Source organism: Rhipicephalus microplus, chromosome 3, assembly GCF_043290135.1.
Source record: "Rhipicephalus microplus isolate Deutch F79 chromosome 3, USDA_Rmic, whole genome shotgun sequence".
Classification (NCBI taxonomy): Eukaryota; Metazoa; Arthropoda; class Arachnida; order Ixodida; family Ixodidae; genus Rhipicephalus; species Rhipicephalus microplus.
In genome coordinates, this window is record NC_134702.1 from 279,521,672 (window position 1) to 280,504,507 (window position 982,836).

Below are 982,836 nucleotides of genomic sequence, written 5' to 3' on the forward strand. Positions count from 1 at the left end.
TTGCGATCATTGAACCGGCTGAACCTATTTTTTTCCGCACTTGCTTGCTGTTTCTTCTCCGTCATTATGGCTGCCGGTGCCCTACTGTTCTCTCCATCGGCCACTCCTTTGTTCACCTTCGCTAGTGCCTCCTCGGTGGACCTTAGCCTTTCTCCCATAGCCTTAGTTTTTTCTCGCTCTGTCACCAACGCAGTCTCCTCTCGGTGATTGTCGTCAGCAGGTCACTCTGGGCAATCATAATTTTCTCCATTTTTTTCTCGACCTCACATTGCCTACACTTGGCGTCAGCTTCCTCTCTGTTCGCGTCTGAACTTGCGTCCTTTTTCAAACCCACCGCGCATCTTGAACACTTTACAGTTTCTTTAATCATGTCTTTTTGACACCGATTGTCTTTATAAATTGTCCCACTTGATAATTACAAAACACGGCATACGACAAATTCTGCCCTACGAAAAAAAGAAAGTCTAAGCTATACTACAAACATTTGCGCGTTCGGTGAACGTGCACCTCCGCCATGGGGTGGCAAAAAAAACACAAACATACACACACAAACAAGTATATACCTGATAACTGACCCCTGAAAGAACCGTACCGTGTAATAAGTGCTACAAATGTTTAAACTGCTGCCCTATTAATTATAAATGCCAGCTCGAAGCATGCAAGGCCACTTATCAGTGCAGTTGATCGGGAGCGCTAAAAACGCGCTTATCCACCCTAGCAGTCCGTTCTCTGAAGCGCATTTATTTGGCCTAGCGCATTTATTTGCAGTGCCACCGCACGGGATTCAACAAAAACTTAAAAGCATGGCTTCCAAGATTTCAACGAATAAGAAAGATGGTGTGCTTTCACTCACCTGTGGTGGCCGCGCGCTCGTTCACTTAAAAGAAAAAAAAAACTGAAAGTAAGTAATCTTCGGTCGGTGGAAAATCACAAAGGTTTGAATACTATTAAAGCGTTGATGTTCTGTGCGAGATTTCAGTGTTCCTCCTGACACCAAAGACGAAAGCGATTGGTGTTTAGCATTATTCAAGCGATCGCCAGGTCTGCGGAAACAGACAGGTGAACGTATTGATATTTTGGATACATATGTAGTATAAGATATATTGCGAACATGTATATCTTATATTCATGGCGGACCCAAGCGAAAATAAATGACGCAAACCAATGCTTGTGTTTTACAATGCATCTATAAGTGATCGGCGCGCTTTTTGTTGTGTTTAGCTTCTGCGTCATTGGCGCCTACATTGTCTACAACTCTCTCAACGGCCGCTAAACAGCAAAACTAGAGGGCACCGGTTGCCTGGTGCTTTTGATGAAGTTGCATTGGGATACACCTGTACTTTTCTTGTACGACTGATTTTTGTGAACGTATACGCTTTGTCTTTTGAAAGCATATTTAGTGGTGCACGCGTTGTGCATACGACCGATGGCCTCTAGCGTTCATTGTAGGGATTGGGTGGCACGGAACAGTGCTTAAGACGCGACGCAAAGTAAGAATGACAAATACGTCATGACCGTTCCATTAGTGTACCAACCAGGCTTGCCCGTTACAGTTGTGGACGTTGTCTACCAGAGTTGTTTTTGCTGTCAACGGCACAGTGGTGATTGCTGTGTGTGCGGCTCCCGACCCGCAGACCAAGGTCGCATTTGGATGGCATGGAGGCCCGCGTTCTTCGTTTTAGGTGCTAAGAACCACAGGTGGTCGTTATTTGCGGACTGCTACACTGAGTAGGGCAAGCCTCACGCGGTATATAGTTTCACCATGCAAAGCCCTTGTTGTTGTTATTGTTGTTGTTGTTGTTGTTGTTTTGTTTTGTTGTTAAAAGTGCGTTGGTTTTTTTCAGCCACGCGGCCAAAAATGGAGACATGAAATGATCCGTAATTGCATGGGAGCTACGGCAGTTTTCCTCGTCAGGCGTAAATGTGAAATCTCGTAATTCTAAGTAGCATTCTATGCCAATGGCAAGGAAGTGGTTGTGGTTTGTTTTGCCTTCTTAGCGACGTATGTAAAAAAACACGTAGCAAGGACATAGTACAGATTCATTCGTTGAATGCTTACCGCATAAGTTGTGCTCAACTGGTGAAGAGGTCGAAGGTATACAGCAAACAATGAATGAAAAATCTCTGTCAAAGGGTATATGTACAGCCATGCGCCCCGTATATATGCCATGCTTGAGGGCCCGAAGCTCCATCAGATCACTTTTTCTGTTTTGTTTACTATCAGCGGTTCATTGTCATATACCTATTACAAGAAAATGAGTCGATATAAGCCACGTCACCAACCACCTATCACGTTTTGTTGTCTGACAAGTACTTCAGTGCTTTATAAACATTTACACTGTTCAAACATGAAGCAGTTTTTATGTATGAATAATAACTGTGATAAAAAGGATGGTGATGCGTGGTGACTATAATGTTATTGTAAACCAAACTATGAAGGTTGAGTGTCACCCAATGTTACTTCAAGAGGCAGTAGTATGTCAATAAAACATATATTTGATGTGTTTTCAGATACAGCAATGTTTGCATATGGCGCGCTTCACCTACTTAGCAAGAAGTAGCAATAATTGATGACGTGGATGCCATATCTGTGTACACAGCAGGCTATTGAAATGTCAAACTGCCCTTCGCAGTTTCTTTAGACATCTTGTTAAGATGTTATGATGAAGAATGTCAAAAGCATTCGAGTTTTAAGGAGCTATATAGCACAAACATCAAACACGCTCGCCGCATGTGGCCAGCGGCTCACACAAGACTGTCTCGTCTCATAATTGTTTCTTGTTTTCTCATTAAGTATGCATGAGCCCACGTGGACAATACTGCTCGCGAGCATGTTTTTCATGAGACATCACATGGTGTCACCGTGTGCTGAAGCATAACCGAGCAACAAAAACTCTATTATCGCAGAATCGGCGCACTGATTTTGCTCATTTCGAAGATCAATATCGCTATTTGTTTTTCCGAATCCAGACAATAAGTGTCAATAAGTGACAATAAGTCCTCCAAAGTTGTCGCAGGGGAACGGAATAGAAGATAATCTCGTATTGTTCACTGGTCAGAGGAGGGCAAGAGCAAACATAGCGTATTTAGGGATGGTATCTTTTATCGCAGGAGAAAAGAAGCCCTCCGCAGTAGTCGCAGCGAGACTTAATAGCAGAAAGCAGCACACAATCTCGTATTGTTCACTCGTCAGAGGAGGACACAAGCAAACATAGTGTAATTGGGGATGGTATCTTTCATTGCAGGAGAGAAGTACTCTAACGTTGTCGTAGTGAAACGGAATAGAGGATAGCGGCACACCATCTCGTATCGTTCACTGGTCAGAGGAGCGCAAGAGCAAACAAAGTGTATTTGGGGATGGTATCTTTCATCGCAGGAGACAGGAAGTCCTCCAACGTTGCCACAGTGAGACCGAATAGCAGATAGGGACACACCATCTCGCAGTGTTCACTGGTCAGGAGAGAGCAAGAGGAAATATAGTGTATCTAGGGATGGTATCTTTTGTCGCAGGAGAGATTTCCTCTGGATTTGTCGCAGTACTACTAATATGAAGCTAGCGGCGCACCATCTTGCATTACTTACTGGTAAGAGGAGGGCAAGAACAAACATAGTGAATTTAGGGATATTAGTGGTACCGTTCATCGCAGGAGAGAGGAAGTCCTGCGCAGTAGTCGCGGTGAGACTGAATAGCACATAGCAGCACACGATCTCGTATTGTTCACTGGTCAGAGGAGGGCAAGAGCAAACATAGTGTATTTGACATGGTATCTTTCATCGCAAGAGAGAAGAAGTCCTCAGCAGTAGTCGTAGTGAGACTGAATAACAGATAGCAGCACACCATCTCGTATTGTTCACTGGTCAGAGGAGAAGAAAGAAAACAGTGTATTTAGGGATGGTATCTTTCATCGCAAGAGAGAAGAAGTCCTCAGCAGTAGTCGTAGTGAGACTGAATAGCAGATAGCAGCACACAATCTCGTATTGTTCACTGGTCAGAGGAGGGCAAGAGCAAACATAGTGTATTTGACATGGTATCTTTCATCGCAGGAGAGAGGAAGTCCTGCGCAGTAGTCGCGGTGAGACTGACTAGCACATAGCAGCACACCATCTCGTATTGTTCACTGGTCAGAGGAGAAGAAAGAAAACAGTGTATTTAGGGATGGTATCTTTCATCGCAAGAGAGAAGAAGTCCTCAGCAGTAGTCGTAGTGAGACTGAATAGCAGATAGCAGCACACAATCTCGTATTGTTCACTGGTCAGAGGAGGGCAAGAGCAAACATAGTGTATTTGACATGGTATCTTTCATCGCAGGAGAGAGGAAGTCCTGCGCAGTAGTCGCGGTGAGACTGACTAGCACATAGCAGCACACCATCTCGTATTGTTCACAGGTCAGAGGAGGGGAAGAGAAAACAGTGTATTTAGGGATGGTATCTTTCATCGCAAGAGAGAAGAAGTCCTCAGCAGTAGTCGTAGTGAGACTGAATAGCAGATAGCAGCACACCATCTCGTATTGTTCACTGGTCAGAGGAGGGCAAGAGCAAACATAGCGTATTTGACATGGTATCTTTCATCGCAGGAGAGAGGAAGTCCTGCGCAGTAGTCGCGGTGAGACTGAATAGCACATAGCAGCACACCATCTCGTATTGTTCACTGGTCAGAGGAGAACAAGAGCAAACATAGTGTATTTGATATGGTATCTTTCATCGCAAGAGAGAGGAAGTCCTTCGCAGTAGTCGCGACGAGACTGAATAGCAGATAGCAGCACACCATCTCGTTTTGTTCACTGGTCTGAGGAGGGCAAGAGCAAACATACTGTATTTGACATGGTATCTTTCATCGCAGGAGAGAGGAAGTCCTGCGCAGTAGTCGCAGTGAGACTTAATAGCAGAAAGCAGCAAACAATCTCGTATTGTTCACTCGTCAGAGGAGGACACAAGCAAACATAGTGTAATTTGGGATGGTATCTTTCATTTCAGGAGAGAAGTACTCAAACGTTGTCGTAGTAATACGGAATAGAGGATAGCGGCACACCATCTCGTATTGTTCACTGGTCAGAGGAGCGCAAGAGCAAACAAAGTGTATTTGGGGATGGTATCTTTCATCGCAGGACCCAGGAAGTCCTCCAACGTTGCCACAGTGAGACCAAATAGCAGATAGGGACACACCATCTCGCAGTGTTCACTGGTCAGGAGAGAGCAAGAGGAAATATAGTGTATCTAAGGATGGTATCTTTTGTCGCACGAGAGATTTCCTCTGGATTTGTCGCAGTACTACTAATATGAAGGTAGCGGCGCACCATCTTGCATTACTCACTGGTAAGAGGAGGGCACGAACAAACATAGTGTATTTAGGGATATTAGTGGTACCTTTCATCGCAGGAGAGAGGACGTCCTCCCCAGTAGTCGCAGTCAGACTGAATAGCAGATAGCAGCACACCATCTCGTATTGTTCACAGGTCAGAAAAGGGCAAGAGCAAACATAGTGTAATTGGTGATGGTATCTTTCATCGCAGGAGAAAAGAAGGCCTCCAAAGTTGTCGCATTGATGCGGAATAGGAGATAGTGGCACACCATATCGTATCGTTCACTGGTCAGAGGAAGGGAAGAGCAAATTTAGTGTATTTAGGAATGGTATCTTTCATCACAGGAGAGAGGAAGTCCTCCGCTGTAGTCGCAGTGAGACTGAAAAGCCGATAGCAGCACACCGTCTCGTATTGTTCACTGGTCAGAGCAGGGCAAGAGCAAACATAGTGTATTCAGGGATGGTATCTTCCACCGCAGGAGAGACGAAGTCCTGCGCAGTAGTCGCAGTGAGACTGAATAACAGATAAGAGTACACCATCTCGTATCGTTCACTGGTCAGAGTAGGGCAAGAAGAAACATAGTGTAGTTAAGGATGGTATTTTTTATCGCAGGAGAGGAAGTGCTCCAGCTTGTTCGCAGTGAGACTGAATAGCAGATAGGAACACACCATCTCGTATTGTTTACTGGTCAGAGAAGGGCAAGAGCAAACATTGTGTATTTAAGAATGGTACCTTTCATCGCAGGAGAGAGGAAGTCCTCTGCAGTAGTCGCTGTGTGACCTAATAGCACATAGCAGCACACCATCTCGTATTGTTCACTGGTCAGTGGAGGGCAAGAGCAAACGTAGTTTATTTAGAGGTGATATCTTTCATCGCAGAAGAGAAGCCCTGTGCAGTAGTCGCAGTGAGAATGAATAGCAGTCAGCAGCACACCATTTCGTATTGTTCACTGGTCAGAGGAGGGGAAGAGAAAACAGTGTATTTAGGGATGGTATCTTTCATCGCAAGAGAGAAGAAGTCCTCAGCAGTAGTCGTAGTGAGACTGAATAGCAGATAGCAGCACACCATCTCGTATTGTTCACTGGTCAGATGAGGGCAAGAGCAAACATAGTGTATTTGACATGGTATCTTTCATCGCAGGAGAGAGGAAGTCCTGCGCAGTAGTCGCGGTGAGACTGAATAGCACATAGCAGCACACCATCTCGTATTGTTCACTGGTCATAGGAGGGCAAGAGCAAACATAGTGTATTTGACATGGTATCTTTCTTCGCAAGAGAGAAGTCCTCAGCAGTAGTCGTAGTGAGACTGAATAGCAAATAGCACCACTCCATCTCGTATTGTTCACTGGTCTAAGGCTATCAAAGATTCTCGAGCACATTAATAACACACACCTGATTGATGTCCCATCTTGATACGCACAATCTAATATTTTCGAAGCAGCATGGCTTCCGCCGAGGCTTATCTACAACTACACAGTTAATCGAATTTGTTCATGATCTTTCAAAAACAATCAATTTGCGTGGTCAAACTGATGTGGTATATTTGGATTTCGCAAAGGCATTTGATAAAGTGTCGCACTCAAAGCTCCTGTTTAAAATTGACAAAACGTTTCAAAATATTCACCTGACAAAATGGTTTTCATCCTATCTCAGCTGCCGTCAGCAGTTTGTTCAAATAAACAATAAACAGTCTAGAGCAGTTGCAGTTAATTCCGGAGTTCCCCAGGGGAGCGTGCTGGGTCCCCTTTTATTTTTGTTATATATAAATGACCTACCAAACCGGGTTACGGTCCCGATAAGGTTGTTTGCCGACGACTGTGTTGTTTATAGCAGAATCGAGACTTAACATGACCAAGTTAATCTAAACAACAATCTTCAAAGTATAAAGGATTGGTGCGAAGAATGGCAAATGAGTTTGAACACAGAAAAAACAGTCTTTATGACTATAACTAGAAAGAAAGCACCTCTAGATTACAACTACCAGATTGGCAATGCTTTCCTTAAGCGTGTACAAAACTATAAATATCTTGGGTTATGGTTCACGCCCGACCTCCGGTGGAACACTCATATTGATAATGTATGCTCCAGGGCTACCAAGGCACTGTATAGCCTTAGACGTAACCTTTATACCGCCCCATCTGATATAAAGTGACTTGCTTACAAAACCCTTGTCAGACCTATTATCGAATATTCTAAAATTGTCTGGGACCCTTACACAAAGACAAACTGCAATAAAATAGCAAAAGTTCAGCGACTTGGTGCGAGATTTATTTTTAATAAATATCGCCGACATCATTCTCCTACTGAACTTTGTAAAAAAGCTGAACTGGATAGTCCTGAACTTAGGACGAGGATTGAGCGCCTGAAATTCCTCTTCCAGGTAATTCATAATCATTTTAAACTAAACTACTCAGATTTCTTCCAGGTCAACACACAAGAACACTCCAGACATCGCCATAATATGTACATACCACCCCTAGTCCCACGTAACGATTGCTTTAAGTTCAGTTACTTTCCACGTGCTATTGAAGATTGGAATATGCTGCCAGAGTCTATAATTGGTTGTTCCTCGCTTACATCATTTCAACAGAATCTAAAACGTTTATTTCCTGAATAACAGTGACGTGCGTGTGTACTTTTTGTTGGTTGCAAGAGACTGCAGTAGTTGTCTTTCAAATCTTCAGCGCGGTGCAAAAGTGCCGCCTCAAATGCGTTATGTGCTGTTCTGCGCGTATGTATTGCATCGCATGTGTGTTCCATTTCTTGTTATGTATAACTTCGAGTTGCTGCTCACAATAATACCGAGAAATTATCTCGAGACCTGTACGGTACTTCTTTTTCGCAAATAATTGTTTGTGCTTCCACCCTGTAACGGCCCACTTCTGGGCTAACAGTATAAACAAATGAATGAATGAAATGAATGGTCAGAGGAGGGGAAGAGAAATTAGTGTATTTAGGGATGGTATCTTTCATCGCAAGAGAGAGGAAGTCCGCAGCAGTAGTCGTAGTGAGACTGAATAGCAGATAGCAGCACACCATCTCGTATTGTTCACTGGTCTGAGGAGGGCAACAGCAAACATAGTGTATTTGACATGGTATCTTTCATCGCAGGAGAGAGGAAGTCCTGCGCAGTAGTAGCGGTGAGACTGAATAGCACATAGCAGCACACCATCTCGTATTGTTCACTGGTCAGAGGAGGGCAAGAGCAAATATAGTGTATTTGACATGGTATCTTTCATCGCAAGAGAGAAGAAGTCCTCATCAGTAGTCGTAGTGAGACTGAATAGCAGATAGCAGCACACCATCTCGTATTGTACACTGGTCAGAGGAGGGCAAGAGCAAACATAGCGTATTTGACATGGTATCTTTCATCGCAGGAGAGAGGAAGTCCTGCGCAGTAGTCGCGGTGAGACTGAATAGCACATAGCAGCACACCATCTCGTATTGTTCACTGGTCAGAGAAGGGCAAGAGCAAACATAGTGTACTTGACATGGTATCTTTCATCGCAGGAGAGAGGAAGTCCTGCGCAATAGTCGCGGTGAGACTGAATAGCACATAGCAGCACACCATCTCGTATTGTTCACTGGTCAGTGGAGGGCAAGAGCAAACATAGTGTATTTGACATGGTATCTTTCATTGCAAGAGAGAAGAAGTCCTCAGCAGTAGTCGTAGTGAGACTGAATAGCAGATAGCAGCACACCATCTCGTATTGTTCACTGGTCAGAGGAGGGGAAGAGAAAACAGTGTATTTAGGGATGGTATCCTTCATCGCAAGAGAGAAGTCCTCAGCAGTAGTCGTAGTGAGACTGAATAGCAGGTAGCAGCACACCATCTCGTATTGTTCACTGGTCAGAGGAGGGCAAGAGCAAACATACCGTATTTGACATGGTACCTTTCATCGCAGGAGAGAAGAAGTCCTCAGCATTGCTACACTCGAATCACTTCAAAATCGTGCTACTAGATTCATTCATTCCTCATATGCCTATTACATTAGCGTGTCATCTTTAAAAGAAGAAATTGGCCTGTCTCCTCTATCTTCCCGCCAACGCAGTGCCACCCTTTGCTTGTTTCATAAACTTTTTCACAGTCCACTTGCAATCGAACCTTACATCCCCCCCCCCCATTCGCAGGTCATATCGCATTGGCCATGTCTTTCAAGTTGCCCGTCAACGTTCCCGCACCGTTACTTTTGCTGCCTCATTTTTTCTTCGTGCAGCAAAAGACTGGAATGACCTCCCCCACCATATTGCAGCAATCACCTGTCCATCAACATTTATGCATAGCGTCACAAGCAATTTTTCAAGCTAATTCATGGCTTTTTTGTACGTTTTTTGTAACCCCACCCCTTATGTAATGTCCCCCCCTGGAGACATTTAAGGTAATAAAATGAAATGAAATGAAATGAAGCAGTAGTCGTAGTGAGACTGAATAGCAGATAGCAGCACACCATCTCGTATTGTTCACTGGTCAGAGGAGGGGAAGAGAAAACAGTGTATTTAGGGATGGTATCTTTCATCGTAAGAGAGAAGAAGTCCTCAGCAGTAGTCGTAGTGAGACTGAATAGCAGATAGCAGCACACCATCTCGTATTGTTCACTGGTCAGAGGAGGGCAAGAGCAAACATAGCGTATTTGACATGGTACCTTTCATCGCAGGAGAGAGGAAGTCCTGCGCAGTAGTCGCGGTGAGACTGAATAGCACATAGCAGCACACCATCTCGTATTGTTCACTGGTCAGAGGAGGGCAAGAGCAAACATAGTGTATTTGATATGGTATCTTTCATCGCAAGAGAGAAGACGTCCTCAGCAGTAGTCGTAGTGAGTCTGAATAGCAGATAGCAGCACACCATCTCGTATTGTTCACTGGTCAGAGGAGGGGAAGAGAAAACAGTGTATTTAGGGATGGTATCTTTCATCGCAAGAGAGAAAAAGTCCTCAGCAGTAGTCGTAGTGAGACTGAATAGAAGATAGCAGCACACCATCTCGTATTGTTCACCGGTCAGAGGAGGGCGAGAGCAAACATAGTGTATTTAGGGATGGTATCTTTCATCGCAGGAAAAAGGAAATCCTCCAACGTTGTCGCAGTGATACGGAAAAGCAGATAGCGGCACACCATCTGGTATTGTTCACTGGTCAGAGAAGGGCAAAAGCAAATATAGTGTATTTAGGAATGGCATCTTGCCCGCAGGTGCGCCTGCGCAAGTAGGCGTTTGGTGTGTAGCGACACCATGGACCCGAGCTAACGGGGGAGTTTCTACTCCCTCCCACGCCTAGCCGTGCGTGGCTTTGCCGTGTCCGGGGAAAAGGGGATCCTGGGTGTGGAGCCGACGCCGGTTGATTGGACCTTTAAGGCGCCCCGGCAGAGGCAACACACCCCTTTGGCCCCGGCTTCACATAGACGGCACCCCTGGGCTGACCCACCCAAAAAAAAATCGGCAGTCGTCTTTTCCTATCTCTCTCTCCCTACATCTTCGTCTTTGTCTCTCACTTTTTATCTGTCCTGTCATATTCTCTTTTCAGTTTACTTCCGAATTTCCTGGCGGCGAGGGTTAACCCTGTGTAGTTACCCAACCTTGGGTAGTTATATTTGGTTATAGTGGCGATGCATGGCTGGCGTGTCCAAGTGTTCACTAGTCAACCTTGTAGCGTCCCCTTGTTGGGCTCGGTGGTGGGTGGCCACGATCACCGCCGAACTTTTAGTATTTTTATGGCAAAAGCTTCCCCCCCTCCTGATCGCTCCCTAAAAAGGTGGCGCACCGAAGATACTTTCCTACCTAACACACCAAAGCCGACATTCCCAAAGTACCATGTAATCCACAGTCAAAACGAAAAGAAGACAGTCCGAGCCATTTCACCTTTCCTCGTTTCTAAAACTCTCACAGAAGCAATGGGCCCAGGTTATAAAGTGACACAGATCGAAAGTGGCGATCTTCTTCTGGACGTTCGTGACAAAGCTCAGCATAAAAATCTGTCTAAGCTTGTAGCCTTTGGGGAAACCCATGTTTCGGTGGGCCCACACAGGTCCGTAAACACTGTCTGTGGTGTAATTTCTGATGATGATCTTACTGAGCTTTCTGAAAGTAAGCTGCTCGAAGGTTGGCAGGACCAGAACGTGGTGAAAGTCCAACGAATAACAATAAGGCGCAACAACAAACTAACCCTACAAAACACGTAATAAATACCTTCGGAACATGTGACGTACCAGAATCGATCGAAACCGGCTATTGTAAGCTTCGTGTAAGACCATACATTCCCAACCCTCGTCGATGTTTCAAGTGCCAACGTTTCGGTCATGGATCGCAGAGTTGCAGAGGGCGTGCCACTTGCGCGAAGTGCGCATCCATTCAACACATATCGGACAACTGCACCTCAGAAACAACTCATTGTTCGAACTGTGAAGATCATGCTGCCTACTCACGATCATGCCCCGCATGGAAAAAAGAGAAACAAATAGTAAAACCTAAGGTAAAATTCAATCTCTCATTTAAAGAAGCACGCCAACATTTCGCAATACACAACCCATCTTATCCCTCCTGTGCAGATGTGACGCGCCGGGGCGCCGCGCCACATGTCTTGGCACCCGCGAATATCACACACTGTGTGGCCGCGGTCGTGCCGCCAGCGCCCCCGGCTGGAGCAGCCTGTACTGCTCCGCCACCTGACAAACAGGGCCGGCAAACCCCAGTGTCTGCTGAACCTCGAACCACTGCATCCGCAGTTAGGTCCGAAAGTTCAGTGAATGTGCCTGCCCAGCAGGCACCATCCACCACCTCACAAGAGGCGATAGATACAAGTCTCACTCCTCCGGCGCCTCAGACGCGGAAAGCTAGGCGCAACTCCTTGGAGCGCGCCAAAAAAGAAAAACCTCGAATCACAGGGCCCCCAAAAGGCCCTGTAAACTAACGCAACACCTCTGTACACACAGCACCGCACTACGTTAAAATGACACAGATACTACAGTGGAATGTCAGAGGACTGTTGAGAAACCTCGACGATATCCAGGAACTTTTACACAAACATACACCTAAGGTGCTGTGCCTACAAGAGACACACCTGAAACCTAAACATACCAACTTTTTACGTCACTACGTTATCTTTCGGAAAAACCGGAATGATGCCATTGTGCCATCCGGTGGTGTTGCCATTATAGTCAATCAAGGGATTGCATGCACACACCTACCACTACAAACATCCCTTGAGGCGGTGGCTGTTCGAGCAGTTCTTTTGAAAAAGCTCGTCACCATCTGCTCTCTCTACATACCTCCACAACACCGTCTTGAAAAGCATGAATTCGAGTCCCTCATAGAGGAACTTCCAGAATCTTATATTCTCATTGGAGATTTCAATGCATATAGCAATCTATGGGGTGACTTTCGCTGCGATGCTCGAGGTCACCTCATTGAACAGCTCCTTTTTTCTTCCGGTGCGTGCCTGCTGAATCGGAACGATAATGATATGATGATATATGGGGTTTAACGTCCCAAAACCACTATATGAATCGGAACGAGCCAACATATTACAACATCGCTAACAATACGTACTCAGCAATAGACCTCAGCATAATATCCCCATCACTTCTGCCTCTACTTAAATGGGAAGTCATTAATGATCCATATGGTAGTGAGCATTTTCTTATCGTTATCAGCACATCAGTAACAAATACATGTCCTGCGCAAGTTCCCAAATGGCTCACCGACAAAGCCAATTGGGAAAAGTTTCGAAAAATGACTGTATTATCTTGGACTGACATGGCGGCGTTGAGCATAGAGGATGTTGTATTCTACTTTACAGCTTTCTTGGTTGATGCAGCAACAAAATGTATTCTCCAAACTTGTGGACCGTCAAGCAAACGACGAGTCCCATGGTGGAATAATGAGTGCCATGATGCTCGAAAAAAACAAAATAAGGCATGAAAGTTGCATAGATACTCGCCCACAGCCCAGAATCTTGCAAACTTTAAGAACGTCAAGTCGCAAGCAAGGAGGACGCGCCGACAAGCGAGAAGGGAAAGTTGGCACAAATTTTTATCAGGCATTAACTCATACACAGATGAGTAGAGAGTCTGGAGCATAGTTGGTAAGGTGGCAGGACGAAAAGCACATTCACTTCCTCTAGTGAACACACAAGGAAGACCAGGCAAACACTCTCGGAGAGCACTTTGAACAGGTCTCCAGCTCAACACACTATAGTGAAGCGTTCCGACGATACAAAACTGCAATAGGAAAACAGAGATTAAAGCGCAAGCCCACAACACGAGGCATACAACGAACCTTTCTGTCTTGCTGAACTACAAGCCTCACTTGCCTGCTGCAATAAATCTACCCCAGGCCCGGACCGTGCGGTATATGAAATGTTAAAACGCCTGCCCACTGAAACCCAGAAAGCTCTCCTCTCTCTATTCAATGCGATATGGTCTTCTGGCGAGCTACCCTCAGCCTGGAAGGAAGCTATCATTATCCCAATTCTAAAACAAGGCAAGGGCCCGGCCTCAGTTTCTTGCTACAGGCCAATAGCATTAACCAGCTTTATTTGCAAGGTCTTTGAAAAAATGATTAACAGGCGCCTGATGCACTTCCTTGAAATTAGTGGCCTACTTGACCCATACCAGTGTGGGTTTCGAGAGGCTCGGTCCACCACTGACCACCTTGTCCGTATCGAGGCAAAAATTCGCGACGCTTTTGTTCATAAGCCAATTTTTTCTTTCTGTGTTCCTCGATATAGAAAAGGCATATGACACTACATGGCGCTTCGGCATATTGCGAGACCTGTCACATTTAGATGTGTGGGGTAGAATGCTGACAGTTATCGAAAGCTACTTGTCCAACCGTACATTCCACGTCCGAGTTGGCACTGTCTTATCTCGAGTATTTGTCCAAGAAACAGGAGTGCCACAAGGAGGTGTATTGAGCTGTACACTTTTCATAGTTAAAATGAATTCCTTGCACCTGTCTCTCCCACGAAATATTTTTTACTGCATATATGTCGATGATGTACAGATCGGTTACAAATCGTGCAACATCTCAATGTGCCAACGTCAAGTTCAACTAGGATTGAACAAGGTATCTCAATGGGCAAACGAGAATGGTTTTTAACTCAATGCGCAAAAGAGCACTTGTGTCTTGTTCAGCCGAAAGAGGAGCCTCCATCCTGACCCCAACATTGACCTGCATGGTCAACCTCTGTCAGTGAAGACCGAGCACAAGTTTCTTTCTTGGTCTCATATTAGACACTAAACTAACCTTTTTTTTAGATTTTTTATTGGTACGAATACAAGAATGTGACATGTGTTTAGTATACAAAAGGAAGTCCCAAAGTCAAAGACTGTATCGGGGCCTCCTGTTAAGGGTAAATTGAGCTAAAACACTGTTAGAGGCAACATAAGCAATAATCAAAATTATAAACTAAGCATATTTGCAACAGAACATTGATATATAATATATATATATATATATATATATATATATATATATATATATATATATATATATATATATATATATATATATATATATATATATTATGATACAAAACAGCCGCTAAACACGGCTGCATGAAAGAGGAGGACTAAGTGGGTTTTTCCGTTGGATGCTGGTCTGGCGCCATCTTACTCGTCGAGTTCTGTGCGCTGTAAATAGATTATTAAACAAGTTACTTGTAACATTATTAGTGGAGGTGGACGACCCCTGTACCTCGACGGAGACGCGCAGCGGTCGCACCATCGGCGAGCTTTCGACTGCTTCGACTGCTGGTACTTCCTCTACGCCGCCCTCGTCAGTCCAAGCCACCACCTACGTCACACTCCCGCACCTCCGGGATCCCGGCACTTTCTCCGGTGATGGTACGATCGACCTCGACACTTGGCTGAAGCGGTACGAGCGCGTCAGTGCAACTCACCGCTGGGATCCCACGCTCATGCTCGCCAACGTGCTTTTCTACCTGGACGGCACTCCCCGAACATGGTTTGAAAGCCACGAAGCCGACATAACGAGCTGGGATCTTTTCAAAGAAAAGATACGTGACCTGTTTGGCGATTCATCTGGTCGTCAGCTCGCTGCGAAGAAGACTCTTGCCACACGGGCCCAGTCTTCTACCGAATCGTACGTCTCCTACATTCTTGACGTTTTGACCCTTTGTTCCAAGGCCGACCAGTCCATGTCCGAAGACGAAAAGGTTAACCACGTCTTGAAAGGCATTGCCGACGATGCTTTCAACCTGCTGGTTTTTAACAACATCTCGAGCATCGACAACATCCTTAAAGAATGCTGACGTCTCGAACAAGCTAAAGCCCGCCGTGTAGCCCAAAACATCGTGCGCCTTCCGAACACAGCGGCCACCTCTTCGTATGACGACGTCTTCCACCTGGCCCCTCCAAGTGACAACCTCACACGAATCATTCGTCGAGAGGTCGAGGCAGCACAACCGGTAGCCACGCCACTACCGACGCCTACGCCTTCCCCGACCACGATTTCTTTGATACAAGCCGTCGTTCGTCAAGAGCTATCGAATGTCGGCCTACATCCTGTACCTGCCATATACTCTGCTGCACCTTCTTTTCGTCCCCCTTCTGCTCCTCGCATACAACGCAATCCGTCCGAATGGCGTACCCTTGATGACAGGCCCATATGTTTCAACTGTCGACGCGTTGGTCATATCGCACGTCACTGCCGCAGCCGCTGGGCTCCACCGTCCAATTATGCACCTCAGTATCACACCACTTCTGTTCGCCAATCGTCCCCATCACTTTCTTCATCAACGGCGACCACATTTTCCGCTCCTACAGCACCTCTCAGCAGACCTCGCTACGACCGGTCACTGTCCCCTGCTCATCGTCAGTCCCGGTCGCCCCCACAACGCCGTGCTGCCTTCCCGACCTATTCGCAGCATCTCCGACCGAAAAACTAGGCCGTGCAGCTTCTGGAGGTGGAGCTGCGTTGACGACCTTCGTAAGAAATCCTCAATTAACGTTAACAACGAACCGGAACCTTTTGGACGTTACTGTCGACAATGTTCGTGTCAGTGCGTTGATAGATACTGGCGCGCATGTGTCCATTATGAGTGCTAACCTTCGCCGCCGACTTAGAAAAGTTGTCACGCCCGCCCTCAACCGAGCTGTACGAGTCGCCGATGGAGAAACTGCCGCAATTCTTGGTATGTGCTCTGCGCGAGTGTCTATTGGGGAGAGAAGCACTGTCGTTCTTTTCGTCGTTATCGAACATTGCCCTCATGAACTCATTCTCGGTATGGATTTTCTAGCCACGCACTCTGCCCTCATAGACTGTTCAGCTGGCTCTCTCCATCTCGATTTACCCCTCTTTTCCGACCCGCCTAGCCCACCGCAAACCAGCCTCCGCTGCATTGATTTCACGCGTCTCCCTCCTAACTCCGTCACACATGTCGACTTATCCTCCACGCCGCCAGTACCTGATGGTGATTACATGGTGGCCCCGATTCCTGCAGTGATGCTTACGCATGGGGTTGCTGTGCCGCATATGATTCTGACGTTTAAGAGAAACCGCACATTCCTTCCACTGGTCAACTTTTCACTCACCACCCAAGTTCTGCCACAGGATATCTCCCTGGCCAAAATTACTGCTCTCCAAGATGACCATGTCGAGCCCTTCAGAGTTGACGATTGCTGCAGCTCAGTCAGTGGTTCCACTCCATCACGTTCTTGGGGTGCCGACATTGAGCGAAAGGTGTCATCGGACCTCACATCTGAGCAAGCTTCAGCGCTTTGTCACGTTCTTGATGGCTATCGTAGCATTTTCGACTTTGCCAGCAACTCTTTAGGCCAAACGACCATTGTCACCCATCGCATAAATACTGGCCATGCAACCCCCATTCACCGACGCCCCTACCGTGTGTCGGCGTCGGAGCGTGCAATATTACAACATGAAGTCGGCAAAATGCTTGCGAAAAACATTATCGAGCTTTCATGCAGCCCCTGGGGTTCTCCAGTCGTCCTTGTTAAAAAGAAAGATGGAACATGGCGCTTTTGTGTCGATTACCGTCACCTTAACAAAATTACCAAAAAAGACGTTTATCCTTTACCTCGCATCGACGACGCCCTCGACTGCCTGTACGGTGCCACCTATTTTTCAACTATTGACCTTCGGTCAGTGTACTGGCAGATAGCCGTCGACAATATGGACCGCGAGAAGACCGCATTCATCACTCCTGATGGTCTTTATCAGTTTAAGGTGATGCCCTTTGGACTCTGCAATGCACCAGCCACATTTGAAAGAATGATGGACTCATTGCTTCAAGGGTTGAAATGGTCCACCTGCGTGTGTTACCCTGACGATGTTATTGTCTTTTCGCCCACATTCGACTCGCATCTTGATCGTTTGTCAGCTATTTTGGACGTTTTTCGTCGAGCCGGACTCCAGCTTAACGCCTCCAAGTGCCACTTCGCTCGTCGCCAAATTTCCGTGCTTGGTCACGTTGTCGATGCCCAAGGCGTGCGTCCAGACCCAGAGAAAATTCGTGCAGTCACGAACTTTCCCGTTCCGAGGACCACAAAGGATGTCCGCGGTTTTGTGGGGTTGTGCTCGTATTTCAGACGCTTTGTGAAGAACTTTGCGACCATTGCACGCCCACTCACAGACCTCTTGAAGAAAGATGCCTCGTTTACCTGGGGCCATGATCAAGCGTCATCGTTTTCGCAACTTACGACACTGCTTACAACGCCACCAATCTTGGCTCACTTTGATCCATTAGCCCCAACCGAGGTTCACACGGACGCCAGTGGACACGGCATAGGAGCTGTGCTATTGCAGCAACAACGCGGAGACGACCGTGTTATAGCCTACGCAAGTCGACTACTATCTCCAGCCGAGCGCAACTATTCCATCACGGAGCGCGAGTGCCTCGCCCTTGTATGGGCAGTCGCCAAGTTTCGTCCATACCTGTACGGGTGCTCATTCCGTGTTTTCACGGATCATCACGCACTCTGCTGGCTAGCCTCCCTGAAGGACCCCACGGGACGTCTCGCTCGTTGGGCTCTACGCCTTCAAGAGTACACGTTGTCTGTAATGTACAAAACAGGGCGATTACATCAGGATGCGGATTGTTTATCCCGCTACCTTGTTGACGAAGCAACCGATACCGACGCTATCACGGACGTTTTTTCCGTGTCGCAGCTGTTAAACATTGGCGAAGAGCAACTTCGGGATGCTTCTTTACGAGCCATCATTGACAAACTGGAGTCAACGCCACGCGACCCGTCCCTACGAATGTTTTTGGTGAAAGACGGGATCCTATATCGCCGAAACCTTGATTCCTTTGGATCAGACTTACTTCCTGTCATCCCAGCGCACCTGCGATCCTCTGTCCTGCATCAACTCCATGACGCTCCCATAACGGGCCATTTGGGCGTTTCTCGCACGTACGATCGAGTACGACGTCGGTTTTTTTGGCCTGGACTTGCCCGCTCTGTTCGACGCTATGTCACCGCTTGTGAGCCTTGTCAGCGTCGCAAAACGCCGTCTGCCCTCCCAGCCGGCTACCTTCAGCCGATCGACGTTCCCAACGAGCCTTTCTTCCGAGTTGGTCTCGACCTGTTGGGCCCTTTTCCACTCTCCACAGCCGGAAATAAATGGATTGCTGTTGCCACGGACTACGCTACCCGGTACGCAATCACACGAGCACTCCCGACCAGCTGCGCTACCGACGTTGCGGACTTTCTGCTGTACGACATAATATTAGTGCACGGTGCTCCCCGTCAACTTCTCACCGACCGTGGTCGCACGTTCTTATCAGCTGTCGTTCATGAAATCCTGAGGTCTTTTCATACCAAGCACAAATTTACTACGGCGTACCATCCCCAGTCAAATGGCCTCACGGAGTGCCTTCACAGGACCCTAACCGATATGCTCACCAAATACGTTGCGCCAGACCACCACAATTGGGACATTCATTTGCCGTATGTGACGTTCGCCTACAACTCATCTCGTCACAACACTGCCGGATATTCGCCCTTCTATCTACTATATGGCCGGGACCCAACTCTACCTTTAGACACGTTACTACCTGCGGCCACTCAATATGCCGGGGAAGCCATTGCCCACGCCGACCACGCGCGCCAAGTCGCCCGTAACCGTCTACAGGCTTCACAGGCGCGCCAACAACAGCTCTACAATTCTCACCATAGGGACGTGCACTTTTCTCCGGGTTCTCTCGTGCTCCTCTGGTCACCTACTCGGCGTGTGGGACTGTCGGAAAAACTGTTGTCGCCCAACACTGGACCATTCCGTATTGTTCGCCAAGTGACAGACGTCACGTACGAGATCGTTCCAACTGATCCCACAAAGTCATCGTCAGCTCCGAGCGACATTGTTCACGTGGCTCGGCTAAAGCCCTATTACCCCCTTCGACATCATCTGCGTAAATTTAGCACCGGGACGGTGCTTCTACCGCCGGGGGTTATGAAACAAAACAGCCGCTAAACACGGCTGCATGAAAGAGGAGGACGAAGTGGGTTTTTCCGTTGGATGCTGGTCTGGCGCCATCTTACTCGTCGAGTTTTGTGCGCTGTAAATAGATCATTAAACAAGTTACTCGTCCCAATATATATATATATATATATATATATATATATATATATATATATATATATATATATATATATATATATATATATATATATATATATATATATATATATATATATGTGTGTGTGTGTGTGTGTGTGTGTGTGTGTGTGTGTGTGTGACGCTATGATGAATTGGTGACGTGGCGTGGCTCATACTCCATGTTTATTTTCAAAAGCACTTCTTCCTTCTCTTATCTTTTGCCAAGTCTCGTCGTTGTCGAATATGTGGGTGAGGTAAAACTTAAATGCCTCACCGGTGACATAGTCGCTGAAGTTCGTAACCATCTCCCGTTCCGACCAAGATGCAGCGGTAGCGCCGAGCTCGTACAGGTAGAACCAGTCCTGCACGGGTCCATCGTCCGCTGCTCCGGTGTACTTGGGAATGGGAAGGTAATCCCAGCACCTCCACCAGTAATGTCACGAACAAAACAAGACCCGCAGCCAGGAGTTCACTTGAACCAGAGCAACGAAGATGTTCTCCTCTTCTTCGCGCCCAAAAACGCGTATGAGCCACCGTGGCTCGTTTATCAATGGTGGCATTACCCCCTCTCCCAAGAAGCATCGTCTCGATGCTGTACATGAAGGCAAAAAAAAAGAAAAGAAAATTAAGTGAAAATTAGCATGCGAGCAAAATGAATGGCGTAAGGCGGAATAACGTAGTTGGTTGTGGGGACAAAAGTTAGAGAAATAAGAAAAATAGGAAAAATGTAAGGAAAGGACGAAACAAAAAGAAAGACGCGAAGTTACTAATAAAGTCAGTCACTCTCTGGCGATTCACAGCGCGAAAAGTATGGTTTGAGACGTGAAACGTGAATGACTTCAGTTTGCGGGGTGAAACGGGAACGTCTCGAATTGCCTTGTGGGAGAACCTCGTAAGTGACGTCACTGAGACGTCGCACAACCTTGTAAGGGCCGAAGTAGCGGCGAAGAAGCTTTTGGGAACGTCCCTGCTGTCGGATAGGGGTCCACACCCAGACTTCATCACCTGGCTTAAAAATAACTTCACGGTGGCGAAGATTGTAGCGGCGCGCGTCTGCGGTTTGGTGACGTTGAATGCGGTGACGAGCAAGTTGACGGGCCTCTTCTGCGCACTGCGCGAATTTGGCGGCATCCGCGTGGTATATTCCTAAGTTGTCGGGCAGGAGCATGGCGTCGAGCATCGTCGTGACGTCACGACCGTGGACTAAGCGAAAAGGCGTGAAACCGGTACTTTCTTGAACAGCAGTGTTATACGCAAAAGTTACGTAGGGAAGTATGGTGTCCCAGTTCTTGTGATCGATGTCCACATACATTGACAGCATGTCTGCAATTGTCTTATTGAGTCGTTCAGTCAGCCCATTTGTTTGCGGGTGGTAAGCCGTTGCTTTACGATGTTCCGTGCCACTTAATCGCAAGACTTCCTGCAGCATCTCTGCGGTGAAAGCTGTCCCACGATCAGTTATGACGACAGCTGGAGCACCGTGACGTAAGACGATGCTGTTAACAAAACATTGGGCGACATCTGCTGCGGTGGCTTTTGGAAGTGCCTTGGTTTCACAGTAGCGTGTTAAGTAGTCTGTAGCGACAACAATCCACCGGTTTCCAGACGAAGACGTGGGGAATGACCCCAGTAAGTCCATGCCAATCTGATGAAAGGGCGCCTTTGGTGGGCCAATTGGGTGCAGTAGTCCCGCTGGTCGTAAAGGTGGAATCTTACGTCGCTGACAGTCGCGACATGTGCGAACGTAGTGCTTCACAGTCTTCGCGAGACGTGGCCAGTAGTAGGAGCGTTGAATCCGTTGCAGCGTGCGCGTATAGCTGAGGTGTTCGGATGATGGCTCATCGTGACACGCACGTAAAATGTCACCACGAAGCGTAGTTGGCACAACAAGCAGATACATAGCTTGTGTAGGATGAAAGTTCTTTTTATAAAGCACTCTATCACGGAAACAAAAGGAAGATAGTGAGCGCGCAAAGCTTCGGGGAAGGTGGGAATTGCGTCCTTCCAGGTAGTCAATGAACGAAGATGTTCTCCTCTTCTTCGCGCCCAAAAACGCGTATGAGCCACCGTGGCTCGTTTATCAATGCGTCACATATATATACATATTGTAGTGAAGAGGAATGCCCACTACTGCAGCGACATCGACACGTGGGCGCGAGGCACGAGCTAGGACTGCCTGATTACTGCTGCGACGCTGCCCGTATACTCGGCCTGCTCTTGCTGCTTTGGTACCGACGCCGCTACCGCTGTTTACCTTGCATTTACATTATATTTTGGTGGAGAGTGCTGCGGTCTTCCCCAGTCCTGGAACTGCGTAGCCGAAAGCTGCCGTCCGTCATGCCTGACGACGCTGTCTTCACACCCCCACCGGCTTCGCCACGCAGGAGCTGTCCCGGTGCACAGCTCTTGCGAGAACCCGACATCTTCAGCGGCACCGACGAGAAAGACGTTGAGGATTGGCTGGAATCGTATGAACGAGCCAGCGCTACTGACAAATGGGACGATCCCACAAAGCTTCGCACCATGATGTTTTATTTAACGGATGTTGCTAAGCTGTGGTACAGAAACCATGAGGTGGATATCCCCACCTGGACTGCCTTCAAAACCTGCATCGCAGATGTTTTTGGACGCCCTGGTGTGCGCAAACTTCGCGCAGAACAACGCCTACGAGGCCGGTCCCAACAAACTGGTGAGACATTCACCAGCTACATAGAGGACATCCTTGACCTCTGCCGGCGTGTCGACCGGTCGATGGCCGAAACTGACAAGGTGCGACATATCATGAAAGGCATTTCCGACGACGCCTTTCAAATGCTGCTCTCCAAGAACCCTGTCACTGTCTCTGAGGTCATTGAGTTGTGTCAGAGTTTCGACGAGCTGCGACGACAGCGTCTTCTCACTCGACGCCCTGACGTCCCGGATGACACCCTCTCCAGCCTGACCACCACATCTGACCTTCAGTCGCTGCTATCGCAAATTAAGGAGTTTGTTCGTGCTGAGCTCGCTCGTCAGCTATCGCTGCTATCAACAGCCGGCCAACCAGCGTCACCTCTGCCAGCAAACATTCGCCAGGTCATCCAGGAGCAAGTTTGCGCGGCTCTGCCATCTGCCCGTGACACTTCACCCTTGCCGAGCCCTGTTGCCTGTGCCGAGGTAAATGCACCTCTAAGCTATGCTGAAGTAGCGGCTCGACCACCTCTTCAGACTTTTACGTCGCTTCTCTCAGCTGTGCCACTCCGACCCACTCCTCGGTTCGCTCAGTCAAGGTCCGTCCAGAGTAGTGGACAATGGCGTACACTCGACAATCGCCCAATGTGCTTTGCCTGTGGGCTACCTGGCCACATAGCGCGATACTGCCGTCGGCGCGTTCCTGTCTACCGACAGAGCTACGACCAGACCTTCGAACCTGCCCTTTATGTGCCACCGCGCCGTTCGTTCACAGGCTCTCAGCCACCCGACCAGATGTCATCGTACGCCGATCACCGCCCTCCTGTTAACCGCCGCTCGCCATCACCTCGACGCCGCTCGCCATCGCCGATGCGTCGTCGTCCTTCATCGCCGGAGCGGGAAAACTAATTGCCGCAGTTCCAGAGGCAGGAACTGCGTCGCCAGCGAAAAGACCAAGGCCTCTCACTTCACCAACGAATGTTCTGGACGTACATGTGGACGGAGTCGCTGCACTCGCTCTTGTCGACACTGGTGCCGCAGTTTCAGTGATAAGTGCTAGACTCTGCCGCTTGCTGAAAAAAGTTATGACGCCACTAGCTAGTATATCACTTCGTACAGCCAGTGCAGATCACGTCACACCGGCCGCTGCTTGTACTGCTCGCATCGCGATTGATGGCCTCATTTATGTCGTTGAATTGCTAGTGTTGGATTCCTGCTCCCATGACCTCATTTTGGGCTGGGATTTTCTCTCCGCTAATAAGGCCGTCATCGATTGCTCGCGCGCTGAGGTGGCATTTGAAGTGTTTGACGACGCTCCATTATATGATGCTCATGAAACCGGGGACAAACTATTTGTTGCTGAAGACGTCATCATACCGCCGCACTCTTTTGCCCTTACCATGGTGTCTTGCAACTCTCTCGCCGAGTCTAGTGCCCTTCTCACGCCATCTGCTCTTTTCGTTCGTCGCAAGTGTTCGCCGCTATCTTATGCCCTTCTAGAATTTCATGACGGCGTCAGCAGACTACTCATCTCGAACCTGTTGTCATTCCTGTAACACTACTCCGGGGTGAGTGCGTCGGGCGTGTTTACAGTCTCGACCCTTTTGCAATTATCGACATGCCGGCTGGTCCTTCCGCCGAACACGAAGTCGCCGGAGTGACCTGTGCCTCTTCGCCGCAGACTACTAGGCCGGACGTACTGAGCAGCTCCATCGCCGACACGTTAACCGTTTCGCAACGTGCTCAGCTTCTACGACTACTGAACAAGTTCCGTTATTCCTTCGACTGCCAGCATACTCCCCTCGGCCGCACGTCAGCCGTCTGTCACCGCATCAACACGGGTACCAATGCGCCATTGCGTCAAAGACCCTATCGCGTGTCCGCAGCCGAGCGCCAGGTTATCGATGACCAAGTAGCTGACATGCTCAAGCGTGGCGTCATTCAGCCTTCGAACAGCCCCTGGGCATCTCCAGTTGTTCTCGTTAAGAAGAAGGACGGGTCAATTCGCTTCTGTGTTGACTACCGTCGTCTTAACAAAATAACTCAAAAGGACGTTTACCCGTTACCGAGAATCGACGATGCCCTTGACTGCCTCCAAGGTGCGGAGTTCTTCTCTTCTATTGACTTACGGAGTGGCTACTGGCAAGTCCCTCTGGCACCTGAAGATCAGCCTAAGACGGCCTTTGTCACACCTGATGGCCTTTACGAATTCTGTGTCATGCCTTTTGGTCTTTGCAACGCACCCGCAACATTCGAGCGGATGAAGGACAATCTTTTGCGTGGCCTGAAGTGGAAAACATGCCTGTGCTACTTAGATGACGTGATTATATTTTCCCCGGATTTTCCAACGCATCTCCGCAGGCTAGATGAAGTGCTGCAGTGCCTAACTGACGCTGGCCTTCAGCTCAACCTTAAGAAATGCCGCTTTGGCGCAAGTCAGCTCACCATCCTCGGTCATGTTGTATCTAAAGAGGGTATTCTTCCTGACAGAGCCAAGCTTCGGGCAGTTGCAGAGTTCCCTAAACCTGCGTCTCTGAAGGATCTGCGCAGCTTTCTTGGCCTCTGCTCCTATTTCCGCCGCTTTATTCGGAATTTTGCTATGATCACCGCCCCCTTGACTGAACTTCTACGCAGTGATTCGAAAAGTTACGCTTGGTCACCCGCCTGTGAGGATGCTTTCGAAAAGTTGCGCTGTCTGTTAACCTTGCCACCAATCTTGCGTCATTTCGACCCGACTGCTCCGACGGAGGTACACACCGATGCCAGCGGTGTTGGACTCGGCGCCGTGCTCGCGCAGCGTAAATCGGGATTCCAGGAGTACGTAGTCGCATACGCAAGCCGTACCCTCACGAAAGCGGAGAAGAACTATTCTGTGACAGAGAAGGAGTGTCTGGTAATTATATGGGCTCTAGGTAAATTTAGACCGTACCTATATGGTCGCCCTTTCGACGTAGTCACCGATCACCATGCGCTTTGTTGGTTATGAAGGACCCCTCCGGCCGTTTAGCTCGCTGGGCTTTGCGGTTGCAAGAGTTCGACATGCGTGTTGTCTACAGGTCTGGCCGACGTCACACTGATGCCGACGCTTTATCACGCTCGCCTATGTCCGCTGAAAGCTCTGCATGTTTATCTGCCGTGGACGAAATGGTTGCGCTCCCAGATAACTGTGACACGGCGTCTGAGCAACGCAAGGATGACTGGATCAGCTCTGTTCTGCGATTCCTTTCAGATCCGTCGACTTCTCCATCTTCTCGAACGTTGCGCCGTCAAGCGGCTCACTTTGAGGACCGCGATGGTCTCCTTTATCGCAGGAATTACAAGTCTGAGGGCTGAAAGTGGCTACTTGTCATACCTCGCCATCTTCGTGCTGCAATATGTTCAGCTTTCCACGCTGACCCTCAGTGCGCACATTCGGGCATCTTCAAAACATACGCTCGGATTTCCTCCCGGTTTTATTGGCGAGGCATGTACACCTTTTTGCGCAAGTACATTCAGTCATGCCCGCAGTGCCAGCGACGGAAAGTTCTGCCTCATCACACCTCTAGTCCAATCCAGCCAATTCCTTGCCCAGCCAGGCCTTTTGACCGCATTGGGATCGATCTGTACGGGCCTCTTCCATTCACGGCTTCCGGAAACCGTTGGATTGTTGTCGCTGTCGACTATCTGACGCGATACGCAGAAACAGCCGCTTTGCCTGCTGCCACAGCACGCGACGTATCTTCTTTTCTCTTGCGGCACTTCATTCTCCGTCACGGCGCACCGCGCGAACTTCTCAGCGACAGAGGACGTGGGTTCTTCTCTGAAGTCGTCAACGCACTCCTTGCCGAATGCCGTATTATTCACCGGACTACCACCACCTACCATCCGCAGACGAATGGATTGACGGAAAGATTCAACCGTACCCTAGGCGATATGATATCAAAGTATGTTGCCTCAGACCACTCCGACTGGGACCTCATTCTGCCTTTTGTGACATACGCCTACAATACTGCTCCACAGGCGACTACGGGCTTTTCACCATTTTTCCTGTTATATGGCCGAGACCCTTCCACCACACTAGATACCATTCTGCCCTACCACCCCGATTCCTCCGAGTCTACGCCCATCTCTGAAGCTGCCCGCCGCGCCGAGGAATGCCGTAAGCTCGCCCAGTCGTTCACAACCATCGACCAATGGAGACAAAAATCTCGGCGTGACGATAACCACCCGTACCCCAACTTTCTTCCGGACACTCTGTGTGGCTTTGGGTTCCCGCTGTGCCTACAGGGCTTTCCTCGAAGTTTTTTTTCAAAATACCAGGGACCCTACCGCATTGTCTCGCAGACTTCACCAGTTAACTACATCGTCGAACCCGTTACGCCATCCACAGACCAGCGCTTTCGGGGACGTGAAATTGTTCACGTACAGCGGCTGAAACCTTATTACGACCCGCTCGTACTCTGTTCACCGTGAGTCGCCAGGATGGCTCCTTTTCCGACGGGGGACGAAGTGTAGTGAAGAGGAATGCCCACTACTGCAGCGACATCGACACGTGGGCGCGAGGCACGAGCTAGGACTGCCTGATTACTGCTGCGACGCTGCCCGTATACTCGGCCTGCTCTTGCTGCTTCGGTACCGACGCCGCTACCGCTGTTTACCTTGCATTTACATTATAATATTTATATATATATATATACAATATATACATACCAAAGGCAAGCAAACATAAAAAAACCAAATGAATCAATGAATAATGTGAAGAGTATAACTGAAAAAGAATACAAAAAGTTCCAATACAGAACATGTGGACATTCAAACCAGGTACATCATCATAATTTTATTATCATGACGTTTTGCCGTCCGCTATCACTACACATATGTCACTCCACTGTCATGATTTTATTACTTTCATGTTTTAACCCGCATTAGAGCGAGGAATTTTAATGCCCCTTTACAGCAACGCATCATATCATTGTTCATATCTGTAGTCAATTGAAATGGCGCTCTTTGGCCATCAATTGGCCCTTGCGCCATTAAAAACTACTCATTATCATCATAGTAATGGTATCTTCATCGCAGGAAAAAGGAAGTCCTCCGCAGTAGTCGCAGTGAGACCGAATAGCAGATAGCAGAACACCATCTCGGATCGTTCATTGGTCAGATGAGGGCAACAGCAAACATAGTGTATTTAGGGATGGTATCTTTCATCGCAGGAGAAAGTCCTGCGCAGTAGTCACAGTGAGACTGAATAGCACATAGCAGCACACCATCTCGTATTGTTCACTGGTCAGAGGAAATAAGAGCAAACATAGTGTATTAAGGGATCCCCGCAGGGGCGCCTGCGCAAGTAGGCGTTTGGTGTGTAGCGACACCACGGACCCGATCTAACGGGGGAGTTTTGATCTAACGGGGGACCCGAGCTAACGGGGGAGTTAGCACGCCTAGCTATGCGTGGCTTTGCCGTGTCCGGGGAAAATGGAATCTTGGGGGTTGAGCTGACGCTGGGTGATTGGACCTTTAAGGCCCCCCGGCAGAGGCAACACACCCCTTTGGCCCCGGCTTCACGTAGACGACACCTCTGGGCTGACCCACCCAGGGTAAATCGGCAGTCGCCCCTTCCTGACTCTTCTCTCTCCATCTTCGTCTTTTCTACTAATTTTGATCTTTCCTGTCCTCTCCTTACTTCTTTTTACTTCCACAATTCTCGGCGACAAGGGTTAACCTGGTGTAGATATTTAACCTTGGGTAGATATATTAGGTTAGAGCGGCCATGTAAGGCTGGCGCCTGCGTCTCCTTCGCGTCTCGCAGCGTCCCCTTGTTGGGCTCGGCGGTGGGTGGCTGGCATGGCCGCCGAATAAGCTACCAAATAAATTGGAACTCCTAGCCCTCTCACAACCAATCGCCCCTCCAAGAGGTGGCGCGTCGATGCAATTTTCGAATTTCTTCCAAACAAGAAAGATAACTTCCCGAAATACCACGTCATCCCCTGTGAAAGTACAGAGAAGACAGCTAGAAGCATTTCACCTTTCCTTGTGTCCAGATGCTTTATAGAAACGCTAGGCGCAGGCTACAAAGCCACAAAGACCGCTACTGGTGGCCTGTTACTCGAAATAAAAGACCACGCACAGTACCAGAGACTGCATAAACTTAGATCATTTGGGGATCAGCCTATCACAATCACACCGCATCAAACCATGAACACCGTGAAGGGTGTTGTATCAGATGGAGACATGATGGACCTCTCTTATGATGAACTTCTAACAGGCTGGAAAGAAGAAAATGTCATTCAGGTGTGTAACCGAGTTGGCATGGCCGCGATAGCGAGCGCAAGCTGTCGCTCCTACGTAAGCGTGACGTCACCCGCCTGGCCTACTTAAACTCGTCACTATAGGCAATAAAGCGCTGTTCGACCCATGATATCGTCTCGTACACATGGTGGCAGCGGAAAACAGCCAGCATGACGACACCGCCTACGTTGCCGACACCGCCTGCATTGCCGACAACGCTCCTGCCGCCTCCGAAGTCCCTCGACACATCGCGAGACGCTTGGCTTGGGTGTAAGACCTGGAAAAGTGAGTTTGAACTATTTTTCACGGCAACTCAGCTGAACAATCAACCAAAAGAAGTGCAGGCGGCGACGCTTTTAGCGACCATTGGGGAAGAAGCTAGAAAAGTGTTCGCTTCGTTCAAGTTTGAGTCAGGAGAGGACACAACCGATGTAACCCTTATAATTAAAAAATTTGAAGACTTCTACCAGCCCGCGAAGAACCTCACTTACCACGAGCTTTGCTTCGGCTCCCGAGACCAAAAAGAGGACGAAAGTTTCAATGACTGGCTTGTCGAATTGCGAACGCTAGCCCAACACTGCGATTTTGGAGACTTAGAAGAGCGCATGCTTCGTAGCCGCATCATACTCGGTACCCGGGACAAGGGACTGCAAAAGAAGTTAATTTCTGAAAACCCCTCTTACCAAAGAGTAGTCGAAATCTGTCACATCCAAGAGCAAGGCGAGGAGCAGTTTCGACAGATACGTGGCACCACTGAAGGCGCTGAAACTGCAGCCATAAATGCGTTGGCCAGAGTAACAAAGCCATGTAACAAATGTGGCTACAAAGTTCACCGCGGCAGCCGCTGCCCAGCAACAGGAAAAGCGTGCAAGAAATGCGGAGGATTGAATCATTTCGCCCAAGCATGCTCGCAGTCATCCTTCTTGCACAGCGAAGATGCAAAGCGCAGGGAAATACGAGAGCTACATGTTGACGAAAGGTCAGATTTTTTTCTGGAAGCTTTAACCGTGAACGCGCTCACTATCGCGGCCGTGCCAACTCGGTTACAAGGTGCAGCGTATCAAAATAAGAAGAGAAAATAAAGAAATCCTAATGAAACACATAATACTCACATTCGCATCTAGCACTCTCCCCACTGAAATAGCAACAGGATATCTTAAACTGCCAGTCAGACCATACATACCCAACCCGCGGCGCTGCTTTAAGTGTTAGAGGTTCGGGCACGGCTCCTAGAGCTGCCGAGGACAGCTTACCTGCGTGAAATGCGGCACCAAAGGTCATACCACTGACGATGACTGTCAGCTACAAGTCCACTGCGCAAACTATGATGGTGGCCATCCTGCATATTCCAGGTCATGCGTGGCCTGGAAAAGGGAAAAACAAATTATAACTACAAAGTTTAAATTGAACATAAGCTTCCGTGAAGTGCGGCAGCGCGTTTCTCCGCATTTTGCTGAGAACACATTGTATGCCGAAGTGGTGCGAGGGGGGTCAGCACCACTTCGGTTTTCGGTAATTTCTTGGACCACGCCCAGCGTGCCGTGACAAACACCACAAGCCCCCATGGAGGGAGCAGCCTCGGCTTCCCCACCCTCCTTGAATACAGCCCCATCGAAGGGCCCTGTGAACCCTGGCAGCAGCCAGGGCACCACCCAAACTAAAGAGGTCCCGTCGACCTCGAGCCCGGTGGGGTCGAAGGCTCCGTCTGTCATGACGAAGCCTACAACGAAAACAACATTGTTTGTCGTCTCTCCTCAGGCGATGGACACATCAACTGCACCGGTGCAGACTGCACCAAAGGAGCGGCGGGGTTCCCTCGACCACTCTAAAAAAGACAAAACGGTAATTACAGGGCCTTCTACAGGCTCTGTATGATAAGTCACTTCTCTCTTTAGACACCAGCCACACTCATTTCGTACACACAGCACTTCTTTACTACCATAATGGAGACACAAATTATACAATGGAACGTCAGAGGACTACTTCGAAACCTCGATGATGTCCAAGAACTTCACAAACATTCTCCAAAAGTGCTGTGTGTGCATGAAACACACTTAAAATTCAAGAATACAAATTTTTTGCATCAATATGTTGTCTTCCGAAAGGACAGAGACGATGCTGTGGCGTCATCTGGTGGTGTAGCCATTATTGTTAATCTAGGAGTAGCATGTAGTCATCTACCACTACTAAGATCCCTAGAGGTATTGGCTGTTCGAGCAGTTCTATTGAATAAGCTCGTCACCATCTGCTCTCTATACATACCGCCGCAACACCGCCTGGAAAAACATGTTTTCCAGTCTTTATTAGATGAGTAACCAGAACCTTATCTGGTTCTAGGGGACCTGAATGCCCACAGCGGTTTATGGGGGGACTGTCGATGTGATGCACGAGGTCGTCTCATCGAACAGTTCCTCTTTTCATCAGGTGCTTACCTGTTGAATAAGAAAGAGGCAACATAACATAACCTTGCAAACAATACTTACTCCTTCACAGACCTCAGTATTGCATCTCCTTCACTTCTACCCCTATTGCAATAGAAAACTATAAATAATCTCTACGGAAGTGACCATTTTCCTGTCATTCTGAGTACACCAACATCATACCAATGTCATTCACAAGTTCCCAAATGGCTGACATACAAAGCCGACTGGGAACAGTTTTATAACACTACTCTTTTAGGTTGGACAGACATATGTGGATTAAGCATAGATGAAGCTGTGGAGTACTTCACAGCTTTCCTTATTGACGCAGCAGCGTAGTGCATCCCGCAAACATCTGGACTGCCTGGCAAGCGACGCATCCCATGGTGGAACACCGAGTGTCGTAATGCGCGGAAGGAGCAGAACAAGGCATGGAGGTTGTTTAGGAATTCACCGACAGGCGAAAATCTTGCCAGCTTTAAGAAAATAAAATCTCAAGGCAGGAGAACGCGCAGGCAGGCCAGAAGAGAAAGCTGGCCCAAGTTCTTATCCGGGATAAATTCATATACACAAGAGGCTAAAGTCTGGAACATGGTTCGTAGGGTAGCAGGAAGACAAGTACATACACTCCCACTCGTTAACACACAGGTTGACAGCCTGGAAGATCAGGAACTTCCTCGGTGCCCACTACGAGCAGGTGTCTAGCTTATCACACTATACTCAAGCTTTTCAAAGATATAAAGCAAGGATAGAAAAGCAGAAACTAGAACACAAGTGTACAGACTACGAGACATACAACCAGCCTTTCAACTTAGCTGAGCTACAAACGTCACTAAACTCCTGCAGTAATTCTGCCCCAGGCCACGATCGTGTCGTGTATGAATTGTTGAAAAACCTGCCGGCCGAAACGCGAAAAGCATTACTCTCCCTATACAATGTTATCTGGTTTTCTGGAGTCATCCCCGCTTCCTAGAAAGTGGCTATAATTATTCCCATTTTAAAAGAGGGCAAGGACCTTTTCTCAGTTTCAAGTTATAGGCTCATCGTTCTTACAAGCTGCCTTTGTAAACTTTTTGGAAAGATCATAAACCACCGACTTTTACATATCCTTGAAACACACAGTCTGCTCGACCGATTCCTGTGTGGATTTCGAGAGGGTAGATCCACCACCGACCATCTGGTGCGTATCGAGACACAGATCCGAGACGCTTTCGCCCACAAACAATACTTTCTCTCTGTGTTCCTCTATATCGAGAAGGCTTACGACACAAAATGGCGTTTTGGCATATTAAGAGACTTGTCTCACCTGGGTGGGCGCGGTAGAATGTTTTCCATAATCCCGAGTTACTTGTCCAATCGAACATTCCGTGTCCGTGTAGGCATTTTTCTCTCCCAAACATTTGTCCAGGAGACGTGAGTACCGCAAGGTGGTGTACTTAGTTGTACACTTTTTATTATCAAAATGAATTCCTTGCATCTGTCCATCCCCCGCAATATGTTCTATTGTATACACATGTCGACGACGTTCAGCTTGGCTTCAAGTCACGCAACTTGGCAATATGTGAGCGGCAGGTTCAGCTGGGTTTAAACAAGGTCTCCAAACGGGCAGATGAAAACGGATTTTGACTTGACCCACAAAAAAGCACGTGTGTCTTGTTCTCTCGAAAGAGAGGCATGCACTCGGAACCTGACATTCGACAGAACGGGCAACGTCTGTCTAACAAAGCCGAGCATAAATTCTTAGGCCTAATCTTGGACAACAAGTTGCTCTTGGTATCACACATTAAGTATTTAAAAACAAAATGTTTAAAAGCCATGAATGTCATAAAAGTGTTGTCACGTACTACGTGGGGTAGTGATAGGCAATGTCTCATGAACATGTATAGAAGCCTCATTCGCACCTGTTTAGATTATGGGGCCATTGTTTATCAGTCTGCGACTCAAAGTGCTTTGAAGATGCTGGATCCCGTGCACTATTTGGGCATCCGCCTTTCTACGGGTGCTTTTCGCACCAGCCCTGTAGAAAGCCTTTTCGTTAAGTCGAATGAATGGTCACTTCATCTACAAAGAACTTACACGTCCTTTGTATGTTTTCTTAAGGTGAAAGTAGACAAGAATCACCCCTCATACTCTACTAATAATGATTTGTCGAGTTCCATTCTGTTTCAAAACAGGCCTTCGATGAGTCAGCCCTTCTCTGTACGCCTGAAGGGTCTAGCTGAAGAAACTGGAGTGTCACTTGAACACAGTTTAATGGCTCCAGTAGCATACCCGCCACCGTGGTAGTGGCAGACTATAGACTGCGATGTGTCTTTCCTAGAAGTTACAAAACATGCGCCTATTGCCCATATCCGAACATACTTCCTGGAACTTCAACACAAATACACACGTCCTGAGCTCTTTACAGATGCTTCTAAGTATAACTCGTCTGTGTCCTACGCTGCTGTCGGCCCATCCTTTTCGGATGCTGGCCCTCTACATTCAGGCACAAGTATCTTCACAGCGGAAGCTTATGCGATACTTGTGGCGGCTAAACACATCAAGCAATTACAAATACAAAAAGCAGTAAGTTATACGGACTCCCTCAGTGTGGTAACGACTCTGCACACTCCTAAAAAACAAAAATACCCAGTCCTTGTATCACTTACTCCATTTTGTGCACACTCTGCACGCTCAAACAACAAGTTGTAGTGTGCTGGGGGCCAGGGCACCGTGAGATCTAAGGCAACGTTAGCGCGGATCAGCTCGCTGCATCTGTCCACAAAAGCGCTGCCCCTACACCCATATCAATCCCGGCCCTTGATCTTAAGCCCTCTCTCAAACGAAACCTCAGGAACTACTGGCAGAGCAAGTGGGATAGACACACAAAAAACAAACTACACATGATTAAGCCACACCTTGGTCATTGGCCGCCAGTATCAGAATCACGTCATACAGAGGTAATACTAACGAGGCTCAGGATAGGACACAGATATCTTTTGTCCGGTGGCGATCCACCATTGTGTGACAGATGTGGTGAAGCATTAACACTCCTTCACTTGTTGATCCAGTGCAAACACTTAGAAACTCTAAGAAAATAGCATTTTCCATTACCCTACCGACAACATATACCTTTACACCCTGCAATATTCGTCGGTAGGGAACCGCTTTTTAGTCATAAATTATTGTTAGCGTTTTTAAAAGAAATTCATAGTTTTAATATTGTCACGTAAGAGTGAGGGTAGCCCGAAGACAAGAGACCGGGAGGTTAGTATAAATGGAAGGAGATCCGTTTATTTCGCGGACTAGCGCCCACCAAAGGAACAACAGACACACCGGCTTAGCGGGAGGCGAACAGCACGCTCGACTGCCGTCGGGTAACAGAAAATGCCCCACTGGAACGCAAGGCTCGTTCGACGGCCGTCGGGTAACAGAAATGTCCCACTGGAACGCAAGGCGCGTTCGACGGCCGTCGGGTAACAGAAAATGTCCCACTGGAACGCAAGGCGCGTTCACCGTCCGAGATACAGTTTCTGTAGCGTCTGGCGCTATCTCGTTATCAACGAATGATGAGTCGCGGTATCGGCATGCGCAACACTATCCGCAATACACCTCGCGGCATTGCTCCCCTCCTCAACGTAAGCATCGACCCGATGCTTTGTTTAAAATAAAACCAAAACAAAAGGACAGCCTGTGCGAAAGTAAATCGCAAATAAGCACGAATCACGCACACATAAACAAAACAAGAGATGCAAACAGGGAGCCTCCTTTAGCGCGCATGATAGGGCTTCAAACGGGCGACGTGTACCACTTCTTGTCGTGCGCGGCGTCGTTGGGATGAGCTAGCCTCATCAGGGACCACTTCATAGTCCACTTCACCCACTTGACGGATGACTTTGTATGGGCCGAAATAACGGCGCATGAGTTTTTCGCGCAGTCTTTTTCGCGCGTTGGTCTTTTATGCGCAGACGAGCAAGCTGCCGGGCTTCTTCTGCGTGCTGAAGGTAGGCGGCCACGTCTAGGTTGTTTTCATCGGTGACATTAGGCAGCATGGCGTCCAGGGTAGTAACGGCATCCCTCCCATGGACGAGATTAAATGGTGTCATTTTAGTGGTCTCCTGCACCGCGGTGTTGTAGGCGAAGACCACGTAAGGCAGAATTAGGTCCCAGGTCTTCTGTTCTGTGTCCACGTACATAGCGAGCATATCGGCACTGGTCTTGTTCAAGCGTTCCGTGAGACCATTTGTCTGCGGATGGTATGCAGTTGTTCTTCGGTGATCTGTATGACTGTAATGTAAGATTGCCTGAGTAAGATCAGCCGTAAACGCTGTTCCCCTGTCTGTTATTAGTACCTCAGGTGCGCCATGATGGAGGAGAATTGATTCGACAAAAAATTTGGCAACTTCTACGGCTGTGCCGTTCGGGAGGGCCTTAGCTTCAGCGTATGGGGTAAGGTAATCAGTGGCCACTATGATCCACTTGTTACCGGATGTTGATGTGGGGAAAGGTCCAAGCAGGTCCATACCAATCTGTTGGAATGGTCTCGACGGGGGTTCAATTGGTTTGAGAAATCCAGCTGGTTTTGTTGGAGGTCTCTTCCGGCGCTGACATTCGCGGCAACTCTTGACGTACCGCGCAACATCTGAGGAGAGGCGGGGCCAGTGGTATCGTTCTTGAATTCTGTGGAGTGTGCGTGTAAAACCGAGGTGGCCTGCAGTGGGTTCGTCATGTAACGCTTGTAAAATTTCTTCTCTGAGGCTGCTTGGGACGACAAGAAGGTAAGCTGCCTTATTCGGTGCGAAGTTCTTTTTAACTACCACCCCGTTTTGCACACAGAAGGAGGATATCCCACGCTTGAACAGTGCAGGCGGTATGGAGGCCTTTCCTTCGATGTAGTTGATCAACTGTTGTAGGATCGGGTCTGAGCGCTGCTGTAATGCAAAGGTGCTGCTGCTGATAGGCCCAAGAAAGGCATCGTCGTCTTCATGGCTTGGTGGTGCGCCGACAGGGGCTCTTGAGAGGCAGTCTGCGTCGGAGTGCTTACGACCAGATGTGTAGACTACCTTCACGTCAAACTCCTTAAGCCGAAGGCTCCACCGAGCGAGGCGGCCAGAAGAGTCTTTCAAACTGGCCAACCAGCACAACGCATGATGGTCCGTTACGACCTTGAAGGGTCTGCCATATAAGTATGGGCGGAATTTCGAGGTGGCCCATACTATCGCAAGACACTCCTTCTCAGACGTGGAATAGTTCACTTCCGCTTTCGACAGTGAGCGGCTTGCGTACGCGATGACGCGCTCGCAGCCCTTGTGCTTCTGAACGAGAACGGCACCTAAGCCGATGCTGCTGGCGTCTGTATGTATCTCAGTTTCGGCATTTTCATCAAAGTGACCCAGCACAGGCGGTGACTGTAAACGTTGTTGAAGTTCTTTGAATGCCTCACGTTGCTCAGCTTTCCATTCGAAAGGGGCGTCCTACTTGGTGAGCTGCGTCAAAGGGGCAGCAATGTGTGAGAAGTTCTTGACGAAGCGTCGGTAATAGGCGCACAGTCCTAAGAATCGGCGCACTGCTCTCTTATCTTGCGGTTGAGGAAACTGTGCGATAGCCGCTGTCTTCTCGGGATCTGGTCTTACGCCATCTTTGCTTATAACATGACCAAGGAACTGTAGTTCTTCATAGGCAAAATGGCATTTTTCTTGCTTCAGTGTCAGTCCTGATGACTTAATTGCGTCCAGTACCGTCCGGAGCCTTTTCAGGTGGTCGCTGAAGTTGGAGGCGAAGACGACCACATCGTCCAGGTATACGAGACATATTTGCCACTTGAGACCTGCCAGTACTGTGTCCATTAGACGCTGGAAGGTTGCTGGAGCGAAACAAAGTCCAAATGGCATCACTTTGAACTCATACAATCCATCCGGCGTGATGAAGGCGGTCTTTTCTCGGTCTCTTTCATCAACCTGAATTTGCCAATACCCTGTCTTCAGATCAATGGACGAGAAGTACCTTGCATCACTAAGACGATCTAGGGTATCGTCGATCCTTGGTAAAGGATACACGTCCATCTTGGTTGCACTATTCAACCGTCGGTAATCGACGCAAAACAGAAGACTTCCGTCTTTTTTTTTTTTTGACAAGGACGACTGGTGCCGCCCATGGGCTTTTCGATGGCTGAATTACATCGTCGTGTAACATTTCCTCAACTTGCTCTCGGATGGCCTGACGTTCACGTGCCGACACACGATAAGGGCTTTGATGGAGAGGGCGGATGTCTTCTTGTGTTATGATTCGATGCTTTGCCAGAGAAGTGTGTCGGACCTGTGAAGAAGTGGCGAAACAGTCGCCATAACGTCGAAGGAGGTTCTGGAGCAGTTGCTGCTTGCATTGAGGCAAAGAAGGGTTAATGTCGAATGACAGCTGCGAGTTGTGGGTCTGTGGGGTGATGGTCGCTGGATTCGAGAGGGCGAGGGTGTCACTGACTTCCGCGATTTCATCGAGAAAGGCAAGGATCGTGCCTTTGGCCAGGTAACGGTGTTCTTGGCTGAAATTTGTTAGCAGCACTAGGCCCTGTCCATTCCGGAAGTCCGCAATGTTTCTTGCGATTGCGATATCACGGCCAAGCAAAAGCTGTATGTTACCTTCGACGACGCCATGAGCATTTTCGGCAGTACCAGTGGTTACGGATATTAGGGTCGTTGATCGGGGTGGGACGCTCACGTCATTCTCGAGCACACGGAGGGCTGCGCGATTATGTGGTGCCGAGTATGAATTTATGGCTTCATCCGAGGAAACTTTGATGGATCTGGACGCCAGGTCAATAACCGCGTGATGTTGAGTCAAGAAGTCCATGCCGAGAATGACGTCACGGGAGCACTGTGGGAGCACCAAGAAAGTGTCAAGGTATGTGTGACCATCGAATGTCACGCTTGCAGTACATCGCCCCGATGGGGTGAGGAGGTGGCCTCCCGCTTTTCGGATCTGCGGGCCGTCCCAAGCCGTCTTAACTTTCTTCAGTTGTGCTGTCAATGGCCCGCTGATGACCGAGTTGTCAGCTCCTGTGTCAATCAAGGCAGTTACCGGGGTGGCCGTCGATAGATACTTCAAAATCGGTGGCACGTGGGCTGGAGTTGCGCGTTGGTTTTGGGTTCGGGTCACGGCTTCGTCTTGTTGCTTCGTTTTGCTTCGTCTCGCGGCTTGGGTTGTTGTGCGTTCTCGTCGTCGTAGATGATGTGCTGTCGTCATATATGGTCGTCGGTGGAGGGTCTTCAGCTTTTCCTCTTGAAGCAACCTCACCTCCAAAGGTTGCTGGTTTTAGTTTCCCCTACGGGGGGGGGGGGGGGGCTTGGGGACATTCTTCGTTCGTTGTTGCTGCGGTTCGGTGACGTGAAGCGTGGGGATGGCGGTGATGGAGAACGGCTGGACAAGTACTCTGTATGGCGCAAGTAGTCTTCGATTGCCGGAGGTCGTTGTCCAGGGCGTGGCCGTGGTGCCTGAGATGAGAAGCCATGCAGTCCCATCCGCCGGTAGGGGCAGTGTCGAAGAATGTGGCCGGCCTCACCGCAGTGAAAGCATAGGGGACGGTCGTAGGGAGTTCTCCAGGTGTCGCATTTTCTTTGGCTCGGGCGTCTCTCGTATGCAGGGTGGGCGGGTAAAGGCGGACGGCTACTTGGGGCTGCAGCGTACCGTCGAGGACTGGGCTCGTTTCGTCGGGGTAGCCTATTGTTCACTGCAGCGGCGTAAGTCATTGCTTCGGCCTCTGTTCGAGTCGTCGCTGATGAAGAGCCAAGCGCCTGCTGGACTTCATCACGCACTATGTCCAAGAGAGATGCTCCTTGGGGGGGCTGGGGGGTAGGAGGTAGCAATCGGCGTAGTTCTTCCTTAACCACTTCTCGAATAGCTTCCCGCAGATCGTTGGTAGTTAGCCCACCTCGAATCGGTTCCGAGTAGAGCGAGCTGAACTGAAACGGGCGGTTGTATTGCCGAGTCCGGGCGTCCAGGGTCCTTTCTATGGTGTGCGCTTCTTCAGTAAATTCGGCGACTGTTTTAGGAGGGTTCCTTATGAGACCGGCGAAAAGCGACTCCTTCACCCCTCGCATTAGGTATCAGACCTTTTTGTCTTCGGTCATGTCTTGGTCCGCTCGCCTAAAAAGACGTTTCATTTCTTCGACGTACACGTTTAGGGTCTCATTGGGCTGTTGGGTCCTCGATTCTAGTAGCAGCTGGGCCCTTTCTTTTCGCATGATGCTGGTGAAGGTCCTGAGCAACTCATTCTTCAGAAATTCCCAAGTGGTCAGTGTGGTCTCATGGTTTTCATACCACGTTTTGGCGGGGCCGTCCAGGGAAAAGTAAACGTATCGCAGCTTCATTTCTTCATCCCACCTGTTTAAGGTAGCCACGCGCTCGAATTGGTCGAGCCATTCTTCTGGGTCTTCAGCGGCATAACCATGGAAAGTTGGGGGCACCCACGGCTGCTGCAGCATGACAGGGGTAGGTGATTGCGGGGTGCTCATGGTGGCTGTGGAAGCGTCCTTTCGTGGTCGCGTGGGGTCCGGTAGCGGTCCCAGCTCAGGTGGCAGGTTTCGGGGGCGGCGACTGCTTCGAGTATTTGTGTCTTCAGCGTCCTCGTTCTCGGCAGTGGCTGTTTTAAGGTCGTTTTTGTGCATACCCCGCACCTCCACCAAATGTCACGTAAGAGTGAGGATAGCCCGAAGACAAGAGACCGGGAGGTTAGTAGAAATGGAAGGAGATCCGTTTATTTGGCGGACTAGCGCCCACCAAAGGAACAACAGACACACCGGCTTAGCGGGAGGCGAACAGCGCGCTCGACTGCCGTCGAGTAACAGAAAATGTCCCACTGGAACGCAATGCGCGTTAGACCGCTGTCGGGTAACAGAAATGTCCCACTGGAACGCAAGGCGCGTTCGACGGCCGTCGGGTAACAGAAATGTCCCACTGGAACGCAAGGCGCGTTCACCATCCGAGATACAGTCGCCGTAGCGTCTGGCGCTATCTCGTTATCAACGAATGGTCGACGTGCGGGCCATGATGTTCGCAGATGAGTCGCGGTATCGGCATGCGCAACACTATCCGCAATACACCTCGCGGCAATATCATATACCCTGGCACTCCGTAGCACGACCTCTCCAGAGAGGTTTTTGCTGCGGTGGCTACACAAGAAAGCACTTGCCTCACGGCCCTTAGACGCAAGGGTATGAACGAGTGAGGCACTTGTGCTAATGCCATACATGTCCACCATCGCTTTTTTATTATCACCAACTTTTGTCACCTACTCACACCACACAAACCTTTCACGGCATGGTCATGATTTTATTACTTGTATGTTTTTACCCGCCTTACCGCGAGGAATTTTATGGCCCTTGTACAGCCGCTTATCACAATCATTGTCCATAACCTTAGTAAGATGAACTGGCGCTCTTTGGCCGTGAAATGGCCCTTGCGCCACAAAATATCAAACATAATCAGTGTATTTAGGGATGGTATCTTTCATCGCAGGAGAGAGGAATTCCTCCGCAGTAGTCGGAGTGAGACTGAATAGCAGACAACAGCATACCATCTCGTATTGTTGAGTAGTCCGAGGACGGCATGAGCAAACATAGTGTATTTAGGTATGGTATCTTTCATCGGAGAGAGGGAGTTCTCCATAGTAGTCTTAGTGCGACTGAATAGCAGATAACAGCATACCATCTCGTATTGTTGAGTGGTCAGAGGAGGGCATGAGCAAACATAGTGTATTTAGGGATGGTATCTTTTATCGCAGGAGAGAGGAAGTCCTGTGCAGTAGTCGCAGTGAGACTGAACAGCAGATAGAAGCATACAATCTCATATTGTTCACTGGTCTAAGGAGGGCAAGAGAAAAACTTAGTGTATTTAGGGATGGTATGTTTCATTGCAGGAGAAAGGAAGTCCTCCAACGTTGTCGCAGTCATACGGAATAGAAGATAGCGGCACACCATCTCGTATTGTTCACTGGTCAGAGGAGGGCAAGAGCAAACATAGTGTATTTAGGAATGGCATCTTTCATCGCAAGAGAGAGGAAGTCCTCACCAGTAATCACAGTGAGACTTAATAGCAAGTAAAAGCACAGCATCTCGTATTGTTCACTAGTCAGAGGAGGACATGAGCAAACATAGCGTATATAGGGATGGTATCTTTCATCGCAGGAGAGAGGAAGTCCACCAACGTTGTCGCAGTGAGACCGAATATCAGATAGGAACACACCATCTCGTAGTGTTCACTAGTCAGGAGAGAGCAAGAGGAAATATAGTGTATTTAGGGATGGTATATTTTGTCGCGGGAGAGATTTCCTCTGCATTTGTCGCAGTAAAAACAATATTGAGATAGCGGCATCACCATCTCGTATTGTTCACTGGTCACAGGAGGGCAAGAATAAATATAGTGTACTTAGGGATGGTAATGGTACCTTTCATCTCAGGAGAGATGAAGTCCTCCCCGGTAGTCGCAGTGAGACTGAATAGCTGATAGCAGCACACCATCTCGTATTGTTCACTGGTCAGAGAAGGGTAAGAGCAAACATAGTGTAATTGGAGATGGTATCTTTCATCGCAAAAGACAGGAAGTCCTCCAACGTTGTCGCAGTGATACGGAATAGGAGATAGTGGCACACCATCTCGTATTGTTCACTGGTCAGAGGAATAGAAGAGTAAATTTAGTGTATTTAGGAATGGTATCTTTCATCACAGGAGAGAGGAAGTCATCCGCAGTAGTCGCAGTGAGACTAAATAGCAGAGAGAAGCACACCATCAAGTAATGTTCACTGGTCAGAGGAGGGTAAGAGCAAATACAATGTATTTAAAAATTGTATTTTTCATCGCAGGAGAGGAAGTCCTCCGAAGCAGTCGCAGTGAGACTGAATAGCAGAAAGCAGCACACCATTTCTTATTGTTCACTGGTCAAAGGAGGGCTAGAGCAAACATAGTGTATTTAGGGATGGTATCTTTCATCGCAGGAGAGAGGAAGTCTTCAGACGTGATAGCAGTGATACCGAATAGAAAATAGTGGCACGCCATCTCGCATTGTTCACTCGTCAGAGGAAGGCAAGAGCAGACATAGTGTAATTGGGGATGGTATCTTTCATAGCAGAAGAGAGGAAGTCCTCCAATGTTGTCGCAGTGATACGGAATAGGAGATAGCAGCAACGCATCTCGTATTGTTCATTGGTCAGAGGAGGGCAAGAGCAAACATAGTGTGTTTAGGGATGGTGGCTTTCATCGCAGGAGAGAGGAAGTCCTGCGAAGTAGTCGCAGTGAGACTGAATAGCACGTAGGAACACACCATCTCGTAGTGTTCAGTGGTCAGGAGAGAGCAAGAGGAAATGTAGTGTATTTAGGGATGTTATCTTTCGTCGCAGGAGACACGAAGTCCTCCGTTGTCTCAGTGAAACGGAATAGAAGATAGCGGCACACCATCTCGTATTGTTCACTGGTCAGAGGAGGCCAAGAGCAAACATAGTGTATATAGGGATGGTATCTTTCATCGCAGGAGAGAGGAAGTCCTGCGCAGTAGTCGCAGTGAGACTGAATGTCAGATAGCAGCACAACATCTCATATTGTTCACTGGTCAGAGGAGGGCAAGACCAAACATAGCGTATTTAGCGATTGTATCTTTTTAGCTATTTAGAGATGGTACAGATATTTAGCGATGGTATATTTAGGGATGGCGTTTAGGGTATTTAGGGTATTGGTATAGCAATTTAGGGGTGGCTATTTAGGGATGGTATATTTAGGAGCTGGTGGTATATGGGGTTGTGGAGACACATCTTCGGGACCCGGGGCAACCACCCTGCATTCCGGACTAGGTATGGGAATATTGCAATAGAACAGAAGGCAGCAAAAAGGGGGGTGGAATTGGTGCATTTATACATAAGAGCATGGGTTGGCAAAGAGTCAAGCAAGGATGCAAGGAACATATATGGCTGAAAGAAAAGTGGCAGGGCAAATGACACTCCTTGGTTTCGTGTACATGTGGACGGGAGCGGAGGCCAGAGAGGACAACCAGGCAATTGTACAGTGTATATCAAATGACATTCAGGAGTTAGGAGGAGAGTGCGAGATGATTTTACTAGGAGATATGAATGCGCACATAGAAGATATAGATGGGTATACTGACTCAACAGGCAAAATGATCATGAATATGTCTGAAAGGCATAATTTGATCATTTGCAACAGTACCGAGAAGTGTGAAGGGCAAATAACATGGGAGGCTGCAGTCGACGATAGATTATGCACTGATGTCACATAGGATGTATGATAAGCTCAAGGGAATGCACATAGAGAAAGGTGGCTCCAGAAGTCTGGATAGTGATCACAAACGTATCAAGCTAAGTTTTGGAAGAGCAGCGAACACGGGAAGGAGACAAGATGAGCAACTACAGGAAAATTTTCATTCAGAAAGGCAAATAGAAATTGCTAAGAACAAATTGAGAAAGTAATCACTCAGGGCAATAAAACTGTGTGGACATACACAAATCTAATTAAACTGTTTGGGCTAGAGCTTGCTAAGGCACGTGACAAGTCACCCCGGAAAAGACGACACAAGAGTTGGTGGGATGAGGAAGTTAAGAGAGCCATAGCAAAACGTCAGGAAGCCTCTAGAGAACACAGACATGCTAAGCAACGGGGTGAACCGACAGATGATGTTGAAAGAAAATGGGAAATCTTTCTAAGCTCTAGAAGGGAAGCATCCCTCCTGATCAATGAAAAGATTAGAAAAAAAGGTGCTCAAGGCTAGCAGAAGTACATAAAAAGGACAGAAAGGCCGCTGCAAAATTTTGAACCATCTAAACTCCCTAAGAAATGAAACAAACCTAGATCAGAGGTTTATAACTACAGCTCAAGGTGCTAGGCTAGAAGGGGACGAAGCTCTTGAATATAAAAGAACAAGGGTGACAGAAAAATTTCAACAAAGAAGTGCCTTATGCACCACAATAGAAAAGGATGGATCAAGTGGCACAATGGCTCCATTTTCACAACGAGAGTGGGAAAGGGCTGAGGGGAGGGTTCCAAGTAGTACATCAACAGGCCCAGATGGCATTCCAATTACGCTGATAAAGACATTGGGTCCGAAGTCTAAACAGACTTTGATAAAGGCAGTGAGCTGAACAATAATCGATGGTGAAGTCCCTGATGGATAGAAACTTAGCAGGATGAGCATGATCTATAAAAAAAGGGAACAAAGATGACATAAACTACCGTCTTTTAACAGTGACATCAGTGGTCTACAGGCTGGCGATGCAGATTATAAAGCAAAGACTGCAGGCATGAGTAGAGGATGAGGGGGTGCTGCGGGAACTGCAGAATGGGTTTCGGAAACACAGGAGGTAAGAAGACAATCTGTTCTCACTGTCGCAATGCATCGAAATAGCAGAAAAGGAACTCAGGCCCCTGTGGCTAGCATTCTTGGATATCAAGGAAGCGCACGGTAGCGTGGTTCAAGAGGACTTGTGGGGAATACTAGACACACTGGGTGTGGATGACGGAGTCACTAATCTTTTAAAGAAAATCTTTAAAAGAAACAAGGTAGTTATAAAGTGGGAAAAACAGGTATCCAAGCCCGCAGAGGTGAAACGGGGACTTAGACAGGGGTGTCCACTGTCACCCTTGTTATTCATGATGTACCTACAAGAATTAGAGGCGAAATTAGAGGGAAGTGGACTCGGCTTCAACCTCTCTTTAGTCAAACAAAGAAAACTCATTGATCAGGTACTATCAGCATTAATGTACGCAAATTCTATAGTGCTAATGGCCGGCAACAAGAAAGATTTGCAGAGATTGACGGCCATCTGTGGTAATGAGGGAGATAGGTTAGATTTTAGATTCAGTAATGAAAAATCAGCAGTCATGATTTTTAATGATAACGAAGGTAATGAGCTTAGAATACAGGAGGTCACGCTAAAGATAACACATAAATACAAATATCTGGGCGTATGGATAAGCAATGGGACCGAGTACCTAAGGGAACACGGAATATACGTGACGACTAAAGGTAACAGGAATGCAACAGTGATGAAAAATAGGGCACTGTGTAATTACAATAGGTATGATGTTGTGAGAGGAATATGGAAAGGGATCATGGTTCCTGGGCTGACGTTCGGCAATGCGATCTTGTTCATGAGAACAGAAGTTCAAGCAAGATTAGAAATTAAGCAACGTGGAATAGGTAGGCTTGCTTTAGGAGCTCACGGGAATACACCAAATTAGGGAGTACAAGGTGATGTGGGATGAACATCATTTGAAGGCAAGGAAGCTAGGAGAAAGATAAAATTTGAGAAGTGATTGAGAGAAATGGGGGAGGAGCATTAGGCTAGGAAGGTTTTGAGCTACTTGTACATGAAGAATGTCGATACAAAATGAAGGAAGCGAACCAGGAAATTCACTGGTAAGTACTTAGAAAAGTGCAGGTGGCCAAACCAAAGAGAACTATCGGTTAAGAAGCAAGTGAAGGAAACGGAGACTGACATGTGGAGAAATGGCATGATTAAGAAGTCCGCACTAGAGATCTATCGAATTTTTAAGCAGGAAATCGCCAAGGAAAGGATCTATGATAATACTCTGGGTAGTTCTCTACTGTTTGAGGCCAGGATGGGAGTATTGCGAACCAAGACATATCGGGCCAAATACGAAGGGGTAGACACAGTATGCAGTGCGTGTGGAGAGAAAGAAGAAACTGCCGAACACTTGATAATCTTCTGTAAAGGGCTTTACCATATAGTTCAGGATGATGGCGCAGAGTTTTTCAAAGCACGGCGGTTTAGGGACAGGGAGGGCAAAATAGACTTGAAGCGGGTAGACTTAACTAGAAGGAGTTTATCTGATTGGTTACTAAAGTCAAGGCACGAGTGAAAATTAAGCCCTTCACTGCAAAGTACGAATCCTCAACCTCACAATTGAAAGGAAAAAATAAAAGATAAATCTAATGGTTAGTTCACTTAGTATTACGGCTAGATGGCGTTAACCGCCGCCCGATCTAAAGGGTACAGCCACATCCATCCATCCATTCATCCATCCAGGGCAGAAACTAAGGACGGACAGCAGAGAGAGAAAACAGTGAAGCATAGAGTTTCTCAATATACACTAGAGGGAACTCTGGCGCTAGTGTCTATGGGAGCTGCCACGGAGGTAGGAAAGGTAGGAGAGGCACTGACGTCACTCGTTGTGAAGCAGCGATGTAGCCGGAAGTCGGCCATATTGACTGGGCAAATTCTCCTCTCTTGTTTACATATGAATGTGAAGCAGAAGGCGTGACTCCCTCTGTGTCTCAAAAAGCACGTGGCCTGCGTGCCGCGTGATCCAGTGCTATCCGAAACCAACGGAATGGATTTCAACACGCTGTCCTGCTACGATACGGTTGACGAAATCTCTGCGTTTGGGTGTTGTACTATTGCACTGCCGGCGTTTACGATAAACATGGCAAGTTGCGGTTGAAGCTTTTTTTTTTATTTGATGTGTTCTTTGTGAAGATAAAGATATTACGAATATTGCCGTGCGACGAACCAGGGCACCGATATTGGTACAGCTTCTTTCAGATCACTTTTTCCCCCTTTTGCGCTTCTTTTTAGGCTTTATGAAATTTTCGGTCAGGCTGTGGGCTAGACACAGTTTTGACGGACGCTGCAAATTTGGAGTACGTATACGCGCGCTCGTTCCGTGGTTTCTAGTTCAGACACCTGGTTACAACCACGACAGGAGGAAAATTGCGTAGCTAACAATGCGGCACAAAGAATGGATGCTGTCGAACACCTGCAGTACGCCAAGGTTAGGTGTGAGGCCCATGAAAACGTGCACACCGCTGGACTGCCTGAATGGTGCCGCACCGTATTACATCAACAATAACAAAACGACGCCATTGTGCCCAGTAAATATGGCCGCTGTGACAAAATTTTCGCCACGTTTTTTACGCCCTGCGCCGGCTGGGCATGCCCTCTCCTACCTTTCCTTCCTCCGTGGGAGCTGCAACACACGGCGCTTCAGCGAGCATAGGAATGATGGGTAGTACACACATTTGTCTAATTTTCGTACTTCTGGCCTACTTCTGGCTCCGTGTGTGTCTGTGTGGCTTGAAGCTGTTTTTTCATGAAAACATAAATTAGCAAATGTTCACCGTTTGCGCTTCACAACCTTATTCATGTAGGCTTATCATTTCGAATCAAGTCACTAAGTTGAAAAGGGTTTGTTTTTTCTTTCAAAAAAAAACTGAAACACGGCAATAAACGAAGCCGCAAGTACGATTCGCCACCCGCAAGTACAAAGACTGGGAAAATGTGTGTACTACCCATCATTCCCATGGTCCTGAACGATCGCAGCGCCAGAGTGCCCTCTAGTTAATTTTGAGAAACTCTATGCAGTGAAGCAAACAGGGTCACCATCACAAACAGGAAGCCAGCGATTGGAGCGTAGAAGGGTCCTGGTGGGGGGGGGGGGAGGACTCTAACGTGGCCAGGGTTAGGGATGGCGTCTTCAAGACAGTGAAGAAAGATGGGTGAGTCAGGGTGGAGGCCCAGTCAGGGAAGAGCATGGTGAATGCACTGGCCAAAGCTCAGAAGGTTGTAGAGAACAGCATGGAGGGCGAACACCTCGTCATTATTTATGCTGGGCTCAACGATGTGTTGAAAGGCAAAGGTGAGAACCTTCAGAGACAGTTAGAGGATGGGATGCGTAAACTCCGAAAAGCCTCTGGGAGTGTGCATGTGACCATATGCACAGTCCCAGAGGTCTGGGGGCAGTCTCGTGGAAAAAAGAGGAAAAACCAAGAAGAAAAACATGCTTCGGCATGTCAGGGACGTCCATAAAGTAGCCCCAAAATCCTATAAGCGCGTGAAATGCGACGTTTGTGGCGTTAGCCTCTCTTTACTCGAAGAGTATGTGAGGCACCACATCGCAACGCACGAATTCGTCGCCGAGTACGTGCAGCGCGCGTTCCTCAACGATAAAGGTGAGTGACGCATGCTTTTGCCGGTTGATAGTTGTTAGGAAAAGCAATTCTAGTACATTATTATCATCTTTTGTGGTGCGGCTGTACAGCACATGATCGCTTGCACGTGTATTAACTGAGCCAGCTAGGTAATTTTCGTGTGCTTGTCGCGTAGAAAATAAAAGAATGCGCAGAAGGGCTACTTGCCGCTCGTGATCACCCTGGAAGTACTGCGGCTTGCGTCACTTATTGTTTTTCTCTCTAAGCTCACATGCCTTTCTGGTGTTGGAAAGGACGCACGTGCTCTTGTGAGTGATATTGTCGATTTGATGGCGTAATTTTCGCAAATGTTTGAAAGCACTGATTAAGACTTGATTGAGCTCTTGTGGTGCGCGATACTTCACCGGTGATTTTGCGTCAAGGCAACGAGGAAATAACGTTTTTATGAAGTATTCGTGCGGGGAACAATAGACCGGCTTAAGCAGCCAAGCTAAGAAAAAATGCGCTTGTCTCTTTAATGCAATGTAATATTAATCAGTCATTTGAGTCAAATACTTATTAAGCTCGAGCGCAGTTCGAATTATAGTATGGTGTACTTAATATTTTTTAACCAACTTGTGGGTTCAGCTGTACTTTGTACATGTTAGCTGGAGATATATAAGCATTATATTTAAAGAAGTAAAACATTATCCGAAGAATTTATCATATACCTGCCTCCACTACTTAAAGAAAATGCAGAGCAAATATGTCCGATGGACTCATGATGCATTGAAACAGGTCAGCACAACAGATCGGGACAGTGAAAACGAAACACAGAGGGCTGCTTCCAACTAGCAATTCTTGTGACTAAAACCCACCATATATGTAGTTCCTTCATTCATCACGTGGTAAAATCGAGTGCTTCAGAACATGAGCTTGAAAGAAACTTTTCTTTTGTTCCTCAAGCCTTTTTTTTACTTTCCAAAGAATACAGGATTTAACATGCGTATGGAAACAGAAAAACAAAGAGAGAAAAATGCTTATAAGGGCCCTACGACACTTTGGCAACTGCCTTTTTTAAGACTGGAATGCGTATATTAATGTAAGCCGAGATGAACTCAAAAAGAATGATGCAGATTGTTGCACTAAAAGCAAAGTTAGTCCTCAAAATTCGAGCATACGACGACAAGGTACATTCCATCTCGCATTTGACTCTCCCGCTGACGTTAGTGTCAGTTTCCAATCACTGCGTGCCTCTTACAGAGGCAAACCAGAAGACTCGCCTCACATTGGCTGTTGTGCAGCACTCGTAGCATCATTTTTTTTAATTCTTTTCCAGTTAATATTCAAAAGAACAATTCTTTTTGTATTCAATGAAGTATAAGGAATGCTTTTTAATTTTTCATGCACAATTGTGTCGCATATGTAGAACCTTATGAATATTACATGAGACTTGTTACGTTGAACCAATCAAAATGCACAAACAGTGTCGTCACTTCTGATCATGAATATAGCCACTGAGTGTGTCACTGTATTTCAAGAACAATATGGTTTCTCCATTGAAATAAAACTATAATTGCTTTGTTTTTCACGTTGTCACTCGCGCAACGATATCTGTGCAATCCACAGTTCAACAGGAAGTGGTGAAAACTGCCCCCTTAATTTGTGTCACAGGTACCCTTCAATACCGTACTAGAGAAGTTGCTGACCGAACTCATGGATGGGCTATTAACAGAATAATTCCGGCAGACCCCATGCGCTGTAAGAATTGATGTAATGCAAAGCAGCCAGCAAAGGAATGTATACATCGCCTTGTATGTCTTTGGGCAAATGAAGTCATTCATGTCATGGCATCTAGTTCCTTTGTCATGCACGCATCAGTGTACAATCTTTTAATACCATTCTAGCCAAACGTATACTCTAGTGCGTACAATGCATGACCTGTCATTATGTTCATCACGCACTTATGTCATGAGATCCATATTTTCATGTTAACACCTGTAGTTTATGTTCGTCATACAATTGCGTCCTCCAATACTAATTTTGGTGTGTCAAACTAGCGAGCTGGCCGCGAGGAAATCCATGCAGATTTCTCAGAAAGGAAGCCTCTTATTTGCCGAAAAATTTGTCTTTGTCCAAGTTGGAGCTGGGGACCAATGCCTTTTCGGGGCAGTCACTCTATTATGTGTGCTAACTAGGAAGCTAGCAAATGGCCGCGTGAAAATCAATTTATTGACAACTCGATGCTCAGGGACACAAAGTGAAGTGGGGACAAGGATCAATTTTTCTTGCATCTAAGAGGCTTTTTTCCGAAAAATCCACGTAGATTTCCTTGTGGCTTTGTACTAAAAATGGGTGGTTTTCTGTTTTCCTTTTCTTGAACCCCCCTCCCGTCACATTGCAGGATTCCGCAAAACTCATTTCCACTACTTTTATTTAATTTTTTTTCTGTAATACTGTGTTTTATTTTCATTACAAAATTCAGTGAATGGAAAACTCAGGAAGAGGCGAACGAGAGCTGTTGGTTTGAATGTCGCACGGCTCCCAAAAAGCTAGCCAGTGGGCAAACAGGGACCCACTACTACTGTAATAGATCAGGAGTGGCTAGACCAAAAGAAGGTCATGGTAAACGTCGAGAGAAAAGTCAGGATACCTGCAAGTCCGGTAAGATATGTCTTTCATTTCTCACTGTGACGAAGCAGGAGAACACTCAGAGTCCAGCAGCTGAAGGTATCTGCATAAATGTTAGGTACCAAAAGAAGCACTACGACCATCAAGCAGAAGTTCAGCACTTGAGGATGACTGACGAAGAAAAGGCCAACATAGCGGAGCACCTGGAGCGCGATGTGCCCATGAAAACTGTATTGAACTCTGCATAACATCAAGCGGCAGTTTCACATTGATGCTCCTGAAAAGTGTCGCCCTAATGATGTTGTTAGCGTAGATATGTGGGTGCAAGCAATTTGAGACAATGATGAAACGCTTGTCTGCCTGTATAAGGCACAGGGTGCAATGGACCCAAATGGTACTTTTGGTGCGACTGATTTTGCCCTTGCTCTGATGACAGAGCCACAAAAAGAGACATTAAACTTCTGTGGTGCCAGTGCCCAGCACATCAGCCATGCACTCTGAGCAGACGTCAAAGTGAGGAACTTTGGAGGATTATGGTCAGTCGCCACTGTGGCATGTTTGCACCAAAACGCCACGTCTCAAGACACTGTAATGCCCATATGACAGCATAAGCTTCTCTCTCTGTCATGGCCCAGTGGGTTTCAGCTGGTGTTAGCTTCTTGCTGAGAAAATCCACCGGCAATTGCCTGCCATTTTCATCAGTTTGCGCAGTACATCCTCCTAAAGCTACGTTGCATGCATCTGTTGCCAGTATGCAACCCTTGCTTATGCTGACAGCATGAAGTGTCGACACCCTTAATAAGTGTTTCTTAATGGCTTCGAGCGTTTTTTGCGCGGCATTGCTCCACGGTACTGGCGGTGGGATCCGGCGCCCTGTCAAATTGTTTAGCCGTAGCACTAACGTAGAGTAAATAGGCACGTAGTCACGGTAATAATTACATAGCCCGAGAAAGCTCCGTACACGTTTCTTCTTCGGCCGAGCATAGTAGCATCATGTTACCAAATTTCTCCCTTATATTGACTAACAGCACAAAAAGGACGAGAAGGAAATACAGACAAGCACTGTGCTAGTCCTTTCTTGCACTGTTAGGCAATATAATGGACCACCAACTTGCCAAAGTTTTGTATTCTCTCTTATCTTTGAAACTACGCTGTGGCCCCATGTTCACTACCTTTTTGTGTGTGTGTGTCTGTGTGCACATCAACTTAAGTTGACCTATGATTTCTTTTTTGCCTTACTGCATCACATTTTCCCTAATCACAGTAATTTTTCGCTCCCACAGCATCGCTTTCTCAACTATTCAAAATAGCCACAACGTGCGTACTTCGCATTTGACGGCTACGATGTAGACAGAGCCCGGAGCATCAATCAGCTCGTCAAAATTATCGTGGCTTCTCTTGTTCGAGACTTTGGACTCAGAATCCAGTCGCACGGGCGCAGCGAGCCAGGTGCCCGCTACAGGGTACTGAAGTACAGCCACTGCAACACTAAAGGCCACAAATCCTGGGAATGTTCCGAATTCCTTCGCCTGCCCTCTCGCCATGGACCAAGAGAGCTTTAGACTATCTTAAATTGTGAAGCAGTGCACACAAACCAGACATGTAAGGGAGATTCGAGAGGCCAACCCACTGTACTTGCAACTAGGTTACATTGAAGGGGAAAAGGGAAGTGGTAATACTCACATACGCAAGCGCACCACATGCAACAAATTTATGCATTGTTATGAGCAAGGCTCTTTGTTGCAAGTGGTGTACTTGTGCTTATGTGTATTACCTGCTCCTTTTTTTCCTTCAAAATAAGCTGGATGCAAGTGCAGTGGTTGGCCTGTCAAATCATATTCTTCCTTACATGCCTGGTTTCGGTTTCTGTGCGCTGCTTCACACGTTAAATGTTCTGTCACCAATTTGACCAGCCCAACTTTCAACCTCATGGAACTCTGATCAAATGGCCCTTTTTAGGGCCACCAATGTGTGTTGTCCGGCGGGTCCGAATGTTTCCAACCGTTACCCTTTCTAGATATTTCCTAGTCGGCTTGCCTGGCCAGGGATAGTTTTCTGTCAAGGTAAGGATGTATATTGTGTATAGTGTAAGCATTTCACATTCTCCCTCCATCCCTAGTTTCCTTGCAATAGCCTTGCTATAAGCCTCTTCATTTCCAGAAATTTCAGTAAGCGTATCAATATCAGCAGCTACTGCAGCTACAACAGGATGCAGGAAAGTTCATATAGGCATACACGGCAGTGGCTGCATAGATCAAAAACGCCATTTTGAAAAATGCATTCCTAGGGATATCTAATTTGTTTTGGTACAATCATTGCACTAGCCAAAGCTTTTATTACGTTTCAACAAAAGTATCTCGTTGGGTAGAGACGGTGCATTAGGGCCCCATGTGTGTATGTGCTGCTTTGAAGGCGTCTCAGTATTACGCTTTCCTCTTTTGTCAGTTTTGGGTGTTGTGGAGGGTATACTCGTCGCTCCAGCCTGTAATGCTGGAGTAACGACGAGGTGTTTTGAACAAATTCCGTCTCTTCAACGACGGGTCGAATGTCCTGTGGGCAGGGGACAGCCCGGCTGACGTGCTCGCAGGCAGCGGCGTGGGCCGCTTCATTTCCCTGCAGACCCTCCTGTCCTGGCACCCATAATACACAAGTGTATGGGAGTGGAGTGCTTCGCCGTTTCAAAGTATTGATGGCATTGGCTGAGATACGGCCCTTAGCGAAATTCCTGCAGGCGGCTCGTGAGTCGGTGAAAATCACCGCGGCGTCTGTACATGATGTGGTTGCTAGAGCAATTGCCGATTCTTCTGCGGCGTCTGAATTGATTGCTTTGACCGCGGCCGACGCTAATTCTCGGCCTTGAGAATCGACGACGCTGACAGCATACGCGTTTCTATGCGGATACTTGGCCGCGTCAGTGTAGCGGGCGTCCGGGTCTTGCTTGAACTTTCGTCGAATAGCGTTAGCTCTAGCCTTGCGTCTACTTTTGTGGAAAGTGGGATGTATGTTGCGTGGAATAGGTGCGATGGACAGCAACTCTCTAATGTACAGCGGGATGCGCTTTTTCCGGTCTGCATCGGCGATGAACGTGTCGCTGTAGTTGAGGTACCGGAGCACCGAACTCCCCGTGGGCGTCAGCTTGAGCCTTTCCAGCTGACAGTTCCTATGCGCTTCGATGAGCTCTTGCCACGTGTTGTGGACGCCCATCTTTAGGAGACGTGTGCTGGGGGCCATTGGCGGAAGTCCCAGGGCTACTTTAGTGGCCTTTCTTATCATGATATTAAGTTTTTCAATTTCAGCGGTTTTCAAATTCAGGTACAGCGTGCCGTACGTAATGCGGCTGGTGCACAGAGCTTGCATTATACGTAGCGTGTCGTGCTCTTTGAGTCCGTTTCGTGGATTCGCGATCCTCTTGACGAGGTGCGTGAGTTGTGAAAGTGTCCGTTGGAGTCTCGGTATGGTGGCATGTGACTGACATGAAAAAAAAAAAAAAAGCTGACTACATAACCAGACAAAAGCCACGAGATGGCGCCACATAGTTGTAATTTATTTTCAAGCCCGAAAAACACTGCCACAAAAAAGGATGCCAGACATTGTAATTAGGTTTTGCGCGTCTAAAATATATTGTGAACGTACAATAACTAGCAACTAACCGACAACTCGTATGCCATGCTATATATATCAAGCATTGTTTATTGTGGACAGTTCAGAAAACCAAAATTATACAGTATTTGCCTTAAACCGCTTAATATTACGCAGTATTAAGTATCTGCGGCAGCACAACAAATCTCGATAATATACTGTTGGCAAAGCTCTTGCAGAACAGCCGCCACGGCGTCTTGCCACGACGACTACGCGTTTTCGTCTGCTAGCGGAAGCTTGTTGCGCCGCCAGCGCCACCAAACCGGAAGCTGTCCCGGCGCCGCGTGACGAGTAGTCTGACGCGGGGAGTTTTGCAACTTACCTAGCCTAGAAACGTTGCCTCAAGGTCCGCCAGCGACCAGGCTGTCATGCAAAATAAAAGACGGCACGTCCGAATGAACGCCTTTTCTTTAATGGATTATCGAATGAATGAGAACAGATCACTTCATGCCCTCGAGCGATCGGAGCTTGAGAAGCGCGATGATGATGACAGATGTCTGCTAGACTAATAAAGAAGTTCAAAGGTCACCGTGTTGGTAAAATCTGTGTCCGGCGTGCAGCCTAAACTGCAGCAATAATTGCCTGAGCTCTGGACGACCAGTCATCGTTTACGTGAGCACGTGTCATTGACAGCCATTTCTCGTATCTACGAGTTTGAGTTTGCTCGTGATGTCAGACTTGTTTCGATACATCACTGTGAAGCCACCCTCAATACATAAAAAGCACTATGACACTCTTTTTAGGGTTCTCAACACTTACTTTTATTTAAAGCAAGGGTCAGTGATCTGCGGCCCGCGAGGCAGTATTATGCGGCTTCAGACACATCAGCATCAGAACCCCCCCCCCCTCCACACACACACTCACACACACCTATAATTAGGCTATGCACCTCCCAAGTAACCAATGAGCAACTATACAACTTTATGCATCTGTTTGGTGAGCACCTTTGGCTTATATAGTTTCGAATTAATTTCCAATCCGGTTTTGTAGATCATTATTGTTAATCCGCCTATTTCCTATTTGACTGCAAATTCAACTCCCCTCCAGTTTGCTATGCAGCCCCCACAGTATCTACTTCGTGCGACTTGGCCCTCCACTTCAAAAGGCTGCTGAACCCTGATCTAGAGCAACAACCCGAAGATATTCGAAATTGGCGTCATTACTTTTTAAAGGAAAACTGACTTTGTACCAAATGTCATTTGGGACTATGGCTCAACCCCACAAGAGCGATTTTCTTGTGAACAAAGTCTAGCTGAGCTAACTAAAACACAAGAAGGCATTCTGGATCTGCTCCTTAATATAGATGAGAAAAAAGGTCCAGGACCTGATCAAATTACCAACGCCATCCTGGGGCAATATGCCGAGTGGTGTTCATTTTTCTTTTGGACATATTTACAAAGTCACTTCACTCCGGTGAGGTTCCGACAAATCGGAGGTGTGCCAAGGTCATACGAATTCACAAACAACGTTCGGAAAATAACGTTGCAAACTGCCAAATACTTGTAAAACTCTGGAGCACACTTTGACTACTCACCTCATGAAGTTCCTTATGTTGCTAGAAATTTTTCTCATTTTTCGTATTTCATGCGACTGTGGTTACGCGCGGCGGCAGCGGCAAAAACCCCACTGCGACTGCCGTTGTGATCTGTTAACAGCTTTTGCTGAAAAAAAAAAAGTGCCCTTCGTGAGCCCGCCGTGAGGTAGTACTAGCACTGCCGTTCGAGTATGTTGCACCACTTGTGTCCGACGCACCATCGGAGCCGCCACTCTCAGTGTCCCACAGGAAATTATCCTTGGTCACATCTTAGACAACTTAATGGCAATGTCAACCTTAATTCGCTTCCACGTGTCTGAAATACATGTGGCAATGTTCCGATCACTGTCGCAACCACTGCACGGGTAACCTCCATTCTTCTCGTGATCTCCATAGCTTTTGTCTGGATGGCTTTGGCAAGCACAGTGAAGTCTCTGTTTTGTTCGCCGCAAACAAACTCACAGACTTCCTGTTCAAGATCGAGGTGCCGACCCTTGCGTGCAGGAGCGTAGCCAGAAATTTTTTTCGAGAGGGATTTCACCATACTTTTTGCATGTTTGTGCATCCATTTGTATGTGTGGGCGTATATACACATGCAAAACTAAAAAAAAATTTGGGGAAGTGGAGGGAGGGGTTTGGACCCCCCCCCCCTTTGGCTGCGCCCCTACTTGCGTAGACCCGTGAAGTTCTTGCAGGGGTGCAGCCGGGTTGGGGGAGGGGGGACATGGGTGGTTCAAACACCCCTCGAATTTTTTTAGTTTTGCATGTGTATACACACGCACACATACAAAGGCACACACGAACATGCAAAAAGTATGGTTAACCCCCCTCCCCCCCCCCCCGAAAATATTCCTGGCTACGCTACTGACTTCTTGCATGTTGCAGCGCCCTTTGAAATCTGCTACCTCTGCTTCCTCCACTTCATGATGCAGGCTCAGGCCATGCCGAACTCTGCTACAGCACTATGGTTGAGTGCTTAGATTCGCAAGCAAACGTTTTTTCTAATTTTGATTAGCAGAAACAGTAGGCGTACTTAAAATAACGAAACTACGGTATTACTTTTCTATAATTAACATTGTGCCCCAGGGCCTTTCAGTCGAAACGAATATGTGTAGCATGACTTTGCATTAATTTTCTTTCATTGATGCTAATCACTACTAAAATAAATCGCGAACTTTTCAGTATTGCAGTGAATAAATGTAGAAATCACATATATCACCACACCTTTAATGCACAAATAATTGCATTTACTATAGATTCATCCAGCTAGTGACTGTCTATGCAGGACACTATCTCTGCATGCTCAGGTGTGTATGTGCAGGCCTTGTAGTTATGGCCTCGCTATCTCCGCAAGCGCTCTGTTTCATTGCTATTTGTGAATTTCCCAAGCAGGTAGCTCAGAACATATTTTAAAGCGCAGTGTGGGCTAGTTGGCACTGCTTCATTATGTTACACCGTGAGGAAAGAAGCCAAAGTATGCCGTGCTGTGTCCCATTGTTTTATTCTCTTAGCTTTTCCCTCATTCTTGGAGCTCTGTAACAATGAACATTTGAGGGCATTCACTTAGAGCTCCTGTTACCACATTTGGCAGCATGCTCCAAGCCTAGCTCATCTGGACATGATGAACCCCTCAAGCACTTATGACGACCTGTGCTCGTCGTGGCTCTTCAACAATGTTTCAAGGAGTTCACTGAAATGATGTTTTCTTGTATAAAACACAGGCGGCAGCACAGGTTTCATGACTCCCGCTTTTATTGAGTCTGCCCACTAAAAGGGCGTTGCGTGCCTTGGTTATAAACGAACATGGACTTATCTGTGAGGCGATCTCACATGGAATAACTTTCTCCTTTAGATGATGAAAGGGTGAGTGATTCGAATGTTGGTGATGGATTATTTTAGTCATGTTTGAATTTTATTTGAGATTACACTTCAAGTGCCTCAGGAATGAGGTATTGCATGACTGTGCAAAAAATGATGAATAATGCATTACCTGATGCAGAGAGTTGTTGCAAGTATTTTTCTGTTTTGAACACATCACCGAAGCATTTCACGTCGTACAAAAATCTTCATTCTTTAAAGGTATAACTGCACTAAGCAGACAAGGACATAGAAAAGCACAGTTATACCTTTGAAGAATGAATATCAGCCATTTAGCCCAATTTGGTGCTGTCTTGCTATATTAAAAAATGGCAAACTTCGAACAATTTTTCGTGATTTATTTGGCACATAAGGGGCAAAGACATCACAGTTCGGCCCGCATACATTGTCTGCGTAGAGAACAAATTATTTTGAATCGAAAATTAGCCATTTACCTGTTTTAGCACAAAGCTTCCACGAAGAAAAATATACTGTACGCGAAATTCGTGAAAACAAGACACCATAACGATCTTTCGGAATTCAAGCGGTTTAGAAATTTTGTAACGAAGCAACTGAGAAAAACTATGGATGTGTACTATGAAGCTCTCTTCAAGAGGGTTAGCACTCGTGGCGACGTGCTTTGGCGCGAAATAAACAAGCTTCTAAATAGAAGTTGTTCTCGAGACAACGCACTTGAGTTAAACATAGATAACAAGATAGTAAAAGGTCAAGAACTTGCTAATAAATTTAACGTGTACTTCACAACGCTGGTGTCCTCTGATTTGTCGAACCCTTCTCGTGCCTGTAATAGTGATTACAGGGACTTTCTAGGTGTGCAGAACATGAGCACTGCATATTTTTTAAACACAACTCCTGAAGAAGTATTGTCTATATTTATGTCACTAAAGAACACTACTGCTCGGGACATAGACGACCTACAAATTAGACCTATCAAAGCAGCACTTGATCTTTTGTTACCTGTTCTTACCCATCTGTTTAATATCTGCTTATCCACGGGAGTTTTCGCAGAAAAAATGAAGCATGCGAGAGTTAGTGCCTTATACAAATCTGGTGACCGAAATATCTTTTCTAATTATCGTCCGATCTCGATACTTCCTGTTATATCTAAAGGGCTAGGGAAAATTATATATCAACGTGTCATGTCTTTTTGTGAAAAGTACTCTATATTATCACCGCATCAATTTGGCTTCCGACGGGGCATGTCCACGGAACTGGCTCTCCTCACACAAAAAGAACTCATACTTAACTCATTTGAAAAGAAACTGTTAACACTCGGTGTTTTTATTGACTATTCCAAAGCGTTCGATAGAATCAACCACGAAGTACTCTATGCAAAATTGCGTCATTATGGTTTTCGGGGAACCCCACTTGACTTTCTGATATCTTATTTATCACAAAGAAAGCAATCTGTAGTTATAAATGACAGCCAATCCTCCCTACTAACCATAACGTCAGGTGTACCTCAGGGCAGCATATTAGGGCCCCTACTGTTTAATATTTATATAAACGGCATAACAAGTGTCAGCAAATATGTGGACTTTATAATTTATGCAGATGACACTAGTATATTTTTTCATGGTAATGATTTAGGTAAGCTTGCAGACTCAGCCAACAACATTCTTAACGACATCTTCATTTGGAGTACTGCGCATTATTTAATGATCAACACAAAAAAATCCAAAGCTGTGGTATTCGCACCGGTTCAGAAGGCTGTCTGTCGTGGTTTGGATATATATCTCAGGCCCGAAAAAATTGAGGTTGTCAAAGAAGTTTCATCATTAGGAGTAATTTTTAATGAAAATCTAAATTGGGACGAACACGTTAATAAAGTAACTAGAAATATAGCTAGGACGTGTGGTGCTCTCTCTAAACTTCGACAGATACTTCCAGCAAACATTAAACTTTTACTCTATAATACGTTGTTTTCATCCCACATAAACTATTTTAGTCTAGTGTGGGCAGATACATCTAAAGCAAATCGGAACAAAATATTTTTACTGCAGAAAAAGCGATTCGTCATATTGCAAACGTACCATACGACGCACATACAAGTCATTTATTCAGAGAATATAAGATTTTACCGATTGATCACATACACAGTTTCAACCTTATTATGAAATACAAACAAAGCTTGCTATCAAACAACACTTGTTTTCTTAAACTGTGTAACCTCAGAAAAAATACACAATCCTATTATGACATTCGGAAAAGGCCTTCCTGGTTCGTTCCTTATTCGCGAACTAATCACGGTTTGAGAAGACTTGAACACTGTATTCCAGCTTGTTTTAACATGTTTGAAAATAAAAACATCGACATCTTTAATGTACATAAAAAGCAACTTAAGAACCTTCTCATCCAAAATGGCGGCGTGTAGTTTAGCTTCTTCTAGTTGTCCGGCTACAGTACTATATGTAAAAGAAACACCCTATAATAGTGCTCATGTGTAACATGGCATGCTATGATGTTTGCTTTCTTTGACATTTTTTTTCGTTGCTTTTTTTTACGAGTAAAACATGCAACATTTCACTCGTCAGTGTTTCCCTTGTGCATTAAAACTTGTGCTTTTCGCATACCCAGTGTTGTAAACGTTGTATAATCATTTTGTAATACTTTGGTAGCCGTTTAGGAACGTGTGCATTGTTTCATGATTGACCGCACGCTGTTTTCTTTTGTTTTTTGTTGTTTTTCTCTCTTTGGGGTTTGCTTATTTTATGTAAACCTGAAACTGATGTAATTTTGATGCATTTTCTTTTTATTTCCTAATTTGTTGAAGTTTTGAAAATCGACGTCAAATTGTTTTTTCATGTTTTGTGCTCTGCGGATTTTTGTAATGCCAAGTGAAAAGGGGTAGGAGCCTCGTCAAGCTGCTAACATAGCAGCTTTTTGCTCTTATCCTTGCGTTTTCTTTTTCGCAACTCTGTGAAGAAAATGCTCAATAAAACTGAAACTGAAACTGAAACTGAAATACATACCGATTTCTCGGAACGAAAGACCAAACGTTGTGCTCCTAGGCTCAAGCCTGCAATCAGCACATTTCGGGAGTTGTTACTCTACAGATATAACTAGGAGGCTAGCAATGTCTTGTGCAAGGGCCAATAAGCCAAAAAGTCTGAGCACGTACACTGAATATGGCAAGAGACCTGCGGAAACATGCTGTAGCTTTTAGCACGTGATTCTTCTTTACCATGTATTTATGAAAATTGAATTTCAAAAGATTACTTGCAGCTGGTTATCAGTGTCTATGCACTTCGAGTTGAATTCACCCTCGCACGGTGATTGCTGGCAGCATATCGGTTAGCTTAAATGGTACAGAGATAATCCCGAAAACAGGCCGGTCATGGTTTCAAACTGCACACCGTATCAAAATTTTTTACTAACTAAAATGCTGTTCTTCATGACAAATCCATATGGACTTGATTGCAGCTTTATGCAACAAACATTAGTGGATGGCCATTTTCACATATATTACTCTTCCTCTGTTCTGCAAAAGTGAGCAGTTATAAACGAGCTATTCTCTTGCAGCTGACGGCACATCACAGCGTTTGTAAAACTGGACAATTTCCCAGCGAACCCTACTGAGAACTGCGTAGTTGCATTGTGGGGCTAAAGCATATGGGCAGTTTGTGCCATCGAGCAAGCTTTTGTTATTGTTATGAGGCCCAGCAGCACATAGTGCTGGGATTGTTGATTTAGTTCCTTAGAAGGCAGTGTGCGTTAACATAGGCACTGCTGAAGTTGAGGCATCTCCGTTATGGTGCAGACGAAAAATGGCTGCAGACATTTCATGCTACTGAGAAAAAGCAATGGAAGGCATAGCATCAAGAGACCATACCATTTACAAGTTTGCAAGGCATACAATCTTGGCAGGTCAACTGCACCAAGGCGGATGAACTGTAAACAAGAGAGCCACAAGGTTCTTCTAAGTGTCAGGCTGTACGTCAAGAAAATTGAGCTCTAGAAAGTGAGCGCGTAGTGTGGACTGTAGTGACTGCATCTGTTTGTATATCACAGCAAGGTCGACAGCTGGGCTAGTTGGTAGAGTTTCATTTTAGTTATAGCAATGCAAACAACAGGACGAAGTAGACACACATCACAAATAAGCTGATTGTACAAGTTGAGCGCGGAGGGTTCAGCAAGAGTTTCATGCCACGCCTTGAGTATCGGCTGCCACCAAAAAATGTATTTTGCCTTTCGTATCTAGTTACACCTGTATATCCACAGGCTGACCTCCCAGACAAATAGGTATCCTATGGGTGTCATATTGTCAATTTTGATCACGAAGGAGTCTGACCAGATAGAATTTCTCTGCCGTGATTACTGCAAGCCCTTTGCAGAAAGGAGTCAGCCATTAGTAAGAAATTTGATCCTGATTGGGGTTAACTGCAATCAACAGTGCATTATGCACTACCAGTATCATTTGAGTGGGCTCTGGACAGCCATTGACGCCCATCAGCAAAGCAATATTTATTCACGCCAATACTTTATACACTTGAATGCTGTGCGGAGCTTATATAAAGTGCGATGTCCACGCGTGCATGTACGTTGACGATCGTGTCCCAATCATCGGAAATGAATTTTCAGAGTTCGACACATCTAGCGCAAGTGATCGATCAAAAAGCTCGTACCTATCGAAAGTAGAGCGCGTGACAATTGTACACAGCACTAGCATCGATTGAAAGATTGATTGGATAGCGCGTACCTTACTCACCTGTCGTAGTGGTCGAGTACAAATATTCCATGGGGAAGAAGTATCACACCTTCACATGTGACGAAACATACCCTAAACTTCATAACAAATGCAAAAATTAACGATTAGAACTCAAGAAAGTCGCGAAAGAATAATTTGTATCACGCGAACTTTGCACACGTTTGCAAGTAAACAATCCACCATTGCAGACGAAGTCGATCGAGCTCTTTGTAAATTTGATACAAAACGCAAAGCGCCGTAAAAAAAGTACAAATACCGCACAAATAATAATAATAATATTAATAATGATCTAAGCAATCTAAAACTATTTTTTTAAACTGATTTAGATCCTCCGTAAACTTCAATTGACACGCCATGCACTTAATCCACGCGGCTGGAAATGTAACTGCATTGCATCACCGTTATGAAAGTAGTGCAGGCCATAGAGTTTCACACAATACTTACTAGAGGGAACTCTGGCGCTAGTGTCTGTGGGAGCTGCAACGCACGGCGCTTCAGCGAGCATGGGAATGATGGGTAGTACACATATTTATCTAATATTAGTACTTCTGGCCTGCTTTTGGCTCCGTGTGTGTTCGTCTGGCTTGGAGCTGTTTTCTTACGAAACAAGTATTAGCAAATGTTCAGCGGTTGTGCTTTACCATTTTATTATTTTAGACTTACTTTCCAAATTGGCTCACGAAGTTCAAAAGGGTTCAATCTTTCTTTCAAAACAAAACCGAAACACAGACACAAACGGAGCCGCAAGTACGATTCGCCGCCTCCAAGTACGAAGACTAGGCAAATGTGTGCACTACCCATCATTCCCATGGTCGCTGAACGATCGAAGCGCCAGAGTGCCCTCTAGTTAATTTTGAGAAACTGTATGGTGCAGACACCGCGTTCATGCATTATCTACACTGGAAGACAACCAGCTCACGTTTTCACAATAAGCTTTTGTTATAATGCTGTTGGTTGTAAGTGCTAGGCCTTCACTCCGAAAGAACATAAAACTTTGGCCAGGCTTTTAATATCTTGGTTTTTCCAGAGCTTTGGAAAATCTACAAAATCTGAAATGATAAATAGTCGGTGAGAAATTGCAGGTCAGGAAATTCACTAACTAAACACTACGCAATACGTTAAATCATTAAGCAGCTGTATCAGATAGAGCAGATGAGAGACTAAAATTTTATTATTAGTGGAAGCCTCAGTCCAGTGCCAATGTCAACACTATGTACTTGTCATTAGTGTACCTGTTCAGGGAGTGGTCATCATCGGCAATCGTAATTTTTGTGGTTTTACGTGCCCAAACAATGACATGATAAGGCACGCCGTAGTGGAAGGCTCCGTAAATTTTGACCATCTGTTGTTGTTTAACGTGCACTGACATTGCACGTACTACAGTTTTTACCATTTCACTGTCACAGAACGAGCGCTAAAAATGGGCGCGCCGCCAAACTGTCGCGACGAAACGCCGGAGTGGCGCCGCGAGGTAAAAAGAAAAAGAAAACAAACATCTAAAGGCTCCCCGGGGCGCGCGCTCTCCCCTCGGAAGCGTGGCTTCGCCGACGAACCTCCTCACCCCACATCGGCGGCCGAGATAGCCCACGAAAGTTCCAGAACGAAAGCGGCGTGGTCAGACCGAGTTGAGTCATCGGCCGCGGAGGGCATTCCAACTGTCTCGCCCTCTTCCCAGCCTTCGCTGCGTATCCCGCCGACGAAATGACGAGAACCGTCTGGAATGTCGCGCGCAAGGTATTTAACCGAGCAGCCGAGATGAGAGATCAGGAGACGGATATTAACGCCAGAGCGCGTAGGGATTCCGCCGTGTAGTCGGCGAAGGTTTTGTCCGTAGAGGCAAAGCAGGAGATGAAGAGGATTTCCACCTGAGGGGTGATGACTCGAGCTACAGGCAAGAGTGAGTGTTTACCGCTATCGAGCGAAGACGCGTGGCAACAGCTGCGTGTGTGAAGCCGACGTGTCCGGCGAAGAAGTTTGAAGCTTGGAGAGTGGCCTATTGAAGACGGGAGGTTTCCTGGAAGAGAAACTTCGGCGAGGTTTCCTGGAAGAGAAACTTCGAGGGCTGCGGAACAACAACAACGCTGGACTTTGAGTGAGTGATTCTCGGAAGAGTATCATCCAGACTTTTGTTCCAAGAACTTTGGACTGAATAGGTTTTCTATCTCTTTAGTCTTTAAGTGTCTTGGGTGTTCAATGCCTGCGACTGCATTGTAGTGCGTATTGTTGTCTGTGTCCGTTGTTTCAAGTGTGGCTGATTGTACTGTGTAGTACGTTGTTTGTCTGGTGACATATTGTACTCAACTATTGTGGAGTGTGCATACGTGTGTATTGTTTTGGATCTGCAATTATTGAGAATATAATTTTGTGTTGTTTATCAACTCTCGGCTCTGACTTGTTCTTTGGGCCACAGCCGGCGTCTGCTGGCGTGCCAATAGGGACCACTTCTAAATTGTCCACGCTTTCGTGGTGCGGTTCGGGGGGCCGATACTTTGGCCCTTGGAATTAGCCCGGCGATCGCCTCCCTAATTAACGGGACCGGTGTGACAATTAATCTGGCGTCCGCGACAGGGGACCTTTTGGTGCACAGTGTGTCCAAAGTAGTGAGAAAGAGCCACGAGTTGTTGATACTGCTATCGGAACGATTTTGCGTGTTGTGCAGTGTTCTCGTTAACGAGTGCAGTGGAGTGTTCCGATAGACTGATTTAGGCAGATACTTTTTGCACACGGCAAGGTTTTATTTGCGAGTTGCGAGACACTATGGATCTCGAAAAATTAGTCGCTCTTGGTGAGAAGATGGGTCTTTCTGGCGCCGAACTACGGAAGTGGGTAAGCCAGAAGGAGAAAGAGGCGGTGGAGAGAGAGAGGTTGGCAGCTGAGAGGGCCAAGGAAGAAAAAGCAGCTGAGTTGGAGAGAGAAAAGTTGGCAGCCGAAATGGCGAGAGAAGAAAGAGAGCTGCAATTGAAGTTGGAGCTGGAGAAAGAAAGACTGGCAGCTGAGAGAGCGAAAGAAGAAAGAGAGGAAAGGGAACGGCAGAGACTGCACGAGATGGAACTCGAGCGGCTCCGTTTGCAACAGCGAAGTGAAACTCCCGTCCAAGCTAGAGTTGAAAGCAGCGAACGGGAGGATCATGGCTTCCGCTTGAACCCAAGCAAGTTGCTCGTAGCGTTTGATGAAAGGAAGGACGACCTTGACGCGTACCTTCACCGATTTGAGACGATTGCGAACAGCCAGAATTGGCCGGAACATCAATGGGCAACTGCTTTGAGTACTTGCTTGAGTGGTGAAGCGCTCAGTGTGTACGGTAGGCTGACGCCGACCGATGCAGCCAACTATGCAAAGGTGAAAGCTGCTTTGCTGAAGCGATTTAGATTTACTGTAGAAGGATTCCGGGACAGATTTCGGACAGGAAAGCCAGCTGATGGTGAGACGGCTACACAGTACGCCTCCCGACTTAGCCATTATTTCGAAAGATGGATTGAACTTTCAGGGACAGCGCAGGAGTACGATGAGCTTAGAGAGCTCCTAATTAGAGAACAATTTCTTACTAGTTGCCACCCAAGCCTGTCGCTGTACTTGAAAGAGAGGAAGGCTGAGTCACTTGAAGGAATGCTTGAATTGGCTGATCAATTCTTGGAAGCGCAAGGTGGCACTAATTTGGCCAAGGTCAAGAAGGATTGTCCCGATGATTCGAAGAAATTGGCTCCCGAAGAAAAGAAGCGTGCACCAGAGAGCATTCCGCGATGTTTTCTGTGCAACCGAGTGGGTCATCGCGCGAAAAACTGTCGAACGATCTTTACGAGCCCTGCGGCAGTAAAATGTTTCAAGTGTGGTCAGACTGGGCACAAAGCAGATGCTTGTCGGAACGGAGTGAGTCAATCTCACCAGATATCTTGTGTGCAAGCGGCACCGAAATCTGATAATAATGTCGTCACCGATGGATTCGTAGAGTTGAAGAATGGGGAGAAAATTCCTATTGTGGGTGCTGTAATGGCAAAACAGCCAACCGGTGTTACAAAGGAAATGCCAACGCTGCCTGGAAAAGTTGCGGGCAAGACGATTACGGTGTTAAGAGACACCGGTAGCTCCACTGTTATCGTGCGGAGAAACTTCGTACGGGAAAGTGAGTTAACCGGCAAAACGAAACCGGTTTGCTTAATTGACCGTACAGTTCGGATGCTTCCCGAAGTAGAGATTGAGGTTGAAACCCCGTACTTCAGCGGGAACGTTACGGCTCTATGTATGACGACCCCCCTTTACGACCTTGTCATCGGAAACATCGACGGGGCGCGAGGACCGAATGATCCGGAATGTTTGGGAGAAGACCTTAAGATAGAGCCTTCGCCAACCCAACGACCGCGAGATACAGTGGAGGAGCAACCCGTGACGGATCCCACTCGAGCCCAAGGTGAAGCCGCGGTGCAAGGGACTATGAATGATAAGATGATCGTGTTGAACGAGTTCACGGGCCGGGCAACTGGACTTACGTCGGCACGACCTCAACCGACCGACAGTACAAAGGAGACGGAGTTGGCCAGCCAGGCCAAATGTCGGGACGTGAACAAGCGGGTGACAGGATCGGTTGAGTGTTATCACCCGTTAACAGTGTCAGGAGTGACAACGATGGCTGAGACGCTGCCTCAGATACCGTCGTTGGAAAAGGCTCGCCGAAAAAGAACAAGGAAAAACAAGAAGAGATCGAGCGAGCACCACAAGAAACGACGCAAGCGCAGCTCGAAATACACAGGATAGGTGCTGAGGTCGAATCAGAATGTGTTTGGCAGTGCTGAGTGCCATATGTTGTGTTAATGTTGTGTTATCCTGTGTCACAAGTGTCGAAGTGTCTGTGCTGTGATGTGATGTATACTGTTGTATAATTGTTGTAAAACAGAACCTTGTACGTTAGTATTGTTTGGAATGTGTGATGAAGCGTTGTACTCATGTACCTGCGGTTATATTTCATGTGTGTGAGATTTATTGTAACGTCCAATTGTATTGAGTGAACTATTGCGAATGTGACGTGTCATGAGCGACGGACTATGTTACAGTCTTTGAGTGTGTGGGGACTGTTCGCGCTCGTTTGTGTGGTTCTGAATATTATGAGATAATATTCTTAAAGTGGGGGGCAGTGTCACAGAACGAGCGCTAAAAATGGGCGCGCCGCCAAATTGTCGCGACGAAACGCCGGAGTGGCACCGCGAGGTAAAAAGAAAAGAAAACAAACATCTAAAGGCTCCCCGGAGGCGCGCGCTCTCCCCTCGGAAGCGTGGCTTCGCCGACGAACCTCCTCGCCCCACATCGGCGGCCGAGATAGCCCGCGAAAGTTCCAGAATGAAAGGGGCGTGGTCATACCGAGTTGAGTCATCGGCCGCGGAGGGCATTCCAACCGTCTCGCCCTCTTCCCAGCCTTCGCTGCGTATCCCACCGGCGAAATGACGAGAACCGTCTGGAATGTCGCGCGCAAGGTATTTAACCGAGCAGCCGAGATGAGAGATCAGGAGACGGATATTAATGCCAGAGCGCGTAGGGATTCCGCCGTGTAGTCGGCGAAGGTTTTGTCCGTAGAGGCAAAGCAGGAGATGAAGAGGATTTCCACCTGAGGGGTGATGACTCGAGCTACAGGCAAGAGTGAGTGTTTACCGCTATCGAGCGAAGACGCGTGGCAACAGCTGCGTGTGTGAAGCCGACGTGTCCGGCGAAGAAGTTTGAAGCTTGGAGAGTGGCCTATTGAAGACGGGAGGTTTCCTGGAAGAGAAACTTCGGCGAGGTTTCCTGGAAGAGAAACTTCGAGGGCTGCGGAACAACAACAACGCTGGACTTTGAGTGAGTGATTCTCGGAAGAGTATCATCCAGACTTTTGTTCCAAGAACTTTGGACTGAATAGGTTTTCTATCTCTTTAGTCTTTAAGTGTCTTGGGTGTTCAATGCCTGCGACTGCATTGTAGTGCGTATTGTTGTCTGTGTCCGTTGTTTCAAGTGTGGCTGATTGTACTGTGTAGTACGTTGTTTGTCTGGTGACATATTGTACTCAACTATTGTGGAGTGTGCATACGTGTGTATTGTTTTGGATCTGCAATTATTGAGAATATAATTTTGTGTTGTTTATCAACTCTCGGCTCTGACTTGTTCTTTGGGCCACAGCCGGCGTCTGCTGGCGTGCCAATAGGGACCACTTCTAAATTGTCCACGCTTTCGTGGTGCGGTTCGGGGGGCCGATACTTCGGCCCTTGGAATTAGCCCGGCGATCGCCTCCCTAATTAACGGGACCAGTGTGACATTCACCTCTATCGAAATGTGACCGCCGCGGATGGTATAGACCTTTGGTTTTTGTGTTGTTAGCAGCCAAACACCCTAAGCACTGTATCTCCGAGGCGGACTCGTTTTAAGCAAGAATTTGTAAATTTGGTGAGCCAAATATGCAAATGCGTTAACAGAGTGCCCACGACCACAGCACTGCATACATCACCACAGCAGGTACCACCACGTTTTGGAATCTGAAAAATATTTTATTTCAAGAGGAAGTAAAAATATAAATTGATAAACACACATTTACACCCTAAATTGAAGCTATTATTTTGAACCTGCCTTCTGTTCACTGCAGATTGATGGCTCCTCCAGTGATCTCCAACCCTCCTTGTCTTGCGTGAGCAGATTTCATTTTAATCCTCTTTTTCTGAATTGCCTTTTGCAGTTTTCTGCTGTTCTGCTGCCGTTCCTGTCTCTTGGTATACATTTTTTGGCTCCAATCAACAGTCTTTCTTCATGTCGTGAACTGCCCAGGTCCGCTTTGTACTCTTTTAAGATGTACTAGGATACTGGTTGCTCCTGGGTGTTCCCAGATACATTTTGCTGTTGTCCCATCTTTTAGAATTACGCTTACAATTTTTCATTTCGTTGCACACTCTACAGTCTTTAGCTCCTTCCAGAGTTTCTGCCTCGTATGTTAGAACTGTTAGAAATTCCTATACACAAGCAGTTGTGCATTTGTGCCCCATCAAAATACACTTGTTTAGCCCGGAATCTAACCACAAGCTTAAGCTAACCACAAGCTTAAGCAACCACACCACAGCCACTGTGGTGTGGTTGCACAGTGACTGTGCAACCACAGGGACTTGCTCACGTTTATAAGCAACAAAACACCTTAGAAGATATATCATATAACTAGATACACCATCAAATGCACTTACACTGTTTACAAGAATACTTACCAGCAGCTCGTATAACGAGCTTGGAGGCACCTCTCATGCTCTAACACACGTACCATCCAGCTGTTTTGTACGGCTGCAAACCACCACAAAGGAGGGAAACCACTGGTTATAAGAAAATGGCTGTCGTGATAAGAGTGCTAGTGGACAACTTGCTTCATTATTCATAAGTCCTAGCAGAGTCCTTCAATGCTTTTCTGGTCACGAAACTCCGGCCGAAGTTTCATTCAGGTACAAAAACTACCGCTAGGATTGCCGCTGTCAACGTGAAGGCTTCGCCTGCGGTCGCGATGCTTGCTGCTGGTCGGCTGTTTCTCCGTCGGCAACGCGCCTGCTTTCATTTCCACCTGTAAAAACGCGAGCGAAGTGTGCATGTTTTTGAGTATTGAAGTATTGAAGGACTCTGGTCCTAGTAACCCAATATTGGTTGAGCACTTCACCATTTTGACAGCTCCTTTTGCTACGTGTAGTCATGCCCTGCTGATTTGATCATATGAGCCGACGCCACATTTCCGTCCTTAAGCTGCAGTTTCAGAACTTCCTTTTGAGCTTCGGTAGGCTTTGAAAGACTTGATGAAAGTTGGGATGATCTAGGCTTCTTTGTAGAATAGAATCTGACTTGACGTTCGACTTTCTTGTTCGCTGGTTCATTAGATTGGTCTGGCAATTTTCTTTTCATGTTGCCTTCAACAGGCTGCAAGACTGGCTCAAACAACTTACTCCCCTTCTCAACCACTTCCTCCGACACTTCGCTATCCACTATTGCTTGTTTGACAGACTCCATCTTCGCTTCGAATAATGCTGCACTTGACACTTTTGTGGCTGCGTCCAGCTTCGTAATGCTTTCCATTATGTGCAATGCCTGGCTCATTTCACTTGCTGTTTCAGGTGGGCTCTCATAGTCATTATTGTCACTGCTTGATGGTATATTAGCAGTGACGGTACAGTGAATGTGCTTGCACACTGTGAAATGTATCAGGTGCGCATAGCAAGCGCACCTGTAAGTATGCACACACTCTCCACATTTCTTGCATCTCAAGGGACAGCAAGCGTCATCCATAACTTTCGTCATGGTATAAGAGTGCCCTTTAGTATACTGAGAAGGCACAGTTCACGTGCCATGTTCGTTTAATTTTGCACAGCCTACCATTTCAGTGCCAGACCTGTAGTACCTTTTGATTGCACTCAACTTCTTGCCCTTTGCTCCTTTGATCATATGGATTGCCCTCTTTATCAAAAAATGATATGTCAAATTCATTAGGGCAGAAATTAGTTTATGAACACGCTTATTCTTCCTTCCCTCCAACATGCTGTGCTTCAACGTCCTGTGCATACTCTCAAGGTGCATATTGGTGCTGATACCTACCCTAATCCTAAACCAGTAGGCCCACTCTTGAGGTTTTACAGCATTGTTATTCTTGAAGTACTTCAGAAAATCCCTGTCTTGCTTCTTGAATGTCAAGAAATGGCTGAGAATACTCTTCAAATTCTTGCTGGTCAAGGAACTTTAAAAGGAGTTTCACGCTGTGGTAGACGTCTGGCTTCAGCTGCTTTTCAACGCACTCACGTATATTCTTCTGCCAATTCTTATCCACATGCCACGCGCAAAATGTTTCTGTTGATGAGCACCATAACTGATGACCATGCCTTATAAAAGTGTGAGGCGTCATCAGGCAAAAATGTTTTAGCCTCCACTTTTTTGCTGTTGGGGAACTGAAGGGCCCTCAAAAAAGCTGCCAAGTATTCCTCATTCATCTTATTGCAGATGAAATAGGCTCTAGGTATACCTGATCCCACTTCATCTAGCACAAGAAGAGTGGTCAGCTCAAACTGGTACCCTGTAGTTCCATGTGTTGAGTCGAGACACACAGTCCCTGTGCCCGATTCTTCCAACAACTCTTTTTGTGGCTCTGTCATCAGAGCAAGGGCAAAATCAGTCGCACCAAGAGTACCATTCGGGTCCACTGCACTCTGCGCCCTATACAGGCGGACAAGGTGTCACTTTTGTCTCGCATTGCTTGCACCCACATATCTACGCTAACAGCATCATTAGGGCGACACTATACAGGAGCAGCAATGTGAAACTGCCGCTTGATGTTATGCAGAGTTACGCGCTCTGCCAAATGTGCTGGCCTTCGCTTGCTAGTAATAGATGTTCTTATATTTTTCAATACAGTTTTCATGGGCACATCGCGCTCCAGGTGCTCCGCTATGTTGGCCTTTTCTTCGTCAGTCATCCTCAAGTGCTGAACTTCTGCTTGATGGTCGTAGTGCTTCTTTTGGTACCTAACATTTATGCAGATACCTTCAGCTGCTGGACTCTGAGTGTTCTCCTGCTTCGTCGCAGTGAGAAATGAAAGACATATCTTACCGGAGTTGCAGGTACCCTGACTTTTCTCTCGACGTTCACCATGACCTTCTTTTGGTCTAGCCACTCCTGATCTATTACAGTAGTAGTGGGTCCCTGTTTGCCCACTGGCTAGCTTTTTGGGAGCCGTGCGACATTCAAACCAACAGCTCTCGTTCGCCTCTTCCTGAGTTTTCCATTCACTGAATTTTGTAATGAAAATAAAACACAGTATTACAGAAAAAAAATTAAATAAAAGTAGTGGAAATGAGTTTTGCGGAATCCTGCAATGTGACGGGAGGGGGGTTCAAGAAAAGGAAATCAGAAAACCACCCACTTTTAGTACAAAGCCACAAGGAAATCTACGTGGATTTTTCGGAAAGAAAGCCTCTTAGATGCAAAAAAATTGATCCTTGTCCCCACTTCACTTTGTGTCCATGAGCATCGAGTTGTCAATAAATTGATTTTCACGCGGCCATTTGCTAGCTTCCTTGTTAGCACACATAATAGAGTGACTGCCCCGAAAAGGCATTGGTCCCCAGCTCCAACTTGGACAAAGACAAATTTTTCGGCAAATAAGAGGCTTCCTTTCTGAGAAATCTGCATGGATTTCCTCGCGGCCATCTCGCTAGTTTGACACACCAAAATTAGTATTGGAGGACGCAATTGTATGACGAACATAAACTACAGGTGTTAACATGAAAATATGGATCTCATTACATAAGTGTGTGATGAACATGACAGGTCATGCATTGTACGTACTAGAGTATACGTTTGGCCAGAATGGTATTAAAATATTGTACACTGATGCGTGCATGACAAGGAAACTAAATGCCATGACATGGATGTCTTCATTTGCCCAAAGACATACAAGGCAATGTATACATCCCTTTGCTGGCTGCTTCACATTACATCAATTCTTACAGCGCATGGGGTCTGCCGGAATTATTTTGTTAATAGCCCATCCATGAGCTCGGTCAGCAACTTCTCTAGTACGGTATTGAAGGGTACCTGTGACACAAATTAAGGGGGCAGTTTTCACCACTTCCTGTTGAACTGTGGATTGCACAGATATCGTTGCGCGAGTGACAACGTGAAAAACAAAGCAATTATAGTTTTATTTCAATGGAGAAACCATATTGTTCTTGAAATACAGTGACACACTCAGTGGCTATATTCATGATCAGAAGTGACGACACTGTTTGTGCATTTTGATTGGTTCAACGTAACAAGTCTCATGTAATATTCATAAGGTTCTACATATGCGACACAATTGTGCTTGAAAAATTAAAAACCATTCCTTATATTTCATTGAATACAAAAAGAATTGTTCTTTTGAATATTAACTGGAAAAGAATTTAAAAAAATGATGCTACGAGTGCTGCACAACAGCCACTGCGAGGCGAGTCTTCTGGTTTGCCTCTGTAAGGGGCACGCAGTGATTAGAATCTGACACTAACGTCAGCAGGAGAGTCAAATGCGAGATGGAACTACCTTGTCGTCGTATGCTCGAGTTTTGAGGACTAACTTCGCTTTTAGTGCAACAATCCGCATCATTCTTTTTGAGTTCACCTCGGCTTACATTACTACACACATTCCAGTTTTAAAAAAGGCAGTTGCTAAAGTGTCGCAGGGCCCTTTTAAGCATTTTTTTATGTTTGTTTCCCTGTTTCCATAAGCATGTTAACTCCTGTAATCTTCGGCGAGTAAAAAAAAGCTTGAGGAACAAAAGCAAAGTTTCTTTCATGCTCATGTTCTGAAGCACTCGATGTTACCACGTGATGAGTGAAGGAACTACACATATGATGTGTTTCAGTTGCAATTATAGTTAGTTGGAAGCAGCCCTCTGTGTGTCGTTTTCACTGTCCCGGTCTGGTGTGCTGACCTGTTTTAATACATCATAAGTCCATCGGACATATTTGCACTGCATTTTTTAAGTAGTGGAGGTAGGTATATGATGAATCCTTCGCGGAATGTTTTACTTCTTTAAATATAATGCTTATATATCTCCAGTTAACATGTAGAAAGTACAGCTGAACCCACAAGTTGGTTAAAAAAATATTAAGTGCACCATACAATAATTCGAACTGCACTCGAGCTTATTAAATATTTGATTCAAATGACCGATTAATATTACATTGCGTTAAAAAGACAAGCGCATTTTTCCTTAGCTTGGTTGCTTAAGCCTGTGTATTGTTCCCCGCACGAATACTACATAAAAGCGTTATTTCCTCGTTGCCTTGGCGCAAAATCACTGGTGAAGTATGGCGCACCACAAGAGCTCAATCAAGCCTTAATCAGTGCTAAAACGGTACCAAAGTGCAGTAATATCATGGCCTTGGAAACTGTCAAGACATATTTCAAGATAATCTAAAACACTTCATCATTAGCTCTAGAATAATCTTTAATAGTGTTTTTGTTATTTTTAATGACGTCACACGGTTTTAATAGGCACGTGAAATACACGAGTTTATGGTCCGAAATGCCAGTTTCAACAGAGACAGAAAATTTTTCAATTGATCGACTTACAAAAATGAGATCGAGAATCGTTGCATATGTATCGTGAATACGTGCCGGTTGTTTGACAACTTGCTGCAAGTTATGATAAAGCATGATGTTGTGTAGGTAGTTCACGTGTAAGTTGGATTTCACAAAGAAGGACGAGTTCTCCCAATCAATGCCAGGGAGATTAAAATCACCTATAAGCATCACATTGGTACTTTTAAAGGATGCAATATGTTCGCAATGGTCAGAAAGAAATTGGGCAGGTGAGTTAGGGACTCAGTACACCGCAAACAACAAAAATGATTTACCCCAGCAAGTAAGTTTTAATGATACAGTTTCTAAGTTATTCGCTTGACGTAAGCGAACAGCAGATATGTTTTCTTTAACCAAAACTGCAACTCTGCCCCCCCTCGAAGACCTATCGCGACGAAAGGTCTGATAAAATGGAGGGAAAACAACTGTGTCATCAATATCGTCATGCAGCCACGTTTCAGTTAAAACAACTACGTGAGGACTGTAACTCAAGATAAGTGATTCAAGATTCTCAGACTTGTTAACAATGCTTCGAGGATTAATGCTTAGGACACGCATTTCTTTAGGTGCTAAGGGTGCGCGTCAGTCATTCCTCGAAGTGCCCTGGTCAACTTGAATTTGGATTCTCGAGTTTTTCTGTTCATCCCAGAAGAAAAGCTTATTGCTTACCCGAAGTTTGTCATTAATTCAGGTAACTTTTTTCCCTGCTCTTTTTCAGCCCTTGCGCTGTTCCATAGGTGTCTTCTTTTTATCAGTGTATTTCGGGAATAGTCATTCTGGATCGATATACTGGAGTCTTTCAATTTATAAGCATTCTTCAGTACAAGCCGCTTTTCGTTATAGTCCTGAAAATATATTATGACTGGTCTTTGTTTGCCCGGCCTCCCAAGTCGATGTATTCTACCGATGGATTTACAATGAATGACAATCTTTGCAGCGAAGGTTTCATCGAGAACTTTACTTTTAAGGACTGATTCCGTTTCATTCGGGTCTTCAGAGATACCGAATACCACCATATTTGATCACCTGCTCCTATCCTTGATGTCAGTCAGTTTTGCTTCCAGAAGAGCAGAAACCTGGAGACTTACAAAGAGGCTTCAGCTTAAATTGAGGACGACGCAGCGAGCAATGGAAAGAAAAATGGTAGGTGTAACCTTAAGAGACAAGAAGAGAGCAGAGTGGATTGGGGAACAAACGGGGGTTAAGGATATCATAGCTAAAATAAAGAAGAAGAAATGGACATGGGCCGGGCATGTATCGCGTAGACAGGATAACTGCTGGTCGTTAAGGGTAACTAACTGGATTCCCAGAGAAGGAAAGCGGGTTAGGGGGAGACAGAAGGTTAGATGGGCAGATGAGAATAAGAAGTTTGCGGGTATAAATTGGCAGCATCAAGCACAAGACCGGGTTAACTGGCGGAACATGGGAGAGGCCTTTGTCCTGCAGTGGACGTAGTCAGGCTGATGATGATGATGAACAGTGACATCAGTAGTTAACAGGTTGGTGATGCAGATAGTAAATGAAAGACTATAGATATGGGTGGAGAATGACGGGGTGCTGGGAGTACTACAAAATGGGTTGCATAAACGAAGGAGGTTGGAGGACAATCTGCTTTCATTGATGCAGTGTATATGTTATATATGCTGTATCTACAGGAACTAGAAGCCAACTTAGAGGGGAGTCGACTCGGCTTCAGCCCCACATTTGCCAAGCAAGGAAAACATGTTGAACAGCCATTACCAGCCGAGACAACAGTTGACATCTTATGCTCGTCCTCAAAAGGTATCAACATCCTCATCCGCTTAGCAGCGTTCTGAAAATGTTGCCAGTACATTGTTTTCGGGATAATTATTAAAATGTTCCTATGCGAACGTGTTTAGGACAGCAACCCGCTTGGCTGTTTGTGAATGGAAATTACAGGATTTGTGCAATGAACACCACTTGACTGCAGATTTATTACAAAATAATACATCTAGCGATATCGCAAAAGCATGATTGCCAATGCACACTTTTTGCCTTATTTCGAATGAATACATATAAAATTGGTAACGCAATGCTTAGTTATTTCAATTGTTTAAGACGCACTAGTTAGGAGGACAATAACCCTCACAAAGTTGAAATTCGTAATCTTGGATTTCTGACCACTGGAAGCATTGTGAATTCGGGATCAGACCAAAAAAAAGTAGACATCTAAAGGCTGTAGCAGTCTCAACACGTGTCTCCCGCTTCCTTTCTGCTTCTGAACTTCGATGGCGGCATGCGGAGAGGCTGCACGTGGGAAGACGCGCCCAGGCATAGACATTTGTGAGTTCCATCCAGTTTCTTTAGATCGTTGCACTTGTTTTGTGTATTCGTGATGGTAGAAAGCAATGAATGGCTATTTCGCTGCGTGGATGCCTGTGTTCAGCTGTGAGCGTAAACAATGACCTCGCAGAGCCGGCATGTAGTGCTCAAAGTCCGACCGAGTGTACTACAAACATGTAATGTTCTCTGCTCGACACAATATCTACTGGTTGCACCCTGCTTCAAGGTTAAGCGACTCAGCACAATGAACAGATGGCGCATAGTCCCGAGTTTAGTGGCGATTCGGCCGGTCTTGTTACCGTATTTACTCGCATAATCCTCGCACTCGCATAATTCTCGCACCCCCCACATCGCCCAAGAAAAATACGAAAAAAATTTTTCCTCGAGTAAATATGATTGGCCGCTAGGGGGCCACGGTGTGCGGACGCGCGTCGCATCGGCTCCGCAGATTTTCTATGGTTTTCGGCGATTTCTTTCCAGCCATTCAGTTCAGAGTATTCCCAAGTGACTGCGAAAGTCCTGCGGTCTCTCCCGATACCATTTGAGCAGGTGAGCCCGTGTTTCGGTCACTTTTCGAAGATTGCCCGTACCGCCACGCTGGCACGACAGTCAAGCCAGTAGACAAGGCACGGCAGGCCTGACAAGTCGTCGGAGCAAGCGGGTGCCCCATCCACTGCACCGGCGCCCGAAATGGAATTCGTGCAAGTCGAAGGGGAGGAGATATCGCCGACAGAGTTCGGAAAAGAGCAGGGATGGTGCGAGATCAAACGAAACACCAAGGAGGCGAGTGGAGACGCCGACGCAGCGAAGAACCAGCAAGCAACGCCAGCGTCTACCGAGAAGGCGGCGTTTATTCAGAAAGCGACGCAGTACGTGCGGAAGATCACCATGACGAGCCGAATGCCCAACCTGCCAACGGATGACTACAAGATCATCGTGCGACCCCGGGATGGCTTCAACGTATCCCACTACCAGAAGGACCGCGTCCACTGCTGCATACGCAACGCTGCAGGGGTGGGGCGTGAGGTAGCCGAGGAGGACAGCGTCTGTCTCAATGAGCGACCAAACGTTATTGTGGTAAGCACGCCGTCAGAATATCGCGCTAGACAATATGGAGGCATTTGCAAGCTGCGAATTGGCGACCGTGAGTTCGAAGCGAGTGCCTACAGAGCGGCTCCGGAGAACACGTCCAAAGGCCTCATCAGGGGCATATCGCTAGACGAAAAGCCGGCGGACGTCGTGAGAAGTCTGGTTAACCACCGCAACCCGAACGTCCTGCATGCCAAGCGCATGGGAAACACGACCAACGTGATAATCCTTTTCGACGGCTACTACGTGCCTCGTTACGTGAACTACGGCGGGATGGTGATAAGGTGCACTCTTTACAAGAAACATATCGATATGTGCTACGAGTGTGGTCGTCTGGGACACAGGGCCGACGTGTGCCCCAACCCGAACGACAAGAAGTGCCGTGGGTGCGGATGCGGTAACCCGCCCGACGATCATCGGTGCGAGCCGGTGTGCCAACTGTGCGGAAAGGGTCACCTCACCGGAGACCGCAAGTGCAAAGCTAAGTACAAGACGCCCTACCTAGTCAAGCGCCGACAGTGGGAACGCAGAATGCGCGAGGAGGCTGAGGCCGCTTACAGCAGGAGCAGCACCGTCAACGACGGGGAGGAGGGCTACGGACGACGCCACGCACCGAGACGACGTCGCGGCAACAGTCGATCGGCCTCGACGGAGACCCGCGCGCGGAGCCGCACTCGCTCCCGTACTCGTTCTCGAGCCCGCTATCGCAGCGTCTCCCGACCTCGTTCAGCGAAGCCTCGCAGCACGTTGACGGCCCGAGCCAACCACACAGCGGCAGCCAAAGGCGGAGGAGAGGCTGACCCCCATAAATTGAGGTGGGTGGACGTCGCCTCCGGACGCGCGCCCAGCGCACTGCTAACGCGAACCGAGACTGCCATTGATAGAAACCCAGATGTAGACAGACGCGGCAGCTCTGCTTACAAACGCAACAGCGACCCAGAAAGTCTAGTGCAGAAACGATTGGATCAATTCGAATCAATAATCCAAGAAATAAAGCAGGAAAATGCAAGGTTAAGAAACGAAATTGCCACGTTGAAGGGGGAGGCCCCGACAGTTCCCTTTCCTCCTACTCCTCCAATTAAACCCGTCGCAGCCGACGCGGCTGCTAGTACAGTCGAGAGAGTGGAGGAAGTCATGGAGGCTCAAGACGCGCACCCCGCACCCACCAAACTTAAGGCACTTGACCCGGAACAATTCGACGTCAAATCGCAGAAACGCGAGGAGAAACTCCGCGAACAAGTCGATAGACTCGACGACAAGGTAGACGCGATGATGACCCAACACGCGCAGCAAACCGCGCAACTTAACAACGCAATCGCTCAGCAAACCGCACAAACCGAACAGTTGAGCATTGCAATATCTCAGCTCACAAAAATGATCGCGACGCTGCAAACGCGCATAGACAATATCGAAATGCGACTTCCGGCCGCAGTGGGTCGCCCAGCACGAACGACATTGTACATGAAGAATGTCGATACAAAATGGAGGAAGCGAACCAGGAAGTTGACTGGTAAATACTTAGAAAACAGCAGGTGGCCAAACCAAAAAGAACTATCGGTTAAGAAGAAAGTGAAGGAAACGGAGACTGACATGTGGAAAATGGGCATGATTAAGAAGTCCGCACTGGAGATCTATCGAACTTTTAAGCAGGAAATTGCCAAGGAAAGGATCTATGATAATACTCGGGTAGTTCTCTACTGTTTGAGGCAAGGACGGGAGTACTGCGAACCAAGACATATCGGGCCAAATACGAAGGGGTAGACACAATATGCAGTGCGTGTGGGGAGGAAGAAGAAACTGCCGAACACTTGATAATGTTCTGTAAAGGGCTTTACCCTATAGTTCAGGATGATGGCGCAGAGTTTTTCAAAGCACTGGGGTTTAGGGACCGGGAGGGCAAAATAGACTTCAAGCAAGTAGACTTAACTATAAGGAGGTTATCTGATTGGTGGCTGAAGTCAAAGCACGAGTGAAAATTAAACTCTTCACTGCAAAGTACGAATCCTCAAACTCACTTTTTAAGGAAGAAAAAATAAATATAGTTTTGGGTTCATTAAGTATTACGGCTTGGTGGCGCTAGCCACCACCCGATCTAAAGGGTACAGCCATATCCATCCATCCATCCATGGGAAACCGTACTTTAGGCCGTTACCCGACGAAGAGGCGCAGGATCAGCCGGACGGCAAACCATAACACGTACAGTCACCATGGCTCTACACGAAACCACACAAACACAACGCCCACAACAGCATAACACACGAAACACGTTCCCTATCTGGCAGTGGAACTGCGGGGGGTACAGGAGGAAACGGGCGCTTCTCCAACAATTCTTACGCAGCCGGCAACGACCGGACGTAATACTATTGCAGGAAACCAATGACCCGGTCAAGCTGGCGGGGTACAAATCTATAGACGAAGCTGTGACCGCGGGAGCCCCACCGGCCGCTGCAACGCTAGTGCGACGCAACCTCACCGTGGCGCAACGCGAACTTATGAACGTTAGCATACCGCATGTATTCGTAGAGCTCATTCCGACGAAAGGGCGCGGCCCCAGCCTGTTTGTGCTGAACGCGTATAGCAGACCCAAAGCCAGACACCGCTTTAGCACGTTACTGCGAGAGGCGCGCGAGGCAGCTGCCGACGGGCCCTTGCTCATCGCGGGCGACTTCAACGCGCCCCACGCGGCGTGGGGGTACGGCTACGAAACGCCAAAAGGTAAGCGCCTTTGGGACGATGCGCAGAATGAGGGCCTCGAGCTCATCACAGACCCTTCCGCGCCTACGCGCAGGGGTAACAGCGTATGTGCAGACACCTCACCCGACCTCACATTTACCAAAAACGTTGCTAGCGCGCGATGGCACAATACACAGGAGGACCTGGGTAGCGATCACTCAGTGATCGAGATCCAGGTCGACGCTGAACCTCACCACCACGTTCATCGGGAAGGTACCAAGGGCAAGAACCACCGGCTGGTAGATTGGGACGCGTTTCGCAAAGTCCGGAAAGAGCAGAATCGTGGCAATGCGGCTATTGAGGATATAGATAGCTGGACTGCGACGCTCAAGGGGGATTAAGAAACGGCGACGCGGCAGGTTCCGCCAGAAGCCCAGCTCGAAGTGGTAGACAGCAAACTCCTACACATGTAGGAAGCCAAGCGCAGCCTGCAAGACAGGTGGAAGCGTCAACGCCACAATCGAACGCTGCGCAGACGCATAGCATGGCTAAGCAGGGACATGGAAGAGCACGCGTTACAGGTATGCGAAACTCAATGGGAAGAGATCTGCAAAGGGATGGAGAACCAGCTGGGACGGGCCAAGACGTGGCATCTCCTCCGGCACCTCTTGGATCCAGAGGAGACGAAAACATCGCACGCACATAAGCTTAACAAGTTGCTGCACGACTACAAAGGCACCCACGCGGACTTTCTAGATGACGTGCGAAGCCGTTACTTTCAGTCACGTAGCCCCCTCGCGCACTTGGCATACGCCTGGGAGAATGAGGGTAACGCGGAGCTAGACGAGGACTTCAGCGTTGCAGAGGTGAGGGCGGTGCTGCACAGGCTCAACACAAAGTCGGCGCCAGGCCCGGACGGGATAACCAACAAAGCGCTACGTAACTTGGACGATGAGTCGATAGAACAACTGACGGCTTACATGAACGAGTGCTGGAATGCGGGCGCTATACCGAACTCGTGGAAAACGGCGCGCATAATTATGATCCCCAAACCGGGCAAACGAGTACAGATTGACAACCTTCGACCGATATCCCTGACGTCCTGCGTTGGTAAGGTCATGGAACATGTGGTTCTCGCTCGCCTTACCAACTACCTCGAGGACCGAAACATGCTCCCACACACGATGCTGGGGTTCCGTCGTAACCTTTCCACGCAGGACGTTATGCTTCAACTCAAGCACGATATCGTAGACAATCCCACACGATCCACCAAAGCGATACTCGGGCTCGACCTCAAAAAGGCGTTCGACAACGTTAGCCATGCTGCGATACTTGAAAGTATACGAGCGTTGGGACTGGGCGAGAGAATGTACCACTACGTACGGGATTTTCTTACGGGCCGCCGGGCCCGATTAGCGATCGGCGAACTAGAATCGCAGGACATATACATGGGTTGTACGGGCACGCCGCAGGGCTCCGTAATCTCGCCCATGCTCTTTAACCTCGTGCTTGTCGGATTACCACGAAAACTCGCTGAGATAGAAGGCCTCCACCATAGCTTGTACGCCGATGATATCACCCTCTGGGTTGCCGAGGGAAATGACGGCCATGTAGAGCAAATGCTGCAGGAAGCCGTCGACGTGGTGCAGGACTACCTTCGTGACACTGGCCTCAAATGTTTCGCCGCTAAATCGGAGCTCCTGCTGTATAGACCCTCGCGCAGGGGCCGTAAACCCAAGAATGCCGATTCCGCATTCGAGTGTGCATATAGAGAAATTAATGTACGCACATCAGACGGCGCTGTCATCCCACAAGTTAACACCATTAGGGTACTGGGCTTGCGCCTGTCCGCCAACGGCCACAACGGCGAAACCGTTCGCAGACTAGAGGGCGCGGTCAATGAAACAATCCGGTTGCTGAAACGAATAACAAATCGGCATAGCGGAATGAAGGAAAGCAATACCATTCGCCTGGTACATGCTTTCGCTATGAACCATATAACGTACGTCGTCTCCTACCTCAAGTGGCAGGCGACTGAACGCACCAAACTAGATTGTCTCATCCGCAAGGCATACAAACGCGCAATCGGATTACCGGCCAATACCAGCACGGAAAAATTTCTCGAGCTGGGGTTGCACAATACTCTAGATGAGATAATCGAAGCACACAACATCGCCCAGTACGAACGTCTGGCGAAGACCAGAACTGGTCGACACATCCTCGAGACACTGGGTATCAACTACCATACGCAGCGCGGCGAAAAGGTCGGGATACCCAGACGTATTCGCGAGCGCATCGTCGTTATGCCGTTGCCTAAGAACATGCACCCGACACATCACATCGGTCGGCGCAACAGGCGCGCCGAAGACCTTGAAAAGAAATTCGGCAATAGCAAAGACACAGTTTACGTGGACGCGGCCCGTTACGACTGCCACCGCGGCTTCGCGGTCGCGATCACGGATCATGTAGGAACTTGCGTCACGAGTGCGACGATAGGCACGGAAGACACGGAGGCGGCCGAAGAAGCTGCCATAGCCCTCGCGATAGCCACCACGGACGCCGAGGTGATAATAGGCGACTCGCAGGCGGCAATACGCAACTACGCCAGCGGCCGGATCTCCCGCGAAGCGGCCCGCATTCTCCAAATTCACGAACGCAACATCTGCCGCAAAAACGACAGTTTCCTCGTATGGACCCCCGCCCACACGGACCCTCCGCCTGCGGGCAACGCGACTGCCCACGCCGCGGCTCGAGGACTTACACGCCGAGCTTCGACGCCTGCCGACAGTCCCGATGTCTCGCACACTTCGACAGCGATGCGGGAATGGACGTGGGGGGAACGCATGACCACTTTCAGAGACATCACGCAACACCACAGACTGAACAGATGCAAATATCCACCACCCCACGCCAAACTAAACAAGAAACAGCAGGTTGCCTGGAGACAACTACAGACACACACGTACCCGAATCCGGTGATCCTTCGCCTCTGCTACCCAGGCATTTATACGTCCGACGCGTGTAAGGCGTGCGGAGCCAGAGCGACGCTGCAGCACATGCTGTGGAAGTGTACCGGTAACGCGCAGCAGTCCCCTACGAACCCGGTAGACATGGCAGTCTCGAACAGCGAGGCGCGATGGGAGGCGGCTCTGCTCAGCCACGACCTTGCTGATCAACTGTGGGCCGTCCGGCAAGCCCAGGATGCCGCCCGGGTCCAAGGATTCGAGGCCGTCACCTAGGCCGGGGTGTTTGTAGCCCCACCCCGCTCAATGACGCCGGACATGTTCAATAAAGTTTTTACTCACTCACTCGAGTAATTATCGCACCCCCGAAAACTGCCGCAATAATGTCGTCTGCTCGTTTCAGCCACTGATGATGATAGCGCGCGCCATTTGACGCCATCTCTTAAGCATCAAGCGTGCTATTGCACAGAGATTCAATTCAATCCAAGCCAAGCCGAAGTGGCCAGTGCGCGTTGCGGCGTGTTGTGTATGTTGTGTCGGTTATCTTGGCACGTTATGGGGCGATACTGAAGCCACACGGCTGCTTCAAGTTGCAAGTGATAGATCATACGCTAAACAACGGCAACAGGGACGCCGGTAGGCCCTTCGGAGCCTACGAGTTGTGTTCGCTACTGGTGACGGCAGCTGAAAGCCACCAAGACGCGTTGGGCCTGCCGTGTGCCTAAAACTGGGATTGATGGTAAACTTTATTTCTTCAGAAGGAAACTGCGGACGATTATGTTAAATAACAATCAGCCCAATACTGACGTCCTACGCTTACCTTTTGAGGGCTCCTGTTGAGCGCCGACCGCTACCGCTACGCCCGCAACGCCCACTAGCTTCGCGTATGGTATTCTAATTCTCGACTATTTGCTTCCAATTTTTATGTCGCAAATAAATCTTGCCTTGTGTTGAACCTCTGCTTTTATTGTTGAGGTAAGTTCTAATTAGTACTTTGTAAAGCTTGCTGTAAGTTTCTGGTGCGAGAATCCCAATTTGCGGCCACTTCGTTTTTCTTAAGTGTGAATACACTTTATAAGCGACCCCAAACCATCCACCGCCGTAGGCGGCGTCCGCAGTCTTCTCTCTTATCTTTAAAAGAAAGGACTTGGCGGGCCGCAGCGCGACGCTCTACCGAATAAGCCACGGCACGGAGGAAGGAAAAAGGTAAGGAGAGGCCCTGACGTCACTCGTTGTGAAGCCGCGATGAAGCCGGAAGTCAGCCATATTGAGTAGGCAAATTCTCCTCTCTTGTTTACACACGAATGCGAAGCAGAAGGCGCGACTCCCCCTCTGTCTCAAAAAGCACGTGGCCTGCGCGCCGCGTGCGCCGGTGCTATCCGAAACCAACGGAACGGACTTCAACACGCTGTCTTGCCGCGATACGTTCAACAAAATCTCTGCGTATGGCTGTTGTACTCTTGCACTGCCGGCTTTTACGATAAACACGGCAAGTTGCACGTTAAGCTTTTTTTTTATTTGATGTGTTCTTTGTGAAAATAAAGATGATATTTCGGGCATTGCCGCGCGACGAACCAGGCACCGAAATTTGTACAGCTTCTTTCAGATCACTTTCCAGTGTGATTCACACGCACTAGTAGCTACGGAGAACGGAAACCAGGATCGCGTTAGGGCGAAAGGTGGGAAGTTAGCCTAAGGAATGCGTGAGAAAAGGTCTGCGGGAAGCTGCAGGCGTCGACACAGCCGTCAAGGACGGCAGGGAAAGCCAGCCAAATGCGAGGGAAGATAACTCCGGGATAAGTGGCTAGTCATTAGAGGAAAATAAAGAGAAGGCGCTCGTTTCTGTCTTCCTTATCTGGAACACAGCTCAGCGCCAACCGCCAAGGATGGCGGGTACGGCCATCCGGCGGAAGGCGATGGAAAAGGAGTTCGGGATAATCGGTTGTATGAAAGAGAGGCGTTTGTTTCTGTTTCCCTTATCGGGGAGGCGGCTAAGCGCCTTGCGGGGTGTGTAAGGGGTGATTCACGCGCAAACAGACCCTTCAAGGATGCCCGCCCGGTCCCAAAAGCACCCGTAAAGAAACACAGCATTCCTCCTTTCTCAACGAAAGCAAGATATGATTGCGTATACCACACTGGAGGATTTCGAGTAGTATTAGCGGCACGTCTTGCTGCGTTCGCACTATCCCTCAAAGCTCCACTGCAAGCACTTCGCTGTGTGCGCGGTCACAGCCACAATGCCCAGCTGTTGTGTGCCAGAATGCAAGTCACGCGGGTCGCAAGGAGTACCAGCCACCTCTTACCACTTGTAAGTAAATTTACTTATTCGGTGCATGCGGTAGAGTAGACGCCAAAGTTGAATGTATATGATGCGCATAGTGGCAATTCTTCTGTACATTTATAAATTAACATGTTAGTTACGCTGCGTGTATACTGTGCAACACATATGCAATCATTCATCATCAGGTTTCCTAAAGACGCCGTTCGTCGGACAAAGTGGATAGAAGCAATTTGGCCACCGCATATTCGCCGTGAACCTGCAAGGAAGGCTCATGTTTGTTCGAAGCATTTCTTAGAGGAGCATTTTGATCGCACGTCCGCGTTCAAAGTCCGCCTACGAGAGCATGCAGTTCCTACTCTTTTGGTGAGAACGAATGAACTTTGGAACCAATTTCCCTTATCTTCGAGCAAATTTTTGATTTATGCTCTTCTCTTTCTGGTATACGCTTTTGATACATGTATGTCGCTAGCGTTATAGTGGCAAATAATTTTAAAAAGAATGGACGTACAATAAATGTTATACTGCAAAATAAATAAATAACCAAATAAATAAATAATCAAATTGTCATGCACCAGTTGTATTCATCCATGCTTCCTTTTTTTCACATCACCAAAAATTTTATTCTCATGTTAAAAATTAACAGCACCAATTCATACCTGTTAGTAGTTTGTGCACGAATTGGTGCAATGCAAAAACACTTAAGGTAGCCCATAACTTGCATCTGAAAATTTAGATATAAATGTGGTAATTAATAGCAAAAGTTTTGTAAGTGCCTCTTGTATCATGTATAATGCTTAATTTATGTTGGTATGAAGTGACGCAACACCTGTGCCATTGTTATTTCGTTTATTGTTCTACTTTTTTCATCCAATTTGCAATAGTAATATTGAAAGTCTTCAATCCCCCAGCTACCACATCCAGTACAACAAGGTGATAGAGTACCTGATTCAGCAAGCACCGAATCATCCTTTGATTCCCCTCAGCTCATGCAAGGTGGTGCTGAAGGCTTGCTGCTGCTTGCACAGGTAAACATTTTACCTGATCATCATATTATGCTTACAGGTCGAGTTGTGCTTGAAAAATGCACTTGACAATAAAATAATCTGGTCACACTTGGCATATTAGAATTTAATGTGTATTTGTACAATGCAACGCAAGTAAAGCAATATGCAGAAACTGAGGGAATGAATACAGTTATATTGACTCAACCCTTCAGTTTCAATGCCTCGTTTTATCTGTATTGTTTTGAACAGTTTTTCACGAAGGCATTTTTAACTAGCAGTCATATATTACTATCAGATTGCTTCAACTTCTCATGAAGGCCTCCAAGCTAGTCTCTCCACACCTGAATCGCCTGACTTAGCTGCAGGCCTCCACGAGCAGTCCACACTCCAAGAGGTGCACATCTCTTTTCCCCTGTCATTTTTATCCACCTCATTAGCTTACTGCTTTGAATACGTAGCTGAAGAGCAAATCACTGAATAGCATAGGTATTCTTGCTTTCAGGAAGCCATGGATATAGAGCCTGAAAGTGCAGATCCAATCAGTTTACCCGACCCAGCTCCCTCCGACCTAAGTGCCAGTCATTTCAATGTGTCAGCATTTGTACAGGTGAAAATTAACCTCTCTTCTACTCATTAAGCATGCTTGTCCTCTGTTATAGGTAAACTACTGTTGCAGTTGGTGTAAAAGTAAGAATTCCTAACGCGTGCTCTCTTTAAAAGCCTCTCATGGATATCGGTGAGAAGAGTGAAGCACAGGCCAGCATCGCGACACCAGGTTCATCCGGCCACGCTGCTGGTATTCAATGGGAGCCGGTCCATGAGCAGGTAAACCACTTCCATGCGACATAAGTGTTGAACATTGTACCAAGTTATATCTTCTCTAGTTGAGCCTGTACTAACATAATATGCACTTTCTCTTTATTTTTGTTGTAATGTCCTGATGGGAAGCAATGCATGTACTAGCCCACCTTAATTTTTCGAAAAACAGTTTAGTTAAAATAATTGTTGTTTTACATTGCGACTTTGGCTTGGTTGTAATCACAAAGTAAATGAAGGCAGCACAAATGTGTAACAAACACATCTTACTTAAATTTAAATAAAGCAAATACTTATTGGAATAAAAATAATTGATCCTATTTCTGAGAAACTCAGTAAATAAAGCATTTTTAAGTGGGTGAATTTGAGGCTGCTGCAATAGCATACCAACGAGCTTACAGAGGTATCTTAAATCTCTAATTGCTTTCTGCCTCTGTTTTACTGCTACTGCCTAATTTAGAAAGACTATATACACGAAATGCAGTGTTCATTTTAAATCCATCATGTCTTTCAGGGTTAACAGAGTTTGAAACCTAATATTGTAATTTAATGTTTACAAAATACTTATCTGCACACTTAATTTGGGGGTACTAACCTGAGGGATGCATGTGTGTGGTTTGGTTTATGACTAGAGCTGTGCATTTATTGGGCAAATGGGAATAATGCTGATATTTACAATGTGATTTATTAGCTTTGAGCATTTTTTAAAATGTACCAGCATGTATAATTGGAATATGTACACACATCTGCCTTGTTCAGTCCCAGACACTTGTGAGTTAGTCAAAATGCTGTTAAGTGTGCAGCAGTTCCTCTTAAGACTGCTGACTAGGTGAGCCCATGCGAATTTCAGCATTGTGAAAATTACAAATAACTGTTTTTTTATTATGATACTATGATCTACTTCCACAGGAATTACAAAGGCCACAAGACATGCTGGCAACATTTGAAACACCAAGAAGAAGAAAGCAGGCAAAGGTAAAAAAGATCAACAAATGCAAGCTATCAGATGAAAGCAATGCACCTGTATACACCAAGGGTAACACAATCAGTCCTAATATTTATTTCAGTAAATAATAAAACAAGACAAGAAAGGGTGTTGAAGTCAAAGTGCAATCAAAGCAATCCACGTAAATCATACATGCTGTGTTTATCAGCATGATATACAAATCAATTAATAACTGCAATGTTAAATGAAATTTGAGCTGTGCTCCAAGTTACAGGAAATGGTTGGCTAGTATCAATGGGGTCTTCATAGAGCTGACCAAAATATACTAGTACGAGGTTGTCCTAAATATGAAACTTGAATACCATAAGTGGCAGTGTCAACAGAAGAAGCAGGAATAAGGAAAAATTATGTATAAATGTCCTAGTTACTTGGCTTAGTCACATTGTTATTAGAAGTGGTTCAGCCTTTTACAAGTGACACACCTTACCACCTGACAAATGAGAGTGTTTTGTTCTATGTGGTTTTGCTTTGTAGGTCGACACCCCAGAGAAGGCTTTTCTGCGAGCTCGCACAGCAAGACTTGCCTCGGAGCAGCAGCGATCAAGGAAAGCAATAAAAAAACTTCAGCAGTTTAAGAGGCGCCTTAAAAAACAAAATGCTGAATTGAAATCAGTTTTGAAAACACTAACCAAGGAAAACATTTTGCTCAGAGAGCAAGTTTCAGTGCTTGACACCCTGGGTGCAGCAAATCAGCATCTTTTAAAACGACAGATAGCAAAACAGACAGGACAACACCTGAAAAAGTATTCACCTGAGCTAAGGACTTTTGCTCTTACCTTGAACTTTTACTCTCCTCGAGCATATCAATATGTAAGGCAAGTCTTTGACACATGTCTGCCACATCCTCGAACATTAAAAAAATGGTACGAGAGTGTTGATGGAAAAGCTGGGTTTTCCAAAGAGGCTGTGACTGCATTAAAGTTGAAGTGCTTAGACACGTGCAATCGAGGACATCAAGCTGTGTGCAGCCTCATAATTGATGAGATGTCAATTAGACAGCAGGTACAGTGGCAAAGTGGTCACTTTGAAGGCTATGTAGACATGGGCACAGGAACCGAAGGTGACTGCTTGCCACAGGCAAAAGCCGCCTTCGTGATAATGGTTGTAGCCATTAATGGCCATTGGAAAGTTCCTCTTGGCTACTGTCTGGTTGACGGGATAGTAGGTGAGCAGCGAGTGAACTTAGTTAGGCAGAGCTTGCTGACAGCTCATGAGGCAGGGGCCATGATTGTTTCAGTTACATGCGATGGTGCGCCTGCTAACATTGCAATGTTTCACGAATTAGGTTGCAATTTCACAAATATTGAGAACCTTCAAACAACCTTCAAGCACCCAGCAACTAACGAACCGATAGCCGCATTTATTGATCCCTGCCACATGCTGAAGCTGGTGAGAAATGCCTTTGCACACCACAAATATTTTATCAATCAGGAGGGAAAAGTTGTATCATGGGCACACATCGAAGCACTTCATGACTTGCAAGATAAAGAGGGATTACATTTGGCAAATAAGTTGCGAAGGACTCACATTTAGTGGCAAAAACAACCAATGAAGGTTCGCCTGGCAGCGCAGGTGATGAGCCTGTCTGTGGCAAGAGCTATCGCTGAATGTAGGGTGATGTGCTTAAGAGGATTTATAAATTCTGAGCCAACTGAGGAATTTTTAATAATTATTAATAACCTCTTCGACATACTCAATTCCCGTAGCATGCATCAGGGAGGGTGGAAGAAACCAGTCAATGAACAGAATGTAAATGATATCAAAACATTGTTTGACAGCACAATTCGATATCTTTCCCTCCTGAAAGAGCCTGCAAGTATGAGAAACTTGATAGGAACAGCTCGGAAAACTGGCTTTTTGGGCTTCATAATATGCATGAAAAGTCTGTTAGCCATGTACGATTTTCTCATTTGTAAAAAGAAGATACTAAAATATATTCCTGGGTATAAAATTAGCCAGGATCATTTGGAATCATTTTTTTGGCTTAATTAGAGCACATGGAGGGCACAATGACAACCCGACAGCCCAACAATTTCAAGCAGCATTTAAAGAAGTGATAGTCCAAAATGAACTGTCTGATGCTGTTTCTGGAAATTGTCAAGTGCTGGACCACATTACTATACTGTCATGTAGTTCAACCAGGAGGCATTCAGCAACAGAAGTGCTGAATGCCACTGTTCAGAGAAGGCAGCTCTTGTCTGAAGAGTGTATTGAGCAGAGCCATGTAGTCAGCGAACATGATTACTGTGCATCACTCGAACACATCAGTGATTTCGGTAGTCGTGCTGTTACTTACATTGCTGGCTATGTGGCTCACAAGCTGGGCTCAAAGCTGATGTGTGCCCATTGTACTGGAGCATTGTTTGGCACATCCAGAGCAGCAGACACTGCATTCATTCAAAGGAAAAGCAAGGGGGGGCTTCACTACCCATCTAAAAGTGTCCTCGAAATTTGCAAGAAATCAGAATCTCTTCTTCGATGGGCTGTGCACATGAATAAATTGGCATCAAAATCACTATTGCAGGATCTTGTGCTACAAGTCCTTGAATCACTGCAGCATAAAGAACTGTTTGCAGAACTGCACTCACACATGTTTGATAATTCTCCACTGGAGAATCACTATGTCCATCTTTTAAGAAGTGTCGCAGAGTATTACCTTAATGTGCGCCTATATCATGTTGGTAAGCAGACAACACAAAGTTTCCATAGCAGTCAGGTGCACCAAATGTTCACGAAATTGACCCAGTTTAAAGGGCAATAGCACTCCATATGAACATTTACTTTGCATGGTAACAATCTTCACAATGTCTTTGCTATATGCTCTTGTAGTCTAGATCAATGTTCCTTATGTGTGACGTTGCAAGTTTTCGCCCTAATGCGTAAATGCTGCTGAGTATACTCCGATGTTCTGTGTTTGACTCTTATATATCTGCTGCTTCGATGACATTGTCCACAACGTGCCGGTTGAAATGTCTTACGCATCTATGTGATTTTTACAAGCAAATTTGCACACACCCACTTTGTTCTGCTGCATTCTAGGTTTGCCTCTCATTTGAGTGCTCAGTAAATCAATGAATAAGTTTATAACTGGATAAAATGACTACTATCCCATACCTAAATGGGTGAAATGAACGAAAACTGTGTTTTTGGTACCCTTTATGTTCATTACACTGAGATGATTATGTGCCCTTCAATGCTTCTCTCAGAATTAAGCATACACATAAGTCTAACACTTGCGTGTACTCGCAATTGTACTGGTAATTATATTGCACACCCCTTTCTTGAACTCATTCAACTTACTACCATAGGTGGTCTGAGTAAGTCGTCTATGGTCTGAGTAAGTCGGTGGGAGTAATATAAAAAATTTTTCGAGTGTGAGTCTGAGTGAGGTAGGTTCAGAAAAAATAGTCTGAGTCTGATTGAGTACAATAAGTGCAAGATACATTTTTAAGTGAGTTCTACTGTTTTTACCAAGCTATCAACTAATCTTCAGCATTACTATCAGCATCACCTGAATTCGCGTTTAAACTCGTGTATTCTCAAAGGTATTCCAAAGCAGTGTCGTTCATACCCCGTTGCACTGTTTATTAAACGTATTCCAAAGCAGCGGCGTTCATGCCCCATTGCACTGTTTATTGATCGGAGGCGCGAATTACAGATGGACATGCCTTTACCTAACCACCTCTCCAATTCTTCTAGGGAAGTTCTTGATAAACATATCTTATGTTGCCATGCTTTCAAGAAAAATTACCGTACTAGTTTGCGAGCACTCACAACTCATATTCGAAGGTACTATATCAATAGGTGCCAAGAAGATAACCAATTATGTGAGATATTGATGTTAAAGAGCAGCGACAGCATGGTTGAAAAAGCTCATTCTAGGCTAACGAACTCACGAAACAACTCACTCTAAATCAGATGAGGCTGTTAAGGTGAATTCGAGTGGGTTCAAAAAAAGTTTCGCGAGTGTGATTCCGAGTGAGCCCTAAGCGCAAAATATATTTAATAAGTCAGTTTGAGTGGGCTGCACAAGTTTTGCTGACCTATGTTTCTTACATCTGTATTGTTTAGTATCTGATTTGCATTTGAATGGTACACCTAGACTCTCCCCAAAGAAGACTTGAAATACATGCTGGTAATGCTCATAGACAAAAGTTTTTCTGTCTTACTTTTTAGACAAACAACGCGACAGATTTTTTTTGTTGCTGTAGCCACAAATATTTGCGGTGAAATATTTCTGTTTATATAAAATATTTCGTCATTGAATTGTTCATATACTGCTCCTTGTGTACTTCACAATTTTACCCCATACTTGCTATTGTCGTAAGTGTCATTAAAATGTGTTTTACTCGTTATATTTGAGTTCTCAAATCACTTGGTCAACATCGTCCGAACGGCTTTGTCAGCTTCTGAATGCACAAGCACGCGCATCTAGTGAGGTGCACCTGTTTACCTTGTGCAGGTGAGTGTAGACATTTTAACGAGTTTTGCTATAACACAGACAATATTGTGGAGAGCGAGACAATATTGCGAAGAGGGAGCATCTCAAGCGAAGCAGAACAGGAACTTTATTGCGCAGAAGCATGTGGTAACTGTACAGGAACATGAAAAGCAAGATTAGATTACAGTCTAAATAAGGGCCTGTGGACCGCAAATGCATCGTTTGTTGTCATAAGAAGCAACACCGCATAACTGTCACTAACCTGCAAGGCATTCATTGAACGAATTCTTCAGCAAAGTCGTTATCTTCTATGATGGCTTTTCAGCATAATTTTCACGGACGCTGCAAACTCGGAGTACGTATACGCGTGCTCGTTCCGTGGTTTCTAGTTCAGACACCTGGTTACAACCACCACCGGGGGAAAATCGCGTAGCTAGCAATGCGGCACAAGGAATGGATGCTGTCGAACACCTGCAGTACGCCACGGTTAGGTGCGAGGCCCATGAAAACGCGCACACCGCCACTGGACCGCCTGACCCAGCCTGAACGGTGCCGCACCACACTACATCAATAATAACAAAACGCCGCCATTGTGCCTACTGAATATGGCCGCGCGTGACGTAATATCCGCCACATTTTTTACGCCCTGCGCCGAGTGGGCATGCCCTCTCCTTACCTTTTTCCTTCCTCCGTGAAGCCACGGGCTGTTCGGGCTGTCACGGTGGATGGACGTGTTTTTCGAGCGCTCCGGATCGACTGCGCAGATAAGCGTTTTTGCATGTTTTGAGCTTGTCTTTATAATTATAAGGCAGCGGTTGAAATCTTCGAAGCACTAATTTTATGGTACGGCTTTTTCGGGGGCCAGTCACCAGGTATTTATTAGTTAGTGCGGGTGTGTGTGTTTGAAATTTTGTTTTTGTTTTTTTTTTTTGCCACCCCGTGGGAGAGGTGCGCGTACATTGAACACTCAAATTTTTGTAGTAGAGCTTAGACTTTCTGTTTTTTTCGTAGTGCACGGCTCGAGTTTACTAATTATCGAGTATAGGGACAATTGGTGTCAGAAAGACATGGTTAAAAAGACTGTAAAGTGTTCAGGATGTGGAGTGGGTTTAAAAGTGGATGGAGAAGAGGCTGACGCGAAGTGTAGGTAATGTGAGGTCGAGAAAAAAATGGAGAAAATGATGGTTGCCCAAAGTGAACTGCTGGTGAGAATCGATGAGCTCGAGACTGCGTTGGTGACAGAGCAAGAGAAAACGAGGGCAATGGGAAAAAGACTGAAGTCCACCGAGGAAGCACTAGCGAAGCTGAACAAAAAAGCGGCCTACGGAGAGAACAGTAGAGAACCGGCAACCAGAACGGTGGAGAAGGAGGAATAAGCAAGTTTGGAAAAAACAGGTTTAGCCGGTTACACTGTCCCAAGGCCCAGCTTCAGCGAGGTAGTGGTGAGGCTGGGAGGGGACAAAGCAGCCGGCGTCACAGGTGCAAGTAAGCCCCAGGTGCAGGACGCTCCAGCTGAAAAGTCACAGCATGTGATAATCGCCGGGGACTCGAATTTAAATCGATGCACAGAAGCCATCCAAGAGAGGGTAAGAGTTGACAAGAGGGTTGCAGTAGGGGCGTTCCCAGGACGCAAGCTTGAAGCAGTCATGAGGCAAGCGAGCGCAAAACTCAAAACTACAGCTGATAGACGAAACCTCGTGATAATTTCAGGCGGTTTAAACGATGTCTTAAATGAAGATACTGCAGGACTAGCAGCCACACTGGCGAAAGGCGTCGATGACATGCGCGCCACTTCTCCTAAGGTACAGGTAGTGATATGCCCGATACCGGAGGTACCTGTGCGTGATAGCAACCTGCAAAGAACGGTTGTCAACGCAAACCAAGAGATATGGCGGATGAGTCGAGAGAAAGGCTTTGAGGTGGTGGAAATAAACAGAGAGGTGCATAGGTGGGGTGGTTTTCAACGAGACAGAATTCACTTCGATGGACGACTAGGTCATGAGGTGGGTTGGCGACTTGCAGGACGCGCAGTAGCTTTTTTGGGGGGCAAGCGAGCCCTTCAGGGTGCAGGATAGCTAGTAACGAGGAAAACAACCAGGGAGACTCTTCGACAGGTGTTATGGACAGATACGATTCCAAAGTAGCACCAATGTCTAAAATAGGTAGAGTCCGGGGCATAAGTAGATGTAGCCACGAGTGCCGAGCCCATTCAGACATAGGCTATATTAACATGCAGGGTGGTAGGAACAGGCTCAAGTGGGAAGAGATAGAAGAACAGCTAAGGGAAGAGAGGCTGATGGTATACGGTTTTGTACAAACACATCTCAGGGACATGGAACAACCTCCGAACAATCCGGACTACGCGTGGGAATATTGTAATAGAACAGAAGGCAGCAGAAAGGGGGGTGGTATTGGGGCATTCATTCATAAAAGTACAGACTGGCAAAGGGTCAAGCAGGAGTGCAAGGAACATTTATGGCTAAAAGGGAAAGTGGCAGGTCAAATGACACTCCTTGGTTTCGTGTACTTGTGGACGGGAGCAAAGGCCAGAGAGGAAAACCAGGCAATGGTAGAGTGTATATCAAAGGACATTCAGGAGTTAGCAAGAGAGTGCAAGATAATTTTAATAGGAGACATGAATGCGCACATAGAAGATATAGATGGGTATACCGACCCGACAGGCAAAATGATCATGGATATATGTGAAAGGCTTGATTTCATCATTTGCAACAGTACCGAGAAGTGTGAAGGGTGAATAACATGGGAGGTAGGAAGGCTGCAGTCGACGATAGATTATGAACTGATGTCACATAGGAAGTATGATGAGCTCAGGGGAATGCACATAGATGAAGGTGGCTCCAGAAGTCTGAGTAGTGATCACAAACGTATCAAGCTAAGCTTTGGAAGAGCAGTGAAAGTGGGAAGGAGACAAGATGAGCAACTACAGGAAAATATTTATTCAGAAAGGCAAATTGAAATAGCCGCCAAACAAATTGAGAAAGTAATCACGGAGGATGAAAAAACAGTGTGACACGAATCTGATTAGACTCTTTGAGCTAGAGCTTGCTAAAACGCGTAACAAGTCACCCCGGAAAAGAAGACACAAACCCAAAAGTTGGTGGGATGAGGAAGTTAAGAGAGCCATAGCAAAACATTAGGAAGCCTCTAGGGAACACAGACATGCTAAGCAGTGGGGTGAACCGACAGATGATGTTGAAAGAAAATGGGAAGCCTTCCTAAGATGTAGAAGGGCTGCATCCCTTCTGATCAATGAAAAGATTAGAAGAAAGGGAGCTCAGTGGCTGGCAGAAGTACATAAAAAAGATAGAAAGGCAGCTGCGAAATTTTGGAATCATCTAAACTCCCTAAGTAATGAGACGGGCCTAGAACAGAGGTTTATAACTACAGCTCAAGGTTCTCGGCTAGAAGGGGACGAAGCTATTGAATATATAAGAGCAAGGGTGACAGAAAAATTTCAACAAAGAAGTACTTTATGCACCACAATAGACAAGGACGAATCAAGTGGTGCAATGGCTCCATTTTCACAACGAGAGTGGGAAAGGGCTGAGAAAAGGGTTCCTAGTAGTACATCGACAGGCCCAGATGGCATTCCAATTAGGCTGATAAAGACATTAGGTCCGAAGTCTAAGCAGGCTTTGAGAGAGGCAGTGAGCAAAATGATAATCGATGGTGAAGTTCCCGATGGATGGAAACTTAGCAGGATGAGCGTGATCTATAAAGGAAAGGGGGACAAAGCTGACATAAACAACTACCGTCCTATAACAGTGACATCAGTGGTCTACAGGCTGGCGATGCAGATTATAAAGGAAAGACTGCAGGCATGGATAGAAGATGAGGGGGTGCTGGGGGAACTGCAGAATGGGTTTCGGAAACACAAGAGGTTGGAAGACAACCTGTTCTCCCTGACGCAGTGCATTGAAATAGAAGAAAAGGAACACAGGCCCCTGTGGCTAGCATTCTTGGATATCAAGGGAGCGTACGATAGCGTGGTTCAAGAGGAATGGTGAGGAATACTGGACACACTAGGCGTGGAACATGTAGTCACTAATCTTTTAAAGGGTATCTATAAAGTTAACAAGGTAGTTATAAAGTGGGAAAAACAGGTATCCAAGCCTGCAGAGGTAAAACGGGGGCTTATGCAGGGGTGCCCTCTGTCACCCTTATTATTGATGATGTACCTACAAGGATTAGAGGCAAAATTAGAGGGAAGTGGGCTGGGCTTCAACCTCTCTTTAGTCAAACAAGGAAAACTTATTGATCAGGCACTACCAGCATTAATGTATGCAGATGATATAGTGCTAATGGCCAACAACAAGGGAGATTTGCAGAGATTGATGGACATCTGCGGTAATGAGGGAGATAGGTTAGATTTTAGATTCAGTAAGGAAAAATATGCAGTCATGATTTTCAATGACAACAAAGGTAGTGAGCTTAGGATACAGGACATCACGTTAGAGATAACAGATAAATACAAATATCTGGGCGTATGGATAAGCAATGGGACCGAGTACCTGAGGGAACACGAAATATACGTGACGACTAAAGGTAACAGGAATGCAGCAGTGATGAAAAATAGGGCACTGTGGAATTACAATAGGTATGATGTGAGAGGAATATGGAAAGGGGTCATAATTCCTGGGCTGACGTTCGGCAATGCAGTCTTGTGCATGAGATCAGAAGTTCAAGCAATATTAGAAATTAAGCAACGTGTAATAGGTAGGCTTGCTTTAGGAGCTCACGAGAATACACCAAATCAAAGAGTACAAGGTGATATGGGACGGACATCATTTGAGGGCAGGGATGCTAGCAGCAAGATAAAATTTGAGAAGCGATTAAGAGAAATGAAGGAGGAGCGTTGGGCTAGGAAGGTTTTCAGCTACTTGTATATGAAGAATGTCGATACAAAATGGAGGAAGCGAACCAGGAAGTTGACTGGTAAATACTTAGAAAACAGCAGGTGGCCAAACCAAAAAGAACTATCAGTTAAGAAGAAAGTGAAGGAAACGGAGACTGACATGTGGAAAATGGGCATGAATAAGAAGTCCGCACTAGAGATCTATCGAACTTTTAAGCAGGAAATTGCCAAGGAAAAGATCTAGGATAATACTCGGGGTAGTTCTCTACTGTTTGAGGCAAGGACGGGAGTACTGCGAACCAAGACATATCGGGCCGAATACGAAGGGGTAGACACAGTATGCAGTGCGTGTGGAGAGGAAGAAGAAACTGCCGAGCACTTGATAATGTTCTGTAAAGGGCTTCACCCTATAGTTCAGGATGATGGCGCAGAGTTTTTCAAAGCACTGGTGTTTAGGGACCGGGAGGGCAAAATAGACTTTAAGCAAGTAGACTTAACTAGAAGGAGGTTATCTGATTGGTGGCTAAAGTTAAGGCACGAGTGAAAATTAAACTCTTCACTGCAAAGTACGAATCCTCAAACTCACTTTTTAAGGTAAAAATAAATAAATATAGTTTTGAGTTCATTAAGTATTACGGCCTGGTGGCGCTAGCCACCGCCCGATCTAAAGGGTACAGCCATATCCATCCATCCATCCATCCATCCATCCACGGACGCGACGCTGATATCGGTGTCAGTAACGCGCCTTATACCCCCTCTTCCTTCGCTCGCTGCAGCTGCGCGCGCACCCCTCTCTCTCGCGCGCCCTCCTTCTCTCTCAGTCGCCCGTTGAGAGCGGGTCGTGAGGATGAGTAAAGTTAAAATCCGTTGGCATTCGCCAGTGAGTTAACGTAACTCCCCCGTGTGATCAAATTGCGATTCCCAGGAACCATTACACCATAAAGGCACCATAGTGTGATTAATAAATATAATAGTGCGAATTAATAAATACCCCTCATAGCATCACCCCGTGTATTCGCACTTAACCATGTTCACCCTCGGGGAAATGCTTGGGAGTTTTTTTTTTTTTCCCGCTCTCTGCGTTTTCGTGGAAAGTTTTCCCCGCGTAAGTCTCGCACCCCCTAACTTTGCATCACGTTTCCGGCAAAAAAAGTGCGAGGATTATGCGAGTAAATACGGTATGAATGCACATGTGTTGCAGATCTAGCAAGTGGTTCGATCAGCGGTGGCTCGCGCGGCGGCGACGTGAACTTGGCACCACCAGCCTTTTCGTTGCAGCATGATCGGCGCCGACTCAGCAGTGATGTGCAGATTATGACCGTCTAAGTTGAGGCATCATGTCTCCCGATGACGAAACAGTGTGCCTAATTTCTGGCAAATATTACAAACGTGAGTGGTAGAATCGTGCTCGCACGCCGCAGTCATGACACTGCTGTCAGTTTTACGGAGCCACTCTTGTTTCCTGTCGCTACCATCATCTGCTAGGATACTCTTGCAAACTCCAGGTAGGGCCCTTAAGGTCAGAGAGCTGGCAGGAGGAAAGTTTCGCCGTTTTGGGACTACGGCAAACTGCTGGAATGTGCACGTTTGCCTAACAAGCTCAGCCAATGTTTGAATATTGACGGATTGCCACTAGCCAAGAGTCCGGAGGCATCCAGAATTAGAACAACCGAGAACCTTTTGTTCCGAGTTTTTTTTAGCGAAATTGAACTACAAAATGCATATTTTCATAGCACTTTTTGAATAATTAAGTGACTGCTTGATGGTGTGTCAATTACTGTGAAGCTACACAGCATGGTCTAAGATGCATTTGCCAAAACCTTTGTCCTATATATCAAAAGTCACATGGGTGATTTCATCTTCTCAAATTTCGCCGTGCAAGGCACATATACTACAGAAAGAGTTATTTCCTGACTTTCTAAAACACCATCCACACTGATCATAAGAGTGGCTTCATGCTGTGCTTTAGAAATATGTACAATATCTCTAACTACTGTCCTCAGAAAAGCTTATTTTTTTAGGATCACTATACGTACACTCTGATTATTCTGACGAATCAAGACTACTGAGTGGCTCATTCCCCTCATCATTTGAATGGTTTTATTATTGGCTTTTCTCGCCGGGGCCCCAGAATAAAGTATTTCAAAAACTCAGCGTTTTTGTGCTTGCTTCAGCGGGTGGCGCAGCCACGTACCCTGCATGGGTATCGTCTGCATCGCCACTGCTGGGTTTCTATACTATCAGTACACAATCGTGCTCTAATGTTATCTTCACATAAAACTAAAACGTAAAATACAGCAATTCAGCATACAACCTATTTTGGTGGGTAGCGTGGTCAGTGCGCAAAATGTCCCAAAAATTTCCTCTTGAGTAACCCACTCAGTACGCAAACTATCGCAGAAATGTCCTAATGGGTAGCACAGTTCGTACGCAAAATCTCCTGGAAGACCAATTTGAGGATGTTTCAGTCCCCTATAAATTCTAAAATAGTGCCAGAAATGCTCTGGTGAACCATTTGTAGATCTTCAGAAAACGTGCTGAGGCCAGACAATAAGATCTTTCTTGGACTCAATGCAGACTAGTTGAGCATGCGAGACGTACAAATGCCCTCACGAAAACATTTTAAAAACGCACTGAAGATGTGTTTCTATTGTACGGGAGCATAGATGTATGCAGATGATTTAGTATTAATCGTCGACAAGAAAGATTTGCAGGGATTAATAGACATCTGAGGTAATGAGGGAGATAAGTTAAATTTGAAGTTCTGTAGGGAAAAATCAGCAAACATGATTCTTAATGATAATGAAGGAAGTGAGCATAATATACAGGAAGTCACGCTAAGATTAGTGCATAAATACAAATATTTGGGTGTATGGATAAACAACGGAGCTGACTACTTAAGGGAGCACAAAAAATACATAATGACTAAGGGTAACAAGAATGCAGCTGTGATGAAAAAAAGGGCACTTTTGAACTACAGTAGGTATAACGTGAGAGAAATTTGGAAATGTGTTATGGTCCCGGGTTTGACGTTCGGTAATACGCTCTTGTCTTTGAGATCAGAGGTACAAGCAAGATTGGAAATTAAACAAGGTGGCATATGTAGACTTGCCTTGGGAGCACACGGGAACACCACAAATCAGGGGGTACAGGGTGACATAGGATGAACATTGTTCGAGGGCAGGGAAGCTAGCAGCAGGATAAAATTTGAGGAACAAGTGAGAAAAATGGGAGAGGAGAGGTGGGCCAGGAATGTTTTCAGCTACTTGTACATGAAGACTCTTGATAGTACTAAACGGAGGAAGCGAACTCGAATATTGTCAAGCAAGTATTCAGACAACAGCACAATACCAAGCTAAAAGGAAATATCGGTCAAGAAAAAGGTGAAGGAAACAAAGAGGGACATGTGGAAGATTGGAATGCTTACAAATTCATCACTGAAGACCTACCAAACTTTCAAGCAGAAAATTGCAAAAAAAAAGATCTATGATGATTCTCGGGGTAGTTTTCTGCTGTTCGAGGCCAGAACAGGAGTATTGCAGACCAAGATGTACCGAACCAAATACGAAGGCACACACACCTTATGTAGTGTGTGTGGAGAGGAGAAGAAAACGAGTGAAAATTTGATAATGTTCTGTAAAGGACGCCACCCTATAGTCGAAGATAATGGCACCAATTTTTTCAAAGCATTGGTGTTTAAGACAAAATCCGTAGGCGGACCCGGCAAGAATCAATAGATTATGCGAAAAGTAAGTTTTTGTGGGAGCAATCATCTTAATAATTGGTTTATTTTTACTTATTAAGCACTTAACAATAAATTGATAAAATAAATATAGTGGATCTTTTTTCACAATTGCCAGAGCATCTGGCGGCAAGAGCCATTATCGGCTGATGCGATGTGCGTGTTTCTTCCGTGGTTAGGGTGGCTTCTTCTCTACCCCTAGTTACGGTGGTTCCTTTCTGTTTTTTTTTTTTGCACCTCTGGCCTCCTAAAATGTACGCCGGTAGGTTTCAGAGGCTATCCGAAATAGAAAATGTTTCAGGTGCTCACCGCTTGTGCCGCAGTCAAAGTACTTTCGGTGCATGCAGCCACAAATCTGTAGGCAAAGAGCACGGTGGCGAAATGTTCGCCTCTGAGATTTGCTAATGCACATTCCAGTGGTCATTTGCGAGCACTCCTTGGTGAATTATACAGCTTGAGAGCTCTGCAATGAGAACAAGCAGATATGCACGTCATGTCGCTTCTTCTTTATTGTGTCATGATCTGATTATTTTAGTATTAATGCTCAGTTGCTGTATTACAAAATTTTTTTGCAGAGCTTTGAAAGAGCTCATCAACGACCCTGCGAATGTACCATAAAGCTCCTTATCTTGGAGGGTGGAAAGCCTGAGACGCACTTCATATTACCTTAGAAGGATTGGGCTAGTTGGTACTCCATGATATAATATGGTATAGCGCACTACAAGACCGCAATAAACACACGAGTTTCTTGTGGTTTTGTAGTGCGCTCTTATATGTCGTGTTGCCACTGAGATTGATTGATATGTGGGGTTTAACGTCCCAAAACCACTATATGATTATGAGAGACGCCGTAGTGGAGGGCTCCGGAAATTTAGACCACCTGGGGTTCTTTAACGTGCACCCAAATCTGAGCACACGGGCCTACAACATTTCCGCCTCCATGTGTTGCCACTGAGAGGTGGAGAGGTAAGCAGGAGCTAGAGCAGAGTTTAGCATACGCCTGGCTCTGTTCTTGCAGGCGTCGTTAGGGCCTATCCACACACTGTCCGCACAGCCGCACCACACACCTGCCATACGCAAGTGGAGGGCACCTCTTTCGGTCTCCATTTGCGTGCAGCAGGTGTCATGCCGTGCGGTGCTAATAGCCTATGCACTCGCTGTCAGACGAACTTCATCGGGTAGTGAGAGTTGTCAACGGGGCGTAAGTTGTGGTTTTCTGGAAGAGAGAAACTTTCCCGGAGACGATGCCTGAAAAGCACCAAATAGACATTTGTTCTCTCCTTTTTGGCTTGCTAAGCATCTAAGTAACCATGTCCCCTGATAGTTCAGGAACGTACGGTGAAAACTCTTCATTGTCTAACCAGACACCGCTGTGGTAAGTGTGGTTGCCATCCGTAGATGGCTAGTTGAAGTGCAGGCTGTGTGAACTATTGCTTGACCGCGTGTAGAAAGACACGGTGACATTTTTTTTTTCAAGTCAAGTCAAATTTATTTCCAACAACATCAAGTCGGAGGTCCTTAGGCGAAAAGATGTCGGAGACATCTTGAGAGAGCCCAAGAACCCTTCAAGAGCAGCAGGCATTATACAAAAATATCGCGTAATTCTTTGTACATGCATAGGCAAAATAAAAGCTTAGTTCTTATTCCTTTTAGTGAACAAAATAAACACACAATTTCACATGGGTCACAAATCTTATACGCACATGCGCAAAAACAACAATTTTTATACGAAAGAAGAACACGTGAAAAAACATAACATAAGATAGCTAGTGCTATTTGAGCAGTTTCTATATCTGTAGCAACATACTTCGGACATGTTTCTTGAATTTACGTTCAGGCAGTTCGAAGTCAATACCAGTTAAAAATTTGTTCAATACTGTTGGTATCTGGTGGTATAGGAGGCATTCTTCGTAACGTGTGCGAGAAAAGGGAACTGGTCTTAGTTGATTTTGGAGAGTGTATCGGCATGAGCTGTCAACTGAATGTCGATGAAGTTTGTTTTACTGAGTATAAAGTATTAGTTTATATGCGTAAAGGTCACATGCTCTAATAAGATCATGATTTATAAAGAGTTGATGAGTACGTAGTTCGCTAGGAAGCCCATAAAAATTTTCGAATATTCTAAGAACTTTTTTTATGTAACATCTCTAGTTTGTTGAGGTTCTGAGCAGACGTTTTTGCCCACACTAGGGCGCAGTAAGATAACCGAGAATAGAAATGGGCGTAGTATATAGCCTTTTTAAGCCATAATGGTACAAGCTCTGATAGCTTATACATGCAACCTACAGTTTTGCCTAATTCAGAAACCAGTTTTGACACATGCGTATTCCACGACATGTTTTCCTCAAACCATACTCCTAGAAATTTCTGCGTTTTAACACATTCCAGCGTGGTGCCCTGAAAGGAGAACTTCAGATTAATTCATGGCTTATTAGGAGGCCTAAATATAACATATTTTGTTTTACTTGCGTTTAAGTCAAGCTTGTTTTCATGGAGCCACAGTTCCAGGTGTCTTAAATAATTAGACGCAGTAAACTTGGAATATTGGCCATTGTATCAGCACTGAAAAAGGCATTCGTGTCATCTGCGTACATGACTAGTTTTTCTGTGTAAGGAATATTACATATGTCATCTATATAAAGTATAAATAACAAGGGTCCTAAGATAGAACCTTGTGGAACGCCTTGCTTAAGTTCTGTTGCTTCTGACGCTAAGCTACCGAGTTTAACATATTGTTTTCTATCAGATAAGTAATTCATAATTAGTTTAAGAGCAGCGACACGCAATCCGTAGTCAAATAATTTTCCTTCTAGAATGTAGTGTTTTATGCTATCGAAAGCCTTCTTCAGGTCAAGGAACAGTCCAACTGTATATAGTCTTTTTTCAAAATTGTTTAGTATCACCTCTTTTACGTTTAATAGGGCTAATTCTGTGGACTTTCCTTTCTGGAAACCATACGGAGCAGTGTTTATTATTTGATACTTTGAAAAAAAGTTCCTCAGTCTACAATTTATGGCACTCTCAAATACCTTCGATAGCACTGGTAAAACAGAAATTGACCTATAATTAGAAATGTCATTCAAAGCACTGTCTTTGTGCACAGGACATACGTGCGCAAGCTTGAGTTCAGAGGGGAAAATACCAGAAACTAACATGCAATTAATAATATGAGCCAAGGGCTCCGATATAAGGTTCGCAACGTGCTTCAAGGGCGCTGCGCTTAATTCATCAGCGCCTGTTGCTACATTGTTTCGTAGTCTAATTATCGAGCTGTGAACCTCAGAAGGTGTTACTGGACTTAGACTGATTGTGTTAGGCTCTCTCATTCTACGGGTAATCCTTTATTGCGTACAATGTCCTGAAGGAGGCACATAATCACCAGAATGGGCAAAATATTCATTCATAGCCGTAATAGCTGCATCGTCGCTCATATCTTGAGAGAAGGCTTTTACATTATTATGCATTTTACTTTCGGTAAATTGGCCCAGATTATTCACTTCGTTCCACAGTTTACGAGGATCATTATAAATCTTCGCAAAAAGGCATTCATAATAAATCTTCTTAGCTTTGCGAATGTCGGCATGTAGCTTATTGCGATACGTTTTGAATTTTTTCAGCAACTCTAGGTCACGTGTTTGAACAAACTTATGATACATTTTGTTTTTCGTTTTGATTCTTTTGTGAAGATTAGTGTTGATCCATGGTTTACGAATTTTCTTTTTCTTTACTGTGTGCGTCACCATGGGAAAACTGTTATCATAACATGCTTTAAGATAGCGCGAGAAAGCGCAATATGCGCGATCTGAATCTTGCTCTGCGTTCACAAAAGACCAGTTCGTAAGGGCTATTTCTGAGTAAAAGTTTTCTAGGGTGAGCTGGTTTATGACGCGGTACGTTGTTGTTTTTTTTTTTTCATTGTACCTAGGCTTATTCGTTGCAGTGGAACAAAGAGCAAAAACGGGTAAGTGGTCACTAAGGTCAAGTGAAAGTAAGCCTGTAAAAGTCTTATTCGTCGGCACGTTTGTGATACAGATGTCCAGAAGAGTGGCGCTATGGTCCGTGATTCGGCTTGGTAGACCGATAGTGTTCACACAATAGGTGGACAGAATAGTTTCAAATTGCATAGTGGCAACGTCATCGCTTAGCATGTTGATATTTACGTCACCCATCAGAAAAAATGGCACGCGGAACAAGTGAAGCTTAGTTATAATGGTTTCAAAAGTAGCGAGAAAATCAGACTTGCTGCTTGCGGGTGGCCGATACACTACAGTAACTAGAACATTTGGTAACCGGATTGTAATACATTCAATGGTAGTGGTCACAAAGGTTAGCTCATCAATAATATCATGAGCAATACAGTCCTTCACGTACAAAGCAACACCTCTGCCACGACTATTAGTCCTGGTTACACCATTGTATTTGTAAGACTGTAGTTGTGGAGGACTGTCATTAGGAGCGAGCCATGTTTCGGAAAGCAAAAGTACATCGAATTTTATAGCTAAGGAATCAAGGAACATGCTGAGATCAGAAACCTTATTTTGAATACTGCGCACATTCAAATGTAAAGCACTGAAGTGTCTTCCAATATGCATGACCTTTCTGTTAAAACTGTTTGCATCATGGTGGTGACAACTGTCAAATAACGCCATTTCGCAGCAGACTGTACCAATTCAGAGTGCCAATTCGATACCTAGCGGCACATCTTGTCCGAATCATCGCGTTCAGCAATTCTCAGCACCTCTGATGATTCCGTTTTCCTGGCAAAAATTTTTCCATTGCGCGTCCACACGTATTTCCATCCAGCGTCACGCTTCTTAGCTATGGTTGCACCTAGGAGTTGTTTCCCAGACTGGGTTAGGTTTTCATTGACAAAAATAGGATCGGTTGACTGGAAACCAATTTTGTTAGCAGAAATTCGTGCCCTCTTGGCCTTAGCCAAGACGGCATTTCGTTTCTCCCGGCGAACAAATCATACAATGGTATTCTTTACATTGGGATCTTTTGTTCCCATTCTGTGACAAACATCAATATCTGTGGAAGTGATGGGTTCCCCGACTGCTGAGCAAATATTCTGGACTACTTCGGAAGGCTCACGTTCATTGGGCACGCCCTTGATTTCAAGGTTGTTTGCCTTGGTATATGCCTCCAAGTCCTCAACCTTCATGCGTAATTTTTTCGTTTCCATCACGAGAAAATCGCTTGCCTTTCGCGCATCTGCGAGTTCTTTTCGCAACGATCTTATCTCTTCGGATAGTGGCTTAATGTCATCACAGACTGCACTACAATAACCCACATTTTTTTTTAAATCGCGAAGTTCCTTCCGTATCTCTCGCTGAAATACGTCTAGTTCCTTATTCATCGTTCAACAAGACAACAACAGCAGACACAACGTACACAATGATGCTTGGCAGCAGTGCTAGCAATTACAGAATTTAGGTGCACTAGTAAAATTCTTACCTGTGTACAGAGAATACTTGTTAGCGACGTGAAGCCTGCGAGCACTGCTGCCAAACTGCCGTCAGAGCAGAAGTTTCCTGGCTTATAAAGTGCACGTGTTCTGGGGACTCGGCATCCGCGTAGATGCAATTCGTTCCGCATCCACTTCTTGCTGATGGCGTAGAACTGCACTGTATGTCGTCACAAGGTGCGCCGATTAGGCTGTCCGAACCAGTGCTCTCGTCGACGGTACTGTTTGCAATGTGCGGCGATAAGGATCCCAGAATTGTGATCAGCTGTGTACAGAGAATACTTGTTAGCGACGTGAAACCTGCGAGCACTGCTGCCAAACTCAGTCCATGCCCATCAGTCCATGTCCCTTCCAATTCTTCACGTTCTCCCTTGGCACGCAGCTGGCGAACAGAAAGAAAAGCCGGCATGCAGAGCCCAAAAGAATGCGACGGGTGAACAACTCTTGCATTGATACTCTCAAATGCACTAAAAGGTTTTGTTTGACATTGGTCAGTGACCTGTTTTATTCAACTAAAAGGTAGTGGTGGCCGACATCTTCAGGTGCCCAGCACAGAAAACAATGTCACGTGCAAATTATGCAATGTCACATGCAAGTTATGCATACAATTATTCAATCCCTGTAGCCATGTGAGCTTCTTGACGGTCTTTCAGCACCTGTTAACACTAGAGACCGCCATGCCACAGGAGCAGCTGGTTGCACTTAAGACTCGCAGACACACTGTGATTTTGGTGGAACATGGGGGGGACGCGTCACTAATGGGTGTAGAGGGGTTGAAGCTCAAAGAGATGAAAAGACGGTGTTTCGGCAGCCCTCGTTGGGGACACATGCGAGTGGGTGCATTCGCATCTTGTGAGGTCAATTGTATGGCTAATGAACATTTTTTTAGGTAATGAAGAACATTTCAGCAAAGGAATCGGTAGAGGATGCAGACGTCGCTACTGAAAGAAATAACCTAACTTCGTAGAATTTCTGTAAAATTGCCGTAAAAATCCATATAACTTTCTTTTTATTCGGGAATCTGCAGATTAGCGAGAAAATTGGTAGATCTACGAACAAATCTGTAAGTCTGGCATCACTGCGTCCCACAGTTCTTTGGCGAGTTGGCTCGGAGTACCCCCACTAAACAACCCACCGTGCGCAGGCCATAAGGGAAGCGAGCGTGCGCCTCCAGACCGGTCGTACTTACATACATACCAATGGGGTGCAGTGACGGGCAGACCAGCGCTGAATAGGTGGCGCGCTGAAAAAAAAAAACCAACTGGCCGAGATTTGCAACCTAACTCAGCCGCTCGCGCCTAGATGACTGGCGGCAGTGTTATTTTGGAACAAACAGTCCGAAAAGCCATTGCGCCAGTAATACTGTGCTGTGGTTTAGAAAAATAACTTAGTCCGAAGGCTCCTCTCACCTAAAAAGCACGAAAAACCTACGCAACACCGAGAGAAGCCCTGCGATGCAGACTGCATCTATTCATATGGCATCGAAGGGACAGTGTTGTGCCGTAATGACAACTCTCTTGTCCTAATTTTCTGGTTGCGTGCTGGGTTTTGTGTTAACGCTAGTGCAGGCTGACATGTCCCCATTGATAAGTCCGTGCTGCAGCGATATCACGCTGCCTACAACTGTAGTAAAACGAAACAAACAAAAACAGAGTGAGTGTAGCTGCATAATTTTTTTTTTCTCTGGCATCATGAGGGGGCCACGGTGTGCGGACGCGCGTCGCATCGGCTCCGCAGATTTTCTATGGTTTTCGGCGATTTCTTTCCAGCCATTCAGTTCAGAGTATTCCCAAGTGACTGCGAAAGTCCTGCGGTCTCTCCCGATACCATTTGTGCAGGTGAGCCCGTGTTTCGGTCACTTTTCGAAGATTTCCCGTACCGCCACGCTGGCACGACAGTCAAGCCAGTAGACAAGGCACGGTAGGCCTGACAAGTCGTCGGAGCAAGCGGGTGCCCCATCCGCTGCACCGGCGCCCGAAATGGAATTCGTGCAAGTGGAAGGGGAGGAGATATCGCCGACAGAGTTTGGAAAAGAGCAGGGATGGTGCGAGATCAAACGAAACACCAAGAAGGCGGGTGGAGACGCCGACCCGGCGAAGAACCAGCAATCAACGCCAGCGTCTACCGAGAAGGCGGCGTTTATACAGAAAGCGACGCAGTACGTGCGAAAGATCGCCATGACGAGCCGAATGCCCAACCTGCCAACGGATGACTACAAGATCATCGTGCGACCCCGGGATGGCTTCAACGTATCCCACTACCAGAAGGACCGCGTCCACTGCTGCATACGAAACGCTGCAGGGGTGGGGCGCGAGGTAGCCGAGGAGGACAGCGTCTGTCTCAATGAGCGACAAAACGTTATTGTGGTAAGCACGCCGTCAGAAGATCGCGCTAGACGATATGGAGGCATTTGCAAGCTGCGAATTGGCGACCGTGAGTTCGAAGCGAGTGCCTACAGAGCGGCTCCGGAGAACACGTCCAAAGGCCTCATCAGGGGCATATCGCTAGACGAAAAGCCGACGGACGTCGTGAGAAGTCTGGTTAACCACCGCAACCCGAACGTCCTGCATGCCAAGCGCATGGGAAACACGACCAACGTGATAATCCTTTTAGACGGCTACTACGTGCCTCGTTACGTGAACTACGGCGGGATGGTGATAAGGTGCACTCTTTACAAGAAACATATCGATATGTGCTACGAGTGTGGTCGTCTGGGACACAGGGCCGACGTGTGCCCCAACACGAACGACAAGAAGTGCCGTGGGTGCGGATGCGGTAACCCGCCCGACGATCATCGGTGCGAGCCGGTGTGCCAACTTTGCGGAAAGGGTCACCTCACCGGAGACCGCAAGTGCAAACCTAAGTACAAGACGCCCTACCTAGTCAAGCACCGACAGTGGGAACGCAGAATGCGCGAGGAGGCTGAGGCCGCTTGCAGCAGGAGCAGCACCGTCAACGACGGGGAGGAGGGCTACGGACGACGCCACGCACCGAGACGACGTCGCGGCAACAGTCGATCGGCCTAGAGGGAGACCCGCGCGCGGAGCCGCACTCGCTCCCGTACTCGTTCTCGAGCCCGCTCTCGCAGCGTCTCCCGACCCCGTTCAGCGAAGCCTCGCAGCACGTCGACGGCCCGAGCCAACCACACAGCGGCAGCCAAAGGCGGAGGAGAGGTTGACCCCCATAAATCGAGGTGGGTGGACGTCGCCTCCGGACGCGCGCCCAGCGCACCGCTAACGCGAACTGAGACTGCCATTGATAGAAACCCAGATGTAGACAGACGCGGCAGCTCTGCTTACAAACGCAACAGCGACCCAGAAAGTCTAGTGCAGAAACGATTGGATCAATTCGAATCATTAATCCAAGAAATAAAGCAGGAAAATGCAAGGTTAAGAAACGAAATTGCCACGTTGAAGGGGGAGGCCCCGACAGTTCCCTTTCCTCCTCCTCCTCCAATTAAACCCGTCGCAGCCGACGCGGCTGCTAGTACAGTCGAGAGAGTGGAGGAAGTCATGGAGGCTCAAGACGCGCACCCCGCACCCACCAAACGTAAGGCACTTGACCCGGAACAATTCGACGTCAAATCGCAGAAACGCGAGGAGAAACTCCGCGAACGAGTCGATAGACTCGACGACAAGGTAGACGCGATGATGACCCAACACGCGCAGCAAACCGCGCAACTTAACAACGCAATCGCTCAGCAAACCGCACAAACCGAACAGTTGAGCATTGCAATATCTCAGCTCACAAAAATTCGCGCCTACGCGCAGGGGCAACAGCGTATGTGCAGACACCTCACCCGACCTCACATTCACCAAGAACGTTGCTAGCGCGCGATGGCACAATACACAGGAGGACCTGGGTAGCGATAACTCAGTGATCGAGATCCAGGTCGACGCTGAACCTCACCACCGCGTTCATCGGGAAGGTACCAAGGGCAAGAACCACCGGCTGGTGGATTGGGACGCGTTTCGCAAAGTCCGGAAAGAGCAGAATCGTGGCAGTGCGACTATTGAGGATATAGATAGCTGGACTGCGACGCTCAAGGCGGATTTAGAAACGGCGACGCATGAGGTTCTGCCAGAAGCACAGCTCGAAGTGGTAGACAGCAAACTCCTACACATGTGGGAAGCCAAGCGCAGCCTGCAATACAGGTGGAAGCGTCAACGCCACAATCGAACGCTGCGCAGACGCATAGCACGGCTAAGCAGGGACATGGAAGAGCACGCGTTACAGGTATGCAAAACGCAATGGGAAGAGATCTGCAATGCGATGGAAAACCAGCTGGGACGGGCCAAGACGTGGCATCTCCTCCGGCACCTCTTGGATCCAGAGGAGACAAAAACATCGCACGCACATAAGCTTAACAAGTTGCTGCACGACTACAAAGGCACCCACGCGGACTTTCTAGATGACGTGCGAAGCCGTTACTTTCAGTCACGTAGCCCCCTCGCGCACTCGGCATACGCCTGGGAGGGGGAGGGTAACGCGGAGCTAGACGAGGACTTCAGCGTTGCAGAGGTGAGGGCGGTGCTGCACAGGCTCAACACAAAGTCGGCGCCAGGCCCGGACGGGATAACCAACAAAGCGCTACGTAACTTGGACGACGAGTCGATAGAACAACTGACGGCTTACATGAACGAGTGCTGGAATGCGGGCGCTATACCGAACTTGTGGAAAACGGCGCGCATAATTATGATTCCCAAACCGGGCCAACGAGTACAGATTGACAACCTTCGACCGATATCCCTGACGTCCTGCGTTGGTAAGGTCATGGAACATGTGGTTCTCGCTCGCCTTACCAACTACCTCGAGGACCGAAACATGCTCCCACACACGATGCTGGGGTTCCGTCGTAACCTTTCCACGCAGGACGTTATGCTTCAACTCAAGCACGATATCGTAGACAATCCCACACGATCCACCAAAGCGATACTCGGGCTCGACCTCAAAAAGGCGTTCGACAACGTTAGCCATGCTGCGATACTTGAAAGTATACGAGCGTTGGGACTGGGCGAGAGAACGTACCACTACGTACGGGATTTTCTTACGGGGCGCCGGGCCCGATTAGCGATCGGCGGACTAGAATCGCAGGACATATACATGGGTTGTACGGGCACGCCGCAGGGCTCCGTAATCTCGCTCATGCTCTTTAACCTCGTGCTTGTCGGATTACCACGAAAACTCGCTGAGATAGAAGGCCTCCACCATAGCTTGTACGCCGATGATATCACCCTCTGGGTTGCCGAGGGAAATGACGGCCATGTAGAGCAAATGCTGCAGGAAGCCGTCGACGTGGTGCAGGACTACCTTCGTGACACTGGCCTCAAATGTTCCGCCGCTAAATCGGAGCTCCTGCTGTATAGACCCTCGCGCAGGGGCCGTAAACCCAAGAATGCCGATTCCGCATTCGAGTGCGCATATAGAGAAATTAATGTACGCACATCAGACGGCGCTGTCATCCCACAAGTTAACACCATTAGGGTACTGGGCTTGCGCCTGTCCGCCAACGGCCACAACGGCGAAACCGTTCGCAGACTAGAGGGCGCGGTCAATGAAACAATCCGGTTGCTGAAACGAATAACAAATCGGCATAGCGGAATGAAGGAAAGCAATACCATTCGCCTGGTACATGCTTTCGCTATGAACCATATAACGTACGTCGTCTCCTACCTCAAGTGGCAGGCGACTGAACGCACCAAACTAGATTGTCTCATCCGCAAGGCATACAAACGCGCAATCGGATTACCGGCCAATACCGTCACCCCCGCCAATACCAGCACGGAAAAATTTCTCGAGCTGGGGTTGCACAATACTCTAGATGAGATAATCGAAGCACACAACATCGCCCAGTACGAACGTCTGGCGAAGACCAGAACTGGTCGACACATCCTCGAGACACTGGGTATCAACTACCATACGCAGCGCGGCGAAAAGGTCAGGATACCCAGACGTATTCGCGAGCGCATCGTCGTTATGCCGTTGCCTAAGAACATGCACCCGACACATCACATCGGTCGGCGCAACAGGCGCGCCCAAGACCTTGAAAAGAAATTCGGCAATAGCAAAGACACAGTTTACGTGGACGCGGCCCGTTACGACTGCCACCGCGGCTTCGCGGTCGCGATCACGGATCATGTAGGAACTTGCGTCACGAGTGCGACGATAGGCACGGAAGAGACGGAGGCGGCCGAAGAAGCGGCCATAGCCCTCGCGATAGCCACCACGGACGCCGAGGTGATAATAGGCGACTCGCAGGCGGCGATACGCAACTACGCCAGCGGCCGGATCTCCCGCGAAGCGGCCCGCATTCTCCAAATTCACGAACGCAACATATGCCGCAAAAACGACAGTTTCCTCGTATGGACCCCCGCCCACACGGACCCTCCGCTTGCGGGCAACGCGACTGCCCACGCCGCGGCTCGAGGACTTACACGCTGAGCTGCGACGCCTGCCGACAGTCCCGATGTCTCACCCACTTCGACAGCGATGCGGGAATGGACGTGGGGGGATCGCATGACCACTTTCAGAGACATCACGCAACACTACAGACTGAACAGATGCAAATATCCACCCCCCCACGCCAAACTAAACAAGAAACAGCAGGTTGCCTGGAGACAACTACAGACACACACGTACCCGAATCCGGTGATCCTTCGCCTCTGCTACCCAGGCATTTATACGTCCGACGCGTGTAAGGCGTGCGGAGCCAGAGCGACGCTGCAGCACATGCTGTGGAAGTGTACCGGTAACGCGCAGCAGTCCCCTAGGATCCCGGTAGACATGGCAGTCTCGAACCGCGAGGCGCGATGGGAGGCGGCTCTGCTCAGCCACGACCTTGCAGATCAACTGTGGGCCGTCCGGCAAGCCCAGGATGCCGCCCGGGTCCAAGGACTCGAGGCCGTCACCTAGGCCGGGGTGCTTGTAGCCCCACCCCGCTCAATGACGCCGGACATGTTCAATAAAGTTTTTACTCACTCACTCACTCTGGCATCATACGTACGCCCTGTTGGTGGTAATTATGCACAGGGACTCGATGCACAGACCTCTAACTATCACAGACCTCTAACTATCAAGCGAACCACCCTGGATGTGCAGCATGTGTGGTGTCGCGCTGCTTTTCTTGAAGGCGCAGGATAGATTCCTGACCACAGCGGCCTCACCTTGATTGGGGTGAAATATAAAGAACGCTCATGAACCATATATGTGCGCATTGGAGAACACCAAATGCTCACAATGAACTCTTTCGTTACCAGCCAAATTGGTTGTTTTTCGTATGTCTCAGAAGGATCATTTTTACCACTTTGAAAAGTGCTCCAGCATGCATTGCAGCATACCAAACTTTGCACAATGAAATGCTCTTTGCAAAAAATATATGTTGTAGAGCAACAAAAATATTTTGAAATGAAGAAAAATGTGAAATGTGTGGAATTTTCAGTCACTGGCTGGTAGACAGTGGAATAAAATACACTATATATACACAAAAATATTCAAAGCAAAAAAAATTCAGAATATAGACTTTGTGGATAAATGACCCAGGAACAATATAGAAATAATGAATGTTGTACAAGATATGTTCCTTCACATAGACAAACAAAATCAGAACTGTGGTGCTGCTTCATTGCTCGTACCATGGGCCGAAGCATTGCATGATTTTTCCTGAGACGCAAGTGTTCTTGTACACTTTTCTTAGTTAATTTTTGTTGCCTTGCAATAAGTCTCCAGGTGTGACAATATAGATGGATACCTGTGATGTGAATAATTGCTCTATAAATGACATGTTCAATTACCTTCACTATTTCATCTAGCGTCACCTCTTTTCATGAGGCACCTCTTTCTGCATAGGCTGGGGTTCCCGTATAGGCATCCAAGCATATTCCTTTGCATCTTTGCGCATATCGTAATAAAAAAAGGACAATATTGTTACGGTGCATCATCGACAGGAGCAAGCGTGGCACTTAGCGAAGATGAAGAAGACGCCTGTGCGTTAGGCGCTTGCACGAGAGGCAACTCAGACATCTTGTTCGGCTGCCGACTCTCGGTGGACGCTGTCCTGTAAGCCAAGACCTCGCTCCGTCACATTTGGTGGAAGTGCTGGGCAACCGCCTCGCAACGGAACTTCGCAGCGGCCGACGTTTGAAGGGTCATTCCACAACGATGACGGAGAGTACGGCATCTACATCTGCTCCTGGTGTTCCTGCGGCCGGAGATGATGCGGTAACTACATCTCCTTCTGCGACCACAACCTTTGTGCTCGAACCCCCGCGGGATCCTGGCACGTTCAGCGGTTCCGGCGATCCAGATGAAGTTGACGTTGAAGATTGGCTGGCAGAGTACGAACGTGTGAGTACTCGATACCGATGGGGCCCGACTCTTATGCTGGCAAACCTGTTATTCTATCTTAGGAGAACCGCCAAATCGTGGTATGAGAACCATGAAACAGAACTTATGAGTTGGGCAGTGTGCAGGGAGAAAATGCTAGACCTGTTCGGAAAGCCGATTGGAAGAAAAATGGCCGCGAACAAAATGCTCGCGTCTCGGGCGCAGACCTCGACCGAGTCTTACGTCTCCTATATAGAAGATGTGTTGTCGTTGTGTCGCAAAGCCAATGCCGATATGCCGGAGGCTGACAAGGTCGGGCATATTCTTAAGGGGATTGCGGATGACGCATTCAACCTGCTCATCTGCAAAAATTTTTCTACAGTGGACGCCATTATAAAAGAATGTCGGCGCTTTGAGCAAGCGAAGAGCCGGCGGATTAACAGCGTGTTCACCCGCCTTCCGAATACGGCTGCAACATCATCTTGCGAAGACCGTGCAAGAACACAGCCACCACCTCTAGATTCATCGGATCAGGTGACCCGAATTGTACGGCGCGAACTTGAAGCCATTGCCTCTGCTCCGGCTCACACCGCTGCAAGTGACACCACCCCACTCACTGCTAACGTGGTTCAAGCCATCGTCCGCCAAGAACTCGCCAGCATAGGTATTCCCTCGGTGTGCGCTTTGCCCAGCCCGCAGCGAGCTTCATGGCGTCCACCCTCGTCCTATCGCGAGCAGCAGTTCACGGCCCGATCTCGCGACCCTGCGGCGTGGAGAACCGTCGACAATCGACCAATTTGTTTCCATTGCCACCGTATCGGTCATGTCGTCCGTTACTGCAATTACCGCTGGTCCTCGCCACCTCGGACTTCATCTCAACCTCACTACCGACAGGACAGCACCCGCTTCGCGTCTGCCGTGCAGCCTTCTCCGCAAAACAACTACAGAAGGTTCAACAGCCGATCTCCGTCACCGCATGGTCATCAGTCGCGTTCGCCTCCAGGACGTCGCCAGTCGTCTCGCTCACCGCAGACTCGCAGGCCGTCATCTCCATTCAACCCCGCTCCTGCCTACCCGGAAAACTAAACGGTGCAGCGCCCGGAGGTGACGCTGCATCTTCGACTCCGTCCACAAATCCTCTCTTGACGCTTCCGACGAGACAAAATTTGTTAGACGTTGCCGTTGACGGTGTGCCTATTTCTGCCCTTATAGATACTGGAGCGCACATTTCTGTGATGAGTGCGAACCTTCGCCGACGCCTACATAAAGTGCTCACGCCTGCCGCTTCCCACAAACTTCGTGTCGCTGATGGGAGGACCCCTGATGTTCAAGGGATGTGCACGGCCCGTGTGTCCACTGCTGGTCATCCTACATTAGTTCAGTTTGCCGTCATTGAAATGTGTCCTCATGACCTAATACTTGGTTTGGACTTCCTGTCACGTCATTCTGCGCTCATTGATTGTGCCACTGGTGCTCTTCAGCTTGAACTGCCGCAGTTTGCCGATTTGCCAGCAGACTATTCTCCCCGTTTACGCTCTCGTCACCACGTTCGCTTGCCTCCGCAAGCTGCTACATATGTCACTTTGTCGTGCTCACGTCATGTGCCCGACGGTGACTACCTCGTCACTCCTATAGTCGACGTACTGATGGCCCGAGACGTCGCCCTTGCTCACACTGTTGTCGCCGTCGCTAATAATACAGTGGTTATACCACTACTCAACGTGAGTCTCTTGACTCAAGTTATTCCGCAAGACATGTCTTTGGCCACCCTATCTCCACTTGACAGCTGCAACGTTACTGGTTTGGACACCGATACTACATCCCCCTGTCTTGGCCGCAATTACACTCTGCCTGCAGATGACATTAACAAGATGATTGCTCCCGACCTCACTGCAGTGCAAGCTGCCAGCCTCCGTAGTCTGCTAACATCATATAGAGACGTTTTCGACTTTGACCACCGCCCTCTCAGCCAAACAACTGCAGTGACTCACCGGATCAACACTGGTAATGCCAGTCCTATACGGCGGCGTCCATATCGCGTATCTCACAAGGAACGCCAAGTAATCCAAAATGAAGTGGATAAAATGATTACTAAAGACGTAATAGAACCCTCATCCAGCCCCTGGGCCTCCCCAGTCGTGCTCGTTCAGAAGAAAGATGGCAGCTGGCGCTTTTGCGTGGACTATCGCCATTTAAACAAAGTGACCCACAAAGATGTCTACCCTTTGCCTCGGATTGATGACGCCCTCGATTGCCTCCATGGTGCCCAATACTTTTCATCTATCGACCTTCGATCCGGCTATTGGCAAATTTCCGTCGACCCCATGGATCGTGAAAAAACCGCTTTCGTTACGCCCGACGGCCTCTACCAGTTCAAAGTCATGCCGTTTGGACTGTGTAATGCGCCGGCAACTTTCGAGCGCATGATGGACTCCCTTCTCCGAGGATATAAGTGGTCCATCTGCTTATGTTATTTAGACGATGTCATCGTCTTTTCACCCACCTTTGACAGCCATATAACACGTCTGTCAGCTGTTCTGGATGTTTTTCGAAGAGCTGCTCTCCAGCTCAATTCTGCGAAATGCCATTTCGGACGTCGCCAAATCACCATACTCGGCCACCTTGTCAGTGCCGATGGTGTTCAACCAGATCCCGAAAAGGTGCGAGCAGTACAACAATTTACTGAACCACGCTCAACCAAGGACGTCCGAAGTTTTGTAGGGCTATGTTCCTATTTTCGTCGATTTGTCCGCAACTTCACCGACATTGCTCGACCGCTTACTGAACTCTTAAAGAAGGACGTTCCCTTCGCATGGGGTATAGAGCAAGCGGACGCCTTTTCGGCTCTTATCCATCTGCTGACTACGCCACCAGTACTGGCCCATTTCGACCCAGCATCACCTACAGAGCTTCGGACCGATGCCAGTGGCCATGGAATTGGAGCGGTCCTTGGCCAACGACAGCACGGGAAGGACCGCGTGATTGCTTACGCCAGTCGTCTTCTTTCACCTGCCGAACGGAAGTTCTCCATCACTGAGCGTGAATGCCTAGCTTTAGTGTGGGCCGTGGCGAAATTCAGGCCTTACCTGTATGGCCGAACTTTTTCCGTTGTTACGGACCATCACGCTCTTTGCTGGCTGTCATCGCTAAAGGACCCATCTGGACGTCTTGGTCGCTGGGCGCTCCGTCTGCAAGAATACTCATTCGTGGTCCACTACAAGTCGGGACGCCTCCACACAGACGCAGACTGTTTGTCACGTTATCCGGTTGAAACGCCCGACTTGACAGACCTTGATTCAGACCCCTGCGTTCTCTCCATCCACGCTTTGGGTGATATCTCCACCGAACAACGACGTGACCCGTCGTTACTCTCCATTATCGAGCGTCTGACCTCTGCTCCGACAGACCCTTCCGTTCGCCTGTTCGAACTGCACGACAACATTCTGTACCGTCGCAGCTTCAACGCTGATGGCCCGGAATTACTACTCGTGCTTCCCCATCACCTGCGTACCAGCGTTCTCGAACAACTACATGACGTACCTACAGCCGGTCACCTAGGCGTCTCTCGTACCTACGATCGTGTGCGACGTCGCTTTTTCTGGCCCGGACTGTATCGTTCTGTGGTTCGCTACGTCACTGCTTGCGACCGCTGCCAACGCCGCAAGCGCCCCTCTGTGCTACCGTCTGGCCTCCTACAGCCCACTGACATACCAACGGAACCATTCTTCCGCGTTGGCCTTGACCTGTTGGGCCCGTTTCCTACGTCCACCTCCGGAAATAAATGGGTTGCAGTCGCCACAGACTACGCCACACGCTTTGCCATCACTAAAGCACTGCCGACAAGCTGTTCCACTGACATCGCTGACTTTCTCTTGTATGAAGTCATTCTTCATCACGGCGCTCCGCGGCAGCTGCTTACTGATCGAGGAAGGTACTTTCTTTCACGTGTTGTGGATGATATTCTCCGCGCCTGCTCCACTGAGCACAAGCTTACCACCGCTTATCATCCACAGACAAATGGATTGACCGAGCGTCTGAACCGAACGCTGACGCAGATGCTGTCAATGTACGTTTCGCCAGATCACCGTGACTGGGACAAAGCACTCCCCTTTGTCACGTTCGCGTACAATTCTTCACGGCACGACCCAACTAGTTATTCGCCGTTTTATTTGCTATTTGGCCGACATCCAGCATTACCATTTGACACGCTCCTTCCTTCGGCTGCCCCCTTGTCTACTGAGTACGCCAGCGATGTCGTTTCTCGAGCCCATGCAGCCCGTCAGCTTGCCCGTGATCGGCTGCACTTGTCGCAAGCGCAGCAAAAAGACCGCTATGACAGTCGCCACCAAAGCGTGCACTTCTCGCCGGGGTCTCTGGTACTTCTCTGGACACCAAACCGCCAAGTCGGCTTATCAGAGAAGCTACTATCACACTACCATGGCCCCTACAAAGTGTTACGACAACTTAGTGACGTGAGCTACGAGATCGCACCCCTAAACAATGCCTTTTCGACCACCTCACTCCAGACAGACGTTGTACACGTTTCCAGACTAAGACCGTATCACCCTCCTCGTTCGTCGCCGCCGTACTAAGCGCCGTGACGGCGCTTCCACCGCAGGGGAGTGATGTTACGGTGCATCATCGACAGGAGCAAGCGTGGCACTTAGCGAAGATGAAGAAGACGCCTGTGCGTTAGGCGCTTGCACGAGAGGCAACTCAGACATCTTGTTCGGCTGCCGACTCTCGGTGGACGCTGTCCTGTAAGCCAAGACCTCGCTCCGTCACAATATCATGTGCAGCTCTAAAATGTTTTGCGCTGCTTCGTAGTCAGGGCCAAGATGTGCTCCAAGAGCCTTCTTGTCGTTAGGAGAAGCTCTGCAGCCAGCGCCAGCACATCACGCCCCAACAAAGTGTGGACCACGCACTTCGATACAATTTCTGCAGATCTGCAGTTCTTCGATACAATTTCGTTAACTGGGCTCTCTATGCTCCCGCTAATGAATCATTTCAAAAACACACCGGCAACAACCTAAGCCGACGAGCGTGTACACATGCAGTCTATCATCATGCATTTTAGACCCAAAGTCCTCATATCTAACTATGATAGTCACCCACAATCTCATCATGTTTCCTCATTTGTCATAAACAATCAACGTACAGTACCGAGTCTCTGTGCAGCATTGGGCAAGCTTTTTCGAGACGGTGACTGAGCTGTTAATCGAGCCTTTCTTTTCATGAAACTGTGTGCCGTTCTCGCATAATGCGCTCTGCTGACAGTGCTCGATGCTTAACTTCGAGCATGCATACTCATAAGCTGACGAAAAATGGAAGTGCAGCATTATTGCAAACGCCCTAAGCTCATATGGATACGTGCCTATCTGGCGTTTTGTGCCCCATGAAAGAGTTGCTTTATGTATGAGAGAAGGTTGCAGTGAACACCCCCTCCCCCTCTCTGACACACTCGTTTGATTTTTTTATCTCCTTTATTATAGCCTGAGGAAAAATACCTGCTCTTTTAAGGCAGCAGCGTTAAAGAGCTCATTTCGCGAAAATTTCGGCACTGGCGGCATCGGTGTTGTTGGTTGTGAGCAAAAAATTATCGTCGTATGCATGACCGAAAAATGGTGAACAGTGCATATAAAATAAATAAATGATAAACAATCCTTGAGCAGAGTGCGGACCGAACCAGGGTTGTTTGGGTCCAAGTGAGGATCAAACCAGTGAGGATAATTCACGTCGATAAATTTGTGCATGTTTGTCTTGACCATGATTTGGCTCGGCTTGAAGGCCTTCTGGTTCGGCTAGGACTGTCTTAGTAGAGGTTTTCTGGGCTATGTCATGCCTTTCATTATTATCAATATTATTATTCTTACTATCATCATTATTATTGGCGACACAACAGCAGACGTCCGCTACACACTTGTAGCTGGTAGCTCGCATTTCAAGGGTAGAGTTTGGTAACTTCATCTAAATTTCTCATTTCAATTTCTTGAGATGGTGTTAAGAAATTTGTGATTACTTGTTAGCCTTGTATCTGTAGAAGAGTACACAAACGAAGGTAACCCACCTGCCAGCATCTGTGATAAAATTAAAAAAATCGAGGGAGCTGTCGCACCCCGACAGAATCCTTCTTGCCAGCGTATGTTCAAACGTCATTGCTTTAAACACTACCCTTAGTTTTCATTGCCGGCATCGGAGGACCTTGTCGAAGCATTAGACCCCAGAGAAAGTAAACATCAACATGCATGTGCTCGTCGTGGGAAAGAAAAGAATGATTGAAAGAAAATTATCCAGTAAGACTCTATTCTTGTGATTTTGTAAGTCATTGTTCAATCTAGTGTGCAAAGAATATGCGAGTAGTAGTGTTATATTTTTTTCTGAGAGGTATACACTGGAGGTGTGCAATTTAGGTGTGGATGCAAATCAAGAGTAAACACAGCAATCCATGTGGCATCAGATCCAATCCACATCCGGAATAGTTAAGTCAGTAAATACAGGTCAGTGTAATCCAATCCACATCCTAAGCGGCCTGGGCTCTATCCGTTATAGTGAACTACAATATATTCCAGTCACGGAACTGGTTGGGCTCCGGCGTTCTCCTTTTACACAGATGTCTCGAGATGGTGCCACTTTTATGCTTTCTAGCAGCGTTGGCTGCATTGTGGGACTGTCGTGGGCTCCTTTAAGCATTTAGCTGCAGTTAAATGTAACCTGTGTGTCTGCTTTCTCGTGCATCCAAACATTAAACAGTCAACTTGCTGACTCTCTCACTGGGAGGCTTTGGCCAGATGTACATATTTTTTTAATATTTACCGCACATGTTGAACATTCGTGGTACATTTATTTACTTATTCTATTGGAGCGCCTGAGTTTTTCAGGGTGCATTTCTAGTGCACAAAGTTTTCCAATAAGACATAAGGGTCATGGAATTAGCTTCAAATCATCATCATGGAAAACCTGGAAAAGTCGAGGAATTTCGAAAAAGCAAATCGGCAGGCACCCTGTTGATTCAGTAGCAACAACATTCTAAAAACAGCGTTTTAAAATTTGTAATTTTGTGCTCATAAATGTGATGCAATTTCCATTTCTGCAATATCTTTCTGGAGTCCACTGAGATCAATGAGAGTAATTTTAGCCAATATTAAGCGCTTATTTTTTCTATAGAATTTTACCAACACTATCTTTTTTTGAGTCTAAAACAATGAAATAATTATTAAACAATTTTAGAACACAAACACGGTCATTCATTACGTGAAAGTCTATACGTGTTATAAATATACTACTAAGACTATACTACTAAGATTATACTAAGACATTTATGGAAGCAGGCTGAGGCATTCATTGAACAAGGTGAGGCGTGCATAGGGCTTTCAATGATCATCGAGCACACGAATCTCCAGATGTAATCTCACCATCATTTATTCCTGATGGCTACCTTTCTATGTGTGGCTTCAATAGCATAATACCTGCAATCGTTGATTGACTGAATGTTGCACTTCTTGAAAATATGAAAGCTAAAGGCAAACTCATCACAGCTACAAATTGAAAAAAAAAAAAGCCCCCCCCCCCCCTCTCCCGCCTTCTCTGCTCGGGGGTTTCAGGAATTTTTTTTGTTGCCAGGTTGGCATGTGTGACTAGGACCGATGTTTTAAGGTTTTTAATGAGTTGGGGTCGGGGCTGAAGTTTACCTATGAGGTTCTCAACAAGGGTTCTATACAGTTCTTAGATTCGAGCATATCTTTTGATGGGAGCCACGTATGTTCGATGTAGGCCCTCATTCGATGTAGACCTATCATTCACTTCCGTTCGGGTATTCCTAAAATAGTAAAGAACGGTGTTGTGATGCCCTGTCCGGAAGAGTCACTCAAGAAGTCGTGCCCACACCGCATGGAAGAGAGTTTTGCATGGCAGATTGAGAGGCTTCGGCAGTCTAGGTTCCCAGAACGCCAATTAGTGGTCCTAAGCAAGGGAATCTTGCAAAGGTTGAAGTTGAATACGCGGGGTATTAGCAGAGTAAGACAAAAGGAAAGGGCTCCTTTTGTAAGCATTCCATACGTTCACGTTTCCCATCAGCTGAAGAAAGTTGGGCACAGGTTCGGATGTAGCGTGGTTTTTTCTGCTGCAGACAAGCTTGGCCCGATTTGTGCATCTGTGGATATGAAGTTATCTAGACAGAGCGAGCGGGTTTATGGGTGCGACATCAAGCACAGTGTTAAATTGATTGAGTGTGCCGAAAATGTAGTTTTTGATACACCACTCTTGTGGAAAATGCTATGTCGAGCGAAGGGATCGTGTGTAAACAATAGATTGTTGAAAATAAGGCGTTTTTGAGAGGGACACCTAGTTCAAATCTTTAGTTACACTGCAGGGAGTGCAACTGCACACCTTTGCTGAGACTAGCGTGCTCGCAAGAATGAAAGGATTGATTGCACGAGAAATAGAGGAGGCATACTTTATTAATAGACTAGGTGACACATGCATGGCGAAGCTTTCAATCACGTTACATGTCACCAAGACGGATTACCTGCGTGCATGCCACTAACAAGGGTTTTTTTCTGCTAATATGACTCGTGACTTTGTGCACCTGTGTGTGTGTGTGTGTGCTTTTTCGAAAAAAATTTAGTTGATAGTTTGCGCTTGTCCTTCTCTGGTGTTTTTTTCACGCTATTAGCTACGTAAAGAATGAACCAACTCGCCCAACGAGTCACTCTGCTGATTAGGAAACTTGCATGCACAGCAGAACTTCATTCTAAGGCGCATTAGCTTTACCTGACATCAAATTTTAAATACTTGTCTTGGAGGTCGAGACGAAGTACATTGATTGCATTTGTGTCCTGGTATCGTCATAAAAGTTGCTGATAGATAACCTAGCAAGTTACAGCCAAAAGACGTTGACTCACTGACGATGCATATTGTCAGATTTATGTAAGTGAATGTCTCGAGAAAGATTTATTGGAAGGTTTTTGTTACGTGCATATGTATGAAAATGCATATATGTTGAAAAAGCACAGAGTAGCCGTTGATGCTTTTATAAGACAGATGAATTTTTGTCTTGAAAGCAGCTATGTCATATTATTTTGTCCGTATTCGAAATTGCAATCCTTCCTTCAGATCTACAAAGGGACGGTCCTGAGGTACCTTGCTTACTGAAGTCAGGCAGCAAAAGTGGGTAAGTGTTATATTTCACCATCATGCATTTGTGTTCATTTTCAGTTGTAAAATTGTCCTATTTTCATAACGTGAGTGAAACGAACTTCCTTTGCTTGGAAATGCAGTGAGAGTAGCTTTCATACTTCACAAAAACATGCGTCCTGTACATAAGCTTCACAGTGCAACATGAAATATTGCAGTAATAAGGCCTGGTACAAGGGCCCATTGTCAACGGGCGTCAGAATGTGTGATTATCATAATGGCTCCATGATTGAAAGCCAGTACTCCACTACAAAACACATACCGTAATTACTCGAATCTAACGCGCACCTTTTTTCCGGTTAAGCGAGTTCATAAATCGCATGCGCGTTAGAATCGAGTACGAACAAAAAAATTACGGTCAATCTATTGCCATCGCAAATCCAAAATGGCCGCCCCCTACGTGCGTTGGCATGGTGCGTCGGCTATTTCTGCCTATGTGTTTACCATGTGCGGCACTTCGTACGTGTGCTGAGAAGTTCGTCATCTAGTAGTGCATTAGCATCGACGACTTGGAAGGGCCGACTCCAAAAACTCGAGTGCACCACGATGCCGCTTTTAAAAGAAAAGTCATCGCGTGTGCAGAAACGGACGGAAATCGGGCCGCATCGTGGTCCTTCTCGAAACGTGCGTGCGGGACCGGCGGAAACAAAAGCAGAAGATTGTCGACAGCAAAGCTTCACGCAAAGGCTTCAGTGAACCACAGCAGGGTCGGTTTACGCAAATTGAAGAGCTGCTCCGCGAGTATGTGCTTGAGGAGCGAGTGGCACAGCGGCCCATGACGACAGAACTGCTCCAAGTGCGGGCTATGCAATTAGTCTTAGAAAAAAGTCTAATGCGGAGCCTGTTTAAAGCGAGCAGGTGCTGGCTAATTAACTATATGAAGAGGAAAGGCTCTTCCCTCCGAAGGGGAACATGCATATGCGAAAACTTTTGCGGAGAAGTACGATGAAAAGCTTTACAGTTTTCAGAGGTTCGTCCTAAACTTGCGGCGCAACAACGGCTACCTGCTTGGGCAAATCTGGAATGCCGATCAGACGCCTCTTTACTTCGACATGCCTGGCACCACAACTGTCGAGAAGAAGGGGGCGAAGCAAGTTCGCGTGCTGACATCGGTCCACGGTAAAACTACAGTGACTGCAATGCTCTGTTACACGTCAGATGGGCACAAGCTTCGCCCGTACCTCATATTTAAATGGAAGACAATCCCGAAAGGAATCGTTTTTTCGAGTGGTGTGATCGTGCGGGCCAGCAAAAAAAATGGGTGCGCGTTGCAATCGATGTCTTACGTTTTTTTTTTTTTTTTCGCGGTGGAAATCGGGTGCGCGTTACAATCGAGGGCGCGGTAGAATTGAGTAAATACGGTACATGCTAATGTGTCTGTTAGTTTGAGGCCACGTTGTGGGTGCATAGCAAATTCGAAAAGATTTCGTGCACTAAGTGTTTGAAGTATTCACTAGAAACAGGATGTTGCTACACAATGCATTCAACTCATAAAGCGAAGCTTTAGGGTCCCCTAATTCTTTTGGTTCACTCTACAATTTCTCTGCGGTAGAATTATATATTGGAGCTTTTTTATATCCCGTTAGAAAACATGAAGATTATTTTTTTTTTTTTGTAATAGCTGCCAAGTAGATGATGCAACTGCAGTGTCACTTCTTCAACAACTTCTTCAAGTTGAACACATATAAAGGCAAGAGTACCCTGGCCTTGTTCATTGGCGCTTTCTTTGCAGCTGGAACGAGTACTGCACAGTTCAGACATACTGGTTTTACTCGCTGCACTACAAGAACAAAATAAAAGGCACAAACACAAGAAAAGACAAGTCTCTGAGTATTGACCAAATGATGTTAGCAGCTCTCGTAATAGCAAGCTATCCTTTTAATCAGCACCACAAAGAACCGATAACAAAATATCGGGAGTCGATTGCCTATTTAATTTCAACGAATAGTCAACAGTGAGTTCTTTTCCTATACGCGCACCGCTCCAGTGGTATCGACAAGCACAAGAATGTGTACCACTGGACTTTGCAGGCATTCTAGAAAAGTGACAAGTCCAGTCGGATAACTTGCGGGTCGCAGCCCAGTCCAGTTGTAACAATATGCCCAAATGCGCTTAGAACATTTGGGTCTTTAAGAAACCTGTTGAAAAAAAAATTACCGTGAGATACCGTATTTACTCGCATATTGAACCCACTCACATAATGAACCCCCTCCCCACGTTGGTCCTTGAAAAAAAAAACTTTGTTTAATCTGTTCATCTCATTTCGGCATAACAGCCAGTGCCATTGATGATTGAAACAGTGTTAAATCAAGCCATTATATCACCACATAACAATGCAATAAAACTCAAAACATAGTTTAGCAACCATGCTAAACAGTTCCGAGCAGCGCGAGCACAAACGACGTCAATCAAAATTTGAAAATAGTGCCTTTTGCGGCAAAGCGCCATCCGTCGAATGCAGGAGAAACCTCCTTGCTGATAGTGCCACGCAAGCACATTGGCACAAAAACAAACCAAAAACTAAGCGCGTGGCTTTCGAAAAGGCAGATGCACAGCATAGAAACACGTCGTGCGCCCGCCATCTTGGAGGCCATGCAAGCGCAACCGCACACATCACGCCGACGGGGCGTCATACACCCGCAACATCTACCGCAACGTATGCCGCCATCCAATGCTGCATTTTTGTTCTCGGGTTTGTCGTTGTGAACTTCTTTGGGAGACCTGCTGCGCAGGGCCATTCGGCCGGTACGCTGGCTACATGGCGGGTTACAAACAGCATGTGCTGTAGCATGTGAACCAAGCAGCTGGACGACACTTCAGGGCCGATCCCTGCGCTTTCGTTACGGGAAGAAACAAAAAGGGCTTCAGGCTACGAAAAAGATTTGTCGTGCATTTCTCAGGCCAAAACAAGCAAAGCCGAAATACAAAATTTTCGCTGTTATAAACCCTGTGGTATTTTTTTCTTCTGAGTAATGAACCCTCCCTGCTAATTGACATCAAAGTTTCCAAAAAAAAAAAAAGATGGGTTCATTACGCGATTAAATTCGGTATGTGAAGACAGGGATAGAGCTGTCAACAAGTCCGACACACGGAGAAGTTTTCATGAAGCTCTAAATATGCTGCTCACAACTGAAACATTATCCCAGAGCACCCTCTCGCTTGATTTACGTAGCCTTATGAAAGGCACAATGTATTCATTACAACATCCGAATCACTATAACACAGGAAAGCATCTGGAACATCTGTGCAGCCACAGTAGCTAGAGTTGAGGAAGGCGCGCTTTCTGCCTATGGCAAAATGGCGGCGTGCGGCTTCACCTGAGCGGCGCCTCCTCCTTTCCAGCAAATATTACTTTAACTTCCTTGGGTGTGCCAATTTCATGTTTGAGCATGTTCAGTGCAAAGCAACTTTCCAGCATGACCACTTTGCTGGAGCGAGCAGTGGCAGTCTTTGTGTGAAAGTTTTGGATACTCAGCATGAGCATACGGTCACGGGCCATATTTTGTAAACTAAAAGCTCGTTCACAATGAAATTTTTAGTGTGATTTATGCAGACACAGATACAATTAAAAATCGCATCTGTTTTCGAGATACTCATAAAAAAAGAAACTGGGGCCTAATAGGTCGATACTCTGCACACTTAGAGAAAAAAAGCTAGATCTATCTTGTGCTTAGATCATGTTACTATTTCTTTAAAACTAAGCCTGCGTGTCTTGATCAGTACAAATTTAAAGAACATGCCAGTTTGAATCCAAATATTTTGCATGATGTACATGGTCTTCATAGATAAAAACTAAGCATCATCGATTGCTTATGATCCCATGGTTGTTCAAGGTAGAAATAAATGTATTACAAATTAGTGCAATGGTATATATGTTGTTATTTGAAATGCCTTACCACATTACTCAGGTTATTGTTAAAAATTTTATTTTGCTTTTTCTTCACTGCTGTTTTTAAGCATAGCACGTGGATTCTACAACAGTGCTATGTTCTGTAGTAGCCCGAATCCTGGAGCACATTCATGAAGAAACTGCATTTTTGGGGCAACAGGCGTAGTCCTTGCTTTCCCTCTTTAGATTGCATTTTGTGTATTAATAATAAAACCTTTTTGCAATCAATAAAGTAATTACTACTTTTGAGCATGTTTGCTGTTCATTTACATGAAAGTGAATTCTGAAGTGTGTCAATTCAGTGCCTATCAGATTTATTATCGAGTCAGTAGAAGCTTGCATGTAAATCTTGAGAGTAGGATAGATGGACAAATATATTGCCGAATTTCTTCATCACCAGCTTGACGGCTAACACAGAAAGGAAGTAAAATTACAGTAAAACGTTTCCTGTTTCTTAGTTTTTCTACTTTCTGTGGTAGTCGTCAGGTTGCTAACCAATGATCTAAAACATCTAAATTTGGTCTTGCAGGACTTTCTTTAGATGAGAACTAGCGGTAAACAATAAAACGAAAATATCTAAACTTGGTCTTGCAAGACTTATTTTAGATGACAACTAGTGGGACATTAGCATAGCTATCCAACGGTCAGATAGCCGTCTAAGGCTATGAAATGTCTTGACCAAGACATCTATTAGCCCTTTCGATTAGCTGTTCAAGACGTTCATTAGACGTTAAGTAGCTTCTTTTGTGTTTCATGGGTTGTAATTCATCCAAAAGTGGAGGAGGAGCTGGACTGCCTCATTCAGTAGGGAGTACAGGAGCCTGCTACACAGCCAACGTGAGAGACGACCATAGTGACTGTACTCAAGAGTAACGGTGATGTTAGAAATATGCGAGGACTACAAATCCACAATTACCACTCTGAAGCAGCACTCATATTCAATTCCTGTTGCGGGTCAGTTGCTGTCATTTTTATACCGGGGGAAGTGCTCCGCGTAATTAGACCTTGCATAAGCGTATCAACAGCTGTCCGTAGATAAAGTATTAGCGGATGTTCAGACCCTCGCCAAGCATCGAGGGCCATATAGAGTAAGGAGGCTGCAGTACGGGATAAGCAATGTTTCTGGAATCTTCTAAATACTAATGGATGGATGGATGGGCTCCTCAAGAATATTCTTGGAGTAGTTCTGTACTTTGACAACATACTTATTGCTACTGTGACTGAACAGGAACTTGCATCATGTCTTCATAAGGTGCTTCAGTGATTTAAGGATGCCGGCCTGCGGGTCCAGAAAAAAAAATGCATATTTATAGTGCCAGAAGTCAAATTTATGGGTTTTTGTTTAAGTTTTGCTGATATTATTCCCACGGATAAGGAAATTTCTGCTATCCACGAAGCACCACCTCTCAAGAATAAGCAAGAGCTACAAGCATTTCTTGGCCTGTTCAATTTCTATCACAGTTTTTTGAAGGGTAAAGTATAGTTTCTGAGCCCCTTCACCATCTTCTGTGTGCAAAGGCAGTCTGAGGCTGGGGAGCGAGGCACCAAAACTCATTTGATGCACTCAAGGACCTCTTCTCCTGAGACACAGTCCTGACACACTATGACCCAAATAAGTCTGTGGTTTTAACATGCACTTCAAGCACTGTGGGCATTGGAGCAGCTCTTAGCCACAAATTAGAAGACTCCAGGAAGGTGCCCATTGCATTTTACTCGCGCACATTATCAGAGCCAGAGCGCAACTATCCACAGACTGATCTCGAAGCACTGGTCATAGTTTCGAGCATAAAGATATTTTATGACTATATCTATGGCCGCGAGTTTGAGATCATAACAGACCACAAGCCCCTCCTGGGAAATTTAGCACCGGACAAGGTAACACCGCCTATCCTGTCACCTCAAATGCTCCGGTGGTCCATCCTTTTGAATGTGTACAGCTACCCGCTGGTCCATCGTCCAGGAAAGAAAGCTGCCAATGCTGATGCACTAAACAGACTGTCTTCGCCTATGACTGTACGTGCACCACCACCATTACTCAAGGTCTTCATGCTAGAGTTGACCACAAAACCTCTTCTGCAGACCAAAGACTTTGCTGTGTTGACGCAGTGGGACCTTGTGCTCTGTCGTGTTCTCAGCTGGGCTCATGGCGATTGGCTTGCAGAGTGTCTGGGTGGTGAGTTTCAGGCCTATGAGCAGAGGCAGCATCAGTGTACAAGGGGTGCATCCTATGGGGAAACAGTACCCAAGCTCAAGCACCTAGCTGTGGGTGCTCAGGTACTGAAGGCATTGCATAGTGCATATCTAGGGATTCGATGCTCTAACCACTGAGCTACCACAGCGGCCTATAGGGATTGTCACTATGAAGGCCCTCAGTCGCAGCTATGTGTGGTGGCCGAAAACAGATGCCGACATTGAGCACAAGGTGAACGTTTGCAGCACATGCCAGGCATCAAGGCCAGATCACCCTCAGGCCCCTGTGCACAACTGGGAAAGAACAAAGACACCGTGATCACGCCGCCACTTAGATTTCGCTGGACCATTTCAAGGGCAAGTTTTCTTCATATTTGTAGACTCTTTCTCTAAGTGGCTAGAGGTGATTCCAGTGTCACCCATTACCATTTCTACTGTCATAAGGTGTTTGTGTCCCCCCTTCGTGACTCACGGACTACCGGACGTTATTGTGTCGGAAAATGCATCACAGTTCGTGTCTGACGAGTTTCGGAAGTTCTTAGCGGGCGGCCTGATTCACCACGTTACATCTGCCCTTTTTCATCCAGCAACCAATGGGCAGGCAGAATGCATAGTCAGAACGAAGAACTCTTTGAAACGGATTATCTACGGCGACTGAGACCCACGGCTCACGAGTGTCCTGCTCCAGGAGCATGTCCCTCTATGCACTTATATAGGAAGGAGCCCTGCAGAGCTCCTTTTTAATCGCCGTCCTAACACACTTCTAGACAAAATGAGAGACCACCAAGGTCAGACCGTCTACACTGAGGGAAAGCAGTGACCAGCGCGCAGTTTTGCATTCGGGGATGCAGTGTATGTGCGAAACTACGCTCCTGGACCACGCAGGGTTCCTGCAAGTGTTGCTGAGGTAGTGGGACCACTGTCATACCGGGTTCACACACCTGACGGCCGGGAACTGAGGTGACATGTGGACCAGATGCGGTGCCGCCATGTGGACTCGAGCCTGCTGAGCAGCCACAAGCGAGCTACTACACCAGGTCAAACGACTCTTGCATTGACACAGATAAAATGGGCTCTCGCAGTTACTCTCGCCAAGTCAGGTAACTGGCTTCCTCTAAAGTACAAAGTAGGGGGAAGGGACTGTGTGTACCACCATATGGTGTCGCTGTAAGGACCATCAGCCCTGGAGAGGAGCAGCCATATTGAATGCAGCAGACAGTGCTGGCTGCTGCCTTTTGTGTGGCTGTTTTAATAAACCAGTTTAATGAGCCTTCTAGCTGTCCGAGTTGATCTCGTGTTCCATCTAGCTATCTGTGCGTGCAGTACACAGCAAGCGCCATCTAAGAAACTACAGAAGAAATGATGATGACACAGAATGCGTACAGGGCCATCTAGTATATTGTCACCCAACTGTAGTTTGTATGCATCTCTATGAAACAGCGTCGTCTGTTGTATGATAAGGGATACACTACTGGGTACGCCAGAGGGACAAGGGATAGCCCTAGACCATAAGGAGCTTCGCCCTCTAAAAAAAAGAGATGATGACAACTCAGGCACTTTCACTGTGAAAGACGTGGGGAGTAAATGTAAGTCGGCTAATCGAAGCCTTCTACAATATTCCGGGAAAATTACTTTATCACCTTACTTCAGTCACATGACCAAGGCACTCAGATATCTACAGCATAACTGTGCTTCGACTATCACTTCATTAATATTTGTGCACGATAAAATAGTAATAGTACCAAAAAAAGATATAGTACCGGAAAGCTACAAAATAATTAGACGAGATAGACCGAATCGCGGTGGTGGTGTCGCTGTTGTCTTGAATACTCGCACAACTGCTATTCTTTTGGATCAAATAGAATATCATGAAAGCTTATGCCTATAGTTGAACGTCTTTGGAAATACAATCATCTTAATTGCCCTTTACCGTCCCCGTCTTCAGAAGTAGAATTTTTAACCAAGCTTATGATTGATTGATTGATTGATTTGTGGGGTTTAACGTCCCAAAACCACCATTTGATTATGAGAGACGCCGTAGTGGAGGGCTCCAGAAATTTAGACCACCTGGGGTTCTTTAACGTGCACCCAAATAAGCTTATGATTATTCACTCAAACATTCCAAAAACCACTTGGTGATTGCCGGTGATTTTAATCTCCCAAACATCAACTGGGCTAAGTTACGCTCTCCATGTTTTAGCGATCAAGTTGTTTTTGATATTATGTTGGCGTGCGATCTTGATCAAGCACTAAGAACTCCAACACGCGTTCTCGAAAATGCGGCATCCATTCTTGACCTCGTTTTTCATAGTAAAGGTTTCTCCAATGTATATCTGCAGAAGACGATCTGTCCGACCATAAGCTTGTCCTTTTGTCATGTTCTGCAGTAGATCTATTTGACCAGGTGCCCTTACAGCGAAAAATGTTTAAAGACTTTAGTAGGGCTAATGATGAATCTATTCTCGAATATCTTGATTTGTCTTTCGACGATTTTTCAGGCAATGATGCTAACTTTCTGTGGAAAAAGTTCCAATCGTTGTGTGAGTTTTGCCTCGAAAACTTCATTCCAAACAAAGCTAAAAAGTCAAAGCACAGGAACTCTTGGATAACCAGAGAAATTATTCATTTAACACGCAAGGTTAAAAAAACGAAAAGGCAGCAGCCAAAAGGCCCGCTACTTCAAAAGTTGAAAGATACACTTGCTAATAATATACGCGCAGCTAAACTCCATTACTTCTCGTTGACCCTGTCACAGTTCCTAAAATGTGATCCGGCAAAATTCTGGCGCAAACTTCAGCCTAACAAACAAAAATCAGTCGAATGTGTTAAGCTCAAAGATGAGGTTATCCGAGATTCTAAGCAAACCGCGATTGAATTTACCCGCTATTTCCACTCAGTGTTTTCTGACTCGTCCATGTGTGCCAATTCAAATGATAACTGTATTAATATTCTGTAATATTCTGTCATCATTTCAGCATGTGTTTCGTAAGGGCCTTTCTACCACTATTCAGCTTATTACTTCTATTCATTCCTTCTCTGCTGTAATTAACAAATCAGGTCAAACTGACGTAGTTTTCATAGACTTTAGCAAAGCCTTCGACAGAATTTTCTATTCAATTCATATTCAGATTTCATAACATTTGAAGGCGTACATTCCATGCTTCTTAATATCAAATATAAATCGTCATGTGGCCCAGACAACATTCCTAATGTATTTCTTCGTCGCTATGCCGAGTTACTCGCACGTTTCCTGGTTGAAATTTCTCGCTCGTTTGTCGCAAGGCATTGTCCCGAAAGATTGGCTCATCCCCCGAGTGGTTCCAGTGTTTAAAAAAGGAGATAGTGCCATCGTAACAAACTATAGGCCCATATCACTAACTGTGTCGTGTTGTAAACTCATGGAGCACTATATTTCGAACTACATTTTGAACTTTTTAGATGAGCGTAATATTCTGTCACCATTTCAGCATGTGTTTCGTAAGGCCCTTCCTATCACTATTCAACTTATTACTTCTATTCATTCCTTCTCTGCTGTAATTAACAAATCAGGTTAAACCGACGTAGTTTTCATAGACTTCAGCAAAGCCTTCGACAGAACCTCCTATTCAAAGTTAATTTTCAAGCTTAATTTACTGAGTCTTCAATCTACAATCGTAAACTGGATAAAATTTTACCTGCATTCCCACGTTCAATATGTAGATATAAATGGTTCTCATTCAGACTTCCTGTTAATTCAGGCGTCCCCCAGGGAAGTGTTCTAGGACCGTTACTTTTTCCAATTTATATTAACGATGTAGTATCATGTGTTAAAAAAGGCGTTGAAATACGATTATGTGCAGATGATTGTTTCTTATCCAGCAGATTTAATTCTTCTAATGATCAGCAAATTCTAAACGATAGCCTTGATGCAATAAATAATTGGTGCGACCTTGGGGACATGAAACTAAATACTGAGAAAACCGTATTTATGTGTATTACTAACAAAGAGCAACCGTATGAACATCAGTACACGATCAATGGTCTTCCTATCTTGCGAACTGATAGCTTTAAATATCTTGGTGCTACAATTACTAGTAATCTAACATGGTGCTCCTACATTCTTAGAGTATGCACCTCAGCACGACAAAAACTAGGCCTACTAAGACATAGGCTGAAAAATTCGCCTGCGAACATAAAGCTTCTTGCGTAAAACTCAATAGTACGGCCATGCCTTGAATACGCATGCATAATCTGGGATCCACATACTAAAAAAAACATTGTCAATCTCGAAAAAATTCAAAGATTAGCCATACGCTTCATTTACAACCGATACCGCCGTCACTACTCCACGACAGAACTAATGAAAATGAATAAAATCCCTACTTTGGAATCTCAATGCAAAATGAATAGGCTAAAATTTCTTTTCAAATTATCCCACGAGAATATCAGACTCGAAACATCGGCTTTTCTGACTCCGTTATCATTGCGTCTCACCAGGAATTACCATTCTGCAAAGTTCACGCCTACAGTGAAACCTTCTCAAACCGTACCGGCGTAAACAGTAGTTTCGTTTTAAAAGTAATGAAGTCCAATCCCCGACTCGGCGGCCATTGAACATAATGCATCTTTTACCCGCATAAGACATACCAGCTTATCGCGTATGTATCAGTTAATAAGTAATTTTTCCAATTTTCGTTGCGCACTCGCCACGACATGTCACCCCCCACTGGGCGTCCCGACAGAACAACAAGCCCCAGAGATCGAAACACGCCTCGCTTGTTAGTGTTGATGATGATGGCAGCTGTGTTGGTGAGCCCCATTTCTTGAATTTTTCTGCAACAAGAAGCACTTGGCCGGCTAGGCTTCTGATGTTGTCCACGTGATGGCGCTTTGCAAAAACATGCTAACACGGTGTGCGCTTGCTTTGCTTTCTTTGTTCCTTTGGCGCCGTGCATAGGTGTTCTCTGGTTGATCGTGCCGTACAGCTCTCGCGTTGTTTTTCACGTGTTGTGTATGTGTGTTTGTGCTGCTTTGTACTTGCGTCATGCCGAAGCTGGGACAAAAGCATCGAGTGCTGAAAATAGAGGAGAAATCGGACATAATTCGTGCTATTGAAAGTGGCACGAAAAAATCGGCGCTGGCACGCAAAAAGGACCTGCCGTTAACCACGGTGTGTGAAATTTGGAATTCCAGAGAGAAGTTGCTCGGCAGTGCTGCTGCAACTGCGAAAAGGTGCTGGCTATGGGGTTCGGCATTTTCAGATGAAGAGGAGGCGCTGATGAAGTGGCTAAAAGCTGCACGGTCAAAAAATCTGCTTATCAGCGGACCCCTGCTCGTGGAGAAGGCCCTGGTTTTTGCCTCGCAGCTCAACCATGACAACTTCGTGTGCAGCAATAGCTGGCTGGTCAGATTTAGGGCGAGACACGGCATTTACACGAGGACTGTTTCGGGAGAAGGTGCGGGAGAAGGTGCTGAAAAACATCTTGGAAGACTACGCTCCTGATGACACCTTTGATATGGATGAATCGGCGCTATTCTTTAAGCTGCTACCAAACAAAACACTCGCGTTCAAAGGCGAGACGTGCACCGGCGGCAAGCGTGCAAAAGACAGATAATCAATGGCGTTGTGCATAAACATGACTGGAACCGACAAAACTCCGCTCCTCGTGATTGGAAAGTCGGGAAAGCCTAGATGTTTCAAAGGCGCCCGGTTGCCATCAGGGATCATCTATCACAGCAAAAGCAAAGCATGGATGACGGCAAAACTTTTTTAGGAGTACGTGCACCTCATCGATCGTCGTTTTGTGGCTAAGAACAGAAGAGTTGTTATTATTTTAGACACTGCTTCGGGGCACGTCGCCCTGGACAACCTGACGGCTGTGAAGTTGGCGTTTCTGCCACCAAACACAACAGCGATTGCCCAGCCCTTGAACCGAAACATCATTCGAGCTGTAAACAGCTCTACAAGAAGAATCTGCTGCGCAGATTTCTTATCGCCATTGAATGTGGCAAATTATTCTCCATCGACCTGATTGGCACGATTCACCTGCTCGAATACTCGTGCCGGCAGGTTGAAGCAACGACAGTTCAAAATTGCTTCAAGCGTGCTGGCTTCAGTGTGTGTGCAGGCGACGCAGATGACGTCAGTGACACCATCGATCAGACTTCGGACATCGTAGACGAAGCTTGCAAAACTCTGCTAGCTGAAGTGCTGGAGCGGCAGGGCGTTATGGAAGGCACTTCCTTCCCCGACTTCAGAGACACAGACAGCGATGTGCAGACATTTTCGGACATGTCTGACGAAGCCATTGTTGCCTCAGTTGTCAAAGTGTCGCCAAATGATAGTGATGAGGACGACATGGAAAGTGATAACCCGGGTGATCCAGGACTGACAGAGGCCGAAGCTGCGCATTGTATCAGCGTCATGCGGGTATTTGCCAAAAAGAGGTGGCTGGCGGAAAAGCTGGCTCACAGCATAAGTGAGTTTGAGGCCGCTGTCGTTGCTGCTAGGCCGCCGCGTCGTCAAATGAGGATTACAGACTTTGTCACACGAAGTTAATAAATTACTGCACGTTATTTGTTCTTTCATCTCACTCCCTGTGAGCGACCTGACGCTATTTCGGTTAAGCAGTACTACCGTTTAGTACGTACTTTTTCCGAGCTCCGGCCAACTACGGTTTAACGAGGTTTCACTGTATCACAGCGTGCACTAAGAATTTTATGTATTCCTTTTTTCCTCGCACTATAACCGACTGGAATAACCTTCCGCACGAAATTCTTTCATTCGGTAATGTGCTGAAATCTATTGATCAAATGTTTGACTTGTAAATTTTGTATTATTATTTCACAGTGTTTTTCAAAAAATTTGTATTGTCCTGTTTATTGTTTTACCTCGCTAAAGCTTGTATAATTGATCTAACGGTTCTGTAACACCCCCACTCCTGCTTGGGCCCAATTGTGGCCTGCAGTATTAATAAATAAATAAAATGACATGTGACAATAAAAGGGCAATATGATTCAACAACGTTAATTAGCCCAGCTTTCACCCATATAAAGGGGGAATGTAGAATGCCTTTATATTTCGAGGTAGTAAGCACTGAAACAAAACGAAACATAAGGGAAAAAAAGTAATACTACCGTAGACTTATTATTATTAACAATCTATATAAGAAAATTCAGAAGTTGCCATGCTCTTCTTTATAAATTTGACTAAAGTAAATTCAGCAACAGAAAAAAATGCATTGCCTTCAGTGCAGCCAGAAAATTCTGGCGACGATTTTTGCTCGAATGCAGAAAAAAAAAATCATCCGCATGCTGGGAACCCGAGTGCCCTGCTTTCGGTCACGGTCTCCACTGTCGCCAGAACCCGTGAATGCGCCCTCTCCCGGCAGCCGGGCGCGAGAGGCGATGCACATGGTGTTGCTGGGGAGCACGGCGATTGAGATGACCGGAGTTAAATACGCCGTGCGCTCCATCTCGACGACCAAGAATCGGTGAGCCCAGTGGACTGAGTGAGAATGGTATTGACTCAGAAACAGGCTCATGTGCCATAGGAAGCAACCACAAGTGTGTGCTTTAGAACATATCTTTAGCTCGCTCTCACTTCGTTGGACATGTATTTTAGCTATCGCTGACTTCTTCAACTGTTGTATAGTTGAGCTGTCCTATGTTAGCTCAACATTCTATCCTGTGCTAGTATAAACCTTTTCTATCTGTTGTAATCTAGTGTTTCCCTGCCCTGTTCAACTGTATGCATTGTGCAATAGAAGGTTAAACACAAGACACTAGGATTCGTGGGCACAGCCATTCCTTTATTAGAATCACATTTGGTGCAAGACCATAATGAACACTCAAGAACAAGCTTGGGCGACTTTAGCTTAGAGATATTTTTTTCTTACAAAGGTCAACAATATGCAGTCGAGATTTCCACAGCACAAGACATCACAACCAGGGAGAAAAAAGAGATTCCTTTATGTACAAGAGCTAATCGCTAAAGTAAGATCATCTCTTGAGCAAAATGGTGGCAACACAAGCACCTGTCATGGGTTAAAGCTAGCCTTTTGCATCGTGCTAGAGGCTTAAAGTTGTTACCTAAAGAGCCATTTACACAGAAAAAAAAAAAGAAATGTGCTAGCTTCTAGGTCTGGTATTTGCAACCTAAAAGACTTAGACTGAGAAGGTACAAACACACAGGACGAGTGCTGTTTGCTTGTACTTTCCTAATTTACACCTTTCAGCGGTGTTAAGGATTCATTTGTATCAGCTAGCCCAACTTTCTATCTTGTTGCCTAGTATTTGCAATAAAAGCAGCTAGATATCAACCAAACACCAGTCAGTGCCACCATGTTGCCACTGTTTTCACTGACTAAAAAAAAACCATGAATAAGAACATTCTACAACTTTTAAGGTATTATCAATCTTTCATAGTTGCTTGTAGGTGTTGCATGTAAAGCGCTGTGAAGCAGTGCTGCTAACGCCACTAATAGCCACCGTATCAGACACTACATTGGCTTGCTGGCAACTGATGCAAATGTTGCGTCCTCTCTATGCAATTGGCTCCCGCTAGATTTTCAGGCTGACAGCCCAGGCATGCAGTTAATGTCATATAGAAAGCTACTACAAGATCGGGGCTCCGCATGTTTAAGAAAGAAAACACGATTGTGCATAATAAAGTACAGGCACAGCAACAAGCATAGAAAAACTGTGTCATGTGCAAGAGCAGTTCATCTGCACAACTATAACCAGCAGTCACTTATCATAAATGCTACCCATGTCGTCTAAAAAAAATTATCCACACACCTCTTTGTTTTAAAAAGAGATATTTAAGATGACAAAAGCTGCAAATATTTCTGCCTTATCTTTTTGGACCACATGCGAAGAACCTTTTCCCAGTTTTCTATGTTCCAACATTGAAACGTTACCACAAAAGAGAAGCACAGGTGTATGAGTTACAAAAAATGTTGGTGGCAGATTGAGTCATGAACAGAGCACCCCTCGCCAGACGGATCATTGCATAGCTACGACTTCTTCAGAAGCCGGAAAATATACCAACATCTTCATGTGACTATAAATCAGCACGTGCAATTAGCCAGGATGTCCAACCCTGGGAACAGTCTTATCATTTAAATCACCGGTGCAGCTGTGTGTAGCACACATGGTTTGTAAGCTGCATTCACCTTTTATATCACAATTAAGAACTGCAGATTACGTCCAACAACCCTAATGGCATGCCATGTGTCAATGTACATTCACCTGTGCAGCTACCACTGCACACTACAGTGCTGGTGGCATGACTTGCGCCCCACATATCCGATCCTCGAGCACACTGTGTCACGTTGATTGTCGTCACACCAGAGCAAAGAACCTTTGATGGACGATGCAGCCAGGTCAGACGGGCTTGTAGCGACCTTGAGGTGTGTACCAAATCTGTCCCAAGAGCAGCCGTCGTGTGATCTCGTGCCTTAGGAGACCCAGCTCTTTGGAGAGCTTTTGCAGCAGGCTGTTGTTCTCAATGGCACGCCGTGACAGGTATGGCATGACCTCATCAATGGGGCCATATGGGACATACTTGTACACCGAGTAACCAGCCTGGCCTGCAAATGGAAGCGTCACAAATGCACCCCTGCAGTTTCACACGCTTTACTGGGCTGCACTTAGGCAGAGCGATGAAAACTACCAGCGCTGACATTCTTGGAACAAGGAGTTACGGGCTGAAGTCGACAAGCTCACTATTCAAGGCTGCAACCTTTTCCTCCAGAATAGGCTTGTTGTGCAAATGCTAAATATTAGGTTCGAAGCGAATAGTGATTTCGTTAGAATTCAAAATTGAATTTGAATAGTATACATCACATATTTAAAAGGAAAACATGCATATTTGTCATGACCCAACTAACCTGCACGAAATATTTTTAAAATTGAAGCAAGGCTCGTGAAAATGTAATTTTTTTCCTTGAAAATGCAACTCTGAATAACAGCAGGACTTGAATTTTGGCATAACACAAGTGGAAACCTGTGAGATATGTTACGTTTTAAAATTTGCTAAACTTGAAGCGTAAATAAAGTGTAACAAGCTTTAAACCTTAGAAAAGAAAGAATCAATGTGAGGTTAATATGTACATTTAACTATCAAGTGAGGTATCGTGGCAGTGCCAATTTTCTTTGGAAAAGTGTATTCACGGCATAGCACCTCTCCACTGCAGAAACCCCCTTTCAAGGCAGATTACATGTAGACTAATAAACAACTATTCGTTCATTTTGAATACTGCTAAATCCCCACAATTTAAAGTTGAATCAAACATTTTAATCAGTTAATATTCATTCAAATATTTGGGGTGCTGGATAACTCGCACAAGCCTCCTCCAGATCAAACAAAAAAGGAGGAAAAGGCAAAAAAAACTGGAATTTTGCTTGCGGTCAAAAGCGAGTAGGAGCTGATATTCACACTAGAATGAAAAGTGCTTAGTTCTAGCTGTTTTTTTTTTTTGTGTGGACACACTGTATTGGTTGGATTTAGGAGCCCTAAAAGCCATAGTGCATCGAAACCAGGACAAGGCAAAACACACACATGGCCCTATGGTATGCATGTTTCGCCTAGTCCCATCTGAGATGTGCAACCCCTTTGAGGGCTATGATTCACCAAACAACTCTGTCATGTCAAAGAGTTCCTATGAAACATTTATACCCATCGGCTTGAGCGTATTAAACATGTAGACAAGGTATGACTATATTTTCAGAAACTGTAAGCTTGACTAAAGTATTAGGGTCATTAAAAAAGGATGTGGCAATTGGAATGATAAAATTGGCTAAAAATTAAAAATGGGCACATTGCATATTTAAAGTTTATTGAAATGTTTTTGCAAACTTATGCCGCACACTTTCCGCAGAGATCTTTTAAATCATCAAACAGAATAGAAAGCATTGGGTCACCCCAGCTCACAAGAAAGCTATTATTAAAAAGAAACAAATTATTTCACACCTTTTTCTTAATAAGAACGTCTTCAGACCTTATAAATTTTAAAGCTTTCAGATATAAGTTTAACACCGAGCTTAAATTGGCAAAGATAACATATTGTCAACGAATACTTTTTGATATCAACGAGAAACAACCTGAAGTCGTGTGGAAAATGTTAAACAATGTTCTGGGTCGTTCATAGTTATAAATCGGAAACACCCCTGACGCTAAGGCTTGATAACCGTGAAATTGTTGGACAAATGCTTGCGAATCATTTCAACCAGGTTCTTTTAGAGCATGTTTAGCTAGATAGTAAGGCAGAAGCTATCCGGCCAACAATCAATATCACGTCTGATAGCAAGGCTTTAAAATAATATAAATATGTTCCAGACTAAGCCTATTAAATATGTTACAGAACATCTCGCACCTGTCCTCGTTTACCTACGTAATCTTGCCACTCAGTTAGGTGAATTTTCTGATGCAATGAAAAAAAATTGAAGGTTCACAAAAGTGGCAATAAGAATGACACCAAGAATTAAAATTGCTATCTGTGTTTCCAATTTTTTTACAGGGCTTGAAAAAAAAAACTTTTCTCAGCTGAATGGCTTATTCGACAAAGTAAATTTAATTTCTGATGAGCAGTTTGGTTTTAGGGAAAGGCATTCTACCAAAACAGCTTTATTAAGTCTTAAGGAGTGTGTGCTACCGAACATTGAAAATAAACATATAACTCTCGGTTTCTTCATTCATTATAGCAATGGTTTTGATTCACTGAATCATAAAATTCTTTTACTAAAGCTATCAGATAGCTGGGTTCGTAATAAGCATTTCGAATTATTCCATTCATATCTCACCAAAAGGAGTCAATGTGTGTGCATTGGCAACTATCGTTTATCTCCCCTTTTTATAAAATGTGGTGTACACGAAGGCAGTATTTTGGGTACATTAACAATATTGTAAGCACTGATGCAAGCCAAAAATTTATTTATTATCTATGCAGATGACAGCACTATCCTACTTGACCAGCCTTGGTGAAAAAGCTCTAGCATTAAAATGTAATCATGTCCTTGAAAAACTAGTACAGTGGAACTTTGATTATACGTCCTCCAGTTTCGCAGTTACCCACATGTTACGACAAATCGGTTTGGGCCCGGCGAAATCCCCATAGAAATACAGTTGGCTCTCGTCAATTCAAACTCGAAGGGATCCCTGAATTTGGTTTGAATTATCAAGAAATTTGAATAATCAGAAGTTCTCAGATAGATGGCACTGGGTGATGTGACATCACACATTATGATTAGGCATTGATTTTATCACATTTAAAAAGTTTTCAAGTGTTTTTAAGCCCTAACTGCAAGCAATGAACAAATAGAAGAGTTGTAAAGTCCACAAGTTTATTGGCCATTCACTGCTGATCAAACATTTTAAAAAAATCTTGAATTGCCAACTGCTTCTTTGCTATAGCTATGTGCCTTCAGCACAAAGCTATCTCTATACTAGTTGAGAAGCATCACGGTTTACCATGCGTGTGTTTTGTTTCAAACATTTGTTTACTAGCAAAGCCTTTTTTACTTGAAGGCCTGAGGTGCTTATTTTTCATTTTTAGACTGTTAGGATTATATAAGCACACAAAGTTTTGAATAGTAGTGGGAAAGCAGCAGATATTTTCTGGTATGCACCTGCAAAAAGCGTGAAGTATCCGAATGATGAAGTTTGAATTAGGAGCCTTCTAAACACATTGAAAGAACAGAGGGGAAACCAAAAAATTGAATTTTGTTTGAGTTACCCAAAAGTATGAACCATCAAAGTTTGAATTATTACGAGTGTACTGTAATGTAGTAATGCACCTTGCTTGTATGACGCAGTTTTACGCTGACCCCACATCTTATGACGACATTCAGATTTTGCCAGACAAAAAAAAAAAAACGCCTTTACTTGAATGAAACGTCAACCATATATTTACGAGTGCAAAATATGAACTTGGGTCCCCCTAGGTTGATGATTAGAAAGTAGAAAGTCTTCTTGGAATGGAAAGTTTATTCTACTGTAAGTTCATGTGCTTCTACATACGCCTCGATCGCATGTGTCCGTATCTGGGGTCGTTACCTGGTCAAGCTCGGTCCACACAGAGTAGCTTCAGTTGGCTAAAATCTGATATTGCCACTTTGACACATGGTGTAGTAGCGCAACTTCGATGGGGACACAGAAGAAAAGAAAACACGACACTCATTACACTTGCAACTGATTTTATTTCAGAAGCAGCACTTCATATATAACTCAAATCCCTAGCGACACAGAAAAGAACTACAAACATAGAATCATTGCAAAAAAGAATTTTTAATGTGATAGTATCCATGGCACATAACCTTACACACATCTATATGATATAACAAAGACTGCGTTGGGTATCATTAAGAACATTAGCGTGAATTTACAGATGCCTAAAACAGAATTTTAAACAAAAAAAATGAAAGACGAACCATGTACACACGAACATGAAGCGATAGCATACGTCAGTTATGCTTGGACACTTTTGGATGAAACAAGAAATAACAGCACTGGGTATTATCAGAAAAAAAAATGACGGGAATTTACAGGATCCTGAATCAAAATTTGAAACACCATGAAACACAATATGATACTAGTAAACACTATCATCAATTAAAGTCCTTCGAGGAAGCTGGCTTCTCGGTAACTTAACAACACTGATGACTGACTAATGCAGCCATCTTTTCTTTTATTAATGTGGAAGGCTTCAACAATTTCTCTAGTTAGTTGGTTTCCATGACGGAAGATGGCTGCATTAGTCAGTCATCAGTGTCGTTAAGTTACCGAGAAGCCAGCTTCCTCGAAGGACTTTAATTGATGATAGTGTTTACTAGTATCATATTGTGTTTCATGGTGTTTCAAATTTTGATTCAGGATCCTGTAAATTCCCGTCATTTTTTTTCTGATAATACCCAGTGCTGTTATTTCTTGTTTCATCCAAAAGTGTCCAAGCATAACTGACGTATGCTATTGCTTCATGTTCGTGTGTACATGGTTCGTCTTTCATTTTTTTTGTTTAAAATTCTGTTTTAGGCAGCTGTAAATTCACACCAATGTTCTTAATGATACCCAACGCAGTCTTTGTTATGGTATCGTATAGATGTGTCTAAGCTTATCTGTCATGTATACTATCACTTTAAAAAGGTTTTTTTTAGCAATAATTCTATGTTCGTAGTTCTTTTCTGTGTCGCTAGGGGTTTGGGCTTTATATGAAGTGCTGCTTCTGAAATAAAATTATTTATGAGTGTTGTGTTTTCTTATCATCTGTGTCCCCGTCGAAGTTGTGATACTACACCATATGTTAAAATGATATCTCACCAACTAGCCCAGCTCTCAACCCTACTGATATTGTCGCATTTTCAGTCCATGAAAACTTTTCCTGGTCGACATACAGCTGATCTCCTTCCTTTGTCGCATTCGTGGTCACAGGCTTTCACAGCTGTTTTCACCGTGCAGAATTATTTACACTTGACGTCAATGTTCATAATAACAGCGCAACACCACTAGTACAATTCACAAGGCAACAAATTACAACATGCAACGCTCAGTTGTGCGCGAAGGCATTTTACGCAAACTTGTGGTCCATCCCCATCACAGTGGTCGCCATTATGTGATATTGCGTCCGAATCATCTGATGGGAGGCTATCGGCATTATCGTTTCGGTTTGGTTCTCACGTGCAGGCAATTGAGGTTCCACTGTATCCTGGTCACATTCAAACTGCCTAAAAATTAATCCAACTAAAACTAAAGTAATGTTTTCTCGTGCCCAAAATAAATCGATTGATTTGTAGAAAGTTATGTATTGCGGCAAACACAGGAATTAAATTGTTAATGAACGTAAAATTTTTTGTGTTACACATAGCTCCAATCTTTTGAGGGACACACACATCTCCAATTTGTGGCAAAAGGTTTCAATGAGCACAGGTGCTATGACGCGTTGCCGCACTATTCGTCCATTGCAAGTCCAATCACAAATTTATTATGCACTCTTTGCATCACATATTAATTATTGTAGTTTGGTATCTGTAATCGCTACACAAGGAAACATAACGACAATTTACTTATTGCAAAAGAAAGCCATTCGAAACATTGACATTATCGATTGCTTCACGAATCCACAGCATATTATTTTGAGTCATACAACATTATGAGGACATGTCACCTGTATGCATTTTGTGTTATGCGTTCATTTTACGTGCGTTTGCCCACTATCAAGCATTTCATGACCTCCACTGCATTGCTTCAGCAGCACAGCATGTTTGCATCCCACTTTCTTGCAAAGGCATAGTGGCTAAGTTTACGTGAGACGACCAGTGATTGGCAGTTCTGGCTCCTTTTGATAAACTAGTGCTGTGCATAAGCACTGTTAACTTATCCACTTACTACTAGAAGACTGACAATATGAACGGTGCTCACTGTAGCTTTCCCTTTAACAGTGGACGGTATTGTACATGTAAGTCGGGTGCCTTGAAATCAAGTCCTGCCTTGTGTTTTTGATTTCTGGACCTCTGTCAAGCCGCAGACCACAGCGTTTAGCCTCAAAATCCATTCCAAACATAATTGAAGAAATGAAGCATTTAAATTTGAAAACATTTAATTTCTCTTTTTTTTTTTTTCACAATCTTCAGACTGTCTTTTGTGTTATAGTGTAATTGTAGAACCACAGAGTTTCTCACAAGTAAATACCTAGGCTACACCGTCTATACCTAGGCGCCATCGTCTTGTGCCATGTGGTGAAGCACTGCATGGTTTTTCGTGAGATGCAAGTGTACTTGTACACTTTTTCTCAGCAAATTTTTGTTGTGTTGCGACAAGAGTCTCCTGGAGTTCCATTGGAGGTATATAGATACCCGTGATATGAATAATCTCTCTATAAATGAGATGTCTAATGAACTTCGCTATTTCATCTAGCATCACCTCTTTTCATACCTTACAACGCATAGATTGGCGTTCCAATATATGCACCCAAGCATATTTCTTCGTATTTTTGCAAATATCGTATTAAAAAATGAACAATATTGCATGCAGTTCTAAAACGTTTCGCACTGCTCTGTAGACAGGGCCAAGATGTGCTCCGGGGGCCTTCTTGTTGTTAGGAGAAGCTCTGCGGCCAGCACTAGCACACTGCGCCCCAGCGAAGTGTGGACCGGGCACGTAACCAGAGTAGCTATAAAATTATGTGCAAAGGTCAGAAGCTATACAAACTTGCGGCCGAGGAAACAACTTGAGGATGTAAACAAAACAAACCCTTGAACGTCTGTGGATGCATTAGGCTGACTCAAAACATTGTCACCATAAAACTTGAAGCTGTGGTGCTGTCATCCTCGAATGCTAAGCTGGTCATCACTCAATTCAGATGGGGTCGCAAGACAGTTTGGAGCAGCGCATGTGTTTTTCAGCTCTGATGCACACCCATGCGCGCGTGATGACAACATCATAGGAGCGACTAGTGACACTAGATGCGACCCTGTGTCTGATATAACGATGAAAGCACAACCAAAGCTGCTGGAAACTGTCGTAGAAGGCCACCTCGACACTTTGAACACACGGCGGACCTTCACAAATATTTTTTGTAGAACGAACCTTTCCATACTCCTAAGAAGAGCTTTCTATTGAATATATGGCATAAATTTCTGGATATCATTACTGCTCAACACAGTAAAATTGCAAAGCTGACACTTTAATTCGATATTTGGCTTGCAAAAGTTCTTTTCATTACAGAACTTCGATGTTACTGTATCATAATCACGAGCGGCATGCACTTCTGTCAAGTTTGCCAGCCTAGTGCACTTTTTTCAACAATCATGCACACTGGTTCGCACAAAAGTCTGTCAAAAATCACTACGTTGTCCAAACAGGTAAATTCAAACTTATTCTGAAAATTGAGTGGCTGCACTAACTACTAGAAAGTGCTGGGTGCATGAGAAACAAGTTTAACATGCCGAAATCCATGATCCAAAAGCGTCAATTACCGGTGATCGATATGAATAGAGGTGGTAACGAAAGAGTTAATCCCAATACCCACACTAGATTGTGCCTCAAAATGATATCTTGTTTGGCATGAAAGCCTAGCAATTATCCATGTTGAACAGACACGTTTACTTTAAACCGACACAGGCAGCAAAAAAACTTAAAGTATGCATTAGACAAACTAAGTGACGAGTAAGAATCGAAGACATTTGATAATTCTATAGCAAGGCATAAATTTCGATGTTAGCAACGGCAGCCACTGAAAAAGAAGCTTGCTGCTTTGGCTGACTTCAGAAAGCTAAGCTTCGAGTAGTCCGCTGCTTTTCAAGTAGCCGGCAAGCCCAGACATGCTACACCGGCACACACTACGGAGGCACACGTCACCGCGATCCGCCAATCATCAGCCGCCGGTGACACCCCTCTCTCTCCCTTGGGCTTGCTACTGCGCAGTGCTGGCACGCTGGGTGGGCTTCGAGGATTTTTGCAGGCCTGAAACGAAGGAAGTCATGCTCTGCCTTTGTGGCCGACTTCTCGTTCTTGCGCTTCAGTGGTACCCCATTTTGCGGCAGCCATTACGCTGCAGGATAGCGTACTCGAGCGGTCTTGTGGAGTTTCCCTGGCAGCCTGCAAGTCCGCGATTGTTACACTGTGCTGTATTTTGGGTAAATGAACCCGTGTGTGTTGACGACCTGCCTTGAATGCCATCTATGTGCCATGTCGGAAAGTCGACAAACCCGGCCATTGCATCTTTGTGCGTGACAGCAGTGCAGAGCATCGCATCCCTTCCCGGTTGCTTCGTATGGTAAGCCTACTTCATTTAAAATATCACGCAGATGACTGACCGCTACCACACAAAAGATGAAAGCTGAGAGAACATAGCTAGAAGTTGCAAAAGAGAGACGAGCCTGGTCTCAAATCTTCATTGGAGAAATTCGGCCCGGTGGCCACTTCAAAGTGGCCCTGCAATGCTTTTTTAAGTAGCCGTAAAATGAATTCAGTAATGGAGCAATAGTATTCTTTAGCAATTCACTAAAGAATACAATAGCAGTGTGCGACAAATGTTTGTAACTCCGCTCGTACTGGATGGATTCTGAAAATTTTTGGTGGCTGTGAATTCGTGAAGTTTTTGCCCCACGAATTCACTGCCGTAAAAGTTTTTATAATCGGTCGAGTACAAGTGAAGTTACAAAAATTCGTCGCACACTGCTATTGTATTCTTTCTTCTCTAGTCTCAACGAATGTGCTGGAAGTTAGGCAGGGAGGGATGGCAATGGAAAAGAAAATATGTCATGAGTGCCTTGTATCCTTGAGCATATATTTTTTGTTTTTTTTTCTTTAAATACATGGCTTTTCAGTGCAATTTCACTCACTTGCATGGACAAGACTCAGCCTCCCGCAGCAAACCGGCACTGACTGAGTCCGGCACTCTCAAATTAGCCAATGGCCGATACGATGACTATGACATGTGATTTTTGAGGTTGTAGCATCATTTGCTGAGAAAAGAGAAAGAAATTTTTAGCTGAGTATGAGAATTTATAGTGAATTCAAGGCCGCACGCTGTATTATAACAATTGGCTTGCATGTCCCTGGGAGCCTCAACTGCTGATTGGCAGCGTTTTCTGACCATGCTCTAGAAGTGTTGCAGGGCTCCTTTAAAATCTTTAAAATGATGGCAGCACTGTGCCAAGGAAAAGCTGTGAGATTTGCACCTTGCAAAGCCCAATCGTCTCATTGGTTTTGACAACAGTAAAGTGCTTTTATTCCTCAACTTCTACGGCACATTTCATTCTAATATGTCACTACAACATGAATGATGGTCTGAGCATTGCAAGCAACAGAACATCTTGGCTTACTTTTACTACTGTTATTGCCTCCTTAATATCACACGGAGCATTTTCTTTCCCAATATCCTTGAGAGCGGGGCAAGCTTGTGAGATAACTCCTACCCACTCAGTGATTTTCTTAAGCCGGTTGATGTATGTGCTACTACTTGGTGCACATGATTGAAAAGATGGCATTGCAGAACTGAAGGGCAGCAGTGGTAAGTGTTTGTATGTCACACGTACATGGTCAGTGGAAGGAGAGAGGCCTAGAACAAACAGTACAAATTCTCTTTCAGCATTTATGCATTCCAACCAGAGGTGGAATTGAACCCACACTGCTATACAATTGTCCTTGAAAGCCGCCGTGTATGACATCTGGCCTCACGTTAAGACAACTCAAGACAGACACGAACACAGCTTCCAGCTGATCTGAATCAGTTGGAAGTGCCGCCCATGTTCATGCCCTTAAAATGTCATAACAAGGCCAAGAAGAAGGTCTCCTGTTAGCCTATTTCCTTTTTGCTGGAAACGGGCTGTTAAAAAAAAAAAGGTACACTGTGATATATTTCACATTAATGTGACGAAAACTACACAGGGCCAGAGAAGTCCTTCGCCCCATGCCAGGTCTATTTTAAAGATTCCACTCGCTTGCTCTTTTGCTGATGCCCTCTAACATAGCACTGTTACATTCTTTTGCAGTCATGATGCACTGTTTCGCACTGCATCAGGCAGCTTTGCGTTCATTTCTTATACCAACGGGTGCTCCTGTGCTTCACTGGATAGCGGTATGGCAAAATTTTTAGCTAAAATGCTGTTTTGGAGCAAAATGATGGCAACCGTAGTTTGCTACAAAACTGATCATGCAAGCATGTAAAGAGACGCAGACAGTAGGTGTGACAAAGGCAAAAGAATGACGCGCACTCACCCAATGGGAAGCTGACCTGGTCACACATTCCCAACAGCTGGCCAAAGCAGACAACTCTATCGTCAGGCCGGATTCCTAGCTCTTGCATCCTGCAAAGCAACCTCCTGAGCTCACTAACAAGTAATCATACATAACAAAGTACGTTCTAACTATTTATTGCCATATTTCTTTATTCAATACTGCAAATCTGCGTCTCCCATAATCATATGGTGGTTTTCGGATGTTAAACCTCAACAAGTGTTATTATCAATACTGCAAACATTATCAAATATTGAGAAGGGTGAATTTTGTAATACGCTTTTATACCTTATATGAAAATATGCTGTCAATAATGGTGTCCCTGGCGGTTGGTCATATACAGGGTGCCCCAGCCATGAACAGTTAAGTTTAAAGATATGCTGACGCACTCCATGGCAACATGAACAAGTTTATGCTGCTTACTATTACACCAGTTTCGCCAAGCTGCGTAATTACACACATTTACTCAAACAAATTTCAAAGCAACAAAGCTGGGCACAAGAATATATGGAGAAAGTTTTCCGAATGAACAGTTCCTTTCCATATGAACCACGGCTGTATTCAACCAGCTACTTTCTTGAGACGTCATGCAGACCTGACTGTATACTGAATGAATTTTCACGACCCTTTTTGGTGATGGCTATTGTATTCAATTTTTAAAGGTGACAATAGAACAATGTCTCTCATGTGTTGTAAAATATTTGAGCACATATTGTAAAAAAAAATTGTGGTAACTTAGTGTAAACTTGAGCTTGTTGGCATGGCTTCATCACACGAAACAGAACAATACAAATACAGGACTTGGGTAACAACATGAGCTTTTTTTTTTTCGCAGGGACAGAAACATACATTTCTTTGGAAAGGGAAGTAACAAAAACAAAAAGGGGGAAAAGGAAAACCCTACACATGAGCCTCAACTAATTCATGAAAAAATCCGTCTCTTTGCAAGGATCAACGTGCAATGCAGCCTGTGTTTTCAAAGACCGAAGTTATAAGACCTGCGGTAAAATGCACAAAGAAGCAAGATGACGGATGAAAAAAGACACTGCACACACAGCACCTTTATTTTACCACTTACAACACAGTTAATTTGAAGGGACACTAAAGAGGAACATTGACTTCTTATAGATTCATCGACGGTTCTCTGAGAATGCCAGTGCCATATGTTTCACTATTGTAACTTCATTACATACGGAGAAAATCAAGGTTGAAGGCTCATTTTTAAATTTTGCGCCAATATTTCCGCGTGTGTCGTAACAAATTGCAAAATGTGTTTTCAATATCTTCGTGCCATTGGATTGATGAAATTTTCTGAAACTTTGTATGCTAAGTCTATGGCACTCACAGAATGCGATCATTTTTATCGATTATAGCTACGTAGCTATTTATGTAGACTTCTTTTTTTATCCACTATCTTCTTTGCACCTTTTACTTCAGATCAGGCAATACCAACGAGCCCTATCCTAACAAATCATCTATGAGATAGCAATGTCTTGTGGTGGCCGCTACATTGGGTAGGTGGTTAGGGTGCGAGAGCACAAGAACCTCCTCAACAACAAAACTGGAAGTAACATGGAAACCGATTGAGGCTGGCGCTTTTATGCTGAAGAGATGTGAATCTAGTGCAGATATCGTGATTGTCACATAGGATAAATCTACAAAGCGTTCTATTCCATTGGGTGTGTAGGTGCACCCTTCCATCCAGCAATCAACAAGAAGGTTAATAGCCTCCTTAATTTATTTATTTATTTATTTATTAGAATACCCTCAGGGCCCGTAGGGCATTACAGAGGGGGTGGGTACAACATTTGTCACACACAAGAGAAAAAAAGACAAAATAAAGAAACAAGTGACAGATGCGCAAATCAGGAAGGCAACATAAGTCAACTAAAAATGTATAAGAATTCAAGCACATACAAGACCAAGATAGATAATGGAAACTGCGTATAGTTACAAGCATTGCTGAGAAATTGCAGTCTTGAATAACAAAGGAATTGAACATGTACCGGTCGAGGGACATGCACAGTGCTTCTTTTCCCCTCCTTTTGTTATTTCCTTTTCCAAAGAGGCACATATATTCGTGCCCACAGAATCAATGCTCATGTTGGTGACCAGCTTGAGGTCCTGTCTGCCTTACTTGTCCCATTTGCCTGCGCTTTTTGCTCTAATGAGGCAGTTAGATTAAACTATGTACCATCGAGGTGCTGACACAAGCCAAATTAGAAAACATGCTTACTGTGAAATAGTAAAGTGCAGCAGTGGGGACAACTGGCAAAAGAGATGTGCAAAGCAACTCGAGGATGCCCTACTAGGATTGCTCTTCACCGAATAAAATTGTAGCGCCAGATAACTTTATTCTTTTATTTCTAACCTTCATGAGGAATCACTTTAGAAGCTCTGTTACATAGCTGGTCAGTAGCAGCAAAGACTTTGAGACTGAACTTGGAAAAAGCACAATCAAAAAACCATCATTAAAAAAAGAAGACACACACTGCATGTGAATTTTTTCGCATGTGCTTTCGTCAAGTTGCTGACAGTGCATGAAGTCATCAAGTCATAGCCGCATAGCGGCTTTACTCGCAGAATGAACATGACTTCACCGAAATTTTTGCAATCTCAAATTTTTTTTCGCTTGTTGCTACTCTGAGTCAACAAGGTATAACTGTAGTAATTTTAAGAGGATGAAAATGCTATGCTTTGTCATTGCAGTTGAAACCTGCAATAACGACATCAACATGAAAAGCAAAATATTTAGCTCTTGCTAGAATTTCATTGGCGGGAGAATACTGCAAAAAGGACAAGGAATTGACTGAAACACATTTTATTGCCAGAAGTCAGTAAGCTTAATTTGCCGAGCCTTTCCTTGCAGCTATTTGGTAGCTCTTGACTCGTATGGTAAAAAGTGGTCCATTTCCATGTTACCGCTCTACTTGCCGAGAAACTAGCGAATTGTGTCTAGGGCATTGAAACACATCCTGCGGGGTCACTTCATCATCATCATCACCATCATCATCAACATCAGCCTGACTACATCTGCTGCAGAACAAAGGCCTCTCCCATGTTCCGCCAGTCAACTCGGTCCTGTGCTTGCTGCTGCCAATTTATACTTGCAAACTTCTTAATCTCATCTGCTCACCTAACCTTCTGTCTCCCCCTAAATCGCTAGCCTTCTCTGGGAATCCAGTTAGTTACCCTTAATGACCAGCGGTTATCCAGTCTATGCGCTACATGCCCGGCCCATGTCCATTTCCTCTTCTTGATTTCAACTATGATATCCTTAACCCCCGTTTGTTCCCTAATCCACTCTGCTATCTTCTTGTCTCTTAAGGTTACACCTACCATTTTTCTTTCTATTGCTCACTGCGTCATCCTCAACTTAAGCTCAACCTTCTTTGTAAGTCTCCAGGTTTCTGCTCCATAGCTAAGTATCGGCAAGATGCAGCTGTTATATACCTTCCTCTTGAGGAATAGTGGAATTTACCTGTCATGATTTGAGAGTGCTTTTCAAATGTGCTCCACCCCATTCTTATTCTTCTAGTTTCTTCAATCTCGTGGTACGGCTCCACGGTTATTACCTGCCCTTAGTAGACATAGTCTTGTACAACTTGAAGTGCACTATTATCTATCTCAAAGCGCTGCTCTTTTCTAAGGTTGCTGGACATTACTTTCGTTTTCTGCAGAATAATTTTAAGACCCACCTTTCTGTTCCCCTTGTCGAACTCCATAATCATGAGTTGCAATTCGTCCCCCGAGTTACGCAGCAATGCAATGTCATCGGCGAAGCACAGGTTACTAAAGTACTCTTCATTAACTCTTATCCCCAACTGTTCCCATTCTACGCCTCTGAAAACCTTTGTAAGCATGCGGTGAATAGCATTTGGGAAATTGTATCCCCCTGCCTTACACTCTTCTTGATTGGTATTCTGTTGCTTTCTTCATGAAGCAATATGGTAGCAGTTGATCCCCTGTAGATTTCTTCCAGAATGTTTATATATACTTCATCGACGCCCTGATTCCGCAATGTCTGCATGACTGCTGATATTTCTACTGAATCAAACGCCTTTTCGTAATATATGAAGGCTATATAGAGTGGTTGGCTATATTCAGAGCATTCCTTTATTATCTGATTGATAGTATGAATGTGGTCAATTGTTCAGTAGCCTCTTCGAAATCGTGCTTGTTCCTTTGGTTGATGGAATTCTAATGTTTTCTTAACTCTGCTAGCAATTACCTTTGTAAATAGCTTGTATACTACAGAGAGCAAGCTGATAGGTCTGTAATTCTTCAAGTCCTTGTCATCTCCTTTTTTATGTATTAAGATGATGTTAGCATTCTTCCAAGACTCTGGTACTCTTCCCGTCAGGAGGCACCTCGTAAACAGGGTGGCTAGTTTTTCTAACACAATCTGTCCTTCATCTTTCAGCAGATTTGATGTTACCTGGTCCTCACCAGCAGCTTTATCTCTTTGCATGCTGTCCAAGGCTTTTATGACTTCTTCTATCATTACTGGTTGGGTGTCATCTGGGTTACTGCTAGTTCTTATAGTATTAAGGTCGCGGTTGTCCCGGCTACTGTACAGGCCTCTGTAAAACTCTTCTGCTATTTTAACTATCCTATTCATATTCGTAGTTATTTTGCCTTCTTTATCCCTTAGTGCATACATCCGATTTCTGCCTATCCCAAGTTCCCTGTTCACTGCTTTGATGCTTCCTCCCTTTTTCAGAGTGTATTCAATTTTCTCCATGTTATACCTTCTTACATCGGATACCTTACGCTTGTTAATCAACTTCGAAAGCTCTGCACTCTAATTTTGTCTGTTATACTAGAGACTTTCATGCTTTGACGCTTTTTAATGAGGTTCTTGGTTTCTTGGGGAAGCTTGCCAGTGTCTAAGTACCGTAACTTCAACTGCACACTACCTAATGATAATGGTCAGATTATCATTCGTTGCATCAATGCTAAGGCTGGTTTGCTCGATAAGAGCGGAGTACCTGTTCTGAAGTGACACTCTGAATTCCTCTACTTTCCCTCTCAGTGCTAGCTAATTGAATGGCTTCTTGCGTATCAGTTTCTGTTGTTCCTTCTTCAAGTCTAGGCGAATTTGAGACCGTACCATTCTATGGTCACTGCATCGTACCTTTCCAAGCACTTCCACATCCTGCACGATGCCTGGGTGTGCACTCATTATAAAGTCTATTTCGTTCTTATTTTTGCCATTAGGGCTTCTCCATGTCCACTTACGGTTTCCTCGTTTTCGGCAGAAGGTGTTCAAAATACGTAAATTATTGCGTCCTGTGAATTCTACTAGTAGCTCTCCTCTGGCATTTCTAGTACTGATGCCATAATCTCCCACTGCCTGGTCTCCAGCCTGCTTCTTCCCTACTTTTGCATTAAAGTCTTCCATCGATATAGTACACTGTGTTTTTACCTTACTCATTACCGATTCTACGTTTTCATAGAAGCTTTCACTGACGCGTCATCATGGCTGGATGTAGGCACGTATGTCTGTAGCATATTCATCTTGTACCTCTTATTTAGTTTAATTACGATACCTACCACCCTTTCATTAATGCTATAGTATTCCTCTATGTTGCCAGCTATGTTTCTGTGAATAAGGAACCCCGCTCCCAGTTCTCTTCTGTCAGCCAAGCCCCGATAGCAAAAGACGTGACCATTCTGTAGCACGGTATAGGCCTCATCTGTCCTCCTAACCTCACTGAGCCCTATTATATCCCATTTAACACGTTCTAGCTCCTCGAATAGTACATCTAGGCTTTCCTCACTAGATAAGGTTCTAGCGTTAAACGTTGCCAAGTTCAGGTTCACTTGAAGGCAGACAAATCAGACTGTACAGTCCACTTTGAAATACTACTATTTCAAACCATCACGAATCACCAACTCGCCCCATTTCGACACCGCTACACACAGTTCATGTCGTACCAATAACACACATCGACTGCTACTGCTGAACGACCATGTGGCGACACTAATGGGTACACAAAGCCAACAAACGTAACTCACGAGCTGGTGTTTATGCATCAGCCTTTTAAAACGTTGACATGAGCCCACTGTAAGGTCACCTCACATTCTCCTGGCTTGTTTTTAAAAATGTAGTTGGTAGTGCAAAATAAATGAATATTTAGTTGGTATATTGTGCAGTCACCCGTACAGATGAGCAAACCATCATCATCATCATCATCATAATCATTGTCGCCAGCTTTACTTTTATTCTAAACAATGATGGCAGCGGTTGCTCAAACGGACTGCGGCAATAGTTCTGCACAATTTAAGTCTGCCACAAATGCATTTCAGTAGCTTCTGAATGTACTTAATGTTACGAGAGTAGATTATTTACAAACTCTCGTTTCAAAAATTTTCGTCATGAGAAACTGCAGAAAAAATATGTTTTGTAGTTCGGCAGTGTTCCAAAAATATTTCGTTGCATTTGTTCTCTAAGAATGGTGTGATCACAGATTTGGACTGTATTTACTAAATGTTTACTTGCAGAATACTTGCACTTTTCTTGGTGAAAAACTAATGCAAATTTGGGGAGTGTGAGAATTACACGAGAAATTTTTCCGCGAAAACGCTCAAAGTGAAAAGAAAATGAAGTGGCCGCAAATCGGGATTCTCACGCTAGCAAACTAGCACGCTTTGAGACGTACTAATTAAGACTTACCTCAACAATAAAACCACACGTCCAACAGAAGGCAAAATTTATTTGAGACACAAAAAACGCAAGCAAATAGTCGAAAAATAGAATACCATATGGAAAGCTTATGAGCATTGCGGGCATAGCATTAGCATTCGTCACTTAACGAGAGCCCTAAAAGGTTAGCGTACGACGTCAGCTTTAGGCTGATGACCATTTAACGCAGAATTGTTCGCAATTGCTTTCTGATGAAATAAAGTGTGTCATCCATCTAGCAGCTGTCGTCACCAGTAACTAACACAAAACTTATCGACTCCGACAGCGGCCCTGTTGCCGTTGTTTAGTGCATGATCAATCACTTTCAACTTAAAAGCAGCCGTGTAGCTTCCCTATCGCACATAGAGTAACAACATTACGAACATAGCCAAACAAAACCTTGCTCAAAACACGCCGCAACGCACACTTGCCCTTTGGCTAGGCTTGGACTGGATTGAGGCTCCGTGCAATAATAGTACTATAGTGGTGGTGGTAGTGGTTAGAAGAGGAGAAAGGCACCTAATTTCTGCAGCCCGGTCGGGAGCACGTTGCAGTGCCTAAAACAGGCACTGCGCCGTGATAGGGCCTAGAACATACTGTCTAGTGTGCCGTTCGCCAGCTCTTTTCAATGGAGGAGGGTGGCACAAATTCAGATGAATGCCCGCGGTGGCTGCGAGGGGCGCTGCCAAATGGGTGGGTGCTGACCGTGTGTCGTCGGCTTCGCACAGCCGATTTGCCAAGGTCGCGTGGATTTCTATGTTCATGTTTTCAGTTCATGCTCAATTTTATGTTTATGTTTTCATTTATTACCAGGCTGTGTGTTAGTTGTTCGTGTCGTCAGAGGGTGAGTGAGCGATTATCGTGTCTCCCTGCCTGTCACAACGGGAACTATGAAGTGAATGATAGAATGTTGAAGTCAAATGATTGAAGAAAAGCACTTGCTTCGTACCGTTCTGCACAACTTGTCAGCGTTAGAACAAACAGCAATTATCATTATTCACAGCCCCAGCAGGTGAAGCACGTCTTGCGTAATGGAACAGAAAGATAATGAGGGCAGACAAGAGACTGACACCAACTGCTGTGATTTGTGAGAAACACTTTGATAGAGTTTTATTGAGCGCTTGTTCACCGTAAGCGTGAACGGCGTTGTCAACAAGATTCCCCGCGACAAACCGTGCCTCAAAATTGATGCGGTGCCCACCATATTCTCCAAATATCCCCAGCACCTTGTTCGAAATTGCCGACAAAACGAAAAAAAAAAAAAGAACTTTTTGGCTTCAGTACGTAGACATTCTAGCAAAACGTCACCACAGTGCCAAATTGATTGCCTTGGAGGTGATCTCTGCCATTAAAGAGTCTTGTGCTGAGGTAGACATTCTAGCAAAAGGTCGCCGCAGCACCAAGTTAATTGCCTTGGAAGGGATCTCTGCCATTAAACAATCTTGTGCTGAGGATAATTCTACTGTGCCTGAAGAGTGCGCTACACCCCATGGATCAGAAAAAGAAAGCGTGCAAAACACTGAAGCTCGATCAGCACCCACAATGAACCAATCGACACCCATTCTGAGACCTCAGTATTTCTATCACTTGGCTGAAAGTGTCGTCTCTGCAAGCAGGAAAAGTAGCGTATCCGTACTGTGAAAGTGAAGCGAACAATTTTTCTACCCTGTTCATAGAGAAAACAATATACTTCGAAAAGCTTTTGCCTGAACAGCAATCAGTAGTCGCAGCGGTATATCTCAAAGGACGAGAGAAATCAAAACAAATCCTCAAACGTAGTGATGAGGCTGAAGCCCTCATCAAAGAAGTTTCAGTGACAGCTCTTTGTGGTGGTTGTGGCTTGAAGCGAGTTTCATCGAAACACAACTCATTCAGAGGCGTTTTTTTTTCTGAAAAATGTTTGTTGACAGTGCAGTCAGATGGAAAGCCTTGTGATTTTTAGAAAGTACCAGAGGGTTCTGGTTCCAAACCAGACCTTCAAGAGAAAGAAAGAGGCAAAGAAAAGTGCAAGAGATGATGTCGAAAAGAAGCACTGCAAGAACATTTTTCACAATTTGTTGAGAATCAAGAAGATACTCGCGAACGTAAAAGAGCATGTGTCTTGTATGAAAGTGCGAATTGAGACAGCTAGCGAAAAGGCATTCGAAAGTAATATTAGATATCTTCCCCTAAAACAATAACTTGCTGCGAAGAGCTGCTTCGTTGCCGCATGATAGAAGTCACATAAAGGCATGCAGTACAACGATGAGTGGATTGTGGAATGCATCACGATGAAGATGCGAAGCCTGAAGTTGTATGAACACTCCACAAAGAAGCCGTCATGGCACTGCCTGGGAGAACTTGTCTGCATACCTGCAGCATGTCGAGGGTAGCTTTGGCCTCAATGCCAATATTTTTATGCTTTTACTGAGCTTTATGTGCTGACATAAGCTGAAGAGAAACTAGTGCAAGAGCGAAAACTCTTTGATGCAGAGCATGCTAGCACCCAAGGCACGCCGCGGCCATACACCGCGAGTAGGCGACATTAAAAGCTTTCGCTTTATAAATTCTGCCGACGTCATGTATAGTGGTACTATTGTGTTTCATTAAAATACGTCAGCATATGATCGCTTTACCGAGGAAAACATATTCCGCTTCTAGCATCAAAACAGGCAGCAGCTTTCTTGCCAATGCTGTGAAAACACAGCGGGCTATGAGAAGTGGGCGGCGCCAAGGCACCCTCCCGCCCTGCAGTGCTCCAAGCAGCAGCCTCCGCCATTCATACAATTTGGTGCCACCCAGAAGGCCGCGAATGGCACACTAGCCAGTATATTCTAGGCACTATAATAGTACGCTGATGCTTAAGAGATAGCACCAGATGGCGTGCGCTGTCATCATCAGTGGCTGAAACGAGCAGACAGCGTTACTAGAAAATTTTTGGGGGTGCGATAATTACTCGCGGAAAAAAAAGAAATTGTATTTTCATTGGGTGATGTGGGGGGTGTGAGACTTATGCAAGTGCGAAGATTACGTGAGTAAATGAGGTATTGGGCAGCTTTGCATGCGCATCTACCACCCCCTCGTCATGATCGTAAAGGCCAACTGCAACGAAATTTCACTTGGACAGAGTTTGCTTGGATTGGGTAAGTAATGATAATCACAGTGAAAAAACTTGCAGTCGTGCATTTCATTTAAATCGTTGCTCCAATTGTCAGCTAGCAAAGTGGAGCCCTAGTGGTCAGGCCAGGCAAATTGTGCACAAACCAAAATCCCTCCTTTTTTGTGGACACCACTCTATGCACAGCTCATTCACAAGAGTTAACTCTTTTGTAGGATGAAATATGGGGCCCTAAGCTGCTGGAACATGAATGTTACGGACAGGACCAGCTTTCATGATTTTCCGAAAACCCTAAAGCTCCTATAGCTGCAGGTTATGACAGTGAGGCTAAAGAAATGGGAGCTATATATATTGAAGGGGGTGGTACTTTACACGGCGCATTTCAATGATGATGACTTGATCTGCTACCGGTGTCTGCACAAATACTGTTGATACTAAGAAGAATGTTAAATCTTGACGCAATGCCTTCAATATTCAACCACTGTGACCCCAACGATGGGAAGCCCTGACCAATGTTTAGGGAAGCAACGGTGTCAAGATGTATTCATATTGGACAGCTTTAGTATAGTAGCGTAAAAGGCCCACTTGAGTGTGTTTCGCTCACTGAGTTATAGCGTAACGATATTAGAAAAACACTTGTAGTAACGTAAAGCTGATAAAATGACGCCTTGTGAAGCGCTAGACTAGCTGTGCCATTTACACACGAGTAATCAAAGCTCCAAAAGCTGATCGGCTTGCTTCTTGCGAGTAGTCAAAGCAGCCAAGTTCAACAGAATAGTAGACGTACTCAGTTCAAAAGAATTCAAGTGCATGAACATATTTTAAGGAAACAAATTGTGCTAGATCAGGTTCAATGTAAAAGTTTTAGGCACAGCCAGAGGAGTGTTCACAGAAATGCAGAGACGCTTTCGGTAGATATGAAAGTGTGCCAAACTGAGCATCAGTATTGATAACAATACTGTCTTACCATTCATATATTGTCCATCAACAAAGAGAGAATACATAATGTGAAAACCAGCTGCACCATTTATTGTGAACCAGCAAGTTGTTAAGATGGCAGGACAAAACAACAAGTGTGAAGCCGGCAGCAGTTGCTTAGAGCAACGCTTCATGGGCATGCATTTGTGTTTCCTTCACAATGTGGAAGTTTACATAGTTTGCTTCTTCTTTGTTACCAAGGAACTCTGAGGTGCAACCACGAAGGGAATACTTCGAAGTTCAGAGTGGATTTGCATTGGTCAGGCCGCAGTCTACGTCACTTCCAGCCAGCTGTAATGGCGGTTTTTCCAGTTTCGGCATCGAAAATTGCGTTGTTGGCACGTTTTTTTTTTCTTACGTAACCACTTTAGTTTCGAAGGTAAAATTTGGGAGGGTGCATTATCTTCAGCTAGAGGTGTGGGAAATTTCATTGCAGTTGGCTTTTAGATCATGTTTTCTTTCCTCTGCTAAACATTACCTGCACTGGCGTTCACAATTAGGCTGTTGTTCAGCACCAGCAAGCAAGCCCACCTTGAATGCAGCGGTTCACCAGCAATCTTTGAAAACATGGCTTTCAATGAGAATCGACACTGCAGACTCCTAGCGCTCAAATCCCCAAAGGGCAGAAGCAGAATCCCAGAATTTCATGTCGAATATCATGCTGACAAAGGAGCACCTGCCAATTAGTCGTGGCATCTCTTCAACGTACATGACATCTGACATTTTGAGCTGCTCATGCTAATGAAATCCACATACCAAAGATTAAAAGTCACCATGGAATGAAGATAAGGTGAGTGACACCATGCTTACTCATCCCATTCCACCAATTTTCATGTCGCTTCTCTGAATTAAAGGTGGAATTGCAACTTCTTTGCGTATCACCACTTTTGTGCATTGCGTGTACAGCTGTTGCACTGTATCTTGATGTGCACTCTTTGGCATGCATGCAATGCTGGCGCTTACTGTAAAACAAGCACTGACTTCAAACATTGCTTACACCAGTACCTCCACACCTCCACTAGTGCTGTTGAAACAAAAGGCATTTTGACTACTGCCCTTTAAATATTGTAACAACCCACAGCATGGTATATTTGTAAATACTTCCTAGTGATAACTACATTCCATAATAAAGAAATGCTATGCCAAGACATTGACACTTAATTTAAAGTCAGTGCAGCCAAATTTTCTTAATTAGCAGAGCGATAAATCCTGTAGACAGTTTAATCATGCCAAAGTGTTTCTGAAAATTTAAGAAAAGTGGTGCAGGGGCTCCCACCAATATGATAGTATTGCAGCTTTTGCAAGCAGCCATCAAACCAAGGACAAACAAAGTGGACGAGAAAATTCCTCAAACTTCCATGTGGTACAAAATGATGCAAAATGAAAAGGTGCATGGTGTTGCTTTATGCTGCGTTTCTCGAACAGCCCTCTTTCAAGGGCATTGTGGCTCACTTGTTCACAGCGAAGCGGATGGTGTCTTCATTGTGGGAGGCCACCATGATGGCGATGGAGCGCCGCTCCTTGCCCTCCACCACCTGTCGCAGGCACTCGGTGAGAGTGCGGTAGTACATGGTGTTGGTGTCCTCGTATGTGGCATTCACAGGGTCCTCGTAGCCAAGAGTGCGTGCCCTCAGTCGCTCCTGCTCTAGGTAGGCTCCGCGCACCAGCTTGGCACCGAAAAAGAAGCCCTGCCGACGCGCCAGCTCTAAATCACGCACCACGTGGTCGTACGTGGCGCGGAGATAGCACTGGTATGTGTTGAACACGATGGCCTTCTCCTTGTTGTACTTGCGCATTAGCTCCATGGTGATGCGGCTGATGGCTGGCTGGAAATAACTCTGCTCTGCATCGATCATCACACGTACATCACGTGCACGGGCCGCCTGCACCAGCATAACATAAACAATAACTGAGCATAAACCCTGAGACACGTTTTTCCAGCAACTCCGAAATAATTCACTGATTGGGGTACAAACTGTGCAGGAATCATAAAAAACAATGAATGATCAAAAAAGTGCACACAGCATACACCGTCTCTCATATTTTTATTCACAACCACATAAAAAAAACTGAGTTAGGAAAGTCGCGTGTTGCACACACTTCACCCATTCATCATTGTTTTTTTCTGAGTGCTGCACAGAGTATAAATCCATAGCAACTCTGTTTTTGGTTTCAGGAAACGAATAGCGTGAACAAGCATTATAATTAGGAGCTGCTACTCAACCAAGCAGGCACATTTCACACCTCAGAACAATTTATCTATCAGTTTATGGCCTAAGAAGTCTTTGATGAAAGTCCAGCATTTTCTTAATGGCTCTCGTGAAACTACAACATTTTAGAACACTTTTATGGCTTTGTAGCAGTCCTAATGACAAAATTCATTTAATGTGCTCAGCACAGCGACAGTTCACAATACATCAAGAAGGAACATTACAGGAACAACAAAGTTTTAATGATACCATGCGTCCGCAAAACTCTTTTCTGGGACTGGTCGATTTATTCAAAAATATATTTGTGAGAAAAGTATAAGTGGAACTTTGATGCACAGAGAACTAAAACATCTATACATACTAAGAAAAATATTTTTTTGCAAAGTATAGTATACAAGGTGCGTCAAAAAATTAATGAAAATGAGTCTATTTGAAAAGATATATAGATAATATAAATACAACCCATTAAGAGGTTTTCTCCTACAGCGATACATGGCTTCCAGTGAGATTACTAGGCCAGGAAGACATCATGGTGGGCCTCCTCTGGAATGTTATTTAGAGCCTTGATGCAAGCTGTGCCAAAGTGATCTTCTTTCATGAGAGCTTTTTAAGCAGCAAAATAATGAAAAGACCTGGGGGAGCCAGGTCTTGACTGTAAGGCGGCTGGGGAATGGTTGGCACCTTTGAATCGACCAGTGTGGGCTGATGCATTGTTATGGTAAAGGAAAGAGAAAACTCCAACAAAAAATATATTGGGAAAACCTGACGCTTCGATCATGCAACTGCGGGAAAAGCGTCATGTACTAGATCCCGTGCGCCAACTGCCCCACGGCGAAAGAAAAAACCTTCACAAAAGAATGCTACAGCACAGGAACAACATCTGTCAATTGAATAGCCAACGAAGCACAGTAACAGGGCGCACGACGTGGTGATTCTAAAAAAAAGAAAAGAACACTTGCTGGCAACTCCTCCATGAGAACATTGGCATCGTTCTACTGCCAGGGCTTTCACCCTCATTGTGACCCTCACTTAGTGCCTACGGCAAGCAGCGGTATATAGCCCTGCACACCTCAGGCCTTCCTACCTCTGAGGAAGAAGCCAGAATGGCTTCGAAATGTCAGGTTTTTCTAATACATTTTTGGTTGGAATTTTCTCATTTCTTAAGTTTCTACCCAACCAGGCAGACTCCTGCCAAATGTTGACCTTAGGTTGTCATGATGATCCTAAGCTCCCACAATGTCATTCCTGGGGTGAATGACGGTGCCTTCGTTTAGTGTTTCTTGAACAGGTACTCCCACTTGGCATTAGATGCTGATGGTAGTGCTGTGTGGTAGAAACTCATGGTGAACAAGCTCTCTGGTGTCAAACAGTACAATGAGCATGATGTGGACCTTGACTAGCTCATTCTGGCCTTCTTGAAGGGGCCCTCTAACACTATTGAAGCACCTGTTTTTTTATTTGTGGTTTACATAGACCGATAGCTGGAGGTAATTTTAGCATTAGTCTAAGCACGGATATGATATGATTTAGTATTTTAATCACACAATAAAGTCTCTACATCGCTGCAGACCGCAATACCACGTAGTGGCACTTGTCAGAACTTTGCGGGCAGAGATGAAGCCAAAAGGTTGCCGCCATATGATTGGATAAATGTAACATTAGAAGCGATTGTGGTGTAGGATGAAAACTGAGGTTATTAATCTGTTTCAATTTTCGTCTCTGGGCTTTTTTATCGAACCCTGAACAGACTCGGCCCCAACAAAAAAACATCACTGCGAATACAAAGAACGACAGAGACGGTGGCTGACATTTTGATTTTTAGCTTGCCCGGATGGGATACGATAGACGTCTCTCTTTCTTCCCTCTTCTTGCTTTTGGGAGTTTGCGAGCTGTCTCTTTTTGCATGTGCGCTGTTGAAGGGGTGCAGTGCATCGTTATTGTTCGTCTGGTGGCTCACCGAACAATGCGCGAAGGGTCAAGAGTACTACTTTGCTGTCCTGGTCGTTTTACAAGTTCCTTTCTCAGAATAAAAAGAGGGAGTGACTCGAAATGTTGAAAAAGAAAACAGTAGAAAATACCTCGCTTCAACACAGTAGCTTCCGCTCACGTTCTGACAAGCCAGGCGTCAGGCACAAGATCAACAATCCTTTGAAAAAAGAAAAAACAAGCAACAGGGGGGTGCGAGCGTTTCCCCTACGTAGGCGCTTCCAGCTTATTTCATTGGGGCAGCCTTCCAACGTCATGGGTGAGTGAAATGTGGTCAACTGACCCCGAGAAAATCGACTTGAGGTGTCGGCACTTTTTTTCTTGTATTTTGAATTTTCTGAGTCGAATAACTTCAGACTGCGTGCCATTATCACTGCAGTTTTTGCTGCATTAGTCTATCTATACTTCACTCTGCATAACCCATGGATAAAACATGGGGAGTTGAATAGTGTTGGAGGGCCACTTTAAAGGAGAACTGCAACACTTTTTGAGCATGGTCAGAAAACGCTGCAAATCAATAGTAGAGGCTCCAGAGAACATGCGAGCCAAATAATATAGCACAGCACGCGGTCTGGAATTTACAATAAATTATCGAAGTCAGTTAAAATTGCTTTCTCTTCTTTCGGCAAATGACGGAATATGCTCAAAAATCACCTGTAGAAAGCCATCTATCGTCCAATGGCTGATTTGAACATGGCATGCTTTGTTATTACAGAGATCTCTGCGGGAGGCCGCGACTTGACCACGCGGGCCAGCGCTATCACACTGACAAAGTTGCATATTCCAAGAAAAAGAAAACGTGCTTAAGGTCACAAGGTGCGCGTGATGAATTTTCTTTGCCCCTGCTGTCTCTCCCTACTTAGCTTGCAGCACTTTCATTGGATTAGAACGAGAGAAGAGAGAATACAATTGCAGCATGTGACAAATCTTTGTAACTTGACTCGCACTGAACGAATTCTTGAAATTTTTGTGGCATTGAATTAGTGTGGCAATAAGCTCTTCCAGTGAATTCATTTCATGGTTACTTGAAAAAGTGTTTTAGGATCCCCTTAAAGTGAGCAGACTCTGTGGTGTGCCACTCAGCATTTTGCCCTTTTGTTTCAATGTCGCACTGACACCCACGACTTGTCACCAGATACGTCTAAGAAGGAGGTGAAGCTTTAATAATATTGCTACGCTAACATGACAGGGAGGATGAATAAAAGAGCAGGACAAAAACCACTTGTCTCGCGAGTGGATCGATGCCTTGATGGTGCTGACATGAGACGGCGCTGAGGACAAAATCGGGTGACATGGCCGCCTATGCCACATTGGAAGCAGATGGGGTGCTCACGAGACATGCTGCAATTGCCAGCGGGAGAATATATGGTGCGGCTGTCCCACATTTGAAAGACTGCATATGGACCGTATATGAAGCCGTTGTGGACCTTGCAACCTAGATGGGCGTTCGTTACAGGGCTTGGGCGAGCTGCGAAGTTGTATGCATCAACGTAAGCAGTGTTGGTCAACGACACACCCGGATCGCACGAAGGAAGAGGCTCCCGAACCCGAGGAGACGGAACAGACGCCGCTTCACGTTGGTCGAGCTCTTCCTACACCACTTGGCGGATAATTGACGCAAGGCCAAACAGGGCTGGAGCGACGTCAACGCTGGCGACAGTCGTTATGTTGGTCAAGCAGACAAACTTCGGAGTGATGTGCCGAGCTCTTAAGGCTTCAAATGTGCGGCAGTGCAGGATAACGTCACTCACAGACTCCAGACTGTCCTTTGCGATGAGGCGCTAGTAGACGTCTTCAGCAATTCCTTTCAGAAGGTGACGCACTTTGTCCTCTTCGGTCATACGAGGGTCCAGGACCTTGCACAACTTGAGCACTTCTCCAATGTACGTTGTGCAGGTTTCTACAGGAAGCTGAGTGCACTGCATCAGCATTTGCTTGGTACGCTTCTTCTTGGCCGCTGGGTCTTCGAAGCACTTCCTAATCTCATCGACGAACTTCTGCCACAAGGAAAAGGCCGACATTAGTGAGTTGACCGGTGGCATTCCAACCATTAAACTGACTTGCTCATTGGTAGAAGCTCAGCCATGCATCCACATCCTCAACAGCTTTTCCTGCGAAGGTTTGTGGCTCGATGTAGGGTTGCCACGGGAGACTGGAGGCAGCCGCTGTCGGGAGACCGGAAGCAGGTGCCAGATGTTCGTCGTTCGTGTCAGAATCCATCTCTGGCGGCAGACCAGCAATTCGTCTACTTCAGTGAATCACCACGTATTGCGTCTCTGCAGTCAGTGTGTCATCATTCGTAGGGAGCACCATTGTCGCACCCAGCCGTTCGGTGAGCAAGGCCAAACCAAATTAAACCATAACGGAGCAAGAGTGTCTCGCTGTAGTTCCTGCTGTACAGAAGTTTCGCCCGTATCGTATCTCTACGGCCATCACTTCACACTTGTTACCGACCATCATTCTCGTCGTCATTCGTAGGGAGCGCCCTTGTGGTACCCAGCCGTTCGTTGAGCAAGGCCAAACCGAATTACACTGTAATGGAGCAAGAGTGTCTCGCTGTAGTTTCTGCTGTACAGAAGTTCCCACCCGTATCGTATCTCTACGGCCATCACTTCACGCTTGTTACTGACCATCATTCACTATGTTGGTTAGTTGGTCTCCGTGACCCATCTGGTAGCCTTGCTTAGTGAGCACTACGCTTGCAGGAGTTTGACTTTGCGGTCTGTTACAAGAGTGGCCGCCAGCACGTCGCTGCCCACTGTCTTTCGCAGCTCCCGCTACCCATCACCTCTGCTACCCAGCACCTCCACCACTTGCACAGCGGGCTCAGTCTGCGGATTTTTATCTTCGTGCTATGCCTCTCCAAACACTCAGGGACATGAATCCCGGTCGATTGCACCGATGCGCAATAGGTCGCCGAGTCCACGCCCATCATCTACTGTCCCGAGGCATCGTTCACCAATCCCGCGACGGGAAAACTAGAACCAGCGACCTGTGGAGGCAGGGCCACTAATTTTAGGAAAACTGAAAACCCTCCATCGTTAACTGGATCAGACGACGACACTGACACAATAACGGATAAGACGGACAAGTGCAGTAATGGCGACGTGACATCCGAGCTACAAATCAAAATCAACGACGTCAAGAACATAACGTTAATCGACGCTGGTGCAGACTACTCCGTAATAAGTAGCATGCTCGCAAAGAAGCTGAAGAAAGTGCTCACTAATTGGACCGGACTGCAGATACACACCGTCGGAGGGCACTTAGTCAGCCCCAAAGGATTGTGCACAGTGAGAGTGGGAATAACAGGCCATGTGTACGTCAGCAGTATTATTGTTCTCCCTGAATATTCCCGTGAGGCAATTCTGGGCATGGACTTTCTGCAAGCAAACAGTTCCATCATCGACTTGCAGAAATCCCAAGTTTATTTCTCTACAGAGAACGCTGTTGCCACGTGTCATGCGGACCAACCAATCGTTTCGTCTCTTCGTATTGTGGATGAAGGTGTGACAGTGCCGCCACGTAGCAGCGTGACAGTTGCCGTGAAAAGCGACATTTTTCGTGAGTATGCCGGACTAGCTGATGGAAATATCGAACTGCTACTCACAAAGGGGATAGGCGTGGCGAGAGGTCTAGTGAACCTGCGGAATGGATATACTGATGTGCTATTGACCAACTTTACCAACGAGGTACAACATGTAGCGAAGGGAGAAGCCATAGCATCACTTCATGACTACGTAGAAGTCTCAGATGTTTGCACCATAGGAAAAGAACCAACAACTTCTTCAACAGTGGACATTGTCCTCCAGAAAATAGATATTGACCGGGAGCTTTCATCTGTGCAGAAAGACCAGATTGTGGAGTTGATAAAAGAATTCGCAGAGTGCTTTTCCTCTTCATCGAAAGTCCAACGTACTCCCGTAGCAAAACACCGCATTGTAAACGAAGGACATGTTACACCAATATGTCAGCATCCATACCGAGTAGCTCCGAAAGAAAGGGAGGCGATAAAGAAGCAAGTACAGGAGATGCTCGACGATGATGTCATACAGCCCTCCAAAAGCCTATGGGCATCGCTGGTAGTACTTGTGAAGAAAAAGGACAACACCATGCGGTTCTGTGTTGGCTCCAGAAAATTCAATCTCGTCACAAAGCGGGACGTGTACCCACTCCCACGAGTTGACGATACGTTAGATAAACTGCACAAGGCTCACTTTTTTTCATCATTGGACCTAAAGAGCGGGTAAGACGACGTTTGTGACACCCGACCGACTCTACGAGTTCAAAGTACTCTCATTTGGTTTGTGTTTGGCTCCCGCTACCTTCCAGAGGATGATGGACACTGTGCTCTCCGGCCTAAAATGGCAGTCATGCCTTGTCTATCTTGATGACGTAGTAATTTTTTCCACTATGATCGAGCAGCACGTACAGAGATTGAGAATGATACTGGACGCTATTCGCACGGCTGCACTTACAATTAAACCCGAAAAGTGCCACTTTAGATTCCGTGAGCTTCGGTTCCTCGGGCACATTGTCAGTTCTCACGGTGTCCGCCCACACCCGGATAAGATCACTGTGGTCGAAAATTTCCCAAGGCCAAGAGACAAAAAGGCTATGCGAGGTTTCCTGGGGCTTTGTGCTTTGTTGAAAACTTCTCCGGCGCTTTGCTGGCGCTTCGTTGGCACTTCGTCATAGGCGCTTCGTTGAAAACTTCTCCAAGATTGCGGAAACACTGACACGGCTTACAAAGGAAGGTGCACCATCCATCTCGCAGCAAGAGCAAGAAGACGCCCTGCTTCTGATACCATCGTCACTGCAAGCTAAAATTTTAAAAGCGCGCCATGATGACCCATCAGCAGGTCACTTGGGCATTATTAGGACTTTGGCAAGAATCTGCCAGAGATATTACTGGCCAAAATTGATGGATTCAGTACAGCACTATGCTACAGCACTATGTATGATCGTGTTGAGAATGCCAAAGACGCAAAGTGCCACCCCTAAAGCCAGCAGGTCTTTTGAAACCGATAGAGCCGCCGAAAGTCCAATTTGAGCAGGTTGGAATCGAGGAATCGATTTGCAAGGACCATTTCCTATGTCATCGTTCGGGAAGCGCTGGATAGTTGTAGCGACCAACTACATGACCCGGTATGCCGAGAAGTCATCTATCACAAAAAAGGAATCGCAAATGAAGTGGCTCAGTTTTTTGTGACCCAGATAGTGCAGGGACATGGTGCACCTAAAGTCCTTATAACTGACAAAGGAACTGCGTTCACTGCCAGGCTGGTACGGTCTGTCATGAAACTAACGCACTCCGATCATAGAAAAACTACAGCGTACCATCCGCAAACTAACGGTTTAACTGAAAGGCTGAACAGGGCGCTTGCTGACATGATCGCGATATATGTGGACATTGAGCATCAGACTTGGCACACCATATTACCGTATGCCACATTTGCATACAATACCGCAGTACAAGAGACAACCCACTTCACGGCATTTCAACTTGTTTATGGTCGGAAAGTAATAACGACATTAGACGCAATGCTGCCTGTCAACAGCACGAATGAAGAGGACCCTGACATCAGCGAATATGTAGAAAGGGCAGAAGAGGCGCGACAACTAGCACGAAACAGCATCATTCAACAGCAGGACATTGACGCACACCGTTAAAATCTAAAACGAAGGGACATTCAGTACTCCCCTGGAGACCAAGTGCGGGTCTGGACGCCTGTACATGCACGTGGCTTGTCAGAAAAACTTATGTGGCGTTATTTTGGGCCTTACAGGGTTCTTCGTCAGCTAGGCCCATTAAACTACGAAGTGATCCCTGAAGGTCAAGTATGCACAACACGACGCAAGAATGTCCCGGAAGTTGTACATGTAGTACAGATAAAACCATACTACGACAGGAACTGAACAAGCGAACTGGCTCGCATCGTCTAACACAAGGACAAGTCCTATTTATTCATTTTATTTATACATATACCTACAGCGCCCTCTGGGGGCATTGTTGTAGGGGTGTTTACAAATTCAAAGTACATTTAAATCAGTGGGGACAAGTTGAATTGCAAGGCACTCAAAAAAAATAAAAACGAATCAAAAACAACTAAATCACAGCATACAATATCGTTATGTGACTACATACTCCTTTGAAAGGGAAGGAAACGCTGTGGAAGGGGCGGTCACAATGTTTTTTGGAAGATCGTTCCATTCGTGAATAGTTTTAGGAAAAAAAGTATTTGCATACGTTAATGTTCGGCACATATATTCACACACTTTCAAAGGATGGTCCCGTCGTGATGAGATGTATGTTGGTGGTCTGATTTATTTGCCTTTATCGATCCCAGTTTTGTCATTTATTAGGTTGTAGAAAAGACACAGCCTGATATATTTATGCCTAGAGGAGAGTAACGGCCAACCAAGTGAACTAACAATTTCGCTAGACCTTCTGGTGAAGTCGTAATCACCCGTCACAAACCGGGCGGCCTGTTTCTGAATGTGCTCCAATGCACCAATATTTAACTTTGCGGTAGGGTCCCAGGCAGTGCAAGCATATTCTAAAATCGGGCGTGCATTTGACACGTAAAGAACTTGTTTAAGAACAGAGGGGGCGGTTCTGAAATTGCGGCGTAGGAAGTTCAGCACGCGACTGGCTTCAACGGATACCATGCGAACATGATCATTCCACGATAGTGTGCTGTTGATGACAACGCCAAGATACTTGTATTCATTTACCATGGATAATGGTATCCTTTCCATGAAGTAATTTGTGATAGAAGGCTGCTTTTTCTTGGTAAACCTAATGACACAGCACTTTGACACGTTAAGCTGCATTTTCCACGTACTGCGCCATGCTATTACTGAGTCAAAGTTTTTCTGCAATTGTTCGAAATCTTGAGTGCACTTAATTTCACGATATATGCAGCAGCCATCTGCGTACAACCTCACTTGACTGTCCACACATTGTCATTTATTAGGTTGTAGAAAAGACACAGCCTGATATATTTATGCCTAGAGGAGAGTAACGGCCAACCAAGTGAACTAACAATTTCGCTAGACCTTCTGGTGAAGTCGTAATCACCCGTCACAAACCGGGCGGCCTGTTTCTGAATGTGCTCCAATGCACCAATATTTAACTTTGCGGTAGGGTCCCAGGCAGTGCAAGCATATTCTAAAATCGGGCGTGCATTTGACACGTAAAGAACTTGTTTAAGAACAGAGGGGGCGGTTCTGAAATTGCGGCGTAGGAAGTTCAGCACGCGACTGGCTTCAACGGATACCATGCGAACATGATCATTCCACGATAGTGTGCTGTTGATGACAACGCCAAGATAGTTGTATTCATTTACCATGGATAATGGTATCCTTTCCATGAAGTAATTTGTGATAGAAGGCTGCTTTTTCTTGGTAAACCTAATGACACAGCACTTTGACACGTTAAGCTGCATTTTCCACGTACTGCGCCATGCTATTACTGAGTCAAAGTCTTTCTGCAATTGTTCGAAATCTTGAGTGCACTTAATTTCACGATATATGCAGCAGCCATCTGCGTACAACCTCACTTGACTGTCCACACATTCAGCAAGATCATTGATATAAATCAAAAAGAGAAGCGGCCCCAGGACGGAGCCTTGTGGCACTCCTGAAATGACGTCTACATGTGACGACGACACGCTATCGATGATGGTGCATTGTTTTCTGCATGACAGATAAGCTTGTAGCCATGCCATTGTGTTAGCAGATATATTGAGACACGATAATTTCAGTAAAATGAGCGAGTGTGTAACAGTGTCAAAAGCCTTGCTAAAGTCTAAAAAAAATGCAATCAATTTGGCTACCGGAATTTAACGTTGCGGCGATGTCATGTGTAAATTTTACGAGTTGCGTATCGCAGGAAAACCCTTTCCGGAAACCGTGCTGTGTTGGACAGAAAAAATTGTTAGTCTGAGGATGATTTGCCAAGTTCGAGTATATAATATGCTCAAGTGTCTTACAGGACACACACATTTAACGAAATGGGCCGATAGTTGCAAGTACTTGACTTGTCACCACTCTTGAAAATAGGAAATACATTTGCTCGTTTCCAGTCATCAGGTAATGCACCCTGCGATAAAGAATTTCTGAACACAGCTGTAAAAAATGGGCTTACTGAAAGGGCACAGTTCTTTAAAATGAAGTTTGAGATTTGATCTGGCCCTGATGCCGAGTTTGCACTAAGGTTTTTTAAAAGAGATGCAACACCTTGCTGTGAAACTACAATTAAACTGTTTACAAACTGTCAGCCAGCTGTACGCATCGGGGCGATGCGTGCTAGAAGGGGAACTAATGCCACAGTTCGACATTCGCAGAAGGCGCGTGCAACGATTTGCGTTCTAAAAGCCGCCACACAAGTAGCAAGAAAGCTGCACCATGGAACACCATCCTGCACGCACCACGATGCTACGCCACAAGACCGGCATGAGACTCGGAGTGAAGAGGAAGAGACCGACGAAGTTGAAGACAGCGAACAAGGGGCCTTTTGGCTGACCATTTAGTTTTGAGTTACGGGCACAGATTCGCCCTAAATAAATAGGTTGTATAGTACCAGGTGCTATATTTATTGGTAACAATATTCACAGGTGTCTACATGTGGACGAAAACGATGATGGGGGATTTAGTGGACATGAGTAGTGGGCCTATAGCTTCATCCAAGACTGAAGAAGACGATCTTGTGACCCAGCTGTTGAGAACACGCTGCTTTCAATGCCTCAAGGTGTACCTGTGTTTTATTCGCATTGTACCGCAACACTGATGGAGGTGCTGGGCCGCAACCCTGTCTGATGCTCCACATGCCCGTTGGGAGCCGTTCATAGAGTCCAGAATCATTGTCACCGGTAGCAACTCCGGTGCATCGCTCCAGACGACGGTCGCGAGGCCTCGCGCCAGAGCTCACTCACTCGCCGGAACCTCCTAGGCACCGTACACCTCAACCAATGGCCAACACAAGCCCGCAACAGGTGCCCCAAGGCAGCTTTCCGACACCCCCATCTCAGGTGACCATATTTCAACCCCTCGTTCCCGATCGCTTTAGTGGCGGTGCCCATGAAGACGTTCACGACAGGCTTGACAACTACGAGCGTGTTGCCAAGGTCAATCAGTGGTCCGAACAGTAAAAGCTTTCTCGCGTCTATTTCTACCTAGACGACGATGCTCATACTTGGTATGAGAATAGAGAAGGCAATTCGTCAGCTTGGCCCGACTTTCGCCAGAAGTTCATGGATACCTTCGCCAATGTCGATATAAGGGACCGTGCGCAGCAGTTATTGTAAATATGAGTTCGGAAACCCAACGAAACCGTTGCAATGTTTGCCGAGGACATGACTCGTCTCTTTCATCGAGCTAACCCGCACATAACGGAAGATAAAAAGTTGAGTTACCTCATGTGCGGTGTCAAAGAACAGCTTTTCGCCGGGCTACTACGCAACCCTCCAAGTACCGTGGTTGACTTCATTAAGGAAGCTACGGTTATCGAGCGGGCTTTTCATCAACGCTGCAGGCAATATGACCGCATGTCCGGCAATGTTCCAATCAACGCTAACGCCATGATGTCTGAGAATCAGACCTCCTTACGAGAGTTGATTAGGGAGATAGTTCGCGAAGAAGTGCAGAGGTTACGGACTCCGGTTGCTGAAAATCCCATTGCATCGATCGCTGAAGTCGTACGCGACGAAATTCACCAAACGTTGTCTACGACTGGTCCTGATACTCAGCAGCGTCCTATGAGCTACGCTGCCGCTCTCCGACTTCCACCACCCTCTAGGCTGACGCTGTACTACCAGGTGCACATGGTCCCTTGGTCTCTGCCGCAAGAGCAGACACTGCATCAACCACCCACGCTACGGCCATACTACCACAGCCACCCCATGGGCAGCGACGCCAGGGGAGATGCTCAGACGTCCACCGACCCGGAAAACCGATGCATGGCGCACAGTGGACAGACATCCACTATGCTTTCACTGCAGAGGTGCAGGCCATATTGCCCGTCATTGCTGGCATCGAGGTGATTCATTCCGTCCTCATCGACCCTGGTTTGATTGTCGACGTGCCAACGACGAACACACCACGCCGTGACGACACCCCTTTCTATGGAGCTCGTTCTCACTTTGAGAATGACTGTACCACTGCAGAGGAGGCAATGCCTACTGACCCTCCTAGTCTGAGACGTCGATAGCACTCTCCGTCCCCGGCGCGTTCGCCTTTGTCCACGGTGTAAGAGGTTTATTAGGTGAGAGAGCGCCGCCGCCCAGCGCGTCGACGTAAAGTTCTCCTTCGGGGGCCAGCCGATAGATGGCAAAAGTGATTGCGGCCTGCTCAACCGGCTACGCTGCGCGTGCACGCTGGTGCGAACGCAGTCGCGGCGCGACGAATGAAAAATATATCGTTCGAGTGAGCGACCATTGGGAGTTCATCTATGAATCAAGCGAATGTTTGCTTGCACTCCTTAATATCTGCTGCACCTACCCGTACAGCTATGACGAACTGCGATTGAGTAGACGTCACATTGGCCCCAGCGTGCGGCGTGGTTGCGCAAGTTTCATCGTATTCTATAGACAACTGCTGCTACTTGTTTTTTATTTTGTTTAGAGAAATTGCAACGACATTGAATGGACAGCACGGCACGAACAAGACATTAGATAATAATAGATTTTTTGAAGTTCGATCCCCGATCTTTTAGCAGTCATAAAGTTGTCAAACATGACACTCCTGTCGGCTTTTACGGTAAACCCTACCTGAAACCACAATCAAAAAACAACACCAACATTTTTCTATCCTCTAAACGAGCCATTATACAATGATTCAACACATGTTTGCTTGTTTCTTCACCATTTATTTAAATAATAGCAGCGTTCTCAAAACAATAACAGCGAAACATACAAACTGAGTACACCTAAAATTATACGCGAATGAAGGTTATAAAAGCGATACTGCACTCGTCCCGACATTGGGTGTCAAACATGCTTTGACATTTTTCGCAAATCATGGCTGTTTGTTTCGTTCTTCTTTTTCAATTGCCTGCAGTACTGCCGCATGCGCAGGCACACGTAATAATGGAACAGCTTTGCCAACATTTCTTCTTTGTGAGCACTGCATGGAAAGATAATGTTGTGATTCTCCAGCACAGCATCAATGGTTTTGTCGTATACATCTCGGTCACTAGCATGTTTTGCAAAATGCTCTTCAGTGCATTTGAAAAGATCGAAGAGATGCATGTTTGGGTGTGTCAGCCAGCCCTTTGTCTTGTAGTTCACTAGGTCGGCTTCAGGGACATTTACAGTGCCTTTTTTTCACGCAAGAGCCTCTTTGCAACTGGTGCAGCATGTGCAGCTGCCAACCTTCCGGGATATGAATCCTGTGACGTAGTAGACGACGCAGTCAACTACTGTTGCGTCTGAGTCGTCGAAGTCGAAGAGGTCGTCGCACTCCCAGCTTCCTTCTTCAATCAGGCCGTCACGTTTTTTTTTTTTTCAGTTGATCTAATTTGGCAGGGTGTTGCGAGGATGAATCACTGTAAATATTTCTTAAATCCGCCAAGGTGACAACAGAAGCTTGCTTGTTTCCAGTAGTTGTGCAGTTGCCGAACTGCGGTGGCTTTAGCAAGGAATACAGGCTCAGCATGCGGTATAGCTGAAGGAACGTGGGAAATGTAGGGTGTTCGTTCTGCCCTCCAGCTTGCCAGACAATACCAAAAAAACATTCCAACGGGTCTTGATTCATTTTTGCTGTTAAAACATACTTGAAACTGCACTCTTTCAGTAGGTAAACTGAAAGCTCCCGCACCGACTTAATTGTTACACGTAAGCCTTCAGCGGTTGACTGCGTCAAAAAAATGTCTTTGGAAATCTCTCCTTTCACGACCTCGGTCTCCCAGGAGTCTAGCCACACAGATACAGCTTCTAGGACAGAAAATTCTTTACATCCCAGTTTTAGGCCTTCTGCAGGGAAACGCCGGTTCAGTGCATCAAAGAGGTCATTTAAAAAAAGGGTAAACTGGACTGTCGGCTCGGCATTAGTTAGACGTGGTGTGCCTTTCTGTGCGTAGAACATTATTCTTTTAGCCACGGAGTTACTAAAAATCTGTGTTGCAAGCTTAACTCTCATTTTCAGCATCTTAGATGGGTTGACGTGATTATACGTTATTTTTGGGCACACTCGAAGTTCACCACAGTGCTTGCTGTCTGCAACGAACAGGGCATCATAGCATGACCATCTAATGAGCTTGCCATCTTTCATCAATACCTTCTTGTCGTATAGTCGATTCCTAATGCACTTGAAAAGGTGAGGGGTGTCAGATAGGACATACACCTTCCTTGAAGAGTCCAGTGGGTGCTCGAATGCATTCACCACACTGCCCAGTGCGCCGCTGATCCCAAGCTGCTTTCACATGAAGCGGTTGGTGGATGCTCCATCGCACACAACGCCGTCAACGAACACTCCGGCCTGCTCAACTTCCACGATGCACTGAATCAAGAGCTGCGCCAAAAGAGTCCCCTTAGTCGGTCCTTTGGACACAAACACTGCTACGAACTGTAAATAGTTCTCGCCGAATGGGGCAACAGCGAAAACCAGGCCGTGATCTGCGAGCTCACTACTCTGATCGTTTGTTTCTCCATGATCAACGAGGCCAGTGTATGTCATCGTTTTTGAATTGACGGATATTTCTTTCCTTACTTGAATTTCGTCAAATATCAGCATCCCTCTGCGCTGAAACTGTGGCTTAGAGGAAATTTTCATCTTGAAAGCTTTAAGTTTTCATCGAAGCCACACTTGAGGCCAACCATGCTTATGTACTTTCTTATCGTAGTGATGCATGGCAACGGCAGCACGTCATTAGTGCGCAGAAAAGCGTATGTAGCTGGGCTGCGGATGTTCAGAAGAAGACACAACAGGAGCCAGTCATCCGTATACCTCCTGTTTGTTTTTGAGGTGCACTTTGAGGCCGATATGCACTCTTCTAACAGAAGAAGCTGCGCTGGTGGCAAGTTGAGGTTCTTCAATTTTTCAGTGACGTCTTCTTCCTGCAGCTGTGTAAGTTCCTTCCTAGAAGCTTGCAACTGCTCTAACAGGAGCTTGTTCCTTCTTGCGAGTCGTGCTCGTGATCTTTGGAGTGCATAGTTTGCTCGTCTCAAAGCGTGGAGCTTCTGTTTTTGAGCAGGGGCTACTTCTAACCTGATGTGCTTTAATGGTCGATCCTGTTTGGCTCTTGTAGCTCGACGACCGGCATGTATTCGCAATGTATCAGCAAGGCCGCTGCAGAACTGACAGATGGTTCCACTGGGTGGAACTAAAAAGCACCTGTTGTGTCTCTAGTTCCCCTGGCAGTACACAAAAGCACACTCAGGGGCGACACCAGGGAAATCCTTTAAATTCGGCCCTCCGCAACACACGCTAGTGCTGTTCATGATGCTGAGCTTAGTATCCAGTTCCGATAAAGTTGAGACTGACGGATTTAAGCCCAAAGCAGCAGTACCTACTTGCTTGCCGAAGACGTAGGCCTGCACAGTCATGTCACTCTTCACATGCAATGCCTTCCGATTGAACACCAGCGAAGAGCCGTCGCTTGTCCTGTGCGTCACCACAGCGTCTATAAAGACTATGTCCCTCACGCCTTCCGCGTCAGTGCGATGCACAGCCCACGAAGATTGTGGTAGGCTAATGCCAGGCGTCGAGTTAAAAAGCTCTCCAAAAGATAAGTCACGCGAGGCATTTGCGTAGGGCTCGCGTGCTGCTGTCACAGGGCATTTCAGCGCTTACTCCTGAAGCGCTAGAGATCTCACCAGGCGACGTCGGCATGGGCTCAGTGCTGCTTCCACTGTGAGAAGTGCTTGTTGAAGGGGCTACACGATGGGCTTGTCACTTCACTTGCTTGCGAGGGCTTTTGATCTTCTTGGAGAGGTATCTAGGTGCCCCTTCGAAAATCGACGGTACAGCATCTTTCGCTAGGCCGGCTCTTCTTTTTTTAGACATCAGCACATGGCCGTCTATTTCCGCGGACCAAGTCTTCATGATGAAATGCGGGGCGAAATGCTTCTCGCAGACTCTGTCCGTCCTTTGAAGCACGCGGTCCTTTCGAGGTATTGCATGTCTCCATGCTTCGAGCCTCGATGGTTGGTTCGGCGGCGTGAAAAGCGAATACTTTCCCTTGCACGACTTATACCGCGTTTTGCAAAACGGAACAAAGCACTTTCCCATCGTGCATGCTCTTGAATGAGTTCTTAGTTCTTGAGCACAGTTCAGTTCTTGAGCACAGCATGTCAAACCGGCACAAAAACGTCGCAGAAACAGTACAAATGCCGCGCACACAGGCACGGAGAGCACTGACAAAACGAGATGAGCCGGACGCGGGCGGGCGCGAGTTGCTAGCACCCTCTCTTGAAGCGCCGTGGAAGGAGAACGCCTCCCCTTGCCCGCGAGCTGCTAGCCCGCGCCGTTCGCCCACCTAAATATACCTCTTACACCGTGCCTTTGTCGCACCACCGCACCTACACAGACCGTAATACAAGAAGGTCACCTAGCCTGCGACGGGGAAACTGAGGGCGGCGACCTCCGGGGTCAAGGTTGCAGGCCATAAAAATGACAACAAGAAGCCCCCCACAGCATGACGTCATACAGCCGATAAGCCGTGAAAACGATGAAATCGTGACTGCCGACCTTAGTGTTCTTCTTGATGGCCAGAAAGTGACATCTTTAGTCGACACTGGTGCCGACTTCTCTATTATCAGTCCGGACCTCGCCGACAGCCTCAGAAAAGTGAAGACGCCGTGGATGGGCCCTCACATAAGAACGGCAGGGGGCCAGTTACTGATGCCCTCTGGAAGATGTACTGCAAGAATTGACATCAGAGGTTCTCCTTTCACTACGTCGTTCGTCGTTATCGCCGCATGCTGCAGAGATGTAATTCTTGGCATGGATTTTTTACGGGAATATGGCGCCGTCATCAACTTACCAGAGAGCTTGATTACGTTTTGCAACAGTTCGGGCTTACCCAATTCTCCAGAGGCGCGACCAAACCAACTGCGTATTACTGATGACGACGTGCTTCACCCACCTAGGTCATGCACGCTTGTTTCGGTGGCCGCCGCTGCTCAGTTTAATGCCGAAGGAGTTGCAGACCAGATAAGCTTGCTGCTCTTCACCCACGGTATTTCCGTCGCACGAGGTATCGTCAGAGTTGCTGCTGGACGCACAGACTTGCTGCGGACCAATTTCAGTGCTGAGCGTCGGCACCTTCCTAAAGGCACGGCGGTCGCTTACTTCGACGATGTCGTAGATGCCAAAGGCTGCTTGGCGGTAGTCGATGAGTTGCTAAATCTTGATTCAGCGCCTGTTCTGGACGTTAGCACTACTTTGCAGAAACACAACCGACGCAGACTCCTTGAGCTACTGGCCAAATTTCAAGACTGCTTTTCGACAACATCAAAAGTTGGCCGAACGCCTCTGACTAGGCATAGAATAATTACCAACGAAACGGCGAGACCTATTCACCAGAACCCTTATCGCATGGCTCCAAAAGAACGTGAAGTGATACAACAGCAAGTAGACAGAATGCTTGAAGATGACGTCATTCAGCATTCACAGAGCCCCTGGGCGTCACCTGTAGTCCTTGTTAAGAAAAAGGACGGCAGCCTGCGCTTCTGTGTGGATTACCGGAAGCTAAATAAGATGACCAAGAAAGACGTATATCCACTACCGCGTATAAACTCTCTGGACAGACTTCAACACGCTCCATACTTCCCTTCAATGGATTTGCAGAGTGGATATTGGCAAGTCGAGGTGGACCCAAGAGACCGCGACAAGACCACTTTTGTAACACCAGATAGGTTATATGAATTTAAGGTCTTGCCATTAGGTTTGTGCTCAGCGCCTGCTACCTTTCAAAGACTCATGGATACCATGCTTTCTGGGTTGAAGTGGAAAACATGCTTAGTATATCTGGACGACGTCATAGTGTTCTCCGCAATGTTTGACGAGCACCTTGAGAGACTTGAGGTGGTATTCCGAGCCATACAGTCCGCGGGCCTGACGTTGAAGCTTGAGAAGTGCCACTTCTGCTACGAAGAGCTGCGATTTCTTGGTCATGTCATTAGTTATGCAGGTTTTCATCCCGATCCTGAAAAAATCGCAGCCGTAGAACAGTTCCCTATGCCGACCGATAAAAAGGCTGTCAGACGCTTTCTCGGCCTCTGTGCATATTATCGACGATTTATTGCAGACTTCGCACGCATGGCATCACCGTTAACTCGCCTCATGAGAGAAGACGTCACCTTTGAGTGTAATAACAAAGAGGAAGCTGCTTTTAACTATCTTCGCCAGCGACTACAAACACCTCCAGTCCTTGCCCACTTTGACGAGAGAGCCCCTATGATGCTTCACACCGATGCTAGTAATGTTGGTCTGGGAGCTGAGCTTGTGCAGCAGCAAGAAGGCACAGAAAGAGTAATCGCTTACGCAAGAAGAACGTTAACACGCGCTGAGGCTAATTACTCCACGAATGAGAAGGAATGTCTCGCTGTGGTATGGGCGGTTACAAAATTTCGTCCATATTTATATGGCCACCCCTTCAAAGTAATTAGTGACCACCACTCACTGTGTTGGTTAACAAATCTTAAAGACCCTGCCGGCCATTTAGCGCGTAGGAGTCTCAGGCTGCAGGAATTCGATATGGCAGTCATACATAAGTCAGGAAAGCGACATATGGACGCCGACTGTTTGTCCCGTTCACCCATTGAGTCGGCAACTCTACCCGAGGAGGAGGAAACATCATTTCTCGGTGTCCTCGACACGACCACCATTGCGCAGCAGCAACGTGACGACGCTGAGTTGCTTGGCTTAATTACCTACTTGGATGGCAGATCTCTGAAGGCATCAAGAGTTCTCGCAAGAGTGTTGTCATCGTTTTGTTTACGGGGCGGAGTACTCTACAAAAGAAATTTTTCGTCGACGGGATCTGCCTATCTCGTCATCCCAGCAGCCCTGCGCACCGAAGTACTGAAAGCATGCCACAACGAGGTTACCTCTGGCCACTTGGGTTACACAAGAACGTTGGCCAGGGTACAGAAAAGGTATTACTGGCCAAGATTAACCACAGCCGTGAAAAACCACGTTCGTACCTGTCTCGACTGCCAGCGACGCAAGTCACCACCAACTAAACTAGCTGGCCTCCTGCAACCCGTACAGGTCCCAATGACTCCATTCCACCAGATTGGCATGGACATTTTGAGCCCACTCCCTACTTCTACTGCAGGCAACCAATGGGTTATCGTTGCGACAGATTATCTGACCCGTTATGCCGAGACAAAGGCTATCTAGAGAGGTACAGCAGCGGAGGTGGCAAGATTTTTCATAGAGAATATTGTACTGAGGCATGGTGCACCAACCGTCGTAATCACAGACAGAGGAATCGCATTTACGGCAGCTCTTTTGGATCATGTCTTGATGCTGAGTGGAACAAAGCATCGTAAGACCACCGCCTACCACCCGCAAACGAACGGGCTGACAGAGTGTCTAAACAAAACCATTGAAGACATGCTTTTGATGTACGTAGACGTTGAACACGAAAATTGTGATCCATATATAACATTTGCATACAACACGGCCAAGCAAAAAATGACCCGCATGACACCGTTCCGCCTCGTTCATGGACGAGAAGTACGAACCATGTTAGATGCAATGTTGCCACACGAAGGCGACGACATCGTCCCGGATGCCGACACGTTTACCGAACACGCGAAAGAAGCTAGGCAAATTGCACGTTTATGGATCAGCCAGCAGCAAGAGTACAATGCAGGCTGCTACAATGCTCACCACAGAACAGTCGTCTACCAAACTGGCGACAAAGTATGGGGTTGGATGCCGGTACGGAAACGAGGACTTTCCGAAAAGCTCTTAGGAAGACACTTTGGACCGTACCTAGTGCTGCGAAGACTGAGTGATGTCACTTACGAAGTTGTTCCCAACAGTTCGTATAGTACAAGGCGTCGCCAGCGCCATCCTGAACTCGTTCACGTAGTCCGCATGAAGCCTTACGTCAGCGAGTGATTGTGTGAGACTTTTCTTGAGAAAAAAAAACACTTCATTACAACTTCGCATCGGGGCGATGCTCTTTGAGAGGGAGGCAAATGACAGGTGTCTACATATGGACAAAAACGAAGATGGGGGATGTAGTGGACATGAGTAGTGGACCTATAGCTTCACTCGAGACAGAAGAAGATGATCTTCTGGCTCAGTTGTTGAGAACACGCTGCTTTCGTTGTCTCAAGGTGTACCTGTGTTTTATTCGCGTTGTACCGCGACAATATTAAATTATTAAATTAAATATTGATATTAATTAATATTAAAGATTATCATTAAAACACCCTAACTTGCACCCTGACATCCTAAATTAGATAAAGGAATTTCTCAGTAGCCGATCACAATCTGTCATTATCAACAATACTGCTTCTGAATTTCTACCAGTCGCGTCAGGCGTCCTGCATAGTTTCGTTTTAGGTCCCCTCTTATTCATAATACAGTCGAACCCACATATAACGGCCCCACTTAAAACGAACTTTCACCTAAAATGAACAATATCCACGTGACCAATAAAATATACATTGTTTCAATGACACAAAATCGCACTTACAACGAAAGTCTCCGAGCGCCGCCGATCGGTTACAGCGAATGGAGCCAACACTCTGCCAACTTCCTGGGAAACCACTTTCAACAAGGTGCCCATAGATTCTTATTGTTAAACGCCGACCCAGCCTTCACGCGCCTCTTGTTGCCACTCTCCCAGACTGCTCTTTCTTACACACCCTTCCGTCCTTTGTCCACCCGCTAGTCTGAGCACGCGCATCGCCAGACGCGGCTCGTGTTTTCACACTGCCATCCATCTTTCGAAGACCGGTCGGCTATCTTCCCTGTTTTTGATCGCTGGTACTGTCGTTGTCGTCGCCGGCCTGAAGTTAGCCGACCATTTGCCAACATTGTCTGTATGCGATCGCCTGCGTCTTGGCTTATCGTGTAGTTCTAGTGCACGCGTGTATGGTACCCAACCTACTCTGATAATTCGTGATTCTCTTTTTGTTTGAGACCTGTCCTCGCTCACTTCGCACTCGACTCAACATACCCTCCACACACGTACGTAAGCGTAAAAACGGCTGTTAATTTGAACAAAACGAATCATGAAATATCTAAGTCGATGAGGCCACGCAAACCCGCCGGCGCAACAAAACGATTCTTAGACCATGACCGCCGATTCTTTGAACACAGCCGCGCGCGCTGATCCAGGCGGCCATGCTTAGACCTCTGCGCGTTTCGCGGACCTTTCAAGCGAGCTGCCCAACCTGCCTCCTTCCCGCGTGTTTTAGTTTTCAAGCTCGCCTTCCCACAGTATCCTCACCCCCTCTTCACCCTACCGCAACTCCTTGCCCTTCTGTCCTAAATTGGCTCTCCTCTTTTGACACAACTCGTTTGCCCGTCTCCACCGAACCACGACACCAGCCACGCTGACTCGAATTCAGAAGTTTAGTTTTCCGAGAGGCCCAGAGCTGTACCACGCGTTCTGGCATGTGTGTTGTGTGTGCGTGTCTTGCTTGTTCGCGGTGTGCGTGTGTGGTCAGGATGGCGGTTGGGAGACCTTGCAAGCTTTTTCCTGCCGCTCAACAAAACGTCGAAAGTGTGACCGCTTGGCTTGGGTGTAATCCGCGCGTTGGGTGCCGCGTTGCGAAGCGCTTGCCCATAGCTGTTGACCACGTGGCAACCAACATGCCGCTTCGGGCGTCCCGGTATTCAGATGTCGAGATGGTGAATATTTTGTGGGCGGCGGTGACGACTACATGCATGCGAAACTGTTTTCGCGAGGCCGACTTCTTCGACGTCGGGCCCGATGCCGAGCCTGAAGCTTCCGAAAAGGACCACTCCAGCGGCGATTTGTGGCAATGCGTCATCGACTCCGATCTGGCAGAGGGAGTGGGACATCTCTTGTGATGGTTTAATTACGGCCAATGATGATGCCGACACCACGGAACCGTGCACAGATTAAGGCATTGTGAATTACGTATGCGGCAAGAGTGATTTGGAGGAATCGAACTGCGAGAACGACAAAACTTCGGAGCAAGTGCCTCATACTGCTTATGTCACAGGCCTCGGCGAAGAGTACGCTGCCGTTTGAAATAAACTCGAGACCGCCCTTATCGCTACTGCTCTTTGAAACACGTGCATCACGGACTATTTTGGGCAATAAAGTTTGTGTTTTAACTCGCAACTTTTTTGAAAGCTTTGTTTCACTTACTACAAACCTCGGGATACAGCAAACGGATGCCACGTCAAGCTCGAGATTCTTTATAAGCGGGCTCGACTGTATACAGAAACGATATACCTTCCCATGTATCATCTAACATTCCATTGTTTGAAGACGATTTCGTCCTTTATCGATCTATCATTAACAACAATGACCACATCTGATTGCAGAAAGACATAAATAACATTGAAAACTGCTGTGATCAGTGAATGATGGTCTTGAATACAAATAAATGTAAATCCATGTCGATTTCTCACAGACATAATCATAATCACATTATTTTCACAATTGACAACACCCCCATCGACCATGTCAACTCATACAAGTACGTAGGCATTACAATTACGCATGATCTCCACTGGTGCTCCCATGTGAACATCACTTCATCTGCAAACAAAACTTTAGGATTTTTCAAACGAAACCTCCGCAGTGCTCTTCAACCCTTAAAGCTGCTTGCATATAAAACATTGGTCAGGCCTAAGCTTGAATATCCTTCGCCCATATGAAACCCTTATCAGAACTACCTCAACGACGCCATAGAGTCCGTGCAGAGTCGCGCAGTAAGGTATATTCATTTATTATTCCCATACAACATCAGTGTTTCATCTTTGAAAATAGATTCTGGGTTGGAATCGATGGCTCATCGTTGTCGTATCGTGAGCTTATCATTATATCACAAGTTTTACAACAGTTCACTTCGTCACGCACCGTACATTTCTCCTCCTTCACGCATTTCACAGAGCACAGACCATTCATACAATGTTGCTCACGCAAGTGCGCGCACTGTTGCTTGCTCGTCATCATTTTTTCATCGCACAGCCAAAGACTACAATGACCTTCCTCACCACATCACTTCCATCACCACCCCAACTGCTTTCACTGATGCATTAACAAGATTTTTTTTGTGAACAGTCCCTGTAATTTTTTTTCCTGTTTATGATGTATACCCCACCCCTTATGTAACACCCCTGCAGGGTCTTTAAGGTAAAATAAATGAAATCAAATGGGCTTTCTGGACAATGCCTTTGATGTGAGACAACAACATGTCGTCGAAAGTTGTGTTCAATCCTTCTGTTACAGCACTGTTTTGTGGATGATACCAGCATGTGAAACGATTTGGCATTCAGGTAGGATTGACAAAAACATGTGGGGGTGCTGACACCCCCTGTAAAGTTGTTTGCGCCGCGTGGCGCACATGTCTCGCACAAAAGCCGTAGCTCGGGGGCGACAACCGCCGGACGATAGATGGCGTGTTCGCGTTGAGTACCACTGTTGGTAGAGTGGTAGCGCCGACGATGACGATGAGAGTGGTAGCGCCGACGATGAGGCAGGATTCGGTGGCAGGCGAGAGTTGAGTGAGTCTCTTCTGCGCGTAACGGCTGCCGCGAACGGTTGTCTCTAGCGTGGGTCCTCGGCGCGTGGCACCTTGGGCCTGCGCGCCGGGGGGCCCACGTGGTAAGTCAAGCATTGGTGACGCTGCCTTGGATATGTGATTGTGTGTTTGGTGTGTTACTGTGTTATGTTGTTTGTATGGTAGCATGTTAATTACAATTGATGTATCATTCGGTGGACGATATCGTCGTTGTAAATTAGTTAAATAAATGTATGCATGTTGTGTTTGTTTGCCCCGACCGCTTCTACTGTGTCCGTTCATTCCAAGAGCGTGGCGTGTCGCATGCTCGCTGATTCGTTGAGCCCCCACAAACACCACCAAGAGCAATACGTATGTGGCTGCTCAGCAGTTCACAAGATGTGCCATGGTGGAGAACAAAGTTGTGCAGAATGAATGAGGCAACTTCTTTCGCTAATGCATTGAAAATACGGTGGTTTTAGCGTATCAGTCAAATTATCTACAAGGACAACACTCTATCAATTTCCAGTTCCAGTAAGGTGGACAGCTTGTAGTGACCATCAGTTGCCAGTGCCACAGTGATTACAGTTTCTAGTGTTTGATTGCCAAGTGACACACTCCAGTAACAATTGAAGTTGGTTTATTCTGGTGACAAACATAGCATAAGCAGGTAAAGTGCTGCCAGAGATTGAACTGTGCATGAGGCGCATGCTGGCCATGGGGCTTTCCAGCTTCTTTCTCCCTTTGGCCAGCATCTCCACCAGTGGTTCCAGACAAAGCCTGGTCAGATACACAGCCTTCACATAACAGTCACCACAATTTGTTCATGCGACCAGTGTAAGTAGTTAAGGAACCAGATGGTGTTTAAAAAATGCTACAAGGTTGAGGAACCAAATGTGATGAAATCCTGACTGCCTTTGGATTGTTGTGTCCAAACAGTCTGTATGGTCACTGGTGCCGAGAGCACAATGCAACCACGCATAGCAATGTTTCTTAAAGGGGCAACACCATCAAGTCTCGAGGTGGTAACAAGCTTCTTGTGGGTTTCCTCTGTGTGCAAGAACACTGCAAACTATTGATCGAACACGGAAAATGTTTAGAACACTATAACATTTTATTTTACTTCCAAAGTGTACCTAAATGCTCATTCCCCTTATCTAAGCACATTGCTAGCATGTCCGACACTGACGTACCTCTGTAGGAAAGGAAACGAAAGTTATAGCGATGTCACACCAGATCCGTAATAATGTGAGGGAGCTCTGGACAGGTATGTACAGGCAAAGCATTGCGACTGTTGCAGCTAGAAGCACATTTGTATTGCAGGTGCTTGTGTGGGACATCTCTGCAAGAGCAGACAATACTCAACATGATGCACGTCAAAGCTTTGTGTGGTCATGCGACTAAGCCACCTTCATGGCTATGTCACTGCCATACACGGTGCCCAGAAACCGAAAATTGCCCAGATAAACAAGACAATGAATCTTGGTGCATTCATCATGCTTCTTGGAGCTGTAAGAAACGCCTGCAGCAAAGAATGCACAAACTCAAATATGGTAGCACCATTCTTTTAAGACAAAAGAATATACTCTAGAAAATAGAGACGCTCTTTTTTTTTTTTGAATGACTGTGAACACACTGTGCCATCATTGTGCGCTTGACGTGAAATTAGATTTGTTTTCTGAAAGTAACTAGTATGCCACGATTGTTTATGTTACTTCAATACTTTGGATCCCACGTGATTTGCATGATCTGACGAATGCTCTGTTGACTTTCAGCTGTGATGTCCAGCCTAGCTCTTTTTTGTTTCATTCAAAAGAGATACACGCCACATTGCAAAAAGGAATAGCATTATGCTATAATTTTGTAAGTGAAACATGCAATACTAAAGCTGTCTAATATGATTCCAAGTCGTTTCCAGCGCTTCTCCAAACTCTCGTTGGGGTTCTCCGCTGTTGTGTTTGCAGTGTCAGAATATTGAAGGCACTGCGTCAGGATTTAACATTGCATTCAGATTCAACAGTGTTCCAGCAAGAGGCACCGGTGGTGTTTATATTCGCCATCTTTGAAGTGCACCTCATAAAGCCCCATGCTCTTCGACACCTCCCATTCCTTTCATCTCAATCCAATAGCTTGCAACTTTTGGAACTTGACATTTCTTCGGAAAAACATGAAAGCTAGTTCCAGCTGTAACAAATGTTCTACCAGCCTACCGCACCGGATTTCGTACTACAAAAAAATAAACTGATCTCAACGATCATCTCATAAAGGCACACCGCTAGGGTTCCATGTCGTCAATTAGAGTACTGATTATAAATCAAATATGCAATTGCAAGCTTTTTCACTCACATATCGTTGTTTAACCAAAGTACACTACGCACTCTGAGTCAATTCTACCCAAGTAAAATTTTGTTGCAGTTGCACAGAAAGGAGCAGCACTGACCTTGGCAATGGTATGCACACGGCGCATCATGTTGCGGAACATCTCCTCTTCTTCCTCGGTCAGGGCTGAAATGATTGGCTCCATGCGCCCTGTCTGCAGAGAAGGGAGGCAGAACAAGGACATACATCTGCTGTACCTTGTGCTAGACAGACCAGTTGGTTAAAAGTGATGCATCACACATGAGCTGTTTCGGGCAATTACTAGTAATGCATTACTGATAAACTAGTTACTTTTTTCAGTAACTTGAAACTGTAACTAGTTACTTTAGAGGACCCCTGACAGCTAATGTTTTGTCTGCGACTTTTTACAGTAATTTGTAGCTCTTTGGCTGGTAATGTTCAAATTGAATTGTAAATGCTCTAACGCATTGTATGATTAATGCTAATGCTTTTATTTCAGAACTATTTGGTGTCACATCGAAACGCCTGCCTAAATACCATAAGAAACTACTGCTCCACAGTGGGGCAGCGTGTGAGCCTACATGCATTTAAGCTTTGGTGACACTGAATACGCTGTAGGGGGATCCATGGGCTGTGAAGAATAAAACAATGTGGATGCTTTGAGCATGTCCCTTGAAAAAGAAAAGCATTCCTGGTGTGAGCAGCCAAAACCACTTTGAGAGCAGCTACCAAGGAAGCGAGAGGGGTGACAAACAAAAGTCTTCGCTGGGTACTAGTCAGGGTATTCTGCGCGCCCCGCAAATGTTCAATGATATTAAAAATACTTGCTCGACCTCTGAAACATCACGAGAGGCCTCTGCATACATCAAACCACAGAAAACATCTATCAGACCTGAATACTTAGATAAGCCCATGCCGTTACTTCAAAACCAAATTAGAATATTGTATAGGCAATACTTGTCACTAATAGGAGGTCAGAAGTGGCCTAGCATTCAGGAATTTCAAACAACACAAGCATCTTGAGCAGGGGTAGATTATCCAGGGTTCATTAGTTCAAATGAACCGGCCCCTCTAGTTTGAGAAGGCGCCCCCCAAAGGTCAGAAAAAATGGCCGACTTCGTTGTTTTGTTCAAAAAATTTTGACTCTACTGCTGGATTCCCCTTAAAGAAACAGATTATTTATTTCAATAATCAATATACATGCTTCTAAAAAGCTGTTCCCTGCACAATGTGCCTAATTTTGATCCGCTCACAATTCTGAAGCCTGTGGTAAAAACCTTTTACTCGCCCAAGACCATGCATTGTGTAGAGAAGGAGCTTATCTAGTGGATTGTCACATAGAGCAGCCTGACGAAGATTTTAGCAGCTACGGTCCCACACTTAAATGAAGGCGCATAAAGAGTGATTTCTGTTTAAAATATAATTTAACACACAAAATGAAAATAACCAGTACGAAGCTGTCGCATAGGTATGCCATAGTATGTTTTCAATATAGTGTTAACAATGCACCATGAAATATTTGTATGCTCTGGAACTTGATTCATATGTGGGGTTTAACGTCCCAAAACCACCATATGATCATGAAAGATGCATGCTCTGGAACTTCCTGATTATGCAAGGACTCCGATAGAGTAATCCCAGACAACACAAAATGTCTGGCACGTGGATGTCCCGAAAACAGTGATCCCACTGGGGGCTGCCGATTTGGAGCAACTTTTGGAGCAGTGAAATTTCAGTTTTGGAGCAGTGAAACTTTAGTTTGGGATTATTTCAAAGCAGGTAATCTTGCAATTAGGGGCACTTTGGAGTAGTAAAAGTTTAGTTTTGGATCATTTTGGAATAGGTAATCTTGCTATTAGAAGCAATTTAAAGCAGTAAAATTTTAGTTTTGGAGCAGGTAATATTACTAATAGGAGCACTTGGGCATAGCTATATATTCATAATAGAGCACTTTGGAGAAAAAGTGCCTCAAAAACTTTGATATTAAATGGACACTGACCTACAACAAAGGATCGTTTTAGATTGAAAAAGGCTTCGAGAACATTCATGTCGATCTTTTCACCATCTCAGGTTTATTAATTGGGGAGAAAATATTGGTACTAATACATTTATAAATTATTTCTGAATTTCGTGCTGAAATTTCCGCATGTGATACTGTCACAGAACGAGCGCTAAAAAAGGGCGCGACGCCAAATTCTTGCGATAACGCGCGAAAGAGACGCCGCGAGGTCAAAAGAAAAAAAAAAGAAAACAAACATCCAAGGTCCCCAGGCGCGCGCTCTCCCCGCGGAAGCGTGGCGTCGCAGACGAACCTCCTCACCCCGCATCGGCGGCCCAGCAAGCCCGCGATTTTTCTAGAACGAACGGGGCGTGGTCAAACCGAGTTGAATCATCCTCCGGGGAGGGCAGTCGAACCGTCTCACACCTCTCCCCAGCCTTCGTTGCGTATCGCGCCGACGAAATGACGAGAAATTTCTGGAAGGTGGCGCGGAAGGTAGTTAATCGAGCGGCCGAGATGAGAAATCAGGAGGAGACGGAAGTTAACGCCAGAGCGCGTAGGGATTCCGCCGTGTAGTCGGCGAAGTTTTGGTCCGAAGGGACGAGGCCGGAGGTGAAGAGGATTTCCACCTGAGGGGTGACGACTCGAGCTACCGGCAAGAGTGTGTGTTTACCGCTATCGAGCGAAGACGCGGGGCAACAACTGCGTGTGTGAAGCCGACGTGTTCCGGCGAAGAAGTTGAAGTTTAAAGAGTGGCCAATTGAAGACGGGAGGTTTCCTGGAAGAGAAACTTCGAGGGCTGCGGAACGACAACAACGCTGGACTTTGAGTGAGTGATTCTCGGAAGAGTATCATCTCGACTTTGGTTCCAAGAACTTTGGACTGAATAGGTTTTCTGTCTCTTTAGTCTTTAAGTGTCTTGGTTGTTCAATGCATGCGACTGCATTGTAGTGCGTATTGTTGTCCGTGTCCGTTGTTTCAAGTGTGGCTGATTGTATTGTGTAGTACGTTGATTGATTGGTTTGATTGGTGACATATTGTATGTAACTATTGAGGAGTGTGCATTTTTGTGTATTGCTTTCGATCTGCCATTATTGAGAATATAATTTGTTTATCAACTCTCGGCTCCGACTTGTTCTTTGGGCCACAGCCGGCGTCCGCTGGCGCGCCAAAAAGGACCACTTCTAAATTGTCCACGCTTTCGTGGTGCGGTTCGGGGGGCCGATACTTCGGCCCTTGGAATTAGCCCGGCGATCGCCTCCCTAATTAACGGGACCGGTGTGACAGATACCAAGAATTTTAATGTGTATATTTTTGTTTACTTTAGTGACATTCGCTCTAAGTGATTTCCTGAGACTTAGGTACGTTAAGTTTAGAGTCATGTCAGAAGCCAGTTTACTTTGTTTTTAGTATTAAAGGGCTATGTAGAAACTAGTAAAGAAAACGTCAAAATTTATGAAGTCACGGCAATTGATGCATTAATGCAACTATGTGAAACCATCCAAAATTTCTTTTTGAGTATTTTCTTGCTTACCGAGAGAGTTCTTGTGGCAATCATGGTGATTTTAGAATTATGAAAGCATAATTTACTAATGTTGAATTTCATTTTTTCGAACACACTTATTTCTAACTTCCAGTTAATTAGAACCGACTCTGTGGTCCTATCAAAGCTATGTGCATTCCAATGGGCAAAAACGCACTGTAATTCAAACGCGAAAGCACTTAATTCGGACATACCACACTCCGAAAATGCTCTAAGCACCACGCCCAATCCCACGGCGGCACCTCCAACACATCAAGGCTGTGCGCGAAGAAGGAAAAGAAGAAAAAGAAAGGCTGGGGCGGAATGTTTGCTCTCTCTCAAGTGCATACCTGTCAACCTGGCAACAGAGAAATTCGTCAAACCCCCGAGCAGATGAGAAGGATTACCAACTTTTTTTTTAATTTGTAGCTGTGCTGTGCCTTTAGCGAGAAGCATATTCACCTTTTGCCGTCACTATTTAGTTATTATTACTGTTAATTATTTTCCCTCATTCATGGCACCAAAAAAATATCGTGAAAAACAATGGGGGGGGGGGGGTCCAAACACAAGCGCTAACATCGACGCTGCGGTCTTATGTTGGCTTGGAGTGTCCGAACACGCAAAGGTAAGGTTTTCCATTAAGGTGAGAGTCTGAAAGGGGAAGCACAAATGCTCCCGGCCGAAATTTCAATATAATTACGTCAGAACAACTCGCGCATGTCTTCCTAGGACACACGTCAATGGACGGGACCGCGCAGCTGGCTGCGGCAAAAGCCCCGGTCAAACCTTTGGCTTCGCTCGCTACTAGATTCTTTGGACAGGAATGGCAAAACGGTTCTAGCCTTCTTACGTTTTTACTGCCTTTCATCCTACCGCTGCGTCAGCCACGAGCCTTCAGAGCTCATAAATCGCCATCGTATTGTCAGGTTCCATTCCTCAAGTTTTGTTATCGCCCCAATACGCTACACAATTCTCACCACAGATGTCACGGGCTCGTGATGTGGCCGAAGACAGAAGACTTTATGTTGGGATTCAACTGTTTATTTGGGTGAACCTGTGCCTGGTAAACAGAAAGTGTGATAACAGTAGCAGTCTTGCACAGATAGCAGCGAACGCAGCGTCAGCCATCGATCAACTACTGACAAGCGGCGAAGTGCCTCGGCATTTATACTCTTGCCATAGCATGTTCTAGCCTTATCGCTGGCGGTGACGTAGGTTCCAGAATAATCTGTACCAAGCCCCACCATAGGTTTCGACATCATTGATTGATTTGTGGGCTTTAACATCCCAAAACCACCATTTGATTATGAGAGACGCAGTAGTGGAGGGCTCCGGAAATTTTGACCACCTGGGGTTTTTCAACGTGCACCCAAATCTGAGTACACGGGCCTACAACATTTCCGCCTCCATCGGAAATGCAGCCACCGCAGCCGAGAAACGAACCCGAGACCTGCGGGTCAGCAGCCGAGTACTTCAGCCACTAGACCACCGCGGCGGGGCGGGGTTTCGGCGTCAATCCCAGACTTCCGAACCATAAGCAAGAACAGCCCAAGGCCCTGCTCCTGCAATACCTAGATTGCTTTTCGTCGTCATCGAAAATTCGGCAGACCCCAATCACGAAACATCGCATCTTAACCGAAGAAAATGCCAGACCACTCGGTCAGAGTCCGTACAGGGTTTCGACGAGAGAGCGCAAGGCCATTAAGAGACAAGTTAATGAAATGCTGCGGGATGACATCATCCAGCTGTCAAAGAGTCCATGGGCGTCCCCCGTGGTGTTAGTGAAGAAAAAGGATGGGACCCTACGTTTCTGCGTTGATTATCGCCACCTGAACAAAATCACAAGAAAGGACGTGTATCCTCTCCCACGAATAGACGACACACTTGATCGGCTCCATAACGCCAAGTATTTTTCGTCAATGGACCTCAAGACTGGCTATTGGCAAATCGAAGTCAACGAAAGAGACCGAGAGAAGAGGGCGTTTGTAATACAGGACGACCTCTTTGAGTTTAAGGTGATGCCCTTCAGTCTTTGCTTAGTGCCTGCAACTTTTCAACGCGTTATGGATACAGTACTGGCAAGATTTAAGTGGCAGACTTGCCTTGTATACTTGGACGTCGTCGTCATATTTTCCTCGAGTTTCGACAAGCATCTTTGGCGCCTTGAAGCTGTACTTCAAGCCATCAAGACGTTCGGACTCACACTGAAGCCAAAAACGTGCAGATTTGCGTACGAGGAGCTTTTGTTCCTGAAGCACTTGATTAGCAAGTCTGGAGTTTGTCCCGATCCACGGAAAACAGCCGCCATTTTGCCAACTTTCCGCCGCCCACAGACAAGAAGGCGGTGCGCCGATTTCTGGGCCTGTGCACCTATTATAGGCGGTTCGTGAAAAACTTCGCCCGCATCGCTGATCCACTCACTAACCTTACCAAGACCGACATGGAGTTCAAGTAAGAAACGCTGCAGGAACACGCTTTCCAGGAGCTTAAAAATCGCCTCCAGACACCTCCGTTACTTGCCCATTTCGACGAATTCGCCGAGACAGAAATACACACTGACGCAAGCAGCATAAGTCTTGGCACCATTCTTATGCTGAGGGCTGACAGGCTTGAAAGGATTATTAGTTACGCTAGCCAATCGCTATCCAAAGCAGAAACCAATTATTCCACAACAGAAAAGGAGTGCCTCGCCATCATCTGGGCTACGTTGAAATTTTGCCCATACCTTTACGGGAGGCCCTTCAAAGTTGTGAGTGACCACCACGCCTTGTGTTGGCTAGCTACCTTGAAGCTACCCTTCAGGTCGCCTCGCACGATGGAGCCTGAGACTTCAAGAATATGATATTACCGTTGTTTACAAGTCCGGCAAGAAACACTCCGATGCCGACTGTCCCTCTCGTGCGCCTGTCGACCAACCACCGCCTGACGACCTGGATGACGACTACTTCTTGGGAACGACAACTGCCGACGACTTCGCTGAACGACAGTGGGCTGACCCGGAACTTAAGGACCTAATAAAATACCTTGAAGGCTGGACCGCCGAAGTCCAAAAGGTATTCAAGCACATGCGTCGTTCTTCCTGCAAAACGGTCTTCTCCAAAGAAAAAACTTTTCACCACTCCGAGTCAAGTACCTCCTTGTGGTGCCTTCAGCTCTGCAGCCAGAACTGCTTCAGGCCCTGCACGACGATGCGACGGCAGGGCACCTCGGTGTTTCCCGCACGCTCGCAAGAATACAAGAATGGTACTACTGGCCACGTCTTACCACTGACGTCACTCGTTATGTGAGGACATGCCGGGATTATCAGCGACGCAAGACACCGCCGACAAGGCCAGCGGGACTTCTGCAGCCAATTGAACCGCCTCGCCGACCATTCCAGCAGATTGGTATGGACCTACTGGGGCCGTTACCGACGTCGGCTTTCGGAAACAAATGGATCGTGGTAGCTACCGACTACCTCACCCGCTACGCTGAGACAAAAGCTATGCCCAAATTCAGTGCATCCGAGGTAGCAAAGTTCTTCGTCGAAAATATCGTCCTACGTCACGGCGCACCGGAGGTGCTCATCACCGACAAAGGAACAGCATTTACTGCTGAGCTAACTCAAGCGATGTTGGCATACAGCCAGACAAACCACCGCCGAACGACAGCATACCACCCACAGACACAGCCTCACCGAGCGGCTAAACAAGATGATCGCCGACATGCTGGCAATATACGTCGATGTCGAACACAAGATGTGGGACGCCATTCTTTTGTACGTGACCTTCGCATACAACACGGCAGTGCAGGAGACGACGCAGATATCTCCATACAAATTGGTCTACGGAAGGAGCCCGGCAACGACGCTCGATGCCATGTTACCCAACGTCACCGACGAAGAAAACCTCGATGTGAGCGAGTACCTTCAACGCGCCGAAGAAGCCCGACAACTTGCGCGTCTCCGTATCAAGAATCAACAGATGACCGACAGCCACCGTTACAACCTTCGACGACGCTTCGTGGAATACCAGCCCGGTGAACGTGTTTGGGTGTGGACGCCGAGACGCCGACGTGGACTAAGTGAAAAGCTTCTGCGACGGTACTTCGGACCGTACAGGGTGGTTCGACGTCTCGGCCCACTTGATTACAAGGTTGTCCCCGACGGCATCACGAACTCTCAACGACGCCGATCGCGACCTGAAGTCGTCCATGTTGTGCGCCTCAAGCCGTTTCATACGCGTTAACAAACTGAAACAGTGTTTTTTTTTGTATTATTGTTGTATCGTAATTTATTCATTGTACTTTCTTGCATTATTATTGTACCTTCATCTTTAGTTAAAGCATCAGGACGATGCCTTTTTTCAGAGGGGAGCAATGCCACGTTCCATTTCTTAAGTTTTTGTTATCGTCCCAAAACACCACACAATTCGCAGCACAAACCGCACCTGTAGTTTTCCAGAAGGTTCCGGACTGTAGTAGATCATTTCGATAAGATCACGCCCACTGTGCGAACGGTACAGATTGTTCTGGAACCTACGCCACCGCTAGCGATAGCGCTAAAACATTCGATGGCAAGAGTATAAATGCCGACGCGCTTTGCCGCTTGTCAGTTGTTGATCGAAGGCCGACGCTCCGTTCGCCGCTATCAGTACGAGACTGCTATCTGCGCGAGACTGCTGCTGTAATTGGACTTTCCTTTTACCGGGCACAGGTTCGCCCAAATAAACAGTTAAATCCCAACACGAAGTCTCCTGTCTTCGGCCACGTCACGACCCCGTGACAATATATGTGCAATGAATTAGTGCATCTGATTATATTTGGGCAAGCAAATGCTGCAACTCAGGATCCACGTGGTCAGTTTGTGATAAGACAGTCATATCCTTATAAATAAATAGGTTGCACCTTTCTTTATTCATGCTCTCACAGGTTGTGCTGGTGTGCAGTTCATTTGAATTAAAAATACACGTCAGTGTTGTGTACATTTAAGATGAAACGATGACCAGTGCATGAAGAGGTGGTGCAATGGCACAGCTAATTACCATGATGCCTCCTGCTTCATAAATGTGACGTGTAACTTTCTGTCTAAGCTTGTATATTTAAATATACCATCTTAGCTCATGCTGTGCAACTGTTTTGTATATTTTCAAAGTAATGGTCATTTTGCCAAACTCGTCACAACTTTGCATCTATAACATAAAGAGCATCCTTGCGGATGCTAGTGCATGGTGTCTATATAGAGCTTTGCAACAATGCCTACTTGGATTTCGAGGCCATTGTTTTGCTTAGTGCACATGGTCAAAGCAATAAGCTATAGGAGGCAAAAGTATATGTAATCAGCATCAACATGGTTGCACCGGATAAACGTAGGAAATGCTTTTTTCCTGCAGTGGGTATAGTGAGACTGAAAATAATTGATTAAGCCTGGAATAGCTTAGTTACCTGGCAGCATTGTGTTTATGCTTTCCAGGTGCACCGCTTACTGGGAGTGACCAGAGTTCTCAAGACTTGTGATCATCAAGCACCAGTGATGTCAGCACCAAATTTCTCTATATTGTTTGTTTGCCACTCTTTTTTTAACAGCCTTTAAAACCAACATTTGCTCATCTATCTAGAAATGTTAACACTGCAAAGAACGTTTAGGAAGGAATGAGACAACAGAGGCTAAAAGTGCCGACTTACAACTTTTATTTTGATTAAAGGTTCATATATACAAGGCAAGGGAGAGGGTGCAAGACAAGAAAAGACGAGAAAGAATGGACACGTTCCCATTTGCCATGTCATCTGAAATACTTCAAGTATGCCATTACGTATGCCCTAAAACCCAGCCAAGTAATCAAAATCTTGATTTGAAAGAACAATAGAGGGTGTGCTAACACACATGTCACCCAGCTTATGTATCAAATCAGCTTTGATAACTTGGCAAATAGCTGAACCTTATGTCTCGCCATAACTTCGCTCTGATTGAAACAGGGTGTACACCCACAGTCATGGCAAGGAATGCCGATATGACCCTGCACCGTGTTGAAGACGTTATTGTGGTGTTCGCGTAATCGGTCATTCAGGCATCTACCCGTTTGACCAATATTTATTTTCCCACACATTAGTGGGATTGAATAAGCAACCTCCACTGTGCAGAAGATGAAGCATGTTCTGCGTGTTCTGTGAACAATAGGACATGCTTCGTCTTCTGCGAAGTGGAAGCACTTTCCATTGTTAACAAATGCTCTTTGTGCGATTAACATTTCTAAATAAATCCAGACCAACTTGCCCAAGTTTCAACCCTTTCAAGCTGAATATTTAGTTATTGTAAGTTCACACAAGCTGTGATTTGGCACCAAAAGTGATCTGCCTTTGTGCCACTGATTTATGTGTATCTTTCTATTTATGTAGTCAGCAAATCACAAGAACTGGATGTCATATTTTATTCGTACCTGAAAAGTGTGTATTCAATAAAATATTTTCAGCATTTTACTATATGTGTGGTGTACTGCACATTTTCTTCATATGCAGGATACATGCTTGAGATAACGCGAACTTTTTCTGAAGTGACTGGCAAGCCTTAGATTTTAATTTCAAGACATAACTTTGCCTTGGGTAAAATAGGCCATCCTGTGGTTTATGCATTTTTGATTGAATTCCATGCTGTAATGGCAAGGTGAAAAAACACCCATTTTTTGAAATATCGGCATACACCAAAATGAAAAAAAAAAAAGAAAGACAAGAAACCTTATATTAGTCATATGGATGCATTAACTCGATTTAAAATGCCATGTATGTATGAGCCAAGCGAATTGCTTCGAGCACATCCAGACAAGATCATAAAATGGTCCTACTTCTACATACCTGCCACGTTTTCAGGATCTGCTTTGGGTGATCAAATGGACCTGATCAGGAACCTTTCAGGATCCTTGCAGGATCTTTTTGGGATTTTCGGATGTCCCAAACCTGACATCCCATGAATTAACGGTGGATGCTTTTGTGTTGTCTGGGATAGTTTGATCCTTCATTTCTGGCATTATTGTTCTGTCTTAATTACTGCTTGTGGTTATATGGGGAAATTTATGAGACTATCACTTGATAAAGGTTGTGCACAGGAAATATCTACAACATATATCCACTACCTGGCTGCCAGTAGACCCTCACCGCAATCCGTTTTTTCCACAATGCCTTGGCGCATGCGCCGTTCACTCGCGAAAAAGTCGTGAAACGACTCCTGATCTCAAAGGCCTTTGTTCTAACAATACCGATTCTCCCTGCCCCTACCAACCCCAACGAAAAGCTCAGAGGACAGCACAGGAAAATGGAAAAGGCGGATTGCTTAAGATTTGTTGTGGGAGTCTTTAACCGACCCCCACGAAACCCCTTTTACGCAACGCCCTGCATAGCACACGCAATCATGGATGTCTCGGGTAGAGCACTGCACCAATCGATTTTTCCGGACCAGGCCCGGCCCGGCCTGAAAAATCTATGCGCCGGCCCGCCCGATCCCAACCTGGGGTTTTCGAATACGGCCCTACCCGGCCCGGGCCCGAAAGGTTTGGGCACGACCCAGCCCAGCCCGGCCCGTTTCAGCCAAATATGCCTTCAGCATAAACGAAGCACTGCCCACTCTTCGGCTATTGTGTTAAACCTCACATATCAATCAATCGCTTATTGTGTAGATACTTGTAGTTTAAAAGATAATTTCTAAAGAGTGTTTTGAGAATTTCTTTTTGGGCCACAACTTTAACTGTTTATAATTATATTCCCAGTTAATTACACCTGTAACACTTTCGGGCAATAATTTTAGAGCAATGTCAAATAAAATAGGAGTAATAGCTGGCTCTCTCATCTACGCAGTGCTGACCACGCTATTTTATTTTTGCATTTCAAAGACTGCAAAGTATAGTATCCTCATAAAGAGGAAAAAATGCCAGACATTTATACTCTGGCTCTACTTATTTAAAGTGTATATGAGCTGTGGCTATTGAGTTAATGTAGCAAGTATCCTTCGAATTTCATTTATTGCACAATGGAATGAAACGAAATTGCATTGTGGGGCGGATATCACATGGATATTGCATAATTGGGTATGATTTGGGAATGCTTAATTGTTTATCATCACCATTATCATCAGCCTGACTACTCCCCCTACTGGGCAAAGGCCTCTCCCATGATCTTCCAATCAACCCGGTCTTGTGCTTTCTGCTGCCACGTTATACCTGCGAACTTTTTACTAACTTTCTGTCTCCCCTTCGTGCATTTGCCTTCTCTGGGATTCTAGTCAGTTACCCTTTCAGAACAGCGGTTATCTAGCCTACGTGCTACGTGCCTGTCCCATGTTTATTTATTATTCTTATTTCGTCTTCAATACTAGATGAATGAAGAAGAAGCGTAGCCTTCAACGTCAAGCGAAAGCCAAGTAAAGACACCCTTGACTGAATGCCGAACGTGCAGTCCAGAGTGCGAGCAGTCATTTTTTAACTAGCAGACGCTGCCTGCGTCGGCCTTGCCAGGCGAGCAGTGGGAGGGGAGCGACTGTTTTAAGGGGTCTTCCTGGACCGGCACAAGACGCAAGCCACCGCAGACAGGCGCTGCGCCGTGCTCCCCACTGGGCAGCAGAAATCAGGCACCTTCTTCCTCTTCCAACCGCTACCACCACCACCAACACCGACGCTGAAGCGCAACATGGTGCGCCTCAGAAGTGTTCCACATTTAAAACACGCTTTAGCTACTTCTGGTAGGAAAACACCAGGCTAGGTAGTGTTCTGTAAAGCTGTTGTGTCGACTCCTCGGTAAGACTCCCCAACCTACACTATGTTTTCACTCTCAAAACAAGAATGTTTTTTACCCTACCCTTCTCCCTCAAATCACTGCCACTACCTTGCCATAGATGTGTGAAGGCAAGCCACCGTACTCGATGTTCCCTAACGATGCTTATCTCGTCTTCGTGTGACCACCTTTGACCTTTAAAAGTGTTATGTCTCCAAAGCAAGATCAGATTAACAACTTTCCATATAGCTGCCTGTGAGGGCGCCGAAGTTAACCAACCTGCGGTATCTTTGGCGCTCCCCTCCCCACAGTACGCAGTGTGTCGAGTGTTCCGAGTGCGATCCCCCACGGGACCGGAAGCTGGAGAGTGGGTGACCGGTGACCGAAGGCCTCAGTACGATCAGGGTAGTGAAGTTTGGCTGTCTGTGGCCCACAGTAGTGGTTGCAGACTTGCAGCTCGTAGGGAGCGACTATAGAGGGGAATGAGATGCGTGACAAAAAAGAAAAGTGGGGAATATAGTGGGGAATAAAAAATAAAAGAAAGAAAAAAAATCGGCAGATCCCACATACATAAGAATTGATATTATGCGAATCATGCAAAGGGAAGGTGACTGTGTAGTAATTTTTTTAGTAAGAGTTACGAAATAATGTTAAAGTTGTGTTCAAAAGTTGTGCACACAGATTTATGTTGAACAGTGGCATATAGCTTATATAAACAATTGTTTACAGCTGTGTAAGGATACCAACAGCAACATGATTACTGGCAACACTAGAAGTAATAAGCTTATATGCCACGTTTGCACTCGTGAGGATGGTATCCCCGAACACTGCTGCGTAAATTAACTTCAGTGGACGGCACCCAAGTATAATTAACATTAACATTAACCCTATCATAGGATAATTTTAACCTATGGTGCAGTAGGGCAACTTCGACGGGGACACAGAGGATAAGAAAACACGACACTCACAACTAATTTTATTTAAGAAGCAGCACTCCATATATAACCTGAATTTCTAGCAACACGAAAAAGAACTATGAACATAGAATCATTGCAAAAAAAACCTTCTCATGTGATAGTATACACGGCAGATAAGCTTAGACACGTTTATATGATATAATAAAGACGGTGCTGGGTATTATGACGAACATTGGCGTGGACTTAAACGTGCCTGAAACAGAATTTTAAACAAAAAGAAAAGAAAGACGACCGATGTGCACATGAACATGAAGGGATAGGACACATCAATTATGCTTAAACAGATTTGGATGAAACTTTTTCAAAGGATCCGATACCTTTAATACACTGAAAACAGGTAGACAAGCATAGCTGCCACGAGTTCCTTTTGGTTACTATGGCTCGAAATGTAACACCAATTTTATGAGTCTTTGCTGCAAAAAATAACTCAAGATGCAAGCTACCTGCACGTTTTACTGCTGATGCCAGCCGTTCAAAAGTATCGGATCCTTTCAGTCTGCCGAATTCTGATGCGCTAGTTTCATACTTAAGCACGCATAACCCAGGAAGATGGGATTTCTTCACCATAGACATACAAAATATGTATTACAACGTTCCGCATCGTCCAATATTGTAAAGTTGAAGTTGAAGTTGAAGTTTATATTATTTCTTTATGATACAGAAAGAGGAGTAAGAGCTAAAGGCCGTATTGCCTGACAGAGGCTCCTACTCCCATGCGCATTCTACATGCGTGTACATGTTTGCATGCGATGCAAGTATACAAACAATAGAGCAACCAGAAAAATCAAAACATGCATGTACATAATTGTCACTGCAAATAAAGCATTACAGGTAGACATCATACATGAAAACTCTTCATGAAAACAAACATATCATACAGACACTCCAAGATTATATACCTATACGCATTAAATTGTGAACTTTCAAATTGTAGCTAAACTGTATATGCGGTGCACGTAGAAAATTAGACAGATATATTTTATTGATAAGTTATCGTGGAATGTAACAGAAAGTTCTTTATAAATTTTTTAAAGCGGGGTGCATGAAAATCTCTATGATGTTCAACAATGTTCAATAGCCGGGGTACTTGATACTCAAGGTCCTGGCGCCCGTAGTTAGCATAAGTGGTGGCATTCTCGTTTGGTGGCGTAATTCATATCGAGGGGGAGAAACGGGCAGGCTACTAACATGGAGCCTGCGCTTTTTTATGTGAAAAAGTAATCTATAATAGTCGATTTGATTTGCTCTGATTAACGAGTGTTTCTCAAAAAGATTGTGTGTGGGTAAATCTCGCGGTCTACCGTGATAGTTTTCGAAAATTTGCATTGCCCTTTTTTGCAGTTTTATTAATTGTTGTAATTTTTTGCAGTTGTTGTTGCCTATATTAATGCCTGAAGTGTTAGTGGTATAAGACTACTAATTTTATACATAGAGCCTACTACTTTACTGAGGTCGCTGCTGAGTTTATTGATATGATTGTCCCAAGAGAGGTTTTCTTGAAACCATAACCCCATAAACTTTTGCGTTGTTACCTGTTCTATCTGCTCTCCTTTAAATAAAACAGAAATTTTGACAGAAATTGGCTTATTTATCGGTTTAAATATTATATACTTAGTTTTGCTGACATTTAGTTGAGGTTTGTTTAACTTCAGCCAGTCCGATAATAAATCTGAATAATCATTAATTTCTTTTTCAATCTGTTTTAGGGATGAATTTGAAAAGAAAAGATTTGTGTCATTCGCATACATGACTATGTTTGGTGTAGGTGAAATGCTTGGGAGGTCATTGATGTATATGTTAAATAATACTGGGCCAAGTATGGATCCCTGTGGTACGCCAGTCTGTACACTAAGATATGGAGAGATCACCTGATTAAGTGAAACATACTGAAAACGATCTGTTAAGTAGCTTCGCATGAGATCTAATGCTGTACCGCGTATCCTATAGCTATGAAGTTTAGATAACAGTATTTCATGATTCACACTGTCGAATGCTTTACGGACGTCAAGGAATAAACCGACCGTGTATAAATGATTTTAAATGTTTTGTAGTATTGATGTTTTATTTTGAGGAGTGCATCCTCACATGATTTATTTTTCCGAAATCCATACTGAGATGTACTAATTATAGCATACTTATTTAAAAAACCTTTCTGTCGTGAATTATTAACAGTCTCAAAATGTTTTGAGAAGAGTGGTAGTATTGAAATAGGTCGGAAATTGTTTACAGAATTGTCTGCACCCCCTATGTGAATTGGAGAGACACGGGCTATTTTAAGTTTGCTTGGAAAAATTCCGCATTCGAACATTCTATTCATAATATGGGCTAGGACTGTAGATATGATATCTGATACATATTTTATAAGAGATGCCAGTATACCGTCAAATCCTGTAGCTATATTGCATTTAAAACTACTGATTACCTTTTCAACTTCACCTGCAGTCGTAGGAAATAATATAAAAGAATTTGGCACAGATTGTTTCGTTACAGCGAGTCTTACAAACTCGGGATTTTCAAAGGAATTGCTGTTACAGCATTCAACAAAGTATTTAGGGCACTGGCAGCTTCACTGTCTGTAAGAGCACCATTTACCGAAGATATTCGTACGTTTTCACAAGTAGCATTCGCTCCAGGCAACTTCTTAATTTCTTGCCAAATTTTTCTAGGATTCGTATATATACGCGAAAAAACCCTTTCGTAATATTTTTCCTTCGCTTTTCTTAGCTCTGAATTTACTTGATTACAATAAGTCTTAATTCAGCTAATTGATTATTATTACGTGTTTAAATGAATGTGTGGTACATTTGATTTTTTTCTTTTAATTTTTGTGAGAAGCGCAGCATTAACCCATGGTTTCCTAATTTTTTTAGGTCGTTTTGTAACACTATGTTGCAGAAAGGCTTTTTCGTAACCAGCAATCATTTTATCAAAAAATGAATTTTATGCCTTATTTGGGTCACTTTCAAGCAGTTCAGATTCCTAGCTTATTTCGCTAATAAGTGAGCGAAATAGGGCTATCGTGGTTTCATCAATGAGACGATAGAAAAAGGTGCTACGCTTGAGTCATAAAGCAGTGTACTATAGAAAAAAACAATGTGCTAGAGTTTGTGAATAAGTGTGGCGTTTCGGTTGATGCTTCTCTGGAGTTGTTATCTTTTTACCTTACGTCGACATTTGTCAAGTGGAACAAGGCTATCTATCGACAGAAATCCGGTATCACAATAGGCTTGAAAGTAGCCCCGGTTTCAAGCACAATTTATTTGACAAAAATGGACAAGGCAACTAATTTATACCTTAATGGACTTGCACTAAAAGTGTTTCGGTTTGTAGATGACTTTCTGGTTTTGATTAATTCACATGGTCGAAAGAACACAGACACAGAAGTTTTGAAAGTCATGATTGGGCTTGAATTTACTTTTGAATTAGCCGACAATGACAAACTCCAGTTTTTTGATTTGGAGTTAGAGGCCGCAGCGGAACATGTATGCTGGTCATACAATCCGTGAACTAAAAAAACCCTTCTGAGCTACCGTTTGGCACACCTCAGAACCGTAAAGAGTGCCATAGCATTTTCATATTTGAGAGCAACCCTAACAAAGTCATGTCCAGAAAAAATTAGCAAAAGCTTCTACCAACAAATCATCAGGCCAAAAAATGCTAGGTATGAAAAAAACATGTTGTGTAGATCATCCGACAAATTGATTGGTCATGTTGAGACGTATTGCTCGGCAGAGCTGCGCAAGTGAACAACTCGCGTCCGAAACAACAACTGACTTTTATTATCACCCTTCCTCTCGAAGATAACTTTCTCGTGCGGGCGCATGCACTCTCTGCACCGCACACAGAAGCACCGCTTTGCGTCGCCACAGTACTCCCCCCTAGTGAGTGCACGCACAACGGCCGCACTCGGACGACCCACTGCGGTTCATAAGTTCATGCGCACCGGGGGTCTCTTACACCGTCCACTCCGTGTAAACCGTTTGAGGACTTGTTGGGGCTGCGCTACGTGGTCTGCCGGGGGTGCCTGCGAAGATGGAGCTCGAGGTGGTGCAGGTGCTTCGCTATCAGAGTCCACGTGTGCTGATTTTACGCGGTCTAGAGAAACCACGTCGTGACGACCACCTCTGTCGATTGTAATGTGCTTGTCTGCCCGTCGCAGCACCTTGAAAGGCCCGTCGTACGGGGGCCGGAGTGGAGGCTGTACGGCGTCGTGCCTCACAAACACGTGAGAGCAGGAGGAGAGTTCCCGGTCCACGTAGACTGGCCGGGCTGCGGGCGGACGCGGAGGAACAGCGCGTAGCTTGCTCATGATGTCTCGCAGTCGCACGACATAGTCCGCATTCGCGTAAAGGTTTTCGTCCTTGCTGGTAGTGAAAAACTCCCCTGGGAGGCGAAGCGTTGTTCCGTACACCAGTTCAGCGAAGCAGCATCCAATATCTGCTTTCAGAGCCGACGCCCAACAGAACAAACGGCAGTGCCTCTACCCAACTGTGACTCGCAGTAGCCGTCAGGCTCGTCTTCAGATGGCGATGGAACCTTTCCACTATACCGTTGCTAATCGGATGGTAGGCAGTTGTTCTGATGCGGTGAGTACCCGAGAGCCGGGTGACGCTTGTGAACAGGGCGGACTCAAACTGTGTTCCGCGATCCGTAGTCACGGTTGCCGGCACTTCGAAGCGGGCCACCCAGTGGAAGATAAATGCGTGGGCGACGGTATCAGCAGTCATGTCTGGAATGGGCACGGCCTCCGGCCATCCCGTGAAGCGATCGATGCAGGTTAGCAAGTAGCTTTGCCCCTGGCACAACGGCAGTGGTCCTACAATGTAAACATGCACATGGGCAAATCGACAGTCCGGCAGAGGGAAGGATCCCAAGGGGGTCACAGTATGTCGCTGAACTTTGGAGCGCTGGCATGCGATGCACTTTCGTGTCCAGTATCGGACGTCCCGGTTTATTCCTGGCCACACGAACCTCGCTGTGCATAGCCGTTGCGTGGCTCGAATCCCGGGATGCGCCAACCTGCGCAGCAAGTCAAAAATGCTGCGACGGAGATTCAAGGGGACGAACGGTCGGGCCTTGCCTGTAGACATGTCACAGCATACGGATCCTGTGGGTTCTGCCAACCATTGCAGCTTCAAGGCGCTGGTTGAAGACGTCAGTATACGCTTCAATTCTCCATCACTGCGTTGAGCCGTCGTAAGTGTGGTGAAGTCTACGCAGCTCGGCAGGCTGATGGCATTCACTGAACAGCGCGAATGAGCGTCGGCAGCAGCATTATACGTGCCACTAACATGGCGTATATCTGTCGTGAATTCTGCGATGTACGACATTTGGCGGAGCTCCCATGCCACGTGAGCACCAGAATCGGAGTTCGCGCGCAATGCGTAGGTGAGTGGCTTGTGATCCGTGAGCACAAAAAATTCTTGTCCTTCCACATAATGTCGGAAATGCCGGATAGCCACGTATATGGCCAGGAGTTCCCTACCGAAGGTGCTGTACCTTCGTTCGGACGGGCTCAGTTTCCTGGAGAAGAAGGAAATTGGTCGCCACACTCCGCTCACCCTCTGCTGCAACACGGCTCCAATCGCTGCATCGGAGGCGTCCACCATGACGCACTGAGGAACACCCAGCTGCGAGTACGTGAGCATGGTGGCATTTGCGAGGGCTTCCTTTATCATCCGGAATGCTTGTGTGGATTGGTCGTTCCACTGAATGGCAGTTGCCTTAGATCCAGATGCCGCAAGTAGGCTGTGGAGAGGGTGAAGGATGTTGGCGCATTTCGGGATAAACCTACGGTAGAAATTCACGAGTCCCAGGAACTCTCGAAGCTGGCGGAGGTTTTTCGGCTGTGGAAACTGCCGTACTGCTTCCATCTTGTCCTTCTGGGGCTGTACTCCGGCACTTGAAATGCTGTGGCCCAAAAATGATAGTGTCGGTACCCCAAACACGCACTTTGCCGTATTGATAACGATGCCGTTCTCTGTCAGTCGCTGAAGTACGTAGCGCAGATGCCGCTCGTGCTCTTCAGGAGTGCTGCTAGCAATCAGAAGATCATCGAGGTATACCTTGCAAAAGTCGAGGCCACGGACAACGCTATCCATAAACCGTTGAAAAGTTTGGCCGGCGTTGCGTAAGCCGAAAGGCATGCGTAAGAACTCGAACATTCCGAACGGCGTTGTTATTGTGGTCTTGGGGATATCCTCTGGTGCTACGGATATCTGATGATATGCTCGCACTAAATCTATTTTAGAGAAAATGGTAGCACCATGCAGGAAGGAGGTCATGTCATGAATGTGCGGGACTGGGTAACGGTCTGGCACGGTTACCCGATTCAGCGCTCGATAGTCCCCGCAAGGGCGCCAATCACCGTCTGTTGATTTTGGGACCATGTGAAGAGGTGACGCATATGGGCTGGATGAAGGACGTACTATCCTGAGTTCCATCATGTGGGCAAACGCCTGTCGAGCCAACCGCAGCTTCTCGGGTGACAGGCGCCGTGGTCGCGCATAGACCGGTGGGCCTGTGGTTTCGATGTGATGCAGGACACCGTGCTTTACTTCTGGAAATGCCTGTGGCTGTCGTGTCAGCTCTGGGAACTCTTGTAGTATTGCGGTGAAGTACGCTTCTCCAGCCGGACTAAGCAAGGCCGGGCTGATAGGGGGGTGCCAACACGGCGTGACTTGTACCGCTCCCTGAGAAACGGGATCTTGAAGCCGTTTGTTGCGGACGTCGACCAACAGACCGAAGAACTGGAGAAAGTCTGCGCCTAGTATGGCGAATTTGACATCAGCAGCTATGAACACCCAGCTAAACGTTCTGCCGAAACCGAAGTTCAGCGACAGTGAACGATGGCCATATGGTGTTATCACCGTGTTATTGACAGCTTGCAAGGGCGATGTACTAGGTTTCTTTCTTTCAGCTTGTGACGCCGGTATAACGCTCACCTCGGCGCCTGTGTCCACTAAGAAACGTACTCCGTTGTTGTAGTCGGTAATAAAAAATACTGAGGGACGACTTGGAGGCAACGTAGTAGCACTGGTCGCCCTCAGTGCCTGCCGCGGCTGTTTCCCGAGTGCGCGCAGGGTGGGACACATTTACGAGCACTACTTCCGAACCTCCGATGATACCAGCAGATATGCTCGTGCTGCTCTTGCGATAGCGGCGTGTTAGGCTCGGTTATCGTTTGCGCCCTCCTGCTAGCGTGCAAAGCTGATACTGTTTCGGCAAGTCGAGCAATCTCCTCCTGCATCTCTTGAAGTTCGTTTAGAGGCTGTTGCGCTTGCACGGCAGCCATGGGTGTGGGCGGTGTCATTGCTACCAGTTTGTCAGCAAGTTCGGCGGCTGCGGTTAAATCCTTGTGCTCTGAGGCCGCGATGACCATGCGGACGCCTGCAGGCAACTTTTGTAAAAAAGTTCTCGGAGCAATACTCCATCTATCGTGTTTGATGTTCCGCCAAGCAACTGTTGCATGTGCCGCAAAAGCTGACTAGGAGTACGGTCGCCGAGTTCCGTGCCGCGAAGCAATTGCTGTCGTCGTTGTGGTTCGGAGGGCGTAACTCGGCGAATAAGGGTTTCTTTTAGCATTGCATATACGTTTTCGACAGGTGGTGCGAGCAACAGATCCCTGATTTCACTGGCTATGACGGGCGGCAGACTGCTGACTACGTAGTGGTATTTCGTAAGGTCTGCGGTAATTCGTCTGGCTGCGAACTGAGATTCCACTTGTATGAACAAAAGTGCGGGGTCCGCAATCCAAAAAGGGGGCAGCTTACCGTCGACTGAGGAGACTGTCGGAGGGGCGTCGGTCGTGGACGTTGAATCCATATTGCGGCTGGTTCGACACTCCGGTCGCTGTGTCTGTATTCCGAGTCCGGGTCACCAATGTTGAGACGCGTCGCTCGGCAGAGCTGCGCAAGTGAACAACTCGCATCCCAAACAACAACTGACTTTTATTATCACCCTTCCTCTCGAAGATAACTTTCTCGTGCGGGCGCATGCGCTTTCTGCACCGCACACAGAAGCACCGCTTTGCGTCGCCACAGTCACGTACGCGACAATTTCCAGAAAACAATAACAAATAATGAAAACAGAAAGAAGGTAGTGTCAATTACTCATGCGCATAGGATTGCCCATAATATGAAAAATGTAGGTAATCAGTATGGCCTAGAAGTTCCTTTATCGGCATCAAACAAGCTTAATAAAATATGTTCCAAACTAGACCCGAAAATAAGGGTTGCAGCGCGAGCACGAATGTGCTAGAAGAAACAGACGAAAATCGAGGTACGGAAGGCAAAGAGGACAACACGAGCGCTGACTACCAACTGAATTTTATTATTCGCAGCACACATGATAATATATACAACAGGCAACCTTTGAACAGCACACGTGAGCAACGTGACATATTCTGGGGAATGTTCTGATAAAAAAAAGGTACAAAAATGGCTAACCCTTATCTAAAAGCGCAAACTCTTTGTCATGCAAGGCCACCGAAGGTTGGCTCACGCATCCGTCACCATTTTTTCTAATAAAATACGCTTCAGCTATTTCCTGAGTTAACTTGTCCATGTGACGTGCCAGCACACTCACGCCCGGAAATCGAGGCTGGCACCCGCAGCTTTTGCAATGCAAAACAAGGTTTGAACTGATTCCTTTGCATATATCATTCATATGTTCTCCTAACCTTTTATTAATGCACCGCCCAGTTTGGCCTATATAACAACGGCCGCACGTTAAAGGAATCACGTAAACAACACCAACGGCACAATCTACAAATTTTTTTATGTGTTTTACGGCGCATGTCCAACTTTTTTTGGTGGTATTTGCAGAATGACAAATGAGCGACTTAGTGGAATCACCAAAAAAACCGACCGACCGACCGACCGACCGACCGACCGACCGACCGACCGACCGACCGACCGACCGACCGACCGACCGACCGACCGACCGACCGACCGACCGACCGACCGACCGACCGACCGACCGACCGACCGACCGACCGACCGACCGACCGACCGACCGACCGACCGACCGACCGACCGACCGACCGACCGACCGACCGACCGACCGACCGACCGACCGACCGACCGACCGACCGACCGACCGACCGACCGACCGACCGACCGACCGACCGACCGACCGACCGACCGACCGACCGACCGACCGACCGACCGACCGACCGACCGACCGACCGACCGACCGACCGACCGACCGACCGACCGACCGACCGACCGACCGACCGACCGACCGACCGACCGACCGACCGACCGACCGACCGACCGACCGACCGACCGACCGACCGACCGACCGACCGACCGACCGACCGACCGACCGACCGACCGACCGACCGACCGACCGACCGACCGACCGACCGACCGACCGACCGACCGACCGACCGACCGACCGACCGACCGACCGACCGACCGACCGACCGACCGACCGACCGACCGACCGACCGACCGACCGACCGACCGACCGACCGACCGACCGACCGACCGACCGACCGACCGACCGACCGACCGACCGACCGACCGACCGACCGACCGACCGACCGACCGACCGACCGACCGACCGACCGACCGACCGACCGACCGACCGACCGACCGACCGACCGACCGACCGACCGACCGACCGACCGACCGACCGACCGACCGACCGACCGACCGACCGACCGACCGACCGACCGACCGACCGACCGACCGACCGACCGACCGACCGACCGACCGACCGACCGACCGACCGACCGACCGACCGACCGACCGACCGACCGACCGACCGACCGACCGACCGACCGACCGACCGACCGACCGACCGACCGACCGACCGACCGACCGACCGACCGACCGACCGACCGACCGACCGACCGACCGACCGACCGACCGACCGACCGACCGACCGACCGACCGACCGACCGACCGACCGACCGACCGACCGACCGACCGACCGACCGACCGACCGACCGACCGACCGACCGACCGACCGACCGACCGACCGACCGACCGACCGACCGACCGACCGACCGACCGACCGACCGACCGACCGACCGACCGACCGACCGACCGACCGACCGACCGACCGACCGACCGACCGACCGACCGACCGACCGACCGACCGACCGACCGACCGACCGACCGACCGACCGACCGACCGACCGACCGACCGACCGACCGACCGACCGACCGACCGACCGACCGACCGACCGACCGACCGACCGACCGACCGACCGACCGACCGACCGACCGACCGACCGACCGACCGACCGACCGACCGACCGACCGACCGACCGACCGACCGACCGACCGACCGACCGACCGACCGACCGACCGACCGACCGACCGACCGACCGACCGACCGACCGACCGACCGACCGACCGACCGACCGACCGACCGACCGACCGACCGACCGACCGACCGACCGACCGACCGACCGACCGACCGACCGACCGACCGACCGACCGACCGACCGACCGACCGACCGACCGACCGACCGACCGACCGACCGACCGACCGACCGACCGACCGACCGACCGACCGACCGACCGACCGACCGACCGACCGACCGACCGACCGACCGACCGACCGACCGACCGACCGACCGACCGACCGACCGACCGACCGACCGACCGACCGACCGACCGACCGACCGACCGACCGACCGACCGACCGACCGACCGACCGACCGAGATAGGCTAACGGTGCCTGCAGCCCATAAAAAAATGATTCAAAATTTAAAGCCACATGTCCGCCAGGCACACTTCGACGAGCCAAGCGGCAGGCATTCTTAGAATTTTTAACGACACACGGTATACAGTGGACGCGGCTTCTTCAGGCCCCGATAATGCAGCAACTATGCAGCGCTTGCAAAACTATGCAAGGCAACCAACTTGGAACTTTGCAGCATTTTGGACCTCTGCAGCGTCTACCAAGCAGACATTAGCTAAGCAAGTACAAGCTACGTTGAAATTTCACAACAGATGGAGATCATGTCGCCGCTTTTGATGGGTTTTACTTTTTCGTTGATATCTAAAAATGGCAGAAGGTAAGTGAAGAAGTTTCGAAGAATATAAAAAATCCTCAACCTGAGGTGTCACTGGAGCCTTTAGAAATTTATGCAACAAAATGTTTCGATACAGCCATGATATTACACCTCCTTGTTACAAAGGCTACAGCAGCAAATCATCATCAACTTCTTTATAGTTTTTACTCACAATCGCAGTGTGAAAGTTTTTACATTGTTTAGAGCATTGCACTTGCACTTCAACAAATTAGTACACTTATGAATAACTGACAAAATATGGCAAAGACCAATGAGGCCATAAAAATGACCCAAAAATATGCTCTATACGAAGGAAATTCTAGTTAGGTATTATTTGCTAATTGCCAGATACTACATATATGAAACTGTTTCACTAGCACAACAAATCGGCAACATTGGCATCAGTAGGTGTGTCTGGGATAAGAGTCACCCCGCGTCATGCACCTCAAATGCACGAAAAATAGCTGCTGGTATATTAATGACTCTCTAGAGCATCTACCAGTTCACAGAGTCACGCACCTGGACAAAAGAGTGAAATGTTTCCCGAGATAAGCGTACATATTATATACACTACTCTAGGCAATGTATCGTTGCTCTTGCTGCAAACCACCTGGTAAATATTTCCTTACACGGTACTCGAAAGCCTCTTTCACTCTATGATGTAAAGTCAAATTAAGAGTATATTACGATTACGTGTAGTATGCCGACGGAGCAAAACCCTAGACGTATTGTACTGCGCAATTACCATGCAGGCTAATGGACTTAAAGTGTTCTAAATTACCCAAAGCTGTCATCTACAACGTTTCAAATAGTATGTGTAGCATGGCTATGTTAAACCTCACAAAACAAAGTAAAGCAGCACACGCACGTCATTATACCGATACGTATGAGACCCGGGCTTAATCCGGGCCTGATGCAGACCCGGGCCCGACCTGGGCCCCAAGCTCCCAGGCCCAAGCCCGGTCCAACAACCCCTTACCCTGCCTGACCCGGCCTGCGGGCCCGTGCTTTTGGAGCAGCCCGGGCCCGTGCAGTGCTATAGTCTCAGGTGAACATGATACTTATCCACACCAACCGGATGCGTGCAGCTTGTTTGAGATCACATAACACCGCTGGCGTGCTAAACGATTAACGAGGCAGCACGGCTCTTATGATGCATTCTTCTGTTACAGAAATTTTATGGAGCACACTATTGTGCTTCAGTTCAGTATTGCCCTGTACGGATGCCGAAGGGGGGGGGGGGGGGGGGCACACTGCTCTGGCATTCTTGTCCTACCCAAGCGACGTGTAAATAAAACAATGTGTGAAGAGTAGTCAAAATGGTCACAAACTGAAGGATCACTCAGCAAAGTGAAATTGATCAAAAACAGCTTCAATCAACAATGACCAGCAGCCGCCTCAGTGATTTGACACTGCAGAGTGTAGGAGGGTAAATGTTGAAGAGCTCATCAACAAACTGTCTCAGCAAGAGGCACGAAAACGCTTATACAAACGTACATACCTCCGTTTTCTACTAGAATAATGAAAACAGAGAATATATTAATAAGTATACATGCCCCATTTCAAGGCTGCATTTCTGCGAAACAGTACACCAATTTTCTACACTATGTTTAAAAAAAATTTTGCAAAAGTTTCAAGATATTCTGCAGTTCAGCTGCAGAATAGATATGTGCAATGAATATGTTTTCTTCTCCTATACACCCTATGAAAGTGAATATTGCATGCAAAAATGTAACCTTATTACATGCCTAAAGGCGAATGATTCGTGCATAAATAAAAATATATGCAGGGGTGCAACAGCCAAAATACTATTTGGAGCAGTTTTTGGAGCAGCAAACCCTTACTTTTGGAGCACTAAATTCCAAGTTTGGAGTAGGTTATGGGGGGAAAAAACATACATTTTTAATCATGAAATACCAAATTTGGAGCAGTATAAAAAAGCAGGCTTAAATTTAGAAAAAAAATATGTATAAATTATTCAACATCACCCAAATAGTACGGTGTGAACATCAGCACTGCCATTTCAATGAAAGTAGTATTTTGAACTACAGCGCTGAGCAAACAATGATGAAGTCCATATTAGCATTTGCTGCCCCTGTGAAATCATTTGACAGACTGCGTATTTAAATATGGATGTGCCAAGCTCGCAACCTTGAAATTTGGGAGATAAGTAAAACCGAGAAGTAGGGGTGGCGAAAAAAAAACTCGAGCACAATTTAGTTAGCTTTTTTTAAGGAAGCAGAAATGTCATACACTGCTTCAAATGATTGCCAGTAGCTTATTTAGACATCAGTAATTCTACTAGTATTCGGAATCGTGCAGCATACGAACGCACGAGTAGCTGAGCAAAATGTGCAGTGTCCCACTAACGCTAAAAGCCCCTTCAAAATCTCAATACGCTTTTCTGCAGGGCACTTGTGTACTGCGGCGAAGGTGGCTCAAGTAGCATTGAAACCAACGCTAAGAAATTTTCTAACTGCTACACCACTATCCCACTTCCCACCTCTTTTTTTTTTTCACCTCTGTTGGAACATAACCTCTGTTGCTGAATATGGGTTTAAGTGCCTCAATGTAAATCACAGAAGTAACGGTGGTGTTGAAGAACACAAAAATATTGGTGTTCGAAAAAGAAAAACCTTGTGGTTATGCCGTATGTACATGGCATTTCACACAGATTGAAGAAGGTTGCGGCCAGAATTGATGTCAAACAGGTCTGTTCTGCACCAAGCAAACTCGTGGGTAGTGCAGCTCGGCACGATAAGCAGAATATGTGACATAAAACATGTCAAGAAATACTGCATGTGTAACACATGTGTGGTGTATAGCATCCCTTTGAAGTTGTGACAGGTTTTACGTTGTACAATCTGGTCGATGTGTGAATGTTTGGCTGAGAGAACATGAAAATCTTCTACCCTCAGGCACTGGTTGCAACTCGCCGTTGCATTGCAAGCTGTGTGGTTGTATGCCCCTCTTTGATGAGGTGACAATCTTAGGTAAGGCTAAGACGCAGCGTGAATAGGAGATTATTGAGGCACTGCATATCTAGAAACTGGGTCCAGACAAATGTGTTAGTGCGACTTCAGTTTATCTCACAAAAAAAGAATGCTTGTTTCAAGCACAGAGGTGATTTGCTTAGATTAGCCAGCTTGGTTTTTGGTATCTGTGCATGCGTCGTATGAACTTGGGAAAAAAGTTTTTTACGAAATGAACGTCAGTTATTAGTGCCACGTCTCTGCTGCTCTGTTTTTTTTCAGATTTTGAGGTTCTGTGGCTTTTTTTGTAATTAACTTGGTATCCCAGCAGAGACAAAGATAATGAGCAGCTCGGTAAGATATGCCAAGTGTGTGTTCAAGCTGCACCGATGCCTGCAGGATCGTCACCAGTTCTGTAGCTGAAAACCAGGCTATCATGGTCTTGTCTGGAAGTGGATTTCGCATTTCCTGTGGATGGATATATGTAGTTTATTGTGGTCTATTGCCACAGTAAACAGATGAAAGCTGTGCCCTGAAAACGTCCATGGCTGGGACGGTCGTAGATGCCCTGCATATCCTCTTTAGCACTTTTAAGTTGATTGATATGTGGGGTTTAACGTCCCAAAACCACCATATGATTATGAGAGACGCCGTAGTGGAAGGCTCCGGAAATTTCGACCATCTGGGGTTCTTTAACATGCACCCAAATCTGAGCACACGGGCCTACAACATTTCCGCCTCATTTGAAAATGCAGCCGCCGCAGCCGGGATTCGGTCCTGCGACCTGCGGGTCAGCAGCCGAGTACCTTAGCCATTAGACCACCGAGACGGGGCAGCACTTCTGGGTTGCCACGCGCAATCGTAACAGATAACGGGTCGCAGTTTTCAAGCTTTCAAGTTTTCAAGAATTTCGCTAAACTGAATGGAATAAAGCACATGCGCACTGCACCATATCACCCGCAATCGAAGGGGTTAGCGGAGCGAGTGGTGCGTACCATCAAGCGAAGCCTGAAAAAAAAAGCAAGGCTCAATGCCAACGCGGCTGGCCAGGATCCTGCACACTACCACCTAACACTCCTATCGGATGGCAAAACACTAGCTATGCTGCTGAAGTAGAACTAGGCATCTAAATATATGTGCATACTCACATTTGTTATTCATCACATAATGTACTAAAATTTAATAAAGAACATAAAATAAGATTTCTGGAACCCTGAAGATTCCAAAAATAAATTTAATTTTCTATACGATAAGTTACCACTAGCAAAATGAAGTACACTGCAATATTGCATGGCCCAATGAAATCAAACCCATTATTTTAACACAATACATGACAGTAAAAGCTTGCTAATTTGACCCTTTTAACTCCGAAAATATAATAATTCGAACGTGTAATCCAGTCCTGGTCAGAACGTACACTGTTATAAAACAAAACTCCCATTATTTGGTAATAACTGCCTTCAGCCCAGTTAATTTGGACAAGTGCCACAAATGTGTGGCACAAAAGAGCGAAAACTATGTTTACAGAGAACTGACACAACTGTTCGCACCGCCATGGTCATCATTGTGAATCGTACGGTAGCGGCTGGAAAGCCAGAACACTTCATGCCTATCTGCACTTATCACTGTGAGCGACACCTCATTGGGCATGGGTATTCGAAAAGGCATGGTCGCCACCCATAATTTGTTATTGGCAACCAAGGCTTCAGCGGCTACAACGAAATTATTTCACTCATCATCATCTAAAGAGTGAATGATGAGTGGGGCGAATCTTCGGAGGGTTTTATCGGTAAACCGTGAATCGTCTGTCTGTCTGTTCATCCGTCTGTCCATCTAGTGCTGTCCATCCAAGTACTGCCATCTCGCATTTTTTTATCATATACAAGTATCGCCATCTAATGAACACTCCAAATACCTACAACTACAAATGTTGAGGATGTACACACGAACGTCTTAAGGAGTTTCGCCATAAAAAAGTACCAACCCATGTACATGGCGGTGGTGGTGGTGGCTGTAATTAGAGAGTGGTGCAAAGCTTGTTTCATACTAATTAATACATGGGGATCTCGAGCTGTAGTCAAATTGTAAAAGAAGTTTCAGGATGAAAAAAATTGCAGCTCGTATGCTGCTCTTATTCAAATTACTGAGCACAAAACTTACGTATTGACCAAGCAAATTAAAGTGCATTGATGTGAAAGACATTGGTTGTTTTCTTGATAAATTCAGAATTCGGTCAATTTTAGTAATTTCCCTGGTACTTTGAAATCTGAATTTGAGCAGTCACTTTAGCTCAAATTGTTCACACTGGTGATATTTTGCCATGCACATGCTTATAACTGATTTTGATATACTATACACTAGTGTTATCCAGAACAAGCAAAGGGCGTCAAAACAAATTTTGCTGCTACAAAAGAATGGCCCCATTTTAAATTGTGATTGCAAAATAAGGCACGCTGATTGAAGACCAGCTAACGCATTAATGGTTTCCAGTTAATCCCTACAAGTGCGATGGGGACTATACTATGCCGGCTAGTGCAAACTTACATGCAGCTGAAGCTCACCTTGAGATTGGGCACTTTGAACAAGTCTGAAATGAAGTAGTTGGTGTCGACTAGGCCACTCCACGAGAAGATGTTCATCAACCTAGAGGAGTGAAACGATTGAACAAGTTGCAGATAGCCTTCAAAATTAATTGATGTCAGTACTGCAGTGTCTTGCCTTTAACATAATTTTAAATGCTGGTTCAAATCAGTTGGTGATAGTTGAGAGTGCAGGTCTCATCATCAATCTTTTTTTGGCAAGGATTCCAATGACACAAATCAGTAAGAGAATGTCTCGTCCTGACTTTGAAGGCCCAAACAGAAGTGCAAAAACAAAGAGTCATAATGAAATGGCCCTAAGATTCAGAATATGGCCATCCTGAGAAAAATGTTGCCACATGCACTAGGAAAGAAAAAAATATATATGCAACTCCACCAACATTTTCCAATCTATGTGAAGCACCTAATTAGGTGGTATGTATTTATCTTCCAAAACATTGATAATGTGCACGTGTGTCCCACAGTTCAGCAAAAAACACAAATACACGAGATATTATAGCAAGAATCATCCACTTTCATCTGAGTTGACGTGGACAAACCAAGCTAAGTGGCAGACTTTGTGAAAGCTTAACTTTAGTAAAAGAATTATTCGCTTGAAGGCATACTGTGACCCCACCTCATACATTAATCACTTTATTCGAAACATCACTGTATTTGAAATTTCTGCTGCAAAATTCGATCGTCCCCCGTGTGTACTCAAAGTGCACACAGCTTGACTCTCTAAGAAAGAACCAAGCGGTAGTGACTTTTTTGCGCATGCAGTGTCAAATTAATGCCGCCAATAAAGTACTACTCTGATGCAGGCTCAGAAAAGGCCACAAAAGTACCATACCCATCATCGATCGATGAATCCCGAATTGATGCTGTGGCTGACATGAAAATACTAAGTGTAATCTTTGGTGAGCACTTATTGTGGGATGAACACATAGGACGTGTTGCAACACGTATGGTGAAAGCATATGGGGCACTGTGTAGGCTTCAGGATGTTCAGCCATAAAAAATTTGGCTATTGTTGTATTATACAATATTTGTTTCTCATGCTAATTATTATAGTTTAGTATGGGGAAAACATATAAAATGTTGTTTATGCTACAAAAGAAAGCATTGCAGCATGTTGCGAGTGTTCCTTATGACAGCCATACAAGTCCATTATTTGCTCAGTTTAACGTCCTGCCATTTAGTTACAATTATGAGTTTAACCTTGCGATGGAAGTATAAAGAAAGCGTAAAGTGAGGTCACACTGCATTTGTTCGTCTTTGCAACTTAAGCAAACCACACCCCCTAAATTATGACATTTGAGAGTGAGAAACTTGGGTTGCCCTTTTTTTGCGAATAAATCATAGAAAAGACCGGCTACCGTACAATCTTGAGAGAAAAACATTAATCTAAATATTGCTTTACATTGTATGCTAAAACAGTATTTTCTTAGCCGTGCAGTTATATGAGAGTAATTCTATGCCATATATGTGTTTGCTTTTCTTGCTTAGGTATAGTACGTCTTTTATTATGATTGTGTGTAAAAGTCATCTTACATGCTCTTAATTACCTGAAAATCTATATGATTTCACCATGATACATATGTTTACGATTGTGTTCAAAGAAGTTGTGTACTGTTAGCAAAAAAAGCATGTTTTCTATGTAAAAAATAAAAAATATTTTGTTATGCTGTATATTTGCAAAACACATGTCAGCGTTGTTTTTTTTTGCAATATATAATCTACATACTGATGCATTTCAATTTTTTTGTATGCGTGTGTTGTCTGCTGCCCGATTCTGTAAAAGCAGGGGACTTTGTCAAGCCACTATAATAGAGGCTTTTTTGCTCCTGTCCTAGCATAGAATATGTTTGAAATGAATGCTGAAATAAAGAATATGAATTTAAATGATTGTTTAGTAAAGGGTACCAGGCAAGTGCCACGTACTCTCAGCCGTTTACTGCAGAGCAAACAGGAGCGGTCCATTTCCATGGTGCAGCACACCCATACCGTTGATCTTGGTTGTAACCGCATCCCTTTCATTTCACGTGAGAGAACATACACGAAAGTACAGCTTTGCAGACGCACTACTGGGCCAGAAAACCACAATATCTTGGATGCTAAAAAATGCCCAAGATACCGAGGGCTGACTTGTGCCTCAGCATTGAAAGGTGCACTCTAAAGAAAAATTTTAGCACTCTGAAGAGTACTTCTCACACTGAAACATGCCATCTGATATCAGACTATCGGTCAAACTATGTGCTACGGACACAAATTTTGTTCCTAGACATGTGTTGATAGCATGGATGCAACAGTGCACAAACACAAACACTCAAAGAGAAGAATTAGCAGTTTGTCAACAAACAAGCGCCAAACGACACCTATTCTGCAAATCTGACAGCTGCATGCCTTGGGAGAAAGCCGCCTAGTGATCGTGCAAAGCCCCTACTACAAAAGTGGTTTGTCTTCACTATTTTCTTGTGTACCCAGAATGAGCAGGTGATCGTTTCTTGGGCACAACAAACTCGAACTCGAGCCATGGCATTTGCAGCACGAAACTCTCTTAGCGCTTCGTAGTGTCATACTTCACCCTGTAAAAGCGGCCACTGCCTCCCCTTTTTCCTTCCCTCTACAGTCTGCGAGCAGCCATACAAATGCCAGTCACTGCTCTCACTCGCCTTCATCTGAACTCCTGGCTCCCAATTTCAACATCCTCCAATATTGCAACACGTCATGCCCGCCATTAAAACCATCGCCACTGCTGGCATGCATGAGGAGAGCGAGATGATTTGTGCTTTGACAATATTTTCGAAGCTTCTGCATAGCTTGTCACGCTAGCTCACTGTGGCATTTCATTGAACACACATGCCTTTAAATCCATGCTGCAGGTCATGTTCTTGTGTCATTATGAACGCTCCTTTAGGCATGCCTAACAAAGGCTTTTGTGGTCTACGAATGAAGGGAACAAAAGCTCATTTTTGTTGTTACATACACATGGCTGATTCCTAAGTAATGTCAAGCAAAATCCTAAATAAAAAAAAGATTTTTTATAAATAAAGATTACGTTTTGTATTAAACATGGCTCAAAGGCATACATAGTTAAGCATGCCAGACTACTTTTTCTTTAAAAAAGTGTCTTTTGCCCAAACACTATAACTGGAGAATACTAGTCACCTTTGATGCGTTTCGCCTCACCTTGACACACACACATTCGAGATGTCACTCCTTCATCATTATCCAGATCTGAACTTGTAAACGATACTCATCTGACAAACTGACACCCAATGCATCAGATTCTGATTCGGCACTTGGAAAACTTGCCACTCAACTCATCAGTAGCAGAGCAACTGGCATGCGTCTATAGCATGTAAATGGGAATATGGAAAGAAAACTTTCTAGCTTCATGTCCATCTATAAAGCAGAACATGTGAAAAAGCTGTATTAATCTTTCACATACGTCGTGATGTCATCAAGCAGATGGAGTTCATTTTCATGTCTTTAAAACTGGAAATGCAACCATAGCGGAATTGTTTATATAATTTAACACCTCGCAGAAACAGATGTAACTGCACCTGTGGAGCAATAAACAAGAAAGCAACAAGTGGTCAACCAAACAGCCATCAGATTTTTAAGAGCAAAAAGTGATTCAAAGGACGAAACTAAAACCAGCCGCACCATGCAAGCACTTAGATGAGCAAGCGAAAGCTGGTGGGCCTCAATGGAGGAAATTAAAAAATAGAATGGAAAGATAACGGCGCATAGAAAAAATTCCACATATTCTCGAAGTTTGGAGACACACACCAAGCAAGAAATGATTGAAAAAAGTGGGCGTTACAAACCAGCAGCACCCGCACGCTTGCGCACTCGGACGAGCAAGTGAAAGCCAGAGCGCTGCTTTGCGAAGAAAAAAAGAACTATTGCACTTTTTCCTGTACCCTCGCTTGTAAGCTTGTCGTTGCTTTTTGCGCAATCTTTTAAATTTCAAACAACAACAGAGAGACAATGGCCGATGAAAAAATGTCCACATATTCCAGAAGCCTGGAAGCACATTGAGAAATAATCGAAAAAGGTGAGCGTTTGAAATATGCAGGCAACGCTGTACATGTACAGAGTATAAACTATTGGTGCGGGGTTAAGTGATGCTGTACATGTACTATGTACACCCTTAGTAGGTTAGCTGTACTCTTTCTACTGTTAAAGGGGTCCATCCTATGCTCGGCTGGTGCAGAAGCCTAGCTAACGTTACAGCCCCACACAGTCGTACCATGCACGATTAATGCCCTCTTCCCGTAGCTCGAGTCATCACGGCTACACGGGTTCGGGCAAATAAAGCCACAGGCTAGGTAAAAAAAGCAACATTATTGCTACATTAGCAACAATGTGTAAATGTCGCGTAGACGGACTATCCGCTCGAGGAAGATAACAAAGAGTAGACGCTTTTGCCTTTCTTCGTCGATGTCCTTGCATCACAGAGAAATCCGGGGGTTGTCCTCCGAGTGGTGCCCGGTAAAAAAGAGAGCGTTTCCCCATCGGCATGATCCTTTTGACCAACCTCCCAGTTTCCCTATTCCCAACGAGGGTTGATTCCTTCGCAGAGGGAGGGTAACCCATTTCGCAAGCCGTGAAAGGGGGAATAGCGTGCACCGGCCGCGGTGTGAACGCCCCCCCCTGAATGAGGCGTTATTGTCTCTTCCTCGAAGGAATTGACGTGTCCCTTCGAGGCTGCCGCAAAAGGGAAAGGAAGCATGGGCACATGTGCTTTCCCACAGTGTATTGCAGTAATTCAGATATAAATTTTAAGAAAGTAAAGTGGACAAAAAGACACACTCTTCTGGTAACGTGCCTGATGGCTTATTTAAAGAGCTATGGCGGTATTCATTTTCTCGTTCACATTATCACGCATTCATATGCGTGCAAACCTGGGAGTGGGTGAGTGTTAGCGCCGCTCATAGTCATGGCGATGAGCGTGCAACTCTCTCTCTCTCTTTTTTTTTTGTTTTGCCAACGAGCACTAAAATTGGCAATACAATAATAAATGGCTCCTCCAGGCTCAGGGCAAAAGTGTTTGACTTTGGAGCAGCAAGTCCTGCTGATGAAAGAAGTGGGAAAATGCTGGCAGTAAATTGGTATCACGAAAAAATTCACCATACACAGTATTCAGCATACCACATGGGAAAAGGTGGAAGCTTCCCTGGATGGCTTTGAAAAGAGCTGCTCACTGAAGAGAAAGAGCAATCACAATTGAAAATTTCCTGAAGTGAAAGGGGCACTTCTACAGTGACTGAAGAGCACCAGGAGTGCAAATCTCTCTGTGCTAAGACCTGCACTTGGTGCAGAAGCTGAGAATCTCGCCCAAATGGACTTCCAAAAGACCAAAATTTCAAGTGCTGCAATGGCTGGCTTGAGTGGTTCAAGAAACTGACATGACATGACCTCGAAAAAATGACATGACCTCGAAGTCTATCACTGATCAAAATCCAGCTGTGGACTGCGGAACTGTAGACGTATGTCGACAACATTGGCTCCAATTGAAGTATGACAACATTGGTTCCAAAAGTGTGAAGACACCTACAACCTACATGTGTGCATTTTTCTACGAGATGCTACCGAATCCCATGTGTATCTTGGTCTGGGGAAAAAAAGAGCACGGAGCATGTCGTGGCGCTGTTTGGTGCCAATGCATAAGGCCCGCATTATGTTCCTTTTTTTTTTATACTAAGCAATGCAGATAAGCAGCAGCACTTTCGAAACACTATTCCTAAGCAATGCTTACACGGAAGTGACAAGCGAGCATGCATGACTGCTACTTTTCTTAAAGGGAGATGCAATTCGAAAATTTTTTTTTTGAAGTATTCACTTCAGAGCAATAAAACTTGAGCTGTTTATGAATTTTTTTATGCTAATTACAAATATATAATCATCTTTTTTTCAAGTTGCATAGTTTTCGTTCTGCAACATGACAAAATGAAAACGTTAAGCCTTTTGCCGCCCTCTTTTTATCACTGTACTTCCATAATTTTTAACCATTAATAATTGTTAATGTTTCAAATAAAGTTTAGAATGTGAAAAGCTAATTAGGAAGTGCATACAAAATATTTAGTAAACGTGATAAAGTAACTGACGTGAAATATTCCATATTTTTCCTACCCTATTAAAAGTTATATACAGTTATACCTCGCTATAACGAGACGGGCTATAACGAAATAATGGATATAACGAGCAAATCCTAATTCCCCTTGAAAGTCCCCATACAAACCAATGTATTCAAAACCTCGTTTTAATGAGGCAAAATTTGCCTGTTATGGGATATAACGAACAAATTTTGTTAGGAAGCAAAATCTTGAGCCGATGTCACGACAGTGCACAACGCGAATTTGAGACGGCGCGCAACGCGAGAACTGTATTTAGCAGCTCAAAACTACCACCACGCGCCCTCCAGCAATGCGCGCAAAGCAGACGGCACGCGCTGTTTTTGGAGGAGAGGTCGCTGCACATGCGCCGCTTGGCTACCACCGACAGCAGAGCGCTCCGCAGCTTCGCGAACGTCTCGCCCTTTTCTTTTCTTTTGTGTCTTCTTTATATTCTCCCTGTCCCCTTTCTCATGGCGCTGAGGCGCGTTTCCTAATCTTACATACCCCCTTCCCCTTGAGTAACTGGTTTCTAGAGGGCAGCGCAAAAGAGCGCCCCTTCTGCCCCTTCCTCTTCACAGTCACTTTCTCTACAAGTGTTGTCGCTCGCCGACGTGAGCCGCGTTGCTTTTGAATGCGTGTTTCTTCTCTTTTTCAAGCGCTTCCGCCTTATCTTTTATCGTGCTGCGCTCGTGATTCCAGCAATATGAATGCGCCAAGCGGGAAGCGAAAGCGCATAACGCTAGATCAGAAGGCGGCTATGATAAGAGCCGTCGAATCGGGGACCAAGAAAGGCAACGTGGCAAGAGACTTTGGCGTATCGACGAGCACACTGTCAACCATCTTGAGCAAGCAGGAGTCCATCATCGACGCTGTTGCACGTGGCTTGAAAGGAAGCGCTAAGAGGATGAGGGCACCTGCCTTTGAAGTGGTCGAAAGGGCCGTTTTTAAATAGTTCTTGGACAAGCGGACCGTGAATCTGCCACTGAGCTGCCCCTTGCTGCAAAAAAAAGCGAGAGACTTTGCCTGCATCATGTGCCATGACAACTTCGTAGCAAGTTCGGGTTGGCTCCAACGCTTCAAGGAGCGCCACGACATTGTCGGGAGAGCGGTCTGCGGCGAATCGCAATCTGTCGACGAAGCAGAGGCTACCAAGTGGGCGAAAGAAAACATCGTGCGGCAGCTAGAAAAATACAGCGCGGAGGATATTTTTAACGCGGATGAAACCGCTCTCTTTTTAAAGATGTTGCCGCACAAGACGTTAGCCCTCAAAGGCGAGCCGTGCCATGGCGGCAAACAAAGTAAGCTGCGGATCACTGCGCTACTTTGTGCAAACATGACCGGCTCTGAGAAGCTGCCAATTTTCGTAATTGGCAAAAGTGCATCCCCTCGCTACTTTAAGGGGAAGAGGCAGCTCCCAGTCAAGTACGTAGCCAATCGCAAAGCCTGGATGACCAGGAAGATTTTTTTCAAAATGGCTTTGCGAATGGGACGAGAAGCTGGCAAAGGCGAACCGCAAGGTGTGCCTTGTTTTAAATAACTGCACCGCCCACCATACCGCTGCCGTGCTTCAAAACATCGAGCTGCTGTTCCTTCCTGCCAACTGCACAGCAAAAATACAGCCGCTTGACCAAGGTGTGATTATGTCGCTGAGGGCAGGTTACCGCAAGCGTGTGATAGACAAGCTCCTGCTCAACATGAGGATGAAGCGAGACACCGATGTTGACTTGTACGCTGCGCTCGAAATGCTTCAGGCGGCGTGGGTGAGTGTGACGGCGACCACGATCGCAAGCTGCTTTCGACACGCCTCATTTGCCGCCGCACCAGACGCCAGCGATGAGCCATCAGATGAGCCCACTGTGCCGGACGGTTTTGCCACATCAGACGAAGTCGCTGCATCATGGACGGCAGTTCGTGACGCCGGTGTCGTGCCTGACAGCGAGTCGTTTTGCGACTATGTGAGTGCGGACTCGGAAGTGGTGGCAACGGAGCAGCTCCTGGATGATGATATTGTGCGCGCTGTCAGTGATCGTAACGAAACCAGTGACGATGACTCTGTCGACGAACAGGAGACAAACGTGCCGACGGCGTCGGAGGCATTAGACGCGGTGGACGTACTGCGCCGCTACTTCGGCGCTCACGAGGGCAGCGAAGATGGCTTGAACATTGCGGCCGCAGCTGAGCGAGCCATCGTTCGCATCAGGAAGATGCATCAACGTCCAATTACGGACTTCTTTGCAGCTAAGTCTGCCTGAAATGCAAGCTGTGTATTTTGAAGTGCATTAAAACAGGTGCATGACTTTTTTCCTTTTTATTTGGGAATGCGGTTATTTTGCTGCATATTACCGTGCGGCGGGATGCTATTTCACCCGCTATATTTTGGAGGTAAGTACAGTGCATAATATTTGCGGTAAATGCCCGCTACGGCTATAACAAAATATTGGTTATAACGAGCAAATAGCGGCGGCCCTCCAATTTCGTTATAACGAGGTTTCACTGTAATCAAAATATTAAAATGTAAACAAGATAATAGCATTTCTCATACTTGGAAAAAAAAGTTCGGCAAAATTAAATGCAGATCCGAGCACCACATGTACCAGAAAAAGGAGAGGCACATTGGAAGAAAGTTGAAATCTGTGTCTTGCGAAAAACTCATTTTAAAATTAAAATTGAATGTTCACTTATGAAAGACATCATTAACTACAATATAAATTTGTGCACAAAAAAGAACGATGCTTCTTGTAGTGACCACTGCCACTAAAATGTGCCAGCACCATACGTTTGTCCCTCACGGCTCTTTCGAGCCGACTATTCAATGACATTTCGCTCCCAGACAGAGCCATGAAATCTGGCAGAGCCTAGTCCCGACTGCAAGCTAGAAAGAATTTCCACAGCATTTGATAATCTAGACAAAGTCCAGTGTCGAGGGACGCAACAGTGCTGATGCTACTCGCAATGTTCATAAACTGTCGCGGCACCTAGCGGATTTCAGGAGCATCCTCTTGAGGATAATCAGTAGGCAGACGCTCCCTTGTTCGGTTGTGTTAGCCTCAGTGTTAATGCAAAAGCAAAAACAAACGCAAACCACTTTGTATGTTTCGTGCATAAGTGAATATATCGAACCATCAGTGTCACGATAAATCTGATTCGTTCTTGCAAGACGCAAAGGTTTCATGAAAATACGTGGCAACTCCCGCGTTCGATTATAGCCTGGAGAGTACATATATAAGCTTCACAAGATTTTCCGCAGCCACGTTCGATAGCTAAATGTTATCTTTTGACCTTTGCAGTTGAAACTCACCTTGTTTTACATGCGTATAGTATTCGTCCGTGCTTTTGTAGTGCGTAAATCCTATTACATTCATTGTTTGTGGAAAATAGCACAGGATCGCAATTTTCTTCTCTTCAAAACCATGGCCAATGCTGCGCCGCTTGATTTTTACGTTCGTTGATAGATGTCAGCACACTGCGAGTGATTCGCTTCTTGCTGGGTGTCAGCACGAATTGTTCTCCAAGCCCAGATAAACGTGGTGAGTGACACCCTGTTGGTGTTGTGCATGGTGATTGGCGCGTTGTTGGTGTTATCGAAGTCATTTGGTGCAGAGAATTCTTCAAATTACGTTCAGCAGTAGTGTTCAGAAAAACTGTTTCGATGTCGAAGATTTTCCACTGGACATAGATGTAACCCACCTATAGTGACAGCGACGATGAATGATCAGCTGCTAGCTCTTGAGCAGTGAGTTGCACTTCCTTGTGCATTAATGTTTTGTCACGCTCGTAAGTTACATCGATTGTATTAATTGTATTATATTCTTCAGCGAGCTCAAAATAAAAGCATACTATTTTTTTTGTGCATTGCACGTAGCCCAATTACGGTGGAGGTTGCGAAGCGCCACGTGCCGCCAACACGCTCAAGCTTGACGAGCAAAGTGAAATGGTTAGACCAATGAAACGTGCAATTATGACTACAGTCCACCAATCCTCAAACTTCTCCTGCTCTTCTCCAATACTGTCCGAACGACGTGTGTTATTTGACGAATTTTCACAATTTTGATGTTTTGAAAACCGTACGGGTGCATTAGTTTTGATATCTTTGTTGTGATCGAGCTGATGAAACCTGCAACATCCAAGTGCAATGAATTGCTAACTGTAAGAATCTGTGACACAAGCGCTGCTTAATGAGAATTTACATGCTTGTGGTCCGTTGAAGAAGCAACTCCATGGTGCTTACGGCGCAAGTAATGACGATGGCATAATATGTTTGAAACACGTATAGAATATGTTTCATGGATATGCCGTTTTTCAACGGTCGTCACTCAGTGCCATAGTTCGGCGAAAATCGGGGAGCCCACTCAGACTCGCCCACGAAATATATTCTACCCTTAGGACTAGCTTGGATGCACGCTCACGAAAATTGTTTTCAACTGGACTCATTCAAGATACAACTCACCAAAATATTACTCACCCGGACTCACTCAGACTCACAGCATTTAACCATATGGTGTAGTAGCGCAATTTTAACGGGGACGAAGAGGACAAGAACACCTGACACTCGTTCTTGTCCTCTTCGTCCCCGTTAAAATTGCGCTACTACACCATATGGTTAAATGATGTCTCACCAACTAGCCCAGCTCTCAACCCTACTGTACTCAGACTCACAGCTTCATCCAAGTCTGAGAAAGTCCTTGTGAGTTGACTCATGAGTACGCTAGTTTAGAATTAGCCTTTTTGATCATGGCATCAATGCTTTTTCGCACCGATATCTTGAATAATTGGTGCTCTTCATGGTGCTTTTTGACATAGTACCGTTAAATGCAAGTTTTTTTTAATATTTATTCAATACTGCCAGCAATTCTTTGGTCGCCAAGGCAGGAGTGGTTACAATGCAGTGAACATTTAGATCAGTTACAAAATAATATGTTACAAGTATGAAATAATAAGGAAATACATAAACATCAACAAGATACAGTCGAATCTCATCAATTCGAACATGCTTAATTCTAATTTCTGGTTAATTTGAATTCGCGGTGTGGTCCCGTCAAAGCTATATGTATTCCAATGGGTGAAAACGACCTGTCATTCAAACACGCAAGAACTTGTGAAGGTTCATTGGAACATACCGCGCTCTAAAAATGCTCTCAGCACCACGCCCAATCCTGCGGGGGCACCTTCGACACCTCAATGCTGTGCACGAAAGAGGAAAAGAAGAAAAGGAAAAAAAAGACTGCGGCAGAATGTTAGCTCTCTCTCAAATGCCAATCTGCGACACGCCTGTGCCACGCTTCTCCCTTTTCCGTCCCGGCCACGTAGAGACCCTTCTCTTTTCAATGACCCATGCGAAGAGAGAGAGAAAAAAAGCTATCGCAGAGTGTTGGCTCTCTCTCTAATGCCTATCTGCGATGGGCCGATGTCACGGTTCTTTTTTTTTTCTGTCTTGGCCATGTAGAGACCCTTCTCCTTTCCACGACGTGCACGAGGAGAGAGAGGAAAAAAAAAGAGAGAGCTGTCGCAGAGTGTTGGCTTTTTCTCTAATGCCGATCTGCGATGCGCCCATGCCACGCTTCCCCTTTCCCGTCCCTGCCACGTAGAGACCCTTGTCCCTTTAACGCCGTGCACAAAGAGAGCAAAAAAAAAAGGAGAAGCTGCCGCACAGTGTTGGTTCTCTCTCAAATGCCGATCTGCTGCTCTCCGCGTAGAGACACTCCTCTTTTCTCGTCATGTGCTGGCCCTCTGCGGTCTGGTCTGGCTGCGGCGCAGAGGGTAGCAGCAAAGATGCAGTGGTTGCCGTCGTCTTTAGAGAGTGGTGGCGCTAGACATTGTTGCGCACAACTTCTCTTGCCCTGAAGGATGCTGAAGCCGAAATAGAAATGCGTTGCAAACTGCGTGCGAAATCGGTTGACTCGCTGTAAGGCAAAAGTGTGCAGATGCACATTAGCAATTACTTCAATAATGACGAATGTCTTGTGATTTGAGAATAAATGTAGGTCTTCTGAAACTTCCCTCTCGTGTGTTAGCTCAATGCATATGCGCCACTGCATGGTGAGCCCTCCGCTCATTTAGCTTTCATTTATTTTTTTTAATTCGAACAAATTTTTGGGCCCCTTCAAGTTTGAATTATCGAGAATCTAACTTATTGATTGCGAATAACAAAGCACAGAGTCTCTAAAAGAAACAATACAATGAACATTCAACAATAAATGAATCATTATCCACAAAAAAAGCACACCCAGTGATCACAAGTAGGGGACAATGGCTGGCATAAAATAATCAGACGTTGGCATGTTTACCACCTCTTGTGATAGCCCATTCCACTCAGCTATCATCCTAGGAAAAAAAGAACCCTTGTACGCATTTGTTTTGCATTGAGGTACCAAAATAGTCTTGCTGTGTTTTGTCTGTGTAGGTCGCGACCTGTAAAATTGCACGTTTGTCTGGAAGTCTGGTTTGTTGTTGTTGTTAATGATGTTGAACATCATCTTGAGACGGTGTACTTTCCACCATTATTCGAGAGTGTGAAGACCATATTTCATGTAAAGACCTGTTTCTACTATATTTATTGTAAACAAGACGAAGCACTTTTATCTTAATGTGCTCTATACGACTGACATCCGTTTTGGTGTATGGATCCCAGACCACATCTGCGTACTCAAGTAATGGACGGTTGAGAGACATGTATGCAACTAATTTTGTGTTACTGTTACAGTGTTTCAATCGATGTCTGAGCAACGAGAGCTGTTTTGAAGCTTTAGAGACAATATTTTTAATGTGCATATTCCAATGTCACGTAGAATCGATAGTTAAGCCTAATTTATGAGTGATTGCAAACAACAAGGACATTTTTCTTGAAAGAGATGACAACATACAATATATTTTTAAAGAACTTCCCTGAAGAGTTTGTGAGAGGTGGGGGGGGTGCCTCCTCTTACGTAATTCACGCCTCTGATCAATAAATACTGTAAAAGCCCGCGTATAGCTCGGGTTTTTTTTTTTTTTCTCTACATTTTAGGGTACCAAATTTCGGCCCCGTATTATATGCAAGTGAGTGAGTAAAAGCATTATTGACACAGTCTGGTGGTATTTAGTGGGGTGGGGCTACAAGCAGCCAGCCTAGGTGACGGCCTAGAGTCCTTGGACACGGGCGGCTTCCTGGATGTGCTGGACTGCCCACAGTTGATTGACGACGTCGCAGCTGAGCAGAGCCACCTCCCATCGTGCCTCGCGGTTCGAGACTGCCATGTCTACCCAGTTCATAGGGGACTGCTGCACGCTACCGGGGCACTTCCACAGCATTTGCTGCAGCGTCGCTCTTGCCCCACATGCTTTACAGTCGTCGGATGTATAAATGTCTGAGTAACAGAGGCATAGGATCACTGGGTTCAGGTACGTGTGAGTCTGTAATTGTCTCCAGGCTACCTGCTGTTTTTTGCTTAGTTTTTCGAGTGATGGTGGATATTTGCATCTGTTCAGCCAGTAGTGTTGGGTGATGTCTCTGAAAGTTGTCATGCAATTCCCCCACGTCCACTCCCCCACTGTTCTCAGCCTTGATGTCTGCGAGACACGGGCTGCCGGCAGGCGCCACAGCTCGGCATGCAAGGCCTAAAGCCGTCGCGTGGGCAGTCGCGTTGCCTGTGAGCCGAGGATCTGTGTGGGCGGGGGTCCATACGAGGAAACTGTCACTTTTGAGGCAAATATTGCCTTCGCAAATTCGGAGAATGTGTGCTGCTTCACTGGAGATCCGGCCGCTGGCGCAGGTGCGTAGGGCCGCCTGAGAGTCGCCTATTATGACTTCGGCGTTCCTGGTAACTATCGCGAGGGCTATCGTCGCTTCTTCAGCCACCTCTGTTTTTTCTGTGCGTATTGTAGCGCTCGTGGTGCAAGTTCCTGCATTATTCGTGATCGCTATGGTGAAGCTGCATTGCCTCTCATAACGGGCCGCATCTACGTGAACGGTGTCTATACTGTTGCTGAATTTCTTTTCCAGATTTTGTGCACATCTGTTGCATCGACCGATGTGATAAGTGGGATGCACATTCCTGGCCAACGACAGAACGACGATGCACTTGCGAATATGTCTGGGTATTTTTACCTTTTCGCCACGCTGCATGTGGTAGTTTATGCCCAGTCTCTCAAGGATGTGTTGATCAGTTCTGGTTCTCGCCAAACGTTCGTACTGGGTGATGTTGAGTGCTCTGATAAGTTCATTTGGGGTATTGTGCGACCCCAGCTCGTGAAATTTTTTCGAGCCAGTATTTATTGATAAGCCTATTGCATGTTTGTACGCCTTGCGGATGGGCCGGTCTAGCTTGGTTCGTTCAGTCGCCTTCCACTTAAAGTAGGAGGCGACGTACGTTATGTGGCTTATTACGAAAGCATGAACCAGACGAACGGTGTTGCTTTCTTTCATTCCACTATGGCGATTTGTTATTTGTTGCAGTAGCTGGAGCGTTCTATTGACAGCCCCATCTACTCTGCATATGGTTTCACCGTTGCGGCCATTGGCTGACAGGTGCAAGCCCAGTACTCTAATGTTGTTAACTTGTGGAATGATGGCGTTGTCCAATGTTACTACTTTAATATCGCCGTCTGCATGCTCACTGGAAGAATCGAGTGCTTGGGTTTACGGCTCCTGCATATGGGTCTGTAGAAAAGGAGCTTCGATTTAGCTGTGGAACACTCTTGGCCTATGTCGCGAAGGTAGTCCTGTACCATGTCGACCACCTCCTGCAACGTTTGCTCGATCTGTCCATCATTCCCCTCGGCAACACAGAGGGTGATATCATCAGCGTATAAGCTATGATGGAGGCCTTCTATCTCAGCTAATTTTTGTGGTAACTCAACAAGGACAAGGTTAAAAGCATGGGCAAAATTATGGAGCTCTGCGGCGTGCCCGTGCAACCTATGTCTATACTTTACAATTCTAGTTCGCCGATCGCTAAGTGGGCCTGGCGGCCTGTAAGGAAATCCCGTACGTAGTGATACACTCTTTCGCCCAATTCCAACGCTCGTATGAGTTCAAGTATTGCAGCGTGTTTAAAGTTGTAGAATGCTTTCTAGAGGTCGAGTTCGAGTATCGCTTTTGTTGATCGCATGGTATTGTCTACGATATCATGTTTGAGTTGATGCATAACTTCTGCATGGAAAGGTTACGACAGAACCCCAGCATCGTGTGCGGGAGCATGTCTAGGTCCTCGAGGTAGTTGGTAAGACGAGCAAGAACCCCATGTTCCATGACCTTACCAACGCAGGAAGTCAGAAATGTCGGTCGAACATTGTCAATCTCTACCCATTTGCCTGGTTTGGTGATCATAATTATGCACGCACGTTTTTGCCAACTTGGTATAGTGCCCCCACTCCAGCACTCGTACATGTAAGCTGTAAACTCTTCTATTGAGTCATCGTCCAAGCTACGCAGTGCTTTGTTTGTTATCCCATTTGAACCTGGTGCTGATCTCGTGTTGAGTTTGTGCAGTACCACTTTCACCTCTGCCACACTGAAGTCTTTGTCTAGCTCCGCGTTACTTTCACAATCGGGTCCGCATGCCGGGTGTGCGATGAGGCTTGAGGACGTGAAGTAACGACTGCGCACATCATCCAAAAAATCCGCGGACGTGCCTTCGTACTCGTGCAGTAACTTGTTTAGCTTATGTGCGTGTGCTGTTTTGGCCTCCTCCGGATTCAAGAGATGCAGGAGAAGATGCCAAGTCTTGGCCAAGCCTAGCTGGTTCTCCATCTCGTTACACATCTCCTTCCATTGCACTCCGCATACTTGTAAGGCATGCTCTTCTATATCTTTGCCTAGCCATGCAATGCGTCTGCGTAGCATTCTATTGTGGCCTTGACACTTCCACCTGTCTTGCAGGCTGCGTTTTGTTTCCCAAATGTGTAGGAGTTTGCTATCTATTACATTTAGCTCTGCTTCCGGCGGCACCTCCCGTGTTGCCAACTTTATATCTTCCCTAAGCGTCACGGTCCAGCTCTCAATATCCTCGATAGCTGTGCTGCCACGTTTCTGCGCTTTCTCGGCTTTGCAAAACGCAGCCCAATCCACTAGCCGATGATGCTTGCCCTTGGCAGCGTACCGATGAAGGTGGTGGTAAGGTCTAACGTCGACCTGAATTTCGATTGCTGAGTGATCACTACCCAGGTCCTCCTGCGTATTTTGCCATTGCGTGCTAGCAACGTTCTTAATTAACGTAAGATCGGGTGAAGTATCCGCACATATGCTGTTGCTCCTGCGCGTAGGAGCAGAAGGATCTGTTATAAGCTCGAGCACCTCATTCTGCTGATTGTCCCAAAGGTGCTTACCCTTGGGCGTTTCGTATCCATACCCCCCATCCACAAAGGGCGCCTTAAAGTCACTCGCGATCAGCAAGAGCTCACCGGCAGCTGCTTCGCACGCCTTTCGCAGTAATGTGCTAAAACGGTGTTTGGCTTTGGGTCTGCTATATAAGTTCAGTATAAACAAGCCAGGGCCACGCCTTTTCAGTGGAATGAGCTCTATAAGTATTTGCAGTATGCTGACGTTTATAAGCTCGCCTTGCGCCACGGTGAGGTTGCGTCGCACTAGCGTTGCAGCGACCGGCGGTGCTCCCGTGTTTACAGCCTCATCTGTAGCTTTGTACCCCGCCAGCTTGACCGGGTCATTTGTCCCCGGATTCGTAGGAATTGTTGGAGATATGCTTGTTTCCTCCTGAACCCCCTGCAGTTCCACTGACAGATCTTGAGCGTGTTCCGTGTGTTATGCTGTCGTGAGCGTTGTCTTTGTGTGGTTTCGTGTGGATCCATGGTGACTGTACGTGTTACTATTTGCTGTCCAATTGATCCTGTGCCTCGTCATCAGGTAACGGCCTAAAGTAACGTTTCCCGGTATTCTGCACGGAGCGACCCACTCCCCCTGGAAGACGCAGTTCGTCCATCCACGCTTGCAACGCCTCGACCATTTGTGTGAGCTGAGATATCGCAAGCTCGACAGTTCAGTTTGCGCGGTTTGTTGAGCTATTGCGCAGTTTCCTGCACTTGTTGGGCCATTATTGCGTCTACCTTGTCGTCGAGTCTGTCGAGCCACTCACGGAGTTTCTTCTCATGTTTCTGTGATTTGACGAGCTCAGCCTGCTTCGGGTCTAGTGCTTTACGTTTAAAGAGTGTGGAGCGCATCTTGCGTGTCCATAGCTTCGTGCGCACGCTGAACAATACCGGTATTAGCAGCCACCTTGGCAGCGATGGGTGTAGGAAGAGGAGAGGGTAGAGAAACAGTAGGGGCCTCCCCCTTTCACGTCGCGATTTCGTTTCTTAACTCATCAATTTCCTGGTGTAGTTCTTGGTTAAGGATTCGAATTTATCTAGTAGTTTCTGTATTGAGCTTTCTGATTCACTGTTGGTACTATTACCAGAAAAACTTTTGGGTCAGTTTACACCGGGGTTTCTAATCATGGCAGCCTCGATTCGTGTTTGCGGTGCGCGATTGGAGGCGACGTCCACCCACCTGACATTATGAGGGTCGATTGCTGTTCCCCTTTTGACTACAGCGGCATAGGTGGCTTGGGTCATTAACATGCTGCCTGTCCTCACTGAATGGGGTCAGCAGACACTGTTGGAGTGTGCTCGAGAACGAGTACCGGAGCGAGTGCGGCTCCGAGTGTGGCTCTCTCTTGAGGACGATCGCCTGTTGCTGCTGCGTCATCTTAATGTGTGGCATCAGCGGGAGCCTTCCGCTCCGTCGTTGACGGTGCTGCTGCTGCTATAGGTGGCCTTAGCCTCCTCGCGCATTCAGCGTTCCCACTGTCGTTGCTTCACAAGGTAGGGTGTTTTGTACTTTTCTTTGCACTTGCGGCCTTTGGTGAGGTGATCCTTTCCGCACAGCAGGCACACGGGCTCACACTGATGATCGTTGGGCGGATTGCTGCATCTGCACACACGGCACTTCTTGTCGTTCGGGTTGGGGTGCACATCGGCCCTATGTCTTAGATGTCCACAATGGTAGCACTTGTAGACATTTTTTTTTGTAGAGAGTGCACTTTAGCACAATTCCTTTGTAGTTAATGTAACAGGGCATGTAGTATCCGTTGAACAAGATGATCACGCTGGTCGTGTTTTCCATGCGCTTGGCATGCAGGACGTTCGGGTTACGGTGGTTCACGAAACTTCTCACTACGTCCGCTGGCTTTTCGTCTAGTGATATACCCTTGATGAGGCCTTTGGATGTGTTCTCCGGCGCCGCTCTGTAGGCATTCGCTTCAAACTTGTGGTCACCGATGTGCAGCTTGCAAATGCCACCATACCGCCTTGCACGATCTTCTGATGGCGTGCTTACCACAATCAATTTCTGTCGGTCATTCAGGCAAACACTATCCTCTTCGGCTGCTTCGCGTCCCACTCCTGCTGCATTGCGTATGCAGCAGTGAATTCGGTCCTTCTGGTAGTGCAATACATTGAAGCCATTTCAGGGTTGCACGATGATCTTATCATCTGTTGGTAGATAGCCGAATGCTCACCAAGGCGGGCATTCGGCTCGCCTTCGTGAGCTTCCGTACATGCTGCGTCGCTTTCTGTATGAACGTCGCCTTCTTGGAGCACGCTGGCGTTGCTTGTTGGATCGTCGCTGGGTCCACGTCTCCAGCCACTTTCTTGGTGTTACGCTTGATCTCGCACCATCCTTGCTCTTTCCCGAACTTCTTCGGTGATAGCTCCTCTCCATCGAATTGCACGACGTCCATTTTAGACGCCATCACGGCAGATGGTTAGCATCGGCTTGCGATGCTGACACGTCAGGCCTATCGTGTCAGTCTATTGGCTTGTTGAGCCAACGTGGTGGTAGGAAAAACCTTGTCGGAGTAGCCGAATTACGGGCTCACTTGCCTGAATCTGGTATCCGGAGAGTCCGCGAAACTTTCTCAGTCACTTGGGAATATTTCAACAAAACAGCAGGAAGCAAATGCCAAAAACTGTAGAAAATCCGCAGAGCCGATGCGATGCGCGTCCGCACTCAGTGGCCTCCTAGCGACCATGCTTTCAGCTATATGCAAGTCCTAAAAATTTTCGGCTTAAATTGAGTTTTGGCTTTGGCATAGCACATCATAAGGTGTTTGTGTGCTTCTGCGCTAGTGTTAGCAGCAGTAGCAGGCGTTAGTCTGACTGTTCCACACGTGCAACAGTGGTCAGTGGCCTTTGCTTCAACTTGGCGCCCATAACGATAGTCACGCTTTTGCTCCTGTCATTTCAGGCCATATCAGCACTGCACAGGCAGTACTCGGCTGCATTTAAAAGGAAAGTTATCGCTGCTGCCAAAACCATCGGCAACTGTGCCAAGGAGCAGCAGTTCGGAGTCAACAAGCAGAGTGTTCGCGGTTCGCGGAAGCAGAATGACGTCATCTTTGCTTGCAGCGGCCAGTGAAAAAGTTTCAGTGCACCAAAAAATGGAGCACTTCCTGACTTTGAACGAAATTCCAGACTTTGTGTGGAGGCAGCGAGCTGCACATCTCGCTGTGAACATCGAGTTGCTACAAGCAAAGGCAAGGGAGATCGCCCGAGATAAAGGCATTCATTCAGCTGGAGGATTTCAAAGCGAGCAAGCTTTGGATGACTATCTTCATGCACCGCGTTGGGTTGTCCATACGTCGGCGTACGTCGATCGCGCAGGAGCTATCAAAGAGCTATGAAGAGGACCTTGTGAAGTTTCGAAGGTATGTAAATGTATTTCGAAAGGTTGTCCCCTTTCAGCTGGGCAAGATAGGCCATGGGCATCAAACGCTGGCCTACCTGGATATGCCCTCGGTAGTGAGGGTGCATCAAAAGACCCCAGGCAAGTTATCATGCGATCGACTGGGAACGAAAAAACGCGGGTGAATGTAATGTTGTCCTACACTGCAGATGGCCACAAGCAACCACCCTATGTGGTGTTCAAACGAAAGACGTTGTGGAAGTGGGAGAAGTTCCCAAAAGTAGTCGCCGTCCGCTGCCAGGACAAGGGGTGAATGGATGAATCGCTAGTGCTTGACTGTATAAAGTCCGTGTGGTGTCGCCAGCCCAGAGCACTGCTGGGGCTCCTTTCGATGCCTGTGCTCGAGGGGTTTTGCGTGACTTTACCGACTACGTAAAGCAACTGCTGCAGGGCTCCGAGCTCGTCGTCATCCCGAGAGGAATGACATCACAGCTGCAGCCGCTTGATCTGCACCTTAATGTTCATTAACTATGTAGTTCTTGTGTCAGAAAGGAGCCGATCCTATTAGCGGCGTAGCAGTTGCTTGATCTATTTAAGGACCAGGCCAAGCACCTGTACACGGAATGAATGAGGTCTGGAGAACCAGAAGTGACCCCTGCCGGACGGCTGAAATGGGCCTCGCCAGCGATGCTGTGCTTGTGGACAGTCAAGGTTTGGGCTTGCATTTCTGAGGCGCTCGTTTACTGCACATACAGAAAGTGCTCCATCTCGAACGCGCTTAAAGTCACTGTGGATGATGTGCTGTGGGAGAGCATTTCCGACAAAGAAGCTTCGAAAGAGAGTGCATCCGATGATTACAATGAATGGTGTGTCAATTGTGAGTGCCCGCTCCAGACACAGTGATTTTGAGAAGAAGTCCAAGCAACCCTGTGTGTCACCACAGAGTTTCGGTTGAAGAGCAAAGAGCAATGGAATGTGCTGCTAGTCTTTCTAGTGATTAAAAGTTTTTCCTTCTTTTTTTCACATATGACGCAGTCGCCATCCAAAACCTCCAACAGCAACTTTGTCGCCAAGTAAGTTGCCGTGCTTTCGTCCAAACGCTGTTTAATGCCGAACGTGTCCTAAGCCTAACCACCCCGGCGTGTGCACGATAATGTTCATTCACTGGCATCTTGCCAACGCTGAAGACCTTGCCGTCATGAGTGTACAGTTTATTAGAGCTGAACTGCAACCTCGCAGCCTCTCCACCACCGGCAACAAGGAGGAATTACTCGACCGAATATTAGTTGATATTGCTACATGCATGTTGACATTTTGTGGGACGATGCACGTGTGTGCCTTACGAAGAAGACGAACGGTGGTCTCCGCTCGCTCGCTGGTGAACCGGTCACACCATTACTGCTGGTTTTATGTACATCTCATCCCCAGCTTCGTCGATACGGCGTCGAGTCTTATCCGTAACATATTTGGTGGAGGTGGAACGTTCCCCGTCTTCACCACGAAGCTTCGCAGTGGCCGCACCATTCAGTCTCCGGCCATGGCTACCAATGACAACCCGTCAGCATCTTCATCTGTAGCTCCAGCCACAACATACCTGACGATGCCCTACCCGCGTGATCCCTGGGCTTGCACAACCTGGGCTTGACGTTGACTACTGGCTCCGTATGTACGAGCGTGTTAGCCAGACACACCGATGGGTCCGAACCATTATGCTCGCCAATGTAATCTTTTACTTGGACAGCACCCCACGTGTTTGGTTCGACGTCTATGAGGCCGAGATAACCAGCTGGGATATCTTCAAGAAGCGACTACGCGACATCTTTGGGGACCCGTCCGGTCGCCAAATGGAAGCGCAAAAAGAACTCGCCCCTCGTGTGCGGTCCTCAACTGAGTCGTACGTCTCGTACATGCAGGACGTGCTCGCGCTGTGTTGGAAAGTGGATGAGCAAATGACAGAGAGTGACAAGGTGGGTCACATACTTCAGGGCATCGCGGACGATGCCTTCAACTTGCTCGTATACACTAATGTCACGACCGTCAATGTGATTATTAAAGAGTGCCGTCGCTTCGAAAGGGCCAAAAGCCCCTGTGTCCTGCCTCCATTTACGCGGCTACCAAACACGGCTGTGACATCTGCCTGCACCGATCTCAATGCCGCACTACCCATGCAGAAGAACGTGACACGTATAGTTCAACGGGAGCTTCACGTGTTCAGTCCGGCGCCATTTTCTTCACTTCCACTCGACCATGGCGCCGCACAAACCCCTCCGGCTGTCTCTGTTATTCAAGCCGTCGTGAGGCAAGAAATTGCAATGCTCGGTTTTCTTGTGGCCTGCTCTGTCTCCCGACCCGCCTCCAGACCGATGACAATAAATTCACCGTGCCATGACTCATATTTTCTTCCGCGATTCCGCAATCCGAAGAAACGGAGAACAGCAGACGACAAGCCAATCTGTTTCCGCTGTCACCGAGTTGGCCATGTCTCCCGCTACTGTCGCAGCCCTTGGACCGTTGGAGCCAATTTTTTTCTTCTCCTAGGCCATACCCGAACCTCTGTCGGTATTCGCCCAGCCGTGAGTATCCTGCTTCCGACGCACCTAACAGCCACTCTACTGCTCGTTCACCGTCACTGCTCGTTCACCATCACCCCAACCTCGCCGCTGCCCATCGCCGACTAACTATGGATCTTCCCGGACGGAAAACTAGATTATGCAGCTCCTGGAGGCAGTGCTGCATCAAGTGCGAGTGACCCCTATCCTCCGTTGATGCTCCCTACTAATAAGAACTTGCTGGAAGTGCATGTGGACGGTCTTTCTTTGACGGCTTTAGTTGACACTGGAACTCAGGTGTCTATAATGAGTGCTCGTCTCTGTCGCCGCCTCAAAAAAGTACTCACGCCTGCCGCAACACAAGCCATCCGTGTCGCTGATGGTGGAACTGTCGCCGTCATTGGAATGTGTACCGCACGTATTCACCTTGCTGGCCGCCATGTTCCCGTTTCATTTACCGTGCTCGACAATTGCCCTCATGACCTCATCTTCGAGATGGACTTTTTATCAACTCATTCTGCCCTGATCGACTGTTCCGCCGGCACTCTCTGTTTGGAACTTCCTCTTCTTCCAGATTCTCGCCCCGAACTGCCAAAAAGCCTCTGTACCACAGACTTCAGTCGGATACCGCCAAAAGCCCTCAAATTCATTGAATTGGCAACAAGTTCACCCGTTGTTGACGGTGATTCTGTCGTCACGCCTATTCCTGATGTTCTCCTGGCATGCGACATCACTGTGCCACACTCCGTCATAACTATGGCCTCTAACCGAATTTGTCTGCCAATTGTAAATTTTGGTTTCACACAGGAAGCACTACCACACAAAATTTCAGTCACCAAGGTTCGACCTTTAACCCATATATGCCTGAAATTAAGAAAACTAATTTATTTAGCCGAAATTATTCCTTCTACGACCTCAGAAAATAGAATAAGGCTTTTATTCATAAAAAAACTTTTTCAAACAACGGTTTTGGCGCCGCCCTACATGTAGGACATAGGCAGATGCGCTGCTTAATTGAATGGTACATTTTCACAGCATCTCACATGCACTCCGACGGCACATTTTTCACAACGTGTGGTGGTTTTCTCATGGCAATGAGTGCACCTTGTCTGCTTCTCTTGAGGGATCACTGTGTGGTCAGTGCAGTCAAATCGGCTTTGCGCTTCCAGCGGAGATTGGCAGCTTCTTCCACGCAATGGCTTGAAGTCATAGCTCTTCATATATGGCATTGCTACTGCCCTTCGAAACGTGAGAAGCTCCACTTTCTCTGTTCCCCTTCTGTATAACTGGAATGCGTTGTTGACACATGCATCAAGAAAATACGACAAGAGTTATGAGTACCACTTCTTTCTTTTAATGGTAGTGCGATACTTCGCAATATTTTGATCCAGTCGGTCAACCCCTCCCATGTTGGCATTGTATCTGGAGATTAAAAAAAAGCTGCTTCACCGTGACCTTGGATCTGTTTTCTTTTGAGTACCTTTTCACCATTTGTTTTGGTTGAAGCCCATAAGCATTCGAGACAACTGCAACCGTGCTATTGTCCTTCCGACGGCATACCAAAATTTCTGATTTGGCATCAACTACCGTATCACTCGATTCTACCGCGCCCTCAAAAAAAAACTAAGACATCGATTGCGATGCGCACCCATTTTTTCTCGTTGGCCCGCACGATCACACCACCCGGGAAAACGACTCCTTTCGAGAGCGTCTTCCGTTTAAATATGAGGTACAGGGGAAGCTTGTGCCTATCTGACGTGCAATGGAGCATTGCTGTCACTCTAGTTTTACCGTGGCCCGATGTCAGCACACTAACTTTCTTCGCCCCCTTCTCCTCTACGGTTGTGGTGCCAGGCACGTTGAATTAAAGAGGCGTCTGATCGGCATTCCCGATTTGCCCAAGCAGGTAGCCGTTGTTGTGCCGCAAGTTTAGGACGAACCTCTGAAGACTGTGAAGCTTTTCTTCGTACTCCTCCGGCAACTTCGGGCATATGCCCGTTCGCCTTCGGAGGGAAAAGCCTTTTCTCTTCATAAAGTTAGTTAGCCAGCACCTGCTCGCTTTAAACTGGCTCCGAATTAGCCCTTTTTCTAAGGCTAACTGCGTAGCCTGCACTTGGAGCAGTTCTGTCGTCACGGGCCGCTGTGCCGCTCACTGCTTAATCACATACTCGCCGAGCAGCTCTTCAATTTGTGGAAACCGACCCTGCTGTGGTCCACTGAAACCTTTGCGTGAATCTTTCCTGGCGACAATATTCTGCTTTTGTTTCCGCCAGCCCCGCACGCACGTTTCGGGAACTCCGAACGACCGCGATGCGGCCCGATTTCAGTCCATTTCGGCACACGCTACGACTTTTCTTTTAAAAGCGGCATTGTGGTGCACTCGTCGAGTTTTTAGAGTCGGCCCTACCATGCCGTCGATGCTAATGCACTACAAGATGACGAACTCCTCAGCACACATACCCACGTACAAGTGCCGCACATGGGAAACACATAGGCAGAAATGGCCAATGCGCCATGCCGACGCACGTAGAGACGGCCATTTTGGAAGTGCCGATGGCAATAGAATGACCGTATTCATTTTTTTTTCGTACTCGATTCTAACGCGCGCGCAATTTATGAACGCGCTTAACCGGAAAAAAGGTGCGCGTTAGATTCGAGTAATTACGGTATGTAGTCGTAGAATCCCCGAGCCTTGTTCTACATTTGTTTCTGCGTGAGGATGGGGCAGTTTTCGATACGGTCATCTCACACGGTGCCTTTGCACTTGACACCTATTGTCGAAAGCATTCCAACGAGCTTTAGACTTGAAAAGAAGTTGTAAAAAAATACATGGAAACAGTTATGAAACTTTGCTTTCATTCTGGAGACCATTTCTGTGACAACAGATCCTCCTGGGCCGAGCTTGTTTTTATCGTCAATGTTGACACTGTACTTCCCTTGGTAGGGCTCAACGGATAGTAAGTAGCCCTGGGGGGTGCAAACGCACCACAGTTTATAGCCAAAACAGATAGGCTTCCCTTTAAGAAACTGCTTGCATCCATGCTTTCCGAAATACTCGCACATGCTTTCATCAATGCTGAAGCAGTCAAGTAATGGAGCATACAACAGAAACCGCTCATTCAACAGCTTGAACACTGGTCGCAGTTTTGTGAATTTATCTTCTAGCCCTAAGCTGTTGTTGTCAGCCACATGTACGTTTGTAAAGATGGCTTCAAATTGGTCACGCCTCATGGAGTTGACGATGAGTTCATTGTGAGAATCACGTGAGTTTTCCCACAACATTTGACGCCTTGGAACAGGTACATAGCCACTGAGAAGCAAAATGCCGAGAAAAGATTTCATCTCACCAGCATGTACGTTCAACAACTGATTCTTCTGTTGTGCATAGATGTTGGCGTTTTCAACTAGCAGGTTGATTACCTCATCATCGAAAAATTTTTCAAATGGATCTACTGGAGTTAGTGGTGTTTCTTTGGTGGAATCCGGCTCCCACGAATCGCCAACTGGCAAGCTCGAGTTCAAGTCACATTTATCCCACTTGACATGACGTTTCTGTAGTTTAGCTGGTGGCTCCTCCTCGTCCTGGTTGTCACTTGGCTCTGAACACGAGTCCACGACTTCGGCCCAAAGAGTGCTTCCCGGTAGATGGTCCATGCTGGTGCCTTCTTCATCGCCGCTTTCTTCATCTGTCACTGCCACAGCGTAATTGTCGGGCGGAAGAATGACCACAACCGAAGGCACATCTTCGCCAGCGTCCACACTATTCAAAATGTCGTTTAGAGTTTGCGGCTCTTTTCTTGAGAAAAATGAACTGCAGGGAATCTCCCGATTGCAAATAAAATAAAGAGATGAAAGTACTACAGCTTCGTGTTCATGCCATTACGTTTTTACAAGCCTCACGGGCAGGACGCAGCGCGCGTTCCAGATTGACACGATGACAACACGTGATCTGCCTAGCATCCTATATGTAGGACAGCAATGTTGGACAGACCACAAACAAAAGACTTTTGCGCGTATCACAGTCATACGAAATTTACTGCACGCCCAATAACTGACCAACACTCAACAACAATATAGGCAGAATCGAGAACAATTTGAACCTATATTACTTACATTTTCTTTCGCGGCATGGCGCTCGGCTTCACTCACGCAGAACAACAATTTCGCGACTACGAGCACGTGGCGATTTGTGGCCTGGCAACCACCTAGACTTGCACGTGAGAAGGGCAGAGCATCATAAACGTCATCTAGGAAAAAAGAACTCGACTTTGCAGGTTTCAACTTGGTTTTAGATACTGCACTGCTACAGCCAGTAGCCTCGTTTAAGTACTTAGGGGTCATGTTTGACTCGAACATGAACTGGAAATCGCATTTAGAAAAGACATGCTCCAAGCTAGCATATGGGTGTCACACGCTACTAAAAGCCCGTGAATGTTTTGGCGCATCGATTTTACGCATCCTATATTTTGCATTCGTGCACAGTCACTTGAGCTACTGTATAGCATCGTGAGGCAGTACACATAAAACTCATTAGAAATGTATTAGCCGCCTGCAAAAGAGGGCAGTTCGGATTATCACATACTCAAACAGGACGGATACTACAAAACAACTGTTTCAAATGATGCGTGTACTTCCACTGGACTCTGTTCATGTGTCCAGTGTTGCTGATATAGTGCATGGAATGATAAAACATGATGACCCGTTCCCATTAGGCATCTTTATGTTACCCGTGCGCTGTACAAGAGCTGCAGCGAATCACTGTTTTAATTTACCGGTAGCCAGAAATGCCTACAGTCGAAGGCTCATAGAATTTCACGGCGCTCTCATATGGAATGCGATACCGACTGATGTGAAAGAGGCCAGAAATTTTTCATTGGCCATGAAGCATGCACTTCATGCAAACTTTCTAAGTAATACGACTGTATAGTCATTTAGTGTTATTAATATTATTATGATTATTATTATTCTAGTGCTATTATTATTCTGTGCTATAAGTAGCTATGTTCTGTGCTATGTTACTTTGTATAATTCAATCATGTGTTTTTTTCTTTCTATTTTTTGACATTGTATCCTGTTTGATGTCCTTTGTCGCTGTGTAACCGCTTGCGCAAATATGTAGGTATGTCACTCAATTGGTCCCTCTACTAGCCAGTTAGGCTATGGGACCAAACAAGTGTTTGCGAAGTTTTTTGTTACATGGATGTGAAAGTTACAATTTAAAAAAAACGCACGTCAGGTGGCGCTAGGCTTTCTACAGAAAAAACGTTCAAGTTACAATGAAAAGTTTCAGCGTCCTACATATGCCTATATGGGTTAATAGACGCTCATGTCACCGCTTTTGTGGCAGACGCATTCTCCGATCTTCCATGTCGCCCGCAGGATGCCACATCCCTCAATGCGACCTTGCGCCCCATGATCGACCCGAAACGCAAACCTGAGCAGTCCGACGCCCTATTCTGCCTTCTGGCTTCCTACCGCGACATATTTGACATCGACAGCAGTCCACTCGGTCAGACTTCCCTCGTAAAGCACCGCATTATTACAGCTGATTCTCCTCCCATTCATCGCCGACCATACGGGGTGTCTGCCACGGACAGTAAGGTAATTCAAGAAGAAGTCAACAAGATGCTAGCCAAAGGAATTATTGAACCCTCCTCGAGCCCTTCGCCATCTCCTGTTGTGCTCGTTAAAAAGAAAGATAACACGTGGCACTTCTGCGTTGATTACCGCCATCTTAATCGAATCACGAAAAACGACGTTTATCCTTTGCCCTGAATCAATGACTTCCTCGATTGTCTTCACGGCACGTGATACTTTTCTTCAATTGACCTACGTTCTGGTTATTGGCAGATTGCGGAGGACGAGAAAGACCAAGAAAAGACTGCGTTTGTAACTCCCGACGGCCTATACCAATTTAAGGTGATGCCGTTTGGGCGATGCAACGCCCCAGTCACGTTTGAGCGTATGATGGACTAGCTATTGCAACGGTTCAAGTGGTCAACATGCCTGTGCTACCTGAATGATGTCCTTGTATATTCGCCTACATTTCAAACACACCTCCAGCATTTGTCAGCGGTTCTCGACATCTTTCGCACTGCTGGCCTTCAACTAAACTCGTCGAAATGTCACTTCGGCCGCCAGCAGATTACGGTGTTGGGCCACCATGTCGACGCATCAGGTGTGCAGCCTGACCCAGAGAAAATTCATACCGTCATGAGCTTTCCTCTACCCCAAACTGTGAAGGACGTCCGGAGCTTTGCAGGACTTCGTTCCTATTTTAGAAGGTTCGTGAAATATTTTGAAACGATCGCTCGATCACTCACCGGCTTTCTGAAGAAAAACGCAACTTTTACGTGGGGTTCCGCTCAAGCTGCCGCTTTTCTTCAACTCATCACCCTCCTCACAACTCCACCTATATTGGCCCACTTTGACCTGTCGGCTCCGACAGAAGTCAGAACCGATGCAAGTGGTCATGGGATTGGAGCCGTCCTAGCCTAACGCCAGCGGGGACACGACCGAGTCATCGCCTACGCTAGCCGCCTTCTCACAACTGCCGAGCGCAACTATTCAATAACAGAGCGTGAATGTCTTGCTCTTGTTTGGGCAGTCATGGATTTCCGCCCATATTTATATGGCACGAGTTTTTCTGTAATAACGGACCACCATGAGCTATGTTGGCTTTCGTCACTGAATGATCCTGCTGGCCGGCTCGGGCGCTGGGCTCTGCGACTGCAAGAGCATACCTACACGGTGACGTACAAGTCCGGACGCCTACATCAAGGCGCAGACTGCCTGCCCCGCTACCCGGTTGCTGAGTCGAGCTCTTTGCCTGACACTGACACTGAGCGTTGCATCTTTTCCCTTTCACAAATGACATGCATTGGTGACGATCAGCGCCATGATGCCTCCTTGCGTGCTATAATTGAGCGCCTCGAATCACCATCTTCCAATCAGTCCCATCGCTCGTTCGTGCTCCACGATGATGTATTATACCACCAAAATTTTGAGCCGGATGAACTGGCTTTTCCGAAACACCTTCGCTCGGAAGTTCTACCTGAACTTCATGACCTTCCGACTGCTGGTCACCTTGGTGTGTCACGCACTTATGACCGAATACGCCGACGCTTCTTTTGGTCAGGGCTTGCAAGCTCAGTCAGAAGATACGTTGTGGCTTGTAAGAAATGCAAGTGCCGCAAAACACCATCGACACTTCCCACCGGATGCCTTCAACTACTTGACATTCCGTCAGAACCGTTCTTCCGCGTTGGCTATGACCTACTTGGCCCTTTCCCCTTGTCTTCCTCGGGTAACAAGAGGGTAGCCGTGGCCACCCACTACGCCACGCGTTATGCCATCACACGAGCTCTTCCAACAAGCTGCGCCACAGATATCGCCGACTTCCTCCTCAAGGATGTGATTTTGCAACACGGAGCCCCACGGCAGCTGCTTACAGACCGTGGCCGCACCTTTTTGTCGGAGGTCATAGCCGAGATCTTGCAGTCCTGTCAAATGAGACAAAAGCTGACTACGTCATACCACCCGCAAACCAATGGACTCACGGAGCGTCTAAATCGAACTCTTAAAGACATGCTCGTTAAGTATGTCTCTACTAACCATACCGACTGTGATCTCCCGTTGCCGTACGTCACATTTGCCTACAATTCTTCTCGTCATGACACTGCCGCTTACTCCCCATTTTCGCTGTTGTTCGGCCAGAAACCTACATTACCCCTAGATACAGTCATTCCGTCTACTGCGACACCGACCAGCGGATATGCCAAAAATATGTCAAAGTTTGTGAAAGAATCGCCACAGCGATTTTGGCATCACCTTGCTTCATCTCAGGAGAATGTGACCTACATTACAAATAATGGATATATAATTACTGACCCCACTCAAATTGCTTATAAATACAATGAATTTTTCAACTCTGTTTTCAACCCTTCCACACCTTTGCCTACAGAGATAAGACCTAAAATGGATAAAGCACATTCAGACATGCTAGACGCTATGTTGATAAGAGCTAAAATGGATAAAGCACATTCAGACATGCTAGACGCTATGTTATCTGAAGAAGGCATACTTTCTCTCTTGTTAAACCTTGATACCAAAAAGTCACCTGGCCCGGATGGCATTCGTAATGAATTCCTGAAAAGATATTCTGAATGGATTGCTAAATATTTACTGATAATTTTTAATGCGTCTCTTGAGCAGCATAAATTACCACATGACTGGCTAATAGCACGAGTCGTACCAGTACACAAAACAGGTGATAAACATAAAGTACAAAACTACAGACCAATATCCGTTACATGCCCATGCTGTAAAATATTCAAGCATATATTATCAAAAAGCTTGTTTAGTTTTCTCGAAAGCACAAACAGGTTAAATCCTAACCAGCATGGATTTAGGAGACGCTTATTCCCAATCACCCAACTTGCTGAAACAGGGATTGACTTCGCTGAAATAATTCATGAAACAGGTCAAATAGACGCAATTTGCTTAGACTTATCGAAAGCCTTTGATCGTGTTTCCCACTCCTATTTAATTGGTAAATTACTTGATCTCGAAGTAAACTGAAATATAATTAGGGGGGATTGCATCATTTCTAGCTGATAGGACACAATACGTGGAGGTGAAAGGAAAGAAATCAAGAATGTTAAATGTAACGTCTGGTGTCCCCCAGGGATCAGTATTTGGACCTGTTTTATTCCTCTGTTATATAAATGATATTACAAGTGGCCTTAGCAGCAAAATTACTGTTTGTCTGTTTGCAGACGATTGCCTAATATATTCTAAAATATAATCTCATGAAGGTCACCTAGACTTAGCCTCAGCACTGCAATCCATTGCTGATTGGTGCACACGATGGAAAATGAAAATAAACCAAGAGAAAAGGGTATACCACCTGGGTATACGCACGTATAACTAGGAAAAAAAAATGTGTCCGTTTTAGACGGAAATACAGTCGAAACCCGCAATAACAAAATTGCCGGGGAAACCAAAAAATTTCGTTTTCGCGAGAATTTCGTTGCCGCGAGTATGAGACATAAAAACAGTGATACGGCCATCAGAACGAATATTTATTGCCAGAAGTCGGTCAACTTACTTTGCCGACCCTTGCCATGCAACAACTTGAAAGCTCTCTCTTCGCACTGGAAAAAGTGGTCCATTGCTACGTCGTCGTCATGTGCGCCGAAGAAGGAACGAAGGATGTCCAGCGCATTGTTCTTGCCCGCAGTCTCGCTGTCAGCGGAGTTAGGGCTAAAGCCAACTACGATGACGCGCCGCACTCGTAGACCGTGCATTCGCTCGTACTAGTAATCTTATCGTCCATCCGCTGCGGCCGCTCGTAGTAATCTGATCGTGCCCCCGCTTACAGCTTCGTTGCTTGCGACGAAGCACGTCGCCACGAGCGCGCTAGCGCGTCGTTCCTGCCCGCAGTCTCGCTGTCGGCGGAGTGAGGGCTGAAGACGACTCCGATGACGCACCGCGCTCGTAGTAACCTGATCGCGCATCCGCCTACTGCTCCTAACTAAAGCGTAATTATATCTTAAGTGATCATCGAGCCGTGAACACGTCACGAAGTAGCAATTTTCGAGAGCCATGTCCTCGCGACGCACAAGCAGCAGACGACGATCTCCCGGAGCGAGCATCGGGCCAATGGCGAGGCGAGCTGAGGCAACATGGGGGCCACAGCCAATCAAAGGCCTCGAAACGACCTTCAGACATTTGCTTTTTGTGCACTTGTTTTTAAAGGGAGGAGCCAGCTGAGGCGAAAAGTTGAACACGGAGAAATGCTCTTACCGATAAGCCCAAGAAGCTGGCTCCCAGCCCCGCTATCGCGAAGCCATAATTTTTTGAAAATCGCTCTTTTCTCGCAATTTCCAGAAAAAGTTTCGCTACCTAGGTGGGTGAAATGAATTTTCCGAAGCACTTCTGCGCGGTATTCAGTGTAGATATTTTAGAATCAGATAGAAAAAGGGTTCCAGAAAGTGAAAAACTTCATCTTCAAAAAATCGATTTTTTTGCCATTTTTCGCGATCTCAAAGCCGCGTCCCCCCTTAAGTAAACAAAAATGGTGGTACCCACGCTAGCCTGGCAAAAGCAGACGTTTATAAATTTTGAGTGCGCATAACACGCATACGAGCATATTTTCGACAGCTAACCTTTGGCGGGAGGGTAAAATAAGGCCTGCACCGTGGCAGAAAATTTGTTAATACGGGATCGCTGTCCAAAAACACTTCGTTGCCGCGAGATACGTAATACATGGGCTTTTATAAACGTTCGCCGGGGATTTGGAAATATTTCGTTGCAGCGGGGATTTCGTACTTGTGGGGTTTCGTTATTGCGGGTTTCGACTGTATTACATATTAGATTGGACATAATACATATTAGACGAAAAGCCGTTGACACAAGTTACACAGTTTAAGTATTTAGACATTACGAGTCAGATGACTTATCTTGGAAAAAGCATATTACTAACCTATGTAATGCCACTGAGGTTAAACTCTGGTCACTTAGACGTAAGTTGCGCCCCACCACGGTGGTCTAGTGGCTAAGGTACTCGGCTGCTGACCTGCAGGTCACGGGATGAAATCTCGGCTGTGGCGGCTACATTTCCGATGGAGGCGGAAACGTTGTAGGCCCGTGTACTCAGATTTGGGTGCACTTAAAGAACCCCAGGTGGTCGAAATTTCCGGAGCCCTCCACTACGGCGTCTCTCATATTCATATGGTAGTTTTGGGACGCTAAACCCCACAAATCAATCAAATCAATTAGACGTAAGTTGAAATTTGCTACCCGAGATGTTAAACTAACAGCATACCTGACTTTGATACGTCCCGCACTAGAATACGTAGGCATAATATGGGATGCACATACAAAAAACGAAGTAAAGAAAATTTTAAAAATTCAGAGGCGTGCAGCAAGGTTTATTATAACAAAATATAGGTACGCAGACTCAGCGACCGAAATGCTGACTCAACTAAAATTGTCTGAGCTTTCATTGCGACGAAAAGTGGCTAGATTAAAATTCATATACTTAATGAAACACAACTGCTTCAACTTCAACCCCTACAGATTAACAGAAAACAGAACGTCACGTATTTCACGAGTTATTAGATCAAGCCACGAGGACCAGTTTGTGCCTATGCCTACAAAGGGTGACACCTTTAAATATTCTCTGTTCCCGAAAACAATTGAAGAATGGAACGCACTACACGATAGCATAACTCAAATTAATTCTACAGAGGAATTTGAGAAGACGGCAATGGCATATTACTCCTCTAGGTAACCATATCTAGGCGCTGTTACCTCATCTCTTCTACCCAGAGATGTTCTCTTTTTTTGTATATTTTTCTATAACTGTACGTGACATTGGTAGGAAAAGTTCCTACGACGCTGAAGTTTGTGATGTATATGGTATAGACTTCGTCAACTGCATTGTACGAAGTTATGCTACCATGCCAATCATTGGTCACTAATGTGTAAACCTCAATTAACTTACCTGTTGGATTGGTTCTCTGTTAGCACTGCCCGTTGTGTTGCCTTTCTTGATTTCATTTTGTAGTGCTTGTGTCAACAAGTGAAGTGTATTTCTTTACCCCACCCTGTAATGACCTTTGGCTAACAGTATCAATAAATAAATAAAAATAGAAAATAAATATACCTTTGACGCTATCACTCGGGCTGCCCACGCACACGAAATCGCCCGCACTCGCTTTCTGGCCTCTCAAGAAAACCAGCGGCGTTTGTACGATCAATGGCACCGCGACGTGCACTTCTTACCCGGATCATTGGTGCTGCTGTGGTCCCTGATCCTTCAAGTCGGCTTGTCGGAAAAGCTTCTTTCCCGCTACACAGGTCTATATAGAGTCCTTAGTGAAATGACTCCTGTGACATATGAAATCGCCCCTGCTGCCCCATCGTCTTCAACTGCCTCACAGACCACCGATATCGTACATGTGGCACGCTTGAAGCCTTACCACTCTCCCGCTGATGTTGACATCTAGATGTGCCAAGACGGCGCTTCTGCCGCTGGGGATTATGCTACATGCATGTTGATATTTTGTGGAACGATGCATGTGTGTGCCTGACGAAGAAGACAAAAGGTGGTCTCCGCCCGCTCACTGGTGAACCGTTCATGCCATTACTGCTGGTTTTAAGTACACCTCATGCACAGCCTCGTCGATACTGCGTCGCGTCTTATTCGTAACAATATCGAGAAAAATCCACCGCCAGCTCCCAAACGCTTGCCAGGCGCGTCCGACATTTCAATGCACCAAATGTCCATGCCAGCGCCTACGATGTCATTTCCAGCCATGCCCACCTTCACATAAAACCCAGCAGAGAACATGCAAAGTATGGCAGCCTTTGTTTACCAGAATACGGCCGTGATGATGACAATGATGGCAAGTCACACGAACCAAGTGTATGTGACAACGCTACCAGATCTCTCAGCTTCGCTGCCTACCTTCAACAGAAGTGGCACCCCAACTTTGAAGTACTGGATAGAAGAGCTCGAGCGCATTCAACGGCTTGCACAGTGGGACAACACGACTCTGCTCGCTATTGCGCAAGGGAAGCTTCGTGGAGTTGCAGCAGACTGTTCATGCCTCAATAAGGCGTCAGCTTACCACCTGGATTATCTGGAAAGCCAGGCTCCAAGAACAATTCAGCGAGCAACTTTCGATGAGACAGTGGCAACAGAAGGTAACAGCCCTTGCACAAAAATGTAAAGAGAGCTTGCAAGAGCACGCTTTAGCAAAACTCAAGGTCATGGCTCGCTGTCCAGTACCCATTACTTATTTCAAAGCATTCACGGCGACCAGGTAGCCACATCCATCGCTGTTCAACGTACCCGTACAGTGGATAATTTTTTCAACATTGCGATAAAAGTAGATAAAACACTCGAGCATACGTGCCTAATCAGATTTCCGCATTCGACAAAGCAATTCGCAGGGCCGTCCAGACGGCCCCAGTTTCAGAGTGCTACTACAGTTGAGCCCACAATAACGGCCCCACTTAAGACAAACTTTCGCTTAAAAAAAACAATATCCGCGTGACTGTGAAAATATTGCCACCATTGATAAACGAGCCACGGTGGCTCATACGCGTTTTTGGGCGCGAAGAAGAAGAGAACATCTTCGTTGCTCTGGTTCAAGTGAACTCCTGGCTGCGGGTCTTGTTTTGTTCGTGACATTACTGGTGGAGGTGCTGGGTACGTGTACTTCGGCTGTGTCGGCCATCGTGGAGACAGCTACATCTCCCAGAGCAAGAATCAGCCGCCGCCTGCGTGGGTTACTCCCTGAATTTGGTCCCTTGGCATCGACACCCAGAAAGATGGCAAGTGCGATGACAAGCCAGGCGGTCCAAACCAGCGATGGCCATGATTCGCTTCTCGCCCATGTTCTCCACGTGCCACAGATACCAAAGCCGTTCCATGGAGACATCTTCGAGGATGTTGATGACTGGCTAGACCACTTTGAACGGGTTGCCAATATCAACGAATGGGACGATGTTCGCAAGCTGCGCCGAGTTTATTTCTACTTGGAGGATTCTGCGAAGACGTGGTACGAGAACCACGAGGGCTCCTTTGCAACATGGCAAGAGTTCAGCCGACAGCTTCGTGACGCCTATCGCAACACCGAAAGGAAGGAGAGGGCCGAACAAGCAGCAGAAACCAACGGCCGAACGAACGTGTATCCATGTTTGTCGAGGACATGCTTCGACTCTTCAAGCGCGCGGACCCTGCCATGCCTGAGGAAAAGAAGGTGCGCCATTTAATGCGCGGAGTAAAAGAACAGCTTTTCGCTGGGCTCGTGCGCAATCCACCGACGACAGTCGCCCAGTTCATCAGTGAGGCGGCTACGATGGAACGTACGCTGCAGCAGCGGTCGTCACAATACGAACGCCAGATCCCGGCCACCACATGCTCTATCGGCTCTGACAGCGAGAGACAGACCCTCGCAGACTTCATTCGAAGTATCGTTCGGGACGAATTGCGACAGCTGCAGGCAGTGGGATCCCATCCACCCGTGTCAGCCCTCGCGGATGTAATCCGACAAGAAGTCCGACAGGCCGTCACACCCCTAGCCCCAATCGCACCGCCAATTCCCGAGGCCCCAGTCCTGACATACGCAGCGGCATTGCGATCCCCTGCGCCACCGGCTACAGATACTGCTATGCGGCCAAGGTACCAGGCTAGGCAGCCATTTCACGACACTGCTTCAAGCCCACCTCTCGGCTCAAGGTTTTCGAACCCACCCACCTATCCGCCGTCCATCTCAAGACAAAGTGGTAGCAAGGCAAGCACGTGGCGCACCTCGGATAACCGTCCGCTCTGCTATCACTGTGGCGAAGCGGGTCACGTATACCGGAACTGTCAATACCGGCAACTAGGTCTCCGCGGCTTCCACCCTGATGCTCGATGCCCGCGCTACGGTGAGCGCCCCCGCGAAATTGAAGCCTATCTCACGGGCCAACGTACTCCTTCGACTATTCGGCACCACCAATCGAGATCACCATCGCCTCGCCGGTCTACGTCACCCAGTTTGCCCTCATCGTCTTCCGCTCCTTTCAGGAGCCGGTCACCAAGTCCCCGCAGGGGAAACTAGGAACGGCGACTTCTGGGGGTGAAGTCGCGGCCCGGCGAACTGTAAAAGACCCTCCTTCGACGCAACGACCAGACGAGGGTGATTCCGGTTTTGCAGTGTTCTCCGACAGCAAAAAGATTGTTTCTGCCGAAATTGCCGTCTTCGTCGACAATCATGCTGTTAACGCCCTCGTCGATACCGGTGCCGACTATTCCGTAATGAGCGCAACACTGGCATCTGAACTGAGGAAGGTTGTGACGCCTTGGCAAGGACCTCAGTTGCGCACGGCAGGTGGCCATCTGGTGACGCCTACTGGTATGTGCACGGCACGCATTCGAATACGTACGTCAACATTTGCGGGCTCTTTCCTCGTATTGCGCGTGTGCTCTCGGCCAGTCATTCTAGGAATGGACTTCCTTCGTGAATACGGCGCCGTCATCGACCTCCGTGAATTACTTGTGTCGTTCGAGGATCCTTTTTGCGCTGCAACTGACAGTACGCAATTCCGGAAAAGAGCGCTCCGTGTTACCGACGATTCTCTGACTCTCCCACCTCGAAGCAGCCTCTTTGTCAAAGTAGAATTGGGACAGGACTTGTCTGACGCGGTAATTGCAGAGGCCAATTTGTCTCTCCTTATTTCACAACAAATCTGTGTTGCCCGAGGAATCATTCAGCCTTGCAATAGGCATGCTCACCTGCTGGTCACGAACTTCAGCGACGAATATCGCCACCTAACGAGACACACTGCCATTGCATATTGTGAAGAACTTGCCGATGCCGATGGTCCATCTACGTTAGCTTCATTTTCATCGAATGGCCACCCTGAGGAGGCCTTCGTGAGCACTCTCGACGTAAACGAGAGACTACCTTCGGCTCAACGAGAAAGCCTTTTGCGTATACTCGGCTCATTTCAAGACTGCTTTGCCACTACGTCAAGGGTTAAACAGACACCACTTGCTCAACACCGTATCATCACGGAACCTACTGAGAGACCCATCCGACAACATGCCTATAGGGTGTCGCAAAAAGAGCAAGATGCTATACGTGACCAAGTCCAGCAGATGCTTCAGGACGACGTCATTCAGCCATCGACCAGTCCCTGGGCTTCGCCAGTTGTGCTAGTAAAGAAGAAGGATGGTACGTTGCGTTTTTGCGTTGATTACCGTAAACTGAACAAGGTCACCAAAAAGGACGTTTATCCTCTACCCCGAATAGATGACTCGTTGGACCGTATACGCAACGCTAAATATTTTTCCTCCATGGATTTGCGTAGCGGCTACTGGCAAATCGCAGTGGACGAGCGCGACCGCGAAAAGACGGCGTTTATTACTCCCGACGGTCTGTACGAGTTTAAAGTGTTGCCTTTCGGTCTATGCTCAGCGCCAGCTACTTTTCAAAGAATGATGGATACGGTTCTCACGGGGCTCAAATGGCAATCATGCCTTGTTTACCTTGATGACGTCGTGGTCTTTGCAGACACGTTTGAACAACACGTCCAACGCCTTTATGCAGTTTTTCAGGCAATTAGAACAGCGGGGTTGTCTCTCAAACCCGACAAATGTCATTTTGGATATGAAGAACTGAAGTTCCTTGGTCACGTTGTGAGCCATGCTGGCATCCGCCCAGATCCCGAGAAAACCCGCGCCGTTGCCACCTTTCCCGTGCCCACAAATAAGCGCGACCTACGCCGATTTCTGGGGCTCTGTGCGTATTACAGGCGCTTTGTCAAAAACTTCTCGAAGATTGCTGAACCCCTCAACAAGCTTACAAAAGATGGTGTCTCGTTTGTTTGGGGTCCCGATCAGTGCCATGCGTTCGACACCCTCCGAAACCTCCTCCAGGCTCCGCCTGTACTAGGTCATTTTGACGAAAGCGCTGACACGGAATTACACACTGACGCCAGCAACGTTGGACTAGGAGCGGTATTAGTTCAGTGGCAAAATGGCATAGAGCGCGTGATCGCTTATGCGAGCAGAACGTTATCCCCAGCGGAGAAAAACTATTCTGCAACCGAAAAGGAATGCCTCGCTGTTGTCTGGGCCATAACAAAGTTCCGCCCATACTTGTATGGCCGCCCATTCAGGGTAGTTAGCGACCACCATTCCCTTTGTTGGCTCGCGAATCTCAAAGATCCCTCAGGTCATCTAGCACGATGGAGCCTTCGGCTACAAGATTTCGATGTCACCATCGTCCACAAATCTGGGCGGAAACACACCGACGCCGACTGTCTCTCACGTGCACCGGTCGAAAATGCCAACACTGACCTTGAAGACGACGACACTTTTCTTTCTGCCGTATCAGCGACCAGCTTAGCGGAGCAACAGCGTCATGACTCAGAGCTCATCCCGCTCATTGACTACCTGGAAGGACGCAATTCCCACCTTCCCCGAAGCTTTGCGCGCTCACTATCTTCCTTTTGTTTCCGTGATAGAGTGCTTTATACAAAGAACTTTCATCCTACACAAGCTATGTATCTGCTTGTTGTGCCAACTACGCTTCGTGGTGACATTTTACGTGCGTGTCACGATGAGCCATCATCCGGACACCTCGGCTATACGCGCACGCTGCAACGGATTCAACGCTCCTACTACTGGCCACGTCTCGCGAAGACTGTGAAGCACTACGTTCGCACATGTCGCGACTGTCAGCGACGTAAGATTCCACCTTTACGACCAGCGGGACTACTGCACCCAATTGGCCCACCAAAGGCGCCCTTTCATCAGATTGGCATGGACTTGCTGGGGTCATTCCCCACGTCTTCGTCTGGAAACCGGTGGATTGTTGTCGCTACAGACTACTTAACACGCTACTGTGAAACCAAGGCACTTCCAAAAGCCACCGCAGCAGATGTCGCCCAATTTTTTGTTAACAGCATCGTCTTACGTCACGGTGCTCCAGCTGTCGTCATAACTGATCGTGGGACAGCTTTCACCGCAGAGATGCTGCAGGAAGTCTTGCGATTAAGTGGCACGGAACATCGTAAAACAACGGCTTACCACCCGCAAACAAATGGGCTGACTGAACGACTCAATAAGACAATTGCAGACATGCTGTCAATGTATGTGGACATCGATCACAAGAACTGGGACACCATACTTCCCTACGTAACTTTTGCGTATAACACTGCTGTTCAAAAAAGTACCGGTTTCACGCCTTTTCGCTTAGTCCACGGTCGTGACGTCACGACGATGCTCGACGCCATGCTCCTGCCCGACAACTTAGGAATATACCACACGGATGCCGCCAAATTCGCGCAGTGCGCAGAAGAGGCCCGTCAACTTGCTCGTCACCGCATTCAACGTCACCAAACCGCAGACGCGCGCCGCTACAATCTTCGCCACCGTGAAGTTATTTTTAAGCCAGGTGATGAAGTCTGGGTGTGGACCCCTATCCGACAGCGTGGACGTTCCGAAAAGCTTCTTCGCCGCTACTTCGGCCCTTACAAGGTTGTGCGACGTCTCAGTGACGTCACTTACGAGGTTCTCCCACAAGGCAATTCGAGACGTTCCCGTTTCACCCCGCAAACTGAAGTCATTCACGTTTCACGTCTCAAACCATACTTTTCGCGCTGTGAATCGCCAGAGAGTGACTGACTTTATTAGTAACTTCGCGTCTTTCTTTTTGTTTCGTCCTTTCCTTACATTTTTCCTATTTTTCTTATTTCTCTAACTTTTGTCCCCACAACCAACTACGTTATTCCGCCTTACGCCATTCATTTTGCTCGCATGCTAATTTTCACTTAATTTTCTTTTCTTTTTTTTGCCTTCATGTACAGCATCGAGACGATGCTTCTTGGGAGAGGGGGTAATGCCACCATTGATAAACGAGCCACGGTGGCTCATACGCGTTTTTGGGCGCGAAGAAGAAGAGAACATCTTCGTTGCTCTGGTTCAAGTGAACTCTTGGCTGCGGGTCTTGTTTTGTTCGTGACAATATACATTGTTTCAATGACACAAAATCGCACTTACAACGAACATCTCCGAGCGCCGCCCATTTGTTACAGCAAACGAAGTCAACGCTATGCCGACTTCCTGAGAAACCACTTTCGACTACCAATCAAGGCATCAGCGAAGTGCCCATACATTCTTATTGTTATATGCCGACCCTGCCTCCACGCCCCTCTAGTTGCGGCTCTCCAACTGCTTCTTGTTACGCACCTTTCCGTCCTTTGTCTCCCCCGCTACCTTGAGCACCCCTCATCGCCCGACGCCGCCCATGTTTTCACACTGCCATCGATCCTTCAAAGACCGATCAGCCATCTCACCTGTTTTTAATCGCTGATACTGTCATTGTCATTGCCCACCTGGAGTGACCTGACCATTTGCCAACATCGTCTGTATCTGATCGTCTGTGTTCTATTGCACAGGCGTACGCTACCCCAATCACTCTGACAATTCTCAATTCACTTTGTGTTTAGGACCTGTCCTCGCACACTTTGCACATGGCTCCACATGCCCTCCGCACGCGCGCGTAAGTGTAAAAACGGCTGTTAATTTGCGTGGTACGAATCATGAAATTTCAAAGTCGGTGAGGCCACGCAAACTCACCGGTGCAACAAAACGATTCTTTGACGACGACCCCTGATTCTTTGAACACAGCTGTGCATGCCGATCCAGGCAGGTCGTGCTTAAGCCTCTGTGCGCGCAGGCCCTCTTTCAAGTTTTTCTACGCGCGAGTTGCGCGTTTCATTTCGCGGACCTTTCAAGCAAGCTACCCGACCTGCCTTCTTCCCGCGTGTTTTAGTTTTCAAGGTCGCTTCCCCGCCGTATCCCCCCTTCTCTTCACTCTATCGCAACTCCTTGACTTTCTGTTGCAAATCTGCTCTCCTCTTTTGATCACAACTCCTTCGCTCGTCTCCACAGCTCCGCGACACCCGCCCCACTGGCTCGAAATAGGAAATTTTGTTTTCTGACTAGAAACAGGCCCAGAGCTGTACCACACATTCTGGCATGTGTGTGACATGTGCGCGTCTTGCTCGCTCTCAGTGAGCGTGTGTGGTCAGGATGGCAGACGGAAGGCCTTGCAGGCTTTTTCCTGTTACTCAACAAAACTTCGAAAGTGTGACTGCTTGGCTTGGGCCTAATTCGCGTGCTAGGTGCCGCATCGCGGAGCGCTAGCTCATAGCTGTTGACCACGTCCCGGTATTAAGCTGTGGAGATGATGAATATTTCGTGGGCAGCAGTGACGGTTGCATGCGTGCAAAACCGTTTTCGCGAGGCCGACTTCGTCAACATCAAACCCAATGCCGAGTATAAAGCTACCGAACAGGACCACTGCGGCGGCGATTTGTGGCAGCGCGTGGTCGACTCCGACATGGGAGAGCGGGTGGGACATCTGTTGCGATGGTTTCATTAAGGCCGATGATGATGCCGACACCGCAGAACTGTGCACAGATTAGGGCATTGTAAATGAAGTACGCGGCAAGAGCATTTTTGGAGGAATCGTATTGCGAGAACGACAAAACTTTGGAGCAAGCGTCTCATGCTGCTTTTGTCAAAGGCATCGGCAAAGAGTACACTGCCGTTTGAAATAAACTAAAGACAGCCCTTATTGCTACTGTTCTTCGAAACACATGCATCATGGACTATTTAGGGCAAAAAAATTTGTGTTTTCCCCCAAATTTTTTGAAAGCTGAATTTGATTTAGTACGAACTTCGGGATACAGAACGGATGCCGCGTCAGGCTAAGGCTCGTTATAAGCGTGCTCGACTGTACTAGAACTGATAAGAACGCCCCACAGTGCCCTCCACCATCTACATTCGAGTACACCATGCATATGATGCAGCCACCTCGTATAGACAGTCTACCATTTGATGACCTAGAGTCAAAGTATGAAGCAGCTTTAGCCAAGTGTGGTGCTCCAGCAAACAGGAAAGGACAAGACTTTAGAGACGCTATTTGTTATATTTGCCAACAAAAGGGTCACCTTGCTAATATATTTACTGCACCAAAGCACCCTTCTAATGACAAGCAGACAGTCCCAAAGAACCAACAGCGTGTGTTGGCCGTGTCGACAACAAGCTGCATGGATCGAAATTCCAATGCGCCATGATTACTGCTCAAGTCTGCGGAGTGGAAGAAATCAGTGAGATTCCGGACACTGACTCAAACGTCACCATTCTTGCAGAAAGCCTAGCATCAAACTTTAAAATTGAGCCATGGTACAAGCCACCTTTGCTCGTCATCGGGGGAAACTCCGTTGTTGATTGATTGATTGATATGTGGAGTTTAACGTCCCAAAACCACCATATGATTATGAGAGATGCCGTAGTGGAGGGCTCAGGAAATTTCGACCACCTGGGGTTCTTTAACGTGCACCCAAATCTGAGCACATGGGCCTACAACATTTACGCCTCCATTGGAAACGCAGCCGCCACAGCCGTGATTTGATCCTGCGACCTACGGGTCAGCAGCCAAGTACCTTAGCCACTAGACCACGGCGGCAGGCCAAAACACCGCTGTGCCTGAAGGATATGCCTTTTTAAATATTATCATTGGACCACTATCTGCAATTTTTAAAGCAGCAATCTTTGAATGAAACACCCTTCTCCTTATTCTAGGTGAAGATTGGTTTTACACAGCTCAAGTTGAACTCAACTTCAAACCTCCAAAGCTGCCTGTGATCTGCCTGTGATCTGCCTGTGATCTGCCAGCCATCTGCCAACGTTGTTGTGCAGTGCAAAGAAGAACCATTCCCACGGAAGTCAAATGCAGTGATTCTGACGTGAGCGTTGTCACGTTTTGACCCCTCGCGGTTAACAACAGAGTCTCTCCAAGTCGAGTATGAGCCTGATGAGAACCAACGTTTGTGGAGCCAGCTCCACAAAGCTGCCCTAATTCATCTCCAAACACCATGTCCCACAAGCCCAGTCTAGACAAGCTCTTCCAGCCCATTGCCTTAAGAAGTGCTAAGGTCATCACTGTTCCAGAACGCTCCTGTTCCGGAAATGCTACGCCTTCACAAAACTTTGTGCACAAGCCAGCCCTCACAGCACAGCAACAGAAATCTGCTTAGACTGTATCCCAGCGAAGCCTATGGCACAGATTTCACTACTGACTATTTACCACCTAAGAATGATGAAAAAACGGACACTAGCTGCTCACCCCTCTAAGTGCGACATAAATAGTGCACAAGAAAACAAAGCATTTGCACAGGCAGTGTCATCCGCTGATCTTCCCCCAGTGCTCCAGACTGCAAAGGTGACCTGCCACATCTCCGTCACCATCCCTAAGACATTGCAGCCCATAAAGGTCTGTGAAGAGCAACTCAACGACATCACTGTTGTAGAGCCAGCAAAGATGCTGCAGTGCAGTGAAACTGTTGCTCATTACCAACAGTGCCACAGCCAATGCCTGCTTCTGAGCTGAGCACCAGTCAGTTGCAGTCTCCATCACAGCAGTGTCCTCCGTGGAACTATTGCCTGCATACGTGCCACATCAAGTTCCTCTCTCAACTTGTTCCTTTGCATTTTGCCCACAAATTTCGAAGCCGACCCTTTCCAACGTACCTTCCAAGGTACATAAAGACTAACAGATGAAAACATGGTCAACACTGTACCCAATGCGTTGAATTTCACTTCCAAGTCTCACTTTTCACACGATGGAGAGACTCCCTCAAAGTCTGAGAAGAGTGGCACAACGTTGGGTATTTCCAACCGCAAGAAACGGCACAAGAAGCAGAAACACAAAAAGATGGGCAGATGCACAGTCCCAAGTATAGCTCCAAGAAAGCAAGCACACACACCAAACCTCTCGACAAGAAATCGACGATTTCGAGCAGTATGACAGTTAGGTCATCTGAACAGAGCAACAAGGAAGACCAGCTCCCACACGAGGTGAAACTTCCACCCTGTCCTGTCATGATTCCTACTCCAAACTCGGATGAGTCCCCTTCAGAAGACCGTGTCCCAACTCAAGACTCTATTGCCTGACCTTCTAGATGCACACACCTTAGCTACGTGTGCAGATAAAGCCTTAGCCCAACCTCCACGTCGACGACTCCAGCGTGACCGTACACAACCTCGACATTTACAGGACTATGACCTATCGACACAAGATTAGTGTGTTTTTTTTTTGCAAGTGGACTTGGACTTCTAAAGAAAGGCAGGATGCGAAATTAGCTTTTTCTTTTTCGAAGTCGACTTAAACTTCTAGGTGCGGTGGGATGTGCACGCCAACTGCAGACACAGCGGTTTTGAGACGGTCAAGCAACCCTGTATGTCGCCGCGGAGTTCCTGGTGAGCAATGGAATACGATGCTTGTATCCAGCCTATATGCAGGTCTGAGCTAGAGCACTGCACTGGCCAACTTTTTCCGCCCGAGCCCGGCCTGGCCCGAAAACATCTGGCTCCAGCTAGCCCAAGCCCAGCCCGGTGTTTTTAATTACGGCCCGTACCCGTCCCGGGCCCGTAGGGCTTGACCCGGCCCGACCCGGCCCGGCCTGTTTCAGCCAGTTAAGCGTTGAACATAAACGTGTCACTGTCTACTCTTCAGTTATTGTAGAAATACGTTTCTCACTGAAAATATATTATAGTGTGTGTTTTGAAACTTCTTTCAGGGTCACAACATTTCACTGGCATAGTATGTTCAGTTATTTACACCCGTAACACTTTTGAGAAATGTTTTCAGGGTAATAAAAAACATAATTGTAGTCATAGCTGGCTGTCTCATGTACGCAGTGCTAACCACAAAATGTTGTTTTTGCATTTCAAAAAACGATCACAAAGTATATCGCCCCCTTGAAGTGAAAAAAATATCAGGCATTTACATAGTGAGTCTACATAAATTGCATGCGAGCCACGAAAGTAACAAATCTCCGGCAAACTTCATTGAGTATGCCACACAATAAAAAACAGGCTCTAGCTATTTCTGGGAGGTATACACTAGGCTGGACAGTGTTACATAAATTAAAGCTATCGTGTTGGCGTCTCTGCTGTCTTCAACATACACTGCCTTTTCGAGCACCTTTCTTGCCCGAGTCGCCGTCACCACAGTTCCATAATCTGTCAAAGCGACCCACACCCTTTTAGTAACCGAGCCACAGTCCTCGTTGTTCCTTCAAGATTCCCATTTCGTCCTCTTCTCGTGACGGCCTTCGATCTTTGAAATTGTTATGTCCTGGTGAGAAAATCTTTGTGGAGCTTTGTTGGCGCTCAGCGCAGTGCCGTCCACAATATGGCGTGCATTCGAACACTCCAAAAACAAACAAGCCTCTGCCCCACTACCCTTATTCGTCTCTTTCGTCCGTGTCGTGCGCAAGTTTCTACATACTCCCGCCACGACAATGTCACAAATCTTTTTTAAATATTCTCGGCAGGCAGCCTTTTACAGTCCGTGTAATTTGTCCACAAATCCTCCCCACAACAAATGACACTACAATATTCACCTTACTTGCACGAGTTTAATCGAAGTGCTATAAAAATGTGTTTCAAAAGCCTCAACTTTAGTTCATGACTATCTCTCTTGAGCGATACTTCCTTATCAGAATATGAAACTCCCCACGATAAAAGGACAGAAAGCCTTCAGAGATGCGTTAGCCTCAATGACACCTCAAATGTGTGCACTACTCTAACTGGCACACGTTTAACGACTTTCACGGTGGCCTCCTCTCGCAGCCACAGGGAAAATGTCGACACTGCTGACTTGAAGCAGCTTCGATTGGAACACACTGTATTTTGGAAAGGTGTTGTAGTTGTTGATGAACCATTAAGGTTAAAACGCGTGCATGCATCAAAATTACAGCACACTTGTTTAACACGTGTGTGTCATCTTAGTGACCACAACAGTTCACATAGCCCAGCCAAAGTGCCATAAAGGCCACCGTGACGACGGCGCCGATGCATGTAACTCGCATTGAGGTGTGCGTAATGCTGATATTGCAGCAGCCATTTAGGCCAGTTGCTGTCTTCTAGAGTTGTCGCGTTGCCGGAGAGCTGAGGCCAGGAGTACCTGTCTTCAAATGCCTCTTCAAGTTGGACATAGAAAGGTACTTTTTTGCTCCGTTCTAAGAGGCGTCATACACCGCTGGGGTTCTTATCATACCTGTTTCGCCAATTACTTCTGACAGTTTATCAGCTGCAATTTTTTCCACATGTTCGTTTTTCTTGTCTGACTTCATACTTTTTTTACACAAGGTTGAACTGGTTCTTTCTCCAAAGAAATGGCAACACTGTCATAATTCTTCGCTGATGTCCTTGTTAGCGCAAATTCATCGCGACCATTTCGGAAATCGATGGGTTCATTCAACCCTCTTATGTCGATGTCTTGTTTCGGGAATGTCTTTCTAGCAATACTACTGGTATCGAGCTCCAAGACCAGTTGTGAGGAGTTAGTGAAGTTCTTCTCCTGATAGACCTCTGTTCGCAGGACGCAGATACGACTGCTCAAATACTGCCTACTTTGCTCCTCGACGGATATATGGTCCTTGGACAGTCCACTCAATTTTCGTGTTAATAGGGATTAACGCTCTGTTATTCGACACCCAACGGACTTCGCTGTCAGTTGGCATTACTTTCCGCACTCAGTCCGACCCAATCAAAAGACTTAGTGCAAAATAACAAAAAACGCCGACCAAGGTGAAATACACAAAACTTGAAAAGACGTTTCGGCTCCCCACACGAGAGCCTTGTTCACAGTGACCGCAAATGGCGTAGTGCGCTCTTCTTATGCATGTTAAACATGCATAAGAAGAGCGCACTACGTGAACAAGGCTCCCAACAAGGCTCCCGTGCGGGGAGCCTTGTTGTTATTTTGCACTATGTTTGTCCCCGACCAGACGGGATTCCGTCGGACTCTTGACTATACAATCAGAAGACTTATTGCGGGTTCGCAGGTGACGCTTGGGAAAACAACTGTATCCACCAATGGTTCAACTTCTGCAATAATGACTTCATGAAGTCAATTTGTCTTTGAAGATTTACTGAAGTCGTCGCAGATGAAAAGAATGATGGCCACTTCTATCTGTACCAATTACAGCAGTAATTACAGAAATATAAAGCAACTGACTTTTAACCAGTGTAAATCGTTGGTCGAGTCAAATAGTCGAATGAAACTTCTTCCTATGAATAGTCTATAGCCACTTTGAATTTTTTGAAAGGCGGCCCGGGGTAATCAGGGCGGAGCGATGAAATCTGGCCAATTTTGCTCACGAAACCGAAACCGGCGCACAAAACAGCGCATATACCATTCACTTTGAAAACCCGCTAATTGACAATGTAATTATTTTGAATTGTGCAAAATTTTTGTTGTTTTAATTTCTTTATTTACTGCTGTATTTAATGTTTGTACGCATCTGAAGATGCAATCCATCAAAGTAGGGGCAACGTTGCATGTAGCATGCAGATGGCTCATTTTGTAATTTGAAATAATATTGGACACATTTCTTGAAACACCCTGTATATATAACCCGGGCCTAATACGGGCCTGACTCAGGCCGGGGCCCGACCCAAAACCGAAGCTCATGAGCCCGAGCCCGGCCCGGGCCCGACCCAACAATGCCTTGCCTGGCCTGAGCCGGCCCGCGGGCTGGGCCGGGCCCGGGCTTACGGGCAGGCCCAGGCCCGTGCAGTGCTCTAGTCTCAGTTATATGTGGGCTTTTAGGGTATTAAATTGTGTATGCACGATATTGCTTTGGAAAACTTTGTGGTAGATGTAAGCATGAACATAAATACAGGTAAGGCTCATAGCAATGCTGAGGAGATAGGACCATAGGTCGGCAAAAAAAATGGAACTCACTCAGACTCACTCAAGTATATATACAGCGCTTTGGAATCACTCGGACTCACACTAACTAAAATTTTCTTCAATCGAACTCACTCAGGCTCAAACTCAGCAAAATATTGCTACCTCAGACTCTTTGGCTCGATCTGAGTACGAGTGAGTTCAAGCGAGTCAACTCACAAGTGAGTTCGCCGACTTATGCTCAGCGCGCTGCGATACTACTACTACTACAATGAACAACGAAGAAGACAAGGCGGCAGAGTGGAGGGGCTCAAAAATCAGTTGCAGCACAGGCTCCCCTTCAAGACCTGGAGATGAGAGCTTGCAAAGCCGAAAAAAGACGCCGGCAGCAAGCATAAGCAAAGGATCCAGAGGCGTCAAGGCTCGCGCAGCGGCACGGGCTCAACCACTAGCGGACTCGTAGCTGAGGGCCCACAGAGCCAAAGAGAAATGGTGACTAAGAGAAGCGGACTCTGAGCTAAGAGCCGGAAGTGGATCCTGAGGCAAGGCAGCCGTGGAAAGCTAAAAGCAAGCGCCTAAAGCGGTCGATTCCTGAGGTTGCTGCCGCCAATGTGTGGTTTAAGCACCATTTCCTGGGCTGAAGTTTTGGCCACAGCTGCAAGGTATGCTTGTGGTTGGATAAGAACTTGACCACAATCTCCACCACCAGAAACGAGCAATCCCCAACAATGCTACAGTGGGAGTGCTACAGCGGGAGCTTGAAACCACCACTTCTCGTGAAGTAGATCGGAGTGAGCACAGGGTGTGCTCTGCTTGCAAAGACTCTTTGGAGGCAGGAAAAGTCTCCGCAATGAGCGTAGATGTTTCTGTGAACATACCATTTCTATGATCGGGTGGGCAAAATGTACAGAGGTTTCCAGGTTAACCAGATTTACCTCCTGAGCTTCGCCCACTCATCATCATTCACTCAGTGATTATGGCAAAATTTTTTTCTTTCTGATGATGCTTCTAGCATCTCTCGCTCAATCACCTTTTACCTAGATTGGTGATATTGGTGAATCTTGCCTAGCATCCACACGCGCAGCAGTGCGTAGGCAAATATGCCAAGTTGTGATCCGAAGTATGATGTGTTATTGCACAAGTGTGCCATGGTGTATACTATATTGCGATGGTTTTGCAAGAATAAAGTTAGTTGCAAATGATGCTTTCTTTATTTCACCAATTCTTTTCGGTGGATCACGTGGTCTACGTTTTATGTACCATGTACCAACTAGCCTTACGAAATTTACTGAAGTACCCTCAAAGCCATAATAATATTTGGTATTCATAGAAAGAAATTCGCAGGCTACTTTAGCAACAGAATTATGTGCCGATGCCCCTTTCATTTCTGACACCAGCAACTTTGTACTGAAGGGGTTCTTAGTTCCTCTTACTACACCAAGAATAAGCTGCGTCACATAATATCAACACATATCTAGATCGTAATGAATGCCAGCAACGCACCCTCTGCAGGCTATTTTAGCAACAGAATTATGTGGCAGTGCCCCTTTCATTTCTGACACCAGCAACTTTGTACCGATGGGGTTCTTAGTCCCTCTTACTCCACCAAGAATAAGCTACATCACATAATATCGAAAGATATCTAGGTCGTAATGAATGCCAGCAACGCACCCTTTGCGGTCATAGTCCATGCGCTCGAGCCATCGTTTGAAGGTCTCCTGGTCGGCAGGTGACACATTCAACTTTTGGCCAATGGTGGACGGAGTGATACAGGACAGAGCCATGGCCTTGTCCGCTCCTGTCACTTGCTGGAAGAACTGCCGCGTGTGCACCACCACCTCACTCAGCTGCATCTGCGAATTGAGACAGCAAGTGTGGCAGATGATGAAGCCCCCAGAATGACCAAACAAGGGTCAAAAAGACATGCATTTACAAAAAAAAAGGCCACGACAGCATTGTTATCAAGATTTTACTGCAGCACACTTGAAAACCTGTTTCCACAACGTGTCACTGCAAATGGCGTTATAATAAATTTTTGCCCAATGGTGCCATATATTAGTGTGACATTATAAGTCGACGTAAAAAGTAATCTCAAGATAAAGCACAACAAATGTTTATTTGATTAACAACAGCAGCGGGAGAGCATGTCGAAGTTATGCTTGTCTGGGTAGCGAAGCAATGAGCTCTACCAAGCTTGGCAGCTCGGTTTCCTGCCTACTGCCAGTAACGCATTTCTTCGGTGATGGTGGTGCTGTTGCTTATCGGAGGCGTAATGTAGCACCAGGCCAGATGATGACGAGCTGGAGGCTGAATTGATTGATATGCAAGGCGAGTCCCCACACTAACGAAACATGTTGTGGAGGCGGCTGGTAATACATTCTTACTTAAGATATTGTAGCACCACATCAGACGAGGGCAAGACACAGAAGTACCTGACAGGATGCAGTGCCCGTTCTGTCATGTATTTTTCTAATGTAGTGCTACAATATTTTAAAATAAGAATGATGCCATAGGTACTGGCATAAAAAACTGACATGGATACCATTTATGTTAATATTCTGTTCAATGAAACATGCCTTGCAAAACCTGTTGAGACCTCCTAGCAGCTGGTGATCAGTACTCACCAACAGCTGTGGCCTGCCCAGGGCTGTCAACTTAATGGCTGCCAAGCCTGTACCTTCAGTGGCACCTAAAATGAGAAAGAGGCTGTACATTGCAATGTAGTCAAACACAAGTTATTAAACCAATAAAAAAATAAGTCAAGAAAAGCACAGGAGACATTATTATCAGGTTCTTATAACTAAAGTAGAATGATTATAACCTAAATTGAAAGAGATGAAAGTACTAATGCAAGATTGTCCTTTGGTTGTTGGTGTCTGAACCCACTGCCTTTGACTAAAGAAATAATGTCCTTGATGTTTTCCTTGGCTTCACTGTCTCTCGGTGTCATTAGTTGCGTCTAACACAAAAATGAGCACCTTGAACTCCCTTTATGATGCAGTAAAATGCAGTCACGTTATTCTGTATACAAAAAGCACAGCAGCGAGCCTAAGTTGATTAGCCAGGAGGAAGCCATACCTGCCAATTGGCATAAAATGTAGTTGCCAAAGGAGAACATATGTGTTTACTCAATCACACATTGAGCTTTCATGTGTGACAAGTAGTGGCACTGAAAGTGGTTGAAGGATATAACCATAGAGTTACAGTAAACAGTGACATGCAACGAATACAAAGCATACATGCCCACAATGGTGGAAAAAATACCTATAAAACTTCTTAAAATTTTATACCTGGGCCAAATACGCCCTTCTGAGGAATCGACCAACAAATCGCCACGTGGTAGCAACACTGACAATGGAAGCAGTCTGCATGTCCAATTTGAAACTCTTTACTTGGGCGTAAACACTGACATGCAACATGTCCAGAAACAGCAATACACACTGTACACTAGTAATGGTCCATAAACTGCCAAGCGGCAAAGCACATTGGCTTTTATACTTGTGCTAACAAAGATACCGCCATTGAAACGACCTCGCTCAAACACTCAACTTGGCGCTCATAGCAGAGAATAACATGAACACATTCTCTTGTCTCCCACTTGGCCAAAACAAAGATAAAGCAGCAATTACATTAATACACTTTCATGCAATGGCTACCAAGGATACCTAGCTTGGAAAACGTAATAGTCTCAAAGACAGTAAAGATGACATTCAGTTTTTTTTACAACCTGACTGCTCCAATGAGAAAATTGCTGTGGCTCGCCAAAGAATTTGCAAAGGACGCGAACTATCATTTTGTGTGGTCTTTCGAGGACAGCATCTTTGCAAGAAAGGAACCAAATGTATTACCGAAAGCGTCGCACTGGTATGAGGGCTTTCTAGGATCTTTCTTCCTCTTTCTTTTAGAGCATTCAGATGAGCAAGATGTTAATAAATAGTTCAGTCGCGCAACAGAAGTGTGTAGTAGGCGGTGCACAAACAAAATGAAGACAGAAAAAGTGTGACTTAGTGCGAAAGCGCGCAGACAGTCACCCAGGGTGAGCATCCCTTTTATAGCAAGAGGGCGTTTCACTCGATAGTATAGCAACGTTGCATGTGCTTCGTGCGTCAATTTGACAGAGGAAAGCATAAATATTAGCAGTAAGCTGCAGTCAACACATTTTATTTGCAGACAGTCAGCTCAGACCACACGCAGCCGAGCGTCGATGCATGTATTTGTATATGCGCTGCCGACCGCCCATCCACTTCTCCGCGATGATAGTGCTGCCACCTATAGCCCGATCTCGACGGGAATACCATTTGACGGCTGCTGGTGTTAGTGTGTTGGTGCAACTGTAAGGTTCGTTCACAAAAGTTCTCGTGGCCATTGTTCCAGCATGCTTTTCAACGCAGCGTCGCTATGCATGTGTGAGAATCATGTCATGGCACTGGTGAAAAAAAGGAAGCAGCCAGCTCTTTTTGAATTTTCAGAATAAAAGTTTCTTTGGTTTGCTAGGTCAGATCACCTATATTTTTTTTTAGATTTTACTACAACACAGTTTTCTCTTGAATTAAATTTTTTTCACCACTTTTTCAGTTTCATTGTAACGGTGTTCGAATGCATTTCTCATTTATCCGTTCTCATCTAACATACTGTCATCTAGCCTGGGGTACAAGACTGATGCCTAACGTGTTTCCTCTCTACAAAAAAGAAGATTGAAAATGATTTCCTCCCATCCAATCTCATCAGCTGATTCCCTGTATGAAACTTCAAACATAATACTGTTCTCCCGGTTCTATAAATTTTGCTTAGCAACAATGATTTTCCACCGAAATTTAGCACGATTATACTGCCTTTTCAAACAATTACTTCAACAGAAAAGTGACATATGACCTACACACTACGTCAATGAAGGGATCAAGACTAAGGACTACCTTGGATATCAAAACTATAATTAGCAAAAAATTTTGTTGTGTAATGCATACCCCCTTAATCAAGCTGGCCCATGCAAACTCATGTATGACTCGCTTGCTGGATTCCGGGCCGACCGGTAGTGCGCTCGCGCGCTCCGCGCGCTTGCGATCTCCGGCGTCAGCGTGGCTCTGGCCGACTGGGCTCGCCCTACGTCACCTTCTGCCACCGACGACCTTCGACGACAGTTTAGCTCTGACCAACTGGACTTGCTCTACGCTATCTACCGACGCCTAAAGGAGCTCTTACAGGAGTGCCCCGTCCTCGGACTCCAGTGACCGTACTCCCATCTTTCCTATCTCTTCTATCCCCTCAGTTTGTCGTCGCTCGCTCTGGCTTACCACCTCACGTCTCTTCCTCTCTTCTCCTTCTTCCGCTTTCCTACATCTTTACTCCTGCCCTTTTTATCCCTCCCATCCCTCGTGAGCTACTGTGGCGGTGTCACTCACTGAAGCAGACAATAACGGGGCTCACTTTTCTCTTCCTTTCTCTTTTGAGAATCACTTCTCAAACTCATGTATTTCTCATTTAAAAAAACATTTCAAATTACTTCTGGTGTCTCCTTCAAACCTAAAAATTTTCAGCGATGCATTATAAATAGAGGCCGGATTTATGAGCATTAAAAAAATGGGTTTTAGGTGCTAGAAATAGGGGGTGAAACCCGGTCTTAGGCCCCCAAAACCGTAAACAAACTTTCAGAAAATTTAAATTTTCAAAGAATTACGAGTGGGATTTGTGTCTACGAAGGGAAAGAAAATAGAAATGTTGTAGTTAATGGTGGCACCAAGGCGCTAATGGTTTAGCACAGCCATGCAATTTTTTCTCCCGCCGGTTTGCTGAACATGAGGTTTCTCCTTTTGTAGTCCAGCATAGTGACTTAAAGGCCAACTCTGGCGATTTTACGAGGTCAGTGGATCTCAATGAAATTCACTGGGTACATTCATTTGCATGTTTGCACCATTCATGCCAAATCGCAAGTTTGAGAGTTTCGCTGATTTTTTTCAAGTGAATTTCGTAGCTTGCCTCGAAACGCTCATTTTGCTTGCCAGGATTAATGGCAACATTGTGTGTGTGATGTTGAGTTTTGACTGGTGGAAGTGACGAACTGGTGTGCCATTGCAGGATCTGCTTGTCTGTAATGGATCGTGTGGGTTTGGCCGACGCTTACTTGGTTGAGCATGCAATTTCATTTTCCGTGTTGGTGGGCGTGCGATAGGTGCCAAGTGGTGTTGCGTTGTGAGTCACACACGATTCACCATATATTCACCATAACAACGTAAGCATTTCAGCCGATCACTGCAAATAGATGGATAAACGGATTGATATGGCTGTACCTTTTAGATCGGGCAGTGGCTAACGCCACCAAGCCGTAGTACTTAGTGAATCAAAAACTAGATTTATTTTTGTTTTCCTTTGAATAGTGAGGTTGAGGACTCGTACTTTGCAGTGAAGCGTTTAATTTTCACTCGTGCCTTGACTTAGCCACCAATCAGATAAACTCCTTCTAGTTGATTCTACCCGCTTAAAGCCTATTTTGCCCTCCCTGTCCCTAAACCCCAGTGCTTTGAAAAACTCTGCGCCATCATCCTGAACTATAGGGTGAAGCCCTTTACAGAACATTATCAAGTGTTCGGAAGTTTCCTCTTCCTCTCTACACGCACTGCATACCGTTTCTACCCCTTCGTATTTGGCCCCATATGTCTTGGTTCGCAATACTCCCGTCCTGACCTCAAACAGTAGAGAACTACCCCGAGTATTATTATAGAACCTTTCCTTGGCAACTTCCTGCTTAAAAGTTCAATAGATCTCTAGTGCGGACTTCCTAATCATGCCAATTCTCCACATATTCGTCTCAGTTTCCTTCCCCTTCTTCTTAACCGATAATTCTTTTTGGTTTGGCTCCCTCCTGTTTTCGAAGTATTTACAAGTCAATTTTTTGGTTTGCTTCCTCCATTTCGTATCGACATTCTTCATGTGCAAGTAGCTGAATACCTTCCTAGCCCAACGCTCCTCCCCCCTTTCTCTGCCCCTCCGTGGTGGTCTAGTGGCTAAGGTACTCGGCTGCTGACCCGCAGGTCGCGGGTTCAAATCCCGGCTGCGGCGGCTGCATTTCCGATGGAGGCGGAAATGTTGTAGGCCCGTGGGCTCAGATTTGGGTGCACGTTAAAGAACGCCAGGTGGTCAAAATTTCCGGAGTCCTCCACTACGGCGTCTCTCATAATCATATGGTGGTTTTGGGACGTTAAACCCCACATATCAATCAATCCCCCCCTTTCTCTCAATCGCTTCTCAAATTTTATTTTGCTGCTAGCTTCCCTGCTCTCAAATGATGTCCATCCCATATCACCTTGAACTCCCTGATTTGGTGTATTCCCGTGAGCTCCTAAGGCAAGCCTACCTATTCCACGTTGCTTAATTTCTAATCTTGCTTGAACTTGTGATCTCATGCACAAGACCGCATTGCGGAACGTCATACCAGGAACCATGACCCCATTCCATATTCCTCTCACAACCTCATACCTATTGTAATTCCAAAGTGCCCTGTTTTTCATCACCGCTGCATTCCTGTTACCTTTAGCCGTCACGTATATTTCGTGTTCCCTTTGGTACTCGGCCCCATTGCTTATCCATACGCCCAGATATTTGTATTTATCTCTTATCTGTAGCGTCACCTCCTGTATTCTAAGCTCACTACCTTCATTATCATTAAAAATCATGACTGCTGATTTTTCCTTACTGAATCTGAAATCTAACCTATTTCCCTCATTACCGCAGATGTCCATCAACCTCTGCAAATCTTCCTTGTTGTCGGCCATTAGCACTATATCATCTGCATACATCAATGCTGGTAGTGCCTGTTCATTAAGTTGATTGATATGTGGGGTTTAACGTCCCAAAAGTGCCATATGATTATGTGAGACGCCGTAGTGGAGGGCTCCGGAAATTTCGACCACTTGGGGTTCTTTAACGTGCACCCAAATTTGAGCACACGGGCCTACAACATTTCCGCCTCCATCGGAAACACAGCCGCCACAGCCGGGATTTGATCCTGCGACCTGCGGGTCAGCAGCCGAGTACCTTAGCCACTAGACCACCACGGCGGGGCTGTTCATTAAGTTTTTCTTCTTTGACGAAAGAGAGGTTGAAGCCCAGTCCACTTCCCTTTAATTTGGTTTCGAATCCTTGTAGGTACATCATGAATAACAAGGGTGACACAGGACACCCCTGCCTACGCCCCCGTTTTACCTCTGCATGCTTAGATACCTGTTTTTCCCACTTTATAACTGCCTTGTTACCTTTATAGATATCCTTTAAAAGATTAATGACTCCATCTTCTACACCTAGTGTGTGCAGTATTTCCCACAAGTCCTCTTGAACCACGCTATCGTATGCTCCCTTTATATCCAAAAATGCTAGCCAAAGGGGCCTGTGTTTCTTTTCTGCTATTTCAATGCACTGCGTCAGAAAGAACAGATTGTCTTCCACCCTCCTGTGTTTCCGAAACCCATTCTGCAGTTCCCCCAGCACCCCCTCATCCTCTATACATGCCTGCAGTCTTTCCCTTATAATCTGCATCGCCAGCCTGTAGGCCACTGATATCACTGTTATAGGACGGTAGTTGTTTATGTCAGCTTTGACCCCTTTCTTTTATAGATCATGCTCATTCTGCTAAGTTTCTATCTATCGGGGACTTCACCATCGATTATTATCTTGCTCAGTGCCTCTCTCAAAGCCTGCTTAGACTTCGGACCGGATGACTTTATCAGCCTATTTGGAATGCCATGTGGGCCTGTTGATGTACTACTAGGAACCCTCTTCTCAGCCCTTTCCCACTCTCGATGTGAAAATGGAGCCGTTGCGCCACTTGATTCATCTTTGTCTATTGTGGTGCATAAAGCACTTCTTTGTTGAAATTTTCCTGTCACCCTTGTTCTTATATATTCAATAGCTTCGTCCCCTTCTAGCCTAGCACCTTGAGTTGTAGTCATAAACCTCTGCTCTAGGCTTGTCTCATTTCTTAGGGAGTTGAGATGGTTCTGAAATTTCGCAGCTTCCTTTTTTTCTTTTTTATGTACTTCTGCCAGCCACTGAGCACCTTTTCTTCTAATCTTTTCATTGATCAGGAGGGATGCTTCTCTTTTATCACTTAGAAAGATGTCCCATTTTCTTTCAACATCATCTGTTGTTGTCCCATTTTCTTTCAACATCATCACCCTGCTGCTTAGCATGCCTGTGTTCCCTAGAGGCTTTCTGACATTTTGCTATGGCTCTCTTAACTTCCTCATTCCACCAACTCTTGGGTTTGTGTCTTCGTTTCCGGGGTGACTTGTCACATGCCTTAGCAAGCTCTAGCTCAAACAGCCTAATTAGATTCGTGTATGTCCACACTGTTTTATTATCCTCATTGATTACTTTATCCTCAGTGATTACTTTCTCAATTTGTTTAGTAGCTATTTCTATTTGTTTTTCTGAATAAAACTTTTCCTGTAGTTGCTCATCTTGTCTCCTTCCCACGTTCACTGCTCTTCCAAAATTAGCTTTATACGTTTGTGATCACTACCCAGACTTCTGGAGCCACCTTCATCTATGTGCATTCCCCTGAGCTTACCATACATCCTATGTGACATCAGTGCGTAATCTATCGTCGACTGCAGCCTTCCTACCTCCCATGTTATTTGCCCTTCAAGCTTCTCGGTACTGTTGCAAATAATCAAATCATGTTTTTCACACATATCCATAATCATTTTGCCTCTTGGGTCAGTATACCCATCTATATTTTCTATGTACACATTCATATCTCCTAGTATAGTTACCTCGCGCTCTCCTCCTAACTCCTCAATGTCCTTTGATATACACTCTACCACTGCCTGGTTTTCCTCTCTGGCCTTTGCTCCCATCCACAAGTACACAAAACCAAGGAGTGTCATTTGCCCTGCGTCTTTCCCTTTTAGCCATAAATGTTCCTTGCACTCCTGCTTGACCCTTTGCTAGTATGTACTTTTTATGAATGAATGCCCCAATACCACAACCCCTTTCTGCTGCCTTCTGTTCTATTACAATATTCCCACGAGTAGTCTGGATTGTTAAGAGGTTGTTCCATATCCCTAAGATGTGTTTTTACAAAACCGTATTCCATCGGCCTTTCCACTCTTAGCTGTTCTTCTATCTCTTCCCACTTCCGCTTGTTCCCGCCACCCTGCATGTTAATATACCCTATGTCTGAATTAGCTCGGCGCTCATGGCTACGTCTATTTCTGCCCCGGACTCTACCTATCTTAGATACTGGTGCCACTTTGGAATCTTATCTGTCCATACTACCTGTCAAAGAGTCTCCCTGGTTGTTTTCCTCGTTACTAGCTATCCTGCACCCCTCCAAAAAAGCTACTGCGTGTCCTTGAAGTCGCCAACCCACCTCATGACCCAGCCGCCCATCGTAGTGAATTCCGTCTCGTTGAAAACCACCCCACCTATGCACCTCTCTGTTTATTTTCACCACCTCAAAGCCTTTCTCTTGACTCATCCGCCATACCTCTTGGTTTGCGTTGACAACTGCTGTTCGCAGGTTGCCGTCACGCACCGGTACCTCCGGTATCGTGCATATCACTACCTGTACTTGAGAAGAAGTGGCACGCATGCCATCGACACCTTTCGCCAGTGTGGTCGCTAGCCCAGCTATATTCATTGAGACATCATTTAAACTGCCTGAAATTATCATGAGGTTTCGTCTAACAGCTGTAGTTTTGAGTTTTATGCTCGCTTGCCTCATGACTGCTTCCATCTTTCGTCCTGAGAACGTCCCTACTGCAACCCTCTCTTTGATTGCTTCTGCGCATCGATTTAAATTCGAGTCCCCAGCGATTATCACATGCTGTGACTTTTTAGCTGAAGCGTCCTGCACCGAGGGTTATACTTGCAACTGTAAAGCCGGCTGCCTTGTCCCCTCCCCCGCCCCACCACTACTTCGCTAAGCTGGGCCTTGCGACCATTGAGCCGGCTGAACCTGTTTTTTCCAAACTTGCTAGCTCTTTCCCATCCGCCGTTCTGGTTGCCGGTGCCCTACTGTTCTCTCCATTGGCCGCTCCTTCGTTTACCTTGGCTAGTGCTTTCTCAACGGACTTCAGCCTTTCTCCCATTGCCCTAGTTTTTTCTTGCACTGTGTCAACGCAGTCTTCAGCTCGTTGATTCTCAACAGCAGTTCCCTCTAGGCAACCATCGTTTTCTACATTTTTTTTCTCGACCTCACACTGCCTACAGTTCGCGTCAGCCTCCTCTCCATTTGTTTATTTGCTTCTGCACTTGGGCCCATTTTCAAACTCACTCCGCATCCTGAACACTTTACAGCCTTTTTAACCGTGTCTTTATGGCACCCATTGTCTTTATGACTTGTCTCACTCAATAATTACAAAACACGATCTCTGCCCTACGAAAAAGAGAAAGTGTAAGCTCTACTACAAAAATTTGCGTGTACTATGTACGTGCACCTCCCCCACGGGGTGGCTAAAGAAAAACACAAAGAAACAAACACACACGCACAACCTAGTAAATACCTGGTGACTGACCCCTTGAAAAGCCGTATAATGTAATAAGTGCTATAAAGATTTTAACTGCTGCCTTATAACCATAAAGGCAAGCTCAAGACATGCAAAACCACTTATCTGCGCAGTCGACCGGGAGCTCTCAAAAAACACGTCCATCCACCGTGCCAGTCTGAACTGAACTGAAATGGCGTCGACAAGTAGTGCCATTTGGCGGGCATTATGTGCAATCAGGCAGGTTCCGGCAGCGTCAGGCAAATCTTTACGTCACGCGTAGAAGCATATCTGTTGGGTTTCTGTTTCGCTATTGCAGTTTTTCAGTAATAAAAAAACATTTTCAAAATTTTTGAGCATTTCAGTTATCGGGCACGTGAGAAGAGTGTCTAAGGAACATGAAAGCACCATCATCCTGACATGATCGAAAAATCGCCGGAGTTGGCCTTTAAGTGTCCAGTGTCGAACAAACACGCTCCTGGGTCTCTTTCTTTTTGTTTTGGTATGGCTGAGAAGGGTAACCCAGAAGGAAATACCCAGAGCACTAATAGGCCTAATGATCGTTTCCTTTACCTCGTATTAACTTGGTCTATCCGCACAGGGTCAACTTCTCTCTTCTGTCTTTTCAATACCCTCAAGGGCCCTTTACTAGATTTGAAAATTTAGAGCAGGCAAGAGGAACTGTGCGCTCGCAATCTCATCTGCTAAGATTTGCAATGTTACGCACCCCAAAAGGGGGTGAAATGTCTAACTGAATGCCACTTCATCTCATGGGCACATGCCTCAACATGGTGAAGGTGAGGTATACAAAAAGGAATGGTCCTGCAAGCGTCAAGTAGTACCTGACACTGTGAGCATTATTCGAGACGACGTGTGTAATTTGTGCTATCAGTTGCCTGAATAGAACTATGAAGGTTAATAGAAACATTAAAACGTACAAACAGAATTTATGCGCATTATTTTTTTTTAACTTTGCATCGAACGAGATGCAAGACTAAGCTGCCTCTGTTTCATTTGTGTTGGTGTCCTCACCCTTCTCGGATCGTGCCAGTGACAGCATTCACAACTCTTGGTGTGTTTTTGGTGCATTATTCCTCAGAGCAGTTCCAGCGGTGCGACGCTGTGTATCGTGGTAGGGTACACGATTCACGCCAGCCTATCCAAATTGCGAATATAGAGAGATTTATTCCACAGAAATATGAAGTACAATACAGGGAACGTCGAAACGACACCACATCGCCTGCATGCACAACGTGGCAAGGACATGTCGTGGAAATACCCTTGCGTGCATACATGTTAATGCGATGTGTGATCTTCCGGCGCAGAGTTGCTCCAATACCAAAGAGGGCAAGGAAGGAACTAGGCTCGCAAAATCTACACCGGGCGAGTGGAAAACGTTTCAAGCTCACCTCTTTGCATCATGCTTTTGTAGCTTGTAATGAACCAATTGAAAAACTCTAGTGAAAAAAGCTTTTCATTGCGTACGCAACAACTTCCAGTGAGCAAAATTTATTACGTGATCTAGTGAAGCGCCGTTCAAGAAAGATGACAAAAAAAACAAAAACCATGTGGCAATGGTCGTTTTATCTACATGCTAATTTCTCTTGCTAACACTCCACAATTTGGCATTCGTTCTTCTTCGTCCTATGGCTGCATAGAAGCAGCTCCTATTCCCTAGGCATGCGAGCAGACACCAGGGAGATGCTGAGCAGACGATGCGACGCGAATTAATGAAGGCTAGTCAGCCTTCTCATTGGATAAGAGGCTTTGTAGTGCAAGAAGCTCATGAGATCGAGTATAGGTTGCATCCCATGAATTTCCGAGGGCTCAACTTTGCCCGGTAACACGAATACCAGTCTCCGATTGTACTCGAAAGCAAAATTTGAGGTTAAACAGCATTCATACTGGCACCAATTTTGCAATTAGGTGTTTATAAGCTCCTATAGGAATTTAGGCACAAGCATCAAAATAGGCATTTATAGGCACTATAAGAACACTTTTAAAGCTTTTCTTAACTACTACTTCATACTTATATATCAAAGTGGCATATAGGAATGCAATAAACAAAATAGGCATTTGCCTATAATCCGGTCTCTAATGATAAACATAAAACAATAAACAATTCAATAAACAATAAACAATTCAATTAGCAATTGTATCGGGCCATAAAATGCTGATGGTCACCTTGTGCTTTATATTGTATGTACTTTATATGCAAAGACTGTTACTTCCACTATTGTAGTTTGTACAAACTTTTCCCTTAATAATCATGTGGAAGTTTTTCTCTTCATTTTTATTTTCATGTTTGAATACTGTGTAATGAGCAGTATAAATATTTTTTTATTCACACGGTTTCACTTATTTTGCTCCTGCTGTCAGACATGCAAATCCAGGGTAAAGGTCAAAGAATATGGGTCTTCTTTTGTCTTACCTCGTGAACATATTTCACATTGTGAATTGTGTATATATTTGTGATGTAAACACAGTAAAAATTATCACTGGTGATGGCATAAGTTCTCTAATAAACTAGAGTGTTTGCATCATGTACACAATCTTAACGAAATGATCCTAAACAATGGAGAAGGTTTGGAAACATAGGGGCATTGCCTGCACCTAGTACTGCAAACAGTCTTGGTGGGTGCAATCCAAATACAATAGAAACTCGTCGATACGCTTGTGCTCAATAGACTTTCCCAGCTCCTGTGCTCGAAATCACGAAAACTAAATATAACTCAATAAAGCTGCGTGTACTAGTTAATACATTCCAGGAATATACACATATTCAGCCAATTGTGGCTACCAGTGGGACAATTGTGGCTACCAGTGGGTTTTCAAAGCCTGCCGAGACAAACTTTTTCGGGAGATATCTGAAAGGCTACCACACGTTGAAAACAGAGGATTCGCAGTTGTCAGCATCTTTATGAGGACCCGAAGGATTGCAATGTGGGTGCTTGAAGACTTCAACCTTTGGTTGACATTACACCTGCCATAATCTTTTGAGGCCTCCTCTGTCGTGCATGAGGGTGTGACTGAGTGGTGACAAACGTGCTGCCGCATGTCTCAAGAGAGAACGCAAACTGCTCAGTGCACATGAGCAACATAGCATGTGAGAGCTGTGAGCAGCTGTCTTTTTTGGAGACACTTACTATTTTTGCAAGATTTCGCACACTGCGATTGTTACACGTACTGCATAGAGTTGAGCTTAATAGGCCGTTTGCAGGTCAACAGTCTTCTTCACAGGGCAACCTGTATAACAACTAACAAATTGTATCCTTAATACATATGATAGAGAATATCACTTACACTCTTCCATAAGCCTAGCCCCATATTTCCAAGTGGAGAAAGAGCTGATACACACATGGCACAAAGTGTCATTGACAGCCACGACGATAGTGTTTCTTTACATTTACGCTGATTGTCCCAGCATTCGATATAACAATACTTGGGTTGTCTTGGAATTTCAACACACATGACCACAATATTGTGTCCTGTCATGACAGCATCTACTTGGCTGACCTCTGGCTGCAAGCGAGATGCCAAAGGTTCAAAAGTCAAATGCCCTTCTATACTCTTTTTTGAGAAATATATATCTTTTGCCCTTGAACCACAATATGGGCTTTACAACTTCTATTTTTGCTGGATTCGCGCCACACGTTTTTCAAATCGTACATTTATTTTTCACATTTTCTTTCTAAACATAGCAACAAGGTTCTGCTATCTATTAAAAAAAAAGCATGGCAATGTCCCCCTCTGAAAAAACATAGCTATACAGAATTGAAAACATGCATGCAATAAAAAAGAACAATAATAAGCCAAGTAATACTACAGTCCACAGTTTTCTTACGCAGATAGAACAGCACTGCATCGCTGAGAGTTCGCAATGCCATCCAGAATAACCTCATAGCCGAAACCGTAGATAAGCCAAAGCATCTTGTAGAGCCTGAAGTACATATCGCCAAAGAAGTTTTTCACTTAGTCCATGTCTGCGTATTGGCTTCCAGATCCAACAAAAACACTGTGTTGAAAATTTCTGTCGCATCGTCGAAGGTTATAGTGATGGCTATTTGTCTGCTGCTGGCACACAAACGAAAACAAACACATGTAACACGTGTTTTTTTTTTTTTTTTTGGTATATCACGTTGATGATGACAGGAGGGAGGGGGGGTTCTCGGGTTTGAAATGATGTGCATGCGTGTTATGCATATATTAGTGTTCGCTTCAAAATGAAATTTTCAGTTGTTAGTAAGCGCTCGTCTGCGTCCTCTCTGAGTGTGTGTATTTTTTAGCGATTGTTTCATCGCAAGGTTATTAGTCTGTGGGTAGTACATTGCTCCACAGCGGTGGCTTGTTTGGCAGCAATTCAAAACCACCTGAGTAAGGTCAGCAGTCAGTGACGAGGACCTCTTGAGCACCATGACTCAGGATGCTGTTCCCAATGAGGAACTTTGCTACCTCGACGGCAGTACCAAGGCAGGGCCCATTTCGGCGTAAAGAGTGAAGTAATAAGTAGCTATGACGATCCACTTGTTTTTTGACAGTCGGCATTGTGAACAGCCGTAGGAAGTCCATGGTGACTTGCTGATTCGCGGTGTCTTGCATTGCGAACATCTCGGCATGTCACAATGGCAACACTGCATAGACAGTAGTGCTTTTCTTGTATTGTAGGGAGCGTATAGGAAAAACTGTGGTGGCCGGCCAACAGGTTGTCATGAAGGGCCTACAAAACCTCTGGTCATAGTGGCAAAGATACAATGATAACGTAGTTAGTCCAGGCCAGAGAGAACTTCTTTATTACAAGAAAGTCACTTTGCTAATGATGCTAATGATGCTAATGAAAAATGATGCTAATCTTTACCTGAATGCTTTCGGTACAACGGCGATCTCATCTTGCCTTCCAAGTACTTTGTCAGGCTTTTCAGTTCTGGGTCGCTTTGCTGTTTCGCCTAAATCGTCCTGCGATGGCATATCAACTGGTGCACAGGACAAGCAGTCAGCATCATGCTGTTTCGTCTGGACTTGTAAATGACAGCATAATCAAATTTTTCAAGTTTCTGGCTTCACCATGCAAGGCACCCTGAAGGGTCCTTCAAGCTTGCTAGCGAACACAAGGCACAGTGGCCCCTGACTACCTGGTATGGTATGTACATAAAGTATTAGTTCAATTCTTGAGTATTTTAATACAAGTTTTGTGTATTTGCTTCATTCGTACTTTATATAAACTGTGTTTGTTCTGCCACGCCCGTCTCCTATTTCTCTCAATCCAGTCTCTTGCAAGCACTCTTGAGGCAAATAGTGCCAGTAATTGGAGAGCCTGTGCCAGGATTTTCCCCCTGTGCGGCCTAGTCACACTGTCGTTGGGTGTTTCACGATGGATTACGAGAAGTTGACGGCCATGCGCAAAGACGTAGGGATGACCAAGGAGAAGACCCTTCAGTTCTCCGAGAACATTCAGAAAGAACAATAATGGAAAAAGAGCGTGAGAAAGTGGGGGAGCACGAAAAGCATGAGCGCGAGTAAGAGAGAGAGCGTGAACAACACGAACGCTAGAAGAAAATTCTTGACCTCAAACTGACGTTAGGAGAGATAAATGCTCGTTCACGCAATGACGCCAGTGCTGCGAGTACCCTTACATCGGCTTCTGCCGGCTCGCCTACTCCCAGACCTAGACATATTTGCCCATGCAATCTGATGGCACTCTTTGATAGGCGAAGGGACAACCTCGATGATGACCTGCATCGTTTTGAGCTCATCTAGACCTGTGCTCGAGTACCGAAATTGCCGGCTACGGCACGGCGGTGTTTTCACCTTCAATGGCGCGGGGTCTATCGTATCAACGGTGGCATCCTTAACTCGACATACTTGCGATTTTCGTAATGATTAGTGGTAATAATGTGGTGTGCGGCATGCAAAACTACTTTCATTAACCAGAAATAATTCTGACAATACATGGTCTGATGATATTTTTCCCCACCAGAGATTTAAACATGGTTATCAGCAACATTATTCGAAGATTTAGGACTTAATTACCTATACATTTTGGAGAAATGACAAGGTTGCTAAAATATAAAAAAAAAGGACTCACAACGTCCCTATGCGTTCGCCTAACACGACTCGCTGGCGAAGGCCCCGTTTTTCTGTTTTCCTTGACCCTCCCCCTCTCGAAAGCTTTCTGCACATGATGTGATATCGCATCGCCGTCATGATCAAAAACATTGAAAGGTTTTTGCATGTCACCTGGTTTTACATGGCATCTGTGATCGAGACACGGAGGCAACACAATATAAATTGACCATTTCAGGTGATGACGTCATCATAAGACACGCTGAATGACGACTTGATACCATCGCGTGATCTTTTTTTTTGCATCACTCGTATTGATGATGCGAGACGCTGGTAGTTGATTCCCATGTTTGATGAGGCAGTAAGGCTTTCACCTTGAGAAAAAACAGGACAAACCAAAGTAAATAATAAATAACAGCTTACTAGCAAGTGTGCCTCCATTCATGTTATGAGCGATCACCCGGAAACAAACGTGATAATCAGCTATATGCCCGTGGTACAAAAATGGCTAGAGTTACCTATCACGCCATCTTTTTATATTTATTAAAGAGATGACAGACACACTGCATCAGTTAATAGGAAAATTTTGAGCGGTGTCACAGTACCGTGAAGTTTAAGCAAGCAAAGAAAAAAAAAAGATCTGCGTATGTTCTATATTGAGCTCATGAGGAAAGTGCAGTAAATGTAAGCCTGGTGCCTTGTTCAAACGCACTCCATTGCTGCGGGAACAATCGCATTTCATGTAATTACTCGCACGCATATTTTTTTGTAGAAGCTCTAAGCAGTGCCAATGCTAAGCACTAAGAACCCTCAAAATATTTGAAGGTAAGAATGAGTTATTTGAAACTGTTATCACTGCTTATGGTGAAGGCTTGAAGCTATACACGCATTCACAGAAATGTTTGATACTGACGTTTAGCGATCCCTGTAGATAAAAACAAACCCGAGCATGAGTGACCACAGCTGGCTCCCGAACAACTTCCCTCGATCTCTCTCTTTAGTGTGTGTGTGTGTGTGTGTGTGTGTGTGTGTGTGTGTGTGTGTGTGTGTGTGTGTGTGCGTGTGTGCGTGCGTGTGTGTGTGTGGTTTATTGTTTTTAAGTTTACTTTCATAATTGAGCCATTTTCTAAACTGGCTCTAATATTACTTTCACATTTGTAGGCTTGCCAAATTTTTGTCCAGACAGCTGGTGAAAATCAGGCAACTTGTACAGCAAGAATAGAGGTATATATGACTATCATCGTATCTGGATAGTGATAGAGTATTTTCTATAATACCTCTTCTTATTTTTGCACACTTGTGGAATGAAGTAACTTTATGTGGTATTCCTTTTCTTTCAAATGTCGAAATTTAAATCAAGCTTTGCACTCAGTGAGCCTTGTACACTACCTCAGAAGCAAAAATAAGCCAATAGTATTGCGGTAATACAACCGTTCCTAGCTTCCTTTTGCTTCCCTTACAACTTCCTGATGAGTCCTGTTCATAATAAAGCGCTAGTCAAGGCTGACAAATTATTGAGTAAAGCAGCATACATATGGCTAAAAAACCACTGGTAACCATGAGATGCTTGTATATAGTCTTGAGCGAAGCGGTCAGTGGGCAAAAGTATTTCAGCTGACTGCACGTGTAGTTTACTTTATTTGTTATTTTGTATTCTTACATGCACAATGTCATTGCATGATTAACAAGATTCTTTTCGTTTTTCCCTTATGCCTGTTCATTTTGTGTGTTTTTCCCATGCACCAACGTTCTCAAGCTATATAACTACCGTTGCAAATATGGGCTTTTTGGTTATTCAAAGTACCTGAACTATAGCGCATCCAGGACGGGACAAAGAAGAAGAAGACACATCACACATACACAGCGCTAACTTTCAACAATGCAGTTTATTCCGAGAATCAACAATACATATATTCCAACACAGCACGTAACAAAACACATCCACGAACCAGATATTGTGTGTCTAAGGCAAATCGTGCAACACTCAAATATTACATTTCTTTCAATAATAATGATACAGATGCCTTGCTAATACCTGTGTCACCAAACTTGGGCATGAATCGCACTTCTATCATGAGCCTTGTTATTTTGTTAGTGTTCCTTCCAATTGTGCTAGTGTGTTTATGAGGGGTTGGCAACTGCACTCCTTGCAGTGAATTCCAAAGAAATGCTAAGGCTGCGCCTTGGCAACTTCATTCTTGTGTTCGATGAGCCTATCATTGATGCATCTACTGGTTTGGCCTATATAGCATGCGTCAGACGTTAATGGGATCTGGTAGATAACTCCGGTGATGCACACTACGCTACAAATCTGTAGCGTGCATCACAGAAGTCATCTTCTTCTCTGTCCCGTTCTGGATGCGCTATATCTCCGATACTATGGATAAACAACAAGCCTGCTGTGCAACCTTAGTCAACTACATGTCTAGTTCAACGGGCTCTTTTCTACATGTCTCCAATAATCCATGCAATACAGTTGCCCTCATCACCACAACCCTTTGTAAAGCCCGATCCCTTGGCTTTCGCATCCTCAACCGTGTGCTTTCAAAGGTCATCACAGCTCTCTTTGGCGGCGTCAAGCTTTCCATAGGACACGGGATACGTTTCATGGAGATCCTCACAGCTGAGTCACTGAAGCATGCTCAGATCTTGCGTTGCCATATTGTCGTCTAGTTGCACAACAGCTTCGAGTTTCACACGGCAAATAAAACTCCCAAGCATTTCCCCAAGGGTGAACATGGTTAAGTGCGAATGCACGGGGTGATGCTATGAGGGGAATTTATTAATTCGCACTATTATATTTATTATTCACACTATGGTGCCTTTATGATGTAATGGTTCCTGGGAATCGCAATTTGATCACACGGGGAAGTTTACCTTGACTCACTGGCGAATGCCAACGGATTTTAACTTTACTCCCCCTCATAGCATCACCCCGTGCATTCGCACTTAACCATGTTCACCCTCGGAGAAATGCTTGGGAGTTTTATTACTGATGATGATGATTAAAGTGTAATTAATGAATTTAGGTGTTGTTTGTCATGAAACATTTGTACACAGATACATTATATACGAAGTATTATTTATTTACACTTCACGACGCATCCGGACGAGCAAAGTCCAGGGCTCGCACCCTCTCCCGCGTGGCACGTTCACTGGCTCGAATGACTTCGGAAACGTCCACTCGCCGTTGACGATTGCGAGCGGCGTCTTGACGCCGGCCTTCATCGCCCTTTTCCGCCTGACGCTTGCGTTGTCGTTCCGCTTCTTGGGCCGCGTTCGCGGCTCGATGCTGACGCCTCATCTCGGCCTCGCGAACGCGCAGTTCACCATCCACTGCACGCTTTGCCCGTTTGTCCTCGGCCTCGCGAGCGCGAAGTTCGGCATCCTCTGCACGCTTCGCCCGCTTGTCCTCGGCCTCGCGAGCGCGCAGTTCGGCATCCGCTGCACGCTTCACCCGCTTGCACTCGGCCTCGCGAGCACGCAGTTCGACATCCGCTGCACGCTTCACCCGCTTACGTTCGGTCTCACGAGCCCTTCGCAGCGCCGCCTTGTCTTCCAACGCCGGCGAAACCACCGCGGTACTGTCACCTCCAACGACGGGTGCAGTGCTGGCATTCGGTTGTACTGCATTCGTTGTTGATGGTAGCGTTGCCTCCGGGACATCCATCGCACGACCCGCTCTCGACGGGAGACTGAGAGAGAAGGCGGGCGCGCGAGAGAGAGGGGTGCGCGTGCAGCTGCAGCGAGCGAGGAGAGCAAAGGAGCGAGCGAAGGGGGAGGGGGTATAAGGCGCGTTACTGACACCGATATCAGCGTCGCGTCCGTGGCTTATTCGGTAGAGCGTCGCGCTGCGGCCCGCCAAGTCCTCTTTCTTTTAAAGATAGAGAGAAGACTGCGGACGCCGCCGACGGCGGTGGATGGTTTGGGGTCGCTTATAAAGTGTATTCACACTTAAAACACAGTTCTGAGAACACATGCAAATCGCGGACCAGTTCACCGAGTTCCTATGGCAGCCTCAGCTCCGGCTTCTTCAGCAACACGTTGCAAACATGTATCAGATGACTTCTACTATACTCCACAATCCTGACGAAGTTTACCAACCGATGACGTGCAGCATCTCCTTGGATTAGGACCAAAGTTCGCCGTGGAGGCCAGGAATAACAAGTGTTAGCTTTTATCTATTGTACATCAGGTTTCTCCACGAACGCTTGAGGACGAAGCAGCTAGAATGAATTCCGCAGGCGTTGATGTGTTAATGCAGTGTAAACCTTGTGGTTCTGAAATTCCTGCAAAAGGCACTATCAGTTTTTTATGTGAGAATTTGTTATGTTTTGTTTCTCCGAACAAGAAAGGTGGTTTTACTCTCCATTTGCACAAACCATTTGACAAAAGGCCGGTGTGAACACTGAATCTTGAACACTGAGTCTTGAGCAACATTGGTGGGCGCAGCGGATGGGGTCGTCTGTTTGGGATATCTGCTGGCGCCGATTAAAGTGCCCGATACCATTAAGGATGGACAAACAGACAAATGGACAGACAGACAGACAGACACGGACAGACAGACAGACAGACAGACAGACAGACAGACAGACAGACAGACAGACAGACAGACAGACCAAAATTTTTCCGTCGAATGTCTCAAAGAAAGGCTATCGTCTTTAAAAGCAATTATGACATATATCTGAGACACCATAACAACACGTATATATTCTGTATGTGCGTCTTTTACTAGAAAAGGCCTACATAAGTTATTCTAAGGAGCGTAGCACTTATCACGTGGTGCTGACCATGCAACGCTTGCACGAAAAGAGAAGTGTATCCAACGCTTTGCTGAGATGACACGGTGGTGGCACCTACCCGTCGCCTTGCGTTCTACACCTTATCACCTCTGAGATGCACGCCCGTTTCAGGGCCACGCGCTTTTTTTCCAAAAAAAAAATGCCAAAAGCACTCCAACGCAGCGCCTCCAGAATACCATTCACCGATTTTCTTGTGCAGAACATCAAATAAGCGTTTTGTTCAATCTCTCCAGATGCAAGACTATCGTCTTTCGACGACATTTGCAGATTAACATGCAGATACAGGGCCAATTTTTTAAACAGATTATCGCCAGGTATGAACTGCACTACCCTTTTTATACTACATGACCTATCTGGTTCCCGTAACAAACATGTGAAATAATATTTAATAAAAAAAGGTTTTGTGGAAAACTAGCTTCCCTGGAAACATTTAAAAAGAAAAACACATCCCACTCAAAAATAAACTCGAAAATTGTGATTGCACAAGAATCTTAGTTACATAACAGTGGTCCTTCGCTTAAAGAAAAGCTTGACATGATAGCGTCAAGAGCTTTTAAGCGACAACAAAAGCGCGCTTCACTGTCGTTCGCGACCACCTCGTGCTGGACCACCTTCAAGATTGCAGCGTGGAAGCCAAGAAACCTTGCCGCATCGACTATCTCATAAAGCGTGTGCGTATGGCACTAAGTGATAAGCGAGTGATACTGATGACACCTCTCATAGCGAGCAACGACGCGTCATTAGCAAAGAACATGTTGACCAGTTCTATTTATTTTTTTTCATTATAGGTCATCAATGTCAATGTAGAACTCCCAATAATATATCGTCTTGTGATTGCCGCTCCGCGACTCGTGTAAGGCACTCGTGCAGTGCAGATAAGAAATTCTAATAGACGCAAACGAACCGCCAAACGTACAGACGTCGGTTTTATTGCATAAGAAGAAAAGAAAGAAAAATAAAGTCACACTGCCCCCAACCGAAACACCAATCGAGTTGAGCCTAAAGGCATGGCCCAAAGCCAGCACGCATGAAGCGATGCCTCTTAAGGCGCACTTTGAGAGTTTAGATTACAAAACGGAGCAGTGGAAAATCATGAAAACTGTGCCTTGTGATCAGTGATGCATCATGAGTAGAGACCGGATTATAGGCAAATGCCTATTTTGTTCCTTGCTCTCCCATGGCACCATTTTGATATATGAGCATGAATTAGAGGCTAAAAAGTACATTTAAAACATTTTTATTGTGTCTAAAAATGCCTATTTTGGGCGTTCGTGCCTATGCGCCCATATGTGCCTATAAATGCTTTCTTTATATTTGATGCCTGTACAGTTAAACCTCGTTATAACGAGAAGGGATATAACGAAATAATGGATATAACGAGCAAATCTTAATTCCCCTTGAAAGTCCTCATACAAACCAATGTATTCAAAACCTCATTTTAACGAGGCAAAATTTGCCTGTTATGGGATATAACGAACAAATTTTGTTAGGAAGTAAAATTTTGAGCCGATGTCACGACAGTGCACAACGCGAATTTGAGACGGAGCGCAACGCGAGAAGTGTATTTAGCAGTTCAAAACTCCCGTCACGCGCCCTAAAGCAACGCGCGCAAAGCAGACGGCACGCGCTGTTTCCGGAGAAGAGGTCGCTGCACGTGCACCGCTTGGCTACCACCGCAGCTCCGCGAACGTCTCGCCCTTTTCTTTTCTTTTGTGTCTTCTTTATATTCTCCCTCTCCTCTTTCTCATGGCGCTGAGGCGCGCTTCCTAATCTTACATACCCCCTTCCCCTTGAGTAACCGGTTCCTAGAGGGCAGCGCAAAAGAGCGCCCCTTCTGCCCCTTCCTCTTCTCTACAAGTGTTGTCGCTCACCGGCGTGAGCTGCGTTGCTTTTGCGTGCGTGTTTCTTCTCTTTTTCGACCGCTTCTGCCTTATCTTTTATCGTGCTGCACTCGTGATTCCAGCAACATGAATGTGCCAGGCGGGAAGCGAAAGCGCATAACGCTAGATCAGAAGGCGGCTATGATAAGAGCCATCGAATCGGGGACCAAGAAAGGCATCGTGGCACTTTTAGAGACTGTGGCGTATTGACGAGCACACTGTCAACTATCTTGAGCAAGCAGGAGTCCATCATCGACGCTGTTGCACGTGGCGTGAAAGGAAGCGCTAAGAGGATGAGGGCACCTGCCTTTGAAGCGGTCGAAAGGGCCGTTTTTAAATGGTTCTTGGACACGCGGGCCGTGAATCTGCCGGTGAGCGGCGCCTTGCTGCAAAGAAAAGCGAGAGACTTTGCCTGCATCATGTGCTATGACAACTTCGTAGCAAGCTCGGGTTGGCTCCAACGCTTCAAGGAGCGCCACGACATTGTCGAGAGAGCGGTCTGCGGCGAATCGCAATCTGTCGACAAAGCAGAGGCTACCAAGTGGGCGAAAGAAAACATCGTGCGGCAGCTAGAAAAATACAGCGCGGAGGATATTTTTAGCGCGGACGAAACCGCTCTCTTTTTTTCAAGATGTTGCCGCACAAGACGTTAGCCCTCAAAGGCGAGCCACGCCATGGCGGCAAACAAAGTAAGCTGCGGATCACTGCGCTACTTTGTGCAAACATGACTGGCTCTGAGAAGCTGCCAATTTTCGTAATTGGCAAAAGTGCATCCCCTCGCTGCTTTAAGGGGAAGAGGCAGCTCCCAGTCAAGTACGTAGCCAATCGCAAAGCCTGGATGCCAGCGATGAGCCATCAGACGAGCCCACTGTGCTGGGCGGTTTTGCCACATCAGACGAAGTCGCTGCATCATGGACGGCAGTCCGTGACGCCGGTGTCGTGCCTGACAGCGAGTCGTTTTGCGACTATGTGAGTGGAGACTTGGAAGTGGTGGCAACGGAGCAGCTCCTGGATGACGATATTGTGCGCGCTGTCAGTGATCGTAACGAAACCAGTGACGATGACTCTGTCGACGAACAGGAGACAAACGTGCCGACGGCGTCGGAAGCATTAGACGCGGTGGACGTACTGAGCCGCTACTTCGGCGCTCACGAGGGCAGCGAAGATGGCTTGAATATTGCGGCCGCAGCTGAGCAAGCCATCGTTCGCATCAGGAAGATGCATCAACGTCCAATTACGGACTTCTTTGCAGCTAAGTCTGCCTGAAATGCAAGCTGTGTATTTTGAAGTGCATTAAAACAGGTGCATGACTTTTTTTCTTTTTATTTGGGAATGCGGTTATTTTGTTGCATGCCACCGTGCGGCGGGATGCTATTTCGCCCGCTATTTTTTAGGGGTAAGTACAGTGCATAATATTTGCAGTAAATGTCCGCTACGGCTATAACGAAATATTGGTTATAACGAGCAAATAGCGGCGGCCCTCCAATTTGGTTATAACGAGGTTTAACTGTATTAACATTATTTAGCCTTAAGTTTTGCTGCCGCGTGTAGTTTGAGACCATCATTTATGTTACCGGGTCACTTTGTTCAGTACTCTATGGGGTTAGCTTGGCCCTTTAGCTTTACCCATAGCGGTATATCCCCCTTTTCCGGCTCAACCAACTACCAAAAATCAAGCACTAGCAGCAGTGAGATGAGTTGCATCGGCCACCATGTGCACCTTTGCATTGGCATGACACAGAGGCATCTTGGCATGTTGGCTACACGACAGGAGTACTTGGGCAGAATCGCTGCTTTGGTTAGATCCGCACACTTCACGCAGCGGCCAACCAGCAGCCATCCAGCGGCCACTTTTTGTGCTTAGGTTGTACAGGCACGGGAGTTGTGCAATCTGTTACCAATAGATAGAGTAAAATTTAAAAGCTGCCTCCAAGGATTTCATAAATATGGAGAATGTTGGTATTGGGCCAGAATGAGCTAATACAGTGCATTCTTCGCGACCTGGTTTCGAGCCATTACAGCCACTACTTAACAAAAGTGACTGAGCTGTTCACAAGAAGTGTTTCTTCTAAGTAGATGTCACTTTTGTTCACTGCTTAGCGAGAGAACTTAGAAAGGTGATGGGAGAAAATATTGCCGCGATATATTGGCCGCATCCAAATTGAGCACCCCTCACCATGCCGCACAGAGACCCTGGTAGGACGAGCACATGGCCAGACCAAGCCCGCATGTGTCACGCGCTCGGGCTTCTAGTGAAGAAAAGGAAGAAGTGCTCTGGGATTTCTTTGTGGTTCAATGGACTCGCAGTTTTTCTCACAGTTACCTTAACTTGTGGGCACAAGTTTGCCCTAAGTTTGTTTTAGAAGCCTGTGTGCTTCAGTATCGCGACAATATTAATACAAGTTGCTAGGTGTGAATACATTGCCCCGATCAAATTTAGGATTAGTAACTACTCGCCTAGGTAGCCGTAAGTATGCCACCTCAGCTGAGCTCTCTACAGTGAGACTTTAAATGCTTCCTTAGCCACCTTACTGCCGAAGAAATATTCCTTAGTTATGCTTCATGGCATTCACTCTACGCTATGCAAAAACTCGTCGGATTAATGGGTCTTTTATTTCTTGCATTCTGGCACACATCAACAGGCAACAGTTCAGTGACAAAACACCACAAGCAACACAACAAGGACCTTGACAATTTTATGATAAGACGTTTATGAAAAAAGGGTGTGTAAGAGACACGCGAAATATATTTGATTAACACAGACAACCCCTTGCGAAGTGATTTTCTGTGCCTCCCCAGACGGAGAGGCATTCGTAAAGCCCATAAATTGAGAGTATTAAAGCTTTCAGTAGCAGTTGCGCTTTACAAGAATACCGCCAGCAACTATCCCCGAGGCGTGTGATCTGTAGTACTTCTTGTGCCCTTGTTTTCGCACTTGCCCTTCCAATGTGCATAACCAATTCCAACTTGCCAGAATGTCAATTCCTCCAAAGATCATGCTTTCTGCTTCAACAATGACAGCCCCTTCACAACCCCATCACCCGGCGTTTATGGTCTTTCGGCAAAGCAAAAATGGGCGGCACCTTTCTTTTCTGGTTGAAAATCAATCTGCTCACAGTTCTCGCAAGCGGGATGATGCTATCATATACGCCCTTTGTGCTATAGAAACCGCCGGCTCGTTTCATCTCTGCTTCCACCGTGGTCGTCGCCCAGCCCCCACTCGCAAAGGTAGAGCATCCTATCCATTTATACTTTACACTTAACTTGACACTGCATGTGGCGAAAACATGTTGAGAGGGTCCATATAATTGCTATCGCAACAAAATGTGATGTGCGTGCAGCTTTTGTTTTGTTGTTGATTTACTGCTTTAGGTGTTCACTGCGATGGTAAACATTGGCTCTACGCGATTCGACCACGTCAGTAGAAGGCATTTCACTTTGAGCGGTGTGGACATCTGCGACAGTTTTGCGCTTCTCAGCCATGCCAAAAAGGAAGACACCAAGGAGCGTGTTAATCCGACAGTGGACGCATAACTCGCCATGGTACAAGATAAATGGAGAAACCATCTTTTGCGAACCATGCGGAAAAAAGGTGAGCCGACGTGCTTTTACGTAGCATGAGTCCTTCATTTGTTATCCGAAACTACGAAGTCATCCATTGCGTCGCGTTCGTTGGCATCTAGCTGTCGTGATTAGAATTTGCTATCGTTGATTTTCGCCTGTGTTGCTCCTAGTGCTAACAAAAGAAAGTCCTTTGTATTATTTTGAAATGTGCAAACGGCACTTTTTGGGAGCCTGCTTTTGTTCAAATATTGCTTATTTTGCGTGATCTCTTTGTTGGTGAAGTTCTAAATTTTTAATACGATTGAGATTAATGACCCGAAATGTCTCATAAACGTTCTTGTAGTGAGTTACAAGAGTATGTCCATACATGTGTGCTGCATAAGGGGAACATTTAGATATTTGTAGATTGAACGACCAATTAATCAGTTGATACTGAAAGATGACGTTTCATAAAAATAGTTCTGATGCATGGGTCATGTTTTTTGCTGTGCACCAACTATTCGTTAACACGAGGTCCACCAGGTTGCTGCCCGGCTAAATACATGAGGATGTTAGCCAAGATTTCTGATGTACCCTGCTCCAAATCAGTACCTAATTGAATTACGGTGCCTTATCCTTAGCCGAGGTGTTTTTATACTTGCCACCCAATTATAGGCACTTTTTTTCGTGTTTACGTATGCCTGTCTATGTTTTTATCTTTTTTCTTGTTTACTTTCCGCTCCATTCATCTTTCTCTCAACTTATCTTTCTTTGCTCTGTCTCATCCCTCTACCCCAAAGAGTAAGCCAGCGTTGTGCTCTTCTAACTGGTAGTTACCAGCTTGCTGTCTGCTTATTTTGCTTTGGTTCTTTGTGTATCTGTGCATGCAAATTAAATTATTAAATAAAGAAGTTTAGCAAATTGACATCACAAACTGTGCATGTGCTGAGTGAAATAATTACTACGTCCATGCAAGGGGAGCTTCTTCCACTTTAAGCACATTGTGATAGTATGATGCGCGTGGCAGTTATTTGTTCAAGTTCAGTTCTACAAACAAATGGGATGCGGTAGAGATTTAGGCACTTCACTATATAAGTTGAAAATTTTAATGATGCTTATAGCAGTGATTCATCTTGTGCTAGCATGTCAGGATGCCTATAGTATATAGCATTTTAATAGATGGAATATACGTTTTGTATTTAAGAAATCTAATGCTTTTGCGCAGATTGCTTGCGAGAAAGAGTACCATCTGGCACAGCAGGAGAAGACAGAAATTCACCTGACAAATGTTAAGCACAACCAGCCCTCGACAACGAAACAGTCCTTTTTAACAACATCCTTCAAAGATGACAGCCCGAATGCATTCAACGCCGACTTGTGTGAGGCTCTAGTGGCTGCAAACATTCCTTAGACCAAAATTGAAAATTCTGTGCTGAAAAAAATTCTTGTAAAAAATATTGCAAGCAAAACGTCACATCGGAGTCGACGCTGCGTAAAAACCACCTCCGGCCTTTGTATGAAGAAACAATGAAGAGAATCAGAGAGGAGATCTGCGAATACTGCATTCTGATTTCCGTAGACGAAACAACAGCCATGAAGGGGTGCTTTGTCGCTCACTTTCTAGCTGGGAAGCTGGCAGCTCATGAGAAGACAAAGGCCTTCCTTGTGTGTTCGAAGCTTTTGGAGAGAACAAACGGGGAGTCAATAGCCTACCTTGTAAATGAATCCCTGAAGGTTCTGTACCTTGCAGGGGTCGACGACAACAAGGTTTTGCTGCTCTATACATATGCCGCAGCCTACATGCATAAAACAGCTCATCTGCTGAGGGCCTTCTACCCCCAGGTGATGCATGTCACATGCTTAGCGCATGCACTCCACCGTGTTTGTAAAGAACTAAGGAAGCACTTCATTGAGGTCAAGGAGCTTATTGCTTCAATCAAGGCCGTGTTTTTGAAGGCACCCCCTCGCGTTCGGTCATTCAAGGAAAAGTTGCCGGATGTTCCCCTTCCACCAGAGCCCATCATGACACGTTGGGGAAAACATGGCTTGAAGCTGTGGAGTACTATAGCTCCCATTTTGTGGACATTAAGGTTGTGATTGACAGCTTCTCAGGGGATAGGAGTGCAGCTGTAAAGAAGGCTCAAGCTGTCCTCTCGGTAGATAGCTTGCAAGGAGATCTCGCGTACTTGTGCACCAACTTCACATTTCTCGCCAACACAATCTAGAAACTTGAAAGTTCAGGAGAGCGTCTAATTACGAGCATTAGGCTCATTCTCGATGTGCAGTGAAAAATCGCCGCCGTTCCTGGAGGCCCGGTTGCCGAAATATTGCGTGCAAAGTTGAAGTTGGTCTTAGACAAGAACGAAGGATTTTCTGTTTTTAAAGAAGTTTCAGGAGTCCTTGCTGATGAGCACTCAACAATCCCAGTGTCGGTGAAGCCATCGAATGCTCCCAAGTACAAATACGCTCTAACAACATCTGTGGACGTCAAACGTTCATTCTGAGCATACAAACAGATTCTAAGTGACAAGAGGCACAATTTTGAATCAAAGAATCTTAAGATGGTGGTTGTTTGCTACTGTTACTACAATTTATACAATGATTCTTAGACATTCTACGTGATCTCCGACCAAGTTTTTTAGAACTTGCACTCTTCAAATGAGCAATAGTGTACTGGGTAGTGTTGGAACAGCCTGCCTTTATAATTATATTAATTTCATTGTATAGGAAAAAAACAGCAGCACTGTGCTTCACAGTCCTCATGTAAAAAAATGTAACTTTGTGAAATAAATTATCATCTCTCTTGAATTTATAATTTGCACGTTTTGAGGTGTCTTATTCAAACTTCGGCCAGCAGACTAAGTAGCCCACTATTAAATCATTATTTCTGCTACTAAGTATTGTTGTTCGTGTCCATTTAAATATATGTGACGTGTGTGTAAGCTACAGTGACTATAGAACATCCTCATGAGCAGCGGGCTTGTTAATAACAGCAATACTCATAGATTGCCAGTAGACTTATGGGACCATTGCACGGCCATGTTCAAATGTTGGCACCTGTGTGCCGGCATAGCGAAAATTATTTTCTTGTTCTTCGGTCATTCTTAGAGGTCGTGCACATCTTCGCTTAAAATCATTTGCATTCGGGTAAAATTTTATTGTGCCTATATTTTTCATTGTGAGCGCCTAATGTTCAAGTACTGTCACCAACTAGTCCAGCTTTAAATCCAACACACTTTTTACACTGCATCTCAAAATGTTGGAGTTCTGACCAAAAGTATAAGCCATAGAAATGTATGACACAAAGTTGTCGGCAGTTTTATGAGCAGTGCATACTCCAGTAGTGAACTTTTGAGAACTATGACTTTATTATCGAACATGTAGTCATGTGTCTTGTTATGACAGTCATCATTGTTGAAGTTTTTTGGCTTTTGTGAACTGGACGAAAATATTTCGACGCATTCCAAGCAAAGATGTGCCGTCAAACGGGCCGATTTCTTCTCAGCAAAATGTGAACAAGTGGTAAAAGAACAGTTCACGCAAAGAAAACGCACAAGCCAAGAAAGGTCATTGTGAACTCGACTCTATGCAAGGCTTTCGAGGCAAACAAAGCAGCTGGGCCATTTTTAAGGTCACCGTGGATCTGGAGAGACCGGAACCAGCGTTGTATTTTCAGTTTGGACTGAAAGCTAAAACCCATGCCGGTTGAAGCTGCCCCTTGCGAGGAGAAGCAAAGTCCCAAGATTCGCAGTTAAGCCACACCTTCAAGCAAACAACGAGGGATTGAATGTGCGGTTAAAGGAAAGGAAAAAAGTACTATCTTCTGCAGCTCTTGCGGGAGCACGCCTCAGCACCTTGACGACGACGGATTAGTCGACCACTCCTCTTTTCCCCTCTCTCCGTAGGATCGGCTGAATGGAGTGGCATGTTTTGACGAGAAACTGTCAGGCCACTACATTGGCCTACCCGAACGCAGTCAGGCAGGTTCGGCACGTGTACCGGGAGCCGGTTTTTTCGAACCTCGCCCAACTGCCAGAAGAGTTCTTGGAAACCAAGGTCATCTAAGATCATCAGACGTGCGCAAAATCTTGGTGACGTGTGCAAAACGCTGGTGCAGTGCATTTGTGACCATATTTGGGGATAGTGTAGACTGTGCCCTTTCCACGTGCATTGTGTGGTGTGTTTCCCTGCCTTCGATAGTGGAGCACCTAGATCATAGAGCGCCGTATTGGCTGAAGCTGCAGACAATGCACCCAAGGTTAGCAATGCGGCGCTATAAAAGGGAAGATTTTTGTATATTCTCAGTACAAGAGTTCTCCTGTTCAGTTCTTAACTTCTAGTTCATACTTGATAACTTGATCATTTCCTTTCGTATTCTCAGTTACTAACCAAGTAAATAAATTGTCGTTCTAACGAGCGCCTCATCTACCTTGTTCGACGATGAGTCCTAGGACGGGGGCCCGCTACCAGAATGAAACCCGCGAAACTTGGAGTCCGCAACAGCATAGGCAAACATGAATGAAATTCACACCATCTTCTGAAAGGGAACCCTGACGAGATGTGAAGCAGCAGCGTTGCGCACGGGTGGCATCACGGGTTGAACGGTGCTAACGCGGGGCGGGTACTGCGGTGTTGCAGACGCGACGTCGCCATTCGCAAATGTGATCGGCTTCGCTAACTCCCGCAATGCTGGCGAGAGCCGGGTTATGCCTAATCACTTCGGCGGATTTTTCGGCGGGCGAAGGAGCATTGTCTGCCAGCATCCTTTCCATTGCAGATAAACAAGCCGAATGAGTGTTACCACTCGATGTGCGCTTGAGCATTGCGAGCGGTAGAGAGGGTGAAACAAGACAGAGGTTACATGTACAGACACGTTTCAATAGATACATTAGGTGCGAATCAGATTTATTGCTCGCGAACCGAAGAGTCGCAGCGGTGTACCGAGCAAACGGACGAGGTGGCAGCTGCGGGCGCTGCGTCGAGCGCACGGCAGGCGAGAGAGAGAGTGGCGTCAGCGCGACTGTGAGATAAGTGTGACCTACTTCGCACCGCTCCAACACCTGCAGCGAAAGAAGCACGTCGCAGCCCGTTCATACGGATGCATGCAGAGACAGCATTATACAGGCTAGCCCCCCCAGGAGGAGGGGCTAGGGGAAGGACTTTGGCTGGTTCTCCTAGGGGAGGGCTAGTCAAAGAGCTGCTTTACACTTAATAATATTCAATGACTCTAAATATGTTCTAACAAAGCTGGTATGATTATGCACAGATCTTACCAAAATGAGATCATTCGACCTCCTACACTAGGCACGAAACGACCAGCCCACTTGGCTCACTCAGCCTGAGCTTCGTGAAAGACTTAGCTTTCGTGGAGAAATGCGGATATCTCAACACTTCTTAATGCCAATCTTTATTTTGGCCTTCTCCTGAAATCAGATGCCTCAGAGTGACTGATCTGAAGCTCCAAGCACCTGGATTTGTACAAGCACGGCACGAAATGACGAGGGTCGCACTCACCTGCTACAGCATCAATGCACTCAAGAAAGGTGTCCATGTTCTTCTCGCATTGTGCTTCGTTCAAGTAGAAGTATGTGCGTGCCATCACGTGAGGGTGTCGCCGGTCAGCAAACTGCTCACTGGGCTGGAACTGACGAAGGTGGCCACCTGCACATCCATTACACTGTGGGTGGGTGAGGGAAACTGGGTTTCAAGTTTACCCCCACAGATGTATATGTGACAGCAGCAGCTCTTTCATCGAAGGCTCTGGGACAAGCCATTACCAAACACCTTTATGGGTCGTAAATTATTGCATTTTGAGTACCAGAAACTTGATATGATGACAAAGATAGGCCTAGCCATTATTTTCTTCAAGCAGTAAAGACCAAGTATAATCATCTTTTAATCATGTCATAGTAATGACAATCTTATGATAACAGTACACTTCTGTCAAGCGTCTGATCAGACCAATGCTCAGACAAGTGAACAAATAATTTTAGTTAAGAAACAAAGTTTGAAAATTAAACCTAAATCCAACTGAGCAGTAGTCTTCCACGTGATGTATTTAAAAATACAAGCTTGCAAGGCTCACAAAACATGCTGTTATCAGACACATAGCCATAATATTTTTTTTAGGGGGGGGGGGGGGGGGCAACATTTAGATTTTGAGGAGGGCACCCTATTTAAATGGTCATTTTTCACTTTCAATGGCGTGGCAAAAAACATTTTAGGGAGGGGGGCACAGGTTCGGTGTGCTACCCCCTGGCTACGCTTCTGGCTGGTATACATAGGCATGCACAGGGTTGCCCTTTGGGGGGGAGGCTAAGGTTTACCACAATGCCCTCCCCTTGCCCCTATTAGGTCAACGTATAGGGGCAGCTTTTGTGCCCCTCCCTCTAAGGCAACCAAGGAGGGGAAGGGGGGTTCTACCTCTGCCCCTATCTTTTTTCATGCACATGGCTGCATGGCATTGTGAAATGAAAAACAGCTGAGGCAAGCCGCTAGCAGATTGGGGCAATCTGTGACCTCTTAGTTATGAGTGACTTTGAAGCTGTAAAACAACGAGATCTGTAAATGACAAGATCTGCAGTGTCGAGAAAATAAACAAATTGTGATAGATTACTGAAGTCAGTAGAAGACTATGCATACCTAGGGCTAACATTAACAAGTGAGTCTACTTGCGCAAAGCAAATCCACCAAAAAGTAAGGATGGCTTAGTGCACATACAATAGTCATTCTCAGCTCATGAACTATGACCATAGGTGAGCAAACTCAGGATAGTATGGGACCCTCAGGCGAAAACGCATCGATAGTATGGGATTCTCACACAAAAAGAACATGGTCCACTTGGAAAGTGTTAAAAAAAAAACAGTACATTTTATTTTTATTATGTACAGCTGGCGCACATCGGTAAGTAGGCTAGTGGAAAAGGCTGAACTGAAACCTCCAGAATAGCGGCATCATGCTGCAATCCCCATAATAAAATAGGAATAGGAAAAAAGGTTAATTTCATTCAGCCTGTAAATAAGCGAATCACATGCTCTCATCACTAAAAAAATACTACAAGACTATGACTGCCAAACAGATGTATTTCACAATACATTTTTTTTAGTGAGTCTGAGTGAATCCCACTTTTTTTTTTTTTTTTGATCTACAGTCCTATTTACTCATTTCATCTTTAGCATTACTACGTATCAGCCTTACCTGGACTCACATTTATACTCATGTCCTCCACACACACATTCCAAAACAGTACCATTCATACACCATTTCAACATTTATTGATCAGAAGTGCAAATTACGTTGGAGAAGGGGTGCTATGACTTTCCCTGGCTACTCTTTCAGAAAAATTTTGATAAATATATCTAGGTTGTCAATTCTTTCAATAAAAATGTCCTAATTGGTTTACAACCACTCAACTCATATTCAACTGTACTATATTAAAAGGCGCCATGAAGAGGACCGATCACCTTAGATATCAGTGTTAAGGAACATTGACACTATGGTCAAAAAAGCGAATCCTAGGATGAGTTTAATATAAGAGTTTCCATGAGTCGACTCACTCGGTCTCATTCAAACTTATATCTTGCCATGAGTCTGAGTGAGTCCAGATGAGTAATATTTGAGTGAGTGTGAGTTCAAATGAGTCCGGTCGAAGAAAACTTTCATGAGTGTGAGTTCGCGCGAGTCCAGCTTCAGGAAACTGGCGAGTCTCGGTCCAAGTGTGTTCAAAGCGCAAAATGTATTCAACAAGTGAGTTTAAGAGAGCTCCACAGGTTTTGCCGACTTGTGGGAGCAGGCATAATTAGAACATAATGAAGCACAGATGAGACAAGTGAGAGAACAGATCATCTGTTGTGTGTTGAGATGAAAGCACTTGTCATAGTGCACTTTAAAAAGCACAGGTGGCTCACCTGATGCCTGTTTGTCCTCTTTGACTTGTGCTTGTGAACTGCAAGACCTGTACACACAATCACTAAGGAGTTACTCAATATATTTCTCAGTAGTAAGATTCAAACACAAGTGTGCATGATCACAGTGTTGTTGAATGCACTGCAAACACAAGCTCCAACAAAATATTTTAGCTGTGTATAATATCTACTTTTCCTAGTGCACACAGATACTCATAACTAAAGGCCGGATTTAGAGGCACTAAAAAACCCTGTTTTAGGCACCAAAAATGGGCGAGCAGAACACTGTTTGAGGCCCCCAGAATAGTAAATATAAACACAAAAAACTTCAACAAAATTCTAGTTTTCAAAGAGGTACATGTGGAATCTGTGTCTACTTCAGGAAAGCAAACAGAAACGTTTTAGTTTAAATTATACAAAGACGCCAATGATTTAACATAGCGATGCATTGTTTTTTCCTGTTGTGTATGCAGAATACGGTGTCTCTTTCTCTAGCCCAGCAAGGTGAGCTAAGTTTCCAACATATATTGAATAAACAGGATTTTGGGTCTATTTTTTTTTTTTGGCATAGCTGAGAAATGCAACACAGCATCAAATAACCAGAGCGCTAATAGGCCGCACAGGGTAAATTTAACAGGGTTATTTAATTTAACCTCACAGGGTAAATTTCTCTTCTGCACGTGAACACCTTAAAGTGCCTTTCACCAGGTTTCATCATTTCGAGCAGGCAAAAGGGATGCAGGCACTGAGCGCTCACGATGCCATCTGCCAAAATTTGCAATGCTACGCACCCCGAAAAGAGGTGAAATGAGACTGAACTCCGCTTAACATTTATCTCATGGTTACACGCCCCAAAAAGGTGGAGGTGAGGTATACAACAATGAATGATCCTGCGTACGTCAAAGTAGTACATGACATTGCGAGATTTATTTAAGGGGACATGTGTAATTTGTGCAATTTGTTGCCAGAATAGAAGTGATGGTGGCCAGAAGTATCAAAACATACAAATTGAATCTATGCATGTTTTTTTAACTTCATATTGAGCGAGATGCGAGACTGAGCTGCCTCCATTTCGTCTATATTGGTGTTCTCGTTAATCTCACATGGTGTTGGTGCTAGCATTCACAACACTTAGCGTGTTTTTGGTGCATCGTCCCTTAGAGCAATTCCATTGGGGCGACACTGTCTATCGTGGTAAGGACACATGATCCGTACCAGCCTGTCCAAACGTGCGCGCATAGAGACATCCATCCCACAGAAACAGGCAGTACAATACAGAGAACATCGAAACGACGCCACACCGTTTGCGTGCACGACCTGGCATGGGCATGTCATGCAAATGTAACCTTGTGTGCGCATGACCTGTCGATGCGCTGGTGTCCTGTGGTCTTCTGGCTCCAAGTTGCTTTGATACCGAGGAGGGCAGGAAAGGAATTTGACTTGTGAAGTCTACATCGGGCGAGTGACAAAGGGTTGAAGCTCACCTTCTCGCATAATGTTTTCGCGGCTCGTAATGAACCAGTGAAAACATTCTAGTGGTACGAAGCTTTTCATTGGGAATGCGACAACTTCCAGTATATTAAGCGAAATTTCTCATGTGACCTACTGAAGTGTCGTTTAAGAAGTAAATAACAAACAAAACAGAAACCATGTGTACATCTTTTTTTTTTTTTCTTTTGTCTACACTCTACTATCACCGGGTGACACTCCTCGATTTTATTCTTCATCGTCCTGCGGCTGCACGGAAGCACCTCCTGTTCTCTACGCATGCGAGCAGGTGCCGGGGAGATGCCAAGCAGACGACCCGATGCGGGTGAATACATGTGCAGAGGCTAATTGGCCTTCTTATTGGCTAAGAGGCCTTGTAGCTTTGACAGTGCTGAAAGGAACTTATGATATGAAGTATAGGTGGCACCCTATAAATAAAGGACTTTCCATTCATCCATCTGCCTGCTGTAGCTATGCGCACCTTGTTGCTTATGCACAAGTTGCACATTGTGCATAAGCGACACTGAAGTTTTGCTCTGAAGAATAATGAAATATTGATGTACTTTTTATAACACACTGGGCCTTTGTAGGTGCGTTTTGTTGGCTCAGATATTTAACCGGGTATTTTGTTCAGAAGAATGCCATTATGATAGTTGCCTGATACTGCAACAGATATCAGTGTATGGCAGCCCATTTGTGTTGTCATTAGCACTCCTGACCCCAACACACATATTGATGAGGAGGAGAGGGACAACGACAGTGTATACGAATGGATGCCTTCGGCCAGTGATAAACGAGACCGATCAAAAAACTGGCAGAATGCTGCTTCTGTTTAGATCACAAAAATTTGGATCGTTTAGTAAAGGGCAAAGATAAAATAGCTATCATTTGCTATCAGCGTATCGGAATGAAACAAAAACCAAAAATGAAAAAGAAAACATTTTTCACTGTAACAAAAATTATCTGTAATATCATTCCAGAGAGAAACCGATCTTTTAAAGACGATATTCTTTTTTGGGAATCACCAACAAAAAAATTTTGATCTGTCTGTCCATTTGTCTGTTTGTCCACCCTTAACAATACCCTAAAGTCACAACGGCACCTAACGATAACCCCAACCATCAACCCCATCAGCAGCGTAAACTAATATTGTTCAAGATTCAGCGTTCATACTTGTGCACTTGTCAATTAGAAGCAATTATTGCACATATCTGAGGCACTATAACAACACGTGAATAGCTTGTATGTGTGCCTTTTTACTAGAAAAGGCATACATAAGTACTTCTATGGACCGTAGCGCTTATCACCCTGCCTTGACGATGCAACGCTTGCACGAAAAGGCGAGTGTTTCCAACGCTTTGCTAAAAATGCAAGGTGGTGGCACCTACCCATCGCCTTGCATTCTGCACCTTATCACCTCCAAGACAGGCGCACAGGCCGCGCGTGCTTCGTTTTCCAAGATAACTGCCAGATAACGCATGCCTCACTTGTGAAGTGACTTGATGTGCTCGTTCGCCTCCGCTGCTCGCTCGAGGCACTCTGACGCAGCGCCTCCAGAATACCATTCACCGATTTTCTTGCGCATAACATCAAATAAATGTTTTGTTCACTCTCTCCAGATGCAAGACTATCGTCTTTCGACAACATTTGAAGTATAACATGCAGATATGGGGCCAATTTTTTCTTTGTAGTTTTTCAGTACAAGTGGCAATGGCAATCCAAAACAATCATGTAACATCAGCAATAACCCACATGTCAGCGTACCATACTAGTGCGCATCACAAGCAAGAATTCTTAATTAAAGATGTGTTGAAATTGTGCGAAAAATGAAAACCAGAGATCTTTGTATCAACTCAAGTGGAGTTTTGTGACACATGCCAGCACAGGAAAGGCACCTTTGGCATGGAAGCTTGTTTTATATACTAAACAAAGGTTTCCCATAAAAAAGATATACGCTCTGAGATGGGCTGCTTTGAAGATCATGCTCACTCCTTGGACTCAATACATTGATCCTGCTAGAAAAGATTTCATCATTTTTAGAAAGTTTCCTGTAACCAAGAAGGGCACTGGTTTGCGCTGATTTATAAGAACTGACGGTGTGGTAAACGTGTTCTCCCCGTGTCTCCCTTTTTTAAAGGAACGTGAGTAACTGTACGACAAATCCAATATTTTTATCATTACTCTAACTTGAAATTTTCACATAAAAAGCCACTATGCAGAGAGAAAAGATAATGATCTGCTAAAAAACAAACATGGTGCAAGCACCAAACCTCATCTGCAGCTATGGCAACGGCATAAGGGGGATTCCTCTGCACAATCAAAAAGCATACAACTACAAAATTTTCATCCATCGAAAAAAATAGTGAAGGCCCCTAATTCAGAGATGATCAACTCTATACTCTGTTCCAGAAGTTCCGTGCAGCAAAGCCAAGGCTACACGACCCTCGAACGCAGGTTGTTGCGAAGTGAGATGTAGTGCCCCTTATACGTAGCCCATTGTTTGTACTCGAGCCTTTTGCGAACGGTCTCATCAAAGAATTTTTACTTGCGGGCTTCTCTGTGTGTTGTAGCTGTGATTTGCATGACGATTTTGTTGCATTTTTCATATAAAACAATTTTGTGGCTCCATGATACTGAAAAAAACGTTCATGCTTTTACGTGTTATAACATGAAAATGACGAAAGAAATAACGCTGTTGTGGCTCGTATGTGTTATGCTTTTACTTATAAAGTACGAAGGAATGATACGACATTGTCTAAACATTTATGAGTAGTCCGCACAGCCCGAGCGTACACAGCACCGTGGAGGACCTAGTCTTGGGTTGTGATTAGTCCGCGGTGGCAGATTTAGTCACTCCTGTCAAAATGGCGGCGCCTGGTTCACCTGTGTGATATTGTTCCCGGATCAGCTTTTACGGCAAGGGAGCGAAGCGGTTGGCTCTAAATGTGTTCGGGACAATGCATAAGAAGGGCGACAGGAATGCAAGCATGAGCTCTTTCATTAAGAGAACGGCTGCGTACACCAACGTCAGCGAGCGTGGGCTGCACAAGTAGGTAGCGCAAGCACGATAAGCATGGTGAGGTACTTTCACCCAAGACGCTGTCTCGCGGTGGCAGGGGACACGATCAAGAGCAGCTGCTGGACGTTTTCGACCTTGGCGTGATGCACACTCATGCACGATTTCTGTAAACTGTTAGAAATTCCGCCGGTGCGCAATCTCGCCGCGTAGTTCAAAGAAGATGACACGCTGCTGTCCGCGTCCGCAACAACTATTCACAGGATGCTGCTCAAAGTAGGCTTCCACTTTAAAAAATGTTACTGAAATTCGCTCCTGATCGAGGCCACTTACACGATCCAGTGGTGACGCAAGTACTTGCACCAAATGAGGAAGTTTGACGCCAGAGACGACCCATCTTCTACACTGATGAAACCTGGGTGAACGCAGGGCACACATTTTGAGCTGTGGGTGGGTCAACGAGACCATCAAGTCCACTGAGCACACCAAGTAAGCCAACTTGATGACAGGCCTGCCAAAACCCAGTGGTAAGGGAGGTGGCCTCATTATTACTCGCTGTGGCAATGAGGACAGCTTTATCACAGCTACCGGTGAAGTATTTCGAGCCGTAAAGAGAACAGGTGACTATCATGATGAAATAGATGGCGCTTACTATGAAAAGTGATGTAAAGAAAAGCTACTGCCGAATTTGCCGCCACAAAGTGCCATTAAGCTTGATAATGCACCTTATCATTCTGTGAAGCTTGACAAGGTACCACGTATGAGTACCTTGAAAAAAGACATCCTGGTCTGGCTTTCTCTGAAGGTTGTGACCCAGAGCAGTGACATGGCGAAGGCACAACTGATAAAGCTTGTTCAAACTGTAACTACAGAGGGTAATAGGTATCGCATTGACTGCAATGCTGCTGATGCTCGTCACACTGTCATACACTTGCCGCAATACCACTGTGAGCTCAACCCGATCGAGCTCCTATGGAGTGATGTTAAAGGTTATGTTGCAAAAGCCAATACACACTTCAAGATGGAAGGCCTCGATGCTCTTGTATGGAAAGACATAGAGCAAGTCACTGCTCAAAAATGAAAAAATTATGTGAACCACGTAATAAAAGTGCAGGATGACTTATTGAAGATTGAACAGATCATTGATGATGTCATTGATGACTACCAACGCTACACAGCACCAGAGATGACGGACGACATGCCGATTGGCGAGGGCTACGAGGCACAGTCAATCGAGACGACTCACAGCCCCAAGAGTTCGCAGGCGACGAGCCGATATCGACGCAAAACTGTTCAGCTTGAGTTCCTCGGAGCGAATCCTGCACGCCTAGCGAAAAATCCGCAGCGTATTAGGACGCGGTGTGTGCAAAAGTATGGATTGCATACTGTTACTCCGCACAGAGAGAGACAAGTAAAGCACCGGGAATAGAGCCATCATTTCCTACTGAATGCGAGCGGCACCTTGCATGCCCATAGGCATGCGTATACGAAATCTGATGAAGCGTGGTGCTTTCATATTCAATTTGGCAAGTGCGGCGTTTTCCATCGAAATATGAGCCACTGAACCCTATCCCTCAGATGTCTACATGCAAGTACCTCGAATACGCACTCTTTTAGGGTGCCAAGGAGAATATTTAACCGCTTTCACATTTACAGCTCATCTCACTGCGCAGTTGCACAGAGTCCCGAAACGCTCTTGCTGCTTTTGCTGCAGCATGCGCCGCTAGCAGACGACAGGGTGCGGAAGGATACACTTAGATGTGCTCGTCCTCCTGATTGATTGAGAAGGCCTATAGCTTCCACAGTGCTGCACGGAGCTTCTGGAACAGAGTATACACATAGAGGATCTGCTAACCAACGAGAGGTTAACAGACTCACTATGAGCTGATTGCTGCCACTCACTTGCATAATAGCAAGGTATTACTTGTACCTGAAAGAAGTGGTCACTAGCATCCATTCTGTCAGCTATTAACCTCTATTCATACAAAGAAGATTGAAAGATGTTCGAGGTGTACTATCCCTCATAAAAAAAAAAGAAATAGTGCTGCGAAAAGTCTGGCGTTATGCTTTACAGGAAGCCTTTGGCAAGTATTATATGCCAAATGAACTTTGGTATTAGTTTTGCAAGGGTGTAGCGACCTTGCAATTTTTTGTACCGAGCTAGCTTGCCCACAGCTAAGGCAAGAGCTGTGCGTAATTTCTAAAGTACAGTATTATGGCTTCTGAGAAATAACTGTTACTCTATAAAAATTTGCAGCTCCTGTTGTCTACTGTAGTTTGATAAATATGTGAACTTTGATGGGTTAATCAAAATCAGAATTTGTTACTATGATTTAGCATAAGAATTATACTATGTGAAAACACCCAGCCGGACTCGACACAAACCTCGTACCAGTGATGAACAGTAAAAAGATGTCGCTTGGCACTGCATATTTGGTTGATGCATTTGCCTATGAGCTACTTGTAGGATAGTAGCCCCATTAATATGCCAGAGTCAAACAACGTACGCCATCTCTGCCTCTTTGGCTTCCTGTTCGGAGAGGTCCTCCTCGGCACTGTAATCGAGTATTGCTTTGACACCGAACGATCGCAGGCGCTGCAGCAGGGGCTGGATGGCCGACGCCGACTGGCCGCCCACAAAATGGCCATAGAAGGTGTTGCGCATCAATGCACGGAACAACCGGCGACCTAGCACCCGCTGGCCCAGCCGGAGAAGCTGCAAACACAAGAAACAGCAAGGCCTCAATATACTGTATTGCTTTAAGTTGCTCACATTGTGTGCGACACATTTAGTGGACAGCAAACACATAAAGCGTCATGAAGTCGCAGGGCATAGCAGCAAGAACTAAGGCATGATGCGGCATGTCTGCTTATCTTTGCTAAGATAAAGTATTTCAACCATGGACTTATAATGGTCATTTTTCACTTACTGAAGAAGTAAACATTCCTTTAAAAATTAACAACAGAGCTGTTTAAGCTCAGGAAATCTCTGGTGTGCCTTCTTTGTGTCCTCATGTTCAGTGTGCTTTTATCGTTCTAAAACAAGGAATACCAACGTGCCCAGCTGTCTACCTTGGTGAACTCGAAACTTCCTTGCAAAAACACCTTACACGAACAATATGTCAGGAAGGAACCATGTTAACATGTGCAATTCAGTGTGGTAGAACGGCAAAATAATCTGGCATCCACAATGCGAATTCTGTAACAAGGAATCACACAGCAGGAATTGTAAAATTAGTGGGTCATTAATTGCATCCCTCTTATTACTAAGGGCTAAGCTATATTTCTTTATTGCCGTCAGCCACCAAACCAATTTATGGCCTAGTGGGTACCTTGCAAACATACTTGTAATACAGTTGCCCAGGTAGAGCCTTAGAAGGGCTCTAGGAATGCCACTCTGCCACCTTCCACAGGGTTCGTACAGCTTTTCAAAGTAAAAATTTAAGGATATTCAAGGACTTTCCAGGACCTGCCACAGGTTTTTCAAGGACTCGAAGCAGCATGTAAAGTTGGAATTATATCACTTTAAAATTACCGAAAAAGACTAGTTTTATTGCACTCAAAGAAATAAATACCACAATTAAAAGAAAAAAGTCTCGATAACTTCTCAAGATCATAACACACAATGAACAATTAGAAAAGCAGCTGAAATTTCTCTAGTATAAGCTTGGTGAAGTTCACCAAGCATATTCTAAACATTGAGCATCATGTTACTTCACTTTGTTTATAAAAATAACTAAATGCAGAAGAGATATGCACTTGAGATCATTCGTGAAGAGCGCTAGCAGTACGGTAATGGTATTGCCACCTTGCCGATTAAGGCTGAGTGTATACTCCCTGTATCACAATTATATGACTTCACAAGTTTACAAAAGTACACCGTAGCCACGTCTTTGTAGAGCGCGTTAGAAGCTGGTTTTCACTCTGCGGGGCGAAACCTCAAGGCAGTTTCGGGCTCTGAAGTGCTATATCAGAAGCATGTGCGGCCTAAATGTCAGACTGACCACATCAGAGCCCGAAACTGCCTCGAGGTTTCAGTCCGCAGAGCAAGAACCGGCTTCTCGCGTGCTCGAAAGAGACATGGCCGTGGCTGTACACAGAAAAGTTAACACACAACGTACACTCCTATTGGCTGCTACGGCTCATACTGTGTAATCTTGGTAGATTCATCAAACGTCTCCAAGACATTCAGCACACTCTTGCTACACTGCCATTAAATGATTGTATATAGCAAATGTAAAACATATCTAATCTTGATTGCTTCTCAAGCTTGATATATTAAAATACATCACAAAATGAACACAAATACCAGCTGCTCAGACATCTCAAGATGATTCAACATAGTATTAGTCCACTCACAGCATACTATCACGAATAAATTTGTGCTACAATCAGAGTATATTTTTTTTCAAATGTCCAGTGTTCATCGCCTCTGAAGTTCATAACGCTGAAAAGTTCACAACACCCAAGAAGTTTAGAAGAGCTGACGACAGTTATGGTATTACCTGGGTAATATTCCTTGAGCATTTCCTAAATACTCTGCATTGTTTGATTGCACTTCCCAAGTCCGTATTAACGAGAAAGAAAAGTTCACTACAAATGTTCACAACTTCTGTTAGGACTCAGCTCAATACTGCATTTTCAAATATCTTACAAATCTTCAGTTCTGAACACTTTCATACTCCTAACAAAATACAAATGTTCACAACAAATAACAATCAGCAAATAAGCAACAAACAAACAGCAAGTTCACAACAGCTGCTGGGACCTCTCTTGTATTAGCTGTGTGATGTTTACCAGCTCTTCCGCTTCAGTTTTTTAACGTCCTCCGCAAGCTGTTGGACTTCACTATAAACGTGACGTCATTTGATTTTTCAGCTTTTTCTGAATAGTGAACCACAGAAACAGTTAAATCAGCAATGACAGATTCCAGTTCTTGTTTTTCTTTTCTTCATGTCCTCGATTTATACATTGATCAGACGCTTTTTTAGATGTGTACTGTCACGAAGTTTCTCTTGCTTTTGAGCCTCTATGAGTGCATTGTAGTGATTACTTGCTGCTGACACTGATATTCGTAGTTTCTTTGTGATGAGAGCATTCAGGATACCATCAGCTTTCTCTACAGCATCACGTATGATGGGTTGTGACACATAGGACAAGTCAGCGAGGTTCTCTATTGCAACCTGACAGTTTACACTAAACCCATGCACGACTGTTGCTTGTCCATGGCTGAGAATTAGCAGTTTGACAACATTCCAAAGCTCACCATATGAACAATTTAGGCCAATAAACTCATTAAAGAACTCATCCAGCCGATTTGAACCTTTTTTGGAGAGTCCAAGCATATTTTTTTTCCTGTTGCAACAACTCCGTGTATTCAGCCAAAACAGAGTCTCGTTGCTTTTTGTCAAATCTTCAAGCTGCGGCGAGAGCACTAAGCACTTTCCTTAAGCCCGAGAGACATTCATCTGGCTTGCTGCACATAAGCCGTGGGTCTAAGCATGTCAGGCCTCTGACTAGTATTGACTTCAAAGGGCTCTTGTAGGGAATTTTTTTTGCAACAGCTATCAAAACCTTCTTACATTCCATTTTGCACTGCAATACATTTTTAGCACTAGCTTTGCAGTTTTCGATGATCTGCTCGCATGTGTAGCCTATGTCCACTTTTTCCAGTGAAACATGCTTGCTCACATCTTCAATATCAAGTCTCATAAGGCAACTGATTCCTGCTGCTGACAGAATTCCACATTTTATAAACTTCATGAGCAGCTTTCTTACAACCGTCTCCAGGTCCTTCACCAAAAAAGAAAACCATAGGCCTGTCAACTTGATATTCAACCAAGAAGGATCTGACAGCCATGGCAACAATTAGGGCAAAGTTCAGCTTTGCTAGAACAAAAGGGTCGTGGAAGAATTGACACAAGTTCTCAAAGGATGCGCACCTCAGTAGGGTGATTTCCTTGTTCTTAGCTGCTTCTATGTATTTTCTCATATTGCTCCAAAGAAAAAGAGCCCTTTCAATCAATTTGACATTTTCCACATAGCGATGCATTAGAAACTTCAGCGGAAATGTGCTCTGCCTAGTTGTGGCTGTAAAATCTTCTCTTCGTGCTGAGGAGTTTTCAAAGAGCGTGCTCAGACTAGATAGTAGGCCATCAAGTCTCCATGTACTGGCCACGATACCCACCCTATAGGTATTGTGGACTGTGTGCAGGCCACATGTGTCAATATCAACACACTGCACTTGGTAGTTCTCATGCAAGTCTGCTTGCAGGAACCTAAATAACTTCAAGTTTGCATTAGGTCCATCCACCGAATTTTGAACCACCTTTTTAAGTGGTAAAGGTTCAAGAACCTTTCACAACTTTTCCTGAATATTGTCACCTGTCACATGTCCCGTGAAGACTGATGCGAGATATTTTGTTTCGATCGTACGTGAGGAATGCCAGCATCTCACATAAACATCAATTTGTTTCTGCTGAAAAAACTCGGCAGAATCATCAAGAAGCACGCATAGCAATCAGAGTTTTCAACCTCACGCTGCATGGCTGATTAAAAAAAAGGTCCACGCCCGTGGCACGCAATGTAGGAGCATTACTTCTCTTCGCAGGAAAAAGCTTTCATGATCTGACAGGAATTGTGCGCCTGAAAAGGTATGCTGCTTGTGCTGAAGACCAGTATGAATAGTGGCTAGTGACCACTTTCAGAGTCCACAAGATTTCAGCATCTGTGACCATGTCATAGGAATTACACGCGGCATCAAAATCCATCGCTTGTGATGAAACCGCGCAGGTGGGTGCTTGGCTTGCACTAACGTACCATTGTTTCGTCGCCGGGGCAAGGTAGTTAAGCACAGTGCTACCTGATGCAGCCTTCATTGGGTTACTGCGCTTAGGACTCTGCATGTGGCTTTTAAGTGCCGACTCGCCCATTGCCGCGATGTTAAACGACTACCCGCAAGGCTTACATGAGGCTCGGTGAGGATCGATGGTGCACGGCGCAATCTACTTGTTGTGGCTGTCATTGCTAAGCTACGCAGCTTGAAATGTACACTTCCCCAGCATTATGCCAGTGTTCTTGAATTTATTCCACTGACATGAAAAGACGGAAGTTAACATTAAGACACCCGTTGAACACAGGCACCCATTACAACAAACGCACGTGCACAACAATTGCAGTGTAAGGCCAGGCACCAAATAAAAGAAGCTATGCCTTAATACAGCGTAGTGTAGCCCATAGAGGTTCTCACAAATACCTAGAGAAAAGCGTGGCGCTATCGCTATGCGTATTTTTTAAGGGGCAATGTTGGAGCGCTGGGAATGACGGTATATGTGTCTGCGAGGCTTGTGTTGGCAGGTGTTATGCGAGGCTTCGGCTCAAAAGCGAATACAACTGCGTAAATAAAGCTTCTCTAAAACAAAACGTTTATAAGCGGATCTCATTCACGTGTATTATATTCTAAAATAAAAGTCCACTCACCTTGACGGCACAACCAAATGCCGAAAGAAAGAAACAGACGACATAAACATGGCAGAAAGAACGCTCGCTTTGTCATCTGCCTGCCAAGTTAAGCGGCCGTTGTTTACTTTTACCGCTTCGTAAAATTGTGCATCAGCGTAGAAGGTTCTTGTATTAAATACAACATGTTTCTGTGCAGTGATAAAAATAAATAGCTTATTACGTGCTTTTTTAGTAAGAAATCATTCATTTTAACGTGAAGCCACACGCATCTTCGAGGTATACAAATCCGAGTCAAGTTTGAAGGTGATATATCCCGTCAATCCCTTGCATCGATCAGCTCACTAGCGCCAAATTTCTCTCCAAGTATGATTGAGAGAAACTCGATGGTGTAGCTTCAACAGAACACAAAGTGGAATTGTGTCAATGTTGCCAAAAGCTAAATGAGAACATGCTATATATGAGTTGTTAATGCTTGCGCAAAAAAATATATATATATACCTCAGAAGCCAACTATTAAGCGTTAAATGGCATCTTAAAGATACCGTAGTATTTTTCTGCCTGGCAGTAAAAGTTAGCATTTGTTTTTTTCTTCCACAACGGCAGAGCACCGACAGCAAATATGCATTTAACTGCTGGCTACATCGATAATGGTCCTAACCATGAATAGTAAAGTTGCTCCATTTTACCCTAATTTAGCTGCACCATTTGCACACTTACACAAGACAGACAGATAGCAAGAGGTGAAAACATTGGTGAGAAGAAAGAGCAAGGAAAGCAGCATGAACACTAGCATGGAGCTAGCACCGAAGATTGCGTCTCTCACTTCGTTTGCTCTTTGATGCGGTAAATTTGTTTTCACTCAGTAGTTCTGGAAATCGGGACCAAGAGTGCTCACGCCGAATGGCTGTGTCTGAAATAGAGAGCTTCTCATGTTGATGCCGATCTACCACGTTCATGAGGTCGCGAGGTCGATATGAGAGTACTTTGCCCAAGAAATTCAAGTGCCTCGAAAACGCATTTTCCAAATTCAAGGGTTTTCAAGGATTTCAAAGACCTGTACGCACCCTGCTTCCACTGTGACTGTGGGGTGCTTTCCACGCAGGCCTGGCATGTTTTCCTTCGAATCAGGCTCAGGATTACCTGCGCTTGATGAGTTTTGCTCCTTGCCATGCTAGGCTTACTGGTTGGCGTACTATCTGTCTCTATTTGGTTCTTCTCCATTCTAAACTTGTGCCACGTCTTGCTTGATTGATTGATTTGTGAGGATTAACGTCCCAAAACCATCATATGATTATGAGAGACGCCGTAGTGGAGGGCTCCAGAAATTTTGACCACCTGGGGTTCTTTAACGTGCACCCAAATCTGAGCACACGGGCCTACGACATTTCCACCTCCATGGGAAATGCAGCTGCCGCAGCCGGGACTTGAACCCGCGACCGGCGGGTCAGCAGCCGAGTACCTTAGCCACTAAACCACCGCGGCGCAGGGCTGCCACGTCTTGCAAGCAGCATTTTTTTTTTGTTGCTGACAGCTGGCAACGAAACACTCACACACCAATTACTCCCTCTTCTTATACAAAAAGCCTTGAAAATTTTGCTTTCACACTGCCCTCACAACGCCTCAGCACAAGGGTGCAGTCAAACTGCGCTGTGCACATGCACTTTTGGCAGTGGTATAAGCGCGCTTCACATAACTAAATATACGAACAGCACAACTTAAAAGTAGTTACAGTGTAACTACGGAAGCAAAAATAAAAGAATAGAAAAAAGCGCTAACTTTCAACAATGATTTAATAACGGAGTGGTGTACATATATAGGCGAAATAAGAAGAAAATGGACATGCTCAGAAGGGTGCAGTATACAACCACTGTGAAACAATATCAGCAGAACTCTTGTCTCTTGTTGATTGAACAAATGCATACCTTAAAAATTATTGAGATACGCAATCTCTTTCTGCAATAGCGCAACTGATGTGGAACTTACACATGCACCGTCAAACTTGCTCATGTGATAGGCTTCGATTCTCTCACGCGTGGCCTTTGAGTGGTGCTTGCCTATTACCTCCCAACGCTCAAAGAGAGGCACGCAGCTGCAGTCTTGGCAGTAGATTCTGAAGTGTCCTTGAATCGCATTGTACACATTATTATTATGCTCTCTTAAACGGTCATTCAAGCACGTTCCGGTTTGCCCAATGTATATCATACCGCAGGATAGCGAAATAAGATATACAACACTAATCACACAAGGCACGAAGCGCAATCTGTATTTCACAGAGCATTTTACTCTATTTGCAGCTGGTTGATTCACTAACCTACAACGCCTTGATAGCTTTTCCGGGGCGGAAAATAAAACAGTAATACCAGCTCGTTTCCCGATTTTCTTCAGCCTATGCGAAACGTGGTGCAGATAAAGGACTGCAAGACAGTTCTTAAGAACCGACGCATTTTGAGGCTGAGATCACCCTCCTTAATTTTTTTATTTGCTTTAAAAGCTTTTCCGCAACAGCAGAAATCAGGGCGTTCAAATAAACAGCGCTCAAGAGGCCGTCGACCAGTGCGTTGAAACTGTGTTGCATAGAGTGTGGGCATGACCTCTTAAGAGAGGTGAGAAGACAAACATTGATAATACCCCTTTTCACCAGTTTCGAATGAGCTGAGTGGAAAGGTAAGAGGAGCTTACTGAGAACAGTAAACACAAATGATTGCTTCAGAAACAGAGTGTTAGGTCCAACAACCTAATCGAATTACCAGACGGTAGCTCATGAGTGAGTTCCAGAGGGTTTCTAAACAACCCTAGAAGACCAGGGACAACAACTTCAGAAACACCATCCAAACAATCACCAATTACAGTGAAATCATCGACAAACCTTAAGACTTCCACAACAAGAGGCAAGTTGAGATCGTTTTCAATGAGGGGATCCTTGTGTGCGAGAAAGATGTCGCTCAAGACTGGTGCCAAGCAAGAACCTATACAAGTGCCACTTTTTTTTATTGAAACGTTGCTCATTCCAGGACGCAACCATTGATTTTAAATAAAAAGAAAGCAATTCCAGAAAACCATGGATCGACATGCCTGACGCATTCTGGAAGTCTATCACCCAAAGGAATCAATGCGTTAATCTAGGCAGTGGAGCAGTGCGTTATGTGGAGAGCACAATAATAATGCGCACAATGCGGTCCAAGGACACCTCGGAATCCACTGCCGAGACTGCGGCTGCGTGCCTCTCTTTGAGCGTTGCGAGGTAATAGGCCGGCCTCGGAATCCACTGCCGAGACTGCGGCTGCGTGCCTCTCTTTGAGCGTTGCGAGGTAATAGGCAAGCACCGCTCACAGGCCACGCGTGAAATAATCGAAGCCTATCACATAAGCAAGTTTGACGGTGCATGTGTAAGTTCGCCATCAGTTGTGCTATTGCAGAAAGAGATTGCATATCTTGATCATTTTTAAGCTATGTATTTGTTCAATCAACAAAAGACAAGAGTTCAGCTGATATTGTTTCGCAGTGGTTGTATACTGCACCCTTTTGAGCATGCCCATTTTCTTCTTATTTCGCCTATATATGTACACCACTCTGCTATTAAATCATTGTTGAAAGTCGGCGCTCTTTTCTATTCCTGTATCTTCGCTTCCGTAGTTACACTGTAACTACTTTTAAGTTGCGCTGTTCGTATATTCAGTTATGTCCTACCAACTTGCCCAAGTTTCCATGCTTCAGCACTTCACATTTTTGGAGCAGCTTAGGGGGCATAATATTCATGTTTCAGAGCAGCTTTGGAGTGGTGGTAAAAGACGTGTTTTAGGGCAGCACAAGTTAGTTTTGAAGCAAATAGCAGGTCAAACATCATTGTTAATTGGACATTTTTTTAGGGGGGCGGGGGGGGGGGGGGGGTGAGACACTAAAAATTACAGTGACTGATGAACCGGTCATACGTACCACAAATTATAATGTGTGTTTGAGTACTTGCATGCATTTGTATGTGTTCTGTTAGGCAATTACAACCACTACGAACTAGTGCCACCTATTGTGATGTTGGCAAATTATAACGGTTTATGACAGCGGCCGCAAGAAGGCGACAGGTGACGTCAGGCATTCAAGGCAGAAAGCCGTGCTCATAAATGAGTCATGTAATCCTTTTGAATCCTTATTAAACCTGTTGCTTTTCAATCATCAGTCGTGTCATCATGCGCACCAACTCCTGACATAGCGACGAGTACTCAACAATGAACATACGTCGGACGTAAAACTCAAGACGGAGTGAGAACGTAGAGTTGTCTAGACCGAGGCTTAACAGCAGCAAGTGCTGCCAGTGACACGACCGGCATGGTGACCATGGTGTAAGAATAATTTAGGAGTGGACCCTCTCTACCCATCGTGACACAGAACGCGTCCAGATAATGTTCGGCTTTAATACATGTGCCGGCTGCAGTTTCGTGGGGGGCAGTGCAACATGGGGGCTCAAATTTATCGCGATGAGGCACACGCGTGTATTTATTTATCTTTTTTTCATTTCTTTTTTCTTTAACCGTGCACGCAAGCAACTTGATGTAGAATCCCATATCACGTTTCTTGCGACCGAAAAATATCTCGTGCGACGAACGCCACTATGTGCAAAAAAAAAAAACATTATACTTCTAATATTAAGTCGGACGTGTGCGATCCCGTTACGGGCGCAGCTCAATTTCGCAACTCCAGAAAACACTCCGTGGGCTGGCAAAACTGGTCCGGAAAAAAATGGCAGCATATCCCCGGAGTGAATGATAGACAGTGGGGCGAAGCATCCGTTCGTCCATTCGTTCTTGCTTCCGTTCGTTCATGTGTGTATCTGTGTGGCCGCCCGACCGTGCATGCGTCTGTTCGTGCATCCGCACGTCTATTTGTGCGTCCGTCTCTGTGTTCGTCCATGCATCCGCTCCTGCGTACGTCCATGCATCCATCCGTCCGTGCAGCCATCCGTGCGTCCGTCCATGCATCTGTCTGTGTGTCCGTTCGTCCACCTATTCAACACTCCAAGTACCACCATCTCGCATATTTTCATCATATATTCCTCATATAGAAGCACCGCCATCCAGCGCACAGTCCAAAGACTGAACGAGAGGAGGCACGCGCACACTTTTTTATGGCTTGCGCTTCGAGTCAACTTCCCACCTTTAACCAGCTCGAGTTCATGGTATATACTAGTTCACTGTAATCATGGCACTGCGGCCCAACGTCCGCTAAACCTTTCTAAAACCAAGGAGGTTACGCCCAGCGAGTATAACGTAGCAACCCTTTCTTGTCAGATAGTGCTCAATGTACGTGCCAATGACTGCTAAGGGGGAATGAGAGACGGGAGAATTCGGCTTTTAGTTAACGCGCATGCTGCGAATTTTTTATTGTTCAACAGCACACAGAATAAATCTCCCACCGGCACCAGCTTCAGTTCGGGTCAAAGCTCAAGACTGGTTACGCACTACTACTACGACTACGAGAGACGAACGGGTGTCACTATAAGGAGCTTCGCCCCTAAAACAATGACGGCTGCGCTGAACAGGGTCAACGCAGCACTTTTACTTGGCGCTATGCTGAAGTTTCTTGATTGTGGCATCAAATTACATTGTTTCATCGAAGGGGAAAGGGTGCTGGCGTGGACTGCTTCGTTCTGATCGTGGCAAAAAGGATTTCACTGGCAAAATAGCTGAAATAGTTGCGCTGTGTGCGTAAACTTCGAGCCACTTCAGCGAACCGCATCAGATTTACTTCAAGTTGAAGAAAATGTCTAGCGAACCCGAGGTTGAAGAAGTCAACTTCTTATGTGTAGCGGCCCTCTCCAAAAGGTGCTAGCACTTTTGTGCTGCGTTGCTACACTGTTACAGGCAAGGCCTTACCAGTTTTCGAGGTAGCTACACTGCCGCTCGTGCTACCGATTGCGTATATGCCACTGAGTTCCGTTGTGCCATCATAAGCTGCATACGCATGCCACTCACTTAATTACAGGACGGAGCTATGCCTTGGCCAGTATATTTTGAAATAAGAAAAATTGTAGTTTCAATTGTAATAGGAGTGCTCCTTCCTTTACGTTCACTAATTCATGTTATTAAGTTGCTAATGAATAAGATTGTGTGCTTCTGAACACTCGCCCGTTCGTGTTGGCAGTAGTTGATATTCAAAGCAGATGATGCACGCACACTACACATGCTATGAATTCACGGACATGACCTATATATGCAAGCTTTACGCACCAACGTTACTAGAACCAGGTCAGTTTTGCAGCTTCCCATAGGGGCACGCTCTCTGAAGTGGCCGCGGTGGCCAACGCGAGAACTAGTGGCGCTGCTGTGCCAGTTTGCTTCAAGCTGCGCGTTGTCTGCTACAGCGGGAATGATCTGTGTTGTCACAGCTCTAGCCAGTCATGAGAGCCAAGATTCACCATTGACATTTGCACAGTATATTACACTGCTTCAAGAAGCAAAGATTGTAAAACATTTGCTCCATAATCACCACTAAACTTCAGGAACCTTTCTTAAAGGGCCAGTAAACAGCCCTGAGGTCCAAAAAGTTTTAAAAAGAGATATATGTGCAGTTTTTTTTTTTTGCGAACATGCTGCCACAAGAATTTTGCGAATACGTGCTATATTAAGGAAGTTACAGGGCTTATAACATCGGTTTAAGATGGTTTCAAATTTTCGCACGGCCTCGCCCCCCTTCTAGAACCCTTCCATGAAGGGGAAGACGTAGCTTATCGTCGTGACTCCATGCTGATGCTTCTCACCTGCCCAGTCGCTCCATTTGCAGCTGACGACGATGTACTTCGCTGGATGGCCGATTCGCTTCAGCCATGCAGCGCGCAGGGCCCCATCATGAGGCACCCGGCACCGATGCTTCTCCGCTGCCCAGTCGCTCGATTTGCAGCTGACGACAGAGCAACACTTTTTACCCGGGTTGCTTATGTCAAGGGCGAAGTACGTTCGTAAGTGCGCACAGGCGCTGTAGTTGAGCGAGGAGTGTAGACGTGCTTGCGACAACTGCCAGGCTTGTTCTTTCACCCAATGCCAAAAAATAAGGGGCAGTTTCGTAGTTGTTGGGTGGGAACAGGAACTGACGTTGACCTCACTGCTGTTTTTTCACACCTGATTTAGACCAATCGACGAGCTGCATGCGATGTCAAGTCGCCGACCGCCGAGTTAACGTCACTGCGCATGCAAGAGGGTTGGTCAGACATAGAAAAGATGCGCGGGAATCGTTTTTCGAAATAGAGGCTCTGCACGATGCAGTGCTGTGATATTCAAAAAACGTGATCGCTGCAGTCTAATCCACGAGTTGCCGAGCTTGTATGGGGGTGTAAAAAAAAGTCAAAGCCTGTTTACTGACCCTTTAATCAAGTAACTTACTTTTATTTATTTTTTACTTATTTATTTTTCGACAGTCCCCAGAGGGCTGTTTTCGGCTGGAATCGGCTGGGCCCGAGAAGCTTGTGTTGGGCGCTAGTTAGTAAGACATGATTATAAAAATAAACTGCGCTAAAGACAAGACACAAGAATAGAAGCACACAGCACGAGTTGTTAGTCCTCGGTCGTCTTTCTATTCTGGTGACTCCTCTGAGCGCAGTTTATTTTTCCAATCAGCTGGGCATCTTTCATGTTTTTTTCGTTGTTCATCGACCTGTAAAATTTCCTAACTAAATGGCTGCTGTGCTATGATGAAAACACTTTATAAATCCATTCTGCTTTTAGTTGCATTTTTTTAGGAACGCATAGATATATTTGTTGGAAGAGAATTTCCTCATGAGAGTAATTAGAGAGAGCAGTTATCTGCCATCTCTCGTGAGAGAGAGGGCTGAAATATTAACCATCCCCCTTGCATGCTCTCGCTTATTTATTACCCAGCACTCGTTACTTTAGCGATGTCATAAATGACAGCCTTAGCAAAGAAGGAAGCTCAGCCAGGGCACCTTCAATTCCCTCATTCGGAACTGTGAAAAGCTGTCGCTTAAGAGCCAAGATCTCATTTTGTTCTTTTTTTGCACCAGCCACATGGGGAAACCTATTTAAGAGGTTGCGAACCTTTTGTATTCTGTGAGGTGAGGTAATGAGTGTGTGTGCATGGTTGCTACGGTTATATATGCCGCTGATGTTCTGAGAATGGAGTTAGTTATGAGTTACGCCATCGCTGTCCTTTCCTTATTTGTTTTCCATTGATGGTACGCATCTTTTTTTATTTGCATTTCAGTAAGCAAGCATCAACTAGCCAAACAAAAAGTTTTATTAAGCCAAGAGTAACGTGGAAATCTTTCGCAGCTTCCCTATAAGCAACCAGTACGATATCGGCATTTCAAATTTTCACATAACATGTTTGTATGAGATGCAATATAGATTGCATGCACGTGACGTCATGATCATAGCTTCCTCACATACTCGTTCACCAACAAGGCACCTCTGACGTAAACGCAGCATAATCACAGCACGTTCAACCTGCGTCAATATGATGACGGTGCGGCGAGAATTTAGTTGGCCTCTGTCTGTCAATAACAAGATAATTTCGACAGCACTGAAATAAACGTGAATGCATGAAAAAAGAGCCAACATAGGCAAGCGCTGTCCTTCGTGTTTACTCTCGCTCTGTCGAAATTTTGTTGATGACGAAATGCCAGCTCACCCAAACACTCCCTTTAATCAGTTACGTCACTAAGAGAAATTTAGAAACATAATGATAGCATTAACATGTGACGTCAAAAACATTGTGTGCGTCATGTGGTGCCTAACATTGCAGTTTCAGTGACGTACATCTATGCAAGGAATCGCTCATCTTTTCTATGACATATGTAGTTATGCATTTTTGTCTTTTTTGAGTGCTTAAACCACATGCAAATAGAACATGGCAGTTGGAAAAAAGGTACAAAGCGTATAAACATTGTACAAAGCCAACGGAACCTTTATTCTAGCAAAATACTTTTATGTTCAACTATAGCTAGGTTATAGAAGCATTTTGTCGTTTTCGCAATTCAATGTTTCGCCATTTTGCTCTTTTGGCATTTCGAATTTCAGTTTTTCCTCAATTCAACTTTTTATATTTTCTGTGTTGTAAGTTTTAGCATTCCAATAATTCGTCATTTTCAATTTCACTTTTCTGAATGCCTATAAAATAAATGCCTATAAAAAGCCGAAACTTGAAAGGCTGAATTATGGAAAGGCCAATTGTGGGAACACCCTAAATTACAATGCCTAAAACCTGAATGCTGAAAAATAGAAATGCCAAAAGGACATAACGCTGGAGACCACGTGAAATTTCTTTCATTGACTCATACTTTTATTTATTCGGAGGAAAATGGATGAAGACGAGGTGTGGTGTGCTACTAGAAAAAAAAGCTAAATCTTTGAGGATGCCAATTGAGCCCCGTTTCCGAGGGTAGAAGGTGGTAGCGTAATCATGCTCTATGCACATCGCCTTCTCAACTGCTAGGTGCATGTCTCAACTATGCTGTGAGAAAACGAACGACTTGGCTTGTAACACTGGCGCTTCAAATTTTCCCAGAATGTCCGCTGCAAGTATAGTTAAGTGCAGGCCATAGTTCTTTATTTGGCGAAATAGTGAAGGGGTCACTACACGTCTGAAAGGCAACACACGAACCTACGCAGATGATGCATTAGCATCATCTTTGTTCATACATTAGCAGCTGATGATAATTAAACAGGTCTAAGAACTTTACAATGCACGGCCCTATAAAGCACCCACTCGTTGGACAAATTAGTTTTGACACATGCTGCGAGTCTATGCTCCTGCCGGGCGATATTGCAGGGGCTAAGGAGGCTCCCTCTACTCCATCTGGAAACAGGCACAAATGTCGGTGCTGTGAGACCACAAACTATATATTCCGTTGGAAGCAATTTATACAGGCGGGACTTTTTTGCTTGCTTGACCCTTTACATTTTGCTCATACTCACAAGATGGATAAGCCATTAATCCGGTGGTTGATATAAAGAGGAAAAATTAACAAGAACTGGCGCAACTATCTTGTGCTTGGTGCGTCATTGTATTCTCCTGGTCGAATTCTTGTAAAGGATGAGGTTGAGGTTGAAGATGTTGCAGGTAGCTGGCGGATCTAGCCTTGCATAATTTGCAGGCAATTGCCCCGCCCAGTTTTCTTTTTGTAGTTCTAGCTAATGTCCTTTGTTTTTTAACTAAGCATGAGCAGGCTTTTGAAAAAAAATCGTGCATAGCACAACGTAATCCTGCATAAGACGGCGGCCTTTGTACCATTCCACTTGCAGTATTGTTCCGGTACTCTATCTCGCTGCACTATACCCCAAACATAATTATCACTTATCACCAATCACATGCGAGGTCTGTAGAAATCAAATATTTTAAGACAAGTCGTGACACCTGTTTCCTGAAGATTGAGGAACCACGCGGAAACACAATATCAGTCACGCTGTCACATGGCGAGCCTAACTGTTGCAGTTCTTCAAATAAACCTTGCCGTTCCTTCTTAAGCTCACAACATTTAATCAAGTAGTGTTCTATATCACCGTTTTCCTTGCACTTTGAGCACCAGGGCATCGTAAAGAGTCTGATCTTGTGGAGCCATGCTGGTGTACGCGCTGATCCCGTTCTGATGCGATGAAGCAAGCTCTTCCCTTGATAGCCCTTGTGTCACACATAGCTGGTGAGGCGTCAGCCATAACGAGTGAAAATGCTTATCGACAGCCTCTCGTAAGATACGCTGATTGTCTTTGGGAGCCTTCTTTGTTGGCGTAAGCTCCAGAGCACTCCGGGCAAGTCTGTCTGCCGCCTCATTACCCGCTATAACCACATGTGATGGAATCCATTGAAACTTAATGCTTATACCAATGTAATGCAGGTCTTTAAGGATTCACAGTGATCTTTGAGTGCATCGATCCAAAAGCAATCCATGTTTTAGCCGCTGCAAAGCTGACTTACTGTCTGAAAACAGCACGACTTGTTGCTGCCTACGAAGCTTCAGTTTCGTCAGGGCTGCCTGAATTGCCATGCTTTCACATGCTGTCGATGAAACAACGCACTCGAGTCGCGCTGCCCAGGACGCCTTTAGAGACGGGATCACAAACACTGCAGCGCTTGCTCCGCGCACTATGTTGACTGATCCATCGGTGAAAACTTTCAAATGATCGGCATACTTTTCTTCACTACATTCAAGTACCAAAGAACGTACTTCTGCTGTGGGTGTGGAATGCTTGCTGTGCATACATAAAATCGCCATCTTACAGTCGACATCCTCATGTGACCAAGGTGGGTCTTGTCGAAGTTGTCTTTGTTTGGCAAAATCGATAAGATGGCGAAAGGTGTTGAGGGCCATGAAAGCTCGCGATTCCGTGCGTCGCCGAAGGCGACTGAGTAGCGCTCGTCCTGGGCTCGATTCGCCAAGTCGGCAAAGCTGTGTCAGCAGTCATTGAGAAGCGAGAAGACGTAACGGTGGAAAACGAGCTTCATGAAGCACCTTTATGCTCGCTGCAAACTTTGGCACTCCCAAAGCAACTCTGAGGCCCTTACGATGAAGTTTTTCCAGCCGTTTGTACTGTGACTCACTCGGAGAGATCAGATGCAATTGGAAAAGCAGACGATTGACAATTAATGCCTCGTGTAACTTTAACATTGATGTTGGATGGCTCCCCCAGCTTGTTCCTGCCATCCTTCGGAGAATGTTTACATGAGGTGACAGCGCTAACATTGCCTTGTCTACTGCCCGTCGCCAATTCATCCTGGTGTCTAGTGTGACTCCAAGGAATCTCATGTATTTAACTTGTTTAATTGATGCATCAGGAAGTAATATTTTCACGCTTGTTTCTCGTCTTCGCATACCTGGGAATAGCATGAATTAAGACTTTTCAGCTGATATTATTAGTCCAATAGATTCAAGATAGGTTTGTGCGGAGAGTAGAACTCTTTGGCCAATCATTTACAATCGCTTATGCTGATATCCAGACAGCCAGATGCATATGTCCTCGGCATAAATTGATATTTGTACTACCTTGCTCACAGTCTTGAGAGCATTAGGTAAACCAGTGATGGCCACAATGAACAACATTGGAGACAGGACACTGCCCTGTGGCACTCCTCTGGCGATTTTCCTTGAGCTACTGAGCACTGTCCCTAACTTCACCTGCATCGAGCGATCACTAAGAAATGCCTGAACAAAGCTTAAAAGGTGCCCCGTTATTTCCATAGATGAAAAACCACTAATTATTGCACCTTTGAACACGTAGTCGTATGCTTTTGAAATGTCCAGGAATATTTCCAGAGTTGAAAAGCCGTATGCTCGTCGGTGTTCTATGTGACTCGCCAAGTCCAAGATGTCCTGTGTACTCAAGTGTTGCCAAAACCCAGTCATACATGCTGGAAGGGCCTCGTGATTTTCCATCCACCATGTCAGCCGAACATAGGCCAGCTACTCCATCAGCTTCGCTACACAAGAAGTTAGTGATACTGGTCTGTATGATGCCAGTTCTGTTCCGTTTTTACCTGGCTTCAGCACTGGCATGACCCAGGCCATTTTGCAGGCTTGAGGAATTTTTTCCAACTCCCAAACATAGTTGAAATTAATCAGAAGCCTCCTCTTCATTTCTGCAGGCAGACTTGAGATCATTTGGTTTGTAATTCCGTCAGGTCCAAGAGCACAGCGTCGACGGAGACAACTTATGGCTGACGTAAGTTCCCGCAGCGTGAAAGGTGCGTCAATGGCAGATGTAGAATGAGGCAAAAGTTGGTAAGGTGGTTCACTATCTCTTCCAATTACATACACGTAAGCAAACTCTTTGGCTAGAGACGGCATTGATGCATCTTTGAATAACGCAAGGGCAATAAACGACCTCAAAGGCTCGGGCGTGATTTCGACCCTATTTACTACTCGCCAAATCCTTGACAGTGGAGTGAATACACTTAAACTCTCACAAAACGATGCCCATTGTTTCTTCCGAAGTTTGTTGCTGTATCGCCGTATTGCTGCATTAAGTCTGTTGAACAGAGTTTTGCTAGCAGGTTCACCACCTCTTCGCATAAGCCTTTTCTCTGCCCTTCTTCTGGCCGCACACAAATTACGGAGCTTTAAGTCTGGGGCTGGAAAATGTGCAGGTAGCTTAAGCATAGTGGTTGCAGCCGCTTTGCTCGCCAGCATATCCTGAAACATATCCCCCGATCGGTGATCTAGATGCTCTCGGTAGCGATCCCAATCAGTCACTTTGCAGGATTTAGTTACATGGTTTGACAGCAACATTGATCAGTATAGGAAAATGATCACTGCCTATTCTGTTCGGAGCTGTGCAACACATGAGTTGAACGTCACTTGAATGCAACGTCAAGTCAATAATACTTGTACAAGCTGGGGGCCTAAAGAAAATTACATTGCCATCATTCGCAATGCATAAGTCTAGCTTATCAATAGCCTTTTCCAGACAACGTTCACGTGCATTTGAACTCATGTCCCCCCATGAGGTGTGATGCTCATTGAAATCACCACAAATGATGCGCGGAGCTGGGCAGCGATGACACAGGTCTTCCAAAAACTTTTCGATCGAAATTTTCTTGCAAAGAGACGCATACACCGATGCAATGTTGACTTTGCGGTTTCCTATCTGGGCCCTGATCGCACAAACTTCTATAAAATCTGTGCACAAGTCCGCCACATTGAGTGCTACGTGTGGTATCTCGCTTCGTATATACACAGCAGCGCTTTCATTTGGGAAAGTCTTTATGATGGGGTTCTTCTGAGTGACGTATCCAGTGATTGATCTTTGTTTCGGTAATCCGGCCTCCGACAGAGTCCAGGTCGAAATTTGATATTCTCTAGAAAACAGGTGTAGTTCATTCATGCGAGAAACAATACCGGCACAATTCCACTGCATTATGTAAGGCACTTTTCGGCGATTTAACGTGCACTGAGACTTGGCCTGTGGCATCCTACTGCTGGTTGTGCCCGAAACAACCAAGCAGCACTGATTCTGGAGCCAGCACGGCCTGCAGCATGGTCTTCGCAGTACCTGGTGGCATTGTCGCTAGGTGTGAACCTAAAGCGGCAAACAGAAATCGCAATGAAAGCAGCGCTTCCATTTGGGAAAGTCGTTATGATGGGGTGCTTGTGATTGACGTATCCAGTGATTGATTTTTGTTTCGGTAACCCGGCCTCCGACAGAGCCAAGATCAAAATTTGATATTCTCTCAAAAACAGGTGTAGTTCATTCATGCGAGAAACAATACCGGCACGATTCCACTGCATTATGATAGGCACTTTTCGGTGATTTAACGTGCACTGAGGCTTGGCCTTTGGTATCCTACTGCTGGTTGTGCCCGAAACAACCAAGCAGCACTGATTCTAGAGCCAGCACGGCCTGCAGCACGGTCTTCGCAGTACCTGGTGGCATTGTCACTAGGTGTGAACATAGAGCGGCAAACAGAAATCTAACAATCTCCGCAGTGTCGTGGATATTTTCCTCATGTCCCTTTGTCTTCTGCTCGAATTCTTGTAGTCCATACTAGCATGCTACTCATTTATATACTATTTTCTTTTTTCGAAAGCAGTTTGAAGAAATAGCGTGGCTCTGAGGTAGAATACCTGCTTGCCACGCAGGAAGCCTGGATTTGGTTGTTTGTGCGTGTGACTGTGACCGAAGCTTTTTGTTGCCTATTCTATTTTTTTGTGTTTCTCAATTTTTCGATCGCGGGCAAGATGCTGCTTCGCTCGCAACTGACTACACCAACACCACAATTTCTGCGAACCGAGTACATTGATGCCGTTGCGTTAGACTTGTTCAGCACCTGCTCTGGCCAATCGGACAAAGCCGAAAACCTAAAAACAGGACAAACAAAAATGAAACTGGTTTTTTTTTTTTTTTTTCTATCACGTACACGACTGTAGCCTGATAAGCGGGGCCACCATAATATGTGCTCACTGTGTCTGCGCACCATTGTAATTATACTTCATTGCTACATTTGCAATAAATCAATTTGATATGTGGGGTTTAACGTCCCAAAACCACTATATGATTATGAGAGACGCTGTAGTGGAGGGCTCCGGAAATTTAGACCACCTGGGGTTCTTTAACGTGCACCTAAATCTGAGCACACGGGCCTACAACATTTCCGCCTCCATCGGAAATGCAGCCGTCGCAGCCGGGATTCGAACCCGCGCCCTGCGGGTCAGCAGCTGCAATAAATCAGTTGTTAGTAGTGCTTGCTGTTCTCTGTCTCTCACATGTGTACGTCTTTTGTAGCGCTAGCATTGACATGTAATGAAGAACATGATGGCAAATGCCGTTTTCATGTGTCAGGTGGTCGAGAGAGGAGGCGGTGGTCAGTGCATAGGTAAAAAGGAGAAATCTGGGGACTTAATTAGGGGCATTTACACGCGTTATCTGCAACGCCACACCGTATGTATACCTTGTGGCACACCTGCCACACACAAGGGGAAAGTAAAACAGAGTATCGGCGTCACTTTTTCGCCCTCCACTTGCGTGCGGAAGGTGTCCCGACACGTGGAATGTGGCTGCGCCAACAGCGCGTGTACAGGCCCTGAGCGTCGACGTATTGGTGTTTAGTAAGAAGCAAGCTTGCTTTACTGATTCTTTTATGGAGATGAATAAAAAATATGCAGAACTAATTAGAAATAAGCCGATAGATTGCACCGCTTTGAATTCTGGATGCCTCCCACATGACGTAACAGGGTGCCAGCCAAACCTATGAAAACGTGATTATAGCGACAATTAACCCTTTGAAAAATAGTAAGCGCATCTTACAAACATCTGTAAGATTGCTTTCCTTGAGATATTTTCCTATCAAGACTTTTTCTTGGACAGGTTTTCTTCTCCGTTCAGCCCTCCCCATTATGACAAGGTCGGTGACCCCCACAAATGCGTTTTAAAAATCACTGCTGGAATGTCACCCCTCATTGTGCCCAGGCGTCCTGGCGCACAGAGAGAAGCAAAATGAGGGAGGGGCATGCGTTAGAAAGCAAACATTGGAATTCGTGTTGAATGAAAAGAATAGTATGTCTTCTAGTCTGGGGTCAACGTTTTTCATGTTAAACACAGCTGCTCATGTGTACATAGTATAAGTTAAGATTGGGATGATGGATGTAATCCGATGATTCAGATGATCACGACGACACGTTGAAAGACTGGACTGCTTGCTCACTTCCTGGTAAACTTCGGTTTATTTACACACTGACACTTATTTACAAACAAAGGCCAGGGTGGCCAATAAACCAACCGTACAGTAAGCACTGGGTTGTATTAATATTAACGTGGGCGTTACTTCCCGAGCCCTTCATATACTCCACACATCGACACCAACTTCTTGATGTAGTATCAACCTTGGATCAGAGTCTGCACTAAGCACGACCTCTGTCCCCCTCAACGTACTATCAACCTTGGATCAGAGTCTGCGCTAAGCACGACCTCTGTCCCCGCTTCCCGATCTCGTTCTCGATCACCAAGCTCCACATCTCTCCATTTCTCTTCATTAAACACCTCCCGTCTCATCTGAGACAGCCTCGAGGGACGAACCCCTACTCGATGTGTGGCAGCTAGGGCTAGTTGGTATGACATGAAGATGTTTAAAGCGCGAGAACAGAACGACAACACAGAGACCTTCGCGTCCTTCTTGTCTCTGTGTCGTCCTTCTGTTCTCGCGCTATAACTATCGTCACGCCCTACACGATGCTCCACCAATGCAGCAAACAACTCCCCTTTTCCTCAGAGACCGATCTCCGCCTCTGCATTCCCGCACTTTGCTATCCTCCGAGCAACGGCTAAGAAGAACTCCGTCATTTCGTCAATGTACAGCTTAAAAGATACCTTCGTGCGACAACAAGCCTGTTTAGACGGCTGATAGGCTGTCTGGCGTTAGTAGACATGATTCTGCCATCTATCCACACGTATTGTTACAGCATGGTGCCACATTAGAGAATTATAGTATATCGGGCTTACTAGGTTACCGGATGTACCGTGATATCGGAATCGAAGTGCGCATGCGCAGATACGTACGTCACCCGTACCGCTTCCCGTATGCGCGGTATTTTTCGGATTTCACGTTACTGTGGTAGCGTAGGTGTATGTAGTGGAGGTAAACACTGCGGCACTCTCGGACGCCCGCTCCGAAGTGATTTTGGCGTAGTTGTTGAAAGATTCACCTTGTTCGCAACAAACGACTGTTTCAAGTGGCTTCGCTTGCCTTCAGTTAGCTTCGATGAATGAGAATTACGGATAAGTTGGCGTAGTTCTTCAGATATCTTCCCATTTCGCAAGCGTCCAGGCCTAACTACAAGATTGATGTAAACAAATCGGCAACATAATGTTATCGCGTTTGGTGCGTGGTTCATATTTATTTACATTTATTATCACTAAAATAAACTTCTAACAATGTTTCGCGCGGTGGCGTAGGCAAACATTCTCGTTTTCTTTTCATTTTCACTGCTTAACTTATTAACAACCTAATAGGTGGCGCCACCAAACCAGCTGGGGGATGTAAACCGCGTAAACGCTATCCCGCTAAACTATACGCTGCCCACAACGAACATTTGCTGCACGGTAACGCCATTCCCTTAACCTACGCTACCACGCTAACGCTAAACTATAACTGTCTATTATCTTGTCGGGAGCAGTGTCGCGACAGCGACCACTTATTTCTCAGTCTGGCTCACCGTGAGAGCGCTACCGCCGTCTGGGTGACTCCCCAGCACAAGGAGCGGTGAACAAAGGCTCACGGGGTTTGACGAAAAAGACGCGTTCCGAGAAGAACGGCTTAGTCCGCGTCTGGGCCGCCTCTTTTCATTAACTTCCCTTTTCGTCGGGCGCCGTCTAACAACTGGCCATTTATCGCGTGCCTCAAACATAACTGTATATATTTCGCGAACTGCCGAATTCAGAGCGCACAAGGGATGAAAAACTGGAAATCAGGAAAGGAATGCTCATGGACGTTATTGTCACTGCGTTGGTGCAGTGCATTTTGACAAAATGCCTGTGCTCTACAGTTCCGGAGGTGGAAGGGAAAAGGTCTGTTTGCAACAACCCAGAAAGAAGGATGATTGGAACGAAGTAGCCTTGTTGAAGTGTTGTACGTCATGGCGAAACATGAGGCTTTAAACAGACAATTGCTTAAACAAGCAGAAAAACCTTGCCAAAAATGCGAAAGTTCTCGAAAAGATACAAACTGACTATGGCTATGCTGAAATGTTCGTCAGTAAAAAAAAAAAAAAAAACGGGAGATGGAGTGCCGCTGGAAGCGGGCGGGTTGTCCGTGCATTGTCCCGAGTGGAAGATGAAATGGCCGCCTGAAGAAACGACCCAAGAAAAGGGGAAAATTAAAGAATTTCCTCTTCTTCACATCACACACATGGTCTGAGTTCAAGCTGATGTGGTTCGGTCACTCGCTAATTCCCCCACGGCACCGAGCCGTACACACCGAAGTGGATACACACATACGACCTGCTTCCGCTTTAGGAAAGCATTGGCCACAATAAAACTCAAAATAAATAACTGGAGAATCTTTAGGAGATAAACACAAGGACATAAAACAGCGTAGAAAAGAAAAATATATATATTAGCGATACTAACATGTGCCGGCTCACGCCCGTAGCACCGATAGCGCTTATTTTCAAGCGCCAGAATAATTGTCCTGTGTGTCCTAATTTACGTATATACGAACAATTGAATTGAAAAATAGCTTAAATAATTCACTTTCTGTTTCTAACTATAGGGCACGTCAGTCGCCCAGGACTTTCATTAATTTCGTGGGCAAGTAATTCGAATTCGCTTATGAAGTATGAATCCCACTGTTCACGCTCCCGTGTGTTCTGAAGGGCGCATCATACTTCATAAAGAAGTTCACACCGCTCACCCAGGTATTAACGACAGCCCTGGGTGACCGACGTGCCCTCGAAACCTCTCGTAGAAGAAAGTGAATTAATCAATTTAATTATTTATACATACGGTAATTCGGACACACAGGACGATCAATCTAGCGCTTGAAAATAAATGCAATCGGGCATGAGTCGATTCTGAAACGCCAAGACTTCTAGAGACGGTCTCACAAGAGCAGGTCTCAATCGCGTACTTTTGCAGTTTGACACCTAGTGCAGCAGAACTAAAATACTTTTTCAGCGTTTATGCCCTCGCATTTCGTCTTAATGATTTTATATAAGTAACAACAGTACAGCTGGACAAATGACTGAAAACTGAACGCTTTTCTTTTGTTTACATGGCCCACATCATACCGTGACAAAAAAAAATCCTTTATTTCATAGGCTGATAAGTTTCACAGGTGCCCCTGAATTACCTGCCCCAAACTAGCGACGGTGAAAGCCGGTGCCTTCCGAAACGTATGTCGAGCCACAGCCGGGCTAGGCTGCACCTGCGCCCACTCCTTGCGTGCAGATGCAGCCTAGCATCTGCGCAGCCTAGAATTTGCGTAGCCTACGCAGCCTAGCATCTGCGTAGCTTAGATGCAGCCTAGAATTGCCTGTATATATATTCTGCCCTTTCTAATAAAGAGTTTGGTTGCGAGAAAGCGCTTGTCCTCTCTTCCTTTCTGTTTATTCGTGCGCTTGAACTGACAGTTATACCATGCAGCCTAGCCCGGCCGCGGTCGAGCGAAGGGAGACACAATGCTCAGGAGGGGGTGTGGGAGGGTGGTAGCGGTTAGAATGAAGAGGAAAAAGGCACCTAATTTCTGTCTGCCTTCAGGCGACACGGCGCAGTGCCTTATAGGGGTGGGGGGAAGGAGGGATAAAAAGAATAGAAGGAAAATAGACGGAGAAGAAGACAGCCAAGCGAGAGAAAAAAAGAAGGAGATAGGAAAGTGGGGATCCGGTCGAAGCAGTCCAAGGGCGGGGTGCCACAATGCGAGAGCTGCACGGCGTCAGGAGACCGCGGGGGGCGAACCAGTCGGCAGGAGCTACGCTGATGTCGGAGATCGCGAGGGCACAACCGTCCAGCTTGAAATCCTGCGAGCGAATCGGGGTTTGGGAGGGCAAGAGCGAGGAGAAGTACAATGTCCCAAGAGATCCCTCGCCACTGCTTCGGTGGGCGCAGCACAGGCACAATTTTCGACCCAGTGGTGGTGACACCTGGGGGGCACTTCCTCAACTGCCACAATGTCTATGATTCCTGGCCATGACCTGCGTGTTGTTGCCGCTTCACCTCTGGGAGCGCTGTCTCGAAACCGTCTCACGTCCAAGCGGCGCCATTTAAGGGAGGCCGATCATAACGGTGCACATGCAAGCCTTCTTTTCTGGGCATAAATATCTGAAGCGCTGCAAGATGTCACGTTGGGCCAGTTGGATTACGTTCATAAGTGAAAAATTTGTTGAAGAGCACTGAAAAAAAAAAAACAGACGGCTGACAAAGACAACGCTTGCTCTCACAACTGTTTATTGCTTTATTAGTTTTATTATCAGAAAAAGAATTTAAAGCGGCTACGTGGTCTTTCGCATATGTGAATCATCAGAACAGGGTGTCGTAACACATCACAACAGGGTGCACCAGAAACCACTCGTATCGGGATTACAAGATTGTCCATATTATGCGTAATTCATTATATTTTGCAAATACTAGGTGGTGAAATAAGCGCATTCTTTATCATGCAGCAGAATCGTAGCTTGGCTAACATGGTCATGTCCCCTCTTTCAGGTGCGGTTAAGATTCCCTATCTCGCGTGTTAGCTGATGCTTGAGTCGAAATAATAGTTCTGTTTCTTTAAACACTGGGTAACATCCACAGTTTTTGCAGTGATCTGCAAAATGAGTGCAAGCGCTGTCTGTGTCAGCCTCCTCTGTCCGTCTGTTTTTTAGTGGGCTTTAGTTTTTAGCGAACAAAATTTTCAAGTTTGAAACGCGCACCTAACACACCACACCGGTGCCTGTGGTGCGTTATTCTGTATGTCCACTTCGCTACACCAGGATTATTAGGAAGCACCAACTAGCCCAAGAACAAGTCCTTCTGCAGAACATGAGAATACGTCTGGCACGGAAATAAACCAGTTGATAGTATACGCGCATATGTCTCTCTTGAACTGTCCTTTCGTCAAATTCCTGGCGGCGTGAACAGTCATGGAAATGGCGATAAATGCGCGCCTATCATCACGACTCTAACATCCCATAAACAGCCATAAAGTAGCGTCACAACGACCTCTTATCACCGTTCTCTCCGCTGCATGTCCGCCGGAGTCCACAACATATGCTCAGCCAGAAAGTTCAGCGGCCGCAGAGGTGTGGCAGCTTGGACTAGTTGGTATGGCATGACGATAGTTATAGCGCGAGAACAGAACGACGACAAAGAGACAAGAAGGACACGAGCGCTCGTGTTCTTCTTGTCTCAGTGTCGTCATTTTGTTCTCGCGCTATAACTATCATCAGGCCGCAGGGGATCGAGGCAGATTGCTGTCCTTATCGTATACTGCGACAATATTACGCATGCTCGCTCTACACGCAACCGTAAAACAAGGTTCACGATATTGTCGTCACAGGCGATGAAGTTGAATGAGCGTGCTACTGAAAAAGCACTGCGATTCAACACGACGCACGGCGAACAACTGCATCACCCATTTTTGCCTGCACGGTGCAAGAGAGCGCGTTTCGACTCTGCACGCAGGAGAAAACGGAATGGAAAGTTCGCTACTGCCCAAACTGTGTCACGCAAGGCCTTGCAAGTGAAACGAATCAGTAGTATCAAGATTAAACGATGCGCATCTTTCAGTGGCTAATCATCTGTACACGTCTAATGGAAATGATGGTCTCTGTCTAATTTCCTACTCGTGGCTTCAAACATTCGGGTGTTGTTGCTTGATTAATACTCTTTTCTAGCTTCATTTTGTTGGACTTGATCGCTTCAAGACGACCTCGGCATCACTGGACTCTAGAAATTGTCACGAACGAGCGGAGTCACGGCGGGAGTTCTCGTCTCGACGAGCGCGCCGGAGGCTTGGGAGAAGCGCAATCGCTCCCTCTCGCTGTTTTGTCCGATTCACTATGGACCCCCTCACCAACAAGTGGCGTCACCACGTGACAAGAAGCGCATCTGATCCAGACGCTGCTCTAGATGAACGCCGGTCAGTCAATCTGAGAAGCCAGAGAAGACGGGCTTAAGAAGAGAATGACAACTTGGCGCTCGTAGCCAAGTGCCCGCAGGATGCGATTTCCACACACAAAGCCCGCGAAGGAGCTCGGCAACATCTATAGGTGTTCCGTGCCGTAACGCTCTACAGCGGAAGCTGTTGTGCGCTCACAACAGTCGCTTGTAAGGACGCTGCGTGGCTACGCCGGTGCTTGAAACTTCTTCGCAAAACGGTGGGCGTCACACCAGCCGAGGAATCGTGTAAACAGATGGAATATAGCGTAGTACGGACACACAATGTGAATTGCATAACATGTTCCCACCCATGCATTACACAGAGTTAAGCCATAATTATTCCTCACCACGACTAACAAAGCGAGCAGGCGTGCATATAACCTTACAGACACGTAAAGGGTGCTTCCAAACTTCTCAAGGGCACGGGTAATGTCAGACATGGCGAACTAATGATGGCAAATATATGACATATAGTTCACAACGGTCTCTGAATTAAAGGCCACTCATTTGACTACGTGACTTCCTTCTCTGCAGGAGGGTGTCCGGTATTAGATGAACGCAAAAATATTTGTGAAAAAGAAAACTCCAATTAAGTAAAGTCTTCAAAGTTAGAGACACGAGTGGACGACGCGAAAATACTTTCGCATGGCATGGCACTCAGACAAGATATGAAGGCGATTACTTTCTCCCATGGCGGCCCCGAACCACGCGGAGAAAGCCTTGAACTGTCACAGCCCTCTCTCTCTCTAACAGTGGCCGTCCCACAGCGAACCGAGCGTCGTGTTACAACTGTGAGGGAATCCGGGAAAGGCATGGAATAGGGCGTGCTTTTGAAGTTTTGCAAAAATAAAGACCAGCCGCCCCGAAATGGAAAGTTATTTTGTATAATTTATCATTCGTCTGGTGCGAGCTCGCTACTTGTGAGTGACCAGCTACACAAGACAGTCTATATAGGTTTCGCTTGGATAAACAAAGCCCATAGTCTAAAAGGAGTTGGCGGCCATCAGCCACGGCTACCCAGCTTCACCGAGATCATTATAATATACAAGACCAGCTGAGAATGCCACTTGGCTAGTCAAGCCTTCAACGCATGAATGTCAAACATTAGCGTTACACTGTATAGTCCGTTCAAATAAATAACTACCCACGTTCAAATAAATAACTACCCAAATAATAACTACCCAAGCATCCTACTTGAGATTTTGCTTTAGCACGTGATATAATTGAGGTTACACTTAAAGATGGCACAATAAAGATTTTAAAAGGCTCTTCATCTTTTACTGCGTACCTGTGTTAAATGCCTCTCAGCTGTGTGAACTATGGAAATCGAAAAAAAAGTGAAACAATAGAGACTGAATAGAACGATGCCAATGTTCGAGTTCAGACCCCATGCTCGTTTTTTTTTAAATTTCATTAGACAGCGTGATTTAATTCTTATATAAATAAAAATACAACCCATAATAAAAATACGAATTGAAAACCATGACCTGATATGTGTCAACCTTTGAGATTTTTCTGGATTTACGCCACTGAGTAGCATACTACGATGATTGTGCAGACAGCTTGCCTTTGGTTTTGCTTAAGCTCACGGGATGGTCTCATGGTTCAACTTCATTCTTTTGAGCTGCCAACACCATTTTGGAGCAGGTTTAGAGCAGTTACTTGCAAATATTGCACTTTGGAGCAGCATTTATCTTTTAGAGCAGTTTGGAGCAATTGGAGCAGCACTTCCATCACTGTGTTTGGGTCGAACGCTTGTTTTTGCCCTCGTGCTTTCTTCGAACGCCACAGAGAGTGCCTTAAATTTATTCCGCACTCGCACTCGTAACAATACCGCAAAGCTCGCTTGCAGCCTTGTGCCGGCAGAACAGCAGACGTGCATGACATTCCTCCAAGAAGGTTGCGACGACAAAAGGGAGCGATCAGTCACGAAAACGTGCCTCCATTACATACTTGAAAACAATGTATCGCCTGGACATCTGCATTTCTGACCTGCAGAAATGGTCTAAGCGCCAGCAGAAGAGGCACGCCACGTTATTAAATCGTATGCTATTCCTACGAGCCTAATTATTCCGCGTTTGTAACGAATGTTCTGTCTCGAACGATCCGTTGAAACGTCGAAAATACTCACGTGTAGGCTTATCAACTATCTCGCAGCTCTCAAGGAGTATTCCGAACATCTCGGCAAATTCCGATGAACGTCGTTGAGGCCAAGTGCTGATTCCGGGCCATTCTACGTATACGGTGTTTCTAAAGTTAATTAAGCTAATTCAATTTATCGTAACAGTGTGTCGTCTTGTCGGCCACACCAGACGGGACCCTCGTGACCACCTCAATCTCGTGCGGGAGAATCTTTAGATAACTTTCGCACCACTCAAGCGGGGTCAAATATTTTATGACGCTACATTTTATTTTAAAAAAAAATTCAAGGCCGGTCTCCTCTTTCTTGGTAGAAAACGCAGCAACTATTACACGGAACACACAACACAAGCGCTTAACTTCAACTAAATGCTTATTGCAAACGTCAGAGTATATAAAGGAGGTGAAAGAGAAAAAAATAATAAAAGACAGAACAACAAAAAGCACACGTGCAGTGCCACACATTACTCATCCGTTATTATCTATCACACCATCCAACAAATGGCAGCATATCCACAGGGTGAATCATGGAGAGTGGGGCGAAGCATCCGTCCATCTATTCGTTCTTGCTTCCATACGTTCATGCGTCTGTCTGTGTGACCATCCGTGCGTCTGTTCGTGCGTCCGCACGTCCATCCATGCATCCGCCTCTGCGTTTGTCCATGCATCCGCCCCTGCGTCCGTCCATGTGTCCATCCGTCTGTGCAGCCATCCATGCGTCCGTCCATGCATCTGTCTGTGTGTCCGTTTGTCCATCTAGTCAACACTCCAAGTACGACCATCTCGCATCTTTTCATCATATATTCCGCATATAGAAGCACCGCCATCCGGCGGGCATTCCAAGGACTAAAGCAGAGGTAGCACACGAACACTTTCTTACGGCTTGCGCGTCGTGTCTACTTCCCACCTTTAACCACCTCTAGTTCATGGTATATACTAGTTCACTGTATATATGGCACTGCGGCCCAACGCTCGCTAAACCTTTTTGAAACCAAGGAGGTTACGCCCAGCGGGTATATCCTAGCAACCCTTTCTTGTCAGATAGTGTTCAATGCACATGCCAATGGCTGCTGATTGGGAATGAGAGACAGGAGAATTCGGCTTTTAGTTAATGCGCACGCTGCGAATTTTTCATTGTTCAACAACGCACAGGAGAAATCTCCCACCGGCACCACCTTCAGGTCAAAGTTCAAAACTAGTTACGCACTACGACTACGACGAGGGATGAATGTGTGCCACTTTAGGGAGCTTCGCCCCTAAAAAACAAACTTCTTTCCGCGTGAGCAAGATAGAAGGTGCACTAGCACGCTAAAATATACACGCGTCATTTCTGCTGCTTCTGCCCCTCATTTAGTTGAAGCAACGTTTAGTTGAAGTTAAGCGCTTGTGTTGTGTGTTCTGTTAAATAGTTGCTGCGTTTCCTTCCCAAGATAGATTCATACCCACTGGCCCGATACCATTGCTTATTCGTCTCCTCTATAACAACAACGCACGAAAGCGGTACCTTGAATTTATTCACGTGGATATATTCAAGTGTTCATAGAAAAACTCACACGCAACCTATAAAAGGCGCCCAAGAAGGTAATACTTATAATCAAGCATCACAATTCTTGAGGCGTTATTACACCGCGTGTAAAAATAGATAGCCGACACCTCCCAGGTCATTTTAGGTAGATCTCACGATTCGTTCATCGATAGGGCTTTTCAGCATTCACGAATTTCTACCTAGGAGATAATGCTGTGTGGCTTTTTGCGAGACCTTGCTGCAGTTCGAAGAATCGTCCTCGCTCCAGTTGTCACGAAGCGAGCGCCGAGGGAAATGCTGCGCGGGTTCTCAGGAGTCGCCATCGACGAATGAGGAAAGTTGAGCAACATTCGAGAAGACTTGCTTTGAAAAGTTCGCCAGATATATCGTGGCTGCATGCTAATGAAAAACCGTTCGGGAAAGCGTTCAATTCATGGTCACATATGCTTGTTTTTATCCCCGTCCATGGTTGCCTTCAGAATGTTTAACGAAGCGAGCGAACTAAGTTGGGATGTAAATGAGTAAACACACTGGTGTTCGTATAGACCTGCTCCATGTGTGTAGAAACGCCGCCGACATGCTGGTGTGCCCCGCAGCGGTGGTCTATAGTGGCTAAGGTACTCGGCTGCTAACCCGCAGGTCGCGGGATCGAATCCCGGCTGCGGCGGCTGCATTTCCGATGGAGGCGGAAGTGTTGTAGGCCCGTGTGCTCAGATTTGCGTGCACGTTAAAGAACCCCAGGTGGTCGAAATTTCCGGAGCCTTCCACTACGGCGTCTCTCATAATCATATGGTGGTTTTGGGACGTTAAACCCCACATATAAATCATCTGACATGCTGATGCGTTGGCTCCACTTAGCCTGGCCTAGCAGCTGCAAAGCTCACGCGTGAGGTTCGCGTCAGGCTGCTCTGTTATATGTCACGTGATCACAAAGGGCGTATGCCGACGCACTCTACGACCAAACGCAATTTTCCAATTAGGCATTATTATTTACGAACTTTTGAAACGCCGAAGCTGGGCGACAACTGGCAAAGGGAAACAAGAAGATCGGTTTTCAAAACGTCCGATTTGACAGCTTCTAATTTTATATTTGTTATGTATTCGTAATTTCTTGCGTACGACAGGTGTCCACGAAATACAATAAAAAAGCAACCATGTCGTATCTTCACACGCCAGGTCGAGCGAACGTTTTATTCATCCATAAAGGCGTGACCTACGTACGCGTTGCAACGTGCCAGCACGTGGCTTTTTGACATGTTGCCGCACCTGATAGTTACACGCTGACAGTCGAACATGTTGCAAGGCTTCCGCCGGAAGACACGCGGGCGGCGGCTGTGCGATGACACTCGTTTTGCTAGCGGCGATAACCACCTTCTGCGACGGTACTTCGGACCGTACAGAGTAGCTCGACGACGTCTCGGCCCACTCGACTACGAGGTTGTTCCCATACCATATATATATATATGTGGGAAAGAAGTGTGTTCTTAAGGGTTCGTTTTTCCGTGTTTTGACACGATATTAATGAAATCTAACAGACAGTAACGAAAAGGAAAGTATAGGAGAGGTTATTAGACTCAATTGTAAGCTGATTGTGAAGAAAGAAAAGTGGGAGAAAAGATAACTTGCCGTGGGCAGGAACCGAACCTGCGACCTTCGAATAACGCATTCCATGCTCTACCACTGAGCTACCACGGCGGCTATATATATATATATATATATATATATATATATATATATATATATATAGAAATCGGCTTGAGCGGAAACACGTACGAAAACGTTTATTACTCCTACGTTTCGGCCGAAGTCCGGCCTTCGTCAGGCCTTCGTCAGGCCTTCGTCAGGCCTTCGTCAGTTCCCTGACGAAGGCCGGACGCCGGCCGAAACGTAGGAGTAATAAACGTTTTCGTACGTTTGTCCGCTCAAGCCGATTTCTATTTATCACTGGATTCACATAAGACACTCGCTTGATATATATATATATATATATATATATATATATATATATATATATATATATATATATATATATATATATATATATATTACCGCGGTAAAACGCGAACAAAGCACAAGTACACCTCCTTGAGAGCGAAAACAGCGTGTTCTCAACAGCTGAGCCGCAAGACTGTCTTCTTCGTTCTCGAGTTAAGCCAGAGGCCCACTACTACCTGGTGTCCGCTAAATCCCCCATCATCGTATTCGTCCACATGTATACACGGGTCATTTGCCTCTTTCTCAAAAAGCATCGACCCGATGCGAAGTCAATAATGCAGTTTTTTTTTTTTTTGTTAAAGAAAAATATCACGCAATCACTCGCTGACGTAAGGCTTCATGCGCACTACATGAACGAGTTCAGGATGGTGCTGGCGACGCTTCGTACTACACGAACAGTCGGGGACGACTTCGTAAGTGACATCACTCAGTTGTCGCAGCACTCAGCATGGACCAAAGTATCTTCTTAAGAGCTTTTCGGAAAGTCCTCGTTTCCGTACAGGTGTCCAAACCAATACTTTGTCGCCAGTTTGGTAGACGACTGTTCTGCGGTGAGCAATGTAGCGGCCTGCATCGCACTCTTGCTGCTGGCGGATCCGTAAACGTGCAAGTTGCCTAGCTTCTTCCGCGCGTTCCATAAACGTGTAGGCGTCTGGGTCGATGTCGTCACCTTCGTGCGGTATCATCGCCTCTAACATAGTTCGCACATCTCGTCCATGAACGAAGCTGAACGGGGTCATGCGGGTCGTTTCTTGCTTGGCCGTGTTGTACGCAAACGTTGTGTATGGCAATATTTCATCCCAATTTTTGTGTTCAACATCTACGTACATCGAAATCATGTCTTCAATGGTTTTGTTTAGACGCTCTGTCAGCCCGTTCGTTTGTGGGTGGTAGGCGGTGGTTTTACGATGCATTGTTCCACTCAGCATCAGGACGTGATCCACAAGAGCTGCCGTAAATGCAGTTCCTCTGTCTGTGATCACGACGGCTGGTGCACCATGCCTCAGTACAATATTCTCAATGAAGAATCTTGCCACCTCCGCTGCTGTACCTCTATGGATAACCTTTGTCTCGGCATAACGGGTCAGATAATCCGTCGCGACGATAAACCAGCGGTTCCCTGCAGTAGAAGTAGGTAGTGGGCCCAAAATGTCCATGCACATCTGGTCGAATGGAGCGTTTGGGACTTGCACGGGTTGCAGGAGGCCAGCTGGTTTAGTCGGTGGCGACTTGCGTCACTGGCAGTCGAGACAAGTACGAACGTGGTTCTTCACGGCTGTGGTTAGTCTTGGCCAGTAATACCTTTGCTGTACCCTGGCCAACGTTATTGTGTAACCCAAGTGGCCAGAGGTAAACTCATTGTGGCATGCTTTGAGTACTTCGGTGCGAAGGGCTGCTGGGATGACGAGAAGATAGGTAGATCCCGTCGGCGAAAAATTTCTTTTATAGAGTACTCCACCCCGTAAAGAAAACGATGAGAATACTCTTGGGAAAACTCTCAGCGCCTTCTGAGATCTGCCATCGAAGTAGTTAATTAAGCCAAGCAACTCAGCGTCGTCACATTGTTGCTGCGCAATAGCAGTCATGTCGAGGACACCGAGAAATGCCATTTCCTCTTCTTCAGGTAGTGTTGCCGACTCAATGGGTGAACGGGACAGACAATCAGCGTCCATATGTCACTTGCCTGACTTATGTACGACTACCATATCGAATTCTTGCAGCCTGAGACTCCAACGCGCTAATCACCCGGTAGGGTCTTTGAGAGTTGTTAACCAGCACAGTGAGGGGTGGTCGCTAACTACATTGAAGGGGCGGCCATATAAATACAGGCGAAATTTTGTAACCGCCCATACCAAGGCGAGACATTCCTTCTCAGTCGTGGAGTAATTAGACTCAGCGCGTGTTAGCGTTCTGCTGGCAAAGGCGATTACCCTTTCTGTGTCATCTTGCTGCTGCACAAGCACAGCTCCCACACCTACATTGCTGGCATCAGTGTGAAGCATCGTAGGGGCTCTCTCATCAAAGTGGGCAAGGACTGGAGGTGTTTGTAGTCGCTGGCGAAGATCGTTAAAAGCAGCTTCCTCTTCGTTCTTTCACTCAAAGGTGACGTCTTCTCTAGTGAGGCGAGTTAACGGTGATGCAATGCGTGCGAATTCCTCGATAAATCGTCGATAATATCCACAGAGGCCTAGAAAGCGTCTGACAGCCTTTTTATCGGTTGGCACAGGGAACTGTGCAACGGCTGCAATTTTTTTCAGGATCGGGACGAACACCTGCATGACCGACGACATGACCAAGAAATTGCCGCTCTTCGTAGCAAAAGTGGCACTTCTCATGCTTCAACGTCAAGCCCGCGGACCGTATGGCTCGTAAGACCAGTTCAAGCATTTCAAGGTGCTCGTCAAACGTTGCGGAGAACACTATGACATCGTCCAGATATACTAAGCAGTTTTTCCACTTCAACCCGGAAGGCACCGTATCCACGAGTCTTTGAAAGGTAGCAGGCGCTGAACACAAACCGATAGCAAGACCTTGAATTGATATAACCCATCTGGTGTCACAAAAGCGGTCTTCTCGCGGTCTCTCGGGTCCACCTCGATTTGCCAATATCCACTCCGCAAATCCATTGAAGAGAAGTATCGAGCGTGTTGAAGTCTGTCCAGAGAGTCTTCTATACGCGGTAGTGGATATACGTCTTTCTTGGTCATCTTATTTAGCTTCCGGTAATCCACACAGAAGCGCAGGCTGCCGTCCTTTTTCTTAACGAGGACTACAGGCGACGCCCAGGGGCTCTGTGAAGGCTGAATGACGTCATCTTCAAGCATTCTGTCTACCTGATGTTGTATCGCTTCACGTTCTTTTGGAGCCACGCGATAAAGGTTCTGGTGAATAGGTCTCGCCGCTTCTTCGGTAATTATTCGATGCCTGGTTAGAGGCGTGCGGCCAACTCTTGATGTTGTCGAAAAGCAGTCTTGAAATTTGGCCAGTAACTCAAGGAGTCTGCGTCGGTCGTCTTTTGGCAAAGTAATGCTAACGTCCAGAACAGGCGCTGAATCAAGATTTAGCGACTCATCGACTACCGCCAAGCAGCCTTCGGCATCTATGACATCGTCGAAGTAAGCGACAGCCGTGCCTTTAGGAAGATGCCGGCGCTCAGCACTAAAATTGGTCAGCAGTAGGTCCATGCGTCCAGCAGAAACCCTGACGATACCTCGTGCGACAGAAATACCGTGGGTGAAGAGAAGCGAGCTTATTTGGCCTGCAACTCCTTCGGCGTCAAACTGGACAGTGGCGGCCACAGAAACAAGCGTGCATGACCTAGGAGGGAGGACCACGTCGTCATCAGTAAGACGCAGTTGGTTTGCTCGCGCCACTAGAAAATCGGGTAAGCCCGTAGTGTTGCAGAAAGTAATCAAACTCTTTGGGTGTTGATTACGGCGCAATATTCTAGTAAAAAATCCATGCAGAGGATTACATCTCTGCAGCATGCGGCGATAACGACGAACGACGCAGTGAAAGCAGAACCTCTGATGTCAATTCTTCCTGTACATCTTCCAAAGGGCATCAATAACTGGCCCCCTGCCGTTGTTATGTGAGGACCCGTCCACAACGTCTTCACTTTTCTGAGGCTGTCGGCGAGGTCCTGACTGATAATAGAGAAGTCGGCACCGGTGTCGACTAAAGTTGTCACTTTCTGGCCGTCAAGAAGAATACTTAGGTGGGCAGTCACAATTTCATCGCTTTTACGGCTTATCGGCTGTACGACGTCATGCAGTGGGGGCTTTCTTTCGTCATCTTCATGGCCTGCAACCTTGCCCCCGGAGGTCGCCACCCTCAGTTTCCCCGGCGCTGGCTAGGTGACCTTGTATTAAGGTCCGCATAAGGGCGGCGGTGCGACAAAGGCGAACGCGCGGGTGACGGAGAGTGGAATCGACGTTCCAGACCAGGCGGTTCAGTAGGCATAGCCTCCTCTGATATAGTCGGCCATTCTCAAAGTAAGAACGGGCTCCGTAGAAAGAGCTATTGTCGCGGCGTAGAGTCTATTCGTCTTTGGCACGTCGACCGTCAAACTGAGGTCGAACACGGCGGAATGAATCACCTCGATGCCAGCAATAACGGGTAATATGGCCTACACCTCCGCAGTGAAAGCAAAATGGACGCCTGTCGACTGTGCGCCATGCATCTGTTCTTCGTGTCGGTGGACGTCTAAGCATCTCCCCTGGCGTCGATGCCTACGGCGTGGCTGTAAATGGCTGGTCGTATGGCTGTGGCATGGGTGGTTGCTGTAGTGTCTGCTCTTGCGGCGGTGACCAAAGAACCATTGGTGCCTGGCGGTACGGCATCGGCGTAGCGAGTGGTGGACGTCGTAGAGCGGTAACGTAGCTTATGGGACGCTGCTCAGTATCAGGACCAGCCGTAGACAACGCCTGGCGGATTTCGTCGCGCACGACTTTAACGACCGACGCAATGGGCGTTTCAGCGAGCGGAGTCCGGAACTTCTGCAGTTCTCCGCGATCTATCTCCCTAATCAAGTCTCGCAAGGAGCTCTGACTCTCAGACGTCATAGCGATAGCATTGATTGGGAGATTGTTCGACGTGAGGTCATATTGCCTGCAGCGTTGATGAAGGACCCGCTCGATAGCCGTAGCTTCCTAAATGAAGTGCACGGCATCGCATCAAGAATGGGGCGTTCACCGATGCTCTTGTTACAGGTGACGCTACATCTTGCCTTCAGTTCCTGTCCCTTCGTATCCTGGCCGGCCGTTTCCACGGAACGCCAGCTTTGCCGTCATCAGACATGCTTCGGCGCGCCAGGTTTGGAAGAAAAAGAGCACATAATCTGGCAACAAGCGACGTCTTCATCTGCCATCTGCGCACCGACGAGCCTATATAAACGCCCACCGGACCGCTCTTCACTTGGGCACGGCATCGCATCAAGGATGGGGCGTTCACCGATGCTCTTGTTACAGGTCAGTTACCTGAATAGTAGCGCTGGTGTTAAAACCAGCAATTACTGTCTGCTAGCGGTGTCGTGCCCCCCTGATTTATGTGAAACAGTGAAGCGATACCTGTCTGTGCCGTCGCGAATTTGTGACAGTGTCATTAACCTGCTGCTACTCTGTTCGGGGGACGTTGAGCTAAACCCGGGACCCAATGATAAGATTCTAGCGGTCATCCTGGAAAGCGTGCGTGGGCTGAAAGCGGGACAGGCGACAATATTGACTGAGCTCAAAGGAGTTAAGGAAAAGCAGGCCGAAACTGACGCTCAAATTAAACAACTGAATGATAGAATTGCATCCTTGGAAGCGTCTATTGCATCCCGCAGTCCGGGTGAAATCAGCCTGCCCGAGAATAGTTTACAGTGTGTAAATGACCAACTGCAGCACATTACATCCCGATGCGATAGTGCAGAAAATAGGATGCGCCGCGCGAATCTTCTGTTTTTCGGTATCGAAGATGACGTTAATGAAGATTGGGAAGCTTCAGAGGAAAAACTAATTGATTTTTGCGAAGAAAATCTTCACATCACCCTTACAACCCAGCAGTTTGAACGCGTTCACCGCCTTGGCCGGTTTTCCCCAGATAAGTGCCGACCAATAATTGCTAAATTCGTTCTGTTTAAAGACAAACAAATCGTACAAGCATTATCAAGAAAACTTAAAGGTACAGGCTATTCTATTAGTCAGGATTTCTCTGTTGCAACCCGCGAAGCGCGGAAAAGGTTGATCGAGTTTGCGAAACCAAGCAAGCAGACATTTAAACTGCGAGTAGACAGGTTAGAAATGAATGGCAAGACGTATGGTTATGACAGCTCTACAAAGTCGGTTGTTCTTTCTCAAAGGTAGCTAAATAAGAAAGCAGGCAAAAATAAACTTCCTAAGCAACAATGGTCACGTTCCTCGACCTTGGTACGACCACTAACAGTGACGTTGACTAACATCCGTAGCCTGCTGCCGAAACGTGAAAATATCTCTTCGATCTTGGACGATAGCAACACGGAAATTGCCGTCTTAACTGAGACATGGCTTCACCCAAATATTCTCGATGCAGAACTCTTTTCGGGCGTGAATATTTTCAGTATTTATCGGTGTGACCGTTCTGAACGAAAGGTGGGTGGTGTTTTGATCGCGATAAAGAATACACTGTCGTCGTTTCTGATTGATACTCACTCACCCCTCGAAATAGTTTGGGCTGCCTGCTTTTCCGCTTCATCAAAAATACTGATAGGCGCTTTCTATCGGCCACCCGACGCAAGTCCTTCCTTTAGCGATGAAATCGGAAAAAGTATAGCGGCCGCTGTGCAAAGCTATCAGTGTGAAAACGTTTACCTCCTCGGCGACTTCAACTTTCCCGATGTTGATTGGCCGTCTCTCTCTTCACCTAGTTATGCTTCTGTAGAAATTATAAATTTAACTCTGGATTTTAACTTTTTCCAAACTGTTGACACACCTACACGTGGATCTAATTAATTAGATCTAATTTTAAGTAATGCGCCTGAAACTATGGGGCCAATCACTTATCGGGACGGTCCAAGTGACCACAAGTTACTCCATTTTCCTATAGCAGTGCCATTTCGCCACACAGGTAAAGATAGAAAAATTATACGAGATTATAACAAGGCCGATTACGCAGCAATTAACTCGGACCTTGAAGTATTCCTTGTTGAAGGGATGATGCCCATGTTCGATACTCGCACCGTCAACGAAAACTAGTGTATCTTCCGGGACAAGCTTTGCGGGCTGGTCGATAAGTTTGTTCCCATAGTTACCATAACGAATGACAGGTCGAACCCGTGGTTCACTAAGTCACTCCGTCGGCTCAGAAACAAAAAAAAGCGGTTGTACAAAAACGCCAAAAATGGGCAAACTGAAGCTGCATGGAAAAAGTACGACGAGTGTGCGGCGAGCTACTGCTTTGCAATTAAGGATGCGAAAGACAAATATTTTTCCCATGATCTCCTGTCTCTTTTGAAATCAATCGAATCCCGGCTGCGGCGGCTGCATTTCCGATGGAGGCGGAAATGTTGTAGGCCCGTGTGCTCAGATTTGGGTGCACGTTAAAGAAACCCAGCTGGTCTAAATTTCCGGAGCCCTCCACTACGGCGTCTCTCATAATCATATAGTGGTTTTGGGACGTTAAACCCCACATATCAATCAATCTTTTGAAATCAAACCCTCGGAAGTTTTGGCAGTCGTTAACCCCAGAAACCGACCGCCAGCATATCTCGTTACGTGGTGATGACGACAAACCCCTCTCAGATAGTGACTGTTCATTCGCATTTAACAGGTTCTTTTCTTCAGTATACACAAGAGAAGACCATTCCAACATACCATTCATCGCAGATTACGACTGGGCGTTTATGCAGCCCTTTATGCTCTTACAGTCGAAGGTATTGCTTCCCTCATTGACCAACTTAAACTATCTACTTCATCGGGGCCCGACAACATTAACACAAAAATACTAAAGAACACAAAAATCGTATCGAGCAAATTCTTACTTCTCATCTTTCAACAGTCCTTGATGTCTGGTCAACTTCCAGATGATTGGCACATGGGTAAAGTGGTTCCCATTTATAAAAGTGAAGGTAAACACTCACCTGATAATTATAGACCCATCTCGCTTACGTCAATCTGCTGCAAATTGCTGGAGCATATTATCGCTTCCCATGTTCGCCGCCACCTCGAATCAAATAATTTCTTTTTTCCTCACCAGCATGGTTTTCGGAAAGACTTCTCGTGTGACACCCAATTGTTTGAATTAACAACCGATCTCCATTTCAATATGAATGAAAATAAACAAACTGATTGCGTATTCATCAATTTTTCAAAGGCCTTTGACCGCGTTGCCCATTGCCGCCTAATATCTAAATTATCTGCACTTAGGCTCGATTCCTTAACCTTTTCGTGGATCTGCAATTTTCTTTCCTTTCGAAAACAATTCACTACGGTTAATAACTACGCCTCTACTCCCTCTGATGTCATCTCGGGTGTTCCACAGGGTAGTGTTCTCGGACCTATATTATTTCTCATCTACATAAATGATTTGCCAAATAATATATCTTCCAATATAAGACTATTCGCTGACGATTGCATAATATATCAAGCTATTAACAATGATGGCGACCACCTTACCCTTCACACAGACCTTACCCTAATTAGTGACTGGTGTGACGTGTGGCAGATGTCTCTTAACTCTTCCAAGTGCCGTGCTATGACCTTCAGTCGTAAACACAAAAACTCCAATTATTGCTACTCTATTAAAAATGATACAATAGTGCAGTGCTCTTCTTACAAATACTTAGGCGTCAATCTAACACCCAATCTTTCATGGCCGGCATACATTAGTGTTATTTGCGCGAAAGCCTCAAAAGCATTAGGTTATCTCCGTCGTAATCAGCGAAAGTCTCCAACAAGCATCCGTAAACTGGCCTATTTCACTTATGTACGGCCCCAGCTGGAATTTGCATCTTCAGTCTGGTCCCCTTTCCAAGATTACCTAACCATATTGCTAGAGTCCATACAAAACAGAGCAAGCCGGTTTATATCTCGCAATTATAGCACTCATTGCAGCGTAACAACATTAAAACAAGAACATTTTATTTCGCCATTGCACGTTCGTCGCTCTGTTGCACTGTTATGTTTGCTGCATAAATATATTCACAGCAGAAGACGTTCGACACTACCTTCAACAGCACCACTGCGCATGTCCAGACGCCTGCACAATCACCTTAGTTTCACTCACATTTACGGCAAAACGAAGGCATTCAACTTATCAGCGCTTCCTAAGGCCATATCATTATGGAACGATCTTCCCGACTGCATCGCCTCCATCACCGATCCAGATTCTTTTCGCGAGCATGTGTGTAATCATTTTTCATCGCACTAATCGCTCTAACTTCACTGATGTTTGTAGCTGCAGCTGTGCCACTCACCTAGTTTCACACTTCTCTTTGGTTCTCTTTAGTTTTTGCTGTACCCACCGTTGTCTTGCAATTTATATTGGTAAACGCCTTCGTACGGCTAGCAGTATGTGTGTTTGGAAAATGCGTGTGTATGTTGTACACCTCGGCCTTCCGATTTCTCTTTGATTTTTTTATTGCCATTGTTCTCCCAGTTCTTGTTATTCTCCCAAGTTTTTGTTGCTCAGTTGCACCGCAGTTGCTGCTCACTTGAATTGTATACCTACACCTTCCGAATTTCTTTATTGTGTTTCGTTCGTGTACCTTGAATTTCTTGTTATTCAAGCTTTCTGCACATCGGTAAACATTCGCGTATTACATTTGTTTGAGTGTCAGTGACTAGACACGCTTTGTCGCGATGTTGTGTTATTTTCTGTGTATTCCATGGTATTGATGACCGCCCTATTACTCTTTGAAGTTTGTACCCCCCTTACTCAATGCTCTCATTGAGCTTGTAAGGTGTCATAAATAAATAAATAAGTCAACCACGGTACTTGGAGGGTTGCGCAGTAGCCCGGCGAAAAGCTGTTCCTTGACACCGCGCATGAAGTAACTCAACTTTCTATCTTCCGTCATGTGCGGGTTAGCTCGACGAAAGAGACGAGTCATGTCCTCGGCAAACATTGCAACGGTTTCGTTAGGTTTTTGAACCCGTAGCTCCAATACCTGCTGTGCACGGTCCCGTCTATCGACATTGGCGAAGGTATCAACGAACTGCTGTCGAAAGTCAGGCCAAGTTGATAGATTGGCTTCTCTATTCTCATACCAAGTACGAGCACCAGCATCAAGGTAGAAATAAACGCGAGAAATTTTTTCCTGTTCCGGCAACACGCTCGTAGTGGCCAAGCCAGTCGTCAACGTCTTCATGGGCGCTGCCACTAAAGCGATCAGGAACAAGTGGTTGAAAAATGGTCACCCGAGATGGGTGCGTCGGAAAGCTGCCTTAGGGCACCTGTTGGGAGCTTGCGTTGGCCATTGGTTGAGGTGAGCGGTGCGCGGGAGGTCCGGCGAGAGAGAGCTCTGGCGCGAGGCCTCGCAACCATCGACTGAAACGATGCACAGGAGTTGCAATTGGTGACAATGCGTTTGGACTGGATGAACGGTTCCCAGCGGGAATGTGGAGTTATCAGGAAGGGTTGCGATCCAGCACCTCCACCAGTGTCGCGGTACAACGCGAACAAAGCACACGTCGCCTTGAGACAGCGAAAACAGCGTGTTCTCAACAGCTGAGCCGCAAGACTGTCATTCGTTCTCGAGTAGAGCCAGAGGCCCACTACCTGGTGTCCACTGAATCCTCCCATCATCGTTTTCGTTCACACGTAGACACGAGTCAATATATATATATATATATATATATATATATATATATATATATATATATATATATATATATATATATATATATATATATATATGAGATATAACAGACAGTAATGCCAAGGAATGTACAGGGGAAGTTATTAAAACCAATGGAATGTAAATAAGAAGAAAGAAAAGTGGATGAAAAAATTACCAACTGTGACCAGTTGGTAATTTTTTCATCCACTTTTCTTTCTTCTTATTTACATTCCATTGGTTTTACTAACTTCCCCTGTACATTCCTTGGCATTACTGTCTGTTATATCTCATTAATATTGTGTTAAAACACGGAAAAACGAGCCCTTAGGTATACACTTCTTTCCCTTATATATATATATATATATATATATATATATATATATATATATATATATAGTATAACTCATCCCCTGATGAAGGGAGGTCCCCTCCCGAAACTGTTGGGAAATAAATATATTTATCCTTGTTGACAACGCTCCCGTTGTGCCATATCCCATATATATATATATATATATATATATATATATATATATATATATATATATATATATATATATATATATATATATATATATATATATATATATATATATATATATTGAAGTAAATTCAAGTAGATTGAAGTAGAAGAGAAGATCGAAGTAGATATATATTGCAGATTGAAGTAGATGAACGGGACCGAGAAAAAACAGCGTTTATTACACCGGACGGTCTCTATGAATTCAAAGTTCTCCCTTTTGGCCTGTGCTCCGCTCCAGCCACGTTCCAACGAATGGTGGCCACAGTTTTATGTGGCTTGAAGTGGTACTCTTGTTTAGTGTATTTAGACGACGTAGTCGTTTTTTCTACGACTTTTGAACAGCACATTGAGCGGCTTGAGGCGGTTCTTCTGGTTATTCGCATTGCCGGCCTCTCTCTAAAACCGGAAAAGTGTTATTTTGGATATGAGGAACTGAAATTTCTTGGCCACATTGTGAGCAGCAGTGGTGTTCGCCCCGATCCTGACAAGGCTATGGCAGTTGCTTTGTTCCCGATACCGAAAACAAAGCATGATGTACGCCGCTTTCTGGGACTTTGTGCTTATTACCGCCGCTTCGTGCCGAACTTTTCGAAAATCGCCGACCCTCTACAACAACTCGTCAAGGATTATGTCGCCTTCGTCTGGGGCCCCAAACAATCCGGCGCTTTCCGCGACCTTCAACAACTCCTACAAACGCCACCGATCCTTGGTCACTTCGACACCGAAGGAGACACAGAAGTCCGCACTGACGGGAGCAACCTTGGCCTCGGAGCTATTCTCGTGCAATATAAAGATGGCGTGGAACGCGTCATCGCCTACGCTAGCCGCACGTTGTCATCTGCGGAGAAGAACTACTCGACGACTGAAAAAGATTGTCTGGCGGTTGTATGGGTCATAACGAAATTCAGGCCCTACTTGTACGGACGCCCCTTCCGAATCGTCAGTGACCACCACCACTCTGTCTGCTGGCTAGCGAATCTGAAAGATCCTTCGGGCCGTCTCGCAAGACGGAGCCTTCGGTTACAAGAATTCGATATAACGATGGTTTACAAGTCTGGTCAAAAACACACCGACGCTGACTGTCTTTCCCGCGCACCCGTCGAGGTCACTGAAGAAGACAATGATGAAGACTTCAGCTGTCTTGCTATTCTCGCGTCATTAAACGTGGCTGAGCAGCAACGCGAAGACTTAGAATTACAACCACTGATCGAATACCTTGAGGGACGTCACCCACAACCCCCACGTCAGTTCGTGCGTGATTTGTCATCTTTCTGTCTACGCCAAGGCATCCTCTACAAGCGCAACTTTCATTCAACGAAAACTGTTTGCCTCCTCGTCGTTCCTGCTGCTCTGCGCGATGATATTTTGCGTGCTTGCCACGACAAGCCATCGTCAGGGCATCTTGGCTTCGCGCGTACTCTGGCGCGGATCAAAGACAAATACTACTGGCGGAAACTTACGAAAACCATCCGGCAGTACGTCAAGACGTGCACAGCCTGTCAGCGCCGCAAAACTCCAACGACGAAACCAGCCGGTCTGCTTCAGCCTTTGCGACCCCCTCACGCACCTTTTGAAAAGGTCGGGATGGATTTACTTGGCCCATTTCCGAAGTCTACGGCTGGTAACCGCTAGATTGTGGTTGCCACCGACTACTGGACCAGATACTGCGAAACACAAGCCGCCCAGCGAGCAACTGCTTCCGAGGTGGCTAACTTCTTCATCAAGAACATCGTTCTCCGCCACGGTGCTCCCGCTGTCGTCATCACAGATCGTGGTACTGCTTTTACGGCACAGTTGCTCCGACAGATCCTGTTGCTGAGCGGCACGACGCACCGAACAGCAACTGCGTACCACCCGCAGACTGACGGGTTAACCGAACGCCTTAACAAAACGATTGCAGATATGCTTTCGATGTATGTCGCCAAGGATCAGAAGAATTGGGACGAAATCCTCCCGTACATGACATTTGCCTACAATACGGCTTTGCAGGAAACCACCGGCTTTGCTCCTTTTCGTCTGGTTTACGGCCGCGACGTCACCACAATGCTTGACACCATGCTCCAACCAACTCTGCCGGACACGATCACCCCGGACGCAGATGTAATTGTTCAGCGTGCCGAAGACGCCCGGCAGCTGGCGCGCTTTCGCATTTTATCGCGGCAAAATCAAGATGCTCGCCGACTCGCGATACAACACCCACCAAAGAGCAGTAATGTACAAACCCGGTGACCTAGTCTGGGTTTGGACTCCTATACATCAACGGGGACGCTCAGAAAAATTGTTATGTCGGTACTTCGGACCCTACCGAGTTCTTCATCGCCTCGGCGAAGTGAACTTCGAAGTTGTCCCAGCAGACACGTCACACCGTTCTCGCAGACCACGCTCCTCGGATGTGGTTCACGTGTCCAGGATGAAGCCGTACTATTCGCGTTGACTGCAAGTCAAGAACTTTGTGATGTGGCAATAGCCTTCAAGACAATTGTGCATTACTTTCTTGCTTCTTTATTTTTCATCTCGTCCTTTTTCTTTTCAAAAGACAGAGACATTTCTGACTACCTTTCGTTGTTTTTCGGAACCGTGGCATTCATGCGATGCTTCTTCTTCTTTTTTTTCTTTGAGGAGAGGGTAATGCCACGTTGTGTTGGTGGCAGAAGACGAGAGCGGCGAAGAAGTGAATGGCAGCTGTGGCTGACTAAACAGTCCTCCACTTGTAGTTCCTGCCTATCGTTTCCTCTCACGACAATATATATATATATATATATATATATATATATATATATATATATATATATATATATATATATATATATATATATATATATATATATATATATATATACTTGCAGATAGCACATAAGAAAAGGATCGTATTTACTAACGTTTCGGCCGTGGCACGGCCTTCGTCAGACGAAAGCCGTGCCAACACCTAAAACGTTAGTAAATACGATCCTTTTCTTATGTGCTATCTGCAAGTTAATTCAATATAGAAAATACCCGGACCTGTCGTGCCTTCCCTTCAAGTTCTATATATATATATATATATATATATATATATATATATATATATATATATATATATATATATATATATATATATATATATATGTGTGTGTGTGTGTGTGTGTGTGTGTGTGTGTGTGTGTGTGTGTGTGTGTGTGTGTGTGTGTGTGTGTGTGTGTGTGTGTGTGTGTGTGTGTGTGTGTGTGTGTGTGTGTGTGTGTGTGTGTGTGTGTGTGTGTGTGTGTGTGTGTGTGTGTGTGTGTGTGTGTGTGTGTGTGTGTGTGTGTGTGTGTGTGTGTGTGTGTGTGTGTGTGTGTGTGTGTGTGTGTGTGTGTGTGTGTGTGTGTGTGTGTGTGTGTGTGTGTGTGTGTGTGTGTGTGTGTGTGTGTGTGTGTGTGTGTGTGTGTGTGTGTGTGTGTGTGTGTGTCACCAGAAGAAGCGAACGAGCAAACGAAAAACGATGCTTTATTGCCAACGTTACGGCCGGGGACCGGCCTTCGTCAGGGCATACGTGCATATTACACCAACACGCACTTCTTAAAGACATAGCATGGGGGCCCCCAATTGTGAATCATCACTCTTAGCAATATTGGCATACATGTTAACAAAAAGATATTCAGACATGCGCAGCATTTTGTTGATAGCGGAGCAGCAGCGCGCTATACAGAATATAGGGCAAGGTGACTTGAAAGCATAGATACAAATAATATGATGGACACTTGTGATATCGCAACATTTGTGAATGAACAAAAAAAGGCAATGCCATGGTAAGTTACGTTCGTTGTCAATGAAATATATATATACATGAGCATAATATCACCATTGATGTCACAAATGTGGTAACAGAGTGTGCATGCATTCTGGTCAACTAACTAATGTGTCAACAACGACACCGCAACGTAATCACGGCAATGGACAAACGTGTATGTGGGCTACGGCGGTTGATTTATCTGATTTGCCGGTAAAAACGTAAGCCTCCCAGGGTTTTTCGTTTATTCCAGACGCTATGGCGTTAAATTTATGAATAAGAAAAGATTCACGAACTTCCCTTTCGTAGTGCGATTTGAAACCAGATTCGAGTATTGTGGCAGTTATGTTGTCGAAAGAGTGGTCTGGGGTAGCGAGGTGTTTGGACAGGGGAAGGCTAGGCAGGCACCTGACGTGTGACCTGTGATTATCAAAGCGCAACCGGAAAGCTGTCTCTGTTTGACCAATATATTGGAGGTCACACAATGAGCATTGGAGCAAGTAGATTGCATTGCTCGTGTCACAGTCGAAATTGCCTTTTATCCAGAGAGTGAAGTTCGACGCAGAGCTCTTAACAATACGCGACGTGGTCATGTGGGGGCACACCTTGCAGCGTGCCTTGTTGCATGGGTGACACCCCACTGGGGCTGGCGTTGATAGTTTGGATGACGTAAGTATGTCTCGTAGGTTTCTCGATCGGCGGTAAACTGCTCGTGGAGGCTCCGGGAAGACGTCTTTGAGACGATTGCTCTGCATTAGTATGTTGTAGTGCTTTTTGAGGATCGCTTTAGCGTTTGGAATTGACTGAGAATGTGTCAGAATTAAATTGATGTGTTTCCGGTGCGCAGGTTCTTTATTTGATTTTAGAAGCGCTCTTCGGTCAATTGCATCGGCGCGCATAATCGCATTGTCGATAATCTGAGGCGGGTACTGTTGTACAGTTAGGGCATCACGAAGCTTATCACAGTTTTCAACAAAGTCTGAATTTTCAGAGCACAGTCTTTTGAAACGAAGTGCTTGACTGTAGGGTATACTCGTCTTACAATGTTTTACATGGCTGCTTTTGAAATGAAGGTATCGGTGAGCATCGGTGGGTTTTCTGTACACTTTAGTAGATAATTTTTCGCCGCAAAAGGATACTGTTACATCCAGGAAACAGATGGATGCCTTCGAGTACGAATGTGACAATGAAATGGATAGATGAACCTTGTTAAAGTCTGCAATGAAAGTCATTAGTTCCGCTTCGCCGTGATGCCAGATAAAAAATATGTCGTCTATAAAACGCTTGTAGTAATATGGCTGTAGTCTGCGCGTTGAAAGAAAATGATTTTCCAATTGGCCCATAAATATATTCGCGTAATTCGGACCAATTTTGGTGCCCTTGAAGTGCCACTAACTTGTACGTAGTGAACACCGTCAAACTGAAAATTGTTAAACTCCAGGATGAGTTTTAATAATGTGGCTAGTGTACAGCTATCAACAGATTTGTCACATGATGAGTCGTTATAAGCATCCACTACTGCACGAATGCCGTCTTTGTGGGGAATATTAGTGTAAAGTGACTCAACATCTAATGTTACCAGAAATGAGTCAGCAGGTATATTCAGGTCGATGATGTCAGTGAGGAAATGAGAAGTGTCCTTCAGATAGGATGGAAAAGTTGGAGGTAGTATACTAATCAGGCCATCGACATAGCTTGAAAGTAGTTCGGTGACAGTGCCAATGCCTGACACTATAGGACGACCGGGGTTATTAAGCTTATGTATTTTAGGCAATAGGTAAAACCTTCCTGGAACAGGGCTCAGTGGGACTAATGAGTACTTTGCTTTATCGGGAAGTTTGTCATCCAGTATTAAATGCTTGATTGTATCAGTAACGATGTCCTTAAATTCTTCGGTGGGGTTTTCACTGAGTCGCTTGTAAAACGTGTCATCATCTAGCTGTCTCTGAGCTTCACAAACGTAGTCCGTTGTGTTCATTATCACGATTGCGCCTCCTTTACCGGCGGGTTTTATTACGATATCTGTGCGTTCTTGTAAACATTTAACTGCATTCCGTTCTTTGAATGTGAGGTTTCCTTTGAATGAAATGCGGTTCCCATAAGCCTGCAAGATGTCACGCTGAGCTGCAGAAATGTACATATCGAGGAATTTATCGCGTTGTGTAGGCGGCGTCCAGTGTTGATGGGAAGACATGTTACTCTTGGATGATGAACGTTTATGGAAGAATTCGCTTAGCCTCATACTGCGCGCGAATTCATCTAAGTCTTTTACCAAGTGAAATTCATTGTAGCCGCCAGTAGCTGGACAGAAATTCAAGCCCCGAGTAAGCACAGTCATTTCTGAGTCAGATAAAACCACGTTTGAAACGTTTACTACGTTAGGTCTAGCTGATAGTTCGTCTCGTCTAGAACAGGACGATTCGACGGGAAGGGAATCTGCGTTGGTCAGTGGTTTTGAAAGGGTAATGCGGTCACGCAAAAACTTTTTTGCTTTCTTCTGCTCAATTTCTAATTGTTTTCTCTGTTCGTATTTAACCAGCGAAGCCGATTCAGAGGGATCCAACATACGAGCCTTGCGCAACTGTCGTTCACTGTTTAGCAACGCTTTGACAGCTGAATTATAATGGTCGATTATGATGCGCATGAGAGCTAGGGACGCATTCTTTAACGTTTCGTTCCATTTCTCGACGTTGCGTTGTGACATTTGGGAAGTTGCTGGTTTGAGCGAAATCACAAGTCCTTTCGGTACAGTCAAGGCGTTTAGATAGGTTTTTAGCGTAGATGAGTGAAGTTTGTATTTTACACGTTTTTCCACAATTTTTCTTATTCTGAGAAAGTCACGACTCTGAATAGGGTTGTCGCATGAGGTCGGTATTAGTCAATTGTTTGAAGATACAGTGCTTTTCTCACGGTTGCATTTTCTTAAAGGGTACCGGCGAGACAAATGTTTCCAGACCTTTCACGAGTGGAGAGTCCTTGGTTCTTTGCTTTCGCAGCAACTGTGGCGTAGGTAGATTTTTCTTGCGCCAGTGGCTCGGTGTAGATTTCGGGCACTTGGAGGCGTTGGGGTGAAGATGAGCGGGGCGAGGGCGCAAGTTCTGCAAGACCAGGTTGGTAGGCATTGGAGGATTGCTTCATGGGACCACTGGGCATGTGGTCTAGCCAAGAGGAAGACGAGGCGTCCGTTGCGTTCCGGAAACACAGCTGCTTGATGTGGCCAGCCATCAGTGCAACGCCCTCGAAGTTTGGGTGAAGGCCGTCTGCCGCGAGGACGCGCACCGAAGGAAACCATTCCAAGGCATGGTCCAGAAAGAACACCCGGTCAGAGCGACAGCAGAAGCTCCGTAGGCGGTCGTTGAAATCACAGGCTTCGCGATTACAGTGGCGGACAATTGCTTCATTGTGCTTGTCACGGCGGCGGTTTAAAGCACGGGGTAGTAATAAAGTTGCATAGATCCGGCTTATCATGGGGCGTTTCGACAGAATGAGTTGTAGCAGGGCCTTGTACTTGTGGAACGTTACACGTCCAGTGCTGTGAACCAAATCATTCGTTCCAACATGAAGAATCAGAGTTGTCGTTGAAGATGGCACGAAGTCCAAAAGGCCATGTACGTCACGTATCACAGCGCCAAACTGTGTGATGAACGCAGGGGTGCCCTCTCGAAGAGGGTCGAAATGCTGAAACATATACTTCGTTTGGGAGTCGCCAATGACAGCCGTAGAAACTGTCGTCTTCGGGAATTTCCATTTGATCGTTTTCGTTGCCATCCTGCCAGAATCCATAGGTATTTGGTATTTCTTGAAAGTCTTCCTGGATTCCGGTCGAGTTATAAGTCACCAGAAGAAGCGAACGAGCAAACGAAAAACGATGCTTTATTGCCAACGTTACGGCCGGGGACCGGCCTTCGTCAGGGCATACGTGCATATTACACTAACACGCACTTTTTAAAGACATAGCATGGGGGCCCCCAATGCTATGCTATTTTTGTTCTCGGGAATATGTGTACCCATATTCCCGAGAACAAAAAAATACCAAAACTCGCCGTTAGCCATGTCAATAACCAACTGGAATTCCTTGCCAGCTGATGTAGCCACTCTAACAGAATCTTCATACTTTCTGAAAGCAGTAAAGTGTTCTTAGAACTTCCAATCGAATAATGTAGTTTTGCGGTGATGTTGCTCATGTAAATTGCTTGAATATTTTTATGTGCGTTATTTGCGCCTACACTTGGTTACCTGGAGTCTATTGTATTTTTATTAACGTACCTTTCTTCTGCAGAGTTTATATACATGTTTTCTTTTTCCTATCACTACTGTTTTGTGTACTTTTTTTTCCATTTAAGCTTTATATAATGATGCTACTGAACATTTAATGTATCTTACACATGTTGAAAATCTTCCTAATCCCCTCCCCTATGGAATGCCCTCCCGGGTCCTTGGGGAATGTAAATAAATAAATAAAATAAATAAATAAACAAAAGAGCGTGTCATCGAGCAAACACTTGACACCACCGGTACAACGTGACAATTGCTTTGATATGTACATTTCAGCTGTCTAACACGATATTCTTGAAGCGTATAATCAGAAAAATTATTTTAAACACAACCTGACCTCTAATGAAAGGAAAGCCATTAGGACACTGCAGAATTGTTCAGACATTGTTATTAAGCCCGCTGACAAAAGCGGTGCAGTAGTAGTAATGAACACTTCCGACTATATGACTGAAACATTGGGACAGTTGGGCGACACTGCATACTACAGGCAGCTCGGTCACGACCCGACAGAGGACTTTAAGTGCACTATTGCCGAGACCCTTGGGGAACTTTTCCAGAATGAATGCATTAGTAAAAAGACGATGGAATCACTGATACCGCTTAGTCCTGCTGCAGGAAGGTTTCATTTACTACCGAAGGTGCACAAACCAAATAACCCCGGTCGTCCAGTAGTTTCGGCTATTGGTAGGGTTACTAAACCTCTTTCCAGCTACGTTGACGCTCTTATCCAAAAAAATTCCCTCCTTTTCCCTTGTATCTCCGAGACACTAACCGTTTTTTGAGTGACATTGCTTATCTTTGACGTCCCCGACAAAGCGCTACTAGTCTCTCTAGACGTAGCTTCTCTATACACGAATATCCCGCATGACGACGGCATTCAGTCCATAATACGTGCATATGACGAATCGTCACTAGACAAGCCTATTGACAGCTCAACACTGGCCTCCTTCTTAAAACTAATTCTGCAACTAAATAAATTCGAATTTAATCAAACCCACTACGTACAGACGAGTGGCACCTCGATGGGCACCAAGATAGGACCAAATCACGCCAATATATTCATAGGCACATTGGAGGAAAAGTTTCTTGCCACGTACGTCCTAAAACCGTTTTACTATAAGCGCTTTATTGACGATACCTTTTTGATATGGCATCACAGAGAAACTGAACTTTTGTCTTTTGTGGCAAGCTTTATAATTTTCATTCATCAATCTCCTTCTAGCCCGTCTATTCAGCATCAAACGTAAACTTCCTGGACGTCATGGTATGCATATCAGGTGATAAACTAAAGACAAAGCTTTACAGAAAGCCGACTGATAGACACCGCTACCTTCACTTTGAAAGTAGCCACGTAAGACACAACAAGACAAGCATACCGTACAGTCAGGCGCTCCGCTTTAAAAGGTTGTGCTTTTCACAATCGGACTTCCAAGATAATTGTGACATACTCAGTGATAAGCTAATAAGAGAAAAGTACCCGCCTCAGATTATTGACGATGCCATTAAACATGCTAATGCAATGGACAGCAGTGAGCTCCTTCACTCCAACAAGCCTGCCCAGCAGCGACCATCTACAAACCTAATGTGAACGCATTCCGCATCCGCACCAAACGATAACCACGCCTACGAAAGCACCACAACATTCTCATGCAGAGCGACCATCTCAAAAACATATTTTCGGAATCGACACGTGTAGTGTATCGTCGGTCGAGAAACTTGCACAATATGCTGACTTCATCTGTACTAACTCATCCTGCCTATTCAGGTTACCACCCTTGTGGCAAACCACGTTGCAAGGTTTGCGTACCCCATATGACCACCTCTATTTCAGCCCACAGTTCAGTGTCAAATTCCAGAACGAAAATTAAAGGTTATTACGATACGAGTAACTGTGTGTACCTACTTGGGTGCTCAGTCTGTAAACTTCGGTACCTAGGCCAGATAGCGACACCATTCAGACTACGATTTAATATTCACAAGGCGCACGTCACAACTTTTCCACACCTACCCTTATCTAAGCACCTGAATGCGACAGGACATTCACTCGATGGACTAACAGCAACCATATTATAATCTGATTTTAAATCTCACCACGAAGGGAAGCCCGCGAATCATTCCTCATCTACAAATTTAGAGCATTGTCATACGGCATTAACGAAAGCGCAGCAAAGTTTACGTTCCTGGGAGCACTTTAAGCAACGGGATCGCTACGTCACGGACAAGGCTAAATTACATATCATATGAATGCCGCTTTCATCAGTTTTCAGCCTGTTACCTACAATTTTGTTATATTTCATTTTGATGAATGACATGTATCACATATTTACTTGTTCTTTTTTTTTCGAATTCCCATTGTCACGTGATTAACCTATATTTTCTTTATATTGCTGTTCTCATGGCTTTGCACCTGTTTATTGTTAGTTCTTCGAGCACATTGTTCCTGGTTGTTTACCTTTGTTTATCGTTAGTTCATCGAGTTGTTTTAACGCAATGTTGTTAAATGTACTCGCTGTACCTAACCGCCAATGTTATCACGTTGACCCTTTCTGTGACTGAAAAATGCCCTTTATTGCTGCGCATGATTGTCATTTTGTGATATAGTCCTCTTATTATCACATCGTGCAGTTTCCCATATTTATTTGTGTGCCACTGTCATATATGTGATATTAGATACTAAATATAAACGGGTTGGGGGTTCGCGATGTATATAAGCAGTGCATTTCAGGCTTGCAATGTATTCCCTGACGAAGGCAGGACCCCAGCTAAAACGTAGGCATTAACAAAAGTGTTAGTACGTTCTCGCATATATATTTGTACGTTCTCGCAAACAACTTACATGGAGGTTTCCGATCCACGGAGCCTCGACGGCAATAGTCGGTGACTCACAACTAAAGTACCTGCATCAACACTTCGATCCGGCCAGCCCCCATTCACCTGCCTTTATCTGCCAGCCTGGCGCATGCATTGGCGACATCGGAGAGCTATTGGACTTCGTCCCTAAAGGTACCTCGAACCTTATTCTGCACATTGGAACTAACGACCTGGCCAATACGGATGCCCCTACAGCATTCAACCGTTACGTCGCCCTCCTTGACCGCATCCGGCATGAGAGACCAGATATTCCTATGGTGTTTGCCACACTAGTGCTCCCACGAGCCCCCAACCAACGACTCCGCCGACACAACTGGCGTGCGGTGAGGCGGTTCAACTTCGAGGCTCGGGAGTTTAACTTGCGACTGCTGAGTTTGCGCCATGAGAGAGAGGGCGTCTTCTATGTGAACCATCGCATCGACGCGCTCCCGCCGTGGACCGTACTCGCGGCCGATGGTCTGCACCCAAGCTTCGCTGGAGTGTCTCTCCTGGCCTGGAACATCTACAACCTGCTCCTCGACCTACGGCGGCCTTACATCAACAACTGGCTGGAACACGCGCCACAACCAGAGGCGGGGGCGTACGAGCTTCGGGAGACGCCATCCTACTCCCAAGCACTGCGGCGTGACTCTTCCGATGCCACCTGTCGAGGCGGCAAAGAGAAGAATATGAACCCAGCAGCCCCAGAAACAGTTGCTGCCCGTTCTCCAGGCCAGCAAACCCCGTCGAGACCCCCCTCACCGAGTGCACAACTGCCGTCACGCTTGCCACGGCTGTCGTAGACGCCTACAACACACACCCCGGAAACGGCCACGAAGGGTAATCCGGGCCAACAACAACGGCCAGCTGTACCACAATCAACAGCAACGAGCGGCCAGAGTAAACCACCCGCAAAGAAAAATCAGCAGCCAACATCATCAACGAACAAGCAGCAACCACCAGCAGCCAACAGCAGGCGTCTACAGGCCAGCTCGTTACGGGAGGCACAACGGGATGGAGCTCCAACCCAAACCCAGGTACGACCTCCGGGCACCTTGCGGCTCTATTCGCCGCATCTGTGCAAAGTGACATACTGGCTGTGCGAGTGGGCAAACACCGTCCGTTTCAGATGAACTAGGCCATAGAACGGGTCCAAATTTTCTTAAACTTAAAATGTGGTTGACAAAAGAATACGGCACGAACTTCACGTGCAAAGCCTCGAACAATATGTACTGGCGGGTACCGCTCCGAAGGGGCTGCGCTTGTCGCTAACACCATCGATGCATAACTTTGCCGAAGGGGAAATGAAACGGTGGAACGAAATTCTCGATCACGCCGCACAGGAGCTAACGAAGGTCACCATCGAACACTGTAGAAAGACTCTAAACGCACTGACAAACGAGGAGCGGTATTTAAGAAAACTTTTCTCTTTCGGAGTGGGAAGCTAAAGAACTAGACGTATTTGAACACAAAAAAACGGAGGAAATTGAAAAACTTAAGAGGAAGAAATTTGCGCGGGACAATGTGTCACAAGCTATACCCACTGCTGCTTCCAGAAAAAATACCAAATCATCTCACGTTCAAAAAAATTTGCCACCACACCCCAAAGAGCCAAACGTTATTAACCTTTCCGACAAAGAACTCAGCAAAGAAGAATTGAGTATACTATCGCGCGGACTTACATTCTGCCCTGGCAACGGAAGGTATGATGAATTCACGCTCCTAAAAGACCTAGACAACTTCGCACGAAATTTACGATTGGAGGAATATTTCTTTGATAAACCCGAAAAAGATAACGCACTTTTTCGTGGGGTAATTGGACGGCAATGGACCCCAGACGCCAACAGAGATCGACATCTGGATCTCTATATAGACGCGCTTCAAAAAGATGTTATACATGCGTACAAGGTGCACAAACCAAGCATGAATAACATATCAAAAAGAGAAAAAGAGGCACTACTCACGTTGAGCAACTGCGAAGATCTCGTCATTAAACCAGCAGACAGAGGAGGCGCGATTGTTGTTCTGAATAGATCGGACTACATTGAGGAAGGCAAGCGACAACTAAATAACAAACAATTCTACAAACACCTCGACTTTGACCCTACCGCGGAGCACAAAAAGATCATTGTAACAACCCTAGAGGATCTCACACGTGAAGGCGCCATTAATTCAAAGCTTAAAAAGACACTTATTACGGTACATTCGGTGCCTGGTCGTTTTTACATGCTGCCGAAGATTCATAAAGAGAATAACCCTGGCAGACCCATTATATCAGGCATGGGAACGTTAACGGAACCCATTTCCAGTTATATTGATTCTTTAATAAAAGACATACCACCCACACATGAGTCCTTCTTGGGTGACACAAACCACTTCCTTCGGGAAATAGCATACGTGAAAATTCCAGACGGTGCATTTCTCGTAACATTGGATGTTAGCTCACTCTACACAAATATCCCGCATGACGATGGTGTAAGGGTGCTTGTTGAATCGTATGGCACACACAACCCTGCCGCTTATCCAAGCAAAAAAGTAATTGAAATCTTCACAAGACTTGTACTCGATTTGAGCAGCTTTGAATTTAACAACCAGTACTATCTTCAAATCAGCGGTACGGCAATGGGTACAAGAATGGCCCCAAACTACGCTAACATATTCATGCACCACATAAAGTCCAATTTTCTTTCATCTTGTAATATCAAACCATTACTCTATAAACGGTACCTAGATGATATATTTATAATTTGGACACATTCGGAAAACGAGCTCCTCAAATTCATACAGGCATTCAACCAGGTACACCCCAGCATTTATTTTACACACCTACTCTAACACTGAAATAAACTTTCTTGATGTACTCATTCGAGTTGACGATGGTGCGTTGGTAACCAACGTATACAGAAAACCTACGTACAGGCAACAATACCTGCACTTCAAAAGCTGCCACCCGCGACATTGCAAGACCAGCATTCCCTATTCCCAAGCACACAGATTCCGACGAATCTGCTCCCGCACCGAGGACTTCCACAAAAACAGCACACATATGCGCGAAGTAGTCCTTAATCAAGAATACCCGCCAGCTATCATCGATGACGCCATCAAAAAAGCTGAAAATATGGACCGCCAGATTCTTCTCAACCACCAGAGAAACGCCGACCAACACCGCAACAAAAACTTGCTATTAACTTTCACGAGCAACCCACCGAACATAAACAAGGTCCTAAAAAACACTAACATATTGGAACAGAGCGTGCGACAATCAAAAATTTTCACTTCTCCTCCTTGTGTTGTATACAGACGGCCAAAAAATATAAAGGATCATTTAATAAATTCAAAAATAGGTGTGAAACCTCAAATTGGGTGTCACCCTTGCGGAAAAAGCAGATGCAGGGTATGCAAACACATGCTAACAACGACAGTGGCGAAAAGCACCCACTCGAATTTTAAGCACAGGATAAGAGGTGCACTAGACTGTGACTCAGACAACGTCATATACCTCCTGGAATGTGGGGTATGTAACAAGCAATACGTGGGCCAGACAGACACTCCGTTTAGAATTGGATTCAACAACCATCGGGCACATGTACGATCTCTGCCAGGCCTTCCACTTTCAAAACACTGCACATTAAAAGACCACAGCTTTGATGGCATCAGGGTTACACTACTAGAAAACAACTTTCGAACAATCAGAGAACGGGAACAACGGGAATCTTATTTTATCTACAAATTTAACACGATAAAATACGGAATAAATGAACACCCAGGCACTCTGTCTGCGCTACGACCGCTGAAAGACGCAAACGCTTCTCTCTAATCAGTCCGGTTTCATTACAACAATAATATTACCCGCTAACAAAGCTTTTGGCCTATGCATCTGACAACATAGAAATGATTTGCCTCATCAAGCACAGCCGGAACGCACAGATAAGTGGTCCCGGATGTCGTACGGTCCCCCCCCCCCCTCTTTTTTTTTTCTCTTCTTCAAGTTTGAACGCACATTCTGTTCCTTCACTGACAAAGAGCTGACAGCTAGGTGGTTTCGTTAACTTTTTCATACATGCGCGCATATCTTCCCAGTGCGCCGCAACTGTGTGGTGACTGTCCCGGATGTCGTACAGTCTCCCCCCCCCCCCTGTTCTTTTTTTTTCTTCTTTAATTTTTAACACACATTCTGTTCCTTCACTGACAAGGAGCCAATGCATATAATGAATATCGATGGCGGTGCCTCAATCACCGGCTTTTTTGTTCCTCCCGACGCCACCAGCACGCACTCAAAGCGCTTAAGCCCTCCCCATTAACTTGTCATACACTTCAAATAGGAACGAGCCGCCAGCGGACTACACGGAAAGGTGAAATATAAGAACGGCAGCTCCCTGCCCACTTAGCGAAGAGTGGGTGCGGGGGAGGTATTGTTGACAATGATGACAATGCTCATCTACCTCTGCCCTACTCTGTTGAAATGCTGCCCCTTTCTAATTACGCCGTGTCGGTCTTGCTTCTTCTCCTAGATTTTCTATACTTTATTTAATGTTTGTCCTCCCGTTTCGCTGTTTCTTTTTTTTCCCTCTCTCTCTCTTTTGACCCCTTCCCTCCTGTCTCGACTGGCTATAAGAGGACACAGAACATGTGTAAATAGTATTATGCCTTGAAAAAGACGGGGTTCCCGTCGAAACATCGGCACAATAAACAGTTGTTATGTGAAAGCGCATCTACTTTCATATATATATATATATATATATATATATATATATATATATATATATATATATATATATATATATATATCTAGGCATCGTCTTTGAACGTGCGCTTCATCTTCGGGTCCGTTGCGGTGGTTTGTTCCCGAGTTCACGGCCAATAAACCTCGTTACACCCGAGTCGTCATACGTGGTGGACGTGGATTGACGATCCCGGTCATCTCCTCCCAACGCCTACTTGCTGGAGCTCCGTTCAGGCCGCCGCTTGGACCCTCAGTCCGCCAACATGTCTCAGAGTGAGTGGGCAGACGCCCTTTCTGCTCCCGCCTCTGCACCGCAAGCCCCTCCTCTTTACATCGTAAACCGCCAGCGCGACCCTCCGATCTTCGCTGGTCTCCGCGGCGAAGACGTGGAGGACTCTCTCGATAACTACAAGCGAGTAAGCACAACTAATCACTGGGACGACTCTAACGAGCGCCGCCGAGTATCGCTTTATCTGACGGGCGTTGCCAAGACATAGTTCTTGAACCATGAGATTGACCTCACCGACTGGCCTGACTTAAAGCAGCAGCTTCGCCAAGTATTCGGCACACCTACCGTTCGATCCTCTCTAGCGAAGAGAACTCTAGATACTCGCCAACAACATCCCGGCGAGTCGTACACATGGTACATCGAGGATGTCCTTGCGCTTTGCCGGCGTGGTAATTCTTCGATGTCTGAGTCAAACAAACTGCGTCAAATCCTGAAGGGCATCGGAAGCATTGCCTACAATGCCCTTGTTGCCCAGAATCTTTCTACTGTCGCTGACGTCGTCTCTACGCGTCAGCGTCTCGACGAACTTGACTCTATTCGCCTTCAGTCGGGCAATAGCGAACACCATCCAGCAGACCGGGACCTGCGTGACATGATACGGGAGATCATACACGAAGAACTCCAATCAATGGGCTTCTCACCACCTTCTCCATCTGTCACGCAACCTTCAAGCATGGCCTTGCATGACATCGTAAGGGAGGAACTAACATCATTCACCGGTCCAGCCCACGTACAGCCACCTCCGTCCAGCCCTCCAACGTACGCGCAAGTTGCGGCCGCGCCTCCTCGCAAGGTAATCTCTACGTTGCCGCTGCCATCCTTCACGTCGGTTGCTGCTGCTCCAACGGTCCATTTCCGGCCAATGCCACCCCACCCTACGACTGCCCACTTGAGAGCGCTATCTCCCGGTGCTCCGAACGCCTTCTACTACCCGCCTTGGCACCCGTCTCGCCCAACATGTTTTCATGCCTAGTCCACACTGAAACATCCGCTTTCTAGAATACACTGAGACGCTCTAGGTGCCGACTAGTGCGGACGCGCGAAGATCGGCTCCTGCTTTCAAGAATGCTTTCCTGTGGTATTCACGAATTTGTCGCCAAGTTTTCAGTCCCATCGTGTGCCTAAGTTCTCAAGAACTCAGCAGATACCACCTTTGTGCTGGTGAGTGGAATTTTAAACCGTTTTTGGGGCATTTTTACACGGCAACGCCATCGGGGGATTTAAACCTAACAACCAAGGAGGCGATTGTCGCCGATGCGCCGACCCGGCGCCAACGTGACGCAACGCTCTGCGCGTTCCAGAACCTGCAACTGAGAAGGGAATACCAAGTAGATGGAGAGGACATCTCTCCAGAGGATTGCACGGAAGGCATGGGTTGGAAGGAAGCCGAAACGAGACGCTCAAGGAATAAGCAAGCCGCGGTTAGCGTTCCTGCTGCCAACGGTTCGACCAAGGCTGGCGTTGCGGGAGACGCTCGAACCAGTCGTAGTAGGTATGATACCAAGCATATAATCGTGCGAGCTAGACGCATGCCGCCACTACTTAAGGACTTCAGCAAAATTGTGCTGCGACCACGAGGAGAATTAAATATCTCGAGAATCGGCACTGGAGCCATGGCAGACGCGATAGTACTGGCGGCCGGCATCAAAGAGGAGGAGGTCATGCAGGACATCATCTGTTCCAACTTGCAGCCGAACATTATGGTGGCGAGCACTCCGGACGAAGAGAGAGCTTCAAGATACCTCAAGGTCAAGCAAATTGACATTGGAGGCAAAGTTTTCGAGGTTAGCGCGTACGCCACGGCACCCCACGATACTTGTAAAGGAGTGATTCGCGCGATCCCCGTAAGCGATACTCAGGACATTTTGACCCGAAAGATTGTGAACGCGAACAACCCGCTCACGCTGCAGGCCAAGAGAATCAAGGACACCGGGACAATCATCATAGCGTTCGAAGGACACAAGGTGCCCAGATTCGTGAGATATGGACCTTCACTTTTGCAGTGCTGCTCCCTTTACCGCAAGAACATCGCTATTTGTTACGTCTGTGGAAAGCTGGGACATCGATCTGACGTCTGTCCGAACCCAGCCGAAACCATCTGCAGAGGCTGCGAGATCAAGAACCCAGATAGCCTGCACCAGTGCAATCCAAGATGCAGGCTGTGTGACGGTCACCATCCCACGGCAGACAAAGAGTGCAAGAACAGGTTCTTAGTGCCATACGTCGTCAGACGCAGACGTTGGGAAAGATCGCGAGCAGCCGCAGAGGCCCGGGACGCATCAATCACATCGAGTCCAGACATCAACGAAAGCAGCTTATTCCAGCCTACAGGACCCAGAGCATCCAGACTACTCAAGAACAGCAAAGGCGGCCCCACTCCAGGGGGAGGTCGTGTTCCAGAAGAGGTTCTAGACCCAAGGCCCGCTCCCAATCACGGGGGCGCTCGAGTTCTCAAGGTCACCATCAGGGTCGGGATCAGCCTGGGCGGCACCCGAATGGCCAGCTGCCTGGCGTTCAGTTCGAGATCACGGCTTCACACCCCGGGAGGACGCCTGCAGTTGCATGGAAAGGCAGCTGGGCTGAGCGAGTGCGCAACGGCGCGGCAGAGGTGATGACAGGTAAGCTGCCAGAGCATGATAGAATTGCACAGCTAGGGCAAGAAAACGCGAGACTTACAAAATCGAATGAGAGGCTATCAGCTGAGTTAAAGGAAATAAAAATTCTTCTCACTAAGCTAACCAGCGCGCAGTCTCCACAGCCAATGCCTCAGCCAGTCGATGTCCCTGTGGCTGAAAACGAGGGGGACTCGAGAACCACAAAAAAGAGGGCAGTCACGGCAGAACACGTGGAAGCCAACCAAACGAGCATGTCAGATATGAAAGAGGTCCTTGACACGCTCGGCAAAATAGTAGCCAATCTTAGCGAGCAGATGGGTAGGCTACAGTCAAGCGTGGCGCACTGGAAGAGCATATGACTTTGCGCATTACAAAGGTCGAAGCATATCTGCACAATACAGCAAGGCCTCCTCATGCACCAAACTCACCCCTTCGGCCACCAATACTAGTGGTACCAAACCTGTCGACAGGTGCAGCATCAGGCTCTGGCCGCCCATGTAATAACCATGATGGCAGCGCTACGTGAAGCATTTCGTATCTGGCAATGGAACTGTAGAGGTTACCTTAAAAAGAAGGCAGCCCTACAGCAGTATATCAGGAGCAGCCAAGAAAAGCCTCATATTATATTATTACAAGAAACCCTTTCACCGCAAGCAACGTTGCCTGGATTCCGGCCTGTAATAGAGGATACTGAAGGGAGGGGAGTCTGCACCTTCGTATGCAACAAACTAACGCACGTAACCCACGACCTCAAGATAGAAGCAGGCCGGTTGGAACACGTCATGTTAGAGATCGTGCCAGGTACCAGCAACCGTCAGAGCATTTTCATTCTTAATATATACAGCAGTCCAAAGGAACAAAAGCAAGGGTTCAAGACAGTTCTAAAGAAAGCTGTTAATATCGCCGGGGAATGTCCACTCGTCATAGCAGGTGATTTCAACGCCCCTCATCATACATGGGGTTACAAGTACAACACTGACAAAGGAGATCGACTTTGGCAAAGTTCCAGTGAACTTGATCTCACCCTAATCACAGACCCCAGCCTACCAACAAGGCTTGGTACATCTTGCTGCAGGGATTCCACCCCGGACCTTACAAGTGTAAGGAACATCAAGAAGGCCCAGTGGATGAACCTTGCTGTAGACCAAAGGAGTGACCACTGCATTCTTGCCACTACCTTCTCCGTGGAGCGTAAAAAGCAGAGAGAATTCCACTTCACAGACTGGGATAATTTCAGGAAGATAATGATGGAAAGGGAACAAGATGGCCACAGACGAGGCTTGGAGCAGTGGGTCAAACAGATTAAAGATGACATCAAATCCGTCTCCTTCACCATTACCACAGATTTTCCTGTTGAAAGAATGGATAGCCGGCTCGCTCATCTTCTTGGGGCAAAGCAAGCACTACTGAACCGTTGGAAGGGTCAGCGCCTGAACCGAAGACTGAGGAAGAAGATAGCTGAGGTAAACAGATCAGTCGAGGAACATTGTCGCGCACTATCCAGGCAGCAATGGGACGAAATCTGCAACTCTGTCGATGGTCAGATGCGCAATGGCAAGACATGGAATATGTTAAAGCATCTCCTCAACTAAAACACCACCAAAACAAATCAAAAGCATGTTATCGCTCGAATTTTGCACAAAGAGATAGGGCGCACTACAGAACAGCAAGTTGTGCAGCGGCTCGTGCATAAGTACCTCCCAATCAAAAGAGGATTGGCACCACCAGGTAGACAGTACCAGGGCAGGCCCAATCCAGCTCTTGAGGGCGACTTTAACATCGAGGAGATCCGAAGAGCCTTGCATGATCTCAACGGCAGGTCGGCCCCTGGCCCGGACGGTATATCAAACAAGACCCTTCGTAACCTTGATGATGATTCAATTGAAACCCTGAAGGATACGATCAGTGCAGCATGGAAAGAAGGCAGGGTGCCAGAGCAGTGGAAGCTGGCCAGGACGATCCTTATTCCTAAGCCAGGAAAGCCCCCTAACTTGGACAACATGAGGCCAATATCCTTGACATCATGTATCGGCAAGGTTGCAGAACATGCCATACTGCACAGGATAAACAAGTACTTGGAAGATAACGACATATATACACACAATATGGTTGGATTCAGGGCAGGGCTATCCACACAAGATGCATTGAAGCTTATCAAACACCAGGTCATCGACAACGAAACGAGAGACGTGAGAGCCATTCTGTGCCTAGATCTAGAAAAAGCGTTTGACAACATCCACCACTCATTCATACTCGAAGCAATTTCCAAGCTTGGTCTGGGGAAAGCCTTTTATGACTACGTATGGTCCTTTCTTACAGATCGGAAAGCCGTGATGAAGATTGCAGATATCGAGACCGCAGCAATCGAACTAGAAGCAAGGGGCACGCCGCAAGGGGCTGTGATTTCACCAATGCTGTTCAACATTGCCATGATTGGACTGTCAAAGAAATTATCGAGCATTGAAGGATTGAAGCACAGCATCTACGCAGATGGCATTACCATCTGGTGCACAGGTGGAAGCGAGGGGCAGATTGAGAGCGCCCTGCAAGAGGCGATTGACACCGTAGAAGAGTACCTTCGTCCTTCTGGGCTCAAGTGCTCCTCGAGTAAGTCAGAACTTTTACTGTATAGGACTGCACGCCGGGGACCGAAACCCAGGGGATGGAAGCCGTTAAACCAGATAGACATCCACCTCCGTACAAATCAAGGGGATTCCATCCAGAGGGTCGACTCCATCAAAGTCCTGGGCATGCTGATAGAGTCTACCGGCACCAACAGCAAATCTATAGCCAAGTTAACTCGGAAAACAGACAGTGCGGTGCACCTCATACGCAGAGGGGCCAACAAAAGAAATGGGATCAAAGAAGACAACCTCATCAGGTTGATGCATGCGTTTCTTCTAAGTCACTTCACATACGAGGCGCCCCGCCGCGGTGGTCTAGTGGCTAAGGTACTCGGCTGCTGACCCGCAGGGCGCGGGTTCGAATCCCGGCTGCGGCGGCTGCATTTCCGATGGAGGCGGAAATGTTGTAGGCCCGTGTGCTCAGATTTGGGTGCACGTTAAAGAACCCCAGGTGGTCTAAATTTCCGGAGCCCTCCACTACGGCGTCTCTCATAATCATATAGTGGTTTTGGGACGTTAAACCCCACATATCAATCACATACGAGGCAGCAATGCACAACTGGTCAAGAGCAGAGTCCGAGACACTGAATGTGCTCCTCAGGAAAGTTATCAAGAGGGTCCTGGGCCTACCCATACATACCAGCACCGAGCGTCTGCTTGAGCTTGGCATACACAACACGCTCGAAGAAATAGCAGAAGCCCAAGAGAGAGCACAGTTTGCAAGGTTATCTACTACAAGGTCGGGGAGAATGATCCTGCAGGAGCTGGGCCAACACTCAATAGCAATCAGACGCAATTACAATGATATCCCTGACAACATCAGGGAGAATATCACGGTATCTCCTACACCGAGAAACATGCATCCAGAACACGTCGGAAGAAGAGTAGCGAGGGCCAGGACTATACTTCGTCAAATCTCAAACGAGGAACGAGGGGTCGTATTTGTTGACGCGGCTTCCTACGCCAATGGGAAAGCGTTTGTGGAAGTGGTGGTCGATGGGGCTGGCCATGTCATCAACTCAGTGACGGTCAGGACGAAAGACCCAATCATTGCGGAACAGGTGGCCATCGCCTTAGCACTCAAGATGGAAAACATTGAAGTCGTCTACAGTGATTCCATGGCAGCACTACGGGCGTTCGCCTAGGGGACGGTCTCTGAACAAACGCTGAGAATACTGCAAGGCAAGAACATAACGCATCATTTTCTGAGTTGGTTCCCAGCTCACCTTGGGCAAATCAATAATTCCCCTCCCAATCTCAATGAAGCAGCACACGAGGCAGCGCGAGAACTCTCCAATCGCGCCTCCCCGTGGATGCGTTCTACCGTTGAAGGGGATAACCGGGAAATTCTTACAAATGCGTTCTACCGGTGAAGGGGATAACCGGGAAATTCTTACAACATATAACGAGCTCACTAAACATTTCTACCTGTCTAGAAGGACTTTCCCTCCACCTCACAAAAATCTAACCCGGCCCCAAGCACTTACATTAAGGCTTTTGCAAACGCGGATGTGCCCTACTTTGAAAATGTTACACATCATGTACCCTGACCTATACCCAAGTAATCTTTGTCCACATTGTGGGGAAATAGCTTCAATAGAACACATGCTCTGGCAGTGCACCAAATTCGCTCATATATCGAACATCACCTCTGCCAGATGGGAGGCGGCAATCCGCAGCTCATCCTTGGCAAATCAGCTCTGGGCTGTCCACCAAGCCCGCGAGGCGGCTGAGGAGCTTGGCATCTCAGTCCCCACGTGGGAGCCGCCCGCAACACAGTGATCTGTGTTTTGGAGGACCAAATAAAAGTTTATCCAATCCAATCCAATCCGCTTTCTACAGCGACCGAAATTCCCCTGCCACCGAAACGCAGCGTTGTTCGCAGTGGACGCGCCCCGCACCGCCGAATATGCCATCTACTACAGGGCGAACGCGGGATGGATGCGCTGTCACCCGGTTATTGTCGCGGCTCACAAACGCTACTACGCTATCCGGTGGTAAATACTTCGACGATTCTCGTACGCGAGAAGCAAGAAAAGACAGTACTGCTTACTTTGCTGGCAAGTGGCTGTCTTGTAATGCACGAAGAGCAGAAAAACCACCAACGCCACTGGCGTTGGTGGGTTCGTTTTGCTCTGCAAGACCGCAACAAGCTCGGTCACGCCAACAGCAAGCTCGGTCACCTCTTTAACGAAATACGGAGGCGAAGTAGGCACAGAGTAGGTTAAACTCCCGTTGGTTTCAACATTCAGTTACGTGCACTGCAGCATAACAAGTGAGTAGGGCTTGGCCGCCATTTTTCAAAATTCCTTGACTAGCGCTCCTATTGGTCTGCGTGACCGATTCGGCGGCAGACGCCACAAAAATCGGTCCGAGAGCGATCGGCGCGGAGAGGGCCCTCTCGGCGGATCTCGCCACCGCCGAACCGGATTCGGAGCACTTTCGGCGTCCGGAATGCTCAGTGTGAACGCGGCGTTACTGTGGATATCGTGGCCATATATCACGCTTCTGCCGCAAGCGCCAGCAGGACGAGCATCGAGGGTACGACATGCGCGAACGGGACTTTCCCAGTGGGGATTCTTACGCCCGGCGTTATTCATCTGGACAGCAGCAGTGTCCATCTCCGCCCGCATCGACTGAGACACGGAACACTTACCGTTCAAGACGACACCGACCACCTTCCCCTTTCGTCGCTCCTCCTCTTCTCTTCGGCCAGCCTTGTTTACCGCTGACAACCGGTCGGAAAACTAAATGATGCAGTTTTCGGAGGAGAAACGGCATGTAACAGTAGGACTGATATTCTTCCAGCACGCCCGTTCAACATGGTTTCTGTTATGGTGGATGGAGTTCTCGTGGACGCTTTGGTGGACACCTGTGCTACAGTTTCTGTGATTAGGTGTGATTTGTGTAAACGCCTAAAAAAAGTAAAGACACCTTATAATGGGCCCACTCTAGTTGAAGCCCAGGGGAACACCATCCGCCCTTTTGCTCTTTGTACTGCTCGTGTTTTTATCGATGACATCCTGCAATGCATCCAGTTCACTGTGCTCACCCGGTGCTCTCACCAGCTAATTCTAGGGTGAAACTTCCTATCTTCTTCAGCCGCTATATGTTGTGGTGAACAAATTCTGCACCTAACTAATACGGACTCCATGTTCGACGAAGGCGTTTACAAGCCACTACGCCTGTTCGCTCGCGAAGATCTAGAACTACCGCCACATCAAGAGCGAATTGTTACCCTGACCTCTAAGAACATCGACCACGGTGACGTCTTCGTGTCCCCTTCGTCGACATGCGTCGCTAAAGGCGTAGCCCTTGCATCAGGTGTCGTACGCTTTCACCATGGCTCCGCGATCGTCAGTGCTACGAATTTAACACCGGAGAAAGTTCAGCCAGAGGGCACTGCAGTAGCCTGTGTTGTGGATGCTGAGCCTGTCAGCGTCACGCCACTTAAACCTGCCTCTACCAACGACCCTTCTAAGAGTAAGCCTGGTTCTTCCTCTCCCTTCACAGCACTTATCAGAGATGACCTAACAGCTATGCAGGCGCAGCAGTTGCTAGATTTGTTAACGAAACACGCGGATTCTTTCGACACTTGCTCCTCGACGTTGGGCCAAACTATCACTGCAGCGCACCGCATTCAGACCGAGGGAACATCTATTGTGCATCGCCGCCCGTACCAGGTGTCTCTCGCTGAGCGAAAAATCATCGAGGAAAACGTCCCTGACATGCTCCAACGAGAAATAATTTGTCCATCAACTAGCCCTTGGTCATCCCCTATTGTTTTGGTACCAGATTTGCGCGCACGTTAAAGAACCCCAGGTGGTCGAAATTTCCGGAGCCCTCCACTACGGCGTCTCTCATAATCATATGGTGGTTTTGGGACGTTAAACCCCACATATCAATCAATTGTTTTGGTACGAAAAGCTGTTGACCAAGATAACTTGAGTAGAAGGAAGACACGCGAATGCGACTGCATCCTCATTAATACCATCTGCTAAGTAATAAACTTGAATATCAGGTGTGATTCCCGGAGTTTGCGATCATGACTTGAGCGGAAACCAGATTCAAGAATGGTTGCTTTCATTTGGTCGAAAGAGTGGCCTGGCATGCGAACGTGTCGTGATAGCGGTAGATGAGGGAAAATATTTACATGGGATTTGTGGTTATTAAAGCGTATTCTGAAGGGAGTTTCTGTGTGACCAATATATTGCTTCCAACAGGCACTACATTCTAACATGTACACGGCATTGTGAGTGTCACAGTCTATTCTACCACGAATCTTTATTTTAAAGTCCAAAGACGTGCTCGCGACGTTTTGCAAGGTTTGCATGTGCACAAATATATACTTTCCACCACGGTTTGTTACAAGGTGCGCAGCCACGCTCTTTACGGACACCAATCTCTATGATGACCCATGTACTGTAACTAGACGTGCGAAGCGAGAGGTCTTGCTGTTTACCGCGAACACCGTTCCTGAACGTAGCCATGCATCTTTGTTTTTTTTTCCTACGACACAAATTACCCTGGTTCACACGGAATCACACCCACTATCACAATGTCTTCTAAACCATCGCTTATGTTGGGCATATATATATATATATATATATATATATATATATATATATATATATATATGTGACGCTACAAAATGGAGACACGTCGTGGTCCAGATGCCATGCGTTTATTCTAATGCACGCGCACTTCCTCTTCGTCGGCTTCTCCTATAATCACCTTGTGAATGCGTCACACTTCCCCCTCCCCTCGAGAAAGTCTCAGTTCAGAAGGTTCAAAATAACGCCGCAGTTTGCTAACATGCACAATGTCAGAGTTTCTACGTAAGGGTAGAACGGAGCGGTTGATCTCATAGTTCACTGTTGAGACCTTGCGTAGAATCTTTTAGGGTCCATGACAGAACTTCCATGACAGAACTCAGTTTGCCGTTGTTGGGATGCCATGGTGTCTCGTAAAGGACAAAGTCACCGACTTGGAACTCAATCGGAAGAAATTTTCTATCATAAATGACTTTGTTCTTATTATGGTAGGCGATAGAATTGGTAACTGCAGTTTTTCGCGCTTCTTCGACGGTTTCTTCTCGTTGTTCCAGTACAGCAGGATAAGATGGAATTCCATACATCAGGAAGGAAGGTGCGTAGCCGGTCACTTCGTGGGGTGTTCTGTTGTATTCGTCAATTACCTCCGGAAGCAGCTTAGTCCAAGACTTCTGTGGGTGGTTCGTCATTGATCTTACATTTAAGTCTCGTTACGATAGTCTGGTTTGTCCGCTCGTTCATGCCGTTGCATAGTGGATGATGAGATGAGGTGAATAGTTGGTGTACACGATTATGTTTTAAAAACTGCTTGAATTTTCCTGCGGTAAATCCTGTTCCACGGTCTGAAAGGAGCTTCCGTGGTTTTCCAGAAGAAAAAAAAACGTTTTTAAGCATGGAATGTAGGCGTCGCTGTTCTCACTTTTATTAGCAAACGCCCATACGTAGCGAGTCGCATGATCAATAACCAAGTGTATAAACCTTTTTGACGAGCCATATCCAGAAAATCCTCCTATGGTGTCTATTGCAAAGAGGTCGAAGGGCTCTTCAGCTGGAGGCAGTGATTCAAGCGTCCCAAACTTTTTGTTTTCGTCTTCTTGCATCTCTGTCGTGTATCACAATGCCGAATGTAAGTGGAAACATCGGTTACCATATGCGGCCAATAATATTGCGGAGACAGGAGTGATAGCGTCTTCTTCACTCCGACATGCCCAAAATGTTGAAGTGCATTCTTCAGAATGGTTGGGCGTAGTTCATGGGGCACCTATATTTTCCGTAGTCCTTTTCTTTTAACGATGATGATGTTATTTTCCAATGAGTGCGTTCCTTTTGGACGCTCATTCTTGCATCGCTGAAGGTCGTCGTGTGATAGAAGATTAACTATTGGGGCTCTGGAGAGCGCATCTGCTTCGACATTACTTACGCCCTTTTGATGTTTGATGTTCACATCATACATTGACAGTTTCAAAGATCACCGGAAGAGACGACCTTGAGGATTTTTAACATTCTTCAGCCACTGGAGTGCAGAGTGATCTGTTACAACAGTGAATGACTTCCCATGAAGGTAGCAATGCCATTTATCAATGGCATCTACAATGACAAGACATTCTCTTTCTGTAATAGCATAGTCCACCTCGTGCTTAAGTACTTTGCGGGAGTAGTAAGCGACAGGATGTTCCTTGCCTTTGTCATCAGGTTGTTTCAGCACTGCACCGATGCCTTCGCCAGATGCGTCACAGTACACAGTACATGGTCTCGAAGGGTCGTATATGCGAAGCACCGGTTCTTCAGTTATCCGCTCCTTCAGTTCACAAAAGGCTTGCTCGCATGCTTCTGTCCACACCCACTTGCTGCCTTTGTGGAGTAGTTTTGTGAGTGGAAGAGCGATATCGCTGAAGTGGGGGATGTACTGACGGTAGGTGTATACAGTGCCCAGAAAACGCTGAAGATCTTTTTCTCGTTTTGGTGCAGGAAATTTGAGTATGGCAGCCACATTACTTTGCTTAGGTGTCACTGTTCCTTATGAAATTTTGTGGCCCAGGTATTCAATGCTGCAGCGTGCAAATTGGCACTTTTTTTCGTTTGAGTTTTACGTTCTCGGTTTTGAGAGCTTTCAATAGCGCCTCAAGGTGTCATATATGACCTTTAAATGTCTCTGAGTATACGACCACATCGTCAAAGTAATTAATAACATTGGTGAGCTGATGTTTCGCTATTATTGATTGCATGGCTCTTTCAAATGTAGCTGGAGCGTTCTTCAATCCAAACGGCATTACCAACCACTCAAAATGACCATCAGGCGTGACAAATGCAGTTTTCTGAACATCGTCAGGATGCATTTGCACATGCCAGTATCCCGACGTTACGTCCAACGTAGTGAAAAACTCCGCCTTTCCTAAGTGGTCAAGAATATCATCTATACGTGGAATTGGTTGAAAGTCGGGTACCGTTATGGCATTGAGTTTCCGGTAGTCAGTACATAGACGAGTGCGTCCTTCACTTTTCTTTTCTGCTAAAATGACAGGTGCGGCGTAGGGCGATAATGAAGGCCTCACAACAGCTTGCTTGAGGAGAGCGTTAACCTGTTTGTTGATCTCCACTTTGTCTGCCTGTGAACATCGGTATGGTGATCGACGAACAGGGACAGCATAAGTGCGATCCTATGTTTCTCAGTAGTGATGCACGCAATATCTGTCTGAGATTTCGAAAATATCTCGTCATACTTGCTTAAAAGAGAGTCGAGCGCCACAGACTCATGCTCTGATAAGTTTTCTGAATTCAGGGTTCACATCAGCGGGGCTTGAATGGTTTTCTTTTCATTGTGATGCAGAAGGTTCATATTCTCACGTGCTTGTGTCACTGACTTGCTTTCCAGATTTACAGAAAGATTGAAGTATGCAGCGCTGTCTAGGCCAAGAATTAATTGCGTTCTCATGCCTCGCAGCACATGTGCATAAACTTTTTTGATGACGTTCCCAATTTGTAACTGAATGTTTACGCGACCCAAAGTTCGAATGCTTGATGCAACTTGCTGGACCATGATGCTGGAGTCTCTCATCAACTGAAGCTTTAGCTGTTTGCACACATCCTCGCTGATACAAGTAATTGTTGCTAATGTATCGAGAATTGCATTTACCGGCTTTCCATTGATGAGAGCACTGAACTGTATTAATGAAACTCTGGGTCGCCCTCCTCGTTTCCCCGTTCAGTATCAATAGCGGACACATTGCCGCGACGCGGACATTCGTTGTGTCAGTGAAACTGTCGTGGGAAACCAGCAGCTGAGCAGTATCTACATTCGTTTTGCGGGGCACGCGGATGAAGAGTTATTGTCGGTTGCTGCGATCTGCTGAAGAGACGTAGAGCTCTTGATGCGATACTAGCGTTACGAGTAAAGGAAACTCTTCTCACCCGTTTTAAAGATGTCTCGACCCGTTGAGCAGCGGTGAGCCACTCTAATGACGAGTTGAAAGACAGTCCGGCGAGCGCCAGTTCCACATCAGGAGGAACACCATCAGTCAGCCCAGAAATGATGAGGCACTCTTTCGGGTCAGCCAAGGAACCCAGTCGCTTTTTCTCGTCGTAGTAGTCCTTGATGGTCTGCCCTCCTTTCAGTCGGTAGTGAATGAAGAGACGGAAGGCATCTCCGTCAGCCGAAGCAAAGCGGGCTTGCATGCCACGCTTGATATTGTCCCAAGTTGTCTCGCCGTTGCCGAAAATTTCTGTCAGGTACCACTTAAACGCTTCCCCTTCAATGTATTCATTGAAGTGAGTGACCCGATCGCGGTGAGTCCATGATGCATCGGCTGCCTTCATGTCGAAAAGAAGAAGCCACTTGTCGATGGGGACGTCTTCTGGTGTTCCCTTGAACTTCTGGATGTTGAGCGGAGGCTTTGGCTTAGCCATGGCACGTTGATGAGGTCGATCCTGCCGACTTGTGTGACGCTACAAAATGGAGACACGTCGTGGTCCAGATTCCATGCGTTTATTCTAATGCACGCACATTTCCTCTTCGTCGGCTTCTCCTAGAATCACCTTGTGAATGCGTCATATATATATATATATATATATATATATATATATATATATATATATATATATATATATATATATATATATATATATATATATATATATATCCAGCGAGTGTATTCTGTGAATCCAGTGATGAATAGAAATTGGCTTGAGCGGACAAACGTGCGAAAACGTTTATTGCTCCTACGTTTCGGCCGGAGTCCGGCCTTCATCAGGGAATACATTGCAAACGTCAACGTGCTGCTTATATACATTGGGGGCCCCCAACACGTGTCTATTTAATATCAAATGTCACATATATGACAGTGGCACACAAATCAACATGCGAAACAGCACGATGTGATGACAAGACTATATCACGAAATGATAATATACGGTGAAGTCTGCGCAGCAAAAAAGGGCTTTTTTCACAGTCACGGAAAGGATCAACATAACAAGGGTGATTATGTACCACGAATGCATTTAACAATATTGCGTTAAAACAACTCGATGAACTAACAAGAAACATAGGTAAACAACCAGCAACAATGCGCCAAAAGAATCAACAAAAAACAGGTGTAAAGCAACGAGAACAGCAATATAAAGAAAACATGGGTGAATTATGTGGCAATGGTGATTTGAAGAAAAAAAACTCAGGTAAAAGCGAGATACATGGCATTCATGACAACGAAATATAACAGAATTGTATGTAACAGGCTGAAAACTGATGAAAGCGGCAGACATGTGATAGGGAATTCAGCCTTGTCCGTGACATAGTGATCCCGTTGCTGAGCGTGCGCCCAGGAACGTGAGCTTTCCTGCGCTTTCGTTAATGCCGAATGACAGTGCTTTAAATTTGTAGATGAGAAACGATTCGCGTGCTTCCCGTTCGTGGTGAGACTTAAAACCAGATTCTAATATGGTTGCTGTTCGGTTATCGAGTGAATGTCCTGTCGCATTCAGGTGCTTAGATAGGGGTAGGTTAGGAAAAGTTGTGACATGCGCCTTGTGGTTATTAAACCGCAGTCTGAATGGTGTCGCTGTGTGGCCTAAGTACTGAAGCTTACAGACAGAGCACTCAAGTAGGTACACACAGTTACTTGTATCGCAATCGTAATCACCATTAATTTTCATTGTGAAATTTGACGCCGAACTGTGGGCTGAAATAGAGGTGGTCATGTGTACGCAAACCTTGCAACGTGGTTTGCCACAAGGGTGGCAACCTGAATAGGCAGGATGAGTTAGTACAGATGAAGTCAGCATATTGTGCAAGTTTCTCGACCGGCGATAGACTACACGTGGCGATTCCGAAAATATGTTTTTGAGACGGTTGCTCTGCATAAGAATGTTGTGGTGCCTTCGTAGGATGTGGTTAACGTTTGGTGCTGATGCGGAATACGTTAATATGAGGTTTGTAGATGGTCGCTGTTGAGCAGGCTTGTTGGAGTGGAGGAGCACGCTCCTGTCCACTTCATTAGCACGTTTAATGGCATCGTCAATTATCTGAGGCGGGTACTTTTGTCTTCTTAACGCATCACTCAGCTTGTCACAATTATCCCTGAAGTCAGATTGTGCGGAGCACAACCTTTTAAAACGGAGCGCCTGGCTGTACGGTATGGCTGTACGGTATTCCTAACCTACCCCTATCTAAGCACCTGAATGCGACAGGACATTCAATCGATAACCTAACAGCAACCATATTAGAATCTGGTTTTAAGTCTCACCACGAACGGGAAGCACGCGAATCATTTCTCATCTACAAATTTAAAGCACTGTCATTCGGCATTAACGAAAGCGCAGGAAAGCTCACGTTCCTGGGCACACGTTCAGCAACGGGATCACTATGTCACGGACAAGGCTAAATTCCCTATCACATGTCTGCCGCTTTCATCAGTTTTCAGCCTGTTACATACAATTCTGTTATATTTCGTTCTCATGAATGCCATGTATCTCACTTTTATCTGAGTTTTTTTTTTTTCAAATCACCATTGCCACATAATTCACCTATATTTTCTTTATATTGCTGTTCTCGTTGCTTTACACCTGTTTTTTGTTAATTCTTTTAGCGCATTGTTGCTGGTTGTTTACCTATGTTTCTTGTTAGTTCATCGAGTTGTTTTAACGCAATATTGTCAAATGCATTCGTGGTACATAATCATACGCGTTGTTATGTTGATCCTTTCCGTGACTGTGAAAAACGCCCTTTTTTGCTGCACAGACTTCACCGTATACTATCATTTCGTGATATAGTCTTGTCATTATCACATCGTGCTGTTTCGCATGTTGATTTGTGTGCCACTGTCATATATGTGACATTTGATATTAAATAGACACGTGTTGGGGACCCCCCATGTATATAAGCAGCACGTACGAAGGCCGGACCCCGGCCGAAACGTTTTCACACGTTTATCCGCTCAAGCCAGTTATATATATATATATATATATATATATATATATATATATATATGCCCAACATAAGCGATTGTTTAGAAGACATTGGGATAGTGGGTGTGATTCCATGTGAATTTATATATATATGAAAACAGTCATTTCAAAAAGAAACAAGAGAAAAAAGGTACGCAGAGCATGTGGGTGGGGCCCCTATTCCAAGGCTCCACTAGCTTTAGCGGCTCGCTGCACCTGGTCAAGGAGCGCTAGTTGCACCCCCAGCTCCTCGCTGGCGAGCAAAGTCTCCCACTGCTCCCTTGCGGAAATTTTGCCGGCTATTTGCGGCGAGTTAATTCCGGTTGGCTTGTTCTGACAATACCACGTTATGTGGGCGAGAGTGCCGAGAAGATTGTGCAAAGCGTTCGGCCGCGTTGGAGAAAAGAGAATCATTCTGAACATCTTCTCGATATCACAAGCAACAAGGAGCAAAGAAGTTTATTTATTTATTTATTTACTTATTTATTTATTTATTTGTTTGTTTATTTATTTATCGATACTGCAGGCCAATATGCTGGCCCATGCAGGTGGTGCAAATACAATAATACATTGACAAGGCATTCCCAAAAAGACTAACAATGCAAGAAGAAAAACGTACAGTGCAAGACGCTTGCTTCGCAAAACAATTCACACGAGTGATAGCAACGAAAAAAAATCTTATGACAATAACAGAGCACTACACACAGCATGGGATTCACGACACAATTGTAAGAAATGTTCAAACACTGATCATATTTATACTAAATATTAAGAGAAGTGGTCTTCCCATTCTTTTGTAAAGTTTTCCGATTGTATGACATGAACAGGTAAAGAGTTCCATTCTCTCATGGTGCGCAGAAAAACCTGTTCATGTGAGATTCGGTTTTGGCGAATATAGGCGTGGGAGAAAAGCTGTGTCTGTGTCTAGTCGACCGTGTTTAGGGGTGCTAAAAAGTGAAGCTTCTGAAGGCCAATTTTCCCTTTTCTTATGTTGTCCAGGAACTGTAGGCGACTAAGTTTACGGCGATGTTCTAGTGAACTTATTTTATTGGTAAGCATTAGAAGTGAAGGGGAATGTTCTCTTTTGTATTTTCCAAAAATAAATCTAACAGCCTTCCTCTCCACCCGCTGCAAATTCATGATGTCTTTTTTGGTGTGAGGATCCTATACAACCGCTGCATATTCACGTTTTGAGCCCACAATTGCGTTGTATGCCAAAAGCTTTGTACTCGTTGGGGCTTTGCTAAGCTTTCTTTTCGAAAACCACAATTCGCGCAAGGCCGAAGAGCATGTAAGAGATATATGATCTGACCAAGTATGTTTGTTATTAAACGTGACGCCTAAGTATTCGTACTGGTCAACCTTGGTTATTATGGTGTCGTTAAGAACGTAAGAAAATATGCTAGGTTCTTTTTTCTTGTTACTCACATCAAAACTGTTTTTTGTACATTTATTTCCATTCCCCAAAGTATACACCACTCTGAAAGTGCTGTGACTGATTGCTGCAAGCTTTGGTGATCATTCTGCGAGGTAACTTTTTTAAATATGACACAGTCATCCACAAATAAATTTACATACACGTCACAAGGGAGTTTATCTGAGACATCACTTATATAAATCAGGAATAGGAGTGGTCCCAGTGCACTGCCTTGCGGCACGCCCGAGGTTACATGGCGCGCAACGGACGAGCATTGCTTAATTTCTACGAACAGTTGCCTGTGCCATAGGTATGCCTGGATCCACGATATAATGTTTGAAGGGAGACCAATGCACTCAAGCTTGTAGATTAATTTTCCGTGAGGCACCCTATCGAAGGCTTTACTGAAATCGAAAAATAGCATGCGAACTTGTCCGGAAGAGTCAAATACTTCAGAGATATCATGAACAACTGACACAAGCTGAGTTATGGTCGATAACCCCTTTCGAAATCCATGCTGTTGTTGAGAGAGGACCTTGTGATCACTCAAATACTGGCGAACAAAACCTGCTACAATGTGTTCTAATAATTTACTACAAGTACTTGTAATAGAAACTGGTCCATAATTAGAAACTGCAAGATAGTCTTCCTTTTTAAAAATTGGGACAACTCTGGCTTTGCGAAAGTCGGATGGAATATTCTCTAAGCGTGAACATAACTTGACATCGACAAAAAGGAGTTATCATCGACAAAAAGGAGTTGTGCGAACAGTAATCGTGTGATGGTTCCTGGACGACAGATTGTGATCTCGCGAGTCGCGAGTTTTGAGGGACCCGTCCGTAGCTGGTGCGGCGAAAAAATGGTGAGTGAGCTCTCCTTTATTTACTTGTGTTATTCTTGTCAGGTAATGCTTAGATTAGATAATTCTGGGGTGATAAACCAAACATGTGATCAATGTAGGCTAACTTTACAAGCCGCCAGTGAAAAGTCAGTGGAAATTTCGATGATGCGCAGTTTGGACAACCTGTTTTTATTTTTCTTAACACAACTTTGGTAAAGCAAAACGATGAGGTGAGCGAGTTGGCACTGATTGATTATGGAGTAAATGCAGCGAAAAAAAATGGCGGCGTAAAAAAAGTAAACACCACAAGCGCTTGTGGTTGTTCACTTCATTGTTCTCATCCTTTTCTACGCTACATTTACGCCATAATAACTTCGGTGAATGGAATCAAGTCACTCGAATATTTGGAACACTGATTAGATATGCCACAATAAAAATAAGATTGTTTCAGGTTGATTTTATAAAACTTAATGATTTTTATAGGTAACCCTAATTGGTTAAGATATTCTTGGTCTTGTCAGTACACATAAACGGTAACATTTATTCCTTTTCTATATTAATAAGCGCCAGGTTGAAGTCTACCACTGCGTAAAAATCATTTTGGTAGAACATGTAGGCTGAACTAGTAAATATTCAATAACTAAAATCAGTGTCAATTCTTCGTAAATGTAGTGAATTGAAGTAGGGCAATGTGTTTGGTGCAGATGTTTAGAACGCATACACGCACTCATACTGGTGAAAAAGTGATTTTGGTTGGATAAGTGGTATCTGAGATATTATTCTAGACGTATACTGCACTCTTCAAGCGAGGTGGTGCTTTCAGGAAAAAAAGAAGAGGGCCAAATAAACTGACAATAGCGCGCGGACGAGGAATGCAAAAAAAAAAAGAGGAGTTGTTAGGCAGGATTAGCCGTGCCGTGCTCCTCGTTTCTGTGGAAGAGAGGGTGGGGAAGGGTAGTGAAGTTAACCTATATGACAGCCCAGCTAAACATTCCAAGACGAAGGAGACATTCTAGAAAGGGAAAAAGAAAAGAGGTGGCACGCTTTCGAAAAACTAGCCGTATTTTTGGTGTTGCCGATGGCAGAGACTACTATATTGCTACTGCACTTTTTTTTCTCTTTTCAGTGGTGCTGTCGTGGCTGTGACTACAGCTTTTTCTTCTTTTTTTTTTTTTTGCGAAAGATGGGAGTGTGAAAAGTGCTGAGATGTAGTGTTGACCTGGGCAATACAAAAACGCTGGCCTGTGAACAGGAGAGGGGAAAAGTAAATTACTTCAAGCCTGAGACGCTCGTGGTGACGCTTGCATTTGCATAGGCATTGCGCCTTGCTCCCCACCGTGCTGCAGATATTAGGTGGCTTCTTTTTCTTCTAACCACTACCAACACCTGCATCGCCTTCCGTGGCCTCCAAACGTTTGCAGGGACCTTTAAGTTGAGTAAACTGGTCGGCCTTCCCTTCTTTCTTTGAAAACGCAGTTGGCTTAGATGGCGTAATGCCTGCGCCTTTTATTGCGTATTCGTTTTGTCACGTTGTAGTGAGCTTTTTTATTTTGTGCTTGAAGCTGTTCATCTTGAAAAAATACACGCCCATAAAATAACTACTTTGAAAGATGTTCACAACGACAAATATCAAAACAGAGCAGTCAGTACAAATAAAAAATAAACAATGCCAACTTATCCCGAAAATTGTTTCACAAAGGAGGTGAAAATAATCTTTCCTTAAAACAAGCAGCAACCATGCAAACTGTAAGGGCCCACTTTGCTAGAAGTATTACGATGAGCGCGCACTACAATGCGACTGTAATAATTAGAATTGTCATTTATTAAAATTAAGAAATTATCTGGAGGGGCATTTCTGATGCCGTCTGCAATAGTAGCAAAATAAGATTATTTTAGTCAAAAATTGTTTTTGAATGTTTCAGCGAAGGTAGAGCTATCGATTTAGAGTATAGAAAACAGTGGCCAGTTTTGAACTTTTTTCGCGTCAGGGAAATGTGTTTTAATCATGTCGCGGCTGTCTCACACCGGAATACATCGGATGTGACTCTTTATATTGAACGCTCATACTGTGTGTGTGTGTGTGTGTGTGTGTGTGTGTGTGTGTGTGTGTGTGTGTGTGTGTGTGTGTGTGTGTGTGTGTGCGTGTGCGTGTGCGTGCGTGCGTGCGTGCGTGCGTGCGTGCGTGTGTGTGTGTATGTGTGTGTGTGTGTGTGTGTGTGTGTGTGTGTGTGTGTGTGTGTGTGTGTGTGTGTGTGTGTGTGTGTGTGTGTGTGTGTGTTGTGGAACCAAACCTGCGTTATTCGAAGGTCGCAGGTTCGGTTCCTGCCCACGGCAAGTTATCTTTTCACCCACTCTTCTTTCTTGACGATTACGTTACTATTCGGTCTAATAACTTTTCCTATACTTTCCTTAACATTAAGCTCTGTTAGATTTCATGAATATTGTGTCGAAACACGGAAAAACGAGCCCTTAAGTATACACTTCTTTCCCATATTCATTAACGAGGGTCTCGTAGTGGCAGACTTTGAGCCTAAGGTTGTATACGAGGGTCTATTGGTCAGCTGCCAGCTAGTAATAAGTTCACGTGCTACGTGACGCCACACGGGCTCGTAAAACAGTGTGCCACACTCGCCGCCATGGCTACAGATGGCGCTGACTGATACTCCCACATTTAAATTCACATATATACCCAACAAAAACTGGCTGGGAGGATAGTCGCCGTGGTAGCTATGTGTTAGAGCATCGAACACGTTATTTGAAGGTCGCAGGTTCGGTTCGTACCTACGGCAAGTTATCTTTTCACCCACTTTTCTTTCTTCTTATTTACTTTACATTGGTTCTAATAACGTCACCTATACATTCCTTGGCATTATTGTCGTCTGTTTTATATATATATATATATATATATATATATATATATATATATATATATATATATATATATATATATATATATATATATATATATATATATATATATATATATATATATAGTGTTTTCACACTCGTTGTTTGGCTTATAGATGGCGCTGACTGTCACTCCTACTTCTAAATTCCCATATAAACCCAAAAAAGTGGATGGAGGGAAGGCCGCTGTGGTAGCTCAGTGGTTAGAGCATCGAACGCGTTATTCGAAGGTCGTAGGTTCGATTCCTGCTCACGGCTGGTTATTTTTTCATCCACTTTTCTTTCTTCTTATTTACATTCCATTGGTTCTAATAACTTCCCCTGTACATTCCTTGGCATTACTGTCTGTTATATCTCATTAATATTGTGTTAAAACACGGGAAAACGAGCCCTTAGGTATACACTTCTTTCCCTTATTTTATATATATATATATATATATATATATATATATATATATATATATATATATATATATATATATATATATATATATATATATATATATATAAAGTTTCGTTTTGCCCGTCCTCCACTTCTTGGTATTTTTTCACTGGATCCAAGGACACCTTCTTTTTCACATATATATATTGTTATGGCGTTTGTTAGCCGGCACAGAGCGAGTAAACACAATGGCGACAGTAACGGCCAAGCACGGACTCTCCGCGCGAGCGGCGTTCTTTTTGGGTAGACCCACTAGAAAGCACTTGACAGTTCGACCCATTTCAGTGTTCGGCAGCTTCTCTACAATTACCCCAGGGAGCCGCCTGGTGACCTAACAGCTTGTCACTACGAGCGGGTCATAGTAAGCCTTCAGGCGCTCCACGTTGACCATGTCGCGCCCGCGGCGGCGCATGTCCGAAGATTGTTCAATTGGCTCGATAAGATAGTTGACTGGAGATGTGCGCTCGATCACACAGTAGGGACCTTCATATTTCGGGAGTAGTTTGGAAGAAAGGCCAGCTACAGAGGTCGGGATTGAGAGCCATACAAGGGAACCAGGAAGGAACGTGGGCTCAGAAGTGGCGGAGCCATCACGAATACTCTTCTGCCGCTCTTGCTCATGCGTCGTAAAAGTCTTGGCAAGCTCGCGACACTCTTCAGCAAGCCTGGCGGTTTCGGAAATAGGTGCACACTCAGATGGATCCGGCGTGTACGGGAGTATCGTGTCGATGGTGTGTGCCGGGTGCCTTCCGTACAGCAAGAAGAAAGGTGAAAAACCGGTCGTGCTCTGAGGGGCGGTGTTGTAGGCGTAGGTGACGAAGGGCAGTACAGTATCCCAATTGGTGTGGTTGGCGGCGACGTACATCGACAGCATGTCGCCGAGGGTGCGGTTAAAGCGTTCGGTCAGACCATTCGTCGGCGGGTGGTAAGAATAGTTTTGCGGAGAACAGAAGGGCACTCAGTGAGAATGGCGTCGACCACTTCTGACAAGAAGACACGACCTCGATCGCTGAGAAGCTCCTGGGGTGGACCGTGGCGCAGTATGAATCGATGCAGTAGGAAGGACGCAACATCACGCGCAGTACCCGCAGGGAGAGCGGCGGTTTCGGCGTATCACGTTAAATGATCTACGGCGACGATGGCCCCGCGGTTGCCAGTGGACGTCAGTGGTCCATACAAATCGATACCTATGCGTCCAAACGGACGGTCAGGGCAAGGTAACGGTTGCAGACCGGCTGGTGACATGTGTGCGGACGGTTTGCGGCGTTGGCAAGCGAGACAGGAGCGAACGAACTGCTGGACGTAGCGGTACATCCCGCACCAGAAGTAGCGTTGTCTAATGCGATGGTAGGTTTTGAATACCCCAGAGTGCGCGCACTGTGGATCAGAATGAAAGGATTCACATATCTCCGACCGCAGACTGCGGGGTATTACGAGTAGCCACTGCCGGCCATCGGCGTCGTAATTGCGTCGGTGTAGGAGACCGTCACGAATGGCGAAATGGTGAGCTCGACGACGCAAGGCACGCGTGGATGGCGTTGCGGACGGATCAGAGAGCAAGTCGATCAGTTGGGCGATTCGCTGTTCACTGTTCGGTAGCGATGATGTAAACATCAATGGCAGGAACAGCAACCGAGGACATTGAGCAGAGCACGTCAGCTTCAGGCAGAGGGGAGCGCGAGAGGGCGTCGGCGTCAGCATGCTGGCGTCCGTTGCGGTAGAGCAAGCGGATGTCGTAGTCTTGTAAGCGAAGAGCCCAACGGGCGAGGCGGCCTGAGGGATCCTTCAATGATGACAGCCAGCATAGTGCATGATGGTCGGTGACGACATCGAATGGGCGACCATACAAATAAGGTCGAAACTTTGTAAGGGCCCAGACGATTGCCAGGCACTCTTTTTCCGTGACGGTGTAGTTTGACTAGGCTCTCGTGAGCGTATGGCTTGCATATGCCACGACATAATCGGGGAACCCGGTTTTGCGCTGCGCCAGGACAGCGCCGAGGCCTACACCACTGGCGTCCGTGTGCACCTCCGTTGGGGCCGTAGGGTCGTAGTGGCGGAGAATGGGAGGAGACGTCAACAAATGGCGGAGCTTCAAGAACGCGTTGTCGCACTCTGACGACCACGAATTGAGGGGCCTGTTACTTCCAAGGAGCTTCGTCAGCGGTGATATAATCGTGGAAAAGTTTCGTATGAAGCGTCGGAAGTATGAGCACAGGCCCACGAAACTACGCAGTTCTTTGACGGACGCAGCTTTTGGGAATTCGGCCACGGCCCGAAGCTTGGCTGGGTCAGGAGGAATGCCATCCTTGGACACGACGTACCCTAGGATGGTGAGTTGGCGTGCTGCAAAGCGGCACTTTTTCAGATTTAGTTGCAAGCCGGCATTGCTCACACGTGCGAAAACTTTTTTTAGACGTTGGAGATGCGTAGAGAAATCTGGAGCGAAGACAACAACGTCATCGAGATAACACAAGCACATGTGTCATTTCAAGTTGCGCAGAACGGTGTCCATCATGCGCTCTAATGTCGCAGGTGCATTACACAGACCAAACGGCATGACGTTGAATTCGTACAAGCCGTCGGGTGTGATGAAGGCAGTCTTCGGTCGAGCGTCATCAGCCAGGGGTACTTGCCAGTACCCTGAGCGCAGATCGAGAGAAGAAAAACATTCGGCTCCGTGAAGGCTGTCAGTTGCGTCGTCGATGCGCGGCAGTGGGTAGACATCCTTGCGAGTGATCTTATTCAGCCGTCTGTAGTCCACACAGAACCGCACAGAACCGTCTTTCTTCGCAACAAGAACAACAGGAGACGCCCATGGACTGTCCGAGGGTCGAATGACGTCACGTCGGAGCATATCGTCTACCTGCTCGTTAATTTCCCGGCGTTCGGCAGGAAACACGCGGTATGGACGTTGCCGTAATGGTGGATAGGCACAAGTGTCGATACGATGCGTAACAGTGGACGCGCGACCGAGAGAACTTCGCTCGACATCGAAAGAAGAACGGTATTCTTGCAACAGGTCTAGAAGCTGGGAAAGCTGCACTGACGTAAGGTTGTCATCAATGTATGGACCAAATACATCAGGAGATGATGGGTCAGAAGTAGAAACAGCACTGATGGTACGCGAATCGGGACAACGCGAGTCTTCGGGTACGTCCAGGACTTGTGCGTCGTTGACTGGTTCCACTCTGCCGAGACATTCCCCTCGTACCAAGGCAACAGTGTACGGGGATGGGTTGGTCACGAAAGTAGCGGCGTTGCCCTGGGTGATTTGCACGGTCGCGAAAGGTACTAGCAACCCTTTCCTTCTGGAAGCACGGTCGAATGGCGAAACGAGTGCACTTGTGTCGGAGAGACCGGTGCAGTAGACCGATACACCCATCGTCGAGCTTGGAGGCACTATAGTATCGTCTTTCACGAGAATCTTGCTCAGTGTCGAGGAACCGTCTTCTGGCGTCAAATGCGAGAAGGGCGAGAGTTCAATTTCGGCGGCGGCACAATGAATGACGGCGTCGTTGCGGGAGAGAAAATCCCTTCCCAGGATGACGTCATGAGATCATGCAGGAATGATGATGAATTGGGAGACATACAGAACATCCTCAACAACAACGCGAGCTGTACAGCCTGCTGTAGGATGAATACGATGTGAGCTAGCGATACAAAGGGACAACCCAGAAATAGGCGTCGTCACTTTTCGAAGCAAGCGGCAAAGGTTTTCGCTCATAACTGATACCGCAGCTCCAGTGTCAATAAGAGTAGATGCATGAACACCGTCCACAAGCACGTCAATGACATTAGATGCGCGGCTCTGAGGACTTTCACAATGCGACAGCGTCGCAGTCCTTGCCTCTGGGACTGCGACGACTAGTTTTCCCGCTCATGAGCAGCCGAACATGGCCGCATGGGGGACAGAGACCGACGTCGTGGAGACGGCGACCTTCGAGCAGACGGACCTGGGCGAGACGACAGTGGCACAGACGGCAGTCTGTTGTTATACGAACGGATAAGGTGGCCAGCAACAGGAGGAGAAATGGGAGCCGGCTGTAGTCGAGAGCAATAACGGGCTACGTGAGCGGCGTAACCGCAAGCAAAGCAGATGGGCCGGTTGTCGGGTGTGCGCCACCGGTTTGCCGGGGTGGGTCTCGCCCGGAACGGTGGCTGGAAAGGCTGCATGGTGGACTGAAAATGAGGCTGAGGTGTCGCGCCAACATGCGCAGCCGGCGTAACCACTGCAAAGGACGGAGGTCGTGCGGCAGCTTCGGCGTAAGTCAGTGGTGCAGGCGCTTGACCGACCGAAGGCGGCCTTGCGACCACTTGGGCGTAAGTTGGGCGCGCAGGGGCCGGAAGTTGTTGTGGGTGGTACGCAGGCATGACCTCCGCTATTTCCTGCTCAATCGGCCGGCGGATGGGTGGAAGAATGGTAGTTGCCGATTGTTGAACAGCCGGTGGGTGGGCAAAGGGGAGGAAAGAGAACTGGCGCGCGATTTTCTCACGTACGAAGGACTTGAGGTCTGCCAGCAGCGCCACCTGATCACATCTCGCCTCCAAGCCAGCAAGCCCTGCATCTCGTGATGTGGAGCGATGGGTCATCGAACGCTGCCAGCGGAGCTCCTCGTAGCTCTGGCACAGTGTGATGACCTCAGCTACTGTGCCTGGGTTTTTGGCAAGCAGCATCGTGAAGGCATCATCGTCAATGCCCTTCATGACGTTCCGGATCTTGTCTGATTCGGACATGCTGTCGTTGGATTCCTTGCACAGGTCCAGGACATCTTCAATGTAACTGGTGAATGATTCACCGGCCTGCTGAGCACGTTCGCGTAAGCGCTGCTCGGCTTGCAGCTTACGAACGGCAGGGCGGCCAAAACATTGGCGATAACGGTCTTAAAATCGGACCAGGTTGCGAACTCAGAAGCGTGGTTAGTGTACCACAAACTTGCGACGCCCGCAAGGTAGAACACCAAGTTTGTCAACTTGCCGTCCTCGTCCTATTTGTTGGGGACGCTCACGCGCTCGTAAATGGCGAGCCAGTCCTCCACGTCAGTGCCATCGGCGCCCGTGAAGATGGGTGGATCGCGGATCCTGGGGACGCCGGGACAAAGGGGTGGCATGGGAGGAGGCGTTTGCTGAGAGGCGTCGTGGGACATGGTATATTGCAGGGTACGTGAGCGTAGTTCCAAGGGCATCGAAGGAGACCGTAGCACTCTCCACCAATTCGTTATGGCGTTTATAAGCCGGCACAGAGCGAGTGAACACAATGGCGACAGTAACGGCCAAGCACGGACTCCCCGCGCCAGCGGCGTTCTTTTTGGGTAGACCCATTAGAAAGAACTTGAGAGTTCGACCCATTTCAGTGTTCGGCGGCTTCTCTACTATATATATATATATAAATATAAAGTGTGTGGGGCGAGGGAAGGGGGGCGGCTTCTCTACTATATATATATATATATATATATATATATATATATATATATATATATATATATATATATATATATATATATATATATATATATATAAAGTGTGTGGGGCGGGGGAAGGGGGGGCACGTGTTTACTAGCATGCCGCGGGATGGAAGCTCAGGCGCTTCTGCATTTACCCCTCTCGCTACGACTGCCGCAGCTACTCACTCTTGCATCGTCAGCAGACCCCCTCGTGAGCCCCCTCTCTTTTCTAGACTCCGCAATGAGGACGTGGGCGACTGGCTACAGCAGTATGACATAGTGAGTGCAGCGAACCGTTGGGACAAGCGGCACAAGTTCCGCCACGTTTTCTTCTATCTTCCCGGCATGGCGAAGACGTGGTTTTTTAATCACCAGAACGACTTTCCCAACTGGAACGTCTTTAACTACTCCGACAGTTCGAGCCAGCCTGGCGAAGAGAACACTTGATGGTCGCAAACAACAGTTAGGCGAGTCTTATACCTCGTATCTCGAGGTTGTTCTCTCTCTCTCTCTGTCTGTCGACTTGTCAACGCATCCATGACCGAGACAGACAAAGTGCGCCATCTGCTCAAAGGCATTGGGCCTGTTGCCTTCAATGCTTTGGTCGTAAAGGACCAAACTACCCTTGCTGACATTGTAGCTATGTGTGAGCGCCTGGACGAGCTAAAATCTGCACGGCTGCAGCTGGACAACTCTCCTGCAGCCATCCCTCACAACCCTACTGCCGAAACCCCTTTACGAGCCATGATCCGCGCAATGATACGAGAAGAAATGCAGTCGCTCGGTTTTCCAACACGTCAGTTACCTTCTGATACCCCAAGTACAAGTTTACATGACGTCGTTAAGGAGGAGTTGGCGGCTATGACTGGTAGCGCACCACCTCGTTTTTATGCTGGGAGAGGACTCTGAGCCACCTCCGCACAGTCAGCGAATTGTTAGACTTCTTTCTGATGTCGTTGACCACGGTGATGCACTTGTACAACCCTCCGTACGCTGTGTCACCAGATAAATAGTCTTTGCATCAGGCCTGGTCCGTTTCGACGATGGCTTCGCATTCGTTTACGCAACAAACCCAACGCCCGAAAAACATTCTGGTTCCGAAGGGCTTAACGTTGGCTTGCGTCGCTACACCGCAGCCTTTCTCTGTGGCAACTCTTCGAGACGCTTCCCCAAAAGACTCCCCTGTTGAGCGTTCCCCATCCATCCCCACCCTGAAAACTACCATCGTCTCTGACCTGAACCCTTCGTAGACCCAACAGCTTTTTGCCTTGCTGACTAAGCACGAAGCTTCTTTGACGTCTATTTTCTCGTATTGGGACAGACGTGCATCCCACGCGTGCCCCGGATGGAGACTGACGGTACGTCTATCGTTCGTCGACGGCAATATCGCGTATCTGAAGCCAAGCGGAAGGTCATTCAAGTAAAGAAATTTTATGTAGCGCGAGGCGAAAAAACGAACACAGGAAAGAATAGACTGAGAAGACAGAACGCTACTAGCAACATGTTTATTTTCGACCTCCAAGCCGCTACAAAAAATTTCTTTAAAATGTTTCACCAACAAGCCCACATCGCCACTTTTGTCTATTGAAGTAAACGTTGACGACATGTTAAGACGGAACATAATACGCCCCTCTGCTAGCCCTTCGTCATCACCTGTCGACTTAGTTCGGGAAAGATACGGTTCTGTGCAGTTCTGCGTAGATCACCGGGCGCTAAACAAGATTGCAACTCAGACATGTGGTATATTAAATAACAAGTCGGAAATGGGCTATATTAACATGCTGGGTGGTAGGAACAGGCTGAAGTGGGAAGAGATAGAAGAACAGCTAAGGGAGGAGATGCCGATGGTATCAGCATAGGTGGGGCATAGGTGGGGTGGTTTTCAACGAGACAGAATTCACTTTTATGGGCGGCTAGGTCATGAGGTGGGTTGGCGACTTGCAGGACGCGCAGTAGGTTTTTAGGGGGCAAGCGGGCCCTTCAGGGTGCCAGACAGCTAGTAACGAGGGAGACTCTTTGACAGGTGGTATGGACAGATACGATTCCGAAGTGGCACCAGTATCTAAGATAGGTAGAGTCCAGGGCAGAAATAGACGTAGCCACGAGCGCCGAGCCAATGCAGACATAGGGTATATTAACATGCAGGGTGGTAGGAACAGGCTGAAGTGGGAAGAGATAGGAGAACAGCTAAGGGAGGAGAGGCCTATGGTATGCGGTTTTGTAGAAACACATCTCAGGGACATGGAACAACCTCCCAACAATCCGGACTACGCGCGGGAATATTGTATTATAACAGAAGGCATCAGAAAGGGGGCGGTATTGGGGCATTCATTCATAAAAGTACAGACTGGCAAAGGGTCAAGCAGGAGTGCAAGGAACATTTATGGCTAAAAGGGAAAGTGGCAGGGCCAATGACACTCCTTAGTTTCGTGCACTTGTGGATGAGAACAAAGGCCAAAGAGGAAAACCAGGCAACGGTAGACTGCATATCACAGGACATTCCGGAGTTAGAAGGAGAATGCGAGATAAACATACTAGGAGATATGAATGTGCACATAGAAGATATAGACGGGTATACTGACTCAACAGACAAAATGATCATGGATATGTGTGAAAGGCTTGATTTGATCATTTGTAACAGTACCGAGAAGTGTGAAAGGCAAATAACATGGGAGGTAGGAAGGCTGCAGTCGACGATAGATTATGCATTGATGTCACATAGGATGTATGATAAGCTCAGGGGAATGCACATAGACGAAGGTGGCTCCAGAAGTCTGGGTAGTGATCACAAACGTGTCAGGCTAAGTTTCGGAAGAGCAGTGAAAGTAGGAAGGAGGCAAGATGAGCAACTACAGGAAAGGCAAATTGAAATAGCCACTAAACGAATTTAGAAACTAATCACTGAGGATAATAAAACAGTACGGACATACACGAATCTAATTAGACTGTTTGAGCTAGAGCTTGCTAAGGCACGTGACAAGTCACCCCGGAAAACAAGACACAAACCCAAGAGTTGGTGGGATGAGGAACTTAAAAGAGCCATGGCAAAACGTCAGGAAGACTCTAGGGAACACAGACATGCTAAGCAGCGGAGTGAACCGACAGATGATGTTGAAAGAAAATGGGAACTCTTTCTAAGCTGTAGAAGGGATGCATCCCTTCTGATCAATGAAAAGATTAGAAGAAAGGGAGCTCAATGGCTGGCAGAAGTACATACAAAAGATAGAAAGGCAGCTGCGAAATTTCGGAACCATCTAAACTCCCTAAGAAATGAAACAAACCTAGAGCAGAGGTTTATAACTACAGCTCAAGGTGCTAGGCTAGAAGGGGACGAAGCTATTGAATATATAAGAACAAGGGTGACAGAAAAACTTCAACAAAGCAGTGCCTTATGCACCACAATAGACAAGGATGGATCAAGTGTAGCAATGGCTCCATTTTCACAACGAGAGTGGCAAAGGGCTGAGAAGAGGGTTCCAAGTAGTACATCAACAGGCCCAGATGGCATTCCAATTATGCTGATAAAGACATTGGGTCCGAAGTCTAAGCAAGCTTTGAGAGAGGCAGTGAGCAAAAGAATAATCGATGGTGAAGTTCCAGATGGATGAAAACTTCGCAGGATGAGCATTATCTATTAAGGAAAGGGGGACAAAGCTGACATAAACAACTACCGTCCTATAACAGTGACATCAGTGGTCTACAGGCTGGCGATGCAGATTATAAAAAAAAAGACTGCAGGCATGGATAGAGGATGAGGGGGTGCTGGGCAACTGCAGAATGGGTTTCGGAAACACAGGAGGGTGGAAGACAATCTGTTCTCACTGACACAGTGCATCGAAATAGCAGAGAAGGAAGACAGGCCCCTGTTGCTAGCATTTTTTGGATATCAAGGAAGCGTACGATAGCGTGGTTCAGGAGGAATGGTGGGGAATACTGGACACACTGGGTGTGGAAGATGGAAGACTAATCTTTTAAAGGAAATCTATAAAAGTAACAAGATAGTTATAAAGTGGGAAAAACAGGTATCTAAGCCAACAGAGGTGAAACGGGGACTTAGGCAGGGGGGTCCACTGACACCCCTGTTATTCATGATGTACCTACAAGGATTAGAGGCCAAATTAGAGGGAAGTGGACTTGGCTTCAATCACTCTTTAGTCAAACAAGGAAAACTCATTGATCAGGCACTACCAGCATTAATGTACACAGATGATATAGTGCTAATGGCCGACAACAAGGAAGATTTGCAGTGATTGGATAACATCTGCGGTAATGAGGGAGATAGGTTAGATTTTAGATTCAGCAAGGAAAAATCAGCAGTCATGATTTTTAATGACAATGAAGGTAGTGAGCTTAGAATACAGGATGTCACGCTAGAGATAACAGATAAATACAAATATCTGGGCATATGGATAAGCAATGGGGCCGAGTACCTAAGGGAACAGGAAATATACGTGACGCCTAAAGGTAACAGGAATGCAGCGGTAATGAAAAACAGTGCACTGTGGAATTACAATAGGTATGATGTTCTGAGAGGAATATGGAAAGGGGCCATGGTTCCTGGTCTAACGTTCGGCAATGCAGTCTTGGCAATGAGATCAGAAGTTTAAGCAAGATTAGAAATTAGGCAACGTGGAATAGGTAGGCTTGCCTTAGGAGCTCACAGGAATACACCAAATCAGGGAGTACGAGGGGATATGGGATGGACATCATTTGAGGGCAGGGAAGCTAGCAGCAAGATAAAATTTGAGAAGCGATTGAGAGAAATGGGGGAAGAGCGTTGGGCTAGGAAGGTTTTCAGCTACTTGTGCATGAAGAATGTCTATACAAAATGGAGGAAGCGAACCAGGAAATTGACTGGTAAATACTTAGAAAACAGCAGGTGGCCAAACCAAAAAGAATTATCGGTTAAGAAGAAGGTGAAGGAAGCTGAGACCGATATGTGGAGCATTGACAAGATTAAGAAGTCCGCACTAGAGATCTATCGAACTTTTAAGCAAGAAACTGCCAAGGAAAGGATCTATGATAATACTCGGGGTAGTTCTCTACTGTTTGAGGCCAGGACGGGAGTATTACGAACCAAGACATATCGGGCCAAATACGAAGGGGTAGACACAGTATGCAGTGCGTGTGGAGAGGAAGAAGAAACTGCCGAACACTTGATAATGTTCTGTAAAGGGCTTCACCCTATAGTTCAGGATGATGGCGCAGAATTTTTCAAAGCACTGGGGTTTAGGGACATTAAAATAGGCTTTAAGCGGGTAGAATTAACTAAAAGGAGGTTATCTCATTGGTGGCTAAAGCCAAAGCAAGAGTGAAAATTAAACCCTTCACTGCAAAGTACGAATCCTCAACCTCACTATTTAAAGGGGAAAGAAAATAAATCTAGTTTTTGGTTCATTAAGTATTACGGCTTGGTGACGCTAGCCACCACCCAATCTAAAGGGTACAGCCATATCCATCCATCCATCCATAGTGAACCAGGTAATCACAGCATTGTTACTGCAGAAACATCGTGCATTGTACGCCTGATGCAAAAACCACGCAGCGGCGTTATTACAAATGAGTTACCTTTTCAATAATTTTCACCTCAAAAACATTACCCGTTATCCAACATGTCCATGACTGTGGTTGCACAAAGTGTCACAAGGTGTCGATACCATTGTTGCAGTAGCCTTGTATTTTTCACCTTTTCGCGCATACGAGTAATCTGTAGGCGATAAAATAACATCTCGTGGTTTTGCCACAACAGTGATTCAATCCTACCTAAGCCAAATGCAGTTTATATGCAGTTAGCATCGACATTTATGATTTGCGAAAACGCAAAGGTATACGCGCTCAGGTATGTACGTAACATTTACGTATGATGAGCTAAAACGCTGAAAGATATGCGTTCCGGTAAGACGGTAAACGCAAACCGGTATCCGGTAACACGTTAACGTAAAGAAGTATACATACAAGCTAAAAATCCCTAACATTTACACATTTTCCGTGTCTTCTTACAGCTTGTTGAGACAGGAGGGCAGGAGACAGAAGGGAAAGATGAAGCAAAAAGAAAAAAAAAGTAAAAACTAAAAAGGTGTTCCTTCACCCTTTTTTTCTTCTTTTTACTTCCCCCCGTTTTCTATGCTCTCAACTTACCTTTGAAACAGTAAAAACAAATGACTATTATTATTAATTTCTTACTGCTGTTCCTGATTGAAGTCGAAAGTAGATCTGTGCCAACAGAGCTTTGTTTGAGCAAGTTTTGCTGGATTTAGTCCAGTTCATTGATGGATGAATAGACGAACGGATAGATGTGGATGGATGTGGATGAATGGGTGGATGAATAGACGAACGGATAGATGTGGATGGATGTGGATGAATGGGTGGATGGATGGATGAGCGGATAGATGTGGATGGATGTATGTATGGACGGATGGATGTATGGACGGACGGATGGATGGATGGACGGACGGATGGATGGATGGATGGATGGATGGACGGACGGACGGACGGATGGACGAACGGATTGGTAAATAGATGGACGGACGGACGGACGGACGGATGGATGGATGGATGGATGGATGGACGGACGGACGGACGGACGGACGGACGGACGGACGGATGGATGGATGGATGGATGGATGGATGGATGGATGGATGGATGGATGGATGAATGGATATGGCTGTGCCCTTTAGATTGGACGGCGGCTCACGCCACCTAGCCATAAAGTATTATCCCTATGTGTTGAAAGATGAAATTTCGCTCACACCTTGATTGTAGCCCTCAATCAATTAGCCTCTTCCTGGTTATTTCTACCCGTTTACAGTCTATTTTGCCTTCACTGTCCCTGAACCCCAATGCTTTGAAAAGTTGTGCGCCATTATCTTCAACTATAGGACGGAGCCCTTTACAGAACATTATTAAATGTTCAACCGTTTCGTCCTACTGTCCGCACGCACTACACACCGTATCTGTGGCTTCGTATTTGGCTCGGTACGTCTTGGTCCGCAATACTCCCATTCTAGCCTCGATGAGCAAAGAACTACCCCGAGAATTATCGTAGAACTTTTTTTTTTGCGATTTCCTGCTTGAAAGTTCGGTAAGTCTCCAGTGATGATTTCGTAAGCATTCCAATCTTCCACATGTCCCTCTCTGTTTCCTTCACCTTCTTCTTAACCGATGTTTCCTTTTAGCCTGGTATTCTCCTCTTGTCTAAATACTTGCTTGAAAATTTTCGAGTTCACTTCCTCCATTTAGTATCAACATTTTTCATATACAAGTAGCAGAAAACTTTCTCAGCCCAACGCTCGTCTCTCGTTTTTCTCAATAGCTCCTCAAATTCTATCTTGCTGCTAGCTTCTCTGCACTCGAACGATGTCCATCCCATGTCACCCTGTACCTCCTGATTGCGGTATTTACGAGTGCTCCCAAGGGAAGTCTACCTATGCCAAGTTGTTTAATATCCAATCTTGCTTGAACCTCTGATTTCATGCACAAGACCACATTGCCGAACGTCAAAACCGGGGCTATGACACTTCCAAATTTCCCTCATGTCGTCATACTTATTGTAGTTCCACAGTTCCCTATTTTTTATTTTTTTTATTTACAGAATACTGTCAATCCCCCCATGGGGATTATTACAGGGGTGAGCATCACTGTCGGAACTTTCGACGTTTGAATCAAGAAAAAGCAGAATAATAAAGAACACATAATCACTGCACACGGCATTACGGCATAGAACAATCATACATAGTTATTTGAACGATAACCAAGTACGAAGTACACCAATGGTACACCAACAAAAAACAGGAGTCGAGAAGAAACGAAACAGAAAGAAGAAAACACAGATCGAGTATTGTTATCAAGGAACCATATTAAACAATAAATATATGCAGACAAGTTTTTTAGTATGACAATTGGAAACAGGAAGGACTGCGTGAAGAAAAACAGGTGATCACTGTACATGCTAACTAGGTTAGAATAGATCAGTGCCTTCAATTAGTTTCATAAAGTTCTCTAATGTTGGCTGCTGGGTAATGACTGGATTCAGTGTGTTCTATTCTCGAATTACGCGCGGGAAGAACGAATAGGAAAAAGTATTATTACTAAATGAGTATTCTTCGAGTTCCCATGCATGGCTTCGCCTTGTCGGTCTGGTATCTCGGAAGCTCAGGTAAAGATCTAAGTTTATGCGGAATGATTTGTGTAAAAGTAGATAAAGAAATTTGAGCCGGGAAACCTTTGCACGACTGTCAAGGGTGGCTAGACTAGCACGATGTAGTAGAGCAGTAAGTGAGTCGTTGCGCCCGTATCTGTTGAAGATAAAGCGCACTGCTTTCCGCTGAACCCTTTCTAGTGTAGCGATACTACTCACAGTGTGAGGGAACCACACAATATTAGCATATTCATTACAATTGCATTCCTGTTACGCTTAGTCATTACGTATCTTTCGTGCTCCCTTACGTACTCAGCCCCGTTTATCCATACGCGCAAATATTTGTATTTATGCACTATTTCTAGTGTGACTTCCTGTATCTTATGCTCACTGCCTTCATTATCAATAAAAAAATATGATTGCCGATTTTTCCCTACTGACCATTACCGCAGATGTCCCTGCAGATCTCCCTTGTTGTCGACCATTATGATCTGCATACATCAATGCTGGCAGTGCCCTTTCCCTGTGTGCCCTCCAGACGGCGCAGCGTCTACACGCCTCGCACTGGCGCGTTGTAAAGCGGAAATGACCACACGTACCCGTTGTAGTGCGTGATGTGGCGCCGCGCCTACGAAGAGTGCAACTTCGCTTAGCCACGCGCTGCGACGGTACGTGTGGTCCGGTACACTGCGACGCGGTAAAACACGTGACCTCATTGACACATCGCTATTGGCTGGGGCCATGTAAGGTAGCTTAATCCTTGAGCATTTACAAAGAAGCTGGCGAAGTTCTAGTGCAATTAACCAAGCACAGAATTCACAACTGAATATTTTTACAAACCTTCAAGCAGCCTGAGAGTCGGGCCGCACTCTCGTTAGTTGTGACGTAACAAGCAGCTGCTGGCTGTGCGAGCGTCTGCGTGAATGACTGCACGTGAAAGCGCGTGAAAGCTGCGCGTGAAACCTTCCTTCTTCGGCTCAACGCCGAAATCGAGTGATTTGCGGCGGCTGAAACTGTGGTACAGAAGCAACGCTCTTTGCGTCCCGTGACGTAACGGGCGCCATGAAAAAATGGCGGTCGCCGGCGGCTTCTAGGGCCTCTTTTGCACTAAAATATTAAATTGCGACCCACTTTTCATATCTGCAAAGACGACCCTCCACTTGTAGTCTTCGCTGAAAGGCACAGATTGTTGGGTGACCGTGCTATGGTACATATCACAAGACGGGATTTGTACACGCCGCCCGCGCTGCTTGCACACAGCCCGGTCGCACACCGACATTTGAGACGTACTGGCCCCACGCGTGATCCGCTTTCGTAAACTCGCACGCGGCAGCAGACGACGAGAAAACAAGCACGAGGGCGAATAACACCGCCTCGAAGAACAGCTGTGCCGCGCCCCTGACATCTATCTCGTTTTATTTATTTGCAGTGCACTGCAGTCACAAAAAACCATGCAAAGGGGAAACTATACAGTGACAAGTTTACAAGCACAGTTGGAGCCGTAAGGCACACAAGCTGCCATCTAGAAGAACGACCATGCTTTAAAATCACCTCTAAGCACCAAGCAAAATCAGATCGTCCAAACACCGCTCACTTCTTGAAAAGGCCCTCCTGCAGGACTTGTGTCCTCTGTGCTTAGGCAAATCACATTCAGACGCTGTCAACCACAACATGGCCGTAAACAAGACGCCACGCGACGGACTGTCTGTGCCACAACAGAACTTGATGCGACCCGGACGACGCGTGATGGAATTGCGGCAACGCAACATGGCCTCGCAATTGTTACTACATTGACGTCAGCCAATAATACTGGGTGGATGAGGCTCTACATATTTTTCTCTGACAGCGAGGAGCAGTCGTGCCATGAGCAAAGGGTATACGGGCCTGCAGCTCCGACAGCCCTACGTGTTTGGAATGGCCATACGGCGTACTACCAATACTAAACCCACGATGTCATTATGAGGAACTGCGGAAACGTTGACACCCGATATTCTTCGACGTGTACCGACTCGGGCATTTCGCCTCCATCGAACCTTTGGGTGAGCACAGCCGATCGTAAAATATCCCGTTTCTCCATGCATCGATATCGCAAAGGAAGGAAAATAAGCAGTAAGCAACAGCTGAAGAAAGACGGCCGCTGCCAAACCACTGGGATTGGCGCTGATGAGGCGTCACAGCGAGCGGCCTTGAGCGTGCCTCGAACTGTATGAGGCAAGACGCAAGTAAATACTTTTTCTTGTTTTTACGGGGAAAAAGAAAGTACCCTGTTCGCATAGCGGTTACACCAGAAAACACTTCCGTCATGTCTATATTCTCCCTGATGTTGAAATGTTTTCCGCTCCAGGTTGGTCAGCTCTCTTTATTGATAAAAAAAAAAAGAGCAGAAATCTTGCAAAAAGACGCGTGCTCACCTTACCACCTATCGTGTGACGCACGTGGTTCACAAGTTACCACTCATCTTACACCGGCTAGGCGGGGCCGATGCTTTAGTATCATGAGCTCGTGAGCATTTTTTTTTTTTTTACAATACAGGCGCACATTAGCGGATCACTGCAACGAGTGCAAATGTACACTATGTTTCAATCGTACCACCTTTATCGAGCATGCAAAAAGAAAAACAGAAATAACAGAGGCCACTCAGATTTCCCTAGGAAGCGATTGATGCTTCCACTGCGCACGTGGTGCAAGTGCGCACATAACTGACAAAGAACTGCAGTTTTGCTTTGGTCCATTTTTTAGTTGTTAACACGCACGCATCTACATATATAAAGAAACTGCCTTCGCGTATTTGAATAATTTTTAGTTGGAACTCAGCGCAAATCTATGGCGTTTATGCAGTGGGGTAAACCCAAAAGTCACAAAGGGCGGGAGAGGGGGGACATATTTTCTCATGGCAGCCATGTTGTTTTTAAATATGAAGGATTGATCATTAATTAAACAGCTTAAAAATAAATTTTGTAACGAACGCGCACAATCAGTGCTGAATATGAAGTTTAACCCAAGAGCTTTAACATACGAAAGAAAGACGAGTAACTTATGAATGCTCGGTTTTCTTAGAACAGCGTTACACACAAACAGCCCTTTTTGGGGATATAGTTTATTGGAGAATGGTTATTGTATTGCGAACACGTCTTTCTTGTTCTAGTGCAGGAGTCGGCAACCTTCTCAGGCCGACACACATGGCCAATCAGGAAGGGGGAGAAGCGGAGGGTTCTTTACAAGGGAATGATTCAGCGGATTTTAATGGACAACAACGTAAAAAAAAAAGAAGAAAGCGGGAATAGAAACCATGTTTACCTTCAGCCTGCACGTCACAATATTGCAATTCACATAGATTACAGACGAGGAATGACATGTGAGATAACAGCGAGTGACTAAGGGGTGCTGGGGGTCACATGATACTGGGTCTGGTGCAAATATTAGGAAGTCCAGCTTGAAATGGCTTCACGTGTTTGTTGTCATTCGAGTCAAATGAAACTGGTAGAACATCTTTCTCTCAAAACGCACGAAGTTTGCTTTGCGTACAGCTTCATCCCTGTTAAAAATAGCCTCCCACGATTTACCCCTGGAAACGTCCTCGTAAAACGAGCTCTTGCTGAACGGTAATCATTTGAAATAGCACGGCCACGACAGTCCAGCAATCGTATTAAGCTAAAACGGATGCTTGGCTCGCAATAAAAAACGCCCCCCCCCCCAAAAAAAAAAGACAAAATACGCAGAAAGACTCACATAGGCAACCCTGCATATCTGCGCGTCTTTCTGTGTGAGCTGTCTTCGCGTTGTTTGAGCCTTGCTAAAACAGATTAACTCTTCAAGGTCAATGTCGCGATTATTCAAGTATCTGACTGCAGGGCTAGTTGGTTGTGCTTAAGATAACAGAATATTCGACCAAACCATATCGTCATAAGTCACTCACGGTAGATGATCAGTGATTCCTAATTTGCTTTGCATTTGAAAGCAAAGCATAACAAATATATACCCCTGTAGTACCATAGAGAGCCTTTTGCTGCCTCTTGAAACGGAAATCTGATTTCCTTTTTGCAACTTAAGAAAACTTTCCGTTGGGCTAGTTTGCTGTACATGACGCCCTTTCTGGCTTTTGTACTTCGTTTCTAAAACTTGAAGGGCCTCAGATTCCGGAGTTCAAATATGGAGCAATGTTCGAAAAGTAACTCTGAACGGGGGCACTTGCCAAGGGGCTGCCGACTCCATAACAAGGTCCGTGGCTCTGCTACTGCATTTTGTCGTCCTCGTTTATAAGCACTGTTCATATTCAGCATATCCACCCACTTGAAGATCACACTGAATATCCGCGCACAAGTTGTCTTCCGTGCGGAATTTGAGGGATAATTGAACCTGACGTCCACATATAGAGGGTAAATTTGTGATCCACACCGCACTGACCAGAATGTACATTCGAGGATATCCGAGATATTATCAAATGACGCGGAGGCTTTTTTTTTTTTTTTCACTTTTCGCAAAGGCACATACTTCCGTTGTAAAGTTCGGTGCTGAAAGATAGCGCGCAAAGAGAAAGAAAAACGACGCGGCGATAAGAAGACATACGAGTGCAGAAATTAAACGTTTAACAACGTGAGCGAAGGAGCCTCCTTCCAAGCGGTCGCACATCCGTCGGTCCGCTGCAACAACGAATGCGTCAGCAGATGCGGGCGTGACCAGAGGGTGCGTGCGTAAAAAAACGGGGGCGATGCCATCTTTGGCTGCGCTCTGCTCGGAATCCCCTCCGCCCAAAGTGGTATTCTCCTCCCTCGGTGGGGGGGGGGGGGGGGGGGGGCGGGGTTCCCGCGAACGACGAGGCAGCACCGGCCGCAGACCGTTGAACCGGCCATGCGTGGCCGCCGCCGGCTGCTGCTGGGCGCGCTCGTTTTGCTGCTGCTGCTGCTGATCGCGGCGGCTGCGCTCCTACGCTCGGACAAGGCCTCGGTCCGCGTTGACAACGACGGCGGGGCCGAGCAGCGACGCCGTCAGCGGCGTCTGCGCACCGCCTGCCGCGCCCAGGGAGACTCTGCCACGCTGGAGGACCTTCCGGCGGTCCGGCTCGACCACGTGCTGGTGGACGACCAGCACGGGCTGCTCTACTGCGCCGTGCCTAAGGTGGCCTCGACCAACTGGCGCCGGGTACTGCTAGCGCTCCGCTCGAGCCGCGCCGGCGACCCCGCGCGCATCCCCGCCAACCGGAGCCACGAGCCGAGCGCATTCCGCAGCCTGGCGCACCTGGGACGGCCCCAGCAGCGACGCCGGCTGGCCACACACCTCAAGTTCGTGTTCGCGCGGCACCCGCTCGAGCGGCTGCTCTCCGCCTACCGAAACAAGTTCGAGAGCGCCTGGAGCGACTACTTCCCGCGCCGCTACGGACGCCACATCGTGCGGCAGCAACGCGGCGCCAACGCCTCTCGCCGGGCCCTGGACACCGGGCTGGGCGTCACCTTCGAGGAGTTTCTGCGTTACGTGGCCTCGCTGGAGCCCGGCGACTACGCGGGAGCCTTTAACGAGCACTGGCGCCCGCTGGCCGACCTCTGCTTCCCGTGCCAAGTGCGCTACGACGTGCTCGGCTCCTACGACACCCTGGAGCGTGACTCGCGGCTCGTGCTACGCCGCGCGGGCCTCGAGGGCCGCGTGGCGTTCCCCAGCCGCCGTACAACGTACTCATCCAAGCCGACGGCGTCGCTGATGCAGCGCTACTACGGCAACGTGAGCGAGCACCTGATGGCTCGCCTGCGACACGTCTACCGCCGGGACATGGCGCTGTTCACTTACGAGAGACGATACCCGCACTTCGGCTGAACACACCTCTGTCTGTGGTGGTGGTAGCCTCGTTGCGACAACTCAAGATGTTTCTTTATTCGTGGTGCTGCTGCTCTTTAAAGCATAGAACAACTGCCCCAAAGCAATGTTTTACTGCATTATATTCAGAGTTACATGGTTTACATTCACCATTGTTAGTGCCCATAAGACACATTTCATTCTGCTTGCTAAGTGTTCGCTCACCTCTCGTAAGTATTAACATTAAATATAGCATTTTAAACGACTGCATTCTAAAGAAATGGTCGAGTAAAATGGGCGCCTTTTTGTTTCACGACAGTAATCGACATCCGGCTTGCTTGCGCCTCCTTTGTTGAAAGCTCAGCTCTGGCCACTTTCCTATCAAGAATGCCATGTCACGCTGATAACTCATCTCGCCCATGACCTGAAAGTGTCGCGATAATGCAAAGAGCGAAATGCAGGGTAGGTGATAACTCATCTCGCCCGTGACCTGAGAGTGGCACGATAATGCAAAGAGCGAAATGCAGGATAGGTGCCGATTATTGTGGAGAAAGACGGCCTTTTTATTCGATCGTCTGTGATGTCTCAAATGGCAGACCAACGTATGAATTTACTTGAAAATGCTGTAAGCCATTGTAGCCGCAAGAGTGTGGATACAGCACGTAACGGAAGTCGGAAAGAATAACAGAAAAAAAATAGAGCAATGAAGACAAGCCAGTTTGTAACGTGTTTGTAACCAACCTGTGTTCTAAGAAAATGCCCGAACAACACTCGCAATTCATAAAAGGCTTTCAACACTGTCCTCAAGATGTTTAGTCTGCTACACAATAGTACAGTGACACCACAGATGTCTAGAACTACGCTCTGTCGTCCTCCTAGACGAAAGAGTTTGACCACTATACAGGACCGACATCGGTAGAGTATGTTATCGTTCGGGAAAAGTGACTACGCGTTCACATCAATTTATAATTGGAATATTAATATCAATGTGTGGTGTCTATTCTGGCACACCGTACCTTCTGCATCCGAGTAGGCAGGGAACGAGCCGGACACTTTGTAATGAAGCGGGGTGTACCGCAGGGCTTGGTGCTGGCCCCGATACTCTTCAATCTTGCCCTGCTGCCCTTCGCGTGGAAACTAGCACGCATTCCAAATGCCTCCTTCCTCCTATATGCGGATGATTTGACAGTGTGGACACTACATCCAGACCAACGCCAACAGGAGGCTCTCCAGATTGCTCTGGACAAGGCGTCAGACTGGTGTGCGCGCATAGGACTGACACAATCTGCGACAAAGACCGCGTTCATGTCTATCACCAACAGGCGAGGTCGCCATCGCCTCCTGCAGACGCCAGTTTGTTTGGGCCTAAATGAACACACCCTCACCCCTGTGCCCACAATCCGTGTGCTCGGGGTCGAACTGGACGTATCTGGCTCTGCGAATGCGTGGGTTCGCTCTGCTCGTCGGAAGAGTGCTAATACCCTCCATCTCATTCGTCGCATCTCTCAAAAGACCGGAGGTGGCTGTTCTCGAATGGCCCGTATTTTGGTGCGATCAATCATAGAACCTCGGCTCGTTTATAAAGCTCAGATTCAACGACTGACATTGAGAGACTGGGACTTGCTCGAAACCGCCGACCGAGATTCCATGAGGGCGATTACATGCCTTCCTCTTATAACGCCTATCGCGACCCCCCAGGCGGAAGCGCAGCTGAACACCATCGACAAAATTGTACACCAGCGTCGAGTCACTGGCTACCTAAAGAGTCAACCTGTTCTTGCGGCGGCAGCTCTAGCGCACTACTATAATAGTTCAGCGAACTGGGAGCGCGGGGGTAAACACAGACACAAAGCAGAGAGGAGGCACACGGCACGAGCGCTCGTGCGGTGTGCCTCCTCGTTGCTTTGTGTCTGTGTTTACCCCCACGCTCCCAGTTCGCTGAACCATCGTGACTTACCAACTAGCCCACCTTTCCATCCTATTGCAATGCTCACTACTATATTTCAACGCTGTCACAGCCTGACGCACCTTAGGCAGAAGTTTCACCATGGCTCAAGGCACAGGCCAGCGACAACCGACCCACAAGTGGCGCAGGAGGGCGTCGTCAGCATACCGCCGACAAATTGACCATTTGCGGGAAAACCACTGCGCATGAGCAGTAACCGCACAGGTAGCGTTCCTGTACAGGCGTTTTGGTTTTGGTTGGAAACATCAGCCTGGCGTTCCATCAATATGACCCGTAGTAACGGCGAACACTGCCGTTTTCACGCAAACACCGTACCTCACAGACGGTGCACAAGCCGTCCTCACTGAACCTATAGTTAATCGACAGACATTTCAAGGTTCAACTTCAAGTGTATAACAATGTTCTTCTTAAAAGAGCAGGCGTAATGAGCCTGGCGAACCGTCGAGGTAGCGGAGTGCAGGTATCACCTCACTTGGTTATTTCTCAGGCTGAAACGCGAGAAATTCTTGTTTTACACCGTGTATACAAACGTCAACAGAATGTTTTTCTCCTTTACCTTCTTGTTTCAGTAACGGGCATGCGTTTTTGGTCCTAAAGCAACAAAACAAGCGTTTTGTTTTCCAACCAAAAGCGAAGCTTTCCAGTTTACACGACAGGGGGCGCTCACTTTTCCGCAAATGGTCAATTACTAACGGTATACGTAGACGCAGCTATTCATAACTGCGTTCTGCACACCAGTCTCGTATGCCCCGCGCAAACCGAAACTAAACATATCTGCTCCTACGTAACAAAGGCACCATTCCCATCCGTATTAGCGGAGCTCACTGCGATACGGGACGGGTTGACAGTTATGATATTCAAAATGGATTCTTTGTCACGCCATAAATTGCTTGTATATACGAACTCCACGCAGGCAGTTCGAGAGCTGCGAAAAGTGAACAGCTCCCTCGATATAGCCTCTGATACACACCGACTGATTCACTCGTGTGCATGTCCTGTCCGCGTATTGTGGACCCACCAGTCTACACTGGCTCAATCGGAAGCAGATGCCACTTGCCATCCAGTGTCTATTCAACACCCGCTGCGTCTACTTCGTTTGTCCCCGAAGGACAGCTTGTTCATGCACAAAGAAACCCTTCGGCGCTCCACGCGTGCACTCATTCCTCCGCCTGGATCTGACCTTCCCGGTGGCTGAACTCGCCGAGAGTAGGTTGCGCTCGGGAGGATTCGTGTGGGCGCCGCCTTGACTACCGCAGTCCGGGCTACATGGAAATCCGGTGCACAGCCTCCCCCAACGACATGCCCATTCTGCGTTGACCCAGCCACAGAGGCAACGCTTGATCACCTATTGGAAACCTGCCCGGGCCTTCACCAGGCTCGCACTAGCCACCTACGCGGGCTTCACCACCACCCCGGCCGACCACCTGACTTGACGCGGTGGACGCACGGTCCACTGCATCGACCACTCCAGGCCTTTATACAGGAAACAGAACTTTTTATTTAACTGATGTCGTAGGGCATACTGGCGCCAAAAAAAAAAATGGCAAATCCCACGTACAGTGGGAATCAGTGATATGCGAATCCCGAATGAAAAATGTTGATATACCACTTTAAAATGAGCACAACGTTACGAGGTGGAGGTAAATGATCTCATACACGACTTCCGTGTCATGATTATCATGTTTGGGTGAGTAGTTTACCTTCGTAATCTATTCACGTCACGTGATAACAAATTTAGTATATGTGGAGCTAGCGAAACGGCCGCGAGCCCGCTATGAGCGTGGTATGTTGTGTTCTTAACTGACACGCGTCAATATTATCATGTGTGCAACAGTCATATATTTATTCATCCATTGACGTCACGCAAGGGCATCATGAAGGGCCCAATATACTCCAATGTAGCATTGGCACGCGCACGCTGGGCACAGCGACGCTACGTTATCGAAACGCAAGTACTCTATAGTCTGACGCCAGGCGCGACCAGCGTCCGTCGGCGCGGCCCGACGGCAACCGGCGCAAAATGCGATATGCTGCATTTCGCGGCGATGCGTTAAGCGCGAGATGCGAGACAGACGTGCGATTTTCTCTACGATTCGGCGTGCGGTGCGACGATGCGACTGCCGGATTGGTGACGTTTCATGACGTATCATCGCGTCGCACCGCCGCATAGCCGATGCGGCGAGCATCAAACCGGCCAGATATTTTCGTCGCAGCATCGCACCGCCGCGTGGCAGCAGCCAATCACAGCGCGAGCATACGAGTGCCGTCACGATGCTAGTGGCGCTCCCAACAACCGTTGTCCGAGGCTCCAGGCGAGTCGATGGAGCGGTGCGAGCGTGGATTTGCTGACGTCGCCGACTGCGGCGGCGTGACAAACATCGAGTATATTTCCCTAGTGACGCGATATTATTCTGGATTGAATAAAGTGATGCTTGAAATGTGCCTTTTCTGCACGACAACGCCCGTTTTGAAACCGCTCGCGAGATCGGAGATCATGAGCAGCGATGCAAGGTCATTTCGAAGGTAAACACAGCTACAGGCGTCTGTGCGCTGGCTCGCTTCGCTTCCACCTTTGCTCTTCACATCGATGGCATAAAGTAATAATGTATGCTAACGCATTACATACGAGCGCAATGCTTGATAGTGTTGTCAAAAACAAGCGCTCGATGACGAGCTCGTGTGTGAACGGCGTGGGTGATGGCCGGCGCCCGCGATGCTAGGCCTACCTGTCGGAGTCGTGAATAATCAGCTGTTGCCGTGGTTACGACGTGCCTGTCGTTCACGAATGCGATTTATTAATTATTCTTACAGAACCAAGCGTGGCTGTGCAATGTTGTTTGTTTTGAGCCTCATTACGAGGATACCAAGTCGTTTGACCCTGCATGACGAGGCGCCGCATGGGGGCCTGCCGCTGATAGCTCCTTCGCCCTCGGGTGTCCCGAAACGTCGCATGCGGCACGCCGCGCCATGCGACGCCGCACGCCGCATCACACGAAAAATCGCACGTCTGTCTCGCGCTTTACCCAGACAACACTGCGTCTCCTTTTTTTCATGACGGAAGGACGCCGGACGCGTTGAAACGCGCATGCGTCAAAGGAACGCAAGTGCGGCGCGCGCCTGCGAGTATATGGCACGACCGGGACCTGGCGTGGAAACGCCGGCGTAACGCGACGAAATGTACGCCGGCGAGCACGCGCATCGCGCCATGTCGAAAGGTATTGGCGCCTTGATTGTGGAACGTAGTCGTGTTCTCACATGACACGCATCTCATGATTATCATGCTTGCACCAGTCACGCAAACCTTCGTCAACCACTGGCGTCACGGAATACCAAATTTGGCATATGCGAAGCTAGTGAAACGGCCGCGGGCACATCATCAGTGTGGCATGTAGTCATGTTGTTATATGACACGCACGTCATGATTATCATGTTTGGATGTGTCATTTACCTATGTCGTCCGTGTGCGTCGCGTAATACCGAGTTTGGTACATGTGAAGCTAGCGAAACGGCCGCGAGCGCACCATGGGGGTAGCATGTAGTCATGTTGTTACATGACATGCATCTCATGTTTACTATGGTTGCACCAGTATCATACCTACGTCATCCATTCGCTTCCCGTAATACCAAATTTGGTATAAGTGAAGCTAGCGAAACGGCCGCCAGCGCATCACGAGCGTGTCATGTAGCCATGCTTTTACATGACACGCATCCCATGATTATCATGTTTGCACAAGTCACATGCCTTCGTCATCCATCCACGTACTGTAATACCAAATTTGGTATGTGTGACGCTTGCGAAACGGTCGCGAGCGCATCATGAGCATGGCATGTAGTCATGCTGTTATGACACGCATGTCATGCTTTTCATGTTAAAGCCTGTCGCTGGTGTTCGCCATGCAATCATGCCATACCGTACCAGTTTTGCAACATGCCATGTGAACAAAACCACCGCACGAGCTGCAGGACCATGAAATCGATACCATTATCGAAACGGCCAGGAGAGCTAAAAGTCATCGGCGGCTAGATAGATCGATAGATACGCTCAAAGTCGCCGAAGTTCGCTAAGAAATGCTTCGCAATTAAAATAAAGAAACGCAGTATGCGTTTCCAGCTCTTGTAGCTAGCGTGCACACTTAAAAATACTATGAAGTGAAGCGTACAAAATAAACTGCGTTCTCGGCTGAGCGTTGGCGTTTCACAGCGGCGTCTCGAGCCCATGTTTCCGGGTGTTCTTGAGAGGCGCCCAGGCAGCGAACGGTCGAGAGTGAGGCGCTAGCGGACGGGAAAGCGGGGCGCGGGAAGAGCGACTGGCGAGAGAATGAGCGGCAAGCCCTGCACCTACCCTCTCCTACACGCTCTCGCACCACATGCTCCGGTAGCTAAAGGCGAGGATAAGCGCGCCCGCCCGCAGCTGTTGCTATGGGAGAGGGTGGTCGACAGACCCCGACGGACGGCTGACATAGCACGACTAAAAATAATCATAAGAGTAAAAGAGACGTAGCTCTTGAGAGCATTGATACTTTGTAAATAAATTTGACAACTAATCTAAACGACATTTAGGCACACTACTATCAGTCACTGTGTCTTCATTCATTACAGAAAGTCGGGATAAATTCTGGAGATTTCTCGCCCAAACTAACGAAACAGTGAATAAAATTAAGCTTAACGTGAAGTACAAAGCTTGAATCCTTTTTTAATATTGCAGGCTTTTATTAAATCCTTCACAGCGTCTTCACACCTTCAAGCGCTTATTCCTAACGCAACTATTTTTTCAAGTCGCATTTCCTTCAAGCACCTATCCCTAAAGATGCGGACATTCGTATTGTCACAAGCTATGATGTATTGCTTTCACAAAAAAAAAAAGAGATGAGCACAAAAATATAGGACCAGATGAAATTCCTAATAACATTTTAAAGCGCTTTCTTGGCAGAGTTATTTAAGAGATCACTGCGCAGTGGTGAAGTTCCGGATGAGTGGAGGATTGCTCGTGTTGGGCCTATCCACAAGAAAGGAGACAAATCAATAAATTCTAATTACAGACCAATCTTTTAGCTTCAGTGAGTTGGAAGTTACTAGAGCACATAGTTGCGCACTATATCCAATGCTTTTTAAAAGATAATAACGTCTTGTCTCTCTGCCAACATGGATTCCGGAAGGTATTGTCCACGACAACGCAATCGGTAACAACTATCCACGAATTTATCGCAGTACTGGATCGATCGGGGCAGACTGGTATACTACACTCTTAAGCCGAAATTCGGCAAAGTTGGACTAACTGCAGTCGTTAAACCAATGGACGAACGGTTCGTCCAACAGGGACTAAATGTGTGACAATGCGTGTCTTGCGCAAATGCCCGGCAATGAAGGGACCAACGGGGAGAGCAACTGCGCCGTGATCGCCTCCTGTCGATGCTGCACTGCAATGCTTGGCGTGGTCGGCGATCATGAAAACTAGTTATATATAGGCTATACGCCACTGTTAAAGCGAAGCACTATGAAACAAATAGAAGATGTTATTAGAGGAAAGTAGTACAACACGCTGTCAGTGCACACAGCAAGTGCCCTCGCGTTTCCACCATGCCGGCACGGGCGAGCCGAAGCCAAGTGAAAGTCTCCGCAAACACGGGAAATGCCGAGAACTCGCTTTAATGTGCTGAATAAGTTCGAACTACAGTGAACACTGACAATGCTAATAAAGGTAAGCTGTTCATCAGAGGTTGTGTACCCACACAGCGACCACAAGTTCAAAGTGATATATAGGAAAAGTAGGCTTCGTACGTCTTCGGTATCAAGCGGGCTGCCGGTGTGAGTGCATTGCCGGCACAAGCGAAGGAAACGTCGCGTACAAGTTCACAAAAATAGTAGCTCAGGCAAACTTATGTATTTTTATCTATGCGACAATCATTATCAAAAATCCAACGTGTAGGCGATCGCGGATACGACTAATCGTGCGGCCAGCGGTACACAGGTTGTGCCTTACCAGCACGATGAAAGAATCGTGCCTGCGAACGGTCTCGTCGCTGTAAGTATACAGATATCTACATCACTCCGTAAAACACAGCGAACATGGGGCACTTACCTATTGTTCATTTGTGACTATAAAATAACGACGACGAAAATTTCACGCGAGCCGCATGTTGCGATCGCCGGCGGTCGTTTAGCCGTACTCGTCGTAAGCCTAGCGACGCCGTCGGCAAGCCGACAGGGTATAACATCGGCGGGGCGCCTGCGGCTGCTTCGCCGGCTTTCCCGCACAAGCGCCGCTGCTATGTTTGTGTTTGCGGACTCGTGCGCCAGCACTGCGAACGCTGGTTCGGCCGACATGATCGAATACCAGCTGATAATTCGTAGTCTCGGGCTGGAGAGAGAGAGAGAATAAACTTTATTGGGTTCCAGCATGCGGGATTCCCTCCGGCCGCGCAGGGCGTGGGGTTCACCCTATCTCACGTTACACTAGAAGTCCTAATGTCACGCGGGCCTAGACCTCAAGGCCTTCGTGCCCCGTCGCCGCTCGGGTTACTGAGGGTGTCCCCCTTTCGCCTTTGCAGCGCCAGTGCGACCTCGAGCTGCCGGACGGCCCTTCGCTGGTCTTCTGGGTCCGTAGACCCCACACGCTGTTCTACTTGCGGCGGTAACACCGGACCGTCCGCGCTGTCTGCGTCACATCCCCAGAGTATGTGAGCCAGGGTGGCTCTCGCGCTCGCGCACACACTGCACATTTCACAGCATGTTGAACATTAGATGGATCCATATTAAAAGATCGATGCGCATCGGTGCTACGAATAAGCCCATGTAAATTTTCACGTTACGGTGTCAATATTTATCGTTTTCTTAAGCCGAGTAAAAGTCGCCCACTGGCACTAGATGGGAGGCTAAAATACTGTGCTATATATACCCGAGAGTCTGTTCTCTGTGGTACAGCGCGGGCAGTCAGTGTTTGCGGTGTTTTACTTTGAAATAATAGTGCGTATGTGTGTGTGTGTGTGTGTGTGTGTGTTGCATGAATAACATACTATGATCTTCAGTGCTGATTAAATTGGAATAAACATAAAATATACTGCACAAACGCAGTGTCGCCATTTTTTTTTTGCCCTTGGTCCAGACGGTTCAACTGTTAGTCCCGCTGGAGCATTCTACAGGGGCCAACATTTAAACCAAGTGGAGTAAGTGCTTGGGGTAACAGTTCAGCCCTTGCAGTTACTCCCGCAGTTAGTCCAAAATTGGTTCAAAATCTGTGGCAGCGCATTTAGACCCCTAAAGGACCAATGGCATACCCCACTTTAGTCTTTTTCGGCTTAGAGTGTACTGCTTGATTTCTCCAAGGTGTTCGACAAGGTTCCGCATAGTTAATTACTTCTGAAACTAAATAATATAAGATCGCCGCTTTATCTTACCAAATGGGTTGAAGCTCACTTCACCAATAAAAAGCAGTTCAGCGAAGTTGAATCAAGTGTATCTAGGATGCTGAATGTTACTTCTGGAGTGCCGCAGGGAAGCGTGTTGGGGCCACTATTATTTAATATGTATGCAGATGAGTTACTGCAAAAAAAAATCCTTGACTCAGTGTCTATCAAACTTTTCACGGATGACTGTGTTGACGTATTTAAATAACCTGCTCTGAAGACTATAACCATTTGCAGCGAACTCTTCGCGACATCGAATATTGGTGCCCAACGTGTGACATGGAACTAAACGTTGATATAACAGTTATGTCCAACAGTCATAACAGCTTAATTAGCTACTCTAATTGAGTAATTTGTGAAGCAACGAAGCTATGCAGAAAATTTCGATGATGTTGTAGATCAGGTTGCTAAACATCTGATAAGACAATTTCAAACTTTCCTTCCATTATCAATCCTTTTCTGCTTGGTTCAGGTGCCCGCGAATGCGAAAAACATACCCGTCTGCTCATCGTGATTGAATCGCTCCCTACAACGTTCCGCATACAAACGATATGCTACCCTTTCCCTGGTCCATGATAGCGATAAGACGACGCAGCAGCTTTATCCCTTGTGTTGGCGCTAGGAAAAAGTGTTCGTCGCACAGGTGCACCACCATCGTCGCCACCCTGTCGAGACTGTAGAATTGGGCAAATGCTATGAAAGTCTGCATGCGGAACGTTGGTACAGTTTTCTGACATGATGTGGCCGCAAATAATACACACACAAAGTAAAGATACACTCAACGACAAGCACAAGCGGCACTTCCAACTAAAGTAGACCGGGCGAAAATCCAGATTTAATTAACAACACACAGACATGCGCAGTCTTCACCCAGCCTTACGCTATCCAGCTATCGAGCAATCTCTCTTCCGATAAGTAGAATGTCACCGACGGTTCGCTGATACAATTTTCACCTTTCCTTTTAATGTAATATGCTTCCATCAACTCACGCGCAGTTTTATGCATACTTCTACCTAGAATCTTAACCTCGTTAAAACGTGGTACACACCCGCAGGCTTTACAATGCATGGGCAAATGCGCCAAGCCATCTTTCATTAAATTTAATTCATGCTCCCTAACCCGTTCATTAATACAGCGCCCGGTAGTCCCGATGTACGAGTTGCCACACGAAAACGGAATCTCATAAACAACGCCTTTGGCACATTTCCCGTACATCGTGACATGTTTCTTGCCGCAACCCCGGTGGATCACCTATTTTTGATTGGCAAGTCTATTTTTGATTGGCAAGTCTATTTGTGATTGGCAAGACTATTTTTGATTGGCAAGTCATACGGCATTACCCCTTTCTTAGCGCGAGGAAAATGTTGCCAGCACGTTTGCCCGCTGTGAAAATTTAAACGGATATCTAAAAATTGCAAGGTGTTTTCTTGCGGCAGTTATCCCGTCTGCGGCGGTTGCATTTCCGATGGAGGAGAAAATGTTGTAGGCCCGTGTGCTCAGATTTGGGTGCACGTTAAAGAACCCCAGGTGGTCGAAATTTCCGGAGCCCTCCACTACGGCGTCTCTCATAATCAAATGGTGGTTTTGGGACGTTAAACCTCACATATCAATCAATCAATCTTGCGGCAGTTCTTGTGTGAAAACAAGTCCTTTTCCATGAATCCTAAAGATATTTAAAATATTCTCGGCGCACATCAAGGAGCCTTGTCTGTCAAAAAGAATTAAAAAGTCGTCCATATACCTGAAAACATTAGCAATGTTTAAGGTGCTATCCAGATTAAAAGCTTCATCGAGCAACCGGTCAATACTAGATAAAAATTTATTGCACAGCAGCGGCGCAATGCAGGATCCAATGCAAATGCCGCGTTTCTGCAGAAAAAGCTGCTTCTCGAAATATATTAGAGTACTGCTTAGGTAGGCTTCTAAAAGAGTTAAAAAACTTATCCACCGTTACACCAGCCGCATTTTGAAAGGGTATGATGCCACTTTCTTCTATGCAGGATCTCACCTCAAAGAAGAGTTCATCATGTGGAATTGAGTAAAAAAGATCGTCCACATCTACTGAGAAGGCATTGCTAAGCGAGTATTATCTCTCAGGAACTGCACTATGTCTTTCGAACTGCTAGTGAAGAAGCAGTACTTGATCTTAACGCACTTTAGCACCTTCTGTAGGTGCTCACTAAGTAAAAGCTGCCATGTGTTTTGTTCGCTTACTATACTTCTGAAGGGTACGTCAATTTTGTGTGTTTTTGCGCTGAAAAATACGTTTAGTGCCGTAGCTTTCATTTTTCTAATGCTTGTTGCCAACTTTTCCAACTTGAGGTCTTTACATAACTGGGTAACCTTACTCTTAACCTTCGATTCAGATTTCTTAATCTGATGAAAATTCTTTCCTATAGCCTCTGTTGCCTTCAAATTAAACATTTGTCTTGGAAGAACTACAAAACACCCTTCTTTGTCAGCTTCCAAAATGACAATGTTCTTTTCCCTACACCACGCTACAGTCTTTCGCATAACCTCAGCTTTATGGCTCAACCTGGTACCTGAAACACATTTTTCCATGCTATGTACACCATCCAACAGACACCTTTCTTTATCCTCTGCTGATGCTTTGCTAGGCACATGTCTGTTAAGTGCCGCTAGTTCATGCACAGGAACATTGACATCAATACAACACTTTGGTCCTTTAGAAAGAAGCGTCGACGTGTCCTCCGGTAGGCTCACGTTTCCCAACATCACCACATTTGATGATTTCACCGTTGATTTACTGTTTTTGCTAATTTTACAGCATTGCCCCGCCGCGGTGGTCTAGTGGCTAAGGTACTCGGCTGCTGACCCGCAGGTCGCGGGATCAAATCCCGGCTGCGGCGGCTGCATTTCCGATGGAGGCGGAAATGTTGTAGGCCCGTGTGCTCAGATTTGGGTGCACGTTAAAGAACCCCAGGTGGTCGAAATTTCCGGAGCCCTCCACTACGGCGTCTCTCATAATCATATGGTGGTTTTGGGACGTTAAACCCCACATATCTATCTATCAATTTTACAGCATTGTCCTATGATCTGCATCCACCAATATTACATCATATAATGGATGATGCGTCTGGAAGTTCTTAACTTCTCTTCCGCTAACCATGAAACATAATTCTTCAGGTGCGTGATGCGTAGCCAGTTGTGAAGTAAGCGTACTTGTCTCCACAAATCTGAACGCAGAATATTGCACAGCCGAGCATTGTGGCCCCTGGAAGGAGCAACATGACCAAAGAGGGAACTCACTTCAGGTGGCGTTAGTCCTTTCTTTATGCAAAAACCGATGTATCTTGCACGGCAGGTAGTTGCAACGATAGAACTGACGATGATGTCGACGCTAGATAGGAAGCCCGGAGAAGACACACACAGAAAGGCCAGTTGCACTAGAAATATATTGTAACAATACTGATTGTTGGCCTAGTTGGTACTTGCTTACTGACATGATTTGGCCGCAAATATTACACACACAAAGTAAAGAAACACTCAACGACAAGCACAAGCGCCACTTCCAACTAAAGTAGACCGGACGAAAATGCCGACTTCAGTAACAACATACAGACATGCGCAGTCTTCACACAGCCTTACGTTATCCAGCTATCGAACAATCTCTCTTCCGATAAGTAGAATGTCACCGACGGTTCGCTGATACAATTTTCACCTTTCCTTTTAATGTAATATGCTTCCATCAACTCACGCGCAGTTTTATACATACTTCTACCTAGAATCTTCACCTCGTTAAAACGTGGTACACACCCGCAGGCTTTACAATGCATGGGCAAAAGCGCCAAGCCATCTTTCATAAAATTTAATTCATGCTCCCTAACCCGTTCATTAATACAGCGCCCGGTAGTCCCAATGTACGAGTTGCCACAAGAAAAGGGAATCTCATAAACAACGCCTTTGGCCCATTTCCCGTACATCGTGCCATGTTTCTTGCCGCAACTCTGGCGGCTCGCCTCGTGTCACTCCCGTAACCTCCGTCGGCAGTGCATGTTGCAGTGCGTCGCTATCCGTGGAGATTTCTTTCTGCGTGAACAGTTTTGTGCTTCAGCGTGCCCTGTTCTGCTTTGTATGTGTTGCGTGTTTTCATCATGCCCAGACGTTGCGTTTCCAGTTGTACGAGTGGCTACAGGAAATGAGAGACACGCGCCGCGACATTTCTTTTGTGCCCCGCGTGTACCTGAGCAGCGAAAGCCATGGGACCACGCTACTCCTCGGATACGAAACTGCCCAGCACATCACGTGTGTGTTACGTACACTTTCATGAGAAGGACATCCTGAAGACTTTCACTCACGTCATCAATGGAAAGACGGTACAAATCGCCAGAGGAAAGTGGGACCTCGTCGAAGGATGGGTTCCACGGGTATTCCCGAATTTGCTTGCTTACCTATCAAAACCCACGTCAAAGGAGCGAAAGCTGCCGGATAGAAGTGGGATACATTCCAGAATATCATCGGCAAAAAAGAATAAACTATCGCCGATCACTGAGCTCGAAGACGATGAAATAAGTCCCGACATGCCGTCAACGAGTGGCGTTCTCTTCAAGGCATTGAAAATGTTTGTTTGCATGCTGCGTGCTGGCGGAACGTTGTTGAGAATGGCGAGACGAGGCGTCTTAAGGTGTTTCTAGCGTTCAAAGAAGAAAAAAGAGCGCTATTTGAAGAGAAATGCGTAGTAATTGCAGAAGACATGACAGTCACCATTGGTAGCCGTCACCATCGCTTCGCCAAGTCGGCCAGGTATGCAGATACCATCACCGATTGGCCTAACTTTGGAGGACATACAAAAGCTGAAAGTGTGTTCATGTTGTCCTAGTGCATCAGCAAGCAGCCTCGTGAGTAATGACTAGGAAGTGCTCACCAATAACTCAAAGTGCGGTCCTTGCTCGAAGCTTTGGCTTCAACTGTGTTAACAGGTTTCATTAGAGGAACTCAAGAAGATTTTTTTTATATACAAATTGTATTATGCTTGTTTACTTTCTCCCGTCAGACCCCCTATTAGCCTATGGCTATGGGTATAATCAGTGTTGTGCATTTCTTGAAATGTAGTCATAACAACCTCAATAAAGAAATGAAGTTGCAGATGGAAGACATGCTCAAGAAAAGGGCCGAACGCACAGCTGTTCGACGGTTTAAGTTGCTAAAGAATGTGACTGACATGAAAAAAAAAATCCGGCTACAGAACCAGACAAAAGCCACGGGATTGCGCCAAATAGTAGTAATTTATGTTAAGGCATGAAAAACACAGTCACAAAATAGGATACAAGAATTGTAATTTGGCTGTTTGCGCCTAAAAATCAATCGCGAACGTACCTCAACTAGCAACTAACGGAAAGACTCGTAATGTTATGCTATAAACATATATGAAGCATCGTTTGTCGTGGGCAGTTCAGAAAGCCATAACTATACTGAATAAATTTGCTTCACGCCGCTAAATATTGCACAGTATTAAGTTTCTGTGGCAGCCCTATCGGAAAAAAAACGAATGGTGGGCATGGTGGAAACCACCACCCACCATTACAGTGAATTAATGTAGTGGGTGAATGGTGGGAAACGCCCACCATGGCGCATGGTGGGTATGGTGGGTGCTGCAGTGCCGGCAACACTTGAGCGCGAAATGACGTCAGAATCACCGTGACGAGCTGCCACAAAAAATAAAAAAAGAATTCTATAAAAACGGTATAAAAAACACCCGTCCCGTAAAAAAAAAAAACAAGGTGCCACGGAGGATCGAACGTGCAACCTGCGGATTCCCATTCGAAGACGCTAACCACTGCGCCACACCATTTTTTTTTTGCGTGTTAAATACTTAGTTACCATACAAACTTAAGGTTCAACTTAGTTATGTTTGTCGTGTACACAACATAGACAAGATCTACACCTGCTACTAAATATTGCACATTTATTAAACACAAGCAACTGCGGCCTGTAACGATTGCCACTATGTTAATGACACTAGTGCTATTTTTTGCAATTCACAACTTCAAGAAAAAAAACCAAGTGGACTGAGGAGCAGCGACAGTTTACCGGCGGGGTCTGCCAAGTTTAATATCCGTTTCGCGCTCGTTCTAAAGGGCGACATCTGCTCACGCTTTATGACGCTTCTAGGCTCATTCCATAGATACGCCCGCCTAATTTATTTGATTGAGTATTGGGATGCTTTTCGCGAAATGTAGAGGGCGGTCGCGCCAGCGCAATGCTGTAGCTCTTTCGCTAAAGCAACGACTACATAACGGCTTGGCCAAAACAAATGCAGTGTGCCGGAAACATTACGCTGTCATATTGGTTCACCAAGCACACGAATTGCCACGTCTGAGTTCTCGTACAAAAGCTAGAGAAGTGCCGGCGAGTGTAACCGGCGGCTGTCGGTGAGAAGACAATTACGTTCTCTGGGAGCGCTTTAATTGCGTCGCATCGATATTTGTTGCTTCTTGAGCGGACACCATACACAATGAAAAATGCTTCATTTAGGTTAGTTGATGCCATATGGCTGTGCTGTATTGTCATACTTAATCGTCGTAATCATGTATTCTGAAACCCGGAAGCACGGATAACACAATTGTACGGGCTCGGTCAGTAGGCCTAACCTTTGGTGGAAATCATGGTGGTAGAACATGTAGTGTACAGATCCCAGCTTTGTACACTATATAAATTGCACGCCATTATAAGGCCACCCATCATCTGCTTACTGCTTCCCAGCATTATCGCAATGGTGGGCAGAGCTTCTCAGCTTGGTACACCATGTGGCCCACCATAACAAGCAGCACCCATCATCTGCTTAGTGCTTCCCAGCATTATCGCAATGGTGGGAAGAGTTTCTCAACTTGGTACACCATGTAGCCCACCATAATAAGCACCACCCACCATATGCTTAGGGCTTCCCAGCATTATCTAAATGGTGGGCAGAGTGTCCCATTATTGCCCACTATCTAGCCTCTGCTTTCCACCATCATTTCCAGTTTACCCATCATCTGTACACCATACCACCCAGTATGTCCCAGCATAACCACCATATTTTCCACTACGTCCCACCATAGCCATCATGATTTCCACCATTGATTGATTGATTTGTGGGGTTTAACGTCCCAAAACCACCATTTGATTATGAGAGACGCCGTAGTGGAGGACTCCGGAAATTTTGACCACCTGGGGTTCTTTAACGTGCACCCAAATCTGAGTACACGGGCCTACAACATTTCCGCCTCCATCGGAAATGCAGCCGCCACAGCCGGGAATCGAAGATTTCCACCATGCCCACTATTATTTCCACCATGCCCACTATTATTTCCACTACTCCCACCATGTTTTCCAGTATCCACCATGGCAATTTTTCCGATAGGGAGCACAACAGCAAATCCCGATAATATACTGTTGGCAAAGCTTTTTCAGAACGGCCGCCACGGCGTCTTGCCACGACAACTACGCGTTTTTTTTTCTGCTAGCGGAAGCTTGTTGCATCACCCGCGCCACCAAACCGGAAGCTGTCCTTGCGCCGCATGACGGGTAGTCGCGGGGAGTTTTGCAACTTACCTAGTTCTAGAAATGTTGGCAAGGAGCGCCGCACAACGGCCACCACTAGGTGAGTCACCGGGCGCGTCTCTGCGCGGTGATTGGAACCCACCCTATCGGAAAAACTGCTATGGTGGATACTAGAAAACGCGGTGGGCGTAGTGGAAATAATAGTGGGTATGGTGGATATGCCAGGACACACTGGGTGGTATGGTGTACAGAAGATGGGTAAAGCGGAAACGATGGTGGAAAGCATATAGTGGGCAATAATGGGACGCTCTGCCCATCATTGCGATAATGCTGGGAAGCACTAAGCAGATGGTGGGTGGTGCTTATTATGGTGGGCCACATGGTGTACCAAGGTAAAAAGCTCTTTCCACCATTCTGATAATGCTGGGAGGCACTAAGCAGATGATGGGTGCTGCTTGCCATGGTGGGCCACATGGTGTACCAAACTGAGAAGCTCTGCCCACCAGTGCGATAATGCTGAGAAGCAGTAAGTAGATTATGGGTGGGCTTATAATGTCGGGCAATTCATATAGTGTACCAAGCCGGGATCTGTACTCTACATGTTCTACCACCATTATTTCCACCAAAGGTTATTAGGCCTACCAACCAAGCCCGTGCAATTGTGTTATTCGTGCTTTTGGGTTTCAGAATACACGATTTCAACGATTAAGAATAACAATACAGCACAGCAATGGCATCAATTAACCTAATTAACCAATGGCATCAATTAACTTTTTCATTGTGTACGGTGTCCGCGCAAGAAGAACACAAACATCGATGCGACGCGATTCCAGCCCTCTCCCAGAACGTAAGTCTCCCCTTACCGACCGCCGCCGGTCGCACTCGCCGGCACTTCTCTATAGATTTTATGCGAGAACACACACTTGGCAATTGGAATGCTTGGGGAACCAATATGATAGCGTAATGTTTCCGGCACACTGCATTCGTTTTGACCAAGCCGTTATGTAGTTGCTGCTATAGCGAAAGAGCCACAGCAGTGCGCTAGCACGACTGTCCTCTACGTTGCGCGAAAAGCAACCCAATACTTAATCAATTAAATTAGGTGGGCGTATCTATGGAATGAGCCTAGAGGCGTCATAAAGCGTGAGCAGATGTCGCCCTTTGGAACGAGCGCCAAACGGATAATAAAATTGGCAGACGCCGCCGGTAAACTGTATCTGCCCCCATTCCACTTGTTTTTTTTTCTTGCGGTTGTGAATTGTAAAAAGAAAAAAACATAGCGCTAGTGTCATTATCACGGTGGCAATCGTTACATGCAGCAGTTGCTTGTGTTTATTAAATATGGAAGTTTTAGTAGCAGGTGCAGATCTCGTATATGTCGAGTACACGACAAACAAAACTGAAGTTGAACAATAAGTTTGTATGTCAACTAGCTATTTTAACACACAACAAACGTCATGTTGGTATGGTGCAGCCATTCTGCTTCTGGTCACCGACGCGTGCGGACGCAGGATGGCAGGCTCCTCAAGAGCTGTTACAGCGGCCGACGCTAGCCGCGGTTTCTCGTGCACATCGCTTCCCAAGGACTACCGTTTAATTCTGCCACCACTGCCCACAGGAGAAGGACTCAGACGCACGTTGGTTCTGCACTGCGACATCGCAGCGCGTCCGTACGGGATTAACGACTTCCGAAAGCCGCTCAAGGAACTAGGCATCATTCAAGAGGTAAGCGGCATAGGAGCGTATCAGATGTCGCACGTCTGGCTTCTTAACATGAAGACAGATGAAGCCAAGAAGATAGTTCTGGACGCTGGCCTACTCTCCGTGAAAGACCGGCCCTGCGTCGTCGTCGACCCAGAAAGGCAAGAGGTGCGTCTCAAGTTGCATTGGGTAGCCTTTGACGTCAACGCAGAGACTGTGCGGCGTGCTTTCCGGGAGTACGGTGAAGTGAAAGAAGTTATCAGCGACAAGTGGAGAGACGAAGACTTCGAAGGAGTTGAGTCAACCACAAGATTCGTTCGGCTACTACTCAAAGAAGGCGTTACTACGGATCGCATACCCCACCAGATGCGTCTCGGAAGCGGCATGGCACTGGTGGTCGTGCCAGGAAGAGCACCGCTGTGCCTGCGTTGCCGGAACACGGGACACATTCGTCGCGACTGCAGGGTGCCCAGGTGCGCTGGTTGTCGCGCTTTTGGGCATGAGCAGGCGGACTGTACTCGTTCCTATGCCAGTGCAGCAAGTCGAGCAACAAATGCCGACCACAGTGAATTGCTCATGGATGAAGAGGAAGCAGAGAGGGCCGCGGCGTCGAAGGCAGGAGAGGAGGCGTCTCATGCAGTGGCGACCAGCGAGGAAAAGACGGAGACACCTAAGCAAGACGCAGGCACAGATGAAAATACGGTTGTGGGCACTCCAACGCCACGGCGTTCGACTCAAATGGAAACCCAGCACAAGGCTGAACCAGTCATCGGGTCCGACGCTACTTCGGACATGGATACAGTTGAAGCTACGCCAGTAAAGCGACGCCTGAATGAGGGAGACGCGGCGTCCCAGCCGCGTCTGACCCAGGAAGATCAAGGGCAGTGGCGAGTGGCTGGCTCCAAAAAGTCTCGGGGTGCTGGCCGCCTGCGTTCGTCGTCGCTTTCACGCGGCGGCGACGGGACGACGCCTTGAGCGTCGGCCGGACAGTGTTTTAGGTATTGGTAAGGTAAGCGTCTTTCGCTCGGCTTTCTCTCATCATGATGGCGACGATTAGATTGGCGACGCTAAATGTACGTGGGCTTTCTGCCAAACGGCGGCAAAACCAGCTTTACCGCCTGATTATAGAACAAGATCTGGACATCGTCGCTGTACAGGAAACTAAAGTAGAGAGTGAAGAGCACGCTGAGCGAATGGTGCAGCCTTTCACGAGACTGTTTGATGTGTGCGTTTGTCACGCAGTGGGTACATCTGCAGGTTGCCTCTTGTTAATTCGGCAGTGCCTTAATGCGAAAGTGGAGTCTGTAACTACCTGCGAGGCGGGTCGTTTTATTATATGTGATTTATCCCTACCAAGAGAAAAATGGAGAGTAATCTGTGTGTACGCACCCACTGTGATTCAAGATCGAAAGGAGTTTTTTGAAAAACTTGATGTGTATTTAAAATGTGAACGTAAACTAATTTTGGCTGGGGATTTCAACTGCGTTTGTTCGAGTATAGATAAATCAAGTTCCAGGCCATACAGAGATTTAAGCACTGCCGTTCTAATTGATATGGTGGCGAAAGCTCAGCTAGAGGACGTGGGTGAATGTCTTTGCAGTGGAAAAGGGGTTATGTTTACCCACTTTCAGCGTTCAAGCCATGCTAGACTTGACAGAGTATATGTGTCTTCCGAAATCATTCCTTCGTGCCATGATTACAGAGTTACACCTGTTACGTTTAGTGATCATTGTTTGGTTTCATTCTCAATGGGTAAACATAAAAGGAATAACAAACATTTCTCTTGGGACCTCTGGAAATTTAATGTAAAGCTACTAAAGGATGAAGAGTTTAATCGGATTTTTCTAGAGGGCATAGAAGACTTAGCAAATAGAACACTTGAATCCTGGCGACATAAGTGGGAAATATTTAAACAGACCATTAAACTGAAAGCACTTGAGAGAGCCAGTATCCTGAGACATGCTGAAAAAGAACTTGAAGTGCGTTTGCGTGAAAACTTGCAACAGTTAGTAGCGGATGAATGTACTCAGGCCGGGACATTTTCAGAGGAGATAAACATAACTAAACAGAAGCTAGAGTTGATAGACCAAGAACGTTATCGTGGAGCATTGATTCGAGCTCGAGCAGAAAACTTGGTAGCGGGAGAAATGCCAACAAAACGAGCTCTTGGAGCTGAGAAGAGACATGCCTGTAAGAATGAAATAAGAGAAATAGAATATAAATGAACAAGGTGCCATACGAAAGAAGCAATAGCCGGTGCTTTTTTCGAATATTACAAAGAGTTATTCACACCAACCAGTGTACACGCAGAACGTTTTAATAGCGATTTCATTTCATTATAGCCAAGACTTGATGACGAAAGAAAGAAAATTTTAGAATTGCCTATAACAGAGCGAGAAGCTGAAAAAGCAATTGATAAGTTAAACAATGGTAAGTCTCCAGGACCAGATGGCCTTAGTGCTGCAGTGTACAAGGAATTCAAACACGTAGTTTCACCTATTTTGAGGGAGGTATTTAACGAGGCTTTTAAGTGTAAACAACTTCCACCATCGTTTTTGTCAGCCCACACGGTCTTAATACCTAAAACAGAAGATCCCGCGAAGTTAAGAAGTGTTACTGCATATAGACCAATTAGCCTAACTAATGTTGACTATAAAATATTGATGAAAATATTGGCCAGAAGACTCCAGACAGTTATGACAAAACTGATTGGGCCCCACCAAACTTGTGGCATAAAGGGAAGGAAAATAATGACCAACATAAACATAGCACGATCAATCCTAGAAAGTTGTGACGTTATGCATCTCAATGTTGCCATGCTTCAAATTGACCTCGAAAAGGCATTTGATCGCGTGCCGCACGACGTGCTCCTTTCATTACTTGAGCACATTAACGTAGGGAGTTTGATTAGCGAAGGAGTGCGCATGGCTTACACTGGATGCACGACGAGATTGGTAATAAATAAAACTGCGGGTGAGCGTATACCTGTGCTGCGGTCAGTGAGACATGGGTGTCCACTATCACCCCTGCTTTTTGCTATTTTCATTGAACCTTTCTGCTTAAGTGTAATTAATAACCCTGCAATAAGCGGCTTTAAACTGCATGAAGCTGAGGTTAGGCTCCTCGCATACGCAGACGACATTGCAGTTTTCTGTACAAATTATGAGAGTATAATGCATGCTGTAAATGCCGTGAAAACTTTCTGCCAGGCGAGTGGTAGTGCCGTGAACTGGGATAAGTGCCTTGGCTTCTGGCATGGGGAATGGGACGTCACGCCAAGAGTATTTCTAAACATTAAATGGCAGGAAACACCAGTGAAGTATTTAGGAGTGCCGCTGGAGTTCTATCATGACAGTGAACCGTATTGGAAAAAAGAAACACAGGCATTGCGCAATGATGTAGAAAAATGGAAAGGTTGGGGTATTTCGATATTCGCACGGGCCACAACGTGCAACTTGTTTCTGGTGAGCAAGCTGTGGTACGTAATGCAGGTTTTGCACTGCAGTAGACTAAGTGTACAGAAAATACACCGAGTATTTGCAATTTTCATATGGAGCTCTGTATGGGAAAGATCAAGCTGCACAAACCTCTTCAGAAAAGTTAAAGATGGCGGGCTTGGATTAGTTCATTTGTACATAAGACAACTTGTCAATCGTTTCCTTTTTCTGCGTGATGTAGATGACCCCTTTTTGAGAACCGTTATACAACTAAGGTTATCTAGAGTGCGGCCGGGATTTCTCGTATCATCATCAAATATGCAAGGACCAATACAAGGGTATTTAAAGGAAGTTGTTTCGCCTTTCCACTTTTTGTCAGTGAGATTTTCGTTAGAGTATCTGGCTGAAGTACCACGTAAAAAATTGTATAAAGACCTTGTCGGTGTTTTACTGCCTGTACCATTGTACCGTCAGCTATATTGTGCAGGCCCAGGACAGGATGTTCTGAAACGTGTTAAAAGAATGCTTGTAGCGCCAGGGGTCAAAATTTTTTTCTTTAAATTACATACTGATACTTTACCAGTTAAAACGTGGTTGCAGGGTAAGAGAATATTCGTGCCATGGAGCACAAATTGCCACTTGTGTAAAAAACCGGAAACAATTGAACACGTGTTTATAGTCAATGAGGGTGGCGATTTGGGCTTGTTGGTATGGTTGCATGATGATGGATGGTAGCGCAGACAACGAACACGGACAAGAGAAGGCACATAGACACAACACAGCGCTAACTTTCAACAACAGTTTATTACACGCAGATCTCCGTGGTGTATGCGATCCACCACGCCAACGTCGCACGTGCGTAGCTCTAAAAACCATCAAATATAACCAACGCGCGTGTTCCAATACTTTACAATTTTATATTTTTCAATCTTTTTTTACTTTTTCTTTCTTCCTTTTATCCCATGTTACCACAAACCCTATCGCGAATACATGTAATCAAGTTCCTTATCTGTCAACACCACTGATGGGCTGCTCACACACGTGTCACCTAGCTCTGCAATTCTGCCGGCCTCCAATATCAACCGCGTCATCTCGTGCCTACTTCTATTGATTATAACCGTTTCCTTGAATTTCGGTGTGCAATTACATCTCTGGCAATGAAGGGAAAGAAAACCATCAGGAACAACACTATTTACTTTGTTATTGTGCTCGCGCAAGCGATCGTTTATGCATCTACTGGTCTGACCGATATAACACTTTCCACAAGTAAGTGGAATGAGGTATACAACACACATGATGCACTCCACAAATAGGTTTCTATGTTTCTTTTGGCATACATTTGATTTTCCCTTGTCTGGTCTTGTGCTTCTGCAAAGACTCACCAACTTATTGGGTGCCGAGAAAACTACGTTAGTGCCACATTTTTCCGCAATCTTTTTTATCCTGTGAGAAACCTTATGCATGTATGGAATTACGGCAAAACTTTCCTTTCTTGAGCTCACCCTATCCATCCCTTCACATCAACGAAGGTGTGGACGCTTTAAAATTGTGTAGGCCTCCATGCCGCAGTTTGCCTCTCAAACGCGTGGAAACTTACTTGACACAGCATGCTCTGAGTGTACTTCCAGTCGATAAAGAAGGAGGGTTTGCGGTTTTCTCGCATGATGAATTTAAAGAAAAGGCTAAAAGTGCTATTACGGCAGTGTTCAGCGAAAAGAAAAGTATTTCGATTGAAAAAGTGAGGGGAAAAGCAATAGAACTTTGTAAGAGGATGAATCTAGAAGGTGTGCTTAGCGGTATCAGAAAAAGTAAAAATGACAGTCTGGATGTGTTCTTTAGTGCTAAAACGCATAAGGAAGGAGTACCGTTCAGAGTGATAGTGTCGGAGAAGGACACGTGGCAAAAAGCTGTAGCTGTGTATCTGCAAAGAACATTAAACTTGCTTGACATAAATGACCCCTTCCTGACAAAAAATTCGGAACAGGTGATAAGTTTCGTCAGGGAACGAAAAAACATAGGGTTAAAAGCGTTTTCGGCTGACATAAAAGATCTGTACTATTCTCTGCCACAATCAGCAGTATTAACAAGTGTTGGCGAATGCATCGATGAGTACGGTGCCGTTAGATTTAGCTCACAAGCAGGTACGTCCGTCGACAATTTCTTAGAATTACTTAGGTTTTACTTGTCGTCAACGTTTATTGAAAACAATGGTACCCTGTATCTGCAAAAACAAGGAGTATGCATTGGCTCGTGCTTAGCACCAGTTTTAAGTAATTTGTTTTTGGCTGAAATGGACAGGAGGCTATCAGGACGCCTAAATGAATACAATGTTGTGCACGTATTTAGGTACGTCGATGACTTTTTAGTGTTTATCAATGACAGAACTGCAGATTTTGCTACTCAATGTAGTAGCGTGTGTAGCGTTTTTCGTGAGGGGCTTAACCCACTTGAAGTGACTTTTGAAATGCCATGTGACGGAAGGCTCAGATTTCTTGACATTAACTTTCAATTCTCAGATGAAAAGACATGCTGGTGTTACGAGCCCAGAGCAAGTAAGCCTTTACTACAGTTTCACTCAGCGCATACTAAACTGGTAAAACGAGGCATTGCGAAGATGTGCTTGAGTGAGGCACTAAAGAAGTCCTGCCGGTGCCTCATGAATGAAAGCTTCAGACAACAGGTCTCGAGGCTAAGCAATGCCGGGTACCCCAAGAGCCTCGTCGTGTCCGTTGCTGAAGGATTGCACAGAAAAGTGCTGGAGAAAAGATGTGAAGGGATGGATAGGGTGAGCTCAAGAAAGGAAAGTTTTGCCGTAATTCCATACATGCATAAGGTTTCTCACAGGATAAAAAAGATTGCGGAAAAATGTGGCACTAACGTAGTTTTCTCGGCACCCAATAAGTTGGTGAGTCTTTGCAGAAGCACAAGACCAGACAAGGGAAAATCAAATGTATGCCAAAAGAAACATAGAAACCTATTTGTGGAGTGCATCATGTGTGTTGTATACCTCATTCCACTTACTTGTGGAAAGTGTTATATCGGTCAGACCAGTAGATGCATAAACGATCGCTTGCGCGAGCACAATAACAAAGTAAATAGTGTTGTTCCTGATGGTTTTCTTTCCCTTCATTGCCAGAGATGTAATTGCACACCGAAATTCAAGGAAACGGTTATAATCAATAGAAGTAGGCACGAGATGACGCGGTTGATATTGGAGGCCGGCAGAATTGCAGAGCTAGGTGACACGTGTGTGAGCAGCCCATCAGTGGTGTTGACAGATAAGGAACTTGATTACATGTATTCGCGATAGGGTTTGTGGTAACATGGGATAAAAGGAAGAAAGAAAAAGTAAAAAAAGATTGAAAAATATAAAATTGTAAAGTATTGGAACACGCGCGTTGGTTATATTTGATGGTTTTTAGAGCTACGCACGTGCGACGTTGGCGTGGTGGATCGCATACACCACGGAGATCTGCGTGTAATAAACTGTTGTTGAAAGTTAGCGCTGTGTTGTGTCTATGTGCCTTCTCTTGTCCGTGTTCGTTGTCTGCGCTACCATCCATCAACGTGTTTATAGATTGCTGGAGCGGGGTTTTTTTCTGGGACATACTGCAAAGAACCTTGAAAAAAGAATTACCGTTAAGTCCGCACGGCATCCGTTTTCTTTCGGTTAAAAACGAGGCAGGTGTACCTTATGATCTCATCATGCTTCTGTGCCTGCACAGTATATGGAAAACCCGATGTGCCTTTGAAAACGCGGATGTAGAAGTGCTAGCTGCGCGCCAATATTTTTGCAAATTTGTGTGCCATTTTCTTGAAATGTTGAAAAGCCAAGAGGATGTGCCAGACTGGGTTGGGTGCATTGAGCGATTGTTACGAATGCCCAAGTATTGATTAACAGTCAGCCAAGAGCTGACGGTACCTCAATGAATTCTGTGGGTGTATTTTGTGACGCACTTGAATATGGACCAATATGTAAATATGTAAAATGTGAACAGTCATGATTTGCAAGGCAATAAAGAAAAAAAAAGTTGGTATGGTGCAGTGGTTAGTGTCTCCGAGTGGGAATTCAAAGGTTGCACGTTCGATCCTCCATGGTAGTTTTTTTTTTTTTTTTACGGGACGGGTGTTATTTTTACATCGTTTTCATACAATTCTTTTTTTTTATTTTTTGTGGCAGCTCATCACGGTGATTCTTACGCCATTTCGCGCTCAAGCGTTGCCGGCGCTGCAGCACCCACCATATCCCACCATGCGTCATGGTGTACGTTTTCCAGCATTCACCCACTACATTAATCCACTATAATGGTGGGTGGTAGTTTACACCATACCCACCATTCATTTTTTTTTTTCAATGGGCCCGCAGTGTTACCATATTTGGCTATATATAGCCGAATTGGGCTACAGAAAAAAATTTGTGGCGTCATCTTAGACGAGTTGGCTGTGTGGCTATATTTGGGCTACTGAAAATCGGAGATGTGGCTTTTTGGGGGGCTGTATGTCACGCAGCCGAGATGAACGCTCCAGGGGTGACTCTCATCGAGTGGACCCAATTAAATCTTTAAACATGCAGTCACATTCGCCCTTGGAGAGGCTCGAAACGTCAAAAATCACCAGAAGTCCGCCCGCTTCGTCGCCCAAGACAGCAGAAAACTGTGTGACGAGCACCGGCATTCTATGTCCATCTTCGTCGAGAGGGGTGCAGAACGCCTTTCCGCCTCTCGGGAAGCCGTTCTTTGGCTGCACTGGCATGTGAACCACTTAAATTTAGGCTGCAGTTCTATACTGGAAGCCCAGGAGTGAGATGTGTATTTGTATATACGTACAAGTGGCTTTCATTAATTGGAACTTGCTGCAATTTCGCCGACTGCATGGCGGTCAATCTGCTTTTTATTCAGATTGCAGCTGCAACTCTCGTCTATTGTGTTGTGTATACCGTATATGCTGTAGAACTTACAGAAGTTCAAGCGCGTACCCCGCCAAGAATGATGCACCTGGCCGCGGTCATGAATCATGAGCTCACGCGTTTCACCCAATATCAGATTTCGGCGCCTGTGCCCGTCACTCGTGCTTTTTGTGACATCTACGCTCCTTGCGGCAAGTTTATACCTGTGTCACACGGGCACGCAAAAAGTCTTTTAAGTAAGCGGTCTTTTACGAAGTTGAAAGACTTTTAACAAAGAGGTGTTTGCGGCGCAGACACACGGCAGCAACGATCTCCTTTTAGTGTTTTCGTTCGAAGACGCTAGCGAAAGCGTGGCGCTAGCAGTTAAAAGAGAAGCAATGAAAATGAAACGATGTATCACGATGTACAAATTAAACACTTGTTGCACTGCTCGTTTCTTCAAATAAATTTAAGAATAAGAGATGAAGAAACACCAATGTGAAAGTTTTTTGCACTAGATAAGGAAGCATCCCCATAACTAGCGACGTGCACAAGTCCGTCTGGCACCACTGTGCTTTTATTTACTGTATTTGTTTTTCGCTGCTCTCGACTGCTCTCGAGTCTCGACACGTTATGGGCGATCGTACGGGAGAAAAAGCGAGGATCGCAAGCCTCACGGCCTGCCTTCTCGCTCTGGAAAGCGAGGCAGACACTACAAAAGCCGCCAAGGAGAGGATAAAGCAGCGCAAGACCGAGCGTCACCACGTGATATTGCCGACGCGTTGTAGCTGCTTACGAGAGTAGAAAAGGAAATAACCATTAAAGGAGTTCGTTACACCTTCTACGGGATATTAAATTTGTTTTTACAAAGAGTTTTGGTGACAGAAAAATAAGCATTCGCTCTTTTTTTTTCCACCACTCGAAAATTGCTCGCGCCCACTGGTTTCGAGGCTACTCATTCGGAGCCGTAAAAGAGATCGACGAACGCCGTTTACGAAAAAGACCGCTTCTGAAAAGGAGTTCGCTCTGTGCCATGTGTCTGCTGTCAGGAACTCCTTTTCGGAAAAAGACCGCTTACTTAAAAGACTTTTAAGTGCCCGTGTGACAGGGGTATTAGCCTAAAGTTTCTAAACTCGTTTTACCCACCGCGATGGGCTTGTTGTTATGGGGTATTGACTGCTGACTGAAGGTCGCGGGATTGAACTCCAGCCACAGCAGCCGAATTTCCGTGGAGGCGAAATGCTACACAGGACGCTGTGAAGAACCCCAGGCGGTCGTGCATCTCCGTATCCCTCCAGCACGGCGTCGATCATAGTCATGTCATCGCACTTTCGGACGCGAAACCTCGGCTATCACATGCTGTACCCACTATCCCTTCACTGCCACAAGAACTCAGTCATTGAACATCGATAAGCAAAGGCGTAGCTAGGGGGTGGAATACAGGACCGTGCCTCCCCTCCACCAAATTTATTTTCCACCATGACGTACAGAGCGAAAAATTACAATTCCGAAAAGGTGCCCCCTCCTCAGCCAAAAAAAAAAAAAATTCTATCTACGCTTCTGTCGATAAGTGGCCACTTTTGTTATACTGTGGTGCTAAAGTAGTGGTGGTGGAAATTTGGTGGTCCTACACACCAACTTAATATTCACAGAGACGACGGCAAAAGCTCATAGATTTGATGATAAAATATGATCATAAAATTTGTCAAAAGTAACTTTTGGTCACCTTTTGCACGTGTCAAATAACGCTGAGTTGGTGATAGCTGGCCTCGGAAGGTAACTTTCTAATAGTGACTGACTAGTGCGACGCGGCTCGCACAATTGTGATGTTTGTTAAGTTTATTCATTATTATTTTATGGTCGAAAGTATGCCCAACGCTATACAAATTTAAGGTGAATTTATATGCTTAAGGAATTCATGAATATAGATTCTTTCACGTTCTCGAACGCTAACGAAGAGGCCCTTGTACTCAGATATAGGTGCAGAATCACAGTTGGTCATTCTTTCCGGAGTATTCTTCTAATGTGTCTCTCATAATCACGTCGCGGTTTCTGGTCGCTTTAGAAAATACACTACAACGGATTGTAAAATATATATATTGTCAAAAGTGAAAATGTAACTAAATAAAACGGCAAATGGGAATGTCTATATTTGGCTACAAATATTTTTGCTATATTTTTGTCTTTGGCTACATTTTGGCTACAGTTGCTCTAGCTTTTGGCTACGCCGCCACGTCCAACCTGGCAGCGCTGTTGGAACCGGCTTATGACGCCAGCAGGAGAATGAAATGCGAAAGAGAACATATGCTTTTTCTCGCCATATGCTGGGGTTACCGTCATCCGTTACCGTGAACCAATTTAGACGTTTCTTTTTGAGCTCATCTCAGTACTCTGCTATACATACACTTCAGCTCTGAAGCAGAATGTAGCATAGCATTGCCTGGCCGGGTTCCCGATGTAACGTGACACGCGAACGACGTTGAATCAAACGGTTAAGGGTAGAACAACGACGCGGCTCATCCAGACTCGATCAAGCGTGCAGTTTTCCAGGCTGCAGGAAAAAGCTCCTGAACTCGAAGGGGACGTTATAGCGCGGGGGGGGGGGGGGGGGGGCATTAGCGCGAACGGACACCACACCACACTGTGCGCCAAGGAAGCCACTCCATGTTTGTAGCAGGTGGTTGAATCTGACTGATACCGACATTCATTCATGTGAGCAGCAGTGTTGCGGAATGGGCACCTCCATTCGAATTCCATTCCGGGGAATTAGAACTGGCCATTTCCATTCCTTTCAATTCCTCAAAACGAGAAAAAACTTAACCCATTCTCATTACAGTAATGGCCAGGCAGTTCAGTTCCATTCCAGTGATTACTCAACGCAGGAAAGGCATCTTGATATGTTATTTTAAGAATGATCGCCCCATAAAGCTGATGTGATCAGATAAATCAAGGCATGCTGCCACCCTTGAAAACAACGTTTCTTTAAGGGCGAAGCTCCTTAAAGCGTGGGTCGGTCGTCACCTGTATGTATGCATGTATGTAGTACTTCTGTGTAGTACTACATCTATGTAGCAACGGCCTCGCAGCATATCCACAGAGTGAATGATGATGAATGGGGGCAAAGCTTCTGAGGGTTTTATCGGCAAACTGTGAATCATCCACTGGCCGCGTCCGTCCGTCATCCGTCTGAACGGACGGGCACACGGAAGCGCGACGGACTGACGGACGCTTCGCCCCACTCATCACTATTCACTCCATTCATATACTGCAATTCTTTTATTTTTTTTTTAATTGAATTTTACTCTTTAATTTTTTAAGAGTTTACAGACGTTCGGAATTGCGCTGCAGCAAAAATGACATGTCTATCTGGTTCTGCTCGTGATTTGTGCTCGTTTTTACAACTACTGGTAGACCTCCTTGAAACGGAAACTGACGTTTTGTTGAAACGAAACCTATATTTTAATCAGTAAAATGAACTCATGTTAGTGCACAAGTTCACTAGACGAATTTTAATGAGTTTTTATGGAGAAGTATACTATGACCCCGCTCTCAGCGAAGACAGGTGGGCTGCACTCTTACGCAGCCCCGAACTTTAGGATCAAACCCTGGCCGTCCAGAGTGCCCGTGAACGGGCCGCCAAGCTCGGCTTGACGGTCCCAACGTGGGATTAGCCGGGTGGCGCGGGGTCTCCCCTGCGTCTTCTCAGGACGAAAATAAAGTTGTAATCAAGCAATCAACCATGGTTTCATAAAATTAAGCAGTGGTAATTACGACCATTTATTTAAATCCCGCAAGTTTCCAGGTGGGTGCACACGAAGTGACATCCCGGCACCGGCATGTCGTCCTACCAATTGTAACACTTGTTTTTTTTTCGCTTATTCAGTGTCATAGGTTGTTCTCTCACAGCTTCATGTGAAACAGAGGCAGAAATGCCGAAAGTGAACAATTGGTGTGCCTGATACCAAGTCGAGTTTTGGGTAAACAGCACAGGGGAGGTTTTTACAAAAAAGACCTGAACAAAGAGAAGGCTGTGCATGGTAAGCTCTGTTTGGGCGATATATTTTGACAAAATATACTTCCGGGGAAACTTGTAACATGATTGAATGCTACGGTAAGATACGTTAGCAACGTATCCCTAAAGATATCGTTACGAAGAGGCGACGTCCGAAGTGGCACATAATATCATTACAGGGCCGTGCACTACATGAAAAAAAAAAAAGACACGTTTCCAAGCTCCAGGGATAGTAGCTTGGCAACACTTCGCATGGAGTTTCGGGGAAAGGCGCCCTTTTGCCTAGGCAGGGGTGATAGCCCTGAAAGGGGGGGGGGGGGGGGAGTATGAGGCGAGACGAGTGGTTCAATACTTTTACTGGTCATGAAGCTTCGGCGAAAGCTTCATATAGAGGCAGGAGCAACCGCTAGGAACACCCTCGCCCACGCCGGGCCCCACTAGAAGCCAAATTAGAAAGGAGTCGATTCGGTTTCAGCCTCTCTTTTGCCAAGCAAGAAGAGGCTTGGCATAACGTTGAACAATCATTACCAGCATTGACGTATGCAGATGATATAGTATTACTAGCGGAGAACAAGGAAGATCTAGATGAATTGATAGATATCTGTGGTAATGAGGAAGATAGGGTAAATTTGAAGTTCAGTAAGGGAAAATCGGCAATAATGATTTTTAATGATAACAAAGGCAGTGAGCATAAGACGCACGAAGTCACGCTAAAAATAGTAGATAAATACAAATAGTGGAGCTAAACAACGGGGCTAAGTACCAAAGAAAGCACTATATATACGTAATGAGTCTAATGACTAAGGGTAATAGGAATGCAGCTGTAAATGAAACACTGTGGATCTACAATAGGTATGACGTTGTGAGGGGGATTCGGAAAGGTGTCATGGTCTCGGGTTTAACGTTTCGCAATGCGGTCTTGTGCACGAAATCAGAGGTTCAAGCAAGATTGAAAATTAAACAACGTGGCATAGGAAACTTGCTTTAAGAGCACGCGGGAATACCCCAATCAGGGGGTACAGAGTTACATGGGATGGACATTGTTTGAGTGCAGGGAACCTAGCAGCAAGATAGAATTTGAGGAGAGATTCAGACAAATGGGAGAGGAGCTCTGACTAGGAATGTTTTCAGATAATTGTACACAAAGAATGTTGACACTAAATGGCGGAAGCGAACTCGAATATTGTCAAGCAAGTATTTAGACAATAGCAGAATACCAAGCCAAAAGGAAACATCGGTTAAGAAGAACCCTATTGAAAAAACGTCCACCATTTTGGTGGATTATGGAGGTGGAAATGTTGGTGGCACATGGTGTATGCTGGCTATGGTGGAGCGGATGGTGGATGGCGCGCTCCAGCCGGCAATGGTGGAGCGCGAAGCAGCGTCATAACCACCGTGACGAGCTGTCACTAAAGAAATATTAAAAATTATTGTATAAAAAAAGAATGTAGCAAGCACCCGTGAAAAAAAAAAAAAAAGCTGCGCCCGCGTGGGATCGAACCTGCCACCTCTGCATTACGAACTGAGCACACTAACCACTGCGCCACGCCGACTTTTTTTTTTATTGCCTTGCATATCATGACTGTTCACATTTTACATATTTGCATATTGGTCCAAATTCAAGTGCGTCACAAAATACACCCACAGAATTCATTGAGGTAACGTCAGCTCTTGGCTGACTATTAATCAATACTTGGGCAGTCGTAACAATCGACCAATGCACCCAATCCAGTCTGGCACATCCTCTTGGCTTTTCAACATTTCAAGAAAATGGCACACAAATTTGCAAAAATATTGGCGCGCAGCTAGCACTTCTACATCCGCGTTTTCAAAGGCACATCGGGTTTTCCATATACTGTGCAGGCACAGAAGCATGATGAGATCATAAGGTACACCTGCCTCGTTTTTAACCGAAAGAAAACGGATGCCGTGTGGACTTAACGGTAATTCTTTTTTCAAGGTTCTTTGCAGTATGTCCCAGAAAAAAACCCCGCTCCAGCAATCTATAAACACGTGTTCAATTGTTTCCGGTTTTTTACACAAGTGGCAATTTGTGCTCCATGGCACGAATATTCTCTTACCCTGCAACCACGTTTTAACTGGTAAAGTATCAGTATGTAATTTAAAGAAAAAAATTTTGACCCCTGGCGCTACAAGCATTCTTTTAACACGTTTCAGAACATCCTGTCCTGGGCCTGCACAATATAGCTGACGGTACAATGGTACAGGCAGTAAAACACCGACAAGGTCTTTATACAATTTTTTACGTGGTACTTCAGCCAGATACTCTAACGAAAATCTCACTGACAAAAAGTGGAAAGGCGAAACAACTTCCTTTAAATACCCTTGTATTGGTCCTTGCATATTTGATGATGATACGAGAAATCCCGGCCGCACTCTAGATAACCTTAGTTGTATAACGGTTCTCAAAAAGGGGTCATCTACATCACGCAGAAAAAGGAAACGATTGACAAGTTGTCTTATGTACAAATGAACTAATCCAAGCCCGCCATCTTTAACTTTTCTGAAGAGGTTTGTGCAGCTTGATCTTTCCCATACAGAGCTCCATATGAAAATTGCAAATACTCGGTGTATTTTCTGTACACTTAGTCTACTGCAGTGCAAAACCTGCATTACGTACCACAGCTTGCTCACCAGAAACAAGTTGCACGTTGTGGCCCGTGCGAATATCGAAATACCCCAACCTTTCCATTTTTCTACATCATTGCGCAATGCCTGTGTTTCTTTTTTCAAATACGGTTCACTGTCGTGATAGAACTCCAGCGGCACTCCTAAATACTTCACTGGCGTTTCCTGCCATTTAATGTTTAGAAATACTCTTGGCGTGACATCCCATTCCCCATTCCAGAAGCCAAGGCACTTATCCCAGTTCACGGCACTACCACTCGCCTGGCAGAAAGTTTTCACGACATTTACAGCATGCATTATACTCTCATAATTTGTACAGAAAACTGCAATGTCGTCTGCGTATGCAAGGAGGCTAACCTCAGCTTCATGCAATTTAAAGCCACTTATTGCAGTGTTATTAATTACACTTAAACAGAAAGGTTCGATAAAATAGCAAAAAGCAGGGGCGATAGTGGACACCCATGTCTCACTGACCGCAGCACAGCTATACGCTCACCCGCAGTTTTATTTATTACCAATCTTGTCGTGCATCCAGTGACTGCGCCACGCCGACAGATGGCGTCATGGCTGTTAAAGAAGTAGTCAACTCATAAAATAACTGTTTAACTTCAGTTCTGTTTGTCGTTTACTCGGGAGGGACGGGATCTGCACCTGCTCCTAAACTTTTCACATTTGATAAACACGAACAACTGCTGCCTGTAACGATTGCCCCTGCAATAATGGCAACGGCGCTATGTCTTTGTTACAATTTTCAACCGCAAGGAAAAAAAAAAACAACTCAGTGGACTGAGGAGCCGGTAGAGTTTATCGGCGGTTACTGGCAAGTTTATTATCCGTTTCTCGCTCCTTCCAAAGGGCGATATCACTTCAGGCTTTATTACGCTTCTGTGCTCATTCAATAGATACGCCCACACAATTGATTTTGATGTTTTTCGCGCAACGCACACCGCAGTAGTACCAGCGCACCGCTGTTGCTCTGTCGTTCAGAAGAGCTACTTAACGGCTTGTCCAAAACGAATGCAGTGCGCCAAAAACATGCTATCATATTGGTTCTCCCATAGGAGCCAGCGAAATGCCGGCGAGTGCGACCGGCGGCTGTCGGTGAGGGGAGGCGTACCTTCGGTGGAAGTGCTGCAAGCACGTCGCATCGACGTTTGTCGCTTCTTGCGCGGACACCGTACACAATAAAAAAGGCTTCATTTAGGTTAAACGATGCCACAGCTGTGCTGTATTGTCATTTTTACTCGTCAAAATTGTGTATTCTGAAACCCAGAAGCGCCGATAACACCTGTACGGGCTCAGTCGGCATGACTAACCTTTGGTGGAAATCATGGTGGTAGAAATGAAGGGTGAAAGTCAAATTCGCTGGGGCTCATCTCGACACGTGTCGAAAGTTGAAAGTTTATGCGTATTCGCACGCATTTTGTTAACTTAAAGGTGCGGCTCAAACAATAGAATGTGCAAGAATTACCAGAGTTGCATTTCTAGCGTGGTGACATCAAGTGACCGCGCTGTGTTCTGCTCTAACATTGAAAGGGGCAATTGCGAACTGGAGCCCATTTATTTGTTGACAACTGCGCGCCGATGTAAAACATTTATTGTCATGTTCACAGTGACAACTCCAGTCTTGTAAACATCCCAACAACAAAAAAAAACACATCACGGATGTCAAACTGATTTAAGTACGTGCGCATAATGTAAACATATTCCCGGCCGCAGACTCTATGCTCCACAAAAATTGAAGCGTTGTTGACACCACAGGAATTTTAAAAAAAACGTACTAGAAAGCGTAATGAACAGCGTTGGTTTCTTTTGACCGTAAACATATCTCTCTGTGCATTCAAGAATTAAACACTACAAATAAGTGATTTCACATACAGTCATGTGCTTTTCATCATGCCTCCGCCATCCACCAAGCTTCCATCATGCCACCGTCATCCACCTTGCTCACCAAGCCTTCCACCAAACACGTTTTGCCTCGCCACCATGGGCCGGCATTTTCCACCGTCACCACTATTGGCTCGCCACCACACCACCATCTGCCACCATTTTTTCCACTCTAGCCGTCATCAGCCATTATGCCCACTAATATTTTTACAATATCCACTAATAGTTTCACCATATCCACTATTCTTTCCACCATATCCACCAAAGATTCCAGCATCCACTAACCCAGGATTTTCAATAGGGAAGGGAAAGGAAACAGAGAGGGACATGTGGAAGACTGGAATGCTTACGAAATCATCACTAAAGACCTACCAAACTTTTAAGCAGGAAAGTGCAAAAGAAAATGTATATGATGATTCTCGGGGTAGCTCTCTGCTGTGAGGCCAGAACGGGAGTATTGCGGACCAAGAGGTATTTAGCCCAATACGAGGGCAAAGACACGGTATTTAGTGCGAGTGCGTGGAGAGAAGGACGAAACGGTTGAACATTTGATAATGATCTGTAAAAGGCTTTACTATATAGTTCAAGATAATGGCACGGAATTTTTCAAAGCATTGTGGTTTAGGGACAGTGAATGCAACATAGACTTTAAACGGGTAGAAATGATCAGGAGGAGGCTAACTTATAATACAATCATTCAACACATAGTGATAGTACTTGACTTTATGGCTAGGTTGCGTGAGCCGATGCCTGATCTAAAGGGCACAGCCGGATACATACACCCGTCCAACTATCCGCGGTGCTGCAATTGCACGACACGCGCCGGAGCTGTGAAACGTTATTAAATGTAGCCGTGAAGGTAGAATAAGTCTTCGAAGTGTTGTTAGCTTCAAGGAAATTCGAGAAAGCTCTAATACAGTGAAATTTAGCGCCGAATAAGGTCTTGAAGCTAGAAATTCGACGGCATGCTCATTTCACTGCTAGTTATGCTACCGCTATAAAAGCATGCTTTTTTTCCCTGAAGCATCTATAGTGAACACTTGTGTACAATCTTCAGTTCTTCAACGACTCTAGTGGTTTTTAACGCGTCGCGGGAGTGCAGTGCTTTTCACTGCACTTACGCGACGCGATATCCAACCTCCCAGGCTATATATCGTTACGTTTGGCCTGGCAGTTCGTCTGGGCAGACGCCATTGCACGTAAGCCGGTCTGCTAGGAAGCTTTGAACCTTATCGGCACTCAGTCAGCATGACCTGTCCTGTAAGTGTTCCAGGTATTTTTCTGTGGTCGGAGCAGAACAAAAGCTTCGCGAGACAACCCTTTTGTTGAACGGTTTCGAACAGCGTGAGACGGCGCCACTGTGGCAGTTCACATGGAGTCAACCTCTCGACTCGGCTACTGTCACCCACGCGAAATCGTCACAAAAGCAGCGACAGTTCGGAACCGTCGGAAGGCGTCGCACTCGCAGTTCCCAGGCATTGAGCACCTGGCCTGCCAAGCTTGAGAAACTTCTGGAAACACTGCGACAGAATGCCGCTATGGACCACAGCTGACATTCGTGTCAGCGGCCATCATCTCCCTGGAGGAGCTGAGCTTTTTCCCCCTCCACCGGACTCTACCCTTTCGCCCTGCGAAGTCTTCAAGGCGTGGGCCGGGTGTGTCATTGTGCGGTGCGCTCGTGTTACCCATTGGACATTTGCACCCGTGTTTCTCATGAGCCGAGTGGTCCAACTTCTGCACCCTTGCTGGTGGGTAGACCACTGAGACCTCACGTCACCTGATTCGCGGCAACAGTGGTCACCGCCTTCTTCGGATCTACGCGAAGAGAGACGATGGGCTATAAAAGCCGAAGCAATTTGTAAATAATCGCGAAATCTCTGTTGTACATAGAGCGGAATCTGAGCTGAATCTCTGTACAGTTCCATCGTTCTCATAATGTAAATAAACCTTCATTCTGTCTATTAACGCATCCCCTCACTGGCGAAGATCGGCTATGCGGACGACGGCAGGGAGCCAGCTACCCTAAAGAGAACCCACCGTACCTGCCATCGACCTTCGAGCCCTTAACAACTGGTTGGCAGCGGTGAGATGGACCTTACGACATGGTGCTCTGTTGTGTGTGCTTGGTCTTTGCTTCGGCTTTCAGGCTTCCTTTTGTGAGTTCAGTAGAAGCTGGATTGAGTGTGAATTAGGGAGAGCACCTATTTGTGAGTACTGAGAGAGTCAGAGGGATCCCCTCCATTTGTATGAGATGCAGGACCAAAGTAGAACAGCAATCATGGAGGTGAAGACACTTCTAAAGCATGGTCTTGTGTATATTTGCGAAGACATAGGTATAGAGGTTGAGAGAAAAAAATGGGCAGGTTACAAATTTTAGAGCCGATTTTGCAAAAAGCCCGCGAGGAGGATATTAAATACGCGTTAAAAGCTTTCAAAATATAGGAGGAACGCAAAAAGGAGCGTGATATAGAAGAGCATGATCGAACACTCGACTTAGACATTGAACTATTGGAACAGAAAGTTGATGCAATGCGACGGAAGATTCAGCCACCCACAAGTGTAGCGCACGAGAAGTGCGAGGAACAAATGAGTAAGGTGCAGTTCAGAGCCACAGAAAAGACTAACACGTGTGGAGACAGCAGCAGGTTTTAAGATGAACCAAATGTGAGAGCTGCGAAAGATGCTGCGCCAATGACAGAGGCCACGGGAGGCCAGAGCAAGTGCGACGAGGCACCGTGCCAGCGGAATGTTAGCGAAACAGCTGGGATAGCTGTATGCAATCTCGTACAGACCTCAGGTGCGGTTGTCACAACGGTGGAACTTGGAAACAGTGTGGAAGCACTCAAGGACACCGGAGAGAGCTCAGAAGCAGCGAAAGTAGAGAGCGGTGATAACAGTACAGTTGCCGACAGCGCCCACCCATTCGAGGTGGATTGTTTGAAGGAAAACAGCGGCACTGTTCCTAAGCGCGTCAAGCTGTCCGCCAGTCAAAGGTGTGAAAAGAAAAAAAAACGATTTTTTCAAAAATCATTTAGACTGCGCGGGTTAGACAGCTGACAAAAGCAGTGAAAGGGTTCACGAGTTGAGATGCGACCAGGAGGCTCGGAAACGAGCCGCAAGAGACGTCAGAGAGCCACGAGCGAGACAAGATACACTACGCGTGTAAAGAAAGGCTCTAATTGTTTGAGCCTATCTAGAGAGACTAGGAGTTCGGCATCGGGTTCAAAGTCGGTTTTCATGCGTCCGAGCCACCGGACGAAAAGTAAAAAATTGCCCGCAGCTTCCCTCGGGGGAACACTGAGGAGGATGCGGACCATATAATTGGTTAACGGGGTGTTAAAGTGCGACTTACTTGGGTCGATGGCTAAATTGGTTAACGTGGTTGTGAAATGGGGTGTTAAATTGCGACTTACTTGGGTCGATGGCTAAATTGGTTAACGTGGTTGTAGGAGGGGGTGTTAAATGAGTGAACACGTACACACGTATGCGAAAGGGCGGTGCTGGTCGAAGGGACGTCGATCATTGTGTTTGTGGATTCGTTGGAATTCATTTCACCGCGACCTTGGACGTCGACGCGCCGTACAAACCAACCGACGAGCGGCAACTGAGCGAGCGAGCGCCGACCTTGAGTATATATACAGCACGACGGCGCATGCACTGTCAGCTGTTGAATGTTCTCGAAGCGCGACGCCACATGCGCGTCCACTGGAGAATCAGGAGAATTGTAGATGTCGAACGCGGTGTGTAGAGGAGGAAGGGTGCACAGATGGTGGAGGAGTGAAGCGCGCGCGGTGTGTAGAGGAGGAAGGGATGCACAGATGGTGGAAGAGTGGGCGACGGCGCATGCGCGCGCGTCAGCTGTCGAATGTTCGAGAAGCGGTGCGGACGGCGCACTACAAGGCGCGAGTATAAGATGCTCCGCATCTAAAAAGAAAGCGGGAATGCAATCACGAGGAAAGAGCAACTCTTACGGGTTGCCTTTGAACTGCAATACCGCCGATGACTCAACCCGCGACCAATTTCAAAGCAATAGGGAGATTTAGTGCTGGGTACACATTCTCTTGGGGCGTTGCGGGCTTGGGAGCACGCGGCCGCACGAAGTTCACACGCGCTCGCAGAGCCATAGCGTCTTGTCGCATAAGTATTATTTAAGTCTCTTTATGATTTAAAATGTTAAATTAAACGTACATAGTGATCAGGACACTTTTTTATTGTGTACAGTAATCTGGTATACGCAAAAAAAGTTAAAAATACAAGGTTACTGTATGGTGGCTAGAAGGGAAAGTGTGACAGACGGGAGCTGAGGAGCGCACAAAATAGCGATGAAAAACGCCGGGCCTTCTAGGTGGCGCTGCCTCTCTCTGAGGTGCCGTCGCTCCGTGGGTTCGCCCCGTCGCTCTCCGAAACCGCGCTAAGTTGTGGAGCGGCAGATTGTTTGAACGGCTGAACTCGCCCGCCTAATGCGCTTATATGCAGTACTGATGCGCCTTTTTTTTTCTATTACACTACAATGCATGCAGTAATGTCGGTAAGGCGTGAAAGAAGACAGCGGAGAAAACGTGCGCGAAGTATTCGACGCTGCTTTTCCCATGTTTCGCAGCCTAGTACTTTTAAGATGCTAAACTCACCTCTCACCTGCCTACGGGCAGCTGTCAGTTCTTTTGCATATTTACAAAAGGGAGGAGGGGAGTACGCTTTGTAATGCCGCACCGCTTCCTCATTATGTACACATGTACGCGCCGCCCGCCCGCGCTTCGCCAACAGACGAACTTGTCTGCGGATTTATTTCATTTCCATTTTGCAACGCATGGCTCATGGAAGTTACAGTTCATAGGGGAACGAAAGAATGAGAAGCGCGCAATATTCAAGGGATCCTCGCGGCTGCTTTCGGAAAAGCAGATCTGGAACATTTCACTTAGTTATTTTAAGGGCATTTGCGCGAATGCATCATACAAGGCTGTGAGTAGAGGTGGCCCCTCAAGTACACACAGCAGCACAACGATTCTGGTTGATTGACAGCTGGCTTGAATTTCACCAACTTGGGCAACAGCATGTGGTCGGCCTGTTCACCCTCAAGCTCGCATAGGCCAAAGTGAACCGCATCTTGTTCAGTAGTAAATGTCAGCTTATTCCAGGATGGACTAGGCAGGAGGAGATTCCCGCAAACATCTTCTGCTGTCACGGCGTTCAGTACCTCCGCTTCAGGATGGCCGACAGCTCGCTGCTATACTGTGGCGGCTGTGCGTCGGCTGCGGCGTCTTGTGGCAGTTCGCCTTCCGTGGAACCATCGTGCACCTTTTGCTTTTTTTGTAGGACGGCCACGCTGCTCACACAAATTTCTTTCTTTCCTCTTGATAGGCGCTTTCGTAGTGAAGTACTTCGGCGCGTCGGGGAATACTGTCGGGACTGCGTCCGCTCTCAACTGCGGCCGATCCCGCGGCGTTTCAACCACTTCACCGTTGATGATGTGGCGGTATGCCTTCTCGACAAATCTTTCTTCAAAATGACGCTCATAGTCATCCCGTTTGATATTTCGGGCCCATTGCTCCCTTCTTGAGGCGTCCTTCGGAGCTCTAAACACCGACACCTTATCCACGCACGACCTATACCCGGTTTTGCAGCCGGGTACAAAGCACGTACTTGACCTGGACGACGGCATTGCGTAGCTACATCCTCCAGCGACAATCTCATTCGGCGAACTAGGTGACTGACGGATCAAAACGAAGCAAGCGCACCACAGAACAGGGAGATGGCGCACGCAGTGTTCGGGGAGGCGAACGCCGGCACGGATGGATGGATGGATGGATGGATGGATGGATATGGCTGTACCCTTTAGATCGGGCGGTGGCTAGCGCCACCAAGCCGTAATATATAATGAACCAAAAACTATATTTATTTTTTTTCCTTAAAAAAGAGTTTGAGGATTCGTACTTTGGAGTGAAGAGTTTAATTTTCACTCGCGCCTTGACTTTAGCCACCAATCAGACAACCTCCTTCTAGTGAAGTCTACCCGCTTAAAGTTTATTTTGCCCTCCCGGTCCCTAAACCCCAGTGCTTTGAAAAACTCTGCGCCATCATCCGGAACTATAGGGTGAAGCCCTTTACAGAACATTATCAAGTGTTCGGCAGTTTCTTCTTCCTCTCCACACGCACTGCATACTGTGTCTACCCCTTCGTATTTGGCCCGATATGTCTTGGTTCGCAGTACTCCCGTTCTGGCCTCAAACAGTAGAGAACTACCCCGAGTATTATCATAGATCCTTTCCTTGGCAATTTCCTGCTTAAACGTTCGATAGACCTCTAGTGCGGACTTCTTAATCATGCCCATTCTCCACATGTCAGTCTCCGTTTCCTTCACTTTCTTCTTAACCGATAGTTCTTTTTGGTTTGGCCACCTGCTGTTTTCTAAGTATTTACCAGTCAACATCCTGGTTCGCTTCCTCCATTTTGTATAGACATTCTTCATGCATTCATGACAAGTAGCTGAAAACCTTCCTAGCCCAACGCTCTTCCCCCATTTCTCTCAATCGCTTCTCAAATTTTATCTTGCTGCTAGCTTCCCTGCCCTCAAATGATGTCCATCCCATATCCCCTTGTACTCCCTGATTTGGTGTATTCCCGTGAGCTCCTAAAGCAAGCCTACCTATTCCACGTTGCACGATGGATGGATGGATGCTATGAGCGTCCCCTTTATAACGGGGTGGTGACAAGTATGCCACCAGGCTCAACAAAAAAAAAAAAAAAAAAAATTCTTTTTTTTCTATGTTGGCCTAATGCCTCTACTTCGATAAATTCTATCTTAATGGAAAAAAGGTAAATTTTCAGCTTAAGTTCTCTGCCATTTACGGCACACTGTCCATATTTTATTTTTCCAATATTTATTTTTGTCCTTTCTCTCTAATTTTCTGCCACCAATACTCTAACCGTCTCTTACTTATTTCAATCGCGGGTGTGTTCAGCTTTCCATTGTTGTCCCTAAAACCCAAGGCTTCCTGTAGGTTCGTGCCCAAACGTACACCTGGGTGGATATCTCCACATTCAATCAGAACATGTTCCGCCATTTCCTTATCTTTCCCGCAGCATGTGCATTGTTCTTCTTCTTTACTGAATCTTGCTTTATAACTACGCGTTCTAAGGCAACCCGATCTCGCTTCAAACAGTAAAGCGCTTCCCCTTGAATTATCGTAAAATGCCTCCCTCCTTATTTCATTTTTGCCCTTTCGGTAGTTACTCAAAGCCGGTTTTTTCTCCATAGCTGCCATCCAGTAAATCCTCTCCGCCTCCCTGACTTTTCCCTTAACGCTCTTTGTTGACATATGGCTCACAATACCAGCCGTATATTTACTAGTGAGTCTTCTAGTTCTTTTTCTCCACTGTGTGTCCACGCTCTTCCTATACAAATAACGGAACACCTTCTCTGCCCATCTACTCTCCTTCATATTTCTTAGCCTTTCTTCGAACCTTATTTTGCTCTGCGCTTCCCTCGCCTCAAAACCTGCCCACCCCATATCGCCCTTTACAGCCTCGTTTGTCGTCTTCCCGTGAGCACCCAACGCGAGGCGTCCCACAGTCCTTTGATTTACATCCATTCCCGATTGCACCTCTGCCCTCATGCACACCACTGAGTTCCCAAAAGTAAGCCCTGGAACCATTACACCCTTCCACAGACCTCGAAGCACCTCATACCTATTGTATCCCCACAACGCTCTGTGCTTCATTATTGCCGCATTCCTCTTTCCTTTTGCTGCCGAGGCTTTTTCCTGTACCTCCATGTATCTATCACTCTCATTTACCCATACTCCAAGGTACTTGTATTCACTTACCCTCGGTATTTCTTGGCCTTGTATGGACACCGTCTGATCACAGGGATCATTGAATACCATCAAACCACACTTCGTTACACTGAATCCTAGTCCAAGAGCTTCACCTTCCCTTCCGCATATATTCGCCAGCTGCTGTATATCATCTCGACTGTCCGCAAATAAGACGATATCGTCCGCATAAAATAAACCTGGAAGCTTCTGCTCAATCATCATGCCACCCTGTTTGTGTGACAGATTAAAACCAATGTTGCTACCTTCTAGCGCTTTTTCCATACTCACCATGTACAGCATGAATAACAGTGGGGACAAAGGACATCCCTGTCTCAGACCCCTGCTAACCTCAACGTTCTCTTTGCTACGCATTCCTTCCCACTCTATGCAAACTGTATTTTCTCGGTATATCTCCCTCAAAAGCTGTATACAGTCGTCGCCCATGCCCATTCCTTTCAATATATCCCACAAAATTTCCTGATTAACGTTGTCGTATGCCCCAGTGATGTCTAGAAAAGCCACGTACAAGGGCCTATTCTCTATTTTAGATATTTCTATACACTGAGTGAGAACAAACAGGTTATCGTCTAACCGCCTGTCGACTCGAAATCCGTTCTGAAGTTCTCCTAAAATATCGTTATGTTCGGCCCATGTTTCTATTTTCATTTTTACTGCTTGCATCGCCAACCTGTATAGTACCGATGTAATGGTTAGTGGTCTATACGAGCGAATCTTGTCCTTTTCTCCCTTGCCTTTATAGATTAAGTTCATTCTACTTTGTCGCCAACTGTCCGGTATTTGTCCGTCCTTTAAGCTTTTTTCTACTGCTTTTAACAATGCTTCTTTAGTGTTATGTCCTAGTTCGTTAATGAGGCTAACGGGAATCCCATCTAAACCCGCGGCAGTGCGCTTTGGAATTTTTCCTTCGGCCTTTTTCCAGTTGAAATTATCTAGTACTAGCTCTTCCTCTGTTGCTTTCTCCGCCACACTTTTACTCACTGGGGAGATCCCCTGGACGCTCTTTTGAAACGAATCGGCTGTTACCTTTTGGATGTAACCTAGCGCTTCGTACCCTTCCAATTGATTTCCTCCTTCATCTAGAATATGTTGTTGCGTTGTGACAGACTTCCTACCTAGCGCCTTTATGTGGCTCCAAAAAATCCTAGGCGCGGCCTCCTTTTTTTCGTGTATCTCTGTCATCCAGCGTTCACTTTCACCTTTAATTTTTGCCTCTACCAATTTCTGTACAAGGGATTTTTTCTCCAAATATATTTCCCATATTTTTTTGACTTCGTCCTGCGGCCGCTTCTCCTTTTTTGCCTTTCTATGCTCCCGTGATGCTTCGCGTCGCTTCTCGATCGCCTCCCGGATTTCCTTGTTCCACCAACTTTTTGGCTTCCTTTTTCCTTTCCAGCAAACGGTTTTCTTCTCTTTCCCTATCTCCTTCGTCATTAGATGTAACAGCTCCCTATACTCCCAGTCCTTGCCTGGTATTTCGCCTACTTCTTTCTCGACTCTTGCGGCTATATTTATTATTTGTTTGTCATTTAAACCTCAGTCCACTGCAGCGCCCCTAGCGGTGCAAAAATTTTTTCATCGCATTTTGCGGCCTCCTCTCTCACGGGGCGAATACGGCGCCCGTCACACTTCCCCCTTCTAGCCACCATAGTTACTGTAACGACAGTGTCGACACCTCGTGACACTTTGTGCAACCGCAGTCATGAACATGTTAGCTTACACGTAAATGTTTTTGAGGTGAAAATGAATAAAAAGGTTACTCATTTGTCATATTATCGCTGCGCAGTTTTTGCACCAGATGTACAATGCCCAATGTTTCTGCAATAACAAAGTTGTGGTTCTCAGTTTCACTATGGCCGCGCTAGATGGCGCCACCTATTCAGCTGGTCGGGGGCTGGCATTTGCTTTTTAGTTTCAATGTTCCAGGCCATCCTAGCTTTGGAAATCTGGCTGAAACCGTGTAATCGCTATAAGTGCTCGCACTTTGGCTTATTTAACTCGACGGCTAGAGTATCCGCAGTGCGGATACCGTGAGTTTTTGCGAAGGTGGACCGCGCGGACGAATGGCCCCATCGCCCTAGCGATCTTGCGACGCATCTGTTTGGGGTTTCGCACATGCGCAATACCGCCGCCCCAACGTCCTGCGTACGCAAGCCGCTTGGGTACCCAGCACTAAAACTCCCTAATGAGGGAAAGGTTGGTCGCAAACGTCGCCATAAAAGGAAAAAGCGAACACGCGCGACTAAACGAAGAGATGAAAGAAGTGACACACTGCCAGGCGAAATAAAGAACAGTAGATAATCGGCCAGCTTAAAGAAAGGATCTTTGTATTGTGCCGTAAGGCGCAACCGACAAAGTGGTAGTAGTCCACAGCGTGCTTCCTCGCGACGGAATGTGCGGTGGAGATTTCAAGCTTTGCGGGGGCAAGAGTGCCGAAGTGGTCCTAGAAGAAAGGCCACAGTAGCAAAGCACCACACGGAAGCGAGCCCGAAGAAGGCATGGTCACTCTTTCCCACGCATTTCTCGTGTCCCCTCCGCCATACTGACAGAATCAGGCCGAAATCACGAATGACGCGTGACTGTGCAGTTCAGCTTGTTGCTCGTGCACGTTGTTGTCTCGGGCGTTTTCAAAATCCGTCAGAACCCCGACCACCACGGCTACGATTGAAAAGTGAGGGACAGCTGTAAGCTGGAGAAAGGGACACAGGAATTTTCTTAGAAGAATGTTTATTTTTTGTTTAAAGTAATACTCCTCTGTCATCCCCACAGATACAGTTTTTCACTTCTAGGTTTTTTGTAAGCATTGTAAAGGTTTATGTTGTTAAGCGTTATGCGGACGCAGTGACCCGCATCAGTCAGCCGACGGCGTGCAATGAGTTTTTCTTTGATACAAGAGCACGTCAATCGTGAATGAATATATGTACGCCCGCTCATACTGAAAGCGTGGTAGAATTTCAAGCGGAGCCGAAGTTTGAGAGGTTCGTGCCTTTTTGTGTGTAGCGCGAAACCGTATGCAGTCTTAAGAGGGTAAATGAGCATTGTTCAAGAAGCTTTTGAGTAAAACCAAAAGCGATTTTCGAAATTCTCAAGTTGGAAAAAAAAACATTTTGATATAGGGTTTTTAGCACAAAACTTAAGCAGTTTTTGTTAGGTGCTCGTGAAGTGTACTTCATCTAGCGTTATTTTGATTCTGTGTTGTTCTTTGTGATTATTGATGTTCAGACGCGTGTTTAGTGGCGCCTATAGGTTATAGAAATATGGCCTATGGTTAGGTGTGTGTTGGTATGCCAGCGCTCCTTGGACGAGAGTATGATGACGTGCTAGGGCGCATAGAAAAGTCCTGTGCGTTCTTTAAAAACATGGGCTGACATGAGGCTACATTCTGCAAATGGGCGTGTAGAAGCAAAAAGTTTATTGCCATTTTCTTGTTATTTTAGTGAGTGTTTTTTGTTATTTTAGTGACCCAAAATCACTGTCGGCACTCGAGCAGTCGTCCAAGGATACGTTTTCTAGCGCCATTGCCGACACTATCACTCCCACCGAACACGCCGACCTGCTGGATCTTCTGCAAGAGTTCAAAAGTTCTTTCGATGTGTCGCAGCCTCAACTGGGCCACACGTCACAAGTCAAACATCATGTTGACACCGGCCTACACCAGCCCACTGCGTCAAAGACCATACCGTGTCTCCGCTGAAGAGCGCCGCGTCATCAACGATCAAGTCGAAGATATGCTACGTAGAGACGTCATTCGACCATCTCACAGTCCCTGGGCGTCTCCTGTCGTCCTCGTGCGTAAGAAAGACGGATCTATCCGATTTTGCGTGGACTATCGTCGTTTGAATAAGATAACCCGCAAGGACGTCTATCCTTTGCCGCCCTTCACGACACCCTTCACGGAGCGGAATTTTTCTCGTCGCTAGATTTGCGGTCTGGCTACTGGCAAGTCCCAATGGCTGAAGCCGATCGCCAAAAAAACAGCATTTATTACACCAGACGGACTATACGAGTCTAACGTCATGCCCTTTGGGCTTTGTAACGCACCTGCCACGTTTGAACGTCTTAAGGATAATACGCTACGTGGCCTCAAGTGGAATATGTGCCTCTGTTACATCGACGATGTCGTGGTTTTCTCCCATGATTTTTCTACGCACCTCCTTCGCCTCAGGCACGTTTTGACTTGCCTGACCAACGTTGGCCTGCAGCTTAACCTGAAAAAATGCCGCTTCGCTGCATGCGAGCTCGTCATACTAGGGCCACAACGTGTCCAAACACGGCGTATTACCTGACCCGGCAAAACTTCGAGCAGTCGCAGAATTTCCCAAGCCGACGACCATGAAAGAACTTCGCAGTTTTGTAGGCCTATGCTCGTATTTCCGGCGCTTTGTTCGCAATTTTGCATCTATCATGTCACCATTAACCCAGCTTCTTCGCGGTGACGTGAACCTCTTCCTCCTGGTTCTCTGCATGTGACGTTGCCTTCACTACTCTACGCCGTCTGCTCACCTCCCCACCTATTCTTCGCCACTTCGACCCGACGGCTCCTACCGAAGCGCACACCGACGCTAGCGGCGTCAGGCTAGGCGCTGTCCTCGCTCAACGAAAGCCCGGCTATTCAGAATACGTTGTAGCCTACGCTAGCCGCACTCTGACGAAAGCCGAAACTAATTACAGCGTGACAGAAAAAGAGTGTTTGGCTCTGGTGTGGGCGCTTGGAAAATTCCGGCCATACCTATACGGCCACCCGTTCGATCTAGTAACTGATCACCACGCGCTTTGCTGGCTCTCCCCTTTGAAAGACCCTTCTGGCCGCCTTGCACGATGGGCACTCCGCATCCAGGAGTACGACATTCGCGTCGTATACCGCTGCCGACGCAAACACTCTGACACTGATGTCCTGTCCCGCTCACCTTTATCACCAGATCCGACGGGCGGAAACACTCACCTGGAGACCTTGTCATCGCTAAATCTCGACTTGATTGCCACCGAACAACGTCGTGACCCGTGGATCGCATCTCTTATCGAATATCTATCTGGCACGCCCAACCTTCCAGTATCTCGATCCCTCTGACGTCAAGCTTTCCATTTCGCCATCCGCGATCAACTCCTTCATCGACGCAACTACGCCCCCGATGGCCACCGGTGGCTACTGGTCATTCCACGCACTTCACGATCACAAGTATGTGCCTCTCTTCACGATGATCCGTAAAGTGGCCACGCCGGGGTGTTCAAAACATATGAACGCCTTCGCCATCGCTATTACTAGCGCGGCATGTACAATTTTGTACGCAAATTCGTGCAGTGCTGTCCTGTCTGCCAGCGACGCAAATCAACAGCGCCACGAGCGACTGGCGCATTGCAGCCACTTCCATGCCCTGCCAAGCCATTTGATCGCATCGGCGTTGACCTCTACGGCCCCCTTCCATTGACATCAAATGGTAATCGGTAGATTATAGAGGCAGTTGACCACCTGACACGCTATGCCGAAACAGCCACTTTGCCGAGCGCTACAGCTCAGGATGTCGCCTCTTTCATTTTACGTCACTTTATCCTTCGACATGGTCCACCTCGAGAGCTCCTTAGTGACAGATGCCGCGCTTTCCTCTCCGAGGTCGTCGAAACTCTGCTTTCGGAATGCCACGTCATTCATCGGAAAACGACAGCATACCACCCGCAGACTAACGAGCTAACGGAACGGTTCAACCGCACGCTGGGTGATATGCTCTCAATGTACGTGGCATCTGATCATAGCAACTGGGACCGTGTTCTCCAATACGTCACATTCGCATATAACAGCGCAGTTCAAACCACCACGGGATTCTCACCTTTCTTCTTTATGGACGCGAGCCTTCCCATACAATCGACACCCTACTACCCTACCGTCCTGATGATTCCGAGCGCCCACCTGTCTCCGATGCTTCTCGACAAGCCGAAGAGTGCCGCCAGCTCACCCGTGCGTTCCCCTCAGAAGAGCAGCAACGCCAGAAAGAACACCGTAGCACCGCCCTTTCAGATCCCAGCTATGCCCCAGGGTCTCTTGTGTGGCTCGCCATTCCACACTAATCACCGGGACTCTCCTGGAAACTTGTCCCCCTGTACGAGGGGCCTTACACCGTCTTGGAGAAAACCTCTCCGGTTAATTTCCTGATTGAGCCAGTTTTCAGATCGGACGACATGCGCCGGCGCGCACGTGACATCGTCCATGCTTCCCGACTGAAACCATACCATGAGCCTCTGCCTGAAACTTCTTAAGTCGCCAGGATGGCTCTTTTTTCAGCGGGGGCGATTGTGAAGAAGAAGATGTGCCTGCGGCGAGCAGCATCGCCAACGCCCGGCTCCCTCGGCTCGTGCTTCGGCTCGCTGTTGTGCCGGTCTCTGCTGGTCGGTTCTTCACAATGTCCTGCCGTTGTCGTTATCGACTAATAAACCTCGTCACAAGTGCTCAGAGTTCATGTGATCTCTTGAGATAAGCGTTACGCTTTACCTAAGGTTGAGGTCAGGGACACAATTCAGGGAGTTAAAAAACGCAGTTTGATTTATTGTGAGAGTTTGCGTTTGGGTCAGAGTGTCCCGAAGTAGGTAATAGCGTCTACGTTTTGAGTATATTTTGAGAGAATGAATGCGCCCCGTTATTTCGTGTAGGTTTCAGGCAGAATTCGAGTGAAAACCATTGTAGTGGGTTGTGTTTCATAAAGTCAAGTCATGAAAATGACAGATGCGAGTCACAACACAATAGTGAGGATGATAGGAGCAGACTAGTTTTGAAAGAGGTTTTCAGTTATCTGGGGCCAAACTTTATTTGCCTTCGTGCTTTTTCCGCCCAGCAAACTGATGCATCTTCAGTAGACTTCTCCACATCTACGATTGTTGCAACTTTGGCGGCACGGAATTGTGTACAAAAATTTAGCGTTCGGGTTTTCCACTTGTTTGTGTTTCTTGAGAAGCCTGGAGGGTTTGAAGCGAGTCCAATGCAGTTGACTGCAGCATGATATTGTGTTTCGCCGTTTTTTCGCTCTTTTCGATAATTGTGGGGTGGATCTATCTATCTATCTATCTATCTATCTATCTATCTATCTATCTATCTATCTATCTATCTATCTATCTATCTGTCTGTCTGTCTGTCTGTCTGTCTGTCTGTCTGTCTGTCTGTCTGTCTGTCTGTCTGTCTGTCTGTCTGTCTGTCTGTCTGTCTGTCTGTCTGTCTGTCTGTCAGTCAGTCAGTCTGTCTGTCTGTCTGTCTGTCTGTCTGTCTGTCTGTCTGTCTATCTATCCTCCTACGGCTTTTAGCTCTCCTGACCATTTCGATAATGGTATCGATACCAAACTTGATATGGCATAACATGACAGTATGAACATATTTGACTAGTTATGACATGAAAATCATGACATGTATGTTATGAATGTCATGATTTACATTTTATGGTCCTGCAGCTCTTGCGGTGGTTTTGTTCACATGGCATGTTCCAAAACTGGTATGGTATGACATTGCATGGCGAAGACAAACGACAAACCCTAACATGTAAACCATGACATGCGTGTCATGTAACGACATGACTACATGCCACGCTCATGATGCCACGCTACATGCCACGCCCACGTAATCTATAAGCAAGGAATTAAACCTGTGAGTTGAAGTCGCGGACGGCAGGGGCATTGGAAGAACTTTTTTCGGAGGGGGCACCACCTTGATTGGAGTTGGGCTCGGGCAGGCGGACGTGGTACACCTCTCTCTCTCTCTCTCTCTCTCTCTCTCTCTCTCTCTCTCTCTCTCTCTGTATGTGTGTGTGTGTGTGTGTGTGTGTGTGTGTGTGTGTGTGTGTGTGTGTGTGTGTGTGTGTGTGTGTGTGTGAAAGAGAGAGAGAGAGAAAGGCAGTGGAAAGGGGGGCACTGGCTTGGTGAGCCAGCCCATGGCTACGCCACTGGCGGATGGAAACCCGTGTGATAGGGTCACACACAGGGACGGGCACCCGGGCAGGAGGATGGTGGTGGCGCAGGCTGTGGTAAAGGTTACCTTGGCGAGAGAAGTAAGCTTTAGCAAAGACTAGAGTGGCACATGCATGATGTAAGAAAGAAGGTTTCGTCGAACGCGCTGGCCGTACACGCAGAAGCAACTTACTACAAAATAGACCGAAATAGGGTGAAAATAACGAAAATAAAGGGAAAAGACTTGAACTTCCATGCTATCTTGACTCTGACAATTCAGACAACGTCGCACATTTTTTTAATGTAATAACGGCAACTTCCCCCACATGTACGCTCCTACGTCCTTCCTATTTTAATTTATTATATACGTAATCGAACGGTTTTCACACTAATTTTTTGTTTTCAAAAAGGATACCGTGGGGAAACTGAAGAGACCTGCTTTAATGCGAACATTCATGATCTAAGCTCATTTTAACCCCATGGCCTCTAAATAACAACCACAACAACAACAACAACAAAATGCCAGGCCTGCGCCGTAGGCGCAGCACAGTCACAGCAAAAGCTAAAAGAGCGGCCTTTCAGAGCCTTTTCAAAACACTCATTAGGTAACTATTGCAAGCACACTTGCATGGTACCCAATAGGGCATTAATAATAAACTTTTGGGTAATAGGCCGGCATTCACTATGCTATTTTTCATCATTCTTCTGAGAAGCGTAGTGTCCGCTAAACACTTGCTAGGAATTTTGTGCCAATTGTCCATGCAGTGGCTGACGACGATGAGGAATGATGGCTGAAGTGGGTATGTGCCACAGTTAATAGGGGAACAATAACAAGCTTTTGTAATGAGTTGAGCAATGGACAGTCCCCTCGTTACGCTAATTGCATTTTGCGCCAAAAGTGATCTCATAACAGCTTTCGGTGTAAAAAAAAGATAAAGGTGACAGTGGCACTGCCGGCGGCCGTGACAGTGGCATCGCATATGCAGTGGCATCGCATATGCGGCGGTGTGTCACAGGAAACACCGCCGGTAACCTTTACTGCGACTTTTCGCACCGTGTAGTCTGCAGAAGTTTGCCCACATGAACTCAGAGCAATACAACGTTGTCAAAAGCGAAAACACCGCGAAGTCGCGGTTAAAAACAACGCATCCAACCACCAGCTTTCCTTCACCAGAGCAAGGCGAGACCACGTGATCCAACTCTGCACGTCACAGCGATTGCAGCGCTCGCGCCTCCAGTGGTGGGCCTCGCGCCCAATACGGTGACGGCGACGCTGGCGGCAAAAGCCAGCCGAGAGCGTCCATATAATTGCTATCGCAATATAACTACGCGATGGCATGCCACGATATTATGCATTGACCCCATAGTGGCACCAGCAGTCAGCCTCCCTCCGGCCTGCCCGATGCCCCGCGCTAGAGTCTCCGCTCGCAGCGCACCGCTCGCAGCGCACGAAGCTCTCCCTTACCATAGAGTTACGGCAAAGCTTCACGACCGGTAAAAGTGTTGAAGGGCTCTGGTTAGACGACGCGCAAGCTGGTATATATGAACGCTCACAGTGAAGACAAGAATCGTGCCAGCGTCATCGCAACGTACAGAAGCGCTTTTTGAGTATGCGTCCGAAGCAAGAACAAAGAAATGAAGATCGAGTGGGGAGACAGCAGGCGGCTCAGGCGCCGCAAAGGAAAAAAAAAATCACGAGACGTAGGGGGCATGCCGCCACCGTACACCTTCATACGATGAGTACCAATGGTATAGAAGTTAGAACCGCAGTTGTGGGAAGAATAGAGACAAACTTCACTGCAACACAGTCTATATACAGGGTGTCCTTCATAACTTGAGCCAAGAATTTGAAAATGAAAGACACTTCAGAGGCGAACTGAACCAAACGCGTACTACTCGCACTAGCCTGTAGGTACTCAGGCGATTTTCTATTTCTTCACATACTAACTAATAATTACTTTAATTGGCTATTTTTAATTATTGGCCAGAAACGCAAAATATGGACATTGATATGCAGAGCACATTTAGAAACCACTGACAAAATTGTTTCCTGTACGATACGTCTAGCGCTGCTATTTTTTCCGCGTTTTTATAAAGAAAGCCTATAGGGGAGACCCGCTCAAGCTTGCCCGGCAATGCCAGCGCTTGCCTTTCCCCTGCCGGAAAAAGCGCACAATAGTAGCGTGTAGCGACCCTTCCGCTCCCTTTGGCTTCCACGCATTTGCGAAGCGCGCGCTGCACGTGAAACGTCCCTCGCTCCGCGATGTTACCCCAACAGAAAGGGGGGAACTGGTAGAGAGTTTTAGTGCTGGGTACCCAAGCTCTTGGGGCGCTGCGGGCTTGGGGGCGCGCGGCGTTGCGTACCCAACCCATACCCAACTGGAATGCCTTATAGAGGCGCGCACGCAAACGTAAGCCGCACGAAGGTCACATGCGCTCGCAGCGCCACAGCGTCTTGTCGCGTAAGTATTAATTAGTTTCATGATTTAAAATGTGACATTCAACATACATAGTGATCAGGACACCTTTTTATCGTGTACAGTATCCTGGTATACGTAAAAAAGTGAAAAATACGAGGTTACTGTAACGACCAGTTGAATAGGTGGCGCCATCTAGCGCGGCATAAGGAAACAGACAACCACAACATTGTTATTGCAGAAACATTGTGCATTGTACATCTGGTGCAAAAACTGCACAGCGACAATATTACAAATGAGTAACAATGTAATCGCTATTGGCGCTCGCACTTTGGCCTATTTTAACTCGACGGCTAGAGTATTTGCAGTGCGCATACCATGAGTTCCTGCGAAGGTGGACCTTACAAGGCAGCCGATTCATGCTGTCCAAGATTTGGTGCCTTTGTGCCATGCTATTTGTATAGTGGTTAGCCACTATATTATTTGCGCTTAAAACTTGAAAGTCAAAGTGGTGGCTCTGGCCAGCCTCGGCTTTGCTCGCCCTGAAGGTGGGTGACGTCACGGGTAACATGATGCGCCAGGGCAGCTTATCTCCGCTAGGAGGCCAGTGGTGGCAGCGTTGTTTATGGCCGTGCGGACGCATGGCCCCAGCGATCTTGCGACGCATCTGTTTGGGGTTTCGCGCATGCGCAATACCGCCGCCCCAACGTCCTGGGTACCCAGCACTAAAACTCCCCAATAACCATGCAAACACGAAGGGGTTGACTCCGCCAGTGAAATTCTACCGATTCCCAAACCAATGGTACGAAACAAGCAGACGACAGGAATGGATTGAAGCAGTGCGCCGAAAAAAGTAAGTTAATATTTTTTTCATAAAAATTAGCAGACGCGCAATGCATTCAAAATGACGGGTGTTAATTCCTGCGTCACAGTTCCTCTAATCTATCGAGTTACTGGGAGATGCACGTCCCCATCTTAAAGGTATAAATTTTCAACATTTGTCTTTGGAGCACTGTTAAAAATTGCGAAGAAATATTTTATGCCGCTACTATTATTCGATATTGTTGGGGACGTAGTAGTTGAAGCTGGGTACACATGTGGTATTGGAGACGTGTTGTTATATATTTTTATATCTACGCAGTGCCGACGGAAGTGTGTGGTTGCCAAAAGCTTGGACAATGATTTGTAGCAGACATTTTATGGGCGACTGGAAAAATGACTCAAGTCTGCACTCGTCGTATGTGCCGACAGTGTTTCCAGCGGCTTACACGAAACGGGCACCTCACGTGGAAACCGCGCAGAGGTATGATAGGCAGTGAAGCGCATAACTATCTATGCATTTTAAAGCATGCATTTTCTGAGGACTCTTGATTCCTGACTTCAAGCTCAGCGAGAATTCGTTCTGCGTATGCGCAATTATTAAGTAAAGCGAAAATAGAAGGGTTTTGATCAAACATGGCACTTTCACACCATTACATTTTAAGGGTAAGATTGGAACGCGGTTAGTAACAAGCACATTGCTTTTTTGATAGTTTTCATACGAAGTAAAAATGATTTAAGCAACAGACAATGCAAAATGTTTAATCAATAAATTTTCATACGCAGCTATCTCCGTGAAGTTCTTGTATGAAGTGTTTCTGTGCACACAGATGGACACAATTGCTAGTTTTTAATGGGTCACTTTGTCATCACACATGTTTTCAAATAGCTTTATTTCATATGCAGTAGTTTTATTTTCTGAATGTAAGGCGTTACTAACAGGATCACGGAAAACCCTTAAATGTATACCCATTTTCAGACTTCTTGTACATTCTATACTTGAAGATGATGAAAAAAAAATATTATTATCTGGTGCACTGGCGGAACGCCACCACGTTCCAGCCCCGACTCGGGCGTCGCCTACGGTAGCGGCTGCTAGGATGTCCCACGTGGGCACCCTGGTGGCTTAAACTCCTCAGGACCATATATTAAAGTTCTTGACTGACTGACTGACTGGTGCACTACAGATATGCTCAATGCTGATCACCACACAATATCTGAATAAAAAAAAACTCCAACGTATAAACGTTGTTGTGAAAGGCACGATCTAATCTCTGCCACAACCTTCTTTTGCTTAGGTGGAAGCGACTGCTACAATTTGCTTCACATCGGCAACATGGCTGAGCAGACACTGCTCTTTTACCAAATTGTTCCCACGAAAAAAATCCGCTATTGCGGATATCCTACTAAACGCGGACAGAAACGTACACATCATAACCGCGCGCGACGCGAAACTTTCAAAAACACGTGCAGAACGCGTGCAGCGTGCGAGCAAAGCAACGCGTTTTCAAGGCAGGTTGAATGGGACAGTGGAGAGGCCAACACTCTAGTAACCAGTTTTCACCCCACATTGACTGACAGGATGAATGGATGGATGGATGAATATGGCTGTACCCTTTAGATCGGGCGGTGGCTATAGCCCCTCCAAGCCCTAATGCTTAATGAACCAAAAACCAGATTTATTTTTCCCCTTAAATAGTGAGGTTGAGGATACGCACTTTGCAGTGAAGAGTTTAATTTTCAGTCGTGCCTTGACTTTAGCCACCAATCAGATAACCACCTTCTAGTTAATTCTACCCGCTTCAAGTCTATTTTGCCCTCCCTGTCCCTAAACCCCAGTGCTTTGAAAAACTCTGCGCCATCATCCTTAACTATAGGGTGAAGCCCTTAACATTATCAAGTGTTCGGCAGTTTCTTCTTCCTCTCCACACGCACTGCATATCATGTCTAGCCCTTCGTATTTGGCCCGATATGTATTGGTTCGCAATACTCCCGTCTTGGACTCAAACAGTAGAGAACTACTTCGAGTATTACCATAGATCCTTTCCTTGGCAATTTTCTGCTTAAAAGTTCGATAGATATCTATAGTGTGGACTTCTTAATCATACCGATTCTCCACATATCGGTCTCAGCTACCTTCACCTTCTTCTTAAGGGGGGACACGGGTCTTAGAAAAGTAAAAAATGGCCAAAAAATCGATTTTGAGAAAAACGCACTTTTCGAATCTTTGAACCTATAAGCACCTCTCCTCAAATTATTAACGCTAAATTCGATAAAAAAAAATGGGTTAAAATCTATTTTAAAACCATCACGGGAGTCGCAAAACAACCCGCAAAACAGAAAATTTGTTCGAACTTCCCGCGCGCGCCGCCAGCGAAGCAGCCGGCGGATCGGCGCCATCTTGGGCTTGTTTTGAAGCTGGTTCCTTTGTGCGCGTTTTGCGGGCTCTGAAAATGGCGTAGCTCCAAGACAACAACTGCCCTCCCCCGTTTTGCGAAGCCGTCTGCCGGACCGCTGATTGGCTAGAGCACGCGCGCGCCGGCGAGCCCCCCCGTCTCGCGCTTACCATTGGCTGGCATGGCGACGCGGCCACGGTTACTCGCTCTTTTTTTTTTTTTTTGGTTTTGCTTCGTCGGCGCCTGCTCTCGTGCGTGTTATCTCGTCTGCTACCCGCTCGTGTACAGACGTCGCCGATGTATACGTCTTTCTGCATTTCGCCGGCATGGCTTGGGAAGCTCGCCTGAAGAAGAACACTCGTCAAGCTTTCGGCAGGCAACGAAAGCGAGCGTGGAATGCGCGGCAAAAGGGAGCGGCCTGCGCGCCGCCGAGAACGCCGGAGATGGCCGAGGCAGCGCATTGATGAAGGATGTCTGGGACAAAAATGTGTGTTTTACTTGAAATAGTGTTTTATGTATAAAAGGGCGATGTTTTTATATATAACATGTGTCTTCCTTTGGTTTTCAGTGCACTAGAACAGCCACAAAGTTGTAGACTGGGTTCCTTATACTGAATCAACGGCCAGTACACAGTTTTTAAATGAGCTGTGGCAAATATTTTGGGAAGGTGCATTGACACATTTGGTACAGCCATACTCACATAATGTAGAGCTATACAACGGTGCCATTTTTATTGCTCTAGCTTCACTTTAGCAAAAGTTACAGTTATTAGAAACTTTAAATATGTTTTTCTCAGTTCGATGTTTTTGTGCACCACACTAAACCTTAGGGGTTTTTCTTATATGTTACTCTTGATTGAGAATGGCAAACTTGGTATCATTTTATTTGTAATAACATTACCTATGGGGTGATGCTATTTTGATTACTCTAGAAGCATACTGTTAATTACAATTATGGATAGTAATGAGCGAAAATTGAACAGAATATCCCTTGTAAGTGCTGGTCTGTTTTCTTATCTATATAATGCCTAAAAATTAATAAAAATAGCATCACCCCATACAGAAAGCCCTCAGCATTGGGGCTATGCATTTATTTTTTGGATCTGGCTTGATTAAGTTGCCAAAAAGCCCCCAATAAAGTGCATAATTATTTAAATTACAGAAGTTAATATCTTTTTATCCACTGAAGCTATTTCAGAAACAATTACATATTTGAAATCAGCATGAAAAACTGTCCAAGATGGTGAGGTTTGGTCAAGATTGAGCCAAAAACAGAAAAAAAAATTTAAAGACCCATGTCCCCCCTTAACCGATAATTGATTTTGGTTTGGCCCCCTGCTGTTTTCGAAGTATTTACCAGTCAATTTTCTGGTTCCCTTCCACCATTTTGTATCGACATTCTTCATGTACAAGTAGCTGAATACCTTCCTAGCCCAACGCTCCTCCCCCATTTCTCTCAATTGCTTCTCAAATTTTATCTTGCTGCTAGCTTCCCTGCCCTCAAATTATATCCATCCCATATCACCTTGTACTCCCCGATTTGGTGTATTCCCGTGAGCTCCGAAGGCAAGCCTACCTCTTCCACGTTGCTTAATTTCTAATCTTGCTAGAACTTCTGATCTCATGCACAAGACCGCATTGCCGAACGTCAGACCAGGAACCATGACCCCTTTTCATATTCCTCTCACAACATCATACCTATTGCAGTTCCACAGTGCCCTGTTTTTCATTACCGCTGCATTCCTGTTACCTTTAGTCGACACGTATATTTCGTGTTCCCTTAGGTACTCGGCCCCATTGCTTATCCATACACCAAGATATTTGTATTTATCTGTTATCTCTAGCGTGCCCTCCTGTATTCTAAGCTCACTAACTTCATTGTCATTAAAAATCATGACTGCTGATTTTTCCTTACTGAATCTGAAATCTAGCCTATCTCCCTCATTACCGCAGATGTCCACCAATCTCTGCAAATCTTCCTTGTTGTCCGCCATTAGCACTATATCATCGGCGTACATCAATGCTGGTAGTGCCTGTTCAACGAGTTTTCCTTGTTTTACGAAAGAGAGGTTAAAGCCCAGTCCACTTCTCTCTCATTTGCCCTCTAATCCTTGTAGGTATATCATGAATAATAAGGGTGACAGGGGACACCCCTGCCTAAGCCCCCGTTTTACCTCTGCAGGCTTGGATACCTGTTTTTCCCACTTTATAATTATTGTTACTTTATAGATATCCTTTAAAAGATTAGTGACTATATCTTCCCCGCCTAGTGGGTCCAGTATTCCCCACCATTTCTCTAGAACCACGCTATCGTACGCTTCCTTGATATCCAAAATGCTAGCAACAGGGGCCTGTGTTCCTTCTCTGTTATTTCGATGCACTGCGTCAGTGAGAACAAATTGTCTTCCAACCTCCTGTGTTTCTGAAACCCATTCTGCAGTTCCCCCAGCACCCCCTCATCCTCTATCCATGCCTGCAGTCTTTCCTTTATAATCTGCATCGCCAGCCTGCTTGGACTTGGGACCTAATGTCTTTATCAGCATAATTGAAATGGCATCTGGTCCTGTTGATGTAGTACTAGCAACCCTTTTCTAAGCCTTTTCCCACTCTCGCTGTGAAAATGAAGCCATTGCGCCACTTGATTCATCCTTGTCTGTTGTGGCGCATAAAGCACTTCTTTGTTGAAATTTTTCTGTCACCCTTGTTCTTATATTTTCTATAGCTTCGTCCCCTTCTCGCCTAGCACCTTAAGCTGTAGTTATAAACCTCTCCTCCAGGCTCGTCTCATTTCTTAGGGAGTTTAGATGGTTCCAAAATTTCACAGCTGCCTTTCTATCTTTTTTTATGTACTTCTGCCAGCCACTGAGCTCCTTTCTTCTAATCTTTTCATTGATCAGAAGGGATGCATCCCTTCTACAGCTTAGAAAGAGTTCCCATTTTCTTTCAACATCATCTGTCGGTTCACCCCGCTGTTTAGCATGTCTGTGTTCCCTAGAGGCTTCCTGACCTTTTGCTATGGCTCTCTTAACTTCCTCACTCACCAACTTTTGGGTTTGTGTCTTCTTTTCCGGGGTGACTTGTCTCGTGTCTTCGCAAGCTCTAGCTCAGTCTAATTAGATTCGTTTATGTCTACACTGTTTTATTATCCTCAGTGATTAGTTTCTAAATTCGTTTAGTGGCTATTTCAATTTACCTTTCCTGTAGTTGCTCATCTTGTCTCCTTCCCACATTCACTGCTCTTCCAAAACTTAGCTTGATACGTTTGTGATCACTACCCAGACTTCTGGAGCCACCTTCGTCTAGGTACATTCCCCTGAGCTTTTCATACATCCTATGTGACATCAGTGCGTAATCTATCGTCGACTGCAGCCTTCCTACCTCCCATATCATTTGCCCTTCACACTTCTCGGTACTGTTGCAAATGATCAAATCAAGCCTTTCACACATCTCCATGATCATTTTGCCTGTCGGTTCGGTATACCCATCTATACCTTCCATGTGCGCATTCATATCTCCCAGTATAATTACCTCGCACTCTCTTCCTAACTCCTGAATGTCCTTTGATATACACTCTACCATTGCCTAGTTTTCCTCTCTGGCCTTTGCTCCCGTCCACAAGTACACGAAACCAAGGAGTGTAATTTGCCCTGCCACTTTCCCTTTTAGCCATAAATGTTCCACGCACTCCTGCTTGACCTTTTGCCAGTCTGTACTTTTATGAATGAATGCCCCAATACCACCCCCTTTCTGCTGCCTTCTGTTCTATTACAATATTCCCACGCGTAGTCCGCATTGTTAGTAGGATGTTCCATGTCCCCGAGATGTGTTTCTACAAAACCGCATACCATAGGCCTCTCCTCCCTTAGCTGTTCTTCTATCTCTTCCCACTTCAGCCTGTTCCTACCACCCTGCATGTTAATATACCCTATGTCTGCATTGGCTCGGCGCTCGTGGCTACGTCTATTTCTGCCCTGGACTCTACCTATCTTAGATACTGGTGCCACTTCGGAATCGTATCTGTCCATACCACCTGTCAAAGAGTCTCCCTCGTTACTAGCTGTCTGGCACCCTGAAGGGCCCGCTTGCCCCCTAAAAAGCTACTGCGCGTCCTGCAAGTCGTCAACCCACCTCATGACCTAGCCGCCTATAAAAGTGAATTCTGTCTCGTTGAAAACCACCCCACCTATGCCCCACCTATGCTGATACCATCGGCATCTCCTCCCTTAGCTGTTCTTCTATCTCTTCCCACTTCAGCCTGTTCCTACCACCCAGCATGTTAATATAGCCCATTTCTGACTTGTTATTTAATATACCACATGTCTGAGTTGCAATCTTGTTTAGCGCCCGGTGATCTACGCAGAACTGCACAGAACCGTATCTTTCCCGAACTAAGACGACAGGTGATGACGAAGGGCTAGCAGAGGGGCGTATTATGTTCCGTCTTAACATGTCGTCAACGTTTACTTCAATAGACAAAAGTGGCGATGTGGGCTTGTTGGTGAAACATTTTAAAGAAATTTTTTGTAGCGGCTTGGAGGTCGAAAATAATCATGTTGCTAGTAGCGTTCTGTCTTCTCAGTCTATTCTTTCCTGTGTTCGTTTTTTCGCCTCGCGCTACATAAAATTTCTTTACTTGAATGACCTTCCGCTTGGCTTCAGATACGCAATATTGCCGTCGACGAACGATAGACGTACCGTCAGTCTCCATCCGGGGCACGCGTGGGATGCACGTCTGTCCCAATACGAGAAAATAGACGTCAAAGAAGCTTCGTGCTTAGTCAGCAAGGCAAGAAGCTGTTGGGTCTACGAAGGGTTCAGGTCAGAGACGATGGTAGTTTTCAGGGTGGGGATGGATGGGGAACGCTCAACAGGGGAGTCTTTAGGGGAAGCGTCTCGAAGAGTTGCCACAGAGAAAGGCTGCGGTGTAGCGACGCAAGCCAACGTTAAGCCCTTCGAAACCAGAATGTTTTTCGGGCGTTGGGTTTGTTGCGTAAACGAATGCGAAGCCATCGTCGAAACGGACCAGGCCTGATGCAAAGACTATTTATCTGGTGACACAGCGTACGGAGGGTTGTACAAGTGCATCACCGTGGTCAACGACATCAGAAAGAAGTCTAACAATTCGCTGACTGTGCGGAGGTGGCTCAGAGTCCTCTCCCAGCATAAAAACGAGGTGGTGCGTTACCAGTCATAGCCGCCAACTCCTCCTTAACGACGTCATGTAAACTTGTACTTGGGGTATCAGAAGGAAACTGACGTGTTGGAAAACCGAGCGACTGCATTTTTTCTCGTATCATTGCGCGGATCATGGCTCGTAAAGGGGTTTCGGCAGTAGGGTTGTCAGGGATGGCTGCAGGAGAGTTGTCCATGACCTAGCTGCCCATCGAAGTGAATTCTGTCTCATTGAAAACCACCCCACTTAAGCACCTCTCTATTTCCACCACCTCAAAGCCTTTCTCTCGACTCATCCGCCATATCTCTTGGTTTGCGTTGACAACCGCTCTTTGCAGGTTGTTGTCACGCACCGGTGCCTCCGGTATCGTGCATATCACTACCTGTACCTGAGGAGAAGTGGTGCGCATGTCATCGACGCCTTTCGCTATTGTGGTTGCTAGTCCTGCTGTATCTTCATTTGAGACATCGTTTAAACTACCTGAAATTATCACGAGGTTTCGTCTATCAGCTGTAGTTTTGAGTTTTGCGCTAGCTTACCTTATGACTGCTTTCAGCTTGCGTCCTGGGAACGCCCCTACTGCAACCCTCTTCTCACCTCTTACCCTCTCTTTGATTGCTTCTGCGCATCGATTTAAATTCGAGTCCCCGGCGATTATCACATGCTGTGGCTTTTCAGCTGGAGCGTCCTGCATCTGGGGGTTGCTTGCACCTGTGACGCCGGCTGCTTTGTCCCCTCCCAGCCCCACCACTACTTCGCTAAGCTGGGCCTTGCGACAATTGAGCCGGCTGAACCTGTTTTCGCCAAATTTGCTAGCTCTTTCTCATCCGCCGTTCTGGTTGCCGGTGCCCTACTGTTCTCTCCGTTGGCCGCTCCTTCGTTTACCTTGGCGAGTTGCTTTCTCAACGGACTTCAGTCTTTCTCCCATTGCCCTCGTTTTCTGTTGCTCTGTCGCCAACGCAGTCACGAGCTCGGTGATTCTCATCTGCAGGTCACTCTGGGTAACCATCACTTTCTCCATTTTTTCCTCGACCTCACATTGCCTACACTTCGCGTCAGCCTCTTCTCCTTCCGCTTCTACAGTTGTGTCCACTTTCAAACCAATCCCACATCCAGAACACTTTACAGTCTTTTTAACCATGTCTTTCCGACACCAATTGTCCCTCTGACTTGTCTCACTCGATAACTACAAAACTCGAGCCCTGCCCAACAAAAACGAGAAAGTCTAAGCTCTACTACAAAAATTTGCGCGTCCAATGTGCGTACACCTCCCCCACAGCGTGGCAAAAGAAAAAACAACAAAAACAAAAAAATGAAACACACACACGCATTAACTTATAAATACCTGATGACTTACCCCCGAAAAAGCCGTACACTAAAATAAGTGCTACAGGGATTTTAATTGCTGCCTTATAATTATAAAGACAAGCTCAAAACATGCAAAACAGCTTATCTACGCAGTCGATCGGGAGCGCTCAAAAAACACGTCCATCCACCATGACAGTCCGAACAGTCTTCACGCCAGGCTCTGCAGCGCCTCCCTTGGCGTGGGTCTCCCCTTTAACAGCACTGTAGCAGTGCGCTCGCGGTCCGTCACACGGCTTCTTTTCACGTTTCGCGGGCTTTCTTTACAACGTGGAAAAAATAACAGCGCAAGACGTATCGTACAGGAAATAATTTAGTCGGTGGTTTCTGAAAGTGCACTACATCTCAGTGTTCATATTTTGAGTGTCCAGCCCATAATTAAAAACAAGGTAATTAACAAGTATTAATTAATTAGTTTGCGGAAAATAAAAAAAGCCTGAGTACCTACAGGCTAGTGCAAGTAGTATGCATTTGGTTCAATTCGCCTCCTAAGTGCCTTTCACTTTCAAATTCTTGGCTCAAGTTATGTGGGACACTCTGTATAAGGACAGAATTATAGTAGGCTCGTTGCTTATAAATGTGCCGTGCTTGTCATCGGCCAAGGCATTTTAAAGACACTGCTTTATCGTTAAATTCGAGGTACTGGCTTACTAATGTCTATTTGAAAAACTGCGCGTAGAAAAAAACGTGCTGTATTTTCAATTAAAAAAAAAGAAACACCAGGCCTGCGTGGAACGCGCAGCACATTCACAGCGAAAGTAGACACAGCAGCCTTTCAGAGCCTTTTGTAAGCACTCTTTGGATAACTGCTACAAGCACACTTGCACACGCCTTTAATAATCATAATTTCTGGGTAGTAGGCCTGCATTCACTATGCTATCCTTCGTCATTCTTCGAAGAAGCGTGCTTTGCGCTAAACACTTGCAGTGAGTGAAACAACTTTATTGTTGATCCGGAATAAAGAGGAAAGAGGTGGGGGAACTAAAGGAAAACTCTAGCGTGCTCGGTTTTCGCAGAGCAGCAACCTACTCGCGTCTTGCAAAGAATTTTGTGCTAATTGTTCATGCAGTAGCCGACGACGATGAGGAATCATGCCTGAAGTTGATGTGCGCCACAGGTAAATAGATGATCAAAAACAAGATGTAATGGGTTGGAGCATTGGACGACCCACTCGTTGCCCGATTCATATTGTCTGACGGCTGGTTGTTCCTTTGCTGTTCTAAAATGCTTTAATATTTATACTAACGCGATTCCTTTCTCGACATCAAGTCTGCCGAAGGCAAGTTTGCGAACACGTCCCAAGCATCGGCGTGGCTCAGTGATAGAATACCGGGCTGGCACGCAGCGGACCCGGATTCGAACTCTACTGTGTTTTTATTTACTGGGTTTTTTATCTATTTCGTGCGATTGTGGTTACGGACACCAGCGGCGGCGGCGGACAATTACGGCGTCGCGCGTGACCCATGTGCTATGATTTCATAACAGCTTTCGCTATGAATAGAAAAATACCTAATTCCATTCCACTCCAAGCTTTGTTCCCACTTCATTCTGGGATCGGGAAAAATGTGGGATGATTCTGGAATCATTCCAATTCCAGAGTGGCAACACTGGCCCTGAGCAGTGAGCCTTAATGTAGAAGTATATGCCGCTATTTGCGCTACAAAACAGGTTCATTTACATGGCAGAGTCAACGTAGTGAAATTGAAAGTAATCAGCAATTTGAATTTGCCTGTGACCCTTCATGAAGATTCTTTTCAGCTCCAGCGCAGCATCCGAAATTCTCATCTTTGGAGAAATGCTGCCGTTTTGCTCTTCTCTAGCGAAGCGTTTGGTTTTACAACACACTGTGATGACTCTGGGCCGACTTCTACAAGCAGCGATGTAGTCAAATGGGCTCGAATTGACAGTTGTGGATACAACAGGCGCGCCAGCACACTGGCAGTACAACAGTTTTTTTTTTGGAGAAAGCCAAGGAAAGTACGCAGGCGACGTTTTGTTTGTAGCAGTTTCGATGTAAATGTGCAGAAAGAAAGGTGGACGAAAAGATACCTTAGAAACGGACCAGACCTGCGAACTTTGAATAACGCCTCCAATGCAGGTTCGGTCCCCGACCAAGACATGCCATTTTCCATCCACTATTCACACTTGGAGCACAGTTGCTGCAAACAAAACGTCCCCTGCATATTTTCTTTGGCTTTCTTGTCTATTAGGCCTCTTTGAAGTACAAAGAAAAATGAGCCCTTAGAACTCCCTTGCTCTCGGAACCGGTGATAGGCCCTTTCGCACACGGCCTTGGAAGATGCAAAGGCAAGCATGCAATGCGATCAATTTTGCCCCTTTCGCCGCTGACGTCGACTGGTTTGTTGATGCGGTGCACTGCCGAGTGTCGTCACATCAACTGCGAAAGAAAACCAGGCACTGTTGAAAGAGCGCCAGCAGCAGCTCGCCATGAGGTTTTGAGGGATTTCATCACCACCGACTATCGAAACATGTTGTAGGGCTGTCGTTCATTCGCCGCGAACTCAAGGATTTCAGTTGAGCCACATAGATTCAAACGGACAAAAATAAGTGCTGACACAGGTTGCCTCGCGTAGACGTAGCGGGCTTCCTCTTTTAATAGTCGAACAATTGCGAAATTAACTGACAATGATCTTCGCTAGGCCACACAATAGAGCAAACAAGTGTATTTACAGCCAGACTTTTTATTATTATTACATACGACGGCGATGTAATGAAAATTCCCAGAGCTCCCAAAGGCATTTGACACGAATGCACAAAGAATAAAGCACGGAAACGAAACTTGGATGTAATCGAGCCCTGGAGTATTGTATCTGAATGTATACTAGCTCCCACGACCATGCGAAGAACGCCGCAGAAGGCATTTTCCTTCGACTTTCACTTATCGCGTGTGCGTGTGTTTGTTGGTATGCGGAGCTTTGAAAAGCCCGAACCAGCTTTCTGGCGTGTTCGTATGGCGCAGAATAAAAGCGGCGGAGGGCAAAGCTAGCGAACGTGGGCCGCTTAGATTCATATCACCGTAACTTTGGGGCTGTAAAAGAATGCGAGCTGCGACGTCAACAGCCATTAGTGACAATTGCATTCGATCCGCCACCACCGAAACCAGTTGTTGACTCTTTCAAGGTGCTCCGAACCACCTAATATCCCGAAAGAGCACCGCTGACAGCGAGGGTTGAGCTTGACGTGCCAAGTTCTCAGCGTGAGACCAAGATCTTACACTGAGAACTTGGTGCGCAAATTCAAGCAGAACGATGTCACCGAAAGAGTGTCTGCAGCTTGAGTCAGAAATGTGCTGTCCCCCGCTGTAAGTTAAGAGTAGCTCAACTGCTCTTTTGACGAACGTCAATGAAGTTTCTCGTTTGGCTGATAAAACCGAAGGGTTTGAACGACTGCATGATTAACTCCGTACAAGTAAGAAAATAAACTGTGTTGCGGTAGCCCAGGTGGGATATGCGCCACATGAAGCCCCGCTACCGAGTACAGCAGGTGCGAGCTTTTAACGAGTATTCCGCTTGGCTAAGTGAAGGACGTGAAAGATAAAGTAATGCAAAAATCTTTGCTAAAAGTTAAGAGAACTCCTGTTTTCGCGTAAAACGATGTATCAGCAAAAGGTTGTATCTTGACCGGCTTCAGCAGAGCATTGTTTTTTGACGCTCTAAACATGCTCTGTAGAGTAAAAAATACTTAAGACTGGTTCTTCTTTTAAAGTCTCCGAAAGCAACACGTGGCAAAAATGCATTTCTTTGTTCTTATACAATGAGATTACATTTCACACAACCAATGATCGTTTTAGAATGGTACGGTCAAAGGGCATCATAGGTTTTCAGTCTTTTCCACAGACCAAAAACATCTACACTATTCTATTCCCGAAGATGAATCGCTTTCATGCATGGGCGAGTGCACAGATCATATTGGTAAAATGGCTTTCCTGAGTGCAACAAGTATAGCTGCTGTGAAATTTCTTCAATGCACAGTCAATTTATTTGAAATCACTATATTCATCTTGGGAAGAGTGTAGCAATCTACAAAAACGACAAATTAGTATAATTGATTGATATGTGGGGTTTAGCGTCCCAAAACCACCATACGATCATGAGAGACGCCGTAGTGGAGGGCTCCGGAAATTTCAACCACTTAGGGTCTAAAACGGCACCCAAATTTGAGCACATGGGCATATAACATATCCGCCTCCAACGGAAATGTAGCCACCACAGCCGGGATTAGATCCCGCAACCTGCAGGTCAGCAGCCGAGTACCTTAGCCACTAAAATACCACGGCGGGGTGACAAATTAGTATAGGTTTGAAAATTTACATGAAGTGCATCAAAAGGACATAGACAGAAGAAGCTGACAGGAGAGCGCTTGACTAGGCAGTGTAAGCACTATAATTTCAGCCTTATCTCTCCCTGCGCTTGAGCCAAATTTTTTAAATAGGAACGCAATCCAACTCGCCCAATTTGCCATTTTGCTGCAATTAGTATAGGGTCTTCAAACAATACTTAGTGGCCTTTTATGGCTAGCATAAATTGCACTGTTTCTACGACTGTAACCTATTCTTGCATATCGATGTCGCCTATTCTTGCATTTCGAAAGTGTTCTGTTTTGTTGCAAATTTTTTTGTGCAACCAAGGCTCCTTGAAGAATCCATTTCTAGTGTATAAGATGTTTCCAGATCTATTACTGAACCCCTCTAGGTAATCTGTGAAATGCCAATAGATAATTTCATTAGGTTTCTTGGCTTACATTCGAAAGGTAGTTGCTTCTGAGGGCTGTCCATTGGTGATTTAAACCACACAACAAAAAACCCATCTTGTCATTTTATAGCACCCATTACGAGCTGATCATTCGAATAACTAAGTTGTGCATGTCTAATACACTCAAAAACGTGTGCGTGCCCTGTAAAAGCACGTAAAAACAGCTGGTTATATAGTTATAAGCTAGTTTCTCATATCTCATGCAACTTCTGTCCCACATGTGATTTTGAAAGCAATGAACTATTGTAAGACCACAAAAAATGTATTGTGCTAGCAAGAAGCAGTAATAAAATGATGAGATAAATTATCAAGGCACACAATGCTGCAATGTGACAAGATAAGTGTGTCAGTACCCATGTTGCAGAATGGGCACCTCCATTCCAATTCCATTCTGGGGAATCAGGATTTGCTGCAATTCCATTTCTTTTACTTCCTCGAAATTTAAAAAAACGGCCCATTTCCACTCTATAAATGGCAGGGTTGTTCAAATCTATTCCTTATGTAGGAAATGCATCTTGATAGTTTGAGTTAAGAATGAATGACACCATAACTACAGTGTCATGAGATGCATTAAGAACTGCAAAAGTATGTAAAACACGTAACCAAGGTTGAGGGTTAGTAGCTTGGTGGGACATCTCGTGCAGTAAAACCACCTTGAATAATTCCCATAGGAGCAGTTCTCCCGCTACATATAGTGTTTGCATGGTCAGCTTGTTTGAACAAATGTTGATATTTTAATTGTTTACGCTTAAATTTGTTAATGGTAAACTGGTGACAGCACATTTTCCTGTTGACAAAAGTAGTGTTTAAGAAGACTAAGCAGTATTGCTTCACATATCGATCGGTCGCAAATATGAAGAAAACTAAAATTTGGTTAATGGGAAATTAAACGCTGGTATTATGTGGAACAGTGCAGGACTGCTTAGCATCCAATACAGAACACAGGGCCGCACTGTTCATCGGCACTGACGCTTGTCAAGCATGCCTCACAAGAATGAATGGGGTGAGAACTCTGTGCTCGCCTGTGGACAGGTATGCAACATCTTCCTTATCGCCAATGTTATTTACATGTGTCAGGTACTGAAATGTTTGTGAAATAAAGATCAGGCCGTGCATAGAGTATTTGACCCTTTCAAGTGGGGCATAAATAAGAACCAATATGCGAGGATAATTTGTTTCTCCCTTCAGTATCCATTGGGATAATGCATTTGTTTGTATGCCAACTTATGCCACAGTTTCTTTTTTAGAAATTGGCAGATTGTTCACACTTTCACATCACGCCTACCCTTGCGTTTGGCTAACTAGAGCTGGAACTAAAGAATGCGCTCTGACCTTGGACTTCGATACTCAGGTCTACATGACTAACTTGAGCATGATATCATAGCAGTAGATATTAATGGTGTAGAAAAATACTCCGCATTTTCCTTTTTTGCTTGGAGATGTGACACGCATATATGCTGATATGTAGGAACCAAGCGAAGTTACAAAAGAAGAAGATAACAATAATAATAACACATCACAACTTGGAGAAACCTTTTTTCGAACATGCGTCCGAGTTGGCCGACAGTAATAGAAGCTAGCACAAAGACGTGAAGGGTGTGAAGGCAGCAGACAGGCTGCTAGGGACTGTAGTTAGGGTGCCGCCTAGGGCAAACAAAAAAATCACAAGGCATAAGGAGGGTGGGGGGGGCATGCTGCCGCCATTGTTCCGCTTGACCGTGGTTATGTGAAAAATAGAGACAAATTTCAGAGGAGCACAGTCAATATAAGGATGAACTTGCAGTAGGCGTGGTACTTGGAATGCACTATGCCTGTAATCAGCCAAGCCACTTTAAAATGCTGATTCATTGTCGAACTGGAGGCCCAGATTAACTACCTAATGCTTCAAGTTGTTTGAAAAACAGCTCATAGACAAAAGCATGCTCTATTTTCGGTAGAAGACGTAATTCCATTCCCATTCCATTCCGAGCAAAAGGTGCTCAAGTCCTTTCCCATTCCGTTCCTTGAAGCATTGTCCTCATTCTATTCCAAGGCGGTGTATATGTAGAATGATTCACGAAACATTCCAATTAGGGAGTGGCAACTCCGCAACACTGGTCAGTACACCATCTATTTTACTATACGACAAAAAATAGTATTTTTTGACGAACTTGTCATGAGTGAATCTCTTCAACAACACACATGTGGCATTTTATGATGATGACCATTCTATTAGATACTTCTCTTTTCTTCTCGGTATTTTTTCTTGGTTCTTTGTATTGTTCATGCTCTTAGGTATGTAATTATACATGTCTTTCGCCCAAAGGAATTTCATACGACAGTCAGCGCTTTGTGTGTTCCTCTTGTGATGTCAGCTGATGCCGAGAGTGCATGGGTGAATGTCAGTGATACATCACACTGGAGTTGCATATATAACTGACTAATTCAATAAACCTGTGTTCATTCTTATTTCACCATTTGTTACTTCACTGGCGACGAGGTGATTAACCCCAAAGGCGAGAAAACGGCATGGCGACGTATGCTGGGCCACCCATTTTTGACTAAGCAGACGACAAGTGCGAATCATATCAGGTGCAATTAGAAGCTTTCTTCGAAGCCCATGAAAAAGTCGATCAGAAAAAGCGTCGGGCCTTGCTCGTTAGCGCCCTGAGTACCACAACTGTAGACCTTTTGGCGGGCCGTTGTGAACTTGAAAAGCATGTGATGTACGAAGCAGCAGCTACAAAATAGGACGAGCACTTTGCGCAAAAATGCAATGAGATAGCGGAGTCGTATCGGTTTTTCACAAGAAATCAACAAGCTGACGAGTCAATGAGTGATTTCATCGTTAAGTTACAAAAAATATCTCTATGGTGCAATTTTGGCCAGGTGCTGGATAGAATGCTGCGCAATAGACTTGTTTGCGGCCTGCGAGATGCTGGAGCTCGGTGTAATCTGTCGGCACGGTCCTCACTGCCGCTGCAGAGAGCTGAGGAAGCGGTGCTAGCAGCTGAGATGGTGGCGCACAACATACAATAGATGGGAGATGGACAAATGAGCGACGGCATCAACGCACTCCGGAAAAAGCAAGAGGGGCTGTTCTTCAGGAGGCCGCAGCCAAGGCGGATGGCACAGTCTTGCGACGAGAACCAAAACAGCTGCCTTTGCTGCGACAGTGACCACCACAAGATCACCAAGTATAGGTTCCGTGCCACCGAGTATTTCCGCAGTCGGAGGGGGCACTTGGCTTCTATGTGCAAATACAACCCACACCAAGAAAACGTAGCTCACTGTGAGGAACCATCCGTGGACAACGAGGACTACGGACAGTTTCTACTACACCTCCGTGAGTCATCAACTGCACTGGTCGGGCCATTATGGCGAATGTTTCAGTGAAAAGGAGTACAGGTGAAGATGCAAGTAGACACGGGATCACCAGTGTCAAACGACTGAATCACCAATTCGAGGCAGACGCAGCTTTATTCAAGGCACGCGCGAGACAGAGAAGAAAAAGAAGAGTCGCAGTGGTGGTCGGAGGAAGACGAGCAACGCATCAGGGCGGTCGGGTTTCGGACCCGAGCCGAGGCTGCTACTTCCATCGTCCGGTGAACTCTTACAAGAGGCTCAAGGACTACTAGGCTGCGCTGGCGTTCCCGTGCCCGTGGAGAGGTCTGAGCTGTCTTTCTTCGGGCTTGAGCTCAGGCAAGGCTGTCCAGCCGGGACTCTATCTCGAAGCCAGTGCGTAAAATGCAGAGTCAGCTGGTGCAGCGTCCACCGGCAGCCTAGGAAAGCTGCTTCACCGACGGTTCATGTAGCTGCCCAACGCCGGTGCCAACTACGACGACAACAGCATCGACCCAGTGCTTCGCGCCGAAGCTGCTACGCAACGTCAGTGAGATGCCGCTCCTTTGACGTTCCGCGACACACTCTCTGTATAGAAACTGCATGCTTAGGACTTTTTGTTTAGGGACTGAGTGGTAGGACTTGATGATGAGTGACTAACTTATAGCATGAAGATTTGTTTATAACTGGATTCGAGAGATAGGACTCATTTCATTTGGGGTTAAGTGCTCTCGAGCTATTGTCATTAAATGTCTGCGTCAAACAGACTCGTCCTTCGGGAAGTGTCCTGAGGTGGCTCCTCGGACCTCCCAAATCGAACCTGCGTGTTGTGCGAAAAAAAAAAGAAGTACAACGTTACAAACGGCAACGTGGGCAACGTATATCCAGCACCGTCGCCGCTGACCCAAGCTTGGCAAGTCGTCGTTCCAATCGACTTGCTTTCTCGGAAAACTGCCTGTGAAAGGACAGCTGCAAGTTCCGGTCACCTATGCTGAAAAAACCATCATCGTGACGCTGGTGGTCCTCGGCTGATCTGGCCCAAACCTGTGTGGACGGGACATAATTCAAGCATTCCTGCTGACCGGAGGCTTAGTGCTCAACATGGACGTCAATGACAGTAAGCTACCAAGGACTGATGAAATTTCCATTGCTGCTGCGCTGAAACGATGGTAGGCTACCAAGGACTGATGAAACTTCTATTGCTGCTGCGCTAAAAAAAAAATGTGCCGATTTGTTTGCACCAAGGCTACGATTGATCAAGGGTTATCCGGTTTATTTACAGTTGTGTGAGAGAGTCGTACCATGATTCTGTAAGGCCCGTTCTGTACCATACATGCTACGAGAGTCTGTAAGTGAAGAAGTCGCAAGGTTGATTGGCACGGGCATTTTGACACGCCGAGTGGGACGGCACCTCTTATTGCAGTTATCAAAAAAGACGGATCCATCCGCCTGTGCGCCGATTTTGGAATGACCGTGAACACAGCATACCACACCGAGCAATATCCGTCACCAAAGATAAGGGATGTATTTGCCAAGCTCAGAGGAGGGGAAGTATTCAATACAACAGATTTGAAGGATGCATACAACCAGCTACCAATAGATGAAGCGATAAAAAAAAGTTGGTAGTAAACACTCCAAAAGGGTTGCATTGCTTTAACTGCCTAACATTTGGGATTGCGACAGCACTAGCAGTTTTTCAGAAGCGAATGGAAACGATACTGCAAGGTCTGCCAGCTGTAAAAGTATACTTGGATGATGTAGTGGTCGCAGAAAAAAGTGAAAATTGTGACACACTGCGAAAGGCGTTCCAGCGGTTCAGGGAACGCCGGTGTTAAGCTTCACCAGCTCAAATGCAGATTTCGTCTTCCGGAGGTGAAATTCCTTGGGCACCGAATTATGTCGACGGTCTGAGGCCAAAGACTGAAAACATTGAATCGCTGTTACAAATGCCTCGACCTACATGTGTCACCAAACTGCGCGCACTACTAGGCCTGGTTACGTATTACAATACATTTTCGGGCAACTTGGCTACTGCACTTTCACCGCTGTATAAGTTGCTAAGAAAGAACACGCTGTGGCAATGGGAAGCCAAGCAAGAGGATACCTTCGAGGCAGTGAAGCGCCTGATAAAAGAGATGCAGGTTTTGAAGCACTATGACCCAAGCAAAACCATAATCTTGGAGAAGGATGCATTCTCATTCGGCATAGGGGGGGGCTCTTGTATCACAGAGTGAATGGCGCAAACCAACCCATCGAATTTCAATCGCGCAACCTCCCTTCAGCCTAGCAAAATTATGCCCAGATTGAGCGTGAAGCTTTAGCAGTGGTGTTTGTTGTGACGAAGTTCTATGAATATTTGCTGTGAAACAAATTCACATTGGTAACGAATCACAAGCCGGTGATGTGCCTTTTTAGTCCCGATAAGACAATACAATCTTTAGCAGCAGCACGAATACAGCGTTAGGATCTTTTACTCTGTTGTTACAAGTACTCCATTCAGTATAAACCCGCGCAAATGGCACATGATGACAAGACAGTGAAGTTAATGTTGAAAGACGAACAAAAGTATGTACTCCTTGCAAACCATCCAAACACATGACTGATGACATTGCGTGAACTGGCCGAATCAACAGCACTTGACGTTATTTTCAAGCCGGTTATGCGCTACATTCGCAAAGGCTGGCCAAAGAAATTGCCGTCAACACAAACAGTGTTGCAGCCTTTGTTCCAGAAGAAAAATGAGCTGACGCGCAGCTATGACTTTATTTATTGGGGCCATCGGGTCGTAATACACACCGCAGCTCGGAAATCGATGTTACAGCTGCTGCACGATACGCATCAAGGCATGACAGCGATGAAAAATCTGGCTCGGGCACTTTTCTGGTTCCCGGGACTTGCCAAAGATATCACTAGCATTGTTCACGCATGTGCACTGTGCCAGCAAAACAGTAGCATGCTACGCGCAGAGCAGTCGGTTTCGCGGCTGGACACTTTTCAGCGATGGTCGAGAATCCACGTTGACTTCGCTGGTCCAGGGGAAGAGCGAATGTTGTTGATTGTAGTGTATTCTCATACAAACTGGATTGAGGTTGTTCCAATGAAAATAATCAATGCTAATAACACTATCGAAGCCTTTGGAATATTTTCAACAGGTTTGGACTGCCACGAACAGTTGTTTCTGACAACGGGCCCCAGTTCGCAAGCAGACAGTTCCACAAATTCATAAAAGACAATGGCATCGTACACCTACAGTCCCCTTTATATCACCCGCAATCCAACGAGCTGGCAGAGAGGGCGGTGGAAACGGTAAAAGAAGGGTAACGAAAAAACATGCACGGGACTCTAGAAAGGAGCCTGGCCTGCTGGTTACTGCTTTATCGAAGCACCCCACTTTGAAATGGAAAGACGCCATGCTTCTTGGTTTTGAACCACGTTCACTTGATTAAATAGTCAAGGTTACGGCTAATGGACGTTCATTATTTGAGAATATTGTGTCACGACCTTTTTCTACCGCAGGCTCACTTCCCCGCAAAAATTCAGTTAGAGAACCCGTATGGTGTAAGAACTATGGAGCAGGCGTTAGCTGGAGACCTGCAGTGATAGAGACTACCAGGGGCGCCCGCCTAAGCATGGTCAGAACGGGGGACGGGGAGGTGTGTGAGTGTCATAAAGATCAGCTAAGATACCGCTTTGAGGGGCAGCCACCGACGCCATCGGACAGGGAAGGAGAAGTGTCGGCACTGACTAACGTCAAAGAGCATGAGACAGGACCTGCTATCACTGTAGTCCCGGAAAAGCATGACACATTTACTGAAAAATATTGAAACCCCGGACAATCTACTTTGCAGATCAAACCGGCATTGCAAAGAACCAGACCGTTTCTAAATGTCCCATTAAGAAAGAGGAAGTGTTGTGATGTCAGCTGACTCCAAGTGCGCATGCCTGAAGGTCAGTGACATGACATTACACTGGAGTCGCATATATAACTGGCCAACTCAATAAACCTGTGTTCATTCTTGTTTCACCCTCTATTACTTCACCTCTACTTCATGTTCACCTAGCTGTTTCATGATTCCATACGATGTAAATGTGATGCCACAGCTTCTCTAAAAGGTCACGCCAAGTGCTGAATGTTTTCAGTTTATCTTTCATAATTCCGTTTCACCCTAATGCCTCAAAGTGAGATGTATATGGGGCTAAGTGCTTTTGCAATTCTCGCATGTCTGCTAAATTTGTGTGACACAAACATACATACTAAGCCAAGGAGGCCATATTCTAAATTTTCAAGAAAGAACACGTTCCAAAAGTATGCAAAACAACAAAGAGTTTGTGAAGCTGCTGTGTTGCTATTGTATATATTCTTATTTCTAATTGAAATAGATAATTGCATAACTGACTCGATAATTCCTTAGCACACATTTGTCGTTTGCTATAATCATGTGTTGATTTCGCAACTTGGTCAGTTCTGTCACGATGCAAGTTATATGCACTCTGCCAACTATAGTCCACAGAGTGACTACTTGAACTATTTTCTGATCGTGTTATAGTGAATATAAGGAAGTTTTTATACATGTATGCAAATGTAGATTCCTGCGTTCATTACATCAACTTTCACTCATGATGCAAAGACCAGTAAAAGTCATTAACAAGTGGCACCACGTAATATTCAATCACAAATGAATGCCATCTCCACTTTTCACAGACAGAAAGCCACCTTTTTCTTTATGATTCTCACCATGATGGTGATTTGTCTAAAAAAAATGCCATCTACACTTTTCACAGACAGAAAGCCACCTTTTTCTTTGATTCTCACCATCCTGGTGAATTGTTCTCAAGAAATGCAGGAATGGCTTGTAAACCTGTATGTGTGACATATGGCTACAGGATGACTGGAGAGAAGAAGTTGGGCCTTTTAACTGTGTTTAAAATTGCCATGTTAAAAATAAATGTTCAGAAGATCCCAGGGCTTGTTACAATGTGATTAGGGAAGTAACAGAAATTTTCTTAATGATGTAAAGGTAGAGAAATCAATATAAACAAAAGCATTATTCGACTCCCGTAGCAAACTTTTTAGAATGAAAGTATTGCCAGAAAATAATTCCAATATGCGATAATACATGAAAAGAAACTCACTTTAATGTGACATGTGTTTCACTTCGACAACTCCTCTGTGTTTTGATAGGATGGACACAGTAAAGCAGCTTCACTTTAATCTGTCAGAAGACTAGTGACAAATTGATAGAGAGTGGTTAGAACAACAGGCATTCAGAAGGGGACTCATACATATTCCAAATTAGCACTGTGTGTGAGTCTTCTCAGTCCCTACGCAACTTGTGAAGGCCCTTACAGTTTTCAGTAGAGGAGTAACATTTCTCACTACAGTCGGTTATGACGAGAAGTATGAAAAGGCCCGGCCCAGATGACCAAAGCACAGCAACCCATCAGCTGCACGACTAAAGAAATAGTTTTGCTCATGTACTTGACCATGTTCTCCAAAGGCGAGTTGCAGATCATGTGTTGGAATTCAAGCCCATTGGAGCAGCCATTGTGTTCATGTGCCTTCGAGGAGGCGCACACTTTCAAAGTCGCATCTCGCTATAGTGATGTCTACCTTTTCATATTTATAAAGCTTCACCATCAAACACAAGCCACATATCACAATGTGCATATCTCTACAGAGGCACTGGACATACACAAAATGTATGTCAGTGCTGCTACTGAAACTTTGACATTTGTTCATGCGAGCATCATACGAGCAGTAGGTCTAGACTGAAGGGGAATGGAAGAAAAGCAGCAGTCTAGAAAAAGCATATCTGTGTCACATACAGCCTCGCTCAAGGTTTCACCATACACATGCATTAGGAGATCAGTTAGGCACATCAAGCTACCTGTTTCATCTACACACTATGTAAAAAGGAATTCTTCCAGTTTTCTGCTGCTGGCAATACAAGCGAACCTCAAGTTGTCAATGGAGGTCTAAACATGGTTACGCCACTCAAAGTTCTTTCAAATATGCACCATTGCCCACACAATTTTTAGCCAATAGCATTACTCCAAGGGGGGTATTTCCAAATGCATTCCAAGCATACCATTATGGCCACCGCCCCTGAAATTATCCATGCTTTTTCATTGGTGCAGGGCCAAGCATTGATTCATGTTCTGAAAATTATGCACATGCAGATATGCTTATTTTCCTCGCTGAGCGATGACAGCCGTAAATTGATTTGTAGAAGTCTAATTATCCATGTGAGGAAACGTTATGCGTAAAAATGTTGAGACTGAATCGGGAAATAATCAAAGAAGAAATACACGCTCCCTGAACATCATCATCCTTAGCTGGGAGAGCAAGCAGTTTGTTTCAGTTTTGATTCTGCACACACAATACAAGAAAAGCAAGTTCAGCACGGCAAATAAAACTGCACAGATAGTAGGCAAGGAACCTTGCCCAGATAGTAAACTGCGGGTAAGGCGATGGTTCCATGATTAGCTTGAGCTACAAAACGCTCGGATTTTTTTTTTCTCTTATTTCGCATTACAGCCGGCTCGAATGCAAACATCGTTGTGCCGTCTTCGTAGTTTTGCAAACGCGTTTACCTGCGGCAACAGTGCACTCAGTGGAAGGACCTCGGCTGAATGAATGGACTGACCTCTTGGTGGTTGTTGACGATCCAGTTACTGGAGCTGAGCTTGAGCACCACGAACGCCCTGATCAGTTCACCGGTTGTCTTGCTCTTGTAGGCCGCCCTAGCGTCGTTGAAGCTCAGGTCGAGCGGGTCCCGCTGCGGCGGCAACTCGGCGCTGCTGCTTTCAGAGGCGGCCCGATCGAGTGCGGCCGGCGATGCGCTGGACTTGAGCCGCCGACCGTTTGCCGTGGACGATGCGGCGCGGAGCACATGACAGCAGCGCACGAAACTACATCGTGGCGGTATCGTCCTGCCGTGCAACTCAGAGAAAAGCCGGAGGGCAGCCATCAGCCCTCGACGATCACCACCGGCTCCGATGGGCGAGAACGCAACAAGCGCGACTACCCCTGGCTCGGAAGACAAAAATAATGATACCGTGCCGGCCGCCGCTGCTGCGACCTGGTGAGAATAACCGCAATGCTATTCTCACCCGGTCAAAATTGTCAAAATAACGATGCAGTGTGCTTTGTGAACGTGAATAGTTAGATCGTGTTCGCGTGTGGAACCGCTGAATTTTGTGGCTCGCCGACCTTCCTGGTTCGCCTGAGCTTGCGTGTGAAGGCCACGACGTCTAGGACTCGTCAACCTGTTTCAGTGCTCTTTGACATTCGTAATATTTATTTCTGTTGTGTGTGCGGTGGTGACCTTGTAGTAGTCCGTACGTGTTGCCAGCTTTGCTGGCGTGCTTGTTGTTCTGCGGTTTGCGCGGCCGTTCGGCAACCTGCCCTGCTTCTTGCGCTTGTTCGTCTAATACTTCATTTTACAGGCGTAGTATCATCGAACTCGTTATAGCTGAGCTGTTAAATGAGCGGTATTTTAGCCAGTACATCATTCTGAAAAGCTGCCGACCATCCCTGACTTCAATGTACAAGCATCGCACGATGTAGTTTCGGTGGCTATGCAGTCCATGTTGCCTGGTTGCAATAGATTCGGAGATTAGCCAATCACGGTCCAGAAATTCACTTTCGAGAGAAAGTGCCCATGTGACACCCACATGCTCAGTCAAGCCTTGCTATTCGGAGACGCTCCCTGGATTTCGTGCCGACCGGTTGTGCGCCCGCGCGCTCCGCGCGCTCGCGACCTTCGGCGTCATCGTAGCTCTGGCCGACTGGGCTGGCCCTACGTCACCTCCTGTCGCCGGCTGTCTTCGGTGACAGCGCAGCTCTGACCTACTGGACCTGCTCTACGCCATCTACAGACGCCGACAACATCTCTCGCAAGTGTACCCCGTCCTCGGACTCCAGTGACCGTTCTTCCATCTTTCCTGTCTCTCCTATCCCCTCAGTTTGTTGTTGTTTCTTCTTCCTCTTTCCTATACCTTTACCTCTACCCTTTTATCCCTCCTTACCCCCATCCCTTTGTGAGCTCTGTGGCGGTGTCGCTCACTGAAGCAGACAATAACGGGGCTCACTTTTCTCTTCCTTTCTCTTAAGAACCACTCCGCAAGCCTTGCTATTCGCTTTCATGGCTGCACAAGCGATGAAAAAGCATTCGACTTAGAACGTGCGGCTAGCACCCCACGGTTTCTGCACATTAAAACTACTTGCTTATGCTGAAAAAAAAAAAAACTAAGTGAAGCATAAATCACAGACACACACAAAAAAAGAGGCGACATAGAACATGCCAATGAATCCAAGTAAGCCAGTTCTTTGTAGTCAAAATTATTGAAGGTTCTGGGGGCAATCATGACGATGAGTCATAAGAGCTCGTGTTTTCTCTCAAGCAGGCACTGGCAATCGTATTTCCCATTATGAGAACGCAAAGAAACATTTCCATCCATGTTTTTTATATTTTTGCGAATTTTCCTGTAACCATATGTTAAACTTTTCTGTTTGACCAATGCACTGAATATGCAATCTCAGTTATGTGTTTGAACTAGTGTTGTTGAAAGAAATTTTAACCATATCCAAGCTATGCACTTCGCGGCAGTGGTTTAGTGGATAAGGTACTCGGCTGCTGACCCGCAGGCCGCGGGATCGAATCCAGGTTGCGGCATCTGCATTTCCGATGAAGGCGGAATCGCTGTAGGCCCGTGTGCTCAGATTTGGGTGCATGTTAAAGAACACCACGTGGTCGAAATTTTCAGAGCCCTCCACGACGACGTCTCTCATAATCATATGGTGGTTTTGGGACGTTAAACCCCACATATCATTCAATCACAAAACTTTGTTGACTGTGCAGTACGCATCGATTTCAGCATACCTTGGTTCTGTGGACACAGTTATGTGAGTCAGAGAGGCAGGTGCATATACACTTGCAGGAACATTGTCAAAAAGTAAAAAATGTAGATAGAGATTGTTCTTTGGCTTCTGATTTTTAATTGAGAATGTAGTTGCCAGCCTGTGTTCGAGAAAACGCAAGCTCTTGTAGCTCACCTTTATGATAGCACCAGGATTATCATTGAAGCTGCATTAACAGCTAAAGGAAGCTGGTGACATTAAACCTTCGATGTTCTTATCTGATAAAAAACTGGCTTACCTGTATTCATCGTCATGTGCTATTTTACCTTAGTTTTTTTTACAGTTTGTTTCAGTGCACTTTCACTTAATTTTTCTCCAGGTTAATATTCTGGGTGTGGGCTATATATTGTTTAAAAAGGGTAAGAGCGCACTGAATACGAATACACAAAGAAAGGACACACACACACATAGCGCTACTTTTTTTTGTGTGTGTGTGTCCTTTCTTTGTGTATTCGTATTCAGTGCACTCTTACCCTTCTTAAACATGGAATATCAACATGCCCACCTTTCCACCTTGGTGAACTTCATTTCTATATATTGTATGTTCTATAAAATTTCAGTTGGGAGCCTGTGCTTGTCCTCGTGTTTCTAGTGTTGCTTTATCTGCTGTTGTGCAACTATTTTGAAATATCTGCGCAGATGCATTGTTTGCATGTTGAAATCGACAATGAAAAAACGAGGACGCAAGAACAAATACACACCACTGCGCTGTTTCACAACTAACCTTATAAGGAAGCACGCAGTTAGAAGGAAACCAGAGGTATCGAATTTTCCTGATCTGGTGGACCACATTTACGAAGTTTAGTCCTGCTAAGGCTAGCGTGGTACAGAAATTTTAAGTAGAAGAGGGGGTAAAAATCGTCAGGTAGTGCGATTCGAAAGGCCTTTTTACCGCATATTATATATGAGACATTTCTGACAGAGATTTGTCGTCGAAATTTGAGAGAGATGACGATACCGACAATCAGAATGGCTAATATATAGATGCTAATTATGAAATAAAAACATTTACTCCGCTATTATATTCTGGCTGCACGGGGCTCTTGTGGAACAAAAGCTTGAGACAAACGATATTTGTGTAATTTACCTGAACACGTTATCAAGCGCAAGAGGCAAGAATAAGTGCAAGTGCCATTTAGCAAAGTGACACAACTTTCTTCCTTGTAAAGTACAAAACATATGCTAAAGTTCTGAACATGCTTGCTTGAGTTGAGTTGAATAAACTTTATTTGCCCAACGGTTGTTGCTGTGCCCAGAGCTGGGCTGCCAGGGACACATCGTTCGAGGAACATCTTCTGAGGTCCTCGGCGATGGCCCTGGCCCGCTGGACAGCCCACACCTGGTCTTCGAGGGCCTTGCTGAGAAGGGCGTCTTGCCATCGCTTAGCAAGGCGCCCCATTTTGGTGGGTCCCTCAGTTGACGTCATCCTTTCTCGTGGCCCATCTTCACCTCTTTCGCATTGCCCAAGTATATGTGCCATATCGGCTCGTTCGTGCGCGCACCACGGGCAGCCAGGCGAAGGCTGCAGCGTGGGCCATAGGCGGTGCAGACGGTAGGTGTTGGTGAACGTGCTCGTCTGCAGCCTTCTCAGGTCCACCGCCTGCGACTCGTCCAGGCGCACGTGGGGTTGTGGAAATTTCTTCCTGTCTTTCCTATAGTGCTCAAGCACGTCATGGTACGTGGCAGGAAATTCTTCTCCATAGCAGTCGGTGCACCTCTGTTGCCTTGCCTGTTCTGCACCAACTTCAGTTGCCGCTGCAAGAAACGTGGTGGGGGTGGTAATTGCTGCAGTGCCTGTGGCCACCACCGCGCCTCGGCCGGTGCTCCTCCCAACCACGGTGGCGGCTGCTCCCTGGGTGGCTGCGTTGCGGCGGGTAAGTTGCCTCGCGACGAGGTGGGCGTGCTCGTTGTGGTTGGGCGGGATGCCCGTTAGTCTTTGGCTGTTGGCCTTGTTGCTGCGAGATGCCTTGCAAAATTTAGCAGCGACAAAAGAAGCATTGTCCACATTAATTCTGCAGAGATGATCGTCATGGTTGATCGCAGGGCCCTGTCAGTCAGCCTACACTAGAGAACTGACATTTTAAATAGGGTACAAGTATTGGCTTCAGAGTGTTTTGTAGAGGCTTGGTTACTCAAGAAAGGTCGGCGGAACAAGAGTCAGGCTTCTGATTTAATCTGCAATGAGTGCCCAGTGTTGTTCTCACATGATAACAATAGATTTGCAATAGAAGTTCCAAGCCTCAAAGAGGTGATACTGAACAACGTTCTTTGTTTTTGTGTTATTAGTCTTTTTTTCTTCCTCTTTTTCTTTTTTTTTGTTATTTCTTCCTTTCTTACAATTTATTTTTTTCTCTATTTTAGATTAAATTCTATTCTTATTTTTGCACCTTTCTCCCTCATTTTTTTATTCTATTTTTTCCTAATTCTTTCTATCCGACACCTTGCTCTCTCCCCACCTTTTTTTTCTTGTTCCTCACTGTCATTTATCTTTACGAACCCCTTGCACACTATAAAAAGATATCGGAATTTCTGCTAGCATGCCTGTATAGCCGAGTGTTTGTTTTCAGATTGTCAGTACATAGATTCCAATGCCATCTCGATCAGAATCTTTTTTTTCGCCAACATTTCGTTCTCTTTGCATTTATTCTCTAGTCCATCAGTCTTAATGCATCCCATGCCGGACCTATAGGCGCATATTCTTGCAGCGAAGCACAGCAGAACAAAGATGAACAAGAGGCCAAAGAGAGCACGTGCCCGTTCATGATGATAGTTATCTTTGTCCTCCCATTGCAAACCAATGCTCTGCTTAAACAGCTCCACTCTTAAAATAAGAAAAATGTTGTCATGCACAATCTTTTGCTATGTTCTAAATGATCTCCCAATTCGGTCTTCATAAGTGTGTGTGCACCATCCGAGTATCAAAGCATTTTTCAGCGAAATAAAGGTATTTTGACCATTTTGATCTATCCACCTAGCTAGCTGCCTACGTCTCGGTGCTTGCGTGATCACCTCGTCTACTAATATGTACCAAAACCAGCATATAAGACTATGAGTGTATGACAATCATGACTGACGCGTCATGGCTTCAATGACTTGAAATACCTGTCGCGTAAATCATGAAACCCTTTTTCATACACATCTGGTGCATACCCATAACCCGCAGGTTAAAAGCCCACAGTAAGGCTTTGCCTTTTTAAGTATAGCTAAAACAGACATTAGGTATCTTAACATGATAACTTTAAAAAGCTCGCTTCAAAAAAAAAATCCACTGCCTGTTTCATTGACAATGCCGGTGAGTAAAATATTTGTAGACTATAAAGAATAAAAATCACAAAGCCAAGAGTGAACCCAGGCATTCTCTGAAGCAGCCAATTTTTCTACCCCAGAGCCACACGACTGCTTAATGTTGCATCCACCACGGTGGATCAGGGGCTAAGGTGCTCGCCTGCTGAACCAAGTTTGGGAGTTTGATCCCGGCCAAGGCAGTCACATCTCTACAACTTCTTACAATGCAACGAGTGTGCCTGCGAACAGTTGTTATTATTATTGACGAAGTGTTTGCCACAACGAGCTGGTTCAGGCAGAAACCCGGCAAGCACGAGCCAAACGAATGTTGTCTTCTTTCACGCTGGCATATAGCTGGCACTACTTTGCTCTGGTACATACTATTTACTTTGCAAGAGGGTGCTTAATATATGAAATGAGTGCCTTGCATCCTCTCAATTCTGAAAGCTAGACTACCGCATGTATTCAACTTGAAAGGAAAGATGTGCCTTATTTTTATCGTGCTTCATCTTGCTGTATTTATTTTATCACAGATAGATTAATTGTCCTCTGTGGTTTCCAATTCACCCAAACAACATTCATATATTTAAAGCCTCCTATGTTGGGAGCCTTGTCTAGAACTGCATGCTTGATCTGGGAGCGTAGGGGTAAACACAAAGCAAAAAGGAGGCACACAGCACGAGCTCTCGTGCTGTGTGCCTCCTCTTTGGTTTGTGTCTGCGTTTACCCCCGCGCTCCCAGTTCGCTGAACAATCATGAATTGCCAACTCGCCCACCTTTCCATCCTATTGCACTGCATGCTTGCTATGGCAAAGGGGCTAAGAAAGCATGTGTTCGTAGAAAACATCCATAAAGTGGCTTGTAACGAGCCTGTAATCAGTGTAACTTATTTCACATGACTCCCATGTTGCACAAATCACTGGCTCTTGCCTTCTTGCGGAACGAGTTTGTAACAACGAAGAATTTTGTAATTTGTTCACAGTATGTATGAAAAAATTTGTTTTCCTCTATCTCTTACCTGTCAGCATCAAAGTAGAATTACATTCTTGTGCGCCTTAAAATAAACCGATATTCACAACTCTGTTTCCTGTGTGGTTTTGTTGATGCCACACATGCATGCACAGTCTGTGTACAGTTCTAGCCATGTTTTATGCAATGCAGCAAATAAGAACGAACTTTCTGCTGTACGGCAAATGTACGATGAAGCAAGCCCTGTGGGAATTGCAACTCGGGTGACAAATTGCTAGCAGAGCTTTTTTCACGTTATACAAAATTATGTTATTGCATCAACAAAGAAACAGATAAAAACCAGTTCCAAGGTAACACACAATACTGCACTAATGCTTTGCTGAGTGTAAATATCTTCTTTTGGTATGACTAATTTTTCCAGTCATTATTTATTATGTGTCTATGCTGAACATCTTCCGATACACAATGAGGCAAAAACATCCTACGTCCTCAGCTTCAATCAAGCTCTTTTTTTTTTACAGCCTTGCCTATCTACAAAAATTTTGTACAATAGCCTGCTTAAATATGGAACTGTGGTGCATTTGCCATGACTGAATTATGGCGTGCAGTTTCTTTATGAGAAAAAAATCAAACAGCACCATACTTAAAATATAAGTTGAAAAGGGCAGACCCATGTTGTGTCTGTTGTCTTCTCTTGAATTTGTCTACAGTGCTGCACGATTCATTCCTAAAACATATGTATTCAGTAGTACATCCTCGATCAGTGCGTGCTATTAAGCACATCGCGAAAAAAATGCTCCACACAATAATTGAGGGAGTTATTCATTTCAGAGCTTAGTATAGGAGCAGAAGGTTCACTTTGGCATGCATAGATGCTACAACAAAAAAAAAAAAAAAAGAAAATGAGTATGCAACTCTTGCAGGAAGTTAAAAGCATGCCAGCAATTGTAAAGCTGAAGAAAAAAAGGACAAAGGATTCCAAAGGCCTAGCTAGTACCCATACAAAATAAGACATCATAATCTCGTGTGCTTAAAATAAACGGATATTCGTACCCTGGTTTCCTCTATGACTTTGCTGATGCTAGTGGTGTATGCATTGTCCCTGTACTGGTGTGGCGATGTATGAAACACAGCAAAGAAAAACACTTCTCTATAGTATAAGTACGTCCCAGGAAAGAGTATGGATTTGTTGACTAATTGCTAATTGGGTTATTTTGAACAAAAAAGAGAGTATATGTGGTTGTTTCAACAGGGAAAGAGATAAAAGAAGTGTCCAAAGTTGCAAGCAATGTTGCACTTATGCTGTCCTCAATGTAGTTATTTCCTTTGGTTATGATTTATATACCAGTCATTTTTGTGCATGTGTCTATACTAAGCAATCTTATGACTGATAACAGAGCCAAAATATTCTGTACCAAGTAAGGGCAATGTTTGCTGTGTCACATTTATCAAATGTCTCAATTATTAGGCTGCATTTGCATAGATTTGATTTAGCCATGCATTTATGAGGACGACATTCATCATCACTGAATAAAGAAAGGGTCGGGTAAAAATTACAGACACAGCATGTGTGTCCATTGCCTTCTCTCTATTTCATCGACAGCCCTGTTATTCCCTCCTAAAAAAAGTAGTATCCCAAACAAAAACTATAAAAGTCATTCCTTCCACTTTTGCCAAAAAATTATAAAAGCATATGCCAGCAATTGTAAACAGAAAGGAAAGAAAGGACAGAAAGGAAATGTCTTTCAAATGCTAGGCGTTTCATTGTTAAAAAACTTTGAATATATCTTTCTGAAAGAATCGGACTTGCAGTGAATTAGCACTGTATAGTTAATACTGCACTTTAAGTATGGTCACATATAACGTGTACAGTGCACTAACATGCGCATCATCACTGCACAACAAAAGTCATTGCAGTTGATGGATCAGGGAACCAAGTTTTAATTGCAGCTACATAAACTGCTTAATGCATCTCGGTTCTCTCGAGAGAACCCAAGATGCACTGTGCACCCGGACATATATTGTTGCAAGACGTACTCGTACTGCAAATCAAACAACTTGTGGAAGGAATACGTACAGGCGATAATTAACAGCATATGATGTTGTGAAACCAATGTGACTATCACTTGTATGACTTAATTTTTGTGATTGATTTTTCCGGTGGGTATGTTAGAAAAGTTGTTAGTGAGTCGTTAAAAGAGATTTGGTTGTATAGAGCAGCGGTACGTGATATTCCACGCTCGCTGATTTCTTTTTTATATGATAGGGTTGGACCCATGAAATATTGATCGGCGCAGGCCGCACCAGAATGTTTGAGAAACTTCTAGATTGTTTTAGACTGCTAGCGTATACTGCACGTAAGACAGTTTTTATTACTGTGCTAACTCCCAAGGCGAGCCCCCGCGATAACTCTCGTTCCACTGACGGTTAGATTATTGATGGCTATGATGGTCGTAATCAATATTCTACTGCGAGTGTATGTGTGATCGAGTGAACTTGGTTTTCCGGGCACAAGTCTACTCGACTTAAGATCGCGTTTCTTCTTTAAACAGTTGATATGGCCACCTTTCTCATAAAACGGCACACCATCATGAACACACATGACATTAGATATATACTGCACGACTTAGATCGTCAGATGAGAAGCGGTTCTGAATGCCAGGCGAATGATATACATCGAACTACGTACTGGACGCAAGCGGGATAGTTCGCTTATCATACTTGTACGCGCAATAGCTTAAGATAACCACGTGATGTCGCCACGAATCTGGTCTCTAGAGATAATGCTGACACTGATCTACTCGTTTGAGTCAAAATTGCGCCGTCGTGACCAGAGTTGAAAACAATGGAAAGAAAAACATGTGTGTTGATTACTTAGCCCTGAATTGTCATGTTGCGATCCGTGCATTTGTGTGTGAATTCACACTTGTAAAAGCACATGGATATATCAATCTGATGTGCAAGAGGTGTTAATTCTTGTTAGTCTGCTTGCCATGAGCAACCCAAGAGGTCAAATACCCTCCGTTACATATATAGCTAGATTTTTAAACGCAAAAAAAAAACAAAAAACTTGATCAGTCTATCTGGACATAAAAGAATACTCTGATAAATCAAACTGATACACACATATATGTTGAAATGGTATATAGCTCAAATATACCCACTAATTAAAATAATAAGCACGTGACACCACTGCACTAGTGAACAAAAACTATGCACAATGAGGAATACTCATTTGAATCTGTCCCAGCACACGTGCATTAAAAATTTATTATGAAACATTGCGACACGTGAAGTCCTCAATAAATGCGAGGGAAGATGATTTTCGCACGAATGCTGCATCAGGGGTGGAAGCAGGGTCTAGCTTTTTGGAGCAGGCACGGGAGCAGCAAAAGTCTTATTTTGGAGCAGCAAAATCCCATTTTGGAGCAGGTTTGGAGCAATTTAGGGGCTATTTCGGAGCAGTTTTGGAGCGCAGTGATGGCCTTAAATAATGCGGCTGAACGCACTTTTATTAGCAACTAATCCAAAAACTGCTAGAAAAATAGAGTTGGCCAGAATTGTTTAGGAGTGCAATAAACGAAAAAATTTTTCGCTGAACTTCCGGAAAAAAAAAAGAGAAGGGCAGACACTAGAAACAGTAGTTGCCTTAGACAAGCTAATAATTTCAGTCGAAAACAGATGGAAAGCACAACATCATGGGGGAAAAACTTTATGTGTACTGAACCAAACCATTGCACTTTCCTGCAACACCACTTACATAGATCACGACGACAATGTACAAGAGTAAACATCAGTGCCAAAAGAACCACAGGTGGCAATTGGCTTGCAGCACCTTGCCGCTAAACACAAAAACACAACACAGCCACGTAATGAGATGTGCACACAAACACCATTTTCACAAGGATTCAGGTTGCCTTCATAGACTGAAGAGCCAAGTCAACTGCTTTGATTCGCTCAAGCACAGAGGGCAGTTTAGAGTTCACATCCCCCAGCAAAACATTGCCACTCTCCACTTTGTCCATGTCTTTGGCAGCCAGACCTTCGCTTATAAGCTCTTGTGAACTTGCAAGCAGAGCTTTGAGAGACGACAGTCGGTTTTGGAGGCTCGACTTCTCGTTGATCAGCTTCTTTCGCTCGCAGTGTTCACTTAGCTCCTCCTCCTCATGCTTTCGCTCCTGGAACGTCGCAGCGTTTTCTCGTTCAATTCGCTCCCGGTACACCTTGTGGGACTTTTTAACACTTCTTTGGATGTCCCTGGTGAGAGGCACCTTTGTAGCATCTCCACTGTACCTTTTCATAAAGGCCTTGGTTTGCCGAAGGCTAGAAATGCTTGCTATAGACAATGTGCTTCGATGGTGCACTGTCTGTTTGTTTTCACTAAACCCTCGTTCACAGTCTGCGTTACCGTGAGGTAGCGACAAGACTGCTTTCACAAGCTTGGTGACCTTCGGGTACTTAGCCTGCCCAGCAGGCGTCTGTAGTGAGAACACGCTCGCCGAATGAGTGACTACATTAGGTGACGATTCCCAGTCACTGGTTTCACAGATCAGGGAGTTCCACTCATCGGTGAGTGATGACACATCGCAGGGTGGGATGACTTGGGGCAGAGAGTTAGCCACATAGCGCAGCGAAGGAGTCGTCGAACTCCTTTCTATGGCTGGGTTTAAAAACCTTAAATGAAACAACAGCTTGTTGTCGAGTGGAAGCCTCGAGATCAAGTGCTTGGCACAGGCGATGTAGAAGGCTCTTGCACCAATGTAAAATGCCTTCTTCTCTCTAGGATTCCATTGCACCATTGACAGCTCCGTGTCAAGGCCAATTTCTGGTTTTGCCTTCCAGTTTGCAGCGGAGTGTACATCACGTTCTTTCAGTTGCGCCCCACTAGCCGTTGCAAATGACTCTTGGCGTACGAACCTTCCAAGGACCTGCTTTACAAGAGCCACCATCTCGTCATAGACAACATGCACGAGGGGGTCCTTGCTTTGGAACAGTGTCTGGAATCTGTCAAATATCTGAGCTGCGTTACGAAGAAAAAGCAGCTTTGCCTGCAGTGCTTTGCCTGAAAACGCGGAAGACAGCCGACCATGCCTCATGGACAATGAAGACCTCGGCTGTCCAGCCTTGGAGAAGAACGCCGTGAGGGCATCATACGACTTGAGCACTCGTTCAACGCTAGGAAGCAACGTCAGCCATCTGCTGCTCACGTGCCGCAAAAATTCTAGTTGGGGCACTCCAAGATCCCTCTGCAAATCTTTCATGTCTGCATGCCTTGTGGCAAACATGAAATAGCAGTGGACGTCAGTGACAAGCGACTCCACTTTCGCACCGAAGCTATCTAGCCCAGCTGCAAAGGCTTTATGGACTTTGTGGAGCCCACATTCACCAACCAATGTCGACCATGTTGGGGCTCACTTCCGTCTTTAACTTTCGCTTTAGGCTCTTCATGACATTCGGGCCATCACTGTAAAAACATATCATATTGTTCTTACGAACATCACTGAGGGCATCCTCAATGCACGAAAAGAGCTCATCAGCGGTCGCGTGACCCAAATGAAATGACTGGAGATGCTCTACTAGAACATTCTCGGTGTTAGTGCTATAATATCGCACAAGCACATCCAGTTGTTGCACCTTGGCCTCGGGGATTGGGCTCTCATCAATCATGATGCTGTAAAATGTGTCGGGAATGTCGAGCTCCTTAATAACTTTTGCTTTGAAATACGGCCCAAGCCCATCAGAAATGGTATATGAAAGTTTCTTGCGTCCACACTGGAAGCCTTTTGCCGTCTCGGAATCTGGAAACATGGGGGGGTACTTCGCCGTTGCTACATCTTCAAATGTGTACGGAAGGTTGCTCGAGACCACAGAAAGGGCAAGAAGAGTTTCTGCCTTTGTCACCTTTTCTTGAAGGGACACCGCTGTTGCACTGTGTAGGTCCAGTGTGCTTTGAATCATTGCACTTTTGGTAAGAGCACCTTCTGCATTGCGGTTTCTCTTCGCTTGTGCGATGTGCTTCTGAGAGCTTGCGTGACGGTATATCGCTGCAGTGCCATGTTGCCCACAATGCACAGTAGTGCAGCAAAGCGTGCAAAAGGCATCGCTGTCCTTAGAAGTTGGCTGACACCACAGTGATATCAGATCTCCATTGGCATCCTTTTTCGTGAACACATCAGTGTTCAGCTTGGTGCACCGCTCTAGACAAAAGAAAAAAGCCAGACGTCAAAAACTGTCTTCAAACAAAACCGGCAACAACTCTCAGTTTGCTCACCACAAAACAGGGACTCAAGTAGGGGCAGTGTCCCCTATTATTGTTCCTATTTGTGTTATCAAATAGGAGCTGGCACCTTGTTATTTCCTTTTACTCGGGACTGAAACCTGCTTTTTGCCATTTCCTTTAAATGCAGCGACTTTTTGGCTATTATTTATATAATAATCAACACGATGTTCCTAACGGTGGCTGCTTTTTAAAATTTTTTGGTAAAGTAGTTTCGAGCTAAAACAATTGCATGCTGTGCTCCGCCCCGCTCGCGCCGGCAAGGCCCGACACGAACGCTGCCGCCCTCGCCTCAGCCGTAAAATCAAGCACCGTGAACGTGTTCTGCCCGCGCGACACTCGCCGAGCGCGCATGGTCTCAGGCGCATCGATAGGCCCCAACGCGAGGACGGGTGCCGTACAATATGACGCCGTTTTCGCAGCAAGCTGCCGCCGCTGCGTCGACCGAGGCAGGCAAAGGCACGCAGCTAATGAAGGAGGCGATTTCACGACGCCTCATTGCGTAGGAGACGCGAAAGCGGGCACGGCATCCCATCGAGACGCCCGCTTTCGCGGCCGAGTCGGGCCTCGTTGGCACGCGAACGAGTACGGCGGCTGTGTTCTGTGTTACTCTCTGCACGCAATTGTTTTAGCGCCACACCACTTCTTTCATTAAAGCAGTGTGAAAAATTCGGCTTCAAATGAACTTCTGATGCAAAAGGGGCCGTTATTAACAGCGGAGCTGTCTATCCGCACAGAACAGGGGGGATAGTTCGCATGGCCTAGGAAGTGGCCGCGATCTGAATGGCACGGCGTGCTATTGAAGATGAGTCTGTCAATGCTCGCCTGCAACAGCTTCGCGATGCATGTCTTCACGCAAGAGTGCAAGTTTCCCTACAATTTTGTTTTTTAAAAAATTGTGCAGGCCCCGAACAATTAGACTTCAATCACCACAGTAACTGCGTACTCCCGCAATAACAAAAAAAAAAAAAAAAACTACAGACGCGAAGGGATTGTTCGTCTTACTTGTAGCAGCTGAAAATTCCAGAGGCCATGCCTCAAGTTATATCACTACATAACTCTTCAAAGTACTTACTTTTATTCATGCTGATGACAGCCTTCCGGAAAAGCACGAGGTAACCATGAATGCACTGCGCACCGAACCACGAGTCTACGACCTCCTCTATAAAAGTTTATAGAGGAATAGAGGAGGTCGTGCACCCACGGAGTCCTTCCTCCGTGTCGTGCACTGAAGACTGAACTGCTGTGGCCGCCGTGGCTATGGATGCGACTGCGTCTAGTGTGGGGCCAGTGCTTAGTGTTGCCCGGATGACGACAACACTCGGCTAAATTTGGCGTTGAATGCTATAAATAGACGATATTCGCGCAAATTGCCATTTCTGCGCAGCTTGGCGCAGCAGGGCAAATTGGCGCGCAATGGCGCAATTGGCGCAGCAGTTCCACCCCTGCTGCATGCAAATGACACGTTGCTTGATCAGGTGATAGGTACAGCTGATGAAAGTTAGTGCTAATATGAATGAGTGTATGCTATAGCACTCAGTGTAAAACAATTAAGGCGAATATCTTTTATTTTCGATCTTGGAAATGAAGCATGTTGTGAAAGAGAACCTGAAAAATCGCGGGTTAGATTGCGACTGCGACTGATGCGAAATTCTATACAATCAGCATGCATGCACATTCATCGAAGGTGTGCTCGTTAAGAAATACAAAATCATTGCCAGACCTCTGTGATGTGGCTCTTAACAAGCATACCAATAAGAATTATCACCTCGTGCGCATCAAAGTGATATTTTCATGCGCTTTTATACGGGTATAGCTGTACAGCACATACTTTTGTTCCAAATCCAACCATTTTCACCGCGGATCAAATCAGTGTAATTTTGACTCCAGCCTTTAGATCAGAGTCAGCGTGATCTCTAAAGACCAAAGTCGTGGTGATGTGACTTGGTTACCTTAAGCTATTGCGCATGTAAGTATGATAAACTAGCTCGCCAACGCGTCCAGTCCCTGTACGATGTTTAATACGTGGTGACAGTCCTAAGTCCATGCACAGAGTTTACTGATTGGGACCCCTTTGAATACGTACCCGTCGTTATCGCGGAGGCTCGCGCTTAGACTACTCGTGCCGTGGGCGCGAATAGTCTAAAACGATTTAGTATAAGTTTTTCAAAGAGTCTCGTACGGCCATGGCGGTCAAAGACCTAAACATGAGCGTGCCCACCTGTTGCAGCAAAAGCAGTAATAAAAATTATACAATGAACTCGGTTGTTATAAACTACAGTCGTGGCTCTCACATGGGCTTTACAGCAATTCCTAATATATCCTGCAGTGAATTATCACCTGTATGCCTTGAAGCTAGTTGTTCAGACTTTCTTTATGCGTTAACGTAAACACCATTAATTACTTTGCACAACTTGTATCTCTTGCAGTGTTCCAGTAACTGCAGCTAATTATTTACAGAAAACTTTGTTAGCCGAGTTCCCCACAAAACACAAGCTAAAAAACTTCTAGTGAATGTCCGAAAAGGATCGTCCAAAAGTATATAAGAAGTCTTGTTGAGATGTTATCTGAACCTAAGCAGCTTGAAAACCTCCTGTAGCTGTGCTACAAGTGGGTATGTTTGCATAGAACAGTTTGTGGCAGTCGTTTTTCCAGACACTCCCACTTGGAAAAATTCTTCGAGCATGTCTATGCTCCGAGATATTCCACTCGGAAGTTTTTTGTGCTTTTCATGATTACGCATGCAAGGCAGCGAGGATCACCAAAGCATTACTCCCTGGTGAGACAAGCAGTCGGTGCTTGCTATTCCAGCCGGTAGTAAAATGTAACCAATATAATACTTGTCTATGGCTGCAATTCATGATCAGATTATATGCAGCACCTCAGAGAGTAGTAGCTGTGTGCTAGTGATCACTGTCCTGCATGCATAATGACACAAGCCACAACTATACTTTCCAATGGGATATCTGAGCACAGGCATGCCAGAATTCTTTGGACCTATGTAGAAATGTGACTATGGCTCGAAATTTTAATACGTGCATGGCGGCTTGCTGCAGTCACTAATAAGTTCATTATTTAATCTTATTCAAGGGCACGACTGACAGTTATAATTGTCATTGCACATTGTGTTCCCCTGAACACTTAGCTCTCTGCAAAGATGGCTTTTACACACACATCTTACAGCACTGACTTTTTTAAAGAAAAACAAAAGGCTTAATATTGAACATCCTGAAAATGCGAGCTACTTGAATACAGCAACCAGGTGGCTCAGGGAAGTTCCCTTTACATAGGAAACAGAAGTCATGCGCAGCTGTTGTTCATTCAGTAGCCAACTTTTCCACGAGTCACCATTGATGACAGGCTTGTCTGGAATTCTTTCACACTCAGTTTGTACAAGGTGCATGCATGGGCTGCAATGGAAACACAAAAAAAAACAAACATTTTAGTGACATGTGTCTTTTAAAAAAACTGAATTTGTCGGTATATTTAAAATGATTTTGAACAATGTGTCTTAAAACAAGCAGGATGTACACAAACTCAAGATGTTACAAGCACAACTTTCTTGATGTTTTTTGCAAACACAGTTGCAACCTTATGAAAGAAGATGCAATTTCCACACTGCAGATGTGTCAAAACCATGCTTGAATTGCGCTCGCGCATAGTGCGTTAAAAGCAAATTCATTGTTACCTCAACACATACATGATGGTATGCACTTTCGTCAAGTATCCACTGCAGGTGACCTATATTATTGAACATGAATTTGATTTCTAATACAACTAATGTAGCTTTTTTCAGGCTGCTCATACTGGGACAATTATACCTATAATGTCATCAATTGGTGTCAATAAGTTACTATTGTGTGCTGCCAAATTATGGTCATCAGTTTCAATCATTCTGGTTGGCTAAAATGGCAGTACCCTTACTCAAGCACCACAGGCTGTCAATGCAAAAAAAAAAAACACACATGAGGCACGCATCTTGAACCACAAACCATCCCAATAAAGCATGCAAGCTTCTGCAACGATCTCCGGGAAGTGACATTACATGCCAGCACCGTTGCAGACAGTCACTTCAGCGCCACGGCGAGTCATGGCACGAACTAATACGAGTGGACTCACCCTAGGTGCTTTTCTGGTGACCGCGCGCTGCCTAAGCACCTAAATCGCGCGGACATCCCTAGGTGCTTTAGTCCCTAGAGGTGCGTCAACGTCCACTGTCAGCACTTCCTTTAGTTTGGTCGATGTCAATTTTGGTGTTGTGCAGCGGTGTGTATGAATTTCGGTATTATTCCTTGCGAATCTGGTGATGTGGCAGTGATTCTCGACCGACCGATCCTTCAGAGGGGGAAGATCGAGCGCCGTGGGTGTTTCGTGTAAGCGGTAGCGTTGAATGACCAACATCCCACGTCGATGTGATATGCACAAGTGCTGGCTGTCTTGTGTGTGCTGTGTGGTGGTTTGTTTGACAAATTTAGTTCCCTGCACATTTGATGATACCATAGTGTTGGCTGGTTCATGCGAGTCGTAGCGTTGAATTACAGCCACGTAAGCGTGATCATGTTTGTGCAGACATACTTCCGAATGAGATTTAGGGTCTGACACACTGTACTGACAACACCACTGTCACACGGGTTCTTGTTTGCTATGTCGTACCCTTTTATATCGCAGTTATATGACGGCTGCATATAGCTGATTGCAATCAAATGTGCCCGTGTGACACCGGTATGATCGCATGTGCGAATGCTCAAACCCTTTCTGTGCGCTCTGAGGTCTCTATCTTCTTGGCTGCTGGTTGCGTCAGTAGACGAGTATGCAAGAAAAACAATTTACTACATATGCAAAGCTATACTATCAAAATTATGTAGAAACGGTGCATCATACCGGGTAGCTAGGTCTGTAATAATGAGACGTCCGCAAATAAGCACATGTGCACAGAAGGACTGAAAGCTGGACAAGTTGGTGACAGTACTTTAACATATTTTAACACAGCCCACGACTATGCGGGCACAGGAGCGATTTGTCCCTTCTCTAGTGTCTGTGTAGTCCTGCCCTGTGTTACAATACATAGTGTGCACGTGCATCACGCAGCGCCCATTCGTCACTTCTGAAATGCGCCACCGACATGCCTGGGTACCTACTGACTCCGTGGCCGACCACTGCCGTGTTGATTCCTCGTGCATGCGCCCGTTCAGTTTTACCTAATGATGCAAGTTGGAGAAATTATCAGCTGCTGGTGAGGCAAGTTGATATAACAGTCCACAAAGAGCGAGCAGAGCGTCAGGGTGTTTTCTTTGCCAAAAGTTATTACCTAAAATTGAGAACGCACATTGCAATTTTCCAAAAAGCACCGGCATGTTTGGCTGGCACAGATTAACAAAAACAACTTGAAGAACCGGTGATATTTGCGTCTTCAGGTGTAACTTCATTACGGGTAAGTGCTATATCCAAGCATGTACCTGCAAACAGAGTTAAGTATTGTATATACAAACTTGTTCGCGACCGCTTCGTGCAGAATCAGCGTGTCAGGGAGGCAGTTAAAATTGTGAAGGCGATCGCGGGAATTCGGGTATTGCATTCAAACAAACTGTGAACTTGGATGTGAAACACTATTCGTTCACTCGCGATTTGAAGTATAGCCGATCGATTCGAGTTGGGGGGTCAGTTTTTTAAAAATTGGTCGATTGATTCCCTAAAGCGGTCTGCATCATTTTCAGGGACAATACTGTATATTAGTGCAGAACAACAAAAGTAATATACAAGGTAAAAAATCAGTCATAACGTACGCGAAAAAAAGTGACCGGCATCAGCGTGGCACGTACCACGCGAAGTCTCTACCTTGCATAATATATTCCTTGGTTGTTTCCGAAAATTCAATCAAAGACACTTAACATCAGCAATGTTTAAAACGCTCGGGAAGCAGTACTGCTGCGTTGAGCCTTGTAAAAGACAAGTCCACTTGTCAAAACATCGTCTCCAGCACCCACCCCTCGTTTACAAAATTTTCATGGCTCCCCAATGTGTAATTTTTACTAATAAATACTAAAAAAACTATCAAGCAAAACCATCTTACGAAGTTTCTAATCTAACAAAGAATTTCCATTCACTGGCAAATATCTGTAGAATAACTTCTTCAGACCGATCTAAAGTTTTTTAAAACGGCTATGTAAAAAAGCAGTGATTTTTTTTATATTTTTGTTACAACAGATTTGAGTATGTGCTCTGACACTACCACATTGAAGCATTTATGTGCTGTCGCTTTACCTTTATGGAGCTGCATGCCGCAAGCTTGTTTAGAAGAACCATGAATGCAGCCTTTGGCAGTCCTCTTACGTTCCAGATGGTGGCAGAAGTTATGGTGGTTGCTTTTGTTATTTCATGGCTTATGTGACAGAAGGCACTGGTCACTCCTAGCGTTTTTCTAGCTTGGAATGCTCACAGAATCACTGCAATTATTCCCCTTGTCATTGCATATCGGTAACTTGTCATAGCCACATGTCTCCCTGGTCTGCATCACCCAGACATGGTGTACCTCTTCTATGTCAAATTCGTCCCTACGTAGTTTTAAGACACAAACGTCAGGCTAGAAATACTTTTTGCTATTCTAATCGGTAAATGTTATTGCAGAAGACACAAAGATGTGGCTGTTTTTAATGACAAAGTAATGAGAAAAGGGGTCTGGGGGAGCTCAAAGTTTCGACACTTTATTCATCATATCCTGCATAAAAAATTATAGGCACACATGTGTAAAGTAAGCTAGGTTCACATTGAAAGCACACTAACTAATCACAATCTGTGAACTTGTTCTATACCTACCAGAAAGACGAAGTATCACTGATGCCTAATGAACCTCGTGATTTTATACAGAATGCATCCATGCATTCTCGAGTAGTAGTGTCCCTGCTTCTGCTAATAATCCAAACCTTATCCAGGTATGACTCAAACTTATGAGAATCGCAATGCGTCAGCAAATGTGCACTATCTTTATCTTTTAACGAAGGCACATGTTTCTGTGCATGCTCATTCACGCATATTCTTGCCCGACCAACGTTCCTCTTTTGCCGTAGGATAGTGGAAATTCATAAACGACCACGTTGACACATTTTGTGTATGATTGGCGTGCCTCTTACCGTACCCACCTTTGTTGCTTCCATCAAATAGTATACATGAGAAAGCCAAGATGATTTTCGTGGCGCAGAAAAAAGAATCGGCATGCCATCTCTGTTTGCGACCATTTTTAGGTTGTGTGCAGCTCGGTGCATACACAGTACAACCTCAGGTCTCGCTGTTCTGCGCTCTTGCTCTACCCCAGTACCGTGGTGTATTCTCTTGATAGTCTAGTGGAGCAACTCAGCTACAGCGTTAAGGAGCATGTGAAGGAAACCAACCACAGACAACCTGTCCATTTGGTTTAGAAAAGTCTTCTGCATAACGTTTGAGCACGACCCTGCACATGCATACTCTGGGCATTGTTCAGCTATGGCCCTTTTCACAGTTTTGGAATGCGTCAACTCGTATGTAAGCAATTTTTCAGCACACCTAGACAAAAAAGCCAACAGCCGTGACGACTCTGCAGAATAATGCGCTAAGCCAAAAACTGCAAAAAGCCACAAGCCTTCAACTCATGTGTAAACACCAATACTCTTTCAGTCTGTGAAAGCCTGCTAGAACATTGTTAATACTGCGCTAATATGTAACGGTGGTTAGTTGCTTTAAAATAATAAAAAACTATCATCATACATAAGAACTTCCAAAACCTCCCACTAATTAAAATGTTGGTGGAACGTAATAAAAGCAGTTACGGTCAAACATAAGAAATTGCATAACACAGGAGCAACATACAAGCTACCTTATCATAAAACTTGAGAAGGGCCATGAAAGCTTATACTGCCATGCCCGCGGCATTCTTGAAGGCAACCACACCACTCTCGTCTGTGCAACTTTTTATGTAGAAAAACAATTCACCGTGCAGGACAGAATAAAATAGGTCCTCAACATGAACCAAAAACAAGTACCCATCGAAGGATTCTTTGAAGAAAGTGGATGACACATGGAAAATTCCCAGTTTAAAATGGGTCTCTCACGACAACCAAGTCTAGCCGCTTCATTAAAAACTGACTAGTCATGTTTCGCCAGATACCTCAATCACTCACAACTGTCCTGAATGAATTATGCATCTTGGTCGTAAAAAACACAGAAAGGGTGTTTTTTTGCTAGCTGCAGAATGCAATAGACTGCTAGTCATGCAAGTTCCAAGTCTTTACTCAGAGCCACTGCCTTGCTTTTCAAAACTCTTGTTTTGATGACTTTTAACTTGACGAAGTTCATGTAGACTGCTTGTCTTGCCTTGAAGTTACACAAATCTACATCCATTACTATGGAGCCACTACTTTTATCCACTTGAAAAGGGCACAAATTGTTGCACTTAAAGAATGACAACACCCACCAACGTATCCTCCTGACGAAGAGGGTTTTCCCCTGTTTTTGCTAGAGCTTTGACATTGTCTTGTACGCAATAGTCCCTAGCTACGACTTCGACTTTCGCTGCAACTCGTCTGTGCAATGCCAGTAATTAGTGAGCCAGCACCAGAGGTTCATGGCTAAATTTTGGGCCTTTGTTAAGTACATAGCGCACACTTTCTGCAATGTGAACATTTCCCAGCCCAGTGAAGCTTTCCCAGGTCGCGCGAGCAGGCTTCTTCGGTATGAAACAGCGGGCATGCCTCATCTTCAGGTTCCAGTTGCCTCAGTGATGTGGGCTGCTGAACGCTTGGCATCGCGAAACTTCTTCAGTGCCAGCCGCTCCAGGTTCAAACTGAAGCAAAGTGAATGAAGCAGGTAAAGAAAGCACACCTGCTGCCACAAATCATGATTTCACATACTTTCGTAACATGACCAAATGAAGGTGCGACTTCCCCAAAAAGAGCACGCACTTCTACAAGAACATGGCCTTTCGGGGAAGTCATGCCTTCATTTGGCCATATTAGCGAATATGTAAAATTTTAAAATCCAAATGGTGGTGGCGGGCGCACTTATTTATTTACCTCCTTTATGCAATGTGCTTTAGTTTGGAACTGGAGTGGTTGGTGCTAAAGAAGTTTTGCAATGCCAACCGTATCATACTTGACCAGGCGCAATAACAAGTGCCTAGTCAGGCATGTGTTATCAGTCGAAAGTCGTCATCTCTCGGAATTCACATGCTGGAAGCGCCCAGAAGAACCATGCATCTACGGCTAAACAGGCACACCTTTCAACATGGTCACACTTGTGCAAAGGCGCCCTGCATGTCTATTAGGTCACGCATGCTCCTGAGCACACTGCGTCGGAGCCCACAACTGTCGCAAGGTACCACGAATTAAGCCTGGCTGCAGATTCACTATACAGAGTCGGGGACATGGCTGTACATGGTTCTGATAAACGTTCAAGATATGTTTCAACGTTGCTAGAAACATGTCGAAAAGCAGTTGGTAGTACAAATACAATATGTAAGCAGTAGCACTGCGATGTGAGTTGAATAACCTGTTGGTATTGAAACCAACCTGCGATGTGCAACAGCTCGATAACACATGCTCTTCTTGTACATCGGCCTTTTTTTATGTCCAATTCTATACAAAGGCTTCCCCAGCTACCTACAATTTTCCCAACCCCGTGCAAGCTTAATCGATCTTATGCGTGCAAATCCCATCTAGCCTTCTGCCTTTCTCAGCTATTTTTCCCACCTTTTCGTAGCCACACAATCTCTCTAACTGGTCACTTGTATCTCCCTCAAAAGGTGGACCTGTCCAGGTACACCTTTTTTTTTCTTAATGTCAGCAAGAATGTCATCTAGCCCTGTTTCTTCTCTATCGAGCTCTGCTTTTTTAATATCTCTATGTTATGCTAACCATTTTCTGTTTCTATTTTGCATAGTTCTTGGTCTGTTCTGGATTTTTTTTTCTTTTTTTACTATCATTTAAGTTTCTGAACCATATGTTAGTACTCGCAGCATACAATAGTTGACCACTTTCTGCTTTAGGGACAGTTCTAAATTGCCTTTTATGATTTGGGAATGTCTGCCATTAAAGCTTTAGCCCATCCATGTTGTTTGGTGAATTTCCTTTTCGTGAGTAGTGTGTCCTGTGAATATCTGACTTAAATACATATATATTGTAAGGATTCTAGTGTGCCGTTGCGAACTCTCGCTCTCTTGTTTGGCCTCTTAACATTAGATCCTTGTTTTTCACTTATTTATGTGTAGCCCTACTTGAACACTTCCTCAGTTTAGACCCTCAGTTCATTGTAGTTCAACGGCACCACTGCTGAAAAGCAAAACGTCATTTGCAAAGCGTAAGTACCAAGACATTCTTTGTAAATGTTTATTCGTGTTTCTTATCAACATGGTGGCTCAAATAGTTCTGCTAAACATGCTGTAAATATAGCTCAGATTTCGTCTCCTTGCCAGATCCACTTCACGAATAAAATTTTTCTGCTCTGCGACAGCTCTTCCCCCATAAAGGGACTTTTCTAGTTGCCCCTCAAGACCTTAATAAAGTTCATTGTCTGTCTGTCTGCTGTGGACTCTCTGTAGATGTTGGCTAGGGTATTCATGCATGCATTATGCACTAGGTACTCCAAGACTGCTGGTATCTCTACCGAGTCGAATGCCTTTTTATTAGTCTCAGCAAGCTAAGTAGATGAATCTGTTCCGTTTCGCAGATTTTTCAGTTTGACAGCGCATGACTATGATCCACAGTGGGACATCTGTTGCTCTGTGTAAAATTCTTCAAATCTTTCATCTCTTTTTTTCTGTATTTGTTTTGTAGTGACATTATTACAGTTAGGTTGTACAATTGATTCGCCGGTACGTAAGGCATTGTGCAGAAAGTGTCACAAGCTTTTAAACACGAGATCTCCATCTTTGATTGGGTCAACAATTTCGCTGCATGATTTTTCGTTGGTGATGTTTTGTAGCACTCTATTCCATTCTCTCAGGGTAGGGTATTCAAGCAGATTCGTTCCTGGTTAGGCTTCTGATTTTATGTTTCTTTCTAACTTTGTTTATATTCACTCACGGAGTTTAAGTGTTTTGTTGAACTTTGGCTTCTTTCTCTGTTAGGTGGCTTATTCATGAGTTGTAGTAAAAGTTTTCTGCCACCTTACTACAGATGTTGAGACTGCTGATTACCTTACTCTATCTGTTGGAGTGTTCATTCGTAATTAGTTTCCTGTTGTCATGCTCTGTCCTTTCTTTGAACTCTTCATCTAATTTTTTGGTGCTATGAATCCCCATGTTGGCAATTTTCTTTTTCTTAATCAGCCCTGTTAGCTGAGTTAATTCAACTTTAGATATTCAGTGGGTAGCTTTTGTAGATTTTTTTTTTTGTGATTTGGGAAAGTTTGCTTACTTTTTGCCCTAGTGCTTTAACCTAATTGCAGTTGCGTTTTAGGAATCAATGTAGCTACTGTTTTGTTCATTTCCTCTAAGTCATAATTTTTTCTTGTTCTAAGGCCTTGCATACGAGTGTTCTAGGGCAGTGCTGAGAATGCGTGTGACTGTGGCTCTGCTCCATTTTCAGAGCAGCCTTGCAATTTCTCTGCAAGTTATAATATTATTATTAATAATCACAATAAAAATGACATTTTTGTGTGCCTTAAAGTTCCGCATTCAATTTTCGTGGGCTTACTGATGATGATGACTATAGTATTCAAGCATGTGAAGAGATTGTTTTTGTCAAACATTTAAAATGACAGATTAAAAACAAAAACATATTAACCACAAATCGCCGGTCATTGCTGCTGTGTCTGAGGTGGTGGCTGCTTTGAATTTTGCTTGCAAGAACTTAGGCTTGCGCTGGCTCGTTTCCTGTGAGAAAAAGTGTAATGGGGGCTTCCGAGTTTGTCATTGAACCAGCGCGAAGTTCAAGCTACGTGTTTATTTGCGGCAACCACTCTTCCTCGCGATAAATCTACTCTTTAGTGACGACAGTGATGAACACAAATCTTCACAGGTTCATAGAGCACCTCGTGTCAAGGACGGGTAAGCTGTCAACCTCTAACGAATCTCCTGGTGAACGCGCTTTTGCACCATTAATTTCGTGGCAGTGGTGGTAATACCGCTCTGTGTTAATGTACCACAATTCGAAAACATTCTCGCTGCGGAAGTTGCTCGGTTTGTACAGCAGCCTGAAGAGGTTATTGTAAATGCTAATACAGATCTTGACAATAAAAGTAAGACTTTCATAGTTTACAGTACTTCCGCCGTACGTGTTGCGTATTTCTCTTGTTGCGATACTTGTAATCATGATGTACATTTATTGTGTATGTAATTTAAACACGTTGCTAGTTTTAGGATGATGTGTCGCTCTTCTGCTGTGCCCGATATACAGCGGGAGCGTTTCAACCAGGTAAAATCGGCTGCACTGACTCTGAGTGACGGACCAGTGAGCTGCTCAGTGCTGCATAACAAATTAGGGTGATACGTCACATTCGGCCCACTTTTCGAATTGTTACGCTATTTGAATTAATGAACCACTGAAAAAAGATTGCAGATTAGCGTCGGCAGGAAGGGGGGGATGTTTTTCACCTTTGCCCAGGAATGAACTCTTCATTGGTTAGCCAGCACTCATGCCTCCGGCACTTGACATGCTGGTAATAAAATAAAAAGACGCTATTACTAAATATCCTAATTTCAGTGCTACAGTGTAAGAACATCATTCTTTTTGTTTCTTTCACAATTAGTCTTAGTATAGTACGTACTAGTCTGTAGATGCAAGATGGCAGGAGATAAACAAAAGATGGCCGAAAATAAACGAAGAAGAGCAATCGTTGTTTCACTAACTCAGTCATATGATTGCTCTTAAGAAACCAAGGCAATGGGTGCATTGAAATTCTACCAAAATACAGACAAAAATGAGCTATTATTAACACGAATTATACAAGGCAGTACCAATTTTATTATTTTTTAAAAATCAGAAGTGTCATGTTATGAAACCAAAAAACACAGAGAAGTTGTGGGGAAGACAAGCTTAAAGAGATGAAACATTTGTGAACACGGGTTGTCACTATGGCCATCGTCTCAACATGCAGACTTCTTCAAGGCTGCAACTGCCGACCTATCTAAATTGTGTAGGGCAGATTTATCAAGATGAAGCGAATGTGGGATACACTGGTTCTAACAATCAGCAAATGACCACAAAACATTTCATATATGTTATACGAACAAGGCCAAAATTCATCCCTTGCCTACCTTAGTGCATTTTGTATATTCTTCATACCCTCTCCTCCAACCTAAACAAAGAAGGGAACGCCACATGCGAAAACGGGGATGTGAAAACAAGAAGTCGGCATGCTGAATTGGGCGAGTTGAAAGCCAATCCCCCGTAATGGGTTGCGCCAGGGTAAATGGGGCAATCAATCAAAAGCCCATGAAACAGAAAAAAAAATGAGGGGCAGGAAGGAGCAAGTGTTTTGCATGGATGGGTACAAAAGGAGAAGACATTTTGCTGAATTATCTTTGCCTCGAGGAAGCACCACCTGACAATGGGGATAATTAGCCTTAAAAATTCCTTGAAGTTATTTTTTTATAGGTTTTCGTTGTGTATGTGCCATGTCAAATTGGTTCAAGTGCCCCCTTTGAAACATTTATCCTTGTTGGCTGGAATGTATTAAACTTGTGAATGAGGTGTGGCAATTTTTATTTTTCGAAAAGCTGGTTACTGGATTTAAGGTTTAAGATTGTTGAAGATATGTCCTGCCGCTATAAATTGCTGCACCATTGCTTCCAGTCATTTGCCATGCTTGCTTGATGTCTATTTAATGAACCGTTAACAGGTTGTCCTGTTTCTTCAGTAGGGTTGAGAGCTGGACTAGTTGGTGAAATATCATTTTAACATGTGGCGTAGTTGCGCAACTTCGACGGGGACACAGAGGACAAGACAAGCGAGTGTCGTGTTTTCTTGTACTCTATGTCCCTGTCGAAGTTGTGCTACTACACCATGTAAAAATGTTCTCCTGTTTGTGAAAATATGTATATATAATCGTGTGAATAATGTTTGAACTAGTGCAGGTAAAACTAGATTTTATACTATGCATAAATCACTTTTAGTGCTTTTAATTCTAACATAATCTTGAAGGTGTTTGCAGGTCTTAAATCTTAAATGACAACTATGTATTATGTGTACCAAAAAAAATGCGGGTTTACTTTTGCATGCACTAACATGTCGAGGAACATTTTCCGAAGTGGCTCGTTGCTAGTTAATGTTGGGCAATACTTGCAAAAGATATTATTTAAGTTTGGAAATGCATTTCGGTATTTGATTGCAAAGGCTAGCGGCTGGTTAAGCTGTGCTATGGGGCATGTTCAGCTTGTGGTGATTTCCTCATTTTCAAGCTTCAGTTTGGATTTTGTATAGAGTGTTGTTCAGGTCATTTCGCCAAATGTCTCCTTTGGCTTGCTTAATTGGTGAGCATAATGATCGTTGTCGCTACAGACGCTTCTTAAAGGCTTTGCCTGCCTGATAAATATTTCTTCTTTGCCGTGTCATAGATGATGGCTTGTGTAGTCTATGTATTATAGTTGGCTATTCGTTTGCATTATGTAGAGCGTAACCTTTGATTTCTCTGTAAAAGAAAGAACTCCACGACAGCCCCATTAAGATGCACATCACAAGAATTCACCACTGAAGATAAAATTGGACCAAACATGTCAGCAGCAAGAACAACATTGTAAACCAAACCAAGATCTTTTTTTTTCTTTTTTTTTGTCCGGTTCGACTGGGCGTAGAGTCCGCTTCTCTTGCACATCCTTCCTCCTCAAAATTTTACTTGGCTCTGGCCTGTTCATTTTTCTTTTCTGATTGACATTGCCTGCTATATATTTATGGTGTGGGCAAAGAATTTGTATTTTTTTCATACTTCACATTAAAAAATGTTTCAATAGATACCGTCATATCTAGGAAGTTAATTTTGCAGAAAGGGTGGTGCATGGTAAATTTACTACTAGGGTGAAACTTCTTACGATTGCCAATGAATGCAATTGTCATGAATGCATGTCAGAAAGGAGGCTAGTAGCAGAGATATTGAATCTATTCCTCAAAATGATTGTATTTTCAATAATATCAGTGTTACCTCAAGACAACTTATCCACTGAAAGATTAAAAAAAAAACGTTGAAACCAAGAAAAATCCATGTGTTAGTCTCTGTTTATGATAAAGTTGTAAAGAACAAGTGGAATAAATGTCATGTTTTGCCACTATTGAACCCATGTGGTTGAAACTGTGGAAGGAAACTCTGGAGGGATTTATAGGCCTCTGCTGCTGTAGTCTCGAGCAGTTTGGTTCCCTTCACTGCTGCAGCAATGCGACATGGGTGAAATCACATTGTACAAACTCTGTACTCCCAACACCAGTTTGCTGCGTAGCTTTGCACTTGATTCACAAGCTTCTTGCGTGTAATTTACAAACGCATTACAAGAATACTGAAGAGAAACAGTGACCTTGTTTAGATCGACAAACTGCACACTGAGTACTCTGATGCCAATGCCATATGTTTCACTATCCCAAGTTCATTATTAGTGGAGAAATATAAGGTTGAAGTTTCACTATTGAAAGTTGTGCCGAAATGTCCATGCGTGACGTGAAGAGTTTTTAAATGTATTATTCACAATTTTGCGATTGGCTCGGTGATATTTTCTGAAACTTCATATGCTAGGTGTATGACACCCACAGATGACAATGTCCTTCATTTTTATCGATTATAAGCTATACAGAACCCAGTAAGTGCCATCAAAAATAATGATGTCATGGTGTTTGATGAGACATTTTCTTTGCGCGGTTTCGCACTTGCCAAGCATCGTGTCGTAGTAAGAGTGGTGATGTGAAATCATACTTCAATAGTATGCGAAAATTATTTCGCTCTTTAGTGTCCTTTCAACACCCAAAGATAAAAACTAATAAGAATGATGTAGAGTAGCTGACTAGCTCATTCACCTGGCCCAGTGAGAAATGCAAATCAGTGTAGTTGTATTGTTAAGTGTATCACATCTCAATGCGTATAATCCTAGTTGGATGGAGGATAGGAAGCGTGACACAGAGGACAATTTATTGCAACAGACACACATTACATGTACATTTAAACGAGCCCGTGCACTGCTTTTCTCAAACAAGAAAAAATATGCAGTCTCACAAGTCTGCAGCATTGTGGTATCTTGTGAGGCAACGTTCATATGCCCGAGCAGAGCACTATGAAAATGTCTTTAAACAGTTAAATTGTTGTGCGCTCCATTAAAAAAGGTTTGCAGTCAAGATAACTGGGTCATTAGCCACTCATTGCAACAAAAGGAAAAACATGTCCAATTTTTGTGCCTGTACTCTCTTACCATTATTTACTAATCGAATTGAAACAACCGCTAAACAAACCACATCGCCTTTTGAAGGCATCTATTGCCAAACAAAAAAATGAATTATGTCCGTTGGATAGGTGCTGATAAAAACGGAATCAGGCACATTTTCTTCAGCTGTAGGTTGATGGTACAGTAGCCAGTCGCCACTGAGCGCAGTCCATGTGTTCACGTTTTCCCTTTCATAAAGGACAACAGTGTACAGTGAAACCTCGTTAAACCGTACTCGCGTAAACAGTAGTTTCGTTTTAAAAGTAGTGAAGTCAGATCCCCGACTCGGCGGCCATTGAACATCATGCATTTTGTATACGCATAAGCCGTACCAGCTTATCACATATGTATTGGTTAAGAAGAAATTTTTCCAATTTTCGTTGCGCACTCGCCGCGACATGTCGTCCCCCACTGGGCATCCCGACAGAATAGCAAGCCCCAGAGATCGAAACACGCCTCGCTTGTTTGTGTTGATAATCATGGCGGCTGTGTTGGTGAGCGCCATCTCTTGGATTTTTCTTTATTCTTTATTCTTTACTCAAAAAAAACCTTACAGGCCCCAGAACAGGGCATTGGGTAAGGGGGGGAGGAATCGGAATGGTACAGACAGGTAACGGTTACAGGCAGGATCAGTGCAAAAACAACGAAAAACTATACATATATATAAACGAGATCACATTTTAGGCTATACAGGGCGGGGTAAGTTTGAGGGAATACAGCACTTGTTGATATGAACATGGTGACAGAGGGATACATTTTAAAATAAAAGACAAGGGGAATATAAAGCACCGTTACGCAATGCACTCAGAATACAAAAACAGGGTCACATGGTGAACAGAGCGAGTAGCTGACGGCGAAATGTATCGGGATTAGATATGGAGGCTATGCAATCAGGGAGGTCATTCCAAAGACGAACGGCCCGAGGCAGTGGTGATGAATTGAATGCATTAGTTGACCCGTATATGCGCATGAAGCTGAACTGATTATGCAATCTGCGTGAAAAAGAGTGAGGTGCTTGAAGCTGAAGCCGCGTTCGTTTATTAGAGGTAATATATTTCTGGAACAGACAGAGAAGAGCAATACTGCGACGGCTATCCAATGACGGCAGCTGAAGGTCTGATTTAATTTGCGTTATGTTTGACGTGATGTCGTAGTTTCGTGATATGAAGCGGGCACCTCTATTTTGAATCCTTTCTACCATAATAATCAAGTAGTTTTGATGAGGAGACCAAATTGCTGAGGCGAATTCTAATATTGGCAGAATAAAGGTAAGAAAGGCTAGTTTTCGAATATTAGTAGGGGAATTTCTCAAGTTGCGGCGTAGGTAGCCCAGTGAACGTGATGCTTTGGCACAGGTAGACTCGATATGTGAGGCCCATGAAAGATTCTTGTGAGGCCCATGAAAGATTCTGCGACAAGAAGCCCTCGGCCGGATAGGCTTCTGGTGTTGTCCACGCGATGGCGCTTTGCACAAACACGCGGTGGCCACAGCAGGTGGCCAAACCAAAAAGAACTATCAGTTAAGAAGAAAGTGAAGGAAATGGAGAGTGACATGTGGAGAATTGACATGATTAAGAAGTCCGCACTAGAGATCTATCGAACTTTTAAGCATGAAATTGCCAAGGAAAGAATCTATGATAATACTCGGGGTAGTTCTCTACTGTTTGAGGCCAGGACGGGAGTATTGCAAACCAAGACATATCGGGCCAAATACGAAGGGGTAGACACCGTATGCAGTGCGTGTGGAGAGAAAGAAGAAACTGCCGAACACTTGATAAAAAGGGCTCTGTAAAGTGCTTTACCCTATAGTTCAGGATCATGGCGCAGAGTTTTTCAAAGCACTGGGGTTTAGGGACAGGGAGGGCAAAATAGACTTTAAGCCGACAGACTTATACTAGAAGGAGGTTATCTGATTCGTGGCTAAAGTCAAGCCACAAGTGAAAATTTAACTCTTCACTGCAAAGTACGAATCCTCAACGTCACTATTTAAAGGAAAAAAAAGATAAATCTAATGGTTAGTTTACTGAGTATTACGGCGAGGTGGCGTTAACCGCCGTCTGATCTAAAGGGTACAGCCACATCCATCCATCCATCCATCCATCCATCCATCCATCCATCCATCCATCCATCCGGTGAAGTGTATATCAAAGGACATTGAGGAATTAGGAGGAGAGTGCGAGATAATTATTCAGGGAGATATGAATGCGCACATAGAAGATATAGATGGGTATACTGACTTAACAGGCAAAATGATCATGGATATGTGTAAAAGGCATGATTTGATCATTTGCAACATTACCGAAAAGTGTGAAGGGCAAATAACATGGGAGGTAGGAAGGCTGCAGTCAACGATAGATTACGCACTGATGTCACATACGATGTATGATAAGCTCAAGGGAATGCACATAGATGAAGGTGGCTCCAGAAGTCTGGGTAGTTATAACAAACGTTTCAAGCTAAGTTTTGAAAGAGCAGCGAAAGTGGGAAGGAGACAAGATGAGCAACTACATAAAAATTTTCATTCAGAAAGGCAAATATAAATTGCTATCAAACAAATTGAAAAAGTAATCACTGAAGATAATAAAACTGTGTGGACATACACAAATCTAATTAGACTGTTTGGGCTAAAGCTTGCTAAGCCGCGTGAAAAGTCACCCCGTAAAAGAAGACAAGCCCAAGAGTTGCTGGGATGAGAAGTTAAGAGAGCCATAGCAAAACGTCAGGAAGCCTCTAGGGAACACAGACATGCTAAGCAACGGGGTGAACCAACAGATGATGTTGAAAAAAAATGGGAAATCTTTCTAAGCTCCAGAAGGGAAGCATCCCTTCTGATCAATGAAAAGATTAGAAGAAAGGGTGCTCAGTGGCTGGCAGAAGTACATAAAAAGGACAGAACGGCAGCTACAAAATTATGGAACCATTTAAACTCCCTAAGAAATGAAACAAACCCAGAGCAGAGGTTTATAACTACAGCTCAAGGTGCTAGGCTAGACGGTGACGAAGCTATTGAATATATAAGAACAAGGGTGACAGAAAAATTTCATTATGCGCCACAATAGACAGGGATGGATCAAGTGGCACAATGGCTCCATTTTCACAACGAGAGTGGGAAAGGGCTGAGAAGAGGGTTTCAAGTAGTACATCAACAGGCCCAGATGGCATTCCAATTATGCTGATAGAGACATTGGGTTCGAAGTCTAAACAGACTGAGAGAGGCAGTGAGCAAAACAATAATCGATGGTGAAGTTCCCGATGGATGGAAACTTAGCAGGATGAGCATAATCTATAAAGGAAAGCGGGACAAAGATGACATAAACAACTACTGTCCTATACCAGTGATATCAGTGGTCTACAGGCTGGCGATGCTGATTATAAAGGAAAGACTGCAGGCATGGATAGAGGATAAGGGGGTGCTGGGGGAACTGCAGAATGGGTTTCAGAAATATAGGAGGTTGGAAGACAATTGGTTCTCACTGACACAGTGCATCGAAATAGCAGAAAAGGAACTCAGGCACTTGTGGCTAACATTTTTGGATATCAAGAGAGCGTACGATAGCGTGGTTCAAGAGGACTTAAGGAGAATACTAGACACACTGGGTGTGGAAGATGGAGGACTAATCTTTTAAAGGAAATCTATAAAAGTAACAATATAGTTATAAAGTGGGAAAAACAGGTATCTAAGCCAACAGAGGTGAAACGGGGACTTAAGCAGGGGGGTCCACTGACACCCTTGTTATTCATGATGTACCTACAAGGATTAGAGGCCAAATTAGAGGGAAGTGGACTTGGCTTCAACCACTCTTTAGTCAAACAAGGAAAACTCATTGATCAGGCACTACCAGCATTATTGTACACAGATGATATAGTGCTAATGGCGGACAACAAGGAAGATTTGCAGAGATTGATGGGCATATGCGGTAATGAGAAGATAGGTTAGACTTTAGATTCAGTAAGGAAAAATCAACAGTCATGATTTTGAATGATAGTGAAGGTAGTGAGCTTAGAATACATGAGGTCACGCTAGAGATAACAGATAAATACAAATATCTGGGCATATGAATAAGCAATGGGACCGAGTACCTAAGGGAACACGAAATATACGTGACGACTAAAGGTAACAGGAATGCAGCAGTGATGAAAAATAGGGCACTGTGGAATGACAACAGGTATAATGTGGTGACAGGAATATGGAAAGGGGTCATGGTTCTTGGGCTGACGTTCGGCAATGCGGTCTTGTGCATGAGATCAAGTTCAAGCAAGATTAGAAATTAAGCAACGTGGAATAGATAGGCTTGCTTTAGGAGCTCACGGGAATACATCAAATCAGGGAGTACAAGGTGATATGGGATGGACATCATTTGAGGGCAGGGAAGCTAGCAGCAAGATAAAATTTGAGAAGCGATTGAGAGAAATAGGGGAGGAGCGTTGGGCTAGGAAGGTTTTTAGCTACTTGTACATCAAGAATGTCGATACAAAATGGAGGAAGCGAACCAGGAAATTGACCGGTAAATACTTAGAAAACAGCAGGTGGCCAAACCAAAAAGAACTATCGATTAAGAAGAAAGTCACGGAAACGGAGACTGACATGTGGAGAATTGGCATGATTAAGAAGTCCGCACTAGAGATCTGTCGAACGTTTAAGCAGGAAATTGCCAAGGAAAGGATATATGATAATACTCAGGGTAGTTCTCTACTGTTTGAGGCCAGGACGGGAGTATTGCGAACCAAGACATTTCGGGCCAAATAGAAGGGGTAGACACAGTGTACAGTGCGTGTGGAGAGGAAGAAGAAACTGCCGAACACTCGATAATGTTTTGTAAAGGGCTTCACCCTATAGTTCAGGATGATGGCGGAGAGTTTTTCAAAGCACTGGGGTTTAGGGACAGGGAGGGCAAAATGGACTTTAAGCGGGTAGGCTTAACCAGAAGGAGGTTATCTGATTGGTCGCTAAAGTCAAGGCACGAGTGAAAATTAAACCCTTCACTGCAAAGTACGAATCCTCAACCTCACTACGTAAAGAGAAAAAAAAGATAAATCCAGTGGTTAGTTCACTAAGTATTACGGCTAGGTGGCGATAGCCGTCACCCGATCTAAAGGGTACAGCCACATCCATCCATCCATCCAAACACGGTGTACGCTTGCTTTGCTTTCTTTGTTGCTTTGGCGTCATGCATAGATGTTCTCTGGTTGGTCCATGCCGTACAGCTCTCGCGTTGTTTTTCACGTGTTGTGTATGTGTGCTTGTGCTGCTTCGTACTTGCGTCATGCCGAAGCTGGGACAAAAGCATCGAGTGATGAAAATAGAGGAGAAATTGGACATAATTCGTGCTATTGAAAGTGGCACGAAATAATCGGCGCTGGCACGCGAAAAGGACCTGCAGTTAAGCACGGTGTGTGGAATTCGGAATTCCAGAGACAAGTTACTCGGCAAAGCTGCTGCAACTGCGAAAAGGTGCCGGCTACGCAGTTCGGCGTTTTCAATGTAGAGGAGGCGCTGGTGAAGTGGCTAAAAGCTGCACGGTCAAAAAATCTGCCTATCAGCAAACCCCTGCTCGTGGAGAAGGCTCTGGTTTTTGCCTCGCAGCTTAACCTGACAACTTCGTGTGCAGCAATGGCTGGCTGGCTAGATTTAAGGCGAGGCACGGCATTACTACGAGGACTGTTTCGGGAGAAGGTGCTGCTGCTGACGTGGATGGCGCGGAGCAGTGGCAAAATGGTCAGCTGAAGAACATCTTGGAAGACTACGCACCTGATGACATCTTTAATATGGATGAATCGGCGCTATTCTTTAAGCTGCTACCAGACAAAACGCTCGCGTTCAAAGGCAAGACATGCACCGGCGGCAAGCATGCAAAAGACAGAATATCAGTGGCGTTTTGCGTACACATGACTGGAACCGACAAAACTTCGCTCCTCGTGATTGGAAAGTAGGCGAAGCCTAGATGTTTCAAAGGCGCCCGGTTGCCATCAGGGGTCATCTATCGCAGAAACACCAAAGCATGGATGATGGCAAAACTCTCTGAGGAGTATGTGCACCTCATCGATCGTCGTTTTGTGGCTAAGGACAGAAGAGTTCGTATTATTTTAGACAACGCTTCGGCGCACGTCGCCCTGGACAACCTGACGGCTGTAAAGTTGGCGTTTCTGCCACGAAACACAACAGCGATTGCCCAGCCCTTGGACCAAAACATCATTCGAGCTGTAAAACAGCTCTACAAGAGGAATCTGCTGCGCAGAATTCTTCTCGCCATTGAATGTGGCAAATTATTCTCCATCGACCTGATTGGCACGATTCACCTGCTCGAATACTCGTGGCGGCAGGTTGAAGCAACGACAGTTCAAAATTGCTTCAAGCTTGCTGGCTTCAGTGTGTGTGCAGGCGACGCAGATGACACCAGTGACACCATCGACCAGACTTCGGACATCGTAGACGAAGCTTGCAAAACTCTGCTAGCTGAAGTGCTGGAGCGGCAGGGCGTTACAGAAGGCATTTCCTTCCCCGACTTCAGAGACACAGACAGCGATGTGCAGACATTTCCGGACATGTCTGACGAAGCCATTGTTGCCTCGGTTGTCAAAGTGTCGCCAAAAGATAGTGATGAGGACGACATGGAAAGCGATAAACCGGGTGATCCAGGTCCGACAGTGGCCGAAGCTGCGCATTGCGTCAGCATCATGCGGGTATTTGTCGAGAAGAGGGGGCTTGCGAAAAATCTGGCTTACAGCATAAGTGAGTTTAAGGCCGCTGTTGTTGCTGCTAGGCCGCCGCGTCGTCAAATGAAGACTACAGACTTTGTCACGCGAAATTAATAAATTACTGTAAGTTTTTTGTTCTTTCATCGCACTTCCTGAAGGTTTCTTTTTTTTACAGGTAAGTGAGCGACCTGACGCTATTTCGGTTGAGCAGTACTACCGTTTAGTACGTACTTTTTCAGAGCTCCAGCCCACTACGGTTTAACGAGGTTTCACTGTATAGCCATGCTGACCATGACTGGTAACGTGGGAAGTGTGTCCTCACAAGCTCAAAGGCTACACATGGCTGAAGATCGCCCTCATTTACGCAACTTGCTTGATGGACATGCGAGTTTCACCATGGTGAACTAAAACGTGAAACAGTGGAAACGTATTTGATATGCTGTGTTTTTTCTCTTTGCATAAGGGTAGAAGCTTCCAGGTTCTTAGTACTTTAAAGTGAGAGATGCACACTGGCCCAAGCACTACCTTCAACTTCATGCTACTGTAAAATCCCAAGAAATCACCCCCTCGGCGCTGAAACATGATCTGGAAGAGGGCCCTTGCTTGGTCTCGGACACTAATTCAATATAGAAGTGCCTTTAAGAAAAATGCACTCCTGTGTTTCTAATGAAATCCTGTATTGAATACACACACATTCACTGTTTTACAGACACAAGGAGAATCCTTGTGTGGAATTTCAGGTGTTATGACAAGGCGGGAAAGATGTTCTACAAATGTTCAGACAATTTGCGACTACTCAGAATACAGCCCCAAGTCATCAAATTGTAAAAGTGTTAAAAAAATCTTGCGCATATATAAGAACTCTCAGAAGTTTGCTTCCAACGAACTGCTGCTAGAGAATTCTGTAGTGGAGAACAGGTTGAAAAATAATTGCGAAAAGGGAGGGGGCGCTTGCTCTGTATTTTACAGTGCCCACTCGCGATTGAAGTTGAAATGGAGGCAATAGCATGTGCTTTTTTCATAGCATAGCCAGGGCTGCACAAGAGGCCCATTGAATGTGACTATCCGTACAACCAAGGAATCCTTGCCACCAATTCGGCTGCTCTATCTGCGAGTGTTCTCTTCACACTATTTTAACTGTGCGATACATTGCAGTAAAAATTCATACCTATTTTGATATTGTGTTTCAACCAATTTTGCTTAAATATCTGCAGTCCGAACAAAGTGGACACTTGTTACAGTTTCTTATGAGAGTTTATGCTTTGAATTGCAGCCCGAGTCATGCACTGAAGTTCATGCATGCACAGCTTACTCACCGCCACCTTTATTTAGGAGGGTAAAGATAGGCTGCTGCTTGAATTGTACAGGAAAATAAAGGAGGCGGTAGGGTAATTTGCCATGTCTGTTACAGGTAGGTGTACTTGCTGCCAAGGAACTCAAAGGAGGATAAGTGATAGTAGTGAAAATGAATCTGCACTCCAGCCAAGTGCAGAATGAGCTAAGTCAGGAACACTATTGAAACGAACCACAAGATAAGCATTTTAAAACTGCTAATAAAGCATTGTCTTGGCTTCATCATCCAACATGTGGTCGTTTTCATAATTTCTTGATTTTTCCTGCATCAAAAACCTCAAGCTGAGCATTCTGTTGTTAATACTAGCACATATGTTTGCAGGAGCTTATTTTGCTGCAATCTTGGATAGGATATTTAGTAGAAGTGCTCAGTGGCATTAACGTTTATCTGCTCCCTTATTTGGTTTTATGATGCACTTTTTTCTAGATTTGCACTTGTCTCTAATTGCAGAGAATTCATATTGATCCTTGAAGTGTCTAGTAAATAAGAAGCAACTTTTTCAGGCAAGGTTACTTTATCATTTTTGGTGATATGTGGGCTTTAACATCCCTAAACCACCATATGATTATGACAGACACTTAACTTTACATTTTCTTGTTAGTAACTTTTATTAAACATTTCTATCTGTCCTGAAACATTATTTCTTTGACAGTATAGCTGCATGACTGCTGCACAATTATATAGAATTAGTTTGTCTAATGAAGATGAAGAAATTTTGTTGATTTGCGAAAGGTGTGTGTATGGGCCAACTTGAACACATAACCAACTGTTTCAAACATCCTCCCATGCAGTAAATGTTCCCTGGTGAACTTGTCTTCTGGTTTGAACAAATGTGAAAAAAAAAAGGTCATGGCAATAGGAAAAGCCTTGAAAAATCACACTGCTAAATAATGCCATAAATTCTGTGATGAACCACACATTCACATGAAAAAAACTGGGAGCAGAATTTCGCAAGCACTATACATCTATGCTGGCTTAGAGAAGAATTAATAAAATTAAGTTCGACGGTTTCATGTCACAATGCCCCGCCGCGGTGGTCTAGTGGCTAAGGTACTCGGCTGCTGACCCGCAGGTCGCGGGTTCGAATCCCGGCTGCGGCGGCTGCATTTCCGATGGAGGCGGAAATGTTGTAGGCCCGTGTGCCCAGATTTGGGTGCACGTTAAAGAACCCCAGGTGGTCGAAATTTCCGGAGCCCTCCACTACGGCGTCTCTCATAATCATATGGTGGTTTTGGGACGTTAAACCCCACATATCAATCAATTCATGTCACAATACTAAAATCTGGTTATGAGATGCACTGTTTCAAGTTAATGCTTAATTATTTTGACCTCATAATCTCCCTGAGTGCATGGAACTGGGGCACTGATACATATTACAACTATTATAACGAGACTCCTGAGGTTCAGAACCGATCCTGTGATCTTGTGCAGAACTGTACGCAGTGGTGGATCCAGAAGGGGGGCGCTAGAGGCGATCACCCCCCATCCCAAAGCCTGTCAGTATCCCCTCCTCCTCTTTTCAGTGCTTGCCTTCCACCTGTTATCACCAGCTAGGACAAATGACTGGGTTTCCTTTAAGCACACATTAATAGTATTTATACTATGATAGAGTTTTTATGCTAGTAAAAAAACAAAAATTATTGACCATGCCGCTCTCTCCGGTGCTACTTTAAGCAACCCCCCTCCCCCTAAAATGATTGGCTGGATCCACCCCTGACTGTACGGTACCACTTCCCTTTACCTTAGGGTCAGATTAGAGATACAGACTTTCTTTCTTTTAATGCACTATTTCATATTTGAATAAAGACAGCCGCATTTACACTGATGATTTTTAAAGCTACATGTGTAGACCAAAAAAGCATGTATATGCGACCGATGGTATAGCGTCCTGTACAAACAGTATTGCTCATATGCTCTACAGCAGAATGCTGAATAACATCACTGCCTTGAACAATAGCTTAAAGAGAAACCTCTTCGTGGTGAATGGGAGATGTGACATATTATTCTCTTTTTTGGCATCTAGCATCAAATAATATGCTAAGTCAGAGCGAAATATGACAAAGACAGGCAATAATAAGACACTTCTGGTTTGTTCAAGTGTCTATAATGAAATGCAGAGGCATAAAGAAGAGGATAAATATGGAGCTACTACATGTACATGCAACAAAGTGTAACCTCAATACTAATTACTTAAATTCAATTAGTTCTACGACTATGGAGATCACCAGCAATGCTTTTACTAAATGATGTTACCCTCTTCATGAGATACAATAAAACGCCACATTTGAATTATACAAGTTTTCTGTTTACTAAGTTGAGGCACTTGTTATTAGATAATTTGTGATGTGTTTGACAATCTGTGCAAATGCAACAGCACCTGTTAAATCAGAGCAAAAATACTCTATTCATTACAGTGAAGTTCAATATGTTATGACACCATCCTGACACGCTAAAGAAAATCCGAATAATTTGTGACAATCTTGACTTCAGAAGTATTTGAATTTCTAGACATTTAATGTTCAGGTATTAGCAGTTTGTTACAAAAGGATAGGAAAGAAGCTACATAAACAGTAAAAATAGAGCTTAGTATAACATTGTTTGGAGGCCAGCCAAAGAGCTTAAGACCTAGAAAAACAGTTGACTTTTCTTGTTGTTAGCGAAGGGCTCTATTGCCAAAGACTAGCAAAGCCTTTTTTTTATCACAATCAAGAGGAGCCTTGCCTTGGTTTTTCTGTTAAGAAAGCATTTTCTTTTTCACCGCCAAAGCCTCCTCAGGGGGTGTTATAGCATCTAAAGATCATAAGTACTTTTAACTTCTCAACTAACTCAGACATACTTCCTAGTTGAAATGTATGGCTGCAAGAGGTAAATCGAATTTTTTTATTATGTTTTTAATGGAGAGCAATGTAGGTTCCTTCTGCTCTGCTGTGCATGAGCCTGCAAGAACAGAAACCTATGCAAGAACAATAGATCTGTACATGGTGACAGACTCCCAATAGTGCTGTAATCAAGTGCTCCCAGCTTTTATTTAAATGCAAATAACTTGCTTAAAGTGCCGCAACTGTTGTTTCGTACCTATCGATCACATATTTTTGACAAATACTATTACACTGTGCTATAGTCAGTAGGCATGGAGTACCATTTGAGTGCTTTTTAAAAACTAAAGGACCAGCTGTTGTCAATCGTCTGAGCATGTTTTCACATCCAAAAGTTTACACAGACAAATGTTGCAACAACAGAATTTATTATGCATTAAATATGCCAAGCAGTGGTCTTTGAGTTGCAGTTGAAAATTGCAATATGGTAGTGCATGATCAAAGTGTCAAGGCCCTTCACTGCCCTGGTCTTTTTATTAATGTATGAGATAAGATCTTTTATTAAATAATTTGCATTTTGAAGTGGGAAAAAGGAACAAGATTATGACTGATATTTTTTGCCCAAAATAAATTACTGCTACATCATGAAAAGAAGATGCACCGACCGAAATACGCCGCACTTAACTGCAATGTGGAATGTACCATAATGTTGTTATCGTCTGCAATAAACATATCAAACAACACCTTCACATACAATCAACACCTATACATAGCCTTCATAGAGTACGAGAAGGTGTTTGACTCAGTCGAGACATCAGCAGTAATGCAGGCACTACTGAATCAGGGCATTGAAGAACGCTACATAAACATACTGGAAGAAATCTACAATGGATGCACAGCCACCGTAAAGAAAGCGGCAGAATTGCAATAAAGAAGAGTGTAAGGCAGAGAGATACAATCTCTCCAGCGCTATTCATCTCGTGTTTACAGAAGGTTTTCAGGACCCTAGCTTGGGAAGAGTTAGGAATAAGAGTTAATGGAAAGTATCTTAGCAACCTGCGATTTGCTGATGACATTGCCTCGATGAGTAACTTAGGAGATGAATTACAGCTCACGATTACAGAACTGAACATGAAAGCAGAAAATTAAGTCTGAAAATGAATGTCCACAAAACTAAAGTAATGTGCTACAGTCTCTGCTGAAAACAGCACTTTGCGATAGGTGGAGAGACACTGGAAGTTGTAAAGGAATATGCCTACTTAGGACAGGTAGGAGCCGCGAAGCCGAACCATGAGTGAAGTAACTAGAAGAATAAAGATGGGGTTGATCCCATTTAGCAAGCATTCTCTAATCATGAATGGCAATCTGCCACTAACCCTCAAGAAGAAGGTATATAATAACTGCATCTTGCCAGTATTTACCTACAGAGCAGAAACCTGGAGGCTTACAAAGAGGGTTGAGCTTAAATTGAGGATGACCCAGTGAGCAATGGAAAGAAAAATGGTAGGTGTAACCATAAGAGACAAGAAGAGAGCAGAGTGGATTAGGGAACAAACGGGGGTTAAGGATATCATAGCTGAAATCAAGAAGAAGAAATGGACATGGGCAGGGCATGTAGCGCGTAGACAGGATAACCGCTGGTCATTAAGGGTAACTGACTGGATTCCCAGAGAAGGGAAGCGGATTAGGGGGAGACAGAAGGTTAGGTGGGCAAATGAGATTAAGAAGTTTGCGGGTATAAATTGGCAGCAGCAAGCACAGGACCGGGTTAACTGGTGGAACATGGGAGAGGCCTTTGTCCTGCAGTGGACGTAGTCAGGCTGATGATGATGATGACACGGTCTGGATCAAATACAGTGCAGCACGACCACACGCAGCAAGTACCCGTGTGACAGCGTTCACTGAAGTGCGTCAAAGCGCACAGCGCATGCAGAACTAACGTCCAAACAGAATAGTCAGCACTCAAGCATCACCATATTCGCAAGGAATAATATCGCAATAATACAAACCGCTGCACAACACCGAAATAGAGGAAGCGCTGACACACACATAACACAGCCAGCGGCGCCTTTGCATACCCGCACCGCTCCAGCCAGCGCGGGCGCACCGCTAGTCACTGAAGTGCCTAGGGGATGGTCGCGCAATTTGGCACCTAGGCCACGCGCGGTCGTGAGAAAAGCACCTAGCGGGAGGCTACTCTTATTAGTTCGCGCCATGGCTCGCCGTGGGTCTGCAGTCACCTGTCTGGAACGGTGCTGGAATGTAATGTCGCCTCCGGGAACCAGAATCTTGGAAGCTATTGACCGCGATTCAGCGATAAGATCTGATGGAACTAATTTCCGAATTAGTATAATTCCTTCAGTGCCAATAGCTTGAAAACTTGTAGTCTATATTTATTATTCTCAAATAAATATGGTGTCCAATTCTACATTTTAACAGCAATACGTGCATGACTTATGCATGCTTACCATGATTTATAACAATATTGCGAGTTTTGAGTGATAAATAAAATAATAATTCTGCACATACCACAGATTCCATCAACATCTGTAGCGCATGCCTAGAAAGTTTACTTTATCCAATATACTGTTAAGCTTGTCATTAATCAGAAAATTTCATTGGAGGTGGTGCTATAAACTATTCTTAATGTTCATACACGTAAAAGTGTTTAGCAAACCTTCAACACCAATTGGGCGAGGTGCATAAAAGATTTAATAAACCAAACCAAAATATAAGTATAGTGGAAACAAGCAGAGTAAAATCGGCGGTGCTCGAACGCATGGACTTATGACTGAATTAGTGCTCGCACAGTAAGGCATATGGCCATTTGGCCATATTTAGCCATGAAATATTCGTTCGAAAATACGGTTCAGGATAAACTAATGGCTTAAAATGCACGGATTAAGGCCGCGTGAGGCAACCTATGTTGCTGGTGTATACCGAAAGTTAGAACTTGACTAAATGAGCTGCATGAACACTTGTTGCACACTAGCTGCATGAACACTACTAAGTGTAGGTGCAATCTTTGAGAGTCCTACCTAAGATGATGCAACACGCTGCAGACGAACACGCATCGAGTATCACGGTAGTTTATAAAGATGCGTTTCGGCGCGGATGCACACACCAGCATACGTTCGGCGACTCGCAAGGAAAAAATTGAGAGACCCCAAACAGAACCTTGCGAAAACTTCTGTGATAGCAGTCATAATGTATAAAATGGAACGTACTATCGGCGTCAAATGAAACCCGAACAGCAGAGCACGTTTCAAGCATTAGAAACAGTATAGTGTTGGCCGTCCAGTCATCACCATTTACAGGCGTGGACATCCGGTTTGGCAGCACTGCACGATCCAACTAGAGTGCGTTATCTCCGTTTCTGCTCTAGTTTTCGTATGGTGACAATGGTGGAAATCGTGGCCATGCCGAGCGCTTTTGATCGTATCACTCCCAATTCCTTGCTTTTACTGTAGCGTGGCAGTGCAATCGGTGTCTTGACACGTTAAACAAAAAGAGAAATATAATCGGTTTGCAGTTGATTTTCAAACGATTGTCTTATCTCATTCGCCAGCGCTGCTTCACCTGCACCCTTCTTTCAGTGACCGATCAGAAAAGGCTTCACTTTAACTGAAAATGCCGCGCGTTTCTTCGCGCGGCATTTTGCGCGCATAAGAGAGCGCGCAAATGGTCTCGCTTTACCGGCACTAAGTGAAACAGCGTAAAATGGCCAGCATTTTGAACCGAGTTTTGTCTTCTATAAATAAATTTGCCAGTCATTCCGTGATGATAGACTTTGTGATGACAAACAGTGCTACAATACTCGCCTTCGGCTGCAGTAGTTTAACCTCTGCATTTTACTGTAGCTCTGTCTCCCTGCTATGTACATCACAATCATTCTCAATTCTACATTGTACAAGAGGTCCCCTTGCAGTCTCTGACTATGGGACCTCTTTCTGTATATCATGCACATGTATTCTTCTTCATTTAGCACAATGAAACCTTCTGTTCTGTTCTCTGTATTTATTTATTTTTTTCCTTTCAAATATCATTACCATACTTGGAACACGACCAGAAATATCGCACTACAGGGGGATCGCGCAGTGCTGCCACACCGGATGTGTGGGCCTGTCTGTGTCAATGATTTACATTAATGACCTTCCTGACATTATACACATGGCTCACTGCGTTTTATATGCTGATGATACCACCATTTCCATTGCTGATAGATGTATTGACAATGTCATTAATAAATTAAATGCTGTACTTTGTAGTGTGTCAAAGTGGTGCCAGGAAAATTTCTTAATCATTAATCCAAATAAATCTAAGTTTATGGTTTTTAGATCAGCTCAACGCAAGTTAGCTTCCTCACCACAGCTTACAGTTGACTCTCATTTGAATAATATCAGCGACAGTGTATCTTTTCTTGGCGTTCACCTCGACGCTAACCTTAACTTCGCTCTCCATATTGCTCACATTAGAAAAACGGCAGCATTCGGCATTCGCGCATTACTCAAAGCTTGCTCATATTTTTCTCATAAAGCACTCCTTTCACTTTACTTCGCATTCATTCATTCTCATATCACTTATGGCATCGCATCTTGGGGGAATACTTACCAGTGTCATCTTTCATCCGTACAATATCTACAAAATCGAGCTATTCGCGCTATTTTTAACTGTTCTCGCGACAGTAGCGCCGCTCCCCTTCTTCAATGCAATAAAATCTTAAATATTAACTATCTATTCAGGTTTAATCTAATTATGTTTTTGCATAAACAAATAAGAAATCAACTTTCTGCTAACTTCATTGATCCTAAAATGTTAGTTAATACTAACACTACCAGGTTTGCGGCTAATAATAGCTTTTTACTTCCCAAGGTTCGTACTAACTATGGTAAATCATCTTCACTCTTCTGTACCATCACCATATGGAATAATTTGCCAACTTCGCTAAAATGCAAAGTTTCTTTATTTTCTTTTAAAAACTCATTAAAAGAGTACCTGTTAAATAGTTGATCTATCATCTTGTTTGTGTTGTTTTATGCTGTATTATTCGTTTTTTGATTCCATGCCTTTTTGTTTTCATTCTGCTTTACATATTTTTGCTTATACGATTCTAACAGCTGCTCGTGCTTTTATTATTTGTAATGATCACCGAGGGTCCCGTTGCAGTCTTGTACTTTGGGACCCTCTTCTGTATATTTTACTCCCTGTAACATCCTTTTATGACATGATAATAAACTGATTGATTGATTGATTGATTGATTGGTGGACGGCGCGCACTATGCCGTTGATAAGGCTTGTGCCACGCGCTCCGCTGTTCGCGTTTCATTTGATGCCGATAGTACAGCACGTGAAACTGCCTTGGACACGTTCACTTCAATAGCGCACAATATGAGCAAGCATCAAAGCCTACAGCTAACAAACACCCCAGAATTAACAAACAAAAATAGTGGTCGCTCGCGAGCAGCCCCCCCCCCCCCCCCCTCCAACACCACTGCCAACAGAGGCGGACAGCCGCCACAACTCTGCTCGAATCTGCCGCCGAATTCCCGCAACATATGCATGCTTCACACTCCACACAAAAGAAAAAAGCTTGTCCGCGCTTAACTTCACACTACTTTGGCGTTACACAGCTAAAGTACTACAGAACAGCAGGGTCCCCAAGTAAACAAAAGCTCACTTATCGTGCACATGGTAGGAAAAACGTGGTGAGTGACAACAAAGCGCCGACAGCAGCCGTGTGGTACATACCTGGCGAGTGCTCCACGATACGATCCCACACGTCTTTGCTTGAGTATAGCGCATCTTTGTAATCAGCAGCACTGACAGAACACAAAACACGAACACAAAGCGAAGCACACTTTTAAAACACGAGAGAAACCTACTCGAACCCGCTTCATCAAGAGGCGACTGAGCGACCGGTAAGCACGTCCAGAGAAGTAAAATTGTTCTAGCCGCGCAGGCGCACACAGCATTTGCGCATATTATTTCTTAATGCTGACTAGAGAACTCAATTATTACATATAAATATGCAAAAATATGTAAAAATATATACTACATAAATATGTAAAGCGAATGTTATTTTGGTTCAAAAAAATAAAGAAACGTGGAAAACTCCCCCGAGACCTCATCCGCAAATTCTACCAAAGTTCTTGTAAAGAAGGTTTTCTCAACGTCTTCTAAAAATTTTCCTTTGAAAAAACGTTTATTCAACGTGAAATATTATACCTAGATGTCCGCATATCTTTTTAGATATTTCGAGAAGTTTATACGACGTTTCGTGTTTCTTGGGTCATTGCAACAACTTTTGCTGTGAAGTGCAGATGTGCATGCACACGAGATATGTGACGTACCATACTTTCAGATCATCCGCAGTACAAATTAAAAAGTGCCTATAGCCCTGCAGTTCCCGCGAATTCGTTTCTCTCAAAAAGGTGTGTTTGAAGTTTCTCACCAATACATAGAGCCCTGGAAACCTTTGTCCTTTCTCTCCAACATTGATTGATTGATATGTGGGGTTAAACGTCTTAAAACCACCATATGATTATGAGAGACGCCGTAGTGGAGGGCTCCGGAAGTTTTGACCACTTGGGGTTCTTTAACGTGCACCCAAATTTGAGCACAGGAGCCTACAACATTTCCACCACCATCGGAAATGCAGCCGCCGCAGTCGGGATCCGATCCCGCGACCTGCGGGTCAGCAGCCAAGTACCTTAGCCACTAGACCGCTGCGACGGGGCTTTCTCTCCAACTTTAGAATTGTGAGTGATTCTTAAGAGAGAGAAAGGAAGAGAAAAGTGAGCCCCGTTATTGTCTGCTTCAGTGAGCGACACCGCCACAGTAGCTCACAAGGGATGGGGGTGAGGAGGGCTAAAAAAATTGGCAGCATATCCACGGAGTGAATGATGGAGAGTGGGGCGAAGCATTCGTCCATCCATTCGTTCTTGCTTCCTTCCGTCTGTGCGACCGTCCATGCGTCCATCCGCCCGTTCGTGCGTGCGTCCGTTCCTGCGTTCGTCCATGCATCCGCCCCTGCGTCCGTTCATGCGTCCATTCATGCATCTGTCTGTGCGTCCGTTCGTCCATCTATTCAACACTCCAAGTACCACCATCTCGCATCTTTTCATCATATATTCCCCATGTAGAAACACCGCCTTCCAGCGGACATTCCAAGGACTAAACGAGAGGTGGTACACGCACACTTTCTAACAGCTTGCGCTTCGGGTCTACTTCCCACCTTTGACCACCTCGAGTTCATGGTATATACTAGTTCACTGTATTCGTGGCACTGCGGCCCAACACTCGCTAAGCCTTTCTAAAACCAAGGAGGTTACGCCCAGCGAGTATAACGTAGCAATCTTTTCCTGGCAGATAGAGCTCAATATACATGCCAATGGCTGCATGGGAAATGAGAGACAGGAGAATTCAGCTTTTACTTTCTTACGGCTTGCACTTCGTACCTACTTCCCACGTTTAACTACCTCGAGTTCATTCATGGTACATACTAGTTCATTGTATTCATGGCACTGCGGCTCAACGCTCGCTAAACCTTTCTAAAGCTAAGGTGGTTACACCCAGCGGGTATAACGTAGCAACCCTTTCCCTTCAGATAGTGCTCAATGTACATGCAATGGCTGCTAATGGGGATCGCAGCGTACAGGTTAACTAAAAGCCGAATGCTCCTGTCTCTCATATCCCATTATCAGCTATTGGCATGTACATTGAGCACTATTTTATGTTGTTCAACAACGCACAGAAGGAATCTCTCACCGGCACCAGCTTGGAGGTCAAAATGTTTGCAGGTCAAAGCGTATGACTGGTTACATACTTCGACGGGACGCGGGACGAACGGGTGCCGCTATAAGGAGCTTTGCCCCTAAAAGGGTAGGAGTAAAGGTGTAGAAAAGAGGAAGAAGAAGCAACAACAAACTGAGGGGATAAGAGAGACAGGAAAGATGAAGCACGGTCACTGGAGTCCGAGGACGGGGTACACTTGCGAGAGCTCTTGTCGGCGTTGGTAGATGGCGTAGAGCAAGTCCAGTAAGTCAGAGCTACAGTGTCGTCGAAAGTCGTCGGCGGCAGGAGGTGACGTAGGGCGAGCCCAGTCGGCCAGAGCTACGCTGACGCCGAAGATCGCAAGCGCGTGGGGCGCGCGGGCGCACAACCGGTCGGCACGGAATCCAGCAAGCGAGTCCAACTTTAGAATTGCTGACATTCTTTTAACTTTCTCGCAAGTGCAGTATACTCATAGTTGCTGACATTCTTTTAGCTTTCTCGCAAGTGTAGCATACTCATTTTCTTTTTCAATGGTGTAAGCCATACATGTAAGATGTGGTGCCTTTATTCCCATACTCTGAAACAGAAACGTTGCTCTGAAATGAATGTGGAGCACTTGCTCAGACTTTGCATGGCAGCCCGCACTGCATGTGTACTACCTAATATAGATTTTTCGGAGGGTATTAAAGAGCGCTGTAGATGAAATTTAGAGAAGGCAAAAGACACATATGTTGTATGTGTCATTTTCACTCACCTTTCCTTTATGGCGCTAATAAATTTCTTCCCCGTAAAGTAATGCACAACCTAATCCAGTCCAATGTGAATACAGCCTACACACGAGCTAAATTAATGTTCCCTGGAAAACACAGCCGTAACTCGACATAGAACATTTTGGCACTTTTTTGCATCATATGATTGCCTGGCATATTTGCTACAGAATGACTAGATAATTCAGTCACAAAAAGAAATAATTATATTGAAGATGGTGGAGATGCAATATTGCTTCTCACCTTGCTGTCTGCTGCTTTTATACGCTTCCATGCTGACACAAACAGTTGACTCTGCTTTCTCAAGTTAGTAAGAACTTCATTGTAGTTCAAAAGTGGCAGAGGCTAGATGGGAATAGAGGCTCAGCGAGGTGGTCCGACCCTAAGAACCCCATTACCAATTTGTCACTTAATCTCTACTCCCTCCTACACGTATACCTCTGCTTTGGAGAAGAGTTTTTGTGTGTGTGTTTCGTACTACATGGCTAGAGCTCCACAGGGTCTATGCATGCATTCCTGGCATCAACGGAGCCTTAGAGAAAACCAGAGTATGAATATCACTTCATTTTAGGGCACATAATATTGTCACATCCTATTATGAAGCTGACAAGTATGAGAAGGAGAATACAAACATTTTTAGTACGTACTGTGAATGAAATAAAAGTTATTTTTTCTACGAGCTCACTTAGCAAGAAGGCAAAAAAAGTGAATGTGCACCTGTAACTTGGAAGCATTGTAAACAAATAGTGGATTAAGACTCATCGAAGGTAGGCCAGGCCTATTAGAACCCACTTTGTAGGTGGCTTCCAGGCACATGTGTGCAATTCCAGATAATGCATCCAGGGTCTAAGACGTTAAAGTGTCAATGCAGAAAATGAGAAATAGGCTAATGAGTCCGTTAATGTAAATAAATTGGCAGATCTCATGTACAGTGCAGATCGATGATATGCAAAGCACGAATGAGAAAGGTTGATATGTTGCTTAAATTCAGCAAAATGTTACAAAGTGGACGTAAATTGTATCGAACATGACTTCCATCTCATGATTATTATGTTTGGACATGTCATTTACCTTCATCGTCTATTCATGTCACGTGGATCCAAATTTGGTATATGTGGAGCTAGCGAAACATCCGGGAGCACGCTATGAGCGTAGCATGAGGTGATGTTTCACACGACATGCATATCATGATTATCACGTTTGGATGGGTCATTTACCTTCATTGTCCATTCACATCACTTAATTACCAAATTTTTTATATGTGAAGCTAGCGAAATGGCCATGATTGCATCATGAGCGTGGCATGATGTCATGTTTATCATGTTTGCACCAGTCATATACCTTCATCATCTATTGATGTCTCGTTACACTGAATTTGGTGTATATGAAGCCAGCAAAACGACCAAAGAGCACTATGAGCATAGCATATAGTCGTGTTTTACATGACATGCATGTCATAATTTCCTCGTTAGGGTCTGTCGCTTTTGTTTGCCCTGCAGTCATGTTATACCATACCAGTTTTGTAATATGCCATGTGAACGAAACCACCGCAAGAGCAGCAAGACCATGAAATGTAAATCATAACATTCATGACATACATGTAATGACTAGTCACTTATGCTCATCATACAGTCATGTTACACCATATTGATTTCGATATCGATACCATTATCGAAATGGCCAGGAGAGCTAAGAGTCGTAGGTGGCTAGATAGATACAAAGTCGCCGAATTTCGCTAAGAAATGCTTTGTATTTATTAAACTAAAAGAGTGAAGCGGCAAAGCATTATGGTAATGAGTGGGGCACAATTTATGGTTTTGCTCTTAGTTTTTCAAGCTCTAAAGGAAGGACAGGATTGGAAACAGCTAGACATGATTGTGGTTCACCAAGCCCAGTGCTATTCAGAAACACTGGGAACTCTTCAAGGAGAGGACAACAATAAATCTATTTGAGAAAAGGTGCATCAGCCTTTCAGTAAATGACAATCCAACTTCTGCTACTATCTGCAGGTATGTAAAGCACAATGAAATTAAAGCACACCCTTCACTTGTAGGTCAATGCATTTGACAGCACAGCTTTCAGAAGTGAATCGTTATTAGAGATAAATTTCATATATTAAGTATTCTCAAGAAAGACATAGTGAGAAGTAGAAATGAACTGAGCATGCAGCACATTCTTCTGTAGTATGCTGGCAGCCACATTAAGTTGAAACTGAAAACACTGGAGTGCATGTCTTTTTCCTTAGCGCTGTTGTAGCAAGCTGCTGCTGAAAAAACAGTCATCATCCACTTGTATGCCTGGTATCTAAAATGTGTAGGTAGGGAGGGGGTGGGGGAGATGGGATTGTGAGCAACAGTGGATGCAAACAAGTGGAATATTTTCACAAGATGCTTTAGTTGTTTTAAGATAGGAGTCTACACATACAACTTGGCCTGCTCATACAACTCTGAAAAAAAAAATAATAACTTCATTAAAAAATATGAGACATCAAATGAGACACCAACGCTCATAACAAATATTTCCCACCGTGCAGCGTTCAATCGACTTAGAAGGAGAAATTGACTTCGATGGTCTATCTATCTAGCTGCCTAAGTCTGGTTGCTCTCATAATCACTCCCTTAGCTTTGGGTAAACCAAATGAGTATGGGAGGGTAAGATGGTTTGACAACACATACAACTTGGCCTGCTCATACAACTCTGAAGAAAAAATAACTTCATTAAAGAAAATAAGAGATCAAGTGAGACATCAAATGAGACATCAGTGAGACATCACGCTCATAACAAAAATTTTCCACCGTGCAGCGTTCAATGGACTAAGAAGGAGAAATTGACTTCAATGGTCTATCTATCTAGCTGCCTAAGTCTAGTCGCTCTCGTGATAACTTTCTTAGGTTTGGGTAAACCAAATTCGTATGGGAGGGTAACATGGTCTGACGAATACGATTGCCCGTCAGGTCATGAATAACGCCGCGATTCTGTCAGGTATGTCGTCAAACCTTTTCTTCCAGATGAGTGGCACACATCTGGCAGGTATGCAGTTATGTGCCCCAGGTGACTGACAGTTCGTCTACACAAGAATGGCAAGAAATAATATTGGTAATTTTAACATGACAATGTCCAGGAAAATGTCAGTGCTGACCCTATAAATGCAATGAATAAATATTAGGGCCCCAGCAGGAATGAAAACCAAACATTCTGCATGGCACTCAAGTATTCTACCACAGTGCCACACCAGGTCTCGACACTGCTGTGGAAATAGACACCACTCAGGCACTATGTCAATTGCAGTTGCAACGCTAACTATACAATTTTATAAAAATTACAGATGCACTCCTATAATGCAGCCGTCACGACCAGTTGGCGTTAGTTGTAGTTAAGCACCATACACTTCGGTAGATTTATGTAACAGTGTTCGGGGCTACCATCCTTGACAGCACAAGAGTTACATATCAGCTTACCACGTCTGATGTTGCTAACATTCGTGTTGCTGCTGGCATCATTATGCAAATGTAAACTGCTTATATAAAACATTATGACTGTTGAATATACATCTGTGCGTACAACATTCGTCCGTTTTGCTAAAATACACCGCAGTCACCGTTTTTCATTGATATACATGAGTATCAAACGGTAAACTATGTCATTGTACAGCATTTTTATGCATTAAGAGAAGCCACCACTTTTCCAGAGCTTTTTTTTTGTTATCCTACATGGATGATGTTTTTTTTTTCTCGTAGAAGTTCGCTTACTCTTCAATCAGAGAAAAACAACACAGGTGCCTCTCTGCTTTTTTAATTTTCAAAAGGGATTGAAACTAGTTTGTTAATTGCTCACAAAAGTGCCATTTCACGCCGGAAAATGAGGCACGCGTGGGCAGGAATACCTGCGGGGTGAAAACCGCATGTACTACATACCCAGGCGTCGAACACTTGTTTATGTACAACTATCGATCGTGCAGCTGCATGAGGCTTGAGTAGTGTCATACAGGCTCTTTCAAATTGATTCGTGTTTCTCAACCATGAACGACTCGCTTCTGCATTTATGCACGGTCGTGTCGATTACATAGTGTAACACTTGCATGGCTTAACCGACAGAGAAAATCGGCCTTATTGACTGATAAAATGGCTGCAATGCCACTCATCGATGAATTGATATATTCAATGAGCAAGCGACAAAGCAGTCAAAAGCAAGTTGCTGAAACATATGATCAAGCACAGCGAAAAACATACTTTCACGCTCAGTAAAATTTGTACAACGAACGCTACCACCTCACACGAAAAAAAAAAAAATTGCAGATCCCACGTACAGTGGGAATCGATGATATGCGAAGCACTAATGAGAAATGTTGATATGCCACTTTTCAATTAGCACAACGTTAAGAGGTGGAGGTAAATTATGCCGTACACGACTTCCGTGTCATGATTATCATGTTTGTATGTGTCGTTTACTTTTGTCATCTATTCACGTCACGTGATGTCAAATTTAGTATATGTGGAGATAGCGAAACGGCCGTGAGCACGCTATAAGCGTGGTATGTTGTCATGTGCTTACATGGCACGCGTCTCATGATTATTAAGTTTGCACCAGTCACATACCTTCGTCATCTATTGACGCCACGTAACACCAAATTTGGTATATGTGGAGCTAGCGAAACGATCTCCAGTGCATCATGAAGGGCCCCATATGCTCCAACGTAACGTTGACGCGCGCGAACGCTCGGCACAGTGATGCCACGTTAGCAAAACGCATGCACTCTATAGTCTGACGCCAAGCGGGGCCGGCGCGACCAGCGTCCGCCATTGTGGCCCGACGGCAACCGGCGCCAAATGAGACATGCTGCATTTTGTGCCAATGCGTTACCCAGACAGCACTGCGTCTGCCTCTTGTCGAGACGGGGAGACGCCGAACGCGCTGAAATGCGCATGCGTCAAAGCAACGCAGCGTGCGCCTGCGAGTATATGGCAGGACCGGCGCCTTGCGTGGCAACGCTGGCGTGACGCTACGAAACGAATGGTGGCGCGCACGCGTCCCGGGTCTCATCGAAATGTATTGGTGTCTTGACTGTGGCATGTAGTCATGTTCTCACATGACGCGCACCTCATCATTGTCATGTTTGCACCAGTTACATACCTTCTTCATTCATTGATGTCACGTAATACCAAATTTGGCATATGTGAAGCTAGCGAAACGGCCGCGAGCGGATCATGAGTGTGGCATGTAGTCATATTGTTACATGACACGCATGTCGTGATTATCATGTCTGGATGTGTCATTTAGCTATGTCATCCATGCGCGTAACGTAATACCGAATTTGGCATATGTGAAGCTAGCGAAACGGCCGCGAGTGGATCATTAGCATAGCATGTAGTCATGTTGTTACATGACACGCAACTCATGTTTATCATGTTTGCACCAGTCTCATACATTTGTCGTCCATCCACGTCTTGTAATACCAAATTTCGTATAAGTGAAGCTAGTCAAACCGCCACCAGCGCATTATGAGCGTGGCATGTAGTCATGTTGTTACATGACACGCATCTCATGATTATCTTGTTGCACCAGTCAGATACCTTCGTCATCCGTTTACGTACCGTAATACCAAATTCGGTATATGTGACGCTAGCGAAATGGCCGAGAGCGCATCATGAGCGCGACATGTCATGTTGTTACGTGACACGCATGTCATGATTTTAATGTTAGGGTATGTTGCTTGTGTTCACCATGCAATTATGTCATGCCATACCAATTTTGCAACATGTCATGTGAACGAAACCACCACAAGAGCAGCAACACCATAAAATTTAAATCATGTCATTCATGTTATGATTTTTATGTTATGACTAGTCAAATATGCTCGTCATATAGTCATGTTATGCCAACCAAGTTTGGTACCGATACCATTATCCAAACGGCCAGGAGAGCTAAAAGTCGTAGGCGGCTAGATAGATATAGATACGCTCAAAGTCGCCGAAGTTAGCTAAGAAATGCTTCGCATTTAAAAATAAAATATTAGCAATCATAAAAATAATGCTTAAGCACGCAGTGACAGTGCAAGTAAGGTATCTAGTGCAAGAGATTATGGTGCCAGTTCAAGCGCTCCAAACACCATCCGCGTTCGTCAAGCACATGGGCAACGATAAGCACAGTCGTAGTACTCGCGCCCACCACAAGGACAATTCAATCAGCACACATCCAGCACAACACAAATGTGTACAGCCCGCGATCGCGTACAGCTCATCCCACACACGCACACATGCACACACGCCACACGCCCAGACATGTGCCCTGACACGGAGGAAGGAAAGGTAGCAGAGGCTCTGACATCACTCGTTGTGAAGCCGCAATTACAGTGGCTAGAATGGGGAAGTGTGATGAGCGCGCCCGCTTGGTCAGGCCGTTTTGCAGGGAACAAGATAGATGGCGCTGCTGCCCGTATTTACGTCGCGCGCTTGAAGCAGGAGCGTTGCCCAGGCCGCGTTTGAGTGTACTCTAGCCGCGTATCGCCGAATTTCGTTATCCCACTTCGCGTTTTTTATTTTCAGTTAATGTGGCTACACACTTTGTATGTTGAAGCTCAATGATATGTAATGCTACTATGACGAGAACACATGGCAGAAGCTTGCACGGATGCGGAATGCCCTCAGCTAAACGCGATCAACAGGATGTTGAATTCTTGCGATTACAATAGTTTAGTTCGCCCTTAGATTTATTAAGTAACTGTTATTTTAAAAAAATGTGGACCACAACAATACACTTTATTGTGCTCTTGTCCAAGCACAACACAAAAACACACAGAGGCGGTCGCCCAAGTGAGAAAGCAGTTATGTGGCCTGAATGTTTATGTCAGGCGGCTAAGTTTCAGATATTTTTTTCTCTCGCGGGTAGATGCACGTTCCTTGTTCAGGGATTTCGTGTAGAAGTGGAGGCGCGTTATGAAAAAAAAAAAACTTTATCATCTGGTTGGTTAGGCTCTCGCCGTGCTGCGAACATCGAAGCACGACAGAATTCCTCTGCAGGCACGAGGTCAACTCAGCCAAGCTGTCATGGTGTAGCTCATTATAGCTGAACCACGTCGTGAAGGTCATCTCCAGGGCTTCTACAAACGCGAAGAGCTGCTCCGAGGGATAGAGTAGCCCACCGTTGTCACAAAAGTGAGTCAGCGTAGCGAGGTCTTTGCTTGCGTCCTGCGGAGCTACGAGAAGCTCATCGAAGCAGTCCCGGCAGCCGCTTTTCAGGACAGTCTTCCTCGCGACATATCCGGCTATGTAATAAACAAGTCGGGCGTCGCTTGTCTTTTCAGCACACACATGATCCACATCAAGCGCCGACTTTTCCAGTACGCCAGAAGCTTCTTCGAACTTGCCATTATCAATCAGCGAGTCTACTTGCTTGACACTAGTGCCGTCTCCAAGGAGAGAAGTCATTGAGCCTCCTGAACAGTTGCCACTGTTTGGGGCTTTCACCAAATTATAAAAGCCCAAGCAGTTGACTGTGATCAAAAACTGCATTGCCGTAGGGTGATCGTTGCACCCTGAAAATTGGCGAATGACGCCAAATAACTTTTCAATGCAGTCTTGGCTGAGACGGCTTATGAGGATGAACTTGAAGTTCAGCTTCTCACTCGCGTACCTCAATAGGCCGAGGGTAGCATGCAGAGTGACTCTCAGTCCCTCGGCTGTGCTTGATGAAATGAACCCAATTTTGGATGGCTCTAAGGAAGTTTCCCATTTGTTGAGGTATTCAAGAAACTCTATTATGTTCGTTTCTTGAGGAGAATTCACCTTCAATCCTTGCGATGGAATGTGTGCCGTCATTGCTTCAATTAGTTTAACCATCATCTGCACAAACGTCTGTGTTGGGGTTGGGTCGCTCCACCGTCTAACCACTTCATTCTTGTAAAAAAATAGGCCACGTAGGACTTCAGCACTGAACAAATGAAATGCTAAGTTTACCTTCATCTTCTCGAAGTTGTTGGGGTTCACATGAGAAGCGGTGATTTTAGGCATAACTTTTAGAGTGACGGCGCATTTATCTTCGTCATACGCTGCTTTGATATGCTCCATGTACACAGCACCATCTGGGGTCTTAAAAAGGGCTTTTATAAAGCCATTCCTAACACACTTCATTAAATGTGGGAAGTCTGATATAAAGAAAAGGTGTCGGCCTTCCTCTACAGAATGTGGTATGGAACACTTTATCGATGTTGAAGACCCCGACATGCCAAAATTGCGCCACATGGATCGATTCCATGAGGCTCCATCCGAGGTAATAAAATTTACTTTGAGGCCTGCTTTCTCTGTAAGCAGCACGGCTTCCATAACTATCTTTGAAAGTAGTGTAGCTTTGACAGTTCCCCTGGAAGCAAAAACTTCCAGTATTTGGTGCCAGGGGCCTGTTAACGGTTGAAACAGAATGACCATACTATGGTCACATGGAATGTGTTTTTCGCTCTCAGGTGTGAACTCTCCCAAATCCACAAATCCTTCAACCTTTCCTGCTGCACCAACACTCAAGCACTCTGACAACTTCATTTCGTCTACTATATGAGGCCCCCTTGTCGTTTGAATTCATCCATGGACTTGGTTTTCTCTGCAATCCCTGCTGACACCATGGGATTAAACCCAAAGCCGCTCTTATACTTGCGCATGTAAACTTTCAGCCACGAGCGACTCGGCAGCAGGAGTATGCCCTTCCGTCTCACGTGTTCATACAGCCGAGGGCTCTTCATTCGCATTATCATGCATTCAAGTAACCAATCTGGGTTGTACTTCATTCCCTTGGGCGACTTACGTCGTGCACCTTGAAAACACTGCATGATGGCAAGCTTTTGCTTGTGTGTGAGATCTTTAAGTCGGCTTTCAAGGACGTTTTCTTCGAGCTCCTCATTTTGCTGTTTCAGTTTCTGCATAGTGTCTTTATACCGCGAAAGCTTGGCCCTAAATCATTTAAGAGCTTGTGTTTGTGCCCTCCTCTTTAATGACATACGAACAGCTCGAGTCCAGCTGCGTTGTTTCCGCGGAGATCTTTGAATGAGGAGGCCTTTCCTGAGATGCTTGCACGAAATGCATTGTTTTTTCTTTTGTGCAGTTCCCTGGCATTTTAAACTGGATATTACGGTACCAGTGACCGCGTACCTCTTGTTGCCAATGTCAAACGGAAGTTCTTCAAGGGTTCCAGCCCCTGAACACACACTTAGAGTGTCTACCTGCCCTAAAAGTGAGGCAGGGTCGTCACACGCATCGTGCAGTATCTGCACTCCTTTCACAAACACTTCTTGTTTCACCCCGTTTTCCTCTTGTGTGAAAACAACCAACTTCCTGGCGAACAAGATGCTTTTGTCTTTTCCGGGTTCACACACGCTGAAATCAACAATTAGAGGAGATACACTGAACGCATGTTTCCCCCACGAGGGCGATGGTAAGGCGAGATTGTCAAACGGCATGCACGAATCGCTGTCGATGCCAACACTGTCGATCGCGTTCTCAGCACTTACAGATGAGGCAGTTTCTCGTGCACGTTTCTTCCTCGGTGGGGCATACTGTTCAGTCCTTGTAGGGCTCTTTCTCTCCGGTGGTAGCCTCTTTGAGCAATAGGCAGGGAGGTTCGGGAACTGAGTTGGAACTGCTCCCGGAAGCAGCACGGGCCTGGTTCTGTCAATGCGGACGAGCTCACCATTCACAGTGTGTTCAAAGTATCTAGAAATGAGCCTGTCGTCGAAGTGGAGTTCGCACACAGCACAATTTTCTTGCAGTTTCTTGTCGGCACGAGGAACAGCGCGTTGCCACTGTGCGAGCAAGGTTGGGTCTTTCGGTACACCAAACAAGGACAGTTTAGTATTATTAGACTTATAGTCTGTCGTACACCTAGGCACAAAAAAGTGACTCTGTTTCCACGGCATGGCTACAGAAGACGGGGGGGGGGGGCGAACTTTGCACGCAGATACGTAAAATCAACCGCACGCACATGTTACTCAACAAAGAGAAACAGCACGCTTTTCGGCCCGGCGGAGGTACAGCGACGTGAATGCGGGAGCGAGCGCCCCCACGGGGTTCCCTTTCCTCAGTCTTCAGCGCCTCCCGCTCGCTGGTCGTCACACTTCCCCATTCTAGCCACTGTACCACAATGAAGCCGGATGTCGGCCATATTGACTGGGCAAATTCTCCTCTCTTGTTTACATCCGAATGTAAAGCAGAAGGCACGACCCTCTCTCCGGCTGGGAAAGCACGTGAGCTGCACAGCACGTGTGTCCTGGCGATCCGAAAATTATGAAACGGGGCTCAACACTCTGGGCCAGTGCGAAACCTTCGGCGAAATTATTTCGTCCAAGTATTAACAGCGAGTAACAGCTCACCGACAAAGAAGCAAGTACAAGAGAACGCGCGCTAGATGCACTAACAGCGGCAAGTGTTTTCACGTCATTAATTCAGCAACTGTACAGACAACACGATCGGTCGTGCGCTTTCAACGGTTGCATTCCGCCACGCGGCCGACGCAGCATCCGGCCACTGTGTCCGTGTTCCGCGTGAAACTCACCTGCGTCAGCATTCTGTTCCCGTGGTGACTTTGAGCACGGTGCAAGTGACACTTGAACGCGGTTGCTGTTACGTTGAGATTACATGCAATGCTGGGGCAGAGTATACGAAGCGGAACAGAAAAGGTGTTTTAATACGCGCATGCAAGTTGTCACTGTACACATTCAACACGAAACTACGTATGTGCACATGGTCCTCATCGTCTTGGTAGGCTCAACAGCGTCGTCGTTGTCACAAGCAGGAGCACTGCCCAACCGTCACTGACCTGCGAAGGTCAGTGACGCCGAACGCTGACGAACGATGACAAACGGTTGTCGTTCCGCTTCGTCATGGTGCCCAACGCAACTTCGCTGAACACTAATTCCTTCATCCGCGTCATGCGCCACACGACAAATGGATATGCACTCGTTCTATGCACTGTTGAAATCCCGTGATGGACAAAAGGATTTGTAAACGTTGCTAAGAGTACAGTAACTGCCAGGACAACACTGCGTAACCAATAATGCAGCGCAGAGCACGGATATTAGGGAGTTTTAGAATAGCGCACCGCGAGCCCTTGCGGTGTGGTGGCTGCCACTGCGCATGCGTTGTAACGCGAGTCGGAGTTCGCGTTCGTGGACCGCACGCAAAAAATCCGAAATTGCGTGCGGTAATGGCGGCCCGCATGTGGTTCGCAAGTGCTGGTTTCGTGGCTACGGGCGGTGATGGCAGCCCGCATGTGTCCCGCAAGCGCTGGTTTCGAGGCTACAGTGTCACTGGTATCGTGCGTTGCGGCTCGAAGCAGGGCAAACGCTATTCTAAAACTCGTATGGCGCCCGCTACGCCCGCAGCGCTTGCAAACGGTATTCTAAAACTCCCTATTGACCGCCATGGCTCAGCACGAGACCTGGGGAGGCACACATGCCGCCGCCAGCCGCGGCCGCTCACTGCTAGACCAGCTCCACTGCGCGACACGTAACCATAACAACGCCACTATTATGCCCAGTGAATATGGCCGCCATGATGTCATTTCCGCCACACTTTGCACGCTGCGCGCCGGGTGGGCAGCGAATTTTCAATTACAAGGCAGAGACTGCTGCGCCGTGCGGTGCACGAGCCACCCCCACACAGAAACGGCTTCTGCGCCGCACAGAAGTGACGTCACAAAAATTGTCACGACATACGCCGTTTCCGATTTAGCGCGTTGTTTGAATTTACCGAATCGGAACGTGACTCAGCTGCTCAGCAGACGCTCACTTGCTGCTGCTGGAGTACGGCTGGCCGCTGCTTCTGCGAGCTGTCTACAGGCCTTGTTCTGCTACATATTCGCAAGCCTCGAACATCATCTTCATCTAAGCTCAACCGCTCATTTTCACTGCTATTTTATATTTACTAACGTTGTTTATATCCATCCCAATACGTATTTTTGTGATTTTTTGCGTATAGGCTGATTTAGCAGTATCTGTACGCGGCCCTTTCTTTGGTCATCCGTATTAACGTGCTACGTATCTGTGGCGTAGTGCATTTGCGTAATTGACAGCAGTGTTTTAGATTAAATATTCACTTGTTTCTTTTTTCCTTGGTGTAATTCTGAATTGAAAGTGTGCGCAACATGACGCGTGTGCTAGTAGCTGGCGTTTCGATGGTGAAGTACGTGGACCAGTATTTCCCATGGCGCCGTGGCTTGTCTGTTAGCGTTGTCGCACACAGAGGAATAAGGATTGAGCACTTGCTCTCAATGATTGCTGACAAGCTGGCCAGTTTTGATGTTGTCATAGTACATGTTGGCACGAACAACACTGTTGACAGTGTCAACATGTGCATGCACAAATATCGCCAGCTCGCTCAGGGAATGATCGAAAGCAATCCCACGTTGCATGTAGCTCTTCTGCCATTCTTCCTCGGGGGCAGAATCGGTACCGCGAAGGGGAAGAGCAGTTGTCTGATGCTTGTCATTTGAATGGCCACTGCAGGAATGTGAATGCCGTACTCGCACAGCTTTGTCTGGAGAGGGGCTTCACTTTTCTGGATAGTCTTGTGGACAGCTGGCCTGGATTCTTGAGCAGGGATGGTGTCCACCCCAGCAGGCTTGGCAACAAGGTGCTGGCAGACTTCCTGCACTGGGAGGCCTGTGCCTTGTCCAACCATCTAGAGAGGAGACGCATCCAACGGTCCTACAAGGAGTCCAAGGCATCTGCATGGAGTGGGTGGGCTCGGCAGGAGCACCTTGCCATCAACATGGAAGTCGATTTTCCTGCACTTGGTATGCATGCAGTTCAATATTCTCCAGCAGTAGGTGGACCTTCCGCTGCACCAGCTCCTTTCTGGAAAACCAGCAGTGCTCTCATGCAGAGACACGACACTGACCAACTGGCCAGTACCATTCATGGTATTGGCTTTACGCTCGTTGGCGGTGTCCGCGTTCGCTGCAAGGGAAGCAAGGCTTGGTGGACCTGGGACAGCCTGCCTTCCCCCATTTTCCATGGCACAAGTGTACCATGCAAGGGAAACACTGGGGAGAGGCCTGTTCAGCCAATGATCCCTAGTCAAGGTGCAAGCACCACTTGTGACAGGAAAATAAGGAGAGCCTCACAGGAGCATGAGAGTGCTCTTGTGCGCTCTTCTGTGGGGGAAGAGGAGGCCAGTGCTGGAAAAGCAGCTGTGCCACAGGCTGTCGGCCAGTGTGGCGACAGTGAGTGGAAACTGGTGCAGTCAAAGAAGAGCCGGTGGAAGGCTGCGGCACTGCACAAGCAAGAACAGAGCTCTAAACTGTGTGCAGACAGCGAAGGCAAAGTTCTTGCTGTGACAGCTGCCAAGTCCATCAGGTCCACTTCACCTATGACAGCAGTTGTGAGCCAGAAACAGACTCAGTCTGCTTCTTCCGCTGTATGTGGTAGAAAGCCTGAAGGACGAGGGAGTGTCTCGCACAACGTCATTCGTGATAGTTTTAAAAAGGTGCAGCGTGTTCCTAGCAAGCAGTTTAAAGACTGCTCAGTTAGTTTCGCGACTCACTGTGAATCTGTCACGAATGACGCTGTGAACGAGGTTTCTTCTGCAAAAGCCATCTACCAGCACTGACTCGTGATTGCATGCGAATTGAGCGCGATCCTGACACAGAGGCTGGTGACCCTATGGAAGCTGGGTGCACTGCAGCTGTGCAGTACAAGTATTGTGAGGCTGCTTTGACATCCAGAAGCAGGCCTGTCAGCCCTGGTGCCCAGGCTATTTGTGTAAGCACTGGTGCCAACCCAACTGTCCTCAATAACCCAGTAAATACACTATATGGGGGGGTAGCAAAGTTTATTTAAATGCAACATTTGATAACTTTCCTTCTTTTAAGAAAAGCTTTGATGAGTGGTGCAGGAAGGGTAGGTATGTAGTCATGATAAATGAGTAATAAAAGTCCATTCACATCAGAAGATAAGGACTTCGAGTATATTAGGATTAAATATAGCTGCATTCACGGTCGCACAATAAAGCCCATGGCAGGGGGATAGGAAAGCGACCAAAGCAAGCTTACAATGGTACTGGCTGTGAAATGACAGTATCGGTAAGCCTATGTAAATGGCCTACTCTGCACTACAAGATAACTAAACTACAAGCTAAGCATAACCATCCTACAGAATATTATGATTTGTATCCTCAGAAGAGGCTCCTGAATTATGGAGAAAAAGAAGAATTCTTTGACTTAGCTAAATGTAATAGTGGCGCAAAGGATTTAAAAAACTTGGTCGAGCAGAAAACTGGTAAGAAGTTAACTACAAAGAACATTAATAATTACAAGCAACAATTTTCTATTTCTATCCGCAATGAGCAGGCTCATGGTGAAATGGTTTTAGAGAAGGTAGAGACCTTGCTAAAAATAATCCAAACTAGGTTATTCATTATGAAATGAATCAAAATAATAACCTGCAATTCATACTTCTTCAAACAACGCACATGCGTGAGATTTTGGAAAAGTATCCAGAGATTCTATTTATTGATGGAATGTATAAAGTGAATATTGAGGGTTATATTCTTTACTCTATATTAGTTCAAGATGGTCGTGGTCGTGGGAGACCTGTGTGTTATGCCTTCTTACGAAATGAGACGACTGAAATTGTTGAGCCCATGTTCACAAAGTTTGTAGATTTCAACCCATTTGTTGTGTCTGCTTGCAAAGTAGTGATGATTGATAAAGATCTCAATGAACTGCGCATTTTAACCAGTATTCTTCCTAATTCTAACATACTTTTGTGTACGTGGCATGTGTTGCATTGTTTCCAGCAAAAGGTTAATGAAAAAGCTAGACAGCAACGTGATCAGTTGCTTCCTCTCTTAAAAAGCTTAGTTTATTCCCCCACTCAGCAAGACTACTTTGATAAGCTTGCTGACCTCCAAGCTATGACTTGCACAGATTTCATTTCTTACTATAAGCATAACTGGCACTTGTGTAAGGAAATGTGGGTACATGCATATCGGCAAGCCCTTCCTACATTTGGTAATATTACTAATAATCGCATTGAGTGCCACAATCAAAAGATTAAAAATTATCTCTCTTCAAGCATGCATTTAATGCAAGCAATAGAAGCATTGGTAGGTTACTTTGATAATAATTCTTTATCTCTACAGTTTTCTAAGCTTAAAAAAAATGAAGCTGAACCTAAACATAAATGATTTCAATGACCCATTTCAGCTAGAATTGTCCTGTAATTACACTTCTGACGCTACAAGTAAAGTACTAGAGCAGTATGAGAAGTTTAAAAATGTAAGTTATCAAGTCACTTCCACTCCTAATTCTTATGTTGTAGTTTCACCAAGATCACAGTACAGTGTTTCATTCTGCTTGACTTCTTGCACATGTGCTTTTTATAACCAGTACACTCTGCCTTGCGCACATATTTTAGCCGTGCGTGACTTTACTAAGCAAGGTCTTTTCGACAAGGCTTGCATGCCAGACAGGTGGTGCAAGGATCATTTCCTGAGTGACAGCTGCACAACCACTAGTGCTACACCAGTGGTAACAAGCAGCATTCAGTCACCACCCTGTGTGAAGCTTGACACTGCACAAGAGAAGTATACTTATGCTTATCGGAGTCTTTGCGAAATGTCAAAAACCATGGCTAACGTATTATCTAATTGTGGTGAGAAGAAGTTAATGGAAAAACTTTCTTCCTGCGAGGCTTTCTTCAGAAATTTAACAACATTTTCTCGTAACCAAACTTCAGCAGCCATAAAAGCTGCACCAGCTCAGCTAGTACAAACTACTGCCACAAGTTATCTTGGGCATTCTAACAGTACAAAACTTGCGGTACCTTTGGTTAAAGCAAGAAGGGGGCGGCCAAAAAAAGTGGGAGCTGTCAAGCGTAAATTTTTCCCAAATCAAGTAAAAAAGGTAGGCCTTGCGACGGTTAAAGTAGACATGCTAAATGTCTACAAACGGTATTCTCTTTCAGATGCAGATTTAAATGTTCTGGTACAAGGCACCTCCATATCAGATAGCGTAATCAATGTCGCAGAGTATTTAATTCAGAAAAAATATCCTACTTGTGTCGGCTTTCAAGATGTCTTACTGGGCCGATGTTTACAATTCACTCAAATCAAAGGCCCTTTCGTTCAAATCTTGCATGTTCAGAACCCCAATCATTGGCTTACAGTAACAAATGTTGGTGCCGACAAAAACACAGTCTTCATATATGATTCAATTGATCAAGATACCCCTCCTGACGCTGTTAGGTAAATCTGTCATATTCTAAAATTACAATTTCCAACATTAAGCATTCAAACAATGAAGGCACAAAACCAGTGCAACACACTTGACTGTGGCTTGTTTGCAATTGCTAACATGTATTATATAGCATCAGGCAGAAAACCAGAAACTTTGAACCTTAACCAGGTTATGCTACGCAAACATTTGCTGCAATGCATACAGAATGGTATGATCGAAGACCTTCCCCTCATAAACTCCATGGCTGCTCGCGTACAGCCAAGAGATAGTATTTACAAGTTACATTGTGTCTGCCGGCAACCACAATATAGTGGGGTAGTATTGGACGTTACTTGTGCAGGTTGTTCAAGAGGATTTCACGGAGTTTGTCTCGGCTCTTTAGCAGCTAACTTGGACAAAAAAGTATTCATGTGTTCTAAATCATGTTTGCTGGTTGCCAAGGAAAAGATACATTCTCCTAATTAATAATAGCATTCCATTTTGGTGTAGACATATGACAAAATTTCTAACCATTCTTCATGTCTCCTCTAATTTTTGCTTTTCTTTAAAGGGCCACTCACCGAGTTTGACAATTTTGAGCTGACAAGTGCAATGCGTACATCGGGAGTTAATGGTCACGTCTGCCAAACATTGCAACTCTATGCGCCGCGGAAATGGGTCAAATTTCAAGACGAACGCTTCTCCCCTTTTCTTTGCGGGGCGCGCCCCCAGAAAAGGAGGGTATGATGTGCACGTATTAATCGCCCTACATGCACAGCAGTGCAGTGAAGTTGGTCCTCTATGTAGACGACTGTGCTCTGACGCTGCCAACAGTGGCACGTGACATGGCGGAAATTATTTAACGTGACATGCGTAGTTAATATAATTTGTTGCTTGAAGAGATTAATAAAACTTGTGATACATAATGAGACGCAATAGGAGAATGTGTTTGTCTTTTTCATTTTTTCCCCCGTGAATTGCAACGAGATGCCGAGCTAATGTACCGGCGTTTCGCATGCGTTCGTGTCTCCGCGGTTACTGCACCAAGCAGAGGCCTGTCCTGAAAAAGAAATTAATGGTCCTGCGCATTCGAGCACTCATTATGCTCATCTTTTCAACCGCATCAAAGCCAGCGTTTCCAAACAATCTCGCAAAAACAGGCAGTAGACACAAAATAATGTTGGTCAATAAAACAACACCGCTCGCGCGCTCGAGGGTCGGGTTTGTTCGAGCACGTCATGTGCACGTGACCTCTTGGTTGGATGCTGGAGAGGGTAGGAAAGAGATTTGGCTTGTGAAGGCTACACGGGGGAGTGGCAAGGGTTTTGAGCTTGCCTCCTTTCATCCTTGTTTCCTGCTGTTAAAAAAAGAAGAAACTGTTTTCTCAGCTCATAATGAACCGATTGAAAAACTTTTTGTGGTATAAAGCTCTCCGTCGGACACACAACAACTTCCACAGTCTAAGATTTGTTATGGGACCTGGTGAGTGGCCCTTTAAGGACTGACTTCAGGGATCGAAAGTATGAAGTTAGGCATGTTGGTAATGCATAACTGATCACACAGCACAAAAATTTGACCCAGGACAAGAGAAGGAACAAACATGAGTGCTCACTTCCAAGAAGATTTATCTTGAAGAGCAAACACATATATACTCCTGAAATGTGAAGATCAGGCAAATCATTCAAGATGCTCACAACTGCCATGCGCAAATATCTTACATTTTCAAAAAAGACAATTCGTTTTGACAAAGCCCGAGACAGAGTGCTGATGCAGTTCAGCTCTAGTCTACAAATCCTCTTTGCCTCGATAATTTCCCTTGTCATATTATTTGTTTTTTTTTTTCAGCAAAAATGGTGTCGTGCAAAATCATTTTGCAGCCACACGTGCTGCAATGAACACGCTTGTAACCTCAAGAATGGTCGCAATCGTTTTTTTGGCCTTGCACTGCAGCAGGTGTGGCTCCAAACCACTTTTGTGTGACACCATTATCATTGAAAAAAAAAAAACTACAAGAGAAATTGTCGTGGCGAAAAAGATTTGTAGACTAGAGCTGAACTGCATCGGCACTTTCTCTCACTCTCTCTTTAAGGATTTGTCAAAACGAATTGTCTTTCTTGAGGATGTAAGGTTTTCGTGCATGGCAGTTGTGGGCTTTTTGAATGATTTGTCTGTTTTGTGCATTTCAAGAGTATATATGTTTGCTCTTCAAGATAAATCTTGTTGGAAGTGAGCACTCGTCTTTGTTCCTTCTCTTGTTCTGGGTCAAATTTTTTACGTTATGTGATGAGTTAACTTTCTGCATGCACCACCTTATTTTCCCCCCTTGTAAGCTAGTGGTGGAGCGTTAACTAGGAGTACATAAAAAAATTGCCAAATGTATGTTACCCCGACGAACCAAATTCCTTTGTTGAGGCAATCCTTTCTGTGGCATTCCTTTTTTATTGACTTCTCATCACGTCAAACCTCAAACCTGTCTCTTCCACAAAAGTTCTAGAACTAGTTCTTGCTTTGTTTTGTTTTTTTGCCATAAGTAGAAAAACTTCCCTTCGTTGAGCAAATTTTCCTGAACTAAAATATATTCATATCTAATGCACGGAATGAAAAATAAAAAAAAGAGAAGAAAATTTATAGGCTGATCGTTAAATGTCAACTGAATAAGGATTTCGGAAATAATACCATGAATGACACACAACAAACACTCATGCATGCAGCCTTTTACCATGTGCAGCTGTAAACTGCAAAAAGTATCAGATATTGTAATGATTTGCTTTTTTTTCTTTTGAGCAACAGTAACTTGCCCTTTAGAAGAAAAATATGAATATCAAATTTTCAAAAATAGTCATTTTTGAAAATCTGTCAATATATCAAAATGGTTTAGTTGATTCATGATTATGCAAGCAGTTCTTGCATGCCTGTGGCACTGGGATTGTTAATGTAGGCAGGCTGAGTTCGTAATGTTCTAAAGCCTCAGCATTTTGGTGTTATATTACATTCAAATATTTTATGAATTCAACTATGAAATTTGCTCACAATGAGTTCGCTACAAATTAAGCAACCAAAGTCTGTGTATATATTGCCGACATTAACGTCACACTGCCACAAGTCTCTAGGCGGAGCCTGACCAATACAGAGCGCGTTCTCGGGTGGCGGATAGAGAAAAGTCTTGCAATTAAGTGATGCTAAGCAGCTTCTATTAATAAACAAGACTGGCACTTGTGCCCGCGGACCAACAGGCTGGAAATACATATGACAACAGGAGTCTATTCGCTGCTGTGGTGGGCAAGTTGAAAGTTTCAGGTGCCATTTTTTAAACTATTTGATTTATGTGTTGTTTTTTTCGTCTGTTTTCGTCATCTCGTACAGGTCCAGTACATTGTGGACTCATCCTGTTGTCAAGGCGTCAGGAAGTTGGATGATGCTGTCTTCTTCCAGCTAAATTATGCAACTACTAAGAAGGGGATCAGAATTCTATTTTGTAGCAGTTATTTTACAAATAAATGTTAGTAAAATTTTTCTTGGTTGTAGTAGTGTCATTGTGTATTCACGGACCATAACATTACATAAGACAGGAATTCAAGTGCACAGCAAAAAAAAGTGCTGCTATGACCACCTGTTATCAATATCAGCTGGTCATTCTTAATTTTGGTCTTTTATTTATCGCACATCAAGTAGCCGCGATTGCTTGGTTTACAGGCTGAGAGAAAATTTAGCTCCCTTTCTTGCACGCCAAAGGTTGCTGGCAGTGAAATAGCGTTGTCAGCATTTTGATAGATACTTTTAAAATGAACGTGAAAACGACGGAGGCACAAGACAAAGGCGAAGTACTGAGTCTTTCTCATCTCGTGTCTCCGTCGTGTTCGAGGCCGTTTTCCAAGAATGCATAGTTTTCCAACTCAACCTTACTGATATTTTGTGAAAACTTTATGAAAACATGAATCCCCGAAGTTAAGTATAAAACTTTCACATAGAATGCATCACTTCTAGCGTCAACAGTTGAGCTACTACAAAACTTTGTTGAAATTTTCCATTCACCCTTGTTCTTATATATTCAATAGCTTCGTCCCCTTCCATCCTATAGCACCTTGAGCTGTAGTTATAAACCTCCGCTCTATGTTCGTCTCATTACTTAGGGAGCTTAGATGGTTCTTTTTATTGATCAGAAGGGATGCGCCCCTTCTACAGCTTAGAAAAATTTCCCATTTTCTTTAGACATCATCTGTCGGTTCACCCCGCTACTTAGCATGTCTGTGTTCCATAGAGGCTTCCTGACGTTTTGCTATGGCTCTCTTAACTTCTTCATCCCACCAACTCTTGGGTTTGTGTCTTCTTTTCCGGGGTGACTTGTCACGTGCCTTAGCAAGCTGTAGCTCAAACAGTCTAAATATATTCGTGTATGCCCACACTGTTTTATTATCCTCAGTGATTTCTTTCTCAATTTGTTTAGTGGCTATTTCAGTTTGCCTTTCTGAATAAAAATGTTGTGTAGTTGCTCATCTTGTCTCCTTCCCACTTTTACTGCTCTTCCAAAACTTAGCTTGATACGTTTGTGATCACTACTCCGACTTCTGGAGCCACCTTCATCTATGTGCATTCTCCTGAGCTTATCATACATCATATCTGACATCAGTGCGTAATCTATCGTCGACTGCAGCCTTCCTACCTCCCATGTTATTTGCCCTTCAAGCTTCTCGGTACTGTTGCAACTGATCAAATCAAGCCTTTCACACATATTCATGATCATTTAGCCTGTCGGGTCGGTATACCATCTATATCTTCTATGTGCGCATTCATATCTCCTAGTATAATTATCTCGCACTCTCCTCCTAACTCCTGGATGTCATTTGATATACAGTTTACCATTGCTTGGTTTTCCTCTCTGGCCTTTGCTCCCGTCCAAAAGTACACGAAACCAAGGATTGTCATTTTCCCTGCCACATTCCCTTTTAGCAATAAATGTTCCTTGCACTCCTGCTTGACATTTTGCCAGTCTGTACTTTTATGAATGAATGCCCCAATACCCCCCCCCCCCATTTTCTGCTGCCTTCTGTTTTATTACAATATTCCCAAGCGAAGTCCGGGTTGTTAGGATGTTGTTCTATGTCCCTGAGTTGTGTTTCTACAAAACCGTACACCATCGGCCTCTCCTCCCTTAGCTGTTCTTCTATCTCTTCCCACTTAAGCCTGTTCCTACCACCCTGCATGTTAATATACCTTATGTCTGAATTGGCTCGGCGCTCGTGGCTACATTTATTTCTGCCCCGGGCTCTACCTCTATTAGATACTCGTGGCACTTTGGAATCGTATCTGCCCATACCACCTCTCAAAGAGTCTCCCTGGTTGTTTTCCTCGTTACTAGCTATCCTGCACCCTAAAGGGCCCGCTTTCCCCCCCCGCCCCCCCCCAAAAAAAGTACTGCGCGTCCTGCAAGTCAACAACCCACCTAATGACCTAGCTGCCCATTGAAGTGAATTCTGTCTCATTGAAAACCACCCCACTTTTCACCTCTCTGTTTATTTCCACCACCTCAAAGCCTTTCTCTCGACTCATCCGCCATATATCTTGGTTTGCGCTGGCAACCGCTCTTTGCAGGTTGCTGTCACGCACCGGTGCCTCCGGTATCGTGCATATCACTACCTGTACCTGAGGAGAAGTGATGCGCATGTCATCGACGCCTTTCGCCATTGTGGTTGCTAGTCCTGCTGTATCTTCATTTGAGACATCGTTTAAACCGCCTGTAATTATCACAAGGTTTCGTCTATCAGCTGTAGTTTTGAGTTTTGCGCTCGCTTGCCTCATGACTGCTTCAAGCTTGCGTCCTAGGAACGCCCCTACTGCAACCCTCTTGTCACCTCTTACCCTCTCTTTGATGGCTTCTGTGCATCGATTTCAATTTGAGTCCCCGGCGATTATCACATGCTGTGACTTCTCAGCTGGAGCGTCCTGCACCTGGGGGTTACTTGCACCTGTGACGCCAGCTGCTTTGTCCCCTCCCAGCCCCACCACTACCTCGCTGAAGCTGGGCCTTGCGACAATTGAACCGGCTAAACCTGTTTTTTCCAAACTTGCTTGCTCTTCCTTCTCCACCGTTCTGGTTGTCGGTTCCCTACTGTTCTCTCCGTGGGCCGCTTCTTTGTTCAGCTTCGCTAGTGCTTCCTCGGTGGACTTGAGTCTTTCTCCCATTGCCCTCGTTTTCTCTTGCTCTGTCGCCAACGCAGTCTTGAGCTCGGCGATCATCATCAGCAGTTCACTCTGGGCAACCATCATTTTCTCCACTTTTTCCTCGACCTCGAATTGCCTACACTTCGTGTCAGCCTCTTCTCCATCCGCTTCTACGCTTGGGTCCACTTTCAAATCCACTCCACATCCTGAACACGTCACAGTCTTTTTAACCATGTCTTTCTGACACCAATTGTCCCTATACTCAATAATTACTAAACTCGAGCCCTGCACTACGAAAAAAAAAGTCTAAACTCTACTACAAAAATTTGCGTGTTCAATGTACGCGCACCTTCCCCACGGGGTAGCAAAAGAAAAAAAAACAACAAAAAATTCAAACACACACACCCGCACTAACTAATAAATACCTGGTGACTGGCCCCTGAAAAAGCCGTTCCATAAAATAAGCACTATGAAGATTTCAACCGCTGCCTTATAATTATAGAGACAAGCTCAAAACGTGCAAAAACACTTATCTGCGCAGTCGATCCGGAGCGCTCAAAAAACACGTCCGATCGCAGCACCAGAGTGCCCTCTAGTTAATTTTGGGAAACTCTATGCCACCCACAATGCACTGCGCCAGGCGCTCTTACAAGGCTCTCGGAAGCTGTGCGCTCATCGGTTCAAGCGTGATGTCGTTAGCAAACATGGGTGTGCTCAACACGATGCTGCAGGGTTTCGTGTGTCGGGCGGGGGCACAGCTGATGAAGACGCCGCGACGAAAGCGAGAACAAAGTTGACGCTCGCACGCGTATTGGCAAATCGGCTACAATGAAAGGGAAGACGGCGCTATCAAGTAGTTGGTGCTACCAAGGTGCTACAGCAACGCTGTGCGCACGCCTGTGTCGACGCTGCCGCAGGACTCGTCGCTCCTTCTGCAACGATCGCCGAAAGCATCGAAGTCGGCTCAGATATGCAGTGACAAATGAATGATGACGGTTTGAAGAGTTCATGTGCGGACTATATAACAATAATCGTAACTCGATAAGCATTTGTTGCAGCTCAAGGAGCCGGTTTCGGAGCACTTGAGTGCCTACGTCGCGCACGTCACTCGATCGCTCAGCTTGCACTCACTCTGGTATATCTTAGGCTACTCGTAGTGAATGCAACCGCTTCTGATTATGATAGCGATGCCAAATGAGAAGCACGAATATCGGTAGTAGCTTCTCGATAGACCTGCAAACGAATGTCTTGTCGTAGTGTCACTCTATCAACACGCCAAGCAATCCCGTTTACATGAGGAGCGAGAGGCTGCGCTATTATTAGAAGAGAAGGACGGGGGTGAAAGCGCATTCCCTCTAGGCCAAATACACTTCGAAATATACTGTATGTTGTGCATGTAGAGAACCCGCCTCAAGCCAGCGTTTTTTTTTTGCTCACTTCACCGCGATACATGCATGTAGAGCGGTGAAGCGTTAACAAGGTGAACACTGTCGTGTTTTTTTAGTCTTTACTGGATACGACGGTTCACTTCTTAGTGTCTCCTGCAGTCGTTGAAAGCGGACCATCACTGCCGGCAGTAGTGAAGTTCAGCTTCGGTAGATGCATGCTCGCAGTGTTTGCCTCAGCAAACACAGCGCGTGCGAAGTCTTGCCTGGCAGCTGCCTGCAGCATCGTCATGGGTGCGGCCATGTTTGCTGACGACATCACGCACGAACCAATGAGCGCGTAGCTTCCGAGAGTTTTGTAAAATCGCCTGGCACAGTGCATTGTGGGTGGGTCTATCCGCTCGCCTTTGTTACAGTGTACTAGAAACACTTCTAGTACACTCTACCTTTGTAAACTCGCGGATGGACAAGCCCTCTCCTACCTTTCCTTCCTCCATGCACCCAGAGAACCTGGGGTCACCTGACCCACTGTTAACAAAAGTCACAACACGCCACACACACACACACACACACACACACACACACACACACACACACACACACACACACACACACACACACACACACACACACACACACACACACACACATATATATATATATATATATATATATATATATATATATATATGTTATCATATCATATCATGTCATCATATCATATATATATATATATATATATATATATATATATATATATATATATATATATATATATATATATATATATATATATATATATATATGACAGCATCCCGTGACGTCATCATGGCCAACCAATGGAACTGGAAGACTTCGGTGACGTCACCACGCGAAGAAGACATAAAACCTCGTCCGCTTCAGCGGCACCTCAGTGGGAGCGGCGGCACTACAGCAGCAATGTCGCTGAAACATGCGCGGCTTATCTTGCAGATGGTGCCGCTCGTGCTCAGTGCTCCAACATCGACCGACAAAGTCCCGGCCCTGCCCATATTGCCACGTTCCATTTCACAAGTTTATGTTATCGTTCCGAAACACCACACGATTCTCGGCGCAAACCGCGCCTGCAGGTTTCGAGAAGGTTCCGGACTGTAGTAGATCATTTCGATAAGATCACGCCCACTGTGCGAACGGTACAGATTGTTCTGGAACCACCGCCAGCGATAACGCTAGAACATTCGAAGGCAAGGGTATAAATGCCGACGCGCTTCGCCGCTTGTCAGTTGTTGATCGAAGGCCGACGCTGCATTCGCCGCTATCAGTCCGAGACTGCTATCTGTGCAAGACTGCTGCTGTAATTAGACTTTTCCTTTACTGGGCACAGGTTCGCCCAAATAAACAGTTAAATCCCAACACGAAGTTTCCTGTCTTTGGCCACGTCACGACCCCGTGACATCTGGTGGAGGTGCTGCTTCGTTCATGTACCGGACGCCCCCGTCAAGCCGTGAACCCCTTCGCGGAGAAGACACCGACGCCAACCAAGAACAGCGAACGAGCCGCCGACATCAAGGTCTCCCACCGGAGTACGGCCTTCTAGAAGACAAGGCGCGGAAGACCAAGACCATGACCTCGACTGCAGCGACAATGACAACCGGAGCGTCCCAGCCCGCGATCGTAATTCATCAACCCAGGGAACCACCAACGTTCCATGGCTCATCGTTTGAAGACCCGGAAACCTGGCTAGAAACATACGACCGTGTGGCCGCCCTCAACCACTGGGACAACGAAGAAAAGCTCCGTCGTGTGTACTTCTACCTGGAAGACACCGCAAGGACCTGGCTAGAGAATCGGGAGTCCACGCTCCGAACGTGGGATGTCTTCTGCGGCGCATTTTTGCAAACGTTCGCAAGCGTCGCTCGCAAAGAGAGGGCCGCTGCTCTACTCGAGACCCGGGTTCAGCTACCAAATGAAAATGTTGGAGTTTTCACAGAGGAAACAAGTGGATCGTGGTAGCTACCGACTACCTCACCCGCTACGCCGAGACAAAAGCCCTGCCAAAAGGCAGTGCATCCGAGGTAGCTAAGTTCTTCGTCGAAAATATCGTCCTACGTCACGGCGCCCCGGAGGTCCTTATCACCGACAGAGGAACGGCATTCACTGCCGACTTTACTCAAGCGATCTTGGCATACAGCCAAACAAACTACCGCCGGACGACAGCGTACCACCCCCAGACCAACGGCCTCACCGAGCGGCTTAACAAGACGATCGCCGACATGCTGTCAATGTACATCGATGTCGAACACAAGACGTGGGACGCCATTCTTCCGTATGTGACCTTCGCATACAACACGGCGGTGCAGGAGACGACGCAGATATCTCCATACAAATTGGTCTACGGAAGGAGCCCGGCAACGACGCTCGATGCCATGTTACCCAACGTCACCGACGAAGAAAACCTCGATGTGAGCGAGTACCTTCAACGCGCCGAAGAAGCCCGACAACTTGCGCGTCTCCGTATCAAGAATCAACAGACGACCGACAGCCACCGTTACAACTTTCGACGACGCTTCGTGGAATACCAGCCCGGTGAACGTGTTTGGGTGTGGACGCCGATACGCCGACGTGGACTAAGTGAAAAGCTTCTGCGACGGTACTTCGGACCGTACAAGGTGGTTCGACGTCTCGGCCCACTTGATTACGAGGTTGTCCCCGACGGCATCACGAACTCTCAACGACGCCGATCGCGACCTGAAGTCGTCCATGTCGCGCGCCTCAAGCCGTTTCATGCACGTTAACAAACTGAAACAGTGTTTTTTTATTACTATGGTATTGTAATTTATTCATTGTACTTTCTTGCATTATTATTGTACCTTAATCTTTAGTTAAAGCATCGGAACAATGTCTTTTTTCAGAGGGGGGCAGTGCCACGTTCCATTTCACAAGTTTATGTTATCGTTCCGAAACACCACACGATTCTCGGCGCAAACCGCGCCTGCAGGTTTCGAGAAGGTTCCGGACTGTAGTAGATCATTTCGATAAGATCACGCCCACTGTGCGAACGGTACAGATTGTTCTGGAACCTACGCCACCGCCAGCGATAACGCTAGAACATTCGACGGCAAGGGTATAAATGCCGACGCGCTTCGCCGCTTGTCAGTTGTTGATCGAAGGCCGACGCTGCATTCGCCGCTATTAGTCCGAGACTGCTATCTGTGCAAGACTGCTGCTGTAATTAGACTTTTCCTTTACCGGGCACAGGTTCGCCCAAATAAACAGTTAAATCCCAACACGAAGTTTCCTGTCTTTGGCCACGTCACGACCCCGTGACAATATCCCCGACAGCATCCCGTGACGTCATCGGGGCCAACCTATGGAACTGGAAGACTTCGGTGACGTCACCACGCGAAGAAGACATAAAACCTCGTCCGCTTCAGCGGTACCTCAGTGGGAGCGGCGGCACTACAGCAGCAATGTCGCTGAAACATGCGTGGCTTATCTTGCAGGTTGGTTATTATGCTCCTGCATCTTACTATTGTTCCTGCAATCTTTTTTTGATTGTGCTGCCGCTCCCAGCGAATTGTTTTGACATTTTGTTCAAGTTGTGGTCAGAATTGGTGCTAATGCTTTCCGGGGACATTGAACTCCATCCCGGACCAACTGTTGAGAAAATGCTAGAGACAATCTTAAAGACACAAACTCAAATACAAGCTAGGCTATCTCAGATAGAAGAAAAATTGGAACCTTTGTCTGAATATGCTGCTAAGATAAATATACTTGACATTGCTGTTGAAAGCCTCCAGCGCACGATTGAACAACAGCAAGAAAGGTTAATCGAATTGGAAGACAGGGCTAGAAGAAATAATCTTCTTGTTTTTGGTGTCACTGAGACTGATAAGGAAACACGACAAGACATTGAAGAGAAAGTATTAAAAAACATATTCTCAGCGCGCCTTGGTGTTACAGTGTCCTCAGTAGAAAGAATTCACCGCATTGGTCAGAAGAAAAGCAAACAGGACAGACCAGTAATTGTAAGATTTTATGACTACAATGAAAAGATGGCCATATTTACGAGCTGCAAAAAATTGAGAGGTACTAATGTCGGAGTCTCTGACGACTACTCAAAAGAAACATTAGAAAAGAGGAAGTCCCTTTGGCACTCTGCTCTTGATGATAGGCGCAATGGTGCGAAGGTGAAGCTTGTTCGAGATAAGCTTTACATCGACGACGCTGCTTATACGTGGGATTCCCGTTCCCATACACGCGTGAAAGTTAAGAACGCTCAAAGCGAAGCACGCAGCCCGGTCTGACAAAAGAAGCAGTGCGACATAAAGCTGATAAACGTGAATGCACGAAGCGTTTTGAACAAAACAGAAGAACTAGAATCATTGACACTAATTTATGACCCTGACTTCGTGGCTGTAACAGAAACTTGGCTAACAGAGGATGTTGCAGATACGGATGTTTTTCCCATTTCATTTCATGTACTGCGTAATGACAGACTAACCCGAGGCGGAGGCGTTGCTTTACTGATTAAGAAAACTCTTCGGTACGAATTATTGTCGCCCAATAAAGACTGTGAGAACGTGTGGTGCAAATTATTTATGGGAGATATCACGTTACTTATAGGGGTTCTCTATAGGCCCCCCGGAACTTCAGTTGATAGTTTTGAGAAATTGGATGACTACTTGCTAACAATGACAAACAAACGAAGCAGAGTAATAATCACGGGTGGTTTTAATTTACGAGGTGTTGACTGGAATGCACGAGTTGCTGGGCTGCTTAACAGGCCTCTTGCAGAAAATCTGCTTGACATCATGATCAAGTACGATTTGGTTCAGGTAGCTGACAAGCCCACTCGAGTTCAAGGACAAACCGAGACATTGTTGGACTTACTATTTTTGTCACAGGAAGTGTTTGATTATGAAATAAGTATCGAGGATAGAATCTCGGATCATAAGGTGGTTGCAGCAACTCTAAAATTAAATAAAAAATCAGAAAAAATAACCAGAGTAAAGGTGTACAATTTTCAGGCCGCAGATGATACCTCAATTCTTGATTACTTAAAATGGCTTTTGACGCTATCCCGCCTACAGATGATGTAAATGACCTCTGGGAATACTTTAAGAAGGTAGTAAACGACTGTTTGTCACGTTTTGTTCCCCAAAGAAAAAAGAGAACTGCAAAAGCTAACCCATGGATTACCAGAAGTATCATTCATCTAAAACGACGACTATGTCGCGCCCGTCAGAAAATACCAAGAAACTCGTCTGTTATTGCTCACATTAGTGCTCAGGTACGAAGAGAAGTCAAGCAATCTAAAAGTAATCTTCTAACTAATATAATGTCTGAATACATATCCAACTCTCCCCAGAAATGTTGGCGGTACCTGTCTAGTTCGCAGTCTGAAATAACTGTGCTTTCTATAGACGGGACCTCCTATAGCAAACCGATTTAGATTGCCGAAGCACTCAATCATTACTCCAGTACTGTTTTTTTCTCCAAGTATTGATCATTCAAAAAAAAAAAGGCTGTACGTTCGATGATACTAGTTCCAATCTTCTTACCGTATCTAAAGAGGGCGTAATGGCATTACTGCTTGAATTGGATCATAAAAAATCACCTGGTCCGGTTATGATTCCCAACGAATTTTTGAGGCGCTACTCTGATTGGGTTTCTAGTTTCTTAGTTAAAATTTTTAATTTATCTTTGAGTACTGCCGCTGTTCCGATTGATTGGTTATTAGCAAGAGTTGCGCCCATTTTCAAAGCTGGTGACCGCCTTAATGTTTGTAATTACCGTCCAATTTCTATCACATGCACGGCGTGCAAAGTAATAGAACATATAATTTCAAAATATATATTTCAATATATAGAAAACAATAATCTGTTTTATAATAAGCAACACGGTTTTAGAAGAGGCCTTTCAACCGTCACTCAGCTTTTTGAATCTGTTCATGCTTTCGCTGTAGCGGTAAACTCAAAAGAACAAGTCGATGTCATAGCAATTGATTTCTCTAAGGCCTTTGATAGAATATGTCACCAGAAACTTATTCAAAAAATGTTAATACTTGGTATTGATCCCGCAATTGTAAGATGGGTTGAAGCGTACTTGCGCAATAGGTTGCAGTTTGTTGAAATAAGTGGCGCACGTTCTTATCTTTTACGCGTATCCTCAGGTGTGCCACAAGGCTCCGTGTTGGGACCTCTACTCTTTTTAATTTATGTGAATGACATTTCAACGGTTGTGCCTCCTTTTGTTGATGTAAGGTTATATGCAGATGATTGTCTCTTGTTTTGTCATGTGAAAAGTGTTTCTGATCAAATGCTCCTCAATGATGCTCTTCGATGTATTGACAACTGGTGTGAAAAATGGGACATGAAAATTAATTTTGATAAAACTGTCTGCATGACAATTTCAAATAAAAAATCCCCCCTTAACTATAAATACACAATAAACAATAGAGAAATTAAGAGTTCTAATGAGTTTAAATACTTAGGTGTTACTATATCCACCAGTTTAAAGTGGGACAAGCGTATTGACAACATTACAGGACCGGCGAAGCGAAAGCTGCGTTTTCTGAGAAGGAAACTCCGTAATGCAACGTCCTCTGTTAAATTGTTGGCGTATAAGACTATTGTTAGACCAACGCTGGAGTACGCAGCTATCATCTGGGATCCGCATACTAAAACTGAAATTAACAAACTTGAACGTGTACAAAGATTGGCCGCGAGGTTTATTTATTCAAATTACATGAGAACACAGTCTGTATCACTTTTGCTTGCTAGGGCTGACCTTCAATCGTTAGCTACACGTAGAAAAATAGCTCGCTTAAAATTTATTTATGACCTGTATCATAAGAACTACAAGCTGGATCCCAGTGTATACCTGCGCCCCCCAGGACGAGTGTCGGCTCGTACCAATCACTTATTTTCTGTCCAAGCTTATGTACCGCGGGTGGATGTATTTAAGTTTTCGTTTCTGGTGCGATCTATTGTTGACTGGAATGCGCTTCCTCCCGAGGTACTTACGGAATGTAGATCCTCACAGGATTTTCAACGACGGCTGGACTTATTTTTTGCCCAACATTGTTTGGGTATTGTTCACCTCCCACCCCTGCTACAGCCCGCAAGGGCTATCAGTATTGTAAATAAATAATATATATAAGGGAAAGAAGCGTATACCTAAGGGCTCGTTTTTCCGTGCTTTTGACGCAATATTATTGAGATCTAACAGACAGTAATAAATGCCAAGGAATGTACAGGGGAAGTTATTAGAACCAATGGAATGAAAATAAGAAGCAAAAGTGAGTGAAAAAATAACCAGCCGTGAGCAGGAATCGAACCTACGACCTTCGAATAACGCGTTCGATGCTCTAACCACTGAGCTATCACAGCGGCCTTCCCTCCACCCACTTTTCTTTCTTCTTATTTACATTCCATCGGTTCTAATAACTTCCCCTGTACATTCCTTGGCATTATTGTCTGTCAGATCTCATTATATATATATATATATATATATATATATATATATATATATATATATATATATATATATATATATATATATATACGGACCAAAAGAAGTGGGGCATGGCCATAGACCGCCTTCGGAATGCTGCCGCGGCTTGGCATCGATACGAAGGCGTGCGGCAGACATCCTGGGTGGACTGGAGTGACAAGCTCATAGCTGCTTTTGGACGGAGTCACCATCACCTCTCCACGACCACCCAGTCTTACGCGACCGCTACCGAGAATAGATCCCAGAAGGAGACCACCCTCGCGGCTTCAGCTGTATTTTGCAGCTTCCCGACAGCCAATTTAACCACCTACCCTGGGACGAACAACCCTACAGTGTTGACCCTCACTTCGAAGCGACATCTCCTGATATCACGTCAGTCTGTGGCCGAGTGTGCGGACGTCTGCCACACGCTAAGCGCCGCCTCCTTCAAAGTCACTGTCAGCAAAGACCTACCAGAGAAGGTAATACTTCCGGTTAGTGACAGGTCATCTGACAATGAAGGCTCTACTGCACGTGAAACTATAGGAATAAGCAGCTTGAACATGAGTCCGACAAAGGCAGTGCTGCAAGAGCACGCGTTGCCTCTCAAGCTGCAACCTGAACTCGGCTCTCAGATGACTACAAAGACACCCCGACGCCCCTTGCCACACCGCAAGCAACGCAGGCGTCGACGCTCAGTGCAGCAGGTGACGGTGCAGCGTGGACTATTTCCAGCATTTGTAACACGACTGCGACAGGATGCTCAAACCGACGAGATTAAACCAACGCGGCCACTTTGCAGGAGTCTGTATCTCCTGCTAGCGGCATCTTGTCCAAGTCAACAGCGTTGGCCCCATCGTGGACGACGCCTGCACCGACCATCACGTCATAGTCAATGCCGCCCACCGGAGACATTGTCGGTAGCCCACGAGGCTCGCAGTCGGGGCCGAGTGTAATGATAATAAATAGTGGGGCTCAGGCAAGGGCGCAGGCAGGGTGACGGAAGCCGAGGAAGACGAAGCAGAAAAAGAACAGCCGGCCTGCAGCAAAGGCGTTGTCTCTTTGTCTTATTTCTCGTCGTTACAATATATATATATATGACGTATGAACCGATGGTTGGTAGAGGGAGAGAAGGAAGAAGTGAGAATAGAATAAACATGGCGTATGAGCTAGGCCACGTCTCCCATTCATCATAGCGTCACACGAGTCGACAGGATGAAGACCTGGCCGCCACTCATCAGCCTCAAATCATTCACGAAGCTACTGGCAATACGCCTCAACTGAATATCGACCACAGAAGAGGTGATCTCAGGCGCATGCAGTTACCGGTATCATGACAGAACCATCGACTGACCTTCCCATCCCCAAGTACACCGGAGCAGCGGACGATGGACCTGTACGGGACTGGTTCGACCTGTTCGAGCTCCACGCTACCGCTGCATCATAGTCGGAACGGGAGATGGTCGCCAACTTCACTGACTACATCTCCGGTGAGGCATTCAAGTTTTACCTGACACACATATTCGAAAACGACAAATCATGACAAAAGATCAGAGAAGAGATGATTACCCGTTTTAACGACTATGACGAGGACTTCCTCATTACCGACCATCTGCACACAACACTCGGCCGTCACAATCCGCGCTCATTTCTCAAGGAACATAGCCTTCCACCACGTTTCTCTTCACGACAGCCGGTGTCTTCAAAGTCGTCGCTCCAGCGAATGACACGAGACGTTGCTTACCCACCTAATCCACTTCATTCTTCGTCTCGAATACGTTGTCCACCACCCTGGTTTCAATCACGCGGCTCTTTAAGTGCTCCTGACGCTCACCGTTTGCCTCATAAGGACGCCGTGTTCACGATAGACGAGCTGACGCACCGGGAAATTACCCTGTCAAGCCATGCTCCCTCCGCACGGGTTCATGCATTGCCGTCAGGTGCATACACACTCGACAGTCGACGCAACACCGAAGGTTCAGACGCATCGAACGTCGCACACTGCAATGTGCAAGAGCCTCTCGGAGTGAACAGGGTAAAAGAAGCTTCTGAGGAACTTTCTACCAACTCTGAAGCATTATCTTCATTGCCCGAACTGCATGACAACAGCCCACAGACTACCAGCTGCCGACTGGGCACCACTTCAAGTTGTCAAGAAAACCAGCGCGATGTTCAAGAAGGGATCCCACCGCAATACGTTCCACAGCAGCATCACCAACGCGAGCAAAAGCAAGTCCAAGAATCGCAGACACTCCAACGGATACACCGGCAAGGACGACGACGCAAAGCAAGCCTCTTAAAGCAAATTCAAGACGTGAGGCATCTTCGCATATTGGATCGGCACCAGAAACGCATTTGGCGCAACAGATCAAGTCTGCGCCTACGAAACCACAGAAAACGACGAAAGAGACGAGAAGGCACCATCTGTACAACGCAGAGACCAAGACATCATTCTGATGTCATCAGCTGCGACCGTCGCACACACAAACTGGAAGCACACTGTCTGTTCCCGCCACGACACACAACTCGACGCCTTCAACATCCGCACTTCAAATGCTACAGGCACTCCCACTCTTGTCCGTTCCTCGCAAGAACTCAACCCATGTCACCACCAGTGCAGATCTCCAGGGTGTGGTTATGCCATCCACAACGCAACAGTCAGCCTCGCCCACCAGAACTCTTGCATTAACCGGACTGCTGCACTCTCCACTGAAGTCTTTGAAAGTTTACGGAACTCCCCTGGAGCATAGAACCAATTGTGACTTTTGACATTCGTGACTTTTCAACCTCTCCTTGTTTAATTTTTCTTGTTCATAATTCATGCCTTCTTTCGGGGGAGGGGGAATCGTGTGACGTATGAACTGATGGTTTGTAGAGGGAGACAAGGAAGAAGTGAGAATAGAATATAGAATAAACATGGCGTATGAGCCCGGCCACATCTCCCATTCATCATAGCGTCACACACACACACACACACACACGCACACACACACACACACACACACACACACACACACACACACACACACACACACACACACACACACACACACACATATATAAATATACCGGGTGTTCAAAATTAAGCTTTATGATTTTTTTAAAATTAGGCGCTCGAAGGCACGTGAGAACCACTTGTGCAAATAAGTTAAGCGGCCAGGGGGACAGAAAGTTAGATGATAATTATCGCTGTCAGCAGCCCAATTAACTAAAATTTAATAATTAACTTTTTACTGGCTGCGGTAAGTTGGCATGTTTATATTGAAAAAATGTAGGCAGTGGTGTTTGTACACAGTTTCAGTTGGAAGATTTTTTCTAGCACGCCTGTGTTCCGAGATATCCGGCTCCAAAGTTTAATTGTCTTTCGCACGATTACGCATGCAAGAGGGTGAGGGTCCGCGCAAAGCTCCTCCCTAAAGTGACGCATCTGTTGCGTGTGGTGTTTAGTGTGTGAAGAGGGTGGAAGCGTAGGCATAGGTGATAGCAATTACCCTTGCCCTCTTCGGCCGTCGAAATCAAAAATCGAAGAACGCTTGCAACCAGTGTCGTAACACGCAACTGCAGAGCCTCTAACGATAGTGGCAGATACCATGCCGAGATAATGGTGCGAGCGGAGAATCTGGATGCCAGTGCGCGTGCGTAATAATCACTAGAGAAGCATGCGTGGTCGTTGCCTGGGCTACGCGAATAGCGTGACTGCTGATGTCCGAGTACTGTAACTTTTATTGAAACAAGAGCAACAACTCCACCAATAATAACTGAAACAGTTTTATCCTTGCTAACGCATATTTCCTGCTGCTACATAAGCATATTTCGGTCATGCACAAATCTCATCGAAACTCTTCACCTCTCAAGACGTCAATGCCCCAAAAAGTGTTCAAAATGCCTGCCTTCGGCAGCAACGCAAAGCATGAACCGCTGTCGCGTCGACTCGATGACTCGGCGCAGTACTTCTGCAGGAATACTCGCACAGGCAGATGTTATCCTGTCCTTCATGTCATTAACATCGCTGGGCTCTGTTACGTAAACTCGATCTTTAACGTAGCCCCAAAGGAAAAAGTCGAGCGGAGAAAGGTCAGGTGATCTTGGTGGCCAAAACATCGCTCCTGCGCGCCCAATCCACTGTTGTGGAAAACGTCTGTCCAACCAGTTCTTCGCCCTGGTAGAAAAATGTGGTGGTGCTCCATCGTGCTGAAACCATACTTGGCGCAGGTCATTCAGGGAAAGACTGCAGACAAGATCATCAATGACAACACCTAATATTTCTTCTGTGTACATCTTTCCGTTCAAGTTGTCCTCAAAAAAGTGAGGTCCGATGATCCTGTCCCCGAGTATGCCGCACCACACATTCACACTCCAGCGAACTTGATGCTTGTGCTGCCTCAGCCAGTGTGGGTTTTCTTGTGCCCAATAATGGGCGTTGTGAAGATTAACACTTCCATTTCGGCAAAACCGAGCTTCATCAGTCCAAATTATTCTGTGCAAAAAGTCATTTTCTTGATCAGTTTTGATGAGGCCCCAATTGCAGAAGTCAACTCGCCTTTCAAAGTCCGCCTCATTTAGGTCCTGATGAAGGTAAACGTGATATGGATGGAACTTGTGCTTTCTTAAAACATTTGTGACTGTTCCGATGCTGCGACCGCACTGATCGGCAATCTGTCGGATGCTGAGCTCTGGCATCGAGGTTACGCACGCGACAACGTCGATTTCAAAGTCTTCATCGACGATTGCCTTCCTGGTCCGTCTCGGAAGGTGGACAGAGCCTGTTGTGCAGAAGCGTCGAAACAGGTTTGTGAAAGTGGGCCTTGTTGGAAGGGGACGGTGTGGGTGGCGAGACGCGTAAAGCTCCATTGCTAACGAAGCGTTGCCATTCATTTCAGCCATTGCAAGCACCACGTCTACTTTTACTTTGGTAGAATACCTCACGCCAGAAGCAGCCATATTAGCTCGAAAGGACTCCACGTGGATTTCCTTGGTAGACCTTCAATGCAGAGACGCTGTGCTCTAACCGGAGGCACCCTAGTGCAGGACGGTCCTGCTAACGCGTTCACAAGAAGATGTCTCAGTGTGATCTAAAGTCACGAAAAAACGTCGCGAAAAATGGTCTCCTGTTATCGCGTTCATCAGGATCATGCGTAAGGCTCATGGCGCACCGCGCTGTCACATTTTGATTTCGCCGGCCGAAGAGGGCAAGGGTAATTGCTATCACCTATGCCTACGCTTCCACCCTCTTCACACACTAAACACCACACGCAACAGATGCGTCACTTTAGGGAGGAGCTTTGCGCGGACCCTCACCCTCTTGCATGCGTAATCGTGCGAAAGACAATTAAACTTTGGAGCCGGATATCTCGGAACACAGGCGTGCTAGAAAAAATCTTCCAACTGAAACTGTGTACAAACACCACTGCCTACATTTTTTCAATATAAACATGCCAACTTACCGCAGCCAGTAAAAAGTTAATTATTAAATTTTAGTTAATTGGGCTGCTGACAGCGATAATTATCATCTAACTTTCTGTCCCCCTGGCCGCTTAACTTATTTGCACAAGTGGTTCTCACGTGCCTTCGAGCGCCTAATTTTAAAAAAATCATAAAGCTTAATTTTGAACACCCGGTATATATGGGATATGGCACAACGGGAGCGTTGTCAACAAGGATAAATATATTTATTTCCCAACAGTTTCGGGAGGGGTCCTCCCTTTATCAGGGGATGAGTTATAACTCATCCCCTGATGAAGGGAGGACCCTTCCCGAAACTGTTGGGAAATAAATATATTTATCCTTGTTGACAACGCTCCCGTTGTGCCATGTCCCATACCTTCACGAAGACTAACTGACCCATTGAATTATATATATATATATATATATATATATATATATATATATATATATATATATATATATATATAGTCGTGATAGCTCTGGGGCTAGAGCATCTAATGCGTTATTCGTTCAATTCCTGCTCACGGCAAGTTATTTTTTCACCAACATTTCTTTCTTCTTATTTACATTACGTTGGTGCTAATATCTTCCCCTGTACATTCCTTGGCATTATTGTCTGTTAGATCTCATTAAAATTGTGTCGAAACACGGAAAAACGAGCCCTTAGGTATACACTTCTTTCCCTTATATACACACACACACACACACACACACACACACACACACACACATATATATATATATATATATATATATATATATATATATATATATATATAGTCCAGATTGCCCTGGAACAGGGCGGATGCCGCCGTGGGATTTGCAGATATTGCCTCACCGCAAGACAGTACCGTCGCGCATGCGCAGGGACAAGGCCTCGATGGAACATCATCGTGGGAAGCTACGCCTCAGGTGTTGTGTCGACGCCATGACGTTCGCAGTGTGACGTCAGCGGACACTGACCAGCTAGACTATAAAACCAAGGTCCATCTTCAGCGGCCTTTCAGTGGGCTTGGCAGCACCTTCTTCGGACGGACGCTCATGCATTTCTGCTTTTTCGTCCAGGTTGGTGACAAATATCCTGTCTATCAGTCTATTCGTGACTATTCTCTTACTTTGATAGTGCTGCCGGGCCCACAATGTTTGTTTGTTTCGCTGTGTGACTGTTTGATTGTCATTAGAATGCTCTTGTTAGCATCGGGGGACGTGGAGCGGAACCCGGGTCCGTCTTCGGAATCAGAATCCGAGGCTACTGTGAACAGTCAGCTTCTTAGAAAAATCTTAAAAGAGCAAACGAAAATCAATAAGACGCTCACCATGCTTTCTGCCAACCTGAAACAAGTGGAAATAACTATAGGTGGTGTTCAAGAAAGGATAGCGTCGATTGAAAAAGAGCTTGGACGGCTACAAAAATGCGAGGAAAAGCTGGTTGAGCACGAAGCAGCGTGCAAGGGGACGAGGGAACTAGTGAACGAGCTTACGATTAAAGTTGATGACCTTGAAAACCGAAGTCGAAGAAACAACTTGATGATTTATGGTTTAAGTGAAGAATCAAAAGAAGATAACAAATCTCTGCAAGACAGGGTTCAACAACAAGTATTTAAGGACTTACTTGGCGTCGAAGTGAATTCAATAGAGCGCATCCACAGAGTAGGTTTTAAACGTGCTGAGAAACACCGACCAATTATGTTAAGGTTATTTGATTACTCTGAGAGAACTACAATTATGTCGGCTTGTTTCAAGCTAAAAGGAACACAGATTTCCATATCTGAAGATTTTTCCAAGAGAGTTCGCGACTTACGCCGCAGGTTGTGGCATTCGGCAGCAGTGGAAAAAACCAATGGAGCAAAGGTTTCGCTCTTGTTTGATAAACTGAAAGTAGACGATAAAGTTTATATCTGGGACGAGCTTTCAAACCAACGGCTGGAAGTTACACGATGTGATGCGCAGGCCCGGCGGAATCCTGGTCATGCTGCAACAACCCGAGTGAACAAGAGAAGCAGCAGTAAAAAATGACAGCCTGTGAGCAAAATTCTCAGAGGTGTTTCACTGAATGCGCGTAGTGTTGTTAACAAAGCCAGTTCCCTTGAAGACGTTATCTCCTGTTATCAGCCACACGTCTTAGTAATCACTGAGACATGACTACATGCAGATGTGCAAGATTCGGAAGTCATACCGTCTTCTTACAAGCTTATTCGTAAAGATAGGGAGTCACGTGGGGGAGGAGTAGCAATCGCCATTAAAAACAACGTCGCATTTACTGTTTTGGACGGCATCAACAACCACGAAAGCATGTGGTGCAGAATTAAATTTCTTGGTAAAAGAATACTTTTAGGGGGCGTGTATCGACCACCGAGTTCTTCGCCCGAAGACTCAGAAGCCATTCAAGACTACCTTGCAGATAATACAAATTCTCGATCCCGGATTGTTATGACAGGAGATTTCAACCTACCGGGTATAAACTGGGATGATTTTTCTTATGATGGCAAAGAATCTCGAAGTGCAGATATACTGATTTCGACCGCATTCAACTTCTGCTTACAACAACTAGTTTCTGAGGCTACCAGGGTTGACAGTTCATCATGATCCCTCCTTGATTTGGCACTGGTTAGTAGCTCGTTCCAAGGTTGTTCAGCCAATGTAGAAGAAGGAATATCCGATCACAAGTTGCTTGCTCTGTCATGTCCTGTTTCAGGAACACGTTCATTTACTAGACCGTCGGATACTTTCGTGAGAGATTACACTCATGCGGATGATAACGCTATTTTAGAATACTTGGAATCGCACTTTGATTGTTTTAGCCAAGTTAATGATGTCAATGAAATGTGGTCAAATTTTAGAGAAATTGTTCTCTCTTGCGAGCAAAAATATGTGCCGTTAAAAAAGAAATGACTTAATAGGGAATATCCGTGGTTCACGAGAGAAATGATTCATTTGAAACGCAAAATTAAGCGTCAGCGCAAGCGTCGGAACACGAGTGATTTTTCAAGCCTTACTTCTAAGTTGCGAGAACTAACGCGATCGGCAAGGGAAAGCTTTTTTTCAGATACTCCACCGTCATTCATGAAGAATGAACCCCAAAAATTTTTGCGCTATCTGTCAAAAGATAAACGAGGCATTTCAGAGATCAGGATCGCGGGAGAAAGTATTGTTGACGCGACTACCATTTCCAACAAATTTAATGACTTTTTCCAGTCCGTTTTTACACGGGCAGCCACGCATGCTCAGTTGAGGTCATATGACTCTGATAGCCTTATGCCAGAAGTGGAAATCACTGAGGATGGAGTCCTTTGCCTTTTACACAAACTAGATGTAAAGAAATCACCTGGTCCGGACGAACTATCTAATACTTTTCGGAGTAGATATGCTGTTTGGGTGGCAAAATATTTACATCGCATTTACACTGCATCGTTAGACGCTGCAGTTATTCCTGATGACTGGCGCTCGGCAAAAACAATTCTGGTACATAAATCGGGCTCCACTTTGGAAGTTAACAGTTACAGGCCTGTTTCCTTAACTAGTACTTGCTGTAAATTATTTGAGCACATTATATTTAAGGCCATCATCACTTACTTAGAAAATAAACTACTGTATGCCCAGCAGCATGGATTTAGGTCTGCTTTGTCGACCGTCACCCAACTGGCTGAAATAACTGATGATTTAATTAGAACGCTTAATTTGAAAGGCCAAACCGATGCCATCTTTTTGGATTTTTCTAAGGCCTTTGGCGTCGTACCCCATCAGAATTTAATAACAAAATTATTAGCTATAGGCATTGAGCAGAAGGTTGTAGCATGGATCGCGAGCTACTTGAGTAACAGAAGACAGTGTGTTACCATAAATGGCTGTCTCTCGAAAGAGTTGGCAGTGCATTCGGGAGTTCCGCAGGGCTCAGTCCTCGGACTTCTTCTTTTTTGGGTTTATATTAATGATATTTATTTTTGTGTCGAGCCACCGATCCAGATTAAACTATTTGCGGACGACTGCGTAGTGTACACATCCATAAATAACCAAGAAGACCAAATTAAACTTAATGATGCCTTGCGCTCAGTTAACGAATGGAGTATAAGGTGGGGACTAAAAATAAATCGTTCAAGAACAAATTCCGTCACGTTTACCAACAAAACGTTACCCCTTCATTGCACATATTTCATAGGAAATGCTGCAATCACGAGAGCTGATAGGGTTAAATATCTGGGAGTTACACTTACCAGTAACCTCAGTTGGGAAACGCACGTTGAAAATGTGTGTTCGGGTGCACTGAAGAAATTATCCTTTTTGAAAAGAAAACTGCGTAACACTCCTCCCACGTTAAAACTAAAAGCGTTTAAAGCACTCGTGCGACCAAAATTGGAGTATGCCGACAATATTTGGAGCCCTTGGCAACAATATTTGAATAAGAAAATAGAAAGGGTCCAAAACTTAGCTCTGCGCTTTATATATTCCGCTTACTCCCGACAACATAGTGTAACTAATCTACGTAATAGGGCAAGCCTACAAACACTAGAACAGCGCAGGATAATATCCAGATTGAAATTTGTCTACCAACTTGATCACGGGGACTTTAAATTATCACGGGAACGATACCTTCTGCAGCCTTCTAAACTTTCAGCTAGGACAAATCACAACAAAACGTTTAGGCAGCCACCCAGCCACATTAATGCCCACAAGTTCGCTCTCTTTCCTCACGCAATTTTTCATTGGAATGCATTACCTGCGGAAGTAGTGAATGCTGCCTCGACGGCTTCGTTCACTCAACAGATAGAAAAGATTAATTTCACCATATAAGTGATGTATGCTGAAAATAGTGTCATTTGAGTGCAATTCATCCGGCTACAAATGTTGAAAATATTCTTAGTTGTGCGCAGTTCTGTTGAACAGCGAGAAAATATATTTGACTTTTCTGTACTTGATAGTTATGTATTCTTTCATTTATGCCCTGTACTCCAGTGTCTTACTAGTTATTGCTTGAATGTATTGTTTGTATCCCACTCCTGCATGGGCCCGGGTAGGGCCTGCAGTATCTGTAAATAAATAAATAAATAAATAAATAAATAAATAAATAAATAATATATATATATATATATATATATATATATATATATATATATATATATATATATATATATATATATATATATATATATATATATATATATATATATATATATATATATATATATATATATATATATATATATATATGCGGCCTGAAAACACGAATAGGGTGGCTAGAATTAGGAAGTGTCAAAACCAGCCGCACCGAGGTGGCTTGAGCTCGCGAGCCTGCAGTGGTGGCGCTGTAGTCGGAGGCGCTGCCAGCTTTCTCCGTTTCAATGCACCTGCGATGGCCGTTACGAGTTTTTCGCCAGTACAACAGTTTTCTCAAAGTAAATATCAAACAGCGATTTCATCAATTATAAATACAAGCACCCTAAGGGAATGAACATTCCATTAGGGCGAAGTTTTTGACGGATCGTCATTCCGACAGCACTGTTCATATGCTTAATGAAACCAACACGACTATATTCTGTAACATTAAACTACGTCTTAACGGGGTAAAAAAGGAAGCACACTCTGGAGGAGCAAGGTATCTTTGGTGATGTTAGTTTGCCATCATTACCTTGTGCGAACCCACGATAGATTGTGACGACGTTTGCTGCTAAATCTGCCCAGACAGTGCGACTTACCGAGTGCAGTTACGCATTGTCATTTTCTCAATGCTGGATTTGTATTACACTTGAGACAGTATTCTGAAACATGTGTGCAAACTGAGACAACACTTAGTTCCATGGCTGCAACAAAACTTCTTACAGTAAGTCACTAACGGACATTTTTTACGTGACAGTGGGCTTCAATCGCTTGACTTTTTTCTGGCTTTTAGCTTGGTTCAGACCCTTAAAAAGAACTCTCGTCGTGCAAAATAATTTGACCACTGCTTTGTTCAGCTCTTTGCAATGTTCAATGGAGCCAACTACTGAAAACTGCTTAGAGATCGTAGAAGACTGGCTACTAAATTCGAATGCAGGCACATGCACTGTGCAAAACACAATGGCTTCTATAGTCTCTACCAGTTTTTACAGAGACTCTGACGAATACAGAAGTTTCCTTAGATCCCAATCTCTAGTCACCTGCCTTGGCAGCTCGTTGAGTCATTAGGGCAATCCTCCAACGTGCCAGGGTTATCGGGACACTTCTTTGTTGGCACGTAGTCGGATGAAGCAACATTTCATCTTTTTTGTTCTCTAGGCAAACTCTCCGATATATATTTGGGCAGATTTGGGAATAAGGGCCGTACCACATCATCTCTTAAACTAGTCTTGTCACGCAGAATTCTTACTGTTCTTTCACAAAATGCACAAATTCTCGCAGGCTGAATCTAAGAACCCAGTTAGAAGACATAATTTTCATGTAAATAAATGTATTTATCGAAAAGCAATGGCCAAAGCGTTCAATATCTCCCCTTGCCTATGCCTTCCACACATACACAAGAGTATTTTCTGCCCTTAAATAAATTAAAGACATTTACCATGCGTCAAATAGTTTTTCACAGACAGCGGAATTTGCCTGGATTGTTTTGTCCGCCTTGCGATTGTGCGCTCCCATTTTGCTAACCTGCATGCCAGAGCGCACAAAAAAGGGAAAAATTGTGAGCGCACGATCTGCATCCCGCGTGACCAGCAGCCTCCCCGTACCACCTGCGTAGCGTACGTACCACCTGCAGCCGCCGCGCTAGCCGCAGGATGGATGAATGGGTGTGGCTGTACCCTTTCGATCGGGTGGCGGCTAACGCCACCTAGCCGTAATACTTAGTGAACTAACCACTAGATTTATCTTTTTTTTCTCTGTTAAGTAGTGAGGTTGAGGATTCATACTTTGCAGTGAAGGGCTTAATTTTCACTCTTGCCTTGACTTTAGCCGCCAATCAGATAACCTCCTTCTAGTTAATTCTACCCACTTAAAGTCTATTTTGCCCTCCCTGTCATTAACCACCAGTGCTTTGAAAAACTCTGCGCCATCATTCTGAACTATAGGGTGAAGCCCCTTACAGAACATTATAAAGTGTTCACCAGTTTCTTCTTCTCCACACGCACTGCATACTGTGTCTACCCCTTCGTATTTGGCCCGATATGTCTTGGTTCGCTATACTCCCGTCCTGGCCTCAAACAGTAGAAAACTACCCTGAGTATTATCATAGATTCTTTCCTTGGCAATTTCCTGCTTAAACGTTCAATAGCTCTCTAGTACGGACTTCTTAATCGTGCCGATTCTCCACATGTCAGTCTCCGTTTCCTTCACTTTCTTCTTAACCGATAGTTCTTTTTGGTTTGGCCACCTGCTGTTTTCTAAGTATTTACCAGTCAACTTCCTGGTTCGCTTCCTCCATTTTGTATAGACATTCTTCATGCACAAGTAGCTGAAAACCTTGCTAGCCCAACAATCCTCCCCCATTTCTCTCAATCGCTTCTCAAATTTTATCTTGCTGCTAGCTTCCCTGCCCTCAAATGATGTCCATCCCATATCACCTTGTACTCCCTGATTTGGTGTATTCCCGTGAGCTCCTAAAGCAAGCCTACCAATTCCACGTTGCTTAATTTCAAATCTTGCTTGAACTTGATCTCATGCACAAGACCGCTTTGCCGAACGTCAGCCCAAGAACCATGACCCCTTTCCATATTCCTGTCACCACATTATACCTGTTGTCATTCCACAGTGCCCTATTTTTCATCACTGCTGCATTCCTGTGTCACACTGGTCCCGTTTATTAGGGAGGCGATCGCCGGGCTAATTCTAAGAGCCGAAGTATCGGTCCCCCCGAACCGCACCACGAAAGCGTGGACAATTTAGGAGTGGTCCTTATTGGCGCGCCAGCAGACGCCGGTTGGGGCCCAAAGAACAAGTCAGAGCCGAGAGTTGATAAACAAACAAAATTATATTCTCAATAATGGCAGATCAGAAAAACAATACACCAATATGTTCACTCCACAATAGCTGAGTACAATACGTCACCAATCAAACAACACACTACACAGCACAATTAGCCACACTCGAACAACAGACACAGACAACAGTACACACTACAATGCAGTCGCATGCATTCAACAACCAAGACCCTTAAAGACTAAAAAGATAGAAAACCTATTCAGTCCAAAGTCCTTGGAACCAAAGTCTGAATGATACTCTTCCGAGAATCACTCACTCAAAGTCCAGTGTTGTTGTCGTTCCGCGCCCTCGAAGTTTCTCTTCCAGGAAACCTCGCCGAAGTTTCTCTTCCAGGAAACCTCCCGTTTTCAATAGGCCACTCTCCAAGCTTCAAACTTCTTCGCCCCAACACGTCGGCTTCACACACGCAGCTGTTGCCACGCGTCCTCGCTCGATAGCGGTAGACACACGCTCTTGCCTGTAGCTCGAGCCTTCACCCCTCAGGTGGAAATCCTCTTCATCTCCTGCTTCGTCCCTACGGACAAACCTTCGCCGACTACACGGCGGGATCCCTTCGCGCTCTGGCGCAACTTCCGTCTTCTCCTGCTCTCTCGTCTCGGCCGCTCGATTAAATACCTTCCGCGCCACATTCTAGAAAGTTCTTGTCATTTCGTCGGCGCGATACGCAGCGAAGGCTGGGGAGAGGCGCGAGACTGTACGGGGGCCGTCCCCGACAGATGAGTCAACCCGGCACACACGCCCATTTCCTTCTGGAACGTTCCAGTGCTTGCCCGGCCGCCGCTGTGGGGTGAGGAGGTTCATCGGCGAAGCCACGCTTCCGAGGGGAGAGCACGCGCCCGGGGAGCCTTGGATGTTTGTTTTCTTTTTTTTCTTTTGACCTCGCCGCGTTTCTCCCGCCCGTTATCGCAAGAATTTGGCGGCGCGCCCATTTTTAGCGCTCGTTCTGTGACACTGCCCCCCACTTTAAGAATATTATCTCATAATATTCAAAACCACACAAACGAGCGTGAACAGTCACCACACACTCTGAAAGACTGTAACACTCACCGTCACTCATGACACTTCACATTCGCAATAGATCGCTCAATACAATCTTACATTGTAGTTCAATTCCACAACACATGAAATATAGCCACAGGTACATGACTACAACACCTCATCACTCATTCCAAACAATACAAACGTACAAAGTTCTCTCATTACAACAATTATACAACACTATACATCACACCACAGCACAGACACTTCGACACTTGTGACACAGGATAACACAACATTAACACAACATATGGCACTCAGCCCTGCCAAACACAATCCGATTCTAGAACCTCAGCTCCTATCCTGTGTATTTCGAGCGGCGCTTGCGCCCTTTCTTGCGGTGCTCGCTCGATCTCTTCTTGTTTTTCCCTGTTCTTTTTCGGCGAGCCTTTTCCAACCACGGTATCTGAGGCGGCGTCTCAGCCATCGTGGTCACTTCCGACACCGTTAACGGGTCATAACGTTCAGCGGGTCCTGTCTGTTTATTTACCAGCTTGTTCATGTCTCGACATTTGGCCCGGCTGGCCGACTCCGTCTCCTTTACACTGTCAGTCGGTTGAGTTCGTGCCGACGTAAGTCCAGTTGCTCGGCCCGCGAACTCATTCAACACGATCAACTTCTCACTCACTGTCTCTTGCGCCGCGGCTTCCCCTTGGGCTCTAGTGAGATCCGTCACGGGATGCTCCTCCACTGTATCTTGCGGTCGATGGGTTGGCGAGGGCTCTATCTTCGGGTCTTCTCCCAAACATTCCGGATCATTCGGTCCTCGCGCCCCGTCGATATTTCCGATGACAAGGTCGTACAGGGGGGTCGTCATGCATAAAGCAGTAACTTTCCCGCTGATGTACGGGGTTTCAACCTCAATTTCTGCTTCGGGAAGCATCCGGACCGTACAGTCAATTAGGCAAACCGGTTTCGTTCTGCCTGTGAACTCGCTTTCCCGTACCAAATTTGTCCGCACAATAACCGTGGAGCTACCGGTGTCTCTTAGAACCATAATCTTCTTGCCTGCAACCTTTCTAGGCAGCGTTGGCATTCCCTTCGTAACACCGGTTGGCTGTTTTGACATTACAGCTCCCACAATAGGAATTTTCTCCCCATTCTTCAACTCTACGAATCCATCGGTGACGGCATTATTATCAGATTTCGGTGCCGCTTGCACACGGGATACCTGGTGAGTTTGACTCACTCCATTTCGACATGCGTCTGCTTTGTGCCCAGTCTGACCACACTTAAAACATTTTACTGCCGTAGGGCTCGTAAAGATCGTTCGACAGTTTTTCGCGCGATGACCCACTCGGTTGCACAGAAAACATCACGGAATGCTCTCTGGTGCACGCTTTTTTTCTTCGGGAGCCAATTTCTTCGAATCATCGGGACAATCCTTCTTGATCTTGGCCAAATTAGTTCCACCTTGCGCTTCCAAGAATTGATCAGCCAATTCGAGCATGCCTTCAAGTGACTCAGCCTTCCCCTCTTTCAAGTACAGCGACAGGCTTGGGTGGCAACTAGTAAGAAATTGTTCTCTAATTAGGAGCTCTCTAAGCTCATCGTACTCCTGCGCTGTCCCTGAAAGTTCAATCCATCTGTCGAAATAATGGCTAAGTCGGGCGGCGTACTGTGTAGCCGTCTCACCATCAGCTGGCTTTCCTGTCCGAAATCTGTCCCGGAATCCTTCTACAGTAAATCTAAATCGCTTCAGCAAAGCAGCTTTCACCTTAGCATAGTTGGCTGCATCGGTCGGCGTCAGCCTACCGTACACACTGAGCGCTTCACCACTCAAGCAAGTACTCAAAGCAGTTGCCCATTGATGTTCCGTCCAATTCTGGCTCCTCGCAATCGTCTCAAATCGGTGAAGGTACACGTCAAGGTCGTCCTTCCTTTCATCAAATGCCACGAGCAGCTTGCTTGGGTTCAAGCGGAAGCCATGATCTTCCCGTTCGCTGCTTTCAACTCTAGCTTGGACGGTAGTTTCACTTCGCTGTTGCAAACGGAGCCACTCGAGTTCCATCTCGTGCTGCCGCTGCCGTTCCCTTTCCTCTCTTTCTTCTTTGAGCTGTCACTCTTTTGCCTCTCTTTCTTCTCTCGCCATTTCAGCTGCCAACCTCTCTCGTTCCAACTCAGCTGCTTTTTCTTCCTTGGCTCTCTCAGCTGCCAACCTCTCTCGTTCCAACTCAGCTACTTTTTCTTCCTTGGCTCTCTCAGCTGCCAACCTCTCTCGTTCCAACTCAGCTTCTTTTTCCGCTTTGGCTCTTTCGACCGCCAGCCTTTCTTTTTCCAGCTCAGCTGCCTTTTCTTCTTTGGCCCTCTCTTTTTCTTCTTTTTCTTTCTGGGTGACCCACTTCCGTAGTTCGGCGCCAGAAATGCCCATCTTCTCACCAAGAGCGACTAACTTTTCGAGATCCATTGTGTCTCGCAACTCGCAAATAAAACCTTGCCGCGTGCAAAAAGTATCTGCCTAAATCAGTCTATCGGAACACTCCCCTGCACTCGTTAACGAGAACACTGAACAACACACAAAATCGTCCCGATAGCAGTATCAACAACTCGAGGCTCTTTCTCACTACTTTGGACACACTGTGCACCAAAAGGTCCTGTCGCGGACGCCAGATTAATTGTCACACCGGTCCCGTTTATTAGGGAGGCGATCGCTGGGCTAATTCTAAGAGCCGAAGTATCGGCCCCCCCGAACCGCACCACGAAAGCGTGGACAATTTAGGAGTGGTCCTTATTGGCGCGCCAGCAGACGCCGGTTGTGGCCCAAAAAACAAGTCAGAGCCGAGAGTTGATAAACAAACAAAATTATATTCTCAATAATGGCAGATCAGAAAAACAATACACCAATATGTTCACTCCACAATAGCTGAGTACAATACGTCACCAATCAAACAACAAACTACACAGCACAATTAGCCACACTCGAACAACGGACACAGACAACAGTACACACTACAATGCAGTCGCATGCATTGAACAACCAAGACCCTTAAAGACTAAAGAGATAGAAAACCTATTCAGTCCAAAGTCCTTGGAACCAAAGTCTGAATGATACTCTTCCGAGAATCACTCACTCAAAGTCCAGCGTTGTTGTCGTTCCGCGCCCTCGAAGTTTCTCTTCCAGGAAACCTCCCGTCTTCAATAGGCCACTCTCCAAGCTTCAAACTTCTTCGCCGGAACACGTCGGCTTCACACACGCAGCTGTTGCCACGCGTCCTCGCTCGATAGCGGTAGACACACGCTCTTGCCTGTAGCTCGAGCCTTCACCCCTCAGGTGGAAATCCTCTTCATCTCCTGCTTCGTCCCTACGGACAAACCTTCGCCGACTTCACTGCGGGATCCCTTCGCACTCTGGCGCAACTTCCGTCTTCTCCTGTTCTCTCGTCTTGGCCGCTCGATTGAATACCTTCCGCGCCACATTCTAGAAAGTTCTTGTCATTTCGTCGGCGCGATACGCAGCGAAGGCTGGGGAGAGGCGCGAGACTGTACGGGGGCCGTCCCCGACAGATGAGTCAACCCGGCACACACGCCCATTTCCTTCTGGAACGTTCCAGTGCTTGCCCGGCCGCCGCTGTGGGGTGAGGAGGTTATTCGGCGAAGCCACGCTTCCGAGGGGAGAGCGCGCGCCCGGGGAGCGTTGGATGTTTGTTTTCTTTTTTTTTTCTTTTGACCTCGCCGCGTTTCTCCCGCCCGTTATCGCAAGAATTTGGCGGCGCGCCCATTTTTAGCGCTCGTTCTGTGACATCCTGTTACCTTTAGTCGTCACGTATATATCGTGTTCCCTTAGGTACTCGGTCCCATTGCTTATCCATATGCCCAGATATTTGTATTTATCTGTTATCTCTAGCGTGACCTCATGTATTCTAAGCTCACTACCTTCACTATCATTCAAAATCATGACTGTTGATTTTTCCTTACTGAATCTAAAGTCTAACCTATCTTCTCATTACCGCATATGCCCATCAATCTCTGCAAATCTTCCTTGTTGTCCGCCATTAGCACTATATCATCTGTGTACAATAATGCTGGTAGTGCCTGATCAATGAGTTTTCCTTGTTTGACTAAAGAGTGGTTGAAGCCAAGTCCACTTCCCTCTAATTTGGCCTCTAATCCTTGTAGGTACATCATGAATAACAAGGGTGTCAGTGGACCCCTTTGCCTAAGTCCCCGTTTCACCTCTGTTGGCTTAGATACCTGTTTTTCCCACTTTATAACTATCTTGTTACTTTTATAGATTTCCTTTAAAAGATTAGTCCTCCATCTTCCACACCCAGTGTGTCTAGTATTCTCCTTAAGTCCTCTTGAACCACGCTATCGTACGCTCCCTTGATATCCGAAATGCTAGTCACAGGGGCCTGAGTTCCTTTCCTGCTATTTCGATGCACTGCGTCAGTGAGAACAGATTGTCTTCCAACCCCCTGTGTTTCCGAAACCCATTCTGCAGTTCCCCCAGCACCCCCTCATTCTCTATCCATGCCGGCAGTCTTTCCTTTATAATCTGCATCGCCAGCCTGTACACCACTGATGTCACTGTTATAGGACGGTAGTTGTTTATGTCAGCTTTGTCCCCCTTTCCTTTGTAGATCATGCTCATCCTGCTAAGCTTCCATCCATCGGGAACTTCACCATCAATTATTATTGTGCTCACTGCCTCTCTCAAAGCCTGCTTAGACTTCGGACCTAATGTCTTTATCAGCCTAATTGGAATGCCATCTGGGCCTCTCGATGTTCTACTAGGAACCCTTTTCTCAGCCCTTTCCCACTCTTGTTGTGAAAATGGAGCCATTACGCCACTTGATCCATCCTTGTCTATTGTGGTGCATAAGGCACTTTGTTGAAATTTTTTGTCGCACTTGTTCTGATATATTCAATAGCTTCGTCCCCTTCTAGCCTAGCACCTTGAGCTGTAGTTATAAACCTCTGCTCTAGGTTTGTTTCATTTATTAGGGAGTTTAGATGGTTCCAAAATTTCGCAGCTGCCTTTCTGTCCTTTTTATGTACTTCTGCCAGCCACTGAGCACCCTTTCTTCTAACCTTTCCATTGATCAGGAGGGATGCTTTCCTTCTAGAGCTTAAAAAGGTGTCCCATTTTCTTTCAACCTCATCTGTTGGTTCAACCCACACTGCTCAGCATGTTTGTGTTTCCTAGAGGCTTCCTGACATTTTGCTATGGTTCTCATAACTTCCTCATTCCACCAACTCTTGGGCATGTGTCTTCTTTTCCGGGGTGGCTTGTCACGTGCCTAGGCAAGCTCTAGCCCAAACAGTCTAATTATATCTGTGTATGTCCACACAGTTTTATTATCCTCAGTGATTACTTTCTCAGTTTGTTTAGTAGCAATTTTTATTTGCCTTTCTGAATGAAAATTTTCCTGTAGTTGCTCATCTTATTTCCTTACAACTTTCGCTACTCTTCCAAAACTTAGCTTGATACGTTTGTGATCACTACCCAGACTTCTGGAGCCACCTTCCTCTATGTGCATTCCCCTGATCTTATCAAACATCCTATGTGAGAACAGTGCGTAATCTATCGTTGACTGCAGCCTTCCAACTTGCCTTGTTATTTTCCCTCACACTTCTCGGTACTGTTGCAAATGATCAAATCATGCCTTTCACACATATCCATGATCATTTTGCCTGTTGAGTCAGTATACCCATCTATATCTTCTACTCGCGCATTCATATCTCCTAGTATAATTATCTCGCACTCTCCTCCTAATTCCTCAATGTCCTTTGATGAACACTCCACCATTGCCTGGTTTTCCTCTCTTGCCTTTGCTCCCGTCCACAAGTACCCCAAAACAAAGAGTGCCATCTGCCCTGCTAATTTCCCTCTTAACTATGAATGTTCCATGCATCCCTGCTTGACTCTTTGCCAACCCATGCTCAGATGTATAAATGCACCAATTCTACCCCTTTTTTTGCTGCCTTCTGATCTGTTGTGATATACCCATACGTAGTCCGGATTGCAGGGTGGTTGCCCCATGTCCTGAAGATTTGTCTCCACAACCCCATACACCATCAGCTCCTGCTGCCTCAACTGCTCTTCTATCTCTTCCCAATTTAACCTATTCCTGCCACCCTGCATGTCAATATAGCCTACGTCTGACTTAGCTCGGCCCTTGTGCTTACGTCGATTTCTTCTCCCACAAACTTCGTGCGGCTTGAATATTTGTGTCCCTTTAGGCCCATCTTTGGCTACACTGTTGGCCTCAGGGCTTTGGGTCCCCCCAAAAAAGCTATGGCTTTGTGACCCATTCTGTTACCGACCCTCTTGCCCGTCGCACCACTGTGGTGAATGCCATCCTGTACAAAGGGGCGAGGCCGGGCTCGTACACGTCTTGGTTAACTTTCATTACGCTGCATCTGAGTCACCGACTCAAACCCTTGATCCCACAATTGGCCTCCACTACCCTCCTTTCAATTCCACGAGGCTGCCCCCAGACCTCTGGGACTGTGCATATGGTCACATGCACACCCCCAGAGGCATTTCAAAGCTTACGCATCCCATCCCCTACCTTTCTCTGAAGGTTCTGATCTTTGCCCTTACACATTATTGAGCCCAGCATGAATAATGACTAGATTTTCGCCCTCCCTGCTATTTTCTACAACCTCCTGAGCTTTGGCTAGTGCATCCACAATGCTTTTCCCTGACTCTCCCATTTTCCTTCACTGTCTTGAAGACGCCATCCCTAACCCTGGCCACGTTAGAGTCCCCCACCACTAGGACCCTTCTACGCTCCAATCGCTGGCTTCCTGTTTGTGATGGCGCCCCTGTTTGCTTCACCTGTTTCTCTCTCTGCCGTCTGTCCCGCAGTGTCTGGCCACAGCCTCTGTGCTGTGGCCAGACACTGCGGCCCCTGACCCACCTTCTCGCCTGTTCCTTCCCACCAGTCACCTTCTGCGCTACCCATGCCTTCCGTCTCTCACCGCTCGGGGCCGGGGCAAAGCGCCATTAGCTTCTTTGCCCGCTGCTCAAGCTCGGTCTGCCTTTTCCGTTCTTTTCGAAGGTCGCCCTTCAATTGCTCTAATAGGCTGGTGGTAGCCTCCTCCCGCTCATGCTCTGAGCTGTTTTTGGAGTTCTATCATCTGCTCTCGTTCCACCCTAAGCTCCCCCTGAAGCCCCTTGATGCTAGCCTCCCATGCGCTGCACGGCCGCCTTCAGTGCCTCGCTCAGCCTGCACACGAAGCTCGCCTACTGCGCGTCGGCCAAACTCGTAAATGCTGTCTCATCTAAGTAGCACCAGCGCTTGCATTCTTCGCACTGCACCAGCTCACTCTCGCTCGTGGTTTTCCTTGCCTACTTAGCCATCGCCCGCCCGACCATCGGACCGAGTGCCCGACAGGCTCAACCCTAATCCTACTATCCAGCCGCCTCCGTTAACTCTCCTACCTCAGCAACTGTTTGAAGCTGCCGCCTACACCGCACACATACGTGTTCAATTTCGCTAGTAGCCTCTCACTAGGTCCCCTTCGTGTTCGGCTCTAGCTCTTTAACAACTAACCGGGCGCCCCGACTTTCTCCAAAACAGCCGCCTAGCCCGTTCACGGGGTCAACGTCACTACAACGTTGCCCGTGTCCCACACCTACAGTACTCTCAACGCTAATTATTGATTAGGAGAAAAAAATAATAGTGGTGTTCACGAACACAAAGAAATGAAGAGAAACTTATCTCTCGTTGCGTGCTGCTTCTGCACCAACCGACCTTGCACAACCTTGCACGACCTTGAATCCGCCGAACAGGTGGAGCACGCGAAAACACGTCCGCACAGCTCGGAAGTAGGGCGAGAAAGGGGCTTCTCATGATTTAGCGCAGCGCCTCCGATCGCCACGCTAAATCATGACCTAGCGGAGATCATGCGCACCGCGGAACTGCTTAGAACGGGAAACAAGGCTCACTTTTCACCACGGTCCACGGAGGAGGAATAAGGAGAGGTGTGTGAACAGCAGCGCCTCGCCCTAATACACTGTAGCCGTACTGAGCGCGCGCTGATGATTTGCCTGCGTATCGCCCTCCCTCTGAGAGGCGGCGATGTATGTTCAGGGGCAATTCGAAGCGCTGGGGTTTAGGGACAGGGAGGGCAAAATAGACTTTAAGCGGATAAAATTAACTAGAAGGAGGTTATCTGATTGGTGGCTAAAGACAAGGCACGAGTGAAAATTAAACACTTCACTGTAAAGTACGAGTTTCCTAGTCCGGAGCACAGAGGAGAAGTTATGGCCAGCCTCCTGCACAATTACCTATCAATGCGCATAAGGCAGCTCTACAAGCAAAATAAAATTGAAAAGCAGAACGCTGGAGCTCGGAAAGCTTGCAAAGCTTTATCTAACCGAGCAACGATGTAATCGGCTGCCGTCATTGTGTTATGCGTCTAATTTTGTTCAGTTCTTTTCATTTTGTTACTATTTCGTGTTAGTGTGTGAAAATGAATTATCCAGTGCATGTTTCGTTGCAATCGTGAGGCGCTCCTTTCAACTTTGACCATTTTATTTCTTGTATGGCAGTGCAGAAATTATTTGCTGCTTTAATCATGGTGTGTAGAAAAACACGCGTGGCTATTTCGTGGTGCGACACACCTAATCACACTTGCTCACCAATCTGCTACACAGTTCGATGACACATCTATTTTTTGTTCGAGGGAGGGGAGGGGGGGCTAAAGACTTTTTGTTTTGCTTGCTTTCAAAGAGTGGCTGCAGGCTTCCTATACGAAACCGGTGCACTTAGCTATTTATATTTGGCGCATTCCATATCTACGACGCAGCTATCTTATAATCCACGGACACCAAAAAGCATCGCCCAGGATGTGACAAACTGTAAAATTGTTCCTCGACGAGGAAACTCATTCTGCGAATTTCGTGCCTGCATTGCTTTACTGAGTGGTGGAATGCAGATGCGACCTATTGAAACTTTAATTAACTAGCAAATAGCCTCCTGACTTGCTTTCGGCCGAAGTCAATCAGTGAAGAAAAGAGCTATTTTTGCGAGAGGTGCCATCCACTAGTGTCGAGGTGTCGTTTATTACGTTACAGGCTTTTTCATTATGCCACACAAGTGTTCCCGCTATCAAATTGCAAAGTAACTAAAAGAGGTGGACGTCAATAAAACCGCGTCGGCCGTCTGCTATAACAGTTGCGTCGGCTCCCAAAGTCGCCAAAGCCACTGAAGATAAGTACTTTGAACGCTTGCGCACAAAAAAAATTGCTAAAATATACAGATGACGTGGAATAATGCACATAAAGATAATTTTATGAGCTTGACCGAGCGAATATTCACAGCGTTGGGCCCTATGTGTTGTGCTGACCGATGGCCTCCATGCACGCGCGCCTTCCATCAAAAACCACTCGAAGCGCACGCGAAAGTGGTAAGCTTGGGCGGGCGCAGTTGAGCCACCTTTCATATTTCCTCCACCGTTTTTCACACCTCGCCATTCTAGCTACCCTAACGAGATTTACCTCTGCAGAGAACCTCAGGTTGCCTGACCCATCGTTCTCCAAAAGCCATATAGCTTTGTACGGATCCAACCGAAGTTGGGTGAAAAGAGCGTTTTTCGCTATTTTCACCAGGTCGTAGCAGTCACTACTAGAGCTGTGCTACAGTGTACACTGTAGCTGTGCGCCGAAACGTCGGCGCGCCGCCGCCAACAGTTTTCGCTACGCCGCCGCCGCCGGTGTGTTTTTTTGGGCGCGCTAATTCAATTTTTTAGTAAAGCTGGCTTTATTTCACAGTTTATTTTGTCACCAGTAAATTATCGGTTCTTTCTTAATTCTGCACTCTAGTAAACGCATCCCAATCAATTTTTCTGCCAGTTACAGTTAAATAACTGGATCAGAAAGAACGCCAGGCCTCCACGGAAGGCGCACCATAGTCACAGCGAGAACTAGAAGAGCGGCCTTTCAGAGCCTTTTCTAAACACTCATTGCGTAACTTCTGCAAACACACTTGCTTGAAACCTACTACGGCATTAATAATAAACATTTTAGGGTAGTAGGCTGGCATTTGCTATGCTATTTTTTGCCATTTTTTTTCGAGAAGCGTGGTACCGCTAAACACTTGCTAGGAATTTTGTGCCAATTGTTCATGCAGTGACTAACGACGATGAGGAATTATGCCTGAAGTGAATGTGCGCTACTGCTAATGGCTGAACAAGAACAATTTTTTGTAATGGGTTGGAGCATTCGACGACCCACACGCTATGCTATTCGCATTGTGCGACGACTGGTTGATTGTTCTTTCGCTGTTTTAAAACACTTTATAAGTCAAATTAACGCGATTGCTTTCCCGACATCAAGCCTGCCTAGGGCAAGTTTGCCAACAAGTCCCAAGCACTGGTGTGGCTTAGTGGTAGAATACTAGGCAGGCACCCAGCGGACACGGGTTTGAGCCGCACTGTGTCATTAATGTGGATAAAACATTAAGTACGCAATGTCTTGTGTTTCCTCTGCATTGCCATGCACTCGTCGATAATCAAACCGAGTAATCTGCACCTTACTTCATCCGCGTCCTATCTTCGACTAAATTCGACTAACTAAATCAAGATGCCGATTTTTCTCAACGATGTTTAAAACAGTACATCACTAACGCAGCTTCATGTGCGAGTTGCTTCGTAGTATTCAGAAGAAAATTCCAACAAAAGACAAGAAGACAACAAAAGAGAACAACCACAGAGAGCAAGCATTGGGATTCAAACACAATGTTTATTGCAGAAAGCCCAGGCACACACAAACGAGTGACGCGTGCATAAATTATGCTATTTGGGTCATTTGACAATTGCACACCTAACAGTGCACAGGTGCTACAAGCAACACATTTACATAAAACACTACAATATCGACGCCACCGTTTAATTACTATGTAGCAACGCGAATTCCTTTGTAAGGAAAACTGATGGATGATTTACACATGACGCTTTGCCATGTTTTGTTTTTATTTTGAAGGCTTTAAATACTTTACGTTCAAGCTTATTTTTAATTCCTTTGCCAATGACACTTATTGATTTGAAATCAGGGACGTAAAGCCATTGCAGTGCTGTGGTGAGTTTCCACCAGTACCTGTAGGCAGTTCACGCAGTCTGTCATTGAAGCTGATCGGTTCTTTTGACCTTTGTAGACACGGCCACATGACACGAAAATTTCGAAACTCACGTACGTCTGCTCTGCAAAGGCTGTAGCTGCGCGCCCCTGATTTGAGGTCAGTGCGCCATAAAAAAAGGAATTGAGAAATAACATTTATTATAAAAGTTGCGAAGCCTATCAATATAACGAAAAAGGCAACGTGACATGTGATGCGAACCCTCAGTTTTCAGTCGACGGGCGCACGTGGCGTTAATTTTTTGGCTTTGTTGAAATGCGCTGCTTGCGACACCTTGACAGGCATAATTCTTGGCTTTGTATTGTTAAATGTGCAACATACTAGGATCAGATAGCCCATTTACGCTTGCGCTGATGATTCATGCGTGTGGGGGCTTTCTTTATTAATATTTAGTTTTTAGTCCAACACTTGTCCTGTCTGGTTCCTTCGCTGTTTTGGTGCTTTTGGGTGGTCTCTGATAAAGTATAGTTCGCTAAAGATTTTATCGTCATGCGAGTGACGTAACTACTGTTCTCACACACTTCCTCTTCTCCTGATAACTTCCCATCATGCGCATATACGAATTGACTTCGTGTACACACGACGTCTTTTGTTTTACCATTCATATCCACAAACTATACAGACCGATTGACCTCCTTCGAGCATGCATGCTATAAGAAATAATCAGAAAAATAATCTGAATTGTGCATAGTGTTTTATCATAGATCATCGTTATGCGAGTAATCAAAGAATTGATAAAACTTTCAAATAAAAGAGAACCCTCTATATGACAGATTACGAAACGGCATTAAACTCTCAAGAGATATATCAGCGGTTCTAGAAGTGTTGTGTCCGGTCGTTCTGGCACAGGACATTCACAAAGACGGGGTCGAGGCAGCTTGAAGATACTAAATTTCCGCCAGTAGAAGGAAACTCGATGTATATTTAGCATAATTACAGGACAAGCACTTTGCCATGCGATGGACACATCGTGAAACCAGACGAAGATGTCCCCACTGAACCCACGCCCCCCTGCAGGTCGACGTTTTTTACTAGGCATTGTCACCACAGTTTAATGTGTCCCTTTCTTGATGTGAGAAGGGCTGGTGCATAGGTCTCATGCTCGGGATCATCATCATCATCATCATCATCATAAGCCTGACTACGTCCACTGCAGGACAAAGGCCTCTCCCATGTACCGCCAGTTAACCCGGTCCTGTGCTTGCTGCTGCCAATTTATACCCGCAAACTTCTTAATCTCATCTGCCCACCTAACCTTCTGTCCCCCCAAATCCGCTTGCCTTCTCTAGGAATCCAGTTAGTTACCCTTAATGACCAGCGGTTATCCTGTCTACGCGCTACATGCCCGGCCCATGTCCATTTTTCTTCTTGATTTCAACTATGATATCCTTAACCTCCGTTTGTTCCCTAATCCATTGCGCTCTCTTCTTGTCTCTTAAGGTTACACCTACCGTTTTTCTTTCCATTGCTCGCTGCGTCTTCCTCAATTTAAGCTGAACCCTCTTTGTAAGTCTCCAGGTTTCTGCTCCGTAGCTAAGTACCGGCAAGATACAGCTGTCATATACCTTCCTCTCCATATCCATTTTGCTCCATATCCGCTTGTGATATGGAACAAAAAAAGGACCGCCGCTCGCCACGCTCAATACCGAGGCTGGTTGTCATCCGCCGTGACACTGCTCTCCTCAAGCAGGGCAGTGTGGCAGGGAAGCCGGGAACCATTGCGTAGTTTTCGTCGAACTCTTTGCCTCGCCAGGCTGCATAGCGCCCCACTTCCCGTGTCGGGAGCACAGATTTGGACGGCCATCAGCAGGCCGACACCCCCCCGGCGACATGTTTCTTGTATTAGGAGGAAGAGGAAAGGGGTCACCGCTTTCTCCGTGACTTTGCGCTAGACCAACCCAACGTGTTCCGTGGACAAGTGTGCGATTCCATAGCTACTCCACTTTAAGAAAAACAGAAAAGAAAGCTGGAAATTTTTTCTGACACTGGCAATGTAAAATACTGTTTTGTAACCCCTGCCCCCCTCTCCCAAGCATCCCCAACTTTTTTGTTTGTTTGGAAGCACTCTTAGTAGAAAGAACGCGCATTTTCAGGGGGTCACGCATACCTACAATCGCGAAGGGAATTAGGCGGCACTTGGACAGCCTTCGTTGAAAAGCTTCAGCGTTTGAGTCACCCGTTGTAAGGCCGTAAGTTTGAGTAGAAACGAAAAGGAAGTTAAAAAAGAAACAGATGGAACTTCGGGTACGCGTGAAAGTTTGTACAGTAGGCAAGCGGTAGTACACGACTTCTCATAGCGTGAAAAAAAAGTTGCCGAATTCATGGCGCCACGCAATGCTTTTGCGATTTTGTGAGATCATCAAATCCGGAAATCAAGGAGTAGGTACAACTGGCCATGTAATAGATTAACCGAATTACTCGCAAACACGAGGAAAGAAGTGTACATTTAAGGGCTCAGTATTCGGTTAGATATCATTCGTATCGTATACCGTTTCCTTGTTGTATGAGGAAGAAGAAATGGACAGGTATTTTAGTTATTCCTTGTTTTGTGGCGGAGTGTGCATAGGCCAGGTGGGACGCTCAAAAAACCTGAAGAAATGTCCATCACATCATCATGAGGAGACTCGCCTGCTCGACTGCAGAGAGTGCAGTTGCTCGCCAGTTTTTAACGATACCTAGCAATGAAATAAATGCGAGAGGGAACTGACGAAAGCATAAATCAAATGCCACGATATGCGATAGAGAAATGACGAAAGTATATAAAATTCACAGAAAAAAAACATCGTCCTGATCGTGTACCTCCCATTGCGTTATCACGAAAATACGTTGATCATGTTTTTAGAGAAATGTAATTTAGAATGTATCATGCCCTGGGTTAAATCTGTATGGTTTTTACAGCGTATGGGCATGTGTTGGTTATTTATTATGTGATTGTTTCATTCGCAGTATTTTCATCTGTACCAGCTGCACCACGTGTAGCACATGTTCGTCTTGGTTTTCTTTTCGAAGTGTGGCAGCTTGGGCTAGTTGGTATGACATGACGATAGTTATAGCGCGAGAACAGAACGATAACACAGAGAGAGAGAGAGAGAAATAACTTTATTGGGTTGAAAAAGAAGGGGTTTAGGAGCTAGATGGGTGGGGCCCCATGTCCAAAGCTCCACTGGCTTGCGCCGCCTGCCGGACGTGGTCCAGGAGTGCTAGTTGCACCTCCGGGTCCGAGCTAGCGAGGAGTGCCTCCCATTGCTCCCAAGAGTTTTCCATTCTATACATACGCTGTAAGCGATCAAGTTCATTAGGCCGTTTAGCACAACTCCACGAGATATGGTAAAGGGTCGGTGGCGAGTCGCGACACCACGGACAATCGCGCCCATACAAAGTTGGATGAATTTTGTGCAGTCGTAATAAATTTGGATAAGCTCCCGTTTGAATTTTACGGAGGTCTATGGCGTCTTCCTCTTTAAGAGATTTGTGGGGGGCGCCATATTTCTGCCGCGTGTATCGCTGGTGAGCAAGAAGCTCTCGCGGAGCCACCCGAGCCGGGTCGTTTTCCTCCTCCTCGCGAAAGCCGTCGTTGCTGGGTGGTGGTAACAGCGAGAAAGGCTGCTGCTCCGCTCGGTTCGTGAGCGCTTGAGCTAGAGCGTCCGCCCTCTCGTTACCCTCTAGGCCTGCATGTGCAGGGCACCAGACCAACCTATAAGTGTTGCTCAATTCGCCGCCTAAAAATTTGCAAATGTTTAATGGGAGACGGCCTTTCGTGAATAGCCGGCACGCCTCTTGCGAATCTGAGAGTATGGTGATGTACGTCTGGCCGTCGCTGTGCTCTCGACTTTTAATCGCCAATGCGATGGCGAAACACTCGGCCTTGGCGATCGATGTAGTGTACAGTGATGCGCTGGACGCCATGCTTCTCGTGTCACTGCTTACCATTGTGACGACGCAGCGCTTCCAGTTATACCTGGAAGCGTCAACGTATAGCACGTTCTCATTGCCTCTAACTAATTTTCTGATCTATTTTACACGCTCCTCTCGCCTTTCGTGATGCCGCTCCTTGGTCATGTTCCTGGGGATAGGGGCGATTGAAATATGTCGTCGGACTGGGTCTGGTACGTCCACCAGCTCCTCGTCCAAGTTTTGGGGTTGGGGTGTTATACCCGCCCTCATCAGTATCTCTCTTCCCGACTTCGTCTGGCTGAGGCGGTTGCGCTGAGAGATCAATGTTGCTGCTTTCAGTTCAGCGTACGTGTTATGCAGGCCGATCTCGAGAAGCCTCTGTGTCGGAGTGCTTATCGGTAAGCCCAATGCTGCCTTGTAAACCCCTCTGATGATAGAATCTACTTGCTCTTCCTCGCTCTTGTTCAGCGTGTGGAAAGGCAAGCTGTATGTCAATTTGCTCATTACGAGCGCCTGCACTAATCGGACAGTATCACTTTCTTTCATGCCTTTTTTGTGGAAGGTGATCCTCTGAATCATCCTAGCCACTTGTTTAGTTGCTGATTTAAGAAGACCGATAGTGTGATTTGCCCTACCGTTGCTGCGACCTGGTGAGAATAACCGCAATGCTATTCTCACCCGGTCAAAATTGTCAAAATAACGATGCAGTGTGCTTTGTGAACGTGAATAGTTAGATCGTGTTCGCGTGTGGAACCGCTGAATTTCGTGGCTCGCCGACCTTCCTGGTTCGCCTGAGCTTGCGTGTGAAGGCCACGATGTCTAGGACTCGTGAAACTGTTTCAGTGCTCTTTGACATCCGTGATATTTATTTCTGTTGTGTGTGCGGTGGCGACGTTCTGGTATACTCCGTACGTGTTGCCCGTTTTGCTGGGCGCGATTACAGTTTTGCGGTTTGCGCAGCCGTTCGGGAACCTGCTCTGGTTCTTGCGCTTGTTCGTCAAATACTTCATTTTACAGACGTATAGTAGCATTGAACTCGTATTAGCTGAGCTGTTAAATGCATGGTACTTTAACCACTACATCATTCTGAAAAGCTGGCGACCATCCCTGATTTCAAAGTACAGGTATCACACGATGTAATTTCGATGACTATTCAGTCCAAGTTTGTAGATTGCGTTAAATGCGGAGGTGAGTCAATCACGTGTGGTCCAGAAATTGACTTTCGATAGAAGGTGCCCATGTGACACCCGCATGCTCAATCAAGCCTCGCTATCCGCTTCCATGCCTGCACGAGCAATGAAAAAAAAAATCCGACTTTGAACGTGCGCCTATAACGCCACGGTTTCTGCGCATGGAGCAACATGTGGCTGCGGACAACTTGGTATTCCATACTTCAAACTGCTCGGCGCCAAACATCAACACAAGTGAGACGAGGATTAGAGCCGACATCCAATTGAAATTTATCGGAACTCCCAAATGTGTTACCTACACCACCTGAGATAAAAACAACATGCACGTGCTGAAAAAAAAACGAGCTGAAGCATAAAATCACAAACACCACACGCACACACACACACACACACACACACACACACACACACACACACACACACACACACACACACACACACACACACACACACACACACACACACACACACACACACACACACACACACACACACACACACACACACACACACACACAAAGGCGAAAAACGGCGACATAGAACTAGCCAAAGAATTCAGGTAAGCCAGTTTTTTGCAGTCAAAATTATTGAAGGTTCTGGGGGCCATCATGCGGATGAGTCATGTTTTCTCAAACAGGCTCTGGCAATCGTATTTCTAATTATGAGAACCCGAATGAATGTCACTACCCACGTATTTTACTTTTTGCGAATTTTCCTGTAACCATGTGTTAACAAACTTTCCTGTTTGACCAATGCACTGAATATGTAATCTGAGTTATGTGTTTGAACTAGTGTTGTTGAAAGACCTTTTAACCATATCCAAGCTATGCACCTTGCTGCGGTGGTCTAGTGGATAAGGTACTCGGCTGCTGACCCGCAGGCCGTGGGATCGAATCCAGGTTGCGGCATCTGCATTTCCGATGAAGGCGGAATCGCTGTAGGCCCGTGTGCTCAGATTTTGGTGCATGTTAAAGAACACCACGTGGTCGAAATTTCCAGAGCCCTCCACTACGACGTCTCTCATAATCATATGGTGGTTTTGGGACGTTAAGCCCCACATATCATTCAATCACAAAACTTTGTTGACTGTGCAGTAGGCATCGATTACAGCATACCTTGGCTCTGTGGACACAGTTATGTGGGTCAAAGAGACGGGTGCCTTAATATACAGTTCCAGGAACATTGTAAAATGTAAAAGCCATAGATAGAAATGGTTCTTTGGCTTCTGATTGGTAATTGAGAATGTAGTTGCCAGCCTGTGCTCGAGCCCCGCCACGGTGGTCTAGTGGCTAAGGTATTCGGCTGCTGACCCGCAGGTCGCGGGTTCGAATCCCGGCTGTGGCGGCTGCATTTCCGATGGAGGCGGAAATGTTGTAGGCCCGTGTACTCAGATTTGGGTGCACGTTAAAGAACCCCAGGTGGTCAAAATTTCCGGAGCCCTCCACTACGGCGTCTCTCATAATCATATGGTGGTTTTGGGACGTTAAACCCCACAAATCAATCAGCCTTTGCTCGAGAGAAAACAAGCTCTTGTAGCTCACTTTTATGATAGCACCAGGATTATCATTGAAGCTGCATTAACAGCTAAAGGAAGCTGGTCAACAGCTAAAGGAAGCTGGTAACAGCTGAAGGAAGCTGGTAACAGCTAAAGGAAGCAGCTAAAGAAACCTCCGATGTTCTTCTCTGATAAAGAACTGGCTTACCTGTATTCATCGTCATGTGCTATTTTACCTTAGTTTTTTTACAGTTTGTTTCAGTGCATTTTCACTTAATTTATTTTTCCTACCATGAGCATGTTAATATTTTGGGTGTGGGCTATATATTGTATGTTGTATAAAAATTCAGTGGGAAGCCTGTGCTTGTCCTCGTGTTTCTAGTGTTGCTTTATCTGCTGTTGTGCAACTATTTTGAAATATCTACGCCGATACATTGTTTGCATGTTGAAATCGACACGGTGAAAAAACGAGGACGCAAGAAGAACAAATACACACCACTTCGCCGTCTTGCAACTAATTTCATAAGAAATTGATTGATTGATTGATGGATTGATTGATATGTGGGGTTTAACGTCCCAAAACCACCATATGATTATGAGAGATGCCGTAGTGGAGGACTCCGGAAATTTCAACCACCTGGGGTTCTTTAACGTGCACCCAAATCTGAGCACACGGGCGTACAACATTTCTGCCTCCATCGGAAATGCAACCGCCGCAGCCGGGACTCGATCCCGCCACCTGCGGGTTAGCAGTCGAGTACCTTAGCCACTGAACCACAACGGTGGGGCATAACCTTACAAGAAAGAACACAATTAGAAGGAAACCAGAGGTTTCCGATTCCCCTTATCTGGTGGACCGCATTTACAAAGTTTAGTCCTGCCAAGGCTAGCATGGTACAGAAATTTGAAGTGGAAGAGGTGGTGAAAATCGACAGGCAATGTAATTCGAAAGGCCTTTTTACCGCATCTTATATATGAGACATTGCTGAGAGAGATTTGTCGCCAAAGAGAGATAACGATACCGACATTCAGAATGGCTAAAATAAGGACGCTGATTACGAAATAAAAAACATTTACACCGTTGTTATGTTCTGGCTGCACGGGGTGCTTGTGGAACAAAAGCTTGAGATGAATTACATCTGTGTAATTTACCTTATAACATAACATAACTTTATTTTCCTTAAAGACCCCTCGAGGGGGTATTACATAAGGGGTGGGTTAACATATAAATTTTTTTTTGTTGCCACAAATTTTTATCACGAAAAGTGGACACATAATCGATCAAAAAATGATGATGAGCATTCAGTGGTGACGACATCATGGGGAAGGTCATTCCAGTCTTTTGCTGTCCGAACAAAGAAGGACATAGAAAAGGTGGTCGTCTTAATCCTCGGCCGGGCAACTTGAAGCGAATGACACGTGCGGTGAGATATGCGGGCCGGTGGGGCGATGTAGGGATGACGAAGGGTGCTGTAAAAAAACTTATGAAAAAGGCTGAGACTAGAGATGCGGCGGCGAATGTCAAGGTTTAAAATAGCCGATTCTTTTTTGAGTGATGTTACACTTGTATTGTAGGAATATGAAGAATGAATGAACCTGATGGCACGGTTTTGAACTGCCTCGAGTGAGTCGATCAGATAGGCTTGGTGTGGGCTCCAGACTGCGGATGCGTATTCTAATTTGGATCTGATGAGGGACTTGTAGGCCTGTAGCTTGACAGTTTTAGGTGCGTGCCGGAGGTGACGTTTCAGGAAACCCAGAGATTTGTTCGCTGATGATATAATGTTAGTAATATGCGTGCACCAGTTTAGATCATTACATATGGTGACACCGAGATACTTGTATGACTGCACGTGTTCGAGGGTAACGCTAGCAATTACATAAGGGAACAGAAGGGGGTTGTGTCGGCGGTGAAATGAAACGATCTTGCATTTGTTGGGATTAAGTTTCATGAGCCACAGGTCACACCATTCTTGCACGTGGTTTAGGTCATCTTGGACAGCGGCTTGATCAGTGGGGTTGGTAATTGGTTGATATATTACGCAGTCGTCGGCGAACAAACGGATACAAGAGTAGACACATGAAGCTAGGTCGTTTATGTAAATCAGGAAGAGAAGGGGCCCGAGTACGGAGCCTTGGGGGACACCTGACGCTACTGGAACGGGACTAGAGTGTACTTCATCGATGGAGACAAACTGCGAGCGGTTAGTTAGAAATTCCTCAATCCAATTTACTATGTCATGATGTATATTTAAGGATCTAAGTTTCATTAAGAGCCGCTTATGGGGTACCGTATCGAATGCTTTCGAGAAATCTAAAAGGATGGCGTCCGTCTGCAGATTAATGTCAAGATTGGCATGCAAATCATGAACAAAAAGGGCTAATTGGGTTTCGCAAGAATAACCTTTGCGAAAACCATGCTGTGCGGGGTGAAAGAAGTTATTGCCGTCAAGAAAATGAATGATTTGGGAAAAGATGACGTGCTCCATGATTTTGCAGGGTACGCTTGTTAAAGAAATGGGGCGATAGTTTAGAGGGCTGTCTTTGTTACCTGATTTGAAAACCGGAGTGGCCTTCCCCGTCCTCCAGTCGGCTGGTAAGTGGCCGGTGTGAAGTGACTGTGAGAATATTAGCGACATAATCACTGAAGAAATACATTTAGTGTTTTTAAGAATTTTCGAATTGATTCCATCCACACCTGCTGAAGAGGACAGTTTCAATTTTTCAATGACAGACATTATACCGTCTGGCATAAATGTTATACGCGACATAGAAGACGGTACACAAATTGGTAACACAGGGAACGGTATAGGGGTTTCGTGGGTAAACACAGATGAAAAAGCAGTATTGAATAGCTCAGCGCTCTCAAAATTACCGATAACGTCACCCACTTCACTTTTCAGTGTAATGCTGCGCGTTTCCTGTGGATTAATTATTTTCCAAAACTTTCTGGGGTCATTAGTAAGTATCTTGGGTAAATCTGTGTGAAAAAACGAGCGCCTGGCGCTGCGTAAGGCGAGCAAGTATGTTTTTTCAGCCGCATAGTATTTTTCCCAGTTGTGAGCACTCTGTTTTAACTTGGCAGCGCGAAATAACCGTTTTTTCTTATTTTCTAGTCTTTTCAAGGTTTTTGAGAACCATGGTTTCTGGGAAGACGTACGAAATGTAGTTGTAGGTATGAATTTTCTTGCTAGCTCCCCTATTTTGTTTTTGAAGATTGTCCAGTTGTCTTCGACTGTTCTGCTTGAATGGCGAGCTTCAAAGTCTGGTAAAAAACGTTGCAGTTCGTTGTTGATTGCCTCGTAATTCCCTTTATCATATAGATTGATAGTCTTGGATTGAATCAGGCTGGGCGAGTGACTGAAATTGAAGACTGAGTGTATAACCTTATGGTCGCTGATTTCGCGCAAATATGTAAGCGAAGATAGCGTTTCGGGATGTGTTGTTAATATCAAGTCCAATATGTTCGCTGAGCTATTTGTCACGCGGGTTGGCTCCAACACCAGCTGTGTGAGGTTAAAGTTTAGGCAGACATTGACGAATTCTTTTGATTCCGCGCTTGTTCCTGACAAAGCTGCCAGATTTTGCCAATCGATGTCAGGATAGTTAAAGTCGCCGAAAATTAGTACGCGCGCGTTGGGGTGTTTCAACATGAGATGATTCAATATGTGGTTAAATTTCTGTGGAAAGTCTGGGTTGCTTTGCGGGGGCCGATAGCACACTCCAAGTAGCAAAGTTAGTGGTGTAGAACGAATGAGAAGCCATAGTATTTCTAAGTCAGTCGCAATGTCGATGACTGAGCACGAAAATAGCTTACTAGTGGCGATCAGAACACCTCCCCCACGGGCGCCCTTACGATCGTTACGAAAAACGTTGAAGTTCGGAAGATCGGTCAGGATTTCGTCGTCTGTGACGTCACCAGAAAGCCACGTTTCGGAGAGCACGACTATATTGCTGCTAGATGACGAGACAAGACTACATATTTCCTCGCGTTTTGAAAGGAAGCTGCGCACGTTAGTGTAGACCACAGAAGTAGTAACATTTGCTCGGGCGTTATTACGGGGGCGGTGTGGCAGTTCGCGATGCTGCCTGGTTTGCTATGGGATTTCTTTTACTTTTTGCGATACTTCATCGAAGGCATACTTCTTTGAACCAAGAAACAACGTTTTGTAAGGGCATGAAAAAGCGGTTGACTTGTTTCTAGCGAAGGCTATTAGGTGTTTTCGTGCATTTTGAACCGAGCGTGACAAGTCCTGCCCGATTGCGTAAGTAGTACCTTTCAGTTTTTTGCCGTTAGACAAGATCGCTTCTTTAGTTTTAGAAGATGTAAATCTTACTATGATAGGACGCTGCAGGCCAGCCTTGTAGCGGCCGAGCCGATGCGCCCTTTCAATTTCCTTCGGATCAATTTTTATGTTTAAGTGCTCACTGCAGAGGTTCATAATTAATCCTTCCGATTCCAAGAAATTTTCAGAGTGGTTAGTATCTGGAAGTCCGTGGAATAGCAGGTTGTTGCGTCGCGAGCGATTTTCAGCGTCCTCAAGTCGAGCCTCTAAGGTTTCAATGTGACGGCTGGTTGCAGCCGTACTGGCCTGCAATGTCACTAGTTCTGATCGCACAGATGAAAGGGTTTTGTAGTTGATTAAAGACACAGCGCAAACAACGGCAGGAAGAAAGGAAGAGACAGGACAGAGCGCTGACTTACAACTGATCTTTATTAGGAAATGCGAACAAATATATATCATGGCAGGCAAAAAACACGTGTCCACCACAATATCAAAAAATTTCGCACAAGCGTCACCATCACCATATCGCTACTGTCTCACCGCACACGTGTTCATCCTACAGATAAGAAGTCCATCTCTTTTTGAGAGAGGGTTACAGATGCCCTACTTACACATTGATCTTTCAGACGTGCAATTTCAGCCGCTTCCATTATCTCCCTAGTTTTTCTTTCTTTGTGCCTGGCTAGGATTTTAGTGTCGCGAAACTGCGGTGTGCACCCACAATCCCTACAATGAATGCCAAGGTGGCCGCTAATAGTATTTTTCACGTTGTACTCGTGCTCCTTCAATCTTGTGTTTACACACCTTCCTGTTTGGCCCACGTATATCCTTCCACAGGACAGCGGGATCGAATAAACTACATTTTCCGCGCAAAGTATGTAGCTAAATTTATGATTTACTGCGCAGAGCTGCGGCCCTCTTGCGGGTTTATTCACTTGCGCACATATGGACAACAGCTTTATCGGCGCAGAGAACAGCACTCTGACGTTGGCATGCTTCCCTATCTTTTTCAAATTGTGTGCGATCCCATGCATATACGGCACAACGGTACACTTTTTATTTCTGTCGCACTCCGATAACGATTGCCGGCCCTGGGTATGCTTTAGCTTTTTTAAAATAGATTCTGCGACAGAAATTAACAGATGTGATGGATAAGCTGCTGCCTTAAGGCGTTCAAGTTGTTTACTGAAGCTCTCTGAAATTAAGTGGCGACAAGACTTCTTTAGGGCATTAGTAAAGCACGTAGTGGCAATAGACCTCTTTACCAATTTAGAATGGCAGGAATCAAAAGGTAGCAATGGTTTACTGGCTCGTGGCTCATACTCCCAGCAAATGTGATCTGTTTCAAATTTAAGCTTTAGATCAAGAAACCTAATGACCTGCCCCACTGGTAATTCATGCGTCAAAACAAGTGGCTGGAAATACTTTCGAAATTCATTTAGCACTTCTAACATTAGTGGTTGTAGGCCTGATTCGTCCGTCTGAAAAATAACTAAGAAATCATCTACGTAACGGAAGACCTTGGTCAGCCTTAAAACATTCATGTGGTCGTGCACTTGCCTATCTAGATGCGCTAGGAAAAGATCACTTAATATCGGAGCTATGCTAGATCCAATGCAGACCCCATTTGTCTGGATGTAAACCCTGTCATTCCAAGTTGTAAAAGTCGAATTAAGGTACATGGTTAAAAGCTCTAAAAAACTGCCAACCGCTAACCCTGTGTCGTTCTGAAAGGCGGTTGCACCATGCTTATCTATACACTCTTCAATACACAGCATAAGTTGACTATGAGGCAAAGAATAGTAAAGGTCCTTTACATCCAATGAGCATGCCATGTAGCTTTTGTCGTTACAGGTATCTAAAAACGCAATCACATCGTCCGAATTTCGCACAATAAAGGGGTCATTTACTTCCAATTTCCTTAACTTTTCTTGCAGAAACGAAGACAAGCATTTCTGCCACGTACCACTTTCCGATACTATTACCCTTAATGGCATGTCCACTTTATGGGTTTTTGCAGTGAAAAACATATGCAAGCTCCCACCTTTGCTTTTGTCAATCGATTTCACCAAGCTCTCAAGATTTAGTTTTTTACATAGCTTCTTGGCTTTTGACCTAACCTGCTGAAGGGAAACATTTTCCTTTAAGGTGAAAGCTGAAGATATCGCTACCTCAGCTTTTGATATAAACGTGCACTCTTTTAAAACTAGGAAGCCCCCTTCTTTATCGGACGGTAACACAGCCAAAGCGTTAGTTCTCAAGAAGGACACCGTCTGCCGAACTCGAAAGTCATTCTCCCTCTGACCGCACTTCACCAATACATCAACACCTTCAGACACGCACCTGTCAGCGTCCGCCTCTGGAGCCAGTTCAGACACTTGTCTCACCAAGGTTAGCAGTTCAGGCGCAGTCTTTACAGGTTGTATGGCGAACTTCGGTCCTTTGTTCAGAACTTTGCGAATGCCGTCCGGAAGAGACACATCCCCGAGGGTCTTGACACCGTCGACGTTTGCCCTTGTAAACTTAGGTTCAGAAGCACGAAGTTCAGCTAAAGTTTGCATCCACATAAACTCAGCTGTTGAATCCGCCAGGCTCCTGAATTCTCTCCATTTTCTAATTGGTCGAGGTTGTATATTTGGGCCATGAAGGCGCAGGAACAAGCAATCCTTGTAAAACCTTGCCTGCCTATTCCACTCTGCACGTAAAATTTTGCACATTCTTGTTCCATGTCCTTGCGATGGAAAGAAGCCACCAAAAAGCACCAAAACTTCTGGCGGCAGCCACTTCTTCTTTAGATAAAACGACAGGGTACGTGCTCGGCAGACAGAGACGGCGAAGAGGGTGATGAGGATGTAAGGATCCACATAGGAACAGTTAAAAGAGCCCTGTGTACTAGAAATGAAACTTGCTAAGGTTAAAGCTTGGGCGAGTTGGTTCAAATACATGATTAAAGACACAGCGCAAACAACGGCAGGAAGAAAGGAAGAGACAGGACAGAGCGCTGACTTACAACTGATCTTTATTAGGAAATGCGAACAAATATATATCATGGCAGGCAAAAAACACGTGTCCACCACAATATCAAAAAATTTCGCACAAGCGTCACCATCACCATATCGCTACTGTCTCACCGCACACGTGTTCATCCTACAGATAAGAAGTCCATCTCTTTTTGAGAGAGGGTTACAGATGCCCTACTTACACATTGATCTTTCAGACGTGCAATTTCAGCCGCTTCCATTATCTCCCTAGTTTTTCTTTCTTTGTGCCTGGCTAGGATTTTAGTGTCGCGAAACTGCGGTGTGCACCCACAATCCCTACAATGAATGCCAAGGTGGCCGCTAATAGTATTTTTCACGTTGTACTCGTGCTCCTTCAATCTTGTGTTTACACACCTTCCTGTTTGGCCCACGTATATCCTTCCACAGGACAGCGGGATCGAATAAACTACATTTTCCGCGCAAAGTATGTAGCTAAATTTATGATTTACTGCGCAGAGCTGCGGCCCTCTTGCGGGTTTATTCACTTGCGCACATATGGACAACAGCTTTATCGGCGCAGAGAACAGCACTCTGACGTTGGCATGCTTCCCTATCTTTTTCAAATTGTGTGCGATCCCATGCATATACGGCACAACGGTACACTTTTTATTTCTGTCGCACTCCGATAACGATTGCCGGCCCTGGGTATGCTTTAGCTTTTTTAAAATAGATTCTGCGACAGAAATTAACAGATGTGATGGATAAGCTGCTGCCTTAAGGCGTTCAAGTTGTTTACTGAAGCTCTCTGAAATTAAGTGGCGACAAGACTTCTTTAGGGCATTAGTAAAGCACGTAGTGGCAATAGACCTCTTTACCAATTTAGAATGGCAGGAATCAAAAGGTAGCAATGGTTTACTGGCTCGTGGCTCATACTCCCAGCAAATGTGATCTGTTTCAAATTTAAGCTTTAGATCAAGAAACCTAATGACCTGCCCCACTGGTAATTCATGCGTCAAAACAAGTGGCTGGAAATACTTTCGAAATTCATTTAGCACTTCTAACATTAGTGGTTGTAGGCCTGATTCGTCCGTCTGAAAAATAACTAAGAAATCATCTACGTAACGGAAGACCTTGGTCAGCCTTAAAACATTCATGTGGTCGTGCACTTGCCTATCTAGATGCGCTAGGAAAAGATCACTTAATATCGGAGCTATGCTAGATCCAATGCAGACCCCATTTGTCTGGATGTAAACCCTGTCATTCCAAGTTGTAAAAGTCGAATTAAGGTACATGGTTAAAAGCTCTAAAAAACTGCCAACCGCTAACCCTGTGTCGTTCTGAAAGGCGGTTGCACCATGCTTATCTATACACTCTTCTTGAAGAGTGTATAGATAAGCATGGTGCAACCGCCTTTCAGAACGACACAGGGTTAGCGGTTGGCAGTTTTTTAGAGCTTTTAACCATGTACCTTAATTCGACTTTTACAACTTGGAATGACAGGGTTTACATCCAGACAAATGGGGTCTGCATTGGATCTAGCATAGCTCCGATATTAAGTGATCTTTTCCTAGCGCATCTAGATAGGCAAGTGCACGACCACATGAATGTTTTAAGGCTGACCAAGGTCTTCCGTTACGTAGATGATTTCTTAGTTATTTTTCAGACGGACGAATCAGGCCTACAACCACTAATGTTAGAAGTGCTAAATGAATTTCGAAAGTATTTCCAGCCACTTGTTTTGACGCATGAATTACCAGTGGGGCAGGTCATTAGGTTTCTTGATCTAAAGCTTAAATTTGAAACAGATCACATTTGCTGGGAGTATGAGCCACGAGCCAGTAAACCATTGCTACCTTTTGATTCCTGCCATTCTAAATTGGTAAAGAGGTCTATTGCCACTACGTGCTTTACTAATGCCCTAAAGAAGTCTTGTCGCCACTTAATTTCAGAGAGCTTCAGTAAACAACTTGAACGCCTTAAGGCAGCAGCTTATCCATCACATCTGTTAATTTCTGTCGCAGAATCTATTTTAAAAAAGCTAAAGCATACCCAGGGCCGGCAATCGTTATCGGAGTGCGACAGAAATAAAAAGTGTACCGTTGTGCCGTATATGCATGGGATCGCACACAATTTGAAAAAGATAGGGAAGCATGCCAACGTCAGAGTGCTGTTCTCTGCGCCGATAAAGCTGTTGTCCATATGTGCGCAAGTGAATAAACCCGCAAGAGGGCCGCAGCTCTGCGCAGTAAATCATAAATTTAGCTACATACTTTGCGCGGAAAATGTAGTTTATTCGATCCCGCTGTCCTGTGGAAGGATATACGTGGGCCAAACAGGAAGGTGTGTAAACACAAGATTGAAGGAGCACGAGTACAACGTGAAAAATACTATTAGCGGCCACCTTGGCATTCATTGTAGGGATTGTGGGTGCACACCGCAGTTTCGCGACACTAAAATCCTAGCCAGGCACAAAGAAAGAAAAACTAGGGAGATAATGGAAGCGGCTGAAATTGCACGTCTGAAAGATCAATGTGTAAGTAGGGCATCTGTAACCCTCTCTCAAAAAGAGATGGACTTCTTATCTGTAGGATGAACACGTGTGCGGTGAGACAGTAGCGATATGGTGATGGTGACGCTTGTGCGAAATTTTTTGATATTGTGGTGGACACGTGTTTTTTGCCTGCCATGATATATATTTGTTCGCATTTCCTAATAAAGATCAGTTGTAAGTCAGCGCTCTGTCCTGTCTCTTCCTTTCTTCCTGCCGTTGTTTGCGCTGTGTCTTTAATCATGTATTTGAACCAACTCGCCCAAGCTTTAACCTTAGCAGGTTTTGTAGTGCTCCTCCAACTGTGCTATTCTATCATTTAGGTCACGAATAGTTTTTCCCGTAGTATGCAGCTGTACGTTTAAGTCTTGCACTTCGGAAAGGAGTGCTGACTGCCCGGTAGATATTTTTTTCAGCTCAGCCAGAATTACAGGGTCAGTAGGCCCTGGATTGGTTTCTATGTCCCCTGACAGTAGCAGTAATAAACAGTGAATGGCATCGATACATTCAAAAGCAAAGCATACACAGTATTGCGGGCTCGGCAGCTGGACGAGACAGTAATTACTTGATTTTTTTGAAAACAAAGAGCTTTTTCTACCAACCTGCATAGCAAACAGGAGCGGGTTAGATGACTGTTCCTCTTATCAAGGACAAGAGGCAAGAAATAAGCGCAAGTACCATTTTGCAAAGTGACACAACTTTGTTCCTTGTAGAGTACAAGTTCTGAAATTCTAAACATGCTCCTAAACAAGCCTTGCGAAATTTAGCGGCGACGAAAGAAGAAATGTTCGTATTCATTCACTGCAGAGATGATCCTCGTGGTTGATCACAGGGCCTCGTCAGTCAGCCTGAACAAGAGAACTGACTTTTTAATTAGGGTAAAAGTATCGGCTTCATATTGTTTTGTACAGGTTTGATCACTCAAGAAAGGTCGGCGGAACACGTGATTATTAAGGCGTCTGATTTAATCTGCAACCAGTGCCAAGTGTTGTTCTCACGTGATAACAATGTTACAAAAAAATCGAGGCAGATAATAATAGTGGTGCCAAGCCTCGAAGAAGTGATACTGAACAATACTCCTTGTTTTTGTGTTATTAGTTTTTAACTCTTTTTCTTTTAATGTGTTATTTCTGTCTCCTTTTTTACGATTTATTTTTTAACTATTTTAGATTCCACTCTATTTTTCTTTTTGTCACCTATCTCCATCACTTTTTAATTCTGTTTCTTTCTCATGTTTTCTATGTGACAAATAGCTCTTTCCCTACCTTTATTTTATGTTCCTCAATCTCGCTTATCTTTCCAACCGCTTGCACACTAATATGATAAATAATATGATAAATAATATGATAATGATAAATTTTGCTAGTGTGCCTGTATAACCGAGTGGTTGTTTTCGGATTGTCCCTACATAGATTCGAATGCCGTGTCATCAGAATTTTTTTCCAACATTTCGTTCTTATTGCCTCATTCTCTAGTCCATCAGTCTTAAGGCATCCCATGCCGGACGTATTGGCGCACGTGCTCTGGGAGCGAAGCACAGCAGAACAAAGATGAACAATAGGCCAAAGAAAGCATGTGCCTGTTCACGATGATAGTTATTTCTGTTCTCCCATCGCAAACCAATGCTCTGCTTAAAAAGCTCCACTCCTAAAGTATGAATAAGGTTGTCACGTGCGCTATCTTTTACTATGTTCTAAATGGTCTTCCGATTTGGTCTTGGTAAATATGTGTGCACTATCTGAGTATCAAAGCGTTTTTGCGAAATAAAGGTATTTTGACCGTTTTGATCTATCCACCTTGCAAGCTGCCTACGTCTCGGTGCTTGCGTTATCACCTTCTCTACTAGTGCGTACCAAAAATGGCACATAAGAGCATGAGTGTATGACAAACATGACTGACGTGTCATGACTTGAATGACATAAAATACCTGTCACGTAAATCATGAAACCCTTTCCTATACACATCTGGTGCATACCCATAACCCATGAAATGCGGGCGTGTCCCGCAGGTTATAAGCCGACAGTAAGGCTTATAACCACGTAAGGCCATGTATCTGTTGCCTTCTTAAGTATAGCTAAAACAGACATTGGAAGCCTCACCACGATAACATTAAAGAGCTTGCATAAAAGAAAAACTCCACTGCATGTTTCAGTGACAATGCCGGTGAGTAAAATATTTGTAGACCATAAAGAATAAAAATCACAAAGCCAGAAATGAACCCAGACATTCTGTGAAGCAGATAATTTTACTACAACAGAGCCACATGACTGCTTAAAGTTGCGTCTACCCCGGTGGATCAGGGGCTAAGGTGCCAGCCTGCCGACCTGATGTTCGGAAGTTTGATCCGACTATGGCAATCACATCTCTACGAAACTTGTTACAATGCAACAAGCGAGTTCGCCTACGAACAGTTGTTATTATTATTGACCAAGCATTAGCCACTACGAGCTGGTTTAGGCAGAAACCCGGCAAACACAAGCCACACTAACGTTGTCTTTTTTTCACGCTGTCACTATGCTGGCGCCGTGTTGCTCAGGCACATACAATTGCAATGCACCCAAAAAAAAAAAAAAACACTCATACATTGAAAGCCTCACATGTCGGGTGCCTTGTCTAGAACTGCATTCTTGCTATGGCAAAGGGACTAAGAAAGCATGTGTTCATGGAACACAACCTTAAAGTGGCTAGTAGCGAGCCTGTAATCAGTGCGTCTTATTTCATAAGATTATCATGTTGCACAAATCACTGGGCCTTGCCTTCTTGCTGAACAAGTTTGTAACAACAAAGAATTTTGTAATTTGTTCACAGTATGTATGAAAAAAAATTGTTTTCCTCTATCTCTTACCTGTCAGCATCAAAGTAGAATGACATTCTTGTGCGCCTTAAAATAAACCGATATTCACAACTCTGTTTCCTGTGTGGTTTTGTTGATGCCACACATGCATGTACAGTCTGTGTACAGTTCTAGCCATGTTTTATGCAATGCAGCAAATAAGAACGAACTTTCTGCTGTACGGCAAATGTACGATGAAGCAAGCCCTGTGGGAATTGCAATTCAGGTGACAAATTGCTAGCGGAGCTTTTCCCACGTTATGCAGAATAATGTTATTGTATCAACAAAGAAACAGGTAAAAACCAGTTCCAAGGTAACACACAATACTGCATTAATGCTTTGGTGAGTGTAAATGTTTTCTATTGGTATGACTAATTTTTGCAGTCATTATTTATTATGTGTCTATGCTGAGCATCTTCCGATACACAATGGGTTCTACCCTGTCCATTTTTTTCTTTGTTCGCGCGCTGACGCACCCTTCCTCATTCTTGTTAATTTGTTTTATATATTCTGGTTTATCGCATTCTTCTGCAATTTTTTCACGTTTTTTTCAAAAAAACATTATTATTGTTCCTATCTAATTTCTCTTTATTATTTTTAGCAAGCGTTGTAAAAAATTATCAATTATGAGGTACAGTGTGGCCAATCCCCCATGTGGGTATGAGCCAAGATCTCCTAGCAGACAAGACAAGACAAGACAACTAGCCCAAGCTTCCACTCTTGTGGGGCAAAAACATCCTACGTCCTCAGCTTCAATCAAGCTCCTTTTTTTACAGCCGTACCTATCTACAAAAGTTTTGTACAGTAGCCTGCTTAAAGATGGGACTGTGCTGCATTTGCCATGACTGAATTATGGCATGCAGTTTCTTTATGAGAAAGAAATCAAACAGCACCATAATATAAAATATAAGTTGAAAAGGGCAGACCCATGTTGTGTCTGCTGTCTTCTCTCGAATTTATCTACAGTGCTGCACGATTCTTTCCTAAAACATATGTATTCAGTAGTGCACCCTCGATCTGTGCGTGCTATTAAGCACATTGCGAAAAAAATGCTCCGCACAATAATTGAGGGAGTTATTCATTTCAGAGCTTAGTATAAGAGCAGAAGGTCCAGTTTGGCATGCATAGGTGCTATAACAAAAAAAAAAAAAAGAAAATGAGTATGCAACTTTTGCAGAAAGTTAAAACCATGCCAGAAATTCTAAAGCCGAAGAAAAAAGGACAATGAATTTCGAAGACCTAGCACTTATATGTGATAGGATATCGTCATCTTGTGCATTTGAAATAAAGAGATATTCGTACCCTGGTTTTCTCTATCACTTTGTTGATGCCAGGGATGTATGCACTGCCCCTGTACTGCTGTAGTCATGTATGAAACACAGCAAAGAGAGAGAGAGAGATAAATAGAGAGGAAAGGCAGGGAGGTTAACCAAGCTTGGCTCGGTTGGCTACCCTACTCTTGGGGTGGGGGAAAAGGAGAATAATAGAACGAAAAGAGATAGAAAAGAAGAGGAGTAAGAAAGAGAAGCATGAATAGTCAGCTCGAGACTACACAGCGTGGTCTCGCACAGTTCTTTCACAAGCGGTCGTGAAGTCTGGTGGTCCTTAAAAAGTACAAGAGGGCTTTCGTGGCTTTGCGCGTATGGGAACCGTCGGCCAAGGTCCCAGGATCTTCTCTTCTGTAAGCGGCCGTGAATCCAGCTGACAGAGCTTGGCTTCAATAATACGTCACTTGGTCTGGTATACTGGGCAATGACATAAAATGTGCTCAAGCGTTTCCTCGCAGGCGCAGATGTTGCATGCCGAAGTGCTCGCCATTCCAAGGAGACGAGAGTACGAATTCGTAAATGCCACGACCAACCGCATGCGAAACAGTAAAGTTTCAGTGCATCGTGGGAGCCCGAATGGCAAACGAAGTTGCAGGTTTGGCTCGATCCAATACAGGTGCGTGTTGGAGAAACCCTGCGTATTCCATTGTAGGAGAGATATACGGCGAGCAAGTGACTGTAGTAGTCTTGCAGCGTCCGTTCTCAGGAGCGGTATGGGCGTGCGCTGGTCTTGGTCATGAGCCGATCGAGGAGCTTCATCCGCGCGGTCATTGCCGACGATTCCGCAATGACTCGGCAACCACTGAAATACAATATCGTGACCTTCCTTGAGCGCTTCGTGGTAGTCGTGCCTTATCTGATATACTGATTGTTCGTGTAACCCGTGCTGCATAACAAACCGTAGTGACTGTAAGGCTGACCTGGAGTCGCAAAAGATGGCTCATTGGTTAGGTTGCTGCTGAAGAATGTACTTTACTTCACCTTGAAGTGCTGCGAGCTCTGCTGCTGTCGACGTCGTGTGAGAAAACTTGTACTGAAGCAACACGTTTTCAGATGGAACAACCACTGCTCCTGTAGAGCTGTTGGAATTAGTGGAGCCATCGGTGTAGACATGTATGCGGTCGAAGTACCTTTCGTTCAACAGACGCAAAGTCAATTGCTTCAGGGCTAGCGTTGACATGCGTGCCTTCTTAAAGATTCCAGGAACTGATAAGCGCACGTCAGCTTGATGAAGACTCCATAGCGCAGCTTCTGGATGCATCGCAAGTTTGAAGCCAGGTGGTAGTATGTCCTGATGTTTTGTCACAATACCGCAGTACGAAGAATGGGGCCTCCGAGCTGTTAAGCACGCTAAATGATGTTACGGTAGCCGTGATAAATGCCGAATGTGCGCTCTCAGTGTCTCGACAATGATATGCGTTGTGACCGGTTTTTCTTGTGCAATAACAATAGTTGACACTGTCGATGAGCATCTTGGAAGGCCAAGATATGTCCGATGTGCTTGGGCTTGTACGCTTTGTAGTGCAAGGATGTTAGTCTTGCACGTGTTGGACAGGACAGGAAGGCTGTACCGGAGAGTTCCGAGAAAGAGGGCTGTGTAAAGCTGCAACATGGAGTGCACGGATGGGCCGCATGATTTTCCTGCGATGAACTTGAGTACATTCTCAATGCCAATGAGCTTTTTCTTCAGGTATGTGACATGCAGGCTCCAGGTTAGGTCATGATCTACGATGACACCTAAGAATCTATGAGTGCTCTTATATGGGATTGATCTGCCATCGATGCACAATGGGTAGAAACACATCGGGCTGCGTGTAAACGCCACCGCTGCGCATTTTTCTGTGGCGATAGTCAAACCTTGCCGGCGAAGGTATGTCGATGTTATTGTTGCCGCTTTCTGTATTCTTGCACGCACTTGAGGCCGTTTCACGCCGGACGCCCAAATGCAGATATTGTCAGCGTAGAGAGATATATAAGCCGTCTGTGGCAGCATTTTAGTGAGCCCCACGAGAACCAGGTTGAAAATAGTCGGACTCAAAACACCGCCTTGTGGCACCCCACGACTTGTGAAATACTTATTCGTAGACCCATCTTCAGTTAGAACGAGCATGGACCTCTTTGTGAGGTAGCTTCTTACCCATCGAAAGACACGACCTCCAAGTTCAGCTGCTTCAAGAGCATTGAGAACAGCCTCGTGGGTCACGTTGTCATAGGCACCCTTCACGTCTAAGAACAGAGCTACCGACAGCCGCTTCTGAGCTTTCTGATGCTGAACAGAGGTCACTAAGTCAATAACGCTATCAACTGAGGACCGACCTCGTCGAAAGCTAGCCATAGCATCGGGATAGATGTTATGATGTTCCAAGTACCATTCCATGCGTGTAAGCAGCATCCTCTCCATGACCTTGCCAACGCAGCTTGCTAGTGCTATAGGCCAGTATAATGCCAAATTGAATGGAGACTTTCCGGACTTCAGCAAAGGCACCAGGTGACTGCACTTCCACTCATCAGGCACCATTCCATCATGCCAAGACTTATTGAAAATTTCCAGGAGACAGCGCTGTGCCTTCGGGCCTAGGTGACGTAGGGAAGTATAGGTCACTCCATCCGGACCTGGGGACGATGAGCGTTTGCATGTATTCAATGCCGCATGAAGTTCTTCCATGGTGAATGCAACCTCCATTTGCTGATCTCGTGCGACTGGAACATCCTGTGGCAATAAATCGATTGGTATAGAGATGTCGCCGGCGATCTTTGCACAAAATTTATTTATTTATTTATTTATTTATTTGAATAATTTCCATGCCCGAAGGCTTTACAGAAAGGAGTGGGGGTTACACAACAAAAAGTAAGCGAAATGTTACAATTGCTGCTAAATGGAGAGCTTGAAGTTTGCAGGGTCGATGAGGGATGCGGTGGCAGCGGAAAGGCCATTCCAGTCTTTGCTTGTTCTGGGAATGAAAGAATCCCTGTAGTGGTTTGTTCGGCAAAATGGCACACCTACTTTAAAGCAATGATCAAATCGAGGTGAAATGTAAGAGGGGGAAGAGAGAAGGCTCTCTTTTAAAGATGGATTGTACTGATAAATTTTATGAAAAAGAGAAAGGCGGGAGCATTTTCGACGGAACGATAAGTCAGTTAGATTCAGAGTTTTTTTCATGGCTGTGACGCTGGCATGACGGGAAGAATTGCACAAAATGAAACGGGCTGCACGGTTTTGAATGGCTTCTAGAGTGAGAGTCAGGGTTACTTGACCGGGATCCCAGATGGCGCATGCGTATTCCAGTTTAGAGCGTACTAACGTTTTGTAAAGATTTAGTTTCACTGACATGGGTACGGAAGAAAAGTTGCGTCGCAAATATCCGAGCATGCGGTTAGCATTATTAGTGACGTATTCGACGTGTTTCTGCCAGGATAGATTGTTAGTAATGTTAAGCCCAAGATATTTATACGAGTGCACTGATGATAAGGGAGCATCATTAAGAAGATACATGCAAGTGTTAGAAGCTGATGTTTTTCGAGATACACGCATGCTTTTACACTTTGTTGAATTGAGTTTCATCTGCCAGTCACGACACCAAAGAGACACGTTATCTAGGTCATTCTGAAGTCTGATAGAATCAGTTGGGTCAGTGATTTTATAATACAGCACACAATCATCAGCAAATAATTTAATGGTTGAAAACTTAACACTGTTAGGAAGGTCGTTTATATAAATCAAAAATAACAATGGACCTAACACAGAGCCCTGCGGCACCCCTGATGTTATGGCAGAGGTATCGGAAGAACAGTTGTTAGCAGTGACATATTGCGACCTGTTAGAGAGAAAGGACTTAATCCAGCCAAGCACATTAGGGTCAAGGTTCAATTGATTTATTTTAACGAGAAGAAGTTCAGGAGGAACGGTATCGAACGCCTCATGAAAATCAAGAAAAATTCAATGAGTGTCGTAACCTTCGTCACAATTGGCAAAGAGATCGTTAGTGAAAGATACTAGTTGGGTTTCGCATGAAAATGTTGTCCTCAAGCCATGTTGGGAAGGATGAAAAAAGGAATTTGTTTTAAGGAAGTCTATTAAATGAGAGAAAATAATATGTTCGAGTAGCTTACAGGAAATGCTTGTGAGAGATATTGGTCGATAGTTTTTTTGAAGATGCGGGTTACCTGACTTATAGACGGGAACCACCTTTCCGGAATTCCAATTAGCGGGTAGCGATGAACACTGTAATGACTGATGAAAAAGCTTTGCAAGGACAATAGATGAATACACTTCTGTTCACCAGAAACACCAAGCTGTGATTCACCAGAAACATCAAGCTGTGAGCGACGTTGATGTAGCGCCAGAGCGGCGAAGGGATGACGCTGTTGCGGATGCGAGTGAATACCTCGAAGAGTTCTCCATACGGGAGACAAGGGCTTTCGAGGGTTTAGCGAGTCACAAAAATTCTTCCACCGTTGTTCATGAAGTTTGTGCATTCGACGATGGATTTTTTTCTGAATGCGTCTGGATTCTTTGAGGTCAGAGATAGATTTCGTGCGTCTGTATCGTCTTTCGGCACGTCGGCGGACCGCTCGAAGTTGTTCCAACTCTTGGTCGAGTGCCGTGCGTCTCGATTCTTTTGAACATATCTTTGTGGAAGTCTCCATTGCAGAACTAATCACTTCTTTAATGGATTCCGGTGGTTCGTGCATGCACTTGCTCTCCACTGATATTTGAAACTTTTCCCAGTCAATAAGTCTTGAATGTTCAGGTGAAGGAGAATCGTCCAGACCTCTGACTGTCACGTACGTAGGGATATGGTCGCTGCCATGTGTTTCAATATCTGTGAACCATTGGACTTTCGTGACAATGCTATGCGACACCAATGTCAAGTCCAGGCAACTGCTGTAAGTTACTCCTCGGAGATAAGTGGAGCTGCCGTCGTTCAGCACCTGAAGCTCGTGCTCTGATGCGAGATCAACTAGGTTCGTGCCTTTTTGATTTGTCCTGATGCTTCCCCACAATGGATGATGGGAGTTGAAGTCACCCATAAATATCCAAGATGCTGGAGTCATTGCAAATATAAAATTTGATATCTGTTGATCTAGTCGACGTGACGGCGCTATATATGCACCTATCAACGTAAATGACAACTTCTTCTTTTTAACATATAGACACACGTAGTGATTTCCATTGTGAGACTCTACTCTTTGGAGAACGTAAGTGAGTTTTTTACGGATGTACACAGCAACTTGACTTCGCTCAATGCACGATGAAGAAACGAACGATTCATAGCCCGACAGTCGAGATATTTTTGAAAAATGCGGTTCACAAATGATGATGATGGGAAATGTATTGCCACGTTCCATTTCCCAAGTTTTTGTTATCGTCCCAAAACACCACACGATTCTCAGCGCAAACCGCGCCTGCAGTTTTCTAGAGGGTTCCGGACTGTAGTGGATCATTTCGATAAGATCACGCCCACTGTGCGAATGGTACAGATTGTTCTGGAACGCACGCCGCCGCCAGCGATAGCGCTAGAGCATTCGACGGCGGGGGTATAAATGCCGACGCGCTTCGCCGCTTGTCAGTTGTTGATCGAAGGCCGACGCTCCGTTCGCCGCTATCAGTCCGAGACTGCTATCTGAGCGAGACTGCTGCTGTAATTGGACTTTCTGTTTACCGGGCACAGGTTCGCCCAAATAAACAGTTAAATTCCAACAAGAAGTCTCCTGTCTTCGGCCACGTCACGACCCCGTGACATTTGGTGGAGGTGCTGCTTCGTTCATGTACCGGACGCCCCCATCAAGCCGTGAACCCAGCCCACGTCGCGGAGAAGACACCAACGCCAACCAGGAGCAGCGATCAAGCCGCCAACAGCAAGGGCTACCACCGGAGTACGGGCTTCTACACGACAAGCCGCGGAAGACCAAGGCCATGACCGCGACTGCAGCGACAATGACAACCGCAGCGTCCCAGCCCACGATGGTCATGCATCAACCCAGGGAACCACCAATTTTCCATGGGTCATCGTTCGAAGACCCGGAGTCCTGGCTAGAGACATACGACCGTGTGGCCGCCCTCAACCACTGGGACCATGACGAAAAGCTGCGTCGTGTGTTCTTCTATTTAGAAGACACCGCAAGGACCTGGCTCGAAAATCGGGAGTCCACGCTCTGAACGTGGGATGTTTTCTGCGGCGCATTCCTGCAAACGTTCGCGAGCGTCGCTCGAAAAGAGAGGGCCGCTGCTTTATTAGAGACCCGGGTTCAGCTACCAAATGAAAATGTCGCCATTTTCACAGAAGAAATGACCCGACTATTCCGTCACGCTGACCCAGACATGCCTGAGGAGAAAAAAGTTCGTTTCCTCATGCGAGGGGTCAAACAGGAGCTCTTCGCGGGGCTGATGAGAAACCCACCGAAAACCGTCCAAGAATTTGTAGCCGAAGCGACCACTATTGAAAAGACCCTGGACATGCGCACCAGACAGTATAATCGACGCCTGACTGCAGACTGCGCTGCTGCTCAAGCCAGTAACTCCGGAGACCTGCGTGAAACAATCCGAGCGATCGTGCGGGAAGAGCTGCGCAAGCTGTTGCCTTCGGCGCAGCCTCAAGTGGATTCGATCACCGACATCGTGCGAGAAGAAGTTCGGCAATCGCTTCAAATTCCCCACGCACCGCTGCCCGAGCCGGAAGCTATGAGCTACGCCGCTGCACTGCGCCACAACGCTCCTCCCCGTCCACGCCAAAACGCCGCCCCATCGCACTTCCGTCGACAGACGCCACCGCCGCCACCACCCCCACCGACGTCATACCGTTCGCCAGCGGCCCAGCACAGTGCACCGAGGAAGACTGACGTCTGGCGCACCCCTGACCATCGCCCGCTCTGCTACCACTGCGGCGAGGCCGGACACACATACCGCCGTTGCCAGTACCGACAGATGGGATTGCGTGGCTTCGCCGTCAATGCACCGCGCCCACAGCCAGGAGAACGACCACGTGACATCGCCGACTACCTGACAGGAACTCGGTGGACACCACGAAGCCCTTCGCGTTCGCCGTCGCCCAGCCGCCGCACGTCACCGCACCACCGACAGTACTCTGGCCCAACGCGGGGCCGGTCTCCTAGCCCGTATCCGGGAAACTAAGGGCAGCAACCGGTGGAGGTGCGGTTGCTGTGCGACGAACTACCGAAGATCCTCCGACGACGACGACGCCGCGACGGAGCTTTCCGAACACAACGCCAACCAGGCAAAGCCCTGACAGCGAAAGCTCACTTACCGAAGGTGGCCTGACGACGCAACATGGAAGCAGCGGAACAAGCCGACGCAGCCATGACCCGACGCCACGCCCTAACTGTAATGCGAGACGGCGAATTAGCGACCTCGACGTTCTTATCGACGGCCACAGTGTGACCGCTCTCGTCGATACTGGAGCCGACTATTCTGTCATCAGTGGGTCGTTCGCCGCGAAGTTAAAGAAAGTTAGGACAGCTTGGCAAGGCCCTGAAATCCGCACAGCCGGAGGTCATCTCGTAACGCCTGCAGGAATCTGCACAGCGAGAGTCACCATTAACGGCCGTATTTATCCTACAGACTTCGTAGTCCTACAGCGTTGCTCGAGAGATGTCATCCTTGGCATGGACTTCTTATGCCTCCATGATGCTGTCATCAACCTAAAAACAAAGTCGATAACGTTATCCACAGAAGAAGCACTACCGCCGCGCACGCCGTCTGGACACCATTCCTTGAATGTGCTGGAAGAACAAGTCACCATTCCGCCTCGCTCAAGCGTCATTATTTCAGACGGCACTCCTAAATCACCTGACTTCGAAGGCGTCGTTGAAGGCAATCAGCATCTGTTGGTCACCCGAAATATTTGCGTCGCAAGAGGAATTGCAGAGTTGCGGGGAGGCAAAGCAACGGTTATGCTCACAAATTTCAGCAATGAGTACAAACATGTGAACAAAGGAACAACGGTCGCATACATCGAAGAAATTGTCGAAGCCACCAGTGCTTTCGCCCTCGCCGATTCTGCGGAACCTGCTCAGAGGAACCAAGCCCCTCCCATAGCTTTCGACGTCAATCCCACACTTCCGAACGATAAGCAAGAACAGCTCAAGGCCCTGCTCTTGCAATACGAAGATTGCTTTTCGTCGTCATCGAAAATTCGCCAAACCCCAATCACGAAACATCGCATCATAACCGAAGAAAATGCCAGACCACTCCGTCAGAGTCCGTACAGGGTTTCGACGCGAGAACGTGAGGCCATCAAGAGACAAGTTGATGAAATGCTGCGGGATGATATTATCCAGCCGTCCAAGAGCCCATGGGCATCCCCCGTGGTGTTAGTGAAGAAAAAGGATGGGACCCTACGTTTCTGCGTCGATTATCGCCGCCTGAACAAAATCACAAGAAAGGACGTGTATCCTCTCCCACGAATAGACGACGCACTTGATCGGCTCCATAACGCCAAGTACTTTTCGTCAATGGACCTCAAGACTGGCTATTGGCAAATTGAAGTCGACGAAAGAGACCGAGAGAAGACGGCGTTTATAACACCGGACGGCCTCTTCGAGTTTAAGGTGATGCCCTTCGGCCTTTGCTCAGCGCCTGCAACTTTTCAACGCGTTATGGATACAGTACTGGCAGGATTGAAGTGGCAGACTTGCCTTGTGTACTTGGACGACGTCGTCGTGTTTTCCTTGAGTTTCCACGAGCATCTTCGGCGCCTTGAAGCTGTACTTCAAGCCATCAAGACTTCCGGACTCACACTGAAACCAGAAAAGTGCAGATTTGCGTATGAAGAGCTTTTGTTTCTGGGGCACGTTATCAGCAAGTCTGGAGTTCGTCCTGATCCACGGAAAACAGCCGCCATCGCCGAATTCCCGCCGCCCACTGACAAGAAAGCCGTGCGCCGATTTCTGGGCCTGTGCGCCTATTATAGGCGGTTCGTGAAAAACTTCGCCCGCATCGCCGATCCTCTCACTAACCTTACCAAGGCCGACGTGGAGTTCAAGTGGGAAACGCCACAGGAACACGCTTTCCAGGAGCTTAAACATCGCCTCCAGACGCCTCCGTTACTTGCCCATTTCGACGAATTCGCTGAGACAGCAATACATACTGACGCAAGCAGCGTAGGTCTTGGCGCCGTTCTTGTGCAGAGGGCTGATGGACTTGAAAGGGTTATTAGTTACGCCAGCCGATCGCTATCCAAAGCAGAAGCAAATTATTCCACAACAGAAAAGGAGTGCCTCGCCATCATCTGGGCTACGTTGAAATTTCGCCCATACCTCTACGGCAGGCCCTTCAAAGTTGTGAGCGACCACCACGCCTTGTGTTGGCTAGCCACTTTGAAGGACCCTTCAGGTCGCCTCGCACGATGGAGCCTGAGACTTCAAGAATATGACATTACTGTCATTTACAAGTCCGGCAAAAAACACTCCGACGCCGACTGTCTCTCTCGTGCGCCTGTCGACCAACCGCTGCCCGACGACCCGGATGACGACTACTTCTTGGGAACGATAACTACCGACGACTTCGCTGAACGACAGCGGGCCGACCCGGAACTTAAGGCCCTAATAGAATACCTCGAAGGCAGGACCGCCGAAGACCCGAAGGTATTCAAGCGCGCACTTGCGTCGTTTTTTCTACGAAACGGTCTTCTACAAAAGAAAAACTTTTCACCGCTTCGGGCTAAGTATCTCCTTGTGATGCCTTCAGCTCTGCGACCAGAACTCCTGCAGGCCCTGCACGACGATCCGACGGCAGGCCACCTCGGTGTTTCGCGCACGCTCGCGAGGATACAAGAAAGGTACTACTGGCCGCGTCTTACAACCGACGTCACTCGTTATGTGAGGACATGCCGGGACTGTCAGCGACGCAAGGCACCGCCGACAAGGCCAGCGGGACTTCTGCAGCCAATTGATCCACCTTGCTGACCTTTCCAGCAGATTGGTATGGACCTATTGGGGCCGTTCCCGACGTCGTCTTTCGGAAACAAGTGGATCGCGGTAGCCACCGACTACCTCACCCGCTACGCCGAGACAAGAGCCCTGCCAAAAGGCAGTGCATCCGAGGTAAAGTTCTTCGTCGAAAATATCGTCCTACGTCACGGCGCCCCGGAGGTCCTTATCACCGACAGAGGAACGGCATTCACTGCCGACTTAACTCAAGCGATCTTGGCATACAGCCAAACAAACCACCGCCGGACGACAGCGTACCACCCACAGACCAACGGCCTCACCGAGCGGCTTAACAAGACGATCGCCGACATGCTGTCAATGTACGTCGATGTCGAACACAAGACGTGGGATGCCATTCTTCCGTATGTGACCTTCGCATACAACACGGCGGTGCAGGAGACGACGCAGATATCTCCATACAAATTGGTCTACGGAAGGAGCCCGGCAACGACGCTCGATGCCATGTTACCCAACGTCACCGACGAAGAAAACCTCGATGTGAGCGAGTACCTTCATCGCGCCGAAGAAGCCCGACAACTTGCGCGGCTCCGTATCAAGAATCAACAGACGACCGACAGCCACCGTTACAACCTTCGACGACGCTTCGTGGAATACCAGCCCGGTGAACGTGTTTGGGTGTGGACGCCGATACGCCGACGTGGACTAAGTGAAAAGCTTCTGCGACGGTACTTCGGACCGTACAGGGTGGTTCGACGTCTCGGCCCACTTGATTACGAGGTTGTCCCCGACGGCATCACGAACTCTCAACGACGCCGATCGCGACCTGAAGTCGTCCATGTCGCACGCCTCAAGCCGTTTCATGCGCGTTAACAATCTGAAACAGTGTTTTTTTTGTATTATTGTTGTATCGTAATTTATTCATTGTACTTTCTTGCATTATTATTGTACCTTCATCTTTAGTTAAAGCATCGAGTCGATGCCTTTTTCAGAGGGGGGCAATGCCACGTTCCATTTCCCAAGTTTTTGTTATCGTCCCAAAACACCACACGATTCTCAGCGCAAACCGCGCCTGCAGTTTTCTAGAGGGTTCCGGACTGTAGTGGATCATTTCGATAAGATCACGCCCACTGTGCGAATGGTACAGATTGTTCTGGAACGCACGCCGCCGCCAGCGATAGCGCTAGAACATTCGACGGCGGGAGTATAAATGCCGACGCGCTTCGCCGCTTGTCAGTTGTTGATCGAAGGCCGACGCTCCGTTCGCCGCTATCAGTCCGAGACTGCTATCTGAGCGAGACTGCTGCTGTAATTGGACTTTCTGTTTACCGGGCACAGGTTCGCCCAAATAAACAGTTAAATTCCAACAAGAAGTCTCCTGTCTTCGGCCACGTCACGACCCCGTGACAGTATTTCGAAAATGAATTGTCTGAACTCAGGCATTCTTGACTGTAGACCCCTCGCGTTCCACGGAATTATGGAAGCACGCTTGACTTTTTCTCGGAAAGGCTGATGTGGTCTATGGAGCGCCATCTTGTTACTGAAGTCCGGCAAGAACTGTTTCTAGTGTGTCCAAGATTAGCAACACGCATTTAGCGGCAGGGATCTGTAGGCTATGCAATAGAGTGCGAATAACACTCATGAACGACCTCAATACAGAAAAAACTTGTACCTCTTGGGCGGACAGACTGCCTGCTGGGGGCATGTTCGTTGTTGACTGTCGATATTGTGGTTCCGTAGACACGTGTACCCGAGGTAAAGCGAGCCAGTCAGAGCCGGATGTTCTCTGTTGTGCCACAGTGTCTTCCGGCACCTCTGGACGTACCCCACCTGGTGGCGGGGGCGGGGGAGGTCTCTGTGGTCATGGCGGCGGTGGTGGTGGCGGTGGCGGCGTAAATGAAGGCACCTTCGGCACAGGACTGCTTTTTCTTTTCTTCGAGTACCACCGTCGACGGGAACGCCGTCGTTGAACAACCGTTACCGCTTCCTTTCGTGAGGATCCGTCTTTAACCATTTGTCTCAGAATGCTCCTCTCTTTCTTCAGTACTGGGCAGTCCTTGTACGAGGTCTTATGGTTCCCGTTGCAGTTGCTGCATTTTAGGAGAGTTGCTTGGCAAGCCTCTGCTTTGTGGGGTCCGGCACAACGTGGGCATGCTTGCTTGTTGTTGCACACAGCACTAACATGACACAGCAAAGAAAACACTTTCTTCTCTATGGTATAAATATGTCGCACGAACAAGTATGGACTTGGTGACTAATTGCTAATTAGGTTATTTTCAACAAAGAACAGAGTATATGTGGTTGTTTCAACAGGGAAAGACATAAAATCCGAGACCAAGGCTACAAGCAATGTTGCACCTATGCTGTGCTCAAGGTAGTTATTTCCTTTTGTTATCATTTATATACCAGTCATTCTTTAGCATGTGTCTGTGCCAAGCAATCTTATGACTCATAATAGAGCCAAAATATTCTGCATCAAGTTAGGGCAATGTTTGCTGGGCCACATCAATCAAATGTCTAAATTATTAGGCTGCGTTTGCATAGACTTGATTTAGCCATGCATTTATGAGGATGACATTCATCATCACTCAATAAAGAAAGGGTGGGGTAAAAATTATTGACAAGGCATGTGTGTTCATTGCCTTTTCTCTCTATATCATCGACAGCCCTGTTATTCCCTCCTAAAAAAGTAGTATTCCATACTACACCTGCATGCACTGTGCATGTGCCACCAAGCATATTCTAAACAAGTGCTTCTCAAAAACTATGGAAGTCATTCTTTTCAGGGACAAGTACTTCTGGTATGTGATAATTAGGTATGCCACTTTAGCCAAAAAAGTATAAAAGCATATGCCAGCAATTCTAAAGCTGGACAGAAAGGAGATGTCTTTCAAATGCTAGGTACTCAATTCTTAAAAAACTTTGAATATACCTTTATGAAAGAATCGGACTTGCGGTACTGTTTAGCTATAGTACTGCAGATGACTTCAAGTACGGTCACATATATCCCTTAACGTGTACAGTGCACATACATAGGCATCGTCACTGCACAACAAAAGTCATTGCAGTTGATGAATCAGGGAACCGATTTTTTTTTAATTGCAGCTACATAAACTGCATGCTTGCTGCATCTTGGGTTCTCTCGAGAGAACCCAAGATGCACTTTGCAGCTGGACAAATATATTGTTGCAAGACATACTTGTACTACAAATGAAACAAGTTGTGCAAAAAATACGCACAGGTGATATTTAACAGCATGATGTAGTGAAACCAATGTAACTATCTCAACTGTATTAGTTATAACAGCCGAGTTTATTGTATGACTTAATTTTTATGGTTGATTTTTCCGCTGGGTGTATAAGAGTTGAGTGAGTCGTTGAAAGATATTTGGTTGTATATAGCAGCGGTCTTATTTTTATTTGATCGGGTTGGACCCATGAAAGATTGATCGGCGCAGGCCATGTCGGAATGTTTGCGAAACTTCTAGATTCTTCTAGACAATATTAGCGTGTACTACACGTACGAGCATGGTTTTTTTTACTGTGCTAGCTCTCAAGGCGAGCCTGCGCGATAATGCTTATTTCACCGACGGTTAGATTATTGGTGGCCGTGATGGCCCTAATCAATATTAGTATACGTGTGATCGAGTGAACTTGGTTTTCCGAGCGCAAGTCTACTCGATTTAAGAGTTTCCTCTTTGAACAGCTGACATGGCCACCTTTCTTATAAAGCGACATACCGTCATAAACACACAAGACGACAATAGATACTGCACGACTTAGATCGTCAGATGAGAAGTGGTTCTGAATGCTTGACGAATGATATACATCGAACTACGTACTGGGTGCAAAGCGTGTGGGCTGAAGTGCGTTGGCGGGCTAGTTTGTTCATTGAGATGACTATGCCATGCCATCTTGTCTCTAGAGATAATGTTGACTCTGATCTACTCATTCGACACAAAATTTTGCTGTTGTGACCAGAGTTGAAAACGGTGGAAACGAAAACATGTGCGCTACTTAGCCCTGAATTGTCATGTTACAATCCGTGCATTTGTGTGTGCATTCACTCCTGAAAAGCGCATGGAGATATTAATTTTATGCTCGAGAGGTGCTAATTCTTTTAGTCTGCTTTCCACGAGTAACCGAAGAGGTCCAATGCTTTCCGTTACATATATATAGCTAGATTTTTGACAGGCACACCTTCGATCAATGGTCGTGCACCAAGGATGTTTATTCTGTGTGAGTGTATGTGCGTGTTCTCTTCTGTCCGCATTCAATCACGCTGTTCAATTTAGTGGGACCTTGCGCAAGACGCTCTTACAAGTTGTATACATCAGGGAGTGCTGCTTTCAGTATGCTCACAGCAAACATGCTTTACCGCAAAGCAATTGTGCTTCACCGTGTGAAAGTTTTGTCCTGAAGTGAAGCCAGACAAATGCTACGTTGTCTTTGATTTTTGGGCGCATACATGATCGGCCCAGTGGCATTCTAACTGTTTCGCGAGTGGAGGGGCAAACCTACCTCACTCGTCCTCTGGGATATATATATATATATATATATATATATATATATATATATATATATATATATATATATATATTATAAAGGAGATTTATTAAGCAGAAAGGTTGATGCTTAGAAGGCTTGGAAGGCGATGCACCAGCCGCAATTTCTGAGCTCGAGCCGCTGCTGCACACTTGATGCTGCTGCCTCTGCGCCGGAGTACTTCCTCTTCTTTACAATGGCCCCACGGAGAAAAAAGGAGCCATCCTGGCGACTTAGTCCTGGGCAGGTGGCGTTGAACCGTGGTATTGCTTGAGCCTCTGGACGTGTACAACCTCGCGGTTGCGACGTCGCAAGTCTGATGGTGGCGTAAGAGGCTCAATGAGGTAGTTTACTGGCGAAGTTTGTTCGACAATACGATATGGCCCATCGTACTTTGGCAGAAGTTTGGAAGAGAGCCCAGGTGTGCGATGCGGCACTGACAGCCATACAAGAGAACCCGGAAGAAAAACGGGAGTTGAGGTCTGGGCATCATGAATTGCTTTTTGCCTGTTTTGGTCATCGCAGGTAAAGCGACGAGCTAACTGGCGGCATTCTTCTGCGTGTCTGGCGGCGTCCAAGATCGGTAGGCACTCGGACGCGTCCGGTCGATAGGGCAAAATGGTGTCAATGTTGTGGGAGGGGTGACGGCCGTAGAGGAGGTAAAAAGGGGAGAAGCCTGTTGTCGCTTGTGTTGCCGTATTATAGGCGTATGTAATGAATGGGAGAACTAAGTCCCAGTTAGAGTGGTCAGGCGTCACATACATGGATAGCATGTCACCGAGAGTACGATTAAAGCGCTCGGTAGCCCCATTGGTTTGTGGGTGGTAAGCGGTACATGTGCGATGTACAATAGCACACTCAGCGAGCAATTTTTCAATGACCTCGGACAAGAAGGCGCGGCCGCGGTCACTGAGGAGTTCTTGAGGGCCTCCAAGACGCAACACAAAATGACGCAGTAGGAAAGTGGCAACCTCCTGTGCTGTAGCCGTTTTAAGAGCAGCGGTCTCAGCATAGCGCGTTAGGTGGTCGATAGCAACTATTATGCACCTGTTGCCAGTCGGAGTCAATGGAAGTGGCACATAAATATCTATTCCAACCCGTTCGAAGGGTCGGGAAGGGCATGGTATAGGCTGCAGTTCACCGGCGGAGGCGTGTGGTGGAAATTTTCGGCGCTGACATTCGGCACAAGAGCGGACGAAGTTGCGGACTAAGGTACACATGCCACGCCAGTAGTAGCGATGTCGAAGCCTTTCGTAGGTCATGAAGACTCCTGCGTGGCCACATTGTGGGTCAGCGTGAAAAGAGGAACAAATCTGCGACCCCAGGGTTCGTGGAACGACGAGCAGCCACTTGCGTCCCTATGGTGCGTAGTTGCGTCGATAGAGAAGCGTGTCACGTATTGAGAAGTGTGGAACTTGGCGCCGAAGCATTCGCGTCTTTGGGAGTTCAGAAGTGTCGGAGAGATGATTGAGGAGAGACGCAGTCCACGGGTCATTGCGTTGTTCGATAGCAATGGTGTCAAAGTCAAGCGATGACAATGTGGAATCGCGAGCGGAGTCAGCTGTGGCATTCTGGGACAGGGGGGAACGGGAAAGGGCGTCGGCGTCAGCATGCTTCCGTCCTGACCGATAAACCACGCGTATGTCGTAATCTTGAATTTTCAACGCCGAGCGAGCGAGGCGGCCAGATTGGTCTTTTAACGTCGAAAGCCAGCACAGCGCGTGGTGGTCGGTCACGACGTCAAAAGAACGACCATATATATATGGGCGAAACTTTCCAAGGGCCCACACAATGGCCAAGCACTCCTTTTCTGTGACGCTGTAGTTGCTCTCAGCCTTGGTAAGTGTGCGACTAGCGTATGCCACGACGTATTCCTGATGTTCCGGTTTACGCTGTGCGAGTACAGCACCCAGGCCTACACCACTGGCGTCGGTGTGGATTTCAGTTGGAGCTTCAGGATCGAAATGGCGTAGAATGGGTGGCGTCGTAAGAAGCCGTCGCAGGGTGGTGAAAGCCTCGTCGCAGGCAGGGGACCACGATAAGAGGTCTTTACAGCTGCTGAGAAGTTGCGTGAGAGGTGATATAATAGACGCGAAGTTTCGGACGAATCGCCGGAAATACGAACACAAGCCGATGAAACTTCGAAGTTCTTTGATGGTGGCAGGTTTAGGAAACGCCGTAACAGCTCGCAATTTCTTGGGATCCGGGAGGATGCCTTCCTTGGAAGCAACGTGGCCCAAAATGTTCAGTTGACGCATGGCAAATCGACATTTTTTGAGGTTTAATTGCAAACCGGCGTTAGTTAAGCAAGTAAGGACGTGCTGAAGGCGATGCAAGCGTGTGTCAAAGTTAGGGGCGAAGACCACGATATCATCGAGGTAACACAAGCATATCTTCCATTTTAGTCCACGCAGGATGTTGTCCATCATTCGTTCGAACGTTGCAGGTGCATTGCAAAGTCCGAAGGGCATGACGGTGAATTCATATAAGCCGTCTGGCGTGACAAAAGCGGTTTTGGGGCGATCGGCCTCCGCCATAGGCACCTGCCAGTAGCCTGACCGCAAGTATAACGAGGAAAAGAACTCGGCACCCTGCAAACTGTCCAAAGCATCGTCAATGCGCGGTAGTGGATAGACATCCTTCAGCGTGATCTTGTTCAACCGCCGGAAATCGACACAGAAACGAATAGAACCGTCTTTCTTTTTGACGAGAACCACCGGAGACGCCCATGGGCTCTGTGAAGGTCGAATGACGCCTCTGCGAAGCATGTCGTCTACTTGGTCAGCAATGATGCGGCGTTCTGTAGTGGAGACGCGATATGGTCGTTGTCGCAGCGGTGAGTGGGACCCAGTGTCGATGCGGTGTTCTACTGCTAAGGCACGGCCGAGAGATGTTTGTTCAACGTCGAAAGAGTGGCGGTAGCTCTCAAGAATGGTGAGGAGTTGTGAACGCTGCGAAGATGTCAAATCTGCAGCGATGAATGGTTGAAATATGTTTGCTGACGTTGAGTCAGGCGCTGAGACGACAGCCAGTTCACAGACGGAGGTAGAAGGCACCTCATCGGGGACGGATATAATTCTGGAAGAACTGATTGTATCGACGTGGCCAAGGCACTCGTGACAAAGTAGGGATAAAGACGACGACTCATGATTATAAATTGGCATTGTGGTTGAGCCTTCTACAAGATCGAGAGCAGCAAAAGGCAGGGGGAGGGCTCTTCGGGCGACGAATATTGGAGATGGTGTGAAGAAGACCGTGCCGTGAGATATGGCGCTGCATGAAACTGGCACGAACGCAAAAGAGCATGGAGGGATGTAGGTGTCATCGCTAACGACAAGTTTAGCGCCAAACTGGGTGTCGACGGACGCTTGGTCATCCAGTGAGCAAAATTCGACCTCAGCCCTAGCACAGTCGATTACGGCGTTATGACGCGACAAAAAGTCCCATCCTAAAATAATATTATGGGAGCATGAAGAAAGAACCACGAACTCTATCGTATACAAAACGTCCTGAATTGTCACGTGGGCTGTACATACTGCGGTCGGTTGAACAGGTTGGGCACTGGCTGTGCGAAGCGATAATCCGGAGAAAGGCGTCGTAACTTTACGAATTGAGCGACAAAATCCAGCATCTATAACCGAAACAGCTGCACCGGTATCTACAAGAGCGACAGTAGGGATATTTTCGACGAACACATCAATAACATTGGTAGGTGACAAATGAGGACTTGGGTAAACCGAAACTTGCGCAGTTCTTGCCTCAGGAACTGCGTCGTCTAGTTTTCCCCCTCGTTAGGTGCGGGCCGTCGACGCATAGGAGAAGGCGAGCGGTGGCGTGGAGAGGGCGAGCGAAGACGTCCCGGCCGAGGGCGGTGGTCGTCCTGGTAGCGGGCTGGCATTGGAGTGGAGGAACCGTATCGCGCGTTGGAGTCAAGTGGGAAGAAAGGCTCACGGCGGTTTTCATTGGTGATATGCGTCCGGCGGCGGCAATACCTTGCGACGTGTCCGGGGTATCGACAAGCGTAACATATCGGGCGATTATCGAGGGTGCCCCACGGGTTGGCGGTGTTAGTGCTGGTCCAGTGAACTGGAGCTGGGGGATAGCTCGCGCGAGGCTGGAACGGAGGCGCAGGCGCCTTGCGAGTCGGCATGGCTGCAGCCGCGGCGTAGGTGAGAGGAGCAGCCACAAGATTAGGCTCGCGAGCAGCTGGTAAGGCCTCGGCGACCTCTCCTTGAATGACGTCACGTAGAGACGATGGTAAAGTTGTGGTAGCTTCTGGTGTGAAAGGCACCAAGGAAAGCTGTCGTGCAACTTCTTCGCGGACAAATGCTTTTATTTCGGCCATTAGTGACGCGTGGTCATGACCACTGATCACACTAGACAGCGATGCCAAATCGTGCGCTGGAGGACGTCTTGTCAGAGCTCGCTGCTTCCGCAATTCATCGTAGCTTTGGCAGAGGCTAATTACGTCGTTAACAGTGGTCGGGCTTTTCGCCAAGAGCATTTGAAAAGCGTCGTCGTCAATCCCTTTGAGGATGTGCTTACATTTTTCAGCTTCCGTCATTTCGGCGTTCACGCGTCTGCACAAATCGACGACGTCCTCTATGTAACTTGTGAAGGTTTCACCCGTTTCTTGTGCGCGTGTGCGTAAACGTTGCTCGGCACGAAGTTTTCGGACGGCAGGTCAATCGAAGACTGCTACAATCGACGTTTTAAATTGCGGCCACGTTCGGACGTCTGCCTGATGGTTTCTAAGCCAAAGGCTGGCTACACCCGCGAGATAGAACGAAACGCGTGTCAACTTGTCCGCGTCCGTCCATCTGTTTAAAGCGCTCACCCGTTCGAAAGTCGAGAGCCACTCTTCAACGTCGTTGTCATCTGTTACACTGAAGATTGGAGGCTCCCGCTGAGGAACACTGCCTGGACAGGTGGCCGGAAGAGATGGAAGCGTCTGCTGATCGGCGTTCGGCATAGCAGAAGGTAGCCGTCGAGAACGGAGTTCCAGGATGGTAGCGGGAAGGTGTAAGGGACGGTACCCGGCACGGCTCCACCAATTATAAAGGAGATTTATTAAGCAGAAAGGTTGATGCTTAGAAGGCTTGGAAGGCGATGCACCAGCCGCAATTTCTGAGCTCGAGCCGCTGCTGCACACTCGATGCTGCTGCCTCTGCGCCGGAGTACTTCCTCTTCTTTACAATATATATATATATATATATATATATATATATATATATATATATATTGTAGTGAAGAGGAATGCCCACTACTGCAGCGACATCGACACGTGGGCGCGAGGCACGAGCTAGGACTGCCTGATTGCTGCTGCGACGCTGCCCGTATACTCGGCCTGCTCTTGCTGCTTCGGTACCGACGCCGCTACCGCTGCTTACCTTGCATTTGCATTATATTTTGGTGGAGAGTGCTGCGGTCTTCCCCAGTCCTGGAACTGCGTAGCCGAAAGCTGCCGTCCGTCATGCCTGACGACGCTGTCTTCACACCCCCACCGGCTTCGCCACGCAGGAGCTGTCCCGGTGCACAGCTCTTGCGAGAACCCGACATCTTCAGCGGCACCGACGAGAAAGACGTTGAGGATTGGCTGGAATCGTATGAACGAGCCAGCGCTACTAACAAATGGGACGATCCCACAAAGCTTGGCACCGTGATGTTTTATTTAACGGATGTTGCCAAGCTGTGGTACAGAAACCATGAGGCGGATATCCCCACCTGGACTACCATCAAAACCTGCATCGCAGATGTTTTTGGACGCCCTGGTGTGCGCAAACTTCGCGCAGAACAACGCCTACGAGGCCGGTCCCAACAAACTGGTGAGACATTCACCAGCTACATAGAGGACATCCTTGACCTCTGCCGGCGTGTCGACCGGTCGATGGCCGAAACTGACAAGGTGCGACATATCATGAAAGGCATTTCCGACGACGCCTTTCAAATGCTGCTCTCCAAGAACCCTGTCACTGTCTCTGAGGTCATTGAGTTGTGTCAGAGTTTCGACGAGCTGCGACGACAGCGTCTTCTCACTCGACGCCCTGACGCCCCGGATGACACCCTCTCCAGCCTGACCACCACATCTGACCTTCAGTCGCTGCTATCGCAGATTAAGGAGTTTGTTCGTGCTGAGGTCGCTCGTCAGCTATCGCTGCTATCAACAGCCGGCCAACCAGCGTCACCTCTGCCAGCAAACATTCGCCAGGTCATCCAGGAGCAAGTTTGCGCGGCTCTGCCATCTGCCCGTGACACTTCACCCTTGCCGAGCCCTGTTGCCTGTGCCGAGGTAAATGCACCTCTAAGCTATGCTGAAGTAGCGGCTCGACCACCTCTTCAGACTTTTACGTCGCTTCTCTCAGCCGTGCCGCTCCGACCCACTCCTCGGTTCGCTCAGTCAAGGTCCGTCCAGAGTAGTGGACAATGGCGTACACTCGACAATCGCCCAATATGCTTTGCCTGTGGGCTACCTGGCCACATAGCGCGATACTGCCGTCGGCGCGTTCCTGTCTACCGACAGAGCTACGACCAGACCTTCGAACCTGCCCTTTATGTGCCACCGCGCCGTTAGTTCACAGGCTCTCAGCCACCCGACCAGATGTCATCGTACGCCGACCACCGCCCTCCCGTTAACCGCCGCTCGCCATCACCTCGACGCCGCTCGCCATCGCCGATGCGTCGTCGTCCTTCATCGCCGGAGCGGGAAAACTAATTGCCGCAGTTCCAGAGGCAGGAACTGCGTCGCCAGCGAAAAGACCAAGGCCTCTCACTTCACATAAAAAACAGCGCCAAAAACGAGAGACAAGAAAAAGGAGACAGACAGCGGCACTGATTTTTCTTGTCTCTCGTTTTTGGCGCTGTTTTTTATGTGAATCATGTCGTAACAACTCGCCCAAGCAACCACGTTAGCTACTCTCACTTCACCAACGAATGTTCTGGACGTACATGTGGACGGCGTCGCTGCACTCGCTCTCGTCGACACTGGTGCCGCAGTTTCAGTGATAAGTGCTAGACTCTGCCGCTTGCTGAAAAAAGTTATGACGCCACTAGCTAGTATATCACTTCGTACAGCCAGTGAAGATCACGTCACACCGGCCGCTGCTTGTACTGCTCGCATCGCGATTGATGGCCTCATTTATGTCGTTGAAATGCTAGTGTTGGATTCCTGCTCCCATGACCTCATTTTGGGGTGGAATTTTCTCTCCTCTAATAAGGCCGTCATCGATTGCTCGCGCGCTGAGGTGACATTTGAAGTGTTTGACGACGCTCCATTATATGATGCTCATGAAACCGGGGACAAACTATTTGTTGCTGAAGACGTCATCATACCGCCGCACTCTTTTGCCCTTACCATGGTGTCTTGCAACTCTCTCGCCGAGTCTAGTGCCCTTTTCACGCCATCTGCTCTTTTCGTTCGTCGCAAGTGTTCGCCGCTACCTTATGCCCTTCTAGAACTTCATGACGGCGTCAGCAGACTACTCATCTCGAACCTGTTGTCATGTCCTGTAACACTACTCCGGGGTGAGTGCGTCGGGCGTGTTTACAGTCTCGACCCTTCTGCAACTATCGACATGCCAGCTGGTCCTTCCGCCGAACACGAAGTCGCCGGAGTGACCTGTGCCTCTTCGCCGCACACTACTAGGCCGGACGTACTGAGCAGCTCCATCGCCGACACGTTAACCGTTTCGCAACGTGCTCAGCTTCTACGACTACTGAACAAGTTCCGTTATTCCTTCGACTGCCAGCATACTCCCCTCGGCCGCACGTCAGCCGTGTGTCACCGCATCAACACGGGTACCAATGCGCCATTGCGTCAAAGACCCTATCGCGTGTCCGCAGCCGAGCGCCAGGTTATCGATGACCAAGTAGCTGACATGCTCGAGCGTGGCGTCATCCAGCCTTCGAACAGCCCCTGGGCATCTCCAGTCGTTCTCGTTAAGAAGAAGGACGGGTCAATTCGCTTCTGTGTTGACTACCGTCGTCTTAACAAAATAACTCAAAAGGACGTTTACCCGTTACCGAGAATCGACGATGCCCTTGACTGCCTCCAAGGTGCGGAGTTCTTCTCTTCTATTGACTTACGGAGTGGCTACTGGCAAGTCCCTCTGGCACCTGAAGATCAGCCTAAGACAGCCTTTGTCACACATGATGGCCTTTACGAATTCTGTGTCATGCCTTTTGGTCTTTGCAACGCACCCGCAACATTCGAGTGGATGATGGACAATCTTTTGCGTGGCCTGAAGTGGAAAACATGCCTGTGCTACTTGGATGACGTGATTATATTTTTCCCGGATTTTCCAACGCATTTCCGCAGGCTAGATGAAGTGCTGCAGTGCCTAACTGACGCCGGCCTTCAGCTCAACCTTAAGAAATGCCGCTTCGGCGCAAGTCAGCTCACCATCCTCGGTCATGTTGTATCTAAAGAGGGTATTCTTCCTGACAGAGCCAAGCTTCGGGCAGTTGCAGAGTTCCCTATACCTGCGTCTCTGAAGGATCTGCGCAGCTTTCTTGGCCTCTGCTCCTATTTCCACCGCTTTATTCGGAATTTTGCTATGATCACCGCCCCCTTGACTGAACTTCTACGCAGTGACTCGAAAAGTTACGCTTGGTCACCCGCCTGTGACGATGCTTTCGAAAAGTTGCGCCGTCTGTTAACCTCGCCACCAATCTTGCGTCATTTCGACCCGACTGCTCCGACGGAGGTACACACCGATGCCAGCGGTGTTGGACTCGGCGCCGTGCTCGCGCAGCGTAAATTGGGATTCCAGGAGTACGTAGTCGCATACGCAAGCCGTACCCTCACCAAAGCGGAGAAGAACTATTCTGTGACAGAGAAGGAGTGTCTGGCAATTATATGGGCTCTAGGTAAATTTAGACCGTACCTATGTGGTCGCCCTTTCGACGTAGTCACCGATCACCATGCGCTTTGTTGGTTATCCACGTTGAAGGACCCCTCCGGCCGTTTAGCTCGCTGGGCTTTGCGGTTGCAAGAGTTCGACATGCGTGTTGTCTACAGGTCTGGCCGACGTCACACTGATGCCGACGCTTTATCACGCTCGCCTATGTCCGCTGAAAGCTCCGCATGTTTATCTGCCGTGGACGAAATGGTTGCGTTCCCAGATAACTGTGACATGGCGTCTGAGCAACGCAAGGATGACTGGATCAGCTCTGTTCTGCGATTCCTTTCAGATCCGTCGACTTCTCCATCGTCTCGAACGTTGCGCCGTCAAGCGGCTCACTTTGAGGTCCGCGATGGCCTCCTTTATCGCAGGAATTACAAGTCTGAGGGCCGAAAGTAGCTACTTGTCATACCTCGCCATCTTCGTGCTGCAATATGTTCAGCTTTCCACGCTGACCCTCAGTGCGCACATGCGGGCATCTTCAAAACATACGCTCGGATTTCCTCCCGGTTTTATTGGCGAGGCATGTACACCGTTTTGCGCAAGTACATTCAGTCATGCCCGCAGTGCCAACGACGGAAAGTTCTGCCTCATCATACCTCTAGTCCGATCCAGCCAATTCCTTGCCCAGCCGCATTGGGATCCAATTCCTTGACCGCATTGGGATCGATCTGTACGGGCCTCTTCCATTCACGGCTTCCGGAAACCGTTGGATTGTTGTCGCTGTCGACTATCTGACGCGATACGCAGAAACAGCCGCTTTGCCTGCTGCCACAGCACGCGACGTATCTTCTTTTCTCTTGCGGCACTTCATTCTCCGTCACGGCGCGCCGCGCGAACTTCTCAGCGACAGAGGACGTGTGTTCCTCTCTGAAGTCGTCAACGCACTCCTTGCCGAATGCCGTATTATTCACCAGACTACCACCGCCTACCATCCGCAGACGAATGGATTGACGGAAAGATTCAACCGTACCCTAGGCGATATGATATCAAAGTATGTTGCCTCAGACCACTCCGACTGGGACCTCATTCTGCCTTTTGTAACATACGCCTACAATACTGCTCCACAGGCGACTACGGGCTTTTCACCATTTTTCCTGTTATATGGCCGAGACCCTTCCACCACACTAGATACCATTCTGCCCTACCACCCCGATTCCTCCGAGTCTACGCCCATCTCTGAAGCTGCCCGCCACGCCGAGGAATGCCGTAAGCTCGCCCAGTCGTTCACAACCATCGACCAATAGAGACAAAAATCTCGGCGTGACGATAACCACCCGTACCCCAACTTTCTTCCGGACACTCTTGTGTGGCTTTGGGTTCCCGCTGTGCCTACAGGGCTTTCTTCGAAGTTTTTTTCAAAATACCAGGGACCCTACCGCATTGTCTCGCAGACTTCACCAGTTAACTACATCGTCGAACCCGTTACGCCATCCACAGACCAGCGCTTTCGGGGACGTGAAATTGTTCACGTGCAGCGGCTGAAACCTTATTACGACCCGCTCGTACTCTGTTCACCGTGAGTCGCCAGGATGGCTCCTTTTCCGACGGGGGACGAAGTGTAGTGAAGAGGAATGCCCACTACTGCAGCGACATCGACACGTGGGCGCGAGGCACGAGCTAGGACTGCCTGATTGCTGCTGCGACGCTGCCCGTATACTCGGCCTGCTCTTGCTGCTTCGGTACCGACGCCGCTACCGCTGCTTACCTTGCATTTACATTATAATATATTTTTATTTTATTTATTTATTTATTGATACTGCGATCTTTTACAAGATCATAGCAGGGGTGGTACAAAAGATAAACATAAACATCAGTGGAAACAGGCAAATAAACAATCAAAAACAAATGTAATACAAACTTATGTATCTGATAGCTGCAGTGATTCTTCGAGACAAGAGAATCAACAAAAAGCAAGGTACAAACATAGATAACAATCATTTCTGCAGTGACTCTTCAAATGCAGACAATGTATTTAGGGTAACAACATCGTTATGTAGATTGTTCCAATCCACGATAGTCCTTGGAAAAAAAGAATATTTGAAACAATTTGTTCGTTGCATCAATGGAGAGATAGTAAGATTGTATAACTATCATTTAAAGCGCACGAAAAACAGACATAAAGAGAGGACAAGCGCTTGTCCTCTCTTTATGTCTGTTTTTCGTGCGCTTTAAATGATAGTTATACCATGCATATCCAACTAGCCCAACTTTCGATTCTGTAGTAAGATTGTGTCTCTGTCTTGTTCCGTAACCCAATGAAAAGTGAACGATATGTGATATGTCAACTGCATAGTGACCTTTTATTAACTGGAAAAGAAATTTTAAGCGCAATATTCGATTTTGGTCCGGAATGTTTGGAAATTTGCTTTTCAAGAGAAGTTTTGTAATTGAAGTAGGACCGTACGAGTTATAAATGAACCTAACAACCTTTTTTTGCACCCTTTCAAGTTTTTGGATATCAGTCTGAGTGAACGGGTCCCATATGACCACAGCATACTCCAGTACAGGACGGATAATGGCATTGTAAGCGAGGAGACGAATACTTGGTGTGGTTGATCTTAAAGAACGCCTTAGGAAAAAAAGTTTACGGAGAGATTTAGCTACTACAAAATCTATGTGCTTTGACCAGGATAGATTTTTTGTAATCCAGAGACCAAGGTACTTGTATTGAGTTACTTCTGACAGCATTGTATTGTTGGTGGAGTACTGGAACAAAAGCCAAAACACGTTGGTGGGCTAGTTGGTTTGAATCCATTAAGAGTGAGTAAGCGCAAAACAGACAAGGACGTAGAAGAGACAGACACATACAGAGCGCTACTTTCAACTGATCTTTTATTTTCGCACGAACCGATAAATATATACCGAGCGAGCGGAAATAACATAAACATAAAGAACATATCGCGGAATCACATCGTAGAACCAAGCACGTGTAAATTGCACTACATAGTAAAAGTACAAGTCACTGTGTCGAATCAAGGTAATGAAGTTCTTTTTGAGAAAGCGATACTGATGGTTGGCTAACGCACATGTCAGATAATTTCGCGATTTCATATGCCTCCATAATCTCCCTTGTCATTTTGCCAGGAGCCTTAGATAGAATTTTAGTTTTTTCGAAGAGGGGTATACATCCACAATCTCGGCAATGGATGCCCAAATGGCCCGAGATTGCTTTCGTGACATTATAATGATGTTCTTTCAATCTCTGATTGATACATCGGCCAGTTTGACCAATATAGGTTCTTCCACAAGAAAGCAGAATAGCATAAACAACATTGCGAATGCAGTTCACAAAAATTGTTCGATGATTAATAAGGCAGGTGTTTGCACTGTTACACTGTGAATTAACGCGTCGACACAACCTATGTAGACGTTCGGGAGCTGAAAAGATCACATCCACTCCTGCCTTTCCCGCGATCCTTCTGAGATTATGCGATACACCATGCAAGTACGGAACGACGGCCACTTTTTTTGCTGTACGACCATTACTGCCTTTAGGTGGGTGTTTTAGCTTCCTGCTCAAACCCTCTGCGACAGAGCTCAGCACACAAATTGGGTAACCAGACTCTGCTAAGCGCTTAGCTTGGTTCAGAAAACTGCTTTCAACTTTGTGATTACAGGACTTCCTAAGAGAGTTATTAAAACAGGATTGTACAACGGCGCGTTTCACGAGCTTTGAAGCACTTTCACGGAAACCCTTTCTCCATTGGTCTTGACGCATGAAATGCCCGAGGGCAATTTCATTAGGTTTTTGGACTTAGGTATCTACTTTTCATCTGAGAAAGTGTGTTGGAGTTATGAGCCAAGGGGCAATAAGCCCGTCCTGCCGTTTTCCTCCGCCCATTCAAAGCTCGTGAAACGCGCCGTTGTACAATCCTGTTTTAATAACTCTCTTAGGAAGTCCTGTAATCACAAAGTTGAAAGCAGTTTTCTGAACCAAGCCAAGCGCTTAGCAGAGTCTGGTTACCCAATTTGTGTGCTGAGCTCTGTCGCAGAGGGTTTGAGCAGGAAGCTAAAACACCCACCTAAAGGCAGTAATGGTCGTACAGCAAAAAAAGTGGCCGTCGTTCCGTACTTGCATGGTGTATCGCATAATCTCAGAAGGATCGCGGGAAAGGCAGGAGTGGATGTGATCTTTTCAGCTCCCGAACGTCTACATAGGTTGTGTCGACGCGTTAATTCACAGTGTAACAGTGCAAACACCTGCCTTATTAATCATCGAACAATTTTTGTGAACTGCATTCGCAATGTTGTTTATGCTATTCTGCTTTCTTGTGGAAGAACCTATATTGGTCAAACTGGCCGATGTATCAATCAGAGATTGAAAGAACATCATTATAATGTCACGAAAGCAATCTCGGGCCATTTGGGCATCCATTGCCGAGATTGTGGATGTATACCCCTCTTCGAAAAAACTAAAATTCTATCTAAGGCTCCTGGCAAAATGACAAGGGAGATTATGGAGGCATATGAAATCGCGAGATTATCTGACATGTGCGTTAGCCAACCATCAGTATCGCTTTCTCAAAAAGAACTTCATTACCTTGATTCGACACAGTGACTTGTACTTTTACTATGTAGTGCAATTTACACGTGCTTGGTTCTACGATGTGATTCCGCGATATGTTCTTTATGTTTATGTTATTTCCGCTCGCTCGGTATATATTTATCGGTTCGTGCGAAAATAAAAGATCAGTTGAAAGTAGCGCTCTGTATGTGTCTGTCTCTTCTACGTCCTTGTCTGTTTTGCGCTTACTCACTCTTAATGGAACAAAAGAGGCTCTTTTTTAAGGGTAATTCTCATAAAAACTGTTTTAGCAAAATTAACAGGCATCTGCCATTTGTCACACCATGAAATTACTTTTAGAAAGTTCCGATTTAGTTTAATTTGATCGTCAACTGAGGTGATCTTTTCATATAAGACACAGTCGTCGGCGTACAACCTAATGTGAACAGAAAGGTCAGTGACGATATCATTTATATATAACAGAAAAAAAAGAGGCCCAAGGACGGATCCTTGAGGAACGCCTGAGTTTACAGGAGCGTGTTTAGAAGATCTATTTTTTACCGTGACAAATTGACGCCTGTTTGTTAGATACGCTGTTATCCAGTCAAGGATCTTTTTGTTTTGTAGAATACAAGTTAATTTGTGAAGTAATTTAGCATGCGAAACTTTATCGAAGGCTTTTTGAAAATCCATAAATATGGCATCCGTCTGCTTCCCTTCGTTAATTGCTTGAGCAAAGTCATGCGTAATTTCCACTAATTGAGTATTCGTTGAAAAGCCCCGCCTGAACCCATGTTGAACATTTGTTAATACTTTATGAGAATCAAGGAAGGTAATTATATGTTTATGAATAATGTGTTCTAGAATTTTACATGATGTTGATATAAGGGAAATCGCTCGGTAATTCAGAATAGATGACTTGTCTCCCGCTTTGTGTAAAGGCTTAATTTTGGCGATCTTCCAGTCATCTGGCAGTTGGCCCTCATTCAACGAATGGGTATACAAAATAAACAAATAGCAAGAACACCATTCTGCGTAGCGCTTCAAGAAGGCATTACGAATGCCATCTGGCCCGGTTGAGCGAGATGTTGGCGTGATCAGCCTCCAAAATTTCTCGGGTGATGTTTTGATAAAAGTTGGAAGCGATGTTTCGTGGTATCTTTCCTTGTCGCGCGCAATTTGCAGTTTTAGTTCGCCCGACAGGTTAGCTATCAGCTGTGTATGAGCAGCTTTATCATGAGATTTCGCTCTTTTCCTTTTTATTCGTTTCAGTTTGCGCTGTAAATGTAGCGTTTCTCTTGTAATCCAGGGGTTCCGGCATTCAGTTTTTTTAACGATTTTCGGTATGAAACGCTCCACGCATTCAAAGACAATATCTTCAAAAGTAAGCCACAGATCGTTCACACTGCTACCCAAGTGTTTAAAATCGTCGTAATGAAAATCAAGGATATCCAGAATGGATTCATCGTCAGCTCGGGAAAAATTCGGAAAGGAAGTTTTTGTACAGCAGCGATCAACACACATATCTAAAAAAGTTAGCAAAACTGCCCTATGATCCGAAATACCGCTGATAACTTCACATATTGCCGTGTTTTGGATTGAGCCACTCAAAAAGAATAAGTCCAAGATAGATTTTGAACCATTTAGTTCTCTAGTGTATTCTTTAACAACCTGCAGTAAATCGAACGAAAAAACAATATCTAGCATTTCGTGATTAGCATTGCTAGTAGAATGAGAAGAAAAATTTTCCCAGTCAATATTAGGCAAGTTACAATCTCCTGACAAGATGAGTTTGTCATGTGGCTTTATATTTTGCCGCAAGTAGGTTCTAAGCTTATCCAGAACACTATCAGAAGAGTTCGGGGGACGATAAACCGCACCTATAACATAGCGAACTTTGCCTATATAGACTTTGCAAAATATGCCCTCAACTTCTAATATATCAGGCAATTGTTGCGGATGTAATGAGTTCTTGAAAAGTATCGCAACTCCTCCTCCTCTTCGGTCGCGGTCCTTGCGGAACACGTTATAGCCTTTTGGGACAAATTCACTATCAAAAATTTCACTCCTTAACCACGTTTCAGTAAGTACGGCTACATCGGCATCGTGCGACAGTATGAGACCCTCAAGCTGGACTGATTTGTTGACAATACTGCGGCAATTAACGTTTAAGATAATGAAAGGCGATTTTGTTTTGTTATGAAGTCATTCGGAATTTCCGGAAACCTTGTAACGCTTGCCTTTTTTTTCGTCCCATCTGTATATTTTCTTGTCAATGCTTAGTTTATCAAAAATCATTTTGACCTTACTACCAGCTTCTCTTTCTTCTGCAGAACTCTGCCAGAGCTTTTTCCGAATTTCCCGCACTTTCTTAGAAAAATCTTCCGAGACCGAAAACGGGGTTCCTTTTAATTTTCGACACGACTTTAAAATCTCCACCTTGTCACGATAATCTAGGAGCTTAATTATAACCGGGCGAGCTTTCTCGTTCTTTTTGCCAAGTCTGTGGCACCTTTCGATACTGCTCACTGAGATTTTAAGCTTCTCTTCGAAAACATTCGTTTTTATCTTCTCGACAAGTTCTTTGGGTGTTTCAGACGGGTCTTCATCGATACCGTACAGAATCAAGTTATTTTTTCTACTCCTATTTTCTAAATCGTCAACCTTTCCCAAAATATACGACACGTTTTTTTCTAGTCTCACTACAGTATCCTTTAGTGCACACATATCTGTTTTCAAAGCACTTATTGCAGACAGCTGAACTTCAAGGCCATTTAAACGCTCTGTAACAGACGTGATATCTGCCTCAAGTTTCGTTTGCTTACTCAGAATTTCATTGATAGATGCTGTCATAGCAGTTTGACCAGAAAGAAGTTTAGCCAACATTTCCTTCTCGCCGGGGCCAGGGTTTGATTCAACGTCTCCGCAAATCAACAAGTTCTTAGCAAAAGTGCACACATCAAAATGTAAATTGAGAACACACAGTGGGCACGGCAGCAGAAACAAAAAGCGGTCATCGCTACGGTAACATTTGCCATAAGAATAGGCACTAACCTGCAGCGTACAAAGAAATGGATTGTTGAGCATCTTGCCCGTCGTGCTGCTGCCGAGCCCACTGGAGGGGATGGCTGACGTGAGGCAATTTATACGGGCTGGTAGGACCACGTGGTAGTCCGTTCCTGAGGCAGGCGCCGGCGCAGAAGATACCGCAACCGGCACGATGAATTCCTCCGCTTCACACCGGTCGCAGGCCACTTGATAAGCCTCCGTTGATGCTCTGAAGTCGACAACGCTGGACGAAGGAAGCGGTAAAGGATCCAAAGCACAGCCATGCTCCGTAGATTGCGACACAAAAAGTGTAGCAAGAACCTGCAGCGTACAAATAAATGGATTGTTGAGCATCTTGCCCGTTGTGCTGCTGCCGAGCCCACTGGAGGGGATGGCTGACGTGAGGCAATTTATACGGGCTGGTAGGACCACGTGGTAGTCCGTTCCTGAGGCAGGCGCCGGCGCAGAAGATACCGCAACCGGCACGATGAATTCCTCCGCTTCACACCGGTCGCAGGCCACTTGATAAGCCTCCGTTGATGCTCTGAAGTCGACAACGCTGGACGAAGGAAGCGGTAAAGGATCCAAAGCACAGCCATGCTCCGTATATTGCGACACAAAAAGTGTAGCAAGAACCTGCAGCGTACAAAGAAATGGATTGTTGAGCATCTTGCCCGTCGTGCTGCTGCCGAGCCCACTCCGCCGAGCCCACTATATATATATATATATATATATATATATATATATATATATATATATATATATATATATATATATATATATACATATATTGTTACGGAAAAGAAGAGACGCCGTAACGACGAGGCTGGGGATGAAATATATTCCAAACCAGCGGTAATGGCGTGCCCTGTTCACCAGCGATCGAGCCGAGACAACCCTTCGTCTTCCTCGTCAGGCACACACGCGCGTCGCCCCCTATAATGTCAATACACATGCATGTAGCATAACCCCCGGCGGCGCAAGCGCCGTCTCGGCGCATTTAGATGTCAACGTCACTAGGAGAGTTGTAGGGCTTCAAGCGTGCAACATGTACAATATCGGTAGCCTGTTGGGCACATGAAGGCAACGGGGTGGCAGGACCAATTTCATATGTTACAGGCGTAACCACACGGAGGACTCGGTATGGGCCTGTGTAGCGAGTAAGCAGCTTCTCTGACAAGCCAACTTGACGGGTCGAAGACCAGAGCAGTACCAAAGAACCAGGTGGAAAGTGTACGTCGCGGTGTCGTTGGTCATACAAGCGCCGTTGCTTCTCTTGAGAGGTCAGAAGGCGAGTACGGGTGATTTCGCGTGCGTGAGCGGCCCGAGTGATAGCGTCCATGGCATATTCACTGGTCGGTACTCCAGGGGACGGTATGACGGTGTCTAGAGGCAATGTTGGTTCTCGGCCAAACAGCAGAAAAAATGGAGAGTAGCCGGCAGCGTCGTGGCGCGAAGAATTGTAGGCAAATGTGGCGTACGGCAACGCGAGATCCCAGTCGGTGTGGTTGGTAGAAACATACTTAGCGAGCATGTCTGTAAGAGTTCGATTTAGGCGCTCCGTTAGTCCATTGGTTTGCGGGTGGTATGACGTAGTCAGCTTGTGTCTCGTTTTACAGGACTGCAATATGTCGGCTATGACCTTCGACAAAAAGGTGCGGCCACGGTCTGTAAGCAGCTGCCGTGGGGCTCCGTGTTGCAAAATAACGTCCTTGAGGAGGAAGTCGGCGACATCTGTGGCGCAGCTTGTTGGGAGAGCTCGTGTGATGGCGTAACGCGTGGCGTAGTCGGTGGCCACGGCTATCCACTTGTTACCCGAGGAAGACAAGGGAAAAGGGCCAAGTAGGTCCAAGCCAACGCGGAGGAAAGGTTCTGACGGAATATCAAGTGGTTGAAGGCGTCCGGCGGGAAGTGTCGATGGCGTTTTACGGCGCTGACATTTCTCACAAGCCGCAACGTACCTTCTGACTGAGCGTGCAAGCCCTGGCCAGTAGAAGCGTCGGCGTATTCGGTCGTAAGTGCGTGACACACCAAGGTGACCAGCAGTCGGAAGGTCATGAAGTTCATGTAGAACTTCCGAGCGAAGGTGTTTCGGAATGACAAGCAGCAGAGCCGGTCCATCCGGCTCAAAACTTCGGCGGTATAATACCCCATCGTGGAGCACGAACGAGCGATAGGACTGACTGGAAGATGGTGATTCGAGGCGCTCAATGATAGCACGCAAGGACGCATCATAGCGCTGCTCGTCACCGATGCATGTCATTTGTGAAAGGGAAAAGACGCAAGGCTCGGTGTCGGTGTCATGCATAGTGCTCGACTCAGCGACCGGGTAGCGTGACAGGCAGTCTGCGTCCTGATGTAGGCGTCCGGACTTGTGCGTCACCGTAAAGGTATACTCTTGGAGTCGCAGAGCCCAGCGCCCGAGCCGGCCAGTAGGATCCTTCAGTGACGTAAGCCAACATAGCGCATGATGGTCAGTTATCACAGAGAAATTAGTGCCATATAAATATGGGCGAAACTTTGAGACTGCCCAAACAAGAGCAGGACATTCACGCTCTGTAATAGAATAGTTGCGCTCAGCATCTGTGAGGAGGCGGCTAGCGTAGGCGACAACTCGGTCGTGTCCCCGTTGGCGCTGGGCTAACACGGCTCCGATTCCGTGACCACTAGCATCGGTTCGAACTTCCGTCGGAGCGAATGGGTCAAAGTGAGCCAATATGGGTGGAGTCGTCAGTAGCGTGATTAGGTGAGAGAAAGCAGCAGCTTGGTCGGTACCCCACGTAAATGTGACGTCTTTCTTTAGAAGCTCCGTGAGGGGTCGAGGTATGGTTGCGAAATCTTTCACAAACCTTCTAAAATAGGAGCAAAGTCCTACAAAACTCCGGACGTCTTTGGCTGACTGGGGTACAGGAAAACTGGTAACTGCACGAATATATATATATATATATATATATATATATATATATATATATATATATATATATATATATATATATATATATATATATATATATATATATATATATATATATATATATATATATATATATATATATATACAAAAGGGGCGTGAAACCGGCATGGCTGCAGCAGTACGCTTCACGCTGTTCCTACTGCTTATGCAGGTTAACGACGCTTCTGCAAGACAGTGTCCCAGGAAAGCCGCAGCGTTTCTTCCACCGGAAGGAGCCACAACACAAGGACTACGAGGAACAACCCTTAAAACCAACGTAGCACCTGATGACGACAGCGGGATGACGCCACCAGACGTTCCGGTATCCGGCGCATGTGCGATTCCTGCCAGTGAAAATCTGAGTGATTACCGGCTCGACGATAACGCTCGGCTTCATAAAGCGAGACTCTTCAGTGCGTCAGTGGGGCGTGAAACCGGCATGGCTGCAGCAGTACGCTTCACGCTGTTCCTGCTGTTAACGACGCTTCTGCAAGACAGTGTCCCAGGAAAGCCGCAGCGTTTCTTCCACCGGAAGGAGCCACAACGCAAGGACTACGAGGAACAACCCTTAAAACCAACGTAGCACCTGATGACGACAGCGGGATGACGCCACCAGACGTTCCGGTATCCGGCGCATGTGCGATTCCTGCCAGTGAAAATCTGAGTGATTACCGGCTCGACGATAACGCTCGGCTTCATAAAGCGGGACTCTTCAGTGCGTCAGTGGGGCGTGAAACCGGCATGGCTGCAGCAGTACGCTTCACGCTGTTCCTACTGCTTATGCAGGTTAGTCATACGGAACCCCCTTTCTTGCTCCCCTTTTTCTTGCCGGTTTCACCCCAAAAGTTGTTTGACTGCATTCTGTCACATTCATGCACGCAATACCGTTCGCAGAAACAGTTTCGCTTGCTGCGTCGCTTCTCTTTTTATTTTTTACTTCTGCTAATATGTGGCGACGTAGAGGTGAATCCGGGACCGTCCACCGAGGCGACACTGCAGCAGCTCTTAGCAGGTCAAAGCATAATTAAGGATAAACTAAATGCTATTGAAACCGTTCAAGCTGCAAACAAGCTCGCTATAAACGATCTAGGTGATCGTATCAAATCCCTTGAAACTAAGTTCACAAACCTTGATGAAATGAAATCGTCTTTAGCAGAGTGCGTTGTACAATGTGAGACTCAAGCACGAGTGTTGAAGTCTCTAACGTCAAAGGTTGACGACCTTGAAAATCGCAGCAGAAGGTGCAACCTCATCTTTCACGGTATACCCGACGAAGGAGCCAACGAAACAAATGCGGAGTGTGAGAAACAGATCTTGGATATCTGTTCTTCGAAGTTAGGAATACCCACTATAGGAATAGAAAGGGCACACCGGTTGGGACGTTTTCGAGCTGGGAGGAGCAGACCCATCATCGCAAAATTTTCATCTTTCAAAGAAAAACAGCATGTCCTAAGCAACGCAAGAAAGTTAAAAGGCCCTACGACTAGCATTTCCGAAGATTTCTCCGAAGCAGTACGAAAGAAAAGAAAAATTTTGTGGGAATATGCAAAAGCACAAAAACAGGATGGCGCGAAAGCTATGCTTAGGTACGATTACCTTCTTTTGAACGGGCAGAAGTTTGTCTGCGATGATGCAACAATGCATGTGACCCCACAGAAGTGACCGTGCCAGTCTAGTTCTGTGAACATTAGTATTCTTCTGCTGAATTGCAGGAGCATAAAGAATAAGAGAGATGAATTTTCCGCCTTAGTAGAAACTGTTAAGCCTTCCGTGATTCTCGGTACGGAATCCTGGTTAGATCCTGACATTGGTGACCACGAGGTATTTCCAACTGGTTACACCTGCTACAGAAAAGACAGGAACGGTCATGGAGGGGGTGTGTTCATTCTCATTGATAGTAGCATTAGGTCCTCCCAGATTGACGTTGATGTTGGCGTGAGTGAAGTAGTGTTGTGCAAACTAGAACTTCCGAACCGCATCGCCTTAACAGTATGTAGCTTTTATCGTCCCCCTAATGCATCGCCGGATGTTCTCACTCGACTTCAAAGTGCGATTGATGAAGTTCACTCAGATACCGTGGTCATTGGGGGAGACTTCAATTTACCGGACTTGAAATGGGATGCATCGAACACCGCCACAGTTACTGGAATATGCAATACAGAAATGATGAACATGGTCAACCTGCATGCTCTGCATCAGCTAGTCCTCACCCCAACGCGGGGAAACAACATTTTAGACCTTCTGCTTACCAATCGACCAGAACTTGTTCAGTCAACGCTTGTGATTCCTGGCATAAGCGACCATCACGCTGTCGTGTCGACGATGTCGCTGGCCTATGTTAAAACAAAAAACCATGCTAACAGAAAACTGTACAATTATAAAAAAGCCAATTTCGATTGTATAAATCAAGCATTACAGGCTTATTTAGTAGTGTTCGAAACGGAAGCCGAGTGTAGGAGTGTGGACGGGCTGTGGCGGTTATTTAAGCAGAAAATACTCGAATTACGTGAGCTGTTCGTCCCAACTTGGGTGTTGACGGCGAGACAGGGTAGAAGCAAGCCTTGGTTTACGAAAACCTTGCGCCAGCTCACGCAAAAAAGACAACGAACTTATCGCGCTTATTGCAGAAAACCTTCAAAAGAGACAGAGAAAAAACTGAAAGAAATAACTCGTGAAGTTAAAGAAGCAACACGCATTGCCAAAGACAGTTATTCGGGAACTATTCAAACAAGACTAAAAGATAAACCGAAAGTGTTCTGGAAGCACGTGAAGCAGAATGGCAAGGATGTTGTAACTATCCCTCCACTCGTGTCTGGTGACGTCATTGTTCGCGAAGACGCTGACAAGGCAGAATGCTTTAACGCCTACTTCTGCTCCGTCTTCACTCCTGCAGTAATGCCTTCTGAAGACGTCCCACCGGTACTTGAAACGATAAGCGACATGGATGATGTTGTCATATGTACACACAGCATTGAATCGTTGCTTCGAAGGCTCGACTCTTCTAAAGCGTGTGGTCCTGACGACTTACCCAATTTCCTGCTTAAATCATGCGCTGAATCGATAGCAAAGTACTTGAAAGTTATATTTGATATGTCACTACTCGAAGCTTCTCTTCCTGATGATTGGAAAGCAGGTATTGTGGTCCCTATTCATAAGTCCGGCCCTAGAAGCGACGTTTCAAACTACCGCCCGATATCGCTGACATCCGTTGCATGTAAAATAATGGAGCACATTCTATTCACGAGTATTGTAGCTCACTTGAACACTCATTCTGCGATTACGTCAGCCCAACATGGATTTCGTAAAGGTTTTTCCTGTGTTACCCAATTATTGGAATTCACAAATGATATTGCTTCTGCATTAGATAAACGGCTTGCGGTTGAATGTATTTTCCTCGATTTCAGGAAAGCTTTCGACACAGTACCCCATTCATTACTCATTGAAAAGATGCTCACATATAAAATAAATCCGGCGGTTGTCTCATGGATTAAAGAATATCTAACGTTACGCCGGCAATTCGTGGTTGTAAATGGGGTTCGGTCACGGGCACAAAGCGTTTCATCTGGTGTACTTCAGGGCTCCGTCCTGGGACCTTTGCTGTTCTTATTGTACATCAATGATATTGGCGACGGTTTGACATCGCAGTTGAGGCTGTTTGCAGATGACTGTGTGGTTTATAGGATCACTAACGGTACGGAAGACCTCAACCTGATTCAGCAAGACCTCGATCGAATCAGCACATGGTGCACTAGGTGGCGCATGCAGCTAAACCTCACGAAAACTGTCAATATGACATTCACTCGAAAGAAGAACCCTCTAAATTACTGCTACACCCTGAATAACATTGTAATTGGTAAAGTAACCGAATTTAAATACTTAGGTGTTTGGTATACCCCAGAATTATCGTGGCAGAAGCAGGTTGACTACGTAACCGGAAAGGCGGGAAAAATGCTGGGCTTCATTCGCAGGAACTCTGGTGCATTCAGTCAGTCCACACGTGAGCTACTCTACAAGACGTACGTGAGGTCCGTCCTCGAGTACGCTTGTGTAGTGTGGGACCCTACGACGGCGCGCGACGTTATTAAACTTGAAAGAGTTCAGAATCTCGGTGCGAGGTACGTGTCCCGTCAATACACAATTAATTTCAGTGCAACAAGAACTAAGGAAGAACTCAAATGGGATACCCTGGTAGAACGACGCAGAAAGCTGCGCCTGAAGCTTTTTCATTCCATTTACTATGGTACGATTAACATACAGAGAGACATATATATAATACCGCCTAACTATAGGTCCCAACGCGTGGACCATGACCGAAAAGTAAGAGAGGTTCTATGCCGCACGGAACTTTTTAAGAAATCTTTCTTTCCAAAAACAATCCATGACTGGAATAGGTTACCTGCTGACATCGTCAACGTAGTTTCGAATGAGATGTTTTTTGCCCTGCTGAAATGATTGTTTCTTTGATCTTTTTAGGACGTACTGTATGTATTACTGTTCTTATCTTTTGTTCTTCTTTCTTTTGTCCTCACACTGTATGCAGAAGGGAACTGTGGCTATACTCCGGTATCAAATCACTTATTTTTCCTGTTGAAGTGACTCAACCTTGTAGTGTTCTTGTTTCTCACATATACTGCATACTGCTGTGAATAACTTATGTTGTCGATCTGCTGTAGCTGTTGTTGTTGCTATTACCGTTTTCCACGCTTTATATATGACAAAATATTGAACTGTCCAGACTGACTGTAAACCCCTCCCCCACTGTAATGCCTCTGGCGCTGTGGGTACTAAATAAATAAATAAATAATAAATAAATAAATAATAAATAAATATATATATATATATAGATTGATAGCGTCCAGTACCCTCAAGACTATTCTTTAATGTCTCGAGTATGTGCCCCACAACCTAAACTGGAGTGCTGATGATGAGTATGTACAGATGAAAAGATGGAACGAGTAATGATGCTCACACTTATTTTCCCCGCGCACTTGATCGGCCGCCCCGGCCGAGACTTAGACGGGAAAGGTACGGCGACCCAAAGGTTTAAGGCGTGAAACGTGAACTATCTCGGATGCACGGTAACGACGGTCCGAGGAACCTTCGATGGGAGTGACAAGGTAATTGACAGGAGATGTTCTTTCACTAACAACGTAAGGTCCAAGAAAGCGTGACTGAAACTTTTCACGCAATCCGCGTGTGTCCAAAGTAGTACTTCATCTCCAGGACGGAGGGTGACATCTCGACGAAAGCTGTCATATCGTTGCTTGCGGTCTAGTTGACTGGCCTCCATGTTGAGTTGAGCACGTTGCCGTGCGTCAGCGAGCCTGGAGACGAAATTTTCTGGCGTAGTCGTGGACGTTTTTGTCGTTACATTGAAGAAAGAGGCGTCAATAGTGAATGTCGGCGCACGACCATAGACGAGGAAAAAAGGTGAATACTCGGTGGTTCGTTGAACAGCGGTGTTGTGTGCAAACGTTACGAACGGCAAAATTTTGTCCCGGTTATCGTGGTTCGGTCCGATGTACATGAATATCATCACGATTAGAGCCCGGTGGAATCGCTCTGTCAGGCCATTTGTCTGCGGGTGGTAAGCGGATGTGGTCTTATGAACTGTGCCACAAGTTTTTAGAATTTCGTCAAGAATTGTCGACATGAAGGCCTTGCCCGGTCACTCAACAACGTGCGAGGTGCACCATGACGCAACACAATAGCTTCTAAAAAGAAGGCGGCAACGTCTGAGGCGGAGCTAGTGCGTAGAGGAGCGGTCTCCGCGTATCGTGTGAGGTGGTCGACGGCTGTGACAATCCAGCGGTGACCCGCTGGCGTTACGGGAAGTGGTCCAACGAAGTCTACTCCGACAACGACAAAAGGTGTATCGGGACATGGAAAGGGTTGTAATAATCCAGCAGGAACAGAAGTTGGTCGTTTCCGGCGTTGACACAGTGCACAAGAAGCGACATAATTAGCCACAAAGGTAGAAAGACTAGGCCAGAAGAAACGGCTCCTAACGCGGTTGTAGGTCTTCTGAAATCCCAAGTGTCCCGCTGATGGATCGTCGAGGAGTGCTTCAAGAACTTGTTTTCGCAGTGAACGGGGAAGCACTGGCACCCACCGATGCCCATCCGCATTGTAAGTATAGCGCTGCAAGACATTGTTGTCTAGCTTGAACTGCCGTAGCTGACGACGTAGTCTGGCATTAGGTAGAGAAGGCGAGTCATTCAAGTACCCGATGATGCGGTTACAGTATGGGTCGTCACGTTGGCACGCAGCAAACTGAGCGCTGCTGTTTAAAGATAGTGGCCCAGCAACTGCCAGGGGTGATAACGTGAGTGCAGAGGAAGCCGCTTGATCACCTGAGGGGCATCGAGGATGCGTGGTTTTAGATGAAAGTGGCAAAGGGCAGCGAGAGAGAGCGTCGGCATCCTGATGCTGTTTGCCAGACCTGTACATAACGTCAAAAGTGTACTCTTGCAAACGGAGTATCCAGCGACCGAGTCGCCCAGACAAATTCTTCAGCGAGGACAACCAGCATAGGACATGGTGGTCGGTAATGACAGTGAAGTGGCGTCCATACAAATAAGGTCGAAACTTCTGGACGGCCCAAACGACAGCAAGACATTCCTGCTCTGTTATCGAGTAGTTCTGCTCTGCAGGTGTTAGTGCGCGGCTGGCATACGCAACTACTCGCTCACGTGAAGTGTCGTCACGCTGGAGAAGGACGGCACCGATTCCGCAGCCGCTGGCATCTGTGTGAAGGAAAGTGGGTGCGCTCTCATCGAAGTGACGGATGACGGGGTCTGATGTCAAAGCACGTTTAAGGGCTTGAAAAGCACACTCGCACTCGTCAGTCCAAGTGAAGGCCGTTCCCGACGTCAGAAGCTTGTGTAACGGCCCCGCGATGGCAGCAAAGTGACTGATAAAGCGGCGGAAGTAAGACGCCAGGCCCACAAAACTTCGCAGTTGTTTTTGATTGCCCGGACGTGGAAAATTAATTACGGCTGCAACCTTGTCGGGGTCGGGTCGAACGCCATCTTTGCTGACAAGGTGACCCAATACTTTGATGCTCCTGCTGGCGAAGTGGCACTTTTTTGTATTGAGCTGAAGCCCAGCGTTCGAAATGCACGTAAGAACTTCGTCCAAACGCTTAAGGTACTGAGGAAAAGTAGAAGAATAAATTACGATGTCGTCCAAATAGCATAAACAGGTTTTCCGCTTTAGACCACGTAAGACAGTATCTATCATGCGCTCGAATGTTGCTGGAGCGTTGCATAAGACAAAAGGCATGACGTTGAACTCGTTAAGCTCATCAGGCGTTGCAAACGCTGTTTTCTCCTTGTCTGCTTCGCGCATAGGTATTTGCCAATACCCGGATCGAAGGTCAAGGCTGAAGAAATATTCTGCGCCTTGTAAGGAGTCCAGGGCATCATCTATGCGTGGCAACGGATATACATCTTTTTTCGTTATCTTATTTAGCGCTCTGTAATCAACACAAAAGCGGACAGAGACATCCTTTTTCCGGACCAACACCGCAGGAGACGACCAAGAGCTGGATAAAGGTCAAATAATGTCCCGTTCGATCACGTCGGTGACGTTTTCCTCAATCATTTGCCGTTCCGCCGAAGACAGACGGTATGGGTGGCGGCGCACAATGGAGCTGCTTTCGGTTTCAATGCTGTCTCTGCAACAGATGTGCGGCCCAAAACTTTGGAATGTACGTCGAACGAAAAGCTGTGCTTTTGGAGAAGGTCTAAGAGGTCTCTCTTTTGCTCAGCAGTGAGGTGAGGACTTATGGTAGCATTTAAAGCAGCAGTGGTTGCCTTGGTATCAGTTGTAGCAGACGAAGGCGGTGATTATGCGTGAAGACGAACCAGCGAAAAAGGCTCGCTGTCAGCGGGAACTGCCAACTGAGGCAAAGTTCTGCGGAGACGGCGACCGGCGTGTGCTGTTCTGATACTGTCGGCGATAGGGTGGTCAAGTTGGGTATAAGTCGTCCCGTTCATAGTCACCGTAGCTTCGTCTTTCGTCTTGTTAACTGCGTCGGCAATACCTTGAAATATGACCACGGATGCAGCAATAAAAGCAAGTCGGTCGTGTAGTGCGCCAGGTGTTGTAAGGCTGGGAAGATGGTCGCGGTGTGAGTGAGGTGAGCGAACTATGCACATCGGGCGCTGGTAGCTGTATTGGGCTGTGCTGTGGTGCAGGTGTCCTAGCAGCAACCTGAGCATACGTTGGCATGGCCACAGGATATGAACTCGCAACAAATGTGACAGTCATCGAGGCCAGGCTTCGGTGGGGCGTAGGCTTCGTTGCAGCAACGTGAACATAACTTGGCAAGGGAACGGGATGTGAGCTCGGAACTGGTGTGCCTGTGATTAAGGCCAGTTCCTCCCTCACAAAGTTGCGTAAACTAGTAGCAGGAGGCGTCGTTCGAATGTACAGGTGGCGAGGTGAAGCCTGTGCATGAAATTCCTCGCGGATGAAAGAGCGGATCAATGAACGCAGCTCTGTGGTGTCGTGACTCGAGCTGAGATCAGGCATATCAGGTTGCACCCGAGTGGTTTGAAGCTCCTCGAGGCGCTGACAGGTAGCTACAACATCGGCGACGGTCTGGGGATTCTGCACCACAAGCGCATTAGAAGAGACCGTCGCAATGCCTTTCAGCAGGTGGCGCACGCGGTCGTTTTCCGCCATATGGTTGTCGATGCGGCGGCAAAGGGCGAGAACATCTTCAATGTAAGAAGTTTAAGACTCGCCGGGGCGTTGAAAACGTGCACCAAGCTTTTTCTTGGCAATATCCGAGCGCACTGACGGGTTGGCGACAATCTGGCGGAGCTGGCGAATAAAGGCGGGCCATGTCAAAAAATCGGTAGCGGGGTTTAAAAACCACGTTTTTGCGACGCCGCTTAAGTAGAAAGCAACGTGGGTGAGTTTCGCAGGCTCATCCCAGTTGTTGATGGCACTCACGTGGTCATACTCCTCGAGCCAGTCTTCCACGTCCTCACCCGGAAGCCCTGCAAACAGCGGAGATTCTTTTGAGGGCTGGTGACCAGGTGAGAAGGGTTTCTTGGCAGTGGGAGCGGTGGCGCCGCTGCTGCGCTAAGGTGCCGTTGTCAGATACGAAGGAGACGCGGCACCGAAACGCTTTGTCCCAGAGTCACACTTAACTCATCAACCCATCATCATCCTGCGCTAAGGTGGTCGGCTTGCCTGAACGGAGCTAGCTCCAGGGATGTGCTCTAGAAGACGCTGGGGTTGTGCGAGAGCGCGAGAGGACGCGGGAATCAGGCAGCACCTCCACCACTTGTAAGATGGGGTCCAGTACCCTCAAGACTCTTCTTTATTATCTCGAGTATGTGCCCCACAACCTAAACTGGAGTGGTGATGATGAGTATGTACAGATGAAAAGATGAAACGAGTAATGATGCTCACAATATATATATATATATATATATATATATATATATATATATATATATATATATATATATGGATGAAATAGATGATCAGAGTTTCTTCGGCTACCATAATAAAAGTTATAAACTTCGAGAATAGTGCAGCACAGGAAACAAAACAATAAAAGATTTATTTAATCCTAACAGTTTCGGCTCGTGGACGAGCCTTCTTCGGAGGATCTAAGTGAAATGGTACAAGTTCCCAGCAGAGGGTCACCCTCACAGTTTGAAGACCCTCCAAAACGATAAAAAAAAACCGAGACAAACGGGCGAACGAGGTAGCAACAGACAACAAGAAGCAGAAGAAGGAGAGGATCTATAAAGGAGCGACGGAGAGCCGCCGGAAACGAGTGGGTAATTCTGGCATTGTTACTGGGTATAGGTAAGACGCACCGCAAGCGGAGGCGACCAAGAAAAACGGAAAAATGTGAAACATGTTGCCGCTTACTCGCATATATATATATATATATATATATATATATATATATATATATATATATATATATATATATATATATATATATATATATATATATATATATATATATATATATATATATATATATATTGTGGGGTCTTGTAATGACGATTGCCACGCTCTTAGTGAATGGACACAGCCGACTTGGTTGGTACAAACCAAAACAACAACATACATTTAAATAAATGTATGTTGTTACTAATCTGACGACGACATCGTCCGCCGAATCATTATACCGTAAATTGTAATCAACATGCTAGCACATCTTTACACAATATTACTATACACTCCAAAACATGACAAACAAAATGATACACCCAAGGCGTCGTCGCCAACGCTTGATTGACCACGAGTGCCCCCGACGGACATCCCGCGGTGCCACGCACTGGAGACCCACGCAAGAGACAACCGTTCGCGGCAACCACCACGCGCAGAAGAGACTCGCTCAACTCTGTCGCCCTTCACCAAGGCTTGCTTTCTGCCAGGGGTCACCGCCGGAGCTACCACTCTTCAGTTCGGACTGGCACGGTGGATAGACGTGTTTTTGAGCGCTCCCGATTGACTGCGCAGATAAGTGGTTTTGCATGTTTCGAGCTTGCTTTTATAATTAGTAAGGTAGCAGTTAAAACCTTTGTAGCACTTATTACATTGTACAGCTTTTCGGTGGTCAGTCACCAGGTATTTACTTGTTTGTTTAAGTCTTTGTGTTTTTTTTCTCTTGCCACCCCATGGGAGAGGTGCGCGTAAACCGAAGACGAACACATTTGTAGTAGAGCTTAGACTTTCTTTTTTTCGTAGGGTAGGGTTCATCATACACCATATTTTGTAATTATCGAGTGGGACAATTTATAAGGACAATTGGTGTCAAAAAGACATGATCGAAAGAGGTGTAAAATGTTCAAGATGCGGGGTGGATTCGAAAATGGACGCAGGTGCAGACGCGAATGGAGAGGAGGCTGACGCCAAGTATAGGCAATGTGTGGCCAAGGAAAAATGGAGAAAGCGACAACTGCCCATAGTGAACAGCTGATGAGGATCACTGAGCTCGAGACTGCGTTGACGACAGAGTAAGAAAAAACGAGAGCAATGGGAGAAAGGCTGAAGTCCGCCAAGGAAGCACTAGCCAAGGTGACCAAAGGGGCGCCGACAAAAAGCACGGTAGAGCACCGGCAACTAGAATAGCGGAGAAGAAAGAGTAAGCGAGTTCGGAAAAAACAGGTTCAGCCGGTTCAATGGTCGCAAGACCCAGCTTCAGCCAAGTAGTGGTGGGGCTGCGAGGGGTCGAAGCAGTTGGCGTCACAGGTGCAAGTAACCCCCAGGTGCCAGACACTCCAGCTGAAAAGTCAGAGCACGTAATAATCGCTGGGGACTTGAATCTAAATTGATGCGCAGGAGCAATTAAATAGAGGGTAAGAGGTGGCAAGAGGGTTGCAATAGGGACGTTTCCAGGACGCAAGCTGGAAGCAGTCATGAAGCAAGCGAGTGAAAAACTCAAAACTACAGCTGATAGACTCGTGATAATTGCAGGTGGTTTAAACGATGTCTTAAATGAAGATACGGCAGGATTGGCAACCACAATGGTCAAAATGGTATATCACATGCGCGCCATTTACCCTCAAGTACAGTATATGCACAATACCGCAGGTACCGGTGCATGACGGCAACCTGCAAAGAGCAGCTGTGGTGGAAATAGATGAATGAACAGAGAAATGCATAGGTGGGGTGGTTTTCAACGAGGCTGAATTCAACATAGTTTAGGTGGTTTTCTACATAGTGGGGTGGTTTTAAACGAGACAAGATCCACTTCGATCGGAGGCTGGGTCATGAGGTGGGTTGGCGACTTGCAGGACGCGCAGTAGCTTTTTTGGGGGGCACGCGGGCCCTTCGGTGCGCAGGATAGCTAGTTATGAGGAAAGCAACCAAGGGGACTCTTTGACAAGAGGTATAGACATATACGATCCAAAAGTGGCACCAATATCTAAGACGAGTAGAGTCCAGGGCAAAAATCGACGTAACCACGAGGGCCAAGCCAATTCAGACATTGGGTATATTAACATGCTGGGTGGCAGGACTCGCTGAAGTGGAAAGAGATAGAAGAAAAGCTGAGGGAGGAGAGGCTGATGGTATACGGTTTTGTAGAAACACCTCTTAGGGACATGGAACAACCTCCTAAAAATCCGGGCCACGCGTGGGAGTATTGTAATAGAACAGAAGGCAGCAGAAAGGGGGTGGGGGTGCTATTGAAGCATTCATTCATAAAAGTGCTGACTGGCAAAGGGTTAAGCGGGAGTGCCAAGAACATTAATGGCTAAAAGGGAAAGTGGCAGGGCAAATGACGCTCCTGGGTCATGTACAGCTGTGGACAGGGGAAAAAGCCAGAGGGGAAAATCAACAAACGGTGCAGTGCATAGGAAATGACAATGAGGAACTAGGAGAAAAGTGCGGGGCAAATGTATTAGGAGATACGAATACACACATAGAAGATATGGATGTATATACTGACCCAACAGGCAGAATGCTAGTGAATATGTGTGAGAGGCATGAGTTAATCATTTGCAACAGCACCGAGAAATGCAAAGGGCGGATAATGTGGGAGGTGGCAAGGCTACAGTCAACGATAGATTACGCAATAATGTCACATAGGATGTATGATCGGCAAAGGGTGATGAACACAGATGAATATGGTTACAGAAGCTTAGGTAGTGATCACAAACGTATCAAGCTAAGTTTTGGAAGAGAAATGAAATCGGAAAGGCGGCATTACGAGCAACCACACGATAATATTTGTTTAGAAATAGAAATAGCAACTAAAGAGATTGAGAAAATAATCACCGAAAATACCAAAACAGAGTGGACGTACACAAATCTAACTCGACCGTTTGAGTTAGAGCTTGCTAAGGTACGAATCAAATGAACCGGGAAAAAGCAGACACAAACCGGAGAGCTGGTGGGATGAGGAAGTTAAGGGAGCCATAGTAAGACGTCAGGAAGCCTCCAGGAAACAGAGGTATGCTAAACAGAAGGGTGAACCAGAAGATGATGTCCAAAGAAAATGGGATAACTTTTTTGAGATGCAGAAGGGAAGCGTTCGATTTGGTCAGCGAAAATATTATAAAAAAGGAGGCCCAATGAATGGCAGATGTAAACAAAAAGGATATAAAGGCAGCTACAAAGTTTCGGAACCATCTAAATTTTCTGAGCAATAAGACAAGCATGAAACAGAGGTTTATAACTACAGTTCAATGGGACTAGAAAGGGATGAGGCAATGAAATATATAAAAACAGTGATGAAAGAAAGATTTAAACACCAAGAAAGCGCTGCATGCACCATACCAGATGAGGATGAACCCAATTAGCTCAGTGGCTCCACTGGGATAAGGAGAGTGGGGAAGGGCAGAGAAAGATAACCTAATAGCACATCAACAGGCCCTGACGGCATCCCAATCGTGCTAATGAAGAAACTAGGACCAAACTCTAAGCAAACATTAAGAGAGGCAGACAGCAAAGCAATAATGAATGGTGAAGCTCTCAATTGGTGGAAACTAAGCAGGATGAGCATGACCTATAAAGGAAAGGGGGTCAAAGCCGATATAAACAACTACCGTCCTATAAAAGTGACGTCAGTAGTTTACAGGCTGGTGATGCAGATAGTAAAGGAAATACTACAGACATGGATGGAGAATGAGAGGGTGCTGATAGAACTACAAAATGGGTTCTGTAAATGAAGGAGGTTGGAGGACAATCTGTTTTCATTGATACAGTGTCTTGAAATAGCGAAAAAACAACACAGGCCCATATGACTGGCATTTTTAGATATCAAGAGAGCGTACGATAGTGTGATTCAAGAAGACTTGCGGGGAATACTGTACACACTAGATGTGGAAGATGGAATAACTAATCTTCAAAATGATATCTTGAAAAGCAACAAGGTAGGTATCAAATTGGAAGAACAGGTATCTGAACCTATAGAGATACAATGCGGGCTTCGACAGCGACTTCTCTTGTCACCTTTGTTATTCATGCTATTGCTCCAGGGACTAAAAGCCAAATTAGAGGAGAGCCTACTCAGATTCAGCCTCTCTTTTCCCAAGCAAGAAAAACACATTGAACAGTCATTACCAACATCTGTGCTAATGAGGGAGATAGGTTAAAATGGAAGTTCAGCAGGGAAAATCGGTAATCATGATTTTTAATGATTACAAAGTCAGTGAGCAAAAGAGACAGGAAGTCACGCTATAAATAGTGGATAAATGCAAATACTTGGGTGTATGGATAAATAACGGGGCTGATTATCTAAGGGGGCACAAAAGATACGTAATGACTAAGGGCACCAGAAATGCAACTGTAATGAAAAATAGGGCACTATGGAACTACAAAAGTATGACGTTGTGAGAGGGATTTGGAAAGGTGTAATGGTCCCGGGTTTGACGTTCGGCAATGCGGTCTTGTGCATGAAATCAGAAGTTCAAGCAAGATTATAAATTAAACAACGTGGCATAGGTAGACTTGCTTTGTGAGCACACGGGAATACCCCAAATCAGGGGGTAGTACGGGCATTCGTACGTTTTTCTAAGCACACCACAGTCACCTTTCTTCAATGATATACGTGAGTATCAAACGATAAATTATGTCATTGTATGACATTTTTATGCATTAAAAGAAGTCATCACTTTTTCAGTGCGTTTTTTTGCTGTTCTCCTACATGAATAAAGTTTTTTATCTCCTAGAAGTTCGCTTACTTTTCAATTATAGAAAAAATAACACAGGTGCCTGTTTTTCAATTTCTCAAAGATATTGATGCTAGTTTGTTAATTGCTTACAAGGGTGCCATTTCACGCCGGAAAAGGAGGCACGCGTGGGCAGGAAAACCTGCATGGTGCAAACAGCGCGTACTACGTACCCATGCGTCGAACAGTTGTTTATGTTCAACTATCGATCGTGCGGCTGTTTGAGGCTTGAGTAGTGTCATACAGGCTCTCTCAATTTTATTCGTGTTTCTAAACCATGAACGACTCGCTTCTGCATTTTGCAATCACGATCAGGATCTCAATTGATATTGCATCGTGTTACATTTGCATGGCTTAACCGAGAGAGAAATTCGGCCGACCGATAAAATGGTTGTAATGCCACTAATTGATTAATTGATACAATAGATGAGCACGCGGCAAAAGTCAAAAGCAAGTTGCCGAAGCATATAATCAAGCATAGTGAAAAACATACTTTCACGCTCAGTAAAATTTGTACAACGAACGCTGTCACATCACACGAGCAACAATTCAAATATTATCAATCACAAAAATAACGCTGAAGCACGCAGTGACAGTGCAAGTAAGGTCTCTAGTGCAAGGGACTATGGTGCAAGTTCAAGCGCTGCAAACAACATCCGCGTTCGTAAAGCACATAGGTCACGATAAGCACAATCACAGTACCTGCGCCCACCACAAGGACACCGCAATCAGCACACGTCCAGCACAACACAAATGTGTACAGCTCGCGATCGCGTACAGCTCATCCCATACACGCACGCATGCACAGTGCACACCATGAAGAAGGAAAAAAAATTGGCGCCGTAGCTGCATGTTAAGCTGCAAATGTTGTCGAAAGACTGCAAATGTCTTGCGCGTGGAAAGAGTGAATAAAACATTCATTTCATGTTCTGGGCAAGAAATCGGGGAATGGTATTCTGGAGGTGCTGCGTTAGAGTGCCTAGAGTGTGCAGCGGAGGTGAACGAGTGCATCAAGTCACTTCACACGTGAGACATGAGCACTATCTGGCAGTTTTCTTGGAAAACGAAGCGCATGGCTCTGAGACGGGCGAGCGCCGCCGTCTCAGAGGTGATCAGGTGTAGCTGAATATAGGAACAGCTCAACATAGAAGTAGTTACTTTGTAACTACGGAAGTGAAAAAAGAAGGACAGAAAAGAGCGCTGCGTGCCCCTTTTTGAGCGTTGCGAGGTATTAAGCAAGCACAACTCGCAGGCCCCGCGTGAGATAATTGAAGCTTATCAAATAAATAAGTTTGACGGTAAATGTGTAAGTTGCCCATCAGTTGCATTGTTGCAAAAAAAAAGATTGCGGATCTCGGTTTTTTTAAAGCTACATGTGTATTTGTTTTCAGCCCATTCAAGATAGACAAGAGTTTTGCTGACATTGTGTCGCAGTGGTTGTTCCGGCACCCTTCTACGCATGCCCAAATTTCACCTTTGTTTTCGCCTATATATATATATATATATATATATATATATATATATATATATATATATATATATATATATATATATATATATATATATATATATATATATATATATAAGAAAAAAACAAGCAAGTTTGAAAAAATCAGGTTCAGCTGGTTCAATTGTCGCAAGACCAAGCTTCAGCGAAATAGTGGTGGGGCTGGGAGGGGACAAAGCAGCCGGCGTCACAGGTGCAAGTAACCCCCAGGTGCAGGACGCTCCAGCTGAAAAGTCACAGCACGTGATAATCGCTGGGGACTCTAATTTAAATCGATGCACAAAAGCCATCAAAGCGAGGGTAAGAGGTGACAAGAGGGTTGCACTAAGGGCGTTCGCAGGACGCAAGCTGGAATCAGTCATGAGGCAACCGAGCGCAAAACTGAAAACTACAGCTGATAGACGAAACCTCGTGATAATTTCAGGTGGTTTAAACGATGTCTCAAATGAAGATACAGCAGGACTAGCAACCACAATAGCGAAAGGCGTCGATGACATGCGCACCACTTCTCCTCAGGTACAGGTAGTGATATGCACGATACCGGAGGCACCGGTGCGTGACAACAACCTGCAAAGAGCGGTTGTCAACGCAAACCAAGAGATATGGCGGATGAGTCGAGAGAAAGGCTTTGAGGTGGTGGAAATAGAGAGGTGCTTAAGTGGGGTGGTTTTCAATGAGACAGAATTCACATCGATGGGCAGCTAGGTCATTAGGTGGGTTGTTGACTTGCAGGACGCGCAGTACCATTTGGGGGGGGGGGGGGCAAGCGGGCCCTTTCAGGGTGCGGGATAGCTAGTAACGAGGACAACAAGAAGGGAGACTCTTTGACAGGTGGTATAGACAGATACGATTCCAAAGTGCCACGAGTATCTAAGAGAGGTAGAGCGCGGGGCAGAAATATATGTAGCCACGAGCGCCGAGCCAATTCAGACATAGGGTATATTAACATGCAGGGTGGTAGGAACAGGCTTAAGTGGGAATAGATAGAAGGACAGCTAAGGGAGGAGAGGCCGATGGTGTACGGTTTTGTAGAAACACAACTCAGGGACATAGAACAACATCCTAACAACCCGGACTTCGCTTGGGAGTATTGTAATAAGACAGAAGGCAGCAGAAAGGGGGGTAGTATTGGGGCATTCATTCATAAAAGTACAGACTGGCAAAATGTCAAGCAGGAGTGCAAGGAACATTTATTGCTAAAAAGGAATGTGGCAGGGAAAATGACAATCCTTGGTTTCGTGTACTTTTGGACGGGAGCAAAGGCCAGAGAGGAAAACCAAGCAATGGTAAAGTGTATATCAAATGACATCCAGGAGTTAGGATGAGAGTGCGAGTTAAATATACTAGCAGATATGAATGCGCACATAGAAGATATAGATGGTATACCGACCCGACAGGCTAAATGATCATGAATATGTGTGAAGGGCTTGATTTGATCATTTGCAACAGTACCGAGAAGTGTGAAGGGCAAATGATATGGGAGGTAGGAAGGCTGCAGTTGAGGATAGATTACGCACTGATGTCACATATGATGTATGATAAGCTCAGGGGAATGCACATAGATGAAGGTGGCTCCAGAAGTCGGAGTAGTGATCACAAACGTATCAAGCTAAGTTTTGGAAGAGCAGTAAAAGTGGGAAGGAGACAAGATGAGCAACTACATGAACATTTTCATTCAGAAAGGCAAACTGAAATAGCCACTAAACAAATTGAGAAAGTAATCACTGAGAATAATAAAACAGTGTGGGCATACACGAATATAATTAGACAGTTTGAGGTACAGCTTGCTAAGGCACGTGACAAGTCACCCCGGAAAAGAAGACACAAACCCAAGAGTTGGTGAGATGAGGAAGTTAAGAGAGCCATAGCAAAACGTCAGGAAGCCTCTATGGAACACAGACATGCTAAGTAGCGGGGTGAACCGACAAATTATGTCTAAAAAAATGGGAAATCGTTCTAAGCTGTAGAAGGGACGCATCCCTTCTGATCAATAAAAAGAACCATCTAAGCTCCCTAAGTAATGAGACGAACATAGAGCAGAGGTTTATAACTACAGCTCAAGGTGCTAGGATAGAAGAGGACGAAGCTATTGAATATATAAGAACAAGGGTGAATGAAAAATTTCAACAAAGAAGTGCTTTATGCACCACAATAGACAAGGATGAATCAAGTGGCGCAATGGCTCCGTTTTCACAACGAGAGTGGGAAAGGGCTGAGAAGAGGGTTCCTAGGAGTACATCAACAGGCACAGATGGCATTCCAATTATGCTGATAAAGACATTAGGTCTAAAGTCTAAGCAGGCTTTCAGACAGGCAGTGAGCAAAATAATATTCGATGGTGAAGTCCAATTCAATCCAATCCAATTCAATTTGTTCAAAAGCTAGAGCCGAACAATAAGGGGGCCTAGTCAGAGGCTACTAGCGAAATTGAACACGTGTGTGTGCAGTGTAGATGGCAGCTTCAAACAGTTGAGGAGGTAATAGAGTTAGCGGAGGCGGCTGGATACCGAGATTAGGGTTGAACTTAGGGCTGTCGGGCGCTCGGCCCGATGGTTGGACGGGCGATGGCTAAGGAGGCTAGGGAATCACGGGCGAGAGTGAGCTGGTGCAGTGCGAAGAATGCAAGCGCTGGCGATACTTGGACGAGAAAGCATTCATGAGTTCGACCGACGCGCAGAAGGCGAGCTTCATGTGCAGGCTGTGCGAGGGACTGAAGGAGGCTATGCAGGGCATAGAGGCTAGTATCGAGAGGCTTCAGATGGAGCTTAGGGTGGAACGGGAGCAGAGGATAGAACTCCAAAAGCAGCTTGGAGCGTCGCGTGAGCGAGAGGAGGCCATCGCCAGCCTATTAGAGTAAATGAAGGACGACCTTTGAAAAGCACGGGGAGGGCGGACCGAGCTCGAGCAGCGAGTGAGAGAGCTAATGGCGCTTTGCCCCGTCCCCGAGCGATGTGAGACGGAAGGCATGGGTAGCGGAGAAGGCGACAGGCAAGAAGGAACAGACAAGAAGGAACAGGCGAGAACGGAGGTCAGGAGACCGCAGTGTCTGGCCACAGCACGGAGGCTCCGAGAACATACAGCTCGGTGGCGCGGCAGTCTTCGAACAGGGCAGGAACACAGGACATACGGCAGAGAGAGAAACATGTGAAGCAATGAAGCGTGGAAGCCTGGGCAAGTTGCTAGGACATAACTGAATGCAGGAACAGCGGAACCTAGAAGTAGTTACTTCGTAACTACGGAAGCGAAAAAACAAGGACAGAAAAGAGCGCTGTAAAGTTATGAAGCGTGGAAGCTTGGGCAAGTTGGTAGAACATAACTGAATGCAGGAACAGCGCAACCTAGTAGTAGTTACTTCGTAACTACGGAAGCGAAAAAACAAGGACCGAAAACAGCGCTGACTTTCAACGAAGTTATGAAGCGTGGAAGCTTGGAGAAGTTGGCAGCGCTCTTTTCTGTCCTTGTTTTTTCACTTCCGTAGATACGAAGTAACTACTTCTAGGTTGCGCTGTTCCTGCATTCAGTTATGTGAAGCAAACAGGGGCGCCATCACAAATAAGAATCCAGCGATAGGAGCGTAAAAGGGTCCTAGTGGCGGGGGGCTCTAACGTGGCCAGGGTTAGGGATGGCGTCTTCACGAGAGTGAAGGAAGATGGGAGAGTAAGGGTGGAGGCCCAGTCAGGGAAGAGCATGATGGATGCACTGGTCAAAGCTCACGAGGTAGTACATGACAGCATGGAGGGCGAAAATCTCGTCATTATTCATTCTGGGCTCAATGATGTGTTGAAGGGCAAGGATCAGAACCTTCAGAGACAGTAAGTGGATGGGATGCTTAGGCTTCGAGAAGCCTCTGGGAGTGCGCATGTGACAATATGCACAGTCCCAGAGGTCTGGGGGCAGTCTCGTGGGACTGAAAGGAGGGTAGTGGAGGCCAACTGTGTGATCAACAGCATGAGCCGGCACTCGGATACAGTGTGATGGAGGTGAACCAAGACGTGTACGAGCCTTGCGCTCTTCCCTATACACAGGATGACATTCACTACAGTGGTTTGACGGGCAGGAGGGTTGGTAATATGATGGGTCGTCAAGCCACAGTTTTTTAGGGATCCCAGAGTCCTGAGGCCAACAATGTAGCCAAAGACGGTTCTAAAGGGGCACAAATATTCAAGCAACACGGAGTCCGTGGGAGAAGAAATCGACGTAAGCACAAGGGCTGAGCTAAGTCAGACGTAGGCTATATTAACATGCAGGGTGGCAGGAACATGTTTAGGTAGAAAGAGATAGAAGAGCATTGAACGCAGGAGGAGCTGATGGTATACGGCGTTGTGGAGACACATCTTCGGGACATGAAGCAACCACCTTGCGATCCGGACTACGTATGGGAATATTAGAATAGAACCCAAAGCAGCAAAAATGGTGATGGATTTGGTGCATTCATATATAAAAGTATGGGTTGGCAAAGAGTCAAGCAAAGATGCAAAGAACATTTATGATTAAGAGGGAAAGTAGCTAGGCAGATGACACTCCTTGGTTTGGTGTACTTGTGGACGGCAGCAAAGGCCAGAGAGGAAAACCAGGCAATGGGGGACTGTATATCAAAGAACATTGATGAATTAGGAGGAGAGTTCTAGATAACTATACTAGGAGATATGAATGCGCATATAGTAGATATAAGTTGGTATACTGACTTAACAGGCAAAATGATCATGGATATGTGTGAAAGGCATGATTTTATCATTTGCAACAGTACTGAGAAGTGTGAAGGGCAAATAACATGGGAGGTAGGAAGGCTGCAGTCGACGATAGAATATGCACTGATGTTACATAGTACTTATGAAGCGTGGAAACTTGGGCAAGTTGGTAGGACATAACTGAATACAATAACAGCGCAACCTATAACTAGTTACTTCGTAACTACGGGAGCGAAAAAACAAGGACAGAAAAGAGCACTCACTTTCAACAAAGATATAAAATCGGCGTGGTGTACATATATAGGCGAAAAAAGGGAGAAAATTGGGCATGCGTAGAAGGGTTGAGGAACAACCACTGCGATAAAATGTAAGCAAAACTCTTGTCTGTTTTTGAATTAGTTGAAAACATGTACACACGTAACATAAGAAAGATCGAGATAGGTAATCTCTTTTTGCAACAACGCAACCGACGGGCAACTTACAGATTTGCCGTCAAACTTATTTATTTGAGAAGCTTCAATTACCTCACACGTGGCCTGCGAGTTGTGCTTTCTTAATACCTCGCAACGCTCAAAATCTGGCACGCAGCCGCAGTCTCGGCAGTGGGCTCCGAGGTGTCCTTGAACTACATTGTGGACATTATTATTGTGCTCTCTTAAACGGCCATTGCGGTTTGCCCTATGTATACCGTTGCGCACGGCAGCGGAATAAGATTTACGACACCAATAACACAAGGTACAAAGCGCGTTCTATGTTTCACAATGCATCGTCCTCTAATAGAAACTGGCTTATTAACCAGCTCACAAAGCTTTGAAAGCTTTTCTGGGGCAGAAAATACAACAGGGACACCAGGGCATTTAACGATTTTTTTAGGCGATGCGACACACTATGCAGATAAGGAACTGCAACACAGTTCAAGGTAACTGACGCGTTTTGAGGCGGAGATCGCCCTGCTTGATTTTAATTTGCTTCAAAAGTTTTTCTGCAACATGAGAAATCAGGGCGTTCGAGTAACTAGCGCTTAGGAGGCGCTCGACCTGTGCTTTGAAACTGCAATGCAACGAGTGCGGGCATGACCTCTTAAGAGCGTTTACCAAGCAAACAATAATGATACGCCTTTTCACAATTTTGATCGAGCTGAGTGGAAAGGTAAAAAGGGTGTACCACTTCTCGGTGAAAACAGCCAGCACAAATGATTGCTTCTAAGACAGAGTGTAAGGTCTAATAACCTAATCAAATTTCCAGACGGTAACTCACGAGTAAGTTCAAGAGGATACAAGTGCTTCCTAAACAAATCTAGAAAACCAAGGACTTCCGAAGACTTTAAAAACTTCAAAAGACTTCAAAAAGGATGTATGACAGGCTCAGGGGAATGCACAAAGAAGAATGTGGCTCCAAAAGTCTGGGTAGTGATCACAAACGTATCAAGGTAAGTTTTGGAAGAGCAGTGAAAGTGGGAAGGAGGCAAGATGAGCAACTACAGGAAAAAATTTTTATTCAGAAAGGAAAAACGTAGCTACTAAACAAATTGAGAAAGTAATCACTAAGGATAATAAAACAGCGTGGACACACACGAATTTAATTAGACTGTTTGAGCAAAAGCTTACTAAGGCACGTGACAAGTCAACCCGAAAAAGAAGACACAAACCCAAGAGTTCGTGGAACGAGGAAGCTAAGAGAGCCATAGCAAAACGTCAGGAAGCCTCTAGGGAACATAGACATGCTAAGCAGCGGGGTAAACCGACAGATCATGTTGAAAAAAAAAAACGGGACATCTTTCTAAGCAGTAGAAGGAAAGCATCCGTTCTCATCAACGAAAGAATTAGAAGAAAGTGGACTCAGTGGCTGGCAGAAGTACATAAAAGTGATAGAAAGGCAGCTGGAAAAGTTTGGAACCATCTAAACTCCCCAAAAAATGAGACAAGCCTAAAGCAGAGATTTATAACTACAGCTGAAGGTGCTAGGCTAGAAGGGGGCGAAGTTATTGATTATTTTCACGCACCAAGAGCCGTGAAGACAAGACAGGAACAGCGGGCCAGAAAAACACGATCGTGTATTTTTAAAAGAAGCGTTAACACACACTTCTACTTTGTTCTCTTTTCCCTTTTCGGCTCGCTAGGGCTTGCCGGCTGAGAAGTATAGGTGGCATTATTCCCCCTCCCATTAGCGCATCGACTCGATGCTCATACACAAGGTGACAGCAGGGCCCATAAGGGAATAAAAAAGAAAGGAAGAAACAATACTTATAGTGCACAGGACATATGCAGGTGCAAAAAAAAAAAAGAAAAATGTTTGTGGTAGGTCATAAGAAAAAAAAACATTAATACAGTTCAAAATTCGTTCGAGATCCTATGGACAACGAAAAAAAAAAGAAAATGTTTGCTGCCCTGGCACAATAAGGCGAGTATTACCGCGTAAGATAAGGTTTTAAGCGGACGACATGCACAATCCATGTTCGTGGTGAGTGGTGCTGGGTTGTTGCCGAGCCTCCGTCTGGAATGACTTCGTAGTTGACCTCGTTCAACCGCCGTAATACTTTGTAGGGTCCGAAGTACTTGCTCAGGAGTTTCTCGCGGAGACCTAGCCGTCTAACAGGAGTCCAAACCCACACTTGGTCGCCACGTTGATAGGTAACTGGTCGATGATGGATGTTGCACTTTCGGGAGACTTTACATTGCTGTGATCTTATGTGCACGCGAGCTAGTTGACGTGCTTCCTCTGCACGCTGAATGTAATCCTCGACATCAGGAGCTAGCAGCTCGTGCTGGTCGATGTCACAAGGAATCATGGCATCTAGCATGGTTTGCACGTCTCGACCGTAAACGAGGTGGAAGGGTGCGAACCTTGTCGTTTTCTGGGTTGCGGTGTTATACGCAAACGTTACGTATGGCAGGATCTCGTGCCATGTTTTATGCTGCACATTCACGTACATAGAAATCATGTCAGCCAGTGTTTTGTTTAGCCTTTGTGTCAGGCCGTTACTCTGGGGGTGGTATGCGGTTGTCTTACGGTGGTTCGTGTAACTGAGCTTGAAGATGTCGTCCAACAGCTTTGCCGTAAACGCTGTCCCTCGGTCAGTGATGATGAATGACGGGGCGCCATTACGAAGCACTATGTGGTGCATAAAAAACTGGGCGACATCAGATGCTGTACCGCGTGGCAGTGGCTTCGTTTCAGCGTAAAGCGTCAAATAATCAGTTGCGACAATTATCAACTTGTTTCCAGAGTGAGACAAAGGAAACGGTCCAAGGAGGTCCATTCCAACTTGGTCAAATGGCGTACGCGGTGGGTCGATGGGTTGTAGGAGGCCTGCAGGCTTTACAGGTGGTGACTTGCGACGCTGAAATTCGCGGCATCCTTTCGCGTAGCGTTTGACACAAGCTGCGAGTTTTGGCCAGAAATATAGCTGTCGTACCCGGTCGAGCGTCCGTGAGCATCCCAGATGGCCGGATGTCGGCTCTTAGTGGCAGGCTAATAGGATATCATCACGAAGGTCTTGAGGAACGACTAGAAGATAAAATCTGCTGCCGGCACCAGTGTTTTTCTTGTATAATATGCCGTGCCGTAAGCAAAATGACGGCCACGTACGGGAAAGTGGTCGAAGAACGCGGTGCTGCCTTCTAAATGGTCGATGATGGGCCTTAACTCGGGGTCCACTTGTTGCTTACTGAGGAGGTACGCCCCGCTGAGAGTTCCCAGGAAGGCACTGTTGTCTTCTACAGCTGTATGGTCAGATTCCAGAGGTGCTCGTGATAGCGTGTCGGCGTCTTCATGCTTTCTACCCGACTTGTATACGGTGGTGACATCAAACTCCTGAAGTCGCAGATTCCATCGTGCTAATCGCCCAGAGGGGTCTCGGAGGTTAGCCAACCAACGTAAAGCGTGGTGATCAGTCACAACTTTAAATGGGCGCCCATAGAGATAAGGCCTGAACTTTTTAATCGCCCATATTACCGTGAGAAATTCTTTCTCTGACGTTGAATAGTTGGTTTCGGCACGTGATAAAGTGCGGCCCGCGTAGGCAATCACAGGTTCGGTCCTATCTTGTGTTTGCACCAAGATAGCTCCAAGACCAATGTTGCTTGCGTCAGTGCGCACCTCTGTGTAAGCGTCCTCATTGAAATGACCAAGCACAGGAGGGGAAGACAATCGATGTTGCAGTTCCGCAAAGGCAGTCACTTGTTCGTCAGTCCACAGAAATGGGGTGTCGTCACGCGTAAGTCTGATGAGTGGCTCCGCAATCTTAGAGAAGTTTTCGATAAAACGGCGATAGTATGCGCAGAGCCCCAGAAATCGTCGAAGACTTTTCTTGTCTGTCGAAGCTGGAAAAGCGGCCACAGCGGCAGTCTTTTCGGGATTGGGCTGAACGCCTGCAGCGCTTACAACGTGACCCAGGAAGTTCAATTTTTTTTTCCGAAATGGCACTTCTCAGGCTTGAGGGTAAGGTCAGCGGATCGTGTAGCTTCAAGAACACTCTGAATGCGATGAAAGTGCTCGTCAAACGTTCTTGAAAAGACAACGACATCATCTAGATAAACGAGCCAACTTTTGCACTTGAGGTCAGCGAGAACGGTATCCATCATTCGTTGGAATGTGGCCGGAGCGGAACAGAGACCAAATGGGAGCACTCGGAATTCATACAGGCCGTCAGGAGTTGCAAAAGCAGTTTTTTATGTGGTCATGTTCATCAACTTAAATTTGCAAGTAACGACTTTTGAGGTCGATTGAGGAAAAGTACTATGCTCACCTCAGCCTGTCAAGAGAATCATCCACTCGAGGCAACGGGTACACGTCTTTCTTTGTGACGTTATTCAGCTTCCTATAATGTACACAAAAGCGAAGTGTACCATCCTTCTTCTTCACAAGGACCACTGGCGATGACAAAGGGCTGCTTGATGGCTGTATTACACCGTCTTGAAGCATTTCTCTCACTTGCTTTTGAATCACGCGTCGTTCAGTTGGTGAAAATCGGTAAGGCTGTTGCCGTATAGGGTGCGCGTCGCCGTAGGTTATAATACGGTGTTTGATTATCGATGTCTCACGGATTCTCGATGAACGTGCAAAACAGGCGTGGAATTCTATCAACAGGTCGTTAAGCCTTCGTTTGTTTTCGTCAGAAAGCGTTGGATTTACGTCGACACACTGGAGAGGTGCTTCGGCATTATCGGTCGCCTCGGAAGCAAAACACTCAGTCACATTGGTTACTGGGTAGGCATAGGCGATGGCAGTACCAGTGAAAAGGTGTCGGCACTCGTAGCTGAAGTTTGTAACAAGAACTTCGCAGTGGCCAGCCTGGAGGTCTACTAGGCTTCGTGCTACGCAGACACCCTGGGAAAAGAGTAGGGATCGATTGCTCTCCGCCACCATTTCACCGCGTGTGCTGATTTGTTACACGCCACTTGAACCATAACACTTGAGCGCGGTGGTATCATCGTCAATTACGTCATCGTCAATTACACGCAGACATACTCGATCGTGGCTGGGATTATGCTCTGGTGTGGCGCTTTTTGTTGAAAACGTGACGAGGCGTTGTCGAATGTCGATGATAGCACCATGCTTCCTCAGGAAGTCCATGTCAATGATAAGGTCTCGAGAACACTGACGGAGAACGCTCAAGCTGACAACAAAGGTAGAACCACGAATCTGTATTCGTGCTGTACAAACACCGAGTGGCGTGACGATGTACCGGCCAGCAGTACGAATTGGCCTCAGGTTCCAAGGCATCGTGACTTTCTTCAGGAGAGCAGCCTGTTTTTCACTTATTATAGAAAAATACGCACCCGTGTCAACTAAAGCACTGAATTTGCGACCGTCGAGCAGCACTGGAATGTCAAATGAAATCTTTGCGGAACCAGCAGGTGTCGTCGTCGTCGGGGTATCGTCAGTTTGCGGAAGCCTAGATAGGAGGCCTTGAGCTTGTCCAGTATGAGCGGCCTCGCCCCCGAAGGTCGCTGTGGCTAGTTTTCCCGGCGTGGATTGGGTGACCGACCCTGCGCCACGCTCGAATAGGTATGGCGATTAGGAGAAAATCGCCGCGGTGACGGGGAGCGTGACTCGTGCAAGGACGACGAAGTTCTGCGCTGCTGAGCCACATACTCTTCAATTTCAGGGGGCTGCTGACCGAACCTGGGTGGCGGTGAGTTCGTCGAAAATCCACGTAGTCTAAGTTGTCGGTAAGAACAGTGTCCGTACAGATGCCCAGCTTCACCATAGTGGAAGCAGAGAGGACGTCTATCTGGCACACGCCAGACGTCTGATTTCCGCGAAAGCAGTCGAGGTGTGCTGTAATATGGCGCCGCTTGGACCGTCTGCAGCATGGCTGGGGCCACGGTGGGATGCGAGATTGCGGGTGTAACAGGTTGCCACAAAGCTTGAGCATTTGACATGCGGGGGAAGTCACTTGGTGGTTGATAATACCGCATGAAAGGAGGTTTTCTCAAGGCATGCTGGACTTCATCTCGGACTACGCTGGACAACAAAGAGATAGTGGGCTGCGAGGGCACTGACAGCTTCTGGAGTTCTTCGTGGATGACTGGACGTATGAGCTCTCGGAAGAAATCCATTTGGCCACCGAAAGCTCCCAAGTAGTCCGTAGTTGAAGCGTTGACGTGCCGTTAGTATGACGGGGCCCGGTGCCTAAGAGTGCTTTCGATGGTGATAGGTTCTCTGAGAAATTCGGACATAGTCTTGGGAGGACTGCGCACAAGCCCACCGAAAAGCCGTTCTTTCAGCCCGCGCATGAGGTACCATACCTTCTTTTCTTCTGGCATGCCGGGGTCAGCTCGGTGGAAAAGACGCGTCATGTCTTCGACATACATCGCAACCCCTTCATTCGGCAGTTGTATGCGGGACTGCAGATCGCGCTCAGCTCTCTCCCGTCGGTCAGGGCTGGCATATGTCCCAAGAAGTCGGCGTTTGAAGTCTTCCCACGATGTAAGAATACCTGCCCGGTACTCATACCATACACGTGCGCCATCCAAAAGACTGAAATAGACGTGCCGCAGTTTGCGTCGTCCCACTGGTTGTGCACGGCAACGAACTCGTAATGAACGAGCCAATCTTCGACATCCTCAAGTGCAGTGCCATGAAAGGGATTTGGCGTTCGCGCTGTTAGTAGGGTGCAATGAAGCGGCGTTGTGCCGTTCGTACCGTTTGGGTTGGTGTCAGTAGGGCTGGTCTGAGCTGCCATGTTGTTTACGAGCAGTCGAAACTCAAGAGATTGCCCTCGAATTCTTCTGCTGGCGCGGTGCACAGGAGTGACCACAGGTACGACGCTTGAGTTCTTGCTATGTGGAGGGGTACGGTGCATAGATTACCCAGCACCTCCACAAGTTTGTAACGCACCAAGAGCCGTGAAGACAAGACAGCAACAGCGGGGCAGAAAGACATGAGCGTGTATCAAGTCAAGTCAAAATCCTTGACCATGTGGCGCATTCTTACGCTGGGGGATTGGCCAAGAACCGGATAGTTTTAATGAATTTCTTGTTTAATAACAGATTAAACTTAATTAATTTACGGGTCATAAAAAAAGATGCAACAAGACAAATTTGATGGTTGAATTGTAAATAATCTGTATTGTAATGCAATGAAGCGTCGTATTCGATTTATTATGAATTTGGAAATTTCAAAATCTACCGAACAATAATTTCAACACTTAAACCTCTTAGAACTTTTGACGAACTCCTGCAATGCGTCAATCATCTTCCCGTCGTTGTGGCCTAGACACAAAGCCCCGAAAGAAAGCACATTTTGAGCATCTAAATCTATTCCAAGAAGGTTGCAAACGGCTCCTAAAGTGTTTTTACGTAAGGCAGAGAATCTATTACAATAAATGAGATAATGTTCAGTTGACTCATTTACTCCACAAACAGGACAATGAGGGGAGGCTGCCAGACCAGCTCTGTGTAAATATAAATTCAGCTGTGGAATTGGACAGCGCAGTCTAGTGATTGCGACTTCCGTTCCTCGCGTTTGACATATTTTACTATTCCAATGGCATACAAGTGCTTGAATTCTGGTGTGGCTGTTAGTGAATGTGTAGAAAAGTCCTCTAACAGTAGTTTCCGTCTTAATCTAGCGCCTATCAAAAATTTCGATGCCGGTAATACATCAATAACAGGCCCATTTAAAGATGACTTGGCCAACGCATCTGCCATTTCATTCATATAAATGCCCTTATGTCCAGGAACCCAGACCAGTTTGATCAGATTGAGATGCGAGGAAACTGATGCTTTGAAAGCATTCTGAGCATGCAAGTTCTCATCTGCAGTAAGGGCGGCACATACTGATAGTGAATCTGTTAAAATTATTGCGGTTCTTACTGAAGCAGTTATTTTACGGAGAGATAAAATTATCGCTAAAAATTCTGCTTCAAATATGGACACATAAGCGGGAAGGCGAAGCGAAAAGGACCAGTCTAGGGCAGGAGAAAAAAATACCAATTCCACATTTTTCTTCTTTTGTTCATTTCATTCATTCATTCATTTGTGGGGTTTAACGTCCCAAAACCACCATATGATTATGAGAGACGCCGTAGTGGAGGGCTCCGGAAATTTCGACCACCTGGGGTTCTTTAACGTGCACCCAAATCTGAGCACACGGGCCTACAACATTTCCGCCTCCATCGGAAATGCAGCCGCCGCAGCCGGGAATTGAACCCGCGACCTGCGGGTCAGCAGCCGAGTACCTTAGCCACTAGACCACCGCGGCGGGGCATTTTTTCTTCTTTTGTGACGCATCAGTTGCTATGACTGCTTGTATTGGCGTATGTTCCAGGTAATCACTTAATATAGCTTCTAAAAAAAAAAAACTGAGCGGCATCAATTTTGAATTTTTTTCGGAAATATATCATCAAACTGTAATTTAATAGCATTATTATTGGTATTGATTAAAGGAACAACATCAATTTGAACATCTAAATCATCTAGAAAGCGCTGTATAACCACAATTTGTGGTATACGAGATCTCGGCCAGTATTGTCCAAAAAAGCAAGTCAGGACGGTCAATAAAAACTGTTTCTAAGCGCCTTACCGGCGATTCATAGAGCCTAAGAAATGCCTGTGTAGCTAGCAATTTAAAACGGGTCTCAAGTGAGAGAACCCCAGCTCCAAGATACAAGATCTTGATTGAAACAAACTTGGGGAGACCTAAGCATAGTCTCAAGGCTTGTCTCTCAATGACTACCAGAGGATGTATCTTGTAGGCAGGTGCCCCCGCGTATAACACACACCCAAACTCAAGCACCGGGCGAATGTACATACAATACACCGAGATAAGAGTATTTCTCCGCATACCCAAGTGACTATTACTAATTGTGCTTAATATTCCCATCGCACGACCTCCCTTTGTTGCAATGTTTTCAATGTGTGTCTTCCAAGACATCGATTGGTCATAGGTCACCCCCAGATATTTCACATTCACTACTTGAGGCATATGATCCAGGTGATAGGAGAGCAAAATGTGAAAAGGGTCTTTGAGTGGAAATGTTAAAACAGAACATTTCTTGACATTTAAATACAGATGTAAGCTATTAAGCCACATTTCTATGGCCGATAGGTATGTCTGTAATATTTTAAATAGCCTATGAATGCCCTGTGCTGCTGAAAAGAATGCAATGTCGTCCGCATATACATAAGTGTGGACGTTTTGGTGCCGAGGTACAGAGCTCATCAAGATATTGAACAACACCGGGGAAGGACGGCCCCTTGCGGGACACCTCTTGTTTGCACATATTTAGAAGACGAGATGCCGTTTTTGTAACAATAAAACGTTCTATTGCGTAAAAATTCAGCTATCCATGATTGTATATAGTTTGAGATGTTAAGGTTGTGCAGCTGGTTGATTAACACTATATGCTCAACGCTGTCGTACGCTTTTGCTATATCGAGAGTGACGAGCGCAGCATATTTTCCTTCCCGCTTAACGCTGTCGTACGCTTTTGATATATCGAGAGTGACGAGCGCAGCATATTTTCCTTCCCGCTTAGCTAACTTTATGCGACTTTCAAGGTATATATGGGCCTGCCATATGGAGCATCCGGATCTGAAGCCAATTTGGGATGTATTCAGAATTTCTCTCTTATTGATGAAATTTGTTATTCGAACGTTCAGGATTCCCTCAATTACCTTTACAAAGTTTGAGGTTAACGCAATTGGCCTAATGTTATCCAAAACGTATCCTTTACCCGGAGCTTTCAGTATTGGTATTACTTTTGCTATTTATTTATTTTATTTTTTATTTTATTTATACAATACTGCAGGCCTAGGGCGGCCCAAGCAGGAGTGGTTTGTTTGTATATCAATGATGAAAACCAGATTTAAACAAAAAAAGAAATACAAATTGAGAGCAAGAAGAAATAAGCAATGAACCATCGAAGAAAACACCAGAGAACAGGAGAAAACTAATCAGTGCAAATTTCAGACATATGGCACATAAGAAGGTAAAAAACAGGAAAAAAAAAAACGAAGCAAGGCAGCAATGATCATAACAGTAGCGTAGCTCAGATTTTACACAACTAGATATGGGAAACCAATCACAGGATAAAGGCACCGTTACAAATTTATTCTGCGAGCTGGTTAAACAACTGAAGAACATTATTTGATAAGAAGGTTTCAGATGGTAAGGCATTCCAATCACTTATGGTGCGCGGGAAAAAGGAATGTTTGAATTTGTTTGTGCGTGCAAAAATCGAGTTAAATTTAAAAGGGTGAAAGTTCCAGGTGGGTCTATGGGGCAAAAGGTTTAGATAAGGAGCGGGGTCGAGTGCAAATTTACGGTTCCAAAGCTGATAAAGAAATTTTAGTCTTGTTATTTTACGGCGGCTCTGTAAGGTCATGATGTTGTTTGTTTGCATTAAAGAGGTAGGCGAGTCATGCCGGCGGTAACGATTATATATGAACCGTACAGCCAGCCTCTGAATTTGTTCAAGTTTGTTAATGTCTTTTTTGGTGTACGGGTCCCAAACGATACACGCGTATTCAAGACGAGGCCTGATTAGCGTGTTATATGCAAGAAGTTTAACATGGGAGGGGGATTTTTTTAGTTTGTGACGTAAGAGGCCGAGCTTACGCCGAGTTGATGCACAGATTTTGTCGATGTGCATTGACCAGGTTAGATTATTTGTAAATGTTAAGCCGAGATATTTAAAGCTATCGGTTTGAGAAATTTCGACTCCCTTTACAGAGTAATTGAACATAAGAGGACATTTTTTATTAGTTATGCTCATGTACACCGTTTTAGTTTGGTTAAGCTTCATTCCCCAAATGTCGCACCAATTAGATATTAAATTCAGGCTGTCGTTGAGGGTAATTTGGTCATTAGTTGATTCAACAGCTCTGTACAGAAGACAGTCGTCCGCAAATAAACGAATAGCAACGCTTTCGTGCACACAAGAGGTTATGTCGTTTATATATACCAGAAATAATAAAGGCCCCAGGACACTTCCCTGAGGCACTGCGGAGTTAACTGATCCAAGATCTGAAACGTGACCACTGACATCAACAAATTGTTTTCTATGTTCGAGGTATGAGGCAATCCACTTTATTAGAAGATGCGGGACATTAAGTGTATTAAGTTTATAGAGAAGACCTGAATGCGAAACCCTGTCGAATGCTTTGCTTAGATCTAGGAATACTGCGTCAACTTGGCCGGGCTTGTCGAGAACTGAAGAAAAGGTATGCACAATAGAAACGAGTTGAGTGATAGTAGATAGGCCCTTACGGAAACCATACTGGAAGAGTGTTAAAATATTGCGGGAATTTAAAAAGTCGACCAGATAGCTGGAAATAATATGCTCCATGAGTTTGCTGCATGAATTGAGAAGCGAAATAGGGCGATAGTTAGTAACGATGGCTCGATCGCCAGTTTTAAAAACAGGAACTGTACGTGCAATACGCCACTTGGCGGGGACAACACCTTCAGTAAAGGAAAGACGGAATATAACAACTAGAAATTTAGCTATGAATTCGGCATACCGATAGACAAACATGTTTGGAATCTTATCAGAGCCTACAGAGAATTTCAATTTAAGATTAAGTAACATTGCAACTATTCCTTCATAACTGATAAAGTCAGAGTTCGGTCCGGTTGCATTACGTATCTCTCCAATATCAATACAAGGCACTGAATCAGAATAAACGGATTGAAAGAAACATTTAAATTCATTCGCAATCAGCTGTTTATGGATTATAGTTTGATTTTCTATTATTACGCTAATAATGTCGTCACGCCCTCTCGCATTTAGGTGACGCCAAAATTTTGAAGGATTAGTTTTAATAAAATTAGGCAAGGTGGTGGAATAGAAAAATTGATTACTCGCACGAATTTTATCCACTAGTGTTTGGCGCAGGGTTCTGGATAACGAATTGTTTACCTCACGTTTTTTCAACCTTTTGATCTTGCGTACTAAATGAATAATATCGCGATTGATCCACGGGTTTGCGCGGCGCACCTTCTTCGTTTTCACGGGAATAAAGTTATCGATGCAGAAATGGCAAATTGTTTGGAACTTGTCCCATAGTAAGTTAACATCGTTATCGGCGAAGTTGTCGAGTTCAAAGTCTAAATAATCGAGAACACTTTCGTCGTTAGACCTACTGAAGTCTTTTACAGTTTTTTTGTCGGAATTATGCCCTAATCGTCCACCCGGTTGACACGTAAAAATTACAATTTTATGATCAGAGAAACCGTCTACCACTGCAACATCTGTTTCAGACAAGGTGGCACTGTAAAACACAAGGTCAAGAATTGAAGAAGAATTTCTTTGTACTCGCGTAGGAATGTTTACGGCTTGGTTAAGACTGCATGCAAGCATAATGTCGAAAACCAAGTGGTCATCGGAAGAGGGGGAAGATAAAGAGGGCCAGATAATATTTGGAAGGTTGAAATCTCCGGCAATAATAATGTTACTTTTAGAGAATCTCAAATGGGAGCCATGCCGTACTTAAAGAATAGTTGATTATATTTACTAGGTATTCTTGGCACTCTTTATGTATCAGTTTCAACATGAACGAGGTAACACCGTCAGGGCCCGGAGCCGCTGATGGCGAGTTAGTTAACACTTGCGATAATTCATGCCTGGAAACGTCTGTGAAGTCCTCGTCCCTTCGCGCCGGTAAAGGAGGTGGTAATAGTTGGCGGAAAAAACGTTGCTCTAATCCCTTACCAATCACTTCTAATGAAGGTTTTGTTTCTTCAGCCGACAAAATGATAGAGTCTGTATTTATTGATTGCGGAATCATTTTCTTTCTACGTAGGAATCTAAATAACGCTTTTTTCTCCTCTCGTACATTCCTCCTTTCGTAATCTTCTTTTGACTTGGCAACTGTACGTTTAAAAACACCTGCAATGAACTGGTAGTCTTTGCAATTTTAAGAGCACTGATTGTACAAAAGCTTTTTCCACGCTGCCTTTCTGCGTCTATAGTCTCTCGAGCAATCGTCATTCCACCAAGGAGAATTCGAGTTATGATTCGCTGACGACACAATGAATTCAGATTTCTCACGGGAATTCTTTAATAAAGAATATAAGCTCCGAGTCTTTGTCATCGAGCCATTATCTGACAACGAAGACAGTGAAGAAAGGAAGGAATCCTTCAATTTTGAGTAGTTAATATGCGTACGAGTAATAGAGATTGATGAGGCTATCTGACTTTCTATTTCGAAAGTAATCGGTAAGTGTTCAATGTTTGTTGCACAATCAACGACTGACCAAGATTAAACATCAAGGTTGGAGCTTGTAAAAGGTAAATCTAGCGCTGAAGAAGTATGACTGCATACGTATGTTAGGCTTCCCGAATTCTGACATGAAAAATGATTATCTTGGGCCCAATTCCACAACCGGCTGCCGCACTTATCAGTTTTAACTCCCCATGTGACATGGTGGGAGTTGAAATCACCTGCTAATAAAACGTTTTCTCCACTCGTGGTTATTAAGGTATCTAATGGCCGAGTGTCATGTACGCCTGAAGGAAAGTAAGCATTTACTACTGACAAAACCTGCCCGCTCTGGAGAATTAAGCCTACAACTAATATTTCGTATGCCGGAGAGAGGAAGTTTAACATCAGTTTGGCTTTGTGGCAAAGTTTGCTCGAAATCATTGTCACTATTCCGCCACCTCTCGTAGGGCAGTCTAGTCTGAACAAAAGGTAATTTTAAAATGAATATCAGTATCATGAGCAATCCAAGATTCTTGAAGTAAGATTGAATGGGGATTTAGTTTATCAAACAGGAAATGTAAATCAGTAAGAGCAGCAAATAGGGAACGACAATTCCACTGCAGAACTCTTAGGGACGCTATTTTGGTGTAAGAATTGGTGCGGAGACAGCTTTCTCCAAAATACTTTCTCTAAGTAGTTTACTAGATAGCGTCTTTTTGGGATTTGACGGAAGGGAAATGGAGACGTCGTAGTTCAATGGGGACTGGCTGCGTTTCTGTGCCCGAGCATCAAGCTCGACATCAGTAGACACATTTAAGTCTAACACTCGATCTCGTTCAACGTTTGTTATCACTCTGAGGAGCCCTGGATGTTATTCGCCTTATTCAGCCCATCACTACATACTGCAGTAGCATCACTCGTGTTCGGTATTTTATTGGGGTCAGGATTACCCAAAGCAGTTGGAATTAACAGTTTAGTAATTTGATAACTGAAAACTTGTGCTATACATTCGGAGATTCTAGCTACCAATTGGTTCATAACTGTAGCCATAGCTCTTCCTACCGCAACCTCAACTGCCTGCACGATATTAGTATCCTGACATAAATGACGTGCTGTAACGCCAGCATAGCCATGGGCTCTCTCCTTAACAACTGCCATGGCTTCCTTTCTAGAGCATCTCTTTTTGTCTAGGATTTCTAGTATTTGTACTTCTTCATGGCGCATTGGGCACTCTGTGAAATCAGCTGCATGATCTCCGCCGTACAAGCAACACAAGTCATCTTTGGCCTTGCAATCTTGATCTGAGTGGCGTTCACCACATCTACGATATCGACCCTCCGATTTGCAGCCACGAGAGCTATGTCCACGAGAGCCACGAGAGCTATGATTTGCAGCCACGAGAGCTCCAGCAGTTCTGACATTGCAATGGCTGGGACGCTAACTGATCTACTCGAAATACTAATGACCATGCTTTAATTTCTGACGGACACGACGTACCTGCAAAAGTCGCAATCACTGACTTTGTGGGATGTCGTTTGTTGTCAACGAGTCTATTGCACCGGTAAACTGCAACCACACCTGCCACCGACAGCTTCTCGAGCGTCTCCGCAGGGCTTAGTTGTGCGTCAACCCCATGCACAATGCCTTTAGGGCATGCGAGATGTGGTGGTATATACAGACTTACCGGGATCGAAGAAAAGGAAGAACACTTAAGAAGATCTTACACATTGCTGATCTGGTGTCCGACATACAATGCCACCGCGACCAAACTGCCGTACGTCGGTTATGCTCTGGTAGTTCGGGGTCATGGCATGGAGATGTTCTTGTGTCGCCTTAAGGTTATTCAGCTTGATGAAATTTTCACCTAAAGGTACCAGAGCGACGGGAATACTGCTCACGCCACTGCGGAGAAACAAATCGAGAGGTAAGTCATCATTGTGTAGCGAGGCCGTCCATAGGGAACGCTCCTGACCCGGAGAATTCCTCGACATCAGTACAGCCTTAAGTCTAGATCAAGGAAACAAAAATTATCCTGCATGAAATAATGAAAAACACACCAAATACCAGGCAAGAAATAAAAACCATCCGGTACTTAGCCACTCAACCCGCACCGAGAACCGCCTAACCACTTGCGTTCGCTAACGAAGCGCTAACCCACACTTCTTCTTTGTTCTCTTTTACCTTTCGGCTCGCTAGGGCTTGCCGGCTCACAAATCTAGGTGGAAATATATAAGAACAAGAAGGACAGAAAAATTTCAAGAAAAAGTGCCTTGTGTCCCACAATATACAAGGATGGATCAAGTGGCAAAAATGGCTCCATTTTCACAACGAGAGTGGGAAAGGGCTGAGAAGAGGTTTTCTAGTAGTACATCGATAGACCCAGATAGCATTCCAATTATGCAGATAAAGACATTGGGTCCGAAGTCTAAGCAGACTTTGAGAGAGGCGGTGAGCAAAACAATAATCGATGGTCAAATCCTCAGTGGATAGAAACTTAGCAGGATGAGCACAATCTATAAAGGGATGGGGGACAAAGCTGACATAAACAACTACCGTCCTGTAACAGTGACATCAGTGGTCTACAGGCTGGCGATGCAGATTATAAAGGAAAGACTGCAGGCATGGATAGAGGATGAGGGGGTGCTGGGGGAACTGGAGAATGGGTTTCAGAAACACAGGAGGTTGGAAGACAATCTGTTCTCACTGAAGCAAAGCATCGAAATAGCAGAAAAGGAACACAGGCCCCTATGGCTAGCATTTTTGAATATCAAGGGAGCGTACGATAGCTTGGTTAAGGAGGACTTGTGGGGAATACTGGACACACTAGGTGTGAAAGATGGAGTGTCTAATCTTTTAAAGGATATCTATAGAAGTAACAAGGTAGTTTTAAAGTGGAAAAACAGGAATTGAAGCCCACAGAGGTAAAACGGGGGCTTAGGCAGGGGTGTCTTCTGTCACCCTTGTAATTCATGATGTACTTACGAGGATTAAAGGCCAAATTAGAGCGTAGTGGGCCTGGCTTTAACCTCCCTTCCATCAAACAAAGAAAACTCATTAAACAGGCACTGCCAGCATTGGTGTATGCAGATGATATAGTGCTAATGGCTGACAACAAGGAAGATTTTCACTGATTGATGAACATCTGCGGTAATGAGGAAGATTAGTTAGATTTCAGATTCAGTAAGGAAAAATCAGCAGTCATAATTTTTATTGATAATGACAGTAGTAAGATTAGGATACAGGAGGTCACACTAGAAATAGCTGATAAATACAAATATTTGGGCGTATGGATAAGCGATCGCGCCGAGTACCTAAGGGAAGACTAAATATACGTAACGACTAAAGGTAACAGGAATGCAGCAGTGATAAGGACACTGTGGAATTACAATAGGTATGATGTTGTGACAGCAATGTGGAAAGGGGTCATGGCTCCTGGTCTTACATTCGTCAATACGGTCTTGTGCATGAGATGAGACGTTCAAGCAAGATAAAAAATTAAGCGACGTGGAATAGTTAGGCTTGGTTTAGGAGCTCACGGGAATACACCAAATAAGGGAGTACGAGGTGATTTGAGATTGACATCATTTGAGGGCAGGGGAGCTAGCAGCGGGATAAAATTTTAGAAGCGATTGAGAGAAAGTCTGGTTGGAGCGTTGGGATAGGAAGGTTTTCTGCTACTTATACATAAAGAATGTCGATACAAAATGGAGGAAGCGAACCAGAAAACTGACAGGCAAATACTTAGAAAACAGTAGGGAGCCAAACATAAAACAACTATCGTTTGAGAAGAAGGTGAAGGAAACGGAGACCAACATGTGGAGAATCGGCTTGAATAAAAAGTCCGCACTAGAGATCTATTGAACTTTTAAGGAGGAAATTGGCAAGCATAGGAGCTATGATAATACTCAGTGTACTTCTCTACTGTTTGAGGCCAGGACGGGAGTATTGCGATCCAAGACATATCGGGCCAAATACGAAGGGGTATGCACGGCATAGAGTGCATGTGGAGAGGAGGAGGAAACTGCCGAACACTTGTTTATGTTCTGTAAAGAGCTTCACCTTATCGTTCAGGATGATGGCGCAGAGGTTTTCAAAGCAGTGGGGTTTAGGGACAGGGAAGGAAAAATAGACATTAAGAGGGTAGAATTAACTAGAAGCAGGTTATCTGGCTGGTAGCTAAAGTCAAGGCACGAGTGAAGATTAGACCCTTCACTGCAAAGTAGCAGTCCTCAACTTCACTATTTAAAGGAAAAAAAAGATCAATCTAGTTGTTGGTTCACAAAGCATTACGGCTAGGTGGCATTAGCCGCCAACCGATCTAAAGGGTACAGCCACATCGATCTATCCATCCATCCATCCATGCCGAAGGGAGCGTATGATAGCGTGGTTAAAGAGGACTTGTGGGGAATACTTGACACACTAGGCGTGGAAGATGGAGTAACTAATCTTTCAAAGAATTTCTATAAAAGTAATAAGGTAGTTATGAAGTGGGAAAACAGGTATCCAAGCCCACAGAGGTAAAACGGGGGCTAGGGCAGGGGTGTCCTCTGTCTCTCTTAGTGATTATTCATGATGTACCTACAAGGATTAGAGGTCAAATTAGAGGGAGTTAGTGGACTTCGCTTCAACCCCTCTTTCTTCAAACAAGGAAAACTTGCCCCATCGTGGTGGTCTAGTGGCTAAGGTACTCGGCTGCTGACCCGCAGGTCGCGGGTTGGAATCCCGGCTGAGGCGGCTGCATTTCTGGTGGAGGCGTAAATGTTGTAGGCCTGTGTGCTGAGATTTGGGTGCACGTTAAAGAACCCCAGGTGATCGAAAGTTCCGGAGCCTTCCACTGTGGCGTCTCCCATAACCATATTGTAGTTTTGGGACGTTAAACCCCACATATCAATCAAATCCAAACAAGGAGAACTCATTGAACGGGAACTACTGTTATGACCGACCTGCCTGGCTTAACGTCGCTTTGTCGCATAAGACATTGTGGCTGAGACTAGTCTGATTTCTTCCGAGTCAGCGCTCCCAGAGATGTACCAAGAGCGGCGACAACAGAGAAATCGTTCTTCAAGTTATCCCAGGTGCCTCTCGTAAAACCCTTTGGTCACGCCTGACTCACTGACAGATTAGGAAGAGTTGTTGGCCGTCAAGGCGGCTTCTTATGCCGTCAATGTGCCCCGGGCAAAGAGCTCAGCGTTTGAGAACTGTCTGCGGATGCATTTCCCACGTTCTCCTTGTCGCCTTGATGCCACTGTTTTCACAATTTGTGGTCTGCCTGGTGCCGCATGCCCATCACTGCAAGAGACTGCGAAATTGACTTTCACGTAAGACTCAACGTCTTCATGCTGAGCTGTAACGTGCGCAGTGTGCAGTGTTTTCACCCTCGCCATAAGCTGAACTGGGCGTGCCTTTTCCCCCGTTAGTGGGTTGAAAAGGAGGTGGCGTTTCACCTCCCCCTTGCAAAGGCGGAGGTGAAGATGACAAACTTCATTGGACTGTCGTGGCCTCCATTGTTTTTCCTGCAGGGAATCGTGGGAAGGCCAGGACATAAAATGCGAGCGACGAGGTGCTCCCGACAGGCTCTGAGAAGCTCGCAGAAGCTGCCATCATGTTTCCGTTGAGAGCTTCCATGATGCTAACACCATCGTGTAGCAACACGCTACTTGTATACAATGTAATTAAAAGTTACTGGTAACTGCTCCGGGCTTCTCTCCTCGACATCTCCCCGAGGCTCTGGCTGGCTCCGGTTCTCTAGGCAGACCCCTGATTACATCAACTGGTTGGCAGCGACGGGATGTCCAATGCTTGACTTGGACCTCAACAATATAGTGAGTGCTTGACTTTCTTTGAGTTTTGCCAGGCTTTAGCTTTTGAAGTTTTCTAAATCTGTGTGTAATATTCAGTACGTATAGGCTTCGTTGTACTGCTACCGTACGTCACAGCTATTCGCCAAAATTTAGCTTTCATGTAATAAAACTGGTACGTAGTAGTATTACTGTGCGTGTAGGCTTCGCTTGTTCGCTACCCAACGTCACGGCGGGTAAGAAAGTCCTCACTCGTGAATGCCATGAATTGGGTAACGAGGCCAGAGAAACCAGACCTCTTGCTAAATTGTGAGGATCTGGGAATTAAGGTTAGGAGAGAAGAGAGAGAGAGAGAGTCACAGCTGACTAAGGCTATTCAGGAATGCGGGGCGGAGGATGACGAAATTGAGGAAAGCTGGGAAGAGGTTGGAAAGAACAAAAGATGGGCTGAAGAAGACAGGATAAATGAGAAAAGACGATTGGCTTTAGCACTTTATCGCGCATCAATTAACCCAAATAACGGGATAGCATCTCTCGCGAGAAAGTGAAAGATAGTCCTGCAAAGTCCGCGGCTACAAAGAAGGAAAAGGCGATAAAAGCTAGAAGGGTGGTCGTATGCAACCGTTGCCAAGAGGCTGGTCACATTGCGATCGGCTGCCGTAAGCCTAAGAGTGTTGTTATTTTGATGGACAGCAGCGGCGGCAATCACGAGCAATTGAAACGTCACATTCTAGAATTAGTTGAGGAAAACGTAGCGTGGGACTCAGCCGCAGTACTTAATACTGCACATCCCTTTTCCGTGAAAATTGAGGTGACCACAGGGGAACGCACGTGCAAATGGGAAGTAGTTGATCCCTATTGAAACGATCCGTATGCGATGTCCAATAAGCTTTAGGCATGCATTGTACAATTTTCCTGTTTTTACATCTTTTTTGGTGCTCTTACAGTACACTATTAGCTCTGCTTTGGGCACAATCTCTTTTTTGCATAGACATATCAATAGAACTTGAGCACTCTCTTGCAAGCAAGCACTCCTGAAATCAATTGACGGTACATGATGTGAATCTGTTCAGATACTGGATCAATGAAGGTCACATTTATTACACACTTGTTATTTTGTGTACTTTTTCAGTATACTTGACTTGAAGTTTGAAGTTTATTTTATTTCTTTCTGATACAGAAAAAGGAGTAAGAGATAAAGGCCGTATTGCCTGACAGAGGCTCCTACTCCCATGCGCATTCGGCATGCGTGTACGTGTTTGCATGCGATGCAAGTATACAAATAATAAAGCAACCAGAAAAAATCAAAACATGCATGTGCATAATTGTCACTGCAAATAAAGCATTACAGGTAGACATCATACATGAAAGCTCTTCATGAAAACAAACATATCATACAGACACTCCAAGAATATATACGTATACGCATTAAATTGTGAACTTTCAGATTGTAGCACAAACTGTATATGCGGTACACGTAGAAAATTAGACAGCTATATTTTATTGATAAGTTATCGTGGAATGTAACAGAAAGTACTTTATAAATTTTTTAAAGCGGGGTGCATGAAAATCTATATGATGTTCAACAATGTTCAATAGCCGGGGTACTTGATACTCAAGGTCCTGACGCCCGTAGTTAGTTCGCATAAGTGGTGGCATTCTCGTTTGGTGGCGTAATTCATATCGAGGGAGAGAAACTGGCAGGCTACTAACATGGAGACTGCGCTTTGTTATGTGCAAAAGTAATCTATGATAGTAGATTAGATTTGCTCTGATTAACAAGTGTTTCTCAAAAAGATTGTGTGTGGGTAAATCTCGCGGTCTACCGTGATAGTTTTCGAAAATTCGCATTGCCCTTTTTTGGAGCTGTATTGATTTTTCGTAATTTTTTTTGCAGCTGTTGTTCCCCATACTAATGCACAATAGCTAAGTTTTGAGTGAAAGAGGGCGCAGTACATTGCCTTCTTTAGTGTTAGTGGTATAAGACTACTAATTTTATACATAGAGCCTACTACTTTTACTGAGGTCGCTGCTGAGTTTATTGATATGATTGTCCCAAGAAAGGTTTTCTTGAAACCATAACCCCAAAAAATTTTGCGTTGTTACCTGTTCTATCTGCTCTCCTTTAAATAAAACATTAATTTTGACAGGAATTGGCTTATTTATCGGTTTAAATATTATATACTTAGTTTTGCTGACATTTAATTGAAGTTTGTTCAACTTCACTAAGTCAGATAATAAATCTGAATAATCATTAATTTCTTTTTCAATATGTTATAGGGATGAATTTGAAAAGAAAAGATTAGTGTCATCCGCATACATGACTATGTTCGGTGTAGTTGAAATGCTTGGGAGGTCATTGATGTATATGTAAATTAATACCGGGCCAAGTATGGATCCCTGCGGTACGCCAGTCTGTACTCTAAGATATGGAGAGGTCACCTGATTAAGTGAAACATACTGAAAACGATCCGTTAGGTAGCTTCGCATGAGATCTAACGTTGTACCGCGTATCCCATAACTATGAAGTTTAGATAACAGTATTTCATGATTCACACTGTCGAATGCTTTACGGAGGTCAAGGAATAAACCGACCGTGTAAAAACTATTTTCAATGTTTTGTAGTATTTGATGTTTTATTTTGAGGAGTGTATCCTCACATGATTTATTTTTCCGAAATCCATACTGAGATGTACTAATTATAGCACACTTATTTGAAAAACGTTCCAATCGTGAATTGATAACAGCCTCAAAAAGTTTTGAGAAGAGTGGTAGTATTGAAATAGGTCGGAAATTGTTTACAAAATTGTCTGCACCCTCTTTGTGAATTGCAGAGACACGGGCTATTTTAAGTTTGCTTGGAAAAATTCCGCATTCGATCATTCTATTGTTAATATGGGCTAAAACTGTAGATATGATATCCGATACATATTTTATGGGAGATGCCAGTATACCGTCAAATCCTGCAGCTGCATTGCATTTAAAACTACTGATTACCTTTTCAACTTCACCTGCAGTCGTAGGAAATAATACAAAAGAATTTGGCACAGATTGTTTCGTTACAGCGAGTCTTACATACTCGGGATTTTCAAAGGAATTGCTGTTACAGCACTCAACAAAGTGAATATTTAGGGCACTGGCAGCTTCACCGTCTGTGAGAGCACCATTTACCGAAGATATTCGTACGTTTTCACAAGTAGCATTCGCTCTAAACAACTTCTTAATTTCTTGCCAAATTTTTTTTTGGATTCGTATATATACGCGAGAAAACCCTTTCGTAATATTTTTCCTTCGCTTTTCTTAGCTCTGAATTTACTTGATTACGATAAGTCTTAAATTCGGCTAATTGATTAATATTCCGTGTTTTAATGAATGTGTGGTACATTGGATTGTTTCTTTTAATTTTTGTGAGAAGCGCAGCATCAACCCATGGTTTCCTAATTTTTTTAGATCGTTTTGTTACACTATGTTGCGGAAAGGCTTTATCGTAACCAGCAATCATTTTATCGAAAAATGAATTGTATGCCTTATTTGTGTCACTTTCAAGCAGTTCAGATTCTCAGCTTATTTCGCTAATAAGTGAGCGAAATAGGGATATCGTCGTTCCATCAATGAGATGATAGGAAAAGGTGCTACGCTTGAATTTCTTGGAGCAGGGCAGAAAACAGGAAACTGGAAGATGATCACTTATGTTGACGGAAATGACACCAGCAGTCACAGTAGGAGCATGTACATTCGTTATACAAACATTCAACAGGGTGGCACTAAAAGCGGTCACTCGTGTTGGCAGGGTTATCATATTCGAGCATGCGTAAGAGTATATCAACTGCTTATATTCTCCAGTTGTTGCATTTTCGGCCATCATATCTATGTTCGTATCACCTAGTACGGCGAACATTTTGCCTGTTTCGCTGAGGTAAGATAGAAGTTTATTCATATAGGAAAAGAAATCCTTTTTGTTTCCGCAAGGTGGCCTGTATAGTACTGAAAGTGTTACTGTTGTAAGACCAATAGTGATGCATTCAATGATTTGATTATTCAGCGAGAAATCCGAAATTATCTCTGAATTCAGATCATTTCGTACATAGACAGCCAAGCCGCCACCCCGAGCGTAGGTGCGGTTTAGCCCGTGAGATCTGTAGTTATCGAGCCGGAAGGCATAATACTTATCAGAAAGCCACGTTTCAGTAAAAAGAAGCACATCGAGATTGGTTTCGGTCTGTTGGAGCAACTCTTCAACTTTATCTTGCTTATTTTTTAAACTTTGGGCGTTTAAATGAAGGACTGAAATATGTTTTTCAAACGCGGCAGATATATTTCTAAAGGAAATGTAATCATGATAAAGGCATTTATCGATTGAAGTCATGACTATACTGAAAAAGTAAAAACATGCTTTGAGTGAATAAGATTAGGCAACCATCTTGCTGATGTCATCAATGCTAAAAATATGCAGAACAGGGAATGTTTCATTACGTCTGGCCATTACTTTCCATCCAGTGGTCCACACGTATTTCCAACCAACCTCATTTCTCTTTTGTTTCGCAGCACTCAGTAACTGTTTGCCTTGCCTTGTCAAGTGCTCATTGATGAACACTGGACGATTTTCATCAAAACCAAGCATTCTGGTATGCTCTGGAAAGCTTAAGTTGTTTTCTTCCGGCTACTTTTAGAGGTTAGGACTTGACAAGCGTACTATCTTGCAGTGTGGCGGTGGATAAGTCATGATCATGTATGGTTTAACTACCTGTGTGATTTCCTAGATTTCTTTATGACGGTAGTGCACAAAATTTCACTACGTAAACACTATAGCTACGGCAACTTAATTTAAACAGAAGCGGATATGCTCAAGGAAATCGGTGATGTTTCTCTGCTATATGTAAAAAAAGAACAGTACCACATCCAATGAACCCGGTCTTGCTCTTCACGACAGCATTCACGTCTTTGATGAAGCTGTGCAGCAAGTGCTCATCACATTTATGATTGATTATTCTAGGAGCTCATCAAACACACGTGCAAAGCTAAAGCAATTGAGTGCAGCCTCATGAGCTTTGGCGCATCTTTTTTGTAAACTTTTATGAGCTAAACACAGTCAATTGAGACAAAACTGTTCTGAGTGTAGTTCGTAAACTGTCACAATACACAACTAAATGTATGAGCTAAACACAGTCAATTGAGACAAAACTGTTCTGAGTGCAGTTCGTAAACTGTCACAAGACACAACTAAATGTCGGAAAGCCTGTTAATTCCCCTCACGGTGGGGGTGTGCATTTTGTAAGGCAATTAATTATTTCTGGTGATTCACATGCCAACTATAAAGTGATTATGAGTTGTACAGTGGTGGTCAAATTCATGTTGATTCTGGCTTCCAGGGATTCAAACAAAAGACATTATAGCCTCACAAGAGATAACACTACTTGTCGAAACATTTGGTCTGACACCTCGTGTTCGCAAATTTTCATATTTTCGAGCTTCCATCTCTTAAGGGTCAGTTCAGCTCACCTGCACCAATGGGAACTGGTTCACAGCTGTGCACGAGAAGTTAAGAACTTGTGCAGAACGAGTTCAGCAGTTCGGCATCACAAGTGAATGACAAGGTGCCGACAAGGTGGAATCCTTATTTTTGTTCAATTAATTTATTGAGGTGCAAACATCTGGGCCGAACATTCCGTGTTTGTAAAGGCGGGTACGGCGCATACGTCTAATGCTATGTTGTTTGTTAAGCTGTAGGTGCGGCTGCACCAAACCAGGACCCTCAAAGTAGGAGGTACAGGAAAAATGTGAGCTAGTTTTAGTGCTGTACCTCTTCTGCACTTTTTGAAATGAATAGCACGGTTTAGAGACTGTCATTGCTGCACCACTGAAACGAAATGGTGAGGTGCAGCACTTTGTAAATTGGATCATGTGGTGCAGGCTAATCGAACAAACCCTTATGCACACAAGCGTCTTAGCAGTTCAGCTCCATAGAAATATGGCCAATATTGTTGGGATCAAACCTGTGTTGTTGAGCTCAGCAGTGCTACACTATCTAACTAATAGTTTTACAGTTTCAACATTATTGAAGTGTAGATTCCATGCTTGAGGCCAATCTAAAGCACCCCTACACGATATGCGTGGCAAAACGTTCACAAATACAGCAATGCATCTGTGAGGTTCGAGATGACCTGTTGTAGTGGACGTTCAGATGTTTCAACGTGCTTGCAGAGTGGACATTTGGGGGTAGTCATCCTGTCGTTGCATGGCAGTCAGAAAAAAACAAGTCACGTATTTATTTATTTATTATTTATTAGAATACCCTCAGGGCCCGTAGGGCATTACAGAGGGGGTGGGTACAACATTTATAACACACAAGAAAAAAAGACAAAATAAAGAAACAAGTGTCAGATGCGCAAATTGGGAAGGCAACATAAGTCAACTAAAAATGTATAAGAATTCAAGCACATACAAGACAAAGATAGATAATGGAAACTGCGTATAGTTACAAGCATTGCTGAGAAATTGCAGTCTTGAATAACAAAGGGTCTGTTATTGTTACAACGGAAGAGGGAAGGTGGTTCCAATCGGCGGCTGTTTTCGGTAAGAAGGCTGCTGAAGAATTTGGTGTGGCAAAACGGAATGGCAACCTTATGCTGATGATCAATGCGCGATGAGTGGTATGACGGTTGTGAAATGAGGTCTCGCTTCATTGATGGATTGTGAAAAAATATCTTATGAAAAAAATGCAGTCGCGCCAGTTTCCTCCGGACAGTTAAATTGGGTAGGTCAAGGTTAGATTTCATTTCTGATATGCTAGCAGTACGGGAATAATTAGAACAAATGAACCGAACTGAGCGGTTCTGAACAGATTCTAACGCGTTAATTAAATTTTGCTGCACGGGATCCCATATAGCGGACGCGTACTCAAGCTTTGGGCGAATTAGTGATCGGTATAATAGAATTTTGAGGGACAGTGGAGCGCGAGAAAAGTTGCGGCGTAAGTATCCTAGCGTTCGGTTAGCGTTATTACAGATGTAGGTAACATGCGTGTGCCAAGATAGATTGTTGGTAATGTAAACGCCGAGGTACTTATATGAAGAGACATGCTGGAGGGAAATGGCGTTAATTCTGTAGGTACAGGGGGGAGAAATAGATCGCCGGGTTATTGACATGCATTTAGATTTGTTAGAGTTGAGAGTCATAAGCCATTTATTGCACCAGGTTGAGACAGTGTCAAGGTCTGACTGTAGAAATTGGTTATCATATTCATTGTTTATATGCGGTAAATTACACAATCACCTGCAAATAACCTTATAGCGGAGTTAATGCTGTCTGGGAGATCATTAATATATATAAGAAAAAGTAAAGGGCCTAATACGGAACCTTGGGGTACGCCGGATGTTACTTTAGAAAGAGGTGAGTTATAGCCATTAGTTGTTACAAACTGAGTGCGATTAGTCAGAAAGCATTCAATCCATTTAAGAATGTTCGGGTCAATTTTTAAGGCACTAATTTTCAGGAGGAGTAATTGGTGAGGTACTTTATCGAAAGCTTTTTGAAAGTCAAGAAAAATGCAATGCACAAGTGAGCCGCGATCTAAAGCCGATGCTATGTCATTAGTAAAATAAAGAAGTTGGGTTTCACATGAGTAACTTTTTCGGAATCCGTGCTGGTAGGGAGTAAAAAAAGAATTTGATTCTAGGAATGAGACAAGGTTGGAGTAAATTATATGTTCTAACATTTTACAAGGAACACTGGTTAGGGAAATTGGTCTGTAATTGAGAGGAGACTGTGTGTTACCAGATTTGTGCAGAGGGACCACCTTCCCCACTTTCCAGTCAAGCGGCAAAGTGGAGGTCTGAATAGATTGCGAAAAGATTAAGGACAAGCAAATTGATGAATACAATGCAGTGTTTTATAGAAACTTTGAGTTGATTTCATCTACGCCACAAGAAGAGGATAACTTAAGCTTGTGAATTAAATTTTGCACTCCAACGACATCAACGGTAACAGGATACATGGGTAAAAAATCACGACTAGGCATTTGCGGCAACGCAGAAGCAGAACAACTTGAAAAAGAAGTAACAAAAAAATCTTTAATGCAATGCAACACTCTTCACAGCGAACTGGCTGCCCGTCTGAGTTCGTATGCGAAATGTTTTTCTTTTCCCTTGGTTTAACAGTTTTCCAAAACTTAGAAGGGTTGGTTACAAGAATTGAGGGAAGGGTATTATTAAGAAAAACGCGCTTGGCTTCCTTGATAGCTGCTCTGTATTCGGAAAGGACAGATTTGTACACGTGCCAACGGGCTAACGAATTAGTCTGCTTTGCCTGACGGAACAACCGTTTCTTTTTATTCCGCAATTTTTTTAAGTCAGTTGAGAACCAAGGGGGGCGTTGGCGACCCTTGATAACGTATGTGGGAATGTATCGCGTGATTAAAGATTCAACTTTCATTTTGAACAAGTTCCAGTTTTGTTGAACGCTGCGATCAAAGAAGCCATTAGCAAAGCTCTCAAAATTCGATTCGAGTTCACTGTTTATTGAGTCATAATCGCCGCGTGAGTAGTCTCTTATTATTTTCCAATTGTTTGACCGACGCCTTAAAGAACCTGTTAGATTGAAGTGCACGAAACAATGGTCACTTATGCCTGGGATGTATGAAATAGAATGGACAAGGTCAGGTACAGTGGTGAGAATCAAATCAAGAACATTTGATGAATTGGGGCCCATTCTTGTTGGTTGCGTTACGAGTTGGGTAAGGTTAAAGTCTTCGCACAGTTCCATGAAATGTAAACTGTCGGCTGAAAGTGAGCTTAATGAACAGGAAGGAAGTGACCAGTTTATTTTCGGGTAGTTAAAATCGCCTAGAATAAAAACAGGTGTATGCGGGTGCTTTTGACAATATCATTCAAAGCATCATGCAGTTGCTCGCAAAACACTGGCGTCGCACTCGGAGGGTGGTAACAGCCACAAAATATGACATTTTGATAGTTGACATGGAGGGAAACACAGACAAATTCTAAAGGTGATGCTATTACTGTATGGCTAGAAACTATATAATCAGCTACGGCTATAAGTACACCACCTCCTGGCGATTCTTCTGTATCACATCTGTAAATGGTATAATTATTTTCACAATCGAACAGCTCTACACTTGCAATGTTAGGGGTAAGCCAGGTTTCCGTTAACACTATAACATCGGCGGCTCAGTCATCAAAAATTGAAGATAATGCATCCCGTTTGTTAAGAACACTTCGTACGTTAGAATATAAAACTGAGTAGTTACGATAAGTAGCCGAGGGGTGAACTTTGTTAGGATAAGAGCGTATCTTCGTCGGCATGCGTAGCGGAGGACGAAGCTTCTGATGAGTTCTGCGCATTTGTATGCGGCTCACAAACGCTGTCGGTCACCGGAGAGTACACAAAGCACTTTTTGTTGATGTAAAGCTTATTGTACTTGACGGTATACTTCTCGCCACTCGCCCTGCCGAATTCAAAAAGCTTCTTGCGCACGCTTCTTGTTGCGCGGCAGAAATCCGCGCTGATTGACACATGAGACTCGCGAAAACTACTTCTAGACTGCAGTATGCTTTCTCGGAACTTAAAAGAAGCAAATTTTACGATCACTGGTCGAGATTTGCCAACTACGAATCTGCCTAGCCTGTGCGCGCGGGATATGCGGTCGTCGCTACTTCCCAAGTTTAGCTTCAGAGTTTCATTGAGGATTTGGCAAATTTTTTCTTCTGATTGCGCCCACGTTTCCGAATCGCAATCTTCTATTCCATAAAAAATCAAGTTTTCTCGGCGAGAACGATCTTCAAGTTCGTCAAGGCGCTTGTTAACCAAAAGTACCTCCGGTACCCGTTGACGATTCGGCTCGCTGTCTGAGACCCGGACACATTCCTCAACTGCGCATAATCGGTTGTCTAATTCTGCCACTTTTTGTTCAAGAGACACTTGCGCTTCTCTAACTTCGTTAATGGATTCCATAAGTTCTTCGTGTTTCGCGTCTATCTTAGAGTGCAGCCCCTTAATCAACGAGATTAACTCGTTGTATTGCTTCCCCGTATCTTCTTTTGGCGGGCCCGGGTTTTCCTCAACATCGCCGGACATAGCCAGAAGCCTAACGACATGAACGCACTCACAAATGGACATAAGCAAAACTTGTGGGCATGGAAGCATCAGCAAACAAACGTTGTTTGTTTTTTTAGCATAGAGGGAAACCGGTGAACTAACCTGCACAATATAACAGAAGGGTGTCAGATGCGTGTACATCTTTGCCGAAGTTCCATGCCCACTAAAGGGGCGGCCGAAGATCCAGCTCCTTATATAGCTGCCAGTTGATGCATCCGTCGATGCTGATAACTGTGGGGGGTCGAGCACCGGCAGGCATTCACGAACGCGCAAACCGGAAAGCTGGCAAGCGGGAAAGTCAGGTGATCGCATGGTTTGATTGAAGCGCGTGTCCAGGAACGCTACCGGGTGCGCAGACGCGGCTCCGGGAAAAGGACTGGTAGATGAGGCAACGACGGTCGAGATCAGCACAACATAACAGAAGGGTGCCAGATGCGTGCACATTTTTGCCGAAGTCCCATGCCCACCAAAGGGGCGGCCGAAGATCCAGCTCCTTATACAGCTGCCAGTTGATGCGTCCGTCGAAGCTGACAGCTGTGGGGGGTCGAGCACCGGCAGGCATTCACAAACGCGCAATCCGGAAGGCCGGCAAGCGGGAAAGTCAGGTGATCGCATGGCTTGGCTGAAGCGTGCGTCCAGGAACGCCACCGGGTGCGCAGACGCGGCTCCGGGAAAAGGACCGGTAGATGAGGCAGTGACGGTCGAGATCTGCGCAATATAACAGAAGGGTGTCAGATGCGTGTACATCTTTGCCGAAGTTCCATGCCCACTTGTTTTTCCATATGACAACGCCAGGCACCTTATACTACCCCTTAATTTAATTAGGACAATAAGTGCGCTTAGTTGTTCGCCTCTTTACGGCCGTTATTCTCGCACGTACAACCGTGGCTTTTCACGCATGTCAAATTCAAGACTACTGCAGCTGTATACCGTCCGGAGCTTCGGCATGATGAAACAAAATATATGCTGCAATAGGATCAGCTGATGTTGGTTCTCGCGATTTTTGCGAGGATCACCTGAGTTTTGTTGCTGTTTATTTGTAACGGTGTCTTCAGTTCGTGATCAGGCACATCAGGTTGTGTTTGGTGCCGACGGTAGCAAAACCACGGCCTGAGAGTCGGAAATTGCGATGCGCAGATCTCGACCGTCTTAATCTTACCGCTATGAAAGGTGTCTGTGTGACACACAACGCAAGCTTAGCACAGTCGTAAGAAGTAGTACGCTTGTTGTGTTGGTTATACAGCCAGCTGGTGCTGTATAAAAGGTATAATTTGCATGCTACTTTATTTAAAAAACTTCTTTCAGTCTTTTGTGCCAACCACGACCTTGGTCGTGATACCAACTCGCCAAGCTGAGTGGTAGTGGATTTTGACATTTGCTGGTTGATTACACCATTGCTGCCCTTCTGAGTGCCGAATATAACTTTTGTTAAGAATGCTGGAAGTCATGTTTATTTGTTGCAAATGAATCCTTCCCTGGTCACATTTCAAGCGATTTTGTCTCATTTCAGCGACTCTTCCTTACCAAGGTCTGCCGCTATTGGGCCGAGCCACTTGGACGCCTCTCGAATGGGCTCTGCCAGTTTTTCATTTTCGCGGCTGAATAAGGACAACCACGGGATTCAAGACCATCACAGTTGTCGCCAGACGATCACTCGATTTGTCCGATGCCAAAATATACCAGGTGGGCCTACTTTTTTTGAGCCCTGACACTTCTTTCAAGTTCCCACAACGGCGTCGCCCTAGCTACGCCATCGCAGTGCCAACGCAGTGCCATCGACGCGCTGCCAACTAGGCGACAAGCCAGGCCCCCGGCTTGTTCGAAGCCTGCGCAATGGATGTTGTGAAAATTGAGGGGGAGACGCTGTCTCCCGAAGAGTACAACGACACTCAAGGATGGTTTGTGGCCCATGAACGACGCAAGAAGGCAAAAGACAAGAGAAACGCGGAACCAGCCATGAACGCGGGAGGTGCGTCCAAGGAGGCGTCTCGGAGACTGAAGGATTTTTTTGCATCGCCTGCCAGTTCCAAAAGAACCGCAACTACTAGAAGAGGATTACAAGGTTGTAATACGCCCAGGAGGTGGTCTGCACATGACGCGACAGAGTATAGCGCTCATAAGAGATTGTGTTCTACGAGCGGCAAAAGTACAGCCTGACATTGCTGGAGAAGATATCCTCAGAATCAACATGCGACAAAATACCATGATCATGAGCACACCTAGTCTGGCCAATGCGAAGGAATACAGCAACATCATGGAAATTATGATCGATGACAAGAGCTACACTAGAGCCGCTTAAGTAACAGCACCAGAAAACACATCCAAAGGGGTTATCCACGGAATACCGAAGTATGATAATCAAGAAGACATAGAAAAAAGCTTGGTCAATCAGAGGAACCCGACGATTCTACATGCACGACGTATGGGACTTACAGACTCAGTGGTCATTGTTTTAGAAGGGTTCTTTGTGCCGTATTTCGTATACTACCGTGGTGCCGAATATAGGTGCTTCCTATACAAGAAGCAGCATGAAACATGCACTACTTGTGGATGAATTGGACATCGGGCGGATGTCTGCCCACAGCCTGACAGCAAGAAATGTCGTGGTTGTGGGGTGCTCAATCCAACTGAAAACCACCAGTACGACCCTAGGTGCAGCCTTTGCGGGAAAGGTCATCTTACAGGGGACAAAAATGCAAAGGACAGTTTAGGACCCCGTACCTTTTGAAGAAAAAAAAGATGGTGGGAAAACGAACAACGACAGAGTGATGAACAAAGAAAAATGAAGATTTTGTCGAAAAATAGAGCAAAACAGGCATGGAGGGAAGAGTATTCACCAGAAAATTCAACGGAGGAAAATGGCAACGCCACCCAGAACAGAGGAGGAGGACGCAGAGATCGTTCCAGCTCCTTCCCGCGACTCGCCGAAAGGGAAAGAAAAGGGACTCAACACGAACCCAAATCCACATCCAGATCAAGGTCCACTCGTCAACACAGATCCAGGTTACGGGCCAAATTCAAGACAAGGGCAACAACATCATCTTAAGAACAGTCCCACGAGGGTCCTGACGGCGGTCGGGGCAGTCGACAAACGGTGAGCTGGGTGGGCGAGGTATTAGGGGAGTCTCTCTGGTCTGGGAGTTTGTCTGAGGTTGTGGCAGAAGGATCCACCCTAATTCAAGAGCTAAACCATATTAAGAAAATGCTAGAGCAACTCACGCGTGAAAACGCGAAACAGAGGGACGAAATAAAACAGCGAAAGGAAGATAACGCTCAACTCAGGCAAAATCAGCTGCGCGAGTCAACTAGCTCCATAGCAATGTGTAGTCGAATTTTAACTCCAGCGCCTGCACAGGAGTCAGGAGGGCATATAGCGAAATGAAGAGCGGAGGAAATGTTTCCTGTAGAAAATGAAGACCTCTCAAAACCCCTGGAAAAGAAAGTCGGGAATATGCTCGGAGAACTTACTAAGGTAATGCAACAACAATTCGAAGGATTGCAGCTGCAGCTCGTAGAAATAAAACAAAGAATAGATAGCATAGAAAATCGACTAAAGCTGGTGGAGAACACGCAAACAGATTTGAGGTATATAGGAGCAGGCCCGGTTAAAACTACTACTAAACCCTACAACCGGCACACTACGACCGAAGTTATCTAAATCGCAGGGGAAGGGACCGTTCCTGGACATGGCATGACGTAATCAGTATAAAATTTGGCAGTGGAACTGTCGTGGGTATCGCCAGAAACGGGGTAACTTACAACAGTTCCTCAATGGAAAGGAGGCACCAGACGTCATCGCCTTGCAGGAAACTGGAGGAATGGCTAAACTGTCGAATTACAAATCCTATGGTACCCCTAATGAAAAAACGTCCGTAACCATCTTCGTGCGAAGAAATCTCACGGTGATAGAAGATGATACAGAAATCTGCGATGTTGATCATGTTCTTGTTGAGTTAGTTCCATCGCAGAAGAGGGGTGAAAGTCTATTCATAATAAATGTTTATAGCAGCCCTCGACAAAAAACCAAATTTAGGTCACTTTTTAGAAAAACGATCAGCATTACTAAAAAGCAAGCACTGGTTATAGTAGGAGATTTCAACGCGTTGTATGCGGCATGGGGTTATGACAAAGAAAACATCAAAGGTAGAAATATCTAGATCGACGCCCAACAGGAGGGCCTTACGGTAATAACCGACCCCCTTTTCCCAACTAGGCTTGGAAACAGCGTATCCAAAGACACGTCTATTGACCTCATGTTTACTAAGAATATCATCGAACCTTATTGGCTTAACACACAAGAAAAATATCGGCAGTGACCACTATATAATTGAGACCACGTTTAAAGCAGGTCCACGTAAAAAAGAAGGCAAAGAATGAAGGATGGTTGAATGGGATACTTTTAGAAAAATCAGAGAACGAAGCATGCGATGTTACCGAAGACTTAGATGAATGGCTAGGGAACCCTAAGCAAAATATTCATATGGCAACTAAGACCATACCAAAACTGGAGGGACTAGAAAGCACAGACACTAAGCTCCTACATATGTTGGAGGCAAAAAAGAGCCTAGAAAAACGGGGGAAAACACAAAAACACAACAAACGCCTTAGAAAAACGATAGCCACTCTCAGTAAAGATGTTGACAATTACGCGGAGCAACTATGCAGACAGCAATGGGAGGAAAAATGTGATGCGATGTAAAAACAAATGAGTCTCTCTAAAACATGTAACCTGTTAAAATGTCTGATAGACTCAGAAGCGAGCAAGACAGCACAAACACAAAACTTTATTAGACTTGTCCGTAAATACAAAGGCACGGACGAAGAACTGTTTGAAGAAATCAGAAAGAGATACTTTGGGGATACAAATAAAGAGCAGTTAAGCTCGTACAGAGGTTAAGAAAACGATTCCCTAGACCCACTCATTTTAGAGGCTGATGTACCATCGGAACTAATGAAACTGAGCACAACATCCGCCCCGGGCCCCGATGGGATCACGAATAAAACGCTCAGAAATTTAGACGAAAAATCTATCACAGCCCTCCCCCGAATATATTGTCGCGGTACAGCGCGAACTAAAGGCAAATAAACGTTGACACAGCGACTCTCAGCAGCCGAACAGCAAGATTAGCTTCTTTATCTTCGATCAGCCAGAGCTCCATTACCTGGTGGCCGCCAAATCCCCTTGTCGTCGTTTTGGTCCACCAGTACACACGCGTCATTTGCCCCCCTCTTAATATGCATCGCCCCAATGCTAGACCAGTAGTGCAGTTTTTTTGTCTGTTTTTTTAAGAAGTGTCTTTCGCAGTCACTACCTTTCATAAGGCTTCATGCGCACAACGTGAACTAGTTCAGGACGGTGCTGGTGAAGCCTCTTACTACGTGAACTGTCGGGGACGACCTCGTAGGTAACATCACTCAGTCGTCGCAGTACTAGATATTGCCACGTTCCATTTCCCAAGTTTTTGTTATCGTCCCAAAACACTACACGATTCTCAGCGCAAGCCGTGCCTGCAGTTTTCGAGAAGGTTCCGGATTGTAGTAGATCATTTCGATATGATCACGCTCACTGTGCGAACGGTACAGATTGTTCTGGAACCTACGCCACCGCCAGCGATAATGCTAGAACATTCAACGGCAAGAGTATAAATGCCGACGCGCTTCGCCGCTTGTGAGTTGTTGATCGAAGGCCGACTCTCCGTTCGCCACTATCAGTCCGAGACTGCTATCTGTGCGAGACTGCTGCTGTAATTGGACTTTCCGTTTACCGGGCACAGGTTCGCCCAAACAAACAGTTAAATCCCAACACGAAGTCTCCTGTCTTCGGCCACGTCACGACTCCGTGACATCTGGTGGAGGTGCTGCTTCGTTCATGTACCGGACGCCCCCGTCAAGCCGTGAACCCAGCCCACGTCGCGGAGAAGACACCGACGCCAACCAGGAGCCGCAAATAGGCCGCCGACAGCAAGGGCTACAACCAGAGTTCGGGCTTCTACAAGACAAGGCGCGGAAGACCAAGAACCATGACCGCGACTGCAGCGACAATGACAACCGCAGCGTCCCAGCCCACGATGGTCATGCATCAACCCAGGGAACCACCAATTTTCCGTAGGTCACCGTTCGAAGACCCGGAGTCCTGGCTAGAAACATACGACCGTGTGGCCGTCCTCAACCACTGGGACCATGACGAAAAGCTGCGTCGCGTGTTGTTCTATTTGGAAGACACCGCAAGGACCTGGCTCGAAAATCGAGAGCCCACGCTCCGAACAACGTGGGATGTTTTCTGCGGCGCATTCCTGCAAACGTTCGCAAGCGTCGCTCGCAAAGAGAGCACCGCTGCTTTATTAGAGACCCGGGTTCAGCTACCAATTGAAAATGTCGCCATTTTCACAGAAGAAATGACCCGACTATTCCGTCACGCTAACCCAGGCATGCCTGAGGAGAAAAAAGTTCGTTTTTTCATGCGAGGGGTCAAACAGGAGCTCTTCGCGGGACTGATGAGAAACCCACCGAAAACCGTCCAAGAATTCGTAGCCGAAGCAACCACTATCGAAAAGACCCTGGACATGCGCACCAGACAATATAATCGTCGCCTGACTGCAGACTGCGCTGCTGCTCAAGCCAGTAACTCCGGAGACCTGCGTGAAACGATCCGAGCGATCGTGCCAGAAGAACTGCGCAAGCTGTTTCCTTCGGAACAGCCTCGAGTGGATTCAATCGCCGACATTGTGCGAGAAGAAGTTCGGCAATCGCTTCAAATTCCTCATGCACCACTGCCCGAGCCGGAAGCTATGAGCTACGCCGCTGCTCTGCGCCACAACGCTCCTCCCCATCTACGCCGAAACGCTGCCCCATCGCACTTCCGTCGACAGACGCCACCACCACCACCACCACCCCCACCGACGTCACACCGTCCGCCAGTGGCCCAGCGCAGTGCACCGAAGAAGACTGCCGTCTGGCGCAACCCTGACCATCGCCCGCTCTGACACCACTGCGGCGAGGCCGGACACACATACCGCCGTTGCCAGTACCGACAGATGGGACTGCGTGGCTTCGCCGTCAATGCACCGCGTCCACGGCCAGGAAAACGACCACGTGACATCGCCGACTACCTGACAGGAACTCGGTGGACACCACGAAGCCCTTCGCGTCCGCCGTCGCCCAGCCGCCGCACCACCGGCAGTACTCTGGCCCAACGCGGGGCCGGTCTTCTAGCCCGTATCCGGGAAACTAAGGGCAGCAACCGGTGGAGGTGCGGTTGCTGTGCGACGAACTACCGAAGATCCGACGACGACGATGACGACGCCGCGACGGAGCTTTCCAAACACAACACCAAACAGGCAAAGCCCTGACGGCGAAAGCTCACTTACCGAAGGTGGCCTGACGACGCAACATGGAAGCAGCGGAACAAGCCGACGCAGCCGTGACCCGACGCCACGCCCTAACTGTAATGCGAGACGGCGAACTAGCGACCTCGACGTTCTTATCGACGGCCACAGTGTGACCGCTCTCGTCGATACTGGAGGCGACTATTCTGTCATCACTGGGTCGTTCTCCGCGAATTTAAAGAAAGTTAGGACAGCTTGGAAAGGCCCTGAAATCCGCACAGCCGGAGGTCATCTCATAACGCCTTCAGGAATCTGCACAGCGAGAGTCACCATTAACGGCCGTATTTATCCTACAGACTTCGTAGTCCTACAGCGTTGCTCGAGAGATGTCATCCTTGGCATGGACTTCTTATGCCTCCATGGTGCTGTCATCAACCTAAAAACAAAGTCGATAACGTTATCCACAGAAGAAGCACTACCGCCGCGCACGCCGCCAGGACACCATGCCTTGAATGCGCTGGAAGAACAAGTCACCATTCCACCTCGCTCAAGCGTCATTATTTCAGACGGCACTCCTAAATCACCTGACTTGGAAGGCGTCATTGAAGGCAGTCAGCATCTGCTGATCACCCGAAATATTTGCGTCGCAAGAGGAATTGCAGAGCTGCGGGGAGGCAAAGCAACGGGTATGCTCACGAATTTCAGCAATGAGTACAAACATGTGAACAAAGGAAAAACGGTCGCATACATCGAAGAAATTGTCGAAGCCACCAGTGCTTTCGCCCTCGCCGATTCTGCGGAACCTGCTCAAAGGAAGCAAGCCCCTCCCATAGCTTTCGACGTCAATCCCAGACTTCCGAACGATAAGCAAGAACATCTCAAGGCCCTGCTCCTGCAATAGGAAGATTGCTTTTCGTCGTCATCGAAAATTCGGCCGACCCCAATCACGAAACATCGCATCATAACCGAAGAAAATGCCAGACCACTCCGTCAGAGTCCGTACAGGGTTTCGACGCGAGAACGAGAGGCCATGAAGAAACAAGTTGATGAAATGCTGCGGGATGACATTATCCAGCCGTCCAAGAGTCCATGGGCATCCCCCGTGGTGTTAGTGAAGAAAAAGGATGGGACCCTACGTTTCTGCGTCGATTATTGCCGCCTGAACAAAATCACAAGAAAGTACGTGTATCCTCTCCCACGAATAGACGACGCACTTGATCGGCTCCATAACGCCAAGTACTTTTCGTCAATGGACCTCAAGACTGGCTATGTGCAAATAGAAGTCGACGAAAGAGACCGAGAGAAGACGGCGTTTATAACACCGGACGGCCTCTTCGAATTTAAGGTGATGCCCTTCGGGCTTTGCTCAGCGTCTGCAACATTTCAACGCGTTATGGATACAGTACTGGCAGGATTGAAGTGGCAGACTTGCCTTGTGTACTTGGACGACGTCGTCGTGTTTTCCTCGAGTTTCGACGAGCATCTTCTGCGCCTTGAAGCTGTACTTCAAGCCACCAAGAAATCCGGACTCACACTGAAGCCAGAAAAGTGCAGATTTGCGTATGAGGAGCTCTTGTTTCTGGGGCACGTTATCAGCAAGTCTGGAGTTCGTCCCGATCCACGGAAAACAGCCGCCATCGCCGACTTCCCGCCGCCGACTGACAAGAAAGCCGTGCGCCGATTTCTGGGCCTGTGTGCCTATTATAGGCGGTTCGTGAAAAACTTCGCCCGCATCGCCGATCCTCTCAATAACCTTACCAAGGCCGACGTGGAGTTTAAGTGGGAAACGCCGCAGGAACACGCTTTCCAAGAGCTTAAACATCGCCTCCAGACGCCTCCGTTACTTGCCCATTTCGACGAATTCGCCGAGACAGAAATACATACTGACGCAAGCAGCGTAGGTCTTGGCGCCGTTCTTGTGCAGAGGGCTGACGGACTTCAAAGGGTTATTAGTTACGCCAGCCGATCACTATCCAAAGCAGAAGCAAATTATTCCACAACAGAAAAGGAGTGCCTCGCTACCATCTGGTCTACGTCGAAATTTCGCCCCTACCTCTACGGCAGGCCCTTCAAAGTTGTGAGCGACCACCACGCATTGTGTTGGCTAGCCACCTTGAAGGACCCTTCAGGTCGCCTCGCACGATGGAGCCTGAACCTCAAGAATAAGACATTACTGTCATTTACAAGTCCGGCAAAAAAACACTGCGATGCCGACTGTCTCTCTCGTGCGTCTGTCGACCAACCGCTACCCGACGAACCGGATGACGACTACTTCTTGGGAACGATAACTACCGACGACTTCGCTGAACGACAGCGGGCCGACCCGGAACTTAAGGCCCTAATAGAATACCTCGAAGGCAGGACCGCCGAAGTCCCGAAGGTATTCAAGCGCGCACTTGCGTCGATCTTTCTACAAAACGGTCTTCTACAAAAGAAAAGCTTTTCACCGCTTCGAGCTAAGTACCTCCTTGTGGTGCCTTCAGCTCTGCGACCAGAACTCCTGCAGGCCCTGCACGACGATCCGACGGCAGGGCACTTCGGTGTTTTTCACACGCTCGCGAGGATACAAGAAATGTACTACTGGCCACGTCTTACCACCGACGTCACTCGTTATGTGAGAACATGCCGGGACTGTCAGCGACGCAAGACACCACCGACAAGGCCAGCGGGACTTCTGCAGCCAATTTATCCACCTTGCCGACCTTTCCAGCACATTGGTGTGGACCTACTGGGGCCGTTCCCGACGTCGGCTTTCGGAAACAAGTGGATCGTGGTAGCTACCAACTACCTCACCCGCTACGCCGAGACAAAATCCCTGCCAAAAGGCAGTGCATCCGAGGTAACTAAGTTCTTCGTCGAAAATATCGTCCTACGTCACGGCGCCCCGGAGGTTCTTATCACCGACAGAGGAACGGCATTCACTGCCGACTTAACTCAAGCGATCTTGGCATACAGCCAAACAAACCACCGCCGGAAGACAGCGCACCACCCACAGACCAACGGCCTCACCGAGCGGCTTAACAAGACGATCGCCGACATGCTGTCAATGTACGTTGATGTCGAACACAAGACGTGGGACGCCATTCTTCGGTATGTGACCTTCGCATACAACACGGTGGTGCAGGAGACGACGCAGATATCTCCATACAAGTTGGTCTACGGAAGGAGCCCGGCAACGACGCTCGATGCCATGTTACCCAACGTCACCGACGAAGAAAACCTCGATGTGAGCGAGTACCTTCAATGCGCCGAAGAAGCCCGACAACTCGCGCGTCTCCGTATCAAGAATCAACAGACGACCGACAGCCACCGTTACAACCTTCGACGACGCTTCGTGGAATACCAGCCCGGTGAACGTGTTTGGGTGTGGACGCCGATACGCCGACGTGGACTAAGTGAAAAGCTTCTGCGATGGTACTTCGGACCGTACAGGGTGGTTCGACGTCTCGGCCCACTTGATTACGAGGTTGTCCCTGACGTCATCACGAACTCTCAACGACGCGGATCGCGACCTGAAGTCGTCCATGTCGCGCGCCTCAAGCCGTTTCATGCGCGTTAACAAACTGAAACAGTGTTTTTTTGTATCGTAATTTATTCATTGTACTTTCTTGGATTATTATTGTACCTTCATCTTTAGTTAAACCATCGGGACGATGCCTTTTTTCAGAGGGGGGCAATGGCACGTTCCAATTCCCGAGTTTTTGTTATCGTCCCAAAACATCACACGATTCTCAGCGCAAACCGCGCCTGCAGTTTTCGAGAAGGTTCCGGACTGTAGTAGATCATTTCGATATGATCACGCTCACTGTGCGAACGGTACAGATTGTTCGGGAACCTACGCCACCGCCAGCGATAACGCTAGAACATTCGACGGCAAGAAGACGCGCTTCGCCGCTTGTGAGTTGTTGATCGAAGGCCGACGCTCCATTCGCCGCTATCAGTCTGAGACAGCTATCTGTGCGAGACTGCTGCTGTAATTGGACTTTCCGTTTACCGGGCACAGGTTCGCCCAAATAAACAGTTAAATCCCAACACGAAGTCTCCCGTGTTCGGCCACGTCACGACCCCGTGACAATATGGACCAAAGTATCTCCTTAGGAGCTTCTCAGAGAGTCCTCGTTTCCGTATGGGCGTCCAAACCCATACTCTGTCGCTGGTCTGGTAAACAACTGTTCTGCGGCGAGAATTGTAGCGGCTCGCGTCGTACTCTTGTTGTTGCTGGATTCGCAGGCGTGCTAGGTGCTTTGCTTCTTCCGCTCATTCTGTAAAAGTCTCGGTGTCCGGTTCGATGTCGTCGCATTCGTGCGCTAGCATCGCATCTAACATGGTTCGTACTTCCCTTCCATCAATTAGGCTGAACGGGGTCATCAGGGTGATTTCTTGCTTGTCAGTGTTGTATGCAAATGTGATATATGGGAAGATTTCGTCCCAATTTTCGTGCTCGACGTCTACGTACATTGAAAGCATGTCTTCAATTGTTTTGTTCAGACGCTCTGTAAGCCCGTTCGTTCGCGGGTGGTAGGCGGTGGTCTTACGATGGGTTGTTCCACTCAGCATGAGGACTTGTTACGAAAGAGCTGCCGTAAATGCGATTCTTCTGTCTGTGATTACGACGCTTAGTGCACCATGCCGCAGGAAAACGTTCTTGATGAAAAATTTTGCCACCTCCGCTGCTGTACCTCTCTGGATAGCCTTTGTTTCAGCATAACGGGTAAGGTAATCGGTCGCGACAATAACCCAGCGGCTCCCAGCAGTAGAAGTAGGAAGTGGGCCCGAAATATCCATGCCAATCTTGTCGAATGGTGTTCTTGGGACCTGAACGGGCTGCAGGAGGCCAGCTGGTTTAGTCGGCGGTGACTTCCGTCGCTGGCAGTCGAGGGAAGTATGAACATGGTGTTTTACGGCTATGGTCAGTCTTGGCCAGAAGTAGCGCTGCCGTACTCTGGCCAACGTTCTTGTGTAACCTAAGTGGCCTGAAGTCACCTCGTTGTGGCATGCTTCGAGTACTTCGGAGCGAAGGACTGCTGGAATGACGAGCAAATACGCAGACCCTGTCGAAGAGAAGCTTCTTTTGTATAGTACTCCACCCCGTAAGCAAAATGATGACAACGCTCTTACGAAAACAGTTGGTGCCTTCTGAGATCTTCCCTGCAGGTAATTAATTAGGGCAAGTAACCCAGGGTCGCCACGTTGTTGCTGTGCAATAGCGGTTGAGTCAAGCACACCGAGAAATGCTGTTTCCTCCTCATCGGATAGAGTTGCCGATTCAATGGGTGAGCGGGATAGACAGTTGGCGTCCATGTGGCGGTTTCCTGACTTGTGTACAATAGTCATGTCGTACTCCTGCAGCCTAAGACTCCAACGTGCTAATCTCCCGGTAGGATCTTCAAGATTTGTCAACCAACACAGTGAATGGTGGTCGCTGATGACTTTGAGAGGGCGGCCGTATAAATACGGGCAAAATTTTGTGACCGCCCATACCACGGCGAGGCATTCCTTCTCAGTCGTGGAGTAATTAGTCTCGGCGCGTGTTAGTGTTCGGCTTGCATAGGCGATTTCTCGTTCTGTGCCCTCTTGCAGCTGCACAAGCACAGCTCCCAAACCAATATTGATGGCATCAGTGTGTAGCATCGTTGGGGCTTTTTCATCAAAGTGGGCAAGCACTGGAGGCGTCTGTGGTCGCTGGCGGAGGTTCTTAAAAGCAGCTTTCTCTTCGTTGCTCCATTGGAAAGCAACGTCTTCTCTCGTGAAGTGGGTTAACGGTGATGCGATGCGTGCGAAGTCCGCGATGAATCGCCTATAATACACACATAGTCCGAGGAATCGTCGGACAGCCTTCTTATCAGTCGGCACCGGGAACTGTGCAACAGCTGCGATCTTTTCAGGATCAGGACCAACGCCTGCGTGACTGACAACGTGGCCAAGAAATTGCAGCTCTTCATAGCAAAAGTGGCACTTTTCAGGCTTCAACGTCAAGCCCGCGGACCGTATGGCTTGTAAAACTGCCTCAAGTCTTTTAAGGTGCTAGTCAAATGTTGCGGCGAAAACTACGACATCATCAAGGTAGACCAAGCAGGTTTTCCACTTCAACCCAGAAAGTACGGTATCCATAAGTCTTTGAAAGGTAGCAGGCACTGAGCATAAATCAAAGGGCAAGACTTTAAATTCATATCAGCCATCTGGTGTCACAAAAGCAGTCTTCTCGCGGCCTCTTGGGTCTACCTCGATTTGTAATACCCACTCCTTAAGTCCATCGATGAAAAGTAACGAGCATGTCGAAGTCTGTCGAGAGAGTCATCTATACGAGGAAGTGGATACACATCTCTCTTTGTCATTTGATTCAGTTTTCGGTAATCTACACAGAAGCGCAGGCTGCCACCTTTTTTTTAACGAGGACTACAGGTGACGCCCAGGGGCTTTTTGAGGGCTGAATGATGTCATCTTCTAGCATTTTGTCGACTTGCTCTTGTGTCACTTCGCGTTCTTTTGCAACCACGCGATAAGGGTTTTGGTGAATTGGTCTCGCCATGTCCTCGGTAATTATCCGATGCTTGGTTAGAGGCGTGCGGCCAACTCCTGATGTTGTCGAAAAGCAGTCTTTGAATTCGGCCAGTAGTTCAAGAAGCCTCTTTCGCTCGTTTTTAGGCAAAGTAGTGCTAACGTCGAGAACCGATGTTGAATCAAGTTTCGGCACCTCGTCGACTACTGCCAAGCAGCCTTCTGCGTCTGTGATATCGTCGAAGTAAGCGACGGCCATGCCTTTTGGAAGGTGCCGGCACTCATCACTAAAATTTGTCAGAAGCAAGTCTGTGCGTCCAGCGGCGACACTGACGATACCTCTTGCGACGGAAATGCCGTGTGTGAGGAGGAGCGAGGTTATTCGGTCTGCTACTCCTTCTCCGTCAAACTGGACAGCGGATGCCACAGAAACGAGCATGCATGACCGAGGAGGGAGAACCACATCGTCATCAGTTAGACGCAATTGATTTGGTTGCGCCTGTGTACAATCAGGTGCGCCTGAACTATTGCGGAATGAAATCAAACTGTCTGCGATATTGATGACGGCGCCGTAGTCTCGTAAGAAGTCCATACCAATAATTAGATCCTTGCAGCATGCGGCGAGAACGACGAACGACGCAACGAAAGAACCTCCTATGTCAATTCTCGCTGTGCATCTTCCAGAGGGCATCAATAACTGACCAACTGCCGTCCTTATTTGAGGGCCTGTCCACGGCGTCTTCACTTTCGTGAGGCGGATGGCGAGGTCCTGACTGATAATAGAAAAGTAGGCACGGGTGTCGACTAAGGCTTTTACTTTCTGGCCGTCAAAAAAAACACTAAGGTCGGCGGTCACAATGTCGTCGCTCTCACGTCTTGTCGGATTTACAGCGTCGTGTAATGGGGGCTTATCGTCGTGATCTTCATGGCCTGCAACCTTACCCCCGGAGGTCGCCGCCCTCAGTTTCCCTGGCGCGGGCTGGGTCACCTACTTGCGTTAAGGTGCGCGGAGGTACATCGGTGTGACGAAGGGGAATGAGCGGGAGAAGGAGAGCGGGATTGACGTCCCAAACCTGGCTGGCGGGTAGGTAATGCCTCCTCGTTAGAAGTACGGTATTCGTAAAACTAGAACGGGCTCCATGGAAAGAGGCGTTCTCCCGGCCTGGTATGTATTCTTCGCTCACACGTCGATCGTCAGACCGTGTTCGAAGAGGGCGAAACGAATCACTGCGGTGCCAGCAATGACGGGCAATATGACCTGCACCTCCGCAGTTAAAGCATAGTGGACGTCGATCGATTGTGCGCCACGCGTCTGTTCTTCGGAGTGGTGGACGTCTGAGCCTCCCTTCTTGCGACGATGTCCATGGTGCTGCTGTGGACGCCTGGTGGTACGTCGGTTGGTTTGGCGGTCGGCTCAGGGTCTGCTCTTGCGGTGGTGACCAAGGGGCCGTCGGCACTGGGTGATATGGCGGCGATGTACCAGATGGTGAACGTCGTAGAGCCTCGGTATAGCTCATGGGACGATGGTCGTCCCCAGGACCAACGGTAGAAAATGCGTGGCGGACTTCTTCGCGTATCAGTTCAGCGACGGACGTAACAGGGGTTTGAGCAACTGGATTCCGGTACTTTTGCAGTTCCTCGTGAACTATCTCCCTAATGAGGTCTCGCAGGGTGCTTTGATCCTCAGGTATGGCAGCAGCATTGATTGGGGCGCTGCTAGACATTCGATGATACTGCCTGCATTGTTGATGGAGGGCCCCCTCGTTAGCCGTAGTCTCCTTGATAAAGTCAACTACGGTACTTGGAGGGCGGCGCAGTCGCCCGGCGAAAAGTTGCTCCTTAACGCCGCGCATGAGGTAGCTCAACTTCCTATCTTCACTCATGTTCGGGTCAGCTCGACGAAAAAGACGAGTCATATATTCAGTGAACATAGTAACGCTTTTATTGGGCTTTTGAACCCGTAGCTCCAACAGCTGCTGCGCACGGTCGCGTCGATCAACATTGGTGAACGTATCAACAAGCTGTTGTCGGAAGTCGCCCCAAGTTAACAGACTGGCTTCTCTGTTCTCATACCAAATTTCTGCACCGCCGTCAAGGTAGAAATAGGCGCGTGAGAGCTGTTCTTGTTCAGGCCACAGATTAATCTTGGCGACACGCTCATAGTGCTCAAGCCAGTCGTTCACGTCTTCATGGGCGCCGCCACTAAAGTGATCGGGAACCAGCGGTTGAAAGATGGTTACCTGTGAAGGCTGTGTTGGCGGGGGGCTTTGGGGCGCCGGTTGCGGACTGGCGTTGGCCATTTGGAGAGGTAATCGGCACTTGCGAGGTTCCGTGGAAGGAGTGACCTCAGGAGCGAGGCCTATCAGCCGCCGACTGAACCGGTGCACGGGAGTTGCAATGGGTGACAATGCGTCCGAGCTAGATGAACGGCTCCTAGAGGGAGTATGGAGCATTAGGTAGGGTTGCGCCCCAGAACCTCCACCAGTATCGTGGTACAGCGCGAACTAAAGGCAAATAAACGTTGACACAGCGACTCTCAGCAGCCGAACAGCAAGATTAGCTTCTTTATCTTCGATCAGCCAGAGCTCCACTACCTGGTGGCCGTCAAATCCCCTTGTCGTCGTTTTGGTCCACCAGTACACACGCGTCAATATGAACAAGTGTTGGGAAAAGGGTAAGATACTCAAGCAATGAAAAACGGCAACAATCATAATGATTTCCAAGCCAGGCAAGAAATTAGATCTTGATAATCTTAGGCGTAGTTCTCTGACATTCTGCATAGGAAATTTATTAGAGCATGTCATCCTAACTCGCCTGTCAAATTATATGTAAGACAATGAGCTCTCTCCTTATACGATGGTAGGCTTCAGAGCGAAACTGTCTACACAGGACATTATGCTTAAGATGAAACACCAAATAATTGATTCGGGTCTCAATACACACGACACAAAGGTCATAGTTCGCCTAGACCTCAAAAAGGCATTCGATAATACATCACATAAAGTCATACTTGCCAATCTTCAAGCGTTAGGGGCAGGAAAAAGTGTATACGATTATATAAACGACTTTTTAACTCACCGGACTGCAAGAATAATACTAGGCGAAGCAGACTCCCAAGAGTTTAGTCTGGGCAGCAGAGGTACGCCGCAACGCTCAGTCCTAACCCCTTTCTTTTTAACGTGGCCATGATAGGTCTCCATACCAAACTGAACGAAACTCCGGGACTCCACCATAGCTCCTATGCAGATAACATTACCTTATGGGTAGCAGAGGGTAGTGACGGATACATAGAGGAAACTTTACAAACCACAGTGAATGTTGTAGAAGAATATGCCACCCATACAGGATTACAATGTTCACCGGAAAAATCGGAACTTCTCTTCTATAACCCGACATGTAGGGGTCGGAAAAGTATCCAGGAAAAACCTAACATCAAAGTCTTTGTTGGAAAAACGCAAATACCTACGGTCGAAAGCATAAGAATTCTGGGACTACGAATCAGCTCGAACGGGCATAATGGAGAGGCGGTTAGATTACTAGAAACCAGTGCGCAGCAAATTATGCGTCTACTTAAACGAATTGCAAACCAGCACTATGGTATGAAGGAAAATAATATGAAAAGACTGGCACAAGTTTTTGTCATCAGTCGTACTGTATATGTGATTCTGTACCTCAGACTGCAAGTGGCCGAGAGAGAAAAGATTGACAGAATCATTAGACGAGTTTTCAAACAGGCGATCAGACTTCCAATAACTACCTCTAGTGATAAATTACTTCAATTAGGGCTTCAAAACACATCAGAAGAGCTTATAGAAGCTCAAAGAATCCCGCAATATGAAAGACTAATGCAGAGTAAAACAGGTAGAGCCACACTAGAGAAACTGGGTATAAACTACGCAAATTAATTTGGCGCCAAAAAGGAGATCCCGTATGAAATCAGGAAATGTTTAGTAATCTTACCGATTCCAAAAAACAAGCACCCTGAATATCACAAAGCAAGAAGAGCTGAACGAGTAAAAAATATACATAACAACGTAAAATATTTACCGGAAACACACATACGTAGACGCGGCCGAATACCAAGGAAATGACGACATGACTATAGCAGTAGTAGACTAAAAAGGAAATCATAAGGTCAGCGGCTCGGTGAGAACGAGCTTTGCAAAAGAGGCGGAGGAAGCAGCTATTGCAATGGCCATAGCATCCACCTCGACTTCACTAATTGTTAGCGACTCGCAGACGGCTGTGAGAAACTTTGCACGAGGGCGAATATACCAAAAAGATTTAAGAATATATGCGGGATGCAACGACCAACGAACAATATATATAGTCTGGGCACCCGCTCACTCCTCCTTGCCCGGCAATGAGGCTGCACACCAGACAGCTCGAGGACTTACAGACCGAACCTCTGGATATCCCTGGTCGAACGGGGAGGACGATGATAGATTTGCGCGAATGACCACTTACAGAGATATTATGCAGTATTACAGGCTAAGCAGGAAAATTTATCCTCCCGCATACTCGTCATTGAACAAAGGACAGGCGGTGATGTGGCACCTACTCCAGGCCCACACGTTTCCTAGTCCGGTAGCAATGAACCACTGCGTGCCGGAACTTCACTCGGACAAGTGTAAATTTTGCCACAACAGGGCGGACTTGAGCCACAATTTATGGGCATGCCCGCAGGCCCCCATGAGAGGCGAATTTCCAGATGGGAGTGGATGGGATACCGCGCTTTTCAGCTCTGACTCTTAATTACAAGCCCGCTTAATACGGCAGGCCGAAGACGCCGCCAGGGCCCATGGGATCATCGCCGTCATCTAGGTTTGGTCCTCTCTTTACCTCTCGCATCTGAAAGGGGAGTAGGACCTTTCTGCTAATTAAATAAAGTTTGTTCATCATCATCATCATCATCTCCCTTACCAAGACCTGGCAACCCTGTGAGCCGAGCAGAGAATTTCAGCTGCCTCAGCAACGCCAGCGACAGGCAATGTTACATTTGTGATTATAAGTTACCGTTCTTCTCTACGAGTGCTTTCTTGTTCATACCTGTCACGGGCATCTTAGTCAACCGCTCGCTGCAGTGTGCGAGTATTCGGCAAGTAAGTAGGACGAACAGTTGGGTCGCAGTTACGCGACTAGCAGCGAGTGATCAATCTTTTTTCTTTCGAATCAAGTGTACATACATAGTAGAGTACAGGTAATCTTTTGATGAGCAACTTGTGTAAGGGGGGGGGGGGCAGTTTTTGCGAGCGCCCACGTATTCGCACGCGCTGCGCACTCGCGGTAGTTTCGATTGAGCGCGTGCACCTGCGTGTGACCCACGAAGTCTTCTTTCAATATTCGTCCAGCGTGTGCCCACCAGATAATTACCGATGTTGCTTTTACATGCCTGCAGCCCTTGCAAATTTTCGGTATTGTCTTGCCTGAGATAGAACATTGCACACCGATCAGTTTTCGCAGAAGTAAGAATTGTGAGCACATTTTACTCGGATCCTATAAGATCACAACTAACCGATCTGGAAGACTTACACCTTTCCTAATGCACCTAAATTCATTATACTGTGAGTATGTCGCTTCATAAAACGTGGCATCAGATTTATTCATTTTGTTTAAAGCAAGCAACATCAGCAATTGTATTTACCACTCTTCATTTAACAGAAAATATTATATACCTTTCACTTCCTCCAAACACAAGTATAGTATTTATACAATACAGTATCAGATGCAACAGCCATGAAATATACTTAGCATGCGTGCGATCTCATAACAGTGTACTCGAGCCTCTTTGACATTTCAGTGACTGTAACTTCAATGCTGGCAAGTGAGTGAGCAGTTATGAAGGGAATAATATGAAAGCAGTGAGACGGGAGATAGATCAAAAGCCAAGAAATGCGAACACAACTGCTTGCGTTCCTGTGCATTTGAACGTTTTCGTCTCTTTCCGTCACGACGTTCTTATGATAATGCAACTAATTCAACTTTACATTCAACAGTGAACACATAATCGGAACTAGATAAGTGAACATATTTTATTTATTCTCAATTTAGGGCTCAACCTGGCTTTTTCATTTTTTTTACTTTTCTACACCTTTGCATGATAAAACGGGTTGACATTTGCTTCACAACCAAATCAGTTATATTTTTTCAGGGAAAATGTTCGACGAGTGCATATTAGTTGGCGACACTCACACGCAAACAAAAGGCGCTCCGTTCCGCACCCTACAAGAACTTGTTTACGTTCACACCACGATAGCCGCTGGCTGCAAACGTAGCATCGAGGAATCTTGACACCACCTCCCCGTTTTCTCTTATATCTAGTTTTCCTTATTCCCGGCTTATTTCTAGTTTTTCTTATTCCCGGCTTATTTCTAGCTTTCCTCTAATGCCTGCCTTTAAGCTTTCGGCACCTTTGTCATTACTTCCGGTTATTTCCGAACTCTGTTGCGTTGCGGTGTCGTGCATACTCTCGCAATTCCAGGTGGAACTGATGTTCGTTTTCATTAAAAAGCTCGAGAATTCCTCCGTATTAGAAAGTTTGGCTGTGTGGTCATTTGCGGAACGGCACACAGACTCAAACTTACATCAGCGAAACATGCGGAGGCAAAAATGTGCCGAAAAGCAGCTGGTGCGCGACAAGAGCTTATATCTGAAACAAATATATGCATGGCAGCCCACACACGTTGAGAGCCTCTCACCAGGAGGAAGTAAAGAGAGTCGTTTTTGAAAGAGCTGTGTTAGGAAAAAAAAGTGCATGAACGTTCTGCTATACTCGTCTCTGTTTACTTTTCACGCTATTTGTTGTTGTTGTTTTGTTGTGCCTCTAGCTTGCACACCAGACTTCTGGCTTCTATGTCTACGGACAAAAAAACCATTGGTTCCGTCTTTTCATGTTAGCCTCTCCATGGGCACTGGTGAATCCCGATTGCACTCCAACACGCTTGCCTTCAAATAGACTCCGTCATGCGGTGTTGTGATACATTACTATTTATTTGTTCTACTCTATATGTATCGTCAACAAATTGGCACCTGTGCTCGCTCAAACAAAGGCACGTGTACTCGACTGCCCTACAGCAGCCGAAGTTTTGAGTTGTGTAAACATAAAAACGTGGTTGTCACTTGGCCCAGTTCTGTGCAGCGTGAAAGAAGACGTTGACCTGTATGTGGCTCGTGCTAGCCGGGTTTCTACGTGAACCAGCTTGTTAGGGCTAACGCTTCAGCAATAATAACGAGTGTTCATACGCGAACTCGCACGTTGCATTAGATGGAAACGTGCTGGGCAACGTCCTGGAGCTCTGCAGCCGCAAGCAACCATCTGATTCCAGAATAACCAAGCGCGTAGATTCCCCACAAACCTCTTCCATGCCACCGCCTGCCATGTGCCCTGGTCAGTGTGAACCACCAGTCTACAACGGTACTGAAGATCGTGAGGTCGAGGACAGGCTGGCAGAATATGAGCGTGCCAGCGCAATTAACAATTGCGATGACCCTGCGAAGCAGAATCACATAATCTTCTACCTGACAGATTTGGCCAACCCATGGTTCACCAACCACTAAGCTGACATCCTCACTTGGTCGGTTTTCAAAGAGACCGGGACCTCATTTTTCGGTCGTCCAGCTATGCTCGAGTTTCGGCTCGAACTTGGCCTGCGGGGATGATTTCACCAAAATGGTGAGAGTTTGACGAGTTACATTGAGAATGTGATCGGCCTCTGTAGGCGAATAGATCCAAGAATGACAGTGGCTGACAGAATAAAACATTTTAAGTTGCTTAGAGACTTACAAGCGCGTACAGTGCTGTCGGCAAAAGGTCATACTGAATTATTTGCCGACATCAAGGCTATAAAGACAAGTAAAAAAAGCATTGAAACGAAAATGGTCTTCATTCAAAAAAATTGACTGCATGGAAGGTAGAACCACTTTACTGGATAAAGTTCAAGGCAAGATGACGAGCACGATTAGCACTTTGGCCACTCGGAACACTCTTGAATGCTCTAGTCGATAATCTGGACGAAAGATAATGGCGTCCAAATCTACTTTTCCGGCGTTTGCCCGATTCTTGGGAATCATGGGCAAATACTGAGGCACGTATAATGGACACCCTTGCTGGCATTCTCGAAAATCTGCTCGAAACCATTATCGAGCGAGCTAATCGGTTAGAGCAGTGTGCTCCTGATAAAGTTCGTCCTGTCCTGGTTAGGTTTTCAAGTTACAAAGTAAAAGAAGCCGCCCATGCCAGACGTAATAAGCTTGATGACAAAGTTATCATCGCCAGCGAGGATTTTTTGCCTGCCAAACGATACATCAGAAATAAGTTAACTGAATTCGCCAGACACCCGGTAAGCCGCCCTTTCAGCTTTGTTACAAGAAAATGCATCTTCGCAGCAAAGAATATGTGTACTATGCCTCTTATGACTCTGTAATTGAGCATGTGCAGAATTATGAATCAGTCATCATGCTAGTGTCTCGACACGTGCGAACACCTAGGGATTAGGGAGAGCTGTGGGCCTTGTGCTAGTCCGCTTCATGTTTTAGCTTGTAACATCCAGAGCATCATTAACAAATGTGACTTTCTAGACTCTGATATTGATAACTGTAAAGCTGATATAAATGTACTGGCTGAAAGAACTGTGCTTAGGAAAGTTCTCTCTGTTTCGTTGTGATCGTTTTTTTTTTGCAGAAGGGTGGTGGTGCTTTACTGGGAATTTTCAACGCGCTTTTGTATCAGCGCATTCAAGTTTCTAGTGAACTTGATATTTTGTAGGTAATTGTTAAAATAAAACAGCAGCATATAGTTATCGCAGTTTGCTATCACCCACACACAGTTTCAGACAGCTTTGTGACCGCACTGCATGATGTAACCAACAGCATTACTTCACGTTACTTCTCACTACCTTTGTTCCTGCTCGGTGATTTGAATATCTCTAATGTAATGTGGCAGTGCAATCCACCCAGCATGAACCCTTCATATATGCTGGCAAACGAGTTCCTAGATTACTGCGGCGTTTTCTCTTTTTCTCAACTCGTCAAAAAACCCACCAGAACAAGTTTTTCTACCGCCAATACCCTTGATTTAATACTCACCACTCATTCATATCTTGTTTATGATTTAGCTGTGTTACAGGGCTTGAACGATCATTCGATTTTAACTTTCGAACTTAAACTGTCGCGGCCTGAACACAAAAATAAGCGTAAAAGCATCCGTGACTTCAGACGTGCCAACTTTGATGCAATAAACAGTGAACTGTCCGATTTTGTTGACATGTATCTGTTAAATTTTGACAGTCGTGACGTCCAAAGCAACTGGGGTTTGTTTGTGGACAAGGCTAAAGCCTTAATTGACAAATTTGTGCTTTGCTCCATAACTTCAAAGAAATCGGCTCCATGGTATAATAATTGCATAAAACGTCCGTCCAATAAAAAGAAACGTCTCTACATATTTTCGCTGACGACTGCGTAATATTTAGAGAAATAACTCCTAACAATGGTGCGACCATTTTTCAATCTGACCTTAACGCTATCAGTGCATGGTGTAACACATGGCAGATGGAACTAAACATAACCAAATGCAACGTAATGCGCGTTACCACGTGTACTAACTCTTCAACAGCCTATCATATCGCTAACACTCCTCTAGATTCTGTTTCGTACTGCAAATATCTTTATGTCCACATTTCATCTGACATTACCTGGAACACGCACATTGCATACCTAACAAGCAGAGCTAAGTAATCACTCGGCTATCTCCTACAAAAATTTTCACGTGCACCACAATACCTCAAACTAATTCTCTACAAAACACTTATCTGGCCTAAACTAGAATATGCAGCCTCTGTGTGGGACTCCACTTAGCATAAATTCATTCATTTAGTAGAAAAAGCTCGGAACAATTCCACACGATTAATTTTATCTAACTATAACAGGACCGCTAGCATCAGTTTAATGAAAGCTAATCTAGAATTACCACCTCTTACTTTACGACGTAAAATTGCGCGCCGCTCTCTTTTTCATAGGATATGTCACCACCTCATTTCACGACACAAACTCCTTTCGGCACCGCATTACATATTATCTCGCATTGATCACCAACACAAAGTCGGCATTTGATATTGTAAGTCCTCCTCTTTCCTTCACTTATTTGTGCCACACACACGTAATGAGTGGAATCACATTCCTCCAGATGCTGCCACCATCAAGGATACTAAGCTATTTAAAGTAGCTGTACGCGATATCTTTCTCCAAGTTTACTTTAAAGTACTGCCTCTTTAAAGTGACACTGTTAGTAGCCCTTTCTTGGGCTACTAACAGTGTCGTCTCCTGGCGTGCACCGAGCCAAACGATTGCTCAACACTACCATCATCTTCATGGTGGCATGGTAACGTGGCGGCTGGGGCACCTCCAGGGTGCCCCAGCCGAACGTGTGACAATCACTCATATGGTGCTCATACAATCGTACGGTGCCACGCCGGTGCAAAGAATACAACATACGAGCAGCCAGATGCAAATGTGATAAAAGAATAGCTATTACAGCAGTGCAATTGTGAAAAGACTTCTAGTTATTCTTACTTAAATAAATATATTTTACAAAGCAGTGCATTAGGAAAGAGCTTATCCCCATTTGCACCCATGTGTGTCATGCAGGATGGCTTTTAACAAAATTTGGCGCTGCCAACATCACATCAAGAACAAGAAGTGTGGCCCACACAATTCCGAGTGCATGGCAAAATTTGATGTAAAAATAAAACTGGTCACGCCTAACACCAAACCCAGCTACAAGTATCTGCAGAGAGAGCTGCCTCTTCCTGCGGTGATACAAATCGACGACAAGCACAGCCACAGCACCAACTCAGCGGATGCTCTGCGGCTACTTCGCGGCACCAGGTCAACAAGGGAAACATTCCTACGTTACTTCAACGAAGGCATGACCCCTAGTGAACAAAGGAGGCTGCATGAGAGCAAGCTCTCTATGGAAGATGATGGCCCTGCAAATATGGCCAATGCGGGTTAAAATCCCGCTCAATGAACAGTCTACCACTGGCACAGCGTTTGGAGGGAGGCCTGCTTTGGTGGTACTAACATCTACCCTGTGCTGAAACTGGAGGAAAAGGCTTCTTTGTATGCAGCTCAAGGTATGTCTAAACTTGTGGGAGAATTTGCCCTCTACGTAAGACATTATTCATTAGCACTCATTTTCAAAGTGTGAATGGTTAAGTTGTAGCTATGACAAATTACAGACACATTCTGCACAAAGCCTCATCTACTTGTGATCCATGCTGTACGTTGCACCTGCCAGTCAGTGCATACAACATTTACCATTATTTGCTTGGGAAGCAAGAAGTTATGTAATTGTTACTTTGAAACCCACGACTTTTTTGATGAACTTATGTTCCTGTGAAATCAGAAACATCAAATACTTAAAGTACCCTTGAGTATGGCAAACTTAAAGCACAAGAGGTGCGAGGTGCACAGGTTGTCAGAGTTTCAAGTGGCAAAACCAGATCAGAGTGATAGGAAAACCAAAGTGATGAAAAATAAGGGGGGGGGGAAGAAGAACATATACACGACCAGATCAAAGAAATAACGAAAACGTTATCTATTTTTTTTAAAAGTGACACTGACATATTTTTCAGGAGTTTTTGTTTCAAGGCTTAAGTTGGCAATCCAGAACAACAGGTACGTTGCATGAGCATCAATTCACAGGGAACCAGCAATAATGAGGTTCGCAAGTCTGCTCATGCAAACAAATTGTGAAATATAAAACATGAAAAAGAGAGATGAGATGCCTCATATTGGCCGGCCTATGTTTCGACATAACTATTTATCTTTGTCAAAGGTATTTTGTCCTTCTTGGCTGTTAGTTGAAAGGATTGGCTGCAAATGTCAATAATGGAAGTGTTGAAATTTCGGGAAGCATGAAAGCAGCAGCAACGAGAGCTTTACAGAGTGTCAGCCACACAGTTCAATCCAGAGAGGTCATTTAAACCTGAGAGAAAACAAAAAGAAAAGAAGCGTAAAGCGCAAGAACGGGACAAAGGAAGGCAATACAAAGATGGGCACTGACTGCCAACTGAAATATTAATCGACAAAATCAAGGATACGTGGATACAAAAAAAACGATTAGATTACAAATTTTTAGTCATGTGCGTCACATCACATTGATTTTTTTCAAACAGATTAAGTAACGGAGTGCTTTCACATCTATTGCCCCTTTGGCGGATGGCAAATGCCTCAAATATCTCCCGTGCGAGCCTTTGACAACAGCATTTTAGGACTGTAACATCCAGCAGTCGGAGGCATGCTGCACCCATACCTAGCACAATGTGTGGCTAAATTACTACAAACAGCAATCTTTACATGAATTGCCATGTTTGCGAGGCCTATAACTGATGCACCGCCCAGTCTGTGCCACGTACACACAGCCGCACGAACATTGAATTATGACATATGTTGATCACTGGATCAATGGCTTGATACATTTCCTTGAACAGCTTGCTCCGCTTCCTTCCTGTTCGTTCACATGGCGGCACATGCCACCTAGCTTGGTGGCACAATTGCTCTTACTGTTCAGGAAGATGGTCAGGTGTCTTCAACCTATCTTATCCTGGTCCTGGCGCCATACCATTGAAGACTGAGAAGTACAGCCAAAACAGAGAACGCCTTATTTGACAGATGCAAAACTAACAAAAAAATTAACATTATGCGAAGCATGCGGAGGGAAGGTGACCATGTTGTAATTTTTTATTGAGCGACATGTTATGAAATGATGCTAAATATATGTACAAATGCTGTAGGAACAGACGTATATTGAAAAATTGCAGGTGTTTCTATAACCAGTTGTTTGCACTTGCGCAAAGGTATCATCAGTAACATGAGTATTAGCAACACCAGAAGCGACAAGCTGATATTGCCACGTTCCATTTCCCAAGTTTTTGTTATCGTCCCAAAACACCACACGATTCTCAGCGCAAACCGCGCCTGCAGTTTTCGAGAAGGTTCCAGACTGTAGTAGATCATTTCGATAAGATCACGCCCACTGTGCGAAGGGTACAGATTGTTCTGGAACCTACGCCACCGCCAGCGATAACGCTAGAACATTCGACGGCAAGAGTATAAATTGCCGACGCGCTTCGCCGCTTGTCAGTAGTTGATCGAAGGCCGACGCTCCGTTCGCCGCTATCAGTCCGAGACTGCTATTTGTGCGAGACTGCTGCTGTAAGTGGACTTTCCTTTTACCGGGCACAGGTTCGCCCAAATAAACAGTTGAATCCCAACACGAAGTCTCCTGTCTTCGGCCACGCCACGACCCCGTGACATCTGGTGGAGGTGCTGCTTCGTTCATGTACCGGACGCCCCCGTCAAGCCGTGAACCCAGCCCACGTCGCGGAGAAGACACCGACGCCAACCAGGAGCAGCGAACAAGCCGCCGACAGCAAGGGCTACCACCGGAGTACGGACTTCTACTAGAAAAGGCGCGGAAGACCAAGGCCATGACTGCGACTGCAGCGACAATGACAACCGCAGCGTCCCAGCTCACGATGGTCATGCATCAACCCAGGGAACCACCAATTTTCCATGGGTCATCGTTCGAAGACCCGGAGTCCTGGCTAGAAATATACGACCGTGTGGCCGCCCTCAACCACGGGGACCATGACGAAAAGCTGCGTCGTGTGTTCTTCTATTTAGAAGACACCGCAAGGACCTGGCTCGAAAATTGGAAGTCCACGCTCCGAACGTGGGATGTTTTCAGCGGCGCATTCCTGCAAACGTTCGCGAGCGTCGCTCGCAAAGAGAGGGCCGCTGCTCTACTAGAGACCCGGGTTCAGCTACCAAATGAGAAGGTTGGAATTTTCACAGAGGAGATGACCCGCCTATTTCGTCACGCTGACCCGGACATGCCTGAGGAGAAGAAAGTTCGTTTCCTCATGCGAGGGGTCAAAGAGGAGCTCTTCACGGGACTAATGAGGAATCCACCGAACACCGTCCAAGAATTTGTATCCGAGGCGACCACCATCGAAAAAACCCTTGACATGCGCACCAGACAGTATAATCGTCGCCTGACTCCATAATGCGCTGCTGCTCAAACCAGTGACCCCGAAAACCTCCGTGAAACAATCCGAGCGATCGTGCGGGAAGAGCTGCGCAAACTGTTGCCTTTGGCGCATCCTCAAGTGGATTCGATCGCCGACATTGTGCGAGAAGTTCGGCAATCACTTCGAATTCCCCAAACACCGCTGCCCGAGCCAGAAACTATGAGCTACGCCGCTGCAGTGCGCCACAACGCTCCTCCCCGTCCACGCCAAAACGCTGCCCCGTCGCACTTCCGTCGCCAAACACCACCGCCGACGCCACCCCCATCGACGACCTACCGTTCACCGGCGGGCCAGCGCAGTGCGCCGAGGAAAACCGACGTTTGGCGCACCCCTGACCACCGCCCACTGTGTTACCATTGCGGCGAGGCCGGGCACACTTACCGCCGTTGCCAGTACCGACAGATGGGACTGTGTGGCTTCGCCATCGATGCACCACGCCCGCAGCCAGGGGAACGGCCACGTGACATCGCCGACTACCTGACAGGAACTCAATGGACACCCCGAAGTCCTTCCCGTTCGCCGTCGCCCAGCCGCCGCATGTCACCGCACCCCCGGCAGTACTCCGGCCCAACGCGGGGCCGGTCTCCTAGCCCGTATGCGGGAAACTAAGGGCAGCAACCGGTGGAGGTGCGGTTGCTGTGCGACGAACTACCGAAGATCCTCCGACGACGACGCCGCCGCGACGGAGCTTTCCAAACACAACGCCAAACAGGCAAAGCCTTGACGGCGAAAGCTCACTTACCGAAGGTGGCCTGACGACGCAACATGGAAGCAGCGGAACAAGCCGACGCAGCCGTGACCCGACGCCATGGCCTAACTGTAATGCGAGAAGGCGAACCAGCGACCTCGACGTTCTTATCGACGGCCACAGTGTGACTGCTCTCGTCGATACTGGAGCCGACTATTCTGTCATCAGTGGGTCGTTCGCCGCGAAGTTAAAGAAAGTTAGGACAGCTTGGAAAAGCCCTGAAATCCCCACAGCCGGAGGTCATCTCGTAACGCCTGCAGGAATCTGCACAGCGAGTCACCATTAACGGCCGTATTTATCCTACAGACTTCGTAGTCCTACAGCGTTGCTCGAGAGATGTCATCCTTGGCATGGACTTCTTATGCCTCCATGGTGCTGTCATCAACCTAAAAACAAAGTCGATAACGTTATCCAGAGAAGAAGCACTACCGCCGTGCACGCCGTCAGGACACCATGCCTTGAATGTGCTGGAAGAACAAGTCACCACTCCACCTCGCTCAAGCGTCATTATTTCAGTCGGCGCTCCTAAATCACCTGACTTGGAAGGCGTCCTTGAAGGCAGTCAGCATCTGCTGATCACCCGAAATATTTGCGTCGCAAGAGGAATTGCAGAGCTGCAGGGAGGCAAAGCAATGGTTATGCTCACAAATTTCAGCAATGAGTACAAACATGTGAAGAAAGGAACAACGGTCGCATACATCGAAGAAATTGTCGAAGCCACCAGTGCTTTCGCCCTCGCCGATTCTGCGGAACCTGCTCAGAGGAACCAAGCCCCTCGCATAGCTTTCGACGTCAATCCCAGACTTGCGAACGATAAGCAAGAACAGCTCAAGGCCCTGCTCCTGCAATACGAAGATTGCTTTTCGTCGTCATCGAAAATTCGGCAGACCCTAATCACGAAACATCGCATCATAACCGAAGAAAATGTCAGACCACTCCGTCAGAGTCCGTACAGTGTTTAGACGCAAGAACGTGAGGCCATGAAGAGACAAGTTGATGAAATGCTGCGGGATGACATTATCCAGCCGTCCAAGAGTCCATGGGCATCCCCCGTGGTGTTAGTGAAGAAAAAGGATGGGACCCTACGTTTCTGCGTCGATTATCGCCGCCTGAACAAAATCACAAGAAAGGACGTGTATCCTTTCCCACGAATAGACGACGCACTTGATCGGCTCCATAACGCCAAGTACTTTTCGTCAATGGACCTCAAGACTGGCTATTGGCAAATCGAAGTCGACGAAAGAGACCGAAAGAAGGCGGCGTTTATAACACCGGACGGCCTCTTCGAGTTTAAGGTGATGCCCTTCGGCCTTTACCCAGCACCTCCACCAGATGTCACGGGGTCGTGGCGTGGCCGAAGACAGGAGACTTCGTGTTGGGATTCAACTGTTTATTTGGGCGAACCTGTGCCCGTTAAAAGGAAAGTCCACTTACAGCAGCAGTCTCGCACAAATAGCAGTCTCGGACTGATATCGGCGAACGGAGCGTCGGCCTTCGATCAACTACTGACAAGCGGCGAAGCGCGTCGGCAATTTACACTCTTGCCGTCGAATGTTCTAGCGTTATCGCTGGCGGTGGCGTAGGTTCCAGAACAATCTGTACCGTTCGCACAGTGGGCGTGATCTTATCGAAATGATCTACTACAGTCTGGAACCTTCTCGAAAAGTGCAGGCGCGGTTTGCGCTGAGAATCGTGTGGTGTTTTGGGACGATAACAAAAACTTGGGAAATGGAACGTGGCAATATGAAGGACTTGTGCTTGCAAGGATGGTAGCCCTGGACACTGTGACATAAATCCACTTCTGCGCATGGCACCTACGTACAATGGACGTTTACACAACATAAAGGTTGTATCATAGGAGTAAATATGTAATCTTATTGAGATTGCATAGCCAGCACTGCAACCACAATTGACGTTTTACGAACATTGCTGTCTAATTGAAAAAAAACTGGCCCAGTATCTGCATGTCATCTCCAAATGTCGTCGAAAGACGATAGTTTTGAGTGTGTAGAGAGTGAACAAGACATTTATTTGATAATCTGCGCAAGAAAATCGGTGAATGGTATTCCGGAGGCGCTGCGTTAGAGTGCCTCGAGCGTTCAGCGGAGGCGAACGAGCGCATCAAGGCACGTTAGTCACGAGCGCCATGTGGCAGTTGTCTCCGAAAACGAAGGAAGGCCTGCACGCCTGTAGAGAAAGATGCGTGCATTCTCGGGGGCCATTAGGTGTAGAACACAAAGCGACGGACCGTGTCGTTTTAGCAAAGCGCTGGTAAAACTTGCCTTTTTGAGCCCCGCGTCGCACTGTCAGCGCAGCGTGTTTAACGCTATGGTCCTTAGAATTACTTGTGTGTGCGTTCTCTAGTATAAAGGCACACATACAAAACATCGACGTGTTGTTATGGTACCTCAGATATGCGCAATGATTGCTTTTTAATTGACAATCGCACACGTAAGAACGCTGATTTTTGAGCAACATTGATGGGCGCTGCGGATGGGGTCGGCCATTCAGGGCATTGATTGGTGCTGTTTAGAGTAACCGGTTCGCGGTAACGGTGGACAAACAGACAAATGTAGAGACAGACAGACGAAAGTTTTTGTGTCGAAGGTCCCCAAGAAAGACTACCGTCTTTAATAGTTCCAAGGTCTATCATGGCTCTGTGGTAGAATTCTTGATTGCCACGCATTATGCTTGGGTTCGACTCCTGCTGGCACCCTGATAGATTAACATGTGGGGTTTAACGTCCCAAATCCACCATATGATTATTAGAGACGCCGTAGTGGAGGGCTCCGGAAATTTTGACCACCTGGGGTTCTTTAACGTGCACCCTAATCTGAGCACACGAGCCTACAACATTTTCCCCTGAATCAAAAATGCAGCCGCCGCAGCCGGAATTCGATCCCGTGACGTGCAAGTCAGCAGCCGAGTACCTTAGCCACTAGACCACCACAGCAGGGCCCTGCTGGCACCCTGACATTTTTATTTGCGTTTGTTGAGTCAACGCTGCCGCTGTCAGTTTTGTCTGCAAGAGGCCCTGCAACACTTTTTGAGCATGGCCAGAAAATGTTGCAAACTGGGAGAAGAGGCTACCGAGAACACGTGAGCCAAATATTATAGTGCAGCACGCGGCTTGGAATTCGCAATAAATAAATTATCAAAGTCAGCTAAAATTGCTTTCTTTCGTTTGAACAAATGACGGAGGAAGCTGAAAAATTATTCGAAGGCTATCTATCAGTTATTCGCTGATTTGAACATGGCGCGCTCGGTCCTTACAGGGATCGCCATGAGAGGCCGCGACTCATCCACGCGTGCGCTCGCGATCACACTGAAGAAGCCACGTACTCAAAGCGAAAAAAAAGAAACAAAGAAAAAGTTTTGAATGACAGAAGGCACGCGTGACGTATTTTCTTCGCCCATGCCATACCTCCCGGTTCAGCTCCCAGAGCTTTCACCGGGATGAGAGCAGAGCAAATGCGATTGCAGCGTGACAAATATTTGCAAGTCCGCTCATACTGGACGGATTCCTAAAATTTTTGCAGCATTGAATTCGTGAAGCAATAAGCTCTTTTACTGAATCCATTCCATGGTTACTTAAAAAAGTGTTTCAGGGCCCCTTTAACGCTCACACGTTGCAATGGCCCATGTGTGTTCTCGTCGTTTTTGGGTAGATACAAAGTGTCAATAAGCTGTGGCACATACCGACCCACAGGTATGTGCCACTGTTTAACTGTTTAAGAAGAAGTGTTTAACAATTTATGTAACGCTATTTGTGTCTTGACCAGCGTGTCATAATCATCAAACCCTCCCATACTAAGTTAGGTTCACGCCAAGTTAAGGAAATTATCACGAGAGCACCCAGAGGTATGCGGCTAGATACATAGATACATACATAGATACATACATAGATACATACATAGACACATACACAGATACATACACAGACACATACACAGATACACACATACATACGCAGACACACACAGACACATACACAGACACAAACATACATACACAGACACACACAGACACATACACACACATACACAGACACATACACAGATACACACATACATACAGAGACACATACACACATACATACACAGACATATACATACACAGATACATACACAGATACACACATACATACACAGACACATACACAGATACACACACACATACACAGACAAATACATACACACACATACATAGACACAGACACATACACCCACACACATACATAGATAGATAGATAGATACACACACACACACATACATAGATAGATAGATAGTTAGATAGATACACACACACATACATAGATAGATAGATAGATAGATACACACACACACACACATAGATAGATAAATAGATACACACTCATAGATAGATAGATAGATAGATAGATAGATAGATAGATACACACACATACATAGATAGCTAGATAGATAGATACACACACACACATACATAGATAGCTAGATAGATAGATACACACACACATACATAGATAGATACACAGACACATACATAGATAGATAGACACACACACATACATAGATAGATAGATAGACACACACACATACATAGATAGATAGATACACACACACATACATAGATAGATAGATAGATACACACACACATACATAGATAGATAGATAGATACACACACACATACATAGATAGATATATACACACACATACATAGATAGATAGATACACACACATACATAGATAGATAGATACACACACATACATAGATAGATAGATACACACACATACATAGATAGATAGATAGATACATAGATAGATAGATAGATACATAGATAGATAGATAGATAGATAGATACATAGATAGATACATAAATAGATAGATAGATAGATAGATAGATAGATAGATAGATAGATAGATAGATACCGAAAGTGCATGCAGTACGCAAAAAAATGCTCCGCATTTATAAGCATAAGGGAATACGGGCACCTGCATGGGTCCATACTCTCGATTTTGTTCATCTTTCCTGCTCTATCTGATACTAATATGTAACAATGCTCACTGATGTAGCTTCTTCCCCTTTGTCATTATTCGCTGTGTAGTAGACACTGTGCTCATGGAGAATCAATAAATGAAGTACGAAAAGCTTGCGAGAAACCTGAACTCCACTCGTACTGAAGGAGTCCAAATATTTTTGCTGCAATTGATTAGTGAGGCAACTCCAACAATAAGGTAATGTAATGAGTGCTTGAAAAAAGCCTGCAGGACCTTTTTAAAAGGTAAGGTGAAGCGAGAACTAAAAATTATTTTGCAGAAACACTTAGCATTGTACAGAGAGTGAAATGGTCAGTCGAAGTCATGCGCCTGAAGTGGGCAAAGATTGTTTTTAAAAGACCAGCTGTCATTCCCCATAACTTTCCAGGCACTCACATAAGTGTGACCCGTGGTGGCAGAAGTACCTGCTGGGGTCGTGGTTATCCCATCATCCAACGAACTCATAACCTCGAGCTGGCAAGAGATATCGACTTTGTCGATTCGACTGCCTCATGCGACACCACCAAATGCACAGTAACAGTGGTGCTGACTGCGACCAAGGCTGGTGCTGTCCCGCTCGCAGTACTAATTCACAAGGAGCAGAGCACCGATGGCTACCTGGCTACTTTCAAGCTCCTCAAGGAAGCCCATTCTCTCTGCTTTGGAGGCCAACCAGTAAGTAAAAAAGTAGGCACAAAATTTTAAATTTTGTGCACAGTGAATCGCTATGTATTAATACCATCCCAATACTCTACAATAGCGTTGTTAGCACAAACTTAACAGAGCAACCAGTGAAGAAAATGTGGAGGCCAGTGCTCAATGCGTGGCTTGAATATAATTCAGTATCCGAACTAGTTTTGCAATGAAAGTTCCAAGGCAAATGAAATCCTATGGAACTCCTGGAACTACTTTTGAAGACATTTCTGAATTTGCATAGTGTAAGTGATGGCACAATAGCAAATAGCCCCGTTAAGCTGGACCCAAAAAAAGTTGTACCAGGACAGAAATTATTTGTGACAAAAACAAAAAATATTACTGCACAGACTAAGCCACAGGAGAGGGCCTTTGTGATTCTTGTGGGCATTTATAGAAATCACCTACATGCTCTCATCATCATCATCATACATTTGGCTATGAATTCTAATCTTTCCCATGTGACACCATCATTGTGGGTGAAGTGTGCCTGTTCAATGCATTGTACTCAGGCTAGATAAGCGTTTCTCTAGCTAAAACATGTGCCCACACCATAGCTCAGCATAACTTGTGGAACTCACTCAGGCTCATTCATGAAATATATCAGTCTGTTCAATTTGCCTGCACCACGTGAACCAGTTCACGAGGTTCTGTGCCTTGCCATTCATTTCAGCGGTGCAGCATTGACGAACTCTGAACCCTGCCATTCATTTCTAAAGGTGCAGAAGAGGTGCAGCACTGGTTCACGATTTTCCTGCCCCTCCCACACTGACGGTCCCGGCTTGGTGCAGCCGCACGGGCAGCTGAGCAGACGACGCAACACTTTGTTGTAGGCGCCGTACCTGCCTCCACAAACACGATGTGTTTTTTGCAAAGAAGTTTGTGCCTCATAAACTGTGTGCATAATCAGTTTGCCATCGGTCAGTGTTAGCTCAACGGAGTCAACTAAGCAAACAGACATAAGGCCTGCATCAGCACATCATCATTCGTTTTGGGTGTCGCACTGTGCCTGCACTACTAAACTTGCGCTTCACCATTTCTGAACTTAGCATGCACAGCCGTGAACCAGTTCCAATTGGTGCTGGTAAATGAAATTGACCTTATATTTTGAACTTTGACTCATTGTACTCGAACTCACAAAAATTTTTCTGAGCCAAACTTACTCAAACTCTCATTCACACATATTTATTTATTTATTTAACAATATTGTGCGCCTTTGTACAGGCTAATACAGGTTCCTAAGACGGACTCACGCAGACGCAAGCTCACGAAAACATTACTCAACCGCACACACTCAGCCTCAGACTCACGGCTGGACCTCAGTCTGAGTGAGTACTACTGAGTCAACTCATGAGTTCATCAGCCTAGAATTAGCTTCTTTGAATGGGGTGTTAATGCTCTTTAACTCCAATATCCGATGGAATTGGTGCTCTTCTTGGTGCCGCTTCACACAGCATCTTCGAAAACAAGTTCTGTGTGCTTCCAAACCAGTAAAGTCATTTTTCTTGAAAGAGATGATAAGATATAATAGTCAAGAAAATCCCTGGAAGAGTTATTTAGGGACTGTCAAGGTGCCCCCTGCATAATTCCCACATCTAATTAATAAATATTGTAACGGTGTATGAACAACACTGCTTTGGAATACCTGTGAATAGATGCGAGTATAAATGTGAATCTAGGTAAGGCTGAGAGTAATGCTGAAGATGTCTAGGTGGAACTTCAAGTCAGAAAAAAAGTGGAACTTACTCAAGAAATATATTTTGCGCTTTAGACTCACTCGGACTCAGACTCTCCAAAATTTTGCTTAGCCAAACCCACTCGGACTCACTCTCACTAAAATTTTCTTGGAACAAACTCTCTCGGACTTCGACTCACAAAAGTATTGCTTATCCAGACTCAGACTCAGAATGTGAGTCTGAGTGAGTCCGTGTGAGTTGGCCAATGAGTGAGTTCGTCGACTTATTACCCGCACTCTCTCCTCTTTTTAAAATACTAATAACAGACACAAACTTTCCCTTGTCTTTAACATTGAAACTTACTATAAATATTACTGCTCCCTATAATTTCTGATCCACCTATTCGCACAAACCTAGTAAACAGGAATAGGTAAATCAGACAAGCTGGTCAACATTTTGATAGGTCAAATTGTCACTGTCAAAGGCACCTTGTTACCTTTGGCTTGTTAGCTTTTAAGTGGGTTAGTCGTTGATGCGATGCCTCGTGACCAGACTGTACACATTGGAGAAATGAAGTAACTGATTACAAAATGCTATTAAAAAAACATGGGAACCTGACTTACGAGTGTAATAAGTATTCCTTCTGGTCCTTGTTTCTTTCAGTATGCTATACCAACTCACCCACATCAAGTGTCTTCAAATTAAAAATATATACTGCAAGTTTAACTGATAATAATGGTCGATACAGCCCCAGAAAAACAACAAACAATTGCGGAAACATAACTGATTACTCCTGCATTGTTTATTTCAGACTTTTATAGCCATAATGTGTCAACACAAGAGCTCCACCTACAATGAACAAGTTATTGCCTGCATGGTAGAGGAAAGGCTGGAGCCTTGAGTGAAGACTAAGAAGCTTACTCTGATAGTGTTACGTGTTGTTAGTTTTCTACAGGAGTCGTTTTTCAATATTATCGTCGCCGATCATTCGTTATTTCCTTATTAAGAGGTCAGTTGCTACACTGAACAATGCAAGCGGTTGTAGGGGGGTGGCATTATAACGTAGGAACACCTTGCACACCAGCCCTGTGTGTCGATGCTACAGGAGGTATTCACATGACATCATGTGTAAGGGTCACTAGTGGTCGGTGCGACAGTCACCATACACGTGGTGTCGAGAGCAGATGCCATCGTAGGACTACAACAGAAAAGCCTGGCTTTGCTTGTTCCAACATTTTTGTCAAGAAAATGGTGCCGTAAAGTGTTCAAAAGACTTGCTTCTATTACCATGTGGTTAGGTGCTTACACGCATGGGCTGACAGAGCCTGAAAAATTGCGCTACGAGGAAAAGGTGCACCTGTGCGGTCATGTTGACCCCTTGACTTGAACAAAGCAGAGGTGAAGTGCGACGTGAATCTTTTGCACACATGTAGATTTTATACACATCAAGGATTACCTCGTCCATGCAACAAGCTTTATAACTTGGGAGCAGCTGGTCTTACAAGGCTTTGGAAGCTCACAATTATCTCACCGGCGGCGATGGCGTAGATGCGGCGATGGCGTAGTGGTTAGAGCATCCGCCTCGCATGCAAGAGGTCCGTGGTTCAAATCCCGGTGCCGCGCAGTTCCCAACCAGATTAACAAAAATCCGCGTGTTGATGGAACTGCATTAAGAGGCCTGGGGTGCGGCCTCACCGGTAACCACCGCCGGGAACGCACTCCCTCACCAGAGAAGGATTGGCCACCCTGGTGCAGCATCTGGCCGCTACCTCCCACATGCATACGTCAAATAACTCACGGCCCTCAGTCCCCAGCAGCTGCGAAGCAACTGACCACGGCGGCGGTCAGATCTGCAACGCAGCAGAGGGTGCTAAGAATCTCTGAATCCGGACAGGCCGCCATTGGAACCTGAACTTGGCAACGTTTAACGCTAGAACCTTATCTAGTGAGGGAAGTCTAGCTGTACTATTCGAGAAGCTAGAGGGTGTTAAATGGGATATAATAGGGCTCAGTGAGGTCAGGAGGACAGATGAGGCCTATACTGTGCTACAGAATGGGCACGTCCTTTGCTATCGGGGCTTGGCAGACAGAAGAGAACTGGGAGTGGGGTTCCTAATTCACAGAAACATAGCTGGAAACATAGAGGAATACTATAGCATTAATGAAAGGGTGGTAGGTATTGTAATTAAACTGAATAAAAGATACAAGATGAAGGTAGTACAGGCTTACGCGCCAACATCCAGCCATGATGACGCTTCAGTTGAAAGCTTCTATGAAGACGTGGAATCGGCAATGAGTAAGGTAAAAACACAGTATACTATAGTGATGGGCGACTTTAATGCAAAGGTAGGGAAGAAGCAGGCTGGAGACCAGGCAGTAGGAGATTATGGCATCAGCACTAGAAACGCCAGAGGAGAGCTACTAGTAGAATTCGCAGAACGCAATAATTTGCGGATTTTGAATACCTTCTACCGAAAACGAGAAAACCGCAAGTGGACATGGAGGAGTCCTAATGGCGAAAATAAGAACGAAATAGACTTTATAATGACTGCACAGCCAGGAATCGTGCAAGATGTGGAAGTGGTTGGCAAGGTACGATGCAGTGACCATAGAATGGTGCGGTCTCGAATTCGCCTAGACTTGAAAAAGGAACGACAGAAACTGATACGCAAGAAGCCAATCAATGAGCTAGCACTGAGAGGGAAAGTACAGGAATTCAGAGTGTCGCTGCAGAACAGGTACTAGGCTCTTAGTGAGGAAACCAACCTTAGCGTAGATAGAATGAATGATAATCTGACGAGTATCATTACGGAGTGTGCAGTGGAAGTTGGAGGCAGGGTAGTTAGACAGGACACTGGCAAGCTTTCCCAGGAAACAAAGAACCTAATTAAGAAGCATCAAATCATGAAAGTGTCAAGTACTACAGACAAAATAGAACTGGCAGAGCTTTCGAAGTTGATTAATAGACGTAAAGTATGCGATGTAAGATGGTATAACATGGAGAGAATTGAACACGCTCTGAAAAACGGAAGAAGCGTCAAAGCAGTGAAGAGGAAACTTGGGATAGGCAAAAGTCGGATGTATGCACTAAGGGACAAAGAAGGCAAAATAACTACCAATATGGATAGGATAGTTAAAATAGCGGAGGAGTTTCACAGAGATCTGTACAGTAGCCGAGACAACCACGACCTTAATACTATAAAAACTAGCAGTAACCCAGATGACACCCCACCAGTAATGATAGAAGAAGTCAGAAAAACTTTGGAGAGCATGCAAAGAGGCAAAGCTGCTGGTGAGGATCAGGTAACATCAGATCTGCTGAAAGATGGAGGACAGATTGTGTTAGAAAAACTAGCCACCCTGTTTACGAGGTGTCTCTTGACGGGAAGGGTACCAGAGTCTTGGAAGAACGCTAACATCATCTTAATACATAAGAAAGGAGATGACAAGGACTTGAAGAATTACAGGCCGATCACCTTGCTCTCAGTAGTATACAAGCTATTTACAAAGGTAATTGCTAACAGAGTAAAGAAAACATTAGAATTCAATCAACCAAAGGAACAAGCAAGATTTCGAACAGGCTACTCAACAATTGACCACATTCATACTATCAATCAGGTAATAGAGAAATGCTCAGAGTATAACCAACCACTATACATAGCCTTCATAGATTACGAGAAGGCGTTTGATTCAGTAGAAATATCAGCCGTCATGCAGACACTGCGGAATCAGGGCGTAGATGAAGTATATATAAACATTCTGGAAGAAATCTACAGGGGATCAACTGCTACCATAGTGCTTCATAAAGAAAGCAACAGAATACCAATCAAGAAGGGTGTAAGGCAGGGGGACACAATCTCCCCAATGCTATTTACCGCATGCTTACAGGAGGTTTTCAGAAGCCTAGAATGGGAACAGTTCGGGATAAGAGTTAATGGAGAATACCTTAGTAACCTGCGCTTCGCCGATGACATTGCATTGCTGAGTAACTCAGGGGACGAATTGTAACTCATGATTACGGAGTTAGACAAGGAGAGCAGAAAGGTGGGTCTTAAAATTAATCTGCAGAAAACGAAAGTAATGTACAACAACCTCGGAAAGGAGCAGCGCTTCGAGATAGGTAATAGTGCACTTGAAGTTGTAAACGACTATGTCTACTTAACCGCAGGTAGTCAAGAGTTCGACGGAATGCCGTCTGGTCAGGTAAAGGCATTGTTGAAAAAACAGGTCACTGACCAATGTCAAATAAAAAAGACGTTTCGGGATCCGTACAGGTCCCTTGTTCACAATCTGATTGATTAACCGCAGGTAATAACCGCTGAGCCTAACCACGAGATTGAAGTAACTAGAAGAATAAGAATGGGGTGGAGCACATTCGGCAAGCACTCTCAAATTATGACAGGTAGATTGCCACTATCCCTCAAGAGGAAGGTATATAACATCTGTATCTTGCCGGTACTTAGCTACGGAGCAGAAACCTGGAGACTTACAAAGAGGGTTCAGCTTAAATTGAGGACGACGCAGCGAGCAACGGAAAGAAAAATGGTAGGTGTAACCTTAAGAGACAAGAATAGAGCAGAGTGGATTAGAGGACAAACGGGGGTTAAGGATATCATAGTTGAAATAAAGAAGAGGAAATGGACATGGGCCGGGCATGTAGCGCGTAGACAGGATAACCGCTGGTCATTAAGGGTAACTAACTGGATTCCCAGAGAAGGGAAGCGGTTTAGGGGGAGACAGAAGGTTAGGTGGGCAGATGAGATTAAGAAGTTTGCGGGTATAAATTGGCAGCAGCAAGCACAGGACCGGGTTAACTGGCGGAACATGGGAGAGGCCTTTGTCCTGCAGTGGTCGTAGTCAGACGGATGATGATGATGATGATAATTTATTAAAAAGCAAATAGCGAACTCAAATTCAATACAAAATTATGAGCCAAGGCTATTTATATTTTTAGATTCACCCACGAAAAATGTTCTCACAGCATCCACGACTTTTCTATGTCTATATAACTATGGACAGCTTTCAACTTTATTGCATTGTCTGCCAGGCCCCACAGGTACTCATGAGCGACAATTCAAGTGCTGAGAAGGCCACCCTGCAGCAGACATGGCCGTCAGCAAGCCAGCTTTTGTGCCATTTTCATGTGGCACAAGTGGAGTGGCGCTGGCTGACAACATCTCGCAACTGTGTCGACAAAGACCAGAGGAGACGATTCATGTCTGCCTTCCAGCTGGCAAGTTTTTTTGAAATCTAGTTGCAACTCTAGCTCTAAGATAAGAGGTGCGCTTGCTGCATCTGCACTTAGTGAACAAATTCCCAATAGTCTGCTATTCCGGCATTCGTTTCGTGTTTTCAACATGATGGCGCTGGCATTGCAGCATAGGTGTATAAAAAGCACAGCTGTCATTCAAGGCCTGCTCATGAATTATCTTCACTTCCTCGTGATATAATTTTGAGTGTATGCCACACAAGATGCCTTAATCTGCAGATGACAACGCTGACAGCATTTGTGTCCATTTTAATGACATTTAAACAGTACACCAGTGAACGTCTGGTAGGTTCAAATGATTTCAATTACCATAAAATTAGGCTTTTACAAATATTCAAATGCTTTGAATATTCAAACAAATAATGCAGTAATCAAATTTGGTTCGAATCGAAGTAAATTGTTGAAAATTTTGAATTATTTCAAACAAACGAATAGGTGCATACTAGTCCACATGTAACGCTTTGCAAAGGTGGTTTCACGGCAGTGGAGGGATGCTAAACCATGAAAGCACTTACCCAAGCATATTGGACCACAAGTAAAAGTTGTTTCACTGCAGTGAATTAGTGCTAAGCAGTCAAAACATATAATCAAGAAAAATTCGCACTGCAGAAAAGCCCCACTTCAAGGTTTTAATGAAGAATTACCCTGACATTGATTCTGCTTTTTTATTTATTTTGTTTTAAGTTTAAAAGCTCGTTACACAGACTTATGTGCTCTAAGTAAAAAATTCAAACGCAGCATATTTTACTGGCTATTACTTGGATTGTACCAAAAGTCAAATGCTGCTACAATTCAAAGTTGTTGCCACTTCCTTTGATGAAAAAAAAATGACCTTTGCATAGGCCCTGTTTCAATTTTGAAAGATCTGTGAAAGTGTTTTGGCCATGACAAATGTGCACCTTTTTGTTTACAATATGCAATATATACTATCATAATTCTATTCGAAATTATTCCACCAAAATCACTATTAGATTCGAATTCACTTCGAACCTGAAATTCACTATTCGCACTAGCCTACAGAAAATGTCAGCAGCATCAACTTTTATGAACCACCGCTTGGCTATTCGTAGAGCAGACCGCGGCGATCAATTACCAGATTACAGCGCTGCGCACCGTGCACAGCCTCTATTTCGAAAAACAATTCCCACGCTCTTTTCCTACACCTGACCAATCCTCCTTTCACGTGCAGTGACACAAATTCGCCGATCGGGAACTTGACGTAGCATGTAGCTCGTCGATTGGGTTAAACCAGTCATGACGGTGAGGCTACGCTTTTTCCTCCCTGTGAGAGAGAAGGGTAGCGAGACCACGCGAAAATTTGTAACCAGCTGACACCAATGTTCTAACTGCTGTGACTTCTTTAATAAAGCATTCGCGAAATCCTTCAGGCAGCATGTTCACCGAGAAAAGGTGCACATATTTTTGATTTTTGGTCCTTGGGGTTGTTGACTGGCCCTTTAAACTGGGGCAAGCATGTACAGATCACAAAGCGACTTCAATGCAGACAGTGAAGCAGGCTAATAATCTGCATTATGGTGCAGTTTAAACGAAGTGAAGATATGTAAATACGAGCACCTCATTGAAAAATTTTCTGCTATCTGCAGGTCATGTATGCAGACACAGCAGAGAAACTTGAAGCTGCCACTGCCGAAATGAAGGCTCTGCAACACGAGGCCTTCGTGTCTAGAGTTCAGACATTCTTGCGCCGACAAGAAAGTGGATGCAGCTCTACCATTTCGACGTGTTGACAAGGGGCCACAACACCTACAATTTCGCGGAGGCCACCAAATGCATGCAAAAACATTATACTGAACAGAGTCAAAGCATTTAACGCAGTAGCACTCGTAGACTCCGTGGTTCTGGTGTGGGAGAAATACTTTGAGAGCCGTGTCCTCCGCCACGCCTACAGTCGTGTTGCAGCCCATCAACTGCTATACAAGCGACTGCTGTCGAGAATTCCAAAAGACGCAGCAAAAGCCATCCAAGTGGTGAGCCAGGGAGAGTACGTTGTCCCTAGTGCCAGCCACATCAGCTCCAGTTTTTTGCACGTTAAAGAACCCCAGTTGGTCAAAATTTCCGGAGCCCTCCACTACGGCGTCTCTCATAATCATATGGTGGTTTTGGGACGTTAAACCCCACAAATCAATCAATCAGCTCCAGTTATGAACTATATGCCGACATTGCATTATGCAAGTGTCCTTTTGGTAAACAAGGTGCATTTTGCAAGCACCAGGCCTTGGTGCAGAAAAAGTACAGAGAACTGTTTCCAAATACTCTGGCACTGAGTACTGACGACCACTACCAACTGGGGCAGCTGGCCCTGGGCGATAAGTGTCCCCCCAGGATAATTTTCGAACCCTTCCAAGAGGAGGAGCCCAGCAGTAGTGCCTGAACCACGGAAGGTACCAGTGCCTAGCAGGAGGAGCCAGACGAACTCCAACCAATGCAAGACACCAGCACGCAAGAGGCCACACATCACATGTCGCACCTGTACCATCGGTGCCTGATGAAGCCCAACTTGCCCAGGTAGGGCAGCCCCTTGCAAGGGCCCTGAAATACTTTTCATTTAAACATAGGGAATGCTACTGAACAGTAGTCAAGGCTTCTTTTATTCCTGTAGACTTATTATTATTGCGCTCCACCGCACCAACGAATTCACAATTTCATATTAGATGATGTCATCGTTCTGAGGGTGATTTCAAGATTTCAACACTACCAGTGTCGTATTGTTCTCCATGTTCGAGACTACAGGTCACCAATCATTGGTATTAGCAGCACTTCCACTAGCAGTATAGTCAAAACAGGTGACAGGAAAAGCTTAGCTTAAACTGACTCCTCAGCTTGAACTTTATTCCCGAGCAGTTGTCTGCAGTTAGAGAGGAGCAAAATAAAAGTGCAGTTCTTGTTGGTGTGCTGTACACGTGATGTATATTTCTTTCACCATGTTTGGTGCAGGCCTAAGAACATGCATACGAGTTCCTCGAGGCCCAGTTGCGGCGTGTGCATTCTATGAATGCCCACAATCCAGCTTACCTCGATATCCTGAAAGGCCTTGGAGAGGAGCTTGCTCGTGTTCAGAACAGCAGTGATGGGACAGGAGTGATGCTGGCACTCAAAGCTACCGCTGCAGCAAGACGTCGCCGGGCCCTTCATATAAGGCTGCAGCCGACCAGCACTGCTAGGCGTAGGCCAGGGCTCACAAGGTGGTCCAAAAGGGTCCCTACAGGGCACCCAGCAGTTGAGCCAGCTGCCAAGATAGCAAAAAGAGACCCCATTCTTTGAGCCACGACATAGAGCAAAATGTGCCTGGTTCAAAGCTGCACTGAATGGCAGCTGCCTCCCACCAACTGGGTGCACGACGATTCTAGGCACAGAGCCAACTTAGTTTCAAACATAATTTATTTATTTATTTATTTATTTATTTCAGGTACCCTCATGGCCCAGAGGGCATTGTTGAGGGGAGTAGTACAGGATCAGGATGTTGAAAGGTGTTCGAATTGTACAAACATTGCACACATACGAGCAAATATACAAAAGCACTGAACAAACAAGTATCCAGCGGTGCGTATAAGTATACAAAAGTTTAACACAAATCTACACAGGTATTGCCTCTAGCATGAAAAAATAACAAAACTAACATTGACAACTGCATGCATATGACACATTATAAGGTAAATAAACACTGTGAAGTTCAAGCTACACAGAAGTGAAGTAACCAGACACTTTTTTCCTAAACTGGTCAATATTGTTAGTAAGCACTAGGGATGGTGGCTGGCGATTCCACTCTGATGTAGTTCTAGGAATAAACGAATTTGAATATGATACAGTGCGACATTTCGGGATACCAACTTTGCAAGAATGATCTATGCGCAATGAAACATGAGCAGGGGGTAAAATAAGAGCAGTTTTAAGGATGGCGTTCAATTTATAGATTTTAAAGAAAAGGCACATGCGCGATATCTTCCTGCGCAGTGTGAGTGGTTCAAGAGATAGAGTTGCTTTCATTTGCGTTACGCTTGATAAACGGCCGTAATCGTGAAGGATGAAACGCGATGCTCTGTTTTGGGTTGATTCAAGTGCATTTATTAGTGAATTATTTCATGGATCCCATACTGAAGACGCGTATTCGAGTTTAGATAGAACAAGTGACTTGTACAATAACAGTTTAACAGAAGCGGGGGCTGGAGAAAAATGTCGCCGAATAAAACCAAGCGTCCGGTTAGCCTTTAAGATAATAGAGGAGACATGCATATTCCAACTCAGGTCTGCTGTTAAAATAACCCCGAGGTATTTATAGGACGACACTGGTAGCAATGGGGAGCTGCTTATACTGTAAGAGGAGGGGTTTAATTTACGTTGGCGTGAGAACCGCATTACTTTACATTTATTAATATTAAGTGTCATATGCCAAGTCGAGCACCAATTATCGATAGCGTCAAGGTCCTGTTGAAGCAAAGAAACGTCAGTAGCATTTTTTTATTTCGCGGTGAATAACACAGTCATCGGCAAAAAGTTTCACAGAAGAAGTCAGATTGCTAGGCAGATCATTAATATATATAATAAAAAGCAGTGGACCTAAAACTGAGCCTTGTGGGACGCCTGAAGTGACAGGTAGAGTTGAAGAGTTAAAACCATTAACATGAACAAATTGAGAGCGATGTGTTAGAAAACATTTAATCCACTTAAGAACGTTAGGGTCGATATTCAGTTGGCTTAGTTTGTGAAGAAGCAGGCTGTGGGGAACTTTATCGAATGCCTTACAAAAGTCTATGAATATGCAATCAGCCGCGGAACCATTATCAAGTACAGAATGAAGGTTGTTTGTGAAGGCTACCAACTGCGTTTCACACGAAAATAATTTTCTAAAGCCATGTTGCTCAGGTGAAAAACATGAGAATGATTCAAGAAATTTCGCCAAGTGGGAAGCGATGACGTGTTCAAATATTTTACAAGAAATACTCGTTAACGAAATGGGGCGATAGTTCGAAGCAGAATGTTTGTCACCAGATGTATGGAGTGGAATCACTTTACCTATTTTCCAGTCATCTGGAATCTCCCCTGATTGAAAAGACTGATTAAATATTTTGGACAATATTATAGCAGAATAAACCGAGGTGTTTTTGAGCACTTTTGTATTAATATCATTGGGACCACAACTAGAAGATAATTTCAGGCTCTCAATAATGCGTACAATGCCATCAAAATCAAAATGAACAGGGTCCATGGGGAAATCATAATGAGTGTGACAAGCAGGTAGTGACGAGTTAGTACAACTGGAAAATGCTTTTGCAAACGTGTCATTCCGAGCGGCGGCGCAATCAGCTTTGCTAATTCGGTTTGACTGCAAATCAACAAGAGAAATTGTCGAATCATCTGTATCCTTAATCAGACTTCAGAATTTTTTAGGGTTTGCGGAAGAAGTTCAGGTAATGTAACATTCATAAACTTATGTTTTGCTTGCTCTAAAGCTTTCTTATATGTACATACGACATCCTTAAGGGCTGACCAGTGCTCCGATTTTCGAGACCGCTTTGCTCTGATGAAGAAACGCCTTTTCTTGTTAGCAAGGCGTTTTAATGCACGGCTTAACCATGGAAACTGACGGTTAGTGGTAATGACCTTTTGGGGAATATGATGTTTAATTAAATTGTGAATTGTACTTTTAAACAGGTGCCAGTTTTCAGAGACTGATCTCTCGTCGAAACCAACAAGCAACTCATCCAGAAGAATCTTCAGCCCATCATTAATGGCTAAAAAGTTAGCCTTTCCGTAATCGTAAATAACCTTAGGGTTATTATGGGACAAACGAGTTGGGACATTCAATATTACGTGTATTACGGAGTGATCGCTAATTTTCGGTAAATAGCTGATGTCGGTGACAAAATCGGGAGCTGTTGTTAACAATAGGTCAAGTGTGTTAGACGTGAAATCAGTTATTCTTGTTGGCTCAGTGATAACCTGAGTCAAAGAAAACGTTGAACAGAGTGCCACAAAATTTGATGATTCGCATGTTTCTTCACTTGAGATAGCGGGTGACTGCCAGTTAACATCGGGAAAATTGAAGTCACCGAAAAGAAATATCTGCTGATTAGAAAACTTTGTGTGAATGGTGTTAAGAGTGTCATGAAGATCATTACAAAAGCCTAGTGGCGTAGACGGCGGACGATAACATACACAGAGTAGAAACTTCGTGAAGTTAACAGATATTTGGACGCAAGTGAACTCAAGACTTGTAGTGACGTTGACTTGTGAGCATTCAAAATTGTGGTTAACAGCAACTAAGACACCACCGGCACGCTTTGAGGAGCGATCGCATCGGAAAATATTGTAGCACTTTTGAGCAGAAAAAATTTCACTGTCCCGTACAGATTCGTTCAACCAAGTCTCAGTTAATACAGTAATGTCAGCGGCAGTAGTGTCAGCAGCACAAGAAATAGAATCGTGGTTACGGACTACACTTCGTATGTTAGTGAAAAGAACTGAAATGTTACTTGGCGCCCACGGCACGTTATGTGGACGGACGGTGAGCTATTCTGTGGATGCATGTGGAAAGAGAGTTGAATGCGGAGCTTTAGAGGCACTGGGGTTTCTGCATTTTTCCTTTACTTCACCGCTTACCTCGCAATACTCATAATACTTATTGTTTAAAGTGAGTTTGTTATGGTGGAGTTTGAATTTTTCATCTGGCGCTGAGCGTTTCGCAAAGTCTACTAGAATTTTACGGGCATGTAGAGTAGCGGGCGAGAAGTCTTCACTAATTGTAATATCTGATCCTTTAAGTTTGGTGTTTGCGCTGAGTACTTTTTCTTTTGTTTTGTAATTTGCAAACTTTACTATTATTGGTCATGCTTTGTCGCGATGCAGTGTGCCAACTATATGCGCACACGCGATATCGCTATCGACAAGATTAATCGACATTTGGTCAAGTACAATCTTCTTGACCTTCTTTTCCGAGTCCGCCCATGTTTCCGAGGGGTTATCAGGCACATTAAAAAATAAAAGGTTGTCCCTTCTCACTCCATCTTCCAGGTCTGACAAACATACTTTTAACAAAGTATTTTCGTTTTGAAGTGTGCCAATAGATTCTTTTACTGTAGTTATGTCTTCAGCATGCTCTTCCAGAACTTCAAACCTGTTTTCCATGGAGCTTAACCTTTCAGATATGTTTGTGACTGTCGCGTTAAGTTCAGCGTGTTTTGACGTTAAGCTTCCGAAGGAATCGAGTATGCGCGCCTGACCATCCTCGATCAGCTTTGAACGCGCTGTGAGGTCCCTCAGCATTGTTATAACAACATCGGTCGTAGGCTCCGGTGGTACTTCGGACACCTGCGTGCCACCCTGTCGAGGTTCAGTAGGCCCCGGGTTAAGCTCCAGATCCCCCGACAGTAACAGTTTTAACACATCAAAGCACTCATTTACATGTTGTAACAGCACTTGTGGGCATGGGAATACAACAAGAAAAGCGTTATTGGAGCGCTTAGAAGGAGCTTCACTCACCTGTAGCAGGCAGAGACGAAAAATATTCGTGAGCCGCATCGTAGCGTTGCTCCCATGCCCACTAAAGTGGCACGGCTGGCCCGATGCGCTTATATCAGGCGGCGTTGCTGACGTAATCGAAGATGTCCAGGTTGATCCAGGGGGAGCCACAGGGACTTGCGTCAGGGTGGTCTCCCACGGCATGTCGGAGCGTGCGTCATGTAGCGCTGGTTCAAAGACGATCGGCGTTGAACGATAAGCGTCACGGAGAAGCCACTCGGGCAAACCGACAGCGCATGCGTCGACAACGAACGGCAGCTGTAACAAGCAGAGACGAAAAATATTCGTGAGCCGCATCGTAGCGTTGCTCCCATGCCCACTAAAGTGGTGATTTCGGATTGCTAGGGTTTTATGGAGCAAAACGGTGATATGATTGTGAAGCACAGCGCAGTGGGGGACAGATGATATGTGGGGTTTAACATCCCAAAACCACCATATGATTATGAGAGATGCCGTAGTGGTGGGCGCCGGTAATTTCGACCACCTGGGGTTCTTTAACGGGCCCTCAAATCTAGGCACACAGGCCTACCCCATTTCCGCCTCCATCGGAAATGCAGTCGCTGCAGCCGGGGTTCGATCCCACGACGAGTGGGCCAGCAGCCGAGTATTTTAGCCACTAGACCACCACGGCGGGGCCCGCAGTGGGCGACTTCGGATCGAATTAGCCCATGTGGGATTCTTTAACGTGCACCGAAATCTGGGCACACTGGCCTACACCATTTCCGCTTTCATTGGAAATGCAGTTGCCGCAGCCGGGATTCAATCCCATGGCCTGCAGGTCAGCAGCCGAGTGTTTTAGCCACTAGACCACCACGGCGGGGCCCGCAGTGGATGACTTCGGATCAAATTAGGCCATGTGGGATTCTTTAACGTGCACCTAAATCTAAGCGAAGGAGCAGCTCATCGCCACCGCTGCACTTGATGCTTCATTTTTCATAGGACCAAGGTAAGAACGACTCCTCGCATTAGCTGTAATATTATAACCTTACAATTGGTCACCTTAGCCACAGGCAGAAGCATTTGGCTCTGCACTACTACCTCAGTATCATGCATACAGCCTTGTCAAAGCTGATGTTGAATAATGGTGCCCGCTAATCCCACTAGTCCCTTCGATCCACCAGGTGTGGCCCTTACAAGTCACAATCAGATACTCATTAATGTTGTGCAGTAACATTGTGGTATTCCACCACGAGTGACTTTTGTTTCGCCTTCCCGTCAGGAGCTATGAGGTCTTCCATTGCGTTTTTAAGAAGGGTTAATGTCCCGAAACCACGACACTGACACTTGTTGTTATGTGCCATTACCTAGAAAACGAAGAAGTGAGAAGGCTACGTGGTGCCTGTCCTTGCCTTCGTGGTTGTTTTTACCTGCAGTACTGTTACTGTGAATATTTTAAATACACCCATTTTCTGTCATCTCTCCGTAACATTTTTGGTGGAGGTGCTGGGCACATCAGGAGCACGCCACGGAACTTCGCATCGGGCGTATTCATGTACATTCCATTGCGCCGGCAGGCAACTCTGTCGATCTAGCCCCCGCTATGCCCAATTGATTTACATATCCTAAGGACCCGGGAGGGCATTAAATAGGGAAGATTACATTAGGAAGATTTTCAACATGTGTAAGATACATTAAATGTTCAGAAGCATCATTATATAAAGCTTAAATTGAAAAAAGAGTACACGCAACAGTAGTGATAAAGAAAAAACATATATATAAACTCTGCAGAAGAAAAGGTACGTTAATAAAAATACAAATAGGCTCCAAGTAACCAAGTGTAGACACAAATAACGCACAGAAAATATTTAGGTAATTCACATGAGCAACACCACCGCATAACTACATTAATAGATTAGAAGTTCTAAGAACACTTTTACAGCTTTCAGAAAGAATGAAGATTCTGTTATAGTGGCTACATCAGCTGACAAGGATGATGGTGATGATGATGAAAAACATTTCTTATAAAAGAGAGAGGTACGGGGCCAAAGCATGACCACGCTACATGGTCGGCGTCCTTAGTCCGGGACACCGCATGACGAGGCCCCTACTCGCGCCCGTCTCACCAGAGCCCGTTGAGACTCTAGTGATGAGCAGTTGAGGAGGGCAGTCTCCCATGCCTCTTGGGAAAAGGTAGGGGAAGGGGGTAGGTGGGGATTTTTCGGACATGCCCATACCATGTGGAAGATATCACACGTCTCCCCACAGTGTGGGCACCGCCCATCTGTGTTCGCATCGAAATGTTTTAGGATTGCAGGACAGAGTAGAGTACCTGTTTGCAGGCGCCTTAGAGTTCGCTCTTCCGCCTTACTCAGCCCCTTTGCAGGAGCCGGGTAAAGGCGGTGAGTGTCGCGATAATAGGTCAGAATTTCTTTGAACCGCAGCAGCGGTGTATTGGCCTCCGAGTCATAAGAGCCAAGGTGAGGAGCCCGGTGGGTAAGCGCTCGGGCGGCCGCGTCAGCGGCCTCATTACCTCGTAAGCCCTGATGGCCAGGAGCCCATACGATGTGTTTCGGGGCTGGATCAGCGAGAGCCCGTTTTAGAATTTGGCTGGCTAGGGGGGATATCTCTCCTACGAAGTAATGAGCACATGCTTTCCGGGAGTCCGTGATGATAACTTTCGAGTTGGGGTCCGCAGCAGCAAGCGCTATCGCGACTTCCTCAGCGCGCTCTGGATTTTGTGCTCGGAACGAGAGCCCATTGACATGCTTTTTCCAGTGAACTACACAGGCCGTGTAAAATCCTGTGGGCGAAGGCCCTGCTATATCTATGTAGAATACACCAGGTCGGGAGCCGTGTTGCCTCTCAAGCGTCCGAGCCCGCGCCTGTCTTCTGCTTTCGTGCGTGGGCTTATCCATGTTACTGGGGAGTGGAGAGACCGAGAGCATATGCTGCCACAGTTCCGGAATACGCTCCGCCTCCTCTGCAGTGTAAGTCTGCTGTATATGTAAGCGGTTCAGCAGGCGGCGCCCGGGAGCCGTCTGCACGAGCCGCGTATATTGATTCATAAGGTGGGCCTCCCGCAACTCCTGGTAGGAGTTGAGCGCACCTAACGCCCTCAGTTTGGCGTTGGAAGTGGCCACCGGGAGATCCAGAGCTCGTTTAGTAGCCTTACGAATGGTGACATCTATTCTTTCGTCTTCTTGCTTGTTAGTGCGAAGGTATGGGACGGCGTAGAGGATCCGGCTAGTCACGAAGGCATGGGCGAGCCGAAGCGCGTCCCTGCCCCGCAGACCACCCCGCTTGTTGGAAACGCGGTGGATCATGCGCCCTACCTGTTCGCCTATTCTCTTGAGTTTCGCTATAGTGGAGTCCAGGAACGCCTTCAGCGGGCCACATCCATAGTCGAGGCGTATGCCAACGATTGTGGACTCCAATGGACTCCAAAAAAATGAGAGCTTCTGCACGTTAGAGCGAAGCCAAGAGATAAGTCAGCCATACACATCTCCCTGTCCGGGGTTCCTATCAGAGAGGTGGAGGAGCTCCGGATTCTGGGCCTGTTCATTCACCACAGACTCGGACTGGCAAGGATTTCCAGTTGGTTATTGACAGGGCTAAGGGCGAGTTTTAGTATTTTTTTTGTTATCGGGAAGATGGGATTAACTTTGTTAGGGTGATCAACACGGGCTAAAATGTGTGATGGCGAGAGGATATGCTTGCGCGCAAACTGGGAGTTGCTGTGGAAGAGTGACTGGAAATGAGATAGCCTTGCAAGTTTACGGCGCGTGGCAAGGGAGGGCAGATTAAGCGATTTCAGTATGGAACTTACGCTTTCACACGGTGAGTATGACGACGTTATGAAGCGCGCAGCTTTGTTTTGAATTGATTCAACCAGGTCAGTTAAATTTTCTGTGTGAGGATGCCATATTATTGAAGCATACTCCAGCGTAAGTCTCATCAGGGAAATGTATGAATGGAGTCTGGTTTCTTTGTTGGCAAGGTATAATCCCCTTTTGAGGATGCCCAGTTTTTTTGTTTTAGTAGTGATATTGCTGCGACAGGTTCGCCACGTTCAAATAGCCCGCCACAATCATCGTGGCACCAGCAACAGCGAGACCCGGCTAAGCTGGCATGCGCCACGCGTTCGTGCGCTCCGGCAACGAGGAGGAGGAAGATAGTTGGATCTGTGCCACTCGGCTACTCGGACTTGACGACCATAGTCTTTAGAATCGTGGCCACAAGTTTGCCCTAATAAAGACGCTTGTTTTTTTAACCTGTCTGCCTCAGCTTCGCTACATTTCTGGTGGAGGCGCTGGGTTATGAATCGAAGCCCCGCGAGCTCAAGACAGTGTAGCCCCGACGACCAGCGTATCAACCCCGTGGAAGTGACTCCTGTACACCAGAGGGCAAGTCGCCGTCTTTGAGGTGACTCACCTGAGTTCGGTCCTCTTCACTTCACACCAAGGGGAATTCAAACGATGGATGCCACCACTATGACTAGCCAGGTAACACCGGCACAAGTGTTCATTAGCCAACCGCACCAGCCACTAGTATTCCACGGCAACTCGTACGAGGATGTTGAAGATTGGTTGGACCTGTTCGAGAGAGTGGCGAGCTTGAATGAATGGGACGAAAGAGAGAAGCTCCGTCGCGTATAATTCGCCCTGGAAGACTTCGCAAAGTCATGGTTTGAGAATCATTGATTGATTTGTGGGGTTTAACGTCCCAAAACCACCATATGATTATGAGAGACGCCGTAGTGGAGGGCTCCGAAAATTTCGACCACCTGGGGTTCTTTAACGTGCACCCAAATCTGAGCACACGGGCCTACACCATTTCCGCCTCTATCGGAAATCCAGCCGCCGCATCCCGGATTCGAACCCGCGACCTGCGGGTCAGCAGCCGAGTACCTTAGCCACTAGACCACCACGGCGGGGCATGGTTTGAGAATCATGAAACCTCGTTGTCTACCTGGGAGGTATTTCGGCGACAAGCGGTGGCTACGTTCGCGAACATAGACCGGAAAGAAAAGGCGGAGGCTGCTCTTCAATCGAGGAACTAGCTCACGAACGAGAGGGCTGCTATGTACATTGAGGACATGGTCCGTCTGTTCAAGCGTGCGGATTACAACATGGCTGAGGATAAGAAGGTGCGCCATCTAATGCGCGGAGTGAAGCAAGAGCTGTTCACCGTTCTCGTCCGCAACCCTCCAAGCACAGTTGCTGAGTTTTACTCGGAAGCGGCGGGCATTGAAAAAACACTGGAACAGCGGGCTCAGCAGTACAACCGCAATCTTAACTGCGCATCTGCACAGGTATTCTCCAGAGGCGTGCGAAACGTCGTTGAAGCCCTGCGAGAGCTCATAAGATCAGTTATTAGAGAACAATTAGGGAACGAGAGCTCATTAGATCAGTTATTAGAGAACACTACTCAGCTTATTACTTCTATTCATTCGTTCTCTGCTGTAATTGACAAATCAGGCCAAACCGACGTAGTTTTCATAGATTTCAGTAAAGCCTTCGACATAATTTCCCATTCAAAGTTAATTTTCAAGCTTAATTTACTGGGTATTCCATCTACAATCGTAAACTGGATAAAATCTTACCTGCATTCCCGCGTTCAATTTGTAGATATTGTTACGAATAACTTGTTTAATGATCTATTTACAGCGCACAGAACTCGACGAGTAAGATGGCTCCAGACCAGCATCCAACGGAAAAACCCACTTCGTCCTCCTCTTTCATGCAGCCGTGTTTAGCGGCTGTTTTGTATCATAACCCCCGGCGGTAGACGCACCGTCCCGGTGCTAAATTTACGCAGATGATGTCGAAGGGGGGTAATAGGGCTTTAGCCGAGCCACGTGAACCATGTCGCTCGGAGCTGACGATGACTTTGTTAGATCAGTTGGAACAATCTCGTACGTGACGTCTGTCACTTGGCGAACGATACGGAATGATCCAGTGTAGGGCGACAACAGTTTTTCCGACAGTCCCACACGCCAAGTAGGTGACCAGAGGAGCACGAGAGAACCCGGAGAAAAGTGCACGTCCCTACGGTGAGAATTGTAGAGCTGTTGTTGGCGCGCCTGTGAAGCCTGTAGACGGTTACGGGCGACTTGGCGCGCGTGGTCGGCGCAGGCAATGGCTTCACCAGCATATTCAGTGGCCACAGGTAGTAACGTGTCTAAAGGCAGAGTTGGGTCCCGGCCATATAGTAGATAGAAGGGCGAATATCCGGCAGTGTTGTGACGAGATGAGTTGTAGGCGAACGTCACATACGGCAAATGAATGTCCCAATCGTGGTGGTCTGGCGCAACGTATTTGGCAAGCATATCGGTTAGGGTCCTGTTAAGGTGCTCCGTGAGGCCATTTGACTGGGGAAGGTACGACGTAGTAAATTTGTGCTTGGTATGACAAGACCTCAGGATTTGATGAACGACAGCTGATAAGAACGTGCGGCCACGGTCGGTGAGAAGTTGACGGGGAGTACCGTGCACTAATATTATGTCGTACAGCAGAAAGTCCGCAACGTCGGTAGCGCAGCTGGTCGGGAGTGCTCGTGTGATTGCGTACCGCATCGCGTAGTCCGTGGCAACAGCAATCCATTTATTTCCGGCTGTGGAGAGTGGAAAAGGGCCCAACAGGTCGAGACCAACTCGAAAGAAAGGCTCGTTGGGAACGTCGATCGGCTGAAGGTAGCCGGCTGGGAGGGCAGACGGCGTTTTGCGACGCTGACAGGGCTCACAAGCGGCGACATAGCGTCGAACAGAGTGGACAAGTCCAGGCCAAAAAAACCGACGTCGTACTCGATCGTATGTGCGAGAAACGCCCAAATGGCCCGTTATGGGAGCGTCATGGAGTTGATGCAGGACAGAGGAACGCAGGTGCGCTGGGATGACAGGAAGTAACTCTGATCCGAAGGAATCAAGGTTTCGGCGATATAGGATTCCGTCTTTCACCAAAAACATTCGTAGGGACGGGTCGCGTGGCGTTGACTCCAGTTTGTCAATGATGGCTCGTAAAGAAGCATCCCGACGTTGCTCTTCGCCAATGTTTAATAGCTGCGACACGGAAAAAACGTCCGTGATAGCATCGGTATCGGTCGCTTCGTCAACAGGGTAGCGGGATAAACAATCCGCATCCTGATGTAATCGCCCTGTTTTGTACATTACAGAGAACGTGTACTCTTGAAGGCGTAGAGCCCAACAAGCGAGACGTCCCGTGGGGTCCTTCAGGGAGGCTAGCCAGCAGAGCGCGTGATGATCCGTGACAAAACGGAATGAGCGCCCGTACAGGTATGGTCGAAACTTGGCGACTGCCCATACAAGGGTGAGGCACTCGCGCTCCGTGATGGAATAGTTGCGCTCGGCTGGAGATAGTAGTCGACTTGCGTAGACTATAACACGGTCGTGTCCGCGTTGTTGCTGCAATAGCACAGCTCCTATGCCGTGTCCACTGGCGTCCGTGTGAACCTCGGTTGGGATTAACGGATCAAAGTGAGCCAAGATTGGTGGCGTTGTAAGCGGTGTCGTAAGTTGCGAAAACGATGACGCTTGATCATGGCCCCAGGTAAACGAGGCGTCTTTCTTCAAGAGGTCCGTGAGTGGGCGTGCAATGGTCGCAAAGTCTTGGGCTTCGACAAGGTGACCAAGCACGGAAATTTGGCGACGAGCGAAGTGGCACTTGGAGGCGTTAAGCTGGAGTCCGGCTCGACGAAAAACGTCCAAAATAGCTGACGAACAATCAAGATGCGAGTCAAATGTGGGCGAAAAGACAATAACATCGTCCAGGTAACACAAGAAGGTGGACATTTCAACCCTTGGAGCAATGAGTCCATCATTCTTTCAAATGTGGCTGGTGCATTGCAGAGTCCAAAGGGCATCACCTTAAACTGATAAAGACCATCAGGAGTGATGAATGCGGTCTTCTCGCGGTCCATCTCGTCGACGGCTATCTGCCAGTACCCTGACTGAAGGTCAATAGTTGAAAAATAGGTGGCACCGTACAGGCAGTCGACGGCGTCGTCGATGCGAGGTAAAGGATAAACGTCTTTTTTGGTAATTTTGTTAAGGTGACGGTAATCGACACAAAAGCGCCATGTTCCATCTTTCTTTTTAACAAGGACGACTGGAGAAGCCCAGGGGCTGCATGAAGGCTCGATAATGTTTTTCGCAAGGATTTTGCCGACTTCATGTTGTAATAATGCACGCTCCGACGCCGACACACGGTAGGGGCGTCGATGAATGGGGGTTGCATGGCCAGTATTTATGCGATGGGTGACAATGGTCGTTTGGCCTAAAGAGTTGCTGGCAAAGTCCAAAATGCTACGATAGCCCTCAAAAACGTGGCAAAGCGCTCAAGCTTGCTCAGACGTGAGGTCCAATGACACCATTCGCTTAATGTCGGCACCCCAAGAACGTGATGGAGTGGAACCACTGACTGAGCTGCAGCAATCGTCAACTCTGAAGGGCTCGACATGGTCATCTTGGAGAGCAGTAATTTTGGCCAGGGAGATACCCTGTGGCCGAACTTGGGTGGTGAGTGGAAAGTTGACCAGTGGAAGGAAGGTGCGGTTTCTCTTAATCGTCAGAATCATATGCGGCACAGCAACCCCATGCGTAAGCATCACTGCAGGAATCGGGGCCACCATGTAATCACCATCAGGTACTGGCGGCGTGGAAGATAAGTCGACATGTGTGACGGAGTTAGGAGGAAGACGCGTGAAATCAATGCAGCAGAGGCTGGTTTGCGGTAGGCTAGGTGGGTCGGAAAAAAGGGGTAAATCGAGATGGAGAGAGCCAGCTGAACAGTTTATGAGGGCAGAGTGCGCGGCTAGAAAATCCATACCGAGAATTAGTTCATGAGGGCAATGTTCGATAACGGCGAAAAGAACGACAGTGCTTCTCTCCCCAATAGACACTCGCGCAGAGCACATGCCAAGAATTGCGGCAGTTCCTTCATCGGCAACTCGTACAGCTCGGTTGAGGGCGGGCGTGACAACTTTTCTAAGTCGGCGGCGAAGGTTAGCACTCATAATGGACACATGCGCGCCAGTATCTATCAGCGCACTGACACGAACATTGTCGACAGTAACGTCCAAAAGGTTCCGGTTCGTTGTTAACGTTAATCGAGGACTTCTTACGAAGGTCGTCAACGCAGCTCCACCTCCAGAAGCTGCACGGCCTAGTTTTCCGGTCGGAGATGCTGCGAATAGGTCGGGGAGGCAGCACGGCATTGTGAGGGCGACCGGGACTGACGAAGAGCAGGGGACGGTGACCGGTCGTAGCGAGGTCTGCTGAGAGGTGCTGTAGGAGCGGAAAATGTGGTCGGCTTTGATGGAGAAAGTGATGGGGACGATTCGCGAGCAGAAGTGCTGTAATACTGAGGTGCATAATGGGGCGGTGGAGCCCAGTGGCTGCGGCAGTGACGTGCGATATGACCAACGCGTCGACAGTTGAAACATACGGGCCTGTCATCAAGGGTACGCCATTCTGACGGATTGCGTTGTATGCGAGGAGCAGAAGGGGGACGAAAAGAAGGCGCAGCAGAGTATACGGCAGGTACAGGATGTAGGCCGACATTCGATAGCGCTTGAAGAACGACGGCTTGTATCAAAGAAATCGTGGTCGGGGAAGGCGTAGGCGTCGGTAGTGGCGTGGCTACCGGTTGTGCTGCCTCGACCTCTCGACGAATGATGCGTGTGAGGTTGTCACATGGAGGGGCCTGGTGGAAGACGTCGTCACACGAAGAGGTGGCCGCTGTGTTCGGAAGGCGCACGATGTTTTCGGCTACACGGCGGGCTTTAGCTTGTTCGAGACGTCGGCATTCTTTAAGGTTGTTGTCGTTGCTCGAGATGTTGTTAAAAACCAGCAGGTTAAAAGCATCGTCGGCAATGCCTTTCAAGACGTGGTTAACCTTTTCGTTTTCGGACATGGACTGGTCGGCCCTGGAACAAAGTCCAAAACGTCCAGAATGTAGGAGACGTACGATTCGGTACAAGACTGGGCCCGTGTGGCAAGAGTCTTCTTCGCAGCGAGCTGACGACCAGATGAATCGCCAAACAGGTCACGTATCTTTTCTTTGAAGAGATCCCAGCTCATTATGTCGGCTTCGTGGCTTTGAAACCATGTTCGGGGAGTGCCGTCCAGGTAGAAAAGCACGTTGGCGAGCATGAGCGTGGGATCTCAGCGGTGAGTTGCACTGACGCGCTCGTACCGCTTCAGCCAAGTGTCGAGATCGATCGTACCATCACCGGAGAAAGTGCCGGGATCCCGGAGGTGCGGAAGTGTGACGTAGGTGGTGGCTTGGACTGACGAGGGCGGCGTAGAGGAAGTACCAGCAGTCGAATCAGTCGAAGGCTCGCCGATGGTGCGACCGCTGCGCGTCTTCATCGAGGTGCAGGGGTCGTCCACCTCCACCAATAATGTTACGAGTAACTTGTTTAATGATCTATTTACAGCGCACAGAACTCGACGAGTAAGATGGCGCCAGACCAGCATCCAACGGAAAAACCCACTTCGTCCTCCTCTTTCATGCAGCCGTGTTTAGCGGCTGTTTTGTGTCAATATAAATGGCTCTCATTCAGACTTCCTTCCTGTTAACTCCGGCGTTCCCCAGGGAAGTGTTCTGGGACCATGACTTTTCCTGATTTATATTAACGATGTAGTATCATGTGTCAAAGAAGGCGTTGAAATACGATTATTTGCAGATGACTGTTTGTTATCCAGCACAATTAATTCTTCTAATGATCAGCAAATTCTAAACGATAGCCTTGACGCAATAAATAATTGGTGCGACCTTTGGGACATGAAACTAAATACTGAGAAAACCATATTTATGCGTATTACTAACAAAAAGCAACCATATGAACATCAGTACACAATCAATGGTCTTCCTATCTCGCGAACTAATAGCTTTAAATATCTTGGCGTTACAATCACTAGTAATCTAACATGGTCCTCCCACATTCTTAAGGTATGCGCCTCAGCACGACGAAAACTAGGCTTACTAAGACATAAACTGAAAAATTCGCCGGCGAACATAAAGCTTCTTGCGTATAACTCAATAATACGACCATGCCTTGAATACGCATGCATAGTCTGGGATCCACATACTACAAAAGACATTGACAATGTCGAAAAAATCCAAAGATTAGCCGTCTGCTTCATTTACAACCGATACCACCGTTATGACTTCCCGGCAGAACTAATGCAGATGAACAAAATCCCTACTTTGGAATCTCGACGCAAAATGAATAGGCTAAAATTTCTTTTCCAATTATCACACGGGAATATCAGACTCGAAACATAGGGCTTCCTGACTCCGTTATCATCGCGTCCCACCAGGAATTACCATTCTGCAAAGTTCTCGCCTATCACAGCGCGCACTAACAATTTTAAGTATTCTTTTTTTTCCCGCACTATAACCGACTGGAATAACCTCCCGCATGAAATTCTTTCATCTGACAATGTGCTAAAATCTATTGATCAAATGTTTGATTTGTAAAATTTTGTATTATTATTTTACAGTGTTTTCAAAATATTTTGTATTGTCCTGTTTATTGTTTTTACCTCGCCAAAGATTGTATAATTGTTCTAACGGCTCTGTAACACCCCCACTCCTGCTTGGGCCCATTTGTGGCCTGCAGTACTGTATAAATAAATAAATAAATAAATAAATAAATAAATAATAAATGAAAATAAACCAATAAATAAATAAATAAACTGAGCAGACTGCAAATGCCCCAGACTCCAACTGCACTATTTGATACGGACGTTGTTCGTGACGAACTGAGGCAGGTGATACGAGAGCCAGAGCGTGAGCTGCAGCCGATTCGACCTATCCGAACATACTCTGAGGTTGTCAGACAACCTACGGTACACAGCAATACAGCAGTTGCGATCGCGACGACTCCTCTCCCACCTGCGGCACGCAGCGCACCTCGTCCACGGGAACCAACAGCTACCTATCTGCCCCCAGGAGCACGTAGAACACATCACTATGTGGAGCGTAGGACCAGGAAAAGTGACGTCTGGCGTGATCACGAGCGCAGGCCTCTGTGTTTTCATTGTGGGGAAGCGGGTTATCTGTACAGCTTCTGTCCTTACCGACAGGCTGGATTAAGAGGCTTCCCGTCGTATGCACCATGCCCCCGAAACGGTGAACGACCAGCGGAGATTGAGGAGTACTTGTCCACGCGCCAGAACTCGCCACCTCTACGCCAACACCGGTCACGGTCACCATCGCCTATGCGCTACCGGTCATCCAGCCCACGTGCACCTTCAAGGCAGCCTGGTCATCGCTCTGCAAGTCCACACCCGGAAAACTGAAGCAAGCGACCTGTGGAGGTGAAGCCGCTAAGAACGTCAGTTACGAAGATCCTCCAATATGGTTTGAGGGTGATGACGGTGTATTTCCGGTAGATGGGTGCAGCAACGAAAACGTTACTTCAGATTTGTGGTTGAGAATGGAAGGATGGGAGCTGAATGTCTTAGTCGACACCGGGGCTGATTATTCAGTGATAAGTCACAAGATGGTGAAAAAGCTACACAAAGTTGCGACACAGTGGAGTGGATCGCAGATACGCACGGTAGGCGGTCACATTATTACGCACCTTGGCAGATGCACTGCAAAACTTGAAATACGGGGCTTTATTTACGTGGCCGATTTCATTGTGCTGCCAGAATGTTCAAGGGAACTCATTATAGGAATGGATTTTTTGCGAGCTAATGGCGCCGTAATTAACCTGCGTAGGTCCAGCGTGTCGTTTTCGACTGAACGAGCTATACCTGTGGAGGAATCTGAGGAACGACGCCTAACTTCTCTACGCGTTGTTCATGATGACGTAACTGTGCCGCCACGCTGCCGTATAATCGTGCTCATAGAAAATGACGCATTGTACAACCGCGAAGGCATGGCGCATACAAATGTAGGGCTATTTTTGAACAAAGGTGTCTGCGTAGCTAGGGGTCTTGTTCACTTGACGAATGGCCGTGCAGATGTCCTACTCACAAATTTCTCCAATGAGCTTCAACACGTCGCTCAAGGCATGGATATTGCCTATTTACACGACTTCTGTATGGCGACTGAACTATGCAGCTACACTACATCAACCACTCGATCAGTGGCCTGCAACATCGACACATCCGTGACCGTCAATCAGAGCCTTCCGGACAGTCAAAAGAAACAGATTTACGCCTTGGTAAAAGAATTCTCTGATTGCTTTTCAAGTGCCTCGAAGGTCCAGCGCACGTCAATCACGAAACACAGAATTATAACGCAAGATGACACGAGGCCTATATGCCAGCATCCATATCGGGTGTCACAAAAGGAACGGGAAATTGTCAAGAAGCAAGTGGAGGAGATGCTTTCGGATGATGTCATCCAGCCTTCGAATAGTCCATGGGCGTCCCCCGTAGTGCTCGTTAGGAAGAAAGACAACACACTTAGATTCTGTGTCGACTACAGAAAACTGAACAGTCTAACTAAACAAGATGTCTACCCCTTGCCACGTATCGACGATACACTACATCGGTTGCGATCCGCAAAGTTTTTCTCCTCCTTAGATCTGAAAAGCGGATATTGGCAAATAGAGGTCGACTAGCGGGACCATGAAAAAACGGCATTCGTAACACCAGATGGCCTCTACGAATTCAAAGCGCTTCCATTCGGCCTCTGTTCCGCACCAGCGACGTTCCAGCGAATGATGGACACTGTCCTCACCGGATTGAAATGGCAGTCATGCCTAGTGTATTTGGATGACGTGGTGGTATTCTCTGTAACGTTTGACAAACATCTAGAGTGACTACGCACAGTATTGGAAGCCATCCGGTCAGCAAAATTGACAATCAAACCCGAAAAATGCCACTTCGGCTTCGAAGAGCTGCGATTCCTTGGACATGTCATTAGTTCCGATGGTGTTCGTCCTGATCTCCGCTGTTCACAGCCGCTGTTCAGAGGTTCCCTACACCCAGAGACAAAAAGTCAGTGCGTCGATTTTTGGGTTTACGTGCCTACTATAGGCAATTTGTGGAAAACTTCTCAAAGATTGCGGAACCTCTTACAAAATTGACAAAAGACGACGTGCCCTTCACATGGGAAAGCGAACAACAGAAAGCTTTTGACGAATTAAGAAAACGACTACAGGGTTCACCAAGCTTGCCCATTTTGATGAGACGGCTGACACTGAAGTCCATACCGATGCCAGCAATATCGGCCTAGGCGCAATCCTTGTCCAGTGGCAAAATGGTCAAGAGAAAGTGTTAGCCTATGCCAGCCGCAAACTATCAAAAGCTGAGGCAAACTACTCTGCAACTGAAAAAGAGTGCCTCGCAGTCATCTGTGCAATAAACAAGTTTCGACCCTACCTTTATGGTAGACCGTTCAGAGCTGTCAGTGACGACCATGCTCTATGCTGACTGGCTAATCTCAAGGAACCGTCAGGTCGACTAGCAAGATGCAGCCTTAGGCTGCAGGAGTATGACATTATGGTCGTGTACAAATCTGGAAGGAAACACAGCGATGCCGACTGCCTGTCACGCTCTCCCGTCGATCCAAGTGTACCTGAAGAGGAAGACTTCGCGTTTCTAGGCGTTGTCAACGCATCCGAAATTGCTCAACTACAACGAGATGACCCGGATTTTCTGGCGCTTATACAACACCTGCAGGGTCTCGACGTTCAAGTCCCTCGCATATTCTCCAGAGGGCTCTCAACGTTCTGCCTTCGAGGAAGTGTCCTTTACAGGAGGAACTTCGAACCTAATGGTGAAACGTTTTTACTAGTCGTGCCCACAGCCATGCGAGAGGAAATTCTGCACGCATGCCACGACGAGCCAACATCTGGACACATGGGTGTTAGCCGAACATTCACCAGGATTCGCCCGAAATACTATTGGCCTAAGTTGCTCGCATCAGTGCAGCGCTACGTGAAAACTTGTCGTCAATGTCAACGGCGTAAAACTCCACCCGTAAAACCAGCTGGCCTTCTCCAGCCAATAGACCCTTCAGATGCCCCATTCCAACAAGTCGGCATGGACTTCCTAGGACCTTTCCCGACATCGTGTGCTGGCAAGCAATGGATAGTCGTAGCCACAGACTATCTCACCCGTTATGCTGAGACTGACTCTCTATACAGTGCGACAGCTGCCGAAGTCGCCAAGTTCTTTGTGAACAACATAGTGCTCAGACATGGTGCGCCAATCGTCGTTATTACGGATCGGGCACCGCATTTGCTGCAGACCTAATGCAATTCCTGTTGCGCATGACAAATACCGATCACAGAAGAACAACGGCGTATCACCCTCAGTCAAATGGCTTAACCGAACGCCTCAACAGAACTCTGACCGACATGCTATCAATGTATGTCGATGTTGAACATAAACAGTGGGATGAAATATTACCGTACGTAACATTCGCATATAATACAGCCGTTCAAGAAACAACCCACGTTGCCCCTTTCGAACTAGTATTCGGCCGAAGAGGGACCACCCCGCAGGATGCCATGTTACCACTACAGGACGAAAGCAGCTATCCACCTGACTTAGGTGACTTCTTGCAAAGAGCCGAAGAAGCACGGCAAATGGCAAGATACCGAATACCCCACCAACAGCACGTCGATTCTAGTCGGTAGAACAAGCGACGCAGTGACGCACTTTATAATCCCGGTGACAAAGTGTGGATATGGATACCAGTGCGCCGCCACGGACTCTCTGAAAGGCTTCTTTGCCGATACTTCGGCCTTTATGGAGTACTCAACCGTATTAGCAACGTCACTTATGAAGTCAGATCCGCTGGACACGTGAGTTCAAGACGCCGCAATCCCACGGAAGTGGTACACGTAGTCCGCATGAAGCCCTATCGTTTTTCGACAGATCGTCGAAAAACGAGTGAGAGTGCGCATGTATTTTTTCACTGTCTTAAGCATCGGGACAATGCGTCTGAGGAGGGGGGTAATGCTGCGACAGGTTCGCCACGTTTAAGTAGCCCGCCACAATCATCGTGGCACCAGCACCAGCAAGACCCGGCTCGGCTGGCATGCGCCACGTGTTCGTGCGCTCCGGCAACGAGGAAGAGGAAGATAGTTGGATTTGTGCCACTCAGCTACTCGGACGTGACGACCATAGTCTCTAGAATCGTGGGCACAAGTTCGCCCTAATAAAGACGATTGTTTTTTTAACCTGTCTGCCTCAGCATCGCTACAATATGTTCAATGTGAGTGGTCCAATTTAGATTGGGTGTGAAAAATACCCCAAGATATTTAGAGGATTGTACTGTTTCAATTCGAATGTCATTTATGGTGTACGAGTTATGCAAAGGGATTAGAGCAAAACTAGATTCCAGGTGCTTCGTTTTCCCTATAATAATTTCCATCTGCCACGTGTCGCACCACTCAGCCAGCCTGTCGAAGGCGGATTGTAAAATGGCATTATCGGCAGGGCAAGTTATTTCTTTGTAATATACGCAGTCATCTGCAAATAGCCGAATTTGCGAACTTATGTTACATGCTATGTCATTAATGTATATTGAGAACAAAAGAGGAACTAGAACCGAGCCTTGTGGAACACAGGATAAAACGCTAGTAGGGTTAGAGATGTAGCTCTTTAATTTTACAGATTGGAAGCGTTTAGTAAAAAATTCCAGTATCCATTGTGTTGTGTTGTTTTCAAGCTTCAGATTGGAAATTTTTAGTAATAAACGTTTGTAGAAGACCCTATCAAATGCCTTTGAGAAATCAATAAAGATGGCATCAACACGATGGGAAGAGTTAAGCGCAGATTGAAGGTCAGTAATTAATTCGAAAAATTGCGATTGACATGAGAAGTTTTGACGAAAACCGTGTTGGTTGTTTAGGAGCAAGTTATTTAAATTAACATAAGCCATTATATTTGTGAATAGGATATGTTCGAGAAGTTTGCAGCGCATGGACGTCAAAGAGATTGGTCTGTAGTTATTGGGCTGAGTATTATCACCAGACTTGAATATTGGGATTACGTAAGCAGACTTCCAGTCCTCTGGCAAGCAACCTGTATCTAAAAATTGTTGAAAAATTAACGCAAGCAAAGAGGCTGAAAAGTGGCTGGTTAGTTTTAAAATCTTAGTGCTAATACCATCAGGGCCGGGGCTGGTTTCAAGAGCTAAACGATATATTGCACAAGCTACACCATGTGAAGTAGTTGTGATAGGAGAAAATTGATTAGAGATAGTTAGCTGTGGCAAATTTAGGTTGCTATCGAGCGGCCGCTCGATTGTGTGAACTTCGGAAAAAAATGGTTAAGTTTTTCAGCACAGCCGGCTAAGCTCAGGGTGTTGTCATCCTCTCAACAGAGTGCTAGCACCAACTCTCTTTTCTTAGGATTTACAGTGCTCTAGAACTTCTTAGGGTCAGTTTTGAACATGTTAGGTAGTGTGTCATTGTAGCACTTCATTTTCGCTTCAGACATTGCAGCTTCTGTTTGTTTGGAAACGTTTTCATAGTTCTGCCAGTCCTCCGACGCATTCATTCTCGACTCTTTAGTGTACGCTCTCTTTTTTCTATTAAGCCATCTTTTAATGTCACGGGTGAACCATGAATCGTCCGCTCTGTCAGTTATTGTAATCACCGGCACACAAATACGTTCTATTTCTTTTAATTTGTCACGAAATAAGCACCAGTTTCGTTCAGTAGACTGATTAGGAAAGTTAGATATAAATTTATCCGAAAAAGACTAGCAATCTGTTAAGCTTATCTGTGTCTGCGCGCGCATAGTTAAGTATATTTTTTCGGACCTTTGTTTTCTTAGCATGCGGAAGAGGCAGAGAGCAGTGAACTGCTCTATGATCACTTATTTCTTCCAAGATCTCAACGTTAGTGCTGTCGAGGTCTAAAATATTGCTGTCACGTGTTGCTTCCTGCACAATCTGTTGCTGGTTGTGATAATGGAGAAGGCACAGAAAATTAGGCTGTTCATGGTGAAAAGGATGAGCAGGGACAGATGAAGTGGACCATTCGATTGAAGGATGGTTAAAGTGGCCACCAAGTATGAGAAAACAATTAGGAAACTTGAGGAGAATGGAATGAACTGCTTCCTGAAGAAGGTCAATGAAATTCTGCCGGCAATCAGGGGGTTGGTAACAGGCACCAATTATGCAATGAATGTGATGTAAATATGATGAAACCCAGACAATTTTAAGGGGGGAATCTGAGGGAAGAAGCGATGGCTGATAGATTTCTTTTATGGAAATAATAACGCCACCATCTCGACAACCCATTCTATCTTTACGAAACAGAACAAACGATGATGGAAACGAAAGTTCGCTGTTTTTTAGGAGCGAAGCTCCTTGTTTAGAAAAAGTTTATTTACAGCGTGTACAGAACACAAAGGCTTCATACCATTCCAGCAACAGGGCACATACACTTCTGCACATCTATATTTCACGACTAACATCACTACGTCACAGTGAAGACATTTGCTCTAATATGCATGATTATGTTGGCATACATGTCCTTATGGCGTGGCTCCTTATGGCGTGGCTTGTGCGTCCCTCGTATGTAACCATCAGTGGCACATACCCGAAATAGCGGTCCTTACGATTTTGACCTCCAAGGTGGTTCCGGTGAGAGATTTCTTCTGTGCGTTGTTGAAAAATTAAAGATAGTGCTCAATGCACATGTTAATGGCTGCTAAGGGGGAATGAGAGACAGGAGCATTCGGCCTTTAGGTAACGCGCACGCTGCGATCCCCATTAGCAGCTATTGGCGTGTACATTGAGCACGATCTGACAAGAAAGGGTTGCTACGTTATACTCGCTGGGTGTAACCTCCTTGGTTTTAGACAGGTTTAGCGACCGTTGGGCCGCTTAGCCATGAATACAGTGACCTAGTATATACCATGAACTCGAGGTGGTTAAAGGTGGAAGTATACCCGAAGCGCAAGCCGTAAGAAAGTGTGCATGTGCCACCTCCCGTTTAGTCCTTGAAATGTCCGCTCGATGGCGGTGCTTCCATATGGAGAATATATGATGAAAAGATGCGAGATGGTGGTACTTGTAGTGCTGAATAGATGGATGAAGGGACGCACAGACAGATGTATGGATGGACGCATGAACGGACGCAGGCGCGGATGCATGGACGAACGCAGGGACGGACGCACGAACAGACACACGCACGGACGGGTGGATGGACGCTTGAACGGTTACACAGACGTACGCAGGAACGGACGGAAGCAAGAACGAATGGACGGACGAATGCTTCGCCCCACTCCCCATCATTCACTCCGTGGATATGCTGCAATTTTTACGTTCTCGGTCAACCATGATTCCGTACCAACGACTATATCAGCTGAGCACGTGTACACGAGGGCGTTTATTGCATCAAGCTTTTTATAAACGCTGCGAAAATTAAACAAAAGTAATGAGACCCACTTTGAAAAGTTTGGCGTGTGGCGACGTGTTTTACAGGGTCATTCAGAAGGGCTTTGTTTATTTGTTGACACCATGATAACGCAATCATTTACCGAGTCGTAACAGAATGTGGATCTATGCTTCCGAAGCTTTTTAAAATTCATCGTATATTTTTCATCGCCTTTGCGTCAAGCCTTAGCGTAGTCGCGTAACTTCTTTCTGGCAACTTGGACATTTGGCTTGAAATCTTCCTCAAGCCAGACATTGGGCTTGAGACGTAGGTCTTTCAACTTTAGGGCGCTAGACAGAGCTTCTAATTTTGATTTGAAGTTAAAAAACTTCACTACGATAGGGCGGTTTAAGTCGGGTCGGGGTTTTCCTAATATATAGGCACGTTCGATGTCACCAGCCTCAATTTTCAGATGTGTTGAAAATAATTTCCTACCAGCCTGCATGCTAACATATACTATGTCTGAATTGGCTCGGCGCTCGTGGCTACGTCTATTTCTGCCCCAGACTCTACCTATCTTAGATACTGGTGCCACTTTGGAATCGTATCTGTCCATACCATCTGTCAAAGAGTCTCCCTGGTTGTTTCCTCGTTACTAGCTATCCTGCACCCCGAAGGGCCCGTTTGCCCCCCAAAAAAGCTATTGTGGTTCTTGCAAGTCGCCAACCCACCTCATTACCTAACCGCCCATTGAAGTGCCTTCTATCTCGTTGAAAACCACCCCACATATGCACCTCTCTGTTTATTTCCACCACCTCGAAGCCTTTCCCTCGACTCATCTGCCATATCTCTTGGTTAGCGTTGACAACTGCTCTTTGCAGTTTGCTATCACGCACCGGTACCTCCGGTATCGTGCATATCATGACTTGTACCTGAGAAGTGACGCCCATGTCATCGACGCCTTTCGCCAGTATGGTTGCTAGTCCTGCTGTATATTCATTGAGGACATTGTTTAAACCGCCTGAAATTATCACGAGGTTTCACCTATCAGCTGTAGTTTTGAGTTTCGCGCTCGCTTGCCTCATAACTGCTTCTGGTTTGCGTCTTGGGAACGCCCCTACTGCAACCCTCTTGTCACCTCTTACCCTCTCTTCAATGGCTTTTCTGCATTAATTTAAATTGGAGTCTCCGGCGATTATCACATGCTGTGACTTTTCAGCTCGAGCGTCCTGCACCTGGGGGTTACTTACACCTGTGACGTCGGCTGCTTTGTCCCCTCCCAGCCCTACCACTACTTTGCTGAAGATGGGCCTTGTGATAATTGAACCGGCTGAACCTGCTTTTTCCAAAACTTGCTTGCTCTTTCTTCTCCACCGTTCTGGTTGCCGGTTCCCTACTGTTATCTCCATAGGCCGCTCCTCTGTTCACCTTGGCTAGTGCTTCCTCGGCGGACTTCATCCTTTCTCCCATTGCCCGCGTTTTTTCTTGCTCTGTCGCCAACACAGTCTCGATCTCGGTGGTTCTCATCAGCAGTTCACTCTGGGCAACCATCATTTTCTCCATTTTTTTCTACGACCTCACATTGCCTACATATCGCGTCAGCCTCTTCCTTATCCGCTTCTACACTTGGGTCCACTTTCGAACCCACTCCGCATCCCGATCACTTTACAATTTTTTCCACAACGTAGTTCTCACCCCGCCGTAGCGGTCTAGTGGCTAAGGTACTCGGCTGCTGACCCACAGGTCGCGAGATTGAATCCCGGCTGCGGAGGCTGCATTTCCAATGGAGGCGGAAATGTTGTAGGCCCATGTGCTCGAATTTGGGCGCACGTTAAAGAACCCCAGGTGGTCAAAATTTCCGTAGTCCTCCACTACGGCGTCTCTCATAATCATATGGTGGTTTTGGGACGCTCAACTCCAAATATCAATCAAAAACATGTCTTTCTGACACCAATTGTCCCTATGACTTGACTTAGTCGATAATTACAGAACTTGAGCCCTGTCCTACGAAAAAGAGAAAGTCTAATCTGTACTACTAAAATTTGCATGTTCATTGTACATGCACCTCCCCCAAGGGGCGGCAAAAAAACAAGATGACCAAACACACACACGCACAAACCAATAAATACCTGGTGACTGACCCCCGAAAAGCCGTACAATAAAATAAGTTCTACAAAGATTGTAACTGTGGCCTCTAATTATAAAGATCTATAATTATATCAGTAAATATTAAGAACTATATTTATATCAGCGCCGCCCCTATGAAGGCGTGTGGGCTCAAAAATTGGCGCCTAGGGACCGGAGATACCACAAGCTGCCGTCACGACTTACCCTCATAGCAGACGACATGCTGCCGTAGTGGTGCACTCGTGCGTGCGCGTTTCTGCAATTTTTATCTTATTTCTTACGCGCCCATCGAGCAACCCACAGATTAAACGAATCGAAGCAACATTCTAGCTGTGAGAAGCACCATAGTGGTTGGCTCCGGAATGTTTATTACAGGAACTAAATCTGCGTGAGCGCTTTGCGTCCTGGTCTAAGCGCAGGTGAACGCGAGAAATATGCGACACGCCACCAGCTTGTTTTGCGCAGTGCGCCCCACCTGACCGCTGTCTAGAAGGTGCTGAAATAATTTGTCCGTGGGCAAAACAGCGATTTTATAACGAGTTGCAACCTGAAATCAGTGTGTTTCTGCGACGCAATAAAGACGCATACGGTACTAAAAACGCATGCGATGACCTGTGTGAGCTTTCATGCCCTGCATATCGTCCTTCAATGATACTGTTCACGCATAACAATAGAAGGGAGTAGTTGTGCTATCGTCTGGCGAATGTCTAACGATCAATGGAAGTGCGCTATAAAGCTGGTGGATTACCGCAATGTTGTTACAGTGATTTCTCGCACCTGCAGCAGTTCGTTGCAGCACTGTTCGAGCACCGCTGGCGTTTCCGTGTGTGTCTCACCGGCGATGTCACCAAGCTTTTATCTCTGGAGCAGCAAAATACCGCGCATTAAGTGACAACAGCTTTTGTCGCACTCCATTTCTGTAAAGGCAATATTGTTTTCTAGAAACGCGAGTATCAGGCTATACCATGCGTGCTAGCTGGCTAAATCACTTTGAACTGTCCCTGTTCTATTCCACGAGCTTTAGCATTGGCGCTGTCAAATCTAAGTGACGGGAAATTCGTGAAACAATATCCCAGTTGACCGCCGGGACTTGCAGAATGGAACGCAGCAGTACACCATTATGTGAATGGTACTGTACCGGTCGTACCCTAGCGCTCTCGAGTCTTGAACAAATATCCTGATGAACGCTAACCTTCAAATGGCACAAAAACGAGTCAACGCTCGCACGCACCGCGCAGGAAAGCGCTTTGGAGGCTGCAGCGATAAGGGTTAGTTGTGGCACTATGGCGTGCTGCGGCACTTTTGAGAACTAAAAAATTAAACAAGCAGAAGCAAAGCTGGCGGCATGGGGAGCGGTGGCATGAACAGGTCGTAAGTTTATAGAGCAGGTCGTGGTCAGCGCTTCCTCTAGTTTGGTCAAGGTTAATTTTGGTGTTGTGCGGTGGTGTGTATGGATTGCGGTATTATGCTTTGTCAATATGGTTCTGCGGCAGTGATTCTCGGCCGACCGATCCTTCAAAGAGGGGAGATCGAGCACTGTGGGTGTTTCGTGCAAGCGGTAGCATTGAATGACCAACATCCCGCGTTGCCCCGCCGCGGTGGTCTAGTGGCTAAGGTACTCGGCTGCTGACCCGCAGATCGCGGGTTCGAATTCCGGCTGCGGCGGCTGCATTTCCGATGGAGGAGGAAGTGGTGTAGGCCCACGTGCTCAGATTTGGGTTGGGTGCACGTTAAAGAACCCTAGGTGGTCGAAATTTCCGGAGCCCTTCACTACGGCGTCTCTCATAATCATATGGTGGTTTTGGGACGTTAAACCCCACAAATCAATCAATCAACCAACATCCCGCGTTGATGTGGTATGCTGAAGTAGTAGTAGTAGAAAACTTTATTATATACACAATCCAGACAGGCTTGAACTCCAGTGCCCCGAGGAATATACGGGGGGAAGAGCGAAGTTTGTCTAGCAGGGTGGTGCCTCTATTCCAGGGCCCCTCTGGCGCGAGCCATCCATTCGTGGATGGATCAGTCACAGCTGATCCACTAGGGCTGGACTAGACAGCAGCGCCTCCCATTCCTCCCACGTGCGAGTGGTGTCGTGTTCTTCGTCGCGATCTGGAACCATCTAAACTCCCTAAGAAATGAGACGAACCTAGAGCAGAGGTCCATAACTACAACTCAAGGTGCTAGGCTAGGACGGGACGAAGCTATTGAATATATAAGAACAAGGGTGACAGAAAAGTTTCAACAAAGAAATGTTTTATGCACCACAATAGACAAGGACGAATCAAGTGGCGCTATGGCTCCATTTTCACAACGAGAGTGGGAAAGGGCTGAGAAAAGGGTTCCTAGTAGTGCATCAACAGGCCCAGATGGCATTCCAATTATGCTGATGAAGACATTAGGTCCGAAGTCTAAGCAGGCTTTGAGAGAGGCAGTGAACAAAAGAATATTCGATGGAGAAGTTCCCGATGAATGGAAACTTAGCAGGATGAGCATGATCTATAAAGGAAAGGGGGACAAAGCTGACATAAACAACTACCGTCCTATAACAGTGACATCAGTGATCTACAGGCTGGCGATGCTGATTATAAAGGAAAGACTGCAGGCATGGATAGAGGATAAGGGGGTGCTGGAGGAACTGCAGAATGGGTTTCAGAAATATAGGAGGTTGGAAGACAATTGGTTCTCACTGACACAGTGCATCGAAATAGCAGAAAAGGAACTCAGGCACTTGTGGCTAACATTTTTGGATATCAAGAGAGCGTACGATAGCGTGGTTCTAGAGGACTTAAGGAGAATACTAGACACACTGGGTGTGGAAGATGGAGGACTAATGTTTTAAAGGAAATCTATAAAAGTAACAAGATAGTTATAAAGTGGGAAAAACAGGTATCCAAGCCTGCAGAGGTAAAACGGGGGCTTAGGCAGGGGTGCCCCCTGTCACCCTTATTATTCATGATGTACCTACAAGGATTAGAGGCCAAATTAGAGAAAAGTGGACTGGGCTTCAACCTCTCCTCAGTCAAACAAAGAAAACTCATTGAACAGGAACTGCCACCATTGATGTACGCAGATGATATTGTGGTAATGGCCGGCAACAAGGAATATTTGCAGGGATTGGTGGACATCTGCGGTAATGATGGAGATAGGTTAGATTTCAGATTCGGTAAGGAAAAATAAGCAGTCATGATTTTTAATAATAATGAAGGTAGTAAGCTTGGAATACAGGAAGTCACGCTAGAGATAACAGATACATACAAATATCTGGGCGTATGGATAAGCAGTGGGACTGAGTACCTAAGGGAACACGAAATATACGTGACGACTAAAGGTAACAGGAATGCAGCGGTAATCAAAAACAGGGCACTGTGGAATTACAATACGTATGATGTTGTGAGAGGAATATGGAAAGGGGTCATGGTTACTGGTCTGACGTTCGGCAATGCAGTCTTGTGCATCAGATCAGAAGTTTAAGCAAGATTAGAAATTAAGAACGTGGAATAGGTAGGCTTGCCTTAGGATCTCACGGGAATACACCAAATCAGGGAGTACAAGGTGATATGGGATGGACATCATTTGAGGGCAGGGAAGCTAGCAGCAAGATAAAATTTGAGAAGCGATTGAGAAAAATGGGGGAGGAGCGCTGGGCTAGGAAAGTATTCAGCTACTTGTACATGAAGAATGTGAATACAAAATGGCGGAAGCGAACCAGAAAATTGACTGGTAAATACTTAGAAAACAGCAGGGGGCCAAACCAAAAAGAATTGTCGGTAAAGAAGAAGGTGAAAGAAGCTGAGACCGATATGTGAAGAATTGGCATGATGAAGAAGTCCGCACTAGAGATCTATCGAACTTTAAAGCAGGAAATAGCCAAGGAAAGGATCTATGATAATACTCGGGGTAGTTCTCTACTGTTTAAGGCCAGAATGGGAGTATTGCGAACAAAGACATATCGGGCCAATTACGAAGGGGTAGACACGGTATGCAGTGCGTGTGGAGAGGAAGAAGAAACTGCCAAAAACTTGATAATGTTCTGTAAAGGGATTCACCCTATAGATCAGGATAATGGCACAGAGTTCTTCAAAGCACTGTGGTTTAGGGAAAGGGAGGGAAAAATTGACTTTAAGCGGGTAGAATTAACTAGAACGAAGTTATCTGATTGGTGGCTAAAGTCAAGGCATGAGTGAAAATTAAACCCGGTCAGTGCAAAGTACGAATCCTCAACTTCACTACCTAAAGAGAAAAAAAAATCTTGTTTTTGGTTCATTAAGTGTTAATTAAGGTTCATGAAGGCTTGGTGGCACTAGCCACCGCCCGATCTAAAGAGTACAGCCATATTCATCCATCCATCCATCCATCCATCCATCCATCCATCCATCCATCCATCCATCCATCCATCCATCCATCCATCCATCCATCCATCCATCCATCCATCCATCCATCCATCCATCCATCTGCACACTCTCACGGGATGTGAAAGGGTGTTTGAGTGGCTCCACACCACGAGCACATATCTCTGTACGCCGTGGGGTAGATCAGGTGAAGAGTGTGCAGGTTTATGTAAGTGTTATTCTCTATTGTTCTTAGCGCTGTTGACTCTGCAGCGTTTAGCATGCCATGAGGACGTGGATACAGCTGCCTATTTTCCCTGTACTATTTTAAAATCGTTGCGAAACAAGGGTCCAGGTGTGTAGGGTCATCCCTTGAATTGTCTCAAGTGGCTCGGTGATTTGTGAAGCCTCGAGCCGCCTCATCCACGCGCAGGTTCCCTCTCATGCCCTCATGCCCCGGTGCCCAAGTCACAGCCTGTACGTATTTTACTGTGGGGTCCCATCCTGTCCCAACCAATATACGGAGTGCCTGCGCTTCAATTTTGCCCTTTAGATAGCTTCTGCAAGCTTCTTGCGAATCTGTAAGGATTGTTAATGGAGTGTTTCGCGTCCATCCCTCTTTTATTGCGAGTGCTATGACAACCTCTTCTGCTTGTGTTGTCGACGCCTGATCTATTGAAGCGCAGGCTGTATTTTCTCTCTATGGTCGGTGACTACACACACATATCTCTTTGCATCAGTCTGATAAGGCGCGGCGGCAGTTAATCTGGCCGTGTTCAAAAGTCTTGTCATTTTGTCAACGCAGTCAGCCCTTGCCTTTCTTCTTTGTGGAGATAGGTTTGCACTAGGCTTACCTACTAAGCGCAACCGTGTAGAGATGTGACGTTCTCCACTGCCGCTGCGTGCGAAGACGATGCGGCCGGGTTCGTAGATTTCTCTGGCACGGCGCAGAAACCACACACGAGGAACGATAACGACAACAACGGGTTTATTTGGCGATTTCTGTGCCTTAAAAGTGTACTTCCTTGTATTGTGTCTTTCATTTTTCTTTTTTTGTTATGTTATGCACATTTGGTTGTGTTTTTTTATTCTTGAATCCTTGCTGTTCGCCAAGGTAGGGGTCAGCAGCTCAGTCAAGCTGTTTTTTTTAGTTTTCATTGGAACGATCCTCGGAATTTGCAGCTTTTACTGCGGGCCCCTGTCATCATGTACACAATGATGATGAAATAAACGTATTATTATTATTTATTATTATTTATTATCCCAAGATGCAGCACAGTGCGACACTCACGGGCTTGCAGGCCGTATAGGGTACTCCGCAAGACCGAGCAAGTACGCTTGCCTAGGGCGCGACGACTCCCGCACAAGGGCCGAAGTCTAACGCACGAACGAGAAGCCGCGTGCTAAGCAGCGCGTCAACCTCTCGTGGAGGCCTGAGAGCATCTGCCGCGACGAGCGAATCGTCGAGCGCAACACGGCTCGTAGGACAGGAGCATGTCACGCGCGCCCATAGAGAAATGGCGCTGCGTTGTGACGTAGCCCGCGCAGCACGCCAGCGTAGTGTGCCCGGACATGCCAGCGCGGGAAGGAGCTGACGGTTGACTGGCCCAGACTAAGAGGCGCCCCGGCAGCCATCTTGGCGGATGCCGGTGCTTATGCGCGCCCGGGCTACGCCACCGGCGCGCGCGCGGCAGCTGCGGAACGAAACGCCCGGTAGGAGGGCGCTCTCGATTCCCACATCCCCCCCTCCTAAGACCGAGGCCGCCCTAAAGACGCCGTAATAAAAGCATCCACCGACACCAAAAAAAAACTGGGGTCCAGCTCAGTGCCATCCACGAGATCGATGGAGGCCCCGGTGTCTTCGTTCGGCGGCATCTCAGCAGGAACCTAGGGCCGTGGGAGGGCGATGGACACCGCAGCAGCGATGGCCGACTTGAATGATGAGTCCGTGACGAGCGCCGCTGCGACCGCCTGAACGGAGTCGGTCGACCAGGAAGGTTGAAGGCCCGGGGCAGGCGGCACCGCCGGAGCGGACAGGACTGCAGGGTCACTGCCGGACTTCGCTCGGTGAACCCGCGAATGGAGGTGGGTAGCCTCGTGCACCAGCAGGACACCACAAGCGTCGCAGTAGAAGGTTTCAGGAACAGGCGGCATCGAGGCACCTCCGGAAGCGTCGAGCAGGTGCGAAAGGGTGCGTCCGCAGAAAGGACGCGGGACGGACTCGGGGTCTAACCCCACCCAGACTATGCATTGCTTGGACTAGCGACGAGTTGACACGAACGCGACTGGGGCCTAAGTGCCTTCTTGGAACGTCCACGTAGCGACTTCACGACGAGGTGGTGTCTTGTTAGCTGGGGCCGGGGGAGCATTCGACGGAGGCGGCATGGATGCGGCCGGTGCCTGCGGAACACCCGAGCGCGCGGCTGATCTCCCGGGCTTTTTCTTAGAGGAACGGGCCATCGAGAAGGACATCACGAATGCTGGGGTGTCAGTGAAAAGCAGAAACGCAACTGAAGGTGCAGCCCCGGAGGCGCGACAGGCTGGCCCAGTAAAGAGAGCCTACTCCGTCGGATTGAAGGTTGCGTAAGCCAATTGGGCGCATGCTTCCCTTCTCCCGCCGACTACGCGGAAGATACCCAGTGAGAGAGTGAGCCACTGGGGAAAGGGCTTTTCTCACTCGAGCAGCCGGGAGCGCTGGGAACCGGGTGGATATTCCGCGCGCAGCGTGTGTAATGGTGTTCCCAGGGAGAAATCTCGCCAGGTCGCCGTTACTGTTTCCACTGGATGGGCTCTCGCACAGCAGCTATAATCTCCGCTCCCTTACATGAAGGGGATAACGTCCAGTCCCACTACACGGTGGGGGCGAAAATCAGCCTTAGTGCGTTTTCGCAGGTTGTACCGGTGGCGCGGTTTGGAACGAGCCTTATCTCGGTTTCCCTGCGGTTAGGTGACCGCCTCCCCCTCCCCGAAGTCGTTGCTGCGGGCAACGAAAGGTTTGAGGTCGGAGACGTTAACTGGACCACTGACTGGTCTCCCTTGGGAGTCAGCCAGCTTGTATACCAGGAGCGACACTTTGGTGTGCACTCGGTATGGGCCCAACCACTTGGCCGAAAGGGAGGCCGAGATGCCTTTGGCGGCGTCACTCAAGACGTGATTGCGCCTGAGGACGAGATCGCCGACATCGTAACGGACATCCCGATGCGACCGGTCGTATAGAGCCTTCTGACCAGGTCACGCTTTCGCCAGGTTGGAACGCGCCAGGTCGAGGGCCGCGTTCATCCGTGAGCGCAGTTTCGCCGCGTAGCCAGACGGGCTGACCTTCACGGCGCTTGCCCCGCCGCCACCTCGTATGACGCGGTCCATGGGATTAGGCAGCTTCCTCCCAAAGTTGAGGAAGGCGGGCGTGTACCCTGTCAAGTGATTGACCTTAGACCGCAAGGAGAAGCCGATCTCGTTAAGACAGGCATCCCAATCCCTAGCTGTGTTGCTGCGCAAAGGCTGTCAGCAAGGGCTTGAGGTTCTGGTTTATCCGCCCGGTCGGGTTGGCCTGGGGGTGATACGTGGTTGTTTTATGGTGCTTAATGCCAAAGGCAGCACACGCATCTACAAACACCAAAGCGGGTAAAAGCCAAAGCGGGTGAAGACCTCAGTCAACTTGTCCCAGATTGCGCGTACCATTAACTTCCAAAGGGGAAACAGTTTGACCCACTTCGTGAAGTGGTCTGTGACAGCCAGGAGAAAAATGTGGTCTCTCCGGCTTCTTGCGAAAGGTCCCACAATGTCAAAGGCAGCGACTTGCCAGAGTTTTTGGCTGTCGATCGGCTGCATGAGCCTGGGAGGCTTCACGCATTGGTAGACGTGACATGAGCGGGCGTAGTGAAGGACGTCACGCTTCATGCCAGGCCAGGTAGCGGAGCGGCACAACTTTTGAAAAGTCTTAAGGCCACTCGCGCGTCCGGCCGACCGCGAGTCATGGAAATAACCTAAGGTGGGTTTCCTTAGATTGCGGGGTATCACCACCTTGAAAGACTCCTGGGGAGCTTCTTGAGTTGGGACGTAGCACAGGAGAACGCCGTCGGCATCAAGCAGGTACGAGTCCAACGTGCCCGCAGCAATATCAGCCTGCGTACGGCACTCGGCGCCGACAGCAATACCAGCTGTCTGTTCACGCCCGGCGGCTTGACCACCTCGCTTTGCTTGGGAGCTCAGCTCTTTGAGCTCGTCAACGATGTGTTGACAAGACGGATCGTCCTGCTGTGCCTTGAGCAGCTCCTCTCTGCTAAAGACGATACCGGCGGACGTGACAGGGTCTACCAGGTATGCGTTCTCACCCAAGGCTGTCGACTCGAAAGTCACTTTGCCATCGGGAATCACGCCTTTCGACCTTTTGGAGCCAGAGTGCACGAGGTTTACTTGATGCGACTGCTCTCGGGAGGGGCGGACACAAGTGCCGGACGCCGAAACGGAGGCACGTGACAAGGCGTCAGCCACGACGTTCAAACTCCCTTTCCAGTAGCGCACAACAAAGTTGTACCGCTGCAAGGTCAACGCCCAGCGCGTGAGGCGGCCCGAGAGCTCGCACAAGCGCTTAAGCCAGGTGAGTGCCATGTGGCCCGTCTCCACCACGAATGGCACGCCGTCGACATAGCAGTCGAACTTCGGGAGAGGAAAAACTATAGCGAGACATTCCCTTTCTGGGACGCTATAGTTACGCTCGGCGGCGTGAAGTGACCGGCTTGCAAAAGCGACTGGCCGGAGGATGCTGTCGTGCTCCTGAAGCAGTACCGCGCCGAGACCCAGGTCGCTCGCGTTCGCTTGGACAATGAACTCCCTGTTCAGGTTGGGCAGCTCTAACTCGGCTTTGGCCACTAGAGCTTCGGAGAGCGCCTTGAAGGCTCGCTCTTGTTCTGGCCTCCAGCTCCACCGTGCCGACTTTTTCAAGAGTGCAGTCAAGGGCACTTGGAGGGCCGCACAGTTTGGGATGAACTGTCAATAGTAGTTCACCATGGCCAAAAAGCGCCTCAGGCCCTGAATGTTTGCCGGCGTCGGGTACTCCACAATGGCACGTACCTTCTCCTCGCACGGCAGAACACGACCGCTCTGAAGGGTAAAGCCTAATAGTGAGATGCAAGTCTCAGCTAGTTGAGCTTTCTTCGGTTTCAAAGTCAACCCGGCAGCACGTAGCCTCCCGAGGACATCTTCCAAGTGGTGAAGGTGTTCCTCGAACGTTCGAGAGAACATGACGATGTCGTCGAGGTATATGCCATGGCGTGTTGCCACTTAGCGTACCCTAGAACGCGGTACATTGATCTCTGGAACGTAGCTGCAGCCCCAGAACAGCCAAACGGCATGCGGGTAAACTCGTACAAACCTCTGTGAGAGGTGAACGCAGTTTTCTCCGCGTCAGCTTGCTCCATCTGAACCTGTAGGTAACCGCGGCTAGCATCCAAGGTGCTGAAGTAGCAAGCACCGCCTAGAGCAGCCACGATCGAGTCAACGTTAGGCATAGGATAAGCATCCTTCCTCGTGACCACGTTCTGCCGGTGGTAGTCCACACAGAGCCGGTGAGAGCCGTCTCTTTTGGAGACCATTACCACCGGTGAACCCCAAGGACTGTTTGAGCGTTGGACAACTCCAGTCTGAATCAACTCATCCAGTGCCTGGTCAATTGCTTTCTTCTTTGCCGCACTAACGGGGCGAGGATTGCATTTCCACGGTTGTGCGTCATCTGTGTCAATCCGGTGCATCACCAGAAAGGTGCAACCCGGGCGTTCCGTGAACGTATCGCTGAAACGTGTCAACAGCGACGACAGGCGTGCATTCTCGCGTTTCGGCAAGCTATCCGGCAAAGGCGGCAGCGAGCCATTAGAGTTGCTGCTTAGCGTGGAGGGGAGGTCACTGGCGTAGCCGATAGCTCGTTGACCGCGGCAACATTATGCTCGAGGGAAAGCTGTACGCACGGACCGTTTTCCGCCACGCCGGCCAAAGGACCAGTCTTGGCGTCGGAGGAGGAGACGCGGGCTGCGGGGGCAACGCTTGGTCTTCTTTCCTCCTTCTTCTTCGTGGCGTCCGGTGACTTACTGGCAGCCGAGACCACGGGAGGTGCAGCAAAAGGCCGTAGGGCGCCGGAAGTGCCGTCCCTGTAGCCTCCGTCTGCGACGTCAATCACGATACCTGTGCGCGCGAGAAAGTCGCGATCGAGAATCACAGGCACGGAAAGACCAGGGAGATGTACAAAGCGCTGTCGGCGTGCGCGATTCTCTCAACGCACAACCAACCGCGCAGCGCCTTACGAGGTGGCGGTACCGCCGGGGAGGTGGAAGGCAGTGTCGCAAGCTCGAATGCGGACAGAGCGGTCGCGCAAATGAACCCTAACCTCTTCGCCGAACAGCGAGATCGAAGCCCCGCTATCCAGTGACGCCGCAAACTCTCGACCAGCGATCGTTAGGGCGATGAACTGTACCGGCATGGCTGGAATGTCATGTCTAGCACGACATGCCATCGGTGCCAGAGGTTGTGTTACACTCCCGTGCTCTCTTACTGCTGCAACCGCCGGCAAGGGGGAGCTCACCGACGGCTCACCCCGTTTTCCGACGGGCGAGCAGGCCCTTGAGTCGATTGGGGCGCGTTGCACTCTCGCGTGGTGTGACCACGCTCACGGTCACGAAAGCAGACCACACCTTTTCCTCCAACAGGGGCGGGGGGATTTTGGCGATCCTTTAGAACTACGAGGTGTCCGTTCGCTAGCCGCAGTGGGGGTTCCGCGATCGGATATTCCCTCGTGCATTGGAGCACGGGGTTTCCGTTCTTGTTCACGCTGCCGGGCAATGGTGGCCGCCCGGGCGTACGAGTACGGGTCCAGAGCGCGGTCCGACCCATCGAGCGCATCTCGGCCTCTGCGGCAGAGGCCGCCTCATGGTTCGGGGAACCCCAGTGTGACGAATCACGACCAGCCCACGCGCAACGAGGCTCGAGAGACGCGGACGGCGGTGGCGGCGGGCGATAGGCTCGCGCCGCCAAGATGTCGCCCTGAATACGCTTCGCGTCGGATGCCAGCTCGTTTCGGACCCGATAACGGGCGCTCCGAAGGTAAGCGGCGAAGGTTGGATGAGCCTGACGTATGGCTCGCTCCACCTTCTCGTCGTCTGATGCCGTAGGATTGGAGAGGAGGTAGAGCTCCTGCAAAGCCCGAACGTACTCGAGAAGAGATTCGTCGGGATGCTGTGTGCGAAGCTCTAACTCACGACGCATGCGGTGCTCGTATTCAGGAGGAAGGAATTCGCTACAGAAGAGCGCCCTAAACTCCTCCATAGAGCGACCTTTGTGGCCGACGAGCCGGTACCACCTCGCCGCTTCGGCTGTCAGCGACACAGGCAAAACAGAGCCTAGCATAACTCTGTCGCTCAGCCGCGTAGCCTGCTGATAGCGGTGCAGTGCATCGAGGTACTCTGTGGCACTGATGCGGTCCGAATAACAGCTGCACTCAGGTAGAGGCTCCCTTAAGCTACTCGGAACGCCTGGCTGAGGGGACTCGGGGTCTCCCTTTAAAGCACAAGGCTGCGAGCGCGCCGCTTCCGACAGAACGTTTAAGAGCTGCGCCGCAGTTGCGTGCAGCGGTGACTCCTCCGATGCGGCCGCGGCCGTAACAGGTACGCGCGCCGGTTCCCAACATGCGCGTCCGACCAAAAAGGGCCAGTACACGGCATGGAGGAGGGTAGGGTTTGCGCTCCGACTGGTTCTTGAGGCCTCGCGCGTCTGGCGAACGGGTCGACAGCGGAGCACGGTGCCCAACGCCCATCGAAAACGTCGCCAACGCGAGACTCAGGCCAGCGAGCGTCGGTGAACGCGGCGACGTTGTCGGTTAAGCGAGCAGGCTCCCGAACGACATCGTCAAGCCTTTGCGCTCGCGACCAGAACGGGTCAGTAAGCGCGTTCCCGCCAACACCTGAGTGCCCCCGGTAGGAAGGACTGGGTTCGGCGATTTGAGCTGTCAACCATGCTGCTGACGGGGAAAGGACAGCGAGCGGAGACAGCGCCGGGGACGGGCCCGTAAGCGCGTGAGTCTCGAACAGCTGATACAGCCCGTTACTGGCTTGGCTAGGACTGTGGTCCTTGTTCAAGCGACTCGCATCACCGTAGGGGGCCCCGAAAAGGAGATCTCACCCGGTGAACGACAGCAGAGGGTCGCCGAGAGGGCCGTACCCCGTGCTGTTGCGGCCGTCTGCCTCGAAAGAGATCAAGTCCATCGCCACAGGATCGAACAGGAACGAGCGCCTCGAAGAGGTCTGCTCTGAAGCCATGCCGAAACCAAGTTGGGCGCCAGTTATATGGAGATAGGTTTGCACTAGGCTTACCTACTAAGCGCAACCGTGTAGGGATGCGACGTCCTCCACTGCCGCTGCGTGCGAAGACGCTGCGGCCGGGTTCGTCGATTTCTCCGACACGGCGCAGAAACCACGCACGGTGCAGAATAACGACAACAACGGGTTTATAACCCAAGATGCAGCACACTGTGACACTCACGGGCTTGTAGGCCGCATAGGGTACTCCGCAAAAACGAGCAAGTATGCTTGCCTAGGGCGCGACGACTCCCGCACAAAGGCCGAAGTAGAACGCACGAACGAGAAGCCGCCTGCTAAGCAGTGCGTCAACCTCTCGTGGAGGCCTGAGAGCATCTGTCGCGACGAGCGAATCGTCGGGCGCAACACAGCTCGTAGGAGAGGAGGATGTCACGCGCGCCCAAAGGGAAATGGCGCTGCGTTGGGAGGTAGCCCACGCAGCGCACCAGCGTAGCGTGCCCGGACATGCCAGCGCGAGAAGGAGCCGACGGTTGACTGGCCCAGACCGAGAGGCGTCCTTGCAGCCATCTTGGCGGATGCCGGTGCTTATGCGCGCCCGGCCGCCGGCGCGCGCGCGGCTGCTGGAGAACGAGGTGCCCGGTAGGAGGGCACTCTCTATTCCCACATCTTCCAACATGCAGAGTAGGGTCCATGTTGCTTGGTATTGGTAATACGGTGTACCATTCTCTAAATTCGCTTGGTACTTCTTTAGTTTCTTGGTGTGTATGTAATAAAGTATCACGGCCTAGTTTTGTTAGGACTGCTCTGCCCTTTGGGGTTTGGAGAAGGCGATTTTCTTACGCTAGTAACTGGGCCTCGGATAATTCTTCAATTGTGTTATGAAGACCAAGTGCCAGTAGCTTGTCGTTGGAAGTATTCCGCGGTGATCTCAGGGCTGTTTTGTAGGCCATTCTAATTATTTGGTTTGCTTTTTCCTTCTCGTTCCTGTTCATATTTTGATACGGAAGCGAGTATGCAATGTGACTGATGACGAGGCTTTTGACCAATTTTTAGGTATCTTGTTCTCTCATGCCTTTATGATTGTTTGTTATTCGCGAGATCATGAGTGAGATCTGCTGTACTGATGTTTTGAGTTGATTTAGTGTGTGCAGACATCTCTGATGAGCTTGAAGCCACATTTCTAGTATTCGTACGGTATCTTTCTCCGGAATGACATTTCCGTCGAGCTTGACTTCCAGCTTAAGATACGGGTCGATCCTCCGTGCTTTTCTCTTCGTGAAGCAAATGAGCTCTGACTTTTCGGCTGAGCACTGAAGACCCCGTATCCTTGCGTACTCTTCTGTGGTGCTAGCTGCCTGTTGTAATGGTTCTAGCTGCCTGTTGTAACCTATCTTCTTTTCCTGCTAGGCTGCCTGTGGTTGTCCATGCCGTAATATCGCCTGCATATATCGCATGTTGTAGACTGGCAATATCTTTAAGTTTTCCTGCAAGGCCTGTCATGGCGACATTGAAAAGTGTCGGTGAAATGACCTCTCCTTGGGGTGTTTCTTTGTTTGGAGGTTTAATGATGTCGGATTCGTAATCTGCCAGCTTGATTGTTGCAGTCCTGTGACGAAGAAAACTTTTGACATAGTTCAACAATCTGTCTCTACAGTTAGCTTCCTCCAGACCTCCTAGTATTGCTTTGTGACTGATGTTATCAGAGGCTCCCTTCATGTCAACTGCCTTAACGACGTTTTGCCCAACCTTAGAGATTTCCTTTAATACTTGTTCTTTTAAAAGTAGTAGGACATCTTGCGTAGAAAGGTGTGGGCGAAAGCCAAACATAGTTTCGGGCATGAGGTTGTTGTTCTCGAGATGACTGAGGAGCCTGGTGTTCACCAGTTTTCCAAAGATTTTTCCTAAGCAGGACGTGAGCGAGATAGGTCTCATGTTCTAAATGGTAAGTTTTTTCCTGGTTTAGGCACCATGACTACAATCGCATGTTTCCATTCTGGTGGGACAGTTCAAGCGAGCCAATGTTTGTTTATGTATTTAGTGAGAGCTTTAATGACTTCGTCATTTAGGTTCCTGACCATATCATTGGTGATTTTATCTGCACCCGCGGCTGTGTTCTTGTTACTAATTATGGCTGCTTTTATCTCATCGTCCGTAAAAGGCTTGTCTAAATCAGGTTGCGGTGATCCTTTATACCTTTTTTGATATGAAGGCGTCGCTCCGTCTTCCCCAAAGGATTTTTTTATGCATGGCTTGAATGATGTACTCTTTTGTACTAGGGTATAAGTGGAGCAATCTTTCAACAGCTTTACTGTTTTCAGTCTTTGTCTTCGTGGGGTCTATCATGGCCTTCAGTATGTTCCATGTTTTGCCTGTACTGAGCGTTCCATTGAGTGAATCACAGAAAAATTGGCCCGATTAGTTCCAGCTAGTTGATTGGCGTATTCCTCTGTACGCTGGGTGATATCTTTGATTCTTTCTTTCAATTCACGGTTACGTTTCTGTCTTTTCCACCTTTTCGTAAGGCTTCTTCTTGCTTCCCAAAGATGTAGTAGGTGTGAGTCGACCTCAGGGGCATTGCCTGATCGCGTTATTTCTTTACTGTACCGTTCTTTTTGACATCTTATTCCGTCACACCAATCACTCAAGTTTGTTATATCTGAGGTAGTCAACCTTTGTTCCAATTGTGAAGAGGTTTATTAGCCGTTGAAGACAGCGACGAGACAGCGTTAAGAACCGTCCAGCGATCGGCAAAGCAACGAACCGAAGCACGAGCCGAGAGAGCCGGGCGTTGGCGATGCTGCTTGCTGCACGCACATCTTCTTCTTCACAATCGCCCCCGCTGAAAAAGGAGCCATCCTGGCGACCTAAGAAGTTTCAGGGAGAGGCTCATGATACGGTTTTAGGTGAGAAACATGGACGATGTCACGTGCACGCCGGCGCATGTCATCCGATCAGGAAACTGGCTCAATTAGGTAATTAACCGGAGAGGTTTTCTCTAAAACGGTGTAAGGCCCCTCGGACCGGGGGACAAGTTTTCATGAGAGTCCCGGAGTTTGGTATGGGGTGGCAAGCCACACGAGAGACCCTGGGGCATAGCTGGGATCCGGAAGAGAGGTGCAGTGGTTTTCTTTCTGGCGTTGCTGCTCGTCCGAGGTGAACGCACGGGCAAGCTGGCGGCACTCTTCGGCTTGTTGAGCAGCATCGGAGATAGGTGAACATTCGCCGGCATCAGGATGGTAGGGAAGTAGAGTATCAATTGTATGGGAAGGGTCACGTCTATAAAGAAGAAAGAAAGGTGAAAATCCCGTGGTTGTTTGTATTCCAGTATTATATGCGAATGTGACGTATGGGAGAACACGGTCCCAGTTGCTATGATTAGATGCCACGTACATTGAGAGCATATCGCCCAGCGTGTGGTTAAACTGTTCCGCTAGCCCATTAGTCTGCGGGTTGTATGCTGTCGTTTTCCGATGAATTACGTGACATTCCGAAAGCAGAGCTTCGACTACCTCGGAGAGGAAAGCGCGGCCTCTGTAACTAAGGAGCTCTCGAGGTGCGCCATGTCGAAGGATAAATTGACGTAAAATGAAAGAGGCGACATCCTCAGCGGTAGCATTCGGTAAAGCGGCTGTTTTGGCGTAGCGCGTCAGATGGTCGACCGCCACTATAATCCATCGATTGCCATCTGGTGTCAATGGAAGGGGGCCGTAGAGGTCAACGCCAACGCGATCAAATGGCTTGGCAGGGCACGGAAGTAGCTGCCATTCGCCAGTCGCGCGTAGCGGTGTTGATTTGCGTCGGTGGCTATCAGGACAGCACTGCACAAATTTGCGTACAAAATTGTACATGCCGCGCCAGTAATAGCGATGGCGAAGCCAAAATAGCGATGGCGAAGTAATAGCGATGGCGAAGCCCGGCGTGGCCACATTGTGGATCGTCGTGAAGAGAGCCGCATCCAGTAGCCACCGGCGGCAATCGGGAGCGTAGTTGCGTCGATGAAGGAGTTGATCGCGGATGGCGAAATGGAAAGCCTGACGTCCGAGGGATCGAGATACTGGAAGGTTGGGCGTGCCAGATAGATATTCGATAAAAGATGCGATCCATGGGTCACGACGTTGTTCGGTGGCAATTGAGTCGAGATTTAACGATGACAAGGTCAGGAAGCACGTCTTTCCGCACGTCGGATCTTGTGGCAAAGGTGAGCGGGACAGAACGTCAGCATCAGAGTGTTTGCGTCCGCAGCAGTGTATAGTGCGAATGTCGTACTCCTGGATGCGGAGTGCCCATCGCGCAAGGTGGCCAGAAGGGTCTTTCAAAGGGGAGAGCCAGCAAAGCGCGTGGTGATCAGTTACTAGATCGAACGGGTGGCCGTATAGGTATGGCCGGAATTTTCCAAGCGCCCACACCAGAACCATACACTCTTTTTCTGTCACGCTGTAATTAGTTTCGGCTTTCGTCAGAGTGCGGCTAGCGTAGGCTACAACGTATTCTGAATAGCCGGGCTTTCGTTGAGCGAGGACAGCGCCTAGCCTGACGCCGCTGGCGTCGGTGTGCGCTTCGGTAGGAGCCGTCGGGTCGAAGTGGCGAAGAATAGGTGGGGAGGTGAGCAGACGGCGCAGAGTAGTGAAGGCAACGTCACATGCAGGGGACAAGGAGGAGAGGTTCACGTCACCGCGAAGAAGCTGGGTTAATGGTGACATGATCGATGCAAAATTGTGAACAAAGCGCCGGAAATATGAGCATAGGCCTACAAAACTGCGAAGTTCATGTTCATCGGCTTGGGAAATTCTGCGACTGCTTGAAGTTTTGCTGGGTCAGGTAATACGCCGTGCTTCGACACGATGTGGCCTAAGATGACGAGCTCGCGTGCAGCGAAGCGGCATTTTTTCAGGTTAGGCTGCAGGCCAGCGTTGGTCAGACAAGTCCAAATTTGCCTGAGGCGAAGGAGGTGCGTAGGAAAGTCGTGCGAGAAAACCACGACATCGTCGAGGTAGCAGAGGCACATATTCCACTTGAGGCCACGTAGCGTATTATCCTTAAGACGTTCAAACGGGGCAGGTGCGTTACAAAGCCCAAAGGGCATGACGTTAGACTCGTATAGTCCGTCATGTGTAATAAATGCAGTTTTTTTGGCGATCGGCTTCAGCCATTGGAACTTGCCAGTAGCCAGACCGCAAATCTAGCGACGAGAAAAATTCCGCTCCGTGAAGGGTGTCAATGGCGTCATCAATGCGCGTCAAAGGATATACGTCCTTGCGGGTTATCTTATTCAAACGACAATAGTCCCCGCAAAATCGGATAGATCCGTTTTTCTTACGCACCAGGACGACATGAGACGCCCAGGGACTGTGAGATGGTCGAATGACGTCTTTGCGAAGCATATCTGCAACTTGACCGTTGATGACGCGGCGCTCTTCAGTGGAGACACGGTATGGTCTTTGACGCAGTGGCTGGTGTAGGCCGGTGTCAACATGATGCTTGACTTGCGACGTGCGGCGTAGTTGAGGTTGCGACACATCTAAAGAATTACAGAACTCATGCAGAAGATCAAGCAGGTTGGCATGTTCGGTGGGAGTGAGGGTGTTGGTGATGGCGCTAGAAAACGTATCCTTGGACGACTCCTCGAGGGCTGACAGTGATTTTGGGGGGCCGCAGTAGTCATCTGGGACATCAACCAAAGACGAAGGGTCGAGATCCTGCACGCGGCCGAGACATTCCCCCGCAAGTAAAGTGACAGGTGTGGAAAGCGGTTGAGTATGAACATATTGCTTCTTCCGGCGGCAAGGCCAATCGTTGCGAAAGGCAGCGGCAGAGCTCGAAGACTCGCGAAGATATAGGAAGGCATAAAAAAGACTGTAGGGTCAGTGTAGGCGTTGCATGAAACTGGAACAAGTGCGAAATTTTCAGGTGGAATATCGGTATCTTCATGCACGAACAACTTCGGCGGCTGATGAAGACCGTCAAGTAATGGGACATCACAAAAAGGTGAAAACTCATCTTCAGCGCGTGCGCAGTAGATGACAGCATTATGGCGGGATAGGAAGTCCCATCCGAGGATGACATCATGCAAACAGACAGCGAGGACAATAAACTCCACAATGTAAACAATGCATTCGATGGACACTCTTGCAGTGCAGGTTGCGTGAGGCGTTACTTGCTGTGCACTTGCGGTGTGGAGTGACAGTCTCGAAAGCGGCGTCGTGACTTTACGTAACGTAAATACACGGCAGACATTAGCGGCAATAACAGAAACAGCGGCGCCGGTGCTCACAAGGGCGAAAGTACAATAACCTTCAACAGTTACTGCGACCACGTTAGCAGGAGAGGGGCGAGGGCTTAGACAGTTCGAAAATGGCGCAGTTCTTGCCTCTTGAACTGCGGTGCTTAGTTTTCCTGGTCAGAAGGTCTGGGCCGGCGACGCATGGGGGAGAACGATCGCCGACGAGGAGAGGGTGCGCGTTGTGGCTGGAAGTCAAGGTGGTCAGTAGAGGCATAGCGAGGTGGCGAGACCGGCCCGTATTGGACGAAGGGTTGGCTGCCGGGATGAGACGATCGGACAGTGAACCACCGATATCCTGGCAACGTAGAAATAAGACCCATTTGTCTATATCTATCGATAACATCTAATCAACATCCCCATAATGTACCATGTTTACAGTAGAGAGAGCCGACGTCGCATGCACTTCTCCCTTAGACAAAAACTAAATGTTGCAAATGATCTCGCCTATACGTGCTCACAACATCAAATGCATCGCAGAACTTTCTGTCATCTAAAACCTCTTAAGATGACTTTTATAACGCTAAATTGATTATGGCATGTAAAATCTAGGAAGTGCTTGGAAATAAATTGACATGTAATGTTCAAGCATTCGTAATTTTCTAAGACTTGCAAGTGTGACCATAAAATTAGCATGCGTGGCGTTAGTGCTGCTGTACATGATAGCATGAAATCATGCACGCTGAAGGTGCATTTAGGTGTGAAGCACTTAAGGTCGTCGCTTGGCGTACAATTAGAAAAGAGGTAGCAAGCGAGGATTAGAAATAGATGGAAAAAGAAGAAAAATAGAAAGGGCAAGGGAAATAGATAATTAGAGGAGCAATAAAGACAGGAAAAACTAAAAAGAAAGAGAAGAGGCAAGAGATAGCTCAAGAGAAACAACGCAGACTTACCCTCTTTCTTCAGGCTTCTTGACACCACTAGTGCAAAGCTGCCTTAATTTATGTTTTTGACTCCCGTACTGCCCCATTTGAGCAAACATACAAGGTTGACCACATCCAGAATTCAAGTCAGTAAATTCAGAATATTTATTCAACCACACGAAGGCAACATAGATGTCCTCTGATCAAAGTAACAATAAACACACTGACAATTTTCTTAAATTTATGTATGCAACACCAACTTCTTCATTCGAGGGCTTCAATACAAGCTAGAATGAGGCGTTTGTATCAGACCCAGGTAGGCTGATCAAAGACTGAGACGGTCACCGTTGAAGCAGGATGCAGCAATGCCTTGCCGGGTTTATTGTCGCCGCTTATATTAGGCATAATCGGTCGGTGCGCACCGGAGTGCGCATCATGAGTCATGGTCAGCATGACCCAGCACGATACATCTCCCATCCTTTTTTTTTTTTTTAACAAGGCGTAAAAAAGAAGTGCAATACGATAGAAAAAATACAAATTCAACAGTATTCCGCCGGAACTTGCCGCTAAACTATTTGAGCAAAGTTGGGGCCGTATGCTAAACGTCTTGGTTCCTCCCTAATGCGCGAGGATCTTCTAGGTGCCGGCGAAGTCACGCGAGGCGGGCTCTGATGTGGAGGCTCTTCTGCGTCATCATCTCCGACGTCAGTGTCACTGTCGCTGGAGTACGTAAATGGCTCCGAGGTTGCCAGCAGCTGTTGGCGGTTACGCCGCAGCGTTCTCCCCTCTCCTGTTGCGACGTTGTAGGACCTCGGGGCTACTTTTCCCACTACCTTAGCCTTTTGAGACCAAGCCTGGCCTTTCACGCGAACCACGTCTCCCGGTAGGAGTGGTCTCAGCGGTCGTCCAGACGACGTCTGCTGGCGCTTTTTTACAGGACTCTTGGGCTGCAGGTTGAAGTCGGGGATCCTAGTGCGTAGAGGCCTGCCCTGCAGAAGTTCCGCCGGCGACCGGCCATCCTGCAAGGGAGCAGAGCGGTAACCAAGTAACCCAAGCCAAAAATCTTCATGTGTGGTCCCAGTCTTCTTAAGCAGCCGCTTTATAATTTGGACACCCTTTTCTGCTAGCCCGTTGGAACGTGGAAACATTGGGCTCGAAGTTATATGTTTGAAATCGTACCGTCTGGAGAACGTGGCGAATTGGTGACTTGCGAACTGGGGGCCGTTGTCTGTGCAGACTTCCATCGGTATTCCATACCTTGCAAAGATGGCTGCCAGCTTGTCGATAACCGCAGTTGCCGATGTCTCCTCGAGTTTTTCAACTTCTGGAAAATTTGAATAGGCATCAAAAACAGCAAGGTACGTGGCTCCAGCATAACAAAAAAGATCTACACCCACTCGGTACCAAGGGTGATCAGGAGGGGTTCGTAGCAAGAGGGGCTCGTCCGGTTGTTTGTACGCATAGGTTTTACAGACAGCACAATTCCGTACAACGTCAGCAATGTCAGAGTTCAAACCAGGCCAAAATACTAAACGCCGTGCCCTAGCTTTGCACTTATTTAAACCAAGATGGCCCTCGTGAATGCGGCTTAGGGTTTCTGGACGCAGTTTCTTTGGTATAACTACTTTACAGCCCTTCAGAAGAATTCCGTCGACAACTGAAAGTTCAGAGGCGAACGGCTTGAGTGTTCCTTCGAAGTCTTTGTTTAACGACAAGCTTTCTACTACCGCACGTAGCTCCGGGTCGTTAGATGTTTCCCGAGACAAAAGCTGTTTCGTTCTTTCACTCACTAAAGATGACAAAACGGCCACTGCGTGTACTTGAATGTCGCCAAAATCCACTGTGTCTTCACGCTCTGACGGTGTGGCCCTTGAGAGCATGTCAGCAAGGACCAATTCTTTGCCTGGAACAAACTGTAGAACATAGTCGTATATTAATAAGCGCAGAAAAAATCTTTGAAGTCTTGGGGGCATGTTCCCGATATCTTTGGACGAAATGGCTAGCAACGGTTTGTGATCGGTGTCGATCACAATTTTCCTACCGTACACAAACTGGTGGAACTTCTCGCAACCGTATGCTATACCCATCGCTTCTTTCTCTATTTGAGAATAACGCTTTTCAACGTCGGTCATGGCTCGTGACGCGTAGGCGATAGGACGCCAGCCACTGGAGTGTCGCTGGAGCAGTGCGGCCCCTATGCCATCCTTAGATGCGTCTGCCGTTATCTTTGTCTCTTTCGCGGGGTCGAATATAGCGAGGAGCGGGGCAGTGCGCAGCGCTTCGCAGACTGCGTGCCATTCCTGAGCGTGTTTTTCGGTCCAGTCAAATACGGTGTCCTTCCGTATCAGGCTTCGAAGAAGCTTCGTTCTATCAGCGAGAGTTGGCACATATTTTCCAAAATAGTTTATTACTCCAAGCATACGTTGTACGGCAAGTTTTTCAGTTGGTACGGGCATTTTGCTCAAACAGTCTACAAGAGCTGCATTTGGACGAATTCCTGCTGAGCTGATAACATCGCCCAAGAAAACTATCTTCTGCACTCCAAACTGGCACTTCGCCCTGTTGAATGTTAGCCCTGCGCGTTGGGCTGCGCATAGAGCGGCTTGAAGGCGACTGTCATGCTCTTGCTTGGTTGCTCCCCACACGAGAATGTCATCAATGTACACTCTAACTCCGGGTAAATGGTCAAAAATCTCGCTCAGTGTTTTCTGGAAGACTTCGGGGGCAGATGCAATGCCAAATGGAAGTCTAAGAAATCGGTAGCGCCCGAACGGCGTGGCGAACGTGCATATCTTTGAGGTAGGTTCATCAAGGGGAATTTGGTGAAACCCTGCGTTAGCGTCTAGTCGACTGAAGAAATTCGCACCAGACAGCTCCGCCTCAATGTCTTCGCGTTGTGGCATCTGGTAGTGTTCGCGTTTCAAGCATGCGTTTACGCTTCTTGGATCCATGCATACCCTGAGGCTACCGTCTTTTTTTCTTACAATAACAAGCGGGCTTACCCAATCAGTTGGTTCGTCCACCTTGCAGATGATGTTCGCCTGTTCCATGCGCACCAGCTCTTTCTGTAGGGGTTCCCGTAAGGCCAAAGGAACGCGTCGCGCTGCATGGATCACTGGAACCGCATCGTCATGTAGTACCATACGATATTGCCGCTTCACGCACCCAGTGCCTTCGAAGAGGTGGCTGAATTTCTGCGTCGTTGGGAGAGACCGTTGCGTCATTGGAGTCATCCCTTCAGTGGTTACGAAATCAACCACCCTGGAGACAAGTGCTAGAGATTCAGCCAGTTCGAGACCTAATATACTCTGGCCCCGCTTCACAACGAAGAAATCTGCAAGGCACCGACGCTCGTTGATCGTAATCACCTGAGTTGTCACTCCGTAGTGCATGATAGCGTTTCCGCTATAGGATCGTAAAACGGAATTACTTGCCCTGAGGGGTGGATTCGTTCGGAATCTTTTGTACACTGACAGTGGTAATAAATTGGCTTGGGAACCAGTGTCTACTTTGAATGCAACTTCTTGCTGTCCAACTTGGGCCTTAACAATCCAATCTGTTTTCTGGATTCCGCACACGGTGACGTCCAAGATTGCAAAGTCTTCCTTTTCCTCTTGTACTTAGTCGACCTCATACTTTCTGCAACAAACCGCAAAATGATTTCGGCCTGCGCAGGCGCGGCATATTTTGCCAAAGGCGGGACATTTCCTAGGCTCATGTCTTCGATTGCACTTGCAGCACTGGACAGGAGCTTTCCGGCCTTGGGTGCGATGTAGGTAACGTTTTTCGGTGGTGTCCACTCTTGCTTCGTTACCTTGCCATGCTTCGTTTTGCTTGTTCGCGAGCTCTGCTGCTTTGCAGATTTGTTCGGCCTTCTGGAGCGTCAAGTCCTTCTCGCGTAGCATCTTTTCCCTCAGTTTAGTGTTCCAGGAGCCAAATACGATTTGGTCGCGTATCATCGAGTCAGCAAGCGGACCGAAGTTGCAATACCTTGCTTGCTTGCGCAGGTCTCTTATGAAATGTTCCACTGGTTCAGCTTCATCTTGCGTCCTTGTCCTGAAGACATATCTTTCGTAGACTTCGTTTTGCTGCTCTGCACAGTACTCTTCAAATTTCTTTACCACAGTCTGGTAGTCTTGCTTGTTCTCGCCTTCTGCGAATGTAAAGTTATTGAAGACTTCTAAAGCGTCGTCCCCAGCAGCAGTCAGGAGCCTGGCTGTTCTAGCAGCTTCTGTCAGTCGTGTAGCTGGCTCTGTTGCTTGTAGAAACAATTCGAACTTTTGTTTAAAAAGCTGCCAGTTCTTCTGAACATTTCCTGTCAGGCATAGTCGGTCCGGTGGCTTCAGTAGTTCCATGATTGTCGGCACCGGCGAAGCGATGTGGTAGCATCCGTCGTCGATCCCACTTCTGACACCATGTATCAGACCCAGGTAGGCTGATCAAAGACTGAGACGGTCACCGTTGAAGCAGGATGCAGCAATGCCTTGCCGGGTTTATTGTCGCCGCTTATATTAGGCATAATCGGTCGGTGCGCACCGGAGTGCGCATCATGAGTCATGGTCAGCATGACCCAGCACGATACAGCGTTCACCTTGGATATAGACGAGCGTGCAAGGCATGGTTGCCTTTTGATGCGAAAAAATGTTGGGGAGAGTCCAAAGGTATGTTTTTTCTCGAAACGCTATGGATAAATTCAATATCTCTACTGAAACGTTCCGTATGCGATGTCCAATAATTTCGTATGATTCCGTAAGAATCTTAAGGAAATATATGGAATATATATGGGAAACATATTGTCGCGGTACAACGCGAATAAAACACAGATACTCATTAGGACGACGAAAGCAGCGTGTCCTCAACAGCTGAGCCACAAGATCGTCTTCTTCGGCCTCGAGAGAAGCTAGAGGCCCACTACCTCGTGTCCGCTAAATGCCCCATCATCGTTATTATTCACATGTAAACACGCGTCATTTGCCTCTCTCTCAAAGAGCATCGCCCCGATGCACAGTCTGTAATGCTGTTTTTTTCTAAAGTAAAGTATCACGCAATCATTCGCTGACGTAAGGTTTCATGCGGACTACATGAACGAGTTCAGGATGGTGCTGGCGACGCCTTGTACTATACGAACAGTCGGGAACAACTTCGTAAGTGACATCGCTCAGTCGTCGCACAACTAGGTACGGTCCAAAGTATCTTCTTAAGAGTTTTTCGGAAAGTCCTCGTTTTCGTACGGGCGCCCAAACCCATACTTTGTCGCCAGTTTGGTAGACGACTGTTCTGCGGTGAGCATTGTAGCGGCCTGCATCGTAGTCTTAAGACTACGATGCATGATAATGTGCATGATAATGTTGCATGATAATATGCTGGGTAGCAAAACGAATGCCAATATCAAGTAAGTATCCCGGCCTGCCGCTTCTTTTTTCCGTTCCTAAAAATTAATTATTCCATGTGTAATAAATGTTCCCACAATGTGAAGTGTTACTGGCAGTCCGGTGAAGAATTGCAATGTATTTCGAACACAATCCAATTCATGACAAGTAAGCATGCAATAGCGTTTTGTCAGCTGCTCAAGAAAACAGCATGAAGTTTAGCTAAAACACATGTTTTTTTATAAACACTATTCAATTTGATATTTAAAGTTGTGAGCATTATGTGAAAGAACACGGGTTCATGTTTAATGAATGATAAGATTTAATGTACTGATATGAATGCAACTAACTGAATATTAAACGATAATTTTTGCTTGAGCATTTAGAGTTATGAACACTATCGCACTTGCCAGCTGCATCGTGTCCAAAACAGCGGCAATCTAGACTAGTTTCTGTAGGTGAGCAGTAATGAACAGGGCAAAGTAACAACGAGAAACACCAGTAACAACAGTATGGGGCAAGCACAGACTGCCAACTGTATAATTTATTGCACAAAAGTTCGCCTGAATATCAGTCAGACAACTCGTGTAAATGAAGGTCCAGTTGGAAATGAACAAGTTACGAAGTCAAGAATGCCTGCTTTCTCTAACAAGACCCTCATTCACATAAAGTATGCAGCGATAGGCCCCTACCGAGGTACGTCACAGCATGATGTCACTGGCACACGTAAAAGGTGTGGCTGGAAAAACACTCCCGCTAGTGGCTCAGCCCGGTACAGTCGTGCGGTGTTTGGGGCAAGTTTTAATTTTTCAAAGCTTACACTTCACGTTACAATGTCGACATTAGCTGTAGTATGTGTCAGCAAACATCTAGCTGTGCGTAAACTGTGTGGTGAACTATTTGCCACGCTGTCTGTTTATCTTGAAGAAGTGAACACACGTGGTCGCCTGTGCGAGAGACAGCGGCATAGTCTTCAAAAATGTGCACTGTAACTGCGGCATGTTGTTTGCATTGAAAGGTATTGAGAGTATCGGTTCAACTGAGAATATTGTGTGTGGTGTGTGCAGTGTGAAAATCAATGTGTCTTGTTTATGAAGACGTTAGCACTCGTGGCAGCGACTGGCTGTTGAAAAAAACTTGATCCGACATTTTAGTCAAGGTAAATATCCACTTGACGCGATTATCTGCAAGTGGGTACATCTCGGTGTTCGCGCTGTGTGCAGAAAAAATTGCATGGTCACCGGGCTGGAAGATACCATTTGCTGAAGCTGCATGTATGAATCGCCCCGATGAGTACGCAAGCCCAATAAAGGTATAACTCGTTTGATCGAAGGCCTCATATGTCTTCATGTAATAAGCAGAGATTCTTGTTTCACATATACTCAGTACCTTTACCGCTCGATATTCATGAAGTGACAATGCACACTACAAGTTTGTGTGTTAGGTCCTAAGGGAGCAATGTAAATAAGTTGTAGGTGTCAGATGCAGCGATGTAACTGCACAAAAGATTACGTATATATTAGGCTACAGGTTTAGAACCGCATACATATCAGTGGGCTATCAGGAACGTCACCAACAACTTCCTTTCCAACCAGTCCTTGCACCGAGGAAGGGAATGGCTGGCACAGTGCTCGAAGTGATGTCACACGGTTTGCAAACATAGAGAGGTTTCTTACTTAGGCCCCATTTTGCACAATACATTTTTTAGATGACAGACTGTACTAGTCCCACATTGATCATACTGATGTCTTTTGTTCTTACTTTGTGCTGTGAATTACTAGGCATTTAGCCATCATGATCTTTAAAAGCTAATTTCAGTGTTCTCTCTCATATTGCTGACAACTGTGTCGTTGCCTAAGTTGGGCAAAAAAGCAACACAGAAAGGCTGTCACAATAAATACACCAACATGGGTATTCTCCTGCAAACAAAAGTCAGCACTGGTCCTGTCATTACCCATCTTCCTTCTGTCTTTGCCTTGTTTGTGCTGAAACAGCCAAACACCTGATGAGTTAGATGAGAAATATTAACGAATCAAAACTATAAGTACTTGCATCAGCAACTACACAACAGCGTGATAACCACACCCCTGCCACACAGCAGCGAAACATATTGTTACGGGGAAGATTTATTCACCGAGAGCTGGTCTTGCTAACGGCTTAGAGAGCGCACAGTCAAGCAGGCCAACGGGAGAAGCTCGAGAGTCCAACCCACTACAACCACGTTGTCGTCTTCTTCATTTGGGTGCCAATTCAGCTGTGTCGGGGCGACAGTTCCATACACGTATCATCACCCCGGCCCGTAAGGCACCGTCTCGGTGCCTGTTAAATGAGCGAGTCGGCGTTGTAGGGCTTGAGACGAGAAACGTAGACTACTTCCGTTCTGGGTGCAGCAGCTGATGAGTTTGTGGTAGCGGCAATCTCGCAGGTCACAGGTGTGACCTGACGAATGACTCGGTAGGGCCCAGCGTATCGCGATAGTAGTTTCTCGCAGAGGCCAACACGTCGAGATGGAAGCCACAGGAGAACAAGAGATCCCGCAGAAAAAACGGCATCTCTATGTCGACGGTCATAAAGAGACTTCTGTGCTGTCTGCGACGACGATAACCGAGCACGCGCTACCGCACGTGCCGTGAGGGCACGGGTGATTGCATCCTGAGCGTACGAGGTGGAGGATGGGCGGTCTGATGAAAGCAGTGTGTCGAAGGGCAGTAAGAGATGACGTCCGAAGAGTAGATAAAAAGGGGAGTAGCCCGCTGTTTCATGACGCGACGAGTTATAGGCGAAGGTTACGAATGGAAGAGCTATGTCCCAATCAGTGTGGTCGGTAGATACGTACATGGAAAGCATGTCCGTCAATGTGCGGTTTAGTCGCTCCGTAAGGCCATTAGTCTGAGGGTGGTTAAGGCTGGGTGGCTCCGTAAGGCCATTAGTCTGAGGGTGGTGAAGTTGTGACGGGTAGCACAAGATCGGAGTTGATCATCAACCACACGAGATAGAAAGTAGCGACCATGGTCTGTGAGCAGGTGAGTCGGAGCGCCATGCTGGAGAATAATGTCGTACAGCAGGAAGTCGGCAACGTCGGTTACGCAGCTGGTTGGTAGCGCTCGAGTGATTGCATACCGAGTGGCATAGTCTGTGGCCACGGCAATCCATTTATTTCCAGTTGTAGAAGTAGGAAAGGGGCCTAGCAAGTCCAACCCCACTCGATAAAATGGCTCGGCTGGAACTTCAATAGGTTGAAGTAGACCGGCAGGGGGAGTCGTAGGCTTCTTTCGGCGCTGGCAGAGGTCACAAGATGTGACGTAACGACGAACAGAGCGGTACAGACCCTTCCAGAATACTCGTCGTCGAATGCGGTCGTAAGTTCTGGAGACTCCTAGATGTCCAGAAGTTGGAGCGTCGCGGAATTGTCGCAGAACATTCTTTCGCAGGTGATGTGGTACGACGAGTAAAAGTTCCGCGCCGTCGGGGTGTAAGTTGCGGTGGTACAAAACGTTGTCTTGAAGCAGGTATCTGCTAAGAGAAGGGTCAGCATAACGCGATTGAAGGCGGTCAATGATGGTGAGCAGCGATGGATCTCGGCGCTGTTCGTTAGCCACGTTCAGAAAGTCAATGATGGCTAAAACGCAGGCATCGGATTCCAAATCAGTGGAGCTAGGTGGATCAACAGGGTGCCGGGATAAGCAGTCAGCATCACTGTGCAGCTTTCCAGATTTGTAAACAACCGAGAACGTGTACTCCTGTAATCGAAGTGCCCATCGGCCGAGCCTTCCTGTAGGGTCTTTAAGCGTCGACAGCCAGCAAAGCGCATGATGGTCCGTGATGACTGCGAACGGACGTCCGTATAAGTACGGACGGAATTTCGCAATAGCCCAAACGAGGGCTAAGCATTCCCGCTCAGTGATGGAATAATTTTGTTCCGCTTGCGACAAAAGGCGGCTAGCGTAGGCTATCACACGGTTGGTGTCATTCTGTATCTGAGCGAGTATAGCACCAATGCCATGGCCGCTTGCATCGGTGCGAAGCTCTGTTCGAGCCGCTGGATCAAAATGAGCCAACACAGGTGGTGATGTGAGGGCGGTAATTAGCGACGCGAAGGAATGTTCTTGGTCCCTTCCCCAAGAAAAGGCCACATTCTTTTTGAGCAGATCCGTGAGAGGCCTAGCAATATCCGCGAAATTGAAGACAAAGCGGCGGAAGTATGAGCAGAGCCCAATAAAACTGCGAACTTCTTGTGTGGAACGCGGGACTGGAAATTCTCGGACTGCACGGACTTTGTCAGGGTCGGGTTGAACACCAGTGGCGTCAACAAGGTGGCCGAGTAGTTTAATCTGCCGACGTCCAAATGAGCATTTCGACGAATTCAGTTGGAGACCAGTGCAACGAAAAACGTCAAGAATTGCCGAGAGACGAGACAGGTGGCTTTCGAAGGAGGGCGAGAAAACTATTACATCATCCAGATAGCAGAGGCAGGTCGACCATTTGAAAGCGCGAATAAGAGAGTCCATCATACGTTCAAAAGTAGCCGGGGCATTGCACAACCCAAAAGGCATGACCTTGAATTGGTAAAGGCCGTCGGGTGTGATGAATGCTGTCTTCTCGCGGTCGCGGTCGTTGACCGAAATTTGCCAGTATCCGGATCGAAGGTCAAGGGACGAGAAATAGTTGGCGCCGTGGAGGCAGTCGAGCGCATCATCGATTCGAGGTAAATGATAAACGTTCTTCTTGGTGATCCGATTCAGGTGGCGATAGTCGACGCAAAAACGCCAGGTGTTGTCCTTCTTTTTAACTAAGACCACAGGGGAGGCCCAAGGACTCGATGAGGGCTCAATGACGTCTTTACTCAGCATTTTCTCGACCTCCGTCTGTATTACTTGGCGCTCAGCATGTGACACGTGATAAGGGCGTTTGTGGAGTGGACTGGCGTCGCCGGTGTCGATGCGGTGGGTTACGGCACTTGTGCGGCCCAGGGGACGGTCGTCGATGTCAAAGATATCCAGGTAATAAAACAGAACACCCCGGAGCACCGCTACTTGGGAAGGTAAGAGGTCGCTGGATATCATTTTGTCGAGGAACGCCTTATTTTGCGACGTGATGACAGGTTTCGTTATGGTCTTAGTGTTAGGTGTAAAAGAACAAATCGAACATTTATCAAGGGTGGAAAGATCGGCTAAAGTGATGCCTTGGGGAAGCACTTGAGTCGACGTAGAGAAGTTCAGAACTGGAAGTAGCACTATGTTGTCAGCAACAACCACTATAGTATGTGGTAGTGCGATGTTGTGCGTAAGGGTCAAATCAATGAGGGGAGCTATCAGATAGTCTCCATCAGGAACGGATGGGAAGGGCAACAGAGGAATGTACATAGCAGCCTGGGGCGGTAGCCGTAGAGACTCCACAAGTCGTAGCCGAGTGCGACTTGGAGGAGTGAAATCGGAGCACAAAGGCAATTCGAGCCGTAAGATGCCGGTAGAAAAATCAATGAGGGCGGAGTGGGCGGTTAAGAAGTCAATTCCAAGGATGACGTCGTGTGGGCCAGCATCGAGGACTGCGAAGAGAACGGAAGTGTGGTGGCCAGCAACAGTAACGCGGGCAGTGCACATACCAAGCACCGATGCTCGACTTCCGTTGGCAACTCGAACAGTAGAGAACATAGCCGGTGTGAAAACCTTTTTCAGGCGAGATCGAAGTGTAGAACTCATAACAGATACTTGGGCACTAGTGTCAATTAGAGCAGTAACGGCGTGGCCATCAACGAACACCCGAAGTAAATTGCGTCTTGAATTTGTAGCCGGTTGAGGGTTTTCGTTCCGAGTCGTCAACGCAGCGCCACCTCCAGGAGCTGCACTCGTCAGTTTCCCGGGGAATGGGCAGAATAAGCCGGTGACGGAGAGCGGCGGCGTTGAGGGGAGCGTGACGGCCGACCCGGACGTGACGGCGAGCGGCTAGACCAGTTTCTTTGGGCGACGACGTCAGCGTAGGACGGTTCGGAGCGTAGAGATGAACGGCGAGCTGAAGGGTCCTGAGTATGGTCATCCGAAAAACCGCGTTGCGAATAGGGTCCACGGTCCGGACGGTGGTCGACATTAGGAAAGCTTGGCCGGAAATACCACCTGTTGCGGCAATGGCGGGAGATGTGCCCAACTCGAGAGCAAGAAAAGCAGATGGGTCGATCATCATGCGTGCGCCACTCAGATGGATTTCGGTAGCGTGGTGGAAACCGAGGAGTCGCAGCTGCCGCAGCGACAAGTTGAGCAGGGTGGTGGTCAGCGTTGTGGACGGGAGTGCTCATGGGCTGCGGCATAAGTCTGGCGGGCTGGGGAACCGGGACGCCCAGGTTAGCAAACTCCTGACGTACGACGGCTTGAATAAGCGAGACTGTTGCCCAGTTGTCTTGCGCAGTGGGCTGATAGGAAGCGGGTGCCATGGCTTCCAGCTCCTGGCGAACAATCCTTGCGATATTGGCAGGAGGCGCAAGTGAATGGGGCGCTGCAGGATTCTCGCAAGACGAAGTCGCAGCAGTGTTTGGTAGTCTCGTGATGTGGTGGTTTATTCTCCTGCTTTTAGCTTGCTCAAATCGCCGGCATTCAGATATGATGGAGTCGACAGTGGTGCAGTTCTTGCACATTAGTATGTTGAAAGCATCATAAGCAATGCCTTTCAACACGTTGCTGATCTTGTCCGCCTCGGACATGTTTTTGTCAGTCTTCCGGCACAGTGCCAGTACGTCTTGGATGTACGTGACGTACGACTCCGTTGATGATTGAACACGCGACGCGAGTTCCTGCCTGGCTGCCATCTGACGAGCAACTGACCGACCGAACAAATCGCGAAGCTTTTGCTTTCATGTGTCCCAGCTGGTTAATTCTTCTTCATGCGTCTCATACCAGGCGCGTGCCGTACCCCGTAGGTAGAATAGAATGTTTGCCAGCATAAGCGTTTCGTCCCACCTGTAGTGCTTGCTGACGCGCTCGAATAATGCGAGCCATTCTTCGACGTCCGTGCTGTCTGTCCCGGAAAAACGTGCCAGGGTCGAGAAGATGGGGGAGAATCACAGGTGATGGAGCCGGCGCGGATAGCGCGGCCTGAGTGCCAGTTTCAGGCATCGCGGCTGGACAAAGCTGGCGTCCACTGCGGAGTTCCAGAGCCGGGTTGTGTGAAGACCCAGCACCTTCCACCAGAAGATGTTACGGGGAAGATTCATTCACCGAGAGCTGGTCTTGCTAACGGCTTAGAGAGCGCACAGTCAAGCAGGCTAACGGGAGAAGCTCGAGAGTCCAACCCACTACAATCACGTTGTCGTCTTCTTCATTTGGGTGCCAATTCAGCTGTGTCGGGGCGACAGTTCCATACACGTATCAATATTTTGAACATGCTGGCAATGTATTATTTTATAAAAAGCAACTCTGGCAGATTACAAAATCTCACATTGTGCATGCAAGTTTTCTTCAAAGTCAGGCGGACAATGTAGGTGCTGGCCGGTACATTATTAGTTACAAGCAAAGGCGTCTTGCAGGTACACATACAGATTGCACGAACACCTCTCTCTCTCTACACTAGGCACACACATTATATCTTTTAACAAACATACGCCACTGTTTAGGGGCATAATAACGTTCTACTGTGAACGTATGATTATCAACCCACTTAGGCAGTTGGCTAGGTGAATTGAGCTAAGTCACAAATTGTATCTCCCGTGAACGTAAAGAAAATGCTGCTTTACATCAAATGGCACTGCAGGCTTCGTTGAATTAACAACGCAGCAAGCGCCGTGTGCATCCTCCTCACTACATTGCACTTATGAAAAAATCGATCACCATGCACATGCATGTTGCCGCAGTCGTCGCGAATTAGCTCCAGTAAGGCCACGCCGATGCGCCATGGCTCTGCACGCGTTAGCGTTGTCAAAGCAAATCGGCAACCGCACTCGCAAAGGCGCGTAAGGCTGCCGTTTCACGACGCCTCGTTTGAGTGCGGCAACACACACTTGCACTGAGTGGCATACTTAGTCTACATAAAAAAGTGTCCGTCTTACCATTAGTTTCTTTCACATTGTCCTGAGGGAAGCGACCACAGGCGTCAGCCGTCACCTCGGAGTCCTTCGAGTGCCCGCACAACCCGTCGATTCCTTAGACGACTCGCACTTGATCCGCACTCGAACAGCCGCGGGAATGGGGCGCAATCTTTGCACATCACACGAACGAGAAACGGCGCTTCCTTGCGTAAATTTAACATTTCGTGCTCTCGTGTGTAGCAGCGCAAACACATGAGAGACGCACCGAAACGGCATGCCTACGGAAACAAAGAAGACAAACAACATGTGGCTTTAGCTGTGAATGGATTGGACCTGGATATCTGTGTGAGGAAAATAAAAAAAAACATCTGTCGCTGCTATAAACTGAAAAAAAATGTATGTTATCTGGCAAAGTAACTTTAAAAGTGATAAACGGTTATTCAGAAAACAAGTTACAAATTATGAATATTTTCGCAGGTCTTGGTTTTGTTCTAGCAGACGACAGCCTCCTACTGCTTCTACGACAGACGTAGTGTGGTTTTACGTTCGGTGCGTGTCGCCGACGCAAAGCTCTATAGTAGTCATGTTAGAGTTATCAATTCTCAATGAATCATAGGATGACTACAAAGCAGTAACATTTTGACATAGTGCACAGTACGCAATCTTTCAAGGCATGACATTTCTTTGCTCTGAAGCAAATCGAAGCAAGCCGGCCGGCGCAATCAGCTGATGTCCCCGCTACGCGAGGCATGGTCGTGCGCATTAGCGTCGCGCCCCGCGCTTGATTTGTCATCAAGCGAGAGAGCTAATAAGTGGAATACAGCTAGATGCAGGGATTAATGGCGTATCACTCTAATTTCCTGTGGTGGCCGACTCAATCGCAAGAGAGCCCCGGGAAACAACCTTCAACTGCTCAAGCTTGTGTGTGGGGGTAAAAGTACTTGTTTTCGTCCACGAGGGGGCGGCAATCTATAGTTGAAAGACATGCGAAAAGCATGTGACGTAGATACAATCACAAAACATATGCACACAATAATAGATATGATCGTATATCGTACATAAATATGCCAACACATAGTGTGTAAACAGCAAATTTTTTATATATCTAAAATGAACCCGTACCCCAGGCGCGCATAGCTCAGCATCATTCTTTCGCCGGCACTCGCACGCGTCGGACGCAGGAATCATGGGCTCCCACGGAGCGGCAAAGGCGGTCCTTGGTGGCCGCGGAAACAGGATTACAGATGAAAGTGACAAGGATTTTGAGATCATCTTGCCGAATCTGCCAACAGGACATATTGTTTTGAACACAGTGTTTTTGCACGGTGATATTCGAGTAAGGCCTTTCAAGGTCGAAGATTTCCGAGACGCCCTGGACAAGGAACGACTGCTTCCCGACGTAATTGCATTGGGCGTCTACCAGATCAACCATGTGTGGGCCATCACCTTTAACAGCCAGGAGATGTGAAGTATACCCACTTTCAAGGCACAAGTAATGCCCGATTGGATCGACTTTACCTTACTGCAGATGCGATATCCCAGTGTAGCAGTTATAATGTTGTCCCTGTTTCCTTTTCCGATCACTGTCTTGTAAAATGCAATATCGGGTCAAAGAAAGAAAGGAACGCCTTTTCTTGGCAACAGTAGAAAATGAAGTCTAACCTCATAAGGGATGAGTCGTTTAGCGCATCATTTATTAAAGAAATTAGTAATATTAACATGTGTATGGACAAAATAGGAGAAGAATGGGAGCTATTCAAGCAGCAAATCAAAATAAAAGCAATAGAGAGATCTAGCTTTTTATCTTTTGAATCTAAGAGGAATGAGAAAGAGCTTAGACGAACACTTGAGAGACTAACAGCTCTTGAATGTAAAAAACCTGGAGTATATGGTGACGATTTGCGGAGTATCAAAGAGAGGATAGAGGTATATGAGGAGGAACGCTATCGCGGAGTGCTAGTGCGAGTCAGAGCAACATCAATGACTGTGGATGATCGCCCGACGAAGCGAGCGCTTGGATTAGAGAAGAGTCATGCCAGACGAAATCATATAGATGCCATTGAAGTCAACGGTATCGAAGTTTCAGACAATGAGAGCATAGGACGAGCGTTTGGCAAACACTACGAAGGACTCTTCGCTGCCACGCCCATTGATTCAGAGGCATTTAAGCAGGAGTTCCTTAGCAGAATGCCGAAGTTGTCAGATAACACCAAATCAGCTTTAGAGCTATCTATAAGGTCAACGGAAGTAGAAAGGGCTATAGATAAAATGAATCCTGGTAAATCTCCAGGGCCGGACGGGCTTAGTGCTTCGTTTTATAAGGAGTTCAAAAATGAATTATTCCAAGTACTTGCAGATGTCTTCAATCAAGCTTATAAACTTAATGGCCTCCCTAGTTCCTTTAGTGAAGCACATACAGTTTTGATACCTAAGACAGAACACTAGGAGAAGTTAAAATTAGTTTCTTCGTATAGACCGATATCACTAACTAATTGTGATTACAAAATTTTAATGAAAGTACCAGCACGGCGACTTCAAGGGGTAATCAAAGAATTGGTAGGGCCTCATCAAACATGCGGGATTATGGGACGCTCCATTGTGACTAATATACACAAGATGCGCTGCGTGCTCGAGTGTAGCGATGCCAATCAAGTAGGGGTAGCCATTCTACAGATTGATCTCGAGAAAGCTTTTGATTGTGTTTCCCACAACCTTCTGCTTGCCATTCTTGACCATGTCAACGTTGGTTTTGTAATCAGAGATGGAGTATCTATGGCATACCGGAACTGCACAACCCGACTGGTAATCAATAAGACGCTAGGAGATACAATTAACATAAAGCGTTGTGTCCGTCAGGGCTGTCCGCTGAGTCCCCTACTTTTCAGTTTATATATAGAATCGTTGTGCTTAGCAATAGCTCAAAACAGTTGCATTCGTGGCTTTAGATTACAAGAATCCGAAGTTAAAATTTTGGCATATGCCGACGATGTGGCTGTTTGTTGTATCGATCAAGATAGTGTTACCACAACCATCAGTGTGGTTAAAAGGTTCGGTAAGGCAACTGGCAGTCTAGTAAACTGGGGAAAGTGTCTGGGTTTCTGGCATGGAGAGTGGTCGTCAAACCCAGACTATTTTGCCAATGTTAAATGGGTGACCACACCTGTCAAGTACTTAGGGGTGCCACTAAAATTTTATAAAGATAATTAGAACTACTGGCAAGAACAAGCGAAAGAAATCCGGACGAAAGCTAATAGATGCAATGGTAATCATCTGTCAGTGTTTGCTAGGGCGACTGTCCGTAATCTTTTCTTTGCCTCGAAACTTTGGTATGTGATGCAAGTATTGCATTGTTCAATGGCGAACATACAGAAGTTCCATCGCGTCTTCGCAGTGTTCGTGTGGGCTTCGAACTGGGAGAGATGCAGTCGAACTAATCTGTTTCGAAAAGTGAAACACGGAGGGCTTGATTTAACACATCTTTTCATACGCCAAGTCGTAAATAGGTTCTTTTTTTTTCTCTACACAAGGGACCCTTTCTTACGTACAGTGTGCCAAATGAGACTGATGCGAGCTCTACCAGGATATGTGGTTAGCACGAATGAGATGACCGGTGCTGTGCGCGGGTATCTTAAAGAGGTTTTTCTAAGTGTACGGTTTTTATCTGTTAGATTTTCCAATGAATATTTGTTTTCAGTGACTCGAAAGAAGTTGTACAAAGATGTATGCGACGTTGTTTTACCTGAACCGCTGTACCGTGCCATGTACGCTGGAGGTGAAGGGAAAGATATGCTTAAACGAGAGAAGAGAATGCAAGTGGGTCCTGGCGCGAAGTCTTTCTTTTTCAAGCTGCACACAGGTACATTATCAGTCAGGACATTTCAAGCAGACCGTGGCTTTTACTTACCTTGGGGGACAAATTGCCTTATCTGTAAAAAACCGAAAAATAATGACCATGTTTTCTTACATTGTTGGGAAGGAGTATATTTTTGGGATGTACTTCAAAGGACGTTACAGAAAGAATTACCTTTAAATTCATATGGTATAAGATTTCTGCCAATAGTGGACGAAGAGGGAATGCCCTTTGATTTGATTATGCTATGTGGACTTCACTGTTTATGGCGGGCCCGTATGGCGAATTTCTATCGCGATCAGGAAGCACGGCCTGCACGAATGTATTTCCGTGAAGGTATGGCCAAGTATGTTGAACTGCAGAAAACTCAGGAGATTTTACCTGAGTGGTTGTCGAGGGTGGAGCCCTTGGCAGCACTTAGGGAATTTTAAATTAATTTCTGTCGGACTGTTACTGCTTGTTTTTGTTCTGCTTGTGGTTTGATGTATGCGCCTGTAAACAGGCAATAAAGCAAAAAAAAGCGGGAATAGCTTAGCAAGCCAACGCACCCAGTTCACGTACGCGAGCCTAACTAAGTGGCGCAGGTTCAAATCCCACCAAGTCTCAATTGTTTTTTAGTTTTTTTTTCAATGTTTTTTATGTACTGCTATCTTTTTCTAATGCGTTAGGTACTAAAACAAAATCAAAGCAATATTGCGTTCAAGTACGTATGTGGGACTGTGTTTTTGCACAACAGTTATTAGTATCTTTATTTTCGTTATTACATTTTTTTATTTATTTCATAATATAACAAAATTAAGGACTAAGAGAACATTGAGTCTTCTTGATTGTGAAGGAACTCGAGAACGAGAAACGAGAAAACTCAAACCAAAAATTTGAGAAAAAACTGAGCATTTCACAGCCGGACCAGCTTCTTCAAGGGTAGGCCCTAGGTATTCACGAGACTTGCTATGACTCATCTCAAGCTGTGGCAGTTGAGGGAAGGCAATATCACCGAGAAGCAGTTCCAAACTATATTTGGTTGATGTTTTTTTATTCCTCCAAAATAAGGGCAGCACAATTGTGATCGAGCCAAAGCTAGAATTGCGGGCACGAAGTCATGAGACAGAAAATGAATAATGTTGAATGTTTGAAAAATTGCCCTTAAGAAAAGGAAGAGTCATGGAGTACTATGTAGCTTAACTCGCAGTAGGAATTTTAGATATACATATAGATAGTTTAAAATGGACATTGTTGCACACACAGACGTTGGTTAAATTTCTTTGCAGCACAGTTGAAGCATCCATGTAGAACTGAAGCGTCAAGAGAAGCTCATGCGTCCTCACTTTATTTCACTTTACATTGCTTGTATGCATCCATGCAACAATGATATATTTTAAAGCATTTGCTTCACCAATAATCTTCTTATTCATTAAAGCTGGCCCATAAGTTGTGTCTTATGCAGTACTACAATTGAAGCGTAATCTGCATGGTGGTCTGAAACAATGCTTTTGCAAATCTCAAAACGACCCAGCTCTATACACGACCATCTGAGCATCAATGATAAGCACCATTATGTGTCCGTACATATCAGTTCTGCTCTCATAAATAATTATTTTCCTGACCACTCCCTCTACCCCTACCTACGTTGTAGGGCAGCAAATCATTAACCTGGTTGAGCTACCTGCCTTTCTTCTGTCTTCTTCCTCTCTTTTTTTCTGTTCTACTTCATTTTCCTGTGTACTTCACAGAGGCATTATTCATGTGCGTGAGGATTTACTGCCCATGGTAAAGTAAAGCAGAGAGGCAATTTTGCTTCATGCATCTGTATTTTAAATTTGCTCTCTTGATAACTTGCATGAAAGCTAATAACCAAGTAGCCCGACATGTTTGCGGTCGCACCACAAGATACCAGGTGTTCATCTGTTACTTCGCGTTCTAGAAAACCTGAATAGACCCGAGACGTTCATTTTGCCGTTTAGGTTTTTTTCACGCCCGCACGCCGTGTTGCTTGTGGTTATTTTATCGGCTGTGTGTATACTGGTTCATTGGGTCGTCTTGGCTCACAGTCACCATTTATTCTGCGATATAAAAATTCTATGCGTATTTATTTAGCGAATTAGCATGTTTTTAAGACGAATAACTCAAGGAATAAACTTGCAAGTGAGCGGTCGTCCTGTAGACGTTTTTTTTTTCGTTTTACATGTGCTCGTAATTTTGGCACGGGACTTATTATTTCTGTGTATATTCACTTTTTTATCAATCTACATTTTTCTTCAATTTTTGCGGCCATTTATTTCTGAATTGTCGACATTGACATCACGTACAATCACAATGACATTACTTTTTTGGACATGGGGTAGCACCACCACGGATCGAATGGTATTCGTATCTCAGACTGCCATTTGAATCTAGTGACATGAACATCTCTGGTCTTATTAGTCTGCTCGCACTCCTTATTTTTACATAATTCCGTAAGAAAATTTCCGTATGCTCCGTAGAACTTCCTTAAAGAATTTTTCGTATACTCCATAAAGCTTTCGATACTTCCACATCTTTCCATATTTTCCGTAAGTAATTTTCCGTATATACCACATGACTTCTGTATCTTTCCATATCTTCCATAAGATATTTTCTGTATGTACCATAAAATTTCCGTATTCTTCCATATTTTCCTTGAAAAGTTTTTCGTATACGCCATACAACTTCCGTAAGTTTCCATAAAAATCCGCATCTTTTCCGTATAGCTCATAAGAAAATTGTACGGAGTCCATGTGTTTTCCGTAAGATTTCATACGGAATTTTTCAGTAGGGTTGCTGCTGGCTGATCCGTAAACGTGCAAGTTGCCTAGCTTCTTCTGCGCGTTCCGTAAACGTGTCGGCGTCCGGGACAATGTCGTCGCCTTTGTGCGGTAACATTGCATCTAACGTGGTTCGTACTTCCCGTCCATGAACGAGGCTGAAATGTGTCATGCGGGTCGTTTCTTGCTTGGCCGTGTTGTATGCAAACGTTATGTAAGGCAAGATTGTATCTCAATTTTGGTGTTCGACGTCTACGTACATCGAAAGCATGTCTTCAATGGTTTTGTTTAGATTCTCTGTCAGCCCGTTCGTTTGCGGCTGGTATGCGGTGGTCTTACGATGCGTTGTTCCACTCAGCATCAAAACATGGTCCAAAAGAGCTGCTGTAAAGGGGGTTCCTCTATCTGTGATTACGACGGTTGGTGCACCAAGCCTCAGTACAATATTCTCGATAAAAAATCTTGTTACCTCTGCTGCTGTATCTCTCTGAATAGCCTTTGTCTCGGCATAACGGGTCAAATAATCCGTCGCAACAATAACGCATCGGTTGCCTGCAGTATAAGTAGGGAGTGGGCCCAAAATGTCCATGCCGATCTGGTGGAATGGAGTCATTGGGACCTGTACAGGTTTCAGGAGGCCAGCTGGTTTAGTTGGCGGTGACTTGCGTCGCTGGCAGTCGAGACAGGTACGAATGTGGTGCTTCATGGCTGTGGTTAGTCTTGGCCAGTAATACCTTTGCTGTACCCTGGCCAACCTTCTTGTGTAACCTAAGTGGCCAGAGGTAACCTCGTTGTGGCATGCTTTCAGTACTTCGGTGCGAAGGGCTGCTGGGATGACGAGTAGATAGGCAGATCCCTTCGGCGAAAAAATTTTTTTATAGAGTACTCCGTCACGTAAACAAAATGATGACAATGCTCTTGTGAAAACTCTTGGCGCCTTCCGAGATCTGCCATCCATGTATGTAATTAAGCCAAGCAACTCAGCGTCGTCTCATTGTTGCTGCGCAATGGTGGTCATGTCGAGGACACCGAGAAATGATGTTTCCTCCTCCTCGGATAGGGTTGCCGACTCAATGGGTAAACGGGACAAACAGTCGGCGTCCATATGTCGGTTCCCTGACTTATGTACGACTGCCATATCGAATTCTTGCAGCCTGAGACTCCAATGCGCTAATCGGACGGTAGGTTCTTTAAGATTAGTTAACCACCACAGTGAGTGGTGGTCGCTGATTACTTTGAAGAGGCGGCCATATAAATACGGACGAAATTTCGTAACCGCCCATACCACAGCGAGACATTCCTTCTCAGTCGTGGAGTAATTAGCCTCAGCGCGTGTTAACGTTCTGCTTGCGTAAGCGATTATTCTTTCTGTGCCCTCTTGCTGCTGCACAAGCCCAGCTCCCAAACCAATATTGATGGCATCAGTGTGTAGCATCGTTTGGGTTTTTTCATCAAAGTGGGCAAGCACTGGAGGCGTCTGTAGTCGCTGGCGGAGGTTCTTAAAAGCAGCTTCCTCTTCGTTGCTCCATTGGAAAGCAACGTCTTCTCTCGTGAGGCGGGTTAACGGTGATGCGTGCGAAGTCCGCGATGAATCGTCGATAATATGCGCAGAGGCCGAGAAAGCGTCTGACAGCCTTTTTATTGGTCGGCATAGGGAACTGTTCTACGGCTGCGATTTTTTTCAGGATCGGGACGAACACCAGCATGACTGACGACATGACCAAGAAATCACCGCTCTTCGTAGCAAAAGTGGCACTTCTCAGGCTTCAACGTCAGACCTGCGGACTGTATTACTCGTAAGACCACCTCTAGTGTTTCAAGGTGCTTGTCAAACGTCGCGGAAAACACTATGACGTCGTCCAGATATACTAAGCATGTTTTCCACTTCAACCTAGAAAGCACGGTATCCATGAGTCTTTGAAAGGTAGCAGGGGCTGAGCACAAACCGAATGGCAATACCTTAAATTCATATAACCCACCTGGTGTCACAAAAGCGATCTTCTCGCGGTCTCTCGGGTCCACCTCAATTTGCCAATATCCACTCCGCAAGTTCATTGAAGAGAAGTATCGAGCATGTCGAAGTTTGTCGAGAGAGTCGTCTATACGCGCTAGTGGATATACATCTTTCTTGGTCACCTGATTTAGCTTCCGGTAATTCACACAGAAGTGCAGGCTGGCGTCCTTTTCTTAACGAGGACTACAGGCGACGCCCAGGGGCTCTGTGAAGGCTGAATGACGTGATCTTCAAGCATTCTGTCTACCTGCTGTTGTATCGATTCACGTTCTTTTGGAACCACGCGATAAGGGTTCTGGTGAATAGGTCTCGCCGTTTCCTCGGTAATTATTCGATGCCTGGTTAGAGGCGTGCGGCCAACTCTTGATGTTGTCGAAAAGCAGTCTTGAAATATGGCCAGTTGCTCAAGGAGTCTGTTTCGGTCGTCTTTCAGCAAAGTGATGCTAACGTCCAGAACAGGCGCTGAATCAAGATTTAGCGACTCGTCGACTACCGCCAAGCAGCCCTCGGCATCTACGACATCTTGGAAGTAAGCGACAGCCGTGTCTTCAGGAAGGTGCCGGCGCTCAGCACTAAAATTGGTCAGCAGCAAGTCCGTGCGTCCAGCAGCAACTCTGACGATACCTCGTGCGACAAAAATACCGTGGGTGAAGAGCCGCGAGCTTATTCGGTCTGCAACTCCTTCGGCGTCAAACTGAGCAACGGCGGCCACAGAAACAAGCGTGCACGACCTCGGAGGAAGAACCGCATCAGCAAGACGCAGTTGGCTTGGTCGCGCCTCTGGAGAACTGGGTAAGCCCGAACTGTTGCAAAATGTAATAAAGCTCTCTGGTATGTTGATGACGGCACCATATTCCCGTAAAAAGTCCATGCCAAGAATTACGTCTCTACAGCATGCGCGATAACGATGAACGACGCAATGAAAGGAGAACCTTCGATGTCAATTCTTGCGGTAGATCTTCCCAAGGGCATCAATAACTGGCCTCCTGCTGTTCTTATATGAGGGCCCGTCCACGGCGTCTTCACTTTTCTGAGGCTGTCAGCGAGTTCCTGACTGATAATGGAGAAGTCGGCACCAGTGTCGACTAAAGCTGTTACTTTCTGGTCGTCAAGAAGAACACTAAGGTCAGTAGTCAGAATTTCATCGTTTTCATGGCTTATCGGCTGTATGACGTCATGCTGTGGGGGCTTCTTGTCGTCATCTTTATGGCCTGCAACCTTGCCGGAGGTCGCCGTTCTTAGTTTCCCCGGCGCGGGCTAGGTGACCTTCTTGTATTAAGGTCCGCGTAGGTGCGGCGGTGCGACAAAGGCGAACGCGCGGGGGATGGAGAGCGTGATCGACGTCTCGGACCAGGAGGGTGAGCAGGCATTGCCTTCTCTGCAGTGGTAGAGCCATTCTCAAAGTGAGAACGGGCTCCATAGAAAGAGGTGTCGTCACGTCGTGGAGTGTATTCGTCGTTGGCACGTCGACCGTCAAACCAAGGTCGATGAGGACGGAATGAACCACCTCGATGCCAGCAATGACGGGCAATACGTCCTGCACCTCCGCAGTGAAAGCATAGTGGACGTCTGTCCACTGTGCGCCATGCATCTGTTTTCCGGGTCGATGGACGCGTCGATACCCATGGGGTGGCTGTGGACGGCTGGGTGTATGGCTGTAGCGTGGGTGGTTGATGCAGTGTCTGCTCTTGCGGCGGATACGAAGAGGCCATGGGCACCTGGCGGTACAGCGTCGGCATAGCGGGTGGTGGACGTCGGAGAGCGGCAGCGCAGCTCATAGGACGCTGCTGAGCATCAAGACTAGCCGTAGACAACGCTTGGTGGATTTCGTCGTGTACGACTTGAGCGATCGACGCGATGGGATTTTCAGCAACCGGATTCCGCAAGTTCTGCATTTTCTCGCGAACTATCTCCCTAATCAAGTCTCGCAAGCAGCTCTGACTCTCAGACGTCATGGCGACAGCATTGATTGGGACATTGCAGGACATGCGGTCATATTGCCTGCAGCGTTGATGAAGGGCCCACTCGATAGTCGTAGCCTCCTTAATGAAGTCAACCACGGTACATAGAGGGTCGCAGTAGCCCGGCAAAAAGCTGTTACTTGACACCGCGCATGAGGTAACTCAACTTTTTATCTTCCGTCATGTGCGGCTTAGCTCGTTGAAAGAGATGAGTCATGTCCTCGGCAAACATTGCAATGGTTTCGTTGGGTTTTTGAAGCCGTAGCTCCAATAACTGCTGCGCACGGTCCCTTCTATCAATATTGGCGAAGGTATCGACGAGCTTCTGTCGAAAGTGGGGCCAAGCTGACAGATTGCCTTCTCTATTCTCATACCATGTACGAGCACCGTCGTCAAGGTAGAAATAGGCGCATGAAAGCTTTTCTTGTTCCGACCACTGATTTACCTTGGCAACACGCTCGTAGTGGTCAAGCCAGTCGTGAACGTCTTCATGGGCACCCCCACTAAAGTGATCGGGAACGACGGGTTGAAAGTGGGTCACCTGAGATGGGTGCGTCGGAAAGCTGTTTTGGGGCACCTGTTGCGGGCTTGCGTAGGCCATTGGTTTAGGTGTGCGGTGCCTAGCAGGTTTTGGCGAGTGAGTCAGCTCTGGTGCGAGGCCTCGCAACCGTCGACTGGAGCGATGTACTGGTGTTTCCACAGGTGACAATGCGTCTGGACTCAATGAGCGGCTCCCAGCGGGCGCGTGAAGCATCGGACAGGGTTGCGGCCCAGCACCTCCACCAGTGTCGTGGTACAACGCGAATAAAACACAGATACCCCTTGGGACGATGAAAGCAGCGTGTCCTCAATAGCTGAGCCACAAGATCGTCTTCTTCGGCCTCGAGAGAAGCTAGAGGCCCACTACCTCGTGTCCGCTAAATGCCCTGTCATCGTTATCGTCCACATGTAGACACGCGTCAATATGCATTCTTTATGGAAACATATGGAATTATTGGACTCGCATACGGAACGTTTCAGTAGGGATAACGTTACTATACAGTTTACACATCACACTGTAAATGAAAACACGGGTATCGAGAACACTAAAAAGAAGGCCGGGATGCTTGAGAATACATTGAATGTATTTTTAATACCACCACATCAAAGCTTATTTTCGTTTCGGTATCAAAGGTAGGCTTTGCTGTGACGTGTAAAGTCTTCCCGTGACGTCACGGGCAAACTGCAACTCGTGAAAGATGCACCTGCTGTCCTTTGCTGTCAGTCATGCGTAGTTCATGATGAGTGAACAATTGTACAGCACCCCCAAAAAGTTATTTCTGCAATTTAGGCTGCATGCTGGACGCAGATTTCGCAAACCTACTGAGCTATTTCGAAACAGCATAACACTATGATGGTGGTGGAGCTGCTTTGCACATGATGGGAGGCATGGGCATAGCCAGGGGGTGGCACACCAAGCCCGTGCTCCCCCCCCCCTCCAATTTCGTTTCGCCATAGCACAGAGAGGGAAAATGACCATTTTAAAGGGGTGCTCTTCCAGAAATAAAGGTCGTGGCCCCCCACCCTTACAAAAATATCTTGAGTCCCTCATGGGCACACTGGTGGCTCAAAGCTTATATATCCTCAGGACGGTATAATAAACTCTTGACTGACTGACGCGCCTGCTGGGAGGTGACAACTTTAAAATTAAAGTTACATTTCTTTATAAGTGTTTCCCAGCTTCTGTTCGGGAAAGCGTTAACACTGCATGCCAAGAAAACTGAAAGCGTCTGTTTTGCTGCACCTCAAAATCGTGTCGGTACTCCTTTAGGTTTTTCGTTGTGCCAGGCAGAGCGAACAGAAATGATGAATTCTTTAATGATTGGCTCACACCCACTCTGGGAGGTTGGCCAAGAAACTATTGAATTATATCTAAATGTAATCACATGGACTATTGAATTATGGAATTGTTGGAGTGAATTAACAGTGCTAATGGGAACTTTTTAAATGATCATCGACATAAATTGCCATGCGCTGTCCTCGTCCTTTTTAATCTCTCAGTGCACTTCATCTTCTGCTTCGCTTCCAAAACCAGTGCCTCCTACACGTACGCCGTTTTCTCCAGTGTGGCCTGTATTAAATTTGATGGGTGAGAGGAGAAAAGTAACTGGGAGAGTGAAAGAAAGAGACCCAGGACAAAAGACATAAAAAGACGAAAGTCATTGCAAAAAGAGAGAACCAAGGAAAGAGAACAAATTAGAGAAAAACATGGAAATAAAATGAAGCAAGTGAGAATTAGGAGAGACAGTGAGACAAAAGTAGGAAAGAAAAGCTAGAAACAAAGATAAAAAGTTAAATGAAACGAAAAAAACAATAAGTGGGTCTATTATGACCAGCTATATAGTAACAATATTGTAGCAGCAGCTGGTAGGTAATATTGTTTGAAACCACCTCAATTCAACCCACGTATGGAGACCATGCAGCTTAGACACACGCGAACAAATGAAGAAATCACTAGGGCTGTCTGCCCCCCCCTCCCCCCAAAAAATTGGTCAACCAGTTTCTTGCCATCATTTCCCTCCGGCTCATCTAGTAGGCGCACCGAATACGCATCACGAAACCTTCCTCTTCCACTCAGTGTACCGTAACCGCTTTAATTTACAGCTTGACGAGGTTGTATCATTATAGGTAGGTGTAATTCGGCTTCTTTGTAATCCCTGAGAACGCGGGGCAGTAATTGGCAGACTAAGTTGCTACGAACTATTGACATATCACCATGTTGCTCACGGAAATCAGCATTTAATAAATGATGCCCACAGCTAACCGCATTAGCCCACCTAACTATAATACACTGCCGAACAATTCGTCTGCTTTGCCGACTGACACGGCCTGACAGCGCTGAAGTACTTCCGCACTTCACTAAAAAGCTAGCAATGCGCGCAGGTGACAGCGTTGAAGTACTTACACATACTTCGATAGAAAGCTAGCAATGCAGGAGCAATGGCCGCCGGAGATCACGGGCTCAGTAACAACTTTTCGCAGCACCACTATTTCATGAGCGTCCAAATTCTCACCAGACGTTTACGTGCACGGAGATTGCAACATTTATTTAATCGTCGACTTCGCAAATCGCGACAACCGAAATGAGGTACTCGGAAACAAGGACACTTTCACCTTTGACAAAACACCACACGCAGACGGGAACAACAGAAAATAAACTCAAGGCACAGCGCTGATGCACCGCGTTTAAATATCGCAATCTACAAAACGCAGTAGTTGCAACAGCAACCCACACATACGCACATGCACTTTCAGCCGGCTGCCATCTTTGCCAGTGTGATGATGATGACGATAGTGAGACCATTTTTTTAGTGTGCTAAACTGTACCTTTGTAGCGGGTGGGCACTACGTAATAATAAATAAATATTACAGTAAAACAAAAAAGTTGAAAAACGGCAAACGGAGACTTTTATTTTTTACTGCTTGCGGGGTGGTACGCGTGATTGGTTAGAATCACGGGTTAGAATGCTCGTCTAGTTCGTACCTTCTGCTGCTAGGGCCGTAACCTACGAGCGGCGTGGCTCTAGTCAGCACCTGTTAACTCAACTTCAGTGATTGTGGTAATTTTTTGGCCAACAGAGCCCTCATATTGCGTAATTTTTATGCGAAATACTTCAACAATACATATACTCAATGTCCCTCAGAAACGTGGGTTGCCCAACACAATTCTACGGGTTTCCACGTTTGTCAACCAGTCTGCAATAAATACTTAACCTGCTCACTCGACCAGCCATCTAAGCGAAGCTATAGTTACATACGCTTATATTCCATTAGTTAATCACAGAATCAACATAACGCAGGCGTTCTTATTCCAATGTCATCCGCAAAGTAGGAAAAAAAACAGGTTATGTAGGTAGCGCCACCAACGGCGAGCGGTTAAATGAGAGTGGAGACACGCGCTCCCGTAGAAACCACGTCATCTGGGCAAATCAGGAGTACAGTGGGTCGTGCACGTTTCGAGCAGGCTCTCGTCACCCGGCATTTGTTTCCGATTTGCCCACTCTGAGCAGATTTTCCCCCGACTTCTTCGCTGCAAAAAAATATCAACAGGAAAGTATGTTTCTGAATATGCACTGTGGTATTGTTTGTGTAGCGTTCGTAGCTGAAAGTTAACGTGTAGTTGTACGCAGGCAGTGTTGCCGACTATGCCTTCAGTGTTTCGTGGTGAACAATGAAGGCATAGTCCAAATATACCTGTTTCCAAATATACCTGTGTGTCGCAGTATTGCATGTGTAGTGTTAGTAGCTGCTGTAGTTGGCGTACTTCGCAGGCTGTGATGTGAATGAAATCATACTTTGAGTGTTTCATGTGTTAGTAACAAAGAAGTGTGTGTAGTGCATGTGTCTAGCTCTTAATCGCGAAAGTCTTTTTTGCTTGTTACCTTGTAGGGTCGTACAGGTGTTATAATGTCACAATTTATTTCTCATAGTCATGTTCGGAAAAAGGCCCGTTGTGAGGTTGACAGTCTGTTTCTGTTTGAACCTTCAGCAGAGTGTGACTCTCTAGCGTCACATGCATGGGTTTATGGCAGCCCAGACACGGTTGCATATCTATACTAACGAATATAAAAGTTTATATATATATATATATATATATATATATATATATATATATATATGTGTGTGTGTGTGTGTGTGTGTGTGTGTGTGTGTGTGTGTGTGTGTGTCTGTGTCTGTGTGTGTGTGTGTGTGTGTGTGTAACGAATGAGACATAGTGTTAGTCAGAAAATTAGTTTATTCTGACCCTTTCTCTTCCTCATCTTCCTTTCCCACATTCACCAGTGAAGCGTCACACGTTTCCCCCTCCCCCGAGAGAGCGTCAACTTATTGGGACAATAGTAGCGACGCAGTTTGTTGACGTGCACAATGTCAGTAGTTCTGCTTAACGGAGCTACGCATCGGTCGATCTCACAGTTCACAGGAGAGACTCTGCGAAGAATTGTGTAAGGTCCTTCAATGACTGAACTGAGCTTTCCTTTGTTCGGGTGCCAAGGTGTTTCGTAGAGGACCAATTCACCAGGTTGGAGATCTTGTGGTAGGAATTTTTGTCGTAGATTATCTTGTTTTTCTCATGATAGGCAAGCGTGTTCTTGGTTGCACTTTTCCTTGCTTCTTGCACACTCTCCATTGGTGCGTCTATAATTGTGTTGTATGAAGGAATTCCATACATTAGGTACGATGGTGGATATCGTGTTACTTCATCTGGGGTTCTGTTGTATTCATCGACAACATCCGAAAGATGTTTGACCCAAGACTTCTGTGGCTGCTCATTCATTTTGCACTTTAGCCGGGTTACAATAGTCTGATTTGTACGTTCGTTCATGCCATTACATTGAGGGTGTTGGAGGATGTGAACAATTGGTGGACACCATTGCGTTTTAGAAACTGCTTGAATTTTCCAGCTGTGAAAGCTGGTCCACGATCAGATAGGAACTTCTTGGGTTTTCCTGCTGCAAAGATGGCGGTGATGCACGCAATGTATGCGTCACAAGTTTTGTTCTTGTGGGGAAACGCCCAGACATACCGCGTAGCGTGGTCGATCGCCAAGTGAATAAACTTCTTTGTCGAGCCATATCCTGAAAAGCCACCTATAGTGTCCATTGCTAAAAGATCAAAGGGTTGTTCTGCAGGTGGTAGTGACTCGAAAGATCCAAATCTCTTGTTTTCGGCTTCTTGCAACGCTGACATATGTCACAGTGGCGGACGTAGGATGAAACGTCTGTGATGATTTCCGGCCAATAGTAGGATGATGACAACAATCCCAGGAAGGAAGGAAAATAGAGGGAAAAGAAAGGCAAGGAGGTTAACCAGCCTATAGGCAGCCGGTTTGCTACCCTGCGCATGGGGGAGGGATGGGGGAAATGAAAGAGAGCAGAGAGGGAAGATAGAAACAGCACATTTGGCAGCACATGCGCGCACACTCAGTCATAATCCAGTCTTGTCTTTCGCGGTGTGTGACATAGCTGTTACTGTCGCTTGTTCAAGTCGGTGTCGCGTAGGAATTTCAACAGAGCTTTCGTCGCCTTCTGTTGCAGTGTCTTCTTTCGGGCACTTGACAGAATAGTGTCCACAGACATTTGGCTGTTGTCGATGCGCGCAAAAGCGGACGCCAGTGACTGTCTCTGGATTTCATACAATGGACAGTCACACAGGATGTGGTGTAGCGTCTCTTCGCAATGACAGGCATCGCAGAGAGCGTTGTCCGCCATTCCTATGACAAAGGAGTGAGATTTTGTAAATGCCACTCCTAGCCATACGCGATGAAGTAGGGTGGCTTCTCTTCGGTCGAGTCCAGTGGGCATGCGGAGATCCATCAAATAGGACAGGTGGTGTTGACGATTCGTATCGATGCTTGGTGGGCACCATAGTGAAAACGTGATTTCACGCGCAAGTCGTCGAGGATTACTGGCAGCATCAGTCCTCGAAAGTGGTATGGCTTCTTTTCGTGTTCCTTCAAGGGCTGCCCGCGCGGCAGTATCGGCATGTTCGTTTCCTATGATGCCGCAATGACTTGGCAGCCATTGAAGCGTCACATGATGCCCTTTCTCGAGTAAAGTGTGGAGAAGGCATCGAATTTTGAAAACAAGCTGTTCGTACGGGCCGCGACGCAGTGCTGAGAGCACAGATTGTAGGGCAGCCCTTGAGTCGCTGAAAATCGACCATTGTTGCGGTGGTTCCCGATTGACCACACAAAGTGCAGCGCGTAAAGCAGCTAGTTCCGCTGCTGTAGATGCCGTGGAGTGGTCAGTCTTAAAGCTGATGGTAACACCTCTTGTTGGGATAACTACTGCCCCTGACGAACACTGGTGGTTCGTGGAACCATCGGTGTATACATGTATGCTGTCTGAATATTTCTCGTGCAAAAGAAGAAGAGACAGTTGTTTCAGCACGGGTGACGAAAACTCAGATTTCCTCCGGAACCCTGGTACACTAAGATGCACTGTGGGTCGAATAAGACACCAAGGTGGTATGGATGGTTTAGATGCATGAGTGAAGCCCGAGGGAAGTTTGTCGTTGTATTTCACGATAATTTTGGCGAACGATGCTTGGCGCCTCTCTGAAGGCAACAGTGCAAGGTGATGGCCGGGGGCACGTGCGAAGTGTCGGATGTGCGTTCTCAGGACCTCTACAACAATGTGAGTTTGTATCGGATAGTCACCAGCAATTGCAATTGTTGCTTCTGTTGACGTACATCTGGGCAGACCGAGGCACACTCTCAGCGCTTGGGCTTGTACTGCCTGTAAAACACGAACATTGGTCTTGCAGGTATTGCTAAGCACAGGCAAGCTATATCTGAGGAAACCGAGAAACAGGGCCCTGTAGAGCTCCATCATTGCGTCTACTGACATCCCCCACGTCTTTCCTGCCAGGAACTTGAACAGTTGAGAAACAGCCGTCAGGCGCTTCTTCATATAGGTCACATGCGGACTCCAACAGAGGTCCCTATCAATAATGATGCCCAGAAACTGGTGGGTTTTGGCGTAAGAAATCGGTCGCCCGCAGATTGAGATGACATAAGGGGTCATTGCTTTGCGAGTGAAAGCCACCAGCGCGCATTCTTCTGATGATATGCTGAGACCTTGTTTGAACAAGTAGTTGGCAATCATAGTTGCTGCTTTTTGAAGCCGGGAACGTATCTGAGGACGTGTGACTGCCGATGTCCAGACACAGATGTCGTCTGCGTATATTGATATTTTAATGGTGCTTGGCAAGTATTCAGCAAGGCCAATTAGTGCAAGATTGAATAGCGTCGGGCTAAGAACTCCGCCTTGAGGAACACCCCTGGAAGTATAGCGTCGCGTAGTTGGGCCATCTTCTGTTAACACAAAGAATGATCTTGCAGCCAGGTAACTCGAAATCCACCGAAAGACTCGACCACCAAGGCCAACCACCGCAAGAGCACCCAAAATGGCTTCATGTAGTACATTATCATAAGCGCCTTTCACATCTAGAAACAAAGCTACAGATAGTCGCTTACGGGATCTTTCGTGCTGAACGTACGAAACTAGATCAACGACATTGTCAATAGAAGAGCGGTCGCGTCGGAAACCAGCCATTGAATTCGGATAAATTTTGTAGTGTTCAAGATACCACTCCAGGCGGCCTAGTATCATCCGTTCCATTATATTCCCTACGCAGCTGGCCAGTGCTATTGGGCGGTATGAGGTTAGTTCGAGTGGGGATTTGCCCTGCTTCAAGATGGGTAACAAGCGGCTTACTTTACAGTCATCAGGAACATTGCCATCCTGCCACGAGATGTTGTAGAGGCTCAACAGTTCTCTCCTTGCACCTTCCCCAAGGTTGCACAAGGCTCGGTACGGAATACCATCTGGGCCCGGAGAAGTTGAACGCCTGCAGAGAGCTAGTGCCGCCTCGAGCTCCTCCATTGTAAAAAGGAGGTCCATGTGGTAGTCACGGGAACGGGGGACGTCACCTCTCACTGGAGAATTTGGACGAGTGGCTTGGTTGGCGATCTGCGCACAGAAATCTTCTGCGACATCGATGTCTGGCCTCCTTTGAAATAGCGCGAGCGCTTTGAATGGAAAGCGCTGTTCCATAGGGTGACGCAGACCTTGCACCGGTTTCCAAATGTGTGAGAGTGGCTTGCGAGGGTCTAGTGACTGGCAAAACGTTGTCCATCGTTCCGACGCTAATCTATCCATGCGACGCCGAATCTTCTTTTGCATCCTCCTGGCTGCCCTAAGATCGTGAATTGATTTTGTACGCCGATACCGACGCTCCGCCCGGCGTCGCAGTGCTCGGAGTCGCTCCAACTCTATATCAAAGTCGTTTCGTGTGGAAGATATTGTCACCGTGCGAGTGGCGTTTTGCAATGTGCTCTTAATTGTTTCCTCTAGCCCAGATCGTAGGCCATCGCTGCAAGCATCTTCCATGTCAGATTTGAAGTTGGTCCATTGGACTGCTTGAACTTGAATGGTCGTCCGTGGACCATAACTAGACAAGCCTTTGATGTTAAGGTAGATTAGAATGTGATCACTTCCTCGTGTCTCAACATCTGGAAACCACTTGACGTATCTCGCGAGGGAGTTGGAGACAAAAGCAAGGTCGAGACAGCTGCCGTATGTCACCCCTCGAAGAAAAGTGGGGCTGCCGTCGTTCAGGAGAGTAAGGCCATAGTTGTAGGCGATGTTTGCTAACCTGCGTCCTCTTGCATTTGTCCGCGTACTTCCCCATGCGTGATTGTGCGCATTGAAATCACCTATGAGGACCCATGGTGCAGGACACACTCTCAAAATATCCGCTAATCTCCTGGAATCGAGATTACTTGACGGTGATATATAAACGCCTATGAGAGTAAACATGAGTTGGTTCTTTTTCACAGTGATGCAGACATACTGATTGTCATCGTGAGGTGCAATTGGTTGCACAACATACGTCAGTTCACGACGAACAAAGACGATGATTTTGCTGCACGCACCATTCGTTGAAGACATGACAGCTTCGTACCCCGATAGTCTTATTGGTTTCGACAAATTGGGTTCACAAATGACGATAATTGAAAACACGTTGGTAAACACAAACTGACGAAAATCTGAAAGGCGTGATTTTAGTCCTCTCGCGTTCCATTGGATGACGGATGCAGCCTTGACTTCTTTAAGAAATGTTGAGGTGTGAGTAGCCATCTTCCTAGTTGAGAGATTCAAGCACTGGGCTTAGGGCGTCCAATAGTCCAAGTGCGCTTCGAGCAGATGGTGTCTTCATGTCGACTAATATCGCTCGGATGGCTTCTATAAGGGAACGCAGCACCGAGATCACTTGACGATCAGTTTTAGGCAAATCTTCCATGGTTGGAGAGGCCTCTTGTGTGGCCACAACCTGCAGAGGTTCCTTGGCAGAAGAGCGCGTCGCGAGCATGGGTCATTCCTCCAGAGAAGGAGGCTTCTCTGTTTCTTTCGTAGAAGCCCGGAGTTTTCTTTACTCCGACGTGTCCGAACTGACAGTGCGCTTTCTGTAGAAGGCCCAGTCGAAGCTTGAGAGGAACGTACACCTTGCGAATTCCTTTACGTGTCACAATAACGACCCCGTTTTCCGTTGTGTACTTGCAGCGAGGGCGGTCATCCTGGTAAGTTTGAAGTTCTGGTAATGAAAGGAGTTGAACCATAGGGCTTCACGAAAATGCGTCCGCCTCGATGTTTTCGCTGCCTTTTTGATGTCGAATGTTAACGTCATACATCGACAGCTTCAAAGACCATCGAAAGAGCCGGCCATGTGGGTTTTTTATGTTTATGAGCCATTGTAAAGCAGCATGATCGGTGACAACAGTGAATGGTCGTCCATGTAGGTAGCAGTGCCACTTGTCAACAGCGTCAATTATAGCGAGGCATTCGAGCTCTGTAATGGCATAATTTAATTCGTGCGTGAGTAGCTTACGCGAGTGATAGGCAACGGGGTGTTCTTTACCATCATGATCTCTTTGCTTCAGAACTGCACCTACGCCTACGTTAGATGCGTCGCAACAAAGAATGCATGGTTTCTCGCAAGTAAAAATTCGTAAAATGGGTTCTTTGGTCAGACAGTATTTCATGTTCTCAAAGGCTTGTTCACATGAGGAATCCCATTCCCATGGTGTGTCCTTCTTCAACAGCTTCGTAAGTGGGAAAGCTATGTCACCGAAGTGCGGTGTAAACTGGCGGTAAACGTTGGTGGTGCCTAAAAACGCTGAAGCTCTTTCGGGGATTTTGGTCTTGGGAATCGCAATACAGCTTCTATGTTTCTTCGTATAGGCGACACTGTACCGTGCGACACTCTGTGACCCAGATATTCAATAGAATCTTGGGCAAAATGGCATTTTTTCAATTTAAGTTTTATATTCTCCCTTTTTAGGGCATGCAATAGAGCTTGGAGGTGCTGTAGGTGCTCAATAAATGTGTCGGAGAAGACTACGATATCATCAAAATAATTAACGGCATTCTTTGTGTTATGTTTTCTGATAACTGATTTCACAGCTCTTTCGAATGTAGCAGGAGAATTTTTCAAAACGAAAGGCATAACAAGACACTCATAATGACCATTCGGCGTGACAAAAGCTGTTTTTGGGATGCCCGCTGGGTTCATTTTGACATGCCAATAGCCTAATGTGATATCCAATGTCGAAAAATATTTCAATTTTCCCAGGTAGTCTAGAACATCGTCTATACGCGGAATAGGTTGGTAGTCAGGCACAGTGACAGAGTTAAGTTTTCGATAATCAATGCATAAACGTGTGCGTCCTTCACCTTTTTTCTCTGAAAGAATGACTGGAGCCGCGTATGGGGAAAAAGATGGACGCACTACACCTTGCTTGAGAAGTAAGTCCACTTGCTTGACAATTTCCTCTTTGTCTGCCAGGGAGCATCGATACGGTGGTCTGTGGATAGGCACGTTGTTGCTGAGGGCAATGCAGTGTCGTTCCTCTGCGATACATCCGAAGTCCATCTGAGACTTTGAAAAAATGTCTTCGTAATTGTGAAGCACAAAGGAGCTTGTTGCGATGGTGGAAGGTGCGTGACATCAACGGCTTGGAGAGGGGTTGTATCGGCGCTGAAGACACACTTTTGTGTTTGAAAGGAATTCTGCAAAGCTTTGTTGTCTTGAAACAAAGTCATTGTGTTTAAATCCAGTGACAGGGGTAAAAAGGAGGCATTGTCCGGGCCTAGCAAGAATTCAGTCTTCATGCCTGGTAGAACGTGTGCTTGGACTGCCCGCTTTAACTTCCCTATTTCCAACTGTATGTGTACGCGGCCAAAAGTTTTTGTGGTTAAGGTGACTTGTTGGACACTAATGCATGAATCCTTGAGCAACTGCAGCTTGAGTTTTTTGAACACAACTTCATTGATACAGGTAATAGTCGCTCCTGTTTCCAGAGTTGCGTTCACCATGTGTCCGTTCACAAGTGCACCAAAACGTATTGGATGGATGGATGGATGGACGGATATGGCTGTACCCTTTAGATCGGGCGGTGGCTAGCGCCACCAAGCCGTTATACCTAATGAACCAAAAACTATATTTTTTTCCTTAAAAAGTGAGTTTGAGGATTCGTACTTTGCAGTGAAGAGTTTAATTTTCACTCGTGCCTTGACTTTAGCCACCAATCAGATAACCTCCTTCTTGTTAAGTCTACCCGCTTAAAATTTATTTTGCCCTCCCGGTCCCTAAACCCCAGTGCTTTGAAAAACTCTGCGCCATCATCCTGAACTATAGGCTGAAGCCCTTTTCAAAACATTATCAAGTGTTCGGCAGTTTCTTCTTCCTCTCCACACGCACTGCATACTGTGTCTACCCCTTCGTATTTGGCCTGATATGTCTTGGTTCGCAGTACTCCCGTCCTGGCCTCCAACAGTAGAGAACTACCCCGAGTATTATCATAGACCCTTTCCTTGGTGATTTCCTGCTTAAAAGTTTGATAGATCTCTAGTGCGGACTTCTTAATCATGCCCATTCTCCACATTTCAGTCTCCGTTTCCTTCACCTTTTTATTAACCGATAGGTCTCTTTGGTTTGGCCACCTGCTGTTTTCTAAGTATTTACCAGTCAACTTCCTGGTTCGCTTCCTCCTATTTGTATCGACATTTTTTATGTACAAGTAGCTGAAAACCTTCCTTGCCCAATGCTGCTCCCCCATTTCTCTTAATCGCTTCTCAAATTTTATCTTGCTGCTAGCTTCCCTGCCCTCAAATGATGTCCATCCCATATCACCTTGTACTCCCTGATTTGGTGTATTCCCGTGAGCTCCTAAAGCAAGCCTACCTATTCCACGTTGCTTAATTTCTAATCTTGCTTGAACTTCTGATCTCTTGCACAAGACCGCAATGCCGAACGTCAGCCCAGGAACCATGACCCCTTTCCATATTCCTCTCACAACATCATATCTATTGTAATTCCACAGTGCACTATTTTTCATGACTGCTGCATTCCTGTTACCTTTAGTCGTCACGTATATTTCGTGTTCCCTCAGATACTCGGTCCCATTGCTTATCCATACGCCCAGATATTTGTATATATCTGTTATCTCTAGCGTGACCTCCTGTATTCTAAGCTCACTACCTTCGTCGTCATTGAAAATCATGACTGCTGATTTTTCCTTACAGAAAAATGAGCCTTTGGGCCGCCCTCTTCGTTTCCTTGGTTGTCAGTTAGAGCAGACATCATTTCACGACGAGCGCACTCATTGTGCCAGTGAAACTGATTCGGCAAACCAGTAGATGCACAATGTCGGCACTCACTGTGAGGGGTGCGCATCAATCCTGCAGGGAGCCATGGTCGCGTAGAATGAGGCTCTCGACGCATGAGCTGCCGTTTTGACGAGTGTTGGGAAGCATCTCTGTGGACAGAGTCTTCCGCTTGAAGCGCAGCAGCAAGCCACTTGGCTGGGGTGGTGAGCGTCAATCCATCGAGGCACCTTTCGATCTCTTCAGATACACCATCAGTCAATCCTGATACTATGTAAACGTCTTTTAAGTCTGCGAGGCGACCAAGGTGTGTCTTCTCTTTGTAGTAGTGCCTGATGCGCTGTGCTCTTTTGAGCCTGCAGTGTATGAATTGGCGGAAAGGGTCGCTAACAGGTGCAGAAAATCGTGATATCATGCTTGTTTTGATGCCTTCCCACGTATCTTCTGCGTCGAAAATCTCGGTGAGGTACCAGCGGAATGCCTCACCTTCCAGGTACTCGCTGCTGCAGTTGAAGCGATCTCGTTCGGACCAGCTGACGTTGCTCGCCTTCGTTTCAAGAGGTGCAACCACTTGTCAACAGGGACGTCGTCTTCAGCTCCTGTGTATTTCGGCAGGCTGATCATCTTCTTTGGTGGGCTCGTGATGTTGCTGCGGTAGATCCTGTCGACTTAGTGTAACGGATGAGACATGGCGTCAGTCAGAACACCAGTTTATTCTGACCCTTCCTCTTCCTCATCTTCCTTTCCCACATTCACCTGTGAAGCGTTATATATATATATATATATATATATATATATATATATATATATATATATATATATATATATATATATATATATATATATATATATATATATATATATATATATATATATATATATATATATATATATATGCTTCAGCGCGCGGGTAGCTAGAGCAAAGAAGAGAAGAAGAACGAAGGCAGAATAAGAACAGCTGGCCCAGGACATGGAGAGATGGTTACTACGCAGCCATTAGGTTACGATTCACCTTCTGCAAACCGCTAACATTCCATTTAGCGGTGGCGGGAGTTTCCCCAGGCATGCCCTTAAACAACCGGGCGCCAGGTTGGGCATCGCCTGAACCCATTTGACCAGTGGGTGTCCGGCGGTGGGGTTCGAACCTGCCACCAACCGCAGCCGAGCCTTTTAAATTATTAATCCCAGCAAACATTCGTCAAGTGCGAATGATATGGGTGCCAGGCCATCGTAGTATATTTATAAACGAGATGGCTGACACGCTTGCGCGAACATCTTTTGATATTCCGATTGTGCCAATCATGCCTCCTACAGCTTATGTAACAGCAGCGAGGTTTAGAAACTTTCCCTTCTTGAAGACTCATCAAAAATCATGATACCGAATCCAGATTTCTCGCACCTGCACTTCAAATGGAATAATAAATGGTGTCCCACGCGTAAATTGGAAGTCTTGATAACAAAATTACGTTGCCGTGTACCACCTCTTAATTTCTACTTAAACAGGTCTGGTCTAGTGCCATCCACTCTGTACTCACGCTGTAACGAACCTGAACATATCGAACATTTTCTTATCACATGTCACCGATTCAAAAATCAAAGAAAAAATTGCTTCGAAATTTTATTCAGGAAATTAGGAATATCACCTAATACTCCCAATATTTTGTCTTTTTGGGCTACTTTATTAGGACACAGTGGCAGGAACATCTGTGGGGCTCTCTGCGAATTCATATATAACACAAGAAGATTACCTTGCTGAGTCAGCGATCAGCTCTCGAATTTTACTAGCCACACTACCACTTATTATTTAGCTGATACACTGCAATGATTCAACTTTCAGGAGAATTTCATATAACGATTCCACCTCAGATATTCAACAAATTCTATTATTTCTCCCCCCCCCCCTTTTTTTCTTTTTTGACATTGCACCAAATTAATTTCACAGTCAAAACACAGTAATCATATTCCCCTAATCTAGAAAACCTATAGGTATTGACTTGCTATAACCACCGGCTTCTTGGCCAATCCCCCTTAGTGGGTGAGAGCCACAAAAGAAAGGAACAAGCAAGCAAGCAAGCTGGCCCAGGATCGGGTGTTGTCTCTTGCTCTCTTCTCTTCATTACAATGGCGCAGTCCGACAAGTTAACCCTCTGCAGAAAGCCATTGGTACGTGTCTTCGTGGTTCGTCGGCAGCGCGGGCTTCTCCTTCAAGGAACGCCGTTCACGCTTCCTTAGCCATGGAGTCCCACCCGCCGCTTCAGCCACCGTTCAGACCACCTGTGGACGGCGTCCAGGCCTCCCCTATGGTTCTAGGTCATGACCTGATTGAAACTTTGTCACCGTTTCACGGCAGGGATTCGCACCGGCTCCTGTCCCTTGGGAATGCCACTCACGTTTCCCATGGCCTACATTCCCGTTGCGATACTCTTTCAACAAACGAGCCGCCACGGAACGCCGTCCAAACTTCCCTGCTCGTCGACCTCACCGGGGTGAATGCTGCAATTGCTACTTACTCAAAGTCCACGATCACTGACTCTTCAGAACGCCCGACAGCACCGCGGACCTGTGGCATACCATTGCGCTACTCCGCGTCGAGACTAACGAGCTGACAGCGTTGATCGCCGAGCGAGCTCCTACAATGTTGCCAGCATTGTGTGACATTAACGCAGTGTTGGATGTAGCTGCCTCATACGACCTTGAGGCAAGCACACCGGAGCAACGCAGGCAGCTTCGGTCTTCTCTCATCAAGCTCTCACTCCAGCTCCACTGCTTCGCGTCGGTAATCTCTGCGCTGCCACCTGCCACCCCACAATCACCAGCCGTCTGCGAACTACCGGAATTCCACGGGGTCCGCAACGACGCCGACAGCTGGGTGGCAACTGTCAACGCGCTAGCAATGCGCACGGCCTGGACAGATAATCAGAAATGGTATGTGGCCATAGACCATCTCCGGGAAGGTGCAGCGGCGTGGCACCGGTATGAAGGCTGGAAGCAGCAGTGATGGGAGGAGTAGAGCTGCAAGCTCATAGCTGCTTTTGGTCGTAATCCTTACCACCTCTCCACCACCATCCTGTCCAACCTGGCCAGTATCGAGGAGCAAGCTCCAAAGGCTCTCCACCTTGAGGCTGCAGCTGTGCGCTGCAGCTTGCCACACGAGAAGTTAGGCACTTTGTCGATACCCGAAGCATGTTCACTGCGTCCAGACGTCGCTACCGAAGTCGGACTTCTTGAAGGGCGTTGCTCCAACGAAACATCCGCAGAAAATCATCTCAATTATCTCGACTGTGCTGCATTGCTCTTCACCGACGCACCCATGTTTGCACACCGAGCTGAAGTGGAGCAACACCTCGAAGGTTCCTCGGGGCCCTCCAGCCGCGCGGCAGAAAGCTTCTCCGCTTGTCCTACGAATGACGTCAGACGCAGGTGCGACACGCCACTGCTGCTCTCAGTAGCCGCGCCGGTACGCGACGCCATCATGTCAGTGGAAGCAGCTGGTACCAGTCCTCATACGGCTCAGTTAGAGAAGCCAGCCCCAATATCACCTTTACTGAGGCAAGTGGAGATACCAGCATCGCCTATGCTTGAACCGCCTACGGTCATGGCGCCGGTAAAGCCCAAGGTAACCACTACTGGTCTCACTGACCAAGATCATGAGATGAAAGTTGGCGCTCAAGATGCAGACAGCAGCCAATGCGATGACAGCTTCACAAAATGTCCTGCCGAAGATGCCAAAACTGGCCGTAAATTTATGTTCTCTGCCACACATCTCAGAACTTGCGTACCCATTCTCGACACAAGCCAAGGTACCCAGCGCGTCTTTTGGGATACTCTTTCAGCTACCCTCGTCCGGAGTTCAACGTCTGCCGCTGATTTTGCGGCCCGTCCGAAGCGCGCTGTCATGTGCACGTTTAGCTGCTTCCCCCAGACAGTCTCTGCATGGCCGAGACCGACCACAACAATGCAGCCAGTATATCGACCACCAGATCTACCTTTGCGATACCGGGACCAAATCGCGGCACGGCCGAGAGCGTCGGCCACAAAGGGGCAGCCAGTGCCGGCCGCCCAAGTCCACAGCACTTTTTCAAAGACATCGTGGCGTGCAAAAGAGCGACCAGCTTGATGCAGCCAGTGCCGTCCACCAGAGACGCTTCCCCCAGACCATCGCTCTATGTTGCATTGTGGTCCGGGCTGACCAACACGATGCAGCCAAGCCCGCCCACCAGAAACTGCCGCCAGCTCCGCACGCGCGCAGTCATGGCCGAGTGTCATGACCAAGAAAGACGCTGTGGCTTCGGCGCGTGGGTAGCTAGAGCAAAGAAGAGAACGAAGGCAGAATAAGAACAGCTGGCCCAGAATCGGGTGTTGCCTCTTGTTCTGTGCCTCTTCATTACAATATATATATATATATATATATATATATATATATATATATATATATATATATATATATATATATATATATATATATATATATATATATATATATATATATATATATATATATATATATATATATATATATATATATATATATGTATATATATATATATATTATTTTGAACATGAAAATAGAACTAAGGTCAACGAAGGAACAACATGGGTGGGGAATATAATCACAGTGCACAAAATATTACAAATAGGTCACTTGCACTTACAAATTTATTACAAATGTAAAGCTTTAAGTATCAGACATATATAGCTGCCTCCTCCTTCGGACACAATCTTGTATCTGCCTTTGACAATTGTCATCTGAGAGGAAATCAGGCTGTTGGCCAAATCAGGCTATTAGCTTGATTGAATTTTTAAGTTGGGGTCACTTTTTGTCTCTCAATCAATTATTGCTTTGACTTTCTCAAAGGTGCTGTGCAAAAGTTTCACCCTGCAAATGAATTCACTATAGATGCAGCCGTTCGAGAATGGTTGCGTTATGCCCAGCAAGGCACAGGAATGCAGCAAGAGGTAATAAAGCTGCTATGCATTTCGCAGTAAGCTTAAAGGGCCAATCACCAGGCCCCATACCGAATTTTAGTTAGACAGTGAAAGTTGTTGGGTGTCTGATGAGGAACATTTTGCCACAAAAATTTTTCGCATCGTTTCATCACGAGCGGAGAAAACAGGTTTTTGGAAGCGGTGGGGAACGAGGATGAGAGGAGGCGAGCTCGAAACCCTTGCCGCTCCTCGGCGTAGCCTTCGTAAGCCAAATCTATTCCCCACCCTCTCCAGCACCAGACCATGAGGTGACGTGCGCATGACGTGCCCAAACAAGTCCAACCCCCGAGCACGCGAGCAGCGTTGCTTTGTTGATCAGCGTTATATTGTGGTCTTCTGCTTGTTTCTGCGGGATGTTTTGGGAACGGTGGCTTAGACGCGGTAGAGCAGATGAGCGCAATGAGTGCGCGAACGCGTAGGAGCGTTCCACGCTGGTCGGCTGCTCAATGCGCTAACCACGGGGACACGAACGCATAGGAAATGCTGGAACATTAGCCCCGCATCTCGTAGCATTTCACGAGAAAAAAATGAAAGAATAACGCGCACAAATTTTATTGCATCTCATTATTTATTTCAAGTAATATTAGTCCGTTAAAGCAACAAGTACGTAAACTACGCATGTTGTGTTAAATAATTTTTGCCATGTCACGTGGTATACTTTTGACAGCGTCAGAGCACAGTCGTCTACGTAGAGGACCAACGTCATTGCATTGCCGTCTACGTAGGGCCATTCCTATGCGCACGTCATGCCCTCATTTTCTAGGCGTGCGCCGGCAGAGGGGAGGTGGTGCAGCGTTCATCTTGAAAGTTGACCCTTTTCCGCGGTGCGTAGCGTTGCAAATTTTGGCAGACGTGATCATGAACGCCTCGTCTACGCATTGTGCTTGTCAGCTCAAAATTATCAAACCTTGTGAGTGTCCCCTCAAAGGAACTGACAGCTAATTTCTACAGTGCCCAGTTTTTTTTTCTATTGAAATCAAAGCTCATTGGTCCAGTATCCTGTCAGTGTGATGTAATTGAAAAGCACTGTAAAAATTTTGTATCTGCTGTGTGGATTATTTAGAAACAGTGATGTGTGAGCATAATAACGGTCATATGCCAGCATTTGTGTTAGTTATTAGGCTATATCAGTAGTTCTGCACATCCTGTGAAGGCACCTATTTATGGTAAAACTAGTGTACAGCTTTTAGAAACTCACATAAACACTACAGTATATGTAATCCCTCTTGAGTTTGCCTACAAAAGCACTAGAGTGCATCTCCGTACAATCTCGGACACCACAGTTCACAGCGGATGTGCTGCTCTACTGTTGCCATGGCGGCAGCTTTTCTTCCTAGATTATTTTATCTCATTATGCTATCGAATAAATAGACTGTACATGGCTGTGTGGCATAAAGAACACAGTAATAAAGAACAAGTGTAATGCGTTATATGACAAGAAAATACATATATATCTCAATATTGTGTCACATAGTACTAAGCCATCCCCGCATAAGCGGTACGTGCATTTTTTAAAATTTTATGTCGCACTTTATGCTTCCTACTTAAATCCCAAGTGGCATGATCGAAATAGTTACAAAAGTTAGTTTTCATTTGCACTAGAATCTTGTAACATGTTCTGATTTGCACTAGAATCTTGTGAAATGTTCTGATGTATTGTTGATCCCTTTATTGGTTATGTTTTTAATCATACTTGGACGTTAAGGTGCCTCCGGGAAATTCTGAGCAAGATGAATGTTATCCGATAGCTTTATGACACAATGTGGCAGACAATTACGCATACTCTGGATACTCAAGTTTGTGTCTAGTGTAGCTTTTATCTGCTGCACTGTTGTACGTGAACATCACTTTCTTTTGTAGTAGGATGTTTCGAAACTGACATTTACAATGAAGCACAAATTAGTGAAATGTCTTTGTATGTATTGATACTCGTAAGACCGAGGGTATTTCAAAGTGCTTTTTAGGTTCTAGAACTAGTGATACTTACATATGTTGGCAAATGATTAACATTGTTATTGCTAATGTATGCATTAGTCATCTGCATCTGCTGTGTTTCTGAAGTAGGCATCATCTTTCTCAATTCTTCTGTAAGTTCAGGAGTGGAGCATCACAATTTAAGCCAAGCATTTTTTTCTCGTGGTAATATAGAGTATCAGTACTGCTGGTGTGCTTTTGCTTGGAATGTCTTATAGTATTTCTTTTCACTGTTTCTGGATAGCTTACACTGATTCTCTTTTTTCTTGTATTCTTAGGATCAACTGGTTGTGATGAGTAGCCATGGTGCATTATGAAGCTTCCAAGGAGACCTTCCTTTCAAGAGGAACTTCGTTGATGATTTTCGTGCAGAAATTTTTCATTCACTTCACTTGAAGCATTCAAACGAATTTCATTGAACTTATGTACATTCTCATAACTTTCAAGGGGAACTTCTTCGAGGATTTTTGGTCAGCAATTTTTTATTCACATCAATTCGAAGCTTTCAAGGCGAACTTCAGTGTAGACTGTTGTACAATAATTTTCCATACACATAACTTTAAAGCTTTCGAGGGGAACTTTGTTGAGCAATTTTTCATTCACATCACTTTAAAGCGTTCAAGGTGAACTTCAATTAACTTTGTACATTCTCATAACTTTTAAATTTTCAAGGTGAACTTCGTTGAAGATTTTCGTGCAGCGATTTTTCGTTCACATTACTTTGAAGCGTTCGAGGCAAACTTCATTGTAGACTTCTGTACAGTAGGATTTCATTCAAATAACTTTAGGCTTTCAAGAGGAACTTCGTTGAGCAATTTTTCATTCACATCACTTCAAAGCGTTCAAAGTGAACTTCAATGAACTTTGTACATTCTCATAACTTTTAAATTTTCAAGGTGAACTTCGTTGAAGATTTTCGTGCAGCGATTTTTCGTTCACATCACTTCAAAGCGTTCAATGTGAACTTCATTGAGCTTTTGTACATTCTCATAACTTTGAAACTTTCAAGGGGGACTTCGTCGAAGATTTTTGGGCAGCTATTTTTATTCACATTACTTCGAAGCGTTCGAGGGGATCTTCATTGTAGACTTCTGTACAGTAAGTTTTCATTCACATAACTTTAGGCTTTCAAGAGGAACTTCGTCGAGCAATTTTTCATTCACATCACTTCAAAGCGTTCAAAGTGAACTTCATTGAATTTTTGTACATTCTCATAACCTTAAAACTTTCAAGGGGGACTTTGTCGAAGATTTTTGGGCAGCTATTTTTATTCACATCACTTTGAAGCGTTCAAGGCGACCTTCATTGTAGACTTTTGTACAGTAATTTTTCATTCACATAACTTTAGGCTTTTAAGGGGAACTTCGTTGAGCAATTTTTCATTCACATCACTTGAAAGCGAACTTCATTGAACTTCTGTACATTCTCATAACTTTGAAACTTTCATGGGGAGCTTCATCGAATATTTTCGGTCAGCAATTTTTTATTCACATCACTTCAAAGCGTTCAAGGCAAACTTTATTGAAGACTTTTGTATAGTAATTTTTCATTCACATAACTTTAAGCTTTCGAGGGGAACTTCATTGAGCGATTTTTCATTCACATCACTTCAAAGCATTCAGAGTGAATTTCATTGAACTTTTGTACATTCTCATAATTTTGAAATTTTCAAGGGGAACTTCGTGAAAGATTTTTGGTCGGCAATTTTTTATTCGCATCACTTCGAAGCGTTGAAGGCGAACTTCATTGAATAATTTTGTACTATAATTTTCATTCACATATCTTGACTTACATTTAAAGGCCGATTTAATTTTATGTTCAACAAATGTGTTTGAAAACAATGTGCTGTTTGCTGCAATAAATCTCTAAGGTTTTAAGGACCCAGTATAAACATGCAGGTTAGACGGCAGCTTGTGCTTGATGATAATATCAGGCTGTTAGGGCTTTCTTTACCAAATATTGCTAAAATTTTGTGAATGAGAACGTTTTTCTATGCACATCCTCAGGCTTCCTGCGTGTATAGTTCTGTGTGCCAGACGCCTGCGCTCCCACTGCAGTCTGGCTCTTAGCTGGTGTGGTATACTTATAGAAAGCATCAACGCCGTGAAACTGACATTATTAGGTTTGATGTCTGACAGCAATCCAGCCAGCTTCACGTCTTTGATGCTTCACCGCATGTAGTTGGTGTATTAGTGCTGCAGTCCTATGGCATTCTTGCTCATTGCTGCATGGCTGTACTTTATAGTGTTCGATACCCACTATAAAGTACAGCCGAGCAGCTATGAGCAAGACTGCCATGGGACTGCAGGTCTAACGTACCTACTACATGCCGTAAGTGTGAACAGTGCATAAAAAAGCTTTTATTTAATGACTGGCAATGTCTGTGTATATCTATTAAATGTCCATTCAGTGTCCATGCGCAACGTACCTGCAACCTTACTCGGACGAGCATTTTATAGTTGTGGGTACATCTAATATTCGTAATTTGGATTTCTATGGATATCTAAGAGACGTTTACAATGTCCATGAGAAACATTCCATGGATGTCGATACAATATTTGTGCTTCACTAGATATATATGTTGTCATGACGCAGACACAGCAGGAGTCCGATATAGAAGAGCTCACTTTAATTAAAATGAAAAGCGCTCGTAAAGAGGACCGGGCAAGAGCTTCGTCTTCCTTTCTGGCTGTGCAAGCTCTCCTCTGCTGGTTGAATGTGACATTTGCCTCCCTCCAGGAAGAGCATCGTCCTGATGCTCGGCTACAGAATACGCGGTGTATGTAGTTGACGCAACTGACTCACTGCAATATGGCTTCATCCACACAACGTGTACAATTTCAGATTTTTGAGCTCGCGAGGAACTGTCAGGGATGACCTCATAATTCACGTCACTTAGGCGCCGTACAACATTGTAGGGACCAAAGTTCTTCTTCAGTAACTTTTCAGAAAGGCCGCGTCGACGAATAGGGCTCCAGACCCACACTTTCTCGCCTGGTTGATAAGTGACGTATAGGTGTCGCAGGTTATAACGTGCGTCGTAACTCTGCTGTCGGGCGATTCGCACGCGTGCTAGCTGCCGCGCCTCTTCAGCTCGTTGGGTAAAGGCTTGAACATCCATGTCTGTATCGTCGCAGTCGTGCAGCAACATGGCATCAAGCATTGTCGTCACTTTACGGCCATAAAGAAGACTAAATGGCGTGCTCCGTGTAGTTTCCTGCTGCGCCGTATTGTAGGCAAACGTCACGTATGGTAGAACGTCGTCCTAATTTTTATGATCCACGTTGATGTACGTACTGAGCATATCAGCAATTGTTTTGTTGAGGCGTTCTGTTAAGCCGTTGGTTTGTGGGTGGTGGGAGGTAGTTTTTCGATGCGCTGTTCCACTCAACTCAAGCACTGACTTGAGGAGCATGGCCGTGAAAGCGGTACCTCTGTCCGTTATTATAATTCTAGGAGCACCATGCCTCAGAACGATATTTTCATTGAAAAATCGTGCCGCTTCTACTGTGGTTCCACTTGATAAAGCCTTTGTTTCTGCGTAGCGAGTAAGATAGTCCGTAGCGACAATCACCCACTTGTTTCCAGTATGCGAGGAGGCGGGGGGGGGAGGGATAAAGAACAAGAGGGAAGGCAGGGAGGTTAACCAGGCACATGCCTGGTTTGCTACCCTACGCTGGGGAAATGAGAAGGGGGCATAAAAATGAGAGAGAGGAAAGAGAAGAGAAAGAGAGAGAGAAAAAACAAAAAAGGAGGATTCTCAGTCAATCGGCTGGCGCGTATGCAGCGGTGGCACTACACAAAAGTTAAAGGTGGTCACGTAGGCCTGTAGTCCTCAAAAAGCACAAGACAGCTTTGACTGCTTTTTGAGCCGACGAAAGGCAATGACGGTGTTCCAGTAGCATCTGCACAGAGAGTGGCCGATCGTCCAATTGTTGCAATGCCTCCGAAAGCTTCTGTCTTTCAGAGGCAAATCGAGGGCAATGGCATATCAGATGGTCAATGTCTTCTTTGGTGCAGCAGACGTCACATTCCGCGTTGTTGGTCAGTCCGATGAGGGTTCTACATGCTTTTGTGAAGGCAACTCCCAACCAAAGGCGACAAAGAAGTGAAGCTTCATGCTGACGAAGTCTGGATGGTGGTGGAAGTTCCAGTCGAGAGTTTGTTTGGTACAGTCTTGTATGTATTATGCTTGGGGTGTTCCACTCCTGCAGACTCAGACTACGTGCCAGGTGACGAAGTTGCTGTGCAGCGTCAGTCCTTGACAAAGGAATCGGAAGGGTGTGCTCTGCTTGGTGCGATGTGCGAGCCGCGTCATCTGCGGAATCATTGCCACTGATCCCACAATGGCCAGGAAGCCACTGAAACTTGACCTCGTGGCCTGTTTCTGCGACGTGGTAAGTCGGAAATGGTCCAAGGAGGTCCATTCCGATTTGTTCAAAAGGCTTGGTGGGCACTTGAACTGGTTGCAACAATTTATTTATTTATTTATTTATTTATTTTTTTTATTAATTTTTATTTGCCGCAAAAAAATATACACGCATTGAGGTAGAATATACAGAAGGAGGTCCCATAGCACAAGGCTGAAAGGGGACCTCCTGTTAGAAAATGACATGTTGATAAATACAACAAAATGGCAACAAAAAAGCGATTAAGTAATTATTGATAGTAACAAAAACAACGCAAACATGCAATAAAACATGCCAGTAAAAATGGTAACAAAACAATGTTCAGTAATTGTGCATAAATATAAAAACAACGAAACATACAATAAAAATGGCAGTAGAATCGGGAACGAAATGACGTTAATTAATGATATACAGCTATTAAAAGAACTCCAATGTACATGGGTAATAAATGTGAAAATAACGCACACAGTAATAGCTGTAAATGTAAAAGAACGCCAATATATAAATGAAGATGAGTTATGGTTGCGAGATGAGATGTTTAAGTTCTTTTTTAAAAGCAGCTAATGACAATTGTTTAGTGCTTAGTGGTACTGAATTCCAAAATTGGATAGCTGCGAATATGGTAGTATGCTTGCCGTAGTTAGTGCGTGCATGTGGTAGTAAAAAGTTGTTGTTTGAGGCAAACCTGGTAGGATTAGAGTTTAACAATTGAAATTTCTCTAAAACGTTGACTGTTATGGTACCATTAAGACACTTAAATACAAGAATCCCCAATTTACATTTAAATAAATTACACACTGTTAGTACATTATGTTGCTGAAAAAGTGGGGATGCGCAGGAGATCGGTGAACTGAATGTTAGGATGCGAATGGCTTGGTTTTGGAGACGTTGGAGTGGAAGGATATGAGATGGATAGGTATTCGCCCATGACGTGATACAGTACGTGATATGACTGTGGATGAAGGCGTAGTACAGTTTAAGCAAAGTCTGCAAATTGAAGAATGGTCGTGCTTTAATTAGTGTTCTGATACCATGAGCAATCCTCTGTCTTATAAGTGAAATGTGATGATGGTACTTGAGATGAGCATCTAGAACTACTCCCAAGAATGTGCACTTAGTAGTACTAAGATGTCTGTGGCCGTTGATAGTAATAGCGGGTGTAGGTGAAAGAGGGTTATCACTAGAATGGAAGACAATGAACTGTGTTTTATTGGTAATAATAGTTAAACCATTAGCTGTGCACCAGTTCTGAATGTTATAAAAGTCAGAGGACAATTTACTAGTTAGCGCATCGATAGACTTGTCTTTAGTAACTATAGTTGTATCATCTGCGTACAAGAAAGGTTGAGTGTGTGTTGAAACCGAGGTTAGATCATTAATATAGATTAAGAATAAAAGCGGGCCCAGTATGGATCCTTGCGGAACACCTTTGTCAATAGATTTAAAAGTGGAGAGGATGTTAGAGACACAAACAGCTTGCTGTCTATTAGATAAGTAGTTATTATTCAGCTCCTGCACACTACCGACGACACCTATTGAGTTGAGTTTACCTAATAGTATGTTATGAACTATGGAGTCAAATGCCTTAGAGAGGTCAATCAACAGTGCTCATGCAAAACATCCAGAGTCAAGCGCGTGTTTAATATAATCGGTAAAGGAGAGCAGTGCGAAATCTGTTGAATAGCCTGCACGAAAACCAAATTGTTGAGTGGATAAAATACGAAACTTATTTAGATATTTAGATAATCGTTTTTCAATACACTTCTCTATGATTTTACTGTAAGATGAAAGAATTGCAATAGGTCGGTAGTTAATAATAGAAGTTCTATCACCTTTTTAAAGACTGGAATTATCTTGGCCTTTTTAAGCTGTGATGGGAAGATGCCAGTTTTAAACATAAGGTTAATGATATAGGCTAAGGGGTCGAGATCACGTGAGAGATGCATTTCAGGTGAATAGGCTGAATGTTATCGAGACCAGCACTTGTTATTTTCATGCGATTAATTATTTCCACTAACTCATCTGGGCCTGTTGGAAAGAGGTAAAAAGACTGAAGACATTTCCTAATTGTTGGCTGGTAATCATGAGGCAAGAGGGAAGTGTTAGCACAGAAGTACTTGTTGAAGGCGTTCGCAATGTCGTCTGCATTTATAAGAACACCCTCTGATGACCGTAATTCAGTTATAGCTGGCTCACTTACTGATCTGTTTAGAAATGAATTAATTGTTTTCCATTGATCTTTGCTGTTATTACCAGCGTTATGTATCCTGTGCGTATAATAATTTCTTTTAGCTTCTTCAAAGACTTTGTTAAGTAGGTTGCAGTACTTTTTATATCGCGATCGCAGGGCAGCATTGAAAGGCCGTTTCTTTAACTTTTTATATAAATTGTCTTTCCTTCGCAAGCTCTTCATTAGGCCAGATGTGAGCCATGGGTTGTGAGGGGCCGCAAAGTTCTTGCGACATTTGACAAAGCTGGTAGAATCGTCTAAGCACTTTTTGACGGCAGATGAAAAAGAATTGAAAGCATCTTCAGGATCACTAAGCAGTTCTAAGAAAGACCATTCTATGGCTTCTACACACTTGACGAAATTTGTTTTATCCAATATAGTTTTTTGAAAAGAGCTTAACTGATTAGGTATGGCACATTCAAATCGGCAAACTACAGGGTAGTGGTCAGTTAAGCTGGCTTCGAGGACGCCACAGTCGTTTGATGGAATGAAATTTGATAAAATGTGATCGATTAAAGAACTGGACGCACCAAGTACGCATCTAGTAGGAACCGTGATTAGAGATTCGTAGCCAAATCCTAGAAAGCACGCAGTGTAATCAGAGTACGCTGAGGTGCTTGCATCGAGAAGATTGATGTTTATGTCACCTAGGATCACGACATTCTTGTTTTCAAGAGATAACTTGTTGAAAATGGATGAAAGTGATGAACAGAAATCGGGAACAGAGGATGACGGTGAACGATATATGCAGCCTATGATTGTCTTATTACCGCTCGATGGCAAAGATGGGTTAGCAATTTCAATCCATACGGACTCGGTATTCTCAACGGAAAGGCTGAGATCATATCTTCTTTGATATGGAATTGATGCAGATACGAATATAGCTGCACCGCCAAAACTACCAGACAATCGATGACAATACTCGGGAACGTATGATGGGAAACAGAACATATTTTTGTCGTGGGGCGATAGCCATGTTTCAGTGACGCAAATGAAAGAAAAGTTCAATTGATATGACGACAAAAAGGCATGTATGCTATCAAAATTTTTTTTAAGACTACGTGCATTAAAGTGAACAACAGGCAAATATCGATCGCAGCAAAACTGCTGAAGTTGATCCGTGGTGAAATACATTGTGAAGAACCGGTAAAACAGAAAAAGAGACGAGAGAAGAGAAAAATATATTAGATATGCGCTGAACTGTTCGGTAAATAAGCTATAAAAAAGGTTCAGTCGGTCTGCTGGAAAATAGACATGTCTTCTTCTGAAGAAATACGGAAAACACGGCTTTCATTCGACTTTCTGGCTTTAATCTGGCAATTGTCAGTCCATAGATGTTGCCAATGTTTTTCTTTCTTGAGGGATAGAGCCTTTGCGAAAAGCCGCTTGTTCTCTGGAGTGAGGTGGTCATTGACAAATACAGCGTTTGAATGAGAGCCAGAAAAGCCAAGGTCATGAGAAGTAAGCCGAGCCTTTCTCGCTTTGTTTACGAATTCTTGTTTTTTTGCCCGAGAACAAAATCTCGCGACAATGTTTTTGGTAGACTCAGCCTTTGTGGGCACTCAATGAACGATGTCGATATCGGAGTCAGAAATCGTGCAGTCAACTTTCGAGGCAATGGTTCTAACGATCGCAGAACAATCCTCACCCTGAAAGTAAGGAACTCCCTTCAATTCTACGTTGTTCGCCCTGGAATACTGTTCCATTTGGGCAACTTTTTTGCTCAGAATTTCGTTCCTACGCTCCAGATCCTTGTTGGCTGGCTTTAACGTGGCAATCCGGCTGGTTTTAAACGTGGCGATTTCCGTCGTTGACAATCGAGGCACGTACGGACGTAATGCTTTACAGTGCCTGGAAGCTTTGGCCAGTAGTACTTCTGTTGGATTCTGACCAATGTGCGCGTGTAACCGAGGTGGCCGGAGGTTGGCTCATCGTGGCAAGCGCTCAGGATCTCATCGCGAATGGTTGTCGGCACGACAAGTAAGTGGGCATTTTCGCTGGGGGCAAAGTTCTTCTTGTATAGGACACCACTGCGCAAGCAGAATGATAACAGGCTCCTTGCAAATATCTTGGGAACGCTTGTAGACTGGCCGTTAAGAAAATTAATAAGAGGAAGCAACTCACTGTCTTCTTTCTGCTTAGACGAAATGGTGACTGTGTCGACCACTCCTAAAAATGCCATGCCATCATCTTCTGAGACATCGTCTTGCTTTATAGGCGACCTGGATAAGCAATCAGCATCACAGTGCTGCCGTCCCGACTTATAGACGACCGTCATATCGAATTTTTGTAGGCGTAAGCTCCAGCGCGCTAGCCGACCGGATGGGTCCTTCAAGTTGGTCAGCCAGCGAAGGGAGTGGTGGTCGCTCACTACGTGGAAGGGACGGCCGTAGAGATATGGGCGAAACTTCAGAACTGCCCATACCACAGCAAGACATTCCTTTTCCGTTGTGGAATAATGGGACTCGGCACGGGAAAGCGTCCTATTTGCATATGCAATCACTCTCTCGGCTGATTCTTGCCACTGGACGAGTACAGCGCCTAAACCTACGTTGCTGGCATCGGTGTGGATCATGGTTGGAGCGTCCTCGTCAAAGTGAGCAAGCACAGGTGGTGTCTGCAGGCACGGTCGTAGACCGTCAAATGCTCCTTATTCCTCTTCGCCCCATAAAAATGGAACATCGTCTCTAGTTATGCGTGTTAAGGGCGACGCTATATGCGAGAAATTGGTGATAAACCTGCGGTAGTAGGCGCAAAGGCCAAGCCTAACGTCTTACGGATTTCTTCAAGCACAGGTGGTGTCTGCAGGCACGGTCGTAGACCGTCAAATGCTGCTTGTTCCTCTTCGCCCCATAAAAATGGAACATCGTCTCTCGTTATGCGTGTTAAGGTCGACGCTATATGCGAGAAATTGGTGATAAACCTGCGGTGGTAGGCGCAAAGGCCAAGAAAACGTCTTACGGCCTTCTTTTCTGTTGGCACCGGAAATTTTTGTACGGCGTCGATCTTCTCGGGATCCGTACGAACACCTTCATTGTTCACCACATGTCCTAAGAATTGGAGTTCCTTGAAATCGAAATGACATTTCTCGGGTTTCGGCGTTAAGCCAGCTCGAAATATTGCTCGTATTGCTCAAAATACTAATAGCCGCCGTCTTAGATGTTCCTCGAATGTTGGTGAGAAAACAATGACGTCGTCGAGGTATACCAGACACGTCTGCCACTTAAGGCCTGATAGGACGGTATCCATCAGTCTATGAAATGTTGCTGGAGGAGGAAGAGGAGGAAGAAAGTTTAAGCGGAAAGACAGGGAGGTTAGCCAGTTCTTAGACCGGCTGGCTACCCTGTGCTGGGGAAAGGGGTGAGGGGAATGAAAGATGTTAAAAAGACATGTTGCGAAGAGAAAGAGAAACTACAAAAAAAATTGCGGCAGAGGAAAGGCAAAATCAAAGAGTATAAGACACTAAAGTCTGTCTCTGAGGCCAGTTGTCCGCAAAAAGTGCAGCAAAGCTTTCAAAGCCTTCTGGGCTGCGGATGGGCTCGGCCAATGACCCAGAATCCTTTGTTTCGACAAAGGCCGATCGTCTAGTCTATCCAGAGCTGCAGTGAGTTGTTGTCTTTGCGCGTTGAAATGAGTGCACTCACACAGAAGGTGCTCCAGTTTCCAGAGATTCAAGAATGGACGCCTTTTTCTCTATAGAGGAACAACAAGTGGCCTTGATGGCATGCAAACGATCTTCATCGCCTGGTCCGGATGGGATCACGTACATAGCTCTTTGCAACCTCGGAGAAGCAGCTCAACGGGCCCTTCTATCCGTGTACAACGACTCGTGGAGCAGCGGATTTATCCCTCATTCATAGAAATCCAGCCGCCTCATCCCTGTGCTTAAACCAGGTAAATCTCCTCTGCACTTGACCTTTTATCGCCCCGTCGCGCTTACCAGCTGTTTCGGGAAAGTGATGGAGAGGATGATTTTGACTCGCCTAGAGTGGTACTTGGAGCACCACGAGGTATACCCTCACGCTATGACGGGCTTTCGTCGTGGACGGTCCGCAATTGATAACGTTATAGACCTACAAGAGTGGAAGCTTGGGCTAGTTGGTGCGTAGTCATATTTGCAAGGTGTTTCAGCGCGCGAACAAAGGAAAAAAGGACAGGGTAGACAGAAAGAGCGCTGTTTCTGTCTACCCTGTCCTTTTTTCCTTTGTTCGCGCGCTGAAACACCTTGCAAATATGGTTATAGACCTGGCCTCATCTGTTCAGCATCAAAAAAGGCTGAAACGTTTATCTGCGGCGTTGTTCTTGGTCGTGAAAGCTGCATACGATAACGTATCACATGAAGCCATTCTGGATGTCATGGAAAATGTTGCATTAGGGGGTCGGGTTTACCAATGGATCCACAGCTATCTGAAAGGCAGAACTTTCTTTGTACAGACGAAGAATGGCACAACAACGCACCATTTCAACCGTCGAGGTGCGCCTCAAGGCGGCGTTCTTAGCCCCACACTTTTCAATCTAGCGCTACTCGGCCTGGTTGATGCACTTCCAGAATCTGTCCATCTATCAACATATGCAGATGACATCTGCATCTGGGCGTCAGCGTAACACGCCTTCATTTGCGTGCCCGGCTTCAGAGAGCGGCAAAAATAGCGACAAAGTACCTGGAAGAACGGGGACTAGAGCTGTCATCAGAGAAATGCTCGCTTATAGCATTCACGCATAAGGCTATGCGCCCATATGTTATTAAAATCAACGGACACACGATCAACTACGTAAGGACCCTCCGATTCCTCGGAGTCATAGTTGATCGCGACCTCTCCTGGAGCCCTCACATCGCCCACATGAAAACTAAACTCACCATGATCACCCACGTACTGAGGTTTCTTGCTGAAAAAACGTGGGGTGCATCGGTACAAGCAATGCTCCAACTCTACACTGTTATGTTCCTCGGTTATATGCGATACAGCTTACCCGTGCTTTGCGGGATCCGAAGAACAAACTTGCGCGTCCTCCAGTCGATCCAAGCCCAAGCCCTGAAAATATGCCTTGGTCTCCCGAGATGCGCGTCTAAAGCAGCGACAGTCATCATTGCGCGTGATTATCCAATCAACGCATACCTCCGTGTAGACGCTTTGAGAATGCACATAAGACAATGCGCTCGGCTTCCATCTCATCACCTCACCTCACTTCGAACTTCCAGACCCCACTCAGCGTTCAGCACAACTGTAGCTCAGCATTGCGCAGTGCTTCCATTGCACTTCACGCGTGCAGCACAGCCGCCGATACCATTATGGTGCCTACACCCGCTCAAAGCCCTTTTTACATTTCTTGGCATCCAAACTAAAAAAAAGTCGTCGCATCTAGCCCTGAAACAGGCCACATTACTTTTCCTGCAAGAGAAGCACAACGGACGCCTTCACATTTACACGGATGGCTCGGTGTCTTCAGTAAGCTCTGCAGGGGCGGTGGTTATTCCCGCGAGGCACATCACAATTAGATTCATGACATCGCATTTGACGTCGTCGACAGCTGCAGAACTTGTGGCCATACGTGCAGCTCTGGAGTTTATAGTGAAAGAACCTTCGGGAATTTGGTCGATCTTCTCGGACTCAAAGGCATCTCTTCAATGTTTTATGTCACCCTTTCGCCATGGACCTAATGAACAGTTAGTAGCTGAAATAAGGCTTCTTCATCATCAAGCAATCGAAAAACAGCACAGCATAGTGTATCAGTGGATACCAGGTCATTGCGGTATATATGGCAGTGACCACGCAGATGAGGCCGCTAGATCTGCACACGATGGTACCCAATACAAGGCCATCCCGTTCTCAAGAACCGACGCAGCTACAAGACTTCGTTCGCTTGCACGTGACCTCACACTGGTACAGTGGAACCCGACAGACTTCACAAACGCGCGCCTGCATAACTTGGATCCCGATCTGCAGCTTCGTCTTCCCCCAAGGATATCTCGAGCTAAGGAGACTCTTCTAGGCCGCCTGTGGCTTGGAGTGGCCTTCACGAACGCATACTCTTATCTCACCGGGATGGCCAGCTCTCCTACATGCACTTACTGCAGTTGCGAAGAAATGTTGCTGGGGCTGATCACAATCCGAAGGGCAAGACTTTGAACTCGTAAAGCCCGTCAGGCGTAACAGAAGCAGTCTTTTCTCTGTCTTGCTCATCGACCTCGATTTGCCAATAACCGCTTTTCAGGTCCATCGACGAGAAGAAGCGTGCATGCCTCAGCCTGTCAAGTGAATCGTCAATACGCGGTAGTTGGTATACGTCTTTCTTTGTCACGCGGTTCAGCTTGCGGTAGTCCACACAGAAGCGTAAGCTGCCGTCTTTCTTCTTAACTAGCACTACCGGTGATGCCCGAGGGCTTTTTGACGGCTGAATGATGTCATCATTGAGCATTTCCTGGACTTGTTCTTGGATTGCTTCGCGTTCCTTCGGTGTCACGCGGTATGGGTTTTGTCGAATTGGTCTTGCCGTCTCTTCTGTTATAATTCGGTGCTTTGTCAGTGGCGTTTGATTCACCCTCGAGGTCGACGAAAAACAATCTTCAAACTGGCCGAGAATATCTAGAAGACTCTGCCTCTGGTTTGCGATAAATCTGTGCTCACGTCGACAGGTAGTGGTGTTGAAGCAGCCGGCGTCTCTGCCTGTTGTACTGCGAAGCACACGCGGATTTCTACAATTTCTTAGAAGTATGCAACTGTGGTACCCTCTGTAATGTGTCGACGCTCATTGCTGAAGTTCGTCGACAAGACCTCTGCTTGCCCAGACACTAAACTGACGAGACATCTGGTCATAGCGATTCCTCGAGAGAGTAAAAGCGTCGATATTTGTTCCGCGACACCTTCTCCAGTATGCTGCGTGTTACACGTGACAGAGACGAGGCGGCATGACAACAGTGGCATGGTCACGTCGTCAATCATGCGCATGGGCTTGTGCTGCAGCGCTGCGCTATGGTCCGCTGAGAAGGTCAGTACACCGTCCGGTATATTTATGATGGCACCGTACTCCCGCGAGAAATTTATACCCAAGATGGCCTGTTTACAATACTCAGAAAGAATAACGAAGGTTGCCACGAATTATGAATCCACGATCTTGATTTGTGCGGTGCACTTTCCGGTAGGCGACAGCAGCTGGCCTTCGGCTCCTCTAATTTGCGGCCCCGTTCATTCCATTTTTACCTTCTTGAGTTTGTCGGCCAGATTCGCACTCATTATTGAAAAGTCCACACCAGTGTCGACCAGTGCGGTCACGTCGTGACCGTCAATTGAAAGTGTAATGTCGGCGGTGACAATCTCGTCTTGCGTCAGGCCATTCGAAATGTGCGGCGCTTCGTGTGGCGGTAATGGGGGATTTTCAACTCTTCGGCAATTCGCAACCTTCCCCCTAAGGTCGCTGCTTTTAAAATTTTCTTAATCCACTTTAAGAAGGCGACAATTTGTATTTTTTGCCGAGCCTGGTGTCTTTTTCAATGAGCATTGGTCCCGTGTATATAAACCCCAAGTACTATTTGTTCAAACATTTCTAGATGCTTTAAATGTTAATATATTCGAGTTCACACCATCTGTCAAACCAATCGGCCAAGTGCAAATAGAATTTGACGATATCTTCCCCATGAACGCTAAACACTTGCCCTCTAAATATTTGATTGGTTTATTAGAACAACACCTGTCTCAATTAGGTACTAATACAGTAATTGCAACCGATGCATCTATGAGTGGCGAGAAGGCAGGTGTGGGTATTTTTTCTTTCTCATTATTCTGGTCATTTTCATTACGCCTCCCAGATTATACACCAATATATGAAGCGGAATTAATGGCCGTTGTACTAGCTATTCGTAAACTTCCTGCGACTCATTCGACAGCTGTGATAGTGACTGACTCGTATTCCGTGTGTTCATTCTTATCATCGTCGTCGACATCAGCAGTACTAGAGACTTTTAAATCATTAATCCCAGCAAACATTCGTCTAGTGCGAATGATATGGGTGCCAGGCCATCGTAGTATATTTATAAACGAGATGGCTGACAAACTTGCGCGAACATCTCTTGATCTTCCGATTGTGCCAATCATGCCTCCTACAGCTTATGTAACAGCAGCGAGGTTTAGAAAACTTTCCCTTCTTGAAGAATCATCAAAAACCATGATACCGAATCCAGATTTCCCGCACCTGGACTTCACATGGAATAATAAATGGTGTCCCACGCGTAAATTGGAAGTCTTGGTAACAAAATTACGTTGCCGTGTACCACCTCTTAATTTCTACTTAAACAGGTCTGGTCTGGTGCCATCCCCTCTGTGCTCAAGCTGTAACGAACCTGAACATATCGACCATTTTCTTATCACATGTCACCGATTCAAAAATTAAAGAAAAAACTGCTTCGAAATTTTATTCAGAAAATTAGGAATATCACTTAATACTTCCAATATTTTGTCTTTTGGGGCCACTTCATTGGGACACAGCGACAGGAACATCTGCCGGGCTCTCTGCGAATTCTTATATAACACAAGAAGATTACCTTGCTGAGTCAGCGATCAGCTCTCGAATTTTGCTAGTCACACTACCACTTATTATTTAGCTGATACACTGCAATGATTCAACTTTCAGGAGAATTTCATATAACGATTCCACCACAGATATTCAACCAATTCTATTATTTCCTCCCCCCCCCTTTTTTTCTTTTTTTCTAACATTACGCCAAATTAATTTCACAGTCAAAACACAGTAATCATATTCCCCTAGTATAGAAAATCTATAGGTATTTACTTGCATTAACCACCGGCTTCTTGGCCAATCCCCCTTAGTAGGTGAGAGCCACAAAAGTAAGGAACAAGCAAGCAAGAAAGTTTCCCCAGCGTGGACTGGGAGATCTTCTTCTCGCCATGTCCGTGGTGCTACCTCTATTAGATTGGAGAAAATGACCAGGGGAGGGCGAGCGTGACCGGAACCCAGGAGAAACTTCCCGCGGGATCGTCGTGCTTGTATCAGCGTTGCGTCTTCCGTCGAAATAGCGCCGAGGGGTAGTGGACGGAACTTCTTGATACCCGGCAACGCGATGAGGACAATACCGCACAATTTGGCCTGCTTCCCCGCAATGGAAGCACAGAGGCCTGTAGTCAGGGGTACGCCATATGTCGGTTTTGTGGAGTGGGGGCCGCATCGGCGTCGACGTTTCCCTGTAGTACCAAGGCACTGTTGGCGGCTATTGCTGGTGGTACTGCTGAGGTGGCGGCACGTTAGATCTAGGCTGTCGACGGAGAATATCTGCATATGTTGGCCTAACTATTTCAGTGTTCAACTCGGAAAGTGAAAGCGCTTGCCTTATTTCTTGGCGAACAACTTCTGTGACCAACGCAATCGCGCAGTCATTCGATGTGGCGGCGAGCTTCTTCACCTCTTCTTGCACAATTTCACGTATCAGGTCACGCAAAGAACGCTCGTCAGGTGTTACAGTGATCACGGTGGTTGCGCTGATTTGTCCGCTGTTGTTTGGGTGGTCGTACTGGCGGTGGCGTAGCTGTAATGCGTGTTCGATGGCGATCGCCTCCTTCGAAAATTTGTCGATGCTTGAAGGTGGGTTCCGCACGAGAACAGCAAACAGCTGCTCTTTAACACCGTGCATGAGGTGGTTGATCTTTCTGTTCTCGGACATATCGGGATCGGCTGGATGAAAGAGACGAGCCATGTCCTCAACAAACATAGCAACAGACTCATTGGGCTTTTGAATCCGTGATTCGAGGAGTCGTTGTGCATGCTCCCGCCTTTCGGTGTTTGCGAAGCTGTCCAGGAACTTCCGCCGGAACTCGTCCCACGTTGACCACATGCGATTCGTGAACCATGTGCGAGCCCCGTCTTGAAGAGGGAAATACACGTACCCCAACTTCTGTGCGGCGTTCCACCCGTTAAAGTTGGCTGTGCGCTCGAACTCCTCAAGCCAGTCATCTGCGTCCTCATATGTTTGCTATGGAAGTCCACAAAAGTTTTGAGGCTGGTGCACACCGGCGACTAGCAGCGGTCGCGCGACCATTTGCGACTGGTCGCGAACAGTCGCGAACAGTCGCAAAGCGACTGCTTTGGCTAGTCGCTTCCTGACTGATTTTTCAGTCGCGCGACTGTAGTCGCCAAGCTGCTGGAACCAATCAGCGATGCTCAATTTTCGTTCTTTTGTTTTTTTTCATTGCGCTGGCTTCCTGCCGCCAGATACAAACGAGTGTCTTCCTCTAGGTCTGTGGCACCATGGCCACCACGGAATACTTGGCTTGGAGTCGGCGGAGCGCAGCAGCTCGAGCAAAGTGTCGAATTTTCGTGGTGGTATTCTTAAGAAGGTAAACACCATCAAAGTAAAGAGAAAATAAATTGTGCGCTATCTTTTCCCCGTATTCCGAACCGTTTTATTGTCTTGAACTTGATTTGTCACCGCCTTCAATGCAGCACGTTTGGAACGCGTTTGTGCTTCATGCCTTGGGAACGACTTAAGGCACCGCGTTCGAGACGCGTTTGTGCTGTATTGTAGGCTGTGACAAGTCAATTTAAATTCAAGGACCGTTTCTGAATACGTACGACTCTCGGAAATACTCCTCGTCGTCTCAGCGCAGCTCGGGAGGTAGGCGCCTTGCATGATCGGCCAACTCTCGCGATCGAAAGGACGGTCACACCCACTACCGGCTTTTTGTCTTTGGAGGCATCACAGATGCCAGCCGCCATTTTTTTAACACAGTTTTCTAACACAGTTTTTCTAACACAGATTGTGTTAGAAAAACTAGCCACCCTGTGTACGAAGTGTCTCCTGACGGGAAGAGTACCAGAGTCTTGGAAGAACGCTAACATCATCTTAATACATAAGAAAGGAGATGACAAGGACTTGAAGAATTACAGGCTGATCAGCTTGCTCTATGTAGTATACAAGCAATTTACAAAGGTAATTGCTAACAGAATAAAGAAAACATTTGAATTCAATCAACCAAAGGAACAAGCAGGATTTCGAACAGGCTACTCAACAATTGACCACATTCATACTATCATTCCGGTAATAGAGGAATGCTCAGAGTATAACCAACCACTATACATAGCCTTCATAGATTACTAGAAGGCGTTTGATTCAATAGAAATATCAGCCGTCATGCAAACACTGCGGAATCAGGGCGTAGATGAAGTATATATAAACATTCTGGAAGAAATCTACAGGGGATCAACTGCTACCATAGTGCTTCATAAAGAAAGCAACAGAATACCAATCAAGAAGGGTGTAAGGCAGGGGGACACAATTTCCTCAATGATATTTACCGCGTGCTTACAGGAGGTTTTCAGAATCCTAGAATGGGAACAGTTAGGGATAAGAGTCAATGGAGAATACCTTAGTAACCTGCGCTTCGCCGATGACATTGCGCTGAGTAACTCGGGGGACGAATCGCAACTCATGAGAACTTAATTAGACAAACAGAGCAAAAAGATAGGTCTCAAAATTAATCTGCAGAAAACGAAAGTAATGTACAACAACCTCGGCAAGGAGCAGCGCTTCGAGATAGGTAATAGTGCACTTGAAGTTGTAAAAGACTGTCTACTTAGGGCAGGTAATAACCGCAGAGCCGAACCACGAGATTGAAGTAACTAGAAGAATAAGAATGGGGTGAAGCACATTCGGCAAGCACTCTCAAATTATGACAGGTAGATTGCCACTATCCCTCAAGAGGAAGGTATATAACAGCTGTATCTTGCCGGTACTTAGCTACGGAGCAGAAACCTGGAGACTTACAAAGAGGGTTCAGCTTAAACTGAGGATGACGCAGCGAGCAATGGAAAGAAAAATGGTAGGTGTAACCTTAATAGACAAGAAGAGAGCAGAGTGGATTAGGGAACAAACGGGGGTTAAGGATATCATAGCTGAAATCAAAAAGAAGAAATGGACATGGGCAGGGCATGTAGCGCGTAGACAGGATAACCGCTGGTCATTAAGGGTAACTGACTGGATTCCGAGAGAAGGGAAGCGGGTTAGGGGGAGACAGAAGGTTAGGTGGGCAGATGAGATTAAGAAGTTTGCGGGTATAAATTGGCAGCAGCAAGCACAGGACCGGGTTAACTGGCGGAACATGGGAGAGGCCTTTGTCCTGCAGTGGACGTAGTCAGGCTGATGATGATGATGATGATGATGATGATGATGATGATGTGATGCCAGTGCTGTTCTTCGCTTGAATTGTTCTTCGCTTGAATTGTTCTTCGCTTGAATCGAACTTGACGCTATTGGGAACGCAGTGCGAAAACGGACGAAAACAACAAATGCGGCGCGCTTGGTTCGCTCCGCACACTCAGCTGGTGGTGATCATCTGATCGGCGCCGGTCTCTAGAGTTCTCGCTGATAACGAGATCCGGACGTGACTCTCCGCTTTTGCGACTTCCGGTCGCTCGCATCCAGCCCCTGCCGGTGTAAACATCAGTCGCTTTTTAGTCGCCAGTCGCAAATGGTCACGCGACCACTGCTATGCGCCAGTGTGCACCAGCCTTTATGGGTGAAAACAGTCACCTGTGTCGCGCTTGGGCTCGTCATGGTGGGGCAAGTGCTTTTGGCGCGGTCATGTTTTCCGTCCAAGGACCGAACTCTGGGCTCAGGCCTAACAGGCGGCGGCTGGCGCGGTGAACGGGTGTTTCGACGAGAGGAAGTCTTTGTGGACTAGATCCTGGGCTGTGGGAAGGTGTCCTGGACATGTACCCCAGCTCCTCCAGCAGTGTCACGACGCAAACACAGCAGGAGTCCGATATAGAAGAGCTCACTTTAATTAAAATGAAAGGCGCTCGTAAAGAGGACCGGGCAAGAACTTCGTCTTCCTTTCTGGCGGTGCGAGCTCTCCTCTGCAGGTTGAATGCCGCAATATGCATATAGTCGCCGAACTTCTGAGGTCGACGGTGGCAGTAGCGGGCAACGTGTCCGGGAGTGAAGCAGGCATAGCATATCGGTCGGTTATCGGGCGTCCTCCAAGGGTTGGCGACTGGTGGTGCCGCCCAAGGTGCAGTATAAGCAGCCGGGTGTGCGGGCTGTGAGCGTGAGGTGTAGGGTGGTTGCGGAAGCCTACGCACAGCGTCTGCATATGTGAACGGCGCTGCTACAGGCTGCATCTCTCGCGAACACGCGACAGGAGGAGCAAAAGGCTGCGCTGCATACGTTAGGGGTGCGGCCACAGGCTGCACGGCTGGCGGATAGGCGAGAGGAGGGCCTACCGGCTGCGCGACACGCTGGCAGTGAACACGGCTGGCTAGAGGCGGCTCGTGGTATGCAAGAGGAACAGCCTGGGCAACCTCTTCCGAAATAGCAGTGCGAATCCGGGCAGGTAGACGGGTGGTGGTCTCGTGAGTGAAGGGCACTAGGGAAAGTTGGCGGGCGACTTCCTCACGGACGACGGCTCGAACTTGCTGAAGCAATGGTGAATTGTCAGGCAGGGTGTCGAAACTGGACAGTGACTCACCACCACGCTGAGGCTGCCGAGTCAGATTGCGTTGCTTCTTCAACTCGTCGTAGCTCTGACACAAGCTGACGACTTCGGAAACTGTGCTCGAATTTCTTGCCAAGAGCATTTGAAATGAGCCGTCGTCGATGTCCTTCAGGATGTGTTTGACCTTGTCAGATTCGGGCATGGTGTCATTCGCACGTCGACAAAGGTCGACGACGTCCTCAATATAGCTGGTAAAGGTCTCGCCAGTCTGCTGAAAGCGGATGCGCAAGCGCTGTTCTGCCCACTGCTTGCGGACAGCCGGCCGACCGAACACTTCAGCATATGATGTCTTGAAGACGCTCCATGTGGGGATCTTGTGTTTGTGGTTGTTAAGCCACAATTCGTCGACGCCAGTGAGATAAAATATGACGTAGCCCAGCTTGTCGGCTTCATCCCGCTTATTGTTTGTGCTCACCAGTTTGTAGTGCTCGAGCCAGTCTTCAACCTTGGTCCCATCCGCACCGCTGAAGACCTTCGGGTCCCGTAGCCTAGGATGGCCGGGCAGTTGAACTTGGGCGAAGGCGTCGATGTAGTGGTGTTGTCAGTCATGACAGGCGGTAGCGTGCGGCTTCGCAGCTCCAGGGTGTAGCAACGGGGATTAACAGCACCTTACACCAAATGTGAAGAGGTTTATTAGCCGTTAAAGACAGCGATAAGACAGCGTGAAAAACCGTCCAGCGATCGGCACAGCAACGAACCGAAGCACGAGCCGAGAGAGCCGGGCGTTAGCGATGCTGCTTGCTGCAGGCACATCTTCTTCTTCACGCATTGATTTTCTGAACGCATGCCAATCAGTTATTTTGGCAGTGTCAATCTTTTTACGTATCTAATCTGTGTGTATAGTGGTGCATAATATGTAATGATCATTGCCTAGATTTTCTAGAGTGGTGTGCCATTCTACCTCTTGACAATTTTTGCACATAGTTAGATCCGGTGTCGTGTCTCTAGAGTTACTTTATCCTAGTCTTGTTGGCATTGCTGGATTTGTCAGAAGTGTCATACCTGTAATTTCTATTTGCTGGGCTATGTTTCTGTCTTTGGCATCCAGAGTGAGGTATGACGCAGGACCCCAGCTTGGGTCCTGCATTGAAGTCCCCCATCACTATGAGCGTGTTCTGCTTTGCTAGTTTTGCTGCATCTTCAAATAGTTTGTCGAAGGTTGCCTTTCTTTGTCGAGGTTGGCTATAATTGTTCAGGATGAAAATACTTTTCTTTTAGATGCGGAGCATCTTATACTCGCGCCTTGTAGTGCGCCGTCCGCACCGCTTCTCGAACATTCGACAGCTGACGCGCGCGCATGCGCCGTCGCGCCGTCGCCCACTCTTCCACCATCTGTGCATCCCTTCCTCCTCTACACACCGCGCGTGCTTCACTCCTCCACCATCTGTGCACCCTTCCTCCTCTACACACCGCGTTCGACATCTACAATTCTCCTGATTCTCCAGTGGACGCGCATGTGGCGTCGCGCTTCGAGAACATTCAACAGCTGACAGTGCATGCGCCGTCGAGCTGTATATATACTCAAGGTCGGCGCTCGCTCGCTCAGTTGCCGCTCGTCGGTTGGTTTGTACGGCGCGTCGACGTCCAAGGTCGCGGTGAAATGAATTCCAACGAATCCACAAACACAATGATCGACGTCCCTTCGACCAGCGCCGCCCTTTCGCATACGTGTGTACGTGTTCACTCATTTAACACCCCCTCCTACAACCACGTTAACCAATTTAGCCATCGACCCAAGTAAGTCGCAATTTAACACCCCATTTCACAACCACGTTAACCAATTTAGCCATCGACCCAAGTAAGTCGCACTTTAACACCCCGTTAACCAATTATATGCTCCGCATCCTCCTCAGTGTTCCCCCGAGGGAAGCTGCGGGCAATTTTTTTTCTTCTCTTTATATAGGATTTCCATATAGATATGTGAAATTTCGATTCCTTCTATTGATTTATGCTGTATTGCGGTTATGGATTTGTGGACTAATGTCTCCACTCTTCATTCGTTGTTATTATTCACAGCTTCACCATGAGTGTCGTAGTTCTGCATGCTTGGCCTTATTGCCACCTCTTGGAGAGCTATCACAGCAGGTGGCCTCGGCTGCGTGGCTACCAGCTGTGAAAGCTGTTCCTTTTTTCGTCGGAATCCCTGGCAGTTCCACTGCCATATGTCGCACTCTTCCGTAGTTTTTCTTAGTCGCTTATGCATTGTCAGTAGCTTGTTCTGTCATATTAAGTAGGCCCGGCCTGTTGTATGCCTTATCTGCTTTTTCCCTTATTTTGCTACCGTTGGTATGCATTTTCAACGCCTTCATGAGTTCTATCTGTTGCGCTTGAATTTTTTCTTTCCAACACATCGAATTTTCTGTCTACCTGCCCCATGACCTGTTCGACAATGGAGGGAACTATTCCTTTTACGGCTTCTTTCAGAATAGCTATCGTCACCACAGTGTCGCCGTTCAATATTGATACGCTTTGTTGCTGTTGCTGCTGCTGTCCTGCCGAGGAAGATTGAGGGGGTTTCTCTTGTGGTTGTTGGGTTCTAAGTTGCCTATTTTCTCTTTCTGAATCCCTATTTTTACACGCATTAACTCCAGTTCTCGCTGGAGTCACACGAGCTGTGTGTGTGTTGATTGCGCTTAGTTTGGAGAAGGTTGGGAGGCTCCTGCTGTCCAGCTTACCCTGAATTTCTGCTGCTGCTGCTGCTGCTGCTGCTGCTGCTGCTGCTGCTGCTGCTGCTGCTGCTGCTGCTGCTGCTGCTGCTGCTGCTGCTGCTGCTGCTGCTGCTGCTGCTGCTGCTGCTGCTGCGGTGTCTTCCTGAGCTCCTTGTTATTGTTCGTCTTGCTGTCTTCTTGCCAATTGCCTTTGGAGCTGGAGTAGTCTCGGGAATCAGATCTGGACCTTGATCTCGAGCGGGAACTGGATTGAGATCCGGAGCGTGATCCCGCGTCGGACCCCTCCGTTAAATCCATATGCTGCCTTTCGGTGCTGAACCATCGTCGCTTCAGTATTCGTGGGGATCGTTGTCTATTTTCGTGTCTAAGCCGCTGTACCTGTTCTTTTCCCGGTGGGGGACTTTCTTAAGCCTTTTAGTGCATTCCTTCGCCGCCATTTGATGATCCCCGTTACATAGTGAACACTCCGGAAAGCACACGCGGTCTTTTGGAGGGTCTTTAAGCCTGCAGCCACCACACACATTCACAGTGGGTGTTGAACAAACGTTAGTCCTGTGGCCTTGGCTTTTACACATTTTACAGTAGTGTCTTGTGGGTTGGTATGGTAGACATGGCATCTCACCACCATGGTAATACACAAAACGCGGCACAATGGGTTCATCGAAGGCTATCATTGCCGTTTCAGATTTTCCGAACATGCGTGCTTGCACGATTGTGACGCTGCGTACTCTAAGGTTGTTGAGAAGTTCTTCTTCCGGTGTTTCACGTTCCAGCCCGTGAACAACTCCCCAGAGAAACCCCTTGGGTGTAGAAATGTAGGTATTCACGAGATGTTTGGTGTTCTTGAGGTCGAGCGCCTTGATTTTCGAAATTTGCTCGGCGACGTGCTCGTGCGGAGTACTTGCAATGATAATGTTTGTTCCATTCCGAAGGCGCAGCAGGAATTTGTCATCTGTGCACGTCTCCTCGTCTCCACATGCACGTTCAATCGCTTGTGCCATTTCATATGTTTTTAAGTCTCTCACCACGACTCCTGGTTTGGATCGTATAATAATTTTCATATCATTCTTGAGTAGAGGCGTCGTACGTGAGCGTCGGCGGCCTCTCATGGCCCCCGATGCGTCGTGTCCACTCCCGTGCGCCCGCTGAGGTGTTCCGTATTGCCACCCGCGTTTCTCTCGCTGTCTCTGAAGCTGCTGTCTGCCAGAGACGCTAAGTCATTAGTTGTTCCTTTTTTAAGACTTAGTCATAAAGTTTGCTGAAAATCACCAACTTGCCTGGGGTCTTCCATGGCCCGCGCTTGCTTCCTTAGTCTCTTACGTTCGCGTAATGAAAGAGCAACCTGCCACTGACCGTCTTTCACCTCGTTGTCAGCTCCCTTTGATGCTTCATGGTGTTCACTCGCGTCGCCGCTGGCTGACTTCACTTGTAACGCCTCGTCGGACGATGTGGAGTACTTGACGAAATCTTCTGCAGAGCCGAGTTCTGTGCTCAAATCTTAATCATCCGTGCCCATGGCTTCCTTTGCCATTACCTGGTCGTCGTCCGTTCGGTTATTGGCTGCTGCATCGGCACGCCCAGGAGAGTTGCTGGTAATCGATGCCCTGCTCCTCAGTCCGTCGCTAGTCCTAGCCTGGCGGCCGGGCATGCCAAGTCCTTAATCACTTCTGAAGAGAAAAATCGGCGTCGTTGTCCCGATAACTTGGTATCAAAATAATCACGTCATACTTCCAGACACACTCTGTGTTTGCTCTAAAGAAGCCACGAAGTTTAACGCAAAAACAGGCAAAATTTTGAGGAGCCGAGACGAACGCGTCCGATCCGCTCGACGCCACCTAGCCAGTATGCTCAAGTTCTGGCTGTCTTGTGTGTGCTGTGCGGTTGTTTCTTTGACAAATTTAGTTCACTGCACATTTGATGACACGTTATTGGTGGCTGGTTCATGCAAGCTGTAGTGTTGAATTACTCCCGCGTAGGCGTGATCATGTTTGTGCAGACATACTTCCGAATGAGATTTAGGGTCTGACACACTGTACTGACAACACCACTGTCACACGGGTTCTTGTTTGCTATGTCGTACCCTTTTATATCGCAGTTATATGACGGCTGCACAGTATTTGATCCAATTAGTTTGGCCAGTTAGCGGTGACTAATACTGGTGTCACTCGAATACTTTTGATCTAGATCGACAGGTCTGTCGCTGCTGCGCCGAATCGAGTTTAGCGCAGACGCCCTAGCTGATTGAAATCAAATGTGCCCGTGTGACACCGGTATGATCGCATGTGCGAATGCTCAAACCCTTCCTGTGCGCTCTTGTGGTCTCTAGCTTCTTGGCTGCTGGTTGCGTCAGTAGACGAGCATGCAAGAAAAACCGTTTACTGCATATACAAAGCTATTTTATCAAAATTATGCAGAAAAGATGCATCATACTGGTTAGCTAGGTCTGTAATAATGGGACGTCCACAAATAAGCACATGTACAAAGAAGGACTGAAAGCTGGACCAGCTGGTGACAGTACTTTAACATTTTTTAACAAAGCGCATGACTATGTGGGCACAAGAGGGATTTGTCCTTTCTCTAGTGTCTGTGTAGTCCGGCCCTGTGTTACAATACGTTCAAGCACATGTATGTGTTTGGTCTTGCTAAATCAAGTATTACATAGCAAATTGAAAGACTTTTCATTCTTTAAGAAGTACAATGTCATTTTGGATCTTATTACTAGTTTTCCTGCATGTTATTTATTAATCAAAAGGATGTGATGTTTACTTCACTATCAGATAAGCACATTTGTCCCCACTTAGTAGTCAGTGCACGGTACAAGCATTTTGTCTTCGTTGGTGCGTGTGCGCAATATTAAATAGCATCAAGTTACATTTCTCGGCTCCTCTATATTATAAATAACTTCATTTCATGGGATAGGCACAATGATAAAGTATTATGGTTCTTGTATTGAACGAAATTTCTCCAAATTTTGTTGAGCCTTGTAATAGACAAGTCTCCTTGTGAAAATGTCATCTCCAGCACCCACCTCCCGTTTACAAAATTTTCATGGCTCCCCAATGTGTAATTTTTACTAATAATTACTAATAACACTCTATCTAGCAAAACTATGTTACGAATTTTTTTAATCTAACGAAGAATTTCTATTCACCAGCAAAAATTTGTTGAATGTAATGTTGTCTTCAGACCGATTTAAAGTTGCTTTGAAACGACTAGGTAAAAAAGCAGTGATTTTTTTATAGTTTTGCTGCAACAGATTTGAGTATGCGTTCTGACACTACCACATTGAAGCAATTATGTGCCATCGCTTTACTTTTATGGAGCTGCATGCCGTAAGCCTGTGCAGAAGAACAATGAATGCAGCCTTTGGTAGTGCTTTTACGTTCCAGATGGTGGCAGAGGTGACGATGGTTGCTTTTTATTTCATGGCTTATGCGACAGAAGGCACTGATCACTCCTAGCCTTTTTCTAGCTTGGAATGCTCGCACAATCGCTGCATTCATTTTCCTTGGGATTGCATATCGGTAACTTGTCATAGCCACATGTCTCCCTGGTCTGCATCACCCAGACATGGTGTCCCTCTTCTATGTCAAATTTGCCCCTACGGATTTTCAAAACACAAAGGTCAGGCTAGAAGTGCTCTTTTCTAATCTAATCGGTCCATGTTCTTGTAGAAGCCACAAAGATATGACTGTTTTAATTACAAAATAATGAGAAAACGGGTCTAGGGGAGCTCAGTTTCCACAGTTTATTCATCATATCCTGCATCAAAAATTATAGGCACACATGAAGTAAGCTAGGCTCCCATTGAGAACATACTAACTAATCACAATTTGTGAACGTGTTCTCTACCTACCAGAAAGACAAAGTATCACTGATACCTTATGAACCTCGAGATTTTATACAAAATGCATCCATGCATTCTCGAGTAGTTGGGTCCCTGCTTCTGCCAATAATCCAAACCTTCTCCTCGTACGGCTCACAATTATGAGAATCGCAATGCGTCAGCAAATGTGCCCCATCTTTATCTTTTAACGAAAGCTCATGTTTCTGTGCATGCTCATTCACGCATATTCTTGCCCGGCCCACATTCATCTTTTGCCGTGGGACAGTGGAAATTCATAAACGACTACGTTGACGCATCTTGTGTATGATTGGCGTGCCTCTTACTGCACCCACCTTTGTTGCTTCCATCAGATGGTATACATGAGAATGCTGAGATGATTTTCGTGGCGCCGAAAAAATAATCAGCATGCCATCTCTGTTTGCGACCATTTTTAGGTCGTGTGCAGCTCGGTGCATACACGGTACAACCTCAGGTCTTGCTGTTCTGCGCTCTTGCTCTACCCCAGTACCGAGGTGTATTCTCTTGATAGTCTAGTGGAGCAACTCAGCTACAGCGTTAAGGAGCATGTGAAGGAAACCAACCACAGACAACCTGTCCAATTGGTTTAGAATAGTCTTCTGCATAACGTGTGAGCACGACCCTGCACATGCATTCTCTGGGCATTGTTCAGCTATGGCCCTTTTCACAGTTTTGGAATGTGTCAACTCGTAAGTGAGCAATTTTTCAGCACACTTAAACAAAAAAGCCAACAGCCGTGACGACTCTGCATGGTAATGCATTAAGCCAAAAACTGCAAAAAACCACAAGCCTTCAACTCACGTGTAAACACCAATCCTTTTTCAGTCTGCGAAAGCCTGCTAGAACATTCTTAACAATGTTAACAATAAACAATATGTCACGATGGTTAGTTGCTTTAAAATAATAAAAAAATTATCATCATACGTAAGAACTTCCAGAACATCACACTAATTAAAATGTTAGTGGAACGTGATAAAAGCGGTTACGGTCAAACATAAGAAATGGTACAACACAGGAGCAACATACGAGCTATTTTTAACATAAAATTCGAGAAGGGCCATAAAAGCTTATACTGCCATGCCCGCGGCATTCCTGAAGGCAACCACACCACACTCGTTTGTGCAACTTCTTATGTAGAAAAACAATTCACCATGCAGGACAGAATAAAATAGGTCCTCAACATCTACAGAGAACAAGTATCCATCGAAGGATTCTTTGAACAAAGTGGATGATGCATGGGAAATTCCCAGTTTAAAATGGGTCTCTCATGACAACCGAGTCTGGCCGCTTCATTAAAAACTGACTGATCATGTTCTGCCAGATACCTCAATCACTCACAATCGTCCTGAATGAAACACCCGCCTTATGCGTCTTGGCCATAAAAACACAGAAAGGGTGTTCTTTTTGCTAGCTGTAGAATACAATAGACTCTGCTAGTTGTGCAAGTTCCAAGTCCTTACTTGGAGCCACTGCCTTGCTCTTCAAAACTCTTGTTTTGATGAGTTTTAACTTGACGAAGTTGATGTAGACTGCTTGTCTTGCCTTGAAGTTACACAAATCTACATCCATTACTACGGAGCCACTTCTTTTATCCACTTGAAATGGGCACAAATTATTGCACTTGAAGAATGACAACACCCACCAACGTATACTCCTGACGAAGAGGGTCTTTCCTCTGTTCTTGCTAGAGCTTAGACATTGCCTTATAAGCAATAGTCCCTAACTGCAACATCGACTTTTTCCGCAACTCGTAGGTGCAATGCCAGTAATTAGTGAGCCAGCAACAGAGGTTTGTGGCTAAATTTTGAGCCTTTGTTGAGTACATAGCGTACACTTCCTGCAATGTGAACATTTAAAAGCCCAGTGAGGCCTTCCCACGTCGTGCGAACAGGCTTCTTCAGTATGAAACAGCGGGCATGCCTCATTTTCAGGTTCCAGTTTGCCTCAATGTTGTGGGCTGCTGAATGCTTGGCATTGCCAAACTTCTTCAGCGCCTGGTACTCCAGGTCCAAACTGAAGCAAAGTGCATCAAGCAGGTAAGAAAGCACACCGGCCGCCACAAATTATGATTTCACATACTATTGTAACATCACCAAATGAAGGTAAGACATCCCCTCAAAGAGCACTCACTTTTGTAGAACATGACCTTCGGGGAAGTCATGCCTTCATTTGGTTGTGTTATCAAATATGTAAAATTTTAAATCCGAATTGTGCTGGCAGGTGCGCTTATTTTTTTACCTCCTTCATGCAATGTGCTTTAGTTTAGAACTGGAGTGGTTGGTGCTAAAGAAGTTTTGCAATGCCAACCGTATCATACTTGACCAGGCACAATAACAAGTGCCTAGTCAAGCATGTGTTATCAGTCGAAACTCGCCATCTCTCAGAATTCACGTGCTGAAAGCGCCCTGAGAAACCATGCATCTACGGCTAAACAGACACACCTTTCAACATGGTCACACTTGTGCAAAGCAGCCCTGCATGTCTATTAGGTCACGCATGAACCTGGGCACACCACGTCGGAGCCCGCAACTGTCGCAAGGTACAACGAATTAAGCCTGGCTGCAGATTCACTATACAGAGTCGGGAACATGGCCGTAGATGGTTCTGATAAACGTTCCGGATATGTTTCAACGTTGCTAGAAACATGTCGAAAAGCAGTTGGTAGTACAACTACAATACGTAAGCAGTAGCACTGCGATGCGAGTTGAATAACCTGTTGCTATTGAAACCAACCTGCGATGTGCAGCAGCTCGATAACACATGCTCTTCTTGTAAATCAGCCTTCTTTTATGTCCAATTCTATACGAAGGCTTCCCCCAGTTACCTATAATTTTCCCAACCCCGTGCAAGCTTAATCGATCTCATGCGTGCAAATCCCATCTAGCCTTCTGCCTTTCTCAGCTATTTTTCCCACCTTTTCGTAGCCACACGATCTCTCTAACTGGTCACTTGTCTCTCCCTCACATTGCTTGACCTATCCAGGTCCACCTTTTTTCTGTCAGCTAAAATGTCATTTAGCCCTGTTTGTTCTCTATCGAGCTCTGCTTTTTTTACTATCTCTATGTTATGCTACACATTTTGTTTTTATTTTGCCTAGTTCTTGGTCTGTTCTGGACTTTTTTTTTCTTTTTTTACTATCATTTAAGTTTCTGCACGATATGTTAGTACTCGCAGCATAAAATAGTTGACCTCTTTCTGCTTTAGGGAGAGTTCTAAATTGCCTTTTATGACTTGGGAATGTCTGCCATTAAAGCTTTAGCCCATCCATATTGTTTGGTGAATTTCCTTTTCATGAGTAGTGTGTCCTGTGAATATCTGACTTGAATACAAATATATTGCAAGGATTCTAGTGTGCCGTTGCGAACTCTGGCTCTCTTGTTTGGCCTCCTAACATTAGATCCTTTTCTTTTACTTAGTTATCTGTAGCCCTACTTGAACACTTTCTTGGTTTAGACCCTCAGTTCTTTGTAGTTCAACGGCACCACTGCTGAAAAGCAAAATGTCATTTGCAAAGCGTGAGTACCGAGATATACTTCGCAAATGTTGATTCGTATTTCTTATCAACATGGTGGCTCAAGTACTTCTGCTAAGCATGCTGTAAATATTGCTCAAATTTCGTCTCCTTGCCAGATGCAATTCACGAATAAAATTTTTTCTGCTTTGCGACAGTTCCACCCCCATAAAGGGACTTTTCTAGTCGCCCCTCAAGACCCTAATAAAGTTCATTGTGTCTGTCTGTCTGTCTGTCTGTCTGTCTGTCTGTCTGTCCGTCCGTCCGTCCGTCCGTCCGTCCGTCCGTCCGTCCGTCTGTCTGTCTGTCTGTCTGTCTGTCTGTCTGTCTGCTGTGGACTCTCTGTAGATGTTGGCCAGGGTATTCATGCATGCATTATGCACTCGCTACTCTAAGACTGCTGGTATCTCTACCGAGTCGAATGCCTTTTATTAGTCTCTGCAAGCTAAGTAAATGAATCTGTTCCGATTCGCACATTTTTCAGTTTGACAGCACACGACTATGATCCACAGTGGGACATTTGTTGATATGTGTATAATTCTTCAAATCTGTCATCTCTTTTTTTTCTGTATTTGTTTTGTAGTGACATTAATACAGTTAGGTTGTACATTTGATTCGCCAGTACGTGAGGCATTGTGCAGAAAGTGTCACAAGCTTTCAAACACGAGATCTTCATCTTTGATTGGGTCAACGATTTCGCTGCATGATTTTTCGTTGGTCACGTTTTGTAGGGTTATATTCCATTCTCTCAGGGTAGGGTATCCAAGCAAATTCGTTCCTGGTTGGGCTTCTAATTTTAGGTTTCTTTCTAACTTTGTTTATATTGTCACGGGGTCGTGACGTGGCCGAAGACAGGAGACTTCGTGTTGGGATTTAACTGTTTATTTGGGCGAACCTGTGCCCGGTAAACGGAAAGTCCAATTACAGCAGCAGTCTCGCACAAATAGCAGTCTCGGACTGATAGCGGCGAACGGAGCGTCGGCCTACGATAAACAACTGACAAGCGGCGAAGCGCGTCGGCATTTATACCCTTGCCGTCGAATGTTCTAGCGTTATCGCTGGCGGTGGCGTAGGTTCCAGAACAATCTGTACCGTTTGCACAGTGGGCGTGATCTTATCGAAATGATCTACTACAGTCCGGAACCTTCTCGAAAACTGCAGGCGCGGTCTGCGCTGAGAATCGTGTGGTGTTTTGGGACGATAACAAAACCTTGGGAAATGGAACGTGGCATCGTCCCGATGCTTCAACTAAAGATGAAGGAACAATAATAATGCAAGAAAGTACTATGAATAAATTACGATACAACAATAATACAAAAAAACACTGTTTCAGTTTGTTAACGCGCATGAAACGGCTTGAGGTGTGCGACATGCACGACTTCAGGTCGCGATCGGCGTCGTTGAGAGTTCGTGATGCCGTCGGGGACAACTTCGTAATCAAGTGGGCCGAGACGTCGAACCACCCTGTACGGTCCGAAGTACCATCGTAGAAGCTTTTCACTTAGTCCACGTCGGCGTATCGGCGTCCACAACCAAACAAGTTCACCGGGCTGGTATTCAACGAAGCGTCGTCGAAGGTTGTAACGGTGGCTGTCGGTTGTCTGTTGATTCTTGATACGGAGACGCGCAATTTGTCTGGCTTCTTCGGCGCGTTGAAGGTACTCGCTCACATCGAGGTTTTCTTCGTCGGTGACGTTGGGTAACATGGCATCGAGCGTCGTTGCCGGGCTCCTTCCGTAGACCAATTTGTATGGAGATATCTGCGTCGTCTCCTGCACCGCCGTGTTGTATGCGAAGGTCACATACGGAAGAATGGCGTCCCACGTCTTGTGTTCGACATCGACGTACATTGACAGCATGTCGGCGATCGTCTTGTTAAGCCGCTCGGTGAGGCCGTTGGTCTGTGGGTGGTATGCTGTCGTCCGGCGGTGGTTTGTTTGGCTGTATGCCAAGATCGCTTGAGTTAAGTCGGCAGTGAATGCGGTTCCTCTGTCGGTGATAAGGACCTCCGGGGCGCCGTGACGTAGGACGATATTTTCGACGAAGAACTTAGCTACCTCGGATGCACTGCTTTTTGGCAGGGCTTTTGTCTCGGCGTAGCGGGTGAAGAAGTCGGAAGCTACCACGATCCACTTGTTTCCGAAAGCAGACGTCGGGAACGGCCCCAGTAGGTCCATACCAATCTGCTGGAAAGGTCGGCAAGGTGGATAAATTGGCTGCAGAAGTCCCGCTGGCCTTGTCGGTGGTGTCTTGCGTCGCTGACAGTCGCAGTCATGGCCTTGGTCTTCCGCGCCTTGTCTTGTAGAAGCCCGTACTCCGGTGGTAGCCCTTGCTGTCGGCGGCTTGTTCGCTGCTCCTGGTTGGCGTCGGTGTCTTCTCCGCGACGTGGGCTGGGTTCACGGCTTGACGGGGGCGTCCGGTACATGAACGAAGCAGCACCTCCACAAGATGTCACGGGGTCGTGACGTGGCTGAAGACAGGAGACTTCGTGTTGGGATTTAACTGTTTATTTGGGCGAACCTGTGCCCGGTAAACGGAAAGTCCAATTGCAGCAGCAGTCTCGCACAGATAGCAGTCTCGGACTGATAGCGGCGAACGGAGCGTCGGCCTATGATCAACAACTGACAATCGGCGAAGCGCGTCGGCATTTATACTCTTGCCGTCGAATGTTCTAGCGTTATCGCTGGCGGTGGCGTAGGTTCCAGAACAATCTGTACCGTTCGCACAGTGGGCGTGATCTTATCGAAAAGATCTACTACAGTCCGGAACCTTCTCGAAAACTGCAGGCGCGGTTTGCGCTGAGAATCGTGTGGTGTTTTGGGACGATAACAAAAACTTGGGAAATGGAACGTGGCAATATTTACTCATGGAGATTAAGTGTTTTGTTGAACTTTGGCTTCTTTCTCTGTTTGGTGGCTTATTCGTGAGCTGTAGTAAAAGTCTTCTGCCACCTTACTATAGATGTTGAGATTGATGATTATGTTACTCTATCTTTTGGTGTGCGCATCCGTAATTAGTTTCCTGTAGTCATGCTCTGTCCTTTCTTTGAATTCTTCATCTAATTCTTTGGTTCTATAAATCCCCATGTCGGCAATTTTATTTTGTTAATCAGCCCTTTTAGCTGAGTTAATTCAACTTTAGATCTTGAGTGGGTAGCCTTTGTAGATTATTGTTTCTTTTTTCTTTTTGTTGTGTTTTGGGAGAGTTTGCTTATTTCTTGCCCTAGTGCTTTAACCTAACTGCAGTTGCGTTTTAGGAGTCAATGTAGTTATGGTTTGTTCATTTCCTCTAAGTCTTAATTTTTTTCTTGTTCTAAGGCCTCGCATACGAGTGTTCTAGGGCAGTGCTGAGAATGCGTGTGGCTCTGCTCCATTTCCGGAGGAGCCTTGCAATTTCTCTGTAAGTTATAATAATAATAATAATAATAATAATAATAATAATAATAATAATAATAATAATAATAATAATAATAATAATAATAATAATAATAATAGCATTTGTGGGTGCCTTGAGGTTCCGCATTCAATTTTGGCGGGCATGACGACTAAGCTATTCAAGCACGTGAAGAGATCGTTTTCGCCGAACATTTAAAATTAAAAATTAAAAATGAAAACGTATTAAGCACGAATAGTCTGTCATCGCTGCTGTATTTGAGGTGGCAGCTGTGTTGAATTTCGCTCGCAACAACTTAGGCTTACGTTGGCTCGTTGGCAGTGCGTCTGTTTTTCCTGAGCAAAAATGTCATGGTGGCTTCCAGTTTTGTCGTTAAACCAGCGTGAAGTTCAAGCTACGTGTTTATTTGCGGCAAGCACTCTTCCTCGCGATAAATCTACTCTTGAGTGACGACAGTGATGAACACAAATGTTCACAGCTTCATAGTGCTGCTCGTGTCAAAGACGGGTAAGCTGTCAACCTCTAACTAATCTCCGAGTGAACGCGATTTTGCGCCAATAATTTCGTACCAGTGATGGTAATACCGCTCTGTGTTAATGTGCCACAATTCGAAAACGTTCTCGCAGCGCAAGTTGCTCGGTTTGTACAGCAGCCTGATGGGATTTTTGTAAAGGTTAATACAGATCTTGACAATAAAAGTAAGACTTTCATTGTTTACCGTACTTCCGCCGTACCTGTTGCGTATTTCACTTGTTGCGATACGTGTACTCATGATGTAGATTTATTGTGTGTGTAATTTAAACACGTTGCTGATTTTCGGGTCGCGTGTCGCGCATCAGCTGTGCCCGATCTACAGCGGGAGCGTTTAAACCAGGGAAAATCGGCTGCGCTGACACTGAGCTGCGGACGAGTCAGCTGCTAAGTGCTGCATAACAAATTTGGGTAATACGTCACATATGGCCCACTTTTCAAATTATTATGCTATTTGAATTAATGAACCACCGAAAAAAATTTGCAGATGAGCGACGGTGGGGGGGGGGGGGGGATGTTTTTAATTTTCGCCCAGGAATGAACTGTTCATTGGTTATCCAGCACTCATGCCTCCGGCACTTGACATGCTGGTACTAAAATAAAAAGACGCAATTACCAAATATCCTAACTTCAGTGCTACAGTGTAAAACATCATTCTTTTTGTTTATTTAATATATTCAGTCTTAGTATAATACGTACTAGTCTGTAAATGCAAGATGGCAGGAAATAAACAAGAGATGGCAGGAAATAAACGATGAAGGGCAATCGTTGGTTCACCAACTCAATCAAATGATTGCTGGAAAGAAACCAAGACAATTGGTGCATTGAAAATCTACCAAAATACAGACAGAAATGAGCTATCATTAAGACGGAATATACAAGGCAGTACCAATTCTATTATTTTTTTAGATCAGAATTGTCATGCTATGAAACCAAAAAACACAGATGTTGAGAGGAAGACAAGCTTAAAGAGATGAAACATTTCGGAACACGGGTTGTCGCTAGAGCCATCGTCTCAACATGCAGACTTCTTCAAGGCTGCAACTGCCGACCTATCTGAATTGTGTAGGGCAGATTAATCCAGATGAAGGTAATGTGGGATACACTGGTGCTAAAAATCAGCAAATGACTACAAAACATTTCACATGTGTTCTGCCAATAAGGCCAAAATTGATCCCTTGCCTACCTTAGTGCATTTTGTATATTCTTCATACCCTCTCCTCCAACTTAAACAAAGCAGGGAAGGCAACATGCAAAAATGGAGAGATGAAAACGAGGAGTCGGCATGCTGAATTGGGTGAGTTAAAAGCCGATTCTCCGTAATGGGTTGCGCTAGGGAAAAAGGGGCAATCAATCAAAAGCCCACGAAACAGAAAGAAATTAGGGGCAGGAGGGAGCAAGTGTTTTGCATGAATGGGTAGAAAAGAAGAAGACATTTTGCTGAATTATCCTTGCCTCGAAGAAGCACCAGATGACAATGGGGATAATTAGCCTTAGAAATTCCTTGAAGAATGGCTTATTTTTCATAGGTTTTCGTTGTGTACGTCCCATGTCTAATTGGTTCAAGTGCCCCCTTTGAAACATTTGTACTTGTTGGCTGGAATGTATTAAACTTGTGATTAAGGTGCGGAAATTTCTCTTTTTCAAAAAGCTGGTTACTGTCTTTAAGGTTTAAGATCACTGAAGACATGTCCTGCCACTATATATTGCTGCACTATTGCTTCCAGTTATTTGCCATGCTTGCTTGATGCCTATTTGATGTAACGTTAACAGGTTGTCCTGTTTGTTCAGGAGGGTTGAGAGCTGGACTAGTTAGTGAAATATCATTTTAACATGTGGTGTAGTAGGGCAATTTCGACGGGGACACAGAGGACAAGAAAAGCGAGTGTTGTGTTTTCTTGTACTCTTTGTCCCTGTCGAAGTTGTGCTACTACACCATGTTAAAATTGATTGATTGATATGTGGGGTTTAACGTCTCAACACCACCATATGATTATGAGAGACGCCGTAGTGGAGGGCTCCAGAAATTTCGACCACCTGAGGTTCTTTAACGTGCACCCATATCTGAGCACACGGGCCTACAGCATCTCCGCCTCCATCGGAAATGCAGCCTCCGCAGCCCGGATCCGAACCCATCATGTTAAAATGTTGTCCTGCTTGTGACAATATGTATATTTAATCATGTTGATAATCTTTGAACTAGTGCAGGTAAAACTAGATTTTATACTATGCATAGATCACTTCTACTTCTTTTAATTCGAACATAATCTTGAAGGTGTTTGCAGGTCTTTAATATTAGATGATAACTAGGTATTATGTGTAAAAAAATGCCGGTTTACTTTTGCGTGCACTAACATGTCGGGGAACATTTTCCGAAGCGGCTCGTTGCAAGTTAATGTTGGGTAATACTTGCAAAAGATATTATTTCAGTTTGGAAATGCATTTCGGTATTTGACTGCAAAGGCTTACGGCTGGTTAGGCTGTGCTATGGGACGTGTTCAGCTAGTGATGACTTCATCATTTGCAAGCTTCATTTTGGATTTTGTTCAGAGTGTTGTGCAGGTCATTTCACCAAATGTCTCCTTTGACTTGCTTAATTGGTGAGTATAGTGATCGTTGTCGCTATAGACGCTTTCTAAACGCTTTGCCTGTCTGGTGAATATTTCTTCTTTGCCGTGTCATAGATGATGGCTTGTGTAGTCTATCTATTATAGTTGGCTATTCGTTGGCATTATGTAGAGCGTAACCTTTAACTTTTCTCTAAAAAGAAGAACTCCAAGACAGCCCCATTAAGAAGCGCATCACAAGAATTCTCACCACTGAAGATTAAATTTGGCTAAAAGTGTTTGCAGCAAGAAGAACATTGTAAACCAAACCAAGATCTTTTTTTTTCTTCTTTTTGTCCGCTTTGTTTGGGGGTGGAATCCGCTTCTCCTGCACATCCTTCCTCCTCAAAATTTCACTTGGCTCTGCCCTGTTGATTTTTCTTTTCTAATTGGCATTGCCTGCTATATGTTTATGGTACGGGCAAAAGAATTGTATTTTTTTCATACTTCACAGCAAAGAATGTTTCATATACACCGTCCTATCTAGCAAGTTACTTTTACTGAAATGGTGGTGCATTGTACATTTACTACTAGGGTGAGACTTCTCACAATTGCCATTCAATGCAATTGTCATGAATGCATGTCATAAAGGAAGCTAGCAGCAGAGATATTGAATCTATTCTTCATAATGATTCTATTTTCAATAATATCAGTGTTACCTTAAGACAACTTATCCACTGAAAGATAAAAAAACAACATGTAACCAAAAATGCATGTGTTAGTCTCTGTTTATGATAGAGTTGTAAAGAACAAGTGGAATAAATGTCATGTTTTGCCACTATTGAACCCGTGTGGTTGAAACTGTGGAAGGAAACTCTGGAGGGATTTATAGGCCTCTGCTGCTGTAGTCTCGAGCAGTTTGGTTCCCTTCACTGCAGCAATGCGACATGGGTGAAATCACATTGTACAATCTCCTTACTCCCAACACCATTTTGCTGTGCAGCTTTGCACTTGATTCACAAGCTTCTTGTGTGTATTTTACAAAAGCAATACAAGGATACTGAAGGGAAACGGTGACTTTGTTTAGATCGACAAACTGCACTCTGAGTACTCAAAGGCCGATGCCATATGTTTCACTATCCCAAGTTCATTATTAGTAGGGAAAATTGAGGTTGAAGTTTCACTATTGAAAGTTGTGCAGAAATGTCCATGCGTGAAGTCAAAAGTTTTTAAATGTATTATTTACAATTTAGCGCTTGGTTCGGTGATATTTTCTGAAACTTCATATGCTAGGTCGATGACAACCACAGATGACAATGTCCTTCAATTTTATCGATTATAAGCTATGTGGAACCCAGTAAATGTCATCAAAATTAATGATGTCATGGTGTTTGGTGAGACATTTTCTTTGCACGGTTTCGCACTAGCCAAGCGTCTTGTCGTGGTAAGAGTGGTGATGTGAAATCATACTTCAATAGAATGCGAAAAGTTATTTCGCTCCTTAATGTCCCTTCAACACCCAAAGAAAAAAACTAACAAGAATGATGTAGAGTAGCTGACCAGCTCATTCACCTGGCCCAAAGAGAAATGAAAGTCATTGTAGTTGTAATGTTAGGTGTATCACATCTCAATGCGTATATTCTTAGGAGGGTGGAGGATAGGAAGCGTGACACTGAGGACAAGTTATTGCAACAGACACACATTACACGTACATTTAAACGAGCCTGTGCACTGCTTTTCTCAAACAAGTAAAAAAAATATGCAGTCTCACAAGTCTGCGGCACTGTGGTACCTTGTGAGGCGACATTAATATGCCCAAGCAGAGCACTATGAAAATGTCTTTAAAAATTTAACTGTTGTGCGCTCCGTTAAAAAAGGTTTGCAGTCAAGATAACTGGGTCATTAGCCACTCATTGCAACAAAATGACACACGCAGTTTTTGTGTCGGTACTCTTTTACCATTATTTACTAACTGAACAACCAAAACAACCGATAAACAAAGCACATCGCCTTTTGAAGGCATCTATTGGCAAACGAAAGAATGAATTATGGCCGTTGGATAGGCACTGATAAAAAAAAACAGAAGCAGGAACGCTTTCTTCAGCTGTCGGTTGATGGTACTGTAGCCAGTCGCCGCTGAGCGCAGTCCATGTGTTCACGTTGTCCCTTTCATAAAGGGCAACAGTGTATAGCCATGATGACCGTGACTGGTAACGTGGGAAGTGTGTCGTCACAAGCTCAAAGGCGACACATGGCTGAAGATTGCCCTCATTTACACAACTTGTTTGATGGACATGCGAGTTTCACCATGGTGAACTAAAACTTGAAACAGTGCAAACGTATTTGGTATGCTGTGTTTCTTCTAGGTTCCTAGTACATTAAAGTGAGAGATGCACACTTGTTTAAGCACTACCTCCAACTTCATACTACTGTAAAATCCCGAGAAACCACCCCCTTGACGCTGAAAGATTATCTGAAATGGCGTCCTTGCTGGGTCTTGGACACTAATTCATTATAGAAGTGATTTTAACACAAATGCACACCTGTGTTTCTGATGAAATGCTGTATTGAATACACACGCATTTACTGTTTTACAGGCCCGAGGAGAATCCTTGTGTGAAATTTTAGGTGTTATGACAAGGCGGGAAAGATGTTCTACAAATGTTAAGACAATTTGTGACAACTCAGAATGCAGCCTCGAGACATCACACTGTAAAAATGTTAAAAAAAATTTTGCGCATATATAAGGATTCCAGAACTTTGGTTGCAAAGAACTGCTGCTGCAGAATTCCGTAGTGGAGAACAGGTTGAAAAATTGTTGCGGGAGGGGAGGGGGCGCTTGCTCTGTATTTTACAGTGCCCACTCGCAATTGATATTGGAATGGAAGCACTAGCATGTGCTTTTTTCATAGCATTGCCAGGGCTGGACAAGAGGCCCATTGAATGTGACTACCCGTACAACCAAGGAACGCTTGCCACCAATTCAGCTGCTCTGTCTGTGAGTGTTCTCTTCACACTAATTTAACTGTGCGATACTTTACCGTAAAAATGCACACCTATTTTCTTTTTTTTTGTGTTTCAACCAATTTTGCCTAAATATCGGTAGGCTGAACAAAGTGGACACTTATTACAGTTTTTTATGAGAGTTTATGATTTGAATTGCAGCCTGACTCATGCAGTGAAGTTTATGCATGCACAACTTACTCACCGCCACCTTTATTTTGGAGTGTAAAGATAGGCTGCTGCTTGAATTGTACAGGAAAATAAAGAAGGAGGTGGGGTCATTTGCCATGTCTGTTATAGGTAGGTGTACTTGCTGCCAAGGACCTCAAAGGAGGATAAGTGACAGTAGTGGAAAGGAATCTGCACTCCAGCCAAGTGCACAGCGAGCTAATTCAGGAACATTATTGAAACGAACCATAAGATAAGAATTTTAAAACTGCTAATAAAGCATTGTCATGGCTTCATCATCCGACATTTGGTCGTTTTCATAATTTCTTTATTTTTCCTGCATCAAAACCCTCAAGCTGAGCATTCTGTTGTTATTACTAGCACAAACGTTTGCAGGTGCCTATTTTGCTGCAATATTGGATAGGATATTTAGTAAAAGTGCTCAGTGGCATTAATGTTTATCTGCTCCCTCGTTTAGCTTTAAGATGCACTTTTTTCTAGATTTGCACTTGTCTCTTATTGTAGAGAATTCATATTGATCCTTGAGGTGTGTAGTAAATAACAAGAACTTTTTCAGGCAAGGTTTCATTATCATTTTTAGTGATATTTTGGGCTTAACATGCCAAAACCATCATATGATTATTACAGACGTCTAACTTTACATTTTCTTGTCAGTAGCTTTTATTAAACCTTTCTATTTGTCCTGAAACATTATTTCTTTGACAGTATAGCTGCATGACTGCTGTACAATTATATAGAATTAGTTTGCCTAATGAAGAACAAGAAAATTTGTTGATTTGCAAAAGGTGTGTGTATGGGCTAGCTTGAACACATAACCAACTGTTTCAAACATCCTCCCACGTAGTAAATGTTCCCTGGTGAGCTTGTCTTCTGGTTTGAAGAAATGTGAGAAAAAAATTAAACTGCTAAATAATGCCAAAAACTCTGTGATAAACGACACATTAACGTGAAAAAAAACTGGGAGCAGAATTTTGCAAACACTGTACATCTGTGCCACTTTAGAGAAGAATTAATAAATTTAAGTACGACGGTTTCATGTCGCAAAACTAAAATCTAGTTATGAGATGCACTGTTTCAAATTAAAGCTGAATTATATTGACCTCATAATCTTCCTGAGTGCATGGAACTAGGGCACTAGTACATATTACAACTATTATAATGAGACTCCTGAGGTTCGGGATCAATGCTGTGATCTTGTCCAGAGCTGCACGCAGTGGCGTATCTAGAAGGGGGGCGCTAGAGGCGATCGCCCCCCAACCCAAAGCCTGTCAGTATCCCCTCCCCCTCTCTTCAGTGCTTGCCGTCCACCTGTTATCACCAAATAGGACAAATAAATGGGATTCCCTTTAACCACAGATTAATAGTTTTTATGCTATGATAGAGTTTTTAAGCTAGTAAAAGAACAAAAAGTAATGAGTATGCCCCTCTCTCCTGTACCATTTTCCATTACCTTAGGGTCACATTAAAGATACAGACTTTCTTCCTTTTAATGCACTATTTTATATTTAAATAAAGACAGCCTCATTTACACTGATGATTTACAAGCTACAAGTGTAGACCAAAAATGCATGTATATGCGACCGATGGTATAGCGTCCTGTACAAACAAACAGTATTGCTCATATGTTCTACTTCAGAATGCTAATAACGTCATTGCCTTGAACAATAGCTTAAAAAGAAACCTCTTTGTGGTGAATGGGAGATGTGACATTTTAATCCCGTTTTTGGCATCTAGCATCAAATACTATGCGAAGTCAGAGTGAACTATGACAAAGACAGGCGATAATAATACGACACTTCTAGTTTATTGAAATCTCTATAGCTAAATGCAGAAACATAAAGAAGAGGATAAATATGGTGCTACTACATGTACATGCAACAAAGTGGAACCTCAATACTAATTACCTAAATTCAATTAGCTCTATGACTATAGTGATCACCAGCAATGCTTTTAGTAAATGATGTTACCCTCTTCATGAGATACAATATCTGTTTACTATGTTGAGGCATTTGTTATTAGATCATTTGTGATGTGTTTGACAATCTGTGCAAATGCATAGCAATTGAAACAGCACCTGTTAAATGAGAGCAAAATACTCTATTCATTACAGTGAAGTTCAATATGTTATAATACGAATAATTTGTGACAATCTTGACTTCAGAAGTATTGGAATTTCTAGACATTTAATGTTCAGGTATTAGCAGTTTGTTATAAAAGAATAGGAAAGAAGCTATATAAAGAGTAAAAATTGTGCTTAGTATAACATTGTTCGGAGGCCAGCAAAAGAGTTTTGAAACCTAGAAAAATAGTTAACTCTCCTTGGTGTTAGCGAAGGGCGTAGTTCGTATGAGGCACCAATTACCGGCGTGTTGCGTGTAGCGCAAATAAAGCGACTGATGCAGAGCGCGTAGCCAGCTCCCGTCCCGTCAACTAACGAAGCTGATCAGTTCCGCGAAGGCGAACGGGGAAGATCCGAGCATAGCCAAGAAAGGAGACTTCTTCGATCGCATGGTTCACGAGCGGAGCTGTCAAGGTCGCCCCCGTTCGGGATTAGAAGGGTAAAGCTTACTCGGAAAAGCGTTTGGCAAGAGGAAGGTCAGGCGCCACCGTCTGAGTTTAAGCCATTGTTGACATGCACTCGTGCCATTGAGAATGACGCGGGGACGCGACCACTTGACTGACCGAGACATAGTGGCGGCAGGGAGACGAGCATAACCTCCCCCGCTGTACGCCGTTACCGAGTGCTGTTAGGATGTCGGGGCGCCTCGCTGTCGCATGCACACCTGCTAAGTGCACGGAGCCCAACGTAGTAGTCACTGCTCTAAGGGATCGTCTACGAAGCAACAATTAACGAGAGAGTTGACGGGGCTCGAGCGTGAGAACGGCTGCCGACGGAGGCTGCACGGACTGGCATGGGAGAGAGTGTCACGCGCGCAGAACCTATCCATTTGCGTGTTTTATTGATTGATTTGTGGGGTTTAACGTCCCAAAACCACCATATGATTATGAGAGACGCCGTAGTTGAGAGCTCCGTAAATTTTTACCACCTGGGGTTCTTTAACGTGCACCCAAATCTGAGTACACGGACCTACAACATTTCCGCCTCCATCGGAAATGCAGCCGCCACAGCCGGGATTTGATCCCGCGACCTGCGGGTCATTGCGTGTTTTATTTGGTAACGTGGTTTTAACCAGTGTAGTGCCTGTTATGCAGGTTTTTTTGCGATTGGTTGTAATGATCCGAGTCCCAACATGTGATTGGTTTGTGTGAACTCTTTGTTGAACCGAGGGTGGAAAAGAGATTGTTTGAATCTGAAATAGGAGAGCTAATGTTTGGGATTGGACTCGGGCAGTAGCCTGAGGCTGCAATAAAGCGTCTCTTCACCGTACTACGGCTCTTCCTTCGCGCTGCAATTGTGCACTCGAGTCATCGAGGGGACCCATTCCGAACCTGAAACATCTTCCCTCCTTAGCTAGTGTTGAAGCCTGTCGAGGAGGAGGGAATCAACTGGCGCAGTCGACAGGATGTGGAGAGCCCGCTGCGAGGAAGGTGCTGATGTCCGGGAAGCTGACAAGACACATGCTGCTTCGGTAGCTGGTGGTGTGCTGCGAGAAGCAGCATTGAGATTCGGTACGAGCCTACCAGTCAACATTGGAGCCCGGCGTTCGGCAGCGCTAGAGCGCTGCGCGTCAGTGAACGAGAGCAGAGTCAAAGGTCATCGTTGAGCGACGGACTTACCGGAGAGGCACTGCAGGGTGTTGCTTCAGGAACAGAGCAGTCGATATGACAGACTGAGTCAGCGACAGGGGTGATCGGGCGGAGACCTGCTGCATTGGAAGTGGTCGTCGCACATAGCATTGGTTACGAGACGGATGCAGTTCCAACTGTCAAGTGCATCGGGCGACGCATCACTGCAAGGTGAGGCCTGCTTTGTGCTCTCTCTCTCGGGGCCCTAATGTTTTTTTCTTAGTGAATGCACTTGCATTTAGGCACACTCTTTGAGATGGCTGATTCAGAAAGAGATGCGATGGAAGGGGACAGTCTGAATGAATTGGAGCGCACCCATGAGTTGATGCTCCAAATAGAAGTGTTAAAGCTCAAGCTTAAACTAGAGCAAATGAAATTGTCGCGCGCTTTTTCAGAGGAGCCGGAACCGGAACCAGCATACTATTATTGGATGACACGCGAAAGAGCTGAAGGCAGTCCTAGCGCCCATGCCTAGTAATGAGTCAATGATTCCAGCCTAGTTCAAACATGTGGACGCTCTTTTTGCAGCATTGAGTATAGCGGAAGGAATTCAGGGCACGATTATACTGCCATACTTTCGTGGCCAATCAATTGGAAGCTTGGGTAACGCCTTGTGCTGATTTACAGACGATGGTGCTAAGAGAGCCGAGAATAACTCCAACGTGCGGGCGAATGTTCCTGGAAATCAAACGAGAGGCAGATGAATCGTGGAGCCAAGTGATGGCGTGCCTGGAGACCATGTTCACTTACTACGTTAGAAGTAGAGAAGTGGAGACATTTGAAGGTCTTCAGGAGCTGCTGATAGCTGACAGGCTAAAACAGTTAATGCCAGATAATCTCCGCTCGCTAGTAACTCAGCATTAAGTAAAGAGTTGGTTGAGGCCCAAGAATATGGCGGAGTTGGCCGCCATTTTTGAAGAAAACCTCGACAGCAGACAGGGCAGTTACCACTGTGCAGAAACAGCAAATTTCAATTATAAGCCACAATCGAAACCCTTTGCTAGAACAAATTTCAGCCCCAAATCAAGATCGTGTTTTGGCTGCGGAAAACAGGGTCACTTTCAAGAGATTGCGAGCATTCACATAACACTGCTGCTAATACAACCGAAATTTCATGCGTAGCTTCTCATAACAAGTGACCATTTGAAAGCCGAATTGCACCATTGGGACACTCTCCAATTGTGCAAAACTCGCTGATGAGGGATCCGCAGATGGAGATTCTCGTGGAAAGCAGGTCCTGTTCTCCACGCGTTGACACAGGTGCAGATGCAACAGTGGTACGAGAGAATGAAGTGCCCGCTGAAGTTTTGGACCAGAGTAGGGGCACAACAAGGCTAACAGACGCTTTTGGTGATGATGTTACTGCACGCCTGCTCTACTTACCCCTGGCTTTACCAACCTCGTCGGGAAGCGCTGCTCAGCCTGTAAAATTGCGATGCGCAGAGACCGATCAGTGGAATACGAGTGTGTCGGTATGCTCAGTCCCGCTGATTATGAGTGTCTTCGTCATCACCGGCAAAAGCTACTGCGCAATCTAAAAGAGGGTAATAAGAAAGAGATCAGCTGTGTAAGAGGGGAAGTTAGACCCTCTTACACAGCTTCATTAATGAGGGAGCCAAAGCATTTGTCTCGAGGTTTTAGCCCTAGCGCTAACACCGTGCAGTGTGCAGTGGAGAGACCGGACGGCCAAGCAGAGGAGCCGCAAACGACTAAGTTCGCGTCACTTGTAGAGCAGGCGCAGTTGAAAAGTTGCAGCGAATGTATTAATGTGGACAGCGCGCGGCTTAGTTCATTCAATGGAAGTGCTCTCTATGGAGAGAAGGAACGTGATGAGCCACTTTCCGATGTGCGGCGTCAGGTTAAAACGGGGTCGCACGTCAAGGTAACTGATAGGGCGCAGTTGGACCGAAAGCAGTTATGCCAGTCAGTGGAACCAGCTAAAGTGTTAGCGCATGACCGCCACTGCGGTGGTAACTTCTCAGAAAAAAACAGGAGAAAGCGCGTTAAAAAGCGGCTAGCATTGGGGTTCGACGGTGGAACGAGTGTGTTCTATATCTGGCGTATTCCCCGTTCAAAAGGAAAGGTTGTCAGGACGGGACCATCACGTGTGCGACTAAAGAGTGAAGTGGGGCCGTAAGTTTTTGGAAGGATTGAACTACCGGATTTTTCAAGGTATTTTTGTTCTGGGTTGCCTCTTTTAAGTTTTGAAACTGTTTTTTATGTAATCGCTGTAGACAGAAGTTATTGTAGTAACTAGTTTTGCATTTTCGTTTTTCAGTGTTTAAGTATGTCATGTTACCGATGAGCGGTGACATTGGGAAAGGCTTTGAGTGGAAAGTCAAGTAATTATCGGTAACGACGGTTTGAGAGTGTCGAACACGCTGTCGTGAAACGGAGAGGCACATGTAGCGTTTGATTGAGCTAGAGCGCTTGGCGTTGTTTTCTAAGTTGACGGCAACCAACCCCAGCAAAGTTTTTTGTTTCGCCACGGACTCATCGAAAAGAGCAATGAAAGGTTGTCTCTCCCAGCAGATAGGGGCAGGTGAATGATCAGTCGCATTTTTTAGTGAGAGGCTGAACCAGTCACAGTGGGAAGCGTCAACAGTTGATTGAGAGGCAAAGGTGAAACAAAAATTGTTCGTAAATAGGGCACCCTGAGCGAGGCTGCTGATCCTATTTCGAATATCGGATGATCATTGAATTCAGCGAATGTAATTGTTTAGAGACAAGTTGATGTTTCGTCTGTTTCATATGGTTGAGTATTTTTTTCGTTGTTCTTGTTGTTGTGTAGCCACTCAAGCAGTTTCTGTGAATTGAATGACTCTACAGGAGTTTGCATCGCACGTTTAAGTGTTATGTGTGATGGTAAATGTGTCGAAGAAACTAATAGTTCCGGCATGATGTGGAAACGTTTTGTTTGTTGTGCTAAGCATTTTTGTTGATTGATTGATTGATATGTGGGGTTTAACGTCTCAACACCACCATATGATTATGAGAGACGCCGTAGTGGAGGGCTCCAGAAATTTCGACCACCTGAGGTTCTTTAACGTGCACCCATATCTGAGCACACGGGCCTACAGCATCTCCGCCTCCATCGGAAATGCAGCCTCCGCAGCCCGGATCCGAACCCATCATGTTAAAATGTTGTCCTGCTTGTGACAATATGTATATTTAATCATGTTGATAATCTTTGAACTAGTGCAGGTAAAACTAGATTTTATACTATGCATAGATCACTTCTACTTCTTTTAATTCGAACATAATCTTGAAGGTGTTTGCAGGTCTTTAATATTAGATGATAACTAGGTATTATGTGTAAAAAAATGCCGGTTTACTTTTGCGTGCACTAACATGTCGGGGAACATTTTCCGAAGCGGCTCGTTGCAAGTTAATGTTGGGTAATACTTGCAAAAGATATTATTTCAGTTTGGAAATGCATTTCGGTATTTGACTGCAAAGGCTTACGGCTGGTTAGGCTGTGCTATGGGACGTGTTCAGCTAGTGATGACTTCATCATTTGCAAGCTTCATTTTGGATTTTGTTCAGAGTGTTGTGCAGGTCATTTCACCAAATGTCTCCTTTGACTTGCTTAATTGGTGAGTATAGTGATCGTTGTCGCTATAGACGCTTTCTAAACGCTTTGTCTGTCTGGTGAATATTTCTTCTTTGCCGTGTCATAGATGATGGCTTGTGTAGTCTATCTATTATAGTTGGCTATTCGTTGGCATTATGTAGAGCGTAACCTTTAACTTTTCTCTAAAAAGAAGAACTCCAAGACAGCCCCATTAAGAAGCGCATCACAAGAATTCTCACCACTGAAGATTAAATTTGGCTAAAAGTGTTTGCAGCAAGAAGAACATTGTAAACCAAACCAAGATCTTTTTTTTTCTTCTTTTTGTCCGCTTTGTTTGGGGGTGGAATCCGCTTCTCCTGCACATCCTTCCTCCTCAAAATTTCACTTGGCTCTGCCCTGTTGATTTTTCTTTTCTAATTGGCATTGCCTGCTATATGTTTATGGTACGGGCAAAAGAATTGTATTTTTTTCATACTTCACAGCAAAGAATGTTTCATATACACCGTCCTATCTAGCAAGTTACTTTTACTGAAATGGTGGTGCATTGTACATTTACTACTAGGGTGAGACTTCTCACAATTGCCATTCAATGCAATTGTCATGAATGCATGTCATAAAGGAAGCTAGCAGCAGAGATATTGAATCTATTCTTCATAATGATTCTATTTTCAATAATATCAGTGTTACCTTAAGACAACTTATCCACTGAAAGATAAAAAAACAACATGTAACCAAAAATGCATGTGTTAGTCTCTGTTTATGATAGAGTTGTAAAGAACAAGTGGAATAAATGTCATGTTTTGCCACTATTGAACCCGTGTGGTTGAAACTGTGGAAGGAAACTCTGGAGAGATTTATAGGCCTCTGCTGCTGTAGTCTCGAGCAGTTTGGTTCCCTTCACTGCAGCAATGCGACATGGGTGAAATCACATTGTACAATCTCCTTACTCCCAACACCAGTTTGCTGTGCAGCTTTGCACTTGATTCACAAGCTTCTTGTGTGTATTTTACAAAAGCAATACAAGGATACTGAAGGGAAACGGTGACTTTGTTTAGATCGACAAACTGCACTCTGAGTACTCTAAGGCCGATGCCATATGTTTCACTATCCCAAGTTCATTATTAGTAGAGAAAATTGAGGTTGAAGTTTCACTATTGAAAGTTGTGCAGAAATGTCCATGCGTGAAGTCAAAAGTTTTTAAATGTATTATTTATAATTTAGCGCTTGGTTCGGTGATATTTTCTGAAACTTCATATGCTAGGTCGATGACAACCACAGATGACAATGTCCTTCAATTTTATCGATTATAAGCTATGTGGAACCCAGTAAATGTCATCAAAATTAATGATGTCATGGTGTTTGGTGAGACATTTTCTTTGCACGGTTTCGCACTAGCCAAGCGTCTTGTCGTGGTAAGAGTGGTGATGTGAAATCATACTTCAATAGAATGCGAAAAGTTATTTCGCTCCTTAATGTCCCTTCAACACCAAAAGAAAAAAAACTAACAAGAATGATGTAGAGTAGCTGACCAGCTCATTCACCTGGCCCAAAGAGAAATGAAAGTCATTGTAGTTGTAATGTTAGGTGTATCACATCTCAATGCGTATATTCTTAGGAGGGTGGAGGATAGGAAGCGTGACACTGAGGACAAGTTATTGCAACAGACACACATTACACGTACATTTAAACGAGCCTGTGCACTGCTTTTCTCAAACAAGTAAAAAAAATATGCAGTCTCAGAAGTCTGCGGCACTGTGGTACCTTGTGAGGCGACATTAATATGCCCAAGCAGAGCACTATGAAAATGTCTTTAAAAATTTAACTGTTGTGCGCTCCGTTAAAAAAGGTTTGCAGTCAAGATAACTGGGTCATTAGCCACTCATTGCAACAAAATGACACACGCAGTTTTTGTGTCGGTACTCTCTTACCATTATTTACTAACTGAACAACCAAAACAACCGATAAACAAAGCACATCGCCTTTTGAAGGCATCTATTGGCAAACGAAAGAATGAATTATGCCCGTTGGATAGGCACTGATAAAAAAAAAACAGAAGCAGGAACGCTTTCTTCAGCTGTCGGTTGATGGTACTGTAGCCAGTCGCCGCTGAGCGCAGTCCATGTGTTCACGTTGTCCCTTTCATAAAGGGCAACAGTGTATAGCCATGATGACCGTGACTGGTAACGTGGGAAGTGTGTCGTCACAAGCTCAAAGGCGACACATGGCTGAAGATTGCCCTCATTTACACAACTTGTTTGATGGACATGCGAGTTTCACCATGGTGAACTAAAACTTGAAACAGTGCAAACGTATTTGGTATGCTGTGTTTCTTCTAGGTTCCTAGTACATTAAAGTGAGAGATGCACACTTGTTTAAGCACTACCTCCAACTTCATACTACTGTAAAATCCCGAGAAACCACCCCCTTGACGCTGAAAGATTATCTGAAATGGGGTCCTTGCTGGGTCTTGGACACTAATTCATTATAGAAGTGATTTTAACACAAATGCACACCTGTGTTTCTGATGAAATGCTGTATTGAATACACACGCATTTACTGTTTTACAGGCCCGAGGAGAATCCTTGTGTGAAATTTTAGGTGTTATGACAAGGCGGGAAAGATGTTCTACAAATGTTCAGACAATTTGTGACAACTCAGAATGCGGCCTCGAGACATCACACTGTAAAAATGTTAAAAAAATCTTGCGCATATATAAGCTATCCCAGAACTTTGGTTGCAAAGAACTGCTGCTGCAGAATTCCGTAGTGGAGAACAGGTTGAAAAATTGTTGCGGGAGGGGAGGGGGCGCTTGCTCTGTATTTTACAGTGCCCACTCGCAATTGATATTGGAATGGAAGCACTAGCATGTGCTTTTTTCATAGCATTGCCAGGGCTGGACAAGAGGCCCATTGAATGTGACTACCCGTACAACCAAGGAACGCTTGCCACCAATTCAGCTGCTCTGTCTGTGAGTGTTCTCTTCACACTAATTTAACTGTGCGATACTTTACCGTAAAAATGCACACCTATTTTCTTTTTTTTTGTGTGTTTCAACCAATTTTGCCTAAATATCGGTAGGCTGAACAAAGTGGACACTTATTACAGTTTTTTATGAGAGTTTATGATTTGAATTGCAGCCTGACTCATGCAGTGAAGTTTATGCATGCACAACTTACTCACCGCCACCTTTATTTTGGAGTGCAAAGATAGGCTGCTGCTTGAATTGTACAGGAAAATAAAGAAGGAGGTGGGGTCATTTGCCATGTCTGTTATAGGTAGGTGTACTTGCTGCCAAGGACCTCAAAGGAGGATAAGTGACAGTAGTGGAAAGGAATCTGCACTCCAGCCAAGTGCACAGCGAGCTAATTCAGGAACATTATTGAAACGAACCATAAGATAAGAATTTTAAAACTGCTAATAAAGCATTGTCATGGCTTCATCATCCGACATTTGGTCGTTTTCATAATTTCTTAATTTTTGCTGCATCAAAACCCTCAAGCTGAGCATTCTGTTGTTATTACTAGCACATACGTTTGCAGGTGCCTATTTTGCTTCAATATTGGATAGGATATTTAGTAAAAGTGCTCAGTGGCATTAATGTTTATCTGCTCCCTCGTTTAGCTTTAAGATGCACTTTTTTCTAGATTTGCACTTGTCTCTTATTGTAGAGAATTCATATTGATCCTTGAGGTGTGTAGTAAATAACAAGAACTTTTTCAGGCAAGGTTTCCTTATCATTTTTAGTGATATTTTGGGCTTAACATGCCAAAACCATCATATGATTATTACAGACGTCTAACTTTACATTTTCTTGTCAGTAGCTTTTATTAAACCTTTCTATTTGTCTTGAAACATTATTTCTTTGACAGTATAGCTGCATGACTGCTGTACAATTATATAGAATTAGTTTGCCTAATGAAGAACAAGAAAATTTGTTGATTTGCAAAAGGTGTGTGTACGGGCTAGCTTGAACACATAACCAACTGTTTCAAACATCCTCCCACGTAGTAAATGTTCCCTGGTGAGCTTGTCTTCTGGTTTGAAGAAATGTGAGAAAAAAATTAAACTGCTAAATAATGCCAAAAACTCTGTGATAAACGACACATTAACGTGAAAAAAAACTGGGAGCAGAATTTTGCAAACACTGTACATCTGTGCCACTTTAGAGAAGAATTAATAAATTTAAGTACGACGGTTTCATGTCGCAAAACTAAAATCTAGTTATGAGATGCACTGTTTCAAATTAAAGCTGAATTATATTGACCTCATAATCTTCCTGAGTGCATGGAACTAGGGCACTAGTACATATTACAACTATTATAATGAGACTCCTGAGGTTCGGGATCAATGCTGTGATCTTGTCCAGAGCTGCACGCAGTGGCGTATCTAGAAGGGGGGCGCTAGAGGCGATCGCCCCCCAACCCAAAGCCTGTCAGTATCCCCTCCCCCTCTCTTCAGTGCTTGCCGTCCACCTGTTATCACCAAATAGGACAAATGAATGGGATTCCTTTAACCACACATTAATAGTTTTTATGCTATGATAGAGTTTTTAAGCTAGTAAAAGAACAAAAAGTAATGAGTATGCCCCTCTCTCCGGTACCATTTTCCATTACTTTAGGGTCACATTAAAGATACAGACTTTCTTCCTTTTAATGCACTATTTCATATTTAAATAAAGACAGCCTCATTTACACTGATGATTTACAAGCTACAAGTGTAGACCAAAAATGCATGTATATGCGACCGATGGTATAGCGTCCTGTACAAACAAACAGTATTGCTCATATGTTCTACTTCAGAATGCTAATAACGTCATTGCCTTGAACAATAGCTTAAAAAGAAACCTCTTTGTGGTGAATGGGAGATGTGACATTTTAATCCCGTTTTTGGCATCTAGCATCAAATACTATGCGAAGTCAGAGTGAACTATGACAAAGGCGATAATAATACGACACTTCTAGTTTATTGAAATCTCTATAGCTAAATGCAGAAACATAAAGAAGAGGATAAATATGGTGCTACTACATGTACATGCAACAAAGTGGAACCTCAATACTAATTACCTAAATTCAATTAGCTCTATGACTATAGTGATCACCAGCAATGCTTTTAGTAAATGATGTTACCCTCTTCATGAGATACAATATCTGTTTACTATGTTGAGGCATTTGTTATTAGATCATTTGTGATGTGTTTGACAATCTGTGCAAATGCATAGCAATTGAAACAGCACCTGTTAAATGAGAGCAAAATACTCTATTCATTACAGTGAAGTTCAATATGTTATGATACGAATAATTTGTGACAATCTTGACTTCAGAAGTATTGGAATTTCTAGACATTTAATGTTCAGGTATTAGCAGTTTGTTATAAAAGAATAGGAAAGAAGCTATATAAAGAGTAAAAATTGTGCTTAGTATAACATTGTTCGGAGGCCAGCAAAAGAGTTTTGAAACCTAGAAAAATAGTTAACTCTCCTTGGTGTTAGCGAAGGGCGTAGTTCGTATGAGGCACCAATTACCGGCGTGTTGCGTGTAGCGCAAATAAAGCGACTGATGCAGAGCGCGTAGCCAGCTCCCGTCCCGTCAACTAACGAAGCTGATCAGTTCCGCGAAGGCGAACGGGGAAGATCCGAGCATAGCCAAGAAAGGAGACTTCTTCGATCGCATGGTTCACGAGCGGAGCTGTCAAGGTCGCCCCCGTTCGGGATTAGAAGGGTAAAGCTTACTCGGAAAAGCGTTTGGCAAGAGGAAGGTCAGGCGCCACCGTCTGAGTTTAAGCCATTGTTGACATGCACGCGTGCCATTGAGAATGACGCGGGGACGCGACCACTTGACTGACCGAGACATAGTGGCGGCAGGGAGACGAGCATAACCTCCCCCGCTGTACGCCGTTACCGAGTGCTGTTAGGATGTCGGGGCGCCTCGCTGTCGCATGCACACCTGGTAAGTGCACGGAGCCCAACGTAGTAGTCACTGCTCTAAGGGATCGTCTACGAAGCAACAATTAACGAGGGAGTTGACGGGGCTCGAGCGTGAGAACGGCTGCCGACGGAGGCTGCACTGACTGGCATGGGAGAGAGTGTCACGCGCGCAGAACCTATCCATTTGCGTGTTTTATTGATTGATTTGTGGGGTTTAACGTCCCAAAACCACCATATGATTATGAGAGACGCCGTAGTTGAGAGCTCCGTAAATTTTTACCACCTGGGGTTCTTTAACGTGCACCCAAATCTGAGTACACGGACCTACAACATTTCCGCCTCCATCGGAAATGCAGCCGCCACAGCCGGGATTTGATCCCGCGACCTGCGGGTCATTGCGTGTTTTATTTGGTAACGTGGTTTTAACCAGTGTAGTGCCTGTTATGCAGGTTTTTTTGCGATTGGTTGTAATGATCCGAGTCCCAACATGTGATTGGTTTGTGTGAACTCTTTGTTGAACCGAGGGTGGAAAAGAGATTGTTTGAATCTGAAATAGGAGAGCTAATGTTTGGGATTGGACTCGGGCAGTAGCCTGAGGCTGCAATAAAGCGTCTCTTCACCGTACTACGGCTCTTCCTTCGCGCCGCAATTGTGCACTCGAGTCATCGAGGGGACCCATTCCGAACCTGAAACATCTTCCCTCCTTAGCTAGTGTTGAAGCCTGTCGAGGAGGAGGGAATCAACTGGCGCAGTCGACAGGATGTGGAGAGCCCGCTGCGAGGAAGGTGCTGATGTCCGGGAAGCTGACAAGACACATGCTGCTTCGGTAGCTGGTGGTGTGCTGCGAGAAGCAGCATTGAGATTCGGTACGAGCCTACCAGTCAACATTGGAGCCCGGCGTTCGGCAGCGCTAGAGCGCTGCGCGTCAGTGAACGAGAGCAGAGTCAAAGGTCATCGTTGAGCGACGGACTTACCGGAGAGGCACTGCAGGGTGTTGCTTCAGGAACAGAGCAGTCGATATGACAGACTGAGTCAGCGACAGGGGTGATCGGGCGGAGACCTGCTGCATTGGAAGTGGTCGTCGCACATAGCATTGGTTACGAGACGGATGCAGTTCCAACTGTCAAGTGCATCGGGCGACGCATCACTGCAAGGTGAGGCCTGCTTTGTGCTCTCTCTCTCGGGGCCCTAATGTTTTTTTCTTAGTGAATGCACTTGCATTTAGGCACACTCTTTGAGATGGCTGATTCAGAAAGAGATGCGATGGAAGGGGACAGTCTGAATGAATTGGAGCGCACCCATGAGTTGATGCTCCAAATAGAAGTGTTAAAGCTCAAGCTTAAACTAGAGCAAATGAAATTGTCGCGCGCTTTTTCAGAGGAGCCGGAACCGGAACCAGCATACTATTATTGGATGACACGCGAAAGAGCTGAAGGCAGTCCTAGCGCCCATGCCTAGTAATGAGTCAATGATTCCAGCCTAGTTCAAACATGTGGACGCTCTTTTTGCAGCATTGAGTATAGCGGAAGGAATTCAGGGCACGATTATACTGCCATACTTTCGTGGCCAATCAATTGGAAGCTTGGGTAACGCCTTGTGCTGATTTACAGACGATGGTGCTAAGAGAGCCGAGAATAACTCCAACGTGCGGGCGAATGTTCCTGGAAATCAAACGAGAGGCAGATGAATCGTGGAGCCAAGTGATGGCGTGCCTGGAGACCATGTTCACTTACTACGTTAGAAGTAGAGAAGTGGAGACATTTGAAGGTCTTCAGGAGCTGCTGATAGCTGACAGGCTAAAACAGTTAATGCCAGATAATCTCCGCTCGCTAGTAACTCAGCATTAAGTAAAGAGTTGGTTGAGGCCCAAGAATATGGCGGAGTTGGCCGCCATTTTTGAAGAAAACCTCGACAGCAGACAGGGCAGTTACCACTGTGCAGAAACAGCAAATTTCAATTATAAGCCACAATCGAAACCCTTTGCTAGAACAAATTTCAGCCCCAAATCAAGATCGTGTTTTGGCTGCGGAAAACAGGGTCACTTTCAAGAGATTGCGAGCATTCACATAACACTGCTGCTAATACAACCGAAATTTCATGCGTAGCTTCTCATAACAAGTGACCATTTGAAAGCCGAATTGCACCATTGGGACACTCTCCAATTGTGCAAAACTCGCTGATGAGGGATCCGCAGATGGAGATTCTCGTGGAAAGCAGGTCCTGTTCTCCACGCGTTGACACAGGTGCAGATGCAACAGTGGTACGAGAGAATGAAGTGCCCGCTGAAGTTTTGGACCAGAGTAGGGGCACAACAAGGCTAACAGACGCTTTTGGTGATGATGTTACTGCACGCCTGCTCTACTTACCCCTGGCTTTACCAACCTCGTCGGGAAGCGCTGCTCAGCCTGTAAAATTGCGATGCGCAGAGACCGATCAGTGGAATACGAGTGTGTCGGTATGCTCAGTCCCGCTGATTATGAGTGTCTTCGTCATCACCGGCAAAAGCTACTGCGCAATCTAAAAGAGGGTAATAAGAAAGAGATCAGCTGTGTAAGAGGGGAAGTTAGACCCTCTTACACAGCTTCATTAATGAGGGAGCCAAAGCATTTGTCTCGAGGTTTTAGCCCTAGCGCTAACACCGTGCAGTGTGCAGTGGAGAGACCGGACGGCCAAGCAGAGGAGCCGCAAACGACTAAGTTCGCGTCACTTGTAGAGCAGGCGCAGTTGAAAAGTTGCAGCGAATGTATTAATGTGGACAGCGCGCGGCTTAGTTCATTCAATGGAAGTGCTCTCTATGGAGAGAAGGAACGTGATGAGCCACTTTCCGATGTGCGGCGTCAGGTTAAAACGGGGTCGCACGTCAAGGTAACTGATAGGGCGCAGTTGGACCGAAAGCAGTTATGCCAGTCAGTGGAACCAGCTAAAGTGTTAGCGCATGACCGCCACTGCGGTGGTAACTTCTCAGAAAAAAACAGGAGAAAGCGCGTTAAAAAGCGGCTAGCATTGGGGTTCGACGGTGGAACGAGTGTGTTCTATATCTGGCGTATTCCCCGTTCAAAAGGAAAGGTTGTCAGGACGGGACCATCACGTGTGCGACTAAAGAGTGAAGTGGGGCCGTAAGTTTTTGGAAGGATTGAACTACCGGATTTTTCAAGGTATTTTTGTTCTGGGTTGCCTCTTTTAAGTTTTGAAACTGTTTTTTATGTAATCGCTGTAGACAGAAGTTATTGTAGTAACTAGTTTTGCATTTTCGTTTTTCAGTGTTTAAGTATGTCATGTTACCGATGAGCGGTGACATTGGGAAAGGCTTTGAGTGGAAAGTCAAGTAATTATCGGTAACGACGGTTTGAGAGTGTCGAACACGCTGTCGTGAAACGGAGAGGCACATGTAGCGTTTGATTGAGCTAGAGCGCTTGGCGTTGTTTTCTAAGTTGACGGCAACCAACCCCAGCAAAGTTTTTTGTTTCGCCACGGACTCATCGAAAAGAGCAATGAAAGGTTGTCTCTCCCAGCAGATAGGGGCAGGTGAATGATCAGTCGCATTTTTTAGTGAGAGGCTGAACCAGTCACAGTGGGAAGCGTCAACAGTTGATTGAGAGGCAAAGGTGAAACAAAAATTGTTCGTAAATAGGGCACCCTGAGCGAGGCTGCTGATCCTATTTCGAATATCGGATGATCATTGAATTCAGCGAATGTAATTGTTTAGAGACAAGTTGATGTTTCGTCTGTTTCATATGGTTGAGTATTTTTTTCGTTGTTCTTGTTGTTGTGTAGCCACTCAAGCAGTTTCTGTGAATTGAATGACTCTACAGGAGTTTGCATCGCACGTTTAAGTGTTATGTGTGATGGTAAATGTGTCGAAGAAACTAATAGTTCCGGCATGATGTGGAAACGTTTTGTTTGTTGTACTAAGCATTTTTGTTGTGTTGTTGTTGAGATGCGAGCTTGCCTCTAAGTGGTAGAACTTCTTTTAGGTGTAGTTAATGTGTTGTGTAGGAATAATATTGTAGATTAAATAAGGTAGCGTTTGTGAAGTAAGTTCAAAATAAATATTTTTTCCTTGGTGCGATCCGTCAAGACTTAGATATACCTATACCGCTGGGTCCATCGCTTTCTTTGAGTGTGTCATGCGGGGCCTGGAGGGCGCATGGAGTGGGTCTCCCGTGTTGGGACAATGACCGCGTGGTGCTGTGAGTTCAAAAGACAATATTCCACCGGACTATTCAAGGTGCGTGTGCCCTATGACAAGCTAATTCGAACTGACTGGTGCTGTGGACTTAACATTCTGAATGCGTTATTCAGTGTTGTGCATTACGAGAGTATTTTCTTTCGGAGGACAATTTGAGAGCATTATGTATATGTGTTGCTGTGTCTAGTTCGCAACAGGACGCGAAAGTTCTCCTGTTGAGATGAAAGTGATAATCGGTTCACGCATGTGCGTGCATCGAGAGTGAGTTTATATTGAGCAATTTTTTGTTTATTTTTGTATCGCGTTACTGGACATCGAGTATCCAGTAACACTCTTGAGGGGGGAGGAGTTAGTATGAGCCACCAATTACCGGCGTGTTGCATGTAGCGCAAATAATGCGGCTGATGCAGAGCGCGTAGTCAGCTCCCGTCCCGTCAACTAAAGAAGCTGATCGGTTCCGCAAAGGCGAACGGGGAAGATCCGAGCACAGCCAAGAAAGGAGACTTCTTCGTTCGCATGGTTCACGAGCGGAGCCATCAAGGTCGCCCCCGTTCGGGATTAGAAGGGTAAAGCTTACTCGGAAAAGCGTTTGGCAAGAGGAAGGTCAGGCGCCACCGTCTGAGTTTAAGCCATTGTTGACATGCACGCGTGCCATTGAGAATGACGCGGGGACGCGACCACTTGACTGACCGAGACATAGTGGCGGTAGGGAGACGAGCCTAACCTCCCCCGCTGTACGTCATTACCGAGTGCTGTTAGGATGTCGGGGCGCCTCGCTGTCGCATGCACACCTGGTAAGTGCACGGAGCCCAACGCAGTAGTCACTGCTCTTAGGGAGGCCTCTACGAAGCAACATTTAACGAGAGAGTTGACGGGGCTCGAGCGTGAGAACGGCTGCCGATGGAGGCTGCACGGACCTGCATGGGAGAGAGTGTCACACGCGCAGAACCTATCCATTTGCGTGTTTTATTTGGTAACGTGGTTTAACCCATGTAGTGCCTGGTATGAAGGTGTTTCTGCGATTGGTTGTGATGATGCGAGTCCCAACATGTGATTGGTTTGTGTGAAGACTTTGTTCAACCGAGGGTTGTTGCCAAAGACTACCAAAGGCTTTTTTTAATCACAATAAAGAGAAGCCTTGCCTTGGTTTTTCTGCTAAGAAAGCATTTTCTTTTTCACCGCCAAAGCCTCCTCAGGGGGTCTTATAGCATCTAAAGATCATAAGTACTTTTACCTCCTCAACTAACTCCAACCAGACAAACTTCCTAGTTGAAATGCATGGCTGCAACAGGTAAATCGATTTTTTATTATGCTTTTAATGGAGAGCAACGTAGGTTCCTTCTGTTCTGCTGTGCATGAGCCTGCAAGAACAGAAACATATAAAGTACAATAGATATGTACATGGTGACAGACTCCCAATAGTGTTGTGATCAAGTGCTCCCAGCTTTTATTTAACTGCAGATTACTTGCTTAAAGTGCCGCAGCTGATGTTTCGTACCTATTGACCACATATTTTAGACATATACTATTACGCTGTGCTTTACAATCAGTAGACATGGAGTAACATTTGGGTGCTTTTTAAAAACTAATATACCAGCTGTTGTGGATCGTCTGGGCATGTTTTCACTACCAAAAGTTTATACAGACAAATGTTGCAACAATAAAATTTATTATGCATTAAATATGCCAGGCAGTGGTCTTTGAGTTGCAGTTGAAAATTACGATATGGTAGTGCATGATGAAAGTGTCAAGGCCCTCCCCTGCCCTGGTCTTTTTATTAATGTATGAGATGTGATCTCTTCATAGATAATTTGCATTGTGAAGTGGAAAAAAGCAACAAGACCATAGTTGATATTTCTTGCCCAAAATAAATTACTGCTAGTCATCAAAAGAAGATGCACCGACCGAAATACGCCGCACTTAACTGCACTTTGAAATGTACCATAATGTTAACGTTATCACGTGCCATAAACATATTAAACAACACCTATACATACAATCAACACGTACGCATAGCCTTCATAGAGTACGAGAAGGTGTTTGACTCAGCTTAGACATCAGCAGTAATGCAGACACTATTGAATCAGGGCATCGAAGAACGCTACATAAACATACTGGAAGAAATCTACAGTGGATGCACAGCCACCATAAAGAAAGCGGCACAATCCCAATAAAGAAGGGTGTAAGGCAGAGAGATACAATCTCTCCAGTGCTATTTATCTCGTGTTTACAGGAGGTTTTCAGGACCCTAGCTTGGGAAGAGTTAGGAATAGGAGTTAACGGAAAGTATCTTAGCAACCTGAGATTTGCTGATGACATTGCCTCGACGAGTAACTTAGGAGATGAATTACAGCTCACAATTACAGAACTGAACATGGAAAGCAGAAAAGTAGGTCTGAAAATGAATGTCGAGAAAACTAAAGTAATGTGCTACAGTCTCGGCAGAAAACAGCACTTTGCGATAGGTAGTAACAGTGAAGCCGATCCATGAGAGTGGGGTAACTAGAAGAATAAGGATAGGGTTGATCACATTCAGCAAGCATTCTCTAATCATGAATGGTAATCTGCCACTAACCCTCAGGAGGAAGGTATATAACAACTGCATCTTGCCAGTATTTACTTACGGAGCAGAAACCAGGAGGCTTACTAAGAGAGTTGAGCTTAAATTGAGGATGACCCAGTGAGCAAAGGAAAGCAAAATGATAAGTGTAACGTCAAGAGACAAGAAGAGAGCAGAGTGGGTCAGCAAACAAACCAGGGTTCAGGATATCACAGTTGTAATCAAGAAGAAATGGACATGGGCCGGGCACATTGCACGTAGGCAGGATAACCGCTGGTCATTAAGGGTAACTGACTGGATCCCCAGAGAAGGCAATGACACGAAGGGGAGACAGAAAGTTAAGTGGGTCAATGAGTTTAAAATGTGTGCAGGTATAACATGGCAACAAAAAGCACAAGACCGGTTCGATTGGCAGATCACGGGAGATGCCTAGAAAGATTGAACAATGAACATTGAAACATTGAACATTACCCCAGTCACCTAGTTAGTTGACTGCAGCGCCACGGCGAGCCATGGCGCGAACTAATAACAGTAGCCTCCCGCTAGGTGCTTTTCTCACGACCGCGCGTGGCCTAGGTGCCAAATTGCGCGACCATCCCCTAGGCACTTCAGTGACTAGCGGTGCGCCCGCGCTGGCTGGAGCGGTGGGGGTATGCAAAGGCGCCGCTGGCTGTGTTATGTGTGTGTCAGCGCTTCCTCTATTTCGGTGTTGTGCGGTGGTTTGTATTATTGCGATGTTATTCCTTGCAAATATGGTGATGCGTGAGTGCTGACTGTTCTGTGTGGACGTTAGTTCTGAATGCGCGGTAAGCTCTGACGCGCTTTAGTGAACGCTGTCACACGGGTACTTGCTGCATGGGGTCGTGCTGCACTGTATTTGATCCGGACCGTGTAGGGGTGACTAATACCGGTTTTTCTCGAGAAATTTTGATCGCGCTCAACAACTTTGTCGCTGCTGCGCTGTACAGCATCGAGTTTGGCGCAGATGCCCCGACCGCGATCACAAGTGTCTGTGTGGCACCGGCGGTTTGAATATCGCATTATTACCACTACTCGCACAGGTAGTCCAATTAGCATAAATAGAGAGAAAAAAAGCTGTGACTGCGATATCCCCTGTCGGTGAACACACGTGAAAGCTTATACCAAGTTAAACCGTTCAGTTCTGTACACTTTTGTGGCCTCTACTTCTTTGGCTGCTGCTTACATGACAATGCAAGAAAAAAGCAGTCCACTAATTACATCAAAATTACGCAGAAACGGTGCATCATACTTAAGCAAGTCTCTAGAAAATATCAAACGTCTGCAAAGAAGCCCATGTACATGTTCGGCCTTGCAAACAAGCTTATTGCTCCGCTTTTGGCTAATTTTGTTGTTAGGATTCTGCTGACATGAGCCACTGTGAACCATCGCGTTATACATATATTGTATGATTGGAGTGTCAAGTGGTCACCTTTAAATGCGATCTGCATAAAAAGCGAGTGCTTTGCCTTCAGCGCAACTTTGGCATGCTCACTTTTGCTTAACACCTAAAACTAAACCTCGTCGTACATTGAAGGTGTCATCATCATCAGCCTGACTATGCCCACTGCAGGGCCAAAGTATCACCCATGATCTGCCAATCAACCCGGTCTTGTGCTTTTCGTTGCCATGTTATAACTGCAAACTTTTTATCTCATAGACCCACCTAAATTTCTGTCTCCCTTTCGTGTGTTTGCCTTCTCTGAGAATCCAGTCAGTTACCCTTAATGACCAATGGTTAACCTGCCTACGTGCAATGTGCCCGACGCATGTCCATTTCTTATTCTTGATTAAAACGATGGTATCCTGAACCCTGGTTTGTTCGCTGATCAACTCTGCTCTCTGCTTGTCTCTTGAGGTTACACCTATCATTTTGCTTTCCTTTTCTCCCTGGGTCATCCTCAATTTAAGCTCAACTCTCTTAGTAAGCCTCCTGGTTTCTGCTCCGTAGGTAAATACTGGCAAGATGCAGTTGTTATATACCTTCCTCGTGAGGGTTAGTGGCAGATTACCATTCATGATTAGAGAATGCTTGCTGAATGTGATCAACCCCATCCTTATTCTTCTAGTTAACTCACTCTCATGGATCGGCTTCGCAGTTACTACCTGTCCTAAGTAGACACATTACTTTACAACTTCCAGCGTCTCTCCACCTTTCGCAAAGTGCTTTTTTCTGCTGAGACTGTAGCACATTACTTTAGTCTTGTGGACATTCATGTTAAGACCTACTTTTCGGCTTTCCATGTTCAGTTCTGTAATTGTGAGCTGTAATTCATCTCCTAAGTTACTCATTGAGGCAATGTCATCAGCGAATCGCAGGTTAATAAGCTATTTTCCATTAACTCTTATTCCTAACTCTTCCCAATCTTTGGTCGCGAAAACCTCCTGTAAACACGAGATGAACAGCACTGGAGAGATCGTACCTCTGCCTTACACCCTCCTTTATTGGAATTCCACCGCTTTCTTTATAGTGGCTGCGCATCCACTATAAATTTCTTCCAGTATGTTTATGTAGCATTCTTCGATGCCCTGATTCATTAGTGCCTGCATTACTGCTGATGTCTTGACTGAGTCAAACACCATCTCGTACTCTATGAAGGCTATGTATAGGGGTTGATTGTATGTGAAGGTGTTGTTTGATATTGTGGAATTCTGCATCGTAATCTGGTGATTGTAGTTTCTAACTGCCGAGATACACACCACTGTTTGTTCCAGCAATATCTTAGATGTACGAAGTCTCGGACTTTATCCAATCATAATTTTTCTATTTCTTTGTTCAAACAAGCCTTTCTATATCTGAGTGCTGTTACGTAGGCAAAATCAGGTAAAATAGGTAAGATTGGTCCGCTTAAAGATGCTTTGGCTAACGAGTCCTTCCTCTGCCCCTCAAGTCTCGTGCCGGTCCAGTGGCGTTTCATCGTGGCGCGTGCAGGATGGCGTTCCATGGCGCGGCTTGCTTGCTACTTGCTTGGCGGCTTTTACGAACGCGAATGGTGGTATGCGTCTTCTGCGGTGGTCGAGCTGTGGCATCAGTCCCCCTCCTAGCACGCATCGCCCCGATGCTTAGAGCCGGCTGACAGTTTCTAAACAATAGGACTTGTCCTTGTGTTAGACGACGTGTGTCAGTTCACTTGTTCAATTCCTGTCGTAGTACAGTTTCATACGCACTACATGTACAACTTCTGGGAGATTCCTGCGTCGTGTTGTGCATACTTGACCTTCAGGGATCACTTCGTAGTTTAATGGCCCTAGCTGATGAAAAACCCTGTAAGGGCCATAGTAGCGCCGCATAAGCTTTTCTGATAAGCCACGTGAACATACAGGCGTCCAGACCCACACTTGATCTCCAGGGGAGTACTGAAGGTCCCTTCGTCTTATATTGTAACGGTGCGCGTCGACGTCCTGCTGTTGAATGATGCAGTTTCATGCTAGTTGTCGCGACTCTTCTGCCCTTTCTACATATTCGCTTATGTCAGGGTCCTCTTTATTCGTGCTGTTGACAGGCAGCATCGCGTCTAATGTCGTTATTACTGTCTGACCATAAACAAGTTGAAATGGCGTGAAGTGGGTAGTCTCTTGTACTTCGGTATTGTATTCAAATGTAGCATACGGTAATATGGTGTCCCAAGTCCGATGCTCAACGTCCACATACATCGCGATCATGTCAGAAAGCGTCCTGTTCAGGCTTTCAGTTAACCCGTTAGTTGACGGATGGTATGCGGTAGTTCTTCTGTGGTCGGTGTGCGTAAGTTTCATGACAGACTGTACTAGCCTGGCAATGAACGCAGTTCCTTTGTCAGTTATAAGGACTTTAGGTGCGCCATGTCGCAGCACTATCTGGGTCAGAAAAAACTGAGCCACTTCAATTGCCGTTCCTTTTGTGAGAGATGACGTCTCGGCATACCGGGTCATATAGCCGCTTGCTACAACTATCCAGCGCTTCCCAAACGATGACATAGGAAATGGTCCTAGCAAATCCATTCTGACCTGCTCAAACGGGACTTTCGGTGGCTCTATCGGTTTCAAAAGACCTGTTGGTTTTAGGAGTGGTACTTTGCGTCTTTGGCATTCTCGACATGATCTTACGTAGTGCTGTACTGAATCCATCAATTTTGGCCAGTAATATCTCCGGCGGATTCTTGCCAAAGTCCTACTAATGCCCAAGTGACCTGCCGATGGGTCATCATGACACGCTTCTAAAATTTCCGCTCGCAGTGATGATGGTATGATCAGTAGGAACGTTTCGCCGGTGTGTTGAAAGTTTCTCTTGTAGAGAACATAGTTGCGGAGGACGTAGGAACGTAGTCCACGGACAAAAACTCGCGGTACTTCGACTTGCTGCCCCTCTAAATATTGAATGAGCAGAAGTAATTCTTTGTCCATTTGTTGATCATGAGCCATCTCCGACACATTCACAGCTCCAAGAAATGCGGAGTCTTGTTCATGCTCAGGAGACGAGTTCTGGACTGGTGCTCGTGACAAGCAATCCGCGTCATTGTGCTTGTGGCCAGACTTGTAGACTACGGTGATGTCATATTCTTGTAGACGCAGGCTCCATCTAGCAAGTCTTCCGGAAGGATCCTTGAGGTTCGCAAGCAAGCACAATGAATGATGGTCACTGATGGCTCGGAATGGTCTACCGTATAAATATGGACGGAACTTACTGACGGCCCATATAACTGCGAGACATTCCTTTTCCGTAGCTGAATAATTATACTCAGCTTTCGACAGAGTGCGGCTTGCATAAGTAATAACTTTTTCTTCCCCGTTCGGCCATTGAACAAGAATAGCACCGAGGCCAACGTTGCTGGCGTCCGTATAAATGTCTGTTTTGGCATCTTCGTCAAAATGAGCGAGTATGGGAGGTGACTGCAAACGCCGTCGTAACTCAGAAAAGGCGTCTTCTTGCTCTTGGTGCCAGATGAATGGCACACCTTCCTTCGTAAGCCGTGTCAGTGGTTCCGCAATTTTGGAGAAGTTTTCAACGAAGCGCCTATAGTAGGCACAAAGCCCCAGGAAACGTCGCATCACTTTCTTGTCTCTTGGCCTTGGGAAATTTTCAACCGCAGTGATCTTATGCGGATCTGGGTGGACACCATGAGAACTGAAAATGTGCTCGAGGAACTGAAGCTCCCGGAATCCAAAGTGTCACTTTTCGGGTTTGATCGTAAGTGCAGCCATACGAATAGCGTCCAGTACCGTTCTCATTTTCTGTACGTGCTGCTCGAACGTAGTGGAAAAAATTACTACGTCATCCAGATAGACAAGACATGACTGCCATTTGAGGCCGGAGAGCACAGTGTCCATCATCCTCTGGAAGGTAGCGGGAGCAGAACACAAACCAAATGGGAGTACTTTGAACTCGTAGAGTCCGTCGCGTGTCACAAACGCCGTCTTTTCACGATCTCGTTCGTCGACTTCTATTTGCCAGTACCCGCTCTTTAGATCCAACGATGAAAAAAAGTGAGCATTGCGCAGTTTTTCTAACGTATCGTCGACTCATGAAAGTGGGTACACATCTCGCTTCGTGACGAGGTTGAATTTTCTGTAATCAACAACAACAATTACGTTGTGTTTGAAAAACCGTTAGCCTTTTAGTTAAGATCCTGCCGCCCGGTTCTTGGCCGATCCCCCTTTGTGGGTGCGCGCCAGAGTATCAAGGATCATCATCATTATCATCATCAGAACCGCATGGTGTTGTCCTTCTTCTTCACCAGTACTACCGGCGATGCCCATGGGCTTTTGGAGAGCTGTATGACATCGTCGTCGAGCATCTCCTGTACTTGCTTCTTTATCGCCTCCCTTTCTTTTGGAGCTACTCGGTATGGATGCTGACATACTGGTCTAACATGCCCTTCGATTACAATGGTGTGCTTTGCTACAGGCGTACATCCGACTTTGGAAGAAGAGAAAAAACACTCTGCGAATTCCTTGATCAACTCCACAATCTGGTCTTTCTGCAGAGATGAAAGCTCTTGGTCAATATCTATTTTCTCGAGGACACTGTCCACTGTTGAGGGCGTTTTAGGTACTTTTTCTATGGTGCAAACATCTGAGACTTGTACGTAGTCATGAAGTGATGCTATGGCTGCTCCCTTCGCCACATGTCGTACCTCGTTGGTAAAGTTAGTCAATAGCACATCAGTATATCCGTTCCGCAAGTTCACTAGACCTCTCGCCACGCGTATCCCCTTTGTGAGCAGCAGTTCGATATTTCCATCAGCTAGTCCGGCATATTCACCAAAAACGTCGCTTTTCACAGAAACTGTCACGCTGCTACGTGGCGCCACTGTCACACCTCCATCCACAATACGAAGAGACGAAACAATTAGTTGCTCCACATGACACACGGCAACAGCGTTCTCTGTAGAGAAAGAAACTTGAGATTTCTGCAAGTCGATGATGGCACTGTTTGCTTGCAGGAAGTCCATGCCCAGAATTGCCTCACGGGAACATTCAGGGAGAACAATAAAACTGCAGACGTACACATGGTCTCTTATTCCAACTCTCACTGTGCAATTCCTACGGGGCTGACTAAATGCCCGCCGGCGTTGCGTATCTGTGGTCCGGTCCAATGAGTGAGCACTTTCTTCAGCTTCTTTGCGAGCATGCTACTTATTACTGAGTAGTCTGCTCCTGTGTATATTAACGCTATGGTTTCGACGTCGTCGATTTTGACTTGTAGCTCGAATGTCACGTCACCATTACTGCGCTTGTCTGTCGTTGTGTCAGTGTCGTCGTCTGATGCGGTTAGCGAGGGAGGGTTTTCAGTTTTCCGAAAATCAGCGGCCCTGCCTCCACAGGTCGCTGGTTCTAGTTTTCCCGTCGCGGGCTTGGTGAACGACGCCTCGGGAAAGTAGATGATGGGTGTGGACTCGGCGACCTATTGGGCATTGGTGCAATCGACCGGGATTCATGTCGCTGAGTGTTTGGATAGGCATAGTGCGAAGATAAATATTCTTCGATTTTGTAAGGGCGCTCACCGTTACGAGGGCAGGGTGCATTCACTGGGAAGCCACGTAGCCCGACCCGACGGTAGTGGCATGTCCGATAAAGATGACCTGCCTCCCCCCAGTGGTAGCAGAGGGGCCGCCGGTCTGCCGTGCGCCATACATCACTTTTGCGGGGTCTCGCTTCTGGCATCGGCGGTGGCGTACTGCGAGGAAAGGTCAGTGGTATAACGGGAGCTTGTGCAAAGCTCGGGCGTCTCATGTCTTGCCGTACAACTTGCGCGTACGACAGCTGTGGCTGAGGTTCCGGTTGCGTGTGGTGTGGCACCTGAGGCTGCGGTTGAATAATTGCTTGCCGCACTTCTTCACGTACAACGTCCGCGATTGAGGGCATCGCTGGAGGACTTTGGGGGAGTTGCAGTTTCAGGAGCTCTTCCTTAACAATAGCCCTCACCGTTTCCCGGAGGACGTCAACGTTGGTGGGGAGGGTTGTTGACTCCGCCCTGACTGAAGAGACGTTGAAGTCTCTGTTGTACAGTCGCGCCCGTTGTTGTAGTGTCCTTTCCATGGTCGTTGCCTCGGACCGGAACTCCGCCACAGGTCGCGGTGGATTACGCACCAGGCCTGCGAAAATTTCTTCTTTTACTCCGCGCATTAGGTGCCGCAACTTCTTCTCCTCGACCATGTTTTGGTCGGCTCGGTGGAAGAGCCGTGACATGTCTTCTATGTACATGGCCACGCTCCCGTTATTCCGTTGGTTCCTCGCCTGAAGAGCAACCTCTGCCTTCTCTTTGCGGTCCGTGTTCAGATAGGTTGCGATTAGCTCTCGTCGGAAGTCGTCCCACGACAGCAAGGACGCTTCGTGGTTCTCAAACCACGTACGTGCCGAATCTTGCAGGGCGACGTAAACGTAACGATGTTTTCGGGCTTCGTCCCAAACATTCAAACGTGCAACGCGCTCGAAGCCTTCAAGCCAGTCCTCGGCGTCTTCAAAGGTCTCACCGTGGAAGACCTCTGGTGTACGTGGCGAATCCACAATGAGGTGAGATGGAGATGGCATCGACTGGGTGGCCATCGCCGTGACGCTTGTGCTTGAGGTCTCGACAGGTCTTGATGAGTCAATTAGGGGGCCAAACTCGGACTACTCACCACGTAGTCGGCGACTCGTGCGTTGTAGCACAGGTGTCCATTCTGCTGGCTCCAATCTTCTGGGATCTGGGCTTCTCTTCCTTGCCTGTGGTGGGCTTGGAATCATACCCAGCACGTCCACCAGATTGTTACGAATAAATATAGCACCTGGTACTATATAAACTCTTTATTTAGGGTGAACTTGTGCCCGTAAACTTTAAGCTAAAAATGGTCAGCCAAAAATGTCTCTTGCTCACTGACTCCAACTTCGTCGGTATCTTCCTCTGCCCCTCGAGTCTAATGCCGGTCCAGTGGCGTAGCAACGTGGCGCGTGCAGGACGGCGTTCCATGGCGCGGCTTTCTTGCTACTTGCTTGGCGGCTTTTACGTACGCGAATTGTGGTACGCGTCTTCTGCGATGGTCGAGCTGTGGCAATATGTTTATGGCACGCGATAACGTTAACATTATGGTACATTCCACAGTGCAGCTAAGTGCGGCGTATTTCGGTCCGTGCATCTTCTTTTCGTGATCTAGCAGTAATTTATCTTAGGCAAAAAATACCAGTGATACTCTCGTTGCTTTTTCCCACTTCATAATGCAAATTTTTAAATAATAAAATATGTCTCATACATTAATAAAAGGACCAGGGCAGTGGAGGGCCTTGCCACTTTGATCATGCACTACCATGCAATTTTCAACTGCAACTCAAAGACCACTGCTTGGCATATTTAATGCATAATAAATTCTATTGTTGCAACATTTGTCTGTGTAAACTTTTGGTTGTGAAAACATGCTCAGACGATCTATAACGGCTGGTTCATGAGTTCTTAAAAAGCCCTCAAACGGCACTCCATGCCTACTGAACGTAGCACGGCGTAATAGTATTTGTCTAAAATATGTGGTCAATAGGTACGAAACAACAGCTGCGGCACTTTAAGCAAGTTATTTGCAGTTAAATAAAAGCTGGGAGCACTTGATCACAGCACTATTGGGAGTCTGTCACCATGTACAGATCTTTTGTACTTGCACAAGTTTCTGTGCTTGCAGGCTCATGCACAGCAGAGCAGAAGGAACCTACATTGCTCTCCATTAAAAAAATAATAAAAAATTCGATTTGCCTCTTGCAGCCATACATTTACACTAGGAAGTTTGTCTGGTTAAAGTTAGTTGAGAAGGTAAAAGTACTTATGATCTTTACATGCTATTACACCCTCTGAGGAGGCTTTGGTGGTAAAAAAAGTGCTTTCTTAGCAGAAAAGCCAAGCCAAGGCTCCTCTTGATTGTGATTAAAAAAAAGCCTTTTCTTGTCTTTGGCAATGGAGCTTTAACGTCCTTCGCTAACACCAAGGAAAGTCAACAGTTTTTCTAGGTCATAAGCTCTTTTGCTGGCCTCCGAACAATGTTATACTAAGCTCTATTTTTACTCTTTTTATAGCTTCTTTCCTATCCTTTTATAACAAACTACTAATACCTAAACATTAAATGTCTAGAAATTCAAATGCTTCTGAATTCAAGATTGTCACAAATAATTCAGATTTTCTTTAGCGTGCCAAAATGGTGTCATAGCATATTGAACTTCACTGTAATGAATAGAGTATTTTGATCTGATTTAACAGGTGCTGTTTCATTTGCTATGAATTTGCACAGATTGTCAAACACATCATAAATGATCTAATAACAAATGCCTCAACTTAGTAAATAGAAGAATTTAGTTTAAGTAATTAGTATTGAGCTTAAACTTTGTTGCATGTACATGTAGTAGCACCATATTTATCCTCTTCTTTATGTTTCTGCATCTCGTTATAGAGATTTGAATAAACTGGAAGTGTATTATTATTGCCTGTCTTTGTCATATTTCACTCTGACTTCGCATAGTATTTGATGCTAGATGCCAAAAACGGGATTAATATGTCACATCTCCCATTCACCACAAACAGGTTTCTTTTTAAGCTATTGTTCAAGGCAGTGACGTTATTCAGCATTCTGCAGTAGAGCATATGAGCAATACTGTTTGTTTGTACAGGACGCTATACCATCGGTCGCATATACATGCTTTTTTGGTCTACACATGTAGCTTTAAAAATCATCAGTGTAATTGAGGCTGTCTTTATTTAAATATGAAATAGTTCATTAAAAGGAAGAAAATCTGTATCTTTAATGTGACCCTAAGGTAATGAAAAATGGTACCGTACAGTCAGAGGTGGATCCAGCCAATCATTTTAGGGGGAGGGGCATTGCTTAAAGTAACAACGGAGAGAAGGGCATACTCATTACTTTTTATTCTTTTACTAGCTTAAAAACTCTATCATAGCATAAAGACTATTATAGTGTGGTTAAAGGAATCCCACTCATTTGTCTTATTTGGTGATAACAGGTGGACGGCAAGCACTGAGGAGAGGTGGAGGGGATACTGACAGGCTTTGGGTTGGGGGGCGATCGCCTCCAGCGCCCCCCTTCTAGATACGCCACTGCGTGCAGTTCTGGACAAGATCACAGCATTGATTCCGAACCTCAGGAGTCTCATTATAATAGTTGTAATATGTACTAGTGTCCTAGTTCCGTGCACTCGGGAAGATTATGAGGTCAATATAATTCAGCTTTAATTTGAAACAGTGCATCTCATAACTAGATTTTAGTTTTGCGACATGAAACCGTCGAACTTAACTTTATTAATTCTTCTCTAAACTGGCACAGTTGTACAGTGCTTGCAAAATTCTGCTCCCAGTTTTTTTTCACGTTAATGTGTTGTTTATCACAGAATTTATGGCATTATTTAGCAGTATAATTTTTTTCTCACATTTATTCAAACCAGAAGACAAGCTCACCAGGAAATATTTACTACATGGGCGGATGTTTGAAACAGTTGGTTATGTGTTCCAGCTAGCCCATACACACACCTTTTGCTAATCAACAAAATTTTTTGTTCTTCATTAGGCAAATTATTTCTATATAATTGTGTAGCAGTCATGCAGCTATACTGTCAAAGAAATAATGGTTCAGGACAAATAGATATGTTTAATAAAAGTTACTGACAAGAAAATGTAAAGTTAGACGTCTGTCATATTCATAAGGTGGTTTTGGGATGTTACACCCCATATATCACCGAAAATGATAAAGTTAGCTTGCCTGAAAAAGTTCTTGTTATTTACTACACACCTCAAGGATCAATATAAGTTCTCTGCAATTAGAGACAAGTGCAAATCTAGAAAAAAGTGTATCTTAAAGCTAAACAAGGGAGGACATAAACATTATTGCCACTGAGCACATTTACTAGATATCCTATCCAAGATTGCAGCAAAATAAGCACTCGCAAACATATGTGCGAGTAATAACAACAGAATGCTCAGCTTGAGGTTTTTGATGCAGGAAAAATAAAGAAATTATGAAAACGACCACATTTTGGATGATGAAGCCAAGACAATGCTTTATTAGCAGTTTTAAAATGCTTATCTTGTGGTTCGTTTCAATAGTGTTCCTGACTTAGCTCATTCTGCACTTGGCTGGAGTACAGATTCATTTTCACTACTGTCACTTATCCTCCTTTGAGTTCCTTGGCAGCAAGTACACCTACCTGTAACAGACATGGCAAATTACCCTACCGCCTCCTTTATTTTCCTGTACAATTCAAGCAGCAGCCTATCTTTACCCTACTAAATAAAGGTGGCGGTGAGTAAGCTGTGCATGCATGAACTTCAGTGCATGACTCGGGCTGCAATTCAAAGCATAAACTCTCATAAGAAACTGTAATAAGTGTCCACTTTGTTCAGACTGCAGATATAAAGCAAAATTGGTTGAAACACACAAATATGAAAATAGGTGTGCATTTTTACTGTAAAGTATCGCACAGTTAAAATAGTGTGAAGAGAACACTCGCAGACAGAGCAGCTGAATCGGTGGCAAGCGTTCCTTGGTTGTAGGGCTAGTCACATTCAATGGGCCTCTTGTCCAGCCCTGGCAATGCTATGAAAAAAGCACATGCTAGTGCTTCCATTCCAATATCAATTGCGAGTGGGCACTGTAAAATACAGAGCAAGCGCCCCCTCCCCTCCCGCAACAATTTTTCAACCTGTTCTCCACTACGGAATTCTGCAGCAGCAGTTCTTTGCAACCAAAGTTCTGGGATAGCTTATATATGCGCAAGATTTTTTTAACATTTTTACAGTGTGATGTCTCGAGGCCGCATTCTGAGTTGTCACAAATTGTCTGAACATTTGTAGAACATCTTTCCCGCCTTGTCATAACACCTGAAATTTCACACAAGGATTCTCCTCTGGTCTGTAAAACAGTAAATGCATGTGTATTTAAAACAGGATTTCATTAGAAACACAGGTGTGCATTTATCTAAAAGGCACTTCTATATTGAATTCGTGTTCAAGACCCAGCAAGGGCCCCCTTTCAGATCATCTTTCAGCGTCAAGGGGGTGGTTTCTTGGGATTTTACAATAGTATGAAGTTGGAGGTAGCGCTCGGGCCAGTGTGCATCTCTCACTTTAAAGTACTAGGAACCTAGAAGAAACACAGCATACCAAATACGTTTGCAATGTTTCAAGTTTTAGTTCACCACAGTGAAACTCTCATGTTCATAAACAAGTTGTGTAAATGGGGGCAATCTTCAGCCATGTGTAGCCTTTGAGCTTGTGAGGGCACACTTCCCACGTTACCAGTCATGGTCAGCATGGCAACAAGGTATTATGTGTACCCAAAAAAATGCAGGTTTACTTTTGCATGCACTAACATGTCGAGGAACATTTTTCGAAGCGGCTCGTTGCTAGTTAATGTTGCGTGATACTTGCAAAAGATATTATTTCAGTTTGGAATTGCATTTCGATATTTGATTGCAAAGGCTAGCGGCTGGTTAGGCTGTGCTATGGGACATGTTCAGCTAGTGATCATTTTCTCACTTTCAAGCTTCATTTTGATTTTCTTTAGAGTGGGATGCAGGTCATTTCGCCAAATGTCTCCTTTGGCTTGCTTAATTGGTTAGCATAGTGATCGTTGTCTCTACAAACGCTTCATAAATGCTTTGCCTGTCTGATGAATATTTCTTCTTTGCCGTGTCATAGATGATGGCTTGTGTAGTCTATGTATTATAGTTGGCTATTCGTTTGCATTATGTAGAGCGTAACCTTTGATTTTTCTGAAAAGAAAGAACTACAAGACCGCCCCATTAAGACTGACATCTCAAGAAATCACCACTGACGGTTAAATTGGGCCAAGCATGTTAGCAGCAAGAACAACATTGTAAACCAAACCAAGATCGTTCTTTTTTTTCCTTTTTGCCCGGTTCGACTGGGGGTGGAGTCCGCTTCTCCTGCACATATTTCCTCCTCAAATTTTTTTATTTATTTATTTATTTTATTTCTTTATCTATTTAGTACATACTGCGAACCATAAATGGTCCAAGCAGGAAGGGCACATCACATAAAAGAACAGGAATAACATGCACCATACATACTGCAATTCACTCTACTTATATCACAATAAATGGGGATCACATAATTTGTTCCAATCAGACACTGTCCATGGAAAGAAAGAATACATAAAGACATCAGTTCTCGCGAAATATGGGGTAAGCAAATTGGGATGGTGATGTCGGGTCTGCCTAGTTGATAGGAAAGATAGATACGGTGATGAATCAATGGCGAGCTTATTGTTAAGTAACAAGAAAAGGAAATCAAGCCGTTGTTTGAGTCTGCGCGAAGCAAGTGGCTGAATGTCATTTGCAGTCATTATTGCAGAGGGTGAATCAGATGGTAAGTATTTGTTGTATATAAAATGAACTGCTTTCCTTTGAACCCGCTCAATTTTATCAATATTAAACTTAGTGTAAGGATCCCATACTGTGCTGACGTATTCTAATTTAGGTCTTACAAAATAAAAATAAATAAGAAGCTTTACATTTGGAGGGCAGTTACGCAGTTTATGTCTTAAAAAGCCGAGTTTTTGGAGGGCAGCTGAACATATGTTGTCTATGTGAACATTCCAGGATAAATTGTTAGTTATGGTCAAGCCCAAATATTTATAGCTAGTGACCTCTCTCAGGGATGACGGCCCTAGTTTGTAGATATAGTCTAGCGGAGTTTTTTGACGTGTCAGACGCATACGGACACTTTTGTCCACGTTGAGGGTCATTCCCCATTCATTACACCACTGATCTATATTGGAAAGATTTGTGTTAAGTTCGTTTTGGTGATGAACATAGTAAATATCATGAAACAAAACACAATCGTAGGCAAATAATCTAATTTGTACTGTAGGTGTTATGAAATTGACAATATGGTTGATATAAATGAGAAGACGCAATGGCCCCAGTACAGTTCCCTTGTGCACACCTGATGAGACATGAAGAGATGGTGAACGGTGGTGATTAATGCAACAAACTGTGACCGGTTAGTAAGATATTCGGCAATCCAGTTTACGAGAATGTCTGCAAGGCCAATACACTTAAGTTTTTGAATCAGTTTATCGTGAGGCACTCTGTCAAACGCTTTACTGAAATCTAAGAAAATTATGTCCGTTTGCCTATTGTTATCAAGATTTAGTGCAAATGAGTGGATTAATGTAGTTGCGTTACTATTGAATATCCTTTTCTAAACCCGTGTTGAAATTGTGTCAAAAAAGAATGTTGGTCCAAAAAATTTACTATTTAGGTGGCAATAATATGTTCAATTTATTTACAGCAGGATGATGTTAGAGATATAGGACGATAATTTTGAGGAGAAAAACGGTTCCCTTTTTTGAATACGGGACTAATGCGAGCGGCCTTCCAGTCACCTGGTAGCTTTGATGACAACAATGAAACACAAAAAATTTTATACAGGAAGTTTACGACCTGTTCAGCATACCTTTCTAGAAACATATTTGGCAGATCATCCGGTACACACGATGTTTTGGACTTAAGGTTTAAAAGCATCGCGAATACGCCAGAATAAGACACAAAAGATGCTTCAGATGGATTGAAAACTTCACCATTGTCCTTTATGAAAGGAAAAACGTGAACACATGGACTGCACTCAGCGGCGACTGGCTGCTGTACTCTCAACCTACAGCTGAAGAAAGCGTGCCTGCTTCTGTTTTTATCAGCGCCTATCCAACGGCCCTAATTCATTTTTTTGTTTGCCAATAGATGCCTTCAAAAGGCGATGTGCTTTGTTTAGCGGTTGTTTTGGTTGTTCCAATTTAGTTCGTAAATAATGGTAAGAGAGTACCATCACAAAAACTGGACATGTCATTTCTTTTGTTGCGATGAGTGGCTAATGACCCAGTTATCTTGTCTGCAAACCTTTTTTAACGGAGCGCAAAACAGTTAAATTGTTTAAAGACATCTTCGTAGTGGTCTGCTTGGTCGTATGAACGTCGCCCCACAAGATACCACAGTGCTGCAGAATTGTGAGACTGCATTTTTTTGCTTGTTTGAGAAAAGCAGTGAACGGGCTCGTTCAAATGTACGTGTAATGTGTGTCTGTTGCAATAAATTGTCCTCTCTGGCACGCTTCCTATCCTCCATCATCCTAGGATTATATTGTCACGACGTCGAAACAGAGGTCTTGCCGTAGAGACTGAAACAACAGAAGCAGGTCGATCTTTTTAATTAGAACGCGCAAGCGAGTTCTTCTTCTTCGTTCATTTCGTAGTCCTTCGTGGCACATGCACAACTGTCATCGTCTTTCTTGGGCAAGCACGTGACATTTGCCTCCCTCCGAAAGAAGCATCGTCCGGATGCGCAACTTAGGTGCTCTACCAGGCGTATGAAGTGGTCGTACGAAAACGGTAACCGGGAGCTAATTAACTCGATAAATATGGTTTCATACGCACGACGTGCACGACTTCGGGCAAACGCTTTTGGCGCTTAGAACTACAATTAGTGTCGGGAACAACTTCGTAGTTCACGTCGTTCCAGCGTCGCGTGACGCTGTATGGACCAAAGTACCGTCTTAGCAGTTTCTCAGACAGTCTACGTCGACGTATCGGAATCCAGACCCACACTTTGTCGCCTGGTGAGTAGCTAACAAACTTGTGCCGGTTGTCGTAGCGTTGTGCATCTTGATGCTGCTGATGACACATGCGCACGCGCGCGAGCTGTCTGGCTTCTTCAACACGCTGAGTGAATTCTTCGGCGTCTACATGGATGTCGTCACACTCATGCGGCAACATGGCGTCCAATGTTGTCATGACTTCGCGACCATAGATCAGACTGAACGGTGTCATTCCAGTGGTTTCTTGTCGAGCGGTGTTATAAGCAAAGTTCACGTACGGCAATATCTGATCCCAGTTTTTATGTTCTGTGTCAACGTACATACTGATCATGTCTGTGAGGGTCCTATTGAGGCGCTCCGTCAGTCCGTTTGTCTGCGGATGGTATGCAGTTGTTCTCCGGTGAGCTGTACCACTGAGTCTGAGAACCGACTCCAAAAGCTCTGCGGTGAAGGCAGGTCCTCTGTCTGTGATCACTGTTGTCGGAGCGCCATGCCGAAAGACGATGTTTTCGATGAAAAACTGCGCGGCTTCTGCTGCTGTGCCACGCTGCATAGCTTTAGTCTCCGCATAACGGGACAGGTAATCAGTGACCACAATAATCCATCTGTTCCCTGTTGTGGAAGTTGGAAAGGGACCCAGGAAATCCATTCCAATCTGGGTGAACGGCTTTTCTGGTGCTTCGACTGGATGTAAAAGACCGGCTGGCTTGCTGGGAGGCGCTTTGCGTCTTTGGCAGTCGGTGCACGTTCGCACGTGATGGTTAACAGCAGCAGGTAACTTTGGCCAGTAGTACTTGCATCGTAGTCGGCACAATGTTCGGGTGTAGCCTAGATGACCAGAAGTTGCTTCATCATGGCACGCTTCCATAATTTCTTTTCGAAGAGAAACAGGTACGACAAGCAAGTGCGGGTTACCAGTTGGTGAGAAGTTTTTCTTATCGTTTTTCTTATCGTTCTTATCGAACATCGTTTCGCAAGCAAAAAGATGGCAGTCCTCTAGCGAATAACCGCGGCACGTCTTTACGTCGTCCTTCTAAATATTCAATGAGTGGTAACAGCTCAGGGTCACTGCGCTGCTCTCGTGCAATAGTGGCTGTGTTGACAACTCCCAAGAATGCCGCGTCGATGTTTTCGTCATCAGGAGCGACAGTTTCCACTGGCGACCGTGAGAGACAGTCGGCGTCGGTGTGCCTCTTCCCAGATTTGTAGACGATGGTCATGTCAAACTCTTGAAGTCTTAGGCTCCAGCGCGCCAAACGACCAGATGGATCTTTAAGGTTGGTGAGCCAGCACAAAGAGTGATGGTCGCTAATAACCTTGAAGGAGCGACCGTACAAATACGGACGAAATTTGATGACTGCCCACACCACGGCGAGACACTCCTTCTCGGTGGTCGAGTAGTTCTCCTCCGTGCGAGAGAGAGTTCTGCTGGCGTAGGCTATTACTTTTTCACAGCCGTCTTGCCACTGCACTAGAACGGCACCTAGACCTACATTGCTGGCGTCAGTGTGAAGTACTTTAGGGGCGTCCTGGTCAAAGTGCGCAAGGACTGGAGGTGTTTGCAAGCGTTGTCGCAGTTCATTGAATGCCATTTGCTCCTGTTCACCCCAAAAGAAGGGGACGTCCTCACGTGTGAGTCGTGTCAATGGCGCCGCAATAGACGAAAAGTCCTCGATAAATCGCCGGTAATAGGCGCACAACCCTAAGAAGCGTCTCACAGCCTTTTTGTCACGGGGTGCAGGAAATTGCGCTACGGCGTCTATTTTGGCCGGGTCAGGTCGAACACCGTCGTGACTGACGACGTGGCCTAGGAAGCTGAGTTCGTTGAAACCAAAATGACATTTTTCTGGTTTTAAAGTCAGGCCGGCCGAGCGTATGGCTTGGAGTACGGTGGATAGACGGCTGAGATGTTCCTCGAATGATGCTGAGAATACAACAACATCGTCCAGGTAGACCAAGCATGTTTGCCACTTCAGGCCCGATAGTACGGTGTCCATGAGACGCTGAAAAGTGGCTGGCGCCGAGCACAACCCAAAAGGAAGCACCTTAAATTCGTAAAGGCCATCAGGCGTCACAAAGGCCGTTTTTTCACGATCTCTCTCGTCGACTTCTATCTGCCAGTAGCCGCTTCGGAGGTCCATTGAAGAGAAATAGCGCGCATGACGCAGCCGATCGAGTGAATCGTCTATGCGAGGCAGTGGATGGACGTCTTTCTTCGTGACTTGGTTCAACTTGCGATAATCAATACAGAAACGCAAGCTGCCGTCTTTTTTCTTAACCAAAACTACGGGGGACGCCCAAGGACTTTTCGAAGGTTGTATGACGTCATCCACGAGCATTTTCTGTACTTGCTTCTGAATCTCCTCGCGTTCTTTCGGAGCCACACGGTAGGGGTTCTGCCGAATCGGTCGCGTGTTGTCTTCGGTGATGATGCGGTGCTTGGTCAATGGTGTCCGCTGGACCTTTGACGTACGCGAAAAGCAGTCTTCGAATTGGTGTATAAGTCCAAGCAGACGCTTCCTATTAGAGAATGGTAGCGTGGAGCAGATGTCTACCGACAAAGTTGTCAAGGCAGGGAATGTCGCGTCATCTGGTTGCAAAGCACAGCAATCCCCGGCTTGGTCTATATCGTCTAAGTAGGCAATTGCGGTACCCTTCTGGATTTGACGGTGCTCGTTACTGAAGTTTGTAAGGAGCACTTCTGCCTGTCCACCAGTAAGCGTTAGGATGCCTCTCGCGATGAAAATGCCTTGAGTGAGCAAAAGAGCGACTATGTGCTCCACTATCACATCCTTATATGAAGGCCCCCCACTGGACACAGACACAAGGCAGCAGGATCTCGGTGGGAGCGTCACATTGTCGGCTATTCGCAAACTGCCGCGTAGTTCGTCGCTGCTGTCGTCGACATACGGATGTGTGCAAAACGTCACCATACGTTGAGGGATGTTGATAATAGCGCCATGATCTCGAAGAAAATCCATGCCCAAAATTAGCTCTTTACAGCAGTCTCGCAACAGGACGAAAGTGGCCACGAAGCTAGAATCTCCAATGCGAAGTCGAGCGGTGCTTTTACCCGTGGGAATCATCAGCCGACCACCAGCACTCCTTATGTGTGGCCCTGTCCACGGTGTCTTGACCTTTCTAAGGCGGTCGGCGAGTTCTTGTCGCATGATTGAGAAGTCGGCGCCAGTGTCGACCAGTGCTGTAACGTAATGTCCATCAATGAAAACGCCAAGATCACCACGTACAACTTCACCGGCATTAGTATTCGTCGTCGTATTCGTCGTCGTATTCGTCGTGGTTGTCGTCATACCTTCTTGCGATGATAGGGGGAACTTTTCGGTGTCTCGACGATTGGCAACCTTGCCCCCGGAGGTCGCAGCAGTTAGTTTCCCCGGCGCGGGCTAGGCGAACGGCCTCTGGTGACGTCCGCGTAGCTCTGAGGGAAGTCACGGTGACGCGCAGGAGATGGAGATCGCCAGCGACGCGGTGTAGTTGCTTGGCCAGTCGACAGTTGATCGGCATCGTGGGCACGATGGTCTTCAGAGCGGAAAGAAGCGGGACGAGAAAATTTCCCGAAGCCGGAATCACTATGACGGCAATAGCGAGCAATGTGACCTGGTTCTCCGCAGTGGAAGCAAATAGGTCGACGGTCGGCCATGCGCCACAAGTCAGTTCGGCGAAATGGTGGTCGTCTCATGGAATCCCGTTGCCACCAAGGTACGGCCGCGGGTCGTGGCTGGAAGGATGTCGCCACAAATGACGGTGGAGGACGACGGACCACATCAGCGTAGCTCGCTGGATGTGGCTCAGGACTTGGCACCGGTGGTGTAACGGCTTGCCTCAACTCCTGGCGGACGATTTCGGCAACAGATGCGACGGTCGGTTGGGTAGGAGGGACGCAGAGGGCCCGAAGTTCCTCACGCAGTATTTCCCTAATCATTTGTCGCAGGGAACTTTCACACACGGCAGTGTTCTGAGCTGCAGCACTTACTGCCGTGTGGTTCGGCAGGCGGTCAAAGTGTCGGTATCGCTGTCGCAGTGCGCGCTCGATGACAGTCGCCTCTCTTATGAATTCATCTACTGTTGTAGGTAGATTTCGCACGAGGCCCGCAAACACTGGTTCTTTAACACCCTGCATTAGGTGACGCACCTTCTTCGCCTCGGGCATGTCAGGGTCAGCTCGTAGAAACAGACGGATCATACCCTCTACGTACATGGCGGCTGTTTCGTTGAGTTTTTGTGCGCGAGCCTCAATCAGTTGCTGTGCGCGATCTCGTCGGTCCGTGTTCAAAAATGTGGCGAGGAGCTTTCGGCGGAAATCTTCCCAAGATTGGAAAGTAGCCTCGTGGTTCTTGTACCACGTGCGAGCGCTATCTTCCAGGGCGAAATATGCACGGCCAAGTTTGTGCTGTTCGTTCCAGTGGTTAGATACAGCGACCCGTTCGAACTGTTCGAGCCAGTCCTCGACATCCTCGTACTCTTCCCCATGGAAAACTTAAGGAACGCGAGGATGTTCGTCACCTGGGAGGGAAGTGTGGTCTGCGATGGAAGGGTAGCCGTGGATGTGGTAGGAGCTGCCATGCTGGTTAGAGGTGGAACAGGTACGGACTCCGGACTTAGGCCTAGTAGGCGCCGACTGAATCGGTGCACCGGAGTCGTGATGAGGGGCAGAGTCTCTGGACTAGGTGAATGGGTCCGAGCAAGACTGTCCTGCGTCAGGTTGTAGGCTCCAGCCCCTCCTCCAGTGTCACGACGTCAAAACAGAGGTCTTGCCGTAGAGACTGAGACAACAGAAGCAGGTCGATCTTTTTAATTAGAACGCGCAAGCGAGTTCTTCTTCTTCGTCCATTTCGTAGTCCTTCGTGGCACATGCGCAACTGTCATCGTCTTTCTTGGGCAAGCACGTGACAATATGTATTGAGATGTGATACACCCAACAATACAACAACAGTGACCTTCATTTTTCTTTGGGACAGGTGAATGAGCTGGTCAGCTACTCTACATCATTCTTAATATTTTTTGGGGGGTGTTGAAAGGACACTAAAGAACGAAATAATTTTTTGCATACTATTGAAGTTTGATTTCACACCACCACTCTTACCACGACACGACGCTTGGCAAGTGCGAAACCGTGCAAAGAAAATGTCTCACCAAACACCATGACATCATTAACTTTGATGGCATTTACTGGGTTCTACATAGCTTATATTCAATAAAAATGAAGGACATTATCATCTTTGGGTGTCATAGACCTAGCATATGAAGTTTCAGAAAATATCACCGAGCCAATCGCAAAATTGTGAATAATACATTTAAAAACTTTTGACGTCACGCATGGACATTTCTGCACAACTTTCAATAGTGAAACTTCACCCTAATTTTCTCCACTAATAATGAACTTGGGATAGTGAAACATATGGCATCGGCATTAGAGTACTCAGAGTGCAGTTTGTCGATCTAAACAAGGTCACCGTTTCTCTTCAGTATCCTTGTAATGCTTTTGTAAAAAAACACACAAGAAGCTTGTGAATCAAGTGCAAAGGTGCACAGCAAACTGGTGTTGGGAGTACGGAGATTGTACAATGTGATTTCACCCATGTCGCATTGCTGCAGTGAAGGGAACCAACTGCTCGAGACAACAGCAGCAGAGGCCTATAAATCCCTCCAGAGTTTCCTTCCACAGTTTCAACCACATTGATTCAATAGTGGCAAAACATGACATTTATTCCACTTGTTCTCTACAACTCTATCATAAACAGAGACTAACACATGCATTTTTTTGTTTACATGTTGTTTTTTATCTTTCAGTGGATAAGTTGTCTTGAGGTAACACTGATATTATTGAAAACAGAATCATTTTGAAGAATAGATTCAATATCTCTGCTGCTAGCTTCCTTTATGACATGCATTCATGACAATTGCAATGATTGTCAATTGTAAGAAGTTTCATCTTTGTAGTAAATTTACCATGCACCACCCTTTCAGTAAAATTAACTTCTTAGATATTATGGTATTTATGGAAACATTCTTTGCTGTGAGGTATGAAAAAAGTACAAATCCTTTGCCCACACCATAAACATATAGCAGGCAATGCCAATCAGAAAAGAAAAATGAACAGGGCAGAGACAAGTGAAAAGGAACCGATTGAAGGCAATGTGTCACCATGGCATAGACAATGAACGTAAGAAGGTTCACAAATAAACTCCTTGGAATGCGCGCGATATTATTCATTTGAAGCGAAAAAAAAAGCGATTACGGAAAAAGCAAGCGCAGACTAGTGCTCTTTCAACCCTCAAGGTCAGCCTTGCACGGGCTGTTTGCTCCTCTAAAGATCGCTACTTTATGACACTGTTGCCCAATTTCATAAAAATGACCCAAGTAAATTCTGGATTTTATATTGCCGACAAAAAAAAAACCCGTGACAGAAATAGCAATTGAGGGTGTGTTTGTTACTGACCAGAAAGCGGTGGCTGAGCATTTTAATACGTATTTTCAATGTGTGTTTTCTGGTTCTAGTACATACGCACCAAGCGGTAAAGTTTTCGGCCCATCTGAAGCATCTTTTGTGTCTTATTCTGGCGTATTCGCGATGTTTTTAAACCTTAAGTCCAAAACATCGTGTGCACCGGATTATCTGCCAAATATGTTTCTAAAAAGGTATGCTGAACATGTCGTAAAATTCCTGTATAAATTTTTTTTTGTTTCATTGTTGTCATCAAAGCTACCAGGTGACTGGAAGGCCGCTCGCATTAGTCCCGTATTCAAAAAAGGGAACCGTCTTTCTCCTCAAAATTATCGTCCTATATCTCTATCGTGATCCTGCTGTAAATTATTTGAACATAATATTGCCACCCAAATAGTAAATTTTTTTGGACCAAGATTCTATTTTGACACAATTTCAACACGGGTTTAGAAAGGGATATTCAACAGTAACGCAATTGGTTACATTAATCCACTCATATTTGCACTAAATCTTGATGACAATAGGCAAACGGACATAATTTTCTTAGATTTCACTAAAGCGTTTGACAGAGTACTTCATGATAAACTGATTCAAAAACATAAGCGGATCGGCCTTCCAGACATTCTCGTAAACTGGATTGCCGAATATCTTACTAACTGGTGACAGTTTGTTGCCATTAATGACCACCGTTCACCATCTCTTCATGTCTCATCAGGTGTGCCCCAGGGAAGTGTACTGGGGCCATTGCTTCTTCTCATTTATATCAACCATATTGTCAATGTCATAACACCTACAGTACAAATTAGATTATTTGGCGATGATTGTGTTTTGTTTCGTGATATTTACTCTGTTCATCATCAAAACAAACTTAACACAAATCTTTCCAATATAGATCAGTAGTGTAATGAATGGGGAATGACCCTCAACGTAGACAAAAGTGTCTGTATGCGTCTGACACGTCAAAAAAATCCGCTAGACTATATCTACGAACTAGGGCCGTCATGCCTGAGAGAGGTCACTAGCTATAAATATTTGGGCTTGACCATAACTAACAATTTATCCTGGAACGTTCACATAGAAAACATATGTTCAGCTGCCCTCCAAAAAGTCGGCTTTTTAAGACATAAACTGCGTAACTGCCCTCCAATTGTAAAGCTTCCTAGTTATTTTTATTTTGTAAGACCTAAATTAGAATACGCCAGCACAGTATGGGATCCTTACACTAAGTTTATTATTGATAAAATTGAGCGGGTTCTAAGGAAAGCAGTTCGTTTTATGCACAACAAACACTTACTATCTGATTCACCCTCTGCACTAATGACTGCAGATGGCATTCAGCCACTTGCTTCGCGCAGACTCAAACAACGGCTTGATTTTCTTTTCGTGTTACTTAACAATAAACTCGCCATTGATCCATCACCGTATCTATCTTTCCTATCAACTAGGCAGACCCGACATCACCATCTCAATTTGCTTACCCCATATTTCGCGAGAACTGATGTCTTTATGTATTCTTTCTTTCCACGGAGGGTGTCTTATTGAAACAAATTATGTGATCCCCATTTATTGTGATATAAATATAGAGTGAATTGCATTATGTATGGTGCATGTTATTCTTGTTTTTTTTATGTGATGTGCCCTTCCTGCTTGGTCTATTTATGGTTCGCAGTATGTACTAAATAAGTAAATAAATAAATAAATTTTGAGGAGGAAATATGTGCAGGAAAAGCGGACTCCACCCTCAGTCACACCGGGCAAAAAGGAGAAAAAAAGAACGATCTTAGTTTGGTTTACTATGTTGTTTTTGCTGCTAACATGCTTGGCCCAATTTAACCTTCAGTGGTGAACTCTTGAGATGTCAGTCTTAATGGGGCGGTCTTGTAGTTCTTTCTTTTGCAGAAAAATCAAAGGTTACGCTCTACATAATGCAAACGAATAACCAACTATAATACATAGACTACACAAGCCATCATCTATGACACGGCAAAGAAGAAATATTCATCAGACAGGCAAAGCATTTAAGAAGCGTTTGTAGAGACAATGATCACTATGCTCACCAATAAAGCAAGCCAAAGGAGACATTTGGCGAAATGACCTGCTCAACACTCTGAAGAAAATCCAAAATGAAGCTTGAAAGTGAGGAAATCATCACTAGCTGAACATGTCCCATAGCACAGCCTAACCAGCCGCTAGCCTTTGCAATCAAATATCGAAATGCATTTCCAAACTGAAATAATATCTTTTGCAAGTATTACGCAACATTAACTAGCAACGAGCCGCTTCGAAAAATGTTCCTCAACATGTTAGTGCATGCAAAAGTAAACCTGCATTTTTTGGTACACATAATACCTTGTTGTCGTCTAAGATTTAAGACCTGCAAACACCTTCAAGATTATGTTAGAATTAAAAGCACTAAAAGTGATTTATGCATAGTATAACATCTAAATTTACCTGCACTAGTTCAAACATTATCTACATGATTAAATATACATATTGTCACAAACAGGACGACATTTTAACATGATGTAGTAGCACAACTTCGACAGGGACACAGAGTACAAGAAAACACGACACTCGCTTTTCTTGTCCTCTGTGTCCCCATCGAAATTGCCCTACTACGCCACATGTTAGAATGATATTTCACCAACTATTACAGCTCTCAACTCCACTGAACAAACAGGACAACCTGTTAACGTTTCATTAAAAAGGCATCAAGAAAGCATGGCAAATGACTGGAAGCAATGGTGCAGCAATTTATAGTGGCAGGACATATCTTCAACAATCTTAGATCTTAAATACAGTAATCAGCTTTTCGAAAAAAAAAAGAATTGCTGCACCTTGTTCACAAGTTTAATACATTCCAGCCAACAAGTATAAATGTTTCTAAGCGGGCACTTGAACCAAGTTGACATGGCACATACATAACGAACAGCTATAAAAAATAACTTCAAGGAATTTTTAAGGCTAATTATCCCCATTGTCAGGTGGTGCTTCCTCGAGGCAAAGATAATTCAGCAAAATGTCTTCTCCTTTTCTACCCATCCATGCAAAACACTTGCTCCTTCCTGCCCCTCATTTTTTTTCCTGTTTCATGGGCTTTTGATTGATTGCCCCATTTACCCTGGCGCAACCCATTACGGGGGATTGGCTTTCAACTCGCCCAATTCAGCATGCCGACTTCTTGTTTTCACATCCCCGTTTTCGCATGTGGCGTTCCCTTCTTTGTTTAGGTTGGAGGAGAGGGTATGAAGAATATACAAAATGCACTAAGGTAGGCAAAGGATGAATTTTGGCCTTGTTCGTATAACATATATGAAATGTTTTGTGGTCATTTGCTGATTGTTAGCAACAGTGTATCCCACATTCCCTTCATCTTGATTAATATGCCCTACACAATTCAGATAGGTCGGCAGTTGCAGCCTTGAAGAAGTCTGCATGTTGAGACGATGGCTCTAGCGACAACGCGTGTTCACAAATGTTTCATCTCTTTAAGCTTGTCTTCCTCACAACTTCTGTGTTTTTGGTTTCTGTTGTGTTCCAAGCACCCCTGTGTCACGAGCGAGCCTCCGAACCCGCGAAGGACCGGATGCTGAAACTGCTTACAAATGTTGACTCCTCTCCTTCCCCCGCTCGGCGCAAACCAGCCACCGTTCATTTCCCCCGGCAGTTCGGCCGCCGCCTCCATCCGAATAGGAATAAACTTGTTTTTAACCGTTCGAGGCTGTCTGAGCTTTTTGGACTACCGCGACCTACGCGTACGTCTATGGGTCGACGACAACACCGGACATAACAGTGGCGACGAGGAAGTGGATTTGGACCAACGCTACGCAACGATATTGATATTGGTATTTCAAATCAAAATTAAGTTACAAAAAAAATTGTAGGAATGACACATTGCTGAAAGTTTAGGGCAAATTCACCTTAAAATCGGCCAATCCCCTTCTTTGGGTACGAGCCATTTCCACAGGGAAACAACAACAACAACAACAACAATATTGACAAGCTACAAGCTATGGCTACCCATGGGCTCTCAAATCGGCTACCCGAATTCAACGGCTCATCATGGTCATCGTGGTTTGGACGCCTGCAATTTTATTTCGAGGCTAACAACATCACTGATGCAGCAATGAAGAGGGCCAACCTGCTAACGCTGTGTGGGGAGCAGACATGCGACACAGCCTGTGCCCTGATTCAGCCACGCACTCCAGCAGCCGTTGACTACGACGACATCGTAGCAGCGCTACAAGAGCACTATGACCCAAGGCCATCGGAGGTCTACTGTCGAGCCCGCTTCCAACGGCGAGGCCAACTGGAAGGCAAAAAAGTGGCCGAATACGTAGCGGCTCTCAAAAAGCTCGCTGCTGACTGCAATTTCGGGACGTTCACCGCGACAACTGCAGCTACTGCGCAGGAGGGAGGATCGACTGCCACACCTGCTAACACCACTATGCTCCCCTTGGACGTTATGTTGCGTGACCCTTTTGTGTGCGGACTGCGTGACGCAGGCCTACAAGAACGCCTGTTCGCGGAGACGGGTCTCACCTTCTCCAAAGCCTACAACATCGCCCAACGAGCGGAGAGCGCCGGTCACCAGCAGAGGGATATTCGACGGAACGTCGAGCCGGTGCATCACACCAGTCAACAGTCAGGTCATTCCATGTCTAAGGCGACTGTTGGCGATGCGACGACATGCACGATCCCCAGGTATGTCGATACAAGACAGCGACCTGCAATTTTTGCCAAAAACTGGGACACATTGAAAAGGCATGCATCTCGAAGCGCAAACCGCTCGGACCGAAGACTTCAGTGCAATGGAACAACAATGTCGACGCACAGGAGGGCCAGACGCAAGATACAATCCGAACAGCACTAACGTCATCGGCACTATATGACTTAAACGCCGTTGTGAACCTCCGAACGAGACCGAGGATTACAACTGAAATTATGGTACACCAGCGCCTTATCAGGTTTGAGGTGGATTCCGGAGCAGCATGTACGCTCATCAGCGAGGACACTTTTCGCGCTACTTGGCGTGAGAACGCGCCTGCTCTCCAGCAAGACGACACGCAGCTGAGAACGTGGTCCGGACATTCCCTTCCACTGCTGGGCTGTGCCAACGTAGACGTGTACTACAACGGGAAGACCCATCAGCTCCCCTTGCTAGTCGTCCACGGTTTTGGATCAAGCCTTTTAGGACGAAATTGGTTCACCCCCCTTGGAGTGGTCATTGGCGGAGTTCACCACACACCCAGTTATCCGTCAGTGGAGCAGCTTCAAGATAAGTACAAAGCGGTTTTCTCCGAAGAAATACCAGGGAACAACGGACCTCCAGTTACACTGGAGCTGCGGGAGGATGCGACGCCGAAATTTTTGAAAGCTAGGTCGGTGCCTTTCGCCCTACGAACGTCAGTCGAGAATGAGCTTGACCGACTGCAGGAACAAGGGATCATTGAACCGACGCAACATTCGGAATAGGCTACACCACTCGTTGTCGTCCGAAAGAAGAATGGTACCCTACGCCTCTGCGGAGACTACCGGAGCACTGTCAACCTGGCGACAAAAGCATCTTCCTACCCACTGCCGACATCGGAAGAGGTTTTTACACGCTTCGTGGTGGAAAAATCTTCAGCACCTTGGACTTGACACAAGCCTACCAGCAGCTGAAGGTGAGCAAATCAACGTCTGAACTGTTCACGATAAACACTAATAAGGGTCTTTACAAAGTTAAAAGGCTACCATTCGGAATATCTGCAGTGCCAGCAATCTTCCAGAAATTTATGTAGTCTACACTTAGCGGGATCCCAGGTGTTTGCGTCTACTTGGACGATGTTATTGTTGGTGGCGCCTCCAATGAAGAGCACACAGAACGCTTGGAGCGCATTTTTGAAAGGCTAGCAAATGCTAATTTGCGCATCAGTAAAGAAAAATGTGTTTTTGCGGTGCCTGAAGTGAAGTTTCTTGGACATCAAATTGACGCACAGAGTATCCATCCCACTGAAGACAAAGTGCGTGCAATCACCGAAGCACGAGCGCGTACTAACAAGCATGAACTGCAGTCGTTTTTGGGGCTATTGACGTTCTACGACCGGTTCTTAGAAATTAGAGCTACAGTGGCCAACGATCTATATCAGTTCCTGCAGAAAGAAGTCCCATGGACTTGGTCGCCACGCCACCAAGAGTCATTTGTTGCCCTTAAGCAACTACTTCGCAAGTCTACTGTTCTGCGACACTACGACGAAAAGAGACCCCTACTGCTAGCCTGTGACGCATCACCATACGGAGTGGGAGCAGTCCTCTCCCAAGTTGACGACCAGGGATGGGAAGCCCCAATCGCTTTTGCTTCGCGCACCCTATCGCAGGCAGAGAGGAATTATTCCCAGCTAGATAAAGAGGAACTTGCCATCGTCTACGCAGCAGATCACTTTCGGCAGTACATTACCGGCAGGAAAGTGACTTTCATAACAGACCACCGGCCCTTATTGGGTATTATGGGTCCCCAGAAGCCAATGCCACAGACATTGTCCCCGCGAATGACACGATGGTGCATCAATATGTCGGCGTACGATTACGAACTCGTACATCGCACTGAGAAGAAACACCAAAACGCCGACGCACTAAGCCGCCTGCCGCTAGACACCACAATAGATGAACCACCCCCGCCGGGTGATATACTCATGTTCGAGGCGCTGCCGAACCCTCCGCTAACAGCTGACGCGGTTGCAGCATCAACGCAGGAGTGCACTGTCTTGAAGGAAGTCTATGCAGCTATACAAGAAGGCAACGTGCAGAAGCTAAAGGGTGAACACTTCAACGCTTACCGCAAGCGAGCTGCGGAGTTGAGCACTCATCGCAGTTGCGTCACCTTGGGATCAAGAGTTGTAATTCCAGCGGCACTTCGCGAACAGGCCTTGTCGCTTGTCCACGCAGGTCATCGAGGCATTGTTGCTATGAAAAAGTGCGCCAGAAGTTATATGTGGTGGCCTGGTATCGACCATGATATAGAATTAACAGTTCAAGATTGCCAGCCTTGCCAATGCAACCACAGAAGCCCGCCAAGAGCCCCTATTCCTGAATGGGAAAGACAAGACACGCCTTGGCACACCCTGCACATTGATTTTGCTGGACCTATCGAAGGGTGTTTGTTCCTGGTGGTTGTAGACGCATACACCAAGTGGCTGGAGGTAAACCGAATGGCTACAACGACATCGGCAGCAGTTATCGACACTCTGCGGTCGTTGTTTGCAACGTTTGGCCTACCGCGCAAGGTGGTCTCGGACAACGGCACTCCGTTTGTGTCCACGGAGATTCTCAAGTTTTACAGCGACAATAGCGTCTCGTCTGATAAATCAGCTCCTTACCACCCGGCTACGAACGGACAAGCCGAGCGCTACGTGGCTGAGCTAAAGCGCGCCCTTACTAAAGACCAGACTGGGACAATGCAACGCCGCATCGCGCGCTTTCTCTTCAGACAGCACAACACTGTTCAAAGCACTACTGATCAAACGCCAGTGAAATTGATGTTCGGACGAGAAATGAGAACCCAGCTGACAGCAATTGTCCCGGAGCCCTCAGCGAAAGCACCGTCGGAGGAAGAAAAGCTCCCGCATAGCAGGAGAATTGAAAGTGAACAGCGCATATACGCCCGCCAGTTCCACAGAAAGCCCGGCTGGGTTGAAGCGACGGCACTCAAACGCATAGGTTTGCGGTCATGGCTCGTCCACATTGGTGGAAAGGCCACACGCCGCCACCTTAATCAGCTACGCCGTTCAGGTAATTTGCCAAGGGAACCTCCCATTCAAGCAGCCACCTCGACGGAAGCTTCGTTCCACTTAGCCTGGCATCTCGCACCAGATGAATCGGCGCCGCCGCCCGCCGGCCCTGAACACAAGAGAAACGACACCCAGCGAGCAGAGGCTTCTCTTCCTCGTGCGTCCAGAGCGTGCACGCGCCCACGGCGGCCCCCAGATCGCTTCCAAGCGACAATCTAAGGAGGGAGGAGATGTTGTGTTCCAAGCACCCCTGTGTCACGAGCGAGCCTCCGAACCCGCGAAGGACCGGATGCTGAAACTGCTTCCAGATGTTGACTCCCCCCTTCCCCCGCTCGGCGCAAACGAGCCACCGTTCGTTTCCCCTGGCAGTTCAGCCGCCGCCTCCATCCGAATAGGAATAAACTTGTTTTTAACCGTTCGAGACTGTCTGAGCTTTTTGGACTACCGCGACCGACGCGTACGTCTATGGGCCGACGACAACACCGGACATAACAGTTTCATAACATGACACTTAAGATTTTTCAAAAATTAATAATAATGGTAATGCCTCGTATATATCATATTAATAATAGCTCATTTTTGTCAGTATTTTGGTAGATTTTCAATGCACCCATTGTCTTGGTTTCTTAAGAGAAATCATTTGACTGAGTTAGTGAAACAACGATTGCTCTTCTTCGTTTATTTTCTGCCAGCTTTCGTTTATTTCCTGCCATTTTGCGTCTACAGACTAGTACGTACTATACTAAGACTGAAATTATGAAATAAACAAAAAGAATGATGTTTTACACTGTAGCACTAAAATTAGGATATTTAGTAATTGCGTCTTTTTATTTTATTACCAGCAGTCAAGTGCCGGAGGCATGAGTGGTGGCCAACCAATGAAGAGTTCATTCCTAGGCGAAGGTTAAAAACATCCCCCCCCCCGCCGTCGCTCATTTGCAAATTTTTTTTCAGTGGTTCATTAATTCAAATATCATAATAACTTGAAAAGTGGGCCATATGTGACGTATTACCAAAATTTGTTATGCAGCACTTAGCAGCTGACTCGTCCGCAGCTCAGTGTCAGCGCAGCCGATTTTCCCTGGTTTAAACGCTCCCGCTGTAGATCGGGCACAGCTGATGCGCGACACGCGACCCGAAAATCAGCAACGTGTTTAAATTACACACACAATAAATGTACATCATGAGTACACGTATCGCAACAAGAGAAATACGCAACATGTACGGCGGAAGCTCGGTAAACAATGAAAGTCGTATTTTTATTGTCAAGATCTGTATTAGCCTTTGCAATAATCTCATCCGGCTGCTGTACAAAGCGAGCAACTTGCGCAGCGAGAAAGTTGTCGAATTGTGGTACATTAACACAGAGTGGTATTACCACCACTGCCACGAAATAATGGTGCGAAAGCACGTTCACCCGGAGATTAGTTAGAGGTTGAAAGCTTACGCGTCCTTGACACGAGTAGCACTATGAACCTGTGAACTATTGTGTTCATCACTGTCGTCACTCAACAGTAGATTTATCGTGAGGAAGAGTGCTTGCCGCAAATAAACACGTAGCTTGAACTTCACGCTGGTTCAACGACAAAACCGGAAGCTGCCATGACACTTTTCCTCACGAAAAGCAGACGCAGTGCCAACGAGCCAACGTAAGCCTAAGTTGTTGTAAGCGAAATTCAACGCAGCTACCACCTCAGACACAGCAGCGATGACCGGCGATTTGTGCTTAATACGTTTTCGTTTTTAATCTGTCATTTTCAATGTTTGACGAAAACAATCTTTTCATATGCTTGAATGCCAAAGTCATCATCATCAGTAATCCCGCAAAAATTGCAAGCGGAACATTAAGGCACCCAAAAATGCCATTTCTATTGTTAATATTAATAATATTGTTATTATTATATCTTGCAGAGAAATCGCAAGGCTCCTCTGAAAATAGAGCAGAGCCACAGTCACACGCATTCTCAGCACTGCCCTAGAACACTCGTATGCGAGGCCTTTGAACAAGAAAAAAATTGTGGCTTAGAAGAAATGAACAAAACCATAACTACATTGACTCCGAAGTTGCTACTGTAGTTAGGTTAAAGAACTGGGGCAAGAAGTAAGGAAACTTTCACAAATCACAAAAAAAAAGGAAAAAAGAGACAACAATCTACAAAGGCTACCCACTTAAGATTTAAAGTTGAATTAACTCAGCTAAAAGGGCTGATTAACAAAAAGAAAATTGCGGACATAAGGATTTATGGCACCAAAGAATTAGATGAAGAATTCAAAGAAAGGACAGAGCATGACAACAGGAAACTAATTACGGATGCGCACTCCATCAGATAGAGTAACATAATGAGCAGTCTCAACGTCCATAGTAAGGTGGCAGAAAACATTTACTACAGCTCACGAATAAGCCACCTAACAGAGAAAGAAGCCAAAGTTCAACAAAACACTTAAACTCCGTGAGTGAATATAAACAAAGTTAGAAAGAAACATAAAATCAGAAGCCTAACCAGGAACGAATCTGCTTGAATACCCTACCCTGAGAGAATGGAATAGAGTGCTACAAAACATCACCAACGAAAAATCATGCAGCGAAATTATTGACCCAATCAAAGATGGAGATCTCGTGTTTAAAAGCTTGTGACACTTTCTGCACAATGCCTCACGTACTGGCGAATCAAATGTACAACCTAACTGTAATAATGTCACTACAAAACAAATACAGAAAAAAAGAGATGAAAGATTTGAAGAATTTTACACAGAGCAACAGATGTCCCACTGTGGATCATAGTCATGCGCTGTCAAACTGAAAAATCTGCGAAACGGAACAGATTCATCTACTTAGCTTGCTGAGACTAATAAAAAGGCATTCGACTCGGTAGAGATACCAGCAGTCTTAGAGTAGCTAGTGCGTAATACATGCATGAATGCCCTATACAACATCTACAGAGACTGCAGAGCAGACAGACAGACAATGAGCTTTATTAAGGTCTTGAGGGGCGACTACAAAAGTCCCTTTATGGGGGAGGAGCTGTGGCAGAGCAGAAAAATTTTATTCGTGAAGTGGATCTGCCAAGGAGACAAAATCTGAGCAATATTTACAGCATGCTTAGCACAACTATTCGAGCCACCATGTTGATGAAAAACACGAATAAACATTTACAAAAAATATCTTGGTACTCACGCTTTGCAAATGACATTTTGCTTTTCAGCAGTGGTGTCGTTGAACTACAAGGAACTGAGGGACTAAACCGAGAAAGTGTTCAAGTAGGGCTACAGATAAATAAGTAAAAGACAAGGGTCTAATGTTAGAAGTTCAAACAAGCGAGCGAGAGTTCACAACGGCACACTTGAATGAATCCTTACAATATATATGTACTTAAGTCAGATATTCACAGGACACACTACTCATGAAAAGGAAATACACCAAACAATATGGATGGGCTAAAGCTTTAATGGCAGACATTCCCAAATCATAAAAGGCAATTTACAACTGTCCCTAAAGCAGAAAGTTGTCAACTATTATATGCTGCGAGTACTTACATAGGGTGCAGAAACCTGAATGATAGTAAAAAAAAAGAAAAAAAAGTCCACGACAGACCAAGAACTAGGCAAAATAGAAACAGAAAATGTTTAGCATAACATAGAGATAGTAAAAAAAGCAGAGCTCGATAGAGAACAAACAGGGCTAAATTACATTTTAGCTGACAAAAAAAAGGTGGACCTGGATAGGTCAAGCAATGTGAGGGAGAGACAAGTGACCAGTTAGAGAGATTGTGTGGCTACGAAAAGGTGGGAAAAATAGCTAAGAAAGGCAGAAGGCTAGATGGGATTGGCACGCATAAGATCGATTAAGCTTGCGCAGGGTTGGGAAAATTGTGGCTAACTGCGAGAAGCCTTTGTAGAGCTTAGGACATAAAAAAAGGCTGATATACAAAAAGATCATCTGTTATCGAGCTGTTGCACATCGCAGGTTGGTTTCAATACCAACAGGTTATTCAACTACCATCGCAGTGCTACTGCTTACGTGTTGTAGTTGTACTACCAACTGCTTTTCGACATGTTTCTAGCAACGTTGAAACATGTCTGAAACATTAAGCAGAACCATGTACAGCCATGTCCCCGGCTTTGTATAGTGCATCTGCAGCCAGGCTTAATCCGTGGTAACTTGCGAAAGTTGTGGGCTCCGACAACGTGTTCCCAGGAGCACGCGTTACCTAATAGCCATGCAGGGCTGCTTTGCACAAGTGTGACCATGTTGAAAGGTGTGCCTGTTTAACTGTAGATGCATGGTTCCTCGGGGCGCTTTCAGCCCGTGAATTCTGAGAGATGACGAGTTGCGACTGATAACACATGCCTGACTAGGCACTTGTTATTGTGCCTGGTTTAGTATGATGCGGTTGGCATTGCAAAACTTCTTTAGCTCCAGTTTTGAACTTCTCCAGTTTCAAACTAAAGCACATTGCACTAAGGAGGTAAATAAATAAGCGTGCCTGCCACCACAATTCGGATTTTAAAATTTTACATATTTGCTAACACAACCAAATGAAGGCATGACTTTCCCGAAAGGGCATGTTCGCGTAGAAGTGAGGGCTCTTTTTTGGGAAGTCACACCTTTATTTGGTGCTGTTACGAAAGTATGTGAAATCATAATTTCTGGCAGCAGGTGTGCTTTCTTTACCTACTTCGTTCACTTTGCTTCAGTTTCGACCGGGAGTGGCTGGCACTGAAGAAGCGTCGCGATGCCAAGCGTTCAGCAGCCCCCATTACTGAGGCAAACCAGAACCTGAAGATGAGGCATGCCTGCTGTTTCATACTGAAGAAGACTGCTCGCGCGACCGAGGAAGGCCTCACTTGGCTGGGAAATGCTCACATTGCAGAAAGTGTACGCTATATACTCTACAGAGGCCCAAAATGTAGCCATTAAACCTCTGTTGCTGGCTCACTAATTACTAGCATTGCACCGACGAGTTGCGGCAAAAGTCTATGTCGCAGTTAGGGACTATTGCTTATAAAACAGTGTTTAAGCTCTGGCAAGAACGGGCGAAAAACCCTCTTTATCAGGAGGATACGTTGGTGGGTGTTGTCATTCTTTAAGTGCAACAATTCGTGCCAATTTCAAGCGGATAAAAGTAGTGCCTCCGTAGTAATGGATGTAGATTTGTGTAACTTCAAGGCAAGACAAGCAGTCTACATGAGCTTCGTCAAGCTAAAAGTCATCTAAACAAGAGTTTTGAAAAACAAGGCAGTGGCTCTGAGTAAGGACTTGGAACTTCCATGACTAGCAGAGTCTATTGCATACTGCAGCTAGCACAAAGAACACCCTTTCTGTGTTTTTTTACGGCCAAGACGCATAAGCCAGGTGTTTCATTCAGGACAATTGTGAGTGATTGAGGTATCTGGCAGAACATGATTAGTCAGTTTCTAATGAAGCGGCTAAACTCGGTTATCATGAGAGACCAATTTTAAACTGAGAATTTCTCATGTATCATCCACTTTCTTCAAAGAATCCTTGGATGGGTACTTGTTCTTGGTAGATGTTGAAGACTTATTTTATTCTGTCCTGCACGGTGAATTGTTTGTCTACATAAGAAGTTGCACAGACGAGAGTGGTGTGGTTGCTTTCATGAATGCTGCATGCATGGCAGTATAAGCTTTTATGGCCCTTCTCATGTTTTATGTTAAAGGTAGCTCGTAAGTTGCTCCTGTGCTGTGCAATTTCTTATGTTTGACCGTAACCGCTTTTACACGTTCCACAACATTTTAATTAGTGGGATGTTGTGGAAGTTCTTACGTATGATGATAATTTTTATTATTTTTAAACCAACTGACCACCGTGACATATTGTTAATTGTTAACAATGTTCTAGCAGGCTTTTGCAGGCTGAAAAAGGATTGGTGTTTACACATGGGTTGAAGGCTTCTGGCTTTTTGCAGTTTTTGGCTTAATGCATTACCATTCAGAGTCGTCACGGCTGTTGGCTTTTTTGTTTAAGTGTGCTGAAAAATTGCTCACTTACGAGTTGACACATTCCAAAACTGTGAAAAGGGCCATAGCTGAACCATGCCCAGAGAATGCATGTGCAGGGTCGTGCTCACACGTTATGCAGAAGACTATTCTAAACCAATTGGACAGGTTGTCTGTGGTTGGGTTCCTTCACATGCTCCTTAACGCTGTAGCCGAGTTGCTCCACTAGACTATCAAGAGAATACACCTCGGTACTGGGGTAGAGCAAGAGCGCAGAACAGCAAGACCTGAGCTTGTACCGTGTATGCACCGAGCTGCACACGACCTAAAAATGGTCGCAAACAGAGATGGCATGCTGATTATTTTTTCTGCGCCACGAAAATCATCTCAGCATTCTCATGTATACTATCTGATGGAAGCAACAAAGGTGGGTGCAGTAAGAGGCACGCCAATCATACACAAGATGTGTCAACGTAGTCGTTTATGAATTTCCACTGTCCCACGGCAAAAGATCAACGTTGGCCGGGCAAGAATATGCGTGAATGAGCATGCACAGAAACATGAGTTTTCGTTAAAAGATAAAGATGGGGCACATTTGCTGACGCATTGCAATTCTCATAAGTGTGAGCCGTACAAGGAGAAGGTTTGGATTATTGGCAGAAGCAGAGACACAACTACTCGAGAATGCGTGAATGCATTCTGTATAAAATCACGAGGTTCATAAGGTATCAGTGATACTTTGTCTTCCTAGTAGGTAGAGAACACGTTCACAAATTGTGATTAGTTAGTATGCTCTCAATGGGAGCCTAGCTTACTTCATGTGTCCCTATAATTTTTGATGCAGGATATGATGAATAAACTGTGGAAACTGAGCTCCCCTAGACCCGTTTTCTCATTATTTTGTAATTAAAAACAGTCATATCTTTGTGGCTTCTACAAGAACATGTACCGTTTAGAATAGCAAAGAGTACTTCTAGCCTGACCTTCGTGTCTTAAAAGTACGTAAGGGCAAGTTTGACATAGAAGAGGGACACCATGTCTGGGTGATGCAGACCAGGGAGACATGTGGCTATGACAAGTTACCGATATGCAATGACAAGGGGAATAATTGCAGTGAGTGTGCGAGCATTCCAAGCTAAAAAAAAAAGGCTAGCAGTGACCAGTGCCTTCTGTCACATAAGCCATGAAATAACAAAAGCAACCACCGTCACCTCTGTCACGATCTGGAACGTAAGAGCACTGCCAAAGGCTGCATTCATTGTTCTTCTGCACAGGCTTATGGCATACAGCTCCATAAAAGTGAAGCGAGGGCACATAAATGCTTCAACGTGGTAGTGTCAGAGCACATACTCAAATCTGCTGCAGCAAAATTATTTTAAAAAATCACTGCTTTTTTACATAGCCGCTTTAAAAAAACTAAATCAGTCTGAAGATGTTACATTCTACAGATATTTGCTGGTCACTGGAAATTCTTCGTTAAATTAGACACTTCGTAAGATGGTTTTGCTAGATAGAGTTTTATTGGTATTTATTAGTAAAAATTACACATCGGAGAGCCATGAAAATTTTGTAAATGAGGGTTGGGTGCTGGAGACGACGTTTTGACAAGTGGACTTGTCTTTTACAAGGCTCAACAAAATTTTGAGAAATTTGGCTCAATACAAGAAGCATATTACTTTATCACTTTGCCTATCCTAAGAAATGAAGTTATTTATAATATAGAGGAGCCGAGAAATGTAACTTGATGCTATTTAATATTGCGCACATGCACCAACGAAGACAAAAAGCTTCTATGGTGCACTGACTACTAAGTGGGGACAAATGTGCTAATCTGATAGTGAAGTAAATATCACATCCTTTTGATTAAAAAATAACACGCAGCAAAACTAGCAATAAGACCCAAAATGACATTGTTTTTCCTAAAGAATGAAATGTCCTTTATTTTCCATGTGATACTTGATTTAGCAAGACCAAACACATACATGTGCTTGAACGTAAACATAGTGTTCATGTGATGTCACTTCTGCCAATGTCGCCATTTTCCGCCATGCCCTGGTACCTCGCTGGGTACCTACAGCAGTTAGCGTGCTGCAGCGCGGTTTGTTGAGGGCTCGTCATCTGTTACTGTGCGTGAAGTTTGAAGAGAAGCCGTGCGGTTTTTTGTTGTCATGCTTTAACGAGCTCATCGGGTCAGGAATGCCTCGCTCGTTCACTCGATACAAAACCGGAAAATCAAAACGTGTGACACGTATACCAGCCACCGCGTACACCGGCTGCCCGCCACGATATACGAGGGCCCATTATCTCGCTTTCACTACCAATTGCGTGGTCTAAGAACAAGTGAAAGCTCAAAGTCTCTCGAGCCGCAATTTTAAAAGTGGATGAGCGAAGCGCACAGCTCCCATCGAAAACGAGTCATCGTGCAGAGCTAGGCAAGTTTACAGGATATATATTAATAATAACAATTTTAATATATTGCTGCGGCCCACTCCACCAAAGCGGCAGTACCGGTCCCCGAGGGTTTTAAACATTGCTGATGTTAAGTGTCTTTGATTGAATTTGTGGAAACAGCAAAGGAATATATAATGCAAGGTAGAGACTTCGCGTGGTGCATTCCGCGCTGATGCCGGTCACTTTTTTTCGTGTATGTTATGACTCATTTTTTACCTTGTATATTACTTTTGTTGTTGTGCGCTAATATACAGTATTATCTGTGAAAATGATGCAGACCGTTTTAGGGATAGTTGATCGACGTAGCGCGTTTAGAAACATAGGACAAGGGAAGGGACAGAAGGGAGCGCTTACTTCCAACAAATCTTTATTTCGAGGAGCGTGCTTATATATGCTCACGAAATTCGAAGACAACAGATAAACAGATGAAAAACCCTCTATTGCCATGCGCTAAAAACGTATAATCTCAAAAACGACAATTCTTTTTCACAAAGACCGAAAGAAGGAGTTCTGACGCAGTTCAGCCCTAATCTACTAATCTTTCCTGCTTCAATAATTTCCCTCGTCACTTTATTTCTGTTTTTCCCTATGATTACCGTACCATGAAAAAGTGGTTTGCAGCCACACGTGCTGCAATGTAGTGCCAAAAAACCATCTCGACCATTTCTTACGTTGCAAGCGTGTTCGTGGAGCCAGTCATTAATGCACCTGCCAGTTTCTCCTATGTAGTATTTACCGCATAAAAGAGGTATCTGATTGATTACAAATTGCGCGCATGTGACAAACAGTGTTAAGTGCTTTTTAGAGCATCCCGGTTTTGCATGTGAAACAACTTTCATACACAAGTACGAGAGCTTTTTCGGGGCAGAAAACACCACCTTTACACTGGCCGGCTCCCCAACCTTTTTCAAGTTGCGGGAAATTCCATGCAGATAAGGCACTATGGCAAGCTTCTGACGTCTTACTGGCTCATCATGAGGGAGAGCTTGCTGCAAGGACTGAAGCTTCTTGACCAGAATACCCGCGACGGAAACCTGCACGTGAGAGGGGTAGCCAGCGTCCAGAAGTCGTTCTGCTTGTTCCTTGAAACTAGCTGCCATCAGATGTGGACAAGACCTCTGTAAGGCGTTACTAAAGCACATGTTTACAATGCCTCGTTTTACGAGCTTAGTATGGGCGGAGTGGTACGGGAGCAAGGGTTCGTTACTCCTCGGCTTGTACATCCAACAAATGTGGTCTAAGTGAAAAATGAGAGCGATATCTAAAAATTTGAGAGTGTTATTAACAGGCAACTCATGGGTTAAAACAAGGGGACAAAACTGCTCCTTGATGAAGTTGAAGATATCTAGGGCACAAAACGTAGGGTCACAGTCAAGAAGAATGAGGAAGTCGTCAGCAAATCTAAAGATGCGCATGATTCGGTTGTCACTAAGGTCACCGGAAACGGTTCTGTCGAGCTTGGCTAAAAACAAATTACTAAGGATTGGAGCAATACATGATCCAATACAAATGCCCTCCTTTTGAAGGTGGGGCTTCCCGTTCCATTGAATAAAAGTAGATTTCAAATAAAAGGATAAAAGTTCTAAAAAGCTACTAGACGGTATACGAGCACTATTCTGAAATGTTATGCTACCAAGCTTGTCAATGCACTCTTCTACACAACTAAGAATCGATTTGTGAGGCAACGAATAATACAGATCTTTTACATCAATGGAAAAACCATACATGTGCTGATTCGAACGGGGCCGGATGAAATCAAGAACTTGATGGGAATTTTTCACGAGAAATGGGTCATCTACTGTTAATAGACCAAGTTTACTTTGTAAAAACAACGCAACATTTTTTTGCCACGTGCCATTTTCTGAAACGATAACACGAAATGGTTTTTCAGGCTTATGTGTTTTCGCATTGAAGAATACCTCAAGGCAATCTTTTTTGCTATTTGCTATGCCACTAACAAGTTTACTGAGGTCGAGCTTTTCACACATCTTTTTTGCCTGAGACTTGACTTTAGAAAGAACAACATTGTCGTAACTTTTGAAAACAGATGATACAGCTTCACTTGCTTTAGAACTGAAAAGCTTGTAAGAAAGAACAGTAAACCCTCCTTCCTTGTCGGCTGGAAGTACGGCGAGGGCGTTGCTCCTAAGGTAGGCCTTCACTTTTCTCAGCGGCAATTTGGAAGAGTGTTGCTTCGAACGAAGGAGCACATCAACACCTGCATACACACACCGGTCATGTTTCGAGTCAATCGCCTTCCCAGAAATTTAGCGGACTAAGGAGAGTTTCTCAGGTGCGGAAAGCCTTGGCTCTACCGCAAACTTCGGTCCTAGTGACAGGGTTTTCGACACTTCCGGGGGCAGCTGTAACGGCTCCAGTCTGTGAACGCTACTCTTGCCTTTATCATCCCGTCTTGGTGCTGATCTAGCCTGACTTCGCAGACGAGCCAGATCACAGACCCAAATGGCCTCTGTAGTTTGATGAATGGCGCGATGAAGTTCATGAAGCTGTCGATCAACTATGTCTTACCAACTTTCCCAACTTTATTTATACTCTAGTCGTTTTAGGGAATCAATCAGCTAATTTTTAAAAAGCTGACCCCTCAACTCGAATCGATCGGCTATACTTCAAATCGCGAGTGAACTAATAGTGTTTCACATCCCAATTCACAGTTGGTTTGAATGCAATACCCGAATTCCCGCGATCGCCTCCACAATTTTGACCGCCTCCCTGACACGCTGATTGTGCACGCAGTGGTCGCGGACAAGTTTGTATATACAGTAGCTATTTGGATGTAGCACTTACCTGTAATGAAGTTACACCTGAAGACGCAAATATCACCGGTTCTTCAAGTCGTATTTGTTAATCTGTGCTAGCCAAACATGCGGGTACTTTTTGGAAAATCGCAATGTGCGTTCTCAATATTAGGTAATAACTTTCAGCAAAGAGAACACCCTGACGCTCTGCTCGCTCTTCGTGGACTGTTATATCAACTTGCCTCACCAGCAGCTGATAATTGCTCCAACTTGCATCATTAGGCAAAACTGAACGGGCGCATGCGCGAAGAATGAACACAGCAGTGGTCGGCCACGGAGTCAGTAGATACCCAGGCATGTCGGTGGCGCATTTCAGAAGTGACGAATGGGCGCTGCGTGATGCACGTGACGTGCACACTATGTATTGTAACACAGGGCAGGACTACACGGACACTAGAGAAGGGACAAATCGCTCTTGTGCGCGCATAGTCGTGCGCTGTGTTAAAATATGTTAAAGTACTGTCACCAACTGGTCCAGCTTTCAGTCCTTCTGTGTACATGTGCTTATTTGCGGATGTCCCATTATTACAGACCTAGCTACTCAGTATAATGCGCCTTTTCTGCATAAATTTGATAAAATAGCTTTGTATAGGTAGTAAACTGTTTTTCTTGCATGCTTATCTACTGACGCAACCAGCAGTCAAGAAGCTAGATACCACAAGATTGATTGATTGATATGTGGGGTTTAACGTCCCAAAACCACTATATGATTATGAGAGACGCCGTAGTGGAGGGCTCCGGAAATTTAGACCACCTGGGGTTCTTTAACGTGCGCCCAAATCTGAGCACGCGGGCCTACAACATTTCCGCCTCCATCGGAAATGCAGCCGCCGCATAAGGGATTCGAACCCGCGCCCTGCGGGTCAGCAGCCGAGTACCTTAGCCACTAGACCACCGCGGCGGGGCTAGAGAGCACAAGAGCGCACAGAACACAGAAACGGTTTGAGCATTCGCACGTGCTATCATACCGGTGTCACACGGGCACTTTTGATTGCAATCAGCTAGAGCGTCTGCGCCAAACTCGATCCGGCGCAGCAGCGACAGACCTGTCAATCTCGATCAAATGTATTCGAGTGACACCAGTATTAGTCACCGCCAACTGCCCAAACTAATCGGATCAAATACGGTGCAGCCGTCATCTAACTGCGATATAAAAGGGTACGACGTAGCAAACAACAACCCGTCTGACAGTGGTGTTGTCAGTACAGTGCGTCAGACCCTAAATCTCATTCGGAAGTATGTCTGCACAAACATGATCACGCTTACGCGGGTGTAATTTAACGCTACGGCTCGCATGAACCAGCCAACACTATGGTATCATCAAATCTGCAGGGAACTAAATTTGTCAAACAAACCACCACACAGCACACACAGGACATCCCGCACTTGAGCATATCACATCGACGCGGGATGTTGGTCATTCAACGCTACCGCTTGCACGAAACACCCACGGCGCTCGATCTCCCTCCTCTGAAGGATCAATCGGCCGAGAATCAGAATCAGAAATCAGAAATGCTTTTATTTTCCAACGAAATTGTTGGGGGTCCTTCAGGCGAAAAGCTGCATAGTACAACTTGAATGTGCCTGAAGGCCCTCACATGGCAGCAGTAACACTAAAACCAACATAAATACAGATGTTTAGCATATATCCAAATAAAATACACCATTTTAATTGAAACTAGTAACTTGCAACATGTTGAATAACACTAGTGATTTCCCACGAGCACACGGTACTTAAAAATAACATAGAAATGTAATACATATGTGAGAAGAGATGTGACAGTACATTGTAATACATAAGAAACAATAGTATTTACAACACTAAGAAAAGCACTGCTATAAATATGACTATAATGCACAATATAATGATACTTTGTATATTGAAACACTGAGCGCGAAGTAGATAATATAACAGAAATGCGAAAATGTAGTAACGATGTCTTTTATACGTTCATTCCGATTTACAAAAGTATTGTCTAATTTGTTTGCGAGTCAAAATATTCGGATTAAATGTTTCCCCTTGCACTTTATTTAACAACGAATGTAGGCTATGTCGTAGTGACTGCATAAGATAATTTGTGCGTCTGAATGGTACTAACCACCTGTCGTGGCTACGAGTGCGCGAGTCACTTTTTTTGTATTCGAGTCATGACGTATGTTTTAGGAAGGATTTGATATTGTCGGAGCCGAAACAAAATGAATATAAAAATCGGTATTCGTACAGATTCGTTGCACGTATTATATTATGTTTTTGAAAAAGCTGAGCGCTAGGATGAAAATAGGGTACATTGGCTATTTGTCGAAGCACGCGTTTTAGAAGTTGAAGAAGTGTACGAATATTGGTTTTCGTGGTGGTGGCCCATACAAGCGCACAATAGTGAAAATGCGATTCAAACAAGGCGTAATATATTTGCAACTTCACCTTCTCAGGAAAAAAAAATGCCGACAGCGAGACAGCACACCAGCGGCAGATGACAACGATTTTGATATTAGTTCAACGTGATCGGTCCAATTCATGTGTTCTGAAAACGTAACGCCTAACACTTTGTATTTCATCAAAATTTCAATAAGAGCACCGTCTAAGAATAATTCTTGATTTAAACAAGATTAGCTGCCTCTCGCCCTGAACAATATGGCTTTCGATTTCGAGCTGTTAATTGTTAGAGCATTATTACGAGACCATGCCGACAGATTAGAAATATTGCGAGATTTCTGCGACAGATGAGCAAGTTCATGGCCAGAGACAAACAAACTTGTAGAGTCAGCGTACAGCACAATGGATGCATCACTAACAATTTCAGCAATGTCATTTACGAAGACATTAAATAAGGTCGGTCCCCTGCGGTACCGACCTTAAATGCTACCCTGCGGTACTCCCGACTTAATTTCGCGATATGAAGAGCAGAAATTTTCAATAGCAACGCACTGAGTCCGCCCGGAGAGAAATGATCGAAACAACAAGTTTGCCACGCCCCGAATACTGTAGCTGTCAAGCTTTCTTACTAAAATTTCATGATTTAAGCGATCGAATGCCTTGCTATAGTCTATAAATATACCTAAAGTTAGTTTTCCTGCATTAATGTTATCAATTATAAGCTCCTTTTGACATAACCATGCCATCTCTGTCGACCTGCCTGGGCGGAATCCGTGCTGACAGTCGGAGAGAATGTTATTCTTTAAAAAAATGTCATTGATTCTAGCTGAGATCACCTTCTCTAAACCCTTAGAGAAGGTTGACAGAATAGAAATAGGCCTATAGTTCCCTAAGTCATTTCGATTACCGCCTTTAAAAATCACTGAAACCCTGGCTTTCTTCATAGCACTTGGAAAATGGCCAGTTTCTAGAACAAGATTAAACACAAATGCAAGCTGGATTGCGATGACGTCAATTACAAATTTTATTGGTCTGATTTGAATGCCATCTGCATCAACAGCATTGCTGCTTTTTAGGCCCAAAAAAGTACGAGAAATCTCAGTGTCATCAGTCGGCTCGAAAAAAAAAAAATGCTATGCGTACATCTGTTAACAGCTGTGCCAGTGACTGCGCTATCCGATGACGTCATCATGTTCACGAAGTGATTATTGAAGCGTTCAGTTAAAGCGACGCCTGTGACCTTTTCATTGTTTAGGGTGACTTCATGGAAAGGCTGTTTCACATTTTTTTGTCTTATGGCATCGTTGATGATTTTACACGTTTTTTCTGGATTTTTCCTCTGTACCGAAGCAAAAAGGGTTTCATAATAGTGGGCTTTAGCCTTTAGCAGTTCTTTGTTTATTTCATTTCGTAACTTTTTAAATGCGACGAGATCGCTTTCTTCACGCGTGCGTAAAAATCTATTGAATAACCTATTTTTCTTACTTATCATCTTAACGTGTTGAGGCTGCACCCAAGGCTTTCTAATAAGTTTCTTTACTTTGCATTTTTTTCAGTGGAAAAGATAAATTGTATAGATAAGTGAAAATTGACAGGAATTCGGCGTACGCCTCACTGGCATCTTTTTTGTTATATAAAGAGGGCCAGTCTGTGCGCAGTGCCAGTGCACGAAAATGTTGCATATTTTCCTTAGATAGACATCTATAACTGAACGTGATATCAGGCAAGCATTTTTCATTAACATAAAATGAGCATACTACGTATATTGGGCAGTGGTCGCTGATATCATAGCTGATGGTCCCGGCTGTATAAATCTGTGTACCAGCGTTAACTATAAAATTATCGAGAGCCGATTGACAAGCTGCCGTCACACGAGTAGGTGTTTTGATAACGCTACAGAAAGGTTAACAGTTGCACGGGTCGAAGTGCCATCATCGAGCATGTTATTGTTGAAGTCGCCACCGAGAAGAACTTTGTACTTGTGAAAAGAAGCCTGCTCTAAAAGTTTTTCAGTGAATTCTAAGAAATTAGACACGTTGCCAGTAGGTGGTCGGTAAATCACCACAAACAGAATGTTGTCCGATTTAACGCTGAGCACTTCATAATGGGGCGTGGTGCAGGTGAATTCCTCAAGCACATCGCAATGTATGCCGCGCTTAACATGCAGTGCAACGCCACCACCACGTTTTCCTGCGCGATTAACAAAGAAGTGGCTATACCCATCTATGATAAGCATTTCACTGTGTTCTTGATACCATATTTCAGAGAACATAATAACATCAAATGAACAAGTAAACTCGGCAAGAAACATTGCTAGAATGTCTTGCCTATGAGCGAGCGAATGCGAGTTCACATGAAGGGCAGAAATATTTCTCCCGTGTGAAGGCAGGGATATTTCAGATGGTAGGCTAAATTCTCGATACATTGTCCAGTAAAAAGGAACATGAAAACTTTAAGATTACGTATACCGTATTCTACGCGATCTTTTGAAGGTCGGCCCCCGAAGCAATATGAATTACACTGCTAGCCTCAGTTTTGCGCGCAAGTACCTTTCCGTTTCGCGTCCAGACAAAGTGCCATTGATATTCACGCCTTCTTGCCAAGGCAAGTGAAAGAAGACGCTTCAATGCCGGGCAGAGATGCTCATTTACAAATACTCTGGCATCATCAGGAATTCCAACCTGCTTATTTCGCACCCTGGCCTTCCGCGCCTTCTCAAGAACAGTGTCCCTCTTCTATACGCTCTTGAACTGAACAATTATGTTAGACTTTCCAGCTTCTCGGGTGGACACACGGTGACAAACTTCAATATCAGAAGGTGCTATGTGCTCACCAAGTACATCACCAATTTTTCCAACGAGTCCTGCAACACATTTGTTTTCCTGTTGTATAAGCCCTTTAATTTCTACGTTTGACCTGCGCGAGTATTGCTCAGATTGAACAACTTTCTTCTGAAGTTGCTGAATGATGTTATCATTCTTTTTGCACTTAGCACGTAGCTCTTCATTAGCTCTCCTCAGGGCTTCCCTGTCCTCTGTGGCCTCCCTAAGGCGCTTTTTCATGTCCTCGAACTCATCGCTCATAAACTTGACACTGTCTGTTAAAGACTTCATTTCAGCACGAAGTTCCCGAATTTCGCATCGGCTTTCTCTTTCATTCGTAGGCTTTGTCATGTCTTTCGAAATGAAGAATAGTAGCAGTTGAAAGAATGTATAACGCAAAAACAAATGAACAAGTAAACAGCAGGTACACAGCAACACAGAAAGGCAGTAGCGACAGCGTAAATTATTCAGTTACGAACTGTGCATAATTCGTACACCAAACTGCAGTACAGGGAACAGTTTTTTAGCGTTGCGCCGATGTGCCATCACTGCTGCCAAGTGTGGGTCCAGCGCCAAGCAAGCGGCTTTTGTAGGGCTTGTCTCGATGATGTCGGTGGCGGAAGAGCAGTCAGGGAAATGATGCAAGCAGACCAAGGCTCACGGTGACCAGCGAAATTCGAGATATCTGCAGTACAGGAAACAGTTTTTTAGCGTTGCGCCGATGTGCCGTCACTGCTGCCAAGTGTGGGTCCAGCGCCAGGCAAGCGGCTTTTGTAGGGCTTGTCTCGATGACGTCGGCGGCGGAAGAGCAGTCAGGGGAATGATGCAAGCAGACCAAGGCTCACGGTGACCAGCAAAATTTGGGATATCTGCAGTACAGGGAACAAGGTTTTAGCGTTGCGCCGATGTGCCGTCACTGCTGAAAAGAAAATCACTGCCACATCACCATATTGACAAAGAATATCACCGCAATCTATACACACCGCCGCACAACACCGAAATCAACCTCGACCTAACTAGAGAAAGCGCTGACAGTCGACGTCGGCGCACCACTAGGGACTAAAGCGCCTAGAGATGTTCGCGCGATTTGGGTGCCAGGCAGCGCGCGGCCCCTCGTATTAGTTCGCACCATGACTCACCGTGCCGCTGCAGTCACTGCATGTGCCTGTAAAAATAGGCATGATTAAGAAGTCCGCACTAGAGATCTATCAAACTTTTAAGCAGGAAATAGCCGAGAAAGGATCTATGATAATACTCGGGGTAGTTCTCTACTGTTTGAGGCAAGGACGGGAGTACTGCGAGCCAAGACATATCGGGCCAAATACGAAGGGGTAGACACAGTATGCAGTGCGTGTGGAGAGGAAGAAGAAACTGCCGAACACTTGATAATGTTCTGTACAGGGCTTCACCCTATAGTTCAGGATGATGGCGCAGAGTTTCTCAAAGCACTGGGGTTTAGGGACCGGGAGGGCAAAATAGACTTTAAGCAAGTAGACTTAACTAGAAGCAGGTTATCTGATTAGTGGCTAAAGTCAAGGCACGAGTAAAAATTAAACTCTTCGCTGCAAAGTACGAATCCTCAAACTCACTTTTTAAGGAAAAAATAAATAAATATAGTTTTGAGTTCATTAAGTATTACGGCTTGGTGGTGCTAGCCACCGCGCGATGTAAAGGGTACAGCCATATCCATCCATCCATCCATCCATCCATCCATCCATCCATCCATCCATCCATCTATCCATCCGTGTCCTTTCGGACTGTCATGGTGGATGGACGTGTTTTTTGAGCGCTCCCGATCGACTGCGCAGATAAGTATTTTTGCATGTTTTGAGCTTGTCTTTATAATTATAAGACAGCAGTTGAAATCTTCGTAGCACTTATTGTATGGTACGGCTTTTTCGGGTGCCAGTCACCAGGTATTTATTAGTTAGGGCGTGTGTGTGTCTTTGATTTTTTTTGTTGTTTTTTTTCTTTTGCCACCCCGTGGGGGAGGTACGCGTACATTGAACTCGCAAATTTTTGTAGTACAGCTTAGACTTTCTTTTATTTTCTTCGTAGGGCAGGGCACGAGTTTAGTAATTATCGAGTATAGGGACAACCGGTGTCAGAAATACATGGTTAAAAAGACTGTAAAGTGTTCAGGATGTGGAGTGGGTTTGAAAGTGGACCCAAGTCCACTTTCAAAAGCGGATAGAGAAGAGGCTGACACAAAGTGTAGGCAATGTGAGGTTGAAGAAAAAATGGAGAAAATGATGGTTGCCCAGAGTGAACTGCTGATGAGAATCGCCTAGCTCGAGATTGCGTTGGCGGCAGAACATGAGAAAACGAGGGCAATTGGAGAAAGGCTGAAGTCCGCCGAGGAAGCACTAGCCAAGGTGAACAGAGGAGCGGCCTATGGAGAGAATAGTAGGGAACCGGCAACCAGAATGGCGGAGAAAAAAAAAAGCAAGCAAGTTTGGGAAAAACAGGTTGAGCCGGTTCAATAGTTGCAAGGCCCAGCTTCAGCGAAGTAGTGGTGGGGCTGGGAGGGGACAAGGCAGCCGGCGTCACAGGTGCAAGTAGCCCCCAGGTGCAGGACGCTCCAGCTGAAAAGTCACAGCATGTGATAATCGCCGGGGACTCAAATTGAAATCGATGCACAGAAGCCATCAAAGAGAGGGTAAGAGGTGACAAGAGGGTTGCAGTAGGGGCGTTCCTAGGACGCAAGCTTGAAGCAGTCATGAGGCAAGTGAGTGCAAAACTCAAAACTACAGCTGATAGACGAAACCTCATGATAATTTCAGGTGGTTTAAACGATGTCTTAACTGAAGATACAGCAGGACTAGCAACTACACTAGCGAAAGGCGTCGATGACATGCGCGCCACTGCTCCTGAGGTACAGGTAGCAATATGAACGATACCGGAGGTACCGATGCGTGATAGCAACCTGCAAAGAGGGGTTGTCAACGCAAACCAAGAGATAAGGCAGATGAGTCGAGAGAAAGGCTTTGAGGTGGTGGAAATAAACAGAGAGGTGCATAGGTGGGGTGGTTTTCAACGAGACAGAATGCACTTCGATGAGCGGCTAGGTCATGAGGTGGGTTGGCGAATTGCAGGACGCGCAGTAGCTTTTTGGGGGGCAAGCAGGCCCTTCGGGGTGCAGGATAGCTAGTAACGAGGAAAACAACCAGGGAGACTCTTTGACAGGTGGTATGAACAGATACGATTCCAAAGTGTCACCAGTATCTAAGATAGGTAGAGTCCGGGCAGAAATAAACGTAGCCACGAGCGCCGAGCCAATTCATACAAAGGGTATATTAACATGCAGGGTGGTAGGAACAGGCTAGAGTGGGAAGAGATAGAAGAACAGCTAAGTGAGGAGAGGCTTATGGTATACGGTTTTTAGAAACACATCTCAGGGACATGTAACAACCCCCTAACAATGCGGACTACGCGTGGGAATATTGTAATAGAACAGAAAGCAGCAGAAAGGGGGGGGGGTATTGGAACATTCATTCATAAAAGTACAGCTGGCAAAGGGTCAAGCAGAAGAGCAAGGAACATTTATGGCTAAAAGGGAAAGTGGCAGGGCAAATGACACTCCTTGGTTTCGTGTACTTGTGGACGGGAGCAAAGGCCAAAGAGGAAAACCAGGCAATGGTAGAGTGTATATCAAAGGATATTCAGGAGTTAGGAGGAGAGTGCGAGGTAACTATACTAGGAGATATGAATGCACACATAGAAGATATAGATGGGTATACCGACCCGACAGGCAAATTGTTCATGGATATGTGTGAAAGGCTTGATCTGATCATTTGCAACAGTACCGAGAAGTGTGAAAGGCAATTAACATGGGAGGTAGGAAGGCTGCAATTGACGATAGATTACGCACTGATGTCACATAGGATGTATGATAAGCTCAGGGGAATGCACATGAATGAAGGTGGCTCCAGAAGTCTGGGTAGTGATCACAAACGTATCAAGCTAAGTTTTGGAAGAGCAGTGAAAGTGGGAAGGAGACAAGATGGGCCACTACAGGAAAATTTTTATTCAGAAAGGCAAATTGAAATGGCCACTAAACAAATTGAGAAAGTAATCACTGAGGATAAGAAAACAGTGTGGACATACACGAATCTAATTAGACTGAGCTAGAGCTTGCTAAGGCACGTAAGAAGTCACCCCGGAAAAGAAGACACAAACGCAAAAGTTGGTGGGATGAGAAAGTTAAGAGAGCCATAGCAAAACGACAGGAAGCCTCTAGGGAACAGAGATATGCTAAGCAGTGGGGTAAACCGACAGATGAGGTTGAAAGAAAATGGGAAATCTTTCTAAGCTGTAGAAGGGATGCATGCCTTCTGATCAATGAAAAAATTAGAAGAAAGGGAGCCCAGTGGCTGGCAGAAGTACATAAAAAAGATAGAAAGACAGCTGCGAAATTTTGGAACCATCTAAACTCCCTAAGAAATGAGACGAGCCTAGAACAGAGGTTTATAACTACAGCTCAAGGTTCTCGGCTAGAAGGGGACGAAGCTATTGAATATATAAGAACAAGGGTGACAGAAAAATTTCAACACAAAAGTGCTTTACGCACCACAATAGACAAGAATGAATCGAGTGGCGCAATGGCTCCATTTTCACAACAAGAGTGGGAAAGGGCTGAGAAAAGGGTTCCTAGTAGTACATCAGCAGGCCCAGATGGCATTCCAATTATGCTGATTAAGACATTAGGTCCGAAATCTAAGCAGGCTTTGAGAGAGGTAGTGAGCAAAATAATAATCGATGGAGAAGTTTCCGATGGATGGAAACTTAGCAGGATGAGCATGATCTATAAAGGAAAGGGTGGCAAAGCTGACATAAACAACTACCGTCCTATAATGGTGACATCAGTGGTCTACATGCTGGCGATGCAGATTATAAAGAAAAGACTGCAGGCATGGATAGATGATGAGGGGGTGCTGGGGGAACTGCAGAATGGGTTTCTGAAACACAGGAGGTTGGAAGACAATCTGTTCTCACTGACGCAGTGCATCGGAATAGCAGAAAAGGAACACAGGCCCCTGTGGCTAGCATTTCGGTTATCAAGGGAGCGTACGATAGCGTGGTTCAAGAGGAACTGTGGGGAATACTGGACACACTAGGCGTGGAAGATGTAGTCAATAATTTTTTAAAGGAGATCTATAAAAGTAACAAGGTAGTTATAAAGTGGGAAAAACAGGTACCTAAGCCCACAGAGGTGAAACGGGGGCTCAGGCAGGGGTGTTCTCTGTCACCCTTGTTATTCATGATGTACCTACAAGGATTAGAGGCCAAATTAGAGGAAAGTGGACTGGGTTTCAACCTCTCTTTCGTCAAACAAGGAAAACTTATTGAACAGGCACTACCACCATTGATGTACGCAGATGATAGAGTGCTAATGGCCGACAACAAGAAAGATTTGCAGAGATTGGTGGACGTCTGCAGTAATGAGGGAGATAGGTTAGATTTCAGATTCAGTAAGCAAAAATCAGCAGTTGTGATTTTTAATGACCATGAAGGTAGTGAGCTTAGAATACAGGAGGTCACGCTAAAGATAACAGATAAATACAAATATCTGGGCGTATGGATAAGCAATGGGCCCGAGTACCTAAGGGTACACGAAATATACGTGTCGACTAAAGGTAACAAGAATGCAGCAGTAATGAAAAACAAGGCACCTTGGAATTACAATAGGTATGATGTTGTGAGAGTAATATGGAAATAGGTCATGGTTCCTGGTCTGACGTTCGGCACTGAGGTCTTGTGCATGAGATCAGAAGTTCAAGCAAGATCAAAAATTAAGCAACGTAGAATAGGTAGGCTTGTCTTAGGAGCTCACGGGAATACACCAAATCAGGGAGTACAAGGTGATATGGGATGGGCATCATTTGAGAGCAGGGAAGCTAGCAGCAAGAAAAAATTTGAGAAGCGATTGAGAGAAATGGGGGAGGAGCGTTGGGCTAGGAAGGTTTTCAGCTACTTGTACATGAAGATTGTCGATAGAAAATGGAGGAAGCGAAACAGGAAATTGACTGGTAAATACTTAGAAAACAGCAGGTGGCCAAACCAAAAAGAACTATTGGTTAAGAAGAAAGTGAAGGAAACGGAGACTGACATGTGGAGAATGGGAATGATTAAGAAGTCCGCACTAGAGATCTATCGAACTTTTAAGCAGGAAATCACCAAGGAAAGGGTCTATGATAATACTCGGGGTAGTTCTCTACTGTTTGAGGCCAGGACGGGAGTATTGCGAACAAAGACATATCGGGCCAAATACGAAGGGGAGACACGGTATGCAGTGCGCGTGGAGGGGAAGAAGCAACTGCCGAACACTTGATAATGTTATTTGAAGGGCTTCACCCTGTAGTTCAGGTTGATGGCGCAGAGTTTTTCAAAGCACTGGGGTTTAGGGACAGTGAGAGCAAAATAGACTTTAAGCGGGTAGAATTAACTAGAAGGAGGTGATCTGATTGGTGGCTAAAGTCAAGGCACGAGGGAAAATTGAATCCTTCGCTGCAAAGTACGAATCCTCAACCTCACTATTTAAGGAAAGAAAAAATAAATCTAGTTCTTGGTTCATTAAGTATAACGGCTTGGTGGCTCTAGCCACCGCCAGATCTAAAGGGTACAGCCATATCCATCCATTTATCCATCCATCCAGCAACGGTGCTGGAATATAATGTCACTTCTAGGACAGCATGGGTACAGTGTACTAGAAGAGTGCACTGTAGCATGGGCTCGATGCTGTCTTCTAAGCAGTCTTCGTAGACTGCCTACGTGCTGTCTAAGAATTGGAACCAAGGAAAATTAAAGAAAAATTGCTGGAGTGGAAGCTCCGGCAATGCCTTGCCAGCAGACGTGAAGCCATCTTCGCCACTGCCAAGATGGCGGAAACATGCTCTTTTCTGATGATGCCCACTTAAAGATTAAGTGGCTTTGGTATGTTACGTAAATGCTACGTTAGTTATATATAAAAGATAGTTGTTCCCGACGAAATAACACACAAAACGAGTATGGGCTTCGTGACTGTGGGCTTCGTGGCTGTGCCAGTTCACAGACCGCTAATCCATTCATCCTGATCATGCAGGTTTTTGCCCGCATCATCACCGACCTGCTTGTGTCTGCCTTTCTGACAGCCTCGTCTGCCACTCCAGGAAACTTCGGGCCTGCTGGCAACGGAAGTGAACCTTGCGTTTTCCTCCTGCCTGTCACCCATGCTGCAGGACCTTCAGCAGCGCCCCCAATCCCGCTGTGGATCATTGAAATGAATCTAGCTGCGCTATCGCCGTCGACAACATCCTATGCGCAGACTATAAAGCAGCAACCACCGTCCACCGCGCACTGTGGGCTTCACGGCTGTGCCAATTCACAGACCGCTAATCCGTTCATCCTGATCATGCAGGTTAGTAGCTCGTATCAAGCACTTACTAAAAAATCGAGTGATTACTTTTTGGTGCAGCTGCCAAGCCCACAGTGCTGCTTTTCACTTGTTTCTGAATGTATTGATGTCATATGCGCCTTGCTACTGCTGTCGGGAGATGTAGAGACAAACCCCGGTCCTGACAAAATCTTCCTCGAAGAACTGAGAAAGTTGTTTGCCAGCCAGGCCACTTTTATAACCGAGATCCAGAGCCTCAAAACCCACCTAACAAGTCCAAACAACTCTATCACTAATCTAAGCACCCATCTCGCAGACTTAGAAAAGCATTATTAAAGTCTTCTAGCTCTCCGAACAGAAGTCGACGCCCTTAATTCTAAGACCGGTCAACTAACCCATCGTGTGTGTGACATTGAAGAGCGCCTTGACGACCTCGAAAACTGTTCCCGACGCAACAACTTAATATTTTACGGGTTTCCCGACACCAACCCGAAGGAAACATACGCTCAATCGGAACAAATAATCATTAACCACTGCCTCGAAAGCTTTGGTCTTACAGTCGAGACTAAAGATATAGAGCGTGCACATCGTCTAGGGCGTTACAACACTAACCGGAAACGACCCATTATTGTTAAGCTTTCATCCTTCAAAACTAAAGAATCTATTCTTTTGAGCGGCCCAAAACTAAAAGGCACTAATTTCAGCATTGGCGAAGATTTCACGCGTCCAGTTCGAACTGCACGAGAACAGCTTGTAACCTTTTCTAGAAGCAAGTCTGTACCATTTTTATTACGCTTCAAAACCCTGCACATCGGAGCGCAGCGATATATCTTTGACAATGCAGCAGGAATTGTCAGAGCCGTATCGTAGGGATCATGTCGTCGTCAGCTAGCACGCCATCAGCCCCGTACAATCGCAAGAGCGAGCCTGTCCTTTTCTGTACTTTATACTAACATACGTAGTCTTCTTCCCAAGCGCGTGTCCCTGTCTAATCTAGTACAATCATCCGGCAGTAGTGTACACATACTAACAGAAACATGGCTCAGTGACGACATTTCAGATACAGAGGTACCGGCCGACTTGTCAAACTTTAACGTCTTTCGTCACGATCGTAAAAATGCACGTGGTGGAGGCGTATTCATCGCCACTAAATAAGAACTATCATGCTCTCTAATCAACACATCTTCACAACTAGAATCATTATGGGTAATATGCCGTGCCCCTCCCGAAGCAATAATACTTGGCGTATGCTGTAGGCCCCCTCGAACTGATCCAGACTTCCCCCACAAACTTAACGAAATCTTATCCCAGCTAACCAATAAACACCCTAACGCACGTATTCTGCTTTATGGAGATTTTAACTTTCCCTCCATTAATTGGCTCAATCAGGTTTCACCAACCTCGGGAAATACTGAAGCAAGAGAATTCATCGATGTTTGCCTCAACTTTAACCTCATCCAACAGGTAACCGAACCAACTCGCGTCACTAGTGAATCCTCAAACATTTTAGACCTGGTACTAACAAATAGCCCCGAAAGCTTAAAATCTATTGCATACTTACGCAAAATCAGCGATCACAAAGTCATTCATACCATATTTACCTTCACCACAAAAATACGCCTCATTTTCCGCAAAACGATTCACTTGTATGATAAGAGTAATTATGAATTAATTAATTGTGAATTACGAGATTTCCTACCATACTTCGAACTCAATCTCGGTTCCTGTTCTCTCAATGACAGCTGGCTAATGCTTAAGGACAAGATAACAGACTTCACTAAAAATTCATCCCCACAGTGTGCTTTACTGCCAATAAAGATAAACCATGGTTTTTCAAATGTTTGAAAACGCTTGAAAATAAAAAAGCGCCTCTTCCGAGCTGCGAAGTTCAATGGTAATGCGTGCGCATGGGGCAAGTACTATGCTGCGGAAGATGCTTATTATGCTGAAATTAGAAAAGCGAAACAGACATTCTATCACAATGATTTATCTAAAATTCTGAAATATAACCCTAGAAAATGCTGGGAAATCATAAACCCGCAACTAACACGAGACATCACGCTTACAAACGATAAAAATGAAGACGTAAGCGACACTGTCTGTGCCAATATCTTTAACACCACGTTCTCATCAATGTTCACTAAAGAAGCCAACGTACCATTTTCTACGCCACCTACTACATCACCAGTGATGGCCCCGGTTGTGTTATCCGTTAGTGGCATTTCATCACTCATTGACAAATTAAAACTTTCATCATCAGCTGGCGTAGAAAATATGAACTCTAAATTGTTAAAAATACTAAGAAAATTATTGCAGTGTACTTTTCGATGATTTTCTCATTGTCACTCGAAACAGGAATTTTACCAGAAGACTGCAAGGAGGGAAAGGTCATAAAAGTCCACAAATCAGGTAACAGACAGTCCCCCTAAATTATCGACCCATCTCTCTAACAAGCGTCCCCTGCAAAATCATGGAACATGTCATATATTCACACATCATGAACTTTCTTGACACCAACAATTTTTTTCATTCTTCCCAGCACGGATTTCATAAATCATTATCCTGTAAAACCCAACTTGCTATATTTATTCATGATATACACTCTTCTCTCGACCATCACTTTCAGACCGATGCAATCTTTCTCGACTTCGCAAAAGCCTCTGATAAGGTACCGCCCAAACGCCTACTGTTAAAACTTTCCCAACTGAACCTGCACCCCAACATTCTCGCATGGATCACACAATTTCTTACTACCCGCTCTCAGTTCATCTCCATTAAAAATAACCTTTCTAGCTCCCTCCAAGTAACATCCGGCGTCCCCCAAGGATCTGTACTCGCACCCCTGTTGTTCCTAATATATATTATTGATCTTCCTGTTCATGTATCTTCCCATATCCGTTTATTTGCCGACGACTGTGTCATCTATCGCACAGTTACTAACATCTCTGATGAAACTACACTCCAACAGGATCTGGATCTCGTGCAACAGTGGTGTGATCTTTCGTTAATGAAGCTTAACCCCACTAAATGCAAACTCGTCTCATTTCAACGCCAGCGTAATCCTTTATCATTCTCATACCTAATCTCTAATTCCGCTATCGAGCAAGTTCAGTCATATAAATGCCTAGGCGTCACCTTAACATCTGACCTTTCCTGGAACACACACACATCAACATCATATCATCCGCGAACGGATCCCTCGGTTTCCTAAAGCGTCATTTGCATCACGCACCACTAGACATAAAACTTCTGGCTTACAAATCGCTCATCAGAACTAAACTAGAATATGCAGCGCCCATTTGGAGCTCGCACCAGATATATCTAATAAACGAAATAGAATCTGTACAAAATCGTGCCACCAGGTTCATTCACTCTTCATATTCATACGACATAAGCATATCATCCCTAAAACGTGACATTGATAATGCTAATCTTTCTGTGCGTCGCCGCATCGCCAGCCTCTGTTTGTTTCACAAGTTCTTTCACAGTTCCCTCAATCAAGCACCTTACATCATCCCACCAACGCGCATATCTCACCACACAACCCATCCTTATTCAATCTCACGCACACGCACTACTACTTTTGCTGCCTCAATTTTTCTTCGCACAGCAGTGGACTGGAATGGCATTCCCCGTGACATTGCAGCCATCACGTATTCATCAACGCTTGCGCAAAATATAAATACATATTGTTTGTCAGAAGATCACTCTCTGTAACCTCCATTTGTTAACCCACTCCTAATGTAATACCTCTCACCGGGTTCTTTAAGGTAATAAAGTGAAATGAAGTATGGATGACTGAATCTTCAAAGAACTTTGCCTCCAAATCAGAGGCTTACTAAGGAAACCTAGTAACTGTAAGACGCACTTGGAGCACTTTGTGACCCGAAAAAGTTCTCACATTAAACTCGTTGGGCGTGCGAAAGAAACGCTTCGTTTTTATTCGCTGAACGGTGAAACTTTATTATGCCCCTAGTAGAAATGCCGCCACAGCCGCCATTTTGCCAGAGGAACGGCTTCGCTTCGCCGAAACCATTTCCACTCCAGGAATTTTTTTTATCCTCCTTAATTGGAACACAGCTCTTGAATCTCCTTCCTGAACACAAAGATCGGGCGGTGGTTAGCGCCACCAAGCTGTAATACGTAATGAACCAAAAAACTACATTTTTTTAGTTTAAATAGTGAAGTTGAAGATTCGTAGTTTGCAGTGAAGGGTTTAATTTTTTTATCCTCTTTGGGCTGTACCCTTTAAATCGGGCGGTGGCTAGCGCTACCTAGCCATAATATTTAGTGAACTAAGCATTAGATTTATCTTTTTTTTTCTTTAAATAGTAAAGTTGAAGATTCGTACTCGGCAGTAAAGAGTTTAATTTTCACTCGTGCTTTGATTTTAGCCACCGATCAAATAACTTCCTTCTAGTTAATTCTACACGCTCAAAGTCTATTTTGCCCTCCCTGTCCCTAAACCCCAGTGCTTTGAAAAACTCTGCGCCATCATCCTGAACTATAGGTTGAAGCCTTTTACAGAACATTGTCAAGTGTTCGGCAGTTTATTCTTCCTCTCCACACGCACTGCTTACTGTGTCTACCCCTTCGTATTAGGCCCGATATGTCTTTGTTCGCAATACTCCAGTCCTGGCCTCAAACAGTAGAGAACTACCACGAGTATTATCATAGATCCTTTCCTTGGTGATTCCTGCTTAAAAGTTCGATAGATCTCTGGTGCGGAATTCTTAATCATGCCAATTCTCCACATGTCAGTCTCCGTTTCCTTCTCTTTCTTAACCGATAGTTCTCTTTCCTTTGGCCACCTGCAGTTTTCTAAGTATTCACCAGTCAATTTCCTGGTTCACTTCCTCCATTTTGTATCGACATTCTTCATGTACAAGTAGCTGAATACCTTCCTAGCGCAACGCTCCTCCGCCATTTCTCTCAATCGCTTCTCGAATTCTATCTTGCTGCTAGCTTCCCTGCCGTCAAATGATGTCCATCCCATATCACCCTGTACTCCCTGATTTGGTGTATTCCCGTGAGCTCCTAAGGCAAGCCTACCTATTCCACGTTGCTTAATTTCTAATCTTGCTTGAACTTCTGATCTCATGCACAAGACCGCATTGCCGACGTGTCGACGCATTGCCGACCGCATTGCGTAGGTGGTCTGTGGCATTGCCGTGTGCCGACGTGCAAACGTGTGTCAGCGTCATCTGGTGGTTGCCTTCCAAGGCCTTACGTGCTAGCGAGCGCGTTTGTCACACTTCTCTATTCTAGCCCACGGTTGTAACTGGGCAGAGACTGCTGTGCCGCGAGGCGCATGAGCCCCCCCCCCCCCCCCACAGAAACGGCTGCTGCGCCGCACGGAAGTGACGTCATGCATTTTCCGGTTAGGCGCTTTCTTTGAATAGTCGGGAGTGTCTAGCGGGACGTCTAGACATAACGATCATCATCATCATCATCCTCATCATCATCATCATCATTATCAGCCTGACTACGTCCACTGCAGGACAAAGGCCTCTCCCATGTTCCGCCAGTTAACCCGGTCCTGTGCTTGCTGCTGCTGCCAATTTATACCTGCAAACTTCTTAATCTCATCTGCCCACCTAACCTTCTGTCTCCCCCTAACCCGCTTCCCTTCTCTGGGAATCCAGTAAATTACCCTTAATGACCAGCGGTTATCCTGTCTACGCGCTACATGCTCGGCCCATGTCCATTTCCTCTTCTGTATTTCAACTATGATATCCTTAACCCCCGTTTGTCCCCTAATCTACTCTGCTCTATTCTTGTCTCTTAAGGTTACACCTACCATTTTTCTTTTCATTGCTCGTTGCGTCGTCCTCAATTTAAGCTGAACCCTCTTTGTAAGTCTCCAGGTTTCTGCTCCGTAGCTAAGTACCGGCAAGATACAGCTGTTATATACCTTCTTCTTGAGGGATAGGGGCAATCTACCTGTCATAATGTGAGAGTGCTTGCCGAATGTGCTCCACCCCATTCTTATTCTTCTAGATACTTCAATCTCGTGGTTAGGCTCTGCGGTTATTACCTGCCCTAAGTAGACATAGTCTTTTACAAATTCAAGTGCACTTTTATCTATCTCGAAGCGCTGCTCCTTTCCGAGGTTGTTGTACATTACTTTCGTTTTCTGCAGATTAATTTTAAGACCCACCTTTCTGCTCTCCTTGTCTAACTCCGTAATCATGAGTTGCAATTCGTCCCCTGAGTTACTCAGCAATGCAATGTCATCGGCGAAGCGCAAGCTACTAAGGTATTCTCCATTAACTCTTATCCCTAACTGTTCCCATTCTAGGCTTCTGAAAACCTCCTGTAAGCACGCGGTAAATAGCATTGGGGAGATTGTGTCCCCCTGCCTTACTCCCTTCTTGAATGGTATTCTGTTGCTTTCTTTATGAAGCACTATGGTAGCAGTTGATCCCCTGTAGATTTCTTCCAGAATGTTTATATATACTTCATCTACGCCCTGATTCCGCAGTGTCTGCATGACGGCTGATATTTCTACTAACGATAACAGACATAACGATAACAGCCGTTAAAATTACATCCAAACGAAAAAGTGAACAAAAATGTTAGGTTTAGCGTGACAACAATACAAAACCGGCTCGTTTGCAATCTCAAACATTAAGCGTAACAACAATACAAAACCGGCTTGTTTGCCATCTCAAACTGATCGGCAGCTGTGGCGTAGTTGGTTAAAGCAACACATCAACAGGTGAGGTCGGTGGTTCAAGTCCCATTGCAGTTATCGATACTTTCTCTTCTTTTTTTTCCTTCGCGCATGTATTGTTTTAACATTTGCGCCTCCTCATCAGCCCGACTTGCTGCTGGTGGTGGTCCCGTCCACAGGCCCTTTATTATTGGATCTTCGATGACTCTTGCACGATTGACTATATTTATTATGATAAAGTGTTTGGCGAATTAGTGCTCTTAATCGGCGAGACGCAAAAAGACACAAAAAACTCGAATGCAGCTGCATTCGAGTTTTTTGCTGCATTGGTTTCTTCGGCACAGGTGTCAGGAATGTTGATTTCCACGGTTTATCAAAGTTTTGATGACAGAAAGGTGCACTGCAACGTAGTCTCGGGCAACTTTTTTTTTATGTCGCTCAGTGTACCATCACCTGACGAGGTAACTGGCAGCCCGCTTTCTTTAAAAATACTGACTTGTCACCAATCTTATAGGCAATCAGCACTTGATAAACAATGCCCAAGGGCAAGTGCCGACGGCGTTTTCCCATCTAACTACAAAACAGCTTGTCTGCCTTGCTCAATAACACGCGCGGCCTATGACAGCGCGGGAGCATTCACATAGCAACGGATGAGAACGCCCGTACGTGTTCGCACTTGACAAAACAGACGGCAATGCAGTAGCTTTGGCCTTCGTAGATCACAGGCTTCGTAAGAACATTACAATAAAGTTGTTTCCATCCACCGTATGAACACTTCGCCGACGCACTGGTGTTTCATGCATGCGCGTCCCGTCAGTCACACGTGAACCGTGCGAAAGCATTTATTTCATCGTCGACCTTGTCCTTCGCGACAAGCAAAACTCGGCAGCAAGAACACTTTCACCTTTGACAACAGCACGCTTGGCATTGCAATCTAGAAAACGCAGTACGTCCAACAACTGTAATCCGCACATCATACTGAGAAACTTTATGGCGCACACACTCAGATGAAGCTGCGGTGCGGTGGACGGCCCCGCTAGCTCTAACCACCAGGTTCAACTAAGCATCCAGCAATCACATGAAGCAGCGACGACACTCCAGTCCTCCTTGGGAGTGGCCTAGATCATGGCCACGATTTCATCGGAGTTTTCACCACCTAACACATCGCAGGCGGCTACCGCAGAACACCTACGCGGCTACTATCTCGCAGTGTTTACCTTTCGCGGTCGCAGCGCCCATGGCACCCCCTGTATTTAAAATACTTGTATTTTGTATTTAAATAACAAACCTTGGTTAATTGGCTTGTTAAACATCTGCTTAGTAAAATTTTCGTAGGTTTAACGCATTACGTACGAATATTTTAAACATTTAACTAGCTTTAGGTAATAATTTTTAAAGTGACGTCACTTTCGTGCGGCGCAGGAGCCACTTTTGTGTCGGGCTGGCTATAGAGTTTCTCACAATACTTACTAGAGGGAACTCTGGCGCTAGTGTCTTAGGTAGCTGCAACACACAGCGCTTCACCGAGCATGGGAATGATGGGTAGTACACACATTTATGGGTGCGACTGTTCTCACAACAAATCCGTGCAGGGCGGGGCCTCGCCGCGATGACGTAGCCACCATTTTCTTTTTCTTTTTTCTCTCTGTCTCTCTCTCCGTTTGACGGCGCGGTACGTGGTCGACGCGGTCGCTGTGGTGGCGTGCACTCCACGTGAGCGAGAAGCGTGCAATGTCTTGTTAAGTGGCCGGAAAATCGGAACGCAACGATGAATGAGCCTCCTGACCGACAGAAGGTGATCGAAAAGTACCTCCAAGAATTACGTCATGACGACGGCTACTCTCACGGCTACCTGAAGGCAGACGAAGAGCTAAAGCTTTTCGAGAGGTCCCTGGCTGCCGTCAACGACAGGTATGCTGTGCGGACATCAAGAGACCAGAGCAAGTCGTCTAAATGTGAGGATGTCTCGATTGCTTCTTAATGTATTGATCTGCGCGTAGATCTAGCATTGAAACACGCAGTAGTAGTTTAAACCAGCTAGGGACACGGCAGGACAGGCTTCTTCTCAGTTGCGGTTATTGGTTTTCGCCTTTTTGAAGTTAGGGTTAGGTATCATTGTTTTCGTTACCGGTTCGAAGTTCCCCTGGAACCGATTCATTTCGGTGTGAGTGAAGTATTGTTTGGATTACCGGGACATGACCCGATCTTCAGAGATTCTATAAACGTTATTGGAGCTGTAATTGGCGCCTTGTCTGTGTCTGCGTGTTTTTTTTTTGTCCCTGTTGCTTAGCGCCCCAAATTATTCAGTTGTAACGGAACTGTATTTTTTTTGGTTTTAGTAATGATTAGCACCGCGCTAGCAAGCTAATTGTGACACGGCCGTGCGTGCCATCCGTGGCCCTCCAGGAAGTGTGAATTAGACGTCTAGAGCAAGGCGGGCCTGATGTTGAACGCTGTATATGAGAAGCTGAAGGGTCAGGGTCGAGATTTTTCGCCCAATTATATTAAAATCTTAAGGCCCAACCAAACTGTAACGTGTTGGTGCTTCTTGTAAGTTGTAACTTAAAAACTGCATAAAAAGTCTGCGTAATTATTAATAATAATAATGATAATTATATGTATTATTCTGGTTGACGAAAGCCAGAATTTCTTGCCAGAGGCAGCGCATCTAAAGTTTTTTTGCTGCTATTACACAAAAACTAAAACAAGATTTGATATTACCCTCTGCCATGCATAAAACTAGGTGCCTTCATTAAATCATCTTTATTGTTTATTTTCAGCCAATGTCGTCTTCTCCATGACCCACTGCGGATCTCGAATCTCTCTGGACAATGTGCCGTTCCGAGTTGTCAAGGAAACCGTCAAAGTGTGCATATTTGGAACGGAGTACTACAAGAAAACTCAGGAGAGAAAAAAAGAACAGGTATGTTACATGGTGATGCCCTTCCAAAAGTTTCAATCTCATGCACATATCCAGCAGTCTTCCAGTTCAAAGATTGTGTGTAGGCAGTGTAAAGAAGATTTACTTTAAGTTACTACAAGTTTACACGAGAAATAAATTTTGGCGACTTCATTTACAGAGTTCAAGTACCACTGACTGGCAGAAGGAGGTGTACGAGAAGAAGCGGGTGAACCTCCAAGGCACAAAGAAGAAGGGGTGCGCAGCAACAATGAATTTGAAGTGGATTGAGTTGTACCCAGATTTCCAGGTATGTAATGTGCAATGACAAGTAAAAAATAATTCCATGTTAACTTCTGGGGACCTTTATCATGTCATTTATGATTGTGCAATCCGACACAACACAGTTGTTTGAAGATCATTATGATTTCAAGCAGCGCAACAAGATGAGGGCAAAGTAGAGATGAGACAGAAGATAGCACTCTATATTTCCACCATTGCCAGTATGTATACACGTGGGAAATAGCAAGATAAACAGAGTGTGAAAGATAAAATGAGCACAACGCATGCAGTCTCGGCATCTAAGCCAAGACTATGTGTTTTGTACTTTGCGCTTTTATTTTGCTATTTCCCACATGTATATATACTGGCAATTGTGGAAATATACTTCCAGCTATTAGTTCAGCGCTGTCTTATGTCTCATCTTGACTTCGCCCTCATCGTGTTGCACTGTTTGAAACCATAAAATTTGATCTGTGTACTTAACAGTGCCTGCTTTCTAGGTGGATGTGCCCCAGCCATGCGGCCAGACAAGAGAGGGTCGTCTGAAAGCCGACAAGGCCAAGGAGCTGCAGGAGGCACTTGACGCAGAGCAGCAGACTGTGGCCAAAGAGACGCGGGTATATTTTAGGATTGCAGACTGCAGTTCCCATCAAAACCATGGTTTCGAGGACATGGAAGCTTTCAGCCAAAACATGGACAAGAGCGTTGCTGAGCGAATTCAGATGTGGGCAAGAGAAGGCATTACTTCTGTATCAGATGTGAAAAAGTGCCTTCACTATTATGTGCACGACGTACTTTTTGCGAACAAGAAGAAGCCTGATAGCAGCTGCAGGGCCTTTTTCCCAACACATCGTGACACCAGCAACCAGATCCAAGCTGTGCTTAAGAAAGACCGCTTCTGCACAGTTGATCAAGAGAATGCTAGAATCCCAATTGAAAAGATCAGGGGTGAGCAACCCGAATCCTCCGTTGTCTATCGGCCGTATGCAGCACGCAGCTTCGTGGGTAGCAGCGACTTGGATAACGTGGAAAAGGGCGTTGACAGCGAGTGTGAGGACACGTTGCTGTTTTGCTTATAAACAAAATTCATGAGGAGCATGCTTAAAAAGTACAGAGGCTCAGTAGTTTGCCTGGACGCAACGCACAAGACGAGTGACTATGCCCTACCACTTTTCTTGCTTGTCGTGAAAACACCGTCAGGATACACACCAGCTGGTGTGTTTATCATACAGTTCGAGACGGCCCACTGTATCGCTGAGGCTTTAGACGTTTTCAAGCAGTGGTGTGACAACTGGTCCCCACAATACTGGATGGTGGATTATAGCAAGGCAGAAATAAGTGCCATCAAGCAAGTGTTTCCAGAGAGTCAAATCTCCATCTGTGACTTCCATAGACTACAGGCATGGCAGAGGTGGCTGCGCAGAAAGGAAAACAACATATCCGATCCAGATGAGGCCCTGAGACTCATGAAACACGTAGCCAGTGCTTCAAATCAGCATGACTTTGACAAGGCGGTTGAAGTCCTTGTTGACTCTGAGTATTGGAAAAACGAAAGATTCCGCAGTTACTTTGAAGAAGTGTGGCTGTCAGTAAAGGAGCTGTGGGTCATGTCTTACAGGCTGGAGTTTGACGTTGTGTTGACCACAAATAACGGCATTGAGGCCCAAAAGCACATGTTGAAGGCACAGTACGTGAAAAGTTCCAGCGGGAAATGATCGTTAAGATCCCTGATCATGACTGTCGTTCATGGCTACCTTCCCGGCAAAGAAGCGAAACTCCATGAGGCAGCAAGGAGGCAGTCATCAGCGTACAGACAGTTTAGTGAAAATGTTCCTGCATACCTGCACAACCGGCCTCATGGGTTCGTTAAGCATATGCTGAGACGGCTCGTTAACGCAAAGGAATACACCCCCACAGACATGGAAGAGCTCCCCGTTGAAGGTGTGTTTACGGTTCATTCTGAAAGAAGTGATGATGATCTGTACACTGTCGACTTCACCAAGCCATCGTGTACCTGCCCTGATTTCAGGAAGCACAAGTACCCATGCAAGCACTTTTGTGTTGTTTTTAAGTAATGCGACAGGTGGGGCTTTTCCTCTCTTCCGCAAAGTTACCTCAATTGACCGCAAATTACTCTTGCAAGCTGTCCAGAATCCGAAACAAATTCCGAGATTCCCCTTGTCAATACGCCCAGCCCTTCTGAAGTGTCTTCACAGGATCTTGGTACAGCAGCATGAGAGTCAGACATTCCCTTTGTCAAGGAGACCAGCTTTTGTGAAGTGCTTTTACAGCCTGGGGTTGCTATGCTTCCTGGGACAGCAGCCCCCTCAGTGTCGGAGCTACACAAAAGTATAACCAAGGAATTGGAAAAGTGAAGTTCCCTCCATGACGTTCAAACACTGGTGGAGGCTAGGGGCTTATTGCAAGCCACCTTCCGTAAGCTGGCTGAATCTGTGCCACAGAGTTCTGGCCTTCACATTCGGGGCTCACCGACAAAAGGATGCTCGTCTCTTAAGCCTCTTCCGAAAAGAAGACGCCTATAGTGTGCTGTAACTCTGCCATTGACTGGAGCTTTGACTGCTAGGAAAGGATCGGGGGAAACGGTAGAGATGGACCACTCGGTAATTTTTTTTTCATTCTTTCTTAAAAAATTGCAATTGTTGCAAAACTCAATTTATTTTACCATTCATAACTTTGGCCTAAACACAGTGTTCGGACATCTTTGTGAATAATTTTTAGAATGTTTAGAGCTTTTAAGATTAATATGGTATGTTTTATACTAGACTTCATTATAGTGATGCAATTGTGGCATTGGCAACGACTGTGTATGTGTGTAAATGCAGCCGTAATTTTTTGTGTTGGTGATACTCTCAATCCAGAGAGTGTGTGAAAGTAAGTTTTTAGGCTTCTGCTTTCAATCTATGTGTATAAAACTGTTTGTAAAGTTGCATTCTTTCTGTACTTGCTACGGACGTGCTTGCTTTTATACTTTCCTTTTGACATTTTAATATAGTACCTGTTGTATGTGAAAGCATGTTAGTGCATTTTTTCAGGTGGTCATTTCAAGATGTATTCATAGCGTGCTTGTAATATCCATAGACTGTAACTAAACCAAATGTGAGAGAATGCGTAATGTGCACAAAAAGTTTACTGTGAAAATGTGAGGTATGGTTACCTACACAGCAGAGCAATTTCATCAAGACTGCTGCAACAGCTGTGACCGGTTGATGTAGAGATGGGGCAAACAAACTGGCCCTTTTTTTAGGGCAACTATGGGAACTACCCCCTCAGTGAAATGCTTTAGGTATACATATTGATACTGCAAAGGAAAGTTTGACATCCACCTAAATGTGGATGTCAAACTTTCCTTTGCAGAATCTTACTCCACCTTGGGGGTTTCCCCTAAATCTGGTCCATATTGATACTACTGACTTGGGCGAGCTGCTTAATTATTCAATCTGAAAACTTTTTAAATGACACCATACGGGAATGGGGATATAAAAAGGGGTTGCATAAGGAACACGAATGCACAAGAAAATATTACCGGAAGGTGATCGTCTCAACTTAGCATTTATCAGCTAGTATTTTTGAACTAAAGTCTTTAACATGTATATTTAGTATCGTGAAACTAGAAATAGTCAACGTAGAGCTGCCTAGTTTTTGCCCGTCATGTATTCAAAACATGCAACCCAATGTATGGTGCATACTACATAGCCTTTTCATGCAAAGGAGAGAAGTCTCATTAACCCTCTTCTTTGTGCCTTGGAGGTTTGTTCACTTTTTCCATACACTCCTTCGGCCAATCAGTGGTACTTCCATGCTGTAAATGAAATAAAGAATATTTATTTCTGGTGTTTTTGCATGTTAACAGACACACAGGTCGGCTTTGATAAGTGCAAAAAAAAGCACATGTTTTTATAGTTCACACCAGGGATGTAGCCAAGATTTTCTTTCGCTCGCAACTACTGATGGGGGGAAGGCATGGCAAAACGTCAAAGGTGGGAGAGGAGGTAGAAGAGGTGCCAGCAAAACTGAACATTTCGGTGTGCAGCAACCCCCGGCTATGTGTCTCATTCACAGTCATAATGCTATTGGGCTTTTTCTAAATGTATTCATTGGCTAGAAATACCCTAAGGGCCCAAAAGGGGCATATGTATAAGGGAAAATACATTAAATACAGCTGCTGCAAAGTATGTACCTTACACTGCCTGCACACAATCTTTGAATTGGAAGGCTACTGCATATCTGAATGAGATTGAAACGTTTGCAAGTGCATCACGATGTAACATATTTGGTCTTCTTTTTCTCCTGTGTCTTCTGCTAGTATTCCATTCCAGATATGCATACTTTAACGGTTCCCTTGAGAACTGGAAACGGCGCATTGTACAGAGGGATTCGAGATCCGCAGTGGATTACGGAGAAGATGACATTGGCTGAAAATAAACAATAAAAAGGATTTAATGAAGGCACCTAGTTTTATGCATGGCAGAGGGCAATATCAAATCTCGTTTTGGTTTTTGTGTAATGGCAGCAAAAAAAAACTTTAAGATTCGCTGCCTCTGGCAAGAAATTCTGGCTGGCTTTCGTCAACCAGAATAATAAATATATAGTTATCATTACTATGAATAATTACCCAGAATTTTTTCGTATGGCGTTCAAGTTACAGCTTACAAGCAGCACCAACACGTTACAGTTTGGTTGGGCCTTGGGTTTTTAATACAACACTACAAAAAAGCTCGACGCTGACGCTTCTCATATGAGTTCAACATCAGGCCTGCCTCACTCTAACATGTAATCCACACTTTTAGCAGGACCAGGGATGGCACATACGGATGTGCCACGAATAAACCAACCACAATTCGTGTCTCGTGTTGCGCACGATTGCTTTTTTGGTGTTGAAAATAACATAAATGTTAATTCTGAAACGCACAAATGGAAACAAAGTAAACGCCCAAGCGCAGCTCTGCCTTGAATTCAAGGCAATTATCTAAAGAGCACAGGAGCAGAATAGATAAGGTATGTGACCCTATGGCAGACCTTTAATTTTTTTTAAGTCATGATTAGCTTGCATGCGCTGTTCTAATCATGACTGGAGCCCGAAACTAAAACAGTTCACTTCTAATAACGTTTCTTAAAATTTCTGAAGATCGGGTCATGTCCCGGACCCGGTACTCCAATCAAACCGAAATGAATCGGTGCCAGGGAAACTGAACCGGCAACCAGAACAATGATAACCCGACCTTCAAAAAGGCGAAAACCAATCAATTGTCTGGTGTTGCACTAACCGCAACTGCAAACAAGCCAGTCCTGCCGTGTTAAGTCCCTTCATCTACGTGTTTCAATGCTAAATCTACGCGCAGAACAAAACATTAAGAAGCAATCGAGACATTCTTACATTTAGGTCTCTTGATGTCCGCACAGCATACGTCTCGTTGACAACAGCCAAGGACCTCTCAACAGCTTAATATTCAACAGCTTAATATGACAAGACAGCGCACGCCGCCACAGAACAGGGAGACGCCGCGCACAGCATACAGCCACAGAACAGCGAACCAAGTCCCAGACTCGCCTGCTGGATTTCGAGCTGACCGGTCGTGCGCTTGCGATCTCCCGCGTCAGCGTGGCTCTGGCCGACTGGACTCGCCCTACGTCATCTCCTGCCGCCGACGACCTTCCACCTCCGACGACAGTGCAGCTCTGATTTACTGGACTTGTTCTACGCCATCCACCGACGCCGAAAGGAGCTCTCGCAGGTGCGCCCCGTCCTCGGACTCCAGTGACCGTGCTCAATCTATCCTATCTCTTCTATCCCCTCGGTTTGTCCTCGCTCGCTGTGGCTTACCACCACACGTCTCTTCTTCTCTTCTCCTTCTTCGGCTTTCCCACATCTTTACTCCTATCCTTTTTATCCCTCCTCACCCCCATCCCTCGTGAGCTACTGTGGCGGTGTCGCTCATTGAAGCAGACAATAACGGGGCTCGCTTTTCTCTTCTTTTCTCTCTTTTAATAGCCACTCCGCGAACCAAGTCTAGGTGGTGTCACGGAGGAAGGAAAAAGGTAAGGAGAGGGCATGCCCAGCCGGCGCAGGGCGTAAAAAATGTGGCGGAAATGACATCATGGCGGCCATATTCACTGGACACAATGGCAGCGTTGCTATGGTTACGTGTTGCGCAGTGAAGCTGGTCTAGCAGTGAGCGGCCGCGGCTGGCGGCGGAATGTGTGCCTCCCCAGGTCTCGTGCTGAGCCGTGGCGGACAATATTTGTGCTCTGCGCCGCGTTATTGGTTACGCAGTGTTCGTCTGGCTGTTACATTACTCTTAGCAACGTTTACAAATCTCTTTGTCTATCACGGGGTTTCAACAGTGCGTAGAACAAGTGCATATCCATGTGTCGTGCGGCGGATGACGCGGATGAAGCGGTTAGTGTTCAGCGAAATGGCGTTGGGCACCATGACAAAGCTGAATGACGACGAACGCCTTGCAGGTCAGTGACGGTTGAGCAGTGCTCCTGCTTGTGACAACGGACGACGCTGTTGAGCCCAGCAAGACGCCGTGAGGACCATGTGCACATGCGTAGTTTCGTGTTGTGTGTGTACAGTAACAACTTGCATGTGCGTATTAAAACACCTTTTCTGTTCCGCTTGGTACACTCTCCACCAGCATTGCATGTAATCTCAACGTAACAGCAACCGCGTTCAAGTGTCACTTGCACCATGCTCAAAGTCACCGCGGGAACAGAATGCTGACGCAGGTGAGTTTCACGCGGAACACGGACACAGTGGCCGGATGCTGCGTCGGCCGCGTGGCGGAATGCAACCGTAGAAGGCGCACGACCGATCGTGTTCTCTGTACAGTTGCTGAATTGATGACGTGAAAGCACTCGCCGTTGTCAGTGCTTCTAACGCGCGTTCTCTCGTAGTTGCTTCGTTGTCAGCGAGCTGTTACTCTTTGTTATTACTCGGACGAAGCGATTTCGCTGAAGGTGTCCCGCTGGCTCTGAGTGATGAGCCCAGTTCCATTAGTTTCGGATCGTCACGACACACGCGCTGCGCAGCCCACGTGCTTTCCGAGCCGGAGAGGGAGTCGCACCTTCTGCTTCGCATTCATATGTAAACAAGAGAGGAGAATTTGCCTACTCAATATGGCCGACTTCCGGCTTCATCGCGGCTTCACAACGAGTGACGTCAGGGCCTCTCCTTACCTTTTCCTTCCTCCGTGAGGTGGTGTCGAGCGAACGCGCTGCCAAACAGAAAGAGAGGGAGAGAGAGAGTAAAAAAAAAGGAAATGGTGGCTACGTCATCGCGGCGAGGCCCCGCCCTGCACGGATTTGTTGTGAGACACGGAGGAAGGAATTGTGAAAACAAAACTCGGCAAATGTTCAGCGATTGCACTTCACCACCCAATTTTTTAAATTACTTTTTCAGATTGGGTCACAAAGTTTAAAAGGGTTGAATCTTTCTCTCAAAACAAAATCGAAACACAGCAATAAACGAAGCCGCAAGTACGATTCGCCACCCGTAAGTCCGAAGACTCATAGAGTTTCCCACAATACTTACTAGAGGGAACTCTGGCGCTAGTGTCTATGGGAGTTGCAACACACAGCGTTTCACCGAGCATGGGAATGATGGGTAGTACACACATTTGTCTAATTTTCGTACTTCTGGCCTGCTTCTGGCTCTGTGTGTGTTCGTGTGGCTTAGAGCTGTTTTTTCACGAAGACATAAATTAGCAGATGTTCACCGTTTGTGCTTCACAACCATATTTCTTTAAGCTAACTATTTTGAATCGAGTCCCTAAGTTCAAAAGGGTTCGTTCTTTCTTTCAAAACAAAATCGTAACCACTAATAAACGAAGCCGCAAGTACGATTTACCGGCCGCAAGTACGATGACTAGGCAAATGTGTGTACTACCGATTAGAGGTGTGCGCCGAGTCGATTTCGACCGGCGGAGGCGTGGGGGTCGTCCAGAGTCGGCGGCGGCGGCGTTGTCGGCGCACGCCGGTTTTTTCATCGGCGGCGGCGTGCGGCCAATTTTCGTCGGCGGCGGAGGCGTCGGCGGCGCAGAAACCGAAACTGAAAATTCAAAAGGCTCTTTTGCCACAAGTTACTGAATTCGTTGAAATTTGGGGAATTTCATCCAAATAGCATAAATGTCACTACACAGATGTGTTGACATCCCGATGAATGCAAAGCGTTTTGTGAAATAGTTTTTATTTTGCATTCATAAAAAAAGAACGCGTATTTCAATCTATGTCCATGTTCTACCGTAAATGTGCAGCACTTTGCTTTTTTTTAATTTAAGATGCAGCAGTTTGTTGCTGTTGTTGGCTACGTCATACTTTATGAAACCTTCTTTCATTGAACAATGAGCAAGCAGTGACGCACGTCACTCATTTCGCTTTTTCCGAATCCGATATTACTTTTACACTGTACGCTGCACAAAAAAGAAGCACCTCTGCTTCGAGTTTTCTTATTGCGATTGCATGAAACCGCTTTTTTGAGTATCTGTCATGCTTTGAATGTAACTTTCCTTCAAACGAATCAAAATACCTACTTTTCCCAATGTGAAAATCTTTTATGCAGCGGTATACAATGAATGAAGTGTAGACATGGGCGTGGGCGAAGCGGGTGGTGCAACACGGACACTTGAACCCTTCAAGCTCCACCAGCACTTGCTACCCTCTCTAGCGACACCAACACGACCCGCTCCCTCAGTCGTGATGCAAGTTGAAAGAAGGGTTTGCATCCCCCCAAGACAAAACCTGTCGATGGTCATATGTGCAGATAAGAGCAAATGCAATATTTGCTCAGATACACAGCCCATACTGGTCATGAGCTGGGCGTCCGTTGACCACGCCTGCAGAGAACGTTGACTCCCCGACCCCTTGGTGTTTGGTCAGGGGACGGGAACATTCATTGCATGTGGGCCCCATTGAAATTTCTCTTAAAAACGTCACAAATAAGAATGCTTGATAAGTATGTATAAAACATTCAACTTTTCAATGCTTTTTTTTTGTAGCGTGTACGCGTGCTCTATACCCATCAGATGTGTGAGACAATCGAAATAGCAACTGCCACTCTCGACTTGTTCCGGAAAAGACTCAATAGAAGAATGCAATTACGAGTGCTGGGAACCTATGTTCGTTTGTAAATTTGATTTCTAGGCATGATTTAAATTCTTATATAAACAAAAATAAAACCTGCAACGTATTAAAAAAAGGCTGCTATTGCAAGATGTGTGTTGCAAGACGTGATTTTTCTGGACTTACATCTCTGCAAGGCACATCTGGTGTCACAAACTTGCCAGTGTCCCCCCCTTTCCCCACGACATTTCCCGGTTCCCTTCCCTCTCCAATAAAAAGGCACCAATGTAGGCCTCCGTAGGCCTCCGTGATTGCCTACTGGTGCGTGGCGGGCCATTCAGGTGGCTAGGACCAACAGTGCCGATTTCGACTTGATTTATTGGAGGTGCTGAAGGATCAAAAAAGGCCGATATTTGTAAATTTCGTGAGAGTTCAGTGATAGTTTCTTTGTGAATACCGTGGATTATTGAACTTTGAGTGTAATCCTCCAATGAAAAAAAAAATGGTTTCATCCTGCGTCACTGCAGAGTCAGAAGCTGTGGCAGGCATCATTAAGCTTCTATATAACATTGCTAAAATTCAGTACATTTGTACAAATAATTCTCGTTAATTGAACATTTTGAGTATAATCCTTGCTTGGGTTAGTATGTGTGAAACATAAATTTGAGTTTTAAAAGTTCTCCTTGTGGGCTTCTGCAGCAAAGACACATTGATTAAAACTGATGACTTCGGAGCTACGGCAGAGGTAACATTCGTTATGTTTTTTTCGGTTACGGTAACGGTAATGCGTTACCTTTTTTATGTATTTATATAACGTGGAGCCGTGAAACGTTCCACTTTTTCTTATTAGGGTAACGAGAGAGGTATTTAGTTACTTTTTACTGTAACGGATACATCCCTAAATAGACTTACAGGAGTGATGTCGGCCCACACCGTCAGTTGTTGTTGTGGTTTATAGGCTGGCTGTAAACATTACATGGATATATTCCTTTCACACAGCACGTGATAGGGAAGGGTTGCTTGACCATTGAGGATCTCGACCTTTGAGAAATACACAACAGCTTCTTAATGATATGCATATCATCCCACCGAAGCGTGCACTTCGTTTCGCTAAAGTTTACAGTCAACGTGAGTGCTGTCGTCTCGCCGTATGTTTTAGGTAGAAATTTGGCCTACTCAAAATACCCAAAGACGTCAATCCACCATGCAACACGTGGGCACCCGCTGACGGTTCTGTATGAAAATAGCATCCACAGTGAAACATGTTGCATCTGCTGAAATTTTATTGCAACATTATTATACTGCCACACTCTCTTGTATTTTTATGTCACTGTCTTGCGCAAAGGCACTGCCGTAGTGGTTCAGTAGCTAAGGTACTCGGCTGCTGACCCGCAGGTCGCGGGATCAAGTCCCACCTGCGGCTGCTTTATTTTCGATAGAGGCGAAAATGCTGTAGGTCCATGTGCTGCGATTTGGGTGCATGTTAAAGAACCCCAGGTTGCCAAAATTTCTGGAGTCCTTCACTATACGGCATCTCTCTTTATCATGTGGTGGTTTTGAAACGTTAAACACCACATATCAATCAATTGCCTTGCGCAAAGGACGCTTGGCTGTCTGCGAAAACTCTAGATTATTTTAGAATCTTCTGATAAGCTTTAGACACCTACGATATGGATGCTACGTGTATAAATGGCGACGTACCTTCGCGCAGATCATATTACCAACGACCAATGCTCTGATTACCGCTATCTGTGTAAAGCACGAATTTCTAGTACTTTGCACTTTCCTATGCACATGTTCACTCAATAAAAAGTGTCGTCTTGAGCAACCCACGTACCATCTTCTTTGACGTCGCAACCACGTGGCAATACCGTAAGTGAAATGAGAACGCTGAAATGATCGATACAAAACAGTGAGATGGGGCGTAAGTGCACGCCCAAGTTTGATTTGAGATGCGTATACCACAAGCTATTTTCTTCTATAGAACCAATATGATGCGGATTTGTTAAATTACTGTGAAGTTGAATGTCAAGAAAGGAAGAACACGAACTTGGAAAGAGACAGTGGAGACGAAAACTGATAGGTATTGACGTAAAGTTTGATCGGTCATTCCACGCCAAACGTCCAAGGCGTTTTGGCGACTATCTCAGGTGTATTCGAAAAATGTCGGGCTGATTTACTCTATTGAAAGCAGTCTATTGCGAAAATCTTTTGAGGAGAAAAATGTTTTTGGTCACCTATATGTGACCGAAATTCCGGCAAGGCCCTATATCGAGTCCTTAGATAACAAAAAAAAACATTTACAGAGTAAGTCTATGTGGGCTCCATTTATTTTGCCTACTATTTAAAACCTCCCACGATGGCGTGCCTTGTTGTCGTATTGACGTTCCGGCTTGTAAAGCCGAAAATTTTATTTTTCAAAATATAAGACTGTTCATATCTCCCCCCTCCCCGGAACTCGTTCTAGGGCGGGTCCTTTAATAAAAACCAGTTTTATATCTTAAAAAAAGAATGCTTGGATATCAGCTATTCATAACTCTCATTAAAATGTGGAAATGAAATGGCCATCACTAAATGACTGATGAGGTGAAATATTAACAATAAAAAACATAGTAAACGTGACTAAAAAGCTAATTCTACAAAAACAATGTAACCTGAACTAATGATGTCACCACACATCTAAAACCTCATGCAATGTATATTGCATACCTGCAAGGTGCAGTTATTCGAGCGTTTTTTGCTGTGAAATTTGGTCACGGAGCTTATCCCGTTAACGGTGGTGCTATTTTTAAATTTAACGGTTGAATATCAAACGAAGCATTAGAAAATTCTTTGCGTGAAACCCGCATTTTTTGCGACGTAATTGAGGATTGTATACATTGTGTTGGCACGAAGTTTAATGGGGGTGATGTGTTTATAGAGTAAACCGTTCGTTGACTGTGGTAAAGTAGAAACAGCAATTTATGTTAATTTATGCTACAAAACTCACATGACCTGCTCCCAGAGAACAGAAGAATGCATAACGAAGGGCGTTACTAACAAACGGAAGAAATAAATAATTCTCGGTCTTTAATGTTGTTTCTGTAGTCCAATCTACAAACGTTCGTATTAAACGAGCACGACGGCACGAAGGCATGGAATTGGGTTCTGCAGCTTGTTGTGACGCATGTGCCACTTCAGGTCACCTTTATTACGGGACATTGGAATCCACACTGAGCTTGATCTATGATTATGTACCTAATCAACGGAGAATGAGTGCTAAGCTCCGGTTTCATTATTATTGTGGCTTCAAAGACGAGAAAGCAGCACGATTCGCAAGCAATCGAGCACCCATTCTGTTTTTCTATTACGTTGAACTGCTTGTGCCCTGAGATGCCACTTCAGTTTTTTCTTGAATAATTGAGGCGATTGGGCAAGTTGTGAGCGCCAAACAAGACGTTAACAAGAACGAGAGAGACAGGACGGGTGCTTGTGAACGTCGTGTGGAACCATTAGTTTGCGCTCAAAATTTCTCGATAGCAATGCGCCATCTGGCTAGATTTCAAGTTTTGTTAAAATGTACGATGACACAGACCATGGGCTTTTGTGATGTCATTTACGACCATTTAAACAGCGGTGGCGTAATTTAGGGTACGATGAAAATTGTCGCGGTCATATTTCAAGAAGAAAGGAGGCAGAAACGCACCGTTCATGCCATACGTGATCCTTCATCACACGCGGAAATAAATTTATTCAAGCTGTAACATGGTTGAAGAATTCTGTTACTTCTCGGCAGTCAGAGAGGCTCTTAATTCTCGAGTCTCTTTATTGCTGCCATCTTTTTCCAACAGGCCTGCAGTTTTGTTGTACCGACATAGCAACGCCCAAGTTTTTGAAGATTTTTTTTTTCATTTCCATCCAAAAACGATTCCATTCATAGTCATTTTTGAAGCGCGTAAAACCTTCCTGTCGTTCGTCACCCGTCGTTGCGTTCGTCCAGTACACACTGCAAAAGGCTTGATGGCAAAGTCGTTTTGCATGTTCAAGTTCCTCGTACCCATACTTTCGCGCTCTTTGTGCACTTCAAGGAATGCAGGAAGACTACAAAACAACGCAACGAGCTGTACACCATGCCGTCGGAACTGGTATACATGGCGCAAACATGTTTCGAGTGGTCTCGCAGTGTTCTGCCATTGCAATCCGTTCGCTGGTGCCAGAGCTCAAGTTGGGTCGACACGCGGCGTCGTTGCGGCGCCATTGGTGTCGTGTTTCCTGTGCCTTTTCTTATACACAGTGTTCTGCGAATAAATGCCTCTATTTAGCCGCTGGTGCCAAGGTCACGGATTACGCTTTTCCTTCTTTCCTTCCGCAGCTGTGGTGACAATTGGTGGTTAGATTATCGGTTATTTCTTTATTTATTTTAGTTTTCTTGTTTAGCTGGTTTTCTGTATTCTTGCCCAAGAAAGGTGATTCAGAACATTTTTTTCTCGTGGGAATGATTATAGGTATGTGCATATGTGGTTGCAACTCCACATTTTCAAGTCGTACGACTCGGACTGCCCTGCCGACGGCCCCTATTCTCTTTCTGCTCTAGCAGCCATGGCCGTCACGTTCTTCCTAACCTTCTCCTCCTACCTGCTTCTAAACTCTTTTCTCCACTCTCCCCTTTCCCTTCAAGCGACTAAGCCGTGGTGTCGCAAGGAAAGATAGTGTCTTTTTTCCTTTTTCTTCAACCACACATTCATCCATTCAGGGGAAGCTTGCATGCAGTAACTGGTTTTGAAAGTAGGTAAGGTTCGTGGAAAGTCACCTCACCCTGAGCTGCCGAGCACAAAACAAAGCTTAGCCGAGAGTCATGAGAAGGCAAGGAGATTACACAGCAAGATGAAAAGAGAAGATACTTTGCCTAATGGATTATTGCGAAAGCCAGTGGGCATCCCTTTTCTTTAAGACCATCCCCACTTCTAGTCGTACATTGAAGTAACGAGAAAACTCCAACCAAAACATATTTAAAAGAAGCGACGTTTTTAAGCCAATCTTTCACCCCTGAGGAAGAAGCCGGACCAGCTTCGAAACATCGGGTTTTTTTTTCCTTTAAATATATATTGGTTCGAGTTCTCATTCCTTCAGTTTCTATCCAAAACAGGCAGACTTATATTGAATGTTCACCTTTGTTTCCAGTCGTACATTATATTCTCGCTGCTCCGACAAACCCCCTCACACCAAGACATTTAGAGAAGGAGTGACAGGTGCGCAACCGTAAGCAGCCCCTCTTCCTTCTTAGACGCTTATAGATCTCGTGTGCGGTTGGGGGGGGGGGGGGTCGAGAGAGGAGTACTGACGAAAAAAAAGGCTGCATTTTGTTTTTTTTTTTGCACCAGGTAAATAACGACCTAGTCATTATTTTATTTTTGAGGAAGCAGCATACAATACAACACAATCATGCCCACCTAAAAAGACGCAAACACAGGCGCTGTTTTGCAACTGATGAGGTATTGTTCAGAGACTCAGCATATGTAGGATAACACGTACATGTGCACTAACACCAGAGCATACAATGAAGACAAGTTTTCCTTGCAGTGTTTTGCAGGAAGACTTGATGAATAAGGAACCATGAATGCACCTTAGCTGATACGAAACTCGGGACAGGTAACAGACTTTTTAAAGAACGCGACCCTGTCAAGTCATGGTTCTCAGATTTTAAGCTGCAAAAATTTTATATTACACCATTCCGCACAATGACCAAATTACAAGCGTAGGCGAATGTATTGACCAGCATAGTATCACCAAATTTCAAAATAGCACAAGTATTTACAGCAGCCAATTCAGGTGGTACTCATTGTATATAGTGCTATCAGCGCGCATGTGCCTGTCACGGAAATTGCATGTTATGTTAGGTTTCTCTTTAATATTCATATGTAGAGGCACGGCAAATAACTTGTTTTTGTATGTTGAGAGCTATATATATATATATATATATATATATATATATATATATATATATATATATATATATATATATATATATATATATATATATATATATATATATATATATATATATATATATATATATAGGTTGCTTTGCAATTGCAATTCCTTAATTCCTTCACATGTGTTTTTTAATGATGCTCCTTCGACGTTTATTGTATGAGCCGGACCACGTCGAATATCGCTCATTTTAAGTCTGAGTGAGTTCCATTTATTTTGCCAACCTATGCCGTACGTGGGATCTTTCCGTATTCCCCAGGGTGTTGTCTGAGTGTTGTTTGCGAAATTTACTATAACCTTGCTCGTTTGAATGGCGAATTTGGTTTTAATGTTAAGCAAAATCGTTTGTTCCAGGTGTTAAAAGCTGAACAATATTGCTGCTATCTTTCTGTCATACAAGCATCCAGAAATCTTGAGAAATGCTCTGTTTGCGTTCTGTTTGCAAAATCGCTTGATGCTGCTCTGGGCAACGCGGACAATGACAACGTTTCAATTTTTCGACAACGAATTGCACACAAGCTGTTTGCGATAAGCAAGAAATCACTCTGATGTCTGATTGGAGGTAGAAAATATATAGTTTGCTATTTGTATGAAGGCTTGAGATAAATGTAAAGGGACAACTGGAAATGATGGTGAAAGAGTGTGCTGGCGTACCCTCTAAATTAGGTAGGTACCTCATCTTCCAGTATAGCTAGGTGGCGCAGACATTTTGATATTTTGGCGTTTCGGTAGTTAGGTGTTTTGATTTTTTGACTTGGTGCAGAAGACTGAGGCGCAAAAAACACATCTTGAAGCAGGAAGAGCAGAATAGAAGAAAGAACAGCGCCATTGACATTTTACACTTTCGGTATCTTGTTTAATCGGCTTTTTGATTTTTCGGTGTACTAACTTTCGGCATTCCAATAGTTCGTCATTTCGATTTTCGGCGTTTTGAGTGCCACATTATTATAGCTTTAGTCAACGAAAAATGCGAACTCTACCCAGGTGCATTTAAACCACGTGCAGAGCTCCGCTTACCGGGAGGTGATACCAACCTGTGCGACAAAAGCAAATAATCCATGAAAAAAAAATATTGCATAGCAAAGTCACAGCTATGAACTAACTGAATAGTATTTGAGGGACCATGTTTAATTAACCAGTAATTATGCGTTGGTTTATAATTGCAACTCATCCACCCCGAAACATACTTTTTTTTTATTTTCGCGGTTACTTTGGTCGTTGTTCTCTATGAATTTATTACTCTTCAGATGTAATTAACCAGGTGCTTTACACGTCAGTATTCCTTCACAGTGTCACAAGAGATCCACGTGGTGCACTCTAACAGTATTCGAATTCCTCGATGACCAAAGCTAATACTTGCGCGGAAATAATTTGAATAAGTACTTAGAGAGCTGGATATGCTGTCTAGATGTTTCTCGCGTCCACTCAGCTTGTACTTAATGCTAGGATTGCACTTAATGCTAAGAACCACCACAAACAACCACCTTAATATAAACACATGTGAGGACTCAGATCAGTAGAACTCCAATTTAAAATTATCTAGCTGACTAAAAACAACAAAGCTTTTTAAAAAAAAACTTACAGTCGGTACACAGGGCAGGCTGCTAGCAAATGCGCTTTGGACACATCAATGTTAAATTTAGAACCTAATGCGGTGCGTCATTGGCTCATCTTTCTGCAGAACACCACAGTCTAGATGCTGATGGTCTACAAGTCCTTTAATTAGCAGAAGTTGTCTCTTAAAACGTGCTTTACTTTTCCAACTGCGTCATGCGTATAGTCTTCTATGCAGCTCCCTATAATAGGTTTAATTGAAGGACTCATTGAAGAAAAGATACAAGCTAGCTAGTTTTCTTTTTGTACCAGCACCAAAAAGCACATCGGCACTACTGCCGCGTGCTCCACATAGCACCACTCAGTGAATAGACAAACGCCATGATGAAAAATAGCAATGAGCAAACCCACTAGCAATGAGTTAACCCACTAACCTCAGGACTAGAGGGTTTCGTTACACCAGCCGTACAGACAATAGCATAAAGGCTTTTATTTGCCATCTTCGTGTTCGCGATGGTCAAGAGTTGTAGTGTGCAACATCTGTGCACCGGGCCGTAGTGCATAAACCGTGTTTTCAGCAAAAATATGTCGCTTCTTTTAATCAAAATATGCCGGAGGGAAAATGTCTGGTGATCGAATGCTTGGTAGTCTGTAGGAAATCCTGTCACAGCGTTGATACGGCTTATTGTACACCCTTCTATAGAAGCGGCAGAAGGGCTTCATGAACCATGGAAAAGCACAGACAGAGAACAAGTACTCCCACGTGCGAGCTTAGTTAAAAAAAAATGTTGGAGCGATTTCCTTTTTCTTGGCGCATCATTCAGGAGTATCATTTCCAGAAATCATGCGTGGCGAATAAATATTTGTAGTACTTTAACCCAAATATATGCAACTAACAACCGCCTCATACTTCAGCTATATAATGAAAATATACTAGAATTCCAAGACTTTCCAAGAAAAGAAGCTATGGCATACACTGCACGCCTTTTTATAGCAGATGCACGTTACGTACGTCATTGTGACCACTACCAATTCCCTCTCGGAGTGAAACTGCGCGTGCTTCTGTGCATCTGTCTGTAGAAGATGTTAAGATCGGCCTCTTTGGCTCGGCGCCGCTTGGACGCGAGGGACGATCGCAGCTAAGCCTACGCTGATTTGTTCCGGGTCAACGCTCTCGAGGTGCGCCAAAAGAGGCGACAACACGAAAGTCATACTTCGAATTTTTAGGACTGTTGGCTCCCCTCGTCAAAAACTCTTTGGACATGCCTGACTGACTGATGGCCTAGAAAGAGCTGTTGAAAATCGAGGCTGCTTGACTTGTTCGACGTGCCACGAGACGCGCTGAACAATTAGCGGAGAGCTTGGGATCCGTCGTCAGGTATGTTTCCCACACTCTGTGGTGCTTTCAAGTCTTCCACTCCCCCAGGCCCCAGCCTGCCTAGCGCTGCAGACCCTATTTTGCACGTGCGATGCAACGTTATTGCACTGTGCTGTGTTGTGCGTATTATTACATTATGACCTACGTTGTGTTTCTCTCTCGCCGTGGGACGAACTGAACGTGCATCCTTTCTATTTCCTGGGTAGAAAAGAAGGCAGTCTTTGACTTTCTCTCTCTTTCCCCCTCTCGTTTTTTTTATCCTTATTCGCTGCGCCGTGCTCCCTGCTGGGCTGCAGAAATTAGGTGCCTTCTAACCACTACCCCCACTATGTGGGGGACGGAGATGAAGACGGCTATTTCTTTGGACTGCCCTGGACTGAATGCACATGCAGTCTGTCCGTTTACAGTGATATGCAAGGCGGCTTTCCTGTAAGGTTTATTTTTTAACCAAAAACTTTCGTTCACAGACTGCTTTTCTCCCTCATTGTGCCTTTACCTTTTCGAATTCCAGCGAGTGCACGTGAGCACGCGAGTACAACAAAATGTCACCTCTCCAAATTCCAGTGAAGGCACGCGAGCACAACAAGATCTTAAAAAGGTGAATGGGAAAAACAAAATGAGCGAGAAAAGCAGTCTGTGAACGAGAGTTTTTGGTTGGAAAACTAACCTTACAGAAAAGCTGCCTTGCAGATTATTGCAAACTGTCCATTGTTTTCTCCTGCAGAAAATTTTAGGAAGACCACGGCTTAAAAACGCGAGCACCGAGACGCTCTGAACCAGCTCTCAAAAGCTCTCATCAATCTTCCATGATGCTACCATCAACATATAGTATTACGCTATCTTTAGTGTGTAAATATTGTATATAAACGTTGCTCTTATCAGCGCCAGCTACTCTGCTTGACTTCTACCTGACACTTGGCTAGCTCCTTCGAATACATCACGAGCAAGCAAAAGGGCACGGAGTTGTTAAGATGAAAATGTGCAACATCACATCGCTTTTATCACGTGACATATTCGTTCTCCGCCGCATTCGCACGATCGTGTCCGCATATAACTTTCCAATTTTTATAGCGACGACACACCGTTGATTGCGGCCACGGCATTGAATGTCAATTAAATAGCGGTTGCATTATTTATTTGCAAATTACTTCTTCATAAAGTATGGTGAAGTAATTTATTATTTGGCCACCTAAGGAGCTTTCTAACTTGACTTACTTTTTTATCAAGATTTGAATATAATGTCAAGTTTTATTTGGTTGATTTTGAGCATTACCTTCGCAACAGAAGTACATCTGTCAGCGACAATCATTCTTAACCTCTCCCAGTGCCAGTAGGTCCGTTCAAGTTGCGTGATTAAAACCAGTTTGCTGGACTATGTCATATATGACATTTCGCTCAAATTTTGGTCTCTGCATTTTTGATGAATCCAGCCGTCTTTTGTAAAGTCTCTACAGGCAAGTTTTTTTTTAATTTTATTTTGTTATTTTTAGAACTGGTGACCTCAGACAAGCTTATTACGCCGCTTCTCACCACTGGATAGCCGTTGTTACGCGCGGCGCCTGGGCCGACGGGGGAGGGCCGCGTTGTTTGTTCATCAAACAAGTCACCGAAAGGCTGCCAGCCTGCTGTCCGCCGTGTATCGTCCATCTTAGCCGGGAAGTGAGGTGGCATTCCGACAAATAATACGTTCGACGAGACGATCACAATGGTTTCTTGGTGTCACAGGTGCAGTGTGGTGGCCACGCCCCAATCAAAGATCTTGACTTGAGCGAGTGTGAGCGGCACCGTCAAAAATGGTGTGTGTGTCTCGTGATTCAACAACGCATTCTGGACCCATTCCTTGATTTAGTCAAAACGCACACTTTATAGTGAGCCACCCAGCTCATTCGCAAGAGATCTCTCGCCCTGTCTGTACAGAATGTAATAAATCCTCTGTTAAGTTTGCCATCTTACTCCTGAGTGCACATGCGTTTTCCTTTCTGTCTCTCTACACGCCCTTTCTTGCCCCTATTTCTCCACCCCCAGTGCTGGGCAGCAAACCGGATGCCAAGATATGGTTAATCCCCCAGCCTTCCTTTCTCTCTCTTGCCATCTTACTGCCCTGGCATCTTCATCTCGGATATCCAATGTCTTAAAAGGCCGGTACAAATAGACAAGTTAAAGAATAAAGCAGATGGTGAATATTTTCTGCAGCATGTTCAGACGCTGTATATAAGTGGTCATCCTCGAAAATTATCAACTTTAACACCGCGGACAGGTGCTGATGTACCCTGAGTAGGTTCGAGCATGTATTATGCCTCGACGCTTTTAATCTTCATTAAACTTCTCCCTTTCGATTTCATCCTTCGGGACTTTATGTAGTTCTTCATCTAACGCGCTGCATTCGTGCTGCACTGCTACCACTTCATTTCTTCTGTATATACGAACTGTTTCGGGCACAATTATAGGCTGCCATCTTGGACTGATAATGATGCCGTTTTGCATCCGTAGCGGCGGCGGCGGCGGCGGCGCGCCGATCAGTTCGCGTCGGCGGCGGCGGCGTGTCGAAAACTCTCGGCGGCGGCGCGCCGACCAGTCGGAGCACACCTCTACTACCGATAGAGGTGGGCGCCGACTGGTCGGCGCGCCGCCGCCAATAGTTTTCACCGCGCCGCCGCCGCCGACGCGAACTGATCGGCGCGCCGCCGCCGCCGACGTTTTTCATCGGCGCAATCGGCGCGCCATTTATGCGCCAGTACAGACTTTTCACAGATTTGTCTTCTTTTTCATCTTGATTTATAGCCTCGTTTCACATTTTATGTAGCCAGTAAAAACCAGGCTTCTTAGTTATCTTCATCCAGCTTCAGAGGCCGAGAGTACAACTATGAACAGCGGAACGAGTTCGGCGGCCGCTGCATGAAATGACATATTGGACAAATTGACGAAAAATATTTGTAACAGTTACAGTAAAGCATAGACACTGCCATCTTAGGCTCAAAAGCAATTTTTGCTGTTTTTTTGTGCCGTAATTAGCTATGATTATGGTGATACTACGTTGAATGTAATGGCCCAGCGTTTTGATGCGTGCGAGTTCGCCATAGCACAATTCGAATATTCATACGGATAAAAAACGGCTTCATTATCAGTCCAAGATGGCAGCCTATAATTGTGCCCGAAACAGGGCGTATATAAAGAAGAAATGAAGTGGTAGCAGTGCAGCACGAATGCAGCGCGTTAGATGAAGGGAGGAGGAGGAATAAATGAGGAAGGACAGGGAGGTTAGGCGTTAGATGAAGAACTACACAAAACCCCGAAGGACGAAATCGAAAGGGAGAAGTTTAATGAAGATTAAAAGCGTCGAAGCATAATACATGCTCGAACCTACTCAAGGTATATCAGCACCTGTCCGTGGTGTTATAGTTGATAATTTTCGAGGATGACCACCTATATGCAGCGTCTGAACATGCTGCAGAAAATATTCACCGTCTGTTTTATTGTTTAACTTATCTGTTTGTACCGGCCTTTTAAGACATTGGATTCCCGGGATGAAGATGCCAAGGCAGTAAGATGGCAAGAGAGAGAGAAAGGAAGGCTGGGGGATTAACCATATCTTGGCATCCGGTTTGCTGCCCAGCACTGGGGGTTGAGAAATAGGGGCAAGAAAGGGCGTGCAGAAAGACAGAAAATAAAACGCATGTGCACTCAGGAGTAAGATGGCAAACTTAACAGAGGATTTATTACATTCTGTACAGACAGGGCGAGAGGTCTCTTGCGAATCAGCTGGGTGGCTCACTAAAAAGTGTACGTTTTGACTTAATCAGGGAATGGGTCCAGAATGCGTTGTTGAATCACGAGACACACACGCCATTTCTGACGGTGCCGCTCACACTCGCTCAAGTCAAGGTCTTTGATAGGGGCGTGGCCACCACACTGCCCCTGTTACACCAAGAAACCATTGTGGTCGTCTCGTCGAACGTCTTATGGTGTCGGAATGCCACCTTACTTCCCGGCTAAGATGAACAGTACACGGCGGACAGCAGGCTGGCAGCCCTTCGGTGACTTGTTTGATGAACAAAGAACGCGGCCCTCCCCCGTTGGCCCAGGCGCCGCGCGTAACAACGGCTATCCAGTGGTGAGAAGAGGCGTAATAAGCTTGTCTGAGACCACCAGATTTAAAAAGAACATAACAAAATTTAAAAACTTGCCAGTAGACAATTTACAAAAGACGGCTGGATTCATCAAAAATCCAGAGACCGTCATTTGAGCGACATGTCATATATGACATAGTTCAGCAAACTGGTTTTCATGACGTAACTTGAACGGACCTACTGGCACTGGGAGAGGTTAAGAATGATTGTCGCTGACAGATGTACTTCTGTTGCGAAGGTAATGCTCAGAGTCAACCAAATAAAACTTAACATTATATTCAAGTCTTGATAAAAAAATAAGTCAAGTTAGAAGGCTCCTGAGGTGACCAAATAATAAATTACTTCACCATCCTTTATGAAGAAGTAATTTGCAAATAAATAATGCAACCGCTGTTTATATGACATTCAATGACGTGACCGCAATCAACGTTGTGTCGTCGCTATAAAACTGGAAAGTTAGATGTGGACCCGATCGGGCGAATGCGGCGGAGAACGAATATGTCCCGTAATAAAAGCAATGTGATGTTGCACATTTTCATCTTTACAACTCCGTGCCCTTCTGCTTGCTCGTGATGTGTTCGAAGGAGCTAGCCAAGTGTCAGGTAGAAGTCAAGCAGAGTAGCCGGGGCTGATAAGAGCAACGTTTATGTTCACTATTTACACACTAAAGGTAGCATCATGGAAGCTTGATGAGAGCTTCTGATAGCTGGTTCAGAGCGTCTTGGTGCTCGCGTTTTAAGCCGTGGTCTTCCTAAAATTCTCTGCAGGAGAAAACAATAGACAGTTTGCAATAATCTGCAAGGCAGCTTTTCTGTAAGGTTAGTTTTCCAGCCATAAACTCTCGTTCACAGACTGCTTTTCTTGCTCATTTTGTTTTTGCCATTCATCTTTTTGAGATCTTGTTGTGCTCGCGTGCCTTTGCTGGAATTTGGAGAGGTGACATTTTGTTGTACTCGCGTGCATTCGCTGGAATTCGAAGAGATAAAGACACAATGAGGGAGAAAAGCAGTCTGTGAACGATAGTTTTTGGCTAGAAAATAAACCTTACAGGAAAGCGGCCTTGCAGATCACTGTAAATGGACAGACTGCATGTCCATTCAGTCCAGGGCAGTCCAAAGAAATTGTCGTCTTCATCTCCGTCTCCCAAATGGTGGGGGTAGTGGTTAAAAGAAGGCGCCTAATTTCTGCAGCCCAGCAGGGAGCACGGCGCAGCGAATAAAGATAAAAAAACGAGAAGGAGAAAGAGAGAGAAAGTCAAACACTGCCTTCTTTTCTACCCAGGAAATAGAAAGGATGCATGTTCAGTTCGTCACACGGCGAGAGAGAAACACAACGTAGGTCATAGTGCAATAATACGCACAACGCAGCACAGTGCAATAACGTTGCATCGCACGTGCAGAATAGGGTCTGCAGCGCTAGGGCCTGGGGGAGTGGAAGACTTGAAAGCACCACAGAGTGTTGGAAACATACCTGACGACAGATCCCAACCTCTCGGCTAATTATTCAGCGCGTCTCGTGGCACGTCGAACGAATCAAGCTGCCTTGATTTCCGACAGCTCTTCCTAGGCCGTCAGTCAGTCAGGCGTGTCCAAAGAGTTTTTGACGAGGGGAGCCAACAGCCCTAAAGAATTCGAAGTATGACTTTCGTGTTGTCGCCTCTTTTGGCGCACCTCGAGAGCGTTGACCCGGAACAAATCAGGGTAGGTGAGGTGACTTTCCGCGAACCTTACCTGCTTTCCAAACCAGTTACTGCATGCAAGCTTCCCCTGAATGGATGAATGTGTGGCTGAAGAAAAAGAAAAAGACACCATCTTTCCTTGCGAGACCACGGCTTAGTCCCTTGAAGGGAAATGGGAGAGTGGAGAAAATAGTTTAGAAGTAGGTAGGAGGAGAAGGTTTGGAAGAACGTGACGGTCATGGCTGCTAGAGCAGAAAGATAATAGGGGCCGTGGGCAGGGCAGTCCGAGTCGTACAACTTGGAAATGTGGAGCTGCAACCATGTACGCAGATACCTAAGGTCATTCCCACGAGAAAAAAAAAACTGCATCACCTTTCTTGGGCAAGAATACAAAAAACTAGCTAAACGAAAAAACTAAAATAAGTAAAGAAATAACCGATAATCTAACCACCAATTGTCAGCACAGCTGCGGAAGGAAAGAAGGAAAAACGTAATCCGAGACCTCGGCACCAGCGGCTACGCAGAGGCATTTATTCGCAGAATACTGTGTATAAGAAAAGACACGGGAAACACGACACCAATGGCGCCGCTACGACGCCCCGTGTCGACCAAACTTGAGCTCACGGAACAGCGAACGAAGCACAATGGCAGAACACTGCGAGACCACTCGCAACAAGTTTGCCCCATAACAGTCCCCATGGCACGGTGTAGAGCTCGTTGCGTTGTTTTGTAGTCTTTCTGCATTCCTTGAAGTGCACAAAGAGCGCGAAAGCTTCGGTACGAGAAACCTGAGCGTGGAAACAACTTTGCCATCAAGCCGTTTGCAATGTGGACTGGACGAATGCAACGAAATGTGAGGGGCGACGGGAAGTTCTTACGCGCTTCAAAGATGTCTATGAATGGAAAAGTGTCTAAGTGGGAACGAAAAAAAATCTACAAAGACACGGTCATTGCTATGTTGTATCAGTACAACAGAATTGCAAGCCTGTTGGAAAAAGATGGCAGCAATATCTCATAAAGAGACTCGAGAATTAAAAGCCTCTCTGATTGCCGAGAGGTAACAGAATTCTTCGACCAGGTAACAGAATTCTTCGACCAATAAATTTATTTCCGCGAGTGATAAAGAATCACGTACGACATGAACGGTGCGTTTCTGCCTCCTTCCTTCTTGAAATAGGACCGCGACAATTTTTATGGTACCTTAAAATACGCCGCCGCTGTTTAACTGGTAGCAAATGACATGACAAAAGCCCATAGTCTGTGCCATTGCTACATTTTAACAAAACTTGAAATTCAGCCAGATGGCGCATTGCTATCGGGAAATTTCAAGCGCAAACTAATGCTTCCACATGACGTTCACAAGCATCTGTCCTGTCTCTCTCGTTCTTGTTAACGTCTTGTTTGGCGCTCACAACTTTCCCAATCGCCACAATTATTCAAAAAAAAAACTGAAGTGGCATCTGATGGCACAAGCAGTTCAACGCAATAGAGAGACAGAATGGGTGCTCGATTGCTCGCGAATCGTGCTGCTTTCTCGTCCTTGAAGCCACACTAATAATAAAACCGGAGCTTAGCACTCATACTCCGTTGATTAAGTAGATAATCATAGATCAAGCTCAGTG

The 982,836-nt window shown here is 45.9% G+C and overlaps 6 protein-coding genes, 1 long non-coding RNA gene, 1 other non-coding gene and 1 pseudogene across 12 annotated transcripts; 5 read left to right on the forward strand and 4 right to left on the reverse strand.

Moving 5' to 3' along the window:
• The first annotated feature begins 76,262 nt into the window (after positions 1-76,262).
• Positions 76,263-138,963, forward strand: LOC142804288 (uncharacterized). 2 transcript variants are annotated; one of them, XR_012894574.1, is made up of 3 exons: positions 76,263-76,385; positions 124,699-124,756; positions 138,131-138,963. It is a non-coding gene; the product is annotated as an uncharacterized LOC142804288 (long non-coding RNA). The 2 variants fall into 2 exon arrangements; XR_012894573.1 differs by lacking the exon at positions 138,131-138,963 and adding an exon at positions 131,105-131,215.
• On the forward strand, positions 82,991-87,088 carry LOC142802683 (uncharacterized). The gene is made up of 2 exons (XM_075887651.1): positions 82,991-86,276; positions 86,822-87,088. Exon 1 carries the CDS (start codon positions 82,991-82,993, stop codon positions 83,906-83,908), a length of 918 nt encoding a protein of 305 aa, XP_075743766.1. The 3' UTR covers positions 83,909-86,276; positions 86,822-87,088.
• Positions 138,628-490,271, reverse strand: slgA (proline dehydrogenase slgA). 3 transcript variants are annotated; one of them, XM_037419347.2, is made up of 11 exons: positions 489,327-490,271; positions 310,644-310,852; positions 303,636-303,682; positions 301,243-301,389; positions 270,588-270,652; positions 269,635-269,816; positions 219,339-219,420; positions 189,643-189,735; positions 162,788-163,218; positions 150,555-150,643; positions 138,628-140,430 (listed from the first exon to the last, which is right to left on the reverse strand). In XM_037419347.2, exons 1-11 carry the CDS (start codon positions 489,648-489,650, stop codon positions 140,225-140,227), a joined length of 1,875 nt encoding a protein of 624 aa, XP_037275244.1. In that variant the 5' UTR covers positions 489,651-490,271; the 3' UTR covers positions 138,628-140,224. The 3 variants fall into 3 exon arrangements, with proteins under 3 accessions (XP_037275244.1, XP_075747162.1, XP_037275249.1); XM_075891047.1 differs by lacking the exon at positions 489,327-490,271 and adding an exon at positions 332,729-332,932; XM_037419352.2 differs by lacking the exon at positions 489,327-490,271 and adding an exon at positions 322,346-322,551.
• On the reverse strand, positions 312,886-314,650 carry LOC142802684 (uncharacterized; annotated as a pseudogene).
• Positions 410,246-412,024, forward strand: LOC119167859 (carbohydrate sulfotransferase 11). Its single transcript, XM_037419358.2, has one exon. The coding sequence runs from the start codon at positions 410,287-410,289 to the stop codon at positions 411,241-411,243; it is 957 nt and encodes a 318-aa protein (XP_037275255.2). The 5' UTR covers positions 410,246-410,286; the 3' UTR covers positions 411,244-412,024.
• Positions 490,272-499,540: 9,269 nt separating the features above from the next.
• On the reverse strand, positions 499,541-503,385 carry LOC119167821 (uncharacterized). The gene is made up of 2 exons (XR_012894572.1): positions 503,209-503,385; positions 499,541-502,053 (listed from the first exon to the last, which is right to left on the reverse strand). It is a non-coding gene; the product is annotated as an uncharacterized LOC119167821 (transcript).
• Positions 503,386-503,741: 356 nt separating this feature from the next.
• Positions 503,742-535,884, reverse strand: LOC142804287 (uncharacterized). 2 transcript variants are annotated; one of them, XM_075891046.1, is made up of 3 exons: positions 535,111-535,884; positions 514,693-514,754; positions 503,742-505,543 (listed from the first exon to the last, which is right to left on the reverse strand). In XM_075891046.1, exons 1-3 carry the CDS (start codon positions 535,162-535,164, stop codon positions 505,375-505,377), a joined length of 285 nt encoding a protein of 94 aa, XP_075747161.1. In that variant the 5' UTR covers positions 535,165-535,884; the 3' UTR covers positions 503,742-505,374. The 2 variants fall into 2 exon arrangements, with proteins under 2 accessions (XP_075747161.1, XP_075747160.1); XM_075891045.1 differs by lacking the exon at positions 535,111-535,884 and adding an exon at positions 531,372-531,605.
• LOC142804286 (uncharacterized) lies at positions 514,017-555,767 on the forward strand. Its single transcript, XM_075891044.1, has 2 exons — positions 514,017-514,146; positions 550,387-555,767. Exon 2 carries the CDS (start codon positions 550,652-550,654, stop codon positions 551,489-551,491), a length of 840 nt encoding a protein of 279 aa, XP_075747159.1. The 5' UTR covers positions 514,017-514,146; positions 550,387-550,651; the 3' UTR covers positions 551,492-555,767.
• Positions 555,768-958,523: 402,756 nt separating this feature from the next.
• On the forward strand, positions 958,524-959,141 carry LOC119159795 (uncharacterized). The gene has a single exon (XM_037412647.1). It carries the CDS (start codon positions 958,524-958,526, stop codon positions 959,139-959,141), a length of 618 nt encoding a protein of 205 aa, XP_037268544.1.
• The last annotated feature ends 23,695 nt before the right edge of the window (positions 959,142-982,836 follow it).

Excerpts from the sequence above, each read along its gene's own strand:
- LOC142802683 (XM_075887651.1), top strand. The coding sequence starts at position 82,991 with ATGCACCCGACACATCACATCGGTCGGCGCAACAGGCGCGCCGAAGAC.
- LOC119167859 (XM_037419358.2), top strand. The coding sequence starts at position 410,287 with ATGCGTGGCCGCCGCCGGCTGCTGCTGGGCGCGCTCGTTTTGCTGCTG.
- slgA (XM_037419347.2), bottom strand. The coding sequence starts at position 489,650 with ATGGCTGCCCTCCGGCTTTTCTCTGAGTTGCACGGCAGGACGATACCG. Across the intron at positions 301,390-303,635 it reads AGAGGACAAACAGGCATCAG|GTGGCCACCTTCGTCAGTTC; the intron begins GTGAGCCACCTG and ends ATGGATGTGCAG. Across the intron at positions 140,431-150,554 it reads CCAGGTCAGCTTCCCATTGG|GCCAGGCTGGTTACTCGGTG; the intron begins GTGAGTGCGCGT and ends TTCCATTTGCAG.
- LOC142804287 (XM_075891045.1), bottom strand. The coding sequence starts at position 531,578 with ATGGCGCGAACTAATAAGAGTAGCCTCCCGCTAGGTGCTTTTCTCACG. Across the intron at positions 514,755-531,371 it reads TATTTCGGTGTTGTGCAGCG|CATGTCAAGTGCCGGAGGCA; the intron begins GTTTGTATTATT and ends TTTTATTACCAG. Across the intron at positions 505,544-514,692 it reads GAGTTCATTCCTGGGCAAAG|CCCATGCATGCACCTTGTAC; the intron begins GTGAAAAACATC and ends TTTCCATTGCAG.
- LOC142804286 (XM_075891044.1), top strand. The coding sequence starts at position 550,652 with ATGGAAGTCGATTTTCCTGCACTTGGTATGCATGCAGTTCAATATTCT.
- LOC119159795 (XM_037412647.1), top strand. The coding sequence starts at position 958,524 with ATGCTTAAAAAGTACAGAGGCTCAGTAGTTTGCCTGGACGCAACGCAC.